The sequence below is a fragment of the Balaenoptera borealis genome, assembly GCF_965194805.1.
Source record: "Balaenoptera borealis genome assembly, chromosome: 1".
Classification (NCBI taxonomy): domain Eukaryota; kingdom Metazoa; phylum Chordata; class Mammalia; order Artiodactyla; family Balaenopteridae; genus Balaenoptera; species Balaenoptera borealis.
The window spans coordinates 55,122,148-55,934,055 of record NC_138860.1 but is presented as its reverse complement, the minus strand read 5'-3'; the positions used below and the strand labels follow the sequence as shown (position 1 = coordinate 55,934,055).

Below are 811,908 nucleotides of genomic sequence, written 5' to 3'. Positions count from 1 at the left end.
TTTCTCTACAGAAACTTTGCAGGCCAGAAGGGAGTGGCAAGATATATTCAAAGTCGTGAAAGGGAAAAGCCTACTATCTAGCATACTCTACCCAGTAAGATTATCATTTAGAATAGAAGGCGAGAGAAAGAATTTCACAGACAAGCAAAAACTAAAAGAATACAGCAATACTAAACCTATCCTAAAAGAAATATTGAAAGGTCTGCTTTAAATAAAAAAGAAGGAAGAATCTATAGGAAAGGGAAAATCACAGTAGGAAAGGCAAATATATAAAAGAACTGTACATCACTTAAATAAGCCAGTACATAGGTTAAAAGAATATCAAAAAAAACTTTGTGAAAGTGATTGTAACTACAATGAACACCAAAAGGATAAATAGTAAGATATAAAATAGGACATGAAAATCACAAAATGTGGGGGAGGGGAGTAAGAAAATGTAGATTTTTAAAAGAATGTGTTTGAGATTATATGACTACCAGTCTAAAGCACGTAGATATAGTAATGGGTTAACATACTTGAAAACCAGGGTAACCACAAATCAAAAACATATAATAGATTCACAAAAACCAAAAAGAAAACTCAAGCATAATAGAAAAGAAACCAACAAAACACAAAAGGGAAAACAAAAAGAACAAGAAGGGAACACAGAAGAAGTACAAAATCAACTGGAAAACAAGGTTTACAATGGCAATAAATACATACCTATCAATAATTACCTTAAATGTCAATGGGTTAAGTAGAAATGACAAGAAAGCAGGGCGTAGCAATACTCGTATCAGACAAAATAGATTTTAAAACACAGGCCATATAAAAAGCTAAAGGACACTATATAATGATAAAAGGATCAATACAAGAAGATATTACACTCATTAACATATATGTAAGGAATACAGAAGCATCTAAATATGTAAAATAAATACTAACAGACATAAAAGGAGAAATTGACAGGAATACAATAATAGTAGGAGACGTTAACACCCTAATGACATCAATGGACAGATCTTCCAGACAGAAAATAAAGCCACAGAGACCCTACATGACACAACAGTTAGACTTAATTGATATTTTTAGGATATTACATCCAAAAAACCCCCAGAATAGACAGACATTCTTTTCAAGTGCACATGGGACATGCTGTAGGACATACCACATACTAGGACACAAAATAAGCCTCAACAAATTTAAGAGGAAAGAATTTCAAGCATCTTTTCTGACCACAGTGGCATAAAACTAGAAATCAACCACATAAAGAGAAACGAGGAAAAAAAAAACAATGATTACCGGGAGACTAAACAACATGCTACTAAAAATCCAATGGGTCAATGATGAAATCAAAGAGGAAATTAAAAAATACCTTGAGACAAATGACAATGAAAACACAACAATACAAAATCTATGGGGTGTGGCAGAAGCAGTCGTAAGAGGAAAGTTCATAGCAATACAAGCCTTTCCCAAAAAAACAAGAAAAATCTCAAACAACTTAACTTACCACCTACAAGAATTAGAAAAAGAAGTACAAACAAAACCTAAAGTCAGCAGAAGAAAGGAAATAATAAAGATCAGAGAAGAAATAAATAAAATAGAGGTTAAAAAAACAATAGAAAAATCAATCAAACCAAGAGCTGGTTTTCTGAAAGGATAAACAAAATTGCCAGGCCTCTGGCCAGGCTCACCAAGAAGAAAAGAGACAGGACCCAAATAAACTAAATAAGAAATGAAAGAGTAGAAATAACAACTGATACCACAGAATTACCAACAACCCATAAGAGAATAACTATGAACAATTATATGCCAACAAATTGGACAAACTAGAAAAAATGAGCAAGTTTCTAGAAACATACAGCCCCAAAACTGAATCAAGAAAAAATAGATAATTTGAACAAAATGATCACTAGAAGTGAAATAGAATCTGTAATAATAATTAAAAACAAACAAAAACAACCCCCCCCCCCCCAAAACTCTCTGCAAACAGAAGTCCAGGACCAGATGGCTTCACTGGGGAATTCTACCAAATATACAGAGAAGAACTTATACCTATCCTTCTCAAACTCTTCCAAAAGACCAAACAGGAGGGAACACTCCCAAAGTCATTCTATGAAGCTGTGATCATGCTGGTACCAAAATCAGATAAAGATACCACCAAAAAAGAGAATCACAGGTGAATGTCGCTGATGAATATAGATGCAAAAATCTTAAAGAAAATATTAGCAAACCGTATCCAACAACACATAAAAAGGATTATACACCATGACCAAGCTGAATTTATTGCAGTGTGACAAGGGTGGTTCAACATAGGCAAATCAATCAAAGTGATACACCACATTGACAAAAGAAAAGACAAAAACTGCATGACCACTGCATTAGGCATGGGAAAAGCATTTGATAAAATTCAAAATCCATTCATGATAAAAACTCTCACTCAAGTGGGTATAGAGGGAACATATCGCAACATGATAAAAGCCATTTATGCCAAACCCACAGCCAACACAATACTCAACAGTAAATACTAAAAGTCTTCCTGCTAAATTTAGGAAGAAGACAAGGATAACCACTCCACGACTTCTATTCAACATAGTATTGGAAGTCCTAGTACTCACAGAAGAAAAAGAAATAAAAGGTATCCAAATGGGAAGGCAAGAGGTAAAACTGTAATTATATGCAGATGACATGATACTCTATATAGAAAACCCTAAACACATAAAAATTATTAGAACTAATAAATTCAACAAGGTAGCAGGATACAAGATTAACATACAGGAATCTGTTGCATTTCTTTACACTAACAATGAAATATCACAGAGAAAAAAACAATCCCCTTTAAAACTGTTACAAGGACAAGATGTCAGAGTAGAAGAAGCTTGAGCTCACTTCCCCTCATGAGCACACCAAAATTACAACTAACTGCTGAACAACCATTGATAAAAAAGACTGGAACCTAACAAAAAAGATATTCTATATCCAAAGACATAAAGAAGAAACTCAGTGAGACTGTAAAAGGGGCACACCTGCAATATAATCAAATCCCATACCCCTGGGACAGGTGACCCACAAACTGGAGAAAACTTACATTACAGAAGTTCTCTAATAGGAGAGTTCTAAGCCTCACGTCAGGCTCCCCCATATGGGGGTCTGAAATAGGGAGGAGCCTCCAGAGCATCTGGCTTTGAAGGTCAGCGGGGTTCAAATGCAGGAACTCCACAGGAATGGGGAAAAAAGAGACTCCACACTTGGAGGGCACACACAAGGTCTTGTGCTCACTGGGATCCAGGGCAAAAACAGTGACTTCATAGGAGGCTGGGCCAGACCTACCCGCTGGTCTTGCAAGGTCTCCAGGGGAGGTAGGGACAGCTGGGGCTCACTGTGGGGACAAGGACACTGGTGGCGGAAGTACTGGGGAATATTCATCAGCGTGAGCTCTTCTGGAGGCCACCATTTGGCACCAAGACCTGGCCCCACCCAACAGCCTGTAGGATCCTGGAAGGGCTCAGGCCGAACAACCAACAGGGCAGGAACACAGCCCCACCTATCAGCACAGGCTGCCTAAAGACTTCCAGAGCCCACAGCCACCTCTAAACATGCCCCTTGACATGGCCATGCCTACCAGAGGGCCAAGATCCAGCTCCACCCACCAGTGGGTAGATACCAGAAACAAGAAAACTACTATCCAGCAACCTGTAGAACTGAGTCTGCAAAAGCAGTTCAGAAGCTACCCTGGGAACAGCTGGTCTCTGGCCCTTGGGTGGGAGGGCTAGAGAAGGGAGTGTACTACTGGGACGCATAGGACATCCCCTATAGAGGACCACCTCTCCAAGGTCAAGAAACATAAATAACATTCCATATACATTAAAATACAAATAGAAATTTAGACAATGAGATGGCAGAGGAATATGTTCCAGACGAAGGAACAAGACAAAACCCCACAAGAACAACTAAGTGACGTGGAGATAGGCAACCTACCCAAGACAGAGTTCAGAGTAATGATTATAAAGATGATCCAGGAACTCAGGAAAAGAATGAATATCCAGAGCAAGAAGTTACAAGAAGTTTTTAACAAAGAGAAAATATAAAGGACAGCCAAAGAGTTCAAGAACACAATAAGTTAAATGAAAAAAACACCAGAAAGACTCAATAGCAGAATAAATAAGGCAGAATAATGGATAAGTGATCTGGAAGACAGAGTGGTGGAAATCATTGCCATAGAACAGAATAAAGTAAAAAAAGAATGAAAAGAAATCAGGAAAGTTTGAGACCTCTGGGACAAGGTCAAACACACCAACATTTGCATTATAGGGGTCCCAGAAGGAGAAGAGAGAGAGAAAGGGCCTGAGAAGATATTTGAAGAGATAATAGGTGAAAATGTCTCTAACATGGGAAACGAAACAGCCACCCAAGTCCAGGAAGCGCAGAGAGTCCCACACAGGATTAACACAAGGAGGAACAAGCTGAGACACATAATAATCATTGACAAAAATGAAAGATAAAGAAAAAATATTAAAAGCAACAAGGGAAAGCAACAAATAACATACATGGGAATTCCCATACGGTTATCAGCTTATGTTTCATAAGAAACTCTGCAGGCCAGAAGGGAGTGACACAATATATTTAAAGTAATGAAAGGGAAAAACTTACAACCAAGAATACTCTACCCAGCAAGGCTCTCATTCAGATTTGATGGAGAAACTAAAAGCTTTACAGAGAAGCAAAAGCTAAGAGAATTCGGCACCACAAAACCAGCTCCATAACAAATACTAAAGGAGAGATTTCCATACAAGATGTCAGAGTAGAAGGACGTGCTATCACTCCCTCTTGCGAGAACACCAGAATCACAACTAACTGCTGGACAATCATTGACAGGAGGACACTGGAACTCACCAAAAAAGATACCCCACATCCAAAGACAAAGGAGAAGCCACAGTGAGACGGTAGGAGGGATGCAATCACAGTAAAATCAAATCCCATAACTGCTGGGTGGATGACTCACAGAAGGGAGAACACTTATACCACAGAAGTCCACCCACTGGAGTGAAGGTTCTGAGCCCCACGTCAGGCTTCCCAACCAGGGGGTCTGGCAACGGGAGGAGGAATACCTAGAGAATAAGACTTTGAAGGCTAGTGGGATTTGATTGCAGGACTTTGACAGGACTGGGAGAAACAGAGACTCCACTCTTGGAGGGTACACACAAAGTAGTGTGTGCATCCTGACCCAGGGGAAGGAGCAGTGACCCCAGGGGAGACTGAACCAGACATACCTGCTAGTGTTGGAGGATACCCTGCAGAGGCGGGGGGTGGCTGTGGCTCACCGTGGGAACAACGACACCGGCAGCAGAAGTTCCGGGAAGTACTCCTTGGCGTGAGCCCTCCCAGAGTCCGCCATTAGCCCCACCAAAGAGCCCAGGTAGGCTCTAGTGTTGGGTTGCCTCAGGCCAAACAACCAACAGGGAGGGAACCCAGCCCCACCCATCAGCAGTCAAGCAGATTACAGTTTTACTGAGCTCTGTCCACCAGAGCAACAGCCAGCTCTACCCACCACCAGTCCCTCCCATCAGGAAACTTCCACAAGCCTCTTAGATAGCCTCACCCACCAGAGGGCAGACAGCACAAGCAAGAAGGACTACAATCCTGCACCCTGTGGAACAAAAACCACATTCACAGAAAGAGAGACAAGATGAAAAGGCAGAGGGCTGTGTACCAGATGAAGGAACAAGCTAAAACCCCAGAAAAACAACTAAATGAAGTGGAGATAGGCAACCTTCCAGAAAAAGAATTCAGAATAATGATAGTGAAGATGATCCAGGACCTTGGAAAAAGAATGGAGGCAAAGATCGAGAACATGCAAGAACTGTTTAACAAAGACCTAGAAGATTAAAGAACAAACAAACAGAGATGAAGAATACAATAACTGAAATAAAAACTACACTACAAGGAATCAATAGCAGAATAATTGAGGCAGAAGAACGGATAAGTGACCTGGAAGACAGAATGGTGGAATTCACTGCTGCGGAACAGACTAAAGGAAAAAGAATGAAACGAAATGAAGACAGCCTAAGAGACCTCTGGGACGACATTAAACGCAACAACATTCGCATTATAGGGGTCCCAGAATGAGAAGAGGGAGAGAAAGTACCAGAGAAAATATTTAAAGAGATTAGAGTCAAAAACTTCCCTAACATGGGAAAGGATATAGCCACCCAAGTCCAGGAAGTGCAGAGAGTCCCATACAGGATAAACCTAAGGAGAAACACGCCAAGACACATAGTAATCAAATTGGCAAAAATTAAAGACAAAGAAAACTTACTGAAAGCAGCAAGGGAAAAACGACAAATAACATATAAGGGAACTCCCATAAGGTTAACAGCTGATTTCTCAGCAGAAACTCTACAAGCCAGAAGGGAGTGGCATGATATACTTAAAGTGATGAAAGGGAAGAACCTACAACCAAGATTACTCTACCTGGCAAGGATCTCATTCAGATTCGATGGAGAAATCAAAAGCTTTACAGACAAGCAAAAGCTAAGAGAATTCAGCAACACCAAACCAGCTCTACAACAAATGCTAAAGGAACATCTCTAAGTGGGAAACAAAAGAAAAGGACCTACAAAAACAAACCCAAAGCAATTAAGAAAATGGTCATAGGAACATACATATCGATAATTACCTTAAACGTGAATGGATTAAATGCTCCAACCAAAAGACACAGGCTTGCTGAATGGATACAAAAACAAGACCCATATATATCCTGTCTACAAGAGACCCACTTCAGACCTAGGGACACATACAGACTGAAAGTGAGGGGATGGAAAAAGATATTCCATGCAAATGGAAACCAAAAGAAAGCTGGAGTAGCAAAACTCATATCAGATAAAATAGACTTTAAAATAAAGAATGTTACAAGAGACAAGGAAGGACACTACATAATGATCAAGGGATCAATCCCAGAAGAAGATATAACAATTATAAATATATATGCATCCAACACAGGAGCACCTCAATAAATAAGGCAACTGCTAACACCTATAAAAGAGGAAATCGACAGTGACACAATAATAGTGGGGGACTTTAACAGCTCACTTACACCAATGGACAGATCATCCAAAATGAAAATAAATAAGGAAACAGAAGCTTTAAATGACACAATGGAGCAGATAGATTTAACTGATATTTATAGGACATTCCATCCAAAAACAGCAGATTACACTTTCTTCTGAAGTGCACACAGAACATTCTCCAGGATAGATCACATCTTGGGTCACAAATCAAGCCTCAGTAAATTTAAGAAAATTGAAATCATATCAAGCATCTTTTCTGACCACAACACTATGAGATTAGAAATGAATTACAGGGAAAAAAACATAAAAAACACAAACACATGGAGGCTAAACAATACGTTACTAAATAACCAAGAGATCACTGAAGAAATCAGAGGAAATCAAAAAATACCTAGAGAAAAATGACAATGAAAACACGACGATCCAAAACCTATGGGATGCAGTAAAAGCAATTCTAAGAGGGAAGTTTATAGCTATACAAGCCTACCTCAAGAAACAAGAAAAATCTCAAATAAACAGTCTAGCCTTACACCTGAAGGAACTAGAGAAAGAACAAACAGAAACCAAAGTTAGCAGAAGGAAAGAAATCATAAAGATCAGAGCAGAAATAAATGAAATAGAAACAAAGAAAACAATAGCAAAGATCAATAAAACTAAAAGCTGGTTCTTTGAGAAGATAAACAAAATTGATAAACCATTAGCCAGACTCATCAAGAAAAAGAGGGAGAGGACTCAAATCAATAAAATTAGAAATGAAAAAAGGAGAAGTTACAACAGACACCGCAGAAATACAAAGCATCCTAAGAGACTACTAAAAGCAACTCTATGCCAATAAAATGGACAACCTAGAAGAAATCGACAAATTCTTAGAAAGGTATAACCTTCCAAGACTGAATCAGGAAGAAACAGAAAATATGAACAGACCAATCACAAGTAATGAAATTGAAACTGTGATTAAAAATCTTCCAACAAACAAAAGTCCAGGACCAGCTGGCTTCACAGGTGAATTCTATCAAACATTTAGAGAAGAGCTAACACCCATTCTTCTCAAACTCTTCCAAAAAATTGCAGAGGAAGGAACACTCCCAAACTCATTCTATGAGGCCACCATCATCCTGATACCAACACCAGACAAAGATACTACAAAAAAAGAAAACTACAGACTGGTATCACTGATGTATATAGATGCAAAAATCCTCAACAAAATACTAGCAAACAGAATCCAACAGCACATTAAAAGGATCATACACCACGATCAAGTGGGATTTATTCCAGGGATGCAAGGATTCTTCAATATACGCAAATCAATCAATGTGATAAACCATATTAACAAATTGAAGAATAAAAACCATATGATCATCTCAATAGATGCAGAAAAAGCTTTTGACAAAATTCAACACCCATTTAGGATAAAAACTCTCCAGAAAGTGGGCATAGAGGGAACCTACCTCAACATTATAAAGGCCATATACGACAAACCAACAGCAAACATCATTCTTAATGGTGAAAAACTGAAAGCATTTCCTCTAAGATCAGGAACAAGACAAGGATGTCCACTCTCACCACTATTATTCAACATAGTTTTGGAAGTCCTAGCCAGGGCAATCAGAGAAGAAAAAGAAATAAAAGGAATACAAATTGGAAAAGAAGTAAAACTGTCACTGTTTGCAGATGACATGATACTATACATAGAGAATCCTAAAGATGCCACCAGAAAACTACTAGAGCTAATCAATGAATTTGGTAAAGTTGCAGGATACAAAATTAATGCACAGAAATCTCTTGCATTCCTATACACTAATGATGAAAAATCTGAAAGAGAAATTAAGGAAACACTCCCATTTACCACAGCAACAAAAAGAATAAAATACCTAGGAATAAACCTACCTAGGGAGACAAAAGACCTGTATGCAGAAAACTATAAAACACTGATGAAAGAAATTAAAGATGATACCAACAGATGGAGAGATATACCATGTTCTTGGACTGGAAGAATCAATATTGTGAAAATGACTATACTACCCAAAGCAATCTACAGATTCAATGCAATCCCTACCAAATTACCAATGGCATTTTTTACAGAACTAGAACAAAAAATCTTAAAATTTGTATGGAGACACAAAAGACCCCAAACAGTCAAAGCAGTCTTGAGGGAAAAAAACGGAGCTGGAGGAATCAGACTCCCTGACTTCAGACTATACTACAAAGCTACAGTAACCAAGACAATATGGTACTGGCATAAAAACAGAAACATAGATCGATGGAACAAGACAGAAAGCCCAGAGATAAACCCATGCACCTATGGTCAACTAATCTATGACAAAGGAGGCAAGGATATACAATGGAGAAAAGACAGTCTCTTCAATAAGTGGTGCTGGGAAAACTGGACAGCTACATGTAAAATAACGAAATTAGAATGCTCCCTAACACCATACACAAAAATAAACTCAAAATGGATTCGAGACCTAAATGTAAGACTGGACACTATAAAACTCTTAGAGGAAAACATAGGAAGAACACTCTTTGACATAAATCACAGCAAGATCTTTTTTGATCCACCTCCTAGAGTAATGGAAATAAAAACAAAAATAAACAAATGGGACCTAATGAAACTTCAAAGCTTTTGCACAGCAAAGGAAAACATAAACAACATGAAAAGACAACCCTCAGAATGGGAGAAAATATTTGCAAACGAATCAACGGACAAAGGATTAATCTCCAAAATATATAAACAGCTCATGCAGCTCAATATTAAAAAAACAAACAACCCAATCCAAAAATGGGCAGAAGACCTAAATAGACATTTCTCCAAAGAAGACATACAGATGGCCAAGAAGCACATGAAAAGCTGCTCAACATCACTAATTATTAGAGAAATGCAAATGAAAAGTACAATGAGGTACCACCTCACACCAGTTAGAATGGGCGTCATCAGAAAATCTAGAAACAACAAATGCTGGAGAGGGTGTGGAGAAAAGGGAACACTCTTGCACTGTTGGTGGGAATGTAAATTGATACAGCCACTATGGAGGACAGTATGGAGGTTCCTTAAAAAACTAAAAATAGAATTAGCATATGACTCAGCAATCCCATTACTGGGCATATACCCAGAGAATACCATAATTCAAAAAGACACATGCACCCCAATGTTCATTGCAGCACTATTTACAATAGCCAGGTCATGGAAGCAACCTAAATGCCGATCGACAGACGAATGGATAAAGAAGATGTGGTACATATATACAATGGAATATTACTCAGCCATAAAAAGGAACGAAATTGAGTCATTTGTTGAGACGTGGATGGATCTAGAGACTGTCATACAGAGTGAAGTAAGTCAGAAAGAGAAAAACAAATATCGTATATTAACGCATATATGTGGAACCTAGAAAAATGGTACAGATGAACCGGTTTGCAGGGCAGAAATTGAGACATAGATGTAGAGAACAAACGTATGGACACCAGGGGGGGAAAGTGGCGGGGTGGGGGTGGGGGTGGTGGTGTGATGAATTGGGCGATTGGGATTGACATGTATACACTGATGTGTATAAAATTGATGACTAATAAGAACCTGCTGTGTAAAAAAAATAAATAAAAAATTTAAAAAAAAATACCCAAGACAGACTTGATAACTGGCTGAACACTAAATGAACACCCCAACCCATATCCAACCAGACCCACCACCAGAGGGTAAAAGACTTACCAGATTTGAGGTGTCTGAGCAAAATCTGTCATTAAGCTATGTAAACACTGACATGACCTCTAGGACATCAGTCTATAAAAAACAAAAACAAATGCTAAAGGAACTTCTCTAGGTGGAAAAGAAAAGGCCACAAGTAGAAACAAGAAAATTATGAAATGGAAAAGCTCACCAGTAAAGGCAAACATACAGTAAAGGTAGGAAATTATCCACACAAAAATATATCAACAGGTAATCATGAGAGGAGCAGAGTACAAATGTAGGTTATTTGAAATGCATTTGAAATTAAGAAATCAGCAACTTAAAACAATCATGTATGTATATAGACCATTATATCAAAACCTCATGGTAACTGAAAACCAAAAATCTATAATAGATATACATACAAGAAAAAAAACCCAAACAAAAAAGGAATCCAAACACAACACTAAAGATAGTCATCAAATCACAAGTGAAGAGAACAAAAGAGAAAAGGAAGAAAAAAGACCTACAAAAACAAATCCAAAACAATTAACAAAATGGCAGTAAGAACATACTTATCGATAATCACCTTAAATGTAAAGGGATTAAATGCTCCAACCAAAAGACACAGACTGGCTGAATGGATACAAAATGAAAACACGTATATATGCTGTTTACAGGAGACCCACTTCAGATCTCGAGACACATGCAGAATGAAAGTGAGGGGATGGAAAATGTATTCCATGCAAATGAAAATCAATTAAAACCTGGAAGAGCAATACTCATATCAGACAACATAGACTTTATTATTATATTTGATTCTTTTTTACAATGCAATTGTCTGTCTCTGAAGTCTCCTTTTAATATATATTAATTAATTTATTTATTATTTTTGGCTGCACCAGGTCTTAGTTGCAGCACGTGGGATCTTTGTTGTGGCATGCAGGATCTTTCGTTGAGGTGTGCAGTCTCTCCGTTGTGGAGCATGGGCTTCTCTCTAGTTGTGGCATGTGGGTTTTCTCTCTCTAGTTGTGCCATGTGGGCTCTGTAGTTGTGCCATGTGGGCTTAGCTGCCCTGCACTATGTGGGATCTTAGTTTCCTGACCAGAGATCGAACCCGTGTCCCCTGCATTGGAAGGCAGATTCTTTACCACTGGACCACCAGGGAAGTCTCCAAAATAGACTTTAAAATAAAGGTTATAAGAGACAAAGAAGGACACTACATAATGATCAAAGGATCAATCTAAGAAGATATAACAACTGTAAATATATGTGACCCAATATAGGAGCACCTCGATATATAAGCCAAATGTTAACAGACATAAAATGAGAAACTGACTAATACAATAATAGTGGGGGACTTTAACACCCCACTTACATCAATGGACAGCTCACCTAGACAGAAAATCAATAAGGAAACACAGGCCTTAAATGACACATTAGACCAGATGGACTTAATTAATATTTATATAGCATTCCGTCTGAAAGCAGCAGGATACACATTCTTTTTAATTGCACATGGAGCATTCTCCAGGGTAGATCACATTTTTGGCCTCGGTAAATTTAAGAAAATTGAAATCATATCAAGTATCTTTTCCAACCACAACGTTATGAGATTAGAAATCAACTACAAGAAAAACACTGTAAAAACACAAACACGTGGAGGCTAAAGACTATGCTACTGAAAAACCAATGGATCACTGAAGAATTCAAAGAGACGAAGAATTCAGAAAATACCTAGAGACAAATGAAAATGGAAACATGATGATCCAAAGCCCATGAGAGGCAGTAAAAGCAGTTCTAAGAGGGAAGTTTATAGTGATACAAGCTTACCTCAGGAAACAAGAAAAATCTCGAACAGCCTAACCTTACACCTGAAGCAACTAGAGAAAGAAGAACGAGCAAAACCCAAAGTCAGTAGAAGGAAAGAAATCATAAAGATCATAGCAGAAAAAATGAAATAGAGACGAAGAAAACAATAGAAGAGCTCAATGAAACTAAAAGCTGGTTCTTTGAAAAGATAAACAAAATTGATAAATCCTTAGCTAGACTCATCAAGGAAAAAGAGGGCCCAAATAAATGAAATTCGAAATGAAAAAGGAGAAATTACAACCAACCCCACAGAAATACAAAGGACCATAAGAGACTGCTATAAGCAACTATAAAACGGACACTGCCAGCTATAAAATGCCAATAAAAAGGACAGCCTAGAAGAAAAGGACAAATTTTTAGAAAAGTACAATCTCCCAAGACCAAACCAGGTAGATACAGAAAATATGAGTAGTCATATTACTAGCACTGAAATTGAATCAATTATTTAAAAACTCCCAATAAGCAGAGGTCCAGGACCAGAAGGCTTCACAGGTGAATTCTACCAAACATTTAGAGAATAGTTAACATCTATCTTTCTGAAACTATTCCAAATAATTTCAGAGGAAGGAACACTTCTGAACTCATTGTATGAGGCCACCATCACCCTGATACCAAAACTAGACAAAGAAACCACACAAAAAAAGAAAATTACAGGCCAATGTCACTGATGAACTTAGATTCAAAAATCCTCAACTAAATATTAGCAAACCAAATCCAACGATAGGTTAAAAGGATCATATACCATGATCAAGTGGGATTTATCCCACGGATGCAAGGATTTTTCAATATCTGCAAATCAATCAGTGTGATGCACCACATTAACACATTGAAGAATAAAAACCATATGATCAGCTCAATAGATGCAGAAAAAGCTTTTGATAAAATTCAACATCCATTTATGATAAAAACTCTCCAGAAAGTGGGCATAGAGGGAACCAACCTCAACATAATAAAGGCCATATATGACAAAACCACAGCTAATAGCATACTCAATGATGAAGAGCTGAAAGCATTTCCTCTAAGATCAGGAACAAGACAAAGATGTCCACTCTCACCACTTTTATTCAACATAGTTCTAGAAGTCCTAGCCATGGCAATCAGAAGAAAAAGAAATAAAAGGAATTCAAATTGGAATAGAAGAAATAAAACTGTCACTATTTGCAGAAGACATGATACCATAGACAGAAAATCCTAAAGATGCCACCAGAAAACTACTAGAACTCATCAATGAAACTGGTAAAGTCACAGGATACAAAATTAATACACATAAATATGTTGCATTTCTATACACTAACAATGAAACATCAAAAAGAGAAATTAAGGAAACAATCCCATCACCGTCACATCAAAAAGAATAAAATACCTAGGAATAAACCTACCTAAGGAGGCAAAAGACCTGTACCCCAAAACCTGTAAGACACTGATGAAAGAAACTGAGGATGACACAAGCAGATGGAAACACTGTGTCTTGGGTTGGAAGAATCAATATTGTCAAAATGACTATACTACCCAAGGCAACCTTCAGATTCAATGCAATCCCTATCAAATTATGAACAGCATTCTTCACAGAACTAGACCAAAAAGTTTTTAAATTTGTATGGAAACAGAAAAGGCCCCGAATAGACAAAACAATCTTGCAAATGAAGAACTGAGATGGAGGAATCAGGCTCCCTGGCTTCAGACTATACTACAAAGTTACAGTCATCCAAACAGTATTGTACTGGCACAAAAACAGAAATATAGATCAATGGAACAGGATAGAAAGCCCAGAAATAAACCCATGCACCTATGGTCAATTAATCTATGACAAAGGAGGCAAGAATATACAATGGAAAAACGACAGTCTCTTCAATACATGGTGCTGTGAAAACCGGACAGCTACATGTAAAAGAATGAAATTAGAACATTCTCTTAACACCACACACAAAAATAAACTCAAAATGGACTAAAGACCTAAATGTGAGACTGGATACTATAAAACTTCTAGAGGAAAACATAGGAAGAACACTCGGACATAAATCGCAGCAGTATCTTTTTGTATCTCTCTGCTACAGTAATAGAAATAAAAACAAAAATAAATAAATGGGACCTAATTAAACTTAAAATCCTTTGCATGGCAAAGGAAACCATAAACAAACGAAAAGACAACCTATAGAATGGGAGAAAATATTTGCAAATGATGCCACTGACAAAGGTTTAACCTCCAAAAAATACAAACAGCTCACACAACTCAATAGTAAAATAACAAACAACCCAATCAAAAAATGGGCACAAGATCTAGACATTTCTCTAAAGAAGACATACAGATGGCCACAAGGCACATGAAAAGATGCTCAACATTGCTAATTATAGAGAAATGCAAATCAAAACTACCATGAGGTATCACCTCACACCAGTCAGAATGGCCATCATCAAAAAGTCTACAAATAATAAGTGCTAGAGAGGGTGTGGAGAAAAAGGAACCCTCTCACACTGTTGGTGGCAAAGTAAACTGGTACAGCCACTATGGAGAACAGTATGGAGTTTCCTTAAAAACTAAAAATAGTGTTACCATATGATCCTGCAAGCCCACTCCTGGGAATATATCCAGAGAAAACCATAATTCAAAGAGATACATGCACCCCTATGTTTATAGTAGCACTGTTTACAATAGCCAAGACATGGAAGCAACCTAAATGTTCACCAAGAGATGAATGGATAAAGAAGATGTGATACACACACACACACACACACACACACACACACACAAACGGAATACTACTCAGCCATAAAAAAAAATGAATAATACCATTTGCAGCAACACGGATGGACTTACGCTTTATCATACTAAGTGAAGTCAGAGAAAGACAAATATCATATGATATCATTTATATGTGGAATCTCAAAAAGAAAAGATACAAATGAAATTATATACGAAACAGAAATAGACCCACAGACATAGAAAACCACTTACAGTTACCAAAGGGGAAAGGGGGGAGAGAGGGATAAATTAGGAGTTTGGAATTAACATACACACACTACTATATATAAAATAGATAACCAAAAAGGATTTATTGTATAGCACAGGGAATTATACTCACTTTATAATAACTTATAAGGGAAAAGAATCTGAAAAAAAAATACATATATATGTATGTATAGCTGAATCACATTGATGTACACCTGAAACTAACACAACACTGTAAATCAACTATACTTCAATAAAACATTTAATTATAATAAAAATAAAATAAAATCATGACAAAAAAATAACTTAGGAATAAACCTAACCAAGGAGGTGAAATACTTATATGCTGAGAACAATAAAACATTGATAAAGGATATTGAAGATGATTCAAAGAAACAGAAAGATATGCCACATTGTTGGATTGGAAGAATTAATATAGTTAAAATGACCATACTACCGAAAGCAATCTATGGATTTAATGTGATCAATATACCCATGACATTTTTCACAGAAGTAGAACAAATAATCCTAAAATTTTATATGAAACAACAAAAGACCCAGAATTGCCAATGCAATCCTGAGGGAAAAAAACAAAGCTGGAGGCATAACCCTCCCAGAATTCAGACAATACTACAAAGTTACACTAAGTAAAATAGCATGGTACTGGCACAAAAACAGACATATGGATCAACGGAACAGAATAGAGAGCCCAGAAATAAGCCCACACACCTGCAGTCAATTAATTTCCGACAAAGGAGGCAAGACTATACAGTGGAGAAAAAACAGTCTCTTCAGCAAGTGGTGTTGGGAAAGCTGGACAGTCGTATATAAATCCATGAAGTTAGAACACTCCCTCACACCATACACAAAAATACACTGAAAATACAAGATATGACAAGATAAACACAAGATATGGCACCGTAAAACTCCTAGAAGAGAATACAGGCAAAAACATTCTCTGACATAAATTGTAGCAATGTTTTCTTAGGTCAGTCTCCCAAGGTAACAGAAATAAAAGCAAAAATAAACAAATGGGACCCAGTCAAGCTTATATGCTTTTGGACAGCAAAGGGAACCATAAACAAAACAAAAAGACAACCTATGGACTAGGAGAAAATATTCACAAACGATGCAACTGACAAGGGCTTAACTTCCAAAATATACCAACAGCTCATACAACTCAATAGTAAAATGAAAGACAATGCAATTAAAAATGGACAGAAGGCCTGAATAGACATCTTTCCAAAGAAGACATACAGATGGCCAACAGGCACACGAAAAGATGCTCAACATTGCTAATAATTAGAGAAATGCAAGTCAAAACTACAATGAGGTATCACCTCACACATGTCAGAATGGCCATCATCAAAAAGTCTACAAATAAATGCTGGAGAGGGTGTGGAGAAAAGAGAACCCTCCTATATTGCTGGCGGGAATGTAAATTGGTGCAGCCACTATGGACAACAGTATGGAGGTTCCTTTAAAAACTAAAAATAGAGTTGCCATATGATCCCACTCCTGGGCATATATCCAGAAAAGACAAAAATTCGAAAAGATACATGCACCACAATGTTCACAGTAGCACTATTTACAACATCCAGATGTGGTCTCTACCATCTCCTACTAAAGGAGGGACCCTTGAAAAAAATGTCTGAGGCAGGAAATATACAAGGTAAGCCTGGGTTATCTTATGCTAGAAAGCAAGGAACTATCAAAAAATCCTGTATGAAGTCAAAGTGTATCAAGTCAACAAGATACAGGACCCAAGAGTAGAAGGATTAATTTGAGCATCAAAATAATGTCTGGAGTAGACTGAAACATTAAATACACAGGAAATCTACAAGCTCATGATAGTGAAAAGTCATTTGTTTCCTTTGGAAGTTGCTAGAGCACCAACTCACTCTAAAAATCATGCATTTATCTGGTCTTTAAGAAATGTATTTCAGGAAGATAAATTGTTAAGTTCCTTACAGAAAAATTCCAGCTAATGCAGAAAAAGTGATGGAATTTAGAAAATCACCATTAATTGAAATAGAGGTCAGGGTAACATACACCAGTGAAATGCTAAAATCATTAGGTGACAGGTTAATAAATGGTGAACTTCAAATGCAGGGATCAGGCTGACCCCACCTGATTCCACTGATAAATCATCACTAAAAGTTGGACAACCAGATATGTGCCTTCTGATGTGAAGGGACAGAGTACACAGCCCACTTGAGAAAATGCATTCCTAAAATACTGAACCTGAATCTAGTCAAGCCTCTGGATCTAACTTTCACTTTATAGGGATAGAGGACTAAGTTAAAGGACACATAAAAAAGCAAACAGCCAAATGTTGACCTTATACAGGACAAATGACCTGGCTCCTTCAACAAATGAATGATATGAAGAAAAAAGGGAGGAGTAGGAGATGGCAATCAAAACAAATATGTGGATAATGCTTGGACCCTGATTCAAACAAAGGAAAAGGTAGGTTATCAGTGATATGCCAGAAATCAGCAACTTTCATGTTCTAGCTATGATTTGATTAATACTGGTTACTAGTTGAGATATTAGCTAGAGCATTTCAGTTAGTAAGTTGTAATATAAATTTAGGAAATACGAATCCAAGGTATATCATAATTCCCTCTCATGACCTCACCTGACTTCCAGACTTGACTTTCCCATCAGGATGACACTTGCATCTCAAACATTGTACAACTGCAATCTGAACTCAGGTACATATCTTGTTTCTCCTAAACCCATTCTTTTATCCCCCAAATTTTCTATTTCGGAATTGCCTTCTACTATCTACATAGCGCCTCTTACCAGGAACCCAGAGAAAGTTCTTTACCAATGAAATATAATCAGTTTCTAAGTGTTGCCCAATTTTCCTTCCTAAACAACACTTTTAAAATTTGTCCTCTTGTCTACTTTGCTAATACCACTACCTTAGATCAGGCCCTAGTCTTCCTGAACAATTAAGACATCCTCCTAGCTGCTTATCTTGCTTGTAGGCTTTTCCTCTCATGGCCGTCTACCACACAGCTGTCATTTGTCTGTAGAGCAAACTATCATGTCGTTCCTTTGCTTAAAACTCTCCCACAGCTGGTATTTACGGCCTTTGTCGTGTGCTGCTTAGTTCTGCTACGCTGAAGTGACTGCAGTTTCACTGTTTGATGCCTTAGTGCCTTTGCTTCCACCGTTCCCTTTGCAAACCACCTCAACCCTTGCCTCCTGATTTAAATTCAGGTGTCAGCTCCAGGAGTACCTTCCAGATGGACGTTAGGTAGGTGCATCCATACCACCCCGTGTACACGTTATCACTGGGCTGAGGACACTATTGAGTTACCGCATGAGACGACACTTTGCTACCTTTACTCATTTCTGTTACAGATGAAATAAATATGAATATAGAGAATATATACCATTCTAGCAAAACTCATCCTCTTTGGACAGATTTTCAGGGCTTCAAGAGACATATTTTGTTCTAAGGGCCCTTGAAGATGGAAAAAGAAAACAATTAGTGGTTCTGTTTTTGTTCAGCCATCACACAAAGAAGTTGAGCATTAGTTAGCTAATCCAGAGCATCAGCTTTACCTTCCAATGTACTGTCTGTGTAACGATCAACTAAAAGTAAAGTGAGCTGTGCAGGTCAGGGTAGCCATCCCAGGATTAAAAACTGCCATAGATGAGCACTGACATGTACGTCAATGAGTTGAATTAACAAGAAGATAATACTGCTGTATGAAATAATGCTCTTAAAGTACAGGAACACTTACATGTTGCCAAAAGATTAAACATGAAGGAAAAGACAACTATACAGACCATATTTCCACAGAAGTATTTTTTATTACTCTGCTCTTCACACTATGCTTGGGAACAGTAATTTATTAAGTCCAAGAGAAAAGATAATTCACTGACAGAATGAAACTTCCAAACTTTTTCATTTGAAATTTAAAAGTAATTTAACTATAGACAGCATCAGGTAGAGAAGACCTTTATTCTGGACCCCCATAAAAACTAGGTTTTTGTCTATTAGAGAAGTCTCTTCTTGCCAGAACTGGTTTTCCTGTAAGCTCAGTAGGTTCTGGAGCTGATTATTACCACATTGCTCGCTGCACCCCAGACAGTTGCCCATGGTCGGCTAAGTGACGGAAGACGATACGACTAAGCCTCCAGCGCCGCTTTACACCTCGTGGACGGGATGTCATAACACACCGATTTCTGATTCTAACGGGACAGCTATCCCGGGGAAGGGCAGCAATTTCTTCATCAGCCACTTCCTAAGGGAAGTCACAACATTATTTACACAGATCACATGCATTTATTTATTCTAGATGATTAGTCAATGCTCAGAGGAAGAGAACAAAGGGCTAGATTCATTAATGTAGCCAAGTTTGGCAAAAGAACCCTGGACACCATAGTGAACTTTAACCTCTGAGTAGAAACAAACAGATCAGAAAAATGACAGAAATGTTTGACATACTCACAATGTAATTTTTCAAAACTTAATTGAAACAACATAGATACACAAGAATCCACAAACCATAAGTGTAAAGCTCAACAAGTTTTCACAAACAGAACATAGCTGTGTAACCAGCAGCTAGATTAAAAAAAATTATCCGCACCCCAAGCCTTCCCTCTGCCTCCTTTCAGTCACTGACCTCCTGGCTAAGAGCTAACCTGGTTACTAACACCACAGATGAACTTTTCTTGTTTTGATTTTATATAAATGTAACCATGGAGTATAATAAAAACCATTCTTTTTTATTCATTTCTGTTTGGCTTCTTTCACTCAATAAAATGCTTGTGAGAGTCTTCATACTGGTGCATGTGTTGTAATTTGTTCATTCTCATTGGTGCTGATTTTTGTTGTGTGAATATGCCATAATTCATTTATCCATTGTACAGATGATGGACATCCGGGTAGTTTCCAGTTTTGAGCTATTACAAATAGAGCTGCTATAGACATTCTCATTTCTCTTTTGGAAAATATATGAATGCGTTTCTGTTGTCTCCCCAAACGATTTTTTCCCAGCTTTACTGAGATATAATTGACATATAACACTGTATAAGTTGAAGGTGTACAATGTGATGTTTTGATGCATGTATATACTGTGAAAAATAATTACCACAATAAGGTTAGTTAACACCTCCATCGCCCCACATAATTACTTTTGTGTGTGCGCGAGAATACTTAAGATTTACTCTTTTATCAACTTTCAAGTATATAATATGGTATTGTTAACTGTAGTCACCATGTTGTACTTATTCAACCCCAGGACTTATTCACCTTAAAACTGGAAGTCTGTACCCTTTGGCCAACATCTCCCCATTTTCCCCAGTCCCCAGCCTCTGGTAACCACCATTCTACTGTTGTTTCTATGAATTTGGTATTTTAGATTCCACATATAAGTGAGATCATACAGTATTTGTCTTTTTTCTGACTTACTTCACTTAGCATAATACCCTCAAGGTATAGCCACGTTATTGCAAAGGGCAGGATTTCCTTCTATTTTATGGCTAAATAGTATCGTACTCTGTGTCTGTGTATGAATCACATTAAGTGCCACATTCATCTGTTGATGGACATTCAAGTGGTTTCCATGTCTTGGCTATTGTGAATAATGCTAGAGTGAACATAGGGGTGCAGATATCACTTCTATTTCTATCTAGTGATTTCATTTCCTTCAGATTTATACTGAGAAATGGAATTCCTGGATCATACATGGTAGTTCTATTTTTAATTTTTTGAGGAACCTCCATACTGTTTTCCATAGTGGCTGCACCAACTTATATTGCCACGAACAGTGCACAAGGGTTCTCTTTTCCACATCCTCGCCAAAACTTATCTCTTGTCTTTTGGATAGTAGCCATTCTGACAGGTGTGAGGTGATAGTTCTTTGTGTTTTCATTTGCATTTCCCTGATAAGTGATGTTGAGCATCTTTTCATGTACCTGTTGGCTATTTTTATGTCTTTTTTAGAAAAACGTCTATTCAGGTTCTCTGACCATTTTTTCCAATTTTTAAAAAATTAATTAATTAATTTTTATTTTTGGCTGTGTTGGGTCTTCATTTCTGTGCGAGGGCTTTCTCTAGTTGCGGCGAGTGGGGGCCACTCTTCATCGCGGTGCGCGGGCCTCTCACTATTGCGGCCTCTCTTGTTGCGGAGCACAGGCTCCAGACGCGCAGGCTCAGTAGTTGTGGCTCACGGGCCTAGTTGCTCTGTGGCATGTGGGATCTTCCCAGACCAGGGCTCGAACCCGTGTCCCCTGCATTGGCAGGCAGATTCTCAACCACTGCGCCACCAGGGAAGCTGACCAATTTTTAATCAAAAAAAATTTGGGGGCTATTGAGTTGTATGACTTCCTTACATTTTCAGGGTATTAACCCCTTATCAAGTACATGACTTGCAAATATTTTCTCCCATTTTGTAGGGTGCCTTTTCATGTTGTTGTTTCTTTTAGTGTGATGTAGTCTACTTGCTTATTTTTGCTTTTGTTGCTCGCACCTTTGGTGTCATATCTAAAACATCACTGCAAAGACAAATGGCAAAGAACTTTTTTACCCTTTGTCTTCTTCTAGCAGTTTTACACTTTCAGGTATGTCCTTTAAGTCTTTAACCCATTTCAAGTTAATTTTTGTGAGTGGGGTAAGACAGGGGTCCAATTTCATTCTTTCGCGTGTGAATATCCAGTCTCCCCAACACCATTTATGGAGAAACTATCCAATACCCACTGAGTATTTTTGGCTCCCTTGTCAAATATTTGTTGACTACGTATCTGTGGCTTTATTTCTGGGTTCTTGAGTCTGTTCCATTGGTCTATGTGTCTGTTTTTATGCCAGTACCATACAATTTTGAATATTATAGCTTTTAAATCAGGAAATGTGATACCTCCAGCTTTGTTTTTCTTTCTTGGGATTGCTTTGTGACTATTTGAGGGTCTTTTGTAGTTCCATACAAATTTTAGGATTATTTTTTCTATTTCTGCTTCAATTTCTTTCATCAGTGCATATAGTTTTCAGTGTACAAATCTTTCACCGTCTTAAATTTATTTCTAGGTTTATTATTAGTTTTGACGCTATTGTAAATGTGATTGTTTTATTTCTTTTTCAGATAGTTTATCAGTGTATAGAAAAGAACCAAATTTTGTAGGTTGATTTGGTAACCTGCAACTTTACTCAATTTATGGATTAGTTCTAACAGTCTTTTGGTGGAGTCTTTAGGGTTTTCTATATATAATATCATGTTGTCTGCAAATAGAGTTTTACTTCTTCCTTCCTGATTAGATGCCTTCTATCTCTTTTTCTTGCCTGATAGCTCTGGCTAGGCCTTCTAGTACTCTGTTGAACAGAAGTGGCAAGAGTAGGCATCCTTGTCTTGTTCCTGATCTTAGAGGAAAAGCTGTTGAATTTGGTTTGCTAGTATTTTGTTGAGAATTTTTACATCTCTATTCATCAGGGATACTGACCTGTGGTTTTCTTCTTGTAGTGTCCTAATCTGGCTTTGGTATCGGCAATGCTGGGCTCATAAAATGACTTTGGGAATGTTTCCCTCTTCTTCAATTTTTTGGAAGAGTTTGAGAAGGATTGGCACTAATTCCCCTTTAAACGTTTGGTAGAATTCACTCATGAAGGCACATGGTCCTGGGCTTTTCTTAGTAGAAACCTACTGATTCAATCTCCTTACTCATTATTGGTCACTTCAGTTTTAGTTCTAGTTTCTAGTTTCTAGTTCTTCATGATTCAGTCTTGATAGGTTATATGTTTCTAGAATTTATCCATTTCTTCTAGGCTAGCCAATTTGTTGGCATACAATTGCTCTCATCAGTCTCTTATGATTCTCTGTATTTATTTGGTATCAGCTGTAATGTTTCCTCTTTCATTGCTGATTTTATTGGAGTCTTCTCTCTTTTTTACTATGTTAGTCTAGCTAAAGGCTCAACAATTTTATCTTTTCAAAAAACCAGCCCTTAGTTTCACAGATCTTTACTGTTTTTCCGGTTTCTATTTTCATTTATTTCCGCTCTGATCTTTGTTTCTGCTAACTTTGGGCTTACCTGTTCTTTTTCTAGTTCCTTGAGGTGTAAATTAGGTTATTTCCCATAAGATTTTTGAATCATACAAGTCTGAAACCTCTGGACTGAAGATCAAGTAGGAGGAAAATGTGGTTTGAGGTGAAGTTGAAGAAGAAGGAAGGGCAGAAGCCCACAGAACCTTGACACCTATGGTAAATACTCTGATGGCTGGAGATGCAAAGATGAGTGATCAAGTGAGATTTACATTTTTAAAAGATCATTTGCAATGTAGGGAAATAAATATGGTAAGGGCAAAAATGGTTCAGGGGAGAAAAACAGAGATTACTGCAGTAGTTAGCACTAAGGTTGTGTCAGTACAGATTTATTCTTATGTATGTGGTTAAAGTATGTGTATTACTGTGTGTGTGTGTGCATATGTGTGATTGACCCTGTACTAGACTATGATGGAAGCAAAATAATTACTCTAACATATTAGAAGTACATAAATGAGAAAATGTATATGAAAGCCACTAAATTTATATCCTATTAAGCATTAAGAGTCGTTCCTGATCTCCAAAAGCTTATGCATGTGCTGCTATTAAGAAATACTGAGAGAATTATATAAAACAACATGATTAAGTCAATGAATGGTAGACAGTAAATGCTATAGAGACAGGAGAAATGATTGGGCTGGCAGAATGAAGTAAAGTTTCATGGAGACAGAACTTGAAGAATACCTACAAATTGTTTACATATGTGTGAATGTAAAGATTTAAGGCAGTGTACAAATGAGGAAACTGGGCAAAGAGAAAATGAAACAAAAGAGCATTCTGTGAGAGCCTGTAAGTTTGTTAGCACTGGGGCATAAATTTGACTTGTAAGCTAGTTGGCAGGCAACATAGCGCCATGATCAGTTCCCATAGAGTCTCTGCACAGCTACTGCTGGTTCTCATACCACAGACTCTTCTGGGGATCTTCATACATTTGTCCTCCACAACATCTTAAACTGAGTTTCTCAGGAGCCACTTCTTATTACTCCCTAAATATAGGCAAGTAGCTTAATGTCATTACAGTAAAAGCCATAACAGAATGGTCCAGGGCACTCAGTGTTCTGCTTATCTGGCTTAATTCAGACAAGATTTAAAAAGAATCCACAGTAATGAAGGGCCTGTATATTATTCTCCAAATTTATATAAATGAAATATTATTTACTCTGAGCTTTTGATAAGTTTAATGGCCTTGAGTTTGAGTTATACTCTCTGATAAGACTCTTGAATGCAGGTATTTTATGTCACCAGTTAGGCAGGACTTATGATTCAGGGAGTCAAACAGAGTTGACATTCTCTTATTCAAGTTAAAGAGTGTGACAAGAAAGTAAATCTAAATGGAAGGCCACCTCATGGGCAGAGGAATTCAGAGAGGCAGGCTTAGGGATGGCCCTGGATAAGAAACGGTGTAGGCCATGTGCTGGGCACCTGGCCCCATGCATTGGCAAAGACTCCCAGTGCCTTGAGAGTTGAATGATTGGGATGACTGGAGAAATAACTATCCAATTTCTGTGTGGTTACCATGCATCAGTACTTTCTAAGCACCACCTAATGAAATGGTTAAAGAGCTAGTTAAGAATGAATAGTTCCTTTTTAATTTGAAACTCATCAAAATCAGTTACAAGGGTATTTGTTTATGTTGACTGAAAATATCTGATTATATTCTCCAAAAAGTATATTGATACTAAGTTACAACAAACAGTATTAAAAGTGATCCGGGGCTTCCCTGGTGGCGCAGTGGTTGAGAGTCTGCCTGCCAACGCGGGGGACACGCGTTCGGGCCCTGCTCTGGGAGGATCCCACATGCCGCAGAGCGGCTGGGCCCGTGAGCCACAGCTGCTGAGCCTGCGTGTCTGGAGCCTGTGCTCCGCAACAAGAGAGGCTGTGATGGTGGGAGGCCCGCACATCGCGATGAGGAGTGGCCCCCACTTGCCGCGGCTGGAGAAGGCCCTCACACAGGAACGAAGACCCAACACAGCCAAAAATAAATTAAAAAAAAAAAAAAAAAAAAAAAGAAAAAGGGCTTCCCTGGTGGTGCAGTGGTTGAGAGTCTGCCTGCCAATGCAGGGGACGCGGGTTCGGGCCCTGGTCTGGGAGGATCCCACATGCCGCGGAGCGGCTGGGCCCGTGAGCCACAATTACTGAGCCTGCGCGTCTGGAGCCTGTGCTCTGCAACAAGAGAGGTCGCGATAGTGAGAGGCCCGCACACCGCGATGAGGAGTGGCCCCCGCTTGCCGCAGCTAGAGAAAGCCCTCGCACAGAAACGAAGACCCAACACAGCCAAAATAAATAAATTAGTTAATATTTAAAAAAAAAAAAAAGTGATCTGATTTGAGTTAATGATTTTATGGTAGATACTCATCTTACTTAGCTAACCTGAAGGTCTTTTGGCAGAATGGTATTCTTCCTGAGAGAATTGATCCGAAGCCTCTCATCTGCATACTCATAGGCCATTTTTCTTCTCTTCACATCACGCAACATTTTCCAATCTACATAGTAACTTCGAACTTGGCCTGAAGCTGATGAAGGAACCACCTAAGAGACAGAGACAAGGAACAAGTGAAGGACAGTCAGACCCAGACTCTGCCAGTTTCTCCATCCTGTGATCCTCTTTTAGTCACTATTTATGACCTTTTATCCCCCAAGTAATTATGGATAACTTTAATAATTTAAAATAATAGACTTAATTCAGAACAAATAACTTTTACGGACATACATTAAGGCAAAATGGTGGTAATTAATACAATGCCAATAATGTGGGTTGGAAAGTGAAAAATTTTCTGAGATTTTTTTATATAATTCTGTTTTACCTTTACTTAGGTTAATAAATATATGGTTCAAAAGTCAAAAAAGTATAGAAAGGGGGGGAGATCAAGATGGTGGAGTAGAGAGACATGGAGCTCACCTGCTCCCACAAATATATCAAAGATACATCTACATGTGGAACAATCCATACATGATACCTACTGAAAGCTTGTGGAAGATCTCAGACAACCAAAGCTGCAAGAAAGATTTCCGCAAAACCACGTAGGATGAGGGGAAAAGGGAGAAGTGGAATTGGGATGGGACCTGCACCCTTGGGCGGGAGCTATGAAAGACGAAAGGTTCCCTCACCCTGGAGACCTCCTTCACTGGCTGGGAGGTCTACTGGGACAGACAGGGAGCTTCAGAGGCTCAAAAGCAGAGTGCAGGAGCTGGTCTGCTGCCCCACAGGGTAGAGAGACCAGCACAGACGGTCTCTGCCACATTGCCACACTTTCCAGTCCGAGGCGCGCCTGCTGGCGTGCATAGCGATTGGGTGTTGAAACTCAGGCTTCAGCAGACAGACCTGGGGAGATGACTCGGTTTGGCTGTGTGAAGACAGCTCAAAGGGCCTGGAGCGTGGCCTGAGCTACAACTGGGGGTGTGCACAGGATGGAGCATGGGGCTGCCGTAGAAGCCCCACTGTCAACATGGGAAGGGAGGGGCATGGGTCCACTATAGCAGCCTCACTATCAGCATGCTCACAGCAGGGCACAGCTCCAACTGCAGCGGGTTTTGCAAACTTTGTGGGCATGCACACATGGAGGTGGCACTGAATACTGAGGTGATCACTGGCCCTCCCACTTTAGGTGTGGGGCTGCAGCTCCAGAGGACTTTCTCGCCCATGGTTTTGTGAGGGTTTCTCACCCATACCTAATCTCCAAGCCGATTCCAAGCACTCCTGCAGCAGCTGCAGCCCCTGAGGGCAGTGCCAGCAAGAGTGATCTCTGTGGGTGTGCACACCAGGTGGCAGGCAGTGTCACAGAGTCACACATCACAGCAAACAGCTCCTGGGGAGGAACACAGGGGCTCCTTTCCCAGAGGGAGTGCTCTAGTCCTGCCTACCTCACATTGAAGCTTAGAATCGGATCTAGGGGTTTCCACTCCAACAAATGGGGAGCAGACTCTACCCCTGACAGGGTTGTAACAATCGCAGAGAAAAGAGGAGGCCCTGCCCAACATCCAGGGCAGGCTCCAGTCAACACAATGTCAAACACACCACCTATATCAAGGAGACAAGGGCCAGTACACCCTGAGGAAAGACACAGCAAGCCAAAAACAGCCCTCACACCAAAAGTACTGGACTCATACAGTCTACACAGGGTCACTCCCACATAAAAACAGCCCTTCAAAACCACAGTAGACAACTGTTTTCCCTAAATTCAGAGTAAGAGGGACTTCCCTGGTGGCAGAGTGGTTAACAATATGCCTGCCAATGCAGGGGATACAGGTTCGAGCCCTGGTCCAGGAAGATCCCACATGCCGCGGAGCAACTAAGCCCGTGTGCCACAACTACTGAGACTGTGCTCTAGAGCCCGTGAGCCACAACTACTGAGCCTGTGTGCCACAACTACTGAAGCCTGCGCACCTAGAGCCCACGCTCTGCAACAAGAGAAGCCACTGCAATGAGAAGCCCGTGCATTGCAATGAAGAGTAGCCCCGCTTGCTGCAACTAAGAAAGCCCACGTGCAACGAAGACCCAATCAGCCAAAAATAGAATATAAATAAACAAATTTAATATTAAAAAAAATAAATTCAGAATAAGAGAAATATAAGTAAAATGAAAAAGCAGAAGAATTACTCCCAATTAAAAGAACAGGTGAAATCCCCTGAAAGAATAAGCAATGAAACAGACCTCTCCAGTCTACATGACCCCAAGTCCAAAAAGGAAGTAATAAAAATGCTGAAGGGAGAGCAGCCAAGATGGCAGAGAAAGACCCTAAGCACACCTACTCTCACGAGCACACGAAAATCAGGACAATCTGCAGAACAACCATTGTTGAAAAGGACTGAAACTTAGCAGAAAAGATTCTCTACATCTAAATACATAAAGATGGAACCACAATGAGATGGGTATGAGGGGCACACTCATGATATAATCAAATCCCACACCCCCAGGTGTGCAACCCACAAACTAGAGAATAATTATATTGCAGAAGTTCCCCCAAAGAAGTGAGAGTTCTGAGCCTGTCAAACTCCACCCCCAGCCCAGGGGTCTGGCATGGGGAAGAGGAGCCCCCAGAGCATTTGGCTTTGAAGGCCAGTGGGGCTTGATTGCAAGAGTTGCACAGGAATGGGGGAAATAGAGACTTCACTCTCAAAGTGTGCACACAAAATCTCACATGCACTGGACCAAGGGCAAAAGCAGTAATCTGATAGAAGCCTGGGCCAGACCTACCTGCTGGTCTTGGAGGGTGTCCTGGGGAGGTGGCTGTGGCCCACCCTGGGGACACAGACTCTGGTGCCTGATATATCAGGGAGCATTTATCTGCATGTGTGAGCTCTTGTGGAGGCTGACATTTTGGCACCAAGACCTGGCCCCACCCAGCAGTCCATAGGCTCAAGTGCTGAGAGGCATTGAGGCAAACAACACAATGGGCAGGGACACAGTCAAACCTATCAGCAGACAGGCTACCTAAAGACTTCCTGAGCTCACAGCCTCCTCTAGATACGCCCCTAGACATGGTCCTGTCCATCAGAGGACCAACACCCAGTTCTATCCACCAGGGGACAGGCACCAGCCCCTCCCACCAAGAAGCCTGCACAAGCCTCTACACCAGGCTCACCTACCAGGGGGCAGTCACTAGAAGCAAGAAAACTACAGTTCCGCAGCCCGCACACTGAGTCCACAAACACAGGCCAGACACTATCCTGGGACCAGCTGGCCCCTGGTCCTTGAGAGATGAGAGGGGAGTGCACTGCTGGGACACAAAAGACGTTTCCTACAGAGGGCCAGTTTTCCAAGGTGGAGGAACGAAACCAACCTACCACATACATAAAAACACAAATAGCAATTTACATAAAATGAGGCAACAGAGGAATATGTTTCACACGAATAAACAAGATAAAACCCCAGAAGAACAACTAAGTCACGTGGAGATAGGCAATCCACCCAAGAAAGAGTTCAGAGTAATGATCGTAAAGATGATCAAAGAACTTGGGAGGAGAATAGATGCACAGAGCAAGAAATCAGAAGTTTTTAAAAAAGAATTAGAAAATATAAAGGATATAAAGAACTAAAGAAAACAATAACTGATATGAAAAATACACTAAAAGGAATCTATAGTAGACTTAATGATTCAGAAGGACGGATCAGTGAGCTGGAAGACAGAGGTAGTGGAAATCACTGCCATTAAACAGAAAGAAGAAAAAAGAATGAAATGAAATGAGGACAGCTTAAGAAACCTCTGGGCTAACATCAAGCACACTAATATTGGCATTTTAGGGATCCCAGAAGGAGGAGAGAGAAAGGGTCTGGGAAAATAATTGAACAGATAATAGCTGTAGACTGCCCTAACCTGGGGAAGGAAACAGTCACCCAAGTACAGGAAGTGCAGAGAGTCCCATACAGGATTAACCCACAGAGGAATACACCACAATGCATTGTAAGAAAGATGACAAAAGTTAAATATAAAGAGAGACTATTAAAAGCAACAAGGGAAAAGCAACAAATAACACACAAGGGAACTCCGATAAGGCTATCAGCTGATTTTTCAGCAGAAACTACAGGCTAAAAGGGAGTGGCATGATATACTTAAAGTGATGAAAGAGAAAAACCTACAACCAAGAATACTCTACCCAGCAAGGCTCTCATTCAGATTTCATGGAGAAATCAAAAGCTTTACACACAAGCAAGAGCTAAAAGAATTCAGAACCACCAAACCAGCTTTACAGCACCTGCTAAAGGAACTTCATTAGGCAGAAATGAAAAGGCCACAACTAGAAACAAGCAAATTACAAAATGGAAAAGCTCATTGATAAAGGCAAACATACAATAAAGGTAGAAAATCATCCATGCACAAAGCTAGTAGGGAGGTTAAAAGACTAAAGTAGTAAAAATCATTTGTAACCACAGTAAGCAGTTAAGGGATACACAAAACAGTCAGACATAAAATGTAAAATCAAAAACAGTAATAGTGAGGAAAGGAGACTACAAATGCAGTGTATCTGAAATGCATTAGAAATTGAGATGAGCAACTTGAAACAAGCATGTATAAATATAGACTCCTATACAAAAACCTCATGGTAACTGCAAAACAAAAAATCTATGATAGATACAGACACAAAAAGAAAAAGGAATCCAAACATACCACTAAAAATAGTCATCAAATCACAACACAGGAGAACAGGAGGAAAAAGGGGGGAAAAAGACCTACAAAAACAAATCCAAAGCAATTAACAAAATAGTAATAGGAACATACATATTGATAATTACCTTAAATGTAAACAGACCAAATGCTCCAACCAAAAGACAAAGACTGACTGAATGGATACAAAAACAGGACCAGTATATTTGCTGCCTATAAGAGACACACTTCAGATCTAAAGACGCATACAGACTGAAAGTGAGGGAATGAAAAAAGGTACTCCATGCAAATGCAAATCAAAAGAAAGCCAGAACAGCTATATTTATATCAGACAAAATAGACTTAAAAAAAAAAAAAAAAAAGACGGTTACAAGAGACAAAGAAGGATACTATATAATGATCAAAGGGTCAATACAAGAATATATAATAATTTTAGTGGGGGACTTTAACACCCCACTTACATCAATGGACAGATCATCCAGACAGAAAATCAATAAGGAAACACAGGCCTTAAATGACACATTAGACCAGATGGACTTAATTGATATTTATAGAGCATTCCATCTGAAAGCAGCAGAATACACATTCTTTTCAAGTGCACATGGAACATTCTCCAGGATAGATCACATGCTGCGCAACAAAGCAAACCCTGGTAAATTTAAGAAAACTGAAATCATATCAAGCATCTTTTCTGACCACAACACTATGAGGATAGAATTCGACTAAAAGAAAAAGACTGCAAAAACACAAACACATGGAGGTTAAACAATATGCTACTAAACAATCAATGGATTACTGAAGTCAAAGAGGAAATCAAAAAATACCTGGAGACAAATGAAAATGAAAACACAACAATCCAAAATCTATGGGACACAGCAAAAGCAGTTCTTAGAGAGAAGTTTATAGAGATGCAAGGAAACAAGAAAAATCTCAAATAAACAGCCTAATCTTACACCTAAAGCAACTAGAGAAAGAAGAACAAAGAAAACCCAAAGTTAGTAGAAGGAAAGAAATCATAAAGATCAGAGCAGAAATGAAATAGAGACTAAAAAAATAGGAATGACGATGAAACTAAAAGCTAGTTCTTTGGAAAGATAAACAAAATTGATAAACCTTTACCAGACTCATCAAGAAAAAAAGGGAGCAGTCCCAAATCAATAAAATAGAAATAAAAAAAGAGAAGTTACAACTGCCACCACAGAAATTCAAAGAATCATGAGAAACTACTTTGAGCAACTATATGCCAATAAAATGGACAACCTAGAAGAAATGGACAAATTCTTAGAAAGGTACAATCTTGCAAGACCGAACCAGGAAGAAATAGAAAATATGAACAGACCAATTTTAAGTAGTGAAATTGGGTTGGTAATTTAAAAACTCCCAACAAGCCAAAGTCCAAGGCCAGATGGCTTCACAGGTGAATTCTACCAAACATTTAGAGAAGAGTTAACAACTATCCTTGTGAAACTATTCCCAAAAATGGCAGAGGAAGGAACACTTCTGAACTCATTCTATGATACCACCATCACCCTGATACCAAAACTAGACAAAGAACCCACACAAAAAAAGAAAAGTACAAGCCAATATCACTGATGAACATAGACTCAAAAATCCTCAACTAAATATTAGCAAACCAAATCCAACGATAGGTTAAAAGAATCATATACCATGATCAAGTGGGATTTATTCCAGGGATGCAAGGATTTTTCAATATCTGCAAATCAATCAGTGTGATACACCACATTAACACATTGAAGAATAAAAAGCATATGATCATCTCAATAGTTGCAGAAAAAGCTTTTGATAAAATTCAACATCCATTTACGATAAAAACTCTCCAGAAAGTCGGCACAGAGGAAACCTACCTTAACATAATAAAGGCCATATATTACAAACCCACAGCTAACATCATACTCAATGGTGAAAAGCTGAAAGCATTTCCTCTAAGATCAGGAACAAGACAAGGATGGCCACTCGTGACACTTTTATTCAACATAGTTCTGGAAGTCCTAGCCACAGCAATCAGAGACAAAAAGAAATTAAAGGAATCCAAAATGGAAAAGAAGAAATAAAACTGTTGCTATTTGCAGATGACACTATACACAGAAAATCCTAAAGATGCCATAAGAAAGCTACTAGAGCTCATCAACGAATTTGATAAAGTTGCAGGATACAAAATTAATACACAGAAATCTGTTGCATTTCTATACACAAACAATGGAATATCAGAATGAGAAATTGAGGAAACAATTTATATTGTTATATTAACAATATGAACAATTTATATTATTAACAATAATATAAACAATTTTCTTTTTATTTAGAGAATACTTTATTAGTTTCTGTAATCAAACCCATGTAGATAAGACCTTACATATTTAATACAGTGTGTTACCCCTGTACAAATGGAAAAAATTATGTTTAACGTTTTGAGACCAATATGGCTGTTGATTTCTGTACAATGCCAACCCAACATGGTACAACTGGGATACTTCTCCAAAGTTGACAGCACAGCTAAAGTTTCCCATCAAAAGAATAAACTACCTATGAATAAACCTACCTAAGGAGGCAAAAAACCTATACTGCAAAAACTGTAAGACACTGATGAGAGACACTGAACATGGTACAAACAGATGGAAAGATATACCATGTTCTTGGATTGGAAGAATCAATATTGTTAAAATGACCACACTACCCGAGGCAATCTACAGATTCAGTGCAATCCAATGGCAATAGGTTAGATAGAAATCAACCACAAGAAAAAGACAAGTGTAATCCAATGGCATATCAAATTACCAATGGCATTTTTCACAGAACTAGAACAAACAATGTTTAAATTTATATGGAAACAGAAAAGACCCCAAAAAGCCAAAACAATCTTGAGAAAGAAGAATGGTACTGGAGGAATCACCTTTCTTGACTTCAGACAATACTACAAAGTTACAGAAATCAACACAGTATGGTAGTGGAACAAAAATAGACACATAGATTAATGAAACAGGATAGAAAGCCTAGAAATAAACCCACACACTTATGGTCAATTAATCTATGACAAAGGAGGCAAGAATATACAATGGAGAAAAGACAGTCTCTTCATTAAAAGGTCCTGGAAGAAATGTACAGTTAAGTGCAAAAGAATGAAATTAGAACACAATAGATAAAAATAAACTCAAAATGGATTAAAGACCTAAATGTAAGACTAGATACTATAAAACTCCTAGAAGAAAACATAGGCAGAACACTCTTTGACATAAATTGCAACAATATGTTTTTGGATCCACCTCCTAGAGTAATGGAAATAAAAACAAAAATAAACAAATGGGACCCAGTTAAACCAAGCTGTTGCACAGTAAAGGAAATCATGAAGAAAACAAAAAGAAAACCAACCAACTAGGAGAAAATATTTGCAAACAATACTTCTGACAAGGGATTAATTTCCAAAATATACAAACAGCTCACACAGCTTAACATAAAAAAAAAAACCCAATCAAAAAATGGACAGAAGACCTAAATAGTCCTAAACAGACATTTCTCCAAAGAAGACATACAGATGGCCAACAGGCATATGAAAAGATGCTCAATATTGCTAAGTATTAGAGAAATGCAAATCAAAACTACAGTGAGGTATCACTTCACACAGGTCAAAATGGACACCATCAAAAAGTCTACAAATAACAAATGCTGGCGAGGTTGTGAGAAAAGGGAACCCTCCTACGCTTTGGTGGGAATGTAAATTGGTGCAGCCACTATGGGAAACAGTATGGAGGTTCCTCAAGAAACTGAAAATAGAGTTACCATATGATCCTGCAATCCCACTCCTGGGCATATATCTGGAAAAAAACTCTAATTAGAAAAGATGTATGCACACCAATGCTCATAGCAGCACTATTTACAATAGCCAAGACATGGAAGCAACCTAAGTGTCCATCAATAGATGAATGGATAAAGAAGATGAAATATTACTCAGCCATAAAAAAGAAAGAAAGAATGCCATTTGCAGCAACATGGATGGACCCAGAGATTATCATACTAAGTGAGGTAAGTCAGACAGAGAAAGACAAATATAACTTACAAGTGGAATCTAAAAAATAGTACAAATGAACTTATTTACAAATCAGAAACAGACTCACAGACACAGAAAACAAACTTATGGTTACCAAAAGGGATAACAGGGCAGGAGGAAGGAGAGGTAGATAAATAAGGAATATAGGATTAACAGATACACATTAGCATATATAAAACAGATAAGCAAGGATTTACAGTATAGCACAGGGAAATATATTCAAGATCTTGTAATAACCTATAATGGAAAAGAATTGGAAAAAAATATATATATATATAAAACACACCAAATATAACCAAATCACTTTGCTGAAATCAACTATAGTTCAATAAAAAAATAAAATTTTAAAGAAGTATAGACATACAGTGGATTCACCCTCCCACCTCGTCCCTCACCAGCCAAGTGACCACACCCCCACCTCCAGAGGTAGCCAGTTACTAGTTTCTTGTGCAGCCTTCCAGAGATTTTTGTCTATAAAATACATGTACACACGCCCATTCCCATGTTTCTTCCCCTACCCCCTTTTTTCACATTTAACAATACATCTTGGAGATCTTTCCATATCCATATGCCAAAAAGCTTCCACGTTGTTTTAGGTCACATAATATTCCACTATATGGATGTGACCAGGTTCAGGAGACACCTCAAAATATGGCTCCTTTGGCATACTGACTATTTCAAGCAAATGGAATTTGAGAAACAGCAGGTGCAAGAAGGACTTTCTGACCTTCCCCTGAAACAGGTCATAAGACCCTTATGTGAGAGGTGCCCTCCCTATAGCCAGGGCATGAAAGAAGCATCTTTATCTCTGAAGCCTGAGGGACACTGAGAAGAATCTGAATAACAGGCCTTGCTAAGTTTCCCTTAGTTTTCTACACTTAGCCCATACCTTTCATCTTATCACATTTCCCCATGACTTTCCAGGCTTCATCAAACCTAGCACAAAACCACTCAGGTTTAACTTCTTTGGGTCTTCATTTCCCTATGAAACTTCCCGTGTTGGGTAAAACTTACAAATTTGTATGCTATTCTCTTGTTACAAGGGTCCCAGTTGAGAATTTAGAAGAAGATAAAGCAGTTACTTTTTCCTCCCCACAGATGCATCATGATTTATTATCCTGTGACCTACTGGTGGACAGCTAGACCATACCTCACCAGTTATCATTATAAACAATGCTGCAATGAATAATGTCTTATGTAAATCATTTCATATATATTTCTATGTATCAGTAGGATAAATTCTTGGAAGCAGAACTGCTGGGTCAAAGCATTATTTCAAAATGATAATTTGAAATTATCATTGACCTAATATTTCTTAGCATGAGTTGGCCAGTAATAAAATAGTAGGCTCCTCATTGTCACATGTTTACATGGTGAGAGTTTACAATTCTTACTGACAGTACAGGCACAGAGAGTATAGGCCACTAGAAACTCTAGTCTCTCCCAAACCAGAGCAAATATTATATGTTCGTTAAATTGCAGCTATAGAGACAGTTACAGAAAGATAGAGAAGATGAAAAGGCAGAGGGCTATGTACCAGATGAAGGAACAAGAAAAAACCCCAGAAAAACAACTAAATGAAGTGGAGATAGGCAACCTTCCAGAAAAAGAATTCAGAATAATGATAGTGAAGATGATCCAGGACCTCGGAATAAGAATGGAGGCAAAGATTGAGAAGATGCAAGAAATGATTAACAAAGACCTAGAAGAATTAAAGAACAAACAAACAGAGATGACCAATACAATAACTGAAATGAAAACTACACTAGAAGGAATCAATAGCAGAATAACTGAGGCAGAAGAACGGATAAGTGACCTGGAAGACAGAATGGTGGAATTCACTGCTGCGGAACAGACTAAAGAAAAAAGAATGAAAAGAAATGAAGACAGCCTAAGAGACCTCTGGGACGACATTAAACGCAACAACATTCGCATTATAGGGGTCCCAGAAGGAGAAGAGAGAAAGGACCAGAGAAAATATTTGAAGAGATTACAGTCGAAAACTTCCCTAAAATGGGAAAGGAAATAGCCACCCAAGTCCAGGAAGCGCAGAGAGTCACATACAGAATAAACCCAAGGAGAAACACACCGAGACACATAGTAATCAAAGTGGCAAAAATTAAAGACAAAGAAAAATTATTGAAAGCAGCAAGGGAAAAACGACAAATAACATACAAGGGAACTCCCATAAGGTTAACAGCTGATTTCTCAGCAGAAACTCTGCAAGCCAGAAGGGAGTGGCATGATATACTTAAAGTGATGAAAGGGAAGAACCTACAACCAAGATTACTCTACCCGGCAAGGATCTCATTTAGATTTGATGGAGAAATCAAAAGCTTTACAGACAAGCAAAAGCTAAGAGAATTCAGCACCACCAAACCAGCTCTACAACAAATGCTAAAGGAACTTCTCTAAGTGGGAAACACAAGAGAAGAAACGGACCTACAAAAACAAACCCAAAACAATTAAGAAAATGTTCATAGGAACACACATATTGATAATTACCTTAAACGTGAATGGATTAAATGCCCCAACCAAAAGACACAGACTGGCTGAATGGATACAAAAACAAGACCCATATATATGCTGTCTACAAGAGACCCACTTTAGACCTAGGGACACATACAGACTGAAAGTGAGGGGATGGAAAAAGATATTCCATGCAAATGGAAATCAAAAGAAAGCTGGAGTAGCTATACTCATATCAGATAAAATAGACTTTAAAATAAAGAATGTTACAAGAGACAAGGAAGGACACTACATAATGATCCAGGGATCAATCCAAGAAGAAGATATAACAATTATAAATATATATGCACCCAACATAGGAGCACCTCAATACATAAGGCAACTGCTTACAGCTATAAAAGAGGAAATCGACAGTAACACAATAATAGTGGGGGACTTTAACACTTCACTTACACCAATGGACAGATCATCCAAAATGAAAATAAATAAGGAAACAGAAGCTTTAAATGACACAATAGACCAGATAGATTTAATTGATATATATAGGACATTCCATCCAAAAACAGCAGATTACACGTTCTTCTCAAGTGCGCACGGAACATTCTCCAGGATAGATCACATCTTGGGTCACAAATCAAGCCTCAGTAAATTTAAGAAAATTGAAATCATATCAAGCATCTTTTCTGACCACGACGCTATGAGATTAGAAATGAATTACAGGGAAAAAAACGTAAAAAAGACAAACACATGGAGGCTAAACAATACGTTACTAAATAACCAAGAGATCACTGAAGAAATCAAAGAGGAAATAAAAAAAATACCTAGAGACAAATGACAATGAAAACACGACCACCCAAAACCTATGGGATGCAGCAAAAGCGGTTCTAAGAGGGAAGTTTATAGCTATACAAGCCTACCTAAAGAAACAAGAAAAATCTCAAGTAAACAATCTAACCTTACACCTAAAGAAACTAGAGAAAGAAGAACAAACAAAACCCAAAGTTAGCAGAAGGAAAGAAATCATAAAGATCAGAGCAGAAATAAATGAAATAGAAACAAAGAAAACAATAGCAAAGATCAATAAAACTAAAAGTTGGTTCTTTGAGAAGATAAACAAAATTGATAAGCCATTAGCCAGACTCGTCAAGAAAAAGAGGGAGAGGACTCAAATCAATAAAATCAGAAATGAAAAAGGAGAAGTTACAACAGACACCGCAGAAATACAAAGCATCCTAAGAGACTACTAAAAGCAACTCTATGCCAATAAAATGGACAACCTGGAAGAAATGGACACATTCTTAGAAAGGTATAACCTTCCAAGACTGAATCAGGAAGAAACAGAAAATATGAACAGACCAATCACAAGTAATGAAATTGAAACTGTGATTAAAAATCTTCCAACAAACAAAAGTCCAGGACCAGATGGCTTCACAGGTGAATTCTATCAAACATTTAGAGAAGAGCTAACACCTATCCTTCTCAAACTCTTCCAAAAAATTGCAGAGGAAGGAACACTCCCAAACTCATTCTATGAGGCCACCATCACCCTGATACCAAAACCAGACAAAGACACTACAAAAAAAGAAAATTACAGACCAATATCACTGATGAATATAGATGCAAAAATCCTCAACAAAATACTAGCAAACAGAATCCAACAACACATTAAAAGGATCATACACCACGATCAAGTGGGATTTATCCCAGGGATGCAAGGATTCTTCAATATACGCAAATCAATCAATGTGATACACCATATTAACAAATTGAAGAATAAAAACCATATGATCATCTCAATAGATGCAGAAAAAGCTTTTGACAAAATTCAACACCCATTTCTGATAAAAACTCTCCAGAAAGTGGGCATAGAGGGAACCTACCTCAACATAATAAAGGCCATATACTACAAACCCACAGCAAACATCATTCTCAATGGTGAAAAACTGAAAGCATTTCCTCTAAGATCAGGAACGAGACAAGGATGTCCACTCTCACCACTATTATTCAACATAGTTCTGGAAGTCCTAGCCACGGCAATCAGAGAAGAAAAAGAAATAAAAGGAATACAAATTGGAAAAGAAGAAGTAAAACTGTCACTGTTTGCGGATGACATGATACTATACATAGAGAATCCTAAAACTGCCACCAGAAAACTGCTAGAGCTAATTAATGAATATGGTAAAGTTGCAGGATACAAAATTAATGCACAGAAATCTCTTGCATTCCTATACACTAATGATGAAAAATCTGAAAGAGAAATTATGGAAACACTCCCATTTACCATTGCAACAAAAAGAATAAAATACCTAGGAATAAACCTACCTAGGGAGACAAAAGACCTGTATGCAGAAAACTATAAGACACTGATGAAAGAAATTAAAGATGATACCAACAGATGGAGAGATATACCATGTTCTTGGATTGGAAGAATCAACGTTGTGAAAATGAGTATACTACCCAAAGCAATCTACAGATTCAATGCAATCCCTATCAAATTACCAATGGCATTTTTTACGGAGCTAGAACAAATCATCTTAAAATTTGTATGGAGACACAAAAGACCCCGAATAGCCAAAGCAGTCTTGAGGCAAAAAAATGGAGCTGGAGGAATCAGACTCCCTGACTTCAGACTATACTACAAATCTACAGTAATCAAGACAATATGGTACTGGCACAAAAACAGAAACATAGATCAATGGAACAAGATAGAAAGCCCAGAGATAAACCCAGGCACCTATGGTCAACTAATCTATGACAAAGGAGGCAAAGATATACAGTGGAGAAAAGACAGTCTCTTCAATAAGTGGTGCTGGGAAAACTGGACAGCTACATGTAAAAGAATGAAATTAGAATACTCCCTAACACCATACACAAAAATAAACTCAAAATGGATTAGAGACCTAAATATAAGACTGGACACTATAAAACTCTTAGAGGAAAACATAGGAAGAACACTCTTTGACATAAATCACAGCAAGATCTTTTTTGATCCACCTCCTAGAGTAATGGAAATAAAAACAAAAATAAACAAGTGGGACCTAATGAAACTTCAAAGCTTTTGCACAGCAAAGGAAAACATAAACAAGACGAAAAGACAACCCTCAGAATGGGAGAAAATATTTGCAAATGAATCAACGGACAAAGGATTAATCTCCAAAATATATAAACAGCTCATTCAGCTCAATATCAAAGAAACAAACACCCCAATCCAAAAATGGGCAGAAGACCTAAATAGACATTTCTCCAAAGAAGACATACAGACGGCCACGAAGCACATGAAAAGATGCTCAACATCACTAATTATTAGAGAAATGCAAATCAAAACTACAATGAGGTATCACCTCACTCCTGTTAGAAGGGGCATCATCAGAAAATCTACAAACAACAAATGCTGGAGAGGGTGTGGAGAAAAGGGAACCCTCTTGCACTGTTGGTGCGAATGTAAATTGATACAGCCACTATGGAGGACAGTATGGAGGTTCCTTAAAAAACTAAAAATAGAATTATCATATGACCCAGCAATCCCACTACTGGGCATATACCCAGAGAAAACCGTAATTCAAAAAGACACATGCACCCGAATGTTCATTGCAGCACTATTTACAATAGCCAGGTCATGGAAGCAACTTAAATGCCCATCAACAGATGAATGGATAAAGAAGTTGTGGTACATATATACAATGGAATATTACTCAGCCATAAAAAGGAACGAAATTGAGTCATTTGTTGAGACGTGGATGGATCTAGAGACTATCATACAGAGTGAAGTAAGTCAGAAAGAGAAAAACAAATATCGTATATTAATGCATGTATGTGGAACCTAGAAAAATGGTACAGATGAGCCAGTTTGCAGGGCAGAAGTTGAGACACAGATGTAGAGAATGGACATATGGACACCAAGGGGGGAAAACTGCGGTGAGGTGGGGACGGTGGTGTGCTGAATCGGGCGATTGGGATTGACATGTATACACTGATGTGTATAAAATTGATGCCTAATAAGAACCTGCAGTATAAAAAAAACAAACAAAACAACTAATACTAAACTTTCATTGGGTTATTTGTATGGAAATATGTTAATATAAATGTTTCAGACATTACATGAAATTTCTAAAAATCTTATATTTGTATTTGTATGGAAATATGTATGGAAATATGTTAATATAAATGTTTCAGACATTACATGAAATTTCTAAAAATCTTATATTTGTATTTGTATGGAAATATGTATGGAAATATGTTAATATAAATGTTTCAGACATTACATGAAATTTCTAAAAATCTTATATTTGTATTTGTATGGAAATATGTATGGAAATATGTTAATATAAATGTTTCAGACATTACATGAAATTTCTAAAAATCTTACATGTTCTGGTATAATGTTATAAGTAATAATCCTAGTTATTACTTTAAAATGTATATCTCAGAAATAACTAATTTTCTTGTCAACTGCATTATTATGAACTTTCATCAAATCTTTAACCGTGGTCATTTTTAAGTCTTTTGTCATTTACAGACAGTTCTGGGTGTACTCTGATGATTTTGCAAATATGTCCCTATAAAAGGGTTTCATCTTCAAGAAATTCATGGAAAAGACTCTGACAAGTACAGGTTTCTGGTAACTGACTGTACTGCTGAACTGAATGAATAAGCATTTTCAGAACTCTAATGAAAAACTGATGAACTCATAAAAGTGCTAACAAAATATCAAGATGAAAAAAAAATTAATTACATGGGACTGAGTGAACTGATGAGGATGAGTATAATTTCTGTGACTTTCTGTCTGAATTAAAAAAAAAAAAAATCCCACAAGGACTCAGAGGCAAAGAATATACAAATCAATTTTCACTGCAAAGTAAAGGAGCTGTTACAGTGGAGGATTACTGGACTGAATGTCAATATTATGACATAGTATGAGTGTGTTTCATGTTTGGTAATTGCAATCATTGTTGCTTTTGTTGTGGTCATCTATGTACAATGCCTGGTGTCAGTCTATTTATCTCTTGTAAAAATAAAATACAGTGTGTGTGTGTGAAAAAAAAAAAAAAAAACAAACCATAAGAAGAAATCAAATTTAACAAGCTAGATAAAAACAAGATCACCAGATAAATTCAAATAAGAAACATTAATTTAGTGTAAAAGTGGTAAAATTTTGCTGAAACTAAGTAGCCAATGTTGGATTTAATTACAATTTATACATGTAATTATAAAAGCATAAGATGCTTTTATGTATTTTATGTCTCAATTGTTGACCTAAATATTTGATTTTGAGCATGATGGACAGTCCTTTGATTCACAATCATTATCATTACCATAATTTTTCCTTCCGTCAGGTTACTCAGTTGAAACCATCAGTTGATTATTTTAATTGGTCCAACTCATCTAAAAATGGTTTTCTCCAAGATATAATATTGATAATTATTTTTTTAAAAAGCTCCTAACAAAAGTCCTTCATGGAGAATATTTGCAAGCTGATATGTCATATAAACACACACACACAAACACATCTGTCAATAATCTGAAAAAAGTGACTGCTTTGCCTAGCTTCTTTTGAGTTCAACCTATGATACCAAGAGACCTGTAATGACTCAGTTTTCTCTCTACTTTCCTCTATTTGAACTATTGTAAAGCTTCATTTATACCGGTGCCATGATTCATTTGGCTTTCACTTTGCATGAGTGCATCATTTGTGTATTAAGTCAGCCAGCTCAGTTCTTTTTTCATCAGCCTGTGACAATTAAAGTAGCATGGTTATTTTTATGATGGAAAGTCAAAATTAATTTATTAAATAAAGACATAAATCTCAAAAAAAAAAAAAAAGAAAGTTGGATCATCACAGGCCATTAAGACTTTTGCATTTTAAGTTATATTTCTTTTTGTTTGTTTTCCATGCCTCTAAACCCAATTTGTCTTCTTTTTCCCCTTTGCTGTCATAATTTATTCAACAGTAGATATTAAGTTTCTTACAGCATTTCCTTTACAGTAGGTTGAACTCTTAAGGCTTTTGTCATTTTAAGCCACTATTTAAAAACAAAAAAAGATGTAAAGTCTCTAAAACAGTTTAAGAGGGTTTGTAAATTGATACAGCCACTATGGAGAACAGTATGGAGGTTCCTTAAAAAACTAAAAACAGAACTACCATACGACCCAGCAATCCCACTACTGGGCATATACCCTGAGAAAACCATAATTCAGAAAGAGTCATGTACCACAATGTTCATTGCAGCTCTATTTACAATAGCCAGGCCATGGAAGCAACCTAAGTGTCCATCGACAGATGAATGGATAAAGAAGATGTGGCACATATATACAACGGAATATTACTCAGCCATAAAAAGAAACGAAATTGAGTTATTTGCAGTGAGGTGGATGGACCTAGAGACTGTCATACAGAGTGAAGTAAGTCAGAAAGAGAAAAACAAATACTGTATGCTAACAAATATATATGGAATCTAAAAAAAAAAAGGTTCTGAAGAACCTAGGGGCAGGACAGGAATAAAAACACAGATGTAGAGAATGGACTTGAGGACATGGGGAGGAGGAAGGGTATGTTGGGACGAAGTGAGAGAGTGGCATGGACATATATACACTACCAAATGTAAAATAGATAGCTAGTGGGAAGCAGCCGCATAGCACAGGGAGATCAGCTCGGTGCTTTGTGTCCACCTAGAGGGGTGGGATAGGGAGGGTGGGAGGGAGACGCAAGAGGGAGGAGATATGGGAATATATGTATGCCTATGGCTGATTTACTTTGTTTTACAGCAGCAACTAACACAACATTGTAAAGCAATTATAGTCCAATAAAGATGCTAAAAAATAAATAAATAAATAAAACAGTTTAAGAAAAACACCTTGAAGAATTTGACTTCAGTAGCTTTTACTTTGACAGGATTTTCTTAGCATCTGCTAAAAGAGTTTAACAAACAGTATCTCTATTGTGAGCTAAATTAATTTCTAATAAGGGGGCAGGAAGTGTTTAATGACTGAAATATGAAAGGGATACTTAAAAAATATATATATATATATAAATTGCAGCTATAGAAAATAATGATGGTCTCTTATAACTGCTGTTTTAGAAACAAATATGTACAGCATTATACAGAATATAAAGCTGAAAATGAGAATACTAGATTAGAAAGAAAATGTTTTTTCAATCTATTAACAAAAGATAAACTGAGCATCTTCAATGCTTCGAAGTCTCATGGGGAAATACAACAACTCTAAAATCTGCTTTTTGGAAATAAGACAGCATGAAGGAAATTTCAATATCGATTTGACACAACTGAGTCAAATGAACACGTGGTCACTGTGGCTGGAAATGAGCATCATGGAAAGGAAGGGGGAGAAGGTGAAGTTTTTCCAAACCAAAAGAGGAAATGATTGTATGGAAATATGTTAATATAAATGTTTCAGACATTACATGAAATTTCTAAAAATCTTATATGTTCTGGTATAATGTTATGTCATAATTCTATTATTACTTTAAAATGTATATCTCAGAAATAAAAAAAAAAGAGGAAATGAACAAGATATAGTGGTAAGGTCTGAGGAGATCATTTTGGTTGAAAAAAACAATTCACATTAAGGGTCAATGCAAGGTTTGTTTTTATCTATGCAATTGAAAGTTAAAGAGAATTAGAAAACAAAATTAAACATTTTTCCCCTCAATTCTTTTCCAGACTATTCCTAATCAACATCCTCTCTACCATCTCCTAATAGGTTTCTACTTATTTAAGAAAACAAAATAAAACACCTTTCATTCTTTCTGCACAACTTTTTTTCTGACTATAAAAGCAATACATTTTTAAAATAAACATTTATTGGTCTATTATAGTAATTTCTTCTGTAAATAGTGTATGTCCTTTGCCCACATTTCTATTGTCAGTATTTTCTTACCAGTTTATAACAGTGCTTTATATATTAAGATTGCATTCTGTTCTGTACTTATCCTATCCTGCCCCTCTCTCTCACTCCTCTTCACCTCCTAAAACTCTTCCATTGGGCCCTCTTCAACTCATGGTCTACCATTGTCGAAATTTTCTAAATCCTCAATTCCTTAACATCTCCTTCAGATATTTGCTCTAGAGAATCTTGAATCCCAGATAGTTTCCCCGTAGCTCTTTTTTTCTCCCACGAGTGGGAGAAAGCTTCCTTGCTCTTTGCTGCCGCTTCCAGACTGTCCCTCCTTCCTGAAAGGAAGCTTCGGCTCTCGTGCCATTGGGTAATACTCCCACCACCCGTCACCACTGCCCCCACCATTCCCTTTCGTTTTTCACTCACTGTAAATGCTGGCTCACTGTCGCTCTCTCCAATACTCTTCCTGTCTTAACTCCTGGTGACCTCAACACACATGAAATTACACTGTGATCTCTCCATTCCTTGAACTCTTTTCCTCCAGTGATTTTTGTCCTCCACTCTTCTTTACCTATTCACTTCCACGCCCTAGGTCTTTTATTACCAGTAGGTGCAAGCCCTCCATTGTCTCAGCTGTGTGTATCTCTTTCTCTATCACTTCTTTCTAGCTTTCTCCTTCTAACACCTAATAACAGCTCCTCTGAGACTTTTAATCCATTGTTCCTACCAGCTTTTCACTGTCTCTCAGCTTTTGATTTCCTATCTCCCGCTTACCCAGCCTGAGTAAGCCTGAATTCCGTGGTCCGTAAATACAATGTCGTCTTTCATACACCCTCAACTCCCTGGTCCCTCTCTCACTTCACTGTACTGGCTCTAATTCTTGCCACTATTCTTCCGATCTACTCTTGACTATTTTACACCATCTTGCCTTTCCTCAAATCTCTGACACCTGCTCCCACATCCCCACGTTTAGCTGATGACTTCAATTTCTCTTTAATTATGAAATTAAAAGCACCTGTAATCAGATATAGAGAACAGACTTCTGGTTGCCAAGGGGGAGGGACAGATGGGGGTTTGGGATTAGCAGATGCAAACTATTATATAGAATGGATAAACAAAAAGGTCCTACTGAATAACACAGGGAACTATATTCAATATCCTATAATAAACCATAATGGAAAAGAATATGAAAAAAAATGTATGTATAACTGAATCACTTTGCTGTACAGCAGAAATTGACACAACATTGTAAATCAACTATACTTCAATTAAAATAAATTTTAAAAAAGCATCTGTAATCACATGTACTACACTCCATCCTGTTATTAAAGATCTTCTCTGTCCAATACAGTAGCCACTAACCACACACAGCTAGTGAGCGCTTGAAATGTAACGAAACGTAATTCCTAATTTTATTTAATTTTAATTAATTAAAAAATTTAAACTGAAGCAAGATAAACATTAACTTTAGTGTTTTGGTAGGACTACATTTTCCATTTTTTTAAAAAAATAAATTTATTTTTTAAAATTTATTTTTGGCTGCATTGGGTCTTCATTGCAGTGGCTTCTCTTGTTGCAGAGCATGGGCTCTAGGTGCCCAGGCTTCAGGAGTCGTGGCTTGCGGGCTCTAGAGCACAGGCTCAATAGTTGTGGTGCATAGGCTTAGTTGCTCTGCGGCATGTGGGATCTTCCTGGACCAGGGCTCGAACCCATGTCCCCTGCGTTGGCAGGCAGATTCTTAACCACTGCACCACCAGGGAAGCGCCTACATTTTCCATTTTAATGGTGGAAAATTTAGCATCCAAACTAAGATGTGCTTTAAGTGTAAAATACAAACCTGATTTTGAAGATCTAGTATGAGAAAAGAATGTAAATATCTTACACATCACGTTTATAAGATTACATGTTGAAATATTTTTGACACACCTAGTTAAATAAAATATTTTAATAAAATTAATTTCATCTGCTTTTTACTTTTTTTAATGTGGCCACTTAGAAACTTTTAAGTTACATATGTGGTTGGCATTTTATTTCTACTGGACAACGCTATTACAGATTAACTATGTTCCTAAGACCAAACAATTGAACACGAAACTCATCACCTCTTGCCTACACAGGGGTACAGCTCCAGCAATTCTTCCCTCTCCTACATCATCCATTTTCCCCACTTTACAGAATCTTTCCCTTTAACACAAAAACATGCAGTTACTCCTGTCACGTTAAAAAAAAAAATAACACATAACACCCACTCTTAACCCACCTCCTCTCCAGCTATTGACCCATTTTTCTGCTCCCCTTTGCGGCAAAACGTTTTCAAAGGCTTGTCTATATTCGTAGTCTCCAATTTCTTTCCTCCTATTCCGTCGTGAACGCTATCGCACCCACCACGCCATCGAAACGGCTATGATCGAGGTCCCAACAATTTCCACTCTGCTAAACCCAACAGGCAATTCTCAGCTCTTCTTTTAATTGACTTTGAGGAGAGAGTTGCCCGCTCGCTGCTCCTGGAGCGCTTCCGGGCCACCACGCTCTCCTCCCTCGCTCTGCTTCTTTCAAGTCTCCTTTGCTCGGCTCTCTTAACATTGAAGGCTCTGGGGCCTCATTCCTCGGACACCTTCTCTCCCCACCTACACTCCTTATAAATTGGCGTCAACCTGTAGCTTTCAATGCCAGTCAGCTCTAAGCTTACGAATACCAAATTTACATCTGCAGCTCGGCCCCTCCCTGAAGCAGGCCGGAGAAGGAAAGTGGGCAGAGGGAAAACCCTGAGACGGGTCTGCACTGGGCACTACAGCTGGCAGAATAGTGGGGGACCCGTGGGTTTGGAGGTTCAGAGGAGAGGGGGAGGAGGGTATAAGGGCGTGGCCCAGACCTGCCGGACTGTCCGCAGCAGAGCGCCGAGCGTGGAGGCCGCCATGCTGTCCGCCGCAAATGTCAAACCGCTGCAACTTTATTGACGCTGACGGATACAGCGAGGACACGAGGGGCGGGACCTGGGCCGCAGGGGGCGGGGCGGCAGGCGGGTCTTTAGCGTACAGGAAGTAGGGGGTAGTTAATTGCATGTACGTTCTCGCGGTATTCAACGGAATATGGGCAAATTAACTATGTGGGAGCGGAGCTGTGATACTGATAGTGGAGTCTGACGGTCCTTACCTGTTCCTCGTTTCCTGAGCGCTTTACACGCCTCTTAAATTACCTTTGTCCCCACCCACCTCCTTTTCCGCCCTCCCCTACCTACCAGTTCATTGTTACCAATTTCTCTTTCCCCAAATTCTTCTCGCTCAACCTACTTGTCCTGTATCCTCCATTAGTTTAGGATGCTACTTGCCAGAAACCTACAAGTATGGACAGCTCCTCCTTCTCTGTCCTCCTTCCTGTGGATTTTGCAAATCTCTCCTTCTCTCTGCTATAAAGGTCATAGTGATCATGTTGAGAATGGCAATGCTATAGTTCCGATTTGTATGTCTAGGTTTTAAAAAATATATATTTAAAAATATGTATATTGTGTATTGGAGCTTTAGATGAAAAGCGCTTAAAATATTTTGGGTTTTTTTTCGGGGGCGGGGCTTGGGTGGGGAGCATTGCCATTTAAAAATTGCTGTTTTCAGTCTGTAGTACAGGGTACTTTCAGTTCATCTTCATAGCAAATGTCCTTGGTCTGGAATGAACCCTTTGTGGGGCCCCTTTACTTTGTGTGGATGTAAGGCAAGTACCACCCACCTACCATCCCGGTAGAAGAGTATCAAGGAGTATATATTAGGTTGGCAAAGACCTGTATTTTAGATGTGCTGATTGATGAAGTGAGGAGATGCCCCTGTGTGCCATTTGCATCTACATTATTGGACAGCAGTCTTCTGGGAAGGGAAGCTGAGTGCAGACTCCTTTCTCTAGAGAGAGATTCAAGTTTATTGGAACATGTGTAATGAACTGGGGAGGGACTGATTGAGGCCAGCTGGCAGGAAAGGACAGCATAAGCCCCTGTCATGGTAGAATCAGAAAATTCCTGGACCAGTGTCAGGCAGGCATCTAGTCCTAATTCTAGCCCATGTAATACCTCTGCACAGTTGAGGGTTATCTTCTGCAATTGTATTCTATTACAAGTTAATCACTAAAGAGATGTTACCTATAAGTTTAAATTATACGTAATGGTGCATTTCTAGGAACCCTGCCTCCTAGGTAATGAGCATTAAGCTAAAATACCTTTATTTAACTCATGGGAAACATCCTGACCAGGCCCACCTGTGAATGGCTGCAGGAAGGAAGAAATTAACTCATCCCCTCCGGAGTCTGGCCGGAACCAAGTCTTTACCCCCTCCCCTTTTAGTATAAAAGAAGCCTGAATTCTAACTCTGGGAAGGTGGTTCTTTGGGACACTAGTCCACCATTGTCTCTGTCTGCCGGCTTTCCGAATAAAGTCACTATTCCTTGTCCCAACAACTTGTCTCTTGATTTATTGGCCTGTCGTGTGGTGGGCAGTATGAGCTTAGACTCGGTAACACAATTAGCTCACAAAGTAGGTGAGTCAGCTTTATACACAGCAGCCTTTTGTTTTCTTTCTGTAAAACTAGTTCTGAAAGCATCTTTAAACAGCGTTGTAACTTTAAAAAAATTGTGGTAAAATATACATAACATAAAATTTACCATCTTAACCATTTTTAAGTGTACAGTTCAGTGGCATTACGTACATTCACGCTGTTGTACAACCATCACCACCATCAATCTCCAGAACGTCTTTATCTTCCCAACTGAAACTCTGTACCCATTAATCTGTAAGTTCCCCTTCTGCCTGCGTCCCAGCCCCTGGCAACCACCATTCTGCTTTCTGTCTCTATGAATTTGACTACTCTCTATATATCTTTTATAAGTGGAATCATACACTTGTTCTTCTGTGTCTGGCTTCTTTCACTTAACATAACGTCTTCAAGTTTCATCCTTGTTGTAGCATGCTTCAATACATCCTTACTTTTTATGACTGAATAATACTCCATTGTGTGGATGTACAACATTTTGTTTCTTTATTCATCTGTCGATAGACACTTGTTTTGCTTCTACCTTTTGGCTATTGTGAATAATGCTACTATGAATATGTATGTACAAATATCTTAAACAGTATTAGTATGTTTTTTAGGCTGTTTTTCTTTGAAGAGATTAAAGCAATTTAATGGCTGGTAAGATAGGAAGCTCTGAGATGGTAAGAGAAGACTCCAGGATCTTCTTTAATTAATTGTGTTCGTTTTGTAAAACAGCCCAAGAATTTTCCCCCAATGCACCCTCCTCCATTAGTGTGTGGGGAAGCCTGGCAAAGCGTAAAGAAGAATCACTTTACCTTGTGTTCTCCCAAAAAAGTCTATGATTCTCCCTGGCCATTTGATGGAAAGTGGGGAAGGCTGTTGGCCTTACTGTCCTGGAATTCTAAGATCAGGAGAAACATGAGCATTCATTCATTTATTCATTCAAGAAACATGTATTAAATGCCTGTCATGTACCATGGTGCATGTGTGTGAGGCGCAGTGACAGAAAGAAATCCCTGCCCTTCTGATGCAGTTGGGCATTATTTAGATGTAGGTGGAGATATTCAGCATTGCCAGGTATGTTGCCTTTGGTTTTTCAGATAGTCCTTCCCTTGGAGGCTTAAAGGTTTTTTTTTTGGGTAGACAGATTAAAAGTTAATTGTTAAACATTTTGAGATTTGATTGTGAGAGACTGTTGTAGTTACCATATTGATTCTTGGTATAATAAAATAAGAGGAACCATTGTATAGGTGATGAAATCGAGGCACAGAGAGGTTAGATGACTTGCCAAGCTCACAGAACTAGTCCCAGACCAAGACCTACAGCCTTAATCCCCGCTCAACACTGTCCTCTGGAGAAGCAACAGCTCCAGGACAGCTCCTGACTGCTGTCATGGGATCCTTACTTACAAAACATACCAATTGGCAAAAGTATAGGTTTCTTGCCATTTCAATAAAAACCCTCAATGCAAATTTTCTTAAAATACTACTAAAATGTATATAAAAGATTAAGTGGGATGGGAAAGAGGTAGAAAGCTGTGAAATTTTCAAAGAGGAAAAATAATGAATAGTCTTGCTCTACCAGATTATAAAATGCCATATATTATAAAGCCATAGTGATTGAACTAGTGTGATACTGATGCCAAAATCAACAGACAGGTATATGAACTAGATTAGTTAGGTCAGAAAGAAACCCCAGTGTAATTACAATTTGTTATATCTTAAAGGAAGCATAAGATCACTGAACAAGTGGTACTGGAACAATTGGTTAAAGAACTGGGAAAAACTGTTTTAATTATATCTTTACTTCTTACCATTTATCAAAATAAATTTTAGATAAAGAGTTAAATGCTAACAATGCCTTGAAAAAGAAGAAAAGATAGGTGAACAAATTTTATTTAATTTATTATTATTTTTTTAAATTTTGTTTTATTTTTCTATATATAGCAGGTTCTTATTAGGTGAACATATTTTAAAACTTAAATCCCAGTAGGCAAGTCTCAGAATGTCTAATAACATTACAAGTATCCAACCTCATTAGTTTCCAAGAGAATGCAAATTAAAACAATGACAATTTAACCTAGCAAATTAACAAAGGTTAAAAAAAAAGTTTGGTGTTGTTATGGGTATAGGGAAATGGGAGATTTCATCTAGTGGCAGAAAAATAAATTGGTATAACTTGTCTACAAAGCAATTTGGCAAGGTTCTTTTCAAAGTTTTTATCTATTGACCTAGTTATGGCACTTTTAGGAATCTATACCAAGGAAATACTGGGAAACTCTAAAATTTATATACAAGGACACATACCCTGGGATTATTATTATTATTTATAATAGGAACAAATAAATAACTTAAAAGTCTAACAGTAGGGGGAGAGCTAAATGAATTAAGAAATAACATGTTATAATTCTAGTTTAAAAAATCTGATGGGTTCCAAAATTTAAATATATATATTTAAAGATACAGGTATATTTGTAGGTTAGATAGACAGATAGAAAAAAATGAAGAAGGAAATACACTCAGATACTGAGAGTAATAGGTTGAGTGACCAGATTACTGGTGATATTTATGTTTTAAAATTTTTTTCAATTTCCTTATCACGTATAGATTTTACTTTTAGACTCACAAAAATGTTGAAGTTGATTTAAAAATATTAACTGGAATTTCCCTGGTGGTCCAGTTTTAAAACTCTGTGCTCCCGATGCAGGGGGCCCGGGTTCAATTTCTGGTCAGGGAACTAGATCCCGCATGCCACAACTAAGAGCCCGCATGCCACAACTAAGAGCCCGCATGCCACAACTAAAGATCCTGCATGCCACAACGAAGATCTCACGTGCAGCAACGAAGATCCCGCATGCAGCAACTAAGACCCGGTGCAGCCAAGAAGAAAAAAAAAATTAACCTGTTCTTGTCTTTTTATGCCTCTGTTATTTCACCTAAAATATTTGAAAAATGTGTTTCTCAGAGGGCATGAAGGAAAAGGTCACGACCTGGCCCCAGTCAATAGCCTATGCTAACCCTTGGGGACAGGCACAGTCAGAACCCTGGACAAAGCAGGAAGAAATGAAGAATCCAGGGATGCTTGCTGCCTTCCTATTTAGTACTAGTCATTCACTCTCCCTTTGGGTTTCATGTCTCTGGCTCCTCTGTGTCTACCATCAAATAAGTTGTTCCTTTGGTGTCTAGTCTATACCTAAGACAGGACTGATCATGTCCTTTGCCTCTCTGTTTTGGGGGAGGATTATTTAATTACTCCTTTTTATTGTTTTGTAAATGGTAAATAACAGGGTTAACCTGGCTGCAGCCCTTCAAGTCGCAGAGTAAGAATATTGACTTGGTGATATGCCTGTCTATGCCTGTCCCTAGAGACCTTGTCTGGCCCGGGCTGACTCAGCAACTTCCTAGGACCTGAATACCCTCCCTGCTTTACCCCTGCAGTTCTTCCCATCCACGATGTTCCCCCGGAGGGGCCTCCAGGGCCAGGCCTCCCCCACGTGGAAAGCTGGATATGGTTTGACTCAAAAGAACCAGACTTCTTGGGCTTGTGGTGGTCTGTGTGTGGGGACAGACAAGAGGAAAAACAAAGAGGAGGAAGGTGGGAGAGGAGAAAAAGAACATGTTGGAGGGAGAGAGAAAGGCACAGACACACACAGACACACACGGACACACACACAAGCATTTTCAGCCCTGGCTCTGAAATAGTGTGTATGGATAGTCTGCCTTCATTAAACACCACCAGCTGAAAAGTAATCCTATTGCTGTACAAGCTTGGCCCTGGAGTGTGGTGGCCTTAGCACTTCTTTCTAGAAGCAGCTGCCGTGGCCCCGGCCTGGAAGTCTCCTCCTAGAGCTGTGTGTAGTTCATGGAATTGAACACAACGTGGCAGTAGCGGCACATCTGAGCTCCAACACCTGCCAGCAAGCTGTGCCCCCCACACGCCTGTCCTCCAAGTAAGTTGATGACAGGTTGCCTATCATCAGGTACGACCTGTGTTTGCCACTGAGTTTGCCTCTTTTGTAGGACTCAAGAGCAGGACAGGCTACATGATTTGTAGGGCTCAGTGCAAAATTAAAATGTAGGGCCCTTTGTTCATAAAGCAGGAAAAAGCTGCTGTTAAAGGTAGTAAAATATCAAGTGGAGCTCAGGTGCAGTGAGATAGCCCCTCGGGCTTACTTCAGGCACATCTCACTTCTTGCTCTGGGTCGTCTCTGAGGTTGATGTGGGACACCTGAGGAACCAAGGGGCAGCTCAGCACCCACACATGCACGGCCACCAAGTGCAGGGCTGTGGATGCCCTTGGGAAACCCTGAACCAACCGGCAGTGGAAGCCTACGGATAATGTGCTTCCTGTGACTCCTGGAAGGTCTCAGCGATAGAAACACCTGTCACCAATGCAGTAACACATCCTTGTGTTGCCTTTTCCCCCTTTCTTGGTCACCATCCTCACCCCTCACTCCTGCTCCCTGGGGTTGCTGCCCAGATCAACTACTTGCACGTAAACCTCTGTCACGGAGTCTGCTTCTGCAGGTGGTGGGTGCGTAGGGGAACTCAGGCTAAGACAAAAATATCGCATCCAACAGATCGTCCAAATCTTGCTGATTCTACTTCGAATTGTCTTTTTCGTTTTCCCCTCTCCTACTCCTGCTCCTTTGGTCAGACCCTCTTTATCTCTGCCCGAACTAGTATTAAGTGTATTCCTAATTGCTCTTTTTTCCTCCTTTTTAAAACGTAACCCATCTCCTTCCCCTGCAAGACCTCCACGCTTTTCTGCTGCTAGAGTGAACTTTCTAAAACACTGCAACGACTCACTTTTGGTAGCTCCCTTTCTCCTGCAAAACGAAGTCCAGCCCTCTGCAACTCCCTTTCTATCCCCACAAGAGCCCCTAGCCACACCAGATTACGCCCTTCCAAGGTTCCCCTTGGTGGCTCTTCCTCATGAAGACTTTATTTCAGGCAACCTTTCCATCCAGTTCTGTTTAGTTCACCAAATGCTTAACTGAATGCCAGGCACACAGTAGTTTCTGCCATTCGAGAGGTGAGGAGCCCACGACAAGATGGATGGGTTGGGGGGAGATGCTACACGTTACTGGGGTTAGCACAGGACATGTCACGTGTGGACACAATCCCACGTAAAGGCTTTTAGCTAGTCCACCCCAGTGGAGAGGACTGAAAATACTTTTTCACCAGGCCAGAACCACTGCTGGGGTTTTGGTAAGGAGATAGGAAATTTTGCGTTCGTAGAACTTGAGATCTTGTGGAAAAACAAGGCTCTGAGCTGGGGCAAATATATGAAAAGCCTTTTTATTTTTACATTAATCATAAAGACTGATATCTAAATAAAGGCGATGCGATCACTATCTTGCACATTTTAAGTTAATAGTAGCGGATGTGGTACTCAGTTTCCACTTACCATCCCTGACTCAAAAAAATATGTTACATTTTCTTCCCAGCAGTTCCAAGGAGATGCTTGCATATTTGTTTTGATTTGTTGCAGATAATATGCATACAAAGAGGCTTTTCTTTTCTGAGTCTCATGTTCCATCCCCATATTCGGTATCTTCCTGACTCGAGGACTTCGAATTGTTGATTTTCCACTTCCCTCGTTCTGCCTGCAGGCCGCTGGATACGGTGTGCAGGTTGGCACTGGCTAAGGAGGTGACGGCCCCCTGGTTTTGCCAGGCCTGGCTCCCTGGCTCGTAGCTGCATTGCTTTTCTTTAATTCTGCTATGATTCAGAGATGTCAAGTAAGTTGGTGCTTGAGATAGATATGGTTTAAGGTAATCTTATTTAACCAATGAGACACAGCTCAGCAGGTCATTCCCAACCCTTCCATCCAGGTCCCAGGATTTACAACCTCAGTCATGGCCTTGGTATCTGCATGCAGAAGCACCTACTACCAACTCCTCTTTTGATCTTAGCTTCCTACCTCCTTCCTCTTGGGCTAATTCCCCATTCCAAGGACCTGGTTTACTTTTCTTCATTGTATTCATTTCCTGTGGCTGCCACAACAAATTGCCCCAAACTGGGTGACTTAAAACAATAGAAATTTATTCTCTCACAGGTCTGGAGGCCAGAAGTCCAAAACCAAATGTCAGGAGGGCCACACTCCCTCAAAGGGCTCTAGGGGAGGCTCCTTCCTCCTCTGGCTTCTGGTGACCCCTGGCGCTCCTTGGTTTGCAGCATCATTATTCCAACCTCTGCTCCTTGCTGTCTTTCCTGTGTGGTCTTTGCGCACTCTCTGCCTCTTATGAGAACATTCTCATTTGAATGTAGGTCGTTTGAATGGTCTCATCTCAGCCCTGAACCTTAATTACATCTGCAAAGACCCTATTTTCAAATACAGTCACATTCTGAGGTTTTGGGTCGACATGAATTTTGGGGGGGACACTATTCAACCCACTACACTCATCAGCTTTATCAAGATGGCAGTGCAGCACGTCTACTTCTAATGCTCTTTCCAGTCTCATTTCCAAGTTCCTCTTTTCCTATCTGACTCCGTTAGGAGTGACTCGTAGTTTGTGCACTGCAGATTCAGCCATCCTGACTTTCTAAAGAGATATCCAAAGGTAAGCACCTATTTACTAGAATTTCTCACGGGGAGAAGTCAAGGTTAGGGAGGGTGGGACTGATAGACTCACATATAGCTCTTTCAATACCGTACTTGGTTGACATGTTTTATTAATTTGTATTAATTTCCCCTACTTATTTGAAGTTCCTGAAGGCAACACGTTGTTTTCAACTTAATACCCAAGTTCCTAGCAGAATGTCTAGTAATGTAGTAGGTGTTCATAAATATTTGTTGGATCGAAATTATTCATACTCTTATATTTGACCATGTCCTAACCAGACACTGTCAGTCTGAATGGGAAAGGACTGGACTGGCACAAAATTCTCCCTTCATGGTTCGTGGGATTCCCTTCAAGTTCAGCCTCTATGAATACAACTTGCTGGCCTAGTATTTTAGCAAAAAGTGCCCTTCTGTCTCTCCCTTTCCAGGCATGGCGAAGACCATGCTTGCAGTGCTGATGGGGTAACCTAGACGTTTAGTTTCTTCTGGAGAAGAACCAGAGTTGCCTCAGAGGACGATGGGGGAGTAAAGGGCTCTCATGGCCTTCTCTAAAACACAGTCATAAAGCATGTGCCTTGTCCCCTGGCAAGAAAGTAAAGATGAGCCTTGGCCCCCTTATTCCTAGGATCAAGCATGTTGCCCTGCCTAACACCAGACCCAACAAACCCTGGATAATGATGCCAATGTTTATTCATCTGGCTGAAACCCAAGCACATGTAGTCACTCTGCTATCCCCTGGAATGCCCAAGAGAGCCTGGCCTGCTACCTGGAGAGACAGGACCCCCAGGGTTACCTGGCCTTCGTGGATTCCAGACCTCTTGCCTCAGTGGAATTCCAGGAGGGCTACAACATTCTCTTTCCCTGTGGCCTCCTTGCCCAAGGCCATGGTCCTCTTTTTTTTTTTTTTTTAATTTTTATTGGAGTATAGTGGATTTACAATGTTGTGTTAGTTTCTGCTGTACAGCAAAGTGAATCAGCTATATGTGTACATATACCCACTCTTTTTTATATTCTCTCCCCATATAGGTCATTGCAGAGTATTGAGTAGAGTTCCCTATGCTATAAGTAGGTCCTTATTAGTTATCTATTTTATATATAGTAGAGTATATATGTTAATCCCAATATCCCAATTTATCCCTCCCCCTGCCCTTTCCCCCCGGCGTGGTCCTCTTGATTGTCAAGCTGATTCTCTTGCTCACTCCTGCCTCTCCAGCTGTGTGGGTGCCTCCTTCTCCTCTTACCAGAGGAAAGTCTACACTTACTCTGAGGTTTTGGATCCAACTCAGGGACCTCCAAGGCACTCTCCTCCAGCTGCTTGTGGCCCAGGCTGAAACAAAATGTTTCGTGTGGTTTCAGGGATAAGGTCACACTCATTTTCTTTTGCAGCGTTCTTAATAGATTTTCATTTGGGGGAATAAACAGTTGATAGGAAAGCAACTTCTTTCTTTAGCATTGTTTCCCCTTTTCTTTTTTTTTCTTTCTCTTCTTCCTAAGTTTTCTAAATTTCAAACCCTGATGAAAAGGCAAAATATTAACCGTTTAGCTGAAATGCATTGCTTTTGGTAGCTATAGGGACAAAAATACCAAAGAGTCAGAAGTTAGTGGGATTCAAGGGTAGAAAACCTCTGCAAAGCCACAGGGTGAGTCCTGATGATGCCAGCACAAGGCAGAGGTCCCCTTTTCTGGAGAAGATACATGGTGTGAGTCTGCAGACCACCCAGCAGCCCGGAGCAGAAGTGTGTATCGTGTCCTCATGTCCATGGTCCACGCTGGGGCCTGGGAAGGAGCAAGAGGAGAGCACACTCACTTTACATGTCTGTCCAACAGCCCTCTCCATGGCTTTCTCCCAGAAACCCACAATCCTTAAGTCCTCTGCCATCCCTCACCTCCAGGCTAACATAGTTAGACTAAGAAAAATGTTCCTGGATATACCTTGTCTTCTGCTGAGTTTATCAGTTGTCAGGAAAACTGGGTGAATTTGGATTTTGTCCTGATTTATTTTAGAAAAGGAAATTAAAATTGTGTTTCTACAAAACAGAAACAGACTCACAGACACAGAAAATAAACTTATGGTTACCAAAGGGGAAGGAGGGAGGGCTAAATTAGAAGTTTGGGATTAACAGATACACACTACTATACACAGAATAGATAAAAAACAAGGTCCTGCTGTAGAGCACAGGGAACTATATTCAGTATCTTGTAATAACCTATAAGAGAGAATAATCTGAAAAAGAATATATATATATATATATATATATATATATATATATATATATATATATATATATCTGGATCACTTTGCTGTACACTAGAAACTAACACAACATTGTAAATCAACTACACTTCAATAAAAATTAACAAAACCAAATTACCACCCAAAAATTATATTTCTAGATGTGTTTTTCATTCTCTGCTCTTTGCCATCATAAATAGCTAATACAATCTTTGGTGTTATTCACTACTTGTTTTATGTCTAGTCTCTCTGAGGGTAGGATTCATGTCATAACACTTTCCTGGATTTCTCACAATGCGCAGCATATAATGGGCATTCAGTCCTCAGTAAATACTTTTTCGTCAAGTAATTAAATTACTGGATTGAGTTTGACTTGCTGGACATCTGCTTTCAGGGTTCCACTTGGGGCTTTGTCTTTTTCTTTCTTGGGTGTAATTCATGGTGAGGAAGCACCCTCGATGTCTCTGCTCAGGGAAGAGAAGAGAGAAAAAAAGTACAATGGTAATTACCTAAATTACTACATCTCCATAGGATTCAGGCTGTAGGGTCATTAGTATCCTATACAGCGCTGAGAATGTAGTGTATATTCCCTAAAAGACACATGAAGAACATAAACTGCCATTCATTCATTTACTTCTTTCATAGAACCACAGGGCAGTACTTCACTAATATTGATTCACTTCTACTACAGGGAGAGCTAATCTGTCTTTCTTTCTAGAAATGTAAACTCCAGAGGGCGGTGATGATGATGAATCTAGTTTGTTCAATTCTATATCCCCATCTCCTAGAACAGTCCCTAGTACATATCATGCATTCAATAAATATTTGAATGAATGGAGTTCAGGTTATATTCGGTATACCCTTACAGATTATATTAATCAGCAGAGACTAGACTTGTCCTCTCATACATTTGAGGTCTGACTCAGGCCGAGAGTCTCCCACTCTGATTTGATCTGGGATTCGGTACAAAACCTCAGCCTCATGCTTCCAGCAACCACAAGGGTCTGCTTCTGGAAGAGAAGGAGCATTTGCAGTCATGAAGGGGAGTGGCTGTCCAGTAGGAAAAGTTGATGTAATGAAGATGGAAGAACAGGCCCGCACACGTGGCCACTTCCCTGTAGAATATGATTGTCTGTGTGGGACAGCCGTGGTTACCACAGAAGCCTCTTGCAGGATTCTCTTTCTGCCTTTTGCTTCATTTAGTTATCCTTTACCCCTCAATAGTAATAGGTTGGGTTTTGATTCATGTTGATTCTAATATGGAGGAAGAATCAAAGAGGATTGGCACCAACTAGTCCTTGTTGGTCATATTTGGATTAATTGATCTTGGTGATAATTATTTCCTCTGAGAAGACTCAGACTTCTCAGATACAGACATGAATTTGTTCATCTTGTAATGCTCTAACAAGGCCCGAAAAGCATTAGCTCTATTTTTTTGGATGGTGACACCAAAGCATGGACACTGACCTGAGGCCAGTAAAGCCAGTCCTGCCCTTGTGGTCCTTTATGCCAATCCCCAGGCCCTCCTGAGCTCCTATTGCCAGAAAGCAGTAGGCCCTTGGCTTGCTGCTATTATCTGATGGAGACAGTAATGTGCTCTGTGATTCTAATATTATCTTGTTTTTTTTACGACTTATGTTTCTTACCACTGGAATAAAAGCTGAGGCAAAAGTGATCATCTATAAAGTTCCTTGAATTTAGGATCTGCTCAATTCTACAGGGAAACAGAAGGAAATAGGGAAAATGAACTGATGGATATTATGTAGCTTTAAAAAGTTTAAAAATAATCAGGGGTCTCTGGCCCATACACTGGGGGCAAGCTCAAGATGCTTTGCCCTTAGTCTTCAGTCCTGAGTCAGATTATATTCCATTGTAGGTCATTGCAAGATACTGAATAGTTTCCTGTGCAATACAGTAAATCCTTGCTGCTTATTGATTTTATGTGTAGTAGTTTGTATCTGTTAATCCCATATTCCTAATTTACTTCTCCCCCTCTCCCGTTCCCTTTTGGTAACCGTAGTCTATTTTCTATGTCTAGAGTCTATTTCTGTTTTTTGTTGTTGTTTGTTTTTTAATTGGGGTATAGTTGCTTTACAGTGTTGTGTTAGTTTCTGCTGTGAAGTGAATCAGCTATGAGTGTACATATATCCCCTCCTCTTGGACCCCCCCACCCCATCCCACCCCTCTAGGTCACCACAGAGCACCGAGCTGAGCTCCCTGCACTGTACAGCAGATTCCCACTAGCTATCTGCTTTACACATGGTAAAGTATATATGTCAATTCCAATCTACCAATTCATCCCACCCCTCTCCCCCTGCCCTGTGTCCACACATCCATTCTCTATTCATTTATATTATTTTTAGATTCCACATATAAGTGATATCATATAGTATTTGTCTTTCTCTGTCTGACTTAACTTCACTAAGTATAATATTCTCTAGGTTCATCCGTGTTGCTGCAAATGGCAATATTTCATTCTTTTTTATGACTGAGTAGTATTCTACTATTAGATTCCATAATATTCCATATACATACTACATCTTTTTAAACCAATCATCTGTTGATGGGCACTTGGGTTTTTTCCATGTCTTGGCTATTGTAAATAATATTGCTATGAACATTGGGGTGCATGTAACTTTTTCAATTAGAGTTTTCGCTTTTTTCTGGATATATACCCAGGAGTGGGATTGCTGGGTCATAAGATACCTCTATTTTTAGTTTTTTAAGGAACCTCCACACTGTTTTCCATGGTGGCTACACCAATTGACATTCCCACCAACAGTGTTGGAGGGTTCCCCTTTCTCCACACCCTCTCCAGAATTTATTGTTTGCAGACTTTTTGATGATATTCATTCTGACTGGTGCGAGTTGATATCTCATTGCGGTTTTGAGTTGCATTTCTCTAATGATTATTGATGTTGAGCATCTTTTTAAGTGCCTGTTGGCTCTCTGTATGTCTTCTTTGGAGAAATGTCTGTTTAGGTCTTCTGCCCATTTTTTGATTGGGTTGTTTATTTTTTTGCAATTGAGTTGTATGAGCTGTGTGTATATTTTGGATAATAACCTCTTGTCAGTTGCATCGTTTGCAAATATTTTCTCCCATTTTTATTTTGTTGATGGTTTCTTTTGCTGTGCAAAAGTTTTTAAGTTTGATTTGGCCACATTTGTTTATTTTTGCTTTTATTTCTTTTGCCTCAACAAGGCGCATCCTGAGGACACTTAAAGGGATCAGCCACAGGCTTCTTGTGCTTCAGAGAATCAGCTACTCAGGCTCTGGCTTTTGCATCCCTCAGAGGTGGCCTCTCTCCTTAAAAGACTTCTCTGCCTGTTCACTCACCTTCCCCTAGAAGTGAAACTGGGGACTGGGAAGAGAGTTGACCAAAAGCTTGGAACAAAGAGCCTCCTATTCAACTGGGCTTACCTTGCTCTTTCTTCCCTATTCTCCCCAACCAGACTTTCGAGCACAGAGTTCTCAGGGCCAGCCCACTTCCCAGAGGGCAGCAGAACTGTCCAGCTCATCTCCCAGTCAAGACTCTGCAGCTTCTGGCTTCTGTCAGTGGCTGGAACCTTAGGGCTTTCTGAAAGCAACCGCACAATGTGTGTCTGCAAAGTGTTTATGCCAAGTGCGTCTCATGCAGACATTCACAAACACACTGCCAGTTGCTAACCATCATGGGTACTCTTTCCATTGGTCTGAATTGCTGTTCATTTTTTCCAATCTACACGGAGAGACATATCCTTCTGTGACATGCATGCTCCCTAATATGCGCTGCCCACCAAGACATCTGCTGAGGCGCCTTCCTGGACATTCAGGTTCACAGATGCACCATACACCCTGATGCCTTCTGCAAAGATCCAGCTCACCTTCCTCTCCCTCTGTGGTTATGTTTAGCCAGACCCTTAGTCTGTAATTGTTTTTGAAGCCTAGCTTCAAATCTCTCCCCAGGGTTTCCCTGGTGGCGCAGTTGTTGAGAATCTGCCTGCCAATGCAGGGGACACGGGTTCAAGCCCTGGTCTGGGAAGATCCCAAATGCAGCGGAGCAGCTGGGCCGGTGAGCCACAATTACTGAGCCTGCGCGTCTGGAGCCTGTGCTCCACAACAAGAGAGGCCACGATAGTGAGAGGCCCGCGCACCGCGATGAAGAGTGGCCCCCACTTGCCACAACTGGAGAAAGCCCTCGCACAGAAACGAAGACCCAACACAGCCAAAAATAAATAAATAAATAAATAAATTTAAAAAAAACAGGAAGTATGAAGATTTTCAAAAAAAAAAAAAAAACTCTCCCCAAACCACAGTGGTATGGTAGAAGGTACAGCTGCCAGGGTTTAGAAGAGTCATGGTGCCTGTCTTCCCTTGTCTCAGGTCATCTTCTTCTTCTTCTGGAACACTGTAATGGAAAGGAGGACAGACATTTTGTCTGCACTTGTCTGATGGCTCCTTCTGGAACATAAACTAACACATGGCTCATGTGGCGCCAAAGAGGCTATCACGGAGGCTATTGGATGCACTGTGGTTGGTTTTGGAGTTGGCTAGACTGGGAGGATTCCTGGGGCATGGTTTTTGTCCTTTGTCTTTGCTGAGGGTCTGGCTATAAGAACCAACGAAAAATAATGATGGCCTTTGAAAGTCTGGGTTGTACTCTTCAGCTTACTCAAGTCAGTGGTGACTTGGGTTAGATGACATATTGTTTAATAAATATATTCTTAACGGGCCACTCTCCACTTCCTGTCTCCGAGTCTTGACCATGTGGATCAAGATTTTGGACCCTTCACCTACCGATGTTTCTCCATTTCCCTGCAGGGCTGGGAGGCTCAGTCAGGTACAGCCAGAACATATACACGGTCACCACCACTAATCACAAAGGCTCTGGATAAAGAGTCAACTTCTTTGCCTTGCATTCAAGGACCTCCAAAATCTGGCTTCTATTACCACTCCAATGTACTACTCCCTTATTTGAACTCTTGTTTTGATCAAAATGGCACTCCTTGTTTCATGTAATCTGATATTCTTGCTCCTCTGAATCCCTCTCAATCTCCTTTTAGGGCATCTCTTCTTCCATAAATATCAGTTTCTCAAGGGTTTGATGTTGGTATCTTTCTGCCCTTCTCATTTTGTACATGTTCTCATTCACCCGATGGGTTCAACTACCACCACTAAGTCTGCATCTCTGTCTCTGTCCAGAAGTCTCTCATGAATTCTAGACCCTGATAATCTCATTGGATATCTTGGATATCTCAGTGAACACCTCACACTCAACATATCCAAAACTGAATTCATATTTCTCTTCAAGCTTGGTTCACCTTCTGTATTTCCTGCCTAAGAGAATAACTCCCTAGCCCAAGTTGGCAATTTCCCCTATATTTCTCCCCCATCCTTACTTTTCATCCAAAATTGCAACTCTTGGTCCCTCCCCTCCACAAATGCCTTTTCCATCTCAGGAAATTGTATCATGATATATCCAGCTGCTCAAGACCAAAACTTCTGAGGCCTTCTTGGTAGTTCTCTTTCCATCATTCTCACGTTTAATCCATCAGCAAGTCTTATAAGTTCTACCGCCAAAATATTCCCCAAACTGTTGCTTCTTGTTGAATGAATCCAGGAAGAAGTCACTAGGTTCTGCAGATTTGATGCCATAACAACTCCACAGGCTGGTTCCTCCCATTCATTGCTCTGCCCTTTCTTTAGTTTAGTTTGTACAGGCTATCATAATCACCTTCTTACTAATCTGCCTGTCTCCAGTCTTACATCTTTTATAGAGGTAGTTGATCATTCCAACAATATTTATGGAATGACAGATGTACTTGGGAAACAGGTGTGAACAAAGTCAGTATGATGCCTTCCCTATGGGGCTTACATTCTGATGAGAAAGACGGGCATGAAGCCCATACCTGTAAGTACAGCAAGTGGTGGGAGACACTCCCAGGGGCTGAGAGTGTCAAACTTGGACACCTAACCTAGCCTTAGGGGGCAGGCAAGTCTTTTCAGTGAAGGACAGTTTCAACTGAAAATGGAGCAATGACTACGAGACAACAAGGAAGAGGAAGAAAGTGAAAGCAAAGGAAGGGTATCCCTACGAAAAACATCAAATGACAAATGTGTGATGAATTTCTTTCACATTGTTACCAGTTTGATCTTTCATCTTTTTCTTAAAACTTTTTTTTCTGATAAAAAGTTGTACACATATATTGTGGGATATTTGGAAAATACTGAAAGATTTAGAAAAGAAAATAATATTTATTCACAATCTCACCATCCAAAGATGAGCACTGATTACACTGAAGTGCATTTCCTTTCAGTTGTGTCTATGCACATATGCATTTTCATAATCATCTTTTTAGACTAAAAATCTCATCATATTGTTTCCTTTCTTAGAAACTATCAGTGACTCCTCACTGTCTAGAAGCCCAAGTGCCTAGCCCAATGCTTGGCAATAAATATTCACTGAATGGATGACTAAATGCATGAGTCAATGAGTAAATAAATGTATGCCTACTCACTTCCATGTGCTCTTCCTCTTTTTCATTACCTATTTGATGAAGTCTTGCCTTGGGGTTTGACTCTATCCAAAGGCTCCAACTCTCATGCCAATCCTAATATTTTTTCAAGAATTTATTATTTTTTATTGAGTTACAGTTGGTTTACCTCATTACTATATTGGAATATTATATTAGTTTCAGGTGTACAGCATAATGATTCACAATTTTTATAGGTTAAACTCCATTTATAGTTATTATAAAGTATTGGCTAAATTCCCTGTGCTGTACAATAATCCTTGTAGCTTATTTATTTTATACATAGTAGTTTGTCTTAATGACAATGCCTGTCTTTAAGCACAGATTGTGTTGTTTCTCAGGTCCTTAGCACAGGTTAACTGCCTTCTAATGTTGTTTTTCTAAATTTACCTTAGAAGCCTTTCATGCTGAATTGTCTGTTGACAACTCAACATCATTCCACCCCTTCTATACTCCGCCCTTATCTCAGAGGTTGGAAGCCTGGGAACCACACTCCCCAGAATCCTTTACTGCCAGTGTTCCCGGTTGGATTCCAAAAATGAGAAGCATTCGCCTGAGATTTCGACTGAGAAATAGAGGCAGAAGTGTTTTTATTGCTCCTCTGGCTGTGGAAGCACCTGTGTGGCTGGGTGGTCCCCTGAAAATTTCCTACCTTGATGCTGGAGGCAGCTGGGATCATCAGTGGTGATTTCTCGCAGTCCTGGAAGCTCTTGACTTTCTAAAGGGTAGAGGCAAGTGTGAGAGCTGGCCTTTGCTCTTTTGTCCCTTTCTCTTGCCTTCTGTTTTAGGGCTTCTCTTTCTCTGTTCAAAGCCTTGCTGAGCTCTCCCGTGGGCTGGTGTCTGGTGCCTCTTTGGACCCTCTTAACCTGGCTTATTTCCTCACACATACTTGCTGCTGCTGTGAATGACAGTAACACCTGATACTTCATCACTGCAGGCAAAACAACTTACTTAGTGGACACAGCTGCATTTGTTTAGTGATTTAACTTTCTCCTCTACAGCAACATATTGAGGATGTGTGTCCTTACACAAACATGACAGAAAAGTACTTAAGACAGGTGAATACCTGTCAGTGACTCAGCTCACTGAGGCTAACACCGATTTTGCAGCACAATAATTGCTCGAAGTACCCACCAATATTTTTTAACTATCTATTGCGTGTCTAGGGCCTGCATTAGGCCTAACGGGGGCTGGATGTAGGGGAAAATTAAAACAAACTCGTGTCTATTTGTTAAGTGCCTGTATGTACCAGGCATGGTGCTAGAGCAGCAGCTGTCTGCCCTCCCTGAAATTACCGTCTAGTCATCTCATTGCTTGATGGTGTCGATGAAAATAATCAATAAACAGTCAACAGTAAGAATAGAAAAGAGTTTTATTTGAGCCAAACTGAGGACTAGCCCAGGAGCCAGCTTCTCTCTGAGAAGCTGCTCCAGAAAAGCAGGGTTTTCAGCAGTTTTATATCTTGTCAGAGTAAAGAATACTAAACAAGTCAGGGATACATTTCTTCAAGGTGTCAAAAAAACATGCCAGCACATACACATGCAGCATGGACAGTATGACCTTGGCACCTGGGAAGGGAGCCTTATCATCAAAGAAGTACCAGCATTGGCGTCCCAGGAAGAGGGGCATTTAATCTTTTTTTTTTTTTTTTTTAATCTTTATTTTTAACATGGACATTCTTTTTTTTTTTTTTAACATCTTTATTGGAGTATAATTGCTTTACAATGGTGTGTGACTTTCTGCTTTATAACAAAGTGAATCAGTTATACATATACATATGTTCCCATATCTCTTCCCTCTTGCATCTCCCAACATGGACATTCTTTACTTCTAGTCAATGTGCCCTTTGCTTTAATAATTAAAGCAGATGTCCAATGTATGTTTGATAGGCCACAAATAGACTGTTTTATTTAGCATAAAATTCAAGTTAACTCATGTGTAAGCCAGAATGACTTCCCTATATCTCAATATGTGAAATTTTCTTTTATCAATGGGTATTACTGAAAAGAAATGAGGCCCGTCGCTCACTATTCCCACCCCCCGTCCCTGTGACCTTGGCGTGAATGTCATCAAGCTTACCAGGCCTACTGAACCCCCAGCACAGCACTAGACTTTCTAGGAGGTGAGGCTGCAAACCAGGCCATGCCTGGGGTCCCCCCAGCGTGCCAGCATCTCCGTGGTCAGATTCGGCTTGGTCTTTTCAGCATTGCTGGCTTCTAGCTCAGCATTTCATTCATTGTGGAACGCTGGCCTGAAAGCCAGTGGCATTCAACCCTAAATACTAGAAAAAAGGCAAGGAGAGTAGTAATGTGACTGTTACCAGGCAGGGTTGGGTGAACTTTTACAAATGAACTAGAGCGGTATTCTGTGCCAGGCTGCAGGGTGGAATACAGGGGATAGGGTAACACTTAAATACCATATTCTGAGATTTTTAAGGAAAAAGAAAAAGAAAAAGAAAAAAGTAAAAACCCATTAAGTAACTGAATGGTAGTGCAAAGGTGACCATCCCATGGGCTTAGCTAATGTTTATTGTGTGCTTACTATGTGCCAGGCACTGTTCCCAATAAGTTACATCAGTGATTCATTTAATCCCACTCATGAGTAGGTGCTATTATGATCCCCATCTTACAGGTCAGGCAACTGAGGCAGGAGAGAGGAAACACCTTAACCAAGGCCACTTAAGTAAGTGGGGTGTGAACCTGGGTAGTTTGATTAAAATAAGGGGATACATATGTATATGTATAACTGATTCACTTTGTTATAAAGCAGAAATTAACACACCATTGTAAAGCAATTATACTCCAATAAAGATGTTTAAAAAAAGAAAAAGAATATGTAAGAAATGCTATAAAAAATAATAAAAAATAAAGAGATGCTTTATTGGAATGGTAAAAAAGAATAAATAAATAAGGGGACACATCAAGTTCCCATCTTTTGGAATTTCTCCTGGTTCCATCTGAGCTAGTCTGATCTGGATGCCCAGAGAAAAGTGTTTTATATATATATATATATATATATATATTTTAATATTTATTTATTTATTTTGGCTGCACCAGGTTTTAGTTGTGGCACATGGGATCTTCGTTGCAACATGTTTAGTTGCGGCATGCATGTGGGATCTAGTTCCCCGACCAGGGATCAAACCCAGGCCCCCTGCATTGGGAGCATGCAGTCTTACCCACTGGACCACCAGGGTAGTCCCAGAAGTGGTATTTTTAAAAGGAAGCTGTAAAGGGGGTTGTAGATGGTTCCCATTACTGTTGGGATCTGAGAAGATGTTAACACTCAGACCCCAACAGTCACATTTATTCCTTGGGCCTAGATTTTAGTCTTAAAATGTGAATGTGCCATCTGATCGATAATTAGCCATCAGCATCTTGGTGTGAATCATCACATGACTTCACTTTATTTTTAAGACATGGGGCTCAGAACAGATAGGTTGTATTGAAGGAAGAGGAGTGAGAAGGGGCCAGAGAAAGAGGGGGCAGGAGAGGGATTTACTGAGCTTGTGCTGCAGGATGTCAGGTGGCAAAACTCCTTCAGAAAAATGTACAGTATATCCTTGCAACTGCAGAAGCATCACCTTGAAAATCAAGATCAAAACAAGGACACCAGCTTTCAGTGCTTCTATTCAATTATGTCAAAAATTATAAGGATAGGAAATTAAATGGTCATTATTTAGATGATATTAGTCCTTCATAGAAACTTGTGAAAATTTATGGAACAATTGTTGGAATTAAAAGAGAATAAAAACAAAAATATAAAGTACCTTAGAGTAAATCTAACAAAAGATCTATAAGATCCCTATGGAGAAAATTGTAAAACTTTCTTAACAGAAGATCTGGGTAAATGGAGAGATAGCCTATGTTTGTAAGTAGGAAAACTCAGTGTTGTGACTCTGTCAAAGTTCTCTGTACTAGTTTCCTTGGGCTACTATAACAATGTCACAGACTTGGTGGCTTAAACAACAGAAAATTAATTTTTTCATAGTTCTGGAGGCTAGAAGAGGTCAAGCTGTCAACAGGGTTGGTGTCTGCTGAGGCCTCTCTCCTTGGCTTGTAGATGGTCATCTTTTCTCAGTGTCTTCATATGGTCATGCATGTCTGTGCCATAATCTCCTCTTCCTATAAGGCCACCAGTCATACTAGATTAGGGCCCACCCCATGACCTCATTTAACTTTACCTCCTTAAAGATTCTATCTCCAAATACAGTCACATATGAGGTACTGGGTGTAAGCACCTCAACATATAAATTTTGGGGGGATAATATTCAGCCTATAACATTCCCTAAATCAATCTACAAACTGAAGACTACCCCAGTAAAGCCCCAGCAAGGCTTTTCATGGAACTTGACCTTCTGAATCTAAGTTTATATGAAAGAGCAAAGGTCACATATAGACTAAAATTATTTTTGAAGAGAAGAACGGGATGGTAGGGAAGGCCTGATTGGGTATTAAAACTTATTATAAAATTGTAATAATTAAGGCAGAGCATATTGGTATAGGAATAAACAAATAGATCAAGGGAACAGAATAGACAATCGAGAAGCAAACCCACACATATATGAAAACTTGATAATTGAGAGATAACATAGCATATTAGAGGGTCTAACATGGCCTATTCAATAAACGATGCTAAAACAACTAGGTATCTGCATAGAAAACTAGAATAAAATTGGATGCTTTCTTTTATCCTAGGAAAAATATAAATTCCAGGTATACTATAAACCTAAACATGTTAAGAAAAACTTTAAAACCTTTATAGCAAAATATAGGTGACTACCTTTTTGACCTCAGGATAGGAAAATATTTCTTAAATAAGTCATAAAAAGAACAAATCATAAAGGGAAAGACTGATACATCTTACCAAATTAAAATGAAAAACTTCTGCACATAAAAATACCAGAAAAAAAGTAAAAAAGAGAAGCACAGATTAGAAGAAAATATCAGTAGTGCAATAAGGCAGACAAAGAATTAAGAACCAGGATACATAAAGAACTACAAATTGATAAGAAAAATACACAAAATCCAGGACAGTTCCCAGAAGGGGAAACAAACAAAAATATGAAAATATACTCAACCTCAGTATTAATTAGGGAAATAAAAATTAGAACCAGCAGATACTACTTCACACATGCCAGATTACCCATAATATAAAAAAATTAAAGTAATTCTGTCAATTTCAAGGGTAGGAGAGTCATACACTTCTGGGTAGAATGGAAATAGGTATAACTACTCCAGAGACTAACTTAGCCATATCTAGTAAAGTTGAAGACGTGCATACTTCAGGGTCTAGAAACTTTTTCCCATGTATAGAAGAGACCTATAAAAATTATTAAGCACAACATTATTTATAATTGCAAGTAACTGGAATCACCCTAACATAATCATTAACAGCAAAATGGGTAGATTTTTGTGGTATATTCATACAATGCATACAATGTATGTAACAACAGAAATAAATGGACCAGAGTAACATGTATCAACACTGTGTCAGGTAGATCCTAGGCAGACAGATCTCAATAATTCCCATATACTTGTGTTCACACCTTTGTGCAATACCCTCCCCTAGAATGCAGTCAGAACCTGTACCTTGATTCTAATCAATAGAATATGACAAAATTGATGAAATAAATCTTATACGTTATATGACTCCATTTTAGCAGACTAGAGTGAGAGATCCTGCTGGCCTTGCAGAGAAGCAAGCTACTATGATGTGACATGCCTAGGGAGCAGGCCACATGGCAGGGAAGTGGGTGTACCCCAGGATCCAGGGCTCTCAGCCACACAAACTCAAGGAAATGAATTCTGCCAACAACCTGAATGAGCTTGGAAGCAGATTCTTCCCCAGTCAGGCCTCCAGATGAGAATGCAGCCCAGCCAACACCTTGATGGCAGCCTCATGAGACCCCAAGCAGAGGACCCAGTTAAGCCACATCTGAACTCCTGATCCACAGAAACTATGAGATAATAAATGTGTTGTTTTAAGCCACTGTATGTGGGGTAGTTTGTTACACAGCAATAGAAAACTAATACAGGGAGTTCCCTGGTGGTCTGGTGGTTAGGATTTGGTGCTTTCACTGCTGTGGCCCAGGTTCAATTCCTGGTTGGGGAACTGAGATCCCACAAGCTGTGTGGTGTGGCAAAAAAAAAAAAAAAAAAAAAAAAAAGGAAAGAAAAAAGAAAAAAAGCCTAATACAAACATGGATAAAAACATAATATTAATAGATATAAAGCAAGTTTCAGGAAGAGACACACAATATTTATACTATCATTAACATAAAGCTTAAAAACGTACAAACCAATTCTGTATACTGCTTTTAGGCTTACGTATAGATGTATACAGTAAAAGTATATAGACGTGCACTGGAATAATAGTCCCAATTTCAGGAAAGTGTTTCTCTCTTGGAGGGAGGGGAATATGATCAGAGAGGCACATGCAGGGACTTTAACAGTGTTTATAATGTTTTATTTCCTAAGCTGGGTAGAAGTACAAGAGTGTTTATAATACTCTTCTCTATACCTTTTTGTATATCTAAACTATTTCACAATTCAAAAAAAAATTCTGTCTTCAGCTTTAGACTCCAATGGGAATGATGTTGTGTTGACAATGAATTTTGCCCACTTTCCCAAACCTGTAATTGGGAAGAAGGAGTAGGAGAAAGAGGAGACTGTAAGGCCTGGTTGGGGATGGACTTGGGATAATAGAGATGGAAGGAGATGGGAGGAGAGTGGGCCAGAGGGATGGCAGTCTACAGAGGTACCCTCAGTCACCAGGGAGCCACCCATAGACTCATCTCCCAGAGGCCACAGTTGGCTTCAAATGGGTGACCTCAGCAGTTCCACAGTAAACCTTATCATTAGTTGTGGCTTTGCCCTTGCTTGCAATGGAACAGTTATTGCACATCAGCCTTGCTGTAATCCTACACTCTGAGAATACAACAATTAAAAAAAAAAACCTTAAATGAAAATGCTGGCAGTTAGGCCATTAGGCAGAATCAAAGTTGCATTAAAAATAAAAACAAAAACCATAAAACAAAAGCCTGAACAGCCTGGCCTTAGAAGAAAAATTTGAGATAGGAAGTTATGACTCAGTTTGTAAAGAAATTGATTGAATTTTCCTATCGTATATCAGCAGTCAGTCATCTTCAGGGAAGGACAGTGGGGTCTATATTTTCTTTGATTTACAGCCATGAAGTTCAAGAGATGTTACGGTATCTTGGTTGTATAAAGGAACCTCTAATCCCCAGAATGACCAAGAGAGGACTTTCCAGTGGTGTGCTGATAACGTTGAACACCTGGTTCTCCAGAAAGAAAAAGCTCCTTGCTGATTTCCATGCTATAAATATTCTCACTGATTTTTAAGCTACCAATGTGATGTCACTGAGTGTGGAACTGGGAAGAGTTAGGAACCACTTAAAATCCCATACATGCTGGCTTCAACATACAACTGAAATTTCCTTCCTACCATGGTGGTGAGTAGCCCTGGCTGGAGGTCTCAGCTGTAGGTGGGATGACTATTATCAGGGAGGAGACTCCATATGTATGGCTTCTCCTGGCTCTCTCTCATGCCAAAGATGTTGAGATTTCATTGTTCCACTTGGAATGTAAAAGCACTTCCTTCATAGCCAAACATTTTTAGAGTGTAAGAGTATATTAAACACATTAATACCGTAACTATTCCTTTTTTAGAAAAGCCGTAGAGCTGAGCTGTCCTTCCTGAGGAAGCCAGGGACTCAGTGCTGGGATGAAGTTCAACCTAGGTACAATACTTCTGCCATCATCATCATCCTAGAGGGAAGGTCTCCTTGTAGATCTCAGGGAAGCTCATCTGAGGCTAAGTTTGGAAACTCCCCTTGGAGAATGTCAAGTCCCTGGGTCACTGTGCTCAGTTTTACAGTCCCCTTAAAGTTTTGCACTTTGAAGGCATTTTCTGTGAATAGTCAGGAGGTCTGCCTTGGTTAGAACGACTTGAGTACAAGTAACAAAGCACTCTGACCCAATTGGCTTAAAATAATGAAGAAATATATTATCTCAGATAATGAGAAGTCCCAAGGTAGGAAAGCACCAAGATGGGTTAATTCAGGGGTTCAAGAATGTCATTTAGGACCCAGATTCCTCTCATAGTTCTGCTCTGTCATACATTGTCCTTTTTAGCTCCCCTCATGGTTATAAGATGGCTGCCATATCCCAGGCAAGCATGGCAACAGCCCCTGGAAGGAGAAGGACCAATTCTTCTGATACAGGAAAATTTTTTCAGAAACCCCATTTGACAGAAGTGGGTCAAATATTCTTTCCTAAATCAAACCATTTCACAGAGACTGAAATTACTATGATTCGCTTAGAATAAATCAGGATTTAACCAGAGAGAGGTAAACACAGACAATATTGTAGTCCTGCTTGATAGACAACTGTCATCCCAAGGATTCTTTTACTGTTTTTATCCTAAGACTGTTGACTTGTACAGGTCAGTTTGGTCCTTTTGACTGATTGGAGAGAGCCACTTGAATCAGATCAATCAACTTGATAAGAAATGAATTATGCTATGTTTACTTAATTGATTAATCTCAAGATCAGTTTATCAAAAAGTATTTGTTAAGGACCTAGTGGGAACCTGGCACTTAAAAGTCACAACTATCAGGCACTGGACCCACTGATGTGTGGACATGGCCAATTGGACTGAGAGCTCCTAATCAACTGATAGAATAAGTAAACATTTCTTCCAGGTGAGCAGAGGTAAATACTCAAAAAAATACATGCCTGTGATTTTCAAGGTGGGTGCCAGGACAATTTAATTGGGGAAAGAATAGTCTTTCTAACAAATGGTGCTGACACAACTGGATATCTACGTGCAAAAGAATAGAGTCGAACCCTTACCTTACACCATATACCAAAATTAACTCAAAATGGATCATTGACTTAGATGTAAGAGCCTAAACTATAAAAAACTTAGAAGAAAACTTGTAAATCTCACGACCTTAGGTTAGTCAATGGTTTCTTATATATGACACCTAAAGCATAAGCAACAAAATAAAAAATAATAAAAATTTTTTATTTTTAAAAATTAAAAATTTTTGTACTTCAAAGTACACTATCAAGAAAGTGAAAAGACTATCCAAAGAATGGGAGAAAATATTTGCAAATCATATATTTATTGAGTCTCTTGTCCAGAATATATAATGAACTCTTACAACTCAACAATAAAAATATAAATAATTCAATTAAAAAATGGACAAAGGATTTGAATAGACATTTCTCCAAAGAAGATATACAAATGGCCCATAAACACATAAAAAGAAGCTCAACATTATTAATCATTGATGAAGTGCAAATCAAAACCTCAAGATATTACTTCACACACACTAGGATGACTATAATAAAAAAGACAGACAATAACAAGCATTGGAGAGGACATGGAGAAACTGGAACTCTTATACATGGCCAGTGGGAATGTAAAATGGTGTAGCCACTTTGGAAACCATTTGACAGTTCCTTAAAAAGTTAAACATAATAAAGTTACCATATGGCCTAGCAATCAATTTCATTCCTAGGTAAATATGAAGAGAAATGAAAACATACATCCACACAAAAACCTGTGCACAAATGTTCATAGCAGTAACATTCATTATAGGCAAAAAGTGGAAACAACCTAAATTTCCATCAATGGATGAATGGATAAACAAAATGTGATATAGCTATATGATGGAATATCATTTGGCCAGGAAAAGGAATGAACTACTGATCCGTGTTATAGAATGGATGAATTTTAAAAACACTATGTTAAGTGAAAGAAACCACTCACAAAAGGTCATATATTGTATGATTCCATCTATTTGAAATATCTAGAATAGGTAAATTCGTAGAGACTGCAAGCATATTAGGGTTTGTCACGGGCTGGGGGAGGGGGAAATGAGAAGTGACTATTAATGGATATGGGGTTTGTTTTTAGGTTGAAGAAAATGTTCTCAAAGTAAATAATAGTGATGGCTACACAACCTGATGAATATACTAAGAACCACTGAACTGTACACTTTAAAAGGATGAATTCTATAGTATTTGGGTTATATTACAACAAAAATATTTATAGGACTGTCTCAGGCCTTGGTGGGGGGGGCAGGTAGAATTGGACAAAAAAAATCAGTGGGCTAATAAATGTTTAGTTTGCAAAATTTACAGAATTCTTTTATGATTCTGAAATTTACACATTCCATTTTATCTCCTTCTGCCTCTTTGGTCCAAAGAATTATTGTACAGATCAGTGGTTCTCAACCCTGGCTGCACATTTTGGAAATCGCCAAGGGAGCTTTCAGAAAACATAATGCCTTGGCCCGACCCATGGCCAATCAAATCAGAGTCTCTGGTTTCCATCCCCAAAGCCCTGGCATCTTATTTCATTTAAAACTCCCAAGTGATTCCCATGTGTTGCCAAGACAGAAATTAAAAAGTAGACCAAGATCTGGGCAGCACTGGTTCATAGTTTGAGGTGGTTCTTTAGCTAATTCTTTTTTCCCCCTTGAGTTTATTGAGATATAACTTATATACATTAAAATTTACCCTTTTAAAATATACAGTTTAATGAATTTTGACAAATGTATACAGTTCTATGATAACCACCACAATCAAGATAGAGACCATTTCCATTACTCCCCCAAATGCCTTCATTTCCCTTTGTAATCAGTCCTTTCCCCCATGTATTAGATGCATGTACTAGAATACTATGCAACATTAAAAAGCAGGTCCTTGAAAATACATATAAGAAAATGGAGAAAAAAATTTACTATGTAAAGTTAAGAGCAAAGAGCAGAAAAAATATATAATGTAATCTTAATTGTTAATCTTGTTTTACACGTGTGCACAGATATATACATCTCTTCATATAGGTATACATTTGTAGAAAAAAAACCAGTGGTTATCTCGGGTTGTGGGAATTACAGGAAATGTTAATTTTCTTCTTTACATTTTTCTCCATGTTCTAGTTGGTCTATAATAATGTTACTTTTATAATGAAAATAGTAATGATATCTACAAAACAGTGATCTATGGGCAAGTGATACATGAAGAGCTTCTTACAGACCAAACTGCCATCCTCTACACGGTTCCAGGCCCCTAGCTGCAAATCTAGCCCTCTGACCCCATCCACTTCAGATCATTGGCTCATAGCAACTGTTATAGCCAAAAGAGATTAATAAGAAGATATTGACTTCTACTGAGATAGATATCAAAAAATATTGACCCAGAGAAGAAAAAATTGATGGAAGAAGAATCAGGGTCTTCTATTGCCTTGAAGGGAGTAATAAACCTTCCTGTTTGTTGAATGCCGTATTCTGTTTATTTCGCAAACACTTGTGCATTTAAAGTCAAAGATGGTACATCCCTGTAAACGCTATTAGAAGTTTGAATTCAGAAACTACCACGAAGGGAAAGTGTCCCTATGGGTACAGAATAGATATAATTTATAGCAGAGAGAGTGAGCAAGTGAGCTGAGACAAGATCTTGACAGTGGAGGTCTATTCAGGTTTGGTTTCAGTTCCTTTAGATTCAGCAGAATCCTAATTAAAGATACTAAGACATATCTTCCAACCAGCTCAAACCAGACCCAAACCAGCTGAAACCAGCTCCAGGTCTCCAAACTAGACACAATTGATTCAAACTCCCTCAGAGCCAGCACACTGGTCTTCTGGATTTTGGGTGATTTCTTAGGACAAATAAAATTGGATATGACTGCAGTTGGCATGCTTTTTCCAACATTTTTCTAAAATAAAAGAAGATGATATAATAACATGTTGGTTGAACCACCATTTGATCCAGCAACTTTGTTTTTTTCCAGGTTGTTCTGGAATGGGTTACACTTATTTGGGTGAAATAAAGGGGTGAAATTAGTTTCGAGTTAAACTATTCCCCTAGTTTGGGTATAGGCTCTGTATCATTTTTCCACTGTTGCATAGCAAACCTGTCCAAAATACAGAGACTTAAAATAATTACTTATTTGTTCATAATTCTGTGGGTTGGCAGTTTGGGGTAGACTGAACTGGGATGGCTCACATAGTATTGGCTGGGCTCATTCGTGTGTCTGCGGCCTCAGCTAGGATGGTGAGGCCTCTTTCTCCTCATTCTCCTTCATCCTCAGAAGGCACTTGTATTCCAAGAGGGTGAGAGCAGAAGCTGCAAGGCCACTTAAGGCCCAAGCTCAGGTTCATAGTGTCGCTTAGTGTCACATCCTATAGGGCAAAGGAAATCACAAAGGTAGGCCAGGTTCAAGTGGTGGGGAAATAGACCCAACCTCTTGCAGGGAGAAGCTGCAAAGAATCTATGGTCATTTAAAATCCACCATGGACTCTCAAACTGAAGGCAATACAGTATAGCTAGAAGAACAGAAAGCTTTGGAAACTGACTTCCCAGACTCCAAGTTATGGCCTGTCCATGGTTGTAACAATTTCTTCCTGGAGTTCCCTACATCTTTCTCTCTATATTCTCAACAGGATGTCCATAAATCTCTTTGCTACCAAGAAATTAACTGAGCAATGTGGAATCCCTTAGAATGCTTTCAATTCTAAGAAACAAAATCCTAACTCAAGAAAGTTCTGAAGTAGAAAAACTTGAGGGGCAGTGAATTCAGTAGCTCAGTAGTGTCATAAAAAACCCAGATTTCTTCCATCTTTCTGCATGGCCACACTTGATACATTTTCTTCGTCTTTGGCTAGGACCCCTTACACTTGGTTGCAAGGCATCTGACACAGTTTCAGGTGTTATATAAAGATGTAACGATGTCTGTCTCCTCTTTGGGTCATTTATTTATTTTTTGAGTGAAGACCTTTCCTTGAAGCCCCGCCATCAGCCTCTCCCTACAACTCACTGATCCCAAATGCATTGCATGTTCCTGTCTGAATCAGTCAGTGGCAAAGACCATGGGATTACTGGCTGGTTTAGGTCAGTCAGAACTCACTTCCTGGAGCCCAGACTTCCCTGAAGCCCAAGATCAGGAAGAGGTGAGTGGATATCTAAATAAAATTGGGGTTCTCTTGGGAGAGAGGAAAGGCAAGGCTGTTCAATAAGCAGACAAACCAATGCCTTCCACCGTGGATTAGGCCTGATATGTTTGGGGAATGTGCTTTGTCCTTAGGCATCTTGAGGCATAAATGATGAAATTTAAGGGAACATATTATGTACTTTGCAATACCATAGATAGTGAGGGGAAAAGAGGAAAACTAAGTCCTTATTCTCCAGGAGCTCATATTGAAGTTACAGAGCCTCTGCATAAACACATGGAAAAGCCAACCAGCACTACGGGTCTCGATATGAAGGCTACTGAGAAGAAATCCTGTAACTCAGGTTCCAGCTGAAGTCACCTTTCCTAGAGAATTAACTAAAATCAGCTCCAACTTCCCCCTAACAACCTGTGGCAAATCCAAAGCACCCTCTGCCCCTGTTCCCATCACCAGTCTCTGTGAATTCTGTCTTGGACAGGGTGAAGGGGCTTATGGCCTGTGGTCACATCTGGCTCTGGATCCTTGCTTCCTCTGAACTCTATTGCACTGTCTTAATCTTATGGCTGTTTCCTTCTCTTGGTGCAATGCTGACCTGATGAAGGACCCAACTCCTCTCCTTTGATTTTTTTTCTTCCCTTCAGGCCAGTGGGGGGGAAAAATTTCTTTTTTTTTTTTTTTAATTTAAAAAAAATTTTTTTTTTTAAAGATTTATTTATTTAATTGATTGATTGGTTGCTATGTTGGGTCTTCGTTTCTGTGCTAGGGCTTTCTCTAGTTGCGGCAAGCGGGGGCTACTCTTCATCGCGGTGCGCGGGCCTCTCAGTATCGCGGCCTCTCTTGTTGCGGAGCACAGGCTCCAGACGTGCAGGCTCAGTAGTTGTGGCTCACGGGCCCGGTTGCTCCGCGGCATGTGGGATCTTCCCAGACCAGGGCTCGAACCCGTGTCCCCTGCATTGGCAGGCAGATTCTCAACCACTGCGCCACCAGGGAAGCCCATCTTTTCAGGTTCTTTTCCATTATAGGTTATTACAAGATATTAGGGTTTTTTTTGTTTTTGTTTTTGTTTTTTGGCCACACCGCGCGGCACACAGGATCTTTGTTCCCTGACCAGGGATTGAACCCACACCCCCTGCATTGGAGGGGCAGAGTCTTAAACACCAGACCACCAGGGAAGTCCTTATTACAAGATATTGAATAAAGTTCCCTGTGCTGTACAGTAGGTCCTTGTTCTTTATTTTATATACAGTAGTATGTATGTGTTAACCCCAAATTCCTAATTTATCCCTCCCCCCCCAAAACTAACATTTATTGAACCATCATTGTGTCCCTGGGACTAGTCAAAATTCTTTACATGTATCAACTCATTTAATCCTCACCATAACCATATTATTCCTCTTTTAGAAAGACGTAAACGGAGGCAGGAAGGGGTTAAGTCAAAGGTCATTTGCAAGTAGCAGACACAAGCTTCAGACACAAGCAATCTGGCTCTGGAAGCACCCTCACACTTCTGGGGGCAACTCCTTGATCCCCCATCTCTCCTGTCCTCTTCCTTCTCCTTCTCTCCCTCCGACAACATTTGATGTCTATGGAGGTGAATGGAAAACACGTGGGCTCCTTCCATCACGTTGTAGATCTGCGTTCCAGAATCTGCCTCAAGCAGGGCGGGAGAGGGGTGGAGGGTAGGGCTGTGACCTATTGGAATAGCTCTGGTTCATAGAAAGTGTAAAGGCTTGGCCATCTGATGGCGAAAGGGGAAGGGTGTTGTGAAAGGGCACCTCTGTGCTTTCCTGGTGCTGGGGGTCTTCTGTGGCTGGTGTGTGGGAGGCCTCTGGGAAGGGGCAGGGGGCAGAATGGGCTGTGGAATGGACTCCCTGGGTCTGCTACTGCTCTCAAGTGTGCTCAGAACCCCGGCACTCCCAGCTGTGGGCTGATGGAGGGAGGAGGTGGGGCAATCACAGGAGGTTCTGTCTCTGAGGGTCTCTGCTCATTTCTTTCTGTGATGAAGGTCTCTTCCTATTTTAAAAATGGTAGGCAATAAATCCCAGAGTGGCTGAAACAGAAAAAGAGAGAAAGAGACTTTATGAATGCACTTTCAAACCAAGCTCTTGGCCAGGAGACATGCAATCTCTTTCAATAACCTTATTCTGGACCTACTTAAATGGAAACAGCCTCCTGTATTTTTAGCTGCTGTGTAATTGAAGTAAAAATGAAGCGGGAAATGTGTATGCATTTTTTCCTTTCCTAGTTAGAGTAACAAAGAGTTGCTCATTATCTCTTAATTGAATTTTTGCCTGGAAGAGAAGGGAAGACCCAAGAGTCCTTCTTGGCTCCTCCCCTCAACTGGATGGGATTTAAACTCAGAGAGGGAAGCCAAGGAGAGGAGAGAACGAGGGACAGACAAGCACCAAGGTCTGCAGCCCCAGGGGCCTGGCTTCTGGGTGGCAGAATTGTTGGAAGTGGTGCCCAGCAGCCTCCGAGGTAAGAGCACCAATCTCTGAAGATTTTACCTGTGTGAGGGAGGATGGTGGCCAGGTGGGATGAAATTCACGTGCCTCAGTTCCTGAGCCTGAATATCCAGGCAGTGTAACTGGTCTCCTATCACCTCCATAAGGAGTGAAAACCCAATTACGAAATATTTCCCAGGACCTGAGTAATGTGTCCTTAGATAGTAGTATACTTGGTTCCGCGACTGGGCTAAGTACAATATTCTTCTTACTTGGCCAGATGCAGTCTGTGTTGTAGGGAAATTTCTACCTGGAGTAATAGATTTTTACGTTAAACGTTTCTTTTAAGTCTAGCGTGTTCTCATCTCTATTTTTTTTGTTGTTGTTGTTCACTTCTTTACAATGTAAGAGCTCTCTTTTTTTTTTGTAATTTATCTGTTATAGCTCACTTTTTTAATCCTAAAATGGCACTTTTATTTCAGTTGTGATCAGGAAAGTATTATAACTTTTCCTTTTTCTGGATTTTGTATATACCAATTAAGATGATGTTTGTGAATGTACTTGAAGAGCTTTGAAGTTTATTCAAATATTTAATTTTATCAGTTTTCATTCTTATTTGTAAGAGGACAACTTCTCAACATTCTCATGCTATTACCCTCACAATGCCACAAAGAAAACATTTTGAAACATTTCAAGAAATGATATGGTGGGCTAATTTTTGGAGGTCTTTTTATTTATTTATCTATTTATTTATTTTTATGTTTGGGAGAGAGCTGGGGGAAGGAGAGAGAAAGAATGAGTGAGAACAATCAGTTGAAAGTACAAAACTGAGTTGCTTACATAAGCATTAAAAAAAGAACAAGTCCTAACATAAAAATGAGAAACTGCCCACATCTGGACATAGGTTCACCACAGTGCCCAGAGGCCATTGGTTCTTGGAGAAGCCAAAGTATCACTAAAGTATCAGGTGACACCTGCTCAGCCAGGACTATAGATTGGTAGCTGGCAGAACACAGGATCTTCATGGAAAAAAAAAATCAGTGATTTTTGGCCTTTGGGCATTTGTTGGAGACTCAGAGTTAAGGTGTTGGGAGAAGGGACTCAGGAAGGAATAGAGAGTACCAACATCAGTATCATTTTCCCGGGGAGGAGGGAAAAAAACCACCTGACATTCTTTTATGCAATTCTGAATCCTGCTATGTCCCCAAGTATGTGGGCTGCAACTGACTCCTAGAAGACGGAAAATAGGACAGCATGACTTCAAATCATCTTGTGGCTTCTGTTTCCATTCTAGCCCTGTTCTGTGGTTTGAAATGAAGGGTAGACTGAGGTCTGTTCCTGAGAAGATGCCCGAGGAAATCGTGCCCAGACCCAGTGGAAACTCTTGTCCACCCAGCGCTCATTCCAGAGCCTTTGTTCCTATAGGGTCTGGATACAGACATGAGATGATGGTTTAGGTTCTGCAGCAGCATGTGGAGCTGCCAGTCTGGGAGGTGATGGTGCTAAGATCTCAGACCTGACCCCTGGATGGGCAGGAGCTTTGCCGGGTTTCACCGCAGTAGACTCACTGCTAATGCCAACCAGCCACCATCTGAATATGTGCTGTTGGCTTCAGAGAGACCCAGGGAGAGTGGGTGGAGCAGTGCAAGGCCTCGGAAATTAACAAGGAAAAGCCTCTCCTCTTTGATAGAAAGCTGGAACTTTAAAGTTATTTCAATATGTGGAAAACCACACACTAAACTAAAGAAAGGAATTGCAACTTTTTCATCATGTGCCTCTCTTCATTATCAATCAGCTGAAGTAGAGTTTGTCATCAGACGCCCTAAGGACCATGGGGAATCAGGTTAATTGTATATAAGGTAATACTTAGTCATTTTGGATACTGGGTATTTGGTTTGATGTGGTTTGAGGTCCCTGAATTTTTGCCCTTGTGTCCTTTTTATCTCCTCCTTGTGCATGAGCCTGTGCATTCCCATGAAAGCAAAAGGTCTTTTTGTGACCTTCCTGTGGGATAAATGAACATCTTTGCCTGATGTTCAGGAAGAGCTTTTAAAAGTGCTTAGCACAGAGGTTGGCACATGATAAGTGCTTAGAAAATGGTAGCCACCATTCTCATCACCCATTTGAGCCTTTGCAAGGTGGATCAAGATTCAGTTGATAGAACCAAACAATCACACAAGCCTGTGGCCACCTGTGAAAAAGTGATTGAGTGCTGAGGCTGGGTCAGCAAATGCCACCCTTTGTCTTTTACAGCCTATGGCATATGGCAGACTTGATGGAAAGAGTTCTTTGGGAGAAGGGGTATTGCATGGCGGTGTGAGGTCTCCACAAAGATTTTTTGGACATTCATTGGGTGTATTCTACTGAGCTAGAAGAGTGGTCGGGGTGGGGGGGGGGAGAAATGATGCCTGCAATATGACCATATTAAGCCTTATCACGTGAAATCAATTTTTCATTCTCACCCACACCCAGCTGCCTCGTGTCCTATAGGGCAGGGGTCCCCAGCCCCCAGGCCGTGGATTGGTTGAGCCATCCCCCTCATCGCTCGCACTACCGCCTGAACCCTCCTCCACACCCACCCTCCCTGTCCGTGGGAAAACTGTCTTCCATGAAACTGGTCCCTGGTGCCCAAAAGGTTGGGGACCGCTGCTATAGGGAATGCCTGTGTAGAGAGTTCAATGTTGCAGAGACTAGAAATAAAAGTGTTGTATATAATGGGTCTGTCTGGAGTCGGACCCAACAGAAACAGTACGGCCTTGTGCATCATATGTGCTTGCAAACTGAAGGAGAAAGAGACACAGAGCTGAAACCCATTACCTAAGGTCTCCAGTCCAGGATGAGTTGAGCCAGGGCAAGTCCTCAGTTGCACGAGAACTTGCTCTCCTAGACTGAGTATTTGGATCAAAAGACCCTAGATTCACTCAGTGTCCAGGCTGTAGATCACTGGTAGGATACGCCCAAGGGAGTTTGGGGAAGGAGTAAATTTTCCAGGGGACTTTTGTGACATCGATGCATCCCTAGCTACCCACCTCCCTCATTTTTCCTTCATAGTTCAATGATGTCCACCCTGTCATTTGGGGATAGAATATCTTCTTTTTAAGTGATTCCACTAGAAACCCAAGATAATACAGTTTTTCTAAAACCCAAAGTAGTGCTCTTATTTGCTTGTGGTTAACTGTAAGGGCAAGATGAAGTCATAAGGGAACCAGAGAAAGTCCCAAATTTAAGTAGAAAGATCTGTAACGGTGGCTAAGGAATTGGCTGCCACTCTCTTTGGTGTAAGTAGTATATTTTATTCCTGCCCTTCTTTGGAGAAAATGAGGTCACACGAAGATCATCAGCCCTAAGATTGGAGAGGACCATCTGGGATCAGAGCCCATCCTTCTCCTCTGGCCAAAGGCTTGGTTGGTAACTGCCGCTACAGACAGAAGTCTTCGTCTGCTTTGTGTTTCCTAGGAAGGGAATTTTCCAGCCTCTCATGAGAAGTGACTAGAATTTAACCTCTCTATGGGACAAACACTAATTTATCTTTCCAGGGGATCATCCTTGGTACTGCGCAGAGAAAAGTACAGGCAAAGGATTTAGTTACTGAGCAGCTTATGTTTAACTGAGCATTCAGTATGCCTTGGGTATCCTTTATTTCCAGGAGAACCCCTCTCTTAAATATCCAGGAAGGAGGACATTTGGTCTCTTTTTCACATGTAGTAATCTTCTCATTGGATTTTTTTTTCATTTGAGACAGTATATACAGCAAAGAGATAAAGAACACAGATATGGGGAAGGGACTGACCTGGTGTTGATCCCAGCTTTGCTGCTTATTAGCTGTGCGTCCTTAGTCAACTTAACCTCTCTGAGCACCTGTAACAAAGAATGACATCAATTGACTCCCAGGATTTTGAGGATTAAATGAGAATAATGTCTATAAACTGTCCGGCATAGTACCTGTCATCTAATAAAGACACATGCAGAAAACCCAGTGGCTATTATCATTTACACAAAATATTACTTTGGCCGGGACTGTGCTGTGAGGCTGTGAATATGGAGGGGATCTACACAGTCATGGCCGCTGTCACCCCTGAGCTTATGGGGATGTCTGGGCTAGGAACTCACACACAGATTTGGGAGCTGTCAGTGTGTGGCTGGAAGTTACAGCCACAGGGGTAGATGTGGCCGCCAAGAGAGAATGAATAGGGCATAGATGTAGAGGCCAGTGACATCAGTGTGCCTTCAGGGCCGAACCAGGAGGAACGTCCACCCTTTTCACGGTGTTTCCAGTTCATCGTCAGCAGGGCACACCTCAAAGATCCTTTCTCAAAATAGCAGTAGCAGGCAGCATTTGTCCTGAGTCTTAATGTGCCCCGGCTCCCATTTCCCCACGTCACCTACCACCCGTCCTGCAGTCAGAATTAAAGACACGTTCAGTCAATGAGACTGATTCTTGTGGACGTCTGGTTTCCTGCGTGCACGTTCCCAGCATGCCAACGCCCTTTGGTCCATTCCTTTAGCAGTTACCTCTCTTTCCGTGGGAAACTATTCCTCAACAGAATAATCATTCCCGTTCAGAAACTTATTATCCCGCATTTCTCGGAGTGACAATAGCTGCCCTCACCACCCCCTCCCCATCCTTGTAGAGCTCGGTCTGTGGTCACTGCATGGAAGAGTCGGTGAGGTCATCCCTTCCTTGTGCTGACCCTCCTGCCACGTGTGGAAGGGAGAGAGCCAGAAGGCTTCTCCCCCTGCTCATTACCCTTGACAGAAGTGCTAGGTTGAGGACTTCCCTGCTCTCATCTTCTTTCGAGCAATCACCCTGCCCAGGAAAATCTGAGCTCAATGTGTGGTATCCGAGAGGCTGTAATTAACAAGAACATCTTGCTATAACTCAGGACGGGTGACAGTGAACGCTCCTACAAGGGCTTCTGGGGTTACTCCTATTCCAGGCTTCAAACGCAAACACTGTGAGACGGCTATGCGCAGCCCTGCTGCGGCTTATGGCAAGAGTCCATGGCTTTTTTGCATTCGTTCAGAACTGCTGAAAACCATCTGCACTCCATTTATATCTTGGAGAAGGGTGAGCCACAGGCTGGGGTTGGGGGGTTGGATGCCAACAGTGGACAGAGAGGTCTGAAGCCTGCCTTTTTAGCTCTATCCTTGCCTGGGAAGGGGAGTTTTGACAGTGCAAACTCGCGTGCAGCCCATCTGTAGTAGGTGCTTTTCAGATCCATCGGTGTGGTTATTGGTGATGGCAGAGCGCTCAGGTGTTAACAGCTCAGTTAGCGGACACCATGTGTCTGGGTTCCAATCTGCGATCTTGCACTCTCATTGCATAATCAGGGGCACATTGCTTGTTGCCTCTGAGCCTCAGTTTCCATCCTAGGGAGTAAGCAGAGAATGAGTGTGTGTGACTGATTTATCACTGGGCTGAACTCTTGAAGATAGCAATGGTGAAAAAATATCATAATTTTTATCCTATACCTGCCTTCCAATCACTCTACTGGTGCACTTCACCTCCCCCACCCTCTGACAAAAGTCTCAAGCAGATTGCAGAGCCTTTCTGGTCATTTTGGGGGTTGGAAGAGAGCCCTTTTGTGAAAGCCAGGTCCATTCCCCGTATCAGAGCCTCAGTGTCCCATCCAGACCACGTCTTTTCTTTTCACCCAGTTTAGGCCGATGCTGGAATCCACAGATGAGCGGGAGGGCAGGGGACCGTGGTTGGCCCGGTGCTTTCTTTGCTGCATCCCCCCTGTCCAACTGGCACGTTGCTGACTGAGGCAGGGATGGACGTTAGAAGAGAAGGGACAAGGTATCTTTATTTAGCGGGGGCTGGCGCAGTTCCCTCTGGTTGTCAGAAGCCCTTGTTATGGCAGCTGCCCAGTGCTGGCTCCACCTGCCCCCTCTTTTATTCAGACAGTCCGCATTCTACCTTCTGTCACCTCCTCTGGTAGTTTGCCCACCGGGGTGAGCTGTGGGGCTGCACTGTAACTCTGGCCCCAGCGGCATTGTTTGTGTGGCACGGACTTGACCTATGGCAGGACTTAGACATCCTTGTCTCCCCACACTCTGGGGTGCAAGCCCCTCCCACTGTGGCCTCCCTCCAATGTCTGCTATTCAGCCTGTTTCAGGCAAAATCCCATCTCTGAATTCCTCCAGGCACAGGGCAGGCACTGGTCTCTTACCCTCCACCTCCTGTTTACCTCAACCTCCCAGCCCCAGAAAAACCTTCGGTAGAGCAGCTTTCTTTAAACTGTGTGGGCACTTATTACCCACTGTCCAAATCACCTGACAACAAGTAATGTCTCACTGACCATTCCATTACCTCTGCAAGGTGTTGCATCCAGTTTCTGGGATGTAGTAAGTGCTCAGAAAAGGTGAGCTATTACTATTATCAATCATACATGCTTCAGATAATAGAAAGAGCCAAGAAGGAGCGTGGGGCAAAGGGGTAACATGAAGAAGAACTTTGTTTTGGAGTCATTCTGTTTAGTTCGCAGTGGTGGCATGAACTTTGGGTACAACATACAGGACATTTTTCCAAAGGAGGGGATTGCACAGAAATGGTATACACTGAACTCATTTGTTCTTTGTATCAGAATGTCAGTCGTATCGATGCAGAACAAGCACAGGCTTGCAATCAAATCACTTAAATTAGAATCCTGACTGTGCCGCTTACTAGTTGAGCAGCTCCTGGTAAGTGAGTTTACTTTCAACACCTGATTCCTCATCCAGGGTAAGGAGAGTAGCACCAATCTTCCATGAGGATTAAGTATGAGGCTTAACGCACGTAGCCAGTGTCTGGCACGTAGCAGCAACTTGACACATAACATTTAATATTATTGTAATGTTATTATTATTTTTTTACATAACAATTCTGCCAGGGTCCTTCAGCCTCTATTTCCTCCACTTTCTGATACTGAATAAATGATGACTCTTAAGAATTAAAGATTTTACACAGTATTAGAAATTGGTTTCATGACTAGGAAGTTTTCTTCCTTTTCTGAAGTTATCTGCCCAGGTCAATTCTTTTGATGGTGTTTTGCTGACTTCAACTACGTATTTGGAGAAGAGGCAGCATCATATGAGGGCATGTGGGGGACTTCTAGGAGCTAGCAATATTCTAGTTCTTTTTAAAAAATTTTTAACTGAAGTGTAGTTGACTTACTACATTATATTACTTTCAGGTGTACAACATAGTAATTTGATATTTTCATAAGTCACAAGCCATACAAAGTTATAAAATATTGACTATATTCCCTCTGCTGTACGTTATATCCTTGTAACTTATTTATTTTATACCTAGTAGTGTGTACCTCTTAATCCACTTCACCTCTTTTGTCCCTCTCCTCACCCCACACCCTCTGGTAACCACTAGTTTGTTCTCTGTATCTGTGAGTCTGTTTCTGTTTTCTTATATTTATTCGTTTTGTTTTTTAGATTCCACATATAAGTGAAAACATACAGTATTTGTTTTTCTCTGTCTGACTTATTTCACTAAGTATGACACCTTCCAGGTCCACAATATTCTAGTTCTTAACTTGGGTGGCGGTTCCACGGCTGTTGCCTTTATAACAATCCATTAAAACTATACAATTTATGTTTTATGTTCTTTTCAATATTGATATCACCCTTCCCAATAAAAAAAGATAACAGAGAAAAGGAAGTCATACTCAGTAGTTGATTAAAAACCAAACAAACCTCAAAACATTTATTGGGCCCTTACTATGTGCTTGGCATGACGCTAAGTGCTTTCCACATACAACGCAGTCAAGCAGGCACTGTCATTCCCACTTAATGGCTGAGGAGACTAAAGCTTAGGATAAGATAGCCTTCGCAAGGCTAGACACCTAGGACCTGTCCGATTTGCCCTTTCAGTACATCACAGTTGCCTTGCACAATGGGGAAGGAGAGCCTGGGTTTGCATGGGACACCAGGAAAGGACTAGGCTTCCTGACTTCTTCAATCTCTGGTCCAAATGCTTACGAGTCTCGAGTTGGTCACAGAAGTCCACTGTCAAGAGGCAGCTCTGCAGATTGGTTTCTGGATGACAGCCTGACTGCGAGATGTCCTGGTGACTGAGTGCCTGTAAGTCAACGGGAGGCACAAACCCAGTCCCTGTGGTCTGCCCTGACTCGGCTTGCTAGTGGTCAAGAATGTGCCATCCCAGAGGGGGGCCGGGGGCACCAGGGGAGAGGGGTCCTCTTACACACTGATGGTGCTGGAGGCCCTCACCTCCTGCTGGCGGTAGAGGTGGCACAACCTAACAGCCAGCTCTGGTCCGGGTGGTCTGACTTACTAACCACCTGAGTGCTGCAGGAGTGGAGGCTGACTGAACCCCTCAGCACACGGGTCTCTCTGCTCTTGCCTCAGGACCTCTCCGAGGTCCCCGAGAGGAATTGGCCTTGGGTCTTGTCCTTAAGAGGCTTACAGCCTCGCATGGACACGAGCTGCATACAAGAGTGATTACAACATAAGAATAACCGCCAAGAGATGCACAGAGGGACCAATACATTTTTCTGAATGCTTAGCAGAAGGAGAGCTAGTTTCCACCTGGGGTGAGGCAGGGGGCGTGAGAGAAGACTTCGTGCAGAAGGTATTTTTATTAGAAATTCTCTTCTTTTGCTGGCTTGTGGGCAGAGGTGGTGAGCAGCACACTGGCCCGGGGGCTGAGTACAGGCTCTGCCCTTTCCTACTGTGGTACCCAGGTCAACGTGCTCTATCCCTTGAGCCTTTGCCTCCTCATCTGTGTGAGGCAGTATGATGTTATCGTGACCAGAACAGACTCTGGAGCCAGATTTCCTGGGTTCAAATTCTGCCACTCTCGGTCGTGTGCCTGCGGGCAAGTCATTTGAGGTAGCTATGCCTCAGTTTCCCTATCTCTAAAATGGGGGTAACAGTATATTCCATGAAGGGTTGTTGTGACGATTGAATGAACTTATAAATGTAGAATATTTAGAACAGTGTGGCACACAGCTTGTGCTCTATGTGCAGCTATGATTGTTGGTGTTTTTAGTGTGGGGATGGTATTAGGGTCAATGTATACATCAGGGATTAGGGCGAGCAAAGCCTGGCACACAGTATGCCCTGACTACAAGACGTTGTTCTTGTTATAACTGAAGTGCAGGTGAAATACAGAATTAGAAATGAAGAGGAGGGCCTCAAGGGAGTAGGAACAGTGTCAGCAAAGACAGGAGGCAAGAATGCGCAATGTGTGAAGAAGGAACAAAAAAAAATCTAGCTCAGGTCCTCCATACAGGAGGAAATCTCTCTTCTGGTTTCTCAGCTTCCTGTGGACTCTTAGAATCCGTTCAAAAGGCCGATTTCCATCAGCTAATCTCCATGGCTTGCTTTTGCATGTTTTTCTGGATGCAGGCCTCCTGGAGCATCTGCTCCCCGTCACTCCAAGGATGGGTCTCCAGGGGATGTTCTGCTTCCCCCTGGGGCTCCTGTTTGGCTCTGTGCTCTTGGTGGCCTCAGCCCCGGCCACTCTCGAGTCTTCTGGCTGCAGCGAGAAGGAGCAACAGGTCACCGTCAGCCACACCTACAAGATTGATGTGCCCAAGTCCGCCCTGGTCCAGGTGGGGGCTGACCCTCAGCCCCTCCGTGATGATGGAGCCTCACTCCTGGCCCCAGGGGAGGCTGAGGAACAGAATATCATCTTCAGGCACAACATCCGCCTGCAGACGCCCCAGAAGGACTGCGAGTTAGCAGGCAGCATCCAGGACCTCCTGGCTCGGGTGAAGAAGCTGGAGGAAGAGATGGCGGAGGTGAAGGAGCGGTGTCGTGCCCAGCTCTGCTGCCCGGGAGCTGCTGGTGAGCTCACCACCTGGCATCCATTCAACAAACACTGAATGAGCACCTTCATGTGTTCCGTCAGCCTCATGAGCACCCCGCCTCTCACTCTGGGTTTTCTCTATGGGGTGCCACTATTGGCCCTTAGCTCCGGGGGTTATCTTCAAGCCTGAGCAGGGAGGGACCAGCAACTCTTAAAGTGAGTCTGGACTCTTGGGTCAGTGCTTCCGGATGAGAACGCTTTTGGGTGCAGCTTTACCTGGGGATCCAGTCTCTATGGTAAGGGAAAGCAACGGGTTAGAGAGGAAAGCTCAATGGCCTTGGAGCTAGACAGGATTGCGTACAAATCCCAGTTCTGCCATTCTTTAGCTGTGTGACTTTGGGCAAATTCCTTAAGTTTCCTCAACTGTCCATTGAGGAGAATTCTATCAGCTAGTCTAGTTCTGAGAACTACAGGTGATGTACAGAAGATTCCCGGCCATTAGCCAGAAACCTGTGAACTCTTTTATCAGTAATAAAGTACTACAATTTGATTTTACAAATAGTGAGCCCTCCCATCACCACATTTTTTTTTCAGCATAAACTGCCAGGCTGATCCAAATGATAATAACCAGTGATACTTTGGCATATATTTTAATGCCTGAAGAAATCGCTACCGTTAAGAGCGCCTCTTATAAGCCAGACACAGAACTAGGCACGGAGGAGGCTGTCATGGATAAAACAGCATGGAACTGCCCCTGAGGGACCTCGATGTCAAATGTTTTTAGGAAGGAAAGAGGGTGTTCTGAGACAGGAGCTGGGGCTGGTGAAGAGACAGGGCTGACTGGCCCGCCCTCCAACTGCCTCTTGCTGTCTGGGGTTAGAGAGGGGAGCCTGGTTAATCCTTCTCCCATCTGTCACCCCCATAATGAGACTGGGCTATTTTATAGCTTCTGCAGGTCCACTTTTCCAGGCTTCAATTTGGGATCATTTCCCAAGGACCCAGCCTTGCTAGGTCCAGCCCCCTCCAACCAAGGCAAGCTCCCACGCAGCCTGGAGCCCTCCTGCCTGGCCCAGGAGCCCTGTCCCTTAACGTAAGCTGGCCCGCTGACATCCAGGTTGGAGCATTTAAGGCGCCTTCATAGAAAGGTACTAAATAATTAGCACCATTCACAGGGGAGGGAACCAAGAGAAGTCAAAGGAGCGCTCGGGATGAAAAGGGAAAGGCGAGTGTGGTCCCTGTGGCTATTCAGGCGTAAAATATATCAATAGATTTCGCGGGTCCTCCTCTGGCCCAGGTTGGAAAGGGCAGACTCCTTGTCTTCCCCCATAGGCCCTACCCTCCTCCACAGAAAGAGCCGTGCAGGACCCTGGAATCACCAGCCTGCTGTTAGGGTCCCCAGGGAAGGAGATTCCCCGCTCACGAGCCCTCAAGTCCCAGCTGACTGTTTTCCTCTCTCGGGCAGGTCTGAGCCGCCATTGCAGCGGCCACGGGACCTTCTCCCCGGACACCTGCAGCTGCCACTGCGAGCAGGGCTGGGAGGGCGCCGACTGCGAGCGGCCCGCCTGCCCCGGCGCGTGCGGCGGCCACGGGCGCTGCGTGGACGGCCGCTGCCTGTGCGAGCAGCCCTACGTGGGCGCCGACTGCGCCTACCCCGCCTGCGCGGAGAACTGCAGCGGGCACGGCGTGTGCGTGCGCGGCGTCTGCCAGTGCCACGAGGACTTCACGTCTGAGGACTGCAGCGAGCGGCGCTGCCCCGGCGACTGCAGCGGCCACGGCTTCTGCGACACGGGCGAGTGCTACTGCGAGGAGGGCTTCACCGGCCTCGACTGCGCCCAGGGTGAGAGCAGAGAAGCGCCTTGGCCCGCCTCTCTTCTTAACTTGGCCCGGCGGTCCCCACGGCACCGTTTAACCATCAATTACATTTTGTCCTAAGAAGGGCACCCCCCCCCCACCTTTCGCCTACATCAGAATCCCCTGGAGGGCCTGTTAAAACACAGATTCCTGGGCCCCTCCCGGAGGTTCTGGTTCAGCAGGTCTGAGGGACGGCCCGAGAACTTGCATTTCTAACAAGTTCCAAGGTGATGCTGATACTGCTGGTTTGAGGGCCATAGTCTTACCTGATGGTGTGTGCCTGTGTTAGGTGTTACTGAATGAAGTCTTATGGCCCCTGCTCGGGCCCTAGCCCTGCTGAGGCTCTCTGCCTGGTTAGGGGAGGGTTCTGGTTCTAGCAGCCGGTAACAAAACTTGAGCTGAAATCCACAAAGCACAAGCTTTATTCAGTGGCCAAAGAATGGAGAAGTGGGAACTAAGTTCACAGATCAACTTCTCGCACACCTGGCAAGAGAGATTTAATCCTAATGAGTAAAGACAAAGGGAGTAGGAGTGAGGCCAATGGTGGGGAGGCATATGCTTTAGTCTACCTGAGAAGGGGCAGTGCTTTTTCGAGGGAGTCGGGAGCCACTCTCTTTTCATCCTTTTTTGGTCCTTAAAGTCCCAGTCATGGCTGCTGGTAGGTGTGTCATTTAATACGCTAATGTAGTAAAATCAGCGTAGAGTGAAAATCAGGGTCTGTCAGAGGTCAGATTCACCATCTTGGTCCAAGCTGGTTCCATCTTTTTTGTTTGTTTGTTTGTTTGTAGCCTCCTGTCTCATCCCTGGACCATTTAATTTAAAGATTTATGTTAACTCCTGCTAAAGGTGGAGGTTGGAGGGTTTTGAACAAAGACTTGGAGCAGCTCTGGCAACATAGGGGGTCAATATTAACTCCTAACCAGATAATAACTTTTGGGGGCCCACAATGGTGCCTTACACAGGCTCTGTATCCTCCACACCCACCGTCATAGTGTTAAGTATAAAGTAGGTGGTCAATGAATACGTATTGGCTATGGATTCCCACCCTTCTTTCCTCACCGTCTGCATGCTTGTTCCTGTTGTGTGTGCAGTGGTCTCCCCCCAGGGCCTGCAGCTGCTCAGAAGCACAGAGGATTCGCTGCTGGTGAGCTGGGAGCCCTCCAGCCAGGTGGACCACTACCTCCTCAGCTACTACCCACTGGGGAAGGAGCTCTCTATCAAGCAGATCCAAGTGCCCAAGGAGCAGCACAGCTATGAGATCCTTGGTTTGCTGCCTGGAACCAAGTACATAGTCACCCTGCGCAACGTGATGAAAGAGATTTCCAGCAGCCCACAGCATCTACTCGCCACCACAGGTGAGGAAGCAGCCAGATGCCCCAGGTTTCCCAGTAGAGGCTCTGTTTTAAGCATTTTCTTCCATTGTCCTCACAAGGACCCTTCTACTACCCGAGGCCATTGCCCTGATTTGGGGTTTGGAAAACATAGCCGCTGCAATCCTAGGTTCTGAAGAAAAGTCTCCATTCTTGTTCCTCTCTGTCTCCTCCATGACTATTGGGTCCTCCAAGCCAGTGATGGAGCCTGCTGGTTTGGGGCTCGCAGCATCTTCTCCATCCCTGAGATTAGTAAGGTCTGATTGCCCTGCACCCACACACAGGCAGCCGTGGAGTACTCCTGCATCCGCAGGCCCTCACTGAGCCACTGCGACCATTCGGCAAGATCAAGCTGGTATGGATGGGGGTCTGCTGAAGTCACCTGTATCAATTAGATTCATCTCAGCAGAAAAGAGAGGGTACAAACAGGGTAGCTGAAGAAAGTTTAATGAAGAGGTTATTGATAGAGGTATAGGTAGGGTTTGGATGATGAAACACTCTAGGACTAGCATCAGTGGGGATCCACCCCAGTCTGAAGGGGCAGGGGATGGAAGTTGGTACTGGGACCCAGAAAGGGCTTTAGGAGAGGGCTGCCTGATGGTAGAGGGATGCAGGCAGTCTACTGTGTCCCCACCAGGAGGGAGTGAAGGAGATCAGTTGCCCTCTTCTGGTGACTCTCAATGGCTGAACATGACCAGAAACCAGAGGTCCGGGGAACCAGGCTAATGCATTTCGTAGAGGTCATAATCTGGGATACAGAGCAGGAAGGAGGATGGATCTGGAGGGATGGAGTCTCCAGGGCACCACTAAATGCCATCAAAATGCTTGGAAGGACAAGCATCATTGCTTATTCTTTAGAAATTCTTATTTTCTCATGAAAGTACTTGAGGCAGCCTAGATCTTCAAGGGTTTGGAGAAACCTAGTTGTTTGAGTGATTCGGATTCATTCCTTTTCTCAGCATACTTTATTGAACATTTACTATGTGCCAGGCACTGTTCTAGATGCTGATAAAAATGAGCTGCCTCCATCTTGCCCTAAACTCTTGAGGAAAATCCAGGGGCATCCAGGTGGATGGGCCTTTGACATGCAGTGTCTTTGGAGAATCATCAGACTGCCTGTGCTTTTTGGTGGTAAGGGTAGAATAGGGTAGGGATAGCTCAGTGTTGGAAAGAGCCACGAAGGACTTGTCATGCTTGGGAGGGCAATTTGTGATTGCCTTTGTCAACGCCCTCCAGCCAAAGACCCCCCAGGGCACCCCTGTAGTTGAACAAGTTGGGTTTATTGATGGTTGCGGCATCGGAGCACACACACCATGGGGGACCATGGGTGTCTCAGGAAGACAGTGTAAGAGGGGACTGGTGTAGAAGTTGGGCTTGTGTTAGGTGATTTGGGAGAAGAGTTAAGGAAGCAGGGATTTGCTTTGGATTGCATGCTGTCAGGAACTGGGGGTAATCCTTTGATTGGTATCTTAGTGAATCTTATCTAGAAAGAGGGCAGACTAGATGGAGACTAAAGCTGTCATTGGTAAAAAAGGAACAGTCACTCATACCAGTCAGGAGGGAGGATGTTTACTCATTTTTGTGAATTGGACAATGTTTCGTTCATGTTTTGCCTGGGTGCAGACGTGATCTTGGAATCGTCTTGTTTGGTCTTAATTTGGCATGGCCACAGAGCACCTTGTCTGCTGTTGATGTCCTGTGGAATTGTTTAGGTTCAACAGGAGAACACCAAGGCCCACCTGTGAGAGCCAGGCCAGCTCCCAGCTGTCGGGCTCCTTTTCTCTTTCCCCATTTTTGTCTGTGGCTGCCTCTGCATTTAGACAGGACGGTGCTCACAGCCTCTCAATGAAGAGCCGAGACACCTGTTCTGAAAGTCTTAGCAACCCCTCTAGGCTTGTTGCTCTAGGGACTTGTGAAACCCTGTGACTGTGAAGTCGTCTTTCTAATCTGATTCAAGTGAAACCCATTCTGGTTTGCTCCTCCGGGGAGCCTCAGCCGGAGAGACACTTATCCCCATAATCATCTTGAACATTTTCATTAAGATCCTGCTTTTTCACTTGTGAGCCATGTAGGGCCCCTTCTGTAATCCTTGAGTCACTTTCATTACTCGCCCCTTGACCTGTTCCCTCAAGGAATTCCCATCTTTGAGGGAAGAACCTGGAGGCGGGCAGGTAGAAGGCAGAGCTTGGGCAGGAGTGCTTCAGAGAAAACGCTCTGTGAGTTTCTTTATCCATAACAGAGGGAATCAGAAACATTCAGAGCCATGGGACCTTGAGAGCGTAGAGTTCACCCCTTGACTGATGCACAAATTCTGTCCTGCGTCCTTGACAAGGGGTCAGTCAGTCTGGTGGGAACAGCTTCAGAACCAAGGCACTGGAGGTGAGGAAGGGGGCGAGGCTGAAAGTCTGGGGGCTTGTCTTTCCTGTTCCAAACTTCAGGCCAGGTGACATCGGCCTGGGATATGGACATTGGAACTCAAAGTGTTCCCAGAGACCCCAGACCCCTCTTCAACACCACCCAACGGTTCTTGCCACAGAGCCACATCAGCGATCCATTCCTTTGTAATAAACATTATATTTTCATCTTTTTCTGAGTGGAGGGGTGAACATTTAGCCATTAATACTTTACTATGGGAGTTCCCTGGTCCTAGTGGTTAGGATCGCAGAGGCCTGGGTTTGATCCCTGGGTTTGGCTCAGCGTGGCCAAAGTACAAATAAAATAAAATAAAACACTGCACTCTCTTAAAAAAATACTTTACTATGAATAAATGTGCACAGTAAGTCTCTTCCTTCACAGGATGGACCAGTGGGGCAGCTGAGGACACCAGGTTCCTGGTGGAGGTGCTAAAATTTGGTAGAAGGTGCAGGAAGAATACTCAGAAGGACCAACTTAAAATTCTCCTACTTTATAGTTTTGCCTATGTTTAATCCTTATAGGAGAATTTGAGAGAAGGGGAAGGAGCTGTAATTTGGGAGACTGAGGAAAGAGCTGGTTGTATTACCAGTGTTATACTCCAGAAAATTTGAAATGCATTTCCCAAACTCTCCATGGAGGGGCCTTGAGCTTCTCATCCTGAGGTTGAGCCTCTGTGGGCAGGGGCTCTGCAGCTGAAGGGTGAGTGTTTAGTTCAGAGCAGTGTGAACCCTGACCGAGTGGGTTGGATGGCTGGCCTAGGAGGCGAGGTTCAGGGCTTGGCCACAGCAGTGGGGACGGGGAAGACTGCATGGCCTCTGATGGGGTGGGATGGGGAAGAGGCTTTCCCGAAGGACAGTCTATCCTCCATGGACAATGTGAAAACCAACAATTACTTGCTACTTTGGTAGTTCTCGGACACCTTCTAAGGACTGTGTCCTGGGGCTGCAGCCTGCTTTCAGTGTGTCAAGAAAGGGAGCTGACCTGGTAGCCAGTGTCTTGTTCCAGACCTGCGGGCCCCTGCTGTTCACTGCTTTCTCTTGCCCTCCCTGACCCCTGCCCTAGATCTTGCCGTGCTTGGCACTGCCTGGGTGACAGATGAGACTGAGAACTCCCTCGATGTGGAGTGGGAGAACCCCCCTACCAGGGTAGACTACTACAAGCTGCAGTATGGCCCCCTGACAGGGCAAGAGGTGGCCGAGGTCAGCGTGCCCAAGAGCAGTGACCACAAGAGCCGGTACGACATCACGGGTAAGAGCCAACACTGGGGATGTGAGATGTTTGCTGGTGGATGCTGAGGCGGGGACAGTGTGTGCAGAGGGGACCAGCATCTGTAGCGCTCAGGTGTGCACAGAAGGTCCTGGGGCCTTGGGAATCACCTGAACCCTGACCCGGGAACTCCCAGAGGTGAGCCCACTCTGGGGGCCCGGGGTCTCTGCTCCAGCATTCTGGCACTGCCTCTGGGAAGCTCGGAGCACCTGGGTAACAGATTACACATCCGAAATGTTCTCCCAAGTCAGCTAACCCTCTGGAAGCCCCTGTCTGTGTCTTGGGGTGGATTTGATGGGACACAGACATTCCTTTTGGAAGAACTGTGTGTGTGTGTGTGTGTGTGTGTGTGTGTGTGTGTGTGTGTGTGTGTGTGTGAGAGAGAGAGACAGAGAGAGAGAGAGAGAGAGAGAGAGAGAGAGGGAGAGAGAGGGAGAGAAATTGGTTGACTGAGGTTGGTTTGTTCGGCGCCATATGTGGAAGGAGTTGAGCTAGGCGGCCTGGGGTAGGGCGCTCCTATCCCAGTGACTGAGCTAACTCTGGGAGAGCTGGAAATCAGACGGCTGCAAACAGAACGGGGCCACATAGGACTGGGTAATGTTTTGTGACACCTGAAGTTTGTACAATTTTCAGTGTCCTCTTTAAGAATAGTAATACACAAGCATGAATACCCAATTCAGCACATGGCCTTGGAAGGGGCTGGTGCAGGTGAGGGGCCCTGAGGCTTTTTAGCTCCACGGTGAGTCCTCCTCTGGGGCCTTGTCCTGCCATCTACTCCCTGCATCCTGTCTTGAGAGGTCATCTTGGGGTTCTCAATGTTTTGTGGGGTGGCAAATTGCGTGTGTGCCTCATACATGCTGCTGTTTGCCTGCGGTTCACCACCAGAGTCTGAATATTTGTGTCATGAGGAACAATCATTCAAGTTGCCGCTACAGAGAAACAACAAACAAAGAGAAAAAAAGAAAAAGAAAGGGCAAATTAAAGCAAAGAAAATAAAGAGGGAAAAATTAAGCTAATTATTACAATGGGGAGGAAAGAAACTTTTGAGGGAAAAGGATTGTTGGGAGCAGAAAAACATTTGGGCTGTAAATACAATTGGGAAATAAGTTCTCAGTGGTCCAAGGAACGAACTGGAACTCCATTAACTTCATCTCATCCACTCTGGCCCGCGCTTCCTGACTGATAAGCTCCGCAATGATGCCTCGTATTCCACTGGTCCTGCGGCTCTTTAGCTGCCTTAGGTAGATTGTAGTCTTGAGGAGAGAAGCATAGCCCTCTCCACACCCTCACTGGAGAAATCCTGGGGAAGAGCAGTGCTGGGGCTCGAGGGTCTGGAGCCTGTACTCACACCCAGCACTGGCTGCTTGTTTCTAGGTCTGCAGCCGGGGACAGAATATAAGATCGCAGTCGTCCCCATGAGGGGAGACCTCGAGGGCAAGCCGATTCTCCTGAATGGCAGGACAGGTAAGAACGATGGGGAGACACTATGAATGCATCTCATGTTTGTGTTCTGATATTTTCTGGGCTGACTCCTCTTTGGATAAAAACTCTGGGATCTGTGTGTAGAGACAGTCTGTCTCTTTGTGTACTGACATCTTTTGGGGGGCAGGAGAGGGGAAGCAAACTTCTTCTATTTCAAATATTTTTTGCCATTGAAAATCTCCAGGATCCTGGAGTCAAGGGGAAAGGCCATTTCCAGCACCTTTCTGCTTATTTTAATAGCTTCAATCACTGGGTTATTTTTAAGGCATTTATTATCTTGGACCTAGGCACACAGCTCCACATTACTTAAGACAGGTGATTTGTAATTTTTTTCATGTCATTCCTGTGGTGTTTTCATGACAAACACACTCAGGGAGTTTGCTTTAAAATGTCAAAAGATATTAAAGACTTTCACATGGGAGTAGCAATAGATTTAGCATCTGCAGATTGAGAAAATATACAGTGACAAACGTTGCTATAAATCAGTAACATTCGACAGTAAGTTTGTAATTTATTAATCAGAAAAGAATTTGAAATCCTTGTAGTTATATATGCAAGATATCCTATGTAAGTTTTAGTTTTTAGGCAGTGCTTGAGTCTGTATTGAATTGTGAGCCTCCTGCGGTCACCCTGTGCTCCTGCCAAGTCGAGTCGGGAGGTGGTGATCTAGAGCCTACAGCCACCCGCTAGAGGCTAATCCTTGGAGCTGGCAAAGAAGAGATCTTTGAATTTTGAGACTTCCTTGAAAAGTTTCGTAGTTCTTTTCAGTTCAGTCCTGGCAGTAGCTGGTTGGGGTGGTGAGAATAAGGGTGAGATGGTGCAAGAATTGAATTCACTATTTCAGCTGCCTAGTAGGTTGCATATCTGGAGTGTGAAAGAGTTATAGAGTTGGGCAATTATAAAGGATAAAATATACTTTAATTTTCAACCATACAGTATAGACTGTGCAGCCTGCCTGAATGGTGGACTAGTGAAACACATTGGTGAGTTGGAAAATGGCAAGTCTTTCCTTAGTTCTAGTGCCTTTCTCTTTAGCTGTGAATTAATTGAGAGCCTACCATGCACCAGGCATTATACCACTAAGCACTTCTCATAAATTATCTCATTTGGTTCGCATCATAATCCTGTGTGGTAGGTCCTATTATTATTTCCAAGTCACATATAAGACAACTGAGGCTTGGAGAAATTAAGCTCAAGGTCGCCCAGCTGGGAAATGATAGGGCTGGGATTTGAACCCAGGATGTCCACTTTGGTGGACCCAAAACTAAAATGCCACCTACTTTTACTTCTCTGTCCATTATTTCTGGTTAATTTTCATACTGTTTACTCCCTAACTAAAAAAAAAAAAAAATTCTGTGACACCTCATTGTCTTTGGATAACATAGACTTCTTTTATCTTGGCCGCTGTGGGCCCCTCCAACCTGGGCCATTGTTCTCAAAACTTCCCAACAGGAAGCCTTCCTGCAGCTGGACTGTTCTTGGGGCTCCCTAACACAGAAGGCTTATCTCTACCTCGTGGGTTTGGTCGTGTTGTTACCCTTGCCTAGAAAATTCTCCACTGTTATCTCTAGCTATCAATTAATTCAGTTCAGCAAACATTAATTGCAGAGTACCACTGGGTCCTAGGGACACAAGCCCTTTAGATACTTCCAAAGATGATGAGCCCTGGTCCCTGCCCTTCACGGGCTCACAGCAGTAATATCACTCATCCTTCTGGGTCACCTCCAACGTTGGCTGCTCCACTGAGGCCTTCTAGGACAATATTAAATGGCAGCCATCTTTGCCTTTGAATTTCTAGAGCATTTAATTACATATGGCCTTGAATTGCTAGTTAACCTTTCAAGCATATTATCCCAACTAGAAGATGAGCATTCAAGAAATGTTTTTTTATTGTCAATTCTATTCTAAAAGCAGGAGGGGATATTTTATTGGATTGCAAATAAATTTGTGTTATATGTCTTACCAACATGAAAATAAAAGACACAATAATTTCTAAGGTCAGGAAACACTCTCAAACCTGGCTAGACAATTAATGTAAGGGGAAAAAAAAAGAATCCCTCTTTTCCCCAGGTGTTTTGCATTCCATGAGATGGAAAAACATACTGGAATATAAGAATGGCATAAGCACGTGCAGGGAGGAAATGGCACAGTTCAAGTATTTTCCATTTAACGAGTCACTCAGTGGAACTAATACCACGAAAGTGAAAGGGTCGATTGAAAATGCTTACCCTGTTAACATACTCGGAGTGCACTGAAAGGCACTTCTAGACAGGCAAGCCTTTAGAAACAGATCAGTTTCCGGAGAAGCAAGCACCGGCCAGGCCAGTGTCTCCAGGGAGAAATGTCCCCGAACTCCTCCATCAGACCGTCACAGCCACTTCACATCAAATGACAAGAGAGGCAGGCCCCTAACTAAGAGGTGATGCTATCCCTTTATTCTTCATTTCTCCATCTGTAAAATGAAAGGTTGGACTAAATGCGTTTCAAGTCCCTTCTCTTATTTTTTTTATGATTATGATTTTTTAATCATGTCTATGATTCATGCCTTTCCATGGTGAGTCTAAAACAAAGGACCGCTTGCTTTGTTATAATCTCCCACGCTCCCACGCACAGCAGAGCATACAGCCTAGCATATTCACTTGTTAACAATTTTCTCAGAACTTTTCCCCTTAGACTATGTTATGAAATAGAAGTTTTGACGACTCTTATTATCCTTTTCGCTTTTTATTGCTTCCCAAACACAATGCTTCATTTTGAAATGGCCCAGCCCCCAAAACTTTCCTTCTCAAACTCCTTCATGTTTCAAGATGAGCTCCTGTCAACACTCAGAACTCCTGTCTCTCACAGCCTCCCCACACATACATCCAATAGCTGAAAAACAATGAGCATCTCTAGCATTTGTGTGTTCTAGGTACCGTGGGGCTTCATAAACATTATCTTCCGTCCTTCTAATAGCATTGTAAGCATTATTATTCCCATTTCACAGGTGAGAAAATTGAAGCCTACAAAGTTTAGGAGATTCAGAGTGAACTAGTGAATGGCATTTGAATTTAGGTTTGCTTTCCAGAAGCAAAGCTAGAGGATAGCAGGAAGGTGGGTTGATCTCTCTGCGTACATTCTCTACAAATGGTGCCTTTTGAGTAATTTTATTGCCACAATGAAAAGCAGTAGAGGAGACCTGAGAAAGCATAGCTACTATAGTCCAGAGGCACCTCTTCCGTGAACTCACCTTCAAACCAGTAGCATAGGCCCTGTCCCCCATCTCTGCCTCCAAACCCATAATATCCTCATGGATTTCAGACCTTGGTTGTTCCGTTTTCCACTACGCCAAGTGGCCATTGCGAATGGAGAAGGCTGTTCCTAATGCCTGTGGCCATGGGCTGGAGTGTGGACCCGTGCTGTTGGGTTTGCCAGCATAGACTGAGGACAGCCGTGTCCTACCCAATCCTGTGGTGAATCTTGTTATAAAGTGGAATAATCTTTCCTGATGTGTCTAGAGCTCTTAATTAGCCTTTTCTGTACCCTCAGTTTTGTAAATTAAATCTCTGACATGGGGCTTACCTTTATTCCAATACATGCACTCAAAAGTGAATCCTACCTATCAAGCATCTTAAATCTCGTTTTAAATCTCCCTAACCTCAGTGGCCCTGAGAAAGGTCCCACCAGGGCAGCTAGTGTCCAGCAGGTGGGAAGTTGCAGCCTGAGGAGGAAGCTGGGGCCAGGGCGGCAGGGCCTGTCTCCCAGTTGAGGCTGCTGCTGGGACTCCTCTAGGATCTGGCCAGCTGCTGCAGCTACAGGAAGACTTTGTTCCACGGCAAAAACTGTTTATGATCCTCACATTCCTTCTTGGCAGAGAGGGAGGTTTTGGTCCTGCTAAGCTGGCTTCTTCCAATGATGTGGCGTATTGTGCGGGGTCACAGTATCACTGAGGCTTTCCTTCTACATCTGTATCTTGGTGTCTGATTCCCATCCTGAAATTTATCAAGGAGAAGAGCAGCTCTTTGAAGAGCCTCCTATTGACTTAAGTTGTCGTTGTTGTTAGGGAGTTGAGAGAAAAGGGGCAGGGAGTCCTGAGTTCCAGGCTGGCCCAGCCTCTCACTGGCTTTATGGGTTTGGAGAAGTCACATCTCCTCTCTGGGCTTGGTTTCTGTAACCCTGACATGGTATGATTCTATTTTTCCTTCCTACCTTCTCACTCTTCATAGCCAAGATGCCTTTTCCTGGTTCTCCTCCATTCCTGGGGGTTCTGGGACTGTTGGCGGGGGAAGGAGCTTCAGGGCTATGTGTCAGAAATCAGGCCTTGTGTCAGAAAGCTATACTCTCCTGAATCGGTTCCCGTAATCACTGGTGGCAGCTTATCCCTGTTCAGCCAAGTGGGAAGGACTGGCCTCAATCCATAGAAAGTGATGGAAAGACAACATTCAGTTTCTTCTTTGAGGGTCATTCTCTCATCTTTCTGATCTCTGCTTTCCCAGATGTTATATATTATAGTGGCTGCCACAGAGCTAAATTGTGTAATCCCCAGAGGTAGCCCCTCATCTCACGTTCATTCCTGTGTGCTTTTTATCTCTAAGAAAAGGTGTGTTACATAAGCTCACTTCTTGCAAATAACCTACAAAACTCTAATGTGTCTAAAAAAAACCAACTGCCATTGATTGACCACATACTATGTGCCAGGAGCTTTTCATACATTACTCTATCAAACCTCCTAATAATAACATAATATTTCCTCCATCCACCCAGGTGGATGTGATGGATCTTGAGAGGGCTGCACACACAGGCAGTCCTGACCCTTCAAAGCCGTGGGCCTGTGCTGAGCGTCCTGGCAGCCGTGGTGGCACGCACTGATCTGGGGCAGGGAGAGGTGGTGGGAGGCACTTCTGGGACTGCGGGTTGTACAGATGCGGGAGAGGATGAGGGCCAGGGACTTCAAGAGGCAGGACTCTCTGGGTGTTCCCCATCTTCACTTTTCCAGTCCAAATGTCCCCACTCCTGATTTGGCACCAGTTTCCCCCTATTGACATATCACCATTGGAGGCTCTCTTCGTTACCTCCCTGTCATGTGCAGAATCATGCTATGCACGGAAAGGGGCAACGGGATGAGGTGGGAGTCCTCTCCCCTGCTGTGTACACTTTCTCCTGAGCATCCTCTTAGAGCCTGCTCGAGCCCCCAGAGGCCCAGGACATGGCCCTGTTGGTGTCTGTGTTCTGACTGCACTGCCCTTTCATCCTAAGAGGCCCACTCTACCAAGTGGGTATGAGGTATGCCCAGCCCCTGTCTCCCAGAGGCAACAGTCTGGGACCATTTCCTCTTTCTAGTTGCCACTCCAAGTTCCAATCCACTAGTGCTTCTGGGTTTCAGGTCGAAAGAAATTTTCAGATCATACTTTATCTATTTTATTTGTAGTTTAGTATTATCATTCTTAGTAGTGGTCATAGTTCCATAAGAAGAGGCCGATGGTAGTGCCTCTTAGCCTATAGTGGTATAAGGTGGAAATGTGTAGTCTTTGGTAGATAGGACTGGGTTCAGATCTTGGCTCTACCAGTTAATATGTCCCATTCCTCTCCCATTGGTCTCATTCCTCTCCCTAGCTTCTACTGCAAACCCTGCCCTCCCTCAGATCTCCCCATCTCTGTAAATGGTCACCCCTTTCTGCAAATTGCTAAAGACCCAAACCAACAAGTCATTATAGCCCACATCAAATTCATGAGCAGATTCTGGCAGCTCTATCTTTGAAATCTCCCCAGCCCACTTTCATCTGCCACAGTTGTCCACGTTCCTGTCATCTCATACATAAACTGTGGTAGCAGCTTCCTAGGTGACCTCCCCTCTTGACCTGCAATAGTCTGTACTGTCTGCAGCAGCCAGAGGGGTCCTTTTATAAAACAAGTCAGATCATGTCATTCTCCTGTGAAAACCCCCCAGAAGCTTCTCATCTCATTCAGTGCTAAAGCCAAGTTGTTACAATGACTTTCAAAGGCATCCACTTGCCTCCTCACCTCATTGGCCTCACCTCCAGCCACTCGACCTCCTCACTTACTCTGTCCGGATGCACTGGCCTCCTGCTGTTCCCCAAATACATGGAGCAGGATCTTTGAACTTGCTGCTCCCTCTGCCTGGAATGAGGTTCCCCAGATTGCACATGGCCCAATGCCTCATTTCATTTCAGTCTTTGCTCAGCTGTTACCTTCTCGCTGACCTTTCTTCTAAAATCACAAATATCTTTTGTTCCTCGCTTTCTAATTCCTTTACCTTGCCCTATTGAGCTTCCCAATACTATCCCTGCTTGTTTATTGTCTGGCTCTTGCAGGAGAACGTAAGCTCCCTGGTAGAGCGTCTTTATTCTCTTCATTGCTTATATTAGTTTCCTAGGGCTGCTATAACCAAGTACCAAAAACTGGGTGGCTTAAAACAGACATTGAATGTCTCATGGTTATGGAGGCTAGAAGTCTGAAATCAAGGTGTCAGCAGGGCCACGCTCTCTCTGACAGCTCAAGGTGTTCCTTCTTTGTCTCTTCCAGCCTCTGGTGTTCATTGGCAATCCTTGCGTTCTTTGACTTGTAGATGAAGCACTGCAATCACATGACTGTCTTCTTCCTGCGTCTCTTCATCTTGTCTTTCCTTGTATGTGTCTGCCTCTGTGTCCAAATTTCCCCCTTTTATAAGCACAGCAGGCATATTGGATCAGGCCCACCCTAATGACCTTATTTTAACTTGATTATCTCTAGAAAGACCCTATTTCTAAATGAGGTCACATGTTGATGTACTGCGGTTTAGCACTTAGATATACCTTTGCAAAGGGCGGGGGACACAACTCATAACACTGCTGAGTCCCCAGCTCCATGTAGGCACTCAGTGATTGTTTAAAGAATGAGTCAGGAACTACCATTTACTATCTGTGTGACCTTGGGCAAATTATCTAATCTCTCTGAGTCTTGCATATAATTAGTGATCTAAAAATGGTAACCGTTATTAATTTCCCAAATTAGTACATGGAGAATCTGATAAATGCCTTATGTTGTTGCTATGAAGTCTGCTAAAGTAATATATGAAAAGCACCTGGCACTTAATATGTGGTCAGTAAATGGCAGTTGATTTATTAAATAAAATATGCACTGTCTCTGGTGATGGAATGTATTTCATTTCCTTGCACACAAATAAAACATGGCCACTGTGCTTAAGAAAGGTGCATTGTAGCTGATGTTAAAGAATGTAGCTATGTAAAGTTGTAACATCTCTGCTGGAAAATTCTTGGCCAAGAGAACTACAAGATGGGGAAGAAGAAAAATGCTTAGGTTTCTGAGAGTAAGAGACTTTTTTTTTTTAAATTTTATTTTTATTTTTGGCTGTGTTGGGTCTTCATTGCTACGTGTGGTCTTTTCTCTAGTTGCGGCAAGCAGGGGCTACTCTTTGTTGCGGTGCACCATCTTCTCATTGCGGTGGCTTCTCTTGTTGCGGAGCACGGGCTCTAGGCCCGTGGGCTTCAGTAGTTGTGGCACGTAAGCTCAGTAGTTGTGGCTTGTGGGCTCTAGAGCGCAGGCTCAGTAGTTGTGGCCCACAGGCTTAGTTGCTCCTCGGCACGTGGGATCTTCCCGGACCAGGGCTCGAACCCATGTCCCCCGCATTGGCAGGCGGATTCTTAACCACTGCGCCACCAGGGAAGTCCAGTAAGAGACTTTTTTGTGAGTCTTTACCCAAAAGGATCCCGATCTATTTGTAAGTAGGGTTCTCAGGGCAAGCATCTTTATTAGTGACCTTGATGGCTGCACTCAGATGGTTTGCAAATGATAAGAAGCTGGAAAGGAAAGTGGCCATGTTGGATGAAAGACTAAATTATAAATGGAATCCATAAGATAAAATATAACAAGGATAATTGGTGGATCCAGGACATGTATTATATGCAAAAAATGGGGGAGATGTGGCTTAATGTGAAGGTTCTCAACCTCTGAGGTACATCAGAATCACCTGTAGAGTTTTGCTTACTTGTTTTTAAAATAGAGATATCAGGGCGTATTTCAGACATGCTGAAGTAGACCCTCTGGTGGTGGTACTTAGTAGGTGTCCAATGTTGGCAAAGGTTGAGAGCCCCTGGGGTAACTGGGACAAGTATGAAAAACTTAGGGATTTTTCTGAGACTGTGGGATGAGGCTATGTTATTGGGGGGTAAAGTGTCCGGGACATGGAGGGCATTTTGTTCTGGGTTGGTGCTTCTAGAATATAAAGTCTGCATGAGCAGGGATTTCTGACTGTTTTGTTAATTGGTGATTCCTGAGTGCCATCACATGGCCATGGCATGGGATGGATGCTCAGTGAATTGTTGAATGAATGAACTGAGTTTGGGGAATTTTTCTCTGAAAAGGGAAAGACAAGAGCATGTTTAGATGTAAGTGCCAGGTCTAGAAACTCTAAGTTGGAAGTTGGGAAGTTGATAGTATAAATTTATAACATAGTATAGTATGATATGATATAATATAATTGTTTTTATAAGTTGGAAGTTGGGAAGTTGATAATATAAGTTTATAATATAATATATATAATTAATATAATATAATATAATAGTTTTTAACTTATAAGTGCATAAATTAGCGAGGTGAAGCTGTTTGATTAAAGGAGAATTAGGAAGGAGAATGAGAATTATTCTTGAATACTTGCTGGATGGTGTCCAGGAAGAGGAATTAGGTGTATTCTATATGCCCACCGAGGGTAGACATACTCGAAGGAGAAATACTTTAAGTGGCCACACTTGGAGGAGTTTTCTCTAACGTGCTCAGTGATTATAAAATGGAAGTCCCTCAGGAAGACCTTTCTCAGCTTAGGGTTCAAGCAGAGGCCAGTTGTCCACCTGTCACAGATGATGGAGAGGGCCTCTTGCATTGCATAGACTATGGAATCAGGTCACCCAGATGCACTCGATCTTGAAACATTTGTGATCTTGATCAGCCAGATGCCTTCTCTACTTTTTCTTTCTCATATATTTTTATGAAGAAATTGATAGTCCAACCAATGTGGTCACTGATCGAGTGACAGAAGACACAGCGATGGTCTCCTGGAACCCAGTCCAGGCTGTCATTGATAAGTATGTGGTGCGCTACATCTCCACTGACGGGGAGACGAAGGACACAGCTGTGCACAGGGAGCAGAGCAGCACCGTCCTGACGGGCCTGAAGCCGGGAGAGGTGTACAAAGTCTACGTGTGGGCTGAGAGGGGCAACCAGGAGAGCAAGAAGGCCGACACCAAGGCCCTCACAGGTAACAGAAGGATGGGAGTCTTCTCTCATTCTTACTGTCTCCCATCTCTGAATAAACAGGTTTCCTCATGGCAAGGAGAAGATTGATTTTTGAATCAGGAGGCTGATGCCCACCTAGCATCAACTTTTTTGTTTGCAGGTGTGGGGGTGTGGGGTTGCAAAAGCAATTTCAAATTTCATAATTATGAATTTTTTCCTTTTTAACCTCAAGCAAAAGAGACCATCCTTTTTATTTGATACAGAAGGTCATACTTATTTGGGTTGGAATTCCATATGCAACTCCCTTGGAGTAGAGGAACATTGTCTAATTTTCATGTTTTGGACGTTAAAACTCAAAACATTTGGCTGACAGTGAATTTGAATGCTCATCTCAGTTTGCAGTGACTGTACAGGCATGTTGCCTGTAACCTGGAGCTCTCTTTCAGACCATGGAAATGGTTTCCCTCTTGAGTCAACATTTACCAAATGTACCAATTCTGACTTGAAGCTTTCAGAAACTGTGAGGGCTCCCTTACTCCATCCAGTTGTGTTCTGCTCGGCTGGGGCCTGCGGGTGTCCTGAGGCTGCATGGGGGCGTATCCCAGACATTCCTTCTGCTTAAAACCTCCTCTGGCGCTGTCCTTGAGTTCAGAGAAGCCTAATTCTGGAGTCCACTTGAGGTTCCAAACAGTTGGCAGGAATCATAGAAAACAATTCACTTATTGATTGGCCTTTGTTGTGGACACTTAGTGTAGAGACTCTCAGAGAAGCTGATAATTGGTTAGGAATATCGTTTCAGAAGCTTGACTTTCCAAGTTTTAATCTCAGCTCTACCATTTACTAGCTGAGTGATTTGGGGCAAGTTGCTTCGCCTCTGTTCCTCAGATTCTTGTCTGTAAAATGGGGCATATGAATGTCTACATCACTGGGTTAGTGTGAGAGTTACATGAGTTAATTCATGTAAGTGCCTGACATAGAGAGTGCTACATAAATGATAGTCATGCTTATTTCTTAAAATGTGTCTTAGTCTGTTTGGGCTGCTATAGCAAAATACCATAGACTGGGTGGCTTAAATAACAGAAATTTATTTCCAGCAGTTCTGGAGCCTGGAAAGTCCCATGATCTGGGTGCCAGTTGGTTCATTTATTGGTGAGAGCTCTCTTCTTGGCTTACAGATGGCCACCTTCTTCCTTACATGGTGGAGAGAGGAAGTTCTGGTCTCCTCTTCTTCTTAGGAAGGCACTAATCCCATCGTGGGGGCCCCCATCCTCGTGACCTCTTCTAAACCTAATTACCTCCCAAAGGTTCCACCTCTAAATACCATCAAATTGGAGGTTAGGGCTTCAACATATAAATTTTTGTGGAGGGACACAAACGTTCAGTGCACAGAAATGTTAATCTGCATTTGGCCTTGAAGCACTTTGTGTTGCATAGCCTCCTGGGGCCAGATGGGCCTTGTCTCCTCCAGGGGAAGGAGAAGTTAACAGTAAGGATGGTGAGACCTAGATTTGTTTAAAGTCGAGGTCAGGAAACCTTCTGTAAAAGGCCAGATAGTAAATATTTTCAGCTTTGGGGACCATACAGTCTCTGTTGCAACGGCTCAACTCTGCCATTGAAATGAGAAAACAGCCATAGATAGTATGGAAATGAACTAGCATGACTGTGTTCCAATAAAACTTGATTTATAAAAATAGGCAGTGGGTCAGATTTGGCCCATGGGCTCTAGATTACCAGCTCCTGGTTTATATTACACACGGCCCTCCATTCACTAGGATTTTGAGTGCTGTGAAAAGAAAGAGCATGTGGGTCAGCCTTTTTAAGACAGTGGAAGTTGGAATGGAGAAGAGGCTTCCCCTTTCACAGGTGGGCGTGGTGCAAGTAAAGCACCCCAGATCACGGGGAGCCACTGGGGTGTGGTATTGCTGGGGGTGTCAGGCACAGAGCTAGGCTTTGGGGGTACAAAGGTAAAAGCACAGTTTGTGCTCATATGGCATTCACAATCCTCTGGGTAGAGGAGACAAGTGAAAAAGACAAAGTGCAGTGAGTTATGTTCCAGAGCAAACAAATAACCCTGGAAGTATGGGAACCTGAAAAAAAGTGGGGGTAAGAGGGGTCACGGCAGCCTATAGGAATAGGTGACCCCTGAACGGAATCTAGAAGGATGTGCGGCTGTTAGCAGTGAGAGCAGCATATGCAGAGACCTAAGGTGTGGGAATATGACAGGTTGGTTTTCTGTCATGTCTTAATATGCACTTATGTTAATAATGTCATCTTTAGTGGTGTTTATGGTGGGTAGGTCTGTGAGGGGGTGGAGTAGGGAAGATGAGGCTGGGGCGTTGAAGCCAGCATAGAATCCCAGGATAAATTGTTTGTCCTTTCATGTCAGCTGTCTGTGTGTCTTTCATGTCAGGTGTCCTGTGCTCCTTCTGGCAAGTCCTCCCTTGGCTGTGTATCCCACTGAGCTGGCCTGGCCGAGCTGGCAAGTGATGGTGCACGGGTTTGAAATGCAGCTGCTATCAGAGAAAGCTCAGTTTTTCAAGGAGGTGGTTTTTGAAACAGGATCATAAAGGCATGCTAATCATTGCACCCAATTCTTTGTTTTTTTGACTTTTTAAGAGTTTTTATTTTTGAGGAGAAAGTGATATTTCATACCTCAGGTGACATTAGTAATAAAAAAGAGCTCATATTTCAGCACTTACTATGCAATATCTCATGTACTATTCACCATAACCCAGAAGTAGGTACTGATAGTTCCTTCTTTGTAGAGATGAGGAGACCAAGACTTAAGTTATACAGTTTGTCCAAAGTTAGCAACCAGGAAATAGTGTAGCCCACGTTTCAACCCAGTTTAACTGCATAGAAACCCAGACAGATTCTACAAGTCGGATTATTTTTATCAGCCTAGACCTCAAATACCTTCACTTTAAAAGTCTCCCATTTCTATGGCCTCAGACATAATGTTTTATATGGAAAGAACTGACAGGTCCTACTTCTGGGATATTTTTCTTCCAAAAGAAAATGTTAGAGCGGTTGCACAGATTTATTGAAGTATAATTGCTTTCAGGTACAAGGAGCCAGGAACTAAAAAGAGTGTATTATGTAAACCCAGGGTAAAGGAGAAATTTGTATATGAAGACGAATTCTTTTTATCCAAAGGCAACTTGTGGAAAAAGTTTATAGAGTTGAGACTGAATATTGGCTTTGTCTGAATGCAAATAACTCATTCTTGGAAATTTCAGACCGCTTGCTTAATTAAACCCTTAAGTTATCCCAACCATTGGCATATAACAGACTCTGAAATTTGTTGAGGTCATCATTTTGGTTGTTTGTGTGCTGGCCTTTCACGAATTACAGAGTTGGCAAATGATACACTCTTTCATCTTTCTTAAAGAAATTGACAGCCCCCAAAACCTGGTGACCAACGGGGTGACAGAGAACACGGTCACCGTCTCCTGGGACCCAGTGCAGGCCGTGATTGACAGGTACCTGGTGCGCTACACCTCTGCTGATGGAGACTCCGGGGAGATTCCGGTGGGGAAGGAGCAGAGCAGCACCGTCTTGACGGGCCTGAGGCCGGGCGTGGAGTACACGGTCCACGTGTGGGCCCAGAAGGGGGACCAGGAGAGCAGGGAGGCCGACACCAAGGCCCCGACAGGTAATGGATCATGCATCATCACTGTGTCACTGCTAAGCTGATGTCCGTCTAGGTTGGTTTTCCTTCTCTGACCTTGGCTGAAAGGGAGGCTCAAGGATGAGCAGGCTGGTATCCTTGCATAGTAAACTGTGTACCCCTTTCTTCCATTGAATGGCTTCTCTTAGAATGCATAGCTTGTCCTGTTTGGTTAAAGACCAAAGTTTGGTCTTTAAACATTGACATTATTGCTCATTGTCCTTTGTTCTCTGCCTGTGCACCTGCTTTGTTATTAATGCCTAAAGGCTTCACCTTCATAAAGAATAAATATGAAGAAAGCACAAGTAACTATCATGCTGAGGGATGGTTGATCCAAAACCAAATTTTCTTTACTCCTCACCGGTTTAAAGCCTTTCTGTGAAAGACCTACAATAACAAACCCAAAACAATTAAGAAAATGGTAATAGGAACATACATATCGATAACTGCCTTAAATGTAAATGGATTAAATGCTCCAACCAAAAGACATAGATGGGCTGAATGGATGCAAAAACAAGACCCATATATATGCTGTCTACAAGAAACCCACTTCAGACCTAGGGACACATACAGGCTGAAAGTGAGGGGATGGAAAAAGATATTCCATGCAAATGGAAATCAGGAGAAAGCTGGAGTAGCAATTCTCATATCAGACAAAATAGACTTTAAAGTAAAGACTATTCCAAGAGACAAAGAAGGACACTACGTAATGATCAAGGGATCAATCCAAGAAGACAATATAACAATTGTAAATATTTATGCACCCAACATAGGAGCACCTCAATACATAAGGCAAATGCTAATAAGAGGGGAATCGACAGTAACACAATAATAGTAGAGGACTTTAACACCCCACTTACACCAATGGATAGATCACCCAAGCAGAAAATAAATAAGGAAACACAGCCATAAAAGGGGAAATGGACAACCTGGAAGAAATGGACAAATTCTTAGAAAAGCACAACCTTTCAAGACTGAACCAGGAAGAAATAGAAAATATAAACAGACCAATCACAAGCACTGAAATTGAGACTGTGATTAAAAATCTTCCAACAAACAAAAACCCAGGACCAGATGGCTTCACAGGTAAATTCTATGAAATATTTAGAGAAGAGCTAACACCTATCCTTGTCAAACTCTTCCAAAATATAGCAGGAACACTCCCAAACTCATTCTATGAGGCCACCACCACCCTGATAACAAAACCAGACAAAGATGTCACAAAGAAAGAAAACTACAGGCCAGTATCACTGATGAACATAGATGCAAAAATCCTCAATAGAATACTAGCAAACAGAATCCAACAGCACACTAAAAGGATCATACACCATGATCAAGTGGGGTTTATCCCAGGAATGCAAGGTTTCTTTAATATATGCAAATCAATCAATGTGATAAACCATATTAACAAATTGAAGGAGAAAAACCATATGATCATCTCAATAGATGCAGAAAAAGCTTTCGACAAAATTCAACACCCATTTATGATAAAAACCCTCCAGAAAGTAGGCATAGGGGGAACTTACCTCAACATAATAAAGGCCATATATGACAAACCCATAGCCAACATCATTTCAGTGGTGAAAAACTTAAACCATTTCCTCTAAGATCAGGAACAAGACAAGGTTGTCCACTCTCACCACTAGTATTCAACATAGTTTTGGAAGTTTTAGCCACAGCAATCATAGAAGAAAAAGAAATAAAAGGAATCCAAATTGGAAAAGAAGAAGTAAAGCTGTCACTGTTTGCAGATGACATGATACTATACATAGAGAATCCTAAAGAGGCTACCAGAAAACTACTGGAGCTAATCAATGAATTTGGTAAAGTAGCAGGATACAAAATTAATGCACAGAAATCTCTTGCATTCCTATACACTAATGATGAAAAATCTGAAAGAGAAATTAAGGAAACACTCCCATTTACCAATGCAACAAAAAGAATAAAATACCTAGGAATAAACCTACCTAAGGAGACAAAAGACCTGTATTCAGAAAACTATAAGACACTGGTGAAAGAAATTAAAGATGATACCAACAGATGGAGAGATATACCATGTTCTTGGATTGGAAGAATAAACATTGTGAAAATGACTCTACTACCCAAAGCAATCTCCAGATTCAATGCAATCCCTATCAAACTACCAATGGCATTTTTCACAGAACTAGAACAAAAAATTTCAAAATATATATGGAAACACAAAAGACCCTGAATAGCCAAAGCAATCTTGAGAAAGAAAAACAGAGCTGGAGGAATCAGACTCCCTGACTTCAGACTATACTACAGAGCTACAGTAATCAAGACAGTATGGTACTGGCACAAAAACAGAAACATAGATCAATGGAACAGGATAGAAAGCCCAGAGAAAAACCCACGCACATATGGTCACCTTATCTTTGATAAAGGAGGCAAGAATATACAATGGAGAAAAGACAGCCTCTTCAATAAGTGGTGCTGGGAAAACTGGACAGCTACATGGAAAAGAATGAAATTAGAACATTCCCCAACACCATGCACAAAAATAAACTCAAAATGGATTAAAGACCTAAATGTAAGGCCAGACACTATCAAACTCTTAGAGGAAAACATAGGCAGAACACTCTATGACATAAATCACAGCAAGATCCTTTTGGACCCACCTCCTAGAGAAATGGAAATAAAAACAAAAACAAATGGGACCTAATGAAACTTAAAAGCTTTTGCACAGCAAAGGAAACCATAAGACGAAAAGACAACCTTCAGAATGGAAGAAAATATTTGCAAACGAAGCAATGGACAAAGGATTAATCTCCAAAATATACAAGCAGCTCATGCAGCTCAAATCAAAAAAACAAACAACCGAATTCAAAAATGGGCAGAAGACCTAAATAGACATTTCTCCAAAGAAGATATACAGATTGCCAATAAACACATGAAAAGATGCTCAACATCACTAATCATTAGAGAAATGCAAATCAGTAGTACAATGAGGTATCATCTCACACTGGTCAGAATGGCCATCATCAAAAATCTACAAACAATAAATGCTGGTGAGGGTGTGGAGAAAAGGGAACCTTCTTGCACAGTTGGTGGGAATGTAAATTGATACAGCCACTATGGAGAACAGTATAGAGGTTCCTTAAAAAACTAAAAATAGAACTACCATACAACTCAGCAATCCCACTACTAGGCATATACCCTGAGAAAACCATGATTCAAAAAGAGTCATGTACCACAGTGTTCATTGCAGCTCTATTTACTATAGCCAAGACATGGAAGCAACCTAAGTGTCCATTGACAGATGAATGGATAAAGAAGATGTGGTACATATATACAATGGAATATTACTCAGCCGTAAAAAGAAACAAAATTGAGTTATTTGTAGTGAGGTGGATGGATCTAGAGACTGTCATACAGAATGAAGTAAGTCAGAAAGAGAAAAACAAATACCATATGCTAACACATATATATGAAATCTAAAAAAAAAAAAAGGTTCTGAAGAACCTAGGGGCAGGACAGGAATAAAGACGCAGACACAGATAATGGACTTGAGGACATGGGGAGGGGGAAGGGTAAACTGGGACGAAGTGAGAGAGTGGCATTGATATATATATACACTACCAAATGTAAAACCGATAGCTAGTGGGAAGCAGCCGAATAGCACAGGGAGATCAGCTCGGTGCTTTGTGTCCACCTAGAGGGATGGGAAAGGGAGGGTGGGAGGGAGATGCAAGAGGGAAGAGATATGGAGATATATGTATATGTATAGCTGATTCAATTTGCTATACAGCAGGAACTAACACACCATTGTAAAGCAATTGTACTCCAATAAAGATGTTAGTTAAATAAATAAATAAATAAATAAAGCCTTTCTGTGGTGCTTATTTTTGTTTCTGCTCTTTGGATGAGCGTTTTATGCAGAAATAATAACGTTTTATTAGCTCAAACTAAGCAAATGTCTATCACTTCTAGCCTCCAATATGTATCATTTTAGTAATTAAGATGTCTACGTTCATGCAATTGTACGTACTTTATGTAACTTTAAACCTGCTCCTCTCCATCAGCTTGGGCCTTTTGTGGGCTAACTGCCTGCCGTTGAAGGGGGCATGCTCGGCTTCTCTTGTATTTCCAGTCCATTCTTTAAGCACTGTCCTTCCAGAGTGCAAACTCGAGTTCCTGGCCCATTTATGTTTGGTACGTGGGAGGTAAGGGGTGTCGGGAGGAGGAGAGGTGAGGGATCTTGCTTGACAGTAATAATCACGGCTGGCTTGGGTCTGTCATGGGGCCTAACAAGGGTTAAAACTAACTTTCCCTTCATGGAACACTTCCTTGTGTTCTTCAGAGACACCTCATCTGTCCTCTTTCACTGTAGTGTTTCTGTAGATACATGCATGTCTCCTACTGGTCTCCTACTCCCCTCTGCCCATACATCTGGGGGTGCCCTCCAGTGCCCTTCTCTGGTGAGGGGTGAGGTGACCCCACCTCACCCCTCTGGGTGATCCTCTTGGACAGCTTCTAAAACAGTCCCAGGTGGGCTCTCCTTTCTTTGCCCCACATCTGGTCCATGGGGGACACACATGCATCCTTTGTCCGTGCAACCAGATGTATGGGTCTGTTGCAATGCTGCAGCCTCTTGTTGCTCTGCAGCAGCACAACCAGCTATTTTCTCACCTCTCAGATATTTTAGGCACGTGTCAGACACCAGCCCACGGTGTTCCCCAAGCTTTGGGCAGGGTTTCTCAGCCTTGGCACTGTTGATGATTCTTTGTTGCAGGGGTCTGTCTTGTGCATTGTAGGATGTTTAGCAACCTCCCTGACCTCTACCCATTTGATGCCATGAGCCTCCCCATTCCACACTGAACTGAAAGAACCAAAAATATCTTCAGACATTGCTGATCACCCCTGGTTGAGAACTTTTGCTCTGGAGTATACATAAGCAGCTCCGTAAGGGATCCCATTGCAACTGCTTATTCGAGGCTTGGCTGTCACCCATGGGACTCATGGTGTAACTCTCTCCAAAGAAATCCACTCTTTTAAGTCCCACCTGTTTGTACTCTCCAGCCTCTGTTGTAGTCTGGAGTTGGTTGGTCAATCAAAGGCCACAAAACTTGTCGGTCCTGCCTTGGCTGTGGGCCCTCAGGTTGGAAAGTAAATACCAATTTTCTTGGGGGTCACAGCCTAAACCAAGATAAGAATAGTCCCACTTGAACATACCGTTGCATATATGTGATAGGACCTTAGGGTAATGGCTTTTGCAATGAACTATAGGCATACCTCAGAGATGTTGTGAGTTCGGTTCCAGACGACCACAATAAAGTGAACATCACAATATAGAAAGTCACATGAATTTTTTTGTTTCCCAGTGCATATAAAAGTGGTGTTTACATTGCACTGTATCTATTAAGTGTGCCATAGCGTTATGTCTAAAAAAGTATATAGCTTAATTTAAAAATATTTTATTGCTAAAAACTGTTAATCATCATGTAAGCCTTCAGCAAATTGTAGTAACATCAAAGATCACTGACCACAGATTACCATAACAAATAAAATAATAATGAAAAAGTTTGAAATATTATGAGAATTACCAAAATGTGACACAGAGACACAAAGTGAGCAAATGCTATTGGCACATGCAGAATGATGCCAGTAGACTTGCTGGATGCAGGGTTGCCACAAACTCTCAATTTGTAAAAAGTGCAATATCTTTGATGCATAATAAAGAGAAGCACAATAAAATGAGATATGCCCGTATGTGGAACAAAGAAACGCTATTATTTTCTTGGTGAATACATATTCGAACACCTTCCCTGTGTGTAGTATGGAGGAACATAATCCTGTACATTCATAAAATATCAACAAACTGATATCATTTAAAATAGCTTATGATCATTGGACATCCACTCTCTGCCAAGAGCTGTCCTAAGGGGCATGTTATTAACTCACATAATACCCATCTCTACAGGGTATACACTAATATTATCTCTGCCTACTTTTTTTTCCTATAAGCACTGTGATACTTTAATATTTTCAAGGCCCCTTTCTTCTTATTTATTTGTTTATTTATTTATCTTTGGCTGCGTTGGGTCTTCATTGCTGCGCGCGGGCTTTCTCCAGTTGCGGCGAGCAGGGGCTACTCTTCGTTGCAGTGCGCAGGCTTCTCATTGCGGTGGCTTCTCTTGTTGTGGAGCACAGGCTCTAGGTGCACAGGCTTCAGTAGTTGTGGCATGCGGGCTCAGTAGTTGTGGCGCCCGGGCTTAGTTGCTCCACGGCATGTGGGATCTTCCCGGACCAGGGCTCGAACCCGTGTTCCCTGCATTGGCAGGCGGATTCTTAACCACCGCACCACCAGGGAAGCCCTCAAGGCCCCTTTCTACATGACATTTTTTGTCTTGGTTTTCAGAACTACTCAGAGAGATACGTACAATAACTATTAACAACTCAATGTTACTAATGCGGAGAAGTGAAGTGCCTTGCCCAAGTTCACAAAACAAGTTAGTAATTTATGAAATGAGAGGCATGCATGGAACATTAGTTCTCGAAGGAACCTTGGAGTCCATCCAACTGGAAGTCCAGATTGACAGATCAAGAAGCTGAAGCCCAGCCAGAGGCAGCAGAGTTGTCCAGGGCCACAGCTCTTCTGACTCTGGGCCCTACTGCTCACTCTGCTGTCCTGTTCTGCCTCCTTGAAAACCCACAAGTCCAGATGTAGAAAGAGGTCTACATCCATGAAACAACTGAAAACTGACATGTGAGATAGGAAGATTCTAAGAAAAGGAAGCTGCCCCAGCCCAAACAGCATGGCCACAAGATCTCACTCTAGTAATAGTGTTTATTGATCCTCATTTTCCTTTCAGACATTGACAGCCCCAAAAACCTGGTGACCGACCAAGTGACAGAGAACACGGCCACCATCTCCTGGGACCCGGTGCAGGCCGTGATTGACAGGTACTTGGTGCGCTACACCTCTGCTGACGGAGACTCCGGGGAGGTTCCGGTGGGGAAGGAGGAGAGCAGCACCGTCCTGACGGGCCTGAGGCCGGGCGTGGAGTACACGGTCCACGTGTGGGCCCAGAAGGGGGACCGGGAGAGCAGGAAGGCCGACACCACGGCCCCGACAGGTAATAAGAAAAAGATGGTCAATTAGAATTGAATTTTGAGGGTGTGAATTTGGGTGCACATGGTGCCAAAAGATGCGGCTTGAGTTGAGAGACTTTGCAAAGAGAATCTTAAAGATCAAAAAAGACAGTGAATTCTAGTGGTGATCTCAAGTGCTGCTCTTCCCTGACAATGACAGCTGCCAATGGGGAACCACTCAACCAACCAGAAGACAGAAGTAAAGTTGTGCAGTGGCCGTGTTTTTAGCAGACCCAGCAAAGACACTGATAGGCTCTGGTCATTGCAATGCTCGTGATAATACTTTCAGAATGATTGCTTGGGAAGTAACCCCTGATAAAATGATAAATTAGATACCCTGAAGTCATGGCAGATGTTTAATTGATTGTTTTGATGTGCCATAATGTTGCTAAGAAGACATTGTTCCTCCCACATTTTAGGGAGCTGAAAGCCAGGAAAGCATGTCAAGTTTATAATGAGCAGTCCTTTGAGATTGAGAACCAGGGGTTACTTTCTTCCTCGACTCCCACCAGGCTCTCTGGATGGGAATACCATTGCCTTGTGTTAGGAAGGCTCTAGGAGATAAAAATCGCAGTGATGGGGTGGTGGGTATCTTTTACATGGCTTCAAAGCTTAGGTTTTCCCAAACATTTTCTTAAAGAAATTGACAGCCCTAAAAACCTGATGACCGACCAGGTGACAGAGAACACGGCCACCGTCTCCTGGGACCCGGTGCAGGCCGTGATTGACAGGTACCTGGTGTGCTACACCTCTGCTGACGGAGACTCTGGGGAGGTTCCGGTGGGGAAGGAGCAGAGCAGCACCGTCCTGACGGGCCTGAGGCCGGGCGTGGAGTACACGGTCCACGTGTGGGCCCAGAAGGGGGACCGGGAGAGCAGGAAGGCTGACACCACGGCCCCAACAGGTAATGGAGCATCGTTCTTTGAAAATGTAAGCCCTGTCATACTGTCTATGGCAGGTCAAGTTTTGTTTTTCTGTTCTAAAACTGGCAGAATTGATGATTTATGGAAGAGCAGGATGGTAGACTTCTGTCAAACCACACACCAACCCTCACTCCGTTTTTACACATTATATCATAATGAAGAGCTCATATTTGGCCTCGTACTTTGATCTTGTGAAGGTAAATGGTGATTGGTTTTATCCACCCACTGTTCCTCCAACTGTGTATTTCCTTTGTGATCAATCATTAAATATTTCTTCTTGGAAGGGAAGAAATAAAAAGAAACCACATGTTAGGATCTGTGAGCTAAGTACTTTAGGGAAATGGCTTTTGCTATAATCTCTTTGGAACAGGGAAGTGTTATTCCTTTCTTAGTGGATAAATCCTCTTTTGAGTACTGTGTGCTCCATTCTGAGGATCCTAAGCTTGCATTTTTATATAGTAACGGTTCCTACTTTTTAAAGTTCTTTCATCTCTGTTTCCTCATTTTTTAAGAACAGACTTATTGAGTTATAATTTACATACTATAAAATCCACCCTTTTAAAGTGTGTAATTCAGTGGTTTTTAGTATGTGCAGAGTAGTGCAACCATCACCACTGTCTAATTCAGAATATTTTCATCACCCCAAAAGCAACCCCCATACCATTAGCAGTCTTTCCCATCCCTACTTCCCCCAGCCTTAGGAAACTACTACTTTCTGTCTCTAGAGATTTCCTTATTCTGGACATTTCATATAAATAGATTCATATAATATGTGGCCTTTTGTGACTGGCTTCATTCACTAAGCATAATATTTTCAAGGTTCATCCATGTTGTGGCTTGTGTCAATGTTTCACTTGATTGCTGAATAATATTCCATTATATGGATATAATACATTTTGTTTATCCATTTGTCAGTTTATGAGCATTTGGGTTGTTTCCATTTTTTGGCTATTATAAATAATGATGCTACGAGTTTTTGTGTACAAATTTTTGTATGGGCATATGTTTTCAATTCTTTTGGCTATATACTTCGGAGTGGTATTCCTGGGTCATATGGTAATTCTATGTTTAACTTTTTGGGGAGCTGCCAAATTGTTTCCAGAGCGGTGGCACTATTTCACGTTCCTACCAGCAAGGAATGAGAATTATATTCCTCATTTAGTTGGTACTCAGAGGACTTTGCTGAGACGGGTAGAGCAGGAATCAATATGCCCATTTTACAGTTGAGAAACCTCAGATACAGAGAAGTGAATGATTTCTACAATTCACAAAGTTAGCTGATGATTCATGGAGTCTGATTTGTGGAATATTCATGGAATATTACGGTACCTTAAAATCTGTTTGGCAAGGCCCACATTTTACAAATGAGGAATGGAGACCCAGCCAGAGGCAGCAGAGTTGTCAGGGCCACTGCTGGCTGATGGCAGAGCTGGGCCTAGTTCCCTGTCCCCAGCCCAAGGCTGCTCCTGCACCTCCACTCTGCGTCTCAGGCTGGGACTGGAATGTAGCTCTTGTGACTCTGATCCAGTGCTCATTCTGCTGTCCTGTGCTGCCTCCTTGAGGATCAAAGAGTCCAGCTGTGGTGAGATCTACGTCCATGAAACAACTGAAAACCCACAAAGGAGATGGGAAAACCATTAGAACGGAGGCTACCTCACCCAAGAGACATCGTCTCACTCTTTGGTGCTTATTAATGGTGCACTTTTCCTTTCAGACATTGACAGCCCCCAAAACCTGGTGACCGACCAGGTGACAGAGAACACGGCCACCATCTCCTGGGACCCGGTACAGGCCGTGATTGACAGGTACTTGGTGCGCTACACCTCTGCTGACGGAGACTCCGGGGAGGTTCCGGTGGGGAAGGAGGAGAGCAGCACCGTCCTGACGGGCCTGAGGCCGGGTGTGGAGTACACGGTCCACGTGTGGGCCCAGAAGGGGGACCGGGAGAGCAGGAAGGCCGACACCAAGGCCCCAACAGGTAACGAGAGAAGAGAAAAGCAAACTAGGGTTTTTACTGTGGGCTGATCTACTACTGTTGAATTATGGCACTGCTGCTTTTGTGGCCCATGACCTCAAGGACTGTGGACTATTTTAGGAGAGTTTGCTGTAAAAAAACTCTGTTCACCTAAAGAAAGAACAAAGCACAGTAATGGGCTCAGTACTGAGCAGTTCCATGAATGCCTGAAAACTGTTTTCCAAAGGCTGTGTTTTTAATCAGTTATAGGAAATCATAGGGAATAAGGTAAAGCCAATATAAAATTCTTAAAAACACTGGGTTAAAGTACTTTTTTGCAGCAAGCTATTTTATTTATTTTTTACTCACTATATAGTGCTTAGTTTAAAGGAACAAGTGTTACCCTTGGCAGCTGGAGCTCTGTGTTCATTTCAACATGTAGCTAAATTTTAATGAACATTTCTAAGTGCCAGGCCTGGGCTACAGCAGTGAACAAAATAAATATGCTTCCTACTCTCTTGAAGTCCAGTGGGAAAGACAATCAACAAGCAAACACATTTATAAGTATAAATTATAATAAGTTCTATGAACAAGGTAAACATGGTGTAGGTGTAGAGAATAACAGGGCAAGGATGGATTGGGGGAGTAATAGTTAAGATACACATCGACAGAAACACCCAAATAACAGTGGCTTAAAGAAGAAAGAAGTTTATTTCTGTCTTGTGGAATGGTCAGAGTGTAAGGGACCAAGGCTGACAGGGGAGCTCCGTGGTACAGGAGGCCTGTGCTCCTTCCGTACTGTTGCTCAGCCATTCCTAGGGAGTTGCCTGCATCTACATGGGCATCACCTATCCTCACTCCAGCCAGTGGAAAGGGGTAATGGAAAGGGAAGAGCGTGACGGCACCGCACACATCACTTCTCACATTCCGCTGGCCAGATCCAAGACACAGCGCCAGACCTCAGTACAAGGGGGGGCTGGGAAATGAAGTCTTTAGCTGGAGGGCCGTGTGCCCGGCTTACAGTTCTGTTCTACTATCCCACCCAACACAGTGGCCACTAGCTACATGTGGCTCTTTAAATTTTAATTAATTAACAAAAATTTAAAAATTATTTCCTCAGTCATACTAGCCACATTTCCAACTGTCAGTAGCCACATGTGACTAATTGCTACTGGATTGGGCAGTGCAGGTTATGGACTATTCCCATCGTTGCGGAGAGGTGTGTTGGACAGTGTGCTTGCAGAGGAAGGGGAGAATGTGTATTGGGGAAAAGTAGCCATTTTGGGCAGAGGGAAGAATATGTGTGATGGCCCTGAGCTGGAACAGCATGAGATGGTTGAAGAACTGAAAGGAGGCTGGTGTCGCTGGAGCATAGAGGATGGGAGAGAAAGTGGCATGAGATGATGGGGGAAGGAGGAAGGGTCAGATCATACAAGACCACACGGTGCTTCAAAGAGGGAGCGTGCTACATTTATCAGAAGAAGAGTGGCATGATGCGATATTCATTGTTAAACAGTTATTCACGCCAGAGTGAGGAGAATAAATGGAAGAGATGATAAGGGTAGGAGGGGGAAGTTTAATAAAGTCGGGGGAGAGGTGGTGATGATTTGGACAAGTGTGATGGCAGTAGGGATGAGAAAAGGGGATATCTGGGCACATATTTTGGAGGCGTAAATGACAGTATTTGTTGATGGATGAGGTGTGGGACAGGAAGAAAGTGAGGGGCCAAGTATGACCTGTGTTTCTGACTTGAGTAACATGGAAGATTGGGGCATCATCTTCTGAGCAATAAATAGGTTTGAGGAGGAACGTTAAGACTTCTAGATATTTGAGTTTGAGATACTCATGAGATTCCTTGGTTAATTGAGTGACTTATTTATTGATTCCACAAATATTTATTGAGTGTCTAATACATGCTAGGCACTGTGGTGGATATGCTGTTGTAGATACAAGTCAAGGGCTCAGAGTTGATACAGATTGGGGAGCTATGAGCATCTGGCTGGTATTGAAAGCTGTGGACATGGGTGAGATCACCTGTAGAGAGAGAGGAAGAGAGGAAACCTTGAGCACCCTGACATTTTCAGGTTGCTGATGAAGGAGACTGAAGAGGGGGAGTTAGGGGTTAGGAGAAACCCAGGGGAGTGTGTAGTCATGAAAGCCAAGAGCCGAGAGTGTTTCAAGACAGAGGGAGTGGCTCAGCTCTGACAAATGCTGCTCAAAGGTCGAGCAACGTGAGGATGGCAAGTGTCCATAGGATTTGGCAACATGAAGTTGTTGGTGACCTAGACTAGCAGTTGTAGTGGTGTGCTGTAGAAAATGCCAAACTTCATTGAGCTGAGGAGTGAATGGGAGGTGAGGAGTGAAACTGAGATATGCAGACGGTTCTCCTGAGAAGTCTGTCAGTTATGGGGAGCAGGGGGATGAGAGATCTAGAGCTTGTTTGTGTGGGAATAATGGTAGAGGAGGAGAGACTGATGATGCAGGTAAGAGAGGGTAGATGAAAGGGAACAAAGGTCTTGAGAAGGTGGGAGGGCTGAAAATTCAGAGGGAACAGGTGTAGGTTTTAACACAAGAAAACAGTTGGATCTCGGAGTCTTTTCATTTCGCTGGGTCTCCCTTCTCCTCCCCTTTTATACAAGAGAAGAAGCTTGAAAGATGTAACTTCTCAGCTCTCAAATTCTGTGAAACAAAATAGCTAGATACCATGGAGATAACAAAAGAGGTTGTTTCAGTCGCCATTTGGGTGGCTTATCTTGTTGCTCAGGAGATTTTTATTTTCGTGGGAACTAGAAGGACAGAAAGTTTCCATGTTGATACATGTGGAGAAGATCTAATTCCTTCCAGTTTTAGTATCCAGTGGCTTGTTTCCCTGGAAAATGTTTTCAATGGAATTGTATTGTTAATAAAGATAACGTGAATGATGATGGGGTGGTGGGATGTCCCCGCTTGGCTCTAAAATTCAGCCTTTTCTTTTTAAAAAGAAATTGACAGCCCCCAAAACCTGGTGACCGACCAGGTGACGGAGAACACGGCCACTGTCTCCTGGGATCCTGTGCAGGCCGTGATCGACAAGTACCTGGTGCGCTACACCTCTGCTGACGGAGACTCCGGGGAGTTTCCGGTGGGGAAGGAGCAGAGCAGCACCGTCCTGACGGGCCTGAGGCCAGGCGTGGAGTACACGGTCCACGTGTGGGCCCAGAAGGGGGACCGGGAGAGTAGGAAGGCTGACACCACGGCCCTGACAGGTAATGGAACATCTTTCTTCGGGAATGTAAGCCCTGTCCTGTTAAGCCTATGGCTGGTCATGTTTTGCTTTCCTGAACTCACACTGGCAGAGTTGATGATTTATTGAAGAGCATGATGGCGTTCCTTCATAATAGACTACAAGCCATCTCTTATTTCCCTTTAACTGGTTTCTTTACAAGTCAGGTCCACCTGGCAGTCTCCAAGCTACACGCCTGCCATGACTTCATGGTATGTCCAGCCACTGTTCCTCTGAGTGTGTGAATGTTTTGTTCAGTATTGCGGGTCTCCTGTTGAGTTTGTGATTGGAAACAGGAAATGAAATGTCATTCATGTTAATCATAATATGTTCAAAATTCAACTTCAAAAAGTAGACTTTATATCCACCAGAGTGAGTAGTTGTATGTGGTTTATTTACTGTAAATGAGTCATACGATAATTCTAGTTTGGAGGATAAGGGTAATTTCTATGTTATGCTCTTTTTTTTTAATCGAAGTATAGTTGATTTACAATATTGTGTTATTTTCAGGTATAATTTCTAGGTTATATTCTCATTTTATTGTGAAAGACATGTATGAATATATTTCTGTACCATGATTTAGCCAGCAAACCAGCATTGCAAGTGAATCTATATATGCTAAAGGATATTAAAACTCGATTTTAAGTTTGCTGATTCGGTTAACAACATATATTGAGCATTTTCCATGGGCCCTTTTCTTTACTAGGCAGTAGGAACCCCGAGGGAGTAGAATACAGCCCTCTTCCTCTGGGAGCTTACATTTGCATCTAGCTGGTAGAATCTTCTTGTATGAAATGGGAGGTCTTCGTTGACATGATGCTAGAAACAAAATTATCAATATTAGCTGCTTGTGAGCAGAGACCATGTCTTCTTGAACTGGACCCTGCACACTGCCTGGTCCCATGGCTTACATATAGTGGGCGTTTTGACATATGCTTATTAAACGAAAAAAGAAATTTGTTTTGCTAAACTCTTGGTAGAGGTAATAGTAGAGATGCTTCGATTTTGGTCTACTGTGCTTTCTCCTTGAGGAGTCAAAGTCTTTCTGGGGAGAGAAGACATATGTCCATGATGAAGTTAGAGCATGCAAGATGGAAAAACCACAAAACCTGAAAGGGTGTCACCCCAAGAAAAATGGCTGTGAGCTTCTGCACTCTGTGGCCCATAAATAGTGCATATTGATCAGCATTTTTCCTTTCAGACATTGACAGCCCCAAAAACCTGGTGACCGACCAGGTGACAGAGAACACGGCCACCGTCTCCTGGGACCCGGTGAAGGCCGTAATTGATAGGTACCTGGTGCGCTACACCTCTGCTGACGGAGACTCCGGGGAGGTTCCGGTGGGGAAGGAGGAGAGCAGCACCGTCCTGACGGGCCTGAGGCCGGGTGTGGAGTACACGGTCCACGTGTGGGCCCAGAAGGGGGACCGGGAGAGCAGGAAGGCCGACACCAAGGCCCCAACAGGTAACGAGAGAAGAGAAAAGCAAACTAGGGTTTTTACTGTGGGCTGATCTACTACTGTTGAATTATGGCACTGCTGCTTTTGTGGCCCATGACCTCAAGGACTGTGGACTATTTTAGGAGAGTTTGCTGTAAAAAAACTCTGTTCACCTAAAGAAAGAACAAAGCACAGTAATGGGCTCAGTACTGAGCAGTTCCATGAATGCCTGAAAACTGTTTTCCAAAGGCTGTGTTTTTAATCAGTTATAGGAAATCATAGGGAATAAGGTAAAGCCAATATAAAATTCTTAAAAACACTGGGTTAAAGTACTTTTTTGCAGCAAGCTATTTTATTTTATTTTTTACTTAATATATGGTGCTTAGTTTAAAGGAACGAGTGTTACCCTTGGCAGCTGGAGCTCTGTGTTCATTTCAACATGTAGCTAAATTTTGATGAACATTTCTAAGTGCCAGGCCTGGGCTACAGCAGTGAACAAAATAAATACGCTTCCTACTCTCTTGAAGTCCAGTGGGAAAGACAATCAACAAGCAAACACATTTATATGTATAAATTATAATAAGTTCTATGAACAAGATAAACATGGTGTAGGTGTAGAGAATAACAGGACAAGGATGGAATGGGGGAGTAATAGTTAAGATACACATCGACAGAAACACCCAAATAACAGTGGCTTAAAGAAGAAAGAAGTTTATTTCTGTCTTGTGGAATGGTCAGAGTGTAAGGGACCAAGGCTGACAGGGGAGCTCCGTGGTACAGGAGGCCTGTGCTCCTTCCGTACTGTTGCTCAGACCTTCCTAGGGAGTTGCCTGCATCTACATGGGCATCACCTATCCTCACTCCAGCCAGTGGAAAGGGGTAATGGAAAGGGAAGAGTGTGACGGCACCGCACACATCACTTCTCACATTCCGCTGGCCAGATCCAAGACACAGCGCCAGACCTCAGTACAAGGGGGGCTGGGAAATGAAGTCTTTAGCTGGAGGGCCGTGTGCCCGGCTTACAGTTCTGTTCTACTATCCCACCCAATACAGTGGCCACTAGCTACATGTGGCTCTTTAAATTTTAATTAATTAACAAAAATTTAAAAATTATTTCCTCAGTCATACTAGCCACATTTCCAACAGTCTGTAGCCACATGTGACTGATTGCTACTGGATTGGGCAGTGCAGATTATGGACTATTCCCATCGTTGCGGAGAGGTGTGTTGGACAGTGTGCTTGCAGAGGAAGGGGAGAATGTGTATTGGGGAAAAGTAGCCATTTTGGGCAGAGGGAAGAATATGTGTGATGGCCCTGAGCTGGAACAGGATGAGAAGGTTGAAGAACTGAAAGGAGGCTGGTGTCGCTGGAGCATAGAGGATGGGAGAGAAAGTGGCATGAGACGATGGGGGAAGGAGGAAGGGTCAGATCATACAAGACCACACGGTGCTTCAAAGAGGGAGCGTGCTACATTTATTAGAAGAAGAGTGGCATGATGCGATATTCATTGTTAAACAGTTATTCACGCCAGAGTGAGGAGAATAAATGGAAGAGATGATAAGGGTAGGAGGGGGAAGTTTAATAAAGTCGGGGGAGAGGTGGTGATGATTTGGACAAGTGTGATGGCAGTAGGGATGAGAAAAGGGGATATCTGGGCACGTATTTTGGAGGCATAAATGACAGTTTTTGTTGATGGATGAGGTGTGGGACAGGAAGAAAGTGAGGGGCCAAGTATGACCTGTGTTTCTGACTTGAGTAACATGGAAGATTGGGGCATCATCTTCTGAGCAATAAATAGGTTTGAGGAGGAACGTTAAGACTTCTAGATATTTGAGTTTGAGATACTCATGAGATTCCTTGGTTAATTGAGTGACTTATTTATTGATTCCACAAATATTTATTGAGTGTCTAATACATGCTAGGCACTGTGGTGGATATGCTGTTGTAGATACAAGTCAAGGGCTCAGAGTTGATACAGATTGGGGAGCTATGAGCATCTGGCTGGTATTGAAAGCTGTGGACATGGGTGAGATCACCTGTAGAGAGAGAGGAAGAGAGGAAACCTTGAGCACCCTGACATTTTCAGGTTGCTGATGAAGGAGACTGAAGAGGGGGAGTTAGGGGTTAGGAGAAACCCAGGGGAGTGTGTAGTCATGAAAGCCAAGAGCCGAGAGTGTTTCAAGACAGAGGGAGTGGCTCAGCTCTGACAAATGCTGCTCAAAGGTCGAGCAATGCGAAGATGGCAAGTGTCCATAGGATCTGGCAACATGAAGTTGTTGGTGACCTAGACTAGCAGTTGTAGTGGTGTGCTGTAGAAAATGCCAAACTTCATTGAGCTGAGGAGTGAATGGGAGGTGAGGAGTGAAACTGAGATATGCAGACGGTTCTCCTGAGAAGTCTGTCAGTTATGGGGAGCAGGGGGATGAGAGATCTAGAGCTTGTTTGTGTGGGAATAATGGTAGAGGAGGAGAGACTGATGATGCAGGTAAGAGAGGGTAGATGAAAGGGAACAAAGGTCTTGAGAAGGTGGGAGGGCTGAAAATTCAGAGGGAACAGGTGTAGGTTTTAACACAAGAAAACAGTTGGATCTCGGAGTCTTTTCATTTCGCTGGGTCTCCCTTCTCCTCCCCTTTTATACAAGAGAAGAAGCTTGAAAGATGTAACTTCTCAGCTCTCAAATTCTGTGAAACAAAATAGCTAGATACCATGGAGATAACAAAAGAGGTTGTTTCAGTCGCCATTTGGGTGGCTTATCTTGTTGCTCAGGGGATTTTTATTTTCGTGGGAACTAGAAGGACAGAAAGTTTCCATGTTGATACATGTGGAGAAGATCTAATTCCTTCCAGTTTTAGTATCCAGTGGCTTGTTTCCCTGGAAAATGTTTTCAATGGAATTGTATTGTTAATAAAGATAACGTGAATGATGATGGGGTGGTGGGATGTCCCCGCTTGGCTCTAAAATTCAGCCTTTTCTTTTTAAAAAGAAATTGACAGCCCCCAAAACCTGGTGACCGACCAGGTGACGGAGAACACGGCCACTGTCTCCTGGGATCCTGTGCAGGCCGTGATCGACAAGTACCTGGTGCGCTACACCTCTGCTGACGGAGACTCCGGGGAGTTTCCGGTGGGGAAGGAGCAGAGCAGCACCGTCCTGACGGGCCTGAGGCCAGGCGTGGAGTACACGGTCCACGTGTGGGCCCAGAAGGGGGACCGGGAGAGTAGGAAGGCTGACACCACGGCCCTGACAGGTAATGGAACATCTTTCTTCGGGAATGTAAGCCCTGTCCTGTTAAGCCTATGGCTGGTCATGTTTTGCTTTCCTGAACTCACACTGGCAGAGTTGATGATTTATTGAAGAGCATGATGGCGTTCCTTCATAATAGACTACAAGCCATCTCTTATTTCCCTTTAACTGGTTTCTTTACAAGTCAGGTCCACCTGGCAGTCTCCAAGCTACACGCCTGCCATGACTTCATGGTATGTCCAGCCACTGTTCCTCTGAGTGTGTGAATGTTTTGTTCAGTATTGCGGGTCTCCTGTTGAGTTTGTGATTGGAAACAGGAAATGAAATGAAATGTCATTCATGTTAATCATAATATGTTCAAAATTCAACTTCAAAAAAGTAGACTTTATATCCACCAGAGTGAGTAGTTGTATGTGGTTTATTTACTGTAAATGAATCATATGATAATTCTAGTTTGGAGGATAAGGGTAATTTCTATGTTATGCTCTTTTTTTTAATCGAAGTATAGTTGATTTACAATATTGTGTTATTTTCAGGTATAATTTCTAGGTTATATTCTCATTTTATTGTGAAGGAGATGTATGATTATATTTCTGTGCCATGATTTAGCCAGCAAACCAGCATTGCAAGTGAATCTATATATGCGAAAGGATATTAAAACTCGATTTCAATTTTGCTGAGTCGTTGAACAACATATATTGAGCATTTTCCATGGGCCCTTTTCCTTACTAGGCAGTGGGAACCCCGAGGGAGTAAAATACAGCCCTCTTCCTCTGGGAGCTTACATTTGCATCTGGCTGGTAGAATCTTCTTGTATGAAATGGGAGGTCTTCGTTGACATGATGCTAGAAACAAAATTATCAATATTAGCTGCTTGTGAGCAGAGACCATGTCTTCTTGAATTGGACCCTACACACTGCCTGGTCCCATGCCTTACATATAGTGGGCGTTTTGACATATGCTTATTAAACGAAAAAAGAAATTTGTTTTGCTAAACTCTTGGTAGAGGTAATAGTAGAGATGCTTAGATTTTGGTCTACTGTGCCTTCTCCTTGAGGAGTCAAAGTCTTTCTGGGGAGAGAAGACATATGTCCATGATGAAGTTAGAGCATGCAAGATGGAAAAACCACAAAACCTGAAAGGGTGTCACCCCAAGAATAATGGCTGTGAGCTTCTGCACTCTGTGGCCTATAAATAGTGCATATTGATCAGCATTTTTCCTTTCAGACATTGACAGCCCCAAAAACCTGGTGACCGACCAGGTGACAGAGAACACGGCCACCGTCTCCTGGGACCCGGTGCAGGCCGTGATTGACAGGTACCTGGTGCGCTACACCTCTGCTGATGGAGACTCCGGGGAGGTTCCAGTGGGGAAGGAGGAGAGCAGCACCGTCCTGATGGGCCTGAGGCCGGGCGTGGAGTACACGGTCCACGTGTGGGCCCAGAAGGGGGACCGGGAGAGCAGGAAGGCCGACACCACGGCCCCCACAGGTACTGTCAGGGACGATGGGGACATCAAACTCTTCACACCTATCAGGAAACAGTCTTCCTCCACATCGGCTGGGGAGGGGAGCCGGGAACACAGTGTTTCACCTGTGGGCATTCTTCAAAGTGCTTCCCTTTTCACCTTTTTAAGGTAATATATGTTGACAGGACAGTTCAGATTAAGATGAAAGAGTGTAGAAGAAGTGGTGTGAAAGTAAGACTGTGTGATTCTTCAAGATGGCTGTGCCAAAGGTAGCCTCCCTTCCTACCCCCCTCACCCAGCCCAGCTCCCAGGCTCTCTGCCCTGGCTGTGAGAACCTGGCTGGGCCTCAGTTTAGGGAGGAGGGAGGCTAGGAGCCTCTTCTGCTTCCATCTCCAGACTGGGGGCAGTGGTGGAGCATCTTCTTCCCCTTACTACAGTTGGTGACCAAAGGGGCCTGGACTGCTTGTCTTTTCTCTGTGTGATGAGGCCCCGGGTGTCGCCGAGCATCACGGCGATCAGGCCTCAGAGGGACCTGACGGGATCGCTGAGCCCACCCTGACGTCCGTGGGCCTCTTTAGACAGTCTGGGCAAGGCCTGGGCTGTCCCCTGTGTGGCCGAGTACGCCATGCGTGGCCGCTGGCATTAGAGGTGCCTTGATTCCTTTATTATTTTTGTTAGTTGCAATGAACAGAAGTTTTTAATCAAAGAAGTAATACATGCTTATAGTAAAATTTCTCAAACTAAACAAAGGTATGTAGAAAGAAAACTCTTTTCCACAACCCAGTGCTGCTCTCCCGAGGCAACCAGCACCTTCCTCCTTCCTTCTCCCCTACCCTTCCCTCCCTTCCTCCTTCCCCTCTCTCTCTGTCTTCCTGTCTCTTCTTCTTTCCTTTATTCCTTCCTTCCACTCTTCCTTCTTTATCTTCTCTTTGCTTCACTTTCCCCATTTTTAAAGACAAAAATACTTCCTCTTTCTACTTAGTAGAAATGTGGAAATAACTAAGACGACATCTGAAGTTCATGACCCAGGGATGGGTGGGCAGTCAAAGAGGAGGCAGAAGCCAACTTGAGATATTTAAATAGTTAAGGTTTTGCTTTGATTTTGAAAGCAGGAAATTCAGTTTTTCCGTGTGATGGATGGAAGAAAATCCATACCAGATATTATGTTTTAGAAAGTCACACTAAGCTGATGTTACAGAAACTCAAAATTTGTCAAAACATCCTAATTCAAAGCAACAACTGCCTGATTTCTATTAAAATACTGCAATTCAGTTCTCAGCTGAAATGCTACTGGGTAGAAAATAGCTTGGAGACATCTTTTTTGGACACTTCTAAATTAAAATCACCTCCTATGATAATGATTTTTCAAAATGGAAATTTCCATTCATATCTTGTTTGGTTAAAAAAATGAGTCGTCTGACCAATTATTGTGGTGTTGACTAGAATTTTTGCTGAGATTTAGTTTTCCTGGTCTACAGTGCACACACGCACCCACACTTTCCCTCTGGTGTTTGAGTGGGAAAGTGCACAGGAACCAGAAGAAATCTCTGCTTTTCCTACATCTCTACTACCCTTTCTTCCTTTCTCTCCTCCTTTATACAGGTACCTCCCCTGCTTCCCCATTCTGTACAGGGTATGCATCTTAGACTGCATACTTAGTTATATAAGACATAGAACTTTATATTTCTTTTTTCTTTTTTTTTTTTTGGCTATGTCACCATGGGGCTTGTGGGATCTTAGTTCCCCGACCAGGGATCAAACCTGGGACCCCTGCTATGGAAGCGTGGAGTTTGGACTGCCAGGGAATTCCCCAAACTTTATATTTCTATACCAACTTAATTTCCATCATAAGCTCCCATTCTGCTTGTTAGTTGGAAATCTCAGGAAATTTAGGGTCACGCTCCTTCCCCAGGGCTGTCTGTAAGGTCTTGGGTGGTTTTCCAAGGCCAGGGAGTCTCATCCAGTATTTCGGTCATCCTTCTGGGTAGCTGTTTGCTGAGTGCCTCTGGTTTTTGTGTGCAGGGACCTTCCAGATCTGCCTTCCCTCATCCTTCCTTGCCACTTTGGGAGCCCTGCCATCTCAGGGAATCTCTCTGCTGATCGAGATTGCTCATACCCACTGCTCTCTGGAGATCTGCTGGGGAAGTGGGAGCCGAGGTTCACTCCCTCTGGGACTCACCCAACTCTCTGTTCCTTAATCCTCTTGTCCTCGATGGGTTTATACTTTTAGAAACACGGATCCTAAAGGCCTTGTGGCAAGGAAGAATGGAACCTGCTACCTGCTTGATGGGAGGAAGAAAAATGGGAGGATATATAGGGAGAAAACATAAGCCAACACCTCAAAAATTACCTTTTCTCATTACCTTAGTAATAATAACTACTTGGTGTTTTATATACAGACATTGACCCTCCCCAAAACCTTCATCCGTCTGCTGTAACACAGTCTGGTGGGGTATTGACCTGGACACCCCCCTCTGCTCAGATCGATGGCTATATTCTGACCTACCGATTCCCAGATGGCACTGTCAAGGTACTGGATGTTCCTTGTCTTTTCTCTTCTGCCCCTGCCCAGCCTCCCTATGAAGCAACTCTTGGGCCAACCAGCTGGATAGTTGGTCCCATGGCAACCTGCTGATGAATGCGTTGATCCTTATTGATCACCATCTATGTGCAAGGGACAATGCTAAACTTGGTCATTTGTGAACAATTTATGTGTGGTCTCATTTTTTTTTTAATAAATTTATTTATTTATTTATTTATTTATTTATTTATTTTTTGCTGCGTTGGGTCTTCATTGCTGCGCGCGGGCTTTCTCTAGTTGTGGTGAGTGGGGGCTACTCTTTGTTGCGATGCACGGGCTTCTCATTGCAGTGTCTTCTCTTGTGGAGCACGGGCTCTAGGTGTGCGGTCTTCAGTAGTTGTGGCTTGCGGGCTCTAGAGCGCAGGCTCAGTAGTTGTGACGCATGCGCTTAGTCGCTCCGCGGCATGTGGGATCTTCGTGAACCAGGGCTCGAACCCGCATTGGCAGGTGGATTCTGAACCACTGCGCCACCAGGGAAGTCCCGTGTGGTCTCATTTTATAGGGCTAAGCTTTGTGCCTGCTCCTTCCTAGCTGACCATCATATATCTGCTGGCCACACAATCTGCTCCATGTTATTTTGTTTAATGTCTGTCTTCCCCAATAAATGTTAGCACCCTGAGGACAGGGAATTTTTGTCTGTTTTGACTATCCTTGTATCTAAAGTGCTTGGAACTTAGCACATGGTTGGTGTTCAATGAATATTTATTGAATGAATTGATTAACCCTTATTTCAAGAATTTTACCTCCCGTCTGGAATCTGAAGGCCAGCGCATTTTCATAACTTGTCCAAGTGGAAAGTTATTATTCTCTCTCCTTCACAAGGAAAAAAGAAGGGAGGAAGGAGAAAAGGAAGGACCCTTTGATTTATTCATTATCTCAGTTAATGCTTATGACAGTCCTGACAGGAAAGTTCACCCTATGTTTATGGAGGGAGTAAGGCAGTTTCAGAAGAAAGGTTATTGAAAAACCAACCATCTCCCTGCCTCACAGATAACCATAGCCAGCTTCACCTTCCCCATTAACTTCTCAGCCTGGTGTTGCCAGCCTGTTGCTTCCAGTGGTGGCTGAGGTTGGTGCCCCAGCATGTATTTGGGGGGCAGAGGTCGCCAGGACACCTAGCGGGTGCTCCCCCAGTGGCAGTGCCAGGTGCTGGTTCCCAGCTAGAGCTCCCAGAAGTGCTGAATCTCCATGGCACAGCCCTTCAGAGAAGCAGCTGGAACCTACTTGGATTCTGGGTTGCCAATGAGCCCTCAAAGAGACAAAAACTCTACCCTCCCAGGGAGCTTCTGTCATTAGCACCAGGCAATGCTGTTGACACCTAGGGTGCTGGGGGTGATAAATGAATGTCTACTGTCTCCTTTGTTTGGTAGGAGGTGCAGCTTGGAAGAGGGGACCAGAGGTTTGAGTTGCAAGGCCTTGAGCAGGGTGTCACCCTCCCTGTCTCCTTGGTTGCCTTTAAGGGTGATCGCCGGAGCAGGAGTGTATCCACCACCCTTTCTACAGGTAACGTGAGCTCGTGCACTCTGAATAAGAATGCAGTGGAGGACAAGCATTGGAGAGGCCAGAAAAGGTGTCCAAGGAAGAGCAAGTGGCTACAGGATTCTGGATTTCTCTAGACAGGGGGAAATGGAAGTGGGTCATGAGTTCAGAAGAAATCCATCCCATGGTAGAGAGACGAAGGAGGGGAGTGAAATAGAGTGTTATTTGGTGAGAGGGGAGTTGGATCGGAGGAGGAGGAAATGATGTGAACTTGACCTTATTTCTAATACATTTGGAGGGTTTGATGAGAGCAGAATGAGTGAGAAAAAAAAAATGTGAGTGAAGAGTTGGAAGAAGCAAAGTAGTAGGAGGTTCCAAAATAATTTCTAAACATAATAATGTTAAAATAGGGGACAAGCCCCACTCCCCTCCTCCCTTTCCCTTCTCCTAACGACACTGACCCTCTGCTTGGCTCCCAGTTGGTGCCCGTTTTCCACACCCTTCGGACTGCAGTCAAGTTCAGCAGAATAGCAACGTCGCCAGTGGTCTCTACACCATCTACCTGCGTGGAGATGCCAGTCGGCCCCTGCAGGTGTACTGTGACATGGACACGGATGGAGGCGGCTGGATCGTGAGTCACACAGAGCCCTGGGCAGTGTCTCGTTTCTCGGGCCAGGAAGCTCTATTTCTTCTTCATACATGGGAGGGAGGAGCTTTGGTGGCTTGCCGCTGTTTTTAAAGAGATCCCACCCCACTGGAAGAATAGAGCCCGAAGTACTTCACTCCTGGGATAGAGCAGGCTTCGTAAACTAAGGCTGATGATTGGGAAGGCTTGTGGGTTTATCACTGTCTACTAATGCCCTTTACACATGTGTTACCTACATTTTACTCTGTGCAAAGCACTCTCGTAAACATGACCCTCACACATAAGCTACAGAGTAAGTGAGAGAGATTATTGTTCATATTTTATAGATAGGTAAATTGAAGCCCAAAAGGAGAAGTGCCTTGGCTAAGTCACATGAGTTAATAACAAAGTTGGGACCAGATTTTAGGACTCCAGCCTCCTGGGTCATTGGTCTTCCCAATGGGTCATCTCAGGCCATCCAAGATGGAAACACATGTCCTCTTTGCAGGCTCAGTCCTCTGAATTGGAGCCGTTGTCCAAGTTCTGTATCCTGGCTCCACAGTACAGAAGCAAGGCCTTTGGAACTTTGATACGAAAGGCTAAAACCTGAGAGAAGGAAACTTGGCAATGTTCTGACTGTCCCTCTTCCGTGTGGAGGTTTTACTCTCTGTGGGCCATTAAACCAAATGGTACCTTCTTTGATTGCATCTGCCTGATCCAATTATATGATGGCTGCTTTTGAGAGTTTCAATCTGATCTTTCCATCTCCCCCGCCCCCTTCTTCCTGTACCCGAATAGAGAGAGGCTCTCACTGCTCCAAACCAGCCTGCAGTCTTACCCACTGTGCTTCCACCACTCACTGTGGGGAGGAGAAAGCATGATCTCACAGAGCTCCAACTATGTTCATTTACACATTTGCTCAGGGGCCTGCAAAACCAAAGACACTTGAGCAGCCACGGATAAAATGATACCATCTAATAAGCAGCAAAGAAGAAAACTTATTATCCACACAGCTGCATCTGATGGCTGAAAGACAGTAATGGGATTGGATGGGGGAAATTCCTGATTGATTTATAAAAATAATGGAACAGAATGTAACATGGGAGGCCTTCCACCTGACCAGACTCACAAAGCTGTACCTGCTGCTTCTCATCAGCACCATTGTAATTCTAAGCATTCTGTCCCTTCAGGCTTGAAGCCAGTTCCCTGCCTTTGTGCCCATAGATGCCCATTGGCAGGATGTTTGTACTGTCCAGTGTGACCTTTTTGAAAGCCAGCCTCACACAGGGCAGGACATGTGTGTCTAGGGCAACCTTTTGAAAGAGACCTGCTAGTCTGTCTGCCTGGGAGTACCCATGATTTTTCCACAAATATTTATTGAGTGCTTACTATGTGTCAAGTACTGTTTTACATACTCAAGAACCAGCAGTGAACCAAACAGACAAAAATCCCTGACCTCTAGGATCTTGCCTTCTACATCTTGCCCATGCAAGTGACCTTTACCGGAACACAGACGTCAGTTCCAGAAATAACAAAATCACTCTGGGTTCTAACCAATGCCAGTCCCCCACCCCCTCCCAAGTCTTGTTTTCTCACCCAGACTCCTGAAGATAATACATGAACTGAAATTCTATCAGGTTCTCCTCAAAGCTACCGCACTCCAGAAAATATATGGAGTCCTGAAAACTTCTCTACCAAATCTTTTACTGACGGTTTCCATGTTTTGGGGGGTTCAGGAGTCTGCTGTCATTGAAAGATGATCATCATATGAATACATTGCTCTTATAAATTGAGCTTCTCAAATCCCTTTAAGGAGATTCTTCTCCATCCCAGGCAGCAGAAACCCAGTTTGATTAACAGGCCAGGACTCTGCCGTGAGGTAACTGAGGCTATGGGTGGGAGGCTGGAATGAAGACCATCAGGGAACACTTAAGCGTCTCAAATATTTCCATCTTTGTTTTCCATCTTGCAAGTCCTAAGGACTACATGAGAGGCTCTTTCCACAGGCATTTAAATGAGAGTTTCAGTTTTTCCTTTTGGTTTAGTCATTCAGGACTGTGAGTAAGTTCTAGAGTGCAGTGAAGCTCTGTTGTGTAGAACCAGACAGAAAGAGATTTTTTTCTCCTTTGAGACTTACTTGCTAAGGGGCTTTTGTTACCCCAGATAGTTCATTGCAAGGTATTTTCACCTCATAGAAGGGAATAGACTAGATTCTGATTGAGTCAGTTAAGGCTGACTGATCAAGATGTACAAATGATCCCCTGGGTCAGTTCATTTGGAATCTGATATCGTAAAATGCAAGCTAACATTTATTGAGATATAATAATCACTTATTATATCTGTATGTGCCAGACTCTGGCCTCTATACTTTATGATTTATCATGATTGATGACCTTGCTGAAGCCTTGATTTAAGAGAATGGCAAATGGGCTATTAACATCTTGATCTAATAGTTTAGAGAAGTGAGGCCTGTCAAGGTTAACTAACTTGCCCAAGGACACCGCTAGTAAGTATAGAGCTGGGTCTAAATAGTGACGCCAAGAGCATCAGAACCATTTTTTTGGAGTTTGCCTAGCCAAGCTGAAGCATTAGTAAAACAAAGAAAAAAACAAGTAAAAAAATGCTTGGGCACTATGTTCATTGATTAGAGATAGAGACCAAATGCCTTTGTAAAGCCTATGTCCTAGGAGGACAGGATCAGATTTGAGCCTGACCTTATAGCGTAACTAATTATATCAGTGGGAACGGAATTTGATGCAAGGTGTGTGGAACCAAACATTGGTGCCCACATCTGCCCTAGGATTCCACTGTCGGTGATACAGGAGTAGTCCCAGGTGCCGTGCTAGGAAATTAACAGTTAGCCTCAGAATCTTACGACATGCTTTTTGAACAACAGGGTCTGTAGAGCTGGTTTTCTCAGACTTTCTCATGGAAAGATGAGGAGGCAGTGTTTTATCTCTGCATCAGCCACTGAACAGTTAGCTGTGTGACTCTGGCTGTTTGCTTTTCTGAACTTTCACATCTGTAAAATGGCATTGTATATTCTTGCCCTGGACTCAGCCCTTAACAAATGCTCAACAAGTGATTGTTACACGAGTGAATAAATGAAAAAAGAAACAAAGGAAGCCAGAAAAGGAAGGGGACGTCTCTAAAAGACGGACACGTGAAAAGATGGGAAAGGGAACAGCAGTGTTAGTGCAGTGGGTCGTTGTTCGCCATGACCATCCCTAAGTTCTGCTCAGAGGCTCCGTATCCTTTTCACGCGTCCTGTCTCATGAGTCCTCCCAGCACCTCTGAGGTAGACACCTCCTTCCCGCTTCTAACCTGTTGGGCAACAAGCTGACTGAGGCTCAGGAATAGAAATGATGGACTCGCCAACCCTCTGCCAGGACTCCCACCCATCGCCGCCTTCGTTCAGTGCCTCCTGGGCCAGCAGACAGGGATTGGTGCTTCAGGAGCTGGTGGTGAGCTCCCACTCGGAGCTCTGGGCATTGTTGTGGGCAAGCTGCTCTCTCCTCCCTCCCCGTCTCTTCCCAGAGAAAAGTGTCAAGAATGCTCAAGTATCAGGAGGTTTACCTCATCAGATTCAAGATAAAGTGCTTGACTTCAAGGCACGTGGTGTGAAGCATGGTGGAGAGGAGGGGGATTGGATTTTGTGCTGGGCGTCTGCTTTTGAATGAACACGAAGGAAAGTAGGCAGAGAGGAAGATGCCACTCCAGCCTTGGGGAGTTCCAGTCTCATTTGTGACGTCAGCTAGGATGGTGTCTAGCGTGGCTCTCAAGGCCAGGAGGACTTAGCATACATAGGTGTGTTTAGCTTTTAGGTACTTTTTAGGTTTACTTCATAGAAAAGAATCCAATGTACTCTGACTGGAACTGCCTCCCTTCCTCAGATCGAGGAAGTTTTGGAAAGAAAGCAGCCTGTACTCTCATGAAACAGTCCCTCCTCCGTTTCCACGTCGTCCCTTCTCACTCACTCTTCAGCCCGGTCCGGTTTGCCTTCCTCTCTTGTCACTCACTAGCACAGCCTTTGCTCAAGTCACTGGCGATTCCGTGTCACCAGATTCTGTGGACAGTTTGGACCTCATGCTCCCTGACTTCTCACCAGCATTTGACACTATTGGGCACACCTTTCTCCAGCGGCCTTTCTGATTCCACATTTGCCCAGTTGTCCTTCACATCACTAGTGGCTCCTGTTTCTCCTTAATGCACTTATCCTGCTGTGTGTGGCTCTTATATCTTGAGGTCTGCAAGGTTTCATTCTAGGCCACTTTCTCTTTTCAGTTCCTGTTTTCTTCCCGGGTGGTCTCATCCTTCCAGTGGCTTCATCTTCCTCTCTATGTCCTGGTGGCTTTCCATGTTCGTTAGGATGGAATGGGCTGTGCTGCAGTAGCAAACCAACCCCAGATTTCGATTATTTAACCCATAAAAGGTTTTTTCTCACGTGTGCAAAGTCACTTCTAAGCGGTGACTCAGGAATTCAGGCTGATTACAGCCTGTGGCCCTGCCCTGTCATCATGTGGCCTTCACCGTGGCACCGTGGCCCAGGGCAATGGAAGAGAGAGTGTGGAGACCCCCAGCCCATAAGCTGTGCTCACGCTTACAGGCCTGTGGCTGGAACAAGTCATATGGTTCCAGCGTAACTGCAAGAAAGGCTGAAAAAGAAAGTCTCCCTGTGTTCCGGGGGTGAGGAGAGTGAAAGGGGGCTTGCTGAGCACCCAGCACCCAGATACACAGTCACCTCCTAAGTCCAGCCTGGCTCTCTCCTGAGAACTCCAGCCCTTATATTCAGTGGTTCCTATGGCATCTTCGTTCACCAGGATACCTCAGAAGTCACTCACACTTACCAGGTCCCCAGATGAGCTCTGCTGCACTCACGGAAGCTGTCCTCTGTCACAGCCCCTTTCCCAGCGATTGGCTGAGTGAATTGCCCTCAGCGCTGCGAGACCAAACCACGAGAGGCGGTCTCGACATCCTCCTGTCTCTCAGCTCCACTTTTAGCCGATCACCACATCTGTCAGTTTTACCTTCTGTCCCCTCTGCCCATCCTCAGGGCAGCCCCCGTCCATGGTGCTGCCCTCTGTCACTCAGCCGCGTCTGTTCAGGTGTGTCAGAGGGAAACGTCCATCTCCCTCTTCAGGTCTTCCAGAGGCGGAACACTGGGCAGCTGGATTTCTTCAAGCGCTGGCGGACCTACGTGGAAGGCTTCGGGGACCCCATGAGGGAGTTCTGGCTTGGTATGACCTTTGAGCATCCATAAAGGCTGAGGTGCAAAGGGGAGAGTCCCCCCTGAAAAGCTGGTCAGGCAGCTTGAGGAAGCTCACCACGTTCAGGCAGAGCTCCAAGCGACAGGGACTCTCTGAGGAACCTGCCGACCAGGGCGTTGGTGTGGCCGTGTCGCTGGGAAGGTTCTCGTGTGCTGTGGGCGTGTGAGAGGGTGGGACTGTCACAGGTGGGTGGGCTTTGTGCTGCATCTAAGGCCCGCACGATCTGCCTGCAGCCTGAACTTTTCAGAAACCACACGAGGAGAAAAATAGTTGATTGATCGGTACTCTGGGCTCTCACTGGGAGGTCCTACGAATCCCTGAAATTCTAGTAATGCCAGTCGTTATGGCATTGTTTTTTCCCTTTTACGTCTGCTCTATTCTGGAGCAGATGTTCGTAGAGAATGAAATAGCCAAAAGCATCAACTGGGAAATGAAGAATTAAAAAATCATAATCTGGATACTCAGCGTCTGATAGAGTAGATGATGTTTGTGGTTTGCTTGGTACAAAAATCCCTTCGGTGACCTTAGAGTCAGTAGGTGATCTCCTCTCCCACTTGGTGAGATAAGTGGATGATAGATAGAACAGCTTCTGCTTGAGAGAGAAGGAGTCAGTGGGGGCAGATTCATCCCACGATTAACCGCTCCGCTCCCTCCCAGAGGATGTGGCTTCCACACTCAGAAGCATGACTGTGCCAAAGACATAATAGGATGAGAAAGTGAGCCCCCAGAAGAGGTGGTGTAGGGAAGGCCCCCATTAGCAGAGGAAGTAAAGGCTAAGGCAGCTTTGCGGGCTGAAAGTCTCCCATGCCACTGGTCGGTGCTCACACACCGGTTGATTGGTTACCGGAATTCCATTCCTGATTCTTAGGACTCGACAAGCTACACAACCTCACCACAGGCACGCCCACCCGCTATGAGGTGAGAGTGGACTTACAGACTGCCAGCGAGTCTGCCTATGCCATATATGACTCCTTCCAAGTAGCCTCCAGCAAGGAGCGGTACAGGCTGACGGTTGGGAAATACAGAGGCACAGCAGGTAAGACAAAACGTGTCCTTCCTGCTGGGGTCTCCTGCTCTGTGTGTCTGAGGGTTGGTCAGCCACCTGCCATGGGTCTCGGGGGGATAGACTATTGTTCTGTGAATTGTCCTTACTGACAAGTGAGGCCCTGCTCCCTGCAGGGGATTAAACAGAATCGTTGAAGCAGTCTTTGACTATCATAAAATTGGAACTTCTGTACATTACACACTGATCCCCCACCAGTAAAATCCCTCCTCTTGTACTCCCCCAATTCGGGCTGTTGTACATTAGCTGATGCACCCACATTCTGAGAGATTTCGTGGTGTCTGCCCACCACTCATTCGGCTTCAGCCGTGTGACTGCCATTCTTGCATAGCAGTATGTGTGCATGTATTATTTAAATATTTTGTGGCACTTTGCCATAAGTAAAGACAGAAGAATGAAAGTGCTGATTCAAACAATAAGAAGTATAGGTCTCATTAACGCCACACAACTGTGACAACACAGAAATGAGCAGTTCAGCTGAAAGTAGGGGAATGTTAGCTGCTCACTGGATTTAAGCCAGTTGATGGTGTGTTCAGTTGTGAAGGAAAAGAACAAAATTAAGCAGCGTGACAGAAATACTGGAATTATATCCCTGAGTATTTTCTTTAAGAGGCAAGGCGTGGTTATTGTTTTACTAGTATACTTTAAACCTGTATTTATGGTCTTTAAACCCTAACAAGTAAGTCTGGTGTTTGACTTAGCATGTTTTTGACTTTGGTGGAACTATGTAGGAATGTGTTACGAGCCAAATCGACTGACTGTGTAACACATGGTCTCTCCCCTTAGACGCACACGTAAATAGATAAATAATAATATAAGGCAACTTCTGCAAAGAGTCAAATAAGTGGTAAGGAGAATAGAGAGCTACAGGAGTGTGGAGAGGTGGGTACCTTGAGGACCGAAGGGATTGCCAGAAGCTCCCTGCGGGACAGTGGGCTGGAGCTGGGTCTGAAAGGCTAGAACTTTCAGATAGGAGGAAAGGGGGCGGGGGGGCTCTCCAGGCCTGGGGGAGTCCAGGAGTGAACAAAGGCTGAGCAGACACAAGGAAATTGGGGTGTACCCTTGAAGCCTGCAGACATTCTCAAAGGTGTCTACTTGAGAACCCCCTGATGGCAGAGGGCTGTGAACAGACACCCCTGAGTGTCCGGGGCCATGACTGGAAGTGGCCAACTACTGATGCAAAATTTCTTTCAGGTCTTGTAATTTAATTTTTAAAAAAAATCACATGAATTTTGCACTTGCTCTTGTTTCCCAGTGCTTAGTGTGGAGCCTGGCACAGAGTAGGTGAGTTTGAAAGATGATCCTGCTAGTACAACCTTTCTAGATAATCTTATGGGTGTTTTATATTGTAAAGAATAGAATCTGAGGCCCAAAATAGCTTTCAGAGGGTCAGTGAAGAGGTGAGTTTGGTGACATGGTAACATGGGAGGAGACAAAGCAGGAGGGGTAGGAACCTACCAGAGTATGAGGAGTTTGGGCGACAGACATGGGGTACATTTCAAGGGTCCCGAGTAGGGGTTGGGGGTGGGAGAAAGTGTGCAAAGAATTGATTCAGGGAAAAACAGTCTTTGGGAGAAAAGCCACTGCAGCTAGAAGAGTCTGCACTGCTTTGGGTGCTGTCCCTTCTTTCCTTGCAGGTCCTGGTCTCCATGGGCTGGAAAAAGGCTGGCAACCGTTTTACATTGTACAAAGTATAATATAAAACACGAAAGTCAGGCATAGAAAAAAGCCAGTTAAAATGCAATTGGGGGGCTTCCCTGGTGGCGCAGTGGTTGAGAGTCTGCCTGCTAATGCAGGGGACACGGGTTCGAGCCCTGGTCTGGGAAGATCCCACATGCCTCGGAGCAACTAGGCCCGTGAGCCACAACTACTGAGCCTGCGCGTCTGGAGCCTGTGCCCCGCAATGGGAGGGGCCGCGATAGTGAGAGGCCCGCGCACCGCGATGAAGAGCGGCCCCCGCACCGCAGTGAAGAGTGGCCCCCGCTTGCTGCAACTCGAGAAAGCCCTCGCACGAAACCAAGACCCAACACAGCCAAAAATAAAATAAATAAATAAATAAAGTAGCTATTAATTTTTAAAAAAATGCAATTGGGAAATACAGATGGACATTCAGATGATTATAAGCATATTAATCGAATGAGGGGGATTTAATTTAAAGATGCCCTCTTGTAGGACTAAGCACGCTGCCTCCCCTCCCCCTCCCCCCAGCTGTAGCTAAGATCAGGTCGCATTGGCTCTCCCAGCCAGTAGGTGGAAGGGGTGTGAATGTTACAATCTCCCTTAGACTTCTCAGTGAAATAAAGTAATCAATAGTTGATCTAAGAAAGAAATGGAAAATTTTATTCAAGCCAACCTGAGGATTTTAAGCAGGGAGGCAGTCTTTCAGAAAGCTCTGAGGACTGTTCTACCTGTTAGAGGTCAAAGCACAGTTATATAAGTTTTTGAGACAAAGGGTTATATGTCAAATGGTGTATTGTTGACAGTTTAGACAATCCAGATCTACATGTACAAAGTAGTGGGTCATGGGTCATGATGGCCCCTTGATGAGATTAAGAGGGAGTGTCACCTCCTAAGGAAGTCTGGTTAACCCAGATGCATGGTACACACTAAAGGGGAGGGAAGAGGCCCAAACGGGCAAAGAAAAATTTTATTTAAAAAATTTTTTGTCTTGCCATAAAATATGAACTTTATTTCATCAGACCCCTCGGGCCTCCTCCTGCTCACATGGCAAATATCTGGTCATCCCTTTTCTTCCCAATACCATTCAGTCTTGACCATCGTGATCAGTCAGCCTTCCTTTCTCAGGCTGAAGAATCCCAGTCTTCAGAGACTCCATTCATGGAACCTTCTGCAGACAAGATATGGGGTTGGGCTGTTTCCCTTTGGCACCTGTGCCCACATCTCTCCCTGAAACCCACCGCCCTCACGGGACTTATGCTGGGGACCTCACTCAGGACTGCCCTCCCAGGCTACCCAATCCCCTTCCCTCTATTATTCGAATGTACCTTTTCTGAGGCCTGTCTTAATCCAGTAAATGAACTGATGCTAATGAGAAAATGAGTGGAAAGGAGTCAACGTATTTGTGAATTACTGTGATTCTCCTCCCAGGGGACTCTATTTGCATTTTAACCGTGATTAGGGTATAATTCCCATTCTAAGGTTGTTCAGGCCAACAGTGCTGGTCAGTGGAGGATGTGTTTTTTAATAGGAAGCCTTGAGAGACTTTGAACTCATGCAGCATTTAGACAACAGTCTAGTCTTCCCCTGTGTACTATCATTCTTATTTTTACATTCGGAATTACAGCGGCGGGGTTAGTGGAGTTTTAGCTTTCCTTATATGTGCTGATTGGTCCCTGAGGAGGATTTGGAAAGTTAGGAAGCTTCTGGGTACTCATGTCCTAGATGATGAGGTACTTTTTAGAGGGCATGGCATTCAAATAGAAAGTGAACATTCTGATATCTCCAGGCATGTGCCAGCTCTCCCCAGCTTTTAACCCTGTTATAGCTCTTTTTGGAACTAGAGGTGTACCGCTCTGGTGGGAAGGTGAGGTTTCAGACTCTTCCCCTACTCAGACTGTCCAGATGGGCCCTCAACTTTTGCTTCCACTGAAGTCAAATCAGAAAGCCCATAATTCCTCCCCAAAGGAAACTCCAGCAAGGTAAGGCCATGTCAATTGACTTTCTGATTCTGAACCTTGGAGTGAGACAGGTAGGACAGTCTATGAACTCTACCTTCAAGAGGCTGCTATTCATCCATTTGGAGATTATAATGAAAACATAAATAGCTAGACATTCGGGGTGGTGCAGAAGGCCTTCTGTGGGCTAACCAGTCATTTGCAGCTGATTTCAAGTCCCACTTGCTGGAGACTCAGAGCTGCTCAAGCAGGGATGGCCCACCCCCTGGGGGCACTTAGAAATATGCTGGTAGACTGAGGAACTCTACCAGCATTCAGTGGGCTGTGGCCAGGGATGCCAAATACCCACAGTGAAGGATTGTTCCACCCCAAATGGCAGTGCCTTCCTAGCTTTGAAGTGGATTTTTAAGTACTGGCACTTAGAAAGAAAACATTGTTGAACACATGGACAAAAGAGAAAGCTAGCGACGGTACAAATCACTCTTTCATTGGCCAATTCCTGGTCCCAGGGTAGAAGATGTTTAAGATCCAGACATGTGGTCCTGTGTCTGTGTGTGACTTAAAGGGGAAATGATGTTAACAGCTTTTTCTGGTCTGAGATGGCTCAGCTGCCTGGGTCATCTTTCCTAGTACTAGAGAAGAAGAGTTGGCCCCAGAGTGATACTTTGATGAGATGGGTGCTGACCAGCTCAGCAGCCCCATCCTGGGCTTGGGTTCAGACCTCTTATGGGCCTGCCACCAACTCCTCCCACCCACCACCCGAGAAGAATGAGCTCCCACCCAAAGCCATTAGCCTAGAAGTGGGGCACGTATCTCTCATCAGTGTTTTCTCCTAAAACTCCAGCAGTGGGGAGGGAGTCTAGGAGTCTAACCATCTTTGGCTTTTCTACTTTATCTTTCTTGAGGAGATAAGCTTAATAAATCAGAATACTGTCTTGGCCAGGGCCTGATGACCAAAGAAAAATTAGTTTTTGATTTATGAGAACACTCACTATCTATACTCGGAACATAAGTGTGGCTTCAGTTTCTAGAAGGTAGAAAACCCATCTGCGGGGGAAAAAACTCTCACACTCAGGCCACAACCTGCTTCACCTTTCTTTATCCCAATGCCCAAGGTTAGATAACCACAAAGAGACCTTTAAGACATAGCCTGTGCACAGATTCTTAGAAAACAGCTCTGGGAACTTTATGTGCAGGTCAGGTAATTGTTGCTAAGGGAACCATTGTGTGGTATTTGGAGCTGTAGGGAACTGTCTGCAGGGAATCTGAGGAGAGGGGGAAATGTCTATGAATAGATGTGACAATTTGCCCTTCTTTGATTGGAGAGAATGAATGCGGGCAGAGGTTTTGCTGTGTCTTAGGTGAGGCATGAAGGAGTCACTGTTTGATCTCCCAGATCAGAGGGTCAAACTGGGACCTTCCCTTTACACAATGTGTTGTCAACTGTGTATCTGTCCCCAGCCACCTGCAACTAAGTTCTTGAGAGCAAGGACCACTGTTTGTATTCCCAGAGCCTAGCATGGTGCTGGGCCATAGCAGGCATACCTGATGTTTTCTGAATGAATGAATGAGGTTTCAGGACAAAAGTTCTCGAGCTTTAGCTGGCATCAGAAGGGCTTGCTGTCATCTGAAGGACTTGTTAAAGCACAGACTGCAGGGTATGACCGTGGAGTTTCTGGTTTTGTAGGTCTGGGGTGGACCTGGGACCGTGCATTTCTAACAAGTTCCAGGTGCTGCAGCTGCTGGCGGTCCAGGGTCCCCTTTGAGAACCATTGCTGTAGATGGTCAGAGACAGCTTGTCCTTGTTAGGCATAATCAAAGCCTGCTGTTGAAATAAGGAAGCTTCCTGTGAATTGGTGTCTCAGAAGGAACTCTGGGCTTGGAATCTCAGGTCGGAGATTTGAGTCCTGGCTCTGCTGCTTCTGGACTGTGGGACCGTGACAAATTCCTAGAGTCTAACCTCTGTGAGTTTGTTTCCTTATGGGATTAAGAGCTGCCTGACCCACCCCTCAGGCTTATTGTGGGCATCAAATGAGAATGTATATGTGAAGGTGATGGGTAACTCAGAGATCAGATTAAATGGAAGTATTGTTATTGTAGGAACAGAACTTGATTAAGCTTGGGATTGATATGAGCCCTTATTGCCTTTTATGAGCTGAATTAAAAAGTAAACTTATAAAAGGATGACAAATGTGATGGGGGAAATAGTAGAATACAAGTAAAATAATTAAGGCAGATTTCTAGATAGGATTAACGAAGCGTTTAATTGTACCTATGTGCCCAGAAGGGCTCTAGAAGTTCAGGTGTGTGTGTTAAGAGGGCGTGTGGGAGGATTAATAAGGAGAATCTTCCTCAGGAGTGGGGTTGAGCTGGGCTTTGAGGAATGGTGAGGATTTGGAGTGATGAAGGGCAGAGAGAAACAGGTGAGCAGAGGCATGGAAGATGGATGCGTCCACTTCACACGTGGAGGGCGCCTGTGGGGATAGCGGGCTATGAGATTGTGCAGAGGGTACAGCCAAGTTACAGGCCTGAAAAGCCAGGAGGAGTAATTCACTCCATGTGGGAGGAAGTAGGCCTGAGATGATGAAAATGGATGCTTAAGCTTCGGAAGAGCTAGGAAGGCTGTTGTATTAACACAGGCCTGGAGAGAGATGAGAACAGCCCAGGGTGGCAGCCGTGGGTGCAGGGGTGTAAGGGAGTGGTCTGCAGAAGGAAGGGCTCGATAATGGGGTACACAGGATTGTCAGATGTGGCTCGGGGGTACCCAGTCTGGGTGACTGGGAGGAGGCTCAAGCAGAGACAGCAGCACAGAAAGGGGGTTAGTTGTGTGAGGGTGGTCAGGTACCATGGGGAGTGTCGAGGAGTTTGGTTTTGGGTGTTTGGATATTTTACTGTGAGGCCTCTAAGTGAAAATGCTTTTAAAGCTATTGGAGAAACAGGCCTGAAGTTTGGGTGACAAGCCAGGAAAGAGAATCTGTTCATCCGTATCGTGTTCTCACCTTGGCGATTTTGAGAAAAGAGTGGCTCCTTGTGGCCTAACGGACTGGATCCCTGGCGTTTTCATGCCTGGAGGTTTTCCTGCCCCCAGGCCTCTTTCAGGTCAGAGTTTGATCACGCCCTCAGGGGTGAAACTTGGGCTCTCCCCTCTCATCTCTTCTCTCCTGCAGGGGACGCTCTTAGTTACCACAATGGATGGAAGTTTACAACCTTTGACAGAGACAATGATATCGCCCTCAGCAACTGTGCCCTGACGCATCATGGCGGCTGGTGGTACAAGAACTGCCACTTGGCCAACCCTAATGGCAGATACGGGGAGACCAAGCATAGTGAGGTAGGTGACAGGTGAACATCTTTTTTGTCCCAGGCTTTTCCCACATTGTGTTCCTAGAGTGACACCCTCCAGACTGGTTTGGCTGACCCTCTCCTTCTGATGCCAGCAGTCAGGGCAGTAAGGCTTCTTCTCCAGGCTCCATGGCCTGGAGGTCAAGGCCCTCCCTGCCCATCTGCTGCAGCCCCTCCCCACTCTACATTCCCACCAATGCTGCACCCTTACTCAGTGCAGGGAGGTACTCAGGCTGCCCACTGCTTAATAGAGATGATATGGGTCCCACACCATCTCACTTTACGAGTTCACACATGGCCACTGTCTTGGTCAGCTCAAGCTGCTGTAACAAAATAATATAGCCGGCATGGCTTAGACAACAGACATTTATTTCTCATGGTTCTGGAGGCTGGGAAGTCCAAGATCAAGTTCCCAGCAGATTCAGTTCCTGATGAGAGCTCTTTCTGGCTTGTGGATGGCCACCTTTTCACAGCGTCCTCACATAGTGGAGAGAGAGAGAGAGAGAGAGAGAGAGAGAGCTCTGGTCCTTCTCTTCTTATAAGGGCACTGATCCCACCGTGGTTGAACTACCCTCATGACGTCATCTAACCCTAATTACCTCCCAAAGGCGCCATCTCCAAATACCATCATGTTGTGGGTCAGGGCTTCAACATATGCAATTTGGCGGGGGAGGGACACAAACATTTTATCCATAACAGACACTTCAGAATTCTTTCTAGTCGTTCATCCAGTTAAACCAGAGCTATTTTTCTCAGTCCTTTGATCACGGGGAAAACAAAGTTTTCTGTCTTATGTCAGACCCACCCTTGGATCCACTTCATCCAGAGACACCCAAAGTCTGCCCAGAACGTTGTGCTAAATCGGTTTCTCCACTTCAGGAGTGTGCACACAAGGCCAAGAGTTGGCGAGGCCTCCTCACCCCTCCCTTGCTCTGCAACTTTCCAGTCAGTGATTTCTTGCATCCTCTTGCCCCGTGAACATGGCCTAGATTCCTCCCCAGCTTCCAGGCATCTCCTGCCTGCTCCCTCACAGCTTCTTAAAAATTGCATCTTTGTTCCTACTCATCATTAATCCATCCCCTCCATGAACTCTCCCCTTGCTGGGTTTCTCATTTCCCATCCTGGATCTTGATCCTAGCCTTCAGGAAGCCACCTCTCCCCAGAACTCATACATATTGTACCAATGTGACTGTAAATATGAGTACATCTAAAGTCCAGGTACATTTTGATTGCTTTGGTCCTAACCAGGCAGCAGGGACTCCCAGTCCTTATGTAATTTTTCAAAGGGAAGAAGAAATTTGTCCCCAGGGGAGCCATGGAGGGTGTGCCCGTGAATCATGGTGGCAGCATGTGGGCTGACTCAGGGAAGCCTGTGATCAGAGATCAGATATTTGAAATGAGCAGCCAGCATGCCCTAAACCATCCCCATATTTGCTAATAAAAGACATTCATCTGGTTAATGTGCTTTTCACAGTCTGCAAGGCATTTAGCTTCTTGTTTATTATTTACCTCACAAATTAAAATACATAAAATTGGTCACTTGGGCTCTTTATTGGCCAGCTTGCAAGGTTATTAAGTGAATTAAATATTATTGTGCTCACCAGTCAAAAGTCGTAAAATGAAATTTAGTTTTCAGCAGGCTATTTATTATCCCAGAGCTAATATCTAAACAGTCTAAATTGAAAATGATTTTCCACAATTGGCCAATTAATATGTTTACTGTTGCCTTTAATTTTTTGTAAAGGAAAAGAGTGAAGCAAAGATAATTTGATCATTGCTGGCCAGGTTGACCCCATGTTACCTTTGTTGCTCCTCTGGCCTCGCCCGCCTCCTGGGCTCACACCCCCCATCCTCCAACCGCAGGGGGCTTCCAAATTGTCAGCCTGTCTAACCTCAGCTGCCCAGCAGAGGGAGCACACTTCTAGATTCCTGTCTCACTTCCTTTATATATACCCCAATCTCTCCCCTAAGCAGAGACAGAGTAGTTTCCCTGGCAAAGAAACATTCTTTGGTACCATAATCCACCCCACCCTCTCCCAGGTGCCTCTTCTTGATGTTGGCTTATTTATTTGTTTTATTTAGTTAGTTATTTAATTTGTTTACTTATTTATTTAATGTAGGGGGTGAACTGGGAGCCATGGAAAGGACATGAATTCTCCATTCCTTTTGTGGAGTTGAAGATCCGCCCTCATGGCTACAGCGGGGAGCGTGTCCTGGGCAGAAAGAAGCGAACACTGGGAGAAAATTCGAGAACATTCTGACGGCCCATTTGTGCACTTATCGCACAAGAGGAGACCAGCCCGGGGTTGGGGCCTGTGTAAGCGTGGGGTGGGGTGGGTACTGATGACTGGCTGATGGAAGTTTGAGGGGTGCTCACAGCCCCTGGCTTCTGAGATGGCTGGATAACCTGCAGGACAAAGCCTGTCACCAAGCTTCCAACCATATAGCTCACTTCCTTGTCACCTGCATTTTGCCCACCTGTATTGTGGGCCTGAAAATCAACACAAAAATAGCTGCACAATGTGTATGGGAGAGACAGCCCTGGAACTGCAAGGTTTTCTGCTCTATCTTCAGTGACAAATATACGGGATTAGGGCAAAAAAAAAAAAAAAAGGGATAAAGAATCACCTATAGGACTTCTTCAATTGGAAATCTCTGGAAATTGGTATATATATTCAGGGCTCTGCTAATACAAATCTTCTGTCTAAAAAGAAACACCAAAGAGGGGTTTGACGACAAGGGGCTGAGGTATCCTGAAACTTACCTTCCGTTACCACTGGAAAATTGGTAAAATCTTTTCTGGGGAAAAAGGCATAAATCTTCCCCTTTTAAAAAAAATTGCTGATGTTATGAGGAAGAATAAAGGGAACCAAAAGGGACCAAGAGGGATTTGAATTTTGCTGTGTTCTGACCAGTATCCAGCATGCTGGAAACCCCAGCTTCCATGTCACTGCTATTTTTAAGTGCCCCCTTTCCAGCCATCTGCATTATCACTCTTGTAGATCTGCATATGTTGTGAATAAATTCTCACTTATTTCAACTTTAAATAATTTGACTCTCTTGGTAATTGGTTCCTCCCAAAGACCCTTTTCTGTGACTCCCTTTCGTACTGTCAAGTCCTGAGCCTCTCTCCTCTCTCCCTCCTGCCCCTGCCCTCCCCCTCCCCCACCCCGCTCTGTCAGACCCCTGGGTTTCCTGAAAGTGCTCAGCACCAGAGGCTTATTGTTTGAGTGGACACTTGGCAAGGTCAGATCCTTTTGGCTTATTTTCCTGTCACTTTGGAAGGTTTTTCTGTGGCAAAGTCAGTGACCATTGAAGAAACTTAATTTCCTATTCGAGAAAAAATAAATAAATAAATAAACCACTTGATTAAAAAACATTTGCCTTGTGTTGTTTTCCCCACATAAGTACACTTGAATTCTAAATTTAACCTAAGTGCAAGCAAAGGTACAATCTGTGCATTATAATGGAGTTTGGTTGGCCGTGGCCTCTGACTGGTGTGATAGCAAATAATGGTATTTGGAACCAGGAGAAGTGGGTGAGTGGGGAGGAAGACGCGTGCCCTAAAAGCTGCGGTCCTCCTCGAGGATGCTGGAGTCGTTTATTGCCTCGGGTTCTCCAGGTTTTACCCTCTGGCCGAATGCCAAGCCATACTTCCGAAACAGTGTTTGTCAACCTTTAAAATTTTCAGCATCCCCTTGGTTCCCTATACACTTGTACTGAGCAATGCCCTGGTAACTTCTCGGTCTGATAAAGTGTGGTCTGGATGAAGTACAGTGTCAGTGTTGGGGCTAATGGTTAAAAAACGTGCTTGCACCTCTCTCATCGATTCAAGGAGAATTTAAGTGTCTGCAGGCAGTGTTCTGGGCACTGGGGAGCCAGCGGTGAGCTCACAGAGGTAAGCAAGCCAGACATGGTCCTTGCACTACTGGATTATGTGTGCTGTCATTCATCCACTCATTAACTCATTCATTCAACAAATACTGATTAAGCCCTATTCTGTGCTGGGTTCTACTCTAAGCCCTGCTGCTATGGAAGTGAACCAAAGACAAGATTCCTGCCCTTGTGCTTATATTCTACTGGTGGAGACTGACAATAAAAAACATACACGTACAATTCCCAGAAGTGATGAGTGCCATGGAAGAAAATTATAGTAGGATTAAGAGATGGAGGGGAGATTGGTGGCAGAAGTGGGGGACTCCACGGGCCTCTCTGAGGAGTAGATATGTGCAGAGGCTGGCCAGATGTCTTTAGTTTAATCCAGCTTCCTCAGGGCTGGAGCCTGAGCTAATTTCCTTGTCCGTTTTAAAGCTCCCTTTGCACAGCTTCTCAGTTCCGAGGCCTCTGGTCTCCTGTTTGCACACAGAGTTCTCACCTTGGTGACCCAGGAGCCCTGTGCTCATCCCAGTGGGTGCAGCCTTTTTAGAAAAGAAAAGCCTCCTTTGCAAAGTGGATCAAACCCCGGAAGGATTCGGAGCGGGGGTGGGGTTGGGCGCATCGTGGGTGGTGCTTCCCAAATTTAACTGCGCTTGTCACATGTGCCTGGTGGAGCAGGATTGCTGGGCCGCAGCCCTTCTGACTCAGCAGCTCTGGGCCAGGGCTGCTGCGGGATGGGTGGCCGCTCTCTGAGTAGCTCTGGCGGCGCAGGGGGCACCCTCTGATGGCCTGTTTGCTCAGGAGGCGTCTGTGATGGTGGCAGCAGCACAGCCCCGTCCGTGTTCACCAACCCTGGTGTTTTCCCACCGCTGGCCAAGAAGAGGGCTTGTGGGAAACTGGAGTTGTTTCTTGCATTCTTTTGCCTGTAGGGTCCTTGCTGCCCTGAAGGGACAGGACAGAGAAAACCTCAGTTGACCCATTCAAGGATTCCACTGGGGCAAAGAAGAAAGTGTGGGAGGTGGGAAGCTCATTTTCAAAGGATGTTTGTCTGACTGAGGAGAACATTCCAGACCTCAGTCTCTGTGCCTAACCTCATTTTAACATGACCGGCTCTGGCAACTCCTGCTCTGGTAGCTGAATATAGGCCCCAGAATAGATTTCTGGATAGACCTGCTTCTTCAAGGGTCAGACACATTTCTTAGAGCCAGGTTATGAGCCATCAGGGTTTTGAAGCTTAAGGGACAATTCCTACCGGTTAGGACAAACCAAAGAAAACAAAAGCTGTCATAGAAGGCACAGGTGGCACAGCCAGGCACCGGGGTAAAAGCGAGGACAGAAGTATCACAAGCAGTAGACAAAGTCTCCGAGCCGTTGCCTGTTCCATGCAAGATACTAGCAAAGCCTCGATGAGAAGAACGCAGCCCCTGTTCGCAGTGTGGTGGGGACGGCCACGGGGACAGACCACGACAGTGGGCACTGCGACGGCGAGAATGCTGTGAGCAGAGTGGGGTGCCGTAGAAAGCACTGTGGGTGTGGTGTCAGCATTACGTCCAGAAGGAGGAATCTGCGTTTGCCAGGGGAGAAGCGAGAGGCCTGGGGGAGGCAGGGCACCTTGGGATGAGGACACTTGATGGCAAAGATGAGAAAGGGTGGCGTGTGGTGTGTTTGAGGGAGGAAGACGGTTTCTAGGTGGGGTGAGGAGTGGCTGGTGGGGAGCCTTGCTGGAGAGATGGGCGGGGACTGGCCTCGGCCACGCAAGCACTGTGGTCTCAGGTTGCACTGTTTAGCACAATCAGCTGGAGCTGTTACCAGCCGGATCCTACTTCACCTCCAGAGACGCTGCTTCAGTGGGTCTCAGCTGAGTCCTGTGCCTCTGAGTTTGTTAAGGCTCCAGGGGCTTCTAACGTGCAACTGGGGCTGAGAACCATGGCTAAGATGCAAAAGGGGGGCAGTGGAGAACACTCAGGGGTGCTTAAACCTTGGAGTGACACTTGTAGTGAGGCTTGTATTTTGGAAACATCAGTCTGGTGACAGCATAGAGAATAGGGGGAGGCGTGGAGGGCAGTTTTGGGGAAAGAGTGGAGAGTCACAGACAAGTTAAGGGTTATTGCAATAGGCAATAGGTGCTGACTTCCTTCGCCTGAGGCAGAAATTGTGGGAAAGGGAAGAAGAGCATAGGTTAAATAATATTTCGGAGGAAGGATTAACGGGATTTGAGGGGGGTGGGTGGTAAAGGGAGGGGAGGGGTCCTTTCATGGCAGAGTTTAGAGCTGGTTGTTCTTGACAATAGCTTCCTCTGGGAAGAGGGTCCCGACTTTTATGTTTGTCACATGATGTCAAGAGTTCTACTTTTGGGAGTTCCCTGGTGGTCCCGTGTTTAGGCCTGTGCACTTTCACTGCTGAGGGCTTGGGTTCAATTCCTGGTCGATCCCCCCCGCAAGCCCTGCGGCCAAAAAAAAAAAAAAAAGGAATTCTACTTTTTAACTTGGAATTCTCAGGGATTCAAGGATCCTTAAAGCTAGGAAATGCTGAAGGGAGAAAGAAAAAAACAAATGACCCAAGGAACTGTGATCAAAGGAATGACGTGAAAGAAAAGGACCAGGTGTGGTGTGTGAAGAGAGACAGGCTGTGGACAGAATGGAGTGTCAATAGGGGTACAACATGGCAGTGGAAAAACAATTATAAATAATGAAATGCTCTCGGCGAAACGTAGTCACTTACTGGAGGAAGTCTTCCGCTAAAAGAATTTCCAAGTCGTTCCCTTAAGCCCTTCCCCAGGGCGGTGGAGAGGATCGGGGAAGGTGTTTCTGTCAATAAAGAGCGCGGATCAATCAATAACGTTTGAGGGCAGCCTCCCAGCGCAGCGGGGCGCGCTGTACGCGGCCGGGCCAGCAGATGGCAGTGTGGTCCTGCCGGGAGCCTCTAGCCTCAGCGCCACTTTCCTCTCCTCCAGAAAGGGAAGTTCTGGGGGTCTTCACGTTCCTTCCTTCCTGGGTAGAATGACCTGGAGAGTCAGCCTGTGGGGTACGACTCAGCATCCAGCCGGTGCTTGGTGGTTGCGCAGGCAGTGCTGCTGCACAAAACAGGTAACTGGGAAACACTTTGAAGAGGCTGCCTCGTCAGACGGGGACTCTGTCCCGCGACCTGGTCCACTGGGCTGGTGGTCCGGCAAGGGGAGCGGGGGGCACCCCTGGAAGGAGTTTTAGGCAGTTTCTAAAGTGCAAATGAATCCACTTCCAAAGTCCTTCTGTTGGTTGGATGTTGCTACGGGGGAAATGGGTTGAGTTCCGACGCCAGTGGTATAGAAAGAAGTTAGGTTCTCAGGCTAGCCCAGAAAAGCCTGTTCATTCTATAATGCAGATAAATTGCAGTGCACTTATAATGACAGAAATAGAAAACAAAGGTATTGTAGTAGTGCAATTTAAGTAAAAGAACGGTGGGATGAAACCAGTTCTTTATTTTGGCAAGTGAAGAAAATTAGGTTTGATTAGAGAAGGATAGGAGGCAGATACAGCTGTCTGTGTTCTCAGCTGGTCTCAGCCTATCAATACCCAATGTTTTGGTTGGACTGGCCCTTGAGTTCTTATTATAATTGTAAGATACCCTTCAGCAATAGCCGTCAGGAACCTTTGAAAAATAAAGGTTTATTACTTGCAAGGCCTGGAAATTACACGGCACACAGGAGGCCACATTGTGAGGTTGTGTGTGGGAGGGAGAGAGAGAGAAAATGAGCTCAAGAGAGAGAGAGCATGCCTAGGGTTCTCCTTTTATTGGAGTCTGCAGCGGGGGCCTAGGATTTCGAGGGCTCACTCTTCACTGGTGAATTTAAAACATAGGAGCGGGAATTCCAAGTGCAGGAAGAGAAGAAAAAAAATCAAGAGGCCCAAATGGTTAGTTATTGAAATCGACCAGGATCTCTAAAACAAAGGAGCCGCAGTGTGGGAGGTGGCCTGGGTCCTTGTCCAGCTGTGTGGCTGGCAGTGTGTTTATCCTGCACAGTGGCCTTTGAAGTGGGTGCCTCTTTGAAATGGATGCCTCTGCAATCAAAGCTGAAGTCAGGCACTTGGATTACAAAAAAGAAAAAACAGAACTGTCAGGGCTCATGCTACACGGTGGAACATCTGAAGGAGACAGTTGGGTGTCTGAAGGCTTGTGGGCAGAGCCCGTTACGGGATTCTATAAGTTTCTGACCCAAAGGAGGTGCTCCTGCAAGTTAACAGTCTCTGAGGAGCCCAGATCAGCAGAGTGGCCTGGACCATGATGCCCTGTGTGCACAAGGGGCACTAGGACAGGAGTCTGAAGACTTTGGTCTTCAGGGTTCCAGGTTTGCGTGAGTTGCTTACCTTTCTGGGCCTCACTTTCTTCCTTTCTAAAATGGGGATGACGTCAGTCCCTGATTTACTCACTGCGTGAGTTGCTGCAAGAGTCAAATGAGGTATTGAAAGTGCCCATAATTATGAGGTAGAAGCACTCTGGAATGGTAAGATAGAGGCCTTGCATCTTTAGTCTCCATAACTTCACTCAGAGCTTTTGGATTTTTTTTTTTTTTCCCTTGATAGAGGTGTATCCCTAGCTAGCTCTAAGGTATATTTGCTATGAATAACCACCGATAGGATTATTATGGCTCACAGAAGAAAGAGAAAGGGCAGAGTGAGAAAGAAAGGTTTGTAAAGGTAAAGGAGAATCTCTACATTTCGAAAGGGGTTTCCTTGGGGATGATATGAATTGAGGTGTTAGCAGTAAAAGACGAACAGATGAAGCATGGGGGTACACAAACCCTCCACGGCAGCATTTCCCAGACGGTGTTCCTTGGAACCCTTGCTCCTCCAGAGGTGCTAAAAGAAGAGGTTACGTGGTCAAATAAGCTTGGGAAAGCTGAGTTCAGCGGAGTTACACCATTTCCTTATTCCAGTACCCATTAGAACCTTTAATGTGATACCTGCATTGCACATTCCAAGGAGGAGTGGGAAAGTCATGGTATGCAGTGCTTTACAAACTTATTTGACGATAGAATGCTTTTGGTTTCTGAATATCTAGATAATATCAATATTTGTCAAGGTGTGGTTCAGAGACCACTGTCATTTACCTAGAGTTCTTGTTAGAAGAGCAGCTTGTCTGGTCTCGTCCAAGATGTAATAAATCCAGCAGAAGGGCAGAGAGGGACTGGGTTTCTGCACTTGTGAGAAACACCCAGTGATTCTCTTTCTTTTTTTCCCCTAATCAATGCATTTTTTTAGCATATAGTATGCACCAGGCTCCACGCTAGGAACTGGAGATACAGCGCTGAATAAGACAGTTACAATTCTGGCCTCATAATGGCTAATTCTAATGCAGGTGAGAATGGGCTAGAGTGCTGGGAACACAGGATCATGGTTACCATACAGTCTGATCTTGTTGTGATGGGAAAACTTGTGTAGTTAGGGAAGCTTTCCTAGGCAGTGATGTAAAATCTGGAATACTTCACCAGAAATATGTTTTAACAGCAGCTAAGACTTAGGGTTATGAAAATCCCTTATCTAGCAAATGAGCGTGGCATCATTGACCCTGACAGGTTTGTGACTATCACATAAAACCCAGTGAGTCTTTAGCATATTTAGTTTGAGGACCTGTGACGTAGCTGGATTGATGTTCTAAGGCAAACACTGTTGTAAGGTGAAAAAGATGTTGACTCAAACTCTCTCCTGATCTGGCCACCAGGAGGCACTGTCACCCTAGGGTGGCTTGAGGTGAGGCGGGATAGCTACTTAAGAAGTTCACCTGTCACATACTGTAAATTGGGAGCCCTTAATTCAAAGAGTATTAATAATACTGTGGACAGTGCAGTGTGTGGTGAAATTAAGGAACGTATTACATCAATGGGAGTAGAAGATGTACATTATTTTCAGTCCCTATCTCATTTGGCCTGTCTGCACCATCTGACTCTACAGACTCTGGCTTTCTTCTTGAAAGTTTCTTCTCCTTTGACTTCGAGGACACAACTCTCTCATGATCTTCCTTCTGTCCTTAATAATAATGAACATTTACTGAGCACTTATAGTAAGCCAGGCCCTGTGGTAAATGCTTGTATGCATTATCTCATTTAATCCTCTCATCCCTGTGAGATAGGTACTGTCATTAATTCTGCACGGAGATTAAGTCCTGGGCCTAAATTACACAACAGTGGAAGTTGGAGTTAACCTCAGAGTCTGGACAACTCCAGTCCTAGCCTCCCACACTTACAGTGGTCCTCACCAGGCTGCACTTTCAAGTTGTATGCAGATGCAAATGGTGCCCTCCTTTCCCAGTTGCCTCCTCTGCAGCTCTCTTCTGGGGGACAGCTTCTGAATGACCCCCCCTCCCCCGTCTCCCCACAGCCTGCCCTGACTCCAGCTTTGAAACTTCCCTCTTAGGAAGCAGTGACCATACCGTACTATAATGGTCTCTTTGCTTGTCTGTTCCCACAGCCAGGCTGTGAGCCCCTCCAGATGACTTTATATTGCTGCCACCTGATGTGCTTGGCACATACTAGAATCAAAAATGTTAAAGGGGGGGCTTCCCTGGTGGCGCAGTGGCTGGGAGTCTGCCTGTTAGTGCAGGGGACATGGGTTCGAGCCCTGGTCTGGGAAGATCCCGCATGCCGTGGAGCGACTGGGCCCGTGAGCCACAACTACTGAGCCTGCGCGTCTGGAGCCTGTGCTCCGCAACAAGAGAGGCCACGATAGTGAGAGGCCTGCGCACCCTGATGAAGAGTGGCCCCCGCTTGCCGCAACTAGAGAAAGCCCTCGCACAGAAACGAAGACCCAACACAGCCAAAAAAAAAAAAAAAAAAAAAAAAATGTTAAAGGGGGGACTTTCCTGGTTGTGCAGTGGTTAAGAATCTGCCTGCCAATGCAGGGGACATGGGTTCGATCCCTGGTCCGGGAAGATCCCACATGCCGTGGAGCAACGAAGCCCGTGTGCCACAACTACTGAGCCTGTGCTCTAGAGCCCACGAGCCACAACTACTGAGCCCACGAGCCACAACTACTGAAGCCCGTGTGCCTAGAGCCTGTGCTCTGCAACAAGAGAATCCACTGCAATGAGAAGCCTGCGCACCACAGCGAAGAGAAGCCCCTGCTCTCTGCAACTAGAGAAAGCCCACATGCAGCAGTGAAGATCCAACGCAGCCAAAAATAAATAAATAAATGTATTAAAAAAATGTTAATGGAATAAATAGCCTCAAGAGGGAGTTAGATACCTGCACGCATGGCTGTTCCTGAATGAAGTATCACAGGTATTTGAAAACGTCCCTTTGAACCTATGGCAGAGACTGCAAGCTGTGTTAAAGGGACTCTTCAATATTGTAATCCTGTGACTTTGAATCTGGGAATAATACTAAGGGCAAAGGGCAAGAGGTCAGTGCAGAGTGTTCCGGTGAGTTGAGAATGCTCATAGCGTTGTCCAGATTTACATTCACACCCCCAAGGTCAGGGCTGAGCCTGGGCAGGTGGAGCTGATGGCATTGAGCTCTGGCATCCGCTCAGGCGTGCAGCAGCTGCCTCTACCCCAGATGCTGTCTGGGCAACGTTCCTTCCTCTAGGGTGGAAAGTTTTAGAAGTGCTGGAGGAAGGACCAGAGAGCTGAGTGAAGGGTCTGTGTCCTCAGTTGGTCATGGGATGTGTGGTGATGGGGAAGGGAGCCCAGGGATCAAGTACAGCTACAGGAATAATCAGCCTGCCTCGGAAGAGATGAGGCTCGGGGCTGCCTAGGTGCTTGAAGTGCAGTAAACATGGTGCTTTGCCAGCGTGTTTGACCCCTCCCCCCACAGGCTTCTCGGCCCATGTTCTCCAGGATGGTAGCCACCAGCCGTGTGTGGTTGTTGAGCAAGTGAAATGTGGCTGGTGTAACTCAGCTACTGGACCTTTAACTTTATTTAATTTTAATTAATTTAACTAGCCATATATGGCTAATGGTACCATATCGGACAGGGTAGGAAGATTTCCATCATTCCTAGTTCTGTTGGACAGCACTGCTCTAGATAGTTTCTGCTTTAATGCCAGCTTAGCATCATCAAGGGAGGAATCAGGAGCATCTAACTCATTACATTTCTTAACCAATGCAAAGCTATGGCCGACTTGAAAAAGATATACATTTATACATCCGTACACGTGTGTGTCTGTCTGTCTCTATTTCTATATCGTCCACCTACTCTCCTCTATTTATCTATCTGTCTCCCTTGCAGCTACTATAGAAGCTTTCGGTCTCTCCCCTTTCCAGCACCATATTTAACTCAGAAGTCTGTTTTTACTTAGTCTTTGCTATTTTCCCCTTTGACCTCATTGATGGGAACGTTCTCTAAGTGTTGCCAAGGAACGTCAGTGTGTTTTTCTGCAACTGGCATCTCTGAGGGTGCCTAGTCTTCGAGGTGTCTGCTCTGCAGGTAGTGGTGCGAGAGTTCATCCTTGGTCCTTGGACCTCTGACTCTGCTGGGGAAGGCAGTGCCTGGGGATGGCTGGGCGTTTGGTGTCCCAGAGGAAGTCACTGCATCCATCATTCTGAGTGATGTCTGGGAGACGGTAATCTCCAATGTTAAGAAAATAACCATCTGATTCCATAAGTAAGGAAACCAGGCATGGCTTTTCATTTTCAAAGTATTTTATTTAAATAAGTTCTTCTCTTGGTGTGTTTGAATTTTCCAGAAAAAAAAAATACTGACAAATACTATACAACTTGGACCATTTATATTCTTCCTGAAGAGGTAACTGCCCTTTTTTCTACATCTTCCCCTACCCCCAAGAAACCCAAAGCGAATCCATTAAGCAGTGGGAGAAAGACCTCTTCTGACCATTCAGAAGTGCTGGGCCTGGGGGCTCCTCCCCCAGCCTGGGCTGGTTTAGGAGGCCTCTTCTTTACCATCCTTTTTGCCCTCTGTTAGCTTAACCTCCCCAAGATGGGCCAAGCAGGCTCCAGTCCTGAGGCACCCCTGGCTGCCAGTGGCTGTTCTGGGACAGAGGCTGGGAAGAAGGAGTAAAAATGGAGAGGGATAGAGGAATGGAGCTGGGGTGGTGCCCAGAGAGGAGGGGAATAAGAGAAGAAAACAGGGGAGAGAAAGATGAGAATGAAGTGGGAAGAAAAGGTAGTGGACTCCAATTATTGCTTTGAGCTCCTTTCATGCACCCACGTATTCAACAAAAATTGGTGGGCGTATAACACTCCGGGACTATTCTGGGTACTCCAGTGAAGGTTTTCGGGGAGGTTGGGTGGGAAAAAGATAAGCCTCTTTCAGGGTTTGGGTCTCCAAACCTGGGTACAGAAGCAACTGAGAAGTGTGTTTCTGGGTGTTTCATACCTGGACGTAGAGCAGGTCCATTCTGTGAGGAGATGGTGGGGCACTGCCCCTGGAGACAGAGGCCTTGTCATGGCAGTGACTACCGACTGCTCTCTTAATTCTAACTAGCAGCCGGTTGTCAAGGCAACCATGGCACTTGTGTGGTCCCTGATCCCGGAGATCCTCCCTCCTAGATTATATCTGACACCAGTCTCGGCCATCAGCCTCCACGTCTCCCCCAAGTCATCCGTTTTAGGGGGGCTGAGAGTTGGAGACTGAAAGAGCAACTCACCCTGCTGGGCAGCGGGGTATGTGGGGAGGCACATGCATGTTGTGTGGGGAGAAGACAAGTCATCCTGGGATGTGAAGGGGACAGCCAGCTGCTCTACGACAAGTCTCCATATGACAAGGGGACAGAGCATCAGAGGGTGCTTCTTTCTCTGGTCAAAGAGGTTTATGCATGAGGAGCCTGAGTGCCCAGGGTCACTTAGGGTGAGAGGGTGAACATGACTGGTTTTAAAATATAAGCAGGCCTGAATTATGCTTCACAGGGTCACCTGTGAGAAGACCTTGGTGCAGCAGTTGCTACCAGACACCTCCCATCCATAGGACTAGACCTGGACTTTACCTGGAGGGCAGTTGAGTACCAGCTAGCCCAAGTGAACAAATAGAGTACATTTTTCCATGAACACAGTCTTTCAGAATTTAGCTTTTGCTTCTATAAATATCATAGTTTAGCTACATTTTAAATTAAGTTGCAATTTCACCACCATTTAGAAGAGCTTCCGTGGGAAAATATTTCAAGAGAGCTACCCAGCAGATTTGCAAATGAACTTTTAGAGCCCAACCTGCTCCCAAGTTGGAAATTATCCATCTTTGTGATATGGTCACAATACAATCAAAATACCAACCAGTTCACCCTATGAGTGGATTAATTCGGCCCCCAACCTCAGCCCGGTGGGAAGACACTCTCCTCAACTTACCACGGACCTAACTTACATGTCCTCATGGCTCTCAGGGCACACTTGTCAACCCGACCCTTGGTCCTGCATGCACCCTCCTCCTGCAGAATTCAATACGCAACTTCCATCTGTTGCAGCGATTAGTGGGCTCACTTAGAAGAGAAGGTCACCTGGGGGAATTGGGGAGGTGTTACAAGTTTACCCTTAACATCATCACATATCCGACAGCATCCACAGACAGTTGTGAGTACCGACTGTGTGCAAGGCACTTGCCTGAGCTTCAAGATAAATATTGATCAACCTCTGTATAGCTTCGTCCTACTTTCATTTAAACTCTGTAACTTCTGCATCCCATCTGCAACATACCACGCATCCGTGACAACCTTACGAAATTGTTTCCAGTGTGCCTTCTGTGAGACTGTCCCTGTGATTGTCTTAATTCCTTCCCTGCTGAAAACCTTTGGTTTCATAGGGGATCCCTAGCTCAGGGGTAGCACCCCCTTCCCATCTGTGAAACATACATTGCACAGGTACACAACGGTCGTCCACTGAAGTGGACGGCGTACACCTGGTCTCCATAGCCTCCTAGCGGTCACTACCAGGAGCCGTTTGTCCTCGCTTGGAGAAGGGAGCCTTGCTGAGTGGTTCTGGGGGTAGCGTCTCAAAGAGAGGTCTTGGACTACATTGAACACCCATCAGTGGTGCTGAGGACCTTGTCATGATTTGCAAGACAATAGCTTTCGATGAATTTTGATCCATCACACTTTAAACTTTTCCTCCAGGTGAGAGGTCAGAAGCACAGGAACTTGGTGTGTCTGTATCAATATACAGGAACGGGGACTGTACCGGGTTGCTGGAATGTCCTAAAATGAAGATCTCCAGTAAAAGGCTATGTAGGGATGGGAACAGAAGAGCATACATCTCTAACCTGAGTGGTGTATGGCATTGACAGTGCGTAGGCCTCTTGTCCGGTTATGTAATTGTGCATGTGTGCCCGGGTCTGCCAGGCTTTCCTATGAGATGTTTTTCCAAGAGCAGATAATGTACTGCCTTGTTTAGTGCCTTGTACAAAGTAGACATTCAGTGACCATTTGATGAACAGTATATACTTGCCCAGGTACCTGTTGCCTGAATTTGTGTGTGTGTGTGTGTGTGTTTGTGTGTGTCGTGTGCATGTGTGCATTTGGGAGATATGTCAAGATGTATGGATACATGTTCCTTGTGCTTTTGCATATGGAATGTGCCGGAGGTGGGTGGAAGGCATGCCGGAGTCTGTAGTAAAGAGCATTGCTATTGGACACACAGATGCCGAGACAGCACCCAAGGCTTGTCCACGTGTTCCCCGGGAATGCCCTCCATGGGGATACTCAGTCTGAGGTTTGCTCCTTGGTTGAGCAGCTCCTCTGTGGACGTGAGTGCATCACTTCAGGGATTTCTGCTCCCTACCCTGTGTGTGGTTGGAAGGCAGCTGAGCCCCCAGGGGAGGACACTTCTGCCTCCTGTCTAACTAGACGGGCAGTGATGGCCTCTTTTCCATCTGGAGAAGCTTGGGCTGAGCGGAGATCCAGAGGTCTTCTTCAGCCTTCTTCTTTTTCTTCTTCTTCTTCCCCTTGTTTCGCTCTGGCTGTTGGCCACTTTTGCCTGCCCGGCTCCAGCAGCAATGGCAACAGATGAAGAGGAGGGTGATGATCACCAGTAGGGGCAGCCCCAGCAGGATGCCCAGGCAGATGCTGTTGAAGAGGCCCTCTTGGTGTTTGGCCGAGACGGTGTCCCAGATGGCGCTAAAGAAGGCGCTGATTTTCTCCATGGTGCTTGGCTAGATGGGACCAGAGGAGCCTCTCAGCTCACCAGCAAGGCCTGGGCGTGACAGGTTGCAGAATTGCCCACTTGTAACTTATTCCTCTACCAGCTTTGGGTTTGGGCATGCCACGGATAGCACCTAAAGAGAGAAAAACAGATAATTTAAGAGATACGCAGTGGGAATGGTCTGTAATTTTTAATAACGTCCTTGATTTTAGGCTTAGGAAATGGGAGGAAAGCAAAGGTTTCCAGAGTTCACTGAAATTGTATTGAGACTCTATAAACAAGATAAACACATGCATTTAGTCAATTAAGTATTAACTAATTCTTGCTATGTACAACTGTATGGGGCTTAGGATATAAAAATGAATAGCATATCAGACCTGGCACATAGCAAGTGCTCTGCAATTGTCAGATAAATAAACCAATGTGTGTATTCACAGTGTTCTGGTTAAGGGGTTGGCTCCCTGGACCCTCTACAGGAGTAGTTCTCCACTGCAGCTCACCTGATAGGTGTTGAACACATACTCCCCACAGGACAGCTCCGTATCTGACCTTCTGTGAACTTGCCATTTTCAACACTAATTAAAGCTTAAGCACAAGATCGAATGTCCAAGTCTTTCTGGCTGTCATAGGGGACTTGGACCTCCCCAGGCTAGGAGGTCATCAGTCCTCATCCTGCCTCACTCCTGCCTTCCTTGCTGTCCCTTCATGCTCTCTTCCCTGCTCTGTGTCTCCCCCCTCCTTATACCCGACTCCTGTGCCTGGCAAGGACTCATCGTGCTTTGGGTGGGAAACCAGTTCTCTCTGTTTCTACCTTCCTCTCCCTCATTACCCTTGTCTCTGCTTTCTGTCCCCCAGCCAAAGATTCCCAAGTCTCCTTCCCTGCCTGTTCCCTTTCTTTGCAGTGGAAAGAGTTTTGCAGGCTGATCAGTGATGGTGCTTGGAAACTGGGATGGGGTCCCTGGATGTCCCTCTACTCCTATTCTGAGCTCAGCTTACAGCCGGGACTGTTCTGGTTGCTGGTCCAGAGTGGCCTCTCTTCCTGTGGCACCTTCTCCAACTGTCTTCATATATCTCAGGCCTCAGCTCTCAAGTATAAGGTCTTAGAGGCGCCTTCAGTTCTGGAATCCACAGGTTCTCGGGTCTAAACAAGACTTGGAGGACAGGGATAATTCGAAGAAATTGAAGAGACCTCTTGGCATAAGACATTGCTCAGGAAAATAAAAAAGACATTGCCCAGGCTGCAGACCTTATAAATCATCCTGACCAGCTCTCTCACTTAAAGATGCAGAATCTGAGGCCCATAGTGCTGAGGTGACATGTTTGAGGACACACAGAGCTGTGATGAACACCCAGAGCTCTGAACAATGGGTCCAGCGCTCTCCTGAGGCTGCTGGGCGAGCAGAAAAACTAAGGACGATGACTTTCTATTTGTATTTTATTTGATACTTTTCTAAATCACCTTCATGTGAATGATCTTTTAAGTGAGCAATGGGATGGTGCATTGTGAATGGAGGGAAGCACTGGGGGACCTGGGTCCGGAATCATTTTGAAGTCTGGGCTTCACTGGGTTGTCCTGCGCTGGAGCATAAATGTGTGTGTTACACACCTGGGTGGTGTGTTACACATGGTGTCCCAGCGGTTGTCCTTGGGGGTCTAATTCCTTGGATAACACACTCTATAAGTGTCCTACGTACCCAGTGCCCACGTGTCCATCCAGGCACACCCAGGATCTCCATCCTGGTCTGCAGGCATGTGGACCTATCCCCTCATAACATTATTTATACAGTTTATGCAATTGTATAAATTGGTACCTGTGCCATTTGGCCCATGGAGCCTGACATCATGCTGTAAGCTGGCACTTATTATATGCCAGGCACTGTTCTAGGCACTTTGCACCTATCGACTCATTTAGTCTTCATCACAACCTTATGAAAGAGGTACAGTTATTCCCCCCATCCTACAGCTGAAGAGACGGAGGCACAGGTCACACAGTGAGGGAGTGGCAGAGCTGGCCTTAATGGATTCTGGGAGGTTTGGCTCCCGATCCCCAAGGGGTGAGCCGTTCACAGGTGTTGCTCTGGGCCTCCTATTCTTTCGTGTGGAATTAACCCATTTTTGGCAAGTAGCCCAGAATTTATAGAATCTTACAATCCTTTGCTATCCCTCAGGTTGACTGAAACATTTATCCCCGTCTGTTGCAGAAGAAGACTACAAAGAGATTTATTTCCCATTGTCAGACACCTCACAAATGCATGAAGATACATACAGTAAAAATCCAGTCCCGCCCAAGGGGAGGTTTATAGAAAGCATATGGCACCTGACCTTAAATTCAACGTGCAACAAGGAAGAGCATCCTGAGAAGTTATGTCTCCTTGCTGGAGGCTTTGCCTGAGCCCCTCTGAGTGTCTGGGAACATCTCACGCCATGGACCTACCCACACGCCATCAAACACACTGGCTCTTTATAGAGGAAAACCACCCTTGGTCTCCCCATAGCCCCTCAGCGGGGCCACTTCGCTGCTTGCTCCTTCTCACACCACTTGCCTCTCCTCTGGGTTCTCCTTCTCCCTTTGCTGTAACCTTTGCTTTGACCTCAGCCTTGTATGGCCCAGTATTCTTTGGCCTATCCAGAGGGATTTTTCTGCTCTGTTGTTAGGTGCTTTTCTCTAACCTGACCCTACACATACACTTTCGGGGACCAGATGCTCCTTGCACTGCATTTCTGTGATTCAATTAGACAGCAGCAAACAACACTTGCTGACAAACTTTACTGTGCCAGGGGTCGTGCTGGTCTCTGTGGGGAGCATATGTGAATCAGAGCCCACTCTTGGGTTCAGCCAGGGAGAGAGAAGAAGGGCATCAAGCCCTTGGAGAATATTAGGGCAGTTTCGTAAAAGTAGAGCCACTTGAGAATAGAGCATCTTGAGAGATGAGTAGGATCTTGACAGAAAAACGTGTGAAAAGGATGTTCAAAGATTCCAAACAGTGAAAGTTCTAGAACATCAGCAGGAGAACGAGGGGCCTTCTGGTGAGCCTCGAGCTCAGGGTGGGAGAGGGAAGGACTGTAGGCTGTGGCCAAGGTAGAGAGGGCCTTCATAGGCTGTGTTTATTTGGGGGGCTTTATAACAGGAGGATGTTGTGATCAGAGCTGCCCTTCAGGAAAAGATAACAGGATCTGAAAACCTCTGGTAGGTGTTTTAAGAGAAGATGTTTCATCCATTTAGCAAACTTTTATTGAGCACCTAATATGTGCCACACAGTGTGTTAGGTATTGAGGATTCAGGAATGAACGACAAAGATAAGGTTTCTGGTATCATGGAGCCTTGTACATTCCAGGGATCTTATTATCATTAAGGGCTCATGCCAAAAGGCAAATAGAAGAAGCAAATTCCAACTTAGGATGCTTAGTTGGATGAATTAAAAGCATGCATTTGAATCATGTCTTTATTTCAATGTTCCAGGCCCTCCCACCCATCCCAACCTTTGTCTCAAACTCATCCATCCCATGGCACGTAAAATAGCCTGTGAATAAACAGATTTCTTTTCAAGCTAAAGCTAAGTCAATAATTCACTTCTGGATTCCTAAAGGTACTTATTTGAGTCTACTCTCCATACAACCAAAGAGAGTATACATTAACGGTTGGGAATCCTGTCTGGGGAAAATTCAATTAAAAGGTATTCTTTATATTTTTTAATCTAAGAATTCTCTTCTAGGCCCCCCACGTTACTTGCTGAGCTCTGCTCATCTATAGTGTTTCATTAGTATTTATGAGCTTTGCATTATTAGCATTTCCAGGAAACAATCAAATATCTCCTTGGTGGTATGAATTAAAAGTTAGAGCTTCTATGAACGTTTTTGCAAAAGGAGCCACGCTTTGAGCCTTAGAAATGCTCTTGGGAGACCCCATCCTTTGGTTAGCTCTCAAGTATCACTGAGAGCTGACACTGTTTGAAAAACAATTCATCTATTCTTGTAAAACCAAAAATAGGTGCTAGCCAACCTTGATTGTGGTTGTGGGGGTGGTTATAAGGAGGGAGAAGAGGGGAAAAGGTCCTTTCAGTTTTCTTGAAAGTGAGCAGTATTCATCTCTATATCCTTCGTAGTATCTAGCTGGGAGAGAGTCATTCATCCACTCTTTCTTCCCACAAGCGTCTGTCTGCCTGCATGTGAGGTGTTGATGGAGAACAGAGATCCTGGAGCCAGAAGACCTGGGTTTGAGCCCTGGCTCAACTCTTGTGACCTTGGCCGGTTACCGAACTTCAGCTACAAAATGAAGCTAATAAGCTTCCCTTGTAATGAGGTTGTGAAGATTAAGAGCTCAATATGTTTAATGCATTTCGTAAACTGTAAAATACTATAAAACATAATCTGTAAAATAGCGAGTGATCTCCCCATAACAGCGGACTAATTCTAGCCTTGAGCTTTTCTTCCCCATCCCTCACCTGTAGCCCAGTCTTCATGGCCAGGGAACCATGAACCCCCCCCCCCCCCCAATTCAAATGAAAAGGGCTTCACAGGTGACCTCCCCGCTTAGAACTGGTCTGCAGTTCTGTGGCTGTAATTCTAGACTCCGGCATCCAGCAACAGGAATGGAAAAGGGTCGCTTGGGGAACATCTGATGGTGTCTGGAGGACTGTTGAGCTCATAAAATGAGACCTGGGGAGAGCACCTAGCCCTCTGCAGGCCCCAGCTTCCCTCCAGGCTTTGGAACCCCTGGAAGTGTACTGGGATGGCTCCTGCCACAGGGATGTCTGATCCATCCCTGAGAGCCAAGAGCTGCTCCAGAGTTGTGTCTAGGGCTGGCCCTCAGACTGCTGTTGCTTCTGGAACTCCCCAAGAAGGGGGAAGGGCATTCTCCTTTGCACCGGCCTCTTGTAATTTCTGTCTATTAGGTGAAATAATACGTGTAAATCTGAAGAATAGTGTCTGCTGGATAGCAGATGCTTTCTAGAAATGTTAATGTTAAGGATCATGATGGCACCCAATTGAAATCCCTGAAACCTTCTCCAGAGTGACTTCCAAATGGTTTAAATCTTTGGGCTTCTTGTAGGGGGTGGGGTGAAGCAGGAGGGTCAGGTTTCTCTCAGAGCCTTGGAAGATTCCTCTGCTGCAGCTGCAGACTCCTGGGTATGTGTGGGGGCCACCTCATAATTGTAACTTGGGGGCAAAGACCTTCCCTTGGGCCTTTCCTCAAACGTTCCATTGAGCCCGTACCCTGTGTTGTGGTCATCACTGTGCTTGCTTTATCTCCTCACCCAAAGATCTCAGGTGATGGCAGGATGGCCTTCTGGCCAGGGAAGGGAGTCACCAAGCGTGTCACCAAGGGATTAAAGGATGCAGGTTCCCGAGTTACACTCTTGGAGACCCTGATTCAGTAGGTCTAGGGTACGCCCAGGAATTTATGTTTATAACAAACAACCCAAGTGTTTCTGGACAATTATCAGGTCCAAAAACTGCTGAATGAGGAGGTTGAGCTGATGACCCTTTTCTGTAAGCTCAGAAGCCATGTGCTGAGTGAGAGGATGGATGGATCATGGGCGAGGAGAGTGGGAAAGAGGTTTATTTTCATACACAGCAGCACCAGGGCCTGCTGCAGGGAGCCTCCTTGGGTGTTACTTCTTGCTCTTGTGTAGTCAGGGCATCTGGGCCAGAGCTACTCTCGTGGAGGTCACAGTTCAATGCAATAAACATTCACGGAACCCCCACTCTGTGTCTGGCCCTGTGCATTCAGATCCTGAGCTCCTCCCTGTCTTGTAAGGAGCAGAGACAAAGATAGCAGAAGCACAGTATGATCAAGGGTCCTGTGGTCAAACTCTGTGTAAAGGGCATGGGAGAGGTGCAGGGGAAGGAGTAAGCAAGCTGGCCTGGAGGGGATTAAGAGGTGAAAAGGAAATGACAATCAGGACAGAGTCTGCTCAGTCATTCCTTCAGGGACTACTTATGCGGCACCTAGTACACGCTGGGAACTGTGTTGGGTCCTGGGTATCCAGGAGCAGGCAGATTCAATCCTTGTCCCTTTTTTGCTCAAAATCTGGTGTGGGAAGCAGACACTCATCAAAGAACCCTGCAGACCGGTGTGTGAGTTTATAGTTGCTATGAAGGAGAAGCCCGGGATGCTGTGAAAGTGAGTGATACCCATCAGGGAAGCCAGGGCAGGCTCTGGGTGGGGATGGCTTCACTAAGATCTGAATGACAAAAACAGCAAACATGTGGTCAGGGTGTCTGAAAACTCTTGAGGACATAGACTAAAATTATCTAAAGCACTTTCAAGTAATATGCGTGATGTGTTTTCTTTCAACTCTCCAATACCTTTTCAGATGAAGTGCCTCTAAATTTAAAGCAATGAGTTCAATTGTTAATACATGATAAACTGTCCCCCCACCACGAAGTCTGGAAACACAGGAAATAATGTGTTCACTGTATTTTTTTCAGATGAACATGGACCTGTTGCTTCTCCTGCAAAGGACCTGAAAGGACGGTGTGGCTGGACGCAGCAGCAGTGAGTGGGGGTGACAGTGGGGTGACGTGAAGCCCTCGAGGCAGGTGGCCCTACACCTTCAGGGCCTGCTAAGCCATGTCAATGGCTGGTGTGTACTGTAAGGGCCATGGGATTTCAAGCAAGGAGGGGACAGTATAGATCTGAGTTTCATAAAGAACACTGTCACTGGGGTGAGAGAGAACAGATTGGCAAGGGCAGGAGCGGGAGGAGACGACTGCAGTTGTTCAGGGAAAATGGCACCGGGACGAGGGTGAGGGTGGTGGCGTTGGGTGGGATAAGTGCCTGACTTGGGTGTTCTCCAGCGGATGTGGTGAGAGAACTGTGAGGCGGAGGGACATGAGGACTGTCTCTGGGCTGTGCTCTGCTCTTCTTCTTCTAGCCCTAGTCTCCTCTCTGGTCTCCAACTCTGGTATATTCCTAAAATAGGAATCCCATCCAACAGGCTCTACCTGACTTTCGCCATCTCTCCTGAGGGTTTAAAACCTCTTTTTCAGCCCCAGGCCTCTCCACCCTGCCTGCCCATACCTTGTCCCAGCTCCCAAAACCACCCTGCAGTCCTTGCAAAATCCCTTTGGTTACAATATCACACACTTCGGAAACCAAGGCTCTCTGGCAGCTAGGGCACGGGTGAAACCTCAGTCAGCAGTTATTAACTCTGCTGCTCTGGATATGTATTTTCTTGATGTTTCTCACCTTGCTAACCTGGCATGCTCAGATGCCCTCTAATAGATGTAAGTACTGTTTTGTACAAAAATTGTCAGATCACAGAAAATAATCTGCTAGTGGAATATTACGCTTATAACTTAAAACCTGGCTCAAGGCATGATGAAATAGATGTCTGTATTTCCCCCAATTTAATTAATTGCTTCAAGTAACTAGTCCAAATACAAAATTGGATCCTCTTTTTTTCCCCCCAGAGTATGCATACATGGTGGGGAACTAGATATTGAGTATTAGAAGAAAATAGATAGTATTTTCCCTCAGAATCAATGTTATAATTATGATTGCAATTTTGAACAAAAGCACAAATAGGTCATCAGTACAGAAACGATTAAGGTACCATGGTTATTAAAAATAATAAAATGATGCTTTGTCATGTAGACATTCTGAATTGGAATAATCCAGAGATGGGTCATCTCTTTGGGTTCCCTCACTTTATTGATAAGGAATCTGGGACGAAAAGAAGCTGTGACTTGCTGGAGGCCACACAGTTGACAACTGGTGGATTCAGGGCCAGAACCAATGTCTTCTGACTCCCAACACCCCTCCTGCCAGGTTTCCCCTACAGAAGTCCGTACAGGTAACTACGGAGGCAGCACTAGGCAAGATGCCCACCACGTCCTCATCCTGGGCTCAGGCTAGTCTATGCCTCTCAGCCCCCTGACACCTCTGGAGCTGTGTGACTGAGTTCTGGCCAAAGGAATGTGGGCCTGGCTCCTGAAATCTCCCCCAAGGGCCTCCACATTCTCTCTCTGCTTGCTCACTGGCTGGCCAGATGCAAAGGGCCCAGGGGAGGACTCCAGGGCCCCTGGGACAGCAGAGGTGGAAGATGTTCCTGAATGAGTGCTAGCAGAGCACCTCGCTGACCACAGTGAACAGTGGAACGAATGAGAAAGAAACCTTTGTTGGGGGAAGCCACTGAGATTTAAGGATTATTCGCTATAGCAATTAGCCCATCCTACCTCACACAAATGACAAAAAGCTAACGTTGACAATGATTATAACAAATATGTGATACATTTAACAACTCTTCTGTGGTGCAGCTTTGACCCAAGAGGGGTTTAGCTAAGTGCTTCAGAGTGCTGGTTCCAGGACCAAATATCCTGGGTTCGAATCCTGATGCTGCTACTCACTAAGTCTATCACGCTGGGCAGCTTACTTAACCCAGGGGCTCACTTTCCTCATTCGTGAAATGGAGCTGCTAATAGTAGGCTGTTGTGAAAACTAAATGAGTCAGTAGATGTAGAGCCTCTTGGAGCCACGCCTGGCCGTAGATGTGTGCCCTTATTATTTGACCCCAAAGGAATAGGCTGGCCAAAGAAACACCCTCGACTTCTTAGCTAATGGTGATTTTGTTTGCCTTTTTAGAATTTGGATGGTTCTGGAGTCATGACTGATTCTTTAGGTCTCCTTTAAAAGACATTTTTTTTTCTCCTTTTTCTATAGTTTTCCTGTAGTAAGGAGACTCTTACTACACTCATCATTCTTTTTCAAAGCAACCATTTCAGAATTAAAACATGTACAGGCATCACTCAGAAGCAGCACTATGAGGGTGTGGATACAGCCTTTTCACCCCCCGTGGATCTCATATCACTGGGCAGAGCGGGACATGAGCCTCCATCCTTCCCCCACACCAAACTGTCTTTTTGTTCCTTCCCTCTCTCCCTTCTTTCCTTCTGCCAGTGCATTTAATGAGCTCCTAGTATGTGTCAGTTCCTTCCCAGGCACTGCATACGTAGTCATGAATGATGCAGATATGGGAAAGCTACTTACTTTCCGCAGGGAGAAGGCAGATAGTAAACAGGTGCACAAACAAAGAAGCCAAGATATGCTGTTGGTGCTATAAAGCAAACAGTCGGCATGACCTCTGAGGAGGTGACTTTGAACTGAGGTTGGAGGGATGACAAGGGTCCAGTTGCGCGCAGGTGGCAGGAACAGCAGGGCGAAGGCCCGGCGTGGGAAAGAGCCTGGCATGGTCTAGGAGAGAGCTGGAGCCCGAGAGTGCCGAAGGTGGAACAGGACTCAAGCCAGGCAGCGGTGGTGGCACGAGTATAGAGGGCAGAGGGTGGAGAAGCAGAGAAAGCACCCCGAGGAGCACAGGCACCCTCCCCTTCACCCTCGTCGTTATCGCATTTGTCCAAGCCCTCAGACTACTCTCTCGTTTTCCTTCCTTCAGTTCATCTTCTAAAATCCACATGGGGTCATGCTCCCCCTGCTCAGCCTGTCTCTGGCCCTTCGTCACTTGCACGATCATCGCAACTCCTCGGCTAGGGGGACAAATCGCTTGTGAGCTGTTGGCCTCTGCTCTCACCCTAGCCTCGTCTCCCACCACCACCCTTATTGTCACATTTCTTCAGATTCTCCCGAGCTTCCTGCTCTCTCACACTGCCATTCTTTGGCACGTGCTGTTCCACCTGCCTGGAATGTCTTCTCACCTCTTCCCTTTGGTCCGTTCACAGGGAAACTCCTTGTCCTGCCAGCCTCCTCTGGAGGTCTTCTGTGACTGTCAGTCATCTGCCTGCAGACCTCCCCAAATCCAGTTCTTTCTCTTCTGAGCTCTCATGGAGCCAATAACCTACCATCACAGCCCTTGTTGACTACGTTGTAATTATTTGTTTTCTTTGAAAAAGTAAAAGAATACAGAAAAGCACACAAAGAATCATATATATGTATATATATATATGATATATTTATATGTTACAATCCTAACCCCTATCTCAAAATATGACCTTAGTTGGACACAGCATTTTTGCAGATGTAATTAGTTAAGATGAGGTCATACTGGAGTAAAGTGGGTCCATAATCCAATATGGCTGGTTTCCTTATGAAAAGGGGAAATCTGGACATAGAGGTAGACTTGCACAGAGGGAAGACAATGAAGGGGCATTTAGAGAAGATGGCCGTTGACAAGCCAAGGAGAGCGGCCTGGAACAGATCCTTCCTTCACAGCTTTCAGAAGGAAAGCTGTTGGTTCAGAAGGAACCAACCCTGCCAACACCTTGATTTCAGATTTCTAGCCTCCAGAGCTGTGAGGCAATACATTTCTGTTGTTTAAGCCACCCAGCCTGCGGTACGTTGTCACGGTAGCCCCAGGAGACTCATGTACCCCTCTTGCTTGACACCTCTCCCACCCCTCAGCTGGTCTCATCCATTTCTATCTCCAGAATATATCCCGCATACCACTTCTGTCCATTTCATGGCTAGGTCACCATCACCCCTCACCTGGATTACTGCACAGCTTCCTAACCAGTCTCTCTGGTTCTACTCTTCCCTCTTTATAGCCTCTTTTCCCCACACGAGCACCCCCCCTTCCCCACCCCCACGGCTTCCCAATGCCTGGAAAGTATTGAATAAAAATACCCCACAAGTGCTTCCATCAGCTGGCTCTGCCTCCATCTCTAATCTCATCCTGTAACACCTTCTCCCTCGCTGTGCCCTGGACACACCTACTCCAGAGCTGTCCACCCCTCAGGACCTTGCTTGTCCCTCTGGTACATTTTCTCTCGGATCTTGGCGTGGCCGACTGCCTCCTAACATGCAGAGTTCCACACAAAGGCATTTCCACTCACTTGTAACCACAGATGTTACCTCAACACGAAGCCTTTCTCGACCAAGTCATCTAAGAAGCCCAGCCCCCATCAACCTCTAGCACACCATCCTGTCTTATGGCCTTGGTAGTTCTTCCCACTCTAAAATTTCGGAGTCACACGTGATGCTCTTGTCACTGTAGTGTATGCATTTATGGACTGTCTTCCTGCTCTGGAAAATAAGTTCAGTGAGAACTGGGCCCTTGCCTGTCTTATTCTGTGTAGATGCTCAGAGTCGGGAATGTCCCTGAATGAATGAATGAAGTCATTCTGGTTAACCCAAGGGTCCTAAAAGAAAAGAGATCTTGAAAAAAAAATGTAAATTAGTCAACCGAGGTCACTGGGGAGAGAGCAGGGGCAATGAAAGGCATAGAAAAGAGGCCATCAGTCACATGTGTGGCCAGACTTTGATGACAATTATCCACCATTTAGCCCACCATCCAGACGGATCTTCCAGCCAAGTAACTCATTTAAGGAAGAAATAATGATCAAGAAACTCCCATATCACTGAAAGCAGAAGGGAGTGGGGAGTGTGCTTTATCAGCTCCTAAATAATCATCTACCTTCCTTTTGCTCAGTTACAGAGAGCTCATTGTGGCTGGGACTTTCTGATAACAAGGGATCCTTTCCTAATTACTATATGCTCTATTTCAGGTTCAGCAGAAAGAAAATTAAAAAGCTCCATTTCACTCCAGGTTCAAATGAGTCAATCTTTCAATCAATCAAGTATTAATTAAGCTATGCTAGGAAATACAGAGGAGGAAAACGGCACCTTCTCTCTACTCAAAGATGATGTGAGGAAAATAATTAGAGAATAATTTAAGAACCATGAAAAGAATTTAAAAGGGTTTTCATCTGGGCTTTCTTTGACTTTCTGTTATGGATGGCCTAAAATCTCTAGCCACTTTATTCTCCTTTACTCTTTCTCCCGCCCTCTTCCCTCTCTCTTCTCCATTCTCTTCCCTAATTACATTGTCTCCAAAGGGTCCATGTCATAGACTCTGACAATAATTAGTCGCTTTCAGTCACTCTTAGGATTAAACACTAAAAATCGTGTCTCTCCGATACTCTGAAAATTCCAGCTGTGCTAAATGTGATCGAATGCAGTACCCCCAGCCTGTTAGCAAGTTACAGACTTCCTCATGTTTATGTCCCTAGATCATCATGATAACTTCCTGATTTTTCTCCTAAACCAGAAAACATGCACCAAGAATTTTGCCTCCTTGGGGATATATGTATACATATAGCTGATTCACTTTGTTATAAAGCAGAAACTAACACACCATTGTAAAGCAACTATACTCCATTAAAGATGTTTAAAAAAATGATATAGTAAGATGAAAAAAAAATAAAACATAAAGTTATCCATCAAAAAAAAAAAAAAAAAGAATTTTGCCTCCTTCGCTAACACTGGCGTGGAGTCTGGGCAACATCCACTTAAGTACTTTGAGTTTAGTTTTCTCTTCTGTAAACAGAGATTTGAGCACACTTCTCAGAGGGTGAGGTGTTTTTTCCACCGTGCTACATCATTTTATTCTTTCTCCCCAGAACAGTGCCTGGCAGAAAGTGGGCTGGCAATAAGTATTTGTTGAATGGATGAATGAATGAATGAGTGCGTGAGTGAGTGAATGACGTGTGTAAAGATAATGTGTGTATAGCGTGTAGGCTAAGTACACTTCACACAGTGGGGGCCTTAAAATTGCCTTGAAAACCATATAGCACCCTATTTGTTATTATACTACTCATATTTTGTGAAAGGCAAAAGCGTCCATTCATTACAGAATTCATAAGCAGAGTCTGATCAACTTTTCTGTGAACCGGTGGGAGTGAGTCAGCCAATCCTAGGAATCAGGGCAGACCCATTTGCCTTTCCCCTGCTTTCTTGCTAATTTTATTTCCATTCATTCTCAGCTGCCGCCCCTCTTTCAGCCCTCCTGACCTCCAGGATCTAGTTTCTTAGGGATGCCTTGTTCTGTCCATCACTATCAACTTTCTTCTCTTCATTTCAGCTAGAATGCTCACTTGTTTTCCTTTGACTGGCCTCTTTTGACATAGATACCTCAGGAGGCCAAAGCCTCAAAAACAGAGGCTTGGCATAATGTCTTATCACCTTTCACAGGAACAGGGAATGATCTATTGAATCCAAAAGTCACCATTTGTTGTGTTCTTACTAAGTGCGCAACTCTGCATGTGTAATCAAGGCTCTACAGACATTGCCTCGTTCAGCAACTCAGGAGGTGGGTCTTTTAATCCCCATTATACAGATGAGGAAACCGAGCCTGTCAGAGACTAAGTAATTTGCCCAAGGCCATAGAGCTACTAAAGTGCAAAACACCCTGCTGTAACTGCTGTACTCTAGAGCTGCCATTCTCCAGAAGGACGCTGAGGACTTATCTTTTCTAGGACGAAGGGGTATTCACCAATCATTCATCTGTCAAGCATTTGAAAGCCTGCCACGTGTGCCACACCCTATGGATACACTCTTGATGGACTAAAACACCTTCTGTGACCTCAAGGAGCTCACATTTTAATAGGACCAAAAATACAAGAAGAGAAGGGCAATATGTCACATATGACAGTGGGTGCTGGGGACCCAAAGGCATAAAACTCCTTAGAGTACTCACTGGCAGCCCAGGAGCAATATCCAACCCATAGGCACTTCTATTTTACTTTTTTTTTTTCTCCTCTGATTTCATATAAAATTCTCAATCTTTAGCGAGTCCTAAAATTTGGTCACACTAACCTCCCACATAGCTATAATCTGCTGGAGCTTTAGAAGGACCGATGTTCCCCCAACCTGTACCCCAGTCCCCACCCTGCCGGCTTCACCCAGTCCTGACACCTACCTGGTCCCTGGAGGCATATTAAGCCTGTAGCCCCTGGACTACACCCTCCCTCCGGAATAGGGACGACATTGCCTATTCTTTGTGCTGTCATCCATGAAGGGGAGAAGCACACAGGGGGCTTGAAAAAGAGATGAGGACAAAAGACAAAAGGCAAGCCTTACTTTCCAGTTGTCACCTCCAGTTTAATGGATTGATCCTGGTCTCTGGCTAATTAGACAAATAATAAGGATGCGGGATGTTTGCAAGAGGAATTAATACATATCATAATGTCCCAAGCAGAATGCAAAATGCTGGCGGAGGGGTGCAGTGGAAAGAATATTAAGAGGACCCAGTTCTAGTCCCGGTTCAGTTGTCCTCCAAGCCTCTGACCTTGGGCAAATCAGTTAAGCTTTCTGAGCCCTTTTCTCATCTGAGAAGTGAGGCTATTAGCCATCTCAGATATCTCTCAAGATTGTTGTGAAGAACAGACAAGACCTGTGAAAAAACATCGAGAAGGGAAAATTGCAATCTAAATGCAAGCAGTGGCATATTAGAGGATTGTGTTAAAGCTGAATTATAGCTAAAATTAGAACCCTGACTTCTCTTACCGATGCAGCCCTCTGCCCTAAACCTTCTCTTCCCTCTGACCCACTGCCACCATCCCCACCTCCACCCGCCTCAGGTCCTTTATGAATCATAGTCATTAAGGACTACGTTTTCAATTTGGAAAGTTCGCGGGCACATACTCTGACACCACTCAGGCTTGTGTTTGTCGTCTGTATATATCCAGTCTGACCACATCCTGGTATTAGTGCTAATAAAACCTGTAGCCATGGTTACAGTGACATACCTGGGTTATACTGTTCTTATTTTCACTCTTCGAAACTATTTGGTAAAAGATTTTGGAGCCAATTTTCGTGGGTGTGGTAAAGCACTGAGGCAAGTTTTATTTTTGGAAAGTGTGAGTTGAGGCTCTGAGGTCATCTTCGAGTTAGAAGCAGTTGGGGAGGGGTGGTGCCTTCTCTGGTCCCCAAATAAAGGGGACACTTTGTGGCTGACTCCAGTAACTGATGTTTAAGTCTTCCAATGTCATATCTGCTTAGAAGGAAGGTGTGTTTTTTTAAAAAGCAAAAAGATGACCAAGCACCTGTGTGATTCAGGGTCTCCCACAGGTGGTAATTAAAAAATAGACTCAATTTAAAGGTGCATCATTCTCTTTAATATTAGAGAAGAGAACTGAGAACTTGGCAAACTTTGCAGTGATAACCGAATGACTGACTTACTTTCCTCGGTGGTGGCGGGGGAGAGGTTTATGGGCTGGAATAGCTTAAAACTAATGGGGTGGCAAAAATATACAATTATGCAACTCAAAAGCAATACAGATACGGTTTTATTTTCCTTTCCATTTCCTCCCTTCATTTAATGTTAACAAAAGCTCAGGGCAATTAAAAGCCGCAAGCTACCTTACTGCAATATTAAGGCTTAAAATGTAAAGGCCAAATCATGGAGTGAGCAGAAATATTCTCATTCCAATCATAACTCACCCCTGCGGAATGCACAGTGTGGAATATTTCAGGTTCATCAGACTTCGGGTCACAGGCTCCGTCCAGAGGGCGGGTAGTACAGAGTTGATGTTGCTGGAGAATGAACCTTCACTTTCTGTCTGTATGCGTTTACATCTGTATCCCTAACGTTGCATGTAGATATTTTTTTTTTCACAGTTTTGATAAATAACTGTTGGTGAATGCAGAGGACGTACATGAGTGTGCTAAAATATTTATCGAGCCCCCACTCAGGCAAGAGCACCCCCTTTTTTGCCTCAGTACCCTATTTCTTTGATACAGATGATATTTGCTCAGTCTCATCAAATGCAGCTTTAGGTGCTTCTGTGCAAATAGACTGTTACCCCTAAGCGCCTGTTCTAGAGAAATTCTGCAACTGCCACTGGCTTCACCTCATCCCTGATGCCCTCAACTTGCCTGCCTTTGCCCCCAAATATCTTATCTTCCTCTCCACCCCTGAAATGGCCTTCCCAAAGGAGGCTGCAGGTATTGCCCATGAGTGATTTGGGAGTATGGATGGAGGAAACTTCTGGGGACTGTGGGCTAGGGGAGTTCCTCATAGATACCAAAGTGTACGCACACGCACACACGCACACACACACACACACTCGCTCTTCCCTCAGCCCCACCCCCTCACTCCTCCCCATCCACCACCCCTGCTCCATTATTGCCTGGAGGCCTCAAAGCTTTATGGAAGACTCTCTGGAAAGCACATGGGGCCACTGGGAGGTGGGGGGAAGGTGGGAAAGGCCAGGGAATTCTGATCTTGTCTCCCAGCTCTCTACCTGTGGCCTCAGGCCTGGACCGCCTGCAGGCTCTGCACCAGCCTTAAGTTTTATCTTTCCTTAGCAGCCCAGAATGTGTGTGTGTGTATACATATATATATATATGTATATATGTATACACACACACACACACACACACACATATATATTGTTATCAGACCAACCCTCAAAGTATCAGGGTCTTGAAGAAATAGAACACTGGGTGGGAACACTTTGATAGAGCAAAACGGTCAGGATGCGTGGTCCTGCCCCTGCTAGGTGGAAGGCAGGAGAGAGTCCTGGAGATGGGAGTTGGCTTGGAGCAGCCAGGGAAGGGTCTTGGAGTGCCCTGAGAGGGGTAGGCAGCTCTGCTTCTCCGTGGACAGCCTGTGGAGCTCCAGGCCTCCAGTTCTGGCTTTGACATTCATCTGGGTTTATTTGTTTACATGCTTGTAGATTTTCATGAGCTGAATTCTTGGCTAAAATATAGCCTGGAGTGCAGGGGAAGTTCATAGTGGTGTGAGAAGCCAGTTCAAACTCTCAGCCGTGACTTACTCAGTACGCGTCCTTGGGAAGGTCATTCACTTGCTTTGGGCCTCAGCTTCTTCATCTCCAAAACGGGGGAAATCTGGGAAGAGACACAAGAAAGTGACAGATAACATTCTTGCCTCTATGGAAGGGCAAGGGGGGCAGGGCTGGGAGGGGGTTGGCTTTCCTCTCAGTCCTTTGGTACAGTTCTGAAGGTCTCACTGTATGCAGGCACTTTACAAAGTCAACAACCAACTGGAAGTGAGTACCTGCCTGGCAGGGAGGGTCCTTGTGTCAAAGCAACAGTGCATGTGAATGTGCTCCTAGGCTGTTAGGAACTGTACAAAATTGAGAGTCATAACTGGTATTATTGCAGGTAGATGTAGGGACATGGCAACAAACAACACTCCTCAGTTCTGCCAGGTAGTCACAGTGGCCTGAAATTCTTAGAAAATTGGCTCCCACGCTGGGAGGTCTTCCTACCTCCAACCCAGAATGGATGGATGGACCCCACCCTTACCCCACCCCAACCTTCGAGGCTCTTGCACCTGGCTCTGCAGCGGTTCTGGGCAACCTGGATCCTCCATGTGCCCAAATGACTCCAGATTTCCAAGGGCTAGCCCAGCATGTCAACCCTGCCAGGCAAGTTCTGATAAGCACATTCCATCCTTTGCCAGGAGGCAGTGGGGCCATGCCGCTTGGTGTGAGCAGAACCTGCATGAGTGGCTGCCCTCTGATTGACCCCCGGGGGCAGGGGTGGGGAGATTTGTATAGAACATGTGAGAGCCTCCCTTAGGTTGTTTACTGGGTCACTATAATAAAAATAATGCTGCAAGCATATTGTTCTTTATACGTGAAGAGGCTAATAGTACTAATAGCAATGATGTGCATCAATGAAATATGCCATTCCAATTATATTTCCGGTAGTTGCTTATGGATTTCATTTCAAGAAATGTTAGTTAATAACTATCTGCTGTGTGATCAACATGGTGCTGAGGGGAGAAAAGAAGTTATGATCTGGTTCCCATCCTAGGAGAGTTTCTTAATGAAACTTGGAACATGGTAAGTCCTGACAGGTGACAGTGCAGGTCCCCGAATCTCCAAGCCTCAGGTTCCCCATCTCAGATACTAATCCCACTGACTCCGCTCACCATCCAGTGTTGTTGTAAAAGTCAAATAATATATACATGAGATTCTTTATAGACTGATAATGCTCTTCACAGTTTAATTTTCAAAAATAATACAAGCAATTAAAGGCTAAGGTAAATATCAGGAAGTGCCAAAATCATGCACGGTTAGAAAGGAGAGAGATCAATGTTGGCTTAGGTTTTTTTTTTTTTTTTTAATTTATTTTTTATTTTTATTTATTTTTGGCTGCGTTGGGTCTTTGTTGCTGCACACGGGCTTTCTCTAGTTGCGGTGAGTGGGGGCTACTTTTCGTTGTGGTGCACGGGCTTCTCATTGAGGTGGCTTCTCTTGTTGCGGAGCGTGGGCTTTAGGTGCATGGGCTTCAGTAGTTGTGGCACGTGGCCTCAGTAGTTGTGGCTCGCAGGCTCTAGAGCTCAGGCTCAGTAGTTGTGGTGCACGGGCTTAGTTGCTCCGTGGCATGTGGGATCTTCCTGGACCAGGGCTTGAACCCATGTCCCCTGCTTGGCAGGCAGATTCTTAACCACTGTGCCACCAGGGAAGCCTGGCTTAGGTTTTAAGGGAGAGGCCGCCTGGAGGAGATGGAGGTTGGGTGGGGCCCCTGTGCTGGGTGTTATCACATGGAGGGTTGGACATTTGGGTGGGAGAAGGGAAACTGGGCTGAGCTGCGTAGGATGGGAAAGCAAGAGCAGAGGTCCAGAAGCCAGCACATACAGAGTTTGGGACTGGGAAGGCAGTGAAGAAACCTCCTGAGGAAGAGTGGGAAATGAGGTGGTACCGGCAAGGCTGGTGAGATTTCAGGGGGCTGGGAAGGCTCAACATAGGTTTGGTGTACAGTAATGGGCCCCAGGGAAGCCCTGAAAGTTGGTGAGCAGAAGACACGTAACAGTGTCAGTGTTTCAGAGGCTACACTCTCTTACCTGATCCCGCTTGTAATTCGAAGTATGCCTTGGCCAGAGCAGGATTAAGCCCCACCCTGGGCTCATGGGCAGTCTGCCCTAACTAGCCAGGCTCAGTAATCACAAATATTACAATTAAAAAAAAACCCTTTTATTAATAGCATACTTTCTCCCTTAGACAAAATCGGATTATGAACTGAAATGAAATATCACCAAACCAATCAGAAGGAAACTGCTATTTATCTCCTGATCCCTTGGGAAGGGAGGCAGGGGGAAAAAAACCCTGATGCAATCACTTCTCCAGTCTGAATGGGCTTGCGTTTATTTATGATTGGGGAAAGTCCTAGCAAAGACCCTGCACTTATAACTCGTTTTAATTTTTTAACAGCTTCTGCAAACATTTCTTCATTAAATCCACTGTAGTGTGAGGAGGGAAGGGATTTCTTGCCCTATTTCACAGATGAATAAACTAAAGAACAGAAATGGGTGTTCAAAATTTGTTTAAAATTGCAAAGCTGGTCAGTGGCCAAGGGCAGACTGGGTTCTAGTTTTCCCGTTTCCCAGAGCGATACTCTCCTTACTCCACTAACTCCTAAAAAGCAGCAAGAGAGGAGCAAACAATGGCAACCAGTCACTTTTCCAGTTTACAAAGTCTTCCATTTCTCAGACTGCCTGAGATTTGTGGTCCCTACTGCTTTAGGGCCTCATGCAAGCTTCTTTATCTGAAACCCCCAACTCTCTCCCAATCCCACCCCAACCAGTACCCCCCAGTCTCCTGGTCTCTATGCATTTAGTCTCTGCTGAAATATCATCCCCCTTGGGAAACTTTCTGTGACCTCGTTACGTTTAGAGCCCCTGTCCTCTGCCCCATCACTGTTCCTATACTATTACCATAGCCCTCAACCCACTTTAGGTTCATTTTATTTAATCATCTTTCTTCCACTCTAGACAGAATCGATTCCCACTAGGGCATCCAGGGACCTGTTTTGTTCTTGGAAAGTATTTGCTGAATTAATGAATGACCATATTTATAGACGAGGAAACTGAGGTTCACTGAAGTTAAGTGAGTTGCTCCAGGTCTCACAGCTGATCATGGAAGATGTGACAGTTCTACCCCTAAATATCCAGTGCTCATTCCACTCTGCCACCCTGGTTTCTGGGTTCTCACCCAGCACTGTGGCCAGATGGAAGCTACTCAGGAAAAGAAAAAATTTACCAATTGGAATTTCAGTATTCTGCGTTTGGAGAATCCATTCAGCTTGGGCTCAGAGTGTGCTCAGATGCCAGATATTCTGGGGCATTCCAGACTGCAAGCACACTCTGCAGGCCTCTTTTGGTGACTGGCTACTTTTGAATCTCCAGTGAGGCTGTCAGTGCCAAGAAACAGAGGTGACAGCAGCGAGACCTGACTTCCAAAGATCACTGGCCTCAAATCGATATGGGCCTTTGCCTCACGGGGTGCCATATTGAATATTCTGACTATATCACTTGAAAGTGAGGTTATCGTCACATTTTTGGAAAGCCCCGATTGGCTGTGTTCCTAACATATTTTGGTGTCATGAATTGACATCATTCCATCTGGTAATTTTCAGATGTCAAGCCGACTGAGTAGAGTACATGTGTGTAGCACTGTTATTACTGCAAAAAGCTCTCCCTGTTTTTTTTCCAGAGGGAGGAACTCTTTGCTGGCTTTTTTCTTCCTTCCCTGAACCTGGGTTGTTGACACAATTGAGTCCAAGGAGGCCAGGAACCGCCCTCTCCCCTCTCTGCAGCACAGCAGCGCGCAATTCAATTCAGTGCACATTAGTTGAGAACCTGCTGTGTGCACAAGGAACGTCTCTCTTTTCTAGGGCTCTCCCAGCTAATGTTGCCTAACAAGATGTAGAAACCTGCCAACTACCTGGGTAAGGGATTCCAAACTGAACTAAAGATGTAGACTGTGAAGTCAAGGAATTTATTTTTTGTTTGGGAAATGGATGAGCACAGGGGAACTATGAAGCATGACTAGTTAAGTGTCCCAGGGGAAATGCCAACAAATGGTTATGGGAGCAGCACAGAGGAAGCTGTTAATTCCAATGAGGAATCTAGGCAAGGCTTCAAGGATGGTGTGATTTGAGTTGGCACCTGCAGGGAGAATGGAACGATTAAATGCAGAGAGGATGAGAACGAAGAGATTCCAGACTACTCAAGAAAGCACAGCTGGCTCACAGAAAGAATCCAATCAAGGTGGCCTAGGCAGCGGGCCAAGATCTGGGGACTTTGAATCTCCCATTGTTACCATGGCAACAAGCAGCTCACTCCTGCTCGGCCCTCTCCCAGCCAGCTGCTCTAATCCATGGCATTCCAGTGGCCTGAGGAGAAGGGCTGCTACTGGGAGACCTTCTCTCCCTCCTCACCTTCTTACTTATTATGACTTGAATGTTCAAGGACAGGGCAGGGGGTAACTGATGATACGCTGGGCCAAGGACCTTCGGGGGATGTTTTTCATGTTTAACCATGAAAGCAGATTATTGTGTAAGAAAATTTGAGTGGATAGTGAGTTTTCTGCCTCCTTCCCTCTCAACTCCAAACACGCTTTATTCCTTTGTACGTGCTTAAATTTGGTGATAATCCTGAATTCAAATCTGGGGCCACAAGGGTAACCAAAGCCGGTTCCAGTTGGCACAAGTTCAAAGGGATCTCTCTCTCTCTCTCTCTCACACACACACACACACACACACACACACACACACACACAGACACACACACACACACACTTAGCCTACCCATGTAATAATACTGTTAACATTTAGCCCAAGGTTGGTAGAAACCAAATGAGATTTTGTGCAAGAAGGGCAAACCTAGACCACAGGTTGCGAGCTGGAAGCCCCTGAGGTAGATGTGACCAGTGAAGAGAGGTTGTTTGAGCCACAGCTTCCAGCACAGCCGGTCCTGCCCGTATTCCCACACCGCCTGTGTTACTCCTTCAGGCGGATCAGCTTGGGTCAAAGGTTGTCCCTCCTGCATTCACTAGCTGTCTGACCTCGGAAAGTCCCTTTACCCCTCTGTGCCTCAGTTTCCTCAACTATAAAAGAAGAATCAGAAGAGATTCTATGTCATTGAATTGTTATGGAAATCAGGTGAGTTAAATCATCTGTATCATGTCGTTAAAGCAGCACACGGCACAGAGTAAGTGTTCCATAAATGTTAGCTTTATCTGTCAGGCCTCGTGGGTGTTGAGCTTGTGAGCCCTGCTGTGATCCAGCGGTGGGGAGTTCAAGGATGCAGAAGGGACCACAGTGATTGATGACTGCTGTGTGTAGCATGGCAAGACGCTTTGGTTATCTCAGGCAGAGCCCGTGAGGAATGCTCTGGCCTGTAGAACTGCAGCAGAGATTGACCTGTGTACTGTACTGCCCCCACCAGATAGGGTAAGAGAAAGGAAAATTTAGTGGCCTGGGGCTTTTTCTGCAGTCATGGGTTACATAGAGATCATCATGGTTGAACATTTCTGTCCCTCTCTCCTACATTACCTCCTTGACAATGGGTGAAAGATACTGTTGGATACTTGTGTTGTCTTACTATTGTATTCTTATGGTACAGATGCTGTTCATGTCTGCTTTCCCACTTTACTATAGACTGTTTGAGAGTTTTTTCCTCTAGGAATCCCCATGCCTAGTTCATTGTTGGCACATAGTAGATGCTCAATAAATGCTTGTCCATTTGATTAGTGAACTGACTGAATGGTTATGGGATGGAAAAGACCCAGAGTTGAGAGTGCCTTTGTGAGGCTGTATATTACCTCCTGCAGGCCAGGGCACCCACATTTTCATTCCTGGGAGACTGAGCCCTCATATCTCCACAAGCTTTGCATTGGCCTCTGCAGGACCAGGTCACGGGTGCTATAACAGGGTAGGGTTACAGCAGTGGATGGGGACCAGGACTGGGGCCTGTGCAGAACAAGAAGGCCTTGCTTTCACAGTTGGAGTGGGAACCCAAAGCAGCAGCTTATGGCTTAGGTAAGTTGGTCAGAGCCTGGGTAGCTGGCTGAGCAGGGATGAAGCAGGTGTCAGGGATGCTGAGAGTCACACCATACAGAGCCTGGGTGGTGGGTGAAGAGAGGGTGGCACCAGCAAGCAGAGATCCCAGGACAGGCTCTGATCCCAGGGGGGAGGCTGTTTCTTCCACCTCTGGATGAGGGGGCAGGACTACGGCTAAGGGCTGGCAGGTTCCTAGGCATAGGAAGTAGGCCCCTGCAGGTGGGATCTGTGCCTGTTTTTGTTTTTTAAATTCCCCACGGCCTCCAGTATAGTGTCTGGCACACACAAAGACATTTAAGAAATGTGTATGAAAAAAATGCAGCCAGAGCCACGCTGGGACAGCTCCTGCTTTCTAAAGCAAGGCCAGCAGGGCTCCTAAGAGTTTTTACAGTTCTCCTTTTGTAGAGAGGTGCTGAACGTGAACCAGTCTCACTGAAAACCCCTGGGAAAGGGGAGTGAGAATTATCCGCTGGGGAGAGTCTAGACCTTTCTGTGAGGCTACTGATTCTTGTCCCTGCTGGTGAGGTGGATTGCCCCAGATACCGGATAGCCATGAGCTAGGAGTCTTGAAGTAACAACACGACCTTGAGATGAAATGGAGAATGTACAGTTTGGTAAAGTGGTTTAGCAGTTCATTCCAGTTCTGCTTCAGGATCCCAGGCACCTCTGCAGACTTCACAGTCCCCCCCGTCTCCCCACCCCTCTTCCCCCTCTTCTCTTCTCATGTACGCGAGCCTGTTCAGATGTAGAGAGAACAACAGAAGCCCTTCTAGGCTTTTTCTAATTTCCTTCCCCTCGTGCCTGGGCCACAGCTTTTTTGAGAAAGCATATGAGTTGAGTTCCAGGCATTGGAGTTCCGTAACAGTGTGACAGGGGCTGGAAGTTCCATCTGCAGAAGCACACGTGTTTATTAACCTGTGTTTAATGAGCAGCTACTGTGTGCCAGACACTGGGCACTGGGAATGATGAGGTGGTGTTGCCAAAGGGAGGATGGGGGAGGGTCAAGCCTTACCAAGGGGCACAAAGGCTCATTTATTTATAAATGAAATAACAACTTTGACTTAGATTTTGTCTCCTCTGGTAAGTCTGTCACCTAGAGCTGGGCTAAGTGCACTTCCTCCCTGTTGTGACACCTATCATAACATTGATGACACTGTATTATAATTGCCTCTTTATCTATCCATCCACCAAAGTAGACTGTAAGCTCCCAAGATATTGAACAGCTTCTGATTCATCATTGGTGGCAGTTGCAGAATTTCTTTGTAGGAGAGGCTTACAGATAAGAGAGAGCCAGAGGAAGAGAACTCTGGAGCCAGAGGAAGAGAGTCAGAGGAAGAGAGGAAGAGAACTTTGCTCTTGGTAGAAACCTTAGTTTTCCTCTTCTGTAAAATAGGTATCATAGTTGAACTGTCATGAGGGTTAAGTGAGAAGTATGTGACTTTCTTAATGCAGTACCCAGCACACATAAGGTCCTCCACAAATGTTGCTGGTGTTATCTGTTGCTTACTACTCAGCTACACCAAGAAGGATTTATAGTTTACCCAAATATTATCTATCTCAAGCATCCAAATAACTCTGCATCTCTAGGACCGCAAGAAGCCAGCTTTAATATCTTTCCTTAAAGCATAAGATTAAAGGCAACAAATAAGGGACCAGGCATGGGAAAGCATGCCACTTAATATGTACTTTATCCTCAAGAAAGGAAAGTGAATTTATAAATATGTTGATTAAAATGTGGGAGAAGAGAAAACAATTTGGTCATTCCTCAAAAAGTTAAACATAGAGTTACCCTATGATCCAGCAATTCCACTGCTGGGTATCTACCCAAAACAATTCAAAATAGGTACTCAAACAAATCCTTGTACTTGCATGTTCACAGCAGCACTATTCACAATAGCCGAAAGGTAGAAAGAACCCAAGTGTCTATCAACAGATGAACAGGTAAACAAATGGTGATACATACACACAATGGAATATTATTCAGCCATGAAAAAGCACGAAGCACCAATAAATGCTAAAACATGAATGAACCTTGAAAACATTACGCTAAATGAAAGAAGCCAGACACAAAAGGGCATACATTGTATGGTTCCATTTATAAGAAATATCAGAATAGATAAATCCATAAATGCAGATTGGTAGTTGCCACGGGCTGGGAAGAGGGAGCAATAGGAGGTAACTGCTTAATGGGCATGGGGGTTTATTTTGCAATGATGAAAGTATTTTGGAGGTAGATAGAGGTGGTGGTTCTACAGCATCATGAATGTACTAAATGCCACTGAAATGCCAGTAAAATGGTTAATTTTATGTAATGTGAATTTCACCTCAATAAAAAAAGTGGGAGGAGATAACACAAAATTTCTTGAAAGCTGATTGATGGTTAAATGGAAAAGAATGGTGTAGTTTCCATTATTAATGGTTTGAGAAGTATAACGTCACTGACTATCTTTTTAGTGTGTATTTATTCATTCACTCCAATACCAAATGTTGAATGACCACATACCTCAGTGGTTGAAGTATTCCTTATTGAAGGAATAATATTTTTGAAACCACTGAAGACTTATTCCTGGAAAATGTCAGTCAGGAGCATCAGACCTTCTTCCCCGTGTGTCACATGCTCTGTGACTGTATCCCTTCCTCTTGTTCCAGACAGGGAGGGGGAAATGCAGTATCTCTGTCTGGAAATGAGATATTCTTTCCACATCCAGCCGTGGAAACCTATGCCATCCATCCATTGAAAACACAGTAAAAATCAGCTCTTTCCTCAGAGGGGTCAATAATGTCTTCGTGCAAAACTACAAAGAACACGGTAGTTGGAAATCAGCAAGTGTCCTAAGGCACCCGGTGCATCATTGCTTTTTTCCTGAACCAGAGAAGGCTTTGGGCCAGATATCCCACAGGGCAGGGTCTGAGTTTCTAATTTGGAAACCAGGAGAGCTCTGAGCAAGCAGGTCATGTCTGGGTGGTGTGCTGTGCCAGTGTGCTCCCCTCTCCCAGGGGAGGTCTCATTATGGGATAGGGTGGGTCACCCACGTAATGAGTCTGGAGGTTTTAATCTAGGCCATGGCCAGGTTGCACTGGCAACTGCTACTCAGCCGACTGTGGGCCTTGGGCAGGAGCGGGGGGACGTTTCAGGTCAGGAATGGAAGGCGGAGTGAGGGAGGGGAGGGTGGGAGCCATCAGTCACTTACAAGAAAGGAGTTTGACAGATGGGGTAAGTCTGCAGGGCTGGCCCTGAGAGTGGTGTGTTGTCTTCCAGCCTTGCCACTTCTCCCCAGCATGATGTTGAGTAAACCACCGTGATGTGCTCGTAAAGCAACCTGGTGGGTTGCTGGGAGGCAGCAGTGGCTGTCATTTTTGTGTGCCTCAAATTCTTAGCACCACTATTCAGCAAATAGCTCTGGAGAGCCTAGTGTGCACACTACAGATTCACGGGAGCAAGAAAAGTTGGATGGACATTTGTTTGCTCCCGGTCCCTGATCACTGGGAAGGTCACTTTGACCCCAGCATTAGTTCCTGGGTGATTTCGGGCCCATGTGCCTGAGTGGCTCTCTGGAACGTCAGGCTATGGTGGGACTTTTACAGCAGAAGGGCTTTTGAAAGCCGGCACCTTGTCCCATTGGTGGAGCTGCATAGGAACCTAAGATTAGAAACCTAGCAAGGACCCAGCCTCAGGATCTTCCTTGGGTTGGGGTGGGAAAAGCAGACTCCGGACTCGCATGCAGCTTTTCTCTTCTCTTATTTAAGGTGGCCGCGGTCACACCTCATTTAGGTTAAGACCCAGCATGTGCACCGTGTGCCATTCTGTTCCCATTAACAGTAAAGCTAATTGAACGTCCCAGTTTCTCCCGCCTCTTTCTCCGTCCCCAGCCCCCAGCCTCCATACACATCTCTAAACCTGTGTACCCCCAGCTTTTCCTTCTCAGGACAATTTGAAGACTAAAAGAACTATAACATACAACTATCCTTATTGCTATTACACCTTTTCCCCCTTCTCTTCTGCCAGTTTTCTCTTATGACTTGCCTGGAAAATGAAAAGAAATTGCTGATGGGCTTTACTTAAGCCTGTCTGGCTTGAAATTAGGATTGTATCTAAGGAGAGAGAATAAAAGTCTACTGAAAAACATCCTCACAGGAAGGAGTTATAGACAGTTAAGAGCAAGGGCAAGTCTGCAATGACTTACAAACACAATCTTCAATTTTGACTAAGAAGCACGGCTATGATTTGGTTTTCCTTCATTTCTTAGCAACAAATTCCATGGAGCAGTTTGCTTACAGATGTGGGAGGAAGTCTCTTCCCAGGGCCAGGATTTGGTTCGGACACTGCCATAGCCCCTTGGGAGCTGCCCTAAGAAAGGAATCTTGTGTTTGTGTGAAGTTCGTTTTGGAACTCAGCTACCCTTGCCCTGTCTCCACTAAGGGGCCACTGATGTCCCCAGGTGGTGCTCTGTTCAGATGGCTCGGGCTGATGTGGGAGAAATGTCAGAAACCTGAGCTGGTCGGTGGCCCTGGGGATTGCCCATCCAAAAATTTGCTGTAGATTTTCCTTTTGCTGCTTGGAGAGGGAAAGTCTGTCTGTGATGGTTTTATCTCTTACTGTGCCTGTGATGAGTCTCACTAGCTCCTGTGATTCGCTTAGAGCCTTTCTCATCGAATGGTCAGTTGAATATCATATTTGATGTGTAATGCTGACCCACCCACTGGTCTGGAAACAGTCTTCAGGATAAGTTTCATGAAACACTAAACAGGCTTTAGTTCATTAAGGCACCCAATGCCATTTTCCTTCTTGAGGGATCTCTGGGAATTCTTGAGAACAGTTTAAGGATTGACATCGAGGAAACAGAAGGGATGGGTGTGGTATGGAGATTGTTTTAAAGGAGGAGATCTGCCCACATCTCCTGAAGATCTGCTCCTGGTTATCCCCAGAGACCACTCGGGGAAGATTCAGCCTTCAAGTAGAATCTTCTCGCTTTTCCTCTCTGCCAGCACTTGAGTGCCTGTGTGTGTCCCTGTGTGTGAGGCACAGAAGGTCCAGGTGATAGAAAGCCCAGAGAGTGTTCGCTATTCCTGAACTTGGATTCTGGTCCCTCCATTAACCAGCTGTTGACCCGGGCACACACTTCCCTCCCTGAACCTTGGTTTGCTCATCTGTGAAGTGAGGGGGAGGGGCTGGCTCATCTCTAAAGTGTTTTTCCATTTGAAGTCTCTGAGTCTGTGGTTATTTCCTTTTCTTCATTCAACAACCAGCCCCTATAGGAAGTCTGTTTACTTGAAAGTTTGGATGTTGGCATAAAACTTGAGCTTCACTGGGTTGGAATATGTCAGGCTTCTCTGGCTGGGAGAAGACACAGAGACATCTAAGCCATCAAAAGATGCTCAGATTCAGGGCCACTACTGGTTCAACTAGCACGTTGGTGACGATTAGGAAAAAAGTGTCCCCTCTGGGTGGGCTTGGCTGCAAAGGGGGTGGGTCTGTGGCTTAGCAAGTGGAATCCTGACTGCTTTCAGCCCCATGAGCTCCCAGGAGCCCTTGTGCACCGCGCAACCTGCATACGCTTTAGGAGAGCATTTACTTCTTTGGTCTCTGACCACATTAGGTAAGGAGTGAAAAGAGAAGTGGCCAGAATAGATGCATGTCATTGCTCTGATGGAAGGAGACTTTTATAATTACTGCCTTAAAATATTTCATGCAGTTAAAAAGCTGCAAGTCTGGGCCTAAGACGCTGCCCAGATCCTGCACCTACACAGTCCATCTGATTTGGTAGCTTCAAGAGGAAAGACTAGTACTACTAATAAAAACCGCTTACATTTTTATAGAACCTTACAATTTATGTAGCACATTAAATGTACTTTCTTTTTCAATTTGATTCTGATTCTGACTATTGCCCTGGTGAGATATAATTATCTCCATTTTAAATATAAGGGAAATGAACCTGAGAGATTCAAAGACTTGTTCAAGGGCAGCTAGTAAGTGTTCAAGGCAAGAATTAAACCCATGTCTGTCTAGTTCCAAGTTCAAGGTTTTTTTCTTCCACACCAGGACACATAAGATCCTGATTTGGGCATTGGCAGCCAGACCTAAAGGACCACTCTATAGAGGTTTAGAATTAGTCTGAGAAAGTTGTCCTTCTTGTTTTAATGAAGGTAGGACTCTCCCACACAGGTGCCATGACTAGACTTGGGGTATGAGTTCTGGGGATTTACTTGTTTGGTTAAATGCATCTGTACCACCTGTGTGCCATTTTAGGGTTCTCGCCAACATTTTAGGTATCACCGTGCAAGGCATCTGGGGAAAACCTTGGGAGTCTAGAGAGAGTCATCTGGAAGTCACTGTGTGGTATGAAAATAATACCTGTAGGCCATTACTGACAAATCCAAGACTCTTCAGGGTCAAGTGGTCTCATTGACAGTGTGATCAGGCCTCTTTAGCTTCCTTCGACACTGCTTTTCTGTACAGCATCTGGGAGAGTTACGTTGGAGCAGCCTCCGCCTCTCCTTGGGCTCCAGACCTGTGTGCCCACTGCCTCCCATATGTCTTCACCTGGACATCCCCTGAGTACATCCAACTTAAATGTGTCTAAAGTGTTCATCGTTTTCTTCCGAAATCTGCTTCCCAAGCCCACTCCTCCCCTCGTTCATGTGGTTTCCATTGCAAGCGTCACGGTGCATCTCCCCATCCCCAGCTCAACACCTTATAATCCTCTGTCCCGCTCATTCCTCCTTTGCCACATTCACTTGGTCACCAGGTACCTTTGACTCTACTTCCTAAACACCACCAAAGTCCATGCCCTTTTCTCAGTTCCCTCTGCCATTATCTTAGTTGAGGTCTTCCTTATCTCTGTTCCTCATCTCTCCAAGTCAGCCTCCATCTGGCCATCAGTTCTCTCTCCAAACACAAATCTGACCATACTGTTTCCCTGTTTAAAAAATGACTTCCCACTGCTACAGGAAAGAGCTCACCATTCTTTGTACAGCAGTGTAATCCCCATTACTTGCAATTCCCCCAACCTGCCATTGATTTTGCAGATACTCTTTCCTCTGTCTGGAATACCCTTTTCCTGGGAATGCCTAATCATTTTCAAAACCTGCTCAAACATCATTTCTGCAGATAATTCCTGGGGGATTTATTCACTCCTTCCTTTGGATTGTTTTAGTGTCCCGTAGCTATTGCTGTGATGATGTGTATTATTCTGAACTGTAGTTTGTTTCTCTGTCTCATTTACCGGATTTCATGTCCTCAAATGCAGAAACTGTATCATGATAATTGGACTCCAAGGCCCCGGCATACTGCCTGGCACACAGTGGGTCCAGTAACTGTTGAATGAATGGATGGGATGGAGGTACATCCCTGTTTGATGAAATCAGTGACTCCGCTTGTTGAGTGTTCATTACTCTCTTGGGGTTAGTCTTCAGGGAAGAGGACAGAAAAGATCCTTTCTTTACTCCACAGGCTAAATATTAACAAAGTTTGAAGGCTGGAGAAACATTTGTTTTGCAATACATTTCTTTCCTAAAATTGTATCTGGGGTGGGGATGGGGAGCCAGAATTTCAGACGAAATGAAGGACTTGATCAGATTTTTTAATACAGCTGCCTCCCCAGCCCAGCACAGGCGGAAGGAAGGTAGACACATCAGACCAGGAGGTTGATGGTGACATCCTTGCTGAATTCTCTAGGCGGAACTTGCAAACCATTTGTACAGAGGTTAGGAACAACCTAGCGTCAATGCTGTCTTCCAGTCCTGTTCCATATAACTCAAGGCTCTCCCCTTATCCAACAGGACTTCAGAATGAGGGTCCCTTCAGATTAGCTGCAGGTTCTTATGAACTTCAGCTGAGTGAATGAAATGCAACAGCTTTGGAAGGAAAGTGCTTCTCAGATGCTCAAGTGTACCACCCTTCCTCATTCAACAGAATCTGCGGAGCAGTCCTGCAAGGCAGCTAGCATGTGGGCTGCCAGTGTTCTCTAAGAAATTAGGGCAGTGCCTGTCTGCTTCAGTTTCCCTTTCGGTTAGGCAGGACTGGTGTTCCCACTAGCTTATGACCATAGTTTAACTCTAATGTATTCCTGTGAAACTCTTCAAAATACTAGGGAAACAGGTCTCATTGTGTCCTCCATTTTACCTTCATGGGTGGGGTGAGGGACTGGGAGTGGGTCTGTTGAGAGAGGTAAAGAAGTTAGGAAGCAGTCTGTGTCAAGGCAGATCCCCCCAGAGGCTCGGGGAAGAGCAGACAGGTTCCCATTCCAGCCCTGGCTCCAGGCCAGATTTTCGCCGTGGCCAGTTTCTTAGACCCCTTGAAAATTTGGCTTCACCTAGAATAATTTAGAAACCTCTGAGCCTCGGGTGATTTTTGGAGGGTCTCAGGTCTTGAGTTTTTTGTTAGCAAACTGAATGTCCCTCTGTCCCTTTCAAGCCGCTCCTGCCGGCAGCTGTTGTCAACGGGAGTCGGAGAACTCCACCCCAAACCCCACTAGGAACCCATGTGGACTGAGCCCAGAAGCAGAAGTAAGGCTGCCAAGAACCCTCGCAAAGCGGGGGAACACTGGAAGTGAAGTTGCGAAGGGGCAAGAGGCTGTTTGGAAACAATCCTTAAATTTCACTTATCTAGGGGGTAGTCTCAATCTTCTAAAGAAAGGAGGGAGTGGGAAGCCCCCTTGCAAACGGAGGGCAGCTCAAAAAGTGTTTTAAAACACACACACACAACCACCACAAAAAATCTTGAGACTCACCCTTGAGTCCACTGGAGGGCTTCCTGCAGGCGTGGTCGCTCGGGGGTCCGCCGGGTGCTGCCAGTGCACCAGGGATCGGGCGCAGGGGTGCACCAGGGATCGGGCGCAGGGGCGAGGTCCTGGTGTCTCCTTGGAAGCCGCTGTGGGTCCCGCGCGGGCCAGGCCCAGGTGGAGGGTCAGCGGGGGCCGCCCCGCGCTGTGCGTACCTGCCTCCGGCTGCGAGAAAGGCGCCCTCTATGTTCCCTGCCCTCCCGCTGGCCGGCGCCTCCCATTTTTGAGGTTTCACTCCAACTCCGTCCTGCCCCTGATGTCAGAGGCTCGACTTCCTGAATCAGACTCGCTCCTTCTCCCACTCCCTGGGCTCGGCCCAAACTCGCCACCCTGGGGCCCGCGGCGGACGGGTGCCCTTGGACTTGGGCGCACACGGCCCAGACTCGCCCTCCCTCCCACCCCGACTTCCCGCCAGTTACCCCCTCCCTGCCCCGCCCTTAAGTGTCGGTGCCCTGTCGGTCCCGGAACACGCCTCCTGCAGGACACAGCCGCTCAGGAGCCTGCGGAACCAGTCCCAGTCGCTTTCACGGAGGCACCAAAGTTCCCAGGGATCTGAGACCTAATTCGGGAAGAAGTGGGCTTAAGTGAAAATCGCTCAGCCCTTCCTAATGGAGCAGGCTTCTTGGAAAGGGGGTGGGAGGTGTTGGAGAGGGAGGCCGTGGGGCAGATTGGGTGAAGGCTCCAGTGCCTTATCTGGACAAAGGACGTGGTGGGCTCCCCTGGTCAGCACGGTGTGTTTGGTGGGGTGCACGCAGCACCTTGGAAAAGTCTCTGCACTGCTCACCAAAGGCAGTAAGAAACAGTGTGGTCCAGCAGGAGCTGTCAGAAGCAGAGATGGAGGGGAAAACTGCCTTCACTAAGTTCTCAAAGGTGCTTCCCCTCTCATCCTCAGTTGCCCTCTATCCACTTTTTATTCAGAGCTGGTGGGTCTGGAGTCCAGCACCTGGAAAGCTAGGAAATGAAAGAGCTGCACCAGCGTGGGATGGAGGACTCCAGACACAAAGCTTCTGATTACCCATGGCAGGGAGCTCAGTGTCTCCCAGGTACTGTGTGTGTGGGGGGAGGGGGGGTTGATGACAGAACCTGGCCCTGGAGTGTCTAGGGGCCTCCTCAGAGGTCCTTCCATGACGTGGACCTGAGATGCTGCCCTCTTGACTATTTTCGCCAGGTGCCCAGGTGCCAGGTGCTGAGCCGTGTCTTGCCCACCAGCTCCTGTGCTTGAGTGCTGGTGTCCTTTGGCCTCTGCGTGTGGGTGTTAAAATGACTAGTGCAGCCAGCTGTTTCGACTGAGGAATAAGAGATCTGTTTCTGTTAGCGATGGAGAAACCAAATGGCTCTGAGTTGAAAGACCAAAGAGAAAACCCAGCCCTCCAGTCAGAAATGCCAAAGATGATTAAGGAAAGAGAGAAAAGAAAGTTTTCCTCCAATGGAAGGAAATTAGATGAGACCTTCTTCCCAGAAACCCAGGTGGAGAAAACTTAGTCTGGATTTGAACAAGAGGGGGAAGGTGGGTCCCAGAAGCAGGTGGGCTAACAGGTGGTCAGGTAGGGGCAGCAGAGATTGGAAGATGGGCTGAGGAGATTGCTTAGAAGTGTCCAGATGAGGGGCTTCCCTTAGTAGATGTGCTAACCAAGATGGGAGACGCTTATGAACCACATTTTGAGCTTACAACTGTCTACCTACATAGAGTTGGTTCCTCTGACACTCTCGGAGTTTAAAGCCAGAGTCTAACAGAGCCCTGAGCAAGGGATGGGGTAGGGGCAGGGGGCAAAGTGAGGCCTTGAATGCTGACCTGAGGATTTGGGAATGGAGATTTCCTTTCATGCTAAGGACACTTGGCACTGTGCCAGGAGCTTTGCCCATAACGTATCATTCAGCCTTTCACAACACAGTTATGAGACGTAGTATCATCCTCGTTTTACAGATGAGGAAACTGAGGTTCAGAGTAGCTAAGTAACTTCCTCCCAGTCACATAACTCATAAATGGGGGAACCAAGATTGGAGTCTGAGTGTTTCCAACCCCTCAATCCATCCTTTTACTACTATATCATCAAGTAGAGGAGGAAGTCACCTTCTGTTAAGGAATTCCACATGTGAGCAAGGGTCATGTTCAGGCCTGAAATGAGGCCTATTGAGGAAGGGTTACAGAAGATGCTTTCCTGGAAATCTAGAGCAACATTACAGATTGGCTCTGGCCTACATGACGATTCTTAGGGTTGCTTTTAAGAGAGAACGGGAAGAAATTAAACAAGAGAAACTGAGGCAATTGATTTGAGCTTAGGGCTTGATGGACATGCCTGTCAATGGTGGAAAGAAAATCTCGAGCCTATCCATAAGGTGGTATCTCTGTGATGTCTCAGTGAGGAAGGCCAACAGCTTCTGTGGCAGAGAGAGCAGTGGGCAAGATGGCGGATCCGCTCACATTGGTTTGCCAAGGCTGTCAAGTCTGTTGAGGGACTGGCATTACCAGGAAGATGCAATTATGGTAGAAGTAAAGGAGTGGGCGACTGGCCACGATGTTCTCACTCTGGGCGGATGACGCATCCCTTACAAAAAAGCATGTTAGGGCACCCACCTACTATTTTATTCTCTTGGCAGTGAAATCCCAAGTCTGATGACCTCATGGATGGCCCCAGGCCACCATGGTGCTGTTACATTTTGCTTAATCCTCATTATTTTTCATATTTTTAGTAAAGATATTTGAGAGTGGTCAAGAGGTTAGTGGGCTCTAAATGGAGTGAAACAGAACATTAACATCTAATTAAGAAAAAAAAAGAAGCCAAAATAAGCAGATCTGTGAACTGAGACTGGAGATTTGAGTGACTTCCCCCTACTAACTCTAGCACCTGCTAAGCTCTGGTTTCACATCCATATATTGGGGACAAAAGGTGTTGCTTGCCTCTGAGAGGGTTGTGAAAATCAAGGGGGTATTTAGCATAGAACCTTAGCCTGCTATGAAGGTCAGGACTGCCACACTAGCTTTTCTTTCTTGAAAATGCCCCATATCAGACAGGTTGACTTTCACTGTTGGCCTTGTGCTGCCTGAAGACACTGTCCCATCAGTTTGCAAACCCTCTGAGTCCAGAAGCCATGTCGAATATAACGTGTGTGCACCAGGACAGTGCTGCGCCCAAATGGGCCTGTTCTTCAGGGAGGGAAAATATTAAATTGAGAACATTGTCTTACTCTCACCTTAACCGGTGGTATATTCTTGCCTGCGACACTTGGGCGAGGGTCTAAAAGTGTACACGGGTACTTCAGGAAGTACCTGAACAGCAGCCTGGATCCTTAAGGCACCCACTGGACGTCAGAAGGGCTGTTGACAAGAGGCAGGCTGTTAGGAGGAAACGGTCAGCCTATAAATGGTGTGGATGAGATGAGCACAGACTTGTTCACCAGATCCTGAAACGTAGCAGCGCCGCGGAACCACGAGGGAGGCAAGTGCAGGAGAAGTCAGTGGAAATACTACACTGCGCTGCAGGTAGTGAATTTATGGGATGGCTTATCTCCCAGAGGTGGCACAAGCTGGCAACATAAATGGATTCCAGAGGGGTTTGGACAGACAGGTGAATGGCAGAGCTGTAAAGGAGTGCTGCAGGAAGCTGAGATGGACTCCACGTGATCGGGAGTCAGGGTGGCCCGACGGGCCCTTTCACCACGTGTACATGGGGTCTTTGTGGACAAGAGTCCTGGCCTGGTTTTGAGCCAATGGGCATCCCTAATTCTACAGTCTCCATGGCCTTTGCCTCATGAAGGTAGCAAAACCTTGTTCTTTTTACCTTAGCCAAGTATTTTCTGCAGATGCTATCTTTTATTTTTAGTCTCATTCGTGTTCAGTTTTAGCAGGTTATCCAAAAAACAGTGAGTTTTCCAGCTAAATTATAACTATTCTGAGAAAGCATTTCCTCTCCCCACCTCCGCCCACCCCTCACTCCTGCCCACCCCTTACAGCCCTTTTAAAATGCATTGCTTTTTCATTTTGGCTTTGGATTTCTAAACAGATTTTGAGAGGCTGTTTTCATACCAGTTATTATATTTATCTCTTGCAATTAGATCTCTGTTCCCTAAACTGTCTAATTCTGACATAAATTACTCTAATTATGAAAGCTCCTCTAAAAAGAGCAGTGACAATATACATTTCTTGGGAGCTCTTTTCCATGCAGCATCCAAAATGTCTTCAATGCTGCATCCAAGATGCCAGGGAAAATATTACTTTCATAACTGTAGCTCCAAATCTTGACACTGGGGGAAGTTCAGGAAACTTTTAAATGTCTCCTCTGATAATCACCATGTCTCCCCACACACCTGTGCCCCTCTGCTCCACGTGCTTTATGCTTTCTTGAGCGCTCCTGTAAGTTCTAGAGATGGAGCACCCCTTCCAGCAGTGGGGCCGGTGAGGGTGGTGATAGCTCGGAAGGCCCTTTGCTTCTACCTCTGGGGCACGAAGGGGCTCAGTCTTCATTTTCTCTTTCTGCCTCCCAGCCTCCTGGGGCTGTGTCTCGAAAGCTGTTTTTCCAGCACCGTCTCTGGAACTGGCGGCACTGCACACAGCGCTCTTTGTTGGGATTCATCACTGGCTTAGTGCACATGTAAACAAAGGGCCTCAGGATTCCATTTTTCTGGCAGGGGTCTCAGGGTGGGAGGAGGGCTCACAGAACTCTCATTTCGCCTCTCTTTTTGGCTCCCCTTGTCTCCTGCTCTCGGTTTACTGATCAGTTTATTGAGTGAGCCCATTGTGTGGGTTTCATATAGCATTTCCATGGCCTAGGTAAAACACTTCTTGTCACTTTGTCAGAGAGACCTCTGGAAAACCCCAGCTTGCCCTGCCCAAGCGTATTCATTCTGGAAGAAGTTTTTGTGAAGACTGGAATTGTTTATTCCTTTTGCCCTGAGGGCCCACAAAGTAACTGTGCCTTTGAAATTTGCTTCCTTAACTAGTTCAGTGACTCAGAACATCAACCTTGCTGCAAACAACCTTCCTTTCCCTAGGCTGGCTCTTTCATAACAGGTAAAAGGAAGGGCTGACAAAACCATAAAATAATAGTTTAGCCTTCATTTACCAAGTTGCAGAAATACAGTCACCCTCTCCCTTTGTTTTAACTGCCGTTGACTTATTGCTTCCTATGTGCCAGGCAGCTTATGCATTTTTAACACTATGAGATACTATTATACTTCTCTAATAGATAAGGAGACTGGGATTTGGAAAATTTTTGATTTTGCCAAAGATCAGGTACATGATGGAAGGCAGAAATCCCAATAAACAGAAACACATTCATTCAGCATATATATATATATTATATATATATTCTAAATATTATGCAAAACATGAGATATATAAAAATGAATGTGACTCTAGTCTGGTGGAGCTTACACTAGAGTCAGGTTTCCACCTACAACTTTCTGAATTCAGAGCTCCACTGCTGCCCACCTTAGTCAACAGGACAGGTTTGGGAAGTAGCCTCTGTGCCCATGGGACACAATCAAGTTCACTGATTCTGGGATGATAAAGACAGCAATAATAATACCTGAAGCTTGCACATAAATTTCAGTTTACAAAGACATTTCAAATGTATTATTTAATTTAACCCAACGTTTGTTGGGAGGGCAGAGTAGATGAGAGACTGGGGGCTTGAAGAGGCTGGTAGCCCACAGTAGTTGCATAACTGGGCTGGACCCAAGGTGTTCTGGCTCCTAGACCAGTGATCTCTACATTGTTGTAGACCTATTGGCATCTGAAAGTATCTAGAAGCAAAGCCTAAACGGATGAACTCAAGCAGTATCTGGATGTCAGCCTTGGATGGAATTTCTGCACTTGGAAAGGGATGGGCTGCAAAAGTGCTTCTCATACTTTTCCGCCAGAATATTCCCCCAAAGGAGGACATTTTTGCTTTAGGAAGACATTATTTAATATCTTGTGGCTTCATATACACTTGACTTACTTTTCCATATTCCTCCAGGGTTGTGGGCACCCTAGTTTGAGAAGCATAGGATCAGATGACATACAAAACTTACTAGAGCTGTGCTCTGACCATTTGAACTGTGCTCTAACCAACTGAGCTAATAAATACACCCAATGGAATTTCATCCATCCATCTATCCACTAGCAAATATTCATGGAGAATCTACAATAGCCTCTGCCTTGTGCTAGGTAGGCACTATGATATGGTCCTTAAGGAATTTACAGTCTGATGTGGAACTAACCACATCTCATGAGATGATTAACAGATAGTAGAAAACTGCTTATAATAAAGTGCTCAATTTTATACTTTGGATTTAAGGGCAGTAAGGGCTGGAGCACTCAAGGAAACATAGAGGTGGGTTGGCCAGAATCTAGGAGGTGCAGAAGAATTTAAAGACTGGGAAAGAGAGTGAAAGATTTCTAAATTGGGTACAACATGAACGAATAAACACGGTAGGACTTTTTCGTAAATAACATTAATTATTTTATTACCTTTCTTAATCTCTCTCTCTCTGTCTCACAGAAAACTAGGGAAAAACTCAAAAGTATGAAGGAGAAAAACAAAATATCATCCATAAACCTCATGACCAAATATAACCAATGTTATGTTTTGATATGGGCTCTTCTAGTCTTTTAAAAGGAGGTTAGAATTTGTATGTCAGTAGTTGGAGTCACTGCAGATTTTGAACAATGGACTGACCACTTTCAGAGTTAATCTGGTGGCCTTTTGTAGGATTTATTGGAGTGTGGAAAGGCTGGGAGACTGAACTTCAGCTGGGTAGGAGGCCACTACACACTCCAGCTCCTGCTTTTAAAACTAACTATTAATAACTAGTTGCCTTGATCCGTGGAGAGCTCTCCATTACTGGAGCAATTTGAGCAGAGCCTGGGTGACCATCTGGCAGGGATACTGTAGAAGGGATTTTTATATGTGGTGAGAGGATTCAGTAGCCCATATGATCCCTTCCAACCTCAAGGTTCCAGGGCTTACATTGTTAGCTGTCAAAATTCACAGTCAAATAGATTATGATACTGTCTTTTTTCTTGTAATTTGACAGCAATTGGTTTGCTTAGTAGTGTTATGGGGTAAAATGATAAATGTTATTGGGAGGGACTATTTTTGCGGTGCTGGGGTTAAGTTCTCGTATATTTTAGCCCTGCTATGTCCTCTTACCATGTTATTATTTGAGAACTACCCTTTCATAGGGAGTGTTTGAGGAGAAACTCTTGCCCCTACCCAATCTCTACCTGCCTGGGTGCCAGCTCGCCACCATCTTCTTGGAAAAGATCTTGACTCTCCAGGACTGCGGTAGAAGCCAGTCCTCTGTGTTCCCACAGGACTCTGTGCTTACCCATCATAGAGCCTGCCCCATGGTGATGACGTTGTCTGTTTATTTCTTCCCCACACTGGAATGCAAGTGACGGTACAGTGGGTTGCTCGGTAAACGTTTGCCAGTGAATGAAGACCGCCAGCCATAAGGCCACGTCAGGGAAGTTGTAGAGACTCTCTCCCAGCATGGAAGAGCATGGTACCCTTGCTTGGGCACTTATTTCCTTGTAAGCGCCTGAAGCATTGGGTTCTTCCCTTGCTCAGTACTGCTTTGGGGTCTGCAATTCTGTCTGCTCAGAAGGACTGAAAATATAGTTGCGACCATGCATGAAAAGGGCCACAGGAGGGGAAAAGAATGTAATTAAAGATGCCATGGGGTCAGGGTATGGCACAGCCAAAGGTATTTGCACGGCTAAAGAGGTACTTCTGAAATCTGATCAGGTGCATACGTTTCCTAAAACCACTGTGACATAAGGAAAGGTCCCTCCTCTGTGGTGGCCTTGGAACTCCCTTCTCATAATGTCCAATCCTGTTTCAGGCAAACAGAAAGGAGGAACCACAGCTCCTGTTTCTCCCCACCTCCAACATCAGGGTTGTCCTTTCTCAAGATCTTGCTATTGACTGCTATCAGCGAGGGCTGGGCAGGAGAAAAACGCTGCAGGCTTATTGGGAATTCTGGACCCCAGCCGGGTTTAAGCCTGGAAGATGCTGGATCTGAGTTTCTGCGAGATTCACACAGGTTCTCGCTAGAGCCTAAGTTAAGAGTTGAAAGGTCTCTACTCACAAGCTTGTCTTCCACTCCTCTGATGGAGTCACAACAACACGGTTTTCGGTAGCTCTAAAAACCAATTGGGCAAAAGATGATTTATTTCTATATATGGCCAGAGGAGAGCCCAGTCACCGGCTGGCTTCCTGCTTGTTGCTCTCCAGTTTTTCCAGACCTGCAGACTCCACAGACTTCCAGGCTGGACGTGGGTTTCTGGGGCCTGTGTGTAATTAGGTTCAGCAATGGAAAATTTGGCTCCCAGTATGACTGTCCCTAGTTGTCCTCGTCTCCCACCCCCTCCCCGCTTGCCTCTCCTCCCGCAGAATGCTGCAGCTAAAAAGCAAATAATGAAGCTCTCACAGCTGCAGCCCTGCTAAAAATAGAAAGTTTGTTTATTTTTATGTTCATGAAGCCCTTTTCCTGCTGTTGCTGTTGTTATGAGCCTAAGTCCCAGGCAGGAATGGGAAGGACTCTGTGTGCTGGGCACTGGCCAAAGGAATTCTGTCCCATGTTGGGGGCTCAAACTGAAGCCTGTTCGGGGCCAGAGGATTTGGTGATCTGTTTTCTTTTTCGAGCCTCTCCTCTCCTAGGTGACACCTGTTGTCCAGAATTTGGGGTGTGGGTGTCTTGGTTTTTTGACGATCTGCATGATTTTACTTCCCTTTCAGAGACGGCCTCCCCTTTTGTTATGATCTGCTCGTAGGAGAGTTATGGGCAGAGAAAAGGACACTGGACTAAGAAGCAAGAAACCTGGGTTTTCTTTCTTGCTCTGTGACCTTGAGCAAGTCGCAACCTCTCTGACCCTTGGTTTCCTCATCTATAAAACAGGGGTAATGATATATGCCCAGAGCTCAAGATAATAATGGATATAAAACAACTTAGGAAAATTCAAGATATCTGCGAATGGATTGTTTTCCACTTTCTGAACAAACCCAGGTTTCTCAAGTGTGTCCAAAGGATAGATATTCCCTTTGTGTTGAAGGGCTTTTGAGTCCCCTGTCCCAAAAGGAGGAGTGGAAGGGGAACAAGAGAATAGTACCTGAGGAGGTATGTTTTTTATCATATTTCCTTTAAGATCTGTAAAAAAACACACTCATGTTGAAATACCTGAGAGGTAATGCGGCTAGAACAAAGAATTCTGGATTAGGATTTGGGAAATTGAGGAAGGAGATTCTTCAACATTCTGTTAACTTGCCGTGGACATTGGAGCAATGATTATACTGTTATGTGTTTTATGTCCCTTCTCATAAGGTAGAACCGTTATTAATAGCTGACCTTCCCAGCTGGAAGGGACCTCCACTTGCTCAGACATCTAGATCACTTGGTTTATACCACACACATAGGGCTTGTCACATGTTTCACAGACAGCATCCTGGACTGTCACCACTGACACTTTCTCTTCTAAGATCCTAACAGCTGAGGCAGAGCTATGTTGGATACACCTTTGACTCACCTCGGACCACTATGACTGTTGTGTTTGCTTGTTTTCTGGCATACTCAGGACTCGTCCTGGGGCCTGGGTCACATCAGGTACCTGTATCCTACAGGCTTCTCTTTGTAAGCAACAAAATAACAGCTCTGGCTAGTTGAAGCAGAAAAGGAATTTATTTAAATTAAATTTTAATTAATTAAGTCTTACAATTAAATTTTAATCAAAAAATAAGGGCACTGTGACTTGGATGGATCACTTTAAAAAAATCTCTCACTGAATGTAGCATTTCTTTAAGTTATGAATATAGACAACAAATCAGATACCTGTGACCTTATCACCTTTAAAAGTCATAGGGGGTCTTCCCTGGTGACACAGTGGTTAAGAATCCGCCTGCCAATGCAGGGGACACGGCTTCGAGCCCTGGGCCAGGAAGATCGCACATGCTGCAGAGCAACTAAGCCCGTGAGCCACAACAGCTGAGCCCATGTGCCACAACTACTGAAGCCCGTGCTCCGCAACAAGAGAAGCCACTGCAATGAGAAGCCTGCACACTGCAACGAAGAGTAGCCCCCTCTCGCTGCAACTAGAGAAAGCCCATGTGCAGCAACAAAGACCCAATGCAGCCAGAAATAAATAAATAAGTAAATAAAAATAAATATATATTAAAAAAAAATCTTAAAAAAAAAAAGTCGTAGGTATTTTCAAGTCACATTTCAGTTGTTGCAGGCATTCCAAAATACTACTTCTGGGCAACAGCAGTTACTAGACCTGCCACTAGATTTATTTAATGTACTAATAAAAAATCACACATACTATGCTATCATATATTTGTTTAAAAAATTTAACTATATTTTAATATAACTGGCTTCCTATGTATTTCATTTTGTGCATTTCAAAATGTTCCTTATATACTTCATAGGCTTCATCAGACCTCCAAAGGGCTCCAGGGCACACAAAAGGTTAAGAACCCCTTAACCTAAAGTATATTAGCTAGCTCACAGCAGGCTCGGCTACTTAATTTGCAGGGCCCAGTGCAAAATGAAAATGTGAGGCTTCTTGGTGAAAACTTTGAAGGATTGGAAGATGAGCAGCAGACCATTTAACTAAGCACAGGATCATGCTGAGCCTGGGGCCCTGTGTGACCACACAGGTTGCTGACCCGTGAAGTAGGCTCTGGTTCGTAGAATTTCCAGAAAGGTCAAAAGGCCAGGCTCTGGGGCTACTCGGCCAGGGGAAATATCCAAATTGTGCTGGAGAACTGGTCTGGTGAAGACCCAGGGCAGCTCCTGCTAAGCACAGACACTGCAGCTTGTACCCCTGCCACACTGACAGTAAGTGCTGGAAACTGCTCTGAATCTGCCACCACTGCTATGTCAGTAAGATGGATGGAGCCGTCCCCACACCAGAATGGATTCTGGGTGACTCCTGCTCTTTTGTATGACTAGTTTCCAATTTAAAGTCTGAGCTAGGTTCATTTGATTGGTAGAGCCTTGTTCAAGGCTAGCCCATCTGCTGCAAAGGAGGCCAGTAAGCAAATATCTGTCGTTGACAATTCCACAGAGGGAGACCAGCTCTGCTTGACAGGGAGAGGGACTCCCCAAACAAAGGAAGGATTCAGATGCTAAGTGGCCAACAAGCATGAGAAGTGTCCTTGATGGTACCCACACACCTGATGGGTACCCTGACCACTTCTGAAGAAAGCCCAGGGGCTGGCAGAACATGTCACCTTTAGGTAGATGAGGCCGTCAGGGAGAGAATAATACTAAAACATTTTCAGTTTCTGGGACATTTGGGTGGTTTCTAGGATCAATAAGGCAGAATATTTGGAATAGAGATTACTCAGGAAAATTCACAACCTATGGAGATAGGACAAAAAAACTTGGGACTTTCACCAAAATATTCTCTATCCACAAGACTGGACAATGCCGGGAAGAACGAATGGGCTGTACACTGTCGTACAGTGTCAAGGTCTAGTTAATTTAAGAATTTCCTTGAAGCAAAAGACAGTGAGTCAGTGCAACATATTAAAAGCTGGGCCAAGCGAAGGGGAGCAAAGGTTGCTCTAGAAATGACCCACCTTGTGGCTTGCACAGTGCCACTCTGTGGGGCAAGTGCTGAGCCCCCAGCCTCAGCTCATGACTCATTTTTTCCCTTCTCACTCCTACTGAAAAGTAAATCCATTAAGTAAGTGGTAGTTTTTCTGTCTCCCTATCCCCACAGAGTGATGGGTGGGCTGTTCTTTAAAAAGTGGTGTGAGGACAGAGCTGCCCCCAGAGAGTTTGACAAGGAGCCCAGCAGAGTATAAGCTGCTTCTAGAGGTGGGGCTGAGAGACCACAGCTCACTGTCCAGGAGCTAAGACATCCAGCAGGTCCTCTGAGGCCATGAACACGGGGAGCCCTCCTGCCAAGATAGAGGAGCCATCCTTCCACCCAGAGGGACCACCTGTAAGGTTTCCCTGAGGGGCTGACAGGACCCGCCAGTGGGGATGTCCTGAGAAGGAGCAAAGGACAATGCCACTCACCTAGCTCCTGACACAGGTCAAGTGCTCTACCTCTTTTGTGTCCTTGATTCCCCATTGAGACACTTGAGAGAGAGGTCATTATCTCTGTTTTACAGACTGGAGAGCCCACATCCTGGAGCTCCCAGTTCCCTTTAGCTTCCCAACATGTTACCTTGAGGAGAAGTGGAGTTGGCCACCATCTTTTGGTTGATCTCTAGTAAAAAGCTGGAGATTTTTGTCTTTTTAATATGTTTTTCAATGGGGAGAGAGAATAGTAATCCCCACCCCTTTCACTCACCAAAGTCTCTTTGGCAAAGAAATCTTAACTTACTATTTTTTTGCTACTTTAAAAATAAATATTTGAATAAACTCGGGAATAATTTTAGATCTATAGACAAGTTACAAAGAAAATACAGGGATCTTACATAGCTTTCACTCAGTTTCCCCTAGGGTCGACATCTAATGTAACCATGGTGCATTTAGAAATTAGCACTGAGAAATTAGCATTGGTATTATACTAATGATTGAACTATGGACTCTTTGGATTTCACCAATTCATCCACTAATGTCCTTTTCTCTGTTTTAGGATCCAATTTAGGATACCACATTGATTTTGGGAAACCTTGAATTTTAAGAGAAATTTCAGATTGCCAATAGAGGGTTTGACCCAGGATGAAAAATGGTTTTATTTGTATTTTCCCTCATTTTTCAAAATTCAAAAGGGCTTTGAATATTAAGTGCTCTTTAAAATGCTTCAACAAACTCCCGGCTGCTTCCCTGAGATGCTAATATGAGACAAGCAGAAGTGGTTTGAGGATTTTTGTATAAAGATGCTGCAAAAATGCAAAATATTGGAGTCTTTGGTTGGAAATTTGGGATATTCAAATCTGCTTCTTTCCCCCAAGTTCTAAGTACTAAAAAATAGGATACTTTTCACACTTCTACCTCACATCTTCCTGTGGAGTCATATGAATTTGGGTTCAGAGTCCTGCTTTTTGCGGAGGGCAAAAGAGAATAAAAGTAGGTGAGGTATTGTGTGAACTCAACTATGCAGTTGGTTTCCCTGGGTTACTGCATCCATTGTTCATAGCATCAGGCTTGAGCTGGCAACATTCCAAGTCATGGAGTGTCTTATTATTTGTCTGGGCTTCTGCTTATCGATTGGGTGTCCTTGCTAATATAGTTTGTTTTCTCTTGAAATGGAACTAAAAGTGGGATTATAGTTAGGCATTCTTGACTCTATGACAGGTCCCTTTTATAGTCTACTGGCCTGGTCTCTGGCTTTATAATTCATGCTTTGAAACACTGCCTTAAATGCCCTTACAAATATGTAGACAGAGCTCACTGCCCTAGTAGAAGGCTGTGTGACCCAGTGTTGCTGAGCTGGGGGTGGGCTCTTTCTGGGGCAACTCTGTGGTCCTCCTGGCAGGGTGCCCAGTGCAGCTGTATTTCTCATACCTGTTGCCTACTGGCTGCTGGAATCCTTGGGTGCCTCCTCTTTCCTTACCTACCCTGGGGGTTCCTTGAGTCTGGAAAGCACTTTGGAGGGTGGTGCTCTATCTAATTTCATCCAAAGTAGGAAATCCAAAGTGAAGTCCATCGGAATTGTGCTTTCTGCCTGATCCCACGTAAAGAAAAATTCTGTAGTGTTTTAGCGATATCTCACAGCAAAGGAAACCATGCTGAACTCAGAACCTATATCAGAAGTGTTTGTCATCTCAGGCCCCATCTGCAGCACCCAGCTCCATTTCCGGGCAGGAAATGAAACCACAGAAGGCAAGGTAAATACTGATTTTCAAGTCACTGCTTTGGGGGCAGCAATCATTTTCTTGCTGATTTACTTCTAGTGCCCGTTTGCCCAAGGTGTGGGGCGAAAGCACTGATCAGATGGGCCCATGGAGCATTTCAAGTGAACTGTGCTGTTTGGGTCAAAAATTCACACATGTGTCTTCAGGACTAGGGGTTAGACTTCTGCTGCCCCAGGCAATTGGTTGTTAGTACAGATAGTGGCTTGGGATAATTAGATGTGGTAAAAAGGAAAGTCAGAATTGTAAACTGTCAGAATGGGACTTTGGAAGTTATTTGGTCCAGGTCTTCATTTTACAGGAGAGGAATCAGAAGCTTAAAGAAATTATGTGACCTTTGGAAAGGTCACATAACCCTTTCATGGCAGACCTGAGATGCAAAATTGTGTAGATGACATTTTGAAGTGACTATTTTAATGCAACCATAGAGCCATTTCGATGGTGCCTAACAGCACTATTTTTAACAGCACAAGGGATGCTTCCACTCTAGTTTTTGACCTCTCCTTATCCCCTTATCTCAGGTTCAGTGAGAAGACATACTGAGATCATTTAGTGATACCTGTTGTGGACATATCGACTATTTCTGTAGCATAAATAAGATGATCTGTAGTGGCACAAAACCCTAGGGTGCTGTGGGTCTCTCCACAAATTGGCATGTCTTGTCTTTTTTTTTATTTTTTTCTTGGTGGAAAATTTTTAAATTTTTATATTGTGAAATAAGCAACGTAAGTCTTAGGTTTCACAATGTACATAGCTGATTCATGTATTACTCACATTTCTAGAATATTTCTTGACAATTCCGAAATGTTTATCTTTCCAGGATGTTGAGTTATTTTGTTGGGCCATTGAGATGCCCATACTGGGAAGCTGTGTCCCTCTATCCTTCAGTCTCTCTTCCTTCCCATCCCTCCCAGGACCTTCATCACTGTGTGTGCCCTGTCTCATAGAAATTCAGGATCCTATGGGGAGCAAGGCATAGATGACTGAGGGCCATTTAACAACCTATAACCAATAACTCCAGGTGTTTAGTTAAAAAATATTAGGTGAACTGATTAGCTAATGGAATAGGGAGTGTAAGTTCATGGTACATGCATCAACAAAATAGGAATAATTATTTGCTGCCAATTTCACAAGGATAGGAAGCTATGTATATACTGTGCATGTAAGATGCTATGTATACGTACATTATATATGACTTACAAATGCCCCAGTTCTCATGGAACTGCCCACAGTTCCCTGAGTTCACCTCTATATTTAGACTTTGGGCCTTTGTCCTAGGGGTTCCCCTGCCTGGATTGCCTTTACACTCTGTTGGCATGGAAAGCGTCTTATCTTTTAAGGTCTGGCTCAATTGTTACTACCTCTGAGAACTAGTTCCTTAATCCTTCAGGTTAAATGGACCAGTCCTTTCTTTGTGCCTCCACGTGTCCTTATACATGCCCAGTCACTCTCTACTCGCAATTGTTTATTTGTATGTCTACCTCTCCTCTTGAGGGCAGGGATCATGATCCACCCATCTTAGTGTCCCTGAGCCCAGCATGGTACCAAGAACACAGTAAAGCTCAATAAACATTTGTTATGTAAACCGTGTCTTCGAGACGATGATGCTCCAGGAAGTGTTTGAATGGCTGCTTTGGTCATGGGTGTTTAGGTCATGAGTCTGTAGGTCACGGGTGTGTAGGACATCTGGGTCTCCTGCTCCCTGGGTCATGTGGGAGGAGGTGTCCACAGATGTCATGAATACACACACCCCTAAGTACCTGGAACACTCTTGCTTCCAATTTAGCAATTTTGCCAATGAGATGCCAGCATTTTGGGTACTGTGCCTCTAGGTGTTCATATAAACTTGTGGCTGTAAAAGAAAACCTGATTTTTTTCCCCAGTGATTTCCAGTTACCTTTACTGTTGCTTATAAAAATAAAATACTTATTGAAGTGTAATCTTTATCCTGTGCTGATTCCAAATTACCTTTTTATGCTGTTATCTCCTTCCATCTGTGTGATTTTATGATCTGACAGTGCATTTGTCAGTCAACAAGTATTTATTGAGAGCGCTGCAGGGTTTCTAGCATAACATTTTTAACACATATCATACTTTTCTTAGGTATTCTCCTGGTGTTATAACTTTGGCTTCTAATACAGTTTAAATGAGAAAAATATTTCACCTGAAGGTGTTTGGAAGTTCATAATCCAGAGATTGGTGCCTTTGATGGGGAAAGGAACGGTCATAATTTATTGGCCTACTGTGTACCAGGCATTATGCTCCGCAATTTACATACATTATCTTATTTAATTCTCATACCTGTCCCATGTGTAAGTGGTCTGATATTGCACTTTACAGCGAAGGAAACAGATTAAGTGGCAGGCTCCTATAACTAGCAAAGGATCAAGCCGGACTTGAACTCAGGCCTGTTTGAAACTACAGCACATACTCTTTCCCATGCATTATTTCCTTATTACATTAAACTGCTCTAAAGGCAAATGTTTGGAATGATTACAATGGAAAGTAGATTGTAAATTCCTTAAGGCTGGGACTGTGCATAAAACTGAAATGTGCCATGTGATGATTAGACATGTCTTTGTGTCTCTTTTTTCCCTATATGTGAAAAATAGGACTCACACTGGGATTCTTCTCTTAAGTAGCTGGAAATGATGTGATGATTTCTCACCGCCCCTTCTTCCATCAGCCCCAAAGAACAATTCAAAGGACCTAACCCCAAACTTAAAAGCTGTACAGTGATGTTCATGATTCCAACCATGTATTCATTCTTCCCTATCTGTGCTGCTGCTGTGTAGGGCTCTTCCTTGTGAGTTATAGGTATTCTGTGTATTTTTCTGTCCTTCTGTCCCTCTCTTTTTAAAAGGTCCTGGAGTAAAGTTAAAAAATAACCTACATTGTATACTTTACAAGGTATTTCAAGGTCGTTCATTCATTTGTCCACTCAGTTGGTTGAACACCTTGTTTATCAATCAGTGTTGAACTCTTTGATGTGTCTACAGTGTGTCTGAAAAATGCACTCTGCCCATCCTTGAGGAACTCTTAGGCAAGCATGTACACAGCTGACTGTCCTGTGAACAAAAATCTAAGGGACTTTAGGAGAGTAAGGAATGAATTTTTGGGGGGGAAAGGATGAGAAAAAGGTAGGACAAGGAAACCACCAGAAAGTGGGAGTCATGTGAGCTGGATAGTCAGCCGTTGCACAAACATTTTGACCACCTGCTGTGTGTTAGGCACTATATGAAGCACAGGAGCTGCAAAGGTAGAATTACACAGTCCTCATCCTCAAGGCATTCACAGACTAGAAGAGGGAAAGACATGTCAGCAACTGAGTGTTAGGTACCAAGATAGATGTACAAGTTACGGTGCTGCTGCAGATGGATGGTGAATTCTCCTTGGTCTGGGCTCCTAAGGGGAGGAACAGTCAAGAGATCCTAGAAGAAGTGGGTTTAGCAGAGTCTTGAAAGCTGTGAAGGTGTTTAGGCATGAAGCAGCAAGGCACATTAAGGAACTTCAAGTTGTCAAGAGTTGGGGAGAGGAGTGTGCACCAGTGGGCGGGAGTGAAGGGTGAGTCTGGATTGATCGGCAAGTGTCTGGAAGAGGAATGTCTTTGAATGCCAAGCTAAGGAGTTTTTATGCTATGGGCCTTGGAAAGCCATGGAAAGATTTTTAAACAAGGGAATGATGTCATCAGAATGTCATTTGAGTATATTTTCATCAAAGTTATAAATGGAAGTAAATGTTGAAAAGTGAAAATTTGACATTATTTTTCATGTATGTTACTGAAGATATTTTTTCTAAAGCATTTACAATTATATATTAAAATTAAAAGAAAAACAGGGGTGGTGGTGGTGGTGGGATGAATTGGGAGATCAGGATTGACATATATACACTAATATGTATAAAAGAGATAACTAATAAGAACGTGCTGTATAAAAAAGTAAAATGAAATTCAAAAAAAAAGAAAAACAAATTATAACTAATGTATGGAATTTTTAAATTAAATTTTTTATTTTCAGATAATTATAGATTCACATGCAGTTATAAGAAATAATACAGAGAGATCCCATATACCCTTTACCCAGTTTTTTTCAATGATATTATCTTATAAAATTATAGCACAGTTTTGCAACCAGGGTATTGAAATTGATAGTTAAGATAAAGAACATTTCTACCACCACAAGAATCCCTCATGTTGCCCTTTTATAACGACACACTTCTTTCTCTCCCCCACTTTCTTCTTAATCCATGGAAATTTATCATTTTTTCCTTTTTTTGGATGGTGCTTTCAGTGTCAAGTCTAAGAATTCTTTGCCTAGCACTAGATCCTAAAGATTTTCTCCCATTTTTTCTAAAAGTTTATAGTTTTGTGTTTTACATTTAAGTCTATGATCCATTTTAAGTTAAATTTTGTATAAGATGTTGAGATTTAGGTCAATGTTTGTTTTTTTTTTTCCTATGGATATCCAATTGCTCCAGCGTCATTTATTGAAAAGGCTACATTTCCTCTGTTGAATTGCTTTTGCATGTTTGTCAAAAATCAGTGGGCATATTTGTATGGGCCTATATCTCGGCTCTCTGTTCTGTCCATTGATCTGTGTGTCTATCTCTCCACCAGTATCACACAGTCTTAATAACTATAGCTACACAATAAGTCTTGGAATAGGGTAGATTTATTCCTTCTACTTTATTCCTTTATTTCAAAATGGTTTTAGCTATTCAAGTTCCTTTGCCTTTCTATATAAATTTTAGAAGAATCTTGTCCATATCTATGAAAAGTCTTGCCCGGATATTGATAGGAATTGTGTTAAACCTGTATGACAATTTGGGGAAAATTGACATCTTTATTAATTTGAGTCTTCTAATCCATAAACATGATATATCTATTTATTTAGATCTTCTTTGATTTTCTTAATCATCATTGCATAGTTTTCAGCATACAAGCCCAGTACGTGTTTTGTTAGGTTTACACCCATTTACTTTCTATGTGTGATTGTTAATGGTATTTTATTTTTAATTAAGATGTTTATGTATTCAGTGCTAGTCTATATAAAAACAATGGGTTTTTGCATATTTATCTTGACTCCTGTAACCTTTCTAAATTCACTTATTTGTTCTAGGAGTTTTATTATTATTTTTTAAAATAGATTCCTTGGGATAGTCTATGTAGACAATCATGTCATCTGCAAATAGGGACAGTTTTGTTTCATATTTTAATGTTTTCTAGTCTGTATGCCTTTTATTTCCTTTGCATTATTTCACTGGCTAAAACTTCTGGCACTATGTTGATAGGAGTGGTGACAGCAGACATCCTACCTTGTTCCAGATTTTAGAGGAAAAGCAGCTAGTCTTTCACCACTAAGTGTAATGTTAGCTGTAGGTTTTTATAGATTCTTTTTATCAAGTCAGGGTAGTTCCCTCTGTTCCTATTTTTCTGAGAATTTGTATCATGAATGAATATTTAATTTTACCAAAATTTTTTCTGCATTAATTAATATAATCATGTGATTTTCATTATTTGATTTGTTGACTGGTGGATTACAGTTGCTTTTCAAACATTGAACCAGCTTTGCATCCCTGAAATAAACCCCACTTGGTCATGGTGTATAATTCTTTTTTCATATTGCTTAATTCTATTTGCTAATACTTTGTTAAGTATCTTGGTGTCTAAATTCACAAGGGATATTGGTCTGAGTTTTCTTTTTATGTACCGTTTTTGTTCGGTTTTGGTATCAGGTAATACTAGCTGCATAAAATGAATGGGGAAGTGTTCCCTCCTCTTCCATTTTCTGGAGAGATTGTATAGAATTGGTATTAATTCTTCATTAAATGTTTGGTAGAATTCTCCAGTGAAATCACATGGTTCTGGAGATTTCTTTTTTGGGAGCTTTTAAGTTAAAAATTCAACTTCCTTAATAGTTATAGGGCTATTCAAATGATCTATTTCATATTGGGTGAGTTGTGGTAGTTTTTATTTTTCAAGGGATTGGTCCATTTGCCAGATGTAGGTCTGTAGAGTTTTTTGTAGTATTCATTGGTATTCCTTTTAACATCTGCCAAGTCTGTAGCAATACTGTACCCACTGTTTCATTCCTGATATTGGTAATTTGTTTCCTCTCTCTCCTCTCTCTCTCTTTCTCCCCCTTTTTGTCCGTCTCTAGAGTATTGCCAATTTTATTGGTCTTCTCAGAGAATCTACTTTTTATTTCATTGATTTTTCTATGTTATCAATTTCCTTGATTTCTGCTTGTATCATTATTATTTCCTTCTTTTCACTTTGGGTTTATTTTGCTTTTCATTTTCTAGGTTCTTGAGATGGGAGCTTGGATTATTGATTTGAGACTTTTCCTCGTTTCTAACATATGCATTTAGTGTTATAAATTTACCTCTTAATACTGCTTTACCTGTGTCTCACAAATTTTGATATGTTGTGTTTTTATTTTCTTTCATTTTGATATATTTTAAAAATTTCCTTCAGACTTCTTGTTTGACCCATGGATTATTTAGAAGTGTGTTGTTTAGTTTCCAAGCATTTGGAGATTTTCCTATTATCTTTCAGTTATTGATTTTTAGTTTGATTCCATTTTGTTCAGAAAACATACACTGTATAATTTAAATTCTTTTACATTTGTTGAGATTTGTTTTATGGCCCAGGCTATGATCTATCTTGGTATATGTTTTGTGGGCACTTGAAAAGAACATGTATTCTCCTGTTGTTAAGTGGAGTGTTCTATAAATGTTGATTATATTGTTGGTTGATGATGAATTCTTCTATATCCTTGATGACTTTATGTCTAGTTATTATAACAATTGTTGAGGGAAGGGTGTTGAAGTCTCCAACTATAATTGTGAATTTGTCTATTTCTTCTTTCAGTTCTATCTGTTTTTTCTTCACATATTTTACACCCCATTGTTTGGTGCATACACATTTAGGATTGCTATGACTTCTTGGTGGATTGACCCTTTCCTATTTATATAACATCCCCCTCTGGGTCTGGTAATTTCTTTGCTTTGAAGTTTACTTTATCTGATATTACTATAGTCACTCCTTATTCCCTTTGATTAATGTTTGCATTATGTATCTCTCTCCACCCTTTTACTTTCATCTGCTTACACTGTCATGTTTAAAGTGAGTTTCTTTTAGACAGTATACAGTTGGGTCATGTTTTTTAATCTACTCTCCCAATATCTCTCTTTTAATTGGTGTATTTTGATCATTTACATTTAATGTAATTATTGATAAGGTCGGAATATGCCATTTCCTTTTTTTCCTCATTCTTCTCTCATTGTTTTTTCATTTCTGTTTTCTTTTTCCTGTCTTCCTGTGGGTTACTTATTCTTTAGAATTCCATTTTGATTTATCTATAGTGTTTTTGAGTGTATCTCTTTGTATAGCTGTTTAAATGGTGGTTCTAGGAATTACATTTATATATATATATATATATATATATATATATATATATATATATATATATATATATAACTTATCACTGTCTGTTGGTGTTGTCAATTTACCAGTTTGAGTGAAATATAGAAGCTTTGCCTCCCTTGCATCCCTTTACACTTCCCCATTTATTATATAATTGTCTTAAATTTCCCTCTACATACATTTAGAACCATATCAGACAGTAGTATCATTTTTGCTTCAACCATCAAAGATAATTTAGAAACTCAAGAGGAGAAGGAAAGCCTATTGTATTTACTTATTTTTTTGCTTACATTTTTTCTTCCCTTCTTTTATTATTCTTTTTCTGTTTAGAGAACTTCCTTTAGCTGTTCTCTTAAGGTAGGTCTTCTTGGTGACAAATTCTCTTAGTTTTCCTTCGTTTGAGAATATCTTGATTTCTCCTTTATTCCTAGATAACATTTTTGCTGGATAGGATTCTGGGTTTATAACTCTCTTCTTTCAGCACTTGAAAAATATTGTAAAATATTTTTACTTGGAAAAAACTCTTCTGACCTCCATGGTTTGTGATGAGAAACCACTGTCGTTCAAATTATTTTTCCCCTATAGGCAAGGTGTTTTTCTCTGACTTTTTTCAAGGTTTTTTCCTTTGTCTTTAGTTTTCAGGAGTTTAATTATGATATATCTAGGCATGGATTTCTTTGAGTGTATTCTGTTTGGGGTTTGCTAAGCTTCTTTAATCTGTATATTTATGTCTCTTGTCAAATTTGGAAGGTTTTCAGCTGTTATTTCTTTGAGTACTTCTTTAGCCCCACCCTCTTTCTCCTTTACAACTGCATTGATGTGAATATGAAAATTTTATTATGGTCCCACAGGTCTCTGAGACACCATTAATTTTTTTTAAATCTACTTTCTCTTTGTTTAGATTGAGCAGTTCCTGTTGTTCTGTCTTTCAGCTCACTGTTGAGTCCATCCACTGAACTTTTATTTTGGTTATTGTTTTTTAGTTCTACAGTTTCCATTTGGTTCTCCTTTACGTCTTTTATTTCTTTGTTGACACTTTCTCTTTCTTTGCTGAGACTGTCTGTGTTTTTCTTTGTTTCATGCGTGTTCTTAATTGTTCCTTGAAGCATTTTCAACATGGCTCCTTTAAAATCTTTGTCAGATTATTCTAACATCTTTCATCTCAGTGTTGGCATCTATTAATTGTCTTTTTTTCATTCAGTTTGAGATCTTTCTGGTTGTTGATGTGATGAGTGATTTTCAATTGAAAATTAAATATTTTTATACTGGGTTCTGAGGCTCTAGATTTTGTTAAACCTGTTTTTATTGGCTTTTTGGTACCACTCTGTCAGGGGAAGGGGAGGCATCACTTCAGCACTGCAAAGTGGGGGTAGAAGTCCAAGTTCCCCACTTGTTCTCTGTTGACATCTGACCCCGAGGGAGCTGCTCCTTGTTACTGCCAGGTGGAGGTGAGAGTTCCAGCTCCCCGTGTGGTCTCCACTGACTCTGCAGTTAGAGTGACCTTGTTACCAGCAGTGGTGAAAGTCCTGACTCTCCACTAGGCCTCCTCTGACAACACCTGAGAGGGGAGTGAGGGGTGAGGGGCACCTTGTTACTGCTGGATGGAGTGCAAGTCTGGGCTCTCAATGTGTCCTCCACTGACAACACAAGCTGGGGGGAGCTCATTACTGGTGGTGAGGGTGAAAGTCCAGGCACCCTACATGACCTTCTCTGACACCACCTGAGGGTGTTGAGGTGCCTAATTACAGTCTTGTGTGGGGGGATGTCTAGGCTCCCACTTTAACTGCTGGCATGGATGGGAGTGGGGCCGCAGATATTTTCTATGGTGTCTGGCTGGAGTAGAGTTATTATAATATAAAAAGCTTTCTGTCTGCTAGGCTGCCCTTGTCCTATTTCTTTGGCTAGAGAGAGAAGGCTTTTATTGGGGCTTGTTTTGTCTGCCTGTTGGTGTTTCTGAGCTGCTGGGTTGTTTAGCTCTAAGTCTGGGATGCATGAGGCAAAAAGAAAACCCAGGGAACTCATCACTCTGCCATTCCTTGGGTTCTGAAGTCTCTAGTCAGTCTTCCTTCTTCTTTCTAACTTTCAGAGACTTCTTATCTTTATTTTATGTATAATGTCCAAGGTTGTTAATGGAAGAAATAGGTATATCGAAGTATGTCCACTCTATCTTCCTTGAAGAAGTATTGAATATAAGTATTTTAAATAAAACTGAATTTTAATTTGATTTTTCTTGAAATTTAATTAAATATATTTTAAAGTAATTTTACAAGGATAAAACCATTTACAATTTTAGCATTCAATATTCTTCTAGTTACCAATAAAAATATTGATACCATGCTTCAACCATATACACAAATTTAAGGGTGGTATGATTTGTTTAATATTGCATAATGTTCCTCAGCTGCTACCTGCATCTGTTGTAAATACTGTAATCATTTGTGATTACTTCTGGAACCTTAAATTAGGATACAAAGAGATGGAAGAAAACAGACACCTGGCACTTACTAGGAAACAACCATTTGGTATGCAAGAACTATCGCACTTATGCTGAGAGGAGGATTTGACAAGTTAATTTGTCTCTTCTCTTATACCTAAGTGCTTCTGTTGCTCGAATTGTCCCTATGGCTCAATGTCTGCAGGACAAAACCCACAAACCTTCATGGCATCCAGACACAGCTGCCTTCTGTTTTGAGGACATGGGCAGGAGATGTAAAGTATTCTCTTGGGGCCTGAAGGGTGCTAGAAGCAAGAGTGGATCTTTGGGATTGTGTGTTGCTCTGCACCAGCTCTGAGCACCAGATCCCAAGTGACAGAGGTGTTCACATGATCTTCTGTGTGTGTGTGTGTGTGTGTGTGTGTGTGTGTGTGTGTGTGCTGTGAGGTATGGGATCCCCTCTAATAATTAGGTCCAGGCCAGGGACCCTTTTGCCTGGAACTTAAGTGTAATATTGTCTTCCACAGGGCAAGTTCAGCTAAGGCTTTTAAACCATTTTCACATTCTAAAGGCCTTCTTTCTCATCTGTTTTCTGATAATCTAGTGTAAGACTATTAACAATGTAAATGAGGCAAAACTAAATATTTCCACATTCAATTGAGAATGAATATGAGGTAAACACAGATCAGGAGATGGTGAGCATTCTTTCTCTATAATTTATGATATAATTTTAATGGCACTGCACAACTGTGTCTCTGTGTAGAGACACTGTGTGGGGAGACAGGGATGTTTCTCTTTCTGAATGATGGGGGAAAGAGATGAAGGTCAATTTCATTTTTTTCAAACTAGAGTCAAACGCTTGATATAATTAAAAATACATCAAGTCATCCAGAACAGTAGCAGTTGTGTGTTTGGTTAGATGGTAGGATCATTACCAACCCTTATCTTCAATTTTCAGACTTAAAATCTCTTTCCCATTTCACTTTAATTGGCTCTAGGTTTCCATCCATCCTTAACTTTGGGTTCATTTGTTGCAATTGTTTTATCTGAACTAAGTTGTTCTCCAGTGAATACAATAAATATATGTATCTGATTCATCTTTGTTTTTATGGTTAGTTTTTTAAGATTATAAAACCAGACTCTTCAGAATGTTATATATAGGAGTAAATGTCTGCATCTCAGAATCACTTTATCGATGTCTCGGAAAAGGCATTAGCTATTAGGCACTAGCTTATTGAATCACATTTTTAAAAACTCTCTGTAAAAAATAAGAATTTGTATTTTCATTCTCCCTGCTCTTAAATCTTGTTGGTTTTTTACAACTCTCATAGCAGCTATTTTGGAAAAATTACTTTAAAAAAAATAATGATTTCTTCTTTTTCCCAAACTGCCAATTAAATAGTGACCTGGTTTAAGCACCTGAGGCTGCATTGTTGATACAGAGCTCTGTTCTCTGGCTACCTGATAAGTGGTTAAAACCTTTGGGGGGAATATATTATTAAAATTATAACCCCTCTCTTCAGAAAAATGCACATAGTTGCGTACAGTTTTAGGGATGAATGGGCATTCTGTGGTTCTGCCTAGCTTCCCAAGGGGTTCCTAGACCCCAGGTTAAGCCCCTTTATTTAGACCACTCGGTGGCAGAGCCATTTGCAGCAGTTATAACTGGTAAAGTCAAGACATTATTTACAAGAGCCGGAGTGCTGGTGCTGTTTGGGGTGGGGCAATGGGGGGAAATAAAGAGGGGAGAGGCGCACAAGATCCAAGGTAGGGAAGTCCATTTCTTCAGCCATGAATGGAATTGGAAGCTCAGGACCTAAAAAAGAGCAGGCAGTAAATGCTACAAATCATGGAGTGAGCTTATAGAGTGAAATGGAAGAAATTTCCTTCGCTTCCTAATGAATTATAATTAATTAATTTTATTGGTGAAACAGAGGAAAAGGAGCACCATTTAAAGCAAGTGTCTTGGAAAGCTGGCCCTTCTAAAGGAGTCAAATGGTTTTGGTTCCATTGTACACCTAGATTGGCTTTGGCTATGCAAAGCAGGGGAGGGAGCTCCAGTGCTCTGAGCCAGGAGTGGGTGGAATTCCTGGGGGAGTGAGGGAGAGAGGGAGCCTTGCTGCTGCATATTCAGGCATGGTCTGGCCGGTGAGAAATCCCTAGAGAATGTTCAAGAAATGGGACATCTAGTATCAGATGTTAGGTTGTTTGCTATGTGGTGAGAAAATGTAACCCATCCCTCATGACCTACAAACCATCAATAAAAATTCGGCTAACGTACGATGCTTGTAAAAATGATTGCTTTTAGTCAAGAGGATAGGGTTGGGAGAAGAAGGTGCAGAATTATGGAGAGCAGAAAATAAGAATTCAGTAAGGGGAGGAAATTGGAGCCAGAGGTGAGAGAAGGATATAGGTTCCCTTGCAATTTGCAGAAATCTCAAGGCAGGCAGTAGATTTTTCCCTAGGCTATAAAATGGGGGGTTTGAGCCAAACAGATGTATATTTTAAGGAGCATAGTAACCCCGCTGACCTCTGAGTAACATCTGTCTAAAGTGATTACCTTTCTAGAGCGCCTTTACATTCATTCACATTGTTTGTTCCCGATCCTGAGTGTACCCGCGCAGTGGGTGTTCCTGCAGGGCTGGCAGGTGCTGGCCTTCTTTCTTAGTCTTGTGAGACTGGCAGCTGCCCAAGGAGGGAGAGACTGAGGGAAAGTGCAAGGGAGCTTTTCGTAAATCTGGGGAGGGAGGAGATTACTGCAGCTCTGAGAGGCAATGGACAATGTTGGTGGGACCCAATCATTTGAAAAGCATTTGCAAAGCTTCATTTCAAGTTTCTCAGTTCAGTCATATCTAGTTTCCAGGGTGACAATCCTGGCCCAGGGGTATCACTCTACTCTTTTCTGGGAGAGAGGTCCCATAAGAACCTGCTGGCCTGAGCTGACCCCCTGTTCTCTCATAGGCACGTGGGGCCCTGATTTTCGGGTATTGTGGTAGGGTAGGAGTCGGGTAGGGGAATGGGGCTGTGATCATCCCTTTTTTCTTTCAATTGTTGGCTGACACTTTAGATTCTGGGAGAAATTTGATATGCTGACTTGTACTGTCTCAGGGAAAAAAAAAAAGAGTACACCCATCTCCCTTACTTATGAGTGTGCCTTGTGTTATACATGTCTTGACTCTGCACAGAAATTCCTTCCTGAGGAAATCTTCAGTGCTCAGTGAATGGACTCTGTGCGAGGAAGAGAGAGGGGAGGATGCAGGAAGGAGGGAGGGAGGCAGGCTGAGGTGATTCAGAACCATAAAAGTGGAGTCAGGGATGCAGGGCCTGGAGGTACGGTTGACTGGCTGATTTGTTTCATTTGGTCACGGTGACCTACATTCCCAGCCCTTTTCTCCAAGAGTTTCAAATAATTGGTCTCTGGAGATGCATGATGTCCTCCTTTAGGGTGGGTGAGAACACACCTTTGGGTGGTGATAATACTGATGTTGCATCAGGGGTGCTTACAGGCCTGGAACGGGGTGTGGAAGTGCGGGGGAGAGGAAATGGGGGCCCGTGTTGATGACTCAGCACTGGCCCACGTACTGGGACAGCATAAAGAGCTCCCTTCAGAGGCAGTGATTCACTCAACAAGTATTTCATGGATGCAGGTAACATGCCAGGTGTTGGCGAGGCAGAGATGAGAATGTGTAGCCCCTGCTGTAATGGAGCTCATCGCAGTTCTGTTCAGCTGGTGGGCCCTAAGTTCTAACAGCGGCTTACAGGGCCCCACATGACAGGCCCCGTCACCTCTTTACCCTGTGTTCCCTCTGACGGCCCAGCCAGGCTGGCCTCTTGGCTGTTTTTGGAACGCACCGGCCACATTCCCATCTTAGGTCCTTCGCACTGGCTGTTCCCTCTTCCGGAAATGTTCTCCTCTCTCACCTCTTTCGTGTTTCACTCGAATGTCACTGTACTCTGGCCACGGTATTAAAAGTGCAATGGGCCTTCTTCCCAATACTCCTGATCTCCCTTATCTTCTTCTACATTTTCTTTCTAAAGCGTTTGTCTCTCTCCATGATACCATATGACTGATGTATTTTTTATGCTTTTATTATTTATTATCTGTTTTCACCTGCTAGAATATAAGTTCCACATGGACAGGCATCACCGATGCCTCCCGAGCCTATTGAATGAATTAACTGAATAAGTTAGATTATAGTAGGAGTTTTGGAAAGTCATCCTGCCCATCCCCCTTCCTATGCCAGGCCTTTCCAGGCCTTTACGTGAGCCGAGCTCTCCCATCCATATCTTCCATCTCACCCTTGGCGTTGTATCAGGGAAGGTTTATCAGGTCCTCTAAGCAAGCTTGGCCACATGAGGACCCTCCTTCCAGTGATGCCTGAAGGAAGAGCAATATAGCCAAGTAGAAGAGGGGAGACACTGCTTTTCTGATCAGTGCTTTCAGGAACTTAATTGTTGCAGCTTTGAGATAATTTAGCAAAGGAAGTTCTTGAAAGAAGGCTTTGTATTTTGTGTTGGAGAGCCAATTCCATTCTTCCAAATATGATCTAAATCTCAGCCATCTATCCAGTTCTACTTCTCTTTTAAGAGATTTTCCAGCCATCAGCAGTCCCCGCTGTTAATATCCAGCTGTCATGGTCTAAGTGCCCACCCTGCATGTCTCAGGAATCCCATCCCTTCCCCAGGTGTTTCTGAAAATCACCAACGAGTTCCCACACGTCCCTCAAGTCATAGGCTCCTCCCAGCTCCGTCTGACTTCAGTTTGCTCTGCTGATTACCTTGGGCTTGTAACCGCGTCTATAGAGCTACCTGTGGTCTAGTCCCCAAAACAAGAACACAGCCTGGACTTTATCTCCCCAAAACAGCTAATTCAAAGCTATAGCTATTTGATAGAATTTTCCCAAGGACCTGACGCTACCACAAGAAAAGTATAACCCGGAAAAGGGAAGCTTAGTACTCCAGATCAATCATCAGTGCTTCTAGAGTCCATGGCCATGCTTCTTCATATCCAGAGTGTCCCTAATTGGCCACCTCTCTCCTTAGACTCCAGCCTGCTGCATTGTTCCAGGACTCACTTATCTCCTTTGTAAAAGCTTTCCCTCTTGAGGGTCTTTCTTCCCCTGAATTCAAGCCCCTAACCCCAACTCTGAAGTCAGCTCAACAGTCCCACTGGCCTTTTGTCTGTTACTCCTAAAAGTCAAGTGTGTACCCAACTTGAGGTTTTGTACTGGTGTTTCCCTGCCTGGCATGCTCTTCCCATCGATCTCCATGTGCCAGGCTCCTTGTCCTTCAGGCCTCAGCTCACAGGACACCTTCGTGGAGAAACTCCCCTGACCTCTCAATCTCAAGAGTACTCTTACTCTCCCTCCTATCCCCTTGGTATATTTTCATCCCAGTCCTTAGCACTGTCTGAAAGGATGCTGTTTATCCCTGGTCTGCATGTGGTTACTCAGCCTCCCCATGCCTGTTTCTATGTCCCCAACATAGAATAGAATGAAGCTCCCCGGAAACTGGATCCTCATCTGTCTTGTCCAACATTTAAATCATATCTGCAGGATTATTTGTCCTGCCAGCTTCCAGTTTGAGCTCACTGCCTTAAACTCACACAGGTACTATCCTGGGTTTCTTGGAGGGAGGAGTGAGGGGAGCTATGCCCTTCGAGGGGAAAGAGGTGAGAGAGGAGAGAAGGAGAGATTCCTTTTCTCTGGGAAGGGAGGGGTGGGGTGGTCAGAGAGCCTCTCAAAGAGTGAGGACCCCTGCTTCTCTCCCTGACAGTGCCTCTGGGGCTGGGCAAGATTTTGGAGGGGACGGCACTCCTAGGAGGGCGAGACCCAGGCCCCGGGGGAATGGGCTTGCAGCCCCCCAGTCCCCATCTAAGGTTGGGAGAAAGTCACAGCGAGGTTAGATTTCAAGGGGTCATGTGGAGGGTACAGTGCAGTTACCTGTGTGGACTGGAGGGTCCTCACCAATATTTTGGGCTCAGAAGCATCCCTGGGGTCCTTTGCACAGCCCTAAGGTATGGGGAGTGAGGAATGACTGGGCTGGATTTCCCACCAGACTGGAGGGTAAAGGACTCTGAGTCAGATTTAAATTAAAGTCAATAAATCCGCATGACATTCATTTCTTGTACAACCAAGTTTGTGGACCAACATTCCTCCCTATTATTTGACATTTTGTTTTTGCCGAAGCTGGGGAGACACGTGGGAAGGGTTTGGGGGGAAGATGTGACACCAAACCTCACGCCAGCACAAGCCCCTCATCCTAGGGGCCCTTTGGATGTTCTTGTGTGTCTTCTTGTCACCCTCTGACAGCATCCTCCCAGATGTGTGTCTTGGTTTCAGCCCCCGCACTCCCACACAGAGTGAGGGTCCAGCTTGCTCCCAAGCTGTGTTCCCTAGGAGTTTGCAATCACAGCATTTGCCACATATGTTCCAGCAGCAGGGATGAAGTTAAGGCATCAGAGGCCTCTTATGGTCCAGATGAGGGACAATCAGTGCTAAATTTATAGCATCCCTTGTCTGTGTCCTCAACACCACCGGCTTGTGAAGGGGAATTCCTGGGCTCTGCTGGCTCAGTCCTTTTTTGGAAGAGAACAAAACCCTTCCTGAACCTTTTCATGCTCTAAACACCCTTCTCCTGCCCAGTCTCTCCTCCCCCGCCCCAACCCTCCCTAGAGAATGACCTACAGAGAAGGAAACCAGCTGGCTCGGGCTGGCAGACAGGATGAGACTTACTGTGCAAGAATGTTCCACAAAGTGGAGCCAGCAGCTCGAGATGGTATTGCTGTTGCCATCTAGAAAGCAGAGTTTCTTTTCTCTCTGGCCAAGTTTAAAGGGCAGGTGCACCATCCGTCTCACACGCTCTCCATCCTTCTGGCCCCATCCACAGAAATCGTGACTGCCTGGGAATTAAGGCTGCAAAGCTTACCGTGGGTGTGGGATCGCTCTATGCTGGAATGTTGCCTTCTTCCCAAGGGAGGTGAGTGCACGCAGCACAGGGTGAGAGCTCCCAACTCTCTCTCTGAGGACTGGCAAAATATAAAATACATTATCTGCTTGAGCGATGGAGGGAAAGTATCCCCAGGTGGATTCTTGTTTGTGCCTTCCCCCACATCTCACCCTTCTTACCCCACCCCCTCTATTTGGACAACTGAAGGAGAGATGGAGGGAGGGAGGGAGGTTGGGGGGAGAAAGAGGGAGAAAGAGAGGGAGGGGGAGAGAGAGAGAGAGAGAGAGAGAGAGAGAGAGAGAGAGAGAGAGAGAGAGAGAGAGAGAGAGAGAAGGAATCGAGGGGAACCCAGAGGTTGGGTTTGAAAGTGCGTCGGCCGGGAAATCGGAATGAGATCAGGAGGGCCCTCTTTATTGAGGGCACCTGTGTAACTGCTGTAGGGGGACCTGAGGCCTGGTCACGTCAGTCAGGGATTATAATATAGGGTGTACTGTATCCACCCCTGGAATTCAGCCATGTGTGGGCATCTCTGGCAAATTGGTCCAGTGATCCAGCCAGGGACTCAGGAGCCTCCCAGAAGATCCCTTGTCCTCTGGAAGCAGGAACCAAGCACCACCATCTTGGCCTGGTAACAGGGCCTTGGGTTTCTGAGGGGAGGAGTGATGGGGTGAGCCCAGCATCTGTCATGCAAACCTGTCTGAGCCCTGGCGCCTGCCCTAGGGGAGAGGGAACTGGTTGTAAGAGGTTGCAGAGTTCTTGTAAACTCCACAAGACACTGGGCAGGAACATCCTGCTTCAGGAGGCTGAGAAACTTGTAACACCACGTGGGGGGAGGGGAAGTGTGCTCTTCCATATCTTGCCACAGGTAACTAAGTGTCTGGTGAGACGTGGAGGACGCTATGGGAAGTGCTTTGCCGGAGCCACGTGGTAGCTGGTGAGCTGGTGGAGCACATGTAAGACAGCTCCTGAGGATGCCGGGAAACGGTAGAATTTAGTAGGGTGGGCCTCTGGGACCCTACACTAGCAGGATTACAGCAGCTGCAACAATAATTCCACCTCGTATTTACATACTGGGATACGCTTTACAGAAAATTTCACATACGTGTTCTGATTTGCCTCTCAGGTCTTCCCACAGGCAGAAGCAAGTATAATAATCCTCCTCGATACCACGGGGGGTTGGACTCACAACCTCAAGGCCACTCCAGGGCCCTTAGGAGATGTCTGAGGACGCCTAGTCGGCTGTTCCTTAGGTGGACACTTCAGAAGCTGTGAAGTCAAGATATGAGCATTACCTGGGGACCTCTTCTCTGCTGAGGGTTCTGAACAGGAAATAAAACAGTAAAAATGGAGAAAAAAATTTTTTTCTTTATTACTGATAGAGGCTAAGTTGGAAGATGCAGCTTATAATGAGAATCAAATGGCCCTACTAGCTGAGTACAGAGTTAGGCAGACTTGTCTACCCTGCCACGGGTACAGCTGGACGTTTTTCCAGGTAAGACTTAGAGCATGAAAAGGCAAAGGGGAACAGGAAGAAGAGGAAGAGGGTGTGTAACTCATCTAGTTTCTCCATTTAAGTCACCAACTGGGTGAGTGAGGGGTGGAGACGGTCAGGAGTGTCACACTAATGGCTGTCCCTCCATGTGGAAGAAATATAAGGGCTTGGGAAAAAGTGTTCCTATATGAATAATTGTACGGAATTGACATGCAGTATCCACTGGGGCCAGGCCCTCTGTACTGGCAGGAGCTGCTTAGTTTTCCAGCCTGTCCAGAGTTGATTGCTTTATTAGTCAAGGTTCTCTAGGGAAACAACAGATTCAATAGTGTGTATGTGTATGTACATATATATGTATATATCTATATATCTGTGTGTGTGTGTATATGTGTGGCAGGTGCCGGGGGGAGAGATCAATGTGAGTAAATTCACTGAACAAAATTAAATAATAAAGATTTATATCAGGGTATCAATCCTTGGACCGATTAGTACCTCATAACCATCTAGGATCTGTGAACCAATGCCTGAGCCATGATACTTCTTAAATTTTTTTTTTTTGTGTATTGAAAACATAAGAATGACTTGCATCTTGATTCAATAAGTAACAAACAAGTGTCTGCTGTCTGCTAGGACCTGTACTGTGGGGGGACACCAAGGGGAATGACATGTGATGTTTGTTTTCTGGGAGCTCAAGGTTAAGCGGAGGATGGCAAAGCATATGATGAGTGCAATTAAGAAGATATAAGCAAAGTACTGTTATGGTCCAAGGTAGGATTAATTCTGACTCAAGATCTGAAGAAGGCTCTGCGGAAAAGGAGACATTTAAATTGCACCTTGAAGAATAAATAGACTCCTGACAAGCAGAGATTAAGGAAAAGGATCTTCTAGGCTGTGTTGTATTTGAGGAATGTTGATAAGTCTGGTCTTGTCGGAGTGTTCTGGCTGGGGTCAGGGAGGGCGCGGGGGATGGCTGTAGGGGTTTGCTAGGGGCTAGAGGGCAGTAAGAAAAAGATAGGAAAGATAGGTTATATTAGGAAAGGCACCGAATGCCGTGTCAAAGAGTTAAGACTTCATACAGAAGGTCAGAGGAGGCTGTTGAATACTTTCAAGGAGGAGAGGGGATTTTAGAAAAATTCTGGCAGTGCCTCTTGGATTGAACGATGGTCTGAGGCTGGTGTGCGGGTGTTGGTTAGAGCTGGAGAGGGCAGAACCATTGCAGAGGTAGTGGGAATGGATGCCAGGGGACTCATCTGAGAAAAGTGTTGAAGGCAGGACCTGATACCAGAAGTAGTTTTGGCTGGTGTAGGAGGGAGTCAGTTACGAACTGACCTGCTGGTCTCTGTTTTCACAATGCATTCTTCCTGTGTCAGAGCCTTTTCTACGTCTCCGGCTTCCCTCTGGGCTGGAGGTTCTTTGAAGGCAGAGTCGGGGTTTTCATCTTTGTCCCCCTCAGCCTTCAGCTCAGAGCTCTGACCATGTGAAGGTAATATATAAATGTTTGTGGCAACGAAGTGACCCCAGGAGGATAGGCTGTGGCATGCAAATCTCACAAGAGAGGTTCTATTTTTTGCTCTGTGAGTGTGATGCCTGGTACTTGAAGTGAAACTCTCTCTGTAAAGTACACGTGTGGAGCCAGAGAACTTGTATGGGAATCCCCACCTGACATCCCTCAGTGGTCTCCTCGTGGAGCCCCCTGAACAGTTGAGGGAGCCCAGATCAATAACAGGAGGTGGAGGAGGGTCCTGCCACCATCCTGTCCTGGACTGGGGAAACTCACTTTAACTCCGAGGTCAGGCTGGCCAGGATGCCTGCTGAGAGAACAGCAGGCTCTAGCTACTCACTGGCCTAGGAGTCACCACCTCTGACCATCACAGGAGCCAGAAGAGCACCCGGAAGTCATCAGTGGTTATGGGTTCCTGGGGTCACCCACAGGGGCACTTGCTGGCAGGGTGAGGGGTGTGGACTAAAATATTCTCTTCTTTAATTTACTTTTTTTTTCTTTTCTGGAAAAAGTAATGCATGTCCATTGCAGAAAATCTGAAAACAAAAACAAGTAAAAAGATAAATTAAATTACCCATTTCCTTACTAGTAAATGTAGCCAGTGCCACATTTTTATGATATAAGGCAGTCTGTTCTCTCTCTCTATAGAGGTATCTTACCATATATATGGTATACCATACACCATACCATGTATATGTCCATTACCAAATATGTGGTGCTTTTTATCTCCTCAGTTAATCAGTAGGGTCCTCATCTGTCCTCATTTTCGGGAAGTACAGAGCTCATCCGAAGGCCCTTCCTTCTCCCACTGTCCATGAAGACCAGGGGCTCATTCAGTCCAAAGTGATCCAGAGATACGTTCAAACACTGGGAGGTGACAAGGTGGTATCTGATCAATCCTGTGCTGCTTGTTTTTCTTGCTGTCACATGGCTCCACTGTTGGAAGCTGTTTGTAATACTGTGATGTCTTCACAGATCTAGACTCTCATCACTACCATTCCATTGAGGAACCCCATGCTTGGGCTCTGAAATTATGGCTCTCTAAGCCACAGGCCCTGGAACTGCACTGTGAGGCTTTGTGCCTCAACCACTGCTCTCCCAGAACTGGCCCAGCCCCACGAACCTCAGGCTCCTGTGATCGGCTGGTGTCCCCATCATGGCATCCCTTTGCCTTTCCTGCATTTGGGGTCTTTGGAATCTCCTTCTGCCAATGAAACATGGTCAGGGCCACCATTTTTCCCCCTAATTTTAAATCGTGAGCGAAAACATGTAGGGGACCAGGTTACTTCCTTCTTAGAAGATCCTGGGTTCCTCATGCAAACTGGTCCTCCTCTGCCCAGAAACTAGTTCTACCTATTAAGGAATATTAGTCAGGCTTCAAAAAATTTAATTACGTCATTCTCCAAGGAACATGCCACAAAACTCAGATCTCCCTCCTCCAAGATGGCAGATAGGACAAACTCAGTGGATCGTTGTGTGACTGACTGGAAAGTTGTCTGATCTGTCTGCCTAGGCAGGAACCAGCAGGCAGCCCTGGCACATCGTTGCATGGAGCTTTCCTTTGGGACCAAATAAAATCCGCTCATCTCCCCATCCTAGAGCTGTCCTGGTGATTTGGGCATCTCTGCACTCCGGGGGCAGGCTTGGAATGCCAAACACTGCCTCCCGGGCCACTGATGGAGTACCCAGCTCAGCATTTTTCATCATCAGTTTAAAAAGTGAAAATGCTTCCACATCTCAGAGCTTAGGAACTGGATCTGAATAATAATTATGTGTCCGTAATTGAGGCACTCCACCTTCAAAACATCCCCTGTCTTATCACTTCTTACCACTCCAGTTCAGGCCACTATCACTGCTCTTCTAGACAATTGCAGTCTAGACAATGTTCTGCAGGTCCAGTTGGGGATGATATGTTTCATTGGCAAGCCAGAATTATGGGACCTAATGACAGCCCATATCAAGGCGGTGTGTTCTTTTTTTTTTTTTTAAATTCTCATGCTTTTGCATTTATATATCTTTTCACTTCTAAAAAAAAAGTTATTTATTTATTATTTATGGCTGTGTTGGGTCTTCGTTTCTGTGCAAGGGCTTTCTCTAGTTGTGGCAAGCGGGGGCCACTCTTCATCGCGGTGCGCGGGCCTCTCGCTATCGTGGCCTCTCTTGTTGCGGAGCACAGGCTTCAGACGTGCAGGCTCAGTAGTTGTGGCTCACAGGCCTAGTTGCTCCGCGGCATGTGGGATCTTCCCAGACCAGGGCTCGAACCCATGTCCCCTGCATTGGCAGGCAGACTCTCAACCACTGCGCCACCAGGGAAGCCCTTGTGTTCTTTCTGACAATTCATTTTCCTACAGACTACCCCTTCAAACCACCTAAGGTTGCATTTACAACAAGAATTTATCATCCAAATATTAACTATTTCTAAAGTTCTTTTATCCATTTGTTCACTGCTATGTGATCCGAACCCAGATGACCCCCTAGTGCCAGAGATTGCACAGATCTATAAAACAGACAGAGATAAGTACAACAGAATATCTCAGGAATGGACTCAGAAGTATGCCATGTGATGCTACCTTAAAATCAGAATACCCTGCATTATAGCTGGAATAAACTTTAAATTACTGTTAAAAAAAAAAAAAAAACAGCCCGACTTCTCTGCTTCCACTTGGTCCCCTCTAGAGTCTATTTTTCACACAGCAGGCCAGAGTGTGCTGCTCAAAGCCCTCCAACGCCTTCCCACAACACGCTAGAAGAACATCCGCTCTCCCCACTGTGGTGTGAAGGCTCCGCCACGTGACCCCCATGCATCTCCCCAGTCTCCCCACTTCCCCGCCTCCACTCCAGCCACACAGCCCTCTTGCTCCCCAAGAGTAGCCCCAGCCTATTTCTTCCTCAGGGCCTTTACGTGTGCTTTCCCCTCCTCCTGGAATATTCTTCCTCCATTTCTCCACTCAGTTCCCTCCCTGGATTCATTCAAGTCTTTGCTCAAAAGTCACTTTTTCAGAGGGGACTTTAAAACTAGACACTGTTCCCTGCCATACCCCACCTCCCTCCATCATGCTTGAGCCCTAGATCTCACATTGTTTTCTTCATAATTCTTACTATGAACCCCTAATTTTTATATTTTATTGATTTGTTTCCTTATTTCTTGCTTGGTTTCCTAGCTGAAGTTCCTTGAGAGCAGGCAGAGCCATGCCTGCCCTTTTTGTGGTGGAATCCATTGGGCCTAGAATGGCGCCTGCTACACAGAAGCTGCTTTGTGAACATGTTTTACATGAATGAACATAGGAGGCCATTTCTCAGGTTTATGGAGATGCAACACAAGTGGTGAAATTGCTTGCCTGCATAGAGGACGCTAAGCATAAGTGCACACACACACACAAACGCACACATACACTGTAGCAATGAAATGGGTAGACAGAAATATAATTAGATTTCTTTCCTGAAATTCAAAACTATGGTTTGGGTCAGTTCTCAGCCAGAATCTGCTCTACCTTTGGGCGTTTCTTCTGGTCCTACAGGGCTACGTCATTCTTTGCTAACTGTGCAGGCAGATTCTTCAGGAGAAATGAGTCTGTGAGAAAGCAGTTTGGGGCTTCCCTGGTGGCGCAGTGGTTGAGAGTCTATCTGCCAATGCAGGGGACGTGGGTTCGAGCCCTGGTCTGGGAGGATCCCACATGCCGCGGAGCAACTCGGCCCGTGAGCCACAATTACTGAGCCTGCGCGTCTGGAGCCTGTGCTCGGCAGCGAGAGGCCGCGATGGTGAGAGGCCCGCGCACCGCGATGAAGAGTGGCCCGCGCACCGCGATGAAGAGTGGCCCCCGCTTGCCGCAACTGGAGAGGGCCCTCGCACAGAAACGAAGACCCAACACAGCCATACATACATACATACATACATACATACATACATAAAAAGAATGTAAGCAGACAAGAAGAGCATTAAAAAAAAAAAAAAGTTCGTTGATTTAAAAAAAAAAAAAAAAAGAAAGCAGTCTGGTTTCTGAGTGACCTACCTTCCTTAGTGGAGCCTCCTGAAGGCCTCTAACATTTTGGATTTAAAAACAGGAATGGTAAGAAATTTGGGTAGGTTTTGGCCAGATAATTTTGTCCAATGTGACATTGACGGGGGTCGTTCACTTGTCTGTAGTCAGCTGCTGCCTAACATGGGCTGGAAAGTCTTAGAAGGCTTCACTCACATGCCTGGTTTCTTTTTTTTTAAAAATCATTGTTATTCTTTTTTTTTTTTTAATTTATTATTTATTTTTGGCTGTGTTGGGTCTTCGTTGCTGCATGCGGGCTTTCTCTAGTTGTGGCAAGCGGGGGCCACTCTTCATCACGGTGCACGGGCCTCTCACTATCGCAGCCTCTCTTGTTGCGGAGCACAGGCTCTAGACACGCAGGCTCAGTAGTTGTGGCGCACAGGCTTAATTGCTCTGCAGCATGTGGGATCCTCCCAGACCAGGGCTCGAACCCGTGTCCCCTGCACTAGCAGGCAGGTTCTCAACCACTGCGCCACCAGGGAAGCCCCCATGCCTGGTTTCTTGATGCTTCTCTGTGAGGCTTTTTTCTCTCTCCATGTGGCTGATTGGGCTTCCTTACAGCATGGTCTCAAGCTAGCTGGACTCCCAAGAGGGAGCAGCAGTTTACCACTGAGTTCTAATTGTGACTCTGTTACTTATTAGCTTTATGACCCTGGGAAAATTATTTCAATTCTCTCAGCTTAAACTTCCTCATCTGTGAAATGGGGATAATAATACATGTCTTAGAATGTCACTGTGAGGATTTAAAGTGATATATGTATAACAGGAAAATAGAATCCCAGAACCTCAGGACCCAGGCCTTTGCGAGGACAGGGAGAGAATAACTTTTCTATTCCCTCCCTTCCTTTTTCTACTTATGATAGCTACTTATGGGACAGTGATCTCAGACCACACATGTGACCTGGGGCTTGTGCCAGAAAAATTGCTGTTTCAAAGCTCTGATGATTCTTTGTGTTGTTTGGGGTAGAGCCCAGAGTAGAAACTCACATAGAGAGCCCTCTGTAGTTGTTGAAGGTCATGCACAGGGGAGATGAGGCAGTGCACCAAGGGGACCTGGAAATTCCCTGAGTAATAAAGTAAGAGAAAATGTCTGTTTCCTGGCCCTGGAGTACAGAGGAAAGAGAGGATGGTGGAAAGCTCACAATGGCGGGTTGAGATCCCGGGTACATGGAGGATTAGCAAGAGATGCTGCCTGGCCTGATGTGTGATATTCCACTTCAGTCTGCTTTCTGGTCTGCAGTTGCCTCCGTTATCACAGACTTTCAGGGAAGGCTTTCTGTTCGTGCTGTGTGGAGGCCTAAGGAGCAGGGGCCATATCCACTCAACACTGGAAAAGGAGAGAGGACAGCATCTCAGAAGGGAGATGGTGAAAGGGGGTAAGAAAGGCGCTGACAGCAGGAGTTCGAAGAACATTTGTATCCACCTGGGAAATTCTGGAGAAGATAACTGACTTCTCTAACTTAGCATGGTTAGGTAGGGGCTCAGACTATTACACTGGGGGCGGCTGGGCCAGGAAGCTGGTAGAGTTGGGGATATTCTGGTTATGTACGTAAAGAACTTGACCCATAGATGACTTAGCTTAGTTGGTGACTTCTCTTACTCAGAGTTCTGGTAACTTGCTAAGGGAAATAAAGCTTGGCATGGCAACTGCCATTTGACTCTGGTCTGAGTCTAAGGTCTTTACTTTTACACTATTCAACATTTCCTTCAAGTACTCTATATTTGTGCCTAAGCTTTTTTTTTTTTTTTTAGAATATTAGAGCTAAACTAAAGGCGCGGTGGCAGCTTATAGCCAAGTTAAATGGTGACTCACTCTAGGTCACCGGAGGCGAGGCAGGGCATTCTTAGGGCTGGCTGAGGATTCCCCAAGTGCACTTTCTCTCGAGGTCAAGTCTCCAGTGATTAGCAGGCTCTAAAGTCCTTCTCTGTTCCAGCTATTTTAAAATCTTGTTTATATGCTAATCGTACTCCATCCTTAGCTGGCCTTCTATCATCTGTCAAGTAAATAGTCACCATAATGGGAAAAGAACCCAGAAATGTAAATGAAAAAAGACAAAAGAATGTGAGTGAGCAGAAACCAACTTAGCAGAAACATAAACTCCTGCTCAGAGCCACCTTGTCTCATATCTAAGCTCACACCTTTATTTTTTATTTACTCTGGCATAAGAAGGTTTCCTTGCATTACTAATGGTACTGTTAACGTTTTATAGGCTGTAGAAGTCATGGTCACATTGAAATCCTTCCTCATTAGATGGAGGACTCTCAGACTTATTGAAACATCTACTGAGTTTAAGTCAGACTGTTTTCTGCCCCTACCAAGGACCTGAGAATTCTTTGAGGGTGTTGGTGACATTTAGCCCCCTTATCTGCTGTAAACATACACTCTTTCTGCCCCAAAGAGTTTTCAGAAAACTCCTCCGCCTCCTTTCCTTAACTGAGACCTGGATCTCCTCACAGTCTCAACTTCCTCTGCAGTCCTCACCCACAGAGGCTGCTCAGGAAAACGATTGCTGTTCTCCTGACTCTCACCTCATGTCAAGGTTAATCCCTTCACCTGTGCTCTTGATCCTGGTGCTTCCTGCCTTTTCTGGAACTTTGTCACATCGTTCCTCCCCCTCTATCCTGTATCTTCTACTTCTCCCCCTCTATCAGCTTGCTCAAGTTGCCTCTGATGTTAGAAGCTTCCCTTGAATCCACATCTTTTAGCTCTCCACAACCTCTTCCTTTCTCACGCAAACTCTTTAGAGTGGGCTGTACTTTCTGTCTCTACTTCTTCACTTCCCATTTCTTTTGAAGTCTCTTAACTTGGCTTCTGGTGCCATCATTCCATGAAAATGATCAAGTTAAAATGACCAATGATCTCTTAGCTACCATATCCAGTGGGATGTTTAAGACCTTATGTTTTGCTGTACTTCTGTTGCATTTGATGCAGGTGATTGAATCTCTTTCCTATTTTGGCTTTCATGTAGTCTCACTCTTCTGGTTCTTCTTTATGACCCTTCCTCTAGATCTCCTGTGGATGGACACTACTCTCTCTTCTCACCCCTTACATTTTGGTGTTCCTTAAAGGTTACATTGTTAGTTCAGCTCTCTTCTCATTTTACGTATTCTCTCAGGGTCAGTGCACCCACTTTTATGGTTTAAATCATCACCTTGCTGCTGATAACTCCTAAATCTCAGACCTCTTGCAGAGATCTTTCAGATCCTTCTGTTGAATGACTTGCTGGAAATCGACACCAGGTTGCTACTCAGCCCAACAAACCTACCACGGCTATGCTGAATTCATCATCTTTCTTACCAAACTTCCTCCTGTGTTCTCTAGCTAGATTGGTGGCCCCACCATTTACTAATCACTTAAGTAAGACATTTGAGGGCCATCCTGAACATCTCCCTTTCTTCCCTTCTCATTCAATCTACCTCCAAATGTGGCTGGTTTCGCCTCCCGTAGAGCTCTCATTCTATTCCTGTCTCATCCCCACAACCACTTCCCTACTTCAGGCTCCTATCAGCTCTCTCCTAACCACAACAACGACTCCTAATTGCTCTCCCTACCTCCATTGTTTACCTCCTTCAACTCATCTTCCAGACAGCTGGCTGAGGATTGCACTTCATAACTAAGTTTGACTATAATATGCCCCTGATTGAATTCTGTCCATAAAAAGCAGTTCTTATTTGCAGGGTGAAGTGCACATTCCTTAACATGGTATACACTGCTCTTCATGAGCGACCCCTGCTAGCTTCTCCAGGTTTATTTCCTGGCATCCTCCTCTCAGTATATTCTCCAGCAAGAAAGTTTCTTTTGTTCCCCAATGCATGCCATGTTATTCCTCAACACACACACACACACACACACACACACACACACACACACAGAGAGAGGCACGCACGCACACACTCCACTTTCTCTAAGTTGGATGCCATTTCTTTATTCTACCCCAAGACCCTGCCATTTCTACCTCTACAGTTTACCACATCCCATTGTAATTTTAAGTTCTTTGACTGTTGAGAGCAGTGTTTTAATATCTGGGCTGCCAGTGACTAGCCCATAGTAGGCATTCCTGACTCATATTACAGACTACTTAGTATTTGTTGAATGGATGAAGGAATGAATAAACATATTCTCTAGGGAGTTCAGTCTCCTGGATCTGTCTATATAGATTGGGCCTCTCTGTATCTTCAACTCAGAACGTGAAGCGTGAACTAACAACTGTGCCTACAGATACCTCTGAGACCACCTTGTCACTGTTCCCATATTTTACCTCCTATTGTAATTCTCAAATTGTTTGGTCACTTCTTTGGTATTGGAATAATAGGAAGATTTTTCCACAGATCCACATGCTGGAAATAGTAAAAGCAACTTATAATTCTGGGATTACTTGCATAAAATTAACATGTACATAAATAAGCTATTTTTTATTTTCAGGCTACCTCAGAAAATGTTGCTTGCTGCTTTTCTTTTTTTTCTACACCTCCTTATTCTCCTACTCAGTTGCTGGGTGGGAAGAGTTCCCTTGTCAAGAGAAGGAAATTCTTGGAGCTGGAGGAGGCCGAGAGTCACTGCAAACTTTGCTTCTTCCTGAATTTTATAGAGTATTGCATTAGGATGGGTATCTTCCAGTTTACCAAAGTTTGTCTCTCTGTGAGTCCTACTCTCTCCCAAGCATCCTCCTCCCTATGGCCCCCAGTACCCACCTGGAACCCCCTCTACCCTCCTGAACATATGTGAAAAATTCAGAGCAAGGTTAGTCCTGGGCAAACTGAGGGAGACGCGAATTCGGATGCATTGTCTCGTGTCCCTTCCATCCCTGCAACACAGAAAGAGAAGGAGGGCCCTCCCATCAGCAAATTAGTGGCCGAATTTCAGGCCAGAGAGAGGGAAATGTATGAGGTAAGCAGACCTTTTGTTGATTAATGTCTTCAGACCACATTACAGAAGCAATTGCCTGCTTGACCTATTAATCAAGATAGGGAAACATTTGTCTTTGAGCAATAAGTTTTAAGACTCTTCAGACTTCCTGTATATTCCTTAGCTTCTTCCAATCACAAAGATTTCTCAAAGAAAACTGAGGGGCAGGAGTGGTGGTGATAAAATTATAGGTTTTTCTTTGTTACCCAGGAAATTCTAAATGCAGGCTATTCCTGAGGTTATGAGACAATTCTAAACTGGGAAATACAGCATGTGAGGACAAAGACAGCACAGACAGTTGCTAATAAGTGGCAGGCTCTATTCTTTCTCTTGTCATTTGCTGCAGAAACATGAATCATGACCACATCTTTCTAGATCAGGGAGGGCCTCAGAGTCCCCCATAGATGTTCCCATGCCTGCTGACATATGCCTCATCAGATGGCCTGAGTGTGACTGTGAGCTGTCCAAATGTTCCTTCCCTACATTGAGAGCGCTGAAATGGAAAAACCCCAAGAATGTACTGCAATGGAACCTAGGCTCTTAGGCTGAGTTTCTTTAGCTGCTTGATACAGGATAAAAAGTTGGAAGAATGCTAATGGATATGTCATGGGTGGAGGTAATGGGTAGATAAACAGCATTACAGGTACGTGAGACTATCTATTTCAGGGTAGGAGACAGTGAGGGATGGAGTGGGAGGTCTGAGGGGCATATTTCTCCTTCTCCATTCCTCTATCCTTGCCCCAGTCTGCTCAAGAGGTACCAGAAAGATGCAAACATAGAAGTATATTTTATCTAAAAGAATTATTCCGCTTTTGATTTTAGTTAGTTTTGATCCTTCAAATAGGATGACCTTGTAAAAGTGTTCAAAATATAGAGGAGCCACAGAGTATGACCCACAAAATTCTTCATTTAGGAGATCCACAGATTTTTAAGATAATTGATCAAACTCACCAGTTCGTTTTATGAAGCAATCATAATTTTAATCTCAAGATCTTCACCAAGAAATAAACTAAAATAAAAACTTTAGATTATTTTCATTTATAGATGTAGGTATAGGACTTAAATAAAATATTATTAGTTAGAGAGACTAGTTGTAAATCCAGTTGATGGAGTCCTAAAAGGGGGGTGGGAAAGGAAGAGGTGAGTAGAAGGCACTAAAGAGAAGCTCTACTCATGTCATTATTTGGACCAGAGAAAGTCCTGGTGAGTTAATTACTTCAAGGAATGAAAGATAAGAAGGCTTATCATCGTATAGAATACAATGAATCCATGTTATCAAAATAATACATAGTAGTGGGTAAAAGAAGTGAATTTGTAACACAAATACTGGTGTATTTTTATGTCAGTGCCTACTATATGTCAATGCCTACTATCCTATGTGGAAATGAAAGCTGGATAAACTAGCTAAATATAAAAATGAATCAGTGGTATTTAAGAGGTAGTGTGGTACAGTTTTAGTAATCAGAAGACCCGAGATCTACTCCAATTCAGCCACTAATTTTCTGTGAGACCTTAGAGAAGTCACTTGACTTATGGTGAAATGAGGTAGTTGATTTAGATCAACACTTCTCAAACTTTAATATGCATATGAATCACCTGAGGATCTTGTTTAATGTGGATTCTGTTTCAGTCCGTCTGGGGCTGGCCTGAGAGTCTGCATTTCTAATGAGCCTTTAGAAGGTGCCAGTTGCTAATCTGCAGACCACACTGTGAGCAGCGAGGAACTAGATGATCTCTATGTCTCTTCCACTTCAACTGAACATGGTTTTATGATGTGCTCTTTTTTTTTTTAATTTTTAAATTTTTACTTTTTTATAACATCTTTATTGGAGTATAATTGCTTTACAATGTTGTGTTAGTTTCTGCTGTATAACAAAGTGAATCAGCTATACATATACATATATCCCCATATCCACTCCCTCTTGCGTCTCCCTCCCACCCTCCCTTTCCCATCCCTCTAGGTGGTCACAAAGCACCGAGCTGATCTCCCTGTGCTATGTGACTGCTTCTCACTAGCTATCTATTTTACATTTGGTAGTGTATATATGTCAGTGCTACTCTCTCACTTCGTCCCAGATTACCCTTCCCCCTCCCCATGTCCTCAAGTCCATTCTCTATGTCTGCATCTTTATTCCTGTCCTGCCCCTAGGTTCATCAGAACCATTTTTTGTTTTTAGGTTCCATATATATGTGTTAGCATTTGGTATTTGTTTTTCTCTTTCTGACTTACTTCACTCTGTATGACAAACTCTAGGTCCATCCACCTCACTACAAATAACTCAACTTCATTTCTTTTTATGGCTGAGTAATATTCCATTGTATATATGTGCCACATCTTCTTTATCCATTCGTCTGTCGATAGACACTTAGGTTGCTTCCGTATCCTGGCTATTGTAAATAGTGCTGCAGTGAACACTGTGGTACATGTCTCTTTTTGAATTATGGTTTTCTCAGGGTATATGCCCACTAGTGGTATTGCTGTGTCCTATGGTAGTTCTATTTTTAGTTTTTTAAGGAACCTCCATACTGTTCTCCATAGTGGTTGTATCAATTTACATTCCCACCAGTGGTGCAAGAGGGTTCCCTTTTCTCCACACTCTTTCCAGCATTTATTGTTTGTAGATTTTTTGATGATGGCCATTCTGACTGGTGTGAGGTGATACCTCATTGTAGTTTTGATTTGCATTTCTCTAATGATTAGTGACATTGAGCATCCTTTCATGTGTTTGTTGGCAATCTGTATATCTTCCTTGGAAAAATGTCTATTTAGGTCTTCCGCCCATTTTTGGTTTGGGTTTTTTTTTTTTATATTGAGCTGCATGAGCTGCTTGTATATTTTGGAGATTAATCCTTTGACAATCGCTTCATTTGCAAATATTTTCTCCCATTCTGAGGGTTGTCTTTTCATCTTGTTTATGGTTTCCTTTGCTGTGCAAAAGCTTTTAAGTTTCATCAGGTCCCATTTGTTTGTTTTTGTTTTTACTTCCATTTCTCTAGGAGGCAGGTCAAAAAGGATTTTGCTGTGATTTATGTCATAGAGTGTTCTGCCTATGTTTTCCTCTAAGAGTTTTATAGTGGCTGCCCTTACATTTAGGGCTTTAATCCATTTTGAGTTTATTTTTTTTGTATGGTATTAGGAAGTGTTCTAATTTCATTCTTTTACATGTAACTGTCCAGTTTTCCCAGCACCACTTATTGAAGAGACTGTCTTTTCTCCATATATTCTTGCATCCTTTATCAAAGATAAGGTGACCATATGTGTGTGGGACTATCTCTGGGCTTTCTACCCTGTTCCATTGATCTATATTTCTGATTTTGTGCCATACCATACTGTCTTGATTACTGTAGCTTTGTAGTATAGTCTGAAGTCAGGGAGTCTGATTCCTCCAGCTCCATTTTTCTTTCTCAAGATTGCTTTGGTTATTCGGGATATTTTGTGTTTCCATACAAATTGTCAAATTTTTTTTGTTCTAGTTCTGTGAAAAATGCCATTGGTAGTTTGATAGGGATTGCATTGAATCTGTAGATTGCTTTGGGTAGGATAGCCGTTTTCACAATATTGATTCTTCCAATTCAAGAACATGGTATATCTCTCCATCTGTTTGTATCATGTTTAATTTCTTTCATCAGTGTCTTATAGTTTTCTGCATACAGGTCTTTGTCTCCTTAGGTAGGTTTATTCCTAGGTATTTTATTCTTTTATTACAATGGTAAATGGGAGTGTTTCCTCAATTTCTCTTTCAGATTTTTTGTCGTTATTTTATAGGACTGCAAGAGATTTCTGTGCATTAATTTTGTATCCTGCTACTTTACCAAATTCATTGATTAGCTTTAGTAGTTTTCTGATAGGATCTTTAGGATTCTCTATGTATAGTATCGTGTCGTCTGAAAACAGTGACCGTTTTACTTCTTCTTTTCCGATTTGGATTCCTATTATTTCTTTTTCTTCTCTAATTGGCATGGCTAAAACTTCCAAAACTATGTTGAATACTAGTGGTGAGAGTGGCCAACCTTGTCTTGTTCCTGATCTTAGAGGAAATGGTTTCAGTTTCTCACCATTGAGAAAGATGTTGGCTGTGGGTTTGTCATATATGGCCTTTATTATGTTGAGGTAGGTTCCCTCTATGCCTACTTTCTGGAGAGTTTTTATCATAAATGGGTGTTGAATTTTGTTGAAAGCTTTTTCTGCATCTATTGAGATGATCATATGGTTTTTCTCCTTCAGTTTTTTAATATGGTGTATCACATTGATTTGCATATATTGAGGAATCCTTGCATTCCTGGGATAAACCCCACTTGATCATGATGTATGATCCTTTTAATGTGCTGTTGGATTCTGTTTGCTAGTATTTTGTTGAGGATTTTTGCATCTATGTTCATCAGTGATATTGGCCTGTAGTTTTCTTTTTTTGTGACATGTTTGTCTGGTTTGGTATCAGGGTGATTGTGGCCTGGTAGAACGAGTTTGGGAGTGTTCCTCCCTCTGTTATATTTTGGAAGAGTTTGAGAGGGATAGGTGTTATATCTTCTCTAAATGTTTGATAGAATTTGCCTGTGAATCCATCTGTTCCTGGGCTTTTGTTGGAAGATTTTAAATCATAGTTTCAATTTCAGTGCTTGTGATTGGTCTGTTTATATTTTCTATTTCTTTCTGGTTCAGTCTCAGAAGGTTGTGCTTTTCTTAGACTGTGTCCATTTCTTCCAGGTTGTCCATTTTATTGGCATATAGTTACTTGTAGTAATTTCTCATGATCCTTTGTATTTTCTGCAGTGTCAGTTGTTACTTCTTTTTCATTTCTAATTCTGTTAATTTGAGTCTTCTCCCTCTTTTTCTTGATGAGTCTGGCTAATGGTTTATCAATTTTGTTTATCTTTTCAAAGAACCAGCTTTTAGTTTTATTGATCTTCATTATAGTTTTCTTCATTTCTTTTTCATTTATTTCTGCTCTGATCTTTATGATTTCTTTCCTTCTGCTAACTTTGGTGTTTTTTTTGTTGTTGTTCTCCTTTCTCTAATTGCTTTAGGTTTAGGTTTAGGTTTAGGTTGTTTGAGATGTTTCTTGTTTCTTGAGGTAGGATTGTATTGCTATAAACTTCCCTCTTAGAATTGCTTTTGCTGCATCCCATAGGTTCTGGGTCGTCGTGTTTTCTTTGTCATTTGTTTCTAGGTATTTTTTTATTTCCTCTTTGATTTCTTCAGTGATCACTTGGTTATTTAGTAGTGTATTGTTTAGCCTCCATGTGTTTGTATTTTTTACAGTTTTTTTTTTCCTGTAATTGATATCTAGTCTCATAGCCTTCTGGTCAGAAAAGATACTTGATACAATTTCAATTTTCTTAAATTTACCAAGGCTTGATTTGTGACCCAAAATACTATCTATCCTGGAGAATGTTCCATGAGCACTTGAGAAGAAAGTGTATTCTGTTGTTTTTGGATGGAATATCCTATAAATATCAATTAAGTCCATCTTGTCTAATGTGTCATTTAAAGCTTGTGTTTCCTTATTTATTTTCATTTTGGATGATCTGTCCATTGGTGAAAGTGGGGTGTTAAATTCCCCTACTATGATTGTGTTACTGTTGATGTCCCCTTTTATGGCTGTTAGCATTTGCCTTATGTATTGAGGTGCTCCTTTGTTGGATGCATAAATATTTACAATTGTTATATCTTCTTCTTGCATTGATCCCTTGATCATTATGTAGTGTCCTTCTTTGTCTCTTATAATAGTCTTTATTTTAAAGTCTATTTTGTCTGATATGAGAATTACTACTCCAGCTTTCCTTTGATTTCCATTTACATGGAATATCTTTTTCCATGCCCTCACTTTCAGTCTGTATGTGTCCCTAGGTCTGAAGTGGGTCTCTTGTAGATAGCATATATACAGATCTTGTTTTTCTATCCATTCAGCCAGTCTATGTCTTTTGATTGGAGCATTTAATCCATTTACATTTAAGGTAATTATCAATATCTGTGTTCCTATTCCCATTTTCTTAATTGTTTTGGGTTTGTTTTTGTAGGTCTTTTCCTTCTCTTGTGTTTCCTGCTTAGAGAAATTCCTTTAGCATTTGTTGTAAAGCTGGTTTGGTGGTGCTGAAGTCTCTTAACTTTTGCTTGTCTGTAAAGGTTTTAATTTCTCCATCAAATCTGAATGAGATCCTTGCTGGGTAGAGTAATCTTGGTTGTAGGTTTTTCCCTTTGATCACTTTAAATATGTCCTGCCACTCCCTTCTGACTTGCAGAGTTTCTGCTGAAAGATCAGCTGTTTACCTTATGGGGATTCCCTTGTATGTTATTTGTTGCTTTTCCCTTGCTGCTTTTAATATTTTTTGTTTGGATTTATTTTTTGATAGTTTGATTAATATGTGTCTTGGTGTGTTTCTCCTTGGATTTATCCTGTATGGGATTCTCTGCATTTCCTGGACTTGATTGGCTATTTCCTTTCCCATGTTAGGGAAGTTTTCAACTATAATCTCTTCAAATATTTTCTCAGAACCTTTTTCTCTTCTTCTTCTGGAACCCCTATAATTTGAATGTTGGTGCATTTAATTTTGTTCCAGAGGTCTCTGACACTGTCCTTAATTCTTTTCATTCTTTTTTCTTTATTCTGCTCTGCAGCAGTTATTTCCACTATTTTATCTTTAAGGTCACTTATCCATTCTTCTGCCTCAGTTATTCTGCTATTGATTCCTTCTAGAGAATTTTAAATTTCATTTATTGTGTTGTTCATCATTGTTTGTTTGCTCTTTAGTTCTTCTAGGTCCTTGTTAAATGTTTCTTGTATTTTATTCATTCTGTTTCCAAGATTTTGGATCATCTTTACAATCATTATTCTGAATTCTTTTTCAGGTAGACTGCCTATTTCCTCTTCATTTGTTTGGTCTGGTGGGTTTTTACGTTGCTCCTTTATCTGCTGCATATTTCTCTGTCTTCTCATTTTGTTTAACTTACTGTGTTTGGAGTCTCCTTTTTTGCAGGCTGCAGGTTCATAGTTCCCGTTTTTTTTTGGTGTCTGCCCCCAGTGGGTGAGGTTGGTTCAGTGGGTTGTGTAGGCTTCCTGGTCGAGGGGACATGCCTGTGTTCTGGTGGGTGGGGCTGGATCTTGTCTTTCTGGTGGGCAGGGCCGCGTCTGGTGGTGTGTTCTGGGGTGTCTGTGAACTTAGTATGCTTTTAGACAGCCTCTCTGCAAATGGGTGAGGTTGTGTTCATGTCTTGCTAGTTGTTTGGCATGGGGCTTCCAGCACAGGAGCTTGCTGGCCATTGGGTGGAGTTGGGTCTTAGTGTTGAGACAGAGATCTCTGGGAGAGCTCTCACGGATTGATATTACGTGGGGCTGGGAAGTCTCTGGTGGTCTAGTGTCCTAGACTTGGCTCTCCCACCTTGGAGGCTCAGGCCTGACCCCAGGCCAGAGCACCAAGACCCTGTCCGCCACACGGCTCAGAAGAAAAGGAAGAACAAAAAAGGAAGAAAAAATAAATAAATAAAAAAAGAAGAGAGCAACCAAACCAATAAACAAAACCACCACTAATAAGAAGCACTAAAAGCTAAACTAAGATAAACATAAAAATCAGAAACAATTCAGTCACAGACAGCAAACCCCAAGTGTACAGCTGCTCCCAGAGTCTACCACCTCAATTTTGGGAACGTTTGTTGTCTATTCAGGTATTCCACAGATGCAGGGTACATCAAGTTGATTGTGGAGATTTAGTCCCCTGCTCCTGAGCCTGCTCGGAGAAATTTCTCTTTCTCTTCTTTGTTCGCACAGCTCCTGGGGTTCAGCTTTGGTTTTGGCCCCACTCTGTGTGTAGGTCGCCCTCAGGCATCTCTTCCCTGCCCAGACAGGAGGGGGTTAAAGTAGCGGCTGATTAGGGCTCTCTTTCTCTCTCAGGCTGGGGAGAGGGAGGGGTACGGTAGTCGTAATTGGAATGCAGGGTGAGCCAGCGGCGGCAGAGGCCATCATGACATTGCAACAGCCTGAGGTGCACCATGTGTTTTCCTGGGGAATTTGTCCCTGGATCTTGGGACCCTGGCAGTGGCAGGCTGCACAGGCTCCCAGGGTGGGGGGGGGGGTATGGGTAGTGGCCTGTGCTTGCACACAGGATTCTTAGTGGCAGTGGCAGCAGCGTTAGCATTTTATGCCCATCTCTGGGGTCCGAGCTGATAGGTGTGGCTCGTGCCTGTCTCTTCCCTGGAGCTCACTTAGACGGTGCTCTGCCTTCTTTGGGCACACAGGGAAGGAATCCCCTCTCTTTGAGCACTCCAAAACAATGGTCTCTTGCCTCTTAGGCAGGTCCAGACTTTTTCCCTGACTCCCTCCCAGCTACCTGTGGTGCACTAGCCCCCTTCAGGCTGTGTTCTTGCAGCCAACCCCAGTCCTCTCCCTGGGGTCTGACCTCCAAAGCCCAAGCCTCAGCTCCCAGCCCCCACCCTCCCTGGCAGGTGAGCAGACAAGCCTCTCGGGCTGGTGAGTGCTGGTCGGCACCGATCCTCTGTGCGGGAATCTCTCCGCTTTGCCCTCTGCACCCCTGTTGCTGTGCTCTCCTCCGTGGCTCCGAAGCTTCCCCCCGCCCACCCCCCATCTCTGCCAGTGAAGGGGCTCCCTAGTGTGTGGAAACTTTCCTCTTTCACAGCTCCCTCCTGAGGTTCCCGTCCCATCCCTATTCTTTTGTCTCTGTTTTTTCTTTTTTCTTTTTCCCTACCGGTACATGGGGATTTTGCCTTTTGGGAAGTCTGAGGTCTTCTGCCCGTGTTCAGTAGGTGTTCTGTAGGGGTTGTTCCACATGTAGATGTATTTTTTTGATGTATTTGTGAGGAAGAAGGTGATCTCCATGTCTTACTCCTCTGCCATCTCGAAGATCCGCCCCCATGATGTGCTCTTTCACAGGCAATTAGCTAAAAACTTTCTGAATTATAGGAATGAAGGTAAACTAGAACCACTGTAGTAAATAAGAACAAATTGAGTGGTGTGGGCACACTGTTAGGATGACTCTAAGAGTAAAGTTTGACTCAGTGAATAAGAGAGACACAGCCAAGTTGAAATCAGAGAATGAATCTCAGGCTGAAGGGTATGACCAGAGACAGGGAAGAGCAATGGAGAAAGATAGCCAGGAATCTTGTGAGAGATAAAGGTGCGTGATGAAGCATCTCTCACATTGCAAAGAAACAAAAGGGGTCAAAGCACTGATAGTTCCCTGAGTCTCCTCAGCTTCATTGGGATCACTGTGAACCTGGACACCCCCTCCCTTATCACATTGCTTCTCTAAAATGGAAAGACAGACAGTGGGTTCAATGTGTACATTACAGTGATTTCTAAAAACCCACTCAGATGCTGACTGACAGACATCTTAGTCCTTGGTTTAGGGCCAGGCACCAGGAGTGGAGGATTCACAGCACATGTTCCAGGTTTGTCTGAGACCTGAGGAGGAGAAGGAACAGGTGGGGAGGACCCAACAAGAGGAACAGTCAATGTGCCTTCAGAACCAGAACTCTTCCCCTTTGCATTTATTCATTGGAAAATGACTTCAGCTTAGTGACAATAACGATATAGTAAGCCATTTATGTTAAGAAAAATTCTGTGAGGTAGATAGAGGCAGGCATTGTTATTCAATATGAAAAAGGAACAAGTCAAGATTAGGCAGGTTAAGACCATCCATCTAATTAGTAGCTCAGGTCTCTTCATCTCCCGTTAGTGGAGTTCCCTCTACAGTGTTGTGTATCTAGCACTACATGTATTTAATCATATTGGACTTGACTTTTCTCTCACACTCCAAGTATCATTATGGTTATAGAATTACCAGGTGTTTTGTTTCAGTATTTGATAGCAGGATGTTTTAGAAGATAGCCTGGCATGTTGATGGAGTGACAGCCATTGCTGGTAGCCAACCCCAGAGCATTTCTCCATTCTTCTTTGCTGACAAATTTTATTTATCTTCCTCTGAGAATTCATTTTATTCAGCAGTGACTGGTCCCTTTCCCAGCCTTAGAGCATTGAATATTGGTTGGTAAGCTAATCAAGATGATACCACTTGGCAAGTGATTGGCAAGTTGAGATAAAGGCATATGATGAAATTGTGACCAATGAGATGTGAAGGGAAGTTGCCCCTGCTTTCTAAAAAGGGACATGTTATAAAGATAGTCCCTTTTGTCTCTATACTTTGTCTACACAGGTGATGCCTAGGATTGTGGTAGCATCTTGAAACCATGAGGGGAAGACATTTGACACAATAGAGGTAGTAGAGAAGAAAAATGGAAAGAACCTGAGTGCTTGATGATGTCATTGAAGCGCTGAATCAACTGCTCTTTCTTTGGATTTTTAGCTGAGGTTTCTTTTATTTGCAGCCATAAGCATCCTAATGCACGTGGAGAGAATGGGAGCTCTCTCATAACTGGCAACAAACAACCAGGGTTGGAATCTCGGCTGTATCACCAACTATCTTTGTGACCTTGGGCAAGTCACTTTCTCTACAGGAACCTAATTCCATGTAAAAATGGAGATAATAAAATATTTCTCAAGTATTTCACAAGCTCAAATGTAAACTGTGAAAGCACCTGAAACTTGCTACTATTATTATTGCTGTTATCTTTATTAATATTATGTGATATAATGATAACAGCCTCATAATCAGACTCCATCATAAGCAATCTGCAGTGAGAATGCATTAAAGTCTTTCGGTATTTTTAGAAAAATCACTGCATCCTGAGACATTTGGGCCTCATCTTTATCCTAAGGGGAAAAACCCAGTGTGGCTACAGTTTGGGGTGGGGGGTTCCTTAATGGAATAGGAGCACTACATCTCAGGATAAGCAAATGGGGGCTTATCAGACTGCTTTGGGACTAATGTTCCATGAACATGTTTCTAGCAATTTCAATGCATATGTGAGGCTACAACACGCACCAGGTAATTCTCCTATTCACTTTCCTTTGCATTAAGAAGTGGAAAGCTCCACAGATTTCAAGTGAAAGGCCATGTCTCTTATCTATGGAAGAGAAATAAATCTGGGAGTCTGTTTTGTATTATGAAAATACTAGTTCCCCAAGTAGAAGCTTGCCTTCTTCCATTCCATTGTTTCCGTACTGCCCCCAAACCTCTGCCCCCAACAAGACCAGTTTTTTTGATGATTTACTATGTTTATTTATTTTTAATTTTTTTGGCTGCGTTGGGTCTTCGTTGCTGTGTGTGGGCTTTCTCTAGTTGTGGCAAGGAGGGACTACTCTTCGTTGTAGTGCACAGGCTTCTCATTGCGGTGGCTTCTCTTGTTGCAGAGCACGGGCTCTAGGTGCATGGGCTTCAGTAGTTGCAGCACACAGGCTCAGTAGTTGCAGCATGCAGGCACTAGAGCATGCTGGCTTCAGTAGTTGCGGTGTGTGGGCTCTGGGGCGCATGGGCTTCAGTTGTTGTGGTGTGTGGGCTCAATAGTTGTGGCACATGGGCTTAGTTGTTCCATGGCATGTGGGATCTTCCCAGACCAGGGATCAAACTCGTGTCCCCTGCACTGATAGGTGGATTCTTAACCACTGCGCCACCAGGGAAGTCCCTACTATATTTATTTATTTATTTATTTAAATTTAAGACTTGTTGCTGTACAATATTATAAAAGTTACAGGTGTGTACAAAATAGTGATTAACAATTTTTAAAGCTTATAGTCCATTTATAGTTATTATAAAATATTGGCTATATTCCGTGTTGTACAATACATCCTTGTAGCTTATCTTATACCTAATAGTTTGTGCCTCTTAATCCTCTACGCCTTTTTTGCCTCTCCCCTCTTCCCTCTCCCCAGTGATAACCACTAGTTTGTTCTCTATATCTGTGAATCTGCTTCTTTTTTGTTACATTCACTAGTCTGTTGTTTTTTTAGATTCCACAAACATAAGTGATATCATACAGTATTGGTCTTTCCCTGTCTGACTTATTTCACTTAGCATAATGCCCTCCAAGGCCATCCATGTTGCTGTGAATGCCAAAATTTTGTTCTTTTTATGGCTGAGTAGTAGTCTATTGTACATATGTACCACATCTTCTTTATCCATTCATCTGTTGATGGACACTTAGGCTGCTTCCATACCTTGGCAATTGTAAATAATGCTGCTATGAACATTGTGGTGCATGTATCTTTTCGAATTAGTGGGTTTTTTTTTTTTTTCGGATATATACCAAGGGGTGGAATTGCTGGGTCATATGGTAATTCTATTATCAGTTTTTTGAGAAACTTCCATACTGTTTTCCACAGTGGCTGTACCAATTTACATTCCCACTAACAGTGCACAAGTGTCCCCTTTTCTCCACATCCTCACCAACATTTGCTATTTGTGTTCTTTCTGATGATAGCTACTCTGACAGCTGTGAGGTGATATCTCATTTTGGTTTTGATTTGCATTTCCCTGATGCTGAGCATCTTTTCATGTGCCTGTTGGTCATCTGCATTTCCCCTTTGAAAGAATGTCTGTTCAGTTCTTCTGCCCATTTTTTGATTGTTTTTTTTTTTTTTTTGATGTTAAGTTGTATGAGCTGTTTATATATGTTGGCTATTAATCCCTTATCGGTTGGCTATTAATCCCTTATCGGTCATATCACTTGCAAATATTTTCTCCCATTCAGTAGGTTGTCTTCTTGTTTGTCGATGGTTTTCTTTGCTGTGCAAAAGGTTTTAAGTTCAAATAGATCCCATTTGTTTATTTTTTATTTTATTTCCTTTACTTTAGGAGATGATCCAAAAAATTATTGCTGCGACTTATGTCAAAGAGTGTTCTGCCTATGTTTTCCTCTAGAGTTTTGTAGTATCCGGTCTTACATTTAGGTTTTTAATCCATTTTGAGTTTGTTTTTGAATATGGTGTTAGAGAATGTTTTAATTTCATTCTTTTACATGTATGTAGCTGTCCAGTTTTCCCAGCACCACTTATTGAAGAGACTGTCTTTTCTCCATTGTATATTATCACCTCCTTTGTCATATGTTAATTTACCATAAGTGTGTGGGTTTATTTCTGGGCTTTCTATCCTGTTCCATTGATCTATAGTCTTGGTGCCAGTACCATACTGTTTTGATTAATGTAGCTTTTTTTTTTCATTCTTCTCCAATAAATTTTATTCAAGCAACCCTCCCCAATTTTCTCCTAATCCCTAGTAAAAGCTGACCTTCCCTTTGTCTCTTTGGACTTGCCTATGGTTCATCATAGTTTACATTTTTCTTTATTTTTTTCCTCTGATGACCTTGGGTTTGTTTTTTTTTAAACATCTTTATTGGAGTACAGTTGCCCCACAATGGTATGTTAGTTTCTGATTTATAACAAAGTGAATCAGCTATACATATACACGTATCCCCATATCTCCTCCCTCTTGCGTTTCCCTCCCATCCTCCCTATCCCACCCCTCTAGGCGGTAACAAAGCACTGAGCTGATCTCCCTGTACCATGCGGCTGCCCCCCACCAGCCATCTATTATACATTTGGTAGTGTATATGTGTCCATGCCACTCTCTCACTTCGTACCTTTGTAGTATAGTCTGAAGTCAGGGCGCATGATTCCTCCAGCTCCATTCTTCTTTCTCAAGATCATTTTGGCTATTCAGGGTCTTTTGGTTTCCATACAAATTAAAAATTTTTTTCTTCTAGTTCTGTGAAAAATGTCATTGGTATTTTGATCGGGATTGCATTGAATCTGTAGATTGCCTTGGGTAGTACTGTCATTTTAACAATATTGATTCTTCCAATTCAAGAACATGGTATATCTTTCCATCTGTTTGTGTCATCTTCAATTTCTTTCATCAATGTCTTACAGTTTTCCGAGTACAGATCTTTTAACTCCTTAGGTAGGTTTATTCCTAGGTATTTTATTCTTTTTGATGCGATGGTAAATGGGATTATTTCTTTAATTTCTCTTTCTGATACTTTGTTCTTAGTGTATAGAAATGCAACAGATTTCTGTATATTTTGTATCCTGAAACTTTATCAAATTCATTGATGAGCTCTAGTAGCTTTCTGGTGGCCTCTTTAGGATTTTCTATGTATAGTATCATGTCATCTGCAAATAGTGACAGTTTTAATTCTTCCTTTCCAATTTGTATTCCTTTTATTTCTTTTCCTTCTCTGATTGCTGTGGCTATGACTTCCAAAACTATGTTGAATAACAGTGGTGAGCGTGGGCATCCTTATCTTGTTCCTGATCTTAGAAGAAATGCTTTCAGCTTTTCACCATTGAGTATGATATTAGCTGTGGTTTGCCATATATGGCCTTCATTATATTGAAGTATGTTCCCTTCATGCCCACTTTCTGGAAAGTTTTGATCATAAATGGATGTTGAATTTTATCAAAAGCTTTTTTTGCCTCTATTGAGATGATCATATGGTTTTTATTATTCATTTTGTTAATGTGTTATATCACATTGATTGATTTGCAGATATTGAAAAATTCTTGCATCCCTGGGATAAATCCCACTTGATCATGGTATATGATTGTTTTAATGTATTGTTGGATTTGGTTTGCTAATATTTTGTTGAGGATTTTTACATCTATGTTCATTAGTAATATTGGCCTGTAATTTTCTTTTTGTGTGTGATATCTTGTCTGGTGTTGGTATCAGGGTGATGGTGACCTCATAGAATGAGTTAAAAAGTGTTCCTTCCTCTGCAGTTTTTTGGAATAGTTTCAGAAGGGTAGGTGTTAATTCTTCTCTGAATGTTTGGTAGAATTCATCTGTGAAGCCATCTGGTTCTGGACTTCTGGTTGTTGGGAGTTTTAAAATTACTGGTTCAATTTCAGTTCTGGTAATTTGTCTGTTCATATTTTTTATTTCTTCCTGGTAAGTCTTAGGAGATTGTACCTTTCTAAGAAATTGTCCATTTCTCCTAGGCTGTCCATTTTATCGGCATACTAACAAGACACTTTTTAAGCAGTCCTCAGACACTTCAAGAGTTGCTTGATTTATAGTTCTAGCCATTTTATTCCCCCTTTTGTTGCAAGAATAAGGGCCAGAGAATCTCTGCATTTTGTGTATATTTATGTTAGAGATGACCTTTTGTTTCTGATTGAAAATTAGAATGTTGGATTCTGATGGGTATATCACCTGGGAGGACACTTTCAGAAATGTTTGCTGTTGAAACTCTGGAGAGGAGAGGAACTGGGCTCAGATGGCATAATGAGGAGGACAAACCCTTGGGTTGGTTGCTTGGCCCAGGTCCAGCCCAGAGCCCACTATTTTTTATGGAAGGTCAAGAAATTAGGAGCTGGGCCTATGGACATCGGCCTGGAGTGATATTTCCAAATTGGTCTTTCTCCTCTGTAGGTTCAGTTCAAATTTAATTAGCTAGCTAATGATGGTAAATTACCATAATTAATTGATGAGTGCTAAAGTGCTTTGACTAGGGGCTTCCCTGATGGCGCAGTGGTTGAGAAACTGCCTGCCAATGCAGGGCACACGGGTTCGAGCCCTGGTCTGGGAAGATCCCACATGCCGCGGAACAACTGGGCCCGTGAGCCACAATTACTGAGCCTGCGCGTCTGGAGCCTTTGCTCCGCAACAAGAGAGGCCGCAATAATGAGAGGCCCGCGCACCGCAATGAAGAGTGGCCCGCACTTGCCACAACTAGAGAGAGCCCTCGCACAGAAACGAAGACCCAACACAGCCATAAATAAATAAATAAATAAATAAATAAATAAATAAATAAACCAACCAACCCGAAGTTTAAAGTGCTTTGACTAAAAAGCACTATGCGTAATTTTGAGGGCAGTTAATTTTTGGTCTGACTTTGACAAATAATCTAGGAGAGAGACTTTTAATAATAATAATAATAATAATAATTTTCGTTACTTGTACTGAAGCTCTTGGTCAGGAACACTGCCTTAGGGGAGCATATCATATAGTCTCTCATTTCCCACTTAGTTAAAAGAAATTTTCTTTTGCCAGAGGCATCCCGGGAGGAAGAAGGTCTTGTGAGAGACCTGTTAGTGTGTCTTTAAAGTCAGGTGGGTAAGAACAGAAAAGTAAATAAGCACTTATTATCCAGGAGGATAAGTGCTGTGGTGGGCAGATGCCCAGGGAGCTATAGGGTCATAGGAGGGGGTCTGGGAAGTGTCCTGGTGGAGGTGAGAGCTCCTGGTGAAGGATGAACAGGAGTTCCTCGGCAGAGGTGGGGGAAGGGGGAGTAAGAAAGCCAATCTGGCAGAGAGAGTAACATGAAAATGTGTGTGTGTGTATGTGTATGTGAGAGAGAGAGGAAGTAGCACATTTGAAGAACCACAAGTAGAGTGGGTTTGGAAGAGTAGCAAGAGGTATAATTAAAAGGCTAGGGGGGGGCTTCCCTGGTGGCGCAGTGGTTGAGAATCTGCCTGCCAATGCAGGGGACACGGGTTCGAGCCCTGGTCTGGGAAGATCCCACATGCCGCGGAGCAACTAAGCCCGTGAGCCACAACTACTGAGCCTGCGCATCTGGAGCCTGTGCTCTGCAACAAGAGAGGCTGTGATAGTGAGAGGCCCGCGCATCGCGATGAAGAGTGGCCCCCGCTCGCCGCAACTAGAGAAAGCCCTCGCACAGAAACGAAGACCCAACACAGCCAATAAATAAATAAATAAATAAATAAATAAATAAATAAAGTGAAATTCTTAAAAAAAAAAAAAAGGCTAGGGGACTTTTATTTAAAGAAGGTAAATTGAACACATGCATTATATTTCTCCCTGCCAAAACTCTATTAAAGAGATGATAATGGGATTTTTATAAATACATAAACCATAAGAACAAAAAGAACAGGAAAAATGCAAAAGTAACAAAATTTTAGAAGCTAGGCAATAGATGGAAGAGTGATAATTGATTAACGTACTGGAGAAAGTGGAATCCTAATGTTAAGTAAGCAGTGGGGAAAACTAAATAGGAAGGTGAGATGAACCAGAAAATACCCCTCAAAGTCTCAGGAAGCACAGGTAATGGACACTCTGGAAGTAGAAACGAAGGAGAATATAAAACCAGGAGAAGTGGTTCAAATTACTTGAGAGAAAGAGTTGGACCCCCAAATCATTTCCCCATCTGTATAAGAAAATGACTTCCCACTTCTACGCTGACAGAAGAGTAGAGAGTTATTCTCTTGAAGGGATAAAATGGACACCATATAGAGTCGAGTATGTGAATATCATATTGAAAATACAGTGAGTTAGTGAAAGTTTTCATACTGAGATTGAGACACCCCCGTTCTTCAGCTCTTACCAGGCTCTCAGAATTTTGGCAACCACATCTTTATCCTTCAAGAAACAGATGAAAAGAGCCTTCTCTGGAAATATGACAAACCCAAGAAAAATGATCTAAGCGTACTGACATAAAGCCTTCCACAGGGAGCCAGTGAGATATCAACAGTGAAGTCCATCTATAGGCAGTTTCTTTAAGGCAGTAAAATTGACAGGAAGCCTAATACACTAACGATGTTTACACAATTGGAGGAGAGTTTGGAGCTGAATTACTGATGAGTACATGAAAAGAAATTAAGGGTATGTTTATAGAAATCTAAGCAAATAAACAAACAAAAGACAACAATTATCTCCAGGGAAAACAGAAAGTTGTGCAGAAGGGAAAAGTCATTATAGTATATATTACATGGCTCAGTTATGAAATGTATTTACATAGTTATAATAATATAAATGCAGAATATTTGTCCTACAAAAATTCTAAATACAAGTAGGATGAAGGGCTAGAAAGTGTATTGGGAACAAGGGTGTGTGTGTGAGAAAACACCTTATCCTTATCTTCCACAGTAGATAATTAATAGATTATGTCTAAAAATAGAAAAATCAGGAGGTAGTAATATAGTGACAGCCTTCATCAAATTAGGAAACACAGGAGAAGAGGAATTATGAGAGAAGGCAATAGATTTGTTATTGAAGTGTGGCTTTGAGGAATCTGTGAAACAGCCAAGTGGAGCTGTCCCCTAAGCAGTTGGCTCTAGGGATCCAATGCTATCCAGCCCCAGTAAAGGTTCTTGGAGAGAATGAAGCCCTACAGGAAATGATTTGAGTGACTATTTTCCCAGTTCTCCCCCAGGATGGTTGATAGCTACTCCCATTCTAGATACATAGAAGTTAATTAGTTATATACAATGGATGCACTAGGGCTTAATGCCCCTATAGAAGCCAACTGAGAAGGGCTGGGTGGTAGAGTGGGAAGTGGGAATTTGGAGTCCTTGCCAGAGGAGTAGATTGAATTGGCAAAGGGCCAAGGATAATCACTAGAGGACATTAACAGGTTAGGGATGGACAGGGCAAGAGATGACTGCAAGGAGATTAAGAAAGAGCAACTACAATAGAAATAAAAAAACTCAGAAGCTAAAAGAGAAGAAATTTGAAGGAGCAGGTACATGGGAGGTGCTAAAAGTTGCAGAAAGACTAAGTGAAATAAGGATTATAAGGGGACTGTTGATTTTACCTATAAGGAAGTTGTCAGTAACCTTAGTTGGAGCAGTTTTACTGGAGTAGGTGGTATTCAGAAGCCACACTGCAGTGTACTTGGGGCCCAGGAATCAGTCAACTGAAACTAGTGCCCACATCTCTAACCCAAGCTAAAACTCCATTCATACTCCAAGTCACATCCCTTAGGAGGGAGCTGTGTTTTCACCCAGGAGACCACTTAGACACACAACATTGGGTTTCTGCAATGACTTTGTGAGAACATTTCCAGGGATTCATGGACCCTGGCCAATCCTATTACTGCATTCTTCAGATTAGTTATTTTTATGATTTTTAAATGTGAAACCTTAAATGGGATGAAGTGCTGAAACTGACCAGAGGAAGAGTGTGTTGAATTACTTTGTCCTTCAAGTAATTTCCCAGCATGAGCCAAGAACTCTTCACCTGACAAAGTAAAAGCTTCCCTATAATATGAATGGGTTTACCCATATGTCACTGGAATCTCTGGTGGTATAGCATTTCTGCTCCAAATACCTTCCCCTGCCTTCCTCCCTTCCTTTCTTCCTCTCTCCCTCCCTCCCTTACAATATTTACCACTATTCTGGGAGTTACAGAGATAAAAACAGCGAGTGGATAAGGATTGTGCTCTTAAGAAGTTTACAATAGAGGCAAAGGGATGATTTGTTGTGGCCAAACAACACCAGTACAAGGTAAAAAGCGCTAAGGAGCCTTATTCTTATGGAGGGTCTTCTATCCAAATCAGCCATACATGGGAGGACTAAAACGAGGTGGGATCTCCTAGGAAGTGTGTCAACAGTTCTGCCTTGACATTGCCCCTCATCTGATCTGAGTGTGACCCCAGTCTTTCCAGAGCTGCATGGGTTGTGAACTCTCAACCTATAGGGCTACTTCCAGATAGAGTAGCTGGGCCACATATGCAAAGGGAGGGTGAAGAGGAGGTTCCATCTGAAGCTTGTGTTTGGAGTTTGTTACAATGTTCCTTCCCTGTAAAGGGATTATAAATGAGGGTTCATGAGCAAAATGATACTTCTGACCTGTTGGGTACTTAAAGGGGTATCTTACAATTTAAACCAGGAGCCTCAGTCCTTATAACTGGAAGATCCATATCTTATTGTGGCACAACCAGATATGTGGCTATGACATCAAATCAGATTTATAGTAGTACCCCAAACTTCAATACCCAGAGCCCATCCACCCTTGACAGGCAGGAAGTCCTGTTGTTTCCATGAGTTGCTCTCTCCAAGTATTTTTGGACCCTCCCTCATATTTTGTTCATGCATTTCAATTGTTCCCTTGGTCTCCTGGGATTACCCTAACCAGGTTGTATGTGGGGCTAACAGTTTCTCACAGCTCTGCCAGCAGCTCTGATGTCCCTATGCTCTGCTGGCCACAGACGTCAGCCAACCGGTGATGCTGTGTATGCAGCCAGATGGCCTGTTGGCCTCTAGAACTCTTCTCCCTCTGGTCATTTAGGAAATGCTCTTTCTCTTCTGCCCAGCTCTTTCAGAAGTGTTTTGGACAGCAGAGCTCTTGGACCTCGGCAGTATTGTCTCTCTTTGCCCCACAGCCCATGTTTTCCTTGAGTGGACAGCTCGTCTAGGAGGGGTTCAGCTGCCTGGTGTCAAGTTCCACACTGCACCTCTCTGGAACTTTCGCTTCTCCAAATCCCAGGCTCATTCTACCACCAGCCTCGGTTGTCCTTTTGTTTTCCTGTTGGACTCCCAGAATACCAGGGCTATTCCTGGACAGCTCTTTTAGGGTCCCTGAATGTTTCCTGGCAGTTAAGAAGTTCCTTGAACATGCTCAGGGAATCCCAAGAACTTCTTGGCGAAGGTATAGCCTAACTTCACCACACTGACCCAGCCAGCTATGTGTGTTCCCCAGTTAGGGGGAGGGTAGGAAAAGGGGTACATTTTTGTTTCAGTGTTGTGGAAACCAATAGAATTTTCTTTAAAAGTGCAAACTGTACAGAGAAGCCTTGAAGGGCTACTTGGGATTGGGGGTGGTGAAGTGAACATATGAAACACCATGGGAGGTTTTGGTTGGAACTTTCAAACCTGAGTCATGGCCAGCAGTGGCAGTTCCTCCGTAGGTTTGAGTGAGCTTGGCTCTTTAAATAACATGCTATTAGAGCTTGCTGCAGAGTCTCAGCTGTTTGTGGATTAGCCTCTGAAACTCTTCATATTGCTGTAAAATTTGTAACAGAGGAGATGGAATGTGTGTATTGTGAGAAGATGGGAGAATAAAGTTTAATTGAATGTGAAGTAAGAAAGGTGGGGGGAATGGAAAATACTTGGGGAAGAGGGTGTTTGTCATGAATTTTGACTGCCTACCCACCCTCCCTCTCCCCCCTTTATCTTTGCGACATCCTCCACCTGGGCAGAGAGCAGAGTCTTCCTCTCTCTGTAGAACCTAGATACTTACCACTCCAGCTTTCCTTACAGTTAGACCATAGGCATATGACTAATGATTCATGAATCAGATTCACCCAGGGTGGATTTTGACTTAGAAGCTATGAATCCAAATGAGCAGGGGCTGTACAGACACCATCTTGGTGAGGTTAATGGTGCCAATGGAAGCTAGATCCAGTTTCCAGAGTCATGGTGGTAACGGTTCTAGCACCAGGGGCCAGTGTCTAGGATCAGGGTTGTCAGTGGAAGAAACAGTTGGATCTGTGTCCAGTAGAAGCAACAATTATGTCTTTACAGAATCAGTTCCACAAGAGAATTTTGTGTGCTTTTCTTGGACGGGTGACATTTAAGCCTGATTCTGATCCTCCTGGAGCCTCCATGAGCAGCTCAATATCTTTTAATTATTCCCTTTCTGCCTCAATCACCGAGCTTGCAACCATGAACCTTGACTCCAAAACAAACAAACAAGCAAAATTTATATTACAAAAGGTTTGAAAAGACGAAGAAAAGGTGTTCATAATCCTGTCACTTTAGCACAGCAATGATGACACCTAAGTTTTCCTTGAGACACTTTCCCAAAGTGTTTCCACAGAGCACTAGATGTCGTATGGGCGGAAAAAGTGTCCATCAAATGATTTTGGAAGTTTGGAAAATGTTTTGATAATACAGTTTTCTTTACTTCAATACGTAGCTTCTCAAAATTTTTAATATGTAAGTAAACTTTGAGAAGATTCAGGAAAGAGATAGGCAATTACATTTCCCCCGCTGGGAACGTTCCAAGGATTTTGAGGAGCACATGCTGCAAAATGCTGCCTTATGCTCTTTCCTGACACGCAAGCGATCTACACAGTGGTAGTCAGAGGACACTTGTAATTTTATGCCCTGCTTTCTTCAAGATCGTATCATAGGGGCTTTGAGGGCAAAACTTTGCATGGAAGAAGCTTCTCTCTTTTTGTCTCTGGGGTCTCTAAGTATGAACCTGAGATCACCCAGCAGATGAAAAGGTGGGAACCCCGGCCTTGAGTACTTAGTCTCTGCTCATGTGTATTCTGGTAGAAGCAGGTTGTCAGGACTTGAAATTAGGGTCAAGACCTTCTAATCCTGAAATAAACTGAATTTATTTGGGCATTTCCAGCTCACTAAAGAGCATATCCAACTTCCACTCCCTAGACATAAACCTCGCACGGTGATTTGACGCAGACTATAAAGGACAAAAGAAAATCTGATTTTCCTCAAAGGAAGAAACTCCAGGTGCAACAGACTGACTGCAACAGGGTTTGTCATGCAAATGACTCAGTATCCTTGTTGCTCCCAATTATGCCCACTGTGGAAAGGGCAGAGATTGAAGAAAACTTAGAGGAAAGAAAAATAATGGACCGTCTGTGTGCCACTGGCTGTTAAAGGAGAAAAGGAAAAAAAAAACCCTTTTCACTTTATTATTTTTTTACACCTGCTGAGTTGGCCCCAGGAAACATGACACTCGCTGATAGCTCTATCTCAACTGTGCTATATAACTCTGCTGGTTAGAACACGGTGCTGACAAAGGCACAGACATGAATCTCCATTCGAATTTATATTCAATGAGGATAGAAACTTGGTTTTTTCACTGCTGTATCCTCAGGATGTAGATTGGTTGCACTATAAATATTTGTAGAGTTAATGAAATCTGTCTCCTCATAGAAGAGCTAGTTTTGCTGGGCCCACAGACAGAGGTTGAACCTCTAATCCCCACCAGTCTGAAACCTCTAGTTTGGTGTATATTGTGTATAAGGGCAATTACCATCATATTTCTCTAAGTTCCCATTGAAAAACTGTCAAGGCACAGATCTCCACATTGTCCTATTTAGTAGGCATTCACTGTGAATTATCTCCTTGCTATAAACTTGCACATTTAGAAAATGCATAGCTTTGTTTCTGGTAATATAATGGCTAGGTATCTGAAACAATCTTCCTGCTAATAACTATGAAAAATGCTGGTTAATGTGTATTTTAAAAATCTTAAAAGCACTGAAGAACTGGTAAAATATAGCAGCAAGAATTTATCAGTCCAACCTCCAAGGGAAGGCAGGAAGAAAGAGAAGTAAGCGAAGTTTTTACCCTGAGGGCTGTTGCTGAACCTGATGAACTTGAGCTTCAATTTTCATATTTTTTTAGGACAAGTGCCTGTGTGTATGTGTGTGTGTGAGTGACAGTGTGGGGTGGGGAAGAAAGCAAAGTCCAGCAACTGTTTCCAAATCCTAGAACCCCAGTGGGTCACATACTAAGTGTCAGTGTGAACCAGATTGAAACCCGACTGCAGCCCTTCTACACACAGGAAATTTCAAGGCAAGATGCCTAAGCATCAGACAAAACAGGCAATAATAATAATAATAATAATAATAATAAAACTTTTCCTGATGATTAAAAATTTAAGCTGACTTTTATGTGGACATGTAAGTCAAATTCGTGTGACCCAGGTGGTCCAAAAAACTTCAAGTCAGATTTTAAAGTATTGCCAGAATGACAATGCCCCAATCATCTGGTAAAAGCAAGCACAAATCATCTCTGGAGGAATCCACTTCTATCCAAGGCCTCAAAGAATTCTCCCAAAGAAAAAGAAAAGGAGCAGCTAACAATGAATAATTAGTAAATATGTTGACAGAAGAAACAGATCTGCACAGATTTCAGATATTGTAATTATCAATCTCATGATCCAAGATAAAGACAATCGCTGCATTTAAAGAAATAAAAGACAAATTTAAAATGTCTGTAGAAAATACAAAACGAATGAGGATCTAAGCAGATGTTAAAATCTAAATTGAGGCATATTACAAATTTCAAGAGTTTATTTGAGCAAAAATCTATTCAAATCAGGCAGTGCCAAACTGGAAATTGTTAGGAGCACTCCACCAAGAGAAGCAGGAGAAAGACATATATAGAGAAAGTGTGGAAGCAAAGAAAGGAAATTATTTCATTGGCTGCAGCTTAAAGCCTAGCTAGCTGTTTGTGATTGGTTGTCCTTAGTGTTTTGATTTCAGAACCTTGAGGCATTTACAGGCTTAGATTTTGGTTTGTTTCCATAGGCTGCCATGGCATTAGAGCCACCTCAGTTTAATGAGCTCCTTGTTTAATTAATGTAACTCAGATTTGAAGAAGAACCAAATATAATTTATTGAAATGAAAATTATAATAATAAAATTTTAAAACCCAATGGATGAGTTTAATATCAAATTAGATGGAGGTGAAGAGAGAATGGGTGAACTAGAAGATAGGTCAAATAAATTACTTAGAATGTAGTGTAGAGACACACAAAATAGAAAATATGACAGAGATCTCGAGAGACTTAGAGCATGGAATGTAAAGATCTAACAAAAATTTAATTGGAGTTCAGAAGGAGAGATGAGAATGGGATAGGGAAAGTGCTCAGAGGTAAGAATTGAGACTTTTTGATAACTGTTAAAGACTAAAACACACAGATTCAACAATTCTCACAAATCCTAAAAAGATTAAATAAAAATAAATGTACATCTGGGCACATTGCAGTGAGACTTCAGGACATGAACAACAAAGAGAAAACTGAAGAGCAACCAGAAAGTAAAATGTATATTACCTTTAAAGAACAGTAGTCAGACAGCAAGCTGTTTTGCAAAAGAAATAATAGAAGCCCAGAATCAAATCTTCAGTGTGCTGAGGAAGAAAATAACTACTAACCTGGAATTCTGTACCCAGGAAAACTGTATTTCAAGACTAAGAACAAAATCAAAACATTTTCAGAAAACCAAAAACCAAGAGAATTTGCTGCCAGGAGAACCTCTCAAAAGGAAATTCTAAGGGATGAATTGCAAGCAAAAAGAAAGCAATCCCAAATAGAAGCCTTACAATCAAAAAAGGAATGAAGAGTGAGAGGATGGTAAATACATGGGTAAATTTAAATACTCATAAAACAATACCAATAACATCTTGTGTGGCACTTTATTTTTTTAAATGAGATAAAAGTAAACTATTTTAATTGAAATAGTAATTCTGGAGAATGATAAACGGTATTAAGGTGTTACAAAGTCCTTGTATTGTCTAGATGAAGAGTAAAGGTACTGTTTAAATTTAGGCTTTGACGAGAGAGAGAGACAGACAGACAGAGAAAGAGAAAGAGAGAGGGAGAAACATAGTGGAACAAATAGATAGCACAAAATAAAGTGAAGGAATACATATAGAAATATATCAGTAATTTTATTAAATGTAAAAGGAATAAGTGAAAATATATAAAGAACACTTACAATTCAACAATAAGAAAAATAAGTCAATTAAAAATGGGCAAAAGATGTGAATGGACACCTCAACAAAGAAGTTAAACAGACAGCAAATAAGCATATGAAAAAATCCTCAACATTTTTTGTCATTGGTGAATTTGAAATTAAAACAACGAGATACAACCACAAACCAATGAAAATGGCCAAAATCCAAAGAAACTGACAGTATCAAATACTAGCTAAGATGCAGAAGAGCAGGAACTCTCATTCATTGCTGGTGGTAACGCAAAATGGTACAGCCAATTTGGAAGATAGTTGGGTAGCTTCTTAAAAATCTAAATATAGTCTTACCATATTACAGCAGTCATATTCCTATGTATTCACCAACTGAGTTGAAAACTTATGTATGTTACCCAACACTGGAAGCAACTGGGATGTCCCTCAATAGGTGAATGGATAAACAAACTGGTACATCCATGCAATAGAATATTATTTGGTGATAAAGAGAAATGAGCTATTAAACCACAAAAAGACTTAGAAAAATACTAAATGCATATTGCTACATAAAAGAAGGCAGTCTTAAAAGGCTACATACTGTATGATTCCAAGTATATGACTTCTGAGAAAGGTAAAACTCTTGAAACAGTAAAAAGGTCAGTGGTTGCCAGGGAATTGGGAGCTGAGTGAGGGGATAGGTGAAGGCCTGGGGAATTTTTTAGGCAAGTGAAACTATCTGTATGACACTGTAATGGTGGATACATAACTTTATTCATTTATCAAAACCCATAGAACTTTACAACATAAGCACTGAATCTCAATGCATGCAAATTAAAAAAAAATCATTTAGGAGTCTGGGGGATCCCAGGAAATAATCCAAACTATGGCAATAGAATATAACTGTATCACAATGGTATTTAAAAAGATCTCACTGAAGAGGATGGGGGAAAATGTGCTGACCTAAGTCACTTTGGAAATGAATGGAATCTGTAAGACTAAAGGCAAAAGCAACTGAACATAAGCACTGTATTTTAGTTGATAAAGTTGCTTCCCATGGAGGTACAGGTTAGAAATTCTGACACTGCTGGGAGTTCCCTGGTGGTGCAGTGGTTGAGAGTCTGCCTGCCAATGCAAGGGACATGGGTTCGATCCCTGGCCCGGGAAGATCCCACATTTTGCGGAGCAACTGGGCCTGTGTGCCACAACTACTGAGCTTGCGCTCTACAGCCCACGAGCCACAACTACTGAGTCCATGTGCCACAGCTACTGAAGCCCACGCACCTAGAGCCCGTGCTCCGCAACAAGAGAAGCCACCGCAATGAGAAGCCTGCACATCGCAAGGAAGAGGAGCCCCTGCTCGCCGCAACTAGAGGAAGCCCGTGCGCAGCAATGAAGACCCAACTCAGCCAAAAATAAATAAATAAATAAATAAATAAATAAAAAATAAATTCTGATACTGCTATATGTGCATGCTGGAATTGAAGGATTAAGTAAATGATAGCAGATGGTAGGAGCCTGGTTTCTCACTGTTGGGATAGGAGTTTACCAATAAGCATGGGGAGGAGGCTAGAATCATTCACTTGGAAATGGATTAGAGTTGAAGACCTTAGTAAGAATTAATTTCTAACCTAATATAAATACAAATGGTGACATACCATTAGCACTGCTTAAAATACACAGATATACGGTATATTTCTTTGTTTTATCAGCTGAAAGGGCTTAAAAGAAATGACACCCTAGTAGTAGTGAGCATACCTAGTGCCCAGATTTGGTTTGTAATACCTTTAATTCAATAAAAGGAAGCAGACTCCTTGGAGAAATGGTTGATTCTAGGACTGGGGAAGGAAATCTACAAGATGAGCTGGGAGCATCTTACAGTGCCAGAAAGTAAGGAAATGCTCAAAAAACGGACAAGCAAACAAACACCTCATGCTGCTGTACGTAGATCAAAGGGGCACAGGAGTCAACTGAAAGAGCTCCCAGTGGCCAAAGCTGGAGCAATGTGAGCAAGAAATAAAGTAATATTGGTTTATAACCCAAACTATAAACAAATATCCATGAGTCTGTATTGACATAAATAAAGGATAGAATAAATAAATAAATGGGATAGAAGAGAGATTTCTCCTATGCAGGAACATTTTAAATAATTTATGTAGATACTCTACCCTCAAGGAGGTGACACATGAATCTCTACTCCTTAAGCATGGATGGCGCATAGTGACTTCCTTCCAAAGAATACAGTATAGATGGGGGGGTGGGGGGAAGAGTAACTTTATACTGGAGAAATCTGTTTAAATTGTCTCAGTCAAGTGATCAAGGTAAATATCAACAGTAATAAGTCATGTTGATAGTATGTACCCTTGATCTGATGTGATAAGAATGGCACTTTACCTCTGTGGTATTCCTCTCCAAAACAAACTACCCCAGGATAATCATGAGAAAAACATCATACAAATCCCAATTGAGAGACATTCTACAAAACACTAGATCAGTACTTATCAACACTGTCAAGGTCATCAAAACTAGGACAAGTCTGAGAAACCATCACAGCGAAGAGAAGCTGAGAAAAAAATTATAACGAAATGTAATGTGGTATCCTGGATGATATCCTGGAACAGAAAAAAGGTGTTAGGTAAAAACTAAGGAAATCTGACTTTAGTTAATAATAATCTATCAATATTGGTTCATCAATTATAACAAGTGTACCACATGAATGTAAAATGTACCAGTGTTAACAATAGGGGCAACTGGGTGTGGGATATATGAAAACTCTCTGCAGTATCTTTGCAATTTTTCTGTAAATCTAAAACTTTTAAAAAACAAAGTCTATTAATAACGTAAAAAGGAATAAGTGCTACAGTTAAGAGAAAAAGGATGGTCTGATTGGGTGAAATACAGAAACAACTACATTCTATTAATAAAAGAAACATCTAAAATAAAAAGATGTAGAAAGAGTGAACAGAAAAAAAAGAGTGAAAAAAATATACTGGCCAAAATCTAACCAAAAGGAAGCTGGTGCAATTATTTTAAAATCAGAAAATATAGACTTTAAGCCCAAATCCTTACTAATGTTATGGATGATTACTTGACACAAAAAAGTTTAATTCACCAAAAAGATATAATTTAAAATTATGTGTACCTTAATAACAAAACTTCTAAATATTCAAGCAAGTAATAATAACCATAAGGAGAAATAGACAAATCCACAATCATAGTGGGTCATTTTAATTCCCCTTTCTCAGTAATTGATTGAACAAGCAGATAAAAACATCAGTAGGAATATAGAATATTTGAACAACGTGATGAAAAAAATTTGATTTAATGGACACGTATAATTGACTTGACTGGGATATGTATTTTTTCAAAAGATACAGAATATTTACCAAAAAATTGGCTGTATGCTGAGCCATAAAGCAAACCCTAACAAATTTAAAAAGGCTGAATAACGTAGATTGGGTCTTCTCAGTTCAATCCAATTAAGAAGGAATCAATGATAAAATGGTAATTTTAAAAGTATGTTTGGAATTGGAAAACACACTGCTAAATAATTGGTTCAAAGAAGAAACGTTTATAGAAATTAGAGAATATTTTATACTGAATGGTAATAAAAAGTACTGCCAATCAAAATGTGTGAGGTGAAGCTAAAGCAGTACTCGGAGAGTTTATACTTCAAATGCCAACATAAGCAAAAAGAAAGGCTAATAAAATTTAACAGTGTATAAAAATGATAATATATAAAGACAAAGTTTAGTTTATCTCAATAAAGCAAGGTTTTAACATTAGAAAATTAAATTTGTTATAACATTACTAGATGAGTAGAGGGAAATCATGCAATAATTTTAATAGATGCAGAAAATTGTTATCCATTTATTATAAATGCTCAGCAGCCTGGAAATAGAAAGGAATTATTTAATTTAATAAAGGATATTGGCAGAAATAGGGGAAGAGGACTAGAGAGAGCATCACTTATAATGGTAAAACATTAAAAGCTTTGTCTTTGAGATAAAGAATGAGATAAGAGTACCATCATCACTTCTCTCAACATCACTCTAGTTTAGCCAGTGAAACATTTTAGCCAGTGAAATACAGCAGGAAAAAAGAAAAGAATAAAAGATACAAAGTTTGAATCAAAAGAAAACATTTCATTATTCAAACATACTATGATTTTATTTGTAAAAATCCTTTAGAATCCAAGGGTAAGTTATTAGAATTAATGAGTTTAGTAAGATTGTTAGATAGTAAATTAATGTGCAAAATTCAATTATATTTCCCTCTATCAGCCACAGAAGAAAAATGAAATTTTTACAAGGTTATGGGAAATACTGTTGGGAGATCCTCCTCCAGGAGTCTTTCATACTCCTGCATGTTTTGTTGGATATGTCAAGAATGCATTGTCCTAACAACTCTTACATGAACCTGATCTTAAGGTTGTTTTTGCATCGAGAGTTCTTGAGGGATGAAATAATGTCTTCCTTTGGGACAAAGAGCAAGCTTGCTTATTGCTTACAATAAAATAATGGGTTTCTCAAACTCAGTGATCCTTAACCATAAGGCAAACCCACTGCATGGATAGACTCCATCTGGGCTCCTTCATGGGACTTGGATTAAGGAAAACCAATTCACATGCTTCTTGTTGGGAGTAATAAGAGTTTTCATTTCTACAGGGGTCTCCTGTCTTCTACCAGCATTCCTGAAACAATAATAGGCCAACATTAGCTTGTAAATACAGTGAAATCAAATCTCAGAGCCAAAAAGTACCTGGCAGTAAATCCAATGAAAGATGTGTAAAACCTCTTAAGAAGAAAATTATAATCCTTTACTGAGAGACATTAAAGAAGATGTAATAAGTTGAGAGATATTCTGTGCCCACTGGCTAGAGAACTCAACCTGTGAAGAGGCCCATTCTTCCAAATTAATGTGTAGAGTCAATGTAATTCCAAGAAAAATATCGATTTTTTGGTGGAAGTTGACAAACTGATCCTAAAGTTTATTTGGAAGTGCAAAAAGTCAAGAATAACCAAAGTCTATTGAAGAAAAGGAACAAGGTGAGAAGTCTTACCCTACAGATATCAAGTTATTTTAAAGCCATAATAATTGAGATGATGTGGTATTGGGTCTGGGATAGACAAAAAGTCCTATATTAGAAAGGTGGCATTGCAGATCAGTGGGCAAGGATAGACTTTTAAATACATAGTACTGGGAAAATTTTTATTCATATGGAAAAAAATGAAAATATACCCCTGCCTCATATCATATATTGTGTTGAGCCATAGAGAACTATTATTTTGTAGGTGAAAAACAGTCAAACATAGTCAATTTCATATAATTCTACCTAATAAAAAATTCCAGGTAGATTAAAAACCTAAATGTAAAAGATAAAACCACAGATAACACAGGAGAATATATTCATGTCTCAGAAAACAAGACCAACAACCATTAACTATTAAGGGAAAGATTGATAAATCCGATTACATTGAAATCAGAAACTCTCTTTATCAAAGGCACTATAAATGAGTGGAAAAACAAGCAATGGAGTGCAAGAAGATGTTTGAAATGCACGTAACTGACAAATGCTTACTATCTAGAATACATAAAAATAACTTCTAAGATCAATAGGAAAATAACATAATAGAAAACATAAATATAATAGAAAAACCATTCAATGAGTTATGGAGATATTTCAAATTTGACATATTTTATTATACAAAATCAAACAATCACATTTTTAAACATCACCGGTGATCTCATCTGCAATGTTCTTAAGTATTGGGGAGCTGTCAAGCTCAGCATGGTGGATACAGGTTTTTCAAAATTCTAATTTTCTCTTGAGAGCTCAATTTTTATCACTAGCTACAAATACTGTCAATTGTTTTCCTCAAAATGACAGGCTCCCTTGGCTCATTTTTAAGTAAAGTTCTGCCAAAGTCTGAAATTCTGTAGTTGGTCTGTCAGATGTTCTTTCAAGTAAAAATGGCATTCTGTGAAAAAAACTAGTTCAGCTGGCGACTCAAACAATTGCACAAGTTCTTTTCTTTGAGACAGTTATTGTACTTTGGTGTGCTGCAGAAGTGCTTTAAGAATTCTTCCCATTTAGTCACACAGAATTAAAAAGACATGCACTGAGGATCAAGGTGCAATAAAATTAATAATTTTAATTTTTTCTTCAAGGACATTCTTAAGTGAAAGTGACTTTTCTTTTTTTTACTGTGAGGAAAAAATACAGCTATGAGTATAGTTTGTTGCCATTGCCTTGATTTGTGCTAAGGCACCTGCAGTTTAACCACCATTAGTGCAAATGTCAGTGCAGTGAAAAAGGTAAACATTATCTTAGTTTTCTTATAAAAAGAGTTTGGAGTTTTAGGGTCCCCTGAAACGGTCTCATGGACACTTGAGGATCTGTGGACTACAGTTTTTGACAACAGTTGCCCTGGATGGGTGATTTCCCCAATGTCAACAGCAAGGCAATAGTATAAATATCTAGAATTTGTGTCCAGTTGTCTTTCTTTTCTGCTATATGGGGGTCTCTCAGGACCATCTGGATGAGCTGGGAATCCAGGACACTTTGATGCAGGCTATCTGATGGAACTCTTTTGACATTATCCATTTGAGTATACAACTGACATGACTTTGGGGATGGCGGTAGTTGAGGTCAAAGATGGAAAGAGGCAATTTCAACTTTTCTTAATTGTTTTTCAAAACTAGAAGTGATTGTAGGTATTTTTTAGACTGAGTCAAAAATTTGCTGGGGGGCTTCCCTGGTGGCACAGTGGTTAAGAATCCACCTGCCAATGCACAGTACACAGTTCGAGCCCTGGTCTGGGAAGATCCCACATGCCGCAGAGCAACTAAGCCCGTGCGTCACAACTACTGAACCCATGTGCCACAACTGCTGAAGCCCGCGCACCTAAAGCCCATGCTTCGCAACAAGAGAAGCCACTGCAATGAGAAGCCTGCGCACCTCAATGAAGGGTGGCCCCCACTCACCGCAACTAGAGAAAGCCCGTGCACAACAACGAAGACCCAACGCAGCCAAAAATAAATAAATAAAATAAATAAGTTAAAAAAAAACTTGCTGGAGCCTAAATGTCATGAACCTACTTACCATATTTTATAGGTTAAGATTCTTTTAGTATCAAATAACAGAAAACCCAAGTGAAACTGAAAAAAAAAGAGGATGTATTCACAAATCCAGGTCAGACTGGATTCTGCAACTTAACTGTGTAATCAGAACCCAGTTTCTTTCAGTGTCTGTTTAGCCTCATGTGGTGTTAGGTTCATTCTGAGCCTGACTTTTTTCATGGAGAGAAAAAGGATGCACTGGTCCCAAGAATTTCATCCATATACCCCATAATTCAGAGGGAGTGAGAGTTTTATTCCAGGAAGCTGCCAAAAATGTTTGTCCCAGTTTTCTGGAACTGAATTGGGACTGTGTTCACCACGAACCACTAACTGTGGGCCGGGATAGGGTTGTGCCGCTTGGCTTAGGCCTGAACCTCTGTGCCCTGTCCTTAGAGCAGTGATTTTCAAGGGGCAGGGGATGATTTTGCTCCAGGGGACAGTTTTGGTTGTCAAAACTGGGGTGTGTGCGTGCGTGTATGTGCGCAACTGGTACCTAGTGGGTAGAGGCCCGGGCTGGTGCTAAATATCCCAAAATGCTACAATGCACAGGACCGCCTGCTCCCCCTCCTCGCCCTAACAAGTACTGGTGGTTAGGGCTTCAGCATAGGAATCTTGGGGGAATATAATTCAGCCCACAACACAGGTTAAGTATGCCTGATGGAAATTTAGCATCCAAACTGAGATGTGCTATAAGTGTAAAGTATATGCCAGAGTTTGGAGATAAAGAGTAGAAAAAGGAATCGAACATCTTTTTAATAAATTCTTTTAGCTTACGTGTTGAAAAATAGTATTTTGGATATATTGGTTTAAGTAATATATTGTTAAATCTATTTTACCTTCCTAGGCCACTAGAAAGTTGAAAACTATGTATATGGCTCTCATCCTATTTCTCTTGGCCAGGGCTCTTCTCTAAATGGCCTCCCACTGCTGAGCTGATCTCATTTCCTGCTACTCTCCATCAGCCTCACTGGTGCATCTAGAACATGAGCAAAGACCTCAGGGTCTTTGTACTTGCCACTCTTTCTGCTTGGAACACTTTATTTCCAGATATCCTCATGGCTTGCTCCCTCACCTTCTTCATGGGACGTTATTCAAATGTCATTTTCTCATTGAGGCTTTCCCCAGCCTTATATATTTATTTTTTAATAGAAAATAAATTTCTGTTATTTAAGCCACCCAGCCTGTGATATTTTGCTATGGCAGTGTGAGAAGACTAATACATCCCCCTTATTTATTTCTTTATCTTCAGAGGCTTATTACCATTTCACATGCTATGGATTATACTAATTTATCTTATTTGCTGATTTTCTCCATCTACCATGCTATAAACTCCAGGAGGGCAGATATTTTTTGTCTCTTTTGTTCTGTGCTGTATCCCCAGTGCACAGAACAATACCTGGAACACACTGAGTTCTCAATACATATTTGTGCAATGAACAAATGAATCCACGTCTGCAGCTTCAATTACTCTCAGTATCCTTCTTGATATCATGATACATGTTGCAGGACCAGCTCTACAATTTGCTGGACTTTATGCAAAATAAAAATGTGGATCCCCTTGTTCAAAATTTCAAGATGATGACAGCAGAGCATTAGACCAAGAGCGGGGCTCTTCTAAGTGTAGGGCCTTGTGTGACTGCATAGGTCACATGTCCATGAAGCTGGCCCTGAATATGTGATCCCCAAATATCTCTAAATCAGGCCTCTCCTTGAACTGTAGGCCTATACATGCTGCTGCCCTCTTGCTTGGATATCTCAGAGCGCCTCTATCTGACATGCAAAATGGAGTTCCTGCCTTTGGCTCTCACCTGGTGCCTTCTCCCTTCCTGCGTGGCCACTGCCCATCCAATCATGCCATCCAGAATCTTATAGGCCATCTTTGTGACCTCAGTGTCCCTCATCCACATGTTTGAGTTCTGTCAATTTACGCCCTAAACATCTCTTGAATATGTCTATCTCCCCAACTCTGCTAAGGCCACATGAGCCCAAGCTATCCTAATTTCTCATCTGAACCACTCCTGACTTTCCCCCCCCAGATCTTGTGCATCCCCTGTCATTTATATGACAGCCACAGCCAACTCTTTTATTTATTTTTTTGTCTTGAGCTGATTTATTAAGTAGAGAAACAGGCTTCTGAATCAAACAACTTGGTCAAGACACTTTTCTACCTTAAAAGACTTAGGAATTGGCACAATAAAATAGAAAAGGAAGATAAATGATTGGCAAAACAACCAAGTTCAGAAGAAAGCTGAAAGCTGTTTTGCAGGAATGGCTTATAGAATAGACTTGACCATCATTCGGGGACCAGGTAGGTTGTATTTTGGTGGTCACCTATACCCAGCACATAATGAAGGCGCTCTTTTTCTGAAGAACTAGAGCACTTATAGGCTGAACCATTCATTTATTTTATTTTTTTATATAAATTTATTTGTTTTTAGCTGCATGGGGTCTTCATTGCTGCACGTGGGCTTTCTCTAGTTACGGCAAGCGGGGGCTACTCTTCGTTGCAGTGTGCGGGCTTCTCATTGCGGTGGCTTCTCTTGTTGCTGAGCACGGCCTCTAAGTGCACGGGCTTCGGTAGTTGTGGCACACGGGCTCTAGAGCGCAGGCTCAGTAGATGCACGGGCTTAGTTGCTCCGCAGCATCTGGGATACTCACGGACCAGGGATCGAAAGCGTGTCCCCTGCATTGGCAGGCGGATTCTTAACCACTGTGCCACCAGGGAAGTCCCCCATTCATTTATTTATTCAACAAATATCTATTGAGAGCCTTCATTGGGTCAGGTAGTGTTTTTCTTTGCTGTTCAGCACAGCCTCCGATCTCAGAGGATTGTGAAGGAGACTGCGATGAGTTCCATGCCAGGAAAGAAAAGCTGTTGACAGGAAAAGCTTCTGACGGGCAAGGGGCTTTTTCAAGTGTTCTCAAAGGAGACAGTTGCATCAAGCAGGCTGAGGCAGGGATGCCAGGGCTCTGAGAGAGAAGGGGCAGGCTGGCCCGGCTGGAGCGTCTGGGATCCATCCCTGCCTGGCCCCCGAGCTCTGGGAACTGGGTGGGAGGAAAGGGAGAGTTGGGAAGCCCACAGCCAACTCTTTTAAGTGCATGTATGATCATCTCACTCTCCTGTTTAGAATTCCCCCCCACTGTGGCTTCCCACTACTCATAAAATAGATCATAATTCCCGTGTGTCTTGCAAGGCTCTGTCTGGTGAGGTCCTGCCCTCCTTCACAGCTGCATCTGTGTTACCCACTCACCACCCATCTGAGCTCCAGCGGCCCTGGCTTTCCACCAGTTCCTTGCACAGTGAGGGCAGACAGGGGGTGTTCAATGACTCTTTGTTGAATGAGCGAATGAATGAATACACAAACAAGTGAAAGAACGAGTGAATGAATGCTCTAGGTGAGGCATGCTTGGGAGGGCTCAGATGAGAAACTGCATTGAAGGACACGGTCTTCCTGTCTGCCCTGTGGGGTCTCTTGGGCAGCGGGCTCTCTGCCTGGGGAGACGTGCTCTTGCTATCAGCATGCAGTCCCGTGCCTTGACGGGGGAAAACGGCTGCCGAGAGGCTCCAGTGCCTCAGCATATCTGTCACAGTCCATATGACACCACCAGAGTGCAAACAACTGGCTTGATGAACTACAAATGCCTCTGGGTGTAAGTGGAAACTGAGGACTCAGCGTGAACGTGGTAATTTCTGTTCCCCTTCTTTTTTTAAGTCAGGACCTGGGACAGATGAGTGGCTCTGAAGGTGCCTCTGAGCCCTTTGCCCCCTATAGCAGGGGTCCCCAACCCCCGGGGCACGGACCGGTACTGGTCCTCGGCCTGTTAGGAACCGGGCTGTACAGCAGGAGGTGAGCTGCAGGCAAGCGAGCAAAGCTTCATCTGCCGCTCCCCATCGTCTGTGGAAAAGTTATCTTCCATGGAACCGGTCCCTGGTGCCAAAAAGGTTGGGGACCGCTGCCCTATAGCACCAGGCAGAATCAGAGCTGGGTTGTGACAGGCCGTGGTCCCCATTCCATAGCTGGAGGGGGAAGTGGGGGAGAGATGAGTGCCCAGCTCCTGGGGTGGGTGGGAACAGGGGTCAGGCAAGGGCCTGCTCTGAGAGACCAAGCTTCTGTCAGTGGGAAGTTTGGGGTCCATTCTGAGGAGCAGAAACAGATACTCTTTCCTATGTGGGGTTTCTTTCTTTTCTTTTTTTTTTGTGCTGCACCGTGCAGCATGTGGAACTTCCCCGACCAGGGATTGAACCTATGCCCCCTGCATTGGAAGCGCAGAGTCTTAACCACTGGACCACCAGGGAAGTCCTACGTGAGGTTTCTTAGCAAAGTTTGAGGGCAAGGCTGGGTTGAGACGTGGGCATCCAGAATAATGGCCTTTTCAAGTGAATATTCTTCAAGCATGTGTTTCATGTTTATGTAGGAGTGGGGCTAAGGGTCCGACCCCCATGTCGGGGGAACACAGTGGGGCTGACGGCAGTGCTCAGCCTCTCCGTCCCTTGAGTATTTCAGCTCTAGCCCCAGACTCCTCACTCAAAGAAACTGAAGTCCACAGCTCCTCAGAAGCCAGACAGGAGCCCCCCTCCCTAGAAGTCATCATCTGTGCTAGTGAAGCGTGCCCTTTGGGGGGCTAATGCTGGAGCCCAGCAGGTTTCAACCACAGCCAGGTGTGGTCTCCTGGGAGGAGTTTTGATAAATACAGGGTCTCAGTGAGGAGCCCTCACCCACACATCCAAAAGAGTGCTATTAAGCATCTCTGGTGACTGCTGAGTGCCTGCTAGGGTCTCCCTGGTCCTGATTCTATGTCCCAGGGTAGCATCTGGTGGGGGAATGAGATGGAACCAGACTGTCCTTAGGCAGTAGCTCTGGAACATACTGGGTTGGCTTTCAACGTAGCCTGGTCCTCTTCACCTCTCTCCACCCGAAGAGTCAGCGGTGGGGCTGACCTCAGCTGTGGCTGCTTTGTTCCACTCTTGTGTCCTCTGTTCCTTGTTCTCTGGCTTTTCATCTTATTGCCCCCTCCTGTTCTCAGGTGGCCGTCGGCTCACCCATGATAGCAAGCTGATGCTCTTTTTTTTCCCAGGGCATTTTTTTAAGGCAATAAGTTGCTTTAGGGAACTAGGTTAGTGAAAGTTTAGATAATAACGCTGCTGGGAAGATATCTGAGGTTTAAGCATGATTTTCAACATTGTTATACCTTCACCAAGTTATCGCATTTCCAGTAGTGAGGATACCTACTTGAAAGCATTTTCTGCACATTTTAAAGTTTGCCTCTCACAGTAGTCTGTTGAAGTAGGAAGGACAGCTATTCTTGTTCCCATTTTAGAGATAAGGACACTAAGCTTCAGAGAGGCAAAGGGACTTACCCTAGGGCATGTTACCAGTAGGTGGCAGAAATGGTTCGATCACATAGGCCTCTGACCTAATATCCAGCATTCTTTCCTCTGTTCCTCATATGGTCTCAAAGTATGCTATTTTAGGGATCTATCCTGAATTTTAACAAAATTAAAGCTGTTAATTGAGTCTCTTTTATAGACATAAGATAGGATTGATTCGATTCCGTTTACATCAATTCTATGTTGAGTCCATACAGAGGGCTGGGCTAAATTTTGGGAATAGAAATGGAAAACCCAGCCTCTTCCCTCAAGGAGCTCACAGATGAGGGGGATACTCTTCTCACTGGTACTTTCCCAATCTCTTCCCAATCCCCTCCAAGCCTTTGGAAAGAAAATACGCTTTCTACTTCACCAAACTGGAGGGCTGACTCTTCAGAGTGGCTTGGTCTTGGAAGAGAAACAAATGGTCTGGCAATCTGATAAAGCCAGACCCTAGTGGGAGAATCACTTTTTGAGCTGCTTCAGTGGCTCTTGATCTGGAAGAAAACTCTGTGGTGGAAAAAACCATGATGGAGAGCAGCACATCTCCTTTGGTACCAAGATGTGAACCCCACATTTTCCTCCCTTGCTGTGAGCTCTGTGGCTGTGCCCATCCCTGTAGGAAAGGGACCTCATCAGAATCTCTTGAGAGACTGAACCAGACCTGTCCCATTTGACCAAGAGAGCTGTTAGTCACACTTGCATGTTGATACTCTCCTGAGCCCAGATGACCTTTACAAGTAACATAACATTACAGAGATCTACCATGGTGGCTGGTTTTTCTAAGCACAAAACTAGGCCAAGTGGCTCTACAGGCATGGCTGGGACACTAGGAAAGAAAAATCAACACGGTGACTCCTCTGAAAAATCTGGAAGTAAAAATGACATCCCTCCTTGCATCCACCTTCCTGTTCTGGAAGAGCTTGTTTGGGAGGGTGAGCTGGGGAAAGGGTTTAATGGTAGGTGTGCTTCTCTGCCACGTGCTGCAGTAGATTTCTTTCACGGACAGCTATCTATTTTTCCCTTTTGCTCCATTTCTATTCTTGTGACACAATTAAAGTTCTCCCTTGCTGGAGGTCTCAGCCTTTTGCTTTCCCTAACATCACAGAGCACCCTCTTAGGCAAGTGACTTTGATATACACATTCTTCTGGGGAACATAGGCAGTGATACTGTCCTTCCTTGCTTATTTGACCAGAATCCTGGACCTAAGTAGAATTTTGGGACAAAACCTTCCCTCCTCTTGTCTTTGCTGCCCAACTCTCCCTTGATTTCTTTGTTCTTAAGAAACCTTCAGGACATATGAGATTGAGAAGCATCTGGGGATCTTAGACAATCAATACCATTTATTATTGTCCTTCATGTGGAGCAACAGAGCCATAGGTCTAATTTCCTAGTGACCCTAGATTTGAAACTTAATTGAGTCCTGGAGAGCCATGACAAATTGAACCATTTGTAAGTCATACTATCATTTTCAGCAAGCACCATCTTATGAAGTCTACTTGCTGCTTTGGAATCTAATCTTATACCACAAAAATACCCGGAGTAATTACAACAAAATGAAACTAAAACACAGATATATGCTTTTCAAACATTTATAAATTATATAGAAAGAAATTCAATAGAAAATCTACATCAGTGTTCAATTTGGGTGACTCTTTTGTCTTTTGGACTGAAATGGACTGGCTGAAGCTTCTGAAAATGTTGCTTCGACGAAGCTGGGATTGAAGTCATCTTCTTTTGTGATAAATCTCCCTAGACAGTGGCTGTCAACTGAAGGTGATGTTTTGCTCCTGAGGGGGCATTTGGCAATGTCTGCAGTTATTTTTGGAGGGGGTGGTGGTCCTACTGGAGTTCGGTGAGTAGAGACCACGGATACTGCTAAATATTCTACAATGCACAAGACAGTTCCCTGCAACAAAGAATTATCTGACCAAAATGTCAGTCGCACTGCTGTATTGAAAACCTGCCCTATAGCAAGCATGGGCGTTTCAAACTGAGTTAAAATTCAGGTCATTTCTTTGGGGGGAAATAAAAGGGTCAAAGGTAGATTTATATAAATGTCTCTCAGAGTCTCTAAAAGGTACATGCTGGGGCTGGGGGAGGGCAGGTGGTTCCACCTTGACCTCTTCAGTGATCCCTTGCTCATCTAAGTCAGTAAGTCAGCAAGTCAGCTGAGTTGCCTTTAATAGCAATCCAGGTTGTCATTGCTGCTCATTGTTTCAGTGTAGCTTTGGTTGCAAATACAAGTTTTTGTTATTACTCTGTGGGTTTTATTTATGTGGGGGAAAAAGTCATAAAAAGTGAGTGTGGGTCACAAATCACGCCAGGTATTGCCTGCACACAGACATAATTTACACATTCCCTCAGAGTTCTCTCTGTTTTCCTTGGATCTTTAAATTTCCTGTACAGCTAGCGTATTGAATTTTCATAATTGCCACTGCATTTCTTGTAATTTATACTCATTTCCCAGAAACCTCTAAAGGGCTTATTGTTTGTCATGAAGAGCAGACCCAAAGCTTTTACACAAGCTATGAATGAGTGCTTAGTAGTCATTTCTGAGCATAGCAATTCTTACTTAAGGCATTAAAGGGCATCCACATCCGAAAGTACCAGAACATTTTCTGATGCCCTTTTCCCCCTTCCCCTTCCCAAGGAAGATTCTGTAGTAATCAGTCCTTTGAGAAGGTTCTGTTAACTTTTTGGATTCAAGAACTTTCCTTAATTGCCACATTTCTTAGTGTTTGAAATGTGTCTGAGTTAAAAAAAAAATTGTCAGTTTTGAAATGACAACCCTCATCCTAATTGACTGAATTCTATTACTGTACATCTCTTTCCAATTCCTCATGAACACATAAACATAAATTTGGAAAACTTACTCTATTTTATTTTAAAACCTTTGAATCGAGGGTCTTCACTCACGTATGTGTGGAACATTGATTGGGGAGTAGGGAGTTTGGTACCAGTGGACAGAAGCAGAAAGAGGCAAAAAGAGGCGAAATCTCTTCAAGGGAGAGGCGGCCCTTTCATCTCTGCACATGCAGGGCCAGCGTTGGGTCTGGTCTATAGCAGGTGCCCATTGAACGCAGATGGTGAGATGAGGGAAGAGGAATAAGAGATGAAGTTATGTGTAGATTTACGAGTCCAATGCATGTTCCTTGAAAGCCTGGGCAATGGAGACTATTGTACATATCACATGAGAGGAGAGATACAGGCCCCATGGGCTCTTACTCTGCGCATGATGTCTTACTGCTAACTGGCAAAGAAGTCACTGCTGGGAGTGAAGAGAAGGGAGAGAAGACGCTACTGTGTTTAGGTCGGGTGCTTGGTAATCGCACTGATTGTTAATGCTGTTAACATTTCGCTTGCTTAATAATCCACTTTTAATTTTACCCGTGGCAGTTCTTCATTCCTACAACACAGCAATGATTAAATCTGTGTTCAGATGGTTGTAAATTCACCCAAAGGTCTTAAGCAATGGGTGAATTATACTCATTTAAGTTAGAACATAACATTAGCATTCAGGCACCTCAGGAATAAATACTAATTCCTGAAATGCCTTTGAGTTCCATTATATCCCTTTAGTTTCCTTTTCCCAGACACACGCAGGACGAGATTCAGGGGATGGGTTTTATCTGAATATTATAAAGGTCACTCCTCTGGTAACATAATCCTGACATATGGGTTTCCGGGGTGGCTTATTTAAAATAGGACCAGGAAATGTGATTTTTTTAAAAAAAAGGGCCTCTCTTGTCTGATATTACAGAAATCTGCTTTTTAGGAAAAGAGGCACAGGGAAAGGCTAAGAAAAGTGTTCTGCCCCCTTTCGAGTAGGGTGCCTTCTGTGGGAGATTGTCACGTGATTGGCAGCTGGGATTTTTGTCCGTGTTTCTCACACAGCCACAGGATTGAGGAGAGGCCTGCTGGTGCTTAGAAAAGGTTTATTCCTAAGAGGAATAAACCTTTAAAAAATTTATTTCCAAGGCTGGGAATCTGTCCCTTTTTAAAAGTAGGCTCTACGTCTCCCTTTTAATATGGGGATGTGGAGTAAAGTCTCTCCCTGTTGGCTTGGGATTTCACAGTGCTCAGTCTGTCCCTGTGAGCGGCTCTGTCATCAAACTCCCGTTCAGGGCCCCAGGGGGCCAGGCCAACATGAATACTCACCACTCCTGGCCCTGCTGTTTCATGCCCTCTGACTCTCATTCATGCCGTTCCCTCCTCATCTTTCCCTCGGCTAATGCCTATTGTCGTGAGACCCAGCCAGGCTGACCTCCTCAGGTAGTCTCCCCCGTGTCCCTGCCCCAGCCAGCTGGGGAAGAGCCTTTCTGGGTTTATGGCGCCTACCGTGCTCTGTCACGGTCATCTCTGTACTTCCTGGCTCTGCATGCCTGTAGAACTGAACTGCATGGAAGTTTCCCTCATGACCCCCCTCTTGGGGCTATTACCTTGCTGGGTCCCACCTAATGTTACCTGGAGGTTAGAGTTGATCTGACAATGTGCACTGGGACCAGTTTCAAGGGAGAGAAAGAGACAGTGTTATCCCAGGTAACCAAGTCTGAGAGGCGGGTGGTCACAAGGAGCTGGAGACTGACTGAGCCAATGGGAGGCAGGCTCAGCCAGTTGGGCCTGTTAGATGTTCTCCACCGGTGCCCATAGATGGCACTAGAGCCTTGGCGATCTGGCTACCACTGGGCACTGCAGGTTTGAGGGAGCTGGATAATGAGTCAGTCTTTGTGGCTGATCAAGGGCTCAGAATCATAGACAGGACCAGTCCGGGTGATGCTGGAGCATCGAGCAGAGGCTGCCACCCAGCAGTGACATTTCCTGATGATAAATGCAAAGGGTGAGATGGAGACTTCAAAGCGAGTGGGAGATAGGGAAGGAAGAAAGAGAGAGAGACGAAGAAAGGATAGAGGAGGAGGAGGTGGGGAGAAGGAGGTAGAGATAACGAGGCTATAATGAGAGAATAGGAACAGGGGAGGCAAGAAACACAGATGGAGTAGCAAGACATTGGGAATGAGATCAGCCTACCTGTGTTATTGTGATTTATAATAAATACATAGTTGTCTTCATCCACTGTTCCTGGCTCACAGCTCCCAAAACCCTTGGGATTTCCTAAAAGTTGAGAAGTGATAAAGGTGTCTTTCGTTATGTGAATGAGGTGACTTTTGGAAGCACCTAAGGATGGGGGCTGGTTGCCAAGAGAACCAACCACACAATTAGAGGGTTGGAAATTTCAGTCCCACCCCCTGACCTCCAGGGAGGGGAGAGAGAGAGGCTGGAGGTTGGAACAGTCACCAATGGCCAATGATTTAATCAATCATACCTATGTAATAAACAGCTAAAAGGACAGGGTTCGGAGAGCTTCCAGGTTGGTGAACAGATGGAGATTTGGGGAGAGCGGTGTGCCTGGGGAGGGCATGAAAACTCCGTGCCCCTTTCCCCATGCCTTGTCCTATGCATCTCTTCCATCTGGCTGTTTCTGAGTTATATCCTATTATAATAAACCAGTGATCTAGTAAGGAAAATGTTTCTCTGAGTTCTGTGAGCTGCTCTGGCAAATTAATCAAACCCAAGGAGAGGGTCTTGGAACCTCCAATTTGTAGCTGCCAACCAGAGGCACAGGTCACAACCTGGTCTTGAGACTGGTGTCTGAAGCGGAGGGTGGTCTCCCGGGGCTGAACCCTTTACCTGATTCTATTCCAGGTCGATAGTGTTTGAGAATCATTTGTTGGTGTGGGGAAGCCTCCACATACACGATGGGATTGGGTCCAGGAACCCCTTCACTACCCAAGAGGGTGATGCAAAGAAGATACTTTGGCGGAAGTGATGGGTGAATAGTGAGGGGTGGGGGAGGGGCCGGAGCAGAGGAGAAGGCTGGCCTGTCGGGAAGAAAGGTGCACCTCCGAGATTCCCCACAGAACTCAGCAGAAGCACGTCATTCCTTCAGGATCTTTTATTAACGTATAGAAAATGTGTTTAAAAAAGGAACTATACAGAGGCTAAAAGCAACCAGGACTAAAAATACTAGTTAACAATGGTTAACAAGTGGAGATTCCAGTCTTTGAGCTACAGTGCCACGGAAAGATGGGGGAAATGGGTTAGTCCTCTCCCTTCCTCTGTCTGTTTTTAACGTTATTTTAGTTCATTTACGTGTGCATTGCCTGGGGAGTGTGTACTCCATTTCGTCTTGTTTTTTTTCTTCCTTCCAGTCTTTCTTTTAAGGAAATGCTTTTCCAGGCACATTGTAGCTACAAAGTGAGTAAACCGGTCTTTGTTATTTTTACCTGAAAAGGCTTGTTAAAAGTTAAAACGACAAACTCAAATTTGGAGGGACTGGAGGATTTGGTGTTTATGACTTCTCAGAACAACAGTCTAGAGACCATCAGGGTGGGTTCCAGCTGCCGAGCCCCAGGTAACAGCTCCCTCAAAGTCACGGTGACTTGCTTCGGGTACCTGGGAATTCCTGTGGGCCTGGAGTGTCTTTGAGGTTGGAATGATGGGATGGGTGTGTGGAATGAGAGGAAGGGGGAGTCTGTGTGTTAGCAGTAGCTTGTGAACCTTGGTCTGTGGGGCCGTGGTGCGAGTCTAGGCATCAGGGAGGTCATAGGTGGGGACGGAGAGTTGGCAGGGGAGCACTTTCTTGACTGACATGTTTTTGGAACCTGTGGTGTCTGCTGCATCTAACACAGAGGTCGCTGCTGTCCTTGGGAGAGGACCATAAAATGCAGAGATCTCCCCCAGGACATGTATTCCTTTACATATAAATGTTGTTCAAATAAGAGACAGGGGCTCGTTTCTGGAGTTTGGGCCAGGCAGTGAAAAATACAAGTTACCAAGTACCAGTTGCCTTCTAAGTTCCCCAAAGTAGCATCTCAAAGTAGCTGAGATTATAGTTCCTGTCTTCTGAGGCCCCCTGCCCCCTGGGAGGTGGGAGCAGGAAGGGAGAAGGGTAAAGAAACCAGGGAATGAGCAAGATTAATTTGTCTCCTGCCTTCTTCTAGCCTCATTCCTCAAAAGTTTCCACTGACATGTCCCTGCAAAGAACCATGAAGGTCCTAGTACCCCTGAGAGTCTAGAAGGAGGGAGCCCAAGTCAGTCTATAACTTACAGGTTTTAGCCTAAAAATTCTTGGCATTTCTGCATTTGATGCCATCTGCATTGCTTTGAATACATGAATAATATAATCCTTTTCCTCCCAAATTCAAGAGTAAAACTGACACTCCAGGAACACGTGCCATGCTTGTTCTGGGGGTATCCCCCTCCTCAATCCTGGCCATGTCTTCTGCCTCAGTTTGAGAAAATGACTCTGGAATTTCCCACTCTTCTGATGTTGGATGAGACGGAGGCTGCATATTCTCCAAGAAGTGGGGTGGGGGAAATAGTGTTTCTGTTCTGGTCTTTACCTTCCCCTCCCAACCCACTGTGACCCTCTCCTTCACCTCCCAAATTAAAAAAAAAAAAGGAAAAGGAAGAAGTTGCCAGGATGTTTCTTACTTCTGATGGTGAGGTTGAAGGTCCCCTGGAGTATGTGGCAAAAACTATGCAAGAACTGCCTTTTCTTAAAAGACAGAGAGGAGAGAGGATGTGGCGTTAGAAGCCCCTGTGTGAGAATATTAGTAAATCCAAGATGGTGGCCACTTGGCTAAATAAATTTAAAGGGCTGCAGCCTCATGAAGCAGCAAAAGCATGGACTTTAGTTAGACAGAGAGCTTCCAATTATGGCTCTACTTAGCAGCTGTGTGACTTTGGGCATGTTACTTAACCTTCCCGTTCTTCTATTCTCTCATCTGTAAAATGATTAAACTTGAGCCAGGGTGTGGTGAAGATTTAACAGTGTGGTGAAGATTTAACAAAGTAATAGATGTCAAGCTCCTAGCACAGTATCTGGAAAATAGTAGGTATGCAATAAATACCATTTCTCTTAGTCTTCATTTGGGGAGAGAAAAATGAAAAAGCCTATGCCAGATCTGATCTCAGCTCTGTTACTAATTAGCTGGGTGAACTTGGGCAAGTTGCCTAACCTTTCTGGGCCTTGGTTTCCTGGAGAATGAAATGAGGGGGATGGGTTAGATGATTTTCAGAGTCCCTTCCAGCTTTGAAGGTTCCCATATTTGCCTTTTGGAAGCTGTGTTGAGCTTATCAGTGTCAAGGACAAGATGTTAATAAAGAACGCAGGGTCTTCCTGGGGGCTGCCAAACCAGTGATGGGAAGAAAACAATAGTTCTCATCCATGCATTTGCCTCCTGGCCATGCACCTGGGCCCACACCCTCTCTCTGGCTTCAGTGTTCCAGGCCTCCTGAGATGTTTGCAATGCCTCCCATGATCCCCTGATGCCAACGAGCCAGTGCCAGTACCTGGGAGAGCTGAGCCCGTGAGACCAGAAGGCTTAAACGAACTGGAAATTTAGCATCAGCCCAGCTTCACAGTCGACAATGAGTAGCTGTTTTATGAAGTTAACAGCGGACAGGGGTTTTCTGAGGAACAAGAGCTGTGTTATTTGGATGCTCTGCAATAGCCTTATTAAGCTTGGGGAAGGAGGGAGGATTTCCGGTGGGGAGAAAATGCAACACTGTCCAAACACTGCAAGGTTTGCCGAGGACATTTGGACAATGAAGTGCTGCAGGTGCAGTGAAGTCATGCTTCAGGCAAGGGGTGACCTTGAAAAAGGAATCAGAAATGCTGGAGATGGCAAGTCGGGCTTGTGGCTGCTGTGAAGGAAAAGCGAGGTCCGGGCAGACTGGTTGAGCAAGCAAAGAAAGCCCTTCTGCTTCTCACTTCTGTGCTGTGAAGGCCTCTGGTGCCTTCGTTTGGTGAAGTGGGTGAACTGACAGGAGGTCTGTGGGGAGGTTGGGGGCTAGAACTCAAGGAACTAATGCTGGTCCCTTTACCAGGGCTCCTCACGCCTGGTCTCTGTTTTTTTTTTTTTTTTTTTTTTTACTGTGGGACCATCTGTAGAAAGCTTGCTTTTTGTCTCCAATGACCCATCAGCTTCTTTTTTATGTTATTTTGTATTTTACATTTAATTTTTTTCTTCCCAGCTGTTTCTCAAAGCTTGAAGAGCCCAGAATGGACATAAGTAAATCCAGTGTGGATACCATTAGGATGCACCAGACCCATTCTTTCAAATTGGACCTGAATCTACACCAACACATTCTTTATCCTAGAGTTTTTCCCTTACTTGTTTTTAGAGCTTTCCATTTGGCCTGTGAGTACTCCTTTGGCCTGGTAGTGCCAGAATGCTCCAGTATTGCTGAGGGAAACCGTATCCCATCTGTGTAGGGTTGGGTTATGGAAGAAACAAAGGTTTAGGGAAGCATTTAGTCAAAGATCTTCAGGGTCTTGGCCAAGGGACCCTAAGGTAGAGCCAGGAGGCTATAGGTACAGTGCAGAAGCCAGCCCCGCGACTCACCTTTCCTCAGAGCAAAGAACCTCTCTGTTATTGTTGCTGGGAGGAAAACAGACCACCCAGGGAGGCTAAGCAGAGCTGAGTCAGCAGCTCTTGGTATCTGGAGCTTTGTGCAAGAGGCAGGCTCCTAAACTTCACAGATTCACTCCAGTCCTCTGCAGTCCCAAGGCCCTTCTTGCAGCCATGGCAAGTTTGAGGCAAGTGAAAACAGATTACCCCACCCTCTTGGGATTATTGAAACTGAAGTGCGAATCTTTCTGAGGTTCCTTATCAAAGTTTTAAGAATGGACAGTGAGATGCAAGTATAGGGCCCCCTTTGGAGGGAAAGAAATGGAAGTAAGGGATTAGATTGAGTAGGAGTCTGGTGATAAGAAAGCAAGTGTAGAAAATCACATATCTTGAGTTAAGTGGCTCCACCTTTCCTGAAATTCTGGGTGGAGGTTAAAGAAGAAAAAGAAAAATGTTTTCATGCCCAAAGGGTATTTGCAAATCCAGGCTACCAGCTAGTCTATTTCAACCCCCTCAGCTTGGGCCCCCACTGTTCTCACAGGTTCTATTTATCTTCTAGAGGAGAGGACAAAGGGGAACTCATAAACCCTCTCTCAACTGATGCTTTTAAAAGGGCTCTTTGAAAAAATTCCATAATGACCTTTTGTCCCTTAATCTACAGCTCAGTTCTGGGACTGGATTTTGAAGGTATAAATGTGATTAAGGATTGTTTGGTTTGGCATTGAGCTCGTTGGCAACCTTGGTTCTTCAGGTTTGTCTTTGAAATAACAGCTTCACTGTGCAGAGAGCTGGTTGCTTCCCAGGTGGGAGGGCACAGGTGTTGGGTATCTTGCTACTCCATGAGTAGTGGAGTGGGAGCTGGTAGGTGAAGGGTAGGGTGGATTTAACTATTTCTGGAAGTTTGCTTTGCATTTCCTTGCTGCCATTTTTGTTGTTGTTTCTTTTACAAATCAGTTGGCCAGTTTTCCTGGGTCCTGGTTTGGTATGAGTTCTCCTGAAAACCTGGAGGCACTGGGTATCCTCAACCCTACTGTCAGTAGGTGACTGGGGGTTGTAAATGCCCCAGTGGTCACACTTACCAAGTCTCCCTCCTCCAGTTAAATCTGTCTAAAGGCCAGCAGGAATTTTCCACAGATTTGTCGTCTCCCCCCTACCCCCACCCCTTCACCTTCCAGATATAAGCCTGGAGAATGTGAGTTTACTGGGTTGGAAATTATCTGATGGGGAAATGCAAAAAGAAGAAACTGTCTGGATCTTAGGTCTAGGCAGTGAGTGTATCACAGTCATTGGTGGTAGGGTTTTTTTTTTTTTTCTAAATACACATCCTGATGTGTCTGCAGTTTAACTGCCTCTGACCAGGGTCCACTTCTATTCCCTCTAAGTCCCTTGAGGGAAACTTTGGTGTGTGAGGGTGAGTGCTTTGTGAGTATTGCTTACTGGATCCACCCTTGGGAAGAGCATGGGTACTTGGAGGAACAGGATAAGAAGGAATGCATGAGTCTAGTTATGAAGCTTTGAGTCAAGTTGACCATGAGCCTTGGGGAGGTAATGGGCACAGTGTCTCTTAAAAATGGTGAAAATTTGTGAGAAAATCACTCTACTTAATAAAAGGAATCTATAAATCCTTTTATAGAATGTTGGGTGAGCTAATCTTTGAAGTTCCTTTCTAGCCTTTAACATGAATCTAGGCAATGCTGCTGATACTATTTATAAAAATGTTCCATAGGGTAAAATGATTCCAGTAAAAGACAGATTTTGGTGTCCACTGATGTTTCTTGGCTTTCACCTGAATTGACAACATGGAGACTCATAATCTTTTTCTGTTTCAGTTCCCTTGATGAGGTGGACTGTACTGGCACTAGGTCCCTGGGTTCTGCTTTTATGGACAAAATGAGTTCAGCCACTTATTTGGCACAATCTTTTCTGCAATGTTTTCGTGTGTGTGTGTGTGTGTGTGTGTGTGTGTGCGCGCGCACCGCACACTTGTGTGTATATTTGACTGATGACTTCTGATTCTTCCTTTCTTTCTTTCTTGCTTTCTTTCTTGCTTTCTTTCTTTCTTCCTTTCCTCCTTTCCTTTCTTTCTTTCTTTCCTTCCTTCCTTCCTTCCTTCCTTTCTTTCTTTCCTCCCTTCCTTCCTTCCTTCCTTCCTTCCTTCCTTCCTTCCTTCCTTCCTTCCTTTCTTTCTTTTCCTCCCTCCCTCCCTCCCTTTCTCCCTCCCTCCCTTCCTTCCTTCTCTCTGTCTCTCTGTTTCTGTCTTTCATAAAGCAGGGCTTCTGGTGAATTTTCATTCACCAGAATGAAAAGCAGGGCTTAATTGTCCTCTCTCACCGATGCCAATTTCCATTTTCAGATCAAAGACTAGCCTTACTGACTGTCAAAACTAAAAGGGAAACCATTCTAGTCTAAACTTTCTTTCAACAGATGAGGAAACTGAGGCCCTGAGAGGTGAAACAACTGTCCTGATGTCATGGTGCCAACAAAGTGGCAGAGCTGGGCCTATTCCTGAGACGCCAGTTTCCTCCTTCAACATGCTTCCTACTGTTCATTGGTGTCCCACTCCCTATCTAAATCTTATTTAATTAACGGGTTTCTTGAAAGAATTGTTTCTGTCTCTTCTTCCTTCCCCTAGTTTTTTGAAGCCCATGGTGAACTGAGAAATGGAACCTCCGTTTCCAGCACTGGTCCGGCAGTCACATCCACACCATGGCAGTGAACAAGGCCTTGAGGGTCTGCTAAAGGGAGAGTGCAAGTGGCAGCTGACTCCATCCTCATAACCTCAGAAGTGTGGTTGTCAGTCTGAGGGACTCTCCTTTCCTGGTTAAGAGAGTTTGGTTAGATTGTGGATGTTTCCATTAGAAAATTTCCAACTCTCAGGCTCATCCCGTGATTGGTTGGGAAAGGCCCAGGATGCCCCAGTTTGACTAAATGTGGGCATTACAAAAAACAGAACTGGGGCCTTAAGGAAAAGGCAGCTGGGAGACTGGGCATGGATTTTGGCAGATGCTGCAGGGATGCTTGCGGATGGCATTTGATTGGAGAAGTTGAAGGGTCATGGCGTTTAGAGCCTCCAGCTCTCTTGGGTTTAAAAATCAAATCATGCCAGTGAAGAGAGCACATCTCATAAAATGGGAGGTAGGCCCGCACTCCTCCCCTCTTCACCTTTGGATTTCTAGATGTTATTTCCGCTGGCACTTTTCATTTTTACTCTCAAAGGCAGAATAATAAAAGAAGATGGAGAAAGGCTTCTCATGAGCTCACCTCATTAAGGAGGTCATTCCTGTTTCTCACAGGACCAAAAAAGAGGAGAAAACTGAAACCAAAACCCTAAAATTCCACCTCTTCCCAAGGATTATCAGTCAGGGGAATGGCTGGCTGGTCATATAACTTCTTCTGACTCTTATTAAGCCCCCCCCACCCCGCCCCCCAAGGAGAGCCTGGCTGAAGACAGGAATGAGGCCTTTCGTTTGCAATTCAGGGAAAAAAAAAAAAAAAAACCCATGACAAATAGGACCAGAAACAGAGAAAATGGAGCTAAGTGCGATCTGTGTTCCCCGTGGAACTGGTCATCTCAATGGCGGGGGCCCTGATTTCTATTTCTTCTGTCCTTTCCTCCATGCCTGACCCCAAATTGCTACAAACCACAACTGTCTCCCCCTCCCATCTTCAAAGAAAGTTGCTGTCTGTGACCCGAGGGAGGGGCAGGGACTTATGACCCCTAGGTACACCGCTGCTATGCAGCCCAGGCTAGGGGCAGGCAACACCTTGGGAGCTAGAATCCAAAACAGTGGTTGCACTTGTGGGGCTGTAGGGGGTCTAAGGGTTAGGGTGGAAGTGGGCAAAGGATGGGTTGGCTGGAAAAAAGGCCACTACTCTTGAAAGGTGACAGAGGACACTTGGCTGGTAAGAGTAAGAGTGTCAGATGATAATCTTTGGCCCGTTAGAAAGGCCTTGGGTTATTGGGACGGGGTGAGGTTAATCTGTTTCCTTTTAAGGGGACTTGTTGGCAAAGCTTTCTTGCTGAGGCCTCTTCTCTGGGCTGGGGTGAGAACCTGGCCATCCAAGGCAGTGACCAGAGCACAATACCTGGAAGTGAAGGGCATCTCAGAAGGAGGGCAGCAAAGAAGGCGCGTGCCTGTCACCGTCACAGAGTCTGACTCCAGGATTTGCCTTTGAATTGGTCTTTTAAGAAGACGTCTCACTTTTCCTCCTTGGTGGGAAAAGAGGGGCAGGTTAAGGATGACTGGGTAGGAGGGAGCATGGAGACAGAGGGTCAGGCCCGGGGGCAGCAGAAACCATGAGCTGCTGATTCTCAGCTGATTCCTGCTACATCCTGCTTCCTTCAAACGCTCTTAATATGTTGCAAAGCATTACTATGTCCCCCACCCCTTGTTTCATATTATAAAATACAAACAAATGACAGAAAAGGTCAGTTGGCTCGCAGCCGCCCACTGCTTAGAACTGCAAGGACCGCCGTTTCCTCCCCGCCATGAGACGGTGGCTGTAGGGGCGCATCTTCATTTCCACGAAGGGGATGGAGAACTCGTGGCCTTTCCAGTGGTACCAGTTGATCCCCTGGGAAGGAGAAAGATAAGCATGTCAGATCACCCCTACCCCCTCAACGGAAGTGCCAGCTTGAAAAGATAGGGGATGATGAGAGTGGAGAATCCAAGGTGTGCATTTAGTCATTTCCCATTAACGTGAAGCTTGTGGCTGAGTTCCCAAAAAGGGCAAAAGAGCAGAGATTTGTTTCTAGCTTTTCTCTTTAGACATTGCCAGTGGCCTGGGTCTATAATGGGAATGTGTTGCAGGTCATTCCTTATTGCTGGCTTTCTGGTTTTGGCTTTCAGGATTTGCACGCATCTGCAGTATCTAGTGTTGAATTTCAAATTCCCAACAGTATAGAAGCATTTCGAAGAGCATAACTGTGTTTGACTGCTCACTCCCGATGGGAGAGTCAGGTGGTTTCCACCTATCAGGTGACCAACCATCTGGGTTTGCCCAGGACTGAGGGGTGCCCTGGCTGCTAGCCTTTCAGTGCTAAAATTGGAGAGGTCCCAGTTGGCCCAGTTGGTCACCCTATCACCCAACCCAGCCTATGGACTTGTGGTCTCTAATGGGGAAAGACAGTCCCATTTACACTGCTATTTCTGATCTCTCCCTTCCTAGGACACTTCTTTGGATGAAGCTGAGCCTCTGAAGCTGTCCCTGAACTTGATAAGCTTTTCATGGGATATGCTAGATGAGGAAGTGAAATGGGACTTGACTGGTTGTCAAGGGCTTCTCTGGGGTGAGTTCCAGCTCCTGAGTCCAGGTGCCTCCCTTTTCTTCCTCTGGCTTCGACTCTGTCCTGCTCTTATCCCAGTGTCTGCATTACTTTCCTCTTTATGAGAGTCCTTTCTCAACACTCTGAGTGTATCTTTTTAAAAGGGAAATATAAGACCCACCTGTGTATTTAGAACATAAAGCCAAGGGACGTGGGCTGCACGGCTCTGGGTCATTCATGCAGCGGCAGAGCTTCACCCACCTGGCTGTGCCTGGACTCCCCGTATTTCCCATTGAGGTTGGTCCGGTGGCAGTTCTTATACCACCAAGCCCCCTTGTATGACATGGCACAGTTGGTAACTGCAACATCATTGTCTCTGTCCTCTGTGGAGAAAGGGCGGCCCTGATGATAGCTGAGGGAGTCCCCTGGAAAAAAGACACATTCATGAGGCCGTCCAGCCTGTTGTTCTTTTGTCAGGATGTTCTGGACATTTGACCCATGCCCAACAAACCTGGCGTCCGCTTAAGAGACCTTCCACTCACCTCTCTGTTCCTATCTGGCTCCTCAGCCTGGCTGCACTGAGCTCTTACTCCACCTACCCCTTGGGTCCACTACTTCCGGGCTGCTCTCCCCAGCTCGTTACAGCAAGTCCCCTACATATGAACCTTCAAGTTGCAGACTTTCAAAGATGCGAACGTGTGTTTGCACGTCCAATCACGTAAGTTAGTTCACATGCCTGGCGTACATTGTCACGTGCGTGCATCCTCTCCAAGTAGTTGTGCTTTTGTGTACTTTACTGCACAGTACTGTATAGAGTACAGTAGTACAGTATCTTTATTTCTTGCCTGTTCACTCGATGCCAGCCCCTGTATGCCAGTTGTTGTACTGTACTACTGTATTTTTCAAGGTACTGTACTATAAAATTAAAAATGTTTATTTTTGTGTGTGTTTGTTTTTTATGTATTATTTGCGTGAAAAGTATTATAAACCTGTTATAGTAGAGTACTATATAGCCGATTGTGTTAGTTGGGCACCTAGGCTAACTTTATTGGACTTAACGAACAAATGGGAGTTACGAATGCGCTCTCGGAATGGAACTCGTTTGTATGTAGGGGACTTACTGTGCCTCATTCCCCTGGCCTTCTGCTCAGAACTCTGTCCACTCAGCTCCACTCCACCATCCCCGTCTTTTTCTTTCAGGCCAGCACTGGGACACAGACATTCACGGCTCCTTTTGTCTCAGAGGAGACAGAGATGAGCCATGGCGACCTGGGCCAGTCCGGGTCACCACCGTACAGCCTGGCTTTCTCCATGGCTCATCAGGCCCAGTCAGCTCACACCCAATATCCCCCTGTTCAGAACTTGGGGCCACATGTGAAGAGGGACATTAGCTAACTAGAGTTCCTGTCCATAGGAAACAGGATGGTAAGAAAATCCTAACCATGTCGGAGGAGAAGTGGTTGGGGAAACCAAGGCTGTAACTTGGGGAAGAGCAGGCTTGAAGGGGGAGACAGTGTCCATTATCACTGACTCCAAATATTTGATGGACTATTGAGTAAACAAACAAACAATCCCCCCCAAAACAAAAACTCTTTGGGAAAGTATGAGGATCAGTAGGCAGAGACTGCAAGGTGGCATATTTGGGCTAAATATATGAGGAGAAATTAGCTAAATATTAGAGCTGTTTATAAATGGTATATACTATTTGGAGATATGGAGAGATCTCTATTCTTAGAGGCTGGGTGTTCTCTTGTTGGGATGTTATGCAGGGGACTCATATGAATTGAGTATTTGAGGTGAGGTATCAAACTGTAATTAATTTATACCTACTGGCCAAACTTTTGGCAGGATTTGTGGTTAGAAATGTTGTGAAGGGGCTCACGCTATTGAATGAGTGTTGTCTTAGATGCTTCTGAGGTCACTTTAAGCCAGGATAGGTCATAGTTCTGATCTTGTGGCTTCCAAGTCCACACTCACAGTGGCCACTCAATGCCTCCAAGTGCTTCTGGCCACAACTTAACTCTTAGGAAGATGATCTTTGTTTTATGGGGAAGCCTGATTCCTTCAGGCCAGTTGGGTCCCTAAGTCCATATGTCATTATTTCTATCCCATCTTTTTCATTTCCCCCTCCCAGTCTCTAAAAAACCAGGCTTTGTGTCCACCCAGAGCTAATCCCACTACCTGCAACTCATTCTTTCCCATGTCTTCCAGGTCCTGGAGAAGGTAGAAAATATTTATTTTTTCCTTTTTTCATATATATATATATATATATATATATATATATATATATATATACACACATACATACATACACACACACACACATACATATATATATATATATTAGGGTTTTCATCTCCTCTCACCCTAACTCATACTCATATCCTTTGCCTTAAAAAATCTTGAATTAATCCTACTCTCTAAAGACCCTTTCTTTACCATCAATTCCCTATGTTGTCTCTACCCACATTCCTACCTTCTCATCTCCTGCTTGTCTCCCTGTAATCTAGAAGCTGCCCTCATTACTCCCTTGGAACAGTTCTCTCCCACTTCCACTCTGTTGTGCTTTCTGCACATCAGTACATTATCTAAGTCTTGGTTTTTCTCTCTCAAACTGCTATTCAGATTTGTACTATTCTCTTAATTTCTAACATCAGTCAAGTCTCCTATGATCTCCTACCAGGATTAATGCAGCAGCTCCAGCTGTTCTCTGTTCTTCACTCAGATTTACTTTATCCTATTTATGGCTGTCACTTTGATCTTCCTAAAACCCCACATCCATTGTGTCACTCAGGACCCACCGTGGCTCTCCGCTGCCCACCATATTAAGACAGAACTCCTCTGCCCCCTCGGTTTTAAGGCTCTCCAGGGCCTGGCTCCACCCACTTTCTTTTTTATTCTTTCTGAACTCACACCCTGTCCTGGACAGCCAGGCCCTTTGCACTTTCCCTCCCTCCACAGTAACTGCTCCTTTTGTGATTTTTCTCCCAGGATTTTCCTTCCCTGGAATGTTTCCTTTACCATCAGGATCCCAGTCAAACGCCACTGCCTTCATGAAGCCTTTTTCAACCACCCAGAGCCCCCTTCTCTGAATGCCTGGTAAACTGGGAGTGAGTACCATTCATTTTGTGATGAGTTGCTTCTTAATGGTCTGTTTTTGTAAATGGATGTTTAGTTCTTGCAGAGGTCATGTCTTATGCCTCTTCTGAGTCCTCACAATTCACACAATGAACTTTTAGAGGTTGCTCAACAACCTTTTATTGATAACTTGACTTGGAATTTTCGGTTCTAATCCAATTAGAGTCCTGGTTAGAGACTTGGATTTTTGTAGCCTTGAGAACAACGGAGATGGGAGAAGGGGCTGAACTTGGAATTGGAGGCCATGGGGATGGATTGTTGCCAGAAGGGCCAGTAAAAATGAGCAACATATAAGATAAAGGCCAGGGAACTTGGGCAGTAGTAAATGCCAGAGAGAGGATGGGCTTTTCCTCCCTGGAGACCTTCCAGTCTGGAAAGAACAACCGTTGTGTGACATTGCCCAGAGAAGGGGGCAGCCTACATAAGCCTAGTTTCTCATCTTTTGAAGAAGATGAACTGAATATATGACATAAGAGGTCAGACTGCAATTACTTTATGATGATTGGCCAAATTGTTGGTGGGACTTGCTTCTGAGACATGACAGTAGAACGCAGTCCAACAGTTATGACCTCCATGGGGCCCGGTAGCGAGATAGAGCTGCAACAGAGGCTGCAGCAGCTGGGCCCAAGTTAGACAGGTAAGAGCATAGGCCTGGAGCAAGTGAGGTGGAGGGAGGGAGGGAGACCATATAAGGAAGTGGGAGGGCTTGCTTCTCTTTCTGTGGGAGAAATAAGAACTACTTTTCTGCAGGCACGATTCTAATCTTAGGGAGTGGTTGGTATCAGGTTATTTTTGCAATGATTTAGTCTGATATTTTGTTTAATACACTCCATTTCAATGGCTATTTTATGCCCAAAGTGTGGTAAATTGGATCTTTTGTTGGGGCACTTCGGGCAGGTCTGATTGCCATTGGGAATGATCTCGCATATGAAAAACAACAAGGGAAAGTGTGTTTTCTCTTTGGAGTAACAGTACCTGGCTGAGCAGAGAAATAACTGAGCAAATGCAGTCGTTGGAGAGGCAACACTTGGACGATCTTCTGAATTCCAAGAGTTATAAAAATGTTGCTAAATTTATATCCTAGCATTTAGCCCTATAATTGGAGTTAATGAAAGGACCAGTAACTCCATGTACCAAATAGTGGAATATTTGGCAAAACAGGTTTTAGGAAATGTGCTCTAAGAGAACCCTGGAAATAGATTGGCAAAGCCTAAGAAGCAGACTGGATATTATGTTCTGATAAAACTATTAATGCAACAGAGCTTATAGAGATGGTTTTGGTGTACTTAGTGGAAGTGCCATAAAAATCTATACAGAAAACATGACCATGTATGGGGTTCTCGTGGAGGAATGAAAAGGAATGTGGCCCATGGGGAACATTTAGAGCTGTTGTGTGCTCCTTGATGGAGGAGTTATGGTGACTGCTGATGGAGGGGAGTAGAGCTCAGAATGGGGGGAATCTGTCTTATTTTTATTAGTTCAAAGGTCGTTTTCCTAGATGTCATTACAGGGGAGATTTCTACCAGACAATAGATGATTATGCTGTCACTGGATAAGAGCCTATATTGATTAATCTAGACAAGAAAAATAATCCTTCACCCTCACATTGTACTTTTTTTGGTTAACTTTAAAAGCACGTTCGCTCTATTTATCACATTTTTTTCCTGACTGCTCTGTGAACTAGGACAGGCATCATTATTAAGATTTTCCAGATGAGGAAACTGAAGTCCTGAGAAATTGATTTCAGGTCACCTGAGTGGTGAGGGGCAGTGTGGACCAGAGGCAATGCGCCAACCCTCCGCCCTCCTCCTTGGCTAGCGGGGAATTCTGCAGCTCAGGACTAGAACATGGGGGCCCGGTCCTGCTGCAGGCCCACTGCCCTCGGGGGCTGCTCGGGGCCAAGGTACCTGCGGTGCCGTTGTAGCCTCCTATGTGGAGTTTGTACAGGCTTCTGCTGCCCTCGACAGAGAACTTGTCATAGTAGGCGAAGGCGGCGTCCTGGCCGTCACGCATGTCCACGCGCAGCTCGTAGCGGCCCTGGGACGTGATCCAGTGTATGTTGTCCAGCCCTGTGGAGAAGCGCAGAGAACGCAGTCAGCCTGGCCTCAGTGGCTTTGGAAATGGGACGCAAAATGTGACTATGACCTCAAAACAGATGTTCTGGGAAAGAGGAGGGGTACTGGGATTGCTTTTGCCTTCAGTCCTTCCCAGGTTGTTATCAAACAGACCCTACCAGACTGAATTTCCTCCTGCAAAAAGACCAGACCAGTTCTGCTGATGAGTTCCCACCGCAGGTCAGCTCAGGGGTCCTACCATCTAGTCATGACCCAGTACTGGACAAGCCCTGAGCCTCAGGATTCCGGGCCCTGTCCCCTGCCACCTCCCACTGCACACCATGGTGTTAGTTGAAGATGACAAGATGCATCACATAGGTGTGAATTCTTTGGTGTGAGTGATAGGAAGCAAGAGGTAGAAACACTGATCAGAGTAATTCACAGTAGGCCCTCGGGGTCCAGGATATCCTACCATCTCCTAGTAGCCTGGGAGGGGGTTCCGTCCACCTTTAATTACACTGCCCCTTGTTCTCTCAGCCTCCAGACCTCCTGAGGCTCCCATAACTGGGTCAGAGAATATTGTCACCTGTCTCCTAACTCCAGTTCTTTTCTCTCTAGTCTACTTGCTATATCTTGCACTGCTACGTCTTCACTTGTCTTTCTGGGCAGTTACTCTCCCTCACCCACTCTCTCCTTGGCCTCTAAGCTTCCCAGGCCTTGGTCTAATAGATTCTTGTAAGATGCAGACCCCGTGAGTCCAGAGTTAGGCAGATCCCAGATCTTCCTTGGTGATATTTTCTCATATGTATTTTCTTGTCTCTTTGCCCTGGATGGCTGTGCTCTGGGACTTTCTGATTTTGACTACCTGCCCAGACTTTGAACCACTCCCTTTGCATTGCTGGTGATCTTTGAGTCCTCCTGATTTCTACCTGTTTACTGAACTTGGGTCCTCTTGCTTTACTGTGACATTTGATATCTATCAGAGTATACCATGACTTAGAATAAAAAAATTTGCAGAGATGGAAAGGAATCTAGAGATTACTTAGGCTAGTCTCTTTGTGTTGTGGAAAAGGAGGCTGAAGTCCAGAGAAGTGAAATGACTGGCTGAGGGTCACCTCGATCTTTCTGTTTCCCTGTCCTGTTTGAGAGTTCAAGCTTTATGTTAAGTTATATGTTGAAAGCTGTTTGCTATTTGCTGTGTGCCGGGTTGTTGTTACCCTAGACTTGTGCTTGTGTGGATATGGTGGATCCTGGTGGTGCCCTGCCCGGATGCCCTTTATTTTTTTATTTTGTACTGTTTTTATTTTGAAGAAGGGAGATGTTACAGCATGTTTTCTAGTATAAGATGTATAGGGGAAAATTCAATGAAGAAGTAGAGAGAAGAGAGAATTGTCAGAGGGGGAAAAATGGTCCTTCAAAGGCAAGTGGAAATAGGAGCCAACACACATCTGGAGAGTTTGGTTAGATCACAGACAGTCCAGATGCCCTTTAATTGGACAGTGGACGTAGCCCCCAGCTGCTAACAACTCACAGCTGCCTCCTTCTTGGATCATTGCCCTTGACCAAACAGGAGTTGCTCTACTCTGGAAGTTACCTGCTCCCTCCCCCATGCCTTGGGGCAGACCTCCATCAATACCTGATGTGGAGGTGCCAAATCCCAGCCCCCTTGCCCCACTGGAGACCAACTCTGAGGAGCAATTCATGCTCCAGAGCTTCCCTGAGGATCAGGCTGAAGCTAATCTCCCACCAAGATCCCACTGTTGAACATTTCCCCCTGCTCTATGCTACTTCCCTCATTCCCCGTCTGAGAGCACGCCCCTGATAAATCACTTGAACAAGAATCCATGTCTCGTGGATGGATCTCGAGACTGTCATACAGAGTGAAGTAAGTCAGAAAGAGAAAAACAAATATCGTATATTAACGCATGTATGTGGAACCTAGAAAAATGGTACAGATGAACCGGGTTGCAGGGCAGAAGTTGAGACACAGATGTAGAGAACAAATGTATGGACACCAAGGGGGGAAAACTGCGGTGGGGTGGGGATGGTGGTGTGAGCAAGTGGGCGATTGGGATTGACATGTATACAGTGATGTGTATAAAATTGATGACTGAAAAAAAAAAAAAAAAAAAGAATCCCTGTCTCAGGCTTTGCTTCTAGGGAACCCAACTTACAACATAAACCATGGGTCAGAGTGTTACCCCTAACCTGAGTATTGTCACTGAACTACACATCACCAGGCTGTGCTTCTATTTAAGAGCCCTCCCCGGCTCCCTATTACCTATGGCGTTGAGTCAAACCTTCTCTTCCCCACTTTAGGTACCACAACATGCCTTTGTTCAACCCACCTTACCTCATTTTCTTCTTTCCCTGAGCTGCATCTTTGCTCTGGTTGGATGGTTTTTCCATTGTCCCGTTTGCACATGTCAAAAGGATCCCTGCCTTCCCTCTTTTCTTGTGTGCTTCCCTCCTGCATTCTTCTTACTCATCCCTCAATGTCTTCTCCAGGAAGCTGACTCTTCCTTCTCTGAATATCTGCAGACTTCTTGTCAGTAGCTCATAGATTAGTACAGTGTTTCCCAATGTGGGAGGGCATCTCTGATGATATGAGAAGTAGTTGGGGAATAAGGACTAAATAACTTTGAACATGTAGGGAGAAAGATATTTCCAAACTCTCTCTTTTTCTTAATAGATTAAGGGGAAACTTTAACCCTGATCCTAACGGTAACTCTCAGTCTCAGTTTGGATCTTGTACTTTGTGGTTTACACCCAACACTTTCTAATCTCCATTTTTAGTACCACCAACACAGCAACAACTGGCATTTAATAATATATATACTGTTTTCTTTTCATTGCATTTATTTTTGAGACTCCCTTTTATTTATGGCACATGATGACTAGCTTTCCATTTTTGGCACTGCTGTAAAGTTTCTTTCACAAAACAGTAGATTTCTTTAAAAAAACAAGCAAGATACAGAAAATTCAAGTGCGTGATAGTTCAGATATTTCCCAGATATGGTAAAAATTGTGAACGTGGTGTACCGTAGCTGAGGTTTGGGAAACATGAGCACTGTCTCTATGGGTGCATTGATTCCTGTGCTTTATACTTATCTCCCAAGCTGTTCGTAAACTCTTAGAAGGTAAGGATATTTTCTGATTTACTTGACTTCTCTTTCAATGTTTTTATGTGATTTTTACCTTATATTTTTTATTATGTTCAACAGCAAATACAGATCTGGGCATCTAATAGGCACTCAATAAATTCTTATCAATTGATTGATTGATTGATTGTTATCTACTCTTTAGGTACCTACTATCCCCAGCCACTGTGATAGGTAATGAGGTTAAAAATGAATATGGTTTGGTCCCAGCCCTGAAAGAAGTTTACATCGTATAGTCAAGAGAGACAGAAAGGAAAATGGACGCTGATTTGGACCACAAAAGAGAAAGTAGCTAATTCTCCCACAGGCAAAGGGTGAGAAAAATGGGTAGGATAGGTCCTATGGAGGAAGAAGAGGTTAGCTGGGCCTTTGAATATGCACAGAGCACAGCAAGGTGTATGGGGGAGGGGGAGAGTTGGATGGCAGCACGTTCCTTGCAGAGGAAACATTAGTGATTGTAAGGGTTTGGAGTTTGGGGTGGGGAGGGATAAATTGGGAATTTGGGATTAACAGATACACACTACTATATATAAATAGATAAACAACAGGACCTACTTATAGCACAGGGAACTACATTCAATATCTTGTAATAACCTATAATGGAAAAGAATCTTAAAAAGTATGTGTGTGTGTGTGTGTGTGTGTGTGTATGTGTGTGTATGTATATATATGTATAACTGAGTCACTTTGCTCTACACCTGAAACATTGTAAATCAACTATACTTACATAAAAAAAGCGTTTGGAGTTTGGTGTTGGTTGGGAGGTGTAGGGAAGAGGAGCAGGGCTCTTGGTGGTGGGGAGCAGGCCCAAGAGGAGGGCCTTGTGCCATAGCTAAGGTGTTTAGTCTTCACGTGCTGGTGATGGGGAGTGGTTTAAAAGTTCTACAAATGGGGTTAGCCATTGCTCAGATTTTGGCGTGAGGGAGATGATTCTCCTGGCCATGTGGACAATGGGTGGTCCAGGAGGCAGGAAGGCCAGTTAGGGGTTGTTATATGAGCGTCCAGGAGAAAGACGTTGAGGCTAAGTGGGATAGTGACAGGGGAGAGAGAGAGGAGACCACGAATACAGAACACAATTACCTGCCTTTCCCCTGCCTCCCTTTATAATCACTGTGAAAATCCAACCAAGAGGGAGATGCAGGGAAAAATAAATTTACTACTTTCTGGGATTGGCTCCACTGCCATCTGCCTGGGTCAGGTGTGTGTTTATCTTCTCACACCAGTTCAGTTCTCAATCTACACCTCCTGCTTGTGTCAGACCTCTAGGAAATTGCTGGTCACCTCTAATGTCATTTTCATTTTTTCCCTTCCCGTCCCAAGTCAGTAATGACATTCTTCCAAGGAACTAGAGCCGAGTGACTGCCTCATTTCTCTTCTGACCTGCAGGCTGGTACCTGGCTTCTGAGAGATGACCAGACATCCTGTTGCTCCCTCTGCCCCCTTCCCTCACCAGGCAGCTCTCTCCCTTTGTAAAAGTTGCCTCATGTCAAGACCCATCAGCATAAGAGACTATTAATGAGGATGGGAAGAGACAGAGCAAAGAGGAAAACACCACACCAAGATAGAAACAGATCAATAGTGGAGCCTAACGGAGCAAGAGGTACTGAAAGCAATTCACGAGCTGTCAGCTTCTCAACGGACACAGGGTTTCTGATAATCCCAGGTGGACACAGAAAGGAGAGAGATGGACAAAGAGCCCGAGCTGCATTCCAAGGGAAACAAAAAGGAGGCGTTACCCAGCCAAAACTCATCCTCCAGGTTCCCGAAGCCAACGCGGTACTCAGCCCATTTCCGGAAAAAATCAGTTTGGCCATTCTGCCGCCTCTGGAATACCTGTGAAGAGAAAGAGGGGAAATGAAGAAAATGCTAAGGAAAATAAACTCTAACGAATGAAACTGCTATAACTGGGTTTTATATCTGCAGTGATAAAGATTCTCAGATAAGCGCCACTGCAGTACGGAGCTCGGTATTTGCACAGCAGTCATAGGAGATGCTCAGAGCCCTTCTGTGAAGCGCAGGGGCGCTTGATGAATAGGCCAGGGTGTAATGTTGACACTTATTTGCACCCCTGCAATGTTGAAAGGATATGAAGCCCCCAACTAGTCAAGGGAAATAGGCTTGGCTCTCAAATTAATCTTTTTCCGCCACAGAATGCAGTAGAAAGCATTTCTCACCAAAAGAATGGGACCAACTTCAGATCAGCTAGGAACTGTCATCATCCTATTTCAGGCAAAGCAATTGCATATCATTCACTTTCCGAGCTGTTTAAGTGCTAATTTCATTTACCCTCCAACACATCAGCCTCGACTTCAATCTCCAGTTATGCTTTAAGAAGAAGGCACAAATATGTCAGAAACATAAAGGAAAATGCTTCCCAAGAGTGGCTGTTATGAGCACAGCCACCATTTAACTCCATTCAACAACTATCCATTTTGCACTGTGAAAAACCCAGCGCTGTGTGTTGGTGCTAGAGGAGGGATCTGCAGGAGGAGGGTGGGTGGAGGGGCTGGGTTTCCATCTGCACTGCCTGAGCTAATGCTGCTCTGCTTGCAGGCCAGGCTGCCGGAACTCGCCCATCTGCGTAGTGGCCTGTACTGATGTGTGAGGCCATTCGCCAGGCTGCCCTTCCTCTTCTTTCGGTACTGCCCTATCAGACATGGGAGGAGGGTGGTGACAGGAAACGGTGTCTCTCTTTTCCCCACCGCTTCTCCTCCCTGAAAGCTATGACAGCTCTGGGGAAGAACCAGAGAGGCCAGGGAAGGATGGGGACAGGGGTGGCCTTTGTAACTAGAGGGGGCTATCCGGGTTCTGCCCCTCATCTGCTCCGCCATATGTAATTCTCCAATAGAAAGATCCTAATCATCTCTGCATAGAGACTCACCTCCTCCTGCAGGGGACTCATCTCCTCTATTTCTTTATTATTTCCGCAGTCTTCCATCAGGCAAGACCCCTGGGCCTCTCTGAGCCACTACTCCCTTTCCCTCCTGCATGAACTATCCCCACAGAAGGAGCAGTTTTCCTGGGGCTTCCTCACTGGGCTGGGCCACTGCAGCCTCGATATTCTTATTCCTTCCTCTGCCTCACCAAACCTTTGGGCTGCTGAGCAAGGCCCTGAGGACAATGCAAAGCCCCAGGTTGGGCATGAGGGGAGTGGGTGAAAGGATGGCCAGAGGATGGTGAAGTGTGGATGGGATGGGTGCTGAGCCAGGTGGACTGAAGCATCAATGATGCTGGTGGGCATGGAGAACAGCCGCAGGTACTTACAATCCAGCCACCCCCATCGGTCGTCATATCGCAGTACACCTGTAACTTCCGGCTTAGCTCTCCATTGAGGAAGATGGTGTAAACCCCGCTCAGAGTGTCTCCGTTCATCAAATGCTGGGCACAGTCTTGAGGATGAGGGAAGACCCGGCCCCCTGCACAAGAAAAGAGGCAATTTCCAGAAAGGGTCCTTCCTCCCACTATGCATAAGAGCCCCTTGGATCAGAGAACAGTTTAGAAGGTCTCGCGGTACTTCATCAAGAGCTGTAAGGAATCCTCACTGAATCTGTGTATGAATCCTGCATCATCTTGCATTCCCTCTTTTCAACTGATGTTGGGTTTATCAGACAGTACACAGTTTTATGGGATCTGAGGACCAAAGAGCTGGGTTCGCTGTGCGGCTCCGCCATTCACCTACTTGTTTAGCTTTGGCAAATAGCCTGACTTCCTGGCATCATCTTTTTATCAGAAAGATGGGGATAATAAAAATATTCCTCCACCAAGGGTGAAGGTATGTTAATGTACCTAGTAATTGGTTACTTAGGTGATGATTACAGAAGCATGGAGAACAATAAAACACCACGGAGTCCACCTTTCAAAAGAACAAGAGGGATTAAGCACAACTGTCAGCCGTCTTCACAGCAGCCAGTAAGGAATGCCCGAACAAGCTTAGAGTTAGCAAGAAGATGGCTATCTGTTCCTCCTGCAGAATAATCTCCTGATTGCACTAAACAATCAAATGGCCATGTTTTACAGTTCAGTTTAAGTTTAAGGAGAGGGCAGAGGAAATAAATTGCTGCTCATCTTTCAGAGAGAACAGCCCTATTTGTAGAACAATATCTAATTACCTGAAAGAAAAACTTAAATCATGTGTCTTGAAGAGCTTAGCTTCAGGGCAGATTTTAATGTTTAACAGGCAAGCCAGAAAAGCAGAGGTCCCATGGGAGGAGCTGTACTGGACTGCAGGAGCTGATGGAGCAAGTTAAAGGCAGAGCTTGGCACGGGAGGAAAAGTGGTTTGGGTGCTCTATAAATATATGATCTCTGGGTCAATGGAAAGTGTGGTGCGGTTGATGTGGTTCTGCATCCTTGAAGGGTAGCTAGGAAGAGAGGTGGGGTAGGGACTTCATGGGACCTACAGTGCCCCCTAGTGGCAGAACTCGTGCACTGCAGGTGTGACAGAGAGCCCCTTGGAGAGTCAGCCGGTGGGCCAGAGCAAGTGGCAGCATAATGCCACACAAGGGAGATAACGTAGCAACCTCACTGAAGCATCCTGTGTTAGGGAGAGGTTGTAGGGGTTCAGTAGACTTTATGCAAGGCCCCTCTTGGAGATGTGTTAACTCCTCTGGCACAACGACTGTCCAGCTTGCTTCCACACCACGGTCAAGGGTCGCTCGCATTTAAGGTAGTTTAGAACAAGGCACCGCCTGCTTCAGGCATACACCAGGGAATAACAATATATTCCTATAGAACTAGTATTTTACCAAGTGTGCTTTTATTTCCATTTAATTTTTGCAAGAAATGCTAGAGGAAGGCAGATTGTTATAGATTGAAGTCTTATTTTACAGGGAAGGAAACTGTACTCAGAAAGATCGCATGACTTCCTCCATTCACTTGAACTCAAGTTTTCAGACCCCGAGTCAAGTGCTCCTTGAACTCTACTAAAACAGGGGATATAACATATGATACAGTTTACTGGATCTATATCTGTCCAGATAGCAAATGATTAACTAAAATCTATATTTATCTTATAAGCATATAAAGCCCCAGAGGTTAAAGTTACCTCAAAAAGTTCTATGTTCACATTAAATATCTTAACCCTCTCAAAATGTATTTCCTTAATAGCTGCAGAAAAGCTCTCAGCTTTCATCTCCAGCCTGTCCTAGAGCTCGGTAGAGTTCCTGATCCCACCTATTCCTAGAGGGTCCAATTATGTTTCAGGGGTAGGTGTGGGTGAGTGCCTTTTCTCTCCCTGTTGCTTTGGGAGCACAGTGATTATTTCATGGCTTCCAGGCCATTCTCTAGCAGATCTTTGGAGCAACCATCCTGTCTGCCTTCCTTTCTCCCCTCTTTTCTCACTGCCTGAGTTTCTCATTTTAGATCAATACAAAACATGCTTGGTCTTCAGCTCACTCCTACCTTATGCGCTAATAGCCCTTTCTCCTGAATCAACTCAGTGCCTTAAAGGGGCCAGAATCCCAAATTTCTTCCCAATATCCAACATGTCCCCCACAGAACATCTTCTCCCAAACCTCAAAACGACAGCCTCATCCAAATACACATATAAAACCAAATGAAACTTTAGAACAGACAAATAAATAATCTTATACAGGCTTCTTCACATTGATAAGATCAATTATTTAATTTTTCTATTACAGATACTTTCAAAAGGCTCAAACGTATTAGTTGCTTTAAAGGTAGAACTACCAAAAACAAATATAGGAAAATGAGATGATTTGCTCTGGAGGAGAGAAGTTGTTAAATATCTGAAGGGTGGTCATATGCCATGTGTAAAATAGGTAGCCAGTGGGAACCTGCTGTATAGCGCAGGGAGCTCAGCTCTGTGCTCTGTGGTGACCGAGATGGGTGGGATGGCTGGGGAGGGAGGTCCAAGAGCGAGGGGATATATGTACACATATAGCTGATTCACTTCACTGTACAGCAGAAACTAACACAACATTGTAAAGCAACTGTACCTCAATAAAACAAATTTTTTTTTAAAAAGTGATCCATTTTTATAAAGTCAGAAAACGGGAATAAAATCAACCTAAGAAGAAAGTGTGACCTAAGGAGTGTCAAAAGTTCTGATGGGATGAAGGTCTCAGACTGCACCTTGGGAGAGGAGGGGTCGTGTTTTCTTCCTTCTGGGCCTTCACGTTGGACTGGTCGGTGGGGGCGCTCACCAGATGTATGTGGGACTGATGCATAGTTGCTGGGTGTGCTTGCCTTACCTTTGACCAATGGCAAGGCCACCTGGTGGTTTAGAGATTCCACTTATCATAGCTTAGTCTGTGGCAGAATATCCGCAGCGGCAATATTCACATCTTGGGAACTTGGAGACGACATTTACCGTGAAACCACTCTTCTCCACCCGCCTCCGACCCTCAAGACTGTAAAAGTTTTACCTCATACCACCAGTCCATGATCAAATTATTATTCCTTTTCACCTGATGAGAGGAAGTAGGCTCACTAATAGTTCCCAAGCCAGGGACTATTAAAATTCAGGTTCCTGGGTTCTGCAGCAGACCTACTGAATCAGAATGCTGGGGGGTAAGTGTCAGGAATCAGTGTTTCACCAGAGCTCTTCAGATGAGCCTGAAGACCAGCTGGACTTGAACTCCACTCTTTCTCCAGTATGTTTCCCTCTCCTCAGAGAGTGCAGAGGTGGAACTGGTTAGCTAGACTGTGCCCCAAGGGGTGTGATGGTCTGCTTTCTCTGCTGAGATCCATATGGCAGGGTAGATAAATAGACCGAGTGTCTGTCCGTCTCTCACCCTCCTTCCCCTCTTCCCTTATTTTCTTTCCCTTTCTCCCTTTCCTTCTCTCTCCCTTTCCTTCCCTCTCTCTTTCCCAGTAAGCATGTCTTGAGTGGGCTGGTCCCAAGATGTAAATTGAGTGAGAGGGGATATGAGACTCTGTCCTTGAGTTTAAGCCTTGTGTTCCAGTTTTTAACATTAGGTTCTCCTCTGGGGTGGACTCAGGCTTAGCTAATAATAAAGAATACACTGATTCCCAATCTGCTTTGTTCATTGCGTGTATACTGTGGCTTCATACATTTTTAAGAGATAGGGCAGTTTTCAGGCATCCCTAGCTCTCTGGATGTTATACCATCTAATATCATCAAAAACTCACCTTTAATCCTAACATAGATCATCCCAGTAATTTTTCCCAAGGCAGAAATTTTAGGTCGAAGAGAAAAACTGGAAGGCTTTTCTTCCCTTCCCCTTTGATACAATTACTAGGGTCTGGCCTGACAAAGAGGCTTCTTTCCCCCTGCCCCCCGCTTTTTTTTTTTTTTTTTTTAAATGCAGGCTGTGGTGATTACCAAGTTAACAGGAAAGCAATGCCAAGTGATCGGTACACTGAAATGTCTCATGGTTAAGCATCTCTAGATGTAATTGGGAGCGCAACAGGGCCAGGGCACTCACTGGAAGAATTGCTCAGAAATTGGTTTGGGTTGGGCATCCGGAGGCTGAATGCTGAGTAGAGGGAAGTGAGCTATATGACACACAGTGCAAATAGAGAGCCCCCAGCCAGCTGGGAGTGAAGGGAGAGGCTCTTTCTGTCCCTTACTTGCTTTGTGTTCTTGAATGTGGTCTTTAAAGTGGTCAGAGTTAATGGCTTTGGAAAGTGTCTGCCCACTCTTAATGGCCTTAGCATCAGGACTGAAACCATGATATCAGTGTTTCTCTCTGAGAACAACCTCAGCAGGTCTCTCTGCAACTACAGAGAAAAGGGTGCTGCTCCATACTAGCACAGGTGAGACCACCTCTGGCCACCCACACTTACATTTTTTTCACAGAAGTGGGGTTGTGGGTAGCAGGGCTTTGGGAGTCAGTCTGAGGCTGTGGACAGGGAAAAGTTATCTGTTTAGTCCACATGGGCTGTCAGACCTACCACCTTAGCCTCCTTCACAGCATCTTCCAGTTCATTTACCTGTTCATTCTTTTGTGTATTTATTCAACAAACATATAGGAAGTGTCTGTTGGGGGTCTAAATACTGGGCTAACAGATTGGAATACAAGGAAGAAAAAGACACAGTTCCATCTTTCAGGTTGCTCACACTCTGGTGGAAGAAATAGAACAATATAATCCCAAGTTCTAAGTACTCTGGAAAAGAGATAAACATAGGGAGCTATCAAAACATGGAAGTGGGCATGCAATGAATTCTGGGGCTGGTGAGGGTAGGGTGAGTGGCGGAGCCTGGTATGGGGCAGAGATGAGCAAATACTAATCAGAAAGTGCTTCTTAATTTAGGAACTGATGTAGAAGTTAACCACAACTTGGTGGAAGAGAGGTGTTCTAGGTCTGTGCAAAAAATGGCCTATGTAGGAAACTGCAGGTTTAGCCAGGAAACAAGAGGAAGAGCTGGGTTGGATGGATAAGGGAGAGTTTTGGGGAGATAAGAGGGACTGGATCATGCCATTTAAGGAGGTGGACCTTCTCCTGAAGGAAACAGGATGAAGAGTCCTGATGGACTTTAAGCTCAAGTTTTTAGAAAGATCGTTCTCACTGTAGTGTAGAGAACGAATTAGATGAGGGTGAGAGTGGAGGTAAGACCCCATTCAGGAGGTAGCAGTGGGAATCAAGGTAGATAGGTAACAACAGTCTTTAAGGAGTCAATGGAAACATAGAATTAACTGAGCAGTAGACAGCTTGAGTGTCTCTATCTTAAGCAGAGTTGCTGAGGAAGGTCCTAAGCACGGCAGACCACCTGCCTTCTACCCACAAAGGACAAATGCAACAGGCTTCCAAATCTTTCCTTCGAATTTACTTGACTATTCCTTGGATTTACTTATATCAGGAGACCCAACTGCATGGCAGATTAATTGATCACAGACTGGTAGCTTCCAGCCTGGCCCCTCTCTGTGGCTCTTGATTTAATATGGCAAGGAGAGGGTTGGGTTATGGTAAAGCCTCTTACTTGGTCTCTTCTTGCTATTCTGGCTCCACTTGCATCTATTCTCCATATTTTAACCAGAGTAATCTTTTAATAATGTACATGTGATACTATCTCATCCTTTTTCTCACTTGATGAAAACCCTCCAATATCTTCTCCAGTGCAACAGCTCTGATTGCAATGGCCTCCTGCAATTAGAATAAAAACTAAAGTCCTGAACACATCCTATAACTTCCTGCATGCTCTGACTCTGCCTTGTACTCCTCCCACTTTCTCACTGGCTTTCTTTTATTTCTTAAATTTATTTTTTATTTTTTATTTTTTTTGGGTAATTTTGCCAATATTTTTTTAAATTTTATTTTATTATTTTTTTTATACGGCAGGTTCTTATTAGTTATCTATTTTATACATATTAGTGTATATATGTCAGTCCCAATCTCCCAATTCATCCCACCACCACCACCACCACCCCCTGCCCTGCTTTTCCCCCATGGTGTCCGTACGTTTGTTCTCTACAACTGTGTCTCTATTTCTGCCTTGCAAACCGGTTCATCTGTACCATTTTTCTAGATTCCACATATATGCGTTAATATACGATATTTGTTTTTCTCTTTCTGACTTACTTCACTCTGTATGACAGTCTCTAGGTCCATCCACCTCACTACAAATGACCCAATTTTGTTCCTTTATATGGCGGAGTAATATTCCATTCTATATATGTACCACATCTTCTTTATCCATTTGACTGTCTGTCGATGGGCATTTTGGTTGCTTCCATGACCTGGCTATTGTAAATAGTGCTGCAATGAACCTTGGGGTGCATGTGTCTTTTGGAATTATGGTTTTCTCTGGGTATATGCCCAGTAGTGGGATTGCTGGGTCATATGGTAATTCTATTTTTAGTTTTTTAAGGAACCTCCATACTGTTCTCCATAGTGGCTGTATCAATTTACATTCCCACCAACAGTGCAGGAGGGTTCCCTTTTCTCCACACCCTCTCCAACATTTGTTGTTTGTAGATTTTCTGATGATGCCCATTCTAACTGGTGTGAGGTGATACCTCATTGTAGTTTTGATCTGCATTTCTCTAATAATTGGTGATGTTGAGCAGCTTTTCTTGTACCTCTTGGCCATCTGTATGTCTTCCTTAGAGAAATGTCTATTTAGTTCTTCTGCCCATTTTTTGATTGGGTTGTTTGTTTTTTTAATATTGCACTGCATGAGCTGCTTGTATATTTTGGAGATTAATCCTTTGTTGATTTGTTTGCAAATATTTTCTCCCATTCTGAGAGTTGTCTTTTCGTCTTGTTTATAGTTTCCTTTGCTGTGCAAAAGCTTTTGTTTCATTAAGTCCCATTTGTTTATTTTTGTTTTTATTTCCATTACTCTAGGAGGTGGGTCAAAAAAGATCTTGCTGTGATTTATGTCAAAGAGTGTTCTTCCTATGTTTTCCTCTAAGAGTTTTATAATGTCTGGGCTTACATTTAGGTCTTTAATCCATTTTGAGTTTATATTTGTGTATGGTGTTAGGGAGTGTTCTAATTTAATCCTTTTACATGTAGCTGTCCAGTTTTCCCAGCACCACTTATGGAAGAGACTGTCTTTTCTCCATTGTATATCCTTGCCTCCTTTGTCATAGATTAGTTGACCATAGGTGCGTGGGTTTATCTCTGAGCTTTCTATCCTGTACAATTGATCCATATTTCTGTTTTTGTGCCAGTACCATATTGTCTTGATTACTGTAGCTTTGTAGTATAGTTTGAAGCCAGGGAGTCTGATTCCTCCAGCTCTGTTTTTTTCCCTGAAGATTGCTTTGGCTATTCGGGGTCTTTTGTGTCTCTATACAAATTTTAAGATTTTTTGTTCTAGTTCTGTAAAAAATGCCGTTGGTAATTTGATAGGGATTGCATTGAATATGTAGATTGCTTTGGGTAGTATAGTCATTTTCACAATATTGATTCTTCCAGTCCAAGAATAAGGTATATCTCTCCATCTGTTTGTGTCATCTTTGATTTCTTTCATCAGTGTCTTATAGTTTTCTGAGTACAGGTCTCTTACCTCCTTAGGTAGGTTTATTCCTAGGTATTTTATTCTTTTTGTTACAATGGTGAGTGGGATTGTTTCCTTAGTTTCTCTTTCTGATCTTTCATTGTTAGTGTATAGGAATGCAAGAGATTTCTGTGCATTAATTTTGTATCCTGCAACTTTACCAAATTCATTGATTAGCTCTAGTAGTTTTCTGGTGGCATCTTTAGGGTTATCTATGTATCTGCAAACAGTGATAGTTTGACTTCTTCTTTTCCAATTTGTATTCTTTTTATTTTTTTTTCTTCTCTGATTGCTGTGGCTAGGACTTCCAGAACTATGTTGAATAATAGTGGCTAGAGTGGATATCCTTGTCTTGTTCCTGATCTTAGAGGAAATGCTTTCAGTTTTTCACCTTTGAGAATGATGTTTGCTGTGGGTTTATCATATATGGCCTTTATTATGTTGAGGTAGCTTCCCTCTATGCCCACTTTCTGGAGAGTTTTTATCATAAATGAGTGTTGAAGTTTGTCAAAAGTTTTTTCTGCATTTATGGAGATGATCATATGGTTTTTTTTCTTCAATTTGTTAATATGGTGTATCACATTGATTGATTTGTGTATATTGAAGAAGGCTTGCATCCCTGGGATAAATCCCACTTGATCATGGTGTATGATCCTTTTAATGTGTTATTGGATTTGGTTTGCTAGTATTTTGTTGAGGATTTTTGTATCTATATTCATCAGTGATATTGGTCTGTAATTTTCTTTTTTTGTAGTATCTCTGTCTGGTTTTGGTATCAGGGTGATGGTGGCCTCGTAGAATGAGTTTAGGAGTGTTCCTTCCTCTGCATTTTTTTGGAAGAGTTTGAGAAGGATGAGTGTGTTAGCTCTTCTCTAAATGTTTGATAGAATTCACCTGTGAAGGCATCTGGTCCTGGACTTTTCTTTGTTGGAAGATTTTTTTTTAAATTTATTCATTTTTATTTGTTTTTGGCTGCATTGGGTCTTTGTTGCTGTGCGTGGGCTTCTCATTGCCGTGGCTTCTCTTGTGGCAGAGCACGGGCTCTAGGCGCACGGGCTCAGTAGTTGTGCCTCACAGGCTCTAGAGCGCAGGCTCAGTAGTTGTGGTGCACGGGCTTAGTTGCTCCGTGGCATGTGGGATCTTCCCAGACCAGGGCTCGAACCCGTGTCCCCTGCATTGGCAGGCAGATTCTTAACCACTGTGCCACCAGGGAAGCCCATGTTAGAAGATTTTTAATCACAGTTTCAATTTCATTACTTGTGTTTGGTCTGTTCATATTTTCTATTTCTTCCTGGTTCAGTCTTGGAAGGTTATACCTTTCTAAGAATTGGTCCATTTCTTCCAGGTGTCCATTTTATTGGCATAGAGTTGTTTGTAGTAGTCTCTTCTGATGCTTTGTATTTCTGTGGTGTCCGTTGTAACTTCTCCTTTTTCATTTCTAATTTTATTGATTTGAGTCCTCTCCTTCTTTTTCTTGATGAGTCTGGCTAAAGGTTTATCAGTTTTGTTTATCTTCTCAAAGAACCAGCTTTTAGTTATATTGATCTTTACTATTGTTTTCTTTGTTTCTATTTCATTTATTTCTGCTCTGATCTTTATGATTTCTTTCCTTCTACTAACTTTGGGTTTTGTTTGTTCTTCTTTCCCTAGTTTCTTAGGTGTAAGGTTAGATTGTTTATTTGAGATGTTTCTTGTTTCTTGAGGTAGGATTGTATTGCTATAAACTTCCCCTTTGAACTGCTTTTGCTGCATCCCATAGGTTTTTGGATCATTGTGTTTTCATTGTCATTTGTCTCAGGTATGTTTTGATTTCCTCTTTGATTTCTTCAGTGATCTCTTGGTTATTTAGTAACGTATTGTTTAGCCTCCATGTGTTTGTGTTTTTTACGTTTTTTTCCCTGTAATTTATTTCTAATGTCATAGCATTGTGGTTGGAAAAGATCCTTGATATGATTTCAAGTTTCTTAATTTTACCAAGGCTTGATTCGTGATCCAAGATGTGATCTATCCTGGAGAATGCTACGTGTGCACTTGAGAAGAAAGTGTAATCTGCTGTTTTTGGATGGAATGTCCTATAAATATCAATTAAATCTATCTGGTCTATTGTGTCATTTAAAGCTTGTGTTTCCTTATTAATTTTCTGTCTGGATGATCTGTCCATTGGTGTAAGTGAGGTGTTAAAGTCTCCTACGATTATTGTGTTACTGTAGATATCCTCTTTTATATGTTAGCATCTGCCTTATGTATTGAGGTGCTCCTAATTTGGGTGTATATATATATATTTATAATTATTATATCTTCTTGGATTGATCCCTTGATCATTATGTAGTATCCTTCCTTGTCTCTTGTAATAGTATTTTAAAGTCTATTTTATCTGATATGAGTATTGCTGCTCTAGCTTTCTTTTGATTTCCATTTGCATGGAATATCTTTTTCCATCCCCTCACTTTCAGTCTGTATGTGTCCCTAGGTCTGAAGTGGGTCTCTTGTAGACAACATATGTATGGGTCTTGTTTTTGTATCCATTCTGAGAGCCTTTGTCTTTTGGTTGGAGCATTTAATGCATTCACATTTAAGGTAATTATCAATATGTATGTCCCTATTACCATTTTCTTAATTGTTTTGGGTTTGTTTTTGTAGGTCCTTTTCTTCTCTTGTGTTCCCCACTTAGAGAAGTTCCTTTACCATTTGTCATAGAGCTGGTTTGGTGGTGCTGAGTTCTCTTAGCTTTTGCTTGTCTGTAAAGCTTTTGATTTCTCCATCAAATCTAAATGAGATCCTTGCCAGGTAGAGTAATTTTGGTTGTAGCTTCTTCCCTTTCATCACTTTAAATGTATCATGCCACTCCCTTCTGTCTTGGAGAGTTTCTGCTGAGAAATCAGCCGTCATCATTATGGGAGTTCCCTTGTATGTTATTTGTCGCTTTTCCCTTGTTGCTTTTAATAATTTTTCTTTGTCTTTAATTTTGTTCAATTTGATTACTATGTGTCTCGGCATGTTTCTCCTTGGGTTTTCCCGCCTGGGACTCTCTGTGCTTCCTGGACTTGGGTGGCTATTTCCTTTCCCACGTTAGGGAAGTTTTCAACTATAATCTCTTCAGATATTTTCTTGGGTCCTTTCTCTCTCTCTTTTCCTTCTGGGACACCTATAATGTGAATGTTGGTGCATTTAATGTTGTCCCAGAGGTCTCTTATGCTGTCTTCACTTCTTTTCATTCCCTTTTCTTTATTTTGTTCTGCTGCAGTGAATTCTGCCATTCTGTCTTCCAGGTCACTTATCTGTTCTTCTGCCTCAGTTATTCTGCTATTGATTCCTTCTAGTGTATTTTTCATTTCATTTATTGTATTGTTCATCTCTGTTTGTTTGTTGTTTAATTCTTCTAGGTGTTTCTTCTTTAATTCTTCTAGGTCTTTGTTAAACATTTCTTGCATCTTCTCGATCTTTGCGTCCATTCTTTTTCCGAGGTCCTGGATCATCTTCACTATCATTATTCTGAATTCGTTTTCTGGAAGGCTGCCTACCTCCACTTCATTTAGTTCTTTTCTTCTGGGGTTTTATCTTGTTCCTTCATCTAGTACATAGTCCTCTGCCTTTTCATTTTGTCTATATTTCTGTGAATGTGGTTTTCATTCCACAGACTGCAGGATTGTAGTTCTTCTTGCTTCTGCTGTCTGCCCTTTGGTGGATGAGGCTATTTAAGAGGCTTATGCAAGCTTCCTGATGGGAGGTACTGGTGGTGGGTAGAGCTGGGTGTTGCTCTGGTAGACAGAGCTCAGTAAAACTTTAATCTGCTTGTCTGCTTATGGGTGGGGCTGGGTTCCCTCCCTGTTGGTTGTTTGGCCTGAGGCGACCCAGCACTGGAGGCTACAGGCTGTTTGGTGGGACTAATGGCAGACTCCAGGAGGGCTCATGCCAAGGAGTACTTCCCAGAGCTTCTGCTGCCAGTGTCCTTGTCCTCACGGTGAGCCACAGCCAACCCCTGCTTCTGCAGGAGACCCTCCAACACAAGCTGGTAGATCTGGTTCAGTCTCCTATGGGGTCACTGCTCCTTCCCCCTTGGTCCTGATGTGCACACTACTTTGAGTGTGCCCTCCAAGAGTGGAGTCTCTGTTTCCCCAAGTCCTGCAAGCAAATCCCGCTAGCCTTCAAAGTCTGATTCTCTGGGAATTCCTCCTCCCATTGCCAGAACCCAAGATTGGGAAGCCTGACGTGGGGCTCAGAACCTTCAATCCAGTGGGTGGGCTTCTGTGGTAAAATTGTTCTCCAGTTTGTGAGTCACCCACCCAGCAGTTATGGGATTTGATTTTATTGTGATTGCGCCCCTCCTACCATCTCATTGTGGCTTCTCCTTTGTCTTTGGATGTGGGGTATCTTTTGTGGTGAGTTCCAGTGTCTTCCTGTAGATGATTGTTCAGCAGTTAGTTGTGATTCCGCTGCTCTCAAGAGGGACTGAGAGCACGTCCTTCTACTCCGCCATCTTGAACCAATTTCCTGGCTTTCTTTTAATCTGTTGAACATGGCAAAGTTATTCCTCCCTCGAGTTGTAGTAATTACTCTTCTCTAGGCTTGGAATGCTTTTCTTGTGTGATTCACTCTCATCTTGCAACTCCTGGCTGAAATGTCTCAGCTCAAAGAGAGGCCTTTCCTGACCATCCTAGTTGAGGCCAGGGTCTAGGATGGGGGGAGATAGTGGCAAGTGAGTCCCAGTGCAGAGGCAGGAATTTGAATGAAGCCTGGATCAGACCCACTTGCTTATCTTGGAGAGCCTCCCAAAGAGGCAGGAGGCAACTGGGATGCCCCCTGGGGACATAGATGTTGGTGGCAGGCATTTTGGGGAGCTTGTCCTACAACAAGGACACTGGTGCTGGCAAGTGCCATTTTGGAATCCTCCTTCTAGCCTTAGCGCCAGGGGCTTACCCGCCCACCAGTGGTCTGGCACTAGCCTCGGATCCCCTGGACTACACAGCTAGCCTCGCCAGAACCTGGCCCTGCCCACCATGGGCCAGCAACCACCACATGGGTCAGGGCCAGGCAGCCAACCAGGCCAGAGGCCAGTCCCACCTACAAGCATACCCACAATAGTCAGCCCTGCCACAACAGAAGGGCCCACACAGCCCACGTAGGGAGAGCTTCTAGAGTATATAGCTCTGGTGACCAGAGAGCAGTGTGCTGCTGGGCCCCATAGGACGTCTCCTACATAAGGCTACCAATCCGAGATGGGGAAACATAACTGACCTACTTAATACGTAGAAATAAAAATAGAGAATGAGGCAAAATGAGAAGACATAGGAATATGTTCCAATGAAAGAACAAGACAAAACCTCAAAAGAACTAAACAAAGTGGAGATAAGCAATCTACCCAATAGAGTTCAAGGTAACAATCATAAAGATGGTTGATGAACTCAGGAGAGGAATGAATGAATACAGTGAGGAGTTTGACAAAGAGTTAGAAAATATAAAGAAGACCCAAACAGAACTAGAGAATACAATAACTGAATTAAAAAAAAAATACACTAAAAGGAATCAACAGTAGATTAGATGATACAGAGGAACAGATCAGAGAACTGGAAGACAGAGTAGTGGAAATTACCCAAGCTGAACAGAAAAAAGAAAAATAACTTAAGAAAATGAGGATAGTTTAAGAGACCTCTGGAACGACATTAAGTGTACTAACATTCATGTTATTGGGGTCCCATTAGGAGAAGAGAGAGAAAAGGGGGCAAAGAACTTATTTGAAGAAATAATAGCTGAAAACTTTCCTAACCTGGGAAAGGAAAGAGACATCCAAGTTCAGGAAGGACAGGGTCCCAAACAAGATGAGCCCAAAGGTCCACATCAAGACACTTTATAATTAAAATGGCAAAAATTAAAGAGAAAGAATTTTAAAAGCAGCAAGTGAAAAGCAACTAGTTTCATACAAGGGGACTCCCATGAGACTTTCAGCTGACTTTTCAGTAGAAGCTTTGCAGGCCAGAGGGTGTAGCATGAAATATTCAAAGTGATAGAAGGAAAGAACCTACAACCATAGTCTACCCAGCAGGCCTATCTTACTGATTTGAAGGAGAGATAAAGAATTTTATGGACAAACAAAAGCTAAAAGAGTTCAGCACCACTAAACTGGCATTACAGGACATGTTAAGAGACTTCTTTAAGTGGAAAGGAAAAGACCATTATTAGAAACGTGAAAATTATGAAAGGAAAAATCTCACTGGTAAAGGCAAACATATAGTAAAGGTAGTAGATCAACCACTTATAAAGCTAGTAGGAAGTTTAAAAGACAAAAGTAGTAAAATCACCTATATTCACAATAAGTAGTTAAGGGATACACAAAACAAAAAGATGTAGAATATGATGTCAAAAACATTAAACGAGCTTTGCGCAGTGGCAGTATCGTAGCCAATGAGGTTTATCCGAGGCGCGATTATTGCTAATTGAAAACTTTAAAAAAAAAAAAAAAATTAAACGTTGGGGGAGGTTAAAAAAAACACAATGTAGTGTTGGCAAAAGAACAGATAAATAGAGCATGGAATAGAATAGGAGTTCAGAGTTCAGAGACAGAGCCATGTATATATGGGAATTTAATATACAATACAGCACCACGAATCAATGGAGAATAGATGGACTATTCAGTAAAAGATGCTGGGGAAATTGGCTCACTGTATTCCTACTTAATACTGTGTACAAAATAGACTAGATATAAAAATAAATCCAGTAAGTTAATAGAAGGATGTATAGAAAAATATGTTTGTGTCCTACAGGCAAGGGAAAGATTTTTTTAAGAAAGACTTCAAAAGTTCAAATAATAATAGCTAATCCTTATCTAGCACAGGAACCCTGATGGACAAAGGAGAAGGTGGGCCTCTCCTTTTAGGGGTTTGCTTGTCTCAGTGAAGTTTACTCAGCTCTACTCAGCTGTTTCTAAGTAGTGGAGTGGAGAGAAGCCCCTTCAGTTCCCTACTCTGGTGTGGGAAAGTGTGGCATACATAGGAGTAGATTGCGATGAATAGTGGTCATCAGGCTTTCCTTGCCCATTGATAACTATGTGGACTTGCATGATCCACCATCTATTGTTCCAGAACCTAGGGTTTGCCCATTTTCCTTAATTTTCACAACCTCAAAAACTGAAACTTGTGTTAGAGTACACTCTCAGAGTTTTCCTGAAAAGCCCCAGAGAGCAGCTCAGCCTGGCTTTGGAAGAGCAGGGACGGAAGCAAAGGCAGTAAAGAAAACTTCTCATTACCCGTCTCTGGGTGCTTCCGAAAATGATTGTCTTCGCTTAACCTCAAGGTCAAGACAACCAGTTTTATTGTGTTCACTGTCTCGGAGGACAAGCTTTAGTGAGCGCCCTGTTTGCTTCTTATAGTATTAAAATAGACAATGAAATTGGCTTCTCAGAAGATCATTTCACAAAGTCCCTGTTGCTCTGTGGGGAATATTTGTTTCCTCATTTATATTCATGTCTCTAAAAGACAAGTAGACCTTGAATGAAATTTCAGGCAACAGTAAATTATAAATAATGTGTCCATATTTTTTTTCCTCTTCCATACTACTTGTATTTAATTCCCCCCAGAGTCTTGTGCAAACACCAGAGACAAGAGGACTGGAAGCTATTAACATGATAGAAAGAATGAAATGGGCTTATGTTATATGGCAGGAATGCAACAAGGGGAGACATCTTGATCAAAGGAGTTTTTTGAGGTTTTGTGGGAGCCAGTTCTTCCCTTTTTTCTCTCTCTGTTTTATTTTTATTTTATTTTTTTTTAACATCTCAACTTTTTTCTAGACCCTTAAGTAGGCATCTGCTTGAAATGAGTCTCTTTACTTGGCCCACCCAGGACAAGATGAGGGCTTGTCAATGGATGGAGGCCACTATGGGGTCCAGCTTTAAGCTCTTTTGTTCCCTAAGACACAATGTAGAAAACGCTTAGAAAGATCAGCTGAGATCAGCCTGTCCTAAGAATAAGATGCTGGTAAGTGGAAAGCTCAGGTACTGTCAGTGAAGTCAGAAAGGATGCCAGTTATTAGAATGAAATTAGCCTCTAAATCCATCAGCCCTGGTTTGCTGTAACATAGGATGCTCTGGTGTTCCTCAGCCCTCTTGCCCAGCAGGAGTGATTCATGGGGTTCAGATCAGCAGGCCTCCAATCTTTCGAGTACGTGAAGATACTCTGCTCTTTGTTTTTGTTTCTTTCTCTTTCTCTCCCTCTCTCTCTCTCTCTCTCTCTTTTAAGCAAGTGACAGGATCCTGCAGATGGAGCTTGCAGGGTGCACCACGTGGCTGCGGGGGTGTGAGGGGAATAAGCACTGGTCCTGATGGAGGGGCAGGAAGAGGATGGTTTGGGATGTGCTGAGTGTCGGGGGTGCTCAGAGAAGAGCAGAATCAGACCTGAGGTGCTGCTGCCCCAACCACTCTTCCCAGAGGAAGCCCACTCTCAGGGCATCTCAGGAGATATACGGGCAGACAGGGGAGTTCTGGGATGAGAAACACCTGGGCGCCCAGGTGCCGGAGGCCTCTCTTTTCCCAGACTCCTTGTAAAGGAGTCTAGCTCATGCCACCTATCAAGTAAACCCCAATCCTTCTCGAGAACATCTCCACACCCATACTTAGGAAGCTGGTACCCTTGTACTCTCTTCTTCTTTAATAAAATTTGCTTTTTTGGTGGGGGAATTGGAGGATGGGGGTAGAAAAGGGGGAGGGCGTGACACAGGCAATGAGGACTCATTAATATTGGCATGCAAATGACTCTGTAGGCTTTGTGTAATTTATTCAGGGAAATTTGCGTGTGGGGTGGCAGAAAGAGCCTGCAATCAGAGGGACGTTGGGCATCATACTCTGCAGGCAGTACCTTTTTGCCTGTGTCTTCCCTTTGAAGGATACTGAGAATCCTCTCCTCCTAGAGCTTTCTTTAACCAGAAACCCCTCTTCTGTGCTCTGCAGCTGGGATTTAACTATTCCACTCAGCCACCATTTATTATGTCTGCTATGTGCCAGGCTTTGTGCAAGGTGATGTCACATGCATTACTTCTGTCCCTGAACTTTTCATTCTGTAACTGGTCATTTCAAGGGGTTCTGATAAATCTCCAAGACAAAGCCAGCAGGGTTTGGTATGCATCAGTGATTGAGATTTGAATTTGAGCTTTCCAGTAAAACTCTGTGAAAACTTCTAAACGTGGACCCATCTTTGCCATGTACCACTGTAGTTGTAGTAGCAAGTCCTTCTCTGATTCCCCAAACTGCTTGGAGCAACTCGGGCAGTAACTTACACTGATGGTACAGGCAAGTGGGCTCTTCAGTGTTCTCCTTTCCGAGGGGTGTTGGTCATGCTGCAGTCGCCCAGTGTCAGTTGAAGTCTCATACAAACAAACGAAGAAATACCTAAATACAGCCTGATGGTCCCCCTGTGCTGTCCTCTGAACAAAGCCACTACCCTGGGCTCTTCCCCAGATTTCCATGAATTGTCAACCCTCTGTTTATTGGATCTTGCTGGGCCCCAGCTGGATTTGGGATTCCAACTATTGCATACCCTCTGGGGGCAGCTTCATCTAAGAGAGGCCAGTGGTGGGCACAGAAGCTGGCATACTTTTACAGCCCAGGCAGACCTGGAGCAAGGCACAGCTGCAAGATACTGCAGAAACCTCAGGCATATTGTCTTCCTGCTCACAACCACTAGCTGTGGCGTTACCAGGATGGGAATTGAAAGCTCATACTACACTGAGCAAGCCTTGAAACCCATGCATTTTTGGAATGAAATGATTAGTTTAGACCTAATAAATATGCAGATCAGGGGCTCTGTTTATGTTTCTGTCATCTGTGTTCTTTTTAGGGGAAGGACAATTTTAATTCAGTGAAGAAGCTCCAATCCATGGGTCTTAGAGTGGTGGCTTGGGAAAGGAAACCCTAGAGGACTCTTTAATTAACCTGTGAATGTGCAGGGAAAAGCTTGACCAAGAAGAGGGTGACGCCTTGGTTCTGAGATAAGATACCCCTAGAAAGGTCATGGAGGGTGAGCGTAACTGACTTCAGCCCATAAAAGAGATCAAGTGTCCTCCAAATTCCACTTGTCAAGGACCCTCTTGGATTCATGTCTTGGTTGTGTGACCAAGGTTTATTTTTATTTTTTAATTAAAAATTGTTTTTCTGATTAATGTGCTCGTTGTCGACACTGCAAGATATTGAAAAGTATAAAACAGAAGGAAAAAGGGGACTCATTCATAATCTCACCACCCTAAAGAATCACTAGCGACATTTTAATGTATTTGGTCCAGTGTCCTGCTTTGTTATTCAGAACAAGTCTAGTGGGGGAGGCACCTGGGTAGGGATGGGGGAATTTCTGTCACCTCTCTCTGGTGATGGGAGGATGGGCTCTGGGGTGTGGACAGCAATCCAATTATCCTGATGCTCTAAGATGGCAGGCAGAAGTGTGTCTAGGGATAAGGAACATGCCTGCACTTACCCCACACTGTGTAGAGCCAACCCCTTCTGAATATGGGAGGGGGAGAGAATTCAAGGTCTGGACTGGGCAGTCCCACATTACAGACTGTAGAGAGGTACCATTGGAAGTGTTAGAAACGGTTGTTAACAGCACAGACCCCAGAGGCAGAACAACTGGGGGTCAATCCCAGCTCTCCTACTTGAGAAATATGGGACCTTGGGTGAGTTACCTCACCTCTCTGTGGCCCAATTTCCTCATCTGTAAATAAGGATACTAGAACATACCTCATAGGCTGTCATGAGAATTAAATAGTACACGTAATGCAGTTAGAACAGCAGTGCCTGTCAGATAGCCCTCAAAGGTCAGGTGTTAGTTTATTTCCTGTTATACACATTAGGACACCCTTATCCCTTAAGGGGATTTCCAGTATCTTCTGCTGATACTTAAATGAGGGAAGGCAGAAAGAATGCTGGATTTAGAAGGAGAAGACCTTGGTTCAAGTTCTGACCCAGCCACTTACTACCATGTAAATTATTTGATCTCCATGCACCTGAGTTTCATCATCTGAGATGAAATGGGGATAATAAGGCCCTTCTCACCAGTTGTTATAAGTATGAGTTGAGACCATAGAAATGCAAAAGTGCTTTGTGTGTGGAGAAGAACCACAGTTTTAATATTGGGGCTTTCCTCCTGTGACTTTTACTAGGTGAATCTGATTACAGGCAGCAGAGGAAGGAAGGAGGGAAGGACAAACCGTGCTGGAAAGACCCTTGCAGAAAATCTAAACAGGAGCCTGCTCTCTTACTTGGTGCATTTGGTTGGTGCAGGTGGACCAGGACTTTGTACTGCCAGTTCCTGTGGTTGCCTTGGTAGTGAGAGGTTCCTGGCAGGGCCTTGGAAGGCAGGAGTGGAGGGAATAATTATTTTCCTCTGCAGGAAGAGGCAGTCGAGTTTCTCTGATGGGCTCCTCCCTGGCCAAGTCTCAGCAGAGGCAGCCGAGGAGCCAGACGCCACGCAGGGGAGGAGAAGGCATCAGAGCGGCAGGAGATCTCTCACCTGTGGTGAAGGCGGTGGAGGTGATGCTGCTCCGCTCAGTGTCCTGGGCCGCCTGCAGGAGCACCGTGTAGTCTGTGCTCTCGGACAGGCCCTCCAGTCGGATCCACGTGTCCTCCGCGTCCACAATCAGCTCCTGCGGGATGAGCGGAGGAGGGAGGTGCAAGGGGCTGAGCAGAGGGGTCACCATGGAGGGCAGTGGGGAAGGGAAGGTCAGACCCCAACGTCAGTATTGCAGTGACCTTTTTTATCCTCTCCATCCCACATTACGTAAGAAGGAAACCGTTCCAATAAGCAGAGAAAACAGCTCCTATGTGAGACTGAGGCCAGCTCCTATCTCACGGATGCACATTGGGAGAAACTTAGGCCCGGGATTATTGAATCCAGCGATTTTTGGATTGCACAGGGCCTCCTGGAGCCCTGAGGATGCAGGAACCTAGGCTTCCTTCTTCCACATCCAACAGACTAGCTCTACTTAAATCTATTCTGTGTATTTGGCTTCTGAATATGATTTCACTTTATTTATTTTTTTTAAAATTATTTATTTATTTATTTATGGCTGTGTTGGGTCTTCGTTTCTGTGCCAGGGCTTTCTCTAGTTGCGGCAAGAGGGGACCACTCTTCATCGCGGTGCGCGGGCCTCTCACTATCACGGCCTCTCTTGTTGCGGAGCACAGGCTCCAGACGCGCAGGCTCAGCAATTGTGGCTCACGGGCCTAGTTGCTCCGCGGCATGTGGGATCTTCCCAGACCAGGGCTCGAACCCGTGTCCCCTGCATTGGCAGGCAGATTCTCAACCACTGTGCCACCAGGGAAACCCCTGATTTCACTTTAAAAAAGGATTACACTGTTAACAAAAATTTGACAACCAGTGCTCTAGGTGAACTGTTTCAACTGACCACCTAAAACCGAAATTTGTCACCTCTACTGTGGGCTATATAGATGTAGCCTTTATAATGCTTATCTAGAGGCATATGAGACTGTCCGATTTGGTATCCAGCTCATGTTTGCTTGGCCCTGTTAGTGAAAAACCATTCCAATACTGTGTACTTATATTGGCTTGGAAGCTGGTGCGTCATCATATTGGTCGCATCACCACAACTGAGTGAAGTTGCAGGGTAGATGCCCCCATTACCTAGAGAAGAAACTGAGGCTCAGAGAGGTTGAGTGCGTTGCCTCAACTTGTATGGAGAGTAATAGTGGAGGCAAGACTAGCACCCAAATCGCTGGCTTGCAGATGAGGGCTCTTTCCTCCACAGCACGCTAGGTATCCATAGTGGCAAACCTAGCTTGTTCCCTGTGGATTGCTTGACAGCAACGGTCTTTCCCCTTTCCAGAAAAATCTCACCTTGCGGCTTCCGTCAGTGGATTTGTAGGTCAAGATGTAATTCTCAGTCTCTGCTCTGGGAGGCTGCCAGGAGATCAGGGCACTTTGTCTGGTGACTTCACTTGCTGTCAGATTTGCAGGAGCGTCCAGGACTGCAGAGAGGAGAAAATGCCAGGAGTGCCTGTCCCTCTATCTCCTTCCTCTTTGATTCCAGGCATGTAGATCAGTCTGTCTATCTATGTGGTCTCTGGGCTGCTCACATGCTAACCCCAGTTCTAGCTTGGCCAGGGGCATAAAGGGCACTCCTGGGTCAGAAGATAATCGTCATGTCATGATCATTCCTGCAGCTATTCCCCCTTCCCTCACCTGACCCTCTGGGCCTAGATGTGACATCTTCCGATCTGACCCTCTAGGTCTGAAATCATGACCTTGTTAAACCTGCATGTCTGTGAGTTCACTCTTGAACATATAACATTCCCACATCTATACCTTTGTCTACTGTCCTCCTGGCCATGACCGTACCCAGCAACTCCCTCCCCAATATTAAGCCCTTTAATATCTATCAGATTTTTCCGGGCCAGATGCATTCTCAGTACTGGCCTCTGTTGGCCTGGTTCTACTGCTGTCAGCCAGACCCAGGAAGAGAGCTGCAACTCACTTTCACTGGCATTTGGGCTGCAGTTAACTAAAATAAGAATAGCTCATAGCTGCATTGTCCAAAACCTAGAGACTATAATTTAGTCCAGCACATGGAAACTGATCATTTTCAGCCTCAGTAAAAGCCTCCCAGGCTACTAGATATGTAGCTGGCCTTGTACTCACGGGTAGAGAAGTTGGTGCTGATGGTGCCACTGGTGAGAGGCCCACTGGCGGCATACATAGTGACGGTATAGTGGGTCCTAGGAAGCAGGTCAACAAGCTGGAATTCCTCACTGTCTCCATCAACAAGGATGGTCTCTCCAGCAACTGAAATCAGATGGTTATGGATGAGGAATGAATAAGGCTCTTCAACTTAGGAAAGACCTATCATATCCAAAGGCATTTCATAAAGATGCAATATTAGAGAATTTTGGAAAAAATCTTTTAGAGGTTATTGAGCTTAGCATTTTATTCCATACAAAGCTCCCCTCTCATCTTGTTTTGCATCTTAATGGAGAAATTATTTGGAGGCCAAATTGTCTTTTGTATAACTTCTACTCGAGTCTCTGGAGTTACAAGAATAAACCAAATCCTTTGTCCACCTGACCTCTTCCTGCCCCCCACCCTTCCTAGTCAAGTCTTCTCTCTTCTAGACTGAGAAAATTCAGCCCCCAATCCCCATTATATGTATGCGATGATTCTAAAACTGTCACAATCCTGGCTACCTTTCTCTAAACGAGTAACAGTCTATCAGTGTCCCTGCTGAAATACAAAACTCAGAGGAGAATTGAAAACGATCATTGAGATTGCTTCATTACAATACATTGTAATGTCAGTACATTGTCAGTTTTCATTGTACTGACAATGAAAGAAACAGGGTCAGTCTCTGCTTCTATTTGTGCCAATTATGTATATTAATCCATAGGTTTAGAGACAGTCATGGGATATTGTTATCACATGCTGAGATTATTATTCATCAAAGATCTTGTTTATAACCCACTCCCCAGCCTTACCTTGTGTAGTTGATTTTAGTTGATTTTTTGCACCCATGGGAAGAGCTTTGCATTCATTTCTACTGCATTTTGCCTTGTTGACTGAGTTTTGGGCCACTGTTTCAGTTTATTAAAATATATGTGAATTTGGATTCTATTGATCACAGTTTTGTCTTTTGGAAGAGCTCACATAAGGGCTCTATTTCTTTAATATCTTCCTTTGCATATGCTGCCAACTGTCAGCTTCCCAGCCACATCAACTACAGCAGTTCCTCAAACTCCCCACTCTCTCTCTCTCCATACAGGGTACTGTTTTTCTTGGAACGCCCCTTCTTCTCCTATTCTCTTTGTCTTTAACTTTATCTAAGATCTGCCTTCTTTCTTCCCCTCAACACCTTCACCCCAAATCACAGTGGCCCATCAGAGGTGGCACACTGGTGTTTTGTGTTTGCCCAAATCATGACACTGCCCACGTTGGGTTGTAACTCTTTACTTGTCTGCATCATCACCAGAAGTGAGTTCTGCAAAGACAAGAACTCATGTTTGGTCTCTGAATCATTATAGCCTTAGAGAGTGCATGGCACATGGGAGGGCAGCAAAAGTAGTTGTTGAATGAATGGAAATTAATGGCTGTGATGGAGCTCTGTGCTTCGTATCTGTGAGCAGGTGTATCTGACTGCCTTAGGGGAATAATGGAGATAGTGTTGAAACTAAGGCTTAAAGGATGGGTTTACTAGGCAGATAAGTAGGGAGAGCGTTTCCTGGTAGAGGAAAGAGCATGTGCATGGTGGTTTGAGAAGGCAGGTGAGAATTAAGAAATGCAGGGTCATAATGTGCAAGGAGGACTGGTAGAGGTTGAAGTGGCTTTTGCATGCACACAGGGAGGTTAGGATGTATCCATAGTAATGATATTCATTCTCTGAGGAGGGTCAATCATTCAATCAGCTATGTAACTCCAAATGCGGTCCACCATGTATTTTTCCATCTAAGTGGTAAGTGGGTCTTTTTAATGCCTTGCTGAGATACTAATGTGCTCTCGGACTTGCCAGTTAAAAAAAAGGACATAAAGTGGTTTTGGTAAAACTCATACTTAGTGAACCTGTGCTGGTATGTAGTAATCACTGATTCCCTTCCAGCTTATTTAATAGTCTGTTTTGGTTTTTACTTTCCCAAGCTTTGACAGTCAGTTTACTTTTCAGCTTACAGAATTGACTTAATCTGTCATTTTTGAAAATTAAGACATCTGCCTGCCTTCTCTCTTCTGGTATCTTTGTTCTCTGGATTCCTGCCTATAACCCACAATATTCTGTGAGCACATGTATAATTTAGGCAGGGAAATAATTTTCCTTGGCTTAGGAACTTGAATTACTCAACACTATTTTGCTTTGGGCTTCTCTGTTCAACTTCAAATAGCGTTAAGGTGAACAAGTATAGTGAAGAAGACGTTGCAACTCAAGATTTCACGTTGGCTCAACCTTTTGGGATGGATATGAGTAGAGAAGATCAAAGCAACAGAAGAGCTTAGTAGTTCTGAATCCTTTGTCACCTGTTACCATGGATGGTCCTTTAGTGCTTTGTTCACTCTGTAAATACCTAGAAAAGTCAGCTTTCTTGCCTGCAGCATTTTGGGGCAAGTTCTGAGTTTTGTCTTCCAAGTGCTATTTCTGTTTTTGTTTTCCTCTTGGTTACATACCCTTCTTATACCTTTTAGATTCAGCTTTCTCAATTCTCATAGTTGATACAGTTCGCAGAGTTTGGGGGCTATCTTGAGGGCTTTATGGTGAAATTAAAGCAGGAAAATTTACAATTTTCTCTCAGATGGATAAAATGTTTTGGTATTTTTTTACTTTCATACTAGTCTTCAGCCCCCATCCCCACCATTCCCCCCTGATGCATAGAACCGCAGATACCCACCTGCAAAGTGTGTGAGAACAATGACGTAGTTCTCCACTTCACTCACTGGTGCCTTCCACTTCAGCAGAGCTTCTGTTGGAGTGATGTTGGTAGCAGTCAGATCCACAGGATTGTCCATGGCTGAAACAGTACAGGAAAATATCAGGTAAAGGTAAGAGGAACTGCAGGATGGAAGAGCAGAGAACCGTCTCCTATAGTTTCACCCAGGATGCATGTCTGCTGCTGCACTATACAAAATAATGAAGTGAGTGAGGACCTCTTTCCTTTCTCCCCTTCTGATTCCATCAGCCCCCTCCCCTTCTCCCATTCCTCCTTCCTCTGAAGCACCCCGTGCTCCCCTAATTGCCCTCAGAAGTTCCTTTTTAATTCATTCATTAACTTCTTATGTGCAGAGCGCTGTCAGGTGTTATGGGGGTGTCCAAGGTATGGATGTTGTGTTTTAGATATTTAAACCTAGATGGAGAAACTAAGAACATGCTATAGAAACTATTATATTTCTAGTTAATGAGCTAATATGCTTCCCAGGCTCTTTGTTCTTTGATAAATACAAGGGGCATGCCTTGTGGAACAATCTCTGTTGATGAACGTCAGGAAGTGTGGTGGGAGTTCCATGAAGTCAGGGAGTAACCCCAGCACCTGGAGCTTAGAAGTTACTCAGTAAATACTTGTGGAATGAAGAATGGGACTCAGGTTGCCTTTAAAGTCAGATCTGATTACTGAATTCTTGCTTTGCTACTTACGAGGCTGACTCTGTACTGAGCCCTGGGGATCCTTTTTGTGGCATAGAGAGTCAAGGGACTTCGTCCAGGCTTAAAGCCAGGAGTGCCCGTTGAGGAACAGAGGTTGCTCATCATAGCACAATGTTCTTATTCTCACTTGCCTATGCTCCATGCATTTGTTTCCTTACTGTGCCTCCCTTCCATAAAGTTGGGATTTATCTTAGAAATGCAGGTTATTACAGTAGTTTAGGCATCAACTCACCCTACGTGTCATGTAATTTACTTTTGGGGACCAAGATATGCTGTTGATCTGGTCCTGTTCTCTAACTGAAGGTTCTTATCGCTTGTCTGTGTCTTTTATTTCAAAGAAACAACCATAAAATATGTTTACAATTTTAACATCTGAATTGTATCCATAATCTGTGCCTTGAACAAGGTCTTCGAATGCAACCTTATTGAAAAGAAACAAAGAAGAAAAGTCTTATGAGACTACAATTAGCTTGACCTTTCTGAGATTGACCATGAGACTCCGAGGAGTACTCATTGCCAAAAGTTATAAAATCATAGACACCATATTAAAACAACAAAATAAGACATCTCTGTGAGTAATATGGTTATTGGGAGTTGCCAAAATAGCTCTGCCTGAACTTGAAGGAGGGCAGTTTGGGTTGGTGCACTACTGAATACCTGCTTTAGAGAGACTTGCTTATGACCAAGAACCCAAGGAATGAGTTTTTGACCTGAATTGTTGTTCTCCTTTACTTCCGGGGTAGGAGGCTCTTGAAGTCCATTTTATTGTCCTCACTGAGAAGAACCCTAATTTCTTTAACATGATTTCTCAGACTTTGAGGAAAGTATGGGGGTGGGGGGGAGCTTCTTTTTACTCATTGGACATCACTTCAGGTCAATATCTGTTGATACTTTAATGGTCATAGATAACTTGATAGAAAGGGTAAGATTGAACCAAAAACATGGCTGCGTTATCTGTAGTCATAGGCATGGAAGGAGATTAGGGAAGATTAGAACATCCTGTGATGTCTTTAGATGAATAATTTTTTGATTTTCTGAAGGAATGTTTCTTTGGCCATGGCCATAGGGATGTTCTTTCTGGGTTAGTGAGTTTATCTACAAAAGCAGTGAGGAATTCCAAGCTGCCCTCGTTCAAAAAATACGATTCTCTGAGGGAAGTAAGCAGCCTCAGGAAATCCAGGCGTTCTCCTCATGAGGCAAGCTGGATGTTTTCCTGTGTGCTACAGGAACGATAGCCTCATGGAGAGTTAGGTCTGGGGTTGCAACAGGAAACTTTGGCTCTTCCCTCTTGTGTCTTCTACGGCAAATCTTTCCTAGTTCTGCATGATGGGCTGGCTGAGGGGTCAGAGAAGGAGAGCAGGGGAGCTGCTGCCAGAGCCCTGTCCTCAGGCCCATCATTTTTCCAGAGAAAAGCACCTCCTTCCTCCTCCCTGGAGCATAAAGCAAGAACAGATGCAGCTACTTGGTGGTTTCTGGTCACATAGGATGACGAGTTTTATGACCCCAAGGGTCATTACTGGAATAACAGCCCCCTTTTGTTTTTTCTCTAAGGTAAAGTTTCCTTGTCTGAGTCTTTTTAACAATTAGACAGGATGAATCAGATGTCTGTTCTGGAATTCACTTCTGTCATGAGTCTTTGGAAGGTTACTTTTCATACTGGAAGTTCCATGAAAATGTCTGACCTAAACCAGTAAGACTCTTAGAAGGTGCCTCTCTAAACTCCTAGTGTTACAGAGGAGGTCAAAGGGGAGAACATTGCAAATTGCTTTGCATAACAATGTGAGTCAGAGGAGCACCCAGGAGAGGAGCCTGGGATCCCAGGATCAGTGTCCTCTGCATTAGCCAGGACTTCACTCTTTCCCTCTTTTGTTGGTCACAGGTCCTCAGCCAGGGTCCCGACTTGGCCCATGATAGGGAGACATGCCCACCTGTGTGCACAAGAGTGCAGATCCGCTCGCTCTCTTCCCTGCCCCGCACGCTGTTGAGGCTGATTTCATATTCGGTAGCTGGGTACAGCTTGGTGATGGTGAATTCTGTCACTGTGTTGGGCACCACTGAGCTGTCCAGTCGTCCCACTAAGGAAGAACAGAAGCCACAGGTCAAGTTCAGTGGATCCTGTATATACACAGCTCATAATACAGGAGCTCCTGGTGGCACTCCTTTTTTCATGAAGCCAATATGGGTGCAAGGCTCAGCACCCAGTTGGGGGACGGGGAGGCTGGGAATGTTGGAACTTGAAGAGACCTTGCATGCTGATCCCACCCCCTCATTATATAGGATCCCAGGAGCAAAGGAAAAAAAAACTATTTATTAGGTGGTTTTCTAACAAACTAGTCTTAAAGCAGTATAGAGGGAATGGCGGAAAAGAGTGGTCCATGCAGCCCAGAGACAGGGTAGTCTGGAAAATTATCCCACCCCCTCACTGGAAGTGATTGTACCCTCTACTTCATTAACAATTCCACATGCACCAGCAAGAACTGTTAGGATGCAGGTGAGGTCTGGGCCAACTTCTTCTGACTCATAACTTGGCTGGAGTGGCTGTAATAGGACCACCGTCACTGTGGTTCCCTCCAAGGCTCCATCTGGCTCTGTGGTGTCTTTAGGCATCCCCTGGGGTGTTTAGCCTTGGACTTTAATTCTCTCAGAAAAGTGCATGTGACCCTGGCTCTTGGTAGATCCTTTTAGAGTTCTTTGTTTCTCACTACACTGTCTGGATAATGGTGACCGATTACCATGGTTCACTCTACTGGTGAAGGGCCTGCTTTTTGAGTGAATGTAATCAAGCCTTTTGTCAGAGGAGTTGGTGAGTTCTGGATTCCTTGGCTGCTCCTCATCAACCCACTCTCATTCTGATGCAGCATGCTGCAGAGAGGAAGGAAATTGCAGGCAGGAGGGTGATATCCCCTGGGATACGCTAGTTCTCCCATAACAATCTTCATCCAGCTCCAAATCCCATTCATCTTTGAGAAACCAAGAAACTTTATTACCTTGTGTTGGCCGATATGATACTCGGTAGTAATCAAAAGATGCAACAGGAGGGCTCCAGGAGACCATAACTGAGTCCTTGGTCACATTGCTGATTGTGATGTCTTTGGGGGGATCAATTCCTACAAGGACCCAGGTGGTTATGGGAAAAAGACAGGAAGCACAGTGTGAAAAACAATTCCTATTTTTGGTTTTATGTGGACCAAGAGCTAATGGTGTCCCAGAGGCAGACAAGACCTTACTTTATACTAGGGCAACCTTAAAACCATGATCAGGCTGAAGTCTCACTTGAAACCTCATAGGAATGGCCAGTGTCATGCTCCTGGAGAATATTTTAACAACATGAAGTCAAGCTGTCAAGGTCTGTGCCTGTGCAGCAACTATTACCTATCTGTAGGGCAATTGGGAAATTTCCTTTAAGTTTGTATGTTTTATTTTGAACTGGGAGTAACGGTCATTCTCTCTGGGGCAGCTTCTCTTGGACAAACCCAACTCTCTCTCTATCTCTGTTAAGCACCCACCTTTTGTTCAATGTGGAAAAATTGCTATTGACTGTAGAGGGATTTCAGAGCACAAGTCCAGAACAAATCCACTTCCCTAAACTGTATTTTATTTATACTATATACTTTGTTTTTTTGACTACTGGAAGACTGCAGGGTCAAAACCAGCTGAGTGTTTAATCCACTTGTTCAGTTTATGAATTCTTGTAAGTATGTAAGAAACCACCCAAACACACATGTCCTCACCCACGTGCACACTCATATTTGTGATTATATATGAGAAGGATGAGATACAAGTGATCCAATTCATCTGAGAGTACCTGTGTTTTCCAAACAACATGCAGATCACCCCATTCTCAGAGTATGAGGTCCCTGTATGGTTGCATGCTAGTCCCATATGATCCTGAGGAAGCATCATTCACATCAGTGAACTTACTGAGCAGTCAAGAGATGGCACTCCAGAATAGGAACAGATGTCTCCTCACTGTAGAAGGGTTTCCTCTTGGAGACTAGCTCTCTCCAGGGTTTTCTCCTAAGTTGGTAGTGGGAAGACCTCTGGACCAATGCGTTAAAGGCCTGGCCTCCTCAAGACATTGAGTCCATCCTACCTTCTAAATGGAAGTTTCCCATCTTATACATTTTGTGCGGTCCTGGAAGAGGTGGCTGTTTCAGAACAACTCATAGACCCTCTCTTGATAAATGAGGTGGTCCCCTACTCCTTGGGTGTTTCTCCTTGTAAATTTCATTGATTTGTTGAAGGCTACTGTGGGAACCCCCCTGACCACCTGCTGTCAAGTCCTCCAGCCTCACCTGTGGTGATGGAGCCCATGATGGGCTCAGAGGTCACTGTGCCATGGACTGCCACCAAGTTCACGATGTACTCGGTGGCTGGCTGCAGGCCCATCAGGACAGCATGCCTCTTGGTGGCATCCAGAGAGACCTCCATCGTCTCTTCCTCTTCATCCCGGGGGCTGTAGTTCAGAATGAGTCTGTCTGCTGGAGGGGATGGGTCACTCCAGGTGATGTTCACACTGGAGGAGGTCACGTGAGAAAAGTGCAAATGGGAGATGGGGCGGAAGCCTGCAAAGCAGAGGACATGGATGGTTCTGAAATCCACATGAGGTGGTGGGGCCACTGGGATAGAAGAGGCATCTGACTGAAGAGATCTCCTTTCCTCGCAGATAAGGACTACACCTTCACCTGTTGACCCAGAGCTTCCACATCCTCACTCTCCTGTCCTGTCTACTCTCCTTTCTCCAAGCCATACACTGAAAAATGAATGCCCTCAGCAGTATTAAACCAGCATTACCTCTGAGTTATTCATAATACTGATCTAGGATTTAAAACCTCTATCCTGGAAGGAATTTAACATGATCCCATGGATCCTCAGAATGCCCACTGATTTCGTGCAGGCAGGGAATTATGAACAGAATCAACCACTATGTGCAGCCTATAGGAAACCAGATACAAAATTTCAGGCGTGCAGGTAGCCTTGTTCGTCACCCCCTTTACCTCCAACCATTCCCTCTTGAGGTATTTATTAGTTTCTCCTCTATCTCTTTCTCCACCTACATTCTTCCTTTCTCTAAAGGATATGGGGCACTGGAAGAGTGGGTTGCCTAGATGACCTTCTCACACTAAGATCCGTTGATCCCTGAACCCAGCCGAGATTTCTGCTGTCCTGGTACCTGTGAAGGCATCCACCGTGGACTCCAAGCTCTGCTGCCGACCCCTCTCAGCTGTGATTGAAATGATGTACTCTGCGCCGGGCTCTAGATCTGTCAGTGTGTACGAGGTCCTGTCCTTGGGCACAGTGATTTCGGAGGCGATCCCAGAGGATGGGGTGAATGTAATTCGGTAGTGGTCAATGGGGCCACTGGCCTTGGTCCAGATGAGGGAGATGGAGGTTTCTGAGGAGGCTGTCACCATGAGGTCTCGAGGACTGTCAAGTTCTGTGGATCAACATAAGTGGCCTATTTTACATAAGTTCCACACGAGGGCCAGTATTTATTGGAATTGGACCCCCTGTGGATTTCTAAGCTATCAGCGGGTCTGCTGACCACGAAAATTGGCTTGTCATTGCTGACACTTATCTCACACTTTGTTAAGTACCATTTCTTTGAAAGATGGCCAGGAGCTTGGCATATAGATGAACAATCTGCAGGAAGGCATTAGTAACTCCGACACCACTGGAATACACCCACCTCTGGGACAAAGCTGGCTGCTGACTTTTAAGCTCTCCGTAATCATTTTCTCCTAGCCTTTCTCAGTAAGCCAACCATGGCAAAACAGGTACCACCATCAAGTATGGATATGCCATTCCTGGAAACCGTAGCTACCTCTGTTCCTGGTGCCATTTTGACTGATCTGGCCATGGGTGTGCAGGCAACAAGATCTGAGGACTCCTGGGGACCCATGTCCATGTGGTTCTCTAGAGAGGTGGTCTATGCTGGACAACCCTGGGACAGGGATTGGTTCAAAATCCCCAGCCCAGCCCAGGCTGCTTGTACTTAAGTTACTGAAGTGACTTTGGAATTTGCCTGGGATTTGGAAGCAAAACTGCTGGATCCAGAATAGCAAGGGTCTCAGTGGACTTCTCCATTGCCCTTAGATTGAATGGGTGGTTTCCATGTCTAGACCTTCAGCCTGTGGCTTTTCTGAGGGCTTCTGTCCTACATGGTGAGGAGTACCACATTCTGCCTGCTGTGGGGTGATCTAGAAGGGAATATGACTTGCTACAACACCCACTTATTCGGGCATTTCCACCTCTGCTCTCCACAGCTGTGGGCAGCCCTTCAGACTGTGGGGAACCACACGCAGATCTGTGGGGAGAGGGTGGGAGTCCATCCTGCATGTCAGATGTCAGAGGGTAGGCACAGGGAATCAAAAAGCTGCCGGTAGATGGTGTTCTTTGGCTGATAATCGTCACCCAGGGACCTGTTCACTACGGGGCATTGCCTTCTGACCAGTCCTTGCTGGGCTAAGCTTCCGTGGCCCCTCAGGCTTGCAGACTGTCCTGGTCTCCTTCCACAGCAATCTTCCTACTCACCAGTCCTGGCATTCATGGTGGCTGGTACGCTTTGCTGTGAGTTCATGATGGCGGATATTCCAATTCCATACTCAGTGCCAGGCACTAGATCTGTTGGTAGATGCAGAAACAAACATTATTCCGTGTGTGTCAGGGGTGGGGAAGGCTGGACGGCGGGAAGCAAATGACCTTAGGTTCTTGTTCAGATCTTCCCGAATCCACTCCTATTTTTACCTATTAGGAAATCCCAATTTCACCACTTAGAAAATCCATACCAAGTCAACAGGACGAACTGATCAGTGCAGAGCTTCCTTCTTGCTGCTGGTCTCCTCGGGAGGGCAGTGAAGCTGCCCTTGTCAGTGACCTTCAGAACTGTGCTCTGCTGTGGAAGGTCTCCCTGAGGTACTTAGAGTCTCAGGTTGGCTACAACTGGTGAAGGGATTTCTTGCTTACATTGTGAATCGGGGGAGTGCGTAATCGAAAAGGATTGTGTGGACCTAAGCCTTTAAAGCATTTCTTGAACATTGTGGGTGAAGACCAAGCTGTACCTTTTATAGACAGGGACTGAGGCCATGTGGGGACGTTTGCATCCTTTCTGGGGAGCACCTGTGGATGGACTGTCTCGCTGAGCACAGGGCTGTCAGGCCTTTAATGTTAGGGCATGCAGAAGCCCTGTTGCTGTGGGCTCCCTACCAAGGGCACTCAAAGCTGTAGATTCAATGTTAGGATGACTTCTGGGGGACCCGAGGAAGCTGGAGAAAATGAAAAAAACTGTCCAACTACAGGGGGAAATTCTTTAGGGTTCAATATAAAGGATCTAGAATTATTTGGGGTGTCTCCCTACCCTCTCCCACATTCATTTTCAGATTAACTGGTTTGACTGGTATATTAATTTCCTATTTCTGTTGCAACAAATTACCACAACCCAGTGGCTCAAAACAACACACATCTATTATTTTATAGTTCAGGAGGTCTGAAGTCTGAAATGGTTCAGCAGAGCTGTGTTCCTTCTGGAGGCTCTAGGAAAGAATTTGTTTCTTTGCCTTTTGTAGCTTCTAGAGGTTGCCTGCATCCCTTGGCTTGTGTCCCCATAACCCATCTTCAAAGTCAGCGGTATAACATTTTCAAATCTGTTTTTCTCTCTGAGCTCTGCTTCCATGGTCCCATCTTCTCCTCCATCTTATAAGGACCCTGGTGATTACATTGGCCCCACCTGGATAGGACAGGCTGTTCTCCCCGTCTTAAGATCCTTAACCTAATTACATCTGTACTTTCCTTTTTGCCACATAAGATGACATAGTCACACGTTCCAGGGAGTACAATGTGGGCATCTTTGGGGGCCTTTATTCTTGTACCAAACCCGCATCAAACTCACCCTCATTTATTAGGACTGGAGCTGCAGGAATATGCAACAAGATCAGATTATCACCTGTACGGCCCCTCATTGTCCGCCTGAGTCCCTCTGGGAGGCTCTTTTTGGGGCCCTTTGTGGGCTCGACAGAACCAAGGCCGATGATCTTGCTGTTCTGCATTTATATAACATTTGTTCTTTTCAAAATACCTGACTGTGTTTTGACTGTCGTTTTCCTCACAACCTTGTGAGGAAAGTGGGTTGGGGAGTCTTTTCACCATCTGCATTAATTTCCTGTGGCTGCCATGACAAAGGACGACAAGCTACGTGGCTTAAAACAACAGAAATGTATTCTGTCACAGTTCTGGAGTCTAGAGGGCCAAAATCAAGGTGTTGGTAAGCCCATGCTCCTTCCAAAGACTTTATGGGGGGAATCTTTCCTTGCTTCTTCCTAGCTCCTGGTAGTTGCTGGCAATCCTTGGTATTTCTTAGCTTACAGCTGCGTCACTCCAGTCTCTGCCTCTCCTCTGTTGGTACGTGGTGTCTTAGTCTGTTTGGGCTGCTATAGGCCAGGCAACTTAAACAATAAATATTTGTTTCCCACAGTTCCGGAGGCTGAGAAGTTCAAGATCAAGGCACCAGCAGATTTGATGTCTGTTGAGCCCCAGCTTCCTGGTTCATAGACCATCTTCTCACTGTGTTCTCATACAGCGAAAGAGCAAGAAAACTCTCTGAGGTCTCTTTTATAAGGTCACTAGTCCCATTTATGAGGGCTCCACCCTCATGAGCTAGTCACCTCCCATAGGCCCCCATTTCACATTGGGAATGAGGATTACAATATACGAATTTGCGGGGAGGGACACAAACATTTAGTCCATAACACATGGCATTCTCCCTGTGTGTCTGTGTCTTCTCCTAATCTTTTGAAGACACTGGTCACATTGTATTGAGGTCCCACCCTCATCTTAACTTGATTTCATCTGTAAAGATCCTCTTTCCGAATAAGGTCACATTCACAGGTTCCAGGTGGAAATGGATATTTTGGGGGGGGGGGTTGGTGGGGGGGGGACACTATTCAAATCAGTAGTTATTTCTTTATGAAAAGAAACTACGGCAGAGAGTAAGTCTGTGACCAGCTGGAGATGATCCTTAGGCTTCTGGCCTCAGGGTTCAGGGCTTTTAGGACTGAATGGCTTACCCTTCCCTTCATTTCATCCCCCGCCCCGGGAGCAGCTGTGACTTCCCCAGGAGCCCTGAGGTAATAGGTACGATTTTGACAGGAAATGCATTGAGCAACCTTTCCTTAACAGCGGCTTGGATTAAGGAAGGTGAATGCTGCCTGGGACCCAGAGAGTTCTGCACTCCCTCCTCTTTGTGGTTTTCAGTACAGCCTGTGCAGTGAATCCCTCGTGCTCCAGTATGGCAGAACCTACCAGGCCTTACTGACCAGGGTCTCTGGACGGCATGTGTTAGAATCAGCCCTCTTTTTCCCTTCTCAAACCAGCTCCATTCATTTCCTAACCTTTAGTTCTTTCTTTCTCTAAAGTGTCAACACTGGTGGAAGTAAACTTTGACTTTGAGGCCTGCCGTACTTACATTAATATTCAGGCTCTGCCACTTTCTACACGTGTAACTGATTACTTCACATATTTGAGCTTCAGTTTCTGTAGAATGGGAAGAATAATAGTATCTATCTCAGAGGGTCATTGTGAGGATTAAATGAACCAACATGTGTGAAGAACAGTGCCTGGCCCATTGTGATAGTAGCCCATAGTATTATTACCTTGCTCAGAGAACTATTCCAGGATTTTGAGTTGTTTTTTGGTGAGCCCCAGGAAGGTACAGGTTCGTCCTCCGCACACCTCTTGTCAGTTTGCTGAAGCTTAGCCTGTTGGCTCTGATGAAACCAGTGATTTAGGGAGTCCTGGGGTCAGCGAGGAGCTGGCCCCTGGCTGGGCCGAGTACCTGTCACTAGAATGAGTTGGGTGATTGCAACGCCCCAGATCCATTCAAAGCACACATTTATCTACGTCAGTATGTTCGGCGAGTCCCAGCTACATCCTTGGTTGGAGAAATTAGATTACCTTTGGGACATAAACTGCTTTTCTCAGACAACTGATTGAGACCTTCAATTGCCTATAATGAAGTAGAAATTCTCTGACGTAGATGAAGGGTGACAGATCGAGGGAGGAAGACAGAAATTACATGTTGCCAAACGGATCTACCATGTAACGTTTTCATCCGAGTTTCTTATTTATGAAGCTTAAATGAAATGTTCAATAATTTACAACGGAATCATCTTCTCCCAGAAAAGTGCAGAGCAGAATTTAAAGTACTCTCTTCCCAGGCTTTCTGTCTAGGTGATTTGGAAGTGAGACTTGCTTATAGGTTCCTGCCTCCCGCTTCCTTTGATTTTCAGCAGCTTTCTTCCTGTGCTACAAGTGAATTGTTGCTCTTTGCCAGCAGGTAAAGTACACCTCTGCTGGAAAAGAAAATGCGTATCTGAGGCATACCCAGTACACTTATATATCAGCACTTGGAGGACTCCTAGGGATTTCTCTCTTTTTAAAGACCCCTTGCTCTCTACCAATGCTCTCTTTATCTTTCCATCCAGCTCCTGCAAGTAGTAGCATATGAATGGCTCTGTTCCCTTTCTTAACAATAGCTCAGAAAATTCATCTCATAGGAAACCACCACTCTGCATCCCTTATAGAACTTCCTTTGTTCAGCTTAGAGGGTGATACTTTCCTCAACTCTTTCACTGCATAACCATTCTTCTTTGAATTCCCAAAACACACAGTTCATTGACTCAACAAACATTACTGAGGGCGTCCTTTGTGCCAGGAACAGGGTTGTATACTGGGGATACCAGGGTGAGCTGAATGGAATCACCCTTGTCCTTAATGAGATAAAAAGAAATCTGTACTGAAGAAGGAAATTAATTACTTACTGAACACCCATAATATGCCAAGCAATGAGCTGCATGCAGTAATCTAGAAGAATAATGAAGAAAAAAGAGAGGGAAGAAAGGAGGGATAAAAATCAAAAGAGAATTTTAAGTGTCTGGTGGCCAGGAGGTCTATTATTAACTATAGTTTCTTAGCGATTCATACCTGTTACCTCGTTTTCCCCTGCAGCTCTGCCAGGAGGGCATTACTCATGGGTAAACAGAGGATCAGAGAAGTCCATTTCTTGATCAAGGTCACAGAGATAATATACAATAAAACTGGGTTTAGAACCCAGGTTCATTGTTCTTTGTGACACATCATAGCATGGTCCCTGTCCCTAGGAGTCTTACAGGCTAGGAGAGGGGAGTGGAGTAAGCACCTTGGAATTTGAAGGTGATTTGGCACTACACCATGGGCTGCTAACTAAGAAAACCAGTTCAGAGTGGGGATGAGATCAGCATGGGCTGGAGTAGCCAGAGAAGGCTTTCTAGAGAAGGGACTTGAACCTTGAAAGCTAGCCAAGATTAGGAAAAGCTGAGGGACGACGGAGACATGGAATTTTCTAATCGGCAGGATGGGACATAGTGAGCAGGAACAGATTAATTAGAGCTAGAGAGCAAGAGGAACTAGCAGATTCTCACCTACACTGCAAGGACTGTGGGTGGGTGATGAAGACAGGATGACTCACTTCCCTCTGTTAGGAAACCTATTCTTCATGCTTCCTGCTGCTAGCAGGAAAACAGTGGGAGAAGGAGGCCCAGGAAACTGAGATTGCTCTGTCTTGCTGGCAGAAACACGAATAAGACACCTGGGGTCTGCGGGCTTGATTAGGTTCAGATGGCCATGCAGAACTATATGGACCCTTTCCGTCTCTGAATCCCTGGACTCATCTCCAGAATATCTGTGAAGTTCAAGTCCACAAAACTGGGGTTGGGGATTTGGTTGTCTCTAGTGCAGGGGTCCCCAACCCCTGGGCTGCAGACCCCTACTGGTCCACGGCCTCTTAGGAACCGGGCCCCATAGCAGGAGGTGAGCGGCGGGCGAGCCAGCGAAGCTTCATCTGCGGCTCCCCGTGCTCGCATTACATCCTGAACCATCGCCAACCCCTGGCCCTGCCCCATCCTTGGAAAAATTGCCTTCCACGAAACTGGTCCCTGGTGCCAACAAGGTTGGGGACCGCTGCTCTAGTGCATTTGAAGGACATCTGCCTTCAAAGGGAGGGGCAAACTGATGACCCTGTCCCCAAGGAGCTTGCGGTCAGTCTCTCAGTTTTTATCACAATCATGCTATTATGTTGTTATTGTTAGTTTTCTTGCTGGTCTCCTCAGTAGACTCTTAGGTCTTTGGGTCAAGGGATTTGATTTTTTTAATATTTTAATTCAGTATGTAGTATAGTGAAAAAAATATATGATGCACAGAAGCAGCATGGCGGGGGCAATGGTGGTGTTGGGAAGACTTCTATGAGAGAATATCTCAGCTGGATTTTGAAGGATCAGGGGACATTTGGTTGGGGAAAGGGCAGGCTGAGGGAATAACATATGCAAAGGTATATCTGGTAAAAGAACTTATGAAAACCAGGGACCTAATGTAGGGCCCCTCATAGGGAAATTTCCAGCAGGGAATTTGGGTGCCAGAGGTTTCATAGATGGGGAGGTATTTGGAGACAGAGGATCTTCTGGGAACCCCTGAAATCATACCAGATAGGCAACAATCTACTTTTCAGTGTACTGAGATCTAAGCTCCCAGGCTCCCCATTCTGATATTCTTGGGGAATGGCAGATGCTTCTCCAGGGTTCCCCGAATGAGTCAGGCTTTGGAGGACATCCATTTGGGTGTGGATGATGTTCAAGCATCAAGAGAAGACTCTCTGCTGACTTTAAGGAAGGGACTGGTCCTACAAACTTATATTTAAAAAGAAAATCGTAACACCAAGGACTGTTCTCAGATGCAACTTTCTTGTTGCCAGTGGGATTAATAAGGAACGTGGGTCTTCACTCCCTGTCCTACAGGAACATCCCATGTCTGGGTCTTTACTGTAAACAAGCATTTGCTGCTGAAGAAGTCAAAGCAGAAACGGAAAAATTCCCACCTGGCTTTACTCTTGGTTCCCTTGCACCAGCCCTTTAATGCAAATAAGGGGACAGATGCCCTTACATGCCAGCTGTGAGGAGGAGGACGTTGTGGAAGCCTCTGCCCTTTATCTCCTCTCTTCTGCTTGGGTCTCTGCAGCCCCTGGAAGGTGGCGCTGTGCTCAGAGGGTGCCTTACCAAAGTGACCACTTGGGGTCACTGTGACTTCGCCCAAAGCAGGATGAGCACCATCTGGCCCAGGCCCCGGGCCCACTGCCCGACTCCTCCTCCTTAGAGGAGCCTGCAGGGCATTGAAGTTCTGGCACTCGGTCTGGGGCTTGTGCCCTGGCACGTCAGGGAGTGCAGACAGGGTGAAGTGAACGTCAAGTGCCTCAGTCGGCGCTGATTTGCCAGCTGGACTCCTCTGGGGGTCTCGGATTTCTTCATGGAAAATCTTCCTGTGGACAAGCACCTCGCGGAGCCCACCTTCTCACCACGAGATCTCCATTTGAGCCCCAAGGAGACAATGAGGGATTTGGTAGAGGCCTTGGTTTCCTGTCCCCAGCAACCAGAGGCCTGGAAGGCGGCAATTCACAGGGCCTGACTGGGGCGTGCTTGCACACGTCAGCCTTGTGCAAGTGTGTGTGTGTGTGAGTGTGTGTGTGGGGGTGTCGTGTGTGGCTGGCTGCAGGTCTGTGTTTTCTCGCGATCCAATGTTGCACCATGAAGTCTGTAGGAATCTTCAAGCCTCTGGGCTTCCTGAGCCCTGTTGATGATTTTTCTGATTAGCACCTTGTTGACTGGAGATCCGGGGAGTCGCAGTGCAGAGAGGCAGCTGGTTGGGAAGCATCATCAAGAGGTGTGGAGGGGGCGCCCCATCGAGTGGGTGAGGGATGTGATGACCGGGCCCCGGAGCGGGGTTAGAGCCCAATGCTCACGTGGCCATACGGGCCAGTTCCTTTTGCCCTTCTCCTGACCACAGGGGTCCTCAAGTGTGGGCCCCTGCTCCTGAGGGAGGACCAGGCAAGAGACTGTAGATGACAGAAGACGAACCCCTTTCCGCTGTTCGCAGAACACCGAAGCCACAGGCTTTTCTGATGACAGCTTAGTGGAGCCCCCTCAGACAGAGACCAGAGCAGTGTTTATAATTTGCATTGGTCACAGGCAGGGTTTTGGGTTTTTGTTTGCGTTTTTTTAATCAAATTCCAGTCAAAGAATGAAAATTTCCTTCCTTTCCTCCTCCCTCCCTTCCTCCCTTCCTCCCTTCCTCCCTTCCTCCCTTCCTCCCTCTCTCCCTCCACTAGGGGTTTTCTGTATGGTTTATGGTTTTTCACTGCTACTCAGAAAACAGTGATGGTGCCAGACCCTGGTACATGCTTCTGGTTCTAACCCAGAGGGACCTTGGTGAGCCTGTAAGGTACATAACACTCGGGGACCCCTTTGGGACTCCAGATATGGTTCACAGGCCAAGCAGACGTGGTCCAGGCTGAGAGGCTGAGCCTAAAAAAAAGACTTATCGTTAAGGACGCAGAAGCCACCAGAGCAGAGAAAAAAAATCATTGCAGACACCGAGTCTGTTGTTGAGAAACAGATTCACACTCCAGAGGGAATTTGCTGGGCATTGCCTAGAGAGAATAATGGAAAAGAAATGTTTGGTATTCTGTGCCCCAGCCTGGTCTCTGTGTTGCAAAGGGGGAGGTATATGATGGAGGATGCAGGGGGGTGCTGTGAGCCCGCCGTGTGACTCTGAGCCCCAGAGTCAGGAAGGGCTTGCATTCCACAGCGAAGGGGTAAGTGGTGGCTGCAGAGACAAGGGCTTCTGCAAGGAGTATCCAGTACAGATGCCGTAGGACTTGAAGGACTTGGAGTCAGCTGGCTGTGAGAATAAAGGGTATGTGAACTTCTGCCTGGGAGAGGCCAGGTTGCCAGAGATCCAGGCTGAGTTTTGTAGGGATTAAAAACAATAAAAGGTCAAATGGCTATTGAAGGTTTTCTATGTACCAGTGCTCAGATATATAAATATATATGAGTTCATTGAATCCTCCCAACAACCTATGAGGTAGACATGATGTCCTTCAGACCAGGAAGCGGAAGCACAGAAATTGAAGAAATTTGCCCAAAGATGCACATCAGTGAAGCTGGTCTCAAGCCTGAGTGGGTGACTTCAGAAACCATGCTCTAAGTGAGTGCTTCTTGACCATTAATGTGCACACAAATCCCCCGAGGGGCTTGTAAAATGCAGGCTCTGATTTCACAGATCTAGGGGGGAGAGGGCTCTGACATCTCCTGGGGTGATGCCCTTGCTGCTGGTCCTCACACCCCACTTTGAGAAGCAGGGTCTCCGCTCTGTGCCACACTTATTACACGGGGTCGTCCCAAACCATCCGTTAGCTCACAGACCTCCTCCTCTGCCTCCTTATTCCTCCTCCTCTCCCCCTCCTCCTCCTCCTCCTCCTCTCCGCCTCCTCCTCCTCCTCCTCCCCCTCCTCCTCTTCCCCCTCCTCCTCTTCCCCCTCCTCCCTGCCCCCCCATCATCATCACCATCATCCATGTATTGAGTACTTTGCTATGTTAGAAGAATGGTCTTAAACTCCTTCAGTACATGATCTCATTAAAGCCCCATCAAACACTATGAGGTAAGTGGCATTATTCCCCTTTTACCAATGATGAAACAGAGGCTTAGAAAGGTCGAGTCAATGGCTCCAAATCACACAGTGAGTAACTGGGCCTAGATACAGAGTCTAGAGTCCCAGCTCTTAACATGTCCCACAGGACCGAGCATTCAAATAAAACTGAGACAAGAGAGAATGGTACCTTCTGCTAGGGTTGCAATTATTTTTGACTGGGGATAAGGAGTGTGGGGACAGCTGAAGTTTCTAGTCCTTCATACTCTTTCTGGCCAGGGAGGAATTGCTTCAGATGAGCCTGGAATGCCCTTCCCACTGAGTCCAGGGTCTTGTTTTATATATACAAGCAAATAACTTGTTTGGAACTAAAAACAAACAAACAAAACCCCCAAAAACAAAACCAAGTCTCGGAAGCTGAAAAAACTCTCCTTTTTAGCCTCCAAGTTGGAGAGTGAGGGAGAAAACACAACTATTTAAAGCTGGGATCAAACTTCTCGCTCTTTTTGCCTTCCTTCCTTCCAGGTCTTTCCTTCTTTTTCCCCAGCTACCACAGTGAGACTGCCAGCAATCCTTGTAATCTGCATCTCAGCAAGTACAGATATACTTGATTTCCTTACATTCCTATAATCCCTTTTTAAATCACATAAGGCTATTTGCCTTTATAAATCTTCCCAGCAGTGAGCTCCCTGGGATAATTATGTGTAATATATATTTATAGTTTTATTTCGTAAGCCCAATTCAAATAAAAAAAAAAAAATCAACCTATCTGAGCTCACTCCTCACTAATAACCTTTCCATTCCTTGTAAGTCTGCAAGATTTGACTGTTCCTTCCATGTTACTTCTTTAGTAGGAGCAGCCATGAAAAGGGATGGGGACTTTTGACTAGGATTCAGAACTGCCTTTGAGTCACGGCCCCCTTGCTAGCTTTGTGAACTCGGGCAAGTTTCCAAAATCCCTGAGTCTCAATTTCCTCATCCGTAAAATGGAGATGCTGACGGGGGCGCCTATAATGTGATGGCTGATGGCTGTGACATCCTTTGTTTACTGATATGGCAGGCAATATTTTAGTTCTCCTGTCCCTCATGAGTTGTTGTTGTGAAGATTAAATAAGCTAAAACTATGTGAAGGTGCCTGGAATAACAGAGATGATCAAATGGATGTAGAATCTTCTTTCCACCACCCCCCCCCCACCAGTAATGAGAAATAATAGGATGATTATTATTAGGATGTGACTGAGTTCTCTATATCTCATGATTTTAAAGTGTGTCCTCCATCCAAACAACTAGCCATCATCTTTGTAAAATTGCTAATTGCCAAAGCAGCCTGCGGCTCTGGGCAGAGATGGGCTGCGCCTAGAACCAGTTCCCTCCTGTATCATGGCAGGTTTTTTTGTTTAGCTGAATTTTTGTGAATGTCTCCAGCTCTCTGTAAAGGCTCTATGCCAGCTGGTCTGTTCCTGTTATGTTTAATTCACCCCCATTAACCTGCTTGGTCAGCATATCTTTCCATCTCCTTGCTGTGTTTCAGGAGTGCGTCTGTTTGGAAAAAACATTTATTATATTTACTTTAACTGGCCTCATTTGGCAAGGTGGTCTGGGATTTCAGTTCAGGAGGAAAACAGATTTGATTATACTGCCCTTGTTTACTGTACGCACTCTCTTGTGTGGACCCCTTGCCTACTAATGCTTTTGCAAGAAGCCGAGACACAGGATAAACAAAGTCTCTGCGAGCACACTGGTGGCCCCTCGTCCATGGCTGCTTTGCACAGTCTCCATCTGAAAACTGTGCCTCACATTTCCAGCCGTCTACCTTTCAGCAAAGTCCAGCAGGTAGGTTTTCCTGGCGGGTGTGTCTAAGGCCCCAGGAGGAGCACTGGTTGGGCGCCACATCCTCATGGGGACAGGGAGTGCTCCCCAGCCAAGCGTCACGGTGACCTGGGTCATCGCCTTAGTTCATGCCACCATTATCTCTCTCTTTGACTCCGTGCAGCCTCCTGACCTCTCCCCTGCCTTTGGCCTTGTCCTGTTCCCGTCTGTTCTCCACACTGTAGCTGCCCAGATCTGGTCATTGCATCATCTTATTTAAGACCTTTCAACCACCCTCCACTCACACTCTTTATAGGGTACATAAGGCATACCCAGGCTCTTGTAGCCTATGCCCCAGTCATAGTGAGCATGTGCAGTTTCTCTCATCATTCACGCATGCGTTTATTCATTCTTTCATCACTTATCCAGGACCTGTAAGTGCTAGATGCTGTGCTGAACGCTGGGGAGTCATGATGAGCGAAGCCAAATATGGTCCCCCTTTCACAGAGTTTAGTCTAAGATGGAGAATGACAATCCAATAATCACACCCACAAGCGTACAGTGATAACTTGAGGAGTGCTGTGAGTGGTAACCAGTAAGATGAGGCTGCCAGACAGGATGACCTGACCTCGCCTGGGAACCAGGCAGGGTTCCAGAGGAGTGACAGGTGAACTGAGAGCTGGAAGGGAAGCAGACGTCACGAGGTAAAGAGGGTGGTGGGAGAGCCTGGCAGGCAGAGGGAACAGCATGCGCCAAGCCCTGTGGCAGGAGGGAGAAGGCGTTTGAGGAACTGAAAAAAGTAGACCTGTGCGCCTGGAGCACAGGGAGCACCAGGGGACGTGGGAGGGAGAGGAGACTGGGGAAGATGGTAAGGAAACCAAGGCCGTGCAAGGGTTTGGAGTTTATCCCAAGAGCAATCGGAGTCCCTGAAATGGCTGCAAAATGGGATGGCATGATCAGAAATGTACTTTGAAAAGATAACTGATGGAGTGAAGAGGAGAGCAGAGGGGAGAGAAAGTGGGGAGGTTATCGCAGTGGCGAAGACAAGATGTGGTAGTCGCTTAGACCAGGTGATGGCAATGCAATGGTGAACAGCAGACGTATGTGATAGGTACTTGAGGGGTTAAGTCAATGGGATTTGGCGATGGTTGGACCAGGGAGAGAGCTGGGTCAGGAACTGCCATGCCCCCAGGAGCTTACTTACCTGTGAGCGTGGCTCTGGTGGTTGGACCGATGCCCTTGGGGACCAACAGCTCATGGTACTGCTCGCCCGCCAAGGTGCTGTACACAATCTTGTACTCCTGAACCTCTGCTTCACTATTGTCCCACTCAAGGTCAAGGCTGGTTGCTGTGCGGGAACCACGCCGCAGGTTCTTGGGGGCGTCAATCTCTAAAAAAATCCAGACATCACCAACATCACACAGGATAATGTGCATTTGTCATGCATCTTGAACTTGAACAGGCTTTGGGGTGAGAGCCCATGACCCTCTGCCTCACATTTGAGTGAACCCAGGGGCTGCCCCTCAGCTTTTGGTCTGTCAGGTTGGCCATGACAGATTACGTGGGCAGGTTGGAGAGTTTTATTCGGGAGTTAGATATCAACACACTTTACACGTCTCCCATTCCCATTCAGGAGTTCTAGTGGCATTCTAGAAATTGAAGAATGAACCAGTTAGTGTCATAAGGTTGAGACTAAACAAGAGAAACCCTAGAAAGTGGAAATCAGAGATGGCATCCAAGTGATGAAGATGAAATAGAGTAATTTCAAATTTGATCACTGAGCAAAAAGCAGAGGATTGACTGCAAGATTTTGAAGTATAAGGTGTCTTCCCCTGGATTTACTTGCATAGACACTGCTGAAAGTTTTGCATATAGAGAGGGGATGTGATGTATTGGAAATCACTCAGCTTTGGAGTCAGGTCTCAGTTTGAGCCCCACCTCTGACTCTTATTGTAATGGGACCGTGGGCAAGTCTTCATCTCACTGGGCCTTGATGGCCACATCTGTAAAATGGGCTAATAATACTGCCTTTTCAGGGAGTTGTACAAATTAGACAATGCATGTAGAAGTGAGTAGCATGGTGCCTGGTACAAAATTAGGTGCCCAAGCCCTGTGCTGGCTTCCTGGTGCCTCCAAAGCTCTCCCTGAGTTCCAACAATCTGGCGCCCCCAATGCTTGCTCCTTGGGGTTCCAAGAATTCCACAACAGTGAAAAGACCATTGGCATTGGGGTCTTTTCTGCAATTGTGGGGGGCTTGTTCTCTCTTCCAGGACTGGTCATCTCTTCAGGCTTATTTGGGCAGAAACAACATAAACAACTTACAGGATAAGAAGTTGCTGTCTTGACAAACTGCCACTTAAAAAGTTCCAAATATGTCTTGACTTTGAGACTTGAATTTAACTTTGGAGTGGACCAGCCATTTGTTCTGGGAAAACCTCAAGTGGACTGTTTTAATTTGCAAATGCCAGGCAAGTCTCCACCGATTGTTCTTTCAGAAGATGGGACTGTTGTGAATCAATCTGAGTGCAGCTGCTGCAGAGTGAGAAGTGTTCTGTTTAGTGATGTAAATTGGGTGAATCTTTTAGCAGATTTATGCCTCTGCAGCTTATTTTTCTGAGAAACGTTTCCTTACTCAGTGTGGGTTTAGCATGCTGGAAACTGTGCATTATCCACGTGCTGTGTGTGGGATTTCTTGAGCAGTTGGATGGAAAGAGGAGCATGAGTAGAGGGGCACGTAGGAGGAATGCTCTGGGCTGCAGATCCCTAAATCTCACATCCCTAAATCTCACGTGGGAGGAGAGGCTGGCAAAGGACTGGGCGGGGCTTGGGGGTGCGTGGCCTGAATGGAACTGGAGCAAAAAGAGATTCACTTAAGGTTCAGGTTGAGTCTTGTATTTACCTACTGCTCTTCACAACTAAAGACCCCAGACCTGGGAAGTGTTTGTTAGACTATGGATTTGTTTTTTGCTTTTTTAGCCTTAGGACCCGTGCCCTGTGGATAGGCGGCAGTGTTTCCTCTGAAGGGACTGGACATTTCCAATGTCAATGATCCCCAAAGAGATCAATCCTGAGAATGAGGGCTGGAGAAGGCAGGAGTCTTAGGACTGGGGTGGAGTGAAATGGTTTGCTCCCCCTAGGTCTTGAAGCCTGACCTCTAGGAGGGGCAGCTGAAGGGCACCCTGGCAAGTGGGAGCTATGCTGGTCTCTGCAACACACCAGCAAGCTAGGGGCAAGGTAAAACCAGGTGTCCAGTGGGGGCCCTGTGGAGAGGCTGGGTCTGTAGACTCTCACCTCTAAAACATAAGTTAAATCAAGCAGTTCTCCTGCTGAAAACTTTCCGCTGCTTCCTATTACGAACTCCTAATTGTGGCCCGCAGGGCTCTACGTGATCTGGCCCTGCCTGCTTCTCAGGTGGCACCTTGGAACATTCTACCCTTACTCACTGTTCTCCAGCTGTACTGCCTTTTTCCTGCTCCTGAATCACAGCAAGCTTATTCTCACCCCAGGGCTTTTGCACTGGCTGCTACTTTTGCCTGGAACGCTCTTCCCCAGACCCTCACATGACTGAGGTCACTTAGGTCTTGGTTAAAACTTTAGCTCCTCAGAGAGGCCTTTCTGACTACTCCCTCTATATCATCCATTTCATTCTTTTAGCATAATCCTCGTGATTGAAATGATCCCATATGTTTCTTTTCTTCTTCCTTATCTCGTTTCCCCCCCTGGAATGTAACTCATGTGAACTGGGATCTTGTCTATCTTGTTTATTCTGCATCCTCACTGCCTAGGACAGTGCTTGGCACCTACTAGGTGTTCATTAAGCACATGTGAAGTGGCTGAATGAATACTGTCAGTTCTCTGTCTTGTCTGCTCCCTCAAAGCCTTTGGAAAAGTCTTGTTAAATATTCCAACTGGGGATTTTGAGGATGCTTGGGGCCAGGTGGTACAGGGAAAAGAACAGCTTTGACTGAGGGCAGCTGGTCTTGGCTGGCTGACAAGGGCCATCCAGGTTGAACTTGTGGAGGCATTTCCAGGAGAATCTCAGAGTACAGTCCCCGCCCAGCAGGTGGGAGCTCCAGCTGTTGTGACTTGGACCTTTGTATGCGTTTCCTGGGGCTGCCGCCACCAAGGGCCACACACTGGGTGGCTTCAACGATAGAAATGTATTGTCTCACAAACTGGAAGTCTGAGACCAGCGTGTTGGCTCCCTTCCAAGGGCTGTGAGGGAGAATCTGTTCCGTGCTTCTCTCCAGTGGTTTGCGGAAGGATCCACCAAAAGAGTCCTGGGAATGCCCCCATGAGGGCAACTGCAACCAGAGCTACGGAGGGCAGGGAGGTTCGGGAGACTGGTCTCCGGGTTTCCCTGGGGTGCCTTCTCTCTAACCATTGGCCTTAGTGGGCTTCCATCGGTGCTTTCCTTTCTCCGAGCGGCTCTAAGACCCAGACAAATACCCTGCTCACCATGCAGGAAGCAAATCCCCGTTTTAATTGCCTGTGCAATTAGTGCGCTCCTAGTGTCGAAGCCATCACCTGGAAAAGCACTTTGGCTAATTTGAATTTAAGCAGAGTTCTGAAATGACTGAGGGCCCTGCCGTGAGGGTGCAGGCATCTTCTCCTCATTCAACCAGCACCTGCCAACCCCAGGCCTTGAGAGCTGGGCTGCAAAGCTGTCCGCGGCAACCCACCCCGCCCCTGTTGCCCCCTCACCCGCTTCGGGCAGAGGGGGGCAGCTTGGAGGTACAGGCTGCTGCTGCCTGCAGAAGGTAGCCACCTAACAGCTGCCCATCCTCCCGGCAACCGGAAACAGAGAATCACGCAACGAGCGGAAACTCAGGGGGAGCTTCTAGGAGGCAGAATGTAATTGTCTTGATTGGAATTTTCCTGGGCCACCAGCCAGTCCTGCTTCCATCTCGTTGACGTAAACATCAAGAATTATGCTTTCCGTCCTGCCGCTGGAGAGCTCTCGTCTCCTTTTCTGCCTCTTCAAACTCCTTATCTGAGTAAAGCACAAAGAAACCACTTTTCACACAAAAACTATGTTGAAATTAAAAAAGAATGCAGGACTCATGGCCCTCAGGAGGTCCCAGCACCGGAGCAGACCGTGTCCTGGGGGTGCAAAGGCTCGGGGGTGGGCAGGGCTGACCTTGAATTCACCAAGAAGGGAGCTTGTGTGTGAGGCCCTGAGCAGTTTTGGTTCACTGAGGGGAAAAGAAGGCAAGAGACATGGGCAGAATGTAGTCCCTTTATTTTAAAGACATATGCACAGTCACTGGAGATCCCAACATGTGTTCAGTAAAACATCTGACCAGCGACCCCTGGCTGGGGTGGAGTCTGGCACAGGGGCTGGAGAGCAAACCTGAGAGGGCCTCTTTCAGAGTCAAGCTGCCTTCTCCGTTTCATCAGTGTCCATGCTTGCTCCCTTGTAACAGGGAATTTTTCTCCCCCTCCCAATGTTTCCTTTGGGGTGGAGGGAAACCCATTATGAGATTCCCGGCCTCCCTCTTTCTTCTGCTGGGGAAGATGGACTTGCTTCAATGGTGAGTTTTGTAGCAGGCCCGGGCACGGCCCTCCTGCTCCCCTCTCTCATGGGAGCCGTCTGCACATGGGGGTCGGCCTCTGTTTGTTCCTCTGTGCTGTAAGCCCTAACCTGAGTAGCCCCACAACTTCCGCCAGATGGGGGTCTTGCCCAGGTCCACAGGGTCCATCCGTTGGCAAGACCATCCAACACTAAGCTAGGGGATATTTTGGCCTCCATCTGTCTTACTCTTTGCCTTATTTATCAGCTGATTTTAAACACAGGTGGAGGGTAATGGTGCTGTTTATTGAACCTCCGTGAAGCCCCTTGGCTGGCTTACCCCATCCCGTAACAGACTCTTAGGCCACCACTCAATGTAGGATGCCTGAATTAGTGATTCTCCTACTTTACCCCATCAGGAGATGCCGGTTCTTAGATCTTACAGAAGCCGGCAGTTTCCTTTGATCTCTGCAACAACTGGGGAGTTGGCAGAGACATTCCTTGATGTGTGACCACCCCGCTGCTGCCCCCCAACAGGGCAGAGAGGCCGAGACTGGGTATCTGGGTTAGATGGAGACTCACTGTCGGGTCACAGCCCCCGACCACCCAGTGAGAGTGCCAGGGAGCCTGTCTTTGGATGGTGCCTGACCTACTTGTCCGCTAGCCGGTCGGCCTGATGGGCTCCTGGAGAGCCAGGGAGCAGGTCGTGAGGTCTGGCCTTGCCCGACTATCGGAGCCGTGTCTACATTAGCCTTCTTGCCGGTGCTCACAAACGGCAGGATGAGTCACAGACTCTCAGGTGGAAGGCCTGCTTCCAGGCGTGCAGGCCGGGCTTTGCACAACTCCAAGGGGCGCCGTCGTGCTGGTGTAGTCACTGTGGATTTATGGAATCATTACAGCCATTTCCGGCAAATTGCAATCAAGTGACTCCAGGAAGGGGTACTGAACCCTCACAAAATTGCCCTTTGGGCTAGCGATGGGAACGTCAAGTGACTTCAGGACAGACTTTTCATTTTATAAAGGAGAAACCTGAAACTCGAGGGGAAGAGACTTCTGTCAAGCCACAGATCTGGCTGGTAGCAGAGGCAGGACAGGATCCCAGCTCTCCCGTCCACTGGTGCTGTGCGCTCCTCTGCCCTGAGATGTGACCTCACCGGGATGCCCTGACACCTCTCGCTTCCTTCCTGCAGTGTCTGTGATACGTGGTTGCCCAAGCACACGTCATCTCTCTCCCTGGATGCCCCTCTTGCCATGAGGATACCAGCGGGCTCAGCACCCTCTCCCCTCCTCGGGCTCTGCTCCCCCGCGCCCCACCCCACCTACAGCCTCACCTGTTGTGAACTGGGTGGTGGTGGACTCACTCTCGTTGGTCCCACGGACTGCGCTGACCCACACCTCGTATTGGGAGCCGGGCCGCAGGGCCTGTACCGAGTACTGGCTCAGGGGAGGCTGCAGTCGGAAGGTGGTCTTCCCGCCTTCCCCGCCCACCAAGCCGTACTTCAAGAGAATGAAATCGACTTTGGCTCGAGGTGGGGTCCACTCCACGAAGGCTACAGTGTCGGAGACATCTCGAACCAGGATGTGCGTGGGCCCATCAATGACTGAATGAGAAGGATCCAATAGAAAAAAAAAGTTTGAGAAGTGAGCCTCTGACTTAAGCTCTTTCCTTTCCTTTCCTCCTTACATTAGCCTGGTCGGTCAGAGAGAGAATGGGTATTATTATCCCATTTTACAGATGGGGAAATTGAGACACAGATAAAATCTCTTTCCTGAGGACCCATGGTTTTTCAGTGGGGGAACAGACACTGGATCTTAGGTCACCTGAATCTTGCTGTCACGGGGCTGTGGTTTTTAGGATTGGCACTTCCCAGTTTAGGCAAGGGAAGGGCACTTACTGGCTTGAGAGGGCCAGCACTGTTCTGTCAGGAGGCTATGAGACAACAGAGAACTGTGTTTCTCGGGTGTGCCCAGCTCTCACATTCTGTGAGCCCCAAGGAAAGATCTATGAAATTAGCATCCCTATCTAAACATCTGAGACTTCCAACTTGGTTGCCAATGAGGGCATCACGATTATCCAGAAGATGTCCCTGCTCAGCTGTACTGACAACTCAGTCAACCAGCTGCTAAGACAGTCAAAAACCCAACAGACATTTGTATTTTTGGATATGAAATATGCCTTCTGGGGAAACTTGCTCTTCTGTAAAAACAAGGATCTCAGTTTTGGAACAGCCTCCTGTGGGCTGTTTTTTCCCCACCGGTTCTTGCGTATTCCTGAGCCAGGAGGGCACTGCAGTCACACACAGTCCCTCCAGGTGATTCAGCATGTGTCCCTCGTGAGTCCTGGCCTCTGGCACTGAGCACCTGAAGGGAACACCATTGTGGGATGGTGTTACCTAGGAAAAGCTGGTTGGTTTCCTAGGAGTCCTACCACCCTGGTTCCAGCACCCACTTGGGGTCCTGTTCATATTGAATTAGATGATGGTGGTGGTGGGGCAAGGTGAGAGAATGTAGAAGGGAAATAGAAAGGGCTTAGTGAGTAGAATAGAAAATGGTGTTCTCAACTCCTCATGGTGTGTCTGGATGGCTGACGTGCCCTCCTTTGAATTACTCATTATCTTCTACAAAGAGCTGGCCCGGCTTCCATGTTTGCATTTATTATGGACTACACCCCTCTAGCTGGGGCTGATTAACATTAATATTAATATTCTTCAAGGATTTGGAACTGGAACCACAGACTCTGGCTCTCTGGTTAGCTGGTTTTGGACCATGTAGAGCCAGGGCTGGTCTGGCCATTCTCTACCATATTCACAAATAAATAGAAAACATCTGATCTGGGGAGAGAGCGAGAGAGAGCAAGAGAGAGAGAGAGGGAGAGAGAGAGAGAGAAAGAGAAGAGGAGAAAGGGGAAAAGGTGATTTTTAATAATTACATATTTGGTCTTCCCTTCTTAGCGCAGAGCTCCTAAAACCCTGGGAATTTCCTAAGTGTTGAGAGTGAGCAAGTTGTCTTTTGTTACGTTAATGAAGCGAGGGAGAAAGCTGGTTGCCGAGGGACCCAACCAGGTGATTAGAGGGTTGGAACTTTCAGTCCCACCCCTGACATCTGGTCAGTCCATCAATCATGCCTATGTAATGAAGCCTCCATAAAAACCCAAAAGGACTGCGTTTGGAGAGCTTCCAGGCTGGGGAACCAGAATGCTTCCATGTGCCACTGTGATGGGCCCCAAATTCCACAGGAGCAGACACTCCTTTCTTCAGGACCTCACCTATGTATCTCTTCATCTGGCTGTTGATTTGTATCCTTTAATATCCTTTGTGATAAACCAGTAATTCAGTGAGAAAATGAGTTTCCTCATGAGTTATATGAGCTGCTCTGGCAAATTAATCAAACCCAAGGAGGGGTCGTAGGAACCTCCAATCTGTAGCTGGTCAGTCAGAAGCATGGGTGACAACCTGGACTCGTGATTGGCATCTGAAGTGGAGGGTAGTCTTGTGGGACTGAGCCCTCCAACCTGTGGAATCCGATGCTCTCTCCGGGTAGATGTGTTGGAATTGAGTTGAATGGTAGGACACCCAGCTGGTGTTGCAGAGAATTGCTTGGTGTGGGGAACCCCTCCCCCAGTCACACACATACTGGAACTGGGTGCAGATTTTTAGGATCAAATACACAGAGAGAAGCAGAAATGAGTGACCATGTGGCGCTTCTAGAAAGGTATAGAGAATAACTCGGTTCTTGACTTTCCATTTTTTGGTTCAAGTCTTTTGTGAGACTCAGATGCATTTCTGGCCCTGGGGTTTCATAAGACACTCTGTGTCCTTCCAGTAAATTATCTTTTTTGCTACAGCTAGTTTAAGAAAGCGTTTTCCCCTTGTTACCAGAGAGTCTTGACGAAGACTGTTTTCTGTGTTTTCTAACCAGTCTGCACTGGACCACCTCCTCGTCTGTCTCCAGAATGGAGTGTCTCCCTCAGGACTGTCTCAGCCTGACTTGGAGCCTCTCAGTCTTTCCGAGTTGGGCCTTTCGCTGGGTACCCCACCCTCTTTCTGGGTCTAGCCCAGTCCTGTTCTCTATTAAGCAGCTTAGGATTTTTGGTCTGGCACCAGCCAAAATGAAAATCACCAGACCATTTTGGTTTTGATGCCACCTGATTTGGAGTGAAAGTGAAGTTCTGTTTTTCATATTTGGAGTAATAATGAGATTTAACAGAATATATCCAGATGTTTTCTTTTCTGCACGCTGTATTTAGTGGTTTTAGGTAACTTGGGCCTTTTTAATTTCATTTAATTTAATAATGAGATGGAGGAAATGATCTCCTAACTGCTGAATAAGCATAGTGCTTGAAACATATTAGACACTCAGTAAATGGGTGTTGAGTAAATGAAATAAATAGATGACTCTCTATATGCATAAGAAAGAAAGTGAAGCATTTCAATGAATTGGAGCTTCTTGGAAAAAAAAAAAAAAAAAAGATGTCACCAAAACTCAAATGACCATGTAAGGCTTTTGTCCATCAGCTCTTTAAGTCCCCAAATCCTAATCATAATGATTGATCATATTAAAATGTGACTGTGTAGCACCAAGGGCTCTGGCTGCAGGAGGTCTTGTAATTTGAATTCCCAAAATGGCCTGCCTGGAAGAAGCCAGCCTGCGTGCCTGATGAGGACTCAGAGCTTCGCAGGAGGGGGTTGGTGTGGGTCAGACGTTAGCAGAAGGAAATAATTAAACAATTGTTTCTTAAAAATAGCAGACAGGGCTGGGAGCCAACAATCTTTTCTGCAGCCGTCCTTGGATTCGGCCCTTCAGTTGGCCATTGGGTAGCCATGTCCCATTCCAGTCAAGGAGGTATCAGCTTACTTTCAACTTAGGCCCTAATTTTTAAACAAACACACATCCTACTCAAAAAGTAAACTGGAATAAATATTTTTCTTTCCATTTCTTCGTAATTCTGTACACAATCCCAAAATATGAACTAGGACTTTTTTTTCTTAATTGAAAAAAATTCTGCCTGGCTTTACCACAGATGACTAGATCTGGAACTTTTAATTTTAATCTTAAGGAAATTCCAAACCAAAAAATACTGCAAATTTTGTCAAAATGTGGTTTAAGTAGAAGACTAAAGCAGAGTTGGACTATCTTCTCTAAGTGCTGTCAGTACTTTGGAAGAAAAGCATCCTACATCTGTAATGTTCTTCTCTGCCCTCTTATGAGCCATCTCCTTCTAGCTTTTTTTTTTTTTTTTCCTACTAATACTTTCTTAATATCAAATCACAGAAGTGATCTGGGGACCCTGAAACATTCCGCATCAGAAGAGGAGAATCTACACGTGTTACCAAATCAACTCTTCAGGGTCCAGCATAACCTTGGGAAGCAGAACTGGGGGAAAACTCTGGCCACTGTTGTCTGGAGAGATTCCTCCAGAGTACTTTTAGACTTTATGGCTCTAGAGTTTCTTCTAAAACATATTTGGATAAGCATAGTGGTTTTAAAGCCTTTTGGGGAGGAGGGGGCTAATATTCTTTTTTAAAAGAACAAAATCTTAAATGATTGTACAAAATATAAAACAGACAAAAGTGGCGCTGCCTCGGTTGGAGGGTGTGAGGGGCATGGGAGTGGGAGTAATTAGAAACCTGCATCTCCACTTCCTCCTTGCCTTGAGGCATGGCCATGGAAAACTGGTGCTCTAATGGAGCATAATCTAATGCCACAATACTTTTAAACCGGTGTTTTCTAGACTGAGCATAAGCCTCAGCACCTGATGCTGTTTAGTTTGGACCCAATTAACAAAGTATGAATCACTAATCCATAAACATGGGCTCATTATATAGTGTTGTGATTCCCTTTTATGGCCAACTTGGCCTTTGTCCTGCACTCATGACTGGTTTTCTTAGGTGTCAGTTTCTGTTTATGAAAAATAAAGCTGTACCAATATTCGCCTACCTCAGTCTCTGTTACTAACAGGGAACATTGCTTAACCTTCGAGTTTCAACTCTCCCATCAATAAAATGAGAACGAAAAATGATACCAGAAGCTATTTATAACTTTTGAGAAATTCTTGGTGAGGGCACACACACATGCATCATAATTGTTAATTTACAGCATCCTTTGTTAGCTAAGGAAACAATAAAGCAAAATGCAATACAGTTAATGAATCAAACCTAGAAATATAATGGTCTTGCCTGAGAGGAACTGTGGGGATGAAATAATAATCAACTTAAGTCATCACCTTGAACAGTGACCCAACCCACAATTACTGGTTTTGAACGATGTTTCCCGCTCTCACTTCTAAACGTGTTCTCTGAGTGTATGTATACACACAAGGTATTGAGCACTCACTGTCATTGACACAGTGTTAATCACTTTGTGTGCTTTATCTGATTTAATCCTCATGTCATTTCTATGAAGTTCATCATTGTCAAATGAATCGAGGTTTGGGAAGGTCAGATGACTTTCTGCAAATCTCACAATAAATAAGAGTGAATTAGCTCTTGCTGGTTCCAAAGCTCAAGATACTAGGGGCTGACATACAAGACCTCTTAATGAGTAAGATCAGAAGACATACGCTGGAGATCCTAACAAAGAATTTCCCCATAGAATACTCTTCCAGATTTTTGTGCTTGCAAGAATAAGGAAGATGTTCAGCTAAGCATCTGGTCGAGTAGCTCCATCTCCAGGTACCCAAATTAATCTCAGCTGTGGGAGAAATCCTAGCACCCCTTTGTCTCTCTACTTCCTGGGTGAGTCTTCAGTTTTTCCTGAGTGACCTAATGGGTAGCCATAGGGTGAAAGGTTGGAGGCACTCACCAGTGGAGACGCTGGCCGAGGTAGGGGGGCTCCGGGCTTGCTCTTTCAGGGCCACCACATTGACAGTGTATTCTTCCCCAGGCTTTAATCCCGTCTGGTTGAAGGATGTAACGTCACTGGGGAGCTGGGCAATCACCCCTCCTTCATTGTTCTGGAGGGTGGCGGGGTGGGGAAGGGAGAAGCAGAGAAAGCAAAAGAGGAAATCAATGGGAGGGAAATGTGTGGGACACTGTGAGTTAAAGATGGGGACCACTTCTCTGCCCTCCAGGCTGACAGCTGAGGGTCTGGGGCCAGGAACGACTCCCAGCAGGATCGATCAAGAAGAATGCCACCACTCTATGAGGATTTGGCAAACGGAGAACCAATTTTCAAGAACATTTCTTTGGCTTCTCCTGAGTCTACTGAGTTTGCCAATAAAAATTAGTCATGAGGTGATGTAGATTGGCTCTTGCCAAAAAATGAAATGTCTGATGCTTACCATCTATCAGATTTTTTGGCATTTATCATGGTGAGCATGCCCTTGGCTATTTAGAAGAGTCTAGTTGTGTATGTATGTGTGTAAACATCTTTATGTACATGACAACATGTTTCAAACTAAGACATTTCCAGTTTTTTAATGAGCCGGAGCTATTATTTTGCTGTATCTGGAGTTTCTCATGGTGTTACACTGGCTGCAAATCTGTCAACGTCTTATTACCCAGATGAGTTAGGAATCCATGACATAACCAACTGTGAAGTACAAAGAAGAGAAAAGGGGTAGAACAAAGAATAATACAAAGGAGAGAAGAAAGAGACAAGTTGGTGGAAGAGGAAATGAAAAAGATCAACTTGATGATGTTGGGTCCAGGATTTTGTATCTTTCTACCCGCCTATCTGTCTGTCTGTTTGCCTATTATTATACATTTTCTCTGTGTGCCTCTGGAAATGGAGGTGACAAGAGGGCTCTTTTTTGTGGCACTGCCCTTCTCTACTATTCTTTGGTCTCTGTTCATGTCACCTGGAGTGCCCTATTATGTAATTTATAGCCACACTTTTATAAATCAACGTGACCTCCCACTGGCCTCAACCTACAGATCATACAGTTATTCTCTGTGGCTGTATATTTGACCTTGGCATGCCCTGGCTAGTCCCACTCTTAGAGTTTTACATATTGGATGTAAAACAGGCCAACCTGGCATTGTTCTTTTCCTGCCTGAGCGGCAGAGTGACATGATTCTCTTGGCCCTGTTTTAAATCCAATTGCCCACCCTACTTTACTGGCCATTTTAATGCAGATAAGACATGTAAGAACGTATGTGTATAGAATGTCTGCTTCGATGTATTTAGCTTTCCATGACATGACTATATCCACATAAGAGAAGTGGACAGAGCCCTGGAATAGGAAGTGGAGACCCAATTCTTCTTTTAAGCCTGCCACCAACTAGCTGTCTGATATAATTTAAGTTCACTGAGTCTTAGTCTCTATAAACTAAACAAACTAGATATAAAATGAAGGGTCATCAGTTCCAACAGTCCATGCCTCTAAGAATTTTGAAGTAAAACAATGGTGAAATCATAGTCTCATTGGCCAAAATGTGTCATATGTCATTAAGTCTGATGAATGACTGAAAAAATCTTCTTTGATATTGAAAGATGAAGACAGAGGAAAGGAGTATGATTAAACATTATACCCTTATGAGTGGTATAGTTAGGGAAAACATCAGTGGCATTAATAAATCCTGGAAAACTAGAACTAGTCAGGCGCCTCTAGCAACTTAGAAAAGTAGTTTTAGGGTTAATAAAATAAAATACTGCTTTGATGAATGGAAAGGAATCTTAGGATAATTTTTAATATAATTTGTTTAAGGAAAAATTTTCTCAATGAATAGGTTATGAAAGGTGTTTTTGTGTTACATCTCTGACCTTTAGAGACTGAAGCCATGCAAACTGACTTTTGGGGCATCTGTCTGCACAGAAGGAAGCTGTGGGTTGATTATGAGACCGATTCAGTTTGGCTTTTCTTATGTCCTAAAGAGATGCCCCAACTTTTTGAAGGTCTCAGTTTTCAGACTTGCTAAAATTACAGCTTGCTAAACCCTAGAGCTTTCTGAGCAGAGAGCTAGGGCTGGTGGCTGCTTCCGTATTCTCCTGTCATCCAAGGCCCAGGTGCCAGGCTCAGGGCCATTACTCAGTCCTTACCATGCCTTTGTGAAAGAAATGTTCTGTAGCCCATATACCCACAAAATGCCCCTTTGTGTCCTAATGGCATGGAGAGAGAGATTGAGGGGGGGGGGTGCCTTTTTTGCTGCCCCGATTCCAAGTTAAGGGTATGAATACCCCAAATAAGGCTGTTTGGCAGTCTGACAGGTGAGGGTTACCTTTGGAATGAAGCTGATCTCCCACCCATCGAAGGAGAATGAGAAGGGCTCCCACTGCACCTCCACGGTGGTCTCTGTGATCGTCTTGAATTGTAGCCCTTGAGGAGTGGAGAGATCTGGAACACAGCAATGTGGGTGACCATGTCATGGCTCTCCCTGGCAGGGGCAGAGAGCATTACCTGGTGCTCCCTCCACACCATGGGTGTGGTGGCGTGTGATTGGCAGGCTATCCCAATCTCATTACACAGGTGGTGGGTTCCAGGTAAGGGATCAGCCCATGCCACTGTGGTCTTGGCACTCAGTGTGGGTGAATATATGAATAAAGTTAACAAACATAACCTAATAAATACTTTTTTATGCTTTCTTTTACATAATAGGTTACTATTAAAATAAAAAAAACATACTTTCCTTTCCTTACTAAGGTGGTGAATCTTGGCATTTAACATAATGCCTTTTTCAGAGAAACTGAACACTGTCTTCAGAGGCTTTAAGGGTTCCTGAGAGACAATATAAAGGCTAACATCACTGTTTCCATTTCACACCCAGGAAACCAGGGCACAGAGAGAGTAATGAAATACGTGGAGGAAGCCAACTTCAGAATATAGTCTGGAATGCTTTTCTCGATCATGTGATGTGCCCTAAGAATATCTTGTTTAGCTCAAATCACCACATCTAGGATGGTCTGAAATTTCCATTTCATGTATACAAGCAAAGCAAGGGCATAACCAAGGGACAGTAGCAGATACTGGGGTTTTCACTCTCACTCCACTAGCTCCTTCTTTTCTCCAGCTGTTCCTTCATTCTCTCTCCCTTCTCTCCTTCACTCACCTTTGCCTCATGTATCTCATTTTTAGTTCCTCTGCTTATCTCCCTCTTTTTCCATTCCCTACACCCTCCTCCCCCACCCCCTCCCCAACACACACACACACACACACACACACACACACAGAGGCACAGGTGGAAGTATGCTTGTCCTAATGGAGTTCCAATTACCAGCTCTGAAATAGGACAGCACGACTTTTCTCAGTTCTCCAGTGAGCCTGCCCCCATTTTAGCTGTGCCTCTCCTGGGATATTCCCATTGGAAAATTGACAGATTCTCATCCTTCCTGTTTGGAAGCTTCCTCATGCTTCTTGGTGAAAGGCAGGGCTGATTCTGAACCCACTTGAAGGTGTGTCAGGGGAGTTTACATGATTCTGTCCTTGTCACCTGGGAGCTTGCCTGAGGGGATGCCCTGAATTGGTGTAATAAAGACCATGGGAGCTGGAAACCTCATCATGGCATGTGCACGTAGATCAGAGAAGAGACGCCTGGGAGTCGGGCCAGGCTCTTGCTGAGGTGACCCATCCTGGAGCAAGGTGGGAAAAGCGGCAGATGGTGACCTGCCTCTCTACACAATCATTGCAGATATTTTAAACTAGTTCTCAAGCACGAGAGGAATTGAAGAAAAAGGTCAAATATAAACAGAGATAATTACAGGCATATTAAAAAAAGGCAGCATTCATAGGGGGAGTCCAATATTATAACAGGATCTTTGTCACCTGAAAAGCAAGGGGACAAAATGACTTCTTAAATCCTTTTCCCTCTGCTTGCCCCTATGCTTACATCCTTCAAAGCACAACTCAAGTCCTTGGGCCTCCATGAAGACTTCAAAGCCAACTCTTCCTACTTCAACCTCTTCTTATTCTGAACTTTCATGACATTTGTTACCCAGATACCATCTTGTCATTTAAGAGCTACATAAAATGGGCTCAGATCTCTCATCCCATATTTGGTGATAAGTCCCATTTACCAACCCAGGGGCTTATGTTTCATGGTCACGTCTTGTTCCCGTTTCCTGCTACTGCTAAATTCTCTGCATTATGTAATAAAAAATAAGTATTTGGTCTTTGTTCTGGCACACAGCTCCCAAAACCCTAGGAATTCCCAGAGTGATAAGAGTATCTTTTGTATGATTATGAGATAACTGGTAGCTGGGACCTCCTAGATAGCTGGTCTGCAGAAAAACCGAGGCATGATTTAGAGAGAGGGTTGGAACTTTCAGCCCCACCTCCCAACCTCCAGGGAGGGGAAAGGGGCTGACTTGAGTTAATCACCAATGGCTAGTAGTTTCATCAATCATGCCTGTGTAATGACACCTCCATAAAAAAACCCTAAACAACGGGGTTCAGAGGGCTTCCGGGTTGGTGAACACATGGAGGTACTGAGAAGGGTGCTTGTCCAGAAAGAACGTGGAAACTCCACACCCCATACTTCACCCTATGCATGTCTTCCATTTGGTCGTTCCTGAGTTGTATCCTTTATAAGAAGCTGGTAATAGAGAGTAAAGCTCTGTGAGTTCTAAGGAATTACCAAAAGTAAGCAGGGGTTGTGGGAACTCCTTAAATTTATAGCTGGTCAGTCAGAAGTCCTGGTGACAACCTGGGACTTGTGACTGGCGACTGACGTTGAGGCCCTGTGAGACTGAGGCCTTAGCTTGTGGGATCTGATGCTAACTCCAGGTGGATAGATATTGAACTGAATTGAACTGGATTGTTGGACACCCAGCTGGCATTTGAGAGCTGGACAAGTGGTGTTGGAAAGATAATTGAAGAATTCGGAGGTGTATAAAGAAAACTAAATAACAGCCCCTTCCCATCTCTTTCTTATTCTGCTCTTTGATGTAGTCAATGTTAATATTTGGCATGCAATTTTTAAAAAAATTTTTGTGCTTAAATAAGCATACAAAATATAGATACATACCTATAGCAGTTTCTCTGTTATAAATAGAACACTTCCATTTCTCATGGAGAAGAGTTTAGCTTGCTCTCTGTGTCTGTCTGTCTCTCTTTTGCCCCGTCGTCTTTCTAAACGATGCTTTAGAGCCTCAACATTTATAATCAAAATGGACTATCAGGATATTTTACTAAATAAACGATCATGAAGAAATAATGCTATGAGGGGAGGTGGGTGTTTTCATTTGTGGTTTTAAATAAGATTTTTTTTTCCACTCTGTTATACACTTACCATCTGTAACATACCATTTAGCACCTGCTTATTATACATCCTATTTCATATCTCCTGGTTTCTAGTCTCTAACTAGATTGGAAGTCTATATAAGTCTCATACTTTCCTTGACTTCTAATCAGACTAGCTTATAACAAGTCAGAACTCAATAATTAAAGTACTTTTTGTCCTTTTGGTTCTATAATTGATAGGGGTTGCCTGGATTTGGAAACTCTTTCTTGGAAGTGCCCTTTTAATGATGTACCCTTCCTAAGTGGGTCACGTTGGAAGCCCTTCCCCTCAAGAGCAATGATTATTGCAGGCATCCCTGAAGAATTAAGAAAAGACACTACTATCATGAATGCCCATGATCTCATGTAGGAGAAAAGAAGAATGAAACAGGATGGGGAAATGGTACGTACGGGTGGCCACCTTGGCCGTGATGGGAAGGCTGAGGATGTTGCTAATGACAGCGTAGACGCTGATGTTGTAGGTGAGACCTGGCTCCAGCTCCGAGATGGTGACACCACTCCAATCTCCAGGCACCCGCTGCTGGAGCTGGAGGCCCCCCAGGGCCGTCGGCTGGTAAGAGATCACATATTCCGTCACTGCCATCGGCCCGTCCCATTCCAGCTCAATGGACCTGTCGCTGATACCAGCCACTCGCAAGTCCTCTGGAGGGGCAACTACCAGGAGGCAATACACAGATAGCATGAGCTCAGAGGACTGCCTTCCCCATCCTGGACCCAACTTCCTTCCTCACATCTCACCCCACATGCCCTGTCTGTATATTCTGCTCAGCTCATTGCCTTTGAGTGATGGGTAATTCCCTTTGCAGGCAGGTTCTTATCTTTTCTGTGCTCAGTACTCCCATCCCTATAGGGCCATGAGTTAGTGGTGTGCTGGAGCCGACTTCTACTGGCTCAGGAAAGTTGATTGTCGAATTTTGCAAGACAGTTTTAAATAGTCATTATTGAAGATTAAATTGTATTCAATATTAACTTACAATTAAGTAAATTATCTTAAAAACAAAATTATGAATACTCCAAACTCATCATTGGCAAATTACTTCACTACATTTTACTATTATCTATGCCCTTGAGTCAATTTACATGTATTGTATCTCTGTGATAGAAATACTATGTAATTGTGTGCTAATGCACAGCTGTTTCCAACTCTACATTTAGTGACTTCATGTTGGTAGTTTGAAATTGGCCACGGAGGGAGTATTTACACCATGGAAGTTGGCAAATGCTACAAAGCGGGGCTTTTTATTTTTTCCCTCAGAGAGCTAGTTGTTAGATATTTAACAGCATACATTGGCTAATATTTTTGGTAGTTTAATAAATTATTGTTACCAGATTACCCTGGGAGCCAGTATTTGATTTGGCAAGTGGAAATAAAGGCTTATTCCCGGTTATTTTGCAAAATGCAAGAAGCCAAAACAGTAAATCCTAGATACCATGGACTGATGAAGACATTCAATAACACTTTATTTTCCCTGTTAAAAGGAGACTGTTTAAGTTTTGAAAGAAATGTAACTCGTGTTAAACAAATTTTTATTAGCTTTGATTTTGGGGATGATGAGAAAGGAGCATTCTTGAGGGCTTTGCTTTTCTCTCTTGTTCTACTTTTCAAATGCTATTCAGAGAATCACCAAAAATTAAACCTCACTGAAATAGCCTTTCATGTATGGTTCCCTTGGGAAGTGAAGATTCACCAGTAGTGGGGGTATTAAATAACTGAAACTTTAAGATCAATTAGGAAGTTAACGCCAGTATACCTGTAATTGGACCTGCCCATAGATTAACTCAAAGATCAGGCCAGTATTTAAATAGTCATAATTAACTTATAAATTTATATGCAGTGGAGGCTTTGGTTAGTTTAAAAGTTGTCATTGGTGTTGAATTTCTCCTCTGAGAATTCTCACTCTTTCACCTTTACAAGAGCAGAGGACTGAGACAGCTGCTAGTCACAGGGCCGTGTGAAAAGAAGGTGCCTGTGCTCCCTGTGGTGCTCAGCCTCAAATCCTTGGCAGAGGTGTAAATGAGGACTCATAAGATGGAAATGAGGAACATATATTTACAATGTTGGGCATTTGCTTTGATTGCTTTTGCCCCAAACTGTGAATGGTATAAAACAGTCTAGATAGCAGAGCTTCCTCTAATTAAAGATGGCAAATGTTGACCAAAACAAAAAAATTTTTAATTTATTTTTTTTAAATTTATAAAACTAGATGAATGTAAATGAAATTTAAATAATCAAACTTTCAAACGATAGTTTATAAGCATATATCATTTCTAACTCTGGCATGATGAAAGCTTTGAATTGCACTAAGATCTTTGGGGTAGCCTGTATAATGCATACCAAATGACTCCTGGACCAGAGAAAGAAGAGTTGGTATATAGAACCTATCAGTATTTTGCATGGTTATATAGAGCATTTATTACACACCAAGGACAATGCTAAACATTCTGACATAGATTTTCTTATTTCATCCTCTCACCAACACTATGGAATTGGTATTATTTTTACCCCTGTTTTATAGAGAAGAAAACTGAGTCACAGAGTCCGCAAACACAGAAGCTAGGATTTGAACCCAGGCACAATGATTCTAGAATCTCTAAGCCAGTGTACAATACCACTTTACATTTGCATAGCATTTCAGTCTATAAAACATGTTTAGATAAACAATCTAACTAGATTTTTTTAAAAAAAATCCTTTAATAGCAGCTCTATGAGGTAGATTGGGTAGATATAATTATCCCAACTTTACAAATGGAGAAACTGAGACCCAGGCTAAAGGACTTGCCAAAAGTAAGGGAGTTGGGTCATAGCTGAACTGATTATCAACCAAGATCTATCCTTAGTGTGTTCTTTCCCCTACAGTTTGTAGGATGGGTTACTGATTGTACCAGATGCTTTCCTTCATTTATACACAGCCCTCAAAAATAAACTACATCAGTGAATAATTCAGACTATCGTTTAGGATGCAAATTCCAGACTGGTGCTTATCCTAGAGGTAAGAAACTTCTTTTAAGAAGGATTCTCTAAAATTTCACAATTTGTATGGAAACACAAAAGACCCCAAATAGCTAAAGCAATCTTGGGAAAGAAAAACGGAGCTGGAGGAATCAGGCTCCCTGACTTCAGACTATACTACAAACCTACAGTAATCAAGACAGTATGGTACTGGCACAAAAACAGAAATATAGATCAATGGAACAGGATAGAAAGCCCAGAGATAAACCCACACACATACGGTCACCTTATCTCTGATAAAGGATGCAAGAATATACAATGGAGAAAAGACAGCCTTTTCAATAAGTGGTGCTGGGAAAACTGGACAGCTACATGTAAAAGAATGAAATTAGAACACTCCCTAACACCATACACAAAAATAAACTCAAAATGGATTAAAGACCTAAATGTAAGGGCAGACACTCTAAAACTCTTAGAGGAAAACATAGGAAGAACACTCTATGACATAAATCACAGCAAGATCCTTTTTGATCCACCTCCTAGAGAAATGGAAATAAAAACAAAAATAAACAAATGGGGCCTAATGAAACTTAAAAGCTTTTGCACAGCAAAGGAAACCATAAACAAGATGAAAAGACAACCCTTAGAATGGGAGAAAATATTTGCAAATGAAGCAACTGACAAAGGATTTATCTCCAAAATATACAAGCAGCTCATGCAGCTCAATATCAAAAAAACAAACAACCCAATCCAAAAATGGGCAGAAGACCTAAATAGACATTTCTCCAAAGAAGATATACAGATTGCCAACAAACACATGAAAGGATGCTCAACATCACTAATCATTAGAGAAATGCAAATCAAAACTACAATGAGGTATCACCTCACAGTGGTCAGTATGGCCATCATCAAAAAATCTACAAACAATAAATGCTGGAGAGGGTGTGGAGAAAAGGGAACCCTCTTGCACTGTTGGTGGGAATGTAAATTGATACAGCCACTGTGGAGAACAGTATGGAGGTTCCTTAAAAAACTAAAAATAGAACTGTCATATGACCCAGCAATCCCACTACTGGGCATATACCCTGAGAAAACCATAATTCAAAAAGTCATGTACTACAATGTTCATTGCAGCACTATTTACAATAGCCAGGACATGGAAGCAAGTGTCCATCAACAGATGAATGGATAAAGATGTGACACATGTATACAATGGAATATTACTCAACCATAAAAAGAAACAAAATTGAGTTATTTGTAGTGAGGTGGATGAACCTAGAGTCTGTCATACAGAGTGAAGTAAGTCAGAAAAACAAATACCATTTGCTAACACATATACATGGAATCTAAAAAAAAAAAAAAAAAGGTTCTGAAGAACCTAGGGGCAGGACAGGAATACAGACGCAGACACAGAGAATGGACTTGAGGACACGGGGAGGGGGAAGGGTAAGCTGGGATGAAGTGAGAGAGTGGCATGGACATATATACACTACCAAATGTAAAATAGATAGCTAGTGGGAAGCAGCTGCATAGCACAGGGAGATCAGCTTGGTGCATGTGACCACCTAGAGGGGTGGGATAGGGAGGGTGAGAGGGAGATGCGAGGTGGGGGGATATGGGGATACATGTATACGTATGGCTGATTCACTTTGTTATACAGCAGCAACTAACACAACAATGTAAAGCAATTATACTCTAATAAAGATGTTAAAAAATAAAAAATAAATAAAACAAAAGCACAACAACAAGAAAAAAAAAAAAAAGAAAGAAAGATTCTCTAGGGCCTGGCTTTTGTTATTCAACACGCTGATTCCAAGTTTCCTGTGTGGGACTCCTCCTATCATGGTGACAGAAATGGCCATTCCAAATTTCAAGTCACCAGCAGTTCTTAGGGCATTTGGGACAAGTCAATGTATTCATTTTTAGTCCCTTTCTCCAGAAAATAAAGCTAATCACAACGAAGGAGAATGATCCAAGCAGAGCATTTGGGGATTTTAAAGTAAAAAACAGGTGCAGAAGGATTTTTTCATCTTGACAACTTAACTTGGCAAGTTCTTTATCTTGAGACCTGAGCCTGGTGGCAATGGTGTCGATTGTGGAAGAAGCCTTCTTGAGAGCGGTGGCTCCAAGGAGGAGACCGTCACCTTTCACCCTATAACTTAGCAGCAGCTGTGTACGTTGGGTGTCAGTAATTCTTATAAAATGAAGTGGTATTGAACTAGAAAGCAAACTGTAAAAGAGCCGTATGCCTTGATTCAAGGAATTTAGTGTGTGTGGGGGGCTGTGAATTATTCTTAGTCTTACTTTCTTTGGGGCTCCAACTTGGGAACTTGGGGAAGAGCAGGCAGTTAAAAGGGAGTAAACTGCGGCTTGAGGAATTGGAGTTGCTTATCTGCAAAGATGCCATGCTGTTTACTTTTTAGATCTCGCATCAATTTTGCACGTATGTGGTGAGAGCAGTTGGAATTAGTTCCGTGAAGTGTCTCACTCGGAGGAGCGAGTGATTTCAGGTGCCAAAGGTTGGGCTGGCTGCAGTGCTGGCAGATGCAGAGGCTGATGGTGATGAATCTCTGCAGGTCTGACTGAAGTCCAGGGAACGGCTTTCTGGATTGTTGCAAGCCCCTGCTCTGGTTGTTCTTTTATCCTGTTGCTTTGCAGGGAGTTGTGGCCAGCTCACCAGCCAGCTCCCGCACTAACCTCCTTCCCTGGGGGCAGGTGTGGACAAATGGTTGAAAGTGCTTCCTTACCCCGTCTCCAACACCTAATATTTTTTTATCATTTGACAGAGCTCAGCTTTCATATCAAAAGACTATTTCTTTGTGTATGTGGCTTTCAAAATTTTTATTTTCCGATTCCACTCTACTTAGCATCCCAGGGAGGATTAAAGAGTGCTAGAAGTTGGTAGGAGACCAGGGTTCTTATTCTTGCTCTGCCATTAATTAGCTGTCTGGCTGTGGAAAAATCTTCCTGTCTCTCAGGGCTGCTGCTTTTTCAATTTGTAAAATGAGAAGCCCAGAGTAGCTTCTTTCAAAGCCTGTTTTAAGTGCTCATATTCATGATTTTTTTTGTTCTATTATCTTTACCCGGCCAGAGAACAGAGGCAGAAAGGTTGAGATCTGGTCCCACGGCCCACTATGAGAAAGATCAAGGCTGGGAGTCAAATAGAGTGGCCTTGTCAACTCTATTCAATTGCATTCAAGCTCTAGCGGCCTAAGGAGCCTCAGAATGAAGTCCACACAATGGGCAGCCATTTTCCATGCCCTTGCCAGAGAGAAAAGAATGGCCTGTGGAGAAGTGCATTTTGTGGCTCTCCACGTTTTCACCTTCCCCATTCTCTTCTTTCCTCTCCTCACTGCTGTTGGCGAGGGGAGCAGTAATGCTGGAGTGTGTGCATCTGGCCAGAAAAGTCAAACAGTGGATAAGCAGCCCCTCTCCTAGAGCCTTCTCACAAAGAGCAAGTGAAGTAGCACTTTAGATAATGACCTAGTTACTTCTCTGGAAAAGACCCATGGCATGTGGTTTAAAAGACAAGAAAGCCTTGAGAGCAGCACCTGCTGCAATGAGTGGGGGCTCCATGGTTGCTATAGAAACAGATGGAGATTTTGCAACTGTCCCTCCTCACATGCTTTGGGAACCTGTAAAGTAATTTATCTGGGCGTCCAGAAGTCTTCCTCAAACAGCACAGAGGTAACGTGTTGGAGGTAACATGTGCTCATGGTTTGGGCTCAACCCAGTTGTAGTTATGCTAGCAGCTGCTGAGTCTTCCCTGAGTGACCAGAAGGGCTTATCTCCAGTTCAGTTTGGACCCTGGATCAGATTAAGATTCTGTTTGCAAATGAACCCATCCCCGTGGAAAAGGAGGGTCAAGAACATGAGTAGTATGTACAACCCAACAGAGATCAATTTTATTAAGAAGGATGTGAACTATAGAATAGCCGTACATAGAAAAGGGCCCAAATGGACCCTTAGCATCCTCTGATGGGGCCTCATGGAGCCTCGTCCTGTGGGTGGGAACGAGGATCATGCTTCTGCCTCCTCTCCCCAGCAATTACCTAGTGACTTTGGTTTCAGAAATGGTGAAGCTTAACTTCTGCTTGACTTTTCCTTCTGAACAATTGGTATAACAGCTATTTATATTTTCAGTAAGATATTCAGTAAACAAAATTAGGAGGCTAAATGAAATCATCGACTATGGAAAAAAATGGAAGAAAGTGAAAATATCTTTTTTCCTAAGCAGAGGGTTGTTGTTTATCTTTTAGTTGTTGCCATCGATCTTTTAAAAAATTTTAAGTTGAAGTTGCAGGTGCAGGAGACTTGTCTGACTGGTCTGGTACCTAGGTGGGAATCATTGATGACGCTCAAGAATAAAAGGCTGGTGACGCCGGCCTCCCAGGATTTCCCCCTTAAACCAAGGTCAGAAGGCTGATCAGAAAATTCCTAGAATCAACTCATCAGAAAGCTTAAAAATGTTCGTTTGTTGTTATTTTTTATTTTAAATTTTCCCAATGAGCACTCTGAACCCACTGTTACAGATTGAACTATGAATGGAAAAGATCAAGATCAATCACTCAATCTGTACTGTTTACAACGCAGATTTATCAGTGAGAGTCACTGATTTAGTCAGAAGATGAGCAGTAACAGTGAGATAATGACAATAATCTGATTTTAGGCAAAAGAAAATGATCTCCAGTGAGATACTGGTATTTTCCCACTGATAGATTTAGGTCCTCCTTTTGGGACATCACCTTTGTATTGGTTTCCGTGGTGCAGACACATATGGGGTTGGTTCCAATTTGCTATGTCATCTGGAACAAAGCGACTCGTAACCTTTTAATATTCTGTACTAATAGTTGGAATGTGAGTTGTTGCTCGATGCCTTTAGTAGTTTATTCCTATTTACAAGTAATTCCTTGCCTATAAATACTTTTATCCATGTGGACACTAGATCATTTCAAAAATTAATAACACTTTGCAGTATGTAAGCTCCAAAATAGCCAGAGTGCCAGAGTGCCCTGCTAGCCTGGTTATCACAGACTAACCACCATCCCATGCCCTAGCACTGTGAAAGGACGTGTCCCCAGAATATGGCAACGGGCAAGGGGGATACTTTGGAGCAGGTGGAGCTCTGGGAAGCCCTCTGAGTTAGAGTGGTCCCTTGCCTAAGGTGGTGCCATGGTCTGACTCTCTGCTTTCTTCCATCTCAAGGACAGTGAAATGCTGTCACCATTATTACCATTGACTTTGTTCCAGTCTTGGGGTAAGATTCAGCTTTCATCCTGAACTTGACCTTTTCTGGTTTCCACGCTTCCCCCCTTAAATCTGCCTCGTCAATTGTGATTGACTCAAGAAATCAGCTGTCTTGGAAAGCAAGTGTACGTGACCCAGTTGGGAATTCTTCGGCCTAAAATTCACCTTCCCTCCCATCTCTCTTCCCACCTCCAGCCAGTTTGCTGGACCACCCTTGACAAAGGCCCCGCCGAGCTCCCCTCCCTACCTGCCGAGCAGTCAGGGCCCTGGTAGCCCTCTTCACAGAAGCAGAGCCCCTCCTGGCAGTGTCCTCGCCCACTGCAGGCGTTCAGACACCGCTGCTGGCCGCAGTCCTCACCAGTGTAGCCCTCCTGGCACAGGCAGGTACCGTTGGTACATCTCCCCTTCCCCGAGCAGTCCCCAGGGCACCTCAGCTCGCTGCAGTCCTCGCCAGTGTAGGCCTCTTCGCAGATACACTCCCCGTCCACGCACAGCCCCCGGGAGCTGCAGTCTGTCGGGCACCGGAGCTCCGAGCAGTCGTCGCCGCTGTACTCGCTGTCACAGATGCACTGGCCATCCACACACACGCCCCGACTGGAGCAGCCTAGGGGGCAGTAGGGCTCCGAGCAATTCTTGCCAAACCAGCCTTGATCGCAGATGCAGCCACAGGACTCGAGGCTAAAGTTGCCGTGGCCACTGCAGTGAGGGATATAATCCAGTTGTCCTGGAATGGCCAAGGAGAAGGTCAAAGGGCAGCAGTGGAACCTCCTGTAAACGGGGTATGGAAGGGGTGGGCAGAGACCTCTCCTCACTCTCTGATCAGATTTGTGTTGCAGAGAATTAAGCTCAAGCTAGTTTGGTACATCATCAACTTCATGAATGTTTTCATCTAATAGCGGTTGTGCCTGGCCCAGCGCTGGGGGCGAGGATGAGTGTGATCGGGTCCCTCGTCCTTCAGGGGCTCACCTTCAGTGTGTCTTGGCTTGGGTTCCCTAGAAGCAGACTTTAGATGAGAATTCAGATGAGAGTGACTTACTGCGAAGTGCTCCCGAGAAAAACTGGTCAGGGAAAAGGGGAGACTCAAGGTTGGAGCCCAAGCCAGACACATTATCAGGCAAAGTCCTGGGGGGGTCACTTGGGTTCAGTCCTGCAGGGTCTTCTGGACACAGGGTAAGCCACACCTCAGCTGGGATGAAAGGCTGTCCTTGGAGGGTGTAAATGTCCATTGTCTCCCTGGGGCAGGCCAAAGAGGTTCTTACAGCCCAAGGACAGCCCCTGACCAAGACGCCCAGGTGCTGGCTATGGGGACGGAAGGGGATCTGAGGGCTTGTATGCTGAGTTCCAGGCCTGTGATGCAGGCCAAGGTCACAGGTGCTGCAGGCACATCCCACTCCCTCTCCTTCCCGCCACCTAACTAACTCTGCTCATTCATCACAACTCAGCATTAGGGTCACTTCAAAGGCTTCCCAGAACTTGTCTCATTTGGTGACTGTTTGCTGTGATCTTTTTAGGATTCTATGCATATCTCCTGCCCTGGCCCTTACCATGCTATAACTATAGTGGTTAATTTAAACCATTATAAAAGGTAAAAGCTTGAACCCAAGATAGTAAGGAAGACACAGTCCTCTTGTTAAAGAAAGAATTTCATGGGTTGAAGGTACCTTTTGGGTGAGAGGAGCTGGGCACAGAAAGGGACACACTTTCTGCTCATTGGGGGTCAGCTGATAACAGCTATTGCACGTGAGGTCCCTACTAGAAGCCAGGCTTTCATCTGATTGGAGGCTTTTGTATTTAATAACTCCTTGTTGTTCTAGTCTGTCACCATTTGTCAATGGAGAAAGGAAGTCATGGGTTATGTAACTTGCTTAAGTCACAAGCTAGTAAGTAGCAGAGCTAGGATTCGAAGGCAGGAAGTCTGGCTCTGACTTCTCCCAGAGAGGTCAAGATAGTCATTGGTAAGTGTTACTAGTCAGGGGGTGGGTGAGACTAGAGGTACAAGTCCTGGATACTCAGCCTTTGGAGGGAAGGGGGTTGTAATAAGCTCTGTGAGTGGGTGTGTGCGTGCACGTGCATGCACACCCACGTGCGTTTGTGGAGGGGGCAGGGCCTGGAACTTCCATCTTGCTGGAGAAGATGGGGCCAGGTCCTCTGAGACTATAATGACTATCATTTACTCAGATGGGAGAAAGACTGAGATGGAGTGAACAGAGCGCCTGAATTCTCTAGTCCCCCAGGTTAACATGGATAGACATCAATTCAACAGCCTGTGAAAACCAAAGATGAATGAAGACAGACGTCAAATTCCCTGCTCACCACAGAAGTTGCTGTGCTGAACCGATGTATCATTACCTGACTCATCCCCCCAAAATCAGGTTAATGTATTTCAAACTGACTAAGCGCTGTAGAGAATCCCTATGCCAAATCCCCCGGGAAGGACCACATTTAGATCTTAGAGACGTCTGAACAGAGAGCTACAGACTAGGGCACTTCTTTCCCTCTGTGTGAAGAGGTGCCAGATTTCGAGGGGAGTGGTGGCTCACCCTCCTTCACTCTCCCTCTCTGCTCAGCACCCTCCCTCCCTCCTGAGACCGGCTGCAAACTCCCAGACTCTACCTGTGGCTGCACTTTCCTGGCAGCAGTTGCTGGTGCACTGGTCCCGAAGCACTGACACCTCCCTCTCCAGCATCTCGATTCGGCTCAGCAGCTCCTGCAGCACCTGGGCAGAGCTGGCGCATGGGCAGGCCTTTCTGGGGAGGTTGATCCTGTGGGTGAAGGTGACGTGGCTCTCGTGGTCCGAGGTCTGGCCCGTGTACTCTGTCAGCACCTCGTCTTCGGCACTCACCTCCTGCTCGGCCGAGGCCTCCAGCCCCGAGGAGCAGAGGCTGTCCAGGGGCACGTTAATGTTGTACACGTGGCTGAAGACCACCGGCTGCTCTTTGCCGGATGTATTGTAGCTGGCAGCGCCTCCTTCCTCCTCCACCGCCTGTCTCTGGACCCTTTCCGTGGTGACCTCCAGCTGACACTCTGAGGGCTTGAGCATGGAGCCCAGAAGGATCAGGTTGACGCCAATGAGCATGTTCTTCAAGACCACTGTTTCCCCGTCTGCCCCCATCCTCTTGGCAGAGCGCTGGCTTCAAGACCGGCCTGCAGCAGAAAGCATGGAGTTGTGGAAATTTGCAAGAGAAACCAAGGAACAAACGAGATGGCCTCTGAGACTTGCGCTTGGGCGCCACGCTATGCACAGTCCTACAAAGCTAAAGGATAGCAGTGAGGATTTCAAGGGGAAGGTTGGGAAGAGACTACCAGGGTCATGAAAGCCCGGAGCTTTTTGTTCCCTAGAGGAATGAACCCCTGAAAATGGACACTGCTTCTGCAGAAGGGCATTTTGATTTCCCAAAAGGCTTATCTAGAACACATGAGTCTGGCACCCACAGTGGGCAAGTGGTTCCAACAAAGAGGACATGTGAGGACTCGGGGCAGGGGCACTGTGGCTAGGCTAGTCCTCCAAGGGGAACTCAGAGCGTCCTTTCACTTCTGAGTGAGAATTAGGATGAACGGTACCATGGAGCCTTAGGCATACCCTCATATTTTGCCAGATATTTATGATGAAGGGGCCCCGCCAGCCACTTCAAAATAACTTATTAACTCCTCTAAGCTCATCTGTTCAAATACAAGTTGACTTTAGAATAACCAACCAGGCAGATAATATAGTTCCAGGTAACTGTGGTTGTTAATAATCCTTAGGTACATTTGTGATTATCTGGGAATGTGTGAGCCGAACTTTCTTTTAATCTTCTCATTAGTATAGTCCCAGTGCTTTGTGATCACAGGGTGCCTTTCTTCCGAGGTCCTGTTTAAATTGCTAAAATAATGTATTAGCTCCTCTACTGGCTACCTAGTCACCAAGAACCATGGAGAATGATAAATTTCCCGTAATGCAAATCAGTTTTACAGAAATTATATTTCTTCTATTTTCCCTGTGTAAAAGAGAAAAAGAGGCTTACAAATTTTGGTTCTAAAGGTAATGTTAGAGCTAAGAAGATTAAGGACAAAGGAACAGAGTGAGAGTAAATGTGAATTTGGGAAGAAGGCAATAAGCAACAGCTAACATCAACTGAATGTGTACTGTGTACAGACTGCGCTGTGCACCTCACATGGGATCTTACTTGACTCTTAGAACAAATCTATGATGGGATGTTATGATTATCCCCATCTTGTAATGGAGTGAATTCTGCCTAGAAAGCTTAAAATTTGAATGCAGGTCTGACTCCAAAACCTGTGTTCTTAACTGCTATGCTCCAGTGCTTGTCTTGATAAGCATGTTCAATGTTCTGTTGTCTCTGATGGAAATTGTATTGGTTATAGGATCTTCCCAGGAATATTGAGATTAGAAAATTTTGCTAGGGCCAGATCCAATGTTCCTTCCTCCACGAAGCATTCTGCTCTCATCTTTTTCTTCCGTTCCCTCAGGAAGCTAAGGACATCCCCAGCACAGGCTAAGTTTACCCCTCACTCCTTATAAACCCCCTCTGACAGCATTTGCCACACTAGACTGTGGGTTTCCTTTGTCTGCTCCTGCCCCCCACCAGCTTCGTCCCCTGCCTCCCCCCACTGGCCCCGAAGTGCTAAGTCAATTTAGGTCAGACCACATCTTATCCGCAGTATTTGATGTGTGTCTAGGACAGCAAAAGTGTTCTGTACTGTGGTTGTTGAATGAATAAGTGAGTAGATACATGGAAGGATGGATAAACAGATGAATTAGTGAGTAAATGCCCTGTGAGCAAAAGGTTGAATCATTCTCCAACTCATTTAATCTCTTTCCATTATCCTCAAGTTATTCACTATTTTCTTCAATTTCAGTTCAGCTGGACAATTTCTGAGGGATGATTTTATTAGGAGTAATCTGTATTAGTGACTATTTTGAAAACCATGTCTTATTAACTCAGTCTTTATATTATATATTGGACTAAAATCTTTGTTTCCAATATGAAGGAGAAGCAGAACAGAGTAGAGCTATTAAGATTCTGGACTCTGGAGCCAGACTGCCTGGTTTTCCCCTATCCCAGGACTACCCTGAAATCACTGGAACATATGAGAAACCTCTTCCATCATTTGACAGCCGGAAAGCCCAACCTTAGCGTACCCTTGTTCAAAGAAGGGTGAGAGGTTCTTGGAGTGATGGGAGAAGTGGTGATCCACTGGTTACATGAGATGAGGTAAATCAACCTTGGGGACAGATGGAGTGACATGTCTGAACCAAATTTCTCTCATGACTGTAAGCTCTTCCCAAGCCCCTCTATCTGAGGTATTACTTGCCTTCCCATTTTCAGCTGCTCTAGGCGTTTCATCCTTGGAGTGGCACTCTACCCTTATATCATTGAAAGTTTCCCAGGAATGGCTCTGATATAAATCATTAACACTTACATTTACATTGAAGGCTAAGGAGCCTTAGCCATCTCACTTGCTAAACTGAAGTTGGTTTGTCTGATCCATGTTGATATTGCTGAATAGTTTTTTTTTTTTAATGAGAATCATAAAATTATCATGTAGCACCCATAGCACTTAACAGAACTTTCTGCACAGAGCAGACACTCAATAAATAAGTGAAAGAATAAATGACATTATAAATAAAAAGGAAGACAAGTGACAGGAAAATTAAAAGGGGAAAATGTTAGGTTCCACACCAGTCCAAAGCAACAACTATAAAATTATATGTGGAGAGAAAAGTATTTATGTGTGAAAAACACAAGATTTTAGTCAATAACCAAACTGACTATGAATTTGTCAACAGTGTGATTTTTGTAACCTCCAAAACCTTATTTAGACTCAGGATTTATTGACTGATTGACTGATTGATTGATGGATTGAAGTACAGTTGATTTACAGACTCAGGCTTTATTAATTGAAATTATAGACTAGGGTGAGCAGGGGACTGTTTTGCTCTGTCCTGCACTTGTCATTGATTCCTTCTGGGTGGAGAGGATGCTGAAGGTACTCAGAATCTTGTTGTAGGAGAGGGAGGAACTTAGCATTTTTGTCCAGAGAAGTGACAACCCCAGAGCTATCGTTCCTTTATCATTCATTCCTTTGACTGATTTATTGAGTACCTACTATATGCTGGTCCCTTTATTCACAGAAGTTATATTTAAGTGTGTGTGTTGGGGGGAGAGGGTGGGAGGGGGAGGACATACAATACATAAATACCCACAATAATTCTGTATGTCATATATAATGTATGATATAATGCATATTATATAGTATTTAATATATGACAATGTAACATCATTTGTGTGTGTTGTGTCAGCAAGTGGTAACTGCTGTGGAGGAAAAGAAAAGAAGGGAGCCGAGGAGGTACCAGGACAGGGAAGTCACATGGATATTTTGTAGAGCCCAGCCAGGGAAAGCTTGTCTAATGAGGTGACCACTGAGCAGAGACCTGAAGCAAGTGAGGAGTGAGCTTAGCAGACGGCTGAGGAAGTGCATTCCAGGCACAGGGAACGGCAGGGGTGAGGGCTCTGAGGCAGGAGCCGGCCTGGTGAGTTTGAGTGACAGTGAGACTGGAGGCGAGTGAATGAGGGAGCAGATGTGGGGAGATGAGTTCAGAGAAGGAGTGGGGGACAGGTCAGAGAAGGCCTGTGAACCACTATAAGGACTTGGGCTCTTACTGTGGCTATATAGTCATTGTTCTCAAATGCATCCACATACTAAATGTTTATGACGATCTAGTTCTTGTCATTGAGAAACTCTCAGCCTCATGAAAGAGATGGAAACACAGGTAAATATAATGACAATGCAATGTGATCATTACCGTGACCAAATAACACACAAAATGTCTCTAGAGGGCTGGAGGTGACACAGCAACTTTGCCTGGGGCAACAGGGGAAGCTACGCAGAGAGTGTGGGGTAATCGTCAGTGCTGTTTGCCAAGTATTTCTGGCCTGGCTTTCCAGACATGTGGTAGGACTACATTTTCCAGGGCTGTGTTTTCCGGCCCCCTGTTGGTTAGGTGAGGCCATGTCACTAGTACTGGCCAACGGTTGTGAGAGGAAGTGATGTGGGTCACTTCTGGGAGGGGGCATTCATTGCTGACGGGAGACCTCCCCAGAGCTCTCTCTTTCCCATTGATGGTGACTGGCAATGTTCAAGATGGTGGCTGCTTTCTCAGTCTGGGTCCCCGAGTGACCATGATAAAGGGTGCCCTGGTTGCATACAGTAGGTGTGTAGTGCATGAGAGAGAAATAAACTTTTGGTTTTGAAGCACAGATGTTGGTATTGCTTTTTCCTACAGCATAACCTAGTCTATCAGAAGATAATACTGAACTGGGTTTTAATAGATGACTCTTTAAGTAGAGAAGACAGAAGTTCATTATAGACAAAAGAAATTGCATTTGCTAAAACTCTGACATGTGCACGAATATGGCTTATTCAAGGAATTCAAGTATTTGAAGGGCTGTTAAGTGCTGTGGGATTGGACTTTTATACAGCAAAAGGTCCAAGGGAGGGAATTTCCCCCAAATGGGGGAATCTACAGGGAAACAGATTTTGGCTCCATGTAAAGAACAGCTTTTATAATAGAGCTATTGGGTTGTCATGATAGGTAGTGAGTTCCTGGTCACTGGAGTTGTTCAAGCACAAGCCACAAGACTACTTAGTGAGAATGTTGAAGATGGGCTTTCAAGCATCACGTCAGAGAGTGGACTAAAATGAACATTAAGGTTTTCTCTTTCCTGTTACTTTATGAATTCAGGGTCTTATGTGTCCTTTGAGGAGGTTACCCACTATAATATTGTGTTAGTTTCCTAGGGCTGCCATAACAAGTTACCACACACTGGGTAGCTTAAAACTCTAGAACTCTATTCTCTCACAGTTCTGGAGACTGGAATAGAAGGCCAAAACCAAGATGTCATCAGGGTTAAGCCCTTCTGAGGCTCTGAAGGAAAATCTATTTCATGCCTCTCTCCTAGCTTCTGGTGATGGCAGGCAATGCTTGGCATTCCTTGGCTAGTAGATGCATTACTCCAGTCTCTGCCTCCATCCTCACATTGCACTCTGCCTGTGTCTCTGTGTCTTCACGGGGCCATCTTCCTTCCAGGACATCACTCATATTGGATTAGGGGCCCATCACACCAATATGACCTTGTCTTAACTAATTACATCTACGATGACCCTATTTCCAAATAAGGTCACATTCTGAGGTGCTGGGGGTTAGAACTTCAACATTATCTTCTTTGTGGGACACAATTCAATCCACAATCCATACCAATAGCAAACTGAGTATTTACCAGGTACCAAGCTAAGCATTTTCCTTATAGTACTTCGTTCATTCCTGACAACAACCCTATAAGCTAGGAGGAGTGATATTTAGGAGTCAAGATATTTAGCAACTGGTATGGCTCGGGCAACAACCAATCAGAAGGGGGCATCCATCCATCAGACCTGCTGTAAACAACCAGCAGGGCTCTGTGGTGATTTCACCATGATGGTAGGTCCTCTTTCAAGTTCCGTTATTGGAGACAAGGAAAATGAGCTTCAGGAAAGGCCAAGGAATGTGACCAAGATTCTACAGCTAATGAGCGCAGGAGCCAGGACTGAACCCAGATCTTGCTGACCGTAGTCTGTCCCCTTAACTGCTGTTTTTCAGCCAGCTTTAATTAGCATCCACATAGCACTCTCATGAAAAGACTTAGCGCTCTTACAAATCAACACTCTTCTCCCCCTGGATCAGATTTAGGACTTCCTAACAGCGATGACTTTTCGCTTAATGTTTTCTCCACCGATCCCGGCTACTACCCCAGATATTGCTTTAGCCTCTTACCCTGGAGGGAAGGCTTGTCTGCTGGCTTTTTATTTAAAAGTGCCCAGCCTCCACTGCGTCCCAGAGAGTCAAGAACAACGCTAAGCAAGTAAACCTTGATCCTAGAGGGGTCAGGAGACATTTTTTACACTTGTCCTTTCCTAGGACAGTTCCTCTCCAGCCAGCAGTTACAGAAAACCAGGGCTTGCCCTGGCCCCTTCATTCACTTCTCTGAGCTCCCTTTACCTTGTCCCCAGCAGGCTCAGTCACAAGCCATTGTTAACCACACCGCTGACCTCTCTGCTTCTCTCCATTTGCATATGGCTGAGGATGCTTTCTGAGGGCAGGCAGTGAGAGGGGGTGGGATGGATGGCATGGGAGGCTTCATTTTTCTCATTTCATCTGAAGCCTGCTGGAGAGGGGAGGGGAATGAAACTCATGCTTATTTAATGCCTACTTAATAAACGTGCTCTTAGTTTTGCTAAGCTCATGTCACTTAGTAATTATTTCAAAGTAGCTTTTCTTTCTTGTGTCCCTGAAAGCTTCCCTTTCGGGCTTCATTCTCTACCTCCACCACCTGTTCCTCTGGATCACAAGGAATACCGACTGTTCTGCAGGCGGTCCCTTTCTGTGGCACCCTTCAGCGATGCTGCTGGGCAGATCTTTGCAACTTCCTGTGAGGAAGGCCTGTTCTAATCCTGTGGCCTATCCAAGAACGCTACGTTGATGTGTTTGTCACCTTTAGAGGGGTCTTGCTCTGAGACCCGTGATCTAGCTTTAGTGTGAAGTGGTGCCTGCACCTCTAAGCTAGATGCAAAATCTCTGTCACCAAAAGCAATGCTGGAGGCTGGAGGGGACCAGCAGAGCCCCTCGCCTCCCTCACTCTCTTCCTGTTTCTCAGATGAGTCATCTGACTAGAGCTGTAAGACTACAGGATAGAAGCAAAACAGGCCAGTCAGAGGATGAAGTGGTGGTGAGAGAGGGGAAGAGGAGGAGAAAGCTGGGAAGATGGAGAAGAAAAATATGGCAGAGCGCCAGGCTGGCGAGAGCAACAGACAGGGTTCTACAGGTAGAGGGAGAAAACATAAACCTGAGGAACAGATAATACACTCAGGGTTCGATGATACACTAACAGTTGTAAGCAAGACAGGTAACTAATGACCCTCCAAATGAGGGTGCAAGCAGGTTGCAGCAATTCGATAGATCGATACTCAGGAAATCCGTGCAGTGCCATTGATTCATTTCCTCCACTCCAGCCTCCTTATCAATATAATTATCCTGCGGGCACCACAGGGGTCTCCGGGTCTTGTGTAAGAGGCGAGTGGACAGCTGGATGGGCCTCCAGGCCCAGGTGGTGCCGTGCTGCTGGGGTCTGCGCTCCCCACCTCCCGGGCGGCCTGCGGGGAGAGTGCGGGTCACCCGGGCTCGGCCAAGTCTTGCCCCAGCTAAAGTTGTCCTTCAGGGGCTTTTCTTTCCCTTGCCCTCCTCCACATGCCTTCTCCTGGCTTTGTTTCTTCACGTTGAAGGGCTTTGCTACTGTTACAGAAGAATGTTCTGGGAGCCATCACCTTTACACAGGCTGGGAGGAGGGGAGAAGTGGTCTCAGGAAGGTGGGATGTGGGGTGGGAGGGAGGAGGGGGAGGGGATGACGAGGGACAGAAAGAGCCACAAGTCACTCACGTTGAAGCTCTGCCTTTGTGTTTTCTCCTATTTATTTTCTCTTAGAGCCAGAGAGGGAGTGAAAGAGACAAACACAGGAAGAGGAGCTTCAGAAAAATAAAAGAAAAAGAAAGAAAAAAAAAAATGAGTGTATAGGTTGTTGGGCGGGCAAGGAGAGGTGAGCAGCCAGTGCTTTGCTTAGATTTTCTAGCTTCTGCCAACCTTACACCCCACGCTGTCCCTGGGGGGGATTTATAAACCAGAACCATATCTGTGAAAAAAAATGACACTTTTTTTTGTGCTTTTTTTTTTTTTTTTTTTAGTTAGAATTAGTTTAAAAATAGTTCCCCGCCTGCCGTTGGGATGCTCTGTCACTTGGGGAAAGTGGGTAATTAGGAAAGACGAGGGTGTAATGTGATTACCGCCGGCCCCATTGTGTCAGCGGAGGCAGCGTCAGGGCTGCTGGGAGGGCTCAGGGCCCGCTTGTCTCCATCAGCTCCAGGCCTTTATTGGGCATGTCAGGTTTCTGAAAAGAACCCGAGGGCAGAAAACTCCCTGCAGACAGGACTCGGTGGCTGGCCCAGAGCTGTCAAGAAGGACGCGCGGAGTAGTGTCAGAGGAGATGCAAGGCCAGGCTGGGGAGTCGCCTCCCCCCCAGGACTGGCCGCCTAACCCCCGCTCCGGGACCACATCCCTTGCAGGTGGGATCTGCAGGAAGGGTCTTCGGTTCAGAACGTGATGGAGCCACACTCGTGTTTTGGCACAAGTGGGTCAGCCCAATATATTTGTGTGTGTGTCCCTGCGGGATAGAGAAACCGCATTGGCTGGGTGGAGGAATCTGGCTTCTGGTCTTGTCTTCTGGCTCTGTCTTGTGCTGTCTGCGAGAATGCCAACTGACCTGGCCTCTCAGAGCAGTTCCTTCTTCATCTGAAAAGTGGGGTCCTCAAGATCCATCAAGGGAATAACACCAAAGGAGTAATAGAATCTCCCGATTGGAAGTGAGTGTGAGGCCATCCGGGTTTGAATTCCTGCTTTACAGTCTAAGGGGAGAGGCTGGGCAAGTGTTACTGCTGGGGGCCTCTGCTTCCTTTTGCGGCAGCTAAGGTTGACAGTCTACCTCCAGGTTTCCCCATGATTTTTGGTAAATAGAGATCCCATTTAGGTGAGAATTTATCCAATGTCTATAGATCCCAGAGAATTCTTAACATATGTAGAGCATTTGACTATATACATACATATATATATATACAGATATATATATAACCACGTATATATATATATAGTTATATATGTATGTGTGTGTGTGTATATATATATATATAGAGAGAGAGAGAGAGGGGAGAGAGAGAGAGGGAGTCATATATACAGAGCCCTATTTAATCCTCATAATGGGCAATGGGATTATTCCAATTTTATAGACAAGGCTCAAAGTATGGGAGTGATTTGCCCAGTTACACACAGTGAGTTAGAGCCAAACTAAATCCTGAGTCATATTTCCAGACTCTCAGTTCATTCGTAGATGCCACAACCTCCCTCCATCAGCCACCTTTGTCCTTTGGAAGTAGGTAGGATATAAAAAATGAATTCCTAATTAATCTCCACAATTTGGGTTCAAAAATTCTTCTAAGAGCCTGACCTTTTCTATCATTAATATCTATTTTTCATCTGTGTTTCTCAAGCTGGGAGAACAGCATGTCACCGTTTGCTGTTCAGTTACTCTTCTTGAACAGTCATCATCCTGCTTTTCATCTTTCTTTTCTTTACGTTTAATAAAACTGCAAAGCAAAGTCTCTTCTAAGAAAGATGACCACTCAGACTGCAGCCCAAATCGATGCTTTTTTTTTTTCCTTGCCCAAGATACTCATTAGAACAGATGGAGAAATTGGTTTAGAATATAAAAAGTGGTCTCTGCCCTCATGGGGCTTATAATCTGGTTGAGAAGACTAGACTCATACATGTCAAACTGAATGACAAGGCAAGGCTGTCCATTTGTATTATTGGTCACTTACTTTAAGTTTAATAGATGCTCCTCACAGTGTGGGACAGGTGACCAGAAGAGGCTTCCTGAAGAGGTGGTGTCCCAGTCCACATGGAGAGGTGGTGTTGGAAAGGTGGGTACGAGTTGTGGGGGGTGGGTGAGGAGGGGGGTAACGGGCACAGCATAAGCAGAGTTGATTGACGCATCAAGGCCAAATGCAAGGAAGTTCTGCCTCTGAAGGGACTATCTTCAGTCTTCACAAAGGTTTAAAATCAATTAACACTATGTTATGAAACTGTATGAAAATAATCCCTACATGCCCTGTGTGTGCCTGAGGTAAGGGAGCTGGTCATGTCTTAGTAGTGCTTCCAGGGCTTTATGTCTAGGAGGCCAACTCGGGGCCAGGCCAATTTATAAACATGGGCTCAGAACTTCTAATTAATTACAACTCTAAATGTAGGAATTGTTTGCTTGATTACTTGGACATTGAAACCCTTTAGAAACAAACAAATCTTGGGAGTAGTTACCTGTAGAAATTATACTCACCCACATCCAGAAGACCAGATAATTCATCTGCTCTAAAAATACCTAATGACAGATTCAAATATCAGATTCATGCTGTTTCCAATTATATGACATAACTACATTGGATTTGGTCCTTCTAGCAGGAACTGAATCATTGCTTTAATATTGGATATCCATTAACTTCTCCAGATAACATGTATGTTGGAGGTGGCAACTTATGAACGTTTAGCTCTAGAGGTCTAGAGGAGTTATTTACTTTATTGTGCAAATTATCAATATGTGTTTTCGAGCATGAAAGAGCACCACTCTGACCCAAAGACTACACACAGATGAATTCTATTTTCTAGTGCATGAAATAACATTTTGAAATTCGAGGAAGCTCCAAGGTACTGGTCTGTGGAGCACAACCTGCTTAATTAAATGCAGATGCACACTGATTCCATGCCAGGAGCTGGGCTAGGTTCCATTCGAGATGTCAGGGGTGAGCTACAGAAATCTCAGGTAACTCCCTGTATAACTAGGAGGAAGGTATTTACATAACAAGAATAAATAGCAGGGGCTTCCCTGGTGGCTCAGTGGTTGAGAATCTGCCTGCCAGTGCAGGGGACATGGGTTCGAGCCCTGGTCTGGGAAGATCCCACGTGCCGTGGAGCAGCTGGGCCCGTGAGCCACGATTACTGAGCCTGCACGTCTGGAGCCTGTGCTCCGCAACGGGAGAGGCGGCGATAGTGAGAGGCCCGCACACCGCGATGAGGAGTGGCCCCCACTTGCTGCAACTAGAGAAAGCCCTCGCACAGAAACGAAGACCCAACGCAGCCATAAATAAATAAATAAATACTTAAAAAAAAAAAAAGAAAAGAATAAATAGCAAACCATGATAAGTAGCATATCCCAGGTATGGAGAAATTCTTCTGGGAGCCCAGCAGAAGGAATCATTTCAACTGCAAGACTCTCTAGAGAAATCTCGATGTTTTCCATCGATGTAGCCTTTGAGCTGGGTCTTGAAGAATTAGAAAGATTTTGAAAGGAGGAGACAGGGGAAAGGGCAGTAAAGTGAGTGAGGAAGAAGGGCACAGTTCCTGGGGTGTTTGTGTGTGTTCAGGGTTGAGGGGACTAAGAAGACGTCAGAGAGCCTTGATTGGCATCTTTAGAAATTTCCTCTGTATTCTGTGGGCTGGTGGAGCCTCAGTGTTTTTTAAGTAGGGCGTGACATGGTTAAAGAAATCCTTTAATATCTGCAGTTGCAGTTGGCCCCAGAGATGAATTCTAATCTGAAAAACTCAAAAGATTTTTTTTTTGCTTGTCGTTTATCTTATTTTGTAGTTATTCAGTCGGTAAGGCCTGGATTAGCCTTGCTCATTACTTTAGAGAGTGGTTTTCCAGGGTACATAATTTCTTAAATTCCTTTTCTCTCACTCTCTGTCTTGACAAAATGCGTTTTGCTCTCCATTAAGTTATACTGCGTCATCTTTGTTCATTGTTGTTAAAAGGGGGCTCCAGTAGGATTCAAATGTTGTTTTTATTAACTGCTAAATCCAGGATATGTATTGTACAATTTTGGGCTTTTTAAATGTTTTCAATCTGAATAAAGATAAGAATTGACCATTTAGCTCCAGGCAGCTGCCTTTCTGACAAATTGAGAATGCAGACAGCACTGAATTGGCTCTGAATGTAACCAGGCTTTGGTGAGCAAAGCACGGTGTTGAGGGTTCCCAAGTCCACGTATGATCCATTTAGGGTACAAAACAGCCCAAAAGAGGATGCAGAATGTCCCCGGTGGGCTGGGGTTGATGCCTGAAATAACTTGTGCATGGCGCCCTCTTCTCTTTGATGGGGGTTCTCCTTCCCCAGAGCAACTCTCCTCCCTCCCCAGCCTCTGTGCGCACTGCCTGGGCTTGCCTTCCTCTCCTGCACACACAGTTGGCGTTCTCCCTTTGCCCCTCCAGACCCTCTCTCTACCCTTTTCTTCTTGGACCTGATCTCTCTTCCTAGAGAGCTTCCCATTCAGCTAAAGGAGATCCGCAGTAGGGGAGCTGCAGCTCCAGCCAGAGGGGAGTGGGGTCCTGACTTCCCTCCTGGGAGGTCACCCGCTGGTTGTGTCCCTCAGCTGAAGGGCGTAGTTTCTCTCAAGGTGACCTTCTCGATAGGAGTGACTCTCTTTCCAGGTTCTGGTAATAACCTCTCTGCCAACTCCCTTCACCTCCTTTGGGGCTTAAGGATGGCGACAACTCAGCTTCTACTAACCCCAGATGGTCTGGGTGCAGTGTCCTCACTGACTGACCCGTGGCTGTCTACTGCTCATCCCTGAAGGTCTCCGCAGGGGCCTGCCTTCCTGGCAAGGGCTGTTTACCCCAGACATTTCCTCCTGGCCCCAACTCTGCTTAAAACGTACTGGTCCTCTGTGCCTCATTCCCTCAGTAGTCAAATGCCAAAGTAATACAAGATACAGTGCTGGCAATAAATTCACACCTTCTGAAAACCTATTTGGAAACAGGTAGGCCTTAAACCATAAATAACAGTCACATTTTCATTTTAACAACAGCCTTCAACTAACCTAACAGTGGACATGGTTCAGTGTGGTTTCATGCTGTAGCAGAGAATAAGATTCATTGCCTGTAAAAGGTTTCAACATTTTTTTCTCACATTGATCTTTCTACCTTTCCCCTGTTGAAACGCACTAAAATGAGTCAGAGGAACAGAACACCTGGCATCTGCAGAGCTCATTATAGTTTTCAAGACGTTTTCATAAACATAATCTCGATTGATCGTTCTATGAATTTTGTAAAGTATGTAAGGTGGGTATACTGCCCCACATTACAGATGAGTAAACTGAGGCTTATTCCTATGAATAACATGCCATAAAGCTGGAAAGAAATCAGATTTTCTGAGGAAAACTTAAGAAATTTATCTCTGAGAACTTTACAGTGTTAAAAGGAATTTGACGCACATCTTCTTGAGTTTGTTTTTCTGACGGGGAAACTGGAAAAGTACAGTGACATTAAAAAATAATAATGATAAAGGCACGGGTTTATTTATTCCTCAGCAAGAATGTGTTTCTCTGAGTTCAAAATAGTTCCAGCCTTATACTTTTGCAACTCTTTGGCCATGTAAAGGGGCTTTAATGAGCACTTGGCTGGGGTAGGGGTTTGGGGGTGCAGCCATTGACTCTTGGCCGCAGGGCTGGGGGTGGGATGGGGTCTGGCAGCCGAGGGTGAGAGGAGAGACAGGGAGGAGCCCAAGCTGGTCAGGGCACAGGGAACCTTTCTGTTTCTCTCTGGATTTACTCTACAACTCTCCTGCTTGAGGGTTGGAGGACTATACCCCAAGGGGCTCTCAGATTCCCCAGTAACAACTCAAGAGTGAATCCTTTCTCTGGAGTTTGTAATGAGAAAACCTATCCCTTTGATCCTAGTTTGCATTTCCAACAGGATTCCTGCCGGGAAATCATTATGAAAGAGTTCCCCCTGCTGAGCAAGACACCAGCCTGATTCACTGAATGAGAAGCCCAACACAGGTGACCTGTTTCCCAAGCCAGCTCTGAGAATTTTCCATGCTTTATCCTGTATTTGAAGATAATTTTGAAGTAGGCAGTGACGTGCCTTCCTACTGTTCTGGAATATTATACCTTCATTAGTCTAGAGCCTAATGTCTAGAATGAAACAAACTTTTGATCGACAAGACGAATCCACATTTTTTTTTAACTTTAAAAGTTTCTTTTATTCTTTTATTTTTTTATACAGCAGGTTCTTATTAGTTATCTATTTTATACATATTAGTGTATAACTGTCAGTCCCAATCTCCCAGTTCATCCCACCACCACCCCGCCCCGCTTTCCCCTCTTGGTGTCCATACGTTTGTTCTCTACATCTGTGTCTCTATTTCTGTCTTGCAAACTGGTTCATCTGTACCATTTTTCTAGATTCCACATAGATGTGTTAATATACGATATTTGTTTTTCTCTTTCTGACTTACTTCACTCTGTATGACAGCCTCTAGGTCCATCCACATCTCTACAAATGACCCAATTTTGTTCCTTTTTATGGTTGAGCAATATTCCATTGTATATATGTACCACATCTTCTTTATCCATTCGTCTGTCGATGGGCATTTAGGTTGCTTCCATGTCCTGGCTATTGTAAATAGAACTGTAATGAACATTGTGGTACATGACTCTTTTTGAATTATGGTTTTCTCAGGGTATATGCCCAGTAGTGGGATTGCTGGGTCATATGGTAATTGTATTTTTAGTTTTTTAAGGAACCTCCATACTGTTCTCCACAGTGGCTGTATCAATTTACATTCCCACCAACAGTGCAAGAGGGCTCCCTTTTCTCCACACCCTCTCCAGCATTTGTTGTTTGTAGATTTTCTGATGATGCCCATTCTAACTGGTGTGAGGTGATACCTCATTGTAGTTTTGATTTGCATTTCTCTAATAATTAGTGATGTTGAGCAGCTTTTCATGTGCCTCTTGGCCATCTGTATGTCTTCTTTGGAGAAATGTCTATTTAGGTCTTCTGCCCATTTTTGGATTGGGTTGTTTGTTTTTTTAATATTGAGCTGCATGAGCTGTTTATATGTTTTGGAGATTAATCCTTTGTCCATTGATTCGTTTACAAATATTTTCTCCCATTCTGAATGTTGTCTTTTTGTAAATCAGCAATGATTATGTATTGCCTTTCTCCAAAATAGCAAGATTGCTGGGCTTTTCTTTGAAGACTGAGCATGTGGGACTGGTGGCTGGGTTTGTCCAAACCAGCTGCTTTTGATTAGGAAGGTAAAATCCCCACCACCTTCACCTTCACCTTCACACATAACTGCATGACCCAGGATTTGTGCAGTTGACCACATTACAATGTACGTGCAGGATTGTTCTATGAAGGAAAGGAATGGCTTTTTCTGACTGATACCTACATATCCCAGGCACACTCCAGGCACTCATCCAAGGGCATTACATATTAACTAAATCCCCACAGAAACCATACAAACTACTATGATTGTCCCCATTTTACAGATGAGGAAACTGAGTCACAGAGAGTTTAAGTGACTTGTCTAAAATCACAAAGCATTTAAGCAAGGGCACCAAGATTCAATTTTTTTTTGTCAAGGGATGCATCCAGTGTGTCTGGAAGCCTCCATATGAGAAAGAATTTGTGGCAATAATCTCCCTCTCGGAGCTCCAGCAGAACTTGTTATTACACTTATCACAATAGTTACCTGCAAAGTTGTTCCCCCCCCCGCCCCCACCAACAGAGAGTCCCTAGAAGGCAGGTGTATAATCTACTTGTCTTTGGTCCCAGCATACAGCACAGATCCTGGAGTCTAGTAGATTCTCTCTCTCTCCAAATACATACATACACAGACATGTGATGTATTTCCAGCCATCCTTACCTACTCAGGTGTCTGCATATCCCCACAAACTGGTTTTTCCTGCCCCCAAAGTTTCTGAAACGTTCCTCAATGCAGTGTTAGCCAGGAGAACTGCTGCTGGGAGTGTGTGAGGTGACCCAGATGGGACCGAGGACCCATTGTGCTGCTGGCCATCAGCACAGTTTATTGTTAGGGTAATAAATGTCCTGCCCACCCCCTTCCAGGCTTCCTTGCTGATAGCTTCAGGATTGCAGTCTTCCCCGCACACTTATTTTGATTACTGCTGCCTGTCACGTTGTTTCTTATTATTGACCTTGGTACCTGTCAGACCGTTCACACCCCCTAATTGTCTTTACCTGCTACCCATCCATCTTCACTGAAAGGCTGGTTTCTCTGACTACTCAGTCCCTGTCAGTTTCTCATGGATTTACTTGATTCTTCTCAGAAGTGAAGGAGTGCTTTGTGGCCTTCTTTGCCCTTGGATTGATGAAGGTTTTTGGCTGTGAGTCAGGTCACAGACGGTCCTCTCCAGAGGGCCACCTCAGGGAGGTTTTAGAGAGGGGTCATTGCCTCGGGGACAGGGCCCTGCCTTGAAGACAACATCTCTCTGGGTCTCCTGCCATTTTCATTTATTCATTTAGTTCATTTATTCAATTTTATTTATTCAAGCTTTCTGAGCTTGAGCAAGTCATGAGACTGCTCTGACTACCTGTGAAGTGGGAATTATTTATAGTGAGAATCAGGTCTGTGTGAAAATACTGCTCTCTCCAAATGAATCTTCTCCTAGGTACTGCTCTCAACCTTTTAGACCCTCAGTGTCAGGAGGAGGTTTAAGAATTGTGTCCTGCATAGAGAACAGACTTGTGGTTGCCAAGGGGGAGGAAGGGTGGGGGAGGGATGGATTGGGAGTTTGGGGTTAGCAGTTGCAAACTATTATATATAGAATGGATAAACAACGAGGTCCTACTGTATAGCACAGGAAACTATATTCAATATCCTGTGGTAAACCATCATGGAAAAGAACATGAAAAAGAATGTATATATATATACTTTGCTACACAGCAGAAATTAACACAACATTGTAAGTCAACTATACTTCAATTAAAAAAAAAAAAAAGAATTATTTCCGGGGGGGCGGAATATTGTATCATCTATGAAGTGGCACATAATCAGTGGGAAGGTCTCAGCATCGCTAACGTATGACAAATAAAGAAGCACATGGTCTCTATTTCTGCATGGATCAGAGTTTCGTTATTTGACATCCAGCCACGGAACTGTATTTCCTTCTCAGTCTTCCCTCAGGCCCAGCATTTAGAGGGGGCACGAGCAGGATGGTGAGTCCTCACTTGTTGCTAAGTTGGTAATTGTTGGATTGAGTAGAACTGAGGATGCTCAGGTGGTGAAGAGTGACAAATCCCACGGTGGCATTTGTGGTGCGTCTTCTTTTTTTTTTTTTTTTTTTAAACAGCTTTATTTCATCTTGTCCTGTGAATCTTTTTTTTTTTTAATTAATTAATTAATTAATTAATTAATTTATTTATTTATGGCTGAGTTGGGTCTTCGTTTCCGTGCAAGGGCTCTCTCCAGTTGCGGCAAGTGGGGGCCACTCCTCATCGCGGTGCGCGGGCCTCTCACCATCGCGGCCTCTCCTGCTGCGGAGCACAGGCTCCAGACGCGCAGGCTCAGCAGCTGTGGCTCACGGGCCCAGTCGCTCCGCGGCACGTGGGATCCTCCCAGACCAGGACTCGAACCCGTGTCCCCTGCACTGGCAGGCAGACTCTCAACCACTGCGCCACCAGGGAAGCCCCTGTGGTGCGTCTTCTTGACCCACAAGTATAGAGAAGGACCATCACTTCATGAAGATGATCAACAACCCCCAGGGAATTGTCTGCTTTCCAGAGTGGGGTTGATTAGAATGTAGAAAGGGAACTCAATCCCCTAAGAATCACAAGGATTTCTGAATTATTCTATGGCTGTTCCTAGGCTGAGTTTGCACCCTGAAACTGGACTCTAAGAAACCAGAGGAACACCAGGGGTCAAAAGCTATTCACCTGATTACAGCAACCAGACATGGGGCCTGGGAGGCCACCTTTGGGGTCCAAGGCCAAGGTGGGGCTGTACTGAGCTGGACAAGACGAGGGTGGACAATGTGGTGTATCCAGGGCACAGCCAGGGTCGACTGAAAGTCACAGAGCTGGATCAAAGCCACCAGAGTCAGAAACTAAAGAAGAGGAGACACAGCAACAGAACCAGGATGCAAATCCCACGTGTCACAGGGGTAAAGCTGGGTGTGTGCCGGCCAACACCATAAGCCTTGGGAGTTACAATACCCACACCAATGGCCTAAAGCAAACCAACAAGTCTCTATGAAAAAAATTTTAATTTCCTGGTGGCGCAGTGGTTAGGAATCTGCCTGCAAATGCAGGGGACACGGGTTCGAGCCCTGGTCCTGAAGGATCCCACATGCTGCGGAGCAACTAAGCCCGTGCGCCACAACTACTGAGCCTGAGCTCTAGAGCCCGCGAGCCACAGCTGCTGAGCCCACGTGCCACAGCTACTGAAGCCCGCGGCGCCTAGAGCCCGTGCTTCACAATACGAGAAGCCACCGCAGTGAGAAGCCCGCGTGCAGCAACGAAGACCCATCGCAGCCAAAAATAAATAAATAAAGTGTTTCTCTAAAGAAAAAAAGAGAGAGAGAAAAAAGAAAGCGATCGGCAGTCCTGAGTTTTCCAACTAGCAGCGAGACCTGTGCCGAATCTCCTTAAAAAAAAAAAAAAAATTTTTTTTCTGATTGGAAGTAAAACATATTCATTATAAACTAATTAGAACATACAGGTTGAATTTTTAATAACTTGACCCAGTGAAAGCCACTAGTGTTTTGGTATATTTTTCCCCAATTTTTTCTCTGTGTTTATTAACATAATTGGGATGGAATACTATTTGAATTGACACTTAAAACAAATAAATTTCTTGGGTAAGCACCACCCAGTGACAGTTCAGGTAGGCTCAGAAGGCAGGTCTCAGGCCAACTCAGGCCCGTATCAGCTGCCAGGCTGCAGGGTTGTACAGGTGAGGCAGGGGCCAGGCCTGGCCAGGGAGTAGGGGGGCGGCTAGGCTGATGTCACTCAGGGAGCAGCTTTTGTATTTTTCCCTCCTCCCCTGGCAACAAGCACATTTGTCTGTTCGTTGGGAGCCTGGGCGAGTGTTGACAGGGTGACTAGCTTCCTCTGCACAGTCCTCCTCATTAAGACGCGTGCAGAATCGTGTCTGAACGCACGGCTCTTGTGGGGGACATTCCGTTTCGGTCCAGATCGGAATAAAGAACGAGGTCTGTTAGGGAGTCCTGAGGGAGAGCAGGGTGACTCCCGACTCTGTGGTTTCTAACCGATCTGAACAGCAGGGCCCTCAGGCAGGTGGACCTGAAGCTCTGGAGAAGAGAGGTTTCAGCAGGGTGGGCGTGCCCGGAGCACAGAGCAGACACGATGGGCGTGGATGAAGTCCCTCGGTTCCCACGCACCACCCTGCACCGCTAGGTTCCATCAGAGGGAGTTAGGAAGGGCCAGCGGCCAAGTTTGCGTGCAAGACAGAAGCGGCTGGCCAAGGTGGAATTGCGCTCAGAAAGAGCTTCAGGAACTTTTTGAAACCTGTGATGTCAGTTCCTGAAGTAGTGTCCTCCTTAGCTATGGAAATGGCCTTTGGTGACAACCACTGGGCAGGATAAAGGGCAGCTGGCAGCAATGGGATGTGTTTGCATCCTTTCTCCTTACACATTGCCTACGGCCACTGAATTTGCAAAGACAAGCCTTTTGTCAGCACCCCCATGGACTGGGGCCTGGGAACACAGGAGCCCTCTGACCCTTCTTCCCAGGGCTGAGACTCCTGGGGCAGAGTTGGGGTTAAGCAGCTGTTGCAGTGCAGGGAGCTGCAGCTTCCATGGCTTCTATGAACTTGCATCACTGGGGTGAGGTCAGGACCAGCCCCGGGGTGGACCTCAGCTTCTGCCACCAGTGAGGTTGTTCAAAGCACAGTTCATCACCTTGCCACTGTGGGGTCTTAAATCAACCTGGAGCTGGCCTTTGACTTCCAGGGAGTGCTGCCTTGGGAACCTGCTGAGATCACTGATGCTCAGTCTCCGGGAAGTGCGGGGAGGCGGGGGTGTTGCATTTTTCTAGTTTAATTACCTGGAGGGAAGAGGTCTTTGAGTTTTTGATTCCCTGACTAGTCTGGAGAGGAAGCTTCTCCGGTCATGCTGGGATAGGCTGAAGGAAAGAGCAGACCTCGATGGATAAACTAGTAACACAAGGTCTAATTTGCCTTTGAGTGGGTATTACTTCCTGCTCCTCGGGGTAGTTGGATGCTGTCTGCCCCCTGCCTTCACGTGCCAGGGCCCCAGGAGCCCTCAGGGAGTCGCAGGGCAGTGCTCAGCTGCTTTCTCCTCAGGCCTCTGTACTTGTATGACTCACAGAGGTGGATTAATGGGCAGTGCAGGTGCCCTTCTTTCCCGCTTTACTGCATCAGGAGAGGCTGCGAGGTTTCCATAAGCAAGAACTTAAAAATTGTAGCATCGACCTGACTCATTGCTGAATCTCCCTAGTCAGATACCAGTCGTATAGCCTTTGTTTTTATGCCAGAACATTCTGATCTAAGGAAGTATTGTCTCATCCTAGATAACTTAGAAAAGGGGTGTTGAAACACTTTTTTTTTACTCTATTGGCAGTGAAAAATATTTCTTACCTTGTAACTCAATACATCATGCATAAATTCTATATACATATAAAATTGAAACCAAATTTCACAAAACAATACTCACTATTTTGACTATGTTTCAATCCAATCTATTACAGAATACATATTCTATTCTCCTTCATTAAGGAAGAATAGGTTGTAACCCACTAAACTGGTTTCATGCTCCACTAATACATGACCCACAATTTAGGAATCATTGCTTTAGAGCAGCACTGTCCAATAAAAGTATAAGGCAAGTCACTAATGCGAGTCACGTATGTAATTTAAAATTTTCTAGTTAGCCGCACTAAAAAGGCAAAGATAAGCAGGTGAAATTAATTTTAGTAATATGTTTTCTATAGCTAAAATATTATGATTTCAACATGTAATCAGTATTAAACATTGTTAACAAGCTATTTTCCTTTTTTTAATACTGTTTTTGAAATCCAGTATGTACTAGATGCTCATAGCACATCTCAATTTGGACTAGCCACATTTCAGCAAGTGCTCAACAGTCACATGGGGCTGGTGACTCCCCTTTTGACCAAGTTTAGAGGATACTTCAGGAAGAAGAATCAAGTGTTTATCCTGGTGTTTACAGGTGTGTGAGGTCCTGGCAACATATATATATATATTTTTTGGAAGCTGCATTTTCCAGGCACCTCTGCTCCAACACCAAGAAATACATTACAACAGAATGGACTTGGGCTTGGTATCTGGATTTATTATTAGAAATCCTATCTTTTGTGTAGTGTGGGGAGACATTCAAGGAGGGTGTTAAGGGGGACACCATTCTATCTCCTAAGTAAACCTTAAGGTGTAAAGTTAGCTGAAGTCAACAAACCGTTATTGAACAGTTACTGTGTATCAAGTGTAAACCAATGTCTCAGCATCTAAGTGTTTTTTGGGGGGCTCTTTTACTCAGAGCCAGAAGGTGATTTGCATAGGGATTGTCCCTGCTTTGTCCCTAGTGGGCTTTCTTTTAACTCTTTCTGTACCAGGGGCTTTCTTCTCCCTGCAAACCTGCCACTATCCAGCGTCCCCTACTCAGGGTGTGACTCAGGTGGAGACCTGGCTGAGAGAGCTGATGTAAACTGGGACGGCTGTGCTTCAGATCCGACTAAGTTTATTATTGTTGATGATGACAGCCCTTGCAGCTGACATTTACATCAGCCTTTAAAATTAACACTCATAAATACATCATCTGATTGAATTTTCACAGCAACCCTGGAAGTTGAAATCCCTATTTTCTTCTCCATTTTACACATGAGCAAACAAAGGCTCAGGAAGGTTAAGAAAATTGTTCAAGATCAAACATTCATTTGAGTCAACATACATTTCTTTTGAGCACCTACCAGACACAATATTATATGTTGAGCTTATAAGAAGGAATAAAGTTTTAGGTATTGGTTGAATTGGGGCTCAAATGAAAATCTCTAGTCCAAATTTCAAGCTTTTTATGCCATCCCACACTATTCTCATTTTATGTAGGTGGAAATGCTCACCATCTATATTAGTTTGTTCTTGGCTTGACTTGACTCACCTGTTTATCATGGATCATCAATTACTTAAAAATTTCATTGGGAATTCAGGGAGGGTGTCCATTCTGTTCTCTACGTTTACCAACTCCCTTTAAACTCATTTAGGACCTGAAAAATTGGATAACTCTCATATGAATTTTTGAGTCATTCGGTTATACTAATGTTGGTCTAATATTGTATACTAATATCACTAACAATGGTAAATTAAGCAGAGAGCGAGTCTAGGATTCAAGATTCTCATCTTTCCTTCACAAAACCCTCAAAAGCATATTTTCTTGGTGCTCTAGAACATTCTATAGCATGAGTTGTTAGTAGAAGCTAAGCAAAGACAGGGGAAAAAAGTGTCTGTCGGGGGCTTCTTGTGTCAAATTAATTTAGAAATCACTTAAACAGAGTTAAATAGATTTCTTTATGGAAGGAATTTTAAGAGCCTTTAACATGCTAATGTGATTTGTGAGTCATGAAGATAGATATAGATGTAGAGGTAAATGTAGATTTATAGTATATATGTAGATAAAGGTACACAGTATAAAGATAGATAAATATAGAAATGGGAGGCAACATGATGTAATGGTTAAAAGAATGGATTCTAGATTTGGATTGCCAGATTGAAACTTGGCTCCAATATTTGCTAGTTGTGTGACCTCTCTTGCCTCAGTTTCCTCATCTGTAAAATGGACATTATGATAGGGTTGTTGTGAGAATTAACTAAAACATGCAAAGCACTTAAATCAAAATTTGTGACATGATGAATGCTCAATAACTCTTAGATGAAAATGTTAGCTATATTTAGCATGTGGCATTTTCCAAATGTCGGATCAAAAGCCCTTCTTTTAATAGCATCTTCTGGGGTTAATATTACAGAAATACTCTTTGTAAAATGCTTCTCAAAGACTTAGAGCACAGGTTGGAACTGGAGAAAAGGGGTAGGAGCTGGGAGCTCTGTTCTGGACGATGGGCGGAGACTGTTGTATGAGGTCACTGGTTGAGGAAAGATGTTGTCACTGGAGGAATGGGGTCCTCACCATTGTAGTTTCATCTCCATGAAGGCACAGGTTGGTCATCCAAGAGCTTGGGGCCCAGGGACAGCAAATAAGTGGCATGTATGTCATGACTTCTGTCTTCTTCCCTCATGGCAGACATTGCCAACTGATCATGATGCACTCTCCTGCCAACCTTCTTAACACGGGACTTCATGCAACTCTACAAGAAGGGTGGAATCTGTGTGAGAGAAAACCTACTTTCTAGCCCTGGGTCAGTCATCATTTGGTGGGGAAGAAAGTAGCAGTGCTTCAACACAGCTGGTTGCTGAAACCCCAATGCATAGGTCAGACAACTAATTCTACTGAGACACCAACTTTTCAGCTAACTTTGTTTAGAGTTGGCTCTCTATAGAGGCTGAGGAAATTAACTAACAACAAAAGTCATGGTAGTCATAATAGTAGCAAAAGTGAGAAAGAAATTGGTGAGCAGGTAGCTGAATGGCAACTTGGACAGCCTTTAGGAAATAACTTCTGAAGAAGGAATTAAGTCAGGGTTCCTGAAGCAAGAATTAGACAAAAGTCTTAGAATGTTCGTAACCTCCTATCTCAGGCTAAAAGGATCATTCTAGTGGCTGAGATTACATCATGTTCTAGAACAGTTTTCTGTACTTCTCACTCCCATCTCCTTGTACTTCCAATGGGTACAGACTCCAAGTGGCATCAGCAGGGTTTAGAGCTCACTTTAGACCTTTCTGTTTGACAGGAGAAGAAGCAACCCGATTCTCAGTGGTAGATCTGAGATTAGAAAGCAGGTCTCCTGACGCCTGGCTCTATGTTCTTTCCACTGTACAATCTTCCTCCTCGATGCAGCCTCAGAGTTTTCCTTTAAACCCAGCAGAGAACCATGTTTTTCATTGGAATCCTTCAAATTTCTTCTCTACTTCCCTTTCACAGTCTTTAGATAAAAGTTGTTTATATCTACTGTATAGAGAAGAAGACCCAGTGAAACATCACTATTTAAAGGGAAATTATGACTGCAATAATGAGTTCTTTCATATTTTAGAGTGAAAAAAACATCATTTTTGATGAGGAGAAGGAAAATTTTGTTTTAGTGCCACTCTAAGTATTTTGGAGTCTCTCTTGGGCCCAATTTGGGCATCCTTATTTTGCAGGTATAGATATGAACTGGGGGAGACATTTGACCTCATCATCTGCTTTTTCCTCATATGAGTACCTATTCCAGGAATTGAATCATTCACAGCTCCCCACAGAGCCCAGGGAGCAGCCTGCATTTTTGCATAATCATCTGTGTGACATTCAGCCTCGGACATCCTCAAAACTGCCTTTTCATTTGGGGACCTCTACCAAATGGGCGTTTAGGGAGGAATGAATCAGTTAGGAGAAAAATCAGAACCTGAACCTTTTCCTAGGAAGTTTTTCATATTAACTTGTTATTTAAAAAAAATTTTAAGGTTTGTGTCTCAGCTATGTGGAGCTGAGAATATAGACATTTTCTCATATATTTATTTAACAGGTATTATCAACTGTCTACCATGTGAGGAGAGCACTGTGTTGGTATTGAGGGTAATATAAAATGTAAGATCTCAGTTTCTGTTCTACAGAACGTTCTACGTTCTAACTATGGTGATACCATAGGCGACATCCTCCCTTCTCCTCTTCCCTTCCTCCCATTGGGGGATGAACTAGCCTCCACCCAGTGCTTTAGGTTCTAGGAAGGTCCAGAATAAAAATAATTTAATCAGCATGGGTGCTTTTCCTCTCGGGTGGCCAGGAGGGCTTCTGCTGTGATGTTTCTCTTGTACTGGGGCCTGGCCTCAGGCAGAGCAGTAAAGAATCAATGCCTCTCAGAACAATCATAGAAGGGGGTCAAGGCCATGATGGTGGTCTTCTATTCCTAAAGGGCAGGGTCAAAAGCTGAGGAAAACCAAAGCTTGCCTCTGTGAAAGGTGATTACTTGATAGGCAACCTAGTAAGGGCATCAGTCAGTCTTCAGCCCTCACTGGGCATCCACATCCCCTTGTCTATGGACCATAATCTGTCTCTCCCTCTGCAGGCTACTGATGGAGGTGAGAATACCAATGCCCTCTGCCAAAGCTTAATGCATTGTTGCCTCAACTGGCAAGATGCAAAGAGGAATGTGGGTGAGCGTCCCCCTGTGTGGAGGGCTGGAGAGGGGCTGGGTGGCTGACTGGGATTCTTGACCCAGGGGCTACATGTCCTGTGTGAAGGAGACAATCACAGAGAACACCATGTTGCAGAGGCCAGTCCAGAAGGGGCTGTTTAAGGTAGCAGCAACTTCCACACTGGAGGTGTGCCTGATCCTATAGGAATGAACCCCGAGTATGTACATTGGGTACCAGGGTGCTTGGTTTGGTGAAAGCTTACGGTCAAGGGCAGCCCAGGAAACCTGGCTGGCCCCATTTCCTAGGCATTGCAGGAGAAGGGGCTGGAACATCTATGGTTACAAGCAGAAGCAACGAGCCCTGCTCCTAGGAAGGCACAGAAGAAGACCCTAGGCTTGCAAAAGAGGAAGCCAAAACTTACCCAGTAATAAAAATCATTCCTAAAAATGGAAACTGGAGGCACCATGAGACACCTGGGTTACATTTTCCTTTTCCTCCTTTCTTTAACCCTCGTTTGTTTCTCCTTCTTTCTGATTTCCAGCTCTCTTTTCTAGTCTCCTTTTTCCCCTTCTTCCTTTCATTTCCATTTCCTTCCCTCCTTGATCATTCTTTCCTTCCTCTCCTCTCAATCCTTCCATTCTTCTTGGACTCATTCCCTTTGCAGAGAATTTGCTGTTATTTTAGGTTCCATGATATCAGGTTAGGGGCTAGGGTCTTCTGCTCCTCATATGATTACAACCCAACTGTAACTGAGACTGCTGGATTCCACCCAGTTTTCACTCTCCTCTTCTCTCTTAGTGGCAAACACATAATATTATATGGGGCCATATTGCATCCAACTAAAAGACTATATTTCCCAATCTTTCTTGCTAGGAGTGGCCAGGTAATCAAGGTAGGGCCAGTGAGATGTAAGCAGAGTGTTGTGTGGAAGTCTGGGAAAGTTGCCCATAGGAAGCTGACCCACTGAGAATTGCATCCTTCTTGCCCTTCCACCTTCCTCCTTCCATTGACTGGAGCATGAACCTGACGGCTGGAGCTCCAGAAGCCATCTTGAACCATGCAATGAACTTGAGGACGGAAACTACACAATAAGAAGTGTAGAGAGAAGATAGAAGGAGTCTAGGTTCATGATGACACTGTGTGTCTGCTATACCAGCCCTGGACTGGATGTCCCTGGACTTTTTATATGTGAGAGAGAAATACATTTTTAAGTTGTTTTAGCCATTGTTATTTCCAGTCTCTATGCCACAGCTGAACTCAGTCCTAAATGATCCACTAACCTCGCCAAAAACTGTTTCCCCTGCTCCATTATCCCCGCCTAGGTCATGGACCCTTCTCTCTTCATTATCAGGTAGGACACGAGGCTTTAAGGGGCAGTCTGGTCATTCTCATATTAGATGGCTCATCACAGACAATGGAGCATCCCTGACTCTGTTCTCCATCCAACAAACCCTTCACAGGCACAATGTAGAACTTTGGGGAGTTTGGAATTGTAGCAGCTGAAGGTTTGAGTCCCTTGTACCCACAGCAGAGTGTCCTAGAGAAATGTCCTATGGGGGAGCAAAGGCAATCTGTCTGAGGCTGTCAGCTGTCCAGGAGCCCGGACAGGGCAACAATTGATGAGGCGCCTTCAGACATTGAATGTAAGAGAGGGCTTCATCAAGCAGATTTTGCTGGCTGTGTTGTATGTACATTCACAAAGTAATTTACAGTTCCCTTGGAAACATGAAATAGTTTGGGTCTAAATTTAGAGTGTTCATTCTGAGCTGTTGTAATGAGCTCAAAGAATATTCAGAGTGAAGGAACAGAAGGAAAGGATGTGGGACAAATTATCCATCAGTCTAAGCACCAACCCATCCATTGGGTCACAGAGCCGGGAGTTGCTCCTGCAGGAGGTCAGTACCCCTCCCAGTCCTACCAGGCAAGGGGCAGAGGGCAGGTGACCACTTCTTTGCCTGCTCTAGGAACTCTGGTCCTAGCGCTTTGGTTCTGGGTTTACTCCTTTGCTTCCTCTGTTGTGTGAGGCCCCACGACATTTGCCATCTGTTTTCTGTTAAATTTTCTTGCAAAGTGTCTCAGTGTGTGGTCCCGGAGAACCAGCATGTGAAATTCTCAGGATGCAGCCAGACTGAATTTTCAAGATTCATCTCCGTGCCAGTTTCCCAGGAAGGTTCTGGCAGCCTGTGAGGTAACATACATCCATTTCCAGAGAGCAGCTGTGAGATGAAGCACTGGAAGAGGAGATTCCAGATAAGCTCTACCTTTTATGATCACAACATACGGGATGTCAACTGTTTCTGAGGACATTGTTCCTTCCCTGGGTTTGATAATTTATCATCTCTTGCCTGAATTGGAATATAAGTCCTCCAGCTGATCTTTCACTCCTTCCTGTGTGTTTCCCTCCCAGCCATCCTCCATGTTGCTGGGGAGGTGATCTGGCTCAGACCGTACGCCGTTCCTCCCTACACTGTAGCTGCTCACTGACATCCCTACTGGACCATAACTGTGACCGCAGTGCCATTTGCCCAGCAGTTGGCACGTTGCCTATATTAATTCAAAAGAAGTTTATTGAGTTCCTGAATGAGTAACACCATCATACCTCTGCATATAACCTTGAAATGCCTCACTGTCATCTACATCCCAAGCTCATTAACTTGACATTGAAGGTGCTCCATGATATGACCCTCTTTCGGTCTACAACCTCATCTCATGCCACTCCTGGCCTCTTGGTTTATGCTTAGGAATATGTTTCTACCTTTTCTGGTTCCTACCATGTTCTGGCATGTAGCACAGAGTTTCGGAATTCTCTGGATTTGCTCCCGCTGACCCTCTGCCTAAAAGCTCTTGACAGTTCTTCCCATTCCTTACTCTCTCTCCACCAATGCATCTCACCTAGCTGACTCCTCCTTAATTTTAATACTCTGATTATCACCTCTTCCAGGATACTTTCTATGATCTTCCCCAATTTGGAGTAGTGTTTGTGTCTCTTTTTTGCTTCCAGAGCTTTCTGTCATTGACTTTCTACATTGCCTTGTGAGTGTATTTTTATATTTCTGTCTGCTCTGCTAGACTATGAGCTCCTTAAGGGCAAGGACTGAGCTTGTAATTCTGTTCACTAATCTGTATTTATTGAGTATCTAGTATGTTTTATGTAATGGGGACACTGCAATGAACAAAGTAGCTTCCAAGGAACTTACACCCCAGGGGTGGAAGAGAGAAAAGAGATATATAAATATAGTATACCAAGTATGATAAGTGCTATAAGGAAAGTTCAAATAGAGTAAACATGGATAGTAAAGTGGTGCTAGGAGGTCTAAGGACACCTCTTATGAGAAATATTTAAGCAGAGACTTGAAGGAAGTGGTGGATCAAGCCATGCAGATATGTAGAGGAGAAGCATTCTAGTCAGAGAGACCAGCAAGTGCAAAGATCCTGAGGTGGGATTATATTTGTGATATTCTGAGAATAGTATGAAGGCAAGTGAGAAGGAGAGTGATAGGAGATAAAGTCAGAAGTGTCTGAAAGCAGTGCCCATTATGTAGAGCCTTGGAAGCCGTAGTTAGGACTGCAGGTTTTCTCTGGGTAGGATGGGGAACCATTGGAGGGTTATGAGCAGAGGAGTGACATGATGTGACTTATGTAACATTTTGAAGGAGGAACTAATAGAGTTTCCTGATGGATTGAATATGGTAGGTGAGAGAAATAAAGAGTGAAAGATAGCACCAAGATTTTTGCCCTATGCAAATAGAAGGATGGCAATGCAATTAACTAGGATGGAAAAGGCCAGGAAGGACCAGGTTTAGAGCATGAGGTTCATTTGGGGATGTATAAAGTTAGTGGTAACTATTAGAACTCCAAGAGGTCATATTGAGGAGGAAGTTGGATATAAGTGTCTATAATTCAAGGAAGATGTTCGACTAGAGATATATATTTGAAAGTTATCAGTGAATATTCATGGAAATGGATGGAGTGAGTGTACGAGGAGAAGCGGATTCCAAGGACGGAAGCGGAGGGTGCACTGACATTTAGAGATGTAATTAATGATGAGGAACCAGCAAGGATGAATGAGAAAGAGCACCTAATGAGGCACAAGGAGAACCAAGAGAGAGTGAACTCATCAATACCAAGGGAAGACAGTGTTTCAAGGAGCAGGGAGGATTCAATTGTCTTAAGAGCTGTGAATCTATCCAATAAGATGAGAACTGAGAATTGACCATTGGATTTGGCAATGTGGAAGTCATAAGTGACTTCAGAGCAGAGGAAAATAGATGATGCAGAATAGAGAGGATGTTCAGTGGACTAGTGTCCTTAAGTGGGCAAGAGAGGATGGGATCCAGCATTCAAACGGAGAGAGCTGGATTTAGATAAGAGCCTGGTCACTGGAGGGAGGGCAGAGTAAAAGCAAGTGGGTTGGTAAATGGGAAGTGGGAGGGGATAGAATTTCTCTTCTGATTGCTTGCATTTCTCAAAGAAGCAGGTCATCAGCTGAGAATGAAGGTAAAGGCATGGATCTTATTCACTTCTGTGTCCCTAGCAATTAACATGGTGCCTAGCACATGGTTGGTATTACCACATGGTAGATGGATTAAGCTCTATCCAATGACTTGGCATTTTCTGCTTATCTGGGAAATGAAACATCACTCCAGTTTTGTGCTGTTTGTGTGGTCAGAACACTTGCTGGCATAGTATAAGATGAGAAGATGGGATACCATGGGAGAAACAAAACGCTTTTTGATAAAAAATTTGTGTGCATGTTCATATACTATAGGTAAATATATTTACTTCTGTATACACATATATGTTACATGTATGTTACATATACATACTTAAAAATTAAACCAATTTAGACATTATCAATTACTATATATTAGATAAACACATCTTAGATCATTGTTCTTCCTTGTAATAGCCATGGGCAACATTCTGCCAGCTGTAGAAATATACTGACTTTCAAAAGACTGTGGGAAGGCAGGTCCATGGGAGGCCAGTGGAGGAGCTATGGTGAGAGAAGGGGACCTCAAGGTAACCCCTTGAGCTACACTAGGGAAATCACTACATCTCGTCCACCAGCCCTAACACTGGCTGGGGGAGGTCCTGGTTACTCTTCCTAGATGATGATTTCCACCCAGCTACTCATCAGTGACTTGATCCAAATACTTCTAATACACTATCATCCTGCCAAAGAAGAATATGAAGAAGGGCTTTTAAAACGAATCGAAAAACCAAGGTGCAGGTTAGATAAGCAAGGAAAGGGAGTGTGAATGACTAAAAAACAGAATTTAAAAGTTATGTCTAAATGTGACATATTTTGCATTTGGAAGTCTTCCTAGTCTGGAACTAGCTGCAGTGGGAACAGAGGGGCAAAGCCTGACATCCTTTGGCTGATGGTGGCTTCTCAGGGATGTTGTAGTTTCAGTCTGCAGAGAGGCGGCATGTTTTTGCTCTCTGAAGTGGGAGCTCTGGAGGAATCCACGAGGTAAAGCAGTGCAGTCAATTTTAGTTTGCCTCACTGACCTACCTTTTTTACATCTTATTTTTCTCTTGTTTTTTTTCCCCTCTCCCTTCTCCTTCTCCTTCTCCAACCAGTTTATAGAATTCACTGTGAATAGCAAGCAGCAGGACATGTAAAGTAGCCTCATAAATTAGGACAAGATGACTCCCATCAGTTTGACTTAGAACCACGAAAGTGATTGGAGACTTAAGCAGAAACAAGATGAAAGTGAATGAAGATAGAGTAGCTCAGGGGTCATGCCTGACGACAGGCTGTAAGACGGGAGAGATCTGGGTTGAAACATTGATGTTGAATCCTAGGCTCTGAAATTATATTGGCTGGATTACTAGGACATTCAAAGTGAGAGGGTGGCCTCAGAGCCGACTACAGAGGTGAAGAGAGATTGCGTTTGGAATCCCTGGACCATAACTAGATGTACTGTCTATCAAGATAGATGCATACAGAACGACCAGAGGGAAGAGGCAAAAGATTTCACCTGCATCCTTCCTGGCATACCTCAGCGATTAGATCTTCTGTTTCCAAGTGTTAAAAAGTACAATAAATACGAAAAGCCCTGTCAGCTGCCCCAAAACACATTTATTCAAATCAGCTGTAAGCGGTTTTTAAAAGTAAATGTCTACATATCAGAAAGATGCAAGGGATCTGGGAAAAAGAAGTCCTAAGAGAAAACTCCCAAATACGTTCTCACACTCTGACAATTGGTGTATTTCCAGGATCTACAAATTTACCCATGCTGTATACTTTGTTGTAAAATACCCATACCTTTCCAAGTACTCAGTGCTAGTTTGGTTTCAGAAAGGTGAAGTCAGTGTGAAATGAGTTGTAAAGATAGTAACATATTCACCATGTATATTTCAAACACATTCCTGCAGGCAACTTGTAGCTCCATGGAACATTTACTCTGTAGCATAATTTTTCAAAAATATTACATGCATTAATAAAGGTAATATAGAAAAAGCCTCATAAATTCATTTGACTTTTTTGCCAATTGCCAGTGTAATAAAACGCCTTTACATTATGCTGCAATAGAAAAGCTGTGCCCTTTTGCTTGATTAAGTTAAGTCCCTTCCACGTTTACAACTGGATATTTGTGTGTCACTTTATTGCCATCTTATTTTAATTTGAACTATGGATTTCCTGTCTCTGGATGGCACTACCCTTATGGTTTTGGAGAAGGGAACTCTTATTCTGCACACCAGGAGGATCAGGGACATGAATGCTAGCCTAGAATGTTCTATCACTACCAAGCGTTCATGATATTTACACTTTACCCCCCCCTCCAGGACTCCCAGGTCAACCAGGTCCTCCAGTCAGTGTTCAGCAAGTCTTTTCTATCACCTACTATGTGCTTGGCATTTTGGAAGAGATGGTGGAGGGTATTGAAGCAAGATCATAAGCTGAGGTGAGAACATTTTAAAAAGGCTTTGCTATGTTGAGCCTGGAGTGGAGTGTGAGACACCCCTAATGCATGTTTCAGCTTCCATAGATAATCACTACTTTTCTCTGCCAGAGCCAAGGAGAATTGTTTTGGTTCCGAGAAAGAGGGGGAAAAGGAGAGGTGGGAACTAAAAGAAGAGAGGACCCTAAGGAAGGATTATGGAGTCTGGATGGATAGTTGGGAAGGATTCGGGTAGAAAGGAATGCAAAAAGATGGGTTCTGAGATTGATTGCTCCAGGAATTGAGATATGATTTATTTCTTTGCGGTTTCCAAAACCTTCAGGAAGTTTTACTGTCCCTATAAATGTTCTGTTTGGGCGTTGATTTTTTTTTTTTTTTTAAATTAAGAGTTTAATTTTTTTTTAATTAATTAATTTATTTTTGGCTGTGTTGGGTCTCCGTTTCTTCGCGAGGGCTTTCTCTAGTTGCGGTGGGTGGGGGCCACTCTTCATCGCGGTGCGCGGGCCTCTCACTGTCGCGGCCTCTCTTGTTGCGGAGCACAGGCTCCAGACGCACAGGCTCAGTAGTTGTGGCTCACGGGCCCAGTTGCTCCGTGGCATGTGGGATCTTCCCAGACCAGGGCTCGAACCCGTGTCCCCTGCATTGGCAGGCAGATTCTCAACCACTGCACCACCAGGGAAACCCTGGGCGTTGATTTTTTGAGGGGAGCTCCTCTTCAAAGGAAACTTTGAAAAAAACTGAATCCCTCATTGACAGGAGCTTGAGGCAGAGGGCTTCGTGAAACCACAAGCCCACGGGAGAGCATTAGGATTCTTCTGGGGCGGGGGAGGTCTGTGTCCACTACAGCTAGAACTCTCAGGATACGGAGGCACCAGAATCAGAGACTCTAATCAAAATGCTTATAATCTGATAGGAAAATCACAACCAGCATGCAAAGCCAAGGTGCCTGTTAGAGACAGAACACAAGTAGTGAATTGAGAGTTAGGGCCATGGTTGTTAGAGGGATAAGAATGAGCCCTGTAACATGAAGAAGGGTGTTAAGGAGTCTCTTGATTTTCTGACTGAGGAACCTAGAACCTTTTTAAAGGAGGAAGTGCGACTTGATAGGGACTTAAAAGAGCTAAGGATTTTGAAGGGCTAAGGGGAATTTGGGTGCATGCCAAAAGAGAGGCCCACATTGACAGATGCAGTGGGGGAGACACAAAGTACAGCTCGTCCACCCCTGGGTGCCTTACCTCTTGGTCTGTGGGCAGAGCTTCCTGGACGCTAATCCCTGTGACTGTGTCATAGGTCCTGACTCAAATCTGCCACTTACACATTACATCCCCAAAATAACAAATAGCAACAAATAGCATGGTTCATCCACCCATCCATCTTATTGCTAGAATTATGGTGGTAAATAATACAGACACAGTCTCTGCCATCCTGTCCCCTGGGAGAGACAGAGGCCTGACGTGTAAACTCACAACTAAACCACTCTAAACTGCAAGCAGTGACCTGGAGGAGATCAACAGGATGCTGAGATGATATTGCTGGGCAGGTAGAAGCCACTTAAGAAACGGCATTCAGGGAAGACCTCGCTGAGGAGGTGATATTTAAACTGGGACTTGAAGAATGAGAAAGAGAAAGTCAGGCAGAGAGTGTGGGAGCGGAGATGAATGGCTCAGGGAGAGGGGAAAGCATGTGCAAAGGCCCTGAGTTGGAAAAGATCTTGACACCTTTGAAGACTCTTGAAGAGGAATATGGCCGATGCAGAGGTCAGGAAGCAATAGACATGACACAGAGTAGGGGGCCAGATCATAGGAGGCCTTATAAACCAAACGAAAGAGTTTACATTCTATTCTGATTATAGTGAGAATTCATCAAAAATTTTTGAGCAGAAATTTTAAACCTGTTCAAGGCTGTTTTCATTTCTTGGTCTCTATAAAAATGTTCAGTAACAAATTCTCAATACTTTACCTGCGTGTACATGCCCCAGCCACTGTGCTACAGAAGGTGGCGTGAACCTGCTAAGGTTTACTCATTACAGGTCCTTGAACAAGCAACAGATGGATAATAACGTTTAGTCATTGCGGACTGGCAATTACAGTATATATTTAAAGAAGAAATAAAAACATTTCCTGCTTCAAGCTCTCTCATATGAAATGGAGAACCAGTATCTGCCAAATTGTGTACCAGAGACTCAATCCATAGTTCTCAGAACTGATAGAAAACTCCCCGAGGTTAATAATTCATGCATGACCTGTGATTGCAATGGTACGTTTTATCTGTTTTCATTAGATGTTCTCCTTTATTGAGTTTTCACAGTGCACATCAGTAGCCTCTGTGTGCCCCTGTTTGAAATAAGCTGCTTGCTTTTAAAATGTTCTGGACAATATAATTTCTTCTGAACCATTATTGGGAGCACATGTCTCCTGTGTGCCTGGCTTTTCCAGTCTTTTCACACGGGTCTCTAAGACTGTGGTGGGATGTTGATCTCAAGCTATTTGGGGGTCTAAAGAGTTGGGGCTCTCACTGTCTTAGGGGTCAGCTTGCCCCCTCCTGCTCCCCAATGCAGATCTCTCTGATCCTGAGAGGAGGGTTTCTAACTCAGGGCATTTTGCAAGAAGGCACCTGCACATACTTGGAAATGAACAAAGTCCTGGGTCTGCAGGCAACAGGGAGAGAATGACATCTCAGCCCCGCTGGGCCTGACACTGGCACCCAGGGCATCCCAACATCAGGACCAGAGCTCAGAGTCTGGCCTGGTCTGCACTGTATCCTTGGGTCAGAAGCTGGGCTCTGTCCCTTCTTTCCCCTGAGGTACATTCTTCCAGCCACAAGGTGGCGATGACTTTTCCTTTATTTTATCTTTATAGGACTATATAGAAATTCCTGAACTAAGGGCAGCCTTGTAATTACTGGTGACATAGTCTAACTTATGGCTCTAGTCCTTCCCAATCTGATTGTAAAACCAGTTGGAAACTGTATTGCTATAAAAATACACCTAATTTGAATAGATCTATAGATAGACATGCACATACACACAAATTATTAATAGTGAGCATCTCTGGATGGCGGGATTTTAATTATTTTTCCTTTTGCTTAACTGTATTTTCTTTTTTGCCATGAAAGTGTTATTCAGGTTATAACATACTGAATTATTTATGCAATAAAAAAGCAAAGAAAGAAAAACACTTGCTCAGTCAGTCTTGGTGCCCATCACAGTGAGCTGGGGGAAGGAGAGAAATGACAGCCCTCAAGACATCCAGCAGGACCAGCCTCCCACCCCCTGGTACTCAGGGTGTGTGGGTGCCCCAGACATTTGCTGTGTGTCTGTGTGTGTTTGTGTGTCTGTGCATGTGTGTGTGTTCCGGAGGCTCAAAACCTCCCTCTGCTGCTCCCTGCAGCATAAACCCAGGAAACACTTCAGCTGGGTTTCTCACATCTTCTGAAAGTAGTGGTGGCGTGGAGAGGGTGCAGGGTGGGTGCGGAGAGAGCCCTGGCTCCTCTCAGAGACCCGCACCAACAGTGAATTTGGTTCCCCTCCTTTCTGGTCTTCTGCCTGCTTCTCTGTAGATTGTCCGCTTCTTCTCCCTCCTCCTCCTCCTCCTCCCACCATCCCTTTTTATTTTATTCCTGCTCCTTTTTTTTTTTTTTTGGTGCCTGAGTGGGAGGAAGGCATCGTTCTTAAACCATTCATCATCCTGCCTTCTTCCCAGTCCCTGTTGTTGGCAGACACTTTCAGCAGCCAGTGCCTCCCGCTCTGCCTCTTCATAATCCAAGTCAAATTTCTGGAATGTAGAAAATATATTCTCTATAAAACATCAAAGCAAAAAGTCCCAGTGCTTTTGTCAATCAAAACCCCTGGGACTTCAAGACGATGGTCTCTGCTATGATTCTTACAATGCCTGTTGGGAGACACGATCAATTTCTGTGTTTTCTCTATTTTTTTATTAGTTGGTTGTTTTTTGTTCTTGATTTTGTATCCTCTGCGCCCACCACCTGTGGGCAAGGCATAGCTTCTGAGACAATGAAGGCTGTGGCTCCACGTAGGGAGGGAGGTGTGTGGCACTCAACAAGGGAAAATTCCTCACTTAATATCATCAAATTTTATTTCGACACATGTAATACGGGACCAATTATGTACCTGTCTCTCTTAAGGTTGTTATGAGGATTTAATGAGCTAATCCATGAGAACCTTCAACACACTGCCTGGTAGTAAGGCGTAGTGAGGGCTCAGTAAATGCCGCTTATTATTATCGTTACTGTTACTATCATGCTGGGCATCACTTTCCATTGGGAAAAGATAACAGATGCCTGATTCGCCTTCCCCAGGTGCGAACGGGGGTGGTTTGGAGCAATGTTGGAGCTCCAGTGAACCACACCTGGCTTCCCCGCCCCAGATGGGCTCTGAGCCCTGGCACGATAGCTCTACCTTTATGTCCCACATCCTGCTTTCAGGGGTTTTGGGGGGTCTTGCTGGCTTGACATTCTGGTGTCAGTGGCCCACTCTGCTATCTTGTGTACCTCTGATCAGTCAACGTGTATGGTCACATGGGACACAGAGACCTGGCTCAGCTCAAGAGGGGCAGAGTCAATTAGAAGCCGCTAGAGGAGGCTGGCCAATCACACACCCTCTTGGGCGGGAAGCAGATGCTTCCAGGTTCAAGGTTCCTGATGTTCACTTTGGTGGCCCCTGCAAGTCCACCAGCAAACCTGCGGTCTAGGATTGAGCCTGGAGCTGTTCCTCCCTCTAAGGCAGGCAGGGGAGCTCGGGGAGGGAGTGGGCTTTGGCTCTGAGCCATCCTACTTTCCTCCATGCCAAGAGCCGCCTGGGTGTGTCCTGTACCCCACACAGAGGGATGGTCCAAGGAAGGCTGAAGCTGCTTGGGCACATTTCAGCCCTTCCTTGGGGCTGGCTCCAATCTAAGAGAATTGGTTTTCTGTAGGGTCTTGTCTTCTGATCCAGCGATCAGCCTGCTGGTATTGCCACCTGCTGACACATTTAAGTGATAGCAGATCATGGGAACTTCTGCAAAGACCCTAGGTTGTTTTTTATCTGAAATAGTAGAGACCGCTTGTAGTAGAAGACACTGTGGAAATTGCTGCCTCCCAAGCAGCCTGACGGGATGACATCCATAGACTGCCACAGAACTGACTGGCAAGACCTCCAATTCCCCAGGGAACCCTGCTACTCCCCTCTCACATACAGGCACACATTCAGTCACACATGCATACATGCACACACACATACACAGGCACCTGGGCACACATACAGAAGCACACACATGCAGACACACGTACACACAAATGCACGCATGCGCACACACATGGACACATACATGCCCACAGCAGTGTCCAGGGCACCCGCACATCAGTACCTCTGGGGTGGGCTGGTCCTGCAGGTTGTCTTAAGGGCATCGTTCCCCTCTCTTTCCCTCCTCTTTTTCCTGCTCCTCTACAAATGCTAGATTCTTGAAAATATTGAGTGGTTGTGCAGACCAGTTAGGAGACATTTATATTTTGTGCTGGGTCGGTTGCTAAATGAATGGCCCTGGAGATCAGATACTCATGGCTGCCATCTGTCCCAAGAAGGCATTTGTGAAGATTAAGGTGAAGAGCAGACAAAAAAGATGGAGCTATAAGGAAATGCTGAGGCTTTGCTAACATGTCAGAGGAGGCAGGGCATCCCATCTGGCTGCGTCCCCACTGATCTGGGCTGGATTTGGGGGGATCCTCTCTCATCTGCTCGTGTAGGAGGGAGAAGCGGCCTTCAAGTTCAGAGGGCCGGGGAAACTCTGCCCTTTTCCTTAGAGATTTGGGAGCTTCCCTCCTCAAGGCTTCCTTCTTTGTAGCCCAGAGAGTCTCCATGTTTCTGCCCGACACAGGTCGGCTTCATCTGCAGCCTCACCGCCTACCTTCAGCATACTCGTGCTTTGCTTCTGCAACACTGGCTCGTCCTCCCACGCTGGCTCACCAGTCCGCCTTGCCTCCGTTTTCTCCTGGGCCCTCTCCCTCTTGGTGCCCCTTCCTTCTCCCTATCTGGCTTAGACCCCAGGCCTGTCACATAAACCACTCTCCTATCAGGAAGGCCAGCTCTCTTGCTCTCCTGTCCACCTACTGCGTCTCCTGGAATAATCTCACAGTCCATCAGTGGAATCCTCCACCTTACCTGGTATGATGGGAAAAAACCTATCCCCCAACCTTGTCATTTAGTGTCCTTAAAGATTTATGACCAAGTGAGGCTTCATAATCCCTCTCTCTGTGCCTCCATCAGACCCTCAACTCCTCTTCCCAAACCCTGGAACCACTATTTCTCCATAGTCCCTTGCAGCTGTGAGCTGATCTTAACCTTTAGCAATGACAAAAATAGAGATATTTAGGTAGAATCTTCTAAGACAAGCTCAGGTGTCACCTCCTCCAGGGAGACCTCCTTGATCGCAGAGTACTCCTCCCAACTCTGGGTTAAGTTCTCTGCTCTGGGTTCCCATAGCAGCCTGTGCTTCTCTTTTCCATAGCACTTATCACACCTGGCTGCTGTGGCCTGATCACTCTGTTTACTTGCCTCTCTGAATGGGGAACTCCTGGAGAACAAGGACTGTATCTTGCATCTCTGTGTCTAGAGTGCCTGGCACAAAGTGAGTGCTTAAGACATTTTTTTTTTTTTAATCTCAGACTTTCGAGTTGGAAATGATTGCTCTTGACACCTTAAAACATTGTTTTTTAAATACTTTTATTATTTTATATTTTTAAAAAAGAAAAATGTTTTTATTATTGTATATTTATATATGTATATGTTACTTTTCTATTTTATATATCATAAAATATATTTAAATTATTTTTTACGATTAGCTCTTATGCAAATTCTTGGTGGTAAAGTTGGTCTGATATAAGTTATTCCATCATAGCCAGAGAGGGAAGTTCTCTGGGCCATTTTTTTTAAAATTACTTATTTATTTATTTATTTTTTATACAGCAGGTTCTTATTAGTTATCCATTTTATACATATTAGTGCATATATGTCAATCCCAATCTCCCAATTCATCACACCACCACATCCCCCCACCCCCGCTTTCTCAAGACATTTTTTTTTTGATGAATGAATAAATGAATGAATGAAGCCCATTCTTCATGGAAACATGGACCCTGACCAGGCAGACTGTATGGGCCAGAGTAGTCAGGGCCAGGGGATCTCCCTAAAGGGACCCGTAGAAATCCAAGGGGGCCCCGAGAATCTGTCTGCAGCACGGTGATCTGGAAGCACAGCCAGTAACATCCTTATAATAATGAGAAAGCTATTTTCGTCAACTGGCATTCTGTAGATTTTTAACTGACCATTTTGAGGGGAGGGGAAATAATTTCTTCTCCTACTTTTCTTTTCCACAAAGATAAATTCGCCCTTGGCTTAGAGTCCTGAAGTGTACTACCCGACTGCGAGCTGGTGCAAGGCAGAACGTGAAGGGGATGAAAGCAGCGTTAGGTCCCCCTCTCTGCCTCACATCTCTCTCTGCACCCTCTTGCTACACCTGGGTTAGAATGTCCAGGCTTTAAGGGGGGCTTGAGAACCATCTGGCTCAATTATTTGCTCTTGCACTTTATGGAATGGAGGCCCAAAGAGGTTAGTTCAAAGACTTGTCGGTGCCACCTGGTTAGTAAAAGGGGTGCACCTGAGCCAGGCCTCCAGGCTTCCAGCCTGCGCCTGTGTCCAGCATGCAGCACCTTTCCAGCAGAAGTCTTGGTTATGTCTCTCCAGTGACGGATGTCATCACTGTGGCCCTAGGATAGGCCATCCAGCTGTAACACCCCCTCTTCCAAGGATGAGAGCCTCTGATAGCTCTTAAGAGCAGCCGTGCGGAACCTGCTGAGCATAGGATGGTGGCTGGCATCCCCTGTACCTTTTACGGAGCTGCCTATCTCAGCAGCAGGTAGAGCTATCTGTTCCCAGCTTGGCAGGACTGTAGCTCTTATTGATGAAAGAGAAATCAAGCCAAGCCTGAAAAATGACTTAACATTTTGAACGTTGAAGAGACACGGACTAATGGGTTCTCTCCTTATATATATTACGTGGTACAGTGACTTGGGGGCATGTCTATAAAGAATTGCTCTGGCTGCACCCAGCCAGGTTTCCCCTGTCACCTCCAAGCTCTCAAAGCCTGACATAGCTGGGAGTGGACATGTGCCTCGGGCTTTATGGTGCCAGGTGTGCCCTTCCATGCCATATGTTCCTCTGCCCAGGGCTCCCACGTGGAGGCGGCCAACGCAGCTGCTGAAGGAAGAGTTCACAGCAGAGGCTGGAGCGTAACAGGAACCAACACTGTGTTCCCCCAGTCAGCTCCTTTTGGAGCCCTGTGACTCCTCTGTCCTGCTACGCTTCCACTCGGCACTGTCAGATCTGACTTTCGGATGTATTCATTCCACAAACACACAGAGCCCCCTGTGTGCCAGGCCCTGTCTGGGCTCTGGGATTCAGCAGTGAGCGAGGCAGCCTGCTCTACAGTCTAGAATGGGGAGAAGGCAGCACCCAACAGGGATTAACATCCCTGTTGTGATGTGATGTCAGGGGTGCAGCTGTTTGGGAACAAACAAACTAGGAGCAGGACCTGGTGACTGGATGGTCGCTTGGGCTTTTGCAGCTCAGATGCACGGGGAAGGCCTGAATGAAAAGGAGCTGGCCACTCTCAAGTCTAGGGGGAAAGCATTCCAGGCAGTGGGGAGAGCATGTGCAAAAGCCCTCAGGAGGACATGCTTGGTGAGTCTGAGAAACGAACAGAAGGCTGGTACGGCTAGAGCCTGGTGAGCTCGGGGGAGAGAGAGAGGCCAGAGAGGGAACCTGTAGAAATTAGTGGACAAGGGAAAGGAGTTTAGATTTTATTTTTACATAAAGCTTTGGAGAGCTTTAAAGGAGTGGAGAGTGACAGGATCTGACTTGTATTTTAAAGGATGACCCTGTATGCCAACCTTCCTAGCAGCATTATTCACAATAGCCGAAAGGGGGAAACAACCCACATGTCCATCAACTGATGAATGGATAAACAAAATGTGGTCTATCCATGCAATGAAATATTATTCAGTGTTAAAGGGAAGTGAATTCTAACATGCTACAGCATGGATGAACCTTGAGGACATTGTGCTGCGGGAAATAAGCCAGACGCAAAAGGACAAACACTTTGTATGTCCTTGAAGTGAAGTGTATGGTTTCACTTATGTGAGGGACCTGGAGAGAGAGATCTATGGTCCCAGGGAGCTCAAATTCAGAGACAGAAAGTAGAATGGTGGTTACCAGGGGCTGGGGTTGGGGGAGTATGGGGAGTCACTGTTTAATGGGTAGAGAGTTTCAGTTTGAGATGATGCAAAAGTTCTGGAGATGCATGGTGGTGATGGTTGCACAACCATGTGAATGTCCTTAATATTAATAATTTGTACACTCAAAAAGAGTTAAAATGGTAAATTTTATATTATGCATGTTTTACAAAACTTAAGAAAAACACAAACAAGAACAAACAAAAACCAAATAAAGACCTCCTGGCTGCTGTGTGGAGCATGTATGGTAAAGAGCAAGCATTGAAGCAGAAAAACAACAAATAATAGTAGAGGCAAATGTAATAACCCAGGTGATGGAGGTTTGGACCAGGGTGGAAAGAAAGGAGAGAGGAAAAAAAAAAAAGGATGGAGATAATTTCAACCTTAGAGAAAAGTTGCAAAAATAGGACAGAAATTCCCAGTAACCCTTTACCCAGGTGACTGTTGAAATATTTTGGAAATAAAGTTGAGCCAGACTTGACGATGGAACAGTGTGAGGGCTGGAAGGAGAGAAATTTATAGCCCAGTTCCTGAACTTCAGGAAGTTAGATGTGATAGTTAGATGTGAAGGGCAGGGATCAAGTCGTAGACCACTAAGTACCAGCCAACAAAGCCAGGGCCCAGAGAGGTGAGATGAGTTCTCCTGGGACACACAGCGAACACATGGCAGGGCTAGGGTGTGAGCTCAGGTCTCTGATTTGCAGTTTTTGATCAAGGGTGAAACTGCTTTCATTTTAGCCACATTTCACCTTTATGAAAAGGTCAGGGAGGAGAGGACAGAGTCAGATTCTCAGAGATGGACCCTGACTTCCTGCTCTCAGGCTCCTGTTATCCTTACAGGGAAAGGAAGGTGAGCTGAAGCCACCAGACAGTTGCACAGTTTCTCCATCTTCTAAATGAGTCTAACAATCTGTCTGCCGGGGCTGGGAATGGAAGTAAAAGAACATTTCTTTCCATTAAAAGGGTTTTAGCAGACAGAGTTCTACCCGAAACATCTCTCCACACCCCCACGTGTATTCCACACCTCTTGCCAGAGTGACTGAACTCTCAGCGATAGAATCATTCCTTAGGGCTGTAAGCAGAGGTCAGAGAATGCTCAGAAGCAGCCAGTCATGCTGCATTCATTCATTCATTCATTCATAATGTGCCCAACTATGCCAAGCACAGCATGATAGAACGGAAACATTCTCTCTTCCCCACAGTGGTCATCTGGTATTGTGGAAAGAACGTGTGCTTTGCAGACAGACAGAGCACTCTGAGTACTGGCTCTATCATGTTTTAGTTGTATGACGTTGAACAAGTATCCCTCACTGTCTGAGCCATGGTTGCTTCATCTGCAACATGGAAACCATGGCAGTTTTAAAGCATGGCTGCAAATTCTTTTATACTCTTCTCATTGAGACATAGGGTCTATGGCACCTGGCACTTAGTAGGCACCCGATAAATATCCAGTGAAAGATTTCCTAAGCAAAAGTGGTTGGCTGGTCTCCTTAATGAAATAGAGTCTAGCAACAGATAGTTCAGGCAGTTCAGGCTAAAGGTACTGAAGAATGTTTTGCATGAGAGATTTTTCTTAAGTTAGTAGCTTTTGAAAATAGCCAAGAGCCACGTCTAAAACAAAATGTATGACCCACGTTCAGCACAATTTTCTGTTATAAACTTTCCCTCTACATCTCTTAGTATCATAAATTATTATAGCTGGGAGAAATCAGCTCTAAAATTCTCTGTTTCTAAGTGAAAAGCTCTATTATATCTTTAAAAAATTGAAATGATATTTTTTTCTGGATAGTAAAGAAAACCAAAGGTCAGGGTATTAAGGGGAAACTGAGGACTTTTGCAATTTATGAGTCAATTTCTTGGGTCGGTAGACCATTGGGATTTCTCCCAGTTGCTGTGAGGGGTATTTCAATCCTGTATCTGGCTGCTGGAATAATTCTTCTTCCATTTCTGTAGCTCCCCACAAAAGTCTGCAGATTCTGGTAGATAAATTGTCAGCAGTCCTTCCCATTTCTGAGGCATTAAGTTTAAATCCTGTTAAGGTTCCTCATATATTAAAAATAAAACTTCTATTAACGTTTCCCCTGTCAGTGCGATCAGAGTTAAATTAATTTTTAACACTTGAGTAAAGCAGCACAAGAGAAATATGCCCCTAGAGCTGCCACATGTGGGCTGCCGGTGGGTCAGGGAGGCCTGGATTGGCTGACTCCCTACAGAAGCTGCCCCATGGCAACAACTGATTGTATTTGGAGGGGCTCCGTCTCCGTTGACAGTGCTCCTGGCAGTATAATAAGATGTGGTGGGATCCCAGGCTGTGGTCGATGGGCCATATGCAGGTGGATGGCTAAACAAGACATTGACTTTGTAGACAGGTGCTAGACCACTGAGACGGCCCACCAAACTGGCCTGCCTGGGTTTTCACTGATTTGATCATGTGGTATCATCACCCCTGGAGATGCCCTGTGACTCACCCTCAGTGCCCAGGGAAAGAGCTCATTTTTGAAGCTGAATATATGATTTGTGAGAGCATGCGCTTATGTATAGTTGATGTATAACCAGATACATAGTTGAACCCCTGTTTTCATCACTTGAAAGCTGTAAGACCTTAAGCAGAAAAATAAAGGAGGGTGGGAAAAGAGCAACTATTTATTGAACACTTACTTTGTTTTGGGCCCTGAGCTAAGGTGTATGTGTATGTGTGTGTGTGTGTGTGTCTGCAAAACTTATTATAATATTATATTAACTACATGTATGTGAATAGTATGTTAACTACGTCATATTAACTACATCTGTTATCACATACATTAAATATATATGACATATATTACAAGAAAAGCCATTTAACTGTTAAATGACAGAGTTCTTATTTGCACCCAGGCCTATCTGATTCCAAAGCTAGTACTTTTAAGGTTTTAGTGTAAATTATTGAAACTCCCTGTCCCTCAGTTTCCCATCTATAAAATGGGGAAATAGTACCTACTTCATAAGCCCATTGTGAAGATCTAAGGAGATAATGTGTGTGGAATGCTTAGCACAGAGCCTGGTGCAGAGCTCAATACATGCTAGCTACTATTGCAGTAGTGATAGTAGTAGTAATTAAATTCCCTCTTTCTTGCAAAGGCGGAGAAGATCCTTATGAACAAATTAATATTTCTTGACTGTTGTGTGCACCATTTTGGGAGAAAATGATAACACCAGAGGTTCATTGATTCATCCATTCATTCATTCATTTGTTCAGTGTATATTTATTTAAAAGGAATAGGATTTAAGGAACACAAGACATGTACCCCATCTTCAAGGAGTTTACAATCTGGTTGAGACTGATGGACATATGCACAAGATCAAATAAATAATAAAGAAGGCAATAAATGAGTTAAGCCAAATAAGTAAGGTTTGAGGAGGGGAGTCACCGTGGGCAAGAAGTGTGGAGCTGACTGGAGCTGGGCTCTAAAGCAAGCCAGCTTTGGCTTTTAGGAGAGAAGATGGTCAGGACCCCTCATCCCAAAGTCAAGAAAGTACCTTGGGCCCCAGCAGGCAGTTGGTCTCTCAGAAATGGAACTTTCATTTTGCAACTTCTACTCTGAGCTACACAGAATTGGACAGGATTCAGAGAAGGAGTTTTATGGAAACTTGAAATAGAAGCAAACCCTTTCAAAAGAAGTGTCCTGTTTCTTAACAAAAATTCTCTTGAATACAAAGATTATATTGTCACACTCCACCATAATCCATAGACCACCACCACTACCTCACCATCACTGTCGTTGTGATCATCTCCGCCTCTACCATCCCTCCACTATCATCATCCTCTCTACTGCCGCCACAATCATCACCTCCATCACATTAACAGACCACCAGACCCTCCCCATCTCCACCGCCACCATCACCACCACCATTATCACCTCCACCGCCACCACCGTCACCTCACCATCACCTCCACCACCACCATTGCTACCATCACCTCCAGCACCATCTTCATTACCTCACTGCTACCACTGTTACCACCACCCCCCCCACCAGGCAAAATGCCTAACTCTGAGCCAAGATGGTTATATAAATGAGTGGACCTCACCTAAAGGTTTACACCAGTCTAAACGGAGTGAGAGATTTATTTCTTCTGTTCCCTCATATGAGATGAAGTGGGAGCTGGTCTTGGCCCCAAACAGACCTATTGGGAATACCTTCCCCACCTTGTGATCATTTGGCAAAGCTGATGTTACGAAGGAAATGCATTTAAATTTACTTGTCTTCGTCTGAGCTAAGGTTCCCACCTCCTTCAGGTGTGCCTGGAGAGCTGAAGAGAGGTCCAGTTGTTCACAGTTCCAGGAGGTGGAGGTGGGTGGCGGCCATGGAGAGGGGACCCTGAGAAAACCTGCAAGACAGGAGCTATTTCCTTCCCACTCGAAGCAGCCCACTCCCTTCAGGCAATAGACAACTCTGACTTCAAACCCTAGCCAGGGATACTGCTGCATGAGTAATGCCCAGAAAGATGCTATATAAATGGTTTCTTTCATCTCCTATTGAAATGAAAGAACAAGAGAGAGCGAGAGTAGAAATGAATTGTATTCCTACTGCAGAGAGCTCATTTGATAAATAATGTATACAGAGTTTGCAGTAATAACTGCTCTTTTCTGATTCAGCATGTGCGGGTGAGTTTTGACATATATTCTCTGTATTTCTAACAGACCGTGAATGACTGGTGTATGGATTGGCATTATGAAAGGCAGGGCAGACTGTTAACATTTGCTGTAGTGTCAGAAAGGTTAATCTGGCTTTTCCCTTGAGCTGGGGGCAGGGTGCCTTCGCCTTTCAGTGGAGATGTAGGAGGAGAGGCAGGAGACAGATGGAGGGTTCTTCTTCTTCCCCTGGGCTCCTAGGAACAGGTGGCAAGAAGATGACACATGCCACCAAGGTGGAGAGACCAGGACCCAGGCGGGCAAGGAAATGTGTATCTTGAGTCTTGCTCTGCTGCCTTCTGCAAGCTTCTTTTCTCTTAGCATGAAAGCAAGTCTAAGAGACCCACTGGGTGCTGGCAAGAGTGTGGAGATATGCACCCAAGCTTTCCAGGTGGACTTCCCTGGAGGCCTGGGGTGGGGTGGGGGTGGGGGGAACGTGCCCCTACCAAGACAGAAGAAGCACCAGGATGTTGGAAAACTTCCCCAATTCTGCCAGCCCTTGGATTTCCAGGAGGCAAACACTGGGCTCAAGTTGAAAAATTAGTACTTTGATCATCATATATAATCTTCCATTTTGCCCCTAAAAGAGTGTTTTTACCATGTGTTTTGCCTTACAAAGTATCCTCACATATCTTATCTCATTTGGTCCTCACAACGACGGGGCAGGAATTGTTACCCCCATTTTATGATGAGGAAACTGAGGCTAGGAAAGGTTTGGGAACTTGCCCATGGTGGCAAAACAGGTAAGAGGAAGAATTTACTCAAAATATGCTCCAAGTTAGGTTTTCTGACTCTAAGCTCAGTGCTTTTACTACTCAGGGTTTCCTCTCTAGAGACATTTCTGCAGAGACTTCATTGTACTTTGTATTTGTGTGTGTCGGGGACAGGAGCAGGCATGTGGGCATGTACGTGCACACGTCCACACACGCTCAGGTGCACACACATGAATGCATGCACACACACATGCACTGTACACACGTGCACAGGACACAGATCACACAGATGCATACTCACGCATGGACCCACATGTGTGCACACGAGGATGCATGTGCACACACAGTGCAGGTGAGCACACACGTGCACACATGCTTCCACAGCTGAAGCCACAGGAGCATTCCCAGTAGGAGAGGGTTTCTGCTATTCAGTTTATTTCCCTTCCCTTCAGTGAGAAATCACTCACAACCTCAAGAATCACTCCTTCTGGCCCCAGATGGATGGGTGGAGCAACCTGGGAACCCCAGGAAATAATTTCCATCCTGCAGGCGTCTGCGATTCTGGAGAATCATGATCCACGGCCTCTTTTAGCGACTGACCTCCGGTTGGGGTTCGTAGCAGTTGGTGGCTGCAATTTGCTGGGAGTAAGATTTATAACGCTTGGTGTTCAAGAAGATGTAATTTACCTCCCCAAGGGGACAACTTTTGCTCCCAAGAAAATGTTTTCCCTCCCCTCGCTCACCTTTAGATTTAAGAAATTGCTCTGAGAGGTGAGAAGTACCTAAAACCTTAAATATTAGATTCCCTTCCCCAAAGATTAGACAACATTAATGTGAGAGCTGACTCATGTTTTTCCTCAAAGGTTTTTTTCTTGATTCTCCACTCAAATAACCTACAAGGAACTTTCCATGAAATAACAGAAAACAAATCCTCTACATCTAATATTTTTCTCCCCATACCCCTTCTTTCTTCTCATCTTTTACTTTGATTTCTTTCTGCAACATCTCTTGGGAAATCTTACTTCTTATTTTCAAGTGTTTACTGCTTCTGCTCATACTTTTTTTTATGTCAATTTTTAGGGTTTTTTTTTTCCTTCCACTCCCATGAATTCTTAATGGTTTCCTTCAGATGGTCCCTTATTTCTGCAGTTCTTTCGCTTTTCCTTTCCTCGTGCCCTGGGTCTTGTCCTCGTCTTTGCCTTACATTTCCTCCTCCATCTTTGCAAGGAGGTGTTCTAAGCAGAGTGAGCCTTTGGGATTGGGATGGACCTAAGTTTGACTCCAGACTCTACCACTTAAATAGCAGCATGACCTTGGTCAGCCACTTTCACTGTTCTCAGAGCCTTTGTTTCTATATTTGAAATGTACGGTATTAACATCTATAATGCAGAGTTGTTTTGAGAATTAAGTGAGATCTTAAGGGAAGCACCTCTCCCAAAACCTGACACGTAATGTATCTCTACAATATCCATCTGCCCTCCGTGCTTTCTCTTTTGACCATAAAATGTGTCCTCTTCCAGTCCTGTTTGATTCTTTAACTTACCTGGATTAAGTTGCATGAGTTAACTGGCCCCATAAAGGTAGAAATATCCTTAACATGGTGAAGGACAAAGAAGATCCCAAATAAGACAGGCTTGATTTGATGCCAATGCAAATGAAAATGCAGAAGCAAATTAGACAATGAAGGAAATTGTGAGGCTGAAATGTGTCGAAGGTTCAGTCCTCTCACACTGTGTGTGTACTGAAAACATTTTGATAAATGGGAGAGAAGAAAAATCAAAATGTGCTCCTTGGTTCAAACAAGCTGTCATGGCTTGCAAGATAAAGATGTACTCGTCCAGGGAAGTCAGTTTCTAGACACACACCATCATTATGCGCAATTTAATAATATACACAGACATTCTTCCGAGGTCTTGTTTGGCAGTGGCCGACACTCCAAGAGCTGATCTTGATAATTTTGTGTGTTTGGATCCTGCGGTAAAACAAGCAGTCTCAATATTTGGGTTCACTGGGAATGGGTTCTGGAATTGTAATGATGATTAAGTGGGGGAACGTCCTGTTGCCTTGAAACTTAGTTAACTCACACTGACAGGGTGAGCTTGATGATTTGCGTAAATAGCACCACGCCTATCAACAATACCAACGCACCACCACCACCTCAAAAAATAGCAACAGCCAGCAAGACGAGGACAACTGGTCAAAGAAAGTGCACAATGGTTGTAAGGGCTGTAGGAGAGGGGCAAAAATTTGCACCCTGGAGAGGTAGGGCTTTTTTGTGGGTGTGTGAATAATCAACTTTGCCAGCAAGATAGTTTTAATTCTTTTGACATAGAGATAGACCATTTTAGAAGCTGTTTCTGTAAAATGTAGAATTGTGTTATTGTACCTTTATTAGAGGAGAAAACAGGCCAACAGTAACTTTCTAGAAGTCAGGGCCTAGAGCAGAAGGGCAGTTTTTCTCTGAATCACATTGGAGAGGCTCTGCCTTAAAAGATTCTATATCTATTTTCATCTTTAAAGAGCCTAGAGTCCAGAGCAAGAGTCCTAGAGGGAGCAGATGACCTTAGGTAGATTCACATATACCACCTGCTTGAAGGTTTCAACAGGAGCTTCTAATTCCTCTATGTTTTCTAAAGATTTCAGCCCTTTCCTGGTTTTATTTCAGAAACTCTATTATGTATGCTTTTGCCAGCACCCTCAGTCTTTCCTCTTTTACCATCCTTTCAATGTATACACTGTCCAAAGCCAAAGCATGGGCAAAAGCAGCTTGCTTAGCTCAATGTATCATCAAGGAATTAGGTTATTTCTGTTTTCTTGCACTGACATTCTCATTATGTTGGCTTTTGTTCTCAGGCTAGACTCCTCTTGATCCCAAAATAGTTGCCTCAGCTCCAGTTATCATATCCTTACCCAGCAATGTCCAAAGTTTGGAAGTGGGGTAAGAGGGACATTCCCATTCTTGTATCTCTTTTTAAAATTGAGAACATCCCCTAAAACTGCCTCACAGCTCATTGGCCAGAATTGTGTATGTGCCCATTTCCATGACAATTCCTTGCAAGGAAGAATAGAGTTACCATCATTGGTTTAGACTGATCAAGACCCACTCATCTCTCCTCCTGTCAGGGGCTAGAGAAGGAGCCATCCTAAACTGATTGCCATTAGACACTTGAACCAAATTGGGATTACGCTACAAAGAGGAAATGAGAGAGGCCATTGGGTAGATACCCACAGAGTATATGCTTCCCAGTGGAGTTGGTAACATAATCAGGAGTATATAAAGCAGAGGGCTGCTGAGGAATGACATTCCCTTCTTCTCTGGTCTGACCTGCCTCAGGATACTTGAATCTGAAGCACAGGTGTGCTGTCAAAAAGGATGTGTAGCTACCGCATAGGCTTGTTCATTCTGAATAATTGGTCCCTTGATGTTCACGTGACTAATCACTTCTACCACAAGAACTAAGCCACAAATCTCTTCTCCCCAACACTTGATAGAAAGCCTTGAACTCAAAGGGGAATAATCAAAGAAAAGAATTACTTGATAACAAGACAACTCCCAGCTGCATTGAACTCAGCACTTTGGAATGAGGGGCAAATCCATTTTGCCCACCAGGTTAAATAGACATGGGTTAACTTTTGTCCTAGGAGCCCTAGGGCTTCAGAAATCCAATATCCAGAATTAAAGTATTTAGCAAAATGCAAACAATCCTGAAGAAGAGCAAGAATCCCATTAATAAAGACTGTGCATTGTACCGAGCTGGAAGACATTGCCAGTCCCAAGGAAAATGAGAAGTTAGCCAAAGGAACTAGATGTGAAGAACCAGGGGTCAGCAATGAGAAGGTCAGGAGTTGCTGGGAAAGCCACACAGTTCAGATGTAATAGCACCCAGAACACAGGCATTCAAGCACCTGGGAAATTTCTGGATTGTACACTGGATCATTCCTTAGCAATGAGCTGAGCAAATGTTGCAAACTGAAAGGATACACGGGAACAACAGTTCACGTGAGCAGAGGTCATTTTCTAGAGCAGAAAAGCAGCCCTTTCGGGACCTTCCACTGTCCTATTGCACTCACATGAGCCAGGAAATGTTCATTAGGATAGATATCATTTGTTTTTCATTGTCTTCTACCCTATCAATTGACTTTATTTAAAAATTTTCCCTGTTCTAATACCATAGACAGGGCACTAAAAATGAAGAAAATTATTCAAATACAGGGCTTGAGAAACCCAGCCACCAGATTGCTGCTGGAGAGTGGGCTTTGCCTCCTGGAGGACTCTGCCTCTCCTGGAATGGGGAGAGGACAGAGGGCTGTTAGCCTTGAAGGCACGCGACTTGCCCTGCTCCTACCGAAGTGGGCCCTGGGTTGGGCCAGGCCTGGAAAGCCAGTATGCAGATTAGGCCATTTGTTTCTGAGCTTTCACAGACTGGTAGGAGAGACATCAGTGCATCCCAGGCCTGTGTGCCAGGTGGCAGCCAGGCGTCCTGGAGGAATGAGGGAGGGCCGTCTTGGCCTTGGACCAGAATTCTATGACACATGGCTGTTCAAAGCTGGGCTGGCCTTGATAGAAATCCCAACTCTACTTCTTACTTATTGTAAGACCCTGTGCAAGTTCCTTTCCTTCTTTTAGCCTCTATTTTCTGATCTATAAAAGAGGGATAATGGGACTTCCCTGGTGGCGCAGTGTTTAAGAATCCGCCTGACAATGCAGGGGACACAGGTTCGAGCCCTGGTCCGGGAAGATCCCACATGCCACGGAACAGCTAAGCCCGTGTGCCACAAGTACTGAGCCTGTGCTCTAGAGCCCACGAGCCACAACCACTGAGCCCATGTGCCACAACTACTGAAGCCCGCACGCTCTAGGGCCCGTGCTCAGCAACAAAGAGAAACCACTGCAGTGAGAAGCCCGCGCACTGCAACAAAGCATAGCCCCCGCTCGCCACAACTAGAGAAAGCCCGCGCGCACCAGCGAAGACCCAACACAGCCAAAAATAAGTAAGTAAATAAATAAATTAATTAATTATAAAAAAAAAAAAGAGGGATAATAATCCTGCTGAAGCTTCTAGATTGGGATGGTTAAAGTAAATAATCCACGTAAAATTTTAGCTCGGTGCCGGGCATGTTGTAAGTACTGGATAAATGCCAGCTGTTATTTAGTATAAGTCAGTGGAATAAAATGGGACTTGATGACAAATGCTTAAGTAGATTTCAAAGCATATTGATAATTTAGCAGCTAAGTGCCCTTATGTGATTTTTTTAATGACCTCTTTTAAAAGTTAGAAGGTGCTTGCTTTTCCCTTGGTGCTGGTGCAGCCTGCTTGCCAGTCTCTGTATCTCCCACAGGTTCAGCTCTGTTCGGGGTCCTAGGCTCAAACCTCCAATGCTTGGCACACGGTAGGGGACCCAGAAATATATGTTGAAAGAAAGAGGTAGGGATGGAGAAAGTAAAGAAGTATCCAAGAACTCCACCTTGTCCTTGCTCTGAAACAGCCCTGCCCATGGCCCAGACTGACCTCTGCAGCCAGCACTGCACCCCTGAACTGCATGCCTAGTGTGGCAATCTGCCCCCCACACCCCCCCACCTCTGGTCCCTTAAGGCCCCCCAATAAGCAGACCTGCTGGTTGACGTAACCAAGGTGGTGTGGGGTGGCTTAAGACAGCTCTTGCTTGGTCCCCACCTTTTCATACTCCAACCCTGTTTTACCAACTTGGACCTTAGCTCTGCCACCTTGACCTCAGCCCTGCCTCTGGTCTCTTGAACGTGCTGTGCAGAAGTGGTCTTTCCACCGTTACACTAACCATAGGGTTTTTATTACTTGAGGCCCTACTTGCCACGTATGGGCATCATATTGGACATTATTATGCCCTTAATCCTCAGAAAAATCCTGGGAGTCAAATTCTGTGAACCCTACGTTATAGATTGGGTAACTGAGGCTCAGAGGGGTGAAGAGCCTGACTCAGGACCACACAGCTAGGAATCAAATACCAGTCTCTGGCTTCAAAGCTCATGTTCTAGTCATTCTTCAGCCTTGGCTTTTCTAGTGGACACCAGCTTGGCTCTCTGAGTCCTGAGGCCTCAGAAAAGACTCCTGCCTCCCCCCGGTTTCTGTGGAACCCGCTTTCCCCAGCTGGTCACTTGGCTGCTGTCTCAGCTAGATTCCTTCCACAGTTCCTCCGTCTCCCAGGAGGTCTGTATGCTCCTGACCCCACCTCTCCAGGCTTGGACTGCAGGGACCCAAGTCCTGTCCTGAATTTCTGTCCAGTTACAGGGCCCTGACACCATGACCATGTCTTCCTGAGCCGGCCAGGGTGTCTACCACCTCCCTGCCTAGGGGTCCCATCATTGATCTGCTATGTCAGGAAATCCTGTTTCTTCTCCCAGACGTTTGATGCACACTGCTTGTTGGAATGACAGTCATTGTCTGGCCCGTGGATAACTCATTCAACCTGACAGATTGTCTAGCTCCTACAACTGCATCTTATGTCACCATCCCACTCAAATGGTCCACATACAGCAGACAAAAACCTGTTTAGGGATCTGAGCTATCTATCCTTCCCTACTAGGCTCCCCAGACATATACAAGCTGCCAAGACCCACATCCGGGACATGGCACAGTCCCCAAACTCCCTGGCCTTTGCTCTCTGGAGTCTGATTAAGTGGTGGCAGAGGTGGGAGAAATAGGTCTTAACCCCTGAATCCTCAGAAGAGGGAGGCTGGGATTCCAGGGCCTGGCAGATGATTAATAGACCTGGCATATTAGATTTGACACATCAGGGCAACATTAAATGTGATTTATGACTTGGTTTTAATCGAGATTTTACAGAATTATTATTCAGTGCAAAGCGCAGACCTGGACCCATATTCCTAAGTGTGCCAGGCGTCCTGTGCTTAGAGCTGGGCGAATATCTTCTGCCCAGGGGTGATGTCCATGCTCTCCCAGCGTGGTGCCAGAGGCAGCTTCTTGCTCTGCCTGCCCCACACCCCTCCCCCTCCCTGCCAGAGAGGGTCACCCTTGGAAGAACAGCACAGGCAGAGGAGTTTGCCTCTGTCACTCCGTTCTCCTTAACCTTTTCAAACCCAAGGTCAAACCACAGATTGACCTGGTTTGCAAAATGAAGCAATGAACTCCATGAAGTGAAGGTATAAATGACTTCATGGAGCATTTCCATTCTAAAAGAGAAGAGAAGAGTTAGGCAGTGTTTTAACTCAGGGGAATGACCTTTCCAGGGGTGGAATTTCAGCCCATTGAGGAGAAGCTTGAGGGGCTTGTCCACAGGCAGACATCAAGAGACAGCCATGAGTTTTGGAGGTGGGAGAGGGAATGACATGGCAGTCTTGAGGCCCCCCTTGACCCATGGTGCTTGGGACTGCAGCTGCCACGCTGGCCAGTTGTGATGGTCATACTGAGGGTACTCATGTCTGCGGGGATGATGGGTGTGAGGGCAGGGAGGAGGACGAGGAAATATGTGGGAACTTTCTCCCCACCTCCACGAGGCTGCCTTCTGACCTACAAGTGGGAAAACTGGGCTTAAACTACATTTATTGAATTTTGAACTGCATTGGGCCAAGAAAATTACTCGTTAATATATAAAGCACTGCGTTTCCCATAATGTGAATGCCAGTGAAAAATGGATTCGTGCTTGCTTCTCTCATAGAGAGAAGCTTGCCTTTAAAGTACTAACGTAAATGTGTCCTTAGGGAGAGAAGGAACGGCAAATTAGATAGAAGCTTGCAATATGATATGGCAGCCAAGAAAGCTCGCGCTCAGCTCTGCGCCTGCAGACACGCAGAGCTGAAGGAGGAGGTTGGCGGAGTAGCAGGAGCAATTGGGGCAGCGAGTCTTGATCTCCAGGAAGTTGGGCCCCCAGCCTTCCTTCCTGGACACCTGCTGAGGGTGAGAGAGCTCGCTGCTGTGGGTCAAGTAAGGGAGGTTGCCCAATGTGGAGGGAAGGGCATGGTCACGGAGGTATAGATATGGGTTTGAATCCCTCCTGGTCATCTCTGGGCAAGTTACTTACCCTCTCTGAGACTTAGTTTCCTCAATGGTATATGGATGGGGACAAAATACTTGCCATGTGGAGTTCATGTGGGACTTCACTGAGGTACTGCATGCAAAGTATCTGGCATCTAACAGTGTTCATTCCCTTTACCTTTAACATTAAACGACAAATTTAACAAAATATGGTAGCACTCTCTAAACAGAAGACCATTTGGAGAGTGCTACCATCCCTTTAACAAAATATGCTCATTTATCCCACATTTGTTGAGTTCCTATCATGCACAACATGGCTCTTGACCCCAAGGAGCATAGGATGTTCCGGTAGGTGCACCAGTAGTGACATTCAGGGGAGATTATAGAAATACAGAGGAGGTGGAATTAAGCCAATGTGAGAACGTGGGGGAAATCTGAGAAAGGTGCCAGGAGGATGAGGAGACACCTACGTTTTAGTCTTAAGTATGAGCAGGAGCAGCCAAGGGAAGGGGCGTTCTGGGCAGAGGGGTGGGCAGGAGCCAAGGCGAGGTGGTAGGAATCGGTGTGGTGTGCTTAGGGCTTCAGTGTGGCCGGGGCATGAGGCAGAGTCAGGAGCAGAAGCAGCTGCGGCCAGCCAGGCCATCAGCAGTCAGACCACGGAGGGTCCATACTGAGCAGGTGGACTTTTCTCTGAGTGGTGACAGGGAGCTGTTGAAGGTGACCGTGGATCTGGCAGTGTGTGGAGGCTGGCCTGGGGAGGCTGGGGCAGAATGGCTGGTGGGGAGGCTCTTGCTGAGGCCAATGAAGGTGACAGTCACTGAAAGTCAGAAATGGAGTGTTGGAGCTGGGGTGGGGTGGAGGGCAGAGACAAGAGACGTGTTTTAGGAAGGAAAATGGGAAGAAAACAGGCCTGAGGAAGGCATCAAAATGGTCTTCAGTTTGGAGAGTGCTACCAACAGACAGAGAATTCGGAAAGAGGAACATTTGGTGAAGAAATCACTGAGCTAGGTTTCAGACTTGTTGAGTCTGATGGACCTACAGGGCTGCTAGCGGGAGATGACCAGTGAGTGCCGGGCCACAGAGAGCAGGATGGCAGATATGCCCTGGCTCTCTGCTAGATGTTCTGGGGCTTCAACAGCAAGGAAGGCATAGCCTCCGCCCTCGAGGAATTCACGGTTCTGCCGGGAGGCCTCGTTGCCATGAGAACACAGCTCAAAGGGCGATTGACTATGTGTGGTTGGGTCAGAGAAGGTTCAGAGAGCAGGACAGTTTTGAGCTGGACCCTAAAGGATGAGTAGAATTGTACCAGGTGGGAAGCTGAGGTTGGCATGGGGGTTGGGGCTTCCTCACTGGTGAGAAAGGTACATAAAGACATAGAGGAGCTGGAACACTGGGTATGAGGAAGGTTGCATGGCCTCTTGCAGCTGGACTGGGGGATGCCCTGGTAATCAGGGGAGCAAGAGATAAGAGAGGAAAGGAGGTCTAGAGTCAGACTGTGAGGGCGTTTGGAAAGCAGGCTCAAGTTCCTCTGGCATGATCCTAGAGGAAGTGGGATCTAACAGTTTTAGGAATGGCAAACCTGGGTTTTGGACAAATTTCTCTGGCATCAGTGTCATGCATAGACTGGAGAGAAGAGATACCGAGGCTGAAAACATGGAAACCAGCCTAGAGACAACTGTAGTGGTCCAGGTAGGAGAAGGCGAGGGCGAACGCAAGAGCCCCTTCAGAGGGAAAATGTGCAGTGACAACCACTAGGCTGGGGGCGGGGGGATGGGGGTGGGCGGGGAAGAGGCAAGGATGCTTGCAAGATCTCTAGCCGGGATGATGGTGTGGTATGATCAACTGTGAAAAGGAATTGTGACAAGAGTAAAATGTGGAGAGGTGGGCGTACAGAGAATGAGTTCAGACTTGGAAAGTTTGCGTTTGAGTTGTCTACGGAGAAATCAAATAAGCGGCTGGTATGTGGATCTCGAGCTCAGGAGAGAGGTTCAGATTTAAGAGTCACCAGTGTAAATGTGATAGTTGTATCCTTGGGAATGGATTGGATCATTCAAAGAAAATGTGCAGAGTGAAAAGAAAAGAAGACGGAAGATGAAGCAGGGAGAACACCAGCATGGAAAGGGCTGGTGGAGGAGAACATTTGTAGAAAGGGCAGAGTCACAGTGATGAAGGACTCAGAAGACTCAGCCTAAAGTAAAGCCCTAACACTCAGAGAGAAAAACATGCCTCCTTTAGGCTCCTCGGTATTCCCAGTCCTCCTTGAACACAGGATGTATCTCTGTGCTATGTAATTGTTTACTCACTTCCTTCCTCATTAGTGCATCAGTGATGTGTCCTGCGTCACTGTTGGCTGAACACTTGGCACAGGGCTGGCACTAGGTGGGAACTCAATGAACGCTTGCCAAATCATTGAGTAAGAGGTCAGTGCTACCAAATGTGGCAGAAAATCAGGTAAAATGAAGAAATGGAGGTAACTAGATGGCACTAGAAACTTGAGCAGTTTCTGTGTGATGGTGGTGGGATGGCTGGACCACTGGGGTGGGGTTATGGGTAGAAGGGAGAAGCCAGTCTGTACTGTCAAGAACAGGAAGCTCACAGCTAATTCACATCTGAATTAGACAACAAAGAGAGAAGAGCAATAAATATACTGCAATTAGTAAAACAGAGGAACTGTCTTATGAGTCATGACAAGATTGAAGTTAATACATCGATCTGAATAATAAACTCACTCATGTCCTTCCCCTCCCGTCGCTGTACTTGTTGTATCCCAGCTTGTCAAAATCTTTATTTTGGGTCCTTGACAGAACCAGTGATCATGTCAGTCTGTACTTGTTGCAATAATTAATAATTTGTGCTGTATGTTGACTTGCAATGATTGGTAGAGCTGTTTAGTTGGGAAGGGATGATATCTGAGAGGAAGGGGGTATCTTATTACCTGGGTCCATTTTGGGTACTTGAATCTCTCTTGAATCTTCTAACATTTACCACCATTGGCTTAGCCAACAATGAGTCAGGCCTGTCATCTGCTCTTCCAAACCAGCACCTGGAGTACACCACTGGGGCCTATGTCACAGACCATATTTGTGCCTGAGGATTAAGGGCCTCTAGATTTTGAGAGTTACACTGAGGTACAAGTTAAGATGGGATATAAGGACAGAAGGGTCTGGAGTACAGGTGGGGAATATAGTAGTGGTGGCTTTTAAAATAAGTGGTGGTCCTGGAAGAAATTATTTTTCTGGCAGGCTTAGCCCTTAGTGCTTAAGCTCCACTCACTCTTCTTCAATTGGTATATTTTAGCAGACAGATATCATAGTGAGGATTGTCCAGCTCTCCCAGACAAGTACAGACTCTATCTCAGGATCTAGTAAACCCCAAACACAGGATTTCTTCATAAAACTTCTTTCCCAGCTGCCAAATGCATTTTCGTCCTCTTTCCATTAAACATCTGGTTTCTGTTCTTGTCAATGTGGTAACACAAACATGCACACACACATGTTAATCATTAGCAGACCTCAAAGATGCCCCCGGCCCTTATCTTGAATTACACTGTTCCCTTGATGAAGAAACACAAAAGAGAAACATGATCCTGTGCATGCTTCTAGCTGAACTGTTGTTCCTAAGAAATGGAACATCTCAGACCCTCTCCTGGGGATCAGAAGCTCCAGGTTGGAAACAGAACCCAGTAAACGGGCAGTGACCTCCCATCCATGGGGAAAGGCCAGTTGGGTGGGCAGAGAAGATGGTCAAGTCCCAAAGGTCTAAAAAGCTTTGGAAATGAGATTTGGGTGACTCCTACCCCTTGTCTGATTCTGCCCACTCAACCCCACTGAGTGGCCGTAGTGACGTTGGAAGGATAAGGCTGAAGGACTTTACCTTTGATTCTTGCTTCCCTTTTATGTGTGAGCGGCTAACAGCCTGAGAAAGTACACTCTTTAATGTACAATCTACCCGGAAAGATCAACGGCAGCTTAACATGCATTTCTGTCTAATATTCACTTTGGCAGGTCTTTGTCATAAAAATGCCGGTTTTAATGAAGTGCATTAAAATGAGAAGATTCATGGCTAGCCTGTGGGCTTTTATCACTGTTGGCTCCCCTTGAGCTGTCAGAGCACAAGCCACTCTGTGGGAAGCAGACAGAGGGATGTCATTTTAGGAATCACAAACACAAAAATTGCCCATTTCTGGAAAGATCCATGTTACATGCATATATTTTAATTTAATTCACTTAATTTCCATCACATGATGTCTTTCCAAAGATGTGTCTTTGGGAGAAAGTTGAGCTATGAGCCAGGAAGTTGCAGATGATGGGGAGAAGAGTCCTACTATGGGCTATACTGTGTCTCCACAAAACTCGTGTGTTGAAGTCCTAACCCTCCAGAACTTCAGAATGTGACCATGTTTAGAGATAAGATCTTTAAAGAGGTGATTAAGTTAAAATAAGACTGATATACACCCACTAATCCAATCTGACTAGTGCCCTTGTAAGAAGAGGAGGATTGGGGCACACAGAGACACCAGAGGCATATGTGGCAGAGAAAAGACCGTGTGAAGCAACAGCAAGAGGACGGCTATCTACAAGCCAGGAGAGAGACCTCAGAGGAAACGAACCCTGCTGGCACCTTGATTTTGGGTGTCCAGCCTCTACACCATGAGAAAATAGATTTCTGCTGTTTAATCTGTGGTATTTTGTTACGGCAGCCCTAGCAAACTAATATGAGACCCAAAGCTTGAGACTGGAACAGTGGGTTATGAGCTCATTCTTTGGAAGAAGAAAGTGATCCAGAAGGCATGAGAGTGCAGCCCGCAGCCATGTATTCCCTGGAATGAGGTTGATGGGAACATCTGGAAACTTCTGGAAAACAGAGAATGAAGGTGTTGATAGTAGTGGCAGTCTCTGTCTTTGAATGCCTGGGAGGCTACCGCTGGTAAGAAAGAATACACTTAGAACATGAGGCATAAGGGGACTGCACTTACAACAGCAGGTAAGGAGTTTCATAGGTAGGTAGACAGGTGTTCAACTAATATGTATTGAATGCTACTGAATGAACTGAGAGGGGGCACAGCATAGCTGTTAGAAGCACAGACACTGGGACCCCAGGTCCACCACACACCAGCTACGTGACCCCTCCGTGCTTCAATTTTTCCATCCGTGAAGTGAGAATAACAGCAGTTCCTACCTCATGGGCTGCTGTGAGGATGAAACTGGTTAATATTTTTTACGTGCTTAGAGCGATGCCAGACACATGGAGAGTGTGCTGTCTTTGTTAAGTGAGTGAGTGGTTTGGACTCAGTGTGAGGAGGTCCATCGCAACAGCCGCTCCTGTAATAGCAGAACAGGATGCCCTGGGGTGGTGAGCTCTTTATCTCCAAGTCATCTGCTGGCTCGGTGTCCCCTGATCCCTCCCCTTCTGTTCCCTGGCGCTGCTTTCCTTTAAGTTCTCACTGACTCATCTGGACTCTCCCCAACCTCTTCGATCAAATCTCCTTGCCCCTAACATCTTCTCCCCCCATTTCCCTTCCACCATTCTGTCAAAGCAAAATTTTAAAAAATCGTGGTACATTTCTACCTATATCTGCATATCTCCATTACCTAAGGGCTTGGGGAGGAGGTGCGGGGGTGCTGGTGAGTGGTTAAGGAACTGCAGGAAATGATACACAAGTGCTGAGGATATGCTAGCTTTTCAGGGGTGAGAGGGATAAAATCAAGCTCTTTGGCACAAAAACGGTCTTTTACAATCTGGTCCTTGGTATACTTCTCTGGCTTTATTTCCTATTATTTCCTATTACTCAAAAGTTTATGCTAAACAAATGCAGAATACTAGCAGTGTTAGGAATACGTGGTTCTGGGTCGATGCTACTGTGCCTTGGCATACGCTCTGCCCTGTGTACACTCTTGCGCCCTGGAATACCATTTTCCTTCTTCTTCTTTTTTTTTTTTTTTTAAATCTGGTGAATTTATGTTCATCATCCCAAGTCCAGGTGACATCCTTCAGGAAAGTGCCCCTGATTACTGTCCAAACAGAATTCAGAACTCCCAAATCATCCTGCTCTTATCCTGGATAAGAAAAGAAAACTTGTTTCTTTCCAGTGTACTTACTATAATAAATAAATATCAGAAGGAGAATTCAAGAAGCAATTAGGAATTTGAAATCATCTAAGGACTAAATCTGGCATTTCTTCCACTGTAGCTGGCTGCCCCTCAAAACTTCAACAGTCCTATAATAAAATGGTATTTTAAGAAGCAAGCTAGCTCTGCAGTCAAAGGGGGGGCATTCGAGTCAATGGAGTAAAGAGTATAGCTCTGGGGTGGTAAAAGAGAGCTGGACAGGAAGACCCCATACAGCCCAAGTGGGAGAATCAAAGGAATGTCATGTTGGTTGTCATCCCAAAGGCCATAAATCCATTGGCACACCTATGCATGGTCGCCTGCGGTCCTGTTCTCACTCCACTCCATCTTTGGACATCTGACACGACAGGCGAGAATCCTTGGTGACCATATAACTATCTTCCAGATCTTAGAAGCAAGCTAGCACACACCATGATCACGGGACAGGGAGATCTCAGGAAAACAAGTCTCTATGAGCATCAGTTTGTAAAACCACCCAGAGGACTAAGTAGACGATGAATGACAAAAGTGCTTTTCTTTTTTTTTTTGCATCTTTATTGGAGTATAATTGCTTTACAATGTTGTGTTAGTTTCTGCTATACAACAAAGTGAATCAGCTATATGTATACATATATCACCCTATCCCCTCCCTCTTTTTTTTGAATTTTATTTTATTTTATTCTTTTATACAGCAGGTTCTTATTAGTTATATATTTTATACGTATTAGTGTATATACATCAATCCCAATCTCCCAATTCATCCCACCACCACCCACCCCCAGTTTCCCACCTTGGTGTCCATACATTTTCCCTCTACATCTGTGTCTCTATTTCTGCCTTGCAAACTGGTTCATCTGTACCATTTTTCTAGATTCCACATATATGCATTAATATACGATATTTGTTTTTCTCTTTCTGACTTACTTCACTCTGTATGACAGTCTCTAGGTCCATCGATGTCTCAGCAAATGACCCAATTTTGTTCCTTTTTATAGCTGAGTAATATTCCATTGTATATATGTAGCACATCTTCTTTACCCATTCCTCTGTCTGTCGATGGGCATTTAGGTTGCTTCAATGACCTGGCTATTGTAAATAGTGCTGCAATGAACATTGGGGTGCATGTGTCGTTTTGAATTATGGTTTTCTCTAGGTATATGCCCAATAGTGGGATTGCTGGGTCGTATGGTAGTTCTATTTTTAGTCTTTTAAGGAACCTCCATACTGTTCTCCATAGTGGCTCTATCAATTTACATTCCCACCAACAGTGCAAGAGGGTTCCCTTTTCTCCACACCCTCTCCAGCATTTATTGTTTGTAGAGTTTTTGATGATGGCCATTCTGACCACTGTGAGGTGATACCTCATTGTAGTTTTGATTTGCATTTCTCTAATGATTAGTGATGTTGAGCATCCTTTCATGTGTTTGTTGGTAATCTGTAAATCTTCTTTGGAAAAATGTCTATTTAGATCTTCTGCCCATTTTTGGATTAGGTTGTTTCTTTTTTTGACATTGAACTGCATGAGCTGCTCATATATTTTGGCGATTAATCCTTTGTCAGTTGCTTCGTTTGCAAATATTTTCTCCCATTCTAAGGGTTGTCTTTTCGTCTTGTTTATGGTTTCCTTTGCTGTGCAAAAGCTTTTAAGTTTCATTAGGTCCCATTTGTTTATTTTTGTTTTTATTTCCATTTCTCTAGGAGGTAGGTCAAAAAGGATCTTGCTGTGGTGTATGTCAAAGAGTGTTCTGCCTATGTGTTCCTCTAAGAGTTTTATAGTGTCTGCTCTTACATTTAGGTCTTTGATCCATTTTGAGTATATTTTTGTGTATGGTGTTAGGGAGTGTTCTAATTTCATTCTTTTACATGTAGCTGTCCAGTTTTCCCAGCACCACTTATTGAAGAGGCTGTCTTTTCTCTGCTGTATACTCTTGCCTCCTTTTTCAAAGGTAAGGTGACCATATGTGCGTGGGTTTATCTCTGGGCTTTCTATCCTATTCCATTGATCTATATTTCTGTTTTTGTGCCAATACCATACTGTCGTGATTACTGTAGGTTTGTAGTATAGTCTGAAGTCAGGGAGCCTGATTCCTCCAGCTCCATTTTTCTTTCTCAAGATTGCTTTGGCTATACGGGGTCTTTTGTGTTTCCACACAAATTGTGAAATTTTTTGTTCTAGTTCTGTGAAAAATGCCATTGGTAGTTTGATAGAGATGGCCTTGAACCTGTAGATTGCTTTGGGTCTAATAGTTATTTTCACAATGCTGATTCTTCCAATCCAAGAACATGATATATCTCTCCATCTGTTTGTATCATCTTTAATTTCTTTCATCAGTGTCTTATAGTTTTCTGCATACAGGCCTTTGGTTTTCTTAGGTAGGTTTATTCCTAGGTATTTTATTCTTTTTGTTGCAATGGTAAATGGGAATGTTCCCTTAATTTGTCTTTCAGATTTTTCATGATTAGTGTCATTAGTGTCTAGGAATGCAAGAGATTTCTGTGCATTAATTTTGTATGCTGCTACTTTACCAAATTCATTGATTAGCTCTAGTAGTTTTCCGGTAGAATCTTTAGGGTTCTCTATGTATAGTATCATGTCATCTGCAGACATTGACAGTTTTACTTCTTCTTTTCCGATTTGGATTCCTTTTATTTATTTTTCTTCTCTGATTGCTGTGGCTAAAACTTCCAAAACTATGTTGAATAATAGTGGTGAGAGTGGGCATCCTTGTCTTGTTCCTGATTTTAGAGGAAATGGTTTCAGTTTTTCACCACTGAGAATGATGTTGGCTGTGGGTTTGTCATATATGGCCTTTATTATGTTGAGGTAAGTTCCCTCTGTGCCTCTTACTGGAGAATTTTTAACATAAATGGATGTTGAATTTGTCAAAAGCTTTTTATCATCTATTGAGATGATCATATGGTTTTTATTCATCAATTTGTTAATATGGTGTATCACATTGATTGATTTGCATGTATTGAAGATTCCTTGCGTCCCTGGGAGAAATCCCACTTGATCATGGTTTATGATCCTTTTAATGTGTTGTTGGATTCTGTTTCCTAGTATTTTGTTGAGGATTTTTGCATCTATATTCATCAGTGATATTGGTCTGTATTTTTCTTTTTTTTTTGTATCTCTGTCTGGTTTTGGTATCAGGGTGATGGTGGCCTCATGGAATGAGTTTGGGAGTGTTCCTTCCTCTGCATTTTTTTGTAAGAGTTTGAGAAGGATGGGTGTTAGCTCTTCTCTAAATGTTTGATAGAATTCTCCTGTGAAGCTATCTGGTCCTGCACTTTTGTTTGTTGGAAGATTTTTAATCCCACTTTCAATTTCATTACTTGTGATTGATCTGTTCATATTTTCTATTTCTTCCTGATTCAGTCTTGGAAGGTTATACCTTTCTAAGAATTGGTCCATTGCTTCCAGGTTGTCCATTTTATTGGCATAGAGTTGCTTGTAGTAGTCTCTTATGATGCTTTGTATTTTTGCAGTGTCCGTTGTAACTTCCCCTTTTTGTTTTCTAATTTTATTGATTTGAGTCCTCTCCCTCTTTTTCTTGATGAGTCTGACTAAAAGTTTATCAATTTTGTTTACCTTCTCAAAGAACCAGCTTTTAGTTTTCTTGATCTTTGTAATTGTTTTCTTTGTTTCTATTTCATTTATTTCTGCTCTGATCTTTATGATTTCTGTCCTTCTACTAACTTTGGGTTTTTTTGGTCTTCTTTCTATAGTTCCTTTAGGTGTAAGGTTAGATTGTTTATTTGAGATTTTTCTTGCTTCTTGAGGTAGGATTGTATTGCTATAAACTTCCCTCTTAGAACTGCTTTTGCTGCATCCCATGGGTTTTGGATCATGGTGTTTTCATTGCCATTTTTCTCTAGGCATTTTTAAAATTTCTTCTTTGATTTCTTCAGTGATCTCTTGGTTATTTAGTAACACATTGTTTAGCCTCCATGTGTTTGTGTTTTTTACATTTTTTCCCTGTAATTGATTTCTAATCTCATAGCATTGTTGTCAGAAAAGATGCTTGATATGATTTCAATTTTCTTAAATTTACTGAGGCTTGATTTGTGACCCAAGATGTGATCTGTCCTGGAGAATGTCCCATGTGCACTTGAGAAGAAAGTGTAATCTGCTGTTTTGGGATGGGATGTCCTATAAATATCAATTAAATCTATCTGGTCTATTGTGCCATTTAAAGCTTGTGTTTCTTTATTAATTTTCTGTCTGGATCTGTCCATTGGTATAAGTGAGGTGTTAAAGTCCCCCACTATTGTTGTGTTACTGTTGATTTCCTCTTTTATAGCTGTTAGCAGTTGCCTTATATATTGAGGTGCTCCTATGTTGGGTGCATATATATTTATAATTGTTATATCTTCCTCTTGGATTGATCCCTTGATCATTACGTAGTGTCCTTCCTTGTCTTTTGTAACATTCTTTATTTTAAAGTCTATTTTATCTGATATGAGTATTGCTACTCCAGCTTTCTTTTGATTTCCATTTGCATGGAATATCTTTTTCCATCCCCTCACTTTCAGTCTGTATGTGTCCCTAGGTCTGAAGTGGGTCTCTTGTAGACAGGATATATATGGGTCTTGTTTTTGTATCCATTCAGCAAGCCTGTGCCTTTTGGTTGGAGCATTTAATCCATTCACATTTAAGGTAATTATCAATATGTATGTTCCTATTACCATTTTCTTAATTTTGGGGGGTTTGTTTTTGTAGGTCCTTTTCTTCTCTTGTGTTTCCCACTTAGAGAAGTTCCTTTAGCATTTGTCGTAGAGCTGGTTTGGTGGTGCTGAATTCTCTTAGCTTTTGCTAGTCTGTAAAGCTTTTGATTTCTCCATCAAATCTGAATGAAATCCTTGTCGGGTAGAGTAATCTTGGTTGTTGGTTTTTCCCATCCATCACTTTAAATATATCATGCCATTCCCTTCTGGTTTGTAGAGTTTCTGCTGAAATCTGCTGTTAACCTTACGGGAGTTCCCTTGTATGTTATTTGTCGTTTTTCCTTTGTTGCTTTCAAAAATTTTTCTTTGTCTTTAATTTTTGTCAATTTGATTACTATGTGTCTCGGCACGTTTCTCCTTGAGTTTATCTTGCCTGGGACTCTCTGCACTTCCTAGACTTGGTTGGCTATTTCCTTTCCCATGTTAGGGAAGTTTTCAACTATAATCTGTTCAAATATTTTCTCGGGTCCTTTCTCTCTCCTCTCCTTCTGGACCCCCTATAATGTGAATGTTGCATTTAATGTTGTCCCAGTGGTCTCTTAGGCTGTCTTCATTTCTTTTCATTCTTTTTTCTTTATTCTGTTTCATGGCAGTGAATTCCACCATTCTATCTTCCAGGTCACTTATCTGTTCTTTTGCCTCAGTTATTCTGCTATTGATTCCTTCTAGTGTATTTTTCATTTCAGTTATTGTATTGTTCATCTCTGCTTGTTTGTTCTTTAATTCTTCTACATGTTTGTTCTTTAATTCTTCTAGGTCTTTGTTAAACATTTCTTGCGTCTTCTCGATCTTTGCCTCCATTCTTTTTCCGAGGTCCTGGATCATCTTCACTATCATTATTCTGAATTCTTTTTCTGGAAGGTTGCCTATCTCCACTTCATTTAGTTGTTTCTTGGGGGTTTTATCTTGTTTCTTTATCTGGTACATAGTCCTTTGCCTTTTCATTTTGTCTATCTTTCTGTGAATGTGGTTTTCGTTCTACAGGCTGCAGAATTGTAGTTTTTCTTGCTTCTGCTGTCTGCCCTGTGGTAGATGAGGCTGTCTAAGAGGCTTGTGCAAGCTTCCTGATGGCAGGGACTGGTGGTGGGTTGCTGGCTCTTGCTTTGGTGGGCAGAGCTCAGTAAAACTTTAATCTGCTTGTCTGCTGATGGGTGGGGCTGGGTTCCCTCCCTGTTGGTTGTTTAGCCTGAGGTGACCCAGCACTGGAGACCACAGGCTCTTTGATGGGGCTAATGGCTGACTCTGGGAGGGCTCATGCCAAGGAGTATTTCCCAGAACTTCTACTGGCAGTGTCCTTGTCCTCATGGTGAGACACAGCCACCCCCCACCTCTGCAGGAGACCCTCCAACACTAACAGGTAGATCTGGTTCAGTCTCCTGTGGGGTCACTGCTCCTTCCCCTGGGTCCCGATGCACACACTACTTTGTGTGTGCCTTCCAAGAGTGGAGGCTCTGTTTCCCCGAGTCCTTTCAAAGTCCTGCAATCAAATAGCCTTCAAAGTCTGATTCTCTGGGAATTCCTCCTCCCGTTGCCAGACCCCCAGGTTGGGAAGCCTGACGTGGGGCTCAGAACCTTCACTCCAGTGGGGGGGACTTCTGTGGTATAAGTGTCCTCCAGTTTGTGAGTCACCCACCCAGCAGTTATGGGATTTGATTTTTTTGTGATTGCACCCCTCCTACCATCTCATTGTGGCTTCTCCTTTGTCTTTGGATGTGGGGTATCCTTTTTGGTGAGTTCCAGGGTCTTCCTGTCAATGATTGTTCAGCAGTTAGTTGTGATTCCGGTGTTCTCACAACAGGGAGTGAGCTCACCTCCTCAAAAGTGCTTTTCTAGCTCAGATCACTGTACAGATTTGGTTTTGCTTTGGGCAGAACTGCTTGATAGGTGGCTTGGGTGTTCCTCACTCCCTGGACCACCTGATTGATCCACAGACCCCCTGCCTCAAGGCCTGCCTCTGAAGTGTGCCCCCTGAGCCTCCCCTCTTTGGTGGCGGCTGAAACAATTCACACTCCACACTCCCTCCCTAGTCCCCCAAAGTCACACCTCCCAAGCAAAAAACTAGTGGTCTCTATGCAACAATCCCTTCTGCACTTGCTGGAAAGTGGATTAATTTATCTGCTAAGTAATTTTTGCAAAAGCATTAGCAGGTAATAACAGCTTGGTGTGCAGCTCTGTAAAGTAATAGAGGCATATCACCTGATATTCTCCTTGAACCCCAAATGGTGACCCTTTGGGGAGTTTGAGCTCCATGGAAGCTCAGGATGGGGGTTGGGGGAAGCAAACTCAGGGCTGTTGGTCTTTCAAGACTCATTACAGCACCAGGGAAGCATCTGCTATGTAAGCCTATGAATAAACTGCCAGATCCCATAATGGGATTACCGCTCCTTCCCCTAACTGCATTTCAAGGAGAGTGTAATGGAAAGGTAGGCCTGCATAGGAAAGGAGAGCCAAAAGAATTGACTCTTAAGTGTGTCTGTATTTTGGTAATATGCTAGCAAAATATAAGTGAAAAAAAATCTGCAAGGATAAATGAGATAATAATAACCACGGATCATTTTTAGTTCCTGGGAAGAAAAACACCATATAGATTTGAGGTGTTATTATTATGCATATAATATATATAGACATTGTATATTTATTCACAGCAAAGCTCACATATGTCATTCCCACTAATAACATTTTCTTTTCTAGCTCTGGCATAAAAGGAGATATGCCATTTTCATATGTTCTACACATACTCAGAGGAACCTGCTTAGAATATTTTTGCTGATGAAATTTTCTGGGTTGTAACATTTATCTTTTTGAAGAGCTCAATTTCTATAACCCCACGTGGAGGGTTGTGCTTTTACCTCTCATTGTGATGCCATCTACGTGGGGATTTTTGTGTCAACTGCTTATCTCAGACTTTAACCAATTTCTTGTCTGTTTGTATTGTTTATAAAGTGCCGGACATACACAGTGCTTTGCCGATGCGTGGGGACCCGGCCCACTGCCCTGTGGCAAGCAGCATCTAATGAAAAGAGACAAGCCCAACATACTGGAAATCATACAAATTCGAGACCTGGAAAGATGCTGCTGGCTTGAGAATTGGAAAAGGCCAGTCAGGCCTTTTAGAGGATCTGAAGAAAGAGAGAGAAGTATTTGGAGGAAAATTAGGTGAAGGGTGTAGTAATTGAGGCACACACATACAGCACACACAGTGAGTTCTTACACAAACACTAAAAGGTTGGAAAGAACCTTTAGAAGTTATCCGTCCCCTCCATCTCCTCATGTGTTTCTCTCCCTCCTCCTTTGCATCTCTTGGTCTTGACCATCCCCAGTGGTGGGGATGGGCCATTTAAATGCTGATCTTTGCAGAGCAAGTGTTTAATCTCCAGCTGGCTTCCTCTGCTACCCAGCATGCTTCTGGGTGGCCTGCTCCCTCTGCTGTCACTTGCAGGGTGCTCAAAGAATGCAAATTCACTGGAGTATTAGTGATAGCAAGGCATAATAGAGAAATTAAATGTGCTGCAAACAGAGGGGCACAACTTTCATTCTCACGCTAAAAATAAACCATTTGGGGTTATGTGTAATTGCTCTCTTGGCTTTTTCACTTCATCGGCAATTCTCTTTAGAGTAGATAATTGGAAACTTCCAGTTTAATTTATACACACAGTCCTACACAGCTTCGGGTGAGAAAACTTGCACCAACTTTCAAGAAGTGTGCATACTTGGTTCACATGGAGCGATGTGAGTATGAGTGGAAGAGAAGAAGAGAAAGAGGGGGGAATGGAGCAGGCGGGACTCAGTCATGTGAATTTAGAAAGAAAGCAGAGTGCAACAGAGAGCAGAAATAGGGTCCAATGCAAACACTGATTCGTGGTCTGACCTGGCGCAAGTCACTTAATCTCTCTGTGCTTGTTTCTCCATCTGCTTATGCACTTTGTAAACATTAGATTACCTTTCTGGTGTGGCTCAAGAGGTAGAGTAAAGCCAACCCTGGGGTTCATCTTGGTGTCTGTGAATTAATTCTATCCAGACCAGCATCCTTTATAGGGACACCTATCCACCCTCCGTTAAGAAAATAAAAGAAAACAAAAAAACAACCCACTATGTGCACTTTCCTTCAAGCAGCCACCAGGGTGGATGACTTAAGAAAGGATGGAAGGAGATCAACACCCAGCTCAAAGTACCCTCCCCCACCGGCCAACTGTGGAAAAGGACATCAAAGGACTTTGTTGGTATAGGGTTATGTGACTGCCTCCCTGTAGTAGGACTTGCTCTTGTTTCTCCAGGAATTGTGCTTAAGCCATCAGGATCCTCTTGTTAAATTCTCCTTATGACCGTTGGCAATTAGGCCACTGGGGCTCGTACTGTACAAATGCAGACATTGAAAGGAAATAGGTCTCTATACTATGATTACAGGCTGGTAAATCTTGGGGCATATGGGATATGTTAGCCTTGTACTTTGAGCATTTATCTTGTGCCAATCCTTTTTTTTTTTTTTTTAAATGTATTTATTTATTTATTTTTGGCTGTGTTGGGTCTTTGTTGCTGTGCGCAGGCTTTCTCTAGTTGCGGGGAGTGGGGGCTGCTCTTCATTGTGGTGCGTGGGCTTCTCATGGCGGTGGCTTCTTGTTGCAGAGCATGGGCTCTAGGTGCGCAGGCTTCAGTAGTTGTGGCATGCAGGCTCAGTAGTTGTGGCTCGCGGGCTCTAGAGTGATGCCTCAGTAGCTGTGGTGGACGGGCTTAGTTGCTCCACGGCATGTGGGATCTTCCCAGACCAGGGCTTGAACCCATGTCCCCTGCACTGGCAGGCGAATTCTTAACCACTGTGCCACCAGGGAAATCCCTTGTGCCAATCCTTTTATGAATATTATCTCATTTCATCTTAATTGTAGCTTGACACTATGATCCCCATTTGACAGGTGAGAGAATTAAGGTTCAGAAAAGTTAAAAAAATAGAAAACTTGTTCAAGATTACACACAAGGTAGAGCTGGGATTCAAACTCCAGACAGTCAACCACTGGCAGGAGTTCACCCCATGTTGACTCTCTGATTTCCCAACTGGCTGCCCAACTGCCCCTGTTTGCAATAGAAATGACACCTTCTCCACTGATGGTACAGTGATCCCTCTGTACCCTTGGGGAATTGGTTCCAGGGCACCCTCGGATTCAGAACCCGCAGATATGGAGGGCTGACTGGATAACTCTTTGGTTTTCTTGAAGAATTCGGGGCAAATATTTTCCTAGCACTGGACTGGAATACATTCAGAAGATCCCTCCCAGGGATACCCCCTGAAGAGGTTTCCCCACAACTAACAAGTCAGTACCCCTGGGAGGAGCCCATCTTGCTTCAATCTCTTCTGTGTTAGGCGATTAGGCCACTCAAGTGGGGATTCTTTAAGTGAGTAGAGTGGTCTTCATCTTCTCCCTAAAACTTTTAATCCTGGTGATCTTGTACCTCAAACTCAGCCCACAATTTCTCTAAGCTTTCTGTGGCCCCATCGGCTCCTGTTGTACATTGGTCTGTTGGTTGGACTTGGCAGCTGGAGTCCTGAGGTTGGTATTCAGTTTCGCCCCACATACCACCCTCAATGCCAGGCTAAAATAACAGCACAGCTTAGCTACTCTCTGCTTACTCTGAGCCAGAAGCCCCGGATCTGAGATGTGGATTTTAAAGGACCTCAGGGAGTCCCTCTGTTATGCTTTGTGGCTGGTCGGTTCCTTTGAAAACCCTCCCAGCTGCTGTGGGTAGCTGCATTTTCCGGTTACTTCGGAGCCAAGCTAATGAGGCATGCTAATTTTGGAAGATGCATAACCATGGACAAATCTACTTCAAATCTCCACAAATAGGATTCTGGTGAGATTCTAGAAAAAAGGTTAAGGCCTTTGATACCTCTAGGAAGTAGCTCCTGTGTTCATGTTCCTCAGAAAGGCCAGTGACAAGTGGTAACACTAGCCAAGTAGGAGAAGGGACAGAGGGAGGAGAGGCCAGCACTGGCCACAGGGACCTGTCTGTGCATGTGTGCTAAGCTCTGGTAGAGTCTCCACGAAGTCTTTCCCTCAGCCTCCTCACAGCAGCCGCAGGACAGACAGAACTCTAGGACTCCTTCTGTAGGTCTCTGGGCTGATCCTTGGTCCCCTCTCCAGCTGCAAGGTCAGGTGCTGAGACGTGCCCCGGGGCTGTGCTCATTGAAGGAGCTCTGCCCAGAGAAGGCGATGGGCAGAGGGAAGGACTGGACTTACTCAAAACTCTGAGCAGTAGTTTGTCCCTTCTGCCTCCACAGCCTCCTTCTTCTTCCCCTCTAGTCATGATGATGAATGTTTACTGAACACTTACTCAATGCTTGGCACTGTGCTAAGAACTTTACATGACATATAACTTCATTCCCACAATGCTATATGAGGAATTGGGAGGGAGGTTTAGAGAGGTTAAGAAGCTCACCTGAATTCCAATGCTAGTAAATAAGAGAAGCCGGATTTGAACTGAGAACTCTTCCCTCAAAGGCACTAGTTATACTGCTTTTCTCTGACCTCCCTCTTTTCTCCAGGTGCCTAATGTCCTCAATTCTCTTTTTCTAGCCCTTTCGGTCTCATTTCACTACTCTTTCTAGAGGCATATACTAGACCACTTCTTATCCTTCTATTAATCCATGCTTACGTTCTGTATTTATTCACCCCAAGGATGCCTCTTTCTGATAGAATAAACTAATTTCTGCTAAAGTGTTAAGGACTACCAAGGAGTAATATGTTATCTTAAACTGAAAACCCTCTGCATTGTCACAGTGGACTATGATGCCTAAATACCAAGGAGAGAGAAATTTGCAAATCTCAGGCTTTACATCTGGACCAATGAGAGAGAAAATTCGAGGTTAGGGAAAGGGGAAGGAGGCACTCATTCTTGCACCCTTTGAATCACATTATCTTACTAGCTTGACACATAGTAAATGTTCAATAAATGTTTACTGAAAAATAACTGGATGAATGAATGAGTGAACAAATGAATAAATGAATATTAAAATATCTAGACAAGATTTAAGTATGTGGTAATACTATGTCTGGACAGTAGAGGCCGCTATTAACATTTTCCAACATCTGTGCTGGTACTAATCATTGAAAGGAAAGCCTGGGGCATGGAAAATTCTGTTGTCCTAAAGGTTGATTCTGGGGATAAAAATCTGAGATCAATTTCAGCGTGATCCCTTCCTTCATTAAGCCCTTCATCAGAGGGATTTTCAGGTACAAACAAGGGATTGTTCTGTTTCTTGGAGAGAAGGTAAGACCCTTCCCCAGCTCCAGGATGACCAATGCCATGGGGGTGTCCACCTGAGACACAGCCCCACTAGGATGATCAGAGCAAACACCTACCTTATCAGACTTTGCTCTTGTGGGTGGCTCTGGGGAAGAGGATGATGGTCGGGGGATGGACCATTGGCTAAACGCTGGTTTCTGCTTTTTGGTGCATCTTTCTGACTGGAGCACTACCAGGAGGCAATTTTCCAGATAACGCCCTAATTCAAACCTTCACTCTGGAAACCCAGATAGGAGCCTGAGAATCTAGGTGGACCCAGAACTTTTCTCTAGGAACAGACGTAGTCTTCTGCACACAAAGCCTTGTCCCAATGTGTTGTGTTGGGAATGGTGGTTGGCGTTCCCCTGTACCAGAGCTATTTGAATAATGCCCAGGGGTTACATCCTCCGTGAGGCCTCCCTGATACACTCTGCCCCCCAGGCACAGCCCTGCCCCAGATGTCATCACATTATGTACCAACATCCAATGGTCAGTTCACTGTCATTTTCTGGGTATGTCCCTGTGAATTCTTCAAAGGCAGAGACAGTTTTCTTTTCTTTCATCTTTAGATTCTAAAAGAATGAATGACTGAAGTCCACTAGGCTGCATGTGCTGATCCAAATCAGCTACTAGGATGACCAAATTGACCAGACCTACTGTTGTGTTATTTATGTCACATGGATACAGGAAGGGGGAGCAAATGAAAACAGCTCTTCCGGACTTTGCCTTTGCGGCCCTAACTATGATGACTGCAAGGGATAAAACTTTTCTTGCTGAACATAATGAACCAGAGTTAATTTTATCCATGTTTATTTTCGGTTCTGCATGCGCAACAGGAGACCCTTAATGACCATCCAACTTGTGTCTTATTAAATTTAAAAAGCTAAAATGAATTGCATGAACCATAAGCTTATATGCTACCATAAGCTAATGAGGAAAACGCTGATTAAAGTTTACTCAGCGAAGAACAGTAACACTCTGTACCCCGAGCATATCAAAATAAATGTACGCCGAGAGGATACACTAGAAGGGAAATATCTAGCCCGGTGCTTTATATGAATGAATTAACCAGCTAGGAACAATGCAATAAATGAAGAAGTTAAGATCCCTCTGTTCTCTTCATGATTGATTATAGGAGCCAAATCCACTGAAACTTCTCTAGGATTCTGTAAAATGGGAAGCTAGGATCAAGAGCTGAAATTCAACCCTGCCACTTTCCCTGGGCCCTGTTGGTGCCCTAACACAAGATCTCACCGGATGGAGACCTCATCTAATGGTCTCCCATGGGGAAGCCTACAGTTCTGTTTTGAAGATCAAAATCTGTCTTGTTTCGACTGGGAGGAAAGGTTGATCAGTCATTCCAAAGTGGATTAGACGTTGCCTGCAACTCAACTCACTGGGGGCTCATTTCGAGTCAGCTCCCCAAGCATTTATTAAACACTTTGAGTAAGTAAAGAGCTATGCCAGGCACCAGTGGTAAACAGATGAATGAACAGGCAACCTCCCCTGCCTTATGGTCTACTGAGGGAGGCAGACAAGTCAAGAGATGATTAAAACATTGGGTGTGGTAACTGCCCTGAGAGAATTGCAGTGTGAGCCTAGGGGAGGGGACACCTGGTCACACTGCTTGGAGAGGGACGTTAGAGGGAGAGGGCTCTTTAAGAGGAGGTGGAACCTGGGCTGAGTCTTGGGATGAGTTCAATGTGTAGGCCAAGCACTGGAAGGATGGGATTGGGCAGCTACAGGGAACAAACCCAGTAAAAGGATGCTTATCTGTAAAAGAATGAAGGCCCGTTCATGCACCTTCAAGTACTTCAGTGTGGTTAGAACACCGTGGGAAGAAGGGAGAATGGATAAGGTGGATGGAGGGTAAACACAGGTCAGATGGAGGAAGGCCTGGGTGCTAGGAGTTTGGATTTGATCCTGAAGGGAATAGTGAGCCACTGGAGGATTTCCTGACATATAGCAAAGGAGGCAGCTATTGGATTTGATCCTCTGTACTCAGGTCAGAGATGAGTTGTCAGAATGTTGGAGTTTGAAGGAGACACATCCAAACCCCAGAGGCAGCTGGATACAAGGGGCTGGAAACCAGGAGATCGGGCCTCCATTTCAGGCTCTGTCACTGAACTCCTCTGAAGCTGGAGGCTCTTGGTGGCCAGCCTCCAGGCCTGCAATTACCCTGCCTGGTCTACAGGGCTGTCAGGGCCCTCTTCTGCAGGCTCCCACGGCCCCTGCACCATCGTAACTCTCATCCCACGGGGCCGCCCTTGCCGGGTCACTTGTCCACATGCCCCCACGGACTGTGAGCTCCTTAAGGGCAAGGACCTTGTTTGTTCTGTTTAACACGGTGTCCCTGGTGCCTAGCATGAAGTGGGGCACATAGAAGATGCTCAACAAATACTTGTTCAATGTCCAAATGAGTGAATGAATGCACAGATGGATGGATGAAAGGTCACAAACTCTCTGAGCCTTTATTTACTGTATATACTTATCAGTAAAATGAAAACCATCTCGGGGGAATTCCCTGGTGGCCCGGAAGTTAAGACTCCCCTCTTTCACTGCAGAGGGCCTGGGTTCAATCCTGGTTGGGGAACTAAAATGCCTCAAGTTGTGTGGCCCGGCCAAAAAAAAAAAAAGTAAACCATCTCTGTGCTCCTTTCTAATTATGAAACTCTTCCTTCTAACCATCTCTAATCTCTGAATGCATTGCTTTCCCTCTCTCCCACATCATTCTACCTTATTCTTCTCTTCTTCCTAGAGGCCCACTCTTGCCAGTTTCCCTTCTAGGATTCCTGCCTCGAGGTGCGCGTTGTGTTCTTATGTTCCGTGCTCAGATGTGGTGCTGCAGTTCTTCACTTGACCTTGACTTCTCTGTATGATCCATCCCCTCCCCTCTCCTCCTCACTGTCTCCCTTTGCAGCTCACATTGCCCTTGCCCACGTCTTGCTTCCTGGCTCTCCTAGTTTTCTCTCTCTCTCTCTCTCTCTCGACTCTTCCCCCATTTCTCTCCATGGAGTCCTCCTTCCCTTCCCCAATGGTTCTTGTTCTCATAAAATTTCTACTAACCTAATTTCCTGTTTGGCTTTTGCTCCTGGCACTTGGTTCTAACTGACCTCCAGACTCTTTTCTCCATTTATTCTGAACAGAACAAATTGGTGATGATAATGGCACAGATGCTAGTTCAGCAAAGAAAGGAATAAAGAAGGAGAGGATGTTTTTGAAGGGACTGGCAGGTCGGCTGTGGAAGGAAGGAGGGACACCACTGAGTCCATCACGGAGAATACCCTGTCCTTTGATGGAGCTTCAGAGAATTTGCGAGCATATCATGAGCATCTGGAACTGTTCCTTCCAGAAAATAATATATCAGAAGGCAGAAAAATAATTATGTTTCCCTCAGTGATCCCAGCAAAGATGTTTGCTCTCCTAAAGGACCTCAAGGCACTCATAAAACTAGGAAAACTGAGTTAAGTGTTTTTTATTAAGCCATTAAGAGACTTTATTCATCTAAGATAAATGTCTTCACTGAAGGATACAGAGTTTGGTAGTATAGAAAATACCCAGATGAAAACTTGTCTGAATAAATTAGACTGATGCATTTGGCATTTAGGGCTCCGAGTGACTGATTCCCTTCTTCAGGCCCAATCTGCCAACCAAAGAAATATTCTCTAATGCTGGACTCCCTGAGTCAGAGGAGGGGGTGGGGAGCAGGCATGAGAGATCTTGACAGCACTGGAAGTTTCCCAAACCGTAAATGGCTTTGCGGACTAAGGCGGAGGTAGCAAGGAATCCATTTTCTTTCCTCCATAGCCAAGGACTCCCAGATCTCTGTGGTCTCATCCACTTCGCCAGCCTCAGGGAGGCTGAGTGACAGACCAAGGAGACCAGAACATTGGCAATGAGGAAGAGCAGGCAGAAATGCAAAACTCACATCCAATTTCAGGGCACTCAAATCTCTGGTCTGCCATGAAATACACGAGGATGTAGGCTCAGAGAAGACATATTTAAAGATACTTATACCCAGCTTTCCTGTCACACCTGCCAGATCCTTTGTAATCCTAGAACAGATCCTTCTGGGGACATCACAACTCTTCCCTTAGCTCTTTCCCCACTTTTCCAAAATGGAAAAAGTACTGGCTCTGAGAATCTTCTGTGCCAAGGGATTTAGTATAATAATGTTTATTTATAAAGAATAAAACTGAGCCAGGCACTGTGAGCTTGCAATGACTCAGACTTAATAATATTAATAGCTAACGTTTATTGGGTATTTACCATGTGCTGGGCACCATGACAAGCATTTTACATACAATTTCTTATTTTGTCCTCACAATGGCTCTAGAAGGAACGTGCTGTCATTCCCATCCTTCTGATGAGGTATCCAGGTTTCATAAGGCGATTTAACCTACTCAGGGTCACTCTAAGGCACACCCATTTGAAGATCTTCCCAGCATCCTTTTCCCTGTGGAAGTGACTAGCTTCCTCCTGGGAACTGCTCTTTCTCTTGCCCTCCATCCTACCCATGTGACTACTGAGGGAGCTGCCATGGTTTCTTGTGACTCTCCCCCCTGCCGATCATTCCCTCCCCAAGGCATTTTCAAATCTGGGAAGAGCAAGCACGATCAGTCTGAAGTTCTAATGTGTGATGGTAGCCACATTTCCTGGCACATGACCTGGGAGAGCAAGCAGAGAGTCGTTGCTAGGAGAGAGTTGGGAATGACGCACATGCTCCCAGAGCACACTGACAGCCTTCAAGTCCTTGGCACCAATTGCTCCCGAGGCCCAATTCCTGTTCTTGGGTTCCACCGGCCACCCCAGGGCGCTTATGATAAAGACTCTCCTTTGCTTTAGCTACTTCAAATTGGTCTCAGGAAAGCAGTGCAGTGTAGTGGACACATGCGTGGGCTTTGGAGTCGGACAGCCTAAGCATAACCCCAAATCCATTAATTTCTGGTTGTGTGATCTTGAGCAAGTTGCTCACTGCCTCGTGCCTCAACTTCATCTGAAAAATGGGGATAATAATAGTACCTACTGCTGAAGATTTTCTGACAATTATAATGCAGATAAAGTACTTAGCACTGAGCCTGGTACGGGGTGATCTTAAAAAAAAAAATAGTGATCTTTATTTTTAATACAAATTTTAATTGTGACTTTAGTTATGTTCATTATTTCTCCTGATCATTTGTAGAATCACAGGTTCTAGTTAAGGTTTTCTGATGGCACTTGGGATTTCGAGCTGACCAGCCAAATTTCCAGAAATGCTCTTTGTGGAAAGGGTGGAGTTGGGCGTGTGGATGGCTGTGAATAGTCCCATGAGGGCCTTGGGTGAGGGCATTTAGCTGGTGCTTTCCTGCAGCCCTGGGGGTGTTTCCAAAAAGAAGAGCTAATAATACCTTCAGGAGACTTCTGTGCACAGACCACCATTCTGTGCAAACTGTGAGGTGGGGGTGAGGAAAGTAGAGAGTCAGATTGATTTTTAAAAGGCTGAACTTCCAGGCTGGTGTAAGAAGCAGCCAGCAAATGAGAGATCTATAAACTCTGGGAACATGCAGTGCATCTCTGTGAGTGGTGCTGGGAGATGGATTAGGCATTGAGAAGGAGTACTTTGCAGAACAAAGAAGTATTTATATGATGTCAGAATCTGAAAATTCCCAGAACTGTTTTTTATGGGCAAAGTTGGGTGGGGAGAGAAGGGTGGAGAATGAAATTAAATTTCTTAAATGGATCACCGCTGAGGATTAAATGCTGGTTGGAAGAAAGTGCTAGAAGCCAGATGTGATTTGGGAATGCAGTGAGGGGCAATGGAGGGCAAGAGATTCAATACAATCCTGTCCGGTTTTTCTGCTGGACTGGGAAATTGATTTAAGGGGAGCGGGGCAGGGTATCCTCAGAGACCCTGGAAAGTTAGGCAGATTTGTTACTGGGTCCAGCTTCAAACGCTTTCCAGGCAACTCTCTCCAAGAGAGTCACTTGGGTGAGAGCACTGATTATTGATCCCCAGCTGCCACCAAAGCTTTAGCACGGTCCAGTGCTCATGCCACTCAAGGAAATGCGAGAAGATGAAACCCCCAGAATTCTCCTGCCACCACAGAAAGCTGGCAGATTACATGAGGGATGGGAAATGAGAAGGAAATGTTATTTGCTCGCCCCAAAAGGGTGGATGGGGCAAGGTTTGTAGGGTGGGTGGGGAGGGAAGGGTGCCTGCTCTCTAAGGAAAGGCCAAAAAGGATGGAAATCTGGGGGGTAAAGGAATAGGAATCTGAGCACAAAAGAATGTTGAGAGTTGATGGGATTTGAACCTGCAAGTGAATTTAAAGTCTACCAGGAATGGTAAGATAAAAGTCACCCAATGTAGTACTGAATGTATTACAGCCCTAGAACTTCAACTCCCTGAGGACCTTATTCATTTATTTGTTGGCATCTTCACACACATTTTATTTTTTTATTTATTTTTTCATTGACTATATTCCCTGTGCTGTACATTACGTCCCGGTAACTTATTTATTTTATAACTGGAAGTTTGTACCTCTTAATCCCCTTCACCTATTTCACTCAATCCCCTATCCCCCTTCCCCTCTGGCAAACGCCCGTTTGTCAGGAATGAGATTTTACATACGTGAATTTTCTATGCAATTATATTATTCCTTTGAGTACTGACACTTTTCTTTAATGTTATTCACACACATTTTAGATCCCTGTCAGCACTATGAGGGTGAAGGGAGGTGATAGGATTATCCTGAATATATGGGCAAGTGGAGCCATCCCAGAAAAGTTGAGTGACCCAAGGTTACCCAGGATAAGCCAGAAACAGCCCAGACTCTCCTGAATTCCAGCCCAAAGTCCTTCCCTTCCACCTTCCTCACAAAGGCCAGGTCCACTTCTGAGTAATTCATGTGGTTCCCAGGGACTCTGCCATCCCACACAAAGGATGCCTATTGCACCCCACAGGTGGAGGTCAGGTGGGGTCATAGCTGCCATCCTTGCTGGGGAAAAGCTGGGGATTTCTAGTCCCCTTCAGAGTTTGTGCAGAATGTGCTTGTCCCAACTTCATGTAAATCATGGTTGCTGAGCCAAGCTGAAGTGTTGGCATTTGTTTAGGAGGGGCTAAGATGGGAGTAGAGATGGTGCCTTCTTGGGGAGACCGTGTAACCTCATTCCCTGCCCTGTAGTTGCATCATCCTGGGAGACCCGAATGCATGGAAGCTCAGGGTTACTCGTTAATTATTTGATGTTGTGAACATTCATAAAGGACCGCTGATCATGGGCTAAGTGGCCGCTGTGCTTGACTATGTTTAGTTTTTAATAACACTCACCATTCAGAGTCTGATCATTTTATTTGTCTAAGAACTTTACATCTATCATCACTTGTATTTTTCAAAAAGTTGAAATCATACATATATTCATATATATATAAATGTATATATATATATATATATATATTTCTAACTTCAACCAAAAGAACTATACATTTTCAGTCCTCAATATGAGTTTCTTATAAACATAATACATTCAAATATTAATTTATTTCCTATTCTTTTCATGATATCATTCTAGAATTTCATCTCCTGACTCTGTACCTACCTACCAGTGAGGGAGACTGAACTATGATGATTTACTCCTTTTCACAAATGTGAAAACAGAACCCCAGAGTGGTAAAGTAATTGCTTCAGGATCATACAAGTTAGTGGACCTACCCAGACCTTTTGAGTTTAAATAATACAGTTTCTACCACGGCATAAACATAGATGTAATTATGTCTAAATGTCCAGGTCCAGATTTTAAACCATAAACTTTTTGATAGTTGGTTCCATGAATTATTTAAAAGCTGCATAAAGGAAGGTCACTCATTGTGGGCCAAGGGACATTGTTGGCAATCAGATGAGGGGCCCAAATTCAGGCCTCCCAGTAACCACCTTCAGAACCAAGTTGGTTTTCTTACTCAATGAACAGATTTCATCAGATTGGGGGTGGGGTGTAGGGAGAGCATTATTTGAGGGGTTTTTCTCTCTGGAGAGAGCCCAAGTTTCTTTTATCTGTTGCTTTTGAATATTGCATGTGCTACTCTCATTTACCAGGAGTCATTTGATGATCAGATTGCACGTCTTCCTTGTTTAGGTAGTTCCGCAGATGGATCGGCAGTTGCTCACATACAGCTGTGCGAATCTGGCATGCAGGTGTGTTTTCTGATAGGCGACTTGCTTATAAAATGATTTCTTCTGGGAACAAAAACAAGAAATTGCCTAAAGCCTTAGACAAAACTGTTCATGAGCTGGGGCACTGATTTGTTTCTAACAATGGTTTTCTGAGAAGGACCGTTTGGTCAAGATGATGAGATACCCGTGCTGAAGCACTGAGGGTGGTCACAGAATTTCCATCCCCAAAGGCAGGCATGTGCCAAGGCCTGAGCTGCTTTCTGGGGCTTAAGACAGTCTGCAGGGTGAGTGCTTTAGTCCAACTGCTCCCATGAAGATTTATGGATAAAATAACATGACTGATTGGAATTTCTTAAAAAAAAAAAATCCCATGTGGGTGTGGGGATGTGTGGGGAGTGAGGGTTATGGATGGAACAAGAGAGGTGGAGAGTTGGTGATTTTTATAGCTGAGTGATTGGTACATAGGGCTGTTTATTTTGACAACTCTCTTTATTTTTATGAATTTAAAAAATTTTCTATAATAAAAAGTTAAAAAACAAAATCTGTTCTTACATATGGGCCCTCAGAAGTCCAATTCATATTATGAGGCTTTTTATAAATTCCAGGCAGCGGATGCCTGTTGGAGTGCTGGAATGGACACAGGCAGTAGGAGGGGCAGGAGATGGAGGGATGGTCGCTCCCAGAGCAAGGGGGACAGGAGCATAAGAGAGAGGCCAAGATGGGGAAGAAAAGGGCAAGGGAGGGGGAGAGAGAGAGAAGAAGAATGGATGTGGCATACTTCCCGGGTGACATGTTATTCTCCACTGCTCCCCTCCCCCCATTAGAAAGCAGGATTCTCATTCTCATCACCGTAGCTGGCCCCCGCTTCCCCAGACACTTGCCAATCTCTCCAAGGAAGGGAACTGGGAGTTGCACAGAGCTTATAAATACGACCAGAAAAGGGGCTGGTAGAAATCAAATATCTACTAAAGCCACATTCTGTCAGAGACCAACCCTAATCTCTAAGGTGTGACCCCAGGAAGGGAGAAAGGTGAAAGGGAACAGAGAGGTGACAGAGTAAACACAAAACCAAGGCCGTGTTAGAAGCGTTCCTCTTCCGGGAGAGACTTACCTGGCCCGGCCATCGACCTGCTTATGCAACAGACAGGTGCCAGGAAGACGTGAGCCTGTGTGACTCAGGCATCAGAAGAAGCCTGGCCCCTCTCTGGCTGATACCCCGCTGGGAGCAGCTGGCCCCACTCTCACCCACCAGGCGAAGGCCATGGCTGGCTTTCACAACCTCAATGGAAGAAGTGATGGCTACCTTTCCAGCCAGGACAGCCCCCTTCTGGACCCTTCCCAAACCACCTGAACTAAGCTTGTGAATGACCCTTTTCCCATCGTCAGCTCCCAGGTGGGTCCCAGGGTTAGCCTCCCTCCTTCCTTACTGGAGAAGACATGCTTGGGGTTCAGGCCCTGGTGCCAAACCACGGGGGCCGGGGCGGCCAGTGCCTGGCAGGAGGTGAGAGCATTTGCTGTCCTCCAGGGGTTCCATATGGCTGCGTGGCCACAAATAGCTGTGCCAGCTTGAAGGAGACGCCCACTCCTCTGAAACCTGCTCTACACACTTGAGTCAGATACACACTGTTCCCTCCCTCCATCCTGACAGGATGAGACTCAGCCCAGCCCAGGGGACATACAGCCTCTCTTCTGGGAGGCTTGCCTGCTCATCTCAGTATTTCTTGGTCACCAGCAGATCTCCCTGCCTCTCCCTCCCTCCTTCCTCTGGGTCTGGGCCTCCTCTTCCTAATTCCTTCTCCTCCACCCGCCACCCACCTCCCTCCGCCCCTCCCTCCAGCCTGCCCTCTCCTCCCTCCAGACAGCTGGGCTCTCCAGGGATACAGCTGTTTGGACTGCAGTTCTATGGGCACAGGTGACACTGGCAGATGCAAGTTCTTTCCATTCATGTGGGTAAACAGTAAACTTTATATGAAAATATTTATCACCAGGGCCTCTGCCTGAATGTTAGTTGGGGTGGGAGCTAAGTCCTCGTCCCCGGTGAGCCCAACATGCGACTAGAACTGCGGCATCAGGGTAGTCAGGAAAGGGCAGCCTCAGTGGAAAAGCATGGGTTTTGCATTTGCTTTGGGGGAGGAGAGACGGTGGAGCTTTCTGGCCAGACAGACGGCCTGTGGGCCTGGGGAGGACGGTTTTGATAGGGCGTCACTGCCGCTGAGCACCGGCTGACTGGCTGGGATGCCTGGGCCGACCTCCAGAACAAGCAGGTATCTGATACTGGGCTCCTGGCACCTGTTTATCACCTTTGTATTTATCTGTCTGGCTATGTACTGAATGCTAAAAAGTCCTGGGAATCTTTAAACACCCGCTGGTGATCCATTTGCTCTCTGTTGTAAAGGATTACATGCCATGTATCTGCTCCACCTTTGCCGTTGAAACCAACGTATCCTAATGGGTCTGGACAAAATGCCTCAGGGATATCAGACAGAGGGAAACCTAGCTTCTTTCTAAAGGACAGATGATTGCAGGTCCAGGCACACTGTTCCCAGCGTCTAAACATTTCAGCAAGTTCTTGCCTGTAATGTATCTAAATCCCTCCTCCTTCGGAGGAGTTGAAAACTGGTGGGATGTGGTGCTCCAGGTGCAATCTCTTCCTGGCTTTGACGCTCTTAGGTCACGTTCACTCCTGCAGGCATGGCTACATGCATCCTTCCTTCCTTTCTCACCCTTGCATGCGCTCATTTATTCAATGTGTGTTTGTGGATTGCCTGCTCGGTGACACACACTGGACCAGGCTGGGGGAAGATGAGTCGTGCAGAGAGAGACAAATATATCATGTACTGTGCTAATTAGTCAGGTTAAAGAGCTATCGGAACCCACAGGAGGAAGTGACAACATTGCCTAGAACAGATGACATTCTAAGTGATATTTGAGTAGAAATAAAATTTCATAAGATGAAATACTTATCCAGCACTTACTGAATACAAAGTACTCTTTGGAACACTTTCCAGACATTAATGTAATTTTTGTGCATGGCCACTCTATTTGGTTAGTACTATCATTATCCCCATTTTATAAAGGGAAGAACTGAGGCACAGGATAATGACTTGGCTAAGAATCACACTGGTAAGTGTGAGATTGGATTTGAGGGCAGACAGGCTGGCTTTTAACCATTTTACCATGTACCTCTGAATTAACGTAAGATATTTGGGGAACCCGTGAATGACTCAGTATAGCTGGGGCCTATCAATTATGTGTAAGATGGAGTTGGGCCAGACTGTAAAGGGCCTCACATGTTGAGATCTCATCCTATAGAAAATGGGGAGCCAATGGGAACTATTTTCTATCAAATAACCCTAGTCCCTCCAGACTCAGCATAGTTCTTACTTGTCAACTCTCAGTGGCTCTTGGCTGAATCCTTTGCACACTTTCCACACTCCTCACTGGGGAAGCCCCCTATGATGCATGGCTCTAGACAGTGCTGATCACCCGAGGGTCTACTCTTTTTGATGCACCCAAGAATGGCACTCATCCCTTGCAGCAGTCAGCTTGAGCTGCCAGAACCGAATATCACAGACTGGGTGGCTTAAATGACAGAAGTTTACTTTCTCCCAGTTCTGGAGACTGAAAGTTCAACACCAAGGTGCCAGCCTGGTTGCTTTCGGTGAGAGCTCTCCCTTTGGGTTGTAGATGGCTGCCTTCTCGATGTGTACTCATATGACTCCCTCTTGGTGTGAGCAGGGGAGGGAGAGTGGTACACACAAGCTCTTTATTGTCTCCTCTCATGAGGGCACTAATCTTATCATGAGGACCCCATCCTCATGACCTCATCTAACCCATATCATCTCCCAAAGGCCCCATCTCCTAATGCCATCACATTGGGGGTTGGGGCTTCAACATATGAATTTTGGGGGGCCACATTCAGTGCATAACATCCATGGAGGACCCAGACCGATTACCTGCCTCATCTAGTTGAAGAAAAGCACTAAGTTGCTGAAGCAAAGGCTAGCAAACTCCTGAATGGCCTGCAATTTCCCTGCTTATCAACTGCCCTCCCCCTTCTTCTTCCTCTTCTGCTCCCCCTCCCCCCTCTCCTCCTCCTCCTCCTCCTCTCTCTCTCTCTCTCTCTCTCTCTCCCCCTCCCTCCCTCTCTCACACACATATAAAGACATTTGATTTTCAGTTACGCAGTCATACAAGCAAATGTCCTCTCATCATTCTCTATGCAGGTCAAGGTGATCTCCTCAGTTAGTCCTTCTGAACCTCCTTTCTGTTTAACCCCCTCAGCACCCACAAAATGTTACTGAAGGTTTGTCTGTTGTCTGCCTCCCTGGCTGGACTATGAGCTCCTCAAGTGCAAGGATCCTATCATGTTCATATTTTTAATGGTCGTGCCTGCACAGCACCTGGCTCATCATAAGTGCTGTTTGGATATTTATTGAGTGAATGGGTGAAGGTATTCTTAGGCCACAAAGATGTGAAAGATGATCCCTGCTATCCAGGAGCTTAGACTCATTGGAAGTGGAATTGGGAACACAATACTTCTGAGTCACTAAGGAGGATGTTCCCCAACACTGATTCAGGACCAAGCACTGGGGACCCCAGCCTGCTGCCATCCCCATGACACATTCCATGACCACTATACGCTGGCTAACTGAACTCATATATAGCAACCATGTGATAATCACGACAGCATAGGTGCCATTATGCCTACCGTGACTCAGGACAAACATCGGGTAGTCATGTTAATCCTCACACACCCAAGCTGTGTCTTTTTAAAACTCATTCAGGAAGAAGAGCAGAATTAAGAAATCTTGCTAAAGTCCCTGAATATTACTTTGTGTCACTTCCCCAGATCCTGTCCCTGTGCCACAGAGAGGCACTGGATTATACTTCGGTGGGGAGTGTGCTGGCTGACTGATTCCTGTGGCTGGTGTCCAACATCCTACCCTCCTGAAGGCATTTTGGAATTGATTTTAGGAAGTCTTCATTGTTTTTCTACGTAGAGAAGCTTACCTTCTTGTACATTTTCCTCTTACTAAAATAGAAAGGCTTATCACTCTTATTTTGTGAGTGCCTGACTCTCATGGATTCTTGTGTCTCTATGCTATTTTTTTTTTTTGGCGGTGCCACACGGCATGTGGGATCTTAGTTCCCTGACCAGGGATGGAACCCGAGCCCCCTGCAGTGGAAGCGCCGAATCTTAACCACGGGACCGGCAGGGAAGTCCCTCTCTGTGCTATTTTAATACTCCGGTCTATATGTCACTGAGTCTGCTGGAGCCAGATCCAGCTCACTTATTTAAATACCTTTCACCAGGTATTCCCTCACTTCTCCTTGTTTTCCAACCCTGCCAATCTGTGTGGATGTACTACATATGTCTCTCTAATAACCTGGGTGGGAGCTCAGCACACACATGGCTCCTTATTCTGTGAAATACGTAAAAATTAAAGTGCTGGCTGACACACACTCCTCTTGGTGACTCGGGGCTGCTGTATGCAGGAGCTTCCCTGGCAGTGTTTACTGACGTCTCTCATTTTCTGTCTTGCTGGGATCTGGGAATACTTTAAACACTCAGCTCGAGGTAGCACTTAGCATTTATTAACTGCAAGTTCTGTGCCAGGCACCCGGCAAGCACGTCCACATGCACAGTTTCAGCACATTTCACCACCTGCGCGATGATTCCGTGAGGCCGTAAAAGCAGTCTCATTTTACCAACAAGAAACTGAGACTCAAGAGTTTAAATGAAGGGGCTCAAGGTCTCCTAACTAGTCAAAGGAGGAACAGAGGTTTTAACCCGGCTTTTTAATTTTATTCACATCTGCACAGGGCTTAATGTGTTCTAGGTGCCATTCTAAACATCTTACAAATGTTAATGCATTTAATCCTTACAGTGACCCTTCGGGTAGTTACTATCTGATATTTAAGTGTAAGGAAACTAAGGCACAGAGGGGCTAAGTAACGTGCCTGCATTTATCCGGGTGGTAAAGGGTGCGGCCACAGCATCTGCTGCCTCTTAGAGTTCCTGGGCTTTGGGTCATGCTTGCTCAGGCTCAGGGTTTTATTTATTTAAAAAAAAAATTTTTTTTTAACTTTTAATTTTATATTGGAGTATAGCCAATTAACAATGTTGTGATAGTTTCAGGTGCACAGCAAAGCGACCCAGCCATACAATTACATGTACCCATTCTCCCCCAGACTCCCCTCCCATCCAGACTGCCACATGACATTGAGGCTCAGGGTTTTAGAGGGGAAACTCAAATAGAATAAAGTCCACCAGAAGGACCTCCCTTTCCTAAACTTCTTAATTGTGACCCTAATTACACAGCTGCCTAGACTTTTCTCCTTTTCCTCCTCGGTTCCTTTCAAGAGACCTTCAGGGGGAATAAACAGTGCTTAAAATCTAATTTTCAGGCCGCACGCTTGACAGCCAACCCTTACTTGCCTCTTCCTCCGCCTTGCCTCGGTTTCAGGCCTCTGGGAACGGAAGGTACTAACTTCCGGGAACCATGGGCTCCCCCGCTTGCCTGGTCACCCTCTCCCTCACCGTCAATTTCAGCAAATGTCATTAATTTGAAAGGCAAGGGACCAGGAAGAATGGATTTTGAATTAACTAGTTCGCATAATCTGATGTCTTCACTGGAGCATGACAGGGTATCCGGTTAGCTGGGGAACAATTGCTTCCAATTGTTCATTCTCTTGGATAAACCATATCTGCTTAACAAGGTTTTGCTATAAAGGGCAATCAAATAGGCATTTGTGTTTCACGGAGTGCTGAGCCTGAATCCCGATGCCTGCCTTGGGCAGCTGATAATGTGTGTGTGTGTGTGCGTGTGCGTGTGTGTGTGTGTGTGTGTGCGCACGCGCGCGTGCGTGGGGGCGTCTTACGGAGGAACAGACTTCCACTTTATGTAAGAATACGTGCTCCCGGGGCCCCCTCGTGTGCTCTGTCCTAGTTCCTCCTCAGTACCATTAGCTCATCCCTCCGCATCTTCAGTGCACCAAAAACATGTGCACCCACCTCCACATAGACACCGCTGTGAGGAGCAGCTGCCTTGCTGCGGGCTACGCTTGCCATCACCCTCATTCGTGGCAAGTTCTCGCTGACGGGACATGAGCCTGAGTCATGTGTGTCACTTCCAGGCCGAGCAGGGTATGTAGGATATGTAGTCTTCCCCCCTCTCTTCTCCATCTGGGTCCAGAGAACCCTGAGGACCCAGGGATGATGGAGCCATGAGACGGAGGAGCCTGAGACCTTCAGTCACACGAGGAGGAAAACTTTACGCTGATGAGGAAAACACACACAGGCTGCTAAGAGAGTGTGAAATAGGCTTCTGTAGTGGGGTGTCTGTTTGTTTCAGCAGCTCGTGTTACCCTGACTTCTGTATCCTCTTCAGTCCTTCTATTCTTACGTTTTTCTCCCTCATTAAGGCAGGGAAGCTCCATGCCCTCGTTTAAATCTAAGCAGAGAAGGGATGTGGTCTCAGAGAAACCACCACGAGGGAGTGTAGAGAGGCTGGCAAGCCAGCAGAGAGCGGGAGGAGGGGATGGAAATCCCAAGTACATAAAAGTCATCCTCTGAGTAGTAACCTAAGTGAACTGCCTAGCCGGTGCGGCCAATTACCATGCAGCACATGCAGATATTAGTATCATCATCTATCAATAATATGGGCCGTAAGAACGTGGTTATACCACCTGATGGGTGGTTATAGGTTGCATTTGATTATAGCATTAAACTCTGTGTGCCCAACCTTCTGTTGCTCATATTTGAGCCATACTTTATATAACAAGGCCATTTGATCATAATTAAAAAGAAAAACAACAACAGAGGAAACATAAACCAGGGACAAAAACCTATGAAAGCCAACATTCCGCTAGGCCCATGCCTGGGACTCTGGCTCCTTCGAGGTTGAAACTGTGCAGGATCTCTCTGATCACATGTTTCATTTCTGTATTTTTGTTTTGTTTTTGTGGCTGATTTTTCCTTTCCAAATATATACAGAAGAGGCAGAAAAATATTTCTTTGGAGTAGAAAGGGGTAATGGCACTGTCCTCCCCTCCAATTAAAAATAACAAAGAAAAGCATGTCTCGTGAGTAATAATAATCATTACAGTAACCATAACTGACGTTTCTGAGTACTTAATAGGAGCCTGGCATAGCTCTAAGAGCTACACTTGTCAAATGCAGGATGGTAGAGCCACGCTGTCCCTGCAGAGACGTCCAAACCTGAGGGGTGACGCTGACCATCTTTTCCCTGATCCCTGGCCTGTCACCTTTGTTGCCTCTGTGCCCCCAGCTGACGTTAAGACCTGGGTCTGTTTTGTATTCACTGCCCCAGTTCACCTCCCTTCACACCCTCCCTTCTAGGAGCCCTCAAGCTCTGTGGCCCAGTCTCAGCTGGCGTGGCCTGCTTCCCTCACATCTCCATGGCCCATGCTGTGAGGGGCTTCCTCCATGCTAGGCTATTCTGGGGAGAAATGAGCTAGCCAAGTAAATCACCCCCCATAATTGGTTAATCAAAATGTTTCCCCTTCCATCCATCAGATGCCTTCAGTGTCCTGGTTAATGTGCCCTCAAAGTCCTTTTGGAGTGGGGTGATATAGATGTGGGGTTAAGGTGAAGGAGGAAGCCACAGTTTTTGCGGAGTCTCTTAGCAGGAAGCATGCCTGTCTTCTCTGCCCACCTCCCGCTTCCATCCTCCCATCCTTACTCCCAGTCAATCCATACTCCCAGTCAATCCACTACTCCATAGTAGTGACATAACTCCTATGACCATATTTTTAGAACCAAGGTTGAATTGGTTTGACAAACACAAATTATGGTGCAACACAACAGAACGGTTGAAAGTGAAAGCACTCCAGAAAATAACAATACCTACAGTCACGGTCACCATGAGGATACCAGAGCCTTTTCTACCAGCTGCAGAGAGATTTGACTGCATGAACGACTTGCCATGTGTCTGTCCTGTCCCCCATGTGGTGACGATGCTTGCTCCATGACAGCTTCAACCTTACTGAGACTTGAACCAAATGGGAACAACAGCCCTGGTGGAGCTCAAAGGCTGCCTTCTCATCACCTGGGAGTCATGAAGGAGTCAGTACTTCCTGGAGGATTTGCGTGGAGGGGTGGGGGGTAGTTTAGCTTCTGAGACACACCAGCCACTTGGGTTTCTGGACATTGAATGTTGAGCCCAGGGAGTTGCAGGCAGGCTCTTTACTTGTCAAAGAGAAAGCTGAAAAGTGGAGCTCGGGCCTCGCAAGTCACGTTCTCCTCGGTTTCTATTTTCCTGGGGTGGATGTAGAATTTTTGAGTGGATTTGGGCTTGGGAGGGCCTTTGAAGCCCAGTGGCCCTGACCTAGCTGTAGACTCCATAAGCCCAGGAACCTGTAATAGATACAGGTGAATAGAAGTTGTGTGTTGACAACAAAGGATGCTGGGAGGAGGCAGAAAAGAACCAAGGCTACGCTGTTGCCAGGTGACCTTGGGGACGAGCATGCATTTGACTTCTGTACTTCTCTGCCCAACTCAGCCAGAGTTTGTTTTAAAACCAGAACCAGATGCTGCCTCTGAGATCAGCCTCAGGGCTGAAAATAAATTAGGAAAAGAGGGTTCCATGCAGGGAGGCAGCAGGGCAAGGAAGGCAGCATGCCCTAGAAAAGCCTGATTAAGACCGTGGCACACAAGGGGAGTCGCCCTGTTCAAAGGGGCTGGACAGAAGAATCATGGGGCAGAAGGATGTTTAGCCCTTTGCCTGGCTTTCCCCTTTTAGCAGTTGTGATGCCAGCTAAATGAGGTCTTGGCAAAGAAATAGTTGTCCAGTCCTGATGGGCGAGGAGGAAAAGCAGAGCCAGGCAGGCTGGTGATGGGCTTGTGTTCCAGTGTGCAAGGCAGGATTCCAAGGTGGACTCCAACATTCCTGTCCTCTGGTGCAGTGAACGCTGGGAACCTCTGGGGTAGGGAATTCTGGGGTGCTCTGTTCAGACACCCCTCTTCAGGGCAGACACATTGAACCCCCATGCTGGGAATATTAGCTGCTAAAGGCTCACAGTCGCTCCCTGAGCATTGCCCTGGGCTACAGGGAACTTCCATACCCAAGGCTCCCCTTTCCAGACTTCTGCAGAGATACAAAGGCCTGGCCTCTGACCTCAGTTTGGGACAACTCTCATGGGTCATCCCAGTTCCAGAGTTCCCTGTAGGGTTGACTGAGGTCTCAGTTAAGATCACATTGTGAGTCACCTCCTCCCACTGCTCAACCCTGCCTTCCTCACCCCCTTACAGCTCTACCTCCCAAGAGTTCTCCCCAGTGAACGTTCTGCAAGCAACTCCCTGGCTCAGAGTCTGTTCCTGGAAAGCCAATCTAAAGCCCTTGATAAGAGATAGCAAGACAGGTGCTCAACATCACTGATCATCAGGGAAATGCAAATCAAAACCTTACTGAGGTATCACCTCACACCTCTTAGGATGGCTGGTATCAAAAAGACAAGAGTTAACAAGTGCTGGCAAAGATATGGAGAAGTTGAGGGTGGCAAAGTTCTAAAGATGGGTACAGAAGACATGATCAAATATGCCCTTGATGAAGATGACCAAGGCTGCAGGATGGATTGGACCTACTTGACCTACTGGACGAATCATCCCACCCCAGATCCCCAGGGTGGCCACATGTGAGAGAGCAGGGTACCCCGCCAGAGCTGTGCACGAGTGCACACGGGGTCCTTATGAGCAGGCTCAGTGGCTTTGCTCAGGACGACTGGGAGACCAGAGCCCTGGACAGAGCCACTGGGCTCCTGGCTGAAGAAATGGACGACTCTCTAAGATGAGAAGGCCCAGTTCAAGGGGCATTGGAGGGCTGCCTTCCAAAAGTATAGGCTATAAGGATGGATCCCAGCCAAGTTCAGGGCTTATGCCTCAGCACTCAGCGTGTAAGGAGCTGGCCTGCCCATGCTCTTTCTCTGTAATGGATTGTAATAGCTCTATTCATATGGAAAGAGTCAATATAGTCCTAGAGTATTATATTATCATACATTATCTATAAATTAGGTAATATATATGAGAGTACTTGGTAAACGGGGAAAGAGCTGTACAGATGAAAGGTATTATGTCTTCTTCTGTGGTATTTATGTAAATGAGCCGATGGGGATGACTGTATTCTGGAAACTGTAAATCCCTGTACGAATGAGAAGCCACATGATTAGGTATTTCATAAGGTACCCGCAGGCCCGGGGCAGGCGGGTCCTGGCTTCCATCCTGCAAGGGCAGTTCTCCCCCAGCGGAAGGCGCAGTGCTTGCAGAGCGAGTGGGCTGAGATCTCATGAAGCTCCATTCACAGAGCCGCGGAATAACAGTATTCAAGCTGAGCAATTTGCAGAGAGTAAATTAAGGGGAATAAAATTCCTGTAACAGATCCTGGGAGGAGGGAGGAGATGAGGAAGAAGGAGGAGGAGAAAGAGGAGGAGGAGGATGCGGAGGCAGGCAGAAATTTTTAGCGAAGCCTGCCGTTTGCCGTAGCCTGCTGCATGATGAAAAGCAGGCTGGGAATCAGAACCAGGCAAAACTCGGCCCTTGTGGAGTGCCTTTCTGGATGGCGTGTCAGGGTTATACGTTAACAAGGGGCTTCTGGTCTCAAAAGAGCCTTAGCCTAAGGTGTAGCCCTAACGGCAGATGCTGTGATGGGCCAGAAGTTAGGGTGTACTGAGAGGGCTGATGCCCAGGAACTCTTTAAACATTCACACCTGCTTTGCCCAGGATAAGGCTGGTCCTAGAGGATACTGGGCTTTGAAGGGAGTCTCACTTGCTCGAGTGAAAAATCTCCCTTGGATTGGTAGTTCAACAGGTGTCTTTAACGTCTCATATGAGTGTGATTATAGCTGTCATTTTCCGTTTAACCAGTGTTGCGTGACTGGCCCTTTTACAGGCCCTGTGCTAGGCACTGAACGTGCACCATCCCTTTATCTCTTCCATTACTACGAGTAGGTGCTGCTGATACCTGTTTTATAGATGCAGACAGTGAGGCTTCAAGAGAGTAACTCATCCCCCCAAGTGGAAGAGGCAGGTCAGCAGTGAACACAGCTCACTGGAATCAACGCTCTGCGCAGCTGCCACCATCTTGCAGCCCCTGATACTTTGTCCTACCTGCTGACCCCTCCACCGTGACTCAGCTGTTCATTCACCCCTCACTCTGAGTTTGAGCACTGGCTTTGGCTTTGGCTGCTGGTCTGCATCCTGCCCTGACAGCAGACACCCCAGGCCCTGTGGGGTCAGTCCCCACTACCCCCAGCCAGGGCAAGTGAGGCAGGCACAGGGCCTCCCCACCCTCAGAAAGGAGAAGGTTCTGTTAGGAAAGTTTTCCAAGCTTCAGAGACGCTGTCAGGGTTGTGTGCGCTGAGTTGTGTCCTTCCAGGCATTCATATGGGGGGGCTCATTGAAGTCCTGACCCCCAGCACCTCACAATGTGACTGTCATTGGAGATAAGGTCTTCAAAGAGATGACTATACTAAAATGAGATCAGGGGTTGAGCCCGAATCCAATATGACTGGTGTCCTTATAAGAAGAAGAGATCAGGACACAGACATACATGACGAGGGAAGACAATATGAAGACCCACGGAGAAGGTGGCCATCTGTAAGCCAAGGAGAGAGGCCTGGAGCAGACCCTTTCCTCAGAGCCCTCAGAAGGAATCAACCCTGCTGACATCTTGATCTCAGGCTTCCAGCCTGCAGAACAGTGAGAAGATAAATCTCTGTTGTTTAAGCCACCCAGTTTCAGCAGCCCCAGCTGACTAATACAAGTGTCACCTCCAACCCGCCCCAGCCACTCCTGCTGTCCCCACCACGGCTCGCATTCCCTCACTGCTGCTGCCTGGTGATCACCTGGACCTCTGGCCGACAGGGGTTGATCCTTCTCCCTGTTATACAGGAGCCTCCCCCCTCCAGAACTCTTGCCTGTTGTGTTATCTGCAGCATCTCCAGGAGGGAAGAGTGACTGACTGGCTGAGAGGCAGCTGAGCGGTACCAAATGCAAGAGATGTCCAAGCAGGTGGGGAGCAGATCCCACTATGTGTGTGTTCTCACCCCTCCTCCCTTCCTCCTGGGGATGTGCCCAGGGCCATTTCCAGGTTTGGCCGCCCGCCTGGGTCAGGACTTTTGCCTTAGTTTATCAGTGTTGGGGCCGGAGATGTCAGGGCATTCCTGGACTGAAGCAGATGTTTAGATGCAGTAAAGATGACACACACACCTGGACCAGCACCTCAGCGGCAGGCAGCGTGTTGTGGTGAAAATGCCTGAGTTTGAATCTGGCTCTGCCATTAACTGGCTGTGTGAGTTTAGTCGAGTTACTTAAGTTACTGGGTCCAGAGAGTTACAGTTTTTCCCATCTGTAAAATTCCGATTTCTGCCTAATAGGATTGTTGTGGAGAGCATATAAGAAACAACAGATGAAATGTATTCTGTAGATGATGTGTGAGATAATTAGCCTCTGGGTGAGATGGCATGGGGGTAGGGATTGGAGAGTCATCTTACTGAGGCCATGCTTCCCTGGAAGGATGATCCTACAGAGGAATACTGAGTTATAAAACTCTCCTTCTCACTTTCTGAATGAGCCTCAAAACTCCGAACACTTTTTAAAAGGAGCTGCGTCTAGAGTGTCCGTCTCTAATATTGGTTCAGAAACCAACAGTTTGTTTTCTCCATGTTCCTTCCAAACTGCAGGTGGTAATCACGAGCACTTTTGTGACATTATATTCTAGGCAACATTCTAAACACTTATATTAGCTCATTTAATCCTTGTTATGAACTGAATTGTGTCCCCACCCCCAAATCTGTAGGTTGAAGCCCTAACCCCCAGTACCTCAGAATGTGACTGTATTTGGATAAGTGGCCATTAAACAGATAACTAAGTTAAAATGAGGTCATTGGGGTGGATTCTCATCCAATCTGACTGTGCCCTTATAAGAAAAGGAGATGAGGACCCAGAGAGAGACACCAGGAGTACACGTGGACAGGGAAAAGACCATGTGAATAGACAGAAGACGGCCATCTGCAAGTGAAGGAGAGAGGCCTCCAAGGAAACCAAGCCTGCCAACACCTGATCTTGGACCTCCAGCTTCCAGAACTTTGAGAAAATAGATTTCTGGTTTTTAAGCCACCCAAGGTATAGTCACTTGTTATGGCAGCCCTAGCAAACTAATACAATCCTCACAAGAAACAATGAGGTAGGAAATGTTATCAGCCCCATTTTCATTCATTTGCTCATCTGATGCAGATTTTCTAGGTGCCCACTCTGCACAGGACTGGTTCCATGGGTGTAGTGGTGCCACAGGTGTAGTGGTGAATGAGACACAGTCTCTGACCTCGGGGAGCTTAAGGACAGGTGGTGTCTGAGAGGTAGACAGACAAGTAAACAGACCATCCCAGTGCAGCAGGGGTGTATGTGTCCCATGATGGGGAACCTGAAGCCCACAGGACCCTCATGGTGCTAAGGGTAATGGAGCCAAGTGTGAATGGGATAATGGAAAGTCTCCATGTAGGTCCACTGCTCAGTTTCTGCAAAGACCTTGCTGGTGCTCCGTGGACGAGGACAGCCACGCTAGCTGAGCAGCTGTGTCCTCTGCAGTGGCAGGGTTGCCCCACAGGGAGAGGGCAGGGCTGGTGTGTGGGGACACAAGCCAATAAAGATGGACATATGAGGGTGATGCAATCCATGTGTCATACCAGCTTCAGTGGGTTGCCTGGGAATCCTGCTTTCAAGGATTCTGAAAATTAGCTCCCCTGAAGGCCAGATGAACGGTGACCCTCGCTCTTTCTGCTTTCCCAGATATGAAGTCCTCCACATTGCCATCAGATTTTCTAAAATAGAACCACAACTGGTGATAACGGATCACTCCTATGTGCTGGGAATGTTAGGTGGGTTATCTAATATCAGCGCCTGATATGAGTCTGAAAGTCTTCCTATAGTATCTGAGGCCATTGACAGCCTTTCTCTGCCTGTCTGTCCAGCCTCATGTCTGGCCCCTACCTCTTTCCCTTTTGGACCCCTTTATGTCCCCCTACCTTACACGCATCCCATGCCTCAGGCCTGTACAATCTCTACCTAGTCCATGACCTTTCATGTCTTTATACTATTCCTCAGCCTCAAATGCTTTCTCCATCCATCCAGTATAACAAACTTCTACCCATCCTTCAGAGGATGGGTAGAGGACCCAATTCCTCCTCTTTGTTTTCCTGCAGCACTAGGTAGATACTTCTACTAAAATACGTATCACAGTATGTCACCTCTAATGTGTTTACATGTCTCTCCATCACCAGCCTGAGTGATAAGGAGGGACTGTCTATTCATTTTGTATCCCCAGCACCTAGCACATCAGTGATACAAAGTGGGTGCTAAACAAATGTCTGTGTAGGTTATTTATCTATTTCTTGTTTTTCTTTTTCAATGCTGGTGTTTTTTGTTGGATAAACAATTGACTATAGTCTGAGCCTTTTTTTTTTTTTTTTAAAGAGAGCTGCTCTTTTTATTTATTTTTATTTATTTATTTATGGCTGTGTTGGGTCTTCGTTTCTGTGCGAGGGTTTTCTCTAGTTGCGGCAAGTGGGGGCCACTCTTCATCGCGGTGCGCGGGCCTCTCATTATCGCGGCCTCTCTTGTTGCAGAGCACAGGCTCCAGACACGCAGGCTCAGTAATTGTGGCTCACGGGCCTAGTTGCTCCGTGGCATGTGGGATCTTCCCAGACTAGGGCTCGAACCCGTGTCCCCTGCATTAGCAGGCAGATTCTCAACCACTGCGCCACCAGGGAAACCCCCCCCCCCTTTTTTTTAATAGAAGACTCTGTATCGTGAAATAAGAAGAACTAAGACTATATTGTTTTCTCCATTGCCTCAAGGCTAAGTGTTTCTCTCTATAGCTGCTCTTCACGGGAAGGATATGGCTGTGCCCTCTCCTCTGTTCCAGATAGCCCAATCTTATATTCACCCCCAAAGCCATGTCTTTTTCCTTTCTCATCTCTTCTCATGCCATTTCCCCCTACTTGGAAGGCCTTCCACACCTATCCAAGACCTTCTCATCTCTCAAGTTTCATAAGCCTTGCTATTCAAAGTGTGGTCTGTGGTCCAGCAGCATGAGCATCACCTGGGAGCTTGCGAAAATGCAGAACCTCAGGCCCCACTCAGGCCTGTTGAACCAGAAACCACATTTTAACAGGCTCTCTAGGTGGTTCATAGGCACATACCTTTTGAGAAATACTGCTCGAGAGCAGGCCTCAGCAAAACTTGTCTGTAAAGGTTCAGTTAGGGAATCCTTTAAGCTTTCAGACTGTAGGGTCTTTGTCCCAGTGACTCAACTGTGGAGTTGTTGGCACAAAAGCAGCCAGAGACAATAGGTAAACCAATGGGTGTGCTGTGGGCCAATACAGTTTTATTTACCAAAGCCGGTGGCAGGCCCTCTAGCTGTAGTTTGCTGAACCCCTCTAGAGTTCAACACCTTTGCTTACTATAATGGAAAGCCTTTGGGTGGCCCCCCGCCATGACCCCACCTCCTGGTATTCACACCCTTGGGTAATTCCCTCCCCTGGAGTATGTGCTGGATTTCTTGACTCACTTCTAACAAGTAGAATATGGCAGAAGTGATGGGATGTCGCTTCCAAGGTTAAAAAGACTGGCTTTCATCTTGGGGCTCTTTCTCTCTCTCTTGCTCTGTCTCTCAGGTTGCTAGCTCTGGCAGAAGCCAGCTGCCATGTTGTAAAGCACCCCATGGAGAGGCCCACATGACTTCCAATGACCATATGAGTGAGCGTGGAAGCATATCCTCCTCTACTCAGACCTTGAGCTGACTGCAGCCCCAGCAGACAGCTTGATTGAAACCTCACAAGAGACCCTGAACCTGACCCAGCAACCAATCTGATTCTAGATCCCAGACCCTCAGCAACTGTGAGACAAAAAAATGATTATTGTGTTAAGTCCCTAAATTTGGAGTAACCTGTTATCGGCAATAGATAATTAATACTGTTGTGTCTCCAAACTACTCCCTCGTATGTCTTCCTTCTAACTCCTACAGCATTGTTTCAGTGAGTCCTTGACTAGAAACCATCTTACATTGCTTCCTAATCATGTGAGTCAGTCCAGAAGTAGATTACAGATTCTTTAAAGGAAGGGACTATATCTTATAAAGTAAACAGATATTTTTCACAGAGTATTTATTGAATTAACTGCATAAAGTTTTTCTTGTTTTCTGTTGGAAAAGCAGGAGCCATTACTTGCTGGAGCAATTGTTTCTGTTCCCTGACATCTAGTTTTCTCTGAGCCTGCATAGGAACTATGTTTCTTCTTCTACCAGTACAGTTTTTATTTGACAACAGTGAAAAAAAAAAAAATTAACTAAACACCTGAAAGCTTTTTTCAATTACCTGGTGAGGTTACTTAAGCTGCACTTTGCTGTAGAACTGATCCTTTTCACTAATCTTTTTGAATTCCTAGATGGGAGAGAAAATGGTCTTTGGACGATAAAGCCTGTTCCCAGGTTATCTTTGAGAAAAATGTAATCCACTGTATTCTTTTGCTTCCAGTTTTTCTCCTGCCTCTTGATTTTGTTGGCTCTTATCTCCGTTTTGTTATTTCACAGTTGCCTGGGCACATAAAGAACCTCTCTCCCCGTCACTCCCATTTTCAAGAGCTTGTTTATGGTACCTCCACTCTGCCTCACCTCTGATGACCGACTCTGGGAGTGAGAAAATGGTGGGCACAGAGGGCAGGCTTTTAGAAAGGGATCTTTTCCAGTCGACTCAATGACTTGGCCCAACGGTAACCCAAAAGAGCAAAGAATTCATCCTGGCTAATGTTGGTTTGAAAGAACTCTGACCAACAAAGAATGGCTGCTTTGTTAAGTGTAGAGATCCCTGGATCAGGGGCCATCTTGTACTGCATTTTTAAATTTTCTTATTTTTCCTGTGAATGGAACTAATGTTTTCCAAATAGTGCACACAGGCTCTATGGTGTGTGTGTGTATGTGTGTGTGTGTGTGTGTGTGTGTGTGTGAAATTCCTTTTAAAAATGTATTTCATTTTTCTCCCCTAAGTCCAGGTTCTTTTATTTTGTCTATAAATTACATCCTCATCTACAAAGTGCGCTTGATCCTAAGAACTCTGAAGACCTTTGCCCCAAAACTAAAAAGACACAGGTTATCATCCGTATGTGCAAGTCATATATGCAAGTCATGTATTATTTTTGGTCGTGACCACAACCAGTTCACAACATCTGTCCTGTGATGATCATGACCTGCCCATGGTGGTCATGTGCACCACCACTGTTTCAGACCCCACCTTCTGGGACAGAGGTCATTGTGCCAGGTTAGTGGTCACAGAAAGCAAACAATAACTGTAGTCAAATACAGTTTCTATAACTGTAACTGGTGGAAAACTCTTAATTGGATCTACAAATTACTGATCCAGGAAGCTGTGGAAAGAAGAAATTGGTTTAATATCTACGATTCCAAACTAAAACCAATATTATTTGGTCATTCCACGTCGTTTATTCTATAAAACCAGGAGTAGGCACACTTTTTCATCAAGGGCCAGATAGTAACTTCACAAACATATCTGTGACTCAGTTTCCCCCATGAACTGATAGTATTAGCATTCGAGAACTGGCAGACTGTTTTTCTAGAAAACTTGGGAAGGGATGGTATTTACAATGCACTCAAAAAATTGTTCAGCTTAGAATTTATATAGAAGGCATACTGAGACTGATTTAGGATTACTAAAAAATGCCGCCAACATGGAGTTGACTATCTCACCCTTGCCTTACAAGAGTGGATGTAGATGTTTTGTTAAACAACTTCCTGCCCACACCTAGCCAATTTTTAGTGCCAGTGGAACCAGAGTGTGGGCCTGTGGGTCCCTCAGAATTGGGTCCCCTTGGATCTCACAACTTCTGCTTCTTCACCAGCAAGTCTCAGAGTCCAGTGCAGTAGATGTATGATGTGGCAAAGCTCACCTGCTATCCAACCAGCTGAGCATGCACAGAAAATTAATTTAAATAAAGCATGGCAAATATTTGCTTTGGTTTAAATTCATAAAATGCCATTTCATTACACTGTGTTTTCATTTATGTCATGCCAAAGCTATTTTTTAATTATTTTAGAAGTTAAAACATGTAGGAAAATACATTTTTCAAATAAACCACTGTCATGATATAGATATTTGAGCCTTGTAATATTGATTTTATAGTGGAATGTTGGATTGTGAAGTCTAAGGGTTTTTTTAAAACTGCAATTAAAATAAGCATTCATGAGGGGTACCTACACCCCTCCTTCCTGTGATAACCCCATGACAGCGGCCAGTTGGCACTTCTGAGAAGTAACACTTCTCATTCTCATGACTCAAGCACATCTTGGAGTGAAGGGTAGGGACTTGAGCAGACTGACACAGAGCAGGCAGGTCATGTCCTTAGAAAGAAAAGAAGGCTCCCTTCTCCTAAGGGAAAGGAGGCCTGGGCGAGAACTTAATTTGTGAGCTGTGGGGTCACCAGCCCTGACTCCTGGGCCTGCTTCTCACACAGCCAGATCTCTGACAGTTTCCCTTTCCTTCCCCAAGACCCCCCATGATGTGATCATGGACTCTCCTCCCAGAAGAGCACAGCAAACCTGAATTTTGGGACTCTCTCCTGGCATCATTTCCTGGTACATGTTGATATCTCTTTCAGCATGATATTTTTACATCCCTTTTTGAAGAGTGATGACTCTCATTCATTCCTAAAGTCAATAAAGGCATATTGCGTAGTCACTCTGAGCCAGGCACTATAATAGGCACTACAGATACAAGATGAATGAGACAAAATGGTGACACTGAAGACCGTGTGGTCTGGTAGGCAGACGTGTTCATAGAAAATAATTACAACATAAGTGGATGTGGCAGTTACTCCTAGAAAATGTCTTCTTGGAAAAGAACCCTCTTCACACCAGAAGGAAGCTTGAAGAAGATCTCTGAACTGTCTGGGGAAGTGAACTCGCTTGGAAGGAGAAGCATCCTCTCCAGAGGAGTTAAGATCTCTGACCATTTCAAGTAAGCAGGGGAGTCATAATCTCTAGGGTTTCACTAGAACTGATATTTTGGTGACCTTGCTTCTAAGTATGAATTTGAAATATTTTTTAAAATTTTATCAGACTCCCCCAAATCACAAGGTTTTCCTTTTTTTATTTTTGGGTTATTGGGGGTAAGCAATTTAAAAAATAAAGACATGGGATAGCAGCTTCTGATTCTGTTGGGTATCTACCAAACTTGCAGTGACTTCTTTTCTCTGAGAATTGCCCTCCCTCCAAAGTATCCCCACAAAGATGGAGGGATGGGTCCTATGACTTCAAGTCCCTGCACCCGGTGGGGACGGCTGACCTGACTTGAGTCAGTCAGATTCTCTGTCCTAGGGATTTAGCACTGAGACTGAAAGAAAGCTAATCGGTCTGCAGTGTCCAGGGACAAAGCACCTTCAGGAATTACGTAGAGTCTATCTTCTGCTCACCATATACATGAAAACACAGAGAGAAGGTGGTATTGGTCATAGAGAGAAGCAGAAATGAGGGATGGAGAGAGAGAGAGAGAGACACTGCTGGGTGCCTGAAAGTGTCTAGTTCCTGGGCCTTTTGCCCTTGAGGTCTATAAGACACCCATGGCCCAGTGACACATTCCCTCTTTTGGGTAAGCCAGCTCAAGTTGGTTTTTGTAACCCATAACCAGAAGAGTCTTACCTAATACTCATTCTCTCTGGTTTAGGTAAAGTCCTGCCTAAGTGACTGAAGGGCTTTTCTTACTTGTGTGCTGTCAGGATTCCAGGTCTATGATTCCCAAGCCCCACCTTACACCTGCTGAATCTGATCCCCTAGGGTGAGGTCCAGGAATCCACATTTTGTAACAAATCATTAGGACATTCTGATGGGTTGCCAGATTGTAGAACTGCGGGATAACACAATACTCCTTGTAGCTGAACTATGATGTACCAGGTGCTACCACACGTGCTGTATCACTTTCCTCACAACGACTCTGTGACCTAGGCGTTATTTATTAGGGGAAATGCTGAGTCCCTCTTCTAATGTTTCCTTCCGTATGGAGGCAGCTCTACTGGCTGGAACACTTCTGTCATATCTTTAGCCCCTTACTCACCGGTGACCTATCTAGTTGCTGAGTTTGGAAGAAGCCAGGCACGTGTAGCCCAGCTTCTTGCTCTTCCTTCTTTTGGGGAGCTGGCCGGCCTGCAGAGAGCATGTGCTTTCAGATGCCTACTCCTTGCTAAAAATCCTCCTACACAGGCTCTGCCTCTGCCGACAGGGGCTGCGGTGCGGGAGACCCTCCTCAGTCTAGCGCAGCCGTGCTGGGGTGGGAAGAAGTTCTCATTGTGAGATTCAATGCTATATTTGCAGGTAAAGCTACATTACCAGATACCAGTTTACCAAGGTGCTATCTTGGTCCCCATCTGTCCCCACTTCTTTGTCTTATGCCTTTATTTGTTCAGAGCTCTGACAGGGGAGAGGGGGGCTACTGATTTGGCTCCTCAAGATCACTGCATTATTACGTACATGGTTCCAGATAAGACCACTGTCTGTCCACCACCAAGTCCAAGTGCCTTCCCCTGCCCCACGGGGAACCTCTGAGTGGTGATTCTCAATATATATAAGCTATGTATTCCCCTAGAAGTTGATGAAAATGTACATTTTGATTCTGAAGGTCTCGAGTAGGGCTTGCGAGTCTGTATGTCTAAGAAGCTTTCAGGTGACACCAGTGCTCTTGGTAGGAAGTTCACACTGGACCCACAATGATTATATAAAGGATGACTTTCAGAAGTCCAGAGCCATACAAGTGTAGCAGGCAGTATGACAACCTCCCGCCCAGAGATGTCATGTCTTAATCCCTGGAACCTGTGGATATGTTACTTTATATAGCAAAGGGAAATTAAGGTTGCGGATAGAGAGAAGTTTGATAATCAGCTCTCTTTAAAATAGGGATATTATCCTGGACTATCCAGATGGGCCTCATATTATCACAAGGGTCCATAAAAGTGGAAGAGGGAGGCCGAAGAGGAGGTGGCAGAGGGATATGATGTGAGAAGGACTCCAACAGCCATGGCCACCTTTGAAGATTGAGGAAGGGCACGTGAACCAAGGAGTGTGGGCAGCCTCTAAAAGGTGGAAAAGGCAAGTTTTTCAAATTCTCTCCTCGAACCTCCAGAAGGAATACAACGCTGCAGCCTCCTTGATTTTAGTCCAATAAAACCCATGTCAGACTTCTGACCTACAGAACCATAAGACAATAAATATGTACTGTTTTAAGCTTCCAGGTTTGTGGGCATTCATCATGGCATCGATAAGAAACTAATGCACAGACACTTCCTTCACAGCAGTATAATCCCTAAGGCTGGGCTATTTCAACCAGGGAACCAGCCTGAGAGGTTTATGTATAAGAGATGCTTGGTAAAAACATACAGTGTTCCTTGATAAAAAATTTCTAAAGTTTTAAACGCCAAAACTACCAGACTGAGTGAATAGGACTGACTAATGCCCCGAACAGGCTTGATTTTAAGTTAAGTGAGCATGACGAACACGTTGTTAAAAACTCAAAGCTGATTAAATCTCTGATGAAGCACAGCTTGATAAATGCCAGGCGACCACAGCTCTGTGAAAGCAAATGCAGTGTGCGGAGTGGAGGAGATTTCCTGTAGGGTTGGAAGCCTGGGCGCAAGGAAGGCCACGTGGGTCACCACGTGGTTCATCCTAACAGTGGTTTCCTGCCACAGGAGAGCATCCTATCCATGCCACAGGGTCTCTTTTTTTCAGATATTTACTAAAGAGTGGGAGAATGAAGAAGTTGTGATGGTATCACTCGTTGTAGGGAAACTCACTCGTTCTGGGCCAAGTCTTCACTGACTGAATTTCAGATTAGGAAAATAAACTTTTCAAATGCTTCTACCCAGAGTTGGGAAATGGAAGTGTGGCTGTTGGAATTGGCACAAATCATGTCACTGGGTTCATTCATTTACTCGGCCATGATTTCATTTTTTCTGTCACTGGTTCATTCATTCATCAGATATTTACTATGTATCTACCAATATGCCCAGCCTTGAAAATGTAAGATGAAACACTATGGAGTCTTATTCTCAAGATGTCAGTCTAGTTGGAGAGAGAGACTTGTGCTCCAACTATTATGGTGATGCCATGTTCATGAATTGAGCTCTGCCCTCATGTGCTAAGGAAGCATGGGGGTAGGGCACTTAACTCAGTCTGGGACTGGATCAGAGAGGGCTTGAGGAGGAGGACCTGTTCAAGATAAATTTTAAAGGTTGAGAATTAGGTTGGAGTAGGCACTCCAATGGGAGAAATAGCACGGTGTTATGAAAGAGCATAGAACATTCAGAAATGACAAGAATTTGGGTGTGGCTGGAATTCAGGATGTGTTCCTATAGGGAACAATAAGAGAAGAGGCTGGAAAGATAACCAGGGGCCTGGTCATGAAGAGTTTCGTATAACATGCTAAGAAGAGGAAGACCATGCAAATGAGTGGAGAGTGTGAAGCAAATGAGTGGAGGGTGTGAGGCGGGAATGTGATGTGGTCAGATTTGCATTTAGGGAAGATCACCTGGCGGCTGCGAGGAAAGTGTCCTGGAGGGGAGGGAGGCCGGATGCAGGTGGGGCAGGTGGGAGGCCAGAGAAGGTAAGGTTCGAGTCTGAATGGGGCTATGGACAAAGATGCTCTTTTTCTTTTCATTTTTATTTATTTATTTATGTATTTTTATTGGAGCATAATTTCTTTACAATGTTGTATTACTTTCTGCTGTACGACGAAGTGAATCAGCTATATGTGTGCATATATCCCCTCCCTCTTGGAATATAGTTGCTGTACAATATTATATAAGTTACAGGTGTGCAATATAGTGATACACAATTTTTAAAGGTTATACTCCATTTATTATTATTATAAAATATTGGCTATATTCCCCATGTTGTACAATATAACCTTGTAGCTTATTTTCTACCTATTAGTTTGTACCTCTTAATCCCCTACCCCTATATTGCCTTTCCCCCCTTCCCTCTCCCCACTGGCAACTACTGGTTTGTCCTCTATAAAAGATGCTCTTTTTAAGAAAAGATTAGCCTTAGGGATAACCTAAGGCTTATTCTAAATTGGGATGAGAGCATTTCATAAAGTTATAAATTCGGAATTTATTCAGTTCACCTGAAAAAGCGTTAAGGAAATATTAGAAAAGTGGTAAATGCTGAAGGCTGTTGTTGATTGTCACAATATGTTCTTTTGGCTCCAAAAGAGTTTGTGGACCGAGAATAGATGGAAGCTAAGACTGTGTTTAATATGCAGTTTTGTATTGTTGTCATCGGCTGTGATTATAGGCTTGACTCCTGGTTTTTCATCCAGAGCCATTTATTCAGAAAATCTCTTATTCAGAATTTGAGTTCGTTCCTCATTAATTCAATGGCAGCTTTCTGTAGCCCATTGATTGAATTACCTAATAGCACCTGCCTGAAATGATTAACATAAGAGGATGCCGTGGGGTTGTATTTGATATAAATGATTTGTTTCCCGAAGTTGTAATTTTATTAAAGGGGGACCCAGTGAACCACCTTTGCAAATGAAGGCAAGGTCCCAGCTTCCGTGAGGTACCTGGGAGGTTAATGAACGATTAGCAGCTGACAAATGGCAACATGGTCGGGGAAGAAGGTGGTGTTTCTCAGGTGGTGGGTCAGCATCCCTGGGAAAGTGAGGCCTCATTCTGAAAGGGCTGGGGGGGCCCCTTTCTGATAAGCGTGGTGACCATGGAGAGAGGGAGAAGTGTAGAGTCGGCCCACACGGGGCTCAGGAGCTCGCAATCTAGCGCAGCCTCAATCCTACTGCTTGGGTTATTCCCAAGTGGATCAAGTACGGGTGGAGTTCCAGTACTCCCCTAAGGGAATGGGAATGATGCTCTGGGTTTCCGTCCCTCTGAGACAGAGCCAAGCAAGCTGGTGCTAACAGGACCTGAGTTTTTCTTCTGAAGTGACGTGTGGCCTTTGTACTAGAATCTTTCAGTAACTTGCTGGTCTCTTTAAGAGCTGACGGGAACAGGAAGAATTAGAACACAGGCTGCTGTGAAATATTCTTTCATTTTGTTCAGCAACTGGAAAAAAACACGTTTTCTGTGTCATGCATTGTTTAGTCATTATACCCATTTTAGAATTTTGTCGGTTTCGGTGTAAACATAGATATGCACGCCCAACTTATATGCCATTTAAGGACAGAAATAATTTGTACTTCCCCAAACATAAATTGAATATTTCCATGGTATTGATGCTTTTTAATCCCAGAGAATGCTGAAGAACAAAATAGGCCACCGAGGGCTGGGCAGGACAGACCTTCAAAAGACAGTGTGGTGGTGCTAACCTCCATCCCTAGATCCATATTCGTTCCCATAACTAGAGGTACTTGAAACGTCTTGTATGGACATTTTCCTTTCTCCTTCCCACTCTATTTCCTCCTCTGCTCCCCTCACATATACTTCAGTTCCTATATTGCTTTATTCCTTCTATTCTAGAGGAAGTAGGGTCCAGTGGCCCTGTGCTGCCTGTTGCCACGGTGCCATTCTAGGAATCCCTTGCTGGGGCACTGCTTAGGTCAACTGTGTGACTCTTCATTGAGGGAAAGGTATCTGTGCAGGTGGAGGGGCAAGCAGGTGGAGGATAATTTTCTACTGAGAAGGAGAGGCTTCTAAATGCTGCTCAAATCCCACTGTTAGGACAAATCTACTGAAAAGATTGGTTTGGGCCTATACCCATGAAATAGGCTTCCCCTACCTCTTACCTAACCTTCTTATAAGGGCCACAGGCTGACACTTAGACAGTGGTAGGCACACTGGACCACATGAGAACATTTCCAGGGGAGTTTTAAAATGCAGATCCACAGGCCCTGTCCCTAGCCAACAGAATTAGATTCTCCATGAGGTGGGACCTGTGAGTCTGCATTTTTATAAAAGATTTATGAGTGGTTTGGATGTAGTTGATCTGAGAGGTGGCATTTAGGTACCAAAGGCAGAGCACACCTGTGTTTCCTAGAGGTCTCCTTGTACAGACAATGAGTCCATGTGGCTGTCTGTGCTCCCCTCATGGGCTCTACATCTTGCCCATGTCCCCTGATCCCCGATGTACATTTGGGACCATCTGTTTTCAGGTATACAGTGTATGCTCTGTGTACATCTCTAGGCTGCTTGTTGCAGAAATATCAGCAGCATCAGGGGACTTTGTGAATGGCAGTGCCCAGGTTCCTTTGCAGAGCCCACATCAGAGCCTGTCTGGCCAGAACACCAGCACAAGCTGCCCCAGACTCTCTTCCCACTGAAAGGTCTCAGAAGTTAAACAGTGAGCCCAGAGGATTAAGTTCCCACTTCTCCACTTGGAAAGGGCATTCGTGGTGAAAAATATAAAAAAGAAATAAATAATTCTCTGTATACATTCACTTCTGCTGCAAACTCATGCATTTCTCAGACATTTTGTTTACACAACTGCTCACAGAAGTACTATATCTTAGGTAGTGTGTTGTCATGCCTAATTTTAAAACGAAATTTAGATTGTAAGCTGGAACTGCTGCTGCAATCATGTCCGTTCATCCCGAACTTGCTTCATGCACGACAAATGCCTTGTACAAGCAAGAGCAGCTGCACTAAAGCCAAATAACCCCCAGGGACGTGTCTAGTGAACAGCCCTCAGGTACCTCAGTCCCGGGACATACAGGTACATATGTCCATACTGGGCCACCCTCAATGCCACCCCCATTCCTCCTCTGGTCTCTCCCACTATATAGATCGTGGGGTGGTATCTTTAAATGCCACCACCAGGCTCCCGATTTTCCTGGCGGTCATTGTCTTTTCCATTAATGTCATTATCTTAGTCCAGGGTCCATTAGAACTCCTACTGTAATGAGAACTTGGGGTGTAGCTGTTCATTACTTTCCTGGTCACCCACAGCTCCAGCTGTCGTGATGAATGCTCTGCATACAATTCTCACTGGTTTTACACAGTCCCTCTTGCTTCCATTAAGATAATCATCTTTTCCCCCCACCAACTCTGTAGTCGTCACCTCATTATAACTCCATTACCTTTTAGCATCGTCTACATTATAATTCCATTACCTTTCCCATCACCACCATTACCTCCCTTATCACCCCCTCTACATTTCAGTTGCCCTCACCTTCTTTACAGCCACCAGCTTTTCAATTACAGGTCCATTATCTTTATCATTACCTCCGTTACAATCATAATTGTCCCCATAACAATTTCCATGTCTTTCTCCACCCTTCTGCAATGCAAGACCCTGGCCACCTTTGAAAAAGCTACAGGCGTCCCTATTACACACTAGACATGTACTCCAACATCTCCACTAATGTTAGAAGCCCCTTCTTTTCGTCCATCAAATCACCCATGATAATGTTAATCACAGAAGTTCTGCTCCTTTCCATGGTGATTTCCCTATTGCCTTTGTTACTTTTATCTACAACTCACTGCTCCATCCTCATTTCTCTTTCGGTAACTGCCAAACAGTAATAATGCTCCTCTGAAAAAGGCACCAACCTCTCATCTGTTCAGCCCTGTGTTACAGTTGCCTCTCTGACTGCAAGCATCCTAACTACCAGTTTCTTCTTCAAAACAGTTCAAGGCCCTATTAATATAACCAGCGATGCATATTGCATTTCTAATATTCCAGTGTGTGTGTTTGGGGGAGTCAAGTTGCTTACCATTGCCCTGTTTTTTCCATTAGATGGTAAGCTCATGGTGGACTAGACCTCATTTCCTTTCCAGAGCACATAGCAGCTGGTTAAAGTTAGCATTCAGAAAGCGTGGTTGATCGAATGGCTCTTGCTTTATCTTTATACTCGCAGTCTACTGCTGTCGCATTGATCACTATCAAGACCTCATCAGTACACTCTTTACGATTTCATTACCTCAAGCTCCTCCTCTTCGAGGAGAGCTACATCTACTCGTCCATTTCTGGGCCATTATGTCAATAATTATCATGGCTTCAATGGCAGTAGCTCCATTACAACTCCATTACCTCTCCTTGATTAAGGAGAGATAGGCCACTCCACCACGATGCCCTGCTTCCCTTCCAGAACAGCCCTCGGCCTCCACAAGGAATTACCAAGTCTGTGTAGCCTCTCCCTGGCAGTCATCCATCATTGCACAAGTGATACTTACACTCTCGCCCGAATGTGCCGGGGTTCGGATGACAAAAGGCAGCTTTTCCTTCCCGGTGTCTCGCTGTATGATCTCACACGCATCCTTCAGGGTAGTGCGTATGTGGAGGAACTCTGGATTCAAACTGCCTGGGTCCAAATGCCCACTCTGCCACTTACTAACTTGTTTGAACCTTGGCCAAATTATTTAGCTTTTCTGTACCTCCATTTCCTTATCTATAGAATGGAGATAATAACAAGACCTATTATTACTGGTTGTTGGGAGGAGTAAATGAGTGAATGCCTCTAAAGTAATCAAAACAGCACTTAGCAGATAGAAAGCACTACGCAAATCTTAACTCTTCTCAGGGCTCCATGTTCTTCTGGCCAGAAGAAGGAGGGTTGGACTAGAATAATCTCTAAAGTCCTAGACAACATTTGATGGGTCTGAGTTTCTGGTACCAGATTATCAGAGTTCTCACAGAGTTTCGGCATCGGGTTCATCAGGCATTTCCCAGCCTCACTGTAGTCTGCTGACTCAGCTGGGAAGCATGGCACTGCCTTGGCCATGGCCACAGTTGTTCTGCATTCTGAGTGATCTCTAGGCATTTTCTTCTCTGCGCCTAATGAAAGACTTGCTGTGGTTTTGCTGTGGCTGGACTGGACTTAGCTGCACACACATAGGTTCAGCCGCCACCTGCACGGCCTCCCAAGCTGCTAGTCTTTGGCTTTAGTGCAGCTGCTGTTGCTTGTACAAGGCATTTGTCGTGCATGAAGCAAGTTCGGGATGAACAGACATGGCTGCAGCAACAGTTCCAGCTTACAAACTAAATTTCATTTTTAAATTAGGCATGACAACACACTACCTCAGATATAGTACTTCTGTGAGCGGTTGTGTAAACTAGCAGGCCTGCCCTGCTAGTCTTGTCCTCCTTTCTCTCTCCTCTTTGATCTCTTAAGCAATGCTGAGGGTTCGCAGGTGGAACCTGAATATGCCCAACTTTAACGTGGGAGCTCTCCAACCAGCCAGGGCTGCTCCAGGCCACACTATGAAGGAGACAAAGTTTGATTCTGGCTTGCTCCATCTGATTTTCTCTCTCTCTTTCTGGCTCGATTCTCTACCCCTCCTTCTGTTCGTTAACTAGCCAGACCCTCCGCCACTTGCATGGGATACCCACCTCAATCCTGCCTTACCTAGCATGGCCCCATGCTCTAAAATTATTTTTCCCTCTTCTCCCACCATCATTTCTTCTCCTCTTCTCTGCATTTTCCTCCTCCAGTGGCCTTTAGACAGAAGATGATCTAATAAAATAATGGGGATTCTAGGGTGGGTAAATGGGCCTCTCTGGGGACACCTGCCTTTCAGAAGGGACATTTGGGAAAGGCAACGCCTTAATAAGACTATATCTCAAATGGTAGAATTTCAGACACATAGCAGAACTGGGTGTCTTATTTTTTATTTTATTTTCTTAAGATTTGAGAGGGGGTGAAGGCAGGGTCGGTGAGTAATTTTCAGGGCAAGGAGATTTCACTATGCCAATCAAAATATATTTTGTGGGCAATTCCTGCTCTCTCTGTAAAACCCACTTGAAATGCATCCAATAAATTATACATAATTTACCAAGCTCTCCATTTCTCAGAGGCTACTGGAAGCTTCAGCTAATGAAGCCATCTCATCTGTTGTGAAGTTTCTGTGGGTTCTTTACACCCAGTTGTTAGTAATATGAGAATTCAGTTGTCAAGGATCAGTCTGAAGTGTGTGAGGCTTTCAGTGTAAACAGCATACCTCTCGTGCAAACAGGAGGAAAAAGATGCCTCGCTTTGCGATTACAGAGACAACAAAAATTGGCTGGCGCTAGTCCAATTCTACAGAGACATCTGGGACTACAGAAATATTGTCTGCCTCTAAATTGTTGGTCTTTGGCCAAGACAATCCAAAGGTTGGCACAGGTGCCCGGCGGGATGTGAAGCAGCTGTGGTAGCCACTCTGCCATCACCATCATCAGCAACTTTTCCTTCTCCTGTTCTCTTTCTTCCTCTTCTCTTAGTCTGACTTTTTTCCATAGTCCGAGGAGTCACACTCATTTTGCCCTCCTGACTTTGTACCCCCTTTGCTTTTAAGGCTTAGCTCGAATGAGATCTTCTTTGGCCATCTCCCATGAGGTCTTCTTTGGCCATCTCCACTTCCCTGCGCCCTGTGACACTCACTCTGTCTTGGTTCTTAGCAACTAACACAGCCAATGCCAGGGTGTAGGATTTAGTACTTCGTATATTGTGGTGCATTGGTATTTCACTGGTTTTCTGGGTTGAGAATTGTCCTCTTGACTAGATCCTAAGCTCCTTGAGAGTGGGAACCATGATAGGTGCTTTTGTGTGGCCCTTGCACATATTTTTATACTTGACACACAGAAATTACTCAGTAAAGGCTCCCTAACTGGGTCTGCTGCTCCTTTCTCTTATTTTTTCCTTATCTGCCTTGCCTGTCCTTTTAGCCACCGCATTCCATTTTCCCTGTTCTTCCCCACTGCCTAAGTGCCCCGGGCTGGTGGTGCTCTCACCACTGTGTAAGCATGTTGGATGCATCCCGGTTTAGGAGATTTCTGACTCCTAGTTTCCCAGGAGCTAGGGATTGTTTTCAAGAGGGACCACCTGGATACTGTGCTAGATAGGACTAACTCCCGGCCAGTCCGAATCCTTTGGTTTGGCATGAGAGGGCAAGAGAGAGGAGCTAACCTCTAGGTTATAAAAAGCTGCCGCAATAAAAGCTGTTTTGGGGCCAATTGGATCCACACATAAAAATTCAATTTTTTATGTAAAAAATTTTTTATGTAAGTGCTGGTTAACTGCTTACAAATCTGTTAACAGTACTGTTGATACTTTCATTTGGGGAAAAAGCCAAACCATTTAGATGTGCTTTGATGACATACCAAAGGGTAACTTTACATAAGTGTTTTCACTATAAATATGGGTCCTGCTTAGGATCAATTCTCATCAGTATGTTGGAAAGCAATTTCAGTAAGTACTTAGCTTAATCAATTCGAATCTGTTCATTGACCTTCGGGATTCTGTGCAAGTCCCATCATGCAGTGTGCTCTGTAATTCTCTGTCTCCTCAGACAGCGTATTTCTCAATATTTGTACATGGCTTTCATAGTCAATCAATGCAATCACCTCTTCCCTCCTTTCAACCGCTTCCCTTGCCTGGGGAGGTGAGAGCCAAGCAGCGCCTCTGCCACACGTGTGTGTTAGAGAACACTTGTTTACTATTTCCCTAAAATCTGGAGAACTAAGAAGATAGCAAGGCATTCTGGGATAATAAAAATAATGGGAAAAAAGAAAAAAAAATTATCAGCTTGTTTACACAATTATGAAAATGATGAGCACTTATACATGGCTGATTCCTCAATTATTCGTGGTTTGAAGCTCTTAAAAATTCAATTAAACTAAATAACCTTTTCTTCAGCACTTATTCTGAGCAAGGTAGTGTAATTTGAGGAAGGGGAGACAAAGACACAATTTGATAAGGAAAATCAGAGAAATACACAGATGACTATAGGGCACAAGTTGAGTGAGGACAATAAGAAAAGCACAGGAGACGCCCTGAGGGTTTCAAGCAGGAACCACATCTGTTTGGGTGAATCCAAACGGGATTTGTAGAGGATGGAGGAGGTTGGGCTAACGTCTCCTCTTCTCCAACCCCAGGACCACTCTTTGAGTTCAGGCCTCTCTCCCTCTTATCTGGATAATGAGAGCAGCTTTATATCTGACTTCCCTGCTTTAATTGCTGCTTCCAGTGATCTTTATAAATGGCAATCTGATTACTACGTCACTACCTGGCTTTGACCCCTGCATTGTCTGCAAGAAAGAGTTAACGTTTCTCAGGATCTCACATTGAAGACTAAATATCTGTCATGCTCTGTAACCTCAACACAGGGCTCGTCTGGCTGTCGTGTACCTAGTGCTGTCTACCTGTCGCACTGCCTCAGTGACCTTGCCCACAGTAGTCCTTCTACTGGGACTGTCCCCCACTTCTCTCACTTTCTCTCCTCCCTTCCTGGGTTCCTCATTTGTCTAGAGAGCTCCTATGACACGTTCTTTACCGCCCCCCACCCCCAAGATAGGGCTGATCATCCCCATCCTGCCCGACTACGGTACACGGCACCGTCACCCCACTTTCACACGCTTTGTAATTTGGGGAGGGGATAAGCATGCTTGCCTGCCTTGTAAGACTGTGTCCTCCTTGTGGTCAGGATCCAGACTGGGCGTGGCACATAGTATGTGCTCCATGCTCGTTTGCTGAATTCAGTTGAATTTGTTGCGTGGGTGGGTAGGACGCACCATTTTCCGTGGGGTTGAAGAGTGACAATATGGTAAGAAGTGAATGTAGAGCATTCTTTCACAGCGATTGGGATAAAAGAAAAAGATAGGAAGTCAAGGGAAAGCTGCCTCTGTGTGTTTGCTGGTTAGACTGGAGACCAAGTCTTGTTTATAAGCAGAAGGGGAAGGACTCATAGAAAGTTGGAGGAAATAGCGAGAAAAGGGGCAATGGCTAATTGAAGCCTCTGGAGGAGGTGGTGGAGAGGAGACTAAGGACTCCATGGAAGAGTTAGCCTTGGCCAGGAGCAGGAACCTTTCTTTCCAGAGAGACAAGACAAAACAAATCAGGGATGATGAGGAGGCCTTTTGGGAAGAGAGGAGCAAAAGTAAGTGATGCTATTTTTATGTGGTCCCAGGCTTAGCAAAGGGAGAGGTGAGCTGGAGGGTAAACTGCTAGCGGACGCACCCAATACCGGTACATTTTTCCCCTTGTAAACTGCAAGATGTTGTGAGAAAACACAAATATTCAAAACACTTTCATGAGCAGTGCCCTTTTAGATACTATGCTCTTTGTAAAAGTTTATCACCGTTGAATGGGGTGCTTAACTTGCTCTGGGGCAGGGCTGAGCATGGAGGCTCTGCGGAGACCCCTCTGATGCTCCTCTTTCCCCTCCCCCTCTGTGCAGAACAGGACAGGTGCGCTCTGTCCTGGCCGAGGCCGATCCGAGGTTTGGGAGAGTCACTCACACCCTGCCAGTCTGGAGCCCTACTCTGCTTCTCCTCTTCATCTCTGTTTTTATGAGGCAGCTGGGGCAGCCATTCATGTTCTAACTGTAGTTTCTGTTCGAATCCGCTCAAACCAGAGTTTAAACGGATTACCCGTATTTTCCTCCTGAAACTCCCTCAAAGGCCCCTGAAGGCTGAAGGCTGGGTGAGTTTGGGACTCTTAGGGCCAGAGCAGGAGAAGTGGGTGAACCCACAGTTGTGTCCAGGCTCAGGTTGTCCCATTCACTCCTAGCTGGCTCTTTGGAATTTGTTAGCTTCACTTCCAGAAAACATGGCAGATGGTCTTTCCCCACTGGAATGCAAACGCAAGGTTTAAGTTCAAGGTTTGGCTTCTTCTGAAAGGCTGTAGGAGCAGCTGTATTTGGTGAGCGTTCCAAAAGGAAGCTTACATTCAGGGGCACTCCTGCGATGACCATCTCCATCAAAAGGGCAAGCCATGATTTTTAAGAGCCTCCAACTTTTATTCTAAGGACACCCAGTGGTCTGGTTTGGTTGGGGAAAGATGGGGGAGAGAAGACAGCTCAATTGTTGTTTATTTGTTTGTAAAGATACATTTATCTCGACACAGAACCATATGTTCCAGTTCACCTTGGGTTGGTTTCCCACTCCATCCCCTCCCATTTTGTTTATAACCTTTTCTAAAACTTATGAAAGAGTGTTAAATTGGAAGGTGGTCATATCCTTCCCAGCACTGAACCCACCTATGAGAAGTACAGAGGGAGCTGAACAGATGAACCAAGATGGAACATTCATACTTTTGACTATTTTATATTAGTCTCAGCAAAAATCAGGTATTAAAAACATCAATATTGAATTAAATGGCCAAATAGTAGTTGCTCAATAAAGGTTTGTTGCCTGGAACTGAAAGTTATCCCAGAGTGCAGGAGTACAGAGTTTTCCCGTAGATTATCACTCATAGATTATAATTCTGTCCTTTTAATTCTGTGCCCTGTCCCTAACTTACCTTCCCTCGAAAATGCATAATCATGGAGACACATCTGCACACAGAATCCTAGACCTCTAGAGATGAAAGAGATCTTATAGATGCACACAAACCTGGTATCAGGCTGCAGAAAAACATGGGAGAAGGTAGTCCTTCAAAACCTGTCTGCGGCCCAGAGCTCGTCATGAAGCTGGGAGCTCAGCTCCCCAAATATCACATTTATCTCAATTTGGCAAGAAGCTGAAAGCCTATCTGGGGCCATTTAAATTCTAATGTTATTAAGGGCTCATCTAATCAGCTTTTAAAGTAAGCTGCTTTCAAATGCATGGGGAATGAAGGTAGGGCAGCTGCAGGCTGAGTAAGACAGTTCACACCAGCCTGGTGAAGGCATCTGTGTTCCAACTGCCAAAGAGCCAGGAGGTGACCTGCTGGCTTTCCTGTTTGGTAACTTCTGCAGTTCCAACACCAAACCGTGCTGGTGAACAGCTCTTTGTAAGAACAGGGGAGGGGGCTGATCTGGACAAACCACGCTCTCCTGTGATATCAATCGTACACATGTGACAAGGCTTGGCAAAGAAAGACTGGCCTCTGTGCTTTGAGATTTAATCAACAGAGCAGCTGGTGGTCATCTGGATACTGCATCCTATAGACTTCTGAGAAGTCCCACCCTCAGGAGGGCCAGCAGGATCCACCACCCCTGCCTGGACCTACCTGCAGTTTTTAGCTGGCTTCAAGGTAAGCCTCTCATATCCAGCTGCGGCTTGACTCTTCCTGGACCCGGGAACTTGGGTCAGACCGACACTGAAATGGAGCTTAACCCTGCGTGTATATGGCTCTAAAGTGGTTTAGGATTACAATTCTAATTCTGACACCAATTCGGATGTGTGGGTTCCCCCACACACACACCAAGCAATTCTTTGACACCAGGTGGGTGTCCTACCATTCAACTCAGTTCCGACACTATCTACCCGGAGAGCATCAGATTCCACAGTTTGAAGGTGCAGTCCCACAAGACTACCCTCCACTTCAGATGCCAATCACAGATTCAGGTCGTCACCTACTGGCTTCTGACCTACTGGCTGCAAATTGGAGGTTCCCACAACACCCTCCTCCAGTTCTATTAATTTGCTAGAGTGACTCACAAAACTTGGGAAACCACTTGACTCACAAGATTACTGGTTTATTATGAAGGATATTAAAGGATATGAATCAACAGCCATATGAAGAGATGCACAGGGGAGGTCCCAAACAAGGCTTTTCAAAGGAACTTCTGTCCCTGTGGAGTTTGGGGTCCAGCATGGTAGCACGTGGAAGCCTTCTAGTTCACCAACCAGAAGCTCTCAGAACCCCTTTTGGGCTCTTATGGAGGCTTCATTACATAGGCATGATTGATTGAATCATTGGCCATTGGTGATTGAAATCAATCTCCAACTCCTCTCCCCTCCCCAGAGGTCAGGTAGGGGTGGGACTGAAAGTTCCAACTCTCTAATCCTATGATCGGTTCCCCTGGCAACCAGCCCCCATCCTTAGGGGATTTCCCAAAATCACCTCATTTAACAAACTCAGCTGTGCTTGAAAGGGGTTTGTTTCAACCACAAAACACCTATTTCACTCTATTGCTTAGGAAATTTCAAGAGTTTTAGGAGCTCTCTGCCAGAAACAGCATGAAGACCAAATATATATTTCTTATTATAAATCACATGATCACAGGGATCATCCCCAGGCCCTGCTTTAAACTTCAGTCTCATCCTTGATTTTCCTGAGCATTCTCTGATTCGGCCTGCGGATTGATTCTACAGGAGGGACGGGGGCAGGGTCCTCATTGCTGCAGTAAGGCTGCCTCCAGATATGATGTGATGTCGGTCTCCATCCCTCTCCCACCATCCATCTTCTGCACACAGCCTTCTCAGATCCCCCATGGAGTCTCATTCAGGCTGGTGGGGTCCTGGGTCTTTCATCCTTCTAAACCCTCCATCAGATATCATCATCAGATGTCAGGACTAAATGAAAATATGTGGCTTTCTTGCCAAGCTCATAATTTGTCTCACATTTAAACCAATATTCTTTAAATATTTATTCAGCATCAATCTAGAGGATGATAGCACACCAGATCCCATTGAACTCACCTTATTCAGAAGTCAATTCAGAGACCAACTATTTTTATTTAAGCAAGTTTCTTTGAGAGGGTGGGAGAGTTTAAGCTTTCATTGCAAATAGTTTGTCAAATGTTCTTTTAACTATACAAATACTGTTTCTGAGTAGAGAGCTGTTAAGTAAAAATGTCTTCATCTTAATAGTTACCTCTAGTTGCCATCCAGATGGTCCACCCTATTCCAACTCTGCTCAGTTGCAGAGAACTTGATCTCAACCAGCTGTTAGCCTAGGAGCACCAAATTAACGAATTCACTCTTAAGTGTGAATGGCCGATAGCCAACTTAGTGCAATGATGGCTCGTGGGTTTGTACGTACATTCAAAGGTGTTTTCAATGGCCTGGGGTACTTTGTAGTCAAGTGTCCCCAAGTGAGGCAGGGTGTTGCTGAGGATATTCTGGGTTAATTCAAATGTGGGGCTTCATAAAAGACTTGTCTTACTGCTATAGAGTACCATGATAGATAATGAAAGCATGATGAGTCTGAGGAATGAAATGAGTTTTTCCCGAACAAACTTTAGCAATTTTATGAACAAATAGAGAAGGCTGGTGGGTATATTATCATTGTTTTGTACAATAAAAAAAAAGAGCCACAACCTGTTTGAAAAGTTCCCGATTCGGTGTATCAAGTTTGAGTGCCAAGAAAAGTTATTAAAGAAGCAAAATATTCATTGTGCTGTCAACTCTGTGAATCCTCAGAGCCTTCTCCCACGGACCATTTTTTAGAGGTTATTATTTCAACCTGAAAATTCTTTAGATATATATATATATGTGGTATGAAAAAGAAATTAGGAAAACTTCTAAATTAAAAGAAATAAAATGACAGCTTTTTCCTCTGGCCATATAAATAGTTATGGATAGAGATAAAGAGATGGATATTCTTTCATAATACTTTATTAGAGCTTTTGGAACTCGAGAAATTTTAGAGTCAGGTTGGTTAATAGTTTAGCACTGATTCATGCAGGCTCAGAGCAAGCGTGGTTGGGCTAGGTAGCAAGTCTAGCCCCTTGGAGGGGCTGAGTGCAGTAACGCACTTTTATGACCAACTATTTTATGAAATGCTTTCCAAAATGTTTTATGAGAAGCCAAAACCTTGATGTCCAGTTTCTCCAGCATTTTCTGAGCATGAAGCCCAGGGGAGCTAGTGTTCTTGACCACCTCATTGCAGAGAGACTGTCCCCCAGGCTGTTGTTACAGTGACAAGGAACCTCAAATCCTGGGAATATGCGGTCACAAGTGAAAGCCTGAGACTGACCATTGCAATGATGGATGGTAAAAGGTTCACAGAAAATGGTACCTTTAGTGATGGTGTCTTCGATGTTTTCTCTTTCCGCACGTTCTTTGATCCTAACACCAAAAGAGAACTGGTCTCTGCAGTCACGATGATATGGCCACCTGAAACAGGAACAAGGGAGGGAAGAAATTATGTTTATGGTTTCAGAATAAGGAACCTTGGTTTCGCTTTCCATCTCAACTGCCACATCTCCATTTCGAGAAACTTGGAGGTGAACTGTGGATTCCTAAAGAAAACTGTTATTTACTGTTGTTTTTTCCTCTCCAGAGAGTTCTATTTACTTCATTAGTTTTCTTTCATTCATTCTCATAGCTTTGCAATGGAGTGGCAAATATTTAAGCTAAAAATTCTACAGGAGGATTGTAAATCCAGAAAGGTGTCTTACGTAGCAAATCTCTTCTGACATCTTTGAAGGTGGCTGTGGTTACGTGCTTAGATGATCCGATTATGACAAATGCTTGACACTTCCTCCGGGAAGCCTCTCATCCCCCCTAACCCCGAGCCCCTCTCATGTTCTTCATGCCCGTGACACTCAGTGCTTTCTTACCACTCATTGCAAGCTTCTTCATTTGTGCTGTTCTCACTGTGGACTGTCAACTCCTCAAGGGCAGATTCTCTGTCCCAAGCACAATGCCAGCACAGAAAAGTTCAATAAATACTCTTTAAGGAAGTGAATGCATAACAGTCATTTTCTCAGGTTCGAACCACCACCTACAGAAGCAGTGACTTCTCTTGCAAGTGGGGCACTTCTGTGTCAGCAATTTGTCAGTCTCTTTCAACAGGGCAGGAGAATTGCCTGACGGTCCAGTGGTTAGGACTCTGTGCTCTCACTGCTGAGGGCCCGGGTTCAATCCCTGGTCAGGGAACTAAGATCCCACAAGCTGTGTGATGTGGCCAAAAAAATAAAATAAAAATTGAAAAATAAATAAAGAAAATAAAGAGGACCCCTCTGCAAAATTTGGACAAGCCACTCCCCGCCCCCCTACACAATTCCCACGGACCATCCCACAGTCCATAGAAGGATGATTATGCCTTCAAGGGCTTGCTTCCCACAAACCCTTCTGAGCCTTCTCCAAGGGAACCCTGAGCTTCAGGGATCTCATTTATAGGCGCCTAAAGAGGCTACTTAAAAATCAAGCGGCACTGAGGGTGGAAGGAGCAGACTTCTGGCTAAGGTCTAGGCTTGCTCATCTAAGCTGTTCCTGAAGGAATTAACCTTCCCTGGAGGACCCCGTGGAGCCTTAGAATTGGAGGAAAGATCCTTTAGCTCTGGAAGGGCAGATAGGTTTCATCTCTGGAGAAGACTCCAGAATATCATCAGTGCAGTGGCTGCCTGGAGAGTGGGGCTGGGAAGGACTGTGAGGCTATGTCATCGGGAAGAAGAGCGGTCGTCAAGGTGTCGTCAGTGCCCGGGGTGGGGAAGTGTTGGAGGTGACATGAATACCAGGTACTTTCCTCCTCTGATTCTAATCTGGCTGCTCACCAAACAGAAGCACTGCAGATCCTTAGGGACAGTGTAATTTGGACAGCGGCTGCCCCAAATTTGCAGCCTATTTTACCGGCAGAGAGCTCTGATATTAGAAAATCTCTCCTTCCATGGAATTAAAACTCCCTCTCCTTTTTACTTACACCCATTGACCCTTTTACTTCTCATCCTATCTGTGAGGTGGTGACCTCATTCTTAGAAAAATCCAATCTCTTTTGAACCAACTAACTCAAAAGTCATCAAAAGTATTGGCTAAATCCCCTTCAGTTTAGTTCATTCAACACTGATACCTTCAATTCAGCATGCTATTTTATTATTATTTCTCTGACTAGATATAGGCGTGGACATTCATTCATTCAACTCACATATATTTGTTTACTATATTTTAAATATCTTTATTTGCTATTCTTGAAATTATGAAAGTGATAATTGCTCATTGTAATAAGTGGATCCATATGAAGATGTATACCGGAAAAGCTAATAATTTACCCCTAGCCTCAGCCCCTTGATGTAACATTTTATTTCATTAAAAAAAATTTATTTTTATATTGCAAAGCAGAAATACAGACACAGACATAGAGAACAAAGGTACAGATACCAAGGGGGAAGGGGGGAGTGGGATGAATTGGGAGATGGGGATTGACATATATACACTATTGATACTATGTATAAAATAGATAACTAATGAGAACCTACTGTATAGCACTGGGAACTCTACTCAGTGCTCTGCAGTGACCTAAATGGGAGGGAAATCAAAAAAAAAAAGGGGAATAAATGTATACATATAGCTGATTTACTTTGCTGTACAGTAGAAACTAACACAACGTTGTAAAGCAACTATACCCCAATAAAAATATAAAAAATAAATAAAAACACCTACTTTCAAATAAAAATATATATATATATATTTCCATAGAGTTGAAAAAAAATTTTTTTTCATTGAAGTAGAGTTGATTTACAATGTTTCAGGTGTACAGCAAAGTGATTCTTTTATACATACATATGTATATATCTTTTCAGATTCTTTTCCATTATAGGTTTTACTTGGTATAGTTCCCTGTGCTATACAGTAGGTCTTTGTTGTTTATTTTTTATATAAGTAGTGTGTATCTGTTAATCCCAAATTTCCAATTTATCCCTCCCCTCCCTTTTCCCCTTTGGTAACCATAAGTTCATTTTCTAAGGCTGTGAGTCTGTTTCTGTTTTGTAAATAAGGGCATTTGTATCATATTTTTTAGATTCCACATATAAGTCATGTCATATGATATTTGTCTTTCTCTGTCTGACTTACTTCACTTAGTATGATAATCTGGAGTCCATCCATGTTGCTGCAAATGGCATTATTTCTTGATGTAACATTTTAATAGACGAGCATGTATCTTTCCACACTGTCATCAGTCCAGTTCCCAGGAAACAGGCTGAGGCAGGATAAGCACTCTGCAGGCTTATTGAGGCAACTCTTATGGGGCGTACCGGAAGCAGAATCGGCTGGAGGGACCTCTGGAGCTGTCCTGCATTGAGAAGGGACAGGCCTTTGGGCCCCACCCATCTTTGGAGGTGGGCTGCCCCCAGGGAGAGGTCAGGAACAACCTTGGGCAAAGCAGCTCCTTTTGGCTGAGGGTGATGCCTGGAGAGGAACTCAGCTGCGAGCCGCCAGCAGCCAGCAGCTGGGGGGTTGAGTGTCTCAGCTGGGTGATGCCTCACAGCACCCACAATACACATCCTCCCTTGTGCTTATTTAAACCCAATTATGCGTATACATACAGACATATGGGATGCTTTTGTTTATAGTTTGTAAACTGAAATACTCTGCAACTTGTTTTGACTTAACATAAGAACATCGTCAATTTCCCCCTAATTTATTTATGCACACATACGTGTACTTTTACAAGAAGATCATAGTCTACATCTAGGCTTTTTTAGTGAAGTCCCCTTATCTTTTTTCTCAGGTCTTTACCTCTCTCCACCTCCTCTCCTTCCCACACTGTCCATATTACCTTCAACCCCCAGGCTAACAGCATGGAATGTAGACTTTTGTGCTTTCCTTCATGTGCATATAACCGCATGTATACATGTGTGAATAGGGACAGACGTGCTGATTTGGTGTTTTGGTCATTGGCAGCAACTATTTATTAAGAGCCTTCTGAATGCCCGGGCCTGCACCAGGCACTGGAGATACAAGAAGAGGACACAGCCTCTGCCCTTGTGGAGGTCCTGCCCACGGCAGGGAGAGACCCGGAGCTGGTAGTTGTAACGGGGTTCACTTATGGAGGCATGCACCAAACACATAGAGTTATTTGGAGAATTAGAACTAGAAGGCAGGGCTCCTATGTTCTAGTCCTGTGCTCTTTTCCATTTAACTATCGCTTTAAAAAAAAAAAAAAAAGGTTTCAAACTGTGGGCTGAGCCATGGCCACATTGAATTCAAGCCAGTGTGTGCTGATCTTCCTGAAGTCGTGACCACACTTGCTCTGTTAGAGAAGCTCATAGTGAACCTAACGTACTGGCCCCTGTGATAGAATATGCATGACCTCACTAATAGATCCATTTAATTTGATTAGCAAGCTGTATAGGCCTGGAGAGATTGCACAAAGGCCTTATCTTGGAGTAGATTTTCATATAACTGGTGACAAGGCAAAGGATACTTATAATGGAAATAAATGCTGACGTATCACCATGTGGACCATTATTCCTGTGGTTACAAGTTGCAGAAACAAAACTGTGAGCAGAGATGAAACATCCAACACAGGGCTCACGCTCCCAGATCCTTTTAGCCTACACACTTCCAGGAGGGCCCGAGGACAGGAGCCGTGGAACCACAGGAGACGCACGCAAGACGAAAGAGCACGGTGACCTGGCTCCCTGACCGCTCCAGCAAATTGATGCGTTCTTGCTGCCTATTCTCTCAACCCATCATTTACCTGCACTTCCCCTCTTCGTGCCCAGCGTTTCTCCCGCAGCCATTCTCTGGGGTCAACTTGTAACAGCTGATCTTTGAAAAAAAGCAACCACCAGTTTTCCTATGAAATATATCCAGAAAATGTGCATTGTATTTTCTTTCCTCATCAAATGCTGACCCCTCTGATACTGGCTGTGAGTTCAGGAACCCGAGGGGCTGGACTTCGACTTTGTCCCGTGGGCTCCCGGCCCCCAACTGTGCAGTCAAAATCCGAGGGCCAGGCAGTCCAGAGAGAGCATCTAGGAGACCCCGTTGGCCCCAATCACAGATTTTCTCCAAAGCCCCGTGCTTCTCCCCCTTTGGCTGAGGTGAATCATGGGCAGAAGAAAGACGCCACCAGGCCGGGTGAGACAGAGCATCTAAAACCTGCAGAGGTTTCAGACCTCACAGAAACAGTCCATTTTGATATTCAGCATAAACTCCCTTACTTCGATGGTTTTGGTTTGTTTACTGCAAATTGCTGGAGAAGTTTCAGGAATAGCCATGTGATTGCAAGGATGCTGATCAACTCTAGATAAAACTATCCAATATGCTAAAGCATTGTCAGTTCATATTTTTTCCTAACTCTCACAGCGGTCAGTTGCTGCAAATGGATCAGATTGTGAATGGCCGACAAATTGTACTTAGTCATTTTAATGAGAAAATGGGAAATTTAGGCAGCTATTGGTGATCTGACCTATACTCAGCTCCTAAACTCACAAGGTCTCCTAACAGAAGGGACCTTGAATGACTGTTATCTGGGGCTCCTACACGCAAGCACACAAATTTGAATGTCTCATAGAAGGAGGTCTCTGACCCATTGTTATTGGCGAGACGTTGCAATTCAGTGAGATGTGAAAAGTTCATGAATGCTCCATTTATTATCTATTGTTGCATAACATATTACCCCCAAACTCAGTGGCTGAAAACAATAAACATTTATTATCTCTTGGTTTCTGTGGGTCAGGAACTCAGCAGTGATTTATCTGGGCGGTTCTGGCCCAGAGCCTCTCGTGAGGCTTCCTTTAGGATGTCAGCCAGGGCTGTAGTCACCGGAAGACTTGCTAGGGCTGGAGGATTCGATTCTAAGATGGTTCACTTATATGATCTCGTTGTTGCAGAATGCCTCCTCACATGGGTCTCTGCCGGGCTGCTTGAGTATCCTCACAACACGGTGGCTGGCTTCCCCTAGAGCGAGTCATCCAAGAGAAACCCAAGTGGAAGGTACGGGGTCTTTGATGAACTGCCTTGTTAGCATTTCTGCAACATCCTATTCATTACACAGATTAGCTCTATTTAATGTAGGAGGAGACAGCACAAGGGTAAGAATGCTAGAAAGCAAGGATTAATTGGGGGTCATCTTGAAGGTTAGCTACCACAAATGCCCTTTGCCTTTATCAATAATGGTAAAGGCCTGGAAGAAAACATTTCTGTTTCTTTTATCTTCATGGAACAACAAATGAAAGGGCATGAAATCTGGCTAAAACTCTAGCTCTTACCCGCTACACACTTTTGGAAAAGATAGGTATGTAATCCCTCTAAGCACCCCTTTTCTAATCTGTAAAATGGGGATAATAATATTCCCTGCTGTGAGGATTAACTTAGATAACACATGTAAAGGGCTTATTTCAGTGTGTGACAAAAGGTAGGAACTCAAAACTTGTTCATTCTTCTCGCTTTCCCCCTCATCCTCTCCTCCCAGGACTATCGTGTACCACCTGAATGATGTGGATAAATGACCCCAACTCAGAGTCAGCCCTCTCCCCACCTTCCCCCGTCTCCGCTGCTGGCTTCCAAACCAAAGGAGGGGCTCAGCCTTGGCAGCTGAGGTTTCTTTTTCCCTGAGGAAGATTTGCCAAGGCTTCGTAAAGTCAGGATGTGTGAGAGACACTGCAGTTCTTTCATATCTTAATTAGCAATTAATTAAGTAGAGGTGCGGGTGTCTGGGATATCTGACAGACAAGCTCAGTAATTATCTTTTATCATTATTACTAATGGAAAATACGGTCAGGGTGGTTCAAGTTTTCCCAGAATTTCAGGTTTAATTGAATGACCCAGTGGAGAATCAAAATGAGTAAGCTGCCCTTGCCACACTGCTTTATTAAAAACATTTTGAAATTTGGCAGTGCCTTGCACTTCGGAGCTTTGCTGGCCTGTTATCTTGGGCTGCGATCTTTAACTAGGCTTAGAGGTAGCAGGGTGGGCCCCCCTTGAGGTTGCAGGGTCACTCCAGGAAAGCACACAATTGTATTTTGAAGACTACGCCGGCAACATTTCATTAATAACCCTCTCTCCTCCCCAATGGAAGGTCTCTGTTTGGAGGTCAGAAAAGGGCACTGGTCTAAGGTCTGAGCTGGAGGAGAAGAGAGGTGCTTTTCCAATGTTGCTATAGTGATATTGGCCCCAGTGTTCTGGAAGTTCCATCCAGGAGGGGCAGAAAGACCCTATTGGGTGATGCTTTCACAACCTCATGGTCATATACGAGGGTTGGCAAGTCAGGGGTCCAGAAACTGGCCACTGCTTGGAGGGTTCTTGGGGTTGAGTTCTCTGGGCGATCTTAGGGAAAGTAAGCTAGGGCCTGGTCTCCTCTGTGTTCTGAACCCACACGTGGTGGATTCTCCACAGGCGTTGTTTCACAGGGTCTAGACAAGCCATTCCAAGGCTTCAGTCTTCTAGAGTTAACTTGGGACAGCTGGACATATGTCAAACTACCCTTTCACCCCAGAGAGAGCTGTGCAGTGTTGCCACAGGGGATCGTCTGGGGCGACATAAGGATCCTCCTCTGGCCACACATGTGTGTTTGTATGGATTGTATAATACCTCCTAGATTCAGTGCGGCCTCATTATCATTATTTCTAATGGGCTGTTTGAATGAGCCCTCACGCTCTGCCTGTGTGTGTCAGGGATCTGATCTAAACATCTGGCATTTTGAGTAGAGTCAGTTGGTATCCCTCATCAAGTGGGTAATTTCCATTACAATTCACGATTCCGACTTACGATAATTCATCAGGTCTAACAAGAGATTTGAGACCAGTGGGACAGCTCCTATGAGTGGGGCTGGAAGGTTCCGGCATGTCCTCTGGGCTGCTGGGGCCCCCAGCTCTGTTTCTTGACACTTTGCTCTGTCTATGGGTGACTGTGTCACAAAGGTCAAGGGCTCCTTTGCCATCACTGGGCTTCATGTAGTTTCTGGCCTACATCCGTGATGCTTTGGGTTGGTTCTTTACTAACCATTCCCTGTGCCTTGATGTCCTCTAAGTGAAACTGCAATCTCATAACTCTAAGTGGAGCAGATTCAGGGCATGAAAAATGGATTAGCAATGAGCTCCATTGCCTTAAAATTCAAACTACTACACCAAGTGTTAGCAGCAGTACTCTCGGGGTCATATTTTTAAATGTCCTCTGTCTTTTTCCACTGAATCTCTATTTCATAACTTTTCAATTATGTTTATGTTTTTCTTTAGTAATGAGAAAACAAATGTTATTTTAAAACTTTAGAAAGTATGGTTATAACTGATTTGATCAAGTGTTATAGCAATGGTTCTCAGCCTGGGGTCCACAGAGAATCCATGCAACTTAGATAGAAAGAAATTACATCTTTATTTTCACCAACCGCTAACAAAACTTGAGCAAGTCCTCTATTCTTGAACGTAGGCAACAAGTCACAGCAGTATTAGCGGTAGCTGTAATTTTGTCATCCACAGAAATCACGGATATTTTTATATCTCATTACGGTTGTTGCAAATACATTGAAATATTGTTGAAGCTTATTACTACTTCAAAATCACAGTAGTTATTTGACTTGCCACCAGATCTTGTTATTTACTGGGTTTATAAAGAAACACATATATTACCATACAGCAAATTTGTTTTTTTAGTATTTTGATAACTGCCTTTCAATAAAAATGCAGTTTCCTCTGTAATCCTATATATTTTATTTTCTACATTTAGAACATTATTCTGAGAAGGAGTTCATATGCATCACCAGGCTGCCAAAGAGGTCTGTGACAAAAAAAAAAAAAAAAAGGTTAATTAGTCCAGGCTTAGAAGCAGAGCAAGGGAACTGGCATGTGTTGAGACTGCTGTGGTCCAGGCCGTGGGCTTTCTGTGCATTGCCCTGCTCAATCCTCCCTGAAAGCCTATAGGGGAACTACTGCTACTATCCCCATTTTACAGGAAATTGAGACGTAAGAGGTTAAGTAACTTGCTCAAGGTCACTCAGCTTCTAAATGACAGAGCCGATTCTGAACTCAGGCAGGCAGGATGCATCTGACCTCCTTTGTCCTGCCCTAAGCGCCACCGCTGGGTCCATATTGAATGTGCTACGAGCCAGATGGAAATTTGTTGCCTGGAAGGTTGATAGGGTGTGTTTGACCTTCCCAAGTAGAGTGCAAATACCTCAAGGGCAGGGGCAGGGTCATTTTTCTTTATTTATCCCGCCAAAGCCCCCGAGGGAGTGGAATTAAAGAATAATATTCCAAGCACTGGGTTGATTAGCAAATATGATAGAATTTTAGCCTTTGAAGGCACCCCTGCTCCCCAAGTGATGTTCCGGCCTCACTCGGGAGCCCTGGCATGTCCTTGGCCAAGCTGGCTGTTCTTGTTCTGAGGTCCTCTCTCCAGCATCCGCTCTGTCTCTTCCCTGCTCCACCTTCCATTCCCACCTCTTGGTCCACAACCTTTCTGCATCTAAAGGGAGCCGGAATGTTCTAGTGCTCAAAGCCTGACAGAGACAAATGCTTCATAACCCCGAGGCCCTAGGCGCACGGTCATTAAGTGATCACCAAACTCAGAACGCCACACTGGAAGGGCACCCCTTGGAGAACACTTAACTGGGACCTAATTGCATTTGCTAGACATCAATCACCAGGGTAATTTCCTGTCTTAAGATGTGTGCTCTCCTCTGCAAAAGAAGCCAAAAATGAGGTCAAAAAAGGAAAGAGAAAGCTTTGGATCTAAGGTGAGCCCTGGCCCTTTCTTCACCTGATAATCTAGCCCCGCCTTGCCTGGGTGTGGAAAGAGGCGAATATTTCTTCTCTTCTCTAAATGGCTCCTGTGGGGCAGGTAATTGGCTAAGCTGGTGCTTGGCTGGCAAAGGCCTGACCCTTGGGGCCAGAGGCTGAGTATGGTTTTTTCTGATGGCAGCTCTCAGGTCCTCCTCAAAGATCACCAATTTCCTCTCAAAGGACCCGACCCAGAGGGCACATCTTCACAACCGGCCCAGGAATCCATGCCTTCTCTGTACGTGTTCAGTTTTAATTTGGTCGATATCATCATCTCCCTTGGATCTGCCGTTAAGGGGGATCAGTTGCTAGAGTGATAAAAGATCAACTTCCCAGGCATTTGATGAAGGGCTCTCCTCCGGGTGTGGCTGGGCTGTGAGCCAGACCCCAGCGGCCTCCGCATCAGCCAGCACAAGCGCAGAGGGCACAGACTCAGACTCTGAGCAGAAGATACACATAGCACCCAAGTCCCTCTCGCTGGGCAGAGGCTTGGTCAGGCATCTCTGTGGACAAGGGCCTGCTTCTGCAGCCTGTGGGCTGGGCAGGGGAGCCGGTGGGGAATCACCCAGTCAGACAGGAAGTGGATTAAACCAAAGGTCCTGTGTAAATCCGGTGAAGACACCATTGTCATTTTGAGTGGGATAATTGTTTTGGGAGGGGGTAGTGAGACTGTCCAAGGTCACAATCTAGAGAAGTAGAATATTTAAGAAATCTGTGCCGGGGCAAAATAGGGGAGCCAAGCCGGAGGTCAAGAGCTTAGTGCATGTAGGAACAGCCCAGGAAGTTGGGTACAAGGCCAGAACAATGCAAAGGGGACCCATAGGGCCACACCAGGGTTGGGGTGTGCAAATTTGCTCCGCTCAGATGCAGGCCCTGTGGGAAATGGAAAGGGAGGCACAGGATTGGAGCAGAGACAGTGGCCCTATGTGTGACTACTAGGCCACTGTCCCTTGTAGCTTGAGGAGAATCTCAGCCTTAGCATGACCTGTGGAGGTGGAGGGATTTAAGCCAGTGTAGAGGAGTCTTGATGGTGGGTTAACATGGGGCAGGCCCTAGAAAATGAAGGTCTATTTTCTTTAATTGGCATCTGAGTCTTCCAAACTTAAACTTCTATCCAGGTATAACCGAAGGCTGTTGTCTGGTCTTGTGTTTTGTGGAGGGCACTGCTGCCATTTCGGGTGAGTGGATTCTTCTTTGGGCGAGACTGTCCGTGGTATTGCAGGGTGATCATCACCCCCAGCCTCCATGCACCCTGCGCTGGCGTGCCTTCCACCCAGCATTGTGGTCCCCAGACACACAGTTCCGAATATTCCTGGGGCAGGAGGGAAGCGGGGAGGCAGGATCACCTCTGGTTAACCCAGCTTCTCCCGGCCAGCAGGCAGGTTACCGACTTCTCAGATGTTGGGTTTACACTCAAGAACCTGAGGCAGAGTCTAGGGAGGCTCCTCGAACCCTCAAGATTTCAACTTAGTCAGAGCTGGCCCATCCCCAGTGGTGGTTTTTCAGGGCAAGGCCGTTTGCATGGGCCAAGAGGAAAGCATGCTTTTAACATTGGCACCCACTAGCATCTATGTTTAAACTGACATTGTGAGAAACTTGAAGGCACACAGAGTGACTTTTCCATCTCGTCTCCCCAGGGAGGGCCTGGGGAGGAATATGACAATCTAGCTTTGAGAAGGCCGGAGGGATGCTCCCAAACAAAATCCCGCTCAGCTTTCCCCATTGTACTCATCTGCTTGTACCCCACCCCGGGAAAAGAAAAAAAAAAAAATTACTGATCATTTATTATCTGCCAGAGTTCAAAAAATCACTGAATAAGAAATGGTTCCTGCCTTCAAGAAAGAAGCTCACAGTCCGTGGGGGAGACACACTCATGCATATAGAGAGAGATCTCCACATGGCTTCTGTGTCCAGAGTCTAACAGAGGCATGACCAAAGCACCAGGGCACCCCAAGCATGGAGTCGGAGAAGGCTCACAGCCGAGAGAAATCAGTTGAAGATGGGAGTGCCAAGGCTCAGAAATGGGGAAGAGTGTCTCTTTCCGGAAGCAGAGAACCAGTTGTTTGGAGACTTGGTGGCTCCTGAACCTTTACTTGAGATCCATTTCCTCAGAGTGAGGCTGAAGAGAAACACAGGTCCTCTCCGATTTCCACCATTGTAGTTCTAAAGAAACCTCACAGTTCTTTCAGAATGTGTCAGAACCAAGAAGGCCCCATCCTTAAGCCAGGCAGTTGCTTATTGAATATGAATGGAAGGTCTTCACAAAACCCTCCAAAGTCCCTGTTTCCGAAACTCATATTTCCATCATTAGATTGATACCATTGTGTTACTATTTGCCCTTCCCCAGAGATGTCAGCGTTTTAAACGAAAGCATAAGTCACTCACACTATAGCATGAATTAATCTCATCAGCTGTTCGTGCAGGATACCAAGAGAGAAGAGGGACTTAAAGATTTCCATGGAGGACATCAAAAGGATAACAGGATTCTGGTAAGGCCATCAAAAGCAGAGATAAAGAAGACAAATGAAATCTCATACTTTCTGTTCTTTGACAGCAAAGCAGGCACCAGCTGGCCAGTGGATCTCTTATATAGAGTGGAGAGGGAGCTGCAACTGTGTTTGCCTTTTGTTTTTTGCTTTTGTGGTCAGACCACATTATTGCCATGGCAATTCCCTCATCAGCTAGCCCTTCCTCTCATCACACTGACAAGTGCCATCCTGATAACAGAGGTTCCACATGATTTCCCTGCATTCAGGTGTGGGCCCTTCCACAGACAAACTATGGAAGAAATCTCAGGTGGTCTTCACCTCTTCCTGCAGCTGAGCACAGGGATTGCCCTCCTGAGGCATCACTGGTCACATCTCTGTGTTGCAGGAAGGGGGACCCCTTCCAGGGCCCGGAGAGTGGGCTCTTGTCTAACACTTGAAATGAATTGTCCGAGGAGACACATGCGCAGACAAAGCAAAAGTCTCTATTGGGAAGGGGCACCCAGGTGGAGAGCAGCAGGGTAAGGGAACCCAGGAGAGCTGCTCTGCCACGTGGCTCGCAGTCTCAGGTTTTATGGTGATGGGGTTAGTTTCTGGGTTGTCTCTGGCCAATCATTCTGACTCAGGGTCCTTCCTGGTGGTGCATGCATCTCTCAGCCAAGCTAGATTCCAGCGCGAGGGTTTCTGGGATGTTGGCAGGACATATTGTCTCCTCCCTCCTCCCTTTGGCCCCTCCCGAATTCTTCTGGGTTAGTTGTAGAGATACTATGGGCTGGCACGTCCTCCCGCCTTTCGGGACCTCCCAAATTCTCCTGGTTAGTTTTCTGAAGCAGCATCATGTTCTTTATCGGGACCTCCTGCTGTGAGACAACTCAGGCAAGAGGTAATCATCGTGCCTGGCCAAGGTGGGCAGTTTTGGTCAACAGTTCCCTAACACCTGGAAAAAATGAACGGGAAAGGTAACCTTCTAGAATCATTCAGCTCCAGGGGGTTGACTCAAATCTTTGAATGGTGATGCCAGAAATGCCAGAATCTGGGGGTAGCAAGGGGATAGAAAAGATTTTCAATTTCTTTCATTGGTCAGGATCACGGTAAAATTACCCAAAGCGGACTCTACTGGCCTCAAGAGAGCTGATGACTCAGGAAAGAGCCTAGCCCTTAGCCCTCTCTACTGGGGCAGCCGCTCCTGCCTGTGGATAGCCCCAGCCTGGAGCCAGAGTGTTTAATCTCTTTGGATGGCAGGCGAGTGCCTCAGCCTAGCCCTGAAAGAGCAAAACTAGAAATTCATCTTCTGTACCTTTCTTCCTTTACCGCATCTTTGTTCTGGCCCAGCATTCACTTCAAATCCACCAATTCTCCCCATCCCCATAGCTACTCACTTTGCCCAGGGTCCTAGCATCTCTTGCCTATTTTTCTCCCTCCTCCCCCTCCTCCTTCTCCTCCTTCTCCTCCTCCTCCTCCTCATCATCATCATTGGGCTTCCTGCCTCCACTCTCAGCCCCCTTCCAATCCATTCTCCATTCTGCTCTCAGCATATTTCTAAAGTAAATCTACTCAGGTTATTTCCCTTCTTAAACCTCTCAAGGTTTAAGGTGTGCCCAAAGTATTTCATGATCCCATCCTGTTTACCTCCCTGACCTCTGTTCTCACTGCCACCCTCTCCTGCCTGCTGTCTGTCCTCCAACCATGCTCGGCTACTTGCGTTTTCCCCAACTTCCAAGCTCTCACTCTCTGGGCCTTTGCATTTGTTGGTCCATCTGCCCAGAAACTTCTGCCTGGTTAATATTTATCCTCCAAGATCACCTCCTCCAGGAAGACCTCCTGACACTCCAGGGATGGTTTAGGTAACATTCACTCTGTCTCCTCTCCCCTACACCACGAGCTCTCATAATAATCTTTACATATAAGTTGGTGTGTCCTCAGCACCCGGCTTTGTGCTTGGCCAGCAGAAGAGGGTCAATTAGCATCAAACCATAACATGAAACTTCAGAGGCCCCTGCAGCTCCCTGCACCTATAGCTTGGAGAACTCGATTGACTAGGTAAAGGGAAGATGCCCACATTGAATACTGCTGTATGCTGCTAGAAACTGTGTGCAGAGGGAAAACAAACAAGTGATTAAGTAATGGCAGGCAAGTATTTCACTGAGTCCTATCCAAATAAAATAACAGGAAAAGTGCCTTTCAGTACTGATTAACCGCAGCTGAGAATTAAAAGATCATTTGTAACAAATCATTACAGTCAACTGATTAAAAATGAATGAGTTTGTACAGAGAACCATTACTGAATCTGGAGCGAAAATAAAAAAGACAGTTAAAGCTCATTAACTTGAGACTTCCAACCTGTGTATGTGTCGCTGCATGAGGCTGATTTACCATTTACACCAAAGGGGCACCAACCAACCGTGGACGAAGAGCAGGAATCTGAGTATGAGTTCACAAACCCCATGCCTGGCTCTGTGAGGTCGGTGAAGTTTCTCTAAGCTTCTGTATTGGTTACTGAGAAAATGGAGATGATAACACCATTATCATGTTATGTTATGTAAGCTGAACCATATGAAATTGCTGACAGTTGACTGTATTTAACCTTCAGAAATGACAATTTCATATGGTTCAAACTGATATTTTTTTTGTGAGGATCAAAATGAAATAATGTAAATCGGAAGATGCTCTACACATGCAAGGCTTGCTGAAAGTTACCTCCCAGCACTACAGCAAGACTGTGACAACTGGCAGCAGTGTGGTGTTCACCTGGGGCAAATCCCAGGAACGGTGAGCCTCCCTCATTTGCATTAATAACATTAGGTTGGAGAAAGAGGAAAGAAGAAGACTAAAAGAGATAAAAGGATTCCTGCAACTCTCAACCCAAGCCCTCCCTTCCTCCCAGGAGGACACTATGCCACATCCCTTGTGCTATTTTTTTTTTTTTAACATCTTGATTGGAGTATAATTGCTTTACAATGGTGTGTTAGTTTCTGCTTTATAACAAAGTGAATCAGTTATATATATACATATGTCCCCATATCTCTTCCCTCTTGCATCTCCCTCCCTCCCACCCTCCCTATCTCAACCCTCTAGGTGGTCACAAAGCACTGAGCTGATCTCCCTGTGCTATGTGGCTGCTTCCCACTAGCTATCTATTTTACGTTTGGTAGTGTATATATGTCCATGCCACTGTCTCACTTTGTCACAGCTTACTCTTCCCCCTCCCCATATCCTCAAGTCCATTCTCTAGTAGGTCTGCATCTTTATTCCCGTCTTGCCCCTAGGTTCTTCTGATCATTTTTTTTCTTTTCTTTTCTTTTTTTTTTAGATTCCATGTATATGTGTTAGCATACGGTATTTGTTTTTCTCTTTCTGACTTACTTCACTATGTATGACAATCTCTAGGTCCATCCACCTCACTACAAATAACTCAGTTTCATTCCTTTTTATGGCTGAGTAATATTCCATTGTATATATGTGCCACATCTTCTTTATCCATTCATCTGTTGATGGACACTTAGGTTGCTTCCATGTCCTGGCTATTGTAAATAGAGCTGCAGTGAACATTTTGGTACATGACTCTTTTTTTTTTTTTTTTTTAAAGTACATTTTTTTTTAAAATTAATTAATTTATTTATATTTATTTTTGACTGTGTTGGGTCTTCACTTCTGTGTGAGGGCTTTCTCTAGTTGTGGCAAGTGGGGGCCACTCTTCATCGCGGTGCGCGGGCCTCTCACTATCGCAGCCTCTCTTGTTGCGGAGCACAGGCTCCAGATGCGCAGGCTCAGTAGTTGTGGCTCACGGGCCTAGTTGCTCCACGGCATGTGGGATCTTCCCAGACCAGGGCTCGAACCCGTGTCCCCTGCATTGGCAGGCGGATTCTCAACCACTGCGCCACCAGGGAAGCCCACATGACTCTTTTTGAATTATGGTTTTCTCAGGGTATATGCCCAGTAGTGGAATTGCTGGGTCGTATGGTAGTTCTATTTTTAGTTTTTTAAGGAACCTCCACACTGTTCTCCATAGTGGCTGTATCAATTTACATTCCCACCAACAGTGCAAGAGGGTTCCCTTTTCTCCACACCCTCTCCAGCATTTATTGTTTGTAGATTTTTTGATGATGGCCATTCTGACCGGTGTGAGATATCTCATTCCCTTGTGCTATTTTATTTGTAAGTGTAAGCTTTATTTCACTGTAAGTTTACAGTGAGTTCAGAGAGGGATGCAATGTAGTATTAGATGCACCTAGCCATCTCTGGCCCCAGGATCAGCCCCCAAAGCGGATCCCTGACTGCCCTTGTTATGAGGAAACTTCTGAATCTAAGTCACGGACATGGAAAGAGTCCTAGTAAATGTTTAGTTGAATAAATGGATGAACAAATGAATGAGTTCTCACAGCCTGGTAGGCCTATTGCCTGTCCTCATCTGGCAGAGGCCTGGTAGATGTGAAATAAACTTCATATTTTATGGCAAGACAAGAAAAATTTCTCTGCCCTTTGGCCTCCTCTCTCCCCTCACTGTGCGTTGAGTATCTGCATGATGCATTGACCAAACCTCCCCCCTCAGCAGGAATACCTGCTCAGCCATAAAGAGCAGCATTCTCCGAGCATTGACAAAACAAGTCCTTAAAGGTAACATTTCTTCTTGATCTTATAAGAGGTCACGTGACCTATCACCATGACCCTTAGATCTGGATCATGTAAACTGTCAGTGATACGTCATTTGATGTACAATCCTCTGTCTCAAAAAAACTTATATAACTGTGCCTTGACTTCTAATGGATAGAACAATTCTCAGAGCTTTCTGAGATGCTCTTCCCGGGTTATAATCCTCAAATTTGGCTCGAATTAAATTTTCCATTTCTTTCTTAGATGGACTGATTAATTTTTTGTCAATGAAGATAAAGTCACTCTGTGCCCATACCCGCAAGCCAAGGAACTAACATCATTCTGAATCTCCTGATTTGATGCAAACAATGGCAAGCAATTTCTTCATAATTACAAAGTGCTTATAATGAGACAGCTTCTTTTTTTTTTTTTAACATCTTTATTGGAGTATAATTGCTTTACAGTGGTGTTAGTTTCTGCTTTAGAGACAACTTATTCTTACCTTTAAAATAACTTCTACATGGCATTGGCCCAAACCCTTTACTTAACCAAATAACCATATATATTAATCATACACACACGCACACACACACACAAATGCATGATTTTTAAAACTCCCTTTTCCAACTGCATTAATTAAAGACCTTATTCAGAATTAACTTAACTCACCAGATTCTTTCTAATGATTTTGTCCTCATAGAAGCAAAAATGCACCCTCTCTTCACATGTACTAACTCATTTTCCTGAAGAATTGATAGATTTCTACCTTGACCCCTGGCATGTGGCTTCTGCTTGGCACTGGGAGGTATTGCTGAAGGCCAGCTTCCTGGGCATGAGAACCGTGTGATCACACAGGGCCCTGTCCTGTGCTTGACTTACTGCTTCGCTGTTGCCATTGTGAACTTCTTAATAGTGTTTGGACAAGGAACCGCACATTTTCATTCTGCACTGGGTCCTGCAAAGTACTTAGCTAGTCTTGGCAGAGATGGTCAGGAAACAGTGAGAAACACCAAAGGCAGCAAGAGTGATGGTGTAATCCAGGTTCAGAGGGCTCCCGGGGAATCTCAGGAGGGCCTAAGCTGGCCGGAGGGGCCGTTAGGAAAGCTGCAGAGTGGGCAGTCCAACTGCAGAGGAGTCTTGTTAGTTGGAGAGACAGGCTCTAGGAAAGGGAGGTTTGCTAAGGAATCCTGTGAGGCTAGAATGATCAGATTTATGCTATCGGGCTGCAGAGAGACCACGTATAACACAAAGGCAAGAAGTTAGTCCTCCAACAAAGGAAGGAGACTATGTCTCCTAAAGACAGCAAGCAGCCAGAGAGTAAAACCAATAACTGGAAAAATCTGCGCATTGTGTTAATGTGCCACAGACAGGATTATGTCATTCGCTCATTTATTTGTTCCCTCAACAAACATTTATGGAGTATCCAATGGGCCCATACTGCGTTTGTTCCTGAGCAATTTTAAAGATGATTCAGTTCCTGCTCTGGAAACTGCTAATCTATATAGAAGAGAAAGACGTGAATGAGATAATATAATGTGATTAATGTTATAAAAAAAGCATGCTGTTACCCATTGTGGAGTAGGGGCAAGGGGAATGGGCAAGGTTTTTGAGGAAGGTCTTATGAAAGGTGTTAAGACTAGATTTTGAAGGGTCAGTAGGAGTTCAGTAAAGAATGATGATGAGAAGAGCATCTAGACAGAGGGAATAGCATGAGTAAACACCTGGGAATGAGAAATATCGTGAGCCATTTTGACACTAACAGTAAGTCTAATACAGCAAAGTAGAGGATGCAAGATGGTGAGTGACAGGACAGGGTGATGAAAAGAACAGTAGGAAAAGCCTTGAATGCCATTGTATGGAGCCTGAATTGTACTGCAGGTTAATGGGAGAGCCTTTGAAGTTTCTTAAGCAGAGAAGATCAGAGTGGAGTGGATCCCACTCTGGAGATCAGAGTGGAGAAGATCAGAGTGGAGGGGACACCTTTTGCTGCAATGCAGGGATGGATTTGAGTGAAGAGTGACAGAAGCAGGCAGGTAGTTAAAGAATCACAAATATTTAAGCAAGAAACAGTAAGGGCCCAAACTCAGGTAATAGCAGAGTAAACAGAGAGTGCGGAAGAGATTAGAGATTTATCTTAAAGGTAGAATGGATTGTAGTTGACTCATTGGATGGGATGAAAAGGGGAGAACAATTAAGCCTTCCCAGTTTTCTGATTTTTTAGACCTTTGGATTGACAACATTGTCATTAACCATGATGGAGAATAAAAGAATAGGAAGGTGAGAAAATGAGCTGAATTTTGGACAGGTTAAATTCAAGGGACTGCTTCCAGTCTGTGTTAGAAATTTGGAAGCAAGTCGTAAGAATATAGGTGCTTGCTGGAGTTAAAGGCATGGATGGAATTACCTATAGAGGATCTGGACGGTTAGAAGCTCTGGAGAGCACCAGTATTTAGGAAGTGGGTGGATTAACACGATCCAGTGAAAGAGGCTGTCAGAACAAGCTATTGGAAAGGTAGAGGGAGAACCAGTGTGGTAGATTGTATTATTGTTCCCTATAATTTTCTGTCTTTCCTGGAAAATCATTGGCCCTGCTCATTGCGAGTGGGAGGAGTGTAGTTCTTTGATCTCTTGATGTCAGGCTTGGACCATGTGACTTGGTTTGGCCAATGGCACATGAGCAAAGGTGATGTACACAACATCCAAGCAGCAGATTTAGGAATCACTGTGTGGTTCTGCCATAAGATCCTCTGTTCCTGACACCTGGATCCCCAGATGAAGAATAGACAAGGGCAGAGCTACATCCGACCCTCAGCTGCTGTGGATTGTGAGCAGAAAGGAGACCTTTATTAGCGTAAACCACTGAGATTTAGGGATTGCTACTTTAGTGTAACATAGCAAAAGCTGACTGTTACAACCAGAAAAGAACAGTGTCTCAAAAAATGAAAGAAACACTTCAAGAAAAAGTGAATGGTCAAGGAGGTCAAAAGTGATAGAGAGGTAATTAGAAGTAGCAAGAGGGAGGTGATGGGTGATCTTGGTGAGACCAGTGTTAGCGGTGTGGTAGGAGCTGAAACCAGATGGCTGTGGATTGATTCCTGAATGGGAGGTGAGGAGGTGGAGATTGTAAGTGTACATTACTCATTTAATGATGTTGACTGAAGAGAGGGAAAGAGAGAGAGAGAAACAGTTTAAGGTGGAGACAGAGTAGGAGGAAAGTTTTATTTAGGTTAGAGGAGATTTGAAACTGTTTGCAGACTGAGGAGGAAGATTTGCTGGAAATGGAGAGATTGAAGATGTAAGTACAGCTGGCCCTCCGTATCCACAGGTTCTGCATCTGTGTATTCAACCAACTGCAGATCAAAATTATTTGGGAAAAAAAATTCCAGAATGTTCCAAAAGCAAAAATTGAATTTGCTGCTCATCAGCAACTACTTACATAGCATTTACACTGTATTAGATATTATAAGTAATCTACAGATGATTTAAAGTACACGGGAGGGTGTGCATAGATTATATGCAAACAGTATGCCATTTTATATAAGAGACTTGAGATCCTGGAACCAATCCCCCACGGATACTGACCATTGACTATATTGAGGCTATATGCCTGAAAATATTTGTATCTGTGACTCCCCCATAATATTACAAATGATAATAACAAAAACTTACATGGTGCTCACCAAGTGCCTGGCACAGCTTTGAATGCTTTGCACGTATTAATTTAATCTTCAAGGCAACTCTATGACGGAGGTACTGTTATTATCATTCCCATTATAGAGATGAGTAAACTGAGGCATAGAGATTTTGATTAACTCATCCTAGTTAACACAGTTAATATGCAGCAGAGCCAGGATTCAAACTAAGGCCATCCACCTCCAGGGGGGTGGATCCTTAACCACCATGCCGTATTGTCTCTCATGGAGGTGCAGATAGATTTTAAGCTGTAAGCTGTGCCTGGGAAGATGATGTGCCAGAGAGGGTCATATGCATCATGAATGAGGGATGTGGCAGAGAAGTGTAAAGGGGGTGCCCGAGACGGAGAAAGTTCCGGTTTCTTGGAGAGCGGAATTGGAAAGTTATGGGCACCAGCCAATTGGGGTACCAGCCTGGTCTTTTTACAGGCTCCCCTCAGCCTCTGTCAGCCTGTCTGGGATTGGGTGGTGAGAAAAGATGAAAAGAGAAGAAGAGGGAAATTCGATAAAAGGAGGGCAGAAGAGTCGAGAGAAGGGGAGGAAGCCAAGCTCATGTTTCTGGTGCAACCATTACTCACTATGTGCCAAGCTTTGTGTTGAGCTGGGGGTTCCAAGAGGTAGACCTAGTCCTTTCTCTGAGGAGCTCCCCAGAATAATGGGAGGGCAGATATAAGAGGCTTCTCTGACTCTGGGGTGAGTCTCAGTGTGATGTGTGCAAAAGGCTAAAGAAAAGCAGGCCACAGAGGGACAGAATCTCCTGGCACAGACTCCACCGAACGGGAAGCAGAATTGCCAGCCATCTCTCATCCTCAGGATGCCCCCTCCTTTCACTGGCTCTTTGTGAAGATCAGGGCACGGCTGGCTAATGGAATGTGGAACTCCCCTCCAACCTGGACTAAAGGCAGAAAGGCCATGAGGGCAGAGTTGCTTTCAGAGTTCAAAGTTGGATAAATCTAAAATGGTACCCGACATCTAAGTACCCCAGCTCAGCATGCCTTTTAGGAGGCATTTCAAAGTGCGAGTGGCTTTTCATCACTATTGAGTCTGCAGGACGTGTTGTGAGTTGTCAGGTCACCCTGTGTCACCTCAGTGTGTGGCAGTTGCTCTGAACTGGAGAGGATTCCTTTGGACTCTTGGGAAGCCTGGAGACTTCCCTCCATAAGTGTGCACAGAGAAGCGAGTGAATTTCCCAAGATGGCAGTGTGAGCAAATGGGCAGAGGCTCACTTCAAGTCAGCCAGAGTCTATTTTGTTCCCAGATAAGACGTGTTGCTGAGCTGGAGTGAAATGAGCAATTGACTCTGCTCTGCAAAGTTTGCCCCTCTCTCCCTTCCTTCCTTTGCACTTTACTTTGTCTTCCTAGCTCATCCCCTGACTCTCTATTTAAGAGCAACTACTGTTCAAACAGACACACCACAAATATTAACTGTCTTATGGGAGCCAGGGGACCTCTGTCTCCCAGGTAAGCCAGGATGCCTCCTACAAATCTGCTTAGCAGAGTCCTGACCCTGGAGCACCAGATAACAGTCCATTTGAGCATTTCTGATACCAGCATCTCCTACCCAGGGTCCTCTTGGTCAGGCTGACACTTCCCACTTGGGTCGCATTCAAGTCACCTGTTCCTGAATTTATTTTGTGTGGGACTCGCCCTCTTTGAGAGAGTCCACAATTCCCAACCCCTTACCTGCAACCTTAAGCCTATATGGTCTGTACTTCTTAATTAATGGCTAGTCCCTTAATTAACTCTGCTGACCCCTGTGTGCCTTGAAGTGGAAAAGAAAAAGTACAAATCAATGGTAAGGAAAGAACTTCAGAGAAAGTGAAATTGGGGCTGGTACTTGAAGGATGATTAGCATGCTTTTGGACATATAGACAAAGAAACAGAGAGTGCTCTAGGTAGAAAGAACAGAGGGTGTACAAAGGCCCCAAAGTGTGACAGGACAGAGTGAGTTCAGGGAAAGGGGCAGTTCAGTGAGGTTAAAGTGCACACCTACGTACAGAGCATGGCAGCTACAAATGACACTGATGAAGCATGTTGTCAAGAGCATTGACTGTCCCACTAAGAAATCTAGCCTTGGGCTTGGCTCTGTAGACAACTGAGGTCCACCAAGGGTTTTTAAGTGGGGAATCTAACATGATTAGATTTGGGTTTTAGAACTCTAAGGGTGGCTGCATGAAAGGTGGATTCGATGGGCAAAGACTAGAGGCAGAGAGACGATCCCACCTGAAGCCACTGAAACCCCTCCAGGTGAGACCACAGCCAGATTCTCAGCATTGATCTCCACAGTGGACCAGGCAGACCATGAAACAGGCACGACCAAGGCAGGCTCTCGCCCAGGGACTCTCAGCCTTTCTGCAGGGAGCCATCTGGTACCCCTCCATGGGTTATAGTCTCAGAACCCTGTCTCTCCACACCTCCTTTTCACAGGAAAGTAGATAATGTAGAATTTTTGAAAAGGAAACCCAGAGAGCCTTGCTAGGAATGAAGGCTGAATGGGCAGAGTGTAAGGTCTGTCCTGCTGCCACTCCATTTATTAGCAGCAAGAGAAGGCACCTCTACAAATTTCTTCCAAATATTGCACACATTTTATTGGTTTGCTGATGCCCAGTTGGCTATAATGAGAAATTCCCCTCAACAGGAAGGTACTGAAATCAGACTCTTTTTCTTCTTGTCAATCTCTCTCCCTATACCTTCCTCCCTGCTTTCTCTCTTCTCTCCCTTTGGTCTGAGACCAAATTGTGTGTGACCTTTTCCTCCCTTTTTTGGGCCCCTCCTTCCTGGTGGTTACCTGCCAGGGGATCTCCCACCAGTTTTACTCTAAGCTAAAATTAAAAAAAAGAAAAGAAAAACAGTGAGATAGACAGGGAGTCTCTCCATGAGGGAGTGCCTGGCAGTGAAGGTTAGGAGACATCAGCTAATGAGCTACAGAATATTGGTTACATCTCATTTGATTACACTCAGAAAATGTAAAGCCATCTTTCAGTCACGACTGGTCATTTATCTGCTGAAATGTTCACAACAACACCCCCACCCACATTTATCTCCCCCTTCAGCTTCTAGTCAAGGTTTCTAGAAATTAGTGATTCATCACTGAACACAACAACTACAGTGGGATCTGCCAAGCCAGGAAAAATCACCTAGTCCCTGTGCCAAGGTGCTGTCTCTTGTTGGTAACATCTTCATGCAGCTGGCTACTCCTGGGACATAACATCTGGGGACCTGCCAGAACAGCATGTTCACCCGAGTGTGTGTATCAGGACCACTGAGGATAGATCAGAACCACAGCTCTCCAGACTGGCCTCCGGGGGATCCTAATAAGCTTGTGATTTGGAGGGGAGTGCAGGAGTCCACCTGGAGTCGGCTTTGGGTTGCTAGGCACCTAAGGCTCACTCATTTGGATGAAAGGAGAGAGGCTCATTCTTCCTGAGCCATAACTCAAGAGAGCACATTTGAAAAGTTAGGGGTCAAGTTTGCTGTTATATCTAGAGCACAGATATTAACCATTATACAGTAACAATGTGTTAATGAGGACATAAAAGACTTCTAATTAAACATACATAATTATTTTTGTCCCCTCCTAAAAGTCTCACCATGGTAGGCAGAATTCTAAGATGGCCCCCAAGATTTCCAGCTCCCTGGTATTGCATGCCCTGCCTGATCTCTGAGACTGTGCATATGAGATTTTACTCCTGTAACTAGGTATGTTATGTGGCACAGTTGATTTTAAGATAGGGAAATTATCTAGGTGAGCCTGTCCTGAGCACATGAGCCCTTTTTTAAAAGCAGAGTTTGCTTTTTTGGGGGGTGGGGCGGTGTGCTGGTTACAGAAAGGGAAGTCAGAGAGATTTGAAACACAAGAGGAATTCAATGCAAGTGAGATTCCCCATTGCTGATTTGGAGGCGGCCACATGGCAAGGACCTGAGACTGGTCAACAGCCAGCAAGACAGTGGGGACCTCAGACCTGTAATTGCAAAAAGATGGATTCTGCCAACAACCTGAAGCCACTTGGAAGTGGGTCTTTACCCAGTCAAGCTTCCAGATGACAATGAAGCTGGCCAACATCGCTATTTCAGCATTATGGGATCCTAGACCAAGGACCCAGCCAAAATGTGCTGAATTCCTGATCCACAGAAACTGAGATAATAAATTTGTGTTGTTTTTAGTGGCTACATTTGTGGTAGTTTGTTGTATAGCAATGGAAAACTAATACACTCCCTAAAAGGAATAAAGATTTGAACCCATAAAAGAAGCACTTACAGCAGAGGAGAAGTGGCAAACAAATTTTGAAAGATGGGAAGCAGGTGGACATAGGTCACCAGTTTAGAAGAGCAGAGAAAGTACCTGCAGAAGGGGAAGCCAAAAAGTAGTAATCTGATTTGGAACTCAGGAAAGACTCGGGAACTAGATATACAGGTGCCTCTGAAGACTGAAGTACAAGTGGCACAACAAACAGGAAGACTGGGTGAAAGTCCACACAAGGAGCTGATAGACAAACCCCAGATTCTCTCTCCTTCCCCACCCAGTCACACAACTTTCCTACCTTCAACTCTACAGAAGGCAAGAGGTTTACTTGCTGGAGACAAGTTGTAGAGCACAGGCTCAGTAGTTGTGGTGCACGGGCTTAGTTGCTCCATGGCATGTGGGATCTTCCCGGACCAGGGCTTGAATCCATGTCCCCTGCATTGGCAGGATTCTTAACCACTTCAGGGAAGCCTGATGAACCATTTCTTAGGAAAGTAGTAAAGGGTGTATGCCACAAAACAAAGGAATAAACCAAAAAAGATGAAGACACTGCATTGGGTGAGGGAAACAGAGGATCTTACAGAGGAAAGAAGAAAAGGGAATTCCTAGTATTTAAGCAAAGGAAGGTCCAGGAGGACCAGTCTGTCAGAGACCTGGAGAGCCACCGGTCAAGAGGTCAGGAAGACTGAAGCTTCTGGAAAGAGTATCTCCTAGGAAAACACAGAAATGACACTTTGTTTGATGGACTTGGCTGTTTTAATGCCTTATGGATCTGTCAAAGAGTTTGCTAAGAATTGTAGTTAGTCACAAAGAGGAAAAGTTGAACTCAAGGGACAACCAAGAGGTATACAAGAGATTAATTGTGATAATTGTACCCTACACAGCTGTATTGTGAATAATATTTACAAAGGCAAAATAATGTAAATACTAAATATTGTTTTAAACAACAGTTTTGATAAACTACATTGGAAGGATGGGTTGGGGAAATGTCTGTGTGCATGTGTGGTAGGTGGAATGAGGCCAGGGTTGTACAAGAGTTAAATCCTTAACTTCCACAGGAGTAAATCAGTGTATGATTTCTAAAATTTCAAATAAGAAAGTAAATTGAAGAAATGGTAGTCTAAATGTGTGATCTAAATTTCTTTAGATAAATACAAAAATAAATGGCTAAAAGTAGTTCCCTCTGAAGAACAGCCCTCAGTGTTGGGAGGAAATAGCCAAGAAATTACTTTTTTTCATGATGAGTCTTATAGTATTGTTTGAGTTTTTAAACTCTGTGTCAGCAATCAGAAGGTCATAAAAAACCTACTTTAATTTACATAGTACCTTGACAGTAAGAATACTCCTTCTTTATCCCTTGGTTGGTGTGAGAGGTGGAAAAGGGATTATTTCTGATAACTTTAACCTGGTTTGAAAACCAAGTTTTTGTATGTGAGCATATACTCCTGGTTCTCTGTACTAACCTGAGTCTTGGATGGCAAAGCCCATGTGCCTAGTGTTGAGACACAACTATAACCTTGCCTATTATGCATACAGTGCTATTGAATCTACAAAGCTGCTGCATGCACATTACCTTGTTCGATCCTAGTAGCAATCTTATGAGGTAATCAGGGCAGAGCGTAGGATACAGAGAGGTTGGGTGACTTATCCATGGTCACACAGCCTAGATTCCAAAGCAACTGTTGCTCTATGGACCTACTGAAGCCATTGATCTAAAACAAGGGGAAATATGGCATAACTTTGGGATAAGTCATTTATCTATCTCTGGTCCATTGTCTATTTTGGGACTCCTAATTTGGGGACATTGAGTCATTCTATTCTTTATTTTCCCTGTCTTTTCACCGTGCCAGTTCTTACATTTTTCCTTCCCATTCCTGAATTGCTCTTATTCCATTGCTTGGATCTCATCCCTGCCCCTTTCCTTATGCCTCCAGACTTAATTCTTGGCTTCAGGAATTGAAACATTTGAAACACTGAGAGTAATCAGATACATCATGATCATGGTGCTACCTTTATGGTTAAAGGTAACCACCACGACCTGTCCCAGCCTTGGAATCTGAATTAGACCTGGAGACCACTTGATCAAAACCACAAGGCACCCAGCCCATCACGTGTTATCTCCTCCACTCTCAGCTCATCTAGAAGTTCAGTCTTCCACAAACACAGTGGTCTTGCGACGTGGAATAGGCCCCAGAAAATGGGCTTCTCACGGTCTTTCGATCTTTTGATTTATTCCTCGAGCACACACGCAGTTTGAGACTAATGGTGGGAAAAAATGAAATGGGGAAAGTGTCGGGGTAGAAGAAAAACTACATTCAAAATATTTGCATGTATGTGCCCGCCATCAATGTCGGCTGAGGGAGAAGGTGGTTGGAGAGGTGCCCGTTTAAGTCACCAATATTTTTCCGCCCTCGGGTTCCTTAGAGATCTCTTGATCCCGTTTTGTGTTTGAGGTAGATAGGATCACAGCATCCAGTGTTATGGCTGCAGGCAAAATTCCAACATCTGAGAATATTTTCCTCCCAGATATTTAATTTCCCCTTCCAGCCGTTTCACCACTGGGGCCCTAAACATACATCACAACTCTATCTACCACATCATCTTAGCCTCTTTTGCAAGTCTTCTAATATCCATAGGAAAATAATGCTGTCTTTGATTCTGAGGCAAATCCCTAGCACTTCTTCCCTTGTTTCTAATTAGCAATATTTCTGTGGTAATTAAGACAAGAGCAGTTCCTCAGTTCTGCAGCATCTTCGATTCAGAGAGAAAGAAAAATACAACAATAACAAAAAGTCGGTCTAAGAATGACTCTGTTAGCTGACTTGACTGTATTTTAAACAATTTCAGCACCTTAGCGCTTGCGTGCACGCACACACACACACACGTCTATACACACATATACACAAGCTTGCGCACACATACACAGTACATGATATGCACGCATCTACACACACCTTGCTCACATGCATACACACACTCATGCACAAACAAGAATATTAACCCATTTCAGAAAGAAGCAGGATCCAAATGCACTAATGGAAATACTGTCATTCTGTGGGCAGAGCAAATGCATCGTCTTAAACCCTGGGCATCCCATAAAATGAACGATCTCAGTGAACTGAGTGCTGATGAAAGATGGTCAGGGAGAGGTGGCTTCCTTCTCTCACTGGATGGCTAGAGATGGGCACATTTCCTCCCTGGTCAAACACCCAGGGACTTGGTATTTTCAAGGCTCTTCAAAGGCCCGTTGCATATGTTTGCCCTGTGTTAGCTTTTGCTCTTGCTTAGTAGGGAGGGAAGTTGAAACTCTGCATTGCCAGACAAAATCTAATGTTGTAGGCTGAGCCCAGAGAGTTAACAGTGCTGTAATTTCCATTTTAGAGATGGTATTCTAAAATGTCTCTAAACTCTGGGTGTGTGCATGTGTCCAAACACACATGCTTCCGTGTACTCCTAAGGGATTAACAGAAAGGTGTTCTACATCTCAAAAAATAAAAAAAGATATCCTCTCTGCATTTATGACTTTTTAAAATCAAGGCATATTTTGAGGCTGGTGCTCATCAGCGTTCAGGCAAAGAGCTCTTGTAGTTGTGTGTGTGTGTGTGTGTATGTGTGTGTGTGTGTTTCAAGGCATTGACACATACCACAGGGCTTTATTTGTTTGGAAATTGTAATTATTTCAGGCCATTTCATAATTATTTCTCCTGTAGCTAGTTACTTTGTGCTCCTTCAAGCTGAGTTGTGCATGCTAAGAGCTGGAGCTGTGCATTGTTTGATGGCTAAGGGTGTGGGCATAGCCCGTGGGGGCTGCTGGCCCTGCTGAGGACAGGCTCCTGGCTCCATATGTCTCCAGCCCCCACCCTGAGCGTGTTCACATCTGGGGAGGCTGAGCTGGTGAGCAGGATACCTCTCTTTGCACTGGCTCTTCTCTTTCATTGTGAAATACAAGATTCTCCCATTCCCATGCCTGTCAAACCATAAAGCCATTGGGAGTTAGCACTGGTTGGGCCTTAACGGTCACCTTATTGAAACTTCTCATTTTATAAATAAAGAATCTGAGGCTTGGAGGGAAAGGTTATCCCAAGGTCATACAGCAGCTGAGCACAGTCAGGGCTAGAACGCAGGTCTCCTTACTCTGAAGCTAGCGCTCCGTCCACCTCCTTATAGTGATTTAATTTCTTTATTAAGCAACTATTTTTGAATTCCTAGTATGAATTAAGCATCACGCTAGATGCTGCAAGTTCAAAGGAGCCACAAAGTAGAGGGCACAGCAGATGTCAAATGCGACAACACACAGAGGGAAGCTCACACAGTGCCTGGCTCAGAGGAGGTATCCCATGGGTCCCAGCTTCCCTTCCCTTTCCCCTCCCTTCCCTACCAATACACCTGGAAAGAGGAAAATCTCAGATTTGAATTAGTCAAGGTTTTGCAGGTCTTGGTTGAGAAGCTGATGGGCAACTCCTGTTACTCCTTCAGAAGCACATTTTCTAGTTCTGTGATAAAACCTCCTAGGCCAGGTCCATGCCTGGAAGAACCTCCTAGGTGTTCTATAAAGGCATCAGTGCCTCCTGCTGCCCCTTTATTCCAGGGTGTTGGGTGAATGCATTGCTCACCCATGCTGGTCTGACTCATAAATACATTAGTGCTGACTCACTGACACCTACAGAGCAGGAAAAGCCATCTCCTTAGGCTTTGGCTGGAGATGGAGACATTCACGAGATGCAGAAATCAGCTCTACTCAGGGAAAGATCACTGAAACATGTTATAGGATGGTTGTCTGGGGAAAATATTGTCAAGGCTGTTCGGCTTGGAACCCAAGTTACTCTGTATGTTTCCTGAACTCATAACAGGACTCTCGTATGCCAGAGATTTAAAAGTCTCCTTGCTTTACTCTTATCCAGAAAACCAGAGACATAAAATCATGAAAAACCTGTAGTAGCTGAGCCAAGTCATCCCTGATTCCAGCCTCGAATGGGAGGATTCAACTAGAAGGTTCCTTCCAACCCTAAGGTTGTGTGACTCTAAGACTATCGCAGCCACCATGCTGCAGGCTTTACATGCATCTATCATGCATTGATTTAACACTTCTCTAGACCCTATTTAAAGTAAGAGCTATAGACTCAGACACTCTGCCCCACCTCTGGACACTCACAAGAGAAGAGTGAAGTAAGAAGATGTCAAAATATATGTATCTAATTAGAGGTTAACCAGTACTGTATCTAGAGTTTCTGGGCCCCTTTGCAAATATATGAGATCCAGGGCCATCCTTCAGGTATGCTCTCTGGCCACTGTGGTGACCATCCTGGGGCTTTATCCTCAGCCCCTCTCCGTTTGATTCTTTTCTGCCTACTCTTCAGAGCGCCAGTGATCTGTGGCACAAAGCCCAACACACCGAGATCGGTGTCAGGCAGCCTTAGTCTCAGATAGCAAAGCACAAAATAACTAATTCCCAAGGAGGATGAAGTGGATGCCAGGGGACAAAGGACTGATATACTGCCTGGTACAGAGCCAAGCTAGATCTTAGCACACAGCTTTTCTCTTTTTCTAAATCTACCATGTAGATTTAGAACACAGAAACTGTCTCTCTATGCTCTGTGAAAACAGGACCTTTTCTGGCAAGACTTCCAGGCACAACCTATCCTCATGCCAAGCAGCCTCCCTTAGCCAAAACATCAGCTCCGTCAGCCTGGGGGGTCCCCACACCACTCCCCTTCCCTGAGTTCTGCTTTGCTGGTTATTTAGACCAACAGCTTCCCTAACTCTCCCCCTCTTGCTCCTTCTTAATCTCACTCGTCCTCTCCTTGTGTTTACACGTCGGTGTCTGCCTCCAGAGGAAGCACTGGTACTCTTGTTTTCTCACTCATTTCCTGCAGATAGACTCCAAAATGGCCCTCAGTTATCCTTGCCTCACAAAGTCACACCCTTGTGTAATCCCCTCACCTTGGGCGTGGGCAGGATCTGTGACTTGCTTCTAACTAACAGAATATGGCAAAAGTGATGGACTGTCACTTCCATGACGATGTTACACAAGATTGTAAAGTCTTCTTGTTGGCAGAGTCCTTCCCTTGCTTGGTCTTGTTGGAGCAAGCAGACGTGTTGGGAAAGCTCGTGTGACAAGGAACTGAGGATGGTCCCCCACCAACAATCCAGGAATTGAGGATGGTTTTCAGCAGGCTGCTAGGGAGAAACTGAGGCCCCCTGTCCAAGGGGCTGAATTCTGCTAACAAGTATGTGAGACTGGAAGCAGATTGAGCCTTGAGAAGAGACCACAGCCTTGGTCAGCATCTTGATTGCACCTTTCAGATCAGACCCTTAGCAGAGGACCCAGCTAAGCATGATGCACAGAAACTGGGAGATGATAAATCTGTGTTGTTCTAAGCCACTAAGCTTATAGTAATACTGCTCACAGTTTTTTCTTAGAAACACCCACCAATATGACTCTCCAGTGTTTGAAACAAAGAATTTTTAGATTCAACAATGTGTGAGAACAATAGGGAACATTTCCTGTAGCCTCCCTTGGATGTGGAAGTCCCCACCTCCAGCACATTGGACAGTTCATCATCCAACCCCCCCCACCCCCCACCCCCCCAACCTGAACTCTGATACCATTGCAAAGCTCAGCGTCTTACCAGATAATCATTCTATCTATGGACAGCTCTTCCTTTATTTTTCATAATTATTTTATATTTATGCAGCACTAATTCTGTGCTTTTTACTATGCTCTCATCTATATACTTCATTTAAATTATTCCTCACAATAATTCTACTGTTGATACTATTATTATCTACTTTATAAATATTAGGAAATAAAAGCTCAGAGAAGTCAAGCAATTTTCCCAGGACTTATAAGCATCAGACAGACTTTAACCCAAGTCTATCTAACTCAAGATCCATATTCTGAGCCACTGTGGTGTACTGCTCCAATCTTCTTAGAAATCTCTTACTTATGTTAAACCAAACACTTCCTTCTAATGTATTTTGGATGTTTTAACAATAGAAATGGGACAAGGATTAAAATAACGTAGACCCATGTACCCAACATCCAGTTTAAAAATGAAACATTATGAATGGAAGTAAAGCTCTTGTTTTTCTACTACATACTGCCTTGCCCTCCCTCTCCATTGAGAAGTAAGCACTATTCTGGATTTGGTAGTCCTCACTTCCATGTATTTCTTTATTGTTTTACTTCATATATATGTATCACTGAACAATAAATAGTATTATTGTGCACGGTTGAAAATGTAAATAAATTGTTCTCATACTAGAGGTATTCTTATTGAACTTCCTTTTCCCATTCTAATTGTTTGTGAGATTTATGAATATACCATATTTTCTTTAGCCATTCTCCTGTTGATGGACAGTTAGGTTATTTCTGTTCTTAGCCATCACAATCAATTCTGCTAGGAAAGTTCTTATATATATGTCTTTTTGTGCACGGGTGCAAGAACTTTCCTAGGTTGTATATCTAGGAATATATTTAGTTCCACCAGCTATCACCAAGTTACTCTCATTATAAGGTTTTGAGATACCTCACCATTGTGTTTGCCCTCCCTGGAGAACTCGGGTTAGTTAGGAACACTTCTCCAGGACAATGAGATGTTTGCCTCCTTTATCTTGGACAGAATACCTCTACCAGCGGTCCGAGATTGCAGGAAATGTTTCAGAAGCTTTATATACTGTAACTTGCTATTGATATTTTAGTTATACAATAATCCCTAAGTATTTTTCCACATGAATTACTCTTAAATCAAGTATCCCCAGTTTGTACCTACACAGCTGAATTTTTTAAGCTTAAGTACAGGATTTTAATTCTATCCCTATTGAATTTCTCTTTGTTAGTTTTAGCCATCCCTAGAGTGTATAGAGATAGTTTGAGTCCTGGTTCAGCTATTCCATCCATACATTTGATAAGCTTGCTTTCTGCATCTTTGTCTAAGTCCTTGATAAAATAGAGATGATAGAGCCAGAGGTGAAACCCTTCAACATACTACAAGATGTTTCCACAGTGTTGATGTAATCCAATACCTGGGCATGGTTGGCCAACTCACCATGATGCTAGCTAAAAGTATTATGCAGTCCTCAATTTCCTATTCAACCCACAAGAATATCAAGGCAAACTTTGTCCAAGACCTTGCCATATCTACAGTATCAGCTGGCTTACATTATCTTTCCATCTGGAGATAGGACTCCACTTAATATGCATTGTTCTCAGTGAACCCATGCTAGCTTCTAGTGATTTCTATCTCCCCTCTAAGACCTCACAGACAATTTGAATAGTAAATAATCTTAGAATTTCTATGGTGATCAGTATCAAATTCACCAGACTGTGCAATCTGGAACCCACTTTCTTCTATGAAAATCCAGATTTTTCTCATCTCTAGTCTTCTGGTTTCTTCCCTCAATCATTTCTAAATTGTGGTTTTTATGAGCATTTATAAAAGTGTCTTCAAAATTCTGACATGAAATATGTCAGGTTTGGAAACTTTTAAAGCCTCCAGGTGACTACTTACTTTTTGTTTGCTTCGTGTGAGTTTCAAGATTATTTTAACAACATTGATTCTATTCTCTTCTGCTGAAAGGTCTTGCCTTTTTGGTAAAGAAACAAAATGCTTCAGTGGTTCTCCTTTCTCTTCGCATCTTTAGTCTTGCACAAAGTTCCGCAAGCAATGTGCCTGTCTTTTTAAATCTGAACATAGCTACTAAAAGCTTTTGTGTTGTCCCTGGCATTTTTCTGAAGCCTCTGCTCATTCTGAGCTTTAGGCGTCCTGGCACTATTCTTACAGGCGTGTGAGACTCTTTTGTATTTGTCCTTGGTTCTGTTTTTCTCCTTTCATCTTTTGTATGTGACCTTTTAATATATAAGTTAATCGAAGAGCTTTCTGAGCAGCCTCACTGTTACTTCAGCGTACCACTTCATTTTCCTCTTCTTTCCTCAGAAACAGTGCTATTGCTTGTCCACTTCTAGAGAGGAAGAAGGGGGTCCACAGACAAACAGGAAGCAGCAAAGTCATCACCTAACAAAAATCTCCTTCCATGCCAGCCCTACTTCCTACAGTTGGTTTTTTCTTCCTCTATTCCCTTCACCCTTGTGGAGACAGAAGATGTCAGAGAATCAGAAGGAAACCGTGGACTCACAGATACAAAGGACTTTCCAGCATCCTATAGCATTTTGGCCCTATGATTTGTAGAGTTTTATGGGACTAAAGATGCTCACTGGATCCCAGAGGGAGAAACCAAAGAAGCTATCAAACTGCTGCATTACAAAATCTGGATTCCAAAATGTGTGTGTGTTGGGGTGTGCTGCATCTAGAGAGAAAAACTGGTTGGAACTGTCTGTTTTCCATTTCCTTCCACATTAAAGCTGAGGTTTTTCTATGATGGCTTGGTATGTAGAATGGCATGATTTAGAGCCCCTCGCTCCGGAGACCCTCGTCCTAAGTGTCTGTTTTCTCTGTTTTTCACTGGCTGTGATCCATTGGCAAGAAAATGAGAATAGACCAGCTGAGCTGCAGGCTACACCCAGCATACTACAAGCATTTCCCCCTTCCTGAACCACTCTTCCAACCCTGAAATATGAGAAAAACCTTACTACTTCCTGCCACCATCAGTGGGAGGGCAGCAAGTGAACTAATGACATAATATTTTGTAAATCTCCTGGATAAGGAAAAGGCTACATTATATTTTGTATGTGAATAACAGTGCCCATATCTGGTAGGCGCTTGGAATTTGCTGGCTGTTCTTTTATTACAAGGCTATATTGTTATTTTTGTTTCTCCAAATAATGTCTCTAGTCCATTTCCCCCAGTACCGAGGAAGCCTGATTGAGATTTTATAACTTCAGTGGCTCCCATGCTCTCACCCAGGTCTGCTGCCTTCACCATCATTAAAAAATGCCCCATTCAGACACATTTATATGCCCAAGCCCCTCATACAGCCAGTGATCCCTAAGTGCTAAACACTGTTGTCCTGGACTTGGAGCCTGAGCCTGTGGCGCGAGGCTCGGATAATTTAAGTGCCTCTTGTAACAGAAGGCAACTGGAATTCGATAGAGATAAATGTAAAATATTGAACTAGGGAGTTGAACCATCAGCAGGGCAGGATTCTAAATGGAAAGGTTATGGCTGAATGACTAAGCAGAGGAGAACACACAATATACCCAAGGATTCTTGCAGAAATACAAGTCCCTGGTGGACCCTGCCGAGAAGAAGAGATAGGATGCTGCAGAACAGTACAGCTAAAGGAGAGTCGCTTGGACTCAGTGGAAGCTGCTGCTGGGAAGTATCCCTCCCAGTGTACACTGGCTGACAGGGGACAGAGGAATTCGGCCGGTGATGTGAATCTGCCAGTTTTTAGTTGCTATTGTGAAGAGTCGATATTGCTTTTTCTCTGCCAGGCCCTAAACACCAGAAGTAAAATGTCTAATGGTAACCTGAGACGTTGGTTTCGTCTACGAGAAAAAACAGCCACTCAGGTTGGTTAATTCAATCAAATGTCTGGCCAAGTTCCATGAAGTGATCGATAGAATCAGTTGTTTGACCAAATGGACAAGCCAAATCAGGGAGCATGATCAGTCCCATTGCCCCACAGAGCTTCAGCCAAACAAGGCACTGTATTAGAGCAGCAAGGGCTCTCCTGGCTGTCTGTGAAGTTTCCTTGCAAAGAGCCCATGGCATTGGCAATGAGCCTCATAGACATCCAACGTGGCTCCCCCTTTCCCTTCCTTTAAGTATGATTTCATAGAATTCGTGAAAGGCCAGGGACTTGCTCTTTAGACTGTCCACACCAGGAAAAGAAAGATGGAATGGGGAAAACCAGTTAAAAGGCATGGAGGAACATAAGCTTAGATTAACCAAGTTTTCAAGTTGGTCCCAAAATTTCTTGGGACACAGAAATTATTTGCACTGTTCTCTGGCCAAGGTCCACCAACTCTTAACAAACCAGCAGACGCCCCTGTAAGTACTTCAGTCCTTACCTAATGTCTATTTAAGGCTCCTCGGTAGCCCACCAAAGGGTATTAAAGACATACCAGTTGTTAACCTCGAAGACAAAAGAGGCTACATGTCACAATTTCTTCCTTTATTAACCTCCTCCAAGCCCACTTTGAGAGTCCCCAGTCCCCAGTGAAGAGAGTATCCATCAGTGAAATGAGGGCAGCTTTACAAAGCTCTATACAGTGTTGACATACATACTAAGCTCTTTTGGCCCAATTTTCAAATTCATTGCTCGGTTTTGGCAGGAAACAACGTGGAGGCTTCTGCTGGGAAGATGCTTTGCTGCCTGAATGCATGAGAAAGAGGATGCATGATGCTGGCATTGTCCACAAGAGCACTCCCCTGCCTAATCACAGGGAGGATCTCTTATTTTCTAATCAACCAAGAGCAAGGGGTCCCTTTCAGACATTTTGGCCAGGCCAGAGAGTGGTTTCTCTTACATCCATGTGTTGCAGCAAAGGGCTTCCTCTAAGGCTCATGTCACCCTCATCCAAGGTCCACAATACCCTCTGAAAGAACTGAGCTCATCTGCTTTCCTCTGTCACTTTAGAGGCTGGTGTGCACGGAATCCTCATTCTTTAGACCAGAATCACAGTAAGCCTTTCCAACTAAAGAACCAGTTTTTGATTTAGACAAAGATTAGCAAAAGCACAGTTGTTACCATTAAAAGTACCCTCAAAGAGGCCTGTAAATAATAAGCCAAATAGCAGGAATCTGACTCTACTCTCCGAGGCCCTGAGTTCCTCAAGGCCCTTGAAATGTACCTGTGTCTTCCCCATCAGAGGCCCTTTGTTCTCCCTTCTTCCCTGTCTCCCTGTTCATGGCTCACCTTCCCACTGCAGGATGGGGTAGGCGGCTGGGAGGTGTGTCCCTGGATTCAGACCCTGGAGACCAGAGGCTTTCCTGTTAGCATTCAGCTGTTATGCTTTCTTGGGCCCTTCTGTGCTTTACAGAACTAAAGAGAAGTGTCATGTCAAGAGCTTTAGAAAATCTCAAAAATCTCGAGAGTAGTGGTTCTTTATTAATTCACTTAATCAGTAAATTACATAATTAATATATTAAATGGTACCTAGAGGTACAGAATATTTAAAAGGAATTTTGTATTGGCTGCATATTTCGATGGTGATTCTAGATACTCCCGGTGACAGCTCCAGAATTTCTGTAGAGGAGGGGCTTAGGGGGTGCAGTTTGGCTTGAAGGAGAGGCTTAGGGAACAAAACTGAGATTGAATGTTTATCTGGGGTGGCTTTTTGAGAGGGGAGGTGGGATGGAGATTGGGGTCACTCCCAAACATTCCTGTGCTCTGAGCCCTCCTACATGCTTGCTGCTCTGAATCACACCTGCAAATCGAGATGGCTTTGCGAGAACACCCAGCTCTACCCTTCTTTCCCTCTGTCCCCTTCCTGCTCTGCTTCCTCTCTTGATTCCTTATGTCGCACTTTGCCCCAGTAGCTCTATTACCTGCACCTTTGCCCTTTCCCTCATCACTAACTTTGTTTCAAAATCTGTCTTCTCTTTATCTCAGTCTAGTAATGACCAGCCTGGAAGGCAGGAATGCCCAGAGGACTGCCGTAAAACCAGAATTATGATGTCAGAGCCAAGGCTAAAAGCTGAGATCACTTTTCTCTTTTGAGAGCCGTTGTTTTGGATGGTTCAGCCCATAAAGAATTCTGGATCTTAAAAGAATCACAAAAGTTTTTATTTCTTTTCCTTTTTACAAGCAGGAAGAAACAGGATGATGTTGCAGAACCAACCATTTTGTTTCTGAGGTCCCTGCCTTTTCAAGAACGAGCTGGGACCTATCGCTTCTTTCTGGAGCTCTTGACTTTTTAGTCTTTCCCTCCCCACTCCTTCACCCTCCGCCCTCAGTAGAGGTGGAAATGGTGAGTCTGCAACCAAGGTCAGACAAACCAGTGGAGGATGAAAACAATAGACTGACCTTTATAAATTCACAGTATTGGATTTGAAAGAGCTTGAACTTGGACACCAGTGGCTGAGGGTAAAGGCATTGAATGATAATGCTGCCCACTGGGAGAAATTCCATGGGAGGAAATTATTTCTCCCTGATATCTGATGCTGGAAAATTTTCTCCTGGGAACCACTGAGTGAGGGTGTGAGGGAATAAAAACTCTCACACGCTGTTTGCACGTTTCTGGAGTGTAATTTGGCAACGTGTGTCAAAAGACACATCCCCTTTGACCCAACCTTTTCCTCCAGGACTTTATCTTCATAAAGCAATTAAGAAAGTGCACAAGGTTTATTTATAAAGCATTGGTAGAGATACTGAAAAATAGAAACAACCTACGTGTCTAGAGTCCGGTTAAATAAATGATGGTGCCTCATACAATGGAATACTATGAAACCATTAAAAGTGAATTGTATTTGTTGACATGAAGAAATATGCATAAGATATTGTTGAGCAGGGTTGGAGGGGCAAGAAGGATATGAATGTAAATTCAACCCTGGCCCTCAAAAAGTGTGCATTTTAATAGGGGATTGATGACAAGTAGAATCTTGAATAGGCTTTGAAAATAAAATAAAATTAGAGCATGGTTGGTTGTTTTGGTTTTTTCTACAAGAATCCTTGTTGTTTTATACAAGTTCCAAATTACTCAGCCTCAAGCAGAGCAGGAAGAAAATAAAGAAGAATACATTAGGTTGGGAACATCTCCCTGAATAATCGAGAGTTCATTACGGGCTCTGAGTACATCAAAATCCAACTAATTCATTAGCTCAGCACTTGCATTTTCCTTCTTTCCCCCTCGGCTGCCAGCCTTTTACCCTATGATGTAGTTTATCAGCAGCCCCAACATGGGGGGTGAGGAGGGGAAATAAAAAAGGATAAAAATGCAAATGAATCCCTTTTGTTACTTGTTAACAACAATAGACTAGGCTGGGTGGTGAAGGCAGGCGGCACTAACCACACGGTGTCTGGATGGCTCAGATTAGAGGAACAGCGTCTGGCACACAGTAGGGCCTCGTGATGGGCATCACATAGATTCTGAATGAGGGAATCTGCTCTTAGGCCTTGGAGCCAAAGGCCCCCAAACCACAAGCTCCACTCTGCAGATTTCCCAAGATTTCCAATAAGAAAGACAGTTCAGCCAGAAGGGGCTCATCCTCTACTGGCCCCCACTCCCAACTTCTCTGCAGAAATATGACTCCTCCTGTCCCTGTGGGGTCTCTGAGTGATATTAAGGCTCCACGTAAACGGCCTGATGCAAGGCCAGGCAGCATTTGAATGAAGCATTCTCATGATCTGATTCCCCAGGTTCATCCAACATTACACCTACTGTCCATGCCATTCCTCTATAATCTTTTCCCCACTGAATATCATAAATCTAAATTTTTTTTGTCCACAAGGAGAACAACTCCAGCAACTGTGGTCTCTAAAACTGTTATTTTTCAAAGTATTCTTTAGGGAATAAAAATACAAAAGGAGACGTCATGCATCATGCCATGAAATCATATTTGCCGCTACTGTCCCTATTTGAAATGTGGTACATCTTGTCTGCCATCAGGGCCAATGGTCTTATTTTCTTTCCCACATAACCATTACATAAGTTTTTATTTCCTGTCCTGTTTCTCTTAGCCAATGCTGCACTCTTTTAAGATCTTTCAAGATCTTTAAGATATATACATATATCCTGCTACTCTGCCTGTGCAAGCAATAGCATGAAAAATTTAAAACCTCAGATCTCCCAGAGATTGTGCGTCTGTAAAATTATGTATAGAACAATATTTAAGTTTAAATTAATTAAGAGGAAAGAAGAGACTGGAATGTGTGTTCTAGAACAGGAAAGGTGTCCTAGGGTGAGAGATTTCTACTGGATAATCCACCAAGTGAGTAACTAAGTGATGACTGTATTTCTGGCTGATGTGTTGGTGCGAACACAACCAAGGTCCCTCCATAGATGAGAATATGCCTCTCAGGAAGTCACAGAGGGCTGTACCCCCCACCCATGAGTTCCCCCTGTAGTTTACCTACAGGGGAAGCTGTGCCATCCCTGAGAGCCGTCGGATCCTGTGCTATTGAGAAAGCACCTCAGAGCCACAGCAAGGAGAAACAATGGTCGAGGCATCCATGGGTCTAAAATAGCTACGTGAAAACATCTCTGTGTGATGTTTAAATCATATCAAGAACCCTTCCATCTAAGGGGTGGAAAAGTGTGGTCTAGTGAAGGAAGTGTGGTTCCTTCACTTCCTTCTAGTGGAAAACAGGGACCTGGGACCTAGACCTCCATATGCTTTGGACAAGCCCCTTAGGCTCAGGAACTCTTTTGCTCCTGGAACTGGGATAAATAGCAATGGAACTAGGGCCCATCCCAGCTGATCATTCTAGGGCTCTTTGATACATTCATCTAAATGGAATGGGATGGGTATTCTTGTTGAGTTTCTTTCAGTCCCATAATTCTTATATTCTTATGGTTTAACTAAAAATAATAATAATTTAAATGAAGTTTGGGTATTTTGTCCTTATGCCCCTAAACCAGGGATGATAAGATGTTTGCAAGTATATTTGCAATAGCATAAGCCTGCCCAAAACTTTCAAGTTTCTTTTGTGAACTTGCTGAAGGTGACCTAAGAACCTGCACCTGACCTGTCCTTTCAAGGCCAAGGCCCTATGGCCCCAGAGCAAAGTCCCACCAAAGTCCAGCTACAGAGAGGTACCTTCTCAAGGACGCTTTACAGGTTCCATTACCCGTACTGTTGCCCGCAGATAGTAACTCTTTATTTAGCCATCTGAAGCATAGTGATGAATCACTGTTGTTTTCTCTGTAAACAAACAAGCCTGACCTCGGGGGTTTTTTTTTTCCTTGTTAATAGCTAGTTTCTACCTATTTCGTGTAATTGTTTAAAGAGCTTTGGGTCCAGGGAACAAGCTTGGTGGACCTTGCTCGGCAATCAAGTCATCCTTTTAATAGCTCCAGCCTCTCGTGCAGAGACAATGCCTTCATATTACAGAAGGTGCTCAGGTTTGAAACGGTCCCTCTCTCTCTCTCTCCATCCATCAGCCTTGTTTATACCCTTTGTCTCTAGAGGCCGGCTCATGTACTTAACATGCCTTCTCTTCCCATTGGCCCTTTGGCTTTAATTTTCACCATCTGAATGTCTGGAGCTGGTTATCTGGTGTATCCAGTCCTCTGCCTCCTGCCCGGTCCTGGATCAATTGCAGGAGCCACTGTAAGTTACTGCATTTCCCATCAGTTTCCACTGCGAAGCACAATGCAGAGAAGAGCAGTGCTCGGGGGCTGGAGTTCACAGCAAAACTCTTGAAGGAAGCCAGAAAGGCTTCTCTGTAACGCAGTGGAGGGAGGGCAATTCCACTTCCCTCAGGGCTGGCCTCATGGAGAAGAAAGAGCTTGCCTTCATTTTGATGCTAGGACTAACTAAAAGTTCCTTTTAAAGGTTCTCTCTCTTGCCCTGGCTGCTCACTTACTTTTTTTTTTTTTTTTTTTTTCAGTAAAAGGCTTTTTTCCCCCTCATCACAGTATATTTCTTCTCATTCCTGGCCAGGGACTGCCAAAGGAAGAGCCCTTAGCTGACCATGAAGGAGAGAAAGCACAGCACTTAGAAGGGGGGAGGAGAGAATTCAGAGCCAGACACTTAGTTCTCACAGGAGATGGCAAAACATTACCCAAAAGGCTGGGAAGAAAATTGCAGCTTAATTTGACTTGCGGCAGACATCCCTTTTTTTTCCCCTTCTTATTTAATTCTATGCAGACTGTATTGATATGAGAGATGAGGGGGTCTGCAGGCACGTGTACAAGAGTACTCTCCAAATAACCCTGCTTCTCCCAACCCTCCGGTCCATCCAGCAGATGGTTGTCCCATGTGTGCACATGCTCCCAGCATCCCAAATCCTGTCCAAGAAAGATCCAAAATTCAAGCTCCCCAGTACTGTCTAGCGTCAACCATCATGCCTTGCTGATGCTGGGCAAAATATGTGTGACTGGATCTCTGCATTCAACTAGCTTACAGTATAATTGCAGGGACAAGACAGAGACAAATGAAACAAAGAAAACCAGTATAAAGCCATATATCACTCAGTGATGAAATTTGTGGGGTTTGCAGTTCTGTTTTGACCAGTACTCATAGACTTGTCATCGATCGATAAAATACTTGCTAGTGATATCAATATGTCATCAAAATTAATAGCACACCATGACTGAGCTCCATTTATTTACTCATTCACCAAGTGCTTACTATGTACTTACTCCAAGCATGCTTTGCATTTGTAAAGAACTTTACAGTTTGCAAAACACTTTCACAAATACCCACTCATTTGATTCTAATTCAGCAGGCAGGTTTATAGGCGATGAAAGGGGCTCCGAAAGGGGAAGTGGTTTTCCTAAGGTCACTAGGTTATTAAATCTGGGACCCAAGATTGTAACTTCCTCTATCATCCATGGGCCATCCACCAGCCCACCCTTTATACAGCCGTAGACAACGAATATGAGTGTGAGTCTGCAGTTAGCCAGTGGCAAGAGGGGTAGTTCTGACCTTTTGCATCCTACCCACCCCTGCCTCCTACTCAGAGATGGATAAAAAAGCTCTTCTGCAAGTACTCAAAACAGGAATCTTAGGAATTCCCTTTCTAAATTTCATATGGGTCTGCACACATACTCCACTGGCCCTTAAACTCAGCTTCTTTCATCTCTGACACTTTTGTGTGGAGAAAACCAAACTGACGATTTGTGATCTTTATGAAAGTCTCCAGAGGCCCGGGATGAACTTTCCAAACTCAGCTCAATTTCAGACTGAGGGTCATGGTTGTTTGCACAACTTTCCTCATCCTCCTCGCCGCTCAAACTCTGATGAAAATGATGATTGAGGGCAGTTGGGATGGGAGGAGAAAGAGGAGGGAGCTGGGCTTCGTACGGGACATTACTGTCTGGGGAGGGTGTGTGTACGTGTAGAGTAGGGTAGACATGCTGCCTTCATTCTGTGTTGTAGCTGGCTGCACTAAAAGGGCTGGGCAACAGGGACTCATACTTAAAGACCCCTCTCCCCACCCCTAAAATCATGGAGTCAAATGTCAGTGTCACTCGAGTTGAATGTCGTCAGAGGCCAAGTTGCAAAGAAAGCATCAAGCAGAAGATGGACCATCAAAGACAATGCTGGCACAACCACCGGAGTCCAAGAGACGGTAGCATGCTGTTCATAATGCCTGCTGGAACATCCTTGCCTTCCACTAAAGAATTCCAATTAAAAACAAACAAACCAGCGTACAAGCGCCCTCAGGTAAACTGAGAATTGGGTGGGAGGCTTTGCTGTGCCTGCAGTCCTAATACGGAAAAAGCCCACACCTTCTGCTGTCTGTGCTGTGTAACACCATCCCCACCCTGACCGGACAAGGGCAGGTCCGTGGCCGCTGCCGCCCATGGCGCTGATGCTGATGAGCTCACACCAGGACAACAAAACGACCTCAGCCTGAACCTACTGCCTCAGTTGGCTTGTTTGAAATGAACAGCAGCCACTGTCACTTCATACAGTCAGTCAACAAACATTTCTTGAGTGCCCTGAGCTAAACATAAGATACCATAAAGAATATGACATTTGGATCAGGAAATCATGAAGTTCTTCAGTAATGGAGATTTCCTTCCTATATTTACTGTCAGAAAATAGAATATGAAACCAGAAGAGGTTCGGGTACTTTTGAGAATGGGTCCAAGGAAAAGAAATGGGCAGATAACATATCTCCTGATCTTCTCTTGGCCCTCGGAGTATACGGGCGAGGGATGAACACCTTTGGTGTTAGTCACGTCAGTCAATCGGTCAATCAAAATGAGCATTATCATCTGTGGTATTTGTGATATTTGTGTTTATTCCAAGTATAAAAACTGCATGCTCATTGTAGGAAATTTAGAAAACAGAGAAAAGTAATTAGGAGATATATACAATATGTACAAATTATATATAATAAGTATAATATATATATAGAATATGTATATATGTGTGTGTGTGTGTCTATATATATATATCCCAACATCTGAATTTCACCTTTTTATCATTTGGTACATTCTCTTCCAGTATGTTTCACTCCATCTTTCTCCAGAACGTAGCAGTTTTTAAAATTCATCCATATATAGATGCCATGTGATCACAGCCTAGATCCTTTCACCATACCTGTACTTCTTCACCATGATTTAGAATTTCCCAAGCTACCTCCTTTTTACCCAGGGAGATGTGCCTTAAGAGCAGGAGACTTAACTTTAATGCTGAAGTAGCTTCAGTTAAAAGCATTGGCTGTAAGATACCATGTGGTTCATCCTGGAGCCAAATGCCTTTATGTATCATTTTGTTTGTTTGCCTTTGTTGGACATTTTCAACTGTCCAGACTATCCTTTGATTAGCATGCCTAAGCCAGAATTGACCACATAGTATTTCATGCACCCTGTACTTGTGTACAAGTGTGTACATTCACCCTCGGGACACACTCCAACCCCCTCCCTCAGTGACACTGAATGAGGACGGAGTAAGTTTGGGTTGCCTGGGACCCGCTCTCTCTTTTGTAGCAGTGAAAGTTTCTGCCCTTGCCAGAACTGTGAGCCCACCCCGCCGTTAGCAACCCCACTGCCTTCCAGAAAGCAAAGAGTTTAGGTACAGAGCTGCCGCTGGAGCAGGGGGCAGCAGGGCGGTAGCTGGGTAATAAAGATCCCTGCTGTTATCTTCTGGAGGGAGAAGGCCCGGCTCCCCTAAGCAAAGTAAGATGGAAAGAAGGGACTGAAGAGTGGCTTGTCACACCCACCCAACCTGACAGCCTGACAGGTGAGTTAGCAAATGCTATGCTGTAAGGAATTGCAAGCTATTTTCTGCAAAGTGGGCAAAGATGCTGGGATTAGCAACTGTACAGTGTGATAGATGTTGCTAAAGAAGGCCATAAGTTACCAACCATAAACCTGGCAAAGCTTATCCGATTGTATGATGCAGTCTGGGGCACTGGCAGATTCCCCAGCTGGGGGCGGGGGTTGATGCGGGAGCTGGCGACGCATACCACTGGCCGGAGGGTACAGATGGTGAGCTTGGCAGGTGACCAGGGCTGGAGGCTGCGGAGGCAGCTGAGCTGCCGGACCGGCTCTGCCTTCTCTGAACCGCAGTCCTTGATCAGAGATGCTGGAAAAGCCCAGATAAGCTTGGATATGATTAGTGGAAGACCTCAGCCTTCTTCCTTTGCCCTGACTGTGGGAGAGGTAGTCAAGGGGGCCTTTCCCTGGACATGAGCTGTGGGATCAGATCGCAGCTGTGTTTCATCTCAGCCCTTGAAGACGAAGATGATGGATGGCGGGGAGAGGGGTGGAGAAGACCTCAAATGATTTCTGCTCCCGACTTTCTCTGCCAGGGCTCCCAAACCTAGTCAAGGATATCGAAAACTGTGACCACGACAGGACATTCAGGGCATGACCTCAGATGCCAGTCAATTTGCAGCCAGACCCCAGTCCTGTTCTCACACTCCTGAGTCGGGCCCTATCTTCTCCCCATCCTTTTTTCTTATCTGCCATTGAGATTTTGGAGAAAGGGGTAAGGCAATCAAAGTAGATGAGAAAACAGAAGAGAGGGGAGGAAAAAGAGGATAAAACAGAAGAGAAGATGGGAGTATGCGCTAACCACAATAGCAAAGCAGACAAAGCTGCCAAAAGAAGGATCACACCCCTCTCTCCCGAGGTCTTCTCTCCCGACCCCCACCTCCGAGTACTGCATCAAACACAAAGTTGATTAACTACTAGTTGGAGATATGCAGCAATAAAATATGGAGCTACTACCTACCTTCTTCCCTTCCAGCGTTACCTGTTATACACACACATACACACACACACACAATCCTTTATACACATACTTTTCAAAAAGTGTCTGCTTACCAATTAACAAGGAACAGTCTCAACAGATGACAATGCCCCTCTTTTCCTGCCTCTCTTATGCTGTTGTCCAAGCAACACTGACCCTCGTCTGTAAGGCCTACAAAGCAGTGAAGGCACCGCTGCCCCCTCCCAAGGCCTTGTGGTCTAGAGGCACGGAAAGCAGGTTCAAGGCCAATAAACACAAAGCTTAGCTCTGGACCAAGAAAAAGGGTCAGAGCCAATGCTCTCTATCAACCTAACTATTTGAGTCTCTATTATGTACCAAGCACTATGCCAGCCACTAGAGATTCGGTGGACAAATCAGACATAGCTCATTCCTCATGGAATTTAGCAGCTAAGCACTTTAGAGAAGCTATTGGTGCTATTCACCAAGTATTTCTAGCTCTCTGCCTTCTGGACTGCCCTTTCTGGCCCCTTTATGTTTGATGGGGCTGTGTGAATTGTGAGTAGAGACGATCTGTGTCACTTCCAGAAGAGAGATTTATTTCATTGCCAAGGTAAGATGCTCCCATGCAATGATCAATATTCAATGTTCAACATGTTCAACGTTCAACAGCGGCTGCTGTATCATTCCGGGTCACTGAGTGACTTCAGTGAGCAGAATCTGCTAGCTGACCACAGTGGGCATGCAGCATAAACAAGAAATAAACATCTGTTGTTTTGACTCACTGAGATTTGGGGGTCCTTTGTTGCTTTAGCGTAACCTAGCCTATCCTGGCTGATACACGCCTCTTAGCAACCAACACGTTGATTGAGAATCTACTTTGTGCTTAAAGTGATGGTTGGTTTCTTCATGCGCATAACTTCACTCCCCAAGCAGATGTGAGCAAGCTGAGGGTAGAGAGTATGACCCCCGAGTGTTCGTGTCCATCCCCAGTACCTGGCACAGGGCCTGGCACACAGGAGATTCCACAGCAGGAGCCAAGCATCACCGTGAGCACATGGTGGATTCTCAGTCAATGTGTTGGTAGCTGGTCGGAGTGTACAAATCAGGATAGGCTGGGTTTCGGGACGGAGGCGAAGGATGAACAAAACTCGAAGGAGGGAGAGGGAGTGCCACAGGCTGGTTGGCGAGGGAAGACTTCATGGAGGTTTTATTATTTTTTTTAAGTGGACAACCCTACACTGATTTCCATTTTTATTTTTTCATTTTTATAATTTATTCATTTTTTTAATTTATTTTTTTGGCCATGCCATGTGGCATGCAGGATCTTAGTTCACCCGACCAGGGATGGAACCCATGCCCCCTGCAGTGGGAGCATGGAGCCTTAACCACTGGACCGCCAGGGAAGTCCCAAGACTTCAAGGAGGTTTTGGACTTGAGTTGAGCCTTGAAGGATAAATTAAATTCAGTGAGGTGAACAGAAGCACACAGAGGGTTCTGGGTGCACAAGGGTCCATGCCACAGTGCACCGGAAGGCTAAGCCATGCTTGGGGGCAGTCGGTATAGAAGATGCTCCCATACAGCAGTGAGAAGGCTTAGCGCTGGAGTCAGTGCTGCTAGTTGGGACCAACTGGGAGATTGCAGATGCTGGTGGAGAAGCTCATGGAAGCCGTGGAGGTGGAGGAAGGAGAGGAGCCAGGCGGGTGACCCTGGCCTGCACAGCTGTAGGCTGTTATTGGAAACACCCTCATTTGAGGACCGGTGTCTCCAAGCCAGAAGCTGTTTTTTTCCCTTCATTCCCCGCCGAAGGCAATAACCTGTCACCAGAGCAAATAAAGTCTGATTTACATGAAATTTAATGCTAAGCATTTTCCTTTATTCCCCGGCACTGCGGTGGCAGAATGGTAGCACTGGCACGGCACGGCCTGCTGTATGCAGAAGCGGGATTTCACTGGAAAGAAGTTTAAAAAGAAATTACTTTTCTGTGACAGGGTCTATCGCTCTGGGCAGGGGGTCCCCGTCAGCCTGGCAACATCCCACCTGTTTTTCCTGAAACAAGATGCAAAGTCAGATGGAGAGAGCTTGAGGAACAGCAGGGGAGGGGAGGAAGTGCAGTGCGAAACGCACTCACTTCCCCAGGCTCTGGGTCCTGACCCTCAGCCTCGCAGTGACAGTGGCTGGAGTCCCATAAACAGCATCAGCATCACCGTGACACACACCATCGCCACTGTCATCACACCACCTGCGATTAGAAACGCTGCTTGAGCACCAGGCATGACCGTGCCGGACACAGAGCTACAAAGACAGGGCCACTGCCCCCACGGGATTTATAGTCAGTGAAGTCACATCCTTACAGAAAAGCATCATTTTTCTCGACCTCCATCACCACCCCCACCTCATCACCCCACGCTTGTAAATACTCCATGGATTTTTCTGCGCTTCGCTAAGGATAATCTTTCCACTTAGAGTGTCTGCATAAACGCCGTATTTCAAGACTCAGCTGCAATGCCACCTTTTCCGCGAAGCCTTCCTCAACCCTCTGTAGCAGGGTGTCTCCTCTTCCTCTGTCCTCCCAATTCACACTAATTACCTTTATTTTAGTGCTCATCACCTCTTTTCTCTGGATACAGTAATCAACAAGCATGGTCCCCACCACTGGACTCTATAAAATCCTCAAGAGCCAGTTATTTAAAAACTTAGTCACTAGCCAAAGAAAGGCCATCCAGGGCTTCCCTGGTGGCGCAGTTGTTGAGAACCTGCCTGCCAATGCAGGGGATATGGGTTCGAGCCCTGGTCTGGGAGGATCCCACATGCCGCAGAGCAACTGGGCCCGTGAGCCACAATTACTGAGCCTGCATGTCTGGAGCCTGTGCTCTGCAACAAGAGAGGCCGCGATAGAGAGAGGCCCGCGCACCACGATGAAGAGTGGCCCCCGCTTGCCGCAACTAGAGAAAACCCTCGCGCAGAAACGAAGACCCAACACAGCCATAAAAATAAATAATAAATAAATAAATTTAAAGACTTTAATATCAGTAGCATTTCTCTTCCAAGGCATTTAAAAAAAAAATTAAAAAGGCCGTCCATCCTTTCTCAAGCATGTCTCCTGGGGGGTCTCAGTTCATTTCTCCACACCAAATGTGGCAGAATGGGGACTTTGTGTTATTCTAATCTGGCAGGGAGGGGAGTTCATGTAAAGAGGTAGATAATGTACAAGTGAAACAGAGCAGGACCCTATGGTCCTTCCCATCCCCATGTCCTCAGCCTGCCTTTCGTCTGTGAAAAAACTTTAACCAAAGAATATGTTTAATCAGAGAAGTGAGAAAATGCAGAAGCAAAGAAAAGCAGGCCAACAAGACTAAATAATAGTAGTTTAGTCATTAAGCATAGTCAAGGGCCTTTAGTTCCTCTCCATGGGCCATAGATAATATCCTGAGTCATATCTTGTGAGCTGTCTTATAGACACTGAAACCCCTGCCAGGTAGAAGAAGTTAACTACTTGGTGACCAGACTGTAGCCATGGCATAAGCTGCCACAATTCTGAGAACTGGCCTCGAGGAAATGGGAACAAACCGATCCTGGAAGTGAAGATTAAAACAGTCAAGATGATGCTGGTCAGACCACCGCATGACCAATTTTAAGATGACTGTCAGAGCTGACCGTGCTGTTTCTGCACGTAGCCCCCTCCCTCCATCTATAAAAGCTCTTGCCCACTGGCTGTCAGTTGGGGGAAGTCGGACTTTGGACCCCAACACCCCACCCTCCGGTTGCCGGCATCCGAAGTAAAGCAAACATTCCTTTTCACAAATCTTGCCTCTTTAATGGCTTTTGAGCAGCTCAGACCTCAAACTCTACTTTCAGTGACACAGAGGTAAGCTAGGGAGTTTGGGTTTGACTCTAGGGGCAAGAGGGACTCAGGAAAGCATTTGAGGCAGCTGCCTTCAAGGAGTTTAATAATGTCCCCTGGAGTTTGCCTGGGGTGGGGATGGGGTGGTCCTGTTAGGTTGTTGCTTTTCTCTGAACTTAGGGCTCCTATTTTAGGACTTCACCAGGCCTGGCAGTGAAGTCATTTCTCTCCTCTTCACCAATGGCTTGAGGATTCACTTGTCTCCATCTTATCCCAAGGTGGCTCTATTTCAGGGACCATCCCGTGGCCTAGCTCTAGGGGACAATCAGATACTCTCTCCTTCGTGCGTCCCAGGTCACACTGCAAGCTGGAGTGGCTTTCCTTTGGTTTCCATGAGACATCTGACCCTGCCCCACACAGCCCTCGGTCAGTGTGGGTGAGCAGGGAGCGGAAATGGCTTACAGGGCAGGGACGAGGAGTTGGGAGTGAGGGTGTGGGGATGATGCTGGCAGCCGTCTCCTTGGCTTTCTCCATCCCAGGAAGCAGTGCTGCGGGTCATTTCTGTGGGGACGCTGGCAGAGCACCGTTCCATATACTGGCCTTTCCTGCGCTGTACTTTGTCTATCAACCACAGCAGAGCAGCATCCGGAGGGAAATCCACCGCCCCGAACACGATATTCCAGAACCGATTAGAAATGAGGTCTACATTTTTCTGCAGGGGGAGATTATCCACGCCATTGCTCATGCAGATAACTAAGAGTGGGTCGTCAATATTTCACATATTCACTGTGTGACCTTGAGCAAGTTGCTTCACCTCCCTGAGCCTCAGCTTCCTCCTCTAATATGAGGGAAAATTGCCTTGAAAAGTTGTAAAAGTAAGCAGGGAATGAAGACCTGTCTCAGGGCCGACATGGGCTGGATGCTTGGTAGACGTTAGCTCTGATGGAGAGGACCTCGCGGGTGCACGGTAATGGGGGCTCTGCAAGTCTGGACCCGTAGGAGAGTTGAATTGGGCTCATTTGTCAAATGCAGGAAGCTGGGGTGGGAGTGGAGCAGGCAGGCCTGCTGGGGCACCTGGAGTGGATGCAGGTGAAAGCTGAGACAGAGAGGGAAGGGCCCAGGCCATTTAACTAAATAGATAACTAGATAACAGCAAGATGAAGGGGCAATGGAGAAGGTAAACAAGATTGATAAAAGAGATTAAAAAGGAGGGGAGCCTCAGCACCATCAGGGGATATAAATAGACCAGAATTCCAACAGGATAGATGCTATGGACGGAAAAAGGCCATAAAACAGAAAAGACAGAAAATATAAACAGGATAAATAGCCCAATTGGATAGAATATGAAAATAATATGGGCAGATAGATGGCAAGCATTACTAGACAGACGCCACCAAACAGCAGGAAGAAAAGAGATGAATGCATCGCTGTGGGGCAGCGGATGAATGAAAAGAGGGAGGAGGACATCCCAGTGGGAGTGAGGAGGGAGACCCTGGCCCCCAGCCCTGCCTTAGTTTGTGGGCTCTGGCGTTGGGCTCTGGGCCCTAAGGGTTTCCGTGATGTGGCTTAATGAGGAGATCCCTGGAGCTAAACTACAAGGAAAACAAATGAAAATCCTGTCGGAATTTTGTCACCTTTTTCTGCACTTGCTATTGAGAGGAATTTAAATAAGAGCCAGCCTGGCAACTAATGTGTCATCCTGCAGCTGGCTGTGAGAAGGAAAGACTTCTGAGGGCTCTGGTGCTTGAGCCAGGTGGCAGGGCTGTGTCCACTCCCAGGAGAGCTGGGGTCTATCTGGACAGGATCCCCCCTCCTTTCCTGCAAGGAAGCCCTGCTGTCATCGGAAGCCCTGCCTCAGCTCACCCCAAGGTCAGGCGCTCTTTGCCTTTACCACAGTGGGACCACCAAGTGTAAAGAAGCACCCTCACCCCTACCTCAGAGCTCTATCCACCTAGCTCTCTCAACTAAGCAAAAATAACTGACTCAGAATCCTTTATACCTCCCATCATAAGTCCTGTTTATTCAAAGTTAAAGGATGAAAGGAGTCTTTCCTCCCTCCGTCTCCCTCCCTCCCTTCCCTCCTTCCTGCATTTAAGATGTATTAAGCATGTAGCCATCATTCTCTAACACAAGGCATCAGATGAGGACTACGGGAGTGCTTTAGGCAGCAGGAATGAGGAGGATTCAAAAGCAGGCTGGAAAGCTTATGTGGGCTGATGAGCTTCTAAGGGGGGTTGAAGGGTGGGCAGGTTCAAGAGGGCAAGAGGGTGAGAAGGCACTCCAGGCAGAGGGAAAGGCCTGAGCCAGGAAACACGGTGCGTTTGGGCAACGGCAAGTAGTCCAACGTGGCAGAAGCAAAGGATTCCGGGAAAGAGTAGTGGGGATGTGGTTGGGATTGATGAGCTGCCAGGGTCAGGAATTTGGACTTCACCCAGCATCAGTGATAACCCAGGGAAGGTTTTGAGGGAGTAGAAACAAAGTCAGAGTTTTGGGTGGTGGGACTTCCCTAATGGTCCAATGGTTGGGCTCCATGCTTCCGACACAGGGGGCACAGGTTCAATCCCTGGTCGGGGAACTAAGATCATGCATGCTGCATGGCCAAAAAAAAGAAAGAAACAAAACAGAGTTTTGGGTGGTGATGGATAAAATAAATGCCAGGGAGGACGTGGGGCAGGGGACAGAGAGCCCACTGCAGGAGTTCACCTAAAAATAGAGAGGCAAGGGTTAGGGGAAACACCACTCAGGCTTCCTTCTTGCCTGCAGCAGTCCTCAAGCCCTCTTCTTTCCAACAGTCCTTTCTCCTTGGGTTGCTCAACTTGTATCCTTGTCCCCCTTCAGGCCCTGCCTTTTAATCTTCCATTCTTTCCCTCCCCTTCCCCCTTCCACGGGGCAGCTTCATGTTTTAAGAGGATATTTGTCCTCATGGCAACTCAGACACATCAGAGATCCCTTAAAGATACTGACAACTACCTAAAGAAAGGAAATGAAAACTGCGGCAGGAAGGGGGACCCCTTCCAGGGCCCAAGAGTGGGCTCTTGTCTAACATTTGGAAATGAGTTGTCCGAGGAGACACACGTACTGACAAAGCAAAAGACTTTATTGGGAAGGGGCGCCAAGGTGGAGAGCAGCAGGGTAAGGGAACCCAGAAGAACTGCTCTGCCACGTGGCTCGCAGTCTCAGGTTTTATGGTGACGGGGTTAGTTTCTGGGTTGTCTCTGGTCAATTATCTTGCTTGTGCCCTAGTCTGACTCAGGGTCCTTCCTGGTGGCACGCACATCTCTCAACCAAGATGGATTCCGTCGTGGAGGATTCTGGGATGTTGGTCATCTCCTCCCTCTTTTGGCCCCTCCTGAATTCTTCTGGTTAGTTTTCAGTGGCAGCACCAAGTTCCTCATTGGGACTTCCTATCGTGAGACAACTCAGGCAAACGGTTATCATAGTGCCTGGCCAACGTGGGTGGTTTCTGTCAATGGATCCCTAACAAAACTAGAAACCAAGACCCCATCAAGGTCTTCACCTCAGAGTTGACCCCAAGAACCCCACCCACTGGCATCTAGACAAAGATTCAAGGATGCAACTTCTGGGGAGAAAGAGTGGGGCGGTGACTCTAGCAGCTGATGCAAGACAGCTTGACTCTCTCGTTGGAGGTGTGACCAATTATTTTGACAATTCCGTCTTGCCACGTCAGTTAAACATTTTGTTCTGCACAGCCTAACTTCTTCCCATAGAGAGTGGGAGCAGGAGAGCCAGGCCTACCTTTTCTGTGTGCCCCATAGCACCTGGCACAGAGCTGCACACAAGGTAACCTGCTCAGAAGTACACTGAATAAAAGAATGAAGCCCAGCTCGATACCTGGGGGGTATCTATTTGCATATGAAATGTGATTAACTTTTTACAGAGCTCCAAGGGAGGGCTGTCATTCAAAGTAATGCCTTCACTGATTCTCCCACAGCTCAAAATATCCTTTGAACTTCTCTTAGAATTATCTTTAAGGCTAGCTAATGAGCCACACAAGAATAGCAGTCTTATTACATTATAATCACCCTGTGCGCATGGAACAAACCCTCCCTCCTTCTGTGACTTTCAGCTGTGGTTCTCTTTTTACCCCCTTTCAAAGAAACCCTTTTGTGACTTTTTTTCTTTTTTACCTTCACAATTGTCTAGGAAGTTTATTTTCGCCTCATCTTATTTGCATAAAGGGAGGAGGTGGGGTGTGTGTGTGTGATGTGGTGTGTTTGGATGTCAAAACAAGGAGATCTCACACTGTCCTGGCCCCCCATCATTTTATGGCATGTGGATCTCTTTGCCCCAGTTGCTTTCAAATTCTCACTACTGTCTTTCCATGGTGAGGTGGAGAGCTCCTCGTATGTTCTTACAGAAAGAATGGAGTGTTTCAAGTCCTCAGGAGGTCTCTGCTTTGAAAACAAAAACCCAGCAAAAAGATGTACAGCTGTGATTGACAGTAAGTCCGTTTTCCTTCCAAGTTTCCAGTCAGAACCCTGCCAGTCTAGCTATCAGGACTGAAAGCTCAGTGGAGCAATCTTGAGCTGACAGCTGCTTTTTAAAAATCCACGGAAATGTCTGCGTTGTGTTGTGGTCGAGCCAGGCTTTGCAGAGCCTGCCACTACTGCGGTGGCAGCAACTGGAGACTAGAGACGGGGACCCCTCCTCTTCATCATCTGTCTGTGTCTGTCCAGTGCCTGTTCCCCTGGATCAGGAGCTGTGGATGCAACAAGAGCAGCCTCCACTGTAATCTCCACACCCCCGGATGGGGTTCATCTGAGCAGAGAACTGATCCTTCCTTGGCAAGCCAGCTGAAGTCTCTTGGCAAAGAAACCAAGGTTCCAGCTCATCAGAAGTTCTGTCTTCAGTGGCCACTGGCAGATGGATGGGGGCTTCTTGAGGTCAAGCATTTGCACTTGTCCATCTCCACCTCCAAACTGGATATTTATAGTTGAAAAACAGTCTGTAAGTTGGGAAGAGTAAGGAAACCTCATGGCAACATGGGATGGTGAAGAGAAAATGCAGGAGTTCCAATCTCCACGGAGCTCATTTGCACACAGGGCTCCTTGCCTTGGCTTCGCTACAATAAATCTTTGGAATCTCTGGAGCAATTTTTCTTACCTTTCTAGGGTTCCATTTCTACATTTGTAAAATGACAGAGATTGGACAAGATGATCAGGTTTACAGTGTGGGTGGCAGGCATACAGTGGCATGTCTCAGGGACAACTCACTATATTCCATCAAGTTCTAGCCATGGACCATCTTGTACTAATCCATCTATGCCCACATTTTGGGGACTGACAGCACATGTTTGGGATGTGGGAAGCCAGAATTAGAGATATTATCTCTGGCCCTGGACTAGAGCAAAATCAATCAACTCCTACAGGCTAGAATCTCAGACTCATTAAATGGATACTTCGGCCAACTAAACTCACAAATTCTGAGTGGTGCCGGGAAAGTATCCTCTTCTTGGCTGCAAACTCTCAAAGCTAAAACAAAAGTAGGGCAGTATTCTAAAGTGTCACCTCACGGATTTTCCTTTATAAGTAATTCCTTTTTACCTTACAACTCTTTTACCTTTAACACTAGACCATCAGGCTGAAGCTAATTGCCCCAGGTCACCCAAGAACCACCTGAGAACCAAGACTTGGATTGTTGGCCTCACGTTCTTGAAAGCCTAGGCTTGCTATAGTAGGACTCAGGACCCATTGTGACATTGTTGCATTGTCATTTTAATATCCAAAACCTATCTTTGACTGTCAAGAGAAAATAATTTATACCACAGTCCAGAGAAAGAGGGAACACCTAAGGTGGTAAAGGCAGTTTTCCCGTCATACAGGGGAAAGATAACTTTTTTCTAGGCTTGGGGGTGGGGCAGGAAGGGTTGGTGCTGAAGAAGAAGGGAAGAGAAGTATAACAAGTTCCAGCGTGGGCTTCCCTGGTGGTGCAGTGGTTGAGAATCTGCCTGCTAATGCTGGGGACACGGGTTCGAGCCCTGGTCTGGGAAGATCCCACATGCCGTGGAGCAACTGGGCCCGTGAGCCACAACTACTGAGCCTGCGCGTCTGGAGCCTGTGCTCTGCAACAAGAGAGGCCACGATAGAGAGAGGCCCGCGCACCGCGATGAAGAGTGCCCCGCTTGCCGCAACTAGAGAAAGCCCTCGCACAGAAACGAAGACCCGACACAGCCAAAAATAAATAAATAAATAAATAAATAAATAAAAACTAAAAAAAAAAAGAAAGTTCCAGCATGAGTGTGGGCTATGCTCCATGCTTTACCTTGAGGTTGAAACTCTGGGAGACAGGGTGGTGGAGAACCCCACATAACAGGCAGAGGGCCTTTACCATGCTTCCTGCCTGGACCGCTGGACACAGAGGCTCACACCATCCCGGGGGTGAATTGTGTAGATGGAAGGGATAGCAGGATAGGTCTGGACAGTGAGAGGTCCTTCCCCTCCCACCACCCGCACTAAGGCTCGGCTGGCTCCCAAAGAGCAAGGAGGAGACCCCACATGGCTGAGTGGAACATGAAACGTGGCTACGACTTGAGAGCCAGGAGCTGCCAGAGCAGCCAGGAGCAGGGGCTGAGCCGGTAGTACAAACTGAGAAAGTCCTGTGCCTGAGGAAGCTGCAAGTAGGGAACCAGCTGGCTGGGGCAGCCTGCTAAGCGGCCAAGAGCACTGAGCATGCCCCCAAGAGGAACATGATATCAAGCGGAGGAGAGACCCTGGACCAGAAACACCTCCCCTGATGCCAAGACCATGCAAAACTCCCACCCCTGCCCACACCCAGGAGCCTGGAGCACGCTGAGGAGGGTGAGAAGGTGACTGATAGGGCCTTACTGGTCAGGACACAGGGAGACTGCATGAGCTGGATGGTGACAGCCATGGGGGAGGATGGTCAACTAAGAATGCACAGCAGAGATGGAAACTGATGGTCGGTGATCAGGAGGAACCAGCAAAGCTCGATGGAAACAAGTCCCTCTCCTCACCTACCCCTTCCCACTCATTCCTGCAGCATTTCAGGGTGCCCTCTGGCTGTACCTGGGCTGCCACAGTGAGGATCAACTGCAGCTCAGGATCCAAAACCATCTTTGCGTGGTTCATGCAAAGATCACAGAGTTGATTAATCGAATTCAGACAAATATATGCTGGAGTGAATTGTAGGATCAACCAGCATCATAAGAAATGCCAGCTCAACCTCCAAATCCATGACCCACCTAAAGAGCCAGCATGCAGAGACAGAGGAGGGTGGGGATTTGTCTGGGTCTGGAAGACATGGGGTTTCTCCAAATGCCGGCTATGTGACCTGGACACACTTCTTGTCCCCCTGAGGCTCAAATACCTCATCTGTAAAACACCACCCTGATCTTTAAAGGGTGGTGTTATGGGTTAAATCAAGTACCCCCAAAAGTTATGTGGAAGTCCTAAGCTCAAGTACCTTAGAATGTGACTTTATTTAGAAATAAGGTCTTTAGAGAGGTAATCAAACTAAAATAAGGTCATTTGGGTGGGCCCTAATCCAATATGACTGATGTCCTTATAAAAAGGGGAAATTGGCACATAAAGTCAGACACGCACAGAGCGAAGACGATGTGAAAAGACACAGGGGGAAGCGTCCATGTGACTGGAGCGCTGCATCTACAAGCCAAGGGATGCCAGGAATTGCTGACAAATACCAGAGGCTAAAAGAGGCAAGGAAGGATTCTCCCCTAGAGATGTCGGAGAGCGCGTGGGCCAGCTGACACCCTGGTTATGAACTTCTGGCTTCCAGAATTGTGAGACAATAAATTCCTGTTGTTGTAAGCCGTCCAGTTTTTGGTACTTTGTTACAGCAGCCCTAGGTGGCTTGCAAAGCTTCAATGTATGGTTTATGGAAAGTGTCTGTCACATAGCAGATTCTAAAAAACAAAACACTATAAGAGTAAATACTTGCTATCTTATGCACAAACCCCGTTAATGACTCTGGACACAGAGGACCAGAATCTTCTGGTTCACAGACAACCTTGGTTTGTATCAACATTTTCACTCTTCTAACAATTAGGACAATAACAATAAAAGGAAGTTCTCAGCATTCTTATTAGCCTACAGCCTCATTTTTTTTAAAAGACTGGCTAAATTTATTTTAAGCTTTGGGGCTGTGCTAATTAGTACAGTTGAATACATATTAACTGCAAATGAACTTTCCTGCATCTCTCACCCCAACTGTCAGCACACGGCTCCAGTTGTGGATGGTTTGGTATTTTCTCCACAATTGCACAGTCACAGCCTGGACCTGGGCACATCTGCCTGTGTCACCAGTTCCCTGGTTACCTTCAGCTGCCTCCTACTGGGTAATATTGATAAGAGCAAACAGAAATATGAGTATTTATGATGTGCATGCACGTTCAGTGGACTTTTTACTCTATAATCCTCTGAACAAAAAGTGGTGAGTTAGGTGCAGTTATCCACAATTTACAGATTAAAAAAACACAGGTCCAGAAGCTGAGGGAGGGTTAAGTCATTTGCCTGAGGTCATGTAACTACTAAATATAGAACCAGGATTTGAATTCAACGACTCAAACTTAAGCACTAAGCTGTGTGAACTGTCATTTGCCGCAAAAGTGGCTTCTCTTTAAATCTTTTCCTAAGATTTAAAAATCTTAGGAAAAATGTTGTGTGTCTACTGAAGGCCAAAAATATTGTAAAAACATTATCTCATTAATTCTCATAATAGCCTAAAAACAAACCTGTTATTATTCCTATTTTATGAATGAGAAAGCTGAGGCAGAGAGAAGTTAAAGAACTTGAGCAAGATCCTATAGATCATGTCCAGAGCTGGGATTCAAACTGATATCTTTCTTATTCCAAAGCCCATGCCCTTTCCACCAGGTCAGTCTGGCTCAAAAGACAAGGGAGACCTTAAATGTCCTGTATTATAACCTCCTAGCTATATAGAAACTACTTGCAGAATGACCTGGTAAGTGGTGGTGTTTGAATATCTCATTGCTGAAAACCTATTCTCACCTGGGTTGCCTTTATCTCTTCCCTCCCTCCCTCCCTCCCTCCCTCCCTTCCTCCCTTCCTTCCTTCCTCCCTTCCTTCCTTCCTTCCTTCTTTCTTTCCTTCTCACTCCCTCCCTTCCTACCTCCCTTCCTGTGACTAATGAAGCAATCTAGAAGAGTGTTTCCTAACAGTGTCCATATCAAGGCACACAAAGAATAGTTTTGCCACAAATGGCTAAAGAGGCTAGGCTGTTCAGGGCTCCAACAGCCATGATGCTTCAAGTGCTGTGGTATGTAAAAGCTCGGGCACACCTGTAACTGGACTGGAGCACAAAGTTAAGAAGTTATTCTTAACCGAACCTCTTAACATCTTAGATCTGGAAGAGGAAACCACTAAGTAATGAGTCAATGTTAACACAGTATTGTGTGTCCCATGATGAGTAAGGATAGGACTGGGAAGACAAGGGAGGGATGGGGACTAAGTCAGTCTTAGGTGAGCAGGGAAGCCTCCAAGCGAGAGGGGATTCCTAGGCTAGCATTTGAAGGACGGGTTGATTTCAGCCTGGCAAAAAGATGGCTACTGGGTAGGAGGGCATTTGTGGCTGGGGGGGATCCCATCTCGAGTTGTTGCGGCTCCATACACACCTTTTTTTTTTTTTTTTTTAATTATTATTAATTTATTTACTTTTGGCTGTGTTGGGTCTTCGTTTCTGTGCGAGGGCTTCCTCTAGCTGCGGCAAGTGGGGGCCACTCTTCATCGCGGTGCGCGGGCCTCTCACTATCGCGGCCCCTCTTGTTGCGGAGCACAGGCTCCAGACGCGCAGGCTCAGTAATTGTGGCTCACGGGCCCAGTTGCTCCGTGGCATGTGGGATCTTCCCAGACCAGGGCTCGAACCCGTGTCCCCTGCATTGGCAGGCAGATTCCCAACCACTGAGCCACCAGGGAAGCCCATACACACCTTTAATTGTCGTGTTACTTCTCTGTTCTCCATTTCACTTTCATTTCTTCTATCTCCTTCTCTTGTTTGGACCACTTTCCTTATTCTTCCCTTGTTATACCTCTCTGGCTAGTCCTTTCAGCCTATAACCCCACAAATGGCCCTGCATAGTCAGTCTAAAGTGAAAAAAGGGGCCAATGTCTTTATTAGAGTATGTTCCAGAAGCTTTGATGAAAAGAGTCACAGAGCCACTGGCTGCCGGTCCTGTCACTCAACTGATTGGGATGGTCTTTGAAGGATGGGGTAAACCTTGTGGCTTAAAACAACGTGAAGCTGATCTGTGGTCACTCCTGGCAAAGAGACCATAGCCCTGGGAATCAGTAGCCCCTGGGATACAACAGCTCCTTCCTTGGGTACCAAATTAGCCTTAAATAATGAAACACCAGCAACAGTCCATCAGTATTCCACAGCTCTGTAGGAAGTGATTTCATATACAGCTCTTTATTTTCTCAAACATTTTATTCTGACATTTATTTTACAACCAAATACCAAAGACTTATTTCTCTACAAAGCCTGCATTACATCGACATGATTTTTCCTTCAAGAAAACATACCCATAAACAAATCATTGGATAAGAAAAGAAAATGCTCCATGTCTTAGCACAGCTTAGCAGATTACCACAAAAACTCCAGCTCACAACAGCTGCTGGCCTAGAACAGGTCTAGTATATGGTAGGTCCTATTCTTCATAAATAATTGTTAAATTAATTGAATGAAGGAAAGCTCAGTGGCATGATAAAAGGTGGGCTTTGGGCTCACACAGATCTGGGTTGGAATCCCAATTTGGCCACTCATCTAGCTGAGTGATTTTGAGTAAATTGCTGAGTCTCAGTGAGCCTCAGTTTTCTCCTTTGTAAAACTGGGATAAAAACACCTGACTCACAGATGAAGATTAAGGAAAAGTATACCTAAGTGTCTAGCTCAGTACTTGTATATGAAAGTTACACAAACTATTTCTCTCCTCCTCTTCCCTCAAATTCACTTCCCAACCATATGTATAATACATTCCAATAGATCATTTACCTACCAATCAGAGCAGGAATCAAGGATGTCTGTACCGAGTGTCAAAAGCAGTGGTTCTGGGCTTCCCTGGTGGCGCAGTGGTTAAGAATCTGCCTGCCAATGCAGGGGACACGGGTTCGAGCCCTGGTCTGGGAGGATCCCACATGCCGCGGAGCAACTAAGCCCGTGAGCCACAACTACTGAGCCTGCGCGTCTGGAGCTTGTGCTCCGCAGCGGGAGAGGCCGCGATAGTGAGAGGCCCGCGCACCGCGATGAAGAGTGGCCCCCGCTCGCCGCAACTAGAGAAAGCCCTCGCACAGAAACGAAGACCCAACACAGCCAAAAATAAATAAATAAATAAATAATTAAAAAAAAAAAGTCTCAGCCAAGACCCCACCCCCAGAGCTTCTGATTTAATTGTGCAGGGATGGAGCCTGGAAAACAATATTTTTTCAAAAGCTCCCCGTGTGATTCTAATGTGCAGGAGGGTTGAAAAGCACTGGACTAAAAAAAAGAAAACTTTTAGCTCTCCTTGCTCTGATCACCTGCGCAGGATGTTGCATTCCATCCTGATGCATTTCCACTAAGAGAGGAAACACAAATGGGAGAACAACTTGCCTGGTGAAAGGAGTTAAATGTACATCATAAAGAAAAGAGCTCAAGGATGGGGTGATTAGCCTGACCAATTAAAGACAGTGAGGAGACAACGGTCACTCCCTTCAATTATTTGAAGGCTTTTTCTGTGAAGAGGGATTGAGCCTGTCTTCTTGGTCCAAAGAGGTCAAGCTCTATGAATTAGGGGTTCAAGTCAGATAAGACCAAAAGTAGTGAGTTCACAGCCACTGGGGGAATTCAAGAAGACATTGCATGATCACTTGATGGGGATGGAGAGAAGGGAATTTAAATGTTGAATGAGCGGTTGGACTGGTTCTTAATGGCCTCTATTAACACTTAGTGACAATAGCAGTATAATTAATTTTCTGTGATTTCGTAGGACAAAGACGTTTGTAAAGTGAAAGGATGAAAATATTCAAACCATCATTCTTTGTGTATCTCTACACCTTGGGCCCTCCTAGTCCATGGGCTTAAGTAAACATATCCTTCAGACACAGCGGAAGCAGATTTGATAATCCTGAAAGCTGCAGGGAAAGAATCACATAGTACAGCTGGTGGAATTATTGAAATCATCTAGACCAGTGCTTTACATCATTTTTTAAAAAGACATTGGGGGACTTCCCTGGCAGTCCAGTGGTTAAAACTTTGCCTTCCACTGCAGGGGGTGCAGGTTCGATCCCTGGTCGGGGAGCTAAGAACCCATGTGCCTTGCGGCCAAAAAACCAAAAAACATAAAAAAACAGAAGCGACATTGTAACAAATTCAATAAAGACTTTAAAAATGGTCCACATCAAAAAAAGAAATTAAAAAAAAACAAAAAACAAAAAAGACATTGGAACCCCCCAACTTCCTTTAAAAAAAACTCCACTTGGGAATCTAATAAATGATAAAGGTGGGGCTGGTCTGGATGAAGCAGAGTGTCTATCTCATTCTCCCTCCCTATTCCATCAGTGGCCCCTGAGAAACCTGCTCACAGCCCTAGGGTTCCATAGTACAGCATTTGAAAACCATCATTTTGTAGATCAACCCTCTCTTTTTACACATGAATAAACTGAAGCTCAGAAGCTCAAGTCTGTGTAACTTGGTCAGGGTCATACAGCAGCGAGTGAGAGCAGAGCTGGGCCCAAACCCAAGCTTTTCATCCCTGGGCCCAGTGCCTGTCCCACTAGCCCACGCTAATGCCCTTAACTGGGGACGAAAGTGCCTCCAGACATGGCTCTATGGCCAGTTCTTGGGCATTTATCTATGAAAACAATGATGCATAAAATACACAAGACCTCATTTCAATAAAAAAGTCAACCTTTTCCCTAGGGCTGCCCATTCTGTGTGGCTGGTGGTAGAGATGGATTTACTCTAACAGCCGGCTTCTTACTCAGTATCCCTAGTGACCAAGGCCCTCTGTTTTCATAGTGACCAGCTAGGGTTGGGGAGAGGAAGGATGGCTCTTTATCATTTCATCCAACCAAGCAACTGGCCCACACAGATGGGATCTCAAATCTTGGCTCCATCACAAGGTGCTTCAACTAACTGAGCAAAGCATATGTAACTGACTTAAATTTGGATGTTGCATTTCTTTTCTTCCCTTTCTCTAAATTTGGGAAAGGGTTTAGAGAACTTGCACCAAAAGGCAGATCGTAGAATGAAAAGGGAGTTGGCAAGGACACATGGATAATTCTAAAAGTAAATACCAAACGTTGGATAGTTGGAGGTTCAATCTGTAAAGTTTTACCAGCCATTCACTCGCATACTCAATCACTTACTGACTCAACTCATTCAATAGGTATTTATAGAGCACTTACCAAGTTCTAGACAATAATTGTAAAAACAGACACGAAGGCAAAATTGATGCAAAAAATTAGTGCTAAAAATCTGAGATGAACGTAATAGCAAAATTTTAAATAAAGACAAAATCAGTATTTCTGATTTTTTTCCTTTTGCCTTAGGCTCCAGTAAACTTGTCATGGCACTGTTATAGATCTCATTTTTATTTAAAATTTTGATCTTTTGTTTATCTTGTATTCTTTTGCATTAATTTTGATTTTTTAAAGCATTGCATTAAATATTATTTATTTTGATTACTGAGTTTTTTGGTACCCTCTTAAGTTTTGTGTTCCAGGCAAGTGCCCCTTGTTATTCCTGCTCCTGTCCAGGCATTTGTAAAAGCAGAAGGATACAAAAAAATAAATAAGACCTGTCTCTATTCTCAAGGAGTTCTCAGGCTAGTGGGAAAGACAGACAGGTAAACGCGTAATTGAAATATAATTAATTCTGTAAAGGAAATACGTGCAAGGGACAGTATTGGCACAAAGGAGAGAGGAATCCACTTTGTTGAGATGAGCAGTTGGCATCAGGGAGGAGAAGACCATTCCAGGCTGAAGAAAGCGTGTGCTCAGACGAGGAGGGATGTGATGGCAAGATGAGCCATTCATTCCAACTGGCAGGGGTGCAAAGCAAAATCATGGGAGGGGATGACAGAAGGGGAGCTCGGACGGGTAGGTAGGAGCCAGGGGCTGCAAACACTGATTGAATACCTTGCATGTGCTTGGTGCTCTGAGTATCCCCACAAAGCATTAGTCATAATCTGTGCTCTGAGGAACTCACTTTAATTACAGCAGACGGAGTATGTCATATGGAAAAAGAAACAATAAAACCAGGTAACTAACAAGGGGTGCAGGGACAGACCGCAAGAGGACAGTGGCTTCCAGGAAGGTGCAGTCAGTCACTCTGGACTAGGGAGGGGAGAGTACAGAGGAGATAGCCCTTCAGGTTGGCACTCAGGGAGTTAGCCAAGTCCCAAGATGTCTCATCTTCCTGGCCGCTTCCTCTCCGACTGGCGCTCTGTCTGCATCTCCGTGACGGAACAGCCTCCATTCACTCTTCTTTGTGAATGCAGCCTAGGAGCCTCCTGGCTGAGAAGGAAGCACCCGCTGCAGCCCTAGTTTGGAAGGCAGCCAGAGCTCTGTGTCCCTGCAACATAATCCCAGCTGACTCCCCTTGATGGATGAACACAGCAAAATGTATAAATAACAGCAGCAATGAACCCCTCCCAGGACTGCTGTGGGATTAATGAACCCTTGAGACCCTGGCACTCCAAGCCCTGCAGAAACTAGCGCTTCAAATGCTATTATGAGCAGACTCCCAGACATGGCTCCTTTAGCACATGCTGTTAGATAATCTCTCCCGACTATTGCTGGGATCCATTAATCACTCGGTGCCTGTCTCCTAACCCACAGACTGGGAAGAGAAGGGAAGAGGATCTGCAAGGATAATGTAGGGCAGGACGTGAAGGGGGCAAGAGGCAGTCTCCAGCTGGCTGACTTTCTCTTTGAGAATAATGTGAGGATAGAACCCGGGCTCAGCCAACTTGGTTTCCCCATCTACTGGGTAGCCAGCAATAGGGCTGTTGATAAATACCCCCATTCTCTAACTGGGCACATGGTACAATTGTATTTCTCTGCCCACTTTGGAGCCAAGTGTAGCCATGTGACTTGCTTCAGCCAAGAGTATGAATGGAAGTTATTTGAAGCTGGGAGGGGGGGTGTTAAAACTAGGGCAAAATTCACTTCAATCCCTGCCCCCTACCATAACAACTGAGGAAGAATGAGTCAGTTTTGGTCTAGCCTGGGAGTCTAAATGACCAGGATAAGCAGAGACCCCCGCTGACCTGCTTTCCACATGAATGAAAAATAAACTCCTGTTCTTTTAAACTACTGAGATTTGGGAGATTTATATACCTATATAACATAGGTAAGCCTGGCTGATTCAGGGCAAGTTATCCAACTCCTTGAAGGCTCTGTTCCCTCACTTGCAAAATGTGGATAATCATATCTATCTATAGAGTTATTGCAAGATTTATAAAGATAATTCATGTAAAATCATTCGCAAGTTCTCAGCCCATTCTAAGTGCTTGATCATTCTTAGCTCAGTGGTTTTTATTATTATTGTCATATTGTTATCACATTTGCTCTTACATCTCTCTTCTTAGCTGCTGCCTTTCCCCCAGTTTCTGCAGCTCCTTGCTATCCCTGATGGAGGCGTTTGTCCTCCACGTGTAGACTGAGCCCTACTCTCAGGCTCTAAGACCAGGTCCAACTGAGGTAGGAGGGTTTGAAGCTCCTCTAATCCAACCTTCTGAGGATGGTACCATGTTATCCCTCCCCACAGAGCTGCCCTTCTGTGCTTGGATTCCAATAACTGGGCCGCTGCTAACTGCCCTCCCCCATACCGTACCCTGAAAATCGTAACTGGATTCTCATGTTATTTCCAAGGTCTGATGTCTGCCCTGGTAACCTTCTTGGTATCTTATGTTAACATCTGGCTCTGCCACACCCGTAGCTGGGGGCTCTGCCCCTGAAACCTGCTGGGGCCTCGTCTTCTGCAGACATTCCTGGTTCAGAGTCCTTGTCATGCTCTGGTGGCTCTGTGGCTGTGCGCTGACCCCTGGCTGCTGAGCCTCTGACAAACTGTGGCTATAGCATCTTTGCTTTGCTTCCCAGAGCAGCTTTAGTTTTTTTTCCCGGAAGTTGCAGCTGTGTCTCTTATCCGCTAGCTATCTTTTCTAGAGTGTGTGAATGAACTATGACTTGTTCATGCTCGTACTTCCAAAGCTGGGCATTCAGTAGGTGCTCAGAAAAACATCTGTTGAATGGTGAATGAATGAATGAATGAATGATGAATGAATGAATGAAAGGTATCATGGAGTCGTCGACCCTGAATGCCGGGAATGATATTAAAGCCCATCTAGTCTCGTCTCTTTTTCAGATTTAAAAACTGAAGTCCAGAACCACATAATCCCCTTAGAGGCAAACTGGACCCAGTAACCACATGCCCCAATCAGGGAAGACAAAGGGAACACACACCCTGCCTCGGATTCCCCCATACCAGGGTGGCCAGAGGGACACAAAATCCCTCACTATTCTTCAGGACCAGGAGTAAATGTAATCTACTAATAGGTGACTATGTAAGAAGGTTCTCTTTCCTTTAAAAAAAGAAGAAAGTGCAAAACAAAAATAGAAAATAAGTCAGTATGACAACAGGGGGAATTATCTAGGGAAATATTTTTCTTTTTTTTTCTCAGCTCATTACAGTATACAAAGGGGAGACGTAGGGACTTCCCTGGTGGTGCAGTGGTTAAGAATCCTCCTGTCAGTGCAGGGCACACGGGTTCGATCCTGGTCCGGGAAGATCCCACATGCCGCGGAGCAACTAAGCCAACACGCCACCACTACTGAAGCCCGCATACCGCAACTATGGAAGGCTGCGCGCTCTAGGGCCCGTGCTCCGCAACAAGAGAAGCCACCACAGTGAGAAGACCGCACACCGCAACGAAGAGTAGCCCCCACTCTCTGCAACTAGAGAAAGCCCACGCGCAGTAACGAAGACCCAATGCAGCCTAAAATAAATAAATAAATAAATAAATAAATAAATAAATAAATAGGGAGATGTGTTTGAATACACAAGGCAGATACTGAGTAGGGGAAGAGGGAAATGACCTTGGCTTCCTACTCACTGACCAGCATGCAAGCCTCCAGAGCTACAGCTGGCCTCCCAGCCTTTGCTCTGCCGGGGCACCCTCCCTGCCTGCCTTCTGCACCTCCCCAGGTCTCACCCACCTGCAAGGTTCTGCGAAAGTCTTGCCTTCTCCAGGGTACCCAACAACTCCTTCGGTGCCCATGGTCTGCTCTGTCCTCTGACATCTATATGTTAGCCCCTAAGAACCCACCACTTGCTGTAGTGTGTGAATATACAATGCATAGCTATTTTAAATTCCCTGGCCACTCATGTCTACAAGTCCCCTCAACTCCAATCCTCCCATTCCTGGTCCCAGTTGTTTCCAACTTGAAGGCAGAGATTTTTACTAATGCTTCCCCTCGTGACCCTTGGAGCCTTGGGCAGTGCAACCTCCATCATCAGCCCCAAGATTTGGTTGAGAGAGAAAACTCAGAAGCACAAGGCCTGTGTCTCCTGGGAAAAGAGAAGACGAGCAAGAAACAGGGAGAGAGTATCTCTGCTTGGGGGATTTTCTAGCTTCTGCCAAGATGATGAGTTCAGGAATGAGGCTGGAGCAGGGTGGAGCCTCTGGTCCCTCCAGAAGTGTCTTCCCCTGGGCTTGGATAAGACATCTCTACAAACCAGATAAGGCCTCAGCCTGCAGAGATGCTCTCGGCTCACCTCTGGTCCACACACCATCTTTGGTGGGATTCTCCTCCAGGGCTGAGCATACCTCCCTGACTCAAGACAACCTGTATTTCCCTCCCCTGGTTCATGGTGGTAGACAGCTAAGGAGCTCCATTATCTCAGGTTGTCTGGGGTCAGTGCCAGTATATGTCTGTTGCTGGTGTGATGATTAATGGCGCCCCACTGGATGACCCTCCACGTAGACAACCTGAGGGACACCTGGCTGGAGGAGTTGGTGGCTCTATCCCTTTTCCTTCTGGGGCTGTGTCAGGTGGTCTTCATGCTCACTCTGTCTCCCCATCACTCATCTGGGCAGCACTTTCCTGAGGGTCAGTCACTTTCACCCTTTACATCACCATTTCACTTTGCTATTAACCATGATTCAGTCGAGAGCATCACATGTGTTACAGATAAGGCAATTGAAGTTACCAAGGTTAAGTGATTCCCTCAAGGTCACACAGCTCAGGGCTAGATTCTGAGGAGAACCCAGGCTTTTTTTTTTTCCTGTGCTTAGTCTCTAAGATTGGGAAAAAAATTTCCTGTTCGTTTCAGGCTGAGTGTGATTTTAAGAGCCCAAACTTTTCCTTCTCTCCTGTCTGTTCCACATTAATGGCCAAACAAACAATTCTTGGAGGGGAGTTGGGGGGCCACTGTTTCTTCTTCTGGGAGCTTCTGGCTGCTGTTTAGTGGGTATCTACCTATGTATGGTGCTGGAAGATATATTGGTATTATCCTTGGCCATGGCAGGAAGGAAGCATTTATCCATTGTACCTCTCCAACCGGGGGTTCTCCTTTGACACCCATTGTCGAACCTCTTCTAAAGAGTATCAAGAGTGGCAGAATTTCTTTACAGGAGGGAATTAAAAGTAGCAGTCTGATTATAAGGCTAAGGGACTCATCTTGAAGTCTGAAGCATTTGTGGAGAAAGCATTTTACTTTTACTTAGTGTCTTTGTGGAATTGAGTGGAGGGTGCTGATAGAGGTTACGGAAAAGTTCAAGTTGGTTGCCTGCCCTCCAACCTAGCTCTTCACACTGTTGACTCTGTCCTTGTAAGCCAAGCCTCACACTGAGCCAGTTAACGGAGAGAGAAATAGAAAAGGCTAAAATGCCAATCTGTAGAGACCCCAATCGGATCCAACCGAAGCCAGCAGTTTGCATCTCCAAAATCAGTGAGAAGAGAGAGACCCTTCTCATATCAGGCCCTCCTGAAATATACCAAGTGGTTTATGGGCAAGTAACTGCCATGAAAATGGAGACTAATGAAAGAAACTCAGCACCCCTGTCAGCCCAAGTTTCAGGAGCTGCAAGTTTCAGCAGCTAGCGTTGTTTGATCTGCTCTCAATTCCCTTATCAACATGAGCTTCCTTTACTGGTTGAATGGAAATCAATAAAATTACATTTCAAAAGAGCCTGTCTCACAGATCCTGTCCATGGGAAGCTCAGGGTCCTCTTTGGGTTCTGTCCCCTGTTCCTCTGTGCAGAGGAGATGTGTGTGAGCATCTTCTGCATGGCAAGTAGGGCTCACAATTGTTTGTTTTCTCTTCGATAGAGAAATGTACCTGAGTTCCCCACACAGCAGTGAGGATCTTCCCAAACAGATGAAGTATAGGCAGACTATTTCACACTGATGACTCCAGAACTTGGGGCTGGCAGTAGTGCTGAATTTCTGTTATTAGACTTTATTTCTGTAGTGATTATTCACCCATAAAGCCACATGGTAGATTTGGGAAGAGTCCATCATGAGAGGGGTATCTGTTTTTCTCACATATCTCCCATCAGTGTTACTTTAGCATCTCTTAGGAGGTTTCCGTTTCCTGATGTAAAGTTTTAAAAATCTTCCCAGAGTTCTCGAGCTCCATGGTACGCTTTCTAAAGAAACAGGGAAAAGTTGAGTGTACCAATTAGATAATGTAATTTTCCAGAGTCATCCTGGTGGGGATCGGAAATGTTATTCTGGGCCCTGTAAGAATTATGCCACTTTGATTTTTTTTTTTTCATTCCTCTGAATTTATATATCTGTCAGTAGAGAAAAAGCAAAGGCTTCCTGGACTTTTAAAAACACTCTTCCCACCTCTTAGCTTTTGCTCTTGCTGTTATTTCCTCTTGGAATGCCTTCTTCCTTTTTAATTGACCATCAGAAACCCACCCATTATTCAATTTTTCCCTTATTACTATTGGTCTAAATTATGGTTCCCTTTCTACCTCCTAAAGCATTTCACTGTACTGTTTATTCTTATTTAATCATATATTATCTTGTATTTTTATCTGTTTCAGGTATATAATATTATCCTTCCAAGTGAAATACAAACTTTTAGAATAGCAATTATTATCAACAATAGATATTTGGATTACCTAGTATTGGTAGGAAATGTGTTATGTGGAAGAAGATATAAAGAGAAGACACAGACTCAGAAAAATAAAGCCAAAGTTGTCCAGGCCAACTTGCTCATTTTATAAGTGAGATGTGAAAGCAAATACAAAAGGAGTCTTTCACATGCCCAAGCATGTATCTAAACTGAAATACAGATTAAGCTCCATTTCAGAACTTTCTCATCTATCTCATGCTTCCCCCTCCATAAGAATTTAGCATCAAAGATTACATTCTGGAAAGAAATAGATGGCTAGAGAAGCCGAACATCTCACATTCCTTTTAGAAGCTGACTGTGAGGGTAAAATTGGGATAATTTGCGTGGACTCAGTTGACTTTGCCACTATTTCCCATTTTCCAACTCTTAGGACTGCTGTCTTCCAAAAATCTGTCCCATTTTTTTTTCGCTTTAAGTCTATGTTAGGCACACAAAATTATTGGATTGAACTGGACTGAGGTGAATTAAGCAATGGAGACAGTGTTCGTTATGGAAAGAAGGGCAGTGCACTTGATTCCCAGGCCATGGTCTAGCTAGTTAAAAAATGAACCAATGATAATAACAGATAGGGTTTATTGAGTATTCATCACATGCCAGTGTGCTAGCATTTCATATATATTCTCTCATTTATTACTCACAGTATCCCAGTGAAATAGGTGGTCTTATTGTACTGATTTTATAAATGAGGAGATCAAGGCACAGAGAGAGAAATTAAGCAGCTTGTGGTGGAGGAAGGGGAACACCAAGATGGAAAAGGAGATGCTGTCAGGGTTCTATGAGTCTTCTGTTATTGGGAGACTCTAGGGGTCTCACAGAGAGAAAAACATATTTCTCCTCCACTATAGTTTCATAGGAAAATTCACATTAGTTTAAATTCAAGGTTGAAAACAATATTCCATGGGCCAGATATCTGGTTTGGCTATACAGTGTTAAAAATAAAAAATTTTGATTTAAAATTGGGAGATGATATATAGAATTACTGATTTTTGGCTTCCCTTGAAAAGCCAGAGAACAGTTTTTGTACTGCACAAGAGGTAGCTGGAGCTGAGGAGTGATGGATACTTCAGGTATGTTCTCCAATTCCCCGTGACCCCCTCTACTTCCTACTACTCCACAACGTGGAGGTGAAGGGGTCCAGAATATGCCTCACCAAAATATGCCACTCTGACATAAGGATTATTCTGAGCTGAAGGCAATGAAGAAAAAGCAGACACAGGATGAGCTCACTGCCTGCCCCTATCTGCCTGAAAGCAGAAAAGTCCTCATTGTAAAGGTGTCTCACTCTCCCTCACTTCCCACATCAGGAAGGAGAGAACAACTTCATCACTGGAGACTAGATGACATCATCAGACTAGATGACATCATCAGACTAGATGGCACCAAGAAAGAGTCTACAAAAAAGAGTCTACAAAAACAGCTTACCAACTAAACCTTATCTTCCATTAGTTTCCTCCCATGTATTTACCTTCCCACAGGCAGGTTTACTGCCCTTAAAAGCTTAAACCCTTCTTCTTTTGTCTTGTCATTTCTCTACAAAATTATTGTTCTTCTTTCAGATGCTATCTAAGCCCCAAGTTCTAACCACCTTTTTGAGTTTCTCATCACTGAGTCCTCCCATGTGTATGCACTATTACTAGACTTTTCTCTTGTTAATCTGTCTTTTGTCTAGCTTGTCTAGTCTGGTTTGCAGAGCCCCAGCCAAGAACCTATGAGGTGAAACTGAGCAGGACCATGTGGGGCTTCTGGGCACGGAAGCCTCTCCTTGTCCTCTGTTTCTTGTTTGTAGGGACTAGACTCCAGCCTCCATGACCTTCCCTGAGTTTCAAAGGGCAGATTCTAACAGTTGCTAATCAGGGAAGGGAGGGAATGCAGAGACAAGGGAGGAGCAGCCAAGAAACAATAGTACAGCCTTGAGGCAGGGTCCTGGTTCTGCCTCAAGGGATACACGCACGTAACACTATCTTTGAGCTCTTTACAAAACTAAACCCCCCAACAGATGGAAGATGTTAGCATTCTTAATTTCAGATTAAAGGAACCAGAGAAGCTCTTCAAGAAGACCACCTGAGGACAGATTAAAAGAACCACAGAAACTCATCAGGGTACCTGAGACCAGATTAAAGGAATGCAGGCCCTGCACGCACCTAATCTTATCAGCAACCCCACCCTTTAACTATTGCTATGAAACTCCTCACCAAATCCTCCCAGGTTGGGACACATAGTTTTTGAGAGGCACAAGCCTGCTGTGTCCCCCTTTGCCTGGCAAAGCAGTAACGCTATTCCTTTCTACTTCACCCAAAACTGTCTCCAAGATTCAGTTCAGCGCCGGTGCACAGAGGCTGAGATTCAGTATCAGAGGGTAGAAGGAAAAGGTTTTTCCTCCTCTCCAGAGGCCACACTTGGTTGTCATGATACCTGTCCTACTTTCCCTCCCTAATGTTGCCTGCCTGGCCCCCAGAATCATTTCAGTTTGAGATACCTACAGTGCATACCTACACAGTGTTTACCTACAGTGCTCTCTTCTGATACTCAGGGACTGATTCTACATAAGAAAAAGGACTTTGAGAGTCTTGTGAAAATCAAAGATCTTTCTAAATTGGAAGGATGAATTATTGTCAAAATAACAAGGCTCATTTTCCAGTGTGGGAAAATCACTGGAATAATTTCTCTAGAAAGAAACGATTTCATTATATGGAAAAATCTGCCTCTGTTCAGCAACCCTTGAATGGCAGCTTCAAACATTAGAACCTTGCCAAACCAATTTTCCCGTTTCAGATTTAACACTGCTCCATTTATCTCAGTGGGGACTAAAGACCAACTAAATTTGAAGTCATAAAGCTCAGCCTTTTTGAATGATTTTGGTCAAAATGGCTCTATTGTAAGCAGGTGAAGTGTGCTTATTTAATGTTCTTCCTTCTCAAAGAGACTAAAGAGAAATTTCTAAAATTTTCCCCAAACATTTCACCTCTGAGCGGATTATAAAGGTGGAGAATTTCAGTTGGAAAAGGGATGCATATTTCAGTGTGTTATCAGCTCTCAGAAAATAGGAGATTATAACAGAATCAGGGTTCCTCCCCCTTGCCTTTAACTAGAGTGAATGCTTCTGTGATCTCTGTAATAATGATGTTTTGCATTTATATAGCACCATTCATTCTTCCAAGGAGCTCAGAAAGCTTTATAAACATTATCTCATTAAATTCTCTCATCCTCCCTGTGAGGCAGGTAATGACAAGAGGGATTATCCCTGAGGTACAAGGTTCCCTCCGGTGGGACAGGAGTGAGATGAGCCTCCTCCCGTAATCCCAGGCCAAGTCCCCACCATGCTGGAAATAAAGCTCTGGTCTGCAGAATGCTGATGGGGTCTTGTGTGACAAACAGTGTTTCCTGGGGGGCCGTCTGGAGGGACTTCGTTCTCCACGTGTCCTTGCACGGCTTCCAGAGACTCACATACAGGGAAACCATGTCTGGGTCCTCCCATCTGGAAACTGTTTGGGGACACAGTGGACAGAGGAGGCATTCAGCGAGTATTACTGAATGCATGAATGTCACTTTAGTTTCAAGACGTCCAGCTGCACTTGGTCGTGCTCAAGTTCAAATTGTACCCAAGAGCTGAATTTTCAGAGGCTTTCCTTTCCTTTTGAGACACTGGGGCCCATTTACAAATGTACTAGTGGAATATCTATACCTGGTGGGGATTTTAGATGGGGGGAGAGGCCTATCTGTTTGGGATACTGAGGTAAAAATATCTTGCTGAGGGGCAAATTGGGAGTGTGTATATGGGAAGGGGGGTCATTAACTGGACAAGTCCTGTAAATTAGCAACGATACATGGACATCCAGGGCAACTGGCTTGGCCCCAAAGGACAGGAGATGGCAGTCGGGGGGAGAAGAAACTTTAATAAGAATGGAAACTCCTGACTCTTCTGCAGTAACATTATTCCTCTAGGCTCAGAATTCTCATTTCCATTCTGTGTCCTCACTAGAGAACAGATAGAAGAGTTAGTAAAACCCAAATAAGACATTGGGCTCGCTAGTATCTTCACATCCAACTTCTCAAGGAGTTCTCAAGGAACCAGATAATCTTTGGTCATCTCTTCTGGACCTCACCTTTATCATCTACAGAAAGTCCTTACTGGTGATTTAACTGTAGACCTCATTTAGTTCAATTCCTTACTACAATTCAATTTAATTATTATTTATAGAGCATCTATCAAAACTAAAAGCCAAACAGGTGAAGTGACTTGGTCAAGATCACATCATTAGTTACATCATTGAAAAAATAAGAATAAATCAACTCACTGGAATTAATGTTGCTATTTTTCATGGGACACAGTTAAAGGTCATATTAAGCATGGTGTGCATTCATTAAATGAAATACAGTTGTGATTTTTAGGAAGCATGTTTTTGTTTGTCTTCCAGGCCTTGGGCATGAGCATAGAGTATATGCTGGAAGCAGGGCATGGTGGCTGTTGGAACTGAAGTTTTAAAAGATTATGAGGGTCTAAAAATATAGGTTAAAATGAATAAAGATGCATTTTAAAAGAAGTATGGACTCTGCACTTAGTAATTAGATCAGCCATACAAGGACAGAATATGCGTTTCATATGATCCATGTGACACTGGATTTCAGTAAAGTGTATCATTCACCCTAAGGAAGACACTCAAGCAGCCAAGGCCTGAATAAGACCCCATTAATCCAGGAAACAACTGCTCAGTGACATATCTGAATCACTGTCACTCTGTAACCAATCCCAAGATCTCCAAGTCTTTACATTTTCTGGAATGTTCTAATGAACAGGAAGCTCCAGGAGGGCAGACATGCAGCACAGGAAATGCTGTTGGGCAGAGAGGAGATGCTCCCTTAACCCTAATACTCTTTGCACTCCTAGGTGTCTCCTGCTTTAGAGGAGCCAAAGGACTTCTCTAAGGTCACACATTAGGAAGTGGGGAAGTAGGACTGGAGGACCGGACTCCAGTCCAGGACTCTTCCCTTGACTTGTGGGAGGGGACCCTCTCTCCCCCTAGAGATGAGAGAAGGCCTGGGGAGTCATGGAGCAGGACTCAGGGAGAGCAGTCCCCCTCCAGCCTGTGCACTACGGCCTGGCAGCAGGTGCATCAGATGACAGGAAGAGTCTCAATTTAGCCAGCTGGAGTCCCAGGGATCACTGCCTCACTTTCTGGAGCTCCGGGGGTTTGCATAGCCTTAGCCCAGCCCATCACAGCAATGCCAAAGTGGCCCGACCCACCAAGACAAACATGCCCCTTTTGCTTTCACCTCAGGTACTTAGAGGGCTCCGTGGAGCTGTCAGTGTTGCCATGGCAACAGAAGCAGGCCATTAGAGCATTACGGAGAAATGCGAAGACTTGGGGGTCGTAATTCACCTGTGCGGCTGAGCTGAGGAGAGAGAGATTAATGGGGTCTCAGCCCACGCTCAGTTGTGCCAGTGTCGTTCATTAGTGGTAATGAGACCCCGCCACCTGTGTGCCGGAGGGGGCAAGCGCGGGTGAAGACGGCCACGTCCAGAGGCCTGAGGCTAGCTCCTCACAGGGGCTGGGGTGGGACCGTGGTGGGGAGACTGGAGCAGGGTCTGCAGACAGCCTGGGCTTCCTCTAAGTCCCTGTTGGGTTCGTGCGGGTCTCACAACTGTTTTCCGTCCTACCTGAAACCAGAAAACTCTCTTCCCAGATAGCATGGGACATTTGGATTCATGGTGAGAGGATGGTGCTCAGGAAGGAGGCACCCCTTTAGCCTGGAGAGGTTCACCCAGGCTGGGTGACTAGGATGGTCCTCCAGGAGGGTGGAGGGTTTGGTCAGATGAGATAGTAGGACTTCATCGGTTTGACTACATCCCTACCTCTCCTGGCCTCCTTTACGTTTCTAGCATTTTACATAAGCATCACAGTGCTTAATAGCACAGACTCTGGAGCTGGACTCGGGTAGGAATCCCAGCTTTACTATTAGCTTGAGGGTAATAATAATAACTACCTTATAGAGGTGTTATGAGGATTACATGAGTTAATACATGTGGTATTTAGAATAATGCCTGGAATTTGGTAAGCATTAAATATATGTTCGCTATCCCTATTAGTATCGTTAGTATTATTAATATCAATCTGGACTTGTCTAATGAGATGTCTTCTAAAATAAAGGGCTTGGAGGAAGTGATCTTCCACTGTATGTGGGATAGTTCAGCAATCACACTCTCATACATCATTCTTGGCTACCAATATCTATTTGATTTAAAGGTGGTTTGGTTTAGCAGAAAGCAAGGCTTCTGTTTATGCCCACATGTGGTCTGTACCCCAAATGCTGACCTTATTGCATTGGATGGCCGTAAGCTGCAGTACAGCCAGGGCTTGCACATAAAGACATAAAGAAAGACTGCCATGTACAGTTGCATTGGTTGTGCCCTGCACAAGGATGGCCAGCTGACAGGTGAGTAGGAATTGAAGTTCAGTCCGTGTACCATTCTCCCAGCCATGCTCCCTAGTTGGGGCTAAGTCTGCCTGGAGGAAGGAGCACCTTTTCTTAAATTTCACCAAGGCACCCTATGGACTATCACCAGCCTTGTGACCTTTGAGAAGGTCACAGGAAATGCTAACCTGAACCAAAAAAAAAAAAAAAGAAATATCACTCAGATGCAGGTACTGGATTAACAACTTATGCCAAGGAAACCTCTGAGTCTGTGTTTATGGTCTTGAATGAAACAATTTCTTGCATTTCCTCAATCTGACATTTCGTCACCCTCTTTCTGCTACCTTATGCAGCATTTGTTTAGATTAATTTTGCTGAGGAGGTCAAATCACTTTGCCTCTATTAGAAATGGCATTCAGTCTCTACATATTTACCCATATTTGTATGTGTGCAGAAATATGCCTACAAATGCAGAAACATGAAAATGTGGAAATGCCTTTTTCTCAGTTTATGTTCATCTTCAGTTTATGTTCAGCTGATTTTGATAGTCCAGTAGCTACACCTTTTAGAGGAGTCTGGTAAAAAACCACCTCTCCCTGAATTACGTCTGCAGCAAGTGGACTTTTGGTGAGGTCACACCGCCAACCCCTACTCAGAGGCACATGTGTGGGGAGGTTGTCTTGAGTCGCTGAAAAAGCCAAGGCCCTTGCCTTTGTCTCCTGGAGTTAACTGGAGTTGACCATGGCCACTATTTACATAAAAGTGAGCATTCAGTTTGGTACGTTTCTGTATACTTTTGGGGGCTGAGGGGGCAGTGTGTGACTAGCATTGTTCTAGGCCTCTGGGGAGATGGTACATGGCAGAAGGAAAAGGTAAAAGCGTCAAAGAGGATTCCAGCCTGGATGCGTAATATTAAAAGCTGTGAAACTTTAATAAGCATCCAACTGCTCAAACTTTAGTTTCTTCATCTGAAAATGGGGATAATAATACTTAACAAGTGTTTGTGGGGATAAATGGTATAAAACATGTGAAAATTATGAAACCTTACATACAGTCAACAAGCAGATTCAAATAAGAGTCACCAAGAACATGTTATGTGCCATGTATTGAGCTAAGCAATACACAGAGGGAAATTATTCCTGCTCTCGACTTACTTCTGATCTGCAAAATGAGGAGGTTGTATTACATTATCTCTATAGTCCCTTTCAGCTTTAGGGCTCTTTTTTATTCTATGCCTCTCTAATGGAATAATCGTAGAATTTTAGAGATGGGAGGGATGGTGGGGAAGAAAGAAGAAATATGCATGCAACACACATAAGAACAGTTTAAAAGAAGCCAGAAAGAGACTCACACCGCATCATGAGGGCATCTTTGGAGGAAACATCTACCCCTACCCCCCACCCCCTTGCCGCTGGCCTGCCCTGGCACCTCTCTGTACAGAGCAGGGAAGTTGGAAGCCCTCTGAGGAGACTCAGCACGAAGAAGAGGGAGGAGACTTCCCTCTGAGTGGTTTGGAAAGTTTATGGATCTGCTTTTAATTGATAACATAAGTAGGTGCTCTCCAGGTTCTTGCCAAAAATGTTCTATCCTCAAACTACTTGCTGCCCAACACTAATGAAAAGATAAGAGGCAAAACATAGTGTTCCTACAATTGTGGGAAGGTCATGCCATCTACTCCTTCCTCTGTATCACTGGTCCTCAAATTGCATCAGGGTTTGTTAAAACCTAGATTTCCTGGCCCTAGCCCCAGAGTTTCTGATTCAGTTTCTGATTCTGGGAGAAGCTCAAAAATTTGCATGTCTAATAAGTTCCCAGGTGATACTGATGCTGTAGGTTCAGGGCTACACTTTGAGGAAAGACTGGTCTAAATAATACTAAGTTTATCAGCAGGTCAAGCCTAAAGCAGAACGATGCCTACTTGTAGCATATTGTTCTGATTCCTGACATATAGGGTATCTTTTACTGAATTCCCTGCTGACCCTATGTATTTTACATTGAGGAATTATACAACTAACAGCCTAAAGAAATTACCGATGTCTTCACTCTTGTGAAGATGTTGAGGATGTCAGCTGCTACGTCTCCCAATGTTCTTTTATTAAGATCGAAGAGAGAAATCTCTGTTAGTTCTCAGAAGCAGGAAAAATTGTTTGTTTTTTACAGAATGATTGGGATACTTTCCCTTTTCTGGTTCCATGACTTCATTTGGCCACAGAAAGCTCTGAGATCAACATACAGCCTATTTCTAATAAACAGACAGAAACTTACGGCACGTATTTTAGAGTACTAATTTTCCCTGTCATGTATTTTTATTCAACCTCTTTTTCCTTTTTCTTTTTTTCTCCTGTAAGCTTTCTCAAATCCTTCCTGGAATGAGGGAGGAATAAATAAATACATAAATAATGAAATAAAGAAATTGTGAAAATTACGTGCATTAGCTCTGCGGGGACAAGAAATAGCGCAGTAATGGAAGTTGGTGTCACTAAACGTGTGTTGTTTGTCTGTTTTAGTGCGGTAGGTAACAAAAGTGATTTACCCAAGATCCACCAGCTCTACGCTAGAGACCTGGCACTAAAGGATAAATCTCCTTGCTCCAGTGACAGAGACCTTTTTCTAGTCTTTCCTGCTTCCTGTAAATAAAGCGTCGAGATAACTGGACTCCTGCCTTGGTGTTTGGTGTCAAGTTATCCAGCCTGAGAAATCAATAAAGTGAGTTTGCTTCAAGCCCAGTCACTCCCACTCCCAAAGGAAATAGTAAGGAGTCAGCAAGAATTTATAAAAACTTTAAAAGATAGTCTAATCATTAATAAAAAAATTTTTTTCCACCTGGGAGAGGGTTGATCTGATCACTCCTCCCACCGCTCAGCAGTCACCGCAGCAGTGATTACATTGACACCAGTACGGGCAAGAAGTGTTAGATTTTTACAGAATCCTGAAAATGGAACTGGGAAGAATTCAGACTGGAAATCACAGGGGTGATGTAGCGTGAGTCTAACGGTTTAGTAACAGCCATTGCTGACGTCGCCCCCATCGCGGGGGTTAATCTGCTTGGCAGTCCGTGTGGATCACTCTGGACTTACCATCCATGAGTGGTGAGGTATGGGGATCCCTCTGACCAACCCAGCACCTCTCCACCCCTTCTAGGAGCCCCTCCTCTGGTCTCCCACCACAGCCCGTGCCCTGCACTCATCGCACAGTACTGAAGTTATCTATTCTGGTGTCTGTTTGTCTAGACTACAGACTCCTTCAGGGGACAGACAGCCAGAGAAGATTCCAGCAGGGTCAGCACAGAGGACAAAGCCCCCTTTTATTTTTAAAGTAAACAGAATAAAGGAGCATATTCCAAAGCTTTTCACCTTGCCATGTGGTTTGGGGGATGATACACCAGCGCTGATTATCTCTTGCTCCCAACATGAGGACCTAGGGGACCCTGACCACCTTGACCATCTTGGTTGAAGAAGCCAAACTGGAGGGGGTAGGGGAGGGGAGATTAGGACACTGCAGCTCTTCCCCACTTCCCTGCTGCCCTCTCCTAATGAATTCTTCAAACAGCATCCAGAGGAGGCAGTGGGCCAGGGTGGGCCAGCCCACTAACCAGCTGCATTAATCACTCTCCATCCCTGCAGCCCGGCTGAGACAGATGGCCCTTCAGCCGGTCAATGCTCAGGTGTGCGTCTCTAATCATAAGCTTAATTCAGCACTTCTTGATCTTCACAAGAGCTCTCTCCTCTCCCAGTACCTGACTAGCCCTGTGAGGTCACAGTTACATCAAAGACCTGACCTGGGGTTCCCAGGAGCTCTGGGTTGGAGAAATGGGTTGGCCTTGGCACTCCTTTTGCAGTTAGGACGTCTCCGGCTAGAAAAGGTCACCCAAGATCACAGGAGGAAGGTACGGCAGTAGTGAAAAAAAACCCACAACACTCCTCTGTGCCCGATGCTATCTGGCTGCCCAGAGAGAAGGAGAGGGAGTTAGAGACAGACTGTCTGACTCCACTGTGCTCCATTTTTTTTGAGAAGCTCTGTTTATGCCATCCTCTTCCCTCCTCTTCCTTTAAGTCCCATTTGTCCTTAGAGAACCAGTCTGTTTTGTGCACAACTGATAGACTGATTCTGTTTTCAGTGGGGCTTTCAAAGGCAGTTCCCACGCACCACCCGTTTATGTGCCACAGCCCCCCAAGTCCCTGGCGCCCTCATTCTGTCACCCTCAGCTGTGATGCCAACCGGGGGACATGACCACCTATGACTCAGATCATACCTATAAGTGTCTGGAGGAGAAGCAGACAGAGATACAAAAAATGTGGCTTCTGCCCTCAAAGAGTTTACAGCCTTGAGGGGAGAAGAAACATACACAAGTTAAACACCCAGAGAGAAGAGCCTGACAAGGTATAATTAATGGCTTGGCTTGGATTTCACCTTTTTTCTTTCTCCAGTGTACCAAATGGAGGAAGTGTAGGTGAAGGGTAGAATGACAAAATGGCAGGCAACACAGGGAGGGAGGATAATAGCTCATTCTCAGGTTGGGCAGCCAGACCTCACATCTTAAAGAACTGTCTGTACATCAATAGTAAATCCAACAAAAATCATAGACTTTAGAGTCAGATAGACTTGCTTTGCATCCCAGCTTTTCCATTTATTAGCTGTCTGGCCTCAAGAAAGTTATTTAATTTCCGAATTTCAATTTTCTTATCTACAAAATGACTCTAATAATATCTATCTCATTGTGGAGAGATTTATATGACTCAAGGAGGTCAAGTGTCTAGAACTGTGCCTTGGTCAATACTGGCCCCTTATAAAACACCATTTCCTTCATTTATTTTCTTAGTCATTCAACAAATATATAAAGAGCATCTGTTACATACTAGGCATTGTCCTAGGCCTGGCATACATCAAGGGTGAACGAAAAACACAGAGTCCTTGTCACCAAGAACATGGTATTGAGGCCAGGGAGATAAGCAAATGGGCAATTATAATTCTGTCTGTTTAATACAAGGATGAAGGAAGCACAGATGGTGTCATAGGAGACCAGAGGAGATATCCCTATTTCATTCTTTAAATTTCTTTCCCCATCCCCTTAGTCACTTGCATTTTTTTCCCTTCTTCCTCCTTCTAAGATTATCTGGCCAATTGATTTTTTTTTTTTTCCTTTTGCTGATAAATCTTTAGTGCTCTAAGGAATTGCTGGTCACTTCATGTGCCCAGCCAGCAAGCATGACAGCTTTCTCATCTTTCAGAGTTTCTTTCCTCCCTGACTGGTTGTCTTCACCATTTTTCAAAAGCAGCCTTAACCCCTTGATCGCTCTCCGCTGTCTGGCCCAGCTATCTCTCACGAGAGTTGGCAGGAGAGATCTGGTGTTGGGAAGGGTTAGCCAGAGCTCTGGATAGAAAAAGCCTTGATATCGAGCTGAGCGAAAGAAGAGGCAGAAGCAGATTGTAAGCTCTTTGCTTCATCCACTCTTTCGTTCTTAAACAGACAATAATTTATTTGAAGTGGGCTGAGATTTATTTCATGACTTACAGGACTGGAGATTCGGGGGCAATAAAAGTTTGTCAGACTATTCAGACCTGTCATCTTCTGAGTGCCTTCTTCAGGCACCAAGGTCTCCTTAACTACCTAGATAAGTCTCCCAGATGACTGCTGGGTCGTCTGTCAAGGGAATAGTCTGTTTTCTTCTGGGCTGCCAAGCAGGGCTCTGTGGGCCAGCCGGGGCCTGCAAGGATGGATGCCTAAAAGAAGGCAAACGCGGGGCATAAATGAAAAATATGATCTACTGTGTTGCACGTGTTCCTCCAAGTTCAAAGGGCTGTGGTCATCGCGAGGAAGCGAGGTGGTGAGATGTACTTGAAAGAGACCTGGACTTGAATTCAGAAGCCCCCGAATTGTAATTCTGTCACTTTGGGCAAATGCTTCAACCTCTCAGTGCCTCAGCTTTCTCTCCTGTAAACTGAGGCGGGGGACTCCTAGGACCCCTAGGAATGGCTACAAGCTGGCAGAATTCCTGAACTTGACTTACAGATGTATTGCAGACCCTTGTTCACAGTGGTCATAGTGATGATCTGCCCAAGCCCCACTGCTCCCCCAGCTTCTCTGAGCCTTTACTTCTCTGCGCTCAGTTCTCTTCTGCGGACAGCCCTTGGACCACTGGTGCTACCGGGGAGTTTACGTCCATCACCTCATCTCCCTCGGGCTCTTAGCCAATGCCTGATGTATGTTGCAGTGTGAGAACCCTAGCAACATCGTCTCAAGGCTGCACAGACTCTGAGATGTCCTGCACTCTCCAGAGCATCTCTGCAGGATCAGGCTGAGCCTGGGACTGTGCCTGGAATGCCACCTTTGCTTGGCTTCTTCCTTCTCCCCGTCCTCCTTCCCTCTCGCTCACACTAGGTTCTCCTGAACCACTTTCACATGATTCCTCGTCCTGGGGTCTGCCTCTGGGGAAACTACCCTATGTCACTTTTCAAATCTGAAAAGCTACTAGAGTATATTCTGTTAATAAAATATCTACCTATCCTTTTTCTTCCTGTTCCCTCCTTTCTATATCTCCAGGATTGCTGGCCTATATGTAAACTTTCCTTTGGCCAACGGTGGAGAATTGTTGAGACCGAGTGGTTTTAGGTGGTAGGTGAAACACCAAACTTGCAATGGCTCCAGTGAAAAGGGCATTTCCTGCAAGATGGAGGCTATCTTCTTTAATTCCTAAAGGCCTAGAAGAACTCTCTGTCACTACAGCTCTGCCAAGCATTTATGCAATCCTATAGTTAACATCGAAGCTTGTTGTGACTACAAGATACATGGAAGTCTAATGGGATGGGTATTTTTTCTTTCTTTTTTTTTTTTTATGAGTTTAGAACTCAAATCTTTATTTGCACTGTAAAGGGGAAGAAAAATGATTAGTAATCATGTACATGATGCGACAGGACTGGTTCTTATCATACAGAGCAACATATAAGTACTTTTACCACCTACTTTTGCAGTTTCGACTTTACAACAGCATACCTGAATATACTTCCCCAATACATGCATGACTAGTATTCTTTAAATTCCAAGGAGAGTACTGTATCATGCCTAAGTAGGATGGGTCCTTCTTTAAAAAATGGTAAAGACTGGAAACATTTCTCCAAATTCTGAGCAACCACAGAACTCAGTGGTCCCCTAAGGCACCTCTTCTTTTCTAACCTATATTGTGCTTGTTATGGGCACATCTTATCTTCCAGACTAGACTGGATGCTCTTTATGGGCATAATTCTCATCTGATGAATACTTTGGCACCAAGCACTCTGTCTCACAGTAGTCAGAACTCAGTAGACATTGTCTGGAAGAACAGAAATGGATGTGAAGGACAGTATAACCTGGCAGGGTCATCAGTAATGGAGTTAATCACACCTAGGTTCAAATTGAGCTCTGGACCTCATCTGCTGGGCAGACAGGTGTAAATTAATTTAACCTCTTTGTAACCCTGTTTTCTCACCTGTAAAACTGAGATGCTACTAATTAACTACTTTATGAGATTTTCCTAAGGTGAGTGAGGTACTATACGAGGAATTATGAACATTTCAAACACACTGCAGCCAATTAACTAAAACTGACTGCTGTTGAGCCCAGTCAGCTCTGTAGACAGAGAGAGGACAACAGAGGCTCTCAGACCTGCAGCCACGATACCTCCCTGGGAAGGGCCAAGGAGCTTTGCTGTCTGCACAAGGTTTTCCTTAGATTGCAGCTCACCCTAGAAATTTTAGAAGCCTTTGTCGTTTCTGTTTTCAAGAAACCCTGTGAAGTCTTATTACTCTCTAACAAGTGAATCTAATCAGTAAACTTTCGGGGAGAGTACACATTGCTATGGAAATGTACTGTATGATAAAGATGACGCTACAGATCAATGGGGAGATGATAGATTGCTCAGAAGATGGTGTTGAAAAACTAGCAGATTTCAGGAACTTATTGGACTTAGACATTTGCCACAGATATCTTTCTGGAGAAAAACACGGCTGGATTCCTTTAAATGAACATCACGCACAGAGTACAACATGGACAGATTAAAAAAGTAAATGCAACGATTACTAGAAGGTTAATAGAAGAAAATGTAAGAGAATCACTTTGTGACGCTGGGGTGGGGAGAGACTTCTTAAAACTTCAAAAGCCTAAAGTATAAGGTAAAACAGTTGAATCTGATTGAAAATTAAGGATCTGCAGACAATGTGGATAAAACTGACAGATTATATTGGAAGGGAATATTTGTAATGTCTAAAATTGGCAATGAACTGATATATAGACTGTGTAAGGACCGCCTATAAGTCAATAACAAAAAGGCAGATAATCTAACAGAAAAATGGGCAAAGGATCAGAATAGAAAATAAAAAGAAGATTAAACCCCAAAGCATGATAAGCATAAGAGCTGCTCAAACACATTAATAATCAGAAATGCGCAAAATAAAAGAATGAGACACCAGTTTAAAACGTGGGAGTGGCAAAAATTAGAAAGCTGGATGACACCAAGCGTTGCCAGGGATGTGGGCAACTGTCATGCCCTTAGGTGGGAGTATGGTTTGGTGCAGGCATTCTAGGCAGCAAGCTGGCAATCCTCAGTCACCCTGAGTACACAAAACCTAGGATCCAGCAAATCTGCTCCTGGGCATAGATCCCAAAGAACCCTCCCATAGATCAACAAAGAGGCATGCCCTGGGCTCCTCCTCATAGCACTGTTTGCTAGACAGTGTGGTGGTGGTTCTCTGAGTTTCCATCATGGGGGATGGATAAGCCAAACACTGCCTGGAGAGTGTTGCAGCAAGAGGAAGCTATAGACTGGAGGTACACATAGTAACACAGATGGAGCTTTCAAACTTCGTGTGAAGTAGAGAAAGTAAAAACTTGAATCATATCTGCAGCTCAATTTGACTTCCATAAATATAAAATACTAATGAATGACACACATCATTTGCAAGAACATATACATACATCAAACACATTAGAATCATTTCTTATGCAGGTAAGAGAATGGGAGTGGGGGATGAGGATAAAAGGCAATAAATCGATAAAAAGGAGGGAAAAAAATCCCACTGTGAATGGGGTCCATGTTTCCTCTCCTTTTTCAGTGGCTGCTGAGGTTGAAGCGGTTTGGGGGATCTTTCAACAGTCTTTGGTTGAAGAGATTTGAGTGTTTTAGAAAAATGGTAGGTGGACATAGTTATAGTATCATCTAAGGTGTCATCCTCAGGGGGTACCTTGAAGATGTCCCCATACTCTTGGACTTGGCTTTTACCTTGCAGGTATAGAGATAGTCTCTGTCACTGGCCAAGTGACACTGGATCCTGGGGGCCGGCTGGTGTTAACTGAGATGCATGTGAGACAGAGGTAAATGTCAGAAGGCCAACTGATTAAGTTACAATGAGAGGTAATTCTCATACAACCAAAGCACTAAATGCTGCCTGATTAGTACATTCTCTCCCTGTAGTCAAACTACATGAGAAGCCAACTCCTAATCAGAAGGTTTCTTTGATGGGAACAGAGATACATAAAGCAAAAGGAATTTAAATGATTTTATAAAAAATCACTCGACTGAGGGATTGTCCCGTGACAGGGATAGTCTTGCTAATGAGAACATATGGAATTTGGGTACATATTTTAACACCTAATTAGATGCAGCCAAGTGAAAGGAAAATAGGCTGGAGATTGAGATCTAAACAATTTTGAACCTAAGCAGAAGTTTGATTCCAGACAAATAATATAACCAACCACCTTAGGAAAAAACCTATCTTAGGAAAAAACTTATCTCTAACAAAACTGCCCTGGTCTCTGCAGACTGGGATAAAAGTAAAGAAGGCTTCTCACACCTGGCAATGTTGATTTTTACCTGAGCCCTGTGATCCTGGAAAACAGTGAAGGTAAGAAATGCCTGCAACATTTCCTGTTCCGAGAAAGAACCACCTTCTGCAGGTGACTGAGATATGACTCATGAATGCCTTCCCCCCACCTGTTTACATACAGACCCTCTAGATTCCCATTCTTTGCCTCATAAGTGTTTAACTGAATCGCTTATCCTCACTAATCAATTGGAACAAAAGGCTTGCTAACCAAGTTCCCTCCTTCCCCCAGATCGCTGAACTTTGGGTCAGCATACAGTAACTCCGTCATAGCCCCTCCTAAGAATAAGCTGGCCTCAGGGTCATTCTCTGCTCAACTGTCCCATCCTGCCACCTTTCACCCCACCTCCTCACATCCGGTTCTTTCTCGTCTTGTTTACTCCTCCCTGTAAAAGGAAAGCTCTCCTTGCCTCCTCTGGGGTTGCTTGTAGGTCTGCAGTTAGAGCGCTCTTCCTGCTGCAGGAGTCTCATTCCCTACCCTTAAACTAATCCTTTTTAATAAGGTCTTTCCTTACCAAGTTGGGATTGACGTCTGGCAGGAAAGGAGAGGGGGAGGGAGAAAGGACAAGATTCCTGAGTGCTCACTTTGAGTCTGATGCCTCAGTGGAGTTTTCCCTTTATGTGGGCAACATTATTACACCTCTTTGTCACCCAGCCTGCTTAAGGCTCCTGCTTGTCCTGGAAACCCAGCCGCCCAGCTACTCTTGCCCAGCTTCTACTTTAAAGGTCACCCTTTGAGAGGGTGTGGGGAAAAAAAGGGAACCCTCCTACACTGTTGGTAGAAATGTAAATTGGTGCAACTATGGAAAACAGTATGGAGGTTCCTTTAAAAATTAAAAATAGAGTTACCATATAATCCAGCAATACCACTCCTGGGCATATATCCAGAAAAGAAGAAAACTCTAATTTGAAAAGATACATGCACCCCTATGTTCATAGCAGCACTATTAACAATAGCCAAGACATGGAAGCACCCTAAATGTCCATCGACAGATGAATGGATAAAGAAGATGTGGCATATGTATACAATGGAATACTACTCAGCCATAAAAAAGAATGAAATATTGCTACTTGCAACAACATGGATGGACCTAGAGAATATCACACTAAGTGAAATAAGTCAGATCGAGAAAGACAAATATTATATGATATCACTTATATGTGGAATCTAAAATAACAAATGATTTTATTTACAAAACAGAAACAGACTCACAGACATGGAAAAGAGGATTATGGTTACCAAAGGAGAAAGAGGGGGCAGGGATAAATTAGGGGTATGGGGTTAACAGGTACACACTACTATATATACAATAGATAAACAACAGGATTTATTGTATAGTACATGGAACTATATTCAATATCTTATAATAACCTATAATGGAAAAGAACCTAAAAAAAAAAGTATATATATATATAACTGTGTGTAAGCCTGAAAATAACACAATATTGTAGAGCAACTATAATTCAATTTTTAGAAAGTCACTCTTAGATGTTTCTGTTGAAAATCCTCTCCTCCCTCCTTTCCCTTTGCTTAGTTCTTCACGGATACTTTTCTTTTTTTAATTTAAGAAGTTGCAGGGCTTCCCTGGTGGCGCAGTGGTTGAGAATCTGCCTGCCAATGCAGGGGACACGGGTTCGAGCCCTGGTCTGGGAAGATCCCACATGCCGCGGAGCAACTGGGCCCGTGAGCCACAACTACTGAGCCTGCGCGTCTGGAGCCTGTGCTCCGCAACAAGAGAGGCCGCGACAGTGAGAGGCCCGCGCACCGCGATGAAGAGTGGCCCCTGCTCTCCGCAACTGGAGAGAGCCCTCGCACAGAGACGAGGACCCAACATAGCCAAAAATAAATAAATAAATAAATAAATTTAAAAAAAAAAGTTGCAGAGTAACTTAACTGGGTCCTGCATTTGGGAAGAAAGAGACTTGTGGTCATCAGGGGATCTTTATTTTGTCATGTTGGTGTGAACTGATGTCCACACTGGCCCCTTTTCTAAGGTGTATTTTTTGCTCTTCAAGCACCTATCCTAGTCTCCATTCCCTTCCCTTCTTTCTTCTTGTCCTGACCCATTAAGAAATGAATTAATTGGTTCACTAACTACACAAGCATATATAGAACACTGTCTATATCTCGGGATAGTTCCAGGCGCTGGAAACACAGAGACGCACAGGCCCTGCCACTGAGAAGCTCCCAGAGAGCAGGGGAGACAGACATATAAAGTAATATAGCACAACACAACTCATCCTGTAATAGAGATATGAAAAAATAATAAAGTGCTGTATATTGAGTTTAAATCAATGTGGCAGGGGTGGGGAGAACGACACAGAGCAGACAAGTAACAATTGAAAATGTTTCATGTTTTATATCTGATGCCCAGACTTCCTTGGGACCCTTTAGATGATTCTTTCCTTAGAGGTCACAGGCTGGATAATGTAGTTCTTTATCTGTTAGGCATCAGCAACAGAGTCCTTCCTAGGGAGGAGCTTGTAAACCCACCCAATCCTGACTGTGGAGAAGCAGCTTACGGTGGGTGCTGTGAGGGAAGTAAGGGGAGCTCTGGCCTGGACGCCCTCACCGTGCACCTTTGCCCTTCCACAGCCCCTAACTAGGTTTCAGAGATATGGGTGGGCGGGGGTCCCCTTTGGGTCCCACCCCACCCCTCATTTTCTAGTACACAGCCTTGGATTAAAAGATGTTCCAGCAAAGGCAGCCCTCTAGGCTTTAAATGACCCACGTGGTTTTGCTCAAATCTGAGTATCTTTCTTTCATGTCCCATCTTTGCGCCTCTGGTGACTTTTATAGGAACCCCACTTAACTGCAGAGGGAATTCGGGTTGTGGGCAATGGCCTCTTTCATCAGACCTCTGCTCTGTTATTCAAAGGCTGGGCCCATAGGCAATGGGATTTTCCATCCCTCTGAGCCCTCCACTGCTGGCACTGATAGATTTTTTTTTTTTCAATTAGAAAAAAAAAAAAGAAAGCCCACCTTTCTTAATATGTAAAATAATGCAGCTGTTTTACAAATGAATTAAGGACCTTCTAACCTTGACAAATGTACCCTGAATCTTTCTGCAATGTCTTTAAAGTCCCAGACCACTTATGAGGTGAGAGAAAAGCTGAGTAAGAGAGGAGAATCAGATAGTGTGGAAATGATGTAAACTCTTCCTAGTTCTCTGAAGATACGTTGTTTTCCTTTAAAATAATTTTTTCCCATGAATGAGCTTGACTCCAATCATTCAAAGCAAATATACAAATTTTGTGTGCATGCCTGGCACAGTGCTATGTGCTGGGGTGTGAAGATGACCCCTTCCCTCAAGATGTGTATAGTCAAGTGGGACTGAGAATTTATGGGTCCAACACAGTGCCTGGCACTTTGGAAGTCTAAAATGTATTTGATAAATAAATGGATGAATCAATAATTTGTGACTAGAGGTATTCAGTTCAGATATCTAGAGCTGTATGTTTATGAGAGTTGGAAAGTGAAAAGGATTGCCAGGAAAGACTTTGTAGGTAGGGACTCTCCTCCGGGCATTGTTTAGGCTAGAGCTATTTTTCTAGAACGGTGCTCCAATCATGAAGTACCATCATGCAAGGGCATGATCCTTCCAATTTCCTGTAAACCCCTCCAGACCTCTGAGTCTCTGTAGGTAGGTCCTATTTGGCTGCCCAAGGCCTAAGTCTTTGCCTTGGGACCTTCCTGGTTCCAGCTGGTAAAAGCCAATTGCCAAATGGGGGGGAATTTTGTGAGCCAGTTGACATCACATTGGTAGCTTGAAATTGGCCACGGTGGGAGCATTTACACAGTGGGCATAGGGAAATCCTACAGATCAGCACATATATCCCCTCCTACTCAACCCTACCCCAGAGCCAGTCCGTCAGCACACCCTACCTGGTTCCTCCGGACTCCAGTGCAGCAGCTGGTCTCACTGTCAACCTTGGTTCCTCCCTCGGTAGCCTGTCTGTTCTTCTGTCCTCTGAGACTAGAGGTCCTCTTTCTCCTCCCACTTGCTTGCCTTGTTGACATGAGTGTATTGTTACTACGGTGTCATTACCACCTCTTGGCCAGGTGGCCCTCTGACCTCCGCTTAAGAACTTGGAGTCAGGCTAGCGCTCTCACCTTGTCAAGCTACTGCCCTCTCCCTTCTTGGAGAAAACGTTGTCGGCAAAGCCAAGGGAGGCTGGATCACAATCAGGTCGTCTGCATAGTCAATCTATATCCAATCCTTATTATTATAAATGCTTGCTATAAAGATGGACATGACTGTCTCTGCCCAAGAAGCATCACAATTTAAATCCCCATCACCTCCATAGGAGAGCTTTTATGCTATTAGGAGAAAGTATGTGCTGTGGAGAAACAGGAACCCAGTCAAACCCTAGCCGTGTCATTTACTAGGTGTGTCGTCTTGGGCAAGTCACTTAACCTGGGCAATGTTATTGATATTATATTTATCTTGCATGAGTATTGTTATTCTTAGCGATGAGGTACACAGCAGGCACTCAATAAGTGCTAACTACTACATCTTACATATGTGTTCATTTTGTAATTTGTGTCTCTGAAGAACTGAGAATGCCATAGCAAAATCCTATTGTTGTCAAACTGGAGTAAGGTGGGGAGGAGACGGGAGTGAAGGGAAAAGAATCTGAGGCCCAGCTCTGATGGGGAGTGAGCCGGGGAAGGCAGGAGGGAAGCTGAGCTGATGCTGAGATTCGGCTGTGAGTGAGCCAGGCACCCAGGCCAGAGGAAGCAGATCTTCTCTCTCTTCTGCTCCCAGCCATGTTTTCCCTCTCACCATCTTCCTGGCAGAGGTTTTGATTTCTTACTACCTCCCGGGAATCTTTTTCTCTTTATGACTTTCTTTCTTGATTATTTCTTCTATCCTTTCCAGGAATTTCTCATCATCAATATCAGCTCAAATTAGTTTAAAAATTTGGAGCAATTAAAGACATCTTCTTAAAGTTCTCTGCTCACGGAGTCCCGAATGCTGACTCTTTCTAGCACACGCCCTTGGAACTCACTTGGGGCAGGGACCTGGGGCAGCTTCCTTGGTAAACATGTGTCCTCCAGGCCTCCCCTACGTCCTCTCTAAAGGCTCCTCCTTGGTATTTTCTGCCTTTTGGAAAGGATGCCTTGTCATGGGGGCTCCTCAGGATAAATCTGGTCTCATCCTGTCTGGGCATGAGCACACACAGATACTTAGCAAGCAGGTTCTCTTGCACAGCTGCTGGTTATGTGCGTGGTGTTCAAGGGACAATAGGGCAGTGAGCAAAAATACTGAGGAGAAAAGGGCCACAGGGCTCCCTCCCTTTAGTGGACAGCCTGGAGGCTAGCTGCTACAGGGCCATCTGGACTCATCGGGGACCCTGCCACCTAGCCAGGGAAAACAGCCTCCTTCCTGACACTGAAGGGGAGGAAGGATGGGAAATGGCTTAATTACATTCATGGAGTTAAGGAAAGCACAGCAGGGTCAATATGGGCCAAGAGAGCTGCTAATCAAATTGTGAACCTTTCATGTCTGGATGAGTCCGGTGTGACCCAGAGCCTAAAAAGACTGCAACCAGATTCTATTTTCATCTGGTGGACATCTCCCAGCTGAACTGGGGAGGGGATTCTGGGAGCTTCCTTCCTTCAGTGAGTTTGCTCTATGAGCTTCCCCTTAAAGGGATGCTGAGCACCGAGCCTGGAGCTCAGGCCTGGGCAGATGATGAGATAGTAACTGCCCCTTACTCAGAGGATCTGATTTTAAACCTTGAGCCTGGGACAGGAGAGGTTGGACTTAGTCTGCAGCCCTGGAGACACCCCGGTGATATTTAGGTCACCAAGTCCTGCCCACTAATGCAAACAGGGACCCCACGCCTGGAGGGGGTGCGCTCTGAGGTTCACACCCAGGCCCACACTGCTAGTGTAAACTCAGAGGTGTGTGAGCTCTGGGCCGGGACAACCCTGTCTCATTGAGTCACCTTGGGCAGCCTCCTGACCTGCCCAAGCATCAGCGTCTTCCTGCGTGAGGAGCTGACAGTGAAACTCATGTAGAGAGAGGAACTTGTAGATAAAGAGTTGGCCTTCCCTGTAATGACATGTTTGGTGGAACTGAAAAGAGATAAGAAACAAACCTGAAACCTTGAACACTCTTATCCACAGTCTATACCACGAACATGGCGTGCACCCTTCAGTTAGGCTTCTAAAATATCCCAAATTTATGTATATTTAGATTTTCTTCTACATAATCATTAGGAATCTCACCGGAGCCTTTGCTAAAAGGATATTTAATGACTTTCCATGCTCACTGCTAGGAGTTTCAAAAGTAATGTTGTAATATGAGTTTATATTAAATTTGCTCACCTAATGTACATATTATAGGACGTAGATTAAGGTTATTTTTAAAAATGACTTGAAGAAAGGATGTGGATATGCTCTGCTCTGCTCCACTGCAGTGTCCCTGAATCTTTCTATGTGGGACCAGGATCCTGCCCAGAGTTGGGCCACGGGCCAAGCTGGCCTCCTGGTCCATCACCTGGGAGAGGTGGTCCGTCACCACGCCATCTTGAAGGGCATTTCTGGATTCTAAGGGTTCCGCTCAGAAGTGTTCTCTAAGAGCTGCAGTTTTATCAGGTCACTTTGGCATTCACCACGCCCTTGAGTTTGCTGCCAAAGCACTCCTTCTCCTGGCCTGCCTGTGCAGCCCCCCACCTGGCATGGCAGCATTGCCCGAGATGTACCATAGCACTGTGGGAACAGATGTCTCCTTGAGAAAGTGGCACTGTTCTTTATCTCTCTCCAGGTGCCCACACCTCCGGATGCTGGCAGGTGATGCTCGTGTCCTGTGGGGTCCAGGCATGCAAAATGCAGCACTAGTCTAATCAGAACTCTGAGGGTTTGAGGTTCAGGGGTAGCTGGCTTCTCTCTGCTGTAGGATGGGGACAGAAGGGACACAATATCTTCCCTTGGAAGTCTAATAGGTGGTGTTCAGAACTGAGGGAACCAAGATACTTGGCAAGGAGCCAAGGAGGGGAGTGGTCCTTGGTGGCCTCAGCTGTACTCCAGCTGCCTCCATTCTTTCTGTGTTCTGGGCATGTAAGGACATTCCAAGAAGCAGGTTTCATTTACTCGGTATGAGGAGCATGGGAAATAAGACAGGGTTGAGAACTGGGAAAACTGGGATCTTGTCCCAGCTTTACCACCAACTCAGTGGTAAAAGCACTTAGTCTCAGTGTTTGGGACTGAAATGAGATGTTGAAAAGGATAACTTCAAAGACACCTTCCAGCTTCAACCATCTATAATTCTGGGATTTTCAGTGCCAACCGTTGACAGAAATGTGAAGTAGGCAATGTCTATTCTTTCCACCAGTCCCAAAATAAATTAATTACCTTCCTCCATCCCTCCCCCCTTCATTCCTTCCATCTTTCTTTCCTTCTTTCTCTCCTTCTTCCACCACAGTGGTCCATCGGGAGCCCCTGTCCAGAATCACCACGCTGTCTTATCTGCTGAGAGTTTTCTTATATAGCAGCGGTCCCCAACTTTTTGGCACCAGGGACCGGTCTCGTGAAAGACAATTTTTCCACGGAAGGTCGGGGGATGGTTCAGGCGGTAATGCGAGCGATGGGGAGCGATGGGGGGCCGCAGACGAAGCTTCCTCGCTCACCCGCTGCTCGCCTCCTGCTGTGCAGCCCAGGTCCTAAGAGGTCGCGGCTGGGTACCGGTCCGCGGCCTGGGGGTTGGGGACCCCTGTGATATAGGAACTCCTTTGCCAATCATCAACAGTCTTTTCTTCAGAACCTTCCTGGTGTCCTCTCTCCATGGAGATTTAGCCTTTTATTTAATTTATTTATGTAATTTATTTATTTGCTGCACCGCGTGGCATGCGGGATCCTAGTTCCCCAACCAGGGATCGAACCCCTGCCCCCTGCATTGGAAGCGCGGAGTCCCAACCACTGGACCACCAGGGAAGCCCCAAGATTTACCCTTTTAGATGCAGGGTCCCTCACAGTGAGGACCTGAGCCTGGGTCAGGTGGGAGTGTCGGGGTCCCGCCTGTGTTAGTCTTCGCAGGCAACGCTGCCGTCCGCACCAGGAGGGGAGTTCACGATGGGTGCTGGCTCCCTCCAGGGACCATGCGATCATTCTGCCCTCCCTTCTGTCATGGTTCACAGCTGGCTCTTTGACTCAGGGTGGCCTAGATCTTCTACTCACAGTGTGGTCTGCAGGCCAGCAGCATCAGTACCACCTGGGAGTTTGTAGGATCCAGAATCTCAGCACCACCCAGACCTGCTGCATCAGAATCCAAGTTTCCCCAGGAGGTTTGTATGCCCATTAAAGTCTGAGAAGCACCGGCTGAAGGCTTCAAAATAATAGTTTCACATTCTTATGTTTTGAAAGAATGTTCCTCACCCTGAAAATATTAGTAATAATTAACAACTACACAGCCTTTTTTTTTTTTACTTCACAGAACTTTTCACAAATATAATCTTTTTTCATTTTTACCTTTGCAAGGTAGTTTTTGTTGATTTTACCCATCTTAGATCAGGAAATTGATCCCCAGAAAGGTTTAGTGCTTGGCAAAGATCACACAACCTGTGAATAAAAGAGTTAGAATCTGAATTCAAGACTCTGGGCTCCAAACCGCAAATTTCTGCATTATCATTTAAGCTCAACCAACGTTCTTTATGATACTTATTGGGGCAGACGCCCTGCAGTCACCCAATTTGTATGTTTGCATTCCTTCTCTTAAGCTGCAGTAGGCTTTATGGAAATAGATCTTGGACCCTGTTTGCGAATGTTTATTGCCCGCTAATCAGAAGTGAGTTGCAATTTGACTGGAGTTGGAAAGTAATGGCCTAGTAGTTACCATGTAATTAAGGAGTAATGGCAGGCGATTATATCTCTGGCCTGGAGACTGAAAATGCTATCATGAGAGCCCACATCCTCCTCTTCAGAGAAACCATGAATACAAACGTGGTGTCAAGGCAGACACGACACATCAGCCAGGCAGGGCTGGTTATTTTTCCCCTCACCTCCTTGTTTTTACTGTGGTTTCTGGGATGCGACTGGATGCTCCTGGTACCCCACTTCTCTGCTTTTGTTCCGTGTCATTAAACTGCAGCTCCGTGTCACAAGGGGTGTCCATCCCAGCTGGCTAAGAGGAAGCCATTTATTCACTCCTGCCCACCCTGTGGGGATGTCCCTCTCAAGCTGGGGAACTCTGCCTCGGGAGAACTCTCACAGAAGGCCGTGGGGTCATTGCTTCCAGCAAGAAGTGGGAACCTCCAACCTGGTTGCCCTGAATGCACCTGCTTTGTAATCTACTGAGGAGCCCACACCTGCTTGTCACTCCAGGGACATGTTGCCCGGGGGGACGGCTGACCTCGGTACAAAGAGTATTTGAGATTCCACTTTGGGCAATGCCATTCAACAGACACTGCCCTCACCTTCTGCCAGGAATGCCTGGCACACAGGTGGTGATTCACTTTAGAGGGCTGAGGATTCAGTTGGGCACCGACATGCCTATTTGATTTTCCATCTGGCTGATCATTAGTGTGCAGCTCTGCCTCGCTGGCCTCGTTTCCCAGCTGGGTTAGACTGGAAGGGAAACTTCTCCGGCAACTAAAGAGGAAGTGGACTCCATGACTGCTGCCCTGGGATGCCAGGAGGAGCTCTTAGCGACCAAAGTCCCATTCCCTTCCGTCCCCTCCTCCATCACGGGCTGCTTCTCCACATCCCTCCTGAGCCATCTCAGGCTGTCCAGCTTCCTAATGGAAGTCAGATGCAACACTCTACCATGAGAGCCTCCCCACCGGCAGCCACTGCTCTCGAGCCCCCCATCCACTGCTGCCCAAAGGGCCAAAGGGAACATCTAAGTATTTATAGAGCCTTTACCAGCTTGCAGCGCACAAAACTCTGTGCACGGACCCAGCCCAGGAATGGCCTCCCAGGGCTTTGCCTAGACCAGCAAGTACATCATTGACTCGTTTTACTACAGGACTATTTTAATTTCAAGAGACCAGAAAAGTCACACAGGTAACCCACCTGACGTATGGAATAGAACAAAGCTAACTGGGTTCATCAGTCTATTGCGTGCACGACATCTGATACATGGAGGGTGCTTGATAAGCTCCTGTAAATATTACCTGCTCTTCAATGTCCAGCTCAAATTTGACATCATTCAAAACTTCCCTTCTCCTTTCTTGCTCCCCACCTTATATCCAGTCCTCCTTACCCCTTCTCTAAGCATTTAGAAACTCTCCACATGCTCTGAGTTATGGTTGTCCTATCTTTCCTGCTAGATCATGAGCACCTGGGAGGCACGTATTTGTATTACCCAGAGGTTAAGGGTATGGTCCTGGATTGAGTCCCCCCTGGTTCAAATCCCAACTCCACAGCTTCCTGGCTGAAACCCTTTGGGCAAGTTATTTAGCCTCTTTAGGCTTAGGTTCCTTCTCTGTGAAATAAGGATAATAATGTTATTCAGTCCCTAAGGTTGTTAAGAACCTTGAGTGAGATAATCCACCTAAAGCACTAAGCATAACACTCTGTACATAATATGTGTTGGGTAAATGTTAAGAATTATTGTTATTATATATTTCTGTAGCTTACATACCTAGTGGAGAACTTCGAACACTAAACAAATATTTGGAGAATGAATGAGTCTTGGAGACTCTGAATCAGGAAGGAGCACGTTAGGCAGACAAGCCTTCCACACTCTCAGTTCTTTGCCGAATGCTCCTCTGTAGCCGTGGAGCAGGTGTCTGCAGGTGCATGGCCCGGCTCAAGCAGGTGGTATCCCCAGTACTCATTCGTGTTTAGGAGACCCTCATAAACAGGAGTACAGCTAGCAGGGTAAGCAGGGGTCAGATCTTTGTTACTGCAGCCACAGGAAACTCACACAGAAGCTGAAGGGAAGGTGAAGAAGTAGGTTCCTGGGGTGGAAGAGGGAGAGCCACCAAGAGGCACATGGAGAAAAGGACAAAGGAAATAATAGCGTTCCAAAGACACTTGTGTGCCACTTCACAATCACAGTGTGGAGGCTTCTACTTTAGTCTTCTGAAGGGGAGACCACCCTTCAGCTGAGAACGTCCTATCTCCTAGTTGCCCCCAGCTCTGGGGAACTATGAGAGGGTGGGGGGCAGGGAGCTCAGGAGCACCTCTGGGGTCTCATGCTCAGCTTGACCAGGGGTATTGATGCTCTGACACCAAGAAGTTAACCACCCTTGTCAGCTTAAGAGCTTTGGGGAGGAAAGGCCCTCTATTTATCTAGGAAAGCTCCCCAGGAGCTTGCAGTAGCCACAAACTTTGTTTCTATGATTTCCATGTCAGCCCTGGTAATCCTTTTTGATGTTCTTTTGTTTCTTCTCAAATAACCCACAACTGTGAAAAACAGCAGGATGATTTTTCTGCCCATTCTGCCTGAAAAACATCCCTTCCCAAGGGTCAGGAAAACAGAATATCACTGATACAAGGATACATCAGAACTGGAGGTTGGACCACCCAAAGGGGTCTGTGGGGAATGTGTAAATGCTGACGAAGGCGGGCATAGGGTGGCACAGCTCTGGGTCGAGGTGGATGCCAGAAACATCTAGGGAAAATAAGTTTTCTCGGCCTGCAGGTCACCCCTGCTGCTTGCAAGAGCCCAGTGTCGGGAATTCTCAGAGGCCCCAGCCCTTCCCTCGCCCGGCCAGGCTCCGCAGTCGCTGTGGGAGGTGGGAGCGGCTCTGTGCGGAGCCTCCCCGAGGGAGTGGCAATCCTGCACTCGCCCTAGAGAATGTTTCCGCTGCTGTGAAAAGGCTCCCTGCTGCTTCCAGCCTCCCTCCCCCTCCGAGCGGGTGCCAGAGAAGTCACAGAAGGGCAGCATAGAGCAGCTCTCAGCTCACTGTCCACCCTCTGCAGAGAGCCTGGTCCTGTGGTCAGCACAGGCATTGGGGGCTTCTGGGGCTTCTGCCCCTTTCGCCTCACCCCCAAACCTCATACATGCCCTTCGGGATGGAGTGATCTGAAACAGGAACAAGAGTAAGATGGTGACATTTGTCTTCTCGCCCTTCTCTCCTCCCCCAATCCAGATGTAGACTTCAATAACTATAGCTGTGTGAGAGCCCCCGGAATCCCACCCAGGCAGGCCATGGCTGTGAACTAGCCGCGTCCAGAGCCGTTCCGTCCAAGTCCAGCTCCCCTTCTACTGCTCTGTCAGCGCTAAGGCAGCGTCCTCTCTCCTCTGCCTTCTAGTTGGGCTCTGACATTTCAGAGCCATCTGCCCAGGTTGCTCTAACCTTAAGACTCTTTTGCTGCAAAAGAATTCTTCCCTGTTCCCAATACTCATCAAAAATCATTCTCCATGGCAGCGCTCACTTGGCACTTGGGAAGAAAACTGGCAGATGAATCAAAATGAAGAATTGTATGTGCTTTCTAATCAGCTTAGTATATTCATACTTCCTAGAGTATGTGTGTCTTAGAATACTGATTACTTGTAGTAGATTGAATGGTAGCCCCCAAAAGACATGTCCACGTCCTAACCCCTGAAACCTATGAATGTGACCCTATTTAGAAAAAGGGTGTCTTTGCAGATGTAATTAAGTTAAGGATCTTGAGATGAGATTATCCTGGATTATCCAGGTGGACCCTAAATCCAACGACAAGTGTCCTTATGAGAGACACAAGAGGAGAAAACACAAACACAGAGAAGAAAGCCATGCGAAGACCGGGGCAGAGACTGGTGTTATGTAGCTACAAACCAAGGAATGCCTGGAGCTGGAAGAGGTGAGGCAGAATTCTTCCCTAGAGCCTTTAGAGAGAGCAGAGAGAGTCCAACACTTTGATTTTGGACTTCTGGCCTCCAGAGCTGTGAGAAAATTAAATTCTGTTATTTTAAGCCACAGAGTTTGTGGTAGTTTGTTATGACAGCCGTAGGAAACGCACACATTTGGTAATCAAAGGCAATAGTATTGCTGCCTCTTGGATGTAACTTGAGATGCATGAAGCAGGAGAACAGAGAAGAGTATCATGAATGAAAAAACCCTGAATTGAGAGTAAATGCCCTGAGTTTAAGTTCCAATGGTGCTTCTTACAAGTACCTGGCTGGGAATGATTTAACACCTCCAATCCCCAGCTTTCCCATTTGTAAAACTTGCTGTCTGCCTCACAGGATTGGTGTAAACTCAAAATAAGAGTGTATGGGAAAGAACTTTGGCTCTATACATTTGTGTAGACCTGGAAGGAATTATTAGATTCAGATAGAGCTGGGTTCAAAGTCCACTACTGCACAGTCACTAGATATGTGACTTTGAGCCACAATTCCCTCATCTGTAAAAAAAACAAAAAAAACAAAAAAAAACCATAATAATACTCACTACATAAGAACATTGTGAGGATTAAATGAAGTCATAACTACGGATGGTCTGTACCTGGCCTAGAACTTGACAGGCCTTCAGTAAATCGTCATTGTAATTATGATTATCATCAGCATTGCCCACCAATAAGTAAGATCAGTCCTATATTTCAAGCTAACCTGAGGCTCTCCTAACATTTTCGCATGTGCAGATATGTTCTCTGGAAAGACTCAACTTCTCCTCTTGGCGAGAGTCTCAAAGGATTGCTGGCTGAGTGGAAGCTGCAGGTTTCTGAGAAGTCCCTGGCCCTTACCATAGTAGCCACTGGGAGTAATGGGAAGTCTGTAAGGGTCAAAGGAGCCGGTTGTCTCTGACACTCTTGAAATAACCCATTATATAGGTGATGGTCTGAAGGAGCCAGAACCACTGGGAGAAGTGCCTCCAGGCCTATAGTCAGGTCTATAGGCTCTCAAAATATGCCTCAGAATCTCATGGAAGGCAGATTAAAAAGGTTATTTTCGGGGCTTCCCTGGTGGCGCAGTGGTTGAGAATCTGCCTGCCAATGCAGGGGACACGGGTTCGAGCCCTGGTCTGGGAAGATCCCACATGCCGCGGAGCAACTAGGCCCATGAGCCACAATTACTGAGCCTGCGCGTCTGGAGCCTGTGCTCCGCAACAAGAGAGGCCGCGATAGTGAGAGGCCCGCGCACCGCGATGAAGCGTGGTCCCCACTTGCCGCAACTAGAGAAAGCCCTCGCACAGAAACGAAGACCCAACACTGCCAAAAATAAATAAATAAATAAATAAATTAATTAATTAATTTTTTGAAAAAAGCAACAGTCTTTATAGATTATCTTAAAAAAAAAAAAAAAAGGTTATTTTCTTGGAAGCCATGGCAGAGATTCTGACTTATTCTGGACAGGGGACAGAAAATATGCACTTTACCAGCATCCGGGGAGATTCTGATGCAGCTTGCCTGCAGCCCACACTCAGAAAGGAAAGCATGCATTCAGGGCTTATCTTTCTCCCTAGGGGAGGGGGCCCAAGTGTTGTGATTTGGGGTGGAGGGAACCTCTCCTACTGGTTCCTAGAGTCTTGTTAGGATCTTTGAAATCCGTGGCTTAGATATCCCTTGCTCGAAGGCCAGTAGTGAAGAGGTAAAGAGTTAACCATTTTTTTTTTTTGCCACTGTTAATATTTTAGCTCAAATGTGCTGAGCTGATCGAGTCAGGTATCTAGCTGAGAGCTAATGAAAAGGGGCACTGGGATTGGAGCGTGCAGCTGCCATTTGATAGCTGAAGAGCAGGGATTGACAAGAGAGGGAGGAGGAGCCACAGAGAAGGGATGGAGACAAACGTCCTCTGTAGTTCTTTGCAATTTTGCCCAAGCTTGGCCTGGAGGGAGATGGAAAGAGGAGGCCGTTGTGCCCAGTGGTAGTTCCAAGTAGTCAAGCAAAGGAATCGCCAATTCATTCAATTTGTCTATCAGATCCCTCTGGGCCTGCAACCGGGCTTCTGCAGCCATCAAGGTCAAGTCGTGGAGAACGCTTATCTAAGGGACTCTGCAGAAAACAAAGGAAATCTCATTTTCTCTCAAATTTAATTTTACCCTGTGCTCTGAGAGTGTGATCCTATCAGGGCTGGAGTGTAATAGCCCAGTTGGAGTGGATTATATTGGATTTTCGATAGCGCCCACGAGCTCCTTCATGGCGTGCACATCCGGCCCCAGCTGGCTGCGGCACTCAGGGGCTCTGAGAGTGGAGATGATTTGCCTTTCCTCCATCTTCAGCAACTGATCTTGTTGTCCCTCAGCTTTAGTATGTAGTCAGCTGGACTGAGGTACTAAAACGGTCCCACAGACCCAGGCTAAGATGTTTCTATTACAGGTTCCCAGGGGAAACTGGGTGGTTTTAAAGTTTCTAACTGCTGAAAATAATGCCAGGCTCACAGCCCTCATCCTGGGCTTCCAGGAGCAGGCAGGATGTCAGGCCATGATGGTGCGCTATAAAGGATCCCTGGCAAACAACCCGTGGACACAGGAAATGCAGAAGTATAGAGGAAGGACGGCAGAGATGAAATGGAGTGAACTGACCAATGCATTTTATCACTGAGGACAATTTTTCTTGCTATAGAGAGATGAAGGTGTGTCACGAGGCTGGGGTCAGGCACTGAGCATCAGAGGGGTGAACCTAGGGGGTGGCAAGGGGCTACAAGAGCCTGAAAGCCTGAGAAAACTTCAGCGTCTGCCCTGAGAGACCAAAGCCAACACTAAAGGTTACGGGGCTAACGTTGAGATTGGGAAGCCAAGAAATTTTATGGGTTGAAAATAAAGTTAGAAGCAAGAACCAGATGATTGCTAAAAAATAGCTTTGGGATGCTAGAAGTTCACCTTTATTCTTGCATGGTCCTAAGAGCTAAAGTAGGCAAACGCAATCATTAGTAGGGTAAGTGAATGGAAATGCACACATAATATGTATAAATATATAGACAATTAAAAGTGTGTATAGAAAAGAAAAGTGGCCATAGTTGAGCATATGGTTCCTCATTGTGTAGATAAGTTATCAGCTCTTTGGAATGAACTTCAGGTACGTACTAAGTCCTAGGGCAGGACTTTCTGATATGACCTCTGCCCAAGGGTCATTCCCCAGGCCACCCCTAATACACAGAGCGCTCCAGGGCCTGGAGGCACCCTTGCATGGTTGCTGAACAGCACGCCCAAGTCTCAGAACAAGGGGCTTTCAGCTAGAAGACTCCTGGGACTCCATGGCTTAAAAAAAAAAAAAAAAAATCAGGAGTGGAAGGTTACATGAACTCCAAGGACAGAGCTGACGTGTAGCAAGGTCCCCTTCTGCTTTATGGAGAAGAGCCTTTGGTTCAGGCATGAAGAAAAGAGAGACTCTTGTCCTATCTCTAGAAACCACAAATCAATAAAGCCTTTTAAGAGAAACGGTCCTGAAATCATAGCTTGTTGAGGAAGTGTCTATGAGTAACAAATCACAAGTTGAGAATTTTCTGTTGTTTTTGTCATTTAATAATAATAATATCCATCACAATTTATGAAGTGTTCACCATGTAGCAGGCCTGGGGTTAGGTGCTGTGTATACTGCACTGATAGTCCTACAACAACCCTACAAAGGTTAAGGACAGGACTCCAGACTCATCCTCTCTCTTTCCCTCCTCTTTCTTTCTCTTTCATCTTCAGCAGATAGGAGGGTTTGGCAGATAAGGGAGTTTTGGCCTCTGTTTCAAATGTCTCTTCAGGTGTTTAGGGAATCCTTTCTTACCACGGTATTTAGCTTCAGCGTTAGGCCTCCTTTTGATGAATAAAACACAACCTTTTAGAGCTGTCAGGGCTACTTCACACTAAATTTACTTGTGCTTCTAACTCTTCCTGAGAACTCAGCTGAGCCCTGCTGGCAAGACAAAGGTGAGCTGGACAGCTTGTGAATAATGGGCTGAATTCTCATCAAGCAAGAGAGTCAGGAGAGGGCCCTGCTTCTGCATGATCCTTTGGCACCCAGACAATGGTCATCTGGCTACCCTGGAGGGAAGGGAGGGGGGCAAGAAGATTAATTTCATTAATGTCTAGTTCTTCCGGTTTGTAGAAACTAAAAAGATTGACACTATCCAGGACTGGGAAGGATGTAGGCAAAGGGTGTTCTCAAATGTTGATGGTGCAGTCGTTGTGGAACATGACCTGGAATGTCCTATTAAAATTGCACAGGTCTGATCCGCAACCCCTTATTATGAATCCTTATTACAGAAATACATGTGTATATAATATACAGTATATATAGGTCTGTGAGTTATATCTATAGGTCTATAGGTCAGGGGCAAATTATAGGGTAATGTGTAGTGAATTATCTCATTTACCAAATCAAACAAACAGGAAAATGTGTGTGTGTTTGTGTGTGTGTAAATGTGTGTGTGTTAGTGAACACAGAGAAAGCCGTGGAAGGACACATGCACTGAACTATGATCTCAGTTGACTCAGAAGGGTCAGAAGGAAATTAGCTCTTTCTTTATACACCTCTCCACTGTTTTACATATTCTAAAAAGCACAGAATGCTTTTTGATTAAAAATGAAATTTTAAAATCGTGCTTAAACCTATTTAGAAAAACCAGGAGGCGTGTATGGCCGTCACCGCCCATCACTGCTACCAGTATCAATATATGATCTGCACTAACACAATTTTGCTCTAGAGATGACAGGGGTGGGATGACATAAATAACACTGAAGTGCCCCAAGGGACCCTGTGAAGAGGAATCTCGGGTTTGTGAAAGCTCCTCGGCCTGGACCTCCAAAGGCAGCATCACCTGACTCAACAAAGCCCTCGGAGAGCAGGCTGTTTAGCAAGCATACTCATGCAGCTTCATTATCAATGGAGCCTCTGAACTTGATAAACTTTGCAAACAAAAGAAAAGCAGGCTTAACAACAAAGCTTAAGCAGCTTTGGCAGAAGTGCTCAGCAAATCAGATCATTCTAGGTGGTGTGAGCAGAGCTGGTTTCTCTGTTCCCGATACTCACCAGTTCACTGCGAAGAACTGAGGACTCTATCAGGTGTCCGTGTGGGTTGAAACAGCGGGCCATCCAGGCTCTTACAACATGATCCTTGATGTCATCCCTGCTCTAACACAAACTCTTATTTCAACATGAAATTATTTGATTTCACTTGGGAAATAGGGCCTGTGAGATTAGACAAGGCCAAACCACAAAACTATCTAAAATCTAAAAATGCTGGTAACCATGCATTTAGGGTTGACATTTGGCTAGATCGTGCAGAGAATATGCAATTCTTTACATTTGTAAAGCACCTAATACTTTACAAAAGTTTTATTAAAAATAAAATTAATATTAACGTTTATTAAATGCCATTTAGTGCCATGCACCTTATTTCATTTAGTCCCAAGAATAGCTCTACGAGATCGTATTGGTCTGTTGTACAAGTGACAAAAATGAGATGGGAAATATGTGATTTGCCGTGGCCGTACAGATGGTACACGGTGAAGCTAGAATTCAAACCCTTAGCATCTGGTGTCTGCAACACAAATCCAGAACTTCTGATACTAAATTGGGTCTTGTCACTGTACCATGCTGCTTTCCTGTACAAGGTTATGACGACCCTTTCCCTCAGAGGGACAAATAGTCTTGGGTCCAGTTCTTGGCCATATAACTCCTTACAGGGAAGAAACTCACACCACTCCCCAAGCACCTGTCTCCATGCCTTTGCACAAGCTGTCCCCTCTATCTAGAATGTTCAGTTCCTCTTCTCTGCCTTACGATAATTTATTACTCATCTCAAGATTTGGTTCAGCTCCCCAAACTGAGTAAGGCATGTCTTCTGTCATCCTGTATTGCGAAGCTTAGCTTACCCTGAATTGTGATTTTTCATGTCTGGTAAACTCCATTTATCTACAAAGCTTTTGAGAACAGAGCTGTGTATTCATTTATATCCCACAAAACCCAGCACAGTGCCTGACACACAGAAGCTGCTTGACACATGTTTTATGAACAAATGAATGGATACATGAAACAAACGAATGAATGGCCACAACTCTCAGGTTCCCTTTTAGAGTGAAATCAAAATTCCTCCTAATGGGAAGATGTAGAGAGGGCAAAATCTATGGAAGTCAGAAAATACAGATTCCCCAGAGCAGATTCAGAGTTCGGCTTTGAGATGAGGCTCATGCCGGCCAAGATAGGATGTCAAGTCTTAGCATTCCAGACAAGGCACCTCAGGGAGCCTTCCAGGGCCCTAGAACATCAGAGTCCAAGGAAGATGTTCAGTAGGGGAACGGCAAAAAGCCTGGGGACCCACTAGGTGGGTTTCCCCTCCTGTGCTCCTCATTCAATTGTGAGCTAAGCCCTATTCCTTAGGCAGGGCTCTGCCTCAGTCAGGTGAGGACACAACCAGGACTGTCACAGCCGGCAGTGGACAAATTCAACTCTCCATGACAGTAGGTGGGCTCGGTGGCACTGGACCTACCAGAAACACCTGGAGAATGGAGCATGGCTCTGCAGTCCTCATCGAGCTCAGATGGGAAGGTGCAGCATGTGGCAAGGAGTTTCCTTGGGTTCGGGACAGACATTTTAGTGATCAGAGTCTGGCATCTACAGATGCTCAAAAATCTTTGTTGAGTGGATGAGTGAGTGAATAAATGAAGAAGAGGGTAAAGAGAAAAGAAATACAAATCATCTCCTATTTCTCATTATCCATACAAATGCTACACATATCTCGAGGCCTGGTTCAAACCCACCTCCATCCTATTTAGTGCACTGGGCATGGGATTATCGTCCATGGGGCCCTTTGTATTCTTCATATTTTAATACATTTTTGGATTGTCTCCTCCATCATGTAGGCCAAGACTATGCCTCATGTTCTTCTTTGGTTCCCACTACCCTTAGCACACAGGACTCAGCTGTGGCTGGTACACTTTGAGTGCCTGTGCCTCCAAATACAAGGAAAGAAGGAAGTAAAGACTCCACGGCTAAGAGGAATGGTGAGAAAGATGGGAAGAAAGAGATGGGTTTTGGTGGCAAAGAAAAACCATGTTTTGTACAATCCAGCTTGTGCTAAAATTAAAATAGAAATGACTTTCAAGATGGCATGTGTAATTACAATTAATTAAATATTCTGTTACCCAAATTATTTAATTACCAAATCTTCCCACAGCCTCTGAGTTGATTTAATCACAAGTGCCAGAAAAATTAGGGAAGTGGTGAATGGATGGTCTCTTCGTACATTCTGTATTATAAATGGAACTTTTGGCCAGAAAAGGGAGGGAGGGAGGCAGAGGAGAAGAGGAAAGTGTGAAGCAAAGACCTCCTTATGCTCCAATCTGCTGGGACCTTTGTCTCAGAAAAGGGGAGGGGGGGAAGGAAAGAGCAAGACCAGGAAATGCACCCAAACTAATGTGCCGTAGCTTGGAAGTGGGCTGGTTGCAGGAGGGGACGGTGAGAAGGATGTGGGCTTAAGAGTCAGCCAAACCCAGTTCAGCCCAGCAATGGCAGTTACTAGCTGAGTGGACCTTCCCGACTGTTTTTTCCATTCCTAGAACTGGAATTATAATAATAATAATAGAAGTAAGGCCAACCCATGAGGTCACTATGCAGATGAAATAAGCTAATAGGTGTAAAGCACTTGACACAGTGAATGATGGTACACTCAGTGATTGGCAATTCCCCACTTTGATTTTGAAAACCGCTTGCTGTTTCAGTCGGGGGCAGGGAGGAGGCTGGAGAGGAGGGCAGGGCTGGATGTCCCTGGGTTTCAGTTCCCCTAAATGACTGTCTCTCCGTGTAAGATGATGCCGGCGCTGATGATACACTTGTTGCACTTGTCACCGCTGTGCCTCTTTCCTCCATTCCATTCATCTCTCCTCCCGACACCTCTTATCCCACTCTCCCATCAGCCCTACCCTCTGTCTCACCTGTGGCTCTCTTTGCCTTGTGTGCGGAGCCATCTGTTCTGCTGGTGGGCCTTCATCTTCTTTCACATTTTGTTTTCTTGGCTAAAGGATTGTCTGTCTATCTCAGGCAAGTGTTTTATCTCTATGAAGAGTAGAATGTATCAGAGGAAATCTCAAGTGTTCAGTGGAGTGAAAATGTGGGTGTTGGTTGAGGCTTAGTATATGGGGCAAGGGACAGGACTCAGGGACTCGAAATATCAGAGTTAGAAAGGTCCTAACACGTCCTCTAGTACTCCCTGTCTCTAAGGTGCAGGTGTAGAAACCGAGGCACAGACATGGAAAATGCCTTGCTTGTGCTCAATAACTCCTATAGCACCAGGAGTCAGTCCTACATTTTCTCTTCTCATCTGATGCTCTTATTATGATAAACCACTGCTTTTTCAGGGCAGGTTATAATTTCATACAGTGTTACTTAGTATGGAAAAAAAAACCCAAGACAAAAATACTCAAAAAGAGGTTGCCATGGCTATTCTCGTTTGCCCCAGCCCTCCTCATTCTCTCAATGGCAAACACTCCCACGCGAAGCCCCTATTGTCACTGCTCCTTAGCACTGTCACTACTTCTTACTCAGTCACTCCTCTGCCTCCTCTGTAGGTGCTGGTGAGGCTGGCTAGGCTCTTAGCCTTGCTTCCTTAGACAGTTAACAAGATCCACAGAAAACAAGAGGTCTGCTGCATGCTGAATTTAAAGGTATGTGAGAGGGTTCATCCTGCAGGAAGTCCATCCTACCACTAGGGGTCTGACTCAGAGGCCAGCACTGACTCAGAGGTCTTAATTAGACCTGACATACCTGGAAGTTATCCAATTTTGAGCAGCCTGGGCAGTTCCATCTTGAAGATGTTCACCAACATGTGGGTAAACTGAAGGGTCTCTCATTTTTCCCTTTGCCCCAGGACGATGGATGATCTCTAACAGTTTGGAAATTCTCCAGTGGGGATTTGTCCTGGTTTTAAGGTTCTCCTGCCACATCAGCCAGGTAATTCCAATATTCAGCAGGAGTGAGTTTTCTTATCAGGACTCCAGATCTACATTTGTAGAACACATTTTATCAAGTGCTTGGCAGGAGATATGGAATGGCAAGGAGGTAATTCTCTTGAATTGAACTGATTTGAGAATTTTTAATAAAAACTCCCCCAAATCCAGTTGCACGGACACAGATGGTAGTGTGTGCTTCAGACGGAGTTAATTCTATGGAGGCGGAATTAATTACAGGAGTCCTCCGTAATCATCCCATCGTTCACACACCCGTACGATGCTGTGCCCACCCTGGCTGTAGGAGATCCTCAATCGAACAACAGATCTTATTCTTCTTGGACTATTACAGTCCACAGAGGCCCATAGGTTACTGAGAAGAGAGTTACAATTGTCCATATTTGGATTCCTGAATGTTTATTCTAGAAATATAAAAAATCAATTTCAATCCAAGAAGATTTATGTTTCCCCACACAGAAATCAGGCATGCTCTGTTTTTGAGAGCTATATATTACTTGTGATGGCCTGGGAGTCACCTATTTAGGCTGCTCTCAGGCCACATCATGGGTGCCAGCCCTGCTTCTCACCTCTCTATCCAGGTCCCCACAACTGGACCTTCTGTTCCCTCCACCTGATGGACCATTCTTGTTCCAATTCCCAGATCAATCCAGAGATGTGAAAGGCAGCAGCTAAAGAGCCTCATGCAAAACAGTTGGGGTTAGCACCCATCACCCAGTGCTGAACTGAGATTGAGGTACTTAGTATTAAGCACTGCCTCCTCTGTTGTCAGAAACGGGAGACGGTATTCCCGGGATAGTCACATGAAAATAATAATGGTGGTGATACTTCTATCAGCTAACACTTAAAAATGGCTTACTATGTTCTAAGCACTTTATACTTATAAGCACATTTATTTTTTTATTTTTCGAATTTTTGACTTTTATTTATTTATTTATACAGCAGGTTCTTATTAGTTATCCATTTTATACATATTAGTGTATATATGTCAACGCTCCCACTAACAGCTGAGTCACAATTTAGGTCTGAGAGCCCCTGCTCTCTTTCCCAGGTTCCAGATCCCAGGACTGGATGCCCATTTAATTTTTGCTGACTGCCCAATTCTCTTGCTGTTCCTTATCCTCTTGTAGGACTAGAAATCTGCCCCTGCACCCCAGTTCCAAGGCCAGGACCATTCACCCATGGACAGGATTCCTGCATAATGATTAATACTGTCTTCTGCCTGATTTCCAAAACTCCTCTATGTGAGGTCTTTCCTGGGGCCCCAGCCCCTGCTTTTGGAACCACAACACTCCCTGCTGTGTGACTCTTCACCAGGGTGGCCTCTCTGTTTGGACACTGAGCCTCATCAGCCCTGACAAACCCATGCTTGGTTGGAATAGGTCTCATCCCAGACCTGATGCTTCAGGCCAGAGTCTGGAAAACACAATCACAAGATGGCAAGACTGTCCAACAATGAGTTCTTTCTGGAACCTCCATAGCTAACATGCATTGAGTATGACTTAAAACCAACGCGACTTACACCAATATGAAGAGAGTGAAAGTGTAGTTCCATTGTGGATCTTACAGATTGGATTCTGAACATTCATAAAAAGGACTAGACTTAGTTTGTATGAATCCAATTTTTAAGACAATGTTAATGAAAGATGGCTGGGACATTCAAGGCAGCATTCCGAGCTTGTCTTCTGTTTATTTCTCCTGCTCCCCAGCTTCCTGAGTTCTAATGGTCCCTGATAAATGGCATGCTGGAATATGATTACAGAGCAGACATAGTTGTTACATGGTGCAGTTGTCTACTGTGCAGCGGTTACTGCGATGTTCGGGGATCCATAATAATGAAAGCAGAAATAACATGGATAATTAAAACTTGAATCCAACATCATTTTTAAGCCATTTAGTTTCTCCTACACCAAATCCTTTCTCCTAACTCACAAACATATAGACTACATTGAGGTGTACCTCTTTTTTCTGCTCATACCCACCCTGTGATGGAGGGAGACTGGACTGATTTATAAAATCATCATAGGGACTTCCCTGGTGGTCCAGTGGTAAAGAATCTGCCTTGCAATGCAGGGGATGTGGGTTAAATCCCTGGTCAGGGAACTAAGATCCCACCTGCCGAGGGGCAACTAAGCCCGTGCGCGCCGCAACTACTGAGCTCTCGCGCCTCAACTAGAGAGCCCACGTGCCACAAACTACAGAGCCCACACGCTCTGGAACCCGTACCACAGCTACAGAGCCCACGTGCCCTGGAACCTGCACGTCACAACTAGAGAAGGGAAAACCTGCACACCACAACTAGAGAGAAGCCCGCACAGCGCAAAGAAAAGATCCCTCATGCCTCAACGAAGATCCCGCATGCCACAACTAAAAACTGACGTAGACAAAAATAAATAAATAAAATAAATAAATAATAAATAAATCTTTTAAAAAAATCATCATAGACAGAGAGAAGCAAAAAATTAAAAATATAAAGAAGGCCTGGATAATCCACAGCCTGATTAATCATGCCTGAGTGACAATGAGTGAGAGACAGTACATTTATATTTTCATGATAGGTTCATCTTCAGGGGCCAGGGTAAGCCAGGTATCAGTTAATCAGTGCCTGGATAATTAAGAGTTAGATGAACATCAGTGTGGCTCCGAGAAGAAATCTTCCACTAAGGTGGAAATGTCAAATCTAATGTTGTCTGAGCTCCTTTTCATTGTCTAAAGCTTGTCTCAGCTGTGTCTTTGGATTAGATCTCTTCGCTCAGGCTTCTTATCTGTACATGCGGTCTCATGATCACCAACAGACACTGCTCTACAGAGAAGGAGATGCTGACTATAATAAGGGGGAAGTAAGTGTCATTCCCCAGAGGTGACAAGCTCCTTTCCCCACCCCCATCTCCAGTGAACCTTAGAAGAGACTCATGGATTTCCAGGGTTCCCCCATCACTTGTCAAGTTGCATACAAGCATCTAATTGCTCTTCTCTACGGAAGCATAACTCTTACAGCTGGGTTGCTGTGTCAGGTTCTTGTGAAACAGGGAGAACAGACCTTTCAGTAATGTACCTAAGACCCTGATGCTGAGATCTCGAGATGGGGTGGAGACACAGAGAACAAACTTCCTTTTATGCAGAGTCTGGCTGGAAGAGATGTCTCACAGATGTGCTGTTGTTCAACTGGACAGGAGGATGAATTACATGAGGTCTCTCAGTCCTTAACAATAACCAGTTGTGACACTCTTGGGCAGGGACACTCCTCAATGACTTCCAGAGAATGTCCAATGTCTTTCTTGGGGAAATGTCGGGCTCTCTCTCATTCTTATATTAAGATCCCAAAACCCGCTTGGACCAACTCTCATTCAGATGACTTCATGTGAATCGACTCTTATGCATGTGGCCTCAGGCTAGGTCTTAGCACAGAAGGACCGCTCAGAAAAATCCCACCCCTGCACTTCAGCCCCAGGGTTGGGGGAAAGGCAAAAACTTATTGAACTAGTTGGTTGCAGGTCACAAAGACCCACACACTGGAATGTTGGAGGAAGGAAAAGTTAGGGCACCAAAGCCCTCCACCTGAGAGTAGAATGTAACCCAATCATCTTCCACATTTTAGCAGGATCCTGCCTTTGATTGATTGGAAGACTCTAACAATTATGACTGAGTCCATCTTCCAACAAATCACTCACCCATAGGGCTGAACTAGGCCATAATCCCTACTTGCTTGCATATGAATATTGTTTTTCTAAACAGATGTATCAATTTTCCTTAGGCTGTTTTCTTTTAACTCTTACTCTTTCTATGGAAACCTAGAGTTTTATTAAATGAAATATTTTCTTCTTGACTTCTCTCTCTCAGCACCTACATCAGCAAATTCTACCAATGTTACCTTCAAGATATATCCAGAACCTGATCACTCCTCTACCTCCACTGCACATACTCTGGCCTGAACCACCAGCATCGCTCCTGGAAACTGATGTCCTTCTTTTCACCCTTGCCTCATGACAGTCTATTCTCTACACAGCAGCCAGAGTGATTCTTTTAAATCCCAAGTCATATCATGTCACTCCTCTACTTGCTTTCCAGCTCCCACAAAGGAAAAGACGAGGACCTCATAATGACCTGTGAGACCTTCTGTGATCTTGTCCCAGCTAAGTTTTCAACCTCACTCAGGATCCCTGGCCAGGACCCCATCCCAGTCACACTGGCCTCCAGGTTCACTCCCACCTTGGGAATCTTAAACTTGCTGTTCTTTCAGCCAGGAATGTTCTTCTCCTAGCTCTTCACATAGTTCCCTTCCTCATTTTATTTTGGTCTCTGCTCAAATGTCCTCTATCAGAGAAGGGGACCCAGAAAAAGAAAACATGCATATTCCTGGCCCTTCACCATAAGTGGGCTATTTTTTAGATACATGTTGGCCCTTCAGGTTCAACTCCATAATCAGTCTTGACATCCTGGAGATATACTCTAAGTTTTGACAGGAATTATCTCCTATTACATCATCCTCTAGTTAGAAGGCAGTGCTATTGAGTGGGAAGTGTTTGGAAGTAGGTACCAGGAGTTCTTGGCCTTTCCTAGGCTATCATTGAGTAATAGTGATATTAGTCACCATAAGTCACCAACATCCTCTGCCTTAGTTTTTTCATATATAAATGGATATTTGACAAGCCCACCCATCTCACAGAGTCAATGTAAAGACCAAACACTGTACTTTACTGGATGACGCTTTTGAAATATGTGTACTATGCAAAGGTAAGATCCTGTTTCTATTACTAGAGGGGAAAACAAAACAGAGGATGGGAAGAGAGATACAGAAAGGCAAGGGCAATTCTGCAGAATGCAGAGAACTTTAACTATTTCCCCCCTTCTCATTTTCTTTTCAGTAGGCAATGAAAAATACATCGAAATACAACTGCAGAAGTGCAGCCAAATTCAATACTCATAATACCTATTGAATATTCAGCAATACACATGCAATTTTGCAGATGGTTGTGGGATGTGATGGTCTCTTTCCAATAGTTCCAAAGGGGAAAACAAAATGTTATAAGACAACAGCCAATCATTAGAAGCATGCTGATTGTTTAGGTGATATGAGAGCAAGCAATCATGTGCAAATTAAAACATAATTATGCACAGAGATCACCCAGGATTAAGTAACATTTCACAGATATATGCTAAATTACTAAACACTCTTTGAAATAAATTATGACCATCATTTGCTTTTTTCCCAAGAATATTATTACTAAAAAAATCAAAGATGCGTATTGCCTAGTGAGTTAGCAGTATGCATGTTATAAGAGATTGTTTCCGCAAATTTGGGGGTGTGTTAGCAACTAAGTAGTCATGTTACCCAACAGGGTCAGTAAACAATTTATGTAAACGTGCACTGACAGACACACTGCCCAACAAAATGACATTCCTCCCTTGGCAATGCAGACTGTTTAGCTTTGAGGTAGCTAGTGAATTTATTGCAGATCTAATCAGTGCCACCTCATAATCCTCAGCTGCATGTAAGTATGCATTTCTCCATCTCTGGTGTGAGCTGTGTCATTCCTCAGCCTAGCCAGATCATGGCTGTGGGCAGAAGGGTCAAGAACATGGTGGTATTAGACTTACTGGTCCAACAATTGGAAAATGAAGAAAGCCTGAGCTGTATGGGGACATTCATGATAAAGTAGACCAGTGGTTGACTCCCCATTGTCGTCATTTCTCCGCATCCCTTGCCCAGTTCCACAAAGCTGGACAACTCCAAGAGAGAGAGGACCCTAATGGCAATGTCCTGGGGCCATTTTGTGAATGGCCTGAGGTCTGTCTGCTTTTCTATGCAACCCCAGAAACTAGACCACTCCCCTCATCTCTGTCTTCCCCAACCTGGCATGGTGCCAGGAACATGGTAAACACTTAGTGTATATTTGCTAAATACAGGAAATCTTTAAGTAGGAGACCCTTTTTCTGGTCTTGAAGTGTCCTTGCACATTAGGAATTCCTACCAGAATCTAGGCCTTCCCTGGGTAAGTCACACTTCTTGCTGTGTCAGATGCCCCACTCATTTGCAGAGGAGGGAGAAAGTGTGTGAAACCTGTCTGTTCTCTCACTTCACATTTATGAATAAACTTTCATTCTTTACATGATTTAAGCTTTCTTCCTTCTTTCAGTGGCTTGGGAATGAGCCACTAGTCAATGGTGAAGTGAACAAATTAGCAAGTATTTACTGAGTGCTAACTGAGTGTGAAGCTCTGTGTTAAGTACAATTGAAAGGGTTTTTAAAAATTACAATTCCAGCTGAGCAGATTAAAGAGATACAAATGAAGTAATTTGAAAACAATAATAAAATAGCATAACGTATGTTTTTAAATGATCATAAAATGTATGCATAATTTATGTACTGCTTACTTCCAAAATTACTTTAATCAGCATATAATAAAACACATATATGCAGAAAATAAGTAAAACAAAAATTAGTCAACACCAAGGAAATGAAGCAGTAAGATAATTCTGCTCCCAATTTGCGAATGTATCGTTGCTGCCACGAGCATAAATGCGGGCTTTAAGATTCCCAGCAGCCAAGGCAAAAACGGAAAATGAGTTCTAGCCTCTAGCAACTTCATGATCACTTGAGAAGAAGCATTCTACTGTGCCAAGAGAAGCAAATATTTCCCTGATATTAAATTCTAAGAGGGATTTATAATGTGCACCCTTGTGTCAGGAACATTGAACAATATAATGGACAATGTCTTCCACAATAGTTTTTAGAGAAAATGAGAAAATGCTCTTCATTTGGCTGATTCTTAAAATGGCCTTCCATGAATGTCATGGGCATGATAACCAACGCAACTCAGTGAAGATGTTTCTGCAGGGAACGAAGTTAATATGGTCCAGGAATACAGCTTCCTGAACAACCCAACGAGAGTTAGAGGGAGAGCTTAATAAACATTAAACAATAAATGATTGGTGTATACTTTGATCTAACTTAAAATTTATCAGTTAGTTCAACTTGGCTTTTGTCTGGAAGTAAAAAGCAGTCTTTTTCATAGTGAAGACGGGCAAATACTAGAATGTTGAATAAACAGAAAGTCCTATGCTTTAGACATCAGACATGCAAATATGACAAAGCAGATATTTTGTTATGAAAGTTAAGAAACCCAACCATTATTCTTGCCTGGACTAAGTAAAGGCCGCTAGAAGGGCTTTGGGCAGTGCCAAATTTTCCCTAATTCCTGGGTGCCAAGGCAAGAAGGTGAGTTTTTAGTCGTATATTAAATGGTGAAGGTGTTTGGGGCAGGGAGTTAAAATAAAGATATTCTAGTTGTGTACAATTATATGATCAACGACTCACCCTACAGTTGTCCCCTCCTCACTTATAACTCAGGTCTCTATGAATTCCCCACCTTATGGCCACTAAGGGGGCTCGCATCTGACTCAGGCAGTTGTTTTGTTAAAACGTTACTCGGGACGTAAAGTCAATTCTGCATGTGGATTTGATTGCACTGAATGGGTCACTTTTTACTAGGAGGAAACCACATAAATAATGCTGATCTTATGTGTGGGCAGAGCACCAAACTGCCAAGATGGCATAATCTGTTAGGGGTGCAGGCGTAGAGCTGCAAACGACTTTCCCTGTGGCCCGTCATAAAGCTTCCAGCTCCCCCATTAGAGACTCACTCTCAGGGCTTCCCATGTTTAAGAGGTTGCAGTTAAAATACTCAGTAAAGACAGTAGAACCTTTGTCCCCTCCCAACTACTGATAGAACCAGAGATATCGCCACTGATAGAGATCACATAGCCCAGAAGTCACACACTTAGCACAGTAGGCCAGATAAGGCCTGGAGATGTATTGCTTTTTGTTTTGTTTTAATTTTATTGGAGTATAGTTGATTTACAATGTTGTGCTACTTTCAGGTGTACAGCAAAGTGATCCAGTTATCCATATACATATATTCATTCTTTTTCAGAGTCTTTTCTCATATAGGTTATCACAGAATATTGAGTACAGTTCCCTGTGCTATGCAGTAGGTCCTTGTTGGTTATCTACCTGGTATATAGTAGTGTGCGTATGTTAATCCCAAACCCCTGATTTATCCCTCCCCCTCCCATGTTTCCCCTTGGGTAACCATAAGTTTGTTTTCTATGTCTGTAAGTCTGTTTCTGTTTTGTAAACAAGTTCATTTGTATCATTTTTAAATTAGATTCCACATATGAGTGATATCATATGATATTTGTCTTTGTCTGACTTACTTTACTTAGTATGATAATCTCTAGGTTCATCCATGTTGCTGCAAATGGCACAATTTCATTCCTTTCTATGGCTGAGTAATATTCCATTGTATATACGTTCTACATCTTCTTTATCCATTCCTCTGTCGATGGATATTTAGGTTGCTTCCACGTCTTGGCTATTGTAAAAGTGCTGCAATGAACATTGGGGTGCATGTATCTTTTTGGATTATGGTTTTCTGACCTGGAGATGTATTTGTGTGGCCAGAAGAGTGGTTTGATATGCGATTTTAACATAAAATTCATATTTTTGGTTCTCTTGAAAAATCAGAAATTCTGACAACATCAGGCTCACCCTACCTATGGCAACAATCAGCTGGAGTGAACCAGCCCTTGCCCCTTAGTCATGGCAGGCTTTCTCTACTCTGCCCCAGTCCCCACCACTCCCTGTCTTCTGCCAGGTCTGCTTCACCCGTTTACATGACCTGCTTTGTCCTGGGATCATCATTTGAGTTTTAATCCTTTGTGATCCAATACCCTCATTTTACGTCCCAAAGAGGAGAAGGGATTTGCTCAAGGTTGTACCTGGTTAATGGCCGAGTCAGAGGCGACCCCACTTTCCCAGACTCCTGGGCTTCTCCATCGCAGCTCTAAGCCCTCAGCAGGCAGGATGGAACCAGTGCTGACGGAGGTCAGCCCCTGAACAAGGAAGAGGAGTCAGGAAAACACCAAAGTCAAGCTTCCCTCAGTTCACACTGTTTTGCCCCAGGCTGGCTCTGCCTGCAACAATATTTTTACAGCATCCTCCGGAAAAATCAACTTGTTTAAAATAGCAACCGATTTCGCCCTGGGTGAAAATGTTTGGCAAATGCAAAAAAGGGAACATTGTGTGTATGTGTTTTTAAAGCTCTTTCTAACCTATGAACAAGTAGAATTTTTCCTCACGCACACAAAAAAATCACCCAAAGGTATTTTCTTGGGGGAGAAACTGATTTAAAATTTAGGAATGTGGGGTTTTATCTAATTCCTTAAGAGCCTTTCTTTCAGCCACATAATGCCTTCCTTTGTTATAATATTCTAAAATACACTTGTCCTGATTTTGTGCTAAATAAAAAAAAGGTCGTGGTCCTGAGCTCTCTTTTAGGAGAAAGCAGCAAAATACAGGGAGGAGGGGAAGCTGGAATAAATGGTTTTGCTTAGATGAAAAAAATCACAGGCAGAACATTTCCAAGCTGCTCAACACCAGAAGGAGATAACAGGCAATGTGTGAAATGCCAATTATGATGGTAACAATAATGAAACTAGTCTTAACCTCAGTCCCCACTGTGCTTTGGAGAGCCTCAATTCCTAGGCAGACAGGAGTCTCCAGTGCTCAGGTGTTCTTGGCAGTGAGGTCTCCCTTACCTGGAAGCTGTGTGATTCCAGGGGTGTGGGTCAGGAAGGAGAAGCCCCAAGGTGGCCCCCAAGAGTTAATGCCCCATCAGTCCCTTTGCTTGGGTGCTAATTGGCGTGGTTTCTTTTCTAAGGCAGAACCCCCTGGTTTTCCTGCCTTTTCCACTTGAGTCCTCGGCTGACCCCCCTCTCCATCTGTGTGCAGTGCAGATGGCCTGAGTAGTCAGCATTTGCTCACTTTGCTCCCCTTTTAAGAATGCCTTCTCCCTCCTTCACCTGTAGGCAAAATTCCAGCCACCTTCTCCTCTCCCCAAGCCTGCTGTGATCCGTGACACCCTCTGCCCATCGGACTTATATTTAACTTCCTCTCCTGCTAGCTGTTCCTTATAATTCCTTCCTAGCATTTCTTTTTTTTTTTTTTTTTTTCTGGTTTTCGAGTTTTCATTCAGCTGTCACCATCCCTAACTAGGTTGTGAGTTCCTTGAGACCCGGAATAATGCCTCGGCTATGTTTGTACCCTCCGACCTTCAGAGTTTTTGGTCTATAGTAAGCATTCAATAAACGTTTAATGAATGGAAGGCTCCACTTTGAAAAACTGAGTTGCTCTGCTGGAATGAGAAGGCCTCATGTGACACCAGGTGAGATGTAATGTAATCCTGGGAACACAGACTCGGGTACTCAGTCAGTTTCAAACAACTTAAAGGGGTAACCTGGCCCTCACACCGACCCCTCACTCCACCCTCACATGGCAGCAAATGGCTCGGCATCCTAAGAAGACTGGGCACAATTTCAGTTCTCGCCATCGCAAATGTCTCCCCATTCCTCCTCCCTCCCTCTCTCTGACAGCTCACTCCCCAGTCCACGCACCCTGTGTTCCCCTCACCCATCAGCTGCCCCTTCTCACACTTGCCTGTTCGACTTGCCCTGTCCAGTGGCCCTTTCTCCTTCTATTGCAAGCAAAGTCCGTCTTCTCCATCATAATAAAACGACCTTCCCCTTCCTTAGCGTCACCCTCTCCTCCTTATCACTAGCAGGCTCTTCTGCCCACCCGTCCCCCCCAGCCTGCTCTACCCTTAATCTTCCCATCTCGGTAAATGTGGAGCTATATACCCAGTTGCTCAGCCTAGAACCTCAGGAGTCATCCTTGATTTCTCCCTTTCCTTCATGCTCTGTCCAAGTCCCATGCTGGGCCATCCTTGTCACCTCCAGAGTACCTCCCCAATCTGCCCACTTCTCTCCCCTCATCTTGTGCCTGGAGCACCACAGCGGCATCCAAACTGGACCCTGGCTTCCACTCTTACCCCGTGACCTCCAATCCTCCCCGTCGCCAGAGGGAGCGTGAAGCATGCTTAGGGCTGTTCCTCGCTGCCTGAAGCCCTCGCAGGGCTCCCCAGCACACGGGATGAATCGGAGCCCCCCACCCCCTGCTCCACGCTCACTTCTCTCCTGCTGCTCCGGCCTCCCCGCTTTGCCCTGAGCGCGCCCATCAACTCTCCGTCTCAGGGTTTTAATCCGCTGTTCCTTCTGCCTCAAAAGCTCTTTCCCAAGCTTTCCTTCTCTGCCTCCGTCTCAGCTTAGCAGTTCCCTATGGAAAGGACCTGCGCCTACAGTTAGATTTCATGCCATCCCTCTGCTTATTTCCTCCTCAGGACTCCATGCTTATCTCCCGTGCTTAGAAATTATTACATCACTGTGCTGCTTGCTTACGCAGCGTCCATCCCCACCATTAGGCCGTAAGCTCCCTGAGGGCAGACACCACCTTTCTTGTTTCCAGATGCAGCCACAGCACTTGGTACAGAGCCCAGCAGGCAGATGGGATCTAAACAAGAAGGACCACCCAGACAAGAGCCTTCCACCCCTAGGCGTCTCTTCTCCGCAACCCAGCACTCAGTTCCACGCAGACTGACCTCCCACCATGCCCCTACTCTCCTGAAACTGCTCCTGACGGGCCATCCAGCGACCCTGCTGCAGTCCTCACTTTCCCCTGAGTCTCTGTAGCCCTTCGTTCGTTCACAGCTCTGTTTCCCACCCTTGCTGCCCATTCTTCATGCACTTGTGTTCTAGAACCTTGCACTGGGTGTTCCTCACGTTCACCCCTGCCCTCTCTTGCCTCCATAATTTGGCGAGGGTCATGTTCTCTGCCTGGATAACCTTCTCTCTTTTTTTTTTAAGCTGGTAAAATATGATAACGTTAACATGGGTTAAGATTATAGAGGAGTAATATTAAAAATAAATGGAGGAAAGCATACATGCAAGTAGAAATCCTTCAAGACGGCTTCTCAAACTGGCATGAACAGAACCCTAGGGAATTTTTAAATGTTGTCATTTCCTTTTGATAGTAATCTTTAAAAAGTAGTTAATAGAAGCATAATCTGCATTACTGAGTTGGCTACTTCATAACCAAGTATTTGGATGTAACTACAATGCCTGTGTTTGCATTACTGCTTACAATTACCTTGGCAGCAAGTAGGGCTGGCTTAAGTGACACAGACTAATAAGAAACCAAGTGTGGGGACAATACAGCAACCACCCCTCCCCCAGCTGACTACTGCCCTTCTCCAGCTCATTACTAACACCTCTTCCAGCATCATATTCACAAAGACCAGGACTAGGCCTTTGGAAGTAAAAGAGAAAGCTGTTGGAAAAGAGCCTTGTTTAACATGTTCTCTGAGGGGAAGGGTCACAACTGGGGTGAGGGAAGGAATGAGTAGCAAATGTGGCGAGTCAAACCCATAGAGGCTTTTTCCCAAAGCTGATGAATGAATGAATGAACGAACGAGTAAATAAATAAATAATTCAAGGAGGGAAATAGAGGCACAATAGAATTTAAAAAAATAATAATATCAGAATATTGTGACTAGCTATGCTTCAATAAAATTGAAAAAACTAAAATGGATAGACCTTAAAATATGTAAAATACAGTATTTATGACAGCTATTGAAAAGGGAACTTGGAGAACTCCAGTCTTTTATGAGGACCACACAGTTTCCCCATCACTGTCTTGAGGACCACAACATGGTATACATATCCCAAGGTCTGGCGAAAATGGATTATTTCACTCCTCCACACTGGGTACTCGTGTCAAAGTTCTTCCCTCTTCTTGGAATGCTACCTCTTTCCTTTCATCCAGCCTCCATCTGTCACACCCTTTTAAGATTTATCTCAAGAAGTCTCTTCCACCATTTCCAACTGAGGGTTCCTTCTTCCCCCAGTGGCTGTGATCTCTTCCTGCTTTGGTCCCATGCCTCTGTTTTGAGGCTGATGACTGACCCAGGGTTAGGGTGCATTGGGATTGTCATTTCTGAGACCCTGCAGGGCAGGGAAGGTAGCTTGTCCACGGTTGCAGCCCATGCCTGTCACAGTGTTTGATGGACAGCCTGTGCCCCGCAAATGTTCCATGAAGAGAATCAGAAGCACAGTCCAGTCTCTTTTAGACCCACCCTGTTATATCTCTGCTTCTTCCAGAAAGTTAATTCCTTATTTGGGCTCCATAATTTTTCTTATTAATTCATCTTATGTCCAATCCCAGGACCAAAAAAAATTTTTATTTCATTTTCCCAATAAACCTATAAAGCAAGTAGTAGTGGGCCCATTTCGCAATTAAACTGAGGCTCAGAGAGGCTATTAAACTGTCACTTACATAGTAATAGTCAAGAGCTGGGGTTCAAACCCAGATCGTCCTGATTCTTCACTCTCGCCACTGCACTGGGCTGTCCCTCAAAATAAAAAATGCCAGTGAGGGCTGCGAGAGCCTCATTATCATGATTCCTTTCAAGGAGGATGAGACATGTGTGCAAAAGCACTTTGGAAACTGGGAAGGGTTATTTGCAATTTAACTATTGTCGTGACGGTTATTATTGCTGCTTCTCCCACTGGTGTTAGCAAAGAGCCAGCTGTAACCTTACAAGAGTGTATTGCTTTGGTCATTCCCTGAGTAGGGACAGCTCGGGCATCACACCTCACCGATGTCCTCGCCTTTGAGGGGAAAGGAACAGAGAGGTCTAGGAGAGGTCTGCCCCCTTTGGTTCTGAGCTGTCATTAAAAAGAGCAGTGAGAAGGCTCACTGGGGCTGGGTGGGAGATGGTTATGGAGGTGTGTGCTCGGGGCTGCCGTGTATAGGCCTGCAAGCTGTGTTGCCCGACATCTCCGGCCTAAGGGATCAAAGGTGCTGGAATCCAGCCAGTGTTCTGTTCACCAACCCATGTGTCCTGTGCAGGAGGGTGACCTCCCAGAGAAAGAAGCAGAATGGCACTAAAGCACCAAGTCATGAGTAATCTGCCCAGACAGGGCACCTTTTAATAATCTGTTCTTGCAGGAGGAGGGGAGAAGGGGGGTTGCAGTGTGTGTCTGTGTTGTGTGTGTATCTTTTTCTAATTCGTCCCAAACCTCCATCATCTCCCCAAGCTCTAACCCGGTCCTGCACCAACCCCGAGGTGCCACACAGACAGACCAGCAATGACCTTGCCTGCATGGTGGGACAGGCAGGAGACCCCCCTCCCGCTAATGCAGGAAGACCATTAGCTGTCAGATAAAACTATTTTTGAGTTCCTGCTGACCAGAGCTGGGTCTGAACCGGTGACCTCTCAGTAAAAATCTCCCAACTCCATTAACTCAGCTGCCCCAGAGTCCAGCTCCTGGTTACAATTTAGCCCTGAAATCAGAGCTACTGCTCAGGGTTCCTGTGTTTACTGAGGTGCTCAGTTCAGACATCTACCCGGATGGGCCTCAAGTTGGCTCACTTGCCGTCTGCACGCCCTCCTGTCCCAATCAGCCCAGGCTAGGGGAGGGGGCATCACTGGAGGAGAAGTGACTGGTCCTCATACAGTGACAGCCCCTGAGAGCAGAGCTGTCCGGCATGTCAGCCCCACACCGGGGCTGCCCAAGGCGAGATGAGGATCCTGTGGGCACGGGGGCATTTGTGAGGGAGGGTATACGTGGCCGCCTGTGTGAGCCTGAAGCTGTGTGCGTGGTGCGTGCATGTGGTTGTATGTAAAGGATGGAGTGAGGTTATGCACTAGGGTAATTGTTAAGAGAGGATGTAGGTGTGCGGTTGTGTGTTTGTTGTAGGAGGCTGTGCTGTGCAAACTGAGTGCAAGAATGAGACCAAGAGGCAGAAAGTTCGCGGAAAGAGGTAAGAAAGAGGAAGATACAGGAGGTAAAGAGGCGTGGGGAAGGAAGAAGAAAAGACGCAGATGGGAGAGATGGAGGGGTTGAGAGGAAGGAGGGGAGCCTGCCCTTTAGGGTGGCTGGTTCTCAGAAGAATCCTGGACCATTCTTATCAGACGGATGTTCGCAGGTTCCAGGCTAATGAGGGGATGGAGAGAAGCAGAAGCAACAGCAAAGCAACTGCCTCCCCTCGGTGCCCCAGCAGCATGCAGATGGCTGAAACGCAACCACTGAGTCACATCGCAAGCCCCCAGGGGTCCGAGGCCCCCCTGCACCCCGCCCCAGGGCCCCGGCTCTCGGTCAGTGTTCCCACACCTTCAGGTTTGGAGCCAGGGCTGCTGTGCTCTCACCTGCAAAGTGTGAGGCCAGCAGCCCCCCAGGTGGTGGCTCTCCCCTCCCCACAGCCTGACTCTGCCCCTCCAGGCCCAGCTCTCAGCCGTCACGAGGTCAAGGCCAGAACTATGCAACAAGGAGGCGTGACTTCCCTCGGACTTTCCAGGAGGGGAACTGAGGCACGGAGCTGTAAAGCCAGTCCACAGGAGTCCACTCACTCCTCCACGTCCCTGAGGACATGCAGGGACAAGAGGGTCTGGAGCTTAGACTTTTAGGGGGGACACAACCCTGAGGGTGGGTCAGTTGGTGCTGTGCGCTCTGAGTGGACTGCCAGGAGGGCCCAGAGTGACCCACCCCTCCACACCGGGGGCACAGCCGCTGAATTGCCAGCGGCAAAGACCTGGCCTGGAACAGGACATTTGTGCGGGGAGGTGCCGAGCAGCTTCTGAAACCTTCCATCAAATAAAGATAACAGTCTCAAGTGGTCTCAGTGGTTAGAACTTTTTCAGAACCGATACCCAGGATCTGATCAGACCTCTTCTCTTTCCCTCCTCCTCCAATGGTTTACACCACTCAAACCCTGTCTGGGCCAGGCCAATTTTCTTTTCTTTTCTTTTCTCTCTTCTCTTCTCTTCTCTTCTCTTCCCTTTCCTTCCCTTCCCTTCCCCTTCCTTCCTTCCTTCCTTCCTTCTTTCCTTCCTTCCTTCCTTCCTTCCTTGAGGTAACATTAGTTTATAACATTATATATGTTTCGTGTAAACCACATTGTATCTGGGCTTCTGTATACACCACAGTGTGCTCACCACCGTAAGCTTAGGTGCAGCACTGGTGAGCACAGCTGCCTTCCGACTTTCTGATAAACACATTTCCATTGATTCCTTGAAAGCAGAGGCTCACAAATAGGGAATTCTCCTTACTCCAAAATCGATACCAGTAGACAGAATTTCTCCTTCACTCTCCTGCCAATCCCTGGAGCCCATTTCAGGAAACAGATCAGATCGGAGGAAGAGAGGGAAGAACACCAACAAGTCTAAAGCACCAACTATGCGTGAGGTGCTGTGCTGGGTGCTTGCAAATGCATTTATCAGGCACCACTGATCTGAGCTGGACCAGAGGAAGCCAGCAAATGTGCAGTGTGGGATTCTCCATCTAAGTGATGTTTGCCAGGTTGGGAGAGAGGTTTTTTGTTTTTGGGGGGTTTTTTTTGCTTTTCTTTCACCCCTTCATCACTACTCTAAATTTTTCTTTCACCAGTTTTTTTCTGAGTATATATTTTGAAGGTGGATCTGGAGTCCCATCTTGCTAGGAGAGAATGCTAGAAAATTGGTGGCTCCTGACCCAGATGTATGGTACGTGCAGGAGACCTGGCTTCTCCTCCCGACACTGATACTAACAACCTGAGTTGCTGTGAATCAGTCTTGTGCCCTCCCTGGACTCAGTATCCACACCTTTAAAATGAGGAGGTTGAGCTAGCAGAAAGCCCTGATGAAGAGCCACACAAGAGGTGAATGAGACCTCCTGACCAGCTAAGGGAGTAAGGCACGATTGGGAGACCGGGACACAGTGAAACAAATCGATAGCTCTGCCATTTGGTCACCAGCTGTTGATTAGCTCCTACAGTGCCCCAGCCAGCATCGTGAATGGGAAACAGCTCTCGAGGTAGCCCTGGGCCCTGTGGGAAGGTCACCCACGCAGCCAGCCTAAAGAGAATTTCACCACGGATCCACTCCTTAATGTCACTCACCTTAAGGTTGTGTGACCTTGAGCAAATCTTTTCACCTTTCTGTGTGCCTCAATCTCTCTATCAGTAAAATGCCCAGTATCGCTCCCAGACTTAGACCAAAGAGGATTAAGGGAAGGTGGTTACGAAAGCCCTTTAAAAACAGGCATAGGCCATCCACAAATGCCAAGTTTCTGTTCATTCAATATTTATGGGAATCTCAAAAAAAAAAAAAAATTGCCCAGTATTATCATAGACACCGAGGAGGGAATTAGAACTAAGTGAGAAAGAATCCAAAGAACACAGTTCCTTGGGTTCATGGAGCTTCTGACAAATGGCGGAGAGCTAAGCTAATAATGAGTTCCTGGAAGTGGGGGAGAGTTCGTTCCCTCCTCTTCTGACTCAGCGGCAGCTACTAGAAAAAGCAGAACCAGAGGTGGGGCTTCAGAGATGGGGGAGGAGACTCCAGATGATGCAGGGCCCAAGGGGTGAGGGGCATGCTCCTGGGAGTGGCCTTGAGGTTGGCTACCCCACAGCTCGCCCCAAAGACACTGGGCCTCTTCTCCTCACGCCCAGTCCGAGGCGGGCTGGGAGAGCCTGACACACACAGGCTGTGTCGGCGTTTTCACAACACTCAGAGCCCTTGGGTCTGGGTGGTACCTCAAACAGTCAGCGTTCTTTCAGTCCATTCTTTAGCCACATATTCATTCCTCCAACGTGCATTTCCTGATCTCCTGCTATCCACCTGACTTCATGGAGGAGAACCAGGGAAGCAGTCAACAGTGGGAAGGAAGGTTCAACGAATGACCTAGTGGAGCCCTCCTTGTAGGGGTGCTAAGCACGTGAAAGAAGAAGCCCCTTGGACATCCCAGCCCCAGCTGACATCATGCGGAACAGAGCTGAGCTATTCCCACTGTCCCTGTCTGAATTCCTGACCCTAGGACTCATGAGAATTGATAAAATAGTCACTGTCACAAGCTACTACATTTTGGAAGATATAGAGATAATGAGATAATGAAACAGGAGCTCCGAGCGGTGGGGTGGGGGTGGGGGGCCATTGGAGGAGCGCTTTCTTTCAGGGACATCGCGGAAGGCTTCCCTGACAAGGTGGATTTGGGCTGGGCATCGAGAGAGGAGAAGGGTACCAAGACCTTCTCCTCATCTTGCTTTGCTCTGCACAGCCAGCCCCACCCAGAGAGAGGCCTCCCTCGGTTTGACAGCAAAGCAGGAGTGAAGCAAATGTCTTCCCAGAGCAAGGGATTTTGCTGCAAATCCCTAATCAATGAGGACAAATTTAAAGAGATTAAGGTAACTGCCACACACACGCGTGCGCGCGCACACACACACACACACACACACACACACACACACACGGCACACATCTTCCCTCCCTTCCCCCTGCTGGATGCTTGTTTCCTCTGACTTTATCTTTCTCCCTCTCCATTTCCTCCCCCTCCACACACACACCTACCTGTTCTTTCTCCATCCTTCCTCCCCCTCCCCATCCTTCTCCTGGTCCCTCCAGGCTCCTTTCCTCTCCTGTGCCTCTTTGCCACCCTCTCATTCTCCAGCCTATCTGTCTTCCCTGCCAGCCTACTTCCCACCCTCACATTCCACCTGCTGCTGAGGCTTTTTATTTTTCCTCGACAGCAACTCTCTGGTCTTGAGGGGATGCTTTCACTGTTTGTAAATTTAGGACCCGACAAAGCTACTCTTTTGACAAGCCCAGAGGGAGAGGTTCCTGTTTCTATCCCCAGCCCTGATACCACCCAACCCTAGAGGTAAATATCCTGAAGAACTTGGTCTCCCAAGACTTTGCCTCTCCATGTTTTAGGAGCAAGAGACTGGGATTGAAGCAGGGGGGCTAGGACAAGAAACCACAGGTGAGCGAGGAGGGACGATGGATTCAGGATCCAGATTTGGGTAAGAATGACCACAATATTATATGACATTTAATAACACCTTGCACTTACTGCGTGACTCTTTTGGTTTCCAAAGCACCCTTACATATGTCTTGTTTCCCTCTTCCTGTAGACTCTCCCCACAATTGCTCCAACCTTCATATCATAACCCATCCACCCATCAGGACCTCCTGTGAGTCCCACCTATTCCACAAAACCTGGTGAACTAATTCCTATAGCTCTGAGCACCCACTTCTCAGAATTTGGCTCCTGGTAATTTACTGTCCTGTTTCTTTCTTTTGCTCTTTCTGGTGTGTAAGTCTTGTATCCCAACTAGGGCCCTGCTGGGCTCAGACCTAGCCTCATGCTTCTTTTACGTGGCTCAGGGTCTGGCTTGCTGCTGAGTATCTGGTAGGGGGTCAGTAGTATATGACTGATCAATTGATTATGTCTCATACAAGCCTGTGAGGCAGGCAGGAATGGACATTCTTCTTTCTCTCTCTATGATGTCTAACAGAATGAGGTTGGAGGGTATGTCTTACCTGTCCTCTGGGTCCAAGGAAGGCATTTATTCCATTAGTCCTGCAAGACTTGCCACAGTCTGGGTGTAGGGGGCAGGGGAGGGGGAGCCAAGAGGGTCTATGATGGTTTCCTCTCACATTCTTGTACGCCTCAGGGTCTCACCTTGCTCAGCTGCTTGGAATAGAGATCATGTCTACAGAGTGAACACTTACAGTGTTCCAAGTAGAATGGCTAAGATTTGAGGTTTGATTTCAGACAGAATTGTGTTCAAATCCCAATTAGACTAGCAATATCTTCAAACCTCACTTTTCTCATTTGTGAAGTGGGTTTAATTTTTACCTAGTTGATTTTTTAAAAGGATTGAATGACTTAGTTTATGTAAAGCCATTAGCATAGTATTCAGCCCTTGGTAACTGCTCAAAAAATGACAGATACTATTATTCTTTGACATTACTAGGCTCCATGCTGCCTGAACCTTATTGTCAAGGAGATATTAGAATCCAGGAGCCAGAGAGGCCTCCTTTGGTTCCCCAAGCAGCTCTCTTGACCGAGGATCTGTCCTGAGTGAGGGGTCAGAACCCAGGGGCTCTGGCCCCTCACTCAGGGCATTACCCCCTTCCTTCCCCCTCAGAGAATTACAGTTGAGACTCCAGTACCAACGAGACCAAGTTCATAGCTAAGGCTTGTTCCAAAAGGAGTATGAAGAAGAAAAGAAGACTCTAGAAGCTGGGGGCAGGGGGAATCTACTAATGAAGTCTCTTGTAGTATATGCACAGGCTGCCCTGAACTGCTAATTTACTAGCAATACAAGAAAGGTGAAGCAAACTGTTCAAGTAAAAGATGAGGGAGGAATGGCATGTCGGCAGCACATAGAGAAAAGGCATAAGTGTTTTCATTGACTGTAAGTTCACTATAAACCAATGATGTGATGTGATATCAAACACATACACACACAACACACACACATACACACACATATAGGGGCAGGGAAAAGCTTGCATGGGTTCTAGATTGGATATTATACAGTGACTAGAAGAAGGGAGGTGACAGTTCTACACTATTCTGAGTTGGACTGTGGTTTTCAAGCCTGGATCCCACACTTTCAATGGCACAGGAGACAAAAAGTATGTTCGGAAGAGAATGCCCAGGATGGCAAAGAAGTGGGAACTGTGACTTACAGGGACCGGCTGAAAGAACAAAATGCTTTTAGTCTGAGGAACTAAAGACTCAGAGTCCAAAGGCATCCATGTTAAATAATTGAAGGGATGCCTTCAAATAATTGAAGGATTTCATTCTTCTGTGGGATCCCAGAGGACACATCGACTGGAGAGGTGTGTCTGCATGGAGATGGACTCCTGTCTAAAATAAAGGTGAACTCACCAGTATTTAGAACCGTCCAAGGACGGGCCTCTGAGGAAGGCGGCGGGCTCACGTGGGTGGCGTGTGAGTTGACACTGGACCTCCCCAGGGTGAGGATGGAGATGTGGTCACTGCTGTGTTTGGAGGGAGGCTTGACAATGTGGTCTGAGAGGTCCCTCCTGACCCTCAATAGCTATCAGTTGAATAGTCATTTCTTTCTGTTTTTCCCCTTGACCAATCGCAGCAAGCCTGCCTCTGGGCAAAAACCTGGAGCTACACTTCCTCCATGCGTGGGATGGTCAGGCTGTCTCTGGGGGGAGAGTCTGGCTTGGTCATCTGCCCTATCTGCGGTTAGTTCCCATCAGAAAGGAGCAGGTGTTGTGTCCAAGAGGAGGCTGGAGAGGCCTCTGTGCTAAACACCCACTGTACCAGATATGACATTACTGGTTGGAGTGCGGAGGGATGGAAGGAAGGAAGGAGGGGGCAGTAGGAGTGGACTGGTTTAACAGCTGCTGTGAGCATTTCTGAGACCAGGAATTAAGGAGAGGGGAAAGTGAGGTGGTCAGGGCAAAGCGCCTTTGACCCATGGCAGGCTATTCTGAGGAAATTGGAGACTTCAGAATTTCTGAGACCATCTGGAACCTTTGTGAGTCTTCTATTTTTTACAATTACCAAGGCTCCCTACAACTGAGTGAACTTTTCCCAAACAAACTGTCTACTCTAATAGGCACAGGAAAAGGGTGTCAACACTTCAGATAACAACCAATGAAAAGATTCAGGCTAGGCCAAGTCTTCTGTTTATTGTATCCAGAATATAATTTTGTAAATGTGATCGGCATAGACCGCCAAAAAGCAAAGGCAAAAGCAAAGAAGCTGGAGTGTGAGGTTGACAGGCAGCAAGCCCTAAAATATCAAAACCAAGCAAATGTAACAGGAAGGAAGATACTCCCAACGATGGCCCAAAGATAACACACCTGAGCGAGTTTTCTTAGTGAAGGTAAATGAAACTTCCAGACAGAAATATAAAACTGTCGAAAGGATAGGATTTGAAGAGGGCGGATAGGACTTTCTCTGCACCTAAGAGTGTGAATGACATAACTTAATATTCACACTAGCAGAAACATTAGCTGCTTGAGGGTGACATTATCCAGTTTGATCTTCTAAATGCTGTACATTGCTTTGAAACAAAGAAATGATTGTGGCACGGTTCTTCTTCCTCCCAGCCCTGGGTAATAACCCTAATATGCTGTCATTACCCTATGGGGCTTGTGTTTAACATTAGGAAGTTGCATGAGGCTACTTGACCTCTACAGTTTCTTTTGAGTCCTCGTGTTCTAACCGTATGACTGAAGCCTGAGCTATCTGTGAGCTGGTTTCCCTCTATGTGAAGACACCGTTGCCTTTGGGTGGGGAACCTCAGGACGGCTGTGGTGTTCCTTGGGATCCAGGGGGCAGGCAGAGTGTGTGAGGCGGAGGAAGAAGCCAATACTTTCCCACCTTGTCTACTCACGTCCTGGAGGGGCCTTCAGAGGACCACTACTGGAGAGCAAGGGTCCAAGAGGGGCTCCCTTCTCTCCATCCGGGTGGGAATAAGAACGTTAACAGAGTTTTGTTTTGTTTTGTTTTGTTTTGTTTTTTTAATAAATTTATTTATTTATTTATTTATTTATGGCTGTGTTGGGTCTTCGTTTCTGTGCGAGGGCTTTCTCCAGTTGCGGCGAGCGGGGGCCACTCTTCATCGCGGTGCGCGGGCCTCTCACTATCGTGGCCTCTCGTTGTGGGGCACAGGCTCCAGACACGCAGGCTCAGTAGTTGTGGCTCACGGGCCCAGCTGCTCCGCGGCATGTGGGATCTTCCCAGACCAGGGCTCGAACCCGTGTCCCCTGCATTGGCAGGCAGATTCTCAACCACTGTGCCACCAGGGAAGCCCAAGAACGTTAACAGAGTTTTGGAGTCACCTGACAGCACAGAGCATTTGTTCTGGGAAGCAATGAGAATGATTCTATTGAGGAAAAGGAGGTGAATGTCTCTCACTCAGTCTTCTACTCACGTGCTTTTTTATTTCTTCATCCAGCATTTATTGAGTGTCTCCCATGTGCCAGGCACTGTGTTGGTCACTGGAGATGATGGGGAAAGCATTCCCTTCACCTCTTTCTGTCCTAAGTGCTTTATAGTCCAGTGGGGAAGGCAGGTCGTAAATAGCAAGTGTCCAGTCGTCATTACCCTAATGGTGCAATGGAACCTGGAGATGGAGTGCCTAAGCCTGTTGAAGAAAGCCCAGCATAGCTAACCTTAGGAACTCCTGGTCACCCAGTACCTACCACGTGCCAGAACTCCACTAATGACAAAGGTCATTTCTCCCTCTTGGAAGGGACCAGTTCTTTGGGGAAGCCCTCCAACTTTACCAGGAGTGAATAAAAATAAAGAAAATGGTCAGGTATTAAAGTTCTACTGAATACCTGTCCTATCTTAAGGCTTTACATGTATAATTGAACTTGAGCTTCATACACCTCTGAGAGGTAAGGAATATTTATTATACCCATTTACAGATAAGGACACTAAGACTCAGAGAAGTTATGGGGCCTGCCCAAAGTGGACTGGGGCAATTCTTGTGTACAGTGCCTCTTGTAAGATGGGGCATTGGACAATCTCAGCTGTCTTTCTGCAAAGAAGTTGGTTCTTTGCCTTCCTGCTTCTTCTTTCGTATGGACCTGCCAGGAGTGGCCAGGAATGGCTGCCAAGGACAGCTGGTCCTGCACAGCTGTATGGAGCAGCTTTCAGATGTGCTGTCATGGAACTAGAGCCCCCTATGTCTCCTAGACGCCTCTTAGAAGCCCAGTTTCCAGACCCCAGTGCTCTAGGTCAACCTTGGGTCCCTGAAGGAGGCTCCAGGCCCCACAGAGTGAGGCCACTCATCCTCGTCACTTCTCTCCATCCTCCTCACTTCTCTCCATCCTCCTCACTTCTCTCCATCCTCCTCACTTCTCTCCATCCTCATCGCAGGCCCTGATGGCTCCAGAGAGCACCTCGTGGCTGCCTGACATTCTAGTCTAATGCAGCTGGGGAATCAGGACATCAAGGTGCGTGCTGTCAAGTATGTCATCAGTAAATCCTGCTTCCTCGCTCCTAGCAGGATAAGGGTCTGGCTGGCTGGGATTGAGGTTGCCCTTAACAGAATATTCAGTTCTCAAACCTTTGGAGGTCCACTCTGGATGCTTCAGAGCCCTGCTTTTGAATCTAAACTCACCCAGCTCCATGCTTTTACCACACTGTTCCTGCTTCCTGAATGCTTCTTCACCATTTGAAAACCTGCCCGTCTTTCAAGGCCTGAGCCGTACACCACCTTCTCTATACCACCTTCCCCCACTCCTCAAGCCAGGTCTTGTCCCTCCATCTTCTGAGCTCTCCCAAGCCAAGGCCCACACTGTTCATTATGGACAGCGGGTCTCCCCATGAGCCTAGAAAACTTTAGATCAGCCTTCTCTGGACCGGATTCAGGGTCCTTCTTCATAGGAATGGGGGCTGGGGGCCTCTCTTGTGTACCGTCTACTGAAGACGTTTGTACAAGTGAAATTAACATATAAAGCATCTCACCAGAGAAAAGAAGTGAGAAGGAGAGGCACACGCTTTGCTGGACCTCAGTTTAAGTGATCTGGTGAATTTCAGGTTACTTGTTGGAGGAGAGATGACTCCTATCACCTTCGGCCCCAGTGTCTGCCTCCTGCTGACCTGCTCGGGGCGGTGGGGGGGATGCTTTTACTGTGCTGAGACTCGCCTATTGGGTAGTGGGGAAGCATCCCACCCTGGGAGAGTGACCTGACTCTCCTAGGACAGGGCAAAGGGGAGAAGCAAGTCTTGCTGTCAGTCATAGATGTTGCCACCTGGCATCTCAAAAAGAGTCCGAGACCGACACTGGACACAGCTGTAATAAGCATAATAATTGCATTTAGTGAACACCTCCCATGACCAGCACCGTGTTAACATTACACACATTCTCTCTAATGATCTCAATGACTCTACAAAGCGAGCAGCACCACCTCCCTTTTAAAACTGAACGACAGAGGCAAAAGAAACAAGTAACTTGCACAAGTTCACACAGATGGCAAGAGGCGGTCTGGGAATTGGAACTCAGCTCTATTTACACCAGAGCCTGCCGTCTTTCCACTGCCCCAGCTTCCTCGGCCCAGTGTGCATAACCTTCCTGGGATGGCGGGTCCTTTTGCTCTGTCCCAGAGTGTTGCGTCTCTACAGCGGAGGTGGCTCCCGGGGCTGAGTGAGACCTGCACTAGGGTCCAGCCCCTCGCAGAAACCAGCACATCAGCTTGTACCTCACTTTCCCCGCATTTTCTCGGCAGGCAGCAGGACATGATAATTAATTATGTCACTAGTGCTGAACAGATAATGACAGTAAAGCTCTTGGAAGATAAAATGCAGTAACCGTTATAATTATTGCTTCCACTAGAACGCCCCTCTTCCTTGTAATGGAGAGTAGGAAACTTTCTCTGGGAAGGTCTATTGCCAAGCACGGTGCCTGACACTCGGCATGGTTCCTGAATGAAAACCCCAAAGCTTGTCTGATCCCACTGCTGGCTGCCCTCTGAGTGCACACGCTGTCACCCACATCAAATAGGGCAGCCACAGAGCGGTCGACACCCCGGGATCACTTCCCACCACTCCATAGAGCACACTGCGCCCCAGTTCAGGGATAAACCATTCATCATTTTTTTTAGTAAAACTGTAGGTGCGTCTGTTGTAGGACATGTAATTACCCAGTTGGATTTTTATCAGTAGAAACCCAGTTTAAGTTTTTGAAAATAGGCTCTATAAGAGTGTTAATGTTAACAACCACCAACTGAGCTGGTGTTTCCAGAGGGAGTCACCTGCGAGGGTGGAGAGGAAAACTCTAAGATCTTCTATGTGGAGTCTTAGAGTTGGCTTCGGGAAGGGGGCTCTGGGTGGTGGGTGGGAAAAGAGGAGGAAGGGCTGGTTCCCTTAGAACACAGCAATCTGAGTCATTGGCTTTATGCCCCAGAAATGAATGACCCCTTTGCCGCTCACCTGTCTGGTATCTGAGCATCTCCAACTCAGAAACTCAGGGGCAGGGACGCTCAGGGTCTGCCTTCTTCCAGCACTTGGCAGAGGGAGAATCTCAGGGGCCAGATTGGGCCCTCCTGGACAGCGTGTCATCATGTGGCTCACCCCGTGCCAAGCTTTCTGGTCTTTTCAGCCCCACCCACAGCCTCACCTCCACTTTTATCCTCTCCTCTCTCCTGAGCCCAGTCAGCCAACTGTAACGGCAATGCGCCCCTCAGAGTCTGGGGAAATCTACACGGGCGCCAGACTGAGGTCATGAAGTTCATTTCACTGATACTGTGACCTCTGCCTCAGCAATATTTCCTGCCTGAAGGGGCACAAAGTTGGTTACTTCATTAACCCCTGAGAGCTGTCACAGCCCATTTGGGAATGTCCATAATGTTAGGATCTAGCCATTCCCGGTCTGAGAGTTTCAAATCCAGGACATGAAGCCTGGCATGAGAAATCTGGTGGATGGCTGGTCCTGCCGTCTCACACTGAAGGGAGGAAAAGAAGAGGGAAAGGGGCTTGCATCTGAACAAACAGAGGGAAATGGAAGTGGTTTTAGCCTAGGTTGGCATTTTGTGAACCCAGAGAATTTGTAGTAAATAAATTTTCAATCTTGTGATTACGTATTCATTTTCTTTTTTTTTTTTTTATTTTTTTTTTATTTTTTTTTTTTACCTTTTTTGAGTTTTATTTTTAGTTTCCAGTATGTCTGATTTTAAGCACCTTAAGAGATAATTAAATAATCATCTCCTGGCATTCTTATCATTGCTTTCCTCCATGTAATACAGATTGTGCTCCCCTATTTCAACTCCTTTAAAAATTTTCCTCTCATGTTTTTCAGAATTTGTACTATGGTGTGTGTAGGTGTGGTTTTCCTCACATTTATTCTGTTTGAAGTCTCTAGGATTCGTGGATAAGCGGGTTGATGTTTTGATCAAATTTGGAAAAATTTTAGCTAATATTCCTTCAAACTATGTTTTGCTCCATTTTATTACTCTTCTTCTGAAACTCAAAGTACAGATATGTAACTCTTTTTTTTTTTTTTCACACACACACACTGTATTTTATTTTTACAAGAGATAAATAGACTGACACCAAGCATTGTACATGGATGACCACAACAAAAGCAACAATGATTGCAATTACCAAACATGAAACACACTCATACTATGTCATAATATTGACATTCAGTCCAGTAATCCTTCACTATAACAGCGTATTCATTTTCTTATTCAGCTACGGTTTATTGAACACCTACCGTGTATAGGCACAGGGCTTCCTACAGGAGTAAACAGCCAAATACAACAGTGTGATAAGCGAGTAGCTGAGCATGCCCAGGGTGCTGGGGGAACCCAGAGAAACATCTATATAACCTCTGAACCAGGGAAGGCTTCCTGGAGGAGGAGATGACATTGATCTGAATTTTGAAGGACAAAGTTAAGAAAGAACATGATACATTCAGGAAAGTGCAATGGTTTCAGATGGATGGAGAGAGGGATGAAGATGGGAAAAGAGTGTGATGGGTCTAAAGACATATGGTGGGGGGAGCAAATCATCAAAGGCTCATATACTAAGCCAACGATCTTAACACTATTTTAACAGGGGACCAGTGGCAATCTGAATACAGGCAAGTGTACAATCGGGTTTATATCTTGGAAGAATCACACTGAGCGTGCACCACGGGAGCTGGATTGGAAAAAGAGTGAGTTAAAAGTTGTTCAAATAATTCAGGTGAGGAATGAAGATGGCTGGAACTCAGGCTACTACCTGGAGATGAGGAGAGGAGGACAGGATGGAGAGATGTGAAGAGGGAAAGAGACAGCACATGGTTACTGAGTAACTGGCATGTTTCTAGAAAGAGGGAATGGCCAAAGTATCTAGCTTGGGTGAGCCATTCACCACTACAAGAAACAATGTGAGAGTTACGAATTTGAGGAAAAGATGGCAGGTCAGTTTTGGACATACTGAGTTTGCAGTTTGAGGAGTCTGGCCATCCAGGTGGAGGTGTCCACTGAGCTCCCCCTCCACCATCCCATACCCAGTTCTCAGGAGCCAGGAGAAGGAGGGACAGAGCCCCACCCAGGAGCTGACCCTGCAGAGCCAGGCAGATTGGCTGCCTTGTGGGAAAGCTGGCCACGCTGAGAGGCACTGGGACCAGTGCCGCTGGAGTCGGCAGAGGCTGTTTAGTACCCCTGGCCCTTCTACCCCCTTGCCAGGACTCCTGAGTAGATATGGAGATGCTGTCCTTCACTCAGCACCATGGCAGCGACTGCTGGCAAGGAGGTGACGCTCCCAGTTACACTTCAGTCTCAGATAAACAACAAAACTTTTTTAGTATAAGTATGTCCCAAATACTGCATGGGATATACTTGTAGTAAAAAATTGGTTCATTGTTTATCTGAACTTCAAATTTAACTGGGGGTCCTGTATTTTTATTAACCCTACAACGGGGTGAAGCAGGACTCACCTCCATGTCCTGATCCTACTAGGCTTGAAAACTTAGATTTGTCCTAGCAGCAAAATAAGTACTCGGGGCAGCCCTGGCCAGATCTGTTGGCCCTGTCACGTGCTCTCCTTATCCAAGGAAGCCTGAGAGCTGTACCTTTGTCTGTGTGATGGGGGATGTTGATCTTCCACTAAAGGACATCAGCACAGGGGCCAAGCACTGTGGGGGGTTCCTAGTAGGCTTTCAATATATATTTTGAATAAAGAGATAGATAGAAAGATTCAGACTCTTGCTCCGCAGGGAGTGACCTTGGACAAGTTACTTATCTCATAGCTTCTATTTCCTCATTAGGAAAATAGAGATAATAAAACCTTGCAGACCTATGGTGAAGATGCAATGAAGTAACTCAGGTAGAATGTCAAGTGCAGGCCCTCAACAAATGCTCCTTGTTGGCCCTGCCCGCCTGGTCTGCCGGTGCTCACCCCCAGCCTTATCTGTGTGTGTCCGACATGGACATGAAGGAGATTCCCCCGGGTCTGGCATCCTTATTCAGCAGCCACCCTGACCTCGGCCTCCCACTCAGGACGATCCAGGGGCTGGTGCTGCAGTAGGAAAAGAGATGTGCTGAGTTCCATCACTGATTTTATGTTTTTAGTGCAGTGAGTCAAAGGTGGGACAGTCCTAAGTGTTGCCCTTCTCCCTGAGTGAGGATAAACTGTCTTTGTCACTTAATATCCATTGGCTGGTAGCCCATCTCTTCCCCACCAGAGGAAGTTTCTGCACGCCTTCTCAGTGAGGCCAGCCTGTGTTCAGGCCAAAACCCCATGAATTCAGAGAGGTAGATTCTAACCAGGTCAGAATACACCCCACAAATCCTTTTGCTGGTAGCCCCTGAAAACCTTCCAAATGTCTCCCTGGCGCCAAGTGACCCTGGGTGCCCAGCTAGCTCAAGGTTTGCGATGGAGAAAGAAGCAGGTGCATCCTGCAGAGCTTGGGTCTGATTTACCATTGTCATCAGTTCCCATTCATATTCCCTTTCAGTTCTGAAATGCTGCTTCCCACTAGGCTAGTCTCCACTCTTTTCCCGCAATCAACACACTTACTTCTGATTCCAAGTCTGCCTACCTCATGCTCAGCCTGGAAACAACGTCCTGCCTCAGCACTGCCCCAGGGCCTCCCATCTCCCGAGTTCCAGCTCAGGCTGTGAAGCATTCTCTGAGCACTGGAGCCACGGGGCTCTCGCATGTCTCTGAGTTCCTAAAGCACGTCTGTCTGCATCATTCACCGGGGTCCCTTAATTTAAATCTGCCTTGATTTGCTGCTTCACTGTTTCCTGTGAATGTCTTGTCCCCTCAACCGGATTGTGAGCTCTTGGAGGGAAAGGCAGAATGTGACATTTCTTTCCTGTCCTCCTCAAGCCTAAGCTTGTCCTGACTCAGGATGTTAACACATGCTGGATGGTTAAAGAACAAATGAAAGAATGAAGGACGTTCATTTGTCCAGAGACTTAGCATGGCTCCTAGGCTTGTGGGGAGACAATTAAGCACACAGGGGTTTTGCCCTTCAGGGATTTATAAGCTAAGGTAGACAAGATGATTCTGATGGGGAAGGTAGAAGCATTCAGAAGGATGAGTAGGTGCTGGACCAATATTTAAATGTTTGCTTTATGCAGAAGCAGAGGGGCGAGCATATGTGGGGCCCTGAAGAATAAAAAAGGGTGTCTTGAATGTGAGCTCGTTCATTTAGTCAGTCAACAAACACTTTTTGCCTCCTATGACCCTCTTCTCCGCGCTGAGAGCTGAGGGTATACAGATGAATGAGTCATGCTTCCTGCCCCACAGGACCTCACGACTGAGTGAGTAAACACTTTACCTTGGCCAGATAAATCCACAGTCTTCTTAGAAGGTTGAATTTTAAGATCTGCTGGTATGGGTGGGGGGGGGGTTGGAATTAGAAAGAATTGAGGGTGAAAAGACATTTTTGGCATGCCAATCATAATAAGAAGCAGCAATTGTGTAGTTATCACTGGTTAACAGAGCTACAGAAGATGCACGCAAGGAACAAGAAACTCAGAAAATACGTCAGGAGACTTGACGTGGCAGAGCACACAGAATGATTAAGGCTGGGAGGTGCTGGGGGTACCTCACCCCTTTCACTATCTCACCCTGGGGCCCAGCTCTGTGGATTAACAATGCTGTAGGCCTCCTCTCTTCCCCGTCCTGGCTCCAAGGGGAAGTGGGGGAGTCGGCGTGATGTTCAGGGAACTGGGGACACTAAAACTGGCCGTCGATTCAGGGAGCCGGGAGATCTGTGTGGGTCCAGCCTGGCCAGGGAGGAGCAGAGGGAGGGCTCCAACCTGAGGAAAGGTTTAAGGAAAAGGGAAAAGGGTCAAGGAAGCGCAGGAAGAAAGACTGGAGACCCAGGGATGAACGCTCATTTCCTTTTCTTTTTCCCACGACATAGCTCTCCTTCTGAGCAAGTCTCTTTAAAATGAAATAGATGGCACAGTTCTGAACGGCAGCTCTGGCCTAGAGCTGGACCCCTGGAAGCCACAGCCTAACTCCATCAAATTCCATTCTTTTTTTTTTTTTTTAAATGGGAATTATTTATTTATTTATTTTTTGCTGTGTTGGGTCTTCGTTTCTGTGCGAGGGCTTTCTCTAGTTGCGGCGAGCGGGCGCCACTCTTCATCGCGGTGCGCGGGCCTCTCACTATCGCGGCCTTTCTTGTTGCGAAGCACAGGCTCCAGATGCGCAGGCTGAGTAATTGTGGCTCACGGGCCTAGTTGCTCCGTGGCATGTGGGATCTTCCCAGACCAGGGCTCGAACCCGTGTCCCCTGCATTAGCAGGCAGATTCTCAACCACTGCGCCACCAGGGAAGCCCCAAATTCCATTCTTTATGCTTGAGCCAAAAGCCCTCCCATCAGGCTTAAGCCATCAAACTTTCCCTTCTTCATCATAGCACACCCAACCCCCATACATGTGCCCATGCATGCAAACACACACACACACATACCACTGGCCTCACCCCATTGCCCTCTGGGGCTAGGGGAAGCTGTGATGCTGTAGGCTAGGTGACCAACCTCCCTCTTTGAGACAGTTCCGGGCAACCTAGGATGGCTGATCAACCTACGATCGTCTGAATACTCCACGCATTAGGGATGTTCGGACTGTCCTTGCTCCAGACCAGGCGGCCTCCCTGAGCAGCCCCTCCCCCAGGCACCCCTGGCTTTTGAGGCCGCCTGCCGCTCTGGCCTTCTGGGTTCTGCTTCTCTTACCCATCCCCTAGCAGAGAGGAAAGCACCAGGACCCGCGGCATCAATCGGCTGGACCTCGGAGAACCTGTCCTACTGTGATGGATTTTTTAATTGGATTGTGACAAACATTTAATACCTAATAGAGCTCTTACCAGCACAGTTAATTAAGAATGTGACTAATCTCATTCAGTGGGAGCTCCGAAAGAGAGAAAAGAAGGGAAAGGGAGAATGGGGAGATGGGGGTGGGACATGACTGCTGAGCCTGTGTTTTCTGTGGGGCAAGGGATTCCAGACACACAGCGCAGGGAGACTGCATCAAGTTTACAGGGGAGAAGCAGAACATTGTCTGAGCATTCAGGGGACAAGGACCCTCTTCTCAGCCTCTCACTCTGTCCCATTATGCACGTCGGCTTGTCGCCCCCGGCTTGTTAACAATGCCTGAGCGAAAGGGGCTTTGTGGATGCCCTAAAGCTGCACGGGTAACTGCAGAGTGTTATAAGCCTTTTTACTGAAACTGCCTCACCGAGGGTGGCACGGCTTGGCACTGCCAACCCAGAGCCATGGGCCCTTCACCCTTCCTGAACCCCAGTGTCATGCAGATAGCAGTTGGAACACAAGTATGGTGTTCATATCCCCTCTGAACCGCACCGGGACACTCACGAATGTGCAGCATATACACGCTCCCACGCACATGCTGTCTACACGGGCACGCAGGCGTCACTGTGGGTCTACACAGCAGAAATGCACACACACACACAAGACGCAGGTACAGATGAAATCGCTAGCGCTGATGTGCAAACGCAACACGTCCGCAAACACCCGGGGAGCTGGACTGGCATGTGGGCACCCTCCTGTCTAAATAGGGGCTTGTCTCCTGCAGGGCCTTCCTTGCTGCTATCTGAGCAGGGAAATCCCACCATCCTCCCGAGGTCCTGAGAGGAGCCGGCTGTAGCTGTTAGACAGCTGTCACTTCCATTCTGGCAGGTGGCCCCATGCACGGGAGTGTGCAGAGAGGCTGTGGGAGGACACTGGGCCAGGTTCCTGGGTTAAGTGGTGTCACTCTGGGGGATGACAGGTGTCCCGGAAACACTGGATGCCGTCGACATCGCACCCAATTGTGGGCGGATGCAAAAGGGAAGGCTCAGTGTCAGCGTTAATGCTCAGGGCGGTGGTGCGGGGGTATTAATCCCTATGCGCAGGGTGCCATAGTAACTGCTGGGAAGGAGAACTATTCTGAGTCTCTCTGCAGCAGCACAGTTGCAGGTACTGGGCTGAGCTTTACAAATGTGAGCCTTTCATATTCTGGTGTTTATTGGCAGGTGATAAGATTAGGGCAAGAAAGCTGTGATTTAGCAGTTCCGAGGCACTTGATATCTCACCGAGGGCTCAGCCATCGTTCGTCTGCATTAATCTCTGCAGGAAACCTGTGAGGCGGGTAGGCTAGGTTAAAGTACCTTTTGTCTCCGGAGAGAGAAAGTCGGGCCTCTTGAAGCAGGACACGGACCTCACCCCTCCTCGCTGAGCTCCAGCCCACTCGAGGCCGTGTGGTGATGACCACTGATGGAGAAGCCCGGGCAGCTCCTAACTAACCCGGTGAGTGACAGGACCATGCACACCTGGCTGTGTGCAGAGGGTGGGACAGCTGGCAGGGCCACTCTCTTTGGGACTGAAACAATGATGGGTCCCCTGATTGGACTCGAAAGAGAGACTGACGGTGAGAATCACAGCCGGAAAGGCCAGAGTACGCATCAGCCACAAACAAAAAAGCTGAGCAAGAGGAAAATCCACCAAGAAGTGAATGGAGGCTCTCTCTCCCTCTGCTTCACTTGTCTACTTCACTTGTCTATCATTAATTAATATATTAATGATATAGTAATCATTCCTTACATTTGTACGACACTTTCCATTCTCAGGAACTCTCACGTATGTAGAATTGTTCAATACTCATGTCAGAAGGAACCTGGGACCTTCCTGCACAAGGAGTTATACAATCGTTAGAGATGGAGCCCCGAAGAGGACCCAGATCTCCTAGATCTTAAGCAAGCACGAGCTCCTCTGCACATGATCTCACACCCACCATGGCACTGGGAGGCAGCTACCACTGTCCCCATTTTACAGGTGAGGAGACTGAGGTTCTGTGGGTAAGTGTCCGGTTATGCCTAAGACCACTCAGGTAACAAGTAGCAGAGACAGGCCTTGAGGTCAAGCATGTGGATTCCCAATGGTGTGATTTCCCACTTCCCCACATTGTGCTTTTTCATTAAAAAGAGTGGTATGAGGGGAGACCCAGAAAGAAGAGTTGAAATGCAGGCAGGAATCTAATGGCACCGATTCCTCAACTGCCAGAGGGCATATGGAGCTGGAATGCAAAGTCAGGGGGACAGTGTCCAAAATGTGGCCAGAGGACATTCAGTGAGGCTTTCTCATGGGTACTTTCTACTCCCTCTTGGGCTTCTCGGAGCCCTGCTTCCTTGATTTCCCTCCATTGCCTCGTCACACTTCTGCCCTGGGCAACACTGTCCCTCTTTAGTTGGGCAGGTGAGTGGCCCTCTGCCATTGTGGTCTTACTTTCTTGCAGCAGCGACAGCAGGAGCAACGTCCCCATGTCAGAGCACATCACTCCTTCGCTGCTCTGGGCCACACCAGGGTCAGGCCCTTCCACCGCATCACATGCAGGCCTTTCGCTGCAGCAGAAAACCTCTGAACAATTGTTTGCCTGACAACTTTATCCTGGGAGGAAAAGCCAAGGCAGCAGGGAGGGGGAGGAGTTCCAGGAAAAGGCCTAAGAGAGGCAGAGCCCTGGCAGTGGGCAGAGCAGAGCCTCGGGTGAGGAGAACAGAGCCCGTATTTACTACTTACTGCTAAAGTGACCTTACCAGAGTCATTGAATGTTTTTGAACTTCATCTATTAACTGGGAATTAAAAATCTCTGCACGCCTCACTGGATTGTCGTTGGGAAGAAATAATACATAGGAGAGAGGTTTGAAAGCTGTAAAGGGCTACAGAAATGAAAGGTAAATGAAAGGTATTTTTTATTAGGTAGAATAAGGAAGATCAAGAGTGACAAAGGAAGAGGAGGGAAGAAGCCAGAGGGCTAGGAGTAAGTGCCAGTGGAAATGAATGCTTTCCCACAGAGAAATGCATTAGGCACCTTCAAATGTTCATTCTTTTCTAGAAGAACATAAAGAAAAAGCTATTCCTAATGGGCATCAATTATAAGACTTAAGAGGTAGCTCATGGTGACTGTGATTGATTGGTGGCTATCATGGTGACTCTTTCAATTATTTCCCCAATCCAGTCTGATACACAAAATCTCTTCTTTCTTATCCTCAGCCATCCTAAAAAGGGCAGTACGAAGGATGGGTGAAGTATATAAATGAGGGAGGAACTAAGTGATGCCCGTCTCCCGCCCCCCCACCCCTGCACCCCAGGGAGGTGAGCTGGGGGAGAAATGAGTAATTCCTGTGCCTCCCAGACTCAGGTCAACCTGGATGTGGCAGGAGGTTAGTAGGGGTTTGGGTGCATTTTATTTTATTTTATTTTATTTTATTTTATTTTATTCCAGTTGAAATCTTTTTTTTTTTTTTTGCCTTTTGAAATTTCATTTTACTGAATCCATTTTACTTAATAGTTAGAACTATTTATGATATATCGTTGTCATCTTTTTTTTCACACACACACACACACACACACACACACACACACACACACACTGTATTTTATTTTTACAAGAGATAAATAAACTGACACCAAGCATTGTAAATGGATGACCACAACAAAAGCAACAATGATTGCAATTACCAAACACGCAACACACTCATACTATGTCATAATATTGACATTCAGTCCAGTAATCCTCCACTGTAACAGCTCCTTTACTTTGCAGTGAAAATTGATTTGTATATTTTTTGCCTCTGAGTCCTTGTGGGATTTTTTTTTTATTATTCAAACAGAAAGTCACAAAAATTATAATCATCCTCATCAGTTCACTCAGTCCCATGTAATTCATTTTTTTTTCCATCTTGATCTTTTGTTAACACTTTTATGAATTCATCAGTTTTCCATTAGAGTTCTGAAAATGCTTATTCATTCAGTTCAGCAGTATAGTCAGTTACCAGAAACCTGTATTTGTCAGAGTCTCTTCCATGAATTCCTTGAAGATTTTAAACATTAGATTCCCTTTCCTTACCTTGGATCTACTGAATTAAAATCCCCAAGGTGGGGCCCTGGCATCTGTATTTTTTTAAACATGCCCCAGGTCATTTTTATGCATGGCCGAAACCCCCTGCTCTATCTCCTGCCCTCGCAGCCATAGAGACCAGTCTGCAAGCTTGGCCACCTTCCTGCCCCTCCTCAATTCACAGAGAGGGGTCCCTTCTGGAGGACATGGTGTTGGGATGATCTTGCATCCCTGCTTGCCTACCTCTCCTGTCTGATTTCTCATGCCCTCCGTTCCTCTCCCAACCCAGAGACAGTCCTGGGAGAAGCGCCTAGGAATGGGCTAGCTTGCAGCTGCAGGGCACTGGGCAAAGGGAGATCTCGAAGACAGCATCCAGGGGCAAAGATGGCACTGATGATTAAATAAACACAACAGGCCTACAACCGAGGGCTTGGCAGAGACAGGAAGACCATGTAGGAAACCACAGTGGTTTGGGTTGGAGAGCTAGAGAGAAAAGCCCTGCGGGGCCGTGGCCTTGAACTTCTGGGAAGGCAGGGAGACTAGGAAACACATTCAGGCAAGATCACCCACAACAAGAGAGCACAGGTGGTCGGTTGGGGTGGCTGGCTGTGCTGCCCTCCCATTTCCAGAGTGACTAGTTTCCTCTCTTCTCCCACGACTGTGTCTGTCCATATTCCCAGTGAATCTCCGAGTCAGGTGGGCCTGTTCTGGTGCTCAAGAAAAGAGAGCTCTTCCAGCTAATTCTGTATATTTTGCTATTGATAAATTTTGTTCTTAAGGGTCAGGGTAAAATAAGGGGGGACTTTTTGCAGTCTTGCTTAAACAGCCCCAGCCTACATTGCTGGTGCCTGGGAACAAAGCTGCAGCACTACGGAGGCTGGGCTGAAGCTTGTTAGACATCACGCATCCTCCCTGCTGTGGGACAGGACGCTGGACCAGACACCTAGGGCGCTGGTGAGAGGTCTCCAAGTTTCTGGCCAGGTGCAGGCCCTCTGGAGCATTTACTGAACACCTACTGTGTGCTGGATGCTAGACTAACTGTAAGAGAAGGGGGAGGGACGACATTAATAGAAAACGTGATGCCACCATCAAAATACCCAAGTTCAATTACGGTGGGCCATATGCCCGGTTACAGGTGCATTCTATCATGAGGCACTATCCCCAGCCATGAAGACAATGTCACAGACCTTTATCAATATGACACAGACTAAAAACAAAGGACTGCATGGGGGTGGGGGGACAGTACTGAGGAAAGAAGGGATTGGAGTGAGGCTGGAAGATTCGAAGATTTTTTGGAAGAGGCCAGGGTCAAGCAAGTAAATGCGAGTGGGTTCCACTCAAGGCCACCCATGTGAGGAGCAGGAGGCCACGTGGAGGAGCAGAGAATTCTCCAGAGGGAGGAGAAAGGCCTGGATTCTGCTTCCAACTCGAGTTGTTTTCTTGCTCTGGCTTCAGTGTTTTACCTGCACGGGTGATACGGATATGAGTCACTGCCCTCCATGAAATCGGTAGCTCCTCCATCATCCTGCCTCTGTCTGCCTGAGGGCACTGGGGGAAGACAGATCTACCCTGTGATGACTGTGTAGCCTCCGCCTAAACACAGCCTGGCCTTGGCTTTGAGAGGAGGTCCTAGCCGAGGACCACGCAGGCCCCCAGCTGAACCCATCACCAGCCAGCTGCTCCGTCTGTATGCGGGTCACTCCCCAGCCCCAGAGTTTATAAATAAACCAAGAGAAGTCGTTTTCTCCCAAGAGACCGGGATGTCTCTTGAAATACAGAGATGTTCTGTCTTGTGCCTCCATGGTTCCTGAGTTATTCTTTGGCGAGGAACAGGGCTTGGATTGAACCTGGTTCCCATCTACAGCTGAGAGTCTCAGCGGGGGGAGGAGGGGGTGGAGCGGGGTAGGCAGGGGCACAGACAGAGACGCTCTTGGTTGCATCCTGATATAATAAATGGGGCCATTAAATGAACAAGAGAGGGAGACAGAAGAGAAGTGTGGCAGAGAGGGAACGAGGAGAAGGCAGGAGGGTGTTGAGATGGGAAAGGGACAGTGAGAGAAAGAGATATTGACAGAGGCATAGAGGAGAAATGCTGGCAGACTAACAGCTGAAACATCCATGCCAAGGCAGGGGAGAGAGAGACAGGGAGACTAGGAGATTGTACCAAGGCAGACAGCTTGCAGCAAAGCACTGGGACTGTGGAAATGCAAGAGGGACAGAGGCAGAGCGCAGAGCGGCAAGGAGTGGGAGAGAGACACAGTGAAGGAGAGCGGAGGAGGGGGCAGGAACAGAGAGGACAGGCGGGTATAAAGGGCACTGTGTGCACATGGGGTCTGAGGGTGAGGACTAAACGCCCACGTGTGTCTAAAAACAAAAGAGCAGCATTGTCTGTCTTGTATGCAACCTTGCGTAAAGAAATGGATTCGCATGGACCCTGGGACAAGACCGTGTGGGTCTAAATCCTGGCGCTACCAATTGCTAGTGGTGCAGCTTTTGGCAAATTAGGGGACTGATCTGAACCTCGGTTTCCCTTCTGTGCAAGTGGGGATAATGTTAGTACTCCCTCATGGGGCTGTCATGAAGACTGAAGTTTTATAGATAATATGTAAACAGTACAGTGCTCAGTACGTAGGAAGACCTTCGGGGGGCTACAGGTGCGGACAGGATGTAGGTGCACACAGACAGAGGGGAACAAGAAGGATGGGGGCAGGGAGAAGCAACGGCCAAGGGTGAGCCTCCCTTTTTATTTACAAATCTATTATTTGGAGTCAACACCATTTTGTTGTGAGCAATGGGGCTAAGGAGTGAAGAACGACTCCCTGCAATGGATCAGCCCAAAAGACAAGAGTCTAAGTCAATAAAGGAGAGGGGGCAGGAGACACAGGCCAGTGTCAAAATAGACTCTGAAGCTGCAAAGGGTGGTAGACTTGCTGGGGATGCCAGCAGGACCCAGAGGAGGCTGAAGCCAAAGACAGCCAAGGAAGAGCTGGCTCTCCTGGTGAGCTGCACCAGCACAGAGGGAGCAGGCGTGGGGAGGTGCGGAGGAAGGCAGCCGAAGCTCCAGCTGTGAGGGAAGTCTGCAGATCACGCTGTTGTTGATCTGCCATAAAGCCCAGGAAGGGGGGTTGAATTCAATGTGCCATCTCTCACACCGCATGCTCTTCTCTCCTGCCATCCAGAGGGTGGGCTTTTTTTTTTTCTTCCCAAAGTGATGTGAAACTTAAGAAATGACTTGCTCTGGAAAAGATGTCACACACCGCTAACTGGATACAGGAAGGTCACTGGGGCAGAGTCACTGGCTACTACTTTTTCTGGGAGGAAAGGCAAGGATGTAAGGAGAAAGGCGGAAGGGACTGGAGATGTTCTGCTGCAGGGCCCCGCCCTCAACCTGAGGCTGGCTCTCCTGAGCTCAGGGTGGGCCAAAGGTAGGGAGCCGAGGACGGACACCTCTCTCCATCCACCCTCGCCGACCAGAGCTACCACTAACGCAAGGGTCCCCGCACACCTGAGCACTCTCCTGGCGCTCAGTAGGGGCCGCCCACTGAATGGCATTTGTCACCAGAGATGGTTCCTGAATCACTTGAGACCCCCACCCCCAGCCAAGGATGATTTTAATCCTGATGAAAAAAAAATATGTAGGAATCCAGGATCTTAAATCTCCAGTTTGCTAAACTAGGCTCTCGGTGCTGGGATTAAGCCTGGAGCTACAAACAGAAGAACGCGTTGAAAGAGTTAAAACGTATTAATTACTGCCAATGCTCATTTGTGGTCATGAATATCATAATCATAGCTATCACTTACTGCGAGCCTCCCCAGGGCCCAAGTCCTTATACACATAAGCTCGTAAATCCTCTCAATGACCCTACGGAGCAGGGATTAGGATTCCGTGTTCTAGACCAAGACGCAGGCTCGAAGAGGTGAGGAAAGCTTCCACTCAGAGTGGCTCAGACCCTCCCCTCTTCCCACATCTAAATCTACGTTGGGTTTCCTTAAGGAGCATGGATTTCCTTTAATTCCAGATTCTACTTTAAATGTACTTTCACTGGAAGGCAGTTCAGCCCTCCCCTGACTCCCGCCATCTTCTGCGTAGGATGGAGTGATGAGCTCAGTTGAGCCTGTCCTTGTGAATAAGACACGATCCCAGAACTCTGGCAGAGAGGATAACCCTCCTGAAAGGTGCTTGCCCAGAGATGGATGTCAGTCCTACTCCCGCACAGACGGCTGGGACTTCTGCAGGGCAGGGGTGGGCAGAAAAGGGGTGTACCAAGGAATCATCCTCTCAGACTCTTGCGGCAATAGGAGGGGTGCAGGAGCCTGCTGCCCTTTGCCTCTGGAGACCCACACACACTACATGAGGGTGATGCAATGATACGGATTCCCTCTTCTGATTGTCCAAAAGTTTAAAATTTACTGCTCCGAGAAGCATTCCATGTGTAGCTAGAGCTATAGTGAAAGCCCACAAAATAATAAGGCCACCATTTCTCTGTTTGCAGCAAGATTCAAACTGCTCCAAAGTACGGCTCCCAGAAACAAGGGATGAGTTTGGGGGCAAGGGGTTGGCACCAACAGGGCAGGGGTCAATGGGCCCAGGACAGCTGGTCCTGCTTCCCCCTTTCTCCATTTACTTGAGTGGCTTCCTGTAGCCCTCACAGCATCCCAAAGAAGGTGTCTTAGTCTGTTCAGGCTGCTGTAACAGAATACCATAAATGAGGTGCCTTATAAACAGATTTATTTCACACAGTTCTGGAGGCTGGGAATTCCAAGATCAAGGTGCTGGCAGATTCAGTGTCTAGTGAGAGCTGGCTTCCTGATACATAGACGGCCACCCTCTCACTGTGTCCTCACATGGTAGAAGAGGCGAGGGAGCTCTCTGGGGTCTCTTTCATAAGGGCACTAATCTCACTCATTAGAGTTCTGTCCTTATGACCTAATAACTTCCCTAAGGCCCCACCTCCTAATATAATCACCTTGGGAGGTAGGATTCAACATGAATTTTAGGAGGACATAAACATTCAGTCTGTAGATGGTCTGCTATAGAACAAGCTTCCGCGCTCTTCTCTCCTTACTAACCTCACACACGCACGAACACACACACACACACACACACACACACAGCTTATTCCCATAAGAGAGCAAGGAGCCCACAGAGGTCTAATAGAGAAAGATAATAAAGTCTTGTCCTAGAAAAATCAGGTTAATACTCAACTCCTTACAGGCAGTAAGTGGCAATGTGTTACCAATACTGATCAAATTCAGTCTGGATGTGACCAACCCCACAGTCTCCAAGTCAGAGCTGCTTTTACTGGAACAATTTTCCTAAAGGAGTGATTCTACTGCCACCACCCTTCTCCAGAAAAGACCCTGAAAACACCTAAATTGGTCAAGGGTGAGCTGGCAGATGGAACTGAGATGCCTCCTCTGTCCGACCCCGTCCAGCACGAGGCAGGCGGTCACATCCCATCTTCTGGACATTCATAAAGAGACCTGTACAGGTGCCATTCCAGCACCCCTCTGGCTGTCTTCCCCCTCAGCCCAAATGCTTGCAGTGGGAGGGAAGATATGAGAGTCGGGAGGCAAAAAGGGAAGGGAGGATGGAAAGGACAGACCGAGGAAAGTGGCATGAGACTGTGTGTTGGTGTGGGTCTGGGGAAACCCCAGGAGATTGGCTTCCAACAGTGATTAATTTAGTGACAGAAAATAGATTCTCACTGCCAGCCACCAAGCCTGCAGAAGCTGACAATGAAGCAGTCAGCTCTGCGTTCAGGCAGCTCTGGTCTTGTGAGGAGGATATTTGTGAGCTTCGCGCTCTTGCACAAACAGGAGAGTGACTGTGGGAGCCACAGTCCCAGGGTGGGGAAGGAGCCACCCTGCTCCTGAAGATGAAGATGCTAACTCTTTCTAGAGCCTGTCTCTGGCCTCTGGGAGACTCAGGAAGCTAGAGATGCAAGGGTCCCTGTGCACACCGATGCCTGGCCAGCCCTGTCCGGGAGAGTGTCCACGTGGCACCTCTGTGCTGGACGTGTGTGTCAGCCTGACTCCACTGCTGGAGGAAGGCTGAAAGTCCATCTCCTTTTCTGGCAGGCATGACATGATGGCTTATGAAATAGGAAGCCACTCATTCATTCATTCAACCTACTGTACCACACTTCTACTGTGTTTCCACCCTGTGTAAAGCGCTACGGTTCTGACAGCACAGATAAAATAGAAGCAGACCCTGCCTTCCCAGAATTTACAGTGTAGTGAGGGAGACAGAAAATCAATTAAGTGATGAATGGATTTCACCTATCCATCCCATTATGTACACATGGTTCCAAATAATCAAAGGGAACTGATTAGAATGATAAAGCCTGAGATAAGAGTTCAATATCATCTAGCTCATCATAATTTGGCATGTGAGGGAATGGAAGCCCTGAGAGGTTGCATAATGTCCAAAATCACACAGGTAGCAGGTGGCAAGGGCAAGGACCAGAACTTTCATTCCCTCTTTAATGTTTTTCCTGTCACACCACACTGCCACAATCCAAAGAGACCAAACATGAATGAAGCATACTCAAAGTTTCCTGAAGTATTTCTTTGAGTAACCACTCTGTCAAATGCTCCATGAAAAAAGTGTTCTATCATCAACTAAGTTTGCGAAATGCCAGCACTGTGTCTTCCTTATGGAGGCTGACAGTGTACATGATTGTATTAAAGGCTCTGAGGTGTGTGGGAAACGACTCTGTTCATCATTGTCTAAACCAGCGTTTCACAGACTGCTTTGAACACGGAAGCCCTTTTATTCACGTGATGCATCTTAACCGCACACCGGCATTCCTCAGGACTTTGGGAAATCCCAAATCAGTTAAAGTTCTGTGGATTTTAGACATGTGACCCTCCTTTGCTGGTTTTTTTCCTGTTTTCTTATTATGTCAAGCAGCCTTGGTTCTTCCCCTCTAAGTTACATTGCAGGGACTTCCCTGGTGGCACAGTAGTTAAGAATCTGCCTGCCAATGCAGGGGACACAGGTTCGATCCCTGGTCCAGGAAGATCCCATATGCCACAGAGCAACTAAGCCCGTGTGCCACAACTACTGAGCCTGCGCTCTATAGCCTGTGAGCCACAACTACTGAGCCTGTGAACCACAAGTACTGAGCCCGCGTGCCTAGACCCCGTGCTCTGCAACAAGAGAAGCCACCGCAACGAGAAGCCCGCGCACCACAACGAAGAATAGCCCCCACTCGCTGCAACTAGAGAAAGCCCGCGCACAGCAACGAAGACCCAACGCAGCCAAAAATAAATAAATAAATAAATAAATAAATAAATAAATAAATAAATAAATTTTAAGTTACATTGCGTCTGAGTCTTCATTCTCTTTCAGCTCTCTGAGACTCCACATTTCTGGGTATCCCTTTCCCCTGGAATTCTGGAGTTCCCTCTTCTCTTGAATTTCTTCATTTTGCTCTCTGAGAGCGTACTTCTTTCTGCCCCTCAGTAATTGATCTTCAGTCTACTTCGAGCTTGCTTTTTCCTAGGTAGTCAAGGAAAGCACTTGAAACTTCACCAATCACCTTCTTACGCACAATCCAATAACTGACCTATGACCCTTCTCCACCACAATTTGCTTCTTCACTTAACAGTTCATTCATCTGTTTGAACAATACTTATTGAATGCTGATGCATAGGTCACACTGAAGGCCACTTTCTCAGTAATCTCTGCCTGGTTAATTCCACTGGTTAGAGAACTGTGGGAATACGGTTAAGTTCATAAATTTGACCGCTTTGGAGCCCATGAGTTTTATTCTGCCCATGACCTTGAGTCCTGGCCAATATTCTCTCAAGTGGGTGCCTTTGGGCATGAAGGGGACAGGAAAATGGAGTGTGGCTGGCTCGGTTCGATTTGTGACTTCTACTGGAAAAAACATTCAAAGTCCATGCCCCGGGACTGTAGGCATCGTCACATTAAGTATGTCCAAAAAAACTAACAGGAATCCTGTTAGGATTCCTCCCTAAATGAGCCATCCACCCAGTTCTCCCTGATTCCTAATCATCTCTGAAACCATCTCCCTCTGTTAAATGGTGTCATTAATTCATCAGGAAATAGCTAACACGTGTCTTTTATTCCTTTTTACTCAAACAAACCTAATGTTTGCTTCTATTGACTGACATTTCTTTATTCTCCCTGACACTGTGGTTCATGTGTGTTGCTCAGAGATCTCACTTGGACCTGAAGGAATGAGACAGGTGGCCTTGAAAAATACTCACTGTCTGGCAGGAGGATTATCAGCAATATGATCCCTTTCACAAGAAACTTGCTACCACCAGGTGTGCATCTGGGTCTAAATTTTGACTGCATATAGGTATGCGCACACACCACACATACACATGCACAGACAGAGTATTTTTCCATAAGAAGAAAAACTCAGAAGTTGATTTTTCTATGCATCTAAGTTTTGTGGAATCCTTTGAGGAATTATTTTCATGGAATACTGCTTATTACTCCTGCTTTCCCAATACTCAGGAATATTTAAAATATAAGACAAATAATACTCTTACCATAGAGTCATTAAAAAGTGTCATAGAAAACACTACCAACACTTATACCAATCATTAATTTAAAAGACCAAATACAGACACAGAGACTTCCTAACCAACCTTAGATTGCAAAGCTCACAGCCTTCATCTACTATCAGGACTCTTGATTCTTTTCCCTGAGTGAGTAGGAGAGACCTCGTGGTGCTCGGCTCTGCCTGCCCCAGTCCCTCTCTCCTCTCCACTGCACCCTTCTCCTGACTCTGATGGCCCCATTCATACCCTGAGTCCTACAACAACCCCTCTGCCCACTCTGTCCTCCACCACTCTGCCTCTATCCCTGCATTACGGTCTTGTTGCAAACACTTATTTTTCCAAAAGCTCGGTCTACGTTAGCCTTGTCAACTCCTTACACCCACAGAAAGGAAGCATGCTGTAACAGAAAGAACACAGCATTCAAAATAAACCAACATGTTATTTTCCTTACTTTCTTTTATTTTCCTTCTTTTCTCCCAGGCAACCTTCAGCTCACCTCTTCCCCCATCTCTGAACCTTTCTCAACATAGGCAGGTGGTGGTTAAGCCCCAGATGAACAAGACATGAGACGTGCCGAGATTCTTCCTTCCCAGACATATCTTTCATGCCCTTCCTTTCTTTCCTGGTCAAGTCCCTGCTCCCCGCACCAAGAAAACATGAGCCAAAGACAATGAGAGACAGATATCCCTGTTAGGATCCCATGCTTCAAGCGAGACACAGCCCAGATGGCTCAGGCTGAGGACTCCCTGGCCCTCCCCATCTTCTGCTGTCAGTCCCCCCACACACACCCTCCCCTCCCCCAGAACACGCAAACCTTCCAACAAGTTGGGCGTGAATACACCAGCCATCTCAAACACCCAGGGATTTGGGCAAAGTGTTAAGAAGGAATGTAAACAATCATACTAATTGCTGCTGTGACATAAATTATAAATTAAATTAGATGGGCCAGAGTGCTGAGCTCTCCTCCCCCAGCTTCCACCATGAGCACGACAGTAGAGCAGGTATCTCAGAGAGTGGAAGCTAATTTCTCATGAGCACCTTTCGATATTTCAGTAACTAGGCCCCTGGATGCTTTGTGCCAAGGTCTCCCCTAGCTCTGCTGTGTGCCGGGGTTCCAGGGCATCCTAGGTTGGTGCAGGGAGGAGCCCTCATGCAGAGATGGACTGCAGCAGACAAGCACCCCTGCTTTCCACTGGAGTTGCAGCCTCAGAGAGTGAGAACTTCAGAATCAGCCCTGCCTTGGGGAAGTGGCCTGGAGGAAAAGAGGTGGTGAGCTCTCTAAATAACTATGATGAAGCTTGCTGTTCCTTTTTGTGTGACTGCTTGGGAAATCTCTGGGCCTGGAGCAAGGCAGATGCTAAAGGAACATTAGTTGAGTAGATGAATGAATGAACGAATGAGTAAGAGAACGAGTGAGTCTCTTGTAGACCCCCAATGCCTTTACTTTTTGCAGACCCATGTTTTGTTCCATTTCGTTCACTGAGTAGAGGGAGGTGGGACCAGTGGGAGGGGGAGGAAATGGCAGCCCATTGGGTGGGCCTGGGAGGCCTTGCCTTTGCCACAGGCAATGCTTAAAGCTGGCTCAGGTCAACGTGGTCCAGAGGCAGCGGTGAGGGTTTACTGTTCAGTTAAATCAGAATGGGGTGGGGACCAGACCCTAGGTTTCTGTTAGGTTTTTTCAGTAACTCTCCACCCATGGGACAGTTCTCTCTGAGTCACTGGCATCCTCACCTTTCTGTCCCTCTCAGAGAGTTATTTCCATGCTACAAGGCCAAGGCTTATCTTCTGTATAGAAGCCAGAGAGGATGTTGTCAAAGTCTATGCATTTACCCAACAAACATCAACAAGTGACCTGTGGGTGCCTGACACGATGCTGGACTCTGGGGATCCAGAGATGAACTGAGTCAGAGTTGCTGACTTCAAGGGGCTCACAGTCTAGTAGGGACAAGGTAAGCAAACAGATAATGACAGTCCTGGGCTCCCTGTGGGCCTCACAGCCCAGGATGTCTCCATGAAACGTCAGGGACCCTGTCACCAATGATGAGTATAAAGCCCAGAGAGGACCAGAGCTGGGTTCACAGCTCTTCTGGGACCCTCTCCTTGTTCCCACCTGGAGCTCTTTGCTCTCCACTAAACTGTGCAGCAGCTTGGCCACCCAGAGCTCCCTGAGGCGGCATTCCAGTGCCTCTCTGTTATGTCCCTTCTATTGAAAACCTGCCACAAAGAGCACCCATTTCCCCAGGGACACCAGGAGCATGGCCAAATACCTTTGCCTACCTTGGTCTTTCTTCCATTGTTTTCATCAATATAAATCCAAAGTGCCAACTACCTTTTAGATTAGAGGCCTGCAGGCTGCCACAAAAGGAGACCACAGTGGGAGAGGGCTATTTGTGTGCTTTCATTAAAGCAGGCGGTTGCTTGTCAGGCTGCCAGCACCCCTGAATGCATGTCTTCCTGGGGTGACAGAGAATCAATTGTCTTGATGCAACTTCTGGATCCTTGTTCCAGCCCTGGCTTGGGTCCCACGGAGGCCCTCAGACAGACATCAATAATCTTGTCTCTCATTGCCTTTATCAGCCTCCATCCAGTGCCATTAGAATGCGCCAATATTTATGTACATTTGAACGGCACTGCCAGCAGCAGCATTACAACAGGGTGTCCAGCCAGGGGGAGTAAAGGAAGGCTGCAGGCTGAGTTTTCTCTCCCTCACTCTGCTTTTGTTTGGTCTCAGGCCAGAGGGCTTCTCTATCCCCAGGTCCTTCTCTCCATCACCTGAGGTCGCAATTTTCATTGCCACTCAGAGGCTCAACATTAATAAAAATAGGTAATATTTTGGGAGGACCCATAATGGTCAGGATATGCTGTTTTACATGCCTTCATTATCTCATGTAATCATCTCAAAATTCAGCATGGTAAGTGGTATTGCTATGTAACAGATGAATGAATCAAGGCTCAGAATGGTTGAGGAAGCTCAAGGTCATACAGCTGTTATCAGGGTTACAGGCAGGGTAACAAGGTCACACAGAAAGAACCTGGTTTTAGCTTATATCTGGACCAAAACGCTATGTACTTTTACTCAATTATACTGCCTCGTGTTTTTTAAAATTCAATAAGTGTAAAATATAGTTATTGAGTACCTACTATGTGCCAGATACCGTGATAGGTGGAAGATATTCAAGTGACTAAGACAGATGAGGTCTCTGTTCTAGTGTGGGGACGTTGTAAGACAACAAACAAACACACCCACAAGAAAATATTACCTGGTGATAAGTGTGTGCAGAGAGTTAATATAGGTTGATGTGAAAGTGAATGATTGGGAGGCTACTTTTAGATGGAGTGACCAGAAGTCCTCTTGAGGAGGTGACATTCAGAATGAGTCATGACTGGCAAGGAGAAGCTGGCCACATTACCCTCATGGGCACTTACTAGTAACCCTAGGGTGGGAATGAGCGGGGTGGGTTTGAGGAAAGGAAGGAAGACCAGCGTGGCTGAAACTTAGCAGCTGATGGGGTGAAATGTGGGAGATGAGGTGGGAGAGGTAGGTAGAGCTGGGTCTCCCTGGCTTATATGCCAGAGGAAGCCATTTGTATGTAATTGTGATAAGAAGTCACCGGACTCCATCAGATACAATTGAAGATCCCCCTGATTTTGTGTGGAGAAGGGTTGGAGTAGAACAAAGGGAGAAACAGGTGTTAGGAGACTGCTGTGACAGTAGCTTAGGGAGGGGTGGACTTGCTGAGGGAATGACAGACATGAACACAGGCTTAAGAAGTAGGTAAATTGGACTGGCTGATGGATTGCATATGGGGTGTAAGGGAGAGAGAAGAATCAAGAAAGTCTCGCAGGTTTTGGAACTGAGCAACCTGGTGAATCACAGTGCCATTTATGAAAAGGGGGAGGGTTGAATGAGGAATTGATTGGAAGGCTTGGGGTAGGGAGTCAAGGGTTATGTTTGGGCCATTTAAAAGCTCTAGATGATAATTAAACCTCTATATAAATAATTGGATATCATCTTGGAGAATGTACAGATGTAGATGAGAAGGAGGTCCAGGTCTATCCCTGCCACACCTTAACATTCAGAGATAGAGCAGAGGAAGGGAAGCCTGAGAAAGAGAGGTCAGTAGGGCAAGAAGAAAACCTGGGGGTTGTGACGTCCAGGAAGCAGAGAGATGAAACGTTTTCAGAATAATCATGATGATGATTGAAGAAGGAGGAATAGGAAAAGAAGGGGAAGAAGAAAAAGAAGAAGGAGAAGGAGAAGAGGGAGAGGAGAAGGAGAGGGAGAGGAAAAGGAAGAAGTAGAAGAAGAAGAAGGGGAAAGGGAAGGAGAAGAAGAAAAAGAAAAGAGGGAGACACTGTTATTCTCCCTGTTTTATAGACGAGACAACCAAGGCACAGAGAAGCTACTTAAAAGTGAAATCAATGGTATTTCTTCCTCTGTGTTCATTGAATAAGCAATGCCCAGTTCCTTCTTTCTGTGCCCTACAAATCAGCTTCTGAGCCTCAAACAGGTCCTGACTGAGTTCTCCGGAGGTCCTGTCCTTTTTCAGCCCTGAACTTGGTTTATTAATCTCTTTGTCAGTTTCAATGCACAGATCAGGGGAAAGCTGCTAGCTTAGCTGACAGACAAGCAGGTTGCAGCTCTGGAGAGTAATCAGGTTTCCTATTTGGCTCTATTCTCCTATAGAAACGTTTTCTTCAGGCTCATCCCCTCCCCAGTTGCTAAACACATCACATGATACTTGGGCCATCCCTTGCCACCCAAAACTGCTCCAAATCCCTTCTCGAGACCTCATCCAACTCTTACCTCTTCTGAGGGGGCTTCCCTGAGACACCTACCCTATTCATCTCTGCAGTCCCTCAGAAATTATTTCATATATAATTAATTGTCATTCCTAATTAGGCTCAATTTTGCACTTTCTGTTGGCAAAGTATTTGGGTTCCCATGACATACATCACAGTCAAAAACGTTATTACTGAGCAGAAACAAGAAGAACAACAATCCTGCAGCCTGTGGAAAAAAACCCACATTCACAGAAACATAGACAAGATGAAAAGGCAGAAGGCTATGTACCAGATGAAGGCCAAAGATAAAACCCCACAAAAACAACTAAATGAAATGGAGATAAGCAATCTTCCAGAAAAAGAATTCAGAATAATGATAGTGAAGATGATCCAGGACCTCGGAAAAAGAATGGAGGCAAAGATCGAGAAGATGCAAGAAATGTTTAACAAAGATCTAGAAGAATTAAAGAACAAACAAACAGAGATGAACAATAAAATAACTGAAATGAAAAATACACTAGAAGGAATCAATAGCAGAATAACTGAGGCAGAAGGACAGATAAGTGACCTGGAAGACAGAAAGGTAGAATTCACTGCTGTGGAACAGAATAAAGAAAAAAGAATGAAAAGAAATGAAGACAGCCTAAGAGAACTCTGGGACAACATTAAATGCAACAACATCCGCATTATAGGGGTCCCAGAAGGAGAAGAGACAGAGAAAGGACCTGAGAAAATATTTGAAGAGATTATAGTCGAAAACTTCCCTAACATAGGAAAGGAAATAGCCACCCAAGTCCAGGAAGCGCAGCAAGTGCCATACAGGATAAACCCAAGGAGAAACATGCCGAGACACGTAGAAATCAAATTGGCAAAAATTAAAGACAAATTATTGAAAGCAACAAGGGAAAAATGACAAATAATATACAAGGGACCTCCCATAAGGTTAACAGCTGATTTCTCAGCAGAAACTCTACAAGCCAGAAGGGAGTGGCATGATATACTTAAAGTGATGAAAGGGAAGAACCTACAACCAAAATTACTCTACCCAGCAAGGATCTCATTCAGATTCGATGGAGAAATCAAGAGCTTTACAGACAAAGAAAAGCTAAGAGAATTCAGCACCGCCAAACCAGCTCTACAACAAATGCTAAAGGAACTTCTCTTAGTGGGAAACACAAGAGAAGAAAAGGACCTACAAAAACAAACCCAAAACAATTAAGAAAATGGTCATAGGAACATACATATCGATAATTACCTTAAATGTGAATGGATTAAATGCTCCAACCAAAAGACACAGGCTTGCTGAATGGATCCAAAAACAAGACCCATATATAAGCTGTCTACAAGAGACCCACTTCAGACCTAGGGACACATACAGACTGAAAGTGAGGGGATGGAAAAAGATATTCCATGCAAATGGAAATCAAAAGAAAGCTGGAGTAGCAATACTCATATCAGATAAAATAGACTTTAAAATAAACAATGTTACAAGAGACAAGGAAGGACACTACATAATGATCAAGGGATCAATCCAAGAAGAAGATATAACAATTATAAATATATATGCACCCAACATAGGAGCACCTCAGTACAAAAGGCAACTGCTAACAGCTCTAAAAGAGGAAATCGACAGTAACACAGTAATAGTGGGGGACTTTAACACCCCACTTACACCAATGGACAGATCATCCAAAATGAAAATAAATAAGGAAACAGAAGCTTTAAATGACACAATAGACCAGATAGATTTAATTGATATTTATAGGACATTCCATCCAAAAACAGCAGATTACACTTTCTTCTCAAGTGTGCACTGAACATTCTCCAGGATAGATCATATCTTGGGTCACAAATTAAGCCTGAGTAATTTTAAGAAAATTGAAATCATACCAAGCATCTTTTCTGACCACAACACTATGAGATTAGAAATCAATTACCGGGAAAAAAACATAAAAAACACAAACACAAGGAGGCTAAACAATACGTTATTAAGTAACCAAGAGATCACTAAAGAAATCAAAGAGGAAATCAAAAAATACCTAGAGACAAATGACAATGAAAACACGATGATCCAAAACCTATGGGATGCAGCAAAAGCAGTTCTAAGAGGTATACAAGCCTACCTCAAGAAACAAGAAAAATCTCAAATAAACAATCTAACCTTACACCTAAAGGAACTAGAGAAAGAAGAACAAACAAAACCCAAAGTTAGCAGAAGGAAAGAAATCATAAAGATCAGAGCAGAAATAAATGAAATAGAAACAAAGAAAACAATAGCAAAGATCAATAAAACTAAAAGCTGGTTCTTTGAGAAGACAAACAAAATTGATAAACCATTAGCCAGACTCATCAAGAAAAAGAGGGAGAGGACTCAAATCAATAAAATTAGAAATGAAAAAGGAGACGTTACAACAGACACCGCAGAAATACAAAGCATCCTAGGAGACTACTACAAGCAACTCTATGCCAATAAAGTGGACAACCTGGAAGAAATGGACAAATTCTTAGAAAGGTATAACCTTCCAAGACTGTACCAGGAAGAAATAGAAAATATGAACAGACCAATCACAAGTAATGAAATTGAAACTGTGATTTAAAATCTTCCAACAAACAAAAGTCCAGGACCAGATGGCTGCACAGGTGAATTCTATCAAACATTTAGAGAAGAGCTAATACCCATTCTTCTCAAACTCTTCCAAAAAATTGCAGAGGAAGGAACACTCCCAAACTCATTCTATGAGGCCACCATCACCCTGATACCAAAACCAGACAGAGATACTACAAAAAAAGAAAATTACAGACCAATATCACTGATGAATATAGATGCAAAAATCCTCAACAAAATACTAGCAAACAGAATCCAACAACACATTAAAAGGATCATAAACCATGATCAAGTGGGATTTATCCCAGATATGCAAGGATTCTTCAATATACACAAATCGATCAATGTGATACACCATATTAACAAATTGAAGAATAAAAACCATATGATCATCTCAATAGATGCAGAAAAAGCTTTTGAAAAAATTCAACACCCATTTATGATAAAAACTCTCCAGAAAGTGGGCATAGAGGGAACCTACCTCAACATAATAAAGGCCATATACTACAAACCCACAGCAAACATCATTCTCATTGGTGAAAAACTGAAAGCATTTCCTCTAAGATCAGGAACAAGACAAGGATGTCCACTCTCACCACTATTATTCAACATAGTTTTGGAAGTCCTAGCCACAGCAATCAGAGAAGAAAAAGAAATAAAAGGAATACAAATTGGAAAAGAAGTAAAAGTGTCACTGTTTGCAGATGACATGATACTATACATAGAGAATCCTAAAGATGCCACCAGAAAACTACTAGAGCTAATCAATGAATTTGGTAAAGTTGCAGGATACAAAATCAATGCACAGAAATCTCTTGCATTCCTATATTCACTATATTCCTATTTCACTGATGAAAACTCTGAAAGAGAAATTAAGGAAACACTCCCATTTACCATTGCAACAAAAAGAATAAAATACCTAGGAATAAACCTACCTAGGGAAACAAAAGACCTGTATGCAGAAAACTATAAGACACTGGTGAAAGAAATTAAAGATGATATCAACAGATGGAGAGATATACCATGTTCTTGGATTGGAAGAATCAATATTGTGAAAATGACTATACTACCCAAAGCAATCTACAGATTAAATGCAATCCTTATCAAATTACCAATGGCATTTTTTACAGAACTAGAACAAAAAAATCTTAAAATTTGTATGGAGACACAAAAGACCCCGAATATCCAAAGCAGTCTTGAGGGAAAAAAACGGAGCTGGAGGAATCAGACTCCTTGACTTCAGACTATACTACAAAGCTACAGTAATCAAGACAATATGGCACTGGCACAAAAACAGAAATATAGATCGATGGAACAGGATAGAAAGCCCAGAGATAAACCCACGCACATATGGTTGCCTTCTTTTTGATAAAGGAGGCAAGAATATACAATGGAGAAAAGACAGCCTCTTCAATAAGTGGTGCTGGGAAAACTGGACAGCTACATGTAAAAGAATGAAATTAGAACACTCCCTAACACCATACACAAAAATAAACTCAAAATGGATTTGAGACCTAAATGTAACACTGGGCACTAAAAAACTCTTAGAGGAAAACATAGGAAGAACACTCTTTGACATAAATCACAGCAAGATATTTTTTGATCCACCTCCTAGAGTAATGGAAATAAAAACAAAAATAAACAAAGGGGACCTAATGAAACTTAAAAGCTTTTGCACAGCAAAGGAAACCATAAACAAGATGAAAAGACAACCCTCAGAATGGGAGAAAGTATTTACAAATGAATCTTCGGACAAAGGATTAATCTCCAAAATATATAAACAGCTCATGCAGCTCAATATTGAAAAAACAAACAACCCAATCCCAAAATGGGCAGGAGACCTAAATAGACATTTCTCCATAGAAGACATACAGATGGCCAGAAAGCACATGAAACCTGCTCAACATCACTAATTATTAGAGAAATGCAAATCAAAACTACTAATGAGGTGTCACCTCGCACTGGTTAGAATGGGCATCATCAGAAAATCTACAAACAACAAATGCTGGAGAGGGTGTGGAGAAAAGGGAACCCTCTTGCACTGTTGGTGGGAATGTAAATTGATACAGCCACTATGGAGAACAGTATGGAGGTTCCTTAAAAAACTAAAAATAGAATTACAATAGGACCCAGCAATCCCGCTACTGGGCATATACCCTGAGAAAACCATAATTCAAAAAGACACAGCACCCCAGTGTTCATTGCAGCACTATTTACAATAGCCAGGTCATGGAAGCAACATAAATGCCCATCGACAGATGAATGGATAAAGAAGAAGTGGTACATATATACAATGGAATATTACTCAGCCATAAAAAGGAACGAAATTGGGTCATTTGTAGGGACGTGGATGCATCTAGAGACTGTCATACAGAGCAAAGTAAGTCAGAAAGAGAAAAACAAATATCGTATATTAACACATATATGTGGAACCTAGAAAATGGTACAGATGACCCGGTTTGCAGAGCAGAAATTGAGACACATATGTAGAGAACAAACGTATGGACACCAAGGGGGGAAAGTGGCAGGTGGGGAGGGGTTGGTGGTGGGATGAATTGGGAGATTGGGATTGACATGTATACACTGATGTGCATAAAATGGATGACTAATAAGAAAATAAATAAATTTTAAAAAATAAGTAAAAAAGAAAAAATCATTATTACCAGAGGTGAAAATAACAATGAAGGGAGGGAAATGTAACCCTGGGTGTCTGAAAAGGGGCTAGGAGAGAAAAAATAATCTGAGATGCCAATTAACCTTGGAGCAGAGGCATGCAAGAGCAGGGGACATCAAGGAGAGCCTGTAGGTAGGGGCGAGGGTGAATGTGGTCTGGGGCAGAACACTGCAGGTCCTAGAAAAGACCCAGGCTCTCTGCCACTGGATATGCTCAGAACATGATCTTGTGCAGCTAGACATGGCCCTGGCTGGTCCTCCAGGGAGCAGGCGCAGGAGCAGGGCCATGTGGGAAGTGAGTCTGGCTGCAGCTTCCCTTCTGTTCTGGCTCTTGTCACACCCATCTGAAATGGACCAAGTACGTCTGCACATGGAATGTGCCCTAGCAATGGTCAACATAATTGAAGAGTGCTCCAAGTTCCCTCTACCAATCTTCTCATCTGCTTAGAGTACAAAATTTGTATACCTGAAGAACAAAGCTTTTAATTTTGCAGCTATAAACAAGGGGGCTCATTTCCAAGAGCACAGTGGGGAAAGGTGAGACACACAAGGGGTAGGCAGGTGTGGAAGTAGCCAGATGAGATTCTGCCCTAAATGGGATCATCAGTGGGGGAGCAAAGAGGAAGGTCTCATAAAAAAGGCATAGGAGACATGGGAAGAAGTGTCATGAATTTCACAAGCCCCTGCGATAGGCCCTATTTTCCTCCAATGTATGCAGACAAAGACAAATAGGGTAAAGAGAGACCCCTTATTATGCACCGGTGAGGCCCTGTAGAGCTGCCCCCACATATAGGGAGACCCACCTCCATCCTGCTTCATGGAAGTCTGAAGAATGTTCATTCAGTCATTCAGCAAATATTTATTGAACATCTATTATGTGCAGGCCCCATTCTAGGTGCTTGAACTACATCATTGAACAAAGACACAGACCCCTGCATTTGTGGAGCATATATTCAAAGTGATAGTACTCAGACACCAAACTACAACATGATAAATGGTAACATATATGGGATGTTAGAGGTAATTCAAGCCAAGTCTTTGAAAGAGCCCATCTTTCCCAAAGCGTGCACTCCCCTAAATTCCACATTCTCAGGTACAGCCTAGGTATATTCTCTGTTATCTCATCAGAAATCTCTGAGGCCAGAGTTGCCACAATTCTTACTTCTTTCTTATTCCAACAAGCACCCTCCTCCCCCCGTGACGTGTCCTACACACATATTGGACACAGACAGGATGCTCAACCCCACGTGTGACATTGAATCAGTCATCGTCGTTTGGGAGCACAGATTCTGTCCCCTGACAGAAATCCTCTTCTGAAATGATCTGTTCACCCTAGAGTCCCTTTCCCACAGATCCTTCCCTGTGGCACATTTGGCAAATGTGGTTATCCAAGGAGGGTTGGTCTAACTCAGGGAGAAAAGAGAAAAACCTCATTCCTATTATGATTGATTTCCCTTCCTGTCAGGCTTAGGTCTCCCAGGAGCCCCATCTCCACTTATCACCCTCAAAACTCCCTTTCCTGGATCACTCCTGACCCAGAAGAAGAGTTGGGGATGAGGCAAACGCTGTATTCTTTACCTGTGTCCCACAGGTGACTGTTCTAAAATTTTCCAGATTGAACATCTGAGAACACTTTGATTTCATCTCATTTTTAGCACATATGCATACATGCATGAAAGGGAGAGAACAGCATCCTTCCATGTGCCTAGCGCTAGGGGAGATGGGCAGAAATATTCTTGGGTAGTAGATCATGGACCAGGCTGAAATACCTCTAGACTGCTCTCTTGCCCTTCACCTCTTCTCCTATGTATTGTATCAAGTTCCATAAAGACATAGCTAAGCTGTACTTTCAAATTCAGTGTACGTGAAAAATAGAAGGATAAGGCTTAAAAATCCAGTGCTCAGATACACCAGAGTTCTCTGAGGTCAGTCCTAGGCCCCTTTCTCTTCTCACTCATACATTAGTTCTGTCCAACCTCACCCATGTCCTCTCTTCAGATACTACCTCTCTGCCCATGACTCACAGGCTTCTCTTTGCAGTCAGATGTCTCTGAGTCTTAGAACTGAGCAGCCCACAACATCCCAAGGGATATTTCTCCTTGGTTCACTACCAGGTTCCTCAACACCACACAAAAATAACAAACTCATAATCCTCCTACCACCACCTCCAAGCCTGGACCTCTTCCATCATCTTTTATCTCAGCAATAGCTTCACCACCATCCAGGGGTACAAACCAAAAATCCAAGCATCGTTGTTGGCTCTCCTTTGCTCTCACGCTCATAGTCAATCTAGCCACAGTCCTAACAATTTTGCCTCCCAAAGTCTCTTGAATCTATCTACCTCCCTTTGCCTCTGTTGCCATCACCTTAATCCCCAAACTCACGCCCTCTCACTTGGACCACTTTAAGATTTCCAGGCAAACTTCACCTGGCTCCCTCTCTAATCAGATTCTCACATTGCAACCTGAGGAATTTCTAAATGTAAATCTGGGGGTGCCCCCACACCCTCACCACACCTACATTTACTTCAATAGTTTCCTGTTGCTCAAAGAATAAATACCAAAATCCTTGTGTTGTGAGCTGAATGGTGTCCCTGCCAAAATTCATATGTTGAAGTCACACCACACCCCATACCTCAGAAGATGATTGTCTTTGGACATAGTGTCTTTAAAGAAGTAATTCAGTTAAAATGAGATCATTAGGGTAGTTCCCTTAGTCAATGTGACTGGTGTTCTCATAAAAAGAGGAAATTTGGACCCAGACAGGCAGAGGGCCGACCAGGGAGAAGACTCAGGGAGAAGAGGACCATTTACAAGCCAAGGAGAGGTCTCAGGAGATGTGAACCCTGCCGACACCTTGATCTCGGACTTCTAGCCTCTGAAATTGTGAGATAATAAATTTCTAATGTTTAAACCATTGTGTCTGCGGTGCTTTTGTTATGGCAGCCCTAGTAAATGAATGCATCTTAATAGGGCTGCAAAGTCCTCCATGGCTTGTGGGTAATTTTAAAATATATCCACAGAATTTTTGATCCTCTCCCTTCAAAAGGCAGAGCCTAATTCTCCTCCCTTTGAGTGTGGACTATACTTAATGTGTCGCCTCTAACAAATAGAACTTAATGGAAGTGACAGTGAGTGAATTCCCAGATTAGGACTTAAAAGGCATTATGGCTTCCTTCTTCTTCTCTTGCTCTCGGATCACTGCTCTGTGGGAAACCAGCTGCCGTATCATGAGGACCCTCAAGGAGCCCTATGGAGAGGTCACATGGGGAGGTCTGAGGCCTCCTGCCAACAGCCATGTAAGCGAGTTATCTTGTAAGCAGATCCTGTAGTACCAAACAGACCTTCAGATGACCGCAGCCCTTGCCAAGGTCTTGACTGTGGCTTCATGAGAGACCCTCAATCAGAACCACTCAGCTAAGCTGCTCCTGAATTCCTGACCCACCGAAACTGATGAAAAGAAGGCCAAAGAGAAACACTGGTTATGAATTGGGTAATCTTTCCTTATATAGACAATAACATGGGTAGTTCAGTACCTGACAGACATAGTGACCCTAGAAGAGAAAGCCCCAACCCATTTTTAAAAGTAAATATCGTAATTTTAAATAAAAATACATGCTTTTAAATCCAAGCATTTTGTTTAATCAGACTATTTAGCTGCACTCAGGCTGCTTTGCCCTAGTTCGAATCTGTGTTGTTTGTAAGTGTATTTTATGAATGACATTTCTTTAAAAGAAAAAAAAAAACCCACCAGAAACATATTTATCTTAAGCCTCTTTATCTCAGGCTATTTTGCATGTATATGTATGTACATATATCTATATCTGTAATTTCTCCCTAGCACCAGGAAAGCCAGACTTGGGAAGAGCTTTTATTCATTATTTAATCAAGGAAAGAGCTTTAAGTCAAACAAGAGCAGGGAAGGGAAGGGTTGGGGCGGGGGGTGGAGGGGGGAGACGTCCAGGCAGGAGCAAAAGAGTCTGGGCAAGAGAGAACATTTTTATAAACAGACTCTCGAGATAAAAACCTGAACAAAGAGCAACAAACAGCTCCTTTCTACATCTTTTTTTCTTTCCTTTCTTGAAGCTTCTGACAGACTCAATTCCCTTCCTGCATAATCTCCTCTCACTTCTTTCTGGAGCAATGTCAGTGTTCTGAATACAGAAATACATCACTACTTGTTTCCCTTAAGGTGGATCCTTCCTCTGGCTACAAACAGAGGAGGGAAAAGTCCAGCCCAGCCACCAGTAGGCTGAGTGTGCCTGCCTCCTCATTCTCTGCTACAGGGCTTTCAAATCTTGCAAACTTCTCCACCCTGGGGACTCTTTCCCTTACCTAGAGGGTTCTCCCTGGTTTCATTAATTTTGCAAGAAGCAGATGGTGGCTGATATTCGGCCTCAGTTCCACCTTGGGTAAATCAGAGGGACTCGGCCCACAGTAACCTGGAGAGGTAGGTTGCTCCCACCCACATTTTGCAGCTAAGGGGACTGAGGCTCAGAGAGACAGCTTCATGTTCGTAGAAGGAATCCTGACTTTGGGATCAGCCCTGCCTTTCCACCATGATGAACTCTGACTCTCTACCCCCATGTTTCTTGCCTTTCCCTATCAAAATATTTTCCTAGGAAATATTCCTTTGTGGTCTAAATCTTCCCCCTTTTGTATTTCTCCCATCAGCTCAATCCCATCACCTCTTTCAACTTTCTTTAATTCATTACTTCAACAACTATTTATGGAGCATGTCCTGTGTGAAGCAATGAAACTACTCTGGTGGAATTTACATTCTAGCTAAGGAAGATAGGTAACAAACAAGCAAACATGTCCCATGTCAATGGTGATCAGTGCTAAGTAAGGAGAAAAGACCAGGCAGGGCATAGAGGGTAGGGAATGCTCGTGTGGGAAGGAGGGCCTTGCCCTTCTATAATGGGTGGTCAGGGAGGTCTCATGGAAAGGTGACCCTTAAGAGCAGACATGAAGGAAGGGAGGAATTCGACTGGGGGTGGGGAGGTTTCTAGGAGGAGGGAACAGGAAGTGCAAAGATGCTGAAGTCTTTGGTGTGTTTGAGGAAGAGTGAGAAGGCCAGTGTGGCTGGAGTTAAGGGTCAAGGAGGCGTGGCAGGTGAGGCTAGAGAAGAAAGAACAAAGCGGGCCAGGAGCAAGAGATCAGATTAGCGCCGTGAGGAGGAGAGCATGAGGGCCTTCTGATGTAACAGCTTTGGTTTTTACTCTAAGTGAGCCAGAAAGCTATTGGAGGGTTATCAGCAGGAGATCAAACTTGATCACTCCAGTAGTGTGCTTAGAATAGACTGGGGGTAGGGAGGCAAGTTTGGAGGAAGGAAGACCCATTAGGAGGCACTGCAGGAAGCCAGGTGCAAGTTGATGGAGACAGACGAAAGGATGAGACTGGTTAGATTTTGGAGACATTTAGAGGGTGGAATCAATGGGGTTTGCTAACGGCTTGATGGAGGACGTAAGACAAAGAGAAATCAAGGATGACTTCAAGGTTTGGCCGTAGTAACTGGAAGAATGGAGTTGCCAAAACTGAGAGGGAGCAGACTGTGAGAGAAGGAAAATCAGTGATAGTAAAGAGGGAGGGGGGAAGTTTGCAAAGAGAGGAGGTGAGAGATTGTCATGTAGGAGAGAAGGAGAGTGAATGGACTAGGAAAATGCAGTAGTATTGTCCAGCAGAGATAAGGACTAACTTGAGGTCTGTGACAATGAATGTAAAGTGACATCATTGCTGGGTCTGGGGGGGGGTCTTTTGTCCAGCCATTTTAAGCTGCATTTATATAAGTGTGGAGTGGGCAGAGAGTTGGATTTAACCAAGGTTGGGGATTTGCTGGCCAGGATGCTGGAAGACAAGATGTGGGAAGGAATTGAGTCTATGCATGGGAGGGATGGCAATGAAGATCAAGGGCACCCAAGCAGGATAGGAGGGGAGCACGGCAGGAGGGGCGAGAAGAGTGCAAAGTTAGCGGGATCAATAGGTTGTACGTTTTGGAAAAGGTGGAAGAATTGTTAGGATGGGGAGGCAAAAGAGAGTGAGCTGGGAAGTCAGGGGGTGGTGGTCAGAGATGGAAAGGCTTAAAATGGAGATTATGGATGGGTGTAGAAATTGGAGGGTCAAGGGAATGAGAATGGGAGTGGGTGACTCCCAGAATCATCTTCCCTGACGCCTCGCATATCTGGGGCTCCCCTCCTTCTCTTCTACCCGTGTGCTTTTCCAAGAACCCTTTCCCTTTCTGATATTTACAGCATTAACGGATACAAATCTGGCTCATTCCCTCTGCCCTTATTGGTCCCCTCTTGCGTTCGTGTGGGTCCTCGGAGAAGCAGAAGTCACAGGACTAAACACAGAAGAATTTCATTAAGGGAGATGTCTGAGAGAGGGAATGGGGAGGGAGCTGGGTAAGGCTGGGAGAATTGTCTGACCACCGTGCAAGAGAGTAGGTTGAGTGGAAGTATTTAGATAGCTGGGCAATCTAACAAAGGTTTAAAGTTGGCAAGCCTGTCAGGGAGTCCTCTACCTGGAAACATCTATCAGAGACCTGTAAGAAACAGAAACTGGTCTGCCTTGGCATCCCCAACACAGTCATTGGCTGGGAGCAGCCCGTGGGCAGCGTGGGCTCCAGCTAACGTACCGATAGATTTCAAGGAGTGCATCATCTGGGGTCCTTGGTCAATTATGCTGTCCATAATTGGGATTCTATGAAGTCCATTTCCACAGATGCCACCGTAATCCACCTACAGGACCAAGCTCAGGAGTGAAGTCGCTGCTTTTTAGTTTACTATCCTGTAACTTTGAGCTCTTTGCTAAGATCTGGGTGCTGCTACCTTAGAGAGAAGTGTGTGGGCAAAGTGCAGCTGCCTGATTTCCTTCCACATGGACTGAACCCCAGAGAAGTTTCTGTGCTTTCAGGAAGCCTGCACCGTGCACACTGCCTGTCCAGCGGCCACTGTTAACATGGGCACAGGCACGGGGTTTGCAAGAGCTGGGCTTGGAGAGCATTGGGACGAGCAGACCACGGAGGTGGTACCGGGGCCTCCTTTGATCCCATTTATCACACCTCTGCTGACACCAGGCAGGCTCCTCGTCTCCCACTAAAGGGCTCTTTTCTCCTATCCATCTGGCATTCTTCACATACCGCCTGATTCTCTCTGTCCCATGTTTCCCACTCATCGATACCTGAAAATTCAGCCGTCACAGAACGTCACCTCAAAGGCTTCGTTCTCCTCCCCAAGCCAGATTTCTCAGGCCTCCCAACCAAATAAACATCATTTCAGCCCCTGGCAGCTTGCGCCTTTGATTTCTCCTTCCCTCTGCAATTCATTTCACCCCACGTCCCTCGATAAAACCTGACATGTCATCCGGGCACTATCTCTCCAGTCTATCCCTATACTTTTCTGCTTCTGCCAAACATTGGCTCATGCTCCAGTTATCGCCTTCTGCAACTAGCACCAGCTCCTACTGTCTGATTTTGCAGTGCCCTTTTTCTATCTTTTTCCTCGTCCTTCCCTCTCACTGTGCTCTTGTCTCATCCCTTGTCTCACAGCTCCTCTTCCCACTCTCCTCTCTCCACCATCAAAAGGGACTTCACAGATCCACTCACCCCACCCACACGTCCTCTCACCCTGGTCTTGAATAAGGCCCCAGTGCATACTTCTCAAAACGGTTTCTCCTAAAACAGAAATCAAAAACAAAACCAAAAAAATATTCCTTCCAACAGTGGGACCATTTAGAGCAAAGCCTTCCTTCAAGCAGTCCTGCATCCCCAGCCCCCAGCAGGCCTGCAGAGATCCCACTGGATGCACCCACAAGAGGTGGGGATTTTTTTTTTTTTTGGCTCCATCGTGAGGCATGTTGTTCCCCAACCAGGGATCCAACCGGAGCCCCCTGCAGTGGAAGCACAGAGTCTTAACCACTGGACCACTAGGGAAGTCCAGAGGTGAGGATTTTAGAGCTAAGGGCTAAGGCTGAAGTGGGAGTAATAATGAAGTTTGGAGCAGGGAGTCTACAGGTGGTTTCCTCAAGGTTACCCACTAGTGAGTGGCAAAGCTAGAACCCAGGTATAGTGACACTCAATCCAATATTCTTTCAACTTTTTATTAACGGTGCTTCCAATTAAGAAGAAATTCCAACATTGGGCGAGAGCCTGGGCTCTGAACAGCCCTAGTGCACTGGTAGAGGAGCAGCCTCGCGGAGCTCAGCAGGGAGCTTGTTGGAAATGCAGAATCTGGGCTCCACTCAGACCCACGGAGTCACCACCTGCACTTTCACGGGATCCCCAGGTGACTCCGATACATATTAAAATATGAGAAGCACTGATCCAGAGACCCTCAGGCCTGCCTCCCAATTCCAAGACTGTGACTTCACTTGCCAGACTAGAGGCCCCAGAACACAGGTATTTGGCAGTCAGTTTATAGTGCAGTAGAGAGACCTCCCTGTAACACAAAATATGCTAAGTCAATTTTGTTTCCTGACAGACTGATCAAACAGTCCTATCCCTGAATTACTTTTGTCTTCTATAAATGGCAAGCCAAGCTACTCATTTTCCAGGGATATTTTCAAAGGAAGACACTCTAAGGGCGACTCCAAAGCACACTTTACGGCTATTATATCTTCCATGTACACCAAATGGCGCCACACTGGGACCCCACAGTGCAAGCCACGAGATGCACGTGGTGAGAAGAAGCAAGTAAATACAGGCGCGTCACAGACCCTGTTCTCAGCGCCGCCACTCCACCCACTGAGATGCCCGCACAGTGCCTCAAGCTATATTTAGACTGACGTGCCACCTCTGGGTTGTCACCCAGACAGCTTTCTTTGTACTCTAAAGAAAGAGAGTCCCTGGAAACACTGATTTTGGGGATCCATGAGCACCGTCCTTCCTCCAGATCCACGGACCGGGAGAAAGGCAGCCTTGGCAAAAGACCAGGCAGCCTGGACTGAGCCTCTTGGCAGATGAGGGGCAGGGCAACTAAAATGGAGCGTGGGGCAGTGTCGGTTATCTCCTGCTGAGACGAGGTAAAGGGTCAGAAATACACTCCCAATAACCCTACCTCTAGGCACAGCGGGTGCGTGTGCACGCAGAGTGGGTACTGAAAAAGAGCTTCCAGGAAAAAAAGACATTCCCATCTGAATGGCAGTGTCTGCCCCGCAGTTCCGGGAGATTTCAGGTGTGATTTGGATGCACCTGCCCAATACACATAGATAAACATCTGGAGCCATTAAATGTTCTGCATTTCAGGGCTGTTCTGGATCCATACCAAATGAGGACGTCGCTTTCTTCTTTCTGCTTGGGATAAAAACGTGCTTGAAAGACATAGAATCCTTTGGATCTGCTCTCACTTAAAAAGCACAGTTACTCCTAAAGTTTTCAGTTTGCTACCACAGACAGTTTCCTGCTCAAATATAGTCACCCAAAATATACATCCATAATTCTTAGCATCTGCTCTGTACAGAGAAGCATATTTTGATATTCCAGGAAATTTTTTTAAATAAGGAAGGAAAGAAAAGAAAAAGAAAAAAGGAAGGAAAGAAGGGAGAGAGGATTAAAATAAATATTCTCTGAGAGTAATTTCCTCTCTGGAAGGCTAAAAATATATAAACTTTAATATTTACATTGACAGATTCTTATGTTAGTTGACCGTCTCCATATTTTTAGTAGAGGGCCATTGACAAAAGCAGGTGAAAACACTTAGTAATGCATTCATTATAGATCAATTTAGTAAAGGTTAATAGCTCTTTGTTTTGAATAAGATCTCTACTAACCCTTCTGTGATATGTGTTGTTCCTTTGTACAGCGCAATTTGAAAAGTTATCCAATGAATGAATGATTGAATGTTCATGTTTATATGAAAATGTCTTGAATGTCTGCAAGAATGTTTGAATTGCATTTATCCTGCCTTTCACTCAGGTAGAGCCTAGGCTCAGTTAACACTTGTCTTACTGATCATTTTAACTAAGTTACAAATAATGATCCTTCACCAAAGAAATCAGACAGAGCCATTTCTTAAACTGCAAATCAATCAACCATCCAATAGGAAAAGGAGCAACAGATAGGAACAGGCAATACACAAAAAGAGAAAATTCAGATGGCTAATAAACATATGAAAAGATGCTCCCTCTAAATGGCAATCAGGAAAATGCAAATACAAGCACCCAGGAGACACCATGTTTAACCCATTAGATGGGCAGCAATCAGATAAAATGACATTGTGGGTAAGGGCATGGGCTCAGAAGGCAGGCTATCAGGGTTTGCATCCTGACTCTACCGCTTGCCAATGTGTGCCCCAGGAAAAGATACTTAACTTCTCTGGGTCTATCTCTAGGTAGCTGTTAAAAATAATGAGGTAGATTTCTAGGTACTGACATGGAATGATCTTCAAGACATATGGCTGAGTGGAAATAGCAAGTATCAGAACAGTGACATGATATCATTGTGAATATCACTGATGATGTGATATTTGATATGATACATTTGTGTATGTATCATTTGTGTAAAAGCTACATACAAAACCTTATATTATATTTATGTATAGAGGTTAAGTGCAGTCATTAACTCTAAGGGAGGTATTGGTGTTGGGTGTGATAGTCAAAAGCGGACTTTACCGTATTTGTACTTTTTTTTTTTAATTAATTAATTTATTTATTTATTTATTTTTGGCTGTGTTGGGTCTTCGTTTCTGTGAGGGCTTTCTCTAGTTGCGGCAAGTGGGGGCCACTCTTCATCGCGGTGCGCGGGCCTCTCACTATCGTGGCCTCTCTTGTTGCGGAGCACAGGCTCCAGACGCGCAGGCTCAGTAGTTGTGGCTCACGGGCCTAGTTGCTCCGTGGCATGTGGGATCTTCCCAGACCAGGCCTCGAACCCGTGTCCCCTGCATTAGCAGGCAGACTCTTAACAACTGCGCCACCAGGGAAACCCTGTATTTGTACTATTTTTAATACAAACATTATTTAGTACAAACATTATTCATTTTTACAATGCATTCCTCTATTATTTGTATAATTAAAATTTAGGGAAGGGGAAATAGGGAGTTATTGTTTAATGGGTATAGGGTTTCAGTTTGGGATGATGAAAATGTTCTACAGGTGGATAGACGTGATGGTTGCACAACAATGTGAGTGTACTTAATGTCACAGAGCTGTATGTTAAAAATTGTTAAAATAGTAAGTTGTATGTTATGCCTATTTTACCATAATAACAATTTTAATTTCATTTAAAAATTCTTTATACCATAACATGACACAACGGGACTACTCAAGTCAAGGATTAGTGTGTGCTAGAGTGCACAGAAGCTGAGCCTTTCAAGAACCCTGGAATTTGGGTGGGGGAGAGTTGGAGAGTGGCACAGAGGCTTCGAAAGGAGAGGCAATGGAATGGCCAGTCTTCCCAGAGAAGGAAAGTCTTGAAAAAAGATGAGAAACAAAATTAGACATTCAGTGGAAAGTCAAGCAGTGCCCAATTGATGGAACTTGGCCTTGATCTGCTGGGAAGGAGAGAACTAATTCCCCTAACTCCCTGTTTCCCTGTCTCTCGCCAGTCAAAAGCCCTCCAGAGATAAATTCACAGATGGGGAGGGGCGGGGAAAGTGGCACAGAAGGAAGAAAAGGGTCGTGAAAAGTAGGATCTCATAATGGCTTGTATTTTTGCTGCAACAACTCCGCTTTCAAAGAGCTTCCACACACCTGGAGGGAACTTGATTTCCTTCTGAGAATATGTCTTTCAAGTAGATTAAAAACTGTTTTCATGAGTTGTGGCTGTTTACATGCAAACCTGTCATTCAGATGATGTGTGCCTTGACAGACGCCCACGGAGGCTTATCAACAGCTCCCTTCTGTTTTGGGATAATTTCCTTCAGGTTCTTATGTAGTCTGTCTGGACAAAAGAGGAAGGTGAAGGAACCAGAGGGCATTTTATTTCTTCAACAAGGAGAAAACAAAAATACCGAGAGCTTAATGGGGGTGGGGCTGGAGCAAGAGTCCAGAGGGCAGGACGGTCTCAGAAGCTGGCCATCCAGTGCTGAGCTCGTCCAGTGCTTAAGACGGACAAGGTCCACCCTAGTCTACAGATTTAGCAATTTCTCACCGTCACTAACTCCCAAGTTTCTTGGTTTCTGCCACCCATTCCCCAGTCAAACCTAATACCAAAACCACACGCTAGGAGAGAGAAAGTCTATCTGGTGAAAGGCACATTGGCGTTGGGAAATTTGGGGAGGCACAGTATAGCCTTGAACTCAGCTACTGTAGATTCCCAAATTCTAGAACAAAGTTTAAAACATATTCTGAATTGAATTTATGTTTATTTGCCAAAATCTTTTTTAAAAGCAATTATTAAACAACTTTGTTGTAGCAGCTACATTGTTTTCTAGAATTCTTTACACTGAGGATTGATCTCAATTCTAGAAGGGTAAAGAGATGGCTTGTGAGCCTTTGGAAATGAAAAGTTGATCCACTCAAGCCAATATAAGACAAAAATAGATAACAAACCAATGTGTGTGTGTGTGTATGTGTATGTGTTTGAATGATTGGCAAGATTTTTAATAATGTTTCAAGGACAAAGTGGAAAAATGTGGTCAGGATATTAACATAGATAGGTTGGTTTGTAACTGGCCAAACAACATTGCCCCAAGATTATTCATTTAGTAAATATAGAAAGTCTTTATCTGTAAAATTAAAAAGTTGAATTATACATCCACTAAGGTCTTCTCCACCTCTTCAACCTCTGATTGTTTTACCTGGAGGAAGGTCTCAAGATTTGCCAAATTCTGTCCTAACTTGGGGTGAAAATGTAGGCGCATGCCTACAAAACCAGAGAGGACACAAAGGGAGGAGCACTTATGGCCTTAGAGGATAGAATCAGCATTTAAAATTACCCATTCCCTCTCCCAAGCCAATAACATCATAGTTTGAAGCTAATGAGATAAAATATAATCGTATAAAGTTCTGATTTTTAAAAATCCATTCTACAAGGTCAACATATTAGAGATCTATCTTGGTAGCAGTTCAGATAAGGAAACCGCAGGGATCTGGTTGACTTTAAATTCAGTATCAAACATCAGAATGGCATATTTCAGGCCTGGGTGCAAAGGAGGACTTGGTATGGGCTAAGTTATACAGTAAGTCCCCTATATATGAACGAGTTCTGTATTCGTAAGTCCAACAAAGTTAGCATAGGTATCCAAATAACACAATTGGCTGTATATTACTGTACTGTAATAAGTTAATAATACTTTTCACACAAATAATACTAAAAAATAAACAAACAAAAAAATAAAGAAAACATTTTTAATCTTACAGTATAGTACCTTGGAAAGTACAGTAGTACAGTACAACAGCTGGCATACAGGGGCTGGCATCGAGTGAACAGGCAAGAAGAGTTACTGACTGGAGGAGGGAGAGGAGGTGGGAGGTGGTAGAGCTGAAGGATTATCAGCAATAGGAGATGGAGGGCAAGCTGCAATTTCACTCACGCCTGACGTTGATGGAATGCACGTTCGCATCTTGGAAAGTTCGCAACTTGAAGGTTCATATGTAGGGGACTTACTGTATTTAAACTCTGGGGTCCAAATCAAAAGGCAGCATTGCCTACTCAATACTCTGCCCTGGATCTGGAGAACCATGTTCAGACATGTTAAAGGGTGTAGTAAGGACCAGAGGGCTCCTCTAGCTACCCCACCCCTGACCATCTTGCCATCATCCCACCGCACCTGGCTTAGCTCTTTTAAGTCATTACTGCACTGTGGATGTCAGTCCTCGCTTGAACATGTTAGCATGAGAACACACTGTTTCCTGGTGTACTAAGAAATTTCATCCTTACCCTGAATGGAGATCTCATTATCTATGACTCTCCCACCCATTGTTCCCTGACACCCTGGGATCACACAGGTCAATTTTAATCCCTCTTCTACATACACAGCACTTCAAATGAGTCAAGAGGATGGCTGGTCACCTCCAAGAAACCTTTCCAAGTAAAACTGGGAAGATTTTTTAAAGATTAATCCTCAAGGTCCTTTTCTTGGCTCTTTGCGCCTCAGGATTAGATGGCTGTCTCTTCCAGAGATGAAGGCTCTACTGCTATTCTTTCCTCCTTGAAGGGATCAGAAACAAACACATGTAGTGAGGAGCTCCTGCTGGCTTGGTCTCACTACTATTTCCCCCAGCCTGTCATCTAAGACCTAGAGATGCTCAAGAATTGGAGCAATGATCCCTAATTGTGACTTTTCAATACTTCAGTGTATTTCCAATTTACACAAAATTCATAGAACACTCTTATAGCTCACATTAATTTTTAAAATAAACGGATGCCCTAGAGCATTGTAGGAACACTCAAAATTCCAGGTTGCGATTCCAGACAAGTTGAAAATCACTGGCTCATTTAGCCATTTTTCTCCTACTTCCCAAATACTTTAGTTAGCTTACCTTTAAAAAACAATCCTCTGAATGCTACTGATTCTTATTCTGTATTTGACAGACATGCAGATTTTTTAAGTGCTGCTGCTGGTATTGCTATATATTTTCTTTTATCTGGTATTTACTTGAGTGTCTGCTATGTATGTGACACCTCGAAGTATATGGCAAACAAGAACCAAACCAAAAAACAGGGGATCAGCTTGTCCATACCACGGTATGGAACAAAATGCCTCATTTATGAAGAAACAATGATACAGGACAGTTTGCGTGACTTGCCTTCAGAGGGTGTCAGAATTAAAACCACTCCCCACAGGTTCACAGACCTGAAAAACACCACAAAGTCCTGCTGGGGTCTCTTCATTGATATTTTATGACCTCATTTTGAAACCCAATTTGTTCAAAGTAAATAAAATGTTGTTTGTGTAAGTAATTAATCAAGAACTACATGGAAGGTTTTTTAGGAAGCCAATAGCAAGCAGTCTCCTGAGGCACTCAGCAAACTCTCTCTTTCAGTAAATAATTACTTTAGTTAAAATTATTTACTAAATTAAGTCATTCCTTTTGTGATATCTCTAAGACTTCAAGTAATTGGTTGGGTTCACTTTAGTTTGGCGTTTTATAGAGGAGAAAAACACTGCTACATAATGAATTAACTGTGCAATTAACTATAAATTTAGCACTCCAGAAACACATTTTTAATGACTAAGAACAGGTACAAAGAGCCCTGAATCGTTTTTTGTTGACCTTTTTTTTAAACCTAGGTATAATTTTCCATCCTGTTTAATGCAGCAATGCTGGGAAAGTGTTAGCACAGCATAAGATTATTTTCCATTTACCAAGAGTCAGCAACATGGAAAACCCATTTCAAGCAGAGCTGTAGCCACAGGCCCCTGCCCTGGGCTCACAGTGGGAACTCGTTTGACCTCAAGGCAGGTCCACCTCCATCCTTTCGGCTCCCACCATAAGGACAGGGTCTTGTGACAGCAGCACTTTCCCTGTACCCTCCTGGGGTTAGGCAAGAAGAGTAATGATCTGCCGCCTAGGGCTTCCTCCCTCCAAATCACACTTCCCTGTTCTAATTATGAGGAGAGAAATAACCGAGAGTAAAACCTGGGCTAACTAACACATTTAATGAACTATTTTGTTGCGTCCTTAATTTTTAGGAATAAAATGCAAATCATTGGGTTTTAGGAGCAAGAAAGAAAACTGAATTCCCCTCGTTAAACATCGGTACCTTGCAAGGATAGCTGCTATCACGTTATGTTTTTGCCCACATTTCTGTGTTCGCAGCCTCAGAATAGGACTAGGAAGTGAGCATTGATCACGTGCCAGGCCCCATGCTGCAGGGTCTTTCAAGCATGTTATCTCACGCCGTCCTCACGACCACTCCATGATGTCTGTGTGGCAAGTGTCACCTCACCAATACTTTTCCAATACTATGTACCTTCTTTGTAACATGAGACCCCCTCCCTCACCTTCGCCCACACATATACTCTCTCCAAGGAGAAATCAAGAATTTCTTTTGGGCTTCCCTGGTGGCGCAGTGGTTGAGAATCTGCCTGCCAATGCAGGGCACACGGGTTCAAGTCCTGGTTTGGGAAGATCCCACATGCCGTGGAGCAACTAGGCCCGTGAGCCACAATTACTGAGCCTGCGCGTCTGGAGCCTGTGCTCTGCAACAAGAGAGGCCGCGACAGTGAGAGGCCCGTGCACCGCGATGAAGAGTGGCCCCTCCTTGCCGCAACTAGAGAAAGCCCTCGCACAGAAACGAAGACCCAACACAGCCAAAAATAAATAAACAGATAAATAAAAAATTAAAAACAAACAAACTAAAACTATTCCCTTTAAAAAAAAAAAAAAATCCACCTTTGCTTCAAAGAGAATGACCAGAGTCCACATGACCCTAAAACTCCAGAAAAATCTATCATTTATTAACTAGTTGGATTTCTGTAGTTAGTACAGTTTCTAAAGGCAGGAAAGTAAACACATTTGTTGGAGAAAGAAATAATTTTACCAGTAAGCATTGACAAATAAATGTACTTGGAGCTTCACCCTAAGTAAACACGACACCTATCAATCTATCTCCTATTGGTTCTGTTGCTCTGGAGAACAATGACTGATACACCCTCCCCTCTGCTGAAAGATGTGACCTCCACTTTCAGAGAGCTCAAGAGTTATCAGGTGACAGCAATGTCTCTGCAACTCACTCTAATGCAAAGTGAGGAAGAGACAGAGGTGGGTTGAGATGCTTTGAAGCCATAGTAAGGATTTAGCAGATTATTCTAAGGACAATGGGAAGCTATTGGTGTGTTTTAGTAGGAAAAAGTGGTATGACTAGGTTTGCATGGCTCAGAGATCTCAGTCTATATTAAAAATAAATAAATAACACGTCACTAGAGTGAATGGATTGTAGGATGTCAAGAGAAGGAAGATCAGGTAGGAGGTTACTGCAGTTGTCTAGGGAAGAGAAAGTGGTTGCCAGGACTCCAGTAGTGGCAGGAGAGACGAAGAAGTGGGTAGATTTCATAGATGTATAAGGCATGATTGGCAGGACTTGGTGAGTGAATGGAGACGGGAAGGGAAGGACATAGGATGACTTCACAGTTCCTGGCTGGACAGCCTTCCTTGAGCCATGGGGGTAGAAGGGGTGGAGATAGTGAGTTCAGTCCCGTACCTGCTGAGCATGAGGTCCCTGTGGGGTGTCCCAGGGAGCTGCTTAGGAAATGTCCATGGGTGAGGGGCAGATCACAGCTAGAGTTACCTATGTGGGAGTTGTGGCAATATGGCTGACGGCTGAAGTCATGGGAATGGCTGAGATCCCACTGGGAGAGTGTGCAGGGTGACAAACGAAGAGGTCTTAGTGCAGAGCCCTCCAGACAGCCCTCCTGAGACCCACCAGTTACCCAGCCCTCTAAATGATCATTTAGCTACAGCAGGTCCCTCACCCTGCCCCTATTTGCATTCCTCACTCCAAGTTCAGGCCCTAACCACTTCTTAGAGACCACGGCAATAGTCTGGTCTCAGACTCTCTCCCTTTTATTTACCTTTTTTTTTTTTTTTTTTGGCCATGGCACGAGGCATGCGGGATCTTGATTTTCCGACCAGGGATCGAACCTGTGCCCCCTGCAGTGGAAACACAGAGTCTTAACCACTGGACTGCCAGGGAAGTCCCCAGTTTACCTTTCTTATCATTGCCAAACTAGTTTTCTTAAAACTTTGACTTCTGTCATGTTACTTTTCTCCTCAAAAACTTCAATGCTTCCCCATTCCCTACCAAATAAGGTATAATCACTTCCTCCTGGGGCCCAGGCCTTCTGTAAGATGGCCTCAGACAACACAGACATAGCTTCACGGCTGTCCTTTATTTCTTCTGCTCTCCATCAAAGGTGATACACAGCATGTGACCTTGCATAAGTCATTTAACCTTCTCCTCCTCTTTTCCATCTCTTACTTCCTATGGGGGATGTCAAAGGGATTCACTGCCCTAAATAAAAGGACATGCCTCAGGGCTAAGAGACAGATGTCCACCTCTGACATTGGTTTCCCCCATGCTTCAAGATCTGTTGCTGTGACATCAACAGACAAATGAACTGTGGACTTGGTGGGGAGGTAATGGGGGCATGCTTCGGCCCTTGAGAGGGAAGTGTTTCGGTGGCCAGCCAACCATTTCAGACAAATGGAGCCTTAGCCCATTTGGAAGGAACTTTAGGAAAGAAAATTCTATTTGCATCTTTAATTGTACAAGTTACTTACAACCAGTGTATCAATATATTTATCTATAGTACTGTGAGCCAGCCCTGGAGGAGAAATGGAACTTGCAGTCTTAGAGAAATAGATGTAAACAAAGGTCCCAATGTGCACGAAAGAGAGCTCCTTGGAATAGAATACTGGTGCTGGAGGGCAGTCTGAATGGTAAAAGACTCATTAAACTAGATTTGTTGAGCATCTACTATGTGCTAGACACTATTCTATACACTGAATAAAACAGTGAACAAATTAGACAAAAATCAGTGCTCTCATGGAACTTACACTCTACAGGAAGGAGATAGGTTTTTTAAAATAATAAATAAGTAGATTGTATACTATGTTAGAAGGTGTTAAGTGCTGTGTAGGAAAGAGAACCAAGTAAGGCAGATTGAGAGTGATGGAGTAGGGGCTGCTATTTTATATAAGCCCACCAGAACAGGTGTCATAGAGAAGGTGTCATTTGAGCCAAGGACTTGAAAGAGATGACAGTGAGGCATGTGGACATCGGGGGAAAGAGTGTTTCATGCAGAGGGAGGAATGACCAGTGAAAAGCCCTAGACAGGAGCTTGCCTAACACATTGGAGAAACAGGAAGGAGGCCAGTTTGGCTAGAACAGAGTGACCAGGGGCCAGGCAGTAAGAGATGAAGTTAGGGGTGAAGGGTCAGATTGAGAAGTGTCTTGGAATGGCCCCACTGGAAGGTTTGGGGGCAGAGGAGTGATTCCAATTCTGCTGTGAAAACAGCCCTCTGGCTGCTGTGAAGAGAGTAAAGTATGAAGGGGTCGGGACTGGAGCGGGAGGGCTGGGGCGGAGGCCATTGCCACAATTCAGGCAGGAAGATGGTGGCTGAGACCAGAGTTTGAGCAGTAAAAGTGGTGAGAGGGGATGGATTCTGGATAGATTCTGAATGTACAGACAAGAGGATTTACAGATGGGTTGGATATGGAGGATAAAAGAAAGAGAGCCATCAAGGCTTTTGCTCTGAGCTACTGGCGGGAAAGATTTGTCATTTTCTGAGTTAGGAAAAGCTGAGGATAGGGCATGTATGGGGAGGTAGAGTATGAGGCGTTCAACTGTGAACTTAAATTTGTGATGTCCATTAGACACACACACACACACACACACACACACACACACACACACACGTCTAAATCTGGAGTTCGGGGGAAAAGTCAAAGCTGGAAATATATATTTAGCTCCAGATCGTAAAGACTTTCCTCCACAATAATAACAATGAAATACAGCTCCTCCTCCTCTCTCCATCACCACCATCTACTCCTCCCTCTACTGGTAATTTCCACGTGCCCAAACATGTGCTCACATCACTCACATCATCTCATTTACTTCTCACAATGGCCCCAGGGGGCAACCATGACAATCCCCGTTTTGCAGATGTGGAATCTTGGGCTTAGCAAACTTGCATATCTTGCCCAAGCTCACACAGCTGGAAAGAATTTTGCTCTGCAGGCAGTGAGGAGCCAATAAAAATTGAGAATAACATTGTGAGGTATTTATTTTGGATACATTGCTCAGAGGATAGCACAGAAGTCAAAAAGGGGTGAAATGAGACGAGTGAGGGGGCCATTACAATACTCCAAGAGTCCAAAAAAAGAGGTGATGTGGGAGTGAGGGTCTAAGAGTGACCAGGTAGCATAACAAGGGTGGGTAACCCACTGAATTGGGGTCATCAGGGAAAAATGAACGATGGCAGGGGGACTGGGGGAAGGGAGGTGCCACTTGCTTAGGGGGAGAACACAGTGGGATGGTTGGGACCTGGCAGGCTGATGCAAAAGGAGCATATCAGGAAGCAAGTGGATAATGCTGGGACAGGCTGGGATCAACCAAGGAAGGTCTTTCCTGTGAGGCTTTGGAACTTAACTTTGCAGACTAGAGAGCCACTGAGATTTGAGTCAGATAAATATGGTCACACATAAGACGGAAGCCCTATAGTCCTCTGTGCTTTGTGAGGGCAGGACCAGGGCCCCCGTGTGTAGTCCACTGTACAACCATCTGTACACAGCAGCTACTTAACACAAGACACCACCCTCTCAGCTCCACTCCCACCCCTGTTGGCCATTTATCGGGCATACTCGCAGAAGACTTTTTTCCAATGCAAGCACATTGTGCAATGAGGTTGAATACGCTGAATAAATCCAGTCAGTATTTCTATAGGATTTTTTTTTAAATCCAGCTTATAACAAGTAACAGCCCACTTACTTCTCCACAACTCATGACTCCCCACCACCCCATTGTCTGCCCTGACTGGGATAATGGGTGACTGTGTTCCAATACGCATGAGGCTAAAATGCTTCTCTTTGCCCAGCTTCAATCATTCTCAAAACCCAGATCCTAATCTCACTTCATTATCATTAAGCAGCCAAAGCAGCTACAGCAGTGAAGAGGGGGGAAAGGAACAGGCTGGGGAGAAGAGCAACATTTCTCCAAGAAACAAAAGAATCTCCTCCCTGATCAAGTGACCCAGCATGACAGGAGGAAGAGAGAGCTCCCGGAGCTGACTAAAATAAAATTGCCAGTTAGGCTTTCTTCTCATTAGTTTCTCTTTCATACTTCACATTACCTCAGTGAAAGGAAGATGAATTAAGAGTTAAATGCCCCAAAATAACTTAAGCAATCTTTAAATAAGACTTAAATGTGCTTTACGTTTCCACCAAAAACCCTCTTCCCGTTTCATGTGCCTCTCTTTTTTTTTTTTTTAATTTTTATTGGGGTATATGCTTTACAGTGTTGTGTTAGTTTCTGCTGTACAGTGAGTCAGCTATACGTATACATATATCCCCTCTTTTTGGATTTCCTTCCCATTTAGGTCACCATGGAGCACTGAGTAGAATTCCCTGTGCTATACAGTAGGTTCTCATTCGGTACCTATTTTATACATAGTAGTGTATATTTACGTATATATCAATTCCTATCTCCCAATTCATGCCACCCCCCTTTCCCCCATAACTTGGTGTCCATACGTTTGCTCTCTATGTCTGTGTCTCTATTTCTGCTTTGCAAATAAGTTCATCTTACCACAGCACTATTTACAATAGCCAGGACATGGAAGCAACCTAAATGTCCATCAACAGAGGAATGGATAAAGAAGATGTGGAACATATATACAGTGGAATATTACTCATCCATAAAACGGAATGAAATCGTGCCATTTGCAGAGATGTGGATGGACCTAGAGACTATCATACAGAGTGGGCCTCTCTTTCTCCCTCGCTCGTGGCCCTTTTCTCCCATCTTCTCTCCAGGTTCTGCTGTGTCCTCTGCTTGCATAGTTTCTTTTCTCCAATGGTTGGCTTGGTCCTCTCCTTGAGACTCCTCCCACCCTCTGGCCCCGGTCAGCCTCCAGGACCGTCTTTGTATCCAGTCCCTTTCCAGCCCCCAGGACTTGCCCTCAGCCCTTCGTCTGTGATCTTCCTTTCCCCCACAATCCCCCTCTCCCCAACCCATGCTCACCGGTGTCTGGCCTCAGGTGCCACCAGAAGCCAAATTTCTAGTGATAGAAAGCCTATGGTTGCCCCATGGAGGCAGATGATATAAATGAGGCAATTGCCTCAATTCATAATTAAAATAAGCCAAATGAAGCAGCAAAACAAGACAGATTCATGGTTTGGAGAGCTAAAGATGAACTCTTTGCAGAAGACCGCCCTTCTTCCCCTATTCTGCTGGCACTACGCCCCAGAAGCATATTGACTGGCTGATCAATTCTCAAATTCTAGGTAGATGGGCCAATGATAAATGATTACCTCACAGCCCCTCCTCAGCCACTGCAGGCCCAGCTAAGGCACCCTGAACAATCCCCTGTTTTGAAATACCTTGCCTGGATTGTTTATCTCACTCCCCTCCCGACTTTTGTTTCCAGCTACAGGGAGCTCCTAAGTAGAAAATCAATAGGCACTTTAATTACTGGCCCCCAATTCATCAGGGCCTCAACTGTAATTACTCGGCCTGAGCCAGAAGCCTCAGCAGCCAATAAACTGAGACAGCCAAGCGCTGGGTAATGCGCACAATGATGAGAGGCTGGAGTGTGACTCAGCCTGGGCGGAGCCTTCTGAAATCACCTGCCCACGTTCCTGCCACCTCCTTCCCAGGTCCCTTTCCTTGGTCGGCAATGGGGGGAGGCAGTCCCAAAAGGGCAGGTAGGGGGCAGAGCCAGTGGGGGGCATGGTTGGACACAAAGCCAACCGTTTTTCTCTCTCCCTGACTATTATTCAGTCAACTGTCTCTAAGACCTTGCTACTCAAAGTGTAGTCTGTGGACCAGTGTCTTCAACATCCTCTGAGAAAATGTTAGTGGTGTAGATGCTCAAGCCCCAACCCAGAGGTACTGAATCGGATGCTGTGCTTAGCAAGATGCCCACATTAAAAGATGGGAAGTATTGCTTTAAAATCACACTGGTGTGTGTTTGCTTGGCTAGGCTGATGGAGAGGTGAGACAGTGTTCTTGGTACCCGTTCCATGGCCCCTCAGGCTTCATGCTGCCCCCAAAGGCTTCCCCAAACTCTTTTTAGGTTATGAGGGGCCCATAGATGCTATAATGTTCTTTCTCCCTCCATGGTATATTCATTCTTTTCCTTCCACCTCCTCAGCTCTTCCAAAGTCAGGTAATCTGAGGGTCTGAGAGTTGATGGTCCCTCTGTTGACCTCCAGATGAAGCCTGATAGGCCATCTGCCTAGACTTGGGGTCCTGTTCCCTGGCCCCAAGCCCCTTAAGGCTGGCAAGCTCCAGATTACTGCCCTTCTCATCTCTGTTGCCGGAGTTCATCCATCCTCAAAGGACGGATCTCAGGGAAATCCTCAGGGTTCCTTCCAGGGACTATGTAGGATGATGCTGGGATAAGAAATGCTCTCACGGGATCCCCTTCCAACAGCCAGGGCTGATGGAATTTTCTCCCTCATGAAAACAGGAATTCATCCTTGGGATGGCTCAGAATAAAGGACTTCTTTGTGATGGGTGAATTCAAAACCTGTGTGGGTCTGGAGTTGATTCCTCCTTCAGGCTACTGGGGTTTAGAGGCCAAGGATAATGGCAAAGTGAGCTCAGCTGCTGAGCACAGAGCTATTGACTCAGCTGATCAATTTTCAAGTCGCAGGCAGCCAGGCCTATGAAAAATGACTCTGTTGCCCATCACCCCACCCCACACAGACATTGGCTAATGCAAATGGAACAGTTCTCTATTTAGGAATGGCTTCTAAGCTTCTCTCTGTCCTTCTGCCTCCCACACATAGGCATTCCCAGCTGATCTCTCTGCTCTTCTCTCTCTCTGTTTTCTCTCCAAGTTCGCTCACTCCTTCCATCTCAACCACCACTTTTACCGAGGGGAATTCTCAAGATTCCCTGTTTCCAGGTCTGGGCCCAAGCTTTCCACTCACATGGCTCTAGCTGGGCGTTCCTGTCTGATAGCCCAGAATTATTACCCTTAAACTTGAGATATCTAAAAGTAAAACCGTCCCCCTCGCATGTTCTGCCCACTGCAACCTCATTGTTTTCCATCCTATAACTCTCATTCTTGCGAATGGCACCCAGGCTCCAACCTCAGTCATTCTGACTTATACAATCCCTCAGGCAATCAAGCCTAGAGGCACTGCCTTTCAAGGAACTCTCTCCCATCTCTCCCATTCTTTTCCCACTGTTACCACCTTTATTCGGAGCCTGTTTATATCGAACCTGGGTGCTTGTGATGGCCTCTATTTGGAACACCCCAGTCCTTCCTCAGTGCTCCTGGCTCTCAATCCAAACTGCACAATAGAATCACCCAGGGAGCTTTTAGAAAACAACAATGATGAGACCAAAGACTAAAACCAATTAAACCAGAATAGCTGGATGTGGGCCCCAGGAGCTCGTCATTTGAGAGGCTACCATGGTGACTCTAATACAGAACGCTACCCCAGCCAACCTGGACTACTTGCTATGTGCAATCACCCTCTGTCCATTCTTTCCTCTGTAATTAAACCCCACCCTTCCTTCTACCTAAGGTGACCTCAACTTTTCCCTCCGAGGGTGGAAACACTCCCAATCCTTCCAGGCTCAGTCCAAATATCACTTCATGGAACCTTTCCGGATCCCTCCCCAGAACTCCTACGGTATTTATTCACATACTACTCATGACATACGCCCTGGTCTTCCTTGGGCTGTGGTCTACAGTCTTATTATATCCCCTTTATCTACTTGTCATCTCCTAGAAAGACCAAAACCATTCCTTGGAGCATCTGACTTGGAGCCAGAAGAACTAAGTTTGCATTCTGACACCTCAGGAAGAAAACTTTGGTTATGAAAGTCTGGATAGATTATTTAAAATCTCAGTTTCCTATTCTGCAGAATGGCAATCATGGTTCCTATCCATTTCATGGAAGTGCTAATAATTATTATTGTTAATTTAAAATAACAATTTTTGCCTTTTATGTTACTCATGTGGCTTGGAAAAATTAACTGCTTAGTAAGTGAATGTTGAATAAAGGCATGAATATATTTGGATTTTTATCATAGACTTTTTTTACTCCTCCTAAAAATAATTCCAAATTAGAAAATCAATTCGCTAAGAAGTGTGGCACTTAGGGTAATGGGCCCAGCCCCTCCTACAGCGTAGTCAAACACAGAGACATCTGCTTTCCTAACTACCCTTGTCACAGGCCCTTGCTGTGACATTTAAACCATGTCCTTTTGTCAGGTGTCAAAGCCAAGAGCATGGATGTCACAGTTTACTGTCTTCATGCGACTGGCCTTATGGGTGAATGTGAGTGAGTGCACACCACACGTACACACACACACACCTACACACACACAGCTAATGAAGTGTGCTGCCCTCTCATGGTTACCTGCATAATCAAGAAAGCCAGCTTCCCCAGCAGACATTCTCAGAGCCAGCACTCCAGGAACAAGGCCTGGGCCTCGAGATCCTGTCTACACCTCTCTATAATTCATGGCAGAGGGTTCTGTATGGTAAGTACCAAAGGTGCCTATTGTCTGTGTGTAGCAGCTGGTCCCTTCTAGGACAGCCACCTAATGAATGAACAAAATATATTTTGCAAGAGAGGAGCATGAGCCTGGGGAATTCTGGAGCAAAAAATTTGGAACTTCAAGGAGCCATTCATCCTCAACACAGTCTTTCTAATGAGGGATGCTGGGGTTTGGACATCTTTGCTGCAAGACTGTAGTCATTTCCAGAGCAGCCAGGGGCCAGGCAAGAAAAACAGCAAAATTAATGAGCAGTTTTTCGAATACTTACTTTGTTGCAGGACTATTCTAAGTGCTTTCCGTGTATTAACTTCTTGCATCCTCATATCGCTTGCCTCATGTTGATGGGAAAACTAAGGGAGGTGAAGTATCCTACCTACATTCTCGCAGCTGGTAATGACAGCTGTGAACCTCAGATTTGAATTTTGCAGACAAGACCTTAACCACTGCGCCATGCTGCCTCAGCTTCACGGCATCTGCTGTTGAGCGCATCTTCCAGTGGGAGTGTTGCGAAGGGCGGTTTGAGGACCTCTGTTAAGCAATAGTAACCTGCTCTTTTTAGATCATGCCCTGGCTCCCCTGATATACCCCTGTCTGAAGCCCAGCAGGTGGGTTGCAGCCTGGACGGAGCTGCCACCTCTTCTGATGCTTGGGGTTCTAGACATGTGGGCTGGTCTCTGTCCCACGTCCTCCCCTTTTGGGCTTTTCCTCACCCAAGCTTTTGTAGGGTGAGGGCCAGAGACAAGGAGGGACGTGGGACCAGAGGAGAATGGAGAGAGAGACACAAGGAAGAGAGAGGACAGGGAAATGAGACCACAGAAAGGCCTGGGTGGCCACAGCAACAAACAACTACAGACTCCCGTGACCTCCTTATCTGCAGCTGCGCAGGCTGCAGGCCTTGAGAGAAGGGGGCAAATACATGTCCCTGATAGTAAAATTCAGGGAAGCCCTTGGTCACGAATATTCCTCTTGCCCAGTGTCCTGAGATGGTGATGGAAATGGAGACATGAACTCTGTTATAGGGGTGATGTTTGCATCCTGAAGATGCACTGGACAGACTCAGGGGACCTGATTCTAGACCCACCTTGGCCTTTAACAATCCCCCCTGCCCCAGCCCCTACCCAGTCACCCCTCTGCCACAGTCTTCAGTGGCCTGCATCCCCCAGCGTCCATGCTCATCTAAATGCTCATTTATGTTTCTGGATGAATAATCTCTGAAAGCAACTAGATTAGACAATTCCTTTATCCTGACTCACAGCACTTGCGTTCCAAGGAGCACTAGTAATTAAAAAACATTATCTTGTTCATCGAATAAAACCCAGGAGAGGAAGGCAGGTGGCAAGGACCACCTCTGCCCCTTTGAAGTGGAGGAACTAAAGGCCTGGGTGGGGAATGAGGCAGCCAATGTCACAGGCAAAAGCAAGGGGCAGAGCAGACAGAACCCACAGTGCTGGTCACTGGGGGCAGTTTTTCAAGGCTGCGCAGTTTACTAAGCTGAATTGGCCTGGGAGCTTGACAAAGTCATGGAGACTTTTCTTCTCTCCTTGTTGGGTGGATTAACACTCTTACCCCATCCTAAATAAGATGATAAACTGAGACTCCAGTACCAGAGGGGTCAGACGAACCCAGAACCTTGTAAGAGTTAGAAGGGGCTTGGAAATCAGTCACATGGCTGCTTCATTTAAAATAAAGTCCAGGGAGATTATGATTTATCCAAGGTTACATGGGTTGTAGGATATAGACCAAAGTTTCCTTCCTACTTCACTCTCCCAACACCCTCTCCATTATTAAAAGTAGTGCTCAGACAAGGATCTGATTCTCCTTATTTGCCCCATGGTGGACCCCAGTGCAGTCAGATGTGTTTTTCTCCTAAATCTTTTCATTTCTACAAGGTCATAGGGGGAAAAAAAAACAAAAACACTGCTGAAGATGCCCCAGCCTTAACAAAGGGGAATAGTTCATGGAGAGGCAGGGCCTGCACGGTGGGTGAGGTCCTTTCCAGGACTACCATGCCGAGTAACACATTTCTGCCCAAAAAGGTAGATTTTGGCTTTTTCTAGAGCTTTATCACTCACATCCTCACCTACAATTTTGGACTAAATTGTGTCACCTCCAAATTCATAGGTTGAAACCCCAGCCCCCAATGTGACTGTATTTGGAGACTGGACCTTTATGGAATTAATTAGGGTTAAGTGAAGTTGTAAGGGTGGGGCCTGATCCACAAGATTAGTGTCCTTATAAGAGGAAGAGAGACCAGAGCTGTCTCTCTCTCCTCACCACGTGAGGACACAGCAAGAAGACAGCCATCAATAAACCAGGAAGAGTCTTTGCCAGGAATTGAATCAGCCAGCGCCTTGATCTTGAACATCCAGCCTCCAAAACTGTGATGTAAATTCCTGTTGGTTAGGCCATCCAGCCTGTGGCATTTTGTTACTGCAGCCTGGGCAGACTAATCCACCTCCCATCCACAAGTCATTGTCTTTCAGCCTCCACGGGATACCTGCCCAAGCCAGACACTGTGCTCGGGCTCAGACATTAACAAGGCATTTACAAACAAATAGAGGAAGTAGATGTATAAATAGACTGGTAGCTCTATTAACTATTTCAGAAAGCATAATGAGATAAATGGCCAAACAGAGGTATTTTGCAATGGAAGCAAGAAGTGGTCGATTTTAGTTTCAATAAAGCTTCCAGAGGCAGTGGACTTCGAGCTTGGCCTGGAGGAGGGAGGACCATGTGTCAATCAGAGAGAAAGCAGATGTTCCTGTCTGCTCTCATTAGAGGTTTTAGAAAACTATAAACCTTTGGGACTGGTTTAAATGACCTCACTAGCGCTTTGAGACTCTTCAAGATCCAGGTCAAGTTCCACCTTTCCATAAAGACTTCCTGAGACCCTGTGCCACACTAGCAGTCAGCCAGTCCAACCCTCTCATTTTACAGATTGAGGAAACTGAGGCTCGGGGAGGCATGTGAGCTGGATTTGGGTTGTCTTCTTGGTTGCATGTGTCTTCCTTGCTTGGCTACCTTCGGAACTCCTTGCTTTATGTTCCTCATGGACATGCACACACCTGACTCCTGCTCATCCTTCATGGCTCAACTCAAATGTCACCTTGCGGGGGCAGTTGCCCCCCTCTGCCTCCCCACATGCCCAGCTGTCTCTAACACACTACCTTATTTCATTGTTTTCAGAGATAGCACTTTTCAGTATCTAGAATAATCTTATTTATTTGTTTAGATGTTTATTATCTGTCTCCTTGAGTGAGAATGTAAGCTCCTTGAGAGCAGACCTATTTCCATGCACTCAGCCTGACAAATAGTAAGCGCTCAATAAATACTTGAGATACACTGAGTTGTGTTTAGTGGACAACCAAGCGTGCACTGGCTGTGTTCGCCCCACCCAGGTCTTTAAACCAGATGGGTCTGCCCACACGCCACCTGGCTGCCTCTCGGTTGACTCTCCCTTGAAGCAACTTAGCCGTAGTCCTTATTCCTGAATGAAGATCACTTGGCTACTTGTTCATTCCACTCCTGCCTTTACGGGGCTCCAGACGCTCAGCTTTACCTTCCCCTCCAGGTCTCTTACTCACAGTGGACTCTGTCCCAATTCAGCACAGCCCTAAATCTACCTTTATGTTGAGGAACAAGCCTCATCTTTTCTCCCCAGCTCTCCACCCTCCTCACACACAACTGAAGGGAAAAGCAGTGTTTCCCTGAGGTGACGCCCCCCTCTCCCCCCCTTACCCCTCTCGACCCCCACTCTCACTCCCCTACCCCCAACTCCCCTGCTCTGCCTACCGGGTTTTCCCTTCCTTTGTAATCACAGGACAGCAGTGGACCTGGCACCAGGATTTATTTTTCAACTCAGTCATGAGTGCCAGGCTGCGGCTCCCTGGCTTTCGTAGATAGGGGACACCGCTTCAGTTCACCCACCCCAGGACGGTAAAGCCATCTTCACTCCCGCCCGGTGTTCTAAGCTCACCTGTCTGAGGGACAAGTTTATTTTCCCCCTTCTGTCACTCCTGGTTCAGCCCTCGTGTTAGGCTGCTCTCACTGCCGCCCTCCTGGCCTCTCCCCGGCCATGGAGAGCTTCATTTTCTTGATGTGTGTTTCCTGGTCATTCCCTCCTCCTCTTTCCCTTTACCTGGTTTAAATTGTGAATAATTCATGTGTTTCCATGATCCTGCCATGGTTTTTCTCCCTCATGAATCAAATCCCTGAGACACAGTTTATTTTCTCACCATCTTCTGGTCTAAGTTGCTGACAGGGACAGGTTTATTCCTGTAGGTCATGAATGGAGGCTAATATTTATGCCTGCTTATGAGGCAGTTATCATTTTTTCCCACCCTGTTCTTCTACGATGCCCTATATTTCTAGTATGTTTTAATGGGTGTGTATTTGTATAATATTACATGCTGGGATAGATAGATTAATAAATAGATAGTTAGATAAATAAACAGATGCACAAATAGACAAACTGACATAATTCCTTCCCCAGATAGCTTACTCAGTCACCTTTCTTATTTATTCAAAGCTTCTGGTAGGAGAGTGGTGGTTGCTCTTGCACATGACCCTCATATGCAGTGGATACCCTAACCCCCAGTTTGTAGCCCCCTTCTGAAAAGCAGCCCTCATCAGGACCCTCATAATAGCTCAGCCCTTATCCAGAGTTCACCTGGGGGTCATCTCCATTCACTCAGTCTCCAAATATCTATTGAGGACTTCCTGGACCTGGGCAAGGCTCTGGGAATACAAAGTGAACAAAATAGACACTATCCCTGATCTTTTGGAGCCTACCAGCTAGTGGGAAACTGGATATTAATTAAATATCCTATGTTATCAGTATATACACATGTATATATTTCTAAACTGATAGATTTGATGTGTTCATATGAAACTTGATATTTTTATTTTTAATATTTTGATCAAATTTGATTAAATTGATATATATATAAACTATAAAAATAGATTTCTAAGCTGATAAATTCTTTCTTTTAATTTTTTTAAAATTTTATTTGAGTACAGTTGATTTACAATGTTGTGTTAGTTTCAGGTGTACTAAGCTGATAAATTTTAAACCTGCTAAAAGTAAGTAAATTATGACCATGAAGTCAGGAAAACAGTGAAAGCAGTTATCTCTGGAGGAGGGAAGAGTTTGTGATCAGGAAGAGACATATAGGGGTGTCCCTGAAGTTCTAGGATAGTGATATTCTATTACTTGACCTGGAAGCTGATTACAGGAAAATTGAATAATTATTATTGATTAAATGTTATGTTTGGGTTTTATGTACACCTCTGTGTATATGTTACATTTTACAACTTAACAATTTTAAATGATAAAGACAAATGTACAGTTTTCCACTACAGCATGTAACAAGGGCATCTGGCCTGGTCTGGGGATCCAGGGATGGCCCACTGAAGGAAGGGGCATCTGAGGTGAGACTTGCAGATGAAGATGAATTAGGCAGAGGAAGGAAAGTGTGGAGAGATAGGATGGAGGGAAAGGGAGGGAGGCAAAGAGGGAAGAGCATAGCACAGAACAAAGCCTAGGGAGCCTGGGGGACTCGGAAAGCAATCTAGTGTGGCTGGAGCCCAGAGAGGGGGAAGGAGCAAAGCTAGAGAGAGAGGCATGAAGGGGGACCATGCAGAGCCTTGCTAAGGAGTTTTGTTTATGTCCTAAGATCACTGGAAAGTGCTTGAAGGTGTTAAGTGGGGGAGTGACATGATCAGATATACATATTGATGAGATGTCTAAAGTGTAGAGATTAGATTAGAAGAAGGCAAGAGAGGAGGAGGGAAGGATAGTGAGGGGCTTATTTTAACCATAGAAGAGAAAGATGATGTTAGTTTGGATAAAGTATTAACAGATTAGAGATGGAGAGAAATGGACAGATGTGAGAGAGATTGAGGAAGTAAAGTCAACAGAACTTGACAATGGATTTGTTGCATGTCTCCCCTAGAATACATGCTTCATGAGCTCAGAGGTCGCCATCACTGGTGGATGGATGTTCAGAACCTAGGATAGTTCCTGGAACTGTTGGGGGTCTCCTACCTGAGGACTCTTCACTGTGTCTGTTTCTGTGTCCAGAATATGTCATAGAAATGGAACTGGAGTGATGGGAGAAAGCTTCTGAGGTGCCAAGTACATAAAAAATGCAATGAGGACCAACAGCAAAGAGCATTTAGGAGCCATCCTGGGGATTCCAGCACTTCTTTCTCAGAATGGGCAAGTAAATGAAGCAGAAAATGCATTATTTCAATGATAGTAAATATGATGAAAGAACATATAAAGTTACCAGTGCTATTGGGTATGCTGAAACACCAATCTTCACAAACATCTCAAAGAATACCCAGATAAGGAATAAATGGCCAAACCAATGCCAGCCAAGTAATCTTCATTCAAGCAGATGACGTGGTCATCCACTCCATGTTATATCCTGCAGGACTGTAGAAGGCCAAGAAATAGAGAGTAGTAATATAACTGGTGGAATCTTTAGAGCTGTAGAATGAAGTTCAGGTTGTTGCTATTTAATATTTTTTAAGTTTAAAAATTTTAGTGGAGGGGTTCTCTGCAGTTTGGGCCTGAACCTCAATGTGAAAGTAAAATGACATCCAAGATACCTCCACCTCCGCCCATCTCCTAAAGTACATGTAGTCAACAACGAGTTAGAGGGTGTTGTTCAGACAGTTTGCACAAGGAAGGACATTTCTCCTTGCTGTCTGTGGTCAGAGAAAGTACATATACAACACTGTTTATGTTCTGGGACTAAGCAAACACCCTTTCTGTTGATAGTAGGTCAGCAAACGCCTAAGCAAGATCTGCATTTGAGGTGTAGACTTTAAAAGCCCAAAGTAAGGCCAATGACACAGAATATAAAAGAAAAAGAAGAAAAATGTGATCATAAATTATAACAAAGCCTGGGTATTGTTTTTTAATTTATTTTTTTAAAATTAATTTTTATTGGAGTATAGTTGCTTTACAATGTTGTGTTAGTTTCTACTGTACAGCAAAGTGAATCAGCTATACGTATACATATATCCCCTCTTTTTTTGGATTTCCTTCCCATTTAGGTCACTGCAGAGCACTGAGTAGAGTTCCCTGAGCTATACATAGGTTCTTCATTAGTTATCTATTTTATACATAGTATCAATAATGTATATATGTCAATCCCAATATCCCAATTCATCCCACCCCTTCCCTCCTTGGTGTCCATACATTTGTTCTCTACATCTGTGTCTCTATTTCTGCTTTTCAAATAAGATCATCTAGACCATTTTCCTAGATTCCACATATATGTGTTAATCTACAATATTTGTTTTTCTCTTTCTGACTTACTTCACTCTGTATGACAGTCTCTAGTTCCATCCATGTCTCAGTTTCATTCCTTTTTATGGCTGAGTAATATTCCATTGTATATATGTACCACTTCTTCTTTATCCATTCCTCTGTTGATGGACATTTAGGTTGCTTCCATGTCCTGGCTATTGTAAATAGTGCTGCAAAGAACATTGGGGTGCATGTGCCTTTTTGAATTATGGTTTTCTCTGGGTATATGCCCAGTAGTGGGATTGCTGGATCATATGGTAGTTGTATTTTTAGTTTTTTAAGGAACCTCCATACTTTTCTCCATAGTGGTTGTATCAATTTACATTCCCACCAACAGTGCAAGAGGGTATCCTTTTCTCTACACCCCTCCAACATTTATTGTTTGTAGATTTTTTAATGTTGGCCATTCTGACTGGTGTGAGGTGATACCTCATTGTAATTTTGATTTGCATTTCTCTAATAATTAGTGATGTTATATTTCTATTCATTATTCTCCCTATTAAAGGAGACAATAATAGTGATTTGCATTTCTCTAACAATTAGTGATGTTGTTTAATCTTTTCATGTGTTTGTTGGCCATCTGTATGTCTTCTTTGGAGAAAGGTCTATTTAGGTCTTCTGCCCATTTTTTGTATGTGTGAGGTTTTTTTTTTAACATCTTTATTGGAGTATAATTGCTTTACAATGGTGTGTTAATTTCTGCTTTATAACAAAGTGAATCAGCTATACATATACATATATCCCCATATCTCCTCCCTCTTTCATCTCCCTCCCACCTTCCCTATCCCGCCCTTCTAGGTGGCCACAAAGCACCAAGCTGATCTCCCTGTGCTATGTGGCTGCTTCCCACTAGCTATCTATTTTACATTTGGTAGTATATATAAGTCCATGCCACTCTCTCACAAGCCTGGGTATTTTTAAAACATTCTTATTTTTTTCAAAATAATTTATATGATTACATGATATGAAATTCTTCAAAGCAATGGCTGTTTTTCAGTGAAGGAAATCTGATATACAAATAACCTTTTATTATAGACAAATCAACAGAGAGGTGGAAGAGGGCGGGACTGGGGAAATCAGCTTGAATGAGCCCCAATGTGGCATGTAAGGAGTGACAGCCAAGTGAAAACAAGGGCATGAAGAGGCCACAGATCTATGTTAGACTGAAAAGAAGATCCTCTCTACCAAAATACTTGTGGATGACTGCAGAGAAAGGAGCCAGGCTGTAATAAGGGACCTTCTTAAGGAATGACAAGGGAATTCTAATGATAGCTTGACCTTGTTGTCTATTAAACAGTCCATGTGGGGTCAAAAAATGGTGACTCTTTTCCCAAGGAGTCATATATTGCCCAGGAATTTTGGATTTATGAGACCTTTGTTAAAAATCCCAAGTCTCTCCATAGTAACTTTCAAGGACTATAATTCCCACAATAGTGCTTAGGCTCAACCTGCTTAAAATCACAACCAAGACTGAACCAAATCCAAGATCCATGTTTCTACCAAGGTGAAGGTTTCTGCAACTCACAAGATGAGACACTGATGAAGTATTCAGAGGGTAGCAATCACCCAGCATGCTCTAGTGGAAAGAGCATCATACTGGTTATCAAAACAACTGGTCCTGGCTTTACCACTGATTTTCTATGAGATTACCTTTCTCTGTGTTTGGTCTCCTTGTCTATAAAATAGGAGCGGTGAATTAGATGCTTCCTAAGATTTCTCTAAATTCTAGGGAACAGGTATGGCAGAAGTCCTGAGGGGTTGAAGTCGACATATTTGACAAACCAATAAGAGTGTAACAGAGTGAGTACTAGAGAGAGCTATGAAATGGAGGTCAAAAATAGATGGACGATTTTGTTGATCATGTAAGACATTTGAGTTTTATTTTAAGTGTAAGGAAAATCATTGGAGAATTTTAAGAAAGGAAGGAATATTATTTTATTTAAATTTCTGATAGATCACTTTAGTGTTGGGTATAGATTGCCTCCAGGGGAAGAGTGGAATCAGAAAAAATAGTTGGGGGCTTTTGCAGTGGTCTAAGGGAGAGCCGAGGGCATTCATAGTAGAGGAAGGATTTGAAAAGTGCTTAGAAGTAGAGTCAACTGCTCTTGCTGATGGATTGATATGGAATGGCGTGTGAGAAAAAAGAGGAAGTTAATGATGACTTCTAGGCTTTTTTACTTGAGCAACTAGGTAGATATAGCACCTTCTACCAAGAAGCGAAAGACTAAAAGAGGAACAAGTTTAGGACATCAATGAATCAAGAATTCTCTTCAGACACATTAAGTTGGAGGACTTTATTAAATATCAAAGTAGAGATACCAGGTAGACTGTTGGTTTCTCTAAGCTGGGCTCCAGAAAGATGTTAGAGCTAGAGGCATGGATTTGGTAGCCATTGGTGTACAAGTGGTATGTGGTCCCTAGGTGAAAGTTAGACTCTTCTCTAGGCTCATGACTGAATTCTAGAGTCTTCCAAATTTTAAAGGTTGAATGTAGAAAGAGAAACCAGCAAAGTACTGGCCCCTGAGACAGAAGGAAAACCTAAGAAGTGCATGTCAACAAAGCCAAGGGAAGACAGTAGTTTAAGGAAAGAGATGACTGTCCAGTGATGCTGAGAGGTCAACTATGAAAGCAGCAAAGAAATGACCATGAGATCTGGCAACATGAGACCACTGGTGCCCTTGAGCGTTCTCTGTGGAGTGGTCAGGATAGAAGCCTGATTGGGTGAAGAGAGAATGGAAGTGAGAATCGATAACAGTGACACGTTCAGTGAGTTTTGCTATAGATGAGAGCTGAGAAATAGCGTGGAAACTGGAAGGAGAGTAGAATCAGGAGAGGCTTCCATGTATTTTAAGGTAGGGAATATCAGAGAACATTTATATACTTATAGGAAAATGAAGTAGTGAGGGAGAAATTGAAGATTCAAGAGAGGAGGGGTGATAATTGCTGGAATGAAGTCCTTAGGAAGCGTGAGGGGCTGAGGTCACAACACAAGAGGGGGTTTGGCCTTTGCGAGGAGCAGGGGCCCGGCACCCATGAATAAGGTGGGAAGACAGAGAGGACAGACACTGTGACAGCGAGAGGTGTGGTGTCAGGGGCAGGAAGGTGAAGCAGCACCTGTCTGTAAAAATACCAAGTAAGGTCATCAACTGGAAGAAATTAAAAAGGGAGGGTAGGCAGTCTTTGGAGAAAGGAGATGTAAAGTTGAGATTTTGGAGAGTGGAAAGTAAATGTGCTAAAGATGTGTCGTGGAATTGCCAGACTGTTTCCAGTATCCACTTGGGATTTATGGTCATAATTGTAAAGCAACAACAGTCCACACAGTTATCTATTTTTCTCTAGTAATGTGTACTTGTTCAGAGGTAAGCATGGCCTGGAGTTTAACGAGGTAGGGTTCTGCCAGGTGAGTACAGGACAAGAAGTCCACAGAGGCTTTGCAAGGGATTAATGCTAAAGATAGAGGCTAGAATCTCAGCCTGATAAAGCCAAACAACGGATAATGAAAAAAGAGGCCAGGTAAGGGGCTTGGAGACATCAATGCAGTGGTGTAATTGGTGGAGTTGAAGCACGAGAGCAGAAGAAAAAGAAGAACAGCCAAACTTGGGAAGCTTGACATCAGGACTTTGAAGAAAGTGCAGTTAATGGCACTGTCGAGGGCAAGGATATGGTCCTGGGAGTAGGTGAGCCCTCTGGTGCTGTCATAAAAGTTTGAGAGACCCACTCCCTGTTTTCCTGGCCTATGTATCACCTGTCCTTACAGTTGACCAGAGAGGTGGTTTCCTAATAGGCATGATATAAGGGATGCTGCAGAAACCCTATCCCCAAAAATATCCCTACAGAGGTTTATAACCGCTTTCTGACATTCTGCCATTAAAGTGTCCTTCATTTCTTTCCTTCTGCTTTTCATTAGTACCACCGCCTAACATATTAATTCATTATCAATCATTTATACACAGGTGTGATTTAGTGGCTCAGAGCCTTTCAAGTAAGACAGCAGTGGCTGCAGTCAGATTTTAATAGGCTATAGCACATGGCTTTTAAGGAAGAATCTGAATAGGGGATCTGCAAAGGGGAAAGGGGGTTAAGATATAAACATTTTTTTGAGCACCTACTATGTGCTAGTTTCTGCTCCAAGAGCTCCACGTATGTGTTGTCATTTGAGACACCATTATTCCTTCCTATATATGCAACAGGGGGGCTCAGAGAGAAACATCTGTCCTTTGCCCAAGCCCCACAACGAGTGAGTGATGAAGCCAGGGTCTGAAGTCAGAGCCACAGAGCCTAGGAAAGGTGTTCAGGTGGGAGGAACAGGCATTTAAAAGGAAAAATAAAACAGCCTGTGGCACATCTTGGCAAACTGCACAATCCTAGTCTCCAGCTCCCTTCCTGAGGACCTCGGTTTGTGTGTGTGGCTATTTTTTTTACTTTTCTTATGAGGTTGTTCCTTGATGAGTTTTTTTCCTCCTTTCCGGTTTTTTTTTAAACGATAATTTAAATTTTTATTAGGTGCTCAGCCGCAGTATAAATACCCCCATTTGAATTGCTGACACACAAATCAATAGGAAAGCAGTTTCCCGGACCAGAGCCTTGGCATGGGAGCCTCCCAGCCGCATCCTCTTTCCAGAAGAGAAGGAGTTGAAGAAACAGAACAAGCCATTTTCTTAAACAAGCCACAGTTAAAGGAAACAGAATGAGCATTCAAGGTTTCTGGTCTCAGGGCTTTTCTTTCTTTCGTTCTCTATCCCTCATTCTCACTAAACAGTCTCGCCTTTAACCTCTGTATCACCAATCAGAGTGGTGTCATTTTTACAGGAAGAAGTAGAGAAAGCAGCGCGGGTGCCTGAGAACTGGCCTTGTGTTTTTCAGATGAGAGCAGCACAGCGTCCCCCAGTGTTCTGTCAGAGACGAGAGATCTGGAGGTTCTGCAGGTCTTGCCCACCCACCTACAAGTCCCCGCCCTCACTCTCTGGCTTGGAGATCTTGCAGTAGAAGATACGGTTAATATAAAAGAATATCTCAATAGCAAAAAGAATTCAGTTAGGTTGTGCCTTTAATTCTCTGATGAAAAAGGCAACGAGCTTGCATCTTACAACATAGCTTAGGATTCCACACCTAAACCACCCAAGCAGTTGATAATTTTCCCCATGGGTATCCTGAGAGGAAGGCCCAAATTCTAATCTCCTTCTTTAGTATCATCTCCCACCATCCTTACCACCCCACCACCATGACTCAATGATTCTGTGTTCCAGCTACCTCACATTTCTCAGCTACATTCTGACACGCCCTTTCTATGATTCTGAGCCTTTGCATATTCTGCTCCCTCTCTGATTAATGGGGCGAACAAGCATTGTAAGTCACCTCACCCCCTCCCACCACCTCCACACAGTTGGTTCCTAGACATTAACACTTCCTTTTGCTGTGAGATGGTTACCTACCTTTGAAGACACACAGATGGCCAACAGGTACATGAAAAGATGCTCAACATCGCTAATCATCAAGGAAAAGCTAATCATCAGGGAAAAGCAAATCAAAACCACAAGGTGATATCACCTCACACCTGTCAGAATGGCTATTATCAAAAAGACAAGATAACAAGTGTTAGAGAGGATGTGGAGGAAAGGGAAACCTTGTGCACTGTTGGTGGGAATGCAAAAACTGGTGCAGCCACTATGGTGGCTTTGTGTCTTCTCCTCTACCCCGACCAGATTGGGAGATCCTCAGAGACAGGGAGCCATGTCTCATTCAGTCCCATATCCAACCATTAACAGAAACTCTCAAAGTAGGTCTTTAGTAACAGCTTGTTGAAATAGAGGATACTGGATGAAGATCCATTCATTCATTCACTCAGCCAGTATTTACTAAACACACTGTTCCAGGTTAGGAATCCAACTATGAATAAGACAAAGTCCTTACTCTCAGAGAGTTTATATTCTATTGGGAGAAGACAGACAATAAGGAAGAAATCAAATAAATATATATTATGTTGGCTGGTGATAAATGAGATAAATAAAAATAAAATAGGAGAGTGACAAGGAAAGCTATTTTATTTACTTTTTAACCTCTCTCTATTTCCCCTACCCCCAGCCCCTGACAACCACTCTCTACTCTGTTTCTATGAGTTCAACTTGATACTGTGCAGGATTTATCTTTCTCTGTCTGGCTTATTTCACTTAGGATAATACCCTCCATGCTTCATGCTGTCACAAATGACAGGATTTCCTTTTATATAGCTGAATAATATTCCATTGTATATACATGAATGCCACATCCTTTTTATCCCTTCATCCACTGATGGACACTTAGGTTGTTTCCATACCTTGGTTATTGTGGATAATGCTGCTATGAACATGAGACTGCAGCTATCTCTTCGAGACAGTGCTTTCATTTCCTTTGGATATATACCCAGAAGTGGAATTGCTGGATCGTATGGTAGTTCTATTTTTAATTTTTGGAGGATCCACAGTGGCTGCACCAGTTTTTGCATTCCCACCAGCAGTGCACAGGGGGTCCCTTTTCTCCACATGCTCCCGAACACTTGTAGTCTTTTTGATAATAGCCATTCCGACAGGTGTGAGGTGGTATCTCCCTGTGGTTTGGATTTGCATTCCCTGATTACTGGTGATGTTGAACATCTTTTCATTTGCCTGTTGGCCATTTGTATGTCTTCTATGGAAAAATGTCTATTCAGGTCCTTTGCCCATTTTTAATTGGATTATCTGGGTTGTGTTGGGTGTTTTTGTTTTGTTTTGTTGCTATTGAGTTGTATGAGTTCCTTGTATAGTTTGCATATTAACCCCTTATCATATATGTGGTTTGCAGATATTTTCTCCCATTCCATAGGTTGCCTTTTCATTTTGCTGATGGTTTCCTTTTCTGTGCAAAAGCTTTTTAGTTGGTGTTAGTCCCACTTGTTTATTTTTGCTTTTGTTGCCTTTGCTTTTGATGTCAAGGAGAGCTATTTCAGATAAGATTAATAGGGTAGGCTTCTCTGTGGAGTCTACATTTGAGGCTACTGGCCTGCTGGACACAAGCTCTGTGTTCTTTTGCTTCTGGTGAGATGAGGTGGGAGCTGATCCCTGTGTAGTGGCTGTGATGAGTGACTCAGGTTCCCAAGACAGCTGGCTAGGGGGAGGTAGGAAAGCCAAGACTATCTGGCCATAGGAAACTTGGCTGCTGTAGCATTCAGCACAAATCTACTGAGGGAGCTATTTTGGAACACACTGTAGAAATGTAAGAGCTTGCGAGCCTTATGCCAAAGGCTCTAAAGGAAACCCTGAGCCCTGCCCAGCCCCCCAGATATGCTACAGAGGCCGCAGGAGCTGATTCTGTCTTCTGGGCATCTAGGCAGAGGGTATTCTTAACCTTTGTGATTTCAACTACCAGCCCAATCCCAGCGCAACAAAAATGGCTGTAAAATGATTAAGCCTCAAACTGCAAGAGGTGTGATCTCTGTTCTGTCACTTATTACCTGTGCTCTCTTGGACAAGCCACTGAAACTCTACAGTAATTCCACCATCTATAAAATGGGAGTAATTAATGAGTCATTTTGCATACCTTCACACATAGTTTTGCAGATCAAATGTGATATATGTAATAGACTATGAACATTATGAAGCACAACAAAAATGCAAAAAATTATTATTGCTAATAATCAGGGAATCAACATTTATTGAATACCTATTAAGTGCCAGAAGCCCCATAGACGTTACCTTATTCAATTTTCACAAAATTTTAAAGAGCTATCATCCTCTTCATCTTAGAGTTGAGGAAACAGGGGCTCAGAGAGGATAAGTGGGCTCATCAAGGGGGTAGAGCTAGGCAGAGCCAGGATCAAAGCTCAAGTCCACAGTCTTCAGAACTGATGCTATTTCTCCCTAACTCTGTGTCTTCCTGCCTGTGGGTGGTTGGCCCAAGCTTGGGATGGATTCTCAGCCCTGAATAACCTCACTCAGAGCTGGGATGTGCATTTTCCCCAAGTTGCCCCTCTCAGCCCCAATGCAAGAGCTAAACACTAGCCTCTAACCAAGCGTGCGTTGGGGTTCCCAGGCCTCCTGGTCTCCAGTGCTTTTATTCTGGGATGAACCTGCCTTTTGGCTCGGTGAGTTGCTGCATCGGGAACATTGGGGGTCGGCTCTAAAGCACTGCACAGCCCCCCTGCTCCTTTGCCTGATATTCTGCCACTATCTCCATCTCTGGCCATACAGCAGGCTAGGCATAGGCTACAGTGAGTTGCCCTTTGCTCCCTCCCAGCCAACACTACCTGCCTCCCCTGCAATCTTCTGGTGGTCCTGGCTGCCACTGATGTTCAATTTATGTCCTCACAGCTGAACAAGAAACCTCCACAGGAACAAATGGAGCTTTACTGCATCTGCCTGCCATTCTCCTCCCAGCTGGACCGATCATTTGAGAATCCATTACAGGAATTTTATTTTGCACGGTGGCAGATCTGAGTTAAAAGAAGTAAGAGAGTGGCATGGACATATATACACTATCAAATGTAAAATAGCTAGCTAGTGGGAAGCAGCCTCATAGCACAGGGAGATCAGCTCGGTGCTTTGCGTCCACCTAGAGGGGTGGGATAGGGTGGGTGGGAGGGAGACGCAAGAGGGAGGAGAAATGGGGATAAATGTATATGTATAGTGATTCACTTTGTTATACAGCAGAAACTAACACACCATTGTAAAGCAATTATACTCCAATAAGGATGTGAAAAAGAAAAAAAAAGAAAAGAAAAGAAAAAAAAGAAGTGGCCCACAGGGGAATGGGTAGTTACACCTGTGGCCCCGATAATCCCCAAAGTGGATAGACCACAAAGTGAATGAGGCTTTTGTGGGTAGATGAGAATTGACACCACTTTGTGAGATTGGATGAAGGACAATCCATTTAAGAAAACTCACTTGCTTAGAGTTGGATTCTTTTCTCATCCTGAAAGTGTTAGATGAAGCTTTGCTGAAAAAACAGAAGGACTCCCCAAAGGAGGGAGCGTGGAAGAAGGGACAGCACTGAGCCCCCGAGAGAAATAGTGACTGATCCGACCTTATTTTTAAACCAACCTTTGTGATTCAAACCAAGCTTGTGAGAACTACGATTCTCCAGGTTTTGTATCTCTCTCTGGCCAGCGGGAACCTAGGTAGTTTCTGAGTGATGATCAGGACAACATGGTAATTAAGTACACAGAGCTCCTGGGTATAAATCCTGGCTCTGCCATTTATTATGTGTCTTCCGGCAAATTAAGCAATCTCTCTGTGCCTTGATTTTTCCATCTGTAAAATGGGGACAATAATAGAACCTCCCTCAAAAGGTGGTTGTATAGATTTAGTAAGTTTCTATGTGTACTTAGATCATTGCCTGGCAATCGTGTTTATCATGTAGGTGTTAGTGATTATTATTGTACTAAAAATAGACACGGAGCTATTTTGGATCCAGTTGGCGACTTAAGAACCCAGCAGAGCCTAACGTCCTCGTAGACGATCTTGGGTAACCACTCCCCTCGGTTCCTACCTGGTCACTGGCAGGGTTTGGTCAGGCCAGTTACTGAGCCTAACTCCAGGGGGAGACACAAAACTTCAAAAATGAAAAAGCTGTTTTCCCTTTCTAGCAGCATTTTGCCATTGGCAAATAATCCCCTTAGCAACATTTGACCTTAAGAACTTAGAAGGAAAAGGGCAAAACATTTCAGGGAACAGGAGCTGGGTCTCCTCCCAGGTTTCACACCACAGCAGAGTAGGGGGATGTCAGGTAGGATCCCCTGGCCAGTCTGTCAAATGCGGTCGCCCGAGGCCCCCAGGACCCCGTCTGGATAGCATGGAAGCAATGGAAAGCTGTGTGTGCAGAGAGCTCTGTACTGGTCCCTGTCTCTTCCACTCCGGCCAGAGAGAAGAGGTGCCGCAGGGGCTGGAAGGGGACCTCTGTGGGGTTGGAAGGAGGACACTGTCAGGGAAGCCACCAGTGGCCCTCTCTGGTGGTGTTATTCCCTTTCCCTCCCCATCTCCAAGGATGGCTGCCTGAGCTTTCACTCTTACTAAATTAAGCTGATAAAATACAAATGAAAAAAGGGGCAGGGGTAGGGAGGAGGGTAAGGCACACTCTTCCTCTGCATTTTAATAACTCTTACGGTGTGCCTCAGACCATTTTTAATAAGAGATTGACAGATAGTGGTCGCCTCCCCACCCCCACCCGTTACATATCAGGATCCAGATCAACAGCACCCTTTCCTCTCCTCTGGAATATTCCACTTGCCCCCTCGTGGATGGAGGATGGACAGAGGATGCCACGCCCTTGACATGGTTTGTTGACCTCTTGAGTGTCAGGTCTGGAAGGGCATCCCTAGTTACCCAAAGACATATTCCCCAGGGACCTGTGCCCCAGGTGGGCAGCGCTGAGCTCCTGGTCTTCCCAGGGAGTCAGTTATGGGGATACAAACAGGCCCACCACAAGGGCAATCCCAGGGGGATAAGGGCTATCAGTCAACCTTCCCCTGAGTAGCTGCCCAGGTGCTCTAGCCCAGAGGTCTTTGCAGGACTGAGGAGAAGTGGTGGCAAGATGAAAAGAAGGCAGGGTTCAAGTCCCCTGCCTGTCTCTGCACTGTACTTGCTCCTGCAGCCAATCTCAGGCCACATGAAGTCTCCCCCACCCCATGGGGGGAATATATGTCAAAGTATCCGTGTGACCTCTAACCTCCACCCTCAGAATGCACCCCTTCCACCATAAACACTTCCATCAAGAGAGAACTCCACTGATTGAAGACCCTCTATGTGCTACGGGCTCTTATGAGACTTCACACAGAAAATGACATCTCATTTAACCCGCACAGCAATTCTGAGATGTAGGAACTATTTACTCCCTTTCATGGGTAAGGAAACTGAGGTTCAGAGAAGTCAAGTGACTTCCCCAAGGCCACACAGCCAGTAAGTGGCAGAGCCAGGATTCAAACTCTGGTTGGCCAAGGTTTCACCTGGCGTTTTTCTGCTGGCCCAGCAGGGACAGTAGGGTAGGCAAGGCAGGCAGGGGCTGGTCAGCACCGGCCCTGCAGTCTCATCGCTGTATCCCATCTGGAGCTATGAGGCGCAGAAACCTGGCAGCTTCCGAGGCAGATGAAAAGCCAACCTTCCTCAAATTGTTTTATTTAAAGCCAGACTCCTGACTGTTTGAAGCCACTTGATTTTGGCAGTACTTGTTCCTCTTTCTTTTTCCTCTCTGCTTTTAAACAGCCCTCGGAGATAGGGGGAAAGCATCGTTGCCGGTGCCTCACTTGCAGATGCTCAGAAGACCTTCTTCCTCTCCACGCCCCCCCCACCCCACCCCCCCGCCGCCGGCTGCTCTGGGCTGCAGCTGGGCCGCGCGTGTGAGCGTGTGAGCGCGTGGGCGCGTGGGCGCGTGCACACGGCTGGGCTGGAGAAAGGCAGGGAGCCCGGAACTGATCTGCACCCGAAGTATAGATACAGATGAAGTCTTTTGCTTTTATAGTGAGTCTCACCGGCGTTAAACTTCATTTATATCTCTATAAATGTATACGGCTTTGAACAGGAGGCTTTATGGCTGGGTTTATAAATTCCGTCTCCCTGCTGCGCAGCCTGGATCACAGGAGATGGCCCCTTTACCGACTGTGTGGCCTCTGCCCTTTGCGACACAACCACTTGCAGGGCTCTCATCTGGTCCTCAGGGCCTTGGCCCTTCTGCTGCCTGGGCTCTCTGGCCCTGGTGCTGCCCTCTCCCTGTCTGCACGCGCCCTCTCACCCCTGGCTCGCAGCTGGCCGGGCTGTCGGGAGGAGGGGGAGGACACGGGGCTTGTCAGCTGACTTCCGCTCCACACCTGTCCCCGGGCCAGATCCCCACTGCCGACCTCGGTATTGACAAGCTCAGGGGAGACGTCAGGACAGGCTGGCAAAACCTGGTTTATGAAGGTATCTGTTTTACAGAATCCGTTGAGATAAACAGAGCATCCACACAGATGCAGGTGCTCAGTGGCCACGGGGTTTACAATACTTCAGGAGGCAGGCAGCTGCTTCTCTCCTGATGGGCTTGCGGAGATAAATTCAAGGTAATCTACATAAACCCAAGCCTTTGAAATTGCACACCGTCAAAAAATTCCAACAATTACTCCAGCCAGGAGGTGGCTGTTAGATGTTCTTCTTATGAAAAGATAATTACAAAGGAAGAGAAAACATTTCATAAATAAAACCCAGAATGGCAGAATAATCTGGAGGGAGGGGAAAGCAAGAGAAAAGACACCCAAAGGTTCACAGTCTCCAGCTGAGTGTAGAGTGGGGTTCAAACACCCAGTGTCTCCTTAAGGTTCAAATTAATTTCAGTCTAGTACAATTTCCATGTAATTAATTGGCAAGAGGCATCTTTCAGATATTTTTAAATATCAGTCTGCCCGGCTCTTGGTGCTAAAGGAGAAGAAAAAATAGCCAACACATGCTCTTAAAATCAAAGTGATGTAAAACAAGGGCCTGCCCAGCCCATGAGCACTTGAGGAGAATATAAGATCCAGGTCAGCACAGATAATTGTCAGATTGTTACAATGCCAAGTACCCTAGGCTGCCCCCAGTCCCCAGGCCACAAGAAATAGCTAGTGGCACATTCGTTCATGCTCCACGCCAGGTGCTGTCCTAGGCACTGTGTACTTGTGCCCCACTTGATTCTCAAAAGAACCTTTTAAAGATGTGATGATCTTTATAGGCTTTTTTGAGGGGGGGGGGGGTCAGTGAAGAAGCCCTGATGAGGAACCTCAGATTCTCGGATTCTCAGGAGCAGGAATTTGAAGCCATGCTTCCTGGTAATAAAACCCCAGTTCTTGCTTCTTGTTTTAAGTGTGGCCCCAGGGTGGCAAAGGTATGGCTAAAACTAAGACGGGAGCAACAGAGAGGAGTGAAAGAGCTTGGGCTCTGTTTCAATCAGATAGAGATCAAAAACAGCCCCGCCACCTACTAGCTTTGCAGCCTCAGGCAAGTTATTTAGCCTCTCTGAATTCAGGAGCTTTGTTTTCTTCATCTATGTGTTCTGTCCGCTGTGGTCTTCGTAGAGAAAAGCAACTGTTTTAACTCAAGTTGTGCCGTGACCAGGGTTTTCCCTTCTCATTCGGCTGGAGAAGGTTTTCCTTGCCAACCTTGCTCCTGGGTTGTCATGAGGATTAAACACCTAGCTCAGCCCCTTCCACATAGCAACCTCCAGTAAATGAGAGCTCTTTCTCCCATTATGGTGAGAATCAAGTGCAATACTCTATTGCCCAGGCTGGTATAGTGCCTGGCACATCATGAACACAGCAGACATAATATCCATCATCATCACCATCATCATCATCGTTATAACAAGGGAAACAAGTGTAGGAACTCCTGTACTTAGGTTGAGCAGAACCAACAGCAAAAGGAGAAAGTTTTTCTTGGGCCCTACTATGTGCCAGACCCTGTGCTGGGCTCTTCCAGCCTTCATAGCATTGGTTATCTAGGTGGAGAGGCACCTAGATTTTCACATATAAGATTAGCAATAATGCAAGATGTAAGATTCCTCTAAAGATACTTAAAAGGAATCACAATAGAGCCCTCGTTAGCTGCCAAACGGGTGATAAAAGCAAGAAAAGAAAGAGGTTAAGGCACACGGTTCAAACCTGGGCTTGAGTTCCTGTTGTATCACTACGTAGCTGTAAAAAGTTGTACAAGTCACATAAATTATGACGCCTCTGTTTCCTCATCTGTAAAATGGGCATAATAGTATACGTCGTATGTTTTAGTTACTAAATGACATAAAGTATATAAAGCGTTTATTAATAGTAACAAGAGCCAACATTTATTAAGGGCATTCTCTGTGCCATGCACTTGGCTAAAGCCCATAGCAAGGACTCAGTCAATGTTAGCTAGTATTATCATTAAACAGTAGAAAGATCCAAGCTACCAGGGTCCAGGAATGTGAATTCTTAGGTGGACTCGGATGAAAAACTAGACTCCAGCCCACAGATGTTGCTAAGCTGTTGTCAAACATTAGCCATTCTGGGTTGATATTGTCCTGGGATCAATGTTCCAGGCTTTTTCCTCTTTATCTGCATACCATATAGTATGATGAGCACTCATCCAGATTAAATGAATTCCTCCTGGGTCCTGGTAATAACCTTTTATTGAATCATCTACAGCCAGAGGATAAGATGTTATTATGGGAGCCAAGTGGGCGTGAGCTTGGCAGTGCCTGCTCTAAGGACAGAGGTCCCAGGATTGTAAAACTGTAATGAGTCTGTTGGCTTATTTGTCCCTGGCCCCAGAACTCCATCTCTCATTTTGGAATCTCACCGTGTAATGCATAAGCCAGGAACGACCCAGAGACGTGCCCACCAAGGGTGAGGGCTGACCTCTCCCTGTCTCCTGGTACCTCTCTGGGCTAAGATTGGGGCACTTCAGTGGGGGAATAGAAGAGTTTAGGATCTCAGTTTACTTGAACTGTGTCTGTTTTACACTTACCAGCAAGGGTCAGAGTATAGGAACCAGACCTAGCTCATTGGGTTGGTGGGGAGTACATCACCCCCACTTCTTCTCCTTGATTTGACTCCAGAAAGCAACCTGCCTGGTCTTCCTTCATAGGGAAAGGGAAGAATTTCAACCCCACTGAGACCTATGACCAGAGAGTCTCCCTTTCCCACTTGGTTGCAGAGAAAAGTAGAGGTAACTGGCCAGAATTAAAGAAGCAGAGACAAAGCAACCCAAATCTCCATCAATGGATGAATAGATAAACAAAATGTGGTACATACATACAATGGAATATTATTCAGCCTTAAAAAGGAATGAAATCCTGACACATGCTGCAACATGGATGAACCTTAAAGACATTATGCTAAGTGAAATAAACCAGACACAAAAGGACAAATATGGTATGATTCCACTTATATGAGGTATAAGAGTAGTCAAATTCATGAAGATGGAAAGTAAAATGGTGGTTGCCAGGGGCTGGGGGGAGGGGGATGGAGAGTTATTGTTTAAAACTACAGAGATTCAGTTTGGGAAGATGAAAACATTCTGGACATGGATGGCAGTGATGGTTGCATAACCGTGTGAATGTACGTAGTGCCACTGAACTGTACACTTGAAAATGGTTAAACTGGTAAATTTTATGTTATGTATACCTAATCACAAGAAAACAAAAGAAGAGAAAGGAAAGAGGGCAAAACTGCTTAAATTCCCTTTTCCAACTGACATATTGATTACCTGCTATGTTCAAAATGTATCAATACTGTTCCAGTCCAAAATCATGTTCCAAGGTAAAGATGCGGTGAGTCTCATATACAATAGGAAATAACATTTAAACACCTCTATTCCAATTTCCCCCTCTCACTGGACTTGCTCTTAAGAAGATGAAACTCCAGTTAGGTGGAGAATCTCATCTGATCTTTATTAACGTAGCCTATAATTGAGATGAGACAAAGGTGTGTCTCTGCACTTTTCCCAAATCATCTACTAGAATTGGCTTTGTGGAGATCAAATTTTATGTTTCTGCACAAACCTAGACCTTAAGGAATCCTCACCATGACTCTTCTAACTTGCCATGTCCCAGTGGCTTAGCAACCTATGCTCCCCTCTGTGGAATCCCAGCTGAGAGAGCTGACTCAGGAAGGAGCCTTCCCATAAATGAGCTGGCTGGGTGCATTCTCTGAGACAGATGAACCCAGAAAGGGGCAGAGCCTGGGAAGGAGGTGCTTAGTAAAGTCTCTGAGTGGAAGGAGGCAGAGGACGTGCTTACCCACCAAGCATGTAAACAGCTCTATTATCTACTTGGACAAATTTTGAGGTCTACTAAAGACTCTAATTTATTGGTTGATATTCCAGAAACTCTGATATTTTAGTTCAAGCTGTGCACAAAATGCCCTATGTCTATCCAAATTTCCCTGAACATAGAGCATCCACAGATATAGGGTGGGAGAGAATTGGACAGGCAAGGTATCAGGACTGGTTACGTACAGGTGTGTGTGTGTGTGTATTTTTTTTTTTTCACCAAAGTCATCAAAACCTTCTGATAATGCCACTGCTTCTTCATGGTAAAATAGAATAGAGATTCCCTACTCTGTCCTACAACCAGGGAGGGGAGCAGGATGAATGGTGACATCTCTTGATGGAGCTATGATGATGTGATAGTATCAATACATGAGTCTCTGCAAGGTACGTTCTAAAGCCACTCTTAAATAAGGAGAAATAGCAACCTCCTAAGCCACAATCTTTGTGGATGGAGCTGAATTTCCTGGCATAAGCACTGTCACAGTGAACTCTACTCTCTCTTTCCCTAGTAAGTTCACACGGGTACTCTTACCTCACCTCACTCTCCTAGAACCCAGATGGAATGACTCATGCCCAACCACCTGAATGCTGAATTCCAAGTTTTTAATAGACATTTTCAACATCTTCTCCATGCACTGTACATCAAATAACTCAGGTCACCTCGGAGGCAGAGACCTACAGGGGCTTCCATGGTTCCTATTTGGGCTTGATTGTTGGCTTCTACACACACCACTCGAAATGACCACTTGACTTTCCAACACCATGACCATAAACTTGGACAAGGAATAAACCCCTCCCCCACCTCTATGCTACTCACCCGGTAACAGTAGCATCAGACCTCTGAAATGTTCTCTGAGAAGTCTAGTGTCTACATGACACACTAAGCAATACATTTCCACTGCAAAATGTAGCAGTTGAAGCTATGGTGATAGACGTCAGAAAGTGATGGGGTTGGAGGAGGGAAAGATTTATCAGAAAGAAGCATAAGGGAAGTTTTGTATATCTTGTTTGGGGGAGTGGTTAAATGGGTGTACACAGTTGTCAAGGCTTACTAATCTTGACACTTAAGACCAGTATAATTTTATTATATGCAAATTATACCTAAAACATTTTTTAAAAAAGTAACAGTGGCCTTCTCCAGGTAAAAGATGGCAACCCATGGCTGTGGAAAATAGGGTGGGATGCCGACCTTTTCCTTCTCTCCACCTTTTCCCACATCTCTCGTCCCCCCAGATCTCAGAGACAGCCCAGCAGAGTCTCTCCTGCTCAGTGAAAGATGGCTGGATATGAAAATACACTGGCTTTCTTTCCAGAATGCTGGCCTGATGTGAGGGCTAGAGCTGCCAGGGGACTGGAGGTTTTATATGTAGGGTGGGTTTATGTCCAGTCCCCCACTCCTCTCCATGGGTTTCTGTAGGTGCTTAGAGCCCAGCCCTCTCCTGCTTCTTAGTCATCCTCACGCATTTTGAGCCACAAAGAACTCAATGGAGGTGTTCCCAGAGGAGGCTCATAGGAGAGAAAAGTCATCAAACACCTTAGTAATGTCATTACCAAGACACCCATGGTAATCCAAGGCATGGAAGGGTGCCTTCAGCTGGGATTTCTGGGGCAAAGTGAGTGTGGCAAGCAGGTGCGTGACATCATTTCAGCCTGGAGGCCACCAACCTGGGGTTCTCTCTTCACAGTAAGTCCAGAGAGTTCCTCACTTTTCTGGCCATGGCTCATGGCCATCTTCTTGGCTGAGAACTAAAGGCCAGCAACACCTTGAGACTCCTGGTCCATTCTCATTCTTCGCCAGGGAGGAGCCATTACTGCACACTGAATTCACTTTAAAAGGCTCTGGTTGCAAATCTGTCCGCTGGGGAGCAATTCATCCCTGCTCTCTCCTACGCATGAGCATTTCTGCATTTCACAGGTGATGAGATATTAGGGGACTAGAAGTTCTGTTTCCGCTTTTGCTACCCTCTGGCCTAGCACTTTAAACTCCTACGTCTCCCCATTTATTAAATGGGACCAGTAATGGCACTGAGCACTTCTTTAAGAGAGAATATAAGGGCATTAATAAAATAATGACCACTAAGTGTGGTGACTTCAGGAATAAATGGTGGCTTTGGATAGGGTCCACTGCAAGGGCATGGATTTTTTTAAACCTTCGGAGACAATTCATGCAGAAATCCATCTACTCTCTTGTGCAAGCTGGGAGATTTTGAGAAAGGAAGGGGTTGGGAGAGTTGAAACATGAATGAGTCAGTTCTGGTTTCTGATACTCTGCTTTGTCTATTTCAATCTTTTTCCCCTACCATTACAACCTCTGACTTCACTCTTTTCCTCACTGCATTATTCTATTTTCTGACATTCTAAGGAGACGCTGAGGTTTCTGGATCCAATGGTAAGCATAGTTTAAGAAAAAACAAACAAACAATGATGCCATGTCACTGAGGGCTATGTCTTTCACGGAGGATCCTCCCCAACCAGAGGCAGAGAGTATTTTGTTCAGCTTGGAGGAGGGACCCAGGGTATTGAATTAGAAGCAAGACAGAGAGTCACCACCCTAGAGTTTATTGGCAGTTGGAAGGAGTGAAACCTCCCGCCTCTGCCTCTCTCCTGCCTCAACATGCTTGATGGAAATGAATGGAACCTTATATAGTTAAGGGCCAACTTGAGGCAAGCTTTGCTCTTACAAGAAACCACGTCTTTAAAAAATCCCCCTTTGGGATGCTCTCCATGGAGATTCAGATGATTGAAGGAAATCCTCAAAACACTTGTTGAATGGCCCCACCCGAGCAGGCGTGGGCAGGACTGAAGGGCAGGGACAGGCAGATAGTGTCTCCAAGGCAAAACCAAGGCAGCTGCGGGGAATTAATTGAACATATTTCAGAGGGGCCAGAAGCAGAGGAGACAAAGCCGTATCTTGCAAAAAAGTCATAGCAATGAAGTCTAAAGTAATGACGAGCCCATCTGTGGAGCCTTTCAGTGTTGGAGGACATAACACTATTTCAAGCCTTCCTGAGTCAGGACCAGCCTAGATTCACTTCTGCTTCCCCAGACATGTAGGGACAAATCTTTCTCCTGGGCTATCTTTCACTGGCAGAAAACAAGGCAGAACAGACTTTGTCCTCTTTCCAACCACACATAGTCAAGTATGACAGAAAAGTGGAGGGCACTTCCTGCCTCCTTGCAAACGTAGTATAATCCGCACGGCCAACCTCTGCAAAGCTCAAGCTATTGACACTTTCCTATCACCATGAAGGCAGGGGGACCTCAGCCCCCAAACCACCCCAGCCTGATGCCTACCTGTTGCCCCTGCCCACTTGCCATGGTTTCACACCAGGAGAGAAAGTAAAAGGTCAGATTGGGCTCTCTTCACAGCAAGAACCCAGAGAATCCTGGGGAAACTGACATTTTAAAAACCACCTCCTTCAACCTCTCTCAGAGGAGCATAACTTTTAACTCTACCTCCGCTCTCAACCCCCCAGGCTTCCTTTGCAACACTTCCCCTCCATGGATGGCTTGTCGGGAAAGAGTTAAAGAAGGTGCACGACTAATTCCCCAAACCCTCCTTCTTATCTACATAGAAAAAGAAAAACAGCCCTACACAGAGACACGCAGAAACCCACTGGCGATTTAGCTCAGACCTCACCTGTCTTATGCAACAGCGTGCGCGCGCACACACACACACAGCCCTAAGGCCAGAGTCCACATCCCCCTTTAATTTGGTAGACATAGTTTGGCACCTTTCTTTTCCCTACGCAGAACCCGGCTCGACTGGCAGCAGAGAGATAGATGTAACCTTAGTGCCAAACGCCTTGCAGGAACACAACAGACACACAGGAACCAAAATGCATCTCATAGCTCTCCGTGGTGCTGAAATCACACTAGCGAGGAAATCGAAGGAGCAAGTGCGCTGGACTTACCCGGGCTGGGGGTGGGTGGCACGGGAGCTAGAGGAGCTTCCTGTGTAGAGAATTCTTGTCTTTGCGGGCTGCAGCCAGCTGATGCGCTCACCTAGAGAGCCCACCTCTCTCTCTCTTCTCTTCCCTTCCTCCTTTCCTGGGAGGATGAGAGGAGGCTCCACGAAAGAAATGAAACCCAAGCTGGCAGGGCTGGAGTGGAAGGAGAAAGAGGAGGCAACCAAAATAAGCTCGAAAAGTCAGGTGGCTTTACTCCACTAGTGGTAATTCCTTGGGTCAGGGAGGACCCCTCTTCTCTCACTCTGTGTCTGCGCCTTTCTCCGTCCCTGCGTGCTGAGCCAACAGCCTTAGTACAATCGGTTCCTGCCTCTGACGTGAAAGAGACGAGGAAGCCTGGGACGGCTTTGCTCTCTCTCTCTCTCTCTCACGCGCTCTCTCTTTTCCCCTCTTGCTGAAATTTCAGCAGCATGATATATTTTTTTAAGCCTCTGTTTTTTCCATCCCCCTACAAGCAGCCCCCTAGTGGACAGAAGAGGAAATCATCCTGAGTCCTCTTTCAGACACAGGAACAAGCTCCCTACCCACAAACTCTTAGGGGCTGCTTCCACACAGACAAGGTCCTGTAGAGCCAGGGTCCTCCCTCTAGCCAACCCAGATAGGAAGGGAGAGGGCGGTGGAGGAAGAGGGAGAGGACAGGAGCTTTTGAAAATCCTTTGCTCATGATTGCAGAAGTAAAAATGGAAAATCGGGTAGGGGTGAGTGGTTGGGGAGTGATGTTTTGGAAGAAGATCAGTTGTAGGGTTCCCAAGTAGTTTAAGGTCCTGACACAGCAAAAGACAGTCTCCAAAAAGCCAGGGTCTGCAGCCAGGTGAGCTATGTCTACACACAGGACAACCGAGGAATGGAGTGTTTAAAGAGTCAGGGAATGTAGGAAACCAAGGAGAGAGTATCTAGCCAGCACTTCATCTAATGCCTTAACATGACTTTTTTGAAAGCAGGTAAGAAAACCACCTGGGGAGACTTGGCCTGAGATCAACCCAGAGATGGAGAGAGAAGTGACCTTGTTGAGCATCCATGGAGAACCATAGCACAGAAGGGCCAATGAGGGGTCACTTCTCACAGGCTCCCAAGGGATGTCTTACACTCCTTTTTAAATGTACTGTCTCACAGTCTCCTGGAAAGAGTCCTAGTACTTACATCTACAAAGTTGAGTTCTAGTTTCAGACTGCCACTTGCTTCCTGGACATTTTGCTTCTTTATGGCTCAATTTCACTGTCTGTAAAATGTGGGTAATGCTGCCCCCTCCCTACTGAATAGGAATGCGGAGGGACTGGAATGATATAGAGATGTAGAACTTCAGCGTTGACAGGGAATTTAAAGGTATCCTAGCCAAACACTTTTCTTATGTTTGATTCACCCCTAGCAAATAATAATAGCTAGCATTTATAGAGTATTTAGCAGGTATCAGGCATTGTAATAAGACCTTACAGCTATTAGCTCATTCAATCCATACAATAACCCTATAATGCAGATGTTACTATTGTTGCTTCATAGACCAGGAAACTGGGGTGCAGAGGGATGAAATGACTTTCCCAAGATCACACAGCTAGTGAATGGTGGTGTTGGAATGAAAGACATCCGACCCCAGAGCTTGTGTTATTAACCAATATATCAGTAAATATACACTTCAGAAGCAAATAAATAAATAAATCTGAAAATAAATAGCATCTGAAATAAATAGAAGATAGCACCATAGCTATCATTATTTTTGTTTATGATGAAGTGTCTAGATAGTTAAAATAATTTTATACATGGCTTGAGTTTTTAAAATTATTTACAACTGTGGATGCCAAACAAACTGTGGAAATTGCTATTAGTGATGAGAATCCTCTAAGAAAACTAATTTTCTTGGTGATGTGGCTAGTTTCACATATACAAAACTGAATGTAAATCTCATAAAGTTGGACACCATTGGGCTTTAACATCAGTTCAGAGGACATTTTATTTGATTTCTGTACCAAAAGCAGACTATTGCCTAGTGCCTAACACGGTGCAAGGATGGAGCCAGAAATCTGATGATCTGATCTACAGCAATGTACTCAGGTAACAAACACTTAGTGAGCTGTTAACATTTTCTTCAGAATTTCAAAATTACGAATTCCTTACCTAATGTGGCTTACTTTTTCTGACTTTCTTTGGATCAAAAGTGAATGGAGCAGGACCAAGATGGGATGTGATGGTTAACAAAGCATGGTCCCTGTCCTAATGGAGTTTCTGGTTCCTCAAAGGGAGAGGGAGGGGTAGGAAAGGCCATTCAGTTCCAGAGGGCAGGGGCTGAGACATAGGCAAATGCAGTGTAATAAATGAGCATGTAGAAAAGACAACCAACCTGATCTCTGAGGACTGGGGTGCTTCTTGAGGAGTGTGGCATCTAAGCTGAGGCCTGAAGAATGAGAAGTTATCTCAGCAGAGGAGGGGAGAGAGTTAAGAAGAAGGTACAGCATGTGCAAACCAGGAGGTGAGAGAGAGCACAGTGTGGAACTTTCAAGGTAAGCATTATCCTTCTACTTATAAATGGGGAAACTGAGGCTCAGAGAAGTTAACTGGCTTGAGCAAGGTCACATATCTAGTAGGTGTAGAACCCAAATGAATTGTGCATCTATGTGACTCTGAAGTCATCCTCTTTGGGAAGCTCCACGCTGTCTTCTCTCATCCCTGGGAAGTGCACACACGATTTCAATAAAATGCTTCCAGTAACTGAGTGCTCTGGTGGCATCTACAAGGAAGCTTGAAGTGTGATCCATGACTATTCAATGAGAAGGGTCCAAGAAAGCACTAGTCAGTACAAAAAAAGGAAAAATTCAGAACGACAGAACCGTTTCTGGTAGATGTGAGATTACTAAATGTACAGGGAAGTAGGAATATTTCAGAGATACAAAGATATTAGAGACTCGTATTTGAAAGGGAGGAGGAATGCAGCAAGGGCTAGAAAGGAAGTTTAGAATAAGTGCTATGGGAGCCCAGAGGAGGGAGAGGTCCTTCTGCCTGGCAGGGATTAGGGGAGACTTCACATGGGAAGTGGATTTTCATCAAGACCTTAAGATTAGGGGTTCAGGAGACAGAGCCTAGCCAGACCAGGCTGTGCTCTATGGCACTCAGGCATCTCATACATAGAAAAGAGAAGATCTGAGTTGTCTTGAAGAAGAGGGAGACATAGGGACGAGAGAGTAAAAGATCACTGTAGACAGAAGAATGTCAAACTTTGGGAAATGGACAGGTTTGGGAGGGGTGGAGGAAAAGTGAGGTTCATGGATACATTTGGTTCTGGACATGTCAAGTTTGGGGAGGATGTTAGTATATATCATAACAGAGATGTTGACAGTGGTTGGAGTATGTCTCTGGAGCTCATATTAGAGACCTGGGGTTGGTGATATAGATCTGGAGCCATTTGTGTGAACATGGTAGTGGCCGGATGGAAACTATCAACAGGAGACAGAGGACAGAATCCCAACTCTATTTCCTTGGTCCCTGGATCAAGGTTTATAGTCTTAGTCCTTGTGGCTAAACTGCTTTGTATCCAGTAGATAACACAAAACACTCAACAACTCATAACAACTCAAATCAGATGTTAGTTGAAGCTGATATGGGGACTGAGGTCAACTGTTGGTTCCTTAGCTTCTGATGCACTCTTAGAGACAAAGACACACCATCACAGTCTCCTCCTTGGAAGGTGGTAACCACTGGCCCCTGGTGTTTGTTTTCTACCCAAAACTCCAGCCCACAAGCCCTCCTTCGCATTGGTGTTAGCCCTTCATCCATGCTGTTAGACCAAACTGAGTATCTCCTCAGGCACTCAGCTGTCTCCAGAGATCAGGAGCCACAGTGTGGTCCACCTCCGTCATGTGATTTCCCAAGGAAAATCTATACCACGGTCAGCATTCCAGAAGGCCTCTGGGATCCACCCTTCCAGAACTCGAGGTCTGGACACAGGGACTCAGAAGGTACAGCTGTGACTTTTCTACAGAAAAGGGAAGGGAACCTAGAATTCTGCTTTGGAATCTGGCGAGTCCAGAATAGACATGGGAAGCCCTCACTTCCCAGGTTGACTTAAACCAACATCGCACCCCACCTCAATGAGCATAAGAAGGAAGGAATTTTGATGTAAACACCAAATAATACGTGATGGCCTTGGGGCTCTGGCCATGGAGGAGAGAGGGAAGAGGAGCAGTGGGCAAAATCTAGATTATTAATCACCACCTCAAAGCCCATCTTATTCAGGGACCTGTTCCCGAGCAAGCTTTCCTATTTCCCAATCCATCCCTCCTACACAACTTCTGACCTTGCCTTCTCTCCTTTCCCAAAGTCTGTGTTTACCTGGTCACAGCTACATAGGATTATAAATTATTGCCCTTTCCTTCTATAAAGAAGTAAACTCCTTGAGGGCCAGGACACGATTCACCTTCAGGAGGCATCTAGCAATACATTATAGAGTTCTGTCCACTTCCACGCCAGGACTGGGTCTAAGAGAAGGAGAAAGTCAGGAAGAGGAGTGAGAGAGGGGAGAGAAAGAGAGAGAGAGAGATACTGAGGACCCAAATAAGTCTGCTAGGTTGAGGGGGAGAGTATCACAGATAGAATAATGTTTCTTCCAGGTTGGAGACACTGTTTTTCTCTTCTCTCTTTCTCACCCCAAATTTTTCCCCTTGGCAGAGGTGAAGACACTGGCCACCCCATGCAATCTTAACATGACTCTACCCTCCAGAAGAGCCCTGCTGTGAGCTATGCACCTTCACATCTAATTAAAACAGACCATTCACGGCCACATTCTGTACATAGGGGGCCCAGGAGTGTTAGACACAGCAGCCCTGGAAATAACTGGCTCCCCTAAAGCGATGAAGCAGCTCAGCCTGGTCAGATTATCCCGGCACTGGAGGGAAGAGGACAAGAGTATTGGTTCAGGGTCCCACTGCCTCCCATGGAGCCCTGTGTCCACTCCTACACCACAGACTCTGATCACGTGTGGACTAGGGGGCACCCTGCCGTGGCTGGGAGCTCACCAAATCTGGAATCAAATATTCAGACTATCATGAAAAAGCTGCCTTGGGGACCCCCAGGCCTCTAAAGTGAGGGTCTGCAGCTAGATGTTGCTCCCAGAGCCCATGGAGAAAAGGAAGAGAAGAGAGTAGAAGTTGCCAGCACTCAGAATTTCCTGATAACGGGGGCTTCCTAAGAGTGACCCAGCTTGGGAAGGACAGCCACTTCTTAGGACACTGTAGGCAGATTTAAGGATTAGCTGGGTGGTTGCAAGAAATGACTCGTCCATTCCCTTCCAACTGGATGATGCGGGATCGTATTGACCTAATGGCTAAGGGATTTGCTGACAAAGGATTTGAGACTAGTAGAGGGAGGAATCTTAATGATGACCTTGAGGATAATGCAGCTCAAAGCTGACCTTCACAAGGAGATAGAGAAGACCCTGTCCTCCTGAAGCCAGGGCAGGCTTGGGCTCAGTCCCAGCCTGACTCATCAGGTCTTGGTGACCTCATTGCACAATGGTGATGATGTCTGAGAAGGGTCTTGGGGAGCAAGCTGGCTGTCACACAGACAGGAAAGCTGGAGTTCCAGGCAGACACTGGTTGGGAAGGGAGCAGGGGGAAGTGGCCCCAAGAAGTTTTTAGAGCACTGATGGGTACAAGGAGCTTAGAAGAAGAGCTTTTCCCTGCACATGGTGGCTTGTCTGAACTTGAGAAGAAGGCAGGCAGCTTAGATAATCCCAAGCTGTCAACCCACTGAAGAGTCAGGATCTGCCCAATGTGTTAGTGGAATGGGTGGGAAGGGACTCCTTCCCCAAATCTCTCTCCTATTGTGGTGCCACAGCAGATATCATTGTGGAGGACAGTGGTAGTTAATAGTTTGCCTGCTGAATACCTCTCCCCCAACTATTCTTTTTTTTTTCTAGAATGAGAACCTGCCCATCCCCAACCCCAGGCACTAACCTGGACACTTGACCTACTCTAGACACAGGGATGGATTCAGGGCTGGGCACATGTCCTAAACAGGGCCAATCAGAATCTTTCTTAGAAATGGATTAAGAGCTCTCTTTTTAATGGGGTTGCCAAACAGGGAGCGTATAATTCTGGAGTTGGCTATAGCCCATCTTCCCTTGCCTTATGGAGGAATCCCATCCACAGTTAAAGACAATGATCCCAATACCCAGCAGGAAACAGCCAAAGATGAGAAGAAAGGGAACCAAGGTAATGTTGTATGAGCCCCTAGATCCAGCCAGTCCTGAACCTTCCAATTAGATGAGCTGGTAAATTCTTCTTTTGCCTGAGCTAATTTGTGTTGAGTCTTTGTCAAGCTGGCTTAACATTTGAATCTTCTAAGGTTTCTGGGAAAATTCAAATTCCTCTTAGCAGTATGCTTTCTTCTGGGGTAAGGAGCACTTGACTGAAACCTAAGAACAGATTAAGCGCTTGGAGCGTGGGAGCAGGAGCAGGAATGGGGGATGAGTGAAGATGCCTCTGGGGCATTGGGGCGGGAGGAGGATAAACACGTCTTTTGTCAATCTGCTAGGACAGGTATGAGGCCCGAGTTCTTTTCTTGGGGAGTGCGAAGAGAAATGATAACGCAGGCATTGCTATGTCAGTGTAGAAGATGGTGGAACATGGGAGGCATGGGGTGGGCTTGTTGGTGTTCTAAGTACACGCTTATTCTGAAGCCCACGTGGTTACTTATGTTTTTCCGGGTGGAAAGATTTTGTGCCCAGGACCTCTGGCATCACAGCGCTCTGCTGCCCTGCTAGTGCAGTGCCTACCTGGGTAAGAATGGCAATCCCAGGGCCCATGTCCTTCCTTGACAAATCTGCTCTTCCCCTTACCTCCCCCGCGTCCCCACCAGCCTCCAGACCCCCAGCCTGGAACATTTCCTTCAAACACCTCCCTGTCCCTTGGCTCCTGCTTGGACACAACTGGTTCAGAGGGCTCTGAGCAGAGTCCTGTGATTCTGGGAGGCTGCAGCCCCGAGCATGTGTGAGGCAGGAACTCGGCCCCTCTTCCTGCCCAATGCCTCGACTGTTGCGTCTAGGGTGCCTGGCCAGCTGCCACCTGCCTGGGGTGATGGGCCGCTGGGTGATGGAATGCCAGCCAAGGAGTGATGCGGCTCGGCCCCTGGCCCTGCAGCCTGCCTGCCAACCGGCGGGAATCGTTATCTACACTGAGAGTGAGCCAGGCTTCCCACACTGAATTAGCAAGAGCAAAGCAGACCTCTCCCTTCCGTGCAGCAAAGGATTAGATGGGGTGCAGCTGGCCTCTTTCCCTCCCTTATAGACAAGGGCAAGTTCAGGGACTCAGGGTAGGTGACTTTCCTGCTCCAGGACTGCACCACGTGGGGCAGTCTGGGGTCAAAACCACCTCCCACCCCCCAACCCCCTGCAACTCTTCCCCACCGCTGGCTGTCCCAGGTATGGATTTCCTTCCTCCCAAACTTCTTACTCTCATTTTGTTCTTGTAACCCTAAGAGTCATTTCCTTTGGTCTCCGAATAGGAAAATGAAGGCCTTATCTTAGGTTTCATCTTCCTTTGTGTTGGCAATATTAGACACTTCAAATACTTGTCCCCCATTTTCCCCCCTGGCCACCTTCCTCCCTGGGTCCTCTCCCCTGTGGGAAAGCTCTAGTCCAAGAGACTAGGCCTCCTCCCTTCTCCAACCGCTGTCCCCCTGTTGCTTTGCACCCCAGGTTCCTCAGCAGCAGCATAAGGGGCTGGAGGGGCCAGGGGCCATTCTGGCTCATTGCCACTGTTCTGAGACCTTCCACCCTCCTCTGTTTCTCAGTCTGACGTTGTGGCAGCCAAAACTTTCCCACCTCTGATGGCCCAGCTCACACCTCCCTCTCTTCAGCCCTTACCTTCCCTGTGGGCCGTGGAGAGTAAGAGTGAAAGCTCATTCCCGCCCTGGCCTGCCTGGACTTGAATCCTTGCTCTGGCCCTTGTGCTCTGTCAGATTGGAAAAGGTACCTTCCTCTTCGGCTTCCTCGAGTGTGAGTAGCGGATAATCATTGTACCTTCATCACAGGGTGGCTGTGCAGGGTGTGAGCTCATTCACGGAAAGCACTAGAATAGCACCTACTGTCCAGCGAGCGCTCCACCATGCTAGCTATTATTTAGCAAACATTTTTGAATACACACATCAAAAAAAATCCCCCTTGGGACTTCCCTGGTAGCACAGTGGTTAGGAATCCGCCTGCCAATGCAGGGGACACAGGTTCGAGCCCTGGTCCAGGAAGATCCCGCATGCCACGGAGCAACTAAGCCTGTGTGCCACAACTACTGAGCCTGTACGCTAGAGCCCGCGAGCCACAGCTACTGAGCCCGCGTGCCACAACTACTGAAGCCCGTGCACCTAGAGCCCGTGCTCTACAACAAGAGAAGCCACCGCGATGAGAAGCCCGCGCGCCGCAATGAAGAGTAGCCCCCGCTCACCGCAACTAGAGAGAGCCCGCACGCAGCAACAAAGACCCAATGCAGGCAAAAAAAAAAAAAAAATCCCCCTTGCTCTTTGCTTTGGTTGGTCCTGGCTTTATGAATAAATATGCTTTCCAGTTTTAGCACCTGCCCCTTGGCTCCTGCTTGGCTGAATGTTGATGGGACCCTATGGAGTTGGTTCTGGGGGCCTCATCAGGTTCTGCCCTGAGAGGGGAAGTCCTCTGTGGTCTGAAGATGAGAGCCTGGACCTGGGGTCAGACAGACCTACTTCTGCTAAACTACTTATAAGGTGTGTAGTCTCTGCTAGTCACTTAACTCTCCACATCTCGATTCCCTCATTTTAAAAAGAGGCGGACATAATGACAGCTCCCTCCCCATGGTACTGTACATATTGATCAAATGAAATAATGTATGAAAGTTTCAAGAGCAGTGTTGAAAACACTGGAGAAACTCAACAGCTGTTTGTTGAGCATCTGTCTCGTCTGCATAGCCTGGTCTTGCACGCCCCCTGCTCACAGGCCACCCCTCAGAGAGGCTTCCCGGAAGCCACCTCTCAAATGGCCAGCGGTATTGCCACCTTCCCTTGCCCCCTCCCAGCATTACTTTGCTTCATACCCCTTAACCCCAGCTGGCATTTTTTTTTTTTTTTAATTTTATGGCTGTGTTGGGTCTTCGTTTCTATGCAAGGGCTTTCTCTAGTTGCGGCAAGTGGGGGCCACTCTTCATCGCGGTGCGCTGGCCTCTCACTATCGCAGCCTCTCTTGTTACGGAACACAGGCTCCAGATGCGCAGGCTCAGTAATTGTGGCTCACGGGCCTAGTTGCCCCGCGGCATGTGGGATTTTCCCAGACCAGGACTCGAACCCGTGTCCTCTGCATTGGCAGGCACTCTCAACCACTGCACCACCAGGGAAGCCCCCAGCTGGCATTTTATAATCCATCTCTCTGTTTGCTTATTGTCCGATACCCCACTCTACCTGCTACTCTCCAGGAGGGCAGGGCCTCTGCTTGTGTTGTCCCCCCAAAGCCTGGAACAGTACCTGATTCTTGCAAATGTGTTCAATAAATATTGCTACTTCAGAGCATATTTTATATCCTAGTCATTTTAGCTCCCTCATAGCATGCTTTATTGTGAGCAATAAGGTTTTGAATCAGGCAGAACAGAATTTAAACCTTCCCTTTTCTGCCTTCAGAAATGTACACTGAGCTCCTGTTTTTTCATCTGTAAAACAGAGAAAATAATATTTATACTGTAGGGTTATAGTGAAGATGAAGTGAGATAATGGCACCAAGAACAGTGATTGACATACAGAGGAAGCTCATCAAATCCTTGGTGAAGGAATAAATGAAGGAAGGAAGACTGCACGAACCGGCCTTTTATCTGATCTCCCACCTTCCAACCCTTCTATCCCTCTTTGCTTCCTCCCCTCCTTCCCCTCCCCGAGGCTGGCACGCTGGGACCCCTGCTAATCCCTCAGCCACAGGGCCTCTGTCTCTGAGTCCCCTCTGGCAGGAGCAATCTGGATCAGCCTTAGAAGTTATTACCCTTTAAAGTAAGGGTCGGCCACTACTTTAGCTCGAGTGCCACAAATATGGAACAAATTTTGCTGGAGGCACCAGACTGGCCAAAAGAACATTTTTCCAATTTTCAGAAAGGCATCACCAGCACCCAATGGCACTTTGACTTCCTGTTTTGTTTTTCTGTAAGGCCTTTCATATTCACTACCTGTATCTCTTTTCATCTTTCTTATCTATCAATCACTCTTAAGAACCATCCTCTTCTCCGCTGTTCTGTTTTTCCCTCTCCCTTTGGTGGCTTTTGTCCTCTTCTTCCTTCCTTAAGAAGCAAGCCCCTCTCGGGCTATTTCCAGTTCTGTTTCTTCAATCTTCTCCCACATTCTACCCCACCCTGCTGTCTTTGACTTCCTCTCTCTATATGGCCAGAGTGTGTTAAGATTCCAAGATTCAGTTGGGGAGGAGATAGAAGGTCCTTGTCATGGGAGACAGTGAACTCTATTACCCCCCATCCCTCCCTATTTCAGCTGTCAAGGTGTAAGCTCTGGGTCTGCCCTGCCATGACATTTTCTAGATGCTTCTGTTAATACGTAGAAAAGCTGGCACAGTGAGAAGAAATACAAAGGCAATGTGCTTTCTCTGTGGGGCTTCTAAAGAAGGGGATCAGGCTGGTTGTATCCAGGCTGGTTTATTTCTTAGTCTTCCTACCCCTTCCAGGAGTCAGTCTGTAAGGCCTTTGGAAGTCACACACAGGTGGCTCACAGGGCACGATTTCTAATCTCCGTCCACCCGGGCACCTGCCACTCTCCCCAAGGCCCGTCTCCTTTCCCTTCCTTCCCCTTCACCATCCACTTATAGCCTCTTGAGTCTACGTTTCCTCTCCTGAAAAATGAGAACAATAATCTTTCCTCTGAGCTCTGCACCGCTTAGAATGTGTTCTGAGGATTGGATGTGAGGCTGCGGGGTGGGGGGGGGGGGGTGCTCTAAGCATCTAGGGAGGAAAGGGCCTCAGAAATAGTCTATAAAGGTATCTTGCTTTCCTCACTGTTAACACCGGTGAACTGGAGCCCAGATCACTTTTTTGTGTGTGCAAATTTGAGGGTAGGCCAGATTCACAGAAGCATGCTTAAGCCCCATCTGAGATGGAGTTGTATTTTCTCGCTTGGAATAACGCTGTTGGAAAGCGTTAACTCAACAGCTTAAAGTCAGATTTTGAGTTTCTTTGACCTCATAGGCAAGCCGTTCCTTCCTGTATCAACATCCCAACTTCACACATCGCACCTGAACTGAGCCAAGCCTGCGTCTCTAGAAAGCACGTGCTCCTGGAAACTTTGTCAAATCTGAAGACAGGGCCTTGCTTTTGTCAGAATCGGACACAGTACTGGGTACCCTGAAGTGACCGGGGCCCACCATGCTGGGAACATAAATGTAGGAGCTGCTTTCAAAAGAGATCTTTTTATTGCAAAGAACAAGCTAAGTGGCTTGGGTTTTAAAAAATAAAAAGTATTTTAAATGACACAGCTATTTAGGTTAGAGGAAAAAGAGGAAGGTATATATATATTAGGAGAATATATATATATATATATATATATATATATATATACACACACACACACACACACACACACACACACACACACACACGAATACATTATTATGAGCCAGGCATTGTGCTAAGCACTTTACATACTAGATTTCATTTATTTAAATGCTTAAGAAGAAAAATGGAGGAAAAGAGTTTTCTAAGTAGCTAAAAGTATACATTTATCCTGTACCAGAGAATAAAGATGAATGAAAAGACTGGGTAAGAAAGTAGGTAAAAAAGAAAAAAATCCTACGGAGAAACCAACTTTAGTCTGGGCTGCTAGCCAGAGGTATCTAGAAGAAAGGAGGTAATGAACTTGTAGAATGTCAGAGCTGGAAAGAGCCTCAGGATCTTTCCAACCACTGTTGGTTCCATTTTACAGATGAAGGTGCCGAGGTCCCAAGAAGGGAAGCAACACAGCCACCCTGGCACAACTGGTCATGTCATGTCCCCTCCTTGGCCAGGGATCTCTCAGGGAAATCTAACGGTGTATCCCTGTGCCCCCACTGGCCAGGTTAAGTCACCATGTTCCATGGACGGAAGGGTCATCATTAACCCATGAATGGGTCATTACCCTTTGTTGTCCTTGTGGCCCATTGCCTGGCAAGGGCTCTTGCTGACCACCAGGCTACCATCCAGCCCTTGAATGATGTGCTCCCCCCGGTTTGCATGTGCATCTGTTTGTGCAGCCAGGGGGCTTCGTCCAGGCTTAGGGCCTCAGTGTCATTACTGAGGACAAGTCCCCAAACTTGAGAAAGCCGGACTCAGCATCTGTCCTTTGAATCTGTCCTCAGATTCACAGAACATTCGAGCTGGCAGAGCCCACATGTCACCTGGCTCAACCCCACCAACTAGAGAGCAGTGAGAAGAGTTACCCAAAGTGACACAACTAGCTGAAAATTAGTTGATGCTGGTGTCTATCCTTGCTTCCCACAGGAAAGCACTGGTGCTGACTACAGTAGTTACAAGTTCTAGTAGGTTCCCGGCACTGATGGGTCTTGGGGGGCGGGGAGCGGTGCCACTGCCAGGATGACACACGAGGACGGAGGGGCGCGGGCTGGTGTGGGAAAGGGCTGCATCCACGCAGCCAATGTTTGTCCACCACACACCTGCCAGGAACAGCGCTCCCTGCATCTGCCCAGACCCTCGCCTCACTGCACACGCATGGATATCTCACGTGACCCTGAGGAGGACGTGGGGCAGCTGTCTTCAACCCCACTTCCTGGGGAGAATGTGTGGGCTCGGAGATAACACTTCACCGATTATAAAGAATAATGTGTTAAAAATATAAGCTTAATATAAATAATAAATGATAGCAATATGCTATTAAATGATGGGCTATATTCACACAGCAAGTAAGTTATGGAACCTGAGGGCCTATGTCTCTAGGGCTGTGTTTCCTATGCAATCATAGTCAGATGATAAATACATTTATTTAGCATTTACCAGATACTGTTGTTCATATATATATATAGAGAGAGAGAGAAAGTCTAAAGAAAGGATATATATACATATATATTCTCATTCTTTCTTCATAACAGGCCCATTAGGCACTATTATCCCCATTTCATAGATAAAAATACTGAGGGACGGAGAGGTTGAAACAAAGCTGAAAACAAAGCCGTATTCAGTTAGCAATGCTTTGTTCTGGGCTTTCCGTTCGTGGAGTTTGGCCCCAGCTCACTGCTTATCAGATGACTTCATCCAATGATAAGCAGAATTCTCCTTCCCTCACCGCCTCCACACCACCCACACACATACTTTCTTTACTCCAAAAGGGAGCTGGACCAAAGCCCAGAAGAGGTTCCATGCACCTCTTTTTTATTCTCCTGGGTCATCCAGAATCTCCCTTCTTAAGCTTAATAACAACAAGAGGAAAGATAATTCCGCTTAAGAGAGGGGCAAATCCTCAGTGAGAGGCGGTGCTTGTTCCGGGTGCGCTGTAGGTGAGCACGCAGCAGCCTAGGGCTCTGGGTGAAATGTCCGGGGGTCTGGGGTGACGGGCAACCAGGCAGCGCCAAGGGCGCCCCCCAGAGGGCCAGCGGGGAAGTGTCAGGGCCCAAGGCTCCCACAGGCTGGGCAGAAAGGGGCAGTGCGCTTAAATAACAGCGATATTAAGAGGGTTTGACTGCAATCTAGAAAGCAGTAAACTGATATCTTTAAATCCATCTAATGCCCTACAATCAAAAACCAAAGTACCTGGTATCAAGAGCAACTAAGTAGATAGTAAGTACAAGCAAGAAAAGGGGTGGGGGGTAGAGTGAGAAATCCAGGGTGGGAAGGTTGCCAGTCAACAGGTAGGAGAGAGAGAAAGAGCAGGATAAACAGAGGATTTGCAAGAAAGTTCAGGAGAGAAAATGAGGTATTTGAACAGAGCTTGGCTACGGGATGGGGGTGGGAATGGCATTGGCTTCCTTAGCCCAGCGTGGTTTGGGATGTCAGCTCTCCAGGCAGGCCAGCAGGTGGGGACCCGCCAGCCTTCAGGACAGTGGATGGTGGGCCCTATCCTCTGCTTCTCCAGCTCTGGGACTCTGTACTTTGGGGAAGGGCTGCCTCAGGGCCACAGTATCTTGTGATTGGTGACACGAGTGTGGCACTATTCCTGAGGAGGGGATGGAAATAGAAATGACGGATTAAGAAATGAAAAAAAAAAAATTCTTTTCATTTCTCTCCCATCCCAGATCACTATGTCCAATAATAATAGGATCACCCAGTTCCCCATCATGGTGGACCCCTGGCATCTGCTCAGTTCTTAGGCTTGTAGAGTGGAAGAAATATGCACCCTGAATCTAGACTAAAACCCTGGCAGGTTTTTAAAATGTCTTCTCCTCCAAAGAGCTCACATTCCAAATGTGTCACTAACTATTTTTTGTTTTATCAATTGCTCACGTGGTAAGAGGCTCAGGGCTCCAGACAAGTGAAGAGAGCACTGCATATGTAATTCAGTCAGAACCCCAAGCCAAGAGTTTGCCACCCTTAGTTGAGAGAATGTAAGGGCTCTGAGCGTTACTGATTGCGTGTGTGAGTGTGTGTGTGTGTGTGTGTGTGTGTGTGTGTGACCCATAGGCAACAGCAAATATGAAGTAGTCTGCAGTGGGCACTGGGGCGCCCAAAGGTGTCACACACAGGGGGTGTATGTCCATCCAAGCCACCATCCCTGCAGGGAGGCAGGTCTTGTGACTGTCTTGCTAAAGGCTCTCACCCAGGATGTCACTGAACGGTGAATAAAGCAAGTGTGAAGTAATGAAGCGCTGGGGGAGGTGACAAATCCTGGGGAAAGACTGGTCCTTGTGGGCCACATCTGGATGTGTGGAGAGTCACCAAAAGAATAATAACCAAGGTGGGACATTCACAAAGACACAGTCCTGTGTCTCACAAGGGAGTGAGAGTGGGGTTCAGGTGTGCCAACAACAGGATCCCGAGGAAGGATTACACTCCTTGAGTAATTTTCTTTCCTCAGCTAGCTGAAAAGTGGTACTTGGCTACAGCTTTAACTTTGCCCATGCTATGTGGTGATTCCACCAGTGTTGGTTTCCTAGGGCTGCTGTAACAAACCAGTTGGCTTAAAATGACAGAAATGTATTGTCTGTTGGTTCTGGAAGTGATAAACCCAACATCAAGTCATCAGAAGGCCGCGCTGAGGAGAACCAGCAACCCCCAGAAGCTCGGAAGAGGAGAGGAAGGATTCCCCCTGCAAGTGCCAGAGGGAATCCTTCCTCACCTCTTAGTGGGCTTGCAGCTGCAACCTTTCAACCCCTGCCTGTGTCATCACATGGCGTTCTTCCCTCTGTGTCTGTCTGTCAGGGTCCAAATTTCCCTCTTCTTATAAGGACATTAATTATTGGATTAGGGGCCACCACACCTTAACTTGATTCCTCGATTACATCTGGACCCTATTCCAAATAAGATCACACTCACAAGAAGCTGGGGTTAGATTTTGAACATATCTTTCTGGCTCAATTCACAACATCATCTGATTACCTTAGTCTTTTAGTAAACCTCACATGGCCTTGAGCTATCCTGTGAGGAGAAAGGGACAGAACAAGCAGAGTGTTTCCTGCCTCCCGTCCCTCCCCCTACAGTGGGGAGAGAAAGGTGTCCTATCTAAGCCTCCTTGAGGGATGCTGAGAAGAGCAGCAGCAATTTCCTCATTGACCCCTTCTCTTTCCCAATGTATTTTAGAGGGACATGACCCTTGAAAGGGGTGTGTGTGTGTGTGTGTGTGTGTGTGTGTGTGTGTGTGTGGTTGACATGTGTGCACTCATCTTATTCCACCTCCATCCCCACAGAAATTATAAACCTCTTGGGAGCAAAAATAGCATCTGGCTCATATGTGTATTCTCTGCATCCCTGGCTCAGGACTGCCTCACTCAGTAAATATTTGTTGAATTGAACTGAATGGAATGAAATTGAGTTGTGGGGAAAAAAATCATGCCAATACTTTTTTGGCCTTGGAAAGTGAACAGAAAGGAATCTGTTAAAAGAAGAGCAAGGGCTTGGGATGAAGAGAAAACTATTCCCCCGCTTTCTGATGAGGCCACCAGGTGGGCATCAAGGGGACACGGTCAGCTCTTCTTCTAGAACGTTATTATCTTTGCAAGGGCCCCATGGCTCCTTGACCTCTCAATAAGGATGTACGTTCCACACCTCCTTTACATTTTCAGCAATATCAACCTTTTTCAAAAAGGCATCTCCATTTGAGATCCCTGGCATCTGGTTTGATTGAAGCGTGTCTCGGTCCACTCAAGCTGAGTGCTGGAAGGCTCCAGCTTTTCAGTGTGACCCACCAGCCTCCACGGGTAGCACAGTGGCCACAGGCATAAAACAAGTCTCTCTTCACACCACACCCTTGCATTCATGGGAATTCTGGTTCCTTCTACCCTCCATCCAGGCCTCGTCAGGTGGCATCTCACAGATTCCAAGAAAACATCTTAGCTGTAGGTACCTGTGTCATTTCCCTCAGCTTCACATTTGGTTCACTAGGGTGGTGTCTCTAGTCGCCCTCCAAGTGGCAGCAATGCCACTGATTCCCACTTCTGTCCCCATAGGATGGCTGGTGTCCCCCAGGTGATGCTTCTGTCAGTGTTGGTACCAGGAAGCTGAAGAGCGGCCACTGACACTGGGCTCACGCCTCTCTGCACCACTCACCTCCACGGGCAGCGCTGCCCTGGCCAAGCCACAGCACCAAGGCCACCAGCACTGCGTCCTACAGGGCCAACACCACGGCCCAAACCTCCAACGCCGGCCGTCAGCAAAGCTTCTGCCAAAGCAGCCATCACCAGCCCCGAGGCCGTGGTCGGGCTGGGCTCTCCGTGCCTCTCGGAGGATCTAGAAATAACTCTGGGTATTTACAATGCCTACTTGGCAGCCTCATTCCCCCTGAGGTGCAGGTGTGAGACTCTGGGGGCCGAATGAGGTGATCTGAGTGGAGGACCACGGCTGTCTTCCAAATGGCCCCTCCCTTCTGGGGATGAATGGTCGTCCTTGAACCTAGTGCGGGTGCCGTGTTCTCTCTCCGCTCAGAGTCAGTCCCCAGCCTTCCTACCGCAGGCCTTTCAGAGCTTTGCTTCAGTGGACATCCCAACAGGCCTGAGTGCTAGACCAAACTCAGGTAAAACCGAGGTTACAAATTCAAATAGGTCAATTAAAACTTAATTTTTGCCTCCCATGTATTTTTGCGGGTATGAAAGTAAAGCATAATGGCAGGGCCTAAAACAAAGAGGACAGAGTCACACAGCCGGTCTAACAAAGACTAAGCAGAGGGCAAAAACAGAAACCCTGTGGTTTCATTTTCTTCTCCCCACTCAGCTTTTCCAGGAGCTCTGAATGTGTTTACTATAGCCACAGTCCTTGCTTTGGGAGATTGGTTAAGAACAATAGCCTGGGGCTAGGGACAAACAGAAATGCCCCAAATGGTGTGGAATAAGATAAAGGTTATAATGCAGTAGCCTGCTAGCTTTGTCAAAACCATTCCCAAGGCAGAACACAATTGGCTTTATCAAATTCTATCTATTTACTTTTTCTTGATGAGGAAGCACTAATGTCCTACAAGTCCCCACCTCACCTCCATTTATGATCTCAAGGCCACAGCAGGTCCTTGGATGAAATGCAGACATCTCCTGGGCTGTCCTTGCCTGGAACTCACTGAGGACTGGTGAGTCCTGATCTGAAAGACTAAGTGCGACGTGAATGAAGGGCTCTAAGGAGCTATGAAGAGCTCTAGGAATGTAACGTCCTGTTAATAATGGGACCAAACTCAAACCATCCCCTCCCCCAACCTCACTTGCACAGGAAGCCCATGGATCTGGCTTGAAGACTCCGAGACCCTCATCCTTCACTCAGAAGAGGCCCTCAAAGGGGAGAGAATGACTACATAGGCACAATGGGAACAGGAGTGGAAAGAATTCGTAATAAATCTATCCTTTCACAGGCATGGAGAATCCACCTTGTCCATCCAGCACTAGGTTATGTGCTTCAGAGATGCAGGAAATTTGAGACATGGCTCTTGTCTTCAAGGACAGGAATATTCTTGAGCAAATTTAATGACCGACAGTAAGCCATGGAACACCAGAGAGAATGAATGAAAAATGGACACTCGGAAGGGCCAGCCACTCACCTTTTGGTTTTTACTCATGAGAACTTGTTTCAGCAAACAACAACAACCACAACCAGAAAAGTAGCTTCCTCTCTCACTTTTCTAGTTCTTGATTCATTTTGAATGACTCCCTGAGGAATGAGATATGGAGAGTTGGCACCAGGAAATTGTTTGCTATTAATACCTATGCCGGACTTCCCTGATGGTGCAGTGGTTAAGAATCTGCCTGCCAGTGCAGGGGACACGGGTTCGAGCCCTGGTCCGGGAAGATCCCACATGCCGCGGAGCAACTAAGCCCGTGAGCCACAACTACTGAGCCTGCGTGCCGCATCTACTGGAGCCCACGTGCCTAGAGCCCGTGCTCCGCAACAAGAGAAGCCACCGCAATGAGAAGCCCGCGCACCACAACAAAGAGTAGCCCTCGCTCGCCACAACTAGAGAAAGCCCGCGTGCAGCAACGAAGACCCAATGCAGCCAAAAATACATAAATGAATAAATAAATTTATAAAAAGAAAATCCCTATGCGAAATAAAAGATCAAAGAGTTTTCACCTCACTCAAAGGATTTAACTGGTGAGAACCCTACTTAAGTAGGTACCTTCCTGATGTGGATTGAATAGTATCCCCCTAAAAGATATGTTCAAATCCTAACCCCTGCTACCTGTGAATGTGACCTTATTTGGAAGTAGGGTCTTTGTAGATGCAATCAAGTTAAGACGGGGTCATATAGGATTAGTGTGGTCTCTAATCTGATGACTAGAGTCGTTATAAAAAGAAGGAAATTTGGACCCAGAGACATCTGGGAAGAACACTGTGAAGGTGGAGGCAGAGGCTGGTGTGATATGTCTACAAGCCAAGGAACACCCAGGATTGCCAGCAACCACCATGGGGCTAGAAGGATCCTCCCCTACAGACTTCAGAGAAAGCACGCCCTGCCGATCGCTTGACTTTGGGTGTCCAGCCTCCAGAACTGTGAGAGAATACATTTCTGTTGTTTTAAGCCACCCAGTTTTTGATACTTTGTCACGGCAGCCCTAGAGAAAGAATACGCTTCCTTGATCTCTACTTTTCCCCCATAGCCACTGCCCTTCTCACACTCCTGCCTTCCCAATACACACACACACACACACACACACACACACACACACACACACACACACACACTTCTAAAAACAGGAAGTTATTTTAAAGCCTAGACTTGGAGCTGCTTCCTGCCTGACCAAGATCCACACATTCCTAACACTGGACATTTGATCCTAGAGCAAAGTCTCCTGTGGCAGAGTAACCCTAAGACTGACACAGAAGCTGGAAGAGACACCCCAAAAGTGCCTGCGGAGCAAAAACACTAAGATAAGGCTGAGCAGAGAAGCCCCCAGAGAACAAACTGCTACTGGCTTGAAGGGAAGACACAAAGGGCAAAGACTCTAGAGAGAACAGCACTTTCTTTGCTCCAGGCTGCCACAGCCCCAGGCTGGGCCTCCCAGGACCATTTCAGCCCCTTGTACGCTGGGAGAGCCCACTGTTAGGGGTGGTATCACCCCACGCCATAGCAAGCCAAACAACCTGAGAAGGAGGGTGCCATTGAAGGGGGAGACATTCAGATTCCTTCTCAGAGGGAACTTGGCACCAGAGGACTCTCAGCTCTCTCTTTCCAATCCATCCATGCCTTTTCATGAAAGCACAGTCTCAGTTGAAGTAAGGATGCCTTAGAGCACAAAAAACTCAAGCAACCAAAACCCCAGCCACCTGTACACTTGATTAGACCCAGAAGGTTTGGTTTTAGGGCCCTTGTGGAATTTATTTACATCACTATTCCCCTCCTCCCAAATTGGAAGTTCATAAATACCAACCCATTTCCTAACCCATTAAAGCACTATTAGAAGTCAAGAGACTCACATTCAATTCAAGCTCTTCTAAGAAATAGTTGCCTTCCTCTTCTGTAATTCCTCACGGTGCCATGCCTCGGGGGAAAGCTCAGTAATGCTGCCAAACGGACTTTGGGACCTGAGTTTTGGGGCAGCACGGATCATTGCATCCAAGGAGGTATTGCACAGAGCCAGGTGCTTGTTTATTTACCTCCCTGGGACAAGAGACCTGCATCATGTTTAGAAATCCATCTTGGCAGAATGATAGAATGGGAAGAAAAAAATCACTGAGCAACCAACTGGTCCAACACCTTCATTTTACAGCCCAGAGAAGTGAAAATACTTCCCAAGGCCATACAACCACTTGTGACAGAATAAGGACTTGTACCCAGTTTCCCTGACTCCCAGCCTAGTACTCTTTCTGGACCTGTAACCAGAGAAGGGAAAATAGTATGTATTGTGGTAAAGCAAGGACAGGGGTATAGGGAACCCAAGGCCATTGAGGAACTGGCACATTCTAAAGCATCACTTTGATGGCTCTGATCCGTAGCCCCTTTTCATCCTTGCTAGGTCATCCCCAAGTTGCCAAGCCAAATGGATGACTTGCTGATATTCTTGCTTGCCTAAGAAAAGCATCTCTTGGAGGGTTAATAAAGCTGTCTGAACCATCCTACAGGAGGCCACCTTACATTCAGAGAGCACTGCTGCTCTGCTGATTGGTGTTATGATGACCAATGAGGATCCAACTTCTTGTGCTTACTGTTGGATATTTAGGCCTTCAAGGCCCTCTACAGTCTGATTGATCCCAACTACCCTTATCGACCTTGCCTCGCTTCCAGGTGGAGATGTGTAAATTTTTTTTACTGTCTGGCTTCCATCCCGCTTCCTAATAGCACCCTATATTCATTTAAGGTAATGTTAGCTGTAACAGTGAAACCTCAAAACTTCAATGACTTAACATAATGTGTCTTTTCCACCTAACAGCTGAAACAGGCACCTCTCCTCCAGGAGGTAATTCAGAGACCTAAGCTCCTTTCATCTTATGGATCTGCTGTCTCTAACATACGGCTCTCAAGATCACACTGGGTGATCATGTCCACTGCAGCCGCCAGCCGGGAAAGGAACTTGGAAGAGCACGTGTGGGAGCCTGCCTGGAAGTGATGTGCGCAGAATGGCATCAATTCCCCTCATATTCATTGGTTAGAACTCAGTCACGTGGCCACACCCAACTGCAAGGGAGACTGGGAAACACAGTCCAACTCTGTGCCCAGGAATAAGAGGAAAGAACTTTGTAAGTTAGCTAGTAGTTTCTGCTGCACGTCCCAAAGTATTTAGGTGGACTTTCCTCTTCCTTATCTTGTGAAATCATGACAGAGGATAATGTTTGGTTCTCCTTTTCTTTGGCCACCTCCCACTAGGGAAGCCAAGGGGCCAAGAAACTTCTTCACTAATTGGATAGCCAGGGACCAAACATTCACTTAAACTCAGCCGATCACATATTTTCCATCAGGACTTTGAGTCTTGAACAAGACACAAAAGTTGCCAGAAGAGATGGAGAGAGCACTTTGAGGTCATTTTTATTGTACTGTTGTGGGACTCGGTGGTGGTGATGGCCTCTGGGGGGCATTCACATGCCCAGTGTCATAAGCAGAGCCCAGGCTGATGTCTTCTTTTCTGTCTGCCACACCCACTCCACTGATCCTTCTTTTCCCAGTGCCATAGTGTTACCCCCCACGTCTCAATATCATCACCTTACTCTAGAGTGGAAAGCAAGACTGAGATACAGCTGCACAGGAAGTAAAGAGAGTACCCTGAGAAGTCACCTAACTCTCTCACCACCTATCACCAATGACTGAAGAAATCCAGGAGATCTCACCTTTATCAAAACTCCCTTTCTTTTCTTTTTTTTTTTTTAATTATTTATTTATTTATTTATTTATTTATTTATTGGCTCTGTTGGGTCTTCGTTGCTGTACGAGGGCTTTCTCTAGTTGCGGCAAGCGGGGGCCACTCTTCATCGCAGTGCGCGGGCCTCTCACTATCGCGGCCTCTCTTGTTGCGGAGCACAGGCTCCAGACGCGCAGGCTCAGCAATTGTGGCTCACGGGCCTAGTGGTTCCGTGACATGTGGGATCTTCCCAGACCAGGGCTCGAACCCGTGTCCCCTGCATTAGCAGACAGATTTTCAACCACTGCGCCACCAGGGAAGCCCTAAAACTCCCTTTTTTTTCGAACGAGAAGAAAGCAAGTGACAAAAGATGTGAAGACGGCAAAACCCAGGGAACAATGGGGCTAAACAGATATTTTGACCACCCACTACCTTATTTGTACCTCCCTTTACTAGCAGAAAACTTTCACAAATGTTACCTCCACTCACTGGCTACCAATTTAGTACCAATTTAGTCTTAACTTATTGGTCTTGGACCTTAAAGACAGCGCCCTAGTGGCTTTTCCCCTTCTCAGCCCCACAGACTGCTCTACTGTCTTCTCCGCTCCAGATCAGGGGTCAAATTAAGTGAATGTTTTGAAGAGCGGGTCCTTCTAAAAGCCTTTCCCCTTGGAGCAGAGCTGCCCACCCTCATAAGTGACCACTTGCAATGTAATAGGCATGGGAGACATTGAGATGGAAAAATCAGTCCACACTCCATCTCCACGGGGAAGGTGCTTCTGAGCAAAGTGAAGGCGTCCAGTCCGAGGCAGACCTCCCACCTGGGGAGGAGATGCTGTCCTGCTTCTTGGTCACCCACCTGTCTGAGAGAAGGGATATAAAGGGCATTGGATCATGGCTGAGGACACCTGACTCAAGAGAGTCACAGAATTAAAAGTAAAGGGACCGGGACTTCCCTGGCGGTCCAGTGGTTAAGACTCCCTTCTTCCATTGCCGGGGACATGGGTTTGATCCCTGGTCTGGGAACTAAGATCCCACAGGCCACACGGTGCGGCCAAAGATAAATAAATAAAAAACAAAAATAAAAAGTGAAGGGACCTTAGACACTGCTTAGTCCAGCAGTTTTCAAACTTTTAAAACTCAGGAACTCTGTCTTCAAATGGCATTCCATATGGAATCCTGACATATAACAGATAAAATTGGAATGTTCTGATTGAAGCAGGCATAGAAATTCTTAGTTCTGGCTTCCTGGCTCCCACTCCACCCCCTGAGTGAGCTCAGGGGCATTCATGGTTCCTGGAATTCCAGTCTGAAAGTTCCAGATCTCACCCAACTGGCTGTTCATTTCATAAATGAGGGTTCTGAGACTTGGCAAGTCTAGCCATGGCAAAGACTGGAACCCATGTCTCATTCCCTCTCCAATTCTCTTTCCACAACATTTGCCATTTTTCAACTCAGTTTCTTCATCTTTAAAATGGGGATAGAACCAAAATATCTGCCCCATCTACCAAGGGGCTCTCTGAGGACCAAATGCGTGTGAAAGCATACAGAAAATCCTAGAGCTCTTTTACTGCTTTTCTAGAGTAAGGAGATTGTATTCCCTGTTGCTCCCTCAACATCCCTTGTTCTTGCTCAAAGACTCCTGTTTCACCTCCACGTGGGCAAAGGGAAACTGAGGATTTGGGCTTAAAGACCAATATGAGGCTCCCCATAAAGAGGGTCCCCAACTCTAGGTGCAGAGGGCGGGTAGGTGCCTTGGAAGTGAGGCTCAATGCCCCTGAAGGAAACACAGCATCCGAGAAGTTTCCTGCCCGCTGTCAAAACGTCTCCTTGCTATTTAAAAAAGAGCTTTAGGTTTTTCAGGAAATTCTCAGAAGTCCCATTTCCTTACTGTTTTGCTGTGAGGAGCTGCATTAAGTACCTCAGGGCTGCCTACTTAGCTCTCAGCCCCCTCCATTAAGCATTACCTTTATATCTCACTCTTTGCCTCCCAGAAGATGAAGCGCTCCTTGCCCAGGGCTTCAATTAGCACCTGATAGGACCAGCGCTATAAGCAAGCAGCCTTCCATCTCTTCCCGAGGGTAAGGTGGAAGTGAGCTTGGAATGCTGTGGTCTCATCCTCAGGGCTGGGGATGGGCAGAGAAGAAAAAGCCGATTCCTCCCCTTTCGTTTGTCTGGAGATGAGGGACATCTGGGAGGGTCCAGGTGCCTTACTTGGACACCCTCACGTTCAGCTCCAGAGCCCCCCAAGCGTGAGAGGGAGAGGGTGGGAGGTTTCAGAGGACAGAATTGAAAGCAGTCACATCATGTCCATTGCCCCAGCAGCCCACGCCCCGTGAATCACCCTACCTGGGGACTAGCTTTCCCTAGGCACATTCTGGATCCACCAGATTCCAGTGAGAACCACACAGTGAGAGTATTATTAGCTCCCCTGAGCAAAAGATGTCCACCAAGGGTAAGGATTTGACCTGCATCACGCGTGGGGATTTTGGCAGACGTGTGCTAACTGGGGCTTCGGCACCCCAGTTTAGGCAGTTAATCTATCTGATGGAATACGGCTCCCTCCTGACTCTGAAAGGACCCTGCAGGCATGCTCATCTGACACTGCGAAGGGCTCCACTGAGAAGCCAAGCGTGGGTTGAGAGGCCTGGGAGAAGAGTCAGGGACACTTACAGGCACTGAGCCAAGGTTTCCCACACCAGCTATACTTGGCACATTTTAGTGAATCGGAGACAAGCATCAGCTCCAACAGAATGGAATGGAGGTTGCACTGAGGGCCTCTGCTCTAGGCTTCCCTGAAACTGTGAAGAGGTAGCACTCAGTGGGAAGACTAAAAGACTGTGCTAGGGAATCTGCTTACATCACATGGTTACATCATATTTAGGCTAGATAGAAGAAAGCATGTCACAATATCAGTTGTGCTGTTTCAAAATGTTTAAGGAAATGGTATCCAAATCCTCAAGGCCTGATAATTTCTCTCAAATATTTCTTTAATTGGCCCTCTCTTCTCTAAGGTTAAGGACACATCTACTTTCACCTACACAGCAGAGTTAGTCCTAAGTGCCTATGGTCTTGCTTTCTTCCAAACCAACCTCCACTCCTCCACACAGCAGACAGAAGTATCTGTAAAACCAAGTCTGACCATGCCACTCCCTTCCCCAGATAAAGGCCAGGACGCTGGCCATGTGGTCTCACACTTTGCCTTCCAGCCACACGGGTCTAGTCTCGTTTTCTGCCCCATGCCATGCTGTTTTCAGCTCTGTGACTCTGCATATTCTAGTCCCTTTGCCTTGAATGCTCTTCTCTCCTCTACTTTACTCCATCCTCCCGTAGCACCCCTGGCTCTCTCGTGCAGCCAGGGATTTTCCCATGGGGTTGTCCTGAGGCTCTGAGGTGGTGAAGGTTGTGTAGGGGCTTGGAGGTACAGCCATAAGTTAGCTATCTTATTCTTTGCTTTCTGCTCAAGATGTGAAGAGCCCTTGCTTCGTGTCTACTGTAGCGTGGCTGATTTCACCCGGAGAGGAGACTTGAGGGCGGGGACTCCAGTGGGGCCGGCATCTGCTCTCACTTCCTTTCTGCACGTGGGGCCTGCGTGCCCACGGGCTGCCTTATCCAAGTCACGATCCAGCCCTCAGTGGGAATGATCTAACTACCACCCCCCCTTCCCAGAGAAGTAGCCATGAGAAAGGAGCCGCCACGGTCACGTTTGAGAGGGAACCGTCTGCCTCAGTCACACGGGGGACTCACTCTCCTCAAAACCTCGGGTGTAATCGTAGGGTAAAATATCATGGTTTGGTTTTGCTTTTGGAAAAAGACAGAGGGCTAAATATAGCAGCCTGTCTGGAACACTTTCTCCAGGGAGTCTCTACCCTTTAGAAAGAACTGGAGAGAAATGTCTCCCGAGCAGGAACAATACACCCATGAGGGATGCAGGCATCAGACTTCATGCCTCCCTTTCTTGGAGGGGAGCTCTCTGCTGGCACAGGGCTTCAACAGAGGAAGCAGCAGTGACATCCCTTCGACTCCTGCTCAAGGTCCTGCAATGGCTCCCCATTGCCTTTAGGATAAATCTCAACCTACTTTGAAGGACCCTCAGGGACCCTATAATATCACCTCCACTGATACTTTCTTTGAACAAACAGTGACTGAGTGCCTGCCCGGTGGCAGCTTGACGCCAGGCCTGTGAAGGCAGAAATGGAATCATGGCCCCTGCGCTGCAGGGGCTCACAGCTTCGTGGGTACGACAGTTGGTTTTATGTGTCACACTTGGCTAGGCGACAATCTCCAGTTATTCACTCAAACGCTAGCCTGCACGTAGCTGCAAAGGTATTTTGTAAGTGAGATTGAAGTCCATAATCAGCTAACTTTAAGTAAGGGAGGTTATCCTCAGTGATCTGGGTGGGACTGATTCCATCGGTTGAAAGGCCATAAGAGCAGAGGTGGGGCTTCCTGGGTGAAGAAATTCCATCTGTGGACAGAACTGCAACGATGCCAGAGAGTTCCAGTCTGCCCTCCCGGACAGCCTGCCCTTTCGATCTCACACTTGCACGGCTAGTCCCCACAATTGCATAAGCCAATTCCATGCAATGAATTGCTGATACAGTAGGGATGCCACAGTGAGACGGTGCCCTGGCCATCAGGAAACATGGCCTGCACTACCAGTCTGTAACCCTGGGCCAAATACACCACAGACAGAGTACGTTTTCTATGCCAGGCATCGTACTAGATATTGTATTATCTTAGTTACTCTTCCCAATAAGAGGGCTAGGTAGGAGTTGCAGAGGGGGAAACTGAAGCTCATAAATATTAAGTAATTGACCCAAGATTATACAACTAGTAAGGTACAGAGTTGGGATTCAAACTAATTCTGCCTGGTCCCCAAACTTGTGATCCTTCCAATACCTGGTATATCCCTGTCACCTCTTATCTCACCAAACAATCTGAATCTCAGGTTCCTCATTTCTGAAAAGAGGGTGATCCCCAAAGTCCATTCAACTAAAAGGTGGCAGAATGGAGGAATTTGTATTCCTGTAATAGCTGGTAGCTGAGTCTCTCTTCAGAAGAGAGCAGATTTTGTTGGGAATAGACTTAGGTAAGTGTTTCTGATAGGAAAAAGGTCCTTCTCCCCATGTCCTAGAAATCAAATGGCATCAGTCTCTGAGGAAGAAGAGGCTGCTCTGAGGATGGAAGTGGGGATAGGAGGCCTCAGAGACAGGGAGTGAGAAGGAGAGAGAGAAAGTGAGGGGAGAAAAAGGGAGCCCAGAGATTGGCAGGTCCGTCTTGCCCGGTGGTGCTGTCCAAGGTCCGTAGTACAACCTACCAAAAAGCACAGTAATTAGAGAGAGTGACTTTCTTTAGTTGGAGAGGAGGGACTTTAAAAAGATTCAAGTTTCACATTGGGATTAATGAAGAGTGATGGAGATGTCCTTCAAGAAAAATAGAATCCGAGAGGTAAAGGGAGTAAGGACAATACAAATTTCATTTTGCCAAAAGTCTACCCATCCACTGCTTCAAAGCTCGTGCCCTTGCAGAATCTCTCCCTCTCATCTCACCTGTCTCCATCATGCTCCAGCACTCTCCTCAAGGGAACAGAGGACAGCCGGCCCACCTGCATTCTACTCTAGGGGAGGCCTCTTTCAGGAACCACTGGAGTGGCTGTGTACCTCACTGCCAGTACAGTAAACCCTGGCCTTTTCCTTTCCTGCCTGCTGTTCTTTCTCTAGTGACAACTGTGTCATTTGCTGATGAGAGCAAGAGACCCAGAGAAAATCCACCTGGGAGGCAAGGGAGAGAAAGAGCAAAGAGCTCTAGGAAGATAGGACTGGTCAGGCACCGATGTAAACAGATGCGATCTTTCCCTCCCCAAGTCAATGATGCGCCTTCTCAACAGCAATGAGCTCAGGTGACAGAGGCACTGATCTCACACTTGGCTGCGTAGACTTTTCTGATTATTGAGAGCCAGACACAGGACCCCGAATCTCATCACTGTGTTATTGTTGCCAGATGGGCTCACTGGACACTGAGGCAGGAGAGAAGTGAGAAGGGGGAGGGAGAACTGCGGAGGGAAGATTCATATAGAACCATCTTTGGTCCACTTTCTGGAACTGCTATTGGCTCCACTACCCCCTCTGCCAGAGATGTAGTGATGGAGATGGAGCTGGGGGGACAAGAGAGCCTGATTCCTTCAGATGCCACTAATTCATGGCTTTAAACCACGGGAAGAATATTTCAATTGTGTCAGGAAGGGCTGTTTTCAGGTAGCCTTAGCCATCTTGAAAGGTCCACGGTACCTGTATATTATCAGGCTGACTACAAACCATTTTCATCTCTTCATTTAAGGAGGTCCCTTAAGAACTAGTTAGCCTTTGTTCACCGATGTTGAGTTACAGAGTTCTATAGCCAGTCTCCCTGGCTATAGAAGGATGCATCGTTTTTCTCTGTAACTGGTGCTTCGCACTAATCCGTGCTGGCTCTCCCCTACCCTTGGCATACATTTGCAGGGTATTATTGACATGATCATCTTCTGTTTTTCCCTTTCTTCTTCCAACATGCCGGGCCCAAATTCAGAAGGCCTTTCCATCCCTGACATCCTGGGTCGTCCGACTTCAGCCGATGGCATTGTCAGTCCTGGCCCGGCTTTTATTATGAACCTGTATCCGGAGGAAGAGCAGCATTAGGTCTTGAACCTTCATCTCCAGAATTCACACACTCCACCTCCCGGCCTGCTCCTACCACCACTCTCTTTCTCTGTTTTCCTTTCTGTATCAAGCTCTGTCTCCCTCCATGACTACTTACTGCTTCCTTGATTCCTCAAATGCTTACCCTTCCTTTGGATCTAAACTGTTCTCCCGTCTAGTTTGGCTGCTGACTCGGTTTGGACTCTCCCCCTCTCGCCAGGATTTTCAGCCCTTTTAAGACTCCCTTTCTCCTCTTGCTCCTTGGTATTCAACGTGTCGTCCGCAAACCAACTGCCTAGGCACCACCTCGAAGCTTGTTAGAGATACAGGGTCTCAGGCCCCACTCAGACCTACGGAGTCAGAATCCTGATGACGGCAGGATGCCCAGATTATCTGTGTGCACAGTAAATATTGGGCGACTCCACTCTGAATTAGAAGATGCATTCCTGACAGACTACACGGGGATCGTTTTTGCCCCATTGTATTCCCAGCACTGACCACTATGTCTGGCAAATAGTAGATCCTCGATAAATACTAACTGAATAGGTGGATCTCTGGGTTTTTCTCTCTGACCTCATGTACTGTGTCCTCTTCTAAGAGGCCCTCTGACACATTTGTACACCTTGCACACCCCTTCACCTTGTCCCTCCCACTCCCATTTTTTTCTCCTCCTCTGCCACTGGGGACAGGATCAGACTGGTGTGTAGGAGAGGAGCTTGCTGGAGGTGGCTCAAAGGCCCCAGCAAAAGATGGCATCGGGCTGTAGGCTTTGCTCATGTGAGCCACAGAGAGGACCTTCACATGGAACAGGAAAGCTCTCACTCTCCCATCACTGTCTTCTCCACTCATTAACCAGCAAAACCTCAGATGTGATGAGGGCCCCAAGAATGACTTGGAGACAATCCTTTTAGGGACAACAAATGCTGGTTCCAAGTGACACAGAACCTGAGCTCTGGTTTGCTTCTGCTTTCACCCTTTTATTAAATGCACACGTTTGAAACACTAGTAACAGGGAAGGGGATGAAAAAGATATACAGAATACTAAGAAATAAAGTATGCCCTCTAGGAGCTTGCAGAAGCCCAGGAAATGTGTCCTAAAATACCTCAGTTGTTTCTGACGCTTTTCTTTTATCATAGCGCGCCCTCTCGTAGGAACGGCAGGAAATCAAATTGAGCTCCTGGCCAGATTACACAAGGAACCAAGGACTGTCAAAGTATAATTAAAAGGTGGGGGAGGAAGGGAGAGAAAGCTCAGAGATGGAAACTGACTGCACTGGCAAAGGGGAAGATAAAATGTAGAGATAGGGGAGAGGAGAGAGAAGAAAGAGGACCAAGAAGAAAGAATGGCTTTTGCAGTCATTAAATGGTTACATTGTAAACCTTTAGTATGTATATTTTTAAAAAGCCCTCCACCTTGCAGTTACTTAGTAAGCAGGCGAGAAACGGCTGATAAGTCTATCCCCAGGGGCTCTCTTGGCGCCATATGTTCTCCAGTGCTCCGTCCTGAACAGAGCAAGTTCCGCAAGGACACGCCCGTGGGAGCCCTACCTGCCGAACTCCTCCTGAGTGAGAACAGGAGGCAGCCGTCCTGACCCCTATCCAGGGCGCACAAGCAGATCTCAACAAAATCTACAAAGCCTGGCGTCCCATGGAGAAACTTCAGGTGACAGTCCCCCTGGCCGGGCCAGGCAGGGCAGCTGCACCTGAGGGCACGATGCTTGAGCTGGCTGCAAAACGAGGGGTTTCTGGGTGATCAGCACGTGCGCTGGGCGACATTCTGACTGGAAGGCATAGAGCCAAAGATCCAGTGACTTTCGCCAGCTGAGACCGTGAATAATCACTGGGAAAAGGCTGATTGCTAATTACGAGGTGGAATGTAAACACAGAGATGGAGAAGACAACAAACAGGGTTGGGAGGGCAGGCGAGGGCAGGAAGCTGAGGGTCACTGGATCCCCTCTCCATGGTCGCCTCGGCCACTGGCTTTCCAGCCCGTTGCTGTCACACACCAAGCCCTCCACCATGTCTCCATCACACAGGCAACTACTAGGCTAATTGACTCATCCTCCCAGGAGGCCTCGGGGCAGGAAAGGGATGTGGGTGGTTGACCTGGAGGTACACACAGAGACGAGGAGCTCCAGGAAGACAGGTAGGTGCCTTGGTTGGTATATTACAGAGGGGCTTGAGTCAGGGACATTTACCAGCATTTCCTTAACCTCATTAACCGTCATCTGTGAAGTGGGGTAATGATGTAGATATCACAAAATTGTTGCGACAATTAACTGAGATTAAAGTAAAGCATGTTGTCCAACGCCTGGAGCAGAGTAAACATTAATAAATGACTAGCACTGTTTTTACATTTGGGGATTATTTTGGAATTTAAACATCCAGCATCTCAAATGAAGAACATATGTATAATTCTTACAGGAAAAGTAATTAGGATTGAGTGACAATTCCTTCCTAGACATTTGAACAGTGGTTCTCAAACTTCAGTGAGCAGAAAAATTACCCGGTGTGCCTGGTAAAAATGCAGAGTCCACCACCACCTCCAAGACCCACCTCTACTCATGACCATCGGATTCAGTGTGTCTGAGAAGAGGCCTCCACCACATTTCATGGAAATGCTCTGTTTGTGGGTCTGTCTGTCAACTCACTGAGGGAAGCAAATATACCTTGCTCATCTCTGTATCCCAGACTCTTAGCCTAGCTCCTGGAACATGGGAGGCACTGAGGAATGTTGTTTGAACATTCAAAGTGCCCATTCGCCCTTGAGAATAGTATCTGGGGGAAGTGGAAGAATTCTTAATGCAGAACTACGGTTAGCACCTTTATTTTATAATATATCTTACCCAGAGGGTGGGTGCTGGGCCAGAGCATAGGAACATGACTAAGTCCACCAAAAGTATTTAGTGCCTTTGATGGCAGCGCCTAAGATGAGATAGGAGAAAGGGCTGGTTTGTACATTGCTAAGAGCAGAGTTTAGAGAGAAAAAGTAATAAGTCCTCAGAAGAGAAGAAAAGGGTAATTTTTCTAAGCCAAGGAAGTCAAGTAAGGAGGGAAGAAAGGCCATCCTGAATAACATGGAAATGTAGAAGCAGTGAGAATTCCTTTTTCCTCCTACTTCTAGCTTCTGGTTTATGCTCAAGTTCCTGGGCCTCCATCCAGTTCTGCTACTACCTAACTTCGTGACCAGGGGTAACCTCTTCATGGTCCCATCTGGAAATAAGAACAATGTCATCTCCACCATGAGCAACAAAAAGCCGATCTTGGCCATCTCTTGAGCCTCGTCTTCTGCAGCCATGCTAAACCTTTGTGCTTCCAAGCTTTTGTATTTGCAATGACTCCTGCCATTACTTCTTTCCTTGGTGATCAAACTACTCTCGTCCTTCAAAACTCAGCTCAAGCATCAGCTCTTCCAGGAAGCCTTCCTTGAATGCTTGGTTTCATTTGGTTGCTCCCTCCCCACACACGGTTTCCCACAACACTCATTATAGGACCTGTCATTCTCTTCTGCATCTGTTACCTTTTCTGTCTCCCCATGAGATTCTGAGTAAGGACTGCCTTGATTCACCTCTGTGTTCCCACATTTTAGCACAATGTCTAGATCATTACAGATGCTCAACAAGTGCTCAAATAATTAATTAACTAGAAATAAAATGCATGGGGAATAAGCTTCCTGGGTGTGTAGGGGTGGTGGCTGGGTGGCAAAAGCCAAGGCATACAATTGCCCAGGGTTGTAATACACTTAACTCCCAGGAAAAAAGAAAGTGAAGTAAATGACCAGGTGCACTAGAAAGCATGCACAGACCTGCTCTGTGGCCCTAATAAGAAAGCAAGTTGGGCCATGAATAAATAAATAAATTAATTAAAAAAAAAAAAAAAGAAAGCAAGTTGGGAAAGATGTAGGGTATCTTCCCTGGAAAGATTTAGAATAGAAATGAAATATCTTTATGCAGCTACAGGCAAAAGTCAATAACAAAACCATAGGGGAGAAAGAGAAAATCTCCACTCAGAAAACTCCTTAAAGGGAGGATTTGGGTCATAAGATCCTGGTGGGGGGTTAAATCAAGATTTCTTCAACTGTAAGTGGGCCCTGTTGAACTTCCTTCCCAGCGAAATGTAAGCAGGACTGGCCTTGCAGAGTTAGAAAGCCCTTGGATATGACATCAGGGAAATTGCCACAGATGCTGCACAATATCCTTGTTCCTCTTTAATAGTTTCCTGGATATAAAGTGCCCAGAGAAAACATGGTCAATGTTCACTTGCAGGTTATTGAGGGAAGAGCCTGTGTCTTTAAACTGATCTATATCTCCCCCTCCTTACACACACACACACACACACACACACACACACACACGCATAATCTGAAATAGGGCCAGGCAGCTACACGGGCTGGGAGAATACTCAGTCAAAACAGATTTGAGTGAATAACAACCCATTCCCTTGGGTTCAGGTTTGTTGACAAACATTCACAGAGTGCTCAATACTTGCCCAGCTCTGCACCAATAGCTTGAAATGCTTTATTTCATGCAATACACACAATTAGTTTATGAGGCTGGAATATCACTGTTCCCATTTCACTGATGAGGAAACTGAGGCACAAAGAGGTTAAGAAACGGGCCCATGTTTATGCAGAGAGTAAGTGGTAGAGCTGGGATAAAAACCCAGGCAGTCTGGCCTCAGACTTCCTGCTCTTAACCAGTACTTCCTACTGAAGAGGCAAAGCATGTGTAGATGCGGACTGCTGGTCTGTTCCTGGTACCACCAGGTATGATGGGCTGAATGTTTGTGTCCCCCTCCAAATGTGTATGCTGCAACCCTAATGCCCCATGTGACTGTATTTGGAGATAGGGCCTTTAAGGAGGTAATTAAGGTTAAAGGAGGGCATAGGCGTAGGACCCTAATCCAATAAGACTGGGATCCTTATAAGAAGAGATGCAGAGAGGAAAGGCTGTGTGAGGACACAGGGAGAAGACAACCGTCTGCAAGCCAGGAAGAGTGGTCCTACCAGAAACCAACACTGCCCTAGCCTTGATCTTGAACTTCTGGCCTCCAGACTGTGAAAAAAATAAATGTCTATTGTTTAATCCACTCAGACATGGTATTTTGCTATGACAGCTTGAGTAGACTGATACACCAGGCCAGCATCCGGCAAGGCACAAAGATAGACAAACTTATGATGTGGGCAGAGGATGCCTTGAGTGCCTGCCCAGAGCCTGTTTTGACCACAGCCTTCTCCTCCAATTCCCACACTCATCCCCAGGGTCTCAGAGCTGACCCCAGCACCCCAGGCCCCAGTGGCAGCTTGTCCTGTGTACACCATCAGAGTTTACCTGTCCTATGTCCCACCCTACTGGTGCAAAGACTAGCTGTGTTTACCGTGGGTTTGCAGGCACTGTGTTGGTGCCCTCAGCGTTGCCAACTTTAACCCGCATCACTGCCTAGTGAAGCCAGTGCTCTGGTATCTACCTGGTTGGTTGTTTTGTGGATGAAATGCGATGGTTTGTGTATAGGGCTTATAACAGCGGTCATCACCTGGTCAATGTTCGCTTGGCAAAATTATTAACTCTCCCCATGTCCCAGCTGGTAACTGGTAAAGCTGGAATTTGACCCTTGATCTTCTTTCCTCCAAAGACCAAGATATCTGCTTTCCGAGGTGACAACCAGCTCATGTGATAAACCAATTTGACATCATACCAGTGGTGATTCCCTCCATAATTCATTGAGCGATCAGATTTTCTTTCCAGTTCTACTCACTTCGGTTGAGAAAAAAAGAACATAATATATAAATATGTGTGTTGTATGCATGTGTGTATGTGCATACACTTTTTTTCAGCTAAAGGTCATGTCCAGGCCCACAAAACCATACTCTTTGAGTGTTTCAGGCTGTGAAATGAAGGGCAGAGTCTGGTGGGCCTGACATTCAGTGCTTCTGACAGCTGTATTTCTCCATTCCCAGGCTTGACTCTAAATTCTTAAAACACAAAGAATAAGGTGCACATTTTTAGCGCCAGCCCACGACGCAGAGTGTGTCCTTAGTAAACATTCGTTCTTTATTGAATTCTATTGAATTGCTCTGCAGGTAAAGGAAGGCAGGCACCAGGATGAGCTGGCATGGGGCACACAGAAGTTCACATCCAATGTAAAAAGCCAACAAGCAGGATTGCTCCTTTGCGCATGGCCTCTAGCCCACATCTTGGACCTACCGATTAAGCACTCAGCAGAAATAGCTGTGTAAGTGCTAGGATGGGACCAGAAATTTAAGAAGCCGTTAAAGACAAGCACAGCACATGACATCGTTGTCTGTTGCCCAGTGAAGTTGTGGGAGCTGCAGTGGCCCTCTGGCCAACTGGAAGTCAGGTCACAAAGACAGCAGGAGCAAAATATAGATCCACATAGGAGGGATTGGGAGAAAAAGGGCCTCCATCCTGTTCCTAGTGTGGGGAGCATGGGAAGACAGCAGACTAGCTGTGTGCATGACCTATTATTATCCATTAGACCTCCCCACCAGCGGTCGTGAGCCAAGGAAGAGGAAGGAGGGGCCCTGAGCCCCCATCACTGGCTCCCCGTTAAGTGTGGAGGCCGTGATGTCCTGGCACCTCATAGGCTAGACTTACAGCTCGTGCTCCACTGTGCAATTTGTGAGCCCCTACTTTGCAAAGCCAACACCAGTTTCTAAATTTAAGCAGCTAGAAATGTTCATTTTAAGGCCAAGGATCTGGAGTCCCTTTAAGCAGGGACAATACCACAGTCCCAACTGGCTCACACTCTGTCCCTGTTACAGTGTCCACGATGAATGGTAAAGCTGCAGCTTGCCTTCCAAAAGATGACAGCCATTTTTAAAATGAGCTCATCCAAGTAAATGGCTATTTTAAATCCAAGAAAAACACGTACGCTTATGTCATAGGAACACTCTGAAAGAAGCCAGTCCGCTAAGTTCCCAGACCCCCGAAGAGCCTAATTCACTGTGTCTTGCGGGAGACATCACTGTCTGGGACTCAGAGGTGAGAGCCCATGTTCTAAGCCCATTGCCAGGCATACAAGCGTGTCAGGGGCCAGAGGCAGGGAGCCAAGTTGCTCTCAACCCGCAGTAAATTAATGTGGGTGAACTCTGTCTGCAGATGGGAAGGCATGTTTCTCCCTATGAGCAAGCTTGCCTCAGAAAGATGCAGGGCCCGAAAACAGGACCAGGTTCAGGAGGCCAAATTCCCAGGTCTACATAGAAGCTTTGAACTTGCAGATCATTCTCACAGTTGGTGGCAGCACATGATTTTCAGAGCTGTAGTGGCAGCCAGCCTGGAAGGATGAAGAATGGGATTATCAGGCAAGGGCTGGAAGGAACTGAGTAAACCCCAAACCTGGGAAGGAACTGCTGCATGGTGGGGGGAGGACAGAGTGGGGATTTAGACCACAGCAGCTTTCCAAGGCGGGTGTGTGTGGTTAAATGAAAGCTCTCAGTTTTGCTGAGCCTCTGATGGATATGGATAAAGCAAGGGTGAGCCTTGCTTCTCTAAGCACCTTCTGTCAGGCTCTATATAAACAGAGCAAGAAGAGTTCAAGGTCCAGGGGCCCAGCCTGGAGTGAGGGGTGAGGATGGATGGGTGCTCTGGAGAGGCAAAGAAGCTTTTTTTTTTTTATTTATTTATTTTTGGCTGTGTTGGGTCTTCGTTTCTGTGCGAGGGCTTTCTCCAGTTGCGGCAAGCGGGGGCCACTCTTCATCGCGGTGCGCGGGCCTCTCACTATCGCGGCCTCTCCCGTTGCGGAGCACAGGCTCCAGACGCGCAGGCTCAGTAGTTGTGGCTCACGGGCTTAGTTGCTCCGCGGCATGTGGGATCTTCCCAGACCAGGGCTCGAACCCGTGTGCCCTGCATTGGCAGGCAGATTCTCAACCACTGCGCCACCAGGGAAGCCCGCAAAGAAGCTTTTGAAAAAGGCTGAGGGGCAGATGGCCAACAAGCTTTTCAGAACAGGAAATATCTACTGTTTAATTTGAAGATGTGGATGTTGCAGTACAAATAAGCACCTTCCAAATTGGCATCGAAGTCTGCTTTACAGGCAAAGATCATGAATCAAAGAAAATAGATGCATTTCCCAGCGGGGTCAACGTGGGACAGAGAGAAGCAGCTGATGCCATGGACCGACGTGATGCTCCATAAAATTAGCTCATTCCACAGAGGCGGGCACTCAGGGCGAGGCAGCAGTGAAAATGTACGCATCCTGGAAAGGAGGACCATCTTGATGCAGGCATTGCAATTCCACAGGGCCTGCAGCGGGGGCTGGAAGAAATAGGAGCTAAACCTTAAGGGCTGGGGAGATCCACCTGTCGTCCAGGCAGATTACGGGGAAAGGGAGAAGTTAGACCAGAGTGCAGACAAAGTGGGACACATGGGGAGCCCTGGGTAAAGGAGCCTCATTAGCAGAGAAGGACATCATGGAGGGCAGGGGTCTGTAGCTCAGAAGTCACCACTGAGAACTTCATTGTGGGATTCAGCTTCCAGGGCTTGTTTAACGGGATGAAAGCTTCAGAACCTGACCCTGTGTAAAGGAGGAGCTGGGGCAGCTTACATCTTCCTGCATCCCCCTCTCCCACGTGAGGGGCTCCCATAGCCTAGTTCTAAATAGCTCTCCAAGGAAGTGTACTGGGAAATCAGGTGGAGAAAGAAAAATAGGAGCCATGGAAGGTTTTGGAACAGAAGGATGACAAGATGAAACAGATGTTCTAGGAGGATGATCTGGCCGGAATGTCAGCGTGAGTTGCTGGTGAAGAGACTAGATGTAGGGAGAGGCATTGGATGACTTCTGTTGATAGTTGGACCAGAAATCATAACCGCCTGAATGAGAGAGGTGGCCGTGCTGATGGTGGAAAAGATAAAACTGGGTGTATCTCCACAAAGTCTCCACAGACTGCATGGGGCCTAGAGCAGGAGAGAAAGCAAAGATGTCAAGCTTGTCTGATAGGGAAAACGCTAGTGAAAGTGGTAGAAATAAAGAAGGGGGGGGGGTGTAGTTTTAAAAGGATAAGGCAAGATCATCTCAGAAATGCTGAGTCTGAAGTGACAGCCGGACAGCCAAGTGAAAGTGTCTAATTAGACCTTTAACATCATAAGATGGAAATTAAGGCCAGGACTTGAGATTGAGTTTGTGAGTCATTTGCCTAAAGTAAATTAAACTGCAAGAGGGAAGCATGGGATAGAAAATTGGAAGTGTCTGCCGTTGCAGGAGGGGAAGGAACAGGGTGGTCAGAGAAGGCCCAGCTTGGGAAGAAGGAGGAGAGGAGAGGAGAGGGCTGTGCAGCGGAGGCCTTGGGAGTGTGGCAGTGGCCACAGAGAGGCCTTCAAACCTTGACTCCAAAATGACCTTGATTGATGCTCTGGGAGAGAAAGTGGCCTGGTCAGTGGCCCTTGGGAAGGACACTGAGGATGGAGGCCACCCTGCTAGAGATCAGAGGTCATCAGATTCAGCAATAAGAAGGAGACACAAAGGAGTGCAGGAGTTGTGAAGAGGTGGTGTGCTGTCCCCGCACACCACCAGGTTGTGTGTCTGTCTTTGCATTCAGAGGCATGCAAAGAGGAGGCAGCCCTAGGGGAGAGGCTCTTAGAAAAGGGAGAAATGATAGAGCAAGCCAGGCTTCTCCGGAGATGAAAAAGGAGGTGACTGGGAACAGATTAGGCCCAGAAAGGAAATTCTTCTCTGTACCAGTTAGCTATTGCTGCAAAACAAGCACCTCAAAACTCAGTCACTTAAAACATTCCATTCCATTTGTATCACCTGTCTACATGGAGGCTGGGGAGTTCTGTTTTCTGGACCAGGCCAGGCTGATATCAGTTAGGTTTGCTCAGACATCGGTGGTCGGCTGCTGAGTTGGCTAGGAGCTTGGCTGGTCTAAGATCACTCTGCTGGGACACCATCGCCCTCCCTCTTCCTCGTCCCCCATCTTCCAGCAGGCTCACCTGGGCTCACGGCAGTAGAGGGGTTCTGAGAGAGAGAGAGAGCAGAAGCCCATACAAGTTCTTAAGGCCTGTTCTCGAGCTAGCATGCCATCTAAGGAAGTCACAAAGCCATTCGCGATTCGAGGGGAGCAGGGTGGGTCCTCTTGTGGAGGAAGCACGAGTGCACATCGCAAGGGGCACAGATATAGGAAAGAAAAGACTTGAGGGCATTTTTGCAATCAATATCCCAGGGTCTCCTCGCCTTCATCTCCTCTGAAACATGGAGATAAAATGCGTCGGTAAGGAGTCCAAAAGGTGAAAAAAGTCACAACAAGGTCTTTTTTTTTTTTTAACAAGGTCTTGATTTGCCCAAGTCCCCCAGAAATAGAATAGACCTGGAGGTTAAGAGGAATGAGAAAAATTTGAAAGAGCCACTGTAAGCCTTGTGGAGGGGGCCTACATGCAAAAGAGGAAGGGTTGCCAAGGAATACAGTGAGGACCAGGTGAGAGCAGGAAGCAGTGCCCCAGGGCCACCCAGGGCCACCCAGGGCCTGGGGAGGGGGGCAGAAACATGCTGGGTGGGGGCTTGGCGGGAGATAATGAGGTAGAGAAGCAGCAGCAGCAAAGTCAGGGCTGGTGCAGGAGCCAGTGGTCCTGTGGCCAACACACCCACGTGCCTGGTGAGCGGTTGGCACCTTCTCTGGGGAGAAGTCCTGGCCCCACGTGTCTCCGAGGTGCCCTGGTGTTGACAGGACTCCCCACGAGGAGCCCACAAAAGGGTGAAAAGTAACTGAGTGAGTGGATGTGACTCTGAAGGGCAACAAAATCAATGAACGGAAAATAGTTCATTTCTGTCCCATTGATTTTCTTTTTCCTGCTCATTGAGGATGCGGCCACACATTGTCATTAAACTAACCACTTTTCAGTGAAATGCTTTAACTCTCTTTAAGACTGACTCTCGCATAACCAATTCCTAAAATAAATTATTTATAACGCATCTCATCCTCAAAAGAGTGACGTTTTAGGTGGTTGCATAACCACTGTGGGGCAGTCAGTCCAAAGGTTTTTTTCCCATCCTGACATAGCCTCACTCCCCTCGTCCTCTCCAGGCATCAAGACTTTTAACCCCACCCTCCTGTATGACACGCCCCCGCACTCTGCCTCCAGACCAGTCGGGCTTTCCCTCGGAATCCCTGAGCCTTTCTCCGATTCCTCCTGCTCTGAATCCTTTGATTGTCCTCTTCTTGCCTCCCCACCACTCGTTGCTCAGCCTCCAGGCCTCCAGCAGTTGCAATCTTGAACCCACCCAACGCATCAGACAGACCCACCCTCTCAGTTCAGTGGCCCTAGCTTACCTTAAGAGTGGTCCTCACTAGAGGGAGGGGCGATTGAAACCTCGGGGGCATAAGCGTTTTTAAAAATTCCCCCACCACCGTGGATTGAGACAAGCTTCTCCCTCCCCTGAGCCCTTGTTAAGATTCTGGCTTCCCTCCCACCTCTCTGGTCTCTGGGAGGATGCTTGTTCACACAGAGCCTGTGGTGTGGAAGAAGCCTCCTGTTTGCCCGGAAACCTGATCACCCTCCTGGCAGGCTGGCTTCTCTCGGCTGGACCCTGCAGAGAGGCACAGATCCCAGGCTGGAGGGCGTGGTGACGTGAGCGTAGTAATTTTCAAAAGGGCCTGGAGTTTTGTTTAGCCTTTATTTTGACCTTGTCTGGAAATTACCTGGTATACAAAATAACTTGTAAAACCTTCCCCTTGGAAACTTTTTTTTTAAGGTGGTGGCGGTTTTCAGGCTTTCACGGATGGAAAGCGTGTCTGTTCCTGTAAATCCATCGCCTTCCAGAAGGATCCTGCCCCACTCTTCATTTTCGGGGCTGATCTTTCTCCTGAGCATTTTCCTCCCCACTGCCTATGAGATCCGCCCCCTTGGGTCCAATATTTAAATTAAAACTCAAAATGCCTTGTTTTGGATTTTATGACTTGCCCCCCAAAATCAGGACCACCTAGTGACTTCCTAGTTTCTATTAATGAACCACTAGTAGAGGTTCAAAAAATATTTTGAATAAATAAAGAATGGACTGATGCTTTTCCCAGGCCCCTGGGTCCACCAGCATCTAAGGACTGGGTTGGGGAAGGAGCTGTGCACTGCTGGACCCCTCCACACTGCTGGGATCCTGACACAGAGTGGAAAAAGCACTGGCTGGTGGGAGGTAAGGGTGCAATCTTGGTGCTGCTTTTTGTTAGTCCTATGACTTGGTAAATTCTCTCGAATGGTTGGAAAGCTGCAGCTGAGATTCAAGGAGTAGACAATGAAAAAAAGATGTAGACTCACTAACACTAAAAAAAAAAAAAATTTTTTTTTCAAATTTTTCAAATAAAGAAGCATAGATTATTATTACTATTAAATAATTAACCTGATTTCACCTGCATAAACATATACAGAGTGGTGATGGGGTTCAGGACACACTATCCCCAAATATGGCACCTTGACATATTAAATATCTTAAGCTGAAAAAGTTTGAGAAAGCAGCAGAATCAGGAAAGTCATTCTGACACCCCCTCAACCCTTTTTCGCTGAAACAGATCATTAAACTCCCATGTGAAAAGTACTTTCCCTGTACCAGGAGGAAGGGAGACATTCTTACCACCAGAAATGGGGAATTGGGGGCTGAGAAATCTGTACAAACAAAGCTTGTCAAACTAACCCTTGTCTTCGTGGTTACTTCTTCACCATTTACTACCTCTAGCACAAACCCCTCTGTCTTGTCAATACTTCACAAATTTATTGTTTCTTTGTCTGAAAGGTATAAAAGCGTCCTGCTCTGGTCACTTGTTCAGTTCTTCATTTTCTTGTGACAGCTCCCACGTACCTGTAAACATTCATGAAAATTTGTATGCTTTTCTCCTGTTAATCTGTCTTAGTTTAACTTTCAGACCCAGTCAGGAACCCTACAAGAATTAAAGAAAGCTTTTTCCTCCCCTGCAGTGGAGTAGGGGGAAATGGAGTTCCACAGTGGAGTTTTTCAGGGCTTCTGATTCCCTTAGATTACCTGTCTGTAAGGTTAGCTGAAATAATAACTTGAATAAATGTTCCAGTGCTGTTAGTTCATTCACTTAGGAAACGTTTCTGACTACTATGTCCCAGGCATATCGTAGGGATATAGCAGTAAATATAACAAAGATCCTGCCCTCATGGAACTTACTTTCCAGTGAGGGAAACACCGGATCGAGATGCCTCCCACAAAATTAACAACAACCAAAAAAACTTCCACACACATAAAATGTCAGGTGAATAAAGCCAGGTAAGGAGAAAAGGGAGTCCCTGGAAGTGGAGAGGAAATTGATCTTTTATACGCTACGGTCAGTGTGGGCTCAGAGAGGTGACACTGAGCAGAGACCTGGAAGAAGTGAAGATTGACTTCAGATGAACATTCTACAACTAGCCTGCCCTGGTTTGGGATGGTTCAGATTTGGCCACTGTGCCAGGGGAGGGGTTCTCAAAGGTGGTGTGGTTGGTCTCCACCAGAGTCAACTGAAGGACCCCTGGGCCCCCACTGAATGTACCATCTTGTTTTCCTGCTCCCCCCTGGTGGGGAAGTAGCAAAGTGGGATCCTCATACCTGGGTAAGCCCAAATCCTCTCATCCCTTTCTGCACCCTCTTCAGATACACTAAGAGCACATCCGTGATGCAGGAAGGTGCCAGACAAAAAGCGGGGCCAGCGGTGGAGTATAGCACTGCTGTGATTAGCAGGATCATTTCTATGGTTCTGGCCTGGCTTGATACCTCCGAACACTATTACCGACCAACACTGCTCCAACCAAGCTAGATGAGGGAAGAAAAACGCGGTCAACCACCTGAGGGGAATCCTATCAACAGTTCAGAGGCAAGAAATTTGGATCTGACGAGTTTAAGATTTCCTCCAGCAAAATGTTCTGTTAACACTTAGGAATTGTTACCCCTCAGCCTAAATATCCATTCTCCCTGTCCCCATTCAACTTGCCAAGGCCCACAGTTACAGTCAAAAGGAAGTTTTATGTTATATTTTAAGTTTAATTGTATGTGGTATTTAGCCTTTCCCTTTCTTCCTCTTATTGTTCATTTCTCACTTTTATTTTCTTTCTTTCCTTCTTTTTTTTTTTTCTGACTCAGGGAGGGGATATGGGGATATATGTATGCATATAGCTGATTCACTTGGTTATACAGAAGAAACGAACACAACATTTTAAAGCAATTATATTCCAATAAAGATGTTAAAAAAAAAAAAAAAGAATAAATCAGGGACTTCCCTGGTAGTCCAGTGGTAAAGAATCCGCCTTACAATGCAGGGGACACGGGTTCGATCCCAAGTCATGAACTAAGATCCCAGATGCCGTAGGGCAACTAAGCCAGCGTGCTCCACAACTACTGAGCTCGTATGCCTCAATGAGAGAGCCTGTGTGCCACAAACTAGAGCCCATGCACCCTGGAGCCCTCACACCACAACTAGAGAGAGAAAACCCACATGCCGCAACTAGAGAGAAGCCTGCACACTGCAACTAGAGAGAAGCCCACGCGTCGCAACAAATACCCAACACAACCAAAAAAAAGAAAAAAAGAATAAATCAGTTCTCTGAATCTCTGAGTCAACACTTGTTGTATGCTCCAATCTCAAAGTAGAAACATTGGTAATAAAAAGGAGAGGGTGACAAAAAAGAAATAGCAGGAGACAGGAAGGAAGAAAAGTCACAATAACAGAAGAAAAGGCTACAAATAGAGCCCTAATTGATAGTTTGATGATGCCCCTCCATTCTACCAACTCCTCCAGGTACCCACAGCCTCAAGCTCTTGTATTAGTGTGCTTGGGCTGCCATAACAAGGACCACAGACTGGGTGGCTTAAACAACAGAAATGTATTGCCTCACAGTTCTGGAAGCTAGAAGTCTGAGATGAAGGTGTCAGCAGGGTTGATTTCTCTGAGTTCTTTCTCCTCAGCTGGTGGATGGCCATCTTCTCCATGAGTTTCCACGTGGTCTTCTCTGTGTATGTGCCTGCATCCAAATTCCCTCTCCTTATCAGTACACCAGTCACTGGATTAGGCCCCAATTTAACCACCTCATTTTACCTTAATTTCCTCCTTAAAGACCCAATCTCCAAACAGAGTCACATTCTGAGGTTCTGGATATTAGAACCTCAACTGATGAATTTTTGGAGGACACAGCCTGTCTCAGCCCTGAAGCTTCAGGATCTCTGAACTTTTGTTTTCTTTGTCTTCTTCCTTCCTCCTTTCTGGGCTATTTATTCTGGAATGGAGGAATAAGGAAGAGGGCGTGCAGAGCCAGTGGTGCCCAAGAGTCTGGCTCCATCACCGCAGTGGTGTGGATTCCCTGTCTGCACTTCCCGATCAGAACAGGCCCCGCCGAGCAGGGACCACATGGCCTCGCCTCAGGCCCAGCGAGCTGTGCAGCTGCCCGCAGCTCCCAGAAACAATGGACCAGAATCTCGCTCTAACAACAGATGAGGGAGATGGGTTTCCTCAGTGATAGACCACTAGGGAAATGAATTTCCTCTTTTCTAGGGAGTAGTCAGGAGTCCATGAACAGAAGTCAAGCTTCTAACCATCCTTCCTCCCCTCACCAAGACACCCAACTTCCCCTGCCCCCAAGATCTGAACATTCTGAAAGGAACCTGCATCCCTGAGTCCTCAGAGGTGAAAACAAGTTCTAGTTCCATCAGCCATCACTATTCACGTCCTCCAGACTTCAAAGAAGTTCTCAGGCCTTGTCCTAAGACCCTCTGCCTCACTTCTTGAACTCTTGCCTGAATCCCCCTTCAGGGGTGAAGTTGGGAACACTAAGGATATTTCAAGCTCATAGCGCAGTGAACAACCCTCTCCCAGCCCCCCACAGTTGGGTGTTGTCCCAAAGACAGGACTGTTTTCTCATTTTTCTCCCTCAGACTCACCCAGCTTTGCGGGGGAAGCCAGACTTGAGCAGCACTCCCACGCCCGGATGACACAGTTACGCAACGGCATTCTCCTCAGACAATGGAAGGCTCGCCTTAGGCTACAGTGCAATGGTGCTGTGCAGATAAGATGGGTTCCGAGAGTTTGTGCAGAGCTGTCAAAGCATGGCAGAGCTTTAATGATTATCCAGAAATGGCCCCTCAGGCTTTCCATCTTGCCAAGGACACAAGCTAAAGCTACGGATATTGGCTAGGCCTTGAATGGGTCTCTGCTGTATCCTCCTCCCAAGCCCACTCCTGCTTCTCAGGAATCAAGGAGAAATGGGCTGTTCACAGGAGTGTCAACTGCCCCTCAGGGCCCATCAGATAAAACTGTTGAACAAACAAACCAGAGTTTATTAAATTTACTGCAGAAAGAAGAGCACCATCTTGTCAGGGCCTTAGCAGTGTTCCAAAAGGGGGAAGTGAAGGAAGAGTATTTATAGCACTTCGGGGTCGGGGCTCAAAGAGTTTAAGGTGGGTCTTTTAAGGGAAGGACTTTTAGACAAAATTAGGCAAAGCTCCTGACATAATAGTTTAAGTTTAGTGGACACAGTAAAGAGAGGGCTTTGATGTGAATCTTGATAGGCACTCTCTTGTTTGATAAGTAAGTTGTTTATTTAGGTGAGCAAATTATTATTCTGATAAGAGAGCTGTTTGTGCATATAAGAAAACTGTTTGCCTAAGTTGGTATGTAGTGAGGCTGCAGTCACAGGTGTCTCACTTCTTAGTCCCTGCTCGTGGCCATTCTCCAGCCTAAACTGGAAAATAAACCATTACTTTCTAGGGTTGTGATCTACCCAGATCTGCTCTGCTGTTTGAGGTGTCATGATCATGTGTCAGATTCTGATTGTAGCTATTTCTACCTCTATAAACATCAGGTTTTCCTGTTTCTGGTAGGCAGAAAAATGGCCTTTCAAAGATGGCCATGCCTTAATTCCTGGAACCTGTGAGTAGGTTATATTCCATACGTGTCAAGGGAAACTTTGCAAATGTAATTAAAGTTACTGACATTAAAATAGGAAGATTATTACGGATTATCAGGTGGGCCCAGTCTAATCACAAGAGCCCAAAAAAAGCTAAAAACTCTCTCCATCTGGAAGCAGAAGAGATGCAGCTGCAGGGGAATTAAGGAAGTTTACAAGTGTGAGAAGGATTTGACATGGCTTTGCTGACTCTGAGATGTAGGGGTCCATGTGCAAGGACCAAAGAGAGGCCTATAGGAGCTAAGAGTAGTCTCCAGCTGACAGCCAGCAAGGAACGGGACCTTCTGGTTTATAGCTGTAAGGAATTAGATTTTGGCAACAACTTGAATGTCCTTGGAAGCAAATTCATCCTGAAGTCCCCCAATAAGAGCCCAGTCTGCCAGCACCTTGATTTCAGCCTTTTGAAAACTGAGCAGCTGAAACAATCAAAGCAGACCAGACTTCTGACCTACACACCTGTGACATGATAAAGTTGTAATGTTTTGACCCACTGAATGAGTGGCGATTTGTTATGGCAGTGCTAGAAAACTGATACACTGCTTTTTGCTGGCTGATCATTTGTTGGGTCTTTTGATGGAACAGCAAGTGCACATCAGTATTTGAGCACTGCAGCACAACTAATGCAAAGAAAGGAATTATGATCAGTCCATTCCTAAGCGAGGAGCCAAGTATGTCCAAGAGAAAAGACCCATTACAGATGGAACAGCTTACAAAACCATATATGGAGTTATTAGTTACCTACTTTCCTATTTTTTATGCTAGTCTCCCAGATCTCTAGAAATTTAAATACAACATTCTCCCCCTGAGATAGCCCATGTTCCACCTTGAAAGGCCAATATTATATCTGGGGTTTCTCTGTTGTGAATCACCATCTGTCCAATCTTATAACCTTCTTGAGCCAGGACTTCTATGGCCTTCATAGCATTATCCAGCTCCCCGGTCAATGAATGGGCCATAGTATATAGAAATTTCCAGAATTTGAGGGCCTTTATTTAAAACATGAAATAAAGAGGCTGGAAGAAAAACAAAATAGTTCAGAATTCTCCTTAATGACTAAAATTTGGGGTATCAAATCAAGGCTTAGCTTTTTGAGTTATCTAAAAATCTCTTCTTCCAAGAGGGAAAAATGGATGGGCCAAAACAAATTCTGGGTGATATCAGAGACTATTGGAAGGCAGGATAACAGAGACTATTGTTTTTCAGGATAACAAATCCCCATCTGGCTTGTGAGTTGTAGGCTTTTTGGCCACAAATTCAGTCCTAGCTATTGGGAGCCTCCCAATGATCAGTAATCAGCCAAAATATCCCTGTGAAGTTGTTGAATATTGTTTTGGCAGTACTTGACGAGAGTGGTCTGGCATGAGCCAGTGAGATTTATAGAAAAGAGATCATTAGGTTGATCTGAAACAAAAGAGAAGGAAATTGGGCTTACGTTGTGAGCCTTTCTGGAAGGGTCTGCAAAAGTAATGCAGCTCCCAAACGTTTATGGTACCCTGGCCCATATGTTTCATAATCCCTTTCCAAGGTCTGCTTCTGGGAGCATTCAGTTGCATAGGCCAGTTCCCATAAAAGGTTCCCAGGTGTTGTTTCAGTGGAAACAGGAAATTTCCTTCCCAGGTGTGATGTGACAGCAAGTCCTAGATTTTTAGCTCTTTGGCTATCTTTGATGTTTGCCATCTAAAAAGTCACCAAATGGCTGAGGAAACCAAATGCCTCATTACAAAGGGCTGGTACTGAAAAAAGATGAATGGCAACTAAAGAAAAATGAGTATAAAGCCAACAGTTGGTTTTATTGTATATTTTAGCCAAATCCTAAGCAAATCATAGCCAGATATTAGACTCTAAAATTCAAAGAGCAGTATGAAGACAGGAGCCTATGGCGTCACAGTTAAGGGTTAACAAGTAGCTGTGAGCAGACTTTTTAAACTAGCTGAGAGGAAAGAATAACTAGCTAGGAGAACAAAGAACAAGAAATGCAAATTAAACCATGATCACCCATGGCTTAGGAAATCTGGATTTTGTTTTGTGGGTCTTGGGTGGAAATTTGCAGGAACAATTTACTCCATTGTCTGCTTGATCCGGGTATTGGGTATATGCTGTTTCCTCCTTTCTGAAGACGGTCAGAATCCTCAGCTTAAAACCTCCGGATGGGGCAGTCTTCCAGGGATCTTTATTCTAGAGACATAAATCCAAGGGTCAACCCCTTGGAGTTTTACTGCTGTTCTAGTTATTTCTTGACAGTTTTTTTTTTTTCCCCAAAAAACTGTTAGCATGATATATCTTTCTTCATCCATTTACTTTTAATCTATATGTGTCATTATATACAAAGTGGATTTCTTATTGACAGCATGCAGTGGGGTCTTGTTCTTTGATCCCCTCTGGCAATTTCTGTCTTTTAATTGGTGCATTTAGACCAATGATGTTCAAAGTGATTAGTAATATAACTACCATATTTGTTACTGTTTGTTGCCCTTGTTGGATTTTTTTTCTTTCTACTTTTGTCTTCCACTTTTTATCTGCCTTTCATGGTTTTAATTGAGCATTTTATATAATTCTTTCTTAGCATATCTAGTAGAGAAATGACCTGGTTTTCTCAACAAATAAATGGCATAATAAAAAAACAAGTGGGAGAACTGTTATAGATTTACAGAGATATCAACCAAATGCAATGTATGAACCTTGATTGGATACTGAAACAAACAGAAAAGTAAATTTTTGAGGTAACTGGGGATATTTGAACACAGCCTGGGCACTAGATCATATTATGAGATTATTGTTAATTTCATTAGTTGGGATAATGGTTTTGGTGTTTAGTTATGCTAAAAAAGGACAGGAGGGCACGTAGATAGATGAAACCATCTTGGCAAATGTTAGCAAGTTGGGTAATGAGTACATAGGGATTCCATATTTTTTCTCTCTGTTTTGTGCCAAATTTTCCATTATAAAGATTTTTTTAGGCTGACAAAAGTGATCTTTATAAGATGTGGTACATACATACAGTGGAATATTACTCAGCCATTAAAAAGAATGAAATAATGCCATTTGCAGCAACATGGATGTACCTGGAGATTATTGTGCTAAGTCAGGTAAGTCAGACAGAGAAAGACAAATATCATATGATATCACTTATATGCGGAATCTAAAAAAATGGGACAAATGAACTTATTTACAAAACAGAAACAGACTCGCAGACTTAGAAAATGAACTTATGGTTCCTGGGGGGGATTGGGGCGAGGGATAGACTGGGAGTTTGGGATTGACATGTACACACTGCTATATCTAAAATAGGTAACCAACAAGGACCTACTTATAGCACAGGGAATGTTGCTCAATATTCTGTAATAACTTAAATGGGAAAAGAACTTGAAAAAGAATAGATACATGTATATATAATTTTTTTAAAGTGATCTTTATATTTGAAAAAGTTGGCAATAACTCTCATAGAAATGATCCAAAAAACTAATTCACATTAGGTGACAGAAAGCTAAAAACCTAAAATCATGTGTGGTGTGATTCCACTGAAATAAAACCAAAATAAGGAATCGTAAAACATGGTTTCCAGTATGAACTGGAACACTCACTTTAACCTCCCAGGACCTCGGATGATTCCTGCTCCACGAAGACAGAATAATAACCCCACTTATTTAAATTAAATAGGCATTTAAAAAGCCTATAACGTTAAATAATTCACATTAAACCTATCTAAAATATGTAATGCTACATAAATGGATGGGATTGTTATTGTAGTAGTTATTTTCATCAACATCACCATTATTCAAATGTATTTAGTTACAGGAGAGTGAAGGTGACTATCAGGATATTTCCTATGGAGGGTAAGCCTGTGTAATGGACCTAGGTGCTTGATAGAGAGAAGATGATGAAATAGACCAGAATAGGGTTGGATTCTCCTTGCCTGGTTTGAGAGACCTAGATATGGCCAGGAAGGCGGGGCCTTCTAGGCCAAGACAGCTTTTTATTAATTCATTCATTCGTTAATTTGCCCATCCAACAAACATATATTAGGTACTTGCTACTACACGCCAGGCGCTGTGCTGGATGCTGAGGAAGGAAAGGAGCTCAAAGTTGAGTGAGAGGGACAGACATCTAAAAAGATGATTATAACAGGATGTGGCATTATGGGAACGTGGAATAGAGACATCAACTCAGCCTCGGAGTGTGAAGGAGAAATAGTAGGTAGGCTTCTTCAAGCTGCGTTGGTCAAATAGAGTGGGAAAGAATATTCCAGCAGAAGGATACCATTACCAAAGACATGGAAGACGTGCTTTAGGAAACCACGAAGTGGCAGCAGTGGCGTATTTTTTGCCAGAGGCAGGAAGATCTGAAGTTGAAGGCACCTGTCAGAGTTGAGACTGAACAAGATGACAGAGGCCAGAAGCTGGGCATGGGGAGTGCGATCCTGAAGCCAGGGGATCCGTGGACCTGGTGACCAGACCGCAGTGGCAACTAAGAGTCTCCTGGGGATCGGAAGTGGTAAGGAGGGAGCTGCTGCGCTTTTCCCTGCTTTCTGGTTCAGTTCTGCTTAAAGGGCCTCCAGGGTGGCACACCCGACTTTAAGCTGAGGAAGCTGAGGGCACTGCTCAGGTGTAAGCAAGCCACTGGGCTGAGGGCGGTATAAACAACAGCTAACTTTAATCAAGGATGCCACAGAGGCATGTGCGGTGCTGAGTGCACATTAATTAGGGCCTCCCAGGTGATCAAACAGAAGTACCACTTCCAGCTCAGTTAAGAAAAATGGTAATTAAAATAAATAAATAAATAAAATAAAGTTCAGATGCCTCTCTGCTGCCTTTTCAAGTCAAAACTCCATCTGTTCTTTGATTTGGGGGTGGTGAGTGAAGACTCCCCTCTCACCTATACAGCTGCAGAGCAAACAGCATCCTTTGACATTTGGATCTGTCAGATGGGCCCAGGGAGGCGCTGCCAGCCTTCATCTCCCAGCTCCTGTCTGATTCACATATAACTCCTCCCCGCTTCCTTATCCAAGGGTGAACCTCAGTGTTGCTATTCTCCCACTAAAGGAGATGGATGTACGGTATGTAGATATAGCTTTTTCTCATCTCTCTCCATGGAGCTGGGCTCAGTCCCTCATTTGGAGAACTGAAACTTAAGGAAACATACAAAGAGTATGCTTCTTAAACCAGAATCTTAGGATACCTAGATGTGGGGCTGTCCTGGATGTATTCCCAGTATCCCCAAAAATCTCTACATCATTTTTTAAATTTTGTACTTTTGTGTTAATCATAACCTCAAAAATAACGAAATCACAATCTGGAATCATCTTACGAGTGGCATTATGGGATTCTGTGCTCAGGTTTGTGCCACCAGAAGGCCAAATTGCTTCAAGCCACGCTGTATGAACAAAGGTTTCCAAATAGTTTACATCAAAACAATCATGGTCTCCAATCCCTTAGCCTCAACTCCTCCCTAAAGTGTATATGTGTCAGGATTTGCAGCATTAATGATTGCAGGTATCTTGTACGTAAAGGATATGAGGTAACTTAAATTTCGGTTCAGAAAGCAGCGAATGCAATTGTCACATTAGAGCTGCTATGCCACACTCACAGTATTTTGCTATCACTGGAACCCACTGATGTCAAAAGAATGGTTTTGTAATAAAAATTATAGATGTATCCTAAAAACAAGCAAAAACAAAAAGACAATTGTTGTAAGAGCAGAGTCGTCACACCTACTCTCCCACAATAGTGCATTTAACTTGTATTTAATTTTCTGCATTAAATAAAATCTTTAATATTAAACTTTTCTTCAAGTAAATAGAATACCTTTAAATAATTTTTAAATAACATCTCAGAACTGGTGTTTGAGATTGACCTGCTGGCCGTTTGATCAATTTGTAGATCCGATTGTCCTGAAAGAGCAAACACAGCCCTGAATGTACCCAATATGGTTTGGACCAATATATTTAAATGCATTCTTGTCATTATTATTACTGAAGTCAAAATAAAGAAATAATGTAGACGTGAATGTGAGGCTGCAAATTTCTCCTCTTTAGCCCAACAAGTTGCTTTCAGGAAGCCCATCATTTGTCAGTGTGAGGTCATGGTCCTGGTGACAGGCTTCGGAGGTAGTCCTCACAGGGCAAATCCCTGCTCTGCCATTGCCCAGCTATATGTTTTCTCTACCTTTGCCCCTTCAACTATAAAGTGGAAATAATAATAATACCAGTTAAATATGGTTATTTCAAAAACTAAATGAGTGAGTAAATAAATGTAAAGTTATTATAACAGTGCCTGGCACATAGAGAGAGGTTTAAAAAAAAAAATCAGTCATGAAATGGTAATGGTTTTAGTAAGCTATGGGCAAGTTCTTCAATCCAAGGTGAGGGACAATTGAATGGTTACTCTTTTCTACCCTTTGTGTGCCCTCGCTGGTTTCAGAGTTTCTCATGGTGGAGAGAGGGGCCTTCATGGGCAAAGTGGCCTACATACACCTCAGGAGTGGTTTCCAACCATGCTCCTTGGAACCCAAGGGCACCCTGAGTTCCATGACATGTTTTGGGTTCCACAAATGTTCTGACTCAAATTTATAACATGATTTTTTTAAACTCTAATAAGACTCAACACAATCTCAAATGTGCTCTGTGCTAACTTTGATATTGAAGACAACCAACCAATGGGTTAACTCCATTCTGCCTAGTTAACTTGTTTTCATGCAGACCTTGGAGAAAAACTTGTACTGACAGATCGGGGGATATATATATATATATATATATTTGAAGGGCTTGTAAATGAGTCATTGATTATGATGTCTGTAGCTCTGCACTGATCTTTTTAAAATTCAAACATGCACAAATAAAAATCAAAAAGTAAAAACAAAAATGTATATATAATCCAATACGCCATGAGAGAGCAGGCAAGTTTGGTTTGTTCATTCATTCATTCAACAAACATTGATTTTGTGTCTGGTAAATGGTTGGTTCTTCTCTGGGCACTTTTATATAGCTATGAACGAGGCTCAGGCACATTTATTCAGCCTGTACTGAGTCATAATTAATATGCAATAACAAAATCAGAACACTTTTCATTGTGTTACTGTCATAAAATTGATAGGCCTAGCGTTTATTGTAAGGGTGGAGTGTTTATTGAATGACTTTTATATTTATGATAAGGAAGTGAGCTTGCTGTTAGTTGTTGGTGATTCAACTTTGAAACAAAAAAGTCCTACAAATCCTCTTTAATGCTTTGGATCAGTTTGATCGAAGAGAATCTTGAATTGCAAGGTAAGCTACTTGTCTGTTTGAATCAGGATTTTCTTTATATTGTATATCCAAAACAGATTACAGAAATAAATTGGATATTGAGACTTGTATAAGACTGCAAATGTCAGCCACTATCATGATTTCCAGTTTTTGCATTCATCAAAATAGATTCAGTACTCTCTTTGATTGACTTTGTAATAATTAGGGAAAGGTGTAAGTATGAATTTATTAAATACATTCATATTTTTAAAATGGTGCCTTTATGTGTTTTATATATTAGGATACTGAGTAAAATTTTGTCTAGAAAAAATCATGCTTCTGACATTTTTAAATTGCTGGTCTAAAGAATCCAGTGAACTGAAGGAGAGAGAAGGTTTGATGAGTTCCACCCTCATAAATTGAAAACGAGAGCAGGGAACTATCAGGCCTTCCAGTTGCTAACATAGGAAAGGAGTCAGAAACAGGATAAGTTCCTATAAGAATGCTGTAAGGTTCCAGAACCTTTTTCTTTCCTACAGTTTTGTTTTAAAAAAAAAAAAAAATACCCCAAACCCCTTTATCCTTGCCCTTTCTTAAGTATTGGCAATAGAACCCTTAGAGCATAAAAGCTCTGTAGTTCTATTTTAAGGGACCACAAAGAAGAGAGAAGCTAGGGAGACTGGTCCCACCCCATTCTAGAAATATGGCCAGCCCTTAGAGCTCTGATTTGGAAAGCTACTTTGCGCTACTGACCCCAGCCCTCCAGCCTCGTCTGTGTTCTCAGTGTGGGTGGTAATATTTTCCTTTATCCTTAATAAACTTTCTCTTTCTCCTTATTTAGAGCAGTTATTCCAAACATTCAACATGCTCCCAAGTTCCCTGCTCTACCCTGGCCTACCTCACAGTGCGCATAAAACTAGGCATTATAGTTAGAGAGGTAATCTGTGTAGTGGTTTAGAACATGTACTGTCGAGCCAGATTAACTGGGTTTGAATCCCAGGTCCACCACTCAGTAGCTGCATGAGCTTGGGTTGAGTTAACTCCTCACAGACCTTGGTTTCCTCATCTATAAAATAAGATAAAAATGTGATGGTTAATTCTATGTGTCAACTTGGCTGGGCCGCAAGGTGCCTGGCTATTTGGTCAAATATTATTCTGGGTGTTTCTGTGAGTATATTTTTGGATGGAATTAACATTTCTGTTGGTAGACTGAGCAAAGCAGATTGCCGTCCTTAATGTGGGCAGGTCTCATGCAATAAGTTGAAGGCCTGAGTAGAACAAAAGGGCTGACTCTCCCCTGAGTAAGAGAGAATGCCTCCTGTCTCACGACCTTTGAATAGGGACATTGCTTTTTCCTGCCTTAGGACTCAGACTGAAACATTGGCTCTTCCTGGGTCTTGAGCCTGCTGGCTTTTGGACTGGAGCTTACACTCTTGGCTTTCCTGGTTCTCGGGCCCTTGGACTTGAACTAGAACTACACCATCAGCTCTGCTGTTTTACTGCTGGGTCTCCAGCTCGCCAACAGCACATCTTGGGACTTGTTGGCCTCCATGATCGTGTGAGCCAATGCTTTATAATAAATCTTTTCTCTATTTGTTCCGTTTCTCTGGAGAACCCTGAGAATACAAATAATGACACCTTCCTCACAAGTTAGGTTAATGAGCTGATAGATGTAGGGCTCTTAGAAAAGAAGATGGCACATAGTAAGTGCTCAATAAGTGTTAACTGACTGAACACATACTATGGCCTCTCTTCTCTTCCAAAATCATGTAATGACAAAAGAAATATAAAAACAAATTCAAAGCAGCACTGGAAAGTCAAGAAAGGTGCCAACTAGTAGCCCACACCAGAAGAATTTTCTGAAAAGTGAAAGGGAAAAGATTGACAACAAAGCCCACAAAACTAAAGAAGTCACAAATCCAACAGATGAAAAAGGAAAGCTTCAAAAAAAGTGAATTTTCCATTAGTCCTCCAGAGAACCCTTAAAATCATAAGCACCAGAGGCTCACATAAGGGAAATTAATTTATCATTGAGTGATGGAACAGCTGCTCTAAGTTCTTACTTTCAGAACAACATATTCCAGTGCTTACCTCAGTCAAATTTTAAATGCTGCTCTCTAAAATGGGAGTTCTAATCTTAAAGTTTTAACTTGCAAGTCCGTGTTAGGGCTGGAGAATCAGGGTACTGTTCCAAATAACTTAAGGCTACAGGGACATTTGGATAGTCTTCTCCCAGAAAATAAGCTACTTGCATACCCTAAATCCATGGTTCTCAATGTTGGCTACATATTAGAATCATTGGTGGAGCTTTTGAAACCAATGAGGCCTGAGCTGAACCTGCAGAGGGTCTGATCTAATTGCTCTGAGGAGCAACCTGAGTGTCGTGATTCTTTAAATCTCCCCAAGGTGATTCCAGAGTGCCAGCAAGGTTGAGAACATGTTAAATAGAAGCCAACTGTCAGTAACCCCTCCCACTTACAAAACTAACAGAAATGAGGTATCTACTAGGTCGAACTATGTGAAATTTCCAATATTCAACCATTTTTTTAACCTATAAACAAGGCAATTTCACATAGTTCATTGAGCATTGGAAATTGGAGGAAAGGGGATCTTTGTTATGTAGTGTCAGAAAGTTTAGCAATACTGTCACTTGCAGTAATGTGGACAATAAAAAATATACCCAACGGATTGGGTGATCTAGCTGGAGATATTTACAGGCCAAGTGCCTATAGTATTGATAGGAAATGTAAAAAGTGAAGGATATATTTAAGAAAGGACTGTTAAACAAGAAGGAACTGGGAATTTATGGTTCTGAAAATTCTCAGCCTCTCTAAACAGCAAAGGATGCCAAAAGTAAGAAATGGCTCCTAAGATCAAGTCCAGGACATTGCCAGGAAAATATTGACTTACTAAGCACCTTTCTGAAGCACCTCCTCCTCTCCAACCCCACTACTATTGCAGTATTTCAAGCCTTCGCTCTCTCCCCTATGTTTTTATGACAACATTTTGCCTGATCTCCCTGTATTTGGTCCAACATCATCAGTTTCCAGACAAAAATCTTTTAGCTGGTAATTAACATTTCCTTCTTCTTCCTACACACGTGTGATTGGTTCTCCCAAGGAAGTAATACCAGATCCACATTCAAAGTCACCTTAAAACAAAACAGCCACCTGACAACTATATACCCCAGACAGCGCAATGTAATGAGACTTTGGATACAGAAGCAACGGGGCTTGAAGCACCGCTGGATGCCAAAGAAGGTTGAAGCTTTACTACTAGAGCATAAGATATACTTGGGAAAATTCCCAGGACTGATATCTCTTTATTCTAGTTATCTTTTGCATTGACAAATAATAATGGCAGCCATTCCCAATTAAATCCTTATTTCCTGCTTACACTTTGTAGCCCAAAGATACTCTAATTCAGTAGACCCTTGGTATGCAAGAAGCTAACATTATCACCTACCATTTACCAGCAGCCCCAAAGATCTTTGACATGTGGAGATGTGTGATTTTGCAGAGACACAAATCTCATCCACATATGCTACAAGGCTGCTGTTTGTGAGTGAATCATTTACCAGTGAGAGGGCCAAACATCCTGGAGTTTGCTGAGTCATACACTCAGGAATGGAAACTGAAAGCCAAAGCTCAGGATTTGTAGCAAATGGTTTAAGGCAAAGGGGGGCCCAGGTATTTGTCATTCTGGAGGTAAAAAGGAAGGAGAAAGCTGAGATGGTGGCACTGCCCTTCACAATGAACCTCAATGGGAGAAGAACCCCAGGGGAAGAGTGGCTAGTGGGCAGAGCCCATCTTGGGAAAACTGAGTTCTTGGGAACTTTGACAAAGAGAAGAGAGTAGGACAAGCTAGTCTGAGGCTGAGGTGGAGACCCAGAGCAGCTTACAACAAGAACCAACCGAAAGAGAGAAGCTAACAGCCTTTCTTCCCCATCAGCATGAAGAATCATCACTTTTATTATCCTAAGTAGAAATGACTTAGAGCACAGCATGTTGACCAGGATGCGATAGCTGGAAGAGGCTGGTATGTATGTAAGAGACAAGCAGGAGTGACACAGAATCCTCAGGCTCCTTGCCCAGAAGGGCGATCCCTCAAAAAAATGAGTCAAATTTGGGCAAAGATATCAGACTCCTAGTACCCATTTATATGACTTGTTTCTGCTCCCTCTTGTACTCAGGGATGTCTGGATAACTCTATCCAGTGAATAATAAGCCCATCTTATTTCCTTAGGGGAATCTGCACCTTTGGGGGATACATTATCCCGGAAATCAAATTAAATGCCCTTTCGTTTTGAGCTCATCTTGCTTGTCGCCGAGGGCTGGGTACAGCAGCCGAGGGAGACGACGTTGCCAGGGCTGGGCCTTGGAAGGAAATGGGTTTAAGCGTCTAGTTCAGTTTCAACACTTGGAAATCATCCATCTTGATGAAGAAAGGAAATCAGATGATCTTTTACTTTGCTCATTTGGAGGCAACGAGACATTTCTCTGCATCAGATAATGGGCTTGTGACCCCAAAGGACACTTGCTCTCTCCACTTCACCTTGGCAGCTGTAAGCTCTGAGCAGCAGATGTGAGCATGAAGGAAAAGGGGCTTCCTTAATGTGCACAGTCAAGGATGGATGGTCTGAGCCAACAGAGAGGTCAGGGATACAGGGAACCCCAAACGGCAGTTAATTTTAATTTTAATTTTAATTGGCCTTGGCATACCCTAGATGACTTCCTTCATAATAAATCCATCCTTCTGATTATTAGCTTAATTAACCTAATTATTGGTTGGGCTAATATTTAAGTTAGTAGGTATTCTCGAAGTCACTCACAGTGCACAAGGACCCATAACCATGCAGAAGCAGGAGGGCTGGGCTGAGATAACACTGTTGGGTAATTGGGAGTTGACAGGCACTCCCACTGGGGGCATCAGGCACACTGTTGACCAGTGTAAACTGGTTAAACAAGGTTCTGGGTCAGCCAGGCACCCCAAACTCTCCAGCCATCCTTCAGGGCTGGTTTCTCTTCATGGTGTTGACTTTACCCGGGGTGCTGAGATGGGAGAAGTAGCCCCAATTTACCATGTTGGTGCTCACCTTCATGCCTTGATGCACCCCACTTGTATTACCCTACTCTTAAACTTCACTGGGCTCGCTCCTCCTTAAACTTTATGATCGTGCTCAGTGATACCGCCTCCTGGCAGGCTTCTCAGTGGGCTTCCTAATCATTGTTCACGTATCAATAGCATCCAACACATTACCTTGTGGGGAAAGGCACTCAATAAATGTTTGATGAAGAAAGGAATCAATTACCCTGTGCTTAGCACTTTTTACACTCTACAATGATTGCCTGTTTCCTTATTTATAACTCCAAGTACTGTGAACCCCGTGAGGACAAGAAACTTTTTCATTCATTTGTATGTCCCCACTCCTAATAATTCATGGCACAGAAAAGGCACCTAACAAATGGGGGAAGAACCCATCTTGGGAAGCTGACTTTTCTGTTTAGAGATTATACTTAAATAAACTAACTTTTGTGTAAAGCTTTCTGACTTATAAAATGTTTTTGATGTCTTATTATTGCTTGTCCTCGTTGCGGGAAGAGTGAGGGCAAACTGTGAATTAGATACTTGTATCATTCCCATTGTACAGATGGGGAAACTAAGGCTCATGAGGTTACATGGCTTGCCTGTGACCACACAGCTTGTAGATGAAGAAAGAACTCAAGCTGGTTGTCTGACTTTGAGTCTATACTCAGTTATTTTCTAATCAACAGCAAAAGTTTGTTCCCATCTCTTACCCACAAGTCCCATCTCCCAGGAGCACTCTCCTCTCAGCTGGCTATGAACTAATGTTCATTCAGAGGTTAGCTCATTGCAGTTTAAGGGTTAAGATAAAAGCATGTACAGAGGTCTTTGCCTTTTAAGATGACACTCCTGAAAATTGATGTCTAGAAGAGAATGACCTTCAAGTGCAAGAATTTTAGACACCAGGCCAGACAAGGAGAAGGTGGTTTATAACTATAGGCAGTAACTTAGGTGACCCAGGTTAGTCGCTTATGTATGGTATGTAAAATGACGATATTAGTCATTTATTGCTGCATAATGAATTACTCCCAAATTTAGCAACTTACAACAACAGTAAACATTTATTTTCACACACAGTTTCTTAATGTCAGGAAACTGGGAGTGGCTTCAATGGGTGGTCTGGCTCAGGGTGTCCTGGGAGGTTGCAGTCAAGCTGTCCATTGGAGCTGCTGTCATCTGAAGGCTTGACTGGGGCTGGCTGGAGGATCCACTTCCAAGATGGTGCACTCACATGGTGCTAGTTGTTGGTAGGAGGCCTCAGTTCATCACCCTTTAAGCTTCCCTCTCCATGGGCTACTTGTGTGTCCTCAGGATACAGCAGCTGGCTTCACTCAGAGTGAGGGCTCCAAGAGCAAGCAAGGCAGAAGTCACAACGTCTTTGCCAATCCAGCCTTGGGACTCACACTTCCTCCCTTCCACAGTATCCTGTTGGTAACAAGGCCAGTCCTACACAATGTAGGAGGGTATATGGGAAGTTAGGATCATTGGGTACCATCTTGGAGGTGACTACCACAAACCGGTGGGTTGCTATGACCAGGATCTTTCCTCTGCCCCAGGTTTGCTTCATTGATGACTCCAGCATGAAATAAAAGTTTTGATTTTTATGTGTTTTAAACAAGCAGACCTTTAGCAAGATATTAAATCAAAGAAAGCCAAAAACGCAAAGTTAGGTCCTCTATCCTGATGAAGATAAGGTGGTCAAGATCACACAGCTGGTTTCTGGAAGAACTCAGAAGAGACAAAGAGGGCAAGAGAGCTAGTTGGCCTTTACATTCACTATGCCCTAAAAGTAGACTTTTGACCTTCTCTTAAAAAAGTTATACACAGTCCTAAAGATACACTGATGGGACTGAAGGAAGAAGACGTTCACGGTTCAAACTTAGACTTGATTTTGTGACCATACAACACTGCCTGTAGTGCAGGATGACTGTGAATTAATATTTTTCTAGGTTTTGTGACTATTAAAATATATTGCATTGTCTGTTTTATGTAAAGAGCTCTAATTTATAAAATATAAACATTTGAGATATTGTACAATTTTTAAAACTCTCTTTTTTAATTGTTTCTTTTATTTTAATATACAAGGAGCCTTGAAAAATTGAAGTACCCCAGGTCTCTCTTAACATCTGAGAGGCTTTGCTCTCAGCAGTCCCCCATCCCTGTTCCATTTGAAAAAACACAGGGGTTGAGTACATGACCACAAAGGTCTTTCCAGGTCTAGAAGTCCTTTCCAGATCTAGAGCCACAGTTGTCAAAGCGTATCTGTCAGTGCTCTGTGTGCCCCTGGATGCTCATTTAGTAAAAAGGAGGAAACAGGAAAGGGAAGCGTAAAGGACAAATTCTGGCCATCACACTGGTGCTCTCTTCATAAGACAGTGAGCAAGGTAGGACCATGAAGTAGGAGAAAAACACGGGGATCATTTTACAGGGTTTTTTCCCTGATTCATAAAGTCACATTGAGATTGGCTGTTGGTTTGAAATAAAATGGAGTCCAGAATATTCCACTGGGAGTTCACCTCTCCTCTGCGGTCTGGCCCGGCCTCCAGCTACCCCTGCAGCAAACCTACTCTGGAAGGGCTATATATAGATGTCCTGCCTTAGAAACTGGGCCACAGAAGGGCTGGCCATTTGTTTTTGTTTGCTTCTTCTCCCCACTAGAATCTCTGCAAAGAATGATGATTGCAGCCATGGGCCAGGGTACAGGGCTGGGACACCGGGGCGGAGGCAGGTAACACAGTAACGATTTCTGGTGCCCACGGGCAGTCAGGTTGCCATTGGTGCTGCTGGCGCTCTGCTAAAAAATACATTCTGGATGTGTGGAACTGATAAATAGACTTCCTTGGACTGGGGAGGGGGATGTGGCCGGGTGAATGAATGAGGGAGGAAAGCTCTGCTCACCACCCACTTCTGAGCTACCTCCTGGCTTTGGCAAAGGCTAAAAACCTTGACTTGGTTCGATTAGGACCTTCCCCCTCCTCATCCTTTCCAATGATCCCTCACTGATCAAATGTCCCTGTCCCATAGCAAGGACACTCGACTCCCCTTATCTCCTGGCATTCAGCAAAGTCCCCTGCCTGGGTATCTGATACCCAGGAGGATACGAGCATTTCCCCCAAACTTCCCATCATGCCTGACACCAGCTACAGCTATAGAGTCCAGCTCCCCCAAGAACTTGCCATATCTCCCAGTAAGGTGCAGAGTGTAAATTCAGCTCTTTATTAAATGCCATTGCAGCTGAAGTCTTTTGCCCTCGGGTGACTTGCCTCAAACCCTAGGATTATACAGGTCTAGCCGCTGCTTTTCCTTCAGTCTTTCCTTTTGGAGGAGCATCTCCTTAAGAAAAGAGAACCACCTGGCTTTCAGGGATGGAGATGTTCTCTTGTGGAACATCTATTGACATTGTAACACCATCAGAAAGCAGCTAGAGGGTTGGGGCTCAGTGGAACTTTTTAATGTTACTGTATGATTGGGAAAAAAAACCCCAAAACAAAATAAAAATTAAAAAAAACTTTGCTATTGTAGGGCCCTACGAAGATATACAACCATTGTCTACAACCATATGAAGAGCAGCCACAAAGAAGTCATTCATTAATCCCAAAGGAAGGGCTAAAACGACTGGGGGAGGTTAGTGGGAGGCAGATTCCTGCCCAAAGTAACATTTCCCGCCTTAAGAGGTGGTAAGCTCCCTGCCACTGGGGGTGTTCAAGAAACAATCTGTCCAAAATATCAGGCAAATTTCAAAAATGAAAAATAAATTTCAGGAGACTCCAAATCCAACTGAGATTTTCTTTTTTAATGGAGTTGAAGGAACAGATGGATGAGTGTATAAATGGAGGAAGGCTTGAGCAAAGGGATTTCTTGTTATCTTTTCAGAGTTCCAAGTCTCTGTCCTCTGGTTCTTCCAAGACTTCAGGAAGCATGGGTTCCAGAAGGAATAAGATAGTGTGCCCATCCCAGGGCCCTCAAGGAAAATGAGCTGAGGGATGACTGGGACCTTTTCAACTCTAAGCATCTGTGATTCTGTCAAGAAAAAAAAAAAAAGACCCCCAGGAGATAAGGGAAATACTCCAAATCATTCCCAGACTGAATATTTAACAAAACTGGGTTTTGATTTTTTTCAATAAGACATCAGTGGCTCTTTAAGCAACAAAGAGACTATTTTATGCAAATTTCCCCTCAGGGCCTTCACGAAGATGTTAACATCTTTCTTGTCACAATATCTACCTTATTACAATGAGTCATAGTGCTTCTCTATTCTCTTGCTGAGACATCTTTGTAAGATAAATTCTCTGGACTGAGAGCAGGGCCTAACTTTTTTTTTTATTAAAGTGAAAACCTCTTCTTGAGAGTTCCAAGGAAAGGGTTGGGAGACAGGAGATTTTAAAAAAACAAAGGACCTCTAGTGTGCTGAGACTGAAACCAAGGGAGGCCCTGTGGGACTCCTGGGCACGGAGGCCCTTTTGTTGCCCGGAGGCCTTTTTGTTGCCAGTTTCTGGTAGGCAAGACTCCAGCCTCCATGACGTTCCCTGAGTTACAAAGGGCAGTTTCGAACAGTTGCTAATCAAGGGAAGCCAAGAAACCACCTGAGGCAAGATTAAAGGGACCAGAGAACTGGGCATATACCCTGAGAAAACCATAATTCAAAAAGAGTCATGTACCGCAATGTTCATTGCAGCTCTATTTACAATAGCCAGGACATGGAAGCAACCTAAGTGTCCATCATCGGATGAATGCATAAAGAAGATGTGGCACATATGTACAATGGAATATTACTCAGCCATGAAAAGAAACGAAATTGAGTTATTTGTGGTGAGGTGGATGGAGTTAGAGTCTGTCATACAGAGTGAAGTGAGTCAGAAAGAGAAAAACAAATACAGTATGCTAACACATACATATGGAATCTAAGGAAAAAAAAAAAAAAAGAAAGCAAGGTCATGAGGAACCTAGGGGTAAGACGGGAATGAAGACACAGACCTACTAGAGAATGGACTTGAGGATGTGGGGAGGGGAAGGGTAAGCTGGGACAAAATGAGAGAGTGGCATGGACATATATACACTACCAAAGGTAAAATAGATAGCTAGTGGGAAGCAGCCGCATAGCACAGGGAGATCAGCTCTGTGCTTTGTGACCACCTAGACGGGGGGGATAGGGAGGGTGGGAGGGAGGGAGATGCAAGAAGGAAGAGATATGGGAACATATGTATATGTATAACTGATTCACTTTGTTATAAAGCAGAAACTAACACATCACTGTAAAGCAATTATACTCCAATAAAGATGTTAAAAAAAAAAAAAAAAAGATTAGGAGACAACCACCTGAGAGCTGAAGGGAGTGGAGGCCCTGCACACACCCTAATCTTACCAGCAACCCCACCCTTGAACCACTGCTATAAAACCCCTCATCAAATCCTCCTGGGTGGGGACACCCAGTTTTCGAGGGCAGGAGCCCACTGTGTCCCCCTTTGCCTGGCAAAGCAATAAAGCTATTCATTTCTACTTCACCCAAAACTCTGTCTCTGAGATTTGATTCTGCACCAGTGCACAGACCCCAAGCTTTTGACATCAAGACCAGTGGGTGGACCTGGTCACATTCTAGATGAAGAAAATGGGCTGGCTTGCTCTGATGGTTATGATTCAACTCCCACTGGACACCAAGCGCGTATCTCCTGCGCTGGGAACATTCGAATCATTCCATTTCTACCAGTGAGGCAACATCTAAGCCCTTTAAGGCCAGCCTCCCCCTCTCCATCCAGGTCCCCTCTCTGGGCCATGGGTAAATAAGTGGCTGTATGGTCACAAATACTATTTTTCCTCTGCAGGGACTCATTCCATGGCCCTAGAATGAAAAAAAAATGTCACAGGAAAATAAACACCATGTATATTAATATATATAACTCCATGGTTATGGGGATGGGAGGTTTTTGAATAGCAAGGTCCAAAAGAAAGAGAGCAGGAGTGCTTTCCACTGAGACCTAGACAGGAGAGCTGAGACCAGGGGCACAATGAATCCACAGCAGTCTCGGGTTCCTTCTGCCCTCCAAAGGCGGGCACTGAGCTGGCAGGTCAGGGCGCGGGGGCAGCCTTCAAGGCGAACAGACATTACTTTAGACCAGGAGTCGGCAAAGATTCTGTGACTGGACAGGTAGAAAACATTCTAGGCTTTGAGGGCCATATGGGCCAAATGGGCACAGAATGAGTGTGGCCGTGTACACAATTAAGCTTTATTTATGGATACTGAAATTTGAATTTCATATTAGTTTCATGTCACACACGCGAAATATTCTTTTTGCTTTTTTTCCCCAACCATTTAAAAATGTAAAAAGCATTCTTAGCTAGCAGATTGTATGAAAACAGGCAGAGGGCCTTAGTTTCTCAACCCCTGATGTGGACTGAAGAGCTTTGTGATGGAGTCTTTCCCGCACTTGCGTGCGAGGCCCAGACACGCTTCACAGCAGAAAGGGAGCTCCCCAAACGCTGGGGGTGGCTGACTGACCCTGGGAGGGCTGCATCCCAGCTCACGCTTCTTTTGTCGCCTGACCTCAAATGCAATATTCTGCGAGGAAACCTTGTCTAAGTGTTCAAAAGTGCTTCCATTCTGCCTGCTGGAATGTGATGAAAGCGTGCAGGAGGCGAGTGGGGAGGCCAAGGGCCTTCCAGGAGATGTTTGGCTCAGACAGAGAGCCTGATTATAAGGAATGCTTTTAGGATCATTTTAAAGAAGGTTGGTGCTAAATATTCATTGGGAAAGAGGAGGTTGCATGAAAGGGAAGCGAGTTAGAAGAGAACGCCGTGGAGTCCAGTCTTCTGGAAATGGCTTCGCTGGAAAAGGGGGTCACAGGACAGTAAACACCACAGACAATTCCACAGTCCCGGGGCTGGGGGCTTGTGTATATGAAAGGAGGGAGAAGGACAGGGCTGTTATTCCATGTGGCCTCGGCCACAGAGCTGAGGGGGAGTTAGGAAAGCGGGGTTCCCTCTGATGATGACTCTGCAGGCTGTTAGCTGAGACACACCCCAGCCCTTGGGCAAGTTACTTACCTTTGCATGTTTGCTCTGGAGAGCATGCCTACTGCGCATGAAGGACAGAGCATGGCAAAAATAAAGGGTCGGTGAACACTGGCTTTTATTATCATCCCAGCCATCACCACTTCTCAGAGTCTCTTCTATGGATTTCCATAAATACATAGAATTTCAAATTTGTTATGCTCAGTGGATCTTGCATTCTGTACTTTGCTCTTAAAATCGTTGTATATACTTTTCCCAGGTATCTGAATAACTTTCAATTTGTGGCCAATGGTTTTATAATATTTTTTTTGAATGGTTGAAGTTCCAGTTACCTAACCTCTCCTTGAGGATTTGGGTCTTCACTATTATAAGCAGTGTTCCCATACATAACAGACTCTCCCAGAAGGGGAAACACAAGCCTGAAGATGGCCTCATCTATGGGTTACTCATGGTCTGTCCTCCAGAATATTAACATTGACACTGGTGATAGAACTCCTGTCTGCAGAGAGCTGCACCAGCATTGGGTTTTATTATTTTAGCTTGTTTTTGCTGATAGACGTGAAGTGGGAGCTCACAGTTGCTTTATCTTTCTCTTTTAAAAATTAATTACAGGGACTTCCCTGGCGGTCCAGTGGTTAAAAGACTCTGTGCTTCCACTGCAGGGGGAGTGGGTTCGGTCCCTGGTCAGGGAACTAAGATCCCACATGCCGTGTGGCACAGCCAAAAATTTTTAAAAAAGAAATAAACTACATATGACATGGCTCATCTTCCTCACTGAGTTTACTATTGCATTTGATATTTGTTTACATTCTCCAGCTACAGGGTCAATAGACATGTGGTTTTATGCCTTGTAGATGTGTGTAGGCTCTCTGTTTATATTGAACATAAAACTTTTTCACAGGTTTTTCTCCATTGTTATCTGTGATACCCATTTCCCATTCATTTCCTTAATATCTGGGTTTTATTGTTTTTCATGCAGTTTTAACTCTATATGGATCTTAACCTGACATTTTTATTAATGAAAATGTTATGATTCAAGCAAGGAAGAAATCAGCTCCCCTCCACAGTTAGGAAGGATAAGATTCTATTTTATTCTTTTTTTTTTTTCAATATTGTGCCTCTAATCCACTCAGACATACAGTGCTATATGGTGTAAGTTCTGGATCTGGAGTTTTCTCCACGTTGCTTCTAGTGATCCCAACAAAATACACAATTATGTGTTTCCTGTGGTTCCTTATACTTCTCTTGTCACATATTTTTAAAATATTTCCTCTTTAGAGTCTATTTCTGGAATCTCTGTTATCGCCTGATGAAATGACCTGTATTTTGTTTTTAAGTCAGTACTACAGCATCTTAATAATTGTCACTGTGAAATAAAAAATACCTGTGAGTGCAAGTTTCTAGCAAGCAGCATGACATACAGTAGAAGCTCATTAAATGTTTATGGAAGAAATGAACAAAGCTTTCCAAATTATTTTTATTCTTAAGTATCATAATTTACAATAGTTTCCATATCTTCACTGTTTATTTAATAGGATCAAAACTGTAAGTTAACTTGGAGAATACTGTCATCTACTGTACTTGCCTTGTCATTCAAAAGTCCAGGAAGATCCCACATGCCGCGGAGCAACTAAGCCCGCACACCACAACTACTGAGCCCGCGCACCTAGGGCCCGTGCTCCACAAGAAAAAAAATACCACAGCAATGAGAAGCTCACACATCCCAACAAAGAGTAGCCCCAGCTCGCCACAATGAAAGAAATCCTGCACAGAGCAACAAAGACCCAACGCAGCCAAACATAAATAAATAAATAAATAAATTTTTATATGTAAAAAAAAAGGAGCTTTCCTTCTTTCTGATTGGAGTGTAAGAGTGTAGCTATGTGACATTGTAATTAATAATCTTACATGCTTTCCTAATCCCCTTTGCTTCTGTCGTTTAGGTTGCAAGATCCCAGAGATTTTAAATTCTGTTTCTCTCCTTTTTATTTACTTGATATATACTTTCTTTGTCTTTAAAGCTTTACAATGATATTTTCTGATCATCTTTCTCTGGTAATTAATTCTAAAAGGGACTCTATACAGATTAAATTCTTTATTAAAAAACTCTGGGAAACTTTCTACCATTATATCTTTATTTACTATTTCCTTATTTGTTAAGCTTTCTTGATTCCTATTCTCTATAGAGTGAATTTTCCTGTACAGCTAGTCTATTATTTTTTTCATGCATTATAATTATCTGTTTATTTAATCCTTCTATGTTTTTGTTTAATTTTCCAACTTATCCTACATCTCACACATTTGTCATCCAGAGTCAATTTTAGTATTTTTTTCATTTCTAAAAATATTCTATTTTTATGATATCTATTATGTAACTATAGTCTCCACCTATTTGTGTTTGTTATTATTATTATTATCAATAAGCTTTAAATTTTCTTTTATTTTTTTCCAAGCATATTTTCTCTATTTCCTGAACCCTGGCTTGGGGATATGTTGGTTTCATTTCTGTCACTATTTATGTTTTTCCTGAGCTTTTAAAGCTTTATTTACTTTTTTTTTCTGCTGCAAAACTTGTGTTAATAAGTTTGGGTTACTTCAGGAGGGAGAGGGGCACAGGGTCCTTTGAACAAGGTTGAAATATATCACTGCCCTGTTGAGAAGAGGTCCAAGCAATGAAAGTCATAAGTGACCCAAGGAGGAGAAGGGTTCATTGACCAAGAGATGCTTGAAGAAGAGGAAACCAGGGGATGGTTGCAGCAGTAAATTGATGGGGCAAAGGGCAGACCTGGAGCATCTCCAGTTTGGGCAGTAGGAAGAGGGAAGAGCTGATTCACATGTTCTGTGTCTATAGTTCAGGAAGTCAGGCTTCAAATAGACCTGCAAGACAAACAGGGAAATAATTGGCTCCACAGAAAGAGGCAGAAATTGGAGAAGTTTCCAGAAGACTGATGAGCTGAATTTATGGTGCTACGTAAACATGAAAGCTTAATGGGAAGAGTTTAGTAAAAGGTCATGATCGCACACTACTGCATAGCCAATTAAAAGTTAGAACTGGAGCCTAACTGTTGTTTGTATCTAAGCCGATAAATCAGATAATTAGATTGGTTGCAGAGTTTTAGTGAAGAGGCCAGAGTTGCAGCTCTCTGATTTCACACGGGCTCATTCCTCACCCTCAGGTAGGAGGGGATAGTTCACAGGAACAAACAAGGTCCTGGTGGATTGTTTTGTACATTGCAGAGAGCAGGAGGTGGGAGATACTGGGTGTGAAATCAAGAAATCCAGGAGTTAGAGTGTGCAATGTTTTATCAAAGTGTTTCCTGCACTGCCCAGATGACAAGTGCCCTCACCCAGTGATAGGGGTGGCTCAGTCAAGTGACTGCTCTTAGAAGGTGATCTACCCACCCTCCCAATGCCTGATGTTTGATGCTTGACAAACGTTTGCAGTCATATCCTTCTCCCAAGCAGATTTGGTTCTGGGAGGAGAATTCACTAGTCATCAGGAGCTTTCCAATCTGCTGTGTGTTGTGTTTTATTTGGTTTCTGTGACCTCCCAAAGTGGAACTAACAATAATGGGCAGAATCTGTTGGAGATTGACTTGGGTATAGTTTTGGAAGGAAGCTTTCCAAGGATAGAGTGCGCAGCCCAAGCAGTGGGAAGTGGGAAGACTGCAGACAGGGTTGGTGCTTATATAAACTGTTGGATGAGACCACCTGTAAGAACATCTTCCAGTCCTGAGTTTCTGTGAGGTAAGGGAAGGGGAGGCAACTTCCGGGTCTTCGTCTGGGGGAGATGCAGCCGCTTCTAAGTGGTGAAAAGAATCCTCAGGGGAAAGTCAGGGAGTTGAGGTCACATCTTGGTTCTGCCAACTCTTACAGGCTGCAGGACCTGAAACAGATCCTTGAACTTTCTCTAAGCTGTAAGATAAGAGATGACCCCAACCTCTAAGTCCTACTGACTGCACCTCCAAAACGTCTTTTCCCTCTATACCTACTGCCTCAGCCTCTGCTGGACCCTAGTCCTTTCTCAGCCAGACTATTACAAGAGTTTTCTCACGAGGTCTCTGGTGTCCTTCAGTGTTCCCCCCCCCCCAATCCCTCCTCCACCTGGCCTCCAGAGTGATCTTTATAAAATGCAAATTGGATCACATCATTCCCCTTCTCAAACTTGTTCAGAGGCTCTCCAGCGCCTTCATAATAAAGGTCGACTTCTTTAGTATGACTCCCCAGCCGGCCAGCTGTAGGGACCATACGCAGCTAATTCCATCATCCCCAGGACCTAGCTCCATGCCTGGCACGTAAAAGAGCTCCACCAATATTAGCTGAGTGAATGAATAAACAAATTTCCTGCCAGCCCTGTTATTACCCACTCTGTCAGCCCCAACTGACATCTCTAAAGCACATGCCTAGCACATCTCTGTATTCTGAAGTGTTCTCGGCCACCTCCACAGCCCCAGTCATTCCCCTCCTTACCCCCCAATACTCCACCGCTGCCTTTTCTAGAGGTTTCGGAACACAGAAGTTGTATACTGTTCAGAACAGAGCATGGCTTTCGAAAGTGTACCCTACTTTGATCACATCTGCAAAAAAGCCTCAGGATGCCCTCAGGGAGACAAACGTTACTGCCCCGATAGGAAGTTAATTAACAGCCTACCGATTCCCGAGGTCTCCAAGAGAAACAGTGAGAGCCCAGCTTTTCTTAGTGGGGAGGAATCAGAGCTTACCCAAGCCGCACTCTCCCCTTCCCACGCCCATCAGAAAGGAATAAATAAGATGAAAAAGCTGAAAAGGGGAAAAGGGGGACACATTATAGATCAAGGTCAGGCCGAGGGGTTGGCTCTGCTCTTAATGAGCAAGAAAAGCCCTACCAGGTAGGCGGCGGGGAGAGGAAGGCAGCACAAGCCTGGTAATTTATCGGGAGGCAGGAAAACTGCTGAATTTGACTCTGGTGAAGGGAAGATGTCAGTTGGACATCTGTTCCTGACACCTCAGCAACTAATTATTTCTCTGTGCACTGTGGTCGGTGGGCTGGAGGAGCCCAGGGGCTGGCTGAGTCCTGTCAATCAACCTGAGCTTGGCAAAATAAATCAGTAAATACATAAACACAACCCGCAGCCACCGGAAACAATAACACCCAAGCGGCTCTCCTTACCCCATAAGATCAACTGATCTGGGACTTCCCTGGTGGCGCAGTGGTTGGGAATCCGCCCGCCAGTGCAGGGGACATGGGTTCGAGCCCTGGTCCGGGAAGATCTCACATGCCGCGGAGCAACTAAGCCCGTGCGCCACAACTACTGAGCCTGCGCTCTAGAGCCTGTGAGTCACAACTACTGAAGCCCGCACGCCTAGAGCCCATGCTCCGCAACAAGGGAAGCCACCGCAGTGAGAAGCCCGTGCACTGCAACGAGGAGTAGCCCCCGCTCACCGCAACTAGAGGAAGCCCACGTGCAGCAATGAAGACCCAACGCAGACAAAAATAAAAATAAATTAAAAAAAAAAATCAACTGATCTTCGTGCCTGGCAGGGCAGGGGAGCAGAGGCAGACGTGGGGAAGACTGAGGGTACCCCATCCCCATGCCTCCCATCATCTACTGTTCTCAGGGTCTCTCTCACCACATGGTCTCAAGGAGCACTAGCCCCCGTTTCTGGACCTCTTATTCCATAGCTGCTGAAAATTTCATCCTCTGTCAGCCCACATCTTCCTTGTTATCACAATCCGTGAGGAAAGGAAGGACCAAGAAAATTTTTAAAGAGACTTTTCCTATACAGTGTCTCCTATTGGATTAGATTGCAGCCAAGTTGCAAGTTTCTTTGGGAAACTCTTTCTGCATCCTTTTCCCTCTTTTGACCCAATCTTGCCTCTCTCCTCACCTCTTACCTTCCCTGGGTCTCCAGCAAGGGAAACATCTGGCCAACTTCTTCACACATCATTATCAATTTAATCTGTGACAGTTGGTTTTCATATCTTTTTCTCCAAACTGGGCAAGAATAATTTCTGTGAACCTGATGCCAGGTGCATAGATGGAGTCCAGTAAGTCTGAGGGAGAGAGGAAGGGAAGGTGAGAGGGGTGCTGCTGGTAGGAATGAATGAATGTTAGTAACAGTATGTTACTCCTCCTGGACTCCATAAAAAAAATAATGCTTAATTCTAAAATGCAAATTGGGGTAGGAAAATGAAGACCACACCTGCAAGTTTGGAAATTTCCACTGCAGAGAAAGAAGTCAAAGCCCTGGAAATATGGAAAGGGGGACACAGTAATGCCCAGACTGAGAAGGAACAAGCAGAAATAACCATAATTGTATTGTCACTATCGAGTGCTCTGGCCACGGGTAGTGGTGTTGCTGGGGGTGAGGGGAAGGGGCAATAAAGGCAAACAGGTACAAAGGGCAATGGCTCTGGACCCCAGAGTCAGCCGTTGCTGTGGGCCCTGCCGAGTGCCATCAACTGTCTGAGACTCAGTTTCCTTGTTTGTAAAATGGGTACAGGAGAGCCTCCCTCAGAGGGTGAATGTCAGTAAGAAAAGGGAACTTCTTCCCTCCTGCATTCAGAAGCTCTTCCAAGACATACATCTGCTAGTTTTGTTCTGCTGAGAACCCTTCCATGACTCCCGACTACCCTTAGAAAAAAGCCCAAGGTCCTCCACAGGGCTCATACAGCCCCACGGGGTCTGTGCTGCCCATCTTTCCAGCTTCCCCTTCCTGCTCATTTCTACCTAGGCACCCAGATCTTCTTTCAGTGCCTCAGCCTTGACTTGCTCCCTCACAGGGCCTGCGCCCATCTTCACCTAGCCACTTCTACTCAGCCTTCAGATCTCAGTGCAAACGTTGCTTCTTCAGGAAAGTCTGCCTTGACCTCCCTAACCAGGTGGAACCCTCTTATAATAGAAGAAATTCCAAAGCTCACACCATCTCACCTCCTCCACCACCATCATCCGGGCCCAAGCCCCCACCATCTCCCTTCTGAGCTCCTGCAACGGGCTCCTGCTGACCCCCTTCCCACCACTGTTGCCCACCTACAGTGTTTCCACATGCAGCCATTGTCCTTCCAGCCTGAGGACCTTTGCACGTGCTGTTCTCTCCACGTGGAATGGTCTTCCTCCAGATCTCGGTGGGATTCTCTCTCAGCTCTTCTGGTTCCCTGCTCAAGAGTCATCCTTTCAGAGGGGCCCTTCCATACCATCCTGCCTAGAGTCACACTCTAACCACTTACTCTGCTTTGTTTTTATCATGGCGCTTATATATCATAGCACCGAAATTACATTCTCTGTTTATTTTGAAATTTTATGTTCAGTTGTGTTTTGTCTCCTGCACTAGGACATAAAATTAATGAGGACAGGATTTTTCCCTGTTTACTGCTGTATTCTCAGCTCCTAGAACAGTTCATGATACATAGAATAGAGCTTTAGAATACCATGAACTCTTACTGGTAGTAATCTCACAGTGGTTTTTGACTGCATAAATACCTGCCCGTTTCACTGAATTATAAGCTTCATCAGGGTGGGGACCATATCAGTGTTTCCTCATCATTGTCTCCAAGGCCTCACTAACCTGCCTGATACATAGTAGACACTCAATAAACACTTACTGAATAAATGCATGCATAAGAGAACGAGTGAATGGAAATGGAAAATTATAAGCACAAACATCAGGTCCTATTATGATTAGCTTCAGTCGTATCTCCTAATCATACTTGCTCACACTGAGAAGTAGTGGTGTGCAGAATTTAAGTCTGTACTCTCCTGGCTTAATTCCCTCTATTGCTTTTCTCAAGGCTGTTTGCGGGGAGGGGCAAGCTCATGGGAAAACGTTCTCTGCCTCTCCGATTTCTCCTATACTTGAAAAAAGTTCAGGCCCACAAACACAGTTGTAAGGTTTCCCAACTTGTTTCCAGCACAATTTACCACTTCCCCCAATTCAGTCCTCAGAACAACCTCACATAAATATTATCATTTTCTACATTGGCAGCACTTGTGAAATCTCCATCTTACTTGTGGGCAGGCTGCAAACTCAACTTGTAGCAAATATTATCTCTGTCTTGTGCTCCCCATTCTATGGAAGAGGCTGAGAAGGCACCAGAAAAGAGCTGTGTTTGCATAAAGGTTGACGGTGTGTGATGCCGTAAACTTCATTGCCACACATTTGTGGAGACAGAAGTAAGCTGCTGGTATCCCTGCCACTCTGATGGAACATAGTCATTCCCAGCTCGGGAATATAAACGTTACAGCACCCAGCTCTCTCAGAACGTGAAAACTCACTTTCCATGGGAATTCATCAAAATCCAGTTTATTTCATAACAGCATTTAGTGTGGTGATTCAAGTTACTGTAAGCCCTCCAGAAATAGTCTAGGGCTCAAAGAAGTCAGGGATAGACATCTAAACAGACTACCAAAAAAGTCAACAGTCATAGTTCTGAACTCCATTCCTGTTCTACCAAGACCTTGGTCAATACTTTTTGATCCATCTAAGGTCTGTCTCTTGGAAAGCCCAGGAAAAAACTGATGGAAAACGTTGCAGGGTAGTCCTTTTAGAATAAGATTTGCTGTAATGTTTTTCTAACTTTGTATTTTAAGGTCTTAAAATGTGACCACTATTATTTGACCTCCCTTCCCAACATTTCCCAGCACTGGTCCATGGCTTAGTGGAAGGCGTGTGGCGTTAGAAGACCTACTGATTAATCCTGTGACATCGGGCAAGACATCTAATAATTCTGAGCCTCCATTTCCTCCTCTATCAAATCAGGATGATCAGTCCTACCTCATAAAACTGTAATGAGAATTAAGTGAGATGATCAAGAGAGCTTATAATAGATGCTCAGTAAATATTGGTTTCTTTTTTGGAACACTGTCTCAATTCACTGCTTTCCTCAGTATCAGACTCAGTCTAACTGGTCAACACTGACTCTTGCTTCCGCTTTGAAAATTTCCTCTCATCTTTTTTCTCGTGTTTGTTCGGACTTCAAACTAGATTATAAACTCTTTGGGGATAGGAACTGCCTCTTCTCTTTCTTTTGTAAATCACGATTTCACAACATCTAACTCTCTTGACCTGTGTACCAGACAATGCTCTATTGACTGGGTGGATTTACAACTGATGATCGTGGTGACATCAGAGAGAAGGCGCTGTTCTGAGGCTGCGGGGAGAGCTGAGGAAGGGCTGAGCCTCTAGCACCAGTCTTTTACAGGTTGTAAGCAGCAGAAAGGTCCTATCCCAGAAGAGCAAATTCTCATTTCTCAGGTAGCAAGAATTTTCTCTGTGACCCTAAAAAGGCAGCTTTTTTTGTTTTGTTTTACTTTATGTATGTATGTATTTATTCATTTGATGCCCTAAATATCATATGGAGCCCAAATCCCCATAAGAAAATCTGAGTGGCAGGGCAGGAATAAAGACGCAAATGTAGAGAACAGACTCGAGGGCGGGGGCGGGGGGAAGGGTAAGCTGGGATGAAGTGAGAGAGTAACATTGACATATATACACTACCAAATGTAAAATAGATTGCTAGTGGGAAGCAGCTGCATCGCACAGGGAGATCACCTCCGTGCTTTGTGACCACCTAGAGGGGTGGGATAGGGAGTGTGGGAGGGAGACGCAAGAGGGAGGGGATATGGGGATATATGTATATGTATAGCTGATTCACTTTGTTGTACAGCAGAAATTAACATAACATTGTAAAGCATTTATATTCCAATAAAGATGTGAAAAATAAAATCTGGTTCTGGATAGGGGTATAGAAGGTCAGGTATAAGGTTGCCAAATTTAGCAAATAAACATGCAGCTTACCCATTTAGATTTGAATTTTAGCTAAACAACAAACACTTTTATAAGTACATCTGATTCAATATTCAAGACTTCCTTACACTAAAAAATTACTTGTTATTTAGCTGAAATTCAAATTTAACAGGGCATCCTGTATTTCATCTGGCAGCTCTAGTCAGGTAAGGGCAACCACAGAAAAGCTAGATAGAGAGGGGTAAGAATAAAAAAAGAGGGAGGGAGAAAAAAGCACACAAAACAAAAAACAAAAAACTTCCCACTCAAAATGAGCCTTCAAACCAAAATCCCAATATACATAAACAAATTAAAAGCTAATACGTGTACAGCAACTACAATTAAAAAAAAAAAAGAAAAAGCTAATACAGACAGCAAGCAAAGCATTTGCAACACAAATTCACTCTTGATGAAATTATTTTTTCGATAAATGGCATTAGGGAGAAATGTAATATCAATATTTTCTTTCTTGCCAAGCACATTTCAGGCATACTAAAGATTAAAATAACTTATTGTGCCTTTTCGCTGTTTAAAACATAATGTATATGGAGTAAAAAAAATTTAAATCCAAACCAAACAAAATAATAATAATAAAAAGAAAGAAATATAAATAAATTATATCAAATTCTACCATGTAGAGATAGATAATCGCTGCTCTCATTCTGATGCCTTTTTAGTTAAGACATGAAGGACAAAAAAAGCCAGGCTTTTCAAGCACTGGGCAAAGAGCATTGCAGAAAGACAGCAGTATGTGCAAAGACCTTTCCCCCTGAGGTGGGAAAGGTCTTGTGTTTAAGGAACTAAACATGGGTCGGTATGGCCAGAGTGAAGAGGGTATTGGTGAGATATGAGGTTGTATAGTAACCAGGGGTGAGTTCATGCAAACCTTGCTTAGGTTTATAATTTTACTCTATGTTCAGTAAAAAGCTATAAATAGTTCTAAGCAGAAGTAGAGTATGTATTTAGCAACTATCCTTCTATTTGTATTTTTCCAATAGTATTTTAATAACTAACTATGGCTTTTCTATCCTTTTGGTACAACTTTTTTTAAATTGAGATTTAATTGACATACAGCATTATATTAGTTTCAAGTGTACAACGTATTGATTTGATACATGTATATATTTTGAAGTGATTACCACAGTAAGTCTAGTTAACATCCATTACAACACATAGTTACAAATTTTCTTATTTGTGATAAGAATGTTTTAGATGAAACTAATTTTGTACAACAGTTGGACAAAGACTTTTTTTTTTTTAAGATAGAGTTATTTATTTATTTATTTATTTTTGGCTGTGTTGGGTCTTCGTTTCTGTGCGTGGGCTTTCTCGAGTTGCAGCGAGCGGGAGCCACTCTTCATCGCGGTGCGCGGGCCTCTCACTGTCGTGGCCTCTCTTGTTGCGGAGCACAAGCTCCAGACGCGCAGGCTCAGTAGTTGTGGCTCACGGGCCTAGTTGCTCCACGACATGTGGGATCTTCCCAGACCAGGGCTCAAACCCGTGTCCCCTGCATTGGCAGGCAGATTCTCAACCACTGCGCCACCAGGGAAGCCCTGGACAAAGACTTTTAATTATAGTATCTTTAGTATGTTCTTAGAGAAAAGGAAAGTTATAACTTCCATATTGTAAAGAATAAGATATCATTAAACAAAACTAGGCAGCAATAAAATAAGGATACTAAAATCCTAAAATTTAGTTCTAAGAGAGAACTCATTAGAAATCCTAGAAATTAAAGAAAAATGTCAGTAAATTTTACAAATTCAATAGTTGATAAAAACTCAGGACACTGTTAAAGAAATATTTCATAGTCTAGAAGAAGGAACTGAGGAATTCACCCAGAATCACACACACACACACACACACACACACACACACACACACACACACACTATATGTAATGCAGTTAAGCGACAAGAAGGAACAATTGAGAGAGGGGTTTTAACATTTATCTAATTCTAGAAAAAGAGCGAAAGAAAGGAATGGCAGAGAATCAATATTTTAAGATATAATTATTGAAATATTTCCCAAATTGGATAAAACATGAGTCATTAAACAGAAAGCGCATTCTAAAAATCTAGTCAGATAAATACAGATAAATCCAGTCACAGATGCATTAAAAAACAATAACAAGGGTCATGGGGAAATCTTTAAAATGATCAGATAGGAAGATAGAACAATCAGACTAACAGTAGACCTCTCATCCATAATAACAGATGCTAAGAACAATAGAATATCAGCCTCAGAGGGTAAGAGGAAACCAAATATCAACCTAAAATTGAATTTTGCTGTTAGCGTCAGAGACCTAATAACAGGCTTAAACAAATCAAATAAAGGCTTCGTTGTCTCACATCAAGGGGGCATGGAAGTGGCGGCCCAGGAGTGGGTGGGGCATCACAAAACCCAAGTCCATTCCCATGCTTCTGCTCTACTTTCCTTAGCTTGTGGCTTCTCTCTTCATTGTCCCACGAAGGCTCCTGTGTCCCACAAAAGAAGGACAAGGGTAAAAGTGTGCTCCTCGTAGCTAAGTCAGCTCCCTTTAGGAAGATCTACCCCCTTCAGTGTTTTCTGCTTATATCTCATTAGCTACTCATGGCTGTGAGAGTCTAGAAAATATAGGCTTTCTGCTGAGCATACAGCTGCCCTAAATAAAATCAGTGTTCCAGTTCCATTTCTAAGGAAGGAGAGAGACAAGATGTGGGCTGGGCAGCTAACAGTAACTGCCACAGCTACTATTTAAGAGTGCAAGCAAAATAAAGACACTTTTAGCCATTAAAAAATACTAAAAGAATTTAACATCCACAGCCTCTCACTGAAAGCACTATCAAGGATGTACTTCATTTAGAAATAGTCAACCCATAGGGAAGATCTGGACCCCAGGAAGCAATGGGGAGCAGAGAAATTTATAAAACATGTCAGTAAATGCAACTGCAATTTACTGAAAAAAATAAATATTATTTTTCATTTTTAAAAAGGGTAAAAGTAAACTGCAAATGAAAATTACAAGATGGTGGGGATATTTAAATGTAGCAAAATGTCAAGGTTTTACAAAGCTGGTGTTGAGTATACAGGTTGTATATTATCTTTTATATTTGTCTATGAGCTTGGAACATCTCATAATTTGAAAAATTGAGAGGCAATACTCTCAGTTTAAAGCAGCTTTACATCAAAAGACATCACAAAGTTAAAAGACATCACAAAGTTAAAAGACAAGAGATAAATACCAGAGGGAAGATGCTTGTAATACAAAACAACAACAAAAAATCAATGTCTAGAAGATAGAGCATTACTTTGCATCAACAGAGAAAAGCCAAAACCCAATGGAAGGAGAGGGAGAGGATACAAAGGAGATTTTGTAGAAGAAGAAATACAAATGGCTAATAAGTATATTAAAAGGATACTCAACCTCGTAATCAGGGAAATTCAATTTAAAACAATAGGGTGTTATTTTTCACCCACTAGAGAAATCAAAACTTAGAAAATTGAAAATACTCAGCTTCGACAAAAGAATAGAGAATGGCTACTCTTAGACCCTGTGTGAATGTGCGTTTGGCAAAACTTGTTTGGATTAATAATTTGGTAGAACTTAACATTTTTAAATGTTCATACCATTAGACCCAGAGTTACACTCCTAGAAATTCATTTTACAAAAACCACGTGAACATGTGCACTGAAATGTATGAGTAAGAGTAATCATTACAGCATTTACTATAATCATAAAAATTGGGACTAACCTAAATGACCAACAAGAGGAGAGGGGATAAAAAAAATAAAAAAAATAAAAAAATAAAAAATAAAAAAAATTAAAAAAAAGCGGAGAGGGGATAAATATGTAATAATACATCTATGCTGTAGAATATCATGGAGCCATTAAAAAAAAATGGAACAGACCTCTAGTCAGTGACATATTATGAAGTGCACAAGACAAGCAATGACTGCAGCACGATCACGTGTGTGCTCGTTAAAAATCATACATGAGCATGCTCTGTGCTTAGAAAAAAAGGATGACATGATACTAAAATACTAATAACGGTGAATTCCAAGGAAGGGTGTGGGAAAGCTGCTCTGCTTTCTTCTGTACTGTTCGAACCATTTAAAAGATTTGATATTTAAAAGGTAAGAAAGAGAGATAGTAGAATGTCCTGGAAGTAGTTCAGGAAATACGCTAGGTCTCATTTTTCTCATATATAAAGTGAGGATAATTGCATCTGACCTCGCTCTTTCACTGGAGGTTGTGAGGTTCAAATGGAGGGGCTATGACCACCTGTTTGGAGAAAAACAAGATCATATTCAAAAGTAATGGATTATCACGGAATGAGTGGGTCCAGGCATTTCACATATGAAATAGATTTTAATATTTTAATTAGACCAGTCTAGTGAATGGCTGAGCTAGGGATTGAACCAAAATTATTCTTCCTCCTTGCTTTCCCGGAACCCCAAAGTCCAGCATCGTTTGAGAAGCAGTTCCTGTAACGGCTAAGAACACAAACTGTCTCAGTTTGGGTCTCCTCCTCTGTGACCTCAGGCAAGTTACTAAACTTCTCTGTTTCTTACTGTTCTTTTTTTATAAAATGGGTATAATAATAGAACCTACTGCAGACAGTTATTGTAAAGATGAAATGAGTTAACACGTGTGAAACACACCAGCACCTGACACAGCAGATGGTCTGGGCTGGCTATTGCTACTCTTCGCTTCAATTGCCTGCTGGATCAGTAGGAGAAAGAACATTTTCCCCAGCTCCTCTGCTCCGGGGCTGAGTGAGGAGTGAAAAACTCAATATGGACCTCTTTTCTCCCTTCGGGATACTTTATATAGAAGTAAAAAATATCTTTATTATATTCCGAGTGCCCCGTTCTTGAGGACATCCCCACCTCTCCCTCCCCGCCACATGGCAATTCAAACACCAGCCAGGTCCGAGAATGGGACTTGCCCCTCACAGGTTGTACTCTCCAACTCCACTCTTGGGGGCTCTCTTAGGTTGCCCCTGTCTGACTTAGCACTCTTGAATCCACCCTGCCAAACCGAAGACCAATATGCAGGGTTTTTTTAGCCCATGGATGATGGATCAGAGGATGGCAAAAGCCGCCTATCCATTTCAAAGCTTCATTTTGAGAGGCATTATGGAAACCCGGCATTTCCTTCTTAAATTGCACATCTTCCCAGGACAGGGAAAGTCTGCTACTCTCTCTGCCACAAAGGGCCAGGGGCCTGAGTGACCCCAGCTCATCCTCCTGTGCCAGGCCACCTGTCATCCCACTGCCAACCTCTCACGGACTTCCAAGAAGTTCACGCATATCTGTCCACTCCTTCTACATGCAAGTAGGTGGGAGGAGGTTGATTGAGGACAGGAAGCCAAGTCCTCTACTGCTTGCAACTCTGGGGAGCGAGGGCTGTGAAACCCCAGAGTGAGCTCCAGGGAGGGGCCCGCTCTGTCTCGGTTCTTCCAGGGACAGGGGCTGAAGGCAGGGGCTGCCACTGTCCTTGACTTCACACACTTAGTCCTGGGCTCAGGGTTGCCAAACAGAATTCTCCTCCTGGTAGGTAAAAGGCTTTGGGAAGCACTGAACGGCAGAAGGACCAAGGGCAAAGAGGAGGGAGAAGTAAAAAAGAAAGCCAAAGAGATAAAAAGAGCCCTCAGGAAACGGCAGCTCTGAAAAGCAGCAAGATGCTTCGATCTTCAGGCAAAAGAAGAACATCATCTGATATTTAAAATTTGTGGATCTTTGCCAACTGAAAAACATTTGGAAATGTTCTCTTTCAGGAAATGTGACTATGGCCCCTTCAACCAAAAAAGGTGGCTTTGAGCAAGTCTCTTAACTTTGCTTAGCAGCAATCTCCCACTTTGAAAGGCAGGATAATCACACCTACTAGTAGAAGATGGATTGCATTGGTTTAAACAAGACAGAGGTTTATTGTCCTCTCATGTAACAAAAATCTAGAAGTAGGTCATTCTCGCTCCTATGGCAGTTTCATAGTCATTGGAGGCTCCAGGCTCTTGCTGTCTTCCTATCTCACCATCCTTGGCACATGGCTTCCAACTCTAAGTTCACTTCACAGTCCAAGAAGGCTGTCAGAGCACCGTACATCATGTCTGAATCCTAGGTAGAAATTAGAAGGAAGAAGGGATGGGCAAAGGGGCATACTCACAGCTGAATCAGCCTCCTAAAGAACTTTCCTGGGACCCCACCCCCCAAAAACTTTTGCATACATCTCATTGACTGTTGCTGTAAGGAAGGCTGGGAAATGTCTTTAGCTTTGCACATTGCCCCCGGGAGTAAAAGGAGGAGACTCTTAGGAAGGAAGCAGATGAGCGTAGATACTGGGCAGGCAGTCTGCCGTAAAACCTCAGGGAGCTGTTAAAGGACTACAGGAAATAATGCCCGCGAATAAGCACTTGGTAAACTCAGAAGGGCTTTGCAGCCGTTCTCAATCACCTTCACAACAACACTGTAAAGTGGAAACTGAGGTGCAGAGAGATCTCCAAGGTCAGTAGCCATTAAACGATAGACCTGGGATTCCAACGGGTACCTGGCTGTGGCTTTCCTGTACCTCCCCTTCCAATAGGAGAGGGTTCTTCTTAGGAGTCTCTTGTGGGTCTGCTGAGGGGGCTTGCCAGCCACGTGCATATGACTGACGTCCCGCTCCGCTGAGCCTAGCTATCGGGTGGAGGGTTCTCTCGCGAGCCGAGAGCCTGGGCTGCTGTCCACTGAGTGTGGAGCACCAGAGGCCCCCCGTTCTTTTCAGCCTCCGTGAGCTCTGGTCATGTTGTCCTCTTTGAGATTATGGATGCTTTTAATTTTGCCTTTTACCAAGGGCCTTGGGACCAGAGGCCTTCAGGCATGAGTGCCTATAAATTGCATCTTATTACATTATTCATTACCGTGTTATCTGGAGTCAGATAACTGATTAATTCTTTGGCAAGCAACGAATGCAGTGAAGTAGAAATCCTTCCTATTGCCTCTCTCCCTGTCCTTCCCTGGCTCACAGGGAGCAGGTAGGGGATCAGACTTCTACATGTGTTATGAACTCTTTGGAAGAACTGCCCCGTGACCGTGAGAGGCGGCCGTAGTGTGGGTGTGGGGAGCAGTGTGCATAACAAGGAAGAAGTTAACCCACTGAAAACAGAATGATACAAACAGACACCCCGGGATGCCTGAAATCCAAGATGAGGTGGCGGGGACCGAGAGGAGACGAACCAGCCCGGGGCTTGGGTGCAGCTAACAGAGGAGATGAGAAGTAAGAAGAGGCGTGTTAGTTTGTGGGGACAGAGGGGCTAAAGAAGGGCGGCTGCTGGACTCGGAGTAGGCTGGGAGCCTCCAGCAAAGAGAAAGGGAGCGCTCTGAAATACAGGATTTGCCTGGAGTGTAGGCGGGAAGGCCCTTGGGCTCCTTGAGAACCCTGAGGGGGAGCCCTGCTGGTCCAGAGGATAAACCCTGGAGATCTACGGAGGGATGGCAGCTGGGCCAGCCGGGAATCATCAGTGCTGCCTACCTGCCCTTTGCTCGGAGTCTGTGGTCTCTTCCCCAAGACTCCCCCAACCCCGTAATCATTCCTGCTTTCCAAATAGAGCCTCAGAGGACAGCAGCTGGGGTACCTTAATCCAGAAGAGGAGCATGAGAATAAGGTGGTAGCCCAGGGACCTGCTCTGCAGAAAGGGTCCTGATTTTTCTTCTTGGTCCCCCAGTGCATGGAACCTCTGACTAGGGCTGGGGTCCTCTGATGTGAGGGCATCCTGGAAGGTTTCTCACAAGCTTTTCTGATATTCCAGGACGAGAAGGTAGGGCTGCTGGTGGGTGGTAGATTTTTAAGGAGCTGTGACCTTCTCGAGTTTCAGCTGACAGATGATAGAAGCAACCCGTCCCCATCTCCCACCATCTTATAAGTGGCCAGACGTGCCGTGTCGGCGAGAGTCTCGATGGGCTCTTCATGTGGGAAGCAAACACTTGGCACCTTCCTGCTGCATCTATACAGTGGGCAAAATCCCTGCCTGCGGAATTGCTCTGAGGGTTCAATCACATACCTCAAACCCTTCACACGGTGCCTGATGCAGAATAGCTGCTGAACAGATGTTAGTGACATGTTGCTGCACTGGGCCCCTCCCAAAGGTATTGTAAATGAGAGCACAGGTGGGGAGGACAGGTAGAGGCAGGTCAGGGCTCCAGGGAGGAGGGGTTCTAATGTCCTAAGAGGGGGAGCAGTCCTGGGATGGGGGCGGTCATCACCCACAGTGAAGGTCTGCTCCTCTGTCTTTTCAGCTTGGGAATAAGAACCACCTGCAGACTTTGAAGGGAGGCAACATGTCACACAGGGTTTAGCCTGAGTCAAACTCAGGTTTGGTTTGGATTCCGCTAGTACCTCGGGTACTAGTTAGATATTCTAGGCCAAGCTGCTTAACCTCACTGAGCCTTAATCACCTTACCTACGGAAGGAGATTCATCATACTTCCCTTAGAAGACCCATGGTCTTTGAGGAAAACCCCTCCACCCGGACCTGAGGGTGCAGGCAGTTGGGGATGCTAGGCCATCATACAAGCTCCCGTGGTCCCCACAAGATAGCTCCCAGAGCCTCTGTCAGAGAAAGGCCAAAGCAGAGGCAGCTGGAAGCTTTCTCTTCCCTGGGTGTGGATGAGCACAGGGGAAAGCCAGCAGGATGATGTCACCACCTGTGGGCTTCCCGCCCTGATGCCAAGAAACACAGCTACTGTCATTAGACATGACCCCAGCCAGCTTCCCAGCCCTTTGGAGGCAGAGAAAGGGGGCAGGAAACTCAGGTAGAGAAAGATTGGCTTGAAGGGAATTGTAGGCCTAGGAAGAGTAAGGACTCAGGCTTCTCATAACCAACACCCAGGATGAATCCAGACTCAGCCTATGGCTTGTTCAACCTCTCTCTCTGGTACATGTGTGCTCATGGATACCTACAAAGACACACACTTTTAAAATTGGGCACACACTTTTAATACTGTGCGAAACCTGTGCAGAAGTCAATGGAAAACAGAGCCGCTTTACGTGGGAATTGAACACTTGGCCTCTTCCCTGCTGCATCTATAACAGTGGGCAAAATCTGTCCAATTGCTGTGAGGATCAAGTCACATACATAAAACCCCTCCCCAGGTGCCTGACAGAGGGTAGCTGCTTAACAGGTGTTAGCTTTACGTTACTGCATTTGGACGCCTCCCAGGTCCACTCACATGCCACCACTCAGGCTGTGCGCTGCCCAACTCCAGGAGACACCGTTCCCGTACACTATGCTGCGCACGACCCTTCCTGGGTTTGGGCAGTGCACATCCCACACCACTGTACATGGTAGGCCTGCTGAGGGCCTGCCCCTTACTCAGAACAGACACACATCACCCTAGAACATCCCTTCTGACTTTGACTCTCGGCTGGCCTTCCTATCCTTTCACTTCCTCTTTCCCCAGCTTTTAATCACCCCATTGATGGAAAACCAAAGTGGTGTAGCCACCAGGAAGGCAATGTGGGCAAAACTGAAGGCAGTCTGAGTTTCTTTCCTTCTTCTCTCAAGGTTTACCTAAATCTTTTGTCTCTTATTTTTTAGGGCCAGTGGCTGATTTTTGAGACAAAGTGTGCTGCCTTCCTTGGCCCTAGGCCTGGGCTCTATCACCTGCATCCTTGGGGGCCTGATTGAGCTATAGCAGTCACCAGGTAGACAAAGGATGCTGGGGGATAATGAGGTATTTCACTCAAAGCCAAGTTGAAGCAGGAAACCTTGGAGGCTGCCGCTGCTATTTCCATTTAAGTGTTGTTGAGTCTCAATCCCCAAGTCATTTATCCGGTGAGCCAGCCAGGCAAGGACAGAGCCTGGCTCTCAAGGCTGGCCCAGTTCCCAATGCACTAATGACACTTGACAGACACAAGATCCTAGCAATTTCCAAACAAAACCTTGAGGCTCCGATTCCAGGCCTCACGGGAAACACTCCGTTGCTTCCCCAGGCTTTGCTCAGCTGGTCCTCACTGATTGCCAACAATCCCCAGCTGAGCAAGGCCCTCGCCCTCCAGCCCCTCCCTCCCATCCTACCCCTTCCCTGCCCGCTCTACTTCCCTGTCCCTGCTTCAGTCTGGGAGGCCAAGTTCAGCTCCAAGAGCCCTCTGAGAAGCTGGCAAGATGGTGCAGCAGGCCCTGATTTATGCTGCTTATAATAACATCACCTGTTTGTAAGAGCTGTATCAGGTTGCTGCAATAATGCCAGTGGTGGACCTGGCTGGGATGTGCAGATCCACCTTTTCAATGTTGCGGAGCTCCAGGGCTACTTCAAGTATTGTCTGCCAAATAGCAGAAGATGGCAGCTTTTCACTCAAAAAAGACTTTACACAAGAACAAGACGAGACAGACTCACAACCAGATTTGAATCCTTTTTACTCTGCTTCAGTTCTCGTTCTTAAAACACGGGGAATTTTAAAAATTGTATTATTATTTTAATGATGGAATAATTCACTTAAAGAACTATCATATATTGTAAGCAACCGTGTACACACCACCCCCCTTAAAGGAAATAACAAATGTGTTGAAAACTACCAGTGTAAGCCCATCCCATCCCCTTGCCTCCTGCCCAGGTGTTGCTACCATCCTAAATTAGGTTCTTACTATCCCCCTGTGTCTTTATATGCTACATTATTCTTTTAACTTTTTATCTCCAGATCCTTGCAGATTCACATGCAGTTATAAGAAATAACAGAGCGAGCCTGTATACTCTTCACCCAGTTTCCTTCAGTGGTCGCACCCTGCAACATTTTAGCACAATATCACAACCAGATAATTGATGTTGGAACAACCCACTGACCTTATTCAGATTTCACCAGCGTGACGTGCATTTGTGTGTGTGTGTGTGTGTGTGTGTGTGTGTGTAGGTGTATGTGTGCATTTAGTTCCATGCAAGTTTCCCTCCTGTGAAAATCTGTGTGACCACGACCGCGGTCAGACACAGAACAGTTCTATCACAAGGATCCCTGTCACACTCACGGCCATCTTCTCTCTTCCCCTCCCTAGCTCCTGGCAACCGCTAATCTGTTCTCCACTTCTATTATTTTGCCATTTTAAGTCATATACATGGAATCATATAATAGGTAACCATATAAGATTGGCTTTTTTTCCCCCACTAAATAGAGTGCCCTTGAAATCCATCCAAGTTGTTACATCTATCACTAATCTGTTCCTTGTCATTACTGAGCACTGTTCCGGTGAATGGATGTACCATAGTGGGTTTAATCATTCACCCACTGAAGGATATTTGGATTGTTTCCAGTTTGGGGTTGTTACAAATAAAGATGCTATGAGCATTTGTGTAGAAGCTTTTGTGTGAACTTAAGTTTTTATTCTTCTGAGGCAAATGGCTAAGATTGCACTTGCTGAGTTGTAAGGTGAACACACAGTATTATGTGGTACTGATTCACTTCCTTTAAACATATATTGGTATCACACTGTGTGTTTATTCTTCTGCAACTGACTTCCGTCTCAGCATATGTTCCCTCAAGCTTATCCACGTTGATACATGTGGATAGCTTATTTATTTGCACTGATGTATAGTATTCCATAGTGTGAATATACTACAATTTACTATCTATTCTAACGCCAATTCTGGAAGGCATAAAATCGTTACAAGGGAATGGCTTTGGTCGGTATGGAGGTGATTTATCTTCCCAGTTTTAGAATGGGGTGATACGGAACAAGCCTTAACTAGCCAAGAAGACAAGGCTTGGTGATTTAGCCTTGGTCCTGTCCACTAGGTTACCTTGGTAATGTCACTTAACCTTTCCGAGCTCAGCTTTTTCATCCATAAAGTGAGAATCTCAATAATAACAATAATATTTGCCCTAATACTTGTGGGAATTAAATAAAAATGTAGTATGTAAATTAAAATATACTAAACTAAAACATGCAGAATAAATAATTACATTTATTAGTTAATAACTGTAATTAAGTACCTATTCTCACCAATGCAAAGGATAACCAAACTATGCATTCTGGATTTTTCATGGAAAATCCAGTTTCAAATAATCTCCCCCATTGTTCTTCTAAGTTGCCTTGTCAAGCCTGTCCTGCTTTGGGTGTCAGAAGATGCCATCAGTAACAAGATCCAGGTGACCACGGAGGTCCTAGCCCTGATCTCCCTTTAAGGTGGCAATTGTTATCCCATTTTATAGATGAGGAAACTGAGGCTCAAATGTTGAGTAACTGGCCCAGGATCACACAAGAGCTGGACTCCACTGCCTAGTCTGGATTCAGAGGCCATACTCCAACTTCCTCACTGACGTGAAGGGTCTCTGGGAAACCCAGAGCTGCCCACATGGCTTCGGTCTAGCTCAGGGTGGTCAGAGGTTCTTCCCTGTTCCCAGCAACCCTGAGAACCACCCCCCACACACACATACACACACCACCAGAGGCCAGCCCATCCCCATTCCCTGGCTTCTGGAGCAAGAGGCCTGAGACCAGCTGGGCAACCACAGGATGGGAGGAAGGGAAAAGGGAAGCAGGGAAGCCTGCGTGAGACCAAAAACAAAGTCTTTAAATATGCGCTGCTGGACCGCTGGGCTAAGCAACAGCCAGAGTGACATGACAACACTCTCCAAATATTTAAAATGTGTGAGTCCTCAGGAAGGAGAATTTTTTTTTAGCCTGAAATGAGGAGGGGAGGCACTGGGGGAGGGGGCTGGTGGGGAGCAACCGTACAGGATTCAGGAGGAGAAGGAACTCGGATGTCGGGCCCAGAGCCCCTTCCCCCGGCTCTGCCTCAGTTTATCCCCCTGTAAGTGGGCGGGGCGGGGGGGTGGGTGTTGGCTGAATGTTCTCTGAGGTCAGCCCAAGTCTGGAGTGTTCTTTGGAAAAAAATTACAGCTTGTACATCTGATGTCAAGGTGCTGCCTGTCCCTCAGGGGAAGCAGAGAAAAGAATGGTCCCCCGAGGAATTCCTGTTGCCCAGAGGGTTCCAGGCATGGGGTATCGCAACCACCGCGTGATGCACTTCCTGCTTCTTCTGGCTCCCCTACCTCACGGTCTACTTGAGCTGGGATGTTTCCTGGGACTGCAAGGTGAGGAAACTCACCTAGAGAGGGAGAGGGTAGGATGGGGAGACAGAGGGGGACGCTCCGGGGAGGGCTTAATCCTGGTTCTGGAAAGGGCATTGCCTGAAGCCCTGTTTTCCCAAGTGAGATCCACTGAGCCCCAAGCCCGAGGGCCCACCCTCTGTGACCCCCTAAGCAAAGGGCCTGGGGGCTCATCTGTGCTGGGTACTGATGTGTTTTCCTTGCAGCCTCACACAGGGGGCACCCTCCTCACACCGGAGAGACCAAGAAGAGGCCTGCAGCCAGCAGGCACCCCAGATGCAAACCAGCCGCCCTGACCCCTTGGTCATTCAGTGGTCAGGACCCCTGCGGCTCTTCCCAAGTCTCTTCTCCTACAATCTAAGCCTGCTCTCACGGTGGAGAGAGCCCACCCTGGCAGTGCCTTCTTCAGAGTTTCTGGTAGAGAAATATCTAACTTGAAACTCATCACCATTCCAGAAAAAAGAGAAAGGAGCTCCCGCCTCTGCCTTCCGGTTACTCACCGAGCTCTGCTCTCTACCCTTCTTGCTGCCATGTGGTCCACTCCATCCTCTCATTCCCTGACCCAATCAGGCCTCCTTCAAAGACGCTGCCCCATCTGGCCCTGCCCTTCTGTGCCCAACGCCACCCCCTCCTGCACGTAACGGGCTTTCACATACATCACAAGCCCACACCCCTCATCCCGAACACGTGGGGCCTGATGTGCTTCAGAATTCAGGCTTCCGGTTTTAGGGAGGTGACATGCTGCTTATCCCCTCTGGTGTCTAACATCCCAGCAAGGTCGGGACCAACTCCCTGCAATCAGGTACATTAATACTTCTTCAGGGAGACCCATGAATATTCACGCCAAGCCAAGCGGGGATAAATAAAAGACTTTAAATAGCCTTATTCAGGGCAGGTTTTGCCTCCAAATGAGCTCCATAAAGACTCTGTTTTCTGGTTTCTGTAGATAAGAGAGTGGGGGCCTGACTCAGTCAGTCCTGGCCTCACCTTACACCTGGGCTGTTCCCCACTCACCTCCTGATCGTCACCTCCCTCCTTTGTCCGGAGTCCCTGCTACGCCCCGGTGGTCGCCGGCAGCCCCTGTGGCTCGGCCTGCAGCTCGTCTGCTCGAGACCTTCCACGCTGCCCCTGAGAACGCAGGTCCCGTCCCTCCCCTCTCGGGGCCGCTCTTCCCCGGGCCAGCGCCAGGCCCACGGGCCTCCCAGCAGCAGCGCGCAGCCTCTTATCTCACGGGCTCCTCGGAGGGTGAAGCTGGGCGATTCTTTGTCCCGTTGCGCGAGAGGTTTACACTGACGGTGCGGCGGGCGTAGACGGGGTGCTTGTTAAGACGGCGGAATCGCTAAAGGAGACGGAGGCAGACCTTGAGGCAGTGCTCGCCCCCGGCACTGCCTGCTGGGTGGACGAGGGTGTGCAGCCTCAGCCTGAGGCCTGAGCGCAGGTGCCAAAGCAGCAACTTGCCCATGGAGGGGTGTGGGCCCCGAGTCATGAGCACAGGCAAGGCCACTGTGGAGCCCAGGACACAGCGAGCAAACTAAAATGGGGCTGAGGGCAGGACCAAGCCTGCCCTTATGATGCCTTAGTGCAAATTATAAAAAGGCTCCCCCTCTAGGCAGGCACCTCCAGAACCACGGTCCAGCCCGTCCCTTGGCTCAGAACCCACCCGTGGGCAGGCCACCAGGTGCGTAATTGTACACGGTGGCCCCGAGGAGCGGCCTTCCTGACTTTCACGTAGAATACGGGGGCTTTGAGGGGAGCAGGCTGAGTGCACGGCCGGGGGTGGGTTTGCAGTTCCAGGGGTACCTCTCTCAGACTAGGCAGTGGGAAGTCCTCCCTCAAACGGCCCTGATGGGCAGCCAACATGGGGGATCCCCAGCGAAGCGACGGTGAGCTTGCCAGACACCCCCAGGAGGACTGACCGGTGTGTCTTGCAGGGAGTTGTCCTTGGACGTCATGTAGATGAGGGGCAACGCCCAGACCAGTGAACTTTTAAAGACCCCTTTGGCCCTTAGGTAGTCAAAGCCTAGTTTTCTAGAACTGGCTGGCCCCTGAGGAGTCAGAAGTCTTCCTGCTGCTATTAAGAGAGGGGGCCCTAGGCCGCGACAGTGAGAGGCCCGCGCACCGCGATGAAGAGTGGCCCCCACTTGCCACAACTAGAGAAAGCCCTCGCACAGAAACGAAGACCCAACACAGCCATAAAATAAATTAAAAAAAAAAAAAAAGAGAGGGGGCCCTGAGGTCAGGAAGGAGAGAGAGACCCAGGGGGGCTGCCTTCTGCCCCCCGGCGTTCTGCAATGGCCCTTCTTGTGCCCTAGGTGGGACCCCAGACGCACTAAGGAAGTGCCGTGGTCAGAGAGCAGTAAGCAAAAAAAAAAAAAAGAATGACAAATAAAGACAAATGGAGAGGAGCAAACTATGCGAAGGGCTCGCTTCAGCTCCCCTACCCCCTCCCCACTTTCCCTAGAAGATCAAATTATGACCTGAAATCACTGGATACATATTTTATTATGTGGATAATTTAAAAGATTAGAGTGAGACAAAGAATTCATAAGCTGCAGTCACATTAGAAGACAAATTGTCTCCATTAATCTCTGAAGAAGGGAGGGAAAGAGAGAAATGAGAACATGTACGTGAGCAGGAGAAAGGCAGGCGGAGAAAGCAGAGTTGGGGAGGTGGAGACAGTGAGGCTTCTTTTCTCCCAGTCCCTTGCAGCACCCATCACTCCCCAAAACAAGCTGAGGCTCTGCTCCAGAGAAGGCTGATTTGCATTGCAGATTTGTCTCAGCTGCTTTTTGCTTCTGTTGCCAACCAGAGATGGCTTAAATAACATGTATTGTTCTGCGTGATTCCTTATGCAAATGTTTCTGGCCTGTTTGTTATTCCTGAATAAATTCCAGCGCCTGCTATCAGGGCAGAAGAAGCAGCTCACTTTCCCAGCTGTGCTAGGAGTCACCTGCTGGCGGCAGGGTTTTAATGGTCCCAGCACCACTCCAGAAGGCCAGCAATGGTGTCCCAGAGAGCCAAGTAGGCAAGTCCCACCCCAAGGCTCGAGAATGTCACAGCTGGGAGCACTGCCAAGAATCTAGCCTAACTACAGGATTTTATGTAGAGGGAACCGAGGTCCAGAGGAGGGAAGTCCGCACCGTGACGGGGCTCACCAGGTTTCTCTCTGAGGAGGAGGCCTGGGGAGTGCTGGCAGCATGGAGCCCTCTGCAAACACAAGCTGTGAAGCCAAGGACCTGCCTACCGTGAACGAACTAGTGAATGAAATGAACGACCTCAGATTTAATGAATGAATTGTGTGGGCACCCACTTTTTTCCAGGAATGGGGCCTAGAAAATAAGAATGTTACCGAATCAAATCTGGGTCCGCTCACCCGATGTGCAGCAAAGCCAATCTACTGATACCGGTTGTAGTGAAGCAAAGTCCAGCGTTTACTGCAGGGCGCCAAGCAAGGAGAATGGGCTGCTCATCCTCAAAAGACCTGAACTCCTCTATGGCTTTTAGGGTTGGGTTTTAAAGACAGTGTGAGGGAGAGGGTCGTGGGGTGTGTGATCAGCTTGAGCTCAATTCTCTGACTGGTTGGTGGTAAGGTAACGGGGTGATGTTTCAGAAATCTCAATCATCAACTTTTCCGTTCCAACCAGCCTGGGGTCTACGTGCTGGTGGTTAGCATGCAGTCTACTTCTTCCACCTGGTGGCGGTTTTAGTATCTGTAAAACAACTCAAGGATATGGTCCAGGGTATTATCTAGAATGCTTGAGGAAGAACTAAAAGTCCTTCACTTTGTTTTATGGCTAAACTGTTATAATTTTTTGTCTTGCTTGACTGTTTTCCTTTGTTTCTTCATTTTCTCACTTCTCCGAATAAATTTTCTCTTTGGAAATTGGGGAAGGCCTAGGAGACTAAAGTTTTTCTACAGACTAAGAGGCAGGGGATGCGGGGGCTATCCTCAGGAAGGCCCCATGGGGTCTTGCTCAGTTTCAGAAATACAAAACAGACCCTTCCGTCAAGAAGCTCACTCTCCAGAGCCCAGGCTAGAGTATGTACGTGAAGCAACACCACCTTCAAGGTTTACTTCCCTCTCACTTCTACTGGATCACACTTTTGCCAAGGTTGTCCTGGTCTTGTTTGTGAAAGAGAAGACCTGGAGGGGCTCTGAGAGCTCTCTTCAAAGACCTGGAGGCTGCCCAGGGACCAAGTCCAGAGGGCAGGTGTCAGTACAAGACACCAGGGATGTATTTCTGCTCAAAGAGAGGAAGACTGTTGGAATGCTTAGTGCTATCTCATCAAGGAATGGGCTGCCTTGAGGGGTAAGGAGCCAAGCAGAGGGGACACTGCAGGATGCTGGGGAAGGAATTCCAGAGTTGGCTGGGAGATTGGACTGTGCTTTGCAAAGTTCATTGACGTTATAGTTCCAGAATGTGTAGAGCACACAACACATGATCTAGTAGGGAAAGGGAGAAATGAGGAGACTTCCAGGAGGAGGGGGCCTCAGACAGGCCCTTAAAGATGAGTGGAGTTTGAGTCATCAGAAAGGACAGATTGGAACGTTCTCAGCAGGGAAGCTGCAGGACCAGTTCCCTTTTACGTGGGTGGTCCTGCCACCCTGGCCTCCTGCTGCTGACTTCCCAGGAGAAGTGCCAAGACGGCACATGGAGGTCAGGCAGTCAAGGCCTCAAGAGGAGCTCCCCGGGCCTGGAGCGAGGCAGGCTTCCAACCACCCACTGCAGCAGCCCTGGCCACTCAGCTGCACGTTCAGACTCTGAAGAGTGTGATGTCTGCCCCCCGCAAGCCTGAGTTGGAGGGCACCATGTGCTTGTGATGGGGACAAATGGACTGCAGCTTGGATCAGTGTGGGTCACCTTAACCATCAGATCCCATTACCCGCTACAAAGGCGATGCTGTCAGACATGAACTGGTCGATTGAGAAGGGATGAAAACAGGCAGTGCTGGATGTGATTGCCACGCCCAGATGCTGCCGGAACCAGGAAATCAATGGGTCCTAACTGGGGCAGACGGTCCAGAGCTGGGCACCCCGGCTGTGCTTCTTAGGTCTGTGGGGACACTGAGCAAGTGAGTTCACCTCTCCAAGCCCTAATTTCCTCACCTGCGAACGGGAGGGAAAACACTTACATCCCAGGGTTGCCAGGAGGACAGGAACAGATGGAGCCATATGTGTTCTCATGGGACAAAGATGGTGTCCAGCACACAGTGGGTGCTCAGTAACTATCCATCCATTTGTTTTATATCCTCATGTTTTCAATGGTGATGGACAAGTAGTGGGATGGGGCATTTTATATGGTACATAAAAGGGTCTCCCATTTGGGGTAAGAGGAGGATCTGTCACCCCTAGAATCTGTGCTCCACCAAGCCTGGTTTGTTCTCATTTTAGTGCAAAAGATGAGAGAGAAGAGCAGTCACCCAACATGGCCTTAAAGCCCACTAGCTTTGGGCATAAGGATTCCAAATGCACATCTGAAATGTGTAGGCAAGTGATGCTATTCTCTTACCTTCCTCCCCAGGGTCCTAGGCTGAGTGGGGTGAGTAGCTTCTTAACTCCACCAGTTTAGAGCAGTTTTAAGCAAGTCCTTGAGCCTTAGTTTCTCCATCTGTAAAATGGGCATTAGAACACCTACTTCACAGAGATGGTGCAAGGATTAGATGTCATAGTGCACCCAACACAGTGCTCGCAAATGGCAAAAAAAAGGTGAGTTGCTCTCCCCTTCCCTCCCCTGCTGCTGATTCTAGCCCTGGGCTCAGGACCTTCATCCTAAGGGAGGTGCTCACCCCTTTGATCCCTCAGTCTCCCTGGCAGTGGGCTGACTATCATCCACCAATAACTGAAACTAGCGGCAGGACAGAGCAGAGTAGCAAGGGGAGAAGGAAGAAGCAGCACCGGAAAAGTCGTCAGCATTTATTAGAAAATTCTTGGTGGATTTACAAGGAATTAGTGTACCTTGTCTCGTACCAGATGCCACACTGCTCTATCTTTAGAAACCTTGAGATGAGGGAAGATTCCAGGCATGTGAGCATCCCAGCTCTGCAAGGTTGGCTTTATAAATACCCGCCTGGCCGGCCTCGGCAGCCCTGTCCTCTGATCCAGAAACAGCCCCTCGCAGCGCCCTGGAAGTCCAGCAGCGCTGGACACTGAGCAGGGCCACCAGCTCCCCACCTCCTGCCGCATCCCCAAGGGCCACGCCACACCTCACGAGCTTGCTCTGGAGCCCCGGTGCCGGGGGCGAGGGGAGGGCGGGGGGCAGGGAGGAAGAAGGCAAAGACAGAAAATAAGACCACTTTCCCTGAGCTTGGGGGTGAGAAGGAGGGGGCACGAGCCAGAGGGAGGAGGATGCAGCGGGAGGGCTGATGTTCATTCTCCCTGAAGCGTGTTCTGAGCTTCTGCTACACCAGGCAGGGCGCCAGGCCTGGAGGAACACGGTGAGGACGGACACGGGCCTGCCCGCGGGGAGCCCGGAGTCCGCTAAGCCCACAGAGGGGGAGGCAGGCAATCAGGCAGAACGCTCTCCTTCAGTGAGGAATAGAAACCGAATACCTGAATGGTTTGGGGAGATGGAGCCTAAAGAGAGAAGGGGGGAAATCCTCAGAAAAGCAAAGAAACTGATGTAGTTGCTCAGCTCTCTCGTCCATAGGCGCCTCTCCCAGTATCTCTGCACGTGGGTGTGTAGATGGAACATCCACCATTTGCGTGATGCGGGTTTTTAAAATATTTTTTATTGACGTATAGTTGATTTACAATATTAATTTCAGGTGTACAGCATAGTGATTCAGTATTTTCGCAGATTCTTTTCCATTATAGGTTATTATAAGATATTGAGTATAGTTTCCTGTGTTATACAGTGAATGCTTGTTGCTTATCTATTTTCTATATAGTAGTTTGTATCTGTTAATTCCATATTCCTAATTTATCTCTTCCCCCCTTCCCCCTCGGTAGCCATAAGTTTGTTTTCTAGGTCTGTGAGTCTGTTTCTGTTTTGCATATACATTCATTTGTATTATTTTTTAAATTCCACATATAAGTAATATCATACCATATTTGTTTTTCTCTGTTGGTCTTATTTCACTAAGCATAATATTCTCTAAGTCCATCCATGTTGCTGCAAACAGCAGAATTTCATTCTTTTTTATGACTAATATTCCATTGTGTATGTATATATCATATCTTCTTAATCCAATTGCTTGAGTCATGTTTTAAATGCACCAGGAGGGGCTCCATATTTAAGATGACCTACAACAGCTTGTCTGCGATGAAGCTAATTGTGCCCCCTGTACACACACACACAGAGGCACCACACTTTGCCTGCTTCATCAGCCTAAAAGATTCACTATGAGTTTCTAGAAGCTAGCCACCTCAGGCTTGGACGTCTTTGAAGAAGGGAGCCCCAATTCTCAGTACATCCTGGGTGGCTTCCGACCCCTGTGCGCTGGCCACGGAGGTGTGTCTTTGTGCCATTCTAGCTGCTGTCAGGTAGGGCCTCCCCACTGCCTCTCCATCACCCTGGAGGTCACCCAAGGCAGAGACAACAGCTGAGAGATGGAGAGGAGGTGAGAGGGAAAGGAGAGAGGAGGGGAGAGGGAGGACTGAGACAAGGAGATGACGATTGGGACTCAAGGGAGAAAGAAGAGGAAGAAGGGGAGGTAAGTGGTCCTCACTTCTCTTCCTTTCCATCTGTTTCCTCAGTCCCCTCTCCTCTCTTCCTGTGCTTTACCCCAGAGACCCACCTCACACACACACACACACAACACACACAACACACCCCCACACACACCACACACACACACACACCACACACACACACACACACACCTCACACACACACCACACACACACACACACACACACTACCCTCCACCCCATATCCTGGAGTCTGAGCTCCCCAACACAGATGTAAAAACCAGCACATGGGCCAGGCTCTCCAGTGGCCATGGGTGGGGCCTTGGTCTCCAGTGAAACTCCTAGGACTGTAGTCAGAGGTGGCCGTAGAGCTGTGTGGCCTCAGCAAGACCCTAAGCCTCCCTGTGCCTCGGCTTTTGCCTTGTTGATGGGGGCTCATGAGACAACCCCACACGGCTGTGAGCATTGGGATAATATTCTCATGGCCCAGGGCAGCTGTTCAATAAAGGGTGCAAAGCAATTGCACAGAATGACCTTGGAGACATCATGGGTTTCATCTGTGCCTGGAAACTGGCACGCGGACCCAGCTTCCATCACAGACTTTGTTCCCCGGGAAAGGCCTTCCTAGTGCCCAGCACCTGACTGACATGGGAGTTATGAACGCGATTCCTGTAGAGGCCGGGGCTGCCCCATGTGCCCATAGCTGGTGACCCTCCCTCGAGACCCATCCGCCCTCCCTCTGGTAACTGGGTTTATTTTGTGACTTGGCACCAGTGGGCCTGAACCACTATTTGGAGAGGTGGATGGTTTGTTTTGAAACCCCTGTGTCACACTGAAGCAGTCACAGGCTTGCTCCTGAGCCACTGCGAGGAGAATTAAACAGTCAGCAAGACTGCAGGGTTAAAAGTCAGGAAAGCAATTTTTTAAAAAACTGACCTCAACTCATTCTGTAATATTTCCTATCTACATTGAAAAAAATGCCAATTCTTGGCTTTAGGTCTCACAAGAGACCAAGGATTTAAAGATACTTATGAGACAGATATAAATCTTTGATAAGACAATAACCACAGAGAGAGACATGCCTGGAAATGTTAAGTGGGTTGGATTTGGTCACAGCTCTTTCCAGTTTTCCTCGACTTGACTCACACACGTCCGGGTGCTCTGCTTACTCCTGTTTCCTGCATCTAGTGCAAGGTGTGTGTGTGTGACTCGGGCACTTTATGTCTGTGCCTGTTGTTCACAGGGCGAAAGAGCAATTAGAAACATGCTAGTTATCCTTTTATTTGTACTTTGGTCCCCAAAGCCTAAATGTTCAGCTTGCATTTATCTTGCTGTCTGATGCTGCAGTGGTGGTTCCTGGGGGCCCCAGCGCCGTCTACAGCTTCCCTGCCAGGAAGGCCAGGTGCAACACGGATCAGGCATCCAGGTGGAGTCTAAGAATCAGGGCAGGAGCCCGGGGCAGGAACTGGACGTCAGGAAGGACTCTAAAGCCTTGACCGGACTCTTTGTTTCTTGAATCACACACCAGATCTTGAGAATTAGTTTGCCCAACATCACAGAACCGTGACGGGCTGGGCGGGGGCTGGACCCCAGGCTGCCCTGCCCTCAAGGCTCATGCCACCACTTTATTTGGCTACCCGGAGGCTTTCCCCAAACTAGCCTCCTCCACCGCTTCCTGTAACCCTGTAACTTCCCGGCTCCCTGCCTGCCCCGGCAGCCTCTCCCAGACTCTCAGTTCAGCTGATGATCTCGTGCAGGTCGTGCCATTTCGAGCTCTGCTCTGATTCCCTGTTACTCTCCACCTGGAAGCAGCTGAGCGTGCCCCTCTGGCTCTCCCGGATCCTGCAGCAGCCGCAGGCTCAGCCCCGTAGCGTTTGGCAGCCCTGCTGTCTGTCACCAGGGGCCCCTCCCACGGCTGCCGCGACCCCTCCGCCCACGATCAGAAGTTGACAGAAGCCCGGGAGGTCATCCTGTCCGGTCTCCCACCTGGACTGCACACACACTATTCTAGTCAATGGAGCTCTCACCTGTTAAAGTGACCCCGAAGGGAGACGGCAATTCCCCTCACTGATGCCACCTGCAAGCACCTGTCTCCCCCAGGAAGCTGAGACTTCCCAACTCACTGCCCAACCCAAGGCTTTCCTGGCAAAGGAGGAAACTGGCCCGTGGCAGCCATCCGACACACAAGAAAACCCTCACCCCTTGACCCCAGACCTGCCCCTCTTCAGGCTAATTCCAGTTCCTCCATCTCCCCCCCGGGACCATTTCCAGGGCCCTAATCATCCTGGAGACTCTTTCCTCAAGACTCCGAAGGCCATCATTAAACCCAGACTGTGAGTCCTTCCTTTAGGGTGACCTGAGTGGAGGTTCCTCAGTGACTTCAGAGCCACTGGGTGTTTCCTCATCCAGGAGCACTGCCCACAGGGCACACGGCCCACCCTGTGGGCATGCGGCCTGGGCCACTCCCTGTGGGAGCCTGGTGGGCTCTCAACAAGGGCAAGCAGGAGCCGCCCTAGCGGGGCCGATCATCCCTTCTGGTTCTCTGAAGATTAGGAATGGGTGGGGCTGGGCTTTCCTCCCCAGGAGGGTCTGGAGGTCGTGGCCTGGTGGGCAGATGGGATGGGGCCTCAGGGGCTTCCCTGGCTCAGCACGAGGTGCCCCTGTGTTTGGGAAACAGGACACGGAGCTGTTCACTGGACACCGGAGGATGGGAGGGTGGGGACAGGCGAAGCTTGGGCCTCTTCTCACAGCTGTGCAGTTAAGTACCATCAGGAGCTACCCCCAACATCAGTAACGCAGAGGGGGTGGCCCAGATCCTGGTGCTTAGCTTGCATGGACCCCTTTGAAAATCTCCTCGACGCTATGGACCACGCGTACAAAAGCTTGCCCACGATTTTAGGGATGTGGCTGAACTCCCGGGGCCCCATGGATCTAGATCTGCCCGGCTGGCCCCCCCCATTCCCTCTTGCTTTGTCACTCTACTCTCTGGCCACACAGTGCGGTCACACTGTGACTCCTGGGTGGGCAGGAGTCACCTCCCTCCTTCTGCCCCAGCTCCCAGGAACAAGACTTTCCAAGGACCCTGGGCTCAGCCAGACGAGAGGCAGTTTCCTTCAGTCTCTTTGACTCTGGCTACTAAGCGATAAGAATGGGTAGAGGGCACTCCTTCTGTGGTTGCTGTTTCCTATCCTGGTGAAAGGTCTGCTAGTTTGCGCTGCTGTAGAAGAAAAATAGAGCCGTGACTGGCGTACCCGGGATTTGTGGCTGAAGTCGCGCACTTTGGATGGCCTGCCCTGTTTCTCACAGTTACACACACGTTCCTTCACAGAGGGGCGTGGATGCAGGAGGCACAGTCCTCCCCACAATCCAGCTAATCTCTTGGGGAGCTCTTGGAGTCCAACCCGGGAGAGAAAATACAGAACGGGGAGCCCCCCTGGGAAGGCTGGAGGGGCCCCGATAATCCATAGCACAGCCCTCATCCATCTCGGATCCTCATCGGTCTGTGGCCTATGAAGTGCTCCCTGCCTGTCGATAACCCAGGATTATGGCTCTCTTGCTGAGGGCGCTGAGGCCAGCTTCCATTAGGCCAGAGAAAAATAATGATTGTTTGTTTATTAGTTGGGAGAAAATGTCCAGCCACAAACATGCCCTCGGGCCAAAGCCAAGCTCCATCAAGCCCTCCCTCGGCTGCCCTCTAGGTCTCCTGTACTGGTGGATGTATAGGCTGGGGTCTGTCACATGCAGGTGGCCTAGGGGCTGCAGGGGTCCGAATGGAAGTTTCCACACAGCCAAGAACAAACAGGCAACCTTGGCTCCTTCTCGGCTGCTGCGAGGGCGGCAGGGGCGCCACCAGGGAGACTCTGGCCACGCCACACAAGCTAACGTGACTAAGGATCCCAGGCTGGTTTGGCCACGGGCTTGAGCCCTTCTGGGTGAGCTCCAGGGGGCCTTGGCTGGAAGCTGCTGACCGAAAGCTCTGACAACCTTTCCGAGTTGGGGCTACTGGGGCCTAGGGGGCCTGGGCGTGAGTAACCGTTTCCTCCTGCTCTGGGTCCGTTCCCACGCTCTCTCGACCACCTTCCCTCAGCAGGATCTTTGGATCATGCAGACCTGGCTTCAAACACCAGCTCTGCCACTTATAAACTCTGAGATCTTGGCGAGTTGTTTAACTTCCCTGAACCTCAAATGGCTCCTGTAATTATTGGGAATCTTCTGATGGTGTGAGGTAAGATGCGGTAAGCGGGGGATCTGAAGCCTATGTGTCCCAGGCCCTCAACACCAGGTAGCTGAGTTGCTCCTTTCTCCTCCTGGGGAGCCCACATCTTAGGTTCACTCGGTGGCCTGTCTCCCTAATCTGTCTCCCCGGAACATCACCTTCCCAGTGGGCAGGGGGAACCCAAACCCCAGCTCCCACCTTCCTTGCTATCCCTCAAGTCCAATAATTTGCCCTTTTCTTTGGAAAAGTCTCACTGTTAATCACTAAAGGGAAACAGAAAATATGCAACCAGAACTAGCATTGATCAGGCCCAGGCCCGAGTCCCAGCTCCAACAGAGACTCACAGTGTGACCTGGGACAAGCCATTCAGCACCCCCAGGTCCTCAATCTCCTCACCTGTCAAAGAACAGAACAGTCCTAAACAAGCCTGGAGAGGCTCCCCTACCTCCAAAATACTGTTTCCTCTTAGAAACAAGGGAAATATCTTGCAGCATCCTCTAAGTGCCATCTCTCGTCTATTTCCTGTGTTTACTGACCTCACACCATGTAAGAACAATGTTGCCCCACTGTTCCTGGGATGCTGGCATCCCTCCCCACCCTCAGTGCTGTCTGTCTGTCCCACAGTCTTTGGACACCCTGTTCTGGAAGATCAATAGAGGTTCAGGTAACTCAGTGAGCCATTTACATCTCAGGGGAACTCCTAGGCACTGCCCTTCCCTCCATGGCTCCCAGGTTTACTCAAGCAAGGTCAGAGTCAATCAGTCCCTAGGGCATTGTCCTCCCTTTCTCCTCCTCCTTTCCTCACGTAATCATCGTACCCATCAGTTTAAGCTAAGTCCAGCAGTGGTAACCAATGGCCCTAAATCTCAGTGGCTCAAGCAGCCGGGAGGTCTTTCTTGCTCACCCTCGTGTTCCTGGTGGGTCTGCAGAGCTCTGCTCCACGTCCTCTCCACTCCAGAACCAGGGCTGATGCAGAGCAGCCCTACCTAGCTGAGGAAGAAGCAATGATAGGGTTGTGCAATGGTTCTCCAGGCTTCCGCTTGGACCTAGTCCCCATAGCTTCCACTGACATTTCACTGGCTAAAGCAAGTCACATGGTCAAGCCTGCCACCGAGGGAGAGGAGTCATAATCTTCCCACAGGGACAGACAGTGAGTATCCCGATCATAGCACAGTCCCCATAGTAAAGACTTACAGTGGTCCTCTAGCCTGCTCCTCTCATTTTACAGGTGCGGGGGAGAGCTCAGAGACAGGAAGCGATATACCTGAGGTCACACAGCAATCAGTGGATGAGGAGGGGCTAGGGTCCAAGTGTACTGATGACCTTCCAGTTCAGATGTGGGAGTGGGGCTAAGAAGAGACAGGTTTGAATTGAATCCCAGCTCTGTAATTCTGGACAAAGTATTTCAACTCTGAGCCTTGGCTTCCCTCTCTGGAATATGAGGTGAGGGTGTCAGTCTCCTGGCAGGGAGGTGGGGAGCTCGGGCGAGATTTAATAAAGTGTCACACTCAGTGTTTGACACAGAGAGATTTCTAAACACATGTTTGTTCTGGTCCCTTCCCTCCCTGTCAACAGCCCTAAACTCTTTCATCTCATCTCCCTCCACTCTTTTTCCTTACCTGCGTCCAAGCCCACCTCTTCTTTGTCAAGAAGAGGCCAGAGAAGTTCCTGGCTGCGAAGCCTCCTGGTGTTGCCTCCACGCTCAGGAAGCAAAGGGTCCTCACAGCAAAGTCTTTCTCAAGGACCTGACGACTCACCGTCCCTTTACATGCATTATCTCCTCAAAGCCTCACCTTAGCCCTGGGCATTATTCCCATTACACAGATGAGAAGACTGAGGCTCAAGGTGGTTAGGGGCCGAGCCCGCCTGCCCTGCAGGAACCAGAACTTCTGATCGCTGCTCTACACTCTCCCACTGCACCTGAGGTTGGGCCTGTCCCCACGATCGCCTCCCCCTCCACATCCCCCTAACACCTTGTAATGAGAAAAATGCCTCTGAGCTTCCAGAAGAGCCATGGTGGCTTTGGGCATGAGAGAAATGCGACTGGTGTAAAAAAATAAGAAAGAGCCTTCAAGAACAATTGTCACCAGTTCTGTTTGGCCTCGTCTTATAAAAATTCTGTTTTCAACAGTCATGAAATGAAGGTCCAGGAAAGTCTGTTCAAGCAGAGGCACTTCCTGAGAGATCTGACAGTTAACATTTCAGGGATGTGTGTGTGTGTATATATATATTTCAAACATCCCTCTCCAAGACAGCTCTGGAACCTGTTTGGAATATGTTTTTATGATTAGATGAGGGGTGCGTGTGTGTGTGTGTGTGTGTGTGTGTGTGTGTGCAGGTTGCTTGCTGCTGTTGTGTTCTCTCTCTCTCTCTCTCTCTCTCCTCTCTCTGAAGGGTTGTTTTCTTTGTTCTGGGAATCTGGCTCTACTTGGAAGGTCTAACAACAGCACAGATGGTCCCAATTTATTGTCACCTTACTTGTCTGGGGAAACATCTCCATGCCCCGTCCCACCTCCCCACACCTGTCTCCCTAAGAGTCCCGGGAGGCCCCTTCTGCAGCCGGCCTCTGCTTCCTTCCTGGGCCCCCCTCTCAAGAGCCCTCCCATTCAAACCTGGCAGCTCAGGCTGCCCCTGCCCTGGTGGGGCAGACGTCTCTGCTCTGTGCTCCAACTGAACCAGGAAAACTCCCCTGGCCTCCCACATATCCAGCCTCAACCAAGCGTGCAGACCTACCCAGCCTGGAGAGAGACCTACCTTGCAGGGTTTACCCAAAGAATGGGGCTCCCACAGAGAGCAAGAGAGAGACTCTGGTTTACTGATTTTGAACTGATTGTGCCGGAAGGGGAGAAACGTGTCTTTATGGTGGAGGGTGAGATGGCAGGCTCGGTGTTTCTGTAGCAGCAGGCTGGACCTCCCTGGAGCCCGGGGCCCCCCTCCCAGCGCTGCAGGGCCTACACTTACCCCTCCTGCACAGCCCGGGTGGCGGCAGCTCAGCCGCTCATTCATCAAGCATTCTCTGAGAGCCTGCCACATGCCAGACACTATTCTAAAACTCAGGGACATGGCAGGGGAAAAAAAAGAAACGAAATTCTTAACCAACGTGCGGTGGAGGGGCAGTTAGATCAGAGAGAAAGAAAGAAGTTATAGAATGTATTGGAAGTGTTAAGCGTTCTGAGGAAAAATAAAGCATACGGAAAGGATAGAGTCCTAGGTGAGGGTTAGTGTGAAAGTTTAAGTATGACTTGAAGGAGGTGAAAACTCAAGTAGGGCAGGTGTCTGGGGACAGAGCAATCCAGGAGGAGTGACCGCCAAGTGTGAAGCCTGAAGTGGGCCGAACCTGCTGTATTTGAGGAGAAGCAGGGAGGTGAGGGTGTCTGAAGTGAGACAGTGCAAGGGGCAGAGGGTGAGGTGGGGAGCTGACGGGAGATCAGACTGTAGCCGAGGGCTGCCCCAGTGCCTGGCCATTACTCTGAGGGCCACGGGACCATTCAAGGAAGTTCAGGATCTGATGTGTTTTAAACACACATCTGCTGCGTGGAGTATTGATGGCAAGGAGGCAAGGATGGGAGCCAGGAGACAAATTGGGAGACTTCGCCAGGATCCTGGGGAGGAGCCGCCCACAGCTCAAGCCACGGTGACAGTGGTGGTTGATTCTGGGTGTTTCATTTGCTTGTTTGTTTTGGTCACACTGCGCAGCATGCGGGATCTTAGTTCCCTGACCAGGGATGGAACCCGTGCCCTCAGCACTGGGAACACGGAGTCCCAGCCACTGGACTACCAGGGAAGTCCTGATTCTGGGGGTATTTTGAAGGTAGGAGCCAATAGGATTTGCTAGTGGCTCAGCAAGGGGCTGAGAAAAAAAACGGGTCAAAGATATTTCCACGGACTTGGCCTCAGCAACTAGGAGGTGGAGGAGGCTTGGAGGGGACTCTCGGGGGTGAATTTTGAGTACCTTATGTTAAGTTTAAGATGCCTGTTAGACATGGAGGTCAGGCAGACACATCTGGGAGTGGACATGCGTGATGGGTGTGGAGCTGCACACGGAGGCCTTCCAGTCTATTCCCATTCACCGTGTCCTCCGGTCTTCACCACAGCCTTTAGAGTTGGGTGGAGACAAGCTCAGTAAAGTCCAGCGAGTTTCCTGAGCTCACACAGCCAGTAAGAAGGGCCTAGAGAAGAACTCATCTTCTGGGAGGTTGTGACTCTTGACCTTGGGCACGTTACTCCCCGAACCCTCTGTTCCTCATCTGTGATTGGATCAGACATCACACATCAAATAATAACATCAGACAAGATTTTCTTCTGAGGATCAAATGAGACAAGGGGCTCTGAACAGATGCTAGGCCCCTTCTCTTCTCTTCTGATGTCGCGTCCCGGCTTTCTCCAGCGCCTGCCTTCCAGTTAAGATGCTTCTGAATCATCCAGGGCCCCCAGGCTGTGTGTTTATTTTGATGACTTTCTTACAGAGGCTCATTTAAGATGCCTCAACGTCACCCACCCTCTACCTGACTGTAAGAAACAAGCGGCTGCATTTTCTCATCTCTTTAACCCCATAGCTTCTAGAACAGTGCTTTGCATTTTGTAGATGTCAATCAGACAGACTGGAGAACCAGAATTATTTTTCTTGGACCCATTTCCCTCGCGTCCTCCCACCCTCCCTCCCACTGTTCTCTCCCTGTAGGTCAAGGCCATGTTCCATGAGGTCCTTTAATTCCTGTGACCTTGCTCAGGAGGAAGGGGGGATAGGGTAAAGTTTATGACAGAGCACCTTCCCCTCAGCCAGTCAACCTCCTGGGGGCCACAGGGTCTGAGCAGCCCTGCCTGACAAAACTACGCTGTGAGCCACTTCTGCATTTTCTAGTAAAAAAGAAAAATAATGAAAAGAAACAAGTGCAAGTAATTTTAACTGTATATTTTACTTAGCTCAATATAGCCTAAATATCATGGCAACATATAATATAAAAATTAATAATGAGATGTACATTTTTCTTCATACCAAGTCTTTGAAATCTGGTATGTACTTTACACTTACAGCACATATCAATTTTCAAAAGCCACATTTTAAGAACTCAGTAGCCACATGTAGCTAGTGGCTGCTATACTGGATCCTGAAGGCGTTGGGGTCAGGTAGCTTTCCCAGTTTATCAGGTGTTCCCGGGTCCTGGTTGGTCTTGAATCCCTGGGCATCCCACTTGGCCATCCATCTCCTGGGTCAGGAGGGAGCCTCCCCCAGGGCCCCTCCCTCTCCCTTCCCGTCCTCTCCCTCTTTTTAACACCTTCTTTTCCTCTTCAGAATCCCATCTGCCTCTGTCCTGGCACATGGTCATAGTCCCTGTCTGATGGCCTGGTTAGGTGGCTGCATTTGGGGAAGGGGAAAACAGGGCACTTCCAATCCTGAGGGTGGGGCAGAGGGGGAAGTAGAGGGCATGCTGGTCTGGGTGTTGTGAGGGCATCTAAGAAAGCCAAAGGTGGGGTTTCCCTGGTGGCGCAGTGGTTAAGAATCCACCTGCCAGTGCAGGGGACCGGGTTCGAGCCCTGGTCGGGGAAGATCCCACATGCCGCGGAGCAACTAAGCCCGTGCACCACAACTACTGAGGATGCACTCTAGACCCTGCGAGCCACAACTAATAAAGCCTGCGTGCGTAGGGCCCGTGCTCTACAACAAGAGAAGCCACCGCGATGAGAAGCCCGCGCACCACAACAAGGAGTAGCCCCCGCTCGCTGCAACTAGAGAAAGCCCGCGCGCAGCAGCGAAGACCCAACGCAGCCAAAAATAAATAAAAGAAAAGAAATAAATTTATTAAAAAAAACAAAGAAAGCCAAAGGTGACCTTCATACTTGTGTAACCCCCGCACCTGATTAGGCTAAAAAGAGTGAGAGCTCCCTTCCCGCCTGGAATTCTATTACAATGGCCCCTTCCGGGCCTTGGCTTTAGGAGGATCTAGGGTTCAAAAGGGACGGGCATGGAGAAAACTCCCCCTGCCCCCCTTTCTTTCACTTCACTCTCCCCAGGATTTTGTGACCTCACTTCGGACTGCTCCTCTTGGCCCTGGTCAAGTTCATCCCAAGCACATTCATTGATCTTGGAGTTTGCTTAAGCCTGGGACATTCCCCACTGTCACCCTTTACTACCCCACACCAGATCTGAAGCCTGGAAACTTCTGTGGGACATTCAGACATCATCCCTCACCCAGTCCCTGCCCCCATCCACCACTCCTTCCGACCACGTCTCCCTCGCTCACACCCAGACACCCACAGGCATGGAAACTCATCCCACACCGTTATTGCTGGTGGGCCTTCCCTGTGCTCCCCAGAGCACCCTCTCCATGCTCCTTCTGCCCCTCACCCATGAATCTCTTTGTGCGAACTGGAAATAACAGAATCTACTTCATAAGAGTTACTGTGAAGATGAAAGGAGTTGTGTTTGTAAGGCTCTTAGAATGCACATAGTGCTGATGAGTTTGTTTCAGGATTCCCGTAACAAGTGCATAAGATAGGCATTTTAACCCCATCTTAGAGATGAGGAAACTGAGGCAGAGAGAAGTGAATGACTTCCCCAGTCTCCCAACTAGGAGGTGGCAGAGGCCAGACTCCAGTCTGGGACTTGTCTCTCTCATTTCAGAGTTCGCCTCATCACGTTAAGCAGCTTCAGTGAAAAGAGAATGCATGGTCCCTGCCCACAGGAAATGTAATGCAGTCACGGAGACTATACATGCATGGAAAATTCCTGAGACTGTTATATAACTGGGGAATCCAGAGGGAAGGAGGCTGAGGGGTGCGATAAGCTGTCTAGCTCTCCCAGAAGCTGTTGTCAGAAGGGTTCCAACTCTCTGCCCCCATCGCCCCCTCAGTGAGGATCCCAGCTCACCCCCCTCACCACCCCCCGCCCCTCAGTGTGGGCCTCAAACTTCTCCTCCTGGTTTGATTGACTGCCGGAAAATAAACAACAAAAAGCCCGGCTAGATTAGCAAGGCAGCATATGCTGCTCATGGGAACTTAAACAATTGCACTTCTAAATAACAGCTCAACATGGAATAGAAGAGATGTCACAAGGCAGGGTATGATTCATTGCCCAATGAAGTATTGACATTATAATTGCAGAGGAGTTCAGAGGAGCGTGTGATTGCTGCGAGCGGGCTCGGTCAGGAGAGGCCCGGGAGGAGGGCTGTGTGAGATGGGCCTGCGGTGAGGAAAGCGATGGGCAGGGCACAGCTGGGGCGAAGGGTGTTCCTGACAAGGGGCAGAGGTGGGAGGGTCTGGCTCTGACGCCTGGAGCTCCCAGGGGCTGAACTGCAGACGGGTCCGCCCACCATGGGCATCCTCTCGCCGACGACCCCACCCTCACCTTGATCTTCCACCTGCTCTCTGGGCCTGTGGGGTCTGAGTGCCAATCCTCCATCCTTCTCTGGTCTAGCTGCCTCCTGTGTCTGTGCCTCAAGG

The 811,908-nt window shown here is 44.7% G+C and overlaps 4 protein-coding genes and 3 long non-coding RNA genes across 15 annotated transcripts; 4 read left to right on the top strand and 3 right to left on the bottom strand.

The window, feature by feature from the left end:
• Nucleotides 1-19,337: 19,337 nt before the first annotated feature.
• On the bottom strand, nucleotides 19,338-48,081 carry MRPS14 (mitochondrial ribosomal protein S14). Of its 2 annotated transcripts, none has more exons than XM_082404186.1 (3): nucleotides 47,942-48,081; nucleotides 25,951-26,109; nucleotides 19,338-19,791 (listed from the first exon to the last, which is right to left on the bottom strand). In XM_082404186.1, exons 1-3 carry the CDS (start codon nucleotides 47,984-47,986, stop codon nucleotides 19,609-19,611), a joined length of 387 nt encoding a protein of 128 aa, XP_082260312.1. In that variant the 5' UTR covers nucleotides 47,987-48,081; the 3' UTR covers nucleotides 19,338-19,608. The 2 variants fall into 2 exon arrangements, with proteins under 2 accessions (XP_082260312.1, XP_082260311.1); XM_082404185.1 differs by lacking the exon at nucleotides 47,942-48,081 and adding an exon at nucleotides 47,172-47,254.
• A 41,551-nt stretch (nucleotides 48,082-89,632) lies between these two features.
• TNN (tenascin N) lies at nucleotides 89,633-154,300 on the top strand. The gene is made up of 21 exons (XM_082405859.1): nucleotides 89,633-90,126; nucleotides 91,551-91,925; nucleotides 93,031-93,294; nucleotides 96,787-96,972; nucleotides 98,365-98,454; nucleotides 107,459-107,722; nucleotides 111,092-111,355; nucleotides 118,204-118,467; nucleotides 119,124-119,387; nucleotides 121,121-121,384; nucleotides 124,342-124,605; nucleotides 125,824-126,087; nucleotides 129,045-129,308; nucleotides 130,532-130,795; nucleotides 133,172-133,302; nucleotides 134,724-134,856; nucleotides 135,312-135,463; nucleotides 140,598-140,694; nucleotides 141,593-141,760; nucleotides 148,590-148,753; nucleotides 150,885-154,300. Exons 1-21 carry the CDS (start codon nucleotides 89,721-89,723, stop codon nucleotides 151,023-151,025), a joined length of 4,683 nt encoding a protein of 1,560 aa, XP_082261985.1. The 5' UTR covers nucleotides 89,633-89,720; the 3' UTR covers nucleotides 151,026-154,300.
• Nucleotides 154,301-154,382: 82 nt separating this feature from the next.
• On the top strand, nucleotides 154,383-580,648 carry LOC309604675. Of its 3 annotated transcripts, none has more exons than XR_014230944.1 (5): nucleotides 154,383-155,726; nucleotides 171,127-171,193; nucleotides 290,670-290,790; nucleotides 293,758-293,876; nucleotides 576,900-580,648. It is a non-coding gene; the product is annotated as an uncharacterized lncRNA (long non-coding RNA). The 3 variants fall into 3 exon arrangements; XR_014230945.1 differs by lacking the exon at nucleotides 576,900-580,648 and adding an exon at nucleotides 372,587-373,046; XR_014230946.1 differs by lacking the exon at nucleotides 576,900-580,648 and adding an exon at nucleotides 362,336-362,458.
• KIAA0040 lies at nucleotides 161,236-196,060 on the bottom strand. Of its 4 annotated transcripts, XM_082405024.1 has the most exons (5): nucleotides 195,973-196,060; nucleotides 181,207-181,279; nucleotides 179,870-180,059; nucleotides 178,508-178,820; nucleotides 161,236-164,827 (listed from the first exon to the last, which is right to left on the bottom strand). In XM_082405024.1, the coding sequence occupies exon 5, from the start codon at nucleotides 164,693-164,695 to the stop codon at nucleotides 164,396-164,398; it is 300 nt and encodes a 99-aa protein (XP_082261150.1). In that variant the 5' UTR covers nucleotides 164,696-164,827; nucleotides 178,508-178,820; nucleotides 179,870-180,059; nucleotides 181,207-181,279; nucleotides 195,973-196,060; the 3' UTR covers nucleotides 161,236-164,395. The 4 variants fall into 4 exon arrangements, with proteins under 4 accessions (XP_082261150.1, XP_082261153.1, XP_082261152.1 ...); XM_082405027.1 differs by lacking the exon at nucleotides 178,508-178,820; XM_082405026.1 differs by lacking the exon at nucleotides 179,870-180,059.
• Nucleotides 282,023-707,207, bottom strand: TNR (tenascin R). 2 transcript variants are annotated; one of them, XM_082363712.1, is made up of 23 exons: nucleotides 705,001-707,207; nucleotides 491,540-491,637; nucleotides 372,966-373,496; nucleotides 370,600-371,076; nucleotides 362,546-362,809; nucleotides 359,139-359,254; nucleotides 356,782-356,932; nucleotides 351,312-351,581; nucleotides 345,673-345,858; nucleotides 333,689-333,778; nucleotides 332,328-332,591; nucleotides 331,450-331,719; nucleotides 330,142-330,261; nucleotides 329,083-329,229; nucleotides 326,406-326,525; nucleotides 323,683-323,826; nucleotides 322,882-323,012; nucleotides 321,538-321,670; nucleotides 302,384-302,535; nucleotides 300,856-300,952; nucleotides 295,812-295,973; nucleotides 291,028-291,191; nucleotides 282,023-290,075 (listed from the first exon to the last, which is right to left on the bottom strand). In XM_082363712.1, the coding sequence occupies exons 3-23, from the start codon at nucleotides 373,462-373,464 to the stop codon at nucleotides 289,956-289,958; spliced, it is 4,077 nt and encodes a 1,358-aa protein (XP_082219838.1). In that variant the 5' UTR covers nucleotides 373,465-373,496; nucleotides 491,540-491,637; nucleotides 705,001-707,207; the 3' UTR covers nucleotides 282,023-289,955. The 2 variants fall into 2 exon arrangements, with proteins under 2 accessions (XP_082219838.1, XP_082219837.1); XM_082363711.1 differs by lacking the exon at nucleotides 705,001-707,207 and adding an exon at nucleotides 504,249-516,308 and having other exon boundaries at nucleotides 491,540-504,181.
• LOC309604971 lies at nucleotides 436,991-459,335 on the top strand. 2 transcript variants are annotated; one of them, XR_014231186.1, is made up of 2 exons: nucleotides 436,991-455,231; nucleotides 458,724-459,335. It is a non-coding gene; the product is annotated as an uncharacterized lncRNA (long non-coding RNA). The 2 variants fall into 2 exon arrangements; XR_014231187.1 differs by having other exon boundaries at nucleotides 436,991-455,264.
• Nucleotides 618,751-625,147, top strand: LOC309605739. The gene is made up of 2 exons (XR_014231523.1): nucleotides 618,751-620,901; nucleotides 621,241-625,147. It is a non-coding gene; the product is annotated as an uncharacterized lncRNA (long non-coding RNA).
• Nucleotides 707,208-811,908: the final 104,701 nt, after the last annotated feature.

Excerpts from the sequence above, each read along its gene's own strand:
- TNR (XM_082363712.1), bottom strand. The coding sequence starts at position 373,464 with ATGGGGGCAGACGGGGAAACAGTGGTCTTGAAGAACATGCTCATTGGC. Across the intron at positions 362,810-370,599 it reads GGGCCCTGACTGCTCGGCAG|TTGCCCCTCCAGAGGACTTG; the intron begins GTAGGGAGGGGA and ends GCCTCCTGGTAG. Across the intron at positions 300,953-302,383 it reads CCGATGGGGGTGGCTGGATT|GTATTCCAGAGGCGGCAGAA; the intron begins GTAAGTACCTGC and ends TTCTCTTCACAG.
- MRPS14 (XM_082404185.1), bottom strand. The coding sequence starts at position 47,228 with ATGGATGATGTAGGAGAGGGAAGAATTGCTGGAGCTGTACCCCTGTGT. Across the intron at positions 26,110-47,171 it reads TACCCCTGTGTAGGCAAGAG|GTGGTTCCTTCATCAGCTTC; the intron begins GTGATGAGTTTC and ends TCTGTCTCTTAG. Across the intron at positions 19,792-25,950 it reads TTCTGCCAAAAGACCTTCAG|GAAGTGGCTGATGAAGAAAT; the intron begins GTTAGCTAAGTA and ends GACTTCCCTTAG.
- TNN (XM_082405859.1), top strand. The coding sequence starts at position 89,721 with ATGGGTCTCCAGGGGATGTTCTGCTTCCCCCTGGGGCTCCTGTTTGGC. Across the intron at positions 107,723-111,091 it reads CGACACCAAGGCCCTCACAG|AAATTGACAGCCCCCAAAAC; the intron begins GTAACAGAAGGA and ends TCTTTCTTAAAG. Across the intron at positions 129,309-130,531 it reads TGACACCACGGCCCTGACAG|ACATTGACAGCCCCAAAAAC; the intron begins GTAATGGAACAT and ends TTTTCCTTTCAG.
- KIAA0040 (XM_082405024.1), bottom strand. The coding sequence starts at position 164,695 with ATGGAGAAAATCAGCGCCTTCTTTAGCGCCATCTGGGACACCGTCTCG.